Here is a 1,153,433-nt window from a genome sequence, read left to right as displayed (position 1 = left end):
CTTTTTTATTATTGCAGAGGTACTTTTATAGTGCTCTGTGAATGATTTTTTTTTTTTTCTTCAATGTCACTGAAACTTCATTTGATTCAAACCAGATTTGGTAGAAATTAATTCCTTTTCAGGCTGACATACTGTACACTGAGATCTAGCCTAAATATATTTCAAGGTGGGTATTTTTTTATTAGTACAGTTGGATTGATTTCACCTAAATTTGGCTACCTAAAAATTAATCATCTGCATTTCCACTGTACTCAGAGGAAAAAGAATGGCAGGTCTGAAGGGTGATCTTTATCACCTATATCTTAAATATCAAGGGAGAGAGAAATCCTCCTCTAAAGACACCTTTCCTTCTGCCCTGAATATAGAGGGGGCTTAGGCAACTATTTTAACCTACAGTCGTAATTTTGAGCTGGGTAGTTTACCCCTAAATGTTTGTGTTTGGCATATTCTGCAACGTGTGAAGAGAAGAGCAAGGTCTGTGATAGACAGGGGAGCAGTGGAAAGACTCACCCAAAGAGGCAGAGTCGTACCAAAGCCCCAGGTCAGACTCAGTAACTGCATATGCTGACATTTCCTGGTCTGTCAAGCCACTCCTGTTGCACAATTTTAAGCAATTACTAAGAACAATATGCTCCTAGATGGTGCAAATCTCAGGTGACTGATTTTTCCCTTTTCCAAAGCTTTTTCCACATTTTTATCTTGTTTGGCTTCCATAATGTGTGTGGAAAAAAAAATCTTTTTATTATTAATGCAGAGAGTGTAAGCATTTTTTCGTAAGAGGCAGTTAGTCTCCATTACACATAATTGAACAATTTCTGTGTTAACACACAAAGTAAAAACATGACCCATTTTGATATTTCCTATTGGTATTACATGCATATATTATATGTGCTAAATGAATTACTTATTTTCCATCAAGGCAGGAGACTAGAAAAGATTAAATATTCTCTTTTAGTTTAGCAAATCTTGTGTATATGCTTATTTACAGATGTGAAATACAGACACTTAAGTATATTTGTCTTATTTATTTTTAGCAAATTTAAAATTGTAATTTCTTAGGGATGGATTTCTTAACCTCAGACCACTGGGTTTTTGCCACTTGTTTTACATTATCCAGGAGCATAAGCAGGAGGAGAGTTTAACGTGAAGCACTTGGTTTTTTTATATTGCCATGAAAAATCTAAGGGAAATGTCATCTTGACACATTTTGCTGGCTGAAATTTTGCTCTACCTGAGAACCCCAGTGTTCCAGATGATAATTTTGTCTTAATGGACAGTTTTAAACTAAGAGACCACCGTAGGGCATTGCTTCTCTGTAATTAGCAACATTTTTCATCTCTTATTTTAAAAATCAGTAGATGAATGAAAACCTGAATTCAGTGCATAAGCAAGGCTTTGATTTTTTGATTGAAATTGCAAATATGAGTTCTGACATCTTATTATTTGAGATAGTGTCTCTTAATAACTAGACTTGTATGAACATTTCCAGTACTTTGGTTGGATGATTTTATTAGAATAAAATATAAGCAAACAAATATAAATAAAATCTTGAGCTCATAAATTACAAGAAAATATATTTTACGGACAGAATATAATATGTAAAAAGAAAATACAATTATTTTGCATAACACTGGATTGTAGAGGATTTTTCTTGTGTTTATAAATGAGAAGAAACTCTAGTGGTATCCAAGAGCCATCATTTTATGTAACAATTCAGGTCCACTTGTTTGTTATTTTTCTATGGATCCAAAGATGAGAGTTTTAAGTTTTGCTCATGAAAATGACATATCTGGCCAGCTGCAGTGACATGTATCTTGTTTTCAGGTTGGGCAGACTTATCCCTCTCTGGTATGTTTGTTGGCTTCAGACAATTTCATTGCATAACAAAGTTTTGGTTTAACCATGCACTGGATTAGAGTTGGTGCTCAGTCTAGGGTGTACAAGAAATATGAATAACATTTTTTAAAATCTCAATATTAGTGGAAAGAGAAATTTTCAACTTTTCTTTTTTTCTTCCTATAAGTGCTGTTCATAAATTTTCTTATTTGAAGATGAAAATACGGCTTTTTCTGTTCTCCTGTGTGGGGCCTGAGGAACTGTTGACATTTTTGCCTGTGGCAAGAGGGACAAAGAAGTGTGCTGACTGTATTTGCTCAGCATAAACTTTTTATTAAAAAGAACAATAGTGATGTAAAATGCTTCAGAAATTTGTAAGACATATGTACAATGGGACCCATTGTATCTGGGCTACAATTAGACACAAGTGAAGAATTTGATTTTGCTTTCACCCTGTTAACTCAAAAAGCCAGAGAGAGAAACAGGGTTAGACCTCAGAGTCCTGCAGGGTCGACTCTGGCATCTGGGAGCATAGACAGCATCCATGGCTGTCACGGTTTCCTTCTTCATGTGTCAGTGTAGGTAGCAGCATTCACATCACGTTCTCCAGGAACATCACCAGTACTCTATGGGTTTCTGAAGAGATCATCCCAGAAATGCACTTTATGCCATTATGGTGAGTAGACCATAAACAGCAGGTTTTGTGATGCCCTGAAAGTAGTGATGAAGCACCATGCAGTGCCTTCCACCTTCTTTCCCAAGCCTCTTATCAGATTTACCTCCATCCAGCACAGTAACTGAAACAGGTCATCTGGGTTAAATGTGGGCTTGGAAATTTTCTGAAAGAGTTTCTTGTCTCCATCCTTGGTTTTATGTCTTATTCTTTTATAAACATTGCTGATGCTGAGTGGCTATAGTACTCAGGTAGCCTCCCCTAATAGGAGCACATGCATTTCGGAGGTGTTTTTCTTACATTAAACACAACGCAGTATACCTAGCACAGTATGTCCACATTGTGCTTGTTGTATATGAACCTATTCTTTTTCTTGAACTGAGATTTATATGTAATAAAAATCTCCATTTCCCAGTAAACAAGTTCATGTAACTAGACCTCTGTTTTCTACTGGCATTAACTATGATGCTTTCTGACAGCAAGCAGCACAGAGAAAATGAGTAGAACAAGGATGAAGCCAGAGCTTTCCTTGCCCTCACAGGTGACTTGCTGAAGTCGGGCTTGATACAAATTGGCATAGCAACATAGGGGACTCACATGGCCTCTCTGTTTGTTCGCTGGCATCAGCCTGGTATTTCTTCTGAAGACTGAATTTTACCTAGACAAGACATAGTCTTTCTTTCAGATGATGCTGTGGAATATTTAGTAATTAAGTTTGTATGAAGTTGAGCTCACAGCTTTCTTTTCGAATCTGACTCAGGTTGCACATGACTAGTATTTCCTGGATCAGAGAAGGGATGGCAGCACTGAATCTGTAAAATGCCAACACAGAACTAGCAAAAAAAGCCCTTGAAGTCAGTGAAAAATGTCAGGAAGTCAGCAGTAAGGTAGTCGCTAAGTTAAATGGGGCCAAATTTCTATTAATTTTTAAGTAAAATAAATCAACCAAACAAAAAACGCTATAGCCCAATTTCTGCGTAAGTTCTGTTCTCCAAATCATGGCAAATGTTACCAAAAAACTCCGAGTAAGTCTTTACAACCTTTGCCTCCCTTCTACACTGCCCTGTGTGCTCAAGGCATTTGGTATTTGGAAAGCATGAGACTCTAGAAAATAAAACACAAAATGTGTCAACCTATCAGACTTGGACCAATTTGTTTCCAAAATGTCTCACAAGAAAATTTGTTTTGTTCTGAAGCCAAATTAATTCAAGAAAATATAAAAGAATATATAAATGCAAATTCCTTATTTTATTAATCCAGTAGCAATAAAAAATTTTAACCATGTTATCAAAATGAATCATTTGCCTATCTCCAAATGTGAAAATAGAGGAAATATATGTACCAGAAGAATCTTTTTTTTCTTTAAAAAGGCTTTCTAAAGTGAGTATTGCTTATAGTCAGTTCAGTGGTTTTAATATCACTTCTCACATTAACAAAAAGTGTGCAGGAATAAAGAACTTTACTAAGAAAGTATTTTAGAAATACTTAGTATATAATTTAAACATAATTTTAAAATAAAGCCAGGTCTGTCTAAAACTTGTGAATCTCGTGCTAAACTCATGCTTTATTGAGACATTGGGAAGCATCATTTTCCATTGCTGGGCCATGTGAATTGTTACAGGTTTTAGCAATTAAAACAGTATGGCATGTCAGTTGGCAATAAACTCTATGTTAAATATTTCTTTGAGTAGTGATACTATTTTGATATTGCATCTCTTTTTGGATTATTTTGGCTTTTAATATGCAGTTTAGGTAGCAGGAGGACACAAGAAGGACAAAGAAACCTTTAAGCATTGTGTTGATCTGACCTAGCATTGCCTTCTGTTCCCTATAGTAATAATGGCAAACAGATATTCTTTTTATTCTAAATAAAGCAAACCATGCCAGTTAATAAATATTTCATGCACAGACAGCTGGGTCAAATGAGAACTCCCTCTTGAGAGAGAATTAGAGGTAAAGAATTGAACTTTCATACAGCATATTTTTTAAAAAATAAAAGTGGCAAGAAAATCAGTTCCTTTTTATTAGGACTATTTGGATGATGATTGGGTAGGATTTTTCTTCTTGCTTTTACAGTTTTATATCATTATTTAATTTGTGGTAATTATTGTGTAAAATGTTACTTTCTATAAACAAGTCCGGAAACCAGAATACAAATTTAAATAAAAAGGAAGCGATTTTTTTGTAATGATCTCTTCTGATGACGACTTTTATAATGGTCACTGAGCCTGTATCTAGTAACTGTGCTATGCGTGAAAAATGAGCTAAAAAGCCTTAATAGAAGTTAACCTCAGGCTAAGCCTTGTCCTTGCTCACTGTACAAGATTTTTGAATATGAAACCCTGCAGATGAAAATGTCTGTGCAGGATTCAGTGTGGCATCTCCTGTGGTCTTGGTTACGATTTTGTATGCAGGTGCTGTGGTCGATGAGGTTGATGAACAATAACTGCATATGCAAGTATTCAGGGAAGCGCAAAATTTCTAGGCAATTTACACTCTCATGTGCTCTGTTCAGAAACTTGGCTCTCAAATCACAGCTAATGAGCAACAATGGGTGCATTTGTGGGTATGAATAAAGGGATCAGAGAGGAATTTACATCATCCAGCTTCAGGCATTATTTAAATGCCTAGATTGGGATACTGGGCTCCCTATGCAGTTAATGGAGGGGAAGACTTTCCATCCCGAGCCTGAATCTAGAAGATGCAACAGGTTTGCGAGACGGCACAACACAGTAGGCTGTGGTCTTCTGACTCCCTGGCCATGCAGATCGGGGTTTCAGCTGCCTTGTGTGCCCCAAGGCCAGGCATCCTGGCTCCTTCCTCCTGGAAAGATGGATGTGTTCCAGGGAAAAGGGAGGTGATAAGCTCTTGGGTCTTACTCTCAGACAGAGTTGAGATCTACTTGGGATGCTCAAAGGGACTCCAGGCTTGGGAAATATTTCTAAGTCCCCATAGTTGAGATATAGCTTGAATTATACCCTTTATACTCCATTTAATGGGAAGATGAGTTGGGCTTCTAATTTATATATCCAGGCTAGATGACATGATTATTCTCAGAAAAGTCATGTGTGGCAATCATAAAATAAAATTAAATAAAAATATATCATAATATACCATGGTGTGATATATTCTTCAAGATGATTTTGGATAATTAATTGTCTAAGCAGACTGTATGACAAAGGGCTAATATCATACAGATTGGCAATATGACTGGTATTTTAGTCTGTTAATGTCAGTGAGGTGGGCAACGAAGAGATTATGTTTAGAGATATTTGAAACAAACTGTACATGCAGTTGCATGATTGATCATTATTTAGTTATGAACACCAATCATAGTATGATTTCATTACACAGCAAATTGTCCTGCAATCAAATTCTGCCCCTCTTCTTCTCTCAGGCAGAAGTTTTTGTAAAATCATGTGAAAAATGTAAGGTAAGAAATGTCTCATAGAAGAGTTGTTGGTTGTCAGGAAGTGAATACTGTGTCTTAAATTTTCCTTTGTTTCCATTACATTTTAGAGTGTTTTTATTGTTCGGTTTCCTGTTATGTTTTCAATCACTGGAAAGACCATTTTCAAGTATTAGAAACATGGACTTGTGGAATGATTTAGGTTGGAAGAGGCCTCTTGAGGTCATCTGGTCTAAAACCTCTTCCGAGGACGGCTGCTGAGATGGGGCTCCAGGCCCTTGGCCACTCAGTTTCTGTGTATCTTCAGGGATGGAGAGCCCTGTGCCAGTGTTTGACCACCCTCACACTGAAAACTGTTTTTTTTATAACATCTAACTGGAATCCCCTGGGTTCCAGCTTGTGCCTGCTGGCTCTCAATTTCAGATTTTTTGATAGACAACTCCTCTTCCTGGGAGAAGAGGTCCCGACTGAAAAGGACCTGGGGGTGTTGATCGACAGCCGGCTTATTATGAGCCAGCAGTGTGCCCAGGTGGCCAAGAAGGCCAACGGCATCCTGGCCTGTATCAGAAACAGTGTGGCCAGCAGGAGTAGGGAGGTGATTGCCCCCTCTACTCAGCATTGGTGAGGCCGTACCTCAAATACTGTGTTCAGTTTTGGGCCCCTCACTACAAGAAAGACACTGAGGTGCTGGAGTGTGTCCAGAGAAGGGCAATGAATCTGGTGAGGGGTCTGGAGCACGTGTCTTATGAGGAGCAGCTGAGGGAACTGGCGTTTTTTAGCCTGGAGAAGAGGAGGCTGAGGGGAGACCTTATCGCTCTCTACAACTACCTGGAAGGGGGTTGTAGAGAGGTGGGTGCTGGTCTCTTCTCCCAAGTGACAAGTGATAGGACAGGAGGAAATGGCTGCAAGTTGTGCTAGAGGAGGTTTGGTTTGCATATCATAAAAAACTTCTTCACTGAAAGGATTGTCAGACATTAGAATAGGTTGCCCAGGGAGGTGGTTGAGTCACCATTCCTGGAGGTATTTAAAAGACGTGTGGATGAGGCACTTAGCGACGTGATTTAGTGGTGGACTTGGCAGGGTTAGGTTAGTGGTTGGACTTGATGTTCTTAAAGGTCTTTTCCAACCTAAATGATGCTATGATTCTTTCTCCTTTCTTCTTCTTCCTTCAGCCAAGTAAAACCTGTTGATCTATGTCATACAGAGTAGTTTTCAAAGAGAACAGTTGCTGGGATTGAAGGGGAAGGAGGCAGCCAGGAAAATAAAATTTATAATGGGGAAACTAATGCATTTTCAGCCACAGATCTTATAACAGACTTCAGGCCCACAGTCTTCACACTGCTGTCTTTCAAGAAACTTTAACTGTAAATTTTGAATAATGACTTTATTTGAAATCACAGAAGTTTACACAGAAATCACACAAGTTTAACTTCCACAAGCCAATGATAATGTGTCTGTAGGCTTACAGAGGAGCCTGGTCATCCATCTGTGTTTTGCCATTCCTTAGGGAATGGTTCACCTGGGTGGGACAGACCCCAGCCAGCCCATGGCCAGAGCTCACTGAGAGAAGGGCGTCTTTCCTCAGCAGCACCAGTCCCCCAGCTGAGGCCGTATTACACATGTTGGCATGTGCAACCACAGAGCAAAATGGAAATGTGGGTTTGGCATATGCTGAAATGCCCATACAGTCCTCTAGTTGATGTGACTAGCGATAGGAATTAAGATGTGCCAGCACTTGCTAGCAGCTCCAGTGCAGGCTCTCTGGACACACAGCAGATGCAAAGAGAGTCATGGTTTTAATTGTATTGTGATCTTCTCCGTTGGCTTGGTGCAGAGACGCTGTTCATCTGGGATTTTTTCTGAGATCTGAAGGAGGAAGGAAACCCATACAGGAGCAAAAGGGAAATAGGACTTTGGTTACTATACAGTATTGTTTGATCAGACTTACTTGCTAAAAGAAGTAATGAAAATAACTGCTTTTTAATAAATCTGAGCATTCATCACCAGTTATAAAAATGTCTTTATTTGTAAATCTGAAAATACTGCATTGGTTTCGGAGGAGGTTTTATAAACATCTGTTCTTCCGGGATTAATTTGGTAAAAAACAGTCAAAAGGTCAGTTGACTTAATATGGTTAGTTATATATTATTAGTAACGAACTAAATAAAATAAGAGCAAAGATTTTTATTTAGTTTGTTTAAGTATGTGTCTGTGCATATTAGGTACGGGGGTGGGTGGGTGTGCATAAAGACTGTGTATCTGTAGTATATCTAATCACATTGACCATATAAACTTATGAATGAACAATTTACTTGAATTAGTGCTTTTTTTCTGCTCTTCCGTATATGCTTCTTTTATAAAGAGTTGGATTGTCATATTTTGTGACTTCAAGTTGCCAGAGGCATCAAGTCTTGAGGGGAATCTATAGCACGTTCATTTATTTCAACTCATTAGCTGTAAAATATCTCCTATGCAGCAGATGAAATTATGTGGAATAGTTTTAGACAAGAAACAAGCATGTGCGTGTACCAAAAAAAAAATCCAGAAAAAGCTCTCTTGGAAATTCATAATTACACATTCTCTCCTATCTCCAGACCTATCTTGAAGACAGAATCTGCTGAACTGGTGGTTTTGTTCATTTTAAAGTTTTCACATACGTTGTACTTACGCTAGAATATTTCCAAGCATAAAAATGTCTCCGAGGAGATCAAACCAAGCCCTGTTACCTGTGAAGCTTAGCTTTTATACTGGGTTACGGATTGAGGAGCTGGCAAAGCCCAGAGGTGTTTTAGAGAGGCAAGTGGGAGGGGAATCATTCAGGGTGAAGTGGACACCCTGACAGATGCTGAACACTGGGCAAGTTCAATATTTTATGTTTCGACCCACCTGTCTTACTGTTCCCTCTGGGCTGAAAAGGCTGGGTCCAACCTGCGAGGCGCATAGTAAAGGTTACCTGTTTTGAGCTTTACATCCACCTGCCAGTTGTATCACCCTGCAATATATTTTTGCATGTTATTATTTCTCATTAAAAGAGATCTTAAAATTTATGAAAGCTTGGATTGCATTATTTTACAATAGGAAACACAGTTTATTCTTAAACCTTCACTGTGAGGAGCAACAATCAAGCACCGTAACAAAGACAGTTATTTTCCTGATAAAAGAGTTACTACCATATTTGTGAAAAATATGTCACTCAAAGTGCGTATCAGGGGACGGGAAGGGGGAGTAAAGGTAGGGAGGTATTGGCAATTGAAGGAAAAAGAGTGGGTATGATTTAGGTTGTTTTTTTATTTCTAACTAGGCAATCACCTTAAGGTCAATTCTAATATATGCTAGAGCCAGGGAGCATTTATTTTCTGTGAATGTTTAAGGTTATTTTAAAAGCCAGTCTCCTTCTGCAGGCTTTCCATCCTTTTGATGTTAAAACAAGTACACGTCTTCTGGAAGCCAGTTCACAGTTTCTTGGTGGGATGGAGATGAGCGTATGCTTTTCTCCAGCAGATGTACAGTGTACTCATGTCACTGCACTTGGCAGGAACACACCTGGATACCTCGTTGTTCTCCAATCATCTGTCTCGTGTGTGCTTCAGAAACCATGAATTATTCACATCCTTTTAGAATATTCCTCTGGATTTCCTGGGCAAAACCCTCAATATTGTAACTTTTAAATTTTGAAATGTAATTTTAAGGATTTTATCATGTCACTTCTACAAATATTTTCCTGTGGTGCAATTTAACCATTTACATGCATGAAATGACTTTTTGTTTTCCCAGGAACCTCTTCTTGCTTACCATCATTTCCACTAAATTTATTTGAAGGATGTTGATTGATAACAGTGGGATCATTTAGAATTTGGTCTACCTAAAAGCACCTGCTTATCATTTGTGTAACATCTGTGCTGTATGAGTGTAATGGGCTTTTACGATGATTAAGAATTTCTACTTTTTATTTGTGCTTTGCCATTTCCCCGCTACTCTTCTGAATTTCCCAGGAAGTCCATTTTCAGTTTTCCTGTGTGATAAGATCTCTGTATTATTAAGTTTCTCTGAAGGACAGCCCTTAATCCTCATGCCCCTTTATTCCAAAGCTATATGTATTACTGTAACTCAGCAGTGAGTACAATTCAGCTGGCCTAGCGTCCAGCAATGGAACTCGGTCTCAAATCCTCTGCAGCATGCTTCACATGACACTAAGCTGTCATTTTAATCCCTGTTGTAATGAATCCCACACATACAGAGTGAATTGCATTATAGTGTAAAAGTGGTTTAAAATATTCTGGCAGAACAGTTTTCCACTGGAAAAGGTTGGGGTTTTGAAGCAGGAAAGTTTCAGAGGATCTTTTCAGTCTTTGAAATCGTTTATGATGTTAGGAAGGAGTTTCCCTGGAGTTCTTTGCTGGATATTGTATTAGACTGTAGACCTTCTGTCCATCCAAACAATGCAAAAAGGATGAATTTCATCTGGCCACACAAACTCGGGGTGGGGAAAAAAGCTAAAACAAATGAACTGTGTACTGAGAAACATTCCTGTGAAACAAGAATATAGTCATTGGCCGTCTGTGCTGAAGGGGTACGTGCACACACCCCCACAGAGTATTCTCACCCTCTTGACTGACTTGCAGGATCATGATCTGAACGTGCAATTAATGAAGTGTGAGTAATGGAGGTAATTTTAAAAATTTAGCAGTGGAAATTCTATCCAGTTTAAGCTGACTTTCATACTCTTTATTTCTATTTTTCACATTTCAGTCAATTTTATAAGCTTTCAGGTGCTGCTGCCTTCAGGATATAGTGACTCAATACTACAAATTAGCTGTTTAACAAAAGAACCTAATTTAGGGTGTAGAGCAGCATTTAATGGAGAATTCCCAAATTAAATTTTATTATCATTCTGCACAGAGCCCTGATGAAGTGTTTCTACCTCTAGGAACAGAAAGCAGCAATGTGCGCGCACACAGAGGATGCTGGGAGAAGTCTCCCCTGCCTTTAGTGCACAAGGATTTGTAAAGTCTGCATTTCCCCATCACACCAGAATGGCAGCTAAAGTGTGCATGTTGTAAACTCATTTCTTGTAGGTGTGGTTATTTAACTTCCAAGTTTTTTCTGGAAAAAACATTATGCAAGAGACTCCCTAGGTCCACAATGGATGAAGCCATATGTGACTGTGTATGATTTTATGCTTATTTCAACTCTGTCAAAATTTGAAATGCAAAATCAAAAGACTCAAGGACATACACGTTATTTGTGATACTCCCTGGAAGATGTTGTGTTCATAAAGTAATAAATGGTTTGCATTTAGACTAACAAAATGTATATAACCCAGGTTTTTTTGTCTCTTTCGTATGACGTATCTAAACATTGCAGAGAAGCTACTGAACATAAACAATTCTTCTAGTAGAAATGTTATATACAGCACAATTCACCACATCCAAAATAGGTTAAGAATCTTAAAAAGAATGTCTGTGAGGGGAAGGACTGTAACATAGAAATGAGTCAGAGGATTCAGTTCCAGCAATATGTTTGGAAGTCTAATACTGAAATTAAAATAGAACTGCAGATTAATTAAGCAAGCAAGATAGGACAGTAAAAGCAAATATTCTTAGCAGTTTATGTAGCAGTGAAGACAAATTTCGTGAACTTCACCCTTAATGTTACCTGATTGTGGTGAAGTAGAAAAAAGTATTTAAGAACTTCATAAAATGTGTTGGAAGAACTGAAGCAATATAGTAGTAATTCTGAAGTCTAGACTGAAACCCGTGTTTAACTTCATTTACAGATTTTGTTTTCTGGATCACAGCTCAAGCTGCATAACTCAGTTTTTCATTCTGCAAATAGGAAACCTTGTTGCCAAAAATTAAATTAATTACAGAGTGTTATGTTTTACAGCTGGATTGGACAACTGACCAAGCAGGGAACTGAAGAAACTTCACAATTTATTAGTTATTTAGTTCTTTCCAATGCCAGCTTTTTGCCAAATTGTATTCCTCCAGATTCAAAGCTTAAGGATGACATTCTAACGTGGGATTTTTTCATATTTCATTTTTGTTTTAAAATAAATCTTTATTTAAAAAGTGTACATTGACTGTCTCAAGGAGGAATGACTTCAGCAATGTGGAGACATCATACTGATTAGGACACCAACTTGTGTCAGTTTTTACTGCATTTCATTTGTGCTACCATATGCAATCCTTAACTAATGCAGGTTTTTGTTACTCTAACAATTAAAATACTAGGGTTTGCTTTAAATAATAAATAAATTATTAGATATCAAAGGAAATTTAAGCCTTGTCATATTTTTAAATTATATTTTAACAAATTAATTGATAATTTATTTATTTGCATTTTGTAGTTGAAAGAAATTGCTATATTTTTTTAGCAGTCAGGAGCAAATTAAAAGGAAATACTTGGGTAGAATATCAAGGAAAAGAATGAGACACTGAGGAAAAAAAGGAAAAAGCCCTTATGATTAATTATTGACTGTACATGGAAGAGAAAGCAGAAGTTGTAGCTTTATAAATTGCAGTGGTAAAAAACAAGCTGTAACAGATTTTCTTGCACCAGTAAAGGTTGAACAGCACTCTGCAGACAACCTTTCTTATTTTTGTTCTGCATGAAGTTGATCCTGCAGCCTTTGTAAAGCATTTGCCATGACATCAAGGGGAGTTGTGCCTGGATAAAGACAGAATGATCAGCTATTGTACTGGGAGATAAGTGGTACATTTTAAAATGAATTCATCCTCAACATTTTCTTAAATACAAAGTTTAAAATCTTTTGTGCTCAAGATGTAAAATAACTGATGTAAGAAATTGGTCTGCATAGCTGTCCCTCAAAGAGAATCTATGTTATTTGTGAATATTTTATAGAAATTTACTTTTTATTTCATTACAAGGTAGTAAACATGTATTATGTAGATTAATTTCCAGGTGGAGCTGAAAGGTGTAGGTGAACTTACCAGTTACCACAAAAAAATGTCTGATTATTGAAAGAGGGGCTAAATGTTGTTGGTAAACACTTTGGTTTGGCTGCTAGCTAAATGCATTTGTGGCATAACACAGCTGTCCCATGTACCTTCTAAAGAGGAGAATCCAAGTGAAAAATCGAAAAAAATTCTAAGCTAAATTTTTAGTGATCTCCTTATTCTCTTCATATGTCTGTTTGACTGTAACTGACACTTCTGTGTCACTCCTGTGTGTGTCTCACCCTTGTGGTTGAAGGTTTTACTTAAAAATAACAAAATTAGCAACAGGGGGAAATAATTCAGCTTTGCCTTCCCAAAACTTTTAAAAATCAGTTATTTACATAATAAAGCACAGTTAAATAAAATTGAAACTGACTTTTTACTAACTTTTTAATCTTTTATAAAATAATTTGAAGTAATTGGACTAAGTAATAATAACACATTTAAATTAAAATATTTTTAGATTACCCATAACTGATTTCAAGACATTGACTGATTGCTTTAAAAAGCTTGGTTTTAAGCAGCTGACAAGCTGATGACAAGCATTAATGGATTTTGCAATGAAGAATTTGAATTGGAGAAGGAATTTTGTCAGAAGAAAATGCATGTTTCTGTCATAAAAATTCATGACAGTGAAGATGGATGCTACATCATTGAAAACACCCTGAAAACTAAGTTTGAAACTTTTTGGCAGAAAGTATAGTGGTCTATAAATACAACCATTGTGTTCAAAACCAAAAGATTTGGGGTTTAGTCACTTTTCTCACTACTAACCTACAAATATGAATCTGCTTAAAGTATGTAGACTATTAAAAACTAAATTAGTAGGAAGAAGGAAACAAGCACACTGAAGAGGTGCATAAGTGCCCAAGTAAGCCTAAGACAGCTCTTAGGTGCAGGCAATCTCACTGCTGTTAACTACCCAGGACATTACTGTCCTTATTTAAAGGCTTGATCATGACTTAAGGGCTTGAGCTTGCAAGGTGTTTTGCTCTACTTTTAAGGAACTTCTGTTCTCTTGAACCTATGTGTAGGCAGGGCATTTCATGAGTATCTGTGAAGACAGATGTGAGTCTTACTTAATTTTAAAAAATGTAGGAATATATGCTTGTATTATGTTAATATTTCAGTTATGTCAGGAGAATAAAAGAGAGAGAACAAAGCTGATTTAGAGTTTTAGAAATAAAGTGGATCTGTAGAATAAATTCATAATATCTGATAGGGTCATGATAAAACTGTTTGATCTATGATAAAGGCAAAGGAGTTCAATTTTTTTTAATGGAATTATTGGACTGGAGAGAGAAGGGCTGACCCTAACTGTATAGGAGTATAGTAGCAACAGTACAGAGGATTTTATTTTATAAAATAAAAAAATAACAGAAAATAGGTATTTGATAATAGAATTGACCATGGTGTATATGCACAAGACTGACTGTCACATGGTCAGTGTAGCTTCTTGCCAGGGCAAATTAAAGCAAGTGAAAATTGATGGAAATTACTTTAGCTATGAGGAACACTGTCAAACATTTCTGTTTGCTAAGGCCATTAAAATCCTGAATGCAATACCATTTAGAACAGCCATACACAAACAGATGGACTGAAGTTTGAAATGGAAATTCTTAATTAGTTTTTACAGCTGGAAAGTAAACAATTGCATGTTTTAAAGAAATACAGATGAGGTGTTAATATATTCAGAAAACAGTAGATGATTTTGCATCTACCAATTCACTGTCACAGCTGTAACTCAGCTGTATTTCACTTGCTGACATTTACTGTAAGCAGCATATCACGAACTAATCTGTGCTGTAAGAATGTGTTGCAGCGTGTATCTTGGAGAACTTTTTATGTTCCACAGTATCAGTTAACTGGGTAATATTCACAGCTCGGGTTATCTCTTTTCCTTATATACACATACTCGAGGGTTGTCTGCATTTCTGCCAAATCTGTGCATCTCTATATTTCTGTAAATATACATGTATATAGACATACACACCAGGTTTGCTTGAATGGTGACTGTCAGTCTAGAATTAGAGATCAGTGATGAGAAAGTAGCGGTGTCCAGTGTTAAAGCAGTAATGATGTTCTGGGAGGAATGGAGAGATACTATTCAAACCTACCTTTGCCGCTTCATTGGAGTGTTGCCCAGTTGTTAATGATACTAATATTGCTCTATTTGAAATGAAAATATTACACCTGATATGCGTGATGATTGCATTTATCTTTTTTTTTATAACCACCTTCCACTGGTAAGTCTGGGTCTGTCCTTAAGGTACTCAAATAATTCTTGATTCCACAGCATATAGCAGAAATTCCATATTTGATTCTTCATTTTCTGCTACTGAATTTCAGTCCATTTCTATTAACATGGTCCTGAACATTGCCCAGCTCTTTTTGTCTGATATTTCAATCTCCCTTTGTCTTGACAGTGATTCTCAATTATTTTTGTCATCATTTGACTTCTTTGGTGTAAACTGTTTGTGCAAAGGTCATTAATGCCTCCTGTCCTAGGACCACTTTTTAAAAAATGACTCAAGTAACTTGACTATCAGCAAGTGATTCCCTTTCATCACACTAACTGACATTTCCCCTTGTTCTTACTAGTCTTGTGATTCTTTAATTCCTATTTTTCTCAGGCTTGACTTCCATTAAACTTGCCTTTTTTGTAGCTGCCTTATGCTGGTGAATTCTACCAGAGCTTAGGTACTTGAGGCACTGTCAAATGCTGACATTCAGAGAGATTAAATCCATTTCATTTCTTTGTCTAGAAGTTCAGTTATCTTCTCAGAGGAGGATATCAGGTTAATCTATTGCAATCTTCTTTTTGCAAACTCATGATTCATTTTGTTCCATTTTCCATTTACCTCTATATTTGAAAGCCTAAAACCAAGCCTATATAACAAAACAAATTCAATAAGAAAAATGAAGTGGAGAAATAACTTTAGGTAGTGCCATATCTACAATTGAAATGTAAGACTAGATATCGTAAATTCAGGCTTCTTCTAAATGTATATCACATCCCATATGCACTGTAATGTAACAGTTAAAACTAAGGCATAACTTTAATCTCAAATTCCCTTTGATTCCTGTCGTATACAGAACAGACAGAGAAGCCAAGCTAATTCTGTTCTCTTTCCCCTTTTGGTAGGTAGGATGTGGGGGCTTTTTAGGTTTTGCGGTTAGTTTGTGTCTCAAACAGTTAAATATTCACTTATCCATCTTTCTTCCTATCACTCATACAAGGCTGATAAGCATTTTCTTATCAGTAAGGGTAGCCTTAGAAAATTTGCCATGCCAGTGATCAGTAAGTCACTCCTAAATATGAGTCCTATCAAGTGGATTTCAAGCAAATATAATTAAATATGAAATTTTAAGAATGTTTAGGAAGATCAAAATGCTTTACAAATTTTTAACAATGTTGCAAATCAGAGAATCATTTAGGTTAGAAAGAGCCTTTAAGATCATTGAGTCCAACCATAAACCTAGCACTGCCAAGTCCACCACTAAACCATGTCCGTCAGCACGACATCTAAATACCTTTTAATATCTCCAGGGACGGTGACTCAACCACTTCCCTGGGCAGCCTGTTCCAGTGCTTGACAGCCCTTTTGGTGAAGAAATCTTTCCTAATATTCAAACCAAACCTCCCTGGAGCAACTTGAGGACATTTCCTCTTGTCCTATCACTTGTCACTTGGGAGAAGAGACCAGCACCCACCTCTCTACAGCCCTCTTGCAGGTAGTTGTAGAGAGCGATAAGGTCTCCCCTCAGCCTCCTCTTCTCCAGGCTAAACAACCCCAGCTCTCTCAACCGCTCCTCATTAGGCTTGTGCTCCAGACCCTTCACCAGCTTCACTGCTCTTCTTTAGACACGTTCCAGCACCCCAGTGTCTTTCTTGTATTGAGGGGCCCAAAACCAAACAGAGTATTTGAGGTGCAGCTTACCAGCGCCAAGTATGAAGGTACAATTGCTTCCCTACTCCTGCTGGCCCCGCTGTTTCTGATACAGGCCAGGATGCCATTGGCCTTCTTGGCCACCTGGGCACGCTGCTGGCTCGTATTCAGCCGGCTGTTAATCAACACCCCCAGGTCCCTTTGTGCTGGACAGCTTTCCAGCTGTTCATCCCCAAGCCTGTAGCATTGCATGGGGTTGTCGTGACCCAAGTGCAGGACCCGGCACTTGGCCTTGTTGCACCTCATACAATTGGCCTCGGCACATTGATCCAGCCTGTCCAGATCCCTCTGCAGAGCCTTCCTACCCTCCAACAGATCAACACTCCCGCCCAACTTGATGTTGTGTGCAAACTTACTGAGGGCACACTCAATCCCCTCATCCAGATCATTGATAAAGACATTAAACATATCTGGCCCTAATACCAAGCCCTACGGAACACCACTTGTGACCGGCCACCAACTGGATTTAACTCCATTCACCACAACCCTTTGGGCCCAGCCATCCAGCCAGTTTTTTACCCAGCGAAGCGTACGTCTGTCCAAGCCATGAGCAGCCAGTTTCTCCAGGAGAATGCTGTGGGAAGCAGCATCAAAGGTTTACTAAAGTCTAGGTAGACTACATCCACAGCCTTTCCCTCATCCACTAAGAGGGCCATCTTGTCACAGGAGGAGATCAGGTTAGTCAGGCAGGACCTGCCTTTCATAAACCCATGCTGACTGGGCCTGATGACCTGGTTGTCCTGTACGTGCCATGTGATGGCACTCAAGATGATCTGCTCCATAATCTTCCCTGGCACTGAGGTCAGGCTGAGAGGCCTGTAGTTCTCTGGATCTTCCTTCCAGCCCTTCTTGTAGATGGGCATCACTTTTGCTAACTTCCAGTCAACTGGGACCTCCCCGGTTAGCCATGACTACTGATAAATGATGGAAAGTGGCTTGGTGAGCACTTCCACCAACTCCCTGAGTACCCTTGGGTGGATCCCATCTGGCTCCCTAGCCTTGTGGGTGTCTAAGTGGTGTAGCAGGTTGCTAACTATTTCTCTTTGGATTATTTGGGCTTCATTCTGCTGCCTGTCCCTATCTTCCAGCTCAGGGTGCTGGGTACCTGGAGAACAGCTGGACTTAATATCAAACACTGAGGCAAAAAGTACCTCAGCCTTTTCCTTATCCTCACCCCCACATCCAATAAAGTATGGAGATTCTCCTTAGCCCTCCTTTTGTTGGTAATGTATTTATAGAAACATTTTTTATTGCCTTGTACGGCAGTAGTCAGGTTAAGTTCTAGTTGGGCTTTAGCCCTTCTAGTTTTCTCCCTGCATAACCTCATGACATCCTTGTAGTCCTCCTGAGTGGCCTGCCCCTTCTTCCAAAGGTCATAAATTCTCTTTTTTTTTGCTGAGTTCCATCCAAAGCTCGCTGTTCATCCAGGCTGGTCTTCTTCCCCGCCAGCTCGTCTTTTGGCATGTGGGGATGGCCTGCTTCTGTGCCTTTAAAATTTCCTTCTTGAAGAACGTCCAGCCTTCCTGGATTCCTTTGCCCTTCAGGACTGCCTCCCAAGGGACCCTGTCAACCAGGATCCTAAACAGGGCAAAGCCAGGCCTCCAGAAGTCCAAGGTAGCAGTTCTGCTGACCCCCTCCTTACTTCTCTGACAATCAAAAACTCTATCATTTCATGATCACTGTGCCCAAGACGGCCTCCCACTGTCACATCACCCACAAGGCCTTCTATGTTCATAAATAACAGGTCCAGCGGGGTGCTTTCCCTTGTTGGCTCACTCACCAACTGTGTCAGGAAGTTAACTTCCACACACACCAGGAACCTCCTAGACTGTTTCTTCTCTGCTGTATTGTATTTCCAGCAGATGTCTGGTAAGTTCAAGTCCCCCACGAGAACAAGGGCTAGTGATTGTGAGACATCTCCCAGATGCTTACAGAATATTTCATCTCTCTCCTCATCCTGGTTGGGTTGTCTGTAACAGACTCCCACCATGATATCTGCCTTGTTGGCCTTCCTCCTGATTCTTATCCATAAACACTCAACCTTATGGTCACCATCATCAAGCTCTAGACAGTCAAAACACTGTCTGTTTTCTTTAAAATATCTGTTTAAAAACATTGATGCAGAGCTTTGCTGATATGTTTTTCTGCTTCCATTGCCTGGTACTGTGGTTTATCCTAATGAAAAAAAAATATTACGCTATGGCAACATTAGCCTAAGGCTAAGTGGCTTTGTGAAGACAAAAAAGTAAAGCAAGCTGGTTGGAAAAGAAAATCACCAATATGAGTGTAGTTCTTTTTTTCTCATTGTTAAAACACAAAAATTTTTGTGGAGGTGCAACTGTTTCAACAAGATTTAAGAGACAGAAGAGCTTCCAAGTTCCAAGGTGTTCCAGTCTCTACCAGCAAGGAGAAAGCAGACTCTGGCTGAACTAACTGAACCTTTTCATTTTGATAGTTCTGCATATTGCTATTTTGCAAAATTCAATTGGGAAGATATCGGTTTAATTCTAATGAAAATGTAAATAAATAAATTAGCTGCTACCCATCAGTTCTTTTCATCACTAAGCCTTCAGGTTTTATAGAGGAACAGCAGGTTTTTCCCTCTCTTGTTCTTTAAGGCAAGTACTAAAAGTCAGTTAATGTTGACAGTCTGCCAAAGGTACTTAAAAACTTGTTTAATATATGCCCTAGTTTGAAGAAGAAAATGAGCTGTCGTTGCCTGCTATTTTTTTTTCCTTTTTTTTTTTTTTTCCTGGTCAATACTTGATAGCTCTTGGGAAAAGAGAAGCTTTTAGATGCTAATATTCTTTAATGCCTGCTGTATTTACTTCAGTAAGTCTTGTCCAGAAATGGGTGGGATTTTTGACAGCTACAGTACATTAAGCATTGATCTACTTAAAAGGGCATCATTTGGTATTCTCGGGGATCTTGAGGAAGTTTGTTTCTAGTTAAAATTACATTCTCCTTTCCATTTGCCATTCAATGTAAGCATAGCACAGAGCACTATGTAAAGATTACAAGGACATAGCTGAGTCTTTGTTTTATGGAGAGTGATAACCTGCAGTTCATGTACAAGTTGGAAGGCCAAAGGTATACTGAAATGGAGAAGAGAAACCAAAAAAACCCTATTTCTTTACTGAGGAGAGCTGTGTAATTGTGCAATTCATTAGTCTGCCTGGGTGCTCTGACACTGTGCTAATTTAGGTAACAAGACAAGCAGCGTGTGTGTGAGTACATTAATGATCAATCCCTGTTCCCAGTGAATTAGAGCATTTCCCGAAGGTCACCGATCTCTACACTGCCTGTGCCAATGCAGGTACGAAATAGAGAAAGACGGGGGTTATCAGAGCCAGCAGCAGCAGAGCACGACCTTGCCCTGTGCGCCCAGATTGCTCCCCCTCTCCTCAGCACCTGCCCACCTGCTGCTTGGGTGGGCAACCAGGGGTGGTCTGCTGCAGCACCCTGCCCCACCTCCGCCGTCCCTCCCCAACAAGGGAAGAAGGAATAAAATAGCTGCTGAAGAGTGGAACGGAGGAGCAGGGAGCAAAAAGACGAAGAGAAGTGCAAAAAATGTATTTTATTAATTCCCAGTACAGTTTTCAAGCAGAAAGTTAAAACTGAGGAGTTGGTTGGAGCAGTATGTCAGCATTGCAGCAGTTGTGGTTGGAAACTTTCTTCAAACCTTTTGACCTACTTAGTAGTGAAGATTTATGTGTCCATTCACAGCTAGAATCTCATCTTATTCTTAAGGAATAAAATGTAAGATTGCCCTCTTTACTATTGTAGATCAATGAAAAGGAAAAAAAAAAAAGCTCTGAATTGTTCATGTATGATTAACAATTTATCAAGTTGTCTTATAGTTACTTCTGCTTGCTTGCTACTGGTTTGAAGAAGGTTTGCAAAACTGCCCATAGAGCTGGAGAGAGAAGTAAATAGTTCATACTTTAAAAAAAAACCAAACAACTGTAGGCATGTCTTAAATCCCAATTGTACAATTATTTGCACATATATTTAACGTTAGGCTTGAAATAACCATGTAACTGAAGCTCCTTCTGTTAGTTATTTGCTGTATCTTAATTGTACTGTATGTGGGGGAGTCATCTTAGCAGTCACATTTGGTGAGTCATTGCCACATTTCATAGAGGATTCATAAAGATACATCCAAGAGTAAGCAATGTTTGACAAGGATGATATCGTTAGAAATATCCCATAGAAAAGAATGTCTCATAGTAAAGTTCTATGCTTACGATGTTTGGTATCTCTCTGTCTATTTTTAAATGTGCTTATGCCTGTTTATCATCCCCAAAATATTGGTTATTAATCTAGACCTGGGAACATGTCTCAAAAAATATGAGACTTTGTTAATTAGAGTCAAATTCAACCTGAAGAGGAAATGGACCTCTACCAATCTTAGGTTATTTAGGAACTATGTAATTACTATTCTGTTAATACATTGTATATGTAGAAAGGTAAAGAAAGGTGACTTCTCTCTAACACTTCTTGTAGCTTTTGTACCACATCCATAGTTTTAAGCTAGACATACAGCTTTTCTTTCAGAAATCTATCAAATCATGGCTTAAAGATCTAGAGAGAATACCAGAACCAGAAACATTTGTTTGGCATTGTTCATGCTTAAAAATTTGCAGTTGCTATTCTGAACTTGTCCGGCTTCATCTTGCTATCGTTATATACTTTCTTTTGCTGGATTGATAGCTGTCCGCTATTACCAATTTCTTTCAACATGGATATTTTCAGACAGTAATTTCCTCTTAACCGTCTCTTAACAGCCTAGATAAAATAGCAAGCAATCAAAAATGATCAAAATAAGACAGGTTTCCAACTTTGTCTTTTGCCATGAATTAGGTTCAGCTAGGCCAGGGGTGCCCAGCCTATAATTTTAAAGATGACTTTCACTCTAAAGAGTAATGAATCTGTTCCAATTACTGCCTGATACTTTTTCCCCATTGTGTGATAAAAATTGCATCAGTCTTTGTCATGGGACTGTGTATGTCCAGTCATATGATCAGAGTGTGCATTTTTTCATGCATGGGGATGATTACATTTTTTCTTATATGATGCCTCCGTCATGTGAATGGAGGTGAAATCCCCATGTCACTTCAGATGTATCTGGTTTAAAAAGCTCTGATCTTTGCAATTCCACTTAGAAAATGGCATTACTATGCTACCACTGTATGTGGAAAAAAAGAAAAGGACTTGTGCAGAAAAACAGAAAAATTTGAGTTTTGTAGTAGTCTCATAATCATCAGTTAATCTGAAAATGTAGAGACAATTTGAAAATACCGCATGAGGCAATCATTGAATCTATCTGTACGTTGGTCTGTTTTAGATAAACACCAATCCTGTATTCCAAACACGTCTGTGAAAGGAGACTGCAAACAGAAGAAAGTTTGACCAAGTTCATATTGATTTTATTAATAAAACTCCCTACTGGCTTCCACAGCATAGGATCAAAGTCTCGATTATGAAAATCATTGAATTCATTACTATTTGCATCATTCCTCACATTTCATTTATTTTTAAAGATAACTAGTATTCAATGAATTGGGAGTAATCATTCTTTTAAAACTTTTAAGTATAACCATTGTTTGCTATTTCCACAAACCTATTTTCTTGCAGTATAAAAATAACTGTTCCCATCCTCTGGATAGACAAAAAAAAAAAAAAAAAATGGGAAGAGTAAGAAGAGAAAACCTGCTTTTGTCATTGTATTATTACTTTTTATTTAAAGATAAAAAACCCTGAATAATGCAGATTACCTTCTGGTTGTGTTCTTTCATTAACCTTTCTGAGCTTGGATTCAGGTCCAGTGTCTGCATTACTTTTTGTGTAATTGCAACTGAAGTGATGACTATTTTAGTGTATTTTACAATCCATGTCTTAGATGTTATGTCATTTTGTATTATCATAATGAACATTTGCAGCTTGCTTTCTGTATGCAGACTCAGGACTGTTTAATTAATTGGTATCAAAACAACAGCAAACTATTGTGTAATCCTTGTAACATTTTGGAGGTGAGGACTAAGGGCGGGGAGCAGTGGGGGCAGTATTTGATTGAGCACCGTAACTCATTCTGTTTGGAAACCCCATATTTATTGGTCTTTCAAGCAATTATCAGCAAGTCTGAGAGAGCAATTCAGTTTACACTAATCTTAATAGTCAGTTTAATTGAATTAAGCCTTATCAATGAGATGTATGTTAAGAAGGTTTTGTTTTACTGCAGACTGGAGCTATTGCTGTAAATGTGATCACGTAAGATTTCACAAGCCAAGCAAAATGGGGCTTCATACCTGAGTGAGACAACACGGAAAAAAATGGTCAAGCCAGGTTGTGATTCAGTACCAAACTAGTGCGCCAGAATGGGTCAGTAATGTGCTGCTGGAGATGGCTACTCACTACTTTTTGGACGTTTGTAATTTTGGGGTTTGGGGTTTTTTTGGTTTGGGATTTTTTTTTTTTTTTTTAGTTTCTTGGCACAGTATATAGCTGTGAGATCAGAATAATGGTGCTGGTCAATGAAAACCAGAATATATTCTGAAGCAAATGTACATTTCCTGAATGTAAACAGATGTTTTTGCTGTTACAGTACTATCTTTTTCCTTCTTTAATAAATAAGTTTGACTGAATAAGCTTTACTAAAACCAGAATATAAATGTTAGCTCTAATTTTGTTGCAGACAAGGTCATTTTTATTTAGGTAAAGACAGACCATACAATGGGAATATAAAATGAACAAAACTTTGTCAAACGGATAAAATCAGAAGACAAGGAGGAAAAACAGAGGCCAAAAATTAGGAAAGGAATTAAGGGGTCTGTATTTCCAAAGAAATACAGGAAAAAATGTTATACACTGAAGGTTAAGGAAAATCTGATGTGCTTTCCTTGATTCAGGTGTACTGGATTTATGCTTGCTCATCTTTTCTGAGCAGAGCAAGGAGCTCTGTTAATGAGGTCCATCCTTCAAGGCTTCCCAAGGATGTATACAGAATGAGCCCATCTTTGTGAGGGGTCTGGTTTAAAACTCATCTTGCTAAGGCCGTTCAATTGAAAGCAAACACTGACATAGTCTGAGAGTGCCCAAATAGCCTGGTCCTTATCTTAGTTGTCATAAGAAACCAGACAAAGGAAAGCAGCGCTTTTGAGGGGCAGTGTGTGAAGGATGGAGCAGCACAGATTGTTTGAGGAGTGAGAAGGCTGGGGTGGTAGTTTCACTTAGAAGCTGCCCTAGATGCTTCCTTGTAGAGCTGAAAGGGAAAAATAAATGTAACTGGATCAAAAGTTAAGGAAGAAAATGTGGTGCAGAAGAGAGTGACAGTAAGGACTGCCCTGTGGAAGTCTGGGGAACTCTGCTAGAAACATCTGCCACTGCCTGAGGAGGCATGTGGCAACAGAAAAGCCTCGACAGAGAAAGCAGGGGCCGGAGTATCTTGTAATAATTCCTACTATGTAGCTTGCCTCATTATGACATTATCCAAGCTCCATGCAAACACTAATTTACAGCAAATTGGGATTATAAAACTCAGTGAAACTCTGGTTTATAAAATTACCAGAAATCTTTACATCCAGCAGACAATATTTGTATCGTATGATTTTCTGACAATTGTCTGTAGATAAGGTTGGCTTTTTTGGTAGTTCGGTACCCTGGGAAGTCCAAGTGGTCTTTGAGAGTGGGTTTGCATGGAGGTAAGGATTACTAACGTTTCTTTTACTTTATCACAACACCACCTGAGAATTGGACAAGCTTCAGTACATTATGCTATATCTGATAATATCTTTAGTTTCTATGAGCACAGTTTAAATTTAATATATATGGTCTTCCAGGGCAGAAAATGCTTTTTATCTCCATTCAACCACGTAGTCATCATACTGCTACAGTAATAGCAGTCTTTGAATATTCCTGAGAAACTGAGTCAGAATGCATATAATTATAACGGCAAAGTAATTTTGGAAGGAATTAGGATCTAACAGATCTTTGTTGCACCTTAAATTTTGGATATATTACTCCTGAAAACACCCCTGACTCCAAAGATTTATTTCTCATATATTTATATATTAGTTTTCAGGCAGATTACAGTGGGCAGTGCAGTAATGGCTCACTAACATAGAGCACTTGACATCCTCCAACTCGAGATGGATAAAAACCTTTGCAACAGATAGGTAAATTTTTATGCTTTTTTATAACTGTGTAGCAAAACTTACACATTTTGATTTCCTGACCTAATGAGGCAGTCCTTTACTATCACAAACAAGACATTAGATTGAATAGACACATTTGGGTTAGGCTTACATACAGTACCATCAGGTAGTCAAAGCTGTGAATGTGTAAAGGAATTGAAAATGGAAAAATTACAGCCACCTGATGTAAGGAGATATATTTTTGGGTCATTTGAGATGTTTTCAGGGACTGCAGGTATGATAGAGCAGTAATGATCTTCTATTTTCCTTTCGTGTCTTCCTTTTTTGGAAAAAAAAGTCAAAATGTTATTATAGCTTGTAACTTTTAAGAAAACACTGTTCTAAAAGCTGTGTGCTTCCTTGGCAGGCTGTTATCACTTGATAGCACTGGCAAGAAAAACATAAGACAGAAGTACAAAAATGGGGGAGCAGGTTGATGGAAATGGAATTTTGTGGTTCAAAAATGTATACACACCCACCCTGAAACCGTGACATGTAAGGATATATTAAAATTCTGTGTATCTACATATGCATACATATAAGTAAAGTATACAAAAGCGTGAGAATATATATGAAAATACAGAATAGCTTTATTTGTGTGCATTTATAGGAAAGTATACAGACATACCCCGAGTGTTCAGCAAGGCCTCTCGAGCACAGCACAAATGAACAGCTATCTCCCTCTATAATGCGACACTAAATAGAGCAGATGTTGACTTTTGATCTTGATGCAAAATCAATTTCCAGTGGAGTTTTGCCTTTGACCTCAGTGGACTCAGGTTTTTGCCTGTGATTTTATCAATTTATTCTTTCTGAAAGCCTTTGCGGTTTTTGGGTTGTTTTTTTTTGCCTCTGGTCTAGCTATTCTTTTTCTAATCCCAGATTATCAAGAATCACTTCAGCCTGAGGAAAACATGTATCTCTCTGTATAAAGCTTGTTCAGTAGTAACAGCTCTCAATTATAGAAGAATATAACAGGTTTTCTTGTAGAAGGCTCCTTCTCATGAGCAGTTTGTAAGGTCTACTTACACTCTCTGTATAAACTCCAATTTTTCTTCAAAAACATGCAAGTTTCTCTCCTGTGTTCCAAATTACTTAGGGAGACAAAGATAAACAAGACCTCTGCTCTGATACCAAACCACCTATGTGGTTTTTATTTTTCAGTGGCTGAGTTCCCTGTAACAGCATTCGGTTCCTCAGCGGTTATATGGCACAGCTGCTCCATATAACAGCCTCCTTCCCCAAGTCAACCCCTGCTGGGTAGCGGCGGGCAGGGAGGCTTCAGTGATGGGGGAGGAAGGAAAAGACTGTGGCAGGCATGGCAGGGTGAGAAGCCAGTGAAGGCATTTGTGTAGGGTGGGAGAGATCGTCCTTGAGTGCTCTGGGCAGCTCTTCCAGCCCACAAGGTGGATGGAGATCAGAGAACAAGAGCTGATGTCTGTAAGGCATGGCTCTCCAAAGCTGGGAGTCCCATACGGGGGAAGAGTCCAAAGCTGAGCCATGGTGTATGATTTTAGACTTGCTTTTCTCATCAGATGATTTGCGCCTATATTTCACGCATGACACGAAGGGCTGTGTGTGACAGAGGAGTTTTATGGTTCTTTTGCGTGTGACAACAAAAAGTCATGGACCCTCTTGCCATTAGTCTAGATTGCTTACAGATTGTAACACTTCCTTTAAAAAGACATTCCCTCCTTTCACAGAAAGCACTTAATTTTTGAATAGCAATAACTTTGTCTAGGTGTAAGGGAATCTAAGCAACAGTGCTTAAACATTTAGGGGTATTTTTGCTTACATCAGCTAATGATCCCAATCAAGACTATACTTAGAAGCAAATGTACCCCTCCTGTGGAGCTTAGGAAAAAAAGAACAAAAAAGCTTTTGATGAATGCTGAACAAACATAAATGATGAAAAGTAACCATTTCTGTGAAATTAGTGTTTTAACAACCTCTTTGCTAGATCAGGCCTGTCCTTACGTTCCTGTGATGCAGACATACAAAGTAGAGATGGAAGCAACTGCCCTTTGCAGTGCACATCTGCCCTTTCACAGAGTGACAGAAAACAGTTTCTGTAAGGAGGAATAGATTGCATTGAAAATTGCTATTTCTTCTTCCCACCTGAAATTAAGAAACTGAGCAATGTACTCTGGCTCGTGCTAGACTCCTCTATACTCTAACCATTATTTTATTGTGAATTATTGATTTATGTAACTGAGTGGATTTACTCTTTTTTTCTGTCTTTTATTTCTTGCCTGCTTTTCATGCTTATGTCATATTTGTCAAAGTTTTGAAGGTCTTGGGAATAGACACTGTGTCTAGTCCTGTGTTTCTACAGCACCTGTTTCTCCAAAACATGGATGTGACAGAGGACTCCATGTTATCAGAGTTACAAAGAGTAAATAGCTATATCATATGAAGATGATCATCCCTATTTGTAATTACTTACTAACCTTGTTCTGTATTATGCTAGTGCTGGAATAAGCTTGCCATCATACACGTGTTTATTCATCCACAGTTTCTGCTGAATTTTTTTTGCAAACAGGTGAAAGAAAGAAAACACACAACCTGTTCTGCTCATAAAGGAGGCTTGAAATTGCATCTCTGAGCCTTCCAGAAGTGCGGCAACACACTATTCTGGTGTGAGATGCGCTCAGCCCTGCTGTAGGCACCAAGGCATTCCCAATGTTGTAAATAGCATGGAGAATGTGCCTAGATGCTTTATTATCTTGAGCATTGCATTAAAAAAGTTTTAGCTGTTGTCTTTGCTTCCATAACTGACTGAGTAGTTCAAATGGCTTAACGTAACAGGTTTAACAAAAAAGCTACTTTCAAATAACCTTCTAGGCTGTTGTCCTAAAAGATGCTGAGTCTTGATTCATAGTACAACCCTGAATAGGACATGAAGTGACCTTTAGTTTCAGTTGATCGGATTGTTACAGCGAACAAAGAGAGGTTGAGTGTTTCTTTGGGTGACAAAACCAAAGCGCAGCAAAGTTAAGTTCAAGCTGGAGCCTACTTGAATTTATTATATTTTTATTTGCTTGCAGCTGAAGTGGTAAAAATTTTAGTAAATTGAACAGACCCATTTATGAATATGTCTAGTATATATGCCACAGCCTTTCAAGTCTGTGTGGCAGTTCCACTATGAAAAGCGGAGTGGGTTGTAGCAGAAGTACCCTGCTCCATAGGGGAAGAACATATTTTTCTGAATATTTTGTTTTGAGGTTGCACAAAAGGAGACGTATCTGGCATGCTAACATCTCCATCATGTGAAATCAATGCCTGCATGGTTTTGGTTTTTTGGCTTTTTTTTTTTTTTTTTTTAATCTGGATTTCTAGATTTCTACTTGTTTTCTGTATTATTTTTTAACTTTTCATTTTGTTCTTTAAAAAAGAACATAACTGCCAAAATTGGGGGTTTGCTGCATTTAATGATAACAGGTAATCAGCTAGGTAAATAACCTTTGTATTTAACATTTATATTGCATGTTTTTGGAAAAAAGTGAATCTCAAGAAAGAAACAAATTCTTACTAATGAACTCTACTGAGGTGTTAGCAGGACCATGAAGCTGGACCTTTCCAGCAACAGTGATGCTACTCTCAGTGCAGGATGCAAGGGGAGGGAAGAGTTGTGGTTGACCATGTTAAATGTGGGAGAAGCCACTTTAAGTTCAGAGTGTACAGTAATATCCAAGCTGTCTGTTCCTTCAGAAGCATCTCTGTGCCAGGCTTCTGTGCTGAAAACAGAGAAGAATGGACATTTGCTTTTGTTAGGAGGTTGCTATATAGTTTGCAATTATTTATTTTAATTTTTTTCTTTAATTTTTTTTTCTGGATTGGGTCTGCTTTCACATGAATTCTGATTAATATTATCTTTTTTTTTTTATCTACACAGATTCCAAGGTTTATGATAACTCCCAGTTTTACATTGCCCTTAAAAGCCAGTTTACCTTAGTTAATAAAATGACCAGATTTTAGAGATCTTCACAATGCTTAAATACAGTACCAAACTAATCCAGAATGGAGTGGTCCTAAGTATTTACTGTCTCCACATCTCCTGCCTCTTTGCTGTCATGGTTTTATGCTGCCCTGTGCCTGACAGACCACACACTCTACAGCCCAGTTGAAATACTAGTGTAAATCTTTCCTCAATCAATGTTTTGCCCACTGCTTTCTCAGACAAATGTTTTTAAAACTAGATTGTTAGCTAGTAAAGGAACTTTTGAACTCATTCTGATATAGTCTCTAAACTTGGATTAGAAGAGTTTTACGGGAGAATAACAGTTAATAAAGTAATTGCTAGTTTAACTGGAATAATCAGGACAAAATATAGAGAAAAGAGGAAAATTATTTTGTCCACATCCCTTCCCCCCAGATATTAAGAAAAAAAAAATCAAAAACCAAAGCAAAAACCAAACAACCCTTTCAGGCTTAGAGCAAGCATGTTTGTGGAAAGACAGCAGATGGTGTTAAAGTTGGTAATGGTAGTTTGTGTTGTACCTATCCTTTCCCTCTTCTTTTAGTTTAGAAAAGAAAAAAAGAGGTGAAGGGAATCATACCTCTTCTGTTTTATTTGCTGACTAGAATTAGGGAAGAATACACTGCAGATGGAAATATACTGTCAAATATGAAAGACACGTAAGCCGGTTTTAGGGAAAGGATACACAAAGAAGACCTCATTGAAAAGCAGTTACTGTTTGATGAAGTAGCCTTTTTTTCTTAGGGACTTTAAGCCTATTTGAATCGGATTGTAAAAGCAGGAAGAATAATCTCTCTCACACACAGCTGTACGCTGTACTCCAGCGCTGGAACAAAAAGCAGTCAGAAACATGAGTGCTTCCAAAATGTTCCTCCCTTGCCCTGCTTCCCTGGAGCACCACTGCTCTGCTGCTGCAGCCCGCGCTCCAGAAATCCCGGGTGAAAGCGGAGGGCCGCTACTGCTGGGGGAACTAAGATTACTGATTAGGAGAGAACATAATCAGGTAGATTGAGCCTGTGTAGGGAGAAACCATTTCAGCGAGAAGGGAGGGAGAGCAGCACGCGCTGGCTGCCTACCTTGGGAGAGTACCTCGCTATTGTTTAAGAAAACAAAACTGGCCATAATTCTCCTGTCGGCTTCTGGGAAGAGGGTGCTCTTTTTGTGCCTGTGAAGCTGGAGGGTGATTGCATGTGTGCGTTACCTGCACCTAGCAATAAGTCTCCCTCCAGGTTTCTCCTACTTTGGAGAATGTGTTAGAGAGAAGTACCCACGGGGAAATCAACTAACCGCTTCCCCACGAAGGTAGCAAGACGCTGCGGTGCCAGCAATGCCTGGGGATGCCTCGGGTGAGTACTGGCTGTAAGGACAGGCTGTAATACAAGGGATATTCAAAAGAGTGAAGAGCAGCAGCAACGCAACCCTAAAGATGGCATTTAGGTCAGTTGGCTGCCTCCCGGGATGTTGTGGCTGGCTGGGGCGTTGCCTGCTGCCTCGAGGGGGCTGCGGGAAGTTCCTCTGAAAGGACTCCAAAGTTAAGGGCAAATGGGTCTCCTGGGAGGGGACTGACCCCGTCGCAGCACCAGGTTCATTCTGCCAGATATCCATGCCTTGCATAACTTTATTTTTAAATCTGATTCAAAACTGGTTGGAGAATATCAACAGGGTGGTAATACAGAAGGGAAAACAACCAAACTTTTGCATGCAGTAAGTCTTTGATTAGGTTAAACAGATTTTTCTTTTTTTTTCCCAGCTGATGGACGGTGCAGTGTATTCAAATGAAAATACTGAGCATTTGCACAGTCATAGATAATAGATGCTAGCTGATCAAAGAGGATTTAGTTGTTTTACTAAATGAGCTTCTCATTATAGAGACAGCAGAAAGATGTAAAGTTCATTGCAAACAAATTTGGGCATGGTCAAATGAATTACTCGACTGATGATATAGAAATAGCTTGGAAACTGGGCCATCGGGTGAAAACAACCTTGTATTCAGTCTAGGGTAATTGCATAGACTTGTCTGCAGAGGATTGATTCTGAAAAGTAGCTAAAGTAACTTCGTATCTTTCAAGCCATTTGGAAATAAATCTTGAGAGAATATTTGACTGTATATATATTTAATACAATGCTCCACTGGGGGCAAAAAATGAATGCTAGCTTCTGTTATAAATAGGTACCTTGATGCATTGTAACAAGTTTTATTCTATTCTTCCTCCTAAAAATGGAGGGAGAATACGTATTTTCTCTGAAACAAGCAATATTTTTTGTGTCTTATGCAGGAAAAAAACAAAGATTTTTGCAGGTGTTCAAAACTGAAGTATCTTCAGGGTATTTAAAAATTAATTTTATTTTCTCTTCCTATTTTTCGCATCCTTTCCTAACTTGGAGGTATAAAAAAAATGGTTGCTCTGTCCTAAGGATGTATAGCATTGTCATATTGGCTGGTTTTATAAATCAGTCTTTTTTGGATTAAAATACCATTTCCTGTTATTAAATGGCTTTTATTAATCTTCTATCTTAAAGAAAAAAATGTTTTGTTTTTATTTCTATTTCAACATTTGTGCTTTATTCATAAGACACATTTCTCTGGAAACTACAGAGGCCAGTTAATGGTTTATGAGTTCAAGCTGAGCTGAATATAGCTAAGCCCTGTCTTGCTTGACATTTCATCAAAAGCTGTGTTGATTTGCAATGTTTACGGACCTATTTATTGAACCTTCACAGCTTGAACTATGCCACCGAGCTTGTTGACATTGCTGAGTTTATCTCTTGGTGCTTGTGCAATCTCAGAAGAAAAGTTTAGAGCAAATGAGTTATAACAAACTTGTCACAGTTCATAAAATATGCAGTTAGGACAATGAAGTTGATCTTCTTGTTCATTGACAACAATACATTAGAGAAATCTGAGTAGGCTAACGCAATCTCATCTGGGTAGGTGTGCATGTGTCCTCTGTGATATTAACTTTCAGATTTGACTGTAGCATCTTACAGGCTTTAAAAAGCAACTCATAAACAGAACAAATATTTTCCGTTCATGAGACTGTTTATATTTGAAAACAAAATCTGACCATTTTGCAGCACGAAATAACATGATTACCTTAGTTCCATATAGATCTTATTTTGTGAGGAGTTATATATCAAATGAGCAAACAGGAAATTGAGTCGGAGGCTCATAAATACCATAAAAAAGTCATTCAGCTTTTAACAGTGAGAGCATCCCATGCTCTGTGCGGCTCTCCAGAACATCCTGTCTGCATAACCCCTATTTTTAGCCAATAAAATAAGATATATCTTGCTATATAATCTACTACTATTACTGGATCAATAGTGCACATTATCGTGGTTTCAGACACTTCTCTATGTAACTTGAGCAGAAATAGATCAAAGGTAGTGCAACTGCCTGGCATCTCTGCAAAAGCAACAGAAAACTATGCGCTATTTATTCAACACAAGTAAAATGGATAGTTTAAGAAGTCATGGATTCTTTGTTTCTTTTCTTTTTCTTTTTGAGTTGCAGGGGAAGATGTTTTCCCATGTGAATATTTTCATAGCTAACATTAACTGGGTTAAGATAGTTATTCATTCTCCTTTTAGAACTGTGGGTATGCAGCCAGTTATAAACATCCAAAAGGGAAATCAGATATTAAAAAAAAAAAAAGAAGTTGCAGAATTTTTCCATGTAGTTGAATGGTCTTTGATTGGACTCTTGGTTCCTCTTCAACAATGAATGAATAAAGAGTATGCTTTTCAAATAAAAAGTAATTGCTTATTGATTGTTGAATGCAAATTGTGTTTTAAGGGTACAATAAGGAAAAAAAAAACATAGGAATATGCTGGGGGGGGATATTTGCTTTGCTTAACTATTGCTATGTAATGTAGCCTACTGAATTATCTGGGTAGATTTACTAGGCTCAGATATCTACACAATAGAGAGCAATAAACTCTTTCAGCAAGCAAGTCTAAGCAAGAGATTAACATTGGTTTCTTGTTTCCTCAGCTGCCTGGGCATTAACAGATTAGCCTCCTAACTTAAATGCTTGAATTTGGATAGTGAGGAAGCCCGGGTATATTTATTAGAACCTTTGTATGAATAACTTCAGGGTATCGCCATCTGATTAAAACATGCTTGTGTAAGAAGATACAGAAAATACCAATCAGCTCTCTTAGTTACATACAATTTCTTAACCCTATGGAAAATGAAACATACTTTGGAGAGAGCATTTAAATTAACAAGGATTCATCATCAGAAATCTTAAAGTTAATGGTGTTCTGTATGCATGGGAGGGTCACCTGAAGTCAGTCTGGTGAATTTACAGAAACCACAACTGCTTGAAAATGTCTTAAAATACTTGAATATATTTCATAGGATCGTATCTTTGATAATGATATTTCTTTCTTTATTTACTTCCTATCTCTCAAGCTACTCTCTTCTTGTGCCATTTGTCAACTTGGCCTGTCAATTTTTTTCTCTTACAGTAGTAATATCCTCTGGTCTATTTTCCTTTTTACGTGAGAATTCACCAAGAAGAAAGGCAGACACATGGGCTCTAAGTGTCTTCAGTCTGTGCTGACTCTTGTGCAGTACATTGGACAGTGTTGGATATGTAAAAGTTTCTTAATTTAGCACTTGTCAGACAGTAGGACCAATTTTTGCTGCCTGAAGTTAACTTTTGTGAACAAACTGGAAAGCATTGGGATTAAGGGCAGTATTACATTCTGACTAAAATGTATAACAATCTTATGTAAAAATATGATGTATGTGGGGTGCTTAAGAGTATTTGTGTAACATTGAACAAGATAAGTCTTAAATATAGACAGCCCTGTGAGGTAATTATATAAAAAAAAAAAAGTTATATGTATTTTTCTGTTTACTGGAGTCTGAACAGAATGAAGAACTTTCTACCTTACTTAAGTTTTATTAAGCCCATCTTAAGCAGTCAGTATTTAAATTATCATTAACATATACTTCTCAAATGCACTGTTCAGCTTTGCTCACAATTCAGCCCTGCATTTTCTCATGTACTTGTTGTGTTCAACAACCACTTCTTTTGTAGCAGATGGAGAGTATCCCTTTTAATACTCATCACAGGAATAACTATTCTTACCCAACAAAAGGGAATTTGCTGTAAACATTGCAAGATGTGTTTGACTTCGGTTTGTTTAATAGCTAAATGTAGTGATGATAGATGCAAGCAGAGTTTCAGGGGGAAATGTAGTTTTTGCAGTCTAATCCTCATCCACCAGAGTAGTATGCCCATCCCATGAAATTCAACTGTAAATATTATATTGCATGTTAGAAAGCATCAGTTCAGATAGTCAAGTCATAAATACAAGCACGGTCAGTGCAGAGCTTAGGTGAAAGGCTATAGTGTTGTTACTGAACTAACTTCTTAAAGATCATAATAAAATGGTCAGGCTATCATTTTATCATTCAAAAGTAACAGAGATAGTCAAGGATGTTCCTCAGTACTTTTTCTTTCCTCCCTCTCAAAGCAAATTTTCTGTGTGTACAGAAATGTATTTAAGAAATTCACATCCATTTGAAAACCAAAGTGTACTTTTATGGACCTATTTTAACAGAATAGAGACTAATACTGAAAATGGATTGTTTTAAGGACTTTACTGTTGGTCAAGGGAAAGAAAGAAGCTTTCTGCAATATTTTACTTCTTGTGGATAAAACTTAATCAGCCTAACAGAATCAGGGGAGTATCATTGTCTGCCTGTTTTAGAGGAAGTTATGGGATAAGGGGAAATAAGCAAGTTTCTTGAGGCAAATATACAATAAAATTATCAAAAATAAATAATTAGAGAGAGATTTCTTTAACTACCTCCATGTTATAGAAAGAACAGAAAGGACAAGAAATTTCATAACGAAGTCAATAGTTTCTCTGACTTTTTTGGCAGAGATAACTATGTTCAGGCAAGTTGCTACCATGCCACTTTTATACCATTGTAGTGAATAAAGGCATAAGTTCTGTTTTGTACAGTATTTAAAATATAAATGCTTCAGAGAGAGGTTATTCTTTCTGCTTGTTTTGTGTTGTCTAGATCAGTAGACACAAAGTCCCCTAAGTGTTAGTAGGAAGTGAAAACATTATGAATAATACAACATATAATTTAAAAAAGAATAGCTGTCTCCAAATCCTGGTTCGGATAAATAGATAAGGATAGGATGGGTTATGAAAACTTTACTATAATGTATAAAGTGAGCCTATGATTTTCCAGGGTGGTAACAAGGCAAGGTGGTTGTGAATCTTCTGCCAACATCTCAAGAATCATTTATTTGTTGGATAAGATTATTTTTTTGTGAGGCTTTTTTTTTTCCAGTTTACTCATTAGTTTTTGCTAATCTCTATCTAAATCTTCCTGAGAAACAAAACCAGTATAATGAGATAAGGTCATATGAGAGAAAACAGGGTGGCCATATGTGCCCTTAGATGAAGACATGCTTCTCTTTTTTAAATGGTCTGCTTGAAGTTTTTACATAATTGTGCTATAGCAATTTCATGGGTTTGAGATGTTTATTTTCCTTCATTGCTAAGAACCACAGTCAGTGGAAGATCTCTTGTTAAAGTATTTCAAGATAGAGTCTCGAAGCATGCTATTCTTCATTATAAAAAACTGTTGGTCTCCCTTTTTTTCCACTAGTCTGTCAAAACCTGTTGATTTTGAGAACACAAATGTAAAGCCTCTTTGTTCATTCAGGATTTTGTTCTGAGAAGGTAGTGCTAGGTCACAGGATGCTATGTTTAGAGGCAGGTTTCTGGGTTAATCTCTACATTTATAATATCAGCTAACTTTTTAATATTTTTTTAATACGTGCTTCCTGACTGAAACAAAATAACAAGAAAAGATGTGTACATCAATGAAGAGATAAAAGCCCATGCCTGCTAGGGTGTTTTTTTTTTTAACTGAGGATTTCACAAGACATTCAGAAATGATGAGGATTAAGCAAAATGCCCCTTAGCAGAATTAATTGTGGCCTGGAAAAAGCTGAAGGCACACACATACATACGGAAGAGGGTATGAATTTGTTAGTTGGTATGATTAATGAAGTGTCACCTGTAGACAGGAGTATTGGTAATTACTGAAGGTATGATGCAGCCCCTTAGTCCTGGTCACCGGTGACTTGCAGCACATCCATGGTTAGATTTTCTGTCTTTCTAAGTGATTCAGATAATTCAGATATTATGCTTTTACCATTTACCTAGGCACTACCTGTTATGTATTCATTGGCCCTTCTAGAATCAAAGCTTTAGGAAGAAATATTAATCTGATTAATTCCTTGTTAAAATAGTCTTCGATAGTGCCACTGATCTGACTGTGATCTCCACTGACTTTTTCTTCAGCCTAGGACTCAAGCAAGCTCCAGGTAGCTGCTCTGAAAAGCTATAAATTGGATCGCCATGTTGGTGGCTGGTCCTGCTCTTTCCTCCTCTCTCCCCTTGTCCTTCCTCAGCCCTTTCCCCAACAAGGGCCTGCACTAGCTGGGCAGTGATGTCTGAGGATGCTCCTCAATTGCCAACAAAGTACAGCCAAGTCACTCTGGTCTGTGGTTTGGGACGGGCCTTTGCCACTCTGCACAGCTGAACTGGAGGGGTAAGTGTGGCCATGGCAGACTGAGAACCGCTCAGAAATCCCCTGGAGTCATTTGAATCCTCCTAGCTTTTCCACCGCTGGCCACAAAACTTACTGCTCCTCTGATGTTGGGACTTCTCCAGCAACAAAATTAAATTTTGTGTTAGTGATGTGAAGAAATTACTTTATCCTTCATCTTTGCCAATGGGAAACTAAATCTTGGTTGTACTTCTGAGAACCTTTTGAGTCAGCTTGCGTAGCTCTCATAAAGAATTGAAGACTTCACAGCCATATCAAGTTAGTTTATTTTTTGTGCCTTTTCCTTTGCCTAGCAGGCTGATTTTTCTGAATAGTGAGTTCTCCAACTTACTAGAGTCATATTTTATCATCTTGGTGAAATTTTCACAATCTCAGAGACAGCTTTACTGCATAACCAATTCAAGCCCCTGTTAGTGTGCTGCATTGCACTTAGCTGTAGATGTGTCTGTGACGAAAGGAGATCCAAGGAACAATGTCCTCAAAGTTGTCATTAAGATCACTATGGGGTCCATTTGCAATAGTGGGACAGTGCAGTCCCTGGAACATTTACATTTAAATTCTTAAGTATTTATGAAGTGCAGCTGGCAAAATTTTGTAACATTTTTTACTGGAGTGATGTAACTTGAAATTTAGTCCTGAGAAATTCTAAGCAAGCTTTTCATGGTCAAACAACTGAATTTGGCTAGATTTCTAGCTTGTTTTCTGCTTCAGCTGGATTTATAAAATTGATTCCCATTTTTTGAATTATAGCAAAAGGAATCAGGGAGAGAAATACCATTTGAGGTAAACCCCCTGTTGTGATCATTTGAATTATTAAAATACTTGTGAAGGATTGGTATTGACAAGTAGTAAATTCCATCTCCTCTTAACAACACAGTAGATGTTCTGGTGATTTTAGTAAGAGTTGTCAATTTATCTGATGTATTTTATAGAAGCAGTAGGAGTATTTTAAAAAACGGTAAAACATTTTTTGGTTATAAGAGGTTTTTTCCACCATTCTTTGGAAATTAAGAAAAGATAATTTACTGTCAGATTTAAGAAGAAAAATGAATACAATTTATAGAGTTTTAGTAGCATGGCAAAATTGTGTCATGAACACAGATTAACAGCAAACACAGATTAACAGCACAGCATCAGAAAGTGATGCTTCCTCTCAAGTTAGCTCTCCTGAGACCTACCTGGAGCGCAGTCTCCGGTCTCTGCTTTTGGGATTCCCCATAGGCACAGAAGTACTTAAGCGAGTCCAGAGCAGGGCTGCCAGGATGGTTGGGGTCTGGAGCACATGGCATGGAGGAGCTGGGTTTATTCACCTTTCAGAATAAGGCTGGGTGAGAAGGATGGTCATCTACAACTACCTGGCTGGGGGTTTGTAGAGAGGAGGGAGCCAGATGCTTCTTAGAGGTGAACAGCAATAGGGCAAGAGGCAAGGGATGTGAGTTGGAACAAGTGAAATTCAGGTCAAGTATAAGGAAAACTTGTTCTCGGTTGTTGGTTGCTGGAACGGATTGTACAAAGACATTGTGGGATCTCCATTGCTGGAGACAGTCAAAACCCAGTTGAACATAGCACTGAACAATCTGCTCTTGCTGATCCTCCTCTGGCTGTGGGGCTTGGACAAGGGGACCTCAGGAGGTCCCTTCCAGCCTCAACTGTTCTGCAGTTCTAGCTACAGTGTTCATATTAAGACTTTAACATCGCACAGTACTTCTTGTTAAAATATAACTTGGGGTTTTTTTGATGAATGCAGATTCTTAGAGCAAAAAATATGTCTTTTTAGGAATTGGATGTATTCCCAGACTGAGTGAAGAAAATTGTGACAGAAAAATCAGTCTGAAAATCAAATAGCTCTGGCTAAATCCTCTTATGATGCTTTCATGCTTATTAATTGTTATTTTTATTTAAAGAAGTTGATGACATTTGAGTCCAAGACAAATTTTGAAGCACAATTTTCCAGAGATGAGGAAGAAAAGATAAATAATTTTTCAAATTCTGTGATTGCCTACTATTGCCAATTTGCACAGGTAGCAAAATCAGTTTAAATTTCATCAGACTGTAAAGAACATAAGGCTGAGTGTGTGTCACTGTGCAGGAAATCTTTATGTACAAGGGCAGACATCATTGATCTGTATTATGTTGAACCTTTGAAGCTTAACCCAGACCAGTGTCCTGAGCAGAGCAAAATGCAAACATTTTGTAAGAGAAATGCTTTGAAAGAAATTTGTTACCAAATTCTTCAGCTTTTAATTTTAGTTTCTTAGCACCTGGTCCTTAGTCTACCTAATTGCATTATAATGGCTTTATACTGCACCAGATGCTAAAGGGATAACATTTTTCTTTCCTGGATAGCAATGCAGTCTCTATGTTTGGAATTCTGTTTTGTGGTTGTCTCTGTGTTAAGCTATGCTACAAGCAAACTGCAGGTACTGGATTTTGATTTTATATTAAATAAAACCAAATCCTTTTTAACCTCCTTGAGAAATAGAAATAAAAGAGCTCTCTAATTGACAGAATTTTGTTGGTGACTTAATTTATAAGTATTTCAACCTTTGTTCTGAGAGCAAAAATAATGATTTATGTCCTATCATTACTAGTGTGTGCTATAATGCAAACTTGTTTCCTTTCCTATTTATCAGTCTTTATTAAGTTGCTCTTTCTAGATGCATGCCTAAACCTATGCAGTGGTCTAATTTGTTATGTTGCATGGAATAAAGTGTTATGAGAAGGAAGCAATCTGTCTATGGCTAATTGCAGGGACAATCATAACTCATGGAGGCTATGATCAGATTATGAATTTCCTCAGCCCTCCTTGCCAGGATCTTATTTAAAAGAAAAAAGAAAAAAATAAAACCAGAAAAAATATGAAAAAATAGTTAAGAGTGTGGTTGCACTTTCAGTCAGTGCAGATTTACCATTATTGAAGAAGGCTTCTTCCTTTCATATGTGATTGTTCTATATACCCTGTTTGGGAACAAAGTAACATCATAGCAGCTCACTTTAAAAACTTGAAAGAAATCTCTAAATCTGAAAATGGATAACTAATTTTTACTAAATTGAATTCTTAAATTAATAATCACCTGCTATTAAAATAATATCAGTAGGTAGCATCTCAGCCATCTTAATTATAAGTTATTACACACATCATGCAAAATGTAATTTATTAATAGTTGTATTGCTTTCTTTTGTGTAGAAATAATGCACTAGAATAATTTATAATTACATTTAAGATGTATCTGACCTTATTACAAGGAAAAAAATAATAAATGCTACTACTGAAATATTTTTGTCTGTTCACTGATACGCTAATTTGGGGCTATCAACCTTAATATCACATAGAATTTTAACTCATTCTTGTAACCCTAACTTCAAAACCTATCAAAGGGCATCATGTATTTCTGAAAAATGATTTTATATGTTTTTCTTTGAAAATAACTGCTGACTAAAGAGAATGTGTTTTGCTTCTGAGACTAGCGGGCATTAAAAGCACATTGGACATTCACAGAATAAATTTTCTGGTAGTGCCTGAACCCTTTAGCAAGCACCAGAGCTGATAGGAGTGGAGAGCAAAGAGGGTGGACTTTGTGCTTAAATTAGGGAAATGGAGCTTCAGATTAAGACATCCAAATGTAAGCATTTTCTCTTCCACTGCCATCAATGGAGATCTTGGACCAGATTCAGTTGCACACACCTAGGTACTTAGCATTGTTCTAAGCACAGTGACATGTGCTGCCGGGCCCCAGCTGCTGTTGCAGGAGGGCGAGACTTGTGTGCCCTGTGTTCTATCTGTGAACCCCACAGAAGTGTCATTGGTCACCACAGAGCACCAGCTGTCTGCATGTAGGCAACAGAAAACCAATGTGAAGAAATGCAGGTTCTGAAGCCTGGAGAGCAGCCTTAAAACAGGCACTTAGTGGCTGTTCAGCTCCCTTCGGACTCAGCAGATGCTGCTGCTGGGATCTTGGTTCAGTCGCCAGCACTGACAGAGTCATTACATGCTATTTGATATGCTGTAGTGTCTCCTGTTTGGCCTCTAAATGCTCATGCAGAAAAGCATGTCACTGACAGGTCCTCTCTTATATAGAATCATAGAACCGTTTAGGTTGGAGAAGACCTTTAAGATCATCAAGTCCAACCGTTAACATAGCACTGCCAAGTCCACCACTAAACCATGTCCCTAAGCACCACAGCTACAGGTCTTTTAAATACCTCCAGGGATGGTGACTCAACCACTTCCCTGAGCAGCCTGTTCCAATGCTTAATAACCCTTTCGGTGAAGAAATTTTTCATAATATCTACCAATGCTGTGAGCCCTTCTGAGACATCTCCCATGCATTAAGTCCTTGTGTGGGAGAAAACACTGTAGCCTCATAATCTTCATCATCTCTAATGAGATTTTAGATTCTTATTTCCAAGATGGACACCTAAATTAAGGTTCTAATTTAAAACTCAGTCTCACTTCTCAAGGTGGTTTTTTTCAGTTTTGAAAAGAAATGTTTTTCACTGTGTTTGTTTTTATGTGTGTAGAAAACTGTATTGCACATTTTCAGATATAATTTACGGTAGTGTTTTCTATTTCTCAGTTTGCAAGTCAAAAATGAGAAGGGAGAAGAGAGGAATAAGGGCAAGGAAAGGGCAAGTGAACAAGAAAAATTACATAAATCTTTTCATGAGTTTCAGGGGGGGAAAAAATCCCTGAATAGCTATAAACTTTTCATTACCTGTGAAGCACAAATAATTTCAATATGCCTTATGTCTTATGTTTTCTTCTGATCAGCAAAACAGTTTAATTATCATTTCTCCCCACAAAGTGACTAGCCTACAGTTAAATGCTATGAATAGCCCTCATCCCTCATGAATGAGAATTCCCTTCTGCTATTAGTAACTGTCAACATGCATGATTGTTTCTGCACTAAAAATCTTGGTAGAGTTCCTCATTAATTAGTTTGTGTACAAACATGACTACCTCTGCCAGTGGGAATAATGGGATGTCATTACAGGTAAAGCCAGAGAAGATCTGACTAAAGTAAATGAATCTTCACTACAGTCTCACCATATGACCTTTATCAGCATCTCAAGCTTCATTACACACACAAGGTTGTTGCCCCAGATTTGCAGTGGTAACTTCAGATGCTTACTTTTTAGTTATGTAGATATTCAGTTCATTATCTTCTACTTGGATTCTACTTTTCACCAGAATTTATTCTACATGTTTCAAAAGTTGCTTTGCATACCCAAGGAGTGAGGAGTCACAATGGTATATAAATATGTATGATAGTGTGGATAGTCTTTCTAAATTTCAAGTGTCCAAACAGTGTAATAACCAGTGGATTTTTCATAATTGGTTTTTAAATTTGGTAGATCCCATGCCTTTTCTTTATGTGGACTCTGATAGTCTTTCTCCTTGATGAAATACAAAAGAGAAAGAAAACTATTTCCTTCAGGAAAAGTAAATAGTTTTACTGGGACAAGTGTCAGTGTAATGTCATGGTTCTTATGTCAGTATTTCCTCCAAGTAATGGGTGCCTATCATTGCCATTTAAAAGATTACCTTGATAACCCAAAGAAGAAGTTGTCTGATAGGTTTTGGCTGAGCTGTATTAAGTTTTAAGAGTCAGCAAGAAATTAGATCCTGCTCAGACCTGAGAGTGCTTGTTCCTATGTGATTTTTCAAAGAGTCACTTTCCACTCGGATTGCAAGACAGCTGACATCCCCACCATGTCACCTGAGAAGCCTTTGGTTTCTGGATGTTTTTATGTTAGCAGGATACCATGTGTTGTTTCACTGATGATAGTCCTCAAATAATTGTTTTAACTGAGTTTTTCCTGTATGAGATGGAGGAAGATGTGAGCGTCAGCCTGACTCCTAATTTGACCTTTCTTTGGATCTGGACCTTCGGAGCCTGGTCCTATGACATCCACTTTTTTGTCTGCAGATAAGTTAGGAGTAAAATTGTCAGTGTCTTGTTGACCACAGAGTGATTGGTCAGTATGAGTTACTTCCCGACTTCTCTTTGTGTAGTAGGTGTCTGCAGCATGATACATGTGGCTTCCAGTGACCTGCCTACACACAGTGTGCTAATTCTTTTGTTTATCTCCATTGCAATAATACTTGCATTAGGCAGGGATTCACATAGGTGCTTGTCCTAATTAAATTCAACGTTAGAATACCAAAGTATCCCAGAACAAATCCCAAACAGATTGAGGCAGATGAACTATGTATGGGAATCTCCAGATTGTTCCAAATTCCCAGTCAGGCATATTTAACATCCTTAAGTACAGCTCAGTGGGAGAGTGGGGGTGGCAATTCACACCAAAGCAAAGGAATATAATAGGACATGTACTACTAAAAAGAAAAGGTCATGTTGGGGTGGGGGAGAGGTTCTTGTTTGGTTTGAATATGTAGGGGTTTTTTGGTGGGTTTTGTTTTGTGGTTTTTTTGTGCAGCTGTAAGGGAAAGGGGAACATTAGGGTGTATGAGGTTTGTCGCAGTAGTAGGAGGGGTCTGCTCTTTCCTCTTCTGGAAGGGATGAAGGCAAATTGCTGCTTCTGAGCAGCAACGGAATAGCATTGCTGAACTGACATCCCTGGTTACTTGAGCCTGAGCTTCAGGTATCCCTGCACTGATTAACTTATCCCCCTGAAAAAAGCAACCAAAATGTGCAGACAAGGAGGCTGCTGGGAGTTCTGGAGAAGTAACTGTGACATAGTGGTTGCAGAGTGAGTCGTATCGCCCTTCTGCCATAGAATTACAGCAATGCTGCGCATGCTCCAGGACAAGATCCAGCAGTGCTGTGATCCTCCTGGTGATGCTACACCCATAGGGATGCCACACTGTGTACCATGCTGAACTTGATAGTGCTACTGAAAGTGTCAGGGGATGCAAAGAAGATTAGAGCCCCGCAGGACCTTGCCAGGATATTTGTGCTGGTGGTCAAGAAGACCCCAGAGGTCTGGGATCACAAACATCTTCTTTATCTTTAATTCTAGAGCAAGAGTTTGAAATCTACTAATCATTCCTAGAAAAGGCTAACGGGCAATATTTAGTGGGAAGGCTCTTCTGTTAAACTATATAGCTGTACATATTTCCATTTGTGATTTTTCCCCTGTGGGTTTTTCTTCATTCTAGCATTACTAAGCTGGTATGGCAAAATTGGTCCTCTATCAAGACTCCATGTAAGAACTGTGTATTTTGGATTATGCACTCCTGTTCAAAAGTGCCATGAGAAACTCAGTAAAAACATCCTGCTCTTTTCAATGGAGTTTTTGCATCAGGCTCTCAGCATGCTTTAAGCTTCAGTTCCATATCAGTAACAAGAAAGAACACATACTTTGATTTTATCCTCTCTCATTAGCTTCTTTTTTTGATTATGTGGACATTGTAAAGAGGAGCTGTGAAAAGTTATGGTCTTTTGCTGGACTGGTTATTTCTTTTACTGAAGGCTTGGTTGCAATGTTTAAAAATTTATAATTTCATTAATAACAAGCTATTTTATTTTAACATCTCAAATTGTCATTGCTTAGCTATTGAATTTGATGGATTTACATGTAAATGCATTTTCATTCTAGAGTTGTATTCAACTGCTTTATATAAGAAGCTTTGCCATGTCAAATAATCCTTTCAGTTTTTGAAGAAATATCAATCAAAATGGGTTAGCAGCTTTTCAACAACATTTTGGAGAAATGTGAACTCACCAATTCTTTTGCTCAAATTGTTATTTCATTATGGGAAATTTTCCATTTCAGAAAAACTTGTTAAGGTGTTCCATTTTGTTATTTTCAAAACACCATGGTTGTCTGGGTATTTTTCCCTTCAGGTTTTGGAATCATCGTAGTAAATATTTCCATAAACTCAGAAATCTAAAAAAAAAATTTCAATTAGAAAAAAGAATAAAATTACAGCCCACATTTTGCCCTCATTTGGGAAGAAACAAAGACTCTTACAAATTACATAGTAGGGGAAATCAGATTCTCTTTCCTACCTAACTGATATTAATTTGTTGGTACCTCTCTTTTTTTTCAGTTGCATATACAAGTTTTCTCCTTTTCTATCTCATCTTATTTTTCTGTCAGCAGTTACCCTTAGTGCTTTTGTTTGTTTAGAAACGTGCCTACTCTATTAGTGTGATTCCTCAAGAGGTTTTGTGAAATAATATTAAAAGATACAGTACTGCAACCTTGTGAAAAGGTGTATTTACTGTTTGTCAATTGGATTACACAAGCAATATCTGGGTAATACAAAGAACTTGATGCCTGAGCAGTTGAGCTTCTCGGCTTGCCTATAAGGAGTTAAGAAAGTGAAGCACTTTTATGCAGATTGTAAATTGGCAGTTGCTAATTTTCTTGTCTTCACCAGTTGATGTAGTATCAATTAGCAAATATAGGTTTTAATGCTGACTTTAATATTCATGATTCTTAATTGCCTTTGTTAATTGAGAAGAAAAACTCTAGTGTGCAATGCTTGACAGGTAAGAATTATTATCTACTGCTTGTGTTGGCAATTGTCCAGAGAAAAGTAGGTTACTGATACACAAATATGTGCAAAGATCTTGCCCACAGATCTGTTCTTTTGGCCTTGAGTTTCCCTGCTCTTGATAGACCATCTAAATAACAGAACAGCTGATGGTTCAGGTAGAACACCTGAATAACCTGTTTTGAGGAATCAGGTATGCAGGTTCATTTACAATAGGGAGCAGGTAAAAAAGAGAGGTATTTTTAGAAACTGCATATGTACAGTTATTTTAAATAATTACAAGAGTTGAAGAAATGAATGAGACTAAAACCAAAGGAGACAGTGTTACTCATGGTAAAACTTATCTGGTCAAATGTCATTAAAATTTTTTTTCCAAATATGTCAAGTTTGATTTGTGTATATGTTTGTCTTTGGACTGTACGTTTCAATCCCTGAAATACATCTTATGCTCAGGTGTTTCAATTTTTTATGCTGTCCATACAGCTTGGCTATATTATACTTTCTTTATGATGTTATAAAATTGGCCTTGTTTGAAATAGCCTCACAAATACTAAACTATTTTCATTTAAACATTTTCAAAGGCCATTTTTTATTTTAAACCAGCTGGAATTATTGCTTTTATATAGCTTTAAATAAGTAAATAGGGATGACTTTAAAGACTACGAAAGAAAGAATCTGCCTTAAAAAAAAAAATCAGAAACACTTGAGTGCCAGCTGCAAAAGTGACTTAGAAGGATGTGCTCACTAAAACTAAATGAAGTTTGTGTTTGCTTTTCAGAGAGACTTAAGATCTAGGTTTATTTAAATGCTTTCAAAATTTTGGCTCAGCACAATAATGCTAAAAACTAAGGAAAAGAATCATATAGCAGGTCTAGTAAGGCATGATTAATGCTTTTAATGAGAAATGCTTATAAATGAGGATTCCGGTCATTATTTATATTCAAAGGATAGGTTCTTAACTGGAAAAGGTGGTCATTCTGTGTTCTGTTAGGAACAAAAATGGCTTGGTTTTTTTTTAATGTTAATTAAAATGTTAATTTTTCATGAGACCTGTAAAATAAATTGAACTGGAAGTGGCTTATACAGGAAATGAGACTTATCCGTTAATTTTATTGTCTAAGTTTTGCCATCTTGACTGATAAAAGCAAGTCTCACTTATAACTTCCCTTTTGCCTCTCTCAGGGTTAGCCTGTAGAAATTACACCAGCATTGTGTGGCATGAGCCATAAAGGGCTGCTCTGCACCAGATGGATTTCAGAGAGATAACGGAAGCAATATTGTCCCCAGCTTGGCGGCTGTTGCATGGGCTAAGCTGACCAGCTGTACACTGTGGGCTTCTGTGGAGGATATTGGAGCAGTAATCTCATGCTTTGTAGGGTTCATGGACTGTTGTGAGAGATGGAGAAAAGCTTCCTTCTCTGCTCTCGCACAGCAACTTTTTATACGGTGCGGATAGCCACGGCATTGGTTGGGACTGCCCCTTTAGTTGAAGTTTTTTTGTTGTAGCACTTCTTACTCTTTTATGGTTGTACAGCAATTCTACTCTGTTCTCACACTGGAACAGTTTAAAGCATCCAGAACCAGGGATTGTTTGGAACAAAGCAGAAAATAACACAGGCTGATTAATAGAAAGTTGAATAGCAGCAGGAATGGATGCTTTCCCACAGGCTCTCCAAATGTAACTGTGATCGGATTGCTGGTAGCAATAGCCCAATTATGAAAGGGCTACCTGTCCATCAGTGCTGAAAGGACGTTTGGAAAGAGCAAAGGTCATGGCTGCTCCTTCTGACATATCAGTGACTGCATTTGCATAATAACTCAGTCAATCTAAAGATCCTGTATTAGGAAAATGTCGGGGGGGGGGGAGGGGGGAGAAATTGAGTTTAGGCATAGCATAATGTTTCTAGTAGTGCCAAAATACAGAAAGGTTGGAAGGTAGAACAATACTTACGAGCCTGAAGCTATATATCAAGCTTAGAGTTTCTTATGGTTAGAATATTTTTATTGGAATTGTTTTGTTTTGTTGATGCATGACTATATACTATTCCTTGTCAAAGATCACCTATTGTGTCAATGATAATCTAGTGTGAAATGATATATCTGCCTAGGGAGATTATGGTTGTACTTCTAGTGGAAGATTGCCCTGTGTATGTAGAAATATCAGATTGCCAGCTCTACACTGTACGCATTCACAGCTGGTTACAGTGGTTTGGATCATCAGTAATTGGAAATGTGTCACTGCTACAAAAATGGGATATCAAGGGCATCGTAGTATCAGGCTTACCTGGAAACACTTCAGCCTTTGAAAATACGCCTGTCTTCACCACCTTAAGAATTTCTGTATATCCTAAATTCTTCCAAAATCAGTGTTGTTTTGTCCTTTTCCAGTGTAAGAATCTAATGAGTACATAAAAAAATAACCCCAGCATCCCTCACAGAATTATTGTCTGAAATCTGCCGAACTTTTTATTTATGGAGGAGAGAAATTACTGTTGGATTAATGTACTAAGAATTCAGATATTCTGGTTCATGGAGATAACCCAATTGTGTTTGGTGTATTGGTAAAGGGTTTTGTATTTATTAATATTGTTTTCTGGCAGATTACAAATCAGAGACAATTTTCTTTCCTTTGCACCATTCAGTCATGCCCAGAATGTCGAGCTGAAAACTGTTAAAAACGGATACCTGTGCATTTCAAAATCTCCACCACTGATTCTGGTAGACCATGACTGCTTCATCTAAACCTTTCTTTAGGGTACAGATTTTTAACAATACACTGGCTGTGTAACGATACTTGGTACACTTGGAAGTATCTTATTAGAGATAATTCTTCACTTGATACTTATTTTAATTGAAAGTCAGTGATACCTGAAGGGATATATTTTTATATGGTAGTGAGCACATAGTTAAAATTGTAAGAGAGAAGTTTTACAATACTTTTTAAAAATGGTTCTTAGTTTCTGAAGGGTTCTATGAATCCCCTTAAGACCTTCAATATGTTCGACTTTGTATATTGTTGATCGTATGATTAAACTGAAATTATTATGGCTCTTTTAATGCTTGCTGCTTCTATGAGCTTTGAATTGAAGTGATCACATTACAATTATTTTACCTGTAAAATACACATGAAGTCTCAAGTTACTTTAGCAGAAATCAAGAGGTGGCATTTCTTCTAAACTCTAAAAGTCAAGTCTTGTTGGTAGTTTGTTACCAGTTTCATCCTTGCAACTTCGTGTCTTGGCAAGATGTGATGACTTATGGTTGTTATAGTTGTCAGTTCGGTATTAGAGCAGAACAGCTTCACAAATGTCCTATTAACCTATCTCATAACCCAGTGCCAAAACATTTTCATCATCTAGTCTATTCCAACACGTTAATATAGCTAAAGATTTATCGTTTTATTACTCAGTGCACAAAAGTCAAATGAATTCCTTGATATCAGAATTAATTTCCCAGAAATTGTTACCCAAATCATCTCTTCCGATTTCTGTTCTGCCTACTAACAAGAGCTTCTAACTAGCTACATTTTGGAAGGGCCTTCTTCCTTTTTATTGACTTATGTACAATTGCCAGTAGCCTTTCTGTGGTCAATAATATATGTTTTAATCTAATGGCATATTAAAAGTTTAATGGTTTTCCATGGGTCTCTTTTGGGGAATTATTCTTATTTGATTGTACTATTTCTATAATATTACAGTCTTAAAGAGAAGTAGAGCTAGTCTTTCTTCCCATAGGCAAATGCATATAAAAGTTAGAGAAGTGACTCATTGGTTCAGTTTAATGCTTAGTTTTCAACAAAAAATTAAATAAACCATGTGGTGAGGCATAAAGTTATTCCTGTTTGTAACTGCTGGTTGCTATTTCATTTGGAATTAAGACAGACAAGTTTATACTAGAGCTGCTAATTAAAAAATAGTCATGAATGTAGAACAGAGATAAGTAATAAGATGTCCTAGAAGCTGATTAGATTTAAAGGTGACCTTAAATGGTCAGGTAGCATAGGCAGATTCTTTTATTTGGATACACATTTGCTTTTGTCTTCTCCCCCCACCCCCAAACATTGAGTAATTAAGAGCATGCATATAGAAGAAATTTCAATGATGATTTAAATAATTTAGTATTGCTTGTAAGCCACTGTGCTTCTAGTTTATGAGATTGAATTGAATTGCTAAAATAATGTAACATGCACTGATACTAAAAGTACATCTATTATTGCTGTTCACAATGCAGTTACAGTCAAAGTAGAAATTACTCTATAGTTTCTAAAGGCAGAAATAGTTAACTGCGTATACTCTATAATGGTTCACTGTTTTACAAACATCAACTGGAACACTGATATTTTTCTTATTTAAGTAGTAATGTTTCTGAATACTTGTATTTCTTTTTTTAAGGTAGCTGAATCATGTTACAATGCATACATTAATATAAATAGGGATTCTTTTATTTATAGTATAGAGTACAGGATAGATATAGTATGAAAGGGCATGAATTAATAAATTCAGATTGGGAAAATCCCACAAAAGAGAAGTCTCATAAGAATTTGGGTACAGGGATGGTCAGAATGTAAATTATTTATCTTACAAAAAAATTATTACAATTTATACTTTATTCATTGCTCATTAGAACAGAGCTAAGGATTTCCAGAACTTTATTTGAAAACTGAGAGGGATTTCCACTTTGTGTGGACTTTCTGGTAGCTCACCCAGCTTCACTTCTCAGCTTTGCCTCATCTGAACCAGTCTCGTGCCTTAGCCTGGTCTAGCCAATTCGGACCATTACATCTTAGGAAAAACAAGTATTTATTCAGCCAGAGTGAGAGACAGACGGGTTCTGTTGCCCAAAGCTTAAGGATTTCCTGAGGGACAGGGATGGCTGAGGTTCAGGTGCCTGCTCAAAAGCACTAAAAGTACAGCCTTGAAGGTTCTATCCTCAAGCACAGAATTATCTTCTCTTAATAGAAACGCTGTCAAAACCAGCTAGCCCCAGAGCATTTCTGTGAGTGAGTAAATCATCATGTTCTGACATGCAAACATCAAAACTGTGGGCATAAGTTTCTAATTGGCTCTAGACAGGGATCACAGTGAATCAGCAATTAAACACAAGCTGTCAGTGCAGTCCTGTTGGTTGAAAGTGTAATCCCCACGTGTACAGATGGAGAAATTGTCAGAAGAGGCTGAGAGATGTCTGCTGCTGTGAATAACAAGGATGAGGGAAATCACCCATCATCTGGTCTGCCAGTACATCTTGTGTAGGTCGCTGGTGAGACTGGCATGGAGCACATGCTGCCTGTCAGGTTTCCAAGGGACATTAGAGAAGGCAAGTGACAAAAAAATGAACTGAAGAAATGACTTCAGATGAGGTCTCTGGTTACTTTTATTTCAACAGAGGAGGAGGCCTGGATAGATTATACAACAGTGAGGGAGAAGATTCTGGACAATAATTGGGTTTTCCCTTTAAAAAAGATATGCGTAAAAGGAAGGATGGAAATGAATTTTAAACATTGGATCTGTAAATAAAGCTTTTTAAAAAATTATTCCTTAACAACAAAGATAATTAACCACTGAAACAAATGACAAAGAGATGTTTTATATTTTACCCTTTTCATTGTTTTCAAATCAATAACAAAACCTTTCTGAATGTTATCTTTTAGCCAAACATGAATTATTTGGCTCACTTTATGGATAAGTAGGTGAGATTTAATGATCTGTGTGCAGGTTGTATTGAATGATTGAATGGTCCCATCTGGCTTTAAGCTCTAAATCCACTTGATGAGTGAATTACATTAATATCCACAGGCCTTTATGAAGTTGAATGTTGGTTCTCTTCAAAAGAGCTATGAAAGTTTCTGTCGGGGGGGAAAACCCCACCTTCTCATCCCTGTTTCACCCCTCTTCGAGGTAACTTCAGTTTCTAATATTAACCTTAACAGAGCTCCTTGTGCTGTTGGTTGGAGGATATTACCAGATTAGTGTCAGAGTCTCATTCCTTTTCTTACGTTGATAATTACCCTTTCACCTAGGTTAGTTATATGGTACTTCCCATTTTTAAGGTGTTATTTACAAAACTATGCCAAACAAGCTAACACTTTCTAGACTGTTTGGCTACTTTAGGCTGATCACTTTTGCTTGCTTATTTTGAAGCTTCATCTAAAATGTCTGAGCTATTTCCCAGAACAAGATGATGAAGAAAGATTTATTTGTTTCTCCCCTCCCTTTCTCCCTGGTGACAAAATGTCTTCCGAATGAAAAGTGCCAGTGCTCCCTGAGAAAAAGCAGCACTTTGGAGAAAATGTTTCAAGTTGAAAGTCTGCATCTGCTCAGTCAAGATTTGTTAGTATTTGTCAATGATTTTCTCTGCAGTTTGTGACTGGCCCAAATGTGCTTCAGTCTGGGGCTGCAGGGATCTGGCCATGCTTTCCTTGCTGCTTTTCTGTAGCAGCAGGTGCTGCTGTGGCATTGCAGCTCAACAGAAAATGAGGGTTTCTCCCCATAACTTCCTCAGCAGCAGTCTTTGCAATGAGTGGAGCAACAGCTGCTTTGGTGAAAAAGAGACTTGTAAGATGTGGGATGAGATGCAAGCTGGAGTTGGTGGCTAGTGGGGAAGGAAAAGTGGATCAAGCATAGATGATGCTCCCCAAAGCACAGCCCTTCCTTTCCAGTAAAGCGGGATCCTGCAGAGAAAAGGTATGAATTAGTACTGTGCAGTCCACTTCATTTTTGATGCATCTTTACTTTTTCATGTCTTAATGCTAAATCCTGCTTCAATGCAACCTTTACAACTAATATCTAGCGATGGTATCTAAGGTATGTTCTACATGTTCTAGCAGGTGGTGGCAGGGGTTGGTAGCACTGGTGGGGGGAAGAGTGGTGGGTTCTGCCAGTTCACTGAAACAAGAAGGTGGTCGCTAGCTCTGACCCTGTCTGCCCCTGACAGGGCATCTTGAGAAACAAGGGTTAAAAGTAAGAAAGAAAAATGTAGAGAAGATACTTTGTAACAACTGCACCGGGTACTTAGACATATTAGATATAAAGACTGTCTCCACTGACTCTCTGCTGATAAAGATTGTCTTCACTGACTCTCTGCTAACTAGCAATAATGATTAGCACAAGGACGAATCGTAGAAAAATAGAAAAGACTGCCAAAATAGTGTCCTAGAGTTAACTTGTCTCATTATAATCTCATTTTAATACTAAAAACCACACCTCCTAGCTAGAGAAGCCCCAACCCAATTTAGCCCCCTACTCTCTGAGCATGCGTGGTGAATTAAAAGAGAACTGTAACTTTAAGATGAAGTAAGAAAAGTATTAATCATTAGTTAATTAAGGATAGAACCAGTAGGCGTAACTAACTTTGTTAACTGTTTTAAATACCTGTCATGATTTTAACCCTGTGTGCAAGCTTTGTGGAGAAATCCCCTTGCACCCAGCGCCGCAATAAACATGCCTGCTTTATAACTCTTTGAGTTGTGAAGTTTGTTTCCACGTGTCAACCCTTAGGTAGCAAGGGAAAAAGGAAAAATGGGAGGAAATGATGCGCAACACAAGAGAAGTCTTTATACAGGAAGAAGTGGAGGAGGCTTGAGCTTGTTTTCATATTATCTTGTTATTAATTTCTTTATCAGGAAAGCCAGCGGGCAGTCAGAGGAGTGAAGTTTGCACACTGCCTGGCTGTACGTTACCTCCTTAGGGAAAATCACTTATGCACCAGAAAATGGACTTTAAATTAAACACAAATCTATTAGCTGTGTTTATTGGCTCTTTTAGATGAAATGATGACATTACTTTAGCAACAGGTACTGAAAGAATGAGTTACTTATGAATAAATATTTCCTTTTATTTTGGGAAGTTTAGGTCTTGTAATTGCCTGTAAAGGAGTCAGACAGTGTGACAGGGTCTAAGTCTGTTGGATTTGTCTGGTTTACACCTAGTGCTGGATTTGACAGCTTTTGTTTCCCAGATACTCAGCACCAGCCGTCTCATGGAAATAAAATTTGCCTCCTAGATTTTCAGTGCCGCACAGCCATGTCTGCTGTCCCAGGTTAGCTTAAGTAGTAGTTTTCATGCTTTTTTAGATATACTTTATATACTAAGTTTATATGCTTGTATGGCTCATGGAACTCTGTGCAACATCATATCGGTGACATTTATAATTAAGTATATTGTGTGGATGTGTCAGCTTTACTGAGTTTAGATCAGCGGAGTTTTATTGTTCTGGGTTGTGTGTGTGTGTTTGTTTTGGCGGGTTTTTTTTACTTGAACAAACTTATGAAGATGCTGCTAACTACATATATATGGGCCGACGTAATTTCTGGTCCCTTCACTATTGACATATTTTTCTCTGAAAGTAAGGGTGTATGTTAAGTGGAGTTTTTGCATGACTTATGAGACTGAGGGTGAAAGAGATGGAGGATAAATTAATAATATGAGTATTATATGGTAACATAGAAACATCATGCTTAAATACACGTAGCTTGTAAAAAGCATAAGTCTCTGTGTAACATTTCAGTAGTCTCTTCCCCTTTCCATCCTGATTTGCTATCTTAAATTATAAGGGAAAAATGGTGTGGCACTACTTTCCTCAATACTTTTTACCTACGTTTCATATGAATTAAATGTAGGTTAATGATTTGACTATAAACATAACCCATCTACAAAGTTCCTCAGCTTTATCTCTTTGCATTTCTGATAAAGCTGTAGTTGAGAATAAAAGAGATTGTTTTAATTGCTGCTGAGTCATTTATATGAGATGCTACAACCAAATTCTAGCATTTATATTATTCAAATTATCTGTGCTCTTTTATCCTTGGTAACTCGGAACAGATTAAATGGACTTTATGGATTTATTTTTAAAATGGAACCAGATGTAAAGTCAGTTAACGTGCATGCACATGCAAATATTAATACTGTATAAAGTCAGCAGTTCATACTTTTCAATGTTAGATGCATGCTGAATACCCTATGTTAAATTTTATTACATCATTTATAGTATGAAATTGCTAGGATATAACTGAGATGACTTCCTGCCATTAAATGTTCTATGGATTTTTGGCAGGAGTTGGGGGAGTTAACCTCAATCGCCTGGCAAAAAAATCCTGCTGTCATAACTGTACTGTCTATTTAAATTGTCCCCATAAGATTTTACCCAACTTTTTCATCTCTCTGTAAAATTATAACATTATTGGCCCAGAATGAAGTTCAGTCCCGACGGGGTATGCATTGTAGTGGTGGGCGAGAGAGCTCTTTATCAGATTGCTTTGAAGAATTTGTGATTGAGAGTGCTGTATAAATATAAGCTGTTGGTACCAAAAATAAATCAGTAATTAGAACTGATGGGAGTGAGGCAAAGCCATGTGAAATTCAAAATTTAATTTGATACATTAATATTTTAAAGCAAATATGAACATGTGCTTACTTTGGACTGCATTAGCTCTGAGCAGCAATTTGTTGTTGTGGTAGAGGAAATGAAGGGTTTCGAAGGAACTGCCAAGACCATTTTTGCTTAAAATATCCCTGTACTTTCTACTGTATGTCAGTGAAGAGCATGGTATATGTTGTTTTATGCAATGCTATATGTTGAAGTTGACTCAATAATTTTCCTGGAACAAGGTTAAGGAGAGTTTTATTTTACCTATGTTTAAAAATGATGTAAAAATTTTATAGGAAATCTCAGTCTTTTGTACTGGAGATTTCAAGCTGACAGGGATGCAGGGGAAGAACTGAGATATCCCCACAGTAGCTCCAAAGGAGGCTTTGTGGACTGCTGTTGGCGCAAAGACTTCTCAGCCCTTCCCCTAAATGCATCGACTACTTCTGTGCCAGCCGTGTAGAATGGTACTTATTCATCTAATTTACTGTGGTGTATTTCACTTACATTATCTAAAAAGGTATTTAGCATGTGCCAAAACTCCACTGATTGCATTATAGTGTGTTCTGGGGGTGGGAGAGTAATTTTAACCACAAACTGAACCTACTTTTCTTTTTCCTTTAAATTCCATTATCTGTTCAAATTGGATATTTTGTTTTTATTTTTAGCAGGCAGTTGTGAATGGCAGCTGTTTACTGTCAGAACATCAGGGGGTTTCAGGAATCTTTAAAGAAAAACACCAAGTTGTTTAATCATACTTCATTTTGTTTGCCACCAGTAATGGTTAGCTTGATACACAATTTTGAGTGGGCACAGGTAGGGAAGCTAAGCTGTTTTTTAAATTGAGTAGGTTTTTTTTCTGGAATGAGTTTATGGAAACTTAAGTAGGTGCATTTTGTTTGTAACTGGCAAGATGTTCATTATCAGATTTTTAAATTATATAATTCTTCATATCTCTGATGGATTTCATTAATGGCATGGGTTTGAGTAGGCAAAATTATGCATGTCTAACAATTGTATTTCTATTTTTTGTGGGTTACGTGATGAAAACTTCTTCTCTTTCCAGCAATGACTCCTAAGCCATGTTAAGGAGCAATACTGTAGATATCAATTGCAGATTGGTTAACCTGTGTTCTGCTAGGGTCTTTTGCAGTGCCACCACAGTACTTACAGAGATCTGGACTGGTGATTAAGACTGAGATTCAAGGTGAAAACATTCCTTTCCTGTCTTTTACACAAATGATGTTTCTGAATTTGGGTAGAAAAGTTAAAGTGTCTGTGCCTCAGTCTTCCAACTAAACATACATCTCTTCATTCTGCTTCTCATTTCTGCTAAAGCTACAGGAATTCTGTCTCAATGCATGCAATATAAACTGTATCCAACTCTGTGTGTGTGTACATACCTACCAATATCTGAGTTGCTGCTGATCGTTTTGGTGCACTGTAATACAAAGCATATCAAATCTAGAGTTAAGAGTTGGGAGACACATTAGAGGTATGGTCAATACTCTACTTCTGTTAAAACATCCAGATCTAGCAATGCATTCTGTAAGCTGCAGGTAGTAAAAGCTCACTGAGAAGAGTGAGACAGTCATGCTTAGACTGAGAAGAACAAGGAGAAGAAGTTAGCTTTGACTTGTTTATTATTGAAGTTCTTCAGTATTTTTGAAAAGTAGTGGTGGATTTTACCAATTCTGCCATCATGTCTATACCAGATGTGTTACAATACAAGGTACAGTATAGGAACTGCTGAAACTATATTTCAGATTCAGTAATTAGATAGAACTGTTTATCACAGACGTGTAGAAAAGGCCCTTAAATGTTTACCTGTGCTGTATCTGAAGAAAGAATTAGAAATCACAATGTCCTAAAATCAAGATGCAGTTGCTAATAGTTGATTCAGGCCTGAAGACACTTGACCTGGCCTGCATAAAGTGCTCTGGTGTCTGAAAAGCTGGAGTACAGCAGAGCCTGAAGAAATTCATCAGGGGAATACAAATATGTTTAAAAAACATGTAAACCGCTCTATTTGCGGTTTTAGGCAGGGCAGACTCATGTATTACCCAAATTTTGAAATGGGTGTTTGCCTAGCTTAAGGTGATGGCTTCTGCAGTGGGTCTTACTTCTGTCATGCCACTTATGCAGGATTCTTTTCTCTGTGCCAGTAAGAGACATCCTCCTCCTACACGTCTCTGGGAAGTTGCCTAGAAGACCACAGCACAACTCTTGATTTGGAAAATAGTTCTTACTCTCAAGTTAATGCAAACCTGTTGCACAACTGAGTGATGTAGGGGCTCCTCACGAGGTCCCTAACAGATCTGTAGGAGCAACCACAGGCAGGTTGGGGTGGAGGGCAGGTATCTGTCATGGGCTGTCTAAAGATGCTAGACACCTGCACCAGATCTGCTGGGAAACTGGCCGGACTTACAGACTGTGTAGTGAGGAAATCAAGTTGTCATAAGAATAATCCATCTTGGAAGAAGCTGTTGCTGCCTCCCAAGAAACTGCTGTGTGTGCAGCTGCCTACAACGTATTTTGCTGTGCAAGGGCTATCAGAGCGATCGTTCAGTTATGTGCTGACGTATCCGTATGTGGCAGTCTGCAACATCTCAACTGAGTTGGATTTGAAACATTGGAGGGTTGTCCAGCTTGAAACAATTTGAAGTTATTTCACTTGACTCACTTGTCTTTGTCCTTCCTCTTCTTTCTTTTTTTTAGTGGAAATTCTTATAAGGCCAAGAATATTACACTTGAAGATAAGGCAAATGACCATTTTGAGTATTGGATTGATGCCCTGGCCTACTATTTTAACCAACCTTTTAATTACAGCCAAGCTTGTGTGGAGATCCTTAAAATATTTCCATCACTTACTGTGAGAAGCTTTCTGGGTAAGACCTCTGTAAAGTTAATCTTTTGGAAAAAAGCTGCAGACTAAATTAAAACTGAAAAAATATAAACATGCAAATATGGAATGGTGGAAAAAAAAATCCCAGTTGTTTGAATCCAGTGAAAGAAATGGCAACTTCCCACCATCTGCAATGACCTTTTCTTTTGAAAATATTTTGCTTGTTAGCAGGAGTAATTTGTACTCTCCAAAAAGATAGTTAAATCCAAAGTCTAATTCCAAAGAAAGAAAATCCAAGGGTTCAGACACTGCTGCTTACTCTTGAAAAGAGGCTTGACTTTGTATGGCTGGCTTTAATGAAATTCACTCAGCAGGTGTCCTATCATTGTATTTTAAAAGCTAAGAAAATGGGTTACCTTTGCTGCTGCAATCTTTCATTTGTCATGGAAACCAACAGTTAGTGTAATGCAAGATAAGTAACTATTTCTTACATGTTTCATTTTACATGCTGTCTGCCTACTGTTTACAAAATGTGATTTTTCCAAAAGGTAACTTTATTACATAGCAGTTGGCATGGCATATACAATGGGACATATGTCCTAGTTGCCTGAACAAGCAAGCACACCTTTTGATCTGTCTTTCCATGTGCAGATTAATAAAGGTGCTTTGTGATCTGGTGAAAGTCAACATTCTCATTGCTGAAAAGCTGATGGAAAAAAATGGGTTTGTTCACTGTTTGCATTCATATTTAAAGTATGGAACATGAAGCAATCATGGAACCATGGCAGAACTATCTCCGGAAGCTGTCATAATTTCCAGTTTCTTTTGCAGTGGAAGCCAAAATAACAATAGCTGTTTAAATCTTGATCAATGATTTTTTTCATATCAAAATGAATTAAGCTGCTTTTCTGCAGTGCTTCTTGTCAGTATCATTGCAGCTGACGGTGCTAGTTAGAATGAAAAAAAAATATTGTCACTAGAAGATGATTGCCATTCTTAAAGGTAAACATTTAAGAGCCTTTTTAAATCCAAAAGCTGTTGTTGCTGCATGTGGATAGAAGTTTCTCCTACAGAGAAAGATGGCTGGTGTGAACGTTGGTTCAAGAAGAGAAGGTTACTACACAAGGGAAGTGACTTTTTTTATCAAAAATCCATATACACATTGCAATTAAGAGCTTTGACTGTCAAACAGATTTATTTGTATGGAAAAGGTGTGCAAAATCATGGCCAGTGATTTTTTTTTTCCTGAATGAATAAAACCAGAACATACATTATCTACTAAATTAAGGGCCTCTGAATCTTTGACATTGTTGTTCCTTGCAAATCCCCAGATAAATTAACACTAAGCAACTGACACACCTTCAGGTAAGGCACCAAGACTTCTGCTTATAAATCAAAGACTTTCTGTCCGGAAATTAATGTGAATATTGAAAATCAAAGGAAATTAAATTTCCAAGCGATAATGGATATTGTTGAAAACCCCTCATGGAACTGATGTCATAATCGTATTTCCCACATGTATATTTGCAGCAGCATGAGTAAATTTTTGCGTAAGCATGCTGCTAGGTACTCTAGGAGGCTGTCTTGCTTTATAAGTGACCCTATGAGATAAAACTGAGTGTTAAAAATACTTATTCATCATGTAAAACTTTTAAAATTTGGCCTTTCCAACTAACAAGTCCATAATCCTATTGAGACCTTCAATATGCCTGATTGCCAGGGAGGACAGTACTGATGCTAGAGACAATCAGTTATTTAGGACAGTTTAGTACTGCTTATGCTTTTAATGAGTTTCCTCAGCTGGATCCCTGCAGTATTAAAAGACTATATTCATTATAAATGAGGTCTCTGCAATGTGTTTTAGATATATTTTCATGAATGCATTTTCTTGGGGTTTTGTGTTGGATTTTAGTGTTCTTTCTTTCCCTTCAGCCTAAAACAAACAAAGAAACAAAATTTTGAAAAATAAAATCTATTTTTCTTTGAAGACACCCAGTTAGAAGGTGCAAACTGAAGTTACTTCGACACCATATCCTTTCTCTTTCCAGCCTGCTGATGGCTTTTCACATTTGAGTATTTTAGTGCATTATGTTTATGTAAGTGACATAGCTGGTTTGGTAGAAGGTCTTCAAATTTTCTAGAGGACTTATTTGAAGTCATTGATAGAGTAAAAAAATTAGAATTTTATGTCATGGTATTATGGAATAATTTCATATTTCTGCTCAGTGTTGAACTTTTTTTGATGTGTTGTTATAACGACAGTAAGAATAGACAACCTAGTGGAGTTGATAAAATGATGGGGAGGGTATTCAAATGGGTGTTGTGCACTGACCAAATCTGCCATTCAGCCTGGTAATGTTTTCTTCTGCTTTCCTTGCTGATAGCAGTTTCTCCATTTTCTGTGGGTCTTCTCACTTTGCAAATTCTTTTTCCTTAAATATAAGTTTTGGGAACGGTGGGGTTTTTTTGCCTTTTTTTTTTTTTTTTGGTTAAAGGTTTGCCAAATGAAATTCTGAACCATTTTATTAGATGACTCTGTCGTCCTCTTTAAAGTATTTCCATATTTGAGGGAGCAATTTAAACTGATTTGGAGAAGAAGCCAAGCACCAGGATTTATGTGGGAATGTCACAAGTGACAAGCCTTCCCTAATGAATTACTTCAAAAGTACCACCTGTCTGACATTATTCCAGACTTAGTTAATTACCCCGTATCACTTCTGACAACTGCAGAAAAATCAGGCTGATGTTTCTGACCTCTAATCTGAAAAGTTCTTTCCGTCTTGATGTTGTTTTAATCAAATAGCACAAGGTCTCAGTATTACCAAGTCACAGCTGCCAATCAAGAGGATTGTATTCTGCAATATTTTTTTCCTTTTGTCAGTATTGTGTTGCTTTCACTTCCATTAAAAAGTGTGACATTTCTAGTCTTTATTTTTATATTACCTCTTTAAAGAGAAGATTCATATAACTTTTCAATAAGCATACAAACAAAGCATCACAGGTTTGTTCTTTTTTCTTGTAGGCTTGTAAAATAAATGCGAAACAACCTCTTTTCCTCCCAAACCTTCTGTATGTATGAGAGGGATAAGGAAATACCTAGAATACAGGCCTAACTGCTTGATATTTTACCTAATTTGTGAACAAAATTATTTCTGATCACAATTTTAACATTTTTTTATCTGAGACCATTTACTACTCTTTGAAGCTCTTTTTTTACATATTTGGAAAATATCTCTTACCCTGTAATATTTCATATAAAAGTATAAATGATTCTGTGATGAACTGAATAATTAATTTAGTCTAACTATATTTGAAATTATTGGAAAAGAGTGTATGTGTCTCTATGGCAACTTTCTCTCCTGTGACATTTCTTCTTAACGTGATAATTCAAGAAAGTCTATACTTAACTAGTTGAGGTTAAATTAGGCAGACACCCCAAATGTAAAGTCTATTATGTATTGTGAGGCATCTGGTATTTATTGTAGAAATGAACACAAAATTCTCTTGAACTTGTGATGCCAACAACTAGGAAACACTACATTTGATGATACTCGTGCAACTGTTCATTTTTCCCATTGCGGCTGTGCATTTTGATATAGCTTTTAAGTGCACAATGACATAGTGGTGCTCATTCCCATATAATCTCAATGTTTCACAAACATTGGGCAGTCTGCTTTTCACTCTGCCTACAAGGTGATGTGGCATTAATATCTGTTTGACAAGTAAGAAGCCACGGCACAGAGCTATCAAAGTTAGAAGTATGTGTTAAATTTGGGATCCATCTCAGAGGTATCTGTAATTGGTTTTTTAGATCAATTAGTGCTGTGGCTTTGAATGTTTTTAGGGCATAATTTTGTGGTAGATGTGGTGTGGGTATATGTCTTTGTGTGTTGTTATCAGCTGTACTTGTGATCTTGTGGTTAAATTTGCAGGAATTTGGCACTCTCTCTCAACTACTGGAATGGGCCAAAAGTATCCCTGAGGGTGATTTTTCGCAGACATTTCACAACACAGGAACAGCACAGTTTGGGGCATTGGGAGATCTTGGATCTGGGTCTGACCTTGTTTCTCTGGTTTCGCTGTGCTTCCCCCTTTCACCCACAAACCCCTCCTGGTGGTCAACCTCCACGTCCATTAGCTCACCAGTCTTGGCTCTGGTCTCCAGGTTCTTGCTCTAGCAGATGTAGTTTGTCCTCTGTGGATTTTCATCAAACATAGGTTAAATTAATTTTCATTAAAACTTGGGTGGTTTTGTGGTTTGGAGGTTTTTTCCAAGGGTTTTTTGGGGGGAAGGGTGACCTAACCTTTGTGGCAAACCATTTGTTCCTCAGTTCTTCACTGGTTCTCATGGTATTTCTTTTTTTTTTAGCTCATCTTCCAGCATCATTCTCACCTTTCGTTCCCCACTATTGTGTGTTTGAAGGAAGGGCTCGGAGAGAGAAATAGGAGGACAGGGGCTTCACTTCCTGTGTTCATTGCAATAGGAGCCAGGAAAAATTATGAAAAAGTGAAATGTTATTTTCTGACCACTGCCTGGTGCGCTGCCACATGCCTAGTACTGAAATACAGTTGCCAGGTTCTTCTGATGACTGCAACTTCTCCCACTATAGGTATTTTCTTCCTCTTTCTCCTCTCACAGGGACTAGGCACAGTTGCAGGAATTTCCCTGCAGCTCAAGGACACATTGATGCCTCTCAAGAAAATAGCTATAAGATTTATATTTTTGACAGGAGAAAACCTTTTCCCTAGTCTGAATCTCAAAAATGGCTAAACTATTCTTAACTATAATTTTCAAAAATAGAAGTAAAAACACAAGTATAGGAATTTCAGACTGACTAGTCTGTGTTTGATAAAAGGGTTAGAATGGAAACCTCATGACAGTGTCAATGACTTCTAAATAGGTCTTATACAATGAACCCTGTTGATATGAGTCATACTTTCAGGGCATTTATAACTTTACAAAGGAGAGTCTTAATAATGACTACTAAATCAAGACTAACGCCATTGGCTTTGAGTTGCATGCAGCAGCTGAAACACAGAATTTAAATGGATTAACTTGTACTCTGTAATTGTGGCAGAAATTATTCAGATGTTATGATTATTTTTTTTCTAACTGAAAAAAATCCATCTCATATAATGTTATTTTGTCACAATTACTCACAGTTCCACACCAATTGGAAGGTAAATTTTTGTAAGCCATCCTGTATGCTGCCTCTGGATGCAAATTATCATTTAATCAATACTTTTGGGCTTTCACATGAATCTTTATCACCTCTCTGATCATTTCAAGCATGGAAAGTGCACTGTTACACAGCATCTTGAAGAAGGTGGATGCAAAAGAGAAATTTGAATGGGAGAGGTCTGTTACATCTCATGCAATGGGATAGGTATTTGCTAGTATCTTCTATAGTCAAGCTTGTTTACAGATGTCAAAACAGCTGTAAACAGCTGTTGCATCAGAAATATTGGAAGCACTTTCAACCTTATCTTTGTACTTCATGCACTATTTGACGAAAATATTTGTATGTGCTTCAGATGGGGGAACCTACCTTCTTATTTATACAATTAATACAACTGGATGGTGTTAGTAATGCATCATGTTTGTTAGCGTGCTGGTGACATTATAGACTTTCCAATATTACGTGACTTGCTATGTATCTTTTCTTCATGTTCTTCAGTTTGTGTTTTCAAGAAATCAACTTTGTTCAGTCTGTTAATATAGCTAGCGTTACTTTATAGTGAGAGAAACTTACTGGCAATATAAGTTCATTAAATCAATAGCCTGGAAAAAGACTCTTTTAGGTTAGTTTTGTCTTAATTTTTTTTCTAAATGTGTTTGTTAGCATGCAGTGAATGACAGTTTTGGGAGAGAGCCTTTAGAATGGATGTATTCTGGATAACCAGAGGGAAGAGATTCTGGAGCTGCTACTTCTGTTTTCTTGTAAAAACTATGCAAATTTGGATTTCAGTCCTTTCCTCAGATGGCAAAGCAATCATTTATATTTGCCTGACTTCTGTGGCCAGTCTTGGAGAAGGCTTCCTGGGGGTTAGCTGGCTTGGTGAAATGGCTGTTCAGCTATTACTTAGTTTTCAGAATACATTAAAGTGGCTGTTCTTCAAATTAGGTAGTAATGAGGTTCTCCCAACAGCAGGTCTTGAGCTATAATTGGCCATTACGATGTCATGTTTTACTTTGAGACTTTCAGAGGACAACAAAGCTATTTTCTATCAGTACAAGTCGGCTTTTATTACAAGTAAGGAAGAACTCCAAACCAGGTCAGGGTGGTCACAGAGGTAGTGGCTTATTTTCCTGGGTGAAAGCAATTAACTTCCTTGACTTCAGAGCTCGTATTTCAATGTAAAATACTCAGTTGTATAAAGGCATTAGGAAACATGATTAACATAATTAACTTCATCTTGCCCTTAAAAAAAATTTTTTTTTTGAAAAGCCAAAAACAAAACTCTGGAGCCTTATTCTGTGTTTCAGTAATTTAAAACCGAACCAAAACAACAAACCAACTTGTTTGTCCATTATGAGTAATTTGGTCTGAAAGTGCAGTTTCGGGCTACATATAAGGTAATGAGTGACGCTGCAATTCTAGTCTATTAATTTCCAAATACCATTTAGGATATGATCTCTGTAGGCTCAGATATAAGAACAATGTAATGAATCTATGGAATGAACATACTCAATGAGCTGCTCTCTATAAGGTACAGACAGGTTACTGAAATATAAATATGAATGTCTTTGTTTATACAATTTAGAGCAACAGCGTAGTAGTGACTTGCATTAAAACTGTGTTTTCCTTCATCACAGTGATGAGTTTTTTGATTTGTATCTCTGAGCATTACTTTCAAAGTATCATTGTCTGTGTCTAAAGAAACACAAGAATCTGCAGTGAGTAACTATCCCAAAGTGAGTTCTATATGAGGTTTGCTTTTAAAAATTGTGATTTTGATTGCATTGTTACTACAAGTTCGCATGAGAGGTGGGTGGAAACCAGCCACACTGGCAGATTGTACCAGTGGTCCTGGCTGAGCCTGTAAAGAGTTGGGTCCTGGTCTGCGAGTGCCACGGCTCGCTTTGGCAGAGGGGTTCTTCGCGTTCTTCTGAAATTCAGTGGCTATACTGAAAATGGGATGGGAATTTACTTTCTCCCCATTCCTATCATAGAATCCAGAATAATGATAGCATACTGAACATCTAGGGTAGATGACAACTAAATCTGGTAATAAGGTTGAGGGTTCCATTCTTAGATCCGTAATTCAATTTTGAAAGGGGGAGGAAGAAGCTGAATAAAACCAGACTGAGTAACAGTAACTGCTGAGGACGTACACCGAGGTTTAAAAGCCAGTTGCAGATCCCTGCTGTGTTTTTGGACCCCAAGTTTGCCCATTCCCTAGTGGGTGGGATCATCTGCCTGGGTCTTTCTCAGTGTTTCCCATGAGAACTGTTACCCTGGTATAATCCGCAGAGACACAAGGCCTTCTCATTAGTGCGATGAAGAGATGTGGGAGTTAGGGTACTTAACCAATGCTGAACAGATGTTGTGTCTTGAAGGCAGAGTGAAAAGACAATGATCAGCTATCTTCCTAAAAGAAGAAGGGGAAAATTCTAGGGGGTTTCCAGTCACTGGACCCTGTTGTATGGCGGAGCATAACAAGAGGTGGTTACTGTTCATCCAACTGTTCTCGTACCTCTTTGGTATGGCAATAATGTAGCATGAACTCCTACAAAATGAGGCTGCAGAAATATAACACTGTAAATTACTTTTTTTTTTTTTTGGACCTAAGACATTCTGAACGATGTCTTCAATGCTCCAGTAATCCTTTGATGATACTCGTTAGAAAGATAATTCAGTAAATAAAACTACTTTCATACATCCTGCTGTGGGATTGTACTAGCACTCATTTGCTTGGAGAATATGAATGTCCAATTAAATGTATTCAGTGGATGAAGCAAAAATTACAAGTCTCATTAATATATTTTAAAGTTTCCAAATTTGGTATGCATCTATGTTGTTCAGTGCTTTATGCTTTCATGCACCTGAATATTTAGATAGCTCTTAGTCAGCCAAGCCATGCCTAGAATAAAATTAATGGACCTTTCTTCACAGCACAAGTATGATTTGAGTATTATTTTTATAATTTCAGTTCAAATATTCCTTTTTCTTAATGGCAAAACTATATTTTCAAGTCTGAGATAACTTGTTAAAACCATGGGTAGTATAAGAGAAGGAAAAATGGAAAGCTGTGCATGAAAATAAAATGTAGATGAAACAAACTAAGATGGCTGCAGAAAAAATGAAATGCAATTAAGAATGTTAGCACGCTTAATAAAAAAATCAAACATAAGTATTTATTTTTTATATATGATGAAGACATAATTTGTTGATATTTCTGGATTTTGTTGATATGACTTTTATTGGAGCTTGCTTCTACTAGAAATTTGTTTATATGTGGTTAATAGAATATGAATGTATACACCTTGAGGTTCCTGGAAACTATTATTTACTATATAGAATAATCATTAATATAATGAATATAATGCCATGGTAAAGGCAACACTTTTTTCTTTCATGTGTTGCTTTTACGCTATACTGAAAAATCTTTACAGAATGTTAGTAATGTGTCTAAAAGTTTATACAAATGTTATTTCAAAAGAGGATGTATTCAAGAGGCATTTTAGTCCAGTCGTATTTGTAGAGGAACCCTTAGATGGAAGACTTGTATCTGATCTCTGAAACTTTTTTTAAAGGAATGTTGTTATCCTTGAAATCTGACACATGCAGCTTTTTTAATTTTGTTTTTCTTTTTTAGGAATTAGGAGTAAGTGACTTCATATGAACAAATGCTTTTGTTATGGTCTCATATCTGATGTTTTACTCTCTCTCACTGCAAAGTCAAAACTTATGGGCCTTAACACAGCTAGCCTTACTGGGGGTTCCTCCTCTTTCCAATAGAGGTAAAGCAGCTTGAATTTTATTCCAACTGGTTGTTTAATTTTATTTTATTTTAATTTTGTAGAAATATCTTTGGAAAAGCTGCAAATATATTGTTGATATTTAACCATCAGTGGTTTTTTTCCCATGATATAAGCTGATGAGAAGCTGCAGATCAACCTTTTTTCATAGAAAATTTCTAAATTCAACTAATTACATTGAATATCAGCTCTAATTAGGCCTGGAAAAGGAAGCACTTTGAGAACAGGGTAAAAAGAAACCATAATTATTTAGCATACTCTGATACAGCCCTGCAAAGGAAGCTAAGAACCAAAGAGATGCTGCTATGGTAATACATATGCTAAACATGCGTAATTTTAGCAAGTATGGTCATGAATTGCTGGAAGCAAAAGGTTACAGAGAGCTAAGGCAATCTGGTTTTCAATGTCTTTTTTTCACTGCTTTTTAATATTTTAGATTACTTGACCTGTGAGATATGAGCATTTTAAGTTTTAGTGTAATGAGCAACACAGGACATCTGTGAAATCTACCTGCTTGGTTGCTTTTCATTTTTAAAGGTTCACCTTGTGTTTCTCTATAGGAGGATGGCACAAGATGGGCAAGGATAGCTGGTGGGATTGTGAATTACAGATTCATGAAATGGTGTTAAATTGTGTGTGGAAATCTAGTTCCCCCTAATCCTGAGTAGTCCCACATGTCACCCAAGGGTTTTGAAAGATCATGTTTCCTCATTGGAAAAGACTTTAAGAAAGATTTGATGAGAACATAGACAAACATTCTTGCAGAAATATGGACTTTATCTATGAACTTTTGCTTTCCCCCAGCCAAACACATGTTTTAGTTGAGGCAGTTCCTTAAAGAATGGACCTTTGCATTGAGCAAACAGCTGATTCAGAGGGGCTGCTTCTGGGCTTGGAGTGAGGTGCATGCGTATTTTGTTCAGGGAAGCAGATCTGTAGGCATTTGGGTCCTAGTTAAGCTCCAGCTTTCTCTTTAAATTCCTCTAGTTTCCTCCTGTATCAGAATGCATTGATTTGAATTGAACAGAAAACTATTGTAGGCTTTTGTAATGATCATCAGATCTGAGGATCTTACATTTATTTGTATAGGAGAAGTAACATCAAGATGAGGTCAACACAACCTGGGCCTTTTTCACTATTGAATCATTTTTTACCTGTGTCTGGATGCCTTCAGGCACTGAGAGCTCAAGACCAGGTGAGAGCTCTCAGAATTGTGTAATCTCTAGATATTTGCTAAGGAGCCCCTAAAGTCCATACAAAAAATGTTTTCAGTGTAATTTCAAACACTGATAAGAAACTACATGTCTTCTAGAAACTTGAATAGAAAAATTTCTCATGTGAATGCCTACTAAGTTCTCTAAAGTATAATCATTAGGTGGGAAGAAACTTTTTAGGAATTTAAATCTTGTGAATCCAAGAGTATGTTTTTCAAAGATGTATCAATGACACAAAAAACCTTTTTTATATTTTATATTTTTATATTTATATTTTATTTTTTATATTTTTAATCTTTTAAAGGATTAATTCATTTTAACTACAAAATTCTATTTGAAAAATTATCTAAACACTTGAATTCTGTTAAATAAAAAGTGGTACGTTAGTAGCTATTGCAAATACATGAAGACCTATAACCCTAATTCTTACCTCTTTATGCTAATAATAATCTCAGTAAGGACAAGAGACTGAGTATGCACAGAAATTTAACTAGCTTCAGTCCCTTGAAGCTGAAAGACATCACTCTCAGAGATGTAGTAAATGCTGATGGAAAAGATAAATCTGCTTAATAAATAAGAAGTTTCCAAAGATGCCAAAACCAATATTTTATTCTAAGCATTTTCCTTTCAAAGTTTGTCTGATGCATAAACTTAGATTACTTCTGAAAAATGGCTGGTTTCTTTTTGTGTATGTAATTTGGTAGAATAGTTGCAATTGCTAACCATGTAAAAACTTCTTTAATGAAATAACATCTTCTAGTATAAAAAAACCCCTCACTTTTAATTATGTATCAGGAATGTGTGTTAGTTAGTCTGTTGTAAATAATGCTGAAAGCCTGCAGTCCTAACAGCACAGATGGCTAAGTAGCTTCATAATTCTCAATCTTTTTCTTTAATAAAGATGTCATATGTTTATTGATGATACAGTACCTAAGCGATACTGGTGCATCATATCTACATATTTGTTGTTGTAAATGAGTGCAGCAATTTAATCACCATACTAGTTATTAATTTTTTAAGGTATTGTATGACAGGTTTTAACATAGGGAGCCAAATTCTGTTGTCTTTCCATATTGGCCTGAACTGAAATTATTCACTTAGTTTCACTAAGAAGGTTTCAGATGTATTGCAAACAAAGTTAGACAAAATAAAGCCACAATAAATTCTGTATCCACTTCAAAAATGCAGTTTATAAAGGCTTAATTGGGAATGCTTTATGTTTATGAAAAAATAGCTATTTAGTCAGTGATTAGTTAAAAGGTTACTATTTTTGGCACTGTTAAATTGTATACATCTGCTTAAAATGCTCTACTTAGCTTTTGGAGGTCTTTGTTTATGAACAGACTACAAAATTTTTCAACGCATTCATCATCCACAATTACTCAAATTCCAGTGAATAATTATTAACATATTGAGGATTTGCAAATATTTGTAGTTCTCAAGTCACATTTTGAAATTACCAGTACTAATCCCTCATCTCAAAGTCAATTTTGAATTAGCCAGCATAATATATATTTCCAATTATGTTTTCAGAGCTACATTTTAAGCTGTAGAATTCAGCTGGTGTTTTATGCACACAGAAAATACAAAAGTGAGGTTTTTACCTTACTCCATCAGGAACATTTGTAGTGGTAAAGCATGAGTGCCTATACATTAGTAGTACAAATATTTCATCAAATTGAAGTTTTGAATTGGAGTGAATATTTACAGTGCTCGTTTCCATATGACTGATACCTTAGCAACTAGCATTCGTCTCTTGATTGATATGCTATCTGGTGGCATCTCAGGGTAACACCAAAATGCTTGCATACCTTGGGCAATTTTCTATTTGTTGGTTGATTAAGACCTAATTGCATGAAAGCCCCTGGCTTTTCTTTTTCATTGGTGATGCAAGTGAAACAAATTGCTGTGTATCAAAGACAGAGTTACTCCCGGCTGCTTAGGGAAGGGTGTCTTCTCTTCTAGCCGCCTCAAGGAAAAAGTCTTTGAGCGCAAAGCAACAGCTGAGTCGCTGCTCTCATTCCCCTCTTCCCTTTGCTTTCTGCTTGGCTGTACAGCAGGAAACTCCTCCTGTGAACAGTGTGTTGTGTCACTAGTGCCCTTAATACATGCTGTAATAAACTCAGGTAATTTAGCTTGAATCAAAGTCTAGAACACATAGCTTAGAGAAGGTTTAGCTGGTGATCTGGATATCGCAAATTGGACCAAATCAAGAGCTCTGCTTTGTCTCTGTCCTGATACACAGATATTTTAGATATATATGAAACAAAAAGTTGTTTGATTTCTTGCAGATCTCACTTATCAGTGAGTAAACCAGCACATTTTAAGTAGGTAGGGTTTTGGTACCATTTCTTAGTATAGCATTTCAGAAATGGGCCTTTGTCAGTAGTACTATGTAATTTGCCATTTAGTAATATGTAATGCATGTGCACAAATGTGCACATATGCGTAACATATAGTAGTTATTTTTGTTCTGTTAGGCAATGACTCTTGTGTCTTATCAGTTTCTTTACCCTTTTTGCAAAGTGAGCAACAGCAGTTATGCCTCATTATGAAAGCTTGTACTGTCTTACTTTGTTATTAGTAGAGAGACTAGTACAGTGATATTGCAAGTGTAGTTGTGTTTGTTTTAATGTGATCAATAAATGATACTTGTCTTTGGTAACTATTAACATAAAGTATATTGGAATTAAGTATACTGTTTCTCTGCTAGTTAGGAAGTGGAGTGTTACAGAAAATGAAGTATGTAAAATAAATGAAAAAACCACCTTATGATGTCAAGAAATGTCATTACTTTTTAATTTTTTGAAGTTTTGTATGGAGCTTAGAGTACTTATTTAACCCTTCATTCTAACTGTATTAAGCAACTAATAGAATAGACTGGGCAATTTCATTGTATTAATTAAATGTAACAATGGTACTCTTTATTCAAATGAGAGATAACATTTGAATCAATAGATGGTTTTCTTACTTTCTATAAAAGAACAAATTGTATTTCCAGCAATTCCTCTCCTTAATAGCAATTCTATAGATGGATTCACCTTTTGACTAGGGTTAGTTCCATGTATTTAATTAATGAACTAGCATAGCCTTACACAGTCTTTTATATAACTCTGTTAATAACTGTTCATGTAAATTAAGAATAAAATGTCTTGTCCTCGTCTAATTTTTAAGTAAAAAAACCCAAACCAAAACAACAACAAAAAACCCCCCACAAACCCAACATAATTTTTGTACATCTCTCCCATCAACACACAAGCATTTTTCACTTCTTCAGATGTGTATACATGGCTATGATGGCTACATCAGGGAGCTCTGAGACCAAGATTCATGCTGCTCATTGCTTCACCAGGTGGTTCACCAGCAGCAATACAAGGAGAAGACCTTCCCAACCTGGGAGGAAGGGCAGCATAGCCAATCTAGAGCCTAGATCTTTCTTGAGGATTTCAGGATAGTTAGCTCAGATTGAATGTAAATGTGTTGTGAAGAGTGTTGCACTACACCAAAAAGGACGGGAAAAAGGGGAAAAATACACAAATCCACCCTACTATGTACCATGTAATTTTGGCCTTTGATTGGAAGTCTGAACAACTCATTGAAAATGAGTTCAAGACAGACTAGGACTTTTTTTTTGAGATATTTTAATCGCTTTTAATTTTGCCTACCAAAAAAAACCCCAAAAAACAAAACCAAAAAAACCAACAAGATTCCTGCATGTACTTCTTTGGGGCTTATTCTCTCGGTTTGGCTTGTTTCTGTTCATATTCTTTTCATTTAATGACTTGCTTTCAAATGTCAGGGGCATAATTGGTGCAGTTTTGGAGCACTCTGGATTCTGTTGGCATCTTCTCCAGATAAGGACAGGTTTTGGGAGAAGGGCAGCAGAGATACCAGCATGCCAGCCCACCTTGTAGAGAATGAAACTGGGTGGACTTGTACACTGAACCACAGCTAACTTACAAGTGCCCAGCACATCTGGAATACCTTTTGGGTGGTAAGACTTTTTCTAACACTATGGATGGTGGTTTAGATTTGCAGACCCAGAAGCGGCAGAGCCGGCAATGCTTACATGGCTTCTCACTTACAGGAACAGTAGCTTTTCAGAAAGATGCAAAATATAAAGCAAGATACACTGTTTTGAAGTATTAAAGGTGGTGGAGAGTGAATACATAAAATGTGTTAACTCAATGTATGCATATAATGTTCAGGCATTTTCAGTGTTCAGCTAAATGGTCAGGCATTTTCAAAGAATTTGTGCTGGGATTACATTTGCAAAGTAACCCAAAAGTGATTACATTTGCAAAGTAACCCAAAAGTCCTGATTGGTGGGGCTCATTACTTGAAATATTTGTTAATAGTTATTTCATTATGGGTCTTCTGTACCTTGTATTAACATCTTGCAGAAAAATGTAGAGGCACTAATTAATCTCAGTGGTTGAGGACAGTAGTTTGCCAAAAAATAGTCAGTGATAGGAAAGGTGTATGAGATACACATAATCTACAGACTTTGTTACATGTAACAGCTCTCAGAAATGTAGTTTATGCATTTTAAATGTCAAGCCTAATTGGAGTTTGTAAAGTGAATATGACAGCTAGTAATAACACTGAAAAAAAAACAGCTGCAATCAAATATACAGCATAAGTTAAAAACAACGGCTTACTTAACTTAGGTTAAAATTTATGTTCCTAGATTAAACTGTGGCTTAAGGAACAAGAACTACATTTATTGTTCACTTTAGTGTCATAAGAATTGAAAATTATCTTCATAAATACTTAGAAGTGAGGAGAACACTTCTTGCTTGAAGAGTCATCAAACATCATTGGATGTATGTGCCGTCTTTCAGAAATACTGTGGAAAGCTGTGTTACTGTATCGGTAATATAGAGTTGTGGCTGCTTGAACACTTGCACAAATGAAGATCATATGCATGATTATTCTGTTTCCATTGCAATCAGTCACAGAGCACTCTGATACATCTGAAAGTCAGAACTCACCACAAAAACTTTGCTACTTTAAGCATGTGTATCTGTGTGTATATGTGTGTATGTGTGTGTGTTTGAATTGGTTCCTTGGGTAGTCACTTAAGATACATTTCACTTGATACAAATACTGCAAAATTTGAATATGGATGCATTTGAAAATTACCTCATGATGATTTTTTTTATTGTTTGCAATTTGCTTCTGAATCACTTTGTCGTCATCGTTTTTACAGTTTTCTGAATGTGCATAGAAAGTCTGTGTTAATTAACAATCAGTTTGTCTAGCTGAATTCCAATTTTGTAGAATTAAAATTAATTCACCTTCAGTTTTTCATCTTTGTATCATTGTATGGTGTAAGCAAGTGCACAAAATGTTAATACCTGGAATGTTTTTGGCAGTAATAATTAATTCCCTGAAGCAGCATCTAATCTCAGTAATAATCCATTCTGTAAAGTAATATCTAATCTCAACCCTTAAACTTGTAAAATGCTTACAATTCTGACAAAGCTTGCAGTAAAAATCAAAGCCAACTTTTGAGTGTTTTTCTCTGCTACTCTCACTGTAATCCTAGTAACTCTATGTTACTTAGGAAAGTATAGAAACATTTTCAAATATGTAAAGTTCTATGGAAAAATAGCAGCTTGAGAAAGCTATTAAGCTTTACAAACTGATAGCAGACAATAATTCCATCATTTGCTTATTTCTTAGTGTTAGTATTATACTTGCTGCAGTTATTTCAATCTATGTTGCTTACTCTGCCAAGACTGTAATCTTCGCTAATGATATGTAGTAATCCAGCAACATGTATCATTTCAAGCAATAGCACTGCTTTTTCCCTTCCTTCCAACCAGGAGAGTGACTTGCAATATCTGTGAAATAGGAAACTACTTTTTTCTTTTTTTTTTCTTTCTTTCTGTCCATGCAATATTTTTTAATTTTTTATTTTTCAAGGTTGAAATATACAGCATGTTCCTGCATGTGTGTATGTTCTAGCAGAGCCTTAAACTATGAGAGTGCTGTGGGGAATGTCCTGACAGTGCAGTACATTGAAAAGTAGGTGTACATCTGTTCCATTTTAAAATAAAAACCAGCCAACCCTTAAACACTTGCCTTAAATCAAGTGCATTTAAATAAACCAACAGCTAAAAGGAAGATGAACTAAATTAACTGTTTCTGTTTCCGAGACTATAAATATTTTCAACTTTTAAAATACTTAAGTTCTGATGATAAACTGTCATACAGGTTGATTGAATGTTATGTCATTAAAGTAATTCTCATATTTTGTGTGAGGTTTATCTGGTACAAGCCAATGATGACAGTGAAAATATTACAAAAATATATCAAAGAGCATTAAGCTAATAAAAATAAGAACAGCTAGTGTCTGTTTCTCTGATTGATTATTCGTTATTCATAGTGAATCTGGAAATGTCAAATATCCATCTAATTGTCTGTAAAGATTTAAAAAACTTTGTGAATGAAAACAGATGTCTCATAGCTTACAGTTTTATCTTACGGTGTTAATGCATTTCTACAGAGATAAAATTGAAACATTAAATCATATTTCCATTTACTGTAATAATTTTTTTTTACAAAGAGTGTAATTCCCTACTTTTTTCTTGAAGATAATTTAAGTCACGTTAAAGTATAGTCATACTTTTAAAATTTTGTATTCATAGTGCTTCTATATCCTGCTTCTTCCCCTGCCACAATGAATAGTTCTGTCAATACATTTGCAGTTAGCACTGGAAATTATTTTCTCATGACCACACCTAGCTTCATGGGGAAATGGGAAATTATGATTAAATTTGTCTATGTTTAAGTTAGTAGTCAGGCTCACTTTGTTTAGTCCAAAAGTTCAGTCTGTGTTCTGGGTAGTTCCTTACAATGTATAAAACCTAGCAGGAGGCAAATATATGCATTTTATCTTTTTACATATCTGCATGCCCAATTATATGAACAAACACAATTTAGAAGCTATCTTAAGCTTTATTTGTATCTTTAAGTATTACATTTGAGTACGGTTTGAACAGAAATAATTAAAAAAGGATGAGTTTTAATGCACAGTGGTCTCCTTAGGTATTAGACAATTTAATATGGAGAACTGTGTATTCCCAAAGTTCTTTCTCCGTTCAAGACTGAACTGTGAATGGAGGAAAATGCACTCCATTTTCTTTTTACTGGGAAAATAAAATAGAAATGAAGAAGAGAATTTTAAAAGTTCCATTTGCATTGATTGATATGTGACAGTCACGTCAATTTGACCTTTGTAAGTTGTTTTGTATTCATTAGAAACCCTTTCTATGTTACTTTTATTACTCTAGCTGCCTCCTGCATGATTTTCTACTTGTTCCCTTTTAAGAATGGCAGTATTTTTAATTTCCAAAACTAGTATTTTGTTACAAACTCTCTGGATTCTGCTGTGATGTTAGGTGGAGCCTGAATGTCATAGAAGCATTGTTTCTGATGGCTAATTAGATATCCAAGTGATTCAACCTCTGTGTGTCATTGTCATCAAGCTGATGATCCTGATGAAGAATGCCTGACAATTAGTGATGTAGAAATACCAAAATAACATAGACATTATTTATGTGGTTGCTAAATTAGTTGTTAGGCATTGCAAATATTAGAGGAGTAACCAGCTGATTCCTCACTTCTCAAAATTCTCAAAAATATACATTGTTTTTGGTTTTTGTGTTAGCCAAAGAATACTTCTTTTGTGAGTTGAGTAAAAGGAGCAAAATACAGAGGTCATTCTAATTTTCTTAATCCTGATCTGCACTGAATTAGCCTAAAGGTCCATCTAGCAATAATGTGAAACTAGAATCCTTTACATGGTAGATAATACCTCACAGCTTTTGGATATCAGTAATTAGTCAGTTCTGAAGCTAAGGGCTGCCTCAGGACACTTGTGTTTAGATCCATCTGAATACCTTTCCACCATTAATTTTTATAAATCCTCTTTAATCCTTTTACATATTTGGCCCAAGGTTTTTGTGTGTTTGGGAGTTCCACAGTGCAAGTGTGAACCATATGGAGAACAGATTCAAATTTTGGTGTGTGAAAACATAAAAGAAATTAAAAAGTGTGCAAAGGAGGTGTATTATTAATAAATTAAAGGAGAAATTTGAAGAAAATAGGAATTACATTTCATTTGGGCAGCAGAAGAGGAAATATGTTCTCTAATGGTGGACACATTGAACTCTTTTGTATAGTGCTATCTGAATGTCCTGATAAATAATGGGTAAAGTACTTTCTTTGATCTGTTCTAAACCAACATGTTCTTATTTCAGTGAGTTTCCCCTGGTTCATGTACAGCAAGTTTTTAGTAGAAATTCCACCCCCTTCATGCTTTTCACGTCTCCGTCTTATCTCCCCTGAGCCTTCTCTCCAAACTGAAGCATCCTAGTTCTTTGAGTATCTGCTTATAAAGGAGCAACTCCACTCCCTTGATTGTCTGCGCTTGCCCTTCTCTAACTCTGCTACATCCTCCTGGAGATGTGGAGACCAGAACTGCATGCAGCCCTTCAGGTATGGGCACACCAGACTTACAGGAACAAAATCATAGAATCATAGAATCATTTAGGTTGGAAAAGACCTTTAAGATCATCAAGTCCAAAATGACCCCTTCTGTTTTGTTCACAGCACATGTGGGGATGCCCCATGTTGGGTGGCTTTTTTATATGCTTTGCACATTGAGATGATGATTTCTGAGAACTGTCAACAATGACTCCAGTCATTGTTTATAGTTGCCTGTTCTGGGCTCAGCCTCATGTTGGCACTTTTCCCTGGATGCACCATTTCATCTTCAATGTCAATGGTCATCTTTTTGCTGGCTTACTCGGTTTTGTGAGGGCTTCCCAGACTTCTTCAGCACCGGATGGTGTTCCAGGCATTTCATGGCCTGAAAGAGCCATCTGTTTCCTCCCTCACTAGGGTGCCTGGAGGTCCCAGCTGTTGCCTTGTCTTCATCCTGAAAAGTCTCTTAAGCTTTACCCTTTTCTAGGTATTATTTAAGCAGCTTTCCATCTGTAAACAAACTATTCCTCCAGTTCCATAGAAATTTAGCTTTTTTAACAACCTTGGGCATGGAACATTGTCAAAGGCTTTGCTGGAACACATGTATATGATGTCCTCTGGGTCCCCTTTACACACGTCTCCTGACAGCATCACTGAACTCCAGCAGGTCACAGGCTGGATTCCCCATGACTGTGAAGTCAGCCTGACTCATTCTCAGTTCATCCACGTGTCCAGTGATCTTACTTTTCATTACAGACACTTCCATCTTAACAGGAATGGAAGTCAAATATGCTAGTCTGTAGTTCCCAGGGTCCTCTCTGGAGCCCTTTTTATGGATTCTACACTGGCAACCCACCACCACACAGGCTCAGCTGCCACTGGTAATGACAAGTTAGGTGCCTTGGCCATTTGTTTTTCAATTTCTCATTGGGATTCCTTCAGAATTCTGAGCATGCCTACCAGCCCTGCTGACTTATTGCCGTATAACTTGCTAATATGGCCTAATACTTTCTCTCTATTTCAAATTGATGCAATTCCTCTGCTACAAAGAACACGTCAGGTGTGGGAATCTCCTCAGCATCTTCAGCAGTAAAGACCGGTGCACAGATGAGTGTCTGCAATGGCCTAGTAATCCCTCAGTGCCCATCCACCAGCTTTGCTATCTGGCTTCCTGCTCCTTTCTGCTTACATACTATTTACTACTGGTTTGTGCAAACTATGCAGGGATGCAAAGTCTCCTCAAATTCTTTTTCAGTGCTTTTAATTTCCTGCTTAGATTTTAGCATTGGTGTTGAAGTAGCTGAGATTTTTGCCCTTGCTCCATTGTTCAATGTTGCACATGCTTGTCAAATGACATTGTAGGTGGTCCAATTTGCTTTTCTTATTTTTTGGGTTGTGTGGTTATTCAGAGGCATACTCAGTCTTAGCTCCATTTTGGTATGGGGTTTATTTAATTCAGCTTGATACAGCTGTTTGAGATTATGGAAGTGAACCATTAGCAAATTGCAAAGTAATAAAGCTATTACAACAGTAAAGTAAGTAATTCATATGGAACTCACTTTTTGTATGAAGTTTACTTTTTAACTATTCTGAAGTTTGACTGTATTTGTTGGATATTCAAAATGGTTGTACTTTAAGATATTCTAGTAGCTGTCAAGGCCACAATGTAATAGTCTCAGCTTCTTGGCTGAGATTTTATCAGTAGTTTTTGGAGATGAGTCCTCATTTCCTCTCCCTTTCCTCTCCCAATGAGCTACAGATGTATTTTCACATTTGTTTAACATATATTTTGGATTTCTATTTAAAATAGTACTTTTGGCATGTTCCTACTGAGAAGCTGCTGCTTTAGACTGATCATTGGAAAAACTTACTGAATGGGATATAGATGCAGTTAGAATTAGGTCCCCTTCTTATGCACATAATTCTGGTTCCTGCAAAACAAAAGCTTTGTCAAACCTTGTCAAACAAAGGCTGTGTAAAAGAACAAGTTGTTTGTTTGCCATGTGTGTGCATTGTATGGCATTCCCATTCTCATCTCATTTTGCCATTGTTCAATGAAATGTTTATTCTGAACTTACCAGAGGTATGAAAATTCACTGATAAAATACATATGATTTCTCCTTTTAATTTTTTAATTACGTCTTATTATGCATGTTATGAATTGAAGAAATATAGTTGTCTTGGAAAGCATGCATTAAATCTTTATCTCTTTCCGAGTCTGATTACAAAGGTTTAGAACACCTAATTATTCTCATCTGACTTCAGTAACATTTGTGCATGCTCAGATCTTTTAAATTATAATACATGTCCTTTTTTTTGTACTTCTATTATTACTTTATTTCTGTTATTACTTTATTAAAAAAACCTGTAGATTTCAATATAGGTATATGCAAACAAAGCAGTAAAATGACAGCTACTTCCTAGTGGAAATCAGTAGATATAAGACATATTTCAGAATTGAAATGTCCGTGATGCATATTTTGAATATTGTGATATAAACATAATGCATGGTGAGACTCTGGGCTGTGTAGTGAAAGAGCAGTTGCCTGGAACATTGCCTCACTCTGTGAAGGGAGACATTTTACTGGGGTCTGATAGGACTGGTTTGGTTCCTGGGGGCAGGGGGAGTGGAGGACAGTATCTCTCTTGGTGATGTGGTTTTCCTTCCTCCCTTCCCTCCCTCTGCCAGCTTGGGTGTTTTCCTGACTGTACAGCCCTGAACGTTTTCAGTTGGTCTTTTGTACAATCCTCCAAGGTAGAAGACAAAACTTAAGTTCCAATATCTATTCACTTCTGTTTCTCTATTAGGATGGATGTGATCAAAATATAGATGCGGTTTGATTGAGATGCCTCTAGAAGGCATTAGGCTACAAAGAAAATTATTCTTCTTTACTGTTGCAAAAACATTGGAATAGAGTAACAATATGTTTCTTGAATGTAGTTTATGATGTTGTGAAATGTCACACTTGCCTTGAGTTGTCTAGACTGGAAAAAAACTGCTGTAAAAAGTATGACAAATAGATGTTTTTCTTCTTTTTCTGTACTGAATCTATATTAAGGAGATGCAGCTCCTCTTAGTAGAGCTGATGAGTTGGCACTGAATTGAAATCAAAACCAATGTTTATAATAGGTAACTGTCCTAACATAAATACTAATATTTCTTAATCTTGACTTAATGTTATAGATATGGAATAATTCACTGCAAGCAGTTCTGAATGATATATGAAATGAAAAATCCCATATCAACGCACAGAATACATACAGGTGGCAAATGTGTTAGTTATCTAAAATGTTCATGTCTGGTGCAGCCAGAAAAATCCTAGTTTCAGTTGGGAGGGCATGAGATCTGCAAGAATTAAATAAACAAACAAATAAATAAATAATCGATCTTGCTATTGCAGATATTTTTGTAACTTCCTCAGACAATGCCCACTTAATAAGAAGATGAACAGTACTCACCTTAAATCAAATTTTAACAAGTATTTCTCTAGTCCTTCAAATATTCTGATGTGGGGTAATCATTTCAAAGAGATGTTACAAAATGTAATGATGTTACCTTTCTAAAAATTGCTCACCCCTTCCTCAGCATGGAAGAATAGCTCAACATAGGGATAAGGGAATTATGTATCTCCACTTTCTTCCTTGCTTTCTCTATGTCCCCGTTCTTTTATTTTTACAAATTCTTTCTACTCAACCCTCTACTCAGCCAAGACAATTCTAAGATGTTGCGCTTTATCCCCATGTACGGATGAACTCTGTGTCGAGCCCCAAACTGCGTATTCAGATTTAACAGATGCCAATGCACTAATGCCAGGTAGGTGGGTTTCAGATAGGATACCTTACTACTTTCGGTTAGTTCCTTACACAACTTAAATATAATCTGAGAAGTATCTGCAGAGTTATAAATGATATGTTTAATAACACATAGCAAAGTATGTTGTTCTATTGTTACTATAGGCATTAAAATGTTCCTAAGTGGGACCTATACCTGACTGCATAGGCAGTCATAGAAATGCAATCTGTACCTCCCCCGTGTATCGTAGGCCACCTACTTCTGAACACAGTACTTGACAGACAGAAATTGGACCAGAAACCAACGCTATGCACTGTATAACTTGATAGGCAAGGATGGTACGTCACCTAAAGAGCTTCTCTTGTGTACAGTGATGTAATTTCTACAGCTTATCTTGCCTGTTCCATATAATGATAGTTTTTTTCCCACTGGTTTCTGGGGAAAATAAGAGTTGGAACTATTGGTGGTTCTGGGCACATTGCTGCATTCTAACTTTAACACATTTTGTATTAAAAATACTAAAAAGTGCATTTTCTTTGTAATGGTAGTCAGCATGTTCAGTATGAAAAGTAAAACTGATTTCTGCTGTGTTCTCCTTTTTAAATATATTAATAACAAAAAGAGTTAACCCCCCCCTCCCTCGAAATTCTTCCAATTTGAATATTTTTTCAGTTGCTTCCTAACTAAAGATATTAAATGAAAAATTAGAAGCTTCAAAAAGAAGCTGAAGGAAGAACTACTTACAGTCTACAGTAAACATTATGACTGTTTGCAAAGTGTTGCTTATGAGTTGTCTAGAAATTCAATTACTTTCTTTTTCCTTTCAATAACTGTATATTATATGGGGTAGGGGTTGCACATTTAACATGGTTTGTAATCCTAGTTTGCTATCAAGTGCTGGTATTTAAAATTTTATCTAATTTGTGTTATCCTTCACCTGTATGAAACAGTAGCAGTTTTTGCAAATGTGGGGTAATATGAGACAAGCATATCTAGTATGCCAATTAATTAAACACTCAGACCCTATCACATGTATTTCTGAAAATTTAAGATTCTTCAGTCACTCATACAATTGAGCTTCTACAAACAGTATAAAGTAGCTGTGAAATTGGAAGGGTTTTAGAGAAATTAAATTCTATTTTACTAGCTTCCCCCCCAGTTGATCAATATCAACAGGGGCTTTGTAAATGCTTTATCTTACTCTTTGACTATCCTTTCTTTTCTCCCCTTGAGAGAGGGGGATGCTTGGGGATGGTGAGAGGAAGCCACGAGACCTGACAACATGTAATCTGTAATAGGTCTCTCTGAATGAAATAAATCATAATTAGACACATTCATCATTACCTTGGCTACTTCAAATAAGATTAAAACAAGAGTGGAAAACACCGATCATTTACCTATAATTTACACAGCTGTTCTTAGGGGCACGTTTTCTTTTCTTTCAAAGATTTGCAAATGGTGTATAAGAAGGTGAAGCCTACCTGAGGGACAGTAAATGTTATCAGCTTTGCTATGACAGTATCATCACTGTGAGAACAGGGCGCATGTATTGTAAACAATTGCATATTAACACCTTGGTCTCTTTAATCACAAACTTCTCTGATACGTGTCTTAGTGGCAGTCTCTACTAATTAACTCAGACACTAATTGGGTCAGATGAAGTAAAGGAGGCAGCAGTCACTCAAGCAGACTAGAACAGCCTCTTCTCTAATTGCTTTTGACAGGAACAAAGAAAGAACTTCAGATATTGCAGACTAGCGCTAGCCACCACTTTGTACTTAGCATGGTTCTTTGTAATGAATATTTTAATACAAACTGAAACAAATGTTGGTCCTCTATGTATGGTTAACCCATCCTCTTCTTTCTGTGTTTTGTATGGGTGTGACATGAATTTTAATGGCCTGTGACCGAAGCATTTGTCTGATTTTTTCATAGAAGCAAATCAGAAAATCTGGGAGAAAGTACATAAAAGTCAAAGCGCTTCCAAGCCTTGCAACCATGTATGCCACTAGGTGGCATTTGCTGAAAACAGTACCGCAATTTCATTTTTACATCAGAAGTTTGTGTGAAATGCTAGGTGCTAGTGTTGTATTTTAGACTCCGATTACCTGTTTTAAATCCTGATGCTTCTTTCAGATTCATTTGTTATTAGTTTACAGTTTATCATTCAGAAAGCTTGTGGGCGCTTATTTTCCCTTTTTGATGTATGCTGCTCTGACTAGCTCATGAATAAACCTTACTATCCTTGGTCCTTTGTCCTTATTGTTCATATTTGAAAATGGAAATCTAGATGGTAAAAATCTGCAGCTAAGGAAAGTCATGGTCAGTCTAACAGTAAGCATTTATCTACTGTTTCCTGAACAAAACAAAAATAACTGTCTATTTTTCATAAAAGTTATAAATATGAAAACTGTGGGTAATTTTATATAGTTACATAACCTTGAATTTTTTATTTTTAATAACTATTCTCTGTTATAATAATACTCCCATGCAGTACCTCTCTCATAGCTTACTCTGAGGTGGCTTGCTGATCAACTAAATGTGGATCTGCCCTCCAAAGTTTAAAAACCACAAACAAACAAACAAACAAAACCCCAAGAAACCTACAGCCTCCATGTCCTGGCAAGCAAAGTTCGCTGCTGGCCACAGCTCCTTTATCAAAGTTTTCCTCCTCACAGTGTGTGTAACAACTTTCCTGGTGAAAAGCATAAAGGCTAGAGCCATTTAAAGTTTTTCAAAAACATGTTTCTTATTTCACGGGGATTTATTTTTGGGACATTGCTGAAATACAGGATCTGCCAGTGCTGCTGTTTTCTGGTATGTAACTTTTCCCACAGGAGTGACAGGAAAATTTATAGTGCTGGGGTTCGCTTCGAGCCAGCTTGGTAACAGCAGCCGAGGTGAGAGCACTTGCTTTCACTTTGAATTAGTTTCAGCAATTCTCAGATCATTGGTACAGAGGAGTAACAACGCTTATTACGGGTTGTCACTAAATGTGCTGTGTACACAAACCAATTTTATTAGTCTTTAACTGATTAGGATTTTCCCGGTGCTGGCTGTATGTTAGGGCTTGCAGAGGGACTGCTGCTGCCATGCTACCTGCCTGGGCCTATCAGTCTGGCCTGACGCTGCAGGCCTTCCTCCGCAAGGAGCAGCGTATGAAGATACGTACGTGCTCTGAGGAGGGAAAAAAGAACGGCTGATACCAATTCCCTCTTTCTTTCTTCTGCTAATAATTCCCGTTTTCTCTGGAAGGGACAAAAATCGGTTAAAAGTAAAACCATCTGAAACCAGAGTTAATGCTGTCAAGATGTATTTAATCTGTTTATAGTCACCCCTTCAAAAAAATTAAACCTATTTCTTTTGAGATGTCAGTTAGGTTCTACCCTTTTGTCCAAGTCAGACCAACAAGCAGAATCGGGCTTGAGCAGCAACTGTTGCTTCCTTACTCCAAGCGGAGTATGATCTCTGCTAAGGACCTTACGAGTCCTTAGTTGTCTTCGGGAAGTGAAAGAGTCAAAGTATCTTTCATCAGCTGTGATGAAAACTGCAGCTTTGGGCTGTGGAGTTACAATAGGTTTTATTTATAATAATAGTAGTAGTAGTAGTAGTAGTAGTAATAAATCTATATGACATACCTGTTGATTTTATGCTACGTAACATCGCATGGTGTGCCAGCAGCATTTAACTTGTGCTTCCCTAATCTGTAAATAGGAACAGAAATAAAACATTCCATTCAAAATAATCCATCAAAGTATAGCTAGTAAAGTATTTTCCCCAAATATACTCATTTGACAAGATGAAGTTAGTATCTATCAACTCCTCCTACTACTTTTCTTTCAAATTTTGATAACTTTGGTAACCTTCTCCAAATTTTCTGTGAATTTATAAGGAATTTAGTATAGTTTATAGCACTAAGCAGACTTATCCTGCAAATGCATTTTGTTGCTTTTAAAAAAACCTGCTCTTAAATCATCTTTATTAGTATTTTTTCAAGGTAGTGAATGTACTGGCAATATGATTTCATTGGTGTCTGACTGCCGAAAAGTTTATAGTATAGTTAAATCATACGATATTCTGCAAGTTCCAGCAAAGTGCAGTGGTTTCAGCTGGTATAGCACTTCTAACCATCATGGGGGTTTAAGTGAAGGCAAACATGGTATCTCATTTTAAGGTGTAATATATCATCTACAGTGTTCAGAAAATACTGTTATAATGATGGTGTGATGCTAAAATAGTATGTGCTTCTATTAATACATTATTAAGCCTACTTTTCATTTGTCTATATACGTATATGACATTGAAAAATAGATAATAAAGGGGACACTGCTAATACACAGCTGACTATCCAAATGAATATATATTTCCATGTAAAGATAATTTAAGTCATACGCTGAACTCCTTCCCTTTTGAGCATCAGCTTCTCAGACAGAGATAGGTTTGTTCTTTAATTTTGAGAAATCATTTATTTTTTGCAGAGAAATCTGATGTATTGAAACACTGGGGATATTTAGGTTGCCCTTTTTAAGGGTGATTTCCCTTCGGGAAAAACTTCCTGGATCCAAAATAATTGCTGGTTAGAAAAGAATAAAAGGAAACCAACAGACAAAACCAGTAAAGCTTGTGTTTGCAAAGCTGTCAATAGCTAGGATACCAGGGTATTTCTGGTAAAGTGTGTTTCAAAATTGGTTCAAGTCCTTATTCGTGAAAGCCTAAGGCAAGTATGGGTCACTAACATTTGAGGCTGATGTCCTGACAGCCAATATGGTGTTACATGAGATGGGAGAAGAAAGCAGCTGCCACTCCGTTCCCATGCCGTTACCCCGCTGATGACAAGAGACACAAAATCAGGGCCCTGTTCCAAAGAGTACTTCCCTCCTATACAAAATCAGAAGGAAGGAAGTCTTAGGAAGCTTTTCAGAGCAGGAAAAAAAAAGTGTAGGAAAGTGTGGGTTGGGGTTTTTTTCTGTCCTTTGATTCTTTCTTTAATTTTTTTGCAACCAGTGCAGCTAAGTCATTAGCTACTCTACTTAACAGCCAACCAGCAAGAAGACAACGACCAGTCCATGGGGCCCTTCAGGAAGGTTATTGCCTATTAGCAGTTCTGCTCCTTCCTCCTGGGTCAAATCCATAGACATGGAGAAGTACGATCAGTTCCCAAAGTATGTTTGTCTGTGGCAGACCAGAGGAGGACTGGGCCAACTGCTGAGAATACCATCACCAGTGTATGAATTGGAGCGGAATACTCCATGTTGTGTATACTTAAAATGTTCTGGAAATGTGAACTGACATTCTGTTTATTTTCTTTCTTTCTTTCTGTTTTTTTGAAATACCATTGGAATTGTTCTCCTCCTTTTGTCTTGCTAGTTGTACCTGCTACAATTTATTTAGGGTAAAGAGCTGAGAAACGGCGGGGGGGTTGTGTTTTTAACAAACATGCAGCAAATTACATGAATTTTTTCACAGCTGCCTGTTATTTTTTAGGGATCATATATAGCTTGTCCTCAAAAGCACTCTGTAGTTTTTCCCTAAATAGCTAATTAGGCAAAGTTAGGTCAGAAGAATGAGACCTTATATAAACACTTGTAATGCCTTAAAGAATTAAAAAACAGGAGAGAAGTCAGGAAGCAGTTTTCCTTGAACATTAATAATAAGAGAACAACTCCAGGTAACATAATGAAATGAGAAAAATACAAGGCTTTCTCATCCTGGGGTTCAATCTAGGCCTATGGTGCCAGTAGAAATCCTGTAGGCTGGGTATTATAGTCCTCCTTTCTTCTGTCCCCTGAGCAGCAAATGCAATCCCTCTCTCTGAGTTCCTGTATTTGAAGGAGGGGATGGGGGGGAGCAGAGTTGAGATTAAGTCTTTTTGGAATAGTAATACTTCTGCTCCTTTCCTATATTTGCCTTGAATCTCACCAAATGTCCTCAGAAAATGTTGATATACTATTTCTCAGAGGATTGAGTTGTACTTTTTTTATATATTAATGACGGTTTTCTGGATGCTGAAGTCTCCTACTTCTGCTGAGCTTTTGAATAGGTTCATCAGTGTTTTGAGAAGCCTGAGATGGTCTGATTATGGTGATTTGACTCAGGTTCCACAGTAAAATCTCAAGGGGTAGCAAAGGGAACAGGGAGTTTTAACAGTATTCAGATAAAGTCAACACACTGCTCATCAGTATATTTATAGAAGACAGACAAAGGATTGCATGTTACATATTGCCTTACATGAGCAATAGACTTAAAATCGTTGGCTGTCTGTCAAAGCAGTCTATTGTATTTCCTGTCAGCTTGTGAATGTCTTGGATGACCTCAGTGACTAATAATCAAAGCTAGTACACTCAAATATCATTCAGGAATTGTATTGCATTGATTTCTTCTTTCCCCCTCAGATAAGTAAGAATGGGAAGGGAACATTTCTCAGCAGTTGTAGTTACTGGCAGAGTACTGTAACAATGTGCTAAAAATATCTAAGAATAGTGAGTCGATGGAGCCAGAGTATCAATAATGTGACTATCTGTGGCCTCTTTTGTTCCTAGTGCTCCCACCATTGCTGGTACTCACTCCCACTTACTGAAGCAAATCCCGGCCTTTTCTAAATCTGCATTGTTTGGCTGCGAGAAAATCAAATAGCAATTTTGATGGTTTTATTCTCTAAAGTGCAGTGTTCCAATGAACCTGCAGTTGCCATAAATGAAGGAATTGACACCTGCCTTAACACCATTGTCTCAAAGTTTCCAGTTAGTATATGGGAATTCTTTTTTCTTTTTTTTTTTCCTTCTTTTTTTCTTCTTTCTTCCCGATAGCTCCTGATAGACAAGTCAGCTATTTAACTATGGCTTAACCCAGCTCGAGGCAACACTGGATAAAAGAATAAGACCATTCTCCTTCTTTCCTGTTTGTCTTCCAACCTGTGATGGAACTGCTTGTTGAGTACTGCATAAAATCTTCTACCACACAACCAAGCCTCCTGTCTGTTGTTCTCTCCTCTCCTCCTCTCCAGTCACTGCCTTTCTCTGCAGTGATTCAAATATTCTACATGTTATGTAATGTCTTTATTGACAACTTAAAGGCAATGGTTTGTTTGTTTGTTTGTTTCAAATTAAAGCTTATAATCTGAGGATATGGCTCATTTCCCATACCCCTGAACTGTCAGTGCACTTTTGTTGGATGTCTTCTAATTTTCAAAAATAAGCTGTACTTACTCTTGAGGAGAGTTTCCTAAGCCTTTTGCATTGGAAACCACCACCCACATCTGTGGAAGGCAGAATGCAAATGGTCGGAAAGATGCAGTCTTGATGTTGCAGTCTATAGCAGGAGAAGCTGTGGAGTCTCCATTCCTGGAGATACTCAAAAACAGACTCGACATGGTCCTGGGTAACTGGCTCTAGGCCACCCTGCTTGAGCAGAGGGTTTGGAGCAGATGACCTCCAGAGGTCCCTTCCAACCTCAACCATTCTGTGAGTCTATAAAAGCGTTATTTATTCAGTTGTTTTGAGTAAGAGAGACTGAAGATCCTCTAGAAAAACAGGGAAGGATGCACCAAAGAGTGCAATCTTCCTTCCCCCATTCCATGTTCTCTGAGTGAGAGTGGCCTATATCATACAAATGGAATAACGTAGTGACATTTATACTGTATGTTTCTGAACCTTGGTTTATTTAAAATCTGCTTGGTATTCATCAGCTCACATTGTTGGAAAGTATTGGGTTTTTTATGACTTGTTAACACTGCTGTATGCTTTCAGAATAGTATCTGGATTATACTAGATATTTTAAAATATTTTTTTTCCTGTTGCCATTCTTTATTTAAAATGTTTGGTGGTATTTGGGGGGGGGGGTGTAGAAAAATAAGTGTAGTTTACTAAGGGATGACAACATAATGCTGGCTTTTTTGTGGAAAATAGAAGGGAATTTCATTTGAGTAGTAGGTTGTGAACATGAAATACTTCATTAAGTATCTAGGAAAGTTGTCTGGTAACCACTTGCCATTAATAATAGCATTTTTGTTCTGTTGAATCCTGATTCCATGTTCCTAAGCATTCTTCAGGGTACCACTTGTCTCTATTGGCCTTGCCACCTGATTAAATCTTAGAACTGTCCTTTGTCAGATGATTAGCTCCATTAATACTGCACTTTCTTTCCTGGCCATAATTTCCTATGAGCTCTAGACTGGAATAATACTTCAAAGGTCAAATGTGCAGCTAGCTAATTCAAGAGGTTTGCATTCACAGTTGCAAAGCTGGATGCTCATCCTAGCAGAAATATATGAGAACTGTGAGATCCATTTGTGAATGTGCTCTAGTTAAAACAAGGTCTGTTCAGTGGTACTAGAGGCTCTAGTACATGAAAATCAGATAAGTCTCAGAGGTCAGTATCTTTTTTTTCTGGAAGGCTTTCTATAGACGTCAGTGTGTTAATTTTCTGAGTTGATAACCTACAGAAAGGAGGTTAAGCCTGTTCCACCCAATGTCCAGCATTTTTAGAAAAGCATATTTTTGCTGTGGGAAGTGATCACATTATTATGCCAATAAAGGAATTCAGGGTCTGTGCAATGTTTCATGTTTAGATTTAACCTGGAGACAGTATGCTATTCTGCAATTCTTCCAGCTTGAAAGGAAGGCAGTAAACATACTATATTACTCTTGAATAGCCAAAGGAATTACCTGCCTGGCCATTTGATTATTCTTATTGACTCACAGTAAAAACACCTGCAAGGGCATTCATCGTCTCGCTGCTGAAGGATCTGTTATGAAAGTGTCAGCTGAGTGTTCTTGGCACGTTTCTACAGCACCCAGACAAATGTCATTCAGCTTCCACATCTAGCATTCTGTCGTAAATCTGGGTTAGAATATCTTTTTTGAAAAAATCATGCTTACTGTGTAGAAATCATGCCGTGCATTACCAAAACATTTGATCTTTTTTTAGGTTAGGAGGCTGCTACTAAAAATTGCTGTGGTATAAACTTGGCAGAGCAAACATCTAGAGATAAAAGTGCTTGAAATGATCTCTGTATAAAGATAACAGCCGTGCAATAGATCCGTGTTTGCAAAGGTAGCAGAGCATTGCCTGAACTTTGAATAAGTTTCAGAGGTTCAAATTGTGGGTTTAACTCTCATTTTCCTCAGGAGACCCTGTTTTTTTATTAGAACAATGGACATGAATTAATTGGTGACTAGCAGTTAAAACTCTGTCATATATCTTTGTGCAAAAAAAAATAAATTAAACCACACACTGTTACAGAATATTCTATTACAGCAGCCTCGTGTGGAAAAGAGAAAGTTTGAATAGTTTGAAAGAGGCATTTTTGCCTCTTGCCTTTTCCTTGCTAAATCCCACATACTCTTCTTCTACCCCGTTTTAAGGTTGCATGTGGCATTTTTATCAGAGATGATTAAACAGAAATAGTTATTTATATGTAATATTTTGTATGAAGTTGCTGAAGAACTTTGTAATACAACATCACATTTAATACATATTTTCCACCAACAAAATACATCTTCCTTCTCCCATCTTCTGTGTATTGCACATGGCTGGAATAAGTCAAAACTATATAATTAACAACTTATTAACAGTCAACAAAGAGGTAAGTGATGCTTGTGGGGAAAAATAAATTTTTTAACAGCTTTAGCATCATTTATTACCAAAGGCATGCATCTCCTCCACGTGCTGTTGCTTTTTGATGAATCTCTAACTATTCAAATATCACTTTCAGCCGAGGGATGAAGCAAGCAGCATTATTTAGGACAGAGAGCAGTAGAACTCCAGGATGTTTATTGTAGCAAATACTTACATATTAGTGGCAGAATGTATATAATGCCTGACTTCTATGGCGTGTTTCCAGTAATACTATTGTGTTGTAAACCTTTTTACTCATAATCATCTGAAAGCAATTAGAATACACTCCTTCCTGTATGCAGAAGGTTTTTATAATGAAATAGTAGCTTTACAAACTCTAGTATTATTTTTTCATAAGTATATTATACTATTGAGAATGTAAAGCATTCTTGTGAAAGACACTTTTAAAGTGCTATTGAGATGTGGTTTTAGGAACAAAAGATGTATTTGTATCAAAAAGATTTGCCTTGTCTTGTCTCCTTGGAGGGGTGGAGGGAGGGAAAGCAAAGTACATTATTAATGCTGTGCATTTCTCATGTAGCTCATCCATACCTGTCTTTCAAATTCAGCTGAATCCATTAACATTATTAATTGCTGAACATTTCAGATGAGAATTTAATATCCCTTTTTATGTAAGAGGTGTAGAGAATTTTACTGCAAACCAAAAGACAGCATTGAGTGAGCTTTATTTTAGTATAAGCATTCTGCAGCCTTTTCCACACATGCCCTTTAATTCTATTTTGGTTTGACTTGTCATACCAAGAGGTCTGCCCTTCTGTATTATTTTAGGGATGGTGTCTAACAGATCTTTTTTGAGCAAATGCTTATTATGTTCTAATTTGAAGGAAACTTTCTCTTCCCACCTACATAAAATACATCAGAAATGTACCTTTGTGTGCCCAGTTCCATTCTGCATCAAGACTGTACTTATAACTTAGATACAGATACCAAGGCCTGAGATAATCATCTCCCTCAACAATGTTTCTTGTATTAAAGAATTGAGAAGGAATTTCATGTATGGCTGAAAAAATGTGTGAGGTTTTACTCATTTTCCACTAGAGGAAAAATATATAACAAATTGTGACAGGTAAATAGCTGCAAGGCATAAGGTATGGCAGGGGCTGCCAATTTGAGAACTATCATTGTGGTCCAGAAGGCTTCACTTCCTCAAGGAATTTGAGGACGTGCTTATAAACTTGTTGTTTCAAGTACTTTTCTAAATGTGCTGTAGAAGAGTTTCCTGCTGCCAAAACCATTGGGTAACATGTTTTTTTATACTTATATGAAATTAAAAATTTGAATGAGATATTTCAGATCCTACTGCAACATGTTCCCTTCCAGAAGAAAAGATACCACAGAATGGGTGAGATGAGCTAGGGATACAGACCATGACTATGAAGGGAACCTGTAGGCTTTCAAAAATATATTGATGTAATTGTCAAAGGATACATCCAAATAGGTGCCCTGAATGTGTTTGAATTATTAGTAGTAGCTATACTACAAACCAAGACTGAAACTTTAATCAATAATATTATACTATATTGTTGAATAATTCCAATGAAGTGCTTTACTTTTCTCTTGCAGATGAACGGGAAGATGTTCAAAAGAAAACATTCACAAAATGGATAAATGCACAGTTTGCTAAGGTAATTAAATATTTTGACTTATTTATAAACCAAAATATGTTTTTGTATATTTTTCAAAAGAGCTGATATTCCTCCACTGAGGTTAATTTTCAAGATAACAGTTACAAGTTTCAGATATTGCTGAATGCAGTTGACTGATTTATTAGAAAAAATATCCAAGTTTTATTCCCTTGATTTCAGTAGGGATTGAAATGTAAGAAGCCATCCTCTTCTCAAACTGGCTGGACAGGTGAGCCCAGAGAGTCGTCGTGAATGGAGTGAAATCCAGTTGGCGGCCAGTCACAAGCGGAGTCCCCCAGGACTCAGTTTTGGGGCCGGTCTTGTTTAATATATTTATCGTTGATCTAGATGAGGGGCTTGAGTGCACACTCAGCAAGTTTGCAAATGACACCAAGTTGGGTGGGAGTGTTTATCTGCTCGAGGGTAGGAAGGCTCTGCAGAGGGATCTGGACAGGCTGGATCAATGGGCCCAGGCCAACTGTATGAGGTTCAACAAGGCCAAGTGTCAGGTCCTGCACTTGGGTCACGACAACCCCATGCAACGCTACAGGCTTGGGGACGAGTGGCTGGAAAGCTCCCCCGCAGAAAAGGACCTGGGGGTGTTGATTGACAGCCGGCTGAAGATGAGCCAGCAGTGTGCCCAGGTGGCCAAGAAGGCCAACGGCATCCTGGCCTGTATCAGAAACAGTGTGGCCAGCAGGAGTAGGGAGGTGATCGTGCCCCTGTACTCAGCGCTGGTGAGGCCGCACCTCGAATACTGTGTTCAGTTTTGGGCCCCTCACTGCAAGAATGACATTGAGGTGCTGGAGCGTGTCCAGAGAAGGGCGACAAAGCTGGTAAGGGGTCTGGAGCACAAGTCTGATGAGGGGCAGCTGAGGGAACTGGGGTTGTTCAGTCTAGAGAAGAGGAGGCTGAGGGGAGACCTTATCGCTCTCTACAATTACCTGAAAGGAGGTTGCAGAGAGGTGGGTGTTGGTCTCTTCTCCCAAGTGACTAGCGACAGGACAAGAGGAAATGGCCTCAAGTTGTGCCAGGGGAGGTTTAGACTGGATATTAGGAAAAATTTCTTTCCTGAGAGAGTGGTGAGAGACTGGAATAAGCTGCCCAGGGAAGTGGTGGAGTCACCATCACTGGAGGAATGTGTGGATGAGGCATTGTGGGACATGGTTTAATGGGCATGGTGGTGTTAGTTGATAGTTGGACTTGATGATCTTACAGGTTTTTTACAACCGTAGTGATTCTGTGATTCTGTGAAAATGCTCGCTGCCTCAATTTACATTGCCTTTTCTCAAACTAGCAATGCAGATGTATTACTGTTTGGTGGACTCCTTTGTTATGTTCCTAACATACAGAGGAATTTCTTCTATTGGGCTTCTGTTTTCTTGTTTCTAATTGCAATCACAAATTTAACAAAACCAAACGAATTGGAGAGGAGCAAGGTCAAAGATAAGATGTATGATCCAGTTAGCAAACTATGAAAGTCAATTATAAGTTTTGAAATAGTTATCTTTGTGAACTCTTGGAGAATGGTAAAGATCTCAAATTTACTGGAAAAAAGAGCAAGTAACTAACTTGTTTAAAGGACCCTCCCCGGCAGCATATAATACTTTTATATTTAATACACAGGAAAAATTTATTTGATTCAATATTTTTGAAATTCCTGGAGGATAGTTACTGAACTGTATTTGCCAGTAATAAACTAAATCAATCCCATAATCTGTCATTTTATCCGCTAGGGAATAATTGGCAATAGACAACAATGAGATAGTAACTGTGATATATCCTCTGTTTAGTTTGGCTTTTGTTTGTGTCCCATCTGATTCTCATCATTAAAAAAGAGGAGTAAGAGAATCTGAATATTACCACCATAATGTTGAAAAACATGCTCAGCAGTGGTTTAGTCAAACAGGGAGTCCCAAAGGACTTTTCCATGGTCTGGAGCATTTTCTAATACTGATTCAAGTGATTTCGACAGCACACATTTGTGCTCAGCATCTTTACACATAGATGTCCAACAGTTTGGAGGACTGGATCAGGATGAAATAGAATCTTTAACAAACGGTCTCAAATTGTTCGATGAATTAGAAGACAAGTGTGAAGTATTATATTTAGGACAGAAGTAAAATGTATGCATACAGAAGGGAGGATAACTGGGCTGGCAATAATAAAGCAAAGAAAAGCTCTGGGAAGTGCAGTGAATCACAAACAAAATGAGTCAGCAACATGGTACTATTGCGAAAAAAAAAGTAAATTTATCATGGCTGTGATAATGGAAGTGCTTGATAGAAGGTGAAGGGTGTAATTATTTTATTTTACTTGGCAATAGTGAGATTTTAGCTTGAGTAATTTACTGTCTTGTTGTTCCATACATGAAGAAGTAGTCCCAGCAGCAGTTGTGTAATGCAAGCTAATTTGAAATGCACTGCCAGTTAGGCCTTGTTATTGTCACAGAAATAGTTAGGAAAACTAAGAGTAACTGTTGCTTCTATATCTAAAGAAAATGTCATGTTCCTAGAGAGTTGCTTTCTCAGAAATAATTGTTTTATGGAAACTTGGAGCAAGTCTGCAGAAGAACAACAAGGATTATGAAGGGTTTAGAAAACACGACCCATCAGCAGATCATCTGAATGATCTAGATGTCTTTCCTCCATTTCTAGTTCAGTGGAGTGTACTTTAATGGTATTTTAGCTAACTTTTATTTCAGTTCTATAAATAATATTTTTAGTTGTATGTGAACATACATTCATAAACATACTGGAGAAGTACTAATCTCCCTTTGCTTCATTTGAACTTTGAGGAAAACCTCCTAAACACTATGGTTCAAGTTTTTCTTTGCCTCATGCATCACCTGTGTTTTAGACAGGGTCTTTTTATTTCAACAATCAATCTACCCAAAAACTCTAAATCTTGGACAAATTACTCTTACTCTACAAAATTGTTATGCATAACACCAGAATAGTTGGTCTGAAACTGGAAAACACATTTGGTAAGCTTAGTAATACATGCTTGCTGCCTGTGTGGTACACATGCAGAAAGCATGGTTTGCTCTTCAGTGCAGTCACATACCATGCAAGCTTTATTTCTGTCTAGGGTTTTCAGGACAGAAATACAGGAGCCGGTAATTTTCGCTTACAGCCCAGAAAGCCAACTCTATCATGGGCTGCACCAAAAGAAGTGTGGCCAACAGGTCAAGAGAGGTGATTCTCCCCCTGTATTCCGCTCTTGTGAGTCCCCACCTGGAGTACTGCATTCAGGTCTGGAGCCCCCAACATAAGAAGCACGTGGACCTGTTGGAGTCTGTCCAGAGGAGGCCACGACGATGATGAGAGGGCTGGAGCACCTCTCCTATGAGGACAGGCTGAGGGAGTTGGGGTTGTTCAGCCTGGAGAAGAGAAGGCTCCAGGGAGGCCTTACTGCAGCCTTCCAGTACTTGAAGGGGGCCTGCAAGAAAGCTGGAGAGGGACTTTTTACAATGACATGTAGTGATAGAACAAGGGTTAATGGCTTTAAGCTGAAAGAGGGTAGATTGAGATTAGATATGAGGAAGAAATTCTTCACTATGAGGGTGGTGAGGCACTGGAACAGGCTTCCCACAGAAGCTGTGGATGCCCCAACCCTGGAAGTGTTCAAGGCCAGGTTGGATGGGGCTTTGAGCAACCTGGTCTAGTGGAAAGTGCCCCTGCCCATGGCAGGGGGGTTGGAACTAGATGATCTTTAAGGTCCCTTTCCAACCCAAACCATTCTATGATTCTATGATTCTATGAGTGGTCATAGTTAATAGCTGTGTGCTGTCCTGGGACTGTGTTTCTCCCTCTTCTGAAGTCCAAAACGTTTTAGGAGAGGTGGTCTTCAGAACATGAAAGTGGATCTCCATGTGAAATCTACAGCTTATCGTTCTTCTTCTGACTTGTTTTCAGTGGTTCAAATCCATCTCTGTTTCTCACTGTGGAATTGATTTCAGTCAATGGACTACTCCTGGTTAGCAATTTCTCAGCATTGTTAGGTTTGTAAAACTGTTATATAAATTACTTTCATTGTAGAATTGGTCTGTATTCACTCTTGTGTGGTTCTAGATGTGTTGTCTTGAGCAGATTAGCCTACGGGGTCAGAATTAAGACAGAGGAATATATTACATCATCTCATTTCTCTTATTTGTGAATAGTGGAATTCAGGTCATTAATCACCTGCAAAATATTTAGGGTTGAATGAAATTGTTTTATAAAATTCCCACCCATTCACCACCCTCCATAGCTAAAAATCCCCTACTTATGCAGGCAAAGTAAAAGCTTAGTTCTAAATGTTCTAAATCTTCATTGTGTTGGGTCTACAGTGCATTGCGCTCCAAAGAGCTGTATTCCTTTCCTGAAAATTCAGTGTCTAGAGTACCTGTGTCTCAGTACACTTATTCTCAGACTAAGCTTTCAAAACACTCACATTTGCAAGTTGCTTTCACATTACTAGTGATGTAAATACAAATAACACTTTTAATGCCAGAAATTGTAAATTACTGAAAAATAATTTTCTGATTTATGTGTCATCAGCATAACTTAAGAACCCACCTATAATTTTTGTGGGGGAAAAAAAATCTATTGTTTGAATCACAGGCCTGGAGGCAAGTCTTTCTTCTGGCCATGCATGCAGTGCCATTAAAGTTGGATGATATGTAGGTACTTTGGATCTAAGATGCCTTGAGTTCAGCAAGGAACTCTGCTACCTCGTAGCTACGGGGTCAAGTCCCTAACATGAAATCCGTAACAAACTCTCACCCACACCATCCTGGCTGTTTTCCATCTCTGATGTGCAGACCCTAGAAACCTCTGGAGTACTGCAAAGAAGTCTGTGAAAGAGTATCTATGGAAATAGTTCTGCAGCAGAACTGTCAGCAAGATTACAATTGCTATGGGTGAGGCCACGTGTCTCTTCAAACTTTTTTTGGCAGGTTGAGTGGGGTGTTCTAAATGGAAAAACTGGGGAAAATGCCTTTGCAGGTCTCTCTTACAGCTTCTCAAAAGAGCAGGTTTCTCTGTAATTCCTACTCCTTTTACTAGCCAGAAAGTGGATTATGCAGAAAATCTGTGCTTTAAAGGTTACAGTATGCGACTCATCTATAAGCAATTCATCATTGTTTCAGTAAGATAGACCAAAAGTTGGCTTTTAATGTTTGTGAGATAAAACACTTAGCAAATTAAAAGTATAGGAGAAACGGGAGAATGTAATCCAAGAGACCTTTGTGTTTTCCCCCCTCTAATCATAGACATTGTGTATGAATTTCTTTAGTGATACCTTCTTGGTTTACCATCTAAATGGTATGCAATCAGTTGAAACTCAAAGCAACTTTAAAAATGTGGCGCATATTACTTTAATATCATTTTATTCAGAAAGAGCTGTTCTTTGTCCTTAGAAGAAGGAAGTTCTGAACTATAATTAGAGCTTTCACAAGAGATATATCTAGTCCTGGGTATGATAGCTTTTGCTTAGATCTCAACTTTAAATTTGAAATAACTGAAACCTTTGTTTATAAATGAAACACAGAATCTTAACTATGTGTTTTGGGAGAATGCAAATATATAATGAGCCCTCAAGTGTAACAGCGCTCTGCTGGAACAATGTTGTTAACAATGATGTTAACAATGTCTGTACCCCATTTTAAATGAGCTTATGTTGCCTCATTGGTTAAACATTTTTAGTTTTTCATTGCATAATAGGCTTCAAAATAGAAAGCATTACTGAAGATGGAAGTGTTCTTTACTTGCATGTAGGAAAGAGCTTGTAAATGGCAATTAATTTAAAAAGGAAAACCTGAAAATTCCAGCACCAAAAATAACCACCCCACCTTAAAAAGGGAAGAGCGTACTCCTATGACTAAAGAAATATTGTTAATTTATTTTGTTCCCTTATTATGGAGACAGTCTCTCAAAGTACTGACAATTTTAATGTCAGCAATAAAAGTATCTGTTGTGAGTAAAGAGAAGGCAAGCAGCCAATCATTGTAAGTTTTGGCAACTTGAATTTTAGGTTATACCTTTATGGCTAACTTGAGGTCAACAGCTTAACTTGTAAGTGAGTTTCATAAAAGAACGGTAATTTGTGAACAAGTTTTCAACATTATAATCTGCAATATCAAAAACTAGATATTCTTAAAGTTGCTTGTAAATTCAGAGGTTTAAATAGGTTATCCACATTTCTTCTACAAAAGGGTAGGAAATTCCACTACATAGTCAAAGAATACATTATATATGACAGTACACTTTTTCATGTAAACACAAAATTATTAGTCTTCAACCAGGTAGGCACAAAAGTCAGGAAACAGAGAATGGTAGATTGGGGGGGGGGGCGGGGCAGGGGGGAAGTGGGTAATTTTTCACGGTTTCTCTACCTCATGCATTGGTTTTCCTCCTGTTGTTATTGAAGAAGGCAGAATATGAAGATAAATTTAAGAATACCAAATATTTCATTACTTAGCTTTACGGTAAACCAAGATCATTCAGTAAGTAATCCTTCTAATAGAGAATTTAAGTTATTAAAAATGGCAGGTTTTCATAGGCCAGTGGAAATATTAGGAGGTAGATGTTCATAAGGTGACTGTGGAATTAGATTCCCATTCTTGTAGTGATCGTGTGAAGAAATATAGTAAAGATGCAGCCTGGGCCAAAGAAGGTAAAGTTGACAGCCTAATTTAAGATACAGACAGCTAGTAGAATAACATTTAGCAAAATTAAATACACTTTTTACTAATGAAGTTCTTTTGCATAGCAGCTAGATTGTTCAGGCAACTGATATATGCAGGGATAAAAGGAACACAGAAGGGGGCATTGTGTACACCTTTAGTCGAACTACATAGCAGTCAAAATAATTTCCAATTACCCAGTGTTTGTATGTGGCTTGTATGATATGTTCTTTCCCTCTTATTGAGTTCATGGACAACCTGAAGTTATTCAAGCCTCCCATTCACTTTAGTGGGCTCTTGCGATTGTAGATATGTTGCGTATGTGTGTCTATGAGAAGACTAGAAAAGATCCTTAGCTGTTTCAAATAATAAAAGTAATCAGTAGGGTGTGCTGCTGTTGTAGGATTTCAGTTTTAAAATTGTGTTGTAGAGAGTACATCAAGACTGACTTTGCAGGACAAACTTTAATATCATTGTAGACAAGTTCAGAAAAGTTCATTCAGATCGCTGTGGTGCTTTAGCCATTTACACAGAATTTAATGCCTGCACAAAAGCCTGTTGGAGAAACAGAGCAAATAAAAGTCTGTTGAGCTCCATGTTGCCACAGATTAGCCTGCAGGCATTCCCAGTCTAAAGCATTTGCATCTAGCCATGTATTTTTACAGTATGTTGAACCAATACCTGACACTGCAGTGTAAATGTATTTTCAAGCTGTATAATTCACCCATTCTTTATCACTGTCTTCAGCTAAAAAACAGAAATCAGGCTGAGCTCTTCCTACATTATCTGATACCCAAACTGTTTTATGTTAAGGTAGAATTAAAAGAAGCAGGAGGTATTGGAGGTTTTTGGTTTTTTTTTTTAACCAAATGCAAACTAGACTCACTTGCACTCATTCTCAATTACAGAAAAAAAAATGCTTATTCTTTTAAACAAAGAGGTATAAAGAGTTACTGAGAAATTCTCCTAAAAAGAGTAATTGTGGTCAAAGTAAATGAGGGTTGAATGCTGACCCCGGTCCAAGCCTTGAGGAATAGTACAATGGAGCAACCAACACTCACTAGTAGCCAGTGTTGTATCTACCAGGTCACGAAGTAGCATGTAGAAAACTTTCAGAAAACCACACAGATTTAAAATTGTATCATCTGTGATAAATCTGAAAAAATTATAGTTGGTATTATTTGATATTGGTAAGACACCATGATTGATATATATCCATCTTAAATACCTAATTAATCTGTTCTGTGTCTCTGTTGCCAGCCTTTTTAAGTGCTACAGTGAAAGTGATGTGAAAGACCAATTTACTAATATGGAAGCCAAATGACTTTTCTCTGCTACAGTGTGGCAAATAACCAGAACTCTCATTAAAGATCAATAGTGCTTAACTTTGCTTTCCAGCTCTGTGTGATCAACACTACCCTTGGGATACATACTGTTTTAAAATACTAGGCTTTCTTATGCCAATAATCTTTTTATAATACGTCTTGCAAGAGCACACCAAAGGCCCATCATGTCTATTCTGTATTATTAAAGCAAAAGCTTTTCATCCTTTTTTCTGAAGCCAAAAGATGTTTAAACCTGGTATAGAAAACACATTTGCATTGTTAAGTGATTTTCCTTTTTTAGATGTCTACGGAATACATAAGCAAGTGTCAGGCAATAAACATGCTCAGAATTATTTGCATTGATATATAGTAAATTACCTATTAGGTCTCCATATTCTGCATCTTTTTTTTTTATGATGCAGTAAAATGGGATACATGCTGTGTGAATATTTATGATGTTTCAAATAAACTTCCTTTGGAATGAAAAATAACTTAAAAACTATTTTTACTGTACTTTTTAAGTAATACCAATGGCAGAATTTAATTTAATTCTAGAACTTCTACTATCTATTAATATATTTTCATAGATTTTTTGTATGACCAAGAAAGTTAGCATGAACAGAAAGTTACTACAGAAACAGGCACAGTCTAAAGGCACAAATATCCTCATGCTTTGAATTTTACATATAACATCAATTCTGTGTGCAAGCTTTCAAATGTATAAACTTGATGACTTTTTATATTTTATTTCCAAAGTAATTTTCCAGCTTACTGTTGGCAAAATACTTAGGGCCTATCTCCCTTATCAATTTAATATTTATCAATATTTAACTCTGCCCAATGTAGAGGCCTGGATGCTGGCAGGGATTAAAATAGAGGATTAATCCATTTGCACTTAATGCAAAAGCAAGGAACACCAGAAGCTGAGTGGTGTCTCAATGCAGCATGACAAAAACAAAGTACTGTTTAAGAGGGCGGTCTTCTCTATTTTCTCTGTTCTTGCTAACATCAGAAGCGCAAGCCACATGACCCATTGTGGCAGTCACACAGCTGGAGATGCCTTGAAAGCTGTCAGTACAGAAAAGAACCCTTTCACTGAAAACCTAGAAAGGACAAAAACATATTTGGTTATGCTTCAAAGACACAAAGATAGGCGTTTGAGGTTAACGAAAAGCTAATGGGACTATCTCTACATTGTTCTTGGGCGCTTTTTTTTTTTTAAAGTTGATGTTTGAACAGTGAAGGTTTTATTACGTGTGCATGAGGGGACAGAATTCTCTAATGTTTTTCTTCCATAACATTCTCTCATTGCCAGGAGACTTTACAACTTTGCCTGTTGGGTTTTTTCTCCACAAAATATCTAAATGACTGCAATTAAATAAGACAGCTCTTAGAGAGCAGATTCATTTTCACTTTGATGAAAAGTGAAACTTCTCTTTCCACTTAATTATCTGCACATCTTTTGGCGGAGCTGTGGGTAGTGGCCGTGTCTCTTGGAAGACCTTTTGCTTGCAGGTGAGACTTACTTCTGTCTGCTCCCTTGACTGCACAAGCAGTAACATCTTTTCCCTGCTTTGCCTTAGAGCGGGCATAAATTCAAAACGGGCTACAGTTCAGGAGCAGCTTTTCCTTGGGGACACAGTGGGGTCTGCCTCCACTAGAACTTTATATCCATCTCTAAGTCTGATACCTTGCATGGGCTAAGGTGCCTGTGGGAGCTCCAGACCTGGTCCCACAGCCACCCTGCCCATGTGCACAGCAGCCCTCAGGGGGGGAATCCCCATCAGTCAGAAAGCATTAGAGCTGTCACTGCTGCAGTCTAGTCACTGAAGATTATGTCATATTTTCAGTATCTTCTGTTTGGACACGCAAAGGTTATGTTCCTTTTCCAAATCAAATTTTAAGGCTTAAATTTTTTTTCTATTAAAAGTGACTTCCCTTCCAAGAAACGTACAATAATATTATCTTAAACAATAAACATCTTCATGACAAAACACTTTCACCATTAGAAATGTCTGAGTGAATACACACTACATTTTAAATGCTCCTAGGATATTGTAGTATGCCCGAACTTTAATTTGAAACTTCAGAGTGGATTAGTAAAATTAGGAAGCTAGACTAAAATATATGCATTTTTATTATGTTAAAATCATTTGTCTTTGCATTCTCGTTGTTATAGCCTTTTCTTGCAGAATAATGAGGGCTTCCCTCAGATGCATTAGACATGCCAAGCAAGCAAAGCAATCACTACTGTTGGCAATAGAGGGCACTGGACTTTCATTTCTAGTATGTTTTACTGAGGAAAAAAATAGTCAAGTGAGGTCCATTGAACTCTTTCATGTTTTCCTTCTCACACTTGGACTTGCACATCCTAGACTTTTATTCAAACTCTCATTTTTTTTGTTGCACTTAGTTAAACTAAAAAAGATTAATCTAAAGAAAATTGAATACATGCTGTTCTCTTGAAGTTACTATTGTGTATGTAGCTTGAGGGGGGGAATAGGAACAAGCTAAATATAGCACTACAATATTGGTCTCAGTGGGGCATATGTCTAGCTTGAAAATTTGTAAACATTTACAAATCTGCATGATTGTTGCTGGCAGTAGATATCATCATTTCCGTGCTCAGAATTCATTACCATTGCATCTAATCATCTTCAGAATCTCCAAAGCGAAACTTTTCATAGAGGCAAAGACGACCTTAGTGGATTTATGTTATATTTAGATTGAAAGTTCAAAAATAAAAACAGGAGAAAAAAAATCTTTGAGCTACTGTCCCCACTTATCTAAATGCCCTCTTATGTAAACATACTGAAGCTCAAGCAAACCATACTGATCATTCCCCTACCTGCAAAAGAGGTATCACATGCCTAAGGCTCTATGGAGAGAGGAAAAGAGAATTTGCAAGCATATACACTTAGGAGCAATGCACCTATCTCTCTTGAGCTTTCTACATCTCTTAATCAGACCCAGCATATCTCCTTGTGTCAGCGTCACGTCACATTAGTCTGTGAGGCTGAAAGTCAAGGAGTAACTTGTGTATCACCAGCCCAGCTGCATGCCTGCACTCCTCTGCTAGGACCTCCAGTGAGCTACTGCCCTCCCTTGCTGCTGACTACCATTCTTAAACCTCCCTCTGCCTGAGGTAGTGGGTACATCTTGTGCCTCTCAGACATACATACATCTTTCTATAGGCTGCCTTTGACATCAGGAAGTTTGGCCATTCCTCCTATCTGTTTAAAAGCATAAAATATTTTTTAAAAAGCATGTCTCAGAGAAACAAACAAACAAACAAACAAAACCCTCCAAACCCCAAAGTATTCAGTTTTGGGCAGACTGCATCCATGTTACAGACTACATACTTGGATGTTGATGTTTCAGTGTTGGTGATGAAGAGATGGCCCTACCCCAATTCTGTAAGCACTTACATTTTCACCTATCATTTTCTTTATTATGCTTTGGGATAGTTGTATCGTGTACAAAGACACCCTTCAAAAGGTGTGTCGATGGACATGATTTTACACCTGGATCAAATGCAACTTTCATTGAGGTTAATTTCTTTAAATGATGTGCCTGTATTTTAGGTCCTACCTTGCCATGAAGACAGAAAAAATAACATTATGAAAGATGCTGCTATGGCAGAAAGGCATTATTAGAAATAATAGCCTTATTTGTACAAGGTTGCAAAGAACCATAATGCATATCTGCCTTTTATATATGAAGGGGCTCAGTCAGATCTTGGGGGGTATTTCTGGACCAACACTTCAAGAATATGTATGATTTTTACAGCTGCTTACCTCTGTTCTTTCTCTGATCATACGTTTGGGCTGCTTTGAAGGGGAAAAACTATCACCTTGCACATGATATCTGCAGTTATTTCTCAACAGCAGTGGCAAAATTGACATAGACACCCTATTAAGTAATTTCTTAGGGAATTAGTTATTAAAAAAAAAAAAAATCCTCCTTTTTCCTGCTCTGGAAAGGCTACCTAACTTGTAAATGTTTTTTTTCCCTCTGTTTTAGTATCCCAGTCCGATTACATATTGATAGTCATGTCACTGACTTTGCTAATACTTTGACTTTTTTCAAAGGTCTACATGACAGGTATTATTACACAGAACAGCCATTTTTCTTTTCTATCTGCTTTTCACAGTGTGTTTGATTGATTTGCCAGTTTAAACCTATCCCATTTACTTCCTGGTAATGTTAGTGTGAGCGTATACGTTGCTGACTTAAAAATAGGATGCTTTTGGTGTGCTGAAGTACTTAGTATTGGTTCTATTGAAATTAAGATTTCAGGGAAAAAGATAAACCAAGTAATTTCTTCTGTTCAGTCTGGTGCAGTTTTAAAAATATATATATACACTTACTGAAAATCCTAAGCTATTGGTAACAATAAAATCCTTTCCATTAAAAAACCAAAACTAACCAAACAAAACCTCCTGACATTACTCCTTGAGAATAATAATAAGTTGTAATTCCAGTTGGTTAACATGAATCTGTTGAAAGTTATAAGAATTTAACAGACACAGGTAAGCACAGTTATCAAAAAGATATTAAATGAGACTGTCTTCCATCTTTTCTATTATTTTGCCTAGTCTTAGGTCTCAGAAGAAATCAATCTGTAAGGATTTGTCTGTACACAAAACATAGTACGTATGTTCCATATACTATATAAACTTAGAACAGAGTTACTATGTGCTGGGTTGAAAAAAAATGTATGATGGTAATTTGCAAATGTGTTGATTTTTTTTTTTTACTTTTTTTTTTTTCTTTTCTCTAAAGTCCTCAGTGATACACAAATTTGTGTTTTAAGTCGAGGGCTAGTTTTCTTTGTAGAAAATTCATATAAAAGGCATGTCTGGCATTTCATACAAGGAAGTCAGACATGAGAAACATACTGCAACCACGTATAAGCAACATAGTATATCACATTGGTAGAAACAGTGTTCTATTGTAGGGTTGCATTCAACTAATGCATCAAACATTAAAAGTTCATGCTCAAAAAGAGGGAGTATTGTCTTGCCACCCTGATAGCAATGACTTTAAAATACTAAGAAAGCTCTGTCAGATTACGCTGAAAAATCTCAATCACTGTCTCACAGATTTTGTAAATGCCATGTATACATAAGATATAAACCCTAATTTTAAATGTAGTCTTTTTATGCCAAGCAATTTTCACTCTGTAATCGTTCATTTTTTATTTTAGTAGATACTTCTTCTGTGCTTTCAAGACCACTTAAGCATTTCTCTTTCATGTCAATGCCTGAACATATTCAACTACAGTTCTTCACATCTTCCTGATGAGCATCTAAATTGTCTTCTTGCAGCTTGAAGAGAAACTAAGTTTAGCAACTACTATTATTTCATAGAGAATTTCAAAATATCTAGTAAGTAAGATTCGTGATGAACTGCAGGTCTCAAAATATGGGTTCATCATAGGCAAAAGTCACTATCAATATAACTGAGAAACACTTGCACAGGTGAGAAAGAACATAACCCGAGAGACCTAACTAACGGAATCCAAGTGAAAAATCCACGTAAAATATTGTAATACACTTTAAAATCCTAATCCACCAAATATACATGTATTCTTCCTTTTACTACATGCAAAGAACTCTTACAGAGCAAGTATGTTTGCAGGACCAAAATCTGCAGTATAATCAAGTTATAGTCAGTTATAGTCTCATTGGCTTTTCTCCTAGGAAACTTTGGGTTTCCTCCTTTCAGTAGGTGAAATAACTGAATTATGGAAATTTCTTGAAAAATCAAATATGGATGCTATAAAGGCATTTAATAGATTTATGAGTATTTCATTTAAAAGTGAGAAAACAAAATCTGACTCTTTCTAGGCTGGAATTGCATTTCATATTTAAAGCAACCTTTACTTCTCATCAGGTAACAGATTCCAAATTTATGTCTAGTATATTATAACTCACATTATAAAGTCATGTGAAACAACTGTTTGAAACAGTGATCCACTATATTGTAAGATTCATGAGAAGATGCTTTGTACTTTGAAGTGTATCAAACATCTTAAAACTATTTGACACAGAGTAGAATACATCAGCCTAAAAGCAAACCATAACATCATAAAATGTTAAACCGTGACTCTTTCCCTTTCCAAAATGTGAACTGTGCTATGATCATCTGAATTTATTGATTATACAGAGATAAAAAAAGTTATTTAACTTTATTATGGGAGAAACTAGTAATTACACGGACTATTTTTCACAGTTTTCTTATTAGTTTGAGAGCTTCATACATAGTTCATATGTACTATCCAACGCATCAGTTGCAGAGTAGACCAAATGTGCAGTACATCCTTTCTCTTCTGATATTTTCACAGTATGACTTCAGATTACGGTACAAGCTTTTAAAATAGCATAAAACTGCATATGCACATATTGTTAAAATTGCAATTACTTTCACAAATTGGCCCACTATCATTTAGTAGATAAGATATGTAACAATGAATGACAATTTTCAGTTTAGATGAAGCATGTGATACCATTTTGAATTAAAATATTAACATTTAATGAAACATTTGTATAGAGCAAATAATGTAATTTTATATTACTTATCCATTCCTTCTGTTTATAATTAAAGGCAAATTCATGAATGCACAAGATGATATTCTGCCACCAGTACATTCATTAGTTATACAAACAATAAGATAATTACTCACAAAATAATGCATTCTTCACTGGCAGTTAGTAGCAGAAGAGAAGATTCCTACTTTTATTTCCTTATATTGCTATAGTTATCATGAGCTTTCAGACTAACCAATTCCCTCTAAAGTAATACACTCATCTCCCTCCTCTATTCCGCTATACAGGAACCTTAGGAAAACTAGTTTGTTAACTTCTGCTCTACTTAGGCAACATTACATATGCAGTGCTAGGTAGTATGAATATCTCCATACTTGCATGAAAGCTATATCCAATAATCATAAACAAAGTTAGGTGCCTTTTGTGTTTGGCCCTGTCTATGCAACTACAATATGTATTACAACCAGACAATATTGTGCCCCATTCCAGGAGAGCATGTGGGCACAGTTGTGTTGTGCCATACACTGGCTCACAACTAGCGTGATTGCACATGAAGTAGGTATGCAGCTTTGATTTCCACCTCTAGTATGACTGCCTCCAGCTCAGAGATCTCTGTATTGTGCCCCACTGATCAATTCATCAAAGTCCATAATCGGAGATGGCAGAGTTGTCTTTGCAGGCTGCATTTGCAACTAGGGAAGGAAGCAGACAGATTGCTAGAAAGGAAAATACATGCACACAGATTCTTCATAATTTGTCTAACTGTACACCAAGGGATACCTGTACTGCATACCAAGACAGGCCCACTTCTCTTAATCAGATGCTGTCCTCTAATATTTTCCTTCCAGAAAAACAAAATAACCCCAACAAAAATTACAGATTATTGTAAACATGGGTCCTTCAGTGACCTAAGAAGCTTTGTGCTTGTACACCTCAAATATGCACAGCCTATATAGCAAAAACAATAAATAAATTTGTGACAGGAAGTTTAATTGTGAAAAGAATAATTCTCCAGAATTAGAAGACAACCAGCAAGCTAAAAATAACTAACTGGTATATGGACCTAAGTGACCTAGATAATTTGAAGAGGCTATTGCAGCTAAATGAAAGGGGGTAGAAAGCTATTAAATGTGTTTTTCTTCTTTAGAGGTAAAGGAATAACATAAAGAGGGTGCATTTCTTCTATGAAGGCATTTTGCTCATAGTCTTATAGAATTGGGAAACATAAGAATTAAAAGATGCCTGTAACCTGTTTGACCTTCTTCACGTACCTTTCCTGTCAGCCCATAAATTGAATCAACTAGAAAAACACAAGGGAAAAAATAAAGCTTGTTTAACACTAGTTTCCTCCCTTTGGCTAATGGGGAAATCTAACTGAATAGCTTAGTGTGGTGTAGAAGGTCACTGAATATAGCTTAGGGCTCTGGAATGTACAGGGTTTCAAGTGTATTTCCATTATTTCCTTAGAAGTTAATAAAAAGCATCTACTTGTAATAACAAACAGAACTTAGTAGTCACAGTGTCTCATATTCAAACAACTTTTTTTTAAATCATATTCAACATAGGATTTTTAAGTGCAAATGAGAAAATTAATTCTAAAAAGACAACCTCACCATCCCGGATTCTCAGGGAAGACAGTTTGGTGCATTTTTATGAGGAAAGTACTTTCTGCTCTGATGCTTTAACTCTTCCCACCCCCACTCCCTCCTTTTTTTTTCTTCTGAGTTTAAGCAAGCATTTAATACTTGGGAATATTTAGTCAAAGTTAACACAATAGCTCTCAAAACCAATTTAATAAGCATTCTGGTACTGACTTTTGAGTAAGACTATTAAGTGCATTTCCAGTATTCTCTGATATACAAGGAGAGATCATTTTGGATTCTACCCTTAATTTTTACAGTATTTAGAGAAAGAAAAATCGAAAACTGATTTTGAATTGGTTACTTAAGGCAGGCTTCAGGACACACTGGATTTGTATTTTTTCTTTTCTCTACCCCGAATCTCAGCAATCTCACTTTTCAGATTTCCATCCTTGTGAGATTTGTTGATCATTCTTATGTGATCAGAATTATAACAGTGGCTGTGTTTGTTTCAATTTCTATGTTGCATTTAACAGTTTTTTAATACTGTACCATTTCTACCATTTCTTTACAACAATGTACCCTACCCAGGGCTACCATACCTTCAGTTTTTTGCTAGATACTGCCAGGCTTTCTACTCTGGACCTTAATTTGGACAGAGTGCTTCACCAGGCAGTCAACTCGAACTCTCCATCCTGGGTCCTAATGCCTGCAGAGCCTTTCTCAGTTTGAGCCTGAATCAAAACAGAGACTTGCATTATAGAGTCTCTCCTTAAATCTCCTGAAGGAGATGATGGGTTTCATATATGTTTGGTTTGGATAACAAAGAGTGGGGAGACTGTAGAGCCGCAGAGCTGGTATGCATGCAACTTCGGGGCTGGGCTAACTGAAGGGGATAAATCACCACAGACCACTTCCTGGACCAGCTACTTTGTAGCTGGAGATTACATAGAGATAAAAGCATCTGTCCTTCGGGCTCCGCATTCACTCCTGCCTCCCAACACACTCAATTCCCTCACCTGCCCAAGAGGGAGTTGGGGTGCATTCATTACTCTGTCACAGATGAAGTCTCAACATAGCCTCCAGCTTTTGGATTACTATTTCTGCGCCTATAAGGGCCATGCTATACTAAATAAATTGTCATTAATATCTCACTATGGGAAGTAATTCTCATATCCTGGGGGGAAAAAAAAATATCTTGACTATTCTAATGCATGAAATTATTGTAAGAGAGTAAAATAAGAATTGCTATTTTGGGCAAACCAACGGCTCTTCTAAGTTCATCCAACTCTGATGGTGGCCTGCTCCGAATCCTTAAGAACAGAGTATAGGGATAGGACAATTGTGAAATCACACAGTGCTTCAGAATAATGCCCTAATTTATGTGAAATTATGGTTAGGAGTTTCCCAAGACAAGGTTCTGTTCCAGAATATTCAAGATGGACTTACATTTCATGCTGATGTGGTTTGAACTTTTTCAATGAAAAAATCAAAAACTAAGCGAACATTTTTTTTTAACTTCATAGAAAAAAATATGTGACTCACTGTAGACAGCTCTGAGTGGTAACATCTCATTTAGGACATACAGTATGCAAAAAGGAAGGAGTAACATAAGTTTTATCTATTAAAGTGTTTTTTCTTTTTGTAAACAAATACTGAATATCATCGGCCATTTAATCACCTAGCCACTCAGCGTTATGTAATCCCTCTGCAAGCCTTTGGTTGTTTTTATTGGACCTGAATGAGTCTCAACCATCAGTAGTTTTGCCACATCCCTTTACCAGATAATGATCATCTCAAAGGAAATTTACATGCAACTCCACTAACTTCATTGTGTAAACTGACTTCATTTCTATCCTTCGTTTCCTGTCTTACAGCAGCTTTCTGAAACATGAGGCCTTTTTCATTTAATCTTTTCAAAAGAAAAAAATGTCAAAATACTTACAGATACCCACTTTTTCTGTTTCAGTTTTATGTATGTATTTGTACTGACTCTTTTGAAGAATTAATGCAATTGTGAGGTATGGCTTCTTTGCAAAACTATATTGACTCTTCTCCGTTATATCAGATTTATCCACATGTCTACTAATTTGCACCGTTTCTGCCAGATAGAGAAATAGACAAATTAGTTTAAAAATATTAGCATCATTAGCACCCTTCTTTGGACTCACGGTTGAAATAAATCACAGATTACAAACCAATTAATAGCTTACAGTTTTATATTTAAGTTTCTTTGGATCCATTGCTTGCTGCAATTTTATATTTTTATTTCTTTTAGAAGAGGTGACTTCTAATGCCACTGAAATTAAGACAGATCCTCAGAATGGTGCTGTGTGAAGAAAGGTATTAACACAGGAGGCTTCCTAGGTTCCCTCACAGTAAACAAAAGTATAAACAATTTGTTTAACTGCTAAGCTGTTACCTAAACTTCCATGAGTGCTCCTGTGGCAGGCATGCACAGCTTTCCCTTATCACCTCAACTTTGCCCCAGACAATCATGCAAACCAGAGCTTGATGGTGAGTGGTACACCAACACTAACAAAAAGCAGCTGTTGGCCTTTAAGGTGATTTGTTTAACTCAGAAACACACTGTCTGGTAGAAACCAATGACACCTTGATAAAATCACAGCAAGATGAATGAGGAAATATTCAACTGAGACACACATGGGATTTGTAGACCAGAGATCACCAAAATAAGGACTAGCTGTGGCAGATCACATTTGGAGAGCCCAGAGGTGACCACAGGTGGAACCAGCTACCAAGGCGAGAAGCTGCATGTGTAGAGCCTGGTCCAGCTTGGTAAGAGCATACTTTGGGATCAACACTCAACCAGCACCATCACCACCACCAGCCACATGGGCACGCTCACCCCATCATCATCTGTTGGGCTGCATGGGAGACCATGACTGCCCACTGTCACTGAGGGCTGAAAAGGTGGTGGGTCCTGTGGTAGTGGGTCAGTACACAAATGAGCCAGTGTGATTCGTGTTACTGTGACTATGAAGGCTGTCATCGTATTAGGTAAGATGGTGATTTTGTAAGTTTGAGACATTAGTAATAGGATATGTAACAATAACTAGAATATTGTTTTATGTGATAAAGGATAGTATAACTCCATATAGCTTGTGTTGTCATTCAATTCAACCATCAGTCTCTCTCTGCAAATCAGTTTAAGGTGCAGTGTTTTAGTTGCCCTGCAACACACACTGTTTACCACCTGATCATCTAGCAGCCTGCTGTGTGCTCCCTGGCATGTTTCCTGCTTGTGAGCTGCTGGAAGATGCTTGCTTTATTAATTTTTAAGCTCTTAGCATAAAAACTTTCACTCCCACCGCCACCCACAAAAAACACCAAAACCAAACACCAGTGTTTTGGACTTCCTGATTATTGTTTTAATTGCAAATTTCCAGAGACAGTTTTTTTCTATTTTGCTTGTTTTTATACAATTCCCACTTTCTGAAGATCATATTTCTAGTTCTGACTGCCTCCAAGAGATGCATCACTTAATCCTAACTCTTTTAATAGATGTAACTATTGCTCTTAATATAGTATACAAAAATAATATATAACATTTCTTAAAGACAGTCAGGTAAGAATACAAACACTAATTTAGCCTGTGTGAATTATTAGTACAGACAGCATAGGTCAACTCAGTTCTACACTGACCTAAGATGAAGTTAAAAGATCACAAAAGAAGGCATACTGGGTCCTTCCCGTAGGCAAAAATATTGGAAGCAACTGCTTGAGTGCTGCCTCAGTATTCAAAAGCATATGAGATGAGATCAGATGGTAAAACATCTTATCTGATAACCTTATATAAAGAGATTTTATATTGTTAAGATTATTTTTTAAAAAGCAGTTTCTAGCACTGACTGTATACCACTGTAATTCAGCAAGTCCTGTTCAGAAACCTCTTCCTTGAAACTTGAGTGATGAACTTAGGTTTTGTAGTTCATTTCTCTGTTAATGTTTCTTTGAGATAGTCTTTATTCTTAATTTTGTGTTTGTATCTTTCTGTCTTTGTCTTCATTTTGTAATTGTATAATCAGCATTTCCACATATTTCATATATGCACACAAATTTGCCACATATCTTCATTGTTTTCTTCTGAACTTCCTTACATTGCATAACCGAGATAAGGAAATTTGTTTTCATCAGCTTTTTTTCTTAAACAGAGGTAGGCTTCTGATGTTGATAGGCGATATACCTTGATAGGTGTATTCACTTCTGGACTCCAATACGTTGCTTTCAAGGTGCCTGCTGGTATTTCTTTTGAGTTCCTTTTTCATCTTTTTAGCATAGCTCCTGTTTTTGAAGTTAAAAGTTACTGTGTGGATTTAATTTGTCTTTCTTCTATGAAGGCACCACTTTTGAATGCATATTTGTCAGAGTTATAGAAAACCAGTGCCCAGCCCAGTGGGCTTCTGGTCCAAGATTGATTCTTAAGTACTATGGTAATGCCATTTATAATTTTAAATCTGATATGAGGACTGCTACATGACTTGCAGTAAAAGTTAGAAATATTGACCTTAGTACCTTGCTTTGCTCTGTCTCAAATATTCTTCTCAGCAAGCTAGGAAATCATGGGCTAGGTGAAACCAGGACAAGCACGCAAAACTCATTTTCTAGCCCAGCTGTGTGGCACAGTTGTGCTAGAGAGGATATACTGAGTGAGGCTTGCATGCCTTTTTCCATTATTTTCATCAGTGTTTTGGACAGTGGAAATATAAAATAGCAGTATTAAATGACATCGGATTTATGGAGCTTGTGGCAACTAGCCATTTGGAAGTTAGGGTAAGGTTTGGAAGGAAATATATTTTTACCAGTTGAAGCAATAGCCGGAAATAAATGGACTGACTAGAAACTAGTGTAAAATAGCACGCTTAACTAGGAACAGAGAAGCACAGGGTGTGGAATGACTTGCAGTTTGGTGTGCAGCTTGTATCATAAAGCAAGCACGAGGCAACATGGCCACACAGATATAAGTAAGGCTGTCACTGAAACACGTATTGAGAGCCCTCTCTAAAAGTACGTATGCATTTACTGAAAACGTGCCCTCTATTATCTGTAAAACACCTTGATGGCCTTGTTCTGAGGGAGGGCCGCAGGGTGGTTGGCGCAGCAGTCACGGCCGCTCCCAGCCTCTTCCTGAGGCGCAGCCTTGTGCTGCTCCCCTGTCCTGGGGTGGGAGGGGGTGGTGGATAACACTTGTCCCGGATTGGCTGGCGTGACTGTAGCTGGTGCCTCCCGATAGGCTGTGGCTGTTGCTCCCAGCGTGCCCTGGGGGAAGGCAGGGAGGCCCTGGGGGGTCACAGGGCACCTGGGGCAGTTTACTCTATTTCTGGTGGAAGGGAAGCTGCACCGGGATGCATAGCGAGAGGAGGTGTGGGGCTGGGATGGGAATGGGGAGCTGCGTTTTGTGTAAGTATCAATGGTATCAGTATTAATCCTTAACAGAAAGGATTATAGATGCCACTTATTTATATGTAGTTATAGATACCGTTCAGTCACTGTAATAAAACCAGGCTGCAAATACGTGGCCTGGCACATCCCTCTTATTTTTTTATCTGTGGCAATCAGTTCTTCCTTGTAATGCCCTTCTAGCCTTGAAGGTGATGTGAAAAATAGTCTGTAAAGCCATGTGTTGGCTCTGTTCCAATGTGCTGCATGCCTCGCTGTACATACTCAGTGAAAAGGAGATTTCTATGTCTTCCTGTACATACTCAGTTGAAAGGAGATGACAAAAGGCCCAAAAAGAGTTTGCCAAACTTTCCTGGAACACGTATGCAGACATAATGTGGTGTGCTGGTTTTGGCTGGAATAGAGTTAATTTTCTTCACAGTAGCTAGTATGGGGCTGTGTTTTGGGTTTGTGCTGAAAACAGTGTTGATAGCACAGGGATGTTTTAGTTACTGCTGAGCAGTGCTTACACAGAGTCAGGGCCTTTTCTGCTTCTCACACCACCCCACCAGCGAGTAGGCTGGGGCCGCACAAGAAGTTGGGAGGGGACACAGCCGGGACAGCTGACCCCAACTGACCAAAGGGATATTCCACACCATATGACATCATGCTCAGCAATATAAAGCTGGGGGAAGAAGGAGGAAGGGGGGAACGTTTGGAGTGATGGCATTTGTTTTCCCAAGTAACCATTACACGTGATGGAGCCCTGCTTTCCTGGATATAGCTGAACACCTGCCTGCTGATGGGAAGTGGTGAATGAATTCCTTGTTTTGCTTTGCTTGCCTGCGCGGCTTTTGCTTTACCTATTAAACTGTCTTTATCTCAACCCATGAGTTTTCTCACTTTTACTCTTCTGATTCTCTTCCTCTTCCCACCTGGGGGGAGTGAGCAAGCAGCTGTGTGGTGCTTAGTTGCCAGCTGGGCTTAAACCGCGACATGTGGAAATCATACTTTCTGCAGTGGCCTGGGAGTGGTAGATGAGATGCCATGTTTCAGATAAAACATGTGTTAGGTTTCTTGTGAGGTATAAATAAGATTATTTTATCCAGAGAGCCAGCTACGATTGTAGCATGGTTAAAGCAGACCATCTGCCATAAGTGAAGCCCTGAAGTGGTACATGTGTGCTTGAGCACTGGGCTTGGGTGTATTTTTGTGTTTGGGTGAAGGGGTTCATCATCGACGGCTTTCCCATGTGGCAGTAGCATCTTGTCTGCTCAGCACGTATCAGGGTGCCCCAAACACAAAATTAGTGGGGGGTTTCCCCTTGGCCTTCCCTGGAGAGTTCTATGATGCATGTGAGAAATGATGTGTGTGTGTTGAGTGCCCCTTTTTTTTTAAACCTTTGGAAATTTGTTATTTGGGAACCAAATTCTTACACATTTGCTTCAGGGAATGGACCTAAGTGAGGAGACTGTGTGCTAAATAAGCCTTCTCTAAACTAACTACTTTGGATAGCTCTTTGAAAGGGAAAGGACAGATATATAGAACAGTGGCATGGAAAACTGTGAAAATAAAAGTTTCTTGTGCAAAAACTTACCAACTTCCTGCATCAACAGATAAAATTGTAAAACCATGGTCTGTCAGTCTGTTTTAACTCCCTCCAGGAGCACTCCATTAAGGGAGGAACACTTATTTTTTTAAAGTTGTTTTTGCAAATTGGGTACTTTATAATATTTTGCAGCACAGACTAGTTTCATTATTGTACTGCAGAAACTGAAGTCTTTGGTATTTACCTTTCAGATGTTCTGACAGGGAAGAGACAAAAATAGGTATCTGTTCAAAATTCTGATTATCTTCTAGATTGTGTATTTTTCTTGTCAGTGGTGAAAAGTATGGACTGGCCCTGGGGCTTCCAGTCTTTGAGTCAGACTTTCTGCTTATATATTAAGGGGTAAATTTATAGTTTGATATTTTTAAAAGTTCCTTATTCTTTGGAACTATTTATTGAGACATCAGAAGGATTAATGTTGTCTTCATTCTTTTGCTCCTGAACTGCAATTGTTCAGTGGTTTCTACATTTTCAGAGACCTTCCTGATGTTTACATTACAAAAGAAGAAAAATAAAATGGCAGGAGGGGAAGGACAGGCTTTGCATCCCAATGTGCTTCCAACCCCACTTTCCTCCACCTACCTGTGTCACAAGAATGGAGGCCTGAATGGAAGTGTAATGTTGGTTTCTAACAGAGACCAGAGAGACTAGAAAAGACGCCATGGAGAAATTGTAGAAGGTGCGCAATTACTTGCAGTAAAAATCAGACTCTTCTCAGATGTCAGGTCTTATCTATGTTATAGTTTTGACTAAAACTCGTTTGTAGTTCTACTCATAAATCTGACAATATCTACTTTGTTATGAATGAATGAAATGTGTGGATAGAAGCCTCAGTAATATAACATTTTACAACTGTTTTACTTTATTGGTTTATAGTGACAAGTACCACTATTTTGCCTTTAGCACAGCCATCTGTCTGGCAGGCTAATCCTTCCAAGCTGTAAAAGTGTATCCCCATGGTATGTGTATCCTCCAGTAACCCAGGTGATGGCATACAGCCATTGGTTTTCCCCTGGGGATAAAACTCTCACTGTGTCATCCAACAGGACTTCTGTGAAAGCTCTGACAGGCACACCTCCCTACAATTTAGGCCCATGGCGATGGGCAGCTGGGCATGTCGTCCAGATTGGCAGTGACCAGTATTTTTGCTAAGACATTTCTTTCTCAGCAATTTTGCTTTAGCATAGGGTCTTACATAAATACAGTTGTACTGCCATGCTATACAGTGAGATCCCAAGGTGAGTCCTGGGAGTGAAAGTCAGGAGGGTATGCTTTGGAGGGGTATCCGTGGAGGGATTCTGTTTGGGATGAGGTGTTTCTATGCAGAAGACACTGTGCAGTGGCCACACTTTCTGGTTTGTTCAGGCAACTTCTGCCGGATGCAGAGAGGCTCTGCAAAGCAGGATACATACGTTTTTAACACGTATAGCAATTGTTTATCAGCTAACACACAAGATTGATAGGACTTGTTTGGCTAAGTGGAAGCACCACCAATGAAGACCCAAAGAGTCTGTCCTGGCCTTGCAGGCACCAGTCAGGTGGGGAAGAATCAGCCCCTGCATCTCCCAGAGGCGGCTCCTCGGTCTGGCTGAGTTGCTATCCTTCCCCTGGCCCTCTTAGCATGGGTGACAGTGACAACTGGACCTGACCAGTCCTGACCATTCCTAGCCACTGCCAGCCTGCCTCCAGCATGTTTTCTCCTGTAGGATTTTGTACCTTTCTGTGCTGGTGTTTTCCCTTTTAACTCCTTCAGCTATTAAATAGCCTCTGAGCGGTCCTAATGCTTGTGTATACTTTTTACCTCTGTTATCTTTTGACAGATGTTTTCTTTGTTTTTTCTCAGTAGTCTAAATCTGTGTGGCATAGCTGTGCCACACTGGGGCTGTCCTGTGGGGCCTTGGTGCCAAGGTATCTAAATCCGTGGTGAGGCTGGGGAGATCCTTATGGCAGAGGCTGCACAGAGCCGGAGTGTGCAAGGGACCACTTCTTCACTGCTCTTCGGTTTGGTGTTGAGTAATTTCCAGAATGTTTTGTATCATGTTAGACATGACAGGATTCTTCTGAAACACTAATATTTAGGTATGTCCAGAGACATTGCTGGATGTTGATAACAGAATGTAAGGTCTGCAATGCTATTCCTGACCAGAGGTGCTCTGCCTCCCATTCTTGTCCTTGTTTCTGAGTCTTAAGGTAGATTTGAAGAACATGGTGTACGTAAAAGATCTTTTCTCTTGGCTATCCCAATAAAAGCATCTTCTAAATATGCTCCATAAAATGCTCAGGTCAGAGTTTGTTCCTGATTTTGATGAAAGAATATTTACTGGTGCCTCACAACTCGGTCTTGTCCCAGAGAGACCTTGAATGCCATTCTTTTTACTTTTTGCTTTGCTATTTTAACTTAAAACTCTAGTCAGAGATTGAAGGGTATGAATTTCAGCAAAGTTTATGTCTTTGTACAAAAAGTTTTCTATTTATTATCTCTGTCATCAGCATCTATAGCTTGCTGTTACTCAGTATTTTCATTTTTAATGATTGTTCAGGGTATTTTCCTGCTTGGGAAACACTAGTGTAGTGGCATGGAAGAAATGATGGGGGTTTTTAATTTGGTGACAGTCAAAATCACTGTGAAACATATCCTGCTATCTTCTCTGCTGTTGTAGAAGATATTGGAAAGGAAACTTAGTGTGGGTCTTTGTGATGGAAATGAGTCAGAAGGTGGGAGGAAAAAAAGTGGTTTCTAAAAGCATTATTGTTGAGAGTTTATTTCATATAGCATTGCAACATACAGTTTCAAAGAAGGTGCCAGCAAACTTTCCCAACTGTTGTTTTTTTGTCTTATGGTAATGATCTTTCATATTGCAGAAATTCCAAGGTGAATTCGTTGGCAAATGCTGCTATACAAGATTTATTCTCTCTCTGCCTTTGTAATATCTAGGTTTTGTGAGTGTTGTTTTCATACTGACTTAGATAAGTTTCTTATTGCAGTATTTGCATAAAAAATGTTTCCCATTCATTTTGTCTTTAATCACAGGTAGCTTTGCTATAACATTTAAACTGTGACTAACACTTCTTGTTAACACTTAATCCTTTAAATGATACTTTGAAATTGTTTAAATCAGTATTTTAAATTGAACAAGGCCTTATAGCCACTCCGTAGGACTGTATCATTAACCTATAATTGTATATTGCATGAAGTACTTTGTTTTCATTACTTTGGAAAAAAAGTAATGACCTTGCAATTGACTCCTCAATTTAACATTTTCATCTGAGCTTTAACACCATTAGAAGTAACTGCTTGCATTGACCGCAGAAGGAGCTAAAGAAGCAAGGTACAGCACTCAAACCTAATTCAGTTTCAAGCTAACAAAGTTAATATTAGTTGGTGATTTACCAAGTCAAAGGCCTCAGTTAAATAAAAGTCAAGACTCTGAAACTCCTTTTTCTTTTTGTAGATTGCCAGCCCTGGGTTTTAAAATATACCATGATGAATTTTGATTTTTCACATCGGGATACCTGACACTTGAATAGCCATTACGTCTGTACTGCCTTAAATATTCATCTAAACTGTTTAAAGGGGTTATTGAGTATGGAAAGTTCTTGTTAGTGAGAAAGCCCCATTTCATGCTGAAGTTATTTGGGGACTATTCTAAAAAAACTTTTTTTTCCTTATTTGCCTAGAGCGTATTTCTCTTCAAAGCCTGTCAGTACAAAATAATCTTCAGGCCCCACAGTCCTTATTGATGTTGACAGGCAGCTCGAACAGCCGGGTGTGCCTCCCATTCATCTGTTCCCAGTATCATCAGACACAAGGAAGGCAGACCAGACCGTCCAAACTGGCTGTCATTTCAGGAAGACTGGGACACATGAAAGCAGTAAGTAATAACAACTTAGCTGGAGGACTGAGCATTCTGTACCACATGAGAAATGTGCTCCGCTTAAAATCATGAAACTTGGCAGATAGGCTTAGGATTTGCTAAGGCACAGAACAAAAGCAAATACGGTGCTTTCTGATTGCCTGTTGTAGGAAACTGAGCTCTTCAGCAGAAACTCTTTTGATTCCAGTTTTCCACAAGTTCTTAAACATGGAAGGAAGAAAGTTTTAGCAATGTTCTACAGATGGCAAATGTCCGATTTATTTTTTTTTTTTCTTCTACGAAGTAAAGCAGGATCTGTTTGTCCTAATCTCAGTTTCCAGAGAATAAAATAGCTAAAGTGGTTCTTTTTAAAGCTTATGGGCTGAGGGGGAAAAAAAAAAAAATAAAATTGTGGTGATAAAGGGGCAAAGGAGCAGAGCTAATTTTTGAAATACCTTCAAGGTAGATTCAGCTTGGAAAACTTCTCTACAAATATATCATCCAGGAAGAACAGCAGCTGAGCATTATAGAGATTTTCTTGTTTATTTTCCTATAATGCATGTGCACATTTACAGATCATGAAACAGAAGATGAGTAACCACTGCTTTTACAGTGAAAACACTTGCTTGAGTTAGTGAAGTAAAGGATAAATTTCAGATCTTGACTGGAGAAGTCTAAGCTATGTTGTTTTCCTTTGAGCGGACTTGTGGCACAGTTTGTTTCCCCAGGCCTGATCTAGCTGTTCTCAGTCACCTCGAGAAACTTCAGAAAGGGCAAGCTGTCAGCTGGGCTGAAGCAGGCTCAGGAGGGTAAGAACAAGGAACGGTGTCTGCCTTCTGAAGTGGTTTGAAAGGGAAAATACATGAAAATTCCTTTGTATCCTTTCAGTAATTTGAAATAGGCTTGTGCCTGCCTTTTTTGCAGTGAGCCAGAGCAAATTTGGGTCATCAATATTCCAGGTACAAGGAGAGCATACTTTCATTTTGCACATCTTTAAAAACAGCATGTTGTCTTGCTCCCTGTTGTTCATATTTTTAACTGTTAATTAAATCCACTGACATTGCAGCTGTTTAGATTATTAATAGTATCCCTGATATTTGAAAATAATTAGATTGCTAATATTTTTATGATCTCACTAAATAGTTTTCACACTGGACTAAAATATGCTCCGTTTAAAAGGCAAGATAGTATAATCAAGTCATGAATCTTTTTTATAATTAAAATATGTCTTTTATAGTTAAAGTTTTGTTTTGAATTTTCATATAATGTAAGAAACAAAGGATTTTAGAGTCAGGGTTTGTTTTGTTGTTGTTCCATATAGTTCCATGGTGACTGATTTGTAGAGATCCACAAATGCCATTAACAACCTGAGGACAGGCTCCTTGAAAGTTTGCTTAGCACAGTGATAGCACACCTATATATCACCATATAATTGAATGGAGGATATATTGGGGAATTGTTGGCCAGCTTGAACATGAGAAGACAACCATACACTTAGGCAATGTTTAGGAATTTCTGTCTTAATCTGACAGACGATGAAACTTCTAGTTTGAAAAGTCTTTTTAAAAATACTTGTAACAGTGCTTGCAATTGCTTAGTTTCTTTGGAGGGAAGGGTTGTTTCTTTGTTTGTTTAATGTATTGCTGTCAATAAATCTTTTTTTTATAAGTAGCTTTCTTCTCCAGCACTGTAATTTCCTAATGAGCTGCTTCTGTGTGCTTCTGTGATGCCACAGCCTAATATTTAAGTTGTTCCATTTTAACTGCAAAGAAATCTGGTGTTGTCATAAGCATTATGCATTAAGCAAATGGATGAGACTGACATAACTGCTATGTGTACACAGTTTTCTTTCCTGTCTCATCATGTCTTTGCTGATAACAAATGTAGAAAAGCTGTTTGAAAGGACAATTGATTTGTGGTAAAGCTCTTAGTAGTCTGCAAATGTAGCACAGAATGCTTATAAAAAGATTTAAAGAAGAACTTACTTAGTAATTTAATACACTTATTCAAGCTTGTAAAATGGAATTTTGCAGTTCTGAATGTATTTTAATATTTGGAAAAGACCGAGTATTTGAATCAGTTAATGCCGATGTTATATGTGTAATTCTGGGAGAAGTAATAGCTAATTGTCATGTAATTACAGACATGAGAGCACTTCATACCCACTTCACTTCTTAAAGGCTGACTCTTGTGATTCTTGCATTACTTGAGAGAAGGTTGTATCAGTCTGGCCAGCAAGATACCTTTAAAGCAAGACACTACAAGGGTGTTGAGAATACTTTTAAGGAGAGTTTTCAATCTTGATCCAATAAGCTATTACATTGAGGCAAACATGTGGAGTACTCTCTGTTATTATGGTATTGTGTTTATTATCTCTGACTGTTTTATACAGTACTTTATGAGGAACTGACCCAAGTGTAAGTCCTTGTGCAGACTCTCAGCTCTGAAAAGTCTAGAGGAATGGATTGTGGCAACAGCTGAAGATCTGTAGTCTCTGGACTGCTGGGAAACAAGACAATGGTGCTTTATCATTATACTATTTTTCTGTTGTTTTGCACACCACCCCACCTCCGCAACCAGATAAATGCTCTTAAGGTTAAATTGAGAAAAGTTAGGCTAGATCTAATAATGGAATAAAACATGCAGCTTCGGAGGAAAAACCTGACACATTATTCTAAGGTGCTCATTTCTTTGACTAACTTTATGGAATAGCATTTAGCTTTGAACTAGTATGTATTCAAATACAGATGTTTTAATTGCAGGTACTACTGCAAAAGATCTTAAGGGAGTAATAATAATGCAGAAAAAAATCAGTTTCAAGAGCTGACCATAATGACTATAGACAACTTAATGTAATGAATAGCATACATTTTCCATATATAAACCCACTAGCATTATACAAATGAGGATCATCTAGTTCAAAGCCCATAAACTTTATAGCAGGTTCTATGAAGTAACTTCTTAAATAATTTAATGAACTGTTTGTAAACAAGCTGCAGTGAGCAAGGCCCTAATGGCTCCGCAAATATGAGGTTTTCTTTGGATAACAATCTGCTGAACCTGGAAGTGGATTAATATGTAGGTTTACAGAAGTGTCTCTATTTTTAATTTGAAACTTTAGATAATACTGTATTTCACTTTATATGAAAAGTTATTATGTTTCTATAATAGGCTAAGATGTTATATAAAAGTAAATAATTATAAAAAGTAAATTTAATTAGGCTTATGCGATAAGGGAGTAACCCCCCAGTAATTTACAATACCTCCAGAATTATATAAGCTACCTTTGTGACAAAAAGGACCAATTAATATTAATGTACCAGGTCTCTCTTTAGCCCATTTATATGAAAATATTTTTTGTGTCTATACACCAATTCTGAAAGGCCTGAGAAGGACAAAAATCTTGATTCTGCAGACTCAGAAATCATCTCTAAATTTTAAACAGGCAGTTTTAATAGAGAAATAGGATAGATTTTCCTCTAACTTAATAACCTTGCTCCTGTGCATTTTTGTTCAATCAAATTGTGGTTCGCTACAGAGAGTAACAGCAGTTTTGGTGCTGAAAATCCATTTTCTTGCTCCTGACTTAGGAAGGTCAAATAGCCACAACACCAAAAAAAAAGGAAAGGCATTTTTCTGCATCTCCTACATTTCAGTGCTATGATATCACTTTATCACTTGTATTGGTTCATAATAAAAAGTGAGAAATTTATTTTCTTAGATAGAACATTTGCAGAAGCCGTGTCATGGGATTAAAACATGTTTTTCATTTCTGCCTTTTATTTTTGTCTGCTTTATTCTTGGAGTTGTTAACATGTGTTTGTTTCTAAATTGCATCTGAAAAGCTTTATTAAGAATTCTGTTAAAGTAGAGAAATGAAGTGCTTAAAAGTTGTGAAATTCAAGAATTAAAGCTCTTGTATAATCTTAATTTTGGCTTCCCTATGCTTATGCACAATGGCACAGTCTTTAATTAGAGAATCACATACTGGGGTTTTTCCCCTAGGAGTTACTCTTCATTCAGTGCACAGGAGGGGTAATGCTTGATGATTTCTGCCTTCATTGTTTTGTTTCATTCTCACTGTTCTGTGCGTGGCCATAGGCTTTATTTACTGCATCCTAATCAAAGCATGCTCTCATGAAAAAATTAAGAATTTCCTTTGGGCTTTTCTGTGGTTCTTATCACTTTAGGTCTGAGTAGTTCACAGGTGTTATTAGTCGTCGTCTTTACAGTACTCAGTGGAGACAGTATTTCAGGTGAGCACTTGAAATACTAAAAAGCAAACATAAAAAGTATCTGCTGATTTTGGGTGCTATGGTTGTGATGAGTTGTGCCTGCTAGTTCAGAGGATTTTTTTACGACATAACACTTATCTGTTCCAGGCAGAGATCCTCTTTGGTTCTAACAAAAGCGATGAGTTTTCAACACTTCTTCAAATACAGTACCCAAAAGATCAAGAGCACATAATAGTCACCCTTAGGGGGCTGGTTTAAATGATATAATGTAAAGGAAGAGAAGAGATAAAAGCCAATCCCTCAGGGCAGCACTATCTGTAGGACTATTGTTACATTTCACATTTGCCACATGGCTTCCACTCTCATCAACAGTTCAGACAATGGTGCTATGGAAAACAGCTTTACTATGTAACCTGGATTTTGTGTCCAGCTGGATGCCAAGAGTAGATCCATTCTGTTCGCTGATTGGGGAAATGATGTGAGGTAATAAATACATTCAGTTTAGGGTTGTGTCATGATGCATGACTGCCCTGGCAGTGTGCAGTAGTAAATGTTCTGTTTTGAATGCGGAGTGGGAAAATACCAGACAGGAAAGAGAAGAGAGATAAAGCGGGACAAGCCTTACTAGAGTCTCCTCACTTGAAAGAGGGAAGAACAAAGTGGGACTGTGTATGAGGGAAGGCAGACTTGCAGTAGTTAAGCAGAAGAGAATTAAGTAAGATGGTTCAGGTATTGGACCGGTCTCTGTCTGTACCCCTCAGACAGTTCAGTCCCGTCTTCCAAAGACTTCCCATTGACAGTTAGTCTACTGACTCCTTTCTGTTCTTTCTTAACTATCAGTCAGCTGTTTCCTTTCTTTCCAAATTTCCTATTTCACCACATTCTTTGACCACATCTTATTTTCTCTCTTTTTCTACTTGGGCAGTTGAAAGAGACAACTCCCTTCTCAGTTCAGCATGGGTGCTGGAAGATAGATGGGAGGCAGGCTTTCTGCCTGCAGTTTCCTGCCTGGTTCTGGTCTGGTTCAGAGCTGCTGGCAGGGATTCAGAAATGCCAGGAAAAGCCTTGCTAAGCTCCTGGAGTCTTGGGCCAATAAGCATTTAGTTTCTTTGTGTTGCTGGTAGGTAGGGTGTTAATGAGTTTTTGAGAAGTTTGCTGTTTGTCTTGACTGTGTGTTTTAAAAATGTGATGAGCCTTTAAAAATTATAATTTTGAACCTCTGTTTGGCAATGTGGACAGATTTTCATGGGTATGTGAGAAGCCACATTTGCTATACAAAAGTCTGTAACTCCCTCCTGCCTAATCTCCCTGCTCCAGACCACTGAAATAGCAGAGCTGTTCACCAGTCTTTCTTTAACATATGCCAGATATTTCTCAAGAACAGCAAAGCTGTTTGGCAGAATAATTCCCCTTTCATTTTTGTCTTGTTCACACTTCCTTTACTCTAAAACAAACAAACAAACAAAACAAAAAACCCCACAAAAAACACATTTCCCACCTTGGATATCAAAGATAGGGGGAACAAAAAATTATTAGCTGCAGGTATAAGCAATTAAAACCAGGTTAATAAAATATGAAATATCACATAAATTTAACAATAACCACTCCTCTCTATATTCCTATAGTATCACTGAAGTTTTTATCTGAGATTGTGTTAACCATAAATGGAGTAATAATGTATGGGATACTGAAGTAGGTACAACATATGGAAGTGAAACAAGTCAATAGGATTTCCCACTCCCCAAGTTTTTTAAAATAACACTTTTATTTGTATTATTTAAAAACTTACTTTCCCCCTTGAAAAAAAGATAGCTCCTTTGAGTGCAGTAATGTTTGTGTGCAGCTTCATAGCAGTGTTTCTTCTTGATATACTTTGTTCTTCAAATAGATGCACCATATCATGGTATATGGAGTTGGTAAAGGCTGAAGAAGGAAAGGGAAAGTGTGTCTTTACATAAAAAATCTGGGGAGTGCAGAAAACGCAAGTAGAAAGTTTGCCATTCTGTTATTTCTAATTGGTCTATCAATATTCTTTGAATGTTGCATTGAACATAGTGTAATGCAAATGGTTGTGGTTTGGTTTTTTTTGGTAGAGAGTTGCAAACAACATTGTACGGTACACTTCAGGGCTGCTTCTCTGTTCCATTATACATTGCAGTTAAGGTGATAGATAGCCAATATAACAGAATGGGAAAGCAGGGCTGCTTTTTTTTTTAGTTCTGGTTCTGTTTAAGCTTAAGAATTAATGTAGGTTGTTTTTTTTAGTTTGTTTGTTTTGGTCTTAGTACCTGTGAAACACGTCTTGAATTTTTAAGATGTATTTAAATATATTTTGAAGTGTGTTAGAATTTAAAAGTTTACTTTTACATCAACCAAAGCACATTTGGGTTTAGATTTACCAGGGATCCTGTAAGCTCACATTTTTGCTTTGAATTGATCTCATTTGTAGGTGTTGACTACCTTAGAATCAGAAAAAAAAAGTAGAAACTTACAGCAGAAACCCTAAATGATCAGCTGACCTGACCTGTGCGTTTCAGTTTTATGAAATGTTGGTGTTGTGAAATCTGAACTTCAGCAGAGCTAGCTCAGCTTTTAACTGCAGCCCTGAGACTCAGCTTGATTTGAATCCTTATCCCATAGCTAAGGGATCTAGGCCCCAATTACTGAAAGTTTAGCTGTGAAAGTGATAGTATACTCACTAGTTAGGAAGGGAAGAAAAAAAAGTGAAAACAGTTAAAGCACCCATAACAGCTAGGTTTTCTCTTGCAGCTGGCCAAAACACAATCTAACTAATGATCTGAGAAAAACAGTTTTCCTTTTTTTGCCATACAGCTCATTGGCAAGCTTCCTGCAGTAGCTGCTTTTGACAGATCTGTCTTTATCACATGGTCTAGCTGCTGCCAAATTCCCTGGCCTTTCTTGTTCCAGTGGACATTATAGTGCTTTATTGAAATCTGAGGAAGTAAAATTCACTGGAGTGGACATACCTGAAGTTAGGCATTAATTTTTCTGAACATCAACTATGCAGTGAGCAATAAAGTTCTCATATTCTTTCCAATTTATTCTTTTTAAATAATTTGTATTTCTATCTCCTTTCTATTTCTTATGGTCGGCAAAGAATGATCTCTACATGTCCTTTGCATGGCATGCTTTGTCATATGTGAGCATTGACCTTGAAATAGGATGCAGGAAGTTACAAAGCTTTTGCTGTTGTTCCCAATTGAAGTGCAAGTTCTGTTGAGGATCATATGAAAAAGGAGCAGATTACCAACTGAAAACTAGAGCTCTTGTACCTCTGTGGTATGGGCATAAGAGAGAGAAAAGCAGAATGAGGTCTTGGTCAGGTGTGGTTTGAAAGGTGGGAATGCAGCTGGTTTTTGTATGGGGTGCAAAATGAATGTAGGGGAGAGAAAAGAGCTCAGCTAATTAGGTGGCAACTCAGCACTGCCTACTACCTGTAACCGTCATGAAGATGCTTGCACATACAGTCATCTGTCTGGTTTGTCTCACTTAGCTAACCAGCAGCTTGTTCATGAGGCCAGAAAATGATAAGAGGAATGGAAATTGGCCAAAAAAAAAGCAGAAAAGTTGCGTTTCTGTAGTGCAGTGTTGAGAGTCTGGACAAAAGTACTCTATACCCAGAAAAACTACACCACTTATTTTTGTGGCATCAATAGTCATGGAAATCTAAGAACAGGATGTTCTTCTAGATAGTTTAGATTAGTCTTGTTACTGCTTCAACACCTGAAATAATAGAGAACAGCTTTGCAAAAACTTCAGGTGCAAGTGCAATTTTTTGCCAGAAACAAAGGCCTTTTTTTTTTTTTCCCCTAGCTGTTTGCTTATCATAACAGCTCTCTACTTCTGCAAACTGTATCAGTGTGGACCTATATCTTTCCTATACTTATGGTGAATCCAAACATCATCTTAAAAAAAGAAAAGAACTGTCTGTCTCTGTTACTGAACAAGCAAGAGATGGACCAGAAGATGCAGTAAGAATGGGAATGGAAGGGATTGGGATGCCAACTGAAATAATGTTGATGTAGACTGGGACTGGGATTTGGGGAGGAAAAAAATGGAAATTGATTGCCTCAGATGACTGGGCTGATTGCTCAGAAGAGTGAGGCACAAAGAAGGTGAAGAAGGCTCTTACTAGCTTAATTAAGAGATTGGGAAGGTGGCTAGGGACAAGAAGTTGAGAAAAGGTGTAATGCATGAGAAATTGATATGCAGAGAGGAAATTAACACTGTAACCTGGTGTCACAGAGCCCACGGCAGTATCTACTTAAGTCTGATGGGAAGTCTGTGAAAGTAGATTTTACTATGAGAGAATGAATGCAGATGGATAAATGGTATGGAGTAGTCAGCTGGCATCTAGAGAATGTACTGAAGAGTTGTTCCATGGTCAACAGAGTGAGTACCTAAAATTCAGATCATATGCTTGTGTATCTTCTCCTAGAGGAGCCTCCTTTTCTGCTTCATTTTGCCTCTCTCCTCTTCCAGTGCTGAAGTCAGCTTTTGAGCCTATGTTCTTTTGTTGTCAATGTCCTGATTGAGAGCCCATTCTAACACCAGCTGGAGCATGAATTGTTTCCCAGATGACTTACCTTTTTCTCAAGTACTGATTTTCTTTATCAACATTCAGAATTGCTATGTGGTTCATACAGGTTTTACTGTTTCTCCTTGTTATATTATTTTATTAATGTTTTTATAGCATTTTGGCATCCATGATTCAGGAGGACTATGCCATGGAAAGTATTAGAGACACTAAAAGATTATCATTAAAAATGAGCAAATACTGGCTTTACAGGCAGTTGAGGGGGAAATATTTTAAGATAAAGATTTTTTTTTGGGGGGAAGTCAGTATTCTTACAGCTCAGAAAATTATTCTGGAATTTTATTGGAAGTCATGGGTGGCAGAAACAAAATGATAAAAATAAAATCAAACTTGCTTCTATCACATTATCACAAGAGTCTTAGAATTGCTTGCCCTGAAGTTACCTTTTTAATTAGAATGTACCTCTTTCATATGAATGTTGGAATGTGAAAATTAAGTGCAATTCCAATTGTTTCTGAAGAAGACTTAGACAACTGAAAGAACAGTCATAGGAAATACAAGAATTTTTGTCTATTGGCCTTACTGCATAAGGTCAGCTAATACCAAGTGAGTTAATAATAAAGGTGGTGTGCACATTAGTTTTAAGGCATTCCTATGAAAATAGTTAATGTTTGAAAATGATGTTGAGATGCAGTTTTATAGATTGATTCAGACTATAGGGACCTTGAGAGTCTTTGTAGTCTACCCTCCTGCTTGAAGAAGGGTCAACACTGTGTTCAGGCCAGCTTGCTCAGGGCTTTGCCCACTCAGGTCCTGAGAACTCCCAAAGGACAGAGATTTTGCAGCTTCTCTGGGCAGCCTGATTGAATTGATCCTCTTGGTCCAGTGCTTAATTGTCCTTCTAGAGGGGCTTGTCTCCTCTTTCAGTCAGTTGGAATTCATGAGTTCCATGCTCAGCCAAGCCAGGCTCCTGATATATCTGCTCATTTGCCAGAGCATAGGGATTGATTGTACTTGTGCATGAAGGACATTATCCTTAAAGACCTGCAAACTTTCTTGCCCTGTTTTGCCCTTCAGAGATTGACTCCCCACAGGATGACTGAATTAGCTGAAGTCTGCACTCTTTAAATTCAAAGTTTGAACTGTGTTACTTGCCTTCCTCACACCTGTTAAGATCTTGAACTCCACTACTTCATGGTCATTACAGCCAAGGCTACCATTGATGATTACATCACCAACCATTTCTTCCTTGTCTGTTAGCATATCCAGGAAAGCATGGTTATCCCATTGAATATATGCATCAAGAAGTTGTCCCTGACACTCTCCAGAAGCCTCCTGGATTGCTTCCATCCCTCCATATTGTCCTTCTAGCAGATGGGCTTAAAGTCTCCCATAATAAGTAAGGTGTGTCACCTGGAGATGTTCTCAAGTTTCTTAAATGAGGTTTCATCCACTTCACACTCACCAGGTGGACTGTAACAAACTCCCACACGAGTTGTTAAACAGACTTCTGTAGAAGAGTTTCATCTATTTGTACAAGGCAACCCACCTCCCTTCTTCTCTGTCTGTTTTTCCTGTAGAGTCTGTACCTGTCCGTCATAGCATTCCAATCCTGCAAACTGGTCTGCCCTGTCTCAGCTATGCCAATGATGCTGCAACTTTTGTGTTTATTTGTGAAGCTCTAGCTCCTCCTGGTTCCCAGCCTGCATGCATTTCTGTACAGGCACTTTGAAACTGTTTTGTCCTTTGTAAGAGCTCTTTCTCTTCCTTCACCCTGCTCACATCCTTACCAGATGTGATTCCTATGTCCCTCCGATTTACAAGCTATTATCATCCCTTGACGTACCTTGTTTAAGGCTCTTTGATTCAGGTGAAATGAAAGTTGCAAGCAATGGCAGTCATATTTTGTTGCATTCTCAGACTACATTTTGCTCATGACAAAGCATGAGTAAGTGGGCCAATATAGCAGTTTTGGACTAATTCATTAACAACATGAAAGAGCTAAACTTCTCATTGTGGGAATTCCAGATGTCCATTATATTCTACTGGAAACAAAAAGTCTACTCTAAGGAAATGTGAAAATGGATTTAGAACACAATTTTTTTTAAGTTTTTCAGGACTCGATCACTCTTGAATAATATCTTTGATTATATCTGAAAGAAAATGTTAGAGAATAGTACAATAAAAATTAAGTTATTCCATTGTTAAAACCTGATTTTCATTCACAGCATCATGATGGTTTAAGATACTGTAGTTTTAACTCAATTTTTGTTTTACTCTTTTACATTTGCTTAATGAAAAACTGACTCAATTTTTTAAGAACTTGACATCAAGAGAAATGCCTGCTTTCCAGCTTGTTGACTAATTAATTAATTATATGTTCAGTAGCTTATGCTATGCTTTGCTCTGCTCAGTTGCACACTGTTCAAAGCTTTACAGAGATATTATAGTAGAGAATATTTGAATAATTCTATTAAATACTGATCAATAAAAGTGCCCTGTTTTTCAATTCTGCAACTTTATAAAATCTGTATCTTTTCTGTATCTTTTCTGTGTGTATTTCGTATTTGTGGAATGCTCAGCAGGTCTGCTGAGTACAGTAAGATTTGTGGCCTTCCTGACATTATCTCAGACATGCCTAAGTGATTATGACCAGATTTCTTTTTAGAACTGAAAAAGTGACAGAAATACTAACAAGAAGAAAAGAAACTGTTCTGCACTTACCGGTATGTGTTTAAGATTAGTAATAATGATAAAGAAATTTATTTAACATCAACTTATCTATTAAGTTATTCTCTCCTGTGCACTAGAATTCAAAAAGAAAACTTTGAAGTATTGGTTCTGTTTTATTTCATTTCAAATTTCACTAATACAATAATTATAGCTTTCAAAGTTCCTGTCTATTCCTAGGATGTCACTGTAGGTTTTTCTTACTAGATTATGTAGTGTTTTGTGACTTTTATGTTGTCTGAAAGTTCTTGGTAATAGGATATATTTTCATAGTATTATGACTAACAATACAAATGTGTCAGTCACTCTTTTTGTCCTTTTGTCAGCTGAAAGATGCTTTTTAATTAAGCTTTAATTAATATTTCCTACAACTTTTTTTATTTTCCTTTTGAAAAAGAAGTAATAATTTGATTACCATATCTATGTCTTCTGTTATTATTTTAGCTTTTATGTTTCACATTTTCACAATGCAAAATGTCATCAATAAACAGAGCTATGCCTGTCACAGTATTACATCATTCCAGGAATTAGAATTCTAAGAAAAAGATAACAATTGGCAATACTTACCGTAATTCTGAACTGTGAGAACTTGTAAAAGTAGCAGGGGATCTAAGGCTATAATAGATTTTTAGAGAGTGTACTGTAATACTGAGATTGCAGAGTTGTTTCTGTGCAAAAATACTCTGCAACATTGGTATTTAAGATGTTTTCACGGATCATTGTATATCCTTAAGCTTGAATGTTATCCTATGGATTTATTATGTTAAAAACAAAAATCAAACAGAAATAAATTAGGGGTCTCTCCCCCCTTCTTTTAGCAATAGCTTTTTTCTAATCTATATTAGACTCTTTTTAAACTGTGGGATTTGTAAATTTAGCTTTTCTGGAGGTTATAATATTTAACAGTGTAATAAACCTTTCAGATGCACAAATGTTTTTTGTGCGTGGAAATTAAATACTAATGGCAGAATAAAAGATTTAGACTGATGTAGCTGGAAGACTAATTTTTTTATAGATTTCTGTAACTGCTTTATTTTCAGACATTTAAAATCATACCTTTTAAAACATTTTATTTAAAAAGTGTATGGTGTAGTTATAAAAAGTAATATAGTTTCATGGTAACAGGTGTTCAAAAGTTACATATATGAAGTAAGTCATCTGCAAATTGAAGACTTCGGTGAAGTTCCAATGAAAAAGGGATGATCAGCTTGTGCAACTGGAGATGTTAAATTTGTTTTGTCTGCCAGAGCTATGTCATGTAGCAGATTTGAAGCTGGTACATAATCTGATTACCAAGTTTAGGAAGACGTAAGTTAGACTCATGTCACTGAGTGACCTGGTAGCCACCTGGAAACCAGATCGTATCTGACGTAACATAGTCACAGGATTCTGAAAAACACCTACCATATTCTGCTTGTGAACTCTTGTCAGAGCTCCCTTGTTCTTTTTTTCTTATGGTAAGAAGTATGTTTAGTATCTCTAGGTTGTGTGAGTATTTTGATGTGCTGATCAAAGACCTAGGAAGGTTGATGACAAGAACATTAATGTGATCTATCTCCAAATGTGGTAGCTGAGATCTGAAAAACTCTCTGGCATCACACATGAAAAAAGTTTAAAACTGAGCCACTGCTATTTTTGATATTGTTCTCAAGAACAACAGAGAGTAGATATGTGTTCAGGGATGATGCTCCCCTGAAATACTTTTGATAGAATACCATATGAGAGGTGCTCAAAGGGGCATCAGCACCACCTTCAGAAAAGAAATAAAATAGCTATCCACAACACAAAGCCTCATATACTGTAGTCAGAGTGATTGTGACATTACATGTGTTGTTGCTTTAACCTAGAATGAGTCCTGAGACTGTGACACCATTTAACAACCTGACTTAATACATGTCTCAAAATGTAATAATAACAATAAATGTGTCAGATTTATTATTTTTATTATGCAGTTTTTCCCACTAACTCTCATCTTGCTGTAGAAGATAGAGTACAATGCATATTTCACTTTTAAGCACTGAAATGTAACTACCTCAAAGAAAGAAAGCAGAAACTATTTATCTGTGCGTCAAAGTAATATTCACTACTTTTAAAAGCATCAGAGGCCAATAAACAATATTTTGTAAGTGTTTCATAGCTCTAACAGCAATTTCTTACTCTTCTTCTACATATAGGGCATTTATCTGAGATACGTTGCCATTGAAAAATCCTCTGAGAGCAGCAGATGAGTGAGCAGTATACTTGTTCCTTTTTTGTGCATCATTAAAGGAATGATTTGTTAGTAGTTTGAAATAACTATATCAAGACTTCTGTATTCTCTGTATGTCTTTAAGTCAGACAGAATTCAGTGTTTCTGATCACAGGGGTTTTTCATTCCGAAGGGTTGTGGCAGCTCTACTAAATCTGATTCCCACTGAAAATTTGTGTTTTTCAAATGCAACTGATCAAGTGCTAAACTAATAGGAATCTTAATGAAAAAATGTGTATTTTTTTAAGAGAAAAGGAGTTGATAATGATTCAAGCCTAACTTGAAAATATTCAATATGCTTATGCAGAAGAGAGGAGTTCATAATTTGGGATAAGTAGTTTATAATTTGAAATGTACCATGACTGACAAAGAAATGTTATTTCTAAGAGATATTTTGGATTTTTGTTCATGACTGAAGGGCAAGTAGGAGAAATAAGTAGTTAAATGGAAAAATAAAATAATATATAGAAAGCAAAATAGCATACCTAAATATAGGAAGACGGTTCACATGTTCAACCAGAGTTTATGAAAGATAAAATCTAAGTTTTCTAAGTGAAAAGAGGGAAAAATGCCCCTGTTTCCCCAAATTATTGAATTAGAGCTGAAATAGGAGATCTGAAAGTGCATCCATGAATTGTTTAGACTACTATGAAGAAGCAAAACCCAAAAGTATATAGCAGTCTACACATTAACTTTAAAAGCACACTTACCACTGAATTAACTTGTTAGAAAAGATGAAGTTTTGCCAGAGCCTGTCATAATAAGAGGAGAAATTGAGGTGGTTTAAATAACTTAAATACAACACACATATAATACCTGAGGTTATGTCACCAAGGTTTATCAGTATACAAAGAGAACAAAGCAGTGGGATAATGACTGTGTAATGAGAACTAAGACAATAAAAAGGATACTCTCACCAGATATTATGGTCTGGTGAACTGGAGTAGGAAGCATTATCTTTGTAGTACTGTGTTTGCATTATACTTAGAATATAAAGGACATCAATCATAATCATTAAAAATGCTGGCTAGTATTTTTGTGAGCAGATCACATGTTGGGAAATAATTCATTCATACCCCTACGGAGATGTTTATTATGGAATAAAAGCAAAGTAATAGGCTTTCTTGAAGGTAATAGTAGCTAAATACAAGTCTTCCAAGGAATCAGTTCAGTTCAAAATGGATTAAGAATAATTCATAGATACAGTTCATTTAGACTTCTATGAAACACAAGACGTTTTATGGGTTTTCACACAGGTAAGATCCTTAAATAAATTAAATAATTACTGGGTGATAAGGAAAGTGCTGTTAAAACCACTGCTGATGTGTTTTTACTGTTAGTCTGGTAGTATTTGGAAAAAACAGTAAGTTATATGATTCAGTGAATTTTTACAATGCAAGTGGAGGTGGTGGCATGTTGGCAGGATTTCTGCAAACCATGCCTGAAGAGAATAAAAATGAAATGAGTCAATATTATTACTCTTTACAACACACAAGAGTATCCTGAACATCCAGTCTTTGTGTGGTGACAGTTAATTTTCTCTACAGTTAAAAATAAACATATAAAAAATAACATACCTTCCATTGTAACCAATATAGACCTTTTTCATGTTAACTAATGCAGTTGCACTCTAAAATTTATTTACTTAATGATAAAAGTTTTCCAGTTTAATAGTATTACTAATTTATGCAATATAGTATACATTATTGCAGGCTTGAAAATATTTTTTACAGTGTTTGGATATATTTTTATTATGTAAATTTGCTGCAGGATGTATAATTTTAAAACATTGGTTTTTAATCCACATTTTAAGTCTTTAATGAATTTTTTTCTTGTATTTTTATTGTATCTACAGTACATTCAGTAAAACAACTTAAAGTAGCATTGGCTGGATGTTTGAGCTTTCAGAAGTTTTCTCTGTTTTCGTGATGTCCAAGTGATTTCCGTTTCACAGGACTTTACTTCCTCTTTCCATGTGTGAAAATTTTAAATCAACCATTTTGACAGAAATGCTGTATCTGTAAGTAAAAATAAAAACATGCCCAGGGCAAGGACACATGACCCAGAGATCTTTATTTAGCTTGGCTAGCGCATTTTTTGTGAGTCATAAATTGCTGAAAAGAGCTTAAAAACAGAAAGTGATAAACTTATTGTAAGAAATCTATATTGTATGGAAAATACTATTGAAAATTAATTTCTAATATCAGTCTCTTTAATCACCCAGTATATAATCTGTTTCCTGTTTCCAGAAATTGCTACAAATTCATGTTATATTCTGTCTGAAAGCTTAATAAGGATGCTACTTTCTCTCCTAATTTAGTTCTGAAATCTTTTTTTCTCTGTGTACTCTTTCTCAAGCCTAGAATCAGAATAATTTAGGTTGGAAGGTTCCTCTGGAGGTCAGCCTGTCCAACCTCCTGCTCACAGCAGGGCCAACCTCAAAGTTGGATCTAACTTCAAAGTTAGATCATGCTGCTCAGGGTCATATCCAGCTAAGTTTTGAATATACAAAGAATTTTTAATAGAATTTTCTACTTTCCTTTCCAAGGATGATTTTTGCTTTAATGCTTACTTTTTATTGTTTATTATATTTTTTCCTAAAAACTCTTTGTGGGTTTTTTGATAGATATTTTTCTCATGACAACCAAACCTGTATGGAGGTATATTTTTTTATTTCATTGTTTATAGTGAATTTTCCTTAGAAGAAGGTTTGACTAGATTTCCTTTGGTGACTACAAGTGAAACAAAAATGCGAAAGTAATGAGCTCCAGTTACTGCAGTTGTGGACAAATATTATTATATAAAAGCCATAAGAGAGAATTATCTCTTTGCTTTAAAATGTTGGACAGTATAATTTTGCAGGCATCTGAAACAGCAGCAAAATGCCTTAACTTGTAGTTAATAATTTCATATAAAATACACTTACTGACTTATATTTTGTTTCAGTCCATGAACATCTAATAAAATATTGAGACCTAACAAAATAATGAACCTGTTGAGTATCAGCTGTGTTTTAAAGCAGCAGATATGCTAATTTAATATCAAAATCTGTAATGAAAAAAGTTTAGTTTTGCCTTCCTATTTTTCTAAACCATGCCAAATATTGGTCTTAGTTCAGCTCAATTGTCATAATAAGTTTTTATTTTAGTTATTTATTTAGTGGAGAAGGTACATAAAGGATTTCAGCATTTTTACTTTGTTTCCCAATAGGTATCACTGACCTCTTAAAATATGATCTATTTTTGTCTAATTATGTTTTGAAATTTGTGTTTCTAAATACAGGAATACATGTTTTCTCCTACACTTAGTTTTATCAGTTAAAAAAACTATCAGAAAAACACTTGTTGCATCTGACAAAGGATTTAAAATTGCATATTCATGTTTTTGCCTTGTCATGACTGGGTTGCCGTAATACTTGGGACTCTAGCATATTTTGCTGCTAAGATGTCTTTCATTCAAAATACACATAGCTCATGGCCCTGCACTTTCACTGAGGTGTCTGAAGATGTATTTCCATTAAAAAACAAAACTATATGCTCATTTCCTGTAGCTTTAGGATCCCTTCTAATGATTTTTTTTAACACCTTCACACCTTGAATAGATGTATTCTAATGTATGTAATGCAATGGCTCCTATTGTATTTTTGTTGTTATTAACTTAAGTGTCTGGGCAAAATTATTCTGTCCAAAATGTTGGATGCTGTTACAATTGGTTATAGGAATCCTTCTTCCTAACAAATTTTTCTGATCTTTTCATCTGCCTTTTTTATCTCCATGTTGAAGTCCTGATAAGATTATTAAGTTCTACCTGTTGGCACATGAATCCATATGAAAGTGACAAAAATGTGAGTGGTAGATATAGTTTACTTAGATTTTTGGCATGGATTCCTCTGTCGAAATAGCCAGACTGGTGAGATAGGGGCTGGAAAAGTTGACTATAAGGCAGATGGGAAATTGATATGACAGGCTGATAGTGGTCAACAGTTCAATGTCCAGCTGGTGGCATGTTATCAGTGGTGTCCCTCAGAGATCAATATTGGGGCCAGTACTGATGAAAGTCTTCATTAATGACCTGGTGGACTGCTCAAAAAGTTTGTGGTGACTCAAATTGAGGGGAGTGGTTGGTACACTGAAGAGCAGAACTGCCTTTCAAAGGGATCTTGATGGATGGAGAAAGGGTCTGACAGAAATGTCATGGAAGCTCAGCATAGGCAAAAATCGAGTCCTGCACAAGCGATGGAAAAACTCCACACAGCAGAACAGGCTGGTGGCAGAAAAGCTAGGAAGCATCTTTGCAGGAGAGGATGAGGGAGCCCTGATGGGCAAGAAGTGGAACATGAGCTAGTAGTGTGCCCTTGCAGCAATGAAACCTAGCCACCTACAGGGCTTTGTTAATAGACTGTGGCTGGAAACTTGAGGTAAGTGATCCTTCCCCTCTCTTCAGCACCCATGAGACCACATCTAGAGTATTATGTCCAGTTTGGGCTCCCTGGTACAGAAGGACATGGACATACTGAAGCAAATCCAGTGGAGGACTACCAAGGTGATTTAGAAGCTGAAGCATATGACACAAGGAGAGTCTGAGAAATGTGGGCTGGTTCATCCTTCAGAAGAGAAGGTGAAGAGCTTATTGCTGTCTACAACTACCTAGTCTGAGTGTGAAGAGATAATAGAGCCAGACTCTTCTCAGAGGTGTATAGTGACAACACATGTCAACAAGGACAAGTTGGAACACAGGAAATTCTCTTTAGACATAAGGAAAAAATTTCTTCTCAATGAAGGTGGTCAAGTACTGAAACAGGTGCCCAGAAAGGCTGTGGGATCTTTGTCTTTGGAGATACTGAAAACTTGACTGGACGTGGCTGTGAGAAATCTGGTCATACTGTGAAGCTGGCCCAGCTGTGGACAGGGTTTGGTCCAGAGGACATCTAATGGGCCATTCTGACATAAATTACTTCATGATTGTGTGAAACTTGCCTTGAAGATTTTCAGAACTTCCTAGTGTTTCCATATTGACTACTTGCTGACCCAGAGCTGGTTTCTAAGTATCTTGTAATCTACAAGTGATTTCTCTTTCTGTCTGGTTCAGCATCTTAAGTACACATTATGTGAGGAACCCCATTATGTTTCATTTTAAGCCTGTTGCTTCATAGCTGCTTTTGGTGCCTGGAGTTCCTGTATTAGGAGAAGTAGTAAATGTTAGTAATTATCTTCCTTCTCCATATTGCACAATTTTATAAGTCTTGTTCATAACCTATTGACAGTTTTCTCTCTCCAGTGGTGAAGAGTCGTAGAATGTTAGTTTGTTCCTATACCTTTGATCATCCTTGCTGTTCCTTGTTGGACCTTTTCTAGTTCTAATATATTCTCTTTGACACAAAGGGGATGAGAAGTCCACATGACATTTAATAAGCAGGTCACACTATGGAGCTAAAAACTAAGATAACATTCTTTGGATTGTTCTGTCTTCCTTGTTCTAAAAACTGATCTGCCTTCATGATCACTAGCCAGTATTGAGCTAATATGGTATTTGGTATTATAACTCCTGGATCTTGTTCCTGGGTAGTAATTCATGGGTCAGAGAGAAATATTTTTACATTTGAAAGTAGGAATGGGTTTTTTTTCATATGCGTCATACTAAAGAAAAATACTGTGTAATGACATGAATGAAGGCCAAGATCTGAGTTACACAAAGATGGATGGAGCAAGTTGAAAACCACGTTGATGAAAATTGATTAAAGCCAAATAAAGCTGCACCTGTTTTTCTAGAGAAAGGTTAATATTAAGGAGTTGCAATATTTTCAATTTCCCCATGTTTCTGAGAGTAAATTCTCAGGTTTTTTGTTTTGCTTTCTTGCATACTGATTTTAAATACAACTTGAATTTAGGCATGTGGAAGTGATTTCTGTGCAATCTCTACAATATTTAATTTTTTAAAAAGGCTTTGAGGTTTCTTTAGAAAACAATATATTCTGTTTAAATACCACTTAAGTTTTTTTTTTTCATTTAGGACTAGCTTTGTATAATAGTCCTCTGACAGAAACACAGAAAACTTTCTACATAATTTTCATAGGTTTTTTTACTACTTTCCATTTATCAGTTATGAATTCTACTGTGAGATTTACATTTGTGGGTACAGAGGCACTGTTCTTGCTGTTTGTCAGCTGAGATTGAAAAAGACCTTTAATAAATTATGATATTGGAAATAATGCAGTGTTACAGTATATAAGTTTTAGAGCAATAAATCATATCTTTAAATTGAGTGCCAAATAAAAATACAAAGATCCATAGTTCTGATCAGATGCATTAAATATATTCAAACAGAAATAAAGTCATGTTACTTTTTTAAAGCTTTTGTGAACTTTCAAAGTTAAAAGGAAGCTTGAAGCTAAAAGCATTAGAACACTATTTGTAACATGAAAATAAAGTTTACTATTTCCTGAGTCAGTCACATATAAATATAACATACTTTGGATCACACCTTTCTGAACTGAGTAACACAACATACAAATAGGAAAATATATTCTGGTATTGTAAGGATTGTGACACTGAAAGTTCCCACAAAGCAGCTGTTATTCTTTTAAGCAAATTGAAACTAGAAACTTTAACCTAAAAGATGATTCTGTCAGTAAAAATGAATTGCTAGATTACAGAGTTGCATTTCGGACAGTTTCAAAAATAACTAAGGGGTAAAATTAGGAGCTTGTAAATCTTGCTAATGTTGACAGCTTCTTTAAGCTAGTATATTCTGGGGAAAAAATTTTCTATATATATCATGATAAAATGTAAACTCAACTTCCATCATGTTCCAGTAAGAAAAAGAATAGATGAGGGGATTGAGTGCACCCTCAGCAAGTTTGTAGATGACACCAAGTTGGGTGGGAGTGTTGATCTGCTGGAGGGTTGGAAGGCTCTGCAGAGGGATCTGGACAGGCAGAATCGATGGGCCGAGGCCAATTGTATGAGGTTCAAAAAAGCCAAGTGTTGGGTCCTGCACTTTGGTCACAACAACCCCATGCAATGCTACAGGCTTGGGGAAGAGTGGCTGGAAAGCTGCCCTGCATAAAAGGACCTGGGGGTGTTGATTGACAGCCAGCTGAAGATGAGCCAGCATTGTGCCCAGGTGGCCAAGAAGGCCAACAGCATCCTGGCCTGTATCAGAAACAGTGTGGCCAGCAGGAGTAGGGAGGTGATCGTGCCCCTGTACTCGGCGCTGGTGAGTCCGCACCTCGAATACTGTGTTTGGTTTTGGGCCTCTCACTACAAGAAGGATATTGAGGTGCTGGAGCGTGTCCAGAGAAGGGCAGTGAAGCTGGTGAGGGGTCTGGAGCACAAGTCTTATGAGGGGCGGCTGAGGGAACTGGCGTTGTTTAGTTTGCAGAAGAGGAGGCTGAGGGGAGACCTTATCGCTCTCTACAATTACCCGAAAGGGGGTTGCAGAGAGGTGGGTGTTGGTCTCTTCTCCCAAGTGACTAGCGACAGAAGAAGAGGAAATGGCCTCAAGTTGCGCCAGGGGAGGTTCAGGATGGATATTAGGAAAAATTTCTTTCCTGAGAGAGTGGTGAAACACTGGAATAAGCTGCCCAGAGAGGTGGTGGAGTCACCATCCCTGGAGGCGTTCAAGGAACGTGTGGACGAGGCGTTGTGGGACATGGTTTAATGGGCATGGTGGTGTTAGTTGATGGTTGGACTTGATTATCTTACAGGTCTTTTCCAACCTTAGTGATTCTCTGATTCTGTGAAATCCCTGCCTTTATAGGACAGGTATGTGGGAATTTTACTATGCGTAAGTATTGAGAATAATGAAGACTAACAAAGAGTAACTTTGAATCAAAGGTAAATGAGAAAGATAATTTCATTTCTTTTCTCTAGGTTTGATCCTTACCATTTCATCATTCCTGATGAAAGTATGAAAAAGGTGTCCTAACCAGTCTTACGGTTGAATGCTTCCATAAGCATGTGCAGGAATTACACCAAATTTCACCCAGATTGTTTGGGAAGGGATATTCAGGCAGTCAAACAAACTCCAATTTGAGTTTTTGGGGTTTTTTTCTTCACAAAAAACATTGGAGATCTAGCTTGGCTTTGGAAATATGTGTGGGATTGTGTAGTAGTTCTGGTGGTGTCCAGTATGTTTTTATTGCTGCAGTCTCTCTACAGAAGTGAAATTTTCATAGTTCCTTTTAGCACTTCTCCTCCTGAATAACTGAGAGGTTTACCTGTGTAACAGTAGCTTGAAAACCAAATCCTGATGGTTATTGTGCAAAAATTCCAGCAAACATGATTTCCTACAAGCATGTTTGAAAATTTACTTGGGAAGCGTAACACCTATATTTTAAAATTCCAAAGAACAATTCTTTTTTCTAGTTCTTCCTTTGTTGATTAGTGACCCACAGTTTTCTAAAGAGATATTTGAAAGTCTGGGAGTGGCAGTAAACGTGACAAAAATATCTGTCATTTCTGTTAATTTGAAAAAATGTAAGTCATGGAAAATTTGAGATGATTTTCCAAGCAATAATCTTTTCTCCATCAGGGACAAAATATTCAATTTCCAATGTAGCCTTATCTTCTTAAATGGGTTTTCATGTGAAAAGTCCAGTATTATTTTGAGACACTGTATATTATCTTTGGACACCATAATGTATTTCATAACAAAAGTAACTTGTAGTGATGATGTGGTTATATTCTTCGTGATTTGTGCTTTTATTCTCTGAAATTTGGTAAGGAACAGGTGTTTGGGTTTTTTGTGCGAAAAGTTTCTTCAGCTTAACTAGAAGGAAATGTTCACACAAAGCATAAATATTTTTTACTACGTGAATATTAAGTGTCTGTTTTCTGTCTGCACTGCAAAGTATTTCCTGTAGTTTAATACTTCATGGTAAAACTCAGAAGACATTGTGAGTCAAGGTTCAGATGCCTTTAGTTCCTGTTGAAAAAGACCATCAGATATAGTAATACAGTGGTATATTTTCATAATGTTGAAAGAAGTAATTTAGAGGTTTACAATGAATCATTTTTAAATTTAAGAATAATTTTACTGGGAACCCTTGTTAGTTGCTAGAAAATGCAAAGCAGTTGGGAAAAGAGATGTCTGCATTTGAAACAAGTAATGAGAGTAAAGCATAAGCTATTGACCTACACTTGGAAATAGAAAACATTTCAAATAGCAAAATGTGCATATATAAAAGCAGATACAAATGTACAATGTTACTTGATAATTTTCATGTGACTGGAAGTCTGGTCAGAAGTAACATCCAATTAGTGCTTTATAAAAGGAATGCATCATCAGTTATGTTAGTAATAAGCAATGCCTTGAAGTCGAGTCAAAAGAACAGATTTTATTGTGCTGCATGCTGATACATCAAAGATCATAAGCAGGTAGGTAATCTTGACTTTTTTATTCTTTCTTTTTCTAAATGAAAGTTAGGATTTTATGCCAAATGACTATAAGTGTATAGACACATATAATTTAGGATGCGGTGGGGAGGGCATGATTACCAGGGACTACACATCATCCAGGGCATCAGAGAATATAAATATCTGAAATAAAAGAATTGATTTTTGGCAAATATTAACTCAGGAACAGCTGCATGTACATCTTAAATTTGAGCCATTCATTACCTTTAGGGTGAAATAATTTCCATTGCATTCCCCTAAAACACATTGTCTGGTATATGTGCAATGATACATCTTATAAATATTTTTTATAAAAAATATTTATATCTGTGGTAAGACTGTTCACTAAACAGGCAGAGTAGATCTGTCTCCACTGATTTTTTTTTTTCAAAGTAAGTTTGAGATATGAGCAAAATAGAGCAATTGGAAATTCATTGTTCCCCAGTCAGTAATAAAGAAAACAACACAAAATAAAATTAACTTGATGATGGGACTGAATTTCAACCATAGACAGTTGCAATCTATATGGGATCTGTGTTTCAGTCAGTTGGTCTCAGATAGCTTTCTTACTATCCACAGTTGCTTTTGGGGACTTCTAAAGGGTATTTTTCAACAGGAGTATCTGAAATGATAATACAGAGTTCAAAGGAACACACTGTCAATTAGCCCTGAGACTCAGCAAGTGAGACTTCGTTATCCAACATCATTCTGCATCACCATTATAGGCATGTGTTGCGTGCAATTAATTGGCAAGTTTCTAGTAATTACTTTGGTTTTGTATGTGGTAGGGAAATGTTGCATTTCAGTAAAAAGAATTTCAGCTTCTCTAAAGCTGCTGTAAGAAGACAATGATTAATGTGTGAGGATGATGAAAGAACACTCTTTGACTGGGATGTATGTCAAAGTATGTGTGATGACTTCTATGATTCATATTACTATTTAAATGTAAATGACTTACAGGACATCCATATGTTTTTTGTAATTTTATTTTCAAAATCTTTTTTTTTTGTTTTGTGTGCCTCTGCAGAATGAATTGAAACACTGTATCTAAGACAATGTGGAATGGCATAATCTTCAGTGTCAGGATGTGAGCTGTTTGTGGCTATTGGCATAAACCAGGGACAGATCAATCCCTAACCTTTTATCTCATCTTACTTTTCTATTTGTAGGATGAAAATTTCTTTCTATGTGCTTTCCAGGAGGAGTTGCTAGAGTCTTTTTAAGCAGAATGCAGACTGCTGAATGCCAGGGATGTAGCAAATAAGCATTTAATATGAAATTACCATAAGATAATCTATGATTATGCTGACAAATATGGGGATAAATAGCACCAGAATTCTTTTTAGAAGTTTTTTAATACAATTTATCTAAGTAGGATTAACAGTAAAGTGAAAGCTTAAAATATGCGATATTTTACTGGTATATGTGAAGAAACAAACAAACAATATATGTGCATTAGCTTCAAAAATAAGTCAGATACATATTTGAGTGTTATCTGTATCATCTTTATCATTTAACTGAATAAGTGTGCAGATTGGTTTCTTTCCATTTCATACATTTATTTAACGTGATTCTCTCAAGGTATGGTCATTAGTAATCCTACCTGATTTAAAAAATTGTAAAATTGCATTTCCTTCACAGAAATTAACACAGTATTAATACAGAACAGAAAAAAAAAAAAGAAGCTGTCTTACCTTATTGAATTTTAAAGAGAATCTGTAGTTTACTGTAGTTTATTAAATTAAATATTCTTTTCTGTGAATTGTTGCAGAAAGACTCAATAAAAATAAGATCTCTGTTTTTAATTTTTTCTCCATTAAGGGAAAATTGGAGTGAGATTTACTTCTAACATGAACTCTAGATAGGTCCTTCTAGAAGCAGTTGTATTAAGTAATGATAGCTAGCATGACGTTGTGATCTGGAGCAAAGACAGCTTTGTGCTCTGTCTACTCCTATAAATTCTTATTATTTATTTTATGAATTAGCTATATCAAAGTAGGAAATAATTGAAAAGAATCTGAATGGAAAATTGCACAGGAACTGTCAGAACAAACTCCATGTATTCTACCTAGCCACTTTTATCACCTTTCACTATATTAAACATGAAAATTGTAGCTTGCAATATTTTACAGTCTCAAAATAGCAATTTACAGAAGTGATGGTGTCTTCTGTAACCTATGTTACAGAGCCAATGGGTTTTCTGCTTCTCTGTACAGACAGTACACAGCTCATGTACCCTGCTTCACCGCAGAGGGGTGTCATTATTACAAACAAAACATCAAAGGAGAACTTTTGGAGGCTTTCCACATTTATCAGTGATAGCTTGAAATGGTCATTCTGACTACTACGATTTTTAAACAGTTTTTTTACTGCTGCTGTTATGAAAAGCCAAAGGTAACAGCCTTTACAATAGATTTTCAGGCAGACAACTTTTATTTTTCGTTCTTCTTGGAATGTTGTTATAAAGATGAAACTATGACACCATCGCCATTTCCATACCAATGCTGAGTGAGGTATTACAACAGAAGTTACTGTACTAGAGGACCAATATAGATAGACACAAAGGTGAAGACACCATAGCACATTAATAATTATAATACTATAAAGATGTAGTAAGTACAGTAAACTTTCAGTGGTTTGATAACTTTTGTTAGCGTTTAGTAAACTGGCTTGCCAAAACTTCTGTCAGGATCCATTTCTGGCCAGGAGCTGTCTTCTCGGAGGGATTGTGATAGTCAGTCATCTCTTTTTCTTCATTTTCTAGCAGATATTTATATAGTTTGGGTGCCTTTGTCTTTACAGAGATTTTTATGGTCCAGGGATATGTATGAATGATTACTTCTTTTCTTCTCGGGTCCTTCACTTTTCATAGCAATTAGGTGTAACCTTTGTGCTTTTGGGGAGGCAAGGAGGGGCTATATATAAACCATAGGTGCAGATGTTAATTCAGAGACGTGATAAAGTACTATAAAGTTTGCAGTAACACTGCATCTGGCAGTGTTGGGTGGCATGCTGAAATACTTCTCTGAAGCAGTGGAATCATCTGCTTCCTCCTTAGCACTACTCTCATTACAACATCATACCAATGCATGCATGCACGCGCATATATATATATATTTATATTTTCACATATATTTATAGCAATTGCTGTTTTATTGGTTTTGTTACTTTTATGCTTAACGTGTTTATAATCAGCATGGATCTTTTGCATACTGGTTGAGCTCAGAGTAGTGACCTCAGGACTTGATATCAGAGGTCATAAATCAAGTGATATCACCATACTGTTTTGGCATCCAGATGTACTCTGACTTAGTGCTGTGGTTTTCATCACCATCCCATGTGGAAAAAAGGCTGGGGCAGAAAACCCCCAGGTGTACACAGACCCACATTTTGAAAGTCTGTTTTACTTACTCCAGTGATGGAGTAAAATAGAATACTTAAAGATGTGATTGCTGAGTGACAGTTGTAAAATATGACTTTTTTGTTGAAATATTCATTTAGTCTGAATCTTGAAATGTTTCCATTTGCTCTGAGGTCATTATGTCAGTGTGGTTAAACACAGAAGCAGAGAGCTTCTCACATGCAACAAGTTGCCAGGCTACAGCCTTAGTTATGGCTTGAGTATTTTCAGCATTTAATTTGTAGTACTGGTACTAAGGCAACTAGCTTATAACAAATTTCTGTTTATGCTTTTAGACGGAAGAAGCTGATTAATTGCATCTGTCCTTAGTCTCTCAGCACTATTCCAGAACCATCTTTAGATTTTATACAGAACTCTCTTTAAATGCTATGTTTAACTGACATCTATAAGAATTTTTCACTGTACCTGAGCTGAACCTTTGCTGTTCTGACCTCTTTTGTGAGACTAAAGCAAGCCTTGCTTTGCATTCTTTTTTGACCATGCAGGAAGAATCCAAACATTTTATTTCATGAAATTGCTGAAAAAGCCTTAGGGTGTCTTGCTTGTGTGAATGTATTTTAGTGAGTTATATGTTTACTGTCTCTCTCTTACAGTTCTAAACTTGAGTTATAAGAATGTTTTTATTATCAACCTTGTGTAGACTGACCTGTTACAAATTCACTAATGTTGTATTTTTGGTGAAAAATCTCCAGGCATATAACAGCAATGATTTTGATCAACTGTTTCTTACCACAGTTTATGTTTACTTGCAAAGAATCACTCTCAATAGAATTAGATACTTCATCTACTCATTCTTCCTCAGTTGTTCCCTGAGTTGCAATAGCACCACAGCTGACAGCAAAATTAGTATCTTTCCTTGTCAAGAGATGCTTCTTTTCCTTGCGCTTTCTCTTCCAGAGTTTACACAACCAGCTTTCCATTTTACGTTGATTTTTATTTGTGCAATTTACTTTGTCATCACCCCAGAGTTCTCAAGTTCCTCTTTTCTGGCACAAGGAGAACAGTTATTACTTTGCCCTTTAAGCATGAATTCTCTCCATTTATTGTCAAACAAGATTATACTGTTGGATTCTGGAAACCATTCTAGTAATTAGCTCCACAATTTCCCTTCACTGATACCCGCATTAGACCAAATGGAGAGTAATATAATATGTATAATGACCTATGAAAGAATATTTTTTTAATTAATTACTTTCTATTGGAATTGCTAACAGATGTCTAGTAATAACAGAGAGTGTTGCCATGCTTTAATGGCAGTCCTAAGACAACATCACAAGTGTTTTTCAACCCTTCTTCAGTATTTGCTAAATTAATTTTTCCCTTCCAGGACCTTTGGTACTTAGAAATAAGTACAAGGCCTTTGCAGACTTCCTGCCTTCCTACCTGACATGACTTTTGTGTACAGCATTCATAAATCATGTAATTTGATGGAATAAACCAGCCTTTAATACTTTCTATTGATTTTATTAAAAAGGATGAGAAAGTAAATTTGCAATTGTTCAAGCATGTAACTGAGCAAATTTAGTATAAGTTCTGAAAACTAATAAAAGATACAACAATGCTGTCATTGGATAAAGATTGCAATTGTGAGTGAATCAATAAGATTTTTCAAATTATCTATGAGTCATTAATAAAACAGATAATCATAATGTATTTAAGAGGTTGCCCTTAGGAAAAAAAAAGCGGCAATTTTCTGTTGAGAATATTCAAGGGAAGTCAGCTTGCTTTCAGTTTAAGACCTCTGCCAGTGTTTTATTCAGTCAAGCTTAAGGACCTTTCTGGTGAGGCATATAGTTAATCCACAGGATGCAGCTGCTCCTACAGTGTAAGTGACCATTTTTCCTTAGATATGTCCTGGAGGAGACAGCCTAAAGTATGGATGTCTTCTAGAAGTATTGGTATAAAAGTGCTTGAGTCACTCCACTTTAGTTTTACTTTTGACAATATTTATTCATATATGTGATCAGTCTTTCCTTTGTCCTTGTGCACACAACAGTGGAGACTTTTTTCAATAACTGAATGTCATAATAACGTATCAGACAAGCACAGCAGAAAAGTTTAAATAAAACAATGTTTTAATCTCAAACAGTCTAGGCACTAGCTCAATGACTCCATGATTAAGTCAATGTTGTTTATAGTTACAAAACTGTGAAAGGTGTCTCACCCACAAGCACATGCACATCCCTACAAACATACTTCTGACAAATCAGGTAGGATGTTTCCTCCATAAACCAGAAGTACTGGTTAAAAGGCAACATATCACATGATATACACACACAAAAAAAAAAAATCACAGAGTTATTGGAATCTGGAACCAGGGAAACCCACCAAGATGAGTCAACAAAAGAAGCTCTCACCAGGATGTCATGGAAACTGAAGGGGGTTATGGCTTCAAGGGGTGTAGGGCTTTGGGTTGCAGGTGAGAGAGAGGAGAATTTTGGGATAGTGACGGGTGTTTTAAGGGGATTGTGGGAATGTGTGAGGTTTATTATGGGACTTTTTAGGAAAGGACCAAAGGAAGGGAAAGGAAAGGATCAAGGTGGATTAGGGTAGCAGCATATGAAAAAAGGAGGAAAAAAGGGGAAGAAGGGGCTAGTTGAGTTTAAAAAAGTTGCTGGTCAGCATGCTTACCTGACTGAGCCCTATGCTTGATCACAGCAGTCTATCTTTTGTGTGTGTATAAGTGTGTATATGTGAAGGGTAGTGAAATTCAAGCCTGACTACCTGGTGAGTAGGATACTAGCCCCTAGAATGTGACCACAAACCTCAGGGACTCATAGGTCCAGGGGCCAGCACCTGGAGGGGACTGGAGTCTGAGGGTTGGTTACTGGATAAACAGGTCAAAGACCGGCTACCAGGAAGACCCATATTGTGTGCATATTTATTCTACTAGTGGCCTTCAATCTCAATCAGACAGAGAGGAAGAGGAGGATTATACCATCTGTGCTTCGTGTTTACATGACTGTTGGTTGCGTGGGTGCTGGAAAAGGCTCTGCTCTCTCTTGGGTTAGATCTGGGTGGCCAGCCACGTGGGCATGTGTGTGCATGTGTATATGCCCATCAGGAATGTGTACTCAGGGTTGCTGCTGGCTAGAGCTGGGGGCAGAAGACCACTGCTCCCGGGATTTGGCTACCTCTGACAGTACTGGGTCTTTCTATAGATAGCCTGCCCAGAAAGAGATGGAAAAGTTGCTTTGGATGGTGTTGATGATGCAAGTGAGATAAAAGAACTGTTTTTCTTCTGTGTGCACTTTTCTTGTAACGGAATTGTTTCTTAAAGGGAAGCTTATCTGACTTTGGAGCCCATTACCTGGACCCAAAGTGCCTGTGTAGCTGCTATGGCTCAATCCTTTCATTGTGGACAGTGTTTACCCCTTAAATTACTGTAATAAAAATCTTTATTTAATGATCTACTATTATAAAAAAAAGTTGGAGAAGTATACTACGCTCCAATGATTTTCTAGAAATACAAGACAGATGATGGGTGTAGGCTAGTAAGAACTGAAATTTTGACCAAGATAATGACATAAAATCATCAAAACGTTTTCTAAAAACATCTAATTAGTTGTTCAGTACCTCCTGTCCACCCACTCATTCGTTCTTTCAGTAGCACGTATTTCTTTTCACTATTTCTTAAACTCCGTGATAATGCCAGGGTAAAGACTATAATGAGCATATGTTTTACTTTAATTGGCTTTTGGCCATAAACCATAATTTGCATATTTTCTTAGAATAAATAATGAATTAAAGTTCATTGTGCCCAGGACCTGGGCCCTTCAAATTTGGGCCGATGTTCATCAGATGATAAATTATTAACTTCTTAGTTTAGGAGTAGATTTTACTTTAAACTATCATAACTTACCATTTAATTGGGTAGAATGTAACTCTTCCTGATATTTCATGTGGAAAACTGTACTATTTGGTAAAAGAGACCACGGAGGCCAGATTTGGCTTTAGATGGTAAACTTCAAATAGTTAGCAGGGCAGCTAGCATATATAAAAAGATACATATTAAATACTTGTCCATCTCTTTGAGCCTTCTTAAAAATAACATATATCTATATTCCTGAAAATGGATTTCAGCACTTTGGAGTCAAAGCTAGTTTAATTTACCTTAGTCGTTGTAGTCTACTGTTCAATTCTAGTAGTGCATTTGGTTGACAAAATAAGGACAAAAAGAATTCATCACTAAAGAACAGGATTTTTTTTTTTTTTTAAATTTCTGAACATACTAGCTAAGCCCTACAGGTCATAATTGTTAAGAAGTTCGGTAGAGGTTGTTCTCAACTATCTCAGCTGTGAGAAATGTCCAGAAATCACCTACTCATTATGTGAGAGTCATATAAGTATCACAGTTTTTAATGAAAATACACTGGTATAGAAAACGTAAAGGAAGAAAAGTAATAAATAAATGCAGTTACAAGATACTAATTTTCTTTCAAGTTACAGACTGATCACCTGCATCAATCATCCTGTCAAGTATTTAGCCAGTGGCTTAAGAACACCTTTACGTAAAAGCATAACAAACCCAGTTCAGCCTAGAGGAATTTACAAATTGAGTACGAACTTATATTGCAAGCTTTTTATGCTAATCATAAAACTAGACCAGAATATGCTGCAGTGAGAGACGCATAAAGCACTCAGCTGACTAATGGATACTCAAAAGAGAGGAAAAAAAAAAAAGACCAAAAAAACCCCCAACTCCCCCACCCCCCAAAAAACCCAAACACCATGTAAGCTACACAGTTTTAAGCCTCTGGCAAATGATAGCTAAATAGCTATTTTTTTTCTGCTTTTAGGCCTTAGTCTTACAATGAAAACCACTTGCAGGTAAAATTACTTAAATATCGGTTTCATTTTCTTCCATTTTGTCAGGGAATTCTAGAACTGGATTACTCACTTCCAGGGTGTCACAGACGCTTAACTCATACCTGTCAAAAAGTATTTTATGATGAAGTTATCTTTGTAGGAATATATGTTTCTATACTGAGCAAAAATATAGCTGAAATATAAAATTATTATTCTCAGCACTGAAAAAAAAAATTATGGTAGTGGAACATATAACTGGAAGCTGCTGGCAAATTTACAGGAAATCACTTCAGTGGAGGAGGCAATTATTTCTGTCTGTCATGATAAGAATATCTTTCATTCAGTGTGTTGTACAACGTCCTGTTGACATAACTGGTCATCCTAATACACATTTCTACATTTTAACTTAGCGATTGACAAGGATCAGTATTTTCCATAGAAGAGAAGGGGGTTTTTTCAACATACCTTTGTACATAAATCTATTTTTTCTTTGACTCTTTTCACATTGTTGCAAGCAAATTATTAATAAACATTGTATTTCTCCTCTTTATAGTGTAGTCAGAGAAAGATTTGAAACTTTTTTGTGATTTTATTAAAAACCAGTGAAAATGTTGTGAATCTGGACACACATCAATAGTATTTTCCCTTGCTGAAGCTCTAGCTAGCACAGGATTTCTGCTTACCCTTTCTTCTGCCTTGGTTTATTCTTCAGTATATAGACATCACAGAATGCTCATGTAAAACACATAAATCCAAAATATAATTATTCAGTCCAATATCATTATTATTATCAATAACTTATTGTGATTAGCTACTGTTCTAATGCATTTCCTTAGCATTGTATTGTATTGGCTTTGCCACTCGTGATCACTAAGGTTGACTTCCATTGTGCATATACATTTCAAATTCATAATTTGTATTGTAGAATCTGCAAGGATTCAACAATTGTTGTAAATGTCTTGTTGCTTATGTATACATTTAGCTCATTGTATTAAGCAGTCTTTGAAGTTTGCACCATTTTTGTTTCCTCAATAAACATAGAGAATAGCTGGTGGGAATGATTAGATATGCCTCACCCCCACCATCCAGTGTACTGCCCCAACTAAGGCTAACCTCTAATACGTGGAAGGTGTAATCCAGGGAAGTAAATAATGTAATAAAATGAAAGCCAGCCCTTTCTACTTCCCAAATCCAGAATATTTAGTTATGTGCATGTGGTGGGGAGGTAGGGGTGGAAGGGAAGTATATAAAATCCTATTGTGTTCAGAGTGCTTCTGAATATGGTTGCATGGAGACTTCTTGACTCTATGGCCATGTTGACGACAGAAATGGGAAACCTACCCTTCCATTGCTCTTAAAGAGAATTTTAAAAAGGGGTGACTAGAATGAAAGGATAAAAGTACAAGCATCCAATTTGTGTCTTACTGTACTTTAGTCTGACATTTGTCCCAAAAGCTTGTTTAAAGTCTTTGGTGGGATTTTTTTTTTTTTGAATAGTCAATATTTAGTCAATAATTTTGAAGACTTTGCATGATGATGACTGCATACCATCTTCTGATGAGTTGTTTGAGTGCTTCTTTAAATATTTAACTTACGAAATCATTTGCATAAATTGTAATAAGTGGAGCTACAAAAACTTGGGTATTTTTTCTTCAGGAAGAGTATGTTTTATTCCTTCTCCTAAGGTATTTGTTTAGTTCTTATGAACACAGCTCTGTTTTCTTGGAAGTGGAGCAAGAAGAGAAGTGAACTCTACAAAAGGTAAAAGCAGAATTCACACTAGATATCCCAGTGTGGTTGAGGTTGGAAGGGACCTCTGGAGGTCATCTTGTCCAGCTACTTGCTACACGTGCAATAGTGTTACTTTGGGGATGTGCGTACTTGGGGAGAATGATGACTGACTGACCTCACTGGTTACAAAACAAGCTTGTACTGTTAAAAACTGTTTAACTTTTACCTTGACACATATTTCACTGACTGCAATAAGTAAAGAGTAATGATGAGAAGTTAAAGACCTTGAAAGGATCCTTTCTTTATCTTCACCTTTCTTTCCTACATTGATCTGAAACATCTTTCTGCGGTGTAGTTTGACGAGAAGTACAAAGAAATGTGAATGAACACTTCTAGACTCCATGGATGTTTCATTTTTTTCTCTCAGTAGTTTATCCATTTCTTACTGTCATTGTTATTAAAAACCATTATTGCTTTCATACTGGTACATCTCCAAGGACAAATTAACTGCAATTAACTGTAGATGTAAAGTGATTTTGTACTTGCTAAAAATAGTTCTAATGTAACATTGAGTTTGACCTTGGAGGCTAATTGCATCATTTTAGAAATAACAAAACCCAGAACTTTAACACATTAGCCATAATTTACTCCCCTAACATGTGCAAATTGAAATCTTTTAAAGTGTATTTACATGGACTTTTAATTTTTTTATGCCACCTTGTGTGCTTTATTAGAAAGCATTAGGAGTTCTCGAGGCCAATATTGCTCTGAAGTGTATCAACAGAAACACAAGGCTAATTTAAAAATGTTTTATTATATTTCATATAAGAGATTGAACTATTTATAAAACTCTATGATTCACTTGTAATGAAACTCTGTATTATTTCTATGTAACACCTCTTGCACTTTGTTACTATGCTACTTTTTTTTCTTTTTTAATACTTGCTACCTGCTGATCTGGGAAAAGTTGCTTTTCATTATGTGTTTATAGAAGTGAGAGAACTTTCATCCTGACTGGAGGCTTTGAATATCATTGTATAGTAACTCCCAAAAAAGTACTGAGTGTCAAAAAGGGAGGAAAAGAGGTGGGCAGGTGTCAGCAAGCAGTGGTGCAGTAGCACTCTGACATTGGTTAAAGTATTAAGAATGAAAAGATGGGGAAAATAGAGAATGATCAAATACAGACAGAGTTCATAATAAGGAGACAAGACATAAATTTCTTGTAATGCTGGAATTGGTAGAATATCTTGTTTATTCATGTAACTGACTTGCAGTAAAACAGGCAGTGATCTATAATGAGGAATTGTTCATAATGAGGTGAATTGTAGAAGCATATATTTTATTGTAACTTAGCCAGTTTCATTAGCTCACATGAGAGTACAGTTCTTTGGATCAGATCTAGATGAAAAGTTAGTTTTGAGATGAGAAAGGCAGAATTCCCATGTCTCCTGCTTTTTGCATGAGACGTGCTCATCTGGCCCTCACTGCGATCTCCTGCGCTCTGGAGACACTGTCCCTCAGAAAGTGGCACTACATGGTGTCTCTTCAGCCTGCCTTGCATGAAGTCCCAGTGTGGAAGAGTGATGTTAGTGTTAAGCTTTAACAGGGTATATCTTCTTGGGAGGGAATACAAGCAAACTTGAGAGAAGGTACGCACTTTCTGAGCCTGGTGCTGTGACCCCTTTCCATCACATGACTGACACCATCATCACCCCCAAAAAGCCATGACTCTTACATAATCACTCTGCATAAATTAGAGTATGAGTATTCTTATTAATCAGCTGCCAGATTTTTCATGCCTTTCTCTTCAGTTGGTGACTCACCAATACTCATCAGTGTTGTCACTAACGGGAGTTGGCTCCTTTCTGATACATTGTGAGCAAGTAAGAACTGATGTTTTGTCAACAGCAACTATAAATTCCTATTTTTTCCTTTGCTGATGTTGCTAATTGTAATAATACTGTTTGAACACAAAAGTTGATTATTTTGTGGCTTTAATTTCTAAGCAGATTTTTAATTCTCTCAATTCTTCTGTGCAGATATAATCCACTTGCAAATAACAATATATGATCTTTGTTTAATATTATGAGAAATTAAGACTTCATGCATTGTTAAACGACTATGTAATAAAGGAAACATGGTTTTGTATACCAACAATATTTGGACCAGTTGTCTGCCTTTTTGTCACGATATGAGTAGAATCTCTGTGCTTCTTTTTGTGCTATCTGTAAGTTAGCCCAGTGAAATTCTGATATTCATGAACTTCAACAATGCTTCAGAAAGCAGTGAAGGAAAGCCTGAGAAGAGAAGCTAAGCACATAGTGCTGGGCTGAGAAAGTGATTGTGTCCATTGTGTTCGAATCTTGAAAATCGATTATGTTTAATGAAGCATTCTGAATTCTCTGAAAAAGCTTAGGAGCGCCTTTCTCTACAGGGTACAAATCTGAAGACTTCTCTAATAAGAAAATGCCAAGACATTTTATAACAGAATTGATAAAATTAATAGTAATAAATCAGCAATGGTACATCTAGTCTTCCCAGTCCAAATCATTGGTATTCACCCCAAAATTCTAAAGGAACTCAAATATGAAATTACTGACTGCTAGGTGTACTGTGTAATGTACAACTTAAATTGACCATGGGTTGGTAAATGAGATGCTAAGGGTTTTTTTTAAATGGCTTCAGGTGTGAATCAAAAAGTCATATAGTGCTTTTTTGACTTCTAGAAAACCAAAAGAAACTATGATAAAAACTTGAGTTGGTAAATTAATGGAAATATATGCTTATAGAAGAGGCAATACAATTTTAGCAGAAGGAAGCCATCCCTCATTATTCTGTTCAAATTCTTTGAAGGAATTATTGAGTATTTGGATAGCAGGATTCCAACCAGGTGTGTCTCTGTCTTCATTACTGTTTTGCTTTGGAGCAGCAGTACTGTTTCAAAGAATTCCTTGGTACTGCTTATTTACTGCTTCTTGATTAAGCTCAAAGAGTGGGTTTGGGCAGTTTAAAATAGATTTCATTTTGGAGCATACGGGAAGCTCCACTCCAGGCACCATCAAAGACACTTGCACCCCAGATGGTGAGGAGACCCCTAAGTCCAAGGCCATGTTAGGTCTCACAAATAGTTTTAAACCACATTGGTGGGCCTGTTCAGTCTGGGGGCACTAGTTTAAATTTTATTTGAAATAAAGCTTTTGAAGCACATAGAGTTTAAGTGTCAGGACCGTAGCTCCAATTGTTTTAATCTACTGATAAAAAAAGATCAGTAGATTTTTTTTAATTTTATTTTTTGTTTACTTACTAGTGTAGACATAGCTTTGGAATACGTTCAACAAGGTCTGTCACTAAAAATGCTAAGGAAATTTGTCATAAAAAGGAATTTTTTTTCTGAGATTATTAACTTACAGTTACCAGATGTAGATGACAAAAAAAGGGGCCAGTTTTCACAAGTGGAGGAGACTACCAGTGGGATTCACCAGATGTCTGTTACAGTAACAGCATTATTCAACATATTAGTAAAAGTTCTCAAAGAGCATTTCAGTGCCAAAGTGTTCTGCTGATACAGAGTTGTTAAGAGTATTCAAAATAAAAACAAACCACAAGAAAGGACTGGTTAGTCTAGGAGTCTTTCCATGAAAAAGAAAGCTGAAGGGAAATATCAAGGTCTATAAAAGCACACAAAATACAGAAAATATGAACAGAGAAAAATTATTCAGTCTTTCCTACAGCATCAGAAAATACACTCCTACACTTGAGAAAATAATTAAGAGGCAGATTTAAATAAAACTATTTATTTGCAATAACCACATATTTAAATCATTGCCACCATTGTTCCTGAATGCATTTTTCTGTATGAAACATATTTGAAATATAGGAAACCATAAAGACTGGAAACCTGACAAGAGCTACTAAACACAGTAAGGATGTACAATTCTGGCTCAAGAAGTTTCTTCTCAAGGAATATGCTTGAGTTTCCCTCTCCATCCTTCTGCTTTTCTGATCTTCTTCCCAGCTGTATGGGCAAAGTTGTGAATATATGGTGCTAAATACTGAACTGAACCTCTGTTGTCTTGCATGTCTCTGCTGATGCCAGCAAGTTGGCTCACACTAACTCTTTCAAAAATTGTTATACTCTCGACTTGTACCCAGCAAGAGGTATTGAAATGAAAAGTGGAAAGCTCCTTTTCCCCACCCCAGTGCTCTTCACATGTAACTGGAGAATTGCTCTTGCAGGCATGTCTGCTTATGCTTAACATTACCGGAATTCAATGAAACTACCCATTATGAAAATTTGAACTTTAGCTTTCAAGCTGCGAGCTGGCAAATAACGTCTGGCAAGCGTGCATTACCAGGAGTTAGACACATGGGAATCATTACCTCATAAAAGAAAGAAGATAATGAAATAAAAGGATTGAGTATAAACTCATATGAAAACTTTTTTGATTTTGTTTTAGTACTTGAATCACCGAATTTCAATACCTTTATATTTGCAGATGTTTACAAGCAAGTAAACATTCACATTCAAACAAATGCCCTTTATTTCTTCTGTGGGGTAGTCTCAGGAACTTTATTTGTATAAATCTGAAAGATACTTTGTTGTGTTTGAGCTCCTGCTTTTAGTGATTTTGATGTCAAAGTATGTTTAGACTAAGGCATTCATTATTTCATAATTATATTTTTGTTGACTGACTGCAAGGTTTGTGTTCAGCAAAAACAATCTCAATGAAGTGATCCACTTTGGTCCTGAATGTTGGCTGCCAAGATTTAAATTTTCATGAAGGAAAAATAGTATTTTTCAAAAAATATCTTAGTATGAGGATACTATAACATTAACGAAGAAAAAAACCCAAGGGCTGCCTTACCCTCAGTTTCATGGGTTTTGTTTGGGGTTTATTTCAGGTTTGCATGCCTAAAATGTTTAATCTCACTATGCTAAAAATCTGCATTGTAAAAGATTAATTTCGTAAACTGTCAATGTGATCTTGTCCAGGAAAATTGTTACTTCAAAACAATTTGGAGCAAGCACTTTTAATCATAGTTAAAATACTGTCATGGGAGGGAGGGATCCAGACTCTGTACTCTCAGTAAATAGGCCCACAGTTGCATCATTTTTTCAGAATAAAATATAGGAGTCAAAATTTGAAAAAGTATAGCCAGAAAGGTAATGTTGTTAGCATCTTTTTAAAGATTCCACCACTTCTGTTGCATAACGGCAATAGTTATGGGCGGGCAAACAGGGCATGGTGCATCAGTTTGTGCCTCAGTTCGCACAGGCAGGGTGTGCAGGGAAGGCGTGCGGGCAGGGCACAGTCCTCCCCTCCTGGCTCTGGAGGCTCTCTTGATGAGTGGTCATCACCCTCCCAGAAGAGGCCCAGCTATGGTCTCCACTGGGCCGAAAGCCATGGCCAGAAGGAATGTGGCAACCCAGACAGAACTCCTGTTTAAGCATGCGGCTGTCCAGGTCTCCGGCTGCCAGGAGTGCCTGAGCCTGTCGCTGGTGCTGGAGGCCGGGAGAGACAACACCTGTGTGCGGTGCGACCAGGTGAAACATCTGCTCAGCCTGGGGGCAGAGCTGAAAGAGGAAGCGGAGAGGCTGAGGAGTGTCAGGGAGTGCGAGAGGGAGACAGAGCGGTGGAGCCACACCCTACCGTCCCTGAGGCAAAGGCAGAGGATGGAGGCTCCACGAGAAGCAGAGGATCCCTTACCCTCTTGCCGCCGAGCAGAAGGAGGGGACCCAAGAGACGAAGGGGAATGGAAACAGGTCCCTGCTCGGGGCAGCAGGCGAATCCCCTCCCGGCCTCCCTCACCTTCCCAGCTGCCCCTACACAACAGATACGGGGCTCCGGAACTTGAGGGCCAGGATAATGAGGATATGGATGATAGTACTTCCAGGGGGGCTGCCTAGGGCCAGTCAGTCTGCCCCACGCATCACAACCATCTCTACTAAGACAAAAAGGAGGGTAGTTGTCATTGGCGATTCCCTTCTGAGGGGAACAGAGGGCCCAATATGCCGACCAGACCCAACCCCCAGGGAAGTCTTCTGCCTCCCTGGGGCCTGGGTGAGAGATGTCACTAGGAAACTCCCTGGTCTGGTACAGCCCACTGATTACTACCCACTGTTTGTTTTGGAGGTTGGCAGCGATGAGGTTGCACAAAGTAGCCTAAAAGGGATCAAGAGGGACTTCAGAGCACTGGGGAGACTGGTTGAGGTATCGGGAGCACAGGTAGTGTTTTCCTCAATCCCTTCATTGGCGGGGAGGAACACTGAAAGGAACAGAAAAGCGAACCTGGTTAACTTGTGGCTCAGAGGCTGATGCCGTCGGAGGAATTTTGGTTTTTTTGACCATGGGGTGGTCTACAAGCCAGCGGGCCTGCTGGCAGCAGACGGAGTTCAACTATCCTCAAGGGGGAAAAGGATCCTCGCTCACGAGTTGGCGAGCCTCATCGAGAGGGCTTTAAACTAGATTTGAAGGGGGAAGGGATGAAACCAGGCTGCCTAGAGATGAGCCTAGGCATGGCGTGCCGATGTTGGGGGCAAAATCGATAGCCCAGCTCAAGTGCATCTACTCCAATGCACGCAGCATGAGCAGCAAACAGGAGGAGCTGGAAGCCGTTGTGCAGCAGGACAGCTATGACGTAGTCGCCATCACAGAAACATGGTGGGATGACTCGCATGACTGGAGTGCTGCGATGGATGGCTATAAGCTCTTCAGGAGGGATCGGCAAGGAAGGAGATGCGGCGGGGTGGCTCTGAATGTTTGGGAGTGTTTTGATTGTATAGAGCTCAACGATTGTGACAAGAAGGTTGAATGCTTATGGGTAAGGATGAGGGGGAAGGCTAACAAGGCGGATATCCTGCTGGGGGTCTGTTATAGACCACCCAACCAGGGTGAAGAAGCCAACAAAGCATTTACAGAATCACAGAATCGGTAAGGTTGGAAAAGACCTGTAAGATCATCAAGTCCAACCATCAACCAACACCACCATGCCCACTAAACCATGTCCCAAAATGCCTCGTCCACACGTTCTTTGAACACCAGTTCTACAAGCGACTGGCAGAAGTCTCACAGTTGCAAGCCCTTGTTCTTGTGGGGGACTTCAACTTACTAGACGACTGCTGGAAATATAACACAGCAGAGAGGAAATGGTCCCGGAGGTTCCTGGAGTGTGTGGAAGATAACTTCCTGACACAGCTGGTAAGGGAGCCTACCAGGGGAGGTGCCCTGCTTGACGTGCTGTTTACAGAGAGGGACTGGTGGGAGAAGTGAAGGTTGGAGGCCGCCTTGGGCTTAGCGACCATGAAATGATAGAATTCTCAATTCTTGGCCAAGTAAGGAGGGGGGTCAGCAAAACCACTACGATGGACTTCCGGAGGGCAGACTTTGGCCTGTTCAGGACACTGGTTGAGAGGGTCCCTTGGGAGATGGTCCTGAAGAGCAAAGTGATCCAGGAAGGCTGGACCTTCTTCAAGAAGGAAATCTTAAAGGCGCCGGAGAAGGCAGTCCCCATGTGCCGTAAAAAGAGCCAGCGGGGAAGACGACAGGCCTGGCTCAACAAGGAGCTTTTGCTGGGACTAAGGAATTAAATGAGAGTTTGTCACCTTTGGAAGAAGGGGCAGGCAACTGAAGAAGAGTACAAGGACCTCATTAGGTCATGCAGAGAGCGAATTAGAAAGGCAAAAGCCCAGCTAGAGCTCAATCTGGCCATGGTCGTAAGGGATAACAAAAAATGCTTCTATAAATACATTAACAACAAAAAGAGAGCCAAGGAGAATCTCCATCCTTTACTGGATGCGGCGGGGAACATTGTCGTGAAGGATGAGGAAAAGGCTGAGGTACTTAATACCTTCTTTGCCTCAGTCTTTAATAGCCAGACCAGGTATCCTCAGGGTATTCAACTCCCTGAGCTGGAAGACAAGGATGGAGAGCAAAATAAACTCCCCATGATCCAGGAGGAAGCAGTTAATGACCTGTTATTCCACCTGGACTCTCACAAGTCTATGGGGTCTGATGGCATCCACCCAAGGGTGCTGAGGGAGCTGGCGGAGGAGCTTGCCAAGCCACTCTCCATCATTTATCAACAGTCCTGGTTAACAGGGGAGGTCCCAGATGACTGGAGGCTTGCCAACATGATACCCATCTACAAGAAGGGCCAGAAGGAGGATCTGGGGAACTACAGGCTGGTCAGCCTAACCTCGGTGCCAGGGAAGATTATGGAGAGCTTCATCTTGAGGGTGCTCACAGGGCACATGCAGGACAACCAAGGGATCAGGCCCAGCCAGCACGGGTTCATGGAAGGGAGGTCCTGCTTGACCAACCTGATCTCCTTCTATGACCAGGTGACCCGCCTAGTGGATGAGGGAAAGGCTGTGGATGTTGTCTACCTGGACTTTAGTAAAGCCTTCGACACTGTTTCCCACAGTATTCTCCTGGAGAATCTGGCGAATTGTGGCTTAGACAGGTGCGCTCTTCTCTGGGTAAAAAAATGGCTGGACAGGCAAGCCCAGAGAGTTGTGGTGAATGGAGTGAAATCCAGCTGGCGTCCGGTCACAAGCGGAGTCCCCCAGGGCTCAGTTTTGGGGCCGGTCTTGTTTAATATATTTATCGATGATCTGGATGAGGGGTTAGAGTGCACCCTCAGCAAGTTTGCAGATGACATCAAGTTGGGTGGGTGTGTTGATCTGCTGGAGGGTAGGAAGGCTCTGCAGAGGGATCTGGACAGGCTGGATCGATGGGCCCAGGCCAATTATATGAGGTTCAACAAGGCCAAGTGCCGGGTCCTGCACTTTGGTCACAACAACCCCATGCAACGCTACAGGCTTGGGGACGAGTGGCTGGAAAGCTGCCCCGCAGAAAAGGACCTGGGGGTGTTGTTTGACAGCCGGCTGAATATGAGCCAGCAGCATGCCCAGGTGGCCAAGAAGGCCAACGGCATCCTGGCCTGTATCAGAAACAGTGGGGCCAGCAGGAGTAGGGAAGTGATCGTGCCCCTGTACTTGTCACTGGTGAGGCCGCACCTCAAATCCTGTGTTCAGTTTTGGGCCCCTCACTACAAGAAGGACATTGAGGTGCTGGAGTGTGTCCAGAGAAGGGCAACGAAGCTGGTGAAAGGTCTAGAGTACAAGTCCTATGAGGAGCAGCTGAGACAACTGTGGTTGTTTAGCCTGGAGAAGAGGAGGCTCAGGAGAGACCTTATTGTTCTCTACAATTACCTGAAAGGGGGTTGCAGAGAGGTGGGTGTTGGTCTCTTCTCCCAAGTGACTAGCGACAGAAGAAGAGGAAATGGCCTCAAGTTGTGCCAGGGGAGGTTTAGGCTGGATATTACGAAAAATTTCTTTCCTGAGAGAGTGGTGAGACACTGGAATAAGCTGCCCAGAGAGGTGGTGGAGTCACCATCCCTGGAGGTGTTCTAGGAACGTGTGGATGAGGCGTTGTGGGACATGGTTTAATGGGCATGGTGGTGTTAGTTGATGGATGGACTTGATGATCTTACAGGTCTTTTCCAACCTTAGTGATTCTGTGATTCTGTGATAACAGGCTTCCCATTGCGTGCTGCTGCTTGTTACGGCTTTCCTGTGCGATTCATGTCATTCTCTGTGCTTTACGTAGCTCTAATGGTTACATTATACAAGTGGCTGTGAATATGTCACTATTTATGATCCCAAATAATGTCAGGCTGTTTATATAATAAAGGCACTGCATACGGTGTCTTCTGTATGTATTGCCCATGCTCTTTTTTGCAGAAAGAAGAGAAGTTGACAGAAACTGGTGTAAGTCACTGAATCCCATCACAGTCCTCTACTGCAGAATGCATGGCTCTTGGTCTTTCTGTTGACTTTATTCCATTTTCTTATTATCTAATGGATCATGGTGGCTATTTATTGGACAGATGTCTTCTGTGACAGAAAGTCTGCCACTTTCTTTACTCAGCTCTCATGTTCTTACTGATTCTTACTTCTTTCCATGTCCAACAGGGCTCACTGAAGTAAAACTGTTTTAAAAAGGTCCAAAATATGAAAGATATTGACATATAAAATGTAATTTTTTTGTCTCTCTGATACATATATTTTATCTCCTAACTGAGCTTAAAAGTTGCAATACAAGTCTCTTCTTCCAAAATGGATACCTACATTCTGATCCCAAGAACAGTCCAGATGCAATGTGTATAGTGGGTAAAGAAAGCTGATGAGAGAGTGGGACAGAATGAAACTAAGAGTAAGAATTTTTAAATTCTTATAATCACAATATTAAGTATGGCAGAGAAAAGAAGGAACCACCTCGAAGCAAAAATTTTCGTGATAGCAGAGTAGCAAGTTCATCAATACCTGTAGAGTTACTAAATCACATGCTTTCTGTAACCAAACATACAGATTTTTTGCCCTTGAACTGTTGATCTGAATACAAGCAAAAGAAAATTAAAGGGTATTTACAATAAATACTTCATTTTCAGAGCAGTGGAGATACTTAATGTATTGAGAGAAATATAGCTGTGCAAGTACAGCTGAACATGTTTATCCTCCCTCAAAAAGATTTTTAAAAGTCTCTAGTGCTTTATACACTTGAGGACAGTATTCTGTTACTTTTTGATATTGCAGGCTTTGAATACAGAAAGTAATACCAATAGCAGAATCAAGAAATATCTGGGTTGTATTGAATAAACTAAACAGATTTATTATCTCCATATGTCAATGTCAGATATTTTGTCAAGGTGTATCGCTGTCTTAGGACTTCCCTGAGTCTTTTCTAATTTGACCGTGTAATTTTTCCAAAAAAGGATACTGAATTTGGAGCCTTAAAGATGGATACAGCTGCAGTCCAGTCCAGATGTGACCTTTAAAAAGTCTCTCTCTAGCTACACATCCAGGAGTGTGTATAGCTGAAATGAAGGAGAGAAGACAATTGCTCCCTTAGCACTTCCAGTAAATCTGTCTTTTGTGGTCCCGTAATAGTCTTAATAATAACAAATGCAGATGTAATAGAGTTTCTTTATTCCTCGATATTATCGCATGTATAAAGTTAGGGATCATATTCACTGTCTTAGCTGTAACGCCATGTAGGAACCACATATATACTGTGAATCCTAAATGCTTTTTTAATGTCCCTCAGTTCTGTCTTCCATTTTGTAAATACAAGAAATTCATGTCTGTTTCCTAGGTATATGACCTTGCTGGCTATGTTAAAATACACGTTTGTCAAATGAGTCCATGATACTGGCAAACTAGATTGGGAGAATACCTGGAGGCTAAAATTAAGACTAAAATTTAATAGATTAAATTAATTTTATTTCATGTTGTATTTTAATATTAGATTTTAACTAGCTTATTACTTTTTTTTTTGCTATGTAAATGATTTGGTTGTTTGTGAATTTCATCTGCAGTGATTTTATATTCTCCTCAAAGGCAAAATGAGTTGATATGCTAAACCATAAATAACTCTCCAAAAGATCTTTTCTTTACAGGCACGGTACAATCAAATAGTCTCGTTTTCCTTCTGTTCAGAATTTACTATAAGAAAATTCTTGGCAAAATATCAAAGAGATTTATAGTTTGCCTGTGCTTTACTTAAAGGTCTAGCATGTTGAGTAGAAATTTCTGTACCTGGTTCAGAAAAGATTCTCTTGTTACTGTTGTGGAATCTGCTCCCCTAAGAAACCTCTTACTGCCTTGTGTGTGAGTAATGCAGAGATGCAGCCGTTGTGTACAGAGCTGCAACCTTTTTTAGAAGTTATTCATTCACAGAGCAATTCCTAGAGGCTATTGTCTCTTAGGTTTTCAAGAAAAAAACCTCTTAACAGGAATTTGATCAGGCCATGAAAATTATTGTTAAGGTTAACGTAATTAGTACGTCATATTTGGAGACTTATTCACAAACATATCTTTTAATGCATGAATACACAAAAATGTCTTATTATATGAGTGTCTTTTGACAGTCCATTTTTTAATGGTTTGGGTTTTTTTTACCTACTTTTGCCCCTATGCGAAATAAAGGAAGATAATTTGCTGCAGATCTGAGCGTCAAACCTACAGGACATGCTGATGATAATATATTCACTGTACTTCTTAATGGATGATGGAAAAAGCATTTGAGCTTGCTTACAGTATCTGTTGTACTGAAAAGAAGTCATCACAGAAAGCTCTGCAGTTTATGGTTCAGCACTTGCTTATTGGAAAATACACAAATAATGTATCATATCTCTGTTTTGTTCATTAGGCTCTGACAGAGGCACAAAGTTCTTTTGTGAAACAGTTTCACAATTAATTGCCTTTTCAGAAAATCTAGACTAGAAACTTATTATTTTATAATTTGACAGGCCTAAATGCTCGCATTTTCTGTAATATGTTGTCCCCTCTGCAGCACTTTAGACCTCTTGTTTGAAATATTAAATATGAATAGCTTTGATTGTCTTTCTAAGTGTTTTGTGTTTTCCTTCCAGTGTTGTGCATTTTAAATGAAGGATATTAGGTAAGCATATTATCCTGCATACATTACTGCTTGTCATACTCAAGTTAAATTTACTGTCTCTGTTCCTGAACGCAGTCTGATCTGTAGTACTGCGCTCAGGAAAAACTGATAGGCACAGTAGCTGCTAGCCTGAAATAATTAACTCATTGAAAGTCAGGCCTCTTTCACCTTCACTGAACTTTCAGATAGAATGTCTGTCTTAAATGTCAAAGAATAAGGAAAAACAAAAAGCTAAATATTATACCCTATCAAAGTGTCAGTTTTTTTACCTCGAAATGCAACTCAGATACTTGGATCCGTTCCATCTGCGTGGTCATATGTTCACATAAAACTTGACCATATTAAATTCCAAGGCTTATTGTTTCCTATTCTACATAATGGCCAAAGAAATTGCTGAGGTCACATCTAGGGTTTTAATATTCTTCAGATATAGCTACCTCTCTGGCAAAGGTCTGGTTTGTGTTGGTGTAGAAAACTGCTCTTCCTGAGTAATCCTAACAATATTTGTAAAAAGTACAGTTTTGTTCAAACAACTGCTTCTGTTCCTAGTGTTTCTCTGGGCATACCTATGAAATTAGCATTTATGCTTCTTTGTATCCATGGTCTGTGCTATGCACAGGTTCTGCACCATAGAATAGTTTGTTCTTATACCAGTAAAGCATTTGTGCTGTAGGCATACTAGGGCTCTTGACTAGTTTCTCAGCGATAAGTATGTATCCTGTGGTTGGCAGGATTTTCTCTGTTAGCAGCAACACCAACTATTTGGATGCCTACAGTAACATTCATATTATAGATATAGTAATAAAAGTAAAGAAAATTTGTAATATATAGTAAATGTACATAAGTATAATGCAATAATATAAAAAATAAAATATAATAGTAATATATATATTAGAAATATTATATATACAGACACACAGAGTTGTCTTTTTTGTATTATTTATTGCTGAGGTAGGAATCCTCCCTGAGGTGCTTTTAGTAGCTTAGCATTTGAGAAAACTGGCATAATGACAGGTCTTCTACTAGATGGTATTCTGTCATTATTTTTTTTTTTTCCAGAGAGCTTTAATTATAATCCAGACATTTCAATTGCTGTGGGTGGAAACTTGGCAGGTGGAATATTACTGCAGGACCAATTTACTCTTCCAATTATTGAAAATATTTGTTTAGATGCATTTGTTAAATCGTCGAAACAACAGTTTAGTTTGGGGTATTTTAATACAATTTTATTAAAGACTTTAGAATTAAGAGGCAGTACTTAGCATGTCATCTGCATGACTGAAACTGGTGCGAAGTAGTGAGGAAGTGGAGATCATTGATTCTATATGGAGTGGGAATGTCCATTAAAAGCTAACGTTGCTATAAGCTTTCAGAAAAGATAGTACAAAGATTTATTTCCATGTGTTGACCAAATAGCCGGTTAAGACTAATTTGTAATTCTTACTGTGTGGGGCTTTCAGTGCTTTAAGGTAGGAAAGATTGCTACCAGAAAAGTCATTTTTTGTCTAGTTATCTGGGTCAGAGGGTTCATTGCTCTAGTGAAATAACCATTGGTGAATTCTCCAGGAATATATATATATTCAGAGAGAGAGAATTCATTGTCTCAGACAATAAGATGTAATTTTATAAGAACAGATAGTTTGTCCAGTTGATAACTGGAGTGCATTTATAAGGGTAAGGAATTTGGATACTATCATGGCAACATTAAGCTGAGCATTTAGAAGTAGCCTTTCTGTGGTAAAAAAGAGAGAAAATCATGAGGAAAAAAATCTAAACTTTACTTATTGCTAGGTGGATGGTTTAGTTTTCTTCATCCTCAGTAATGCACAATATCTGAGTATGTGCTCAAATGATTCATGTACCAAAAAGAAACGAAAGAAAATGCTTCTTTGCAAGTATTATGTATCAACAGTCATCCTTTCTCAGAGCAGCTTGGAGCATCTACTGCAGCTTTGAGATGCCAGCTAGAGGTCGCGACTTCTGTGCCTAACTTTCAGTGCTATGGGAAGCTAACGGTGGTTCCAGTCTCATTTGTATTTTTGTGAGTCTTTCTGAGCGTTCTTTAAAAAAGATTCTTGGCTGAAGCATACCCATTTTCTTTTCATGGACTTCTCCAACATGATCAAGTGAAATTGCCTGGGATCTTTTAGGGGAAGGGCCTTCACATCTGTGTCATGAAGCAGTGCAAGATCTGTCCTTTTGCTGACAGATCTTCCGTGAGCTTCCCAGAAGTCTTCATCTAAATCTTTTTATCCTGAACCCATATTCAGTATCACAGTGCCTTCAGTAAAAATTTTGTCTGAGGCTCCGATGTGTTTCCAGCACAGTTTTTTGAGTTATACCATTACTGCAATCCCTGAAAATAGTGTCAGTGCTGTGTTTGCTAGCTGATTATCTATGACCTCTACTAATACCAATGATGTGTCTTATTAAAATAAATCCTTTTGATTCCATTCTTTTGGAAGTGTTTCCATTGAGATTTGCCCATTAAAATATGAAATAACTTTAACATTTGAATTAATGAAGGTGAGTCCTTGTATCCAGGCTACACAGTTTTGCAAAAGCAGTTTCTGGAGTCTTTGCTTCATTAAGGACCTTTAAAATATTAAGTACTGACACAATCCAATCTGAATACCTCAGAGGCACATGAATTTGTATTAACACTAAGCTTAAATCCTTCAAACAGCTTTTCCTACTTTTCTGTAAAAAGAAATCCAACACAGAAGGCCAGATTTAAACCTAGGAAACAAAAAACTTCAAAATGAAGGTTTTCACCATACTTCAGCTAAATTTTTTGCACTCTAGATTGCATCATAATTAGGGAATGATTGATCTACAGCTGTATTCTACTGACTGACTTGACTTTTGAAAGATAGGAAGTTTGCCCGATAGTGTCATGGTGGGTTTCAAGTGAGTGAGTTTAATGTTGGATATGGCAAAAAAAACCCCACTCAAAAATCTACCTCATGTGTATGTGTGTAAACCACACTGTAGTATTTTTAATGAAATATTAAAGGACTTTAACTAAAAAAGGCCAAAGACTGTGTTTCCTGAAGCCTTCTCTTTTCACGTCTCTTGGGTTTGTTCACTAGGCCATGACATGCTGAGTAACCAGACAGAACTGGTTTTCTTTCCATTCTCAAAAATTTTGTTGTTTCTGGAACTTGTCTAGTGGGGGAGGGGACGACAACTGTGCAAGCTAAGAAAAAAGAAAAAGATCCCTCAGACTGACACAAATACTCTGTACCTGCTTCAGACTCTGTACTACTTATCAACACCGCCACCACCTTGTACTTATACAGAACAGGCCGTTGTGTTCTGTATCATTTCTTGATCAACTAACTTTTATCATTTTATCGTCTCTTTTAAAAAATAAGACAAGCCTACAGATTGTCTTGGTAGGTGTTTACTGTTAAGTTAGCCTTTTAGGTTAAGACATTTGAAACAGGCCAATCTGCCAACTGCAGTATATAGGAGAGGGCTGAGGGATATTCTTAAGATATTTTTCTAAGAAACTTTGTCACCATGATGAGCAGTATTTGATTCAGCCACACAACAGAGAAAATGCCTTCCCCTCTCCTAGTCAAAAATATTAACCTTTTCAGTTTGCTGAGTATTTTAAGGCCTGAATTTAAAGGTCTAGTTACCTCCAAGTTTTGCACAGAAGGAATTTTAAAGCATTTTAAATTACTGGGAAGCAGAGTATCCATATAATGGATATTTGCTTCATAAACTGCTGTCATGCATGAGAACAGAGGAAGAAACACTATTCAGAGCATTAAATTTTTTTTTTCTCAAAAATTTCAACAAATATTGGAAGGAAATGTTCCAGAAACACTCTTTTCATTTTAAAAGTCCTTGCAATACTCAATTTCCAAGGATTTTAAAATGTTACAGCATGCAACCATTTTGTTTATTTACACACATCTCTTTCCCTTCCCATTTTTCATGGTAACCCCAAAATGTTTTACTTTTATCTGCAGATCCACTGGTATTTTTTTATTTTTTCACTCTGTATTGTGTTGTCTAAAACAGGGCTTCCAGGTTATGAGTTTGAGCTGCTGAAGTGCTTAGGCAGCTCAAGTCTGGCTCCAGGGACCAGGCTGTGGCAGGTGTCTGGTGGAAGAGGACATTGGTGTGGGGCTTTTGAATCATTTGAATCCCCAGCAGGTGGGGACTCTACAACTCATCTGCATTCCCATTTTGTCCTTATAGTCCTCTGCCAGGGAACCACACACACAGCTCTTAGACTCTCTGCTTTATTAGGTACATAGAAATGATGTCAGGATGCCCAGCCGTATAAAGACTTTGGTATATAATTTACAGATTAAGGTTATATGGCCATCATGATCTTGAAGTAAAAATTATGCGAGTGAATCGGGTGATAATCTTCAGAAGAACGCTGCATAGGGTGAAGGGTAGGTTTCACTTTCAAGTTACAAAATGAAACTTGACCTGAAAAGATAGTATGCTAGTTTCGAGTTATGAGAATTGGCTTTAGTTATAGGAGTGTAGTTTTGTGTGTATTTAACCTGTTTTCCCTGTAAGTAGATCTGTTTTACTGTCTGGGATGTGTTTTAGTAGTCCTTTAATGCACACGGCAGATGTTGATGACCCAAGAAGGCTTTCAGTGCATCTGAGGTGTAGACTTAAGTTCTGCCGAAATACACCCTGATGGGTCTTAATGCTGTAGTATAAGACATAAGCAGGTATTATCTGCATTTTAATGTCTAACCATAAAAATGTGAATTTAAGGTAAAGAAACATCTGTGGAATTCTTGGGCATATTGAATTTTATTTAGTCCATCATTGCTTTTTGAATCTACTCTCAGTAAACAGATGAATGGGACAATACTGTCCTCTCTTAGTAGCATTACTAAGAAGTTACCAAACATTTAAAAAAAAAAAAAAAATCAGACCAAAAATAACATTTCAGGCTGTAGTTTGTGTCTCTATTAATCATTTGTATCCTATAAAAATAGTATGGACCCACTTTTCAGTCAAAAAAACAAGCAGAAGACTCATAAAACAAAATGCTGAAACAAAAAAGGAGGAAAGTAAACCACATCTAATATGTCTGTGCAGTGAACTTAATTTCTATTACATTGATAGGGCATAATGAAGTAGCTGTGGGATGCAGAATATATCAGACAGGACTTTAGACGGAAACAATGTAGAGACAAAATGGAAGCTTATGATAAGCCCTTACTACCGAAACTAGTATAAAAACTTGAGACTATTTTGCCTACCAAGCAGGAAAATAACATTTGTTAGGATGCCTGATTCTAAAGGTAGGTACAGCTTTTCCTTCATAGGAAATTGCATGGTTAAACAAGTGTAATGTTTCACAGGGTTGAAACTTCTACATGTTATGTGAGTTTCCATAGACAATATGAGAGGAACATAGGTGAGATTGTGGTGTTGTCTTCAAATCTGAATGAAATACTGTAAAGGCATTGCTACAGATGATTGACTTAAAAAGTGACTCATATACAGGTATTTTATACAAGCTTGGAACTTAAAACTGGAGTGAGTTCCTATCCAAGAGAAAACATCCTGATTTTCTGCAGTTGTTGACATAGGATCTTTGATGCATCTGACTTGCAATCATCATCATCGTCACAGTATGCCTTTTAGTTGCAAACAGAGTTCTCAGTGCTGACAAGAACATAAAGCCAAAACTTGGCCTTCAGGAACATACACTTTCATCAAAGAAAGCAAGCCAGTGTGAAACTTGGATGTTATATGAAATTAGGTTTTGTGCTCTTCAGGACAATAAACATTACTTTTTGTGCACATGTTCTTAGCATACTAAAATATGGTTGTAGTGTTTGACTGAAGTCTTTAGATGCCAGAGGAATACTAGCAAATGCTAATAAAGGCTGATTAAACACCTATAATATAAAGTTGTAGCACCATACCTGTAAGTAAACTCTCCTTACAGAGCTAGTGTATTGATCTGTCAGAAAGTTACCATGCTGCTCCCAGGAGATCTTCCTCAATTGTAGTATTTTCCAAACAATTCAAACTGTCTTTGGTTCCTTCTTTTCTTCCACTTTTTTGTTTGGCTGTTACATATTGGTGAGCTCATTCTTACAGAAATTAAAAATCTGTCAGGCTATATATTTCTTTTCCGCTGATTGATCAGCACTGTGATATGTAGGTAGTTTCTTGAGGATGAGAGTCCTTTTGTGTAAAAGTGGTGAGTTTACTTTCTTCAGAAGCACTTTGATATTGCCAATTAGTAGCTGTGAGGAAGTTTGTCTTCAAGAAGTGTTGGTACAAACAGTTGGAATTTATAATTATATTCTTCAAAGCCTCATAATAGGTAATACTAATTTGTTAGAACTCATACAGTGAATGAAACAAACTTTTTCATAGCTGCCTTCTCTCTGAATGATACTTAGATACCATATTTGAGGCCATTTCAGGATGGGAGAGATTGCACAGGCAACTTAGGGTTTTCTCAACTATTTAATACCTCAAGTTCTAAGATCCTGCTGTCAAGAAGGAGGTTGGCACAGCAGTTTACTGGACAGTAAAAGATTTTCAAATGATTGTGTAAATGTGCATATTTATAATTTCTGAGAGTTTAGCATTACAGATTTGGGAATACTCGGATTCCAAGATGTCATTTTCTTATTACACAGTTTCATATTTAGTAAGCTAAGATTATGATTTTTATTTTTTTTAAAAAGGACTATTTTCTTAAATTACATACATTTAGAAATTTTGGCTCCATTAGGCAAAATAACTGTAGAATGTTAAAATGAGGTAGTATGGTACGTTATTGGGGATTTAGCAGTGAATCTTTATTTTCAGTTTGTTACCTATTTGAAAACTACTGATGTTTAAAAACCTCAAAATAAAAAAAAAAATTCAACTTCTTTTGCTTGGACGAGCTGTTGATAAATTAGAAAAAAATGTGATAATGTTAGAAGTTCTGACAGGGTAGATGTTTGTTAAAGTGAATGTAGTATTCAAGATGGATTTTGCTGGGGCCCTGGAATACAGGTATTGAAAAAAACCTACATATGGTCCCTAAATGTGAAGTCCTAGAGGGCAATTTGAAGGACATGGAAATAAGGTATGTCATGCCAAAACCAGGTCAGGCCCCATAGCTAAAAACTACAGACAGCTGCAGGTTTAGTTTACAAATATAGAAAAGTCCTTTACAAATACAGTAAAGCCCTATGGTAAAAACAAATGTCATTGAGCTGAGTATCCTGTCTCCTGCAGTGTCCAAAAGCAGATTAAGGAAAAATATATCAGTAGAGCAAACATATGATGATTGCTTTTTCCTGTAACCTTACTGTCTCCAACAGTTGCAATTCAAGGACTTTCTGATCCACCAATGGCTTTTGGGGCTTAATAACCTTTAGTGAATATCTCTTCTGTGAACTTGCTTAGTAACTCCTTAAATTCAGGTCAGCTTTAGCATCTGCAGCCTTCTGTTGGCGAAGGGTTCCACAGCTTTGCCAACTACTGGGTGAATAAACGTGTCCTTCTGCTTGTGCTGCAGCTGCCACCTGCTAGCTTCATCCCAGGCCTCCCCAGCTTCTTTTAGTGGATAATGCAATGCGCAATTAAACACTGTTCACTCATGACATCACTTATGACTGCACAGATCTTTTAAAAATACTGCAGCCCTGAACTACTTACGTTTTCTCTTGTTGGAGGGTGACTGACCAGCTCCTTGTTCTGCTGGTTCAGTCTTCGTATCTCACTTTGAAGTCCATAATCTGGCAGAGTGATATGTGCATCTGTCCCTGACAGTTGCCTTTTGTTGTGTGGGGGATTATGCTATCATTAGAAGTAATTTGGTGCAAAGTGTGGTCTACCCACAAAAGAGTAATCCGCACCTCGAATACTGTGTTCAGTTTTGGGCCCCTCACTACAAGAAAGATATTGAGGTGCTGGAGCGTGTCCAGAGAAGGGTGACGAAGCTGGTGAGGGTCTGGAGCACAAGTCTTATGAGGAGCGGCTGAGGGAACTGGGGTTGTTCAGTCTGGAGAAGAGGAGGCTGAGGGGAGACCTTATCGCTCTCTACAACTACCTGAAAGGGGGTTGCAGAGAGGTGGGTGTTGGTCTCTTCTCCCAAGTGACAAGTGATAGGACAAGAAGAAATGGCCTCAAGTTGCGCCAGGGGAGGTTCAGGCTGGATATTAGGAAAAATGTCTTTCCTGAGAGAGTGGTGAGACACTGGAATAAGCTGCCCAGGGAAGTGGTGGAGTCACCATCCCTGGAGGTATTCAAGGAACATGTGGACGAGGCATTGTGGGACATGGCTTAATGGGCATGGTGGTGGTTTTTTTTTTGGTTGATGGTTGGACTTGATGATCTTACAGGTCTTTTCCAACCTTAGTGATTCTGTGATTCTGTGATTTATGACAAAATAGGAATCTGTTTTAATTATTCATTAATTTAATTCACTGCTTTGTAGCTTGGAGGAAGATTAATGCTACACATATAGGAGGAATAATGCTAAAAATGTTTTAAAACTAGTTCTGGTACTAAATAGGATTTGTGTTTTGAGTTTGTTGGAATAGTTCTTACACAGAATGTGAAACCAGGGGGTTTCATATACATCTTTTTATGTTTAGAATTGTCTTAGGAGTTCTTGGGCGTATTTATGCCTCCTTCTTAGCCCCACTTTATTAATTACCTACTTGAGAACAGCCCTAGAATAACTGTTTTCTTCTGCTAACTTAATTGAGTATGGATGTATCAATTATTTATCGATGTAAAAATATGAAGGTTATTTGTAGACTGACATTTAGCATGTAGGAAGGCCTTCGGCTTACTTCTGTCATCACAAATCTGAAATATTCCAGCCCCAAGATCTGGGCTTGTAACAATTATTCAGGTGAAACTGGAACTTTAATACTATTTTTATTTAAGAAAATCTTTTCTGTATAATGCATTAACTGTCTTTCTCCAAGAAATGTGTTCCCCTCAAGTGGGAGTTAAGAACCTCATTATTTTAGAGGTAGCATGCAGCACTGACTTAAAATAATTCTGTCAAAAAAGGAGCAAGATCATAGAATCTTGGGATAGTTGTGGTGAGAAGGGACCCATGGAGCTCAGTACAGGGTCAAATTAGATCAGGTTGCTTAGTGCCTTGTCCACTCAAGTCTTGAATATCTCCAGGACTCCCTGAACAAGACTGAATTTGCGTTCCTCAAGACCAGCACTGTAGTTCTTTTATTTGTCCTGTTTGCTTTTCTCAGGATCTTATGGTCACTTTTGCAGGAGCTGCATCTGACCTTCACATTCCTGACATGTCCCTTAGTCCACAAGACTCTAGTTTAAACACAATAACTACCTTAACCTATGGCACGAGATTTACATGCTGTGTCACAAAACAGTAATTCTGTTCTTTGACAGTGCTAAGTTATCCACTGTCCACTTTCAGTGAAATAAGTCTTAGCATGCTTTCTGTGAGGATGTGAAACCACATGGACATTAAAGAAGTCTAGAGATTATACTTAGCTGTGCAGAGAAAGATACTCTTAAGAGTTTGGAGTGCTACATACTCTCATAGCTATCCAGGTAGAAGTATACCCAGCATTATTTTTCAGCTGAGGCAGCACATATGGACTATTCCATCTTTAAAATTGTGAGCTTTGATCATAAATGTTATAGTCCTTTTCCAGAGGACTTAATTAACATAAGATAGATTATTGCAAAAGGTTTGGTTCCTATGCATACAAATGTACGTGTTTTAAATGATTTTCAGTCAGCTCAAAATCAGTTACTTTTTACTGGAGCTCTCAAGACACACAATTTTTCTAAAATGTCCGTGAACCAAGAAACGTAGGCTAGAGAGCAGCTGTTTGACTGAATAGCAAGCTATTAGTCAAAACACCCTTAAATTTTAAAATGCATACTAGATTACTGATATCTTTTCAATTGATTATACATTCATTTGAGCTAATTAAAAGCACATAAACATGTTATTAAAACAGGAAACAGTCATGTTTTTGCTGAAACATTCTTTATATAATCTCATTTTTTTTCCTTTAATTATTGCATTTAAGATAATTTTTATGTATTCTAAAAATTAATTCTGATTTTGTATTCCACAAATTTATATTGTTTTGAGTAGAAATGAAAAATATTGAGTATGAAGTCTATTTTAAATATTTCTGTTCAGGTTTTCACAAAATTTATTTAGAACTATAGCACATGAAAGTTCAGTGAAGTGAGGATTTTTGAGACTCAGTGAGCTTTGTCCCCATTTCTCCCATTTGTCAGTTTGGTAGGATAACAAAAGCATACTTGTGGGATTTCAAACTATTTTCAGACTGTGTAGCCTGCTGAAGGTTTCATCTTGGACTCTTGTAGCAGAACTCCCTCTAGGATGAGACTTGAGTTGAGGTTGTTCCAGTGGTATAGCATGATAGAATGGTTTGGGTTGGAAGGGACCTTTAAAGGTCATCTAGCCCAACCCCCCTGCAATCAACAGGGAAATCTTCAACCAGATCAGGTTGCTCAGAGTCCTGTATAACCTGACCTTGAATGTTTCCAGGGATGGGGCATCTACCACCTCTCTGGGCAACCTGTGCCAGGGTTTCACCACCCTCATTGTGAAAAATTTCTTCTTTATATCTAATCTGAGTCTTCCCTTTTAGTTTTAAGCCATTACCCCTTGCCCTATTAAAAATTCCATCCCCATATAGAAGAGCTTTGAAGTTGAAGCATCACAATGCTCAACAAAATTATTAAAACTACTGTAAGTACTTCATAATCTGCACAAAATTTCTTTCCATTCCAGGAAAAATGAAAATCTGAGGGTGACATTTGTCCCCACGTCACAATGTCTATTGTTCTTTGGGGCTTAAATCATTTAGTAGGAATAAAATAGCTAAATTTCCTATGACTTGTATGAAAAGTTTCCTAGCTTTGAGGGTAACAGCAAATTTGGGAAGCAGTAATGAACTCCAGTGAAGCAGTTTTTTATTTTGTAAGTATGTCTGAATAAAGGCTCGTTTTAGTCCTCATTGATTTAACACTGTGTGACATTAAACAAAACTGGCATTACTCATACATTTTTTACATTTTTTGGTTTAAATTCCAGCATTCAAAGAATACTTAATGTCAGGCAGTTACCCGAGCAAGCCTACACTCTACAGTAAATAACACTTTCTAATTAGTGCTGATGTGGATTGGAGACTGAATATCTGATTAATACGCACAGCAGTAGTTGAGGTTAAATTTCACCAACTGTATAAACGCATGCATTGTGTAACCTGCCTTCTCTCAATATTACATACATCATGTCCACACACGGTCCATATATTGTACTGACGTTTGCTTAGCTACTTCCCCAAGGTCCAGTAATTCTGCAAAGACCGTGCTGAGTCAGACATAATGTCCCCTTTTGCATTAATCCTAGCAGAATTGCTGTGTGGCCCTGCAGGCTGTTCAGGTCCAGCCATTGGAAACCTCACCCAGGCAAGCCGAAGAGGGTGCCCATGCTACAGAGGTGCCTCTTCGTGTACCCAGGGCAATTAAGGTTTGGGGACTTCCATGACCCAAAACGTTGGTAACAATGCTGGGTATACTGGTTGCATAGTCAGACTGCAGTGGCAGGATAGTGCCATCTGCAGTAGGTGATGTTGCCCAGACTTCTTCTAAAAAAGATGCAACTTCTGGGTTTTTTTTCTAAGACTCCTTCACATCAAAGCACAGACTCCTTTTCTTTCAGTAAATTGTTGGACTGAACTGTTGAAAGGAAAACCAGAATTGTCCCATGTCTTTTCTCTTAACACTCCCTTGATTTATGCATTCAGGGATATCTTTGGGAATACTCTTTTCTCAGTTTCAGAAATTGATGCTAATTTTGGAAGATGGTAAGATCTGCAGTGCATCTGTGGAATTCCAATAGACTGTCTTCCTTTACTTTTGCCTTCTGGACTTTCTTCAGCTGTTACTGGTTATTCCTGTTCATTGGGAAATCCATGACACTAATGCAGTGCAATTGTTATTGGATTTGTGGATCTCTGTAAGAGGACTATTCTTGGGGACCAAGACACCAGGCAGATTTCAAAATTTCAGAAAGCATTTATTTGTTCTCAACTACTAGGCAATCAATAGGTTAATAACTAAGAATCGAGCATTGATCAACTGTGTTGGTCAAGCCTCAGGTATATGATACTATGAGTTTCATGCCGCATTGTTAGCCCTGAGGGCCACAGATACCAGTCTCTGAAACTGAGCTGGCTGCGCTCAACAGCACTTCGAGTCAGGAAGCCAAAATCATCTTCCCCAAGTTCCATTGCATATCTCTGGTGTTTATATATGGTTTTGCATGCTCCAGAGGATTATTTCCTCTTTTCATATGTGAGAACCAATATGTTCTAGCTCGTTCAGATGGGTGGTACCTCTTGGATGCTTGTTTATTCTGCTGTCTTCAGGCTGCTGTTATGTATTTGTAGACTGTTTGCTGGTCATCTGTTTCCTTTGTATAGTTTCAGGCTGGGTGCTACTGTCTTCACTGTATAATTTTTATAAGAGTGCCAAGTGAACAGCTGAGATTAGAATTAAACCATAATTTACCAGTACAAAATATACATTTTTTTAAAGTGGTTAAATGGTGGGCACAATATGTGGTATAATCCAACAAAAAGATGCACAGATTTCTGGAGCCATTCATAAGATATTACTTTACACAAAAAATGTAAGTAAAATGCAAACCAAAGCCTCTTATTATTTCTTTCTTATTCACTGTACTGCCGCCAATTTTTAATTATTGGTTTTAAAGAGAGATTCAGCTCATGTTGTTATTTTTATTAATTATAAACAGGGATCCGGATTCACAAATGCAAGTTGGTACATAAATTCCTTTGGAATATGGGTCATTTACTGCCAGACATTACAAAAGCAGCATATGCCAATAATTTTCACTAAGTTACCATCATTAGTTTTGATGATTTGAGGTACATATGCATGCTACCTCTGGTAGCCAAAACACAGCAACTTATTATATAAACATATAACAAATATGTTAAATGTTTTTGCAGACAATAATGTGCAGAACTGTAATATTGATAAAAATATCAATTCTTGTATCTATTAAATGTCTTCTAATATTGTGAGCAGAAGTATGTGTGGTTTGCTGCATCATGGACAGTGAGAAGGAAAAACTGAAAAATTACATTCTTTTCAATGTAAGAAAACTATATAGTATATATGTTACCTGCATAAGTTACATTATTTACAGTAGGAGCACTCCAAGAGAAAAAACAAATATAAACAGAAGAAACAAACAAAACTTCTTTTTTCTTTTTTTTTCTTCTTCCCTACCTCTTGAGCATACCAGATCACAGTATTGGTACCAATATGGGGGAATAAAAATGGAGGTTTTAAATAGTGCTAGAGTCATGGGTATAATATCATGAGGAAATGTGAAACCCGACTATAACATGCTTCTGGCCATTCATAAAACCTGAAAATCAACCTCATCACTGATGTAGGGTAAAAAGTAAAATAGTTGTGAAATGAGGAGGAGTAGACTGGTCTGTCCTGCAGTAAGGGAATGGCAGTCACAAAGAGCAGGGGTACTGCAGCTTCGAGGAATGGTGGTGCCACACTCACAGCTCGTCCTGTGGAGCCTGTTGTTGATAGGCTAGCAGGCTGCCATACCTGTAAATCTGTATTTGTCAAGAGAAATAGAAGTTGTCTTTGAATCTCCTCATTTCCTGTTGTTTCACTGTGTCTTATATGTACTGCTGTTCCCTTTCAAATACTGACCTCTTGCTGCTTTTTCTTTCTAGGTTTTCCTTCTGAATGTCTTGAAATTTTACATATAGATGATGGCCTCTACAGCAGACTACTAATTTTTAGTAGTAGTTCAAATGGAAATTGTGCTTTCAAGCACCAGTTGTTGGGTTTTTTTAAAATAAAAATTAATTACTCACATTTAGATAATGAACTATATATCTTACATAGAAGTTTTAAGCCAAACAATGGACTGTATTGGAAAACTGTATCCTTTTAGTTAGCCATGTAGTTTCTATAGGTAGATTTTCAGTCTCTCTAAAATTATGCTTGACTTCTCCAGATGGGAAAAAAGTGGAAGAACCCATTTTAAACTACTACCTGAGCTCAAGCAGAGTGGGTATACTTGCTCTTTTAAGCATATCATTTAAATTCATATCCCACTTACTGCAAACAAGCTTGCTGGGAATAAATACAGTGGGTGTAGGGAAACTCCCAGAACAGTTCTTGGTTGTAATACACATGCAGTAAATCCTCCTGCTCAGCTAGGCTTCAACACAGGACAGCACGAACAAGCATAGTCCCTGTGGCACTTAAGTTAATGGAGTAATCTCCATTCTGAATAAATAAATACTGGCCTTTCCTTTTCACCAAGTAGAATGATCACCAGCCATCTCAGGTGTGGTTGCATGGATTTTATCATTGCTACAGCTTCAAATGGCAATATTGAAAGCAAATATATACTTGATTTAACCATTCCATGGAGCAAGATGACAGGGAGCCACTATGTGCATGTGCCAGAAAATGCAGTGAGTTTGACTAAATATTTGTAACCCTTTAGAAAGGAGGATGAGTCATCCACTTGTATGTCAGTACTACAGGTTCACTTGAGTCAATGAAAATATGTTTGAAAAAAAATGTTTGAAAAAATATGTTTGAAAAAATATGTTTGAAAGCAGGACTACCTCAGGTGCACTGAGAGTTTGTTTTTGATTTGGCTACCAAAATGTGTTTGTTCTTGAGGATGACTTCTCACTGGTGAAGACTGAATACTTTCATTACTTACTTCTTTTCTGTATGATACCCCTCTTCCCTTTCAGCATTCCTTTGTCTTTTTTGTCAAAATTAAAATAGTGGTCAGGTGTTTCCTAATCAAGAAATGTTAATGAAAGCCAAAAAAATACAAGAGTTAGTGGGAGTAGAAGCATGACAAGAAATGCCAGAACTTTTGCCTTTCGCTCTTTCTCCATAGACAAAGTCAAATTGAGCAAACTGGATGACTTGCTACCCTGACTTAGGTCTACCCAGTTGTCCAAGTTAGGGTACTTTCTCTGAGACATGTCAAATTGTTCTGTTGATCCTGATAACTGTAGACATTTTCCTTACATCAGAAAGGTGTCTGAAGCAGTAAGAACTGAAAATTTAGGCTGCAGAGGTAGGAACGTTAGCTTTAATGGTCAGAATTCCCCATGTGGTCAATGCTGACAGTTCAAGGCAGCTCTCAGTTAATTTGGCTGGGCATTTCACTGATGATTTGTGGCCCTAAGGGGAGACCTAACTTCACCGTGAACTGAGAAGATCCCCGCTCCTCAATGGCTTATCACAAACTAGTCCATTCTTCAGTGCTTCGGAGAAGCTGACTTCTCAAGGAGAGTCAAAATCAGTTGCAGTGTGCAGTGCCACCACTTTGCAAACACAGAAAGGGAGCTGCCGTGTATGTGAGCCGTTGTGTGGAGTCAAACTGAGTTTCGTTCTAAAGCTTTTGTCCAAATTACGTACCACATTTGCTTCTTTCACATCTTGATCAGTGAAGAACTGATCTAGGTTAAGTCTCTTGTTTATATGGGATTCATAATACAAGTAATAGCAGCACTTCATAATTAGGGAGTTTGGTTTTTTGTTTTCTTATTATGAAAATTACCGTGTTTTTGTCTTGTTTAATTACAGTTGCACCTATTTAGAAGCTTGACTATTTGTCGATTACAAGTAAAGACAGTAGTAGAGGTTTGTCTGGTTTATTTATTCTCAAAGATGAGACTATGTACCTGAAGGGCTTTCAAAGTAAAATGTTTGAAATTTCGCTTATCATTTATACATCTCAAGTTTTCTTTGCAGCCAGGATTAAAGCTCTAAACTGATGAAAAATGTGTTGCTAAAGCCTGTCCCTCAATAAAGGGAGAATCCAGACTCACTCAGAAAGGACATAGTCATACATGAGGAAACGCAGTACATGCAGTATTCTGTACCTCATTGTGTAAATATTAAACTGTTCTCTAAGATTCAGAACATCAATAAGCCAAAAGACAAAAATTTCAGAATCTTTCTCTGCTGTCCAAGATTTTGCACTAATGTTTGTGATTTTAATCAAGGCTGAAGACAGTTTTTCTGTTATATAATAACCACGTATGGAAAACTAAATTACTTGAATAACAAATGTTTATGGAAACAGTCTGCTGTGGAACTTATGCTCCCTTAAATGAGAATTTTAGTCAAAATTGTTGCATTTGGCATCTGCTACGTACAGTTTGTGCTTCTCCACTGGAAAATGGGCTGTCTCTTCCTCTCAAAAACCCTGCATTTTCATCTTTGCAGCTCCCACTGTTTAAAAATGCTATTATAAAATTCTACCCACTATAAATTCAAAAATGCCTACACACTATAAATTAAAAAAGTACAAGTATTCTGGAACATGTAAACATAATTAACAATCCATCTTTTCTTGAAAGTTACATCTGAAATAACACTATAAATAAAATTAGTTGTTAGTTTATGGTATTTTTCTTCCTTATACATTTCTTCACAGAGGTGGGAAGCATAATTATATGCATAGAAGAAAAGCAGTAGATGCCAACATTGTACATCCATGGCTTACCAAATAGAAACTTTGTGTAATAATTACTGGGCAAGTTAGCATAGATGTATTTAGTGAGCATCAGCTTAGTATTTTTTAAAACTAGTTAGTTTTTGTCTAAGCTTTGACAGTTCTCTCAACACTTTTTTTTTTTGGCTGATGTGAAAATGGGAAACTTAAAAGAGAAGTGTTTTTTAATCCACAAGTTGAGCTGTTGAATGGTTATGTTACTAAGTTAAATTCCTGCTCAGGTTTGTGCTAGAACTGAAAATCTATCACAGAACACTTTAAAACCCTAAGTAACAGGAATTTGACTTATCTGGATGGTCACTGTAGCTTTCATCGTTGAAGTGAAGGGTGGAATAATCCTCCAATCTTTGTTCCCATCATCTGTGAGCGGCTTTGGTAATTTTTTCACCTGATTTGTATCTCAGATAAAGCTGTGCTGGAATTGCAATAGAGGTAACCTTTCATTAAAAAAATACTTTTCCATTAATCCTGCCACAGAAGCAATAACCTGACTTGTTTCAGATTTTAAAGGGGACATATATACTTGTATATGAAATATGTGCACCATATATGAAACAACAAGGTTTTCTTTATTTCTCTATTAACAGATACCTGATTACATTAAAATCTGCCACATTCAGGTGTGGGTATCCAGAGGTGGCCATACCATCTCTGTCCCATCAAATTTTGCCTAAAAAGTTGTTCATGCTTTGGTTTGCGTGCTTATGGTCTGCACACAGTGAAGTATATCAATTGTTTATAAGATATTTTCTTCCATGGGAATAGATGACCTTTTGAAAAATAATATTAAAATTACTGCAATTTTATCTTTTCATTTTAGCAATTGGCATTATATATTATATACATTTTTGAAATATTATGTATTAGAATGCTATTAAAAAAACTACTGTTGATATAATTATATTTTTCCTGCTCTAATTGGAGACTGCATCTCCAATTGTTGTTCCAAACAGATCTTCAGTTTTTTAATACTATTATGCTATTACAATTAATATCTGCTCTTAATCTAGTTTCATTCGCATGACAAATATAATACACTGAATCTGGAAAAAATAATCTGGTTAGTGATGTGATTCATTTCAAAATCTCATTTTCAAATGGCATTAATAGATAAAATAGAATGTCTAATTAAAGTGAATTCAAGTTGTATTGAATAAACCTCGTAAGGATATTTTATATGAAAATAGGATAGATAAAAACTATTTTGGCTTTAACTTTTAAAATGCCGTGTGTCTAATTAATAAATAATGAATTCCCTTTGCTTTCAGAGCAGATAAAATAATTCAATTTCATGAGTTTCAGTGATACCAAGGATGGGAAGCATTTCAACATAACTTTAGGAAGTTCTGCTATGCATGATGAAACTTCCAATATTTTAATTATCACATAATTAATCTTACAGTAGGATTCAACAAAAGAAAGGTAAATTAGAACACTCTCCAAAGAAAATACTTTTGCATATTGGGTCTCAGAAGGTCTTATGTACTGGCTTCAGAAGGGTATGTTAAAGTGTACTGAGGAGATAATATAGATTATCTGTAGAGCCTATATAATAATTGGAGACCGTGGTGAGACTGTTCTTCACTCATCGATTAGCTCTCCTACTTCTTTGATGTCAGAACTTTCTGCACCTCTCTGTCCTTCTTGGGTAAGCACTAGATGAGGGTAAACCAAAGATGAGGTATGCGTTACTATGACATATTTATTTGCTTATTCTTTGATTTACATTTAATTTAGAGTCAAATTTCTTAAAGCTAAGAAAACCAATGATAGCTGTACTGACATAATTGTGTCTGTCAGTATATCTGGATTTCTGTTCTGGATATGTATGGCTCCTGCAGTGAGATTCTCTGATTTATTTTAAAATAGAAATAACAAGGTATTATTTATTTAGAAAATTAGGGGTGTGTGAGCATCCTTCTCCGTAATGACCCTAAAAAAGTAGAGTGACTCCTTGTGCTGAGGGGAAAATATCTTTTTATAAGAATTGAACAGAAGCGCCAGGAGGGTCTGGTGTCATCATCTGAACAAGAGGGATGATGCTGGATATGAAACCAGCTCCTACTCTGGGAGTATGTGTCCTGTCCCACAAACATGAACTCCCTTCAGACAATTGGTAAGACCTGCCATAGATCCCTCTTTAAGGGTAGAGCTGGGTGTTCTGGGCCTGCTGCAGGCATTGTGATAGCTACCTTGTTGACGCGTTAATATTATTTGGTTCGTTGCCTGTGAGAAGAGTGTGGAATCTTTAGAGAAGGGTTTTACACCTTCCTCTCAGTTGGTCAGTAATAGTAATTTTTAAAATACCGGCGTTCATCAGTTACTCTTCTGTGCAATTCCTTGACAGCTGAAGTTAGACTGCAAAAAAAGGTGTCTACCACAAAGGCTGGGAAGTAGGTTGGAGCTCTGACAGTAGAGAGGCAAACCGCTTGTGTTTGACTTCCAACTGGCCAGTGTAGAGTTTCACCTGCAGCAGAGTGGATAACTCCATGTTCTAACAGGAGAAAAGGATGACGGGAAAAAGGATGGCTCATGTGGCTCAAGTTATTGCTCAGTGCTTCCCATGAGTCAGTAAAGCTATGGCCTAATTAAACTATGCCTGGTGCATCTTTCTTCCCTTGTGACTGGGACAATATTTTTTGCTGCTGTAATAGTAATCCAGCATCAATGAAAGAAAACGTCAGTCACTTTCATGGAACTTCCCAGCAGAACTGAACAAACCATAAACGAGGTTGCTGGGGAGAGAAATTCAACCTTTAATATATTTAGCAGAGCAAGAGCAAGTATTAATAATCCCTCTTTTATTAAAATTGACTTAAAAGATCTGTTGAGATTAGCTCAATGGGCTTTTCTTTATTGTTTCACAGAGTGAGGCATCAAATATTTTGACTGCAAGGAAAGGCTGGTTCTTTAAAATCTTACTAGAGGTAACATCTGTAAGCCAACCAAGTTTTTATTTCTTTCTTTCTGACATCTATTCAGCAAAATTTACAGATTTAAAAACTGAACTTGAGACAATTACTTGAAAAAGTTATGTGAAGACTTATGGCTTATGTCCTTCTACCTTTCTGGATTGTATCTTGTGTTTTCATTTTTTTAGTAAGCAATCAGCAGCCTGAGGTCCCGGCCAAACTGCAGGGCACCTCTTGCTCTTTGTTCTACAGCCCTGCATGCTGGGGGCACAGCTAGACTGCACTACAGCTCCCTTCCAGTCTCTGCGGTCCAGGTTTCTTTCCCCTCCTGGAAGCACAGGAGGGCTCCTTGTCCCAAGCTAAGGTCTCAGTTATTTAGCTGTCCCAGGAGTCTGAAGGACTTCTGTGTCCACTAGTTTTATTGTAAGCTGATTTTTCCTATTTATGCCTAATATAACCTTAAATCTTCTGTCTAGTGTCATACCTAACCTTGAATTCTCTGTCTTTCCAGTGCCTTTTCTCTTTTAGTTTATTCTCTGTCTCTCTCTGTCTGTTGATAGTTTTGGTTGCTAGATTTCCCAGACAAACTGATAATAAAAACTCAATAATACTGTAAAATGCATAAGTAATAGCATCCAACTTGTCTTACTGTAATAATCTTCTTACAGTCTAGTCTGCCTTCAAATGAAAAGTGTAATCTAAATGCATACTTGTTTGCAAAGGAAAATGAAAAGTCTGAGATCTCTGCCTCAGCCAAGTTTTTACCCTTTGTTATTTTTCTGAAAAAATGGGAAAAAGCATCTATCATATGGCATTTTTATAAAACAGAAAAAATATATATGCATGTTAAAGAACCTCAAATAATAGCTGTGTTACAGTCTTCTGTTATCATGTATTTTGCTGGAGTTGTTGTTATGGACTCATGGCTTTAAATTTTGAGTGTTAATGAATCTCAGGAAATAGAAGTACATTTCTACTCTTTGTGCTTGTGGGAGACGGTTTAAGTTATGACTTGTTCTTAATCCTCTTCCCCTCCTTCCCTTTCCCCTCCCTTCCCAACTCCTTCCCCTTCCTATTTCCTTTCCCTTCACTCTATTTTCCCTTAGTATAGTATTTGCCTATGCAAATTTATTCTAAAACTTAATGTCTGCTAACAGTTTTATGCTAATCAGAATTTTTGGAGCTTTGACTCATAATTTTTGAGCACTGGGCAATGGACAGGCAATGTTCATGAACAGATGTCTTTGTGCCTTCTCTGGACAAGATATTTTTCAATTATTTGGTATTCTCTGTATTGCTTTCACAATTATTGGCTTGCATGTAGATCTGAACAAAGAGCTTTTCATGGAATACCAGCTTTTCATGGAATATTTCCCACAGTATTAACTTCTTCCATAATGTATCTGATGAATGAGCTGATTAATTAATTTACTTGTTTGATAAAATTTATTTGTTAAATTTACATAGGGGGAATGAGGTGTAATACAGAGTCTTTGGAAAGAAGAACACAGGAATGACAATGAGAGTAGACAGTAGTGAGATGAATAGGATGGAGCTTGATGTTTTAAGATTTCCAAGTGTATTCACACCAAAAAATTTGCAACTACATTTCTCTATCAACACTTATTTTCAGTCTATTTCCTGATTTTCTCTTTTCTTTCTTTTCCATCTACTTTTGTCTTTTCAGGTAATGTTCTTTGGCATAAGATTGGTTCAGTTGCTGTCTGAGTTTGGAAAATAACTAATACACTTTAGATATTATTTCAGTCTAATACTGAGAGCATTCTAGAATATGGACATGCATGTAGATATGTATAAGCAGTTGACTTAGTATGCGGAATACTCTAAGTATGCTTCACTCCTTATAATACCTGGAGGAAGACTCTGCTGCAAGTTCCCACGTTTTCCTGAGATGTTAATTTTACATTACCCCATAATTCTAAGACTAAGGCTTGTGTAGTTGACCATGGTACTGCAGGGTTTTTTTCCATACAATTGTAGGTTTTGAATTCCTTTTCTCAGTCCTTATTTAAGTTGGAGGGTTAATTTCATCTGTGATAAAACAGGAATCTTATCTTTCCTTCTGTATCACATTTTTTGGTGATTTTCTCTTAAAATAAATCCCTTGGATTTCCTTCAGGTCCCCTTATGTTATGTAAAGATCAGCAGCTGCAGGCAACAGCCATATCAGCTAAACCAAGAAAACGGTCTCTGTTTTGACCTTTATTTAACACGAAGACAGTAGGTAAAAATAATATGTAAAACTGCTGTGTACTTAAATTCCTAGAGTCTTTCTAGTCATGAAGATTCTAACAAATTCCTATCTTAGATTTTTCTTTTGCTAGTCCTACTTCTAGAAAGTAATTTCTGCTTCTTTCTTTTTTTTTTTTAATTTCAGTTTTACAGTTATTCCCTCTTTTTCTTTATTCTGTATATTTTTTCTCATTGTACTTTTCATCCCTGCCTCCAATCCCCCAAATCCCTCCATTAATTGTTGGTCACAAGCAGTGTTCCCCAGGGCTCAGTGTTGGGGCCGGTCTTGTTTAATATCTTTATGGATGATCTGGATGAGGGTGCACCCTCAGCAAGTTTGCAGACTACACCAAGTTGGGCAGAAGTGTTGATCTGCTCGAGGGTAGGAAGGTTCTGCAGAGGGATCTGGACAGGCTGGATCGATGGGCCCAGGCCACTTGTATGAGGTTCAACAAGGCCAAGTGCCGGGTCCTGCACTTGGGTCACGACAACCCCATGCAACGCTACAGGCTTGGGGACGAGTGGCTGGAAAGCTCCCCCGCAGAAAAGGACCTGGGGGTGTTGATTGACAGCCGGCTGAATATGAGCCAGCAGTGTGCCCAGGTGGCCAAGAAGGCCAACGGCATCCTGGCCTGTATCAGAAATAGTGTGGCCAGCAGGAGTAGGGAGGTGATCGTGCCCCTGTACTTGTCACTGGTGAGGCCGCACCTCAAATCCTGTGTTCAGTTTTGGGCCCCTCACTGCAAGAAGGACACTGAGGTGCTGGAGCGTGTCCAGAGAAGGGCAACGAAGCTGGTGAGGGGTCTGGAGCACAAGCCTTATGCGGAGCGGCTGAGGGAACTGGGATTGTTCAGTCTGGAGAAGAGGAGGCTGAGGGGAGACCTTATCACTCTCTACAATCACCTGCAAGGGGGTTGCAGAGAGGTGGGTGTTGGTCTCCTCTCCCATGTAACTAGCTATAGAACGAGAGGAAATGGCCTCAAGTTGCTCCAGGGGAGGTTTAGGCTGGATATTAGGAAAAATTTCTTTCCTGAGAGAGTGGTGAGACACTGGAATAAGCTGCCCAGGGAAGTGCTGGATTCACCGTCATTGGAGGTGTTCAAGGAACGTGTGGACGTGGCATTGGGGGACACAGTTTAGTGGGCCTGGTGGTGTTGGGTTGATGGTTGGACTTGATGATCTTACAGGTCTTTTCCAACCTTAGTGATTCTGTGATTCTGTGAAATAAGCAAGTAAGGAAGAGAGAGATGATAATTACTTTGCTGATCTGCTTGACTAATGTTATAGATATCTTATATATTGATTAAGATCATACAATTACCTTAGTTTTATATTGTTGCCATTCAAACTACCGTTTGGGAAATTATTGCAACCCTGATGAAAAGTCACCTTATGCTTCATGTTTGGTATCGGCAGTCCTTCTTCTGTCCTGTACTGTCTCTCATTTCCCCCATCTCTTCCATCATTGTGGTTTTTAAGAAGAAAAACTAAGTGTGAGCCAACAATCCAGAATGCAGCTGCTTTGGGCATTTTTAAAAATTAGGTTTTGGATAAGTTTGTAATATAGGGGGAGTAACAAATGAACATGCGTACAAACAGCACAGAAGATTCTTCTGTACATTTTAATTTTGCTGTAGGTAAAGGGCAGTGGCTATAGGTCACAACCTAAAAAAAGTTTTAAACAGGGTTATTTTCACAAAGAATTTATAATAAAGGACTAGGCATTTGTTTTGGCAAGCCATTGACTAGCCATACTTGGTTTTTTCATTGTTTTCAAAGCTTCATACAACTTAATAGACACTTTTCAATGACACAATGAATTTATGTGATGCATCTTTGAGCCCTTTGCTTCTGAAGATTTACTGCAATGTTGATCCAGTAAAGACATTCAATCTATTTGAGAAAGAAGACTTAATTACCCTGTTGCCAGAAAAATACCAACCTTCTTCAGGTTAAGGATGATATGTGTGGCAGTAGTATAGGGTGTCATAAGTTGTTCATTAATGGAAGGTATGCTTCCAAGACCCTAAAAAATCAATGGTAACTTTTGTTTTAAGGTTTACTTGTAATACATTTGTAATTAATATGTCCTGCTGGGGATGCTACCATGCTGTGTCTTTATTTTCTTTCTGAAAGCTTTACCAAAAAACACCCCGTATTATTTTGTCAAGCAGAATTTTTGGCTGTCCTACATGGATTTCAATTTAAACATTATGAATAGCTTAAATGCAAAAAGGAAGACAGACAGACACACAGGCAGTTATGAAGGCTAGTTCTATTTTTCCCTTATGATACAAAGCAATATAATTATATTCTATTATAAAAATGTCATTGTGCTCATATTCCCAGAGTGATTCAGTAACATTATGGGCACAACTCTTTCATAGTGTTACAGAAGGGCCTATTGATCACTTCAACTTTCTAAGGAATGTTAAAATGTTCCCTTAGAAATGCATAGGTCTTGTGCTTCCCCTCTGCAAAAATGACGTTTGTTCTGCAAGATTAGGGAACAAAAGAAAGTCTCTCTGATTTAGTCATATAGTTTGATTTTAAATTTGTGCTGTATAGAGTAAGTAATAGACAACTTCAGGAGTACCATGCATGACCTGACTTGCGTAATGGCACATAATTACTCATACCGTAATTTAAAACATTTTATCAAAACTATTTCTCATACTAAATGCAAGGCAGGACATAGAGTTGCTGAGTATTATTAGTTAGAGGTAATTCAAGAGGTTGAGCAGGGTGAGTAAATCATATGTGAATCTACACAGTACTGTTTTTCAGATATTTTAGATAGCCAAGTGGCAACATGTGTGTTAACTAGAAATTAGCTTAGTTGTGCAGGGTGTGAAAACTGGCTAGAAAACAAGGATTCCCACTGCTGTAGAAAATTTTTGGTATTTTGAATTTGTTTGTTCCATGAAATGCAAACAAGACCTTACCAAAAAATGAAGGGATTGAAAGGAGCTCTTGCCTCAGAAGAGCAGAGAGAAAGGAAGAGGGAAAGAGTCATGTCGAAGTAGCCAATAGCACTAAAGTTTGTGCTGTACACATAAGTATTTATTGATTGAGGAAAAAATGAGTCAAGCATTGGAAACTGTCCTTAATTCTCTGTTTAAGAAACCTTCTGAAGGAATTGATACTTTCTGACAAAATACATTTTCATAAAATTCCCAGCTAGCTCTAATGAGTGTTGCAGTGAGTACCAGAACAACGCTGCTGACAGGGAAGCAAATGTTTTCTATGTAATACGGATTCCCAATTCTTCTTTGGTCTGTGGTGGACATGGATGATGTGCAATGTAGGTCAGCATGGTGTCAGTTCCAGCAAATTAAAATACAGATGCTTTCTCTCAAATCAATCAAAGCATCTGTGAAACATCACAAATTAGAAATAACATGGACATGTGAATCTTCTTGACACTGCACAAAATAATCACTGGTTTTTATTGTGGTTCTCAATAGCTCTCATACATACAAAAATATGTCAAAATTTATAGGTGCACATAAATTTGCACAGTGACTAAACTACACAAAATTATTTTTCTATATTTTTAAAATTTAATGCATTAGTCAAAGCATCAGATCAAAAACTTTGCTTGAATTTTAGAAAGAGTAAATAATTTTTTACCATTATCACATGGGGGAAAATCCCAAGTATTTCCTTTCATCTTTCGCTGATGCTATGTACAAAATATGAATTGTGGTTTAGCCGCTCACTGTAATGAGGCCCTGAATCAGTACAATTCCAAGTAGCATAGACATGTTTCTTAGATCCTCACTAGAGTAAGCCTGAGACTTATCTCTGTCTGTGTAATTCCAAGTTTGTTTCTGCCACGTGAAAGAGTGCCTACTAGGCACTTAAACCTGATATCTCTGTGTGTTTGGTTTTTTGGTTGTTTTTTGTTGTTTTTTTTTTTTTCATTTGGCAAAGTATTTTTCTTAGTTTTCTACTGAATTGCACTTTAATTGCCAAGTCCAATTTGTGTTCGATCTTCATTAGTATTTACTTCTGGTGTAATTGTTTGAATTATTGGTATACGCACAGATTATAAATTATTGGATCTGCAGCAGTTTCTCACAAGTGATATCAATAGTATAATTTGAAGAGGGAATAAAGGATGTACATTTCTTACCATAAGAAAAATACTTGAAATAAGGTAGGCACCAATCTCTTTTATGCAGTAGAACCCCGTTAAAAACAGATGTATAGGAAAGAATCCTATTAGTTTACTTGTAAGATATTTTCCTCCTTTACTTTGCATCATACCTTTCATATTTATTGTTTAATTAGCACAGTGTATTTATACAGGTGGAATGCACCACTTTGCAAGGCAGTGGCTTTTACAGCTTTCCGGTCTTATTTTAGCAACTTGATTCTTCCTTTTTTTGGTGTTTGAACTAACTAAAGCCATTTTTTCATTTCAGTTTGGAAGACGTTACATTGAAGATCTTTTTAATGATTTTCGAGATGGACGAAGACTTCTGGAGCTTCTGGAATGCCTTACGGGCCAAAAACTTGTATGTACATATTAACACATTTACTGTATGTTGTAGTCTTGATGTTGTGATAATTGTAGTAAGTGGTGTTCATTAATATCTGCCATTGATGAGAGCCTGCGGAAACTACTTTTTAGGGGTCTGAATATTTTCAACTTTCATTTGAAATTGAGGAAGCATTGTGACTGAGAGCTATATTAGACAGTAACCCTTTGCTAGGCATATATTTAAAATGAAAATGTTCTACTTTGTTGCATGCATTTGTTGAGGAAGTGTGGCAAAGAGAAACAAGACTAAGGCAGGGTTCATTTAGATATTTAGATTTTAGCTGGACTTCAGAAATTATTTATCGCTTGATATTTGTGCCAAATACAAGGAATAGAATTTAATGTGTAGAATTAGAATGTTTTGCGAATAAATTTCATACATACAGTCTGTGTATTGGAGCTGGACATGTCCGAAAAGAGAGAACAGCTTGCTCTTTACTAACCTGGAAATTCTAAAGTGACATGTCACACATACTTTTAATATCCTCTCTTGTGTTCCTGCTTAGGCTTTGTGAGCTTGGGATCTTTCTCTGAAACTTTCGCATAAAAGAATAGAGAAGCAGGCTGGGAGTTTGAGAATCAGAATCCAGAGAGAATATATTTGTAAATAAATATTAAACAAACTGATGCTTATCTGTTTGGTTGTCATAGTAATGTTCCTAAATTGTGCCATGGAGAAGACGACTAATCATAATAAAAGCAATTTGGAATTATCTGATTTTATACACATTTCAAGGATTCATCCACTAAAAAATGTTGAGGTACCAAATTACCTTCCAGCTGTGGATCCAGTTTATTTCATAATTGCCTCTATTTCATGTCAGGAAGCTGTATATGCACGATGTATGGTAATATTCTCACTGTTGTTGTCATAAACTTACGAAATAGAAAACTACAGGTGTAATATAAGATTTGAGTTACATATAGTGTATTCTAGTTTCTGATTTTGGGCAGTCAAATCTGGTTTATTTTCTTTGTAGGCAAAAGAAAAGGGCTCCACAAGAGTTCATGCTCTGAACAATGTCAACAAAGCCCTGCAGGTTTTGCAGAGAAATAACGTAAGTAAGCAGCTGGGTGGGTCAGAACATCCTATAGATAGCATACTTAACACTTTGTAAGTGTTGGATCAAACTCTGGCATATAGTATATGATTACTGGAGTCAAGGCAGTTTTATTAATGTGACTTGGATACTTCATCATTCAGCACCAGTGTGGAAAATATTTCAAAGAGTTTAAAATCGTCTGCCAGCAAATGCTTGAATAATATATCTATAACGGAGGCTATCTGAAGACAGATCAACATGCACAATTTTATGGTAATGCATGGTGTTTAAAATATATTTTAAAAGGTTAATTGCAAGAATTCATCCATAGCTGGTTAGAAGGTGCTCCCTATCAAAATATCTACTCACAATCTCTGATGATTATGAAGTCTGAAAAACTGAGGCTTTTCCTACAAGAAATCTTTTTGATAAATTTTCATTGGTTTCTGTTCCTTATGGTTCATAACATTAAGGAAATGAATCATATCAAAACCACTTTCCATTCTACTTTGTCAAGATTGGCTTTTCAAGCCAGTATCCTGTGCATCATTTTTGAGTAAATATTCTCATAATATCTTCCTTATGCAAGCATTCTAATGGACCCATAACTTTAGCAGACATTTTCAGTGGCCAACTAATTATATCATATCTGCTCCTTCAGAATAAATTCAAATAAACTATAACATTCACTTAAACTTAACAGTAAGATGTGATGGAACAGTGATAATGTATTCTGTGCTGCATATTATATTGGATTTCTTGATAGCTGCAGTAGGTCACTAAACATGCTTGAGTTCAGCTGCTGAATAAAGTTATCGATTTTATAAATCTAAGGTAATGCTTATTCATCTGAAGATTTGTGCAGAAAAGAAGGTGACCTTATAAGACTGGCACAAAGACCTCCAGCTTGATTTTTCTTTTTTTTTTTTAAATGGAATTTCATGTAAATAAGTAGAAGAAAAAGCTTCTAATTCTTCAAAATCTGCAATATTTGACATTGTTGAAAAAGATCAGCAATACATTATTTCACGGTATACAAGAAGGTTTTGATTGCATACCTGGAATGTGGTTACAAATTTTCGTAGCAAATGGTTTTGAAAGTATTTATCCATTACGTATCAGCTAAATCCATTAATGTGCTTTTCATTCACTTTCCAGAACACAAAAATAGTCCCTTTCAAATATAGAAAGAAAACAGAGAGTATTCCAATTGAAGAATGTAGAATAAAAAACATTCTTTTAGAAAGTTAAGTGGTCATCCAGTGGCCATCATACTCATGTAATGAAAACCCTATAAGATATACACAATATAAAAATTAGTGTAGTGTATGTATATACTTTATCAAATTAGTATAAAACCAAAATATCTGCCTCTGAAATAGTTTCCTCAACCTTCAGAATCATCTCAAGACTGATCTCTGTGGGACTTCAGGAATGCAAAATCAATGATTCTAAAGCTATTTAAAGCCTGTGACTGCTCTAGATTTTTCTGCTGGTGTGTGCCATCCCTGCTCTGAGGTTCTGCAGTCACCTGGGTGGTAACAGATTGAAAAATGCTGCTGCTTCCAGTCAATCCATTTTACAGATATTTTTTTTTTCCTATGGAAAGGTGATAGTGGGGTGGGGGATTGCCCCAGTATAGCCTCAGGCAATGCTGAGGCAAACTGGGAAGTGTTCCTTTGTTTAAGTAAAACAGATGTAGGCTCTGTGTATTCAGGCTTCCACTTCCAAAAACAGATGGAGGATTTGGCCTGTAGAACCTTTAGGCAATAACCTAATAAGCTTTGTAGTGGGTCACTTGCTACATGGACCCCATTTGAAATTTATCATATAAAGTCTAAGTTCCACTTGGGAAATACTCCAAGACACTGTTGGTTAGAATGAATTGCCAGTCTAATATGCGTTTAGTACAAAATGATGAATTCTTAAAGAAAAGAGTTCTTAGAGAGTTTCAGAGTTCTTCACAAAATACCTGGTTTGTATGTGATTAATAAAAATGACCTATACATAGATGCATTGAAATAAAAATAAAAAGAGGTTAGTTTTGAGTGTGCAAATCCTTTAGTCATTCTACAGATGTAACTTCAAATAGATTTAGAAGTGCGGTAGAGATATGCAGACTGTAATTTGTGAAGGAATGGGGTACTTTGCCATGAAAAACTGTATCTATGAAACAGTGAGGATGTGTATTGGGTTTGCGTGGCAGCGCTTTGGTAGTAGGGGGGGGCTACAGGGGTGGCTTCTGCGAGAAGCTGCTAGAAGCTTCTCCTATGTCTGATAGAGCCAATGCCAGCCGACTCCAAGACGGATCTGCCACTGGCTAAGGCTGAGCTAATCAGCAACAGTGGTAGCGCCTCTGTGATAACATATTTAAGAAGGGGGAAAAAAACCGGGAAGCGGCAGCCGGAGAAGAGAGGAGTGAGAATATGTAAGAGAAACAACTCTGCAGACACCAAGGTCAGTGAAGAAGGAGGGGGAGGAGAGGCTCCAGGCGCCGGAGCAGAGATTCCCCTGCAGCCCGTGGTGAAGACCATGGTGAAGCAGGTTGTCCCCCTGCAGCCCATGGAGGTCCACGGTGGAGCAGATATCCACCTGCAGCCCGTGGAGGACCCCACGCTGGAGCAGGTGGATGCCTGAAGGAGGCTGTGATCCTGTGGGAAGCCCATGCTGGAGCAGGCTCCTGGCAGAACCTGTGGAGCCGTGGAGAGAGGAGCCCACGCTGGAGCAGGTTTGCTGGCAGGACTTGCGATCCCGAGGGGGACCCACGCTGGAGCAGTCTGTTCCTGAAGGACTGCACCCCGTGGAATGGACCCATGCTGGAGCAGTTTGTGAAGAACTGCAGCCCGTGGGAAGAACCCACGTTGGAGAAGTTCGTGGAGAACTGTCTCCTGTGGGAGGGACCCCACGCTGGAGCAGGGGAAGAGTGTGAGGAGGAAGGAGCGGCAGAAACGTGTGATGAACTGACCGCAACCCCCATTCCCCGTCCCCCTGCGCCGCTCGGGGGGGGAAGAGATTCAGGAGTGAAGTTGAGCCCGGGAAGAAGGGAGGGGTGGGGGGAAGGTGTTGGTTTTTTAAGATTTGGTTTTACTTCTCATTATCCTACTCTGATTTTGATTGGTAATAAATTAAACCAATTTCCCCAAGTTAAGTCTGTTTTGCCCATGATGGTAATTGGTGAGTGATCTCCCTATGTCCTTATCTCGACCTACGAGCCTTTTCTTCATATTTTCTCTCTCCTGTCCAGCTGAGGAAGGGGAGTGAGTGAGCAGCTGTGTGGTGATTAGTCCGGCTGGGCTTAAACCACGACAGGATGCAAATTTTAAGAGTCATAGTTTCCATCCAAAAGTGCAGGTTTTAGCTTGTATTGTCTTGCACTGACATCCCTGAATTTGCCTTTCTTATGCGGAGGAAAGAATATTCCAGGGTGGTAAATGCTGATGTATTCTGAAGTTGCAAATGCATAATATAATTATGGAAAACAATATTACTGGACAAACTAATGTGGAAAAGACTTGCTTAGATCACAATCATTGGTTTCTCTGTGTTCCAGAACACATCCTGCCTTGCCTTATACATTGTAGAATTTAATTAAGGCACAATAAGTTCTATTTTAATCTAAATATGTAGAACAGTATCTTGGGTTTGTAGGTTCTTGCAGTGTCTAGATGTGTGTGTAGCTTTCAGCAACATATATTATGTAAGGTAGTATGGAGCATAATACAGGAGTTTTTCTGTGTCACCCATCAGTTTTGTGATTTGTAATTGTAGAGGTACAGCATGGTATAACTGGAACTCTAGATCACTGCTTGCTTTTTGCCAGCACATTAACTGTGCCATTTATAAAACATGAGTTGGATGTTTACTAAACAACAGAAACCAAATGAGATTTACCCTAGCCCATGCCTCCCTCTCCCTCACCACAAAGAAAGTTTAACACCAAATGTATGACAATACACCAACCTCTTATGCTTGCTATTAATCTTATGCAAATATTTTTCTGATTCTTTAATAGGTTGATTTAGTAAATATTGGGAGCTCAGATATTGTGGATGGAAATCATAAGCTGACCCTTGGTTTGACCTGGAATATAATCCTCCACTGGCAGGTGAGTGACACTGCTGCTTACCTTCCATGAAGTACCTTTATTGCACCGATATTTTTTCCATTATTATCCAACCACAACCTATAAAGTAAACACAGACATTGCAAACAATGCCCTAAATCAGCAAGTTTTATGGCAGTCTGTTTGCATATTATCTAGGATATTAAGAATCTTAAGAAGATAAAATAGGTTTTAGAGCATTAGCAGCACTCTTTTGACTCTAATTTCACAGTCAGATGTTGCAAAGAAATATATAATACAGTTATTGTAAGAAAAATGGATAGACAAAGCCAAAGTGGATATATAGCTTTCCAAGTCACTTTTCTTTTTAGTATGTTAGAAAAAGTGACTTTTATATTTTAATGAAATAATCACGTTTGTTGCTTTTCACTGCCGACCCATCCTGCCAAGAATTATTTTTAAAACACTAAAAAGCTGCTACTCGGACAATTTATTGAAGCAGTTGTGGCTCATTTAGCTTCCTTTCTCTTTAGAGAGAAAGGGGCGATTATGATATAGATCTCGTAAAAAACAACATGGTAGATGAGGACACTTAAGTAAACAAATTCTGAGACAGCAGTAAAATAAAAATTCAAAAAGAACTAGCATCTAGGTGCTCTGAGTCTGTGTGTTTGTATGAATCTGGGCTAAGAGTCTGTCTATTTGTGTTGGCTCTGTTTCCCAAGCAATAATGTACGAGGTTTTTGTAGCATTACAAGCAAAGATGGTGGGAAACAAAGCCTAAAAGACTTTATGTTAAAAACTAAACACTCCTATCAAAAATCACATGTGCGTCATTCATTGAAGTAGGGAATATTTTTGTTTCTAATTTTACAAGACATGAAAGCAACAGAGAAAAGCTGCAAATAGTTAAATCACTTCTTCCTTTGTCTCCCATTCCAATATTCCTAGTTTAATTGCATAATATTGTTCTAAATTACTTATTAAGATCAGATGGAATACGAAACCTAGCTTTGCAACTTTTACCAGTAATCTTTGAATCACTGTGTTTTAATTTATATGAATTATGGCCTATTCATGTTCAAATTCATATTTTGATTTGTTCATATTTTATCCTGAAGCAAAGTGTTAAAGATGTGCTTTAGTATTAACTGTGTATTTATTAATTTTTCTTTCAGCTTTTCCCCACCATTCCTCTTAACGCATACTTGCACACACACAGAAGACACATGTTCCCTGGTATAGTCTGGTGAGGTTTTTGAAAGCAGGCATGTGTTTTTAGAGTACTGCCCGCTTGCAGTGCATAGGTGATTTGTTTCAAGCTTTATCTTGAGCCTAGTGATAACTGTGACAGCAGCTGTGATGGTACCCGTGACTTCAGCTGAACTAACCATGTATGAAAAGTCCAGGGATCATATTTACAAAGCATTGGTTAGGTTAAAGGTGTGACACTGTCTCGGCATAGTCATAATGATTCAGGCCATTTTTAGTCTATACTTTGAGTTCCGTGTTTCAGTTTGTTCTATTAATGGATTACTGAAAGGAAGTGATCTGCATGTTCTGGATGTCTCTTTTTATTCAAAATTTTGTAAATAAATTTCTAATTTGGCTAGAATTCAATTTCAGTTTCTTTTCTAAAGAGTAGCTAAAGTCTGGTTGGCAAGAAGAAGCCATTATTATATAATAACCTTGTTGCTGTTGCATAATGATGAATAAGTTAAAAATAATATCAAACCAGATTTGTACTTGGGCTTTTCTCCTTTTAAACAAAACTCAGGAGATGTTGGTTTGCTGCCTCTTTCCATCAAAGGACTGGAACAGGTCAAAGTGAATTTCCTTATTTACAACTCTGTGGAGAAAATCTTTCTTCTTTTCCAGATTTTCTTTCAAGTTTTGACGTGATTTGCATGATCTAGAATATGTTTGTGATTGTTCTGCCCTGTTTATAGGTTGGTTGGTACTATTGTACATATTGACAGCACTTCTGGTGAAACAAGGCTGTAAGTTTCTTAAGAAAGGGTGCTTCTTCCTGTTGGTACCATTTTGCTTATCACAGATTGTTCTTGGCACTAAGCAGCTGGAAGCACGACAAGCTGTTGTTAAAGACTAAATTACAGACTCAGGGCCACCAAACTTATCTGCCAGTTGTCTACAGTTGGGTAAAACCTCTTGTTACCTGTGATAACTTATCAAGACTACTATATTTATTTGTAGTCTGTGGGAGGCCTAAAAAAATTAATAATAATACACAGGCTAGTTGATTCAGTGTATGGTACTGGTGCAGTTTGTGTTTGATGGTGCCATCTTGCTTTTGCAAATCCTTTCACTTTCTGATTCCAAGAACTTGCAGTCCCGAGAAGAATCACCTAGAGGAAGGTTATCTGCCTGCATGTGAAAAAAAAGATACGAGTTGTGCGGAGAGTTATTTTGTTGCAGATGAACAGGCAAGAAGTTTTTTCCGGTTTCACATCCTGCAGCCAGGACCACACTGGGACAGAACTGTACTTATATATGACAAGACCGTCTCTTACAAAAATGTCAATCTCTTTGTGTAAAATGTAAAAAAAAAAAGACATGGTAGAAGAAAGGTGCATGAAAGGAATAATGTGACAGTACCAGTCTGAGTGGGTATCAGCAGTCCCATTGAGGAGAGGCAGTGGTAGAGGCATTGCAGCAGATAAGATTTTACTCATTCTTGCCACTCTTATTTCTGTTCAGTAGAAATCTTGTGGCTTTCTGTATCCCCTGCAGTGATTGTGTCTTTTCTTATCTAGCTTGTTTTTCAGATTATTACTAAGTTTCACTGAAATTGAACCATGGTTCTGAGTTGAGTACCTGCTGCCAAAGCTCTTTGTGGTACTGAACCTATCAGAGTTTCTATTTCCTTGAAGCTGCTGCCCTCTTTCTCACAGTTCTGTGATCCCAGCCTCACTGAAGCATTAGCATTTAAGCAAAAACAAAACAAACCATTAATTTCTGAACTGTTACATCTGACAAAAATTCTTAAGAGTGGAAACACATTCTATATTGCAGTGTGCAAGTTGTGTTGTTTTGTTTTGTTTTGTTTTCAAGAGCAAACTTATTTTCATGTAGAGCATGAAAAAAAAAAAAACTAGCAAAAAACTTTGGTAAGAGTCACAGCCAAAATCTTGACTTTCTTCAGAAAAAAAAGCAAAATAGGCGTATACATAAGGCAAATATTTCAGAGAGAGGTGCATTTCAACAGTCAGTCAGTCTCATTTGGAGACCTATTAAAAGTATCAGGGTTGTTGTGTGCTTGTTGCAGAACCAGTATTTTAACTGGAATTACCATTTTATTTTATTTTGAATTATAATGGTGGAAATGAAATACTAACAGTTCTGTCAATCCACCTTGAATCAATGAGCAAAGAATATCCTTTACTTTGATAGGTGTCTTGAACATCTATGAAAATGTTCTTAAAAGAGTTCTTTAAAATGTGCTTTGAAAGAGTTTAGTGGATTCTAGCTATAAAAAAGTAATCTATGCAGTCAGAATACCTGAAATATAGCAAGTAAAATATACTAAGTTGTTCTGTCAGGGAGCTGTAATGTCCCTATTTGATTGAGAAAAATGAAAACACCTTGCTTTGAGAGTAATTTTTTTAGATTCTCTCCTTCTTCCCTCCCTCTCTTCTCAGGGGTGGCATCCTGAAGTCAAGTGCCAGTCTTATAAAATGTTACACAACTGAGCGTTGGGTTTAGGCAAAACAGATGTAGTGCAAGCCTGAGATCGTGCTGCGTTCCTGGTCACCGTACACGCACACAGCTACGCATGCACAGACTCCAGGACGTGGTCCTGCAGTGGGGAGATCAGGGGTCCGCTGCTACCATAAGCCAGGCCTGGGTGCACTGCTTTTGGCTGCTTCTCAGTGTGGTGACGAGAATAGCAGTGTTCCCATTCTGTTCACAACTTTCTGTTTGGCAGTTTGACATTTTGGAAGTCATCTTGGTGGTGTCTGTGTTGCCCTTTTCCCCCCCTTCTATTCAAAATTGAATCTTTTCTTATTGCTCTAGTATAGGTCCATTCCCCAGGAAGAGCAAGTATTTCTGTTCTCTGGAAGTCAGTTTCCTACAGCTTAAAGCTTTGTTTCTTGCCAGGATATACTGCATTAGAAGGGAGATGTAACAAAGAAATGAGTATCAGAGATCAACTCATCATTTGACAGCAAGAGGCAGAGCCTACTAGACACTTTGAAGTGGCTGTAGTTTTTGAGCTTGGATGCTAAGGGAGCTTATCCATCCAAAAGCTCTTCAGGCTGATGTGAACATATCTTTACATACTACTGTTTCTGAACAGTACATCTTAACTGAGAATCCTTCAAAAAGTTTCCCTCTAAACTCAATGTCAGCCAGCACTTTTCTGCTCAGATGCTGATCTCGCTTCAGGGCCCAGCCGTCCTGCGGGCAGTGTGGTGCTGTGCCCGCAGTGGTGCGGCGTGGCGTGGCATGGCATAGTGCTGCGTGGTGCTGCCGAGGTGCCAGGTGGGTTGGGAGGGATGGCAGCGCACTCGGGGTGCTCAGGAGGACAAGGTGGCTCCAGTTACAGAACTGGAGTTTTTCACCATTTCTCACTGAATAGGAAGTGACCTCAGCCTTCAGGATGAGATCAGTCCCTTTTACTTTGTTATTTTAAATGCCTGCCATTCCCTAGGAGATAATAAAACCACATTAATTTAACAAACACTCTTCACTGCTGTGGAGAAATGCAGGAAAATGAGAGTAAATCTTTATCCATTGTCAGCGTATTAAACTTAACAAAATGAGTTTTAAACTATTTTGTATTCGTTTACTCAGAAGTAGAAATAAATCCTAAGTTTCTGGCTTTGTCTCTTTAAATCAAAAGGAAAATTATCACCTGGATTCTCCTGAATAATAACCTTCGTGGCTGCCCATTGTTTTACTGTTTTTGCCTACTTTCCTCTGTTCATACTTATTGCTCTTTCCTCTTATGTTAATGTCAACTCAAACACTTGATCTTTTCTACAGGTTACGAACATCCATATTTCTCAATCTTGTGTTTTTGCATACATTCAGCTATCCTTTTATACAAATGTGTGTTGTATTTTTCAAATGTTACAGTTTGCTTGTAATAGTCAGATAAATCTGCATTTGTAAACACGAGCACATGATAAAAATCCAAAATGAACAATGAAACCCTGGGTTGGACAATTCTCCATTACCATAATTTCAACATTTTCTAGTCTTTCATATTGTTTAAGTTTGGTGCAATAGATGCTAATCTTGAAATTTTTCTTTTTTTTTTAGCACCTGGATTCATGAAAAACAAAATTTTATATTTTGATAGTAGTGAAGGGTTTTTGCCTGGAAATACAGGAGAAATATCTCTTAGTTTCTTCCTGAATTACTTAAATCTACTTTGGCAGTTCTCAATAATGAAGACACTAAAAATATTAACAAGAAACTCAGAATACCCACCCAGACATATGAAGCAAAACTAAAGTCTGTGTTTCCTAATTTTCTTAAACTCTTTACTTTCTGTCTCCTGGTGTAGAAATGAAGGCAACTATGAAATGCTGCTATTCTTAGCTGAGAGAATTTTATATTCATTTTCATTGGTGCAAATTACAATCTTGCACTAAAATCAGGAATGTGTCCCATGAAATTTGGAGAGGATCAGTTTCTCCTCCCATCTCAGACACTAATAACATATAAAGTTAACTTTATACCTAAGTCTCAAAAGGAAAGTTGAAGACACTGATACTCTTTGGGTAGTATGCATTTGAGATGTAAAAACAAGACATTATTTTAGTAATTAATATTTTCACTTTTTCAAATGATTGAATTAATTACTGTGAAACTAGCAAGCAACTTACCAGACTGACCAATAAAATGTTACCTGTTTTTTTCTACCATATCATAGTAATTAATTTTTTTGTTGTTAATCATTCTTTGAGATTACAGCTTCTGCATGTTATCTTACAGTTTTTACATTTTCAGAGTGGTCCATCCTTTATCATAAAGTAGCTTCTGCACTGAATGTTGTTCTTCAACTGATAACTGGCTGCAGAGCAATTCAAGTGGAGAATTATAATGAAATTATATACAATATCAGTTGTCTTTTAAGTATTCAGACCTGACTGCTATCATTATACTGTGACACCCAGTATGTTCTATAATTACTTAGGAGGTTTTTCTTTAAGGGTTTTTCTTCTAGGCAACAGAAGTTTTTTGGGGTAAAAAAAAAAAAAAATCAGCTTTTAATGAGTAAGTTCAATCATTGGTGAAATTCTGTCTTTTATTGCAGGTTAAAGATGTAATGAAAAACATCATGGCTGGACTGCAGCAGACGAACAGTGAAAAGATTCTGCTGAGCTGGGTCCGCCAATCAACTCGTAATTACCCACAGGTCAATGTTATCAATTTCACCAGTAGCTGGTCTGATGGATTGGCTTTCAATGCACTCCTCCACAGTCACAGGTAGGAAAACTAACTTTTCATTATTTCAGTGAGCTTGTAACAGAAAACTGTAACAGGGCTTGAGGATAGTGTGTCTGTTATGTTATGTTCCTGTGTGGGTTTGTCAGCATTCTTTTAAATACCCACCTCTTTGCTTTGACCTGGATGCTGTGTATGGTGTCAAACTGAATCCACTTGTGGAGGGAGAAGGTCTGAGCTTTTCACAGCACAACCAAATAGGCTCAGTTCAGAACCATTTCTGGCATTTCAGTCTATATACCAAGTAGAGAGTCACAGGGAGTACAGGCTTGGAAACTTTTGAGAAGAGCAAGGAATAGATCCAAAACTAAGCCTTTGAGATTGTCCTAGAGGAAGAAGGAGATTTTCCTGTGGGGACTTAGAGGGGGAAAATGTAGTGTTTGTTGAAAGCCTCTGACAGTTGCTGGATTGAAAGTATGGATCTGCCTTGAAAGGACACAGCTGGAGAAGGTAGCCTTTGTTTTCAGAATCTTTTGTGTTGTTCCCCCAGCTGATTGGAGTTTTCACCCTCTCTCAGAAATTGTCTTGTTCTAGTCTATGCTGTTGCTGTATAAAACTCTACCTTTAGAGATTCAGAGTTCTCTGATGGTTCGGTGTACTTGGCTTAAGCAAGCCAATCTATCTTAAAGGTCTAGTTGTTGCCACTCCTGCTTTTAAAGCAGTACTTATTTTTCCAATGTGGTAAGCCTACTGATCTCTCTTCTCCTACTTCTATACCTCTCCCCTAAAGGGGGCTGTCCTGCAAGGTGGCTGACTGTTCCAAATTATCAGTGAACTGAGTTTTTGAACAGCTAAATGGGTATGTTCTGTTCAGTAAGAGACAACAGAGATTTACAAGATATTAGTACAAGTCAGCCTTTTTTTTGTTTAGTTGCATTAAAGGCTTAAAATAAAATAAGGCAATATACTTCTAAAATTATAGTCTGAGACAATATATGCCTTCCAACTTAAGCAGTGAAGAGCTGCAGATATTTCTTTCCAAAATTTTCAGTGGCTCATGTAACTGTTTCTGAATGAAACTGTCTGATTAAGTCTACTGCTGTTGTGGTCCAAAGACTAAAACTGACAGCCGTTTACAGTGGCTATGCCTTACACCACCATCCCAGACACAGTAGACTTCTCTTGCTGGGAGTCCATCTTTTCACCCTGCATATGCCTGGGAGCCCTGAGTAGATCTGACTGAACTAAGGTCCAGGAACTTACAATTACAAGTGTTGTTTGCTTGTAATGTTAGGAATGAGGCATTATCTTAAGGAAGAATTTATTATACTCTAAAAGTGCTTTATGTGTGTCTTTCACCTGCATTCAGCATTTATAACATTAACAACTGGCTTTCCTACCATCCTGCTGTTACTCTGCCATTGATGTGCTTGTACCTTCTTGGTGTTGGTGCAAGTGTTTATGCAGGTATTAGGAGAACTGCGTTTAGGGAGCTAAATAAGAAAAGAACTAAAATAAACACAGTGACTATGTCACTAGCTTTTGATAACTACTTTATTCATTGGTCAGTCATTAAGATGTGGTTTGGTGTTTTTTTTCCAAATGCTCTCTAAACTTACTTTTTTTTTTTATTTCCACTGATAATAATTTCTCATTTTAATTTGCTCTGTCTCTCATTTCATAAGTTGTTTAATTCTGATGGATTTGAATATAAGAATGAAATTATCCTGTAGAAATCAATGAATCTCTTTCTTTCTAAAGATCGGATTCCATATTTGTAGATTACATCAAAAAAAAAAAAAAAAACCAGCTTTGTGAGAGATACTCTTCTGTCTGCATCTTACCTTCACGGAAACTCTGTTACAGTGTGGGAGCTTACACGTAATTTCTGTGGGCTTGAATACTTCTTCTGTTTTCCTAAAACATTATCTATACACAACATTATTAAGTGGGAAAATGCCAGTTTTAACTCAAACACCAGGTTACTTAAGTCACACAGGACTCTGTGATACAAAAAGGACTAGAGCGATTCCTACTACTCTTGGTGGTACAGTGCTGCCTCTGTTGCATAGGATACAGCTAGGGAAGAAAAAATAGATACATCTCGAAGACACACTATCAGACTACCTGTTTCCTGATTAGGGTATCTGGTACTCAGATACTGAGACTGCATGCTCTGCAGGACCATGTAATATCATCTGGTGTCTGAAATCAGTAATCAGAAATTCCTTTTTGTCCCTCTCTGTAAGAAGAGTTTCGGAAGTCTGAAGAGAGGCTCTTAGTCAGGAGCAGTCCCTGGCTGGGGAAGGCAGTTGCCTGCCTAAGCCACGTTGGGATTGTCTAGACAAATCTCTAAGTGTCTGTATGTCATACTTTATGCGTTGTGTGTTCAGTTGTGTTAAGTTCAGTGCAAAGTTCACCAGTTGTGAACACTCATTTCCTGCTCACTACAATTTATGCACCTTATTCAGGTTTTCTAAAACAGGGCTGCAAAACTTAAGCTCGCTTTTACTCTTGTGTCTGCTGCCATAAATCTTGCATAGCCTTCTGCACAGTGAGCCTATCTTCAATAGAAGTGAAAAAGAATTACTCCACAGAAGCCTTGTGTCTTGCCCAGTAGTTAGTGCACTCATCTGGGAAACTGCAAGTGTGCATTCAGATTCCCTGAGGCAAGTCTCCAAGACACACCAGTTGTCTTCTTCTGGACTTTAATCACTAAGTTACTCTGCAAAAGTCTCAGAGGAAGACCTAATGTTCTCTGAAACCCTGAGTCAGTCATTTTTAAGATGAACCTCTGTGCTTAGTGTGTCCTCTATATTGATTTTTGGTGACTTTGCACTTCATGCTCAGTATGCGGGAGCACTGAATTGCCCTTCAAGATTCAAGATGCAATCAATGAAATAGGTACACGAAGACAGTCTGAGTGTTCAGGAGCACCTAGTTCTATCCTATAAGAACAAAAAGCCTTCTCTAAGAAGCGTTGACACCTAATTTAGTCACTCTAAAATGTAGGTACATACTTGTTGGGTGTCAGAGTTTCTTGGCTTCGTGTGTAAAGAAGGCAGTTTGAATATACACTTAAGAAAAGTTGATCCACAGAGGGTACATGAAAACTCAGAGAAACCTGGTGTCCCACACATCCTATGCTTTATTAATATTTTGTGGTTTACATACATAGAATGAGAAGCCCTCTGAAGACAAACACTTTTTAATTTACCTCCTCTGTTTTCCCTGTTTGATTTTCTGTTTCTCCAGTTCTGCTCTTCTACTTCTTTCTCTCCCATTTCCTTGTTCTCCATAGTTTGGTCCAGATGTTCTCTTCTTTTTCCTGTCTTTCTCTGAGTTTATTCCTCTGTATTTCATTAATTCACTTTTTCCATTGTCTTTTTTCCTCCTTCATTATTGTCCCTTTCTACAATACCTTTCAGTACCTCTCTTTCTCCCAGTAATTTTTATATTGAAATGGGCCCTTGAAGAAAAACAAGGATTTGTTGCTCTAATTGTCAGAACAGCTGCAATTGTCTTTATGGTTACTCAGGAAATAACCTAGTACATATATAAAATACATTGGTGGAAAATTTCAGTTTTAAAGATTTAAAACATGTTATTCATTCCTGAAACTTAAAAGACTTTCATGATTTAATTGTTAAAAATAGTCTTTACTGCAAATAGTAGCTTTTCCTTTTGACACTGAAGTCTTTTAGTTTAGCCCTTCCATCAGGTGTATTTCAGAGGTAAGACATAAGCTTCCATGTTGACCCCCAGGCTGTAATTTGTGTGCACAGTCTTCATCACATTTAGATGTTCTCAGGAATGGAAAAATTAGTCAGAAAAAAGGCTAACCATAGTTTGAAAATCTGCTATGATAATGAACTCATATGGTGGACATGGTGCCTGGTGTGTGTATTTTTTGCCAACTTTAGCACTATTCCTAGGCTGTCTGCTATCAAAAAAACCCCAATAAACCAAACAAAAATCTGTTCACCATTGAAAGAATGATGCTAGCCAAATTTTTCCATAATATTTAGGCTCTCTGAAAGTGAGGGAAGATTTTCTGGTAGCATTAAAGTAATTTCTTTTTGACATCTATAGGAATCAGTCTCTCACAAGATGCAAACATTAAACGTTCTTTTCTAAACTCAGTCCTTTTTCATTTGCTTTTATAGAAGTATGATGAAGCACTGTTCTTAATGTTAAGAATGTTATTTTGGCATAAAGTAGTAACCTATTAAGATCAGTTACTACATACTGTGGTTAGTCCTACTGTGTATCTAAACCACATCAGTATTTTTACAATTAGATTTTTCTTTTAAAAATAATTCAAGCTATTTTTTATAACTGCATCAAAATATACACTACATTGTAGTCTCTATATCGCCTCATCTGAAATATTGGCTGAGTGCTCAAATTTTTAAGTTGTAACTTATTGGAAATAGATCTAATTAACATTCTACTTTCAGAAAAACACTACATATAGTAAGTAGGGAATTTTTTGGTCATGCTGTTTTACTGTGATTTCAGGGAAATGAAATTAACTTTTTTGCGAACTTAACTTTTTGCAGCTCACAGCAAATAATGGCAAATAATTTTGAAGAAAATACATTAAAACTTTAAAATAAATAACAGTGTACACTATCTTATGCTTACAATAATTTTTGTGTCTTTAATTTATCCTTCAACAGCTTTCGTGTTCAGCCTCAGTTTACAGCCTCTGTTACGTTTTTGTTGCACTAGCCTGCTCTGGGGGCAGCTCCTTTCGAGGGTGGGGGAGTGGGGAAGAAGAATAGCAGGAGGAAGTTGATTGAGTAGACAAAGATTGGAGATAGACTTACATCTCTTCTTGGTTTTGATGTTAATACACTCTGGAGTTGCTACTAACAATGTATTCCATGTGTCCATCTGGTCTTTAAAAAGAGAAGAAAAAAAAGCAAAGCCCTCAGCCTCACTTACATCTCTCACAGTCTTTTAACCCACTGTTCCCTTGCTCAGGGATGACTGTTTTGTTTTTATCAGATATTTCTAATGCCCTTTCTCTGTCATTTTGCAAAGGGGTTACTTTGAGTAAATATTCCCATTTGTGTAATCACCATCTCTCTGTGGACATTTAGGCTCTTTAGTGATTGCTTTTAATACTGAGTGTGAGGAGCAGTAGAGCATGGGTTACTTGGCAAAGCTACCAGGGCACATCAGTGAGCCCAGGGTGTGAATTTTCAGAAATATAAAACTCTCCTGACTTCAGGCTCCAGATCACAGAGAGCTTTTCCCCATTTACTTCTTGTAATCTATTTCCTCCAGATGGGTATCAGACAGAGCTTTGCATCTTTCCTCTAACTTTGTTAGGGCTTTTTTTTGTGTGTCCTGGCCCTTTAATCTGGATTTTGAAGTGGGAACAAGTGGCATTCATTAGCTTCCTCCTTGCTTCTTTAAAATGCCTGAGCTTAGGCCAGGTGGCTGCCTTAGAAATGAGCACTTCACTGCAGCTGTTTCTGCTTCAGGATGGCACAGTGGGGAGAGGGGAAGGAAAATGGCATTAAAAAGAGGTCCTGGATAGAAGAAGCAAAAGTTTGTCTTCAGTAAGTCAAAGGAAAGGTAGAAGCAAAAGCAATGGTATGAAGAGGTATGAAAATACTTTTATTGTAACAAGTCACTAGGTTATGTGCTAGTTACTGGCTTCTGGTTTGTTTTAATTGTGAGAGTACTGAAGACATATGCAAGATTTTCTTGTATAAATAAAACTAGAACAGCAACAAAACCACAACTTTTCTCTTGAAAAGAAGATGGTAACTTTTATGATCTGAATGTGACCCCTTTCTATATACACTGATGGAAAGTTTTTGTGAATTAGATCTGTAAGTTGCTCTTTTGCTAAATTATTTTATTGCAGCCCAATTGTAATAGCATTATAACCTTAGCTAGATGTTAATACAGCCTAAGAAACTGGCCTATTAAAACATGCGTGGTGTTTCTTCGTGATGTTCATAATTACCTTGGTGTAAGTATTTTTTACCAAAAGTTACATAAGTTATAAAAACTGCTGTTTTAGAGGTTTGTGATACTTTAGAAATGAGTAACTTCAGAAATGCCGAAGAAGTGAAAACAATATGTCCTATGATGTTAGAGTATCTTCAAAATGTTTCACTTCCTTCTTTCGGAATTCTCCCTCTGGAGTGTATGATTTGTTTCTCTTAATTTTCTTAAATCTACACCTTTGCAAAATTCGTTACCTCTTCAGGATTCACTGCCATATGCATCTTATATGAATTAATTTCAGGTTCATATGGAAAAAAACTTACTTGAATGAATAAACATGTTCTATAGTAAGTAAAGAAACCAACCCCCAGAAGTTTGTTTATTTTTTCTTCACTGCTTATAAATGCTTGGGGGGGTTATTTGGTCATTTTATATATATATCTGCACTCATGAAAATTAGCTTTCCATTTTTGACAAAGATTTAGCAGGTGGTCTCTGAGGAAAAATAAGAGTAAACATTGCAGATGTGTCTTGAAACTGTATTGCTGCTAGGGGCTGCGGCTAGGAACAGAGCACTGTGGTGGGATGGAGTTACTGGACTAGTTGTGTGCCACCTCTGAATTTTGTTTCGTTGCTTTTTTTAAATTGGATGGTAACTTGTTGCTTTTTGTGGTAATTGTAGTTCATCTTATCCATTACTTTAATTTCTACATAGAGATATGTCTGGATTTGTTTGGCCTTAGTATACTCTAGATTCAATTTTCTTACCCCGGCAGATCTATTTCCACTATAAATTATGTAATTGGTTGGGTAAAAAAAAAAGTCCTTTTTATACTTTATGAGCAAGTATTTTCCTTGCAAATATATATTTTGAAAAGCTTCAGGTTTGTTTTCCCTCTTTCCCTCTCCCACCCTTCTTATTCCCCCCTTCTTTTTTTTTTTTTCTTTCTGCTATTTACAAGAAAGAATTGCAGGTACAAAAATTACCTTGTGTTCGATATAAATTTTGATTACAATGCAAAACTTCTCCATTGAAGCCTTTAATCCTTTTAATTTTGGCTCTCTGTGATCTTATCATAAACTAATACAAGATCAGTGGTGTTTTAGTTGATCAGTGAGTCACTAGCTGGAGTTCAACATGTTCTATTTAATTCTAACTTCTTTGAACATGCATGTGTTCAGGGTGAGGAGTGAAGACTGCTAGTTATGTCTCCTTGGCTTTACTGCTTGTTAGACATGAACTAAGCTGCAAACTTGAGAACAAATTTCCTCTCTGTACAATTTGAACAATATGGAGAGAGCAAACGAAGGCAGAGAAACAGTATTCCATTTTATTTCTTTTCTCTACTATTTCGTACCTGCTCACTCCTGTATATAAAACTCTGTAGAAAGGTCATAATAGTTGTTATTTGAAATTCTGTTTCAGTGTTGTTTCAGAGACTTTTAAAAGCTATTTGCCATATCACAATTCTTAATATTCTAGGCTGTAATATCTCCTGCATATACTTGGCAGTATTATCGTGTAAATATACCCAGCGAAACATCTAGACGCACCACACTGAGAAGCTGATGCTTCAAACTGACATTATGACACTCGTATTCTAGTGATGGTGCTACTGAAATGTGTATAGTCAAGTATTCTTTCAACGAAGGGAAAATCTGAAGAGTTAAATTGCTGTTGGACTAGGGAGAGCTTTTTGAATTTTTATTTTTTTTAATTAAGTTGATGCTTGTCAGAGCTGAGTTGCAGTAGATGGCTATATACTTTTAAGTTGGCTTGGAATCTGTGCTGTCTTCTTTATGTATAATACTAAGAAAATTCAGAAGAAACTCGTCAGTGGCTTACTGAAGAGCTCTTACTACTTCTCTTCTATAGTTGTGTCTCAGAGGGTTCAAATTTTTGCCCTCTGTAGTAAGTGTAAAAAGAGAGATGCTGTGTATGCTCTACACAGGTACACCTATATGCAGTAGAGCTAGTAAGCATGCAAATTCAACCAAGGTGTTCTACAACATCATGGGTTATCTGAAACATTGTTATTGAAACTTTTGTGTTTGAGTGCTTGGGTATTTAAAAAAAAAAAAATTCTCTCTGTGTCTTATATTGAGACTCCTACCTCTACAGAAGATGTGATGATCATAGTTTTGGCCTATCTGGACACGTTAACTCGAAAATATCCTCCTGGATTATGCAATTGAGAAGTTGGATGAAATTGAACATCTAAGATATTATTAATGATGACAGAGGTTTTTCAAGAGGAATAAGATAATCTTGTGTCATTCCTCAAAGAATAATTCTAAATGTTGTTGTTCTTGTCCAGTGGAGTCCTTACTGGTGAGAAGAAAGCATGTTCCTGTAGTTCCTCCTTCACCAAACTGGTCATGATTGTGTGAAGATAATGTGTTGCTCCAAGTAGCACAAGCGTGATTAGAACTTCAAACCAAATCCCTGCAAAAACGTTCTCGGGGGGAGATAGTCCCTCGGATATCATTCTTTTTTTTTCTTGTCTTAAAAGTGTTTGCCACTGAATAATCTTTTTATACCCTAGCTTCTGTAGTATTTGTGCAACACATCCTTGCAGAGCTTTTTAAGAAAGTCACATTAAATAGCTTTGTGGCTACTACAGTGTTCTCTTTGCTAAATTTGATGTATGAGCTTATGCATCCTATGCCATATGACAGCCAAAAAGTGTTAAATTTGGAGAGACTAAAGAATTGAAGAATAATCTGTATGCCTGTAGAGTAAGGTGTTGGAGTGTGGTGGGTTGACTTCAGTCAGCAGCTGTGCACCCACACAGCCACTTGCTTGCTTCTCTCCCTACTCCCCCAGGATAGAGAAGAGAATAGGAAAAGCAAGAAAACACATGAGTTCAAATAGATACTGTTTAATAAATGAAGGGAAGAAGAATAGAAAAACAAGAGATGCAAAGGCAGTAACTCAGCATCTCTCACAAGCAGACTGATGCCCAGCCAGTCTCCAAGCAGCAGCCACCTTGGAAGACAAAACCCCCCACCCCCCTCTTCTTTTACCCCAGTATTTATTGCTGAGCAAGTTATATAGTATGGAGTATCCCTTTGACCAGTTTGGGTCACGTGTCCTGGCTGTGTCCCCTTCCAGATTTTTGCCCACCCCCAGCCTAGTCGGGAGGCTGGGGGGGGGGGGGGAGGGGGAGAAGGTCTTGATCCTGTGTAAGCACGGTTCAGCAATAGCCAAACAATTGGTTTGTTAACAATGTTTTAACCACAAATCCAAAACACTGCATCGTATGGACTGCTATGAAGACCGTTAACTTCATCCCAATCATACCCAGTACAAGGAGGATGGAAAAAATTGTGAAGACATAATCTGTATGTTGAAAATGGCTGTGTTTCAGAACACAAACCAGTCTATGAGATCACAGACTTAATGCATCCATGACTAGAAACAGATTATCACCTCTCAAGTTTCCTCTCCCTTCCCCATCCTGCCCTCAGCCAAATTTCATATTTTGAAGTTGTTCTGCGTGTGGGAAGGAGAAACCTCTATTTTTAATTATTGTTTAAGAACCTCTGCATAGAGAAGCAAAATACTTTAGAATAACTTAATTGTTACTATGTAAATCACTCCCTTCGGAAAAAAATTGGACAGCAAAGGTGCATAACTGGGAAATTACTACTATATAAATGACATTTTTCCTTTGCTCTCTTGAATTTATTACAGTATGATGTAGTGAACATTTTTGCCATCTATTATAACTATGGGACACTGTTTAAAATGAGCTTTTAAAATTAATAAAAATGTAAATAAATCTGTCATAACTAATTGCAACATTTTAATTTGTGTAAATAACGTACCTGATTTATCTGTAGGTAAAATTATACATTTAAATGTTTTTTGAATTAGAACACTGTATCAAAGTCACAAATAGTGTAGTTGTTTTTCTTCATATTATGTGAACATTAATTACAGAATACCTGATTAAACTTTTTCCCCAGACTGCCTGATAACAAATTCTGATCTCCTAATGGATAACTCTCAGATGAAATGCCAAAGATCACAGTGTATTAACATTATTTATATTGCAAATAGTGCAAATGATAAATACAAGGGCTCAGATTGTGTATCTGAGCTATAATTCAGTTTTGGTCATTCTGTCTTTTCCTGCAAGGGCATTTAAATTGTTCTTTACTGCTTTTGCTCCTGTCAACTAAAGCCTATGATTGGACTACAGTTTTATACTTGTTTAAAAAGTGTGTATTTTTCTAAAGGTTTTGGTAAGAAAAGTGGCATGTGCAGCTATGCTGCGTACGTTCCCAGGTCATGGATTTTTGAACTTGTTGACCGATTTCAGTTGGATATAACAGCAAGCTGCTAATCTCAGAAGCAATTACATTCTTAGAAATAGTAAGTGAAGTGAAAAACTGGTGGCTGGAGAGGAGGAAGGCTGCAAAATTGCCTCAGCAGTTATCTGTCCTGCTAGGCCTGCCACGAGCCAGTCCCAGTGTGCACAGCCGCAGCACATGATCCTTCTCATCTAGGCACTCTTCGGGACTGGAAGAGGGGAGTAAGCCCGCTGCGGGCATTTTGGGCAGTGACAGGAGCAGAGCGCTATGGGTGAAAACAGGTGGTTTAGGAGAGTGAGGTTATTGGTTTTTGGGACTTAGTGGAGAATGAGAAACGTGGTTAATGTGATGGTGATGAACGTGGATGAGTATAGGATGCAAACCCATTAGAAACCAAGCTTTATTAGTTCCAGCGCTGATTGAACAGTTTCTTTCATTAAGAAAACAGAAAAGTAGTAGCTGATGCTGATGAATAGCCACAGAAATATGTAATTAAATCTAATGCTAAAAAAGAAGAAACTTATTGTTCCTCTTATTTTTGTTTTAGACCAGATCTATTTGATTGGAATGCTGTTGCTTCTCAGCAATCACCTGTACAACGATTAGATCATGCATTCAACATAGCCAGGCAACACCTGGGCATAGAGAAACTCCTTGATCCTGAAGGTTAGTAGAAATTATGTTCTTTTCTCTAAGTGGAAAACCAATTTTTCCATGGATTTGATTGAAAATGAATTTGACTTTTTTGCACAAGATTTTAACATTTTACAAGATAAATCATAAACTGAAGCAAAATCCTTTATTTATGTTTTAATGTTACCTTTGTGCTCTATTGAAATAACATAAGAACTGCCTGTATGTACATGCCCTAAAGCAATTTTTTTCCAGCTTTACGCACAGAGTTTTAATGTGCATGCGCTTAATTAAAGGTATCTCGATAAGTAACTGATTTCTGTTTCAAAGATTTAGAGCATCTGCAGCTTTTATATATTCTGGTTAGATGAGTTCAAATTACATTTTGATATATATCCAAAATGTGTATTCAAACTCTAGATACTCATATCTTTAAAATGTGACTTATATATCTTTTGTATATTGAAATATTATCAGGATGACATGACTCATATCACTATCATTTAGCCTTATAGGTAATACACTTGCCTATTTTACCTTACCTCTTTTTTACTTATGCAGTCATGTTTGAAAGATTCCTTGTTTTTCTCATGATCATTTTAATTTTGTCCATTTCTGTATATTCTGTGCCCTACTTTCTGCATTGCTGAAAGCCTAATTTTCCCTCAGAGGACATTTCTAAAACATTCTTTACTACAAGGTGATGTTGAACAGCTGTAGTATTTCCTTTTTATGTATTGCTTTGTGTGTATATATATACAGTCTTTTTCCACATCACGATCCATATGCTATATTTTCATGCAATTTCCTACAAGTTACCTATTAAGCCACTAATAAATGCAATTTTCTATACGTTTGTGCTGTTCTCAGTGGCTCACCTTGTGGTGAGTTTCTGATGGAAAGAACCAGAATTTAAAATGTAAAAATTAGTCTAAAGCTTAGCATCACATCTCTTAATGTTTAAATATAGTAGGGCATATCTCAAGATTGAACCAATAACATTGTATCCCTTATATTTACCTAGGAGAAATATATGAAAAAAACTGTCTGCTTATGCTGTAGGTGAACATCATAAAGGTTTCTGCTCTGTAACCTTACCTTTTGTAGAGTGAAAAACAGTTAGAGGAGATGGTTTAATTCAAGATGGTAAGATTTTGCCCTGTGTAGAATTAAAAAAGGAGCATCTCAAGCAGTGTTTACAACCGGAGCAGCAATTAAGATTTGAGAGTCAAGGATGACAGGGACATGCCACCTCATAGGTGAAAGCTTCATGAGTGCCTCCTGAGTGTCTGTCTTGTGTGCAGTCAAATAGTTCCCCTTGTACCAGCAATGTATGGGGTGTCTGTAGTGGAACTTGTGGAAGAAATGCATGGTAAAACTAGTACAACATTGCTTACTAGTACACTATCTTTCATCTCTAGAACTGAATTTGTGTGAACCACTGAAGGAGGAACAGGTTTTCTATGTGCTAAAGCAAGAAATTCAGCTTGTAAACTCTGAATGAGATTAGAATTGAAAACTGTTGCACAACTGAATAGATATAGTTGTAGTCTTTGCTATAATTAGTTAAACTTTCTTCTTAAAATAGATTAGTGAATAAGTTACTTTCTGTATGCAAAAGTCACTTTTGATTAGACATTTTATTCTGGTTTTGGCAAAGATACTTGCAGTTATTTAGACAATAACTGAAAAACATTTGTGGTTTTCCAAATGTCTACTGTAATTATTTGCAATTCAGTGTTGTAAATCATTGTGCTTGACACCTTTTTTTTTTCTCCTCTACAAATAAAAAACTGCAAACTTTTCCAAAGGAAAAGTAAATTCTGTACCTATTTGAAAACATATGAATTTCTGAAACTATAAAAATTTTGTTTATTTTAATAAATCTGCTCCTAGACTGAAAAGTAGAATTACTGGTACATAAGTAAGAGAGGAATCTTGTTTGAAGGTTCCAGCATACTACTTAAATACTTACTGTAATTGATGACCTGTATTTATCACCTCTCCTAATTAGATACTCAAGTATCTCTTAACAGCCTACTGTGTAACAACACTCTATTCTTTGGCTGCTAATAAAAACTGCAAAGGGCTACTACATTAGAACAAAAAGGGAGCGTGCGTTCAATGGTAAAACATTATTTTAATGTAACTTAATATTTGTCAAAACAGGACACATGTAATTTCACAGAATCACTAAGGTTGGAAAAGACCTGTAAGATCATCAAGTCCAACCACCGACCAAAAAACACCACCATGCCTATTAAACCATGTCCCACAATGCCTCGTCCACATGTTCCTTAAACACCTCCGGGGATGGTGACTCCACCATTTCCCTGGGCGGTTTATTCCAGTGTGTCACCACTCTCTCAGGAAATAAATTTTTCCTAATATCCAGTCTAAACCTCCCCTGGTGCAACTTGAGGCCATTTCCTCTCATCCTGTCACTTGGGAGAAGAGGCCAACACCCACCTCTCTGCAACCCCCTTTCAGGTAATTGTAGAGAGCGATAAGGTCTCCCCTCAGCCTCCTCTTCTCTAGACTGAACAACCCCAGTTCCCTCAGCCGCTCCTCATAAGACTTGTGCTCCAGACCCCTCACCAGCTTCGTCACCTTTCTCTGGTCACGCTCCAGCACCTCAATGTCCTCCTTGTAGTGAGGGGCCCAAAACTGAACACAGTACTCGAGGTGCGGCCTCACCAGCGCCGAGTACAGGGGCACGATCACCTCCCTACTCCTGCTGGCCACACTGTTTCTGATACAGGCCAGGATGCCGTTGGCCTTCTTGGCCACCTGGGCACACTGCTGGCTCATCTTCAGCTGGCTGTGGAACACTTTTTTTGGAACACTTTAAAATTTGTTTTTGTTAATTAAATATTTGCTGTCTCAATATTTTGAAAATATTTTGTAGAATGGAAGCCACTGTTCAATAAAGCCCTACTGTTCTGCAACCATATATGGTAGTCAAAAAAGAAAGGGTTTGGGGGTTTTTGTTTGTGTTCTGAAGTTACTGATGATTGATACATTTTGAAACAGATGACTAGGGAGTCCATCTTAGCAATTACATTTTGAAAAGTAAATATTTTTTATTCCGCCAAACACTGGTTTTCTAGGTTATATATGAAGTTTGTTTGTTTCTGAGGTTGCTGGTATTTCAAGTCTGTCCCCTGAAGTAGTCAGTTTGTTTCTGAGGTTGTTGATATTTTAAGTAGCCCATGAGCAGCTTTTAAAACACTGTTTTGGAATTTGATCTCCCTTTCAATCACCAAAGTGGTTAAGATATGGACTATGTTTAAGTATTTCCTGTAAAAGCCGTGTTGTGTAAGTTAAAACTTTTGTATTTTGATTCATGCAGAAATGATGGTTCTTGCTATTTTCCTGACTTACATTGACTACTAGGAATGCTTTTTTACGTCAGTAGTGTATCTTAAAGCAGGCACTTCACTTAGTTTTTAAGCAAGTGAACTTAACAAAACCTGTGCTAGCCAATTGTATTTATACTGATGATGCACGCATCTTAAAACAGACGAAAACACTAGGCATCTCCTGTAAAAGGCGGCTTTTGTTTCCTTTCATCTTCTTGAGGAATTCTTGTTTTATACACAAGTCCTAAAGTAGTTTGACAAAATTGTCTTGTTCCTGTTTTGATACATTGACTTTGTATCTTGTCTATGAGCTTGATAATGTCTTCAGAGCATGTAACCTTACTAACTTCCTCTTAAAAATAACAAGCTATATGTCTTTCTGCTTATAGCTTTCCTCTAAACAAAATTAGCGACGGGAAGATTGTGATTTCTCAGGTGTTACCTGAAGATACTGTGTTTTGATATAAATTCCCAAAATAGCCTGCGTATGCAGGATAGAATAAATTCTGCAGAGCTATTTTGCAATCAGAATGTTCATAATATTGGGGAAAAAAAGCAAACAAACTTGTCTTCAAGAATAAGACATGTGGTAGGAGCTTCATTTCAGCCTTTTCCCTTTCCTGTTCAGACAGAAGAGGTGAGAAAGCTGACCCCATTCCACAGCAAAAATTTTAAATATATGTTAGCTGTTGGTTCTTTGTTTTGTTGTTTGGGTTTTTCCCCCTGATGTTGAAAAGGTGTGTAGAAAAACATAAGGGACAGGTTTCCTTCCTCTCTTTTATCATGAAAAAGTGCTGGAGGATTCAGCTTTATTCTGGATGCAGGAGTTGAATGTACATGAAGTTAAGTTTGCTGATGACACTGAACTAGGAGAGCTGTGGACTCCCTTGAGGGTAGAGAGGCCTCACAGAGAGATCTGGATAGACTAGAGAGATGGGCAATCACCAACTCTATGAAATTTAAAAAGAGCAAGTGCCAGATTCTGCACCTGGGACAGGGTAATCCTTGTTATACATACAAATTGGGGGACAAGAGGCTGGAGAACAGCCCTGTGGAAAGAGATCTGGGGGTTTGTGTTGACGGCAAGTTGAACATGAGTCAATGGTGTGCCCTGGCAGCCGAAAGGGCCAGCCGTGTCCTGGGGTGTATCAAGCACAGCATAGGTAGCCAGTCGAGGGACGTGTTGTCCCACTCTACACCGCAGTGGTGCGGACCCACCTCGAGCACTGTGTACATTTTTGGGTGTCTCAATAGAAGAAGGATATCAAACTATTGGAGTGTGTCCAGAGGGAGGCGACCAAGATGGTGAAAGGCCTTGAGGGCAAAACTTACAAGGAGCAGCTGATGTCACTTGCTTTGTTCAGCTTGGAGAAGAGAAGGCTGAGGGGTGACCCCATCACACTCTAGAACATCCTCAAGGGGGGCAGCAGAGGGGAAGGTGCTGATCTCCTCTCTGCTGACCAGCGATAGGACATGAGGAAATGGAATGAAGCTGCGTCAGGAGAAGTTCAGATTGGACATTAGGAAAAGGTTCTTCATTGAAAGGGCGGTCAGCCACTGGAGCAGACTCCCCTGGGAAGTGGTCATGGCACCAAGCCTGTCAGAGTTCAAGGGGTGCCTGGATGATACTCTTAGTCATATGGTTTAGTTCTCGGTAGTCCTGCGAGGAGCAGGGTGTTAGACTCGATGATCCTTATGGGTCCCTTCCAACTTGAGATATTCTATGATCTTTTTGATTTAATCTTTCCAGTGAGTGAAATGTAAGCAGGTTTATATGTCTATCTGATGTTCACTACTGTAGTGTATAAAAGATACCAAGGGAAAAAATAAGAAGGTTTTGGGGAAATTGATGGATGGTAGAAACTGTTACTTAGAAGAAAGTTAATGAAGACCGAGAGATTAGTGGGCAGGATTCAAAAGGAAAAATATGTTTGCAAATTGAACTTTTTAGGCCAGAGTATGCCTACATAACTCACAGTGACCTTTTGTTGTAAGACACTTATGATTGTGCAGCTGAGGTGTTTTAAATTTTGATAATGCTCTCTGTGATCCTTTCAAAGAAAAAATAGTTATTTTCCTTTGGTTGCTCAAAATTAATATTTGTGAGCTTCCAGTCATGTCTCGTTCAACTCAAAATATCATGCAATGAATATTACCGAACCCAGATCATTTTAATAGTAATTTTTGTTTGGATTTGAATGGCAAAGTTAGCATGTCGAAAATTTGTACTACAGTAATGTGGGTTTTCCTAGTGTTATTCTTTTCTTTGTTTTTTTTTGAGACTATTACTCTTGGTACAAGTAAGGAAAATGCTTGACTTGTTTTTTCACACCTTTGTGATGACTATTGTGGTGTTCTGGATGTAAATTTGAATTACTGACTTTTGAAAATATTTTGTCTTATTTTTTTCAATGTAAATAACTCAGGTCATTAATCTCTGCTCTCTTGAATTTAGAGTATTTTAGACATAAATAATGTAACCCTCTGAACATTTTTATTTTAAAAATTATAAACTTAGTCTTCAGCTTCCTACAATCCTCACTTGTTATTCTAAACTATTGTTATGTGTGGGGAATGAGTAGTGATGGAGATATTTGCTGTCTCTATTGATATGGGTTCACTTTGGCTAATTTCAGCAAGACTTAAAATATCTTAAGCAAATCAAATGATGATTACATTATAATTATAACTAGTATCTATGAAAGTTTGAACAATTGATCAAGCTTTTAAGATTAGTCTGTATCTTTTAATAACGCCCAATTACAAGTACCTGCAGTTACATCTTTTAGTAGTTAACTGATTCTTTGTGATTATTTAATCTGTATTGCAGTTGTGAAGGAAGATGATTCGTCTTCACACACAAACTTCAGAAAATATACTGAAGGCTACTATGTTCCTTGTGTGTGTCTACTTTTTCATGAGCACCTTTTTAAATATCACCAAGCAAAGAATAGGACAAGCAAACAGCAACAAATGCGTTATGGTCAGCAACACATACTAGTTACATGTTATTGGCTGTATACTGTGTTTTACTTTGGGGTAAAATACACATGCCATATAGGAGCAGAAGGATCTTTTGAGGAACAGTAGGAAATGCACTCTCAGAAGCTGAATCTTCGAATACATCTGAGCTGTGTCCTCTTTCCCCTTAAAACAGCTGAGCATGAGTGTTGTAGCAGTGGCAGCAGCAGCAGGAGATGAAGTGTTTGTGTGCTCCCTTCTAGCAACAAATATCTGATTCCTTGTTTAATGAACTGGTCCCTGCTGTCATTTTTGAGTCTTGTGCTTGTTTGTGCTAGCCCGATAATATAAAGACTGTGAAGTTATATAATGGCATTTCTGCTGTCCTTTTTAGGTGAAGTAATTATCCAGTTTCTTATACTTTACTGTGTAGCCTGATGAAAACCTCGTTTAATCCATCCCAGTCACATTTTCCATATTTTTCCTTAATTTGCACTGATGACATGAGTTTTTGGCACCATTATTAAGTGATAATGAGACTCAGACAGTTTTCCATTTGATAACTTTTTTGTTTGATCTTGACTTTGCATACTTCTGTATCTCAACAGTAATGGGTTCTACCATACCTGTAGCACAGAGAAGAGGGGAAAAAAAACTGTCAGCGTTGCAGTTCATTAAGTTGTTAACCCTGTCTGTACCCAATAGTTGTATACACTGGTAATACTGCTTTTCAGTTCTTTTTATTGCCCTTGCTGATATGGCTCATGTCAAGGGAGTATGAGAAGATATTTTTCTATCATACCCTAAAATTTAGAAATGTTTTTGCCTAGTACAGTGTCAGTGTGTGGAATTTTTTATTTTGTTTTTAAAGGCAGAGGGGAGAAGTCACAAGAGCTATGTTTGATATTGTGCTGCTGAAAGGAAAATGCTGGATCAAGCATAGAAATTATTATTTCAGTTGCACAAAAACCTTATAATGGTTAGAAAATAAAATAAAAAAGGATTACTTTCTTCAGGCTCCTTTTGGTTCTCAAATCCTGGAATACTTTTGGTTAAATATGAGGAAAGTCTACAGGAATCACAGTCATAAAGTAGTTAATTGTTACAGGATGTTGTTACTGGAGTTTACCCATAAATATTTGGACAACTTTAGGTCTGGAGCCGCCTTTTAAAGTAATGCCACCGGCTTGGTACTAGCAGTAAATTTTTAGTTGGGAAACTGTCATAGTGTCTGGTGTCTGTTGCACAGCTATTTAGGAAAAGCAATGCAGATCTGCAGGGGTCTTCAGACCTATTGCCAACTTAATGATTTATCAAGTTACAAGATTGATAGATATGTTAGTTATTTTAGCCATGTCATTAGTGATAACAGAAGGTTGTATTTGAGAACTGTCTTTGTATAGTTGCTGGTCTGAATATTCAATATCCTGACAGTATTTTAACCTATGTATATGAGCTAGGTAATGCAAAACAAACTCCTTTTCTGAGGGTCAGAAAAATTTACATTAATAAGTCATCAGTTAGATATATATCTAATATCTAATTTCTGGGTTGCTTTTGCTTCTATTTCAAAAGTAACAATATAAAATGCAGTGTAAATATATACTCACGTAAACTATCAAAGCCATTGTATCTAATTTGTGTTTCCTGAGCACTGTCAGCAGGTCTGAGGTATTCTGCAGCTGTGCATTTTTTGTGTTTCTGTGCAATGTATGATTGGTGGATGGTTTTGGTTCAGATACTGACTTCTAAAATTATGTCCTGTATCAAGCTAGTCAGTGAGCAGTTGTTAGCTCTTAGCAGTACTGTTCAAAACAAGAAAAAGATAAATTCATTAAAAGGAATTAAGAACTCCTAATCATGTCCCCTCTCACTGCTGTTTTTATTTAAGTCTTCTAATTCTCCTTTTTTAAAAAATACAGGAAAAATGAGTTGAATTAGTCTCTTCAAGTCTTATTCATGTTCTGGCATATGAATTCTGCTTACCTCTAAGCATTCCTTCTACTGGAACTACATATAGCAGGGGTGGACTTGCATTAGCATTGTTACAGCGTAGAAGTACAACAGTAATAGCACAACAATTTAACTATTGCTTTACTATTCGTCAGTACAAACTGCAGCTCTAAGTGCTGGATATTTCATCATGCCATATCATGTGCTTTGTCTTTAGTTCATAGCACAGCAGAGCAAGAAAAGGTCTATGGAAAACACCTTCAAAAACAATGGTAAAAGTATACAGTTTATTGGCTGTGTAGTGCAATAGGTAAACTTCTATCTGAATGAATTTGTAATACAAATAGGTTTTTCAACTGGTTGCTAGTTTGATCTATATTCCTGTTGTAATATTTTACTTTACAGTTCGTTTTCAGAAATATTTGCCCTCAAAATTAAACTGCATTTCTTATTTTCCTACTGATAAGATGAAAATCCTGCTTTTTCTTTGTAGTCTCAGGCAAATAGTCAGCAAAAATAGTAAATTCACTAGCCTCCATCTAAAACTACTTTCTGTTCCATATTTATGAATAGATGTATTACTACCTCATTGACCTGTGAGCAAGACTACTCGTCAGTCAGTAACTTTTACAGATTTTCATGGAAATAAATGACTTGAAGGGTACTGTGTTAAGAGATTCAAGGACAAAACAGGCCCTTCCTCTTATCAGTGGGAAAGCTTAAAAAACTGGGATTTAATTGGGAGCAGGGCACATACATTACAAAAGAAATTATAAGATTTTTCTATCACAATGGATTTGCGGATTATAATATCATTTGAAGTGCTGAACTTGAATTATAAAGAGTTCTGTAGTAACTTTGCATTTCAGCTGCTATTGTAGGTAGTTCAGCAACTGTTGGATGTAAGGATCAGTACACGGAAGGTCTAAAAGTGTTTAGAAATGAAGATAGTCTTATTACTGTTCAAATGGATGTAACTTGCGCTGAATAATTTTCTGCTCCTTGTAGAAAAGACTGTATGATATTTCTCAACAGCTTATTCTAGCAAAGAGTTGAACAGGTTTCCTGTGTTTAGAATGTGAATCTGATGCAGAGTCACTCACTCTCTTTTTCGAACACTTAAATATAAGCATCTTGGTAATATTAGTATAGGCAAGATGTAAAAATGAACAATTCCATGTTGTCCAAAATATTCCATTTTTTTTCAATAGTGAAGACCATTATCTTTCACCCCAAGAGGAGAAAGTAAGCTATTCTCTTTCCAATATGTAAGCCAGCACAGAAGACCTTTGCAGTGAAAGTTGCGTTCAGAGGTTTTTTTGTATGTTACTTGGGAAGAGATTGTGTATGATAGCTGGTGGCACCACTGACAGTTCAGCCTTTTAAAATAATACCCATTACTTCTATTATCAAGCAATGGAGTTTTTTGAAGTCTTATATTCTGAAATATTTACATCTGACCATTGTTTTCATCAAGAAATAAAAAAAATTAAAAAAAAAAAAAGAGGGGGGAAGATTTAAGTGTTATTTCCTTGTAGTTTTCACAAAGATTCATTCTTAAAGGTAATGTTAGGGAAAGATAATGTTAGGGAATACCAGATTGATCTTAAAGCAGTCAAAAGGCCTTGTATATGAAATAAGAATGAAGACACTAAAAGAGTAGACATCTGCCTCTATCTGCTTTGACTGGGTAAGGAGCTCTGCATATGTTCTAAAGGGCCACAGACCTCTGTTGTCATCGGTAATGTTAGCTCCCTGTTTTAATGAAGCTGACAATACACTACTGAGTAATCTTGACGTTGTGAAATGTACTTGGCTGAGTGTATTTCTCAGCTGAAATGGGTCAAGGAATCTTTAACACTGTGAATGTTTTTTTCTATATGTTTCTATATGGCCTGTTGCTGCTCTGCTTCAAGTATGTTCTGTCAGTAAGAATTGTTTTATCTGTGACCTCACCATACGTGTCACGTAAAAGCACATATGCCATCTTTTGGACTTCCAGTAATGCTTTTCCGTTGAAAACAAAGAAAACAAGGACTGTTGCAAAGAGCCATGTGGCAGGAAAACACACATAAATAGAATTTGTTAGCCAGAATGTAAAAGTGTTTTCTCTTCTACAAAAAAAAATTTTACAGCATTGGAGACCACATAAAACAATAGTTTTTAACTGGTTTGTCATGCATCAAATAGAAATAGGAACGTAGTCCTTTTCCTGAGGACCTTCTGAGAAAGGAAGAGGTTTGTTTCTGTGCATATAAATAAAAAGATTTTAAAATTTAGTTGTTCTTCCCTTGGTCTAAATTCTTTCTTCACTGTTAAGACAGGAACAACCACTGATTTTTGTGGTTGCTAGAAATTACGGAGAGCTAAGATTCAAGGGATACACAGGAGTTTTGGCTATCATGTAGATTGTATGAACAGAAGTAACAGTATTAGGAGCAAGAGGATTTAACAAACCTTTTATCTAGGGCATAATGGTTTTCTGTAGGATATGTCTTAAAATTTGGCCATTCTTGCATATGTGTATTATATATATTTATATATAAAAATACATAAATTAAAAAAATACTACTACTAAATACATGCTCCAGCAAGAATAAACTGAAAAATTGAGAAAGCAAGCTTGTGGTATAACAGGAATTTGGAGGCTAAGTGCATGTCTTATTGCCCTGTTAATACCTGACTAAATACTTCGATATGATTATGGTAACATAAATAATGTAAAATCTAAATAAAGCGTGTATATTTTTCCATTAATGTCTTGATAAGTCTAAATGCATAAGTCCAAAGAAATGAGAACTGCATTAAAATATATAAAGAATCTAAGAGCAGTGATACCTATAAAATGTAAAACATTTTATAAATAAAATTAGGGATAGTATTAGTATAATGAACAGAGCACAGGTATCCTCATATTTACAGATAATCATCACATTAACCTTGGATTTTTAGTGGTGATATAATTCAGGCATACCACTATGCATTTCTGTAAAGCTATCTCATATCTTGTAACAATGTTATTCTTTAAATTGGTAAGCATCAGTGACCACAGTTACTGTTCTTCACATGATGCTGAGAATATTGTGAATGAGGTACTGTAAATACTCCCCTCATTTCTTGCCTAGATGTTCTGTCTAGCTGTTTCCAAGGTGAGGCGGAGCAGAGCGAATCTGTACTGTTGAGCTACAACAGGAATTGGGGTAGGAAGGAGAGATAGGCAGCAATATCAGTCTGTAGACTAGAACCTGGTGGTGAAACTGGGTGTTGCGGTACTCCAAAGAATCACAGAATCACAACCAGCTTAAACCTCCCCTGCCACAGCTTGAGGCCATTTCCTCTAGTCCTGTCACTAGTCACTTGGGAGAAGAGACCAACACCCACCTCTCTGCAACCCCCTTTCAGGTAGTTGTAGAGAGCGGTGAGGTCTCCCCTCAGCCTCCTCTTCTCCAGACTGAACAACCCCAGCTCCCTCAGCCGCTCCTCATAAGACTTGTGTTCCAGACCCCTCACCAGCTTCGTCGCCCTTCTCTGGACACGCTCCAGCACCTCAATGTCCTTCTTGTAGTGAGGGGCCCAAAACCAAACACAGTATTTGAGCTGCGACCTCACTAGCACCGAGTACAGGGGCATGATCACCTCCCTACTCCTGCTGGCCACACTATTTCTGATACAGGCCAGAATGCTGTTGGCCGCCTTGGCCACCTGGGCACACTGCTGGCTCATATTCAGCCGGCTGTTGACCAACACCCCCAGGTCCTTTTCTGCGGGGGAGCTTTCCAGCCACTCGTCCCCAAGCCTGTAGTGTTGCATGGGGTTGTTGTGACCCAAGTGCAGGATCCAGCACTTGGCCTTGTGGAACCTCATACAAAAACACAGGTGTTTTCACCATAAGCCTGTTTGTTGACAAATTTTTCTTTTTTAATTTTGTGGATTTAGCACACTTTACCACCTCATACCCCCGAGCACACACACAGACATCGAAAACAGTGATATTCTAAATACTCCTTTTCTTGACTTCAAAATGCTACTCTTAAAGATAGCCTCATGGTCCTGCTTAACAGACCATATCACCATATCCCTCCCTAGTTCGTGGTCCTTCAGCTACCTGTGGATTTACAGTTCTCCACCTTGCTTTGTTGTCGTTTTTGTTTTTTTTCTAATTTTTCTGACTTCTTTATAAATGTTTGGTTCTATATTAATATTCTGCGGTCATAGTGCCTCAGAACTGTCTGTCAAATTGTAATCATTAGTCTGCTCTGACAAATAATCACATAGGGTTTTTTGCCACTATATCACATTACGTGTAATTTTCTGTTCATCATGACTGTGTTTTAGCATTATTTTTCCAAATAAATAATTTCTGTGAGTATCTTAAAGTATTCATCCAGCTTCAGTCTTGTGTTATTTCACAGCATCATACAGAATCACTAAGGTTGGAAAAGACCTGTAAGATCATCAAGTCCAACCATCAACCAACAAACACCACCATGCCCATTAAACCATGTCCCACAATGCCACATCCACACGTTCCTTGAAGACCTCCAGGGATGGTGACTCCACCACTTCCCTGGGCAGTTTATTCCAGTGTCTCACCACTAAAAGCTGTTTTTATATTTCATAATGTAACATAATCTAAGAATTATATTCTCTGTAGCTTGTTTCTTCATGTATGAAAATGATGTCCCCCTACCATACTGCTTAGTCTTGTCTTCTTTCTGTCACCACAAGAGAGCCAACATCTCCTTGCCCTTCATCGCCCTCCTTCACAAAGCACTTCTTTCAGACTTAACTCCCCAGCAGTGTGGCCTAGTAACTTAAAAATAGCCATTCTGCTATTTATTGGGTGAAAAAAATGCCAGAGTGCAGCCTTATGTATTCTGAATATACACTTTCACCAAAAAGGATGAAGTAACACAGGATTTAGGATTTCCTTCCTAAATTTTTCATGTGTTTTAATTGCTTATATGTTGTGTCTTCTGCTGGAACTTGCTATGCCCCTAATCCATGCTTTAAGCTAAAATTAATGATGTTTGTTTATAGCGTGCTTTTTTTAACTGCATTTAACATGCATTTTAACATGCATTTTTTTAATGAATGAAGCCCTTTGGAATTGTGCGGATCGTGCTTGGTTGCTCAAAATAATCACTAATGGTAGACAACTGAGAAGAGATCAATTAGAACAGAATTATGTTGTCTGATGTATCAAGACAGAGAATGGAATAAGTATATATTAGTCTTAAAATCACAAAGGAAGAAGGGAGATTATTTAGGTAGATGCTCAATTTACAGTCTGACAGGTTTCTGGTGGTGCAAAGCAATGCATATATCTTCACTGAATATTTTGTCGCATGATAATTTAAAAAGATGTGAAAGTACTGTAGTTGCTCAGCTGAAAAAATGATATTGCATAGTCTGTGCCTTCAGCATTGTAATACATACATACAATATATGTATAATTAAAAAAAGGCTTTCTGAAAATAGAGATGGTTCATGTAAAGAGTTGTAAAGTATGAGAGGTGATACTTGGAGGTTAATACTCCATAAAAAATCTAGAGGAGGACTTTTGCTTAAAATTAACCAAAAAAAAAAAAAAAACCTATCGGGTTTCTCCATATCCTTCAGTTTTTTGATAACTGAAAGAATTTGCTTTATTTAGAAAATCCATAAGCAACTTGGGATATTCCACTGCAAAGATACCACTATCTGCCTGTCTGTTAATATTGATTTGAAAAGCTGCGGAAGAGATTACATAACTTAAGAGGAAAAACTCATACAGGTATCTTAAGACTTCTGGATTTTTAATTTGGTCACAAACAGAAGGATAATTAAGATGCTTACTTGCTAGGAATGAATAATGTTAATTGGTGACATGTTTGATTATAATCTCGGGATTTGAAATAGAACAGGAGAGAAGAAATGTTAATGACTTCGACTCCTTTTGAGGCACACTGTTCCCGCTAACCCTCCAAATACAGTAGAGCACAGTTTCAGCCACACAAGGAAATATAAATGAAAGATTAACCACTTCCTAAAACCTGGTAGTAGGTCAGAAGTTTGAGTCAAATTAGCTGGTATGCAGAGCCTTGTACCAGGCACAAAACATTGGCTTATGTACACAAATAGACTACTTTGCTTAAAGGTGAGTACCACATAAAGATAGCTCTTTCCAAGTTGTGATTGGAAGTTCTGAGTGTTTGGTTTTGCTACTTCAACTTAAAAAAATAAAATAAGTGTTAAAAAAAAAAAGTGAGGCATGATTTTGCTAATGGAGCAGCAGCATGCATTTGCTTTTATATAAACTCATGGTAATATCCTACTATATCCTTTTAGACATGCATACAAAGATGAACACACAAAAGACTTTTTCAGAAGTTCCCGTGAAACTATAAGGCAAAGTCAGTGATTTCTGTCCAGTATCCCAGATTTTTCTGTGGTGCTTCATTTGTATATTTTTTCTTGTCTGTGTGAAAGTTAACTTCCTGAGTGTGGGTAATGTGTTAGACTGCATAAGGCAGAACCCAAGCTCTACGATTCTGAAATTCCAAGTCTGTACATTGAAGGGAATAATAAATTTTAAGAACTTAGTTAATATGGTGGACTAATCATTGTTTTAATCCTGCTTGCTAAGCTTATGATTTTAAGTTGTGGGATTTCTTGTTTTACTGATGAATTCTTGGTAGCTTCTGTTACGCTACTTCTCATGCTAAAGAATGTTTGATAAGGGGACAAGAATGGGTTGATAATAGGTGGGAATATTGTAGTGAGGAATAAGATTTCACAGTGACAGGAAAGGAGAGAGACAGAAATGCTGACCATTACTGAAAATAACTTTAGGAGCAATAAGAATCTGGGTAAAAATTATTACCAAGAGAATATGAATAGCAACATCTAATTTTTTTTTACATCAAAACTATCCATAGTGAAAACAGAATTCAACCTGTTTAAAAGTGCTGTCAGTGGCTAGTAATGAAATGCTCTAGTTCTGAAAGTTCCCTTCAGCTGAAAAACTTCCAGTACTGTGAAAATGTAATTCTTTTTTTCTAGATTAGACTGTCTCAACATGCTACAAAAGGAGAGAGAAAGATTAGCAAAGAATTTTTTACTGCAGAATATGAAAGATTCTATCCAATAAAAGAAACCTGAATATTTGCATGCTTTCTTTATTCTGTCTCTCTTCCATGGGCCAGATCTGAGAACCTTATTATTTGAAGAAAGTGAGTTTTCAAACAGGCAAAAATAATTTTCTCCATTTCAGTACAGAAGAGACGGCAAATATTTTCTTCAGTTTAAAATTCTCCAAAGGGTGAAGAAAAAAGTATTGCTTAAATTTACTTAAGGTGTGAATACTGTGACAATTGCAAGGACTGCCAGTTGGAATAATAACCCAGTAAAAGTGGCTTTTGTTATTAAAACTTTTAAAAAGTTAAACATCACATAAAAAGTGTAGCGGCCCCTGGGCTTGAACTTCAATGCAATAGTTTTTGTTAAGCTATAGAAATTATAGCAGATTTGTGAAATGGGAGCAATACTGTCTGACTGTGCAGGGTTATAATAATAATAAAACCATCACTTAATGTTAGGATATGTACAGAGCTTTCTCTTGAAAGTAATAAAATAATTTTCTCCAAAGTAATGAAATAATGTGCTAGACCTGATAATTTCAATTGCTCATTCCCAGTGGAAACCTCTTCTAGTTTTACTAAGGTGGTTACTTTGGAGACTTTGTGTCAGCCAGGAAAATAAGTTCTGTGTGGGATGCATGACAGAAGTGATCATTTGATTTAGCTATTGGTTTTTAAGCAGGTCTTGTCCTGTAGGAGTCACTCCTATCTGCAACAGCCTGCCTACTCTTTGAAATAAAGAAATCCAAAGATGTGCGATAAGTTTATAAAACCTGTAAGCCATGGCCTCTGCAGTTAAAAAGACAGAGGCTTTCCATGTAAAAGACAAATGCTGATTCTTCTGTTTTGTTTGGGAGCAGAGGAAAAGGAAGGCTTTGTTCCAGTTTGCAAGTTATCATTTACTTCCCGTGCAGAGTGGGAGGTTGCACAGCCTCTATTTACTGTAAAGAAACATTCATTGTTTGACTAAGCCATCTTGCAATGAAGGGTATTTCTGGGTGCAGCCATGCTAATAATATGCTTTGTTTGTTGTGCAAGGTCCACCAGAAAGGAGTAAGATTTTGTTCTTTCATTGGCAGGTAAATAGGAAGGTCACAATTTCTGCTGAAATACACTAATTTCTCTTTAGACTCAAACTGCCTTTGTGTTTTCCTGTTACGAAAATGCTGATAATTTTCGTAGCCATAAAAAGTCTCATGTGCATTAGTGGAGTTATTTTGTGAAATCTTAGTAAATTGTTGTACCCCAAGTAGAAATGCAGGACTTTCTCATTCTGGTACTTGTTATCAGAAGGTCATCTGAAACACATTTATCCACCAAGTGGTGGAAGAAACAAAGTTGAGTTGAAGACTCTGGAAAAGAAATGGAAGGAAGAAATTCGTATGAATTTTTGGGATAGAATTAATGTAATTGACCTTTAATCTCTAGACCAGAATTTGACATCTGAGCTGGTTTCTTAGACTCTACAGTCAGATAAGATCCAAATTTTTGAGTCATCTAAGGTGAATGTTTTCTTTAGGATGAGATGAATCATGTCCTAAAGGTAGGTAACTACTTTGAATGGATAAGTTCTGGTTTTGGCCCTGACTCTGAGCGAGTTTACACTTGTTCATGTGCATAAGTCTAACTTTGTGAGATGTAACCCAACCTTTAAGAATGGCTGTCTCGAATAGAATTTTTGAAAAAGACCCTAAGAGTTACAATTCCCTCTATAGTAATTTTCATCCTCAGTTGACATTCTTCCATAAAAAGGTAATGTATCTAAAGCCTTAATTAATTTCCTTAGCATCTCAGCATGTCTGTGTTAATCCTGCAGACAAGACTTTCTGGACACTGTAATGGTTTTCCTGTGCAGAAATCTGATCGGAAGAAATACCTTGAAAGAGGAATTTCCTTTTTCCATACAATAAGTATTATTTTCTACTGATTCCAAAGAGGGCACATGGTAATGATTGAAATGAATGAATCTAGAAAGAGAAAAAAAAATCACCTATCCTCAGGCAGTGCTAGCATTCTTAAGATATTCGAATGAAAGTGTATGGAAAGCAGGACTACAGGAGAAACTTGCTTAGTTTTTCTCAATTCTTTTCCAAATTTTTCTAGCTTTGAGGTTCACTGTTAAAAGAGGAAGAAGCCGTATTGTCATATCTTCTATGAAGATGGTGGGTTTATTAATTTTCTGGTATTTCTGTGGATTATTTGCTTTGGCAAAATAAGGCAAAAGCTGTTTCTAAAATTACTGTAAAACTCTAGTCTATTGTGGATAATTTTCAGTGGCTTCATTTAATCAATGTAGTTTGAAAAACCTTGGTTCAGTCAGAGAAATCGAAGTTCAGATAGGATTTCTGGAAAGTTCTGAAGCATTTGAATGGCAAATGGCAGTCACTGGTGGGGCACTTGCAAAAAAATGAATAAATACATTAAAAAATAAAGGAACAAGGCTTTAGGAGATCATACTTTTCCATTTTCCTCTAATCTTTCCTTTCATTTCCATTATTTTTTAAACTGATGGCTTAATGAGCAGTGGCGTTCTTGGTACTTACTTTCTGGAAACTAGGTGGAAAGAAACAGCCCCAAATGAATGCTTTCTCTCAACAGAAAAATTATAACAGGAATTTGCCTTTCAGTAGATGCCGGAAGTAACCATTTTATGAATACCGTGAATACAGGTTAAATTCTGTTACAGCTCTCATCTGGAATCCAACCAAGAGAGAGACATTTGTTGTTCGAGTGGTCATGGAATGACTTCTGAATAAGGTTCTTTGGAACTTAAGTTTTTCTGGTTTCCTTATAGTTTGCTGCAATTTGTGAGGAGAGTTGTTTTCTTTTGTAGTTGTTTTCTTTTGTATAGCATCTTGCAGTAAGCAGGCTATAGATTATTTTCTGGTAGTTCTGATTGCTCTGCCTATCGTAAAATTTACTGTTACATTATTTAGTGCAACAGTATAGAGAGATAGTCAGAAAGGTTGTGGTGAATTAGTGAAGAGGTGTATATCACTAATGTGTGTTAAACCCTCTGTGGGTAATACTTTTGAGATATGACCTTTAGGGATTACTCTGCCAAACAGCAGAAGTGGCTACATAAAAAATCAGCTTGAAATGGGAAGAAGCTACTTGAGCCATAACCAAAGCAACTCTCTGAATACGAACCGGGAGCAGGGGCAGGGGGGCTTAAGGAGTAAACTGAAATGTTGGTGTGTTGTTGGGTTTTTTTTGGTAGCCCACATTTTAAAAGGATACAGTGCTAAGCAGAGACAAAATAGTGTGAATTAGTTGTAGTGCCTGAAATAAACTGACTTTTGGGGTAAATTGACTGATGCTCCTGAAACTACTTCTTAGTCACTGAGCAGCAAGGGACTAAAGCTTGCGTGCATTGGTAATGGGCAAGGATAACTACTCTCTGAAATGTTTTCTGACCGTTTTTTCCCTTTCGTGAAAATAGTACTTGTTTGCATTCTGGAAAGGTGCTTTATGACTGCATAATCTTCCTTAGATAAATAGGAAACTTTCAAGAATTTTCTAAAAAGTTATAAATATTTAATATTTCTATCCTAATACCTTGCCATGATTAAGACTTCAGCATTGGAACCAATGGTGTCTCTTGTAACAAAGTTACTTAAATGTAATGATGGCTTAAATAAAAATACTTGTACCAATGAGGAAAACGGAATACCATCAATCATGTTGAATTTGAATATATTAAGGCCATGCAAAGTGGTTCATGGCATTTTTTTTGTGAAGCCTGCATGCTGCTCTGAACTTGATGAAAAATCTTCTGCTCTTGAGTATTTGCTGTATGGCTTCTTCAGGAATCACAGTCTAATGATGTCTAAAAAAATTCAAGTTTCTACATTAATCACTTTTATAAAACTTAGAAATTTTAAATTAGAGTAATTGAAATCTCTCATTATTATAGTGTTGTTTTGCTGTGACAACCTCCCTGACTTCCTCACAACCACACAAGTCATAACTCTGTCTTCAGAGCTACAATATCAAAACCAGCAGTCAGTGATCTGCCTTCCTACATGCTTGTATAGCGTTGGTCATGCTCAATAAAAGACAATTAAAGCTATTGGAGATTGTGATTTACTGCCCTTTTCCTTAATTATTCCAGCCGGGAATCATCATGGGTCCTTTCTGTTCTCCATGGTCAGATTTCATGTGTAAATGCACCCATGTCATCTTGTGACATGTAGTCAGACTGCGGCCAGAGTATATTCCTGGACCCAGATGCTGAAGAGCAGCCAGGGGATCAAAAATTTTGTAGACAGCAGTGACTCAGTTCTGGAGAATGTGGGACTGAAAATTACACTAAATGCTGGAGAAAAAAAAAGTCAGGCAAATTGTACACCTTTCAGCAAACAGTGTATGTGGGGAGCAAATGTAGACAAGACACATCTCTGAATGTGTCTTAAAATAATGATGTTTAAAGTTATTGCTGTATAGAAAGGTGTCCTTCTAATTAGAAGGAATACCTCTGTGAAGGAAAGTGTAGAAACTGACTGAAACTGTTCCTGGTTTGTTTGCATGCAAATTGCATTTTGTTTCAGCAACAAAACTTACTAAACTTTTGGAAATTAGTTAAGTGTGTCAGAAAACTTAGACTGCTAATTTTAATGTAGAAGGAATGTTTTTGAGGACTAATATGCCCTTTGCAGTAGAGGTTCTATATGATAAAGAAAACTAAAATAGTATTTGCTGCTAACTTAATTCTCATAAAAATCATTGTATTTGTTTGGCATTTTCAGAACTCACAGACAATAAATCTGAGGTTTAAAAAAAATATTTTGAAAAAGAGTAGCTTCTATTTTAAGTTTCTGCTTGTATTTTAATTTACCTCAACTGAAATCTAACTATGATGTCAATTAATTTGAGTGAACCACAGAATCATTCTTGGTGGGTTGAACTAGACCTGACCAAATGGATTGAGTGCAGGTGTCAAGGTGTTGGTAGCCAAGGTAGGGAGGGCAGACTGCAGAGGTGGCTTCTGTGAGGAGAGACATGTGAGGGCTGCCATGTGCTGGACACAGCTCATTCCAGTTGGCTCCGTAACAGACCCATCATATGACACAGCTGAGCCCATCAGCCAAGTTGGTGGCACCTATGTGAAAACAGTTAAGAAGGGGCAGAAAACACCGAGGGGGAGAGAACAACAAGGTCGGAGGAATAGGAGCTGCTCCATGGCCGAGCAGGTACACCCCTGACGGGACTGCAGCCTGTGGAGGATAGAGAATAGGAAAAGAGTGAGAAGGAAGGAGCAACAGAAGAAAGAGTGAGAAGTGAGGAGTGGCAGAGAAAAAACACTAAGCACTGACCCCGCTATCATGCACTTCTCCTTGCCTCGTTGAAGGGACTGAGTGTAACTTGTGGCAATAGCAAGGAAGGAGAGGTATCTGGCGTGAAGAAGTGGAGACTAGGAAGTGGGGGGGGGGGGGGGGGGGGGGCAAGGCGAGGTGTCCAAAGTGAAGTGAGCCTGGAAGTGAAGTTGGGTCTGGCAAAAGAGAAGGAAAGGTGTTTTTCCCTAAGTATTTAAATGCCATCTTTTGTTTCCCCGTACCTGAATCAGTATTTAAATTTAGATTTTGTTAATTGGCTATAAATGAGCTTAAATCCCTAAGTTGAGTCTGGTTTGCCTGCAACAGTAACTGATGAGTGATTTCTCGGTCTCTATTTCGACCCATGAGTTTTCTCACTCTTGTTCTTTCTGTTTTCTCCCCTGTCCTGTGGGGAGCAAGCGAGCTTCTAGCTAGTTGCTAGCCAGGGTCAACCCACAACACCCAAACATATTAAATGGAACTAAGCACAAATGTAATCCAAATCAAAATAAATGTCAGTTGTTGCTCTGTCCTTGAATCTTCTTTTTTGAACTGTTTCTCTGTGCAGATGATAATCCAAGATTTCCTTGGCCTCTAAAAGAGACAACAATCGTGTCTCCCCCTATCCCTGAAGGAAGTTGTCCTAGAGGTGTGATGGCTGCTGATGCCTGGGCTATTTGTAATTGGCAATGGCCTCCTAAGGGCAAGAAATTTAAAAACAGCATTGTTGCATGTAGAACCAAAATCAGAAATACAGTTATACTTCAGTCTTGTATGACCGTGAAGGTGTTTGCTTAGAGCTTGCTTTCTCAATGTGTGCACAACCTACAAAGGCCAGCACAGAATAAGATCTATTTAATTGAATTAAACTGAATATGATGAGGTAATGATGCACACATAGCCTTTGTTTACTCTTCTGATCGAGCTTCTGTAAATTCTGCATTCCTGTGGTTCTCCTCTGTGACTACAAACCCAGTAGATTGCCTCCGGGGGGATAATTGTCCTTTAGAAACACAAATCTCAAGATTCATATTGATAAAATGGTGTATTAAAGTTAGACACTTCTGCTTGCAAAGAGTGAAAGGTGATTGCTGACAGGAGCAAACTTCCAGAAAAATATCATAGAAGCTAGAGGAATTCCACAAATTGTACTTTGAGGACAGCTGAAAGACTGCATAAAGCCCAGGTGCATTGCTGCTCTATGGACTCTACAGTAATTGCATAGTCATTTCCTCAGTGTTGCTAATGATAATGTTCTATTAATCAAGGGGTTGGTGCATGTTTATTAAGGGAAAAGATTAAGTTGTGAAACTAAAACTAGAATTTAAGAGACTTCTCTAAGGAGAAATTGTGTGTGGAAGAAACACATAGCCTTAGAATATTAATAGGCATTGAATTCTACTCAGTGATGAATGGTTATCATCATAGAAAATATCTGGAATGACACGGCAGAACTTCATCATGTCTTTCCCAGCTAATTCTAGCACTATTTTTTTGTCTGTAGCTTATTCTATGAATAGTTTTCACTATATGCATAAATGCATAAGTTATACCTTTCCTGTACTTAATATACAGCATTTTGATTATTTTTTCTATAACTTTGCACAGCACTTGTCTTAAAACAGGTTCTGGGAATTAAGTGTTAGGAAGGGAGAAAAGATAAGGAATATTCCAAATGTTGCATCTATTGTGTGTTCTTGAGTGGTTGGCATTAGTGTTTGGTATTACTACATAAAAAGTTAAAAATAAGTATCTGGCATATTTGGCCTATGAAATTCAGATTGATCTCATCTCTTTTGACCTTCAGTGTTATGTGAACTGTAGATTTGTATAGATTAAGCACTTGTTGAACAATCACTTTAGTTCAATGAGCTGAGACAAGTATTTCTTCTGCATTAGGAATGCACAATTTACCTTTACCTTTTAACTTTAGGCAACATGAGTCTTTCAAATAGTGCAAATAACCCTGCCAGAGGTGTTTGCCTGAGTACCCTTTTATATCTCTCTCTCTTGCATATGATGTGGCCAAATGCAAAGAGGTACTGTTCTAGTTTTCAAATTGCAAGCTAGGAAATTCCTACTTTGAAACCAGAGCAATCTTGGATGCTAAGTGGGGTACATGTGTGAAAAAAATGGTGACGAAAAGTAAATTAGCAAGTGTGAAGCTTTTATTATTCTTTGACAGTAATCTTTTCCATTTAAAATTGGTAGATGAAACTAATTTTTTCCAGTAGCATTAGGAGGCAGCCATTTTAGTAAAACCGTAGATGGATAATAAAAAGTACTCCTACTTACCCTAAAAATATACTGAAATTAGAGCTTTATGGAATTACCTGCAAAACTGTTTATTTTCTAGCAACAGGTCTTTCCTGAGCTGAGTCTATCCATGAAATTTATGCAGTAGAAGAGAGTTGTTCTCCAAGGAGAATCCCTTTGGAAGTCCAAATAAACAGTATTGGTCACATTTCCTTTTTCCAGTTCACTGTTATCACTTTAAAGAGTTATGGCATGCTTCTGCAGTACATTAGCAGCAAGAGAAAAACCAAGGGAACTGTGGCTCCAGTGCTCAGTGGGGCAGGAGACCTCATAGCAAAGGATACAGGAAAGAATGAGAGACAATGCCGCTTTCACCTCAGGTTTTACTGGTGTGGTTTGTCCTCTAAGCCTCTCTGACTTCATGGTAGAGTCTGCAGAAGTGTTACCTGCGGTAGAAGATCAAGTCAGGTACTGTATAAACTGAACATGCAAAAGTCCATGGGACCAGGTGAAATGAGTCCAAGGCTGCTGAGGGTGCTGCTAGATGTCATTGTGTGGCCACTCTAACATCTTCAAAGGGTCATGGCATTTGGGGAAAGTTCCTGATGACTGGAAAAAGGCAAATGTCACAGCTATCTTCAGGAAGGACAAGCAAGAGGATCCAGGGAGCTATAGTTTGCTCTGCCTCCACTCTGTGACAGGAAGATTATGGGACTGGTTCTTCCAGAAACTCTGTCCAGATGCATGAAGAATAAGGTGATGGGAAGCAGCCAGCATGTTTTAGATAGGGTACACTGTGCCTGGCCATCTTTCCCTGATCAGATGGCTAGTGGTGTGGATAAGAGGAAATTAATGAATGTTTTTTTACCTTGATTCTAGCAAGACCTGTCATGGTATCCTTAGAGTGAAATCAGAGAGATGTGGCTGGAAAACTGGCTAGACTCCTGGTCTCAAAGGGTTGTGATCAGTGGTACAAAATCCAACAGGTGGCTAGTGTTCCTCAGAGGTGGCTAGGGGCCCTGATAATGTTTTAATGTCTTCAGTAATCACTTGGGTGATGGGAGGAAGTACACTACAGCAAGACTTCAGATAATTCCTGGCTGAACATGAGTCAGCAGCCTGCCCTTGCAGCAATGAAGTCCAACTGCATACTTGGCTGTATTAGTAAGAACGTAGGCAGCAGGTTGAAGGAAGTGATTCTTCCTATCTGTTTGGCACTTGTGAGACCAGTTCTAGGATACTGTGTCTAGTTTGGGGTTCTCCAGTAAAACAACAACAAAAAAAAAATTGATGCACTGAAACAAGACCAGTCGAGGGCCTTGAAAGATGTTCAGGGGGTTTCGGCATGTAATATACAAGAAGAGGCTGAGAGAGCTGGGTTTGTTTAGCCTTAAGCAGAGGAGGAGGCTCAGGGGAGACCTTCTGAAGATGTTAGAGAGTCATTTAGATTGTCAGCGATTGCCTTATTGTCTTTGCATGCTCCTGTTGTGCTGATCATTTCATTCTGCAAAGTCTCTAGGCGGGATCCTGCTCTGGATGTATTTGAGTTTTCATGTGTTTTGCTAGTTGTTCCTTCTTGGCCAGTCTTTCTTGAGTTTTTTTTAGATTGAGCCTGTCAGAATTTATTATCCTTTCTATTTTCTCCATTTGGACATGAACACATCACACTTCTTGAATGATGCTTCTTCTAGTAACTGTTCTTCAGGCCAGCTGGCTTGCTTTTATTTGAGTCTTCATTCCTTCCGTTCATCTCTGCTTTCCAAGGTGTTTATTTGCTGCCTGCTCCCTTGTGATTAAACCCTGATCTACTTTTGGATTCTTCTCTTGAATCTCAATCTTGCAAGTGATAAATGGACACTGTGCTGCCTGCATGACAGGAGTTATGATCTGGAAGCAGACATTTAACTTCCTTTGTTTCTTTAGCAGTTGTCCTTTATAGTCCCAGCTACTGATTATTCTCCAGTAATTTTTCTTTCTCTCTCAGTGAAACTGTTCTCTTGCCTCTCCTCTGCTTGCTAGCCCAATGAATGTCAGTGATTTATTTTTTTTCCTCTCAAATATTATTTTTAAACTGTTCCTTTTCTGTTTTTTTTCCAACATGTTTTTAAGGAAGTCTAATAGTACTCAGTCACCTAAAATACAGAAGTTGTGTTTGTTTCTCAAACTTTCTGAAGTAAATTGTATAAGAACAATGGTAGATAGCTAAGGACAGACCGATTTTTTTGTTCCCTGTCCTCCTCTGTCTTCACCTATCTTATCTGTAGCAGTCTCTGTAGATACAGATTTGTTTTTTTCCCTGAGCCACTGAAAATATAAATAGTTTGTAACTACAACATATGTTATTTTAATTTTCTTTAAGGAGCAATTCACTTCTGATATGTGTTGTCTCCATGCTGAATGGACAAATCCTTTCTTTGAAACATTCCCGTTAATCCACTAAGGTCTATGTTACAAGGTAGCCACTCTACAAATTTGACTGGAAAAAGCTCTAGAAGGATGGCTGACAGCAGTAATAAATAAAAAGATCATTCTTGCAATAGAATGGTAAACATTAAATGCTACGTGTTCTGTTGCCTGGAATTTAAAAGGTGATCATCCTAAATTACTGTAATAGAGCCGAACAGAGTATGGCCAGGATTAGAAAGAGCCCAGGTTCCAGTTAATGTGTTGGAAGATCTCTGCCTTATGCTGAAACTTAAGAAATTCCCATGGATTCATACTTCATTAGTACAAGTTTTTGTGCTGATGAGTGCTGATTAAGAATCAGATAGAGGGGAAAATCCTCTGCCTGTCATTCATTACAGTGTTGGAAGACTGAGTGGCTCTTCCACTAGTAATTTCTAACAGCAGTGAAGAGTGGAATCCAACTCCAAGTGCCATGATACAGCATTTTAAATGCCAGTAATCTCATTCCCACCTGGTGTACACCCTGCAGAGAACACAGCCACTGGTCAATATTTATCCAACGTGAAATAGATCAGACATAGTACCAGGCAGTGGAAGCAGATTGGAAGATCTTGTTCCTGGCGTGGCAGTCTTGTGTCAAATGTCATACCAGCTGGGCACATGAAATTTCTCAGCTTGCAAGCATCATTCTTTCTGATCCAGCCTTCTCTCCAGATTAATTCTGAAAAGAACCCTCTGATTTTTACCAACCTCGCTGAAGGGAATAAGTACTTTTCTAGTACAGATGGAATTGAGGGAGTATTCTTACTTTGAAGTCAAGAACACGTTCTGTCAAGAAGGATGATTTCTTCTGTTGAGAAGAAAGTTGAGTGAGGGTTCACTGCTTTGGGAAATATCCATGACTAGACCTGAGTTCCAGGTTATAAATTATGCCTGGAAATTTAAGGAAAGATGCTTTCAAACCTCTGAAGTACTGAAAGTTCATTCAAAACCATCAGAATGGGGAAATTAATGAAAAGCTGCAGTTTAACTATTATATAGAATTTAAGTATAAAATTTTATAATATTATTCCTACTATGTAATGATATCACAATTATTGTTTCTTGGTTTTGTTGTAAAGAATTCTTCTTTTCCGAAAGTAAATGAAAAATTAACTGTGCTCTTATTGAGCGTTTAATCTTCAAAGCACATTAAAAATATTAATTAATCCTCAACAAAATCCCTGTGAGACTGTACCCAAGCGTTATCATCCTTTCACAGATGGTAAGTGCAGTTAACATTTCTCCAGTATTGCTGGAGAAAACAACTTTTGTTTCCAGAAGCCCATCCACTTCTGTCAATTTGGTTTTACAGCTAAAACCTATCATTACTGAGATAGCTGTGAAGTGGAGAAAAAATTCTGGATTTTAATGGGTAGCTAGCTATATCTCCATACATTCAACTTTGTTTCAGATTTGCTTAATGTGCTGCTCTGAATTCAAGATGATTTATTTTAAACTTCAGAGGAGTCTAGTTTTGGTCATGGATGAGCTAGTTGCAATCCAATTGCTAGTTTTCTGAACATGGGCTGTTGTTTAGCTGTACTGAATCATGGTTTAATAAAACAGTAAAGTGGTGTTTGATCCAAACAGTCATCCTTTGAATTAAAGTTGTAGCTTAAAATTGCTTGTAATTAAATATCAGAGGTTGGACAATTTTTAGCATTTAAAATTAAAAATATTCTTCAATGTTCATTCTTTATGTAAGTTTAAATAATTTTCAAATTAACTTTGAATGATGTAATTCTCATATTTGAACGTTTCCAGCTAATTTATGATCAAAGCTATATGCTTTGAATCAGGGTCTTCAGAATATTTCTTAAATGTGGACAGAAATTTAATTTGGAGATTGATTTACATTGTATCTGATTCTATGTGCATATTAAATAGTAATGGGCTATTGGAGATTCATCTTATTCTATATGGTAATGACAAATACGGTAAACCAGTTAAGGCAACAGTACATGGTCATATAGTTCTTGTTCTGAAACTCTTGTTTAGAAACTCTTTAAAACTTCTTAAGACCTATCCTTTAATCTATTTGATGTCTTTTGTCAGTGTTAAATATAACTAATAATAACTAGTACCTAAGTTAAGTTCCTCTGTACTTATTGGGGGAAGGTCTCTGATACCTAGAGCTTTGCACATCATCTGTGGGTGCTCAGCATCACTGAGAACTAAGCTGTTGTTTTACATTCATTCCTACAGTTTGTGTCTTCTAGATCTATTTGAGTGGTGTGTAATAAGAGCTGCTTTAGCTGAACTGCTGTTCGCAGGTTGTGTCAGGTCTGCTTATCCCGTTCAGTTCCTCTCCTTGTACTCAGCATGAGAAAAAGGGTGGAATCTGGCTCTGTTACCTCCACTTAGACGTGCACTTGTAATGTATTGCTAGATCACGTGTTTCATTTCTGCTGCAGTGCGGGGCATAAGAATACAAAGCACCCTGTCAAATCTATCCTGTTCTCAATGGGCAGATGATCGTTCAGTATTATGAAGAGGTGGCCCTTTTTGGAAGAGACTCTAGGTTGCTCTGAAGTGTCAGATATAAGTGGAAAATTGATCAATGAGTACAGGCTGATCCCTGAAGGCCCTCATCTCTCTCAGTTGTACAGACTGGGAGCGTGGCATGGAAGAGCATCCATCCTGTTTAATACAGACTGACAGTAGTATCAAGTTTACTGTACCTAATTTGCTACTAGATATGTCAAAGTTCATATACATTTGTTTTTGTTGTGTTTTTGTATTACAAGTATTCTACTGGGAAATGTTGGATAAAATTGGTATTGGATAGTTTGCCGTGATAAATTAAAACATGGAACTGCAGAATTACTCTGCCATAAACTATAGGGACTGGTGTGATTTTTAAATCTTTCCTTCGCAGAATGTTCATCACCTTTTTTTAGTACATTTTTACTGTATAATCAGTTATCACTCCACTGACAAGTATTAGTTTGGTAGTAACTTATAAGCTGACAAGTGCCAGAATTCATCCTCACATTTGTGTTACTGAAGCAAACAGATAGTTGTCTTCAATGGCTGAAATACTGTATGACACATTGTGACCCACAGCTTGACACGGAAATTGTTTTTAATCACTCAGTTTCAAGTCAACATGTAGTTGTAAATATGATTCTCGGTGAGGTTTCCTTGCATAACCTTTTGTGTTTAAAAGCAACAACAACAACAGAATAATCAGACTCTGTACAACTCAATCCTAATGCTAAGTTATCTGTTTTGTTTCAAGCCAAAAAGCACTGTGGACAAGTAAACTAAGTTAATTTTATTTTTTTCGGTAAAAAGCTTAACCGATTGTGTAAGCATAATTCAGTGTACCAGTGTGTATTAACGGTTTGGGAAAGTACTAGCCATTAACTATGTATAGCTTGCTTATGTAATTTATTGTACATGTAAGACTTTTATATAAGACATACTTACAGAATGCTTCCTCAGCAGACATACGCATTGTTAGAACACAAAAGGATAGTTTCCAAATTCATTACCTATTATTTGTACCATTCTGGAGGATTCTTCCATAGTTTCTTTTCTGAGAAATTCTCTTCTTATCTCTTTAGAGATAACAAAACAAACATGATGACCTGTTTTAGTTATGACTTAATTAAAGTGAAAAAAAAATTAGTCACTTTTCTGCTATTAATTGTTAAAACTTAAGGTTTTCTAGGGTGATTGTCAAACCTTGTTTTATGTATTTGTAGATATCTGTATTTACATCCTAAACAGTATTATTTAAAATAAAACAAAGCATTTTATATTTAAATTTTATCTTGTTTTTTTTCCGTTGTAATGTATGCAATTGCATGTCACTTCACAGTTACGTTCTTCCTTTTGTTGCTGGTTATTGCAACTGATGTAAGTCTACATTTGAAATGGAAGTAAGGCTTAAATTATGAATTTTTTATTAGCATCTTACACAGCTCCATGATATGTGGCTTGGCTCCTTGGACTAAAATTAGAATGTAAATCTAAGAGAGAGATTCATTTCTTTAAGGTCATGGAGCAGTCTGTGTCTAGAGGGCCATAACACATACCTCTATAATGGCTTTTTGAGCAGAGCCTAATAAAGGAAAAAAGCGCTGCTAGGCTTTTGTGCCAAGAACCTCCAATTTACTGAATATAAATAGGTATTTTACCTATTGAACTACAGCAGCAGAGATGCCTAAGTAAAGAGTTTACTTTTTTCAAACAAAGGCTTCTAGTCTGTATGGAACCTGTTCCTTGTGTGGCGTAATGGCTTTGTGAGTCAGTGGGTTTCCACATCTGAGGGATCTTTAAAAATGGCAAGATGTAGCATCTCTCTGAAAGAGCTGCCATCAACTTCTTTGGCATTATGTTGGCTGAAAAATTAATCAATGGAAGGATAAACAATGTGATAGTGTAAGAACACATTTTTTGAGAATAAATTCATTTGTTTCATCTTAGAAGTATTTACCCGTTAATGGAATCTTCTTTATTGATTGTGTGCTGGTGTTGTATCCATGGGATTTGTTTGTGCCCAATGTGTTTTGTCAGTCAAGGCAGATGTCTTTGACAGACACCTCTATTGTTTTTTATTCTTGTGCTGAAGTCTACAAACCAATTATGGAAATAATTTGGTGAGGGAAGACTACACAATAAGACCCCAAGTGCCAGGTTTTTGGTGTGCATGCGCTTGCACCTTTCCTTTGCAGTACCATGCAAAACCAGAAGACATAACTAGTTAACTTGTAAAATAGAAAACAGAAGTATTGCTGAATCAGAAGGAATGGAAACACTGGGTCCTTGCAAGACACATTCTTTTCTCATGCTTCCTCTCTGGCCATGAATTTTTAATGGCTTTCTGGATTGCAGTGAGCTCTTTGCTGTCCTTCCTTCGTCTTTGGAAAAAATATCTCTTATCGGCATTTCTGAGCCTTGTGTTGAGATCCCATTTGTTTTTTCTGGAATCTTTCTCTTCATTTGTGATACAAGCTCACAGCTTGCTGTCCTAACTCCACTATGCACTCCAGAAACACCTCCTGGCATTCTCAGTTACTTTTAAAGAAGGAACAAACACCTCTCTCTATCATGTTCCACCTCAGCCAGACTGCTTCAGCCAGAACAATATGAACAGATAGATTTTTCCCTTTGGAGAGTGATCACACCTTATTTTGATAGATACATACTATACATGCATATAGTACAATACATAGTGTATGTTCTATGTATTACGTATAGCAATACATACTGTGTGGCAACATTTTATAGAAGTATGTACTCTCAATAAACTGTGTTTCGAAACAAGTAATACATACACTTTCCGCTAAACTCGACATAAAGAACATGCAAATTTTAGATCAGGAAAACTGTTAGGAATTGATAAATACATTCTGAAAACTCAAGTCTTGGCCATGTGTTAAGTTAATGCAAAAACCTCGTTAATTTTAAGAAGGGAATGGGAGAAAATGAATGGGATTTCAATTTAAGTCACAACCTCTGCTAATTTTTATCTTCTGGCATTCATTTGGCACATTTTCACATGTTCTCTGCTAGCTTCTGGGTTTCAAAATTCTATTAAATACTTTCTGTGATATTTTGAAAAGGCTGAGGTACATTAGGTGAGATACAGTGTTGGCTTCCTTTTTTTGTATCAAGAAATACATGCAAAATAAAGAGTAGAGCAGCATTTTTGCCATTGATAAAACTAAATTCCTTGTTAACCTGGCATTACAGTCCTGTGCTTACTTTTTTGTATTTTATAGTAAATTTATTTTGATACTAGTTACTAAGTAGGTGAATGTGAAAGTTTTTTCTAAGGGTTTCTTGACATTGGTTTACTGGATGAGAAGAAAATGTTTCTACTGCACAGTGGGGAGTGAGGACTCAAGAAAGCAGAGAATACCAACGGTTCGTGGTGGACCGGAATGACAGCTGAGCATATGCAGCACCACTTTATTTATTTACTCAGATACTTGCTTGTTGATTACAAGGAAATGAAGAAAAATTAAGCTACTTGCTCCAATAGAGCAGTTAATGTACTGCAGAGTGTAATGATTTACTTTTTCTCTTTCCAGAGGGCTGTTTGTCTTTCTCTTTCAGGTACCTTATTTTAATTTGCAATATTGCAAAACTGAAAGTATTACTTCAACAGTCGGTAGTATTCTTATAGAATGCTTTATAAGTCTGTAGCAGGTTATTAAACTCAGAGCAGTGCTGATTTTGATGGCTGTTTAACTCAGCAAATTAGCTTTAGCGCATAAATCCTTGGGGCGTATATACAAGCCAGGAGTGGAAGAAACAAGAACTTAGTATGGTAATTTATTGAATGCAACCACTTTTCATAGAGAATGGGAAAATTGCAGTGCTGAAGTCCCTTCAGAACAGCCACATTCCTGCTCATTATTCATAATTATGAAACAGGTCCACCAGGTGCCATTTTAAAATATCAGTGTCTGCCACAACAAGTGTTTATAGTAATTTTAACACCTTACTGTGTTTAAACAGTTGAATGTGGAAGAGGAAGAATTACATTCACAATCATTCACACAGAATTGCAATAGAAATGGTGCACAATAAAACTGGAAAAATCAGGTGAAGAGCTGAAGGAAGGAATAAAATCTTGTCTGATATTTGAAAAAAAACTTCAGCCTCTTACGGCTCTTTTGTGGTGCATTTGAGGACAAGATGAGCTGAGAAAACCTTAATTAAGTATCAGTAACTTTTATGAGATGTTATTTTAGAGAAAATCCACTGTTTTATTTGTTTCATTTGACCAGGAACTTAATCATAGGTGTTTGTAATAACTGTATTTCTTGTAGTTCAGTATTACAGAAGTGGAATCACAAGTATAACTTTATGGTTTAAATCCACTAGCCTTATTTCAGTCAGAAACTGGGAACTGGTGGTGCAACTGTAAGGAAGGTTTCATAGCATTTAAGCCAGTTAGCTCTGTAATGATCTCATTCCTTCCTCCCACACTGTTCCTCCCTATTATTCCACAGTGAAATGGTTCAGAGAGTTAAACTGGTTGATAAATATTTATTTTAGGGGTTTTTTTTTGTTTGGTTATTTTGGTTTTTTTGTATTTTGCATTGGTTTTATTGTGGTTTAGCTTCTGAATCTGCTCTTTAAGAACTGAGATAAATGCCAGTGCCTTCTCAAAGAAAAGAGTAAGGATTGTACAACATTTAAAAGGTGGGAATTATGAAAACTGTCCTAGCTTCATTCTTTAAGCTAAGGTATAAGGCTAAAACTGTTGTGAAACTGCATGCTGAGTTTAAAAATTATCAGCCTGTCAGATTACTTCTAACAAAGAAAGGTTATATAAGTTTTCTTATCCAGAACTAAATTTGTAGATTAAGAGAAAAATCTCTTCTTGACTAGCTTTCCTGTTGTAGGAGGTACTTACTAACATGCCCTTTGAAGTCAGTGCATGATTTGTTTCCTATTAATTCCTTGGATCATAGGGGCAAACTGTCCACATCAAAGCAAAATGCTTTATCACTTTTTATTTTTCCTCTTAAATGTACTATATCAGAAACGTGTTAGAATATAATCAGTATTATTGACGGCTATATCAATATATGCTGCAAAGAATAATAATAGAAACGCTTTGGTATTTTCATTGTTTTTAATGCTTTATGCAAGTTGGCAATATGCTATTTTTTTTTTGTATTTTATGTCACTGCAGTTCTTTTGTAGATTCACAGATTGTGTGGCCAAACTGAAATATTATGTTCACATGGTCTGATCTCATACATACTACAGATGAAATAATTTTATTTAGTAATTTACTCTATTAAGCCTAACTCTGGTGGGAGCTGTCGCTTGGGTTTTAGGTAACATATACCTGTCACCTGCGTAGGTATAGGTTCCTTTGGAATCTTACTGGAAAGCTTCTCTGGGTGTTGAATTTTCTCTGTTAAATAACTATGGATTAATCTGTTTCATGGGGGCTACTGTGATTTTATGTAATGCTTCATTTTGTCAAAACGTTATTGAGGATTAAACCAGATGCCATCCAAGTTGCGAATGAATTTTAATGTTTGTAAGGAACATTATCTATTTCTTCTAAAACTCTTGGGTACACATTATCTATCCATGAAATGCTTATAGTGTTCATGAATATACACTCTGATTATTCATGTAAGAAGTAATTTACCATGCCCTAATTTTTTTTTATTACTCTTGAGTTCCTCTGAAGAAGTCTGGAAACTGCTGTGACTCTTTTGTGCCTCTGTTTATTGCCCTCTTGCCCACTGGTTATATCAATCCTTCCTAAGCAGTTGAATAGGTGCTTGATGCTCCCTGATCAGCAGTTGTAGACAAGGTGATTAAGTGCTAGGTGATAAAGGAGCAGCCACCAAAGGCCAACTGTTAGAGCTGACAGGATCAAAAGCCTGCAGCAGACTGCACAAGCTAACCCACAGATGATCAGATGATCGCTGAAAAAGTTATCCCCTGAAGGAGAGCCTGGAAAACGGGTGAGGAAAATGACTTCTGTCACAGGAGGCATCAGAGGCAGCTGCACCTCAGCCAAGGTGAAGAAGAAAAGAAGGGTGATAGTTACTGGAGAGTGTCTCCTATAGGAGATGGGGGCATTCCTCTGCCAACCTGACTTGGTGTCTTGGGAAGCTTGCTGCTTGCCAGGCACTTGTTTCCAGGAGGTTGTAGAGAGACTCCCAAAGTGTTTCTGACCCTCAGGCTACTATCACTTTTTGCTCATTCATCTGGGCACCAGTGGTACTGCCAGAGTGGCCTGGAGTGTATAAAGAGTGACTACAGGGCTCTGGTGAGGGTGAAGGGCATGGGGCCTAGGTGGTCTCCTCTGTCCTGCTGGTGAAGAGGAAAGGCTCAAGAAGGAATAGACAAATTTTCAGATCAACGCTTGGCTGCAGAGCTGGTGTCACAGGCAGGGATTTTTGGCTTCTTTCACTGTGGAGCTCTCTTTGAGGAACAAGGCCTGCTGAACGGGAACAGGATTGTCTGACAAAGTGGGACAAGAACGTCTTTGACAATAAGCTTCTAATCTTATGATGAGAGCTTTAACCTAATTATGTCAAGGAAGGGTTGTCATAATCTGAAGAAAAGGGAAAGCATGTGAGACAGTGAAGAAGTGTTTGGGAGACAGCATGATGAGGCACCTCTCACCTTCCAGGTGTGAAAATCAGTACCCAAATGCATACGACATGGGAAAAAAATGGGGACTTGGAAGTCCATGCACAGTTGCAGAGCTGTGACCTCACTGGGATTCCAGAGGCATGGTGGAATTGCTCGCATGACTGGAGTGCTGCAGTAGATGGATATAGACTTTCAGGAAAGATGGACCAAGAAGGCAGGGAGAAGAGGTGCTCCATGCAAATAGTGGCTGGAGAAAATTCAAGGAAGGAAAGGGGAAGACCAGTCAATTTAGCAGCACTGCATTTTTAACAACTGAAAGAGGACATTATCATTGGGCTTGTTAATTTATTAACTTTGTGAAATCTTAGGGTAACCAAGATTGTCAGTTCATCTTTGGATTGTGTATACAACATAATTTCCATATTGTATAACCTGGGGAGATTTTAATGTTGGAATGAATCATTGTGACTTGATATCTGTGTTCCTCTTTGCTGAGATTACCTTTAAGAGTGATGGATTAGGATTTTTTTTTGTAGGTACTCCACTAGGAACTGAACTGACACTGTTGACTTATTGCGTATTGGCTACCAACCAGTCATGAGTTGTTCAGACAGTAGTGTTTTTCAATTCTTAACTGCTTGGGTTTTATTCAAAAAAGTGACCTAGAGGTGAGAGACCTCATTGTATAATCCTGAGTTATTTGACATTTTCTGAAAGGTTTAAGGTCTCCACTACCGCTACCTTATTATGTGACTACTCTGATCACATGCAAGAGAGAAACAGAAAATTTACAAGCCTTTTGCGGATTTGTAATTCTCATTAAAGTAATTTCTTTATAACGTTCCACTCCTGACTTTCTCCTAAATAGTATCTGGTGCAATGCCCGGTACAGCACTAAGAAAAGAAACAATTAATACTTAAAAAATCAAACTCTGTCTTAAATCATTAACTCTCTGTTGGGTAACTTGCTAAGGCTGGGACATTTTATGAGAAAATATCACTGTCAATGGCATATTAACATTTTATAAAAATGATTTCTTTTAAAACATTACCCAGAGGTACTGATCTGCCTCTTCTATGTTTCCCCTAGCAGCATCTTCAGAAAGCTGTAAAATTTGGGTACACTTTAAGATTTAATGGTAGAACACAAACATGACAAAAGAGGCTGACCTGTAAGATTTTTGAACATGCTTCAGTAATGATGCAGTATCAATTGTCACTATTTGTTATTTGCCAGGAACACACAGAGACTATAGAACATATGTTTTTGTCAGTATTTTTCTTTGATTCTGCTTGCTTTATCTTTCTCTAGTTATCCTGGTGTAGGATATTTCATGTTTGTGTTATTGGTATATTTAGTACCTTTTTTACAAGTTGCTTTGTTAAATGATATCCTTACTAGCACTGACGTTTTAGAATCATAGAATAGTTTAGGTTGTAAAAGACCATTAAGATCATCAAGTCCAACCATTTTAATGGAAGTCAACGGTTTGTGTAGAGAGTAAGGACCTACGTACACTACAGCTGCATCCCTTTGAATTGAAAATTATAGTGTAGGTGAGACTTAATCATGCCTTATTAACAGGGTAATATTCTCAGCCATCTGGGATTTCAGAAACACAGTTAAGTTCTAGAGACATGGAACTTGCTCACTACATACTGTTTGTAATGCCATGGCTACAGTGTTTAAGTGTAATTTCACTTACCTGAGCAGTCTGATGGTAAGGAAGGGTCTAGGTATACTGGAAAGTTTTGGGAGATGTAATTATCGTGTTTGTCTGCTGGTGTGCCTTCCCTCAGATTTGCAGAAGAATGCATTTTTGCTGTTGCAACTACATCTACTGAATAGCTTTCAGTTAGGTGGCATAAAGTTTTCATGTTTTCAGGTAATTATTCAAAGGTTTATAATATAGTTCACTCCTTATCCATGTGCCTCAATTGGCAAGATCTTAATATGCCTTCTGCTCCCGTGCTGGGGTCTGGTCAGTTTGAGCTTAGTGGGAGTAATAGCGTGGGGAAGGTACTTGGTCCCCCTTGCCTCTGTGTCCGTCCTTGAAACAAATTGAACGCTTCAGTCTCCAGCAAGTCTGTTGGGCCGGACTTGGAAATGTGCAGTTTCTAAGCTATTAGAACTTTTCATGTTTCATGAAACATGTTTCTTGAGGGCCCAGAATATGTATTACTAAACTATTAATGTTGCAAGTTAATGAAACATGCCACTTCTCTGTGATTGGAGTCATATGCTTGTCCTATCTGCTCAGGCTCATTTTTAATGTGATTACTGCCTTTTTGTGGAAATGGGCTCAATTCTTAGTGCTGGGCCAGCTTGCCCATCTGCTTGGGGGAATATGGTTGCACAACCAGGCCCAAAGATTTTTCAGGAGTTATACTGTTAAATAAGGATCCAAACCAATTACTACCTAAGCAGAATTAGGGCCACCTTGTATTTATTTTGGGATGTTTACTAGATTATTTGTAAAAAAGAAAGCATTGCATATTGTTAGTTTAAATTTTGGAGAGCTGCTTGTTTTTTTTTTTTTCATTTCGGAGGGGGTTTTGGTTATGTCTTTTGTTGTTTGTTTGGGTTTTTTTAATCAATAGAAACAAGTCAATGAAAGAAGACACCAGTAACCTTTGTTTTACAATCTGTAATTTACTGCAAGACTGTACTCTACCTAAGGAATGAAAATCTCCCAGTAGAATTGGACATGTATTTCATGTATTTAGGTATTTATTAGATGTTGTAAGCCCTGTTTCAAAGCATAATCTCAGGTCTTCAGAGCATTCTTAGTTCTTTGCCAAGGCCACCTCTTCTGCATAATTTTTAGATGATGTATTTTTTCTTAGTTAATAACCACTAAATCCTCTTTTTATATTTGGACTAAGATCAGTCTCACTAGTGCTGGGTAATTAAAGAAAGACTTTAAAAAATGAAGTGTTGGCCTGCACTGCTCCAGTTTACTGTAACCATGAATGTTGCTTATGCTCATCGTGGCTCTGTTAGAGCCCTGTACCTGTAGCGTTGCTTGTTTGTTTAATTGTTCAGCCTAGAGAAGTAAATTCTAAAACCAACCATGCAGAACTTTTTGAGGACATCCTCTAACAAACTTTTTTCCCAAAATACTAATAAAAGTTTTCATTTAAGTTTTGACTTTAAAAATGTATTTTGTTTTAAAGAGCATAAACTAAGGCCTGGCATGACATAACCTCTTTAACTATTAATAATTAACTGTCATGAAAAGAAGTAACTGCTTTAAAAGAGGCAAAACAATAAAACTGCTGGGTAGCTTGACTTCATGATAAAATGTCTGCAATGAGTTCTGTCATCTGCTAGAAACTAAGTCTTAAAGATTTAGGTATAAATGAAAAAAAGGTTTACCATTCCTTCAGATCTGAACTGCAAGAGCTAAATAGAGATGGGGTGCGGGGGGGTTGGGGAGAAGGAGGCAGGAGAAACGAGGAGTATCACTGTGCTGTAATAGATTTCTATTAATGACTTGCAAGGTCCTGGTAAAAAAAAAAAAAGCAATAGTGGGGAATTATACAGTTGACTATGAGAAAGAGAAGTGAGTTAAGTAGACATTCAGGTGAAAATCGGACAAACATATCTGTTCAGTTGGTGAATCCAAAATTTATGTCATTTCATCCATTTTAAAAAGAAATGGTTCAAGAAATGATAATTAATACTGTTAAGTTAAAGAGCAAGGGATAATACACTAATTGTGGAACTAGCAGTTCTACCATCTCTTTCCAGAAGTATATATTTTCTTAAACTTTTACATGTTCCATTTTTGTTATTCTTAGCCCCTATTCCTTATTTCCAAATTCTCTGCCTGTTAAAACATGCACCAACTAATGTTTAGATTTAACCAGGATAATTTTTGCTGTGTTGCTTCATAGTCCTGTCTAAACCCATTTTTAGCATTGCTTGCATTTTCTTCATTAACATTATGTGATAAATACGTAATAAAATTGGTTGTTGTTTTAATGCATTCCTAACTCCTATTTACATTATATTGACTGCACTAATTAATCTCCAGCTTTCTTTCACGTGCTCTGTTGATGTACTATTAGTTGGTAAATATGTATATGTACCCTATATATGCAAAAGCTCTGTCACATCTTTAGTGTAATGCTTTGTCAGAGTTTCTAAGAATAATCAGACATGACATATAATTTTTATTGTTGTTTTGCTAGGTTATTGCATCCACGTATTTCCCCATAATTGAATAATTAAAAAACATCAAGGGGTTAGCATTCATAGGAAGAAAAACATGAAATTATAGCAGTAACTTGCATTAAAAATGTATAGCTGAAAAATAATTAGCATTAATTATAATGTAAAAGGAAGGGGAGGAAAAGAACATGAAGGATCTGATAATGCATTGAGTCCTCTTACCTGCAATTTCAGGTAAATGTCTCATTATAATGCTTTTATTAAATTCCTCAAGTTCTGTCACAGTCAGTTGCATACTTTGCTTCTATTCCTTTGCCTCTCTCAGAACCTCACTTTCTGAAGGTAACAAACTTTTTTGCATTTTTAGAGTATATTTCTTCAAGTTTCTTTTGTTCTGTTTTGTTCTTGTGCTACCATTGTCCTTGAGCTTGATGCTTTTTGCTCTGATTGTTTTTACGCCATGGTATATTTATAAAGAACACTCATACCTGCTCTCAGCCTTTGTTTGACTAGTCTCTCAATAGGTTTTCATTCTTCTCTATGTTGTCTCCTACTTAACACTAACAACTCTTTTCTGTTCCACTTCTGGTTTATCGTTCTTGAGCATGTCTGATCAGAACATAGAATTCCAGATCAGATCTTCTTAATGCTTTGTGCAATAAAATCAATATTGTGTTTCTTGAAGATGAATTTGGTTTATCTTTTGAAATTGATATTTGGGGAAAAAAAAAAATTCCAGCATTTTAAGGCTGTGATCTCTCTGGCTCCTTGAATGCTCAAAAGTATGAGGTATTTTCAGGAGATGCTGTGGTACAGAATGTCACGTATATTTGCCATAGTTGCAGCTATTCTACAAAGTTTGACAAGCGTAATTTTGCGAGTATCACAACATACATGAGATGCAGGCTTCAGTTCTGCCTACATCTGACCTCATGTGCTATGTCTGCATTCTCTGGACATAGCTGGACATGAACCACTTGGGCCTTAAAGAAAGCTGTGCTTTATTTAGATTGGCATTTTCTGTAATCTGAAGGGTAGTTACAATCAATGTATCCCAAAATTTTTATCAGTTCTAGAAATTATAACTTTGGATCAAAATTTGCATTCCTCCATGACTACATCACCTTTGTGACTTAAAGTCATTGTCCAATCAGATAATACAGCTTTCTTCTCAGCTTTCTGCTCCTTTCCTTAGTTGAAGTATCTATGGACTGGTTTTATCAGCTTTGATCTTTGAAGTCTCTAAATTTACTCTTGAAAAGAGTAAATTACCATTTCTTAGCGTTTCATTGCTGACTCCAGACAGACACAACAACCTGCCTTTAAAGTCTGCCTTGCAGCCACTCATTATGTTCACAAACTACTACAATGCTTATTTAGTTCCTAAATGTATTGTGGTGGACTAGAGGATTGTGTATGTAAAGCATAAAAAAACCTTGGTGGCCTTTTGGGGGAGGCAAAGGTAAATGGAGATTTCACTGTTAAAAAATGAATAAATTATGACAGAAGTACTGGCTTTATTTACATTGATGTTAACTGTAGTATTGGGGTCAAAATATATTTCTTCTTCCTGTCTTGTCCCACAGAATATGTGCTTTCATCTCTCAAAACACAGTTTTTCCCAGTAGTACTAACAGCCAAAGCTTCAAAAAAAGCATGATTAAGACATTGTGGAATGAGGAGACAAGTAGGGAATAGGATTAAGCTTGAAAAAGCAGGTCAAGCAGAGTTTGTAGACAGCTGAAATGAGAAATGTAGGTACTGTGCTCTGTACTTCACAGCTCTTGAACTGCTGTTACTCAGTCTTGAGCGGTCATTTATCATTTTTCTCCACTTATTTGTGTACTTCTATTATTCCTTGAAGTGATTATGACAGGTTAGTTTTATTATGGGTTTGTGGGTTGGTTTTTTTTAATTGGAGAAGGGAGGAGGAACCAGAACTTTCAGGGATGTTCTTTTAGTGCATATTCATGCCTTTTCAGCTTAAGGCAACAGCTGAAGGCTAACAGAACAAGGCTGTCCAGATGGTCTCTCCCATGGTTTCTGCAACATCTGTAGGTAATCTGTTAGTGTTGTTTAATAAAGCCATCCACGAAAAAGTTGGCATTCTTTCTCAGTTCCTCCTGCGCTGCCATTGTCATAAATCATTCCTGGAATTAGCTGTCCAAATACTGAAATCATGTTATCCATTTGTTTCTGGGAGAGAAGACCATGGAGAGAGTTAATACTTCTGAACTGAGAAAAATGCGAGAAAAGCTTTTAACAGTGAAGTTGGAAACAGGTTTAACAAACAAGCTAGTACTGCAGAACTGATTTCGGGAATCCCATGTAGGCCCTTCCTTCAGAATTTGCCTTTCCCATCATCCAGGGACACTTGAACTCTCTAGTCAAGAAGCTGACACAATACTAAGAAGCATTTCCTTTATCCAGGCACACAGTAAAGCATTACAATGCGGCTATTCTGCTGACCAGATAAGAGCAACTAGACCCTAATTGTCTTAATGTTTTAATAGCTATGGTTTCTTTTCGTACATGAAATAAATTTAATATATTGCATTGCACATTTGAAATTTGCTGTATATATTTTAATGTTTGTTTTTACACACACATAATATACCAGCTGGCAACCCCATCACATCTGGCTGCTGTTGTTGCATGTTTACAACTATTCCAGCTTGCAGGGAACTTTTGAAGTAGGTGTTGTAGATATGATGTCCTCAAACCCAGCTTGGTTCCACTGAGCTGTAGCATTTTCACTTGTCAGTGTCACGTACACTTATGCTTAATCAGTTAGGCTGAGGCTTGCATTGGCTAGAATAGGCAAGACATCTTCTGCTGCCTATTTAAATAGGGGCCGCTAAAATGTTGATTTCTCGGACTTTAAAGTATGTATTGCTTACAAGATACCTTGCTTTGCCCTTGATTTATTTCACTACTTCTCCAACACTAGCCACATATAAAATTGCATTTATTTTGGGTTTCTCAAAACAAGTTCTCATATTTATTCCTGTTGTCACTCCAGTATTCATTAGCATCCTGAAATGCTCTTGACACTTCACATATGGTTCATTGGCATACAGTCAAGGAGGACTCTCCATTCTGAACCTTTACACATTCTGTTGAAGCAATTATATCTCTATTTTCTTCTTCCTACACCTTCTTCTCCAGATGACAGATGTTCTGTTTGCTAACTAGTTTGCCAGAGATTGTTTGAAACAATATTGGTTTTTTTTTCTCTTTTTCATTTTGTTTTAAATACCTTAAAGACAAAAAGTACATGGTAAGATAGCATACAGAAAATGTTGTACAAGACACAAAGGTAGAAATATACTAATTACACCACATTTTCACTAAGAAAATAATAAAGTGGACAGCAAGAGAAGAGATTAGAATAAAATGTGTAACAGTTCACCTCAGGACAGATTACTACCCAAAACAGATTACCATGTCACAGTTACAGAAGCTGTTGCTAGGAGTTATATTCACTAGTATCTCTCCTGAATGTATTTAACAACTTGATCATGAAGTGAGGGCTAGGAGGCGTGGCTAGAATAGTAGAGCTTACTGTTCCCCAAACAGAACAGCATGCCAGTATGTGGTCGAATAGACTCAGCACGGAGCTAATTCGAGATCTGCTGGTGATAAAATTTACATTTGCAAAATGTATTTTTCCAGACTATCTTGATGACAACACAGCAGAGATGCGAACAGAAGCTTTTCTGCAAAATTTGAGCAGATGTTTCCAGCTGAAAAAGTATTAAATGCCTTAGAGTATGGGCTTGAGACTTTCTGACTGTCCAGCATGAACAGTGCTCTTCCCTCAGATAATTACGTTTAAGGTTTTTCTTAAATTACAAAACAGTTATGTTTAAATAACTTGCTGGAGGACGGAGTGCATACAGTGAATAACCATTTGATCAAAACTTGCGTTTTGAAAAATTATTGGCATGATATATTTTAGACTGGTTTTCCTCATGATCAGCCTAAAGAAAAAGATCGGCACATTAGTCTATTTGCTGTGTTCTTAGTGAAGTAATCCCTCAAAAGTTATAAATCCTTCCCCTACTGTATTTACAAAAAATTATTCTAACCTTTTTTTTTAGCATTTTAAAGTAGGAATAATTACAGTTACAAATAAAATCGAATCACTTAGGTTTCAACTCTTTCAAGATGTATTTGTATTTTTAAAAGATGTACTCTTAAAGTGGAGGTAGCCTTATTTACATTTGCTGCAGTTAACTTTTTTTAAAGATCTCATTTGTCTTTTTGATACAGTGTGTGAGTCATGCATATAGAAACCAATATTAACTAGGCAACTGGTCTTCATTTAGATGCAGTAACAACTCATCGAGTGAGAAAACCTAAGATGTATAGCCAGAGGAGTCAGCAAGAAACCTCCTCTTTGAATTTAAAACTGATGCATCAAAACAATTTGTACAGATTAATTCCTGACAGTAATTTTTTTTAATGTTAGATATTCCTTATGTAACCAAACCTTAATAGTTAATAAAGTTTCCTAGTCTCTTGTAATGATATTGAAAGAGTCTCTGAATTTTTTTCAGTTTCAATTAGTCAAACTTGCATACCCTCTGAAAGTATGGTCTATTAAATATAAAAAGTAACTTGCATACCCTGTGAAAGTATGGTCTATTAAATATAAAAAGCATGCATTGTATCTGTAAACAATACTCTGGCCTAAATTAGTGAAAAACAGGAATTTTCACTGAAGGTGCTATTGTACGCAGTAAATTTTGTAAATTTTTTTTAAGATATCTATAAGCAATTTTACACCTGAAGTTTGCCTAAAGTTAGGAATTTTTCTGCATAGAAATTAAGCTACATTCCTTAAACTTTCTGCTGCTTTTTTTAATAAATCAAAACAAAGCCAAGAACAGCTTAGTTTTGATTTACATCCAAATAAGACTATCTTTGGCATTTTGTTGTTGTTGTTTTCCCCATTTTGCTTTTCTCAGATTTCATAGAAAACCAGTTGTCCATGAGGTTCTAGAGGGGAAGAGTACGAGCTACATGTGGTAACATGCACCATTTTGTTGGGTCAGTTTTGGAAGAGATTAACCTCAGGTGATCGTTACCTCACCCTGATGTCAGAAATATCCCATTTCAGATGGGACTAAAAGGAAGGTATATACCATAGAAGCAGAATCCCTGTACTTCTGCGGATACCACTGAAGGTTCTGGGGTGCCTCTCTTTGTTAGATACAGTGAAATTTCATCTATCCTGACAGCATTCATATTTCCTTTTGCATTCCCTGGTCTTTGTTTCTGTATGAACAATATAGGGTTTATAGAACAAAATCCTGTCTTTTACTAAATAAATATATCAGAGCTGGAAAACAATCTTCTCTTCAGATCTCAGATAGAAGTAGCAAATCCTCCTTTATTTTATTCATATGCTAAGAAAACAAGGAATGTAATATATGCCATTACAATTTCATCCCAAAATACTTTACAAAAATAGGTTGAAACAGTTCTGACTCTGAATGCATTTGCAACTTCAGCACTGTGATCTCAATTTCACAATTTAATCCCAACTGTAATGTATTGTTTCGTTTTAGGAAAACTTACTAGTAAAAGATGAAATGCTTCTAATTCTGTCTCATCTTACGCCTACTATCTCAGAAGAATACTGAATTTTCCAGTGGCCTTTGACCGCACTTGAAAAATTGTTACCTTCTTTTATTAAGTGTGGTATCACCCATACAGTATGCAAAATGGTCTCTCATTGTCTATTCAAAGTTGTTTGTTTAGATTTCTATTGCCCTTTTCCATTTATCTTATCATATTATTTTTATGATAGATTTTACAATGAAATAAAAGTAATTAATTTATTTCCATAAGAACTTATAAAATCTTTAGTTACTGAAGTTCAGCCTCTAATTTATTTTTTTCATAGTTACCTTTCAGAATTATTGACTACAAAACATCTTACATACTAAATAAATTCTCTTAATCAGTCTGATAAAAATTTATAATAGCTGTAATTAACAAGGTTAAATATTAATTCATGCATTTTGAATTGTCCTCTTCATTTGCCATTTTAATTAATTGGCATTGATGTTGTGTTTTTGCTCACTGATTATACTGGCTTTTGGAAATTGCTAATACTGACTTAGCTTTTCAAGTTCTTCCACTATATTTCACAATTCTTGCAACCACAGAATCAGCAAAGCATATATTGTGCATGTAACTTTGCAACAGTTAAACAGGTCATGGTTGGAACTAAACTTCTAAAGACAGAAGTTCTACAACAATTTTTTTAATTTGTGTGTGTATACAGCCAGTCCTAGTAGGCAAAATCTTCCTGATACTGCAGTAACTGATTATCTGGACTCAGCTGGAATCAATAATGTCTAGCTTTTGGAGAATACCTACAGAGTGTTTTATGAAATTTTATAGTAGAAATCCTTTTTCAGTCTTTGAGTATCATTGCCATAGTACCTTTAGCAGGGATTCATAGGAGAGAAATGTATAAGTAAAATCTTTTCTAGGCTAGATATTTATAAAAGTAAAATGGAAAATGTACAATATTTTGAAACGTTGGCCCATTTGCTTTCTCAAATATTGGTCCGTTTGCTGATATCTCAAATACTTCTAGCAAAATTACTGTTTGGGTGCCTGCTACTGTATCATTTTTGTACACTATTCCTGACACTAGGTATCAGTCAGCATAATTCTCTTCATCTATCTTTATTTTCAGGACTCTTCAGTAGGACTTAGGTGGTAGGGTGTATTTTGGCTTTCTTTTCTCCCCCCTCTTTCCCCCTTTGCCCCTAACTGCATTTGCAGTTGAGGGTTTTGAATAACTGAACTGCAGCTTTCAGCAACATATATCAGTGTTGTAAGAAAATTAAATTTTGCCTTTTATTTGTTATTTCAGCAAATTGATGAGAACCACACTCACTCCTACTCACTCCTACTCATTGACAGAAATATTAGTATTCAACAATCATATGGTAAAAAAGTTAACAGATGCACCCTCACTTTTTCAAACCAGCATTTTATTCCATTGCTATTTTGACTTGATTTCTTTCTATTTCTATCTTTGCTAGATATAGCTTAGGGTGCAAAGGTTGTGGTGTTATTAAATAAATGTTTAACATTGTAAGGAAACTGAAGAAAAGTAAGGCTCACCTCTCCTGTTCAGCATAGGTATTAAGTCTGATTTTGCAGATTTCAAAACCAGAGATAGTGTCAAGTTCACTCAACCAGGAGAGTGCTTGCATATCAATCCAAGACTCCTTCACACTCATGCAGCAAATCAGAACAGACATTCAGACTGATTTAAGGTATTCTATGCCACTGAATTTTTTAATACCAGATATGCTTGAATCCCACAACACTTTAATCCTGACCTGTCTTCATAATTCTAAAAGGCACACACAAATGTGTTAATCTTCTGAAGAGATTTTCTTCACACTGCTATTGTGACCTCATTCAACAGGGCCTACAAAGGATGGCTGTGGTCATCATTTTTAAAGTATTCAATAGGTCTTATCCATAAGGTTTAAAACATTTACTTTCTTAAGGAAAAGTCTGTTGAAAAATTAATGGCATTTCCTTCTGGGAGTTTCATACTAGTTCTAGGTGAATGGGTATTCATATCTACAGAGAGGAAGAAAAAGAATAGTGCCGCTATCTGTTTATAGGTCACCACTGGGCTGTCCTCCAGGTTTCCACTCTCACTTCAATTATCTGTATGTATTTTGTGCCTTTTGCTAACAGTTCATTTTGTAAAAAGTAAATTTTATTCTGCAAAACAATAGGCTGTGATCACCATGGTTATTCATTTAGACCACTGAACAGGCTTCCAAAAATTTTGACATTTGCTCAGTCCTGTTCCAAATAATATTTTGATTGCTTGTCTGTATCACTGGCAAGAGGTGGAGCCATTCAGTTTTGCTTTTTTTTTTGTTAACCTTGTGTAAGATTGCAGGCTAAATGAGTTATTTACCTTTCTACTAAGAGGACTTTAATTCACCCTTAGTACCAGCAGGGAATGGAATATGCTGAATTGGATGATAGAGCCTTCCTATTTAAATTTTATCTGTCTTCTCCCAAAGAGACTGTAGACACATAGATTTCTGTTTAACTGAATACCTTCCCCTCAGTTGGAAAGTGCACTAAGGAATTAATTTTAGTAAAAGGACAGCAGCTGTCAGCTCTTTAACTTTGTTAAAGAATTGTCAGTTTAAATTTCCAGATTTGAATATTTACAGTTATGCAGTATTTCATAAATTATTCCATTTTTGTCTGTCTGCAAGTTCACCGCAATTCCTTGAGATTACTTGTAAAGATTTCTTTCATGTTGAATTTAACATTCCGTCCACTAACGGAGTAAAAAAAATAGGGCAGAAAATAATTACAATTTTAAAAAAGCAAGCAAAAAAGGGTCAATAATTGCAGAGCAGACACTCCAGCTACTGGCTAACCTTTGAGAGCCTGTATGGTTTTTATTGCTTCGAGGGCTTACTGGCAGCAGTGAGTGTCAATAGACTAAACCATTACTACTTCTTTTGTTCCTGCTATTAACATTACCATTAGTATAGTCTTAATCTAAACATGGATTGCAGAACAATATTGTTTTAGGACCAGGTGCTAGCTGAGGGAAAACTTTTTCTACATTTAAGAAAAACAGCTTATATTCTTTGCCTGATAATCTTGCTTGTTTCTTGGTGTTCAAATTAGAACAAAATCTATTTAGTCTCATGCTTTCACAATCAGAAAATTAAGAAGTTGCCAGTGACAGCAAATCTAACATAGGCCTCATGATTCTGTTGTAGCTTAATGTCTGTAAATAGACTTGTTAGTAAGTGACCGAAAATACGCATCTGGAGTACAAACTACCAAGTTTACATTTTTCCCCCCCTTTTTCTTCTTTCTTTGCTTAGTTTAGAGGGTAATGTTTTGAAGATCTTTTTACTTGTGCTGGGTCAACTCTAATGCATCAACATGGGAATGAAATCTTACTTGTTTTTCTTGATATTTAAGACCAAGCCGTTACATTTTTACTAGTATAGTATCATACACTTTCATACAGTTTCAATTGCAGATTTAGGCTCATCCAAATCAAAATGTGATCAAAGTACGTGACTTAGGTTTTATGGAAGCTCATTCAAAGTGTTTTGGTGAGCTTTGTCGGACAGATTATCACAGACATTTGAATGTGTTTTGAAAAGTTCGCCCTTGTTCTTGAGGCTAAAAGGTAAAATAAATAAATAAAAGGAACGTGTAAGTTGTCTTTGTACAGTTTTAAATACTTCTACTTTGCCCTCATCTTAGATACTGCAGTTGAGGTTGGTGCCACAGTGGGAATTGCTGTATAAACATTGAAAGCCCTACTGTAATGGAGTTTACATTGCAGAAACTAATCTTTTACGCATCAGTTAGATTACATTTTAACAATCTGAGAGCTTCTGCAGTTAGCTTCTCTGCTGTGCATCTTTTAAGTCCTTTCTAAACAGATGCATTTGGAGATAGCATTAGGATTGTTTTCAGGAATTCTAATAAATGTTAATGTTGTGTTAGAATCATTAATAAGTCTTAAAATGAAAAATATCTTTAATAGAAGAAAAAAACAACAGCCTCCATTTATCAGGGAAAAAAGCTGTTTCATCTCTGAAAATTCAAATGAACCTTGAGAATCTCCTTCAGTGTTCTGGAAGGGAGAACAATGGTTTCTACTACGGTTTTTAAAATCTCATGTGGGACAGCAGCAAGTAATATTAAAATATTGGGATTTTTTTATTATTACTGTCATCATGGAAGCCAACAGTATTAGGTGATGTATAGGATTTAAAAGTTACTATTTTCTGTGTTTTCTATTTTGTGATGATCTGAAAATCCTACCTACTTCTTTTGAGGACAAAGGATTTCTTGTATTTTTAGGGGTCAAGTTTTATCTTGCTTCTCAGCACTCTATAAGGTAAAGTATGTTTCAAAATTTGTCTCTCAATGTAAAGAAACCACATCAGTAATTTACGTACAGTAATCTAATCTTTCTGGCAATGTGGCAGACATTTAAGCTATCTTCTTTCAAAGTTACTTTGCTACTAGTTTGATACAAAGAGTGAGTGGAATCAGCACAAATAGTGTCAGAACTCTTATTTGGTCAAAGCGTTGAGAAAGCAAAATATTAATAAATAGGAGTGGCTATATTATAAGTAGACATGTATTTGAAAATTGGAAGCAACATTTGCATGAATGATTGTAATTGGCACTCTGTGTGTGTCTGTATATACATAATGTAACACTGTATAACAAAATGCTGGATTTTGTTCTTGTTGGTAGACCTGTACAGTACTTTTTAATATGGAGCTTATTTAAGTCTTTTATATCATCCTTACTTTCACTTATATCTTAAAAATGCTTCTTTCCACTAGAACTGGGAATGTTGGCAGGGAATTGTTCATTGGCAGAACAAATGGGTGCAAGAACAAACCATTGTGAATTGCAAGGCTTATAAAAATTGGCTGTTGGATCACTTTTTGGAGTTTGATTTTTTATTTATTTAATTTTGGCACTATATCCTAATTGGTTTCAGAACATTTCAGGTTTATTTGTAGTCACCCATCCTCAACAAACACTCAAACTTGCAGTTATGTTCATCAGAAAATGAAGCATATTTGCTAATAAAAATCAAGTTGTAGTGAACTTTTATCGGGCAAATTGCTTCCTGAATTAAACCTGCAATAACCCTTTAAAGGCAGCAGCACTTAAACTGGGGTGGATAGGTGTTTATTTCACGGTTTTAAAGTTCTGTGGTGAAACCACATTCTTATTGCTCTTTTGGGACTTGTTACCAAGTAGCTGTGTTTCTAGATGAACAGGATATTATCGTACATAAAAATTCCTGTTAAAATTCTAGCTCTTATGTGGTCTCCTTAGTATCAGACAGATTTTTCAGCCTGTGTATTAGAAGAAGTGTTTTGGTTTATTTCTGTTTACTTTCTCAATTTGACTGGAGACTTCTCCAGGAAAGACTAATCTCTAAATGGTCAGAGTGTGTGAATATTTTTTCAGTGGGAGCATGTGAAGTCAGGGCCTCGTTCTGTATTCACCAGAGGAGTTTTGTTTCTTTCACTGTAGAAGATGCTTAAAGAAACCACATGTCTTAGTAAGTAAGCCTATGGATCACAAGATGTACCAAAAATTAGTTCTGTGAACAATAGGCTTCATGTGACATATTTCACTTTGACTACCAAAAAGTCACTGTTTTCTTTTTAAAAACATTAATCTGCCAGCATAAAGTTTTCTACAGTAGAATATTCCTCTCAATAGCTGGAAAATTCATGCTGGAAACTTTTCCAATAGTTTTGTATAGCTGTATCTTGTTAAAGAGCTGGAATGGTTTTCAGATCTCACCAAAGTCTTTCAGATCCTTGATTTATGAACATGTTAATAATATAATTTGTGCTAATGTTACAATGCTTCCCATTTTAAACTCTCTTTTGACTTGTACTCTAATTTGGTTTTATTCTTATTTATTCTTTTCAATCCTATCCTGGAAGGTCGTTGTAAAGAAAATGGATGAAAATATTCAGAAAATATTGCTTCTGAGCTGAATTTGGAGAAGATACCTTGTTTTTGAAAAAAATTTCCTGGATAATTCCTTTGCTTCTTTTTACTTTTTCTCTCAAAACCAGTATCTGAATAATGGCTTAGTCTACATATCTTGGCTTAATTTTCTTAAATATCTTCCATATTTTACGAGAGTTGGAGGTTAGTTTTTAGAAGGTGTAGGTTGGCTTGACAGGTATTATGCCCCCAGAAATGAAAGCAGACATATTTCCAAGGAATTAGTGAACTTGCTTGCAAGCAAGTACTTACATTTAAATTTATTCACTGCCTAACTACTAGGACTTAATATCCATCAGTCTTAACAGGTGGTAAAGACAATATATTAGACTAGGATTCAAAAAGAAAAAAATATGAAGGCAAAGGCATAGGACAGGGTAACAGGAGTCATTCCGGCTCTGATAATTCAAGAGCCTGCAAAAAAGAATGTTGAGAGACAGATTGATATTACAGGCTTTGCAACAATGGGTTTTTAACTATTTGTTGTGATTAAGAAGGAAATCTTAAAGACGCAGGAGAAGGCAGTCCCCATGTGCAGTAAGAAGAGCCGGCGGGGAAGACGACCGGCCTGGCTGAAAAAGGAGCTTTTGCTGGGACTCAGGAAAAAAAGGAGAGTTTATCACCTTTGGAAGAAGGGGCAGGCAACTGAAGAAGAGTACAAGGACCTCATTAGGTCATGCAGAGAGGGAATTAGAAAGGCAAAAGCCCAGCTAGAGCTCAACCTGGCCATGGTCGTAAGGGATAACAAAAAATGCTTCTATAAATACATTAACAACAAAAAGAGAGCCAAGGAGGATCTCCATCCTTTACTGGATGCGGGAGGGAACATTGTCACCAAGGATGAGGAAAAGGCTGAGGTACTTAATGCTTTCTTTGCCTTAGTCTTTAACAGCCATGCCAGATATCCTCAGGGTATTCAACTCCCTGAGCTGGAAGGCAGGGATGGAGAGCAAAATAAACTCCCCATGATCCAGGAGGAAGCAGTTAATGACCTGCTATGCCACCTGGACACTCACAAGTCTATGGGGCTTGATGGCATCCACCCAAGAGTACTGAGGGAGCTGGCTGGTTAACGGGGGAGGTCCCAGATGACTGGAGGCTTGCCAACATGATGCCCATCTACAAGAAGGGCCGGAAGGAGGATCCAGGGAACTACAGGCCCGTCAGCCTGACCTCGGTGCCAGGGAAAATTATGGAGAGCTTCATGTGCAGGGCACATGCAGGACAACCAAGGGATCAGGCCCAGCCAGCACGGGTTCATGGAAGGCAGGTCCTGCTTCACCAACCTGGTCTCCTTCTATGACCAGGTGACCTGCCTAGTGGATGAGGGAAAGGCTGTTGGTGTTGTCTACCAGGGCTTTAGTAAAGCTTTCAACAATGTCTCCCATAGTATTCTCCTGGAGAAGCTGGTGAATTGTGGCTTAGACAGGTGCACTCTTTGCTGGGTAAAAAACTCGCTGGACAGCTGAGCCCGGAGAATCATGGTGAATGGAGTGAAATCCAGTTGGCGTCCGGTCACAAGTGGAGTCCCCCAGGGCCTCTTCCTATTTGCTGGTGGATTCTGACAGGTGCATATATACTTTTTATGTGTCAGATAAAATGGGTAAACAATTTTTGGCATGTATATTGTTTGCAATTTTACTTGCTTTATTTATTGTGTGAGATATTTGTGTAGATAAATGATAACGTATTTGCGTATTTGATTACCAGAATATTTTGAAAAGGAAAATAATGAATGACAAATGGAAAAATCACAGCTGGCACTAATGTCTGTTCTTTCAGTGTGTACTCTTGCCTGAGTAAAGGCATGGATATTCTTGTAAACATCAGTTACTAGTGGAAACTGAGTATAACAAAATGGTGTTAAAATATTAATGAGAAGTCAAGAAGATGGTGATAGCAAAATACTTCCCCGGACTGAATTCTGTCAAAGAATTGAAGCATGGGGAGACAGAGGGCTGTAGTGTGACTTGATTTGGAGAAGTTATGTTTTGTTTTTTTATAAAAATGAGCATATTCTGTATACGGTGGCCACTGAGACAATAAATCTTACGGTGGTGGGGATGTTGGGGGGAATGTGCCATTTTTCCAGCCAATTCTACGTAGAACTAAACCTTCATATCTCTTTCATAATGTATCAAGCAAAGGTATGGAGATAGGTCAGAAAGTCAAATGAAAAATATTGGTAGGACGTCTTTTCTTGATTTCCAAATAGATGTGAAGCTTTTAACATAAGGTGCCTCCCCTCATGCATTCTGCATTCTAGGAGGAGAGAATGAGATGCCACCCTGTAGCGTTATTGAGTCTGCCAGAATACATTAATTGATTTCTTATTTCTTTTTTTTTTCCTGAACTGAAATCTTAGCTAAACCAGGATTGACCTAGGACAGTAAAAACTCATAGCTCTTGGCTTTCTGCCAGCGCTCATGTTAAAACACTTATGGAATTAATGATAAATTTCTTGTACAGCTGTCTTTTTACATCTTGATTTGCTAGCCTAAGTGTAGGAGGTAAACATCAGTGACAAATAACAAAGTAACTACTTCAAAGAGCTGCCACATGCCTTACATTTTTGCAAATTGTTATGGACTTGAAATGTTGAGTCAGATACATCAGCAGGAAAAGTGGTTTATATCATGACTGCATGCAAAACCTGTCATTGTCTTCATGTTCATGCAAAGTTTCTTGTACTTACTGCTAAAGTCCACAGAGATTTTACAGGGCTTTTTTTTAGAGTTCTATTATATATTTTAACATCTGTGAATACCATGTTCCTTAGATGTTCCACAGACTTCATAAACAATATAAAACTAAGTAGAATATAAAAGCTATGTAGCTATATTAGAGGCTGGCCTCAGTAGTTGTTTTGTATGCACCCATTCCCTAGAAAAACCTGTAAATCTTTTTTTTTCCTACATTATTGTCACTTCCAATGATTAAATGATGTGAAGAGAATGTACAAGGCACAACTTTGAAAATGAGCTTGTCCTTATTTTTTTTTAACTGCAGTATTTATACAGCACAAGAAAATACATCTTTTCCTATGTCTAGTCATGCTTAATGAGGATCACAGTGTCAGATTGTATACTATATGCATTTTAACTAAAGAAATACAGACAGAAAGTTCATGTTGAAAGAGGTAACAGTTACCTTTATAAATGTTGGCTCCTTCTCATTGGTATGCAAGTTTAGTCTGTAATTTTGGAACTGATTGTAAGGTTCTAATTAGTCTCTAGAGAACTCACATGAACAATAGATTGCTCATTAGTCTATCAACTTTCCATTAAGTTGATTGGTTATTTCTCATGTCTAATGTGGAAACTGAAATGATGCATGTTAATTTACCTTCCAGACATTGCAACTGCCTGCCCAGATAAGAAGTCCATCTTAATGTATGTGACTTCCCTCTTCCAAGTTCTGCCTCAGCAAGTCACCATGGAAGCCATCAGGGAGGTGGAGATGTTGCCACGACACTCAAGGGTCACTAGAGAAGAGCACATACAAGTACATCATCAACAGCGTTTTTCACAAGAAGTGAGTTGTTTCACCTTTCTGCTTTTATCTTGCTGCTCTAAAGTGGGTGTTTCCCTTACCTACACTGTAAGTTTGATGTTAGATGGCCAATGGAAGGCAAAAAAGCCACGGGTATAACAGACAAAGTCTCTTCACCACAGGCAAGTCAAATGGGCTTGTCTGCATGAACTGTACTTTTGTACTGCTTTTCACCTTGCACTGGGCTGTTTTAAAAGTAACTATTCAGCAAATAAATGCTTTGCACTTCTCTTTTACAGCACTGGGTGTTTTGATTGTGGAAGGGGCACCACAAGGAAGACCGCATAAACTGGTGGAGGTTTTATATTTAAACACAGACATGTAGAAACTTTTTTACCTTTTTTGGAGAATAGCAGTTGACATTTCTCCATAGTCATGATACGTTTTTAATTTGTTAGCATTTTATTTACACTGACTTGTATTTTAAGATCTTCTGTTCTCAACTCACTGTTGGTCTCTCAAAAAGCTCATGTAATACTTGGAATTAATTTATGCTTGCTATGTCAGGTACGTTTTTTACTGAAATCATCAGTATCTGCTCAAGTGTTTAGTGGTTTTTAGGCCTACTATACTTGTGTAAATTTAATCTGTATCTTGCTTTTGGGATGCTTAGTCTCTTTTAGAGTACTAAGCAGACGAGTATTGACTCTGTTTATTCAGTATTTACTAAAAGATCACTTGTTTTTTGAGCCTTTGCTTGTAAGTTATAAAGAACCTTCAATTTACATTGGTATTCTGCCAGTATTGACTTCTGACAGTTTGTTGCTTGTACAAAGGATGTCAGAGTAAATGAGAGCTTTCCTTAATACCACCCCCCTTTTGACTGCTGAATACCAACACTGTTCTTGAAAAATATAACTGGTGACGACCTTCCTACTTCTATTTCTTCACTTACTCTTAAAATCATTACTTCTATAATCCATGCTCCTATCCATATGTCTGTTCTTTCCACCTCTAATTTCTTCTTTGTAGATCACCGTCAGTGTACCCCAGGGACCTTCACCTTCTCCTAAACCGCGGTTCAAAAGTTACGCATATACACAAGCTGTGTATGTCACATCCCCTGACCAAAAAAGGAGGCAGGTTCCTCCACAGGTCTGTCAATATTGTCATTTGTTTTAAAAAACCTGATTTATTAAGCTTGTGCTTGGAGTGAAAGAGTTTGTGCATTTTGCTTGTACCTGATCTTGATGACCTACTTTTTCCAGGGTTTTTTTAGCATCTGTCGAGGGTTACTTTTTACTGTGTATTTCAGCATAGTTGGCAATAGGTGTTACACTGATTGTTAGGGATGGACAGCATTCAACCACTGCTGTTTTAGAATTATAAACTGCTTCCTTTGTTATGTCATTTTTGAAAATAGTACATATATTGGCTTAAAAGAGTATTAGAAGAACAAACTAAGCATAAGCTGTATTTGGCATCTAATTATTATATTTCTGTCTCAGGTTTGATTATAAAAAAACAAGAACCATTGGTTTTCTCTTCCTTTTCCTAACCCTCATATCTATTAAAGAAAATAGTAAGTGATGATATTTTTCAGGAGGTTACTGTAGTTGGAAAGAAGAGAAGGGAAACATTAAATTTAATATTCTTTATATGACTTGGATTATTAGATGATAACAGCTGGTTATTTTCTCACAAACAGGACCGTGCCAACATTCAGATTAGGCTTTTGTGTTTGGGTTTTTTGACTTTAAAATAGCTGTGGTATTTTAATAAAACTTGTTTCAAGCAATCCTTATAATGAGCATTTCAGTAGTCAGATTTTTCCGACTATTGACAAGTGTGAAAGCCAAAGGTCATATTGTGTAATGCAATGTACTTTCATTACTTTGGGGAAAAGAGATCTGCATGTATTTGGCACTACTGCTCTTGTGGAGACTTAATTCTGTCTAACCTCTAAAAGTTTATTGCGAAATTACGTTTTAATTCAACACCATGTATCTGAATCTACTCTTCAAGTGACAAGTATTTTACTGAATAATGAATTCCTTTAAATACTCCAGGAAAGAAATCCTGTGCGCATGAGCACGAGCCCTGCTACATTATACTAACATCAAATGTGTTGCAGTGATGATTAGTACAGCTTTTAAACAAGGTGTTTAAAAGTGGTATAATTGATTTGTTCTACTTAGATACTTTACTGATAATTGAGAAGAATTGAAGAGTCATGATACAGCTTTTTTTTCTTGAGCTACTTTTATTGTGATTGATTGTGGGTTTTGTCAACACCCCTGCACCATCAAGCATAATGTACAACCTGATATAATTGAAGTCAGTTCTACAAAACGTAGTTATTGAGATGTAGTGAGAAAATATCATTCTATTATTCTGTCCTCACCTTGCATTCCAGTTTTCAGATCTCGTCTTCCTGAATTTGGAAGCTCTGTCTATTGCACTTATGCAATGACTACTACTATAATACTGTAATTCTACTGATTTGGCAGAATCTGAAGACCTAACTGGAATCGGGCCTTATTGTGCTAAAGCCACACCAAATATTAACAAATATTCACTTAAAAATCCTAAGTGAAAATTACCAGACAGTCTATTATAATCAAGACAAACTTGAATTGCAAATAGTACCAATTAATATGCCAGTTCATTATACACAAATCTTAATCAGTGGTAATGATTTTTTTGCCTCTAGCCATGTATTTGTTGAAGAACAGCCATCATCTAACTATTAAAACAAATTTATAATCCTGGTAAAATAGTGATTGATAACTTTTTCTCTAGATATCTGAAGCTGATGTACCTTAATATTCCCATCTATGTTAACTAAATCAAATAAATATTATTTCCTTTTCAATTCTTAGTAGCCTTCCAATTTTCTGTCAGCTATATTGTGATTTTTGCATACCAGTATTGATATTGCAACTGCCTGTAGGATTTTCGGTAAACTCTACCTTTCTAGGGAATTACATTAAAGAAATGATGATGAAGTAATCTTTTTTCTTTATTGGGTTTTGTAAAGTTTAGGAAGCTGTCTCTCATTTCCATCTAGTTATCAAAGAAAAATTTCAGTGGATTTCATTTACTGTGGTCTGCCAGTTTCAGCAGTATTTTAGGTGCAATCATTAAGAAGCAGGATTTTCACTAAGTATGTTGGTCTTCTGTTGAAAAGTATGAGTCAATTTTTCTTTTCAGATCTCTACAAATTTTATTTTACAGGACTTGAATATTATAATTTCTTCAGGATAATCTATCCTAGATAGTTGCTAGATAAGCAACTATCAACAAAATCTCTTTCACCTGCTTCTCTCTAGAGGTTCTAGCTGCTAATATTGATCTTAAATGTCATAGTGTATAATTGGGTGGTATTTTTAAAGTTCTGCATTTGGAAAAATGGTCCAATAGATTTTGTAGCTCAAGCATGACCCAACTGGAACTCAGAAGAAAAATAAATTAAATAAAACCTTTTTTCCAAAGATTTTGAATGTTATCGTGCAAATTTGACCATATATGCCATACGTTTACTGCGTATGTCAATTGTCGGAAATTGTAAAAATGAAATGAGCCATTATGATTCTCTCAGCTCCATATTGGCAAGAAGGAATAACATTTCCTTTTGCACCATCATCTGTCAAAGTCCTTTCCCTTCTATGTTCTACTTTTGTCTATTCTTCTATGTCACATTTCATTCATTTTCCCCATCTTCACACTTCCTAATACCTTCACAACCTGTGTGTCTTTAAATTCACCCTTCCTTTCTGAATTCTTATCCTGTTTGTCACTCAGTAGTATATTTGCAAGGCTTAGTATTCTAGTTGCACAAATTTTGGCCAGACATGTCTTGCTTTGCTTAACTGTGTCATATCTCAGATTCAAAGAAAATCATTGTTCTGCCAACCAGTTCACTCGGTGCCTGCTTCTTGTTTGGTGTGCTTCTTGGTTGACCGCTTCTCATTGAAGCAGTTAAGCCTTTTTAAATGCCATTGCTAATGCTCAGGAAAAGTTTTCCTCCTTTACCTTGTTTACTTAGAAAGTGTTCATAAACTCATGGAGATCTTAGGACGGGAATAAAATTCTCAAAACTAAATCCTTGAATTCTCTGTACTAACATTAAGAAAGGCTCAAGAGAAATATTTATGTTGACATGTTTCAGATGGCAGTTACTGCTCAGCAATTACAGAAGGCTTGCCTCACTCTGTAGCTCTGTATTTTGTCTTGTGTGCAGTCTCTGTAATGAGACAGTCTGTCTAGCTTCACTTAGAAAAAAGGGATTCTCAAGTTAATTTTCTAAGATGTTTTAAAATCCCTGTTTAAAATTACATTTTCACTTGTGTTTTATATTTATGAAAGCCTTTGTTTTTGTTATATTACTTCATCTCATTGAAAACCTGACCAAGAAGAATGACAGGTTTACTTTCTAATTTTTTCCAAAAATGTTTTATCAGAGCAGTTTCTAATATTGATCCCAGGCAAAACTCCTATCTCACTGTCTTCATTTTTACTTACTACCTGCTACCTGAACTCCACAGGACATAAGATATACTGTCTTAAAAGGGTTCAAGTGAAGAAAAAAAAAAAAATTATAAAACACTGAAGTACCTAGTAAAGAAACGATTTTCAATATATTGGAAAAACAGTGCTGAAAATGTAAGCATTGAAAAAATTGGAATGAACAAAACCTATATATGGAGACTGGTACTTTTGTAAATAAGCTTTTGGCAAGCCTGTCTAAAAGGTCAAATGTGAATCTGGCTGCCTTAAATCATCTATTACGCGAAATCAAGCCCATTGCATCAATATTGTTGTAGATTTTTGTTCTTTTGACGGGAGTTACATTTCCTTCATTCTGTGTTATGTCATATGAAACACAGAATTTGTGTGCAGGATTACTCTTACCATTTAAACTGACAAGCTTCAGTAGATTTGAATTAAAATCATTTGGGATGCAGTAGTGGCTAGTGGGTACAGTATTCCCCAGCACTTAACGATTTGATTTGGGACTTAGGAATTTGAGGCTTCACCTCAGGTCTCAACTTATTCATTAGTTCATGGGAAATTCCTAACTCGCCAGTCATTACTCCTGTTTTACAGATGTATTGTAACACAGTTTTTCTCATGTTCTCTGTTTTGTGATATGGATTCTACGGAGTTACTGTACTGGACTTTCTCCGTCAGTTCATAACTATAGTAACTAACTTGGAAGGTCAGTAGAAACTCATTATAAAATTAAGCTGAATTTACTCACACAGAGCACACAGTCCTTCTGGCAGCCTTGCCCTTGAGATTTCTAGTTTTCTAGACCCTTAATTTGCCACACTTTTGGTCTTCTGCCAGCAAGTTAACTTCTTTAAAAGTGCTGGGAGACCTCTGTTCTGGGACCTTTAGGGGTTCATCTATACCACAGGCTTTAGCGGCACAGTGTCACAGAATTGCTGTATTGCTTTCCTTTGAACTAAAACAGACCTTTCTTTTACTTAAAGGCTGTCATCCATATACTGTCCTCTTTACCTTGTGGTAAAGTGCCCTTTTGAGAGGCATCAGAAGAGAACTCTCGTAGATTAAAGTACAACCAGATAGAATTTTAGTTTCAACTTCTTGGTAATATTTCTAAGGTGAGACAGCACAGAAAATACCCCATTGTCAACATTGAGTGTTCATACTGGATTTATGGGATAATTCAAAGAAGAGTTCAGGAAACTTCAGAAATACTTGCTGAATTATCTGCACATTTAATCACAAGATCTTGATGGATATAATTTGGGCAACAAGTATAACCATAGTTTCAGCTGTTAGCCTGGGCGTTCTCTTTTACATAGAAACTTTCTCCATTCAGAACGCTAGAAACTGTTTCTTTAGAGCTAAGTAAGATCCCCAAGATTCAGACTAACCATAATAAAATAGCAAAATCCATCACTGGAGGTCAGAACAAGGAGATACAGAGATGGAAAAGTGAAGCTAAGAACAAGTCTTTTGGATTTCTTAGGAAGCTCGCTTGAATGCTGTGTCTTCAAGGAACAGTTTGCAAAATGATAAAGCAAACAGTTTCAAACATGCTTATATAATTTATATTTTCAATAACAGTCTGGCAAATTGATGGCTTCTCCAATCCTGAAGAGTTGTCAAAATGGCAGTTCAGTTTCCAGTCACTGCTTTGTGTATAGACTCCACCAGCAGTTCTAACTAATTTTTGTGATTTCTTTGATTTGAATGTTTATTGTAGACTCTTCTCAAGTGTTTTTGCTGTCAAAAATATACTCTCATGGGTGAGACAGAGTCAGTGATAACCCATAGTGAATCTGGATCCTGGTATTTAAGAACCCAGTGGGATCGGAGCTTTTACTCTACTTGGTTATCTCACACACTCACTCACCTGGTTCCCCCCAGAGTTAAGCTCACGAGGTCTCAACTTCCATCCCCAGCGGAGAGGTTGCTGCTGATCCAGAAAGTTGGGCAGAAAGTTGTGTCAATTTCTTCTGTGCCACTCCTTGCAGTTGCACATGTTGGGCATCACTAGCCAAGAATCCCCAGGCATCCCCTGCTACTTGTCTCCATGTATCTCTCTGCTGACCAGCGATAGGACATGAGGAAATGGTATGAAGCTGCATCAGGAGAAGTTCAGATTGGACATTAGGAAAAGGTTCTTCATTGAAAGGGTGGTCAGCCACTGGAGCAGGCTCCCCTGGGAAGTGGTCAGAGCACCAAGCCTGTCAGAGTTCAAGGAGCGCATAGATGATGCTCTTAGTAATACGGTTTAGTTTTCGGTAGTCCTGTGAGGAGCAGGGTATTGGACTTGATGATCCTTATGGGTCCCTTCCAACTTGAGATATTCTATGAATCTCTGGTCCGCAGAACCTTCTCCTACTTCCAGGATCTGTCTTCCAGTCAGCATCTTCTCCACCTTATTTCCAAAACCCCATTCTCTTTCCTGACACCAATTCTTCTTTTCAGGATGCATCTTTTCACCAGCAGCTCTTCTTTCCATAATCCTAAGCCCCCAGTTTTCCCAGTCTAAACAGTCTATGTGCAGAAGCACAATTCATGATCAGCCTCCTAACTGGTGGTTATGTCTCACTCCTCTTCATTAGGGAGAATTCAGAACATGCTGCTTTTGTGTAGACCATTTGTTATCAAAATTTACAACCAGCCCCTACTGGTTGCAGCTAGCAAGTAGCGGGAATCTGCCTCAGAGCTCAGAAGTGCAATTTCAGACATTCAGCAGCCCCTGCTCCACACACCCAGGCATAATTATCTGCTGCCTATACATGTGCCAGTTCACATACCTTTTTGCATTCATTAATTAAATTGTGTTTTCACCTTCAACAGGTAATGACACTTCTTTAGAGTTGTACATAAAAAGCAATTACTTACTGACTTTTCTATCTCTTTTTAACTTTCCCTTTTAATTGACCTTAAGAAACATGATTTCTTACTTAAAATAGCTATAAAGCTTGTTTAAACATAGGAACACTAGAAATGCCATGTGGTGTGTCCCATGTGAATTATTAGACTGTTCCTTGCTGACTAATAAAAAAGGGTAATGTGTTATTCAGAAAGTAAAAAGTCCTAGATAAAATTTATCTTCATCTGCTGTATATCCAGATCTAATAAATCTGAATAAATTGATACTCTAATAATGACATGAGTTTACCTATATGTGGTTGGCAATACCAAAGGAAAAAAAACATTTTGTAACAGGTGAATTTGATTTGAATTACTTTTAAAGTTGGGGGTTTTTAACTGTTAGAAACATGGAAAAGTTATACAGGTCATTCCCTGATTATATTATTAGTGAATATATTTCTGAACAGAGGACTCTACATACTTTTGATAACACACTTTGTCCTTGTTTAGTTTTTTCTTATAGGTTATTTTTAGATGCTTTTAAGCAGCTTCTGTGTTGTTTTAAGTTTCATCTGTATTTTGATAAGCACACTTATCAAGAGAGTCTTAATTTCAAAGTTGAACTGTAATACAACAATTGGTTGTTTTTTTTAACAAAAGTCTGTTACACAAGTTCTAATCTGTAGTTTAAATCTGCTACTACCAAATTAGAAACCTCATAAATGTGAGTGAAAGCATTCACTTGTAAAAATAAAAATTTTCACTGAAAGAATTTTGCAACTTTAAGTATTTTTGCCCCTCTTGGTTTGAAAAGAAACCCATTTTCTGTAGTTTTTAAATAGGTAATTTTCAAGGCATACAATAAAATAAGAAGGATATATAACATTTAAATGTTCATTTAAGCTATTTTGTGCCACTGAGTCTCTTGAACGTGGGGTTATTAATGAGTGTCTGTGTGTGTTATGTCGAAAATGGATGTAGCTACAGCAAATGAGGACACATTTACTGTAAACATTTGATTGGTTTTTATATCCATAATACGTTACTAATAGAGTTGAATCCCCCTCTTAGTCCCTAGAGTTTAGGCAATAGTGCAGAATTGCTTATATCAGCAGTGGATTTGATGCAAGGGAAGGACTAGATGAAATGTAGGACACAATACAAATGAAAATCCTTACTGCTAGATAAACTGGTGTTCATTTTTTCCTAATCTCAGGACTGAAATTGAAGGAACTTGAGGATTCGAACAACTCCAGAAATCACTATGCATCCCTATTTCAAACCCTTAAAAAAGGTCTTTCACTTTATGCAAATATGAAGAGAGAATTTAGTCTGTGACTGAGAAAGCAAGCAATTGACTCTTTATCTAGTATTTTAGGTATTCATGCAATAAGTTGATGGTGTGCTATTGTCTAACTCTTCTGCTGTAAGAAAGTCACAGCAGTATCTAAATCAAGACTATCTGCATCTACACATGAACCTTAGTCATTGTGATTTGCTTGTTCCTTTTCATTATACACAGTCACAGGAGCTCTTGAGTGGACTGAGATGCAAGATGCTTGTTCGTCTCCTCGCTTTGGCTCCAGGGCATTGGAATTTCAAAATTTTAAGGCTGATTAAGAAAATTGAAAAAAAAAGTAGCAATAGTACTTCCTTTCTTACTTTCGCTGTCTTTTCTAAATATAATTTTGTCAAAGATGAGACTACGATTTCCTCTTAGATTGTTACTGTATCAAGAACTACTTCTGGTGAGTGTTAATTGCACTACCTTTATATAATTTAAGTAAATTTCCTATCCCGTGTTACACCATCATACGGTTGAATTTTATTTAGCTAAAGTAAGACTGAATAGCATTTTTAAATAAGATACCTTCAAAAAATGGGTACAGGATATACATTGTGCCCTTGAAATGCCTGTGCCCAAGCATAGCTGTAACTTTGAGGCATTAATTAGCTTTCTGTTTTACTCTATTAGAAAGTGGTAAGATTTCTGTGGATAAAACCTTTGTATATAATACTTTTCATTGTAAAATATAAAATATTTTTGGTGCATGGCAAATGGTTCCATGTTTAAAATGCAAAAGATGGATTTTGAGAAGTGAATGGAGTTAAGTGCTCACTCCCATAGAGAATCAATGGGAGTGTCTGTTTCCTGATTGTCCTTTTGCCCAAATCATTACACTGTGAGAAAGGGGGTAAGCATTTTTTTCCGCTGTGTTTATAACAATAGCATTAAAGCTGTATGTTTTCAGGGTCTGTAGGAAATGCCATGGTTTGTTAGTTCCCATTTGTATGGCAGGCAGGTCTGCATGTTTACCTGAGATAGTGACCTTTGAAAAGGCCAGATTGCTTATCTCTACTGATCATCAAAGTGCTGGTTTTTTTCTTCTCCCCAGTGATTTTGATGCAATAGAAACTATGTATTGTAAGGCTTTTGTAGAAGACTCTCCCTCTAAGATATTACAACATGTACTTCCTGGTTTTGGTGTGCATATACAGACTTCAGGTACAAGTGTACAAAGGAAGATATTCATAGATTTTTCCACATTCATTCCAAACAGCAAAGGCTTTTGTCTCTGTATATACAATAGTATTAAGGATTTTTGCTTTATAGTTTTCTGAGATTCAAAAGTATTCTAAGCAATATCATTATTATGGGTGTGTTAGCCTGAGGTGATCAGTGAGCTAAGGGGAGAAGTAGGAAGAGATAATACGTTTTAAAAGAACAACACATTTGGGGCAGGGGGGAACAGACACTTTTATAGATGTTCAAGCCTTCTTCAGAAATTCCAGTCCTGAAAGCACAATAAAACATAGCAAAAATGAGAAGTTCAGAAATACAAGAATTGTATGGAACAACATGGTGTTTGGAATTTATCCACACCCTTTCTACAGAAAGGATTTGTTTTATTAGAACTTAGTTTAGCTGTAGCAAAGAAATAATACATTTATTTTGATGGAGTAAAACATTCTCAAAAATGCAAAAGGAAGTTTTAGTTGCCTGATAGTGATGTCATTAGAGTGGAAACGGTGGTTTAAATAAGCTGCAGATGATGTAGTGTGGCATCAAACTTTAAAAAAACAAATATACTTTTTTAAAAGGGTAGAAAATGTAATTTTGCTTATGGTGTTAAAAGATCTGTTATTAATATTAAAGAGTAGAACTCTTTTATAGAATGAGTTCTGCAAAATGTTTTGCAAGTCATTTGGAAAATATATTGAAATAAAGTATGTTTACCTCCCAAGAGTGAATAAGACATAAGAATAAAGATCATATCTTATGTGTCCTTGTTCAAGAGAATGTTTTAACCTTAAAGCATAGCTCTTATTAATGTAAATGTGTGTTTAAAGGAAGTCTAAACCACAAAAATTATAGACAGGTGAAAATACAATGTGCAAGTTTCTTGTTTGATATTTTATATAAACAATCTACCAGACTTATATTTTTCTACCTTCTTTATTTCTACTATGATCTTTCACAATTATTTCTCTCTGGTATTTAGCATCCTAGCTAACATAGCAATATATGCAGCTTCTACCAAAACTGTGTTTTCATCTTTGTTTGAAAAAAATGGCAATTGACTTTTATGTACTTTTGGTCCAGTACATTGTATGTGTCAGCTTCTGAGTTTCTGTTTCTTACATATTAGGGTTGATACGTCTTCAGTCTAGAAGTATATAAAATAAGTTTTCCTACCTTCCTTTTTGAGAGAAAGTCTTCTATCTGTTAGTTTAAAGTATTTTTCTTGTGCTTTGTTCAGTGGAGAATACCTCTCAATTTCAGTTTTATCTTCTTGCACAAATAAAGCAAATCTAATCTTGATTAGTCTTCATTTTGTATTCTGATCCTTTGCTTCTGGAATATTAACAAAGGAATTCCAGAAGTAATTCTATTGTCTGTCAGAAACAGACAAAAAACCTAGAACAGAAAAGGGAGAAGGGGAAGAGAGAGAGAAGGCGGAGATAAGAAGCTATAAAGATGTTCCTTCTTTTAAAAAATAAAAAAACCCATCATACCTACACCAGTTGTGTCGGGGCATCACATACAGAGGGCAGCAGCTTCAGATGCAAGTCAAAGACTGTCAGTGAGACAAGGGGAGGATGAGATGGAACAAGAAATTGACTGTCTGTTAAGGGATTACTAGCAGAGGTAGCATGTTTCCTGTGTGTGTACTGTGCTTCTATGTAGTTTGTGCTGAGATGTTACTCTAATCAGTATAGCCTGTTGGCTATTTGTTTCATACACTTAACATTCCCTACACTTAACAAGTGAACTTCATTGTTGAGGTGTTATAAATCTAAGGAGAGAGTAACATTTTCGTTATTAATTTTGACTTTTTACATCATCTAAGGAAAAAAGGTTGGGTTTTTTCCTTCTTGTATAGTAGCATCTTCATTACAGAGTGAGTGTTGAATCCTTTTGCATAAAACCTGGCTAATTTAAAACATGTTTAGTTTCTGGTTTTTTGTTTGTTTGTTTTTAGTCTTCAATGTAACTTTTCCCTAGGATAATCATTCAATAAAATTAGCAGCATTTTGCTAATGTAGATTATCCTTTCTTGAGGCCGGGAAGGGGACTAGGAGATAGGTCTGGTTTGATAGTACATTGCAGAACTCAGAAAGGGCCTTCCTGTTGCTTTCCTGGATGTCTTTTGTGCTCTGGGGATCTGAGTTGCTGCCTTTCCCTTTGAGTCAGTAGTAATTAATCAGCCCCCTCCAGAAGCAATTGTTATCATTTGATAGCCATCCAGTAGTCGTTACTTAATCAGGAGATGATTTTAGTTTTTCTCTAGAGAAAAGCTACATATCACAAAGGCATGAACTTGTCTGCTTTAAGTTTTCATTGCTACTGTTTTCATTATGCAACTGCTCTGTTGATTCATGAAGGCTTATACCGAGAAGGCTATCAATGCCTAGCTTCTTTTCACACTTAAAATGGATCCTTTGCTATTCTGGATGCACACAGTTCCTGGTTATACACTTTTAAAAAAAATGCTTTGGTTGTTTAAAACGTACTAGAGTTTATATCTCAAGTAGTCCCAGTGAACTGAAAGACAAAATACTTCTTGCAATTTCAGAGCAGAAATGCACTGGAATTAAAGAGACTCTTAAGTATAAGGGCTACACTTTGAAGCATTTGCAGGCTGTGTATTTTTGTTGCATTTAATTTATCATCTTAATTTCTGTCCTTTGACTCCAATGGTATGGTATTGGTGACATAATGCAATTAACTTTTAAGAGTGAACTAATGTAATGTGTGAGCTTTGGCCTCTTTCATATGGGACTAGTGGTCCATCTACCTTGATTAACTGGACAGAACAGTGATGCTGATTGAAGTATTTAAAGAATTTTTTAGGTGGTGTTATGGTATGCAACTCAGTTTCCTGGTAAATTGTACAAAGTTGTTTTGGTAGTGCTACATCATATCAACAGGAACTATTTTGTTTCAATTATCTGAAGTAAGAGGCACATATCTTTTAATTCAACTTAAAATATTTTCTCATTTCACTGCTATAAAAGTTTCAAAGCAGAAGTAGAAGATAACTTTTTAACAGAAAATAACCTTGTCTCTTAAAGCAAAAGTGATTTAAGAGACATGCCAGACTACATATCAATAGGCAGAAGTGTAAATGATAATTTCATAAAATATGTTTTTTCAGTTGATAGTGCAATTTGCAAATGTTGAACTGATTACTTGTCTTAGTCTTTGGATGAAAGCTTTAAGCTAAGACTATCCAATCCAATATAAAACAGTAATTATAAACAGTTTGTTTTGATTTTTAAACAGAAAATACGAATTTTTCAATTTTATATATTTTTCACTACCAGCATTTCATAAAAAAAGAGGCTGATATTAATTGCATGCGCAGAAGATAAGCTAGTGGAAATGTGTGCTATTTGTAGAAACCATTGGGGGAAATGCAATGTTCCTGTACTCAGTATTAGTTTACTAGGAGTAACTTGTTGAGTTTGAATTGGACAGTAGGATCAAGAAATAGAGATTCTACAACATTGTATCCATTCTAAAAGGTATGGAAGTGTGATAGCAATAAATGACTACATGGTTGCATGGGTTTTCCCACCTGAATTACATTTGCAAATATTGTGAGGAATAAGAAATTAATTCCACTGCACAATATATGTTATATGTTACTCCAATTCCTTTATGTCACTATACACTTTTCAGTATGATTAACTTTTAAAAACATTCTCTAATCTACTTACAATTATCCATTCCTTTTCAGAACACATTCAGTTCCCTTCCAATAGCTGTGATCTTAAAAATTAGCTTCATTATTTCTCTGACCTCATTTATTCCTACTCACGCTCTTAATCACAATGCTCTTGTATCTTCTGTGTGTCACCAAGTAAATTCTTTCTCTGTTATGCCATGGCATGTTTTGCTACTTCTAGTCTTTTCCTGGCTCTCCTGTCTCTTTTAAATTCAGTCTCAAAATCATTCGCTGCTGCATTGATGGCTTTTAAACTAAGTTTTAACAACTCATTCACATTCAGCCTCCTGATTTTCCCAATTTTAACTTCTCTTTTTACTGTACAGCCTTGTTTCTGGCTTTGTTCTCATTCTGTGAATATGCACTGTGAGTACTGCAATGGATATGTGATTTAACAGCTACAGTTTACAGTCATGTGTTATGACATTTTATTAAATATGACTACATTTCTATATGATATAGGGAGTATAATATTGCTTGGCAAAATTTCACCCCTAAAGCACCTGTAATTCTTTTCTGCCACATGAGGCATGTCAGGCAAAAGTGTCTCCACTGGAAAAGGGAAAAGTGGAAGATTAAAAGGAAGTGTGAAGGAAGAAAGAGCAAATGTAGAGAAGAATATGGCTACAAACTAGTACTTTTATAATGTATTTTTTAAACTGACAATTTTTTATTTATTTATGTCTGTTAAGGAATTTAACAGCTACACAAGCTACACATCAGTTGTACATTGTCTCTGTAATGAGACTTTAGAACTCTTAACTCACTGTTCTTGAAGTATGCTTTCAAGCCCACCTCATTAGTAATTATATCTGAGTAGTGATTTTAATTAAGCAAATTCCCTTTTAACAGAACCCGAAAGTAAATTCAGGTCATATGGTAAATGACCTCCCTGCAGTTACATTTTTGCTTAATAAACATGCCTTATATTCTAGCCAGTTAACTGAGGTATAATTTAATATGAACTGCAAACATAAATGTGTGAAAGAATGATGGTCTTTAAAATATATTTGTATGTAGCTATTTTAGGATGCCTTTGTTTTATCATCTCAAAATAAAAATGGGGTATAGTTCACATCTGCAAGAGAATAAATAATAGGATTCTATTAATTCATTATATGTGCTACATATATATATAAACCAGAAAAATGTTAGCCGTGAAATAACAATCATGGGTTAATATTTCTCTTGTAGGTCAGAAGCATTTTTCATGTCAAAAATTTCAAAATAGCATGTGTGAATATATATAGCTGCAAAAAAATTTGACCTACAAAACAGATTGTTTGAAGGCTTCCTAAGGTGCTTCTATTACCCTAAAATCTTAGGTTTTGGCTGTGAATTCATAATGCAATGTTTTACTCCACAGTTCCTAACTGGTAGTGACAATATTCTATTTCAATTACAAAAAGATACAGTTATTTTTGTTGAAGATAATTTCTTTTATTTATTTTTTTATTTCCTACTTCACAGTTTCCTTTATTCTGAGAGGGGGAAAAAAAGAGGCCAGATTGACAGTACAATTGTGAAATGTGGGGGGGAAAGGCAGTCAATAAATAGCGTAAGCAAGAATAACTGATAGTAATCTAGACATCTTTAGTTCTTCTGTTTCCCATATAAGGGAATTTTGCAGGACCTTTTACAAATAGCCAAGTTAACATTAACATATGGAGCATGAAAATACACTAATTTCTGCTTTTGTACAACTACAAATAAATTTCAGAGCTTCTGTAGTAGGTCTATGTGACAACAGGATAGTTTAAATTAGTCAGAGCAAAGGGGTTTTCTTCCAGCATTGTATCCTGTTCCCAGCAGTCATCAATGATGGATATGTAGGAACAGGAAAAGAAGTATGACTATTAAAAGTATTGAAACATCTGTGTATTCTCACTTACCCTCCACTGATTTGTGGCTCAGAAATTTCCTGAGCTAGAGATGGTGTCTTTAACAGTCCTCAGTGGATTTTTATTCTGTTATTCCATTCAGTTGCTTGTCTTTGTAAACATTCAGCAAAGTTTTTTATATAGTTTTCAGTATGTCCAGAAATACCTCTTGGTAGGTCCTCCTCTTATTATCTATTGAAAATATTTTTAATATTTTCTGTATTATTACCCAATTTATAAACCTGAGGCATAGTCAGAAGAGGGAAAAAACCCCTATTGTGAGATGATTGCTTATCATTATGTCTCATTTCCAGCTTTTGATTTATTATTCAGAGCATGTAGATACATGCAAGGTAGTCACACTACAGAATTTGGAAAAAAAAAAAGAAGTTAAATCACTTGAACCTCTTCTGCAACAGCTTTTTTGTTAGCTTTAGATTTTAAATTGAAAATATATTCTTTGAAGTGGCTTCTGTTGAGGAAGGAGAGCCTTTTTAATAGAAGCTAAAATATTTAGGAAAAATTTAAGTGTAATAAGGGTAAACCACATAAGAGCCATGAATGGGGTATTTAGCCTATTCAAGCAAATTTGACTATTTAAGATTTTAGATGACTTTGCAAAACCACCTTTTTTAATAATGCCTTCCAACTATAATAGCACATAATATTGAATACTCTGAAATCTCCAGGACTTCAACCTCAACTTCGCAGAAACTAATTAGTATGTCCATTAATTGGCTTTTGTCCCAGAGTTTTTATTTCTCAAAAGAAAAAGTCATATTGTAGATGTATCTCTGTATAGTTAATTGCTCTGCCAATTGATGCTTTTAAAGGCATTTTGATATTATATTGTGTGAATATATAAAAAGAGTTTTGGAGTTAAATATTCATATTGTGAAGACTAGATGGTCTGTAATGAAGATCCTGACGAGAACTATCATAGCTTAGTAGTCCAAATTAATAGCAGGATTGGTGGCTGGCTATAGTGATTAAAATAAGCCGGTGAAAAAAGAAAATATCACTAATAAATGTCTAGAAAAATAGCTAGAAGTCAAATTGAATTATTTATATTAATTAATACACTCACATTCCAACCTAAAATCCATTCAATTAAGCAAATAGTGACAATACTGTTTTTTCCATCTTCAGAAGATGACTGAAATGAGTTATTGCTGGATTTCAGCATCGAAGTCACATTAAAATAAATAAATTAATTGGTTTAGGACACATGTATGCAGTGAACCTGTAGACCTTTGAAAGCGCATAGATTTTCATGCCAGACTACTAATTTCCATTAAAGTCTGCTCCCTCAGATCAAAATCCAGATTACCAAACACACTGTCACAGAGGTACGTGGGGAACAAAAAGTCCTACAGTATAAAGACCAGAAGATAAAATAGCCTGCAACCACAAAATTTTAACACTTTTTTTTGCAGAATTGCAAACATATAATTCTTAACTTAATTGACCTGTATTCTGCATTGCATTTAGCTTTATTTTCTGTGAGTTTTAACCAGCAAAGGCAACTAATTAAGAAGCATATTTTGTAAAATTTAATCCAAGCCATAACCTTAAATATATCGCAGCCATAATCTATATTGTTTTCTAACTATGAGAATGTGTTTCCATACCTTGTATTATATTTTCCTGACAGATTTAGTTAGAATCAGTAGAGAGCCCACTGGCAGAGCCTCTGGAGAACCCAGAATGTTTGTCCCTTCTCATCTGTAAGCTCTTGTGAAGTAGAGAGTTCCTCACAGTATATACAGTGATGAATTTAAAAAAAACCAAACCTTTATGTATACATTTTTACCTCTTACATCCACTTTAAAACTGTCACTGTCTTGGACCTGGATTAACCTAGCATAAAGTGATTGCAAAATTTTTGTAGCAGCTATAAAGTTTATACTTTTTACTTTGTTATTATTGGGGATTTTATATACCTTATCAATTTCTGGTTCTCATTTATTCTCTACCTCTGTAGCTCGTGATTATCTTTTTTATTTCTCTTCTTATTAAGTAAACAAGCATGTAGCCATATAACAAGATGCTTCAGAAAAGCACATACTCTAGCATTTTTCCTGGGGAAAGCTCTCTGTTGTACACAGCCTTGTAATACTACCAGTTCATGGAACTGTGTAACCCTTATGCTTCAAGTTCATATAGTATTTATAATGATAGAACTTTTCGTAACTTAACCAAAAGGCAATGGTTTTGAGAAAACATTATAGATCAGGTGTGTTTGCCTCATGTTGAATTAAAAACTTCAGACAAAGCAGTTAATCTGTTTCTGAAGACTAGATTAGGAAGCAATAAACTGTTTTGTCTGTATTATAAAATAACTGTCCATTTCTTGAAAAGCTCTCACAACTTTGTATTCTTCAAGGGATTTTAAATTAGCCTGGGGAAAATTGTTATTTCAGGATGTCATGGTTTAACCTCAGCCAGCAACTAAGCACCACACAGCCGCTCGCTCACTCTCCCCCTGCCCCAGTGGGATGGGGGGAGAGAATCAGAAAAGTAAAAGTGAGAAAGCTTGTGGGTTGAGATAAGAACAGTTTAATAAATGAAATAAAATATAATAACAGTAACAATAATAATAATGATGTAATGAAAAGGAAAATAACAATAAAAAAGACAGACAAATGATGCAAATGAAAACAATTGGTCAGCACCCTCCAACCAATGCCCATCCTGTCCCCCAAGCAGCGGTCTCCTGGCCAGCTCTCCCCCTCGTTTATATACTCAGCCTGACATCATATGTTACGGAATATCCCTTTGGTCAGTTGGGGTCAGCTGTCCCGGCTGTGTCCCCTCCCAACTTCTTGTGCACCCCCAGCCTACTTGCTGGTGGGGCAGTGTGAGAAGCAGAAAAGGCCTTGATACTGTCTAAGCACTGCTCAGCAGCAACTAGAACATCCCTGCTTTATCAACACTGTTTCCAGCACAAATCCAAAACATAGCCCCATACTAGCTACTATGAAGAAAATTAACTCTACCCCAGCCAAAACCAGCACACAGGAAAGGGCTCACATTTAACCAAGTTACAAATCTCTGCAGAATCATAAAATTCCCCACTTACAGGGTGTACTTAAAATTTAACAGCTAACACTATAGACACAGAGACATGTGAGACCTAAGCAACAGAAACTAGAATCAGCTGCCAAGAAAAATTGGGGTAACCTGAAGGGTTGGTGATGGTGAATAGGTAAATCTGAAACAAGAATGGTTTGAAGTAGGTGGCTCAAAAATGCCACTTCAGAGGCAGTGGGGGAGTTCAGAATTTGTACATTTTTGGTTTGACCTGACAGTGAATATCTCCCAAAACAAATTGCACATTTTATGTAGCACTGCCACGGGATGGAATTCCTTTTATGAACGTTTACTTTAAAAAAAAAAAAGAAAATCCATGGAAATCACACATACAAAACAGGTTTGCCCTCTGTTAAAGGAGAATTATTAAGGTTAACTGTCAAGAAGTAGAGAAACAGTAGGTTTCATGGAATATTGTAAATTCAGTGTCTTACATAGATACATTATGACAGAGCTTTTAATTACAAAATTGGTATCCTTATATCCTTCAGTGAACTGGATGAGCTGGTTGTAAAAGGAAGTCTGGACTGTGTGGTAAAGGAGACTGTTGCTTTTGTGAATACTGATTTTTTTACTGCAGAAGTTAGAAGGTAGACAGAGAGGGTATCTCAAGGTCTTCCTGAATTGCCCACAACTGTATGGGTAAAGAGAGAGAGAGAAGCAATTCAACTACTGCTACGCATCTTTTCCTTTCTCTCTTCCCTGCTTATTGCATAGGTGATTGTGTATCTCTCTTCTTCCATAGGTCAACACTGCAGCTGAACACTTTTGTGAAAGATGTTAAGTAAAGGAGCAGGGGATTACAGAAAGACAGTTCCGTTATTAAAACAGTTGAACGCTGCTCAAAATCTTCTTTACCTCAATTATAGAGTTCCCTCTGAGCAAAGTAATCTTTTAGAGATGTTCCTGAGGTCTGGGTGTGTTATGTGAGATGTTGAGGTCTAAACCAATGAAACTTTGAGCACTTGGACACAGCTGGATTCACTGGGAAATATAGTTTGAACTAAATTATTATATAGGACCCTGAGAAATCAAGCCTTATATATCATGAATCAATTGCCTTGAGCTGTTGTATATGTTGTCTTTCATTCCAACACGTGTAAAATAGAGGGAATATGTGGATGCTGCTGAAGTGTTGGGGCTATTGGAGCTGGGGGAAAAACACCAAAAACCCCTATTGAGTATTGATAAAAAAAGTTCAGTGAGACAAAGATTTAGCTTTGCACACTGAACAATAACAGTAAAATACAATATTGAATAGACCTTTATTGAATGCTGCCCATTCTGTGCACTGAATGAGATTAAGTCAATTTTAGTACTACTTTGGCCATTGATACTGTTGTATTTGTGCTCCTTCATAGCCTTTTATATAACATTTTCCTCACTGTCTCTTCTGAGACATTGAGCCAAATGCTCAAGGCAATTTTCTACCGGCAGGGAATGTTCTTCCTGTATGTCATTGCATTTGTTAACTGGTATTTCTTCATTCCAACAGTTAATTAAGATCAAATTTATTGAGTGGTCCTCTTTTTTGATTTCTGCTGCTTTTTCACAGAAGTTCATCACTGAACTTAAGTGAATAGTTCTCTCCAAGGATACATGGTGTGAAAAAAACACACTATTTCACAGCAGTGGCAATATTTTTTTTCTTTCAGATCATGACTCTTTTTTCTGCATTCAGATTCTACATATGCAGATGTGGATGGCTGCTGTCCTCAGCATTATCATTTCATGAACCTTCAGTTATGTCCCTGAACAGGTTAATGTTAATACTACTGAATTCCATTTATTTGGGGAACTTGATAACCAAGAACAGTAGTGAATAGCTCTAAGTGAGTACCGTACGGTGGACCATATTACTCCCCTAATTAAGCAATACACTATGTTGATTCGCTGATGTGTTGAGTTGCTGATGTGTTTGCAGTGGCAATTACGGTAAGGCTTATTATAGACTGCTGAGATGCTGCACCATGTGACCTTTTTTTATTCTTTTTAAATTCAGCTGTAATAACCCTAGCCAAGACAGGACTTAGAATAAGTTCCAGACAGTATCTATCAACTGAACTATAAGTAAAAAGAGGATGTTGTTCTGTCGCGTTTGTGTATTTTGTAGTGAAGACAGCTTTATCAGCTATCAGGGACAATGTTATAAAACTGCTTTACCTGTAGAAATTCTAAAGAATATGAAATTATTTTCAGATTTTCCACTAACAAAAATTAGTCAATGTTACTGCAGCTGGTTGATTGCTGTTTATTGTGCTCTACTCTGTAATAGAGGTTTGTTACTTCTGGCCAAAGATGGTAGAATAGACATTCATCTGCCTTTTTCCCTTTACCTATAAAATGTATAATGGAAGTATAACATAATTATATAATGGAATTATAACTTAGAATTACAACAAAGTTTTTAACAGATTACTGTAGGGGAAGGTTTCAATAATAGGAAACAAAACCTCATATGAAACAGATAACATTCCTTGGTTTATGCTCAACTACTTCAGATAGCTGGAAAAATATAATGTGGTTTCTTTACATCATTCTGTTTGGTTTTGTTTTTTCTAGTGTGTTGGCTGAGATGAAGTTTGAGAGGTTGGAATACATAAAGGATGCCCAGGTTCTTAAGGCTGACAATGTCTAATTCCAGCCAAAAGTACCTGTGTAAGGAGAGGCTCAACCCGCACACCTATGCTCTTAATAAATCACAAGAATACTTCCCTTACTAAATAGAAAAAAAGTGATTGTACAAGATGAAATAAGAATTTTAAAAATTCTGAACAATGGTTCCCCCTTCCACTGTGTCTGTGCAGGCTGGTTCTTGCTTCTGCCCTTTATTTCAGTCAGTTCTGTGGCTTTCTGCATTTCAGCAAGTGGAACCAAGTATTCTCTTGATCCCTGGCAGTTTCTCTTTTGCTCAACTCTGAGGCTTGACTCATCTGGCTCCAAGGTCTGTGCATGCTGCACTGAGCTGTCTAGAGAATTTTGTGTCTGCGAGCAGGCTCAGTGGCTCATCAGACAGAAGTAATGTCCCTTCATCCAAGGGCATTCCACGTAGCCCAGCCAGTTTCCATAATGCAATGTAATACAACAGTCAAAAAAGTAAACACGCAGCTAATGTCTGTCACATACGCTCAGACCTATGTTGGTGTGCGGCTAATACGTGAGCAGAGCAAACCCATAGCTGCCTGGTCCTGACTGCACAGGCGCACTCTTAGTCCTTTGTGTAGCAAGACATTCTTCCCTACAAGTAGGAGCTGCCTATGGAGAGAGCTTGTAAAATCTTTTTCTTTATACTGTGGAGTGCAGGGATAAGTGTGATGTTGTTTGAGCATTATTTGGGGTGAGAGGATAAAGATTCATAAAGCAGTCATTGCGAATGAGTTTAAAGGAGGTCTTGAAACAGTGTGTGAACAGGCCTAAGAAATAATTTTCAGAAATGCAAGAAAAGCAAATACCTCCTTGGAAAAGACGAAGAAAGGGCATGTTTCTCTGGCAGAGCTCTGGCCCTCAGGTAAAGTGACAGTAGGAAAAGGAACACTATCCTGGTAGCGTGAGTAACAAAAGTCTTACAGAGCGAATAAAAGATTTGAATACTGGAAATACTGAAGAAAATTTGAAGCTTAGTGAAGGTAATAAGGAAGGAGGGAACAAGTATATGCGTGTGCAACTGATAGGAACTGTCAAAGTACTTTTCTGTTAGGTGCAGGTAGGAGAAACGGTTTCTCATAAAGTCAACGAGGAGAGAGAATATGATAATCAGTCAGATTACTGGTATAATCAAAGTAAAAGATGCTATGGGATAACACTGATTTTGTTGACATCAATAGCAGAAGGGAGAGAATATAAAACAAAGGAAAGGAAGAGAGGGCAACAACTAAACAGCATGCTGAAAAGAGAAGGCTACTTTTCCTTCCAGAATGATGTAGCCATAAATATACATTTTCATAGTTTTGTGAAGTATAAGGCTGTAAAATTCATAATGAAGTGCATATGAAAATGAAAAAAAGCTTGATTTTTGTTTTTGTTTGTTTAACTTTTTACTCTTGAAATCTCCAATTGTATTTTAGCAAAATAGATTTTGATGTCTTTTTTTCTCCATTTCTCTGTTGCCAGAGAGAAAAGGAATAAAGTCTGTGTTTGTTTCTCAGTCCCCTATGTCACATGCTAAAGAAATAATTCAGTACTTTTTTGGATAATCCATTTGTGTTTCTTTTGGCTAAGACATAATTCACTGTCTCCATCCCATTTTTCTGTTTATACATTTAAGGGCTTTTCTGCTCATGGAGATTTTTAGAATACAATTTAATTAAGAACATAGAATATTTAAAAGGTCTTTGTCAGAGCAGTGTACTTTAAAGTGGCTGTTTATTAAGTCCTTATTATATTTAGAATTTACTTTTTAAAAATTAAAATTAAATAAACGTGACTCTGTATTATCTATTCCATCTTGATTATTTTTCATGCTACTGTATGATACTGTTACCACAATTCAAATTTTAAGGTGGACTGAGCATCATCAATGGATAGAATTACCTTTTGCTTTTTTTTACGTACATGACAGTATAAAACACAATAGACATTTGTCAAGGGAGCTGAATCTGCTGATCTGGAGTTACCTTGTTGGTAGCACTACTGTGAACAGACCCTAGGCTTCTTGAGCTGTGATATACTTTCAGAACCCTGTTACCATTTACTGCCTGAGAGTTTTGTGAAGAGTCATTAGTTAATACTGAAAATTTATCCTAGGATGAAAATTTTATCTTTCTTTATGTGAAGAGTACTCTTAATTATGTGTTATGTAGAGACCAAATGACCTCATAGTCTACTGCATGACGTGACAGCACCTGAAATATACATCTCCTTAGAATGTGCATTGTTCTTGGATCAGGAAAGGGAAGGGTTGAAGAATGGTCGGTAGACTAGGCATTTCAACAGGAAGAAATCATAATTTTGTTGTAGGTGTATGGTGAAAGTAATTGATTTAGCACATCCACATCAAGTCATAGTACTTTTTGGTGCCATGATTCTTAATTGCTTGAATGGGAGGTGCCTTCCTTAGAGAGGCAAGTACTGTGTGTCTTGTCATCAGTAATATGTCAAACAGCAATACATTTTATAGTCCAAACAAAAAACTCAATACAATTAAAACCCTTAAATAAACATAGGCTGAAAAATTTTCCCAGAGAGTTAATAAAATCAGAATGTTTTGATAAGCTTTGTGGAAAAAAGGGTCAAGCAGCTACTAACCAAAACTTTCTTTGATATTTTTTCCAAGTACAAGTGTGTTGAAGAAACCAAGCTAAGTAGAAAATCTTTTTGTGAACCACTGACTTACTTGACCATGTATGTAAAATGAAACAGTTTTTTAATTGGTAGAAAATTCGATCATTCCAGGTAGCTGGCAGCCTTGGTTCCTGTCTCTTAACACTAGTCTTACCTGTCCTCACAGTTCCTAGTCTTCATCTTTTTCCTAACCCAATTGGTTCCAGTTTTTTCACTTGCTTTCAGTTGACTTCAGCCAACTTCTACACTCCAAATCCCAAGGTGCAAAATTTTCCTTTAATGACAGTAAAGTCTTTATTTGTCTTTTTCAGTCTTTATTTATATCAGCTGCACCTAATAAATTAGTTGAAGAGATTAATTTTCATTTGCCCTTTCCTGTCAATAGCATTTTCTTTCCTTTGTAATGTACTTTCATTCATACTGCCTGGTTCTGGCTTTTTTCCTCTCAACGTGCACATTGCCTAAGCTCTATTGACTTTGAATGAACTAATAACCTACTCACCTCAAAACTACAGTTACAAGGACAGGCCAGTTCATCCAGGAGGAAACTTCTGCAGTACAAGTGGAACCACTGAGAAAATCAGGTACTAAAATTCTGAGTTGTCTCAACTTAGCAAGCAAAACCTGCAAATTTTCAGATTTATGATAAGGCCAACCCCGGGTGGATTTTCATATGAATGGCAAAAAAAGCATCTTCCTGACCCAAGATGTTTTCATTCACAAAGGAAGTTTTGAAATCCTTAATAAAATGAAAATGCCAGCCTCACTTAGAACAAGGAAATAGTTAACATTATAATAACAAACAGTCTGACCAATGTATCTTCTTAGTTCTATTACCAGAAATGACGGAACTATTCTGTCTGATGTTACCTGTTAGGAAAACAGTCTTGATTATTGCAAATAACATTTTAGCATTTAACATTTTAACAGTTACAATTTGGCAATTTTAAAGACCCATAAAATATGATTTTGTGATGAGAAACTTGGAGGAACTGAAAGAATAAGCAGTGGTATCAGTCTCACCTGGTAGAAGGCATGGTTATAAGGTAAATAATGTATGCTATTTTTGAGGCTGTAATCCTGCAAAGGGAGTTTTCAAAATGAGAAAACTACTCTGGACTTAAATTTGCCTTTACTAAAAAAATGTGTCTTTAAAAGTTTATGCCTCTGAGTTCTAAAGCTCTAAAAGTCTAGAGCCAGGTTCTGCATCTTTTACAGTGAGACGGGCAGTTTCTGAAGGAAGAAAATATGTAATGTAAATAAGAGTGCTGGGATGAACGCTAAATCTTTACTGCAAAACTGCTTTCTAAAACTGCCCAACTAACTCCTAAAACTCAGAAGCAGTCTTTATGAACTAATAGAAACATTCTTGGAGAATTTACTAACATGTGTCCAATCCTCCTCCTCCCTTTAGTAACATATTGCAACAGTAAGTGAGGAACACTTCCTCCCCTCACTTTCTTGCTCTGAAGCAGCTGCAATCTTGTGGTTTAGACTCAGTGAATTAATTCATACAGCTGCCAGGCATATTCTAGAGGACAGCATATGGGTGCAGAGAAGTTTTTTCCTTCTAGCTTGATCCATAATAACAACCAGGACTATTTTCCATGCAATAATGGCGGGCCATTTTTGAAAATAGTCTGTGAGACGATTGGCTGACTGATTCCTAGCTAGATGTGATGCAGTCTTCATCAAGCATCTGAATTTTTCATGTCATCTTTCCCCTTAATATTTGTGTCATCATGCATACATTTTTATTCAGTAGACTACTCTCTGTAAATATTTTGCTTTGACTGCAGCTAATCACCTTTGTTTTGCATAACCATTAAATACTTTATTAAGAACAGGTTTTGATCCAAGAATGAAACTGCATGCATATTTAAGCAGCTTTTTTCCTAAGTATAACCTTCCTAGCAATATATGGCTATAAAAATTTAACTTCAGTGCCTCCTAATTGTTTTTCATTCTCTTAAAAATTATGGTTAGAATCAGCCATCACTACTTATATGTCTCTATTAATAACTCTATGTCTTTATTCTCAATGTAGTATATGCCACTTTAAAGTTCTATTTTTTTCTCAGTATTTTAGGAAATCTGAAAAGATAACGTATAAATTCAGAAATAAGGAACACTCACAAGAGGTGTTGGTTTTGTGTTGTTTGATTGTTTTTGTTTGGTTGAGTTTTTTTAAATGTATTTGCCTACCATTATAAATTCAGGGGTTTCATTGTTATTTGTGTTATGTGGATTATTTCAGTGTGGATTATTCTTGGTGCTATAGAATCTGCATACTTAGATTTGGCTTGTGTTATGGGATGAATAATCTTTATGTAGATGACTGTTACTTTGAGACACTTTGTTGTTTGTTCTTGTATTTTAATAAAAACTGTGTGGCATAGGCATTAGGTTAGTAGTTGTCCACCTCCAAGTGTGAATATTTAACTTAGTGTTTGATGTTCCATTTACAGCTGAGCCAACAGTCTGAATTTCTGCTGATTTGAGTAGTTGTTTTTCATTCCATACGCAGGATGAGCAAGGATGTATAGTTATCTTCTAGAGAGCTAACAGCACTGATGGAAGTAGTGAAGCTACAATGTAACAGTAGATTTTAAAATATGTGTATTTTGTCAAGTCAAAACTAACTGTTGACTCTAAGGCACATTTTTTTATGCTTACAGCCTTTTTACAATGTCAATATTATCTGTGTATATAGATTCAGATGAAGGTGGCCATTGCTGTACTCTGGGTTGTTAACAGAGCATGTGCTTGAAGATGCAGAAGGAAATTTAGCACGGTTTTGAAAGTGTTGTAACTATGGCTTGATTTTATCAGTGAAATCAGTGAGGATTATTTGTGTTAATTCATTTGACGATCCCAGGGGGTCCCTGCATATGTCACTGTCAAATCTGAACACAAATACTCTGCATGCTGAATGTGCTCTAAAATAACAAGATGCTACTACTATTTCAGCTTCTGATGATTATTATCTTCATTTAATTTTTCTTTTCCCCAAAATGCATGAGGAAGGAGAAGGCATAATGATCTGGTGACTTTATTAGGCCTCAGCAGTTGAGAACTATTCAATTGTGCTATACATAAATGAGTATTTTCCTTCTTTTTTTTTTTTTTAACTATTTATACTGCAAGCACAGTGGATAACCATTCCTTTGCTTTGTCACCTCATGACTGATCCCAGCTCTCTGCTGGCAGTGATGCTGTGAGATTTGAAGGAAGGTGGAAAAGTTGTTGTTTTCTCCTTCTACCAAATATAAGGATTACTGACACCATTTTGTAAAGTCCTTTGGTTATACTTTCTCTAGCCCTTTTCTGATCTCCTTCTGTCAGAAAATGGCCACTTTTTGAATGAGAACATACTTTGGCATACCTGCCAAGTAACTATTTTGGTTTCCATTTACGTTAGAGTGTTTGCTTGTCTTTACATTTTTTCAAGAGTTATTACAATGGTGCAGAAGTTAGTCTGCACCATTTTGCCATTGAAGGTCATGAGTCCAAGATTTTTTCAATGCAATTCTGCATAATATTTGTGATGGCATGAGAAAGCAGTGAAAATGCTGGTCAGCATAACTAAGGAAAATTATACTGAGTAGCTGTTCATCAGAAAAACAGTTGTTAGGGGGTGCTTTGTTAAACACTTGTCATACATGAGACAATATTCTGTATCAGATCTAAAGAAAGGAGGATTTTCAGATGGAGACTTTTCAAACAAATAGCTGACAGAGACAATCACAAATCTCTGCAAACATGATATCCCTAGTCTGACTCAGCTGTTCTAGCATCTTTTTTTCCCCCAGTGTATCAGATGTGGGTATATTCTGTGCAGTATTGTTATAGAAAAGGAAAAATCATTACATATGTAAAAGCAATGATTAAGTTACCCCTTTCCACTGTAGACTGTATACTACAAAAAACTATCTTGCTGCAGAAATGTGATGTGGTTGGCTGTAGTTTCGTACTACATTGTACACTACTTAAAATCTGGAGTTGCACACAATTCAAATATTAATTTGTGCAGCAGGAATACATGTTGAACATTTTCTGTCCTTCATTGTTTATATTCCTGTAAGATAGTACTTTCTTTAAAACAAAAAAACAAACTGTTGAGTTCATCAGATTTCCAAGGCTGCTTTTCTGATGCAGATTTATTTACTGAACATTGTTTTTCACACATATGTGGCGATGGAGTTATGACTGGGGTCTTAATTGGCTGAACACATGTATGACAGAGGGATTCACATAAATTGTATGTGGTTATTAGATCTATACAATTTAGAATGAATTTGTTGTTGAAGATGAAGTCTGAAGATTTCATTTTAAGTGATCATGTTGCATTCATTACACTTCTTGCTTTCCAGCGATAAACTTTGACTTTCTTTCTTAAAAAACAGTGAAAGGCTTTAGATGATGCTTTGGTGTTTTATTGGCACAAGTATGTCGGTAGAGACAATTTCTACTAACTATAAAAACATTAAGTGTCTTGGTATAATTTTTTTTTATAAAAGCATAAGCATATTTAATGTAAACAGTTTGTTTTTCTACGAACTTGCCAGCAAAGTAACTAAACTTCTTCAGAAATTTTTGAAAAATTTGTGGAATGACAACTTCTGTAGCAAACCCATAATTCTTCAATCTGTTTTGTCCTAATCTTCTACTATTTTACTAATCCATAAATACTTGTTACTAATTTCTCTTGACTTTAAGCAGTAAAGCATAAGTGTGAATTCTGTGCTTGTAAAAGTCACCTGGCTTGTAAAGTGTAAATATAAAGGTGGCCTTTGTGGGAAAGAGAAATCAACAGTAATGCACTTTTGTGTTACAATTTGGCATGAGATTTCTGAGCTTTTTTAAACTTTCTAGAATGGTTTTAACAAAATGGGTGTCTATGGATTGCTCAAGCCTAGTATTGCATGTAGTGTAAAGGGTTGTTTTTCTTTTTTATATTTTGTTTTCCATAGATTCCCTGCAATGTCAGCATGTAACTTACTGCTTTTTTGATTGTATAATTTTACTAGCTGCTGTGGGAAATAAATTTCTCTCTCATTTCTAAGAGAAAATACTTAAATAAGAAACAGTAAACTAGAAATGAAAAATCAGACTATTTATTGAAAAACTATTATAACAGCACTCTACATGTATAATTTAAATATTGTCACTATTCAGAATAGTTGCTAGGAATTTTGAATTCTAGTGCAAAATATCTAATTTAATCTGAGATTTTTTTATTTCCCTCAATCTTATCTGATCTTGTTCAATTAGCTGGTTTTATACTAATAACTACTTCCACACATTAGCCATCTGATATTTTTTTGTTTTATAAAAAGCTGGGGGTTTATACAAGACAATGGCGTTCTATTTATTCCTTTGTAAAACTGTGTGAGCAGATGCTATTTGCATTACTCTTAAAATTTTGGTTTTGATCAGTTTTTAGAAACTGTGGAAGAAAAGACATTTAGCACCATGCGGATGGGGTCTGAAATGGATCTTGAAAACTACCAAACTGCTTTAGAAGAAGTACTCACATGGCTTCTCTCTGCTGAAGATGCATTACAAGCACAAGGAGATATATCCAATGATGTAGAAGTTGTTAAAGAACAATTTCACACCCATGAGGTATATGTCTATACTAATCTTTCAGTAGGCATTTATCTGCTTATGACCCATAGTAAGGTCAAAAATACAAAACAAAGATATTTCTAATTTATTTTATTCCTTTTTCTTGTTTTTAATTTTGATTTGGAGAATTTAAAGGGAGTACTGAGTCTGTGCCCTATGCAAAAAGTGAAAGTGTTTTTTTCTGTTCTATATTACAAGGTTTGGGGAGGGGTTGAAAAAATGAAAAGAAAAGTTGAAAATCAGGTTTGGAAAGTGGTAGAATTGAAGATATTTCTCCAAAGTCTGCTCTTTCCTTCCAAAGAATCCAACTGAAAACTGGATTTTGTTTTTATTGTCAGGGTTTCATGATGGAATTAACAGCTCACCAAGGACGTGTTGGCAATGTTTTGCAAGTTGGAAGTCAACTTCTAACAATTGGAAAACTTTCAGATGATGAAGAGAATGAAATCCAGGAACAAATGAATCTACTTAATTCTCGATGGGAAAGTCTCAGGGTAGCAAGTATGGAAAAACAAAGCAAGTAAGTAGTATGTCAGTTAAAATAAGACATATGGAATTTGACTGAAACAATTGTGAACTTGACTAACAGTAGGAATTTTCTTTCATTTCACTGTGAACAAAACTCCATCTCGGATCTTTTTTAACCTTAATTTTGATGTGTAGTGACTTTTAAGCTTGCATGTTGTTTTGAGACTGGAAGCCGCACAAATCAGCAGCTATCAACAATTTGGACACTTATAACATTTTAACCAAAATGTATATAACCTGTCTCACTTTTTCCTGATCGTTTCAACAATTATCACACAATATTTAGCTACAAAGGTGAGAATCTTTACTGAGATACAAAAGGAAAAGGGAAAAAAAATCTTTAAGACCTGTAAAACATGATCCCATAAAAATAGTAAGTGGGAGCTTAGCTTTCCAGGAAATATTGTCATAGTTCTATTGAGGACAAATTACATTATTCAAAAAAGGACAAGTCCTATAGCTTAAAGTAGAAATACAATTAAAAGTAGAAAAATAATCTATTAATTAGTCACATTAGTCTTTGAAGCATTTTTAAGATTTCTATATCTTATTTTGAAATTTTTATTTACATAGTGCTATCTAGTATAAGAAACCCCATAAAGGTAAGAGCTTGTGATTGTGCCACGGTGGAGTAATTTGTTTTACAGGATACAGAGTAGTTAAACCAGGAAAGTTATTGAAGGTGTTTTTTGTGTGAGTAGCCATCCTTATCTTAAGAAAATGTCTGTTACTTACCTGATCTTTCACATTTCTTTTTCTCAGCCTCTCTTCTTTTTTCGTTTTATGTAGATACTTTTAATCTGTCTGATATAACAACTTCGTTTCAAACTCATGTGACTGATTCTTACTTAGTCATGGGGAATTTTGTATGCCTACTGGCCTTTCTGTAAAGGGGACCAATGGTGAAGATTACCAACTATCATACTAAGTCAAATCCAGTGGAAATTTTAAAATTAATTGAATGTCACTAGGATCTTGTTTATAGACAAGCAGTCTTAATTACTGAAGAATATAGCTGCTCTCTACAGTAAAACTAAATAAATTTGATGACAAACAACCTGAATCTGAGATCCCGGTGGCTTTTTAGGGACTTTGAACTAGGTATACTTCATTAAAATCTTTCTGCTGAGGTCTTCGGTTTTTTATCAGAAAATCCCAATGAACATGTACTAAGTGAGAAACTCTTCTGTCTGTTCCTTCAGTACAGCTGGAGAGTGACTCTTTTTGTGAATGTGATTTTAATAAAAGCTGAATATCTCTAGTAGTCAGGCCAGTGGTCTAGCCCAGCATCCTGACTGTAACAGAACAAGAGAAGGTAAGTTTTAGGGGAGATACATGATCTCCTGAAGCAGCATCTTCTCATCACCTTTTGCCATTGGTGGAGATCACATACTGGGCTGAATGAGCCCATTGCTCTGGAGACCAAATATTGGGCTGTATGGATCATTGCTCTGACCTAATAGTGCATGTCTTATGAAGTTCTCCATAGAACTCTCCTGACCTCGGAGTTTTCGGCTCAGTTTTCGGCTGAGGTGACTTCCTGAGATGGAAGCAGTTTTGCATATTTGGTAATCTGCTATTGATTTTTTTTTTTTCTTCCATCTATTTATTCAATATCCCCTTGGGCCTGTTAGTACCCATGACATCCTTTGGCAGTGAATTCCACAGGCCTCTCAGTATGAGTGCTAGTTTTTGAAGAATGGCTTCTTTTTCTTTCTTTGTCACTGGTAGCTTAAGTGAGTCCCTCTAGTTACTGTGTTACAAGTGAGGGTCAGCAGTGTATATCTTTCCTTGCTCTTGCCATAAATATATCTCTTTGGTTATTCATCTTGCTCTTCTTTGAGCTTTTTCCAGTTCTATCTTATCTTTTTGGAGTTGAGGGGACCAGAATTGCTTTCAATATTAAAGGGCAAACTGTGTTTTTCAACAATCACATAACATTGCTCTCTTTTTTTTCAATATGTTCTTAGTAATTCCAAATATTTGTTTTCTTTTCAGCTTGCTACTAAGTATTGAGAATGTTTTCTTTATTTTAGCTTTCTTTGACAGTCTATAAAATTGTTGATGGGTTTCAGATGTTCCACCCTAGCTTCCTCCAGCTTTATTATTTTCTTGGAGAGAAGACTCTATGATACTATACTTTAGGCAGTTTTTATTTGCCATATTTATTTTAATTTAAATCAACACATGCAAGTAGCAACCTAACTTCTATGAGGGGTATTGTGTCTACTAAAATGTCCTTTAATACCAATTGTTAAACTTATCTCCCAGATGCAGCTGTAGATCATTGCTTGGGGAATTGAATGGTCTAGTATCTTCTGAAGCATGTCATATTTGGGTAATATGAAATCAGTGGAAGATATAAAATGATAAGGGCTTCATAAAGAATGTTGTGCTACTATTTAATTTCTTATACAAAAAAATTCTGTGATAAATTCAGTGAAGTTTGGGGTAAGGCAAGAGAAAATTTCTCAGGAATGTGGTGTACTTAGATATGGCTAATTTTGAGCTATTGGGTCAAACCCCTGTGTTTCAAGCACTGGCTGGAGGGTTATGAACAGCTTTCATACCACAATATAATATATTTCTGAGTTATTATACACAATTTAAACTCTCAGGATCTATCTTCTACTTCAGTTTAAAACATCATCTTCTGAGCACATTGCTGTATTCTAGTCTTTAAGGCAACAGTGAAATGTTTATCCAAACAGAGATGGTTTTTGTGAAGATGATAACAGCAAGGCTGTCTATCTTCTGTTGTAATGGTAATAGGAAATGCAAAAAGAGGTAGCACACTTTACAGCACAGGGGAAGCAAAAGCAAGCAATCAACAAAGAGAGGAGAAAGATATACTGATAAAGGATACTATAAAAGCAAAAGGGTCTTATGAGAAGTGATTTAGGAGGGCAGAATATCAGAGGAAGTTTGGAACACAGCAATGCCATTGTGTAAAAGCAGTCCAAATTGGATTTCCCATGTATTCACTATGTATTGAAAATATTTCACTCTTCTTGCAAGCAATATATTAGCATGCTGAAGAAAAACAGCCTGTTTTTTCATTTATTCCTCTTGGCCTTCCCCAAACAGGATTCTGTATAGTAAAGCATCTCAGAGTGATAAATGAACCACTGGACAGGAAAACTTAATGCAATTTACCATTTTATGGAGAATTCCACAACTATTAAAACACATTCAATTCAATGGAAAAGTATTTTGTATTTTAAACTTATGAGGGCCATACCATAAACAAAGATTACTATAATCTCCTGAGATATATAAATAAGTACTAAAACCTCTATCAGATGTTTATAGAAGTAATTTGAAAACCAGAAAGTACCTGGAGAATGGGAAGTAACAAGAAACATTGTTTTGCTTAAGAATCAACTGTGATTAAATTATTTTCTGTGTTTATTTCATTTTCAAATTTATGCTCCTTTCTTCAGAATAATATCAATATTCTATATAAGTATTTATTTCATCATATCTTGCTTTTCTTAAATCAAATTCTCTTTACTTTAGCAGGTTTTCTGTACCATTTATTTCATTTATCACTAAAAAAAGTTATCACTAGGATGAAGCATTGTATTTAATATTTATAATACCATAGTTTAGAACATCAAGTAAGACAATAAAATACACACTTGAAAATGAAGAAGGACTCAGTTAGATCTGAGATAGCTAATCCCTTGTGAAACATGGGTTATAATAAAGCAGGTATCAGCTTCGTGTACTCTATCTGTAAAGAAATAGAGAGTGGAAAAGACACTACATGTATCTTCTGGTCATTTTGATCAATAATTAACACACTATTTCTAGTAAAGAAATGTGAAATCATGGTACGTCATGAAGGTCCATGACACTCTCTTCTTTGGAAAAAAAAAAAAAATCTTGAGAGAGATAATTCGTAAAAATACTACTGTTTGTTATCTGCTATTTAGACATTTGGGTTAATGGAGCCCTTCCCATTTCTTGGAACCATTTTTTTTCTTGAGTGTCTCAAGTTCTGTTGAAGTTTCAGTTCCTGCTTATGGTTGTTCCTGGGATTTGTTTTCTTTGGTCCTTTCCTTCCAAGAGCTACTGACTGGAGTCTTTAAAAATTATTACTGTTTGTGGAAAGTAGCATAGTTTCACAGAGCTCCAGGTGTTACACCCAATACTATCTCAATGCCATCTGGGACCAGTGAGATACCATTCTAGAAAGAGGTGTAATTAAAACCTTATTTCAAAACAAACTTTTAATTTTTAAAAGTTTGTATGCATGTCTTTGTTTCCATAAAGTTGTCTCATCTCAGTGTTTTCCTGCAGTTTCTCCCCTTTTCTGTATCTGCTGCTCTGCACTGAAGATATGCTTCCTGTCCATGTACTCCTCAGGATTCCTTTGATCACCACTTGCACTCTTTCTTTGTTTCCCAGACTGCCTTTCACATTTTCTCTCCATTACCACTCCTGTTTCAAGAAACTCTTCCTATGGTTACTAATACCACTCGATTATCTGTTTCAAAAGTCCTCAGCCAGTTTTGGTTTTTTTTATCTATACGGATGCAAGTGATAATCCTGAGATAAATGATTAGTCTTGTTGCCTGCCCTAAGGAAAAAGAAGTACAAACAGCTTCTTTTTGTAACAGCTAAGTTTTTATGATTAAAATATCCAAGTCTTAGGAATTTTTGAGTAACTCCTTTTGCACCCCTGTTTGAAAATATCTCATTCATTCTTGTTGCCTGTTACTTTTGGGGTATTTGAAGTCTATGTGGTCAAACTTCTGTTCAATTAGAAAAATGGATCCTTATTTAACAAAGATTTACCAATACTACATTTATTATTTGCATACACATGTTAAAGTTTACTTTGAGAAGGCCTTTCATCTAATGCCCCATCTTTTTAAAGCAAAGGCCATTTCAGGGACAGAAAGACAATAGCAGAGTGATGGAGGTTCAGTTAGATTTAGTGCTGGAATTCCGTCAGCCAGTCAGTTCCCAGCCTGTATCATTTCAGGGGTTCTTCCTTCCCAGGTGCAGGAATTTGCATTTGTCCTTGTTGAATGTGGTAAGGTTCCTCCTGGCCTGTCCCTCCAGGCTGTCTAGGTCCTTCTAAATGGCAGCTCTGCCCTTGAGAGTAAAATGTGACAGTTAGTATATACACAGGATTCAGAGTATTCTGCATTCCTAAATTTATAGGTGATCCCAAGGATTGCTTATAAACTGAGGAATAGTATCTAAGAATGGAATATGAGTTAGCTGAGATACATACAAAGAAAGCGTCAAATAACACTGGAAACAGCAGTTTCTTTTTACAATATTAGTTAATACTGTGTATACAGTACTTATTTTTAACTATATAAGTAGCACATAGTAATAATAGAAATATGTAATCAGAGACCAAATGCTCATTTTGAGAAAAGTCAAAACTGGAAGGAAATCTTTTTTTCAAAGAAGGTAGGAAATAAAATTAATAACAACCAACAATAGAAGTGCTGAAGTTTCAGACATATGCCTTAAAATATGAACAAGCTATAAATGAGGTATGGGATTTCCCATGTTATATCTGCATGACGTTGGCAGATATTAAATCCTGGTAGTTCAGGAGAATTTAAATGCGTACCAAAAAGTAATCATCTACATGTTTAATGCAATATTCTGTAGTGATTAGTTTGTAAACTATTAGGTGTGTCTGGGAAAATACAGAACAATGCTTACTTTGGACAATTTAGACATGGTTTTTCAAATTATACATTTCTGGGTTTGTTCAAACTGTCTTGGGAAAATCCAAAATTGTTTGGACAAACTCAGAAGTACTTGCTTTACTTGAGCATACCTTGAAATTGCGATGGAAAGCTGCATGTTTGGATTTGTGTGAGCATTTCTTAAGTTGCCTACCTGGTCATGGACAAGACCTCTTGCACTTCTTTGGAGCAGTGCGCTCACATCACAGTTCTGCAAGTGCTGTGGGAGAAAACGTACCTATGTTTTACTCATTTAAAATGTCCTGGGAGGGGGGGGGGGGGGGGATGGGGTGGGGAGGGGAATGTCAGTGTGAAGTTGGGCAATTCTAGGTGCTGTTGGTCACAGAGAGACAAAATTTACAATAGCTTTCTAATTTGGGCTGTATTTTCAAGAAGCGAACAAGAAGCCAACTGAGAAACAAGTGGAGTAGAGTAGGACTCTGCCGTTGTTCTTACACGGCAGTTTTCTCCAGTCTGAAAGTTCAACTCAGATTTTCAAATCTCCAAATTGAGTTCTGAAAGTAGTTAACTAACTTTTTGCTGCAAGAGTTGTGCTTGAGATGTAATACGCTATAAAAAACACTGGTTTCACCAAGCTCAGTGTGACTGAGAACAGTGACTTTGGTCTGTCAAATCTAAGTAAAATTAAAAATTTTATGTTATGTGAAAGATGGGTAATAGGAATAACTACTTGTAATTCTATCACTCAGCAATAGTTTACACTATTTTAAAAATACCTTTGGTAAGATGAAGATTTTTTTAGGAAACTATGGAGAATTTCTAAAGATGGCAAGTGTAAGTGAAGGATTTGTAATGGATTTCTGGACAGATCATTTTGAAGCTGTCAGAATACTTTGTTCGAGCAAAACTGTTAAATTCTCCAGAGCATTCTCCACTGAATAACTGAAAATGTAATAATCTCTTCTCTTCTGTTTAATGTCCTAAATATGAGGGAACCTGATAAGTACAGCTGTCTGAGCACTTTTCAAAGTACTTGTAGTAGACAATACAAGCTTTAAGAAACCAGAGAGTAGGAATTTTTAACTTCCAAAGAGCTCTAATAGAAATGCAACTGGAGGCCAAAACTTTAACAGACAGTACTCAGGTTCCAAAAAAAAAAAATGTTTCAAAACAGTTTGCCTAATTCAAAATTGTTTCAACAAATTTTCAGTTACCTGTTTGAAAAGTATATTTTTTTTATTCTGGCTTGAGATGTAGCCTCATGAAAATCAGTTAAGAGTATACAGGGCATATATTTCTGCCTGTTGTTTTCTTTCGTGTAAAAATTGAAATTATTATTTCTTTGTGTTACAGTTTACATAAAATTTTAATGGATCTGCAGAATCAGCAGCTAGCCCAGTTAGCTGACTGGCTGACAAAAACAGAGGAAAGGACAAAGAAAATCGATTCAGAGCCCTTAGGTCCAGATCTAGAGGACATAAAGCATCAAATAGAAGAGCATAAGGTATGCTATGGTATGCTTCTAAAGGCATAAAAAACAGTTTTATTTTTTGACATTCTAAAAGCTCTACTCCTGCCATTAGAACGTAGCAAAGTAATATGGAAACTTTGTTTAATATTGATTGTTTGTACAATTAACAAGCTTTTGTAGAGTTATTTTATCACAACTCTGACTTTTATCCTGATATAAAAAAATAAATTACTTTCTTTTTAAATATAAACAATATACTAGAACATGCGAGACAACTGTAACATCCTTTCATTACACAGTACAATAAGAATATATCAGTTTTTTTAATACCTGTGTTTTCATCTTTTTGCATGTTGCATTTATTTTCCTTGTATGCTGTAGTAGCAATGATGCAGTAGTCATAATTAAACTGCATAATTTTGTTAGGACTCCTGGGACTCTGAATATGTAACTGTACAGCACTATAAAATTGACTTTAGTTTCTAACTGTACAAAATACTTTTTAGTAATGTACTGAATTAATGAAAAATAGCAAACTAATAGATAGAGTATAGGAGAGAATTTAGCCAATTTTTTTCCACATTCCATGATGGTAATTCTTTAATTGGAAGAATTAAGAATTAAAAAGAGAGAGACTGTAATTTGTGTAATAGCTTTGTTTCATTTACTGGATTAAGTTGTTTGGCTTCACATTAATTTAAATTTAAAAATATATTTATATGTGTATGCATGACACATGGTGATGATGATAGGGAGACACAGAAAAGTATAGAAAACAGAGATGATTTGTGAGCTCATGGAGATTTACTGTGATAACCTCTTAATATTTCTAAATCAGTGGTTCAAAGCAGTTCGGTTCCATAGTATCTTGAGAGATTTTAACATTTGATGCTTGATGGCCCGTGTCAATGCTAGTCCAGGTTCTAGAGGGCAGATCATCCTGAAAAAACAACTCAAACTGAAACCAGCTTTTACAGTCTTTTAAAAAGAAGGTCAAAAGCTGCAAAAGACTTCATGATCCACTTCTGTGTTAAAGGTGATTTTTCTGCATTCTGATTAAGGAGTGCTACTGAAGAAGAATACAAATTCTACACCTACTGCTGCTAAGAATATATTCTGACATGAAATTTTCTTTTTTAAAAAAGACAGCAGGTAATTATGGAATGGTAATTAGAGAAAGAAATCGGAAAGATTTTGAATACATGAGTACTAAGCCTTGAATAACTTAGTTCCTATTTCTATGCATTTTGTATTTAAATACTAATGTAAAATGTAATCCTTTTATTTATGCAATCTCTTTATGCTGTTTCTTTCTATTATTGAGAAAAATGGCTATTTAACTTGTATGTGAATATTTTGAGTGAAGACATGCAGAAATCTACCTCTCCCGCATACTAGTTCTTAATTTTTCGTGTGATGAGTTAGTCCACATTATTTATTTATGTGTATTACTTTTCAATTCTGTTTTCTGTATAAGAGACAATTGAGTTAATAATGTGGAAAGAAAATGTTTTTGTTTTAACATTAAAATTCTATTTGTGTATAGTTCGTCTTAATCATAAGTCAAAGAATAAGATGTTTACCATTCTTTCACATACAGTGTGAGTTTCAGATAATTTTATTATACATTGTATGCAGCAAAGCTACCTTCTATAACAACGGTTAAAACAATGGAATTTTAATAGCACAGTTATTGCTTCATTATTAAATAAGCAAACAAAAAAGCATAAAAACAACACCCCCTGTAATTTTTCTTAGTCTCACATGACTGGACATTTCAGAAACAATGTTCTAGACATTGATGGGAGAAACTGGAAGTTAGAAGATAAAAAAGGCAAAGATTATTTCAAATTAAACAGACTGCAGCAAAGATGATAGGTTTGGTTTGTTATCATCCTGTCTCCCTCTCCTCTTTACCTTTATCATTTTGACTTTTCCTCTTTATCTGTTCATTAGTAACTACTTTTAACTCCATTTATTTCTTGTTATTTATCCCCCTTTGACTTACAACTTCCATACATCTGATTTCTTTTATTCTACTTTTTTCTCAATGATGTCTCCAAATATTGGTCTTAAGTTTTTGTGACTAACACCTCAGTTTCCCTGCTGGGTCCTATAACAAAAAAAAAGAAAAATAATTCAGTAATGTGTATTGGGAATGGCACTCATCACTGAGACCAGAGAAAGCACACAACATTCTTTCCAGCATGCTACTTAGTTCAGTAGTATATGAGGTTAATATCTTGATAATACAGAAAATTTTCTGAGTGAACATAAATAGAGGTAAACTCTGTAAGATTTTATGTCATTAGCAAGGTACACGGTTCTGGTAAGAAACCTGGCATAGTCAATATACTTTTGAGTAATAGTCGCACATATCAATAAAGAACTATTAGTTTTTGCAGCAGTATTTTATGTGTTTTGTCTGCTGTTGCAAGTATCCCTCCTTTATAATTTTATAAAGGAAGAAAGCTGCTTTTCTATAAAAATCTGAGGACTGTTGAGCTGTCTAAGCAGAATACTATATTAGAAATTTTATTATTAAGCAAAGATACGCTTTTAATTGAACTGATTTTATTACTCCACATTATTATTCCACAATTTATAGTTAGTAGATTTTATAGTTTCATTAACTTTCTAAAAAGACTAAGCTGCTTAGGTATTTGTACTTTATCTGGAAGGCTGAGCCTTTTTAATTTTTTATGAAAATGTCAGAAATTATGAAAAGCTTTTAGTCTTAGGATTTTTCAGTGCTTCAAATTAATTTCAAAGGTAAAATGAGACACTTCCTAACTGTTCAGATATCAGGGGTGGATTTGTCTTTGGGTACCTGGATACCCTAAATAGGTACTTTTATTCACTTTGAAGTAGATGATGTCGGAGTCACATAAGTTGTTCTCCGATAGATAGGAATTAAAGGAACTGTGGATTTTTATGAGTTTCTGTTGTTGCTATCCCCATGCATCAACATCTATAATCCATCTTACATTTTAAGTCCCTGAAAATTTTCTACCTCTACAAGCTCAGGAGAACTTGTTAGAAATTTAATTTTAATTATTTGAACAGAGCGTGCTCTAGTCTTGAGATTGCCCTCAGTAAATTCCTGTTTCAACAGGTTCCTGTATACAAACAATTGTCGCCAGTGAGTTTCATGGTAAAAACAGACACTTGGATTACAAAGAACAGCCCTTTAGCTCAGGGCAAATTTAATCTGTCTGGGGATTAGAAAATGACTCAACTTTCTAGTTTCGTCAGTTCCCTGACTTCTCAAATCTTTCACCCTGCGTGCAAGACTCCCACTTCCAAAGTGCTCTCTGCTCCTGCAGTTGCAGAGCATTGCTAACTCTGGTTTTGTTCTGGGATGCCATCTCTCAGATACCTGCTAATCAGGAAATAAAAGTCGCCTTATCCCTGGCTGTAAGCTTACAGAGCAATGTCTTTATTGTCATACAGCTGAAAGAGGGAATTGAACCCAGGGGAAGCAAGCTGTGTTATACGGCCTGATCCATGAGTGCTCTGCCTCCTCTTCCTTGATCAAGTGTTGGGTCATAAAATGTTGAGAAGTCTGACTTCCAGGGATTGCTCTAAGAATTTGGTGTACTTCACAGTCCTTGAGAATTGCTTTATAGTCCAGCTCTCTGAAGCAAATGGTAATCACAGGCATGAAAGTCAGAAAAAGGAGGATTCTTATAAATATATTGGCTCAAAGGATATGCCCATGAAGAAATTAAAACTCTTAAATGTGTTAGGGTAAGGAATTTATGCCTTAAAAACAAAGTAGTCTGTGAATCCCTTTCCTATTGCCTATAGCCACAGTATATTTTATTTTTTAATTTTCAAATAAAAGTAAGATGTTTTACGAAAGACACTTAAAATGCATGACCCAATTTTCAGCAAGGGCTTGTTCTTCGTACCTAAGTGAATTACTCTACTTGAAAAAGCTGCAGAAGAATGGGTATGGTGAAATTCAACATAGTTTGTAATACAGTCAAGGTTAACATTGTGACAAGGCATATGTGGTTATTTTTCAGACTGTGACTATCATATTATATATGTACTAATCACTAGAACCCACTCTGCTGAAGTATTGAGGACACCACCCAGGGCTTTGGCTTCCCATATTTTTCCATTGGTTTGAAGCTAGTTATAGACACCTAAAAAGTGTGTTAAGCAGGATGGGGTCCTGGATATCTTGTTTTTTTTCAGGGGAGCAGGATGGGGGGGTTCTTTCAAGTTTTATTTAAGAAGCACAACATAGAACCCAGTAATGTAAAACAGTGGTTAACTATTGGGAGTTAAAAATGTACATTTGGTTGTTAATATGCTAATATAAAGCTGGAGATAGGTAACAGAAATTATGAAAAGAAATTGAATATTGCCTTCTCTGTGGCTTGAAGTTTCAGTACCAACACTTTAGCTACTTCTCCTTCCATCTTTGTCGCCTGTTCTGTTGCTGCATCTCAGCAAAGAAAGGAGCAAATAGCTCTGGCTGTTCAGTTCTCTAGTGCCTGACAGGAGCTGGGCTGGTTTTGGTTTTGTTAACAAACTGCAGCAAAGTAGGGATTCCATCTTTCATGGCAAGTGAGAAGAAAAAAAAAAAACAAATAAGAGGAGACACTAAAACCCACCAAGGGGCTGTTACTAAGGTGTTACAGTACCTTACAGTACCTCAGATTTTTTTTTTTTTTTATTTTTTGCGATGTATGTTAAGTGTACAGTGAATATGCTGTAAACCATCATCTAAAGAGTGAATATGTCTAGACTTCCCCTTGCACTTCTCTGCACTGTGAGGAGGGAGGGAACAATTGATTAGACTTATTACATGAAATTATATAAAGTACTTCCCTCACTTTATTTCCTGGTTTCTGCAATAAGTGAAACAAGGGTGCTGCATGTGTTTCCTAACCTTTAGTCATCTCCTGAGCAGTTTCATCTTATGTTATTAATGCTATAGGAGTGCCAAACTGAAGATAGTATGCAGTTGTTTAATAAAAAACTATATAATTTTTAATATTTTTGTAACTTTTGCAAAATAAAATATTTTAATATGTTAATATGAAGTATAAAATCTAGTCCAGTGGCTATTTAAAATTTGCAGGTTATTGGTGTGTACACATCCTATACTGATATCTGTAAGTCAATTACATCAACTCAAGAAATGCTTTCTCAAGTCAAATTTTCAGACTGAAATACTGTATCAAGAGTTAGGACTTGTGAGTGAGTAACAGTAAGCTATTTTTGTGAAAGGAATGGAAATCTGCTCAATATGCTTATGTTAGCATATATATGCTAAGGTAACAAAATAAGTTTGAATTACTTAGTATTGACAGCAATAGGATTATAAAGTTCTCATAGTTGGTTAGTTATACATATTAATCAGTCAGTGGGACTGAAAACACACAGCATTCTCTTAATTTGGAACACATTTTCTAGCATGTATGCTTTAATCATAGGCATTTCAAGAAGATTTGGAACAGGAACAAGTCAAGGTGAATTCTCTAACCCATATGGTGGTGGTGGTGGATGAAAACAGTGGAGACAGAGCTACTGCTGCACTGGAAGAGCAGCTTCAGGTAACGACTAAACTTCTGTCTCAGAGGAAAAGCTGTAAGTGGCATTAAGTGTTAATAAGGTTGAAGAAGAACTACTAGTAGCTTTGGGGGTATCTCAGGAGATATTTCTGAGGATGATCTTAAATATTTCTCTAGGATGTGACTTTTGCATAGATGGATAAAATACATGTATTTTGGAGAAAAAACAAATATCCAATATCTAAGAGCAACTTTCTTTTTGCGATTCCTTCAGTATCAACCTATTTTATCTATCCAAGGATAAGTGTTTGTCTTAATTGTATTTCATTCCTCCTGACAGAAGTAACATGATTTTCTGTTGTGGCTAAGGAAAAGGATATTGCATGTAAGAATCTACACAGTTGTTCAGCAGCGTGAGTTATTGAGAATGGAGGATTTTTATTCTGATGGGAAACTTTTGGTATATGTGGTATATTGTGGTGTAATAGTAACATAAAGTGTCATTATCCACTGGCAAGTTCTTAAAGGCACATTCATTTTAAATAATGCCCAAGATGTGTGTCTTTTAATGGCAATGCTGGTCAAACAAAATTGAAATAGGACTTTTTAAGGAAGCAAAGCCAAATAGTGAATGTGTACAGGATCATATTTCTGTAGAAAAATAAAGATTATCAAGAAATACTAAGAACATGCTGGTTTTTCTAAAACACTTTTTTGGGGAAAGTCATCATTTCCTTCCCTTAGTTTCATCAACATTTCCTTCCCTTAGTTTCTTGTGGACATGTTTCCTAGGAAATGAAGGGTATCATCTCAGTCTGTCCTTAATTTCATTTCTCTGTTTCAGTCTATATCCTCTTCAGCATACATGTTTTTTACAATGGTTTATCACTTAGGATTCTCATGACAAGGCTTCCTAGAGTACTGGAATTGGGAGAAGTTAGCAGCAACATCCTTGCAATCCAAACCTGTTCTAAATTGCGTTTCGACACAAAGCCTAAATGATCAACAGACAAAAACTTCCATATATCCCATTTTCTAAGTACAATTACTTGAGTATCCTTAAAAGAATGACACATTGGAGATACATTTGTGATAAAGCTAGCAGCCAAGATGTTCTAAAAATTTGTTAAATATTAGCTTTTATTATAAGAAAGTTTAGTATTTCACTCGCATCTTTAAAAAGTTGCTCTTACTGTATTATTTATATTGCAATGCTCTTACTGTAACATCTGGATGAACTTAAATGGATAATTAGTATTGAGATACATTGATTGAAATAAAGAATAAGAATATCCCTATGTTGGTGGTCAGATCTCCAGGATCACTGCTCAAGAAATATGACAGTACTATAACCAAGATTCCTTCCATTTTTCTCTTTCAGAAAGAAGAAAGTACTTTTCTTTCATTTTGCTTCATTGCCCAAGAAAATAAAAAGGTTTCTGGTTTTTGAATCATTAAAGCTCAAGGTTTCTCTAGAGAAGCTATCAATACATTCAGCTGGAAGGTATAGCTGTAGCACAGACGGGTATCTGTGTGCTGTCTTGAATCTAGCTAATTTGGGTACCAATACCAGTAAATCAGTAATTAGTCTGGAATTTAGAGTAGGTAGTACGTGTTTAGCTAAGATGCTGAGCACTGTCCCTTCAAAAATAAGTCTCAGTTTTCTCTACTGCAACTTCTTAGTCATTCAGGGAGCATAACCCAACCAAGGTAACAATGCAGCCTTTACTGACCTGTCAATTATTGCTTCCTTTTAAATTAATCTTAAGTGTCAGAACTGTGGTGTACCTGCTCAAGAGAGTCTTAAGCTTCCAGAATTTCTTGCCAGCTCCTTGTATTCTGTTCAGTGGAATAAAGCAGATCCCTTGCAAGCACATGGTTGCAGAAGCTAAACTGAACTAGGAAAATATCTTGAATGGAAGAGGAAGAAGAATTAAATGAAATACAAAAATTAATGGGAAAAGGTTCAACCAGGATATTATTATATGTAGGTTCAGTAAGTTCTTGCAAGGAGACCTATGGTAAAGTATGACAAAAAAAGGAAAAATTATTGAAGGTATTTGATATTTACTGCACTTCATGAATTAGATGTACAACCGAGATTTTTTTAATAGTGTGAAAAACAAATGGAAGCTTGGTGGATTTCTGAGCATTTAATCTAATTTCACTTTTTCGGAGAGATATCTGAACAATTAAGAGCACATCAGGCGATACAACTGCATCCCCCTATTATTACACTGGTTGCAAAGGTACCATTTGTATCCCATGCGACTTCTGTGGCTGACCCACATTGGAATCCAACCTGAAACAGACATTACTGTAATATATTTACCCCATTGCAGAAACATAAAGAATGACGAGTGTAAATGGAACACAACGGAAATACACCCTTTGTAACTGTACTAGTGGAGAAGGCACCTGTTATTGGGATAAAGCGTGCCCAATTATTGCTGACATTGAGAAAGTATCTTCCTTGGAAGATTCCAGTAAGGCAATTCCTGAGGCACCATACCCTGCAGCACAGGCATACTCTGAGCAGAGTGCGGGGTGGCATGGAACAGTCCAGCTGCTTTTCAGTTCCCTCCTTGAATCACACTGTTTTAGAGAAGAATCTGAAAGAAAAATTCAATAATGCCATTGCTCTGGAAGTCATAGAATATGTAGCAGTATTACAGATGTTAATAAAAACAAAATACAGATATAAAGCTAGGGGTTTAGGGTGCTAGGGAGGTGTGCAAACTCATAGTTTTATGCCCAGGAGAACTGAGTTACCACAGTCCACCTACTAGCCTAGCAAAATGTTACATCTCCTTTTTTGAGTGGACAGAAAGATTGTTTGGTTTTTTATTTTATTTTATTTTTTTCACATCACTTGCAAACTGAACGTAAGCATGGGAGCTACGATGTGTTGGCAGGCATAACCATCAGAGCATTTGGCAAAAAGCACAATGGAGCAAAGTTCAAAGCTTAATTACGTACCTGCCAGTCTGACTTTCAAAAGTAGAACAAAACAAGAGCATGCACTGTTAGACAAAAGAGTTTAATAAGGCTGCCTGAGTGAGATACTGGTCAGGATCAGATTTGGAAGAAAGTGAACAGTTATTGCTATGTAATAGTCAAGGCTGCATTTTCCAAGCAGCTGCAATTCAGTTATGCCTTTCTTTTTGAAAAGGAAAGGAGCTGAGAGTGTAATTTACACTGTCTATTATATATTCATATTATTCAGGGTACTATCCTTTGATTGACGATGACATATGGGTAGTTCTTGTAAAAATACAACAAAGTAAGTGAGGAATGTTAAAGAACTACACACACTGCTTATTGCTACATGGGAGAAATTCTATGAATGTGCTCAATATTTCTTTTTTTTTAAAAATTGTTTTTGCATCTAGACAAAACCATATTTCCACTATTTCTCATTGCTTTAAGGAGTGGATAGCCTTACTTTATTAGAAAAGCATCTTTCAAAAAAACTCTTCTATTAGTTGCAGACTTGGGGTATATTATTTCATTTCTCATACATTCACTCCAGTGTTCCCAAGAGTTGTGTTGGTTTTACTAATTTTCTCCTGTTCTCATGTTTCCTTACTTTGACCATTTTGCAGACTATGAATATTTTATCTTCTGCTTTTTGTGGTCATAAAGAATATTCTTTGAGTCCTCTCAATACAAAAAAAAATATTTCTTTTACATGCAGATTCCTCTGAAAATTCCAGCTAGGGCTGTAAAAAGAGGCATTTCAAGGGAGCAGGAAGGTGTTTTACTTTTTATTCTGGATTCAGTCAGTTTCTCTGGAGACTTGTTCTCCCAGTTGTTGGGAACAAAACCCTTGGTGCAGTCTGAGTTTCCGGGCACCACACAGGCTATTTACAGCATCAACTACTATTTGATGTGAATAAGGAGGTAAAGTTGAGTACCATATGATTTAGTAGTGAATATCTACTTTGTAAATAGACAGTCCTGACATGATATTTCTGACTTGAAACTTTCTGTCGTAAATCTGTTCAACCAAACAGTATGTCTTGGTATCGTGGTTGTTATGATCTCTTATGAGAATAACAGGTTTAAGGCAGGTCACAGTATCAACCCTTTTATTAGTGCAGTTACTTAGTAACGTTACTTATTTTATTAAAATAAAATGTCTTGTCAAACTATTGAGACAAAAAAAAGAGGTAGGTTTTCTGGCTCTTTGGTATCATATGCTGAAAACAGTATTTCATATTGACGTAGCAAAACTTTTGTAGTACGCAAATCCCTGCATTTCTTAGAGTAAATGCCAAGCCAGATATTTGATTTTTACTCTTGAGATTTTGGTGTTTTCTAGGTGAGCAAACAAAAGATATTCTTCTGGTTATATCACAGTGATAAAGGCAAGTTGATGAAGATGGTACTGCTGATGTTGAGAGCAAACTATATTTCTTTGTGAGGACTGTTAAGAAAAAAGTCAGCTGCTTGAATGTGAGATATTTAAAAATTACTAAGGTATAAGGGTTTTTATAAAATACTTTTTATCAATAAAAGATTTACTGCTTTATTTATAAAACATCTACAGAATGCAGTACAATAGAAGTCTGATATAAAAAGTAGCATAAACATAAAGATAGGAAGCTAGTTTGAGGCTTAGTCTATGATTAGCATGACTTAAATTTAAGCAGTCAGATACAATATGCTAGCACATACAGAGAAATTAAGTAACTGAGAACATACGTGACAATACATCGATGTGTGTGCCTGTTGCTATTGCTATCATAAAACATCAAGGAAAATGATGGTTGTATACCAATGACCAGGACATTCAGTATGTGTGATTACTTGATTTATCGGTGGTTATGTATGGTATGTATTCATATGGAACTGTGCTGAATTGCAGTTAGTGGGAGAAAAGGAGCTGTGTAAGCGTAGATCTAATGATCCTAGGACTATAGCTCATACCAGGCTGAAGTTTGTAGATATTCCTACTTCAGGTATCTAATATGGTGCTGTATTGTGTGGGGTGGTATACAACAAATTCATTTTGGTTTGCTTCGTATTCTAATAAAGAATATTTAGGGTGTTGTCCTTGAAAAAAATTATAAAAATAAATATTTATATTATTTAACCATTATTTGGGAAGTGATTAAAAAGAGAAAAAAAATATAACCCATTTAAATACTATTTTTCAGTTTACCTCAACAATGTTACCCATCCCATGTAATTAATTGATTATTGATTAGTCAATAATAATAATAATTTAAAAATTGTTATTAAATTAGTAATTGGTAGTTTATTAATTGTTTATGTAGATTAGTGTATGTTTCCAGCAAGTCCAAGTTTTCCTCTGCATCCGTGCATGCACATATGAGTATATACCCAATATTTAAGTCCCTTTGCATGGTGGAGATGTAAGAGCTTGCATAACTCATGGTGTTGCACACCTTAAAAATTAAATTTTCTTCAGAAAAATGTAGAGTCTATGAAAGTCCATTCATTCTTTTTTAGAGGTCCTGTTTGAACAAAATGTTTTTCTTCTCAAATACCTTGTATTTGACTTGTATGAGAATTCAAAATCTCGGGCAGGTGTGAACTATTGCTTAAATTTGTGCATTGTAATATATTCTGATCTACATCTGCATTACCAATGGAGAGGCGTCTGGTCATGAAAAGATTTATCTAAAAACATTAATCTAAATTGGAAGTTCATAACCTCTGCCACTTAACTTTGGGATGATTTATGAATTCTTTAGTAAATACTAAATGCAGTACATAATTAGTATCCATAAAGTTGTATAACTCATATCTCAAGTTGGAAGGGACACATAAAGATCATGGATTGAATAAATAAATATGAAAAAAGTAAGAAACTATTTTTCCTTTTGTCAAGACATGTTTTTGAAGTAGATGAAAAAATAAGAATGCAGTAGTATAGAATATCTTGCAGATTTTATTTATCTTGCAGTTTTTTTTATTTGGGAGGAGCTGAATAATTTGCATATGATGCTCAGAGTAGTTGAATCATGAATTGTTTCAATAAAAGTTTTCTAGCATGAAATGATGGAATTCTCAATTCTTGGCCAAGTAAGGCGGGGAGTCAGCAAAACCACTACAATGAATCCCCGGAGGGCAGACTTGGGCCTGTTCAGGACACTGGTTGAGAGGGTCCCTTGGGAGATGGTCCTGAAGGGCAAAGCGGTCCAGGAAGGCTGGGCCTTCTTCAAGAAGGAAATCTTAAAGGCGCCGGAGAAGGCAGTCCCCATGTGCTGTAAAAAGAGCCAGCGGGGAAGATGACAGGCCTGGCTGAACAAGGAGCTTTTGCTGGGACTCAGGAAAAAAAGGAGAGTTTGTCACCTTTGGAAGAAGGGGCAGGCAACTGAAGAAGAGTACAAGGACCTCATTAGGTCATGCAGGGAGCGAATTAGAAAGGCAAAAGCCCAGCTAGAGCTCAATCTGGCCACGGTGGTAAGGGATAACAAAAAATGCTTCTATAAATGCATTAACAATAAAAAGAGAGCCAAGGAGGATCTCCATCCTCTGCTGGATGCGGAGGGGAACATTGTCGTGAAGGATGAGGAAAAGGCTGAGGTACTTAATACCTTCTTTGCCTCAGTCTTTAATAGCCAGACCAGGTATCCTCAGGGTATTCAACTCCCTGAGCTGGAAGACAAGGATGGAGAGCAAAATAAACTCCCCATGATCCAGGAGGAAGCAGTTAACGACCTGTTATGCCACCTGGACACTCGCAAGTCTATGGGGCCTGATGGCATCCACCCAAGGGTGCTGAGGGAGCTGGCGGAGGAGCTTGCCAAGCCGCTCTCCATCATTTATCCACAGTCGTGGTTAACAGGGGATGTCCCGGATGACTGGAGGCTTGCCAGCGTGATGCCCATCTACAAGAAGGGCCGGAAGGAGGATCCAGGGAACTACAGGCCCGTCAGCCTGACCTCGGTGCCGGGGAAGATTATGGAGAGCTTCATCTTGAGGGTGCTCACAGGGCACATGCAGGACAACCAAGGGATCAGGCCCAGCCAGCATGGCTTCATGAAGAGCAGGTCCTGCTTGACCAACCTGATCTCCTTCTATGACCAGGAGACCTGCTTAGTGGATGAGGGAAAGGCTGTGGATGTTGTCTACCTGGACTTTAGTAAAGCCTTCAACACTGTCTCCCACAGTATTCTCCTGGAGAATCTGGTGGCTCATGGCTTACACGGGTGCAGTCTTCGATAGGTAAAAAACTAGCTGGATGGACGAGCCCAGAGAGTCGTGGTGAATGGAGTGAAATCTAGTTGGCGGCTGGTCACAAGCGGAGTCCCCCAGGGCTCAGTTTTGGGGCCGGTCTTGTTTAATGTCTTTATTGATGATCTGGATGAGGGGATTGAGTGCACCCTCAGCAAGTTTGAAGATGAAACTAAGTTGGGTGGGAGTGTTGATCTGCTCAAGGGTAGGAAGGCTCTGCAGAGGGATCTGGACAGGCTGGATCGATGGGCCCAGGCCACTTGTATGAGGTTCAACAAGGCCAAGTGCCGGGTCCTGCACTTGGGTCACAACAACCCCATGCAACACTACAGGCTTGGGGACGAGTGGCTGGAAAGCTGCCCTGCAGAAAAGGACCTGGGGGTGTTGATTGACAGCCGGCTGAATATGAGCCAGCAGTGTGCCCAGGTGGCCAAGAAGGTCAATGGCATTCTGGCCTGTATCAGAAATAGTGTGGCCAGCAGGAGTAGGGAGGTGATTGTGCCCCTGTACTTGGCGCTGGTGAGGCCACACCTCGAATACTGTGTTTGGTTTTGGGCCCCTCACTACAGGAAGGACATTGAGGTGCTGGAGCGTGTCCAGAGAAGGGCGACGAAGCTGGTGAGGGGTCTGGAACACAAGTCTTATGAGGAGCGGCTGAGGGAACTGGGGTTGTTCAGTCTGGAGAAGAGGAGGCTGAGGGGAGACCTTCTCGTTCTCTACAATCACCTGCAAGGGGGTTGTGGTGAGGTGGGTGTTGGTCTCTTCTCCCAAGTGACTAGTGACAGGACAAGAGGAAATGGCCTCAAGTTGCATCAGGGGATGTTTAGCCTGAATATTAGGAAAAAATTCTTTCCTGAGAGAGTGGTGAAACACTGGAATAGGCTGCCCAGGGAGGTGGTGGAGTCACCCTCCCTGGAGGTGTTCAAGGAACGTGTGGACGAGGCATTGTGGGACATGGTTTAATGGGCATGGTGGTGTTGGTTGATGGTTGGACTTTGTCTTACAGGTCTTTTCCAACCTTAGTGATTCTGTGATTCTGTGATAGTGGGAAATTAAAAGACAGTAATAATGCTTGATTTCAACTAAAATAAGGGAAAGAGAATAAGGTAGTGTTTTGTGAAATTTTAAAATGTGTATCGTAGCATATGCTACAAATATCTGGGAACCTCAGTGGGATTTGTGCTGGTGTGTTAGCTTATAAGGTGGGGTTTTTTCCCACTGCAATATTTTAAAACAGTTAAGAACTTAGATCAACTGCACTGAGGTGCAACTTAAGAACCAGATACTTTTTTTCTTTGATCACATCTTTGGGCCACCATAATTACATTTCAACTAGTTATGGTTTTGGCATTGTAAGGTTTTGAAACTGAGTTTTTTTGAGAGTGCAGTGGTAGAGGCTTAATAGAAAAATTCATCTGTAAATTAGTATTAAAATTCTCTCTTTTTGGTTCCATTGCTTTTCCTATTCTCTCCATTTTGGTTTTATTTCAAATGGTGATAAGATCCATTTCAGTGTGACATGCAACATATTTTAAAGGGCTTAAGACTGTTAAAAGTGAATTATGAAAGTGTTTTTACAAAAATTTGTAATGCCATAGGAAAATCAGATTACCTTGTTTGAAAAAAAAAAAGTAATCAAATTCAAAGCTCTGTTGTGTGTGTGTTTCTTTCTAGCACTTTGGAAACCGGTGGGCAGCCATCTGCAGATGGACAGAAGACCGATGGGTCCTTCTGCAAGATATTCTTCGTAAATGGCAGTACTTTGCAGAAGAGCAGGTGAGTAGTTTTAGCAGTTATAAAGTGGAATGTTCTTCAAAAAATTGCACTAGAAAAGGCCTGACTGAAGTCTTTTCATTCTCTTCTCTCCAATTTTCTTTCAGTGCCTTTTTGATGCATGGCTTACTGAGAAAGAGGATGCCGTGAGCAAAATTCATACAACTGGCTTTAAAGATCAAAATGAAATGCTGACCAGTCTACGTAAATTAGCTGTATGTATTTTTCATTTTCCTATTTTATGTTCAACTTTCTTATTCATGAGTCTGAGTGCAGGTGGCTTTATCCCATTCTCAGACAATATGGTTTAACAGAACAGTTGTTTCATACTTTGGGAATGGATTTTGTCTCATGTGAATGGAATAGATTGGTCCATGGCCTTGCTGATAAAGGAACAAATAGGTACAGATGTTTTCCCTGCTTGTCTCTTCATTCAGAAGTTCATGAACCGAAATAGTATTTGGGCGTCTTAAAAATATGTATATTTTATAATGAAAGTTTCTTTGTTGATGTTATTGATGTATATATTAGAATCATAGGATGGTTTGGGTTAGATGGGACCTTTAAAGGTCATCTAGTCCACCCCCCCTTCAAAAAGCGGACACATCTTCAACTAGATCAGGTTGCTCAGAACCCTGTCCAATGAACCCTGTCCCTGACCTCGAATGTTTCAAGGGATGGGGCATCCACCACCTCTCTGGGCAACCTCTTCCACTATTTCACCACCCTCATTGTAAAAAATTTCTTCCTTATATCTAGTCTATATCTACCCTTTTTTAGTTTAAAACCATTACCTCTTGCCCTATCGCAACAGGCCCTACTAAAATGTTTGTCCCCATCTTTCTTATAAGCCCCCTTTAAGTACTGAAAGGCCGCAATAAGGTCTCGCCGGAGCCTTCTCTTCTCCAGGCTGAACAACCCCACCTCCCTCAGCCTGTCCTCATAGGAGAGGTGCTCCAGCCCTCTGATCATCTTCGTGGTCCTCTGGACTTGCTCCAACAGGTCCATATCCTTCTGGTCCATATCCTTGTGGGCTCCAGAGCTGAATGCAGTACTCCAGGTGGGGTCTCACAAGAGCAGAGTAGAGGGGCAGAATCACCTCCCTCAACCTGCTGGTCACACTTCTTTTGATGCAGCCCAGGACACGGCTGGCCTTCTGGGCAGCAAGCGCACATTGCCAGCCCATGTCCAGCTTTTCATCCACCAGTACCCCCAAGTCCTCTGCAGGGCTGCTCTCAATCCCTTCTTCCCCCACCCTGTATTAATACCGGGAGTTGCCCTGACCCAGGTGCAGGACCTTGCACTTGGCCTTGTTGAACCTCATGGGGTTCACATGGGCCCACTTCTTGAGCTTGTCCAGGTCCCTCTGGGTGGCATCCTGTTCCTCAGGCATGTCAACTGCACCACTCAGCTTCATGTCGTCTGCAAATTTGCTGAGGGTGCACTCAATCCCTCTGTCTGTGTCATTGATGAAGATATTAAACAGTACTGTTCCCAATATGGACCCCTGAGGGACACTACTTGTCACAGATCTCCATCTGGACATTGAGCTGTTGACCACTACCCTCTGGATGTGACCACCAATTAGCTCACTTGCGCTGGTGACCAACCGGTCCCGGATCTCATCCCCCTCTGGTGGGGCTGTCTATTACCTGGCTTAAGAAGTTATCCCCAGTGCATTCCAGGAGTCTCCTGGATTGCCTACAGCTCACCATGTTACTTTTCCAGCAGATGTCGGGGTGGTTGAAGTCCCCCAGCAGGACAAGAGCCTGCAAGTGCAATGCCTCCTGTAGCTTGAGTAAGAAGGCTTTGTCAATAGGCTCCCCTTGATCAGGCAGCCTGTAGTAGACTCCAACCACGAGGTTCCCTTTGTTGCCTCGGTCTCATTCTTACCCATAAGCTTTCAACCTGCTCATGGCTATTCTTCAGAGACAGCTCTTCACACTCTACCCATTTCTTGATGTAGAGGGCAACCCCTCCACCTCTCCTTCCTCACCTGTCCCTTCTGAACAGTCTGTAGCCATTGATAGTTGCACTTCAGTCATGGGAGTCATCCCACCAAATTTCAGTAATAGCAACTAGGTCGTAGATTTCTAGTGACACGGTGGCTTCCAGCTCCTCCTGTTTGTTGCACATGCTGTGTGCGTTGGTGTAGAGGCACTTCAGCTGGGCTGTCAGCTGTGTCACCTTCTTAGAGGAACATCCCTTAGTTCCTTTGAAGTATTTCACTGGTGTTTCCCTCTTGGCTCCTATTACCTCATGAGCCCCTGGCTCATCTCCGTAAGACTTCAAGTGTGCTGCAGTGTAGCCAGCACCTCTCAGAGAAACAGGCTGAGCGCCCTCGCTAGCACCCCATCCCTCTAACCTTGGCATGTCATCCCACAGCTTGTCATGGGCAAGCCTGATACTATTCCCCTCCCCTTTCAAGTCTAGTTTAACGCTCTGTCGGTGAGCCCTGCTAGTTCATGGGCAAAGACCCTCTTCCCCTTTTGAGAAAGTTGAATCCCATCTGATGCCAGCAGGCCTGGTGCTGTGTAGGCCATCCCATTATTGAAAAAAACAAAATTGTGGTGGTGACACAAGCCACGGAGCCATGTATTAATAGACTGGGTCCATTTGTTTCTTCCAATGTTGCTGCCTGCAACTGGAAGGGGAGAAGAAAAAATAACCTGTGCTCCAGATTCCCTTGCCAACCGTCCCAAGGTGCTGAAGTCTCTTTTGATAGACCTTGGCCTATGTGTTGCAGCTTCATTGCCATCCAAATGGAAGAGCAGTAATGGGTAATAGTCCGAGCACTGTACCAGGCTAGGAAGTTTCCTAGTGATGTCCTTAATCTGGGCCCCAGGGAGGCAGAAGACTTCCCTGAGAGGAGTGTGTGTCTGGCATATTGGACCCTCTGTTCCCTTCAGAAGGGAGTCGCCTAAAACTACAACCTGGCTTTTCTTCCTCATGGAGGTGGTCATGATACAGGTGGTAGGCCTTTCTGACCTTGGCAACACCTCTGGTGTAGATGGACCATCATCCACATCATCTGTTGACTGGCCTTCCACATCCTCAGCCTCATACCTGTTGTACAGAGACACTTGGGAAGACAAGGTGGGCAAGGAGGAGGTTCGCCTGCCGCTCTGAGCAGGGCCTTGCCTCCATTCACTCCTTTCCTTTAAGCTACTGCCTTCAGCCTGGTGGGGGGATGATACAGGATCCCCTTAATCTTGTTTTTTTTTTCTGATGGCTACTCCTGTTTCTGTCTTGGGGAGGGCAGAGCTTGGTTCCACCAGCCTATCTCTTTCTCAGATTCCCTGATGCTCCTTAACCTTTCTGCTTCCTCTCGTAGCTGCGTGTGTGAGACTGAGTATGTATGCATATGCACAAAGACATGTACTTATACAGCAAAACCTGTTATACATTCCTTGAACTTGAAAAAGCTAAAGACTCAAAAGTTGTGAAATGCTGACATTAGTACTACTTTGCAACTATACTTCAACTGTATTTTGGGAATCTAGTTACATACATAAAATGCACCCTTCTCAACATGTCCTCTACTTCACTCTTCAGAAAATACTCTACTATATATCGTCTTTATGGAGGGAATATAGGTCTGATCGGCCTAGAAAGATGTTGTGCTTGTAGAGGTGGAAAACTTGTCACAGCCAGGATTTGCAAATGGTTTTATAGCATTAGGACCTAAGTAAAGAAAATTATATGGTATGTGCTATTCTTGTAAGTAACAATGATTGTTTATGCATTTAGAGGAAAGGAAACATTCATGTCTATGCTTTTGTTAAAATAGGTAAATTATTATTGCTGTAAATAGGAACTTCATTGGTAATCTTCTGTTTAAACAGAATTATTTTTATTCCTTTAGTCAAATAGGGGGAAAAAAGGTGTCCTAGGCATTATTTCAAGACTTGGTTTTACAGTTTACATACTAGAATTTTCAGGCATGAAAGATTCTCAAGTTATTAACTATTTGGATATACGGTAGGCTCAACCTTAGATTTTTTAAAATTATTTTAGAATTTATGTCCTTCTAATCCTTCTTTATTAGAAGTAGAAACATTTGGGCTTTTGGTCAATAAAAATGCCATGATGTTTCTGAAGTTTAAGTAACTGTGAAGTTTTCAAAATTTACTGTATTTTATCCTCACATATAGAAATGCATAGGGTTTTTTCTTTAAAAAAAAAAATTAAAATTCTTACAGCTTGATTGTTTAATTCATAACTGCCTTGCAGCTGGTCCAGAATTAGGGGTAAATGTCCCTATTGATTCATAGAACTACTAGGAAGTTAGTATTTGTTTTTTTTTTTCCCCCCCAAAAAAATTCAAGACCCCAAAGTATGATTGTCAGCATAATCTTAAGACACTGTAATTATTATGCTACTTCACTCCCTTTTTTTTTTCTTTTTCCCTCTGTAAACCTTTAGGGGCTAATAAAAACATGTATTTAGATGCGCAGACTTGGATTTTGATTAAAGATTACTTAGGATTAAGTAAATTTCTTTGTAAAGGAAAGGAACTCTTCATGTAGCCAGTTGTCTCAGTGTATATGCTTCTTGGAAATTCTAGTAATCTAACATGCAAGCAATCTTGAAGTTGACTTCAAGCCAGGCTTTTATTAATGCATAATGAATTAGAGGCAACTCAGGATGCTTTACAGTACCTTCAGAAGAAAAATTTATGGCAAGAAAATCAGATGTATTCAATAAATTAGTACTTGTGGATTTCAGCAAGTTGCTGGAGTATATAGGAACTTGGGGTTGAAATGTTTATTACAAATTGTGAAGTAGCAAGCTATTAATGGTTTGAAAGCGTTAAGGGTAAGATCAGTTTTGGTGCCTTTCAGAATTGCTTGGAAATATGATGTTAAGAAGGAAATACTTTCCTTTAGTAGTATTTTCATAAATTTAGTTAATGAAATAAATAAACATGCTTATGAAGTTAATTATGTTGCCATTACTCTCATGAAAGCATTGACAGTCTTTCATGAAACTGATTATTTGAACACCAAAGTAAATAAAGTGATTCTTCCATCTCCCTGAATCTCGACAAGAATCATGTCATCTTTGACAGAACAGGCGGGGTTTATTAATAGCAACTTAATCTTTTTTGCACATGAATAACTTTGATGTTTTTAGAAACAGCTGATCCATAATGCAGTAGTTTAGATGTTTAAATGTTGATGGTATGCTGGAGAAACACTGCCTCTTTAGTCTCTTTGACTTGTAGCAGAAAAATATTTTCCACTTTTGGAATTTCTCTAGCAGGTTTTAGACCTAGTAGCAGTCATCTCCAAATGCCAGTTGAGTATGTATTTTTACCTTCACACAACACCAAATTGTCAGGATTTTTGTGGATGAAGATTTACTATTTTAGTCTTCTCTGAATCATGGGGGATTTGTATTAAAGCATTACCCATACGAAAATTCTTGTCAGGGAACATATGCTTCCGCTCTTGGACTGGCTTTTAGAAATAGGGAAAAATGGGATGATGCTATCCTGACCCTGACATGCAAATCATGCCTGTCTTTTGGCATATGTTATTTTGGCCATAGAGATGCGTTTGGATGTAGTAAAGAGAAGCTGTCACAAAAAAATCACCTTTATAATTAGGCCAGTTTATTCAAGAATTATAAAGATGAGTCTGTGAGATGATAAACATACATACTTTTACTAATATAAAAATGTTTATATTCTTAGCAAATGATTGTCTAATCACTTCCAGCAGGAAATTACAGTATTAGTTTGTCCTGTTAGATCTTAAGAATTTTAGGTTTGATATCATGATATGGCATAAGAGCTTCCAGCCTATTTTTCCGGTCTCTCTTATATGCACAACTTGGCAAGATTTAAGGTCATGTTCTTTAGCCAGATTTCAGTCTCTTAAGCCTGAAGGAAATTTCTGAAGATATTTCATTAAACCATTTAGCATTATGACTATTCATTTGAAATTCTACAACCCTCCCACAAGGTCCTAAGCCTTCAAGTGAAATAGGTCTGTTGAGATGCTGTTCACAGTATGAAAAAAATGTTGACTCATACGTCACATTAATCATTACATCACGTAGTAACAAATAGAAGGTAAAATAAGAAAGAGCAGCTGGTAGTTTTCATGCATATTTGCCGTTCAGGATACTTCTGAAGAAATCAGCATTTAACTACTGCTTGCTGATGTAGAAATACATCAGTGTCTTCTCCACATTTTAGCTCATGTTTCTCAACTGGGAGGAAATACACTGTTAATTTTAGTTAAGACAGGATTTCTGATAGTAAGCACTATTACTGTTTAAAAGTAAAGCTTTCATTTACCAACATTGGTTAAACTGGTAATCAGTATGCATATATTTTCAGATAGTAATAAAGATTTTGAGTAAGCAGAAAGATTGAGATTGTTCCTGAATCAAAATCTCCATACATGGATTCCTGTTTTAAGACTGCTGGAAGATTTTTGCAGCCCAAATTCTGATTATTTGACTTAGTATAAACAAACGTGTTTCCCCAAGATTTGATCCTTTCTAATGATTTGACTGCAGGCTTACCATTATTAACAAATATTGTCTGTAGATTCTTTCTCAGATGTGATTCTCCCAAACTGGGAGAAAGAGGCAAGTTAAAACATTTTAAATAAAACTATGTAAATTAAACTTTGATATTCAATTTGGTGTCAGAATCCTCTAATATATGGAGGTTGGGATACACTCTGGGCAGTGGAAGGCAAACTGTTTGGAAATCCATCTAACAGAAGAAAGATTTGGGATGTCCCAAATATTATGATGCTGTGGTGGGTTAGCCTTGACTTGCTGTGATGTGCCACTCTCTCACACCCCTTCCTCAGCAAGGCTGGGCAGAAAATAAGATGAAAACTCACCGGTCAAGATGAGGACAGGCAGATCACTCACCAATTACTGTCACAGACAAAACAGACTTGACTTGAGGAGGATTAATTTAATTTATTGCCAACCAAATCAGAGTAGGATAATGAGAAATAAGAACAATCTTAAAACACCTTCCCCCCATCCCTCCCTTCTTCCCTGGCTCAACTTCACTCCTGACTTCTCTACCTCCTCCCCCTGAGTGGCACAGGGGGATGGGGAATGGGGATTGAGGTCAGTTCATAATGCTTTGTCTCTGCTGGAACTTCCTCTTCACATGATTTCCGTGCTGCAGCGTGGGGTCCCACCCACAGGAGACAGTCCTTCATGAACTGCTGCAACGTGCGTCCTTCCCAGAAGCTGCAGTTCTTCACAAACTGCTCCAGCATGGGTCCTTTCCACGGGGTGCAGTCCTTCAGGAACAGACTGCTCCAGCGTGGGTCCCCTGCAGGGCCACAGGTCCTGCCAGAAAACCTGCTCCAGCATCGGCTCCTCTCCATGGGTCCGCAGGTCCTGCCAGGAGCCTGCTCCAGCACAGGCCCTCCACAGGGTCACAGCTTCCTTCAGGCACATCCACCTACTCCAGTGTGGGGTCCTCCATGGGCTGCAGGAGGACAGCCTGCCTCACCATGGTCTTCACCACGGGTTGCAGGGGAATCTCTGCTCCAGCTCCTGGAGCACCCAGTCCTTCTTCTCTGACCTCGGTGTCTGCAGGTCTGTTTCTCTCACATTTTTCTCACTCCTCTCTCTTACAGCTGCTGTGCGGTGTTTTTTACCCTTTCTTAACAATATTTTTACAGAGACACCAGCAGAGTCACTGATGGGCTCAGCTTTGCGCAGCAGTGCGTCCGTTTTGGAGCCATCTGGAACTGGTTCTATCCGACAGGGGGGCAACCCCTGGCACCTTCTCACAGAAACCACCCTTGCAGCCCCCCTGCTGCCAAAATTTTGCCATGTAAACCCAGTAGAGATGCTGTCCTTCTTTTCACCTCAGCTTTAGCAGTCACATTTTCATTGTTATTGAATGGGTAAAATATATTTTTGGTCAGTGTAGCGATTCACCCAGTTCTAACATTGTGTTAAAATGGATAGCAAGTCAGTTAGATTTCTTCTTAATTTATATGCTGTACTCATAATACCTATTTGTAAGAACTTTTGTTCAGATAAAACTGGTTTTTGCAAGAAATTTTTGTGTTTTAATAATCTCAAATGGCTTGTTTCAGAGGGTTCTTTCAGTATTTGTGTGTGAAAATTTATCTCCTTTGTCATTAACTCGCTTCTGGGATCTGTTAGTCTAAAGGTCAGAAAAACTGTTTAGGCTTTGCTACTTTGTGCATGTATTAATACTGACTTTTCTTCATTTTTTTCTGGTGTTGATGGGTAGTTGCTCTAGTTCTAAAAATATTTCCTTAAAACAACTGATTTTGGTTTGTTTTTTTTCTAATTTTCCACTTCCCATTTATTCACTGTCACTATAATTGTCTCTGAATTTTTACACAAGGGGAAGGGTGACAAAGAGCATGGACTAAGCTGGAGGATGTGATGCACTGAGAATGTAGAACATAAGTGGACAGACTGAGGTGAAATTTTACTGTCATTTATGGCACAGGCTTGATAGGTTGTTTTCACATCCTGTCCCTAAGTTTTACAGCCTGTAAAATCAAGGTGATGGTGTTCCTCTTTTTCGTAAAACATGTTGAGAACTACTGCAAAGATCTAGGTTTATATAACGATAGTAAATATTCCATTAATATAGAGTTAAATCTTCTCTTGCTTCACTTAATACAAACTTCTTTACTTATTAGAAGAGATAAATTAGATATTACACTATTTTTTACTGGAATAAATCTTATAGCAGCCGAAGAATTACTTTACAGCAGATGTTGCTGATTAGAATAATACAATAAGCAAAGAAAGTTTTTGGTGATGTTTAAGGAAAAGAAAAACAGCAATAATTAAGAACTTGAAAACAACAACAACAAAAAAACCTAGTAGAAGCACGTTACCAACAAATAAGGAAACCACTTTATAATCTTCAAATATTGGAGTTTATAGTATGCACTTGACAGAAGTTATGACTGAGTTATTTGATGATTAATTTTGTAAAGCAAACAGTACCATTTACTGCCTTGCAGATTGGTAAATTACATATTTTGTTACTAGCTCATTAGTATTTTTGGTCTATTCTTGTATCAGAAAAGAACGAAACTAGAGCATATTATTTGTTATGGTAGCACATTGACACATTTTCAGTACAGAAATGTGAAAACAGAATCCCCCAGTATATATTTACAGGTTAACTGTAGCTATCACAAAAGCATATTAACTAGTAGTAATCAGTACCTTTGACACAGAGAGTTATAGCATCCTTCTCTTTCTAATGTTTCACTTACTGATTGTGCTCCATGTATCTGAGATTGATGTTGAACTCATTTGTGTCTTACACAGCTGTTGACAGCTGTGGAGGTTGGAAATAAAACACTGCTGTTCACAATTCACTAATCATGTTTCAAAGGGTACCATTTTTGATTATTTCAGTGTATGTGGTGGCTTTCATGTGAGCTTTTTCTGACACTGTATGCAAAAATAAAGTCAAATATAGCAGTCCTTGAAATTTTAAGATGGTAAATTGTTTTACATCTAGTCTGCTCCCTCTGTTAGATCTGCTACTATGCAAACAGATTCTTAAATATAAGGTGTGTTAGCTGCTATTTCTTAGGGACACATGGATTTAAATTTTGATATTAACTGTATCTAACATTAGTAATTATGATGTTTCAAACCATGTCTGAATGGAAAGCGTACTGATTACAAAGACTACGAATCTTTCTTTTACTGAGCTGTATTTTAGATTACAATTTTGGATTATATGGCTACAGTAAAGTATATGTAGACTAAATTCTGTTGTCTAAATATTTATTTAATTATCCCTTTCATGCCTTGGGGATTAGATTTTAATCCTCAACTGTTTAGAGAGTTCAAAATTTGGCCACAGTTAGCATAGATTAGGGTGTAGAGAATAAATATTTAAGGTATGAATATCAATGGAGTAAACCAGTAGAGGCATTAAAAAATAAACCCAGATGAGAACTGAAGCTACGGATGACTCTTGGATGTGTGAAGAGCCTACTTCATAGAGAGGTTTGCATGTACAGATATGAGGAGTTGCAAGATCCCTTGGCAGTTTACTTGCAGTAGAGATGTGAAGACTGATGATTTCTCCTTTTCCCTTAGCATCCATGGGTTCAAGCTGTATGGCAGCTTGCAGAGCACAGAGGTTATACATGGGAGTTTCCAGACTCCCAGCTGCAGAGCCCTTTCCTTGGCAGAGCTCCTGGGGTTCCCAAGACTCCCCCACGCCCTGGGAGGCTATTGCCATGTAACCAGAGCCTGCCAAGATCTAAGGAAGATGAGAAGTATATGATTCTTCAATACTGCCAAAAACCAAACTTATTTTCTTTGAGCCTTCTTTTTTTTTTCATCCTGGTTTGGGGTCAAATATTATTTTTCTAGAAAACAGGTTTTTTTTCCCAGTGAATTTTAATATGCAATATATGACATGTACAACAAAACTTTAAAGAAACATTGTTTGAAATGTTGATATAATTGTTAACATTAGTGCAGTTTTAAGGTTATTAATGTCACACAGCTGCCAGCTTTTTGATTTATGTCACCACCTGAGGCATGCTGTGATGTCTGGAGTTGCTCCACCTGTCACGCTATATTGCTTTGTGAAGTGCAATGTGTCCATTCCACTATGTCAGCTCTGCCAGCAGTTTTTACAGTAACAACAGCATGGAAGTCTAGGTGTTTTTATGAAATACCCTTACCCATTTTTTGTTCTCTATGATGCTGTTTTCCGGATTTTTCATCTAAGTTTGTTGGGTTTGTGGTTTGGTTTGGGTTTTTATTTCTGTATGAATTACTGTTCTTCCTGCTGTTACTTTCTTTAACAGATCCTAAAAGGAGATCTAGAAATGAAAAGGCAAATGATGGGTAAGCTGAAGTCGCTCAGCCAAGACCTCCTTGTAGCTGTGAAAAATAAAGCAGTGGCTCAAAAGCTGGAAAGTCGTCTCGAAAATTTTGCCCAACGTTGGGATAGCCTTGTGCAGAAGGTGGAGAGCAATTCTAAACAGGTTTGTTAAAACCATCATTTTGTCAGTTGGTGACAGTCAAATCCTTTGCCAGTCAAATGCTTGAAGTAGTTTTGGTGCTGTTTGTCATATTGTTTTAAATTTTTTCCCTGCATGATTGCTTAAGACATACTTTATTTTTAGGACAGCATAATACAACTGTAATATAACTTTCCAGAATTTTATTTATCTCTCTTAGTTTTTGTTCTCTCTTTATAGCGTCCATTACTTCCTTGGGTTGTTAACTATGTTTTCAGGGATGATACAATCCATAATGAAAATGCTCTTTCCAGTTAATTTATTTTTAACTTACAATAATTGGTTACTTCAAATGCACTGTTTTTATGGCTGTCTCTGTGGAATAGCACTTAGTCTGAAATTAGTGTAAGAACTGTTTCCTAGTTAAAGAAAAAATATTTTTCTTTCTTTTCAACAGTGGAAGTTTATAATAGATTACTATTTTACTTCTGCTTATGTTATGCTGATTTACAGATTAAAAAGAGAGGCCATAGAAGAAGTTTCTTGGAAAAATGAAGATATCAATCCATACCTGTAGCCAAAATGGCAATTAAAAAAGCATATATTCCACAATCATTTTGCCCAGCTCCTTTATGTTAACTGTAATATATTAAAGAAGAAATTGAGGTTTTAAAGCTTCACATTTTTTAAACCAGATAACAAAAATCAGTGCTCTAGTGTAGTACCGAAAACATAACCATTTATTTTTCCTAGCGATCTGTCAGCATCTCTTTCTTACTGGATTTAAACCCAAATCAGCTCACTTTTTTCCATTCCATTATCTCATTAATATTGAGTTAGTTTTGTGCTATCATTGTACGACTCGTGAAATGGAAATGGACATTAAGACTTTTTAATGATAACACAGAGCAGAATGTTACTGCATGCACCTCTGCCCTGTCCCTAGAGGGCCTCTCATAGTTCTGGTCAGTTTGATTCAATTCCCTTGACCATGCTGCACTTTTTTGTTGCTATATACTAATGCTTCTACCAACTTATGTTTGGGTAATTAAATTAAAGCTGCTCTACTTCCTGTAGTGATCTGAATACCTCTCAGTAACCTTGCTTCCAACTCATACCTTAATCTTTTAGTTTGCTCTGTGATACAGTTTCTTGTTGTAGCTGAAGTTGGAAAAATCTGTTCGGGAGAACAGATGAGAAGAAAATGGGTAAAGGATGCTATTTCACTTAGTTACAGAAAGCAAAACCAGTTTGAGCTACACAGCATTTATAACATTTGAAAATTTGATTTAACTCTTGTATATTTGCTGTAGACAACCTGTTATTTCAATGCAGAGGAAAATCCAGAGATGCATTTTTAATTTGGGATGGCTAGCGTCACATGATTTAAAGAAGTTAGTAAGACACTCCAAAGTGGTCAAGAGTTATTTAGATTGTTGATTAGTCTTAAAATCAGATACTAATTTTGAAAATGGAACTTAGATTATAGAAAAGATAGCCTGCTCATGAAGTGAGCAATCCTGAGGCTGTACATCCATACATCATAGAGCAGCACAGGTAGGAGATGCTTTGGATTCCCAAAACAGTAACTGTCTTATCATTGCAGCACACTTCAGTTGATAAGATTTTCCTCCAAGGAGAAGCTACTTTGCTTGGCACAGGGTTGGTATGTTGTTGTAGGCATATTGCTTCAAATTCTGGAGATGTTGCACATTCAGTGCTAACTGAAGGACCGCTTCCTAAGGCACTGTTACACAGTTTAAATGTGTTCTCTATGAAATACTGATGGTGTACATTTTGCCATGTGTTTCTATCTAGGCAGGGCAGATAATGTTAGTGGGATTTATACATTTATTCATTACAGAGCTCGCTGACACATTTAGACTGCAAGAAAAAAATTCCTCTAAAAGCTTTAAATATTCTCTCTAATCATGAACTGGATAGGAGGGGAGTTGGAAGAGGGTGACAAATACAATATTTTTCACTAGAATCTATCAGAAAATGGACATTTTATTAAACAAATTTAGATATTGACTTCAAAATGAACTTTATTCCATTCATTAATAACTCTCGTAATACCTTCATAATTACATTTTTGTCATTAGTTATTTTCCCTCCCTCACTTACTAAAGTGTCACTAAATGAGTAACTTGTTAACTAAATAAGAAATTAAATGGAAGAGACAACCTCAGGCTCAGTTCAAAGCTGATTCTCCAACTAGACATAAGCAGCAGTTATACATCCCAAAGGAAAAGTGCAGAAAGTAGACTGTGAGTCCTCCCACATTTAGCTGAATTCATTGCTGCTGAATTTAAGCATCTAATCTGAACTCATGGCTGAAGCTTCTGCTGCAAATGAGTGAATGGCAAGGGTGAGAAAGAGAGATACCTTTTAAAAAGCAGTTTGTCCTCATCATGAAAATGTCAGCTTCCCTTCGTTGACGACACAGTGGAAATGAGGACAAGGACAACTTGCTTAAACTAAATGCATAACATTTAGAAACTCTAAACCCACCTTTGGTGAGTTCATTATGCTTCACTAAATTGTACTGAAAACCTTCCCAAACCAAAGAAAACACCATTCCTCATCTGAACTTCCCCACTCACATACATACATTTCATCAAAGAACAGATGACAGCTCCAAAAGTGAGTGTTAAGGAAAATTATGAGTTTATCAGGACTAAGGGCACTTCCAAAGGCAGTAATAAATGATGGCATTAAAGGTAGGCTGCCATATAAAAGAAAAATAAAATGGCATAAAACTACTGAAGTGCTATACACACATTGTACATACGTTTGCCTGTAGAGGATGAAAAGGAAGATTTAAATTTGTCCACTCTGAAAAGAGATGAGTTTTCACATGTTTCTAAGACGAGCTTGCTGATGTGAAACTGCAGGCAAGCATTGTCTTTTGAAAGCCTTTTAATGTGCAAGCCTTGTGAGTCACCTTAGCACTTTCCATATGATTTTCTAGTGGGTTAAAGGCCTAGACTGTATCACCCCTTCTCAGATTCATATTTGTTTGTCAGGAACTTAGAGGGATGAGGAAACTATACTGTCATTATTTGGACCATCTTTGAATAATACATGAAACACACCACTTCAGTGATTAGATTTAAGAGGTGGTTTGGGGTTTTTTTTTTGCCAGGGAAGCTAATAAAAGCTTCTTCCTTTATTGTACTTCCTTGAATTTTTGAGGATTGTCCTTTACCCTCCAAAGTGTGTGCACTCTTTAAATGTGAACCAACTTCATCTTGCAGAATGACATTGCAGTGTAACCTTCAGTACCTTTCAGTCTTACCCAGTCTCTAATTAGAATTATTATGAACTTCAAATTCACATCTCCATTTTCCTTTTGAAGTATATGGTATTTAACCTCCATTCCTATTGATTAAGCATGAAAAATACTTCTTTAATGTTTTGACATGTAAATCATTACCCCTCACAGCATCGTGACTTGACTGCTCTAGGCATATGATAATTGCACTGCCTGCTTTTGAAGCACAGTTCCCAGTCACCAGCTGAAACTATTACTCCTGTATAATTGGTAGTATGCTGTGGATGACTCCTGCAGTGCTCTAGCTGTGGTTTATTCTGTTTTACACTTTTTTCACTGTAAACTGTACCCTGGTATTGATTGGCAAATGGAAACATGACAGGGTATGACCTTGGGTGTCAGAAACATCATCCTATTATTGATTTTTGGATAAAATGGAGTGTAACAAGAATTTTATGAGAAGAAGAAAGGGAAAGTGTATCCAAAACTGCATATAAGGAGCAAGCAATTATTTGGAGTGTTCTTAGCTACAGAGTCAACCCAGGGAAAGATGACATCAAGTGTTATCCTCAAATTTCATAAAACCCTAGACCTCAGAAGCTTTAATTTCCTTTTCCTTTCTGCCCCAAAATAAAATGAATTAAAAATAAAATTCAGAAGAATGCTGTATAGTTTTAATAAAACTATATGGAAACGTTTCCTTATTATTGCCATGACTTCTGTAGTTGGCAATATCAAAGTCAATACATGTTGTCGAGGGAACTAAAACGAGAGTGTTAATACATAATATTGTAGTGATTAAAAAGTCAAAAAAAATTATGTAGTTTACATGTTAGTTCAGTCCCTGCAGTTCACAAGCAGCTTACTCCAATTGACATAATTAATCCAGAGGTTAAAAAAAAAAATCTGCTTTGAATCTTAATTTTGTAGTCTTCTGAGTAGTCCAGATTCTGCTCTAAAGCCTGGACAGCTGGTCATTTCTAGAGGGGGAAGCATAGCATTGAGCTGAGTGCTTTAAGAAAGATTGCCAAAATTACAGTGGTAATGGATTTTCCTACTTATCACTTTGACTGGCAGACTGGACAAAGAGCAGGAAGACTTTTTGGTTTTGAAGACTGTGTGACAGATTCGGCAATGTTGGCAGGAACTTGGTTTTTTCCAAGGTTTTTTTAGTTTTATTGGTGTTGCCTGCTGAGAAGAGACTGGTTGCTAACAGTATCTCCCTTTCCTTCTCACTCTATTTTTTTAATATAAGAAAGTATTGTGGGAAAGGAGTTATAGTTAATTATCTGGTATGCTGCTTCTCCATTGTTTATAGAAACACTAATGTCTCAGTAACTAAAGTAACTCGATACTCTTATGGAGTTTCTGATGCAAGAACTAATAGATTATTTATGTATGTGTATATAGTTTCATGGAATTTTAGATACTGGCATTCCTGTTGCTGAATTGGAAAGTCTTTCTAATTCTTGCATGTTGGCAATAAGCAAAGAAGCAGGGCTCTTCACAGCTTTTCCTGCTCCTGTTATAACTTCCTTTTTTTTTCCATTTTACTGCCCCTAAACTGTGAGGTGGTCATTGGAGCTGTAACTAGAGCATTTTGACAAATGAGCCATCATCTGGCAGAACCAAAAAAAGGTGACCCATTTCTCATGACGTAAGGGACTTCAGAATAGCTGCCTGTGTTTAAGTGGAAAGTTTGTAGTTTGGTGTTATATGGAAACAAATATAAACAGGCAGGACATGTACAACCAGTATCTTTCAAACAAATATGAGCAGAAAATATTTTTTCTTTTATGCAGCTGAACTATATGAAGGTTCTGTTTTCATATTACCTGGCAAAGTTAAATGCATTAGATTGGAAGTGTTTACAGTGTTACATATTATGTGTATTAGTATCTGTTACAAACCCTTAACATTAGTTTTTAATTATGGAATTACATGATGCAAACTAATTTGCCTTCTAGTGCGTGTTTTCTTATTTAAGATTTCCTGACAGAAAGCTAACTGCCCTTTTGTGTAAGTAGGTTGTGATGAATTACATTCTAGTTTGAAAATTATTATAAATGGTAAAAATAACAATTGGTAATTTAGTACTGTTACCATGCCTTTATTACTTCTCAAGGAATAAATCTTCAGAATGGAGGCAGAGTAACATACAGCAATAGTAACGTTTTTTATATTTGCTATCATTCAATTCCCTCGTAAAATTGACCATTCATTTCTTTTCTTCTTTCAGCATGATTTAGAGGGACCCATAAGTTCATTCTGTTTAGGATCTTTTCTGATTTTGATATTGACCTCTGCAGATATCTTGTTCACACAACATGAGTCAGAAAAAACAATTTGATTTGAGTTGCATATAGTGTTATTTTTTTCTGAAGGTCAGCCTATGAGCAGTTTCTCATTATTTTCTATTGCTACTCCAAACAGTCTTTACTGAAGTCTCTCAAACAATGTGTGACCTCTGTTTTAATAATTCTCACAGATTTCGCAGGCTGTCACTACCACTCAGACATCACTAACACAGACAACTGTAATGGAAACTGTAACTATGGTGACCACAAGAGAACAAATCCTGGTTAAGCATGCTAAAGAGGAACTCCCACCACCTCCACCCCACAAAAAGAGGCAACTCCTTGTGGATTCAGAAATTAGGAAGAGGTGAGAATCATTAAGAGATGGAGAGAGAATACGGATAGAGTTTGGATGAGAATGCAGAAATAGTCATTTGACTGCAATAGCTTGCCGTATACTTTTTTGAGATTAAAATTATATTTCTGTTCTCTGTTGAGGTACTGATTGATTATTATCTTTCTTTACTCAGGATGAGTTGTGGATTTTTTTGTGCTTCTAGTTCAACTATTTTGCAGTATAGAATGTAAATCATTACGTCAATACCATTGTGATAGTAATTATGGTCAGTAGAACTCCTTATATATGGCACTGTGGGGGTCCCACTTGACTGTAGTCTTAAAACTAAGGACAGGAAGTGTTACATTAGTCTCAGCTTTTTACATTCTTTAAAAATAATTTTTTAATAGTTAGAATACTAGTAGTGCAGATATTGCCTGGTTTCTAAAGTTCAAGTTGTATTCTTTCTGGCTTGTGGGTCAGGAGTAGAAATAACAGTTCTGCAGAGGCAGAGTTAATATTTGGTGAAATGCGCAGTATTTCCTGTGTAACTCCAAGTGCAAGTGACAAGGGATTTTAAACTAGTACTGAACACTTGTTAAAGTCACAAGAAACATTTCTGATGAGTTTAAGTACAATTGGCTCAGGCACTAAATTTCTGAATAAGATGCTAAGAAGCTAGACTTCAAACACTCATTGTAATGTTTGTTTTGGATTTTTTTTTTTGATATTCAGGTAAACATATGAATTCCAAGGTAACAGATTCAAGGACTGAAAGAAATGTGAAACTGCATTCAGTGTCTCATTTCTATAGAAAAAAATTTTGTTTAGCTCAACGTGTTTTCAATGATAAGTAATTTTCTTGTAATATAATCTTTAACTTATTAAGACGAATGAGATACACCAAGAATAGGAGAAATCTGACTTTTTTTTTAGTTGAAGGAGTATGTCATTGAAAAAACAGATACTTAGAGGCAACTTTTTTTTATACATAGGCATCTGAAGTAGGATTTATCTTACCCCTCTTCAACCATTCTAAAAGTAAAGTTTCTAGTTTAGCTTCATTATTCAAGAATGCTGTGTACGTCATGTAAGAAGAGTGGTTCACCCCCTTTTTGTTAAATTGGATAACTACTCCTCCTATAGAAAGTACTTAGACTAAATAAGTAACTTTGTTAGATTCATTTCATTCAAATTTAGCTAATCTCCAAAGTCCTTATTTGGAATCTGGGTTGTTTTTTTTTTTTCGCATATCCTAGCTTACCATTAAATAACAGTGAAAGTTATATTTGGTTAATATATTCCCAAGCACTAAAAATAATGCATAGCGATGACTATCACCAGACTGAAAATTCTTGAGTTTGTTCAAGGAATTGTTAGATGGCAATGCTTTTACTTAACAGACATTTTGTAATGCATTAGTACCCTTGTTTTTCAGTAGTAATGTGCAAAGATCTCAAACAGGATCGAGGCCCTGTTGTCTTATATGCAAGAGTAAACCTATGTTAAAGCATGGTCCCTGCCTTGAAAATATTGGCATTCTTAATCTTGAAATCGAAAAATTAAGACTGAAAATTCCCCTGAAATTTTAAAGTGTTTCAACAACTGATATTTTAAAACTTATCACTTTTTTTTTCCAAACTGAATGTCTTAGGAATGATCTTACATGATGTAAATACAAGGAAGTGAAATGCCCATCTACTGTTACAAAGAAAGCATTATCTTAGTTAAAACTAAATTAAGTAGGGTGATTTTTTTAAACCTGTATTTTACAATCCTTCAAGAAAGTTGTTGCTATACTTAGCTATGCATTATTATAAAACTGGAGACCAATTTGCAGCAGAAGTTCCTTTCTCAGCTGCTAAGTATGTAATTGTCATGATTTAACCCCAGCCAGCAACTAAGCACCACACAGCCGCTCGCTCACTCCCCCCAGGTGGGATGGGGGAGGCAGGTGTTCAGCCATCTCCAGGAAAGCAGGGCTCCATCACACGTAACCGTTACTTGGGAAGACAAATGATGTCACTCTGAAGGTCTCCCCTTTCTTCTTCTTCTTCTTCCCCCAGCTTTATATGCTGAGCATGACGTCATATGGTATGGAATATCCCTTTGGTCAGTTGGGGTCAGCTGTCCCGGCTGTGTCCCCTCCCAACTTCTTGTGCACCCCCAGCCTACTTGCCTGGTGGGGTGGTGTGAGGAGCAGAAAAGGCCTTGACACTGTGTAGGCACTGCTCAGCAGTAACTAAAACATCCCTGTGTTATCAACACTGTTTCCATCACAAATCCAAAACACAGCCCCATATTAGCTACTGTGAAGAAAATTAACTCCATCCCAGCCAAAACCAGCACAGTAATATTAGTCTATATTTTCCTTCTTGCTCGTATTCTTTTGATTTGCTTTAATACTGCAAGTAAAATTGGCAGGGTACAGCAGACTACAGACTTCTAAGTCGTCATGCGAAGAAACTACTGGAGGACAGGAATTAGCTGGATTATAGGAAATGTTTATGTTCAGAAATACCTCATTTTATATAAACTGAGAATTATAAATTGTTTTATAAAGTCTTTTAGCTGTTGTCTGTCTAAAGCATTACAACTATTAAGGTTATTTATAAATTTGATAGATCCTTGTACAGAAAATAGGATATATTATCAAATTGGAGGCTATCACTGCTTGCAGTTGTATTATTGGCAGATCTGCTACCAAATTTAAAGAGTGTTGCTTTTTACCATTGCATACTAGTTTTTGAGGGGGGTTGATTTATGTTTTGTGCTATCTAAAAGATATTCATTCACCATATAAGTTCTGTTTAACTTTTGGATAAAAGTCAAGACATGAACCTTGGAACAATCTGCAGTTCTCAGTCTGTCTAGAATGACTTTAGATAATTGAATAAGTTGTGGTTTCTTATACATACTTAATATATTTTCATTGCTGCACAGATCAGATTTTTATTTTGATCTGGTAGGAAAGAAAGCTGAATTCTAGCAGGAAGAAGGGGGTTAATTGTTTAATACACTTTAATATGGTCTAACAAGCTGGAATATTGCTTTGTGTGCAGGAGTTACTAGATTTGTTTCAACAACACAATCATACCATCATATGAGAACTAGTTCGGTATGACTGTTCACTGAATACCTGTGAGTAGACCTACAATATGGTAATGTGCAAAGTAAAGGATGTTAGAAATGTTCACAGCTGTGCAGCAGGATGAATGATGGTTATATTATCTAAAGGCAATGATTTTCCATTTAGGTAATTTTTTTTGAATTTCTAACTGAATAGCAATAGTATCTTTCCTCTCTAAAAAGTCCAAGCGGGTGTTCTGGAGTGGGAGGACCAGTCAATAAATACCTTCAGAGAAACACTTTGAGAGGAAACTTCAGGGAAGGAGTTTCAGCTTAGAATAGTGGTTATTGTGCCTGCTTTTATTAAAACATAAAAATGCAGTCTTAAAAACTAATACATTTGACAGTATGCTGTTGTCTTTCTCCAGAATAATAAATTTATACTGAACATAAGCATAACAATGGAAGAAGAAAACTCATCTTAAAATTTGGATGCTCAGCTAAAATGTCTATGTGCATTGGTGACTAGACACCTTTTTCATCAATGTTTTTTTGCTGAGTGGTATTCCCAAACAGTCAGTCAGTTATTTTCTGGGTCCATTGTTGGCTGCAAGATCTGTCAGGCTTTTTTGTGTATATTTAGTTGTACCTACACCCAAGGAAAACAAAGCCATAGTACTTCATAGCTTTTGGTTTTTGAAGTAAACTAAGAGAATGGAGCTTCTCAACCTACCTGTCCTACATCATTCCATATTGTGTGTGTGTGTGTTTATGTTCAAAATTTCCTCTGAGCACTTAATGGTTAAGAGTTGATGATTCTGTGCTGCTAAGTTTTTGTTTGATTAAAAAACCCCAGCAATTACTGAATGCTTGCCAGAAGCTTCTGAAGGTGCATTACCAGTTTGTGTTGGCCACTTTCTGCAGTCATGGTGCAACAAACTGCATGCTCTTGCTATTTTTGGTGCCCGGGGGAAAAAGCACATTTGGACTTGGGACTTTTTTGAGGTGGTTAATAATGCTTCCAGGTTTCGTCAGCTTCTTTCATCTGTTCTCAAGCTTTAGTCAGCATTTTTGCTGTAAAAGAGTATGCCTGAAATAAATACATCAAGTTCCATTGCCACATGTTCAGAAAGATTTGTGCTCCAGAATTACTTTCCTGTGATCTAAATGTTTTATAAAGACTAGAAGGTGTCTTAAAGATGCACTGCACCTGCAGTGTGAATTGCTAGGTGTTTAGTTTCAAGGAGGAAGAAAGAATAGTTTGGCTACTCTGTGAATATTGCATTAGTGGACTGCGTAAAAGCATGATTTCCAGCTACTTAGCTGGGGAGAAACAATAGATGGCTAAGACTGAAGCATCAGGCTTTCGAGAATGCCTTTTATTTTTACATTTCCAAGTGCTTTGGGAGGATTAGAAGAATGAGAGTCCTCATTTATACTGAAGAAACTGAGAGAAGCAATTTGATTTGTAGACCAATAGCATACACAGGAGTGAATGTCACATTTCCATTGCCCCAGTTCACTGTGGCATAAACGAAGGGAAAAGAAGCTGTTGATTTTTTTTGCCTCCTAAAGCAACTTTTTCCCATAAGTGGTGAAAAGCAGAGATAAGAAGCAGATGATTTTTTTTTTTCTTTTCCCTCCACCCCCACAAAAAATCTAAAACTACCTTAAAAGTAATGCTTCAAAATGTCAGAACAATTCAGGCATGTCCTAAGTTCTGTTACTGGTCATAGGAAAGGTCCCTTTCCCAAAGGAATTGATTTGAAACTGAGAAGGGAAAAATACTTGGAGCTGTATAATAAAGGTGTTGAAAGTATATATTAGGCATTACGACTAAATATAAATGTAACACAGCTAAAGTTTTAGGATGAAAAAAAATGTAAATGGGAGAAAGGATTGCAAGGTAGCATTTTCATTTCCATGGTATTTACATATTTTGGGAAAACAGGTCAGTTGTGTGGCATAGAAAAACCTGAAAATTCCTCTGTTCACAGTAGCTTTTAAAATAGCAAGCAGGTTAGAGCTGCTTAACATTTAATTTAAACATATTTGTAATACTAATGTTATTGAATAATGTCCAAAGATATTTTTCTTTGCTATTTAGTAAAGAACTTTGTACATGCTTCCTAATATTTCCAAGGAAAGACTATTTGTCATAACATTATTATGGATATAATCTTCAGATTTGAAAGAGACTTTCTGCCCTTTGAAGAGAAAGGCATGTTAAAATAGGGTAGTTGCTCCATCTAGTGGGTTTTTTCATTTAACAAGGGTTAACATAATTTTTTGAAAAGAAAGTAGCCTTCAGTTCTTTGAAAATTACTATATTTGGGATTTTAATGCTTCATTACTTAGAAAAGTTTGGATTTTTGTGGAAAAATATATCAAAGAAAAATTATAATGACTTATTCAAAGTGTTTTTTTGATAGCTATTGTTTCAAATAGCCCCTTGCTATCCAATGAATTATATTAGTCAGAAATAAATGCTGATTGTTTAGCACTTTTACAGCAACTCTGTTGGGATGTTTGAGCCTTACCCTTTTATTGAAATGCAGCTTTTGCTCTTGTATTGTTATCTAACATTACTTAGCAAATCTAAAACAAGGAAAGCCATGTCTTCAATTTTCCTGGTGGTCTTTGGTTTCAGTGTTGTATCTGAGTAGCCTGTGCCAGAGGAAAGGAGAAGGTGACTGAGACACAATAGGATAGTTTCCTACAAGAAACTATTCCTCCTACAGGAGGAATCATGTATAAACATTTTCATTTAGAGTGTAAGAAGACGTAGGGGTATGTTGAGGTCTGTAAACATGGACACTTTATAACTTCTTAGTGCTCATTGGTTTTTAACCCTTTATCCTATTTATGAGGTAAGAAATGGCATAGTGACAAATACATTGAGAATATATATTCTTCTTCATATTTAGTGTCTGAAATTACCTCCTTTATTATAGGAGTGGTACCAACTGGCACTTACTGGAAGGCACAATGAATGGATTTAAAACCGCTTTACATCTCTAGCCACTGGCTGTTTGCTGAAGCCAAATGGTGTTAATGAACATGCTCTACAACAACCTCTAGTTTTTTATTTGCCTTAGCCATAAGTGATTTGCTTACATATGAGAAATGCAGTGTATCTATCAGAGTTTCTACAAAGCATTCCATGTTACAGTTCAGGAATTACTGCTCAGGCTGGGGAAGGTATGGTTTATAACCATACCTTACCAGTGGTAAGATGGATAGATGGCTAAAGAAGGAGAACTATGAAGCTAATAAGATGATACTAGTGAAGTTTCTGAAGGAGATTTACACTTGGGATTGATCTAGTATTTTCTTTGATGCCTTGGTGGGCATTACAGAAATGTGCTGATCATGATGTTGATGATGCTAAACTGAATAGTATCACGAGTGTAGAGGGAGGTCCAGAATATCATTCAGAAAGGAAATAAAATTATTTGAGGACTGAGCTAATAAAATAGGAAGGGAAAAATATTTATTAGGACAAATAAGCTGTTGAATTAGGAGATAAGAACAAGACTATCAACTAACAGCTTATCAGCTACAAATATAGAGGAGGAAGACAGACAGCAGGGAATAAGTTCATCACAGAATAATTCTGCCAATGGGCATTATATACTGCAAAGTTGTTCTTTGACATGTTCTAAGCAATGAAGAGCTACAAGCTGAGGAACACCACTGGTGAGCTGGGCATTTCAGTCCAGCCATGGAAATGCAGTAATTCAGTAATGTGGTTCTTGGATCAGAGTTGTATCATTCCTGGCCAGCTCGATGTGTAGGCAAATGGTCTTACATCTGCCCAAGATACACTGTGCTGACGTACCCGGTGTGATTTTGTTTGGGGAGGGAAGGAAAAAACAAATGAGCAAAGAAAATTGTGAGGCAGTTTCTATCTGTTGAAAGAATGAAGTCCTGAAACCACTGTCTAGTTATGGTAGCAGTAACATAGTAGCAGTTTCAAGATTAAATTCATTCAGTTTAGAGAAAAGATTATACACCGTGATGGCCACATGATAGCAGGGTACTTCATGAACTTGTGTTCCTATGTGAACTTGTACAACATTCAAGTTGTTTGTATAAATATGTGGAAGGTCTGTGCATGCACATTACTTCACTGTCATCATCTTACCATGGCAGTGTATAAAAAAAAAAAAAAAAGCAAAATTATGAGTTTAAAATATAACATTGTCTTTCACTAGATGGTCTTGGCTGTAAGAACCACAATAGGCCTTTATAAGGTGTATTGACTAGATGGAAGGTTTATAATCAGTCAGCCCTTTGATTATTAATAAAATTTGCATTTGTTTTTGTTGTGAAATATAAACAAATTCATGCTTGCTGTTACTTACTGGTTTTCAGAAGGTATTTGATTAGATAGGGGGCTTGTAGTAGGACTTGAGTATCATACTCAGCTAGGTATTTGGGTGAGAAATTCCATGCACAGAAAGAGAAAAACAAAATGCAACTGAGTTGTGAAATGCCTTAAAGGTGAGGTTTATCATGTTTAATACAGAAAATGAAGGGAAAGCTAGAACGAGGAATCATTTTTGAACAAGTACATGTGGTCATCTCAGCAAGAGAGTTTTGAATGGGAATCTGAAGTGGGCATATAGCTTAGTATGATCCAGAAAATCAATTTGGGGGGGACTTCCATGAAAATTTGAATGGCATGGATTAAAAATGTGAAGATGGTTTTTCAAACAGGCTCTGGAGTAAAAAGAGACTGTATTTGAAGTCAGCTGACATGTGCTGGCCTGTAGAGAGAGGGCAGTGAGAGCAGTAAAAGATAGTATCTCTCTTGTGGAATAGCAGAAGGAAGGACTAATTGGAAAACTAAACCATGAGTGCTGCACAAAGAATAAATCCTCTGCTGCAGATTGAATTTTTAGGAGGGGAGCAAGTTAACATGCATGTTAAAGTAAGGTAATTATTTAGAGTAATTGTCTCAAGCGATTTTAGTGTCTTCCATGGATTTATTTTAACAAGTTCTGCATGCACTCAACTCTGTTGGGTCAGAAAGGTAATATTGCATTACGTTTTTATGTCAAAAGTATTGTTGTACTTAAGAGATTTGAAGATTGTATTGATCCTTTGATATCAATCTAGAGTTAATATAGTTTGTAACTGCAGCTGTGCTCAGAAAGGAAATATCCAATCATCATAGGGCAATGATTAAATGCCGTATTCTACCTGTATTTCCTGGTTTTATACATATAAGACAGAGAATAATTTTTCACAAGGTAATTGAAAAATGTCTTTATGTTAAGGATATTTGTGTGCTGCAAAAAGCTGCTTAGTCTTAACTTTCATGTCTTTTAATCCTTTTCTGCTCCCTCTTTAGAGCCCTTTTTTGGGCAGGAGGCTTTGTTTGTGGAGTTATATTTATCTCCAGAAGAAACTGGAAGTGACAGAGCAATCTGTTATGTGAGATCAGCTCTGTCAATACACTGTCTACTGTGGCTAATACTTACTACCATCTGATGAGTCTCTGGGCCATGGGATGTGTTCCTGATTATTTTGTTGTACTATCAAAACTGTCCCAAATTCTCCCATTCCTCTTCTAGGGAGGATGTTGCACAGGCAGGAGCTTAGTCCTTTTGTTTAAGAAATGAAGAAATGATCACTGGTAAACATTTTGCTCTGTCAATTTCCATCCTATACCAGGCTAATACTAGGCTATCCTTCAGAAAGTTGGTCTCTGTGGTCCTACTTACCTGCAGCTTGAGAATGGAGCCAACACCTGAAGTAATACAATTTTGCCTGCAGTCAAGGGAGTTTGGTACTGAGGGACTGGTAAACTCATCTTTGTTGTTATCAGATGTCTGATGTTCTGTGGTCTTCTCCAGTTTACTGCTGGTTTGTGCCAGTGCTATAAAACATCCTAGTTGCCACAATACCTGACAGCAGTGAGAGAGCCAGCTTTAGCTATAGATTTAAGTAAGGTGAAAGAAGTGGTCATTACTTTCTTGTGTGCTTTGCCTATAGAGTTGCTGACCATGAATAGAGTGGGGAATGGAGAGCATGTTAGCCGCAGGGAATGGCAGCACTTTCCCTAACCTGGGCTGTTAATTTTGGGGGACTGGTTTGTACAGTGTTTAATGAGTTTGAAGAACCAAAGGTGGAGAGGGTGGCAGTCCCATATAGTTGAGAATCTATAGGCTGACCAAATTCTGTCTTGACTGTTAAAACAGGTTCCCTTGTTTCTCATTTTGCCTGTGTTGCTGACAAGACCCAAACCAGATACTTGTATGAAACAGAGGGCAGTACAGGATTACTACTCTGTCTTTTTTAAGGAAGTATACACTAGATTTGGGGGTTTCCCTGTAGCTCAACAATCCTCAAGTGACATAACAGTCCTTAGGCAGCTGCTCTAATTTAACTAACCTAATGTATTCTTTACTGTGGACTTCAGGAACTCTACTTTGTCCTAGAGACTACTTTGGTAGAACTTCACATCACTGATTGTTCTTACTTTGGGCAGAGGTGTGGCAATCATAATTAGATCTTGAATATAGATAATTTATATACAGAATTATATTAGGAAGATCTATTAATTTGTTATTTTTTATGTTGTAATCCAGTCCATTAGCTTTAAAAGTGGGTGTTCTGTACTCTAAAATGTGTTGAACTGTCCTCAGTCATAGTTGCAAAAACGTCATTCTTCTGCTGAAATCAGTGGGATTAGATATGCAGTTAGTGCTTGCAACTTGTTGAATACACAGTATTCCATTTTTATGTGGGAATACTGGATTTCGTAGTTTTGCTGTCTCCTAGTCTCAAAATTTCATGAGAACATGTTAAATATGCAATTATTATATGCAAAACACAGAATAACATTATATTTCAAGAACTACAATTGATTTAATGTCACGTAGGATCAGAAATAAAGCTGAGATAGAAAACTCTTAGCTGGCAATGCAGTTCAGTTTTGGGGATTAGAATCTGGTACCAGCGCAGAGATTCCCTGAACCATCTGGGAGTTTTCTTTTGTCTTCCACCTCTGAATTTATAACTCTTTATGAAATTAAGATTTCTGCACCTTTCATTACTTCACAATCATATTTTTTCTCCTTTAATGAGTGTTCAAATAGTATTATTGGGAATTGCTTTATCAACATTATTCCTAAGAGTTTATAATTTGAATATAGAATATTGGGCTGGGATTAAGACATTGTGTGATTTTTCTTTCTTCTTCTTTCATTATTTATTACTCAGTCTTTCACACCATCTTATTAAATGGAGTCACAAAGATCACAGTGGAGAAGAAAAAAGAAAAAGAGGCATAAATACTAGATCTAATATGGAACTATTACTTGTATTCAGTTTTCATTTCTGTATATGTATATTTCTGTAGCACCTGATTTTACCTTTCGTCCTTGTAATTTAGTTCTTATAGATATGGAATATATGGTTATAAAAGAATTAGTTCCCCCAAAGATATAAGTGTCATTCAGGTTCTTGGTTTTAGTAGATTTTCAACTGTATATAAATAATACAACCTATAATTACAAAGCAAACTGAAAGATACAGCTGATTCTTTTTTTGTAGGTCTTTCTGTTCTATTGCTTTCATTGTATTGCTGCAAAAAGAAAATCAGTTATAAACTAGATCTAAGTATAAGAACATATAATGTAATAAAGAAATGCAATCAAGAATGCAGTTTAGCACAACTGAGAAAAAAATTCTCTCAAGCCTCTTGTTTTAAAAACTACATTAGATACTGAATCACAGTTTGAATTTTCTACATGTCAGCAATTTAAGTATCTGTGTATGGTAACCTTCATTTTGAACTGCTACCTTCTGAATAGATAACAAAAATTAAGATCAGTTTTAAAGGAGTTGATGAGAGAATCCAGACTGTAAGAAAAAAGGTTGTACGGTAAAAACTAGTTAAAAAGTGTATGCAGAGATTTGGAAATCTTAATTTGCAGTTTCTAAAGTTTTAGCTGTAGGAAAACTATAATCTCCTGTTGATTAGTAATTATGTTCTACAACAAATTTGAGTCAATTTGAAGAGACTCTTGTCCAATGGTCAAATTTCTTGCATGTATATCCTCCTTAATATTATCAGCACAAGATGGGACAGAAATCTTACAGGTATGAAATCTGCATTTGGTGAGTGTGGTGGGTTGACCTTGGCTGGACGCCAGGTGCCCACCAAAGCCTCTCTATCACTCCTTTTCCTCAGCTGGAGAGAAAAATATAACAAAAGGCTCATGGGTCGAGATAAGGACAGGGAGATCCCTCACCAGTTACCATCACGGGCAAAAGACACTTAACTTGGGGAAAGTAGTTTAATTTCTTACCAATCAAATCAGAGTAGGGTAATGAGAAATAAAACCAACTCTTAAAAACACCTTCCCCCCACCCCTTCCTTCTTCCCAGGCTCAACTTCACTCCCGATTTTCTCTACCTTCTCCCCCCAAGCGGCACAGAGGGACAGGGAATGGGGGTTGCGGTCAGTTCATCACACGTCGTTTCTGCTGCTCCTTCCTCCTCACACTCTTCCCCTGCTCCAGCGCGGGGTCCCTCCCACGGGAGACAGTTCTCCATGAACTCCTGCAACATGCGTTCTTCCCAGAGGCTGCAGTTCTTCACGAACTGCTCCAGCATGGGTCCTTTCCACAGGGTGCAGTCCTTCAGAACAGACTGCTCCAGCGTGGGTCCCCCATGGGGTCACAAGTCCTGACAGCAAACCTACTTCCAGCGTGGGCTCCTCTCTCCATGGATCCACAGGTCCTGCCAGGAGCTTGCTGCAGTGCGGGCTTCCCACAGGGTCACAGCCTCCTTTGGGCATCCACCTCCTCTGGCATGGGGTCCTCCATGGGCTGCAGGTGGATATCTGCTCCACTGTGGACCTGCACGGGCTGCAGGAGGACAGCCTGCCTCACCATGGTCTTCACCACGGGCTGCAGGGGAATCTCTGCTCTGGCAGCCTGGAGCACCTCCTCCCCACCTTCTTCACTGACCTTGGTGTCTGCAGAGTTGTTTCTCTCACATATTCTCACTCCTCTCTTCCCCAGCTGCCGTTGCGCAGTTATTTTTTTCCCTTCTTAAATATGTTATCCCAGAGGTGCTACCACCGTAACTGATGGGCTCAGCCTTGGCCAGCAGCGGGTCCATCTTGGAGCCAGCTGGCATTGGCTCTATCGGACACAGGGGAAGCTTCTAGCAGCTTCTCACAGAAAGCCACCCCGGTAGCCCCCCTGCTACCAAAATCTTGCCACGCCAACCCAATACAGTGAGCCAGAAAGGGCTTACAACCTCAGCTGAGCCAACAGGACTTGTGATACATTTTCTTCACTGTGAGAGCCACTTGTTCCATGTCTTTCAAAAACATCAGCTTGTAAAATTAGAATCCTTATTGTGAAAATTGTTGCATCTGTTCAGCTGTCAAATTACGGTCTTAAAAATGAAAAAGTATTTCTATGTTTCCAAATTTTAACATGAATAGTTTTATGAGCTAGCTAATGAAATATGGGGTGTTTAAAACTGTCTTTTGCTGAGAGAAATTGCTGCTTATTCACTTGTTTAAACAACCAGTTAAACATGTTTACTGTCAATGCTATTTTCAGAAACTTTGTGGAAATGAAATGTCTTATTGCACTTCTCTGTCTCTTAGGTTTGATTCGGATACAACAGAGCTCCATAGCTGGATGACCCGCTCAGAAGCAGTGCTTCAGAGTCCCGAGTTTGCAATATATCGAAAGGAAGGCAATCTCTCAGATCTCAGAGAAAGAGTCAATGTAGGAGAAACTACTCGTATATATGTCTGTTAGTTTGTATTAGCTTGTCAAAGTGCTTTCAAAGTCCAAGTTTAAATGAGTTCAAATGTAGACTGACAAGTATTAATTGTCCATATGTACAAGAGGAATTTAGAAGTGCTCAATATTTCTGTAAATTTCAGATTTTGGCACCAAAATTGCTACACAGGCTGTCTGAATACAGAGATCTTTTTTTTTATTTCTACATACTCATGTATAATTAAGGTATTCTAGATTCACGAAAGTGTTTGGTAAAGTTGAATCAGAGCCTATATATTACTTCTTAAATATGCACCATCATTCTATGCTAACAGCTTAATTTGACATTATATGTGCATAAATTGAAGGATGTGAAAAGTGTCATCTTTTAGTGTATGCTAAAGAAAATCTGTATCTAATTCTTTTTACAGTGCTGTAAAATATATATGAAAATTACCAGTCTTCATATATATATATTTTTTTTTTTTTTTTTTTACTCTATTGTAATACCGTGCCTGAACCAAAAACAGTTCTTTCCTACTTTGGGCAAAATGAGTGATTCTGCGCTGCTTAAGGAGTAGCCGTGTTGGTGTATGTGTTTCACACACTCTGAATTTAGCCCTTGAAAACTAAACTATTACAAATTTTCTTCCATATTTAATTTTTGTAGATAGATGCAAAAATGCCTGTCTTTTCTGAGTAAGAGAAAGGGGAGTTCTTTTTATAATTAGCTCTTATAGTATCATAGTGTATCATGAAACTATGCCTGTCTTTTCTGAGTAAGAGAAAGGGGAGTTCTTTTTATAATCAGCTCTTATAGTATCATAGTGTATCATGAAACTTCATTAAAATATATGGTGATACATACTCCTAGAACACAAACAGATGGAACAAAGTTACCATATTGAAGTGAGTTTTACTGCTGTTTTTTCTCACTGTCTGCGTGTCCATCATAAATCAGCTATGATAAGATTGAGGAACACTGAATTTCGTGACTATAAATATACATTTTAAAATTTCATGTTAAATCATATTTTTCTTGCAATAATTTTAATTTAATTGTTAGTATTGTCATAATATTACTGCTAGTAAGTATCCATTAGAATGTAATATCCTGAATTTAATTCGTGGCACCACTTCATGTTATGTGAAATATACATAAATACATGTATATTAAAAAACAATATGGAAAATGGATCAAATATACAGAGAAGATTTGATGGGTTCAAATGCTTCCATACTGGGGTGATGGGATTCATCTAATACATAAATAGATATACAGTTAATTTTCTGAGTGCTTCAATTTTCATTGTAGGTAAAATTTAAAAAGAAACAAAGAGGAATAATAAAAAAAAAAGAAAATGCTCCTGTCTCCCCTTCATATATGCCCATTCTGAGGAACATAACAATTTCAAGGATGGCAAATTAGCTCATCTTGTCCTACATATTACACTGGATACCTGCACTGTCAGATTTCCCTAACCAATATGATGTTCCACCTCATAGTGTCAGTTTCTAAGACTTTATAAAAGCATTAAAGGATCCAGGAGCCATGGTTCACCTTCCTCCTGCTTTCTTTTCTTTGCTTCCAAGGAGGTGGTGGTCACTGCAAGTAAAGAGGTCGAGGCAGGTGAACCACAGACCCTCCTCTGGTTCTAGCTGAGGTTCCCAGCAGCTTTTGCATTGCCTTTGTTGGTACTGAGCAAGAACACTGGGGATGGGAGGCCGCTGCCTACCACATTTGTTCAGATCTTATTTGGGTTGGTGAATACATACATAATACTGGAGGAGGAGGAAGGGAAGGAAAAGAGTGTGGAATTTGACCAGTGCATGGGCATTGTAAGTTTGAATTCAAGACGCTGCAGGTAGAAAGAGATATTTCAGATGTTTCTTTGACCTCCTTGGAAATTGAATAACTGGATGCTTAAGAAACCAATTTCCAGCTTCTTTACTGAAAAGTAGTGCAGAAAAAGAATCTGTTTTGTACCAAGAGGGGTCTGAGACAAACCAGTAACTCTAAATAGAAATAAGAGAAATGAACATGTATCCTTCATTAACATTGAAAATATTTTTAAAGACCAAGACTGGTTTTGATTTCATAGACTATCACTGCTTTTGAAATGAACATTTTATTGAGAAAATCAGGTTACATGTAGAAGTTTTAAGGGAGAAAACATTCTGATTACATGTATTAATTCGATAGAACTCTTAAAGATGGCACTTGACAAGTACTGCATATGTCAGTACTTTTCAGTTAGTGGAAATCTTTGTACACACTTTTCAAAAAAGAAAAAAAAACAGGTTTTTAAAATGCCAGGTTTTAAAGCCTGTCCTGACCTCACTTTTCCTGGACTGGTCTCTGTCTCCATCCATAAAACTAGTAGCCAAAGCAGGAAGTACTGTCCAGTTCATTGATTTGCGCAGTTTCGTTATTACTTATTAACCCTTCTTGTTTCTAATTCAGCCTCAAATCAATGGAAAATAAGATAGCGGGGGTTTTAATGTATTATAATCTCTAATAAAGTTATAGAAGACGTGTAAAAAAAGATGAAATGCCAGAAAGCAAGATATACATTAGTGATAATTGAAAAAGATTGTATTGTACTGACATACGTAGTCATACCCCACATACACATGTGTGCAGAAGTCTCATCTTGCCCTTACTGGCTATCATTTAGTTTTCTCTGTATATGACAATATATATATTGGTGTAGCACAGAACACCTGTGCTTGGCTGATGTCAGACCTACCATTTATTGCCCACCACGGTAGGTGCTGAGTCTTAGGGCTTTTTCCTAATTACTTTCCTTTCTGCTGTTCTTTTGAGGACAGGTTACTGGTTGGATGATTTTTTTTTCTTGTTGTGGCAGCTTGCTCCTACTCGTCATTTTTCTTGGATGAGGGGTCACTTCCATATGATATAGTGGAAATGCATCTGCTGTATGACAAAGGGATGCAGACTTCAGAAACGACAGCCACAAAGAAAGCTCTTTTGCCATCATTGATGATTTATCAAGTTCAAAAGCCTGCTGCCATCCCAGCTCAGAGGAGGCCTAGGGGAGACGGAGCCAAGAGCAGGCTATATGAAATGCACTGACTTTGTTTGCTAAGCCAGCTGCTCTTCAGATACTGGCAGGAAATGAGCCTTTGGCAGATGTATTATGTAGGTTGAATATATTAGACATGCACAAGAAGTCCATTCCTATGTCTGGGGAGAAGCAAAAATATTTAAAGCCCTTCCCTGCTACAAAAGAAAAATATTTGCCTTACCTGGCCAGAGAGACTGGATGCCATATGTATGGAAGTTGCATTGTGGAACAACTATACTACTCCTAAATAACGAAGACATCTAAACATGAATGCCATAAACATGGTTAGGCTGCATCACACTGTTAACGTTTTCCAGTTAGAACATATATTTTACTAAAAACAAACCTAACAATGACTCAGGCCTTTTTTGTTTTTCTTAAATCATGATGAGCTTTCAATGTTGCAAGTTCAGAGATAGGAAGATTCAGGTGCAAAAAATTAAAACTTGCTAGATAGAAAATCCTGCTTAATAATAAGTCAGATTTGAGATTATACATCAATAAACTGGGAATATAACTCCTTGAAAGTAGTTTTGGTTAGCCAAGAAGCAGCACTTAGAAATTCATAATAAAAGGTAAACATATAAGGAACAGATGTAAGGGAAAAATGTCAGATATCTTAGACAATTAAATTTGTTCTCTTGGCATTCTCAAAAGCCCCATTCTCGTTTGTTCATTTTGTTTTAGTGACCTTTTTCAGACATGCTTTGTTGGGCCTGGATATTTGAAAGCTGAATCACTGTCAGAGCCAGTGATAATAATGTTGCCATCTCCTGCCCTCAGGGGTAATTGGTCAGAGTCACAGAGATGTCAGGGAGTACTGCTACCATGCATCCTTTCACAAAGCTCTCAAAGTAGGATGTTGATTTGATATGAGTAACATCCCAATTCCTCGGACCATCAGTGTTTTCTAGGCTATGAAGTCATTAACTGCCAACTAAAATCTTGGGGTCAAATAAAATGCTCAGCGTTGTGAAAATAGCCTCTTCACCTTCAGCTGGCATTTAGCTAAAGATGAATTTTTACTATTATTCAATCAGTTAAAACTAGGCTATTATACATCTGCATTGCCAGTTACAAAATAGTCCAAAAGAGAATTAATCCCCGATTGGATGAAAGCCTGTAAAGGTAACATTTTTCCTCATATTGGTGTATTTTTTCTGAAAAATGTTTTATCGAAAACAAAAAGAGTAGAAAAAGAGAAAGTTATATATTTGGAAATACTTTGAAGTGACTTTGCAGCTACCACAACTGTTCATCAAAAAAAGTGTTGATTTACACGTACAGAATTTGAGTTTCAAAACTTCACAAACCTCTTCAAACTTATCCTAGCCTACTTGTGTCACAAATGAACCTGAATCTAGAGTCTTATCCCTTTCAGTAAAGGAAAAAATGAACAAAACAGAGCCAAAGACATAAATAAGAGGTGTTACAGGACTCCTACTCCCTTCATTTCTAGACACTTTACATGTGCTTATGAAAATTCTTCTTGTGAGGGGCTTAGAAATCCAAGACACAGTTTGTAGGTTTGGCAAACAATGGCACTATATACAGAGTAATGGCAGGACTATGTGATTAGTACTATGAATTAACTAGGGTGAATTTTCTTCTTTCTCCCCATATCAGGTAATTTGTCTTTGCATGAGGACCAAGAGGACAATCTTTTCTCCTTTGGCTAGCATTGTGCTTTCTGTGTGTAAGCATATGTCTTCCTGTAACCAGTGTTAGACCTTCATTTTTATAATATATGCTAATTACACAAAAATAAATGGAGAAAAGTAATTGATAGAAAGGTTGATATGGACCAAATTTTCATGTTTATTTTTAAGGGCTTTGCATATAGTCCTTATTTCTTATTAGAACCTGGAAACTTTAATCTTTCAGAAGAGGTGGACATTTATCCACATTTTTCTGGACACAGTGTATTACTGGACACTGAAGGGTTCACTGCCATAGGCTTCAATATCATATCTTTTTTATATTTCAAAAAGCTAATTTTTAGTATATTTTAGGTTTTTTTCATGATTCATTTATGCTGACTACAGTTGCACTCATGATAATTACACATCTGGCATTACAGATGGAGTAAAATTATTTTCAGTATATTTTAGTGGTTTTATGATTCTTTTGAGTTCTCTGTATTTAGACTCATGCTAATTATACCTGGCATTATAGACAGAGTAGTATTAATTAAGATGCTATAAGAAATTTTAGAACTCTGCAGAAAATTAATAGACTTTTTTTTTTAAATTTGGAAAATATTTAAATTGTGCAGTAGAATGGTAGATTTTTATTGACTTACAAAAACTATAAATAATTAATACAGTCATGTTTAGCTCATTGGGATTAAACTTCATAATCTTTCAGTGATAATTTAGGTATATATTAAAGATACGTTTATAAAATCCAAAATATTTCCATCATTAATTCTTCTCTAAATATCCTTTCTTTATATATTATATTTATACAAAATTGTATTAATGAAAGTGTTTGATAGAAGCTTTGGCGTATTGTTAGAAAGCCTGCTGTTTAATCATTTCTATATACACAATGAATAGAAGTTATAAGTAGGCTGTGGAAATGTGTGAATTTAACTGAAAATCTCTCTTTAAAGTTCTGAGTATCTCCTCACCTAGAAAAGTCTTCCAGGGAGCTGCTGCTTATTAAAGTGAAGATATTTCAAGCATCACACTTTAAAAGTTATTTTATGAGAGTTTATTCAAAGGTGTTTATAATACTTCCTCCTAAGCATAGCAATCTATTTGAAAAATAACATTTTAAAATGTAAATGTATAAGAATATTCTACTAAATGCATTCTTAGACACCTAAGAAAACTACTGGAGGTTTCTTTCCAGTTGTAAGGAACCATTTCAGCAGACAACGCTACAGGCTTGGGGACGAGTGGCTGGAAAGCTCCCCTGCAGAAAAGGACCTGGGGGTGTTGATCGACAGCCAGCTGAATATGAGCCAGCAGTGTGCCCAGGTGGCCAAGAAGGCCAACGGCATCCTGGCTTGTATCAGAAATGGTGTGGCCAGCAGGAGCAGGGAGGTGATCGTGCCTCTGTACTTGGCTCTGGTGAGGCCGCACCTCGAATCCTGTGTTCAGTTTTGGCCCCTCACTGCAAGAAGGACATTGAGGTGCTGGAGCGTGTCCAGAGAAGGGCGACGAAGCTGGTGAGGGGTCTGGAGCACAAGTCTTATGAGGATCAGCTGAGGGAGCTGGGGTTGTTCAGTCTGGAGAAGAGGAAGCTGAGGGGAGACCTCATCGCTCTCTACAACTACCTGAAAGGGGGTTGTGGTGAGGTGGATGTTGGTCTCTTCTCCCAAGTGACTAGTGTCAGGACAAGAGGAAATGGCCTCAAGTTGTGCCAGGGGAGGTTCAGGCTGGATATTAGGAAAAAGTTCTTTACTGAGAGAGTAGTGAAACATTGGAACAGGCTGCCCAGGGAGGTGGTAGAGTCACCCTCTCTGGAGGTATTCAAGGAACGTGGGGATGCAGCATTGTGGGATGTGGCTTGATGGGCATGGTGCTGTGTGGTGTGGGTGGGTTGTTTTGGTGTAGGTTGTGGTGTATTTTGTGGTTTGTGGGTGGTTTTGGTTTTTGTGGTGTTTGGTGGTTTTTTTTTTTTTTTTTTTTATGGTTGGACTTGATGATCTTACAGGTCTTTTCCAACCTTACTGATTCTGTGATTCAGAGTCAAGTCATACAGGATACACACACCTTTGCTGTGGAAATAAACAAGGTGATCAGGAAGCCTAGTCAGGTCAGCCAGACTGAGAAGCCATAGCCAGGGTTGTGTGTTGTCTTCCCATACATGTCATGTAGGATTTATAGTGTCATATCCTTTTGTATGTGTGTATCTGCTGCAGTAAAGTAAGGGACTGTGATTTATGGGAGACTGTGTTGGTCAGGGTCTCTGGGAGGTATATAGCCTGGTTTATTTTTTGTATCAAACTTGGCTGTGGCCCTATGCTTCTTCTTTGGGCTTCTGATTTAGAGCTTCTAAATTACACCTAAATTATACAACTAAATTAATTTAAAATTGATGGAATCACTTCATGTTGTAAATTATGAGACAGCATTGAGGGGCTGTCAGATCTAAAATTATTTTACTTTCCATCTGTATTGCTACCAATCCAAAATGAAATGAGAAACTTAGATTGCTACTATATCCTGAAACTTTAGGACCTATTCCTTCACTAGCCATTACCAGTGAGCCTGAGTGCTAGCCTGAATGTGGGTGAGAATTTTTTGAGTACAGAAAGATGAATTGAGAGTATTAGATGCAATAAATGACTAGAAGCCTGCTGTTAATTCTTATTCCTACTTAGTAGCTCATATATGGATGTCTGCTATATATGTTCATGTATATGTTAGATATCTACTTCGATATGCATTTTACAGGGCGTTTTTTGCCATCAAAAGAGTAAAGTAAGCAATCAAATGGTCTATGGGTTCAATACTGTAGTGTGTTATGAAACCCTGTGATTTGGTTACTGTGCTCAATTCTTGCTGTTATCAGTAGGGGCCGCATGAGAAATGAGCAAATCTATTCCTCCACAGAGTTTCTGTTGAACATACATTTTTATTCTGAAATATTGGGCTTTGAATGGCTCTTAATTTGTATGTCTTTTATTTGTCTGTAAAATACTGATGTGTATGATTTGCCAATTCTATTGTGTTCTGATTCTCAGTTTATGACTGACTCCCTTCCTGATGGTATCTGGTACTTGCTGCTTTCATGGCAAATTGGGAGGCTGGCAGGGCAATATGACAGGTTAAATGGTCTCAAGAAATCAGAAGACATCCCTGAGATTAATAACTTTCTTCTTCAAAATCCCTCTGTTGAAATACTCACCTTTCCTGTCATGCTGCAGGCCATCCAGCGAGAAAAGCCTGAGAAGTACAGAAAACTGCAAGATGCCAGCAGATCAGCTGAGGCCCTGGTGGAACAGATGGTGAATGGTAATTACATGGGAGTTGATTTAGATAATCTTCTTAGGGATTTGATAAACGCACAGGTTCATATTTATCACAAGAATTATATTAGCAAATACTGTCTAAATGGAACATTGAAGTAATACTACCTTATATTTCTTTTATTATTTCTGAATGTTAAATCTGTTAATTGGAAAAGAGAAAAAAATCTTACCGCTTTAGTGCCATGAAAGGAAATGCGTATAAAACGTGCTCACAGTAATGAACTGTATATTAACAATCTGTTCTGCCCAGAGACTTAAGTTGTAATCTTATTTTCTGAGTATGCTAAGCTTTTGAAGGTACATTAACTCATCTGAGTTAGGAAGTGCTGAAGGCATTCCTCTAAACAGTTTGAAAAAAGTGGATGTTTTGTAATATACATATTGCTGTAATGTTCTGTATCATAGAAAATATAAGATTTTATTGCATTTTGGAAGAGATTTTTGGCATTTGGCTTTTCAAAGATAATAAATGTCAAAGCTTATACAACTCTTAAAAAAAGAAATTAGTTGTAAGTTTTTTATTTTTATTATTGATTTTTCAAAAAAAATTATCCCGTTATGTCATTCTTTAGAACTTTTAGATATTTTTAAGGAAAAAAAAAAAAAACAAAGAAAGGTAGATGGAAGTAAAATTGTAAGTCATGCCATTGTCCTTGATATTAAAGAATATCTAACTTTGCAATAAAATATTGAACATGGGCCAACATCTGTCATACTGATATGATTACAAGAAATATAGAAGTGAATGCACTGAGCTTTAAAACATATATTTTATATTAAAATGTTATAATGAAGAATCAAGACTTTAACTGCTGAAAATGAAATGCTTTGAGTTTGAGGTACTAACTGGCCAAGCTAAACAAATGTGACGGAATCATAGGATTATCTTGATTAAGTATGAAGGTGTAATATTAAAAAGTGACCCTTGGAAGAAGGGGCAGACCACTCAGGAAGACTACAAGGATGTCATGAGGTTATACAGGGAGAAAATTAGAAGGGCCAAAACCCAACTAAAACTTAACCTGGCTTCTGCCTTAAAAGGCAATAAAAAATGTTTCTATAAATACATTAACAACAAAAGGAGAGCTAAGGAGAATCTTCATCCTTTACTGGATGTGGGGGGGAACATAGTCACAAAGGATGAGGAAAAGGCTGAGGTACTTAATGCTTTCTTTGCCTCAGTCTTTAAGAGTAAGACCAGTTGTTCTCCAGGTGCCCAGCCCCCTGTAGATAGCAATGGGGACCAGAATGAAACCCCCACAATCCAAAGGGAAATTGTTAGTGACCTGCTACAACACTTAGACACCCACAAGGCTATGGGACTGAATGGAATCCACCCAAGGGTACTCAGGGAGCTGGTGGAAGTGCTCACCAAGCCACTTTCCATCATCTACCAGCAGTCCTGGATAACTAGGGAGGTGCCAGTTGACTGGAGGTTAGCAAATGTGATGCCCATCTACAAGAAGGGCTGGAAGGAGGATCTGGGGAACTACAGGCCTGTCAGCCTGACTTCGGTGCAGGGGACAGATCATCTGGAGTGCCATCATGTGGCACATACAGAACAACCAAGGGATCAGGCCCAGCCAGCACGGGTTCATGAAGTGCAGGTCCTGCTTGACCAACCTGATCTCCTTCTATGACCAGGTGACCCGCCTAGTGGATGAGGGAAAGGCTGTGGATGTCGTTTACCTGGACTTTAGTAAAGCCTTTGACACCGTTTCCCACAGCATTCTCCTGGAGAAACTGGCTGCTCATGGCTTGGATGGGTGCACTCTTCACTGGGTAAAAAACTGCCTGGATGGCTGGGCCCAAAGGGTTGTGGTGAATGGAGTTAAATCCAGGTGGCAGCCCGTCACAAATCGTGTTCCCCAGGGCTCAATATTGGGGCCAGTTTTGTTTAATAATTTTATCAATGATGTGGATGAGGGGATCGAGTGCACCCTCAGTAAGTTTGCAGATGACACCAAATTGGGCGGGTATGTTGATCTGCTTGAGGGAAGGAAGGCCTTGCAGAGGGACCTGGACAGGCTGGATCGATGGGCCCAGGCCAATTATATGAGGTTCAACAAGGCCAAGTGCCGGGTCCTGCACTTTGGTCACAACAAACTCATGCAACGCTACAGGCTTGGGGACGAGTGGCTGGAAAGCTGTCTGGTGGAAAAGGACCTGGGGGTGTTGATTGACAGCCGGCTGAATATGAGCCAGCAGTGTGCCCAGGTGGCCAAGAAGGCCAACAGCATCCTGGCCTGTATCAGAAACAGTGTGGCCAGCAGGAGTAGGGAGGTGATCGTGCCCCTGTACTCGGCGCTGGTGAGGCCGCACCTCGAGTACTGTGTTCAGTTTTGGGCCCCTCACTACACGAAGGACATTGAGGTGCTGGAGCATGTCCAGAGAAGGGCGACGAAGCTGGTGAAAGGTCTAGAGTACAAGTCCTATGAGGAGCAGCTGAGACAACTGTGGTTGTTTAGCCTGGAGAAGAGGAGGCTCAGGAGAGACCTTATTGTTCTCTACAACTACCTGAAAGGGGGTTGTGGTGAGGTGGGTGTTGGTCTCTTCTCCCAAGTGACTAGTGACAGGACAAGAGGAAATGGCCTCAAGTTGCGCCAGAGGAGGTTCAGGCTGGATATTAGGTAAAACTTCTTCACTGAAAGGATTGTCAGACATTTGGACAGACTGCCCAGGGAGGTGGTTGAGTCACCATCCCTGGAGGTATTTAAAAGACGTGTGGATGAGGTGCTTAGGGACATGGTTTAGTGGTGGACTTACTTAGCAGTGTTAGGTTAATGGTTGGACCTGATGATCTTAAAGGTCTTTTCCAACCTAAACGATTCTATGATTCTACGGTTCTATGATTCTATGATGCTATATTTAATGTGAAGGGCATATTTAATTATCATTACTGTAACAACTGTTTCAAGGGTTCCCTTCCTAGGCTCAGTGGATAGACTGAAGGGAGTCTGGTAACATTTGACCATCTTTAAAGTCATTTGGGCGGTTTTCCATGGCTGAGCATATAAAAAATTCTGTCATTATTTTTGGACATGTTTTCTGCCTGGGAGAACTGGTTATACAGGACTTTTAAGGCAGTATTTGAAATTTGTGTGCTGCCACATTGAGGTTGTTATTTTGGGCAGAATCTGTCTAAGACACATTTAGCAGTGCTCCACTCTTCCTTTGGCCAAATGCAGACTTCCACCTCAAGAATTCCAACTTCAAGTTTCTTTAGATTATATAGTACTTTTTGGTGACTAATTTTTATTTTATTTGCAGAACTCACTAGCACATTATATATTACTTTTCCAGTACTGTACTAACTACCATGTCTAATATCAAGTACATTAACATTCTATCTTAAATATTCTCATGTGGTTTTAACTCAAGGTTCTCTTTTTTTCTCGTTCAGTCCATGGGTCCATGCTTATTCATGGTTTATAGATGTTGTAATTTCAACTGTGGCTAGATGTGCATATAAATATTTCCAGTATCTCCCAAATCACACCTGTTTTTAGGAAGCATGTTTTCCAGGTGGGCTGCAAGCACAGGGTAGACCAGCTAAGCCAGCATGACTTTGTCTGTTTCCTATCAACTGCTCTGAGCTCTGTGTCATGCCATATATTGTGGTAGCCTTGGTAGAAAGAATATTCTAGCAAGGATGACAGGTTAGTTGCCTGTGAGGATGAAGATCCCTTTTTTGTCATAGTTTTAGGGAAGACAAAATTCCTTTGAAAAGAGAAACAGTTCATCTGGACTTGAAGCCTAAAATGTTTATGGGACTTTCAGCTACTCTACTTCTGCCAAGGCAATTTAAAGAATAGTGTATGAAATGGTTAAATAATTCACTAATTGCCACCCCACCACTGGTGAGAGCAGTAGAGAATTGAATTAAATAATTAACATTATTTGGGGAGAACCGTAAGATGGTTTTAAAAAAGAATTTGCAAATGGAATATCTTACTAGGTGTTCAAAATTGTGCTTTGAGTGTAGAGGAAGTTAACTGCCATGTTCAGCCTTTGTACTTTTAAATACAACAAATTTTCTATTTGTCTTTTCTTCCAATTCATTATGATCTAATGCAATTGCAGTTAACGGGATTATGTCTAAATTGATATTGAACTAGAAGTTATGTAAAAGAAGTAACTCAACTTTAAACCTACATCTCAAACTGTAGTAAATTTATGCACCTTTATATTTTCCACAGTAATTGAACTAAGTTTCTTTAGTCTTTGTGTGGCTTATGGAAATTGATTTCAGACATACTGTCTTTATCTCTGTTATTTATTTTTTTTTTTATTGGTTCTGGATTCACTAAGAACAATAGGAAAGGATATATCATAGGAAAGTTTTGCTGCATCTCCAAAATAAGGCTCAACAGAGCAGACTGACTATGCCTACATACCTTCCTCTTCCAATGATGGAACTCTTTTCCGTAACATGGGAAGGATCTGGAATTAATGTGCTTTTATGGATTTGTGGGAGACACGCAGTTTAACGTCTAGTGGAGGGAAGTTGTACTATGTTATCTTGAAAGAAAAACCTTTTTAACTATCACAATTTACAAATCACAAATTATGATGCTTCTATTATTACTCTGTGTGGTACTTTTACGGAAACCAGTCAGTGGTACAATTGATGATTTTTGTGCATTTGCAGTGTAATCTGTAATTAAAAGACTACACAAGGCAAACAGATTTAAGACATAGATCAGTTGTGAAGTCAAGTGATGACAATTTTAACTGCATTGTTATTTTTTACTTATTGTGTATCAATTAGATCTGGACTAATAATGATTAGACTCTTAATATTCCAATTATGCCATCACTAAATTCTTGACTTTATTTATATATAAGATGTGCTTCCTCTTTGCTCATAAACAAGCTTGTGAAGGTAACAGATGAAGAGCATAAAAAGATGAAGACCTCTGGTAGATTATAAGAGAGACTTCAGATTGGTGGTCAGTTTCATTGTTGTATCATTTATATTTATTTTCTTGCTTTTATTTTTACTGTGATAGGAGGGGGAATAAGTAAAAAATAGGATTCAAATTCTGGAGAGAATTGGATTGGTTTATTTAAGGTTTCATTTATTTGTCAGCAAAAGTATCTTGCGCTAGAAAGAACTGCCATCTCACACAGTGCACCTATTCTTGTGTTTGTAAGCAGTTTGTCTGGATATTGCCATTTGAAGGACTTTTCCCATCACAGGGGAAATCATTGATGCTTTAGGTGGATGATTCTTTACCCAACAACCCATCTTCTACATGGGCTGTACTTTGCTTCTCCTTGCCCATGCTTTTAAAGAAGTCTTGTGATTACAATCAATTAAAACTTACATCTTCTGTTTACCAGTGTTTCTAGGAAAAAAAATATATTCTGTTTTTCTTTTCTAAATTCTGTTCTAAAACATAATAACAAATCTGCCTATGCATGAGTGAAGCAGTTTAGCAGTTTGAGTGGACACTTGACTATTATAATAGTTTAGAATAAAATAAATAGGGCATTAAAATGAATACTCAGAGAATTTTGATAGGCAGCATCAAAGTGAATACAAATGAATTTGTTGTGATAAACCATATAATTGTTAAGTGCCACTGTTCTTTAGAAGAAATATATTACCTTGTGAGTTACCATTTCACATAAGCTTATGAGTCAAAAGCTATAAAATAACAGATAACATTACATTATTCTATCTTAGAACCATAGCAAATGATAAACACACCTAATAAGATATACTTCATCTTAAGTGGCAATTCCAAAGTACTTGCATGTAGGGTGCTGCACAATTAAAAATATTCAGACACAATTTGTTATGCGCAGTACACAAGGTAATAAAATTAATGGATGCACTTCAGATAATGATCTGTTTCCTCTGGGTACCGTATATTTATTCATTGATTACATCAGAAGTTTTTAGAGTATGAAATGTGAAAAGATTATGAACCATTATTCCTAAAATAATATTGTTTTACCAGAGAATGGGTTTTATATTGTTTCTTTGCCTACTTTTAAACTTCTGGTATGTCTTGCTGCCATGAGTGAAGCAGACTAAGGGGACTGATGTTAACATCATGAATGAAAGCTAGTGGTTGTTAAAACTGGTAAAGATAATGAAGAAATCAGTACTTATCATGGAACTAAGTTTCAAATTCTTGATTTTCACCAATTTAATGAGCAAATAAAAACATTAAAATTATGACCTTGTTGCATCAACTATTCAAATAGTTATTAATTTGTCATTTTCAATGAGATGGAGGACTGTTTTTCTCCAAAATAAGACAAAATTTTCACAAATTTTCCCAAATTATTTCAAGTGCAAGTAATGGCTATTTTCTTGCATGCTTCTGGAAATGGCATACCGACATCTGATAGACAACTTTGAGTTACCTGACCTGACTGTGAATTACAAGAGTTTTAAAAATGCATCCTATGGAGATTTTCAGATGGGTCTTCCTTTCAGTAAGATATTGTGTTGCCTAATGGAGGTGCACCTCTGCAATCTTTTGCCAAACATAGCTCTGCACACTCCAATCTTGTACTGTCCACTTCAGTTACATGAAGAGCAAAAGCGTTTCTTTGTTCATCCGTGCACTTGTGGAATCACATTTAGACTCAAAGTTTAGATAACAAAGAAAATAATTAAAGAAAATTGAAGAATATTGGGTATTTTCACATATTTAAATGTTATGTTAAGAGGAACATATAAGTGAAAAGAAGAAAAGAGGATCTGATGAATCTGGATTTTTATCTGAAAAACGATCCTCTCTAAATACTTGAAGAAAATGCTACAGTGAAAAGTGTTACTATGTAAGGAGAATCCATGACTGCACTTCCCCTGGTAATCATAATCTTGACTAAGGGTACTTTGGAGACTCTGGCAGCTGAAAAGAGAGGAAAGGTGGAATAAATAAAAGTGATCTTTTTATATATACTCTTCTAAACTCATAGGCAGTGTCTTCCAGATTCAGAGAACACAGCAGCAAAGATATCTGCTGTCTGAGTATACAGCATTTTTATAACCAAAGTCACAACAGGACAGAAGCAATTCTTGAAATATAGCATAGTTAAAGGCTTGTTTTTTTTATATGTGTTTGTTCTTGCTGTTGGTAAGATTCAGTGTCTATGTGCCTGGTCATCTTTACTGGTATTCAGCCGTGCTATGCCATTCAGGTTTATGCTGCCTCTTCACAAATTGCTTACTATATGTTCATTAGACATTAAACTTTAAGAAAATGTAGTTACGCATACCACATCTCCAGATGCAAACACACACACACAAAAGACTAGATCACTTTTGGATTTTTTTAAGATGTGTCGAAATACTGTTTAGCTCTCTCCAGTTTCCAGGGTATAATGTGTATGTATAGCCGCTACAACCACCACAGTTGCCATTATTTCCCGGTAGTACTGGGCTTCCTATCTTTCTACATTTTTGCTTGTGCTTTTTTGAAATCATGTACAATTTGCTTGGCTAGGGCAACATCCTAGAAACAGAGCATATCCAGGGAACTGCTATCAGGTACTGCACAGTCTGTTTCCAAGTGGGCTGTTTCCAAGCAACTCTGAATGGAATAGCCCTGAGCTGAATCCAGAATAGGATTTGCCAGAGAACTAGGGTGCTCCAAAACAGACATGATCCCAGATTATCATTTAGTGTGGTTTACCATATACCATGCGTTATAGTCACTCCTTAGAAATTTTACTACAATAAATTTTCAGTACTTTTTTTATTTAAGGCATTTAGCTGTAATTAGGACTCCATTTCCTATGTCCTACCTTCAAAAATTACACATGAACTTTGCTATTTTTTATCCCTGATAAAGAAATTTTCCTGCACATTGGGAGTACAGGTTGCAAACAAGATAAACCATATTGACAGCATATCAAAAATCATGGAAGTATAGCACTGAAGTCTTTGGTCTCATTTGCTTTTAAACTTGTTTTTAAGAAATAGAAAAAACACTCTAGATTTGATTATTTTGATAAAAACATAGCTTCTGTTTTACTGATTAACTAGTGTATGACTAAGTGATGATGTTATTAAAAATGTTCTTAAGCATATAGCATTCATTACTCAATAGATTGAAAAGTTTATTAATTTTGAAATCAATATTGGTCCTATTGCTGTGTGTATCATTATATGTCACACCAGTAAAAAAGTTTAAGGATTACATATAAACTTCCTCTGAAAAATAAATTTGATGCTGAAGTTAATATTATTTTGAACTCAACCTGAGTTCAAGTTTTGGAATAATTATAAATTATGTTGTTGTAAGACCCCTTTGCTTATCTTTTATATGTATTGTCTTACTTCCTTCACAGAGTAAATAGAGCTCTTTTACCTTTGAACAGTTCTAACCAATTAGACGACACCAAGTTGGGCAGGAGTGTTTATCTGCTCGAGGGTAGGAAGGCTCTGCAGAGGGATCTGGACAGGCTGGATCGATGGGCCCAGGCCACTTGTATGAGGTTCAATAAGGCCAAGTGCCGGGTCCTGCACTTGTGTCACAACAACCCCATGCAATGCTACAGGCTTGTGGACGAGTGGCTGGAAAGCTGCCCAGCGGAAAAGGACCTGGGGGTGCTGGTCAACAGCCAGCTGAACATGAGTCAGCAGTGTGCCCAGGTGGCCAAGAAGGCCAATGGCATCCTGGCCTGTATCAGAAATAGGGTGGCCAGCAGGAGTAGGGAGGTGATCGTGCCCCTGTACTTGGCGCTGGTGAGGCCATGCTTTGAATACTGTGTTCAGTTTTGGGCCCCTCACTGCAAGAAGGACATTGAGGTGCTGGAGCGTGTCCAGAGAAAGGCAACAAAGCTGGTGAGGGGTCTGGAGCACAAGTCTTATGAGGAGCAACTGAGGGAAGTGGGGTTGTTCAGTCTGGAGAAGAGGAGGCTGAGGGGAGACCTCATCGCTCTCTACAACTACCTGAAAGGAGGTTGCTGAGAGGTGGGTGTTGGTCTCTTCTCCCAAGTGACAGGCCAAGAGGAAATGGTCTCAAGTTGCGCCAGGGGAGGTTTAGACTGGATATTAGGAAAAATTTCTTTACTGAGAGAGTGGTGAAGCATTGGAACAGGCTGCCCAGGGAAGTGTTGGACCCACCCTCGCTGGAAGTGTTCGAAAAACTTGTAGACATGGCACTTCGGGACATGGTTTAGTGGGCATGGTGGTGTTGGGTTGATGGTTGGACTTGATGATCTTATAGGTCTTTTCCACCCTTAATGATTCTGTTCTGTGATTCTATTCTGCTCTGTTCTGTGAAATAATTGCCTTGTCTCTAATAACTAAAGTCAGTTTTCTTTTATAAACTTTAATTTAGGCATGATTATTGAACAATAGACAGAAATAGGCAAACTATACCAGAGAAACCAAACACTGTCTGAAAATAATCATAGAGAAGTGTCACCTATCTTTTCTGGGCTCTCAGTCTTTGCTTAATGTCTACTGATGGTCACTGTTGGATGCATGGGACTGGCCTAAATGGAGGTTTGATCTGATAATATGTTTATTCCTCAGTGCTTATCATATTTCTAAAATAACATGTTATGCAAAACTTATGGGTTGGATTGTCAGAAATGTCAAAATAACTGCGGAATATAGTTCCAATTCATTTAAATTGGTCTTTTTATTAAAAAAAAACAGTCTTTTACATTAAAATCTAATTACAGTCCAGACATAGTTTTCAAAATCCAGCTGTCGGGCATTTCCTTATTTCTTACAGCAGTTTTCATTAGCTTTATGTATTGTATCTCTACTTTCTGCTTTATTCCCATTCTTGTACTTTAATGCACTTTATAATTCATTCCGATAGCAACAAAAGTGCCCTGGCAGCAACTTAAAATATTTTTTAAATGCTTTCTCCACTAATGTGTAACATCTGTATGTTCAGGACTGTTATTTGATGGTAAATCATTAACTGGATTTATGACCTCTCAAATACAGAAATTGAATTGTTAAATTATTTTACTTTTTTTTTTCTTTTCTTTGTGACTTATTTATCTTTAAGTGTCGAACTTCTCTTCTTTTTTTTCTAGAGGGTCTGAATGCTGACAACATTAGACAAGCCTCAGAGCAGCTGAAGAGCCGCTGGATTGAGTTCTGTCAGTTGTTGAGTGAAAGACTGGCATGGCTGGAGTACCAAAATAACATCATTGACTTCTACACCCAGCTGCAGCAACTGGAGCAGACAGCAATTACTGCAGAAAACTGGCTGAAAGCACAACCCACACCAGCAACAGATCCTGCTACAGTAAAAACTCAGTTAGAAAAATGCAAGGTTAGAGATTCTTTTCCAAGTTTTTTTTGGTATTGTACTTCATAGGTGTTCCAACAGTGGGCCAGATTATGACCTACACTGTTTCAATATAAAAGTAGAAAATGGACTCCTTATCTTTCCAAGGTAATTATTGAAAATACTTATTCAAGGAAAGGAGACTAGTGAAGAAATAAAGAGACAATAGAACCTAGCCTATGGGTATTTAAAACTCTGTCCCAAATATTTAGTTATTAACATACTTAGTTACCTAAAGCTAGGGAATTATGCCCCTAAACTCTTTTTCCTTTTTTTTTTCTGTAAGTATCTGTGTCTTTGGTTCTTCATTAAAAAACTGTTGCTCATCACCTCTGTAATAAGGATCTGGGCCAGAAAATTGTCTTCATGGTCAAGTCCAAAATTCTGCCATTGCAGACCACTTTACGTGTTACATACCCTGCATTTTGATGCAGGGTGGATTGTGTAGTTGAATGGAGGAATATTCTTCTGTCATCATACGGCAGATTTACAATAGGTGTACAAAAATGGTCATACCAATTCATTTCTTATTCTCCCTAAATGTTTTCATTTGTGTGCCGCACCATCATAGAAATTGGCTTATGTCTCTTACTGTAGACAACTCTGTGGGTGGAAATTACTTACAAGCTAATATTGTTTGACAGGAATCTATTGAGATGTAGTAATGAATTATAAATTGCATGACATAGTTGTAGAAGTTTGACTTTATGAAATCTTTGGCTCCAAAAGATTTCAAATTGAAAACAACGTTTAAAACCCAAATTCAGATCTATGCTATCGCTTTTGTTTTCAGGCATTTCCAAGCTGGCGTTGTGCTTACAGGGGTTCTCTGTTTTCTTGCAGAAAGCTTCTCTTAACAGTAGCTCTACTATGAACTGTACAGTTGGCTTACTTTCCTTATTTCTTCTTACTTTGTAGTTGCAAGTGTCACAGTGTGTACAAGGTCTCCTGAAGGTATAATAGCACAACGCCAATGTGTAATGTGTTACTGTGGGGCTGCTAGAAATCACTGTGCATCTTCACCTCTCCTTTTCTACTTCATGCTATTTAGCCTGTATATAATCTAACAGAGATGATTCCAGGATTATGGAACATGCGGAGTTTTTATCTTCCCAGCTCCATATGAAAAGGATGCTCCTTGGGCACGGAATTTTATTGTACTATCTATCTTGTTTTATTTGAGCATTACACTACTAACATGATAATGTCATGTGAAAGTGACTTTAAACAGTGGTAAGAGCATCATATTGGGAGCAGAGGTATCGATTTGTGAGAAATGATTAAAAATGTTGAATTTGTTCTTATTGTAACTGATGTACTTGGAAACAAAACGGTTGTGTAATGCGAATTGAAACAGTGGTGATGTCATGGCACTAATGATTTCATTTGTTGGACAGCTTTATCTTGATGTTTTTTGTTCTAAAATGCAGGACGAAATAATCCGAATGTCAACCCTTCAGCCTCAAATTGAACGGCTAAAGGCTCAAAGTCAAGCGCTCAAAGAGAAAGGACAAGGGCCAGTGTTTCTGGATGCTGACCTTGCTGCTTTTACCAGTCATTTCAAACAAATACTTGCTGACATGCAAACCAGAGAAAAGCAGCTACAGACCAGTAAGTGTTCATGACAAGTCAATTTGCCTGACTAGCATGCAAAGAATAGGTGTATATATTTTGCTTTCCTACTTTTATATTTGCTTTTGTCATGCTGAACCAGTAATACAATTTAGGTGGTCTTTTTTGCAATTGAATTAGTATTTCAGAAATTATTAGTGCATTACATATTTTATATTAATAGGAAAACAAGGGAAGGTACACTATTCAGAAGCAAAGGTTATACTCAATGTAGTTCTACCATCAGATCTCCTCTTGTTAGCATGTTTATGGATCGATTCAGTGATATTTTTTGACAACATAAAACTCTGTTTGTTTAGCTGGGTTATGAGACAGGGCTGTCTACCTCTGCCAGTAGAGAGGAGAGAGGGTTTAATTGCAGGAGTGAATCTGCTCTAGATTTTCGTAGAATAGAAATTTAACTCCATAAAGCTCATCAAAGAGAGTAGCTACTTTAGGGTATCTAGTTTTTCATCATCTGGTGAACTGTTCCTTTTTTGCAACACAAAATATATGACTGCTAGTTGCAACATTGTTTACAATATTTGTAATAAAATGCATTTTTCAAAAGGGGGGAAATGCTATACCAAAATAGAAAGTTGACTTTATTCCTTATTAAAGATATGTAGCATGTCTGTCAGTGACTACTGTATGATTTCTGTATTTGATTATGAAATTAAAAATAAAGTATCGGATAAAAATATAAATTTATTTTTTCTCAACAGCAAAGAGATTATTTACCCCTTAAACCAATGATATCTGTAAATGACTTCACTGTTTGAAATTAGACACTAGCTCCTTCTAGTGGATCTTTACAGTATACCGCCTAAATTCTTTCATGGAGAAATTTGGCATGGTTCCATTTTTAAAAATGGATTTTTTTTCAACAACACTGCATTATTGTGCTGCTGTGGTTATTTCTCACATGCACACACAAGCAAACTGAAGAGATGATGGTGCATAGGAGAACTGAAGAAATAAAATGCAAGTGTGCCATAGCATGTGATGAAAGAATAATCTGTAGACATTTAGTATCAAGAAGTGTAAAGTTTATTCATGACTCTGAATTCAGGCCATACAATGGATAAGATTTTAAAACTTTTAATGCCACACCAGTTTTTATGCTGAAATCAGTTACCATTCTGCCAACAGGGAAATATGGCAAATGCTAGTTTCTTTACGATTTCTTCTGTATCTAATTTTGTGTAATTGCTGGTTTTGCCTCACCTAATTTTACTATAATGAGACCTTGTGAACTAACCAGTTGGTTAGTCCCGTAAGATGAGTAGTGTTCATTGTCTGAACTATAATGCCACCAAGCAGGGGCTTCGGTAAAGTTCTTCCTGGCTGTAGCTGTTCATTCCCACTCCAGCGCTGCAGTATGCTCCTCCAGTGTCCTGGCCAGCTGCAGAAGCAGCTGTCCTGAGGTGGCAGCGTTGAACAGGCTGGGTGGAGAGAGTCTCCTAAACTGCTAGAGAACAGAAGTCCCTGAATCAATATTTTATGGAGCACTGGTCTGTTATTATTATTTTATGTGGCTGCTCTGTATCACAGATGCTTCATCTCATCTGTCAAGATGAGACTGTTTTATCCTGTACATTACATACCTGTAGTGATATTTTAGGTGAAATTATTATGTCAATCATGTTTTATCTTCAGAAATTTTATACAGAATTTTATCCAAAGTGCTAACTTCCTTTCATAACTCTGCTGTAGATATGAACGATCATTCTTGGGATACTGTGTTAGGTCTAATCCTGTTTCAGGAAAGTCTTATGAATCAAAAACTATGAAAAAAAGCCTGAAGCTGAAGCACAGAAAATTTGGCTCTTTGAGTCTGAGTTTCTTCTGTTTTCTTCATTGACTATTTTTCTTCTGTTGACCAGATGGACAAAAGGCCATATCCCATGTCTTTATTTTAGCCTTAGTTTAATAGAAAATGTTGAAATTTTGCTAGAGCATTTTAGATATTTCCATCTTTTGTAGACGTAAATTATTTGCAATTAATTATTTTCTAGAGATAGAAGAATTTCTTAAAGACTGAACGATGTTTTTCAGATCAGTGATAGTATTTGCTCCTTTTTTCTTCCGTGTACATGTAACCTACACGTGCTAGAAAGATTTTTTTGATTCATTATTAGGGGGGTTTTTTTATGTTATTAGGATATTTGATTCATCATTAGGGGTTTGGGGTTTTTGTGGTTTGGTTTTTTTTTTAATGTTCCATTACTCCATTATCTTTTTCTGGCGGATAAGGGTATTTAGCTATTCTGTTCTGGTTTCCGAGGAAATTTTTCCCCCAAAAAAAGTTTTTACTAGTTCTAGGAGACTGTGTCCCTCAAATATTTTTTGGTTGGTTGGGCTTTGGTGGGGTTTTTTTGACGGTGGTGGTGGTTTTGTTTTGGGCTTTTTTAGGTTCAAGAATGCTTAGTAGTTTCTCTATGCTGCACAGTAGATTTCTTAATAAAATATTATTAAAGATTAACTCAAATTTTCTCAGATGTTTTCTCCATGATTTGATTAGCATTTCCAGTCATAAAACCTAATTTAAAGCCAATTCTAAAACCTATTTTGTTGTTTTTTCACTATTTTGCAATGTTGTTTATGAAAGAAATACCTCATAAAATATGAGGAAATATGACCTCATTTTTCTTACTTTATAGAATGTCTGTGTATCCATAGGTAATTGATCCTTTTGAAGATGGTGTATCCATCATTCCAGCTCTCCCTCCTCCCCAAACACATTTAGACTCATTTCTAGAATACTGGTACATAGAAAAAATAGAGGTCAGACAGTGCTTCAAACTATTCAGAAATGTACACAAGGGAGTGAAATGGACAATCATGGCAATAATTCAAATATTAAAAATGTGATTTCCCACGGAAATTCTTAGTTTTATAATTGCCCTGGTGAAGAATGAGGGATTGAACTTCATATTTACTTGTCTTGAAATTAACTGCTGCTGTGTCAGAGAAATTTCTAGGGAGCAGCCTGGTCAGCCTCCCATTCCCTCTCAGCACCGGGAGAGCTGTCAGTCAGTGTCAGGTGAGTACTCCCTGGCTCAAACTACTTCCCAGGTGGCAGCTGATTCATTCCAGCACTCCTCTTGCACTGTGACTGGACCAAACTCCCTTAAGGTGCTTCTGTTTTTAACTCTTACGCAGCTGTGCTCTTCAGTGAGATAGATACATGTTCTCAATTTGACAAGTCTGTTCATCAGAGGGGGTTTGGGGAGTGCCATTAGATTTTTAGAAAGTAACTAAAAAAAAAAAAAGGTTTTGTAGCAGGTGAAATTAAGAATATCAAGATGGAGATGGCAAAGGAAAAGTCATACTTATTTCCATTTTTTTCTGCTTCATAAATTCATGCACTGTGCTTTCCTTGCAAATTCTGATTCTACCTTTGTAGGATCAGTAATTCCTGAAGGAAAAGTCGTTGTCATCATTGTTGTTATTGTTATTATTGTTGATGATGAATCATTCATTTGCATTTAAATGATGTTTCTCCGGTTTATTTCAAGAAGGACTTTAGAAAGTTTTTGCCTTCTATATCATGTCAAGATTTTTTAGACTTTTTATTTACCCACCCCATGCTTACAGTTATTTTGCACGTACACCACTTTTCTCCCTGATTGCTAGTACAGTATCTTAAAGAGGGTTGTATTACATAGAGTTCATGCAGCTCAGTCTTGGCATAATTTTGTAAGACAACAAACTGCAGTAGCCATAACAGTATGATGATCATTTGGAGTTTTAGTCTGTCATTTGTTGGCTTTTGCTTAAACTTTGAAATGCTAACTTATTTTCATACTCTAAGTATCTTAGATATGGGTTATAAGTGACAGTGAAATTGTTATGATATGTATAATAATAATAATCTTTCACCAATCATTGCATACTTGAGGAAGAAAAATTTTAAGCAAGTGTCCTGTAAATTTCATAACTGTAAATTTTTCTTAAGACCTGAACTATGATTTAATAGCAATAATATCCATTGCTGTTTGGTTTTGAGGGATAAAGTTTGCTTAGCTTTCTTTGAATGTCCCTTTTTTGCTGAAGATACAGCTTAGATGTGTGTGAGAAAATATTATTTTAATAAGTAACATGCAAGTAATTTCATTTTTCTTGTGCATCCATTTCCTCCAGTAATTATTTTTTATTTAAATAAAGAATGAAAGGACAAAACAACCTGTGAAATGAATGTGTATGAGATAATGTCCTCTACCCTGTAGGTCATTTTATCCATTTCCTCCGTGGTAAAAATGAAAATTTATAAGGATGGGGAATGAAACCACCTAAAAAATGTTCTGTCTTTAAAAGATATTTACTGTTACATTAGATCTTGTAGAACTGGAAAAGGGCTTCCCTTCTATTTCTTTTAAGAAGTTAATAAATAAGAGAATTGGTAGTGTTAAAGCACTTGCAGAACATCATTGATTATGTATTATACAAGATTCCTTATGATTCCACTTTGAGAGTTTCTGATGAAAGATGTGGGAGAAGGGAATCACAGCTTTTATGAAGTCATCAATATAAAGACTTTGACGAATCGCTTCAAGTACTTGTATTACAAAATAAGCAAAACAAAGTTGCGAGAAAATCAACATGGTTTTAAACAGTGCGGTTACTACTGAGGAGATTTTTATGGGAAATACATGCAGTTCAATCTAGTTCATTCATTTCAGGGAATAAGTCTTTACTGAAATGATCCCATAGATTACATTTATTGCCTTTCTTCTTTCACAATGATGTGATGAACAGTGAGATTTCCTGTCTGTAGGAGATACACATTGCAGCGTATCCCGTGTGATTTGATAGTTGTTAAGATAATTGTATTCTCATTTCATTTCTGATTTGGGAAAAGATTTTTGACTGGAAAATCCCGTCACAAAAAAGGAAGCAACACAAAGTATTTTACTTATTTGGAAAGCTATTTTCACATGTTTAAATATTTCTACTTATTGAAAATATATCTTAACTAAATATCTATCTGCACATTGTTTTTCCAAATTTAAGCACTTTCTCTAAAATAACTATGCAAGTGTAAATGTATTTGCCTCTCAGTTCGAAAGGGTTACAATGTTAGTCACACCAAAATGCATTCCCTACAAGTGGAATAGATTAACACAACAATATTTTCCTATTATGGGATGGGAACTGTATTCTGATATTTCATAGTAACATATTTGTATTTTCCCTCTGTGATATTTTTTTACAGTTCTAGCATGGGCCTAGCTCAGCTATAGCTTGGGTTGTGGACATGCTACATCTTTCTGATTACCAATTCAATTTTTCATATAATATAGCAGAAACCATACCAATGCACTATGTTTATAATGTGGACTTTAATTCACAAACATTAATATCACAAAGCAAATTTTAGGATAAAATTAAACAGGTTTGGATGTGTGTTTATGTTATAAGCATGGGGAATTTAGAGATTCATACTGCCCACAGAGAAATCATAAATGTGTTAGATTATTTAAACAGCTAAAATTAGGTAATGTGAATCTCACTGTAGGAGTTTGACTGAATTCTCACCACTGGCATCATGAGTTGCAAAAACAATATAGACTTTTCTTAAGTGTCATCCAAAAAGATGTTAATATGTTTCCTTATGGATGAGCTTGTCTAGCTTAAAAAAAACCCACAACCAACTCCCCCCCCCCCAAAAAAAAAAACAACACACCCAATAAGCTCCAAAAACTCTAGCTAGACAAAAGACATTGAAAAGTAATATTTCACTACTAGTAATCTGAAAAAGTGAAATAGGAAAACTATTTTTTCACTGAACTTAAAAGTGTTTTTTAAATGGAATATTTAATAACCAAATTGGAAAGCTGCTAGCTTAATTAAATCAACATCTGTGATCCCACTTGAACACTTATTTAATCCTTCAAATAGTAGAGAACATAATTCATTAAAATTGGACAAAACGTTTGCAATGTTTGGATGGTTTTAAAATTATTATTATTATTGGCAAACTTTCAGGATAAGAGTTTCATGCAGTTTGGTGGAGTTTGCTGTAACAATGAATCTTGTGGTTTTTACCTGTTCCAAGGTACTCTTCACTGCTACTGAAAATAGCTATTATTTTATATAGCTGCTTGAAGTCATTAGTCCTAAGATTTGATTTTCATTTAAAGGAGAAAATTATTTATAGAAGTCAAACATTACATCACAATACGGAACTCCACTTCATATTTCTAAATAAAACTGCAGTTTAAGAGTCGTATACTGCTTTAACATATCTGAACTATTAAAATTATATCTCCGTTCATTTGGAGTGATGTGTTTAAATGCATGTTCTATTCTAAAGTAGGAATTGTTTGGATTAAATGAGTCAAAGACAATACAAATCTCACTAAGGAAATAAAAAGATTTAAAATGCTATTTGATGAGATGGAAAATGTTTGGTTTCTGTGTTTCCAAGAATGTATTACTGTTGTTTTCTGTGTGAAGAAAATACATCACAAGGGAAGACATTCTTGTCTTTCCTGGTACCATGTTCTATTTTTTGTAAATCCGCAGATGTGTGTGATAAATCAGATGAGCCAAGATTTTTATGGGGAAAGCATGCCACACAATGTGCATACTCCACAAGAAAGAGCTTAAATTGCCTTGATCTTAATATGTTGTTATGAAGCCTAACTGAAAATATAAGTTTTTTTCAAGTAGCATTCTGTTGATCAACTGAAAAAATAGGTTAAATCTGAAGTACATTCTGCCAAGCATTGCTGTATGAGAATGCAAGCAAGCTTGCACTTAAAAACTTTAACTGTGGTGTTTGTCAAAATTGCTTTTTGGACAGCTATATCATTTCTTAGTACAGTTCTTTCTGAAATATCAGAGACATACAGGAGATACAAATAGGTGTAACATTTTTTTGAGCTTTTATATACTTCATTATTGTGTGGTACAAGTTGGAAATGTTTCATTTCCAACCAGCCATGCTATTTGTCGGTATTTTTCTCAATGAGTATAGAAGCAATTGTTGTTGAGGGCAGAGGGAGTATCTCTGCTAATGAGTTGCTCATGTGTGTGCCAGATGTTGTCTATTTACAGCAGTTGTAATGTTGGCGCAATAAGCACAGTTCAATAAAATTCAGCTTTAATGCAGAAGAAAGATTAATTTTCTAAGCTTTTAACAGATGTCTTAAACAGAACATTTTACTTGAACAGAAACATTAAACACACAAACATGGGCTGTAAAAAGGAATGCTATTTCTTACAGCATTTCTGAAATTAGATTTTTGGTTAATTACAATGGTTTATCTGTTGATCTCTAAACATATATATTTAAACTAGTTGTCTTGGCCATATAAGTTGTCATGTGACCTATAACATCAGAGTCAAATGACACACAACTGATAAAATGACAGAGATATCACAAACATTAGAATAAGTGTATTCATTCTTCAAAAGTTTTCTGCTTCCAAAAATTCTTGGAAAAATCTGATACTGACATACTGGGCCTGTTGCAATCTGTTGCAAAATAGCCATTGACTTCAATAAGGCTTGGTCTTTTATCAAACATCTGTCAGCAAAACAAATAATGAAGCACAAAATTATTTTATTTCTTTCCTTTTTCTTCCCCATTGAATGTAGTTTTTGACAGTTTGCCTCCTGCACACTACAAAGAGACAATGAGCTCTATACTTGTGTGGATCCAGCAGTCGGAAACTAAACTCTCCATGCCTCAGGTTGCAGTTGCTGAATATGAAATCATGGAGCAGAGACTCAGGGAGCTCAAGGTGAGTGGTCAGGCTGTGGGAACGAATGTCTCAAATGAAAAGTTCAGAGGAACAGGATACAAAGTTGTCATGAGTCTGCTGAAGCCTATGCTACAGATCTTGAGTGAATTATACCCATTCAGGTTTTAGCCAAGGGCTTCAGGAGACAGTGGATTCTTAGTTACATTGATTCCTAAAGTTAAAGCATTGAAAGTGTTCTTCACCATTGAACCCAATTTTGTAAAATATTGAACGTTAAGGAAAAGCCTTTGTTTGTCCCCATGATATATAAAATACTCCTTTGACGATAGCTCTGGTAGTTAAGTACAGGTTTAGCTCATGTCATTTTCCAGTGCTGACATGGAAATGATTGTGATTTGCAAAATGCAGCATGGGCTTTGTCAGATTTCCTGTCGGATCTACAGACAGACACAAATGTGGAACAAGTTTTGCCAGTGGGTACAAACCTTCCCTGCATTTCAGTGGTTGATATTGTTCAACTATTGGATGGCTAACGAGCATGTTGTTTGATGCAACTAGTAATGCACATGCAGAAATAAGAAGTAGAATATAGAAAAAAAGTTAGATGTAGCAAATTTGGGCTAAGAATTCCAAAAGTTTTGAGAAGAAGTTATCAAAAACTTTAAATCATAGAAGTAGTTCTAAGTTTATTCTTTTTCTCCATTTATAGTCTGATTCTTTTGAAAGTATAATCATTAGGGCCATAGTAAATTCTTGTCTCAAATTAATGAATTGTATGTGGATCACCTCTGTTAACAATTATAAACACCTCTGGTTATATTCTCAGTTCAACTAAAATATCTGCTTTCTAGTTTGTGTGAGAAAAGCAATTCCAAATTGCTCAGTAGAATATGTCATTGGATGTTTTAGCAAAGGTGACCTACATTTTTAGTTTTCAGTCCTTTCTTCAGCAGTCTCACCTGTGTTTGTGAAACAAAGAGAACTGCTGGACACATGAATCAGGATACTATTTTCTTCTTATTCATAGGCTCTACAAAGTTCTCTGCAAGAGCAGCAAAAAGGCCTGAACTATCTCAGCACAACTGTGGAAGACATGTCCAGGAAAGCCCCTGCAGAAGTCAGCCAAAAATACCAATCAGAGATGGAGGTGATCCTTGGCCGCTGGAAGAAATTATCAGCGCAGCTGGTGGAACATTGCCAGAAACTTGAGGAGCTTATGACCAAACTCCAGCGATTCCAGGTCAACAAAACTTTTTTAGCCTCAACTACTATGTGGTGGCTTGTGGCTGTGACACTAGCACAGGACGTGTTTATACACCTCAAGAAAGTAACACCAAAGTGAAATATCAAAACAGTACATATGTATTAAAATGTTCGCTTGATTTTGGTGGGTCCAAGATTTTACTTTGAATTCTGATTTTGTGGCTGTTTCTGCCTATGTTGTTTCAATAGCAAAACTTAACTTTTATTTCAGTGAAACTGCTACTAATATTCCTCTACTTACTTTTTCAATGTAACTGAAGTACTTTTTCATGCAGCTGAAGTAGCTGTAACCACATTGACTTTAATGGATTCACTTACATATTTGAAGTAATTTGTAATATGGTAGTATCTTGGCAGCAGTTGCCAGAAAACAGAAGTGTGTATGATTTACACAATTGTGTGAATTTCAGGTATTTAGAATGACAGCGTTGGAACCTTACATTGTTTCTCTCATTGTGAGGATCTCCTATTTATACTTATTTATAAATCACATGTATCAGCGTTACAGGGGGTGTCTATGACTTAGATGTTATAAGATTTCAAATAAGTCCATTTTTAACATATTACTGTCCTATTTCTATATATTTTCAAGGGACGGGTTTCAGAGGAATTCAGATCAACCAGTCACAAAAATAGAGAAAGTATTTTTAATTTTTTTGTATGTTTTTCTACCCCCCCACCCCCCCATGAAAATGAACACTTGCAGACTCATGGGGGATATCGCAAAGAAAACTCTGAAGGTTGACATCCTGCAGCCATACTCAAAGCTGTGTTCTCACAGTGTGTTTCTTGTCAGTGTTGTCTCACTGTATTTCTTCTATTTACAACATCAAATATTTCTGTCCTTGGCTTTGGTTTGCTGGTAGCACAATATGATACATGATTAGCTCTATGTTGTGAATTATAACACAATAGCATGTGAACTGTAATTGTTCTTTTCAGCTTAATTCAATAGAGTTGTCTGCTCAGGAATAAATTTTCTGTCAAAGTACTCTTACACTTCTGCTTTTGTACAGGAAAAAAAAACTTTTTAGAGAAGAAAAAACATACTCATTATTTTGTTACTCTTCATTGGTTTTTAGATAAGCAAAATGGACCAAAAAAGGAGGAAACATTTTATCAGTACCATTTATTATTTAGCTACTGAAATGCCACATTGCTCTAAATTGTAACTTTGGCTCCATAGCTACATCTCTGACATTTGAAGCTGGCCATGAAATGAAGTTTAAAGGTATGGTGGGATAACCTTGGCCAGCAGTCAGATGCCTCAGCTGCTCTCTCACTCCCTGTCCTCAGCAGGACAGGGAGAGAAAACAGGGTGGAAAAGCTCTTGGATTGGGATAAAGACAGGGAGATCACTTACCAGTTACCATCATAGGCAAAACAGACACAACTTGGGGAAAATTAAAATAGATTTGGGTAGTGAGAAACAAAGACAAAAATTAAAACAACACCTCTCCCCCTCCCTCTTTTCCTAGTCTGCTCTCCATTGCTTTACTCTTGTCTCCTCTCCCACCAAGGAGTGCAGGGGGACGGGCAGTGGGAGCTGTGATTAGTCCATAACAGCTCCTTTCTGCTGCTCCTTCCTCCTCACTCTTTCCTCCTACTCTAGCACGGCTCCTCCTGTGGGCTGCAGTCCTTCAGGAAATATCTGCTCCTGTGTGGGACTCTGCATAGGCTGCAGTTTCCTTTAGGGCACATCAGTGGCTCCAGTGTGGGGTCCTCCACAGACTGCAGGGTGGATATCTGCTCCACCATGGACCTCCCTTCATGGGCAATACACTTTGCTTGAGAAGTTCAAACTTGTGGGGTTTTTTTTCCTCTGAATTTTCTGAATAGAGGGTTAGAGGTTCCCCCACTGCTCTTAAAAGGAGAAAGTTCTGAACATCATGACCATGCTCTATAGACAACACATTTTTGAAGATATGTGAGCTATTGTTGCATACAAATCTTGCCCTTTATATTTATTGCTGAAGTCACTGTAGTACACAGTTAGTATAGAAGTCATTGTCTTTTCAAATCCTTGAATGACTTATCTTCCAGACGATTGTTTTAGCTGTTGCAATTTATGGAATGTGTCATCATGGGATACGATGAAATCAGTGTCGATAAATAAAATGCCTTTACAGTCTGATTCAAAATGCAAGTCATTCATACATTAGATCTTCACTGGAAGCTGGGTACTGATCCCTTTTTAAGTAAATACCATCAGATCCATATTTTTCAGCATTAATGTACTATACTTAAGTATTCATGTAGAGGTATTGAACTTCCATCATGAAATATGCTTCTGAAATATTTTTACTGACTGATAATGGAATGCACAGTAGACACTTCAAGAGTGTTTTGGTAATTGCCATTCTGAAGTATACTGATCATTTCTGTATGATTATTTTTAGTAATTCAGTTCTATTTCCATGGTAGCCTGTTGTTATGAAATGTATCAGGCACATTAGGAAAATGTTCCCTTTGGTTATCTATCTCATAATAGTTGTTAAAGCATTTTTCTACACTTTTTAGGGCACAGTCTGTATTCTAATGGAATGTCCTTTTTTGTGCTTTAATTTAACTTTGCATTCAGCATATAATATCAATATATACTTCACTGTTGATTAAAACAGTTTGATGAATAAATGGATTATAATTTGCCTTTCAAATTTTTGCCATTTATAATTTTTATTTTAACACGTGCATCTAATTATTTACCTAAGGTGGCATTTTAAGGTACTTTTAAGTGACATTTTTTAATCTCATTCTACCTTTCAAGGTATTAGATAATATGTGTAATGCTGCCTGGAACTGGTAGGGTTCCCTCTTTTCAAGCATTTGATATTCAGCTTTTTTTTATTAATTGCAAGTGTTAATTAAAGACTATGGAAAGCAAATTACTGATTACAAGTATTCTAGTGCTAGAAACAGTAACTGAGAATCAGTCTCTGAAATGACTTACTGAATCAGTATATGATTTTAGTTTCTAAAGTGAATCTGTTTCAATTACTGTATCAGTTACAATGTTTTTTTCATTCTGAGTAGTAAGGGAGTTTTTCCATGTTGTGTTCCGGTATAGGAATAGGCAATAGAGCATGCAGCTTCCAAAAGGAGCCTGAAATTTAAATTGAAGCCCAGGAGGATTTGATAGGTGAGCCTGAATTAATTGCCAAGTATGAGTAGTCTGAAGCCATACAAGGAACCAATGAACACACATGCAGCGTCTAAACACAAATGATATCTGGAAGGCATAAACTTGAGAGTCAGACAGTTGCCTGCTTGTAGACACATTAAACTTGGGCAGAAACGGTCAGAGTGCAGGCAAAAGAGTCGATGACAGTCCCAGATAAAATTGGTTTTGCTTGTTGCTGTGTTTGTATTTTTCAGATAGTTCAATAACCCTGAAATTACATTGCGATGAGTTTTAGTCATAGTGCCGGGATGAATTACACTATTGCCAGTCAGGTTCTGTGCAATGCAATAAAATGTCTTTTTAATAAACAGAATGACACTAAAACACTGAAGAAGTGGATGGCTGAAGTGGATGTTTTTCTGAAGGAAGAGTGGCCTGCCCTTGGTGATTCAGAAGCACTTGAAAAGCAACTTGAGCAATGTACAGTGAGTATTACCTGCCTGCTTGGCAATTATTCGGTGCTTCTCTATGAGCCTAGCTTATACAGAATTTACACAAATGATTACTGTTCCTAAAAATAAATTCATGTTGTAAGGGGGTTGTCTTCTGCATTGTACTTGAACCTCCTGCATTTCCTGGGTTTGAAGGAAAATTCTGTTAAAAAATTGGAAACTTTAATACGGAGAGGAGGCATACAGTGACTGTATCATTATGTATTCATAGCAGGAGGAAAACATCAAAAGGGTACTTGCAGCAAATAATAAGTCAATAGCCTCTTAAGATAACTGTTTATTTACTTTGTTGAGTTTACAAACATTGCATGTGTATTTGTTATAAGATGTATAATCTGTGCCAGAAGATCTATTCTGTATCTATTATTCACACATGATTCACAAGCTTTTCTAACTGTACTGAAAGAACTTGTAGGTATTGTGAGTTATATCCTTTTATTTTTTTCACTAAACTTACAAGTTCCAGGATTTTGTCCCAGCAGAGTTTTAAAGCATCATGAAGTATTGATAATTCCATCACAGGGTTTACAAATTCTTCTGCCTGTCCCAACAGAGTGTGTAACTGCAGTGAATCTTGTAATCCATGATAGTCCCTGTCTATATGTTCAGTGGAATTTACAAGTTCTATAAATGTTCTGGCAGGATGTGTAAATATTATGAAACATACATATTGATCTTACAGAACTACAAGCTCCTCAGACTTTCTCTCTTACCCCTTATTTAAATAAAAATGATTATAAATTATATAGGACTACTCTTACCTCTACAGAGTAGTAAGTTACATGTAACTTCTTTAGAATCTGTCACCTGAATTTATGAAGAGTTTGCACAAATATTAGCCATTACTGTCAAATATATAATAAAGCTACCAAAATCTTCATCATCTTTTATGTGTTTACACTTCCAGCCTTTTCCACTGTGCAGGAAGCCCAGGTAACATCTGCAGCATTGAAGAAGGCCTTAGGAAATAAAATTGGTAGTGTCAATTTAGAACTACCTCAATGCTTAAATAATATTCAACCACAAATAAAATTCTAATAACTAGACATGACCAGAGAATATCACCATTCAGATCTTTTTAAGGAAGTTAGGTGAATTACCAACCCAAGGGCAATGCTGGCATAGTTAATAAGATGGCGTCACAAATAATTTTCCACCATTATGATGGGATGCTCTTTCACAAATGTGAATAAAAGATCTAGGCATTGTAATAGATATATGTAATATAACATTATATATGTATATAGTATATACATAACATTTGAAACTTACATAATAATATATTTTGCAAATGAACTTCATCTGATATAGCATAGCTTACCACATTACAGCTCTTCATTCCTTTTTTATTTAGTTTCATAGTTAAGTCTGTTAATTGTGCTCATTTGACTGGAGAACTGGACCAAAGACATGTCAGAATTTCATGTAGATGTGTTTCGATAGGGATAGCATAGCTGAAAATTTGTGTGAATGCTGCTTGCCTAATCTTCTGCTATTCCTTTAGGCTTTAGTAAATGATATCCAGACAATCCAGCCCAGTTTGAACAGTGTTAATGAGGTTGGGAAGAAACTGAAGAGTGAAGCAGAGCCAGAATTTGCTTCCAGAATAGAGACAGAACTAAAGGATCTCAATGTTCAATGGGAACACATTTGCCAACAGGTATCAAGTCTCCTGCTGTGACTGGTTCATTTTAAATTAATAATCAGGTTTCTCATTGGCAGAATTTGTCCTTCTATGCATATCCAGTAAATATGAAACTGAATTTACACATATTTAGTTCACATTAATTAAACTTCTATTTTAGAAATCTTATTTAGCATGTAGCAATACATGTAAAGTATATTTATTTATATTATAATACAATATCTTAATATTTTTATAACAAAGTTATATACTAATATCTTGGATCTTAACAGCAATATAATTTATGGCTCCTGCAAAACTAGCTTTCTGAAAGTGGTATATAGGCATTTGCCAAAAAATCAAGTTCTGTATTTAGTTTTACATTTTCTTTTGCATCATTGTACTCGCGTGTCATTGCTACAGATGAAATAAGACACTAAAGCAGTGAAGAGTTCAGAATTCAAATACTTGGAATTAAGAGTATGTGCACATATGCATGTATGTAAAATACAGTCTCCAATGATCACACGAATTGCAAAGAATGGGGCATAACAGGAAAGGACAGTGCTTTTATTTTAAAGACATTCTTAATAAATAATTTTACAGATTAAGGAAGCTAAAAATTATTTTTATTTCATTGATGGCATTTGGATTCTCATTCTTTGTGACAGTTCAAAGGAAATGTCTTTAATGTTGTATTACTTTTACTTTTTTTTCTATTTGTTCATTCTGTTGTCTACCTTTTTCAACATATGTTTGCATAACAGTAAAACTATCACCTTTCAAGGTGGTCCAATGTTTTCTAAAATTGCTATTCTTCACTTTACATGTGAAAAATAGCCTCTGTATATTTTTTTGGATAAACATAGTTATCAAAAAATTTCCTCTTTGAAATCTGTATGACATTTTATTGATCCAGTTCTGTAGTCTTTCCCCTTTGACTAATGTGGAGTTTTTATTTGCTTATTTTTATAATATTAATAAGTTGGATATCTTTGCACTTCTCTTGCAGAAATTTCAAGTAATGCCTTATGAGTTTAGAAGTCTGTTACAGTTTTCTTCTGACTTCCCTGAAAATCTGTCTGTAATAGTTCCATTCAATACACAGCACAAATTAATGCCTCTCAGTGGGCATTTCTAACACAACTTCTTCAGTAATAGCTACTAAAACACAGGAGTAGTAAATACAAAAATCAGTTTGGTCTGTGGGGATTTCTTGAAAGGATTTGGAAAAGTCAGCTTGAGTTGATATACATGCAGTTAATATGACTGTGAGAGCTAACAATTGGCATTCATGTACTCTTTCCAGGTGATGGGACATTGCCCTCTCTTCTTGTGCTGTGACTGAGGAAGCGGCAATTTTGTGGGGCCACACATGGTTCTGCTTTTATACTTGTTGAACATTACCTTTTTATTGTTACTCTGTACACAATTCCTCCTGATGTTACTGAAAATAACATGTACTGAAGTAGCATCACAGTGCAGGATGTTGGCGTGATCAGCACTGCAAGCCCAACAAAAATGGCACCAGTGCAACTAACTGTTTTTGTTGCAAACTTCTTTTTACCATTGAAAGATGCTTCAGCCAATGGCTCAATCAGTTATGGACAATTTTGATAGGTTGATGCACAATTCATAGAATCATAGAATGGCTTGGGATGGAAGGGACCTTAAAGATCATCTAGGTCTAATTCTATACATAAGCTATGTAACATAAGTTACATGACCCCTATATAGTAGTGATTGGCAAAGGATTTAACAAAAGTATTTTTCACATTAAGATAAGTACTTTCTTCCAGTAGGAGATTTCTCTTTTACTTACCTATTTTTAGGATATGCACCTTTCTGAGAGATTCAATAATGACTTCGTCAGTAGAAGAAAGATATGCATATTGCTTTATTCTCTAGCAAGTTGCAATAAAACTGGTTAGAAGGTCATCTGACTTTATAGCTCAAGAGCCTCTGTTTTCATCCTTGGATGCACTTTCAAGGTCTGCTGTCGTTGTTCCTTTTACATCTTTTAGAAGGTAGTCCCTGGGTGATGTTTTTTTCAGATTTGTTTTCTGATGACCTCAGTTTATGGTGCAGTCTTTTTCTAGGATCATTGAAAACTCATTCTGCACAGCAATGGCTCACCAAAAAAAGGATGTATACACATGTGTAATACTTTCTTTATTACCTATTATTAATATCTATCTAATTACTTGTTAACATCTGCCTAATTACAGCAATGTCATTAGTATAGTATTTAATTTGATTCTTTTCAGGCTAAAATATTGTCAAGTTTGTACAGTAGCCTTGCCTTAAGTACCATGTAATGTTTTCTTTCTTAAAGGCCTATGCTAAAAAGGCAGCATTAAAAGGTGGTTTGGATAAGACTGTGAGTCTCAGAAAGGATTTGTCAGAGATGCATGAATGGATAACACAAGCTGAGGAAGAATATCTGGAAAGAGATTTTGAGTATAAAACACCTGATGAACTGCAGAAAGCTGTTGAGGAACTGAAGGTAAAAGATGAACTAATTCCTTGAGCTGTGCTTGAAGTTCTTTTTGAAGCTTTCGTTGTAAAGGAAGTCTACTCTTTCTTTTAGAAGGGTGCCTTTTGAGATCTACTTGTTAGCCTAAAATTTAAAGTAGTAGGTGGCTTGAATAAATTCTATTTGGAATACATTGGAAGATATTTAATCTTTCACAATACTGCATTGCTTTTTTTTCTCTTTGCGCTATTGGATACTTGATTTTGATGCAGCTTCAACATTCTTTATTTAAGGAATAATTCCTAAAAATCAGGTGTCAGCAACAGTTAATTGATAGATTGAAATCAGTTTTAGGTTGTCTCTTTGTATTAGAGAGAGAAAAAAAGAGATTTAGGACTTCAGGATGCATGTTGGTATGTACTAAGTATGCGTGATTTATTATTTCTTTAATATAGCAATATAGGAACAGCATATATTGGTCTCAAGTAAATAATGTTTCTTTCATGTGGGATGAATATGGCCTTTGGACAAAAGCACTGATTTGTGATACATGCTCAAATATACTCTTGCTTAGCCAAGGGCTTGATTTTTATTTCATAGGTGCATTGTTTTTCCTGTGCTATTCAGGAATTCAGATTATATGATTTTAACAATCTATCCAAAACTTTGTTCTCAAACTCTTCATTGTCCAAAGGATTTTGCCAGTGTTTGAGAGTATCTGACTATGCAACTGATGATCTCTTTATTTACTGACAGAAATGACTTGATGCCAGTCAGAATATACAGAATATATGGAAATATATGGAAAAAGTTAGATTCATTGTAAATGAGACAAATATATCAAAAGTAAACATCTGCTCTAGAGATGCAGTTCTTTTTTTAGTAATTGAATAACAAAATTCAAATTTATACATTGCACTGCATAATAAAACAGGTAAAATGTATAGTTTTAGACACAACCCCCATTATGGATTTCCTAGTATAGTGAATAGTCTGTACTTCCAGCTGAAGTACAGGTATGTTCAACCTGTGACACCTCGACTGATACAGATAACCAGATCATTTGTCATTAATCCCTTCACCTGCTCCTGATGATCCTTTCCCCGAAGACTTTCAGCCACCTTTCCTGTCACACAACAGGCAAAATCTGGACCAGAATTCTTTGTTCATCCTGCAGTCCATTTCTTCCCACAGCTAGGGAAGAGGAAAGCAAAGAGCAACCTAGTAAACTTTCTCAGGCAATGGCAGCCTGATCCCAGTTATTCTGGTTCACAGACTTCCACAGAGCCAGAGAGAAAGAAGGTTGTCAGGAAAAAGGTTTAGTTTTAATGTTTTTGGGCCAGCGAGTTCTCATCTTAAATTCCTGTGAAGACCAGTACACACTGATGATGCCGTGTATACCATCACTCTGTTTCCATTAGTGATATGACTCCAGTCATAGACACCATCCCATTGTAGGCACTCAGAGGAAACAATGCTAGGTATGACAATCTTATATCTTATTAATGAGAAGGCATAACAAGGGAGAGTAGCAAAAGGTGGAGGAAGAGAGTAGGAGTTGGATTGACCAGTTGTTGTGGTTACATAGGCTAAAACAGGGAAAAGGTGCCAGGTTGGTGGTTCCAAATCAGCTACATAGGATTTATTAATTATTGGTTTTAATTCACCATCCATTTGTGGTTCTCTCTGTCCCTTGGATCTTTATATTTCCTATGTCTGTCCTTTGTTAAACTTCTCTGCCTAGGGTCTAACACAGAAAGTGCTGTTTGCGAGGATGCTCCCTTTTCACTTTGTCCTCTCTTCATGTTAGGTTAATGTTCACTGACAGTGAATAATGGCACTGATTTTTCTATCTCTGCAAAGTGAGAGAATGAAATAAACATTAATGCCCTGATAAAAGTGTGAAATATACACTGGAGAAAAATTATTTTCTCAATTTCTCTTTAAATGCAGGCTAATGACAGTTGCAAGGAGAGGAAAATCAGTCAGAAGTATTTTCCTTTTTTTCTGTCTTGCTGCTTGTGATTGTACCTTTAAACCTGGGTACATGAATTTGTAACACAACAGGTTTTTTTCACATTTGTGGTTCATAAGGTATTATGGCAAAGGTATTTGGAGCATATCTTGGGAAAAAAAAAATAAAATACCAAAATGTTTTACTATTCTGAGAGCTCCAGAAAACTGAATAATTGTGAGAAGATGTTAAATTGTGCTGAGTATCATGTCTTGGCAATAAAATGAAAAAAAAAGGTTTTTGGATGCATTCAAAATTATGTCAGAAAGTCTGGAAATTAAATGGCTCTTGGGGTTTTTTTGTTGTTGTGGGGTTGTTTGGGTTTTTTCCCTCTGACAGAATTCTGAGATAATTCTAACAGAGTTATTAGAAATAAGTTTAGTTCTTCAACCAGGACTACAACTTTTTTTTTTTTTCCCCCCAGCGAGCAAAGGAGGAAGCCATGCAGAAAGAAGTGAAAGTGAAGCTTATTACTGATTCTGTGAATAATTTTATAGCAAAGGCTCCACCTGCAGCTCATGAGGCTTTGAAAAAGGAGCTTGATGTTCTGATTACCAGCTATCAGCGACTCTGCAGCAGACTGAATGGAAAGTGCAAAACTTTGGAGGTTGGATATCTTGTCAGTCATTGTATTTATAGCTCTTCTAACTGCAAAAGTAAGGTAGAGAGCAAAGATGTATTATCATATGGGATCATGAGTAGCCCAAGGCTGTCCTTGCTTTATGAGTTGTATACCAAATACCACATGGTATGAGCCATATACCTTTTTGCGAATCATATATGCTGGAGAGTCATATTAAAAGAGAAGCCTCAGACATGTCTCTTAAGTGGGAGACAGCAATGGCTGCTCAGGGTTTTCATCCCTCCTGAGATTAAGCCAAGCATCTGGCTTCTGTAGCAACCCTGTGACGTTGCCTTCACCAGCTCCTCTAGGCTTCTTTTTTCCATGGCTAAGGATTTTGATTAAATGGCTCTGAAGCTGGACAGGTGGTGTTATCTCAGCATGGGAAGAGCATTTGATCTGCTGGCAAGCTGAATACGTCTCATGCATTTTGAGTTGACCGTGCCATTTTGGCCAACTCCATTACATATTCTTGCATATTACACAGTGGTCATAGTGAATTAGGTATGAATTTTTGTTGTGAACTAATTTACAATAACTAACTTCATACATGACAATTATTTACCTGGGTAAAATTTATCTCCTCTAAATTTCACTGTGGAAAATTAGATGTGTAGTCTAAGCTGGTAATCTATGTGTCCCCTGATCATTGATGTTGTTGTTGTGTGGTAATATCCCTCTATAACCTCCTCCTACACCAAACACTTACATTTGATATGACCAAAGTTAGGTGAGATGAATCACACTCTGGGAAACTTGATCTACAAACAGCCTAATGCATCTCAATAAAATTATTTTAACTTCTACTAACAAAAAAGGAACAATGAAAAGATGATTTATGGAGAGTTTAAATGTTTTGCTTGTGTATAAAGTGCCATTTTTATCTGCTTATTTAAGTATCTTCAGGCAATGTAAAAATAAAATATTAGACAATAATTTAATTCCAGGAGAAGAACATAATTTCATTTTACAACATTATGTTTAGTACTGTAGCACTTAAGTGGTCTATAAATTGCACTAAATGTGGTTTAGAATTAATTTCCATAGAGATTTCTCTCAGAATTCTTGAAAGCTGTGTTTTTAGACATTTTGTGAATCTGTGCTTTAAGTAATTAGTATACAGAATATATAAGCAATGTAACTACATCTTTTAATAAAGACATAAACTTTTAACATGAATCTTTAAAAATTCTAATAATTTGTATATTTATATATTACAAGAAAATTTTACAGAAAAGCATATGAAGGGGATATTTCATGAGGCAGAAGATTCAAGTTGTGTTTTCCAGAAGTGTTCACTTTTTCATGTTATCTTCTGTGGTTTTGCTCTGTTTAATCAAAATGTTTTGGTTATGTATTATATTTATTTGGAACATATAAATACTGGGAAAAAAATCAACTGTATGGCACCATAACCATCAGAGATCAACCATATTGTTTTGGGGATGAAGCCTGCAATGTTTTCAATGTTTTAGCAACTGAAAGTTAGCTGTGAGATTTTCAATCTCAATAAACTTTTTTTTTCTCCATCAGGAGGTATGGGCATGTTGGCGTGAATTATTGTCTTATTTGGATGCAGAAAATAAATGGTTAAATGACATTGAACTGAAACTCAAGGCAACTGAAAATATCCAGGGAGGTGCAGAAGAGATTTCTGAGTCTCTAGATGTAAGTGCTGACTTAAATAATATCAAATCACATGTATTGATAAATTGTAAATCACATTACATTCAAAACAATCTATGAATCAACATTACACATGAGCAAGATGCAGAATATTTGGAAAGTCGTATGTTCTCACTTGATTCAACAAATGAGGTTTTGAATTCGAATCCACCTAAGTGAAACAGAGTAATTAAATGTGTTATGCCTGATGTCATAGACAATATTTGGTGACAATAAAATACATGTGCTTAAAAAACATGGCTCCAATTAAGCCAGTCAAAAAAATGTTGAAGACTCCAGAGAGAGAAAGTTTTCATCCTAGCACTGCAAATCTGTTTATTATTACTTTATTTTTATTAATGGAACCTTTCAAATTTGTAGAAATTAAGTTAATACCCTTAGTGGATTAAAATAAATACAAAATGTTACATTGATAGTGCATTTTTGCTGTTAAACTTCATCCATTCAGATACTCAAGCAAATTTTTTATTTTTAAGTACACAAATACTCCTCCTGAACTCATTGGGCAGAGTCCACGTCTTTAAAATCAAGCACCCAATTTATTGCTTTGCGAAAAGTCTTTCTTTATTTTCAGTAGTAAATAGTATGGAACATTTGTTCTCAAGACACGAGACATTGATATTTTTATCTTTTGTCTCTACTTTTATTGTGTATGGAATGTGAAGTTTCTTACTTACATTTTTAAGGGGAATTGTGATTGCTCTGTAGAGTCTTATTTGCAGAAAGGAAAACAAACTACTTTTTTGACCTTTTTTCAGTCTTTGGAACGTTTAATGAGACATCCAGAAGATAATCGCAATCAGATTCGGGAACTGGCTCAGACTTTAACTGATGGTGGAATCTTGGATGAATTGATCAATGAGAAACTTGAGAAGTTCAATACTCGATGGGAAGAACTTCAGCAGGAGGTATATTTAGTAATTGACCTGTCCTCCCATTAAGCAGCTGACAGTGTGGCACTGTTAAAAAAAAAAAAAAAAAGTTATTTCATCAGTATAGTTCCTAAACAGTACACAAAGACTTATTTTAGAAGTGGATGGTTTGCGTAAGTGTGGTGGGCTAACTCCAGCAGGTAGCAAAGCACCACATAGCTGCTCACTCACTCCCCACATCTCCTGGTGTGATGGGGAGAGAACTGGAAAGGCAAAAGCAAGAAAACTCATAGACTGAGATAAAGACAATTTAATAAGTGAAAATAAAAAATGAAAAAGGCAAGTAATGCAAAACCAATCACTCACCACCAGGAGACTAATGCCCAGCCAGTCCCCAAGCAATGACAGTTTTGGAAAAACTACCCTGCACCCCCCTTTTATTGCTGAGCATGACTCTGTGTGGTACAGAATATCCCTTTGGTCAGTTCAGGTCAGCTGTCCTGGCTGTGTTCCTCCCAATCTCTTGCCCACCCCAGCCTACTTTCTGGGAGGGACAGAGTGAGAAAGACAAGGCCTTGGCACTGTGCAAGCACTGCTCAGCAATAGTTAAAACAGTTATCAACACTGTTTTGGTCACCAGTCTAAAACACAGACCATATGGGCTGCTGTGAAGAAAATTAACTCCATCCCAGCGAAAACCAGTACAACAGGTAACCCTAAAATTCCAAAATTGCAGTGACCTTCTAGTGGACTTAATCTTCAATTGCATATTTAGAGATGCTTTCTCTGACAAGACTCTTACTGAGAAGCAAACTATTTTCAAACTTAAACGTAAAAGTAACATTCTCTTACAGATATAAATAAGAGTCTTTGTATCAATGAAAGATTTTATAAAGACACTTCAATATAGGAACATGTTTAGCACAAGGAGAGTCAAATCTAGCAATATGATAGATTAGCAATCTTTGCCACAGACTCCATGAAGAAAATTTTACTAATTCTTTGACAGATCCCAATAGTGGGACAGTATACTTTTTTCCTGGCAAATCAATTCAAAACCGTGATACTTGTGCATGAATATTTGCTTTTAGTATTAGGATTTTATTTAACATATGTTTGTGTGCGTACTAGTACAGATGTGTGTGTATGTGTATAATAGCAGGACCAAACAGAATTCACCAAAGAATTTTAAGATAACCAAAGGATACATAGGAAATAGCTCAAATACTAGTAGTTTACTAGTAACAAAGATGAGGACAAACTCTAAATAAACACAGAACAACCTAACAGGACAGAGTAACAAGGCAGTTAAATTACAGAAGTATTCAGTGCAAATACATGAAAAGTGATACTCATGAAGGACTTCTGACTTCATGTATGAAATCGTAACTTTTAAGCTGACTGTTACTGTTCAGAAGGAAAATCTTGGAGTTATGAAGAGAAATATCAGGAAGATGTCACCTTAGTACTTGGTAAAGACCAGAAAGGAATTCACAGAATCACAGAATCATTAAGGTTGGAAAAGACCTGTAAGATCATCAAGTCCAGCCATTAACCCAACACCACCATGCCCACTAAACCATATCCCGAAGTGCCATGTCTACAAGTTTTTTGAACACCTTCAGTGACCGTGATTCCACCACCTCCCTGCACAGCCTCAATGCTTCACCACTCTCTCAGTAAAGAAATTTTTCCTAATATCCAGTCTAAACCTCCCCTGGCACAACTTGAGGCCATTTCCTCGTGTTCTATCGCTAGTTACAGGGGAGAAGAGACCAACATCCACCTCACCACAACCCCCTTGCAGGTAATTGTAGAGAGCGATAAGGTCTCCCCTCAGCCTCCTCTTCTCCAGACTGAACAACCCCAGTTCCCTCAGTCTCTCCTCATAAGACTTGTGCTCCAGACCCCTCACCAGCTCTGTTGCCCTTCTCTGGACACGCTCCAGCACCTCAGTGTCCTTCTTGCAGTGAGGGGCCCAAAACTGAACACAGGATTCGAGGTGCGGCCTCACCAGCGCCGAGTACAGGGGCACGATCACCTCCCTACTCCTGCTGGCCACACTATTTCTGATACAGGCCAGGATGCCATTGGCCTTCTTGGCCACCTGGGCACACTTCTGGCTCGTATTCAGCCGGCTGTCAATCAACACCCCCAGGTCCTTTTCCTCAGGGCAGCTTTCCAGCCACTCGTCCCCAAGCCTGTAGCGTTGCCTGGGGTTGTTGTGACCCAAGTGCAGGACCCGGCACTTGGCCTTGTTGAACCTCATACAATTGGCCTCGGCCCATTGATACAGCCTGTCCAGATCCCTCTGCAGAGCCTTCCTACCCTCAAGCAAATCAACATTAGGGAAAGACCTAGCGAAGGACACAGAGACCCTCTTTATGATTGGAACCAGAACATGTTCAAAGAGGAGCCACAAAGATCATCAAATTTACTCAGTTTCAATGATATAAATGATGCACAAGTAAAGATTCTTAGCAGCTGTGTTAGAGTGATAACAATCTACCATGACAATGATAACATTTTTTCTTCTTTCATGGTGCTTGAAATGTACTTGTTTTTGAAAACAGTGGAAGTGAAAACACTACAATAAAATTTAAGGAAGGGCCCTCAGCTGCTCTGAGCTTAAACTTGAAGTGTGGAGTGGGAAAGAGCCTGGTTGCCTCTAAGAACTACCTGGTGGTAGTTCTGGTGCAGTGCAGGCATTCACATAGTCCCGTATTGCTGGACAGTTTCATAACGGAAAATTAAACATAACCTTCTGTATACCTGCTTTTTTTTTTTTTTTTTTTCATCTAACTTCTGTTTGAAAGCAGATACTGGAATTCTGCTACTTGGTATCTGTTGTTTTTTTCCTGACTGGGAGGAGAAAACTGGGAATATACAGGGGGCTTCCAGTGTGTGAAAACAGGACTTTCAAATAGTATTGCTGAGTGATGGATGAATACTATTCAGTCTTCACAATAATTGGCATTAAATCAAAATTCATGCCAGCTGCAGGGGTTAAATGTGGCAAGTACAACATGAAGATGTTGTGTGATATTCTGGATGCAATTTGGATGAGTATATAAGTAAAATATATTAGAAATGTATTAACTGCTTTTCAATTTAATTTAAATATAGACAAAAAGCGGGGGGGCGGGGAAGCCCTCCCCATTCTTTGAAAGCTTGATCTCATACTTAGTAGTCAAATACTAATGGTGAGATCTGTATATGAATGTATATGAAGAGCTGTAAAGAAACTATTTCAATCACAAGAGACTCAGTCACACCACTTCTTTACTGTATGCTTTCTACAACAAAATGTGTTATAAATTTTTCCACTGAAGTCTCACACGCTTTTTTTCATAGATTCCTGACACTGAATTTTCTGTGCTTTTTGTGTAGCCCTGTTGAAATCCAAACAGCGTGCACTCTCCTTTCATAAAAATTCATTGCAGGCACATAATGCTGTTCAGTTTGTGTTCAAGGTTACTTCTACTTCAGACAGACTAATAGGCTATCCTAATGTGGTTTAATTATTTATTTTTATTTGAATAATTGTGCAGGTAATTATCAAGACAATAAGCTCATGTGGGCAGAAACTGATATGTGAAATATTTATTCACTACTAATACAAACCACTGCCATATGAATGATGCTGCAAGACAATACAGCATTGCTACTGAGACAGAGATTTCTTTTTAAAGGCAGATAATGGCTTTATGTTTGTATGTCTTATCTTCTTTAGTTAACAAAGACTGAGTGTGTTTAGTTTGATGTTGAACATCTGGGGCTGATCGATAAACAACATATACCCTATCTTTACTTTTCAAGGACTGATTCACTTACAACTCTATATATTAGATCTAAAATCACTGTTGCCTGAAGAACTTCAAGCTAATATTGCAAGTGGCTATCATCCCCTGTAATGCTGAAAGTGATTTACAACCTGTCCAGCAAACTTCAAAGATGTCAGCTAGATATTCTTGAGACTATGCTTGCAAAAACTGTATAGAATGTTACTGTTCAGTTGGGCTTTACACTAGATTCAATTTTTATTCCTGGGGACTGTCTCTTAATTTCTTTTAGCACTCCCCTCAAGATTACCCTTTGTTTCTTTCAAAGAGCACACATTCATCATTTGACATAATTTTTCTGTTTTGTTCTCCTCTGAAGAGGAGAAAGAATTCTTCATGCCCCATCTCCATGTGATTACTTTGAAGGCTGCTAAGAGGGCTGTTTTTACAAGCTCTGAGGCACTCTCTGTCTGAAGTGATAACCTAAAGAGATAAAGAAGTCCTTCTTGGTATAGTTTGCAGGTTTGGAACGCAGGTGATCAAAGATGGCTATCACTTTGGGGTTGAAAGGTCAAATATTCGTAGCCACCTACTTTAAAAACACACTGTGAAATATTACTAGAGTTTGCAGAATTAGTTCTAGCTTGGAGGGTATTAAAAATTCCTGGGCCCAAAGTGAATGCTTTGAATGTTAGAAAAGGTGTTTCTAGTTTGCCTAAACACTCTGATTCAAAAAAGAGATTAACACATTAACATTTTGATGCAAAATGTACAGAGATGTTGTAATATATCTTAGACACAACCGTTATAACACCAAGAATTTGGGTTAAATTTTAAAGTCATTTAAACAGGTTAAGAAGGAAATTTAAAGTTGTCCAACTATTTACTTTTTAACTTTACCCCGTGGTAATATTTCTCAATAATTAGAGAGTATTACTGAGCCAAAAAAAAGAGTTAACATATTTCTGTCATTCTTAACAGACCCCTTTCCATGAGCTGTAACTTATAAGCTAATTAATGAAGTTGGTTCTGCGTTATAAATACATGTACCATGTAGTAAAAGTACTACAGTTTTGGAATGGTTTTGTTCTATTTTTCTCCCACAGCACAACTACTGAGTACTGCCTCAACAACAAAATTTTACTTGTTTTTAAACATAAAACTCTAACCAACATCTTGGTAACTGCATGTGTGACTAATGTCATTAAATACTTGAAAAGTATTAAGGAAAAAGTGGCAATGTCTCTAACTATAGCTTTATAACATTCAACATAAAAGAATGAGCTACAGTCATAAGTAACTGAGCACCTCCAGCTTTCCTGATATTTGATTGCCTCTCAGTGCAGCCTTTCTCTTAATATGGCATTTTATATGGATCATATGCAATGTTACCATTTCCTGAATTTACCATTGATCTTTGTTAAATTGTAAACAGATCTATGCAATACCTCATAGCATAAAAATTGTTACGCTTAATCATAAAAAATAACTAAAAATTTATGAAAACCCTTAGAGACTTTAATAAAAAAATCATTCCATAAATATTTTTTCTTTTCTTTTTCATTCTGATAGTGCCTAGCAGCAGATTTTTTTGTTTGCTTTTATTTTTCTTGACAGCTGTCAACATTTCACTGGCTCAGAAATAATTAAACTGTTTAATTATTCCTGAGATTTCCTATTTAGCAATTAACTGTCAGACACTTCCCTTTAGAGACCAAAGCCTTCAGCTTTATTTATTCTGATCTGATACTAGAGCTAGAGCTTCCTGTTATGTACTCAGAACCATTTATACACTGCAATGTTAAGCCATCTATTTCTTCCACAGAGGAATAGAATAAACGTAATCTTTCAGAGAAAAAAAAAACACAAAAAAACCACCAACCCCCCCCAAACAGAACATCATAAATTAAAATATTTTTATATTATAGATATATAAAATTTCAACTTTCACATATCTTTTAAGAATATGCCTATGTACATTTATGCATGTACAGACATACGAGTTTTAAGGACAAATTTGAAACTGAGGTTCACAGAGGTAAGTGTGTAGTATATCTGCCCCTTTTTGTAACGCCCTTTAATGCTTACCTCCATCAGTAACTCTCTTTTCTACTGAAAGAGAGGAAGAAGCCTCTTCCATATTGTGGCATTCCCCTTGATTGAATTGGTAAGTATTCTGCAATGCCAGTGATAGTGCCGGGGACCTACTTAGTGCACAGGATTAGGTTTTTGAGTCAGCTGTTGTCTCCTGCAGAAATATCATACATCACATGAGTGTATTGTATCTTTTAAAAGATTATTGTGAAGACTCTTTCATTACATTTGTTGTGTGAATTGAACAGGGTCAGGGCAGAGGCTTGACTTTAGGTGAGCGTGCAGGATGTGGTCTGTTCCCAGTTAGCAATACAGACAAAAAAAATTAAAGCAGCACACATTTATATCTGAGAAAATCATCACAACTGTGAAGGTGCCATTTTCCAGCATTCAGCTGTGTGGTTCTGCTCCCACTGCCAAAATAATTCCTCTCTTGTACCACTGCATTCACATCTTGGGCTAATATTATCTATTCATTCATCTAAACTGTTCATGGTTTTGGGAAGATACAAAATGTCACACGGGTTCTCAGGTTGTAATCAAATTCTCTCTGAGGACAATGAAAGGCGAATGTTTTGTCTTTGCGTGTGTGCATGTACTTACTTTGTGTGCACATAAAGGTATCACAGGCATGCATATGTATTTATCTGACTTCATATTCATTTGAAATCCAGCTGTAAAAATTCAGTCAGACTCAGGCGAGGATTTGTTGTAATTCTTTAACTTTAGCTGCTTTAATATTTGATCAATGAGTTTGGGAATGTTTTAATTTTTCCAGTTGTATTATAAAACAGGATTTTGATATACATATTTTCTGCTGATATCAGCACAGACATGTAACCACATCTTTGTCGTACAATTTTATGACTTTTTGTGAGTTTCCATGCAGTGATAACTATTTCATTGCTTGCATGCAGGCTGCTACTGAGGCTGGCAGCAGATTTATCTATACTTAAGCAAATGCCTAGCTGCAAATAATAGTTAGCATAGGTCAGCATTTATCAAAGGTTCAAAGCTTCAAGTATTGCTATAAAAGTAGTTTTTCAGAAGGACTTAGCACCAAATTTGTGTCCAGTATATTGAATTCTCCAGAAAGTGCAGGTGCTTATTTTAATGACTAGTAAGAATGGAACTTTCTAAGTGTCTTATTTTAAGTGGTGAGCTTTTCTGAATATCAGGACACTGCAGCCCTCAGTATGAATGGACTATGCATGTAGGTTAGTCCTACCAGTTATCCAAAGAAATTGATAAAGGCAGAGAGGTTTTCTTCCACGCTTCCAGGAGGATGCCCTTATCTGTGGGCTGTAGAAAGCTACTTACCCTGTTTCTGATCTAATATGTCTTTCAGTCTACTGTATAGGGATGCAAATGGAAAGGTAGAGAGTGACTGTATCTTAGCCAGGCTTACAAATTAGTAGTAAGGAGTGCTAAAGCAAATGGAATCTGTGGTTTTTAGTCCCTCTGCTTTGAACAGGCTGAGAACATTCATTGTAATATAAAATCTCAAATCAAATGAAGGTAAAAGTCATATAAGTAGCAAGTCTTAGTACTGTACTGGGAAGTTACACTGTTTTAATGGTTCATCTGATGGGGTAATAATACCTTAGTGGCTCAGATGCTTCCATTAACACTGACAGCATGGGTCTGATATATAAAACTGCTCAGTTCCACAGCAGGTTCCTGAAACTGGCAGTGATACAAGATTATCTGATCAGCTATTTTGAATTAGCACAAAGCAGCTTACAAACATAAATATAGTAAATACAGGTTGGATCCCTATCCTTTAACTAAGTCAAACAGCTAGCAAGAATGCTCGCAAAAAATAATCTTTTTCATTTGTTAAATGTGAAGCTCTGTAAGAATCTGAGCTCCATGAGGAAGGTACAGATATATCAAGAATTCGCACGGAATTGCTGAGAGATATTTTCGTTCAAGGCAAGTGTTTTGTAATAGCTATGAAATAAAATCAAAGTATAGCTGGCTCACCAAAGAGAAAAAGTGGGATTTGACTTGAAAAATGGCAGGACACCTAGCAGTGTTATTTAAAGAGTGCTTGCTTTCTCCCTCCTCCTTCAATTCATGTCAAAGAAAGTTAGTCACTTTATTCTGTGGTCAGCAGTATGGCTGGGCTTGTACAGAGAAAAACTGTATTGTATTTGAGATCGTTGGTAGTTCTCATGTGCATTGTACAATGCAGAAACTCTGCTAGGTGGAAGCTGTAGTCTAAGTAAAATATGAATCCGCAGGTGGACAAAATGACAGATGAAAGAAAGTACCAGGTTATTTATTACCTGGTAAATACCATATTAAACTGTTACAAATAATAGTTAAAGCTAACCTGTTTATATCAAGTGTTTAAATATATGTGTGTTTTAAGGACAACTTGGAAGAAGAATTTATTGTTCTGATTTGTTAAACCATAAAGGGAGCTCCTTTGAAAGGAAAGTATCTTTCTCAAAAAAAGGATTGTATAAAAGCTGATGGTAAGCAATCCACTGCGGCACTGATGGTGGAGTAGAAGCAAGAGTCAACTTCCTAGACTAAAAGACTATATGGTTAGGGTGATAATAGATTGGGGAAGCCCACAGACAAGACAAGACAAGGATCCATCTCTTTTTTTTCCAGAGTAGGCATTGCCTCTCTTCCAGGCAGCTATTTATACTTCATATAAGACAGCTCCTTCTCAAGACAGTCTTTATCCCTCTCACTTACTGAAGTGGATTGTCTCGGATGGGATTGTGATGACAGTAACCCTATTCTCAGTAAACAAAATCTCTTGAACTATATAATAAGATCAGGAGGACCGCTATGCCTCAGAATGAAAGACTGCACTATCAAGATGCTTTTGTTATGCAGCTTTGCCAACTTCCACTCTGTGTAGAAATCCTCAATGCATGCATTGGTTTTTCAGGGTCCTGCATTTTTTAGATCTGGGGTTTTGTTTCTTTCTTACTAAAAAGAACTGAATGGGTGGCAAAAAGTTGCGCAACTTATCATACAAAAAGGTGGATGAGCACAAGTCAGGAGTACTATTTTTGATTCTTAGCCTGCATTTTTTGAAAAAGAAAAAATTGTGGGAAAAAAATGTTACTATACACATTATTACTGTGAATATTTATAACGTTGTCATTGTTTTTAGGCTGTGAGAAGACAAAAGAGTCTTGAACAGAGTATTCAGTCAGCCCAGGAGACTGACAAAACCCTCCGCTTAATCCAAGAGTCTCTTGCTGTTATTGACAAACAGCTAACAGCCTACATTGCAGACAGAGTTGATGCTGCACAGGTCCCCCAGGAAGCACAGGTAAGTTATATACAGGTTGAACGGATGTTCTTACTGGTTTTCTCAATCAACCGACGAGTCTTTGGCTGTCCCTTAGGCTCATATTAGTAACAGGTATTTGCAACATGATAATTATGAAAGTGCAAGTAAATTTTAGGTAGGATTACTTTGAAAAGTTCAAGCTAATTTTCTAGTAGAGTCATATTTTCCTTCTATTTTATATTATGTACCTGTCCAGAAAATGTAAAGAACTATAAATGTCATGGAAGACTATGCAGTAACTTTAAAAGGACAAAGATAAATAATATGACTCTAAAATCCAGTTCCCATCCTAGAAAGAAGCTCATCATCTTCACTACTCTTACATGGCTCTTTTACGAAGTTGATTACATGGCCTAGGGATTGTTACTAAATTATTGAAACATAGCCAACATTGTTAATTATTTCATGATGTGCACATAAATGTACTTATAGTTGATTTTTTACAGCTCACGTAAGTTTAACAGAAACAGCTTTTCCATTCTTTAGAAATTGTTTATTGAGCATTTGAAATAAAATTGTACATCTAATTCTCATTTTTACTCTTTCATTGTTTCTTCTATAACATTTGCTTTACTGCAGCATTAAAATGGTAAGAATACAAATTAAATAAAACCAAATATTTCTGGTATAAAATTAGTAACAGTGTACATTATTATGTACAGCAACTATTCTGACTTTTAGGAAGTCAGATTACAAAAAACAAACAAACAAACAAAGCTACAGGGAAGTTGAAAACGAATGCTTTGTAATTATTTTAGAAGAGGCATTCAATTGTATTTTTTCTGACATGCCTGTAGAGTTTTAAATCATTGTAAAAAATGGGTGTCTTGTATGGATTAGCTTAGATGATCTTAAATATATTCAGAGCTGAATATATGTATTCCTGGAAATCATGTTTTATCTCCTTTAAAAAAACCAGTTTCCATGTCTTTTGAATTAAAATGTAGATAGACGTACCTTTCATTTGCTTTTCTAGTGCATGTGTGCTTGTAGGTACATGCAGATATTTTTATGTGTGTGGGTCTGATTTTAAAAAGTTATATTCAGAAAACAGGATCATATTTGCATTCAGTCTTATTTTGAAACTGATTCTAAGTTATTTGCTTCTAACTTACATCAGCGTAAGAATAGGATCAGATTCTCCTTTGTTGCAATGTGAATAATGTAAACAAATTTTTGATGAAATAGGATACGAATTAGCATTTGTTAAAGATGTATCAGTTTAATTTCTCATCTTGTAATTATATAACTCTAATACATAAGAAAAATTTGATATGAAAGTGTGCTTTTTTTCTGGTGTATTTGGACCCTTACATTGTAGCAATTTTTGGTGGTGCTTCATATATCCCATGGACGCTTCTTGTTTATGTGTGTCCTCAGGTACAATACTGGAAATGATCACAGACTGTGTAAAAGGAAGTAATTCAGCAACTTCAGCAACTAACGCTGCATAAAACTGAGCCAACCTTAATTAGCACACTTTCATGGGAAAGTTTCAGCACAGTGCTTTTACAGAACTTGTTTTTGTTCTTGAGATTTTATCGTCTGACATCAAGTTTACCTGATTATACTATATCCACTGTGGGAAAACCAGCATAGAGGCTGCTGAGTTTTTCCCTTTCATGCTTTTATTTTAAGATGCCAGTGGGACCTAATGAAAAAAACTTAATTAACAACTGAACAGTTTTAATGCAAATACTGAAATTCTCTGAAGTTTGGTTGTGAAATTTTTTAAAATCCTTAGAGGGAAAGGGAATAAACAATCCATTTTATGGAGGTAAATATACTGAGTCATTCCTCTAGTGAATGGCCATGCCAACCGGTGGCAGAATAGGCAGATACTGAATGGCCACATCTCCTGTGGAGTGTCTGCTCTTTTGTAGAGCAGAAAGCAGTTCGTTTGTATAAGATATCCTACTATAGTGTCTGCACAGCTGGAATGGGAATCTTTCAGTCAATGATGTTGGTTTCTGGGCAGGGGTCACTTTATGCTGAGGGATTTAGCAAACTGTTCAGCTATATGTGTTGCATTTCTAAAAGAACATGTGGGAGGATTTATAATCAGAAAGCTGTTGAAGGTTTGGGAGCTCTGTGTGTTTGCTTCAAAAATTCAAATCCCTTTAGAGCTTTTATAGGAGGAAAAAACTTTGGTTCAGCTGATCAGAAATCGATCTGAAAAAGCAAAATTATATTTAGGTCCTCTTTTTAAATGAAATGATCAGTTTAGTTTATTCAGAAAATTTACAGAAAGAAAGGGGAGTTAAGTATGTGCTGTTACACTTCTCCTTTGGATCATTTTTTGAATGTAAATTCTGTGTGTTTCTTACTCCACCATGTGGCACTGAGAATTTAATGCTGGAGAGCCACTGCCACGCAACTCATTTTGAGTACAACTAAAGATACTGTATTCAGACAAAACAATCTAAAAGCAACCGCACAGATAAATCAGTTCAGATTCCTCAAGGTGTAATGATGAAAAAAGCTGGAATGAGGTAAAGCCTAAAACAATATTCCAGAAGGAAAGATTATTTGTTTGTGTGCTTGATCTCGTGATCCCAACTGAAGTCTCTTTAATTTCTCTAAATTTACCAAGAAAATACAGGGAATGAAGACATCATCACAGGAATTTGCCAGTTGATGACTTTTTGTGAAGTACTCTAACTGACAGGAAGAAAATAAATCTGTACTGAAAATATTACATTTATATGACAAAATATTTTTCAGATAATTATTTGTAGCTTTGTTATTAAATAAATTCTGGTGGGAAAGAGAATCTCCACTTTGCACTTTTGTTCAGTGATTACATGGGGGGTTTTATATTATGGGATAGAAAATACACTTAATTCACTTCTCACCTGCATGTGACACAACACTTGTCTGTTGTTCCCCCATAGGCTTACGTAAAATGCAATGTGGAGAATAAATGAACAATATTGTGTTTCTGAGAAAAGCAAAAGTAACATACTTTGCCTTTTCAATAAACTCCTTGAATAATTTCAGTTCTGTAGTGATAAGCACAACACACCTAACTATTTTCTAAGTGAAGATGGTTATTAATCTGTTTTTAAAATATTGTTGTGCTATGTTCAAAACCAAAGTTAATGTGATGATATAATGGCAGAGTTGTTCAGTTGTGCAATGTGTTACTTGACAAGAATAATGCCATGCTTCATTGCCTTCAGACTAATATTTTGGGACAAAGAATTCACTGTTGTCTACTTAGTAAAATGTCTAATGTTAAAGGTATTTACACTTACTTTTCCTGTGCTGGAAATTGTGAGAATTATTTTGTTCAGCCATGTGTAGATCAGTGGTCAAAGAGGGAATAGCTGATAAGTGTTATTCAGAAGTGTAAGCTTACACTTTGTTATGTATTAAGTTTGAATATCTATGCAGATTTCTGTACTATACAGGTTCTCACACTCTACACATCCCTATAGCATCGGAACACTGCATTAACTGTGTTTTAACTGCACAAACTGCATTTTTCATGTCCAACTTACTCAATCTTGCCTTGTCAATCATGTTTCTATCCTCATGATTTGCTCTTCTCATTTGGATTCTTCAATTAATCTTTCTTGAAAAGTAGTGTCCAAAACTAAGTATGCTTTTCTTGTTGAGACTTACCTGTATGTCATTGTGCTGTATCATCATCTTCTATATGTATTATATGCTTTTCTTCTTTTTTTGCAAAGGTGTGACATCATTGGCACACATTCTTTTTGTGCTTTTAAAGATGGGTACTTCAAACTTCATTTTTCTAATCTTGTGGTACTTTGTTTATCCTTTCAGAGTTTTCTAAGGTAACTGCTAATAGTTCTGAAATTGTTTCAGAAATGTTTTTTATGTCTGCTAAAATCATGATCTTTCAATTTATAAAGATCAACTAACCAGAATATTCTCTAAATGTTTTATTTTCACCATACACTAGGCTGAGATCTGACTCCTTAGGCATTGATAGCAATCACAAAAATAAACAAAAATTAGGTTAAACTGAGCACCAGTCTTGAGAGCTGTTAAGCTGGCTAAGTAGTATTTAGAGAAATACAAATCAGAAAACCTAATACACCAAGAAAAGCTGGCAAGCTGTTCTCTGCAACTCAAGAAAGCCAAAACTGCAAATTCATATCCGGGCAATTTTGGTGTAAGAGTTATGTGAAGGACTCATTAATTACAAAGGTAATCTAATATAATTCAAGTTCATAATGGATTAGTATACAAAAAAGCAGAGAACAAATAGAAGTGCACTGTTTTGCCTGAATCCTGTCATACTGTCATCATCTTCCTGTGCCACTGTAGAACTGATAGGGTTGCTGTCAAGTCCCGGCCTTCTTATGCAGATGATCTTGATGAAATCCATAGTAGAAAAGTGGTATTCTAGGCTAAATTTAAATCTTGTTTTCCTAGAACACACAGTGGAAGAAACTCAAGGTAATGTAATTGCCCTTACCTTCATATCCACCACTCACTGCTGAAAGAATTACTACTCTGGCTGTGTAATTTTCAGTTCTTGAGAATTAAACAGTATTCAATTGCCCAATACTAGTATTGCCTGATGTATTTTGTTGGAGGATGTGGAACATGGACAGATGAACGTGCATGTAGTGGAGGATAGTATAACTGCTTAGTTTATTTTGTATAGCGTGTATTGCATAGCATGTTCTGCTTAAAAATGTCTATGAGAAGGGAGCAGCATATTTATTTTCTGGTGTCCTCCAAATTAGGGGGAAAACCTTCTATCTGAGAACAAAGATGCTGAGCTGGGAGCAGCTTCTGGGAACCCAGTGGGACAGAAAAGGACGTTGCCCCTGGGCTGGGGTGTGCAGCCTCCCACTGCGGGAGCACCGGTGAGAGCAGGAGACAGTGCCACAGCCAGCCCTCAGGGTTACTTACATCTACCTACCATAGATTTTGACAATTGCTCAGGATGCTGCTGAAAGTGATGAGGCAGGAAAGAAATCTTGTGAGGAAAGGACCAACCCTGCAAGGTCAGAGAGAGGTCTTTCAGTTTACCACGTATAACCCAAGAGATCAAGTGTCCTCGCTTTAGGAACTACCTGTGTCTAATGTATCACCCTGCGTTTCCATAAATCTTCGCTTTAGAATGGAAAGCCTTTCGATGTCTTTCATTAAGCTTCCTATGGAGAAAATAGGACACGTTTCTCCTTGAGGATTTGGCCATTTTTTGTCACAGAATGAAGATAACCTTTTTGTACAGGAACATAATTTAGTGAATCATTTTTCTGCAGTGGACTTTAAGGAGAAAGAGAAATCAGAAGAAAAGAAAGGAAGTGTGGTTAATTCTAGCAACTTTATTTTAACCCAATGCCTTTGCTGTAGCAGTGTTTAATGAACTATAATTCATTATATTTAGTGTATATTTTGTGGAATCTTATAAATCAAATTGAGACTAGTAAATTGTCCACTCTCGTTAAAGTGCATGCCCATAGGAAATGTTTCACCTATTCGTTGCTTATTCTAAATTCAAGTGACATCAGGGTTCCCTGTCCCATCTTGGAACATGTTAATATATGTATCACTTGTATCTTTTGTCTTTTGGATTTATGCAGCTTTTGAGAACTTATCAATTTGCTGATCTTGGCAGTATAGTCAATATGGACTGCAAAATAATTCCTCCCTGTGTTATGAATTTCTGGCAACTAATATACAATACAATACAATGAGGTCAGGCAACATGAAATGAAGATGTCTTGGAGGATAATGAGTACTATAATACACATCTGTCACCTTGCCCCATTCCTGAAGAAACAGAACCAACAGAATCTTCTTCCTTTTTAAGGAGCAGGCAAGAGAGACGAGAGGTTTCCCCCAGTTCTGGGGTGGAAAATGGTATTCCTGACCTGCCATGAGAAAGCAGTTTCACCAGTGTGTTTTCCAGAATGTCTTTCAAACTTTTTTCAACGTGCTGATAGTACATCAACTGGGACTGTTAGCTGTTTCTGTAGTGTAGTCTTTTCAGCATTACTTATACTAAAATCTGTGTTTGCACATTAGATGTACAACCCATCTAATCTTGTCTTTTCAGCCATTATTCCACAATATTAGTTCTATGTATATTACGGGTTTGTATTTTTATCCTTTGTTTATAAATAAATTACTTCTTTTTCATTAAATACATAAGGTTGGGGATTTGGCTTCTTGGGTGTTTTCCAAATTACTTTGTATTATTATGATTTTGCTGATTGTTGCTGATTGGCATTTCTTTGTTTTTTGTAAACATGATGACTTATTTTCTAATTATGTTAGCAGGTATTGACGGGAAGTGAAATATAATCAAGCCTTCTAGTTCAAATTTCTGTTGCAAATAATGTTACAGAGTTTGTTTCTATGCCCTGTTACCTTTTTTCCTAAATGCTGTTCTTGAAGCATGAGATAGCAGCTAGGTTTGTGACAATTTTCAAATGAGACAAATAGTCCTGTTGGTTCCTTTGGCTTTCCTTTCTCTGCTTCAAGATAGGAAAGGTTTTTCCACGAACTAGCTACACTGCCAATTCTCTGCTTTTTGCTGCCAATATAGCAAGACTCTCTGCATTTCATGGTTCATTTTTTTAATGTTAAGACTAGTAGTCGAGAGAAATCATGTGTTACGTGCCCTTGGGACTGAAATCCTTTTGCTGTAGAAGTGGTCCTCATGAGAATAGGCATAATCAGTGCCTTTGGTCTCATAAATATAATTAGTTTTACACAGATTTTTATTTTATTTTTTTTATATATATATATTGCAAATTAATAAACTTCCTGAAAAAAATGCCAGTGATGGAAAATGAGAATCCTTAACCTGTAGGACAGAATAATTTAATATTTATTAGTTACATACACTACATTATATTGTGATATTCTAGAAATTAAATGAAGGCAGTTTTTCCTGCAAAGCTTTTATACTTTACCACCTCCTCTGACATCAAAATACAGATTTAGAGAGAACAAACATATTAGAGGAAAGCTCTCCAGCAGAGCAATTTAAAAAAGTAAGATAGAACAATCTCCATGCAATGTCCCATAATACCTAATTGCTTAAACACTACTCTTATCTGTACTGTGCTGTTCTGACCTATTCAGATAAGAATTGTTCAATTATATGCTTTCCAGAGTGACTCTGAGGTTCAATAAAGTAAACTGGAATATACAACCAAAAATTGGTTAATTGATGCGGTGCAGAAGCAACAGTTGAAATACTGGATGCAATATAGTGCATTTTTCTAACATTCAGACTTGCTTCATCCTTGTATATACAGTTCTGACTTCCAAGACATCAAGAAATTATTTGGCTTCAGGAGCTAACTAATGCTGAGTCACCACCAACAATTTGGTCTGTGTGCTGCACAAACACAGAAGATAATCTTGTTCTGTTTCTAGTACACTTCAAGGGGGAATTTTTAAAATTAGACAAGGAGAAAAGAAATGCTTCAAAAGAAACTATTTAATAAACCTCTCCTTGTATTGCATTATCCTTTTAATTGACCGTCTTTGTTTTCTCAAAACTAAAATATCATATCTAGAAAAATTGCTCCAAATTCTACTGGCCATTCAGTAAATAGCCTTGACAAGGAGAATTCAAAATACTCACAATAAAAAATAGAAACTGTACAATTATGATAATTTTAAATGAAAAATTTAATCCAAATTGACAGCTTTCTGTCAGTCGTTTTGCTTTTACAAATGCTTTGCTTCAGAAAAATATTTTATTTCTCTAAATAATACTGGATTGTTTAGACTCTTAAATATGTTTTCTCAATTAAATTTAGTAAAGATTTAATAATTTTTGTATTTTTTTAGGTTTATCTTAAAATTTACTTTAATATATTTCCAATATGACTTGTGAAAAACTGCTTTCAATGTAGTATTGTTATATACAAGACATTATAATGTCATACAAGTCATTATAACCATGTAATACCCCTATAAAGTAGACAGCATATGGTGTACACAGCTTTGTACTTAATAATGTATGAAGATGTTATTAAAAATATCTATATATACATTTTTACTTATAATCCAACTTTAAAGAATCAAATTGTAATTTAAAACCCCCTTTTCTTCATTGCATAATTTTTATAGTCTTTTTTGAACTACATGTTTTTCACATTTTACAAGTTACTGTAGTGTAAGATAAATTAATGTGCATATATTTAAAGTTCTGGCTAGTCTTTAGTGTATCTGAGAAATGCTTGTATACCATAGAAAAAAAAGATTAAATCTAAAATCCCTTTTTCATGCAGGAACAATGGTCTTAAATACCTTTCCTGATGGAGGCATACCTTGTCTTTATTTCATAGGGTAATCGTTCTCAGTAGTACTTGTCTAGCAATTCTGCTAGTAACAGTTTCTTATTTTCTAACAATTTAAAAATAAAAATATGTGAATCGCTCTAAATTATGTTGTATCAATATACATTATGGGAAGTCTTTTCCATTACATCGTGCTAGCCAACACTGCTTAAGTTAATTGTTTTCTGTAAGGTTGATTTATGGTGAACCAGCAAGGCTGATATTTTTCTTGTGATGATTTGATTGCACACTGGTTTTGCAGAAAGACATAACCAGAAATCTGTGTTAGAAAATGGATTAAGTTAGTGTATTAATGAACTACATGTCATTATGCATTTACTATATCTACAGATACTGAACATAGATTCTGGACAGTAATATGCCACAAATTGTATATTGTTTTAGATACAACACAACTCTGTGAGATGAAGATGTTATACATAAAGGATACTTTGATCAGTTTTCTCTCAACTCACCGGACGATACTGTGGCAATAATAAGAAATAAGAATAGTGAAGCAAATCAATTTTCTATTTGTATTTTTCTTTTCTATGATTAATTTTTAATTTTATTCCCAATGATAATAGTTGCTTTCCTTCAGACAAAAGAAATCTTTTTTTTTTTTTTTACCTACAATTTAATCACAATTTCCTTAGCAAGATTGTCATTACTGTCACAATGTCAGAGTTATATATGTTTGAGCAGGAGAAGGTTTTATTATGAACAAGAGAAACTAAACTGAATAATTTACAGGGTGGTGAACAAGTAATTCTTTGAATAATGTCCTCTAATGATCCCCTATATAGTATAGTACTTCTGTTTAATATCTTTCAAAATCAACTGTTTCAAACAATATTAACAACATAAACATTTTCTTCAAACCCTGCTGATTACTGTCTTCATTTTTCAATAGAAAATACAATCTGAATTAACAAGCCATGAGATTAGTTTGGAAGAAATGAAGAAACGAAACCGGGGTAAAGACGCTGCCAAAAGAGTGCTTTCCCAAATTGATGTGGCACAGGTATGCCAGTTTTACTTCCTCCATCTTTCCTTCAGTCATGCAAACAGCATGAGTAATATTATTACTATAATATGAAATGTTCTTAAGGTATTTCTTCTGTTTTAGCTGCTCTTTTCTAGCCAGGAAATTAGAGTGCATAAAGCATAACATGCGTATCTTCTTACAGCTCATTTTTCTATTACAGCCTTCCTAGCTAGTTGGCAACAGTTCTAGGGTGTGCAGAACGGACGTAACCAACTGGTGGGGACACTATATAGGGGGTGTTCTGAATGTGCTGTGGCTGCAAGAAATAACACTACAGTGAGGCTTTTTGGTATATTTTTTGAGGTATTTAAAATATTTAGAGTTAAAAGTATTTTAAAATATTTGGAAATATTTGGTAGAACTGCATTTGAACAACAAATCTATGCTGAGCAGTGTATTGCAGTCATCAGTTTAAAATGTTAGCTAATGCATTATTTCATCTAGCTTAATAGACATAGAGAAACCTGTTTGAAACTGAAGACTTAAGTAATTAACACTTAGGAACAATACATATTTTTATCCATTAATCTGTGATGGATTTTTTACTGTTTTGCTGCTTTTGCTTTTGTTTTTGGCATTAGTGCCTAAGTTCCCCAAGCTGCAAAACAAATTGTCAAAATTCATTAGGAAAGACAAAGAATTTTGTTATTGTATTAACAGTAAACAAGGCCATCTTTTTCTTCATCTCTGTCAAATATTTCTAGGTATCTTAGATACAGTTTTGTATTTTATTATGGATAACATTAATGGCTTTTTAACAGTTAATTAATTTGCAATGAACAAGTTGAGGGTTTTTTTTTTTAATGTTTCCTCTTATCTACAGGACTAGCTTTTCTTCGTTGAGAATATTTATGTTTCCTTATTTTTCTGTCTTCCTTCACACTAACTCACCTTCTGATGGTCTCCATAGCAGCTGTGATGTTGCCCGTATTTCATCAGTGAAATACAGACATCAGATGACTTTGTATCTAAAAGTTTGTAAATTCAACAGCATGAGAGGGAGCACTACACTTTTTCTTTTCTTAATCCATCTTGGTGCAGATATTTTTTTTCTTCAAAAGGTTTGTCTCGAAGACCATATGCAGTTTGAGTTTTGACAAATTGGTGGGGTCATTTTGAGAGTCTGTTTTGCTTACACTAGATAAAATATGAAAAAAAAATAGCAAATTTACATGCATAATGTAAATATCAACTACCAAAAAGGGTAAAAACTGAACCCTTGGTTCCAAATATTTATGACAATGTTTGATTTTAGGCCAGTGAACTCTCTTGAATTCTTTTCCATCATTGTGCAGTACTTTGGTGGTAAATCACATTTCACAGGATTTGTCTTTACTTACTTTTTTTCTGAAGAGCAGGAGAAGGTTTTATTATGAACAAGAGAAACTGAACTGAATAATAGTGCTAAGTAGTATTTCTAATTTGACATATATTTATTCTAATATTAGTTCAATTATCTAGACAGAAAGTAAGCGATTATGGAAATAAGTAATTGCAATGAGATTGTGTAACAACTCATTTATCCTGACTTTTTGGATTCCTGTAGGTTGAGATTAAAGTTCTGATTTTTAAATTTAAGGGAAAAGGGAGAATTAGTAAAATAGAAATCTATTTCTGCCATAGTTATTTAAGACCTAGTTATTACTACGAGGCTAAGAATTGTTACATGAAAGTGAAATCTTGTCTAAGGAAGGGCTATTTTTGCAAATTCAATAGTAAATTCTTTGAGGGAAGAAATTATACAGCAGACAAATTACATTCTTGTTTCTTTATTACTTTCATCTGTCTTTTAAGGTAAACACACTTTTCAGAGTAAAAAGATACTCAGTTGATTCCCTTCCCTTGCCACATTACTAATTCCTAGTGACATTTTAACATTACTTAATGAAATAAAATATAAAAGAATGTCAGATCTCTGAAAGTATTTAATTACCTGTAGTTTTGCTTTTGAATAACTACAGATCCTTTGCTTCTAAAGAAGACATTATCCTCAAATCAAAAATGAATGATACTGACTTAGTTCTGGGCTTTCCTTTTCTCCCATCAGTTGTTGCTGTGCTCTTTATCTAGGCCAGCCAGGTTTGCCTACTGACCATGAAGTTTGAGTATTGCCATCAACTCAACTGTTGATGTGAAGTAAATTCAGCTGATTACACATTTTAATTATTTAAGAATTCTCATGTTACTTCTCACCAAAGATCCATTTAGCCCAATAGTAGCCAGAAGACAGTGATGAGTTACAGTAAGGTGAATATTATGTGATGCTTCCCCAGTGATTTGCAGCTGAGCAACTTCTGGGTCAGAGGTATTTAAAAGCTCATGTCTAAATGCTTTCTGAAGTCTTGTAATTGCTGGAATCCTCAACTTCATGTAACAGCTAGTTACACAATTTAACTGAATGCTATATAAAGCAGTCCTTCCTTTTGTTCATTTTGGTTTCCCTATGTAAGAGTTTAACTTGCTGTCACCTTATCCATGAATTTTGAGAAACAGTTAGCAATCATTTGCTAGTCAACTTCTTCCATACCACTAATGTTACTCCCCTTCAGTTGTCTATTTTCCAGACTGACTAGTACGTTAGATTGTACTGAGACCTTTAGATGTATAGCTTTGATTGTCCTGTCATTCTTCTCTACATATTTTCTGTTTGTATGCTTTTTGAGATGAGGTGATCAAAACAGCACACATTATTCAGGCACAATATAGCTTTATACAATGACTTTTATACTCTGGCAAGTATTTTCTTTTTTGTTCTCTATGTTCCTAATCATTCCAAATACCCACTTTGCTTGTTTGGCTGCTTTTAAGTATTGAGCTGATATTTTCTTAAAATTGTCAGAGATAAATATAAGTATATATTATAACTGTTAAAGTTATCTATTATAACTCAAGTGAGAGTGCTAATAGATAATTTAGATCCCACTTGTTGTATATCAAGTTTGGTGTTTCTTTTGTGATGTGCATTACTTAATTTTTAGATGAATTAAATATAATTTGCTTGGGGTTTTCCTACAAATCCTTGGTACTCTGCAATCCTTCAGTGACTCTTCACAGATGGCTTTAATTTTCTCTACCATAAATAGCATCATTCACTCTCTTTTCTAGATCATTTTTTATGTATTGACCAAGACAAATTGTAACAGATAGCGATGCGGCATTGCAAGCTTCCCACAGGACTTGATCTTCATCAAGTTGAAGTGTCACAATAAGATGAAAAACTAATTAAGTATGAATTTAGTGTATGCAAGCACACTGAAGAAAAATAAGACCACTTATTCTTACCCTTTTTTTCCTATTTTTATTCAGTTGTTCACTTATTTATCTAGGGAAAGAATTCCTTTCTTACTCCATTGGATCTCAATTTCATTAAGAGTATTTAATGAGGAAAGTTGTTGGAAGGAACTGCTGGAAATCTACACTGTTCTCTGTGTTACCCAGAATTGTCTTCTGCTCATGATTCCTGCCTCATTCTATTCCTTATTTTAGTCTTTCTCAAGTTTGTGTAGTACAGACAACACTGTATTGGTAAAAAGCGTCCAGGATTTGAAGATACAAAAATCAAAAGTGTGTTTGCAGATGCTGAGTTCCTATTTAATTACTAATCCATTTCTTAGTGACATTCTTTTTTTTTTTCAAACAGTAGAAAAACTTATTCTACTAGTACTTTGCTCTGTACTTCTAAAGAGAAGTTAGTTCTCATTTAAGTAGATAATTAAAATGCCCTTTCTTTGCTTTATTTTTAATTATTTCCCCTCCCCCTGAGGGAGGGATCATGTGAGCAAGCAATATAATTAATGGACAGAGATAACAAATTGTGAAAATTGTGAAATTAGAAGCCATACTTGTCACAGATTTTTCCGCCTTCAAATTACTTTGTTTTTACTCTAGGTTATGCTTTTTTAAATTGAAATAGAAATCAATTTTATACTCTAAATTTCGGGGTTTGTGCTAGACCTACTTACTGCCCAGCCACTTTATCTGGGTTTCTTTGAGGGACTAAAAGCCATTAAACCCCCATTCACTCCCCACCCCCCAATATTTTTAATATTGGAAAATATGAAAACTCTCCCTTTCTTCAGTTGAGTATATGGGCTCACTGGCTCTGCTGCATCCAGTGCCCTGGATGATACAAGAATTTTCTTCCTCCTGTGAAGACCAAGATTCTCTGCTGCTTGTATTTTCCCCAAAAGTTTTAAATTCTTTTAAAAAGAAACTGCTGATTGATAATGGATTCTAAGTATTTTGAAATGGATCTAAGACTTGGCTTCAGCGTTGATTTGATTTCACATTTACTACTCACCCATGCTTACTTTTCAGAAAAAGCTTCAGGATGTCTCCATGAAGTTTCGCTTGTTTCAGAAACCAGCCAACTTTGAACAACGCCTACAAGAATGTAAAAGAATTTTAGATGAAGTGAAATTGCAGGTGCCCCAGTTGGAGATGAAGAGTGTTGAGCAGGAAGTAGTACAAACACAGTTGGATCATTGCATGGTGAATATTTAAAGATTATGTCTTTCTATTTGTTTCCTGCCTGTTCTGCCTGTCAAATTTAAAGTATTTTCAATGACGATGTCCGTATTTCTTTGGAAGATATTAGAAAAGCTTCTGAGAAAGATTTAAGAGAAAAGTTACACAATGAAAGTTATAGGAACCTTTTTAGTTAAAGTTAGATTTTTTCCAAGGAGAGGAGGTTAGAGAGAAGGGGTTGATCCTCCTTGTCCTACTCTTGTTTGCAAATGAGGTTAGAAGGACATTGTACACTTAAAATTGTATTCAATTTCAAAGTTTCCCAGGATATAATAACATGGTGAAAGAGTTCTAACAGTCTTACAGTAACTTTTTCCTTTCTATATGCTAATTAAATGAGTGAAAATTTTTGAAAATATGTATTTATGTGGAGAAAGCTAAAAATTACAGAATGTTTTCCTGAATTCAGGATGAAAAACAAAGTATCAGTTAGTCACAAAATTGAAAAAAAAAAAATCAAAACATTCTAATTTCAGTGAAATTTCAGACAATGGTCATGCACTTTCACTATGTGAGAAAGACAGTCAGGATCCCATTCTAATTCCCCCTTCCCTTCTTGCATATGAGTTTATCTCCCTGGATTGACTCTACTTTCCACCAGATGCTATGCTCATGGAACTCCATGATGTAACGAAAAGAGATGTTGCAGTGTTCAAGTATATTCTAGCCAGGAAACACAAAACATAAAGGAAAAACATAGATTACAGCTTCCATGAGATGTCATGCTGTGACTTTCTTACAGTTCAGGAGCAAAAGGTGACCTGAATATGTCCTAAAGAATGTGAGGCAAATCTGGATGTATCCCTTTAATATCCCTGTAATCCTGTACCCCTTTATTGTTGAAGGAAAGTAAAAATAAAGATGAATACCTTGTGCTTGATGATAATAAAATGGGAATTTTAACAGCAAAAGTCAGGAAAATCAGCTCCTTGTCTTCAGCTGTTTTTTTCTGGAGCGATGGCATGCCTGAATTTTTTTTTTTTCCCCCTCAACCTCTTTCAGATCTAAATGTAAGAATTTAAATTAAAAAAAGCATGGAACAAGTCAATGTTATTTCTTTACATCTGGGGGATTTCTTAAATGCAGTTACCCTTAAATTCATATTCTTATCAGAATGACATGGTAATTAGAAGCCCTGTACTGAATTAAAGTATCTTGATTTGGCAGCTACCTTTTGCAGCCCTGTCATATTCTGTGGAAGACTTACAATGTTTTTAGAGCATCTTTATCTACAAAGAATCTCATAATGTTTCTGTTTAAAAAAATCTAGTTATAGTAACCCATCAGATGTTAGCCAATGTGCATCATACGACAGCTTCCTAATTTATTTTGCAGTTCTGGCTAAGTATACAGGACAGTAAGTTTATTTTCTAATACATGATGGCAAAATGCTGGAACACAGAATTAAGCTAGACCTCTCAACAATAAAGTTTCTCAACAGCTTCACGTTTGCCATTCTTCATGTACCTGTGTGGTAATGGACACTGTATCTCTGTGGAGTCTTTTTCCACTGTGGAGTTCAGTAGAATTTCCATGCCATAGCAGAATTTATTCTTAGATTAAAAAGAAAAATAAGGTCAACTTCTGCTCTACTTATGTGAATGTTAACTGGGCATTTATGTGACTGTTAAATGGCTAGAGTTACCAAGTCATACATTTAGATGATGATACCAACTTTCTGTATATAGAAAGAACAAACGCTTGCGTTTTTCTTAGGATCACTCATTTGAATTAGGGAAATGTATTGTGTTTATAGATTGCTTGCATGCCATCGCTTACTGAACAGCTGTTTATGCCTTATTATTTGGTTAGTCATTGAAATAGTGCAAGCAAATGCAGTGAATTATATAATATATTTTGGCTTAACCTCATTACAATATTTTTTCACGTAATTTTTTTAATTATTTAATTTTTTGAACAGTATTACACTTAGTAAATGTAGGGAAATCCTCTATCCTAGCAGTCTCTTGATTTAGTAGTATGAAAAACTGACAGATTTTTAAAATAATTTAGTGGCTATTTGTAGTTTAAATACATCCGACAAGCTATATGAGTTCACAGAAGACATCTGTTGTTGGTTTAAATACTGCATTATCTAAATCAGTTTGAAAACAACCTTTGTCATATCTTAAAAGAATTGGTGATGGCATGTACTTTCTTATCTCTAGCATTTCTACCATTGGTTTTGGTGACAAGTTTTTGAAGCCAATATTAGTAAAGATAGGCTGTTCTGAATCTCTTAATTTGAATTCTGATTTAGAAACTGATGGATTTTTCTCATAAACTTTTTTTTTTTTTAATACACACGCTCAGGGTGAGTTTTCTCTATCCTTAGGTCACATACAATGGTACCTCTCAACACCTTTAGCTTTCAAAAGGGAGTGGATGGTGCTCAGAGTCATGCATGATGGTGTTTTTATACAGCAAACAATGCAAAGACTTCTAGTGGGTCTTTATAATACCTTCAATAGTCTTTTCTGCTTTACTTATTTTAATGGTGGTATTTCTCTTTCATATTTCTATTTTATTAGAAATTATATAAAAGCCTGAGTGAGGTGAAGTCTGAAGTGGAAACAGTGATAAAAACTGGGAGGCAGATTGTTCAAAAGCAGCAGACAGAGAACCCAAAAGAACTGGATGAAAGGCTTACAGCTTTGAAGTTGCAATATAATGAATTGGGTGCAAAGGTAAGCTCTCTGTTTTTAATACAAAACTATGGCCTCTTTTTAACTGGCAAAGTGAAGAGTAATCTTGGCATGGTAATTAAATGGGATTTTTCCTTTTATGGATAGTTCCTTTCAAGGCTCTCACATTTTCTTAACAGTGTGACAGAAAGAATGGAGGCAAAGGCAGTCATCAGGTTGGCTATTCAGTTGCTCTGATCAAAAAAAAAACCTACTAGAAAAATATTAAATTCCTTTCTTACAATTTAAAATTATACTTTCTTAATGTTTTGATTTTTTTTCCTACCAGTTCATTGTTTTTTAGGGGTCAGAGGGGGATGGTTTTTTTGTTTTAAAGACTCAAACAGTTACTTGTTTCAAAAAAAAACCACTTCGGGTCAGAAAAATACTTAGATTTTGTTTGTGATTTTTTCATGTTTTACTTAAAGAGCTACTTCATAAAAGAGAGGATTATACCTTTTCATTTCCTTCTGCCACTGACTGTAGAGATCTTTAAGTATATAATTTCCATTTGTTGCTGTTCAAAAATCTGTTGACCAAAAATTTTTGCTACTGCAGCTTTCCTCAGGAGGCGTTTGTGTACCACTCTGCTTTGCATCTTCTGCACTCTTGAGTTTAACTACACATGTGTTCAGTTGTTGTCATAACCGTTCCCTGGTTTAAATGTCATGTACAACCCCGACTTACCTTTTCACTGTATCTTAATATATAAGCCACATAGAATATTGTTTAGCTATGAGTATGTGGAATAACTGTCCCATTGTTATACATCTCAGATACCAGCAAACCCTTGTTTAGTATTTAGTCATTTGTCATCCTCTATTCCATAGGGATTATCAAATTTCTTCATGTTGGGCAAAAGTGAATCATCATCCTTTGAGGTCTCTAAGGAGGAATGTATTGCCTCGGAATACAACTTTTTTTTTTTTTAAAAATCTGATATTTATACACTATTTAGTTTGACCACTTAGTGAATGTCAGCATATAATTAGGAGGACTACGTGAATACTTTCCCAATAGTCTTTTATATAATCTCAGCTTCACCTACAGAAAAAAACAGTGTTCTCAAAATGTGGCAGACTTCTACCTTATGATGCCAATGATATTATTTATTTGTAATTAACCTTCTAGAATCAGTCCCTATTAATTTCCTGAGCACTGTCATTCCTTGTATAAAATTTCCACCTACACATCATCTATTTCTTTATCGATTCATATTTAGTTAAATACTGTTAGACTTTGCAACCGGACAATGTTTTTGTTTACTCAATTTTTCCTAAAAGTCAACTAAACAGGCAGTAGGAAAGACAGACTACTAACCAATATTAATAAGACTGTAATTGAAAAAAAAAAATCGTGTGTCAATCCCTAAAGGCTTTTTATTCTGGGTCTGCATTATCTATGGAGTGAGTTGCTTGCTCCTGATGTACAATCCTCTACAAGGACCTTTGAGCCTGAAGAGTAGTTATGGCTTTGTCCTAAAGAAGACTTCATGCAACTAATTCAATTAACAACTATCCTTCATTACTCTGTTTTCTTCCTCTTACCCTTATTAAAACTATCCACAGAATTTCTAAAAACTGTAGAATTAGAGTAAATTTGGTGCTGTAACTGGCTGAATGAAGATTGTGAATGACAGATATAGTTGTCTGTTTATTTCTAAAATTTATACACTTCAAATATATTAAATAGGACAGAATTAAAATTCTTTATTTTGTCAGATTATAAATTCTTGGAACTATAAATTATTACTAGCTAGGAAAATGAACCCATGGTAATACTGAGAGTCAGTATGTGGTTTAAACACGTAATGATAATCAAGCCCCACTGTCTATACAGTGCGATAAAACAATAAGAGAAATGTTACTTTTGACAGAGATAATACTCATTTGGGAACCTGAATTAAGAGAGTTCTCTCTTTTGCTAGAAAATAAAGGTATTAAGAGACATCAACATTTTGAGTGTCAAGAAAACTGAAGAGTCTGCTTCATTAAGGTGTGGATAACTATCATTTGAGAATAGATAATACATTTGGTTTCTCCGTTATTTTAGAAAGGACTTTATTCCTATATTATGTTTAACGTAACAGCAGACAGGTGCCATTGTAATAGGAAACCTCTCTTAACTAATGAAGGGTTAAAAATGTGCCATTAGTGATCTGAAGTGAGCCATATTGCAAATTAATGGGTCGCAAAAATCTGCAGTGCTGTGTTTAACTTTGTTGTCCTAGATGTAATTTCTCACGTTTACTTTTATATAGCATGGTAGTTAACAGTTTTAGAGAGAGTCACAAAAGCCCAGAGATACAGAACTAATAGAATCAGTTGCCCATTATCAGCCCATTATCGAGTCAAAGTCTGTCTTTTTAAGAAAAAACTGATAATAGTTATAACTAATAGTAAGTCTCAGGACTGAAATGTATAATCCTAGTGAAAAACACATCTTTAAGTGTAGACTCGCTCAAGTCTACACTTAAAGTCTTACACTTATGTACTGCTTCAGGAGGAGCCCCATATTTAAAACAGTCCTTAAGCACATTTTGAAGGGTGTGGAATGGTTTAATTTAAACATGTGCTGAAGTGTTGTGGACAGGGAAATTATGATAATTTCTAATAATTTTGTACAATTTTGTTTTCTATATATTTTAGGTATCATAACCTGAGACACTGTGAACCTAGGAATTTTTTCTCTTAAGAAGAATAGGAAGGTGTGGGGTTTTTTTTTGTTTGTTCCTTTTGTTTTTAGCATATACACATATGGATACAAATACCTGTGAATAGTCCTAATTGCTGAGGTAGTATCAGACCTGAAACCTCTCTCTGATGTAGGAATGAATTTTGTCTGTTCAGAACATCAAGTTTCACCTCCCATTTTTCACCAAATATGCTTTAAAAGCATGATCGATAATTTTGAACCTTCAGTAGTGGCCACAGTGTTAATAGGTTTGAGATGAATTTGCCAGAAAGCAAAATGTCATTTGACTATCATGGTGTAGTGGTTGCATTTATGATAAATATACGATGCCTGTGCTTACTTATGCATTCACTTGCCCTTATTCTCCCTGTCTGTGACATGGGCACATATACATATATATACATGCAAACAACTGTATTACAGGCTTAGGTAGTTTGTTAGTTGTGAGCAGCTGTGAGGTAGGGTCTGTGGCATACTTGATGCAAATCTCTCTGTGGAAATTCATCAGAACAGGGAGCTGGACTCCTTAAAAGAAAGTGGCAGTAATAATGTTTTTGCTGCTTTCCTAAGGGCATTGCATGCAGTAGGGGCTATTACTTACAAGGTCAGGTCTTTCCTCACAATCCCACTGCTGCACAGGAGTTTTTGGCTGTAAGACTAATAGGCTGTAAAATACCTTTCTTTTGCTTTAAATACGTGCTTTTCTCATTTTACTTTTGTTTATTACATCCAAGAATTTTGCGAGTAAACTACTTAACATAGCTAAAATAGCTTTAAAATATAGAGAAAATTTATGGAGCTAGTACGTTTGGTATCACTTTACCACAGAATCACAGAAACATTAAGGTTGGATATAATAACAGAAGGCCTTTAGAGGGCACTGTTTCCTATTTTTCTTTAGAAATACATCGTTACATTTGAAGTACAAACAGAAACTGATTAATCAGTAACCTCTGGATATATACAATGTATATGGAAATAGTGTAGTATTATTGGTATATACAGAATTTAGAGACGTATACAGCAATATAAATGTTCTTTCTGTGTCTGGGCATGTATCAGTAACTTCATTTTATGGTATACTGGGTATGTAGAATTCTTACACAGCCAATCACACTTAAGGTAGTGCACTTTGCATTGTACTGCTGTATTCACAATAACCATTAATACTCATCAGAAGAAGAGGTGAAAAACATGTGTGAATTCCTGGCTCCATCTGTGAACGGAGCTCTAAAAAGCTGAGTTTTATGGTCCTTCCCGGGGACTTACCTCTTGGCCTGACCGTAAGTTCTGAGGTCTCATTTAATAAATTGGGCATACAAGAAAGCACATAAAGCATATTCAGTGAAGAAGAAATGTTCTGAGATTTTAGTAGTGAGCCTCTACAGAGTGGTAATATACGATCAGGGACATTTTATTGCTTATTCCCTGGGCAAATCTGATCTGTTTACTCAGGGATAGGAAAAGCCATGTACCTAACCTTGTAACATCCTGTTACATTTTAAAACCTCAAACTCTCCTTGGCAGTAGAGCTAGGAATCAATATGATCATTGTGCCACTACTTGTACACAAACAGTGTCAAAGCCCAAAATAGTTTTAGTAGATACTGCTACCAGTTTTGGATACCTGACATTACTCTAAACAATTTTTTTTTCATTTAAAAATACTTAAATAAAAATCAGTGGCTACATTCTCACTTGATTACTAATTGACATGCAAGGTAATTGGTATTTTCTTTTAAATATTAGTGACCTACTGAACACTTTTAATCCAGTGTCTTTGATCGGGCTTTTTTAAACCTCAGCACAGCATAATTTATTAATTTGCATTTTCTAACTACTAGTCACCTAATGTCTATTGTGGTGTAGGTTCCTGTCTGAAATCTCTTCATTTACTCTTCTGCCTTCTCTACTAAGTATGTGGAACCTTCTCTCTCTCTCCCTGAATATGGTCAGGGGCTTGCAGGGAAGATCGTATTTCCCCTGTTCCTCCAGGTTACACCAAAATGCAGTGTAATACAGTCAAGACAACACAAATACTCGGACCTCCTTCCAGGTGCCATGTAATACACTTAAAAGAAGATAACAAATAAAACAGAGATTGTCCATAGTACTTCATATTCAAGGCTAACTGAAAAGCTGTGAGGGTGAAGAGGTAAATAAGGGGAGCTAGAAGACTGGAAGCTAGTGGTGGAGCGTAAGGATGGTCTGAAAGGTCAGAAGGTGTGAAGAAAGCGCAAAGGTGCTACAGATAAGTCTGTGGTGAAGGCTCCCATCTAAGAGACTGGGAATCAGTTCCATAGGATGCGGTCTGGGACTTGATTTGGGTGAGAGGTTTCAGGGAAATGTGAACAAAGGTTGGTGCTCTAAGGAAACTAGAAGTGAGAAAGCAGACTCTGGATATGGAGGAAGAATTTGAAAGAGGACTCTGATGGAAGATAGAGGACTGGAAAAGAAGCTTGGGATAACATTCCACAAACTGCACTTCCTTTAAAAATTCTGTAATGTAGCCTACTGTACACACTTCTAGCCTACACACTAGCCTACTGTAAACACTTCTGAAACTCTCTAGAAAATGTGTGTTTCAACTTTCTTTTGCTGATTTATTTAGAACAGAGATGCCTAATCTTAGTCAGTGCCAAACAGAATTGCATGAGGACGCTTGAGGACACCTTGGTTTTCCCCCTCAGTATGAGAGAAAGTAAAATCATATTATAACCAAAATACGTGTGTTTCTATTGCATGTGTCTGACTGCATGCTGGGAACAACGTGTGTCACACTAAAGAGGCAGACACTTTTTTTAATTGGGGGGGGGGGGCAAGAGAGCTTAGTAAAGAATGCATCAAATAATGTAATGTAAGTCTGTGAGTTGTTCTGCAGTGACCCAAATAAATGTTATTGAACCATGGAGAGGATTTACTAATGATACACATTTCTGCTGATTTTTAATTTATTTTTCAGTTTGCTTTGAAAAAAGAAAAAAATTACAAATTCCTATGCAAAATCCCTACATTTAAAGAATGTTAGACAGACAACAAAATAATATGCTGCAAAATTAAAAACTTAGTTAACTGTGCTGCCTTAGTTTGACATCATTCAGTGACTTTTGTGTTTCAAGATTTTGGGGTTTCTTTGGCAGAGAATTTTTTCCTTCTAGGTAGTGTAGCTATATAGAAAAAACCTTGAGGATTCAATATCACTATATGGCCATCTATATGAAAATATACTCTTTGAAGGGTTTTGACATCTATTTTGTATCTCAAGGAAAGCCTGTTAATTCAGTTGTTCCAAATTAATTTGCTATGCATGACTTCAAAACGGAGGAGGAGGTTTGCAGAGGTCTGCTGCTAGTTCAAACTCAATGTGTCTTTATGCACAGATTTTCTTGTAGGTGTTTGCATTCTAGCAGCAAAATTACAGATATTGAGAGAACTAAGGCAAGACATAACTATATTAGAAGTGCAACTTGGCTTGTGAAATTGCAAATTAAGCTTTTATAGAAAAGTGACTTATAGAAAATGTTATATAAAAATCATTAAACCTGTTTGACTGAAGAGTTAAGAAACACATATTTTCTTTCTGCAGGTGACAGAAAAAAAGCAAGAGTTAGAGAAATGCTTGAAATTGTCCCGGAAGCTGCGAAAAGAAATTAATGCTATGACAGAATGGCTTGCAGCGACAGATGCAGAATTGACAAAGAGATCAGCTGTGCAGGGGATGCCTAGCAATTTGGATGCTGAAATTGCCTGGGGCAAGGTAACAATGTAACACACACTGTACCTTTATATATTTCAATTTACGCATATTACAGAAGGATAGATTTCTTTCTTGATAAAAAGAATAAAAATTCTGGTGTTGTAATTAGTGGAACTTTGTCAACTGTTATGGTATTATCTCACCCTAACGTTAATGCTCAGAGAAGTTTAAACAATCTTGTCTCCGTATAGATCAATACCACAATTCACCTTCATATTGCAATAATCTTCACTGAGATTAATTTAAAGTTAGAATTTCATTTTTTCAGAGTACTATAAATTATCCATTCAGTATCCATGTAAATAGAGATCCCTGTAAACAGAGATCCCTTTCTCTCTCATCCCATTCTATTCATTATTAGAAAAGTATTAAACAGTAAAACAGCTCCAGTGGGTGAAAGATTAAGGATGTCAGAACACTATATATTCCACATGTTCAGATAGCAGCCAAGAGGTGGGATATTTGTTTTCTTACCCTTTTTGGTTTGTAGCTCATTTGTTTTCATTCTGGGGCCTTCTTACTTCCATGAGACTTCATCTTGAATTCATTTTAGGTTAAAACTCAAAGCCTAAAATGAAACTTTCCTCAAAATTACTATGTGTGTCACAGTTTAGATAAACTTCTTACAGAATCACTGAGGAATGCAAGAGTTCTACATCAAACTGCATATCTCTGTGTAATGTTAAGACTTAGCACAGTATTATTCAACACTAGCTAATCTAGTTTATATTCTGCATGTGTAATAAAAATCCAATCTAACTCAAAACATAAGCAAACCAAGTCATTGTTGTACACACATATTAAAATCTGTGCTTTAGAGGAAACTATGCTCAAAATTATCCAAAGTTTCAAAATTTCAAATAATTATGTGCAGCCAGCAGCATTTTGGATAATTGTTCCTATATAATTTCAAAACAAAACAACAAAAACCCCCTTAAACTGTATTGTTTATTTGTGCAAAAATTTACCACTTCTGCTTTGTTTAATAGGAAGAATCCTTTAAACATTTTACCAGTTTCACCATGCATTATAGAAATAGTCATGAATAATACACAGGCAACCTTACTAATTTTTTAAAGGCTGTGCAGATTAAAGGCACTGAAGTATAATTTGGTTTGATAAAATGTCTTTAGCCTTGAAATGTGCTGGTGATTTGCAAACTAATAACAATAAAAAGAAAGTCTACAAGTCTTTTGTGAGGTTTGGAATTGGGTTTTTTTTGGTCATCAGTCTCTAAGAATGACAATATTTTAAAAGTAGTATCCAAAAATATATAAAGATCAACTATTTCTGTTATTATCTCACAATTATTGCTTTGACTATTGCTGCTTTGACTTTCAAATCAAAACCTCGATCCCCAAAAAACCCATTGCTGCTTGATGTTCTCTCATTTTCACTTTCTGCTTTTCCTACAGTAAAGTCTGTGCAGTTCCTCTTGTTACTTTTGATTGGTATTGTGATCTTAACACCCATAACAAAGGATAAGTGTTAAATTTTTAAGAGATGGGTAAGACAATCGTATGGTTTTAATGCCCAAAACTAACCTGTCAGTTACTCAGTCCATTTACCCAGTCATGAAAACAAGAGTCATCTTTGGTGGTGTTAAACTTCACGGTACAGTCCTACTGAAACAGAAATGTACACTGTATGTTCCTGCACACGTGTTGAGGAAAGTTAATCCAGATGTATATAGTTTCACAGCAGCTTAAATAGAAAGATTTGTCCTTAATATCATTTAACTGTTAGATGTGAACCTTAATGCTTCAGAAGCTGCATAATTAGAACCTAAAGCCTGATGATCAATGCAGTTACACAGTGGGAAGTCCTTGTTATGTCTCACACTTGCTACAACAACTACAACATATTTTAATCTTATGACAATCAAAAAAGTTAACAAGTGGTAATTAAAATAAGAAGTATTAACATGAAAAATATACCAAACAGGGGAACCACTCGCTCTACTAATCTCAGAGAACTCAACTGACTATTGTGAATTTTCACAAGGAATTGACACATAAAGGGTTGAAGGAAAAACTGGTAAAAAGCATATTTTGGCTTCACATCCTGCCCAAAGCCTTCACTGCAGTCTAACCTCATATAATACCTCAGCTCTTCGCCTTCAGTCAGTTCATCACTAAAATAAGAATAAACGAACAACTTTGGATGAGAGCAGCCGCCTCTTGTTGAAGTATATACATACTGAGTGAGTGGCTTTCAGAATTCCTTTATTAAGATTCTCTTTAGGAAATATAAACCAATATTGACATAAATATAAGCAGACTTTTAATTCTGAGCAATCCAACAGACAGTGTAGGTGGTAGATCCTGGCCTTTCAAATGTAAGTATTTGCAGAAATTATGTGATGTGAGTATACTTTTTCCCAAAGAATCTGCTCCCACTGAGAGGCAGGAATTGCTGCATGTTATCCTGGACACTTTAAAATTCTTGTGAGGACTTCATAAATAAGTATGAAACTGATACTCCTATGTGAATTTCAATGAGGCATCATACAAAATCTTACATCAATAATTCAGTCCCCAGAACCAGGGCCTCACAGTATCTGATTAATGTCGCAGCTTTGGGCTTTGGACTTCCTGGGTAAGTGGGCTGCCAAAGACAGTAACCGATCTAATGAAATGCACTGGGAGATGAATTAGGCCCGGCGGATTGCCATTGTGAGGAAAGTCTGCAGAAAAACTAAGGTGGAAAATGGAGGGAGAGAGAAGAGAACTCAATAGTGTGGATGAACTGAAAATTGGATGTGTGTTGCTGTCGATATAGCTAAGCAGAGAATTCATAATCTTTTTTTCTTTACAGCACAAGGAAGCAGTTATATTTATTACTGCACTTATTTCTAATTCATTTTCAGTACCCAAGACTTCTTAAAAGTGAAAGGAACTCAGAGGGTTTCAGAGATAATTATAGAGGCTAGAATAAAAAAATCATACATGCGAACATTATCTCCAAGGTATAAACACCTAGAAATAACAAGGAATGTCCATCTGGAGTACGAAATGACGTTAATGAAACAAAGCATTAATCTGGACATGAAGGGAAGTGTGTTATTTGTTCATGTCTAGAGTTTTTCTAAGGATGGAACAAAAGTTTGGCTGAGTTATGTGAAATGAGATGGGCAATATACTGAAGACTGTAAAGCCTGCCTTTTTACTCAGTAGAGACAAGCTAAACCTTTCCATTTTAATTCAGTTCTGTTATAATAGATAAGAAAAATGACATGTTGGTGGAAAGATAGTGATGAAACATTGCATATTAGAAATCCGTTTATAATTGGAAGTCTGATATAGTGAACATATTTGTCACTGAAGACATTAACCATTGTGGGGTTTATTTGTCTTTTAATCAGGAACTGGCCTGATAAGAATTAGATTGCCAGGAAACCATGTTCTCAAAAAGGAAATGGCAGATGGTATTACCAGGAAAAGTCTTGTATCACTCCCTACTATCAGCAGTATGAGTCTGCCAGTGCTTTAATGTTATATTTTAGCACAGTGTATAATACCAGTGAGTATAAAGTTGACTTGAAGTACTTAGAATTACATAAGCAACATATTTCCTGTCAGTAAAATCAGTAAAAGAAAATGATCTGAAAATTGTGTCAACTGATTCATAGTCAGTGGCCAGAACGCAATAAAATGAAAGATGTGCTGTGAATAAACAAATAAATATGTATAATCAGCCACTGACTATACAGAAGGCCATAATTTCAGCTTCTGATTAATTCTGTAATGCCACCTGTGAGAGCTGAGCCACCTAACTCATTTCTTTTGGAGAGGTTCAAATTGCACAGATTACTTCTCAGTAATCCACAGTGTACAGGCAATCTGGAGGCACATAGAACTTTTCTTCTGTCATTTGTTGGTGTTGAATTTTTTTATTCTACCTATGTTAATGACCAGCACAATGAAAATATTATCCTCTGTATTTAGTCACAACTCTGGTTTGTTTGAAAAAACATCAATAGTTCAATCTGATATGTGGTAGTTTTATCATTATAAAGTATAGCTCAGAAACCCTCTGCACCACATCCTTAGAAAAAGCCATTCCTATATAGCTTCTGCTTTCAGATGTCATTCTTTCCTAATTAGTGTTTGCTAGTGTGAAGGAGGTTATGATTTTCACTCCCTTATGAAACATTAAGTGGAAAAACCCTCAAAACCCACAACAAGAAACAGTAGTATTTGTTGGTAAACTGAAAGATAGAGTGTGCCACAGTACAGTGAGGTCAGAAGGCGAGCTGTGAATCCCACTCAGAGTGTACATGGCTACACAGGGAACTGCATTTATTTATACTAGCATGATACATCCTGTCATCCTATGGATCCATATGTAAAATAGGTAAAATACTATTGTATGCAACTATAAACCTCTTATGAATTCTCAGTAAAGCTTGCCCCCATGCCTTTCAATGCTGCAAAGCAATCTGCCTTCTGCCTGAGTTTCAAGCCATCCAAATTTGTTTTTCTTAAATAAAGCTTTTATTTTACACTACAACTTCTTTCCTGAGGTTTCGATGGTAGGGACTAGTATTGGGAAGCTCAGCTGGTCTTATCTCCTTCTCCCCCTCCTCCTTCTGGTGTTACTGGGATGGGATTTAGAAACTGGTTATCCTGAGGCATGCTTTGGATGCGGAGTTTTAACAGAGAAGAAGGATCTGTCTGATTGCTTTCATTTCCTGGGTGCTGGGAACCTAGATGCCAGTTCTTTTGGAAATGTTTGGATTCTGGGATTTCAGTGGTGACATGCTTTCCCAGTTTTGATTAAGGCATGCTACCAACATTTTTCTGAGAATCACAAGTGAGAAAAGAATATCGGTTCCTTTAAAAGCTAAGGAAAGATTCCATTCAGTGAAATATGAATGAATTTTTTGGGTCAAAAATTTTCCATTGTGGCATCCTGTACTAAATAGCCACAACTGGTACTTCAAAAAAGTGGAAGTACAAGAGTTTCTTCCAAGGAGACATTTCAGAATTCTGTCTAACAGAAATTAGAACAGCAATTTGAATGGAGAGGTTGACATCATCTTTAACTCTTGTATCTGCTAGTAGGTGTGATCCTACATGGAGGCATATGTAAAGAAGAGATGGCTATATATATATATATATCTCCTTAATATAATCTGTGTAATTTGTATACACATTTTAATGGAGCTGTCTTTCCTGAAAGCATTTATGGAACCTTTGTCTTCCAGCAGGTAATACACAGTTGAGTAAACTTTTGTTTTATAAATAAATATACTAGTCCTAAGGAAAAAAAAAGTTAGTTTAATAACTGCACTATAATGGCAAACGGCAGAGTTAATGTGATCTGTTTTAAAACACTGTTGAACGTTGCTGACAAATTTTCACAGCCACAATTGAATTCTAGGTGTTATGCTTAGTTCAATCTTTTGTCTACATATTTCTCTTTCCCCAAAATGCCGTGTGAGATTGCATCAGAAAATTAGCTTCTTCCCAACTTCTAACATGTCTATGTGTTTTATTTATGTTACATAGTTTCATCCTGATAAACACCCAGAATCAAAATGTGTAAATCGCCTAGTCCTTCTGGGAAGCATTTCACCACTTTGTTTGTTAATGTTTCATATTGTACCCATTGTGGTGGTGTTTGGGATTTAGTGGTTTGTTTTTTTAAGGCTTCTGGTGTTTGAAATGTCATTCTTCTTAAATTACAGAGCTAACAATTTTGAGTCTGTGGTTAAAAATCTATATCTTTCGTACATATTTTCAAATAAACTGAAGGGCTGAATTGCAATCTGATGTCAGGGCAACCAGAATGGGGTTTAAATCCAGCAAGGTTGTTTTTTTTTTTTTTCCCTTAATTTTGAAATATGCTTTTCTATTCCCCAAGAACATACAGGGAAAGGTGATGAGTGAAAGCCAATTCACTGAATATTGGAACTTGCTCTTCAATAATTAGCAGATTTTGAAAGCCACTCCCTGAATTTTAATGAAATAATCCTGGGATCATGACACTTTTTTTAATCTGTTTTATATAGTGTTGTTAAATTAATAGCAGTCCTTTTGTCTTGTTAGTACAGAAAAATTACCAATGCTATCTGTTTTATTGCAATGGATGAAGTATATGTGGATTGTGACTGCCAAGTAATATTGAAAAGAGAATTCTGAATAATATAATGAAGACATGTCGAATTAAAAAAAAAAATGTTATCAAAGTTTTGAAAGAACTGAATAAAAGTTGTTAGTTTACCTAGTACACATTATATCATACAGAGGAGATCCTAGCTGATAACACTGTGCAATCCTGCTGTCTTTACACACCCTGTTAGTTTTTGAACTGTATTCAGTGGGTCCAGGATTTTATACTTAAGAACTTTGAATAATAGAGATTTGAAGTATTGCAGAAGATGGCTTTTTTACTTTGGTGTTGTGTTGAAGGCATCAATGTTTTGGTTTTTTTAAGAAGGTGTGAGAAGTGTGATTTTTTACTTATCTCATTGGTTATTTATGTCCCTTAATTGCTAATACACAGGAGTGTTAATATTCATATTGCCCAGAGGTGCACCTAGTCTTTGGTTTACATTATTTCTTTACATTGAAAGAAACAACTCCCGGGATCAGGCAAAGTGCTGTTGCACTTTTTCTTACACATTGGGAATTGTACATCTGGCTTTTGGGTAGCAGTTTTATTTAATAGATATTTAATTATCTGATCCATCTGTTTTCATTTATAGTTGTGTTACAGAACATCTCAAAACACAAGGTCAAAAATAAGTAAAAAAAAAATGGAAAGAATGTAAAGAAGATACTTTGTAATGAATGCACCTGGTATTTAGACATATAAAAGATTAAAACCGTCTCCACTAACTTTCCACTAACTAGCAATAACGATTAACACAAGGACAAATCCTAGGAAAATAGAATAGAGTGCCAAAATAGTGTCCTAAAGTTAACCTTCCTCATTATAATCTCATTATACTGTGAAAACCACACCTCCTAGCTAGAAAATGCCCCCAACCCAAATAAGTCCCCTACTCTCTGGGCATGCATAGTGAATTAAAAGACCACTGTATCTTTAAGATGAAGTAAGAAAGGTACTAACCAATACTTAATTACAGGCTAGGACCAGTAGGCGTAACTAACTTTGTTAACTGCTTTAAATACCTGTCATGATTTTAACCTGGTGTGCATGCCAGGAGGAAAAATCCCCTATGCAGCCAGCGCTTCAATAAAACAATGTCGGCTTTCTAAACTATCATTTTGTTTGGAGAGTTTTCTTGGTTACAATTTTCGGTAACAGTTGGGTTTAATATTTATATATATAGCCCAAGACTGCTCTGAGTTTTCACACATGTAAAATACAAAGGAAACCACAATACATAGTAAATGTGCCTCAGAGATTCTTTTCCAAATGGAAGCATATTGTTTGGAAAAGGTAATAAAGCTGATCAAAACTTTCCATCCTGATTTGGAGGTAAATTTTATTGTGTGTCTTTTTTTTTTTTTATGATGACATTTTGTACCTCCTGTGAAACAAAATGGTATTAGAATAGGGCATGTTTTCCCTTTAGTCTGACTAGAACCTGCTGAAAATTGAAACTTTCAATTTCAAATTCTCTAATTCTGTAGTTTATAGTTAATAATTTGCATTAATCATGTCTTGATTCTATTACAAATCCTTTGTATTTGAGAAAATTGGTAGAATGTGGAAAACTTCTCATACTCACATGAAATGCAAGCGTAAAACCTTTTCTGTGAAATAACATTACAAAATTAGATGATTAATTCTGTTAAGCATAGGAAGTGAGCAGCTGCTTTAAGCATAACATGCCAAATAAGTTTGAGGTACTATTAAGATTGTATTGTACCAAAAAGTAATTTCTATACTGTCTATATTACAAATTGAAAATGTTACTGTACCTAACAACACATTATCAACAAAATCATACTGATGTGTGACTGTGAGAGGTGTGACAGCGTGGAGGTGATAAAGGTGCAGTTCTACTGCAGTAACAGTGTTGATCCTGAGATGGGAGAATTGTGATGGTGATTTGATTAGAAGTGATTCTTCTTTTAGTGTATTCAAGTTATCTGTGAGAAATCAATGTCTCTGGAGACAAGTGATTTTTACTTTTCTCCTTACTTCTGTTTGTGTTCGGTTTGGACCACTTCATTTCTAGTTGGAGCTTTATTTTATAAGCAGAGATCATACACGCCTGGATCATTGCTACCAAGTGCCAAGGAGCTCAGATAAATTTTTCTCATAAACCTGGTTATATGTGATATTAGGTGTAAGGAATTCATGGCTCTCTTTTAGTATTCAGCAAGATTGTTATGCTCTGCATTATGTCATCTCAGTATTTAGTATTAAATTCCTGCTTTTTTACATGTTGTCTAAATATGTTGGGGTTTGCTCCTTTTGTTAGACATCTTGCATGTTGCAACAAATATTAAGAAATGAATAATGAGTAAATTATGTGACCTTACATATCATTTAAATCTAATCGTATAAGGTAAGATAATAGTGGGAGGAGATGCTGGAAATCTGATCTTGTAGGACTGCATATGTATTTTAATCATTCAAGCTTAGAGGTGCTATGGATAATAGCTTATTTCGGTATTTTAGTTTATAGAATGAAATCCCAAATTAATTGAAAGAAAAGATGCATTTCTCCAGTTAGGAAACAAGAAATCTAACAGGGAGAAGAACATGGTTTCTACTGAAAAAGGTTGCATTGAAAAATATTAAAGGAATATTAAAGTATTTCATGAGATTATTTTCAGTGGAGTTCTCTAAGTCTTAAGATGTCATCATGATGCTTTATTATTGTCCCGTTTATTATGTAAGCTTTATGTGCTATTTGATAACTATGCAATTTTATTATGTGCAAAGTAACTTACAATATTTGTATTGAGTTATTTAAAAATGTGGATTCTTGTTTAATAATTAAGTATTAAAACAATATTTTGAACACTGGAATGAGAGATAAATCACACTTTTAAAAATTAAACTATTAGCAAAAAAGATTATGAGAATATGAAGAACATTTACAATTTTATTAGAGCTAAAGAGGAATAACTTACTTTTTATTTACTGCTCTTCACAGAACACTTTCCCCTCCTATAGGAAGCAAGAGTGTGTGTTCTAGTATGAACTTACTGGCTGTTTTCATATTTGATGTTCTTAGTGTGGAGAATTTTTAATTTCCTGAACTTTTATTTTTTATTCTGCTCATGTAGGCAACACGGAAGGAGATTGAGAAACGCCAGGTCCATCTTAAGAGCATCAGTGATTTAGGAGAGAATTTGAAGACAGTGCTGAAAGGAAAGGAAAGTCTAGTGGAGGATAAACTCAGCCTCCTGAACAGTAATTGGATAGCAGTAACTTCACGTGCTGAGGAATGGTTCAATCTGTTACTGGTAAGGAAAATGCATTTATTCACAAAGAGGAAATGTTGGTGCCCAGTCATAGGTGCTCAGCCTTATAGGAGTGCTTTTTCTGGTGCTGTGGACTACATTTATTGATTACGTAGGTACACAAACAATCAGATTATTGATCATTGTTTAGTACGTTGTGTATATTTTAAGAATCTGACTGTTTACAGAGTGATGGATTTGTGGAGTCTTGACTGTTAGGGCTTCCCATTCCTGTCTGCCTCGGTAGTTCCTGGACTATTTATTTTTTTCCTAATGAATGAAATGCAGTTTCTCCCCAAGGACCTAGACTACTTGAATATGAATCAAGTCAAAAAAATAGGCAAATAAGTTGAATAATTCTTGGGATTGATACCAACAGCCTCGTCTGCTTTTGACTACATTAGCATTTCTGTTTGGAAGAGTAGTACAGTTGGGAAGTAAGTCCCCGCTTGCATGTTGGTTTGGTCCACAGGATAGCTTTGGTGTGTGTGAACTAGATTCATTTCAGAGGCAGCTAAATCAGAAGCTTACAGCGCGCATCTAATGTGCTCAAGGACTATGATTTGGTCTTACAGAACTGCATGATGTGCATGTTTTGTGGTGCCTGTTTTGGTGCGCATACTTAGTTAAGGGCACCAGATTAAGCTTAGTCCGAAGTAAAATCCCTAAACCACATTTAATTCGGATTCAGGAGCCCCAGCCCCAGCTAATTCAAACTGCTGATAGTCACATAACTATATTCTCCCTTAAAATTAATTCTGCCATGAAGACATGACAGCTTGAACACTTAAACACAGAAGTCTTAACCTTTCGAATGCTTTGGGAAATCTTGTATGCTGTTTCTGGTGCTGAGAGAATGGGAATGCAGATTCAACCCAGAGAAACTGAAGTGGTTCTTGAGGGCGTGTTAGCCTTTATAATGACTTTTCAGAGCTTGATTTGTTAGAGGTCCACTAGAGTCCGTGCGGTTACCTTACAAATGCTGCTGCGCTGGATATGCAGCATCACTACAGGGCTTCTTCGGCTGTATGCAGTATACAAGTGCAAGCACCTGGTTGTACCTATTTTATTTGGAAAACTTAAGCATTTCATTCAGTATGGTGTAGGTGCTCAACTTCAATGTGGAACTGATTATAAGAAACATATAATGGAGTTTATAGACTGGTATAGTTATGTATTCCTCTACTTTATCTCTACTTTTGATTTTACAGTTACTGTATAAAATGAACAAGTTTAATTTCATAATGTATGCATGTTTGCCACAGTTGGCAAACTTGTAAACACAGGCTGAATATAGATATTTTAGTAGTGTACCAGTGGTAACCACTGCAACATACCATTGAGCTGTTCTGTTTGGCCATAAAAAGTATTACCTACTTAGTATTGTGCCAAACGACACATAGTTTGCCTGGAGTTCTGAGGTGGATATGCCTAGACCTCATTCTAGTGAGCTTACCAAAAAAGACAAAAGGTTTTGAAATTAAGGAGGAAAAAATTTATTCGAATAGCAACTAGTATAGCTTTTTAAAAAGCAGAGTCTCAAAGTCAAGAAGTTAGGTGAAATGCAAATAAAGGTTTTATATACAAAGCTCACATTCTTGATTGTGACTTTGCAAGTGCATCTTTGTTTCCACCTTAGTTTCAGTCAACTTAGTGGCTTTCCAAAACGAATTCTGTACCTGGTTCTTGGGAAACTCTTCTTTCCACCTCCAGTAGATCTGGCTGTCAGCTTCCTGTTCCTCTCAGCAGCCTGGCTGAGCTCCAGACACCTGTGTCTTGCTGTGACTCCTGCCTGTCACTTTGGAAGCTTCTCTCTCTCCTAGAAATGTCTTTTTAAAGAAACATAATATATAAAGTGAGAGCAAAAAACCAACAGATTCTATCATTCACAAAACAAGCAGTTACTTTATAAAATAAACAAGTTTAATTTCATAATGTATGCATGTTTGCCACAGTTGGCATAATTACAGCTATTATTTCAGTTCTGATTACTTTTTTTGTATGCAGTATTTACCTTTTCCACATACAGGAATATCAAAAGCACATGGAGGCTTTTGATCAAAATGTAGCTAATGTCACAACTTGGATGTATCGTGCTGAAATACTGTTGGATGAATCTGATAAACAAAAGCCCCAGCAAAAAGAGGAAATTCTTAAGGTAAAAAAATGTGATTTTCTGGAAACCATTAATTTTCTTCTAAAAAGGGATGTGTCAAAACTAGCTTCTTTTGAAAGGTATCACAAATTGATTAACATTATTTTTTCTGTGATAAAGCTACCCTCTGGCAGCTTGTAGATTACTTAATAAATTTGCACTGCATTGCGAAAGTTAAATCCCTGCAGAAATAAAACCAGATATGTTATTGTAAGTCTTGGGGACTTCCTGGTGAGTAGAACAGCAGCTTATTAAACCTGTATTTGCTGGAAAATACTCCTTAAACACATCTGGTTGAACAAAATCCTCTTTTTCTGTGTTCTTCATTTTTAATTGCTTTTCTGTTTTTCTGTGATACTTTTCTCATATATATGGCATCTGTGTTTGATATCTGTCATATGATTGTTTTAATTCTATAAACACTGTTTGTGTTGATGTCAGACCAACACTACAGACAAGAGTATTATATGGTGAACTAGCTGGATAATAATGGGTTAGTGTATTGATTAGAAGGTTTTATTTGGCTCATTGCATCATTTGATCAACTGATGAAAAATTAACTTGCAAGATAGATGTGAATTTTAAAGTATCTCATTTAAAATACCTTCTTCATTAAGATTAAACAACTTCAAATTATTATCTATATGGATTTTTTTTTCTTCTGAAATCAGTGTGAAGTTTTACTTTGTATTGAACTCCATGGTCAGTACATACTATCAGTTTGCAAATCAAAATCAGAATTGTTTTGCTGGCACTAGCATAATGATACTATTCACTAAAGCAAAACTTTACAAATTCCAAGGCAGAGAATAAATCAATGCCTCATTGATCTCAGCAGGGTTACAGGACAGACTGTTGTAGTTGAATGAACAATTTTGCCACCATTGGGTACAAAGTACAATTATCTTTGCCGTCAGTACAGGTATATATATCTGTGTTACACAAAGGCATTTCATACAGACATCATTCTTAATGCCCAACTGTGTTTATGATTCCTGAATGCCTGGCTATCTTTTTCAGCCTCTGCCCATACTGGGATCTACTGTTAAGATTACTGTTGCAGAGGAAGAAAGTATTTGCCCTCAGTTTTTTGTAATCTGTGATAGATTTATAGAAAAAATTCCCACTGGTTTTCATCTGGCCATTTTTCCCTGCCTCAGCTACGGGAGTGAACAGTAATGAAAGCAACAACCACACATCCAGTTCCATAATACATGAATTTGCAGCTCTTTTTACCTTTAGGAACATAAAATAATTTAGCATATCCTGAAATATGGTGAGGATTGTATTACTGAAGATAAGAACCTGCCTAGAAATAATGTTCACCATTGATTTCCTGTAGGAGAAATTAAAACAGACATGTGGATACATTCCTGCCATAAATTTGAGGGATATGAGTGGGAATGTTATCTAATGTATTTCTACTGGATTTACACACATGCATAATTATCTGAATGTGCTTTGTGGTTTTGCTCCCTATTCCTTTGCACACTCTCTCTCTCTCTCTCTTTCTCTCTCTTTGCATTTATTACTAACTTCAAGCCCTGTCTCTTGCTCACGGACTGTAGCGCTTAAAGGCTGAGCTGAATGATATGCATCCAAAGGTGGACTCTGTGCGTGACCAGGCAGTAGACTTGATGACAAACCGTGGAGATCACTGCAGGAAAATAATAGAGCCTAAACTGTCAGAGCTCAACCAGCGATTTGCAACTGTATCGCAAAGAATTAAAAGTGGAAAGGTAGGAGGGCTTGCTTCCATATGGAGATGCATACAAAATGGTATTTATATAAGGTGTACAATTACAACTACATAATGGGCTGCAGTTTCTCCAAAAACTAAGCTTTTAAAGGAAAAAAACCGTAGATCTTAAGAATATATATTCTTTTGAAAGTGTGGAGGTTTGAGTTTTTTGGCATTAAGGTCTTTTTTTACTGTTTTACAATTAGAAGTATTTGCTGACTTTATATGAACGTAACAATGATTACTTCATTAACTTATAAAGATGGAGCAACATCTGGGAATTAGTAAGATTCTTAATCTTCTCAAGGTATGAGTAGCCTTTTTTTGATATAGATTGGTTTTTGGGGGCTAATTTTTCATTAAATGCACCCTGTCTTTTCGTATGAGGCTGTGACTCACCAAGGTCGGAGATAGATAGATAGATATACACGGATTGTATCAATTATACTTCAGCTGCTCATCTGTACAACTAATTTCGCTACTGAATCTGAATTCAGTATGGATTAGGTAATTTTTAGTTGTGACTTCTGAATCGGAATGAGGGAGGGCAAAAGCCACCTACTTACTCCATTGTATTTGCCGCTTTTATTGTGGAGAGCTATTCGGCAGATTAAAGCAGGCAGCCATACAGGTTGGTATATAGCATAATGGGAATACATGGATCCCAATCTTAACTCTTTTTGCTGGCTAGTGCAATAGCACTGGAAATGAATGCACAGAGGATCAGTGGCAGAGCAGGAAATAAGCTTTGCAAAAAGCATAAGCAAAGAGACATGGTTTTCACTACTTGTTTGGGGTTTAAGCAGGTCCCAATACCCTGTGTAATCAGCACATTCTTTGTGGATATTTGAGTTTATTTAGGTTTCATTTCTGGAACAGAAAAGAATATATCCCATGAATAAAGGTCATCCTGTTTTTTTCCTATTGGCTATCAATAGTACTTCAGCCATTCCAGTGTGCTTCTCGCTTAACATCTTACAGAAGTACAAACTGTAGACAGAGAACAGCTTGGCACAAAGCCCAAACAACTGTGTTGTGTGACATTTTTATTCTGAACATCTGCTATTTGCAGTCAGGATTTCCTTCTCAGTTTTACATTGCACTTCCACAACGCTGTAAGCATACAGGGCTGATGCAGCTTTGATAGGGTTGTGTGAAATTACTGCTGGTCTTAGGGAACAATGGGACCGCCTCTAGATGGTTTATGATGGGTTAACTGTTTGCATTGCATGTTGTGGGCTCACTCAAAGAATTGGGAAAAGATGCTTATCAAGATGAAGTGTCTTCAGAACACAGCCTGCAAACATCTTCAGCCTGGCAACCTTCTCTCTCAGGTGTTTTCCCATTTAAGATTGTATAGGCAAGATGAGCTGGAATGGCCGCACCTCACTAAGCTTTACACACTACGTAACTAGCCAGATGAGAAGTATATCTACAGCGCATAATTTTAATGGTAAATTAGAATTTAGGGGACCTTTTCCAGGACCTTGGCGAATGGACAGCTAGGGTATGATTCACAAAGGATATTTATGGTTGCAGGTACTGCATAAGATAGAGAAGCAAAAGCTTGTCTGAATTCTTGGCAGTTCACTGACTTGCTGTATGTGTTTGGAGAAAGGACTAAATTGCTGGGTGCCTCGTTTTGTCCACCTGTCTAATGTAGGTAACTGCACTTCCCTTAGCCATGATTTCAGCCTCATGGGCTGAAAAATTATTATTCTTACAGGGTGATATTATGCTTCCTAAGTGTTTGGGGTTTTTTCATAGTCAGGTAAAATTATTCACTTGGTGAATAACAGATTAAAAAATCAATTGAAGAGGATAGTAAGCTCTCATAATCTATTTGCAATCAATTCTTACCAGTTTTCAATTTAGCTATATTTTTTAATGCTAACAATTATCAGTACAACAGTGAAGTAAATAATAAATGACCTGTGAAGTCAGTAAATGGTAGTACATAATTATTGTGTCCATAATTAACAAAAAGATTTTAGTACTAAAATGAGATTTAACATTTTCAAGTGGTCTTTCAACCTCACTCAATTATTGGAATTTCATTTAGTATTTTTCCTTTAATTTTCCTTTTTGTTATTGTTTTTAGGATTTGTCAGAGATTAGTATTTTTTTATTCCAGTTTTATTAGCTGATTTGTCTTTTAGTGAGATTTAAGTACTTTTGAAGACATCCATCAGAGCACTTGAGAGTACCTTACTGTGTAGTTTGCTATTATTTCTACCTCAGTTGAAGTGCTCACGGAGTGTAATTCTGAGCTTCTTGATGAAAATTTGTGAACACAGTATTAGTCTCTATAAATATCACACATTATTATATTTCCATTAATGTTTGTAAGTGCGCAAAATCTTGAAACATTGTCATTGAAACAATTAGCCAGATACAATTAAGTAATTTTTACCCTAATTCTCCCATGTCATCTGTGGAACAGCTGAGAATAGGTGATGTCCAGTCTCTCTTGTTTTAGCTGATTAACTTTGATTATCATCTTTGTTACAAAATTTTGCTTTATGATAAATACCAGTTGTACTAGAGGGAGAAGTGAAAGAGAACTGATTAAAATATAATGTGCTTATGTCTTTAGCAAGAAGACAGTTGTATGACCAAGAGTTCCTAGAACATCATAAAGTATTAATTACCTTTAAATCTAAATTTTATGCAAGAATCATCAAGAATTTGTTGCTTGTTCTTGCATTTAAAGCTTTGAAAGAAGAAAGCTTTTTCTGCTGATCCTTTGCAATGCACTTAATAAATACAATGCATATTGTACATTAAACGATCCACAGGCACTTGGGTATCAGGTAGATAAAGGGCGGTGTATTATTGTTAATAAGAGGAGCTTTTTTTAGTTTAAAAACTGAACGCTAAGCTAAAGCACCATAATTATACTGTGATTCATTTTGGAGGAATTGTGTCTATTTCATTTGGTTAAGGGTTTTTTGGTTCTGTATTTTTGTTGGGGATTTTTGAAACACAAGCTCTTTTAGTGCAGTTCTTTAGGGTTTTTTAATGTGTTACAAAATATTGTTAGGGGAATATCTTCTACAAAGATTACCTGTCTTTTGTTTTATATAATTCATGTGGTGATTTTGCTATTCTTTGTGAGAGAACAATGATTTCAAAACACTGAAACAAATTATCATGAAATTTTTCTCAATTGGTAGTAGTAGGTGTTTTTTCATCTGAATGGATTGCTTGTTGCTGTGTGAGTAATTTCTGACAAACCAGATAAATTTAGCCAAGTAGTGTCAACATTTAATTTTTTAGACAAATCATGTTACACTGTTTATCTGAACCTGTTCTCACACACAAATGTAAGAATATCATATTTTCTTAAATTTTCGCTCACCATAGAACTCTTATGTACTCTTAGGTATTGTTAAATACCTATCTTTACTTGTATCTTTGGGTACTTTGAGTTGTACGGTGTAGATCTTTTTCCACATGATGGAAAGTCTACCATTGTTTTAGCAATAGGGGGTAGAAGATATGTCTCTTTTCATTTATGTTTCTAATAAAACTATTAAGTATGTGATTTAAATAATCTTGGTATTCCTCCCATTTTAGCCCTTCATTCCTTTGAAAGAATTGGAGCAATTCGACTTCGATATACAAAAATTGCTTGAACCACTGGAGGTTGAAATTCAGCAGGGGGTGAATCTGAAAGAGGAGGACTTCAATAAAGATATGGTAATTTGGTTGAAATGGAAGTCTGAGTGAAGTAGGCAATGAGATGAAAAAACCTGAGTGAAAATTAGAAACTTCCATATTTGCGTTGCGAACTTTAGATATGACTTGGACAAAGTTTTACTGTGCTAATATATCATAAAATCAAAAGTTCCAAGCTAGCATTAACTAAAAGTTTTAGTGATAAGTTAATTGTTAGTTTATAAGAAAAACATTCGACCCTTGTGAAAATAGTAAGCGAAACGGGAATATTATCTATGAGTCCTATACTAGTACCAGCAATATTACAGAATAGGGAATGAATATTAAAACCTCTGTAGTAGTAAAAAGACCAAGAAAAGTCAGAATGATGTATCTAAATGGGCAACATAGTAAAAGAAGACATTCACTAAAAACAAATGCTAGGCAATGATCATCGAAAGAAATGCTACTTGCCAATTAGTTCTTAACATATCTGATTTGACTATTTATTGTAAAAAGTTTTTGTGGCTTTCCAAGTAGTAAAACTGTTTATGCATATTGGGGGGGGGGGGTGGGGGCGGGTGGAGAAAGAAAAAAGAGAGGAGTAAAACTGCTGTGCTTTGCTACTGTTGCCACTGTGGTGTGTTTTCTCCAGAGTGATTTTCAGAGGGGTGACATTTCTTGGCTGGGCAATAACAGAGATTCATCTTTAGGACCCTCTCTTTGTGAATCCACAGCGAGATCAAATATATATTTTTTTACAAGCTATATTCTTTTCCTTTTAAGGAGTTCTTCAAACATAGCTATTTTATATCAATGCTGAAAGGAATCTTTACAGGACCTTTCTTTTTTTTTTTTTTTTTAATTCAGGAAAATTAAAAATTAAGGCAGTATGTACTGCAGTGGTAAATTCTAAGTGAGTCAAGTTTGACAGGGCAGTTTCCACTACTTGAGCATATTTTGTTCCCTTTCTTTACAAAAAATATTTCATGTGGTTCAAGAAATACACTCCCAGAAGCTGTGGCATAGATTCAACTTCTGTGTAAAAAGTGCTTAGTGGTATCATTTTCCCTGCCAGAATAGCTGTTTTGCATGTGATGGTACATTAAATGGTCAGGAATTCTATGGCCTCCTAGCATACTGGCAATCTCAGTGACTACTGACAGTGATTGAGAATATTTCAGATATTTCTATTCTTTTTGTTTTAAAGTAAAAAATATTTTACCTTTTTGCCTTTAATGTTTTCATACTGTTATCCTGCATGCTGTGTAAAATCTAATATCAAACATCTGTAGGTTTTCAAGTGCTGTTTTACTTGTACCCCTCAAGTGACTACATGTGTTGTAGAAAACAAGTAAAAGCTATTTGGTCTTCAGTATGCAAGTTAGATGATTAGCTTAGCAGAGAAAGTGTAGTTTTTGTAAGTCTGTATCTCCTAGTACTTAAGTAATAATTAGATTAAAATGTCCATTATACTTCTTATTTTTTTTAAATCAGAGTGAAGATGATGAGAGCACAGTGAAAGAATTGCTACAAAGGGGCGACACACTTCAAAAGAGAATCACAGATGAGAGAAAACGGGAGGAAATAAAGATAAAACAGCAGCTGTTGCAGACTAAACATAATGCTCTCAAGGTATAGGAGCTACAATTATAAGCACATGCTACTAAACCCCTTTTTCTTCATTTCAGAGCATTGCTATGTTAAATTAAATCTTCATTACTATTTAGAGATGAGTAATTTAAAACTATTTGGCTATAAACATATATTTTCATATGCTTCTCTTGATGCCTTGGAAAAAACATTTTAAATCTGCAGCTTAAGAAGTACTGCTTTGTCCTCAGAGTTACAACCATGTGATTGCCAGTTGGACTACAATGATTTCTTTGATAATAATTCCTTTTTTTAACACATTATGCATGTTTTGTATCTCTCTAACAGCAGTCAAGATCTTAGTTAGAATCAGTTCTCACAAACTTCTATTTTCAGTTATAGAACATACTTCTGGTAATGAGTAAATTGTTTTGTCCTTTAGTAAAAAATTTACATGCTATGCTCTTTTAGTGGGAAAAGTGGCTCCAGCCTTTTTAAAACAGGGTAGGTGGTAGTACCAATAGACCTAGCAGCTGAGAGGCTGAAAACCAAGGTCACATATCAAAATTCTGTGTTACCACACTCCTGGAGTTATAACTGTATGACACTGTTCCTAGAAACATCCACAGTGAGACCTATTTGGACAAGCTATAGTTGTAATTGGGAGTGTTGTCTTTCCAGGGAAAAATAAAAGGAAAGAAAGAATCTTATAGTTGGAAAGTCACTTTGGTCACATACCTGGAGCTGTAGGCTCTGGCTACTATAGAAGAACTTTTCATCTTATTGGCAAGCAGAATTGTTCTTTCTTTTGAAAATTTTCATGAAGTTGTTCTTGGCTTGGGGAACACGGCATGGTTACATTTTATTATTACTTATTTTTAAGCAGCATCTTTCCTTTCCTGTGGTTTTCATTCAGTTTTGCAGATCTGTGTGAATTCAGTAAAAGAGTAGCTGGAATACACCATTACTTTGTCCACATTTAAAAGAAACTTGAAATCTATTTGGTGTGTCTTTGACTGTTTCAAGTTAAATAGAAGTAATTCATAATTTTTATGGAGGAGAAACAAGAAAAGTGTTTCTAGAACTGTGCTATTGAGCAGATCCTTACTGGCTGCTTTTATGGAATAGAGTGATTGATTTAACTCAGTTAAGGCGTTCAACCTTGTCAAATAAAATTCAAGAATGGTTGAGTATTTTTATATAAAATGTACCAGTAATTTTTTTACTTACTTCTTAACAAGAAGTTATAGTAGTGAAAATATTTTCTGAATTCTCTATGACAGAAGTTAAGCAGTTAAAGCAAATGCAAATGGTATATATTCAATAATATTTATATGAAATAAAATAACATTTTTTAACTTCCTGTTAAAGAGGAGTTTTAATACTTTTATAAACCTGAGTCACAAACACAAGACATTTGTTATGTAAATGGTATTTGATTTAGAAAAAGGAAACCTGTCTTTGCATACATTTCTGCATTGAAATTCTTTTCTTTTGAATAGCTACAGAGTTTGCATGCAGGCTAGAATTTCACAGGAGACCACAAAATACAGGAAGCCCACTTATGGCTAGTTACTAAGTGGGCTGTGTTTCCATCTGTCCAGTATGTAATCTGAGCAGAATTGTTTTATATAAAATATTGACATTTGTATAAGAGTCTTACCTTCTCTAAATATTGGTGACTGTCTCAGTGTTTTATTCAACATGTGAACAACCCTGAATTAGACAACCTCCTTTAAAAAGAAATAATCTGTTAAACTGATGAAAATAGGCTGTGTTCAGTTACTTATATACTGTTAAACTGAAGAAAATGTTCTGCATTCAGATATATATTTGATTTTAATATCAATGTTTAATTAAAACAAATAGTGGCCTTGTGCACTTTTTTCCCCTTCAGTGTGCACACATGCCAATTCATATTTTATAAGCCTTTAATTCATATTCTAATAATGTCTGCACTGTGAACAGGACTTGAGATCTCAAAGAAGAAAAAAGGCTTTAGAGATTTCTCATCAATGGTATCAGTACAAGAGGCAGGCTGATGACCTAATGACATGGCTGGATGACATTGAGAAAAAGTTAGCCAGTCTACCAGACCACAAAGATGAGCAGAAGCTAAAGGTAATGTTGTTTTGGGGTGGCCATGGTAGATCTTTTTGAGTGATAGTTTTTCAATTTAACAGACAGCAAATGTAACAAATTTTCAAATAGGTACAGGAAATTATCAGTTCAGTTCTTTATTTCTATTTATATTAAAACTAACAGTAACTATCTATGTTCAAACTGACATTTCTTTGTTGTACTATACCTTGTATTTGTTTGTTATACAGAATGTTACATAAATAATTTGAAACACACTTAATAAAATTTTTGTCTATAATATGAAAAGTGTGCAATGTATTAAGAAGCATCAAATGTTTTCTAGTAAAAATTGTAATTGATTTTATGTATCTTTGTTCCAGATGAACAAATGACTTACCGATATATGGATGACCTCTATCTCATGTTAGCACATTCATTTTCATCAGAACATATTCATATGTCACTGTCAAACTCTATAGATTTATTTACATACTGTCAAAGGTTTTCCTAGTTTATTTTGCATCGTCTTTCTTTGCTTCATTCTCTGTTGAGTTTCCCACAGAGTAAAATAGGAGTTAAGTAATATATTAGAGAGTCACATAATATATTTGTAAGCTGTCCAAACACTATTTGTCCTGAATATGCTGACCCATATTGAGAAAATAATTTCTCCAATTGCCCATCACAGTGTACTAGCAAGAATCTGGAATTGGAAACTATTGGCCTTTGCTAATTAGTTTTCAGTGTGTACTAGCTGTCAGTATCTCTACAGCCGATCTCCAAGAAGGTTCTTCAATTTCAGTTATTTTTGTTTTGTTTAAATGTAAAATAAGATATGAAATAGCTGTAAATTTTAATTGTAACAATAAAATGGAAATGGAATTTGACAGAAGTATTTTGCTAATTTGAAGTTGGTTGATCTAGTTAGCTAACTGTCCTGGGCCCTGTATTGGTTTTGCTCACTAGGAGATTGATGGAGAATTGGAGAAGAAGAAGGAAGATCTGAATGCGGTGCACAGGCAAGCTGAACGCTTGTCTAAGGATGGGGCTGCAAAAGCAGTGGAGCCAACCCTGATACAGCTCAGCAAGCGCTGGCAAGATTTTGAGAGCAAATTTGCTCAGTTTCGAAGACTCAACTATGCACAAATTGTGAGTTGTTACTGGCAAACTCGTATGTTTGCAACTGCTACTACTAACAGCATCCTACTAACAATGAGAGCTTCAGGGACAGTGTCAAATTTTCATATATTAATAAGAAAAACCCTATTGTCTACAAGTGGGGGAATCTTTGTATTCTAATATAAAAGTTCTTTGCTTTGGTCTTAAAATTGCCCTTAAGACAAATCGGCCAATAACAAAAAACTCAGCAATGAAAAATTCATGTTTATTTCTGTTGCCTCATTATTTTTCCATAATGTTTTCAAGTTTAAAAACATCAGTTTGCCATGCATCTAGTTTGTTCAGTGAACGTGTAAATCAGAAAAATTGTCTTTTTCAAACTACCCATCCCATGCCAATTTTAATTGTTTTTTTATTTGTCCATAACATGTTCTACCCACTTTAGGAAGAGATTAAAAAAAATCTTATGACACTATATATACATGGCCTCTTGTTCAAATGCTTGAATTCTCAAAGGAGTTTCTTGCAAGAAAGTGTACTTTTAAATTTGACAGCATGAAAACACAATTTTATGAACCAGCTTCATGTCTAATTTTGAGTTGTTTGGTTGTATATAAAATAAAATTTTTCTTACTGTTTTATACATGCTGCAATAACTGGATAAATAAAAGGGAAATAAATTGTCACAATTCAAGGTTTATGACCAAAATAGGTATTGGGTATTAACCATTTGGAAGGTTACCAGAGATGCTTTTGCATTTACATAGCAGTTTTTCCTTGCCATTCTTATAACTCTACTCATTGTCATCTGGGCTTATGATTTTGTATGAAGAAATATAAGATTTGCTCTGAAGGAAGTTGTTGCATTATATGTGCTTTTCTCTAATCTTAAAAGTGCTAGTGGTAAAGGGGTGTTTAAAAAAATAGAATTTTATTTATTCATTTTTAAATGCACGTAGATTGCAGAGGGGCCATACTGACAGGATAATGAAAATTTAAATACATGAAGTGTTATTTCTAACTGATATATGGTCAGCTATGTTTTTAAAAAAACGAAAGTTCCAAAAAGCAGCAATAATGTATAACCTTTTGGTCATTACAGTCCTCTATTTAATATACTGTGTATTGTGTATTTTTAACTTTTCTAATACTGAGTTACATAATGTATATATAAAAATAATAATTGGGATAGCTATGCAGTTAATGGAAACAATCAGAGAAACATTAACTTTGGTTTGCATGTTATTAAATCTTGTTCCATCTGATTACTCTTTTCAGATTACTATGGTTTATATTAAACTTGATGGATATAATCAGTTGCAAATCGTTTAAATTGGCATGGAGCTAGAGCAGGCTTCACTTTGTCTTGTAAATGAGTCTTTTCTTATAATGAATATATTTGTTCCTCTGATAAACAAGTAAGAAATAAGAATGTGCATGCAATTTATACAAAAACATTCTGCTGTCAATGTGCTTTTTATGTCACCCACCACCTACCATGACAGAGGATGTGTATATCCATTACAAAATTTTACTAGCAAGTCAATAAAATTAGCATATTTTTCTTTAAAATATGTAAGGTAGATACAGCACTACATGTGCTTTTGAATTGGTCAAAGGAATACAGTCAATGACTTTTTAAAGCCATGTAACCATTACATGTACTTTTATTGTTAAAATATATCATTTATATAATACATTAATATTCGTGTAATGGTTAAATTTTTAAATATTCTCAACTATTTCAAGCAAGAAGGCTACTTGATAGTATTTATCTGGAGAATGAGGACATTATTCAATGAAATTTACATGTTTACAGGATAATTACTCTATCCTTCTCATTTCTCATGAAAAATATCGTTCTCTGTTGACAATGACCAAGGTGATACTCATATGAAATATTTCAGAAGTTTTACAGAAGTTATTGAAACTGATGAGAGGCAGTATATTTTCATGGCTCAAATCAGAGTGAGAAGTACAACTGCCTTGTTACTGTCTTAGTTTTGGCTTTGCTGAATCAGTTAATTTCTCTGGAGTCCTTTTTTTTTTTTTTTTTTTTTTTTTTAATGTAGCCTAAGTACCTACCTCACAGGGATGTTGTGAGGATTAATTAATTGTTTGTGCAAGACTTTAAAATAGAAAAGAAAAATGAAAATTCAAACTCTTCACTTGAACACATGCAAATACCAGCAAAAATAACTTTCACAGAGATTTTCGATGTGAACCACTGACTGAATAAAACTGTATAATAAAAATACAAAAAAGGATTTATTTTTAAAGCAAAAGAAATAGAAAACTGCTGCATTTTTTATTTATAATTTATGATGTATTCAATAACAGACTTATTTAAAACCTGAAAGTTGTTATTATAAATCAATGAGGATTTAGTTGTACTGTATAACTTTCAATTCATTATGATTCATTGAATAAACATAGCAAGACTGCATTGAAGAAGACCTTTAATTATGTGGCTTAATGACAGATTGCATTTCTTACCTTTGTTGGAGCTAATGTATTTCTGATCTCAAAGTGTGAAATTAGAATGATCATGGTCCCCTGGATTTTACTTTTCCCCAATATTTGTTGGGAATACCTGTCAGAAGGATATAGGAACCATAACTATATAAGAATTGATTCTCTCTAGCGTGGTAGATTCTCATTAAATTCTGATTGTCTCACAAAAATGAAGCAGTAAATATCCAGCAACTAACTGACAAATATATATGGGTGTATATATAGAGAGAGGAATTTTCTGTCACCACTTTTGATAATAAGGTATGATGTAGTTATATTACCTCAAAAACTGCGTGTTCTGTTTAACGCCAATTTTGAGACATTATTCAATTTGGTATAGTGATCATATCTGTATGTGAAAATTGTCAGAGAGTAATGTGTGACATTCTATAGGGAAAAAGGTGGGTTTATTGCAATCACAAATTAAATGTGGTCCAGAAATACATAAATAAAACTGCACAAAATCTAAAATGACACTGAGTGGGAAGAAGTTTTTGGAGTTCGTGTTATCTCACAAGTTTCTTCTCCCAGCCAGTGTCTTTATTCATATGTGGCAAAATAAACAGTGGGCAGAAAATTCAGGTTTTCAGTGGGGCAGATTTCAGATTCCTGTGTTAAGAAAAGTTTAGTGTTCTACTTAATTTCTGCTAAAAATTTCTGTTTGAAATCAGTAGGTAGTAACTTCAGTTGTGAAATCTGAATAACTTACAAAGACTGGAATATTTTACCATCATGTTTTAAAATTATGATTAACCACTAAATCCCACTGAAATCCATGGAAGCTTAAGATACTCTTCAAAAAACAAGTCATTAAAGTTTAATCCTAGAGCAGTATGCAATGTTTGCATATTAAAATTACATGTTTGTTTTTAAAAAAAAAAATTCAGTAAAAATTATAACATTAGAGAGGTCAAGGGACATTTATTTCTAGATTATCTCCGCAGAATCTAAAATCATCAAGCCTTGGCAGTCGCACAGTGTTTTCAGAAAAGTTGTCAATTCCCTTTGCTACAAGCTAAACCTAAATCTTCCAGTTACTATTTTTCTGCAGCAGTTTATGCCACTGTTCCAGGATGATGAAAATAGCTATCTGTTGCAGAGAAAAAGCTAGATTCAGATAGTTTAATTCAAATCAGGATCAAAACCATTTATTGATACATTGATTACATTTAATTAAATTAGCTTTAGTTAATGCCTGTTTTATAGAAGTTTTTTTTTCCATGCTTTCATTTCAGCAGTCTATGAGCATGTCATGGCTCCGTTTAGATTTTATTGAGCTGACTGAAATTACTCTGTGTGTAGAGAATACTGAAGGTCTTTATCATGAGAAAATATTTTCTAGATGACCCAGGCGCAGAGCCTAAGATAAAAATTCTTATTTCATATGTCATATTACCATATTTTATCAAGCTATCCAACATTCTTTCTGCCATCACATATGCTGAACTATGCTGTAAATAGTAAGCCAGAGTATTTTTAGGACAGGAGGAATATTGTTCTTGCAACCTATTAACAGGTGTCAAAATTATGTACCTATTGATGTATATACAAGCAAAAAAATAGGCTTACCTAAGTAATTTCAGTAATTTCATTGGTGACACAAACAAACATTCTATTGAAATCTATGGTCATTTTACTACTGAAATGTTTGGGCCTGGATTTTGGCCATACTGGGAAAAATAATAAAGTTGATCAAATGATAAACATCAGGAGAGACTGTCTTTTTCATACCAATTAGACTCTGCATTGAACAAGAATGAGTAAGGAAAATAGCTATACAAAACATATTTATTTCTGTAAGGTAAGTGATTTAGTCTGAGCAGTTCAATAGTTATCTGCAATATGGATAAAAACCAGTACTCTCAGTACTTGCTATGAAATAAATATCATAAGCTTCATTTTTCCAAATAAAAGACATCATTCTGTTTAAGATTCTATAAAGCATTCAGAAATTCAACCTGTCTCCTTACTGGATGATCACTTCAGGTGAGAGACTATGTGATCGACTTCTGGAACCAGATTAAAGGACTGATCAAGTTTACATCTGAAATTCAAGAGTTTGTTTAAATTCAGTCTTTTAAGGGCATCTTGCAGTTTTCAGTTAATATTTACCTATGGAGTTCTATTTAGTTAATTTAATGAAATTTAAGCGCTTTTTTTAACTATTAAAATATGTTTATATATAAAGATATTTTCTAAAATATAAATCAAAAATCAATTGAAATAAGTGTGTTGCAGTTAGATAAACACAGGACTTGATGTCCTAATTTTTTGTCTGCATCTAAATAACATGGTCAATGGTAATGTGCTACCATTGTTTTCGATCATTATTTTCCAGTTTTAACAATCAGCAGCATTACAATTAAGTGGGTTTTTTTCTCTTATCCTTGCTTAAATATTTCTTTGAGTAAATAACCAAGTAATAGTTGCCAAGAAGAAGGGGCAAACTAATTCTTCATTATTCCTACAATGAGTGGGAGAGAGGACGGATAAAAGGGAGAAAAGGCATTAAAAAAGCAAAATAGGAAAATACCTACTGGACAAAAGAACTATACAGTGATGGATTAGTACCTGTTTCACCTATGCCCTTTGGGTCTCTTAAGGACAAGACAGAGGTTATGCTGTGACATCATTTAACTTTTCTGACATTTACAGTGGCAGCTTTTTAAATAAACAGCTTTACACAGCACAGCTAAAGACTGGGCTTTCTTGACTGTAGTCTGCAAAAGGGGTGAGGATGAATGAGAATCTTTGGGAAGAGAATCACAGCTGAATGTTTACACTCATTTTCTAGCACCTATCAATGTGGAAATTGCTATTAGAAAATTTATTCCAAAAATTTAATGGTGTTTGAAATACTTCAGTTTTATTTCTAATTTAAGATAAGAAAGCTGTGGGAAGTACACTGAAGATTAATATTGTCTTCGATATAGCTGAAGAGGAGCTATTTTTAGAGATGCATTTTAAAATGCACTTTACCTTCTCTATGTCTAAAATGAATGCATACCATGTTGTGGTAATTTAAGTGAAGACCATCTATAGCCTTCTTTTGTAAAAGTGAACCAGTTTGCTACAGTATTTTGAGTTCTTAATTCTAAATCATATTTGTCTTCTCCCATATTTCCTTAATAATTCTGTAAGTATTCACTATCATCACTGCAATTCTACACTATTTTAATAGTGAAGTTAAAAAACCCTGTCTTGTAGATGACAGAACTTTACAGAAAAGCATTTTCTCTACCATTTTTCATTATCTGTTATAAACTTTAGTGAAGTGATCTGAATTACATTCTCTAGTTTAAAAGTGAAACTCAACATCTTTACCTTGTCACAGAGGAATGAAAATTCTTGCTGCAACTTGGACTAAGGCTGGTTTAGGATGCTGTCTTTAAATTATATGAAGTGGTTATAAGAATATAGTGTTAGCCATGCCACAGGCTTTTTTTACTGCTCACTGTATGGTTGAGATGGAAACAAGACCAACAGCCTTTGGTTAAAGAGTCATGTGTGACATAGCACCCAGTTGGCTCTCCTTTCAATTTTATTTTGACAAAACTTATCATTATACTAGTATAGTGTTTTCTTCCTTATAATTACCTAGCTATTTGGGAAAGAAGGCAGCTAATTACCTTCTTATTTTCTCTGATATAGAATATAAGAATTTATTAGCAAAATAAATTACATGGTGAGGAATTTGGTGTCAAAATTATTTGGCTATAATACTGAATTAAATAATAAGGGAAAAGACCTGCTGCAGATTGATCTGGCCCTAAGTGACAGTATCTTTTGAAGAGATTATGTTCATCTTCTGTCTACAATTAAGGATGTCAGCATCACTCTTTTTTTTTTTTTTTTTGCATGGATGCTTCTGAATTTATTCATAAAGGTGCAGAAGGAAATAAATTTGTATATGTACAGTGTGAGTGCTGAGTATCTAGGTATGTATATTTAATTAGTTTTCAAAAGTGCTGGATTGACAGCAATTTAATTCACATTATTTAAAAAAAAAATATGTCTTGGAGTAACAAAATCAGCCTAAGTGACAAACCCTGTTACTATTCTGTATGATTGTGTCTCTATACATGCAGATTAAGGTTATTTTAAGAAATAAAGATGGAAAATAACTAGGTAATGCCTTTTAACATTTCTGGAAGGTGTCAGTGTTTAAGGTTTAGGACCTTGCTCTTTGAAGCTGTTATCATTCAACTCTTATGTGGTATTTTAACGGTATTTTTAGATTATTTTCTAAATTATATCAACAAACAGGTAACAGATGTAGTTTGCATAAATATCTGGAAATTTAGCATCACAAATCAACAGTCAATTTCAAGATGTGTTAGTCAATCTAGACATCAAATGGACTGTATTCTAACATATCTGTGCTTTATTTAACATTAATTGGTTCCTCGGTGATCAGTCATTAGTTACACATATTATTATTTAAGATAGCCCTAAAGCTTCATGCATAAATGCTGTCTAGGATTAGGGCACTTCTGTAGCCTTAATAAATCAGCCATTAAATAAGTTGGCATTGACCAAAGTCTGATCCTAAGAAGGCTGCCTTTCAGCGTTTAATGTAGAAGCTTGTTCTGCCACTATATACACTGTTTCTTCTCTATAGTTTACCACTGTCCCAGAAACACAATTTTGAAATTCTGTTTTTAGTAAAAAATAATTTGAAATTCCTTCCATTCTTTTGGGTGTTTCCTGCTGTGCAGGCAAATTTGAGTACATAATGCTGGTTTAACAGAATCCATAGACACTGTCACAATTGGACATCATGGTTACAAGGCTATAGGACTGTGTAGAAGAGTTTAATCTTCTAAAGTATCAAATAGATGTTTCCTTAAGTTTGACATTTCCTTTATAATATCTGTATGTATTTTTTTCAGCTGTGAAAAATGTTACAAGATGGATACAAGGAATGGTTAACAAGTCTATGGATTTATGTATTCTGTCGTTAGTATATATAAACTTTCAAATACATTTTGTCTACTGGAAAGTAACACATACAAATCAATTACAAAAGTGTTTTCCAGGTGACCCCTTATAAAATTCTAAATATAATTTTTAAATATCTGATGAAAACCAGCTTAGGATGTAGATTCTGCAACATGTTCTGATTTTTTTTCATTCCAAAATGTATTGTGAGTACCTAAGTATTTGCTTATTTACTGATTTCTAATACTGAGAACGGCTATCTCTTTTGACTCACTGGTAGTTAAAGGCTTACCTTCCCCCCAAAATGCTAGTGACTGTGCATGGCCTGAGCAGTGTTTGTTGAATGGTTATGAGGTACAGTGTTTATTTTTTTAATAATTCCTTTTATAATGTTACAATAATTTTTAAAGTCACATGACAGAGATACAGATTTCCTTTTACTTGTCAATTTTGAACTACTGCAATTATTGAGATATGCCATCTTTATCAGAAGTAATTAACATATATGCGTAAGTTATTTTAAACAAGAAACATTTTCTAAATCCCAGTAGTTCTAATTACTCAATTATGCCATAATACTACTAGATTTTGCTTTTCTTCAGGACATGGTAACATTGCAGCTATGGCGTAAGATACACAGTGCTCTATTTTTTTTTGTTTTCTGAAAGAGCTGACATATCACACACAGTAAAGTATATGAGAGTCTTATGTCCCAGTCTCATCATAGCTGAAAATATTTTTTTTTTCTCTTTGTTTAACAAACAGATATCAATGGAATTTTTGAGGGTTAAAAGTAGAACTGCTAGAATTTCCAATTTGTGCTAGTTGTGTTAGTCTCTTATTTGCGTGAATGCTAGCAGGTCTTTAGTAAGGACCAATGGGTAAGTTTTCAAATACACTTCAGCTAAGTTCAATATGCAGTAGTGCCTCAGCCTGAGGAGATTCCATATCTGGAGGCAATTGTCTAAGCCAGAATGAAACAAAAGCACTGTTAAGCAACTAGAAAAGGAAAAGGGATTATCAAAGCTGTTCATTTTACTACCTGACCCAGTGTATTTGACATCTTGGAGGGCTCTAAAGGCATGAGGGTGTGCAAAACACAGAGGGTTGGCTGCAGCACCAAAATGCTTTGTCACAGTTTTTAAACTACATAGTTATCTCCTGGGGGAAAAAAGAAAGGAGAAAAAAAGCCAAAAACCAAAGTTACAACTATGAATGCAAGCAATATAATGAGGAATTACTCTGGGTTTAATGTTTAAAATTAATTGTTATAGCTTTTGTCTGTATCTTGCTTTTTTCCCTCATCTAAAGGTGAAAACAATGCACTCAAAGGAAAAAAAAAAAAAAAGAAAAATTGGGGGTGTAATAAGTATTCATCCAAGTCTTTGAGTCAAGCAACTATAGGTATCATAAGCAGCCACGGGTATCTATCCAATCTGCCATACAGAGGCCATCAGAGTGTAGCATGACTGTCTGAGTTTTTGGGAAATGTCCAATAACTTAAGCCTAAAAGTACAGGGAACAGACCTTTACTTATGGAGAAAACCTTTGCCTTTCAATCAAGTTATGAAGGTCAAAAATAAGACAATGGAAGTGAGTTCACACTTCCTGTTTGTTCACACATGCCTGTTTGTTGATGGCTTTCAAAATCAAATACTGCAATTTTCTGTTGCTATTCCTAATATGTAAAATATACTGAAATGTTTTCTAATTAATGCTATTATTAAGAATAGTTTCATTTTAACTAGCTTTATTTCATTTTATGTATAGATAAAATAGATAGATTCATTTTGTCATAGAATAAAAACTGTCAATGCATCATTTCTCAACCAGTAAGGTATGCTTTAGCAGTGAAGTATTATGAAGACATAAAGCACTCTCTGACAAAGAACAGCTCTGAAAATAATCACATGTACTTTTAAAGTTTTAATTCTTATATAAGTCACTGTTGAAGTCAGATACAAGCATTAAAATACATGTTTTAAGTATTGCAATGTGCAGGCTTCTGGACTGCAATCATATATGAGTAGAAAAATCACATTAAAAAATTATTTTAAATAGATTTTAATGCTGCCAAGTGCCTTTTAAGGCCTTGCCTTCATGGAATTACATAAGCATTTTATAAATTTTTAATCCTGTAGTGAGGATTTAGGTCTCTCTATACTTGAAAGAGATGCTTCTTTTTGTACTGATGGATAACTTGATTGTGATTGGCTAAGGCCATCCAATCTCATGATGAAAATTCCATGTTATTGGTATAGCTTTGATCTACCTTCTACATATATACTCACTTACAGGTAAGATGTGCTAGCAATACTGAAGACAGAATTTATTTTTCTGAATGTTAGCTGACATCGCTCACAGTCAGCATAGGAAAGAGTGAATAAAAGATTCTTTACATATAAATATATACTTGAAAGTGGTTTTATTGATCTCTGACAGCATTTGATCATATTTCTGCGTTTTTAATTCTTTATTTTATATATTGATGCTAACCATGGGCTAGCAAATATCATGTAGTTTAGAGTTTGCTCTAGAAAGCAATGAACTGTTCCAAAGTTCATTGGCCTCTCTGAGGCATGTCTGCCTTTGTCCAGAAGGTGTCTGCTAGCTGCTTCTTTTTTTTCTATCAGCACACCTACATTTATTCCTCCATGATGACTGACTTTTTACACTGGCATATATCTTACAGCTGCTTGTAAAGAATACTTTCTCAAACATTAGTTCACTTTAGGAGAAGTGAACATGTTTGTCTGTTTGTTTCTCCTGAACTTCTCATCAGGATGCTGCTAGGAGAAGTGTCACGGCACAGTAGTGCCGATAGGTGTGTTTTGCCACTTTACTCCTCCAATGTGTTCTCTTTGTGTGAAGTTATTAACTTGAAAGCACAGCGCACTAAGGTCACTATGAGTCTGGAGGCCTACAGTGAGAAGGGACCAAAAATGGAACAGTTGTCAAGGCCTAGCACAAAAAGGTTGGAGGCTTTCTGGATGTAAACTGCTGAAGAGTAAAGGTGATGTTGGGATTGTTCCCTCTGCAGAAAGAGGAAAGGAAAGGGATATACTGAGATAGGTGAAATGTGTTGAGAATGTCCCGTTTTCTAATCAACTAGGACCGTTTTTTCTTTAGGTTTACTGGGGTAAACTGTTTTTTTTGCAGAGCATGTGATACATGAAACATATGGGGGGCAAACACAATTTTTTTAAGCAATTTATTTTAAATAATAAAAATGATAGCAGTGATATGGTAATTGGAGGGGTTTCAGTGTTAGCAGATGTACTGAGAAAGTAATTTAGTGAGAAAAGTGTAAGTAAAGCAATTAAATTTGCATAAGAAATGCAGCAGAATAACACAAGTCTACCAATAACTTTATGGGCTTTATATGTGATATGCATACATCTTTTAGAGTGTGTATATGCATATTTTAAGACTCTAAAGGAAACTGAAGAACCAGATGACTCAGCCTGGTAACTGAGGAGAGAAACATGTTATGAAAGGATGGAAAGGGCAAATAGATAAATTAAAATGAGACACCTTGCTGAGGTAGTATGTGCAAGACAGTGTTTATATTTGTTTTCTTTTACATGCTGTGTAGCTAACTAATGGTATTGTTTTCTTCAGGACCATTGATCCATTGTCTTTCACATATATGCCCCCAAAATCCTTGATTATCTGTATTAGGACTGGCACATTAAATGATACGATTTTTGAAAGAAGGTTTACCAGCAATTGCTCGTAAAAGTTCTTTCAGGTTCTCTGTAAATAAAGTTTGTATTTTTGAGAAGGCAGACATCAAGCACAATGGATCTTGGTTCCACAGTAGGAATTCTATGTGATGTGACAAAACAAATAAATAATAACTTATACCTATGAAATCACAAATAATTTATATCTTTTAAATTTTGCCTTTTCTAATGGAGATGCAGGTGATCATGTATTTGGAGTTTAGTTAAAAGAAGCAATCACTGTTCTCCCTGCTCCAAAGCACACCTTTGGTATTACTTTTTACCTATGATCCATAAACACATCAAATCAGAAATGTAGAGAATTTATATAAACAGTCACTATTTTGTGACCTTATACATCAGTATCTTTCCAAACGCCATAGATAATCTGTCTATTTTCTTGGAACCAAAACATTCTGGGATTTCTTTACATTTGGTGTATGCATGTGCTTTCAGAATAGAGTGTCTATTTCATACTTGTCCAGATTAAAAAAAAAAATTAAAAAAAAAAATCTTAATTTCCTGAAAGGATGTGTTGCTGGTGGAATTTCTTTTAGAAATATGAATGCATTAAAGACCTTTTGAATCACAAAATTCCAAATGGTACTTTCTAGTTTAAAGAGAAAGGTTTTAGTATAGTGTTGAAAGTGCTGAGTTGACCTGGTTGTTTTGTGTTGCCTGTTATTTAAGAAACTGTGTCTATTACACAAGTCATCATTTTACCTGACACCTTGAAATGATTTAGTATTTTAGGCCTGGCATGCATGGAATTTCTATAAAGAAAAACAGATCCTTAAAGAGGTGTGATGATTTAAAATGAAAAGTCTAGCTCTAAAATCTCAGTAACACCATAATCTCAGAGTACTCTTGCATTTTCTATCTTCATTTCTTTGAAGAGTAGGAGAAGAAAAGTTTGTACACTTTTCATGGATTAATCTTAGTACCTGCCATTTCAAACAGACTAGTGGAGTGTGAGTGGTCTATGTCAGAAACCTCAAATATTTCCTGCATTTGTCCTTAGAAATTATTTTTAATTGTTTCTAGGTTGTGAACTGGAAATTGCATTAAGTTACAAGTTTGTGTAGTGTTAAGAAACTAAAGGAAGCATTCTGTTATATATCTATACTAGCAAACAGTTCATGAAGATACAACTTCTGCGGTGACTGAAACTCTGACTGTGGAAACCACTCATGTGCCTTCTACATACCTGGCAGAGATCCTGCACCTTCTGCAAGCCTTGTCTGAAGTAGAAGAGCGCCTTAATTCTCCTGTTCTGCAGGCTAAGGATTGTGAGGATCTCTTCAAACAAGAAGAGTGTCTCAAGGTAAGATAGAAATCTTTTCTTACAACAAGAAGTTTCCATTATTTTTGGTCTTCTGTATATTGCCAGCCTGCGCTTGCTCTCAGAGACATCTGTTTTATAAGTGCTCAGCCCCTCTCTGTGATATGTGCATATATGTATGTTTATATAGGAAGGCACATTGGTGCAAAATATAAGAACACCAAAGGGTTCATTTATTTTCATCTGTTTCCACCTGTATTTGGAAGACAAGAGTATTAGGGTATCTGCAAAGTACATCCTTGAATGGGCGATAAAGGCTGGAGAGGGGCAGTTATATATTTAAAGTTGTGAATTTGGGTTAAAGCTTTGTTTGTGTGTTTGTAATTTGAAGTAATTAGTAACTAAACCTATCCACACCCTATCTTGGCAGCTTTTTTAATTTTGCTGTTTGATTTTAAAATATTTTTTATTAAAACAGCAACAAAACTAAGTAAAATTTAACTGCTCCATTTCATGCTTGACCAAAAAAGCTTGAAATCTGATTGGGGCTGTACTCTGTGCAATTATTACATTTCAATTAACTAAACAGAAAATATTGTCCAACAGGTAGATAACGTAGTCAAGAGAAAGCTAATCCGGTATTGTTGATACAAGTTTAGATATTACTGTCTGGTTTCTTCATCGCTTGCAACAGTGAAATCCTTTGAAATTGGTGGAATTTTTCCAACACAGAATGGACATAAGAAGTGAATAAGATTAAAGTTGTAAGCCTAAATAGATGAATGAGTTATCAGCTTTCGCAGAATAATGTTTGTGTGAGCAAAGCCTTGTAAAAATCATGCTTAACTGTTGTGTATAATTACAGCAATTTCAAATTGTCATCCAGCATGAAGAGAAGACCACATTTCCATTTTTCTGTGATTATTTTGGGGAAGGAAAGGTTTTAACAAAAGGAAACATTAGCCTAAAGAGGCTGGAATTTGCCTACAGTCAGCTATGAGAAAGAAGCTTACAGGGAGAATCAGGGCAGGGGCTCTAGCTGGGTGCTCTTAAATGTCCTCTGTAGGACCCCATTTATTTCTTTCCAAAACCACATCCATATGCTGTTATTAGCATCTATAAAATCACATCTGTTTATAATTCTTATACATGCATAGATCTTACATATTTTAGGCATCTGTACACATACACACACACACACACACACAGACAGATATTCTTTATAAGCTCTTGAAAATTAGGGTGTTTACAGTTTCCTAGCAAGGCAGTATAGTATGTCTAGTGAAGCATAACAGTGAGGTATTGGAGCAAAGGAAGCGTATAACTGATAATAGGACTGTGTGAAATAACAAGAGGCTGTTCCTTTTACCACTTCTGATTTAGTACCAGTAGATTAAAGTGGTTTTGAGTATTGAAGCACACAACATGCCGATGTTATTGTCATTCTTCATTTTAAACAATCCCTTTTGATAGAATGATTCTTCTGCACAAAAAAAGCCATAGACCATGTAAATCATGGCTAATGAGCTACCACTTGGTCCTTGTTGATGAACTTAATATGTTCATTACTAGATTGGACAGAAAAACAGTGACCTACCTCAAGCAGTTTACTGGCAGTTGACTTCCTTTTAGTGCTTCGTAATGCTTTACATTTAGGCTATCTTTATCTGATATATCCATAACTAATCTGTTGTTCACCCACATATATTTGGTATTATCAGAGTTGACACCAATTTTAATAATATTGATTACTGAGTTTACAAGTAAGTATTGCCATAGGTTTAATTTAACTGAACTATTAAATTGTTATGAGATGCATTTGTGGGCACAGTTCCATCTTCCTCCAAAATAAATCTCTTAGAAGAGGCAAATGGATTGTGCACATTCGTGGGCTTTTGAAAGGGTATAGTTTTGATCTGAGCCTGCTTAATGAATATTTATTTCGAAGGAAAAGCATTCATCATTGTCATTATCCTGCAGTAAAAATAGAAAAGTAGTGCATAAATTGTTCAGCAGCTGGTTGGGAAAGGTTTGAAATTAAATTGTGGTTGATTTTTATCCCTGACAGATTTGCATGAATCAAATTACAGAACTGTCATGAATAACTCTGTGTTTTAAAACTGAGTTTGTGATCTTTTTTTTCACTCTGATTCAGAAAGAATCCATTTTAATTAATCCTTAAAAGGAAAAATAAGTTTATTTACAAGAATCTTTCAGCGGTGACTGCTTTGAACATTTTTCTCCAAAGTAAATATGTATAGTAAGACTTAAACCTGATTGCTCATTATCCAATAGGATAAATATCAAATACAAATTAAAAATTTCTTTTATTAATTGTCATAGATAATTCTAGCACTGACTTTTTATATCAAAGGAATGTAAAATAGCAAAATATGAGCTTGTGCAGCAAAAAATCTGATAACTTCTAACATTTAGTAATTTATAATGGTTTTATGGGCACATTTAGTAAATCTGCTGAAACCAGCTCATAGGAATGTTGTTCATTTCAAGTTTTAGGGAGTGGAAAAATCAGATAGAGAAACCAGTTCTTATCTCTTTATCTCATAAAGTCAGCAATTACAATGTTTCTATTATCCTATTACAAGCTCTTCTAAGTATTAGGACATACAGTACCTCTGGTTTTGTTCATCACCATGCTTACTCACATTATTTAACATTTTAAATATTGCAGTTCTGTCAAAGATGAAACTCCAGTTGATTGTATGGAAAATCACAGTTCCTAGATTGAAGGGTTAGTAAATTGGGCTTGATGATACACTCTAAAATAGGACAAATTTTGTTATAAGCACAAACATTATGGTGCTTCTGTCTGCTATTGATGATGTTCATATTGATGGAGTTTATAATCTTTGAGTTCCCCATATAAAATTTGTTTAATTACAATGGATTTCATTACATGATCAAGTGTAGGGATAAAATGCCTTCAGAATTTAGCTAATTATCCTTACTTGCAATGGATGTTCCAAATGCTTCCTGAAAGTTTAATGAATGTACAAATTTGCATGTATTCAACTTAATCTGGTTTTAGAAAATCAAGTTATATTGCTCATACTAAGCCAAAATTTTCCTGATTGGTGATTATCTCATTTAAGTTACTTGTCTTGTTCAAGCTCCAGATTATTTAGTGGGAGATGTACACGCTGAAATAAATACATTTATTAACTTGAGAATTAAAACTAACACATATTTCTGTTTGCTAACACATAGCAAAAATGAGTGTGCTAAAATGAAACAGTCTACCTGGAATTTAGGAAGTCTAATTTGCATTTATAGCCATAGGTGAGAAAGCGTTCAGTAAAATTTCATGTTAAGAATCGCTGTCATATTTATGGCATAGTTGTGCTTCATCATTATTTAATTATATTAACTGTGAATTCAAAACTTATTTTTTGAGGCCACTTGCTTTATATGATTAATGCTACAAACCTGCAGTAGGGTCCGTACATATCAGGCATTACTTTTTTTTTTTTCTTTAATCTTCTTGATTTTAGCAGGAATATTGTATTGTAGAATATAATTATACATTTAGCTATAATATTTTTCAATGATGTAATAGTTTTAATATGGAAAGCCACCTGGTTCTTTGAGAAAGAATTTTCTTAGATATGTAACTTCTTGCATAGTAGCTCTAAGAGGTTTTTTTCTAGTTCATCTGCTTGTGCATTTCCAGTAGGCTTTTTATTCAGTTCATTAAAAATTGGGTTGTTTGCTGTTATTGTTTTTTTAAATATAGGTATTTTCATGCTCTGTTGGTTTTTTTTTTCCTATTCTTTTTTGCCTTTGTTTGGTAATTCTTTTCTTTCATCTACTGACACATCGAGTACTTTTTTGCAGTTTTCTACTGTGTCTTATTTCAGGATACAGGGAATTTACTGTAAACATTACACATCCATGATTCTGGCAGCCAGATGATTTATTAAACCAATAATACCCATACTAGATATTGTAACGCATAGTTCTATACAGATTTTAAAATTATAAGTAATTTGGGAAATTTTTCCAGCCATTCATAATTACTAACAACTGTGCTGTTGCTGGTTTTCATGTTAGTACAAAAAGCATGAAATACTGTAACAAATCTGCTATTCATATAATTGTAAAGCATTATTCTACATATGTTTGGATTGCCAGAAGTATATTTTAAATTTTGCACATTGAATTCTATATTTGGCAGGTTTTAAGTGATTCTCATCAAGAAACTTCACCTAATGTGATATTCAGAGTGGTTTTCTGCTGCAGCTCAGTAAAACCCAATTAACCATAACTTAGAACTGAGTGTAATCAAATGCACTCTCCAACTAGATCTGTCAGTAATGCAGTGCTTGGTGGCTGATTTGTACACAAATAGCCAAGGAACTGAATTTTTACAGATAGTTGTCTTTTTCTGGCAGATAGAGACAAATTCCAGGTAGTGAAAATGAACTGGTATTTGAGTCTCAGGCACTCAGATTTCTCTTTTCAAGAGCAATGAGATGGATCATTCCCCAAAGGCTACTGTCACTTCAGCTGCTAATGATTTTCTGTTATCCTTTTTTCTTAAAAATTAAAGCTTTGTGCACTTCTGTTAACTATGTTACAAAATCTCCCAAGGCATTGTTAATAACTAACTGCTTGAAGCTATTCTCTTCAACATGAAAGATAGATGGGGTATGTGTGTGAGATACGTGGGTTTGTGCATACACATATATACACGATCTCTTTTTTTTCTTTTTTTCTCTTGGACACTCTTATGCCATTGAGTTGTGGATTTAATTTATAGAAAGTCAGCTGTATTACTTTTCTTTGTTTGGAGCTGCTGTGCTCTGAACAAAAGCAAATATCTGACATATAAATCGGAAATTATATGCCTGTCCATAGGCCACAAATTCTAAACAAATTGGGATATGCCACTTACCAATTCTAAAGTGTGTAGATGTATTTCATCTATTTTGAATATTTAGAAAATTGATTTACTTGATTAAAAAAAAATACAATTTCAATATATATAGGCACATGTTACTCTTCATTTGATTATTTAAACATGTCAAACACAGTAAGTGCCTTCTTGGGTGGATGAGATGAGATGATAGTCAGACCTACTGAAAAGAAGGCTACTTATCTTGAGTGCTTAAATGTGTCCTGGCAGCTCTTAACATTCCAATTACATTTCCCCCTGTTCTTTAAATATGCACAATTTTAGTCATAGATGAGGTTTTGTGAAGATACTGTCTTATCCCTTATCCAAGGGATATAATCTTGGAAGATTTGGAGGCATTTAATGTTTTTATCCACTGATACCTCTCATATTCAGGTTAATAACATTGAATACCTTATTCACGGCCTGAGCGTATAAAACCAAGGTTTAGGTAGACCTGGGTAAGGAAGGCTGAGTGTGAGACTTTATGCTGGGAAAGTCAAATCGAGTTTGTTGAGTAATGACACAGACCCAGACAGCTTTCACTGTAGATGATAGATTGCTGATGAGGGAGGAAGCATGTTCCTTATTGTGAATCATCCCAGAGACAAGACGTCTGCCATTCTCATTTTTTTAATAAGTATTTTCTTTAGTGTGCTAAATGTAGGTCACATTTCTCAGAATGTATGGATTCAAATTACCAGTCACAAGGGGCTTTATGGAATGTTCCTTTTCCTTTTCTTGGCAAAGAATAACATATTACAGTATTTGCAGCCCTAGAGCTTTAGGAACCCAGAGTATTTTTTTCTTTCATTTTGTGTGGAGGGTTTTGTATGCAATTATTTCAGAGCATTGTTGTCACATTTTCATAAGGATTTTGATTCTTGTATTTTACAGAAAAGTAAATACAGTGTAATAACTTTAATTGGTTATAAAATCACAACCACATTTTGTCACTTAGAGGCATTCAGATTTTTTCTAAAGTGCTTGTTGTTTTTAAAATATTTCTCAAGTAATTTGGAGGAGAAAATGATTTGGATAATCGTCATTATCTCTCTGTCACTTCATATTAGTACTACCAATAATACACCACTACACTCTTGTTATATCCGTGGTTCTAAAATACTGATTTTAAATCAAATTAGTCGCAATAGAACTGTAGAACATACTGTCTAGACATGAGATAGTTTGGGTGATGTGTTTAAAAAAAAAATCCATTACTAGAATCAGAAAAATTCCTAAATGCTGAAGAAAAAGGAATTAGCAAGTAGTTTATATGGATGTTTTAGAAGTTTGTCTAAGAAAAATGAGCTGCAGGTTAGAAGTCAAGTTAACATATACAGAAGACACATAGTAGATTACAGAACTTAAAGCGAGGAGAGAGAGAAGGCCTTCCTACACACAGGCTAGGAAGACCTTCAGTTTAGTTCAGTGTCCATGAAGTCTGTCGGGTTTATGTCAGCTTTCTAAGACTAAAAGCTTCTGCCTATTAGCCTCACACATTTCTGCAGCAACTTTATTGTATACCAAATTTTATACATGTATACATGTTACTAGTAGGGTAACACTTAAAACCTGCATGAAAACTAGTATTGTTCGATGCACTTATTAAATGTTTGGGTAGAGTGTGCAGTAAATTGGAACAAACTGAAAATGACAATTTAGTTTGATTAAAACCAGGAAAAAGGAATGAACAGCTAAAAATATTTCAGCAGTGCTAAATAATGGAGTAGAGCAATGACAGGAAAATGGTGGCAGACGGGTAAAATATAAGGCATAGTAAAAGGAATAAGTTCAATTACAGCTGACACTCAAGAATCTCAGATGTTATTGTGGACTGAATTATACCTTCAAAATATTTTCTCAGTGTTCTTTTTTATCCAGAACACAGTTGTGTTCTATAGTAAGAGTTTAAAAATTATATTCAGAATAGAACAGTTTCTCAGTAAGTAGTACAGCTTTGCTGTGTATATGATCTTTAATTTTAAAAGAATATTAGATATTCTTCCCTTCCAACCCAAACCATTTTTGATTCTATGGTAAAAGCTGAATATGACTGTAGATTTTTATCCAGAGAATATTCCTTTCTCTGTGCATCAGTTTCAGTGAGACATGTGCATGCCCGTATTAAGAATTCATTAAAAAGCACTAATGGTAAGAAATGGCTAAATATTATGACACTGAATGGAGTAGGGAGACATTTATTTTTACACTGCTGTTTGAATATACTTATCGCAAGAATTATCTGAGGTTTTTAGTGGCTCAGTGGTATATCGAATCCTTTGTCTAGTTTGGTACAGATTTTTGTGAGCTTTGTTTGCATCATCCAAATCATTGCTTTGAATGCACAAATTATCATAGTTGTGAACCTTTCATTAGAGAAAAGGAGAAAATCTTAACTCTAAAAACTTTAGGGAAAGAAAGACTACCTTTAGACTGAAAACAAATTGATGCAGTCATCAATCCAAAACATTTGAATTCTTTCATGCCTGACTGCATTTTATTCAGGCAGCAAGAGTTATAATGCAAAGTTCACCACTGTAAGGAACCATGACCATAGCTTTTCAAAAGAATGGACTTCATTTCACTGAAGAATGGATTTCTGTTTGCCTGGAGGAAATCAGCAATTGTGACATGTTCTTGCTTTATGTTGATGTCTTGACTAGTCTGGAAGAGAGAGCGTTTTCCTTCCAAACACAAATACCACAGAGAGAAAAATAAAATCCCCAGAACAGCACATGTATCATGTGCCTTGTCACACTGAGGGTGGAAGAGGCCACCTACAAGTAATGGAAATGAAAATTTAAAGAATTAATGATTAAGTGCATTTCAGAAACATTCATCTTGCTTGTGTCTCCTTTCTGGTAATGCTACATATGATGTATGTTACCAGGACTGTGAAGAAATGACACCTGTATAAATCAGTTGCATAAAAGGCATGTTTTTCCCCCCAAAACCTGCATTTATTTCTCTGGGTTTTGGTGCTTATAATGTGAGGCTGCAAAGTAAGTTTATGTAACTCATGTTTTTTGGTTGATTCAAAAAAATATTTGTGTCGTCTTTCTGGTAAAGAACAAGGAAATCAGAGATGTACCAAATTATGCCTATTTGGATAGTAGACTGAAATGTGACAGGAAGTGCTCTGCTTGAGGATTTCATTACATTAGTCGATTCAGAAGGAGGAAGTCTTTGCTAATTTCATTTTTTTACATCGAATGCTTTTAACCTTAAGTCAGTACACAGTTTATGACAATATCTTTTCTCAGCATTGGGTTTTCTAACAAATTCAGTCATTCAAATGATTCTCAAAGATTTTGTAGAAAGAGAGAGGTTGAGCACTACCTAGTTCACAGAATAGAACACATGGCATTGTGCAGGTAGGTAGGTGTACTGTGAAGTATTTTGTCTTTCTCTGAAACAACAAAGAATTGACTACTTGAAGAATGGTAAATGCTCAATTGTGAATACCCAGCAAAAGGCAAAACCAATGACACCTGATAAACTTTTTTTTTCATGCTGTTACTTTGATGTCTGTTTAATATCTGCTGCAACAAGTATAAAAGAGAAGCATAAACAGCAAAATAAATAAAGAACATTTAAACATGAGTCTGTAAAATGGGAATTTGTTCTGCTTTCATAAGAAGAAATGGGGTTAAAACAGATCTAACCTTGGCGTAGAAGAATTAATGAGTGACTGAAGCCAATAGCACTTTGCTTTCCCTCCAGCCATCACCTTTCACAGGTATAGTTTATTAAGTCTTTTGAAGAGATGGACATTCAGTCATTATTACCCCGGTTATTGTAAAACTGTTATTATTGTCAAAGCTATTGTTTAATTAGCATTCTCCCCCTCTTTCTTTTTTTTTGTATTTATAAAAACAATGTTTTGGTTTTCTTTTTTAAAATCTTGATATTACAGAGCATTAAAGATAGCCTTGGGAGACTGCTGGGTCATATAGACATTATTCACAGCAAGAAAATACCGGCTTTGCAAAGTGCTACACCAATGGAAGCGGCAAATATACAAGAAAAGCTGGCTCAGCTTAAATTCCAATGGGAGAAAGTTAACAAGATGTACAGGGACCGACAGGTGTAAGTAACTTTTAAAAATTGTTCTTTCTGATGGCAACCATTAGTATTTGGCTTATTGTTGGCAATTGTTTCCTAGTCTTCTTTTTGTGGAAATACCCTTTAAAGTCACAAATGATACTTTCTTGTAACTAAGCATAGAATGTTTATAGAAAATTGTAATTTAATTCACGAGCATTATTGTCAAATTGAAAATATTTTGACCAACTGTCACTTGCATTGGACCAAAACCTGGCATGATATTGCATACATCTTCCTGTGTCATTATAAATTACATACCTTTACCCTGAGATAGTATTAGGCATTTACTTTTTCGTACCTGTACTATTGATTTAAAAATTTGAATCTGTGATGGGTGCATCAGAGTAAAATCCCTTTTAATTGCAGAGGATTTACTAGTTCAAGGAGCAGTTCTCACTTTACATCTAAGGAGCACAGCTAAAATTATTAGCAGCTCTAAATCAGAGTCATCTTTCAGAAGTCTGTATATTAGACATTATACAACAAGGCAGAACAATTAAGAGAAGTACAGAAAGGCATTAAAATGGTAATAAATAAAGCTGTGATCTCCTACAGTATCATATAATACTTATTGTTATTTTTCTTCTTGTATATTATTTGTGGTGTTTGTAATCTGGGAATTGTATTATGATGCAAAATGTAGCCAAACCTATTTTCTTAATTAGGCATGGCTCATGTTAGTAACACAACAGAGACTTGCAATCCAGTAATTTATTTATACTCTGTCGTAGATATCTGATGTTTAAAATGTTTGGCATTGTGCAATAAAATACCTAGGTTTATACTTCTTTTATTTTTTTTTAATTAGATGATAAATTAGGTGTTAGTGGCAGTGATACAGAAATTTCTATGTTTTATGGGATACCCTTTTTTTTGTCAGTAGGAGTAATTTAAGAGTTAACAAATAAGTTTGCCTTATATAAAAAGTCATAGTTTCAAGCATTTATTGAATTACTACAGAAAAGTCCTGGACAATTTCTCTGAGAATATAAACTATTAATCTGATACTGAAAATCCTTATATATATGACTAGTTCCATTCATTGAAATTGTCCATTCATAGGAGTTTTACAGATTTGGCTCTTCAGACAATGCTGAAAACCTGACATTAAAAGTTTCATTTGATATGCTACCGCAAAAGACAATAAATCAAAATTTGCTAGAATATCCCTTTTTACACTACTTATATGTTTAGAAATATCCCTTATCTCAGAAACTTTTCTTAAAACCATTATAAATGTTCTGAAATATGAACTTAATGTCCAAATAATTATTGTATTGTATAGTAGGAAGAGATATGAATCTAAACATGTAAGCAGTGACTAGAAGAAAAAAAATACTTCCCATGGGCTTAAGCTCCACTGATTTTGTTCTACAATACAAGCCTCGGTAACTTTTGTGGTTTCTTTGCTTAGAAATATTGGTCAACAGCTGTCACTTTGCAAATTTGTACAGACATATTTCCGCTGTCAACCAGTCACTAGCTTTGATTTTAGGTTGCTGGAGATAGAGAGACAGAGAGAGTTTAAAAAAATAGTAATAGGAGAGAATCATAGTAAAAAATGTAATTCAATAATCTTCATGTCATCTCTGTTTTGTCTCAACATTTAAAGTGTAAGAAACTGAGACAGACTTGTAATCTGGCAGGGTTTCCAGATTCTCCCATGTGCAGTACTTGTTTAAAAAATACTGAGTCTGGCCCTGGTGTGGTAGGAAAGATTGTTCTGTTTGTCATGATGCCATGTACAAAAATGAAGGATAAATTAGAAGCAGAGACTGGAGCCAAGCTGCTTGCATAGATGAAAACTGGGGCCATTTGATGTTGCACTTTTCCCAGAGTCTGGCTTTGCCCAAGGTCTGAGAGACCTTTGGAATCTCCCCATATACGTTTTCTGTCACTGGTGTGTAGCAAGGAGAGCGATTTACTGTTAGCTGAAAGCTTGGACCACCAGCACTGCCATTCAGTTATCCCTTATTTAGACTATAGTGATATTTAGCCAGCAGCAGAAAGTATTCTGAGGTGAAATGAATTAATGTTTGTCAAGTATTTTGAGGTCATCAGATAAAGGCACTAGAGAAGTGTAAAGTATGATTACTCTCAAACTGGCATTTGCCTGGGGAGTCATCCTCTTTTAGAATGATGGACAGCAACTCAAGGTGAGGATAAGCTTGACTGCTGTCTGGAATTGCACACCTTTCTTTTTCCTTTAAATCTTTTGTTTATGGTGTCAGTCTTACTGTGTCACTGTTTCAGTGGTTTCATTTGAACTTTGAGACGATCCCTGTAGCTTCTTCAGTTTTGCAAGGTTGCGTTTGGACTGCACACAAATGCTAGGGAGGATATGAAGAAAGACGATATGGCCTTTAGCATTTTGCTTCTAGCGGTTTGTGTCTATAACAGGTGAAAGTATCACTGTAAGTTTGCTCTTGAGACACGGATGAAGCTGTGTTTATGAGATATGCTATTGATGATGATGTTTTAGGACAGTTTTGGAATTATTATTGGAGCACTGTCTTGCTTTCAAAGGAGTGTGTCTAAGTGAATGTGAGTATTCCATGTTTGAAAGGTTACAGAAACAAATATACTCTACTATGTTCATTTCTGAATATTTGTTTTAGGAACACAAAGTGTTGTAATAACATGGAAATTATAATTGACGTAAATGCAAAGTCAGCTATCACCATGATACATGGAAGAACAAAATAATTTTCCTTACCCTGTAGTTACTAGCAGAGAGCTTACTCTAAATCTAATAGAAATCAATAGAAACATTCATGTTGAATTCTTTTGCGTGAAATAGATTTCCTGCAAGTCCTGATTCATGTCTAGATACTTTGTATCTAACTTTATAGTAAGTTCCTTTTCATTAGAAATCAAAATATGTATTCAGTTTGTTTTACAGCAGAGCACGTGCCAGTTTGACAGAAATTGTGATAATAAATACTCAAACAGCTTTACGAGTCCAATTCTTCTACAGTATTTGAAAATCTTGTTTCACATTGTCACTTCAGCATGTTTCCTGTATTTGAGTAAGTGTTCATACTGTACTTACTGTAAGATAACAGGCAATATTTCACTGAAAAAGTATAAGCAAAAATGCTGTGATCATCCTAGTGTGCTCTTTCAGTTGTGTTAGAAACCTAAGATGAATGCAAATTTTTACTCTTTTCACAAAGTCATTGAAACACTAGTCTTCAACTGACTAATGTTTTAAGTAAAGCCTAGATCTAGCATGGTTCTTTGATAGGAGTGAGTTTCTTTTCTGTACAAATCAATTTCAGAACATGGTAATTGGTTGTGTTTCCAATGGATATATGGGGGTGACACCATCTTATATTAAGGGGAATTTGTTTCTTTGGTTTTAGTTTTCTGAGTTTACAGAAATATCCATCAAACAGCAGCAGTGGCATGATTTGTCTTTTGTGAGCTAAGGAGTAATTTATGATCTCATTTATAACTTCAACCTTTGCTCTCATGATACTAAATTTCTATGTTATCTTTTCCAATAGTCACATTAAGATAATACAATCTGAATTTTGTAAGGTAGAGTTATGTTACAGTGACAGTAAGAATAACCATTCAGATGCCATAGCTTTTCCTGTCCTTGTATCAGAATTTAACTCTAGTCTCCCTTATTTGCAGCAGCCTCAGATACTGTTTTTTTATATTAATCATGACTATTTAGGAAGTGACACTAACACCAGGTCCCTCTATATCTTCAATAAGAACACATAGTATTTGGAAAAAAATTAAATATTATTCGATAGATAATAGAAAATAGATTTTTAAATTATTGTTTTAGATAACTATCTTATCAATTTACCACTTGTGGAAGACCTTGTTTCTCTTGTCAGGATATTGTCTTCCCAGGTTATTTATGCCTCAGTCTTGTTTCTGTGAACAACATGTACTCCCTAAAAGCATTCCTTTCTAACAGTGACAGAAGTCATTGAATCAATGAAGTGCAACAAACTTTTCCAGAATAGACCAAAAATACATTAATTTTAAATATTTCTATAAATACTCAAAAGAATCTAACTTCAAAGCAAAATCTTAAATTTTACAGATATTGTAGACCTTGAACATTTTTGAAACTGTTTCTTGACCATGAGTTAAAATTCTAATAGATCTCTCATAAGAATTTCAGGCGATTAAGTTTTGCCTTTTTTCATGTCTTATTTAAGAATTATCTTCCAGGGCATACATTATAGACTAGATTAATGCTCTTCTAATTAATCTGAAATCTACTAAAAAGTAAATGTTATGAGACAATGTGGGAAAGTTGATACCAGATATCTTTACAAAATGTTCCTTGCTAATTCTGAAAATAGGAAAAAAGTGATATGCCAGTCTTATATCAGCAAAGATCCCAAATCCATAATAATGGTGCCAAAACAGATTGATGGCTTTACAAAAGTCACAAACAACTAACAATTTTTACAGTAACAAGAGCAAACCATAAAGAACTAGTTAATAGTCTTATATGAAGAATGTTTTTCGTTTTTGGACAGCAGTACAACTGTCAACTATTTCTGAGTAGCCTTAAATTAGCTTGATAAGGCCTAATGAAAAATGTGTATTATACATAAGGAATCTATTCATTGGCAGAGAATTAATAATTTGTGGTTGTATTTCTAACACAACCTAATAGCAGATGTTGTAATCCCTTACTGATGTATTCTGTTGGTTGAGAACTAATCTGATGCATCAATCAACATATCAGGAAGTCAATGACAAGAATGAATGCTAACTGGCTTTGTTTCAGTGCAGGGAGTAGAGCAGCTTGTGGAAGGCCTAGGTATTTTGAGAGAAAGGCAGAAATAGTGGCTGCTCCCTCATCTAAGAGTATCCGCTCACATATTTCTGTTGAGGTTGTAAGTCTTGTTATTAGACTTACCTTTGGCTCCGCATTCAAGATGAGAGCGAAAACCAGAACAGATTAGTTCATCCTCAATGAGAGAAGGAAATTATTTCCTTTCTAATGTTAATCTCAAAATAGCTACCATGCCTTAGTCACATGCAGGGTAAGCTTTTTTTTTTGCTGTCTTTCACAGCACCTCAAATTGTTCGTCTGGGTTTTGAAAAGGGCAGAATGGAGACAGCTTATAATTCCTGACTCTTACAGCCAACATGAGTTGTTAATTTATTTCCATACCATACTTACTGGATAGAAATTCTCTCCATGGCAGTTGTCTTATAATCAAATTCTTACAACAGATTTGCCAATTCATTTGCCCCCATAATATCACACCATCAAGTTAACACATTGGTAGGTTTTGTTGGTTCCTTAATTGCTTGCAAACAGGTATAAAATAATGTATAACAACCAGGTATAATATCATGTATAAATGTTTAGATTATGGGCAATCTAGATAAGGCTTTCTTTCCATATTTATAATATAAAGAAACCCAATATTTATGGGAATATTTTTCTTCCCTAGTTTATAACTAGAAAGATTTAATCTACAGCATAAGCTGGAAAATATTTTTGCCTTATATATGGCCATTAAAACAGCTCTTTTCATAGGGCAATATATATTAGAATATCTTCTAAGTGGAATAGCTACAAGTGAAATTTAAAATTATTTGTTAAAGCTTAAATAGCAAATTTCAGGCAGGATGAGAAATAATACTGTAGCTTTTGGGAAGAGAGTCATGTTTATTAAATCACTGTCATACAGCTGGTTTTAGAGCTTAACACAGACAATTCTTGATATGGGAATTGAAGGTGTCTGTATAGTAAAATGAGGTGAAAATAACTAATTCAGAATTTCTTTTAATAACTAGATCTGATTATCTCATCTGAAATAGCATGTGTTTGTGCTGTGAAAGTGTTTCAGCTGAAAAAGAATCTTGAATGTTTTTAAATCACCAACCCCCAAGCCTCACAATTAGCATAACTTAGCATACCTTTACTGTAAAATGGTCAGTGACAAAAATGCATTACATTCATACAAGAATTATCATACTGACTTTTTCTGCTGTACCAACTAAAAGAATTTCACTGAAATGTCTGGGAAATGTTACAGCTTAGTGATGAATATGTGGGCTGTAGAACTACGGGAATGCGAATATGTGTGAAGACAAATATCGGCAGAAGCAAATAGGCTCTGAGCTGTCTGGATATGAACTGTCTTGGGCCTTCATGTCGGATATAAAAAATAATATGACATTATGGTCAATGTCATAAGCTATGAAACCCAGCTGAAATGCAGGCTATATTTGCTTTAGGGACAATGCTATGTTAGTGCAGCTATATAATTTCACAGATAGTCCTGATTTATATCCAACTATGTCAAAACACTGGCAGAGGTCATTCATGCTTAGCTACATCCATCTGTGTAGGCATAGCCTAAGAGACTTGCAGTATATCCTCAAGTCTGGAATTTTATTTGAGATGACTTCTATTACTTTCTGTAAGTCTTGACAATTAAGGTGTGCTTTCACTATTGGTATTGAAACATTACATTATGCTGTGCAAGAATTTTTTAGCTGGGTGAATATTTAGCTGGATCAACTGTGCACTGAATGAAGAATGATGTTGCAGAAACAGCCGTTAGGTCAAACGCAACGGATGTACTAAGGTGAGCTCCTTTGCAGAATTCCCTTGATGCTTTTTAAGGAATTGCTGCTCTCTAGTTGCCATGGTGCAGTGTACACCTACCTTTAAGTAAGTCCTGGGAGAGCATTTTTTGACAGTAGAGGGAGCCTAGTCTTTTAACATCCATAGCTAAAGTCAGAAGTTACAATTTTATGGTTTATACAATTTTCATCACTGTCGTTTCTCAGCTGTCTTCATGTTGTAGCTACCATCTAATAAATATGATTTTCTTCCTCCAAGGCAGTTTGAATGCAATTTTTTTTCTTTTATTAAATGTTTTGCATATACCCCTATGTGCCAAAGAGACAAAGATATTATGTTTGGAGTAGAAAGCAATAAGTTTTGTGGTAGTCATAGACCTTGGTAGTAACAGTTTTGAGACTTAGAAAGTTCAGTCTTCTGTCCTGGTCACCTTCAGTAATTCAGTAGAGTTGGTCAGCTTTCAAATTTCCTTCTCTTGAAGAGAAAGTCAGTATTTGAGGTGATTTGGGCAAAATCCAGTCAGTACTTCTGATTTGATCCAGAATATTATGGGAATTGACCTGAAAAAACCTGTTTGCATTGGCTCATGCTTATAGCACTAGATACACTGCACATTGTTAGAGTAGTCTCTAATCCAGAAAATTTTGTAATCTATACCCTTGAGATTAATTTAGCCTTGTATTTATTTATCTGGAGAACCACAAATATTGTTTTATTTAACACAGAAAAGAAATTCCCTTCTTAAATTAAAGCAGAGCATTCCAGAGATTTTCTGTAAAAGTAAGCAAAATGCCTGTTTTCTGTTTATTGTTATTTTAGGGGTACTATACCATTGATCCATTGCAAGTAGTTCTTTCTGATGTGGTATTCTTTGTTGCTTCCTGGAATATATTATTTCCTTTTAGATTAGACTTTCATTTTAAGATACTTCATCTGATCGGTAATTATCTTAAGTGTCCAGTTGCTTTTCCAGTACAAGAGGGATTAATGCATAGCATGAGGTTGAAAACGTTCTTTCAAAAGTTACATTAAACTAAAATAAAAGAGACAATTATTTTGCTGTACTCCTATATCATTATGCCTGATATCACTCAAGAAAATTTGGTTTAGTAATAACTTCATTAAGACCTTGCAGCAATTATCTATTAGGGCAACATGAAGATGGTACTGTAAGTTTGTATAGCCTAAGCTCTGATTTATTCTTCCTGTTCACAAGGCTTGTATGACAGCAACAAAATTAAAAAGAAGTGGGGTGCCAAGGTTGGAAAACAATAACAAAAATTCACATCTACTTCCCATAGAATACAGAGCATACCTATATTTTGGATCTATGCATGTATTAACTGGATGGCTGGAATACTGTTGCCAAACAAAATGGACCACAGTGACCCTCTGCTTGTCTTTCTGGAGTGGTAAAACAAATAGAGTGTTCTATCTTCCCTCCAGCAACAAATTTTCCAAAATCCTGTAACACCAGAATTACCTTTGAGACTGATACTTCCCTGTTGAATTTGGTTGAAATTGGCTAAAGAAGCTAGAAAATTTATTGTTGGAAATGAGCGATGGACAGCACAATCACTGAAGTCTCATTTCCTTAGGTTAAAAATAAAAAGAATTACATCTTTTATTTGCTTAGCCTGTTAGCCATAAAGAAATTCACTAGAATCCCTTTTAGGAACTTACCTCTGTGTGATTACACCTTGCTCCTTAGTTTTCCATCTGTCCTGACCAAAGCGTTATGTAAGATCTGGCTGTGGTGACTTATAGGAGATTTTCATCTCCTTAATTAGTGTCATAGAATCAGAGAATAATTCAGGTTGGAACGGACCTCAGGAACTCCCCCAGTCTAACATCCTGCACAAAGCAGGGTCAACACTGGTTGACCAGGTTGCTCAAGGCTTTAGCCAGGCAAGTCTTAAAGACCTCCAGCAATGGAGACTGCACAACCTCTTGGGAACCTGTTCCTCAGCTTGGCTGTCCTCATGGTGAATTTTTTCTTCCTTATATCTAGTCTGAAACTCTCATTTCCCTTTATGCCTGTTGTCTTTCATCCTCCCACCATGCACCCCTGGGAAGAGCCCAGCTGCGTCTTCTCAATGGTCTCCTCACAGGTGCTGGAAGGCTGCTGTTGGGTTCACTGAAGGCATCCAGTTCTCTCAGCCTCTCCTCCACAGAACAAGTGCTCCAGCCCCTTGACTTGCTGGGTGGAGCCCTGCTGAACTCACTCATTTCTTAAGGTCTTGTATTGGCAGGCCCAAAATTGGACACACTGTTCTAGATGTGGCCTAATGAATGCTGAGTGAAAAGGGGTAATACTTGCCCTCAATCTGCTGGCTGTGCTGCTGCTAATGCAGCCCAGGATATACTTGGTCATTTCTGCTGCCAGGGCACACTGCTGGTGTCCTGCTTGCTGCCCACAGGACTGCAGGTCTTTTTTGCAGAGCTGCTTCCCAGCCAACTGGTTCCCAAACTGTATTGTTGCAAGGGGTTCTTCCTTCCCAGGTGCTGGACTTTGCATTTATCCTTGATGAATTTCACAGGGCTTCTGTTGGCCTGCCCTTCCAGCCTATCTAGTTCCTTCTGAATGGCATCTCTATACTTAAGCATGTGACTTTTTCAACCCTGATTTCACCCTGATGGGCTTAAAATTAAGCATATGTTTAGGCAGCTTAAGAAAGTTTACTCCAAGAAAGGAGTGTCTTGTGCTGCTTCCTGGCCAAGAAAGGGAGATTTTTCTTTTTCCCTATTCCCTTTTTTCTTTTGCAGTGATGTTAACTACTTGAACTGAATTTCTGCCTTGTGTTCCAATAATATTATTTTCAGTGAGATCTCCCCCCGCCCCCGCAGAAATACAAATATGAGAAGCGTCAGGTCCTGTGAGTCCATCAGTCAGTATCTCACGATAAACCCTTATCTATGGAGTCATTTGTTAATACAAAACTGAATTTTCTACCAAAAAAAAAGACATAATACACTAAAGAACAAAATATACTATCAATAGTTATATGTTTTGTCTGGTAGCATAGTTACTGAAAAGCAAAATATAAGGAAAATGTAGCTGAAGAATATTCTAAATATTCTTTGAACAGCCCTAAAATCAACATTTTGTAGCATATATTTCCCACAGTAGAAGGAAATGCTTATGTTTTTGTTCTCAGAGAGAAAAAAACTCTATATGCTCATCGTTTCAATAGTTGTTTAGAATAAGCCATCATGTTTTAAAGAATTCAGATGACTAGGATTTGTGTATTCAGTATATTCAGTAGCTGTCACAGATTTCATCCATTAGCTCAGAATTGTATGCTAAAATCTAGGTGCTTTCAATATGATAAAATCGTCATCTTGATTTTTAAAAAGTGTGTCTGAAAATAGGATGCTGCCAAAAATAGTAAATCTCAACTTCCAGCATCATCATTACATTCTAAAACAGTAAAAAGTCTGAACTCATTAACTAAGGAGATTAATATTTTAGGGATGTAGGCTGCAAAAAAGGTTTAATTGTTTAATTATTAATCATTTTTGCTGAAATATCAGTTAACATGTTTCAGTGCTTAATATAAGCTTTATCTATATTATTTTAGCATGTAAAACACAGTAATTGCAATTTCTTTCTGTGTACTACTAAATAATCAAATTCAAATCATTTGCATGTTTTGCCAAATAACGGAGTTTTTTAAAAGTCATCAAGATTATTTTTGAGTATTTTGGTATTTCAAGGCCAAACTCTGCCCTTTTGTAAGGTTATGCACTATTATGCCTTCCTAAGTGGTACACATTCTGCAATTCAAATTTTAAGTCATGGTATTGTAGGACCACTCAAGAGACATTGCTCTCTCATGACCCATGAGATTCACTCCTGACTACTGCTTGACAAAACCTTCAGTAACATTTTCTGGCTGTGTAACACAAGACATTTCTGCTCAGGTGTCATATGGTTAATAATGACATGCAAAGATATCGTAAGCAATAATGGAAGCTGTCTTACACATTAAATAGTTCTCAAATTATTTCCATATATAGTCCTATTAGCCTCTTATTTAGTTTCCCTCACAAGTCTGGCTAAATAATCTCACAACATCCTACAAAAGTACATTATTCTCATTTTATAAATAAAAAGGGAAGAGATGAGATATTCAAACACTTTTTTAAGATCAGATACAAATACTCTGATTTGCCAGGAAGAGAACCTTAAATTCCATCCCAGACTTGTACCCAGAAGAGCACGATTTCTCTCAAGTACCGTCTTTATGAGTGTACAGAGGGGCTGAGATACTGTGACAGCAGGTGTTAGAAATACCAAAGTGTCTGGAAATTATTTTCATTTTGATGAGTAGGGAAAGTATTGTTAGGTTATACTATGTGTTGTGGATTATTTCCAGCTTTAGAGAAGACTGCAGTCTTCACTTACGGGGTTTTTTTTTTCCTTTTTTTTTTCTTTTTTCTTTTTTCCCTGCTTTCTGCATGTTGTATGTGAGAAGTGGCAGTCTCTAAGGCAGGGTTAGGCACAGCAGAAGACTGCGCTGCAGGAGAGTTGCCTGGTCCCCGTGTAAAACGCTGACGGACCATTACAGCAAGGCCGCTAGGGGGCAGTTTTGCCGTGGAAGTGCTCTCGGTGGTGTGCAACACTAACACGAAAATTGCTTTCTCCGTCTTTCCAGTGTATTTCCTCCTTCTGTCAGAATACAAGATACCCTCTGACTAGCTGGAAACTGAGACAAACCGTAAATGTGGGGAATCACTGAGTTGTTCTTTTCCTCTCGGATTCGCGGGCCTGCACGCACAGCAAAAATGTAGCACAAGCGCCTACTGTTACAGGAGTCATTTTCTCTGGAGTATTTAAGGCTCTTCCATCCATCCTGACTTATTTCTACTTTCCCTCTGATTTCAGTGTAGAAATGCTGGGATTAAGAATTTACATTAAGGTTTTTAGATTGTGGAACAAAGTATGCCTGGTTTTCCTAAACAGTTGAAAAACTGGCTAGCATCTTACAATGAATATTTTTAGAAGCCATTATTCTAATGTAATCAAACAAGAAAATAAAGTTAGAAAACTTAAAGCTCCAATACAGATACCCCAAGCTCAAACACTTTTTAATTATGATTCCTTTAAGCATTTTTCTTTTTTCCTTTTGCACTACACACAACTGTGTATTTTGTCTGTGTTTATAGCATTTGACAATGTGGTAGATCAGTGAAAAATCAGAAGGCATAGAAATACTTAACAGAATAATGCTGCATTTTCATATTGTCAGGGTGATTAATGGCAAGCACTGTAGTTTGTCTGTAACAGAAAGGAGCAAATGTCGCTGCATTTCTGAATTGATACTCTTTAGTAGACACTGTGTGAGTCTGCAAGCCTAGAAATAAATTCCTGTAATAACCATGAGAGTGTCTTTGTCCCTGCAGTGCAATAAACAGACCAACAGTTCTCTTTACTATCTTTAAATCCTCTGGCAAAATAGTAATGCCAGTTAAACTGCATTTCTTCTTCTTTCCAATTTTGATGCACAATCATTTGGTCAGTTCCCGGAGTCTTTATACATCCTATGAACTGATGACATCTTCCACATCCTGTAGCAGGAAAAAGCTTATTTCCAAGATGCCTGTCTGGGAATACCCCAGAAGCATGGTGATCCCAAATACAACCTTAGAATACAGACTGGAGGAATCTGACAAGCTGGAATTCCCTCAAGTCTCTGGGCACAATGGGCCACTCAGCTCCTTTGATATATCTTGAAGCAGGATTTTCCAAACAGAATTGAATTCTCTGTCCTGGGAATACGTGAATATATGATATTGTCTTTTCTTCCAGAAAATAACTTTTCAAATCTCAGAAAATCCTGTGAAATGTGAATTTTCCAGTTCAGGAACACAATAATTTTGCTGTCATTTCTTCCCAGGTTTTCCTGTCTAAAAACCTTTCCTATTATGAGATTGGGAAAAATAGCCCTTCCCTTTTCCTCCTTTCCGAAGGTGAGGAAAATCCTAATGGCAGAGGATGAAGTTGTAGAGGGGAGTGTAGACTGGGAATGGAGACATTTTCTACTTCCTTTTCTGGAAGCCTGACAAAACCCATCTTGCATTTTCTCTCCCAAGTGGGTTACTAAAGACCCAAGCAAGAACATGAATTGGTAAGTGGTCAAGCAAAATCCCTTGATTGCTTCCTAATGCAAAGGAGCTTTCAAAGTTCTGCCAGATGTAGGACAGACTTCCAGAAAGATAAGGTTAGAAAGAGCTAGGATGGAAAAAATGTGAAAGTACTTTGAGCAAAACTGTTTAGATACCACTAAGATGGGAACATAGCTAGACATGAATTTATTAGCAAATTTGTTTCTATTATCCATCCCATAAATCCCCTAATGATGTGTATAATGCACTACTGTAGTCACCATTTCCAGCCTCTGATGCTGTCTTGTTCCTTACTCAAATTTTTCATTCAAAATAAAAATAAAGTCAGTATTTTTGAATGATAGGAAGAATATAAACTTGCAACTGTGATTGAAGTGCATGCAATGATTATTCTCTATCTTAACTTTGAATTGTCTGGTCATTAAACAGTGGATTATATAGCAGAAGTTTAAAAAAAAAAGCAGTTTTAGCTCTCTAAAATTTTGTCTCTCTTTTATTTGTAACTTCAAAACAACACTACTGTTTTGCACAGGACAGTCAGGGAGCTAAGCTCATTCTGTTCCTCCTTTTTTATTTTCTTATTTTGATACTGTTCTTTCATTATTATCACCTATGTAAATCATGGGATGCAATCAGGGTTCCTCACCAGTTAGGCTAAATGACAGCAGGTTGTTTGCTTAGCACTTTTGAAGAGTGCCAAACTGATAAGATACCCCAGATTCCTTACCTGTTTACAGAGAAGGAACAGCAATAGCTACCAGGATAGCTTTGTTATACTCTGCTTTGGTCCGAAGTAACGAGGACGATGGGTAAGCAATGCACCACTGTCATCAATGTGTAGTTATTTTGGACATTTGGTATTTCTAAAACTGCCCAACAGTATTCTTTCTGCTGCTGTCAGCAATATTTGTAAAAGTATTGAAATTCACCTAATCAGCTAGTGAGCATCAGCCTCAAGGCTGATGATTGCTTACCCTATTGCTACATTTGCTAAAGGAGAGAAGGACAAAGTGCAACTTTGTATTCCCATAATAGGTAGATGAGAATGAGGATCTAGCGACAGTTTTCAGGCTCCTGAAATCAGAAGCCAAGATAAGGAGCAGAGTGGCTTATTTCAGCTTACCCTTGATACTGAGGACCTCTTTGTCCTCTACAATAGAAATCTATTGGCTTCTTGTTTCTTATTTGTGAAATTGTTAGTGCCACAGGTTGTTAATGACACCCTTTTAGGTTTAAAGACTTGCAGCAATGGGGTTGACTAACACCATATTTTCCTGCGGACTACATCATGCCCAGTGGAGTTTACAACTACAGTAGTAGATGGTCGTAGTAGACCTATTCTTACTTCTGTGGGATTGAACTAGCTTCATAGATGTAGGTCTACAGTGTTTTTGTACACATAGCATACCATATTTATGATATTAACAGAAAATCCCGATTGCAACAGCCGTGCTAAACCAGGGGTATAGTCATGAAACTTTTTGCATTGCACAATTGGTCAGCATTTATACAATATTACTGTAGGTTAGGAACTCTGTGACCGGTAGCCAGAGGAGCAGGACTCTTCCACAAGAGAGGACAAGCCAGGAGCAAAGGGTGACCCCAGTACCTGCAGCGCCCTTACTGGGGCACAGTCCTACAGCATCTGACTCGAGTGGACAGAGGTGGGTGCAGGTAACAGAGTCCGTGGATAGTCCCAGCTGAGGCAAAAAGTGATGAACCAGGTCCACGCAGGGGGCCTTGTCAGCAGCCAAAAGAGACAAGGGCAGAGACAGGACAGGAAACAAGGCTACGACATGGGTCCAAAGTTCATCCAGGAGATGAGGCCAACAACAGGAGTGGAGACAAGGGATCCTTCCAGGAGACAAGCTACCTACAGCGTAGGTCCAAGGTCCACATTCCATAGCTCAGCTCCAGGCCTGAGCTGGAATGGGGCTCCTGGGCAGGGGTGTGGGTTCCAGGGAGGCTGGTCAGGGCCAGTGAGGCCGTGATACCCATGGTGCCCTGGCAGTCTGCTGGTTTCAGTGGTTCCAGCTCAGCTGTTGCCTTGGAAATTTGTTTTGCTATTTTTTTTGTGAGTGTTTGAAAGAAGAGGGCAGTGAGTGTTCATGCTGCTTCACCCTAAGCCTGGTGACTAATGAAGAAGGACAAAGCCTGACTGCAGCCTAAAGCATTAAAGCCATGAAGACCGTCACTAGACAAGTGGATTTGAAAAGCTTTACTAGATTCGGTTTAAATTTTACAGCTTTCCCAAATCTTCATATGTTACCAAGTTACATATCCCCTGATCTAGCTGACTGCCTGGCAAGTAGTGGAGCTACTGCAGGTGGGCTCTTTCTGTGTGACTAGCAAAGGTGGAAGGCTGCGCAGCGTATGTCCACCCTGGACGGGACCCAGCACCCAGCCACCTCAGCCTTGACAGTGGTAAACACATTTAATCTTGCACTCCACCTGCGCAAATCTTTTGCAGTTAGGTTTTATGTTAGTACCGTTTCAGTCAAAAACAAAGAGAGGTTATTGATCCAGAGTGACACACAGATTCTGAACGGGAAGCCTGAATTTTAGTCCTGGGCTCTTACTGCATCACTAGTTTTGCCACTTAGTAGTAAAAAGCACAAGAAATCTTGGATACAGTGGTGTGATAATCCTTGAAGTTAAACATTTTGTCTAGTCAGCATTTTTGTACTTGAAGTATGGTTTGAAATGTAAATTATGCACTGAAGTCATCAGTATATACCAGGCAAAGACTGAAAAATTGAAATAAAGCCTTTTTACATATATATATCTCTCTCTCTACAGAGAAGTGTACATATGTATATTGCACATACACAGCTGAACTATTCTATGGAGATGGCTGTTGAATTAAATTGCTATTTGGAACAAAAAAAAGACAACACAATTTTTTTTGAAGTTACATAGAAGAAGTTAAGAAGATTTTACTTGTGGCAATGAAGAATCTAATAATTAGGATTAAGCATGATTTTAGGGATTCTCATTTTAATCTCTTGATATTGTAAGTAATATAAATGGTGTGTTGTGTGTGATTTCTACTAATATGCAGCTCCTTCTTTCATCCAGTTTTCTACTGAGACATATTTATAGTAAGTAGAATAAATTAATTACAGAACCTTGTAATACAAGGATGTAATTCCATCTAGTAAAACCCCCTGAAGTGGAGCCTTGAGATGTTTGCCATGTAAGGGAAACACAGGATAGGTAAGTAGACTTTGCTGCTATGTCAAAGCTTTTCCTTCGGGGTAATGTCCAAAAATAAGAAAGATTATTTTATTCTTCTGCAGGTTGTTTAATAGAGCCTTTTCCTGGCTAGCACAGAAAACAGTAGGATTCCTTCTACCTTTCATCTCCCTCCCTTTCTTTTGTATGTGTGCGTCTATAAATGAGCAGCACCTTTTCTTCCTGCCTAATTTCAAGCAAGCTAAATACCTGCTCTACTTTTTTGAGTAGGTATAACCATAACTTTGGAATTTTAAACACCATTTTCTTAAAATCTCAATCTACTTATTTGACCTTCTATTGTTAAAGCAACAATGAAAGTAAGATTTCTCTAAGAAATATAGGGCAGATCTTGGGGTGACTGCAGTGTTTTTATCTGTGTTTACATAGTGTGATGCGCATAGTCAGCTATTTCTTTCTTCTGCAGTTACGCACCGCTTTCATAATAATTTCAGTCCATTCTGTACGGATGCTTTACTGCAGAAGCCCCATTAGGATCAGTACAGTTCTTTGCTGATGCTGGAAAGTGTCTATGACAATCACTAGATTTACCTGGGACTGAACCAGAAATAATCAGGGCCCAGAGAACTAAAAATATAGCTTACCACAGCTTGATCAAAAAGAACTGTTCTTCCCCAGTTAAACAACTTAGCGTGTCTTTTCCCGTAGTGATTTAGGCGAGATTAGTTGAATGGGAGAATGCTGTATTGATCCCCAGGAATTGGCAGAAGACCGGGAGCCTTTTTTAAACTACTTTAAGGGGTTTCTTTTTGGAAAAATCAAACTGACTGTCATCTTGTAAATGGAACTGTACAGCCCTCCCTGCTCCCCGAAAGGGGAAGTTGCTGTAGTTTAAAGAGCTATTTTGCTGTCACTGCTTTATCCTCAGGGGACTATAGCTTTGTGTTTCCTAGTTACAGAAGGAAGGGGAATAAAGTATCTGTGGAGAACCAATTGCAGGAGCTTCCACTGCATTTAGCTGGTTACTCTGGCGAGCAAGAAGGGATTTTCAAGACTTTCTTTAGCGCTGCAGGCAAAGCAGGGGGAATCTCAAGATGTTTTTGTGAAAATCTATTTCAGTGCTGTTTTCTACTGATAAGTAAATTTGTACCATAGAACTGCAATGCTGCAAACTCTAAGCAAAATGTAATAATATTTTGAAATTATTGGTTATTTGTCCAAGCAGTGTTAGAAACAGTAATGATTCTCTTGCAGCCACTGGTAGGTCATGTGCCATGAATGGGATTGGGATGTCGGGTTGTCTTTCAGTGAAACACTGCCATTTCTTTCTGGCTGCTGCCTAGATTGCCATTTCTCTCTAACTCATGTAGCTGGAAAGCGGATCTGAAGAGCTGGAGAAAAATTGTCTTGCTAGGCTGGAAATCCCTGAGATGCCAGCTGCAAGGTAAGGTAGAAAATATGAATAAGGGAAGGGGAATTAAAGCCTCTTTAGTCCCTGTTTTAAATCCACACTTTTTAGTTGTACCTTATTGCTCTTAAGAGCATCTCATTTTTTCCCTGTGAAAGCTGAGTTGTTCATTGTGCTAAATATTAATAATCATAGAAGACATATTTCCTTCTAACAAAGAGGATCAGTACTGAAATAAAGAAATGTATATTATTCCAGCAGAAACACTACCACTTCTTCCCCTATGTGTTGCTCACAGCCTTCCTCAGTATTCTTTCCAGCTTAGATTTTCTTTTCTGTAAATTTAATGAAACAGTGAATGTTGCCTCAGTCCAAGCTATCTAAATATTGTGTTTTGAGGAAAAGTGCAGACTTTCTTGGAAGATTTATTTCCGAATTCCAAATTCCTTGATTTTATGGGCAGATTAAAAGCTCTACATTAAATTCAACAGAAGCCTGTGTTCCATAACATTTAAAATTCTTGCCATGAATCCTGGACAATTTTCCTAGAAAGAGTTCTCAGGGTTTTTTTATGACACAAAAAGAGCTGTAGCCCTCAGGGGCTGCTGCTGCAGAAATAAATAGGCCAAATGTACATCATTCCAAAAACGTTCCTGGGCTTAATCTCTTATAGTGCCTGATTAATGGTTTTGTATGCCACAGAGGGTCAATAAAGACCCTAATACTCTTTTTGCTGTAGACACACCTCCAAACTCAGTATGTGCCAACATGACCATGTTTGCATGTTTAAAAGATGGGCAGCTCCATTATGCTGCCCAGCTCTTATGCTAACAAAACACCGGAAGCTTTCTGCTATGATATAATACTGAAAAGATTTATAGTTGTGAATTTTCATACCAAAGTAGGTCTCTCTAAAACATCAAAATATGAGTTATGAAAACTGCACTTAGTGAACTATGCACTCCAAATATTCTATATAGCATCATGCAACTCTTTTCTTTGGTTAGTTTATCTACAAAATGTAAAATAAGCTTTATTAAATAGTTAGGTCACAGTAGCAGTGGCAAACTATGGACATTTTTATGAAGTCTGTTTTAATATACCTGACAGTTCAATTAACAAGTATCAACTAAAAATGTCTCCAGCAGGGACACAATAACTAGAAATTAATTGTAACTGCTTGGATATATCTTCTTTTCCTCTTCTTCATAATTTCTTATGCCTGGAATCTTGCTATAGTTCTTTAGGATCATAATTGCATGTTGTTGGACAAGAACGTAAAAGTTTTTGTACTCAAATCAGAGGAAAATGGAACATATTCATTATATTATTAAATAGAGCTCTAATATCTCAGTGCAAACTTTAAATGAACCAGTAAACAAACTTATACTAGTTATGACTGATTTAAACACTGCTAATCTAAATACACGTAGATTCTACTAATTACTTTCTTTACTGTGAGTGAATAAATATTGTTAAACTGAACCAGTCAGTTTTAAATGGAGCTTATTTTTAAGTTTCATTTCAGGTCTTTTATTTTATGACTAATTCTCACTGTCCAGTGGAACTGACATATGGACTATATGAAAGATCAAAGCCTTATAATACGTGAGTTTCTTTTCTCTGATAAACAGGCTATGCACGTCTGTTCAGCTTCTATTGATTCTTGCTGTACTGCTGTGTTCCAAAATGACTAGATTTCTGTTTAGCTTCTAGGCTCGGGGAAAAAAAAAAACCAAAACACCAAAAAAAAGTGGTTTCAGGTAGGAGATAACTGAAGACAGAAACTGCATTAAACTTACCTGTTACAGTCTTAATCTGCATAACCTTAGAGTCTGTTTCTATGATATTCTGCTTTTTTTCCTCTGATGATTGAAGAATAGGATGTGCAATGTGGACTCTCCACTGCCCAGAAAGATTTATGAAGGCCTTTGCAGCAATAGCTGACCATCTTACATTGTACAGAGCTGGCTTCTAGTGTCACCTCAGCAACAATTTTTTTAATGAATAATTTGCTTGCATAATTTGAGCTAGCTTCACACCTATTTTATTCCTTAAGATCAATGATGAACAGACAGAAGGATGATGTGAATGGGATTCTTTACTAGACATGTACTGGAAAGCCACTGTTTATGCTTCTGAGAGCTACCTCGAGAACTGATGGTGGTTTTCTGCAAGCTATTCCATTCAGTCTTATAGACTTTCCTAACTGAGTTGGATCAAGTGGTAGCATATACTTGCATTGCTGACTCCGCCCTTATTTGCACCCTGGCATGGCTTCAGACAGCCCAAGCATGGTCTAAGTGTTTAAAAACTAGTTCCACTATCCATCATTATTGCCATTCAACGGTAACAAGTTGAGCCTTCTTTGTCTTCAGCAACCAACCAGATTCAGACACCTCTTTCCTTGCCTGGAAATGTGTTCAGCTAGTCTGTGGGCAAATGGTCTTTGGTCTCCAAATTTTGCATCAGCATATTGGATTTTCAGATCATGTCATGCATTCCTCTTTAACTTCCAAAGGCAGCATGTTACAATAGTCCTAAATTGTGCTGTACAAGGAAGTACGGTGACTGGAGTCCCTTCATCTGCACTGAAAGACAGCTGATTTCTGAAATTAGTACATTCAGCGTCAGAGTCACTTCTTAGGAGTCTATTAATCAAGAGTGTTTAGGATGCTGGAGGATCTGAATGATGTTGTCATAAGTGGGAGGTTGAAAACTATATGCCCCAAAGCACTCTGGAGTAGTCAGTTTTGAGAGTCGTGTTACTTTAAATGATGCACAAAGTGTACACACATGGACAGGCATTGAAGGAAAACCAAGTTACTTATCAATATTTATCAAATTCTTGTTGTATCTGCTGAACATGTTAAAGTTCACAACTCCCTGCTTTCATATGGCTTTGGACTCCTTTTGACCAGAAAACTGTTGGGCTAGAAAAAATACTGGATGCACAGAATTCCCTTTGTCCTTCCCATACCACATTCAGAGAACAGGAGGAAATGTGAATGTTTGCTTTGGGTATTGCTAAGATTGAAAGCATTTTCAGTATCAAAGGAATCAGTGAATACGCATGCCCCTGCAGTGTCAGCATACCTGTACATAGCACTATACCTATACTGTCTATTATCTGTTCTCTACATTGACTATAAAGGAAGATTAAAATCACCAGATGGCTTTCTGAGATACGCTGAGGTCCGTTTGATCATATAGATCTCAATCCCAGTTGCTATAGAGGTAATCTTCTTTTTGTGCAGTTTCTGAGTTAAAAGTTTTTGCAACTTCGTGATCTGAAGAAGTCTCAGCAACTTTATTTTCCTTGGCAAGGATATTTGTCACTTATCCTTTCTTGCTGCAAAGCTTTCTAATCTGGTGGATGGATGTTAGAAATATAGTATGTATAGTATAGTATATATGTGTGTGTATGTATTCATATATGTATTTATATATGATAACAATAGTATACATAAACATATATGTGTATCTTTAAATAAGAAATGTAATGTATATATATGTAATGCTAGATAACATAAGTCCTATTTCTGGATCATTTAATGTCAAACATGGCATTTTGTGCCTCTTTTTTAAGTACTCTTTTCTGATTACAGCTGCCATAAACCCTTAATGGCATGGGTTTCCATGGAAAAATGCTGCTTGCACCTCTGTCCATATACCCCCACTTCATGTCCCACCTTTCAACAGTCTGACAATTCTCCTGTTCTTTTTTGCAACGGACAAATGAAAAGGAAAGAGTGGGGTTGGAACTAAGCTTGAATTAATTTATTTCCCAAATCATAATTTAACAAAGTTAATAAAGTATAAACTGACAGATTATAATCTTACAAATCATATAGTCAGGTTGGCTCAGCTAATAAGGTAACTATTTCTTACCTCTCAATTTGGTCCTGTGTGTCGACACGCCTGTTTTTCAGTTAGACCTGAAACCTAGGGTCAAGGTGCCACTGCAACATATGCTGTCCATATGCAGTAAATTTGGTCCATATAGACACTGTAGCCATTCATCAGGGATTCCTGGACATCCAGGCTACCCTGGTTGCCAGAGTGTGAAAACCTGGTAAATTGCCACTCAAAAGACTACAACAATAATTATGCCTAAAAGCAGTAGTCTGCTGCCAGAATTGGTAGGGCTGGCAGGCTGCTCTGAAAATACATTTGGGATCCTTTACTATGTTGCATGTACCACACACATTAAGACTCCACTTTCTAAACAGATGCATACAGTCAATCCTGGAAAAACTGGAGGGAAGCGCTTTTGCTTTTAAAGCAGTCTTGAAATCAACAACATAAAGAGGAAATGAGTTTATGAGCAGATCTATTTCTAGGTCACCAAAGAATACATGGGTTTTGTCATTAGAAGGTCTTATTTTTCTAGGACTATGTTACATTAACTTGAAAATAAATGACAAGGCAATTGTTCATTAGGCTTGTAATAACATGTAGGCACTTTGCTCAGGTCTTTAGTCTCTAACTTCATAATTTTACAGGGAGAGTGAAAGCAATTATTCTTCTATTTTTCTCCAAGTTATCAAGTTGCTGAGCAGCCTGTTCTCTACTTCATGTTATTTAGAATATAGATAATAACTTCCTGATACTGACCCTTTTAGGCAGCTATACATTGTTTAAAATCTCTATATTACCAGTAGTACAATCATATGTGTTAGCCAAAATGGCTTTTGCTATTTATTCATGAAGTAGGAACTTCTGGCTTGATAAGTTATAATTGACAGTGTCTAAGGTCTTTCGTTATTCACAAGACTAACATACATAATACTCTGAACATTTATTTTTGTAAATTAATACACATAATTAGCACATATGTGTTTATAGAAAATATATATTTGTATAGATACATATATATAAAATCCCTCATAACCACCCCATTTAAATTTTTGAGCTTTTAGATGGTAGTAGTTGCCAATGTTATGGTAACTTTTACCGTTCAGCTGCTTTTCCACAAAGTGCATTGTATTTTTCCTGTTTATCCTGAATATTGCAAATACTTTATTTAACTACAGAAGATCATCATTCACAGTAGTCAAAGGTAAAAAGCAAGTTTTCAAATGCCACCATTCTAAAAATACTTATCAAGGTTTAATGGTACTGAAAAATACACTGTGTATAGTAGAGGGTTTTGTTTGTTTTTCTGTTGTACTAACTGGTATCAGAATTATTTAAGATACTTTTGTTAAACATGGAAAAGATACTGTAAAGTATTTTATCTGGACAGGCTCTTTATGAATCAGAAATATTTTTTCCTGGTTAGCAGTATGATGCATGCTTTCCTCTACTAAAACAATTTTCTCTGCTTTTCCCATTCCTATAATTTCTGTAAGAGTCATCAACATTTTAGTTTCAGAAAAATAGAGCTGTTTACTATATGCTACTCTTACAATAAGACCTAGTAACTGTTACTTGGACCTAAATTTCTCATCTCAAATGGATTTTCCAAATGAAGGGGAAAAGGTGTAAATTTTATTGTAAACTTTTAAAAAACCCTATCATTCATAAAGAAGGCTTTTAACTGACTGAAAAACTCTAAAAGGTAAAAAATACCTACCACAAATATAGGCATCAGTATTTTAAGAAGATAATGCTAAGTACTGTGTTGTTACCATGATTTTCAGTGAAAGGAAGTCTAATTTTCTTATGCCCGTATATATATTTCTGTACAATCTGCCACACCTTAAACAGGATAAGTAACATCTTTCAGGCTCAGGGAGTCAACAGCCAGCATTAACTGGTATCATCAGTTTCCTGTTACTCCTCTTGCTTTAAAGCCACCATTGGAGGGGGATTTTGAGATAGGCAGTGGAAACAGAATTGAACAGGATAATTTTGGAGGATAAAACATGTTATTACGGGTTGAACTAAGAATTCTGTCATTGAAAATCATAGGATTTATGCACTTCATAGTAATTACAGGGGAATACTGAGGGAACATCCTGTAATATATACCTCCAATATTGCATTACACATACTTATGCTCTGGGCCACGAATTCACTGGATTTTTTGCCTATGAATTATAATGGTAATTTGACGAATTTGTGAGAGCTGCTTTCCCCCAGCTGGATATGACCTCTCAGTTCTCTATAATGCTGCGTCTTGCACCTGTGTCCAGGCTGTAGAAACTATCGTCGAGTCTTGTCCTGAAATGGATCTGAACTGCAGCAGAACCTGGGAGCCAGAATGTACTGCTGGGTTTCACTGGTATTGACTTAGAATATGTTCACGAGTATTTTAATCTGGGTCAAGATCACCTGCTTGCTGTGCTGTCTCACACCAAAAAGTGCACTGGATTCAGTTCAGATGAAATCAAGCTGTAAGCAGCTCTCTCCAGGAGCCTGTCTAATGCACTCCAGCAGGTAATGGGCACTTGGTCTGTGGGACGCAGGTGCAGCTGGAAAGCCGGGCAGGCTGACACCCCTTGCCAGAACATGGCTGGCCTCTGTGCTGGCTGCCCCACTTCCCAGCTGTTGTCCTGTACTCACAGGTACTGGGATTTTGAAGGACGGTGGAAATATTTGCTCAGTTGTTTGAACAGCAGCACATGGGCCGTTTGAGGCTTCAGGCTCTGGTGGTAGAAGGGGGCACTGGAGCTGTGCGGAAGGGATGTTTGAGAGTGTCAGGGCGCAGCGAGGCTGGGGTAGGGGACTGCAGGCAGGGACCTCTCCCAGTGGTCCCACCGTGCCTGGAGGTGGGGAGCAGAGCCAGGCTGGGTGCAGTGAGCAGGGTGTGCTGTGGGCATACCTACAGAGTAGCTCAGGTCAGGGCCTGAGCTTAGATATGGCTCTGAAGTCCTGGGCAGAAACCCCAGGTGAGGTTTCTCACAGTCGTTTCTCACCATGTAGCTCAGCTCAGGCTGCTGTGCCACGTTAGAGCTGGCCTTAAGCAGGCCAGACCCCCTGCAGTGAAGGAAGGAGCCTGGAGATCCGGGGCGGGGGGGCACAGCACCCTGACAACTGGTCAGAAGTGAATGCGATTTTTCACCCATATTTCATTTTATCAGATGGATGCTACCGTAGGGTAGGTAACAATAACATGCTGGATCATCCTGGCTAGAAGTGCAGTGTATGCTGTCACTGATCTTGAGGATGAAACGTGTGCATACCCTTTACATGCAGGCAGAAATAGTAGTTTGGATTTCTGTAAGATTGAGCCACTGTTCTTTTCGTGTGAAATGTTTGATTTAGGGACTTCTTATCATAGCAATTTTTGATAGTTTCACTTTGGCAAACTATGAAATTTGTAGTTTTATTACCAATTGCATTAATAATTTATTTTGTATAAGGGAGTTGCAATATGCTACTCTCTCACCTAGGTCACAATTAATCAAGTACTATTTTATTTTCTCTAGGGAAAAGTTGTTACCTGCTTTTAATCCAGGTGTCCAGGCAAAGTTCTCTAAGATACATAATTTCATCTCTGTTCTGATGAAGGAAAATTTTTAGGAAAACAAAAGGTGGAATTTTGAAGTTCACATTCATATGCATAGTAAATAACCTTATTCAATGTGGAAGAAGAATGCATGTTTTATAAATTATATGGAGTGTTTCTTTTTACACTATTGACACATGGCATCCATTAGAACCCAATGGAGTTTTTGTATAATTATTACTTGTAAATGATTATTAAGTTTATTGGTCTCTCATGCTTCATAAAAATGGATTTGTATGTCTAAAAACCAGCAATGACTGACATGGTCTTGCTTTTTCATAGCCAATTTAATTGTCATTGCCTTTGGTACAGTGATTGACACTGAATGGTATATCAGCAACTATATGATGGGAAATTGAATTGTAGACTACTGGGGCAAGAATAATAATACAATCAATACAATTCAAGATCTAAAAATGTTTATAATGTAATTGTAATTTATAATGCTTTTAATTTATATGTAAAGCTGCAGAACCTACTTTCGGGAAGAGGAGAGAAATTACATTTTGTAATGATGGATGACATTGTTATGGTTATTTTGGTTGCAGTTTATTTCTTATTTCTGATCATTTGCTGTTTTGTGGGTGAAAGGCAGGGTGCAGGGGTATGAATAGAGTATGTACAGCTGAGTCTTGTCCCAGAATGGACCTACAGCAAAACCTGGAAGCAAGATCTAGATGTAGCAGTGTCTTAAATGAGATCATCACTTTTAGTCCAAATGCAGAGAGAATATGTAAATTAAATATAAATTAAGCACTCAAAAGACATGAATTCTGTGAAATAAAATGAAAAAATCAAAACGTCTGAAAATGGGTTAGCTGTTTCTTTAAGCAATTTAATTGTAGAAGTTGCTTGACAAAACCAAGTTTTCTTGTTTTATTATCTGTAAGAATAGCCTTAAGTAGTAAAGATAATGCTCTCACATACTAATAAGTAATTATTTATACTACTTTGATGTTTTGTGTATTTTTACAAGGTGCTAATTGTGCTGAATCAAGTTGACAAAATTGCATAATTTGTAGGTTAATATTAGCATAATCCTACAGTACATTGTTTAGCAAGAGTATAGAAATGAAGTTTACTGAATGTTTTTCCAATATGATGAATAAGAGTGTATGTCTCCAAGAGTAATAATTTCCATGACATAAATCATGACTTTTAGGAAAGTTTATAACTAATAATGTTCTTTTTCATGTGGGCCAACTGGCTGTGAAGTTTTGCTAAAGCGGAATGTATCATAGAAGTGGGTTTCATAGTTTATCAAGGACTGTTATCAAAATATCAAGGAATTAATTGAAACAGAGATGCAAAATTAAGATTTGGTTTACAACAACAAACCAATAACCTTTTGCACCCTGTCTCATGTTTGTGACTTTCCTGTATTCAAAGGCCTTTCCTTCCACCTTTGCATGGCTTCTTAAAAATGGCAACCTTGGGACATGGAACATCAAATTCAATCCCATTGTATCAACTTCCACTGACAGCACATCCAAATTGGCATGTGTAAATCTTTGTGCAATATCATGTACAATACTACCAAGGAATATTAAATTTTGCTCCTAGTAAATCAAGTCCAAAGGTTTAGCAGAGTGTTAATCTTTGAAGGAAGGAAAGCACCCATATTTTTATAGCTTAGTGTAAATTGTGCTGCATGTTACCGTAGCAGTTGTCTCTGGTTGTTTTTTTGCTTTCTTGCTTTCCAGAGGCAAAATAAATCCGTTATGTTCTAATGCAAAAAAAGGAAATCACTCCCTCAAGCCATTGCTTAGCACATTCCCTGCTGGAGTGTCAGCTCATCTAGAAAAAAATTAGACTGGTCTACCAGTGTTTTTTCACTCGGTAACTCTAACATACTCAAGTTAGAGGAATAAAGCTACCTTACTAAGTGTCAGAGCTTATGTACAATGCTTATGCCCTTTGCAACATGTACAAGTCATACATTCTACCCTGGAGTCCGTATGGAACCTAACACTTGGCTTCAGGGTGCCCGCTTGTATCTTCTTATCGAGCATATGCTCAGAAAAACAGGAGAACAGGACACATCAAAGAGGAACTACTGCCCAAATATCAGTCACCTACTATGCACACCATTTTCACTTAATGACCATCAGAGGGAAAGGGATTAAGTAGATGAACATACAGGTGAATAGATACACTGGGTTTTTTTAGCTAGGTGACTTGTCTTTAACAGCAAACAAGGGTGGATCCCTAGGTAAGAATATACGAATCACAAGGCCTTAAATGACACTTTCCTTACCTCCAAATTGTGTCCTTGGGGATTCCTGAGGCAGCCATAGTCTTTCTGAGTTTTCATAGTCCTCAGATCATTGCTCTTTTATGAATTCACTTACAAATTTTTACCATCTACATTCTGCTGTGCCAAGACTTCAGCAACTTAGCTGCTCAACATTTGTTGTTAATTAGCCTCCTTCTGTGGGTTTTGAACTTGCCACCTGGTAACAGGATTGCCAATGGTAAACCAACCAACCAACCAACCAAACAAAAGCCTGTTTTTGTTTTTAAATTTTAAAAAGCTATGTGAAGTAGTACTGTGTGTAAAAGGATGTAGTACACAGATTTAGCAGGAGAAGTTCTCACTTAGGTATACCGGGGATGGGTGTCCCATAACACACAGTGTGAGCATGAAGCTGTACAGTGATGTCCCCTTTCACCCCCCATTTCAAATGGACCTGCACCTGCCACTGCAGCAACAACTCCATTTTCTCTGATCATTGTAACAGTATTTAAGTACAGTCAATCACTGAAAGAACATTGAATTTTAGTGGATTTGCCTGTCCATAAATCTCCTCTGTTTTTCACTGATGCTTAATATTGGTTTATACTTATTATACGGAGAGTAACAAGCTTTTTTAAGACATGACCAAGAAGCACTAGTATTTAAACTTGTAAGTTTTAAATATATATATCTCCTCACTGCAACTTTTCTGTATTCTTCTCCTTGCAACTCGTATTAGCCAAAGCAAAGGGAGGAAAAATGGAGATTGATGGGAGATTCAATCTGCAAGTGCTGGAATGCAAATTCAGTGATACCAGTATCAGCCCCTACTGAATTTATGCATTTAAGCTGCTGATAAACTTCCTCATGCTGAGAAGAGTAATTTCATTTTGTGAGGAACAGGAGGACAGCTGTTCTAATGTAGTGTCCAAAATGAGAAACCATACTCGACCAAAAGAAATGGATTTTAACTTTTATTTTCTAGGTGATTTTTTAAAATGTAAAATAAGATTCTTCCTTGTAATTCAGAATAAGGTAGTTAAAAAAAATATTATCATGTGCCTTTCAGTTATGGTTTGACTCGTTTTGAAAAATAAAGTATGATAAGCATAAAAAATGATCACAATCATTTTAATAAATAAGGTAGGTGAGTGACTGCAATTTTTAACCGGATCAATAGTCTATTTGCTTACAATCTTGCTAAGAAATGCAACACACATGGCAAATCTTGAACAACTCCTGTGTTCATCTGTAGCTAAGCAGAGCGGTCATAAACATTAACTAGGAATCTAAATGTATTTCTTTGAACATAATTTAAATGTATATAAGATTTTTACTGTGATTGTGGTCATGTTTTGTAACAATAATGAAAAGTAGACCATATTCAAGCCAGTGATTTGAAAACTGTCATTTCTCCACTTGGCATGGCTTGATAAAGAGAGAAAAATGCAAACGATACAATTGATAGGGCAAAGGTGGAAACAAACACCTAGCCATCTCAAGAGAGTTATACTATACAAAGGGGAAAGAACATAGAAGAAAGTTACAGTGGTATAAGATGTTATAGCAGTGTAGGAGGTGTTTGATTACCATAACACTTTTTTTTATAAAATGTGTTTTCAAAATATGCTTTTCCCTAATGTATTCAACAAAAATATTTTGAGTGCATGAGCTGTGCTTGTTCTTGAAAGATGTTTTGTAGTACTCATTTTGATGCCTCAACAACAATATTCCACCAGCTGCTACTGTGCAGAAATTACTATAAATCTCTGTATCTATTTTTCATTCTTAAATAGACACAGGTTTTATACACTGATTATTTTGCATTTGGTCTTTTCGAACAATTTATTAGTTGGTTGATGCTGGGTTCCAAAATAAAAAGTGTGAGAATGCTATTTAAATAACAACTTCACAGTATACTAAAAACTTACTACAGATTGAATTTAGAGGGAGCAAAGAGACTTATGTCAGCTTCTGTGGGAAGCTGTCAGCCCACAAAGGCTTAGAGGAGTCCTTCCATAAACTCCTTTTTGATCTCTAAGTCTTTTTTTTTCTTAAATATTTTTTAGTTTTAACTAGTAAGTTTCTGTATTCTGAATGTTATGATGTATTGTTTTGTCCCAGGCTGCATCTTTCTCTGTCTTTATCTGTCATCACTATTAATGGCATGACTGATCATTTGGTCAGTCAGTGCTGAGCACCTTCTTTGCTGTGGCTTTATCAGACATGCAACCATATTAAAATCTATAGAATAAAGATTACCTGATCTGATATTTTGTCTGTGTCCATTTCCAGTGAAATTTATTGAACACGTCATTTATTAGAGTGGTTTGGAATGCATGTTTGGACTGTGTAGAACTAAGCAGTAACTATTGTCTTCTAAATCAAATAAAGGTTCTGGTGTTTAGCAGCTATTAACCTCAGGGCCCATGAATCAAGTTCTGCTTGAGGAACAAAAAGGGTTGATTCACAGACAGTTAGAAGACTACTCTCCTATGCAGAATTTACACTCTGAAAAGTCTTCTCTGTTCTTTTAAAGTGTGTTTTTAAAAGTTTTAATTAAATATTATTTTTCCTTCAGCATCTTATGACCAAACTAGTAGAACAGTACAAGGAATACCTTCATCTCAACTACTTTCTGTGATCAAATGCTTTTTTTAAAACAAATCATTCTCATAGATTGCTGATTGTAGGGTTTTTCTATGCCTTATATTTTCCCTATCTTATAGTTAATGTAACAGAGCAAGTACAAAGTCTCTGTTTCAGTGCTTGCTGGTCCAACTCTATTCTGCATATTATTCATCAAAAGTGATTACCATATGCAGTATGTTAGAAGTAAGAAAACTGCATCTTTGTAAGAGTGTGTACAGCAAAATAAATCTTCCCTGTATACCAGAAAAGGAGGTCTAGGGAAAAGTATATATCCTTCTGTAGATGGCTATGAATGGATGTAGGGCTATTCATACTGTATGGTTATTAAAAGATTTTAAAATATGAAAACCAAGGTGGGAGTATATAACCAATAGAAGAGAAGAAAAACTTATATTTTCTCCTAAAAAAAGAAAAATCATCAGTACAATGGAAGAGATGGTCTGTATTCCCTGATAGTAACGTGATTTTATTTGGTGAATTAAATTCTTTAACATTCAAACAATCATATAGTTTGTCCATACAGAACCATATTACTTCTTAGAAAAATAATTGAGTATCTTTGGTTTTATCCTTTAAGTACACCCTAAAACCTATTATAATCCCATAAAGGAGGATTATTAAACTAAAAAACTGTAGCATGTTTAATTTTGATCTGCTAACAAAACATTCTAGCTAATCTCTGATTAGTGATCACATTTCGACACCAATCCAAAATATAGGATAACTGAATTCCTTGCGACATAGGCCATCTGCAAAAACAACCCCAAATTCTGTCTTCATTTCATTTCTTTAGTACTTGGCAGTGGCTAAGGCAAACAGGTCTTGAACCAGAAGATCAATCAGTCACTCTGGACAAAAAAAGATTAGATCTTCCCAAAGTGCCAGAAGTACTTACACGGTCTTTTACGCAGTGGACTGTAGACATGCAGATGTGGTAGTAATATTTTACATCCTTACTTATAGTACAATACCCTATTTTTTAATATTTTGTTTTTGTTTCAATCATACTTGTATTTCAGGCATTTTTATTTTTGCATAACTATCTTTATCAAATACTCAAATTGAAGTGAAACTTATATAGAAAAAAGGGTTTAATAAAAGGTTCCTTTACACAATATAAGTAGAAATTCCTTTGAGGAGAGTTACATTTTCTTTGCAATAATAATAAATGGACATTTGTATTCATGAAGAGGCAGACAAAATGAGTTTCTCTCAGTAAAACTGGAGCAGAATTATAGTATATGCCTGGGATTCTTTGGGGTAGTCTCTCACCACAGCAATTTCCATTAAAAAAAAAAGTCTTTTGCATCTGTATTACATGTAATATTACAATTCATATTTCTACCAAAAAAAAAAAATCCTTTAATCATAATAGGATCATGGGACTAAAGTTGGGAAGAAAGGATTTAGGAATCTGTCTACTGATTTTTCATCCTTTGTCTTCTGATATGGTTGGTCAGATGCATCACAGATCATTTAAGCTATTTTCCCTTTGAAAAGGAATCTAAAAATCGTTGTACAGTCACAACACATAGCAGGTATGTTAGCCAGCAGTGACTGTTTGCAGTGTTGGTAGCTACAGCAAATTACTAAGGTGCATTAGGAGCCTCTTATCAGCACTGGTGTTTTCTTCATGCTAGAATCTAAGTACACTGACAGAGGGGTATACCCAGTTACACTGGGGCCTGTGGGTGTTGTACCTATGCTGTGAGTTAGTGTGGGTTAATAAAGCTGTAAACTGAAAACATGTTTTGACCATGGAATTCATTTGAAACATTGAAAAGGATTAAAAAATTGATAAGACACTGATTTGTGACACATATGCTTAATGATAATTTTGCTGTTCAGAAGTACTACCATGTTTCCATTTGATATAACTGTTAGAAATGCTAATACACTATGCCATCAACATCACACCAAATTTAACCTGAGACATCAAACATAGTCTTTTTCTTTTTTTATTTTTTTCTGTAGTCAATAAATAAAGTATTAATAGATAGTTATTTCATCTCCTTTTACACTTGCAGACTTTTTGACAAATCTTTGGAAAAGTGGCAGCTGTTTCATTGTGACATGAAGAGCTTTAATCATTGGCTAACTGAAACTGAAGAGAAGCTGTCGAGAGCACAGATAGAGGCTGGAGACGTGGGTCATGTGAAAACCAGCCAATTTCTCCAGGTATGATTTCATTAATCTGTTTCCTGTTTTTCTGCAGTGATTAGAAATTTGTAGGTCTGAGTACTCTGTATAGTTTTGCAGTTCATTTAAGGAGGATTTCTAGTGTTGAGTGGCCAATGGCATTTTTCGTCAGATATTTTTCTTGTCCTTATTAACAAAGAATTTTCACTAGTTTGTTTTAAAACACATTTTTAAAAGAAGTAAAATATGGTATATTGTGGTACTTCCATAGTTACATATTTGGTCTTTATTTAAAGTGCACATTAATTTTCATTTGATACTTATGACCGGCAGAAGTAGCAGACTTAATTTTAAAATCGTATGGAAGAAATGTGATTAATCATTGAGCTGTACAAGAGATGTTACATGAACTATGTCTTGCAAGTATTCCTTATTTTGCCTGTTTCATGTTTTAATCAAAGAACCTTGAGGATGCTTTTTGTGAAATGCAGTGTGACAGAATAGCCACTTAGTTCTTATGTGTCCAGTTCCAATTTGTATGCTTTTCATCTTGCAAGCTCTTTGAGCACCATAAGGAAAATAATAACTCTAGTTTCTTGGCAGTTTATTTCATTTCCCTCTTGTATCATTGAAATGGTAATGGGTATGAAGAATTAATTCTAAACTGATGTTTTGCGAGTTGATAGGTTCAGCTGAAGAACGCGGCTTGACTAAACTCTGAATTCATGTTATAAATTACTACCTGTGTATAAGTAAAAAATTCTGTTAAACTAATCGGCATTTGTACATTTGAATTGCTGGATTGAATTACTGGATTTCAGGTTGAAAGAAGTTAGGTATATCTAATATTAAAAGTACAGTTTTGTTTTGAATGCAACACTAATCTACTTTTTGGCCTAGTTAAAAAAATAAATAGTGTCTATTGAATTTTAATCTTTAAAGTCACCTTTTAAGATTTAGGCTGACGTTTCTTGACTGTAAAACTGCTGAACTGAAAAGGAAACCAAATCATGTGGTGTAAGTATAAAAAAACATATAACTGTTAAGTAATACATTAAGGTGAAGTAGTTAAAACAGCAGGTAAATATTTTACTGCAAATAACTATTAACGCTTGGAACACTGAAGAAGTCCAAGATCTGGCTGACAAAATAGAATGTCATCAAGGAATTAAAGATGCTCTTTATTGTTTATGTAAAAGGTAGCAGAGCTTGTGTATTTCCACTGAAATTTCATCTCCCTTTCTCTGTCTCACAGTTTTAAGCATTTCTTTGAAAAACGTATAAAATACTAAAGTAAGACATGAGTATCTATGTGACAAATAGTAATACAGTGTCACAAAGACTTACCCTTTCTTCTTTGCTTTGCCTCTGCTCCATCACCCTTCTTGGCACTATTCTGGTATCCTTGAGCAGCTTCAAATGAGCACTTGGAAAAAGTGTTTGTCTCCTTTTTTCTGACCCCTTTCTAAAACAGTATTTTCTCTCTAAGAACAGGTTGATTTTTGAGAGGGCCCAGACCAAGCTAAGATGTATCATAGATGTTGTAAATGCACTGGGTATGTAGCACATGTCACAGTCCCAACAGATTAGAAACATTATTTTCTTGCCATCATTGAGAAAGAAGTTCATACTGAATTGAACGTCACGCTGAAAGACCCTGAGATAATGCCTTGTTATGCAGAAGCTTGATTTCAGTGTAGAACAAGACAGCTTCTGGTTTACATTTCCCTTTGACCTAGCCTCCTTCTCATCTATTATCCATTTGTTACTTTCTTACGCAATATCTGAGAACATTTTGAAAATATGTTTGCAGGATGGATTTCTACCAAGATTTTCTTTTTGCAGTCCATCAAACTTTTTCTTTCTTCCTTTTTTACCTTGTGTTAGAAATCCCAGGAACTCATGAATTTGTCTCGCAAACATTTAATTTAGTTCAGTACAACACATGAAACTACCTTTCCAATGAAAATTCACATAGTGTGAAAATATTCCAACTAACCTCAAGAATGCAGACCCAATGATAGTTAACATTTATTTGTGAATGTTTAGTCTGAAGTTACATTGTTCCCATTCTCTTCATTGGTTCTTTCTTTATTTTGCTGGGTCTTGTTTGAAAAGTATTAGGTTTCTGTGAGACTGACAGAAGAGATCATTAGAATTTACATTAGGTAAACAGTTAAAACAGCTGAGCCTTTTGATTTACTAGATTAGCAACTTGTTTCATTAATGAGATCACACTGCTTAGTGAACCATACTTAGAATTAACAGGGTTTGTTTGAAAATAGAAAAAATTGTTGTAATAGGCTGCCCAGGGAGGTGGTAGAGTCACCCTCCCTGGAGGTATTCAAGGAGCGTGTGGATGTGGCATTGTGGGATGTGGCTTGATGGGCATGGTGCTGTGTGGTGTTGGGTGGGTTGGTTTTTGGTGTGTGGTTTTTTGTTTTTTTTTTTTAGGTTGGACTTGATGATCTTACAGGTCTTTTCCAACCTTAGTGATTCTGTGATTCTGTGATTCTGTGAAAATGCTTTCACGAGCAAGTGAATAGCCTTGTATTCAACAAGGAACTGTTTTAGAAAAAAATTACACAAAATATTCAGATGTGTAATACTATTTCTAGGTAGGACTACTTTGGAAAAGTAAAGATTAATGTGTTCATTAACATTCAGTAAATATTAATGTCAAATGTTAATGTAAAATAAAACAGTCAACAGTATGATTAGGTGATTATGTTAATATAGGTTAAGAGGTAATTACATTTTTTTAGGTGTATTTGGGGAGGGGAGGTGTGTTCCTTTTTGCTGCACAATGGCATGATATTAAACAACATTTATGCATTATATATAATGTGAATGAAACCTAATAGTAGAATTGTTTCATTTCAGGTCATGAATACTTAAATACTCTTATTGTGAATTTTTCACTAAGACTTTTTGAGAGCAGAACTGGTGGTGTTGAAAAGAAATACCACATTTCAGTTTTTAAGAAATTGTAATTGACTTCTTTTATGATTAGGAGACACAGGATTTAAAAGGATGCTTTACAGATAGCACATCATATAATCCCTTTGAAACATATTGAACTCTGTCTTGAAAGTATTCAAAGATTTTTTTCTCTCTCATTATTCTGACTGAAAGAATAATTTTCCTTAATGCTTAGCAACTTTAACTTCTTCAACTTCCGGCATTTGCACTTTATTTATTTTTGTGCCAAGAGTTGTAGTTCAGTTTTATCTACTCCCTGATGTTTATCCCCTTCTGTTCTTATAGGCTGGAGTAATTTTCCCTATTGGATCTCATTTGGTAAACTAAGGCCACAGTTTTCTAATCTGTTTTCATATGATAGCTGGACAACTTGACTCTTATTTCCTGTGCCTATTCCTCTTTCTGGAACATGAGTTCTCAAAATAGCACACTATTAGCCAAACTGAAATAATATCCATACCACCATCAGGATAGCTCAGGTGCTGTATTTTACGGTTGGATCTTGCCATGAGTGTTAGAAAATAATTTGCAATAATTTATCCAAAATTTATTTTTTTCTTTCTTGTGGTCTGCTGTGCAGCCCCAATCTACATTCCGTTTCATATGCAAAAAAAAGTATGGGTTGTACTGGAAATTAATGCCAGGTTAATATGCAGCAAAGAAGCAAACAAGAATTGGGGTGGTAGGGGGCTGGGCATGGGAGGAGGGTGTTCGTGTGCCATAGGTAAATGCTAACACAACAGCTACAAAAAGAGGAATTCTTCAACAGTTTCAGAACTAGACTGTCAAGTTACATTCCTGAATCATTACCTGAGAGTTTAAAAATAGCATTCTTATTTTAAAAATATAGAACATCCAGAATATTTGTTCTTTACATTGGTATTAACAATTGCTCAGCAGTCTATATTTAGTATCCACCTTTGGGTTACAAGTTTAACTTTATTTTTTTATTTTATTATTTTAGGTGGTGCAGTTTTTTCTATAGTAAAATAATTAGGTTCTGGGTCTGAATTTTGAAACAATTTCTTTGTGTTCATGATGTTTATCTGTTGTGACTGGTCAGTGATGGGTACTTCCCTCTAAACAGGCAAAGGCTGGACTTTATTTTCTAGAATTTCATTGTTTCAAAAATATTGCTATTATATAATTATTATTTTTTCAAGTATTTACTTTCATTTAGAGATATAAACATCAAGGATATTATGTTTATCTTTTAAGGTCACGAAGGATCTTAAATAATCAGTAAGATTTTGAAATTATTGGGTGGTGGTTTTGTTAATTATACTCAGCCTTCTGAGGATACTGTGGATATAGAAATTGCTTGTAAGTTACAGATCTCTCTCAAATTGTTCATACATTGAATTTTCCAGCATTTACATTTTAGAGCAAAAGTCTTGTGAATGACTCATGCCTTCTCTAGACCTTCCTTCTACTGCACTATAATGTCAGGAATGTCACATTTTTGTCTTGTAGATGTTTAAAGTAAAAAGATACAGAGAATCAAGGCTTCAGTGCTGAAAGTCATGGTTATGTTAGTAATTTCTCTCTTTTATATCTAAATTGGATTATATGGATATTGATGATTTAATAACCACTAAATTTAAACAGTTCTTTCTGGAATACAGCACAAATGGAATCAGACGATATGGGAGAAAAAAAGCATTTCAGTGCTTGAGAACACATAGTCTCATACCACGAAAACACAGTGGTAAGTGGGTGGATAGTTTACTCTGTTTTCCCCCAAATATAAAACACGTAAAAATACATTTTTTATAAAATATTTGTGGCTTTCATATTTTAGGTTTTGTATTTTAGATTTATTTCCTGCTTTACTGAGTGATAAAGGTTATGCCAATAATCTCTGATTCTTCTTGTTCCAGTTTGGATTCCATTTGGATTCAAATGGTTCAGTTTTGTTCCATTTGGATCAATTTTGTTCCACCTGGTTAAATTTTGGCTACTGTTTTTTGGTGTTATGAAATATTTTCAGAGTAATAGTAGAAATGTAGCAAAATATTCTTTCTAGTCAAAGAGATGTCTTTGCTTAATAATTCTACAAGAGATAGAATATATAGAATGTGGAATCAATGAGAAACCAATTTAGCAATGTTTTAGAGGAATCTTTAATTAGAATGATCACGGTACATACTACAATGTCCTTCATATTGTAAGGGCATATCTGGAAGGGTCTATATCTGGCAGGAATGTGTTATTGGCTAATATTTTATTAATACCAAAAGCACACAATCCCTTGCTATTATGCTGAAAACAGATTCTACAGTCTTTTTTAAATTTAATTTTATTTTTTTTATTAAGGTTCTCCTCACTATTTTACACATCCTTAGTACTTTGACTAAATGTTCTGAACTAATCACTAAAATGTTCTGAACATGATAGCCAGCCTACATGAATGCCATCAGTTCTTACTTACGTATTGACTGGATCATTTATTCAGAGAAGCTTACCGGTTTTCTTTTGCTGAATATGACCCCCTTATCAAACAACTCTGAGTGCAGCATGCTACTGCCTATAAGAAAGAAAACCTAGACTCAGCAATATCCCACGGATTTCACTTTTTTGTCCATAGTTTCTAAGGTCTCAGTAGAAATATTTCAAATAATATATGTGAGCTCTGCATCAGACACTTGGGCCCTAACTGAGCAAAACACTTCTTTTTCTGATTTAAGGTCATCCTAAAAACAAATTCATGGGCCTTTCCTGACTGAAGTGCTATAGCAATGGAAAGACTTCACTTAATAAGGGGACGACACCACAATCCCTAGTAAAATAGTTACTGCTTCTTTCTTACACCAAGCAAAATATTAAATAGTACTGTAATCTTTATAAGTAATACATTTCTGGATATATAAAATTCCTAAAAACTTTCTTTTACTGTTAAAAGTTTCCTCACCATTGTTGTTACTACTAATTTAAATGATGAAATAGCAAAATAGTTTATCCTGAATTTGTAGGAAAAACATTTTCCTGTCATGTCAAACTATAAGAAGTATTATTTCATAATTATATCAGTTATTAAATTCTTCTCTACTACACATCATAGTAATAGTATCCTGTTAAAAGTTTTTAATTAATTAGTTGCTACTTGTAGTGGGACATTAAAATGTCTGATGGCGATGAAAAATAATTAATTTAAAGCTGCTTGTGTGGTTCTGACTACTCTTGCACCATTAGATAACAATTCATAGATTATATTTAGGTTTTATTGTAAATCCTGGCATTGTTTATTCAGATAACTGAATTAAATATTGTAAGTAATTAATTAGGCTGCATTTTTCAAACATTTCATTATGAAACAACTATTAGCACATACTGATGCATAGTGACATAATTTTTATACATGGCAAGAATGAATAAACATGGGTTTTTTCTCCGTCTTGGAGAAAACAACATTCTTGGACTGGATCAGTCAAACTTCCTGGTACCTGACTGTAACTGCCTCACTGTTTGAAGGATTCATCCTTACCAGTTCAAGTGGTTATAGAGTACTAACACATGGGGATCTGGGGAAGACAAGAGGTTTATACCCATTTCACAAGCTTTTTTTTTTGTGTGTGTATAAAAAATAAAGGAAATGGAGGATGCAATTTTTTCATACTAATGAATTTGTCTTACTTTCAGGGCTAATCTGGACATTTATAGTCAGTGACATGTATAGATAATACACTTCAGATTCAGCAAATTTATTAATGTTTTTGCCATGGTATAAATAGAGTAGTTAAACTGACCATGTCTTGGAAGTTTTTGGAAATCAGTGACTGAATGAATGACTACTTTGCTGAAGGATGATACTGGTTCTTTTGCCTAACAAAACATTTATCTGATTTGCTTCCATAAGTCTTTCAAAAGTACATCTTGTAGTGCAACAGAGATCACTATGGCATATGATTATATCTGTGGGTGTTGATGCATAGACGTGAAGATAAGATAAACTTACAAGATTTGAACTGTGTCACTTAATGACTGGTCAGCCTGGGAGTCTTTCTAGGTCTTCTGATGTGAATAACTACCCATTAAAAATGCTTACATAAAACAATTGGGGAAAGGTAAGACTCTTGGGGAATAATTTTCTATACATATTAGTTATATAAATTGCTACAAATAGGTCTTGCTGTGGCCCTTTTCATGGATAGCTTTATCAATCTTGTGTAAAACCTTTCATCCTAACAGATTTTGCAAACTCTATCCATCACATACATACAGCTTTTCATTACCACCTTATTTTAGACTAAAGCCATAAAATAAAGCCATATAGTAAGCATAGTGGACAAGACAGCAGGTTATGTTATGTTGCTTTAAAAAGTGAATTGTTTTAAAAAAACCCAAACTGCCTTTTAAAAGCCTGCATTGTGAAAACCTTGATGTTTACGCAGAGCAGACAGCAAAGGATCAGTATCTGCCCTTAAACTGTCTGAAAAATACGTTAGCTAAATTTACTTATCCTAATTTTGGAAGTCAGTTTTTGTCACGTTGTGATGAACTGTCTTTTGTCTTTTGCACTTAGGTGTTTTACAGCAAGTTGCTTTTTACTGACAACCTTTATAGTCACCTTTGCAAAGGTGTTTGTTTGTTAATATAAGGAGAGGAGTCGAGGGAGTTGGCTATGAGTTTGACCAGTAATGTGTGGGTATTGCAGAATGGAGTTTTTGGCTAGACTATTTTTTTATTTATTTTTCATTTCAGATAAACTTGTCAGTTCATTTATTTCTCCAAGGTGTTACATTATATAGAGAGACAAAATGTAGTAGGCATGGAAATAGTGGTAACATGCATGAGTTTTTTAAATAAAGTATTTACTTCTGCCCTATAGCAAACTTCCAACATACTTCTTTCCTACTTTATATTTGGATGTGAGATCCATCTCACCAAAACAGGTCCAGAGTAGGGATCTGTATTTGAGCTTGTAGTCCTGATCTTCTTTTGCAGACAAAGAACAAAAATAGGCACTTCCAGCATGAAGGTCGCCTGAGCTTTCTGAGATACCCAGAATATGTGAAAGTGAACTGTGACAGCATTGGATGTGTTAACTGCTCCAGAAAAAATTTAATTAATATTTTATTGGTAAATTTTAGTTAGTTGTTTGGGGTTTTTTTTAAAGAAAAGATGAGCAGTCATGAAAACATAAGAACCTGAAAATACTTAAGAATGAATTTACTTCAGGTGTGCTCCTTTCTCCCTTGAATGCATATTTCATCAGGTTTTGAATATTGAGGGTTACTAGTACTAGTGAACCAGCACTGATGCTAGCCGGAATGTATTACAAAGTAATGTATTCATGCTGAAATAAATGTATTTTCATAATTAGACTAGGCATTTTGCCACAGCATAAAGATAAAATTCACTGAATGATTCACTGCATGTAGTAGAAGAAAATAAAAAATGTTTAAATGAATTTTATTTCCAGTGTGTTCTGTGAACACCAGAATTATTGAAGCTAGAATTCCTAGGGTTTTGTGTTTTGTAGTTATCTGTAAGTTCCAGTTGAAATGTTTTCCACCATGGGGGGCTTTATAAGGTGGTTCCTTTTTGTGTGAATTCTCAGCTGTTTACTAAGGTCTACACACTACACCTGTTCTCCTGTTAGTGACCAATAGTATCTGGTTTGATTTACCTGGTTGCCTTTTTTTAAAATAAATTATAAAACATCATTATTTTTTATAATTCTAATTTTCTGTCAAATCTTTTTAAAATTAGTCAGAATATTTAAAGCAATGGGGGAAGGTTAGGGTGGAAGACAGACTAACAGAGAACTCAGTCGTATAAACTTAAAAAAATCTGACTGAAAACTGGATTAATTATTTTCCAAAAAGTAGTTTCTTTAAAACTATTTGACTTGTTTTGTTAAAGAGTTATCAAATACTTCATTACCAACAATTACCTGTCAGAAAACATTTTAGATGGAAGCTACTTCTTTCTTTTGTCCTGTTTTGTCCTGTTTTCTCCCTAAAGAAATTTGTTCTAACTTTTGTTGCTTGCATCATGCTGGCTTGCAGGGCTGTATGCAATTAATTTTCTTTCTAAAACTAAAAACTAAAACAGAAAAAAAGTCATGTTATTTCAGTAAAGCTTATGGCAGAATTTCAGGACAACATTAGATATTTATAGTAGACACTGTTTGATCTCAATCTTTTTTTTTCTGTTATACTGCTACAGGCAGAAAATATTATATTACCTAGTTGTTAGTCTTCTAAAAAATGAACACAATACAGATATGCTGTAGCTTCTAACTCAAAATCTAAGTTTGCAATGGATAAAAAAAGAGACTATAAAAACTACACAATTTTGTTAATCTGTTTGACTTTTCACAATGGAACACAGTGGAGACCACTATAGAAACAAATCTTTTATTTTATAGGTCTAAGTATTTTTCATTTGCTGAATGCCTTCTAAAGTCAGACAATAGTTCTGCCTTGATTCTTATTAAAAGGAGAAATAAATATGTTCTTTTGCCACACATACTCAGACTGTTTAAAAGCTTCAATTTTTACTGAATGATTTAAGGATATGTAATGAATTGTGGAGTGTGGCAAATTCCAGTTTATGTGTCAATTAGGACAAGACTATAATAGACTGTTGTATTCATCATCTGACTGTATTAAATTTGAGATGTACATATCTCAGAATTTTGCTGATTTCAGAATGGTTTCTTGAGTTTTGTTTTGTTTTTTAATGAAGGCAGCAAACCCTTACAGTACGTTAATCTATACAGGATATTCCTGTCAAAAAATGCCAGGAGAAGGGAAAGAAGAAATGAAAGATAACATATTTTGAACAGCTGTTCCAATATACGATTACTATATTAGGATGGCAAACATCTGCCAGTTTCATAGTGTTATGAGGTGTGTCACCATATCACCTCAGAAGTGGACAGTCAAATCTGTTATTATTTGTCATTTTTGTGGAAATGTAGCATAAGAGAACATTTATAGAAGATATGTACTGAAACTGGGCAAGGTTCTGCTATTGGGGTGGTATTATTAAAATATTCAGAAAACAATTTGATTATGTAATAAGATTGTTTCTGAATTGCAGGGTTCTAAGTTGAGCAGAGGGCTCTCTGAATGTTAATTTCCCATTAGTGTGGTGGAAATGGGAACTATTATTCACCTGTGTTCTGTAAGACAGTTCATACAAGTTTTATTTTACTGAAAGCTGGAAATAGATGCTGATTCTTTAATATAAGTTAGGTGGCCAGTTTTATTTATTTATTTTTCAGGATTTGTTGGCACCAGATAACTATGTTCTATTGCCTTCCATAGCAACACAAGGTAGTTCTCCGTTCCCTCTTAGTGGCTAGACTCTAAGAACATATTAATGACAGCTACTGCTTTTTTGCTAAAATATCTGGCTATTTATCTCTCATTATGAAGCTCATCCTGTGTCCTATGGTTCAGTCCTTACAGATGTCTCGAATGAAAACCAAATATTGTTCCATTTCTCCAGCCTTTGTGGAGCCATTAGATCACAGTTTATTTCTGCAGTCTGTAAGACAAACTAAAGATTCTGATCACAAAAATTTTCTTTATGTACTTTCCCAGTAAGCATGACACCCATCTGAAATAGTTTGCACAAGACATTTTTCCTTTAACAGTTGTTTTTAATAGTTGAAACGGAAAAGATCTGTTCTGTACATCATATGTAAATTGTTAGGTTTAATGGGAGGGTTTGCTAGTAAGTGTTTATGTGATGTTTTCAGTACTGGTGTTTTAGTAAATTGACGCCTTTAAGAAAAAAACACAACGAGGGGTTATTTGTTGTAAATGGGTCTGAGGCTGAAAACAGCATGAGAGACTTTTGCTTATGCCTTCAAAAGCAAAATCCTTTTTGGAGTACACTTTGAAAAAAAAAAAAAAATCAATCTGATTTAGTAGACCTAACTTTCCAGAAAGCAAGATTCTTTCTAAATTCAGCTAAACCATTCAAGAGCTTTTTGTCTTTAAGTAATCTACCGGAATCCTTAGCACATATTAAAATCTGTTCTGAATGAACGAGTGTTTGGTAGCTCTTGTATAAGAGTAGAGTAGATATCAGGAACCACTTCGATAACATAAAATACCTTTGTCTTTTCTATTAGATTATAAAGGATTCAGGACAAGGAGTGTTTGTCTGTAACTGCACATTGTCTGGTGCAGTGGAGCCTTAGTTTTAGCTGGGCTTTCTCTCAAGAGCTTGGAGCTAGAATCATACTGGTTGCAAACATTGCATTTGTGATCGATAAAGAGCAAAGAGTTTAGGAATAGACTGAAAATACTGATTGTGATTAGTTTTAATGATTTTGTGATATATCTTGATGATTTTAGAATATTGTCAAAACTATATACTTCAATTAAAGTGGGTACTCTAGCATACTGGACCCATAGGATATATTATTTATGTACTGTTTTGAATTTTGGAAGACACACCAATCTCATTGATGATGACTGACAACATCTTTTCTTTTGAGTCTTTTGTTAGCCCTTACATTACTACTGAGTGTTACAAGATTTAGAGATGCAGAGCAACTCATGCACCTTGGAATATTGCAATATTGCTGCAAGTCTTAGCTGCCTCAAATAAAGCCTGCTGTGATACTTCTAAATTTACTATCACTACCCTATTTCATTACCTCTTTTGTAACTGTAATGCCTTCAGCAATGGCTCCCGTTACACAAGACTGATGATTCTCAAGATCCTTCTCCAACCCTGCCATAAGCAAGGGAAGCTATGTGAGAGTGCTTTTGTGTCTGAATGCTCTGCAAGATGACAACAGAAGTGATTTCATAAGTTTGAATAATACAAAACTTTGCCAAAATATCAAAGAAGATATAAATTTATCATCTTTGTGTTCCTTTGTTTGTTTTAAAAAGGAAAGAAATGTAATGACCCAAATAGTACACATTTTGTTTTAAAAATAATAATAGAAAAGCAATCCAACAGTTAATTCTGGTGACTTGAATTTTTTGCTAAAGGAAAACATGCTTTTGGAGCATAGCAACTTTGACAGATTGAAAATCCTAAATTATTAATCAACAAATATCAAATAGAGGTAGTGTTTAGTGTATAGCCAAGAGCTTGTTGTGTTATTGAGGCTTTTTCTGTCAAAACTCTGTGGATCTGTTAACATTACTACTGTAGTTTCTTTTATGATGAACAAGACTGATAAAAAAGGGACTTTATGGTGGTCTACTGTAATCTCTAAGAAACTTAGAGGAATAAATATATCATCTTGGTAATCATTTTAGTATAAAAGTGAATCATATAAAAAGGAGTACCTTTATTGTATCTTTTTTGTTTCTCCAGAATCCCCAAGATCTATGAAAGAGCAGCTCCATGGAATATGTTGAATATTTCATATTAAGAAATAAATATTTGTTATTAAACTGAAAGCTAATGGTTTTTAATGGATATTTGTACTTCATTTATATTTGAAACGCTGCTGACACTGCATCTAGGTTACCATGTTTTTCCATGATAGAATTCCAGTTTATTTTTGAAAGCTACAGAAAACACAAGAATCAAAGTCTTCCATGTTTTTTTCACATATTCATAGTCACTGTTTAATTAAATTCATATAGAAATGAACAGGTTTTTCAATACTGTTTAATGTATGACTAAACTTAATGACTTTGCAGATGACTTGGAGTTCCTGACTTCGTCCATCTTTTACAACTTCTTTCTTGTACTGTAGGTGCAGAATTTCAGTGACAGCTATATTTGAACAAAACACAGAGGAAGCGTAACCCTCCCATTTCTTTATATGCCTTCAAAGGATTTTGTAAACTCCTTTGTCTGTGTCACAGTGAAAACTCCAGACATAACTGATTCTTTACCACTTTCCTCTGTCCACTGTTCTCTTGCTTCCAGATCTTTCTCAGAATTCTTGTTTTCTATTGTAAGAGCCCTCAAGGCTTTGAGCAAGGTTTGCATTCTTTATTCCTACAGCTAGACTGTACTTTCAATTGCACTGATGTATGCGCTGCTTCGTTTTCTCTTTGGTTGCTAACTGGTCTATATTTCTCCCCCAGTGATGGGTCCTCTGCTTTAGTCATCTATCCCTGAATGTTCAAATTCTGTAGGAGCTTTATTCTGAGTTCAGGGCTGATTAACTTTTTTTTTTTTCCCTAAATGCAATTTAAAATAAGAACAGATTGTATAGAGATTTTGATTTGTCAATGTAAGTTTTGAGAAACAAAGAAGAACATTAAGAATTTAAAATTTGCTAAGTTAGGATTACTTAATAAATACTAACATTATTTTGATACTGGAACATCTGTCTGCACTAAGATTAAATTGTAAGCATGCTGCAGTGAAAAGGAGCAGGTAGGAACATTGCTGTACCCTCATTTCCTGAGATAATTTATTTTTAAGAGCAAATAGCCTCCTTGTCACATTATCATTTGATAAATCTAAAAGAATAAGTGGGATGAATTTAAAAATCAGGAAAGGGGGGGGGGCAGCACTGACAACAATGGATATTGCTTGGTGGAAGTCATAGTCCTGTTTGCCTTGGGAAATTAGAAAACTAATCTGGTGATAATATTGAAAGCTTTTACCAGGTTTATGTTTGTTTCTTTTCAGTTGATTGGTTTCTAGTCAGCTCTCAACAGACTTTAAAGACATAATGTTTTTAGATATGACCCTTAGAGTAACCTTCTCAGTGCATTTTCAGAACACAATCTTTGAACAAAACTTTAGTTCTTAATCCAACCTCTCTAATTTTAAAAAATGCATACATCTTATATTTTGACAGATGATAGACATCATTATGACTTATGATATATTTTGTCCTGCCTATATGGTCGGATCATTTGCAATAATACTGTTAGTGATTAGGGGAAAGAATAACACATTTGGGAATAAAAATCACTTTAATGAAATGTAATTATCTCATGGCTGTTGGGTTTATTTGCAATTTTTTAAAAGCATCCTAGTCTACTTGACTCTCATATTGGTATATCTGAAAAAGCATGTGCTTTCTGACAGCAGGACTGATGATATTGAGCACATTGCAGCAGAAGAAAAGCAAAAGATAACTTAGTGAAGTTACAGTGAATATATAAGTGGAGGTTAAATTTTACAATTAATGGAAAAACAGCAAATGAAGTTATGTTCAATATGATCCCATCAAAAAAAATGTTTTCGAACTGTGTTATAATACACTGGGATGTGCCCCATTCTCTGAAGTTCATTTATGACTAGTATATTTGTAAAAGGCATGTATGCATATACTATGCCATATATCTTACATCTCTTTTGAAATTGTTCACACTTCTCCAAAACCAGAATAACAGCATACAAACATGAAATAATATTATAGAGAGAAGATCAGAATATAAGCTTAAATTATCTTTCTAAAAGCTCAGAATACGGTAAAAGGTATTGCTGTGTCTTTGAAGTGTCCTTATGAGTAATATCTGATTCAGAAAATAAGGCATCAGTTAAAGTGTATCAAGTCTGAAATTTAGTTTCTACTTTAGCATGGACGTTTTTCTAAGTTGCATGTTAAAATCAAAATGAGCATGCTACAAGATCTTACTGTACCCTGTTTTATTATGCATTGTAGACCTGACGGAATTGTTCACAATAGCTAATATGTAGGCTGTTTTACTGTTTCGTTTTGGCAGTTGTTTCTGTGAGAGAGAGATAGGTAGGTATTCAAATTTGTTTAGAATCTTAGAGTCCTAATTAAGCTGTTTTATTTCATTTTAGGTGCTTAAATTATCTTTGTATTATTCATAATGCTATCAGGAGTACTTCAAGTAGTATATAATTATTTTTTAAGTTAATATCAGCAGCTGTTATATAAAGTTGATTTAAAATCTTCTGTTGAAGACCCTTGACCTCAGAGACAGTTTATCATGATGGCAGAAATTAGTCATGTTAGCCATGCTTGATCTCATGAAGACAGTACAAATTTAGAAACTGTATAAACAGGGGTAGGTAATGATTTTGAATATTACTAGACTGTCATATCATAATAGCTTCATAATAATTAGGCACATTAAGCAAGTGACGAAGTAATGTAACAGTAGATTAAGTAATTCTTTCAAAATTCTGCCACATAATTGCTAAAAACAAATTCTAAAAATAAAAAACCCTTAATTTAAAGCATTAAAATATATGTTTAAGTATGAAACTTCAAATTTTGACTGTTCTCACTTTTGACTATTCTTACTTTACTACAGTTAACTCAATCCCTCTTGAATCTATCATTGTGCCATTATTACATGGATTGTTGGATTAGATTTTTACAGTACTATATAGTTCTTAAGATCTTCGTTTTTAAATATCTGTAGTTTTTAAGATCTTTTTAAGATCTCTAAGGTTTTGCTGCTTTTTTATCCTCTGACTTCAGGTAAGTTTTCTCAGATAATAAGGTTGAGAAATATGCTTTTTAACTTTTTTATATAAGAAAGAATCTAAAGACAGTCTAAGAAGTAGTAAAACAGAAAAATCACAATATTAGAAATTGAAATGAAAGTTCTTTGCTTGCCATTGATTTGAATAATACATGTTTTAAGTTTCTGGCAACAAAGAAAAGCCAGGGCAAGTGATGTCCTATGCATTCAAACAAATTCAGTCTTGGACAGCTGTGATTACAGCAGTGAAAACTTCAGACCTCAGTTGTCTGATATGAGAGCATGGACCAGTGATTTCCACACATCTATCTGTATACATACATCTAACATATCAGTTTTTGAACAATGACAGATCAGGACAAGTACCAATTAGAGTTTAGCAAATCATAACTAACATGCATATTTCAGCATAAAATATGGTATCAGGATGAGTATGTGGTCATAACACAGATTTGGAACATTCCCTTTCTGCACGGAATTATTTCCGAAGCACCTCTTCAGCTATAAGCATGATTTAAAATAAAATCATTCCTATCACATTATTATTACCATTAAGGTAGTTCAGAACAATTATATCTGTCTTAGAGTCAAACTCTTCCCCTTCATTCCATATTTCCAATCCACTATGGTTGTCACTCCAACATATACAATCCTAGCATGACTGAGAAATCATCTGCCATACTCTCTCGAGTATATAACAATTGTCCAATTGTCATAATCAAAAAAATGTTTGGGGATAATCTAGAAATCTATAGCATTGCCTCCTAGCTGATTATCATGTTGTCTATAGTCAATAAAAGTCCTAATTTAACTATAATCTCAACAGCCTCTCTTTGTTAAATGGAGTGACATTGTGAATGGTATTTTGTCAGATTTTTTTGGATGTTTTTCCGTTTAAATAAAATCAGTGCTGAAGAATTAAGTTTCTAGTGGCTTCACTGCTTTTCTCTTGCAATTAAGTGAACTTACCAGTGCAGATCTGAGACTGAAGCCATTGACAGAAAAGTCCACGTGAGAATTTAATTTACGCTTTTCTCTATGTCCACAGAAGACTGTACAGAATAAAATTATTCCCAGTTCTGTAAAGGTATTTCCTAACAATCTTGGAACACAGAAAAAAATGTTTAATAGTAACTATGGGTTTGAGCAATCAATTTGAAAGTGCAGCACAACAATATGTTAGCTTTTGTCTGGAATAAGAGCAAGTTTGATTGAAAGCTGGCAACACCTTCAGTATCTTTTTTTTCTGCTAAAAGTTTTAAATTAACTTCTGTAAAAAAGAAAATTTTTGTTAGTCCAGTGGGACATGATACAAAATGGATCTTCAATTCAGAGCTGGCATATTGTTATTAAAAGTCCCAGTGAGGTTCAGATTTCTTTTTTCATAGCACAAACTGGACTCTGACCTGTTTATGGCTCCTGGGAGAACAATACTGTAGTATAGTTTTCACATGTGAATGTAGCATTTTTTATACCTTGCATAAATAATTATTTAAAGACAGTTTACAAGGCTATATTGGAAGCAAAAACTGTGCAGGATACACACGATACATATATGAGACACGCTCAGATATGACTCAAAATCATGCGACACCAAACTACACAGAAAATATGGTGGAAGAGGCCAGAAATGAAAGCTAGGATAACTATTAGTTTAGAAAGATGATGACAATGGTGTGGAAACAGTTTCTTAAAGTATAACAGTATGCTATATTCAAATGTTTGATTTTTTCGTAGAAACTTTGTGTGTTTCAAGATGCACATGAATGTCTAATTGATTTCTGAAAGTTAGGACAATGCACCTGTGAGGGAGGGCCTAAGTATGCACATTTTTTCCTTGTAGCAAAATAGTAGCATCCCTGGAACTTTTAGTCCAGATCAAGAAAGAGAAAAGTAAAATGTCCTACAACTGGGAAATTCTAGGAAAGGCAATTTTTATTTTAAATTAAATATATTCCGTAGCAGAACCCAAAGCAGCTGAAGTTGACATGAATGTTAGTTTAACTGAGATAACGCAGGCAGAAAAATCTCCTGCCAAATGCAAAAGCTACCAAAACTATTGGGCTGTCATTTCCAGTTTCTGCAATGTGTCAGCATGCCTCATTATTGTTTCCACCTTTGGTTGCTGGTTGCCATACATTGCTACCACTTCTACTTCATTCTTCCAGAAGATGGTTATAGTCAAGTTCTGAGTGAATGTGAGTGTATGTACAGGCAGTATATATGGGCTCTTAGCACTCTTATTTTATTTTATTTTTTCCTTCTACCTAGGCCTTCTTTTATAAGTTTTCTGGATATCCACTCATAAATGAGTGGTCAAGACATACCATTTCTATTTGGCAGAAATTTTTCTAGGAATCTGGTCTCCACAATCTGTCCTTCACAGGATAACCAGATTTTTTTGAGAGACTTGATCCTGTGTCCTACCACTGGGCATGAAAGTATCTAAATGGTGTCAAGCAAGGCACCAAAAGTAAAATATGAACTGTCATCTCTCCCTGCAACTCATCCATGTACTTCCATAAATTAATATTATGGTCAGTAGTGCAAAGGTAGTCTCTTTCAGTTTAAGAAACACATGGCCTTTGAAGAAAATCTCATAAGATAAAATGTAGGACTCAGATTTTTTCAAACAAAAATAGAGAGCTTTACCTATGGAGGTTAGATTTATTGTTTATCTTTTTGAAAATGGTTTGCTAGCTAAACAGGAATGCAGAGACTATGCTGAGGCATAATGAAAGTAATTTTAAACCTTAGCTCTTCATAAAAGTGAGACTCAATGGAAGGGCAAACAGATGATTTTGCAATGTGCTAGTGACATGTGGTAAGAAAACACACATCTTTGGAAGCAAACATTAGAGTAAGTCCATTGTCAGTTTCGCGTTTTCATCTTATCTTTCTATGTTCTCCTAGAAAAGATCTATTTCTACCATGACTGCTATTATGCAGTCTTGGAACAAGTGAGTTACCTGAAGCTCTGAAGAAAATAAGTCATGCATTTTTGAAAGGGATACCACTAGGGTTCTTGCAAAAGTTTCAGGAACTCTTTTGCAATAATCATAGCAGCCACCTGTAAAGGAAATATTAATCATTATTTTTGGCTCAGTCTGAATCTCTTGTATTTTAGTTTCAAATAATCAGCGCTAAGCAAAGCAGGACTTCACAAGAAATACTTATAGTAGAAGCTTGTCTTCAGTTATTTCCATTCTGTCATCCTCAGTCAATTCTGAAGCTTCACAGGTGGATGATTATGTTTTTTTCTTTTTCCTTTTTTTCTTTTTTTCCTTTTGCTTTTTTTCCCAGCCTTGGTTATTATCATTTGGTCTTACAGACTCCTAGGGTAGGTCTGCAGTGATGGAAGTGCATATAAAACCTCAGCAATAAGTTTGGATTTTATTTTTACTTCTCAGCCTAACCTACTCAGACAGAATGACAAAGGTCCATTTGCACACCTTCCTGCTTTTCTAATGAAAATAGAATTTTTTTCAGAGTTTATTCAGGGAATTGGTACTACAGAGACAATTATTGCATTGTTTTCAGTATCACTCCTCTATAAGAGTAATATTATCATATAAAAGGTTTTGGTTTGGCTTTCCTTTTTTTTTTTTTAATAATTGCATAGGTCATGATCAACGTAATCCCAGAGAGGGAGAGATTTTCCTCTTACATGCAAAACTGCATCCTTCAGTTAGCACTGCCTACAGAAGGGGTGTGGATTATAAGGACTTGAATGACAAGGCAGAAATTGGAATATAAGTGGGCTTGTGTCCAGGAATTCTTCTTTGTTAGATTAACCCTGTCAGTTGGAAATTGCTCTTTTCCTATCCAAAGATCAGAAAGATCCTTCCATAGTTCTCCTGCATAACAGTCCCATGACGTTAAATGACAAATGCTTTGTGAAATGAAGAAGCAGACTCAGTCTAATTGTTAGGTGCAATTAATTGAGCTTTGGCTCTTCAGATATCCCTAGTTCATGTAGATCTATGCTTGTTAAATTCAACTTCAGCTTGAATGGCTGAAGCTGGCTTTTCTTTTTTTCCTCATAGACCCTAGGTAAGAAGTCAGGAAATACATTTTATTATTTCTGGTTGGTGGGAGCTATCCATTTTAAATGAGTGATTCGTAAGTTTTCTGCAGGAGGTCTTTACTGTAGGTGGAATAGATGATCAAAGCACAGTCTTCAAAACTATGCTATAAAGACATTAACATGCTCAAGCAAGGGGTATGCAAGAAACAAAGCAGCATGCAAGTATTTTATATTTTCCTTTTTTTTTCCAATTCCAGTACTAAATGCTTTCTTAAAGCATTTGTTTGCCTGATCCGCAGCAGCAACTGACACTGAAACCTGATTTGTTTCATATATTATTGCCCTTTTTATAATACTTAGTTTTCAGAAGAATAGGCCTCCCAGTAATCAGGTCTGGGTCAGTCTTAGTGAGTGTTTCATCCAAATGAAACTTGAGGACAGAAACAGACTTTTTCTTTTATTGTTCTTGTTCTGGAAGAAACACTAGTTTTATAAACCTGGTTATATTTCTCTAATCTAAGGTGCCCTGATGAGGAAGAAAAAAAAAAATCCATCTAAGAGATGCAGTTTTTAACAGATAATAAAGTATAAACAGCTACTTCACTCCAGATTACAGATCTGTAATATTTACTGGTTGAAACCTTCTGATTGTTTCAAATGTTAAATAGATCTGCTATCTGGATGCACTAAGGTCAGAGAGCTTTATGCTTATGCTTTATGCACAGGACAATGAGACTTTTATATTTACACTAAAGAAAGAAGCTTGGCTATACATGATACATACTTCACATGGACTTTAGATTACTCACAGTTTTCCTTTTAAAAAGGTATTAAATGATAGAGCTAAGTGCTAGTTACAGTGTCGTGCATTCATCATAAAAATAGCTGATGTATTGTGAAAATATTAATCTAGTAAGGTTTAAAGTATGTTGTGATTATAAAAAATAAATAGTGTATATAGGTAATGTGATCAAAATGACTACTTGGTAGTTTTTGGCTTGGTAGTTTTGGTAGTGTGGAGATAGTTCTGTTCTAACTGGGGCAGAGTTAATTGTGATTACATTGCATAACAGGGACACCTGCATCCGCTTTTCCCAATAGAAGCTGTTGAGGAAGGTGTAAAAGTTTTTTAGTTTTCCCAAATGAATCCAGTTTTGTCTTTTCCACCAGTTTTTTACTTTGTTAATTTTTTTTTTCTGTATTCTGTAGTTTTGAACAGCTAGTAGATGACTACTGACTTCTGACTTTATAGGGTCTTTGTTGTACTGAAAGGATTCAGCATTAAAATTATTGCTTTGGTGGATGACATTGATTGCCATTTCATTACATGTATCTAACATTTTATATACGTCATTTAGTATTTGAAATGCTGTTTGTTATTTCAATATTAATTTTTATTTATTTACTTTAAATTTATTTATCTAAGCAAATTTCTTACAATATAAATTAGAAACAATATATCCTTTGTTCACTCTATATGCGTAGATCCACTGATTTATTCTGTAAATAAAGCAACATAAAACTTTGTGGCACCTGTTGCAATTACTCTAAATCCCATGTCAAAGTCCATTGAAGATAGCCATTTTTCTTTGAATCAGACTTTTGAGGTGTACTGCAAAGCAGATATGAAAGTGAATTTCTAAATTACTATGGCATTCAGTAATTTTTTTAAGGTCATGAACTCTACTAACTTTTACTTCTGGTAAATTTTCTGGGAAATTCTAAGAGACCATACTGATGTGCAACATGTCTAGAAGCTAAAACTCTCAAGTAGTTATATTCAGGGAAAAGATCATGCTCGAAATTCAAGGAATGTAATTGTTAGATTAAGACATAAAAACCCTATCCCTAAAATGCTCTGAATAAAAATTACATAAATTTATAAAGTTTATATGGGGAAACTTTAAAAAAATTATAAAGAGGAAAGCCATTCCAGTGTACAGAAGGCAAAGAATTATTTTCAAACTTTTTAATACAGATACATAAGGTGAGATTCATCTCACTTAACTTTACATGTCTACAGTGTAGCGAGGGGATCATTCTGAACTCCATTTATAGCTAATGGAAAGTAATAGGTGCATCTGAGACAAAATTCACCCGATGTATTTTAAATATCCACATTAACTTGAGACACATTGTGCCCTAGAAATACCTATGTATTTCTGTTGGCTATAGAGTTTAGATAACTATCTCGGATACAGAGATCTGTGCTGTAGACGTGAGAAATTAGATATGAGGTAAATCCCATTGTTGTATTTTCCATACACTTTGCATTTTCCACTTTTGAATTATCTTCAAAATTTATCTTGAACTAAACTAGGGCAGCAAAGGTGTAATTAATTGTTTTTAAGGTATGTAGTTACTGTCCTGGGCAAAGATGGATTGGGATTGGATGATTGAAAATAAGGACTTGTCAGTAGAGTAGTGTTAGATATCAAATGGTAGTGTGAAGTAAAATCCTAGGGCAGGATAACCAAGGTATTGATGTGTTGGTGTTTGTTAATTTTACCTAAGACATCAGGAGAATGGGAGGCACCCATTGTCTAGGACAATGGAAAAGTTAGAGTAAAATACATCTGGAATACCATATGACTAGCTCTCCCCTACTGTTGAAACTAAGGAATAATTAAGAAAATAGCTGTGTCTTTTAAATTAGCGGGGAAAGATACTACTTCTAGTATATCTTCTGGGATGTCTCATGACCCTTATCGGATGAACTTTGTAACTAGCTCTCATTAAAAAAATATGTCTGCCCAAGACATTAGGAAAGGTAGGAAACGTCAATGTCTCAGTCTAACAAAACAGAGATCTTCAGCTGAATCATCAGTCAATTTTAAATTTAATTTTATGGTCTTCATTGGTGTCTTTACTTTTATGTGTAAAAGACTGTGAAGTTGTTTTCAGTAATAGCAGATCCCAAGGCATTTGGAATTTATATAGACATCCAGTTTCTTCTTTTGCTGTTTTGATCCAATGGAAGTTTTTCAGTGTGTCCTTATGGACTACTTATACATAAAAAAACATGGAAAATGTTTAATCTAATTCAGGTTTTGTATAGGTATTTTCTATAACTGTGAATTTAATTTTCTCCTCTTTTCATTTCCTTGATCTGTGCTATTGTATTGTACTTAACAATCTTCCCAGAGTATTTTGAGGATTAAGGAGTTAATGTTTCCATATTGCTTTCAAAATGCAAATACTGTATAAGGTTTTATTCACACTAATAAATTTATAGCTGTGATGTATCATTTTCTGACATTGCAGTATAAGCGATATGATGTCAAGCTTACGTTTGACCTTGAAGATGCTCAATGACTCTTCTGCAGCTTCTCTAAGATGGATAAAACTGTCTATTATCTGCAACTGTATTATCTAGCCAAACTGTGGCAGTATTCTATCCCTATTATGATTTCTGTTCAAGCTTGCAACAATGAATTTATTCAATTGAGATGCTATCTATTTTTATTCACCTTCATAATACTGACATAATACACAATGATTTTATTTTTTTTCATATATATATATCTTCTCAAGCTCAATTCCAAACTTTTACAAGTAATGAAGACATACAATAACAAAACAATTAGATTACTTTGTTAATAAATTGCTAGAATATCCTGTTTATTTTATTTAAATTTTTTTTGCAAAAAGTGATGTTTATTTCATTAGAAGGAAGCAACAAAGATTCCAAATACAGAAGCTGAAAAAATAGTCATGGCACTATAAGAAATCTATATTGAATAACTGTAGGCACTTTAGCAGAAGTGTTGGGGTTTTTTTAATTGATAGATTAAACTGTTGTCAATCATAGATACTTTCAAGTAATTAAAAAGTAGTTTGCATTAGCCATGCCTGGAATTCTCTATCATCAATATGTAAGTTAATTAGACTTAGAACAGAAATGGAAGTTACTAAGTATGGGCTGTCTTTTGAGTAACAATTTTTTTCTTTGTGATATGAAATACCACTTTTCACTGATGACCTAACCATGTAATATTCCAGCTCATCACACTGGACACAGCTATGACACAAATAGAACATGATAGTCCTTTCTGCTCCTGAAAAACAGGGATTTTCTGTAGCTGCTTTTACTGTCTTGTTGCTGTTGCTGGTGACTGAGTCAGAAAAGAACCAGAAGGAAGAAAGCAGAAAAAAAACCAAACAAAAAAAACCCCAACACCACCCCCCCCCCCCCAAAAAAAAACCAGGAAGCATTTGCCTTCAGTAACTTAACTGGCTGTAATTTGAATGGCATTGTATTTACTGTAAGATAAAGCCTTATAATGTCCTACATTTTTGCTAGTGAAAAAAAGCAGATGATTTTTTTAAACAATCTTACATTCTGCTAGGAGGCAGTTGAATTATCACTGCCTTATTCCTGAATGTAACCCCATGTTTCCTTATGATCATATTCACATCACCATAATCTTTCAGCAGTGAGTGTACATTTTTCATATTGGATACTCCAGATAAGTAAATTTTATGTTCTTTTCAATAAATGGATAATCAGGGAAAGGATGTAGGATTTTCAAAGTCATCTGAGAAAGCAAGGGGCTAAAAGATCATCAATTCCACTGAGATAAGAGAACTTAACTCCTTTAGATTCTTTGAAAATAATGAATAAACAGACTAACTGATTCTGCCCTAAGTCTTAGCAAAAAAAATCTTGTTGAGAAGGAGAAAAAATTTGGAGGTCCCGAGTCCTTTTGTACTACACTGCCTTTGTAACTGAGACACCAAAATGAATACAAGCAATAAATAGACTTTAAAAACCATTAAGTAGCAAAACTGATATATCTCATTTTATCTTCTTATTGACACTCATTAGGGTATTATGTATCTCTCAGATGATATGACCAGTGAGCTCTCAAGACACATTCTTGCCTCACTTTTGATGTATTAAATCAAACATGAATACTGTGTCGACTTTTCATTTGCTATGCTCATTTCTAATATTATCCACATGTCTTCATATAATTCATGGATTCATTTGCATAATTAAGTTGTATTTTTTTTAAGGAGAAATTATACTTTAGTGTGAGATTAAGAGAAATTTGATTTTCTTCTTAATTAACTATTTTGATGGAGGAATTTGGTGCAGCACAGAGAGATAAGATGTATGTAACAGCTTAAATATATCCATTGAAGTTGATCACATTACTATAGGAGTGAATTAATGAGGGAATAAATCAGTGAAATAATACATAATCAAAATGAATATTTAAGATCCAAGCCCAATGTGATAAAATACATGTCTAAATAGAACACGCATTTATTTAAAGCAGAATCATTTCATCTTTCTAACTGGTGTGCACACTTTGAGTGATGCTCTTTTCATCACAGAACAATTTCTCATGCTAAATTTCATCTTGGATGGAACCACAAGATGTGCAGAAGACGCAAAATCAAATATTAGTTTTAAAATGTGCTTTTCAGTGGCAAGATTTATATATTAGAGCTACTGAAACTATTCAGAGTGTTTAATGTAGCTGACAACCTTCCTAGAATGCACTTCAATTTTCTTCAACATATATGGCAGTTGGCCTAAAAATGCTAAGCAGCAAAACAATTATTGACATTTTTTCTCTCAACTGTAATAATGAAAATTATAATTAGAAGATAAAAATGAAGGCTTTTTACATTTGTTGGATGATAAGAATAAAGCAATTATTGTGATGGTAAATTACTGTCTTTTAATAAATCTTTCTTTAAAATGTATTCATATATAAAATCTTGTATCTGAGACTGTGATGTGATGATGTGAGCTACAGGATGAGAATTCTGTGTTAACTCCTTCTCCCTAATAACTCTCTGTCAGGTGAACAATCACTTGATCAGGCGATAAGGCAGGTGATCAATATTGGTGATCTCAACAGACAGAACATGGCTAGAGCACCTTTGTGCCCTTTGAAATCTCTAGTACTCCATACACAGGCTTTTGGCAAATTTATTACTTTGCTTGGAAAGAAGAAACATTGTATGATATGACTGTATTATTTTTCATATGTATTAGAAAAAGCAAAATTTTGAGACAAATAAACTCACTATTATGTCTAGAAGTAATCTGTGCACATTCCAAGAGCTGAAGACAGGGGATGGCAATCATATCAGAAGAAAGAGGCAGTATATTGGCAGAAAGATCTACAGTGCTGATAGCACAGCAGGTGCTGCAGCAGTTACAGGCAGTATTTTTTGTTAGAGGGGAAAGAGCAGTTTCCACTCCTTTCTGTGTTCAACTTTGATGTTCTCAGTGTATTAAGGAATTTCTTACATATCTATCCCTTTAGAGACTTTGCTAATAACTTAGTTTTGGTAGGTTACACTAATATACCTTAATATACTCTTTTTAATATAACTTCTAAGAAAAATAGGTATCTGTAATCTGAAAGCCGTTTCCCCTGACAGTAACAAAACTCAGCTTACTTAAAACCTTTGCTATTTAGAAGGAAAAATGAAAGGTGTAATCAACAAAACAAAATACACTTTTCAGTAAGTGACTTAACAAGAGACTTCACCCATGAGAGTTTTTGAGTCTTTGGCTTTATTTCAACTTTATGCATACCTGCAGAATATCTCACCTATTATGCAAGGATTTCAAACCTAGGGACATACAGCATAGCAAAACCATGGAATGGTGCTTGACAAATGATGCAGAGCAAAAGTTCATGTAATTTAAGCACATATTTTTTGTTATGGTATCTAGTAAGTGTCTAAGCTCATCTGGAGGATCTGATACAGCTGGTAGAAATGGGTGGAGCTCTAAAGGGGGATGTAAAAAGCCTAAGGTTGAGACTGTTGACTTTCCTCCACACACAAGTCACTTAAAATGCACAAGAAGAAAACACTAAGTGGAGGTAAGTAAATCAGGACTTCATAGTAAATCCTGCTCCTCTATAGCACCTCCTACTTAAGGTTCAGAAAAATCTGTGCTGTGTCAGGAAAGCCTATAACAGATTATAACTAGTCCTGTTCTTGCCTAATAGCTGGAAATACCTGCTTCCCAGTAGACAACCAGCCTGTAAAACAGCAAATGAAAGGGAGCTTGCCTCCTCAGTTTGCTTCGCACACATGGGAGGGAAGGAGGATTGCTACGTCCTGGCCATATATGTTTTATACAATGCTGAACAGGGACCGCTGCTGTGTAGTGGTGTTCACTTTTTCAGGGCTAACTGAAGATTATCCTTTTTATTCTTTTGCTCTTAATTTAATTTTTCTTTCCTACTTGTGTCCTTGTAATACTTGCAGTACTTGCTTGTGTACTGCAGCACCAAGGCCTTTGTCCCTAACTATGCTAACACTTGAATTTCTGTCACAATCATGGGAAGTAGGTAGCATGGAATTAAGTTCTGAAAGGCTAAAGAATACCATGAACCTACAACTCTCAGTGGTAATATTGCAATTTCTTCCATCCTATGTGCCACAGTAGCCTATAAACTGTGCAACTTCAGGTGTGACTGTATCCTTTGTATAATTTCTGTTCTCAAGAATCTTTGGCCAAGTTAAGTAATGACAAGAGCGCCTTAAAGCCAAAATGGTAGCATTTTTAGCAGTAAGAATAGAGAATTAATAATAGAAAGGAGCCTTTTGTAGATCATCTACCCATCTGTGTCTGATTTACCTGTGAAGTTTTAATACCTCCTGCAAATAACCTAGAGGTATGTAATACCTATATAGTGCCCCTTCTGTCTGCCTTAAACTTCTGTGCTGTTTTTGCAAAGAATGAATGCTGACTTTGAGATACAGTCCTTTTAATGCTGCTGAAATTACTTTTTCTTCTGCATTCCTGTTATGACACCCATCTGACCAAAACCTGTCAGGCTCAGCAGGACAGTGAATCAAAATTTTCAAAGCTGATAGATCTGGCAGTCTCATTTAGTACATTCACTGCCTCTAACTTAAGCCACTCTTTTCCCTAGAGTTTTCTGGAATTCTCCTGCCTTTGGCTACCCATCATACTACAGACTTGTGTTGATGTGCAAAATATAATCTCCAATATGGTCACAAATAAAAATGCCAGTAATCTGGGCAAGATCAGTTGTACGTTCATTACAGAGTTATTCTAAATGATGATCCAAGAGCAATGAGGAAACTATTACGGGGTTTGGCTGGCCACAAAGCTCTCTGATACGGAGCTTCTACACTGACGTATGCTTTTTTTCACATTCGGATAGGATGTTTTCTACATTATCTAGAATTTGCTGTGGATTACCTACATCTGTTTAAACATGCAGCTGCCTGTCTGTTGTAGGAGAGCTCATGGCAAACACAGCTCTGTTGAATTCCTATTCATTTGCTAAGTCAAAGTATTTGTTCTCCATACACTTAAGCTTAGATAACTTAGAAGCCATTTTATCTCTGTGTAACTCCCTGATAACTGCAATCAACAGGGTCATTTTAGTGATGAATTTTTTTTTTTTTTTTTTTTTTTTGGTCAGGGTCTTGTTCTGTGGCTTTCTTAAAGAACTGTGTTTGACTGGGGAGTTGGGGATGTGTTAGCTTTTATCCTCTCCTGAAAGGCTGCAAGATGTCAGGGATGAAAGTAAAACTATTTTAGGATATGGCATAAACCAAAATTGGGATAAGCGCATGAATCTTTTCGCAAGGAAGTTGCTTTACATTTGGTCTTTGTATGCTACAGTCAAAAGGAACTACGAATGCATATTTATTACGTGTACGCAATATTTCTGTGTAGGACACAAAATGGACTGCTAAGTGCACATGACTACTCAAGAAATGTATGTGCAATATGATTCCTGAAATAGTACAGTCGTACTATAACAGCTACATAATGAATTCTTTGCCAAGAGGTTATCTGGATTCCTGCTTACTTAAAGAGTCATCAGACATAGACAAACAAACCATTTCAAGTGTTGGGCTTTTTTGCTTTCATTGAGTTTTGTGCACAGGAAAGACGATGGTCTAACAGCCTTTAAATGCTAAATACTTTCATCACTGAGCTTGCAGCTGAGAATTATCTCCTGTTCACAACCCTTTCAATGAGCCTATGTTCTAACCTTCAGTTAATATATTTAAGTATTTAATATAGCAACATTTTTTTTGTATTTTGATAATCTTAACTAACATTAACAAGTACTGACAAAAATCTGCTTCTTTAAGAAAAATTACTCTATCAATACAGTAAGCTTTAAAGCTATTTACTTGTGATGGGTGTATAGCAAATTATTTTTTTCCTGCAATTAACAGCTACATTGTGGATTTCAGCTATTTCTCTGAGATGTTCCTTTCATTAGGTGCACAGATTTTACCTGGTTTTAAAATTTGCAATATAGTTTTCAGTACATTACAAATGTTTGCATTATAAGACAATAAAACAAGACACGACTGAAAGAGAGCTAAAGAATTTGAGCATTCTAACTAGTTTTCCAGAGCTGCTCACAGGAGTGTGTTTGAGTGCTGATAAGGAACTAACTATATTAAAAAGACAGAGGCAGAGCATAAGTATTGTTTTTCCTTCTCAGTCACTAGAGGATGATTCCTCGATGCATTAGCAAAAAATACAAAACCAAAGAACATTTTGTAAGTATTAAACTTAAAATTTCCAAGATGTACATCTTAAGAGAGTTCATTTTTTTAAAAGATAAATGAAATACATCTGGCATTTTAACTTCTGTTTATTGTTTCTAAACTCATTAGAGACTGATTGCTTAGAAATCACAGCTGTTTGATGAGGTCAATAGGAGCCAAAAAACCCTATACAGGCCAATTTAATGCCTTATAATTGGCAATGAAATTTGGAATGTGAACTCCTTATCATTTAGACAGATATAATGCTTGTGAAGAAAAAAAAATAATACACTGACTAGATAGATAGTTGTGAAAGTTGCCTTTCTCTTTACCTTGGTGGGCTTTTTTCCTGCTTGTCCTTTATTATGTCTTACTTGTTTTAATGGAGCCTAAGACCTTGGAGGTGATAGAGGTGTTCCTCTTCACCCAACCTCACTAAAAATAGGTACTGCTTGAAATAAACTGTGCTATTTAAACTATATATCCAAAGTGCATTTCTTGCCAAATGAGGTCATCACCTCTATGGTACATCTGGCCTCTTATCTTTCTGGCACTTTTACTTCTGCTTCCAACCTCAAATTGCTGTGCCAGTGCCAAACAGTAGAGCCACTAGAAAATGGTATTTTCATTGTCAGCAAGCGGAAATAAATTTGTACACTACTATGGTTTGAGAAAGAATATATGATAAAGCATGTATTCTTCAACTTTATTCTTAAAATGGCAAGGGCTGAATTTGTGGAGAAAGAGCTGATCTCACTAGATACATAAATTAAACTTTATATTGTATATCATGTGTACAACATTAGCTATAAGAGACAAAAATGTTCCATTTTAGACAGATTCATCAGAACAATGTATGCAGTGTTCTGCTGAAGAATATTTAAGGCCTTATCATGGTGTAATGTGCCTAATAGTGTCTCAGCAAACTCTCTGATTCATTCTAGACTGAATGTACCATGAAACATGTAAAGCCAGGACTTGGTGTTATAGGTAGATTCTCTACAAGGACTCAATAAGCAGTACAGGTGAAACAGTCTACACTATTATATGGGAACATCAATATCTGTTTGTGACAGGGAAGAAAGGAAACATTTTTTATAGCTAATTGTATCTAAACTAGTACAAAAATAATCCACAGAAAATAAGTAAAATTGAAGTCTAACTAGATCTAAAATGATTTTTATTCACATATTGCATTTTGTTTATATGGTTATAACATGAAGGCGGAAATGCTCGTGTTATTCCATAATATACTAGTAATGCAAATAGTTAACACATTCTATGTTGAAGTATCAGCTGTTAAACTGATGGCCTCCTATAATACACAGTGCAATCAAAACATTACAGAAGAGTAGTTTTGCAAGTATTTGTTGGACTCAGAAGACCAGTTTACATTTCACAGGCAAGGCTTAGCCAATCCAGGCAGGATTTTTCCTTTCTCTCTTTCTTTTTCCCCCTCTTTTCCCTTTTAAATCCTTGCTCTCGCTCACTGTTAGTGTGTGCTGTTGAATCCAATCCGCAAGCGAGCAAAATTTCAGTCCAGCTTTTTCACGGAGCCACGGATACACACAAAGTTGGCTGATGTGCCATTCAGCATCCCAGCAGCTCTTTCTCTTCACACTCGCAATGGCAAAGCTTTGTGCGGATGCACTGCTGGATGCTCTGAACTAAAATCGTCTGGGGGAACTTGGCAGGGTTTGGACAGCCTTTTAAAGGTAAGGAAGCGAAAATAGGCGTGCTGGAGAAGGAATCTGCTGGTGGAGAGCGCGGTGTGTTAGTGCTGTGCAGGCTGCATCTTAAGTCTCCTGTTCTGATGCAGGAGTCTGTGAGCAATAGGTGGGAGGGGATGCTTTTGTACTTGAAATAAGAAGCCCCAGATTAAGTGTTATCGTAATGACTTCTTTCGAGCTTGTGACAAACGGTGGGATGATCAAAGCTTTCAGGAAATATCTCTGTCAATTATTTATCCGCTCCCAACTTAAACCTAACTGTATTAAAAACAGCAGTAGAGGCCAGCAGCCCAAAGCTGCAAGGTGCTTTGAACATCTCTTGTCTTGCTGCTTTTTGAAGTCCCCTTATTGCAGTCAGTTTGGTTGAATACTCTGGAGAGAGCATTTCATGCACACTTATCTCTGTTGGAGTCTTTTCTTTTTCTATAATCCACCAAGGAACAGCAGGTTTTAACAATAAAAGGCCATTTTTAATGCTCAAATCTCGTACTGTCCTTAAATATCTTTTAAAAGACTACTTTTAGAGCCATATAGATGTCTCTGCATTTAGGTTCTAATTGACTTTCCATTCAAATGTTGTAATAGCTAAGTGCTTCACTGAAATGTGTTTTAAAATTTAATGTCACTTGTAAAGCAGTTCAGGCTTTTTGTTTAAAATAACCTGTATTAGTAATGCTGGTTTTAGTTTTGGGTGGTCTGCTTCATCCATTTATGTATCTGTCTGCTTCAGGTTAATGGTATATCAAATGTCAGAATAACACAAGAAAATTCTAATATTGATGCTCATATACTATTTGAATTTTTACTACTTTGATGATGAAGCAGGTTTTATGTTTTGAAATATTTTCCAAGTATTTTTTCAGTATTTTTTAATCTCAAAATCCAATATGAAGTGCATAGTGTTTTTCAAGTTAATCTAGGTAGTGTTTTAGCAAACAAACAGCCCTCCTCCTCGTGTAGATTACTAGTAGTATGCACATTAGACAAATGTTTGTGGTAGCATGCATACTTCCAAAAAGTTTCCACCTGATAATACCTCCGAAAACCTTTCTAAAGAAAAAAGTACAGATTTTTTTTTCCCCCAACTCTTTTTAAATATTTATTTTCTAGTAAACTTTTCTTGTGGAATTTATGTCTTCTTAGAATGGCATGTGTTATCCCAGGCTGACATTTATTTCTGCTGTTACTTAAGGAAGTATTTGGTAGTCATTCCCATGCATTTTCTAATTTGAGTCTAGAGTAAGTTAAAGCCTGAATTCATATCAGATGAGTTTTACATTTTAAATGAGGCATGCCAGGTAATAACATGAAGCAGAAAATATCTATGTATGTTTTTTTGCATACCACTATTAGCATAGTTCATAGAAAGTATGAAAAGAGATTATACATTTTAATATTTAAATTACTTGTGGAATTGCAGATTGATATTTTCAATGGTTTTTCATTACAGTTTCTGCCATTGAGGCAATGTGAGGGCTTTGAGAAAGATGGAGTGCTGTAATTACCAGGTGCACATGTTCATTAATCCTTCCTGGCTAGAAAAAGCTTCAAGTTCTTCTCCAGTGGCCTATTCGTAAAGCTATAAATATCTAAATTGTGTCAGCCAAGAAGTCACACAGAATTGAGGCTCTTTTTGAGTTCAATTTCATGCACTGTTGCTTTGGTCTTGTGAGGGAGTGCTTTGCATTCGTCATGATGGATATTTGTCCTCTTCCTTATAAAAGTTCAAAAAACAAACTGTTAGGTCATAGAATATTTAGTTTAAAGTATATGCGGATATATTATAACAAGTATTCGTCAGGATAAAAATACGTAAAAATAACCTTCCTAAGTGAAGACACAAAACAGAAGAGTCACCAAGCTAATTCTAAATCTTAGACATAACATTTTAGCAAACAAATTAGGAAAGCTACAGCCTAAGATTAAGAAAAAGGATTTTAGAGGAATGTGTATAGGAATCTGCCTGCACTGTTTTTCATTTAGCTATATACTGGCAAGTTAAATAGTATGGTGCTGGAATACTGCATTTTTACCTCTGACTTTAATTATTCTCATATAATTGTCAGTCTCTTACTTCCTATGGACAGAAAAATTAGTAAATCTATTTGTATCTCTGTCTATCTATTTCTATGTGGATATCTATACATAAGCGTATAGGTATTTTTTTAATTACAGAGCATGTAAAGGTAATCTTCATCAGATGGTAGTTTTTTAATAGATATTTGAAATATACTATGGCATCTTTAAAATGCCTATATATAATTTCTCTGTGAATGTATATATATGTATGTGCATCTTTTAGAAATTATTCTTGTTAGCATTTACAGGAACTGCACTGAAATGTTGATTTTACAGTCAATTCCATGTCTCCAATCTGTCATTCAACTTATAGGACTGTTTCAGGACTACACATCGATTTAAGTTTGAAAAGCACTAAAACGTATATTTCATTCAGTCACAAATGTCAGTAATTTTAGACTCTCTTGCAAGTTCAGAAGTAAGATCTTTGCAGTTTGAGAAATTATGCAGCAAATTTTTGTTTGCTTGGAAGGAGCTCAGAAAACTATCAAATAACAGAGACAGAGAAGAGATCATACCTTGCTTGCACATGAAAATAGTAATTTTTATCAAAAATAAGCGTGAAGGAAGATACAGATGTTGCCTGTAGATAGTGCACTTCATTCACATTACCAGTCTATGAATTGCTGAGGAGATTCAGTGCTTCCTTCCTGTCCTACAAAACTGGATAAAGATCAAGTGATTTATTTTTTTTAAGAAGGAAAAGAATAGAACTGTATTTATACATTATTTAGAATAGAAAGCTTACAAAAGGTGAAAGGACAAAAAGGCTGCGTACCGCTACTGGCCCTGCAAGTTCTCTGACATCATATCTCTTCTCCTGACAGTGCCCTTGCAAGCGAAGCTGGGGAACTGTCCAGCAACTGAGCCGCTCGCCAGGAGCACCCTGACCCCCTTGTCTAGTAGTCTTAAAGGTTTGGACAAACATGAAATAATTAGGTCTTAGGATGCTCCCTTCTGGGGAGCTAAGAGTTAGGTGGGAAATATATTACCCAGTGTGGATCAGAGGCAACTTTTTAATGGTATGTGGGATTTGGGGAATGGATTAAGATCGCTCTGTCTGACAGTGTTACAGTGCAGCTCATAGGCAGGTGGCGTTTGGACACAGTGCAATGACATGCGTTTAGCCTAACATTCTTATCTTATGTTAAATAGCATAATTTTTAATAAAGATATGTAGTTATCATTATAGCCTTATATCTTGCATAGTAGCATTTTTTTTACATTATTGTATTGATTATTCTTTTTCATACCAACAGTTTCCTTGTCTGTCTGCTTTTGGGGGTTTTTAATTGCTTTTAGCTTAGTAACTATTTGATTATTTCTTTCTGGCAATAGCATGTTGTGGCAAGACTAGAACTACTTCTAGGCACAACTTTTTTCAGGTTCATCAGTTCTAATGATTTTCAGGCAAAAAAACCCAAACCCACAGCCCCAACCTTAAGTCACTGAAATCTTCCTTCCTTCCCTTTGAGAGATTTAGCTAAAACTTTAAGAAGGACTGAAAAAAACAGGTATCATTAATGAATCTATATTAGGTAGCTCTTATAAACCTGTTGTTCTACTCATGTTACTTAAAGACACAAAGCCTCAATGTTGTTGGCCATAATCTGACCTGGATGATATCTCTGCTTAAAGTTTAAATTGTTGCTATATGTCATTCATATCTCAAAAAAAAAAAAAACAAACGTTGTTAATACCAATTGGGTATCATTTCACACATATATACCATCATTCACATTTCTCACATAAACCCCTTGTCCTATTGAGTTTCACTAGTAGGAAATGTTCTTTGTCTGTCAATAGAAAACTGTACAACTTCTGTCTGACAAAACCAATCAATATATATGTCTTCTCTTAACTAAATTAACTGAATTATTATGAAAGAACACAAAACAAATTACGTATTAGATCAGATGAAAGGTCTGTCTAGCCTAACATTCTGTACCTGATGTAAATAGCAGTAGGTTTCCAACAGGGACTAGAAGAAATGAGCCCAATATGGAGTGGTACTTCCCAGGTATATCTCCTCATCATCAAGCAGTCAACATCTGAGTGACTTTTTGTGAGGCACTGCTTTTTGTCACAGATTTTAGTAGAGTTTAAAATCATATTGTGTAATGTTTCTTTGTTTTGTTAGCAAAAGGTCAAAAATCAGTCTTAAGGCCACTTAATCCTGTTGTTTTCCTGCTTAATGTTGTCTCTTTATTTTCCTCCCTGGTTTTGGTTCTGGCCACTGGCAATGACTGGCTAGATGTCGTCTTAGTCTTGGTTCATCAGAAAACAGCTAAGACATTTCTGCTAGCTCCAGCATGCATTTAATGAAGATTAATGATGTCTTACTGAAAATATATTCAGCCTTGAACACCCTTTCTTGGTTTATTTTCTTTCTTTTTTTTCTTCCCTGTACCCATTTTTTTAAAAAAGAAGTTTGATAAAACAGATGAGTGCACATTTTTGCAGTTCTATACTTACTTATGGACAGCATAATGGTTGTAAAATTACCTGAAATTATTTCTGGTAAATAGAGTTTCCCTGATGTGTTTTCCCATAGAGTCTTATTTTTCAGCCTAGTCTTCCAAAATGCTGACTATTTACTCAAAGAACTGTGTGAGGACAGAATGAGAAATTATATGCAGAAGCAGTAAAACGCATTCACATTGTGTTAAGTACACTGGTAAGCATACTGTTACAATTTCATTGATGGACATTGAGTATGTGATGAATTTGATCAAGTGAGAGTGGCTTAATAAATTACCATCCCTTTTGCAAAGTAATGTTTTTTAGTCTAACTTCTCTGTAGCCAGTAATGTAGATTTGCATTGCCTCTGGCAAAAGAGAGAGTTCAAGCTCAGTCTCTCACTTCTTGGATGCATGTAACTTAATCTCTAGGCTATAACATAATAAGGGAGGCCCCTGCTTTTTAAGAGAAAATGGCAGCCATAATTGCTTTTTGCAAGAAACCCAATTCTATCAGTTTGTGTTAAGCATACTCTGAAAAAACTTACGGGTTAAGCCCACATTTTTGGCATTGTTTAGTGCAACATGTATTTTATATGGCAGTAGTGGTATGCATGTGCAGGATTAGCTTATCTGTACATCTAAAAGGCAGTTATGTGTATCTCTGGGTAGAATCTCAGATCTGGACCCTAGTTGTCCAGAGGCATATGGTAGTTATCAGACTTTTCAACTGTGTTAAAATGGTAGTATACATTGTTGTGAATATATAATTCTTTTCAAATGTGTTTTTCCCATGTAAAGGGAGAAAAAAGCATAGCTGGCATAATTTTGGATGCCAGAAGGGCATTGCAGCTAGTAATATCACATAGGTCATACTACCTCCGGTTATTTGCCTCACATCTTTTACTTCTGTTTTGAATAACTTACTAAAACTCTTACATTGTTGTATACCTATGCCTTTTGTCTTTTCAGCTTTTGGTTTGATTTCATTATTCATTTGCTTTATGTTTCTCCTTTCTCATTTGACCAACTTTTGAAATTTTCTGTACAACAGAAACCACAAGAATTTGTCTTCTGTCTTGACAAAATCATTCAGCCAAGAGGCCAAGGCCTTTTGCTATCTGTCTTGTGGTAAAAGTTGTGATTATAGTGCAGCATAGACATACCTTGATCTGGTTAATAGTAGCAATGTAACCACCATTATACACGTCCCAGTGTGGACTGTAAAGCAGTCAGTAAAGATTTTACCAGTGGTTTTCATGGACTGCATTGTAGACAGCCTTGAAGCTAGCTGGTAATATTATCTGGGCTCTGATTGGCTTTATGGATGTCCATGATCAGCCTGATGCAGTTTTAGATCACCTAACTTCTGCACCTACCTTGATTTCACAAAAGCAATTTCTATTGCCTGCTTTCTGACAATCAGCGTTATTGCAAGGAGCCACAGAGGAAACCTCTGCTAAGTTTCTACGTCTAAGTCAGAATGGAACCAAAAAGCTCTTTTTCTGCCCTCCTTTCTTCATTTTAGAAAGTGATGTTTAGAAAACATTGTGCTCTTTTCCTCATCTTGCCCTGTCCTTTCTCATCACCTGCCTTAGATATAACACGGATATAAGTGGGAGGAACTAGCATCTTGAAGCCTCATGCCTTTCTGTCCATCATACATTAGCTTTTGCATTGCTTCTGGAAATGAAGATGGAGTCACACACACACAAAGTCCTGTGGAGGCTGAACCACCCATAAATCCCATCAGAAATCCTTAAACAACTAAATCTGAACTTTTAGTGTCCTTGACACTGCCTACAGAAGTTTGGAGACCATATACTCTTGGCTTTCGCTCCAGTAGAACAGAAGAAGGTAAAAACTGTGCCAGAAATTCCATATGCAAAGGAATTTTACCTTATTTTATCCTTTTTAGACTTTGTATTATATGGCAGCTTTTTTTTTAACAGAAAAAAGCTATTCTCCAAACCTTAGCAGTAAGAGGAACAGACTATATTTTTTATAATTTTCTCTGGAATATTGGTGAAGTGCCAAGATGAGTGATGTGTTAATACCTATAATGCCATATTATATTTATGATCAGAATCAGCTTGCCAGATACGATGTTGTTGATTATTTAAATTACGTGGTTAATTTTAGTTCACAGACACATTGGATATTAGCAATATGATGAAAGAAGCAAGGTGAGAAAAAACAGGAAGCAGATCTGAGATCCATTGAGATGTTTCTCTTGACCTGGAGCATCATTCTTGACAGAGTTACAGGACAGATACAAAGCTGAAGTAGCAGACACCTGCTTTCCCTTTCATTGTCTCCTTCTACAGTATGGTATCTGGTGAACTGCAGTCTGCCCTTTGTTGTGTTTACTTTATGGAGATTAAAAGATCTTGGAGGTTTTGTGAAGGGACAAAAGAAATGTAGAGGACTAGAAATTTAACATGAATTAAAGAAATGTAAAGTCAACCAGATTTGTTAGACATCCTTATGCCGAATGATATTTATAGATGGAACTTTTAAATGTATATTTTACTTATAGCTTTAACATTAGTAAGACCTTATAAATGCCTCCTTCTGCCACTTTTTAAACTATACATTTATAACAAGCATAATCCTTATAGACAACTAATCACTAATTTATTTTTTTTAAAATCTGTGAATATGTTTTTTTCATTAAAGTAATTAAGTTAGAATACTTGATTCCACTGATGTTTTTTCTTATGTATATATATTAAACGCTCAAACTGTGAGAACCATGGAAAAATTCACCTAATGCTCATATAGACTTTTCACCATATTTTGAGATTATTTGTTCACCCTAGAACCTTACAGGGAACCAGCAGAGCCTCTGAAACCTGGTAGTAGCATGCTCTGCTGAACTTAAAACACCTCTGCTTTCTAGTTTCATGAGAACCAGCGGGTTTGATGCCAAGGAAGTTTAACTGATACTAAATATAGCATCAGTTAGAGGGCATATCTAGTAACATTACACTGAGCTTCAAATGTTACCATCATTCATAAGATTGATTTTCTATGTGCCTAGTCTATTATGACTTGCACATTCTGGCAATGTTGCTCTTATTATTCATGACAACAAATCCTAACATCAGCAATTTTTTGACAATGACCCAGTTTTAATAAAGAAAGCATACTAGAATTGTTCTTAATGTATATACTGCCTAACCCCTTTATTATTGCAACATTTCATGCAGTGCTGTCTTAACAAGTTTTCCCTTGCCTCCTGCTCCCCGTGTGTATTGTGTTATATGTGGCATAATGTTATAATAGTGAGTGAATGTCAGAAGTGAAAGTCAGTTCATCCAAACATGTATTTTGTCTTTATGGTTTGACCAGTATAGAAATGAAGTTAAATATGCCTCCATAGTATGCAATGGGTAGCCTATTGGCCATTTCAATTTTTTCTTTTTCAAAAGATGGTGTTAAGTTTAGCCTCCTGGTTCCTTGCTGTAGTGTAGAAATAAGCTGTCACAGATGGTATACATGACACTGTAAGTAATCTTTCTATAAACACAAAATTCTATCTTTTCTTTAATAAGAATTAATTTCTAGATGATAGTTTCTGATCTGTCAGGAGCAGATTCTTTAAGTTTTTGATGAGACTCTTCATTCAACACTTCAAAATTTTCTAGGTATCTAATTGATTTTATTTTGTCAGGCAAAAGGCCTAAAATAATAGTCTCATGCCTTGATTGATTAAATAGTTACTTCAATTTTTATTTCTTAAGTATCTTCAAAGTTGTGAAATTGTAGCTAAGTGTTATGTGCTTTGCTTTAGTGTTTTAATTCCATTTGATGTTGCAAAAGGGGAAAAAAATGCACCAATCAGCAAAATGAAGTCTAGAATTTCTTCATGTATTTAGACCATAAGAGGAGCCAAATCCCTTGTTTCTTGATCTTGCGTTCAGTGTATCTTTTTTTTCCACTGAATATCACACAGTTACTTAAAGCTATTGATCTTGTCAGAGTGTACTCAACCACTGTTTGCAGAGACCTTTCTTTCAACTGCAATGCAAAGGTTTATCTTCCTGATTTATTTTCTTACACGTACGACAAAAATTAATAATTAAGGAAACTTAAGTGCAGTAGTTTTTATTTGACTGGGTTTTATAATGCTACCTTAGTATATCATGATTAGACATTTAAATGAAATGTGAATTATTCCATGCCCCATGTAAGCATGCTAAACATTCTCCTGACTATTTTAAATCACTTCGGTTGAATTTAAATATGTATATGAACAGGAGTGTGTGAGTGGTGTGACTCAACAAGAAGCAAAAGATACTACTCCTTAAAAATAGACATATTTAGAGAAACAGACCACAGCGAAGTCAGTTTTAAGGAGGCCTCTGGATGGCAGAGTGGGACTAGAAGGAAATGCAAGATTTACTATAGCCTATAAGGAAAATCTGTGACAAGAAACAAGATTAAAAGAGCTGCCTGAAACTCCAGGAGGCTGAGGTCAGAGTGGCATCACATTGGAGGGAAAGATGTGGAGGGCTGTATAATGTTTTGCCCTCCAGGTAGTTGGTCAGCAGTGACTCAAGGATTGGTCTTCTGAGAGCACTGTCCCTGAGGATGACTTAGATGTAAGTGATCCCATATTTCATCTCGGAAAGACAGAGTCTTATCACTGTGGAGCTAAATAGATATTTGACAGATCACTTGGGCAATATGTCCCTTTTCTGAGCTGACTTGTGCCATCTTGGTCCTTCCAAGGGAGGAGGCACTCTTCTCTAAAGGAGCCTTATAGCTGCTGATTGTGTAGTGTGGAAAATACCATGCAGACAGGAACAGCTTCCTTAGCCCTTTACCTTCCTGAGACCATTTGATTGTTGTTTAAACTATATATGTAAATAGCTGCTAAATAAAGAGTGGTTAGTTTCATATTGACTCAGAGCACAGTGATCTGCAAAACAGAACATTTGTATTTAATTTAAAGTTGTTTACTATTTCTACACAAGAGAGCTATGTAGGCTGTGAAGGGATTGTTGATGAGGACATAGTGAGGCCTGTGTTACGTTTTCAGAATATTGCTGAACTTTTTGACTGTAAACTCTACCCATCAAGAATATAAACAGGATTGTGCTGCAGCTGCAGATTGCATCTGGCCTGCATAAGCATATTTAGACAAATTGTGCATGATTTGCATGTTTTTATTTGAAACCTCTATCACCCATTATACAGCATTTTCCTGTAATACGGGGCTCTAGCCAGGCAAAGAGAATGAGGAAGCTGTGGAGAGGCAATCAGATATTTAAAGGTTTGGGGCACAGGGATCCCCATCTAGAAGATTTCGATAAGCTGGATATAATTTTGTACAACTGGAAAATTTAGAAAGGGATTGATAAGAGATACATTTCTGTGTGCAAAGTGTAGCATGAAGACTGTAAGTGAATGTAAGTGTGCACTATTCATCCCTCAGAGGTGCTTACATGCCTGCTTTTTGCTTCCACTCTCAAGGAAGATGCATCTGCAAAAGAGAACTGAGGTGGGAAAAAAAGAGGAAGGAAGAACAGGTGAAAGAACATGTGTGGTGCAGCAAGAAGTAGGATAAAGTCCTGATTTGTCAGTGTGGTAAGAGGAAGATGGATGGAAAATAGATGGCAATGAAATAAAGATTTTAGATTGTGTTTAGTGGTGTAGAAGGGAAAGAAATACAGACATAGTCCAAAAAAGAAGATGAAAACACTTTGTTTCTTGATGTCCACTGTCTTAGGGGGGAAAAAGGAAGGAGGCAATACACTAAACCAAGGGGAGGTAGACACCTATCTCTGAAGGCAGGGCAAAGTTAACTTTATGTATGGGGAAGGTATTCCTGGAAAGAGGTAGTCTGAAAGTATATTGTGAGTTAAGGACAGAAAGGAGAGATACATGGATGTTTTCCTAAAATGCTAGAGCCAAGCAGTTGTTAATTCACAATCGTTAATTCACAGGACTGTTAGGGGATTGAGAAGATGGGATTTCTCAAGTCCCACTGTATCCATCAACCTCGAGAAAGTCAATTGCCTTGCGGCTTATATCAGTCTTGCATAAGTATATCAAGACAAATCTTGCAACATTTTGCTTATGCATCACTCACCTACAAGTTATTTTCACTATTATTTGAATGACTCTGCTTATGGCACCCATCTAAATGTTACGAGTAAATGACTGAACAGAAAAGAAATCCTCCCTTTAATAGCTTGAATAAAGCTGTTGTACCATTACTGTTACTTGGTCTCTCAAGTCCTTTTTATTCAAGCTACTGCAGTACTTATGCTCCAATTTACAAGGGATGGGATTAGCTTTTCTTTTTACTTATCCTTTCTGCCTTTCTCCAGCTGGAGAACTGAACCTATTAGCTCTGGTGCATCAAAAATACATCCAGTATTAACATCTGCCTAGCTTCTTCTTTTCCCCCCTGTGATAGGACCTTGAGTTGCCCAGAGCCTTGAAGTGGAACTACCCCCACCTTTTCCTTTGAAGTGAGCATAACAAAAGACATCAAAAGGCTCCAGTCTTTAAAGCCAAATGTATTAGAGCACAAACTAATAAGCTAGAATAAGGTGGCTGTTAAGAGATAGAAAATTCAGCTCTGCTGAGGCAGATGAAACAAGAGTATCTAAACCAAAAATTACTTTTTGGTTACTGTGTGATTGTGTAGTGGTCTTTTTCTCCATCCTTCCCTATGAGTCCCATGACTTTCAGTGGCTTCTCAGTTGAATTAACTCTAAAACATCCCTCTGGGTTCTTAGGAAGCTTTCCTTCCCTCCATCATCTTTGCGCTGAAAAGAAACCTGCTCACTGCTGATAGCACATCCCTACTCCACTCAACGGCTTGCAGTTTTGCTCTCTTCTGGCTGGCTTCAGTGTTGGCTGTCTCTGCCTGTCCTGCTCTGTGCCCTGAGGCTTCGTCCCGCAGAGCACGCTGAGATCCTCTGGGGAATGGAGCAGTCTGCTTTTTCTCCAGAGAGTGGATACACAGTGCTGCAGCCAGCACCATGCAAGAAGACTTCTTCCCTACTGCCCAGCTTGTCTTACATTTTAAAGAGGTGCAGCATGTAGTACATGCACAGTAAGCTTTACACTAGCAAACAAACACTGTTACCATCTGTTACATACACCCCCATACAAGATAATGCTGCTTTTCATTAATTTTCTGTCATATAGTGATGGAATATAGAGGCTGATGAAGTAAAGGTTTTAGATTGTGTTTAATGGTAAGTTGGACATTTTACATGAGGTTGGGACAGATCAGCAGGGTGCTTAAAGGCATAGAGAAGGATAAAGGACAAAATGTCTAAAATCCTGGCATATGCCAGAATACATTTCCATACTATGCATAGAGTACAACACATGGAAGATGCTGATCTATGGAAAAAGAAGGAATGGCAGTAGCTAAAACAGAGTTTATCAATGTGTGAATGGAAATTTGGAAAAAAAGAATAGAAGGAGGAAGAAGCAGAATAAAGGCCACAGAGTACAAGGAAATATTTCACAAGATTTGAGAGGTGGATTATTCTAGCTATAGAGTTTTCCTAAGGTTATGTAAAAAATGACATAGAGGGCAGAGAAGGCTTCCTTTCTGACTAGTGGGATTAACAGAAGTAATTTTGATAAGGATTTGGTATTTTCTAGTTTGAAGAGAAGATGATATCCTGATAAAATTAAACAAAAGCATGAAAAGAAACATGCAGTTGTGTCTCTTCAAAGTAGGAGTAAGGTTTGATGGAAGACAGTCTGAGAAGTTAACTGTAGAAAAGAGTAAAGGGATTTAAGATGCCACCTATAACTATTTTAACAGATCATAGGGATATTGAAGGTTACTAGCATTTCAGTAGAGCCATGGGTAAGATGATGTGAGATTGTAACTGCAAGTTAAACAGCCAGCAAATAAATTACACTACACATTTTTCTGAGAACTTATTTATAGCACATACAGTTTTTGAGGCTCTAGTGACACTGGCAACTTTCCAGTTCAGCTCACCCTCAAGAGGAAATTTTAACTGTGTTAATACTACTTTTCCAAATGTGAAACAAACAAAAAAACCCTGTGTCTTTCCTGATGGTAGCCTGTACTCTGCCTGCAGGAGCAGAAAACCGAGAAAATACCTTTTCCTAGCTTTCCCCCAGGAAGGGCTCTATACCACTTATCTTATTAATAACATGACAGATAAAAATTTGTATCACTTTAATTCTGTATTGATGCTACACCCTCTCAGGCAGTTAACTCCAATTCAAAAATACCTGCTGGAATCCCATTGCAGGCATTGCTGGTTCCTTACTTTCCTATGGGAAAAACTTCACACCTTACTCCACACACTAGAAATGCACTCCAGAGGAAGCAGCACCACAGAATACACCTTAATGCTAGTGTTTGGAGTGGTGTAAGTCTGTACCCCTTAGGCTCTTCCAGATCACTGCTAAATCTTGAATAGTAATACAAATTCACAGTCATAACTGTATTACTTTAATGAATATTATGACTTTCTCAAATTCATCACAGCAGCGGGAGGGAAAACCTCCTTTGGTAGGGGGAATTTAACCTCCAGAGAATCTATATGTGAAACAGCAACAGCCTATCTCCTTTTCAGAAATCTATTCCTTATGCTATAGTTGAGAAAAGAGAAAGGCCCCTAAAATGCTGTTCATGTGCTTCCCTTCTCATAGGCCCCAGCCGGGGGCCATGCCTTGGCGAGTTTCCACTTAACGTGCCCAGGGTAGGCATCTTGCCTGGGAAGGTGACAAGCATTGAACCCTCTGCTTGGTGCAGCCTTTCAGCTGAGACCAGCTCCAGCCATAGCGCTCCTCTCCTTTTCCAGCGTGAAATCAGACAGATTAGTGTAAACCTTTGAAATTACCTGTTTGCTTTGCAATGGGTGTCAGAGAAGAGGAACGCTCATTTAGTCAGGCACTGATCTCAGTGGGGAAACAGCAGTTTGTTATTCCCCCTGAATGCAAAAGTGCATTTAATCTATCTTCAGAGGTGTGGAGTGCTGCAGTGCCACAGTCGCTTTAGACAGCCAGAAACGTGGGCTGCTATTGAAAGCGGCAGTCCCACCCCTCCCTTTGTGCTGAAAGTACTCTTCTCACCGCTGTATGCTGAGTAGGGTTAGCAAACTGGAATTAATTTCCCAGCTGAAAATTAGCCTTTTATTAAATCTGTCCGAAAACTAACCAGGAGAAGAAGTTTTTTGATCCACAGCTCCATCTGGTCGTAGGAATACCAGTGCTGGCATCAGGGACAGGGGTGAAGGGTGCCTTGCAGTAGCTTGTGCTCACCTTCCTCGGACAGGGTATTCCCCAAGAGGTGTGGACGTTTTCAAGTCTGGAGGAGGAGCAGCCTCAAATAGCATTTGTACTAGTCTTTTCAGTTCACTTTAAGTAGCTGCTGTCTTGAGCAGGTTATTCTGTAAAAGGGCAATATGCTTGTGAGGCTTATTGAGCATGAGTACTGTGTATGAAAGGAACAATTTACTAGTTTAAGGTACCATCATTCTGACATGGTTCTCCCCCTCTTCTGTTGTTTTATTAGTAACATCCATCACTATATTCTCTGCATAAATAAAGTAATTTAATAGTGTCCATTGAAAAGAGAAATAGAATATTACTTTAATAAACAAAAAAATTTCTTATGATTTTTAATCTAATAACTCTATGTTTTCTTGAGCTAATACTCAACAGTAGGGTAGGTAATAATAATACACATACTTAATAATATAATCCTTCATGCAGCAGGTTAAAGTAAACAAAAATCCTGTTGTTGTTTCTGAGTTGTCTAATTTCCTTTCTGGACTGTGTGGCAAAAAAATCCCCAGAGATGCTGAAGGTAGGAAAAATAACATACATAATCAGTATTTTAATTTCAGGGCACAAGAGTATATTTTCAGTGCAATGCTAAAACATTGTATACCTTTTTTGTACTTTAAAAAAAAAAATTACCAAGTTGTGCGTACAGGAGCGAAACAACTGTTTATATTAATATTAATTAACAGTCACAGGAAAGGAATATTAATAATAAATAGATGACAAATATGTTTTAACTTAAGGCATTTGATGGCTAAAATTTGTTCTGGCTGTTTTCTACTGGTGGTTTTTTTTCAGATATGTCCAATCTCGGGAATGGAAGTCTGTTATTTATAAGGTAGACCAATGGAAACCACAATGAATCTAAACATATAAAATTGTTTGCTATGAGACCAAGGGTGAGTTCTGAACTCTGTAGGGATTGACATAAAAAGAACCAAGCACCTTGTCTAATCCCTACATCCAGCTGATGAAGTTTACTCTCTTGTGAAGCAGTGAAGCAGAAATGAACCTTGGTTTTCAGAGCTATGTTTTCAGACTTTAATTTCCAGTTGAGATTTAGTAGCCTGAGAAGCAGAATGGCTTGTACTGTTCATAAAAAAGAAGATTAGATGTTTGGGGCCAGTCATCCTACCGTATATATGTCACACCGGAATTGGTTGTTAGAAGGATCTTCTATGTCAGGTTTTACCAAATCAGTTGTCCCATTTCACCTCTATAACCTGTCCTGTTAATGTCATTTATTTCTAGCTTCGTGACGTTTGGCAGATGCTATTCTGTAAGGAAAAAATGAAAACTGCGCAGAGGTACTAGCTGAGAAGGCAAGGCAAAGCAAGGATTTGCCCATCAAGACCTGCAGATTGATGGAAATTTAAATAACAATGTATACCTTTTACTTTCGGTAATTGTATTCCATGCTGAAAAATACCCTCTGCCAGTCATATTTTTGTGCTTGTCAGTAAATCTTGAATCAAACTAGGAGTGGAAATATTAAATAGAATTAATCTGGGGTCTCACTTTAGGATGTAACAGGAAAAGGAACGTTTGCCTATGACTTGTAACTGGAGAATTGTAGTAGTAGTAGTCATGTAAATAAATATGAATCATTGTGTAACTTCTGAAATAATAAGACTTGCTATTAACAAACTTAAAAAATCATCCTGAAATCTGGCTTTAGTAAAATGGTGAAAACATGTATTTTGTGTTGAAGAGGATTAGGTTTATGCTAACCAGTTAATATGGTATTGTTAAAAGTTTTTGTGAAGATCAAAGACTTAGCCTGTGGCATTACAAGAATACGCAAAAGCTTTCAAGAAAAATTAGAAAAGATCAGCAAACTTTTTTATGGCACTGGCAACAGTGGTGCCATTACTCTGTGTGGTACTGTGAAAAGCATTTTATGTTTTGTACTTTTTTTAGTATGATATGCATTTTTTTGATTTTTTTTTTGCTTCATGTTTCTTATGTTTCTTCTAAGTCTAAACAAAATACTTTGTGACAAATTATAACTTAAAACTGTGAGAAGGCTGCCTATATCATGTTAAGCTATTTGGTTCTGATTATCATCTCACATACTTACAATATATCCTTTCAAGTTAGTACAGCCTCTTTCTTTTCTCTGTTAGCATGTATGCTCTGAATAGAGAGTGAAATATTCAACTATTTTGGATAGCATGTTGGTAATTTTTTTCTACCCACTTACACAGTAGAGCAGAAGCTAGTGTTATGTAAACCAGGTGCAGTTCATATTTTTTAAGTTCTTTTGTTTACAGTAGCTAAAGGCTCATGCCTTGTTAAACTTCTGAATCTGGAAAGCTGCAATCATCTGAGTATAGGCACCTATAAAACTTACTTCCAGATGCTGGCAAAATTTAGTATGCCATTGCGCACCTTACTGTACCTGAGTCTTCTCTCTGTCAGCTTTCTTCCCTTCTGACTTGATGTATTGTGCCAGGAAAAGGATAAATTTTTTGATCTGATTCCTGATGCACTTTCAAGAAATTTGGCTTAACAGGGAATGATTGATAATGTTTTTAATTTGCTTGTTTACTTTGAATGGCCACTTTCTATTCTTCCTCAAGGTGTATGCCTTTGCAGGATTGTCAAGAGTCCAATACTTTCTGACTGGGTTCCTTTAGTTATTCCACATGAAGGGGGTTTAATGTTTATTACCAAATGTACTTACTTGAAGATATTTGATGTTGTACAGGATTTTGATTTAGCAGACTGATACAGCAATGTACTGAAATCACAACATAAGCATAATATAGCAAATGCAATACAGCTGAATCACAATACAAATGTGATTCCCATTACCTGTATCTATATGCTTACCATCATGATTCTGGATGTCCCCAGGTGCTTGGAAGGCATGAATGGCTTGAAGCTAGCTGAAGCCCGTTGCTGTCTTCAAAGTTTATTTTGTTGGTTGGTTGATTTTTAAACTCTGTTGAGCTGAGCTACATATACACTTCCCCCATGCTGGTCTGGCTGTCTCAGGAAGATAATACTTTCTATTGATTATTTTAGGGAAGGCCTTTGCATAACCTGTTGACACACTCAACCAATACAGCTCTTTATCTGCAGCAAAGGCCACCCTCCAGACCCCTTGGTGTTGAGATGAGTTCAGCTGCCTTTACAACACCTGTGGTCACTCCCTAGATTCTCTTCAGAACTTCATGAGCACATCATCTGTGCTCATCTCCTCTGAACTTTCTTCCATTGCAGGGGTTTGTTGATCAGTTCATTGATTCAGGTAAAGAAGTACAATGTGAGGTTCTGCTTTTTTTCCTATCAATCAGTTATGTTTTCAGCTTAAAAAATGACTAGACACTAAAATACCCATTCTGCTATAAAACTGTTGTACTAATTGATCTCCTGTGCTTAGTAAAGGAAATATAGATCCAAATTTACAATGTGTTAATTCTGATAACATCTGTATTAAGGAAGGGCACATTGGTAATGAGGAAGACTCTTTTAAACAGGTATCATCATAGAATGGTTTGGGTTGGAAGGAACCTTAAAGTTCACCTAGTTCCAACCCCCCCAGCCATGTGCAGGGACACGTTCCACTAGACCAGGCTGCTCAAAGCCCTGTCCAACCTGGCCTTGAACACTTCCAGGGTTGGGACATCCACAGCTTCTCTGGGAAACCTGTTCCTGTGCCTCACCACCCTCATAGTGAAGAATTTCTTCCTAATATCTAATCTCAATCTACCCTCTTTCAGCTTAAACCCATTACCCCTTGTCCTATCACTACATGCCCTTGTAAAAAGTCCCTCTCCAGCTTTCTTGTAGGCCCCCTTCAAGTACTGGAAGGCTGCACTAAGGTGTCCCCGGAGCCTTCTCTTCTCCAGGCTGAACAACCCCAACTCCCTCAGCCTGTCCTCATAGGAGAGGTGCTCCAGCCCTCTCATCATCTTTGTGGCCCTCCTCTGGACTGACTCCAACAGGTCCACATGCTTCTTATGTTAGGGGCCCCAGAGCTGAATGCAGTACTCCAGGTGGGGTCTCACAAGAGCATAGTGGTATTTATGCTGATCACAAAAAAGAACTGTAATTAAATTGGAGTTTCTCCTGGACAAGATACAGTGCAGACTAGACCAAAACTTTAAGGTTTTACAACATGCTGGAAGTAGAAGAACATTCCTTTCCAGGTATTCAAGACTATATAGAATAAAAAATAAAAATTAAATGCTGATCACATTGAAGTCAGTGTGAACCCATGTATTTAAATAATAGTTATACATTCCTTTCTTTCAGTAGTGGGTCTGTAGTAAAAATGCAATCAGCTCCTTCAAAATATCATGATTATTGCCATAAAAAATTTTTTTACTGTAAGTTTTGTTTTCAAGACACTTTTATCATCAGTGAAGCTAGAGACTTTGAAAACCCATTTTTACTTTCATTAAAAGGGGAATTACAGGACCCCCAAAATGTGGATTTTTTTCTTTTCTCATAATCTCATAGGGTGTTCAACCATGAGCAGAACTGAAATGAAAGAAAGAGTAGCTATGCTTGTTCTTGTCTAAAGGCTGAAATTAGTGTAACCAGTTAGATGAAAAATCATTACCGTAGGTAGCTTTGAGTTCTTTTCCTTTTTTCTTTCTTTTATCTTTGTAATGGAAGTCTGTTATCTTTCAAACATGGTTACAAGGTATAGCATACTGACTAAAAAAAATACAAAGTGTTAACAACGTCTTTAATTTGCATGGTTCATTCTTATAATTTGCTCTGTTAAATTATATGTTAAAAAAAACCAATCAAAACACCTCAAACCAACCAATTCCCATCAGTCAGCAGTCCAGAGGAAGTAGTGAGTAGCTTTTTAGGCACCTTTGTGCAAACACTCAGAGTTCTACAAAAATGCAAAATTGTTATGATTGAAGACTTTCAGTCCTTTCTCCGTACCTCTGCTTTGTACCCTTTAGTGATGGGTGATAGCTATCAAGATATCCAGGAGAAAATAAATGGGAAATCTATTCATTTCCACACTATGGAGTAATACGTTAAAACTGATGATTCTGCCTTTGCCAATATCATTACTGAATCCTTTAATGGGACCATTACTGATTATGTAATAAATTAATCATTCTCTTTACCCCACCCATGTACACCTTGAGGAATTAGGTCCCAGTTCTGAAGGATCCTGAAAGCAAGAATCTGCAAAAAATCTTGGAAGTAAATTAGGATAAAGTGATGTGTTGAAACAAAAATAAGCATGTGGAAAAAGGATTGTTGTTTTTAATTAGTCTGCTAACCTTAATCATATGGGGTTTTTTGAATTCTCGGAAGTTCAAAGCATTTTTGTTCACTTTAGTTAGATTTACAAACAGCAAAAAAAAAAAAAAAGCTAGAAATCTGTGTTGTGCTGTTTTGTTTTGTTGTTGTTAACTGGTAAACACGTGGCAACAATGTGACCAGACAACAACGCAGGCTAGCAGCGTCCTGGGCTGTACCAACCGAAGCAGAGGCAGTAGATCATGGAATTGATTATTCCCCTTTACTTGTAACTCATTGGACCATATTTCAAATAAGATATCCAGTTTTGGGATGCACAGTACAAGAATGATGTTGATAAACAAGTGCATTAAGGGGCCACCAAGATGGTCAGGGGGCTGGAGACCTTAACCTGTGAGGAGAGGCTGGGGGATTGGGGTTTGCTCAGCCAGGAGAAGGGACAGCTGTAGGCAACCCTAACAGCCACCGGTCCTTACGTATGCAAAGGTCACCAAGGAGACAGAGGCAGGTGGGAGAACAGAGGACCATGATCATGAACTGAAAGGCATTGGTCTGACTGGATATAAGGAAAAAAATATCCCCATAAGAATAATTAAGCACTGGATCAGAATGCCCAGACAAGTTGTGGTATCTTCATTATCAGAGGTTTTTCAAAACCCAGCTGGATGAGGCCCTGAGCAACCTGGTCTGCATTCATTGTTGACTCTGCTTTGAGCAGAAGGTTGGACTGGATGACTTCTTGAGTGAGTCTATGATTTTAGGGCTATACTTTGCATTAATGTATTTACTGATAGTATTGAATTTAGCCCTCAGGCTAAGTTTAAAATTGGCCTTAAACGTTCTTCAGTTTGTGCCTCATTTTGTGCATATAGCAGGCAACTATTTCTTGTACGAGTGACCAACATTCATTGACCTGGTAACTAAAAAAATCACCGCCCCTGAAAAATGTGAAGCGTGGCTTTGAATTGGAATAGATAACTCCTGGATTCCTGGAAAGAAGGGTAAACTAACTTAATTGTTTTCAGCTCTTCCCCACTTTGAGTCCAAAAGACCTGGGAGATCAGGCTCATGCAGAGGTTGTTGGCCAACTCATGAAAGAAAATGAGATGCACGATTCTTCCCTGGACTGCTCAGTGCTGTGTATGAAACAATTCTTTTTGTCTTAAAATAGGCTGGATTGTGTTTGTGATATCTAATTTTTCAATCGAACAGCCAGTTTGAGAATCCAGAGCAAATTTTGTTCTCTGTCAAAGACTGACAAATTGCCTAGTGTGACTTTTAGGGAAGTTAGTTTGTTTTTTTGGAAGGGGAATGACATTTGTTCTCCTGCAGCATTACAGAGAACTACTTTAGGTTAATGAATACAGCAATTTAAAAGCTTGGTGTTATAAGCGGAGTTTGTAATGTTGCTAATATGCAGTCAAATTAGAGAAGTATCTATCTGTTTAAGGTGACATATGAATATCAAGGACATAACTTCTGAGCTACATTTGCCTGTAGGCAGAAATGGAAAACCAAGTCTTTGCAGACTGGCTTGCTCTTTATGTAGACTCTCATTTTCTTTAGTAAGTGGAATGAGGGAGGATGTGCTGAAAGGGTAGTCCTGAGTTCTAACAACTGACTAAGTAAATTACAGTGAAGCTGAAACCATGGTATCTATGTATTTTAATAAGAACTTCATAAACCTCTTCTGTAATGACTCCATATTTTGCAGGGAGATATTATGATTATTATTAATCTCAATGTCTGAAGTCATTTGGAGTTACTCAGTTATGTTCTATATTTCTAAATTCCAAGTGACATTTCAAGGTGAGTAGGTAAGATATAATTGATTATTTTTTTCTCCCAAGAACCTTTTTGATGAAAAATGACTGGCATGATATGATTTCCTGCTAAAGTGGAAAAAATAGTAAAACCCACCTATAACCACATGTTAACACTGTACATTCCGCTCAGGTTCAGTTAATTCCTGGGAAGCTTAGCTTCAGGTCCAGTGCACAGAGCAAGAACTAGTTCTCTGTTATAAGGTATGTTTCTTTCCATCAGTGAAGAGTGACATTTCCATGGTGTCATTTGTCAAGGAACAAAAGGAGACAGGAGGCATTTTTACTTCATTTCTGATATTCTTAGCATACATACCTGAACCAGAGTTTCAATGAAGTAAACTAGATTTCATAGAAGAAAAGCAAATCCAGTTTGAAACTGTAATAGTATTGTCTTGTGCAGTCTTTATTGCAATACCTTACATTTCATGGAATAGTCACAGTAACCTTCAATTCAAACTAAAAAAAATCAGCTTTGTCACCTAAGTGTTACACCGCATACAACCCTAAATGTTTTCTTTCTTCAATATTGTTTTTCTTGTAAGATTCATCTTCATTTCCTATTTCTTTTAGTTTTGGGTCAGTTCTCATTCAACTTTGGAACCTGGGCCAACTATAAACAGTGTATTTTTGTAATAACAGAATTCTGAAGCACTCTAGAGTTAAGAAAGGAAAACAAAAAAGCTAACAAAACCCAGATCTTTAGACAACTCGGCTGTAGTTTTAACATTCATTTTTCCTTTCTGATACATTAATTTCTTATTGGTTTTGAAACAATGTAATGTAGCAGTTTACTTTTTATTTCATTTATGAATTTCATTTATGAATTAGCATTTTCAGAAGAAATTTTATAGCTGGCTATGGACTAATTATAATGTAGAGTCACAATTTACTATTTAGCCTATATTTAACCAAAGCAGAACTGCAGGTCAGAGATCAAAACTATGGTAAAGGATATTTGAGGTGCATACACAGAATACACACATACACACTGGCAGATCACAGTATAAAACTTTAAACCTCCATTTGAATTAAGATATCTCTGTTGTGTATTTAAGAAAGATAATTTGGAATAAGTGAATTTGCAGAATTTGCCAGTCAAGTTCTGACAAAGATAACTTTGCATAATTTATGTTTGATGGTTATCTGAAGAAAGGCTTTATATCTTACTCATTTTTTTTCTACTATTTTTATTTATCATGAAGAACTGGCTTTTTTTGAATACTTGCATTTTAGTAAATTCAGACAAGCCTACCCTTGTTTATTTTTATAAAGCTGTTTACTTTGCTCCACATTAGTAGCTGGTTAGAAACTGGTACAACATTTCTAATGACTAAGTTAATAGTGAAAGACAATCAGCAGCATATCTGTTTTGTTGTACATCAACATTATTATTAGTAAGAACAACAGTATGGCTATCATTATGCCTTCTTGCCAATTACATGATCAGAGGTATTAAAGAGAGAATCAGACTCAATTATTTTATGTAAATCTAGGGCTTTGGATTCTACACAGTCTTCAGTTTCAGAATATCTTGTTGGAGGAGGACATTCTTTGAAATTATTTATTCAGAACTGTTCAGGCAAAAATTTGGAACAATATATACTCTTGTTTGTTCTTTAGATAGAATTACAAAGAATGATAGCATAGTACTTTAGCATATATTGATTAGAATTGAAATGTATTCAATAGTTCAGAATGTGCCAAAACCATATATAATTTGGGTTAAGTTCCAAATTATCAGAATGCTTATATACATCTAAAATTATTCACCCTGTAGTGCTCAAATACTTTTTATCTTCCTTCTGTTGTGAGTGTATGTGCAGGAATAACACATCTTTCTTGACAGACATGTATATCCCAAAATGTTAGAATTTGCATTGACTTTCTACTGACCTTGTAAGTTAGTTTTGTTCTTGTACAAAGGTTTGACTTTGAAAAGCAGGTCATAACTACGATATTTTACCTCACTAAAGGGAACTTTAAGAAAATCTTGACTGACAGTTTATTTAAATACTCTGGGTGGTCTATGAAGCATTCTCATTCTCTCCTAATTACTGCTGAAAAATGATGATACATACTCACTATTATAAACAAAACCTCTCACAGGAGAGGTGCTCCAGCCCTCTGATCATCTTTGTGGCCCTCCTCTGGACTTGCTCCTCTCCAACAGGTCCATGTGCTTCTTATGTTGGGTGCCCCAGAGCTGAATGCAGTACTCCAGGTGGGGTCTCACAAGAGCAGAGTAGAGGGGGAGACTCATCTCCCTTGACCTGCTGGCCAAGCTTCTTAGCAAAATTTAGGAGGGAAAAGTAAATATAGGAAGTAAATTGAAACCCCTTTACTCTGAAAAGTTTAGTAATTGTATTTCACTTCAGATCTTTATACATTTCTAGTAATTTAAATGACATACATTTTAACTTATATGAAAAAGCATGCATTGAATGAACACATGCATAATTATTAATTTAAAAAAACAGAAATAGAACATCATTTCAACATAAGAAAGACATTTTTTACAGTAAGGACAATCATTCACTGGAACAACCTCCCAGAGACATGGTAGAGTCCCCATCGCTGGAGATTTTCAAGATGGGATTGGACAGGATGCTAGATAATCTCATCTAATCTTCCTTTCCCATGAAAGGTTGGATCAGATTATTTTTCGAGGTCCTGTCCAATCTGGGCTGTTCTATGATTCTATGACAAAGGATAATTTTAAAAGAAAATTACAGGGTATTCCAGCAGGAAATTAATTGAAATTAGTCCTTACTCATGGAAAATACTCAGTTTTCTTAAGTTTACACTTCTGATGATTTATTTTTCCCAACAACTCTCGCCAGCTGGTTTGAGTTTTAACCCTAGCTCTACAATTTTCTGTGTAGTCTAAACCAAGTCAGTTTACTTCCTTATGCCCACTTTTCTTTATGATTAAAACAGAAATAGTATTTAATCCTCTTTCTGGAATGCTACGAAATCTTGAAAGTATTCTACAAATGCAAGCACTTGATAGAAGGCATGGAAAAAAAAAAAAAAGAGGAGGATTTTAATGTGATTTAGGTCAGTGATTTTTGTAATGGAAAGAGCCTTAACCTGCCAAGAGACAAATTAGTGTATAAGGAATTTCTATACACATCCCTATGGAGAAATGGACTAGAATAAGGATTTAGTAGTTTGCAACTTGAAGGAGGGTTTTATACATGGAAAAAAGTCCACAATTTTTTAATTAAGAAAAGGACATTGCAATTGATAGCTGGAAAGAAATGGTGAATATTCATTATTTTCTTATATTGCTACACATGCTTTTACATTCTGCCAGTCAGTGGTTACTGTTATCTCTGTTTTGGAGTTGATTCAGTTCTTAGTGAGTCTCACAAATCCTAATCCGCATGATTGCCCAGACTAGGGGATCTGCTAGAGGGCATGAACCCCTTCTGGTGAGTGTTACATGGCTCATTTTGCATAGAAACCAGGTTATCAGAAGGAAGACGTGAACCCAGGTTTTATATCAACATTATGCTTCATTACAACAGAGACAAACAGTTAGACCTGAGTACAAGGAAGTTCTTCGTGTTCCATGCTAAAGATGTAGGCTGAGAGCAGAGCCTGTTGCTTTTTTATTGTGGGATAGTTGAAAACGCACTTCTAAAAATGTAATCAGTCATGAATCTGGAGAAGCAAATTAATGTTTTTTAGAAGATGCAAAGTTGGTTTTATGATCTCTCAAGCATTTGATGAAATCTCGTCCTCAAACATGTGGTTGAGGATACAACTTAGAATTGTTGACAAACATCTGCTGAAGCCTTCCTATATTTAACTGAAAAGTGAGCATCAAATATGTAGTGATGAATCTAGGTTTAGTGGGAAAATATTTTTTTTTTAGAAAAATATATAAATTGCTATTACATTTTCTCTCCAACTCTGAAGTTGGAATTTTTAGTAAATGAATATAGTAAAGAAGGGGTAGCTCAGCTGATAGGATAACGTCTGGGAGTTTTTTCAAGAATTTATAGTTAACGCCAATTATCCCTATAACATTTAATGTCACAAAAACCATTGTAGTCTGTCATGTCAGAGATGAAAATTCTGAAAAATGTCCGTATAGATTGTAACAAATATGATGATTGAATTGGGGCTATTATAGCCTTCTTTGTTAAAGAAATCGCCAAGAAAATTACATTCATGCTGACTTAGTGTAGTGTAAACTTACATACAATAAAATAAAATTGGAATTGATTCCCTATTTCTTTTTCACTACTGTATGCTTCAATACGTGTATAAAAATGGATTAAAATGGCTAACTGTATTTTGAAAATTCTGTAGGCACTCAAGTTTTTCAGTTAGAGTGAAGCTTTCTTATTTGTTAAATTTGACTAATTGTTTTTTGTGTCTCTTAACATGCCTAAAACCCATAAAAAATGTGCAGCTGGATGGGATCTTGAAAGTTAATCCAATTTCTTTGCTGCTTACAGCAACATCACTAAACCTGTGTCTTTCCTCACATATTTTTATCTTTTCCTTTGAGAGGATCACAGCCTCTCCAGTCTGTTCAACAGCTTCTCTACCTCAGCTGTTGAAAGTTTTTGCTAATGCCTAACATGAACCTTTCTTGCTACATTTAAAATTCTGTTACTTACTCTTTCATGCAGATTATTCCTATCCTCTTTGCAATGACCCCTTATGTACTTGAACCTAGTTCTTCCTCTCTTCTTTTGTAGCTTATGTTTGCTAGTTCTCTGATCTTTCTCTTCTTTTTTTCTGCATCCTCTTCACTTGGGTTACAGCACTTCATCTTTCTTGAGGCACAGTGTTTGAAACTGGGTACAGTATGTCAGATGAGTAAAGTGCAAAGATTCATCTATCTTTCAAACCTCTATATATTCCAGCAGGGCATTTGATTTCTTTTTGTTGCAGCATCAGAACACTATTCATACATATTCCTCTTTTGACCACTGTAATCCGAGATCCTCTGCTGAAGTAGTGTGATGCATCCAGCTGTACCCCAGTTCACAGTTGTGCAATTTATTTTTCCTATGTGTTATACTATACATGTATATTAATTCAATTTTTGGTATGATTTCAGATCATTTCTCTAATTGGGCAAGATCACTTTGAATTCTTATTTTGTCTTCCAGCATACTCCTGGCTTTGTTCCATACGCAGATTTACTTAAATGATCATTAATGTAAAATTTGCAGTGCAGTAGAACCAGGACAGACTGCAGAACCATATTCAGTACATTGTTCCATTTCGATATTTGACTGGAGATAAATATTCTCTGGATACAGTTATCTAAAGATTTTTGCTACAAACCAATAAACAGTTTTATTGGTGCCATGTTTCTTCAATTATGAGGGTGTCGTCTGAAAAAAATAATGTTATAAACTTTACTAAAGTAAAAAATTTATGACATCTACACTATGAAGATTACTGAGGTCTAGTGAAGAGTAAATAGCTCCAGTGTACAGGTTAATCAAGACGAAAAAACAAACTGAAACTTCGTTTCATCTTTCTCCTTCCTATCATTTTCTCCTCTCCCCTTTTTCCTTGTCTTTCTGTCTTTTTGGTCAGAATGCAGGAGATTATAGAACCATGACTTTTAACTATTACCTGATGCAGAGTTATTTTAAGATTTTTAAAAATAGTGGAATTGGTATATAGTATTCAGCTTGTATAGCTGAATAGTACTTGCCAATAAATAATGACAAGAAAAAGTTTTGGTCAAGGCTTTGTTATATTCCTACATTAGCTATTTTTAAGGAATATCATGGACTAAGAATCCTCAAAAGTCATTGCTGCTCTGGTTATTTTTTCCAACCATTCCCTGCTGCAATTTGACTTAAAATATCCACTTTATGCAAAATTCCTGTAGTGAAACAACCTCCACCCCCTCATCCAAACATGCACTTTTGTCATCCTCTCTATTCTGACAGTAAGATTTTCATCTTCCTTTTGGTGTATGCTTTGCGTCATTAATTCTGTTGGCTGCCTATGGAAATGTTGGCATTTGTCAGAAATCAATAATTTGGACAATATATTGTGTGGCTATATTTTTATTTTGCTGCCATGTGGTTACTACTCTGAAAGATTTGTTGAATAACCCCACTAATTTATTATCCCTGTGGGTTGTTCTATTCTAAAGCCTTACTAACTATTGCCAAGGATTTCCCCACCAATATTACAGATTTATACATGTTCAAATTGAAAGGTATATACTAAAAAGCCAGCATGCTATTTTGTGTCATGATTTCAGAAGTCTGCATACACACATTGAAAGCAGGGGAGATATGAACCCCACGTGTCTCTTTTCTAGGGCTGGGTTGTGACGTCTGTATAGATGATGAGCTGCTGGACTCTCCAAGAAAATACGGCATGCAGCCCTTGTCCTTAATGTGTCCTTTCTCATATTTCTGTCCACACCCATTTCCTATGTCACAGCTTTCACTGGGCTTTAAGGACATATTTGTATTGGTGCCTTTTACAATATTTCTACCAGAATAACTTTCTTGGGCCCAAATATGATGGTTTGGGTTTTTTCTTAAGCCCATTTACATTGCTTTTCTCCAAAAGAAAATAAAAAAGAATAAAATCTGTCATTTCTGAAGGATACAGATAGCTTTTAAATGTAGCCAATCCTGACAGTTTTTATATGGATGGATGTTTCTCAGCTGTATTTAAAAAAAAAAAAGAAACACTAGCAAATTTAATATTCTGCTGGCACCTTTTGCAAAGAGCACCAGGTAAAGGAATGCCTTGCTGCTCACAAGGAAAAAAACCCAAACCACACGCACACACACATAAAGTTGGTGATAAATCATATATTATTAAATATGAGAGTACAACCCAGTTTTCCATGACATTTGTTTAAGCTATACTTAAATCTTTGAGCAAGCCAGTAAAGCAGTGGCTTTTCATAAAACTGATCGCATCTGTTTATTCATTTAGAATAAGCTATTGCTTTAGTTCAAAACACACAAGCAGTAGCAATATAAGTTGCATTCAATTTTGTCTCAATGAATATATTATCAGCACTATTATTAACTTTTCCCCCTTTAGAGCCAGGAAGTGTTTTGTTGAATTCTTCTCCAGTATACTCAAGGCTGAGAGCTGTTCATTTTCTATATGCATATATGGTTTGTTCTGTTTATTTTTTATTTAGTTTTGTAATTATGACAGAAATTGCAGTGCAGCCACATTTTACTATGAGTCCTATTTTTGTTATTTTGGTGATCTAGGTTGCCCAACTCATTCAAGACGGGCATCCCAACTCTTCTTTCTGTTTCTAACAACTCAGTGTCAAATATATTTCATCAATGTGCTCTTATTGGGCAGTCATTAAGGAAAGTCTCTAATCAGATCAATTCCAGTTTTGATCTTGCAAGAAATCAGGGATAAGACTGCTACATTTTTAATATTTTGTCAGTTTTACTGCACTAACTCCAACATATGTACCATAAGCTTCTGGTGGCACAGTATCATATTTGTTCTTGAATTCCCGAGAGAGTAGTGAAACATTGGAATAGGCTGCCCAGGGAGGTGGTAGAGTCACCCTCCCTGGAGGTATTCAAGGAGCGTGTGGATGTGGCATTGTGGGATGTAGCTTGATGGACATGGTGCTGTGTGGTGTTGGGTGGGTTGGTTTTTGGTGTGTTGTGCCTTGTTGTTGTTGTGTGGTGGTTGGCTTGCGTGGGTTGTTTGTGGGTTGGTTTTTTTTTTTTGTTTTTTTTTTTCCCCCCAGGTTGGACTTGATGATCTTACAGGTCTTTTCCAACCGTAGTGATTCTGTGATTCTGTGATTCTGTAAGTGAAACGTATTATCTGATTACACAAAAAGTATTATGTCAGTATAATTGCTATAAACTGCTTTTAGTAGCCCCATTCTTGCTTCATTTTCTACTTACCTTCATATCCTTAGTAGTAAGATTTTTCTGAAGCCTTATATATTATTAGCATCAGAAGAAAAGCAAACAGAACACTTTTTTTTTCCTTTATGAAAATGTGTACTACATTAAATGGAAATAGATGGTTTTCTGTATACCTAGAATTACACACAATGGCATAGCTTATATAACACTGGCATTTTGTATGGCTATTAGTAAAGAACGCTTAACAACATATTCTTGCTGGGAATAGCCAGTGTTATCTTTGTTACACTTGTACCCCAAAACTAAAAGAAAAAAAAAAGGCGATAGCATTGGTGCAAATCTGACCTTTATCCGTTGTTTGCAATCTGCAAATTATATTTTTGCCTACAGTACAAAAATACAGAAAGAATTCTAATGAAAATCATGAATTATTTATTAACAGGGGCTTTGTAAATCCCCAAGCTACAAAACATGAATAAATAAGTGGTATTGAAAATAAGTTCACTGTTACATCATTATTGATTTCTGTTCATCCTACATCCTATGCTGAATGTCGTCTATTTCACAGAAGTATTTTTTATTTTGTTTTATTTTACAAGAGTGCGATTTTCTTGCAAATGTAAATTGCTAGGTGGATGTGGATGTAAAATGTATGCACATATAAAGATATATACACCCAAAAAAAAAAGCTAGAAAAGTGAATCCAGTTAATGCAATGAATAATGACATTTAAAACATAGTTGTTTGGGGTTTGTTTTCTTCTCGACTGAGTAAGTAGAATTACATTATCGAGGATTTCCTCTCAGAAAGGCTATTACATTTTAAGGAATGCATGTTTAACAAGGCATCATTCACTTATGAAAGGGCGGGGGAAAAAAGTCTTCTTACATTCTGAACAGTCTGGGTGACTTAGAACTTCTATATTCAAGCATCCCTGGAGAGAAAGAGTCTCTAGTCCTCTAGTCTGAGGAGAGCCAAAAGGTATTTGGACGAACAGCCATTACTTAGAGAAATGCAAAGTGTTACAAGAAAGAGTCAACCTTTGACACCAAAATTTTGCCTGAAATGGTGTCAAGTAGAATACATTAAATCACTGTTGACTTGCTGGCTGACTTGTCAAAGTTTGTTCTTACAGATTTATCGGTAAAACTCCTGAGATCGAGACATAAATCATAAGTCAGAACTTATATCATTAGCTATTCTGTTAAAATAATTTTTTTCCTTGCAGTAACTTCTGACCTTGTAGTCAACTCAAACTAGAAATTCAGAATGACACCCCAAACTGCCAGGTTTTTGAGTGGCTATGTAGCTTCCATGCTGATGTCTCTCTCAAGGGCACACAAATTGAAGACTGTTCAGAGTATAACTCCTTAATTTCTTCAATTTCAGAAAAAAATTAGTAAGATACAGACTTCAGTTTTAGCATTTCAGTATATCAGATATGTGTATCATTAAAAAACTGACGTTTGGCAGCACGTAGTTCATTGGTGCCACAGAAATTTCCAAACAGAATGTGTAGGAAAATACATCACACAACTGATACTTATATGATAATATTGCAAATACCAACTTTTTGTTAACAAACTCGCAAGATCTCCACTGTATTGTCTTAAAAAGAACAGAGCTATAAGGAATAAAATATATTGAAAGACTGATTATCTTTAGCTTTTTTCACTAGCAATAAAGAAAGATCTACATGCATAAAATGGTACATGTATGTTCAAGATGGTTTTAACAAACAAATATCAGAGTTTTGCATAGTGAGTTTTCTTTTTATTCGCAATCATTATAAAATAATGTGTTTGGGGACATAGATTTGCTAAATGAAGATGCCTTCCTTGGGATTTTTAATGTACATTAAATGTACTGTACATTATGGTATAAATATATTCTTCTCTGGACAGTTTTTAAATTACTGTTAGGAATGCTTCTTTTTATGTGGATTTTTATTTTTTTCCTTTATGATATTAATTAATCTTTCTTTATGATCTTAATCTAATTCTCATATACATGAAAATGGGCATAGTTCTTTTATAATACCTCCTTGACTATGGACTTAATTTATATAGCACAGTAGTATACATGGGGATGTTTTTTTCCATATTTATTTCTTTACTTCAGACAGCAAAAAATTTCCTAAGCTTAGGCATTATGAGGAACAGATATTTACATTTTATTCAATGTCGCTTAGTTTGTATTTCGATCCTGCTTCCAATTATCAGTGATTTTATATTAAGAAAATAATCTGATTCTCAGATTTTTGCAAGAGACTTATTCCTCTTAAATGCTGATGTATGATTATTTTTTTTTCAGAATATGGCTCAACTATAAAGAAACAGGATTTCTTGAACTTTTGTTGTTAAATGCTTCATTTGTAACAATCTCTGTGGTTGAAAGAGTCCTGTGTTCCTCATTAAAGATGACTGATGTAAACTTATAAGATTTAAGAAAACCCGAACATTTGACTTAGCTGCCAGGGCATGTAGCAAAATAATCCTGTCCAAATTCATAAAGAAAATTAGTCTTTGTTATGAGGGCTAATTTCCTCTGTCATGTTGTGGAAAAGAAAAGAAATGGTGACCAGTGAGCATGAGGTATCTTTCCAGTACAACTAACAGACACACACAAATGTGGTACTGATAACAGTTTTTATGTCAACATCCTCAAGAATTTTTTACATGCCCTCAATAGATATGCTTCTGTGTCATCTGCACTAATTTAAGGCCTCTTTTGCTTACTCTGTCTAACTATGTCACTGGGTCTTCTAGCATGCAGAAGGGCAAAGGAGCAGAGGATTCAGGCCTCAGCAGAAAAAGTCTGATCCAATAATTTATATGGACCCCCAGTTATTCCTTTCCTTACTGGAAGTGGTTGAGTCACCATCCCTGGAGGTATTTAAAAGACATATAGACGTGGTGCTTAGGGACATGGTTTAGTGGCGGACTTGGCAGTGTTAGGTTTACGGCTGGACTTTATGATCTTAAGGGTCTCTTTCAACCTAAATGATTCTATGATTCTGTGATTCTCTGACTAATGAGGAAGCATGTTTTTAGTTTAAAGTTTCAAAAATTTCATCTCTCCTTATAGTTTTTTTATAGATTGCAACAGTTACAGAAGTAGGATATTAGTCTTCCAGTTCAAAATCTTCACTATTTGGCACATCATTTGGGTTACATCAAAATAATGAGTATTTAACTGACATGTTACTTAATTTCATTATCTCCAATTTGAGTTGCTATGTGTTAATGATAGTAGGTGAGATTTTATCTCATATACTCTAATTCAGTAATATTTAGGGGAAAAATCATACTTATGTTAATCTCAAGGGATTACAGAGAGAGGTGAAATGTTCATCCTTTCTTCTTTGATTTCTAAGTTATAACTTGTCATTTTCATTTATGAGGTATCTCTCTGTTGCTAGGTCCCTTGCTTTTTTCTCAGATAAATTTAGGTCAGTATGCCAATCTAGGACAATAAGGCTTCCCATACTTTTTCTATTTCAGAGGCATTATGAAAGAAACTTGATTTCTGACACATACAATGAAATTTGCATTGACTTTGGTGAAAGCATTTTGTAAAGCCTCTTTTCCCAGATTTTTTCTCCATATAATTATGTTCTATAGCAGCTTTCATTGTTTATAATTTAACTTCAGAGTTATTTATTTGGAAAGGTGACTTTAGAAAGGGAGATTCTTGTATAAATATTTCTATGTAAGTATAATTTAATGCAAGAACACAGTTACATATATTTTACAGATGATCAAAAGATTTTGTTTAAGGATTTTTTACCTAGCTTTCTTTTGTGCCTAGTAAAGACATGCTACAGTAATAAAACAATGAAACACAGTAATTGTGTTCTATTGAAGTCTTTGCATATTATTCCATCAATGCAGACTCTTGACTTATTTCAAGTTCAAGAATGTTTTCACAATAAATATATTCTAAAAATAACAGTTCTGAAATCTGCCTTCCCAAAGGACCTGAAATTCAATTGAAACCTCATTTAAAATACCAAAGAACATGAACAGTCATATTTTGGAATTAATTATGTTAAAATTAACTGACTTAAACCCTCGAAATATTCAGAGTATGATTTTTATAACAGAAAATTTAGAACTTAAGTCAAATGCATACGGTTCTAAAGCAATAACTGAAAGAACAGGATAAAAGCTAAGTATCAGTAGTTCAAAGAAAATGTTTCTCTTGAAAAAGGTTGTTGCATTGTATGATGGAACTAATTAATAACATCATAATCATAAATTCTGTTATGAATTTTTTTTTTTACTTTTTCTACTGAGAGAGGTGGTAGTATAATAAGTTTCTGTCACAGAGGAATTTTCTGGGAAAAAAACCCAATTAAAATAAAAGGTGTAATTGTGGAAATTTAAACTTCCTTTACTTTTATTTCAGTTATTTTCCTAAAACAAAAATATAATATTTTGTTTGAGAATTAGAAAGCTAATTCATGATAAAGAAAAGTAGCATATTTGGGCAGTGACGGGTATGTTTTAAAAGACAAATTCAGAAACCTGCTTCAGACAAGCTTAGAAATGTTCAGATATCTCCTCAACTTGTATATAAAAACTCAGTTACCTATGCACTGGTCTTTTACTGCAGTACCAGAGGATCTAGTCAATTATCCTTTGTCTAAGATCATTAGATTTGCATAATATTGGGCTTTTTGTAATAAAAATTTAGACAGTGATATTTCAGTAAATGTCTAATGGCAAATTTCAGTAGAGAGTCTTACTGCCTTGGAAGCTCCAGTGTTGATACTGTTGCTGCCTAAACCCTTCAAGGGACAAATAATTATTCATTGGTCTGGACAACACACCGCATTCATATAAATCACTTAGTGTCTTAACATTACTTGAGATGCCAAACATCTTCCCCAAAGCCTGTGGCACAGAGCAGTAAGGGAGAACATTTTATTATTGAAAAAGCTCCGAATAAGAATATCTTCTCTGAATACACTGCACTGTGTATTAATCTTGTGTATTATCTAGAGTAACTTCCACATTCCCTGTCCCTGCTCCCTGGTAACTCAGTAGAGTTTCATTTGTATCCTTGTTAAGAAGAAAACTGAAGCAGTATTTCTATAGCTAGAATTACTACCAAGGAGACCACACCTAGTTATTTACAAAGTTCTTACCTGCACAACCTTAAAGAAGGATTTTCCATTATGGTGCTTTAGGTTTATTTGTTTCTATCTTCTTTTCAATGTGTTAGTTTTTATTGATTCTTTGACACAGGGCTGTAATGATGGCCAGTGAAGGATGTGTCATTCAAAGAAATACCTTGGTGGAATTACTTGTGTGGTAATCCCTACTCTTTCCTTTTCATGACTTGGATATTCCACCAAGGATAAGCAGGACTTGATTATGGTGGATTTATAAAATATGCATAAATGGTCTGTAAAAGAAAGGTGGCCATGTCATGAAATCAAGGAAAGCCAAGAAATCTGGGCATTCTGTTCCTGTGCATGTGTGTGCGTGTGTGGATGTGCGTGTGTCTCTCGTGTGTGTGCGTCTCACCTGAGATGGAAGCACATACACAGCACATCTGGCTGAAACGGAGGCTTAATCTTTTCATGCAATAGTAGTGAAGGCACCTTAAAGTTCCCATATTTAAGACTCTCTAGAATAATTCATTCTTTTAACACATGCATTATAATAATCATTACTCTCCATGAAACTTTTTCAGTTGAAAACAAGACTCTATCAGCACTCAAGCCTTCCCTTATTTAACTTTTTAGAAGGTTCTCTATCAAACAGTAGCTTTGGTTCTCCAAAAGTGGGTACCTACTGCCATTTTACGTAACTTTGAGTGTCTGAGGCAGCCACACAGAGCTGGTAGATGTATAGGGATTATAAGTGAGACTTTTTATGGAGGTTAGCTGGGATACCTTGGAGACACTGTCTGAAAACTGGAACTCAATACCTGTGTTCAGGCAAGTGATTCTCATGCTTTGTGACTGAAACTAAAATCAGGGAAAAAAAGCTGCTCACAAAAAAACCCTGAACAACTAATATTGTTACTCCAAAATGTTAGACTACTGATAATTTAGTCATATATTTAAACTTCCTTTAAGATAGATCTTTAAGTAATGTATAGAGGCCTGCTTTCCTTACATTCCTGTATAAAGAAGAATTAGACAACCATGTTGGTAGAAACATATGCCAGGTACAGCTAGTATTTAGCAAAAATATAGTTTGGACAGCCTGGGAAAGCATGGGTACAGAATATATATAAAATGTGTATTGTGAGATACTTCATATATGTTATATACTTTTATACTGCAGATTTTGTAGTTCTTGCTGAAAATGTCAAACCGATTTGAATGATTTGTAGAGAAGGTGAAACAAATGGAACTGAAGGACTGTAGGTTTGGGGAAAGAAGTTGGGGAGTAATAGAGAACGTTTCAGCTTGTGGTAAATGACATAAATGACCTTTAAAGTAGTCTATTATATGGGGCTAAGGAATATTTTTTACAGGCCACCAGTACTCAACTACCCAGGCCACAAAAATGCAACAGTAAGTACAGTATCTGGTTCAGCCCTGTGATGATTCTTGTTTAACTCCAGAAGTCAGTGTTGCAGGCATTTTGAATATTCACTGCTGGACAAAAGTTATAAAACAATTCTATGAAAAGAATATCAGGAGCAAAGGGTCCACTTAACAACCCTTGATCAGTTGCCTAATGCAGGTATCATTATAGAAGTATACGTATGCATGCCTGCATTATGCATATGTTGTGTAGTGAAACATAATGGAGACTGTAAATAATGTGTGCTGAATAAAATAGTAAGAGATTCCATTTGAAAAAATCACGTTACTTGAAAGTTCACAAGAAGTGACTCATTCCTAACACATTGTGCTAGCTTTTCTTTTTCATTTGGGAAACTGGGGAGATTTTCTGCTATAATTTCTTTAGCTGAAGGTGGAATCCACAATGTGCTAAATGGTATTTAGGTATTCAGGAACCTCAAAATGCCCCTGCCCGCTGGCAGTCTAGGGGAGGTGTCAAACACAAAAATTGTTTTAAGGAATATGGATGGGGAAGGCCTTTGGAAGGCATTAAATGATAATAGAAAGGGACCTTTGTAGATGAATTTGTGAATCATAGAATTGTTTAGGTTGGAAAAGACCTTTAAGATCATCAAGTCCAACTGTTAACCTAACACTGCCAAGTCCACCACTAAACTAAGCACCACATCTACACATCTTTTAAATACATCCAGGGATGATGACTCAACCACTTCTCTGGGCAGCCTGTTCCAATGCTTGACAACCCTTTCAGTGAAGAAATTTTTTTCTAATACCCAGTCTAAACCTCCCCTGGCACACTTTGAGGCCATTTCCTCTTGTCCTATCACTTGTTACTTGGGAGAAGAGACTGACACAAACCTCGCTACAACCTCCCTACAGGGCAAAATGAGTGAAACTAGTATGAGGCCAAAAAGTTTTTTTGAACGGAAGTTTTGCAATAAGCAGCCAATGTCCAACCAGATAAAGGACTATTGACAGAGGCTGTATAGCAAAAGATTTAACAATGTAGGTAAGTGGTGATGCATAGAGATTTTCTCAAACTTTGCAGGTGATAGTGACAACCTGAACTTGATGGTTGGTAGGCTGGTAAGAAAAATGACAGTGGGATCACAGAATCACAGAATCACAGAATCAGTACGGTTGGAAAAGACCTGTAAGATCATTGAGTCCAACCTGAAAAAAAAAAAAGAAAAAAAAAAAAAACCAGCAAAAAAAAAAAAAAACCACAACACCAAAAAACCCACAAAAAAACCCCACAAAACCCACGCCACACAACAACAATAACAAGCCACAACCCACCCAACACCACACAGCACCATGTCCATCAAGCTACATCCCACAATGCCACATCCACACGCTCCTTGAATACCTCCAGGGAGGGTGACTCTACCACTTCCCTGGGCAGCCTATTCCAGTGTTTCACCACTCTCTCAGTAAAGAACTTTTTCCTAATGTCTAGCCTGAACCTCCCCTGTCGCAACTTGAGGCCATTTCCTCTAGTCCTGTCACTAGTCACTTGGGAGAAGAGACCAACACCCACCTCTCTGCAACCTCCTTTCAGGTAGTTGTAGAGAGCGATAAGGTCTCCCCTCAGCCTCCTCTTCTCCAGGCTAAACAACCCCAGGGATCTGTCATACCAAGTGAGGTGTGGCCATATGTACTAGAAAGCAAGAGAAATAAATGGGGGAGGAGGTGAAGACAAACATAAATTCATTTTAGATTATGGCACAGTGCAAAGAAAGGTATTCACAGCATCCAAATAGAAAACAGCTGCAAATGTTTATAAAAGGCAAATAAAAACTAGAGAGAAAACCCCCATGTTTGTTCTGCTAACAAAGTGAGGTTTTGCAGTACATTCAGTCTAACACAGGATGCTGCCAAAAGGAACAGTCCTTCTCTGCCATCCTCCTCTCCAGCAGCATGTTCCCAAGCTCTCCCTCACATCTCTTCTGGTTCTTGTACTTGCCTCGATTTATAACCCTTTTTTTACCTGTCTAGTTTCAGTTGGTTGAATCAGCAGTTACAGCATTGCTAGATTCAGCTTGGGACAGTGGGACTATAATGCCAGGATGCCAGGGAAGAGTGGGACCATCTTTTTTATTGGCAGCCTCCAGTTTGGTTTACTTAAATCTGTACTGTGCAATCACACTCCGAAGTAATCAGAAAGCTCTTTCTCCCCTTCTCTCAAAAGTACTTGCTTTTTAGACAAGGATCATATATTTCTGCATACCTTATACTTCAGGTTGTATGCATTACAGAGAACCTCGGTTTCTCTAGCATGCTAAATGATTTTATAGCCTGCTGTTTAGATTTTAAAGTCCTCCAATGGATCTAGTTAGGTTAAATGTTTCCTCCAAACTTTTCTTGTGCAGTGGGAGTTGCAAGACTAAAAAAACCCACGCCTATAAACAGTAAAATTTGTTTCCCTTCATGACTCTTAATTGGGACCGTATGTAACAGTAATCAATAATTTTGGGCTGGCAATGGACTGGGAACAGTTGATTCCAAAATGTATTTTTTCTAGGTATAACATATTATGTCAAAATCACCTCCATTTTTTTAAAATATGAATTAATCTTATCGTGACGTATACTATCTGCTGAGAATAGCTGTGATGATTGTAAGCATTCTGATTGTAGAAAAAAACATATCATTTGGAAGTGCTGCTGACTGCATAACAGGATTAGTTCTGTGGAGGATAATTAAAGCAAGGGTGCAAACGTTTATTAATTAAAAAAATAAATATATTAAAGGGTGTGTTAATTCTCATAGTCTTGCCTACTCAAATGGCCAACCCCACCTCCTGAAGCTATTCTAAGTACAGTCTGATCTCGTTGGAATACTTACATGCACTATATCCATGGATTTAATATAACAGCGCTGCATAAATTCCTACAGAGAGATTACTGCAGTGACTATTTAAAGTAGTGGATGCCAGATCTAATTACTGAATAGAATGGCCAAATTGTATCCATTGAACTTTTATGATCAAAAAGGAGAGAAGTTACAATGTTTCTACACTAAGTAATTTAACCTTTATATGTGTGAAATGAAAAAACACACCCCACAAAAAAAAAAGCACCCGACAAACAAAAATCCTACAAAATAAAGTTTTTTACTTGGAAAGAGAGGAAACCATTCTCTCCATTTCAGCTAGACTGTAAATTCAGTTTACAAGGCTGTTACATACATGGACTCTGATAAATAAGGAAACTATAAAAACAAAACAACAACAAAACATAAGTTATCTCTTTCTTCCTCTTGAGAACTGTTAGAAAGAAGTAATTTTGTTCTGACTTAAAAAATATAGTGACAATTGAATTATTTGCACTCCACTCTTTTCACTACTTGCAGGATCAGAAGGAAATGCTTTTAATAAAAACATTGAAGGTACAAATGAGAATTTTCCATAAAAAGCGGTGAAAAAGAAAGATCTCAGGGCAAATGACTTAATGTTCACGCTCCCACATCTCTGCTTTTTCCATCAAAGAAGTTAAAAAAGGTGGCACTATAAAAAGAAATTATTTTAAAAGAATAAATCTCCATCGTGTATGCATAATCATAAACACAGCAATGTCTTCTCATACAATTAAAAATTAGATAAATAGGCCAATATTACTTCAGATGAAAATTGAAACAACTTCATCTTTCATTAGAGAAAATTCTAGCTCCGCAATAATGAAGCTATACATCAAATAAATATCTTAAGAAATCAGACAATCTCATACTAAAAAAAAAAAAGATATATTTTAAAAAATAAACATCTGAGGAGCTTATTTTGGACCAGCTTCCAGGCTTCCTAAAATTTAGTTTGCATGTATTTGTATATTATGTTTTGTTTTATCTCAGAGCTAACTCTCAAGGTTGGACAGGCTCAGGTCTGAATTTAAAAGTTTCAAACCACAGGTTCAAATGCAATGGTAACATCTGTTTTGTAACTCAACTTCTGTGAAGTACTTGCACCTTTGCCAAAGTTATATCACCCTTCTTCCTCTGTCTTGGATGTCTTGTCTTACATTTACAAACAGAAAGTTAAGCTCTTTATCTTCATGCCTGAACACTATTTTCTCCGTTTCTTTCTCTTCGTCCTTCTTCCTTCATTGGTTTGTATTGCATTGCCACTTGCCGATGACCGATGTTCCAATCATGCTTCTTACTCCTCCTCCATGTATGTCTCATAAATATTTTCCTTTTAGTTTCCAATGGAAACTAATACTTATAAAGCAATCTACAAAAAGTCCAACCATATGACCTGAAGGAAACCAAGGAGACTTTCATCAGAAGCATTTGCAGTTGTCAAGGCTACGTCAAAAGCAAGCAGTCTCTCTGGAACATTCCTATTATCAAGCATTACAAATTCCAGTGAAAAAAATTCTTCATTGCATTTTTGTCTGCAGACGTCTAAATATAGGTAGACATGTGGGATCTATGATGACATTTTGCAATAGAAGATAAAATAGGAGATGATAGAAAATATATTTGGTAAGCGGGACAAAGGAAATGAAAACAGAAAATCATTCCATATAGATATATGAATTCTGCTAAGTGGGGATAGAAAAGTAAAGTAGTGCTTCCATCACTGCACGCTAAAGTAATCTGAAACAAACAAAAATAAAAACATATTCCTTTGTAGTAAATAGAAAAGAGTCTACACAGAATGCTCTAGAAAACAGATTTCTTATTTCTGCAATGTGTAGCTCTAAGAACATAATTTATGTGGCATTGTTAACAGTTAAAAAAATATAACTATTGTATTGAACGAAATATTAAAGTTAATTTCTGAATTAGGCTGTGATGAAGTATCACTATTTGTAATTAAGACTCAAATGTATAATCTTGACAATCATTGGGCTTGTACATTCTTTTCATGTGCATGCCAGGGGAGGCCTCTAGTCTGAAAAGGCCAGGAAGAAGATGGTATTGGACATATCTCTTTGTCAGGCATTGATTTATAGATCCCTGTCTCTCTTCCTAATGTAGTATGCATATCAAATGTTAATAAACTGTGGTTCAAAACTATATGCACAAGTAAAATGCTTTTAAAATTCAGTTATTTATCATTTTAGGGATGTAGAATTTGTGTTCGTTTTCTTCTTTTTATTTTCCCCATATGTATATAGTGATCCTTGGAATATTGTATTTAATACAGCACCAGACTTGAGCCACCCTGGTAATTAAACTATATCATTATTATTACTATTTGGTGTACAAATTTGTTTCTTACAGTTTATTCTTTCCCATTCACATAATTAATATTTACATTTCTAAAGGTATATCTTTTATTCTTGCCACCTCAAAGTCTCGCAATATATCATAGAATCATTTAGGTTGGAAAAGACCTTTAAGATCATGAAGTCCAACCGTTAACCTAATCCTGCTAAGTCCACCACTAAACCAATAAGCGCCTCATCCACATAACTTTTGTTATCTCCTCCTCCAGGGATGGTGGCTCAACCACATCCCTGGGCAGCCCATTCCAACACCTAACAATGCTCTCAGTAAAGAATTTTTTCCTAATATCCAGCCTAAACCTCCCCTGGTGCAACTGGAGGCCATTTCCTCTAGTCCTGTTGCTAGTCACTTGGGAGAAGAGACCAACACCCACCTCTCTGCAACCTCCTTGCAGGTAGCTGTAGAGAGTAATAAGTTCTCCCCTCAGCCTCCTCTTCTCCAGGCTAAACAGCCCCAGCTCTCTCAATCCCTCCTCGTAAGACTTGCGCTCCAGACCCTTCTTCACCATCTTCATTGCCCTTCTCTGGACACGCTCCAGCACCTCAATGTCCTTCTTGTAGTGAGGGGCCCAAAACTGAACACAGGATTCGAGGTGCGGCCTCACCAGCGCCGAGTACAGGGGCATGATCACCTCCCTACTCCTGCTGGCCACACTGTTTCTGATACAGGCCAGGATGCTGTTGGCCTTCTTGGCCACCTGGGCACACTGCTGGCTCATCTTCAGCCGGCTGTCAATCAACACCCCCAGGTCCATTTCTGCAGAGCAGCTTTCCAGCCACTCGTCCCCAAGCCTGTAGCATTGCATGGGGTTGTTGTGGCCAAAGTGCAGGACCCGGCACTTGGCCTTGTTGAACCTCATACAATTGGCCTCGGCCCATCGATCCAGCCTGTCCAGATCCCTCTGAAGAACCTTCCTACCCTGAAGCAGATCAACGCTCCCATCCAACTTGGTGTTGTCTGCAAACTTACTGAGGGTGCACTCAATCCCCTCGTCCAGGTCATTGGTAAAGACATTAAACAGAACTGGCCCCAGTACCTATCCCTGGTGAATACCACTTGTGACCAGCCGCCAACTGGATTTAACTCCATTCACCACAATCCTTTGGGCCCAGTCATCCAGGCAGTTTTTTACCCAGCGAAGAGTGCACCCAACCAAGCCATGAGCAGTCAGTTTCTCCAGGAGAATGCTGTGGGAAACTGTGTCAAAGAATGTATCTCAGTTTCTATGTTAATAATAATAATAAATATTATATCATAATGTTTCAATGGAAAATTCCCTTATTTTTGCTATACTTACAAGTTATTTTTTATATCAGCTAGCTTCTTCAGAACCCACAGTCTTACTCAGATCTTCTTGTTGCACGTGACTATGCAAGACATTATGCAGAGAAATTAGTAAATTTGAAATAGTAAAGAAATATGTTCTACTGTCTGAGAACACCTGCACCAGCTGCTTATATTTATCATTATATAAAATGTGCTGAAGTCATCAAATTCATTTGTTAGAACAGCAGTAATTATTTTCACCCGTGTAGTGCAATTCATCTGCAGTCATGAGGCCCTCCTTTCATTGGTGCATTTACATTACAAAGCATAACAGCTTCGGAAAATGAGAACTCACACTTCGTAACATGGTATTAAGCATCCTTAGTGGACAACAAACTGATATTTCCCTGTTCTCAGTGAATAACCTGTCTATTTGCATGTGAAGAATTAGAGTATGTTTAGTGAAATACATAATACGCTACCTATGTTGGGTTCTGTTTGTTTTAGAGTGATGGGGGTGAATACATGGGAATATTTGTTAAAAATTCTATGGTTTGGGTTTGCTGGATTTTTAGCACTTATCCCAATTAATGCAAAAATTTTCAGTAATTAAAAATAGAACTGAATAATTTAAAATATGCAAAGCTAAACCTAAATATAGGATCCTGGAAGGGTTGGCCTGATTTTTTTATAGTGGTGAATACAGAGTTCCTGTTCAAATTACAAATTTCAGACTGTTGCTTTATTTAAATATAAGACAGTATTTTTAGAGGGGGCAATATAGTACATTTATTAATTTTCCTTTCTCTATATATTATTATTAAAAATCTCTAGCACAGAAGGAGAAAGTTAATTGTCCCAGTAAATTAGGCACCTGCTCATATGATGCAGATGTGAGGAGAGTCGAAAAGGAAAGCATTTTAGCAGCTCAGTTTAAACAATCCTTAACAGTTCAAGCTCAAAAGTATAGATCACCTTGAGTTGGTTTACAGGAGTATTTAATTTCACAGACAACAAGGTAACATTTATGCCTCTGTTTTCCTCTTACTCAGTCTTGTAGACATTTACATTGTTGTAAATAAGATCAGAATTTCACCCTTAGTTTTTACAGACACTTACTTTTCTCCAGCATTGTTGTATGCTATTAAATAATCTCATCTATGGCGAGATGCAAGCCAGGCCATTGTGAAAGAATTGCTGCAGCACCAAGAGCTTCTGATTCTGGGTCTTTTTTGTTGTTTTTTTGGCTTTTGCTTTATTTTTGGAGACCATCTGCAGTAATCAACTAAAGGCAGGTTGAGTGCTCAATCAACAACCTAATGCGAGAACTCTGTGATGAGAGCTTGCCTCTTCGTGTAGGAATATGAAGGGAAAGATGAGAACAGGCTTTTCTGATTTAGATTGATTCAGGACTACTTTTCTTAGATGTGAGGATTCTGATAAGTCATTGTCAGGCCTTCAGAAATAGTTTTGAGCTATTCCCTAAAGAAAGGTAAAGACTTCTGGTTGTTTCTTACTTTACACTTCCTGCTGGTAAAATATAGCTTGGTCTTATTTGTTTTTTGTTTTTCTAATAATAAGAGTTGTGTTATTGTTATGGCTAAGGAAAAGAAAATAATGCTACTGTATGAAGGAGTAGACTATAAAAGACAGATTTAGCGTAAATTAGTAGTTTGTCTTCATAAAGAAAAAGCAGCATTGTATAGGGAGTCTGTTAGAGCTTTGGGTTTATACCGACGTTATTGCAGTAATGCCAGTGTTGAGTATAAAATGCCAGTCTTTGTCACCCTTTATAGTTTTGATCCCATAGTCTAAATTACAGGGTATGGTTTTCAAAGTACAGTTGAGTCCTAAGGTTGGTCCATAAGAAGAAATAAACACTTTCAGCAGTGTTCAATGCTGGTCTTGACTTACTGAAAAGTGGACTTGGCGTGGGGAATGCCTTTGGTAAGTGTCTCACTACTACAATATGAATCTCTTGTGGTACTTAGCTACTGACTGAAATCAGAACAGGCTGATGAACTTAGCTTCACGTTTGAGTGTTTGCTTCTGGGACTGTGTGCCATAGTCTTGACTTCCACTATGATGATGCTAATCAAACTGTGGGATTTATTCAAGGCCATGTGTCTTTGTTTTCTACTAGGGTTGTGGGGCAGAGTTGTCTGAGGTGTGTCCTAGACTAATCACAGTTGTTACTTAAATATACCTGTAAAGAAACTCAGCTTTGCAAGCCTTATATTTGATGTAAGACTTTCTAACTGGTGATGATGCTGTTGTAACTCACAGTTTGTACTTAGCTGTGGGAATATTTGCTTTCAAAGTATGCTTCTCTGTGTTTTATTACTTCTTTGCTGGCCAGCAAAGAATGCATAACTCCTCATTGCCTCAATATGCTTATAAATGAGAATATTTGCACATCTAGATATATTTGCCATAAAACTTGTAAAGGCTGTTACAAATATTGATGATGCTCTTATAGGTATGCTTTCCTTCGATTCTTTGAGAAGCATAAATATTTTAAACAAGCCACTATTTTTTCTAATGAAGACATTAGTCCTCTAAATCTGCAGATATCTGTGTGATCTCTTCAGCACATGATACCCTATGTTACAGTCATTTGGTTTCCTTGTGCTTGAACCTAATGAAAATAGTAATTGTCAATTCTTGCCTGTTATGCTTAATGTATTTTGTAATTGCATCTATTACCTATGAAAAATAAGTGAAAACTTTGATTAATGCACACATTTAAAGAGAGATCAGGGGCAAAGGATAAGAGACTAGGATCAGTCCTGCAGGAATAAGGAAGGTGGGTCTCATAATGGACCTGACATGCAGGAAAAAGAACCAAAGTAGCTTTGATGAAAGGAAGGTAGGACAGCAGAAAGAGAATTACATTAGGTGCTGACAGACAGATTTGGGAATTCAGAAGTCCGTTAGTGACAAGATGTGAAAGGAACAGGCTGGAGAAGGGACACAGGAAACTTAGAGCAAGTGTAGCTCATGAGGGAAAACAGTGATGGCTGGGCAGAGAAAAAGTCTTAGCAATCTTGGCTGGTGAGAGTAGCATGAGGTAAGTAAAAGGATGGGAGAAGAGATAATCTTCGTGGCCTTTAGCTCAGTCCTTGAGCCCTTTAAGTTTAACTAAATTTATTAATAGAGAATGGGAATATGAAGTGGTATACAGTAGTAAATAATCACATCCCATCAGTCTCAAATTAGGTATCAAATCTCAAATTAGCAGATACTTTGACCTTATACTCCATTTGTCTTAACACCCTCTCTGTGTAATGGGGATAATAATAGATACTTGTCTCAGTGAAGGCCTGTGGAAAATAATTAGAATTGGGAAGAACTCTGATACTAGTGTGATGCGTGCCACCAAACAGCTCATGAGAGAAACTGATAATTCTTTCCCAATTCACAGTTCAATAGTACACAACAAATACAGCATGATGTCACCCATTAAATGATGTGGGTAAAAATTAAATGCTGAATAGTTTCATGTTAAATGATGTGTTTAAAATCTGTATCAAAATTGTATCTGCTCAAGAGGTTGTAGAAGCAATCTTATTTCTGTTAATTCTTACCTTTTGGGTGTCGTAGTTTACAATTATAACACTGTTTTCACCTACACTTTGGGGAGATGTGGAGTGTGTATCGGAGAATGTGGTTTGTGACAGGTAACCTGAGAGGTGACTTAGTAAATCTGATAGGTGTCTTTCCTATATTTGATATAATTTGGGGATTATGTAATCTAGTACTTAAACAGAACGTGTCTTTCTCAGTGTGCATTAGTTGTATGTAAAACCTGTTTTACAAGATTTCATATGTGTCCGCAATGCCTTCTGAATTCTTAAGTATGTACACATAAACATATGGCTGGATTTTAAAAGTAAAATAATCTGCCTCATGGTTAGCGTCTCACCTTATAATATAAGTCCATCTAGTGCCAATTGTAGTACCACTTTCTGGGAGTACCACCAGCATAGTGTTACTGGGAGACACAAGGATAGAAGTCTTGCTAGTCCCAGAAGTCTATGGAATGTCTGGTTGCAATAGTCTCAAAACAGAAACCGATAAGAAGACAAATAAGTAGCTTGAACTGCAAAGGGGAATACTTTGTACTCCATCTGTGTGTCTGTACCGAAATGATTAAGATTACAAGTTTCTTGAGAAATACATTTAATTCTGGGTGGTGGGGTTTCTTAATGACAAACTTCTCAAACTTCTAATGATCTGTTGTGAATTTTTCCTCTGGAAATGTGGTTTCTGGAAAATCAATCATTTCTTATAGAAAACTTGAATTTTCCTGAGATTTTAGTCTAGGTTGCCATCTGCTTTTTTTCTCCAAGCTGGATGTGTAGGGGAGCCCCTTATTCTTTGCTGGGAATGATGTCTTTTATTTGGGGGGTGAGGGGCCATTAGCTTTTACTTTATCCATGTTGCATTAGCTTTTTTACTGTTAGCTAGAGGGAACAGTATAAGAAATATAACTTGTTCACAGGAGAACAAAGGTAAGAATCTGATATAGAGCTCTCATGAGGAGTCATGGCACTCTAAGGAAATATCATTTAATTCTCATATGTCTTGATTTTTTTATTTTTCTTTTCTAAAACAAAAACCCCACTAGTTTGAATTACCAAACAAATGAAAAATCTTACTGCTTGTTAATGTAAAAACTGTTCACTTAGTTTAATTAAACTATGAAAGTTAATTCACTCTTTCTGAATGTCAACATTTTGTCCTGGTCTAAGATAAAAGCAAATGCTGAAGTACCAAAGTTTCTTAAGAATAGCCATTTTTACTTCTGCATAGTTTCTCCAAATTCTATTTGTTAGGTGGCCAAAATTGGACAAATATATTTTTTCCTACAGTTATTAATGCGAGTCCTTGTTATATTTCTTCCTGTCATGCTCATTTCCAAGCCTTACTTCCCTCAGAAGCAGGACTTCGAGGGAGTGAGCTCTGAGGCTGGATCTCTGTTTACCTGCTGAGACGCATGTCGTTCTCCCACAAGATACTGATCTCTGCTCCCCCCAGCTAGCAGCTTAGTGGAGATGGGGTTGTAAGAGGGGATCCTTTGCTGGCAGCCTGGAAATCTGGTTCGCATGAGCCTGGATTTGGTGCTTAGGGGACATCTGTCAGAAGAAGTGATTATTAACAGACACAATCATCTTGCTTGTACCTGTGAAAAACAATAGCCCATATTAACTTCATCCAGGCTGTAATTGTTATGACTGGATAATTGAATATTTTCTGTAATTGGTCTCAGGACCCATTTTATACTTTCTGCTGACTGCTCTGTTTACAACTATTCAAATAGCATGCAAGTACAATGACTGGCTGAGTTCAGAAAGAAATTGTACTAAAACTGATTTTTTCTTTTTTATTTTATGAACTGTCATAGTTACAGATTTGCTTTACTTTCTTTGAACTATACTATTTGTTTCAGTGATCAAAGAAAGAAGAAAAACCTCTGTGTACATTAGTGATGTACAACAGTGGTACTCTAAAATTCCTTTAAGGCTTAATATAATTAGTAACAACACGGACATATAGAATGTACTGAGAAAGGTTAAGGTTATTTGTAGTATCTTTTGGTTCACAGGAATCCAGTGCAAGCAAAACACTGAATAAGCAATGCATAGAGTAATGTGGAGGGGCAATACAAGAGGACTGCACACAATGGAGACCCAAGAGTTCATTTATATTCCAGCTGGATATTGAATGCTTATCTGTTTTATAAGATTTTATTTTCCTTGTATTCCCAGTAACAGGCTTACAAATAGTTTCTTTCTTCTATTTTAATCTCCGTTTGTTCTTCCTTTCACAGTCTACCTTCTTAATTTTAAATAGATTTCTTGGTCAAATCTAAACTTACAAAATTTTTAGAAATAATACTGAATACTTCTGAAAACTTAAAAGGTATATTATTGTTATTTAACTAGCTAGACATGTCTTTGCTCTTGCTGAAACCTTAAAGTATATTTCCATTTATAGGATTTCACAATTATTATGATGTATCTCTGTACTGTACAGTATTAATATAAAGAGTTCTGCTTGTAAGCCAGGTCACCGCCAGTCTGAAGGCTGTACAAATACTTAGACTGAAAACTCTGTCTTTAGTATAGTACAGGAAGCAACAGGTGTATATGACAAAAACGAACCAAAAAAGCACCATGACAAAGTAAATGATACCTTGAGACTTTACTGAGCTACACAGCAGACAATGCTCTCATCCTGCTGCCATCAGACTGTTACTAAATACCAAGCAGAGACATGACACTCAACACTGGACCACTACTGTCTTTTAAGTCTTTGAGACTCCCAGGTGTATGCCATTGAGTTATAGAGTCAGCCTGCCCCTTCAGTATAATTCCCATTTTTCATATGAATTAAGCTAGTTTAATACATGAGTTTGAAGGACAGGCGTTACAACTCAGGTGGAAGAACCCTCAGGTAGGATCAAAAAAACAGGAGAAAGGGGATTTAAATGTTGATCTTCTCTCCTGTAGTAGTCATGAGACTAAATGATCATAGAATCATTTAGGTTGGAAAAGACGTTTAAGATCATCAAGTCCAACCATAAACCTAACCCTGCTAAGTCCACCACTAAACTATGTCCCTAAGTGCCTCATCCACACGTCTTTTAAGTACCTCCAGGGTTGGTGACTCAACCACCTCCCTGGGCAGCCTGTTTCTGTGTCTGACAACACTTTCAGTGAAGAAGTTTTTCCTAATATCCAGTCTAAACTTCCCCTGATGCAACTTGTGGCTGTTTCCTCTTGTCGTATCACTTGTCACTTGGGAGAAGAGACCGACACCCACCTCTCTGCAACCCACTTGCAGGTAGCTGTAGAGAGCGTTAAGGTCTCCCCTCAGCCTCCTCTTCTCCAGGCTAAACAGGGAGATACAGTCTTCCATAAGGATGTGAGTGGGAGGAAGTATATGTGCATATTTTCATATTTTTAATATATATTAAAATATGCACATGCCTGTATGCCTGTCTTCACACCCCCCACCACCCCCCCCAATTAATTTGGAAGTATTTCTTTGTGACATACTTGCATATGCTATAAAGCTTATTTTTCTATTTATTTTAACCCTACACTAGGACCTCAAACTCAATTCCAAATATGATTATCATTGCCTTCTCAGAAGTTCATAATGTTTTGAGTGAGTTCTTTCGTATTCTTAAGGGGCCTTTAATTTCAACTGTTTCTCTAGGAGTCACAAATTAATTCGTAACTAAAAAAAAAGATCAACTATGTAACTCATGTTGTTATTGGAGATTTGAAATTCATAGGCAGTTTAAATTTAGGTTCAGATGGCATTAAACTTAAAAATTGCTTTATCCTCTAATGGTGTAATTTAAAATCATATGCTAAATTCAATGTAATTATAGGCAAGAAGCTCATCATTACCCTCATTAAAATGAAGAGTTGTTCTTCCTGCAGAGGAAAGGGGTGAAAATGCCAAGCTTGATAACTGGCCAGGGCGGGGGGTGGGGCACGAAGGGGCACATCACACAAATTATTTTTTTCATTGGTTCCACTTACAAAACTGTCCAGAAGCCCAGTGAGGCATAAAAGTTCACTAGTGTTGCCTTGTACTTTTCTTCCAAGAAGATTGTCACAAAAAGAGCGTTCTATTAATATGTATCAAAAGCTAATGGTTTTATCTGCTCAGAGTATGGATAAACTCATGTCTAGGGCCGCCCGTCCATGTTTTTTCTCCTGCTTAAAAATAAAAGTTGAAGTGATCACCATTCAGTTATGAACTTGTGTTTCATGAGAAGTTACTGGCTTTGTTGTATTACAAAACTTGATGCCCTTTATAAAGTTCCAGTCTGTGGTGTATTGTAGGAAGTATTAGTAACTAAGAAGTGAAAACATGTGTGATCACTTTTAGTGTTCTAAAATATATCGGGGATTTTTTTTAGTTAGATGTAATCAATTAAGAAAAAGGGTATGAATGTGTCTAAGTTTTGTGTAGGAATGTGATGCCCTAATAACTAGGTGGTATTAGGATTCATTAAGATAAAAAAATATGTAGGTAATGTGTTATATACAGTGCATTTTCTATGGTAGGAAAATTTGTTCATGAAAATAGTATTTAAGGTAAGATTTGTCACATGTATCACTGTACCATCAAGTGCTTTACGGAAAAGGAAGACCAAGAGGCTACTTTCTCCAATTCTCTTCATCGCTACTTCCAGAATCATAGAATACCAGGTTGGAAGGGACCTCAACGATCATCTGGTTCAAACTTTCCTGGCAAAAGCACAGTCTAGACAAGATGGCCCAGCACCCTGTCCAGCTCAATCTTCAAAGTGTCCAATGTCAGGGAATCCACCACTTCCCTGGGGAGATTATTCCAATGGCTGATTGTCCTCATTGTGAAAAACTTTCCTCTTGTGTCCAGTCAGAATCTCCCCAGGTGTAACTTGTACCCATTACCCCTCATCCTTTCTATGTGACCCCCTGTAAAAAGGGAGTCTCCATCTTCTTTGTAGCCACCCTTTAAGTACTGGAACATGGTGATAAGGTCTCCCCTAAGCCGCCTTCTCTCAAGGCTGAACAAACCCAGTTCTCTCAGCCTTTCCTCATATGGCAGACTTCCCAGTCCTTTGATCATCCTTGTGGCCCTTCTCTGGACCCTCTCCTGCCTATCCACACCTTTTCTGCATAGCGGGGACCAAAACTGGACACAGTATTCCAGGTGTGGCCTGACAAGCACCGAGTAGAGTGGGATAATGACTTCTTTATCTCTGCTGGTGATGCCCTTGTTGATGCAACCCGGCATCCTGTTGGCTTTCTTTGCTGCAGCAGCGCAGTGTTCACTCATACTGAGCTTGTTGGCCACCAGAACCCCCAGGTCCCTTTCCACAGAGCTGCTCCCCAGCTGGGTAGATCCCAGTCTGTGCTGCACTCCTGGATTACATTTTCCCAGGTGCAAGACCTTACACTTGTCCTTGTTGAACTTCATAAGGTTCCTGTTAGCCCACTCTTCCGGCCTATCCAGGTCTTCCTGCAGGGTGGCTCTGCCTTCTAAAGTGTCCACTTCCCCACGCAGTTTGGTATCATTGTCAAACTTCATCAGGATACACTTGATCCTGTCATCCAGATCACTTATGAAGATATTAAACAGGGTTGGGCCCAATATTAATCCCTGGGGGACCCCATTTGTGAGAGGTTGCCAGTTTGAAAAGGAGCTATTTACCAACACCCTCTGGGTGCAGCCTGTCAGCCAGTTCTCCACCCACTGCACAGACCCCTTGTCTAGACCGTAACACAGTATTCAGTGTGCTATATGGAGGTAGGTGCCTGTTTATTTTTATTTAGTTAGAATTGATTTAAAAAGAGTAGTTTGAAGGAAAACCTCAGCTGGATGTAAGAATATAAAGAATGCTAAATTAAATGCTTTATGAAGGCCATTAAGTAGAGATGTCAGGTCTGTAAAAAGTATAGCAACATAAAAAATAAAATGCATCTTCAAATACAAATTTGTAAGACAATCAAAAGGTATTTATTGATTTTTTTAATTATTTTTTTAACAGAGAAATAAGGTTAACTTTGCCCCATTTTGACTATGTTCCAAATGTTTAAAATTAACAAAAGGCCCCAGAATTATAAGACTTGATTAAAAACATTTGGAATAGTTTAAAAAAAAAAAGTAAGCTCTGATGTAACCTGTGTCCTTTCAGATTTTAATAGATACTATTATAATTAGGTAAAAGTGAAATTTTATTATTTCATGAGCTTTTAAGGTAGGAGAAACATAAAAGCCATAGAGGACAAAGCATGTAACGTAAATTTCAAAAGCACCATACTGCTTTTTAATTAAAATATTATGTGGTAGATTTAGCTTTTAAAGAGACTTATTGAATAATATACATATTGAATATTTTAAGCCTGAGTATTTATACCAAAAGTCTGTGTGTTACTTGGGTGGTGTTATATATTGCCTTAGTGAAAAATAATTAGTAGCTTAAATACCTTCTGTAACAATTGCTCTGAATTTGTGTGTAGTCGTGTTGTATAATAATTAGGCAAACTCCTTAGTGGCCGTGGTGGGTGGAGATAGCCACCAAGTACCCCAGACACAGGTTTTGTCATATTTAGATTGCTCCACTGGACACTGCAGTGTTTCACATTCTTTTCATCTTCTCTTTCTCTGGGACTTTTGTGGTAAATTGTAGTTTCTTCTGCCTTTGAAACTGAGCAAATAGAAATGTTCAGAGGAGCCCCAAGCTAACATGGGGCTAAGCAGCTCTGGGATGAGTAACGATGCGCAGAACTTTCCCTGCCTACAGGGCTGACTGCAGTATATGCTTGTTACAAGAGGAAATGGAGATTAAGAAATGGTAATGTTTGATATCTGAATGAAGGAAATGTGGATTGTCTACGCTGGTCTCAGGAATCTAGTCTACTAGAATAGTTGAAAAATATGGATAAGGTCAACGATATTGCGAATCACTTACCCAATTACATGTATTCAATGTAGACTTGAAGCTTTTTGCTAGGGAAAATTTGAGAATATTGAAAACTTTGCATGGCACACTCCATCCTGTCCTGGCTGGAATTTCGTTCACCTCTCATCCATTATCTGCCTGAGCACTACAATTTTATCAGCACAATTTTTTTTTTTTTATTATTAGGGTTTTTTTCCATGTCTAAGTATACCCATAAAGGCTGAAAACACCAGTATAGGTTGCCTTATAATTTGAAAGGAAAAAAAGTTCAGAAATAGTTTTAAAGGTCAGCATAGTCTACAGAATTATATATCAGCTTTTTACAGTTTTTGTTAATTTACTAAGTGCACAATATATGTATGCTAAGTACACACCAATAATGAAACACTATTTCCTATTTTCACTATGAAAGGATTGAAATCGTTGTAGCTGTGTCAGTTTACACTCAATAAGATTCTTGTCCTAATACTTAAATACGAATGACTTAAAAGCCTAAAAGACCCAATAATGAGCTGTTATTGCTTTCACTGAAGTCTGCGTAAAACTGTCTGACTCAAAAAGGCGCTTTGCCTTGAGGTAGGTAGTGGCCTGTAGAGGAGGTGTTGAGCCCCTGTCCAAGGCGGTTTCTTCCCCAGTAGTGCAAGAGTGAAGCTCTCCTGGCAGGAAGGCTGGCATGAGGGGGCTTCCTTAATTGCAATTTTCTAGTTAGACAAAACAGCTCCAAAGCCTATGACATCTGTGCAGTGGTCAATTTTTGCAGCAGAGGTACTCCTCACCTTCTGTCTTCTCCAAACAACCGATAATTGTTGGTTGTCAGTCAATTTCTGCTTTCTCATGTATCATCAAGCAATTGTCTTCTCTCCTTTCTCCATCCTGGCGTGGCTGACCTGCTGTCTACAAGTCTTGAGGCCTTCAGCACAAAATACTTTCAATCCACTAGCAGGTTTATTAGACTGAAAGAACCCCATGAAAATATATGTGGTCCCCCCACCCAAAATCTCCAAACGAAATCATATTTACAAGAAATATCAGTAGTAGATACTCAGTACTAGGGAAAGAGATATTTTTAAATGTGTAGAGTCAGGTTCTCTGCAGATGCAGGTCTTCGTTTATTTATCATGAACACATTTACAAACTGTATCAAGTTTCATAAACAGAAAATCTGCACTATGATACATGCAAAACCAAACTAACTCCTAACTAGCACTTTTTATAAAAGGACTTTTATTTTACTTGAGAGGTTCTTTTGCTTGTTAAACTCTGAAACGGGCATGGAAAACAACTAAAGGAGTCACGCAGCAGTTCCTAAATTAAATGTGTTTGACAGGTTTTCAAGTTAGCATCAGTTCTTTAATAATTTTGCTCATGTTTCTCTAGAGTTATTACCCTTTCTATCAAAGCAGCAAATTCTAATTTTATTTAGAAAACAAAGCTACTTATAAAAGTAATTCTAAAGGAATCTTTGGTAAAATTCTGATTAGAAAAAGCTATAAAATCTGTGAGGCATAAATGGCAATGTTTTTATTTTTATTATAATGTCATTATAATCAGTAACTCGACAGTTAGGGAAATTCACATTTAACACTTCCTGATTGTAAGACACTAAGAAATGTCTCTTACTTGTTTAAGAAATTACATTGATCTATCTCATTCATCTGGTTTTTTATTTTAACTACTCTGTATCTGCTGCGAAGTCTTCTGAAATACTTGCATGAAAGATGCTGTACAAAATAAAGGAAACTGATCCTTGAGATACTTTCTTTTGGGCTTCAAGCCAGTTTCCTCAGTTTTCATAAAGCCTGAGCCAGAGCTTCTGAATAACCCTCAGATGTGAAAGTGCCATGATACGGTCAATAGAATATACCTCTTGTAGCATAATTCACCCAGCCATATATACATATATGCACATATAAAAACATTTTCCTTATCTTTTATATATATATATATATATATACACACACACAGACACTTTTCAAGTTTCTCTTTCTTATTAGAAGTCTTAAAGTAAAATGTATGCTAAATGTTAAATGGAATATACAGCTAAGCTTCACCATTGAACTAGAATATTAGAAAATCTTTCTTAATAAGATGGCTGGTTTTGGTTATAATGGTAATGTAATTTTATAGGAAATAATGGAGTTAAAATGGAAGCGGGTTAGCTGAGTGGAAAATAAGATTCTAATGTTAGTTCTGTTCTGCTAAAAATCTCAAGTGCTTATGAATATGGTCACTGCTGCAACTTACTGGTTATAATGGACAAGCCATTCTATTTTAAACTCTAAGAATGCTTCTGTTTCTGTAAAATGTTAAAGTGTATCACATAATGTCAGTTGGTTCATGCTAGTCAGATTTATGAGAAGCGTAGTGATGCTTTTCTATATATACCAGTGGAAGGAAAAACAATATAGAGGTCTATTAATGACGTAGACAATGCACTCTTTGAGTGTCCAGTAACTTACTTTATTTTCAGTTTTGATTTCATCTTAGTTTTATTTTTTACTAACTTCTTCACCAGGCTATAGACAGGGCCTGAGGAAGATCCTGTCTGTCTGGGTTGTCCAATGAATATTAATTGATGTTACTTGTCAAAGCAGCAGGCCTTTAACCCTAACATAAAATCTAGGGGATCTCAGTAAATGATGAAGGGAAAAGGCAAGAACTAGCCTTGTGACCTTACCTTTTAATTTTTTTTTTTGTTATCACACACTTGCAGTAATCACTGCTTCTTCATTAGTCCAATGGAACACGACTCGGTGCTTAAGCTAAAGCTAATCTTGTGGACAGCAGACTTTTCTGTAGGTTGTACTTTAAAGTTCCATGATCAGCCAACATTTGCAGAAGCTACAAAAGTATCACTGAGTTAGAAAAATAGGGAACAATTGCACAAGGGCAGTATATATCTAGGGGGTTGTGGTGAGTTGACCCCAGCCAGCAGGTAAGCATCTCACAGCTGCTCACACATTCGACCCTCCCACCCTGTGGGACAAGGGAGAGTACAGGAAGAGCAAAAGTGAGAAAACTTGTGGGTCAAGATAAAGGCAGTCTAAATAAAGGAATGGGAGCATGGAGGGGGGAGCACAAGTGGTGTGTAGGCAGTTGCTCACAACCTCCCACAAGTTATTGATGCCCAGCCAGCCTCTGAGCAATGGCTATCTCCCAGACCAACACCCCCTGCCCAATTCTTCACTTCATGTAGTCTGGGATATCCCTTTGGTCAGTTGGGGTCAGCTGTCCTGGCTGTGTCCCCTCCAAACTCCTTGTGCACCCCCAGCCTACTCGCTGGGGAGAAGAGTGGGGAAAAAGAGTTGATTTAGCGCTTGCACTGCTCAGCAGTAGCCAAAACACTGGGGTATTATCAATGCTGCTTTAGTCACAAATCCAAAGCACAGCACCATACGGGCTGCCATGAAGAAGATTAACTCCATCCTAGCCAGATCTGGTGAGGGGTGCTCCTTGAGTAGTCGTCTTGGTGAGCAGCATAGAAAAAAATGTTACCATCAGACATACACACCTGGTGCATACAAAACAAAGTTGTTTGAAAAGATGTTATAATGAAAGGAGGTGTGTGTAATTCATGTATGTTTAAGCGTAATTGAGACTAGTGTGACTTCTACCAGGCAGGCATTCGATGTCAGAAAGTCATTTTGCTTGAGATGCATACATTTTAAAATTATCCAGTAGCTTTGTGACCCAAAATTTTATATCTCTCTTTTTCTTGCCATTTAAAAAGTCAGCTTCCTGCTTTCAGAATACTTAGAACACTTTCCTCTTTAGTCTTTTGCTGTGCAGAGTGTTTGTAAATGGGTATTTAACCTATCTAATTCCGTGAGATTATGATATGGTAATCTACTTGCAGGGCTCATCCTCTTGCACTATAAGGTCAGGAAATTAAAAAGCAATTTGCATTCTCAATGAGTAAGAATTTATTGAGTTTAATGCCTTGCAGTTTTTTGTTGTTGCTGCTATAATATCTGGTTCAATTACTGCATAGATAGTAGCAAATCTAAACAAGCTTGTTTCTTTACTGGTGGTAATTTCCCCTTTTAATTTTCAGAAATTTGTCAAGTGTTTGGATGTACCTGCAAGGTTACTAACCATCTGTACTACAACTAGGGTCTGTTCAGAGCTCATGTAAAAATTGGACTCCTCTTCAATCTATGCATTATTCCTTCACACGTTAAATGTTGCAATAACACCTTTAAGGATGTGACAAGACTATCTCTGTAAAATTTCTTGAATTTGTTATGAGACCCTGAGTTTTAAAAGCATTTTATTACTATTATAAACAATATTGGTAATTCTCATATAAGCACTGATGGGGATAATTGATACCACATGGGCAAAAGTAATAAAATCTGGTCCTAAATGAGTTAAGCAGCTTTTATACTCTACTGTGGTTTTGCTCTTCTGTTATCTGGCTTGTTGTATTTCTTGCTCAGATGGCTAGGTAGGATGTTTTCTGACTGCCTTTTAAAATCTGAAGTGTATACTCTCCAAGCTGAAGCTAGTGTTTTTAAAGGTTTGAATCAGAAGCCCCCAAATCCTAGGATTCTTTTAGATGTTGTGAGAAATGACAACATCTGGGAAGTGATAAGAATGGATTTAAAAATAGATACTAATTAAAGTGATACATGCTGCAGAAGGGAGATAAAATAATTCTGTCAATTTTTATATTTTATATCAAAGGATCTCAATATGATTTTTCAGGAAGTAATTAATTTTCCTGATAATTGGCTGGATGATAAACTGCGAAACAGAGCAGTTTTAATCAAAGTTAATAGCTAGATTCTAAGTTATTGTTTGCTTGCCTGTTTGCATTTATATTCATTACCATGGAATTTTGCTAATTTGTACCAGATGAGAGTCTGATTCTTAATTATTTGCCTTTAGTTCTACCAAGAATAAATAGAAATCCAGGGATAACAGCTGCTTTTAAACCTACAGATATGAAATTATTGTTTTAGAAGTGTCATTTAGTAGCAGTCAGAACTTACGTTGATGAACTTTTCAATTTTATTTTGAAAAATGTAGAATGTTAGAGGTTTTTTCAACGTTTTCAGAAGAAAAAGATTTCTTTATTTTGAAACACCTCTTAATTTTTCCTTGGTTTTGTATTTTAATGAAAGATAATCAAAGGGCAAAGTTAAAATGTGTTGAGAAATCCAGAATATTTTTAATTAATTGTGTTTGATATGAAAAGTTTGTATTTGTTTGCATTTGGGTTTAAATTGCAGGATTGCAGAATCTACAGTCTGCATACGCTCCTGTGTTTCTGTTCTTGCCAATTAACTATTATTATTACCATGCTTGCATCCTAAACAATGATAAAACTCTGGAACTAAATGAATATAATATTTAATTAGCCAGCTTAGAAGTGATAGTGAAGGGAATGCAATGCAGTTACAAGTCTCAGAAGGACGAAGTAAAACTATCAACTAAATCATACGTGTTATACTTAAAACCACTGAATGAAATATGAGGAGAGCAACACAAGGGATTTTCTGTTTGTTCAGGAATGTTTTTTCTGGTGATTGTGATGGTGCCAGAAGGCATTGCAGCAGGCTGAAGGGGGTGATGCTTCCCCTCTACTCACTGCAAATGCAGCCTTGCCAGGGCTGCTGTGTCCGCTGCTGGACTCCCCAGCATGTGAGAGAGGGACACACATACTCTGTGTCTGGAAAAGGGCCCTGAATGTGATTAACGGACCAGAGTATAGGAGAAGAAGCTGAGAGAGCTGGGACAGCTCATCCTGGGGGAAGATCAGGGGGACCTTATCCATGTGCATAAACACCTGATGGGGGAAGGAATAAAGACAACAGAGCCAGACCCTGCTCAGTGGTGTCCAGTGACAGGATGCTGGGCACATTTCTACATAAAAGTAAGAGGAAAATTTTTTTAGTGGGAAGGTGGTCAGTCTGGCACAGGCTGCCCAAAGGGCTTGTGGAGTCTCCATCCTTAGAGATATTCAAAACCTGACTGGACATGGTCCTGAGTGTCCTTCTTGGAGTAGGGTGTTGGACTGGACAATCTCTAGGCATGCCTTCCAGACTCAGACATTCTGTGGTCCTGTGTCACAGAAACGCTGTGTAGCAGCCTAGACTGAGATGTAAGTGTACACACTGCTTTCTGCTCTCACCATGCTTACTCAGTTGTTTAATGATTGTGCAAGAAATGAGAAAAGGAATAACTGTAGTAGAAAACAAAAGGAATGCCACTTTTGAACATGTCTGCATTTCAAGATTATTTACGCATATAAACCACAGCACTGGCACTAATAATTAGAAACTCAGTGTCCCTGCCTAGTGATGTAGAAAAAAAAACCCAGAACACATAAGTGAGGAAAACCTCAACTTTCAGATCCACTGTAGGCATCGTAACCCTTTGAGAGGTGCTGAGAGCAGCAGTAGAGAACAGAAGAAGCTTGCTTCGTAGAATAGAAACACAAGCAAGGAAGCACAAGATTGGGAAAATTATTCTAATGAAAGTAAGAACATGAAACCAAAGCAGAAAAGAAATGTTGAGAAATGAAGCTGTGTGGAGCTTGGAAATGTAGGCACTGGGACGCTAAAGTGTTCTTTCTCCAATATATGGAAGTGAAAATCAGACCATCTACAGGCAGCCAGCTAAAACACTGTACAGCTCCCTGCCGTCAACAAAACCAAACACCAGCTCTGTACTCTGGACAACAGTGTATGATTAACAAAATGTTCTTGTAATGCTATCTGAAGCTGTACACTTCAATGTAGCAAATTATAACTTAAGAAAATTGACATCTATAGCTGAAGTCCTTACAGAAGTAGAGCAGCAAACAAACAAGCAGATAACCCCTCAAAAACTGTTCTATTGTAAATTAATTATAGTTACGCAGCATCTTTATGGGAAGAAAAGACTGTTTGAAAGTACAGCTATAAAATTATCAACGATATTTCTTCAGGAATTGGTCCCCCAAGTAAGATATTGTGCCTTAAAAGATGCATAAAACAAAAATTAATCAAAGACAATATTAAAGTATGTACTTTCAAACACCAGGAATTGCTCAGCTGTAAACCATACAGTGATATGTATCATAGAGCAATACTTGTTTTTGTCATTGAGGTGCCTAACACTTCAATTTGGTTTTGTAACATTTGCACCTGCTTCTTTGGGTCATTATATGATATTTTTACAAAATCCTGAGCTCCATTAGTAGTTAGCTAGATAATGACCTCATACAATAATACAGGTTTTCCCTAATAATTTGCACCTCTCAGACACCTATCAGTTTTTTGAACTAAAGGAGATTATAAGGCAGTTAATATCTAGGCAGTCCCTCAGTTTCTAGTAGCAGGACAACCATTAAAATAAAGCCTACCTATCTGATTCAAAGGAAATGCTAATGCTTTAGAGCTACTAACTGTAACTTGCAATATCAAGTAGTAAGTTTAAATTTTATTTGACTCAAATGATGTGTTTAGAAGGTTATGGTATTTTGAATCAACTGTAAAGGGTTTTGTTCCTAAGTTTGACAGGAAAACAGTACTAAGTCCAAAATATATTTGGTAACAAAAGAGCTAATTATGGAAGGACTGAATGGTCAATAAAATGACTTAGCTTGTATAAATGTAAAGCATAGTTGCTGTGATCTCATATCTTAGAAATAATAAAAATGTTAAATTGGAACACTGGTTATGAATGTGATAAATTGTATCCATTTAATTTGCTTATTTGTAGTTTATTCTATATGCCATAATTTTTCCCCATTAAAGCTGCTTTTTGTCTTGTTGTCTCTTCTACACTCTTGGCCAAAGCACAGTTTTTGAGAAGATAGGACATAGCTAGTAACTCAGCATATTTAGGGGAAAGGAAAACTCTAAAGTGCAGGCTGAGAAAGTAAAGGAGAATAAGAGCCTTTGCAAGGGAAGCCTTTATTAATTTTTAAAACTAAAGCATAAATATAAATCACTCAATATAGGTTTTTTCTGAAAATGAAGTAGGTTCTCCCCCCCCGTTTGCTAATAAATCATAAAGCTGCTTATTTTCCAATTCACAAAGTAATAATATACTGTAAATTGTAAAGAAACTTGGAAGGCCTATATCTTATACCATTATTTATTACAGTGTTCTATTCATCTTACAATTTGGCAGGATTGCAATTGCCAAAAAATACTTTGAAGTAAAGGGGCAGATGAATAATAGAAATAACTTAAAAAGGCAGTGTGCAACCATGAAATAAAAGCAATTGTTTGAGCTGGCACACAACTAGAAAAGGTAACTAAGTAATTTTGTTGAAGTTTTAATTTGCCAGTGCAGGTAATTAAAGGCAATTGCTCCTCTAGAATTGTCTGTGGAGATGCAGAATTTGGAAAGAGCAGTGCATGGGAATCTTAAATACCAGTTCACATGATTTGTGATTGTACAGGAACAGCAGTAAGATGTCTCCCCAGTCTGTAGCTTTGGAAAGCTAATTGAAATAAACAAATTAAATTAATAAGATTGTGTGCAATAAGATATTACCATATAATCATAGCAAAAATGTTTAATAAAAATTTTAGAGTTTCAATTCTAGTTTGTGTAAAGTCTTTAAGAGAAGATGAATGTCACTTAAGTTTAAGGAAAACCTTACTATCACAGGTATATTTCAGAAAAATAATTAATACTTTTGCATAGCATTTAAAGTGACATGACTTGTTGGACAGAAAATGAATGTTGAAAACTACACTGTACTTTAACAAATGTAGTTGATATGACTGACTTGTGTGTAAGGCATGATTTTCCCCTAATGCTTTTAATATTTTTGTTGTATTGTTATTCATAGAGAAATAAAAATTTCCTTGTAACATGATTTGGGGAATACGACTCTATTATGAATGTCATTGGATTGTATAAACAGTGTTTATTTTGTGAAAGTTTGTGTGGGTTATAACTTTCTTTCTATGAAGTGAAGCAGATTGAGCAGTTCAGAAAGATCTGTTGGCCTTTTTCACATCCAAGGATAAAAGTAAAAAGTGTCACTAGCTGAGGCATTGCCACATTACCATCTCGGAGCTAAAGAGCAGGCAATATAAATATACAATGAGGAGCAGGAAAATTTATTTGAGGCTCATTTTTAAAAGTGTGTATTTCCCGCATGGCAAGTGCCGAGCCCAAATTGTGGCTTATAGAAGAAGAATGGAAACTGAGTTTTCTAGAACTACCTTGTCCCAAACACATCCCCCCCCAGCCCCCAAGAAACTACGTTTTTTTTTATTGTTTTCCTAAGGACCCATATCTTCTTGTGTGCTTTCTAAGAAAAAGTGTACGCATGTGTTTGTGAGCGTGCTTCAAAATTTTCCTGGCAAATGTGGTATAACTACCTGTCAGTCTCCGAAGTTTTGAACTGTAGACTGAAATTATTATATCAATTATAAATGTTGAACCCTAGGGGAGATCAGATGCTTCTAGGAATCTGAAGTATTAAGGGATGTCCTGGTCAAGATCTCGGGGCAAGAGTAATTTTTCTGTAGAGTCCTGCGTCATGCAGTGATGTGTCAGGCTGGGAGTCCGCTGCAATACGCCTGATAGACTAGAGTATAAGACTGTCTCATGCCATTAGCGATGCTGAAAATTTTCATCACAGGTAATAAGCAGACATGATTTGACCCACTTTTGGGTTCTGCGTTTTTATCCACTCAAAAATGAAGTCAAATCGTGTAGACTGCTGAAATCAGTAAGAGCAGGTGAAACCGGGTCTGTAACACATTACCCGTACCAAGTATTTTCCACTGCTGGTAATTGACCCTTAACTTGCCCTTTATGAGTAGATTAATATCACTATTTCAGCAGTAATTGGATGAATGGTCATGCTGCAGATTACTGTGCCACAAACTGTTAAGCTGTGGCCTGATGATCGCAGTAGGAATGCTCATGAATAAGATCCGTTTCCCTTAGGAGGATAGTTCAGTAATGTCATCTGCCCTGATTAGCTGGTATCACTCTTGGTAATATCATTAGGAAGGGACTGTTAAGTAGAACATTTAAGCATAAAGTTTTCTCTGAATAAAGTACTGTACATGTAGATATTGTTATATAAATATAGGTAATAATTTACATTTATATTAAATTATTAATATTAATATATTTTCTATGGTAAATGATTGAAATAAGATTTGTATTTATGCAATGAAAATTTCTGTCAAGGGCTAGAATAGGAATTACACATTTTTTGAATAAATAACCAAATATCACTTCTTTTATTTTAAGAACAAGTGAAGTCTCACAAGATTAGTGAGATAGCATTGAAAAGAAAGGTGGAAATACAACATACGGTGTTCATGGAAAAGGAGAGATGGTCCCACTCAGTATTGCAAAGTGTTCTTACTAGATTTTGGACAGTGTCTGCGGAACTGGAAGATACATTATTGGATTTACAGTTTAGATCTCATTTCATATTATGATCGGAAAGTAATACTTGTTAGTGCGTGATTTTTTGATAGTTCCCACATGATCAGTTAGGAAATAAGGCAAGGAGATGTTTCCCTTGTTCCTTCCAGGAATGATCAAAACAGCCGTTCTTATGAACACAAGGACCGGAGGTTGGTCTAGGGCTCTCCAGCTGTCCAAGGCATCTTGACTTCTCATTTTTCCCCTTGCATATATGAGAAACAGCCCTAGGAGAAACCATATTTTATGAAGGGTGGTTATTACTAGGCTCATGCAGCTTGACCTCTCTTCCTGTTTAGAAATGTGTATAAAAAGTAAACCAAAAGCATCTTCATTATCTTTTAGAGCTTGGACTCTGTTTATCCTATTATCAGGCTTTGTGGATCTGGGATCATACGCTGCCTGTAATGCTGTCATAGCAACTGAGCATATTATCCACATTCTACTATTTTTCAAATTAGGTGAGTCAGACTGTTGGTCCTTGTACCCTGCAGTAGCAGAAAAGAGTTACAGGTCATGTCACTATAGCTGGATGACTGAAAATAAGTCTAATGACCAGTGACATTCATAGTCATCAGTTTGACAACTGGTGCAGATGTCAGCAGTGATATATCTGGCTGTTGACAGGCTTAAGCAGCCCTCAGTCTTCTGAGTGTATGATTTTATACAACTGTACCACTGAGTCACACTAACAGTGTTCTTGGAAAAAACTGAGAGGGAGCAAGTTTAAATGATGGAAAAAGCAAATAGCTTGAAACTGATTTATCTACATAGCAGAGAATAAATGCTTTCTGTTTTTCATAGTTATTTGAGGTTTTTACAGTAGATAATTATTGTCTATTAGTCTGAATTCCTCAATATTTATGAAAAGAATTTCATCTGAAGACAGAGCCAAACAGGGAAAGTTACAGTCTACTGGCTTAGTATCTAGTTCCAAGACTGTTGGAAGACTGTGATAAAAGATATCTATTCTATATGTGGTTTCAGCTTTCTCTACAGTACACATCTTCCCCCTTATAGGTTTGTTTTGGGTTTTTTCCCCAGCATTGCTACAGAGAGTAACATGTCTTCTACATCTGGTATATTGTTCAGGAAAATTAAAATTCCCAAATGTTTTCTGTCCATTACACTTCTACTTCTTTTCCAATTGCCCTTCATATTTTTCACAAACACCAAATCCTTGTCTCCTTTCTCTGTTGGTGGTTTTGCATATGTCACACCACTATACAGTTTTCTTTAATGATTTGGCATTGTTTATATAATTAATTCTGTTACTTGCAGTTATAACCTCAAAACATATTGCTGCATATCAGAAAGAGTGTTAGAATCCAGAAGTCCACTTACTTTCTCTCTCCTGTTCTGAGGTAATAGATTTAAACTTAAGCTACTGTTGTAAAATTTGCCTAATATTTAAACATAGGGCAACTCTCCGAAGTAAGCCAGGGCTGGTTTCAATGAGGTCTCATGCAATTACTTTTTGACTTTTTTTTTTTTTTTTTTCCCTAGTCATAGTGAAGTATTCTGGTAACAGTGGATCTTTAATTATTGGTGCTGTTGGGGGAATGTACAATTTAATCAAACGGATAACAATAAGATACGAATGACCTAGGACTTACATGGCTCATTCAGTTCTTTATGGTTTCTGTCTTCAGTATGATTTATTACACAGGATCACTGATTGTCTCAGGTTTTATATTGTTATGAACATTTAATGAATTTTCACTAGAATTTGAATTCCAAATCTAAGGCAAAAATAAATCTAATGGCTTCTGAGAATTTTCTATGTTTTCTTGTTTACCATTGGTTGCCTTGTAGGTACCTAATGGAGTGTCCTCTGATTATCAGCATGGATTGATACCATCGCACTCCAGAAATTTTAAACAATGAGGCAGATGTTTTTAAGAGTCAGCAGAGGCAACGATAGCATACTAGCATGAATAATAAAAAACCCCAACCTATCTACAAACCCATACCGTGTTTAACATGTTGGTAGGTAGCAATAGACTTGTAAGTTTCTCCACTTCTGTTTGACTCATTAGGTGGTAGGATGTATGAACTGTAACACTATCCATAATAAAGGAGCTAAGGGTCCTTTTTGAAAATATTTGAATTCAGTGTACAGGTTATTATTCTTCCAAGACTTGCCTTTGCAAGAAGGGACAATTTCATTTATAACTTTGCCTGTGGCACTGTCATACATTCTTGTCAGGTGTGTGCAAGAGAAGAATAGGCAAGAGCAATACACTTAGGAAAAAAAAAAAGAGGAGCCTTTTCTTAACTGGTCAGAAAAATAAATTTCAAAATGTCAGGTCTCTGTAAATCGGGATATGATAATGGATTACATGTTAAAGTGTTTAATGTGAGGCAGAGTACAGAAATCTTTAAAATTATGTAGAATACAGAAAGGAAGCTGAAGCAGAGTCACTGTTTTCGTAATCAAATGACAAATCTATCTTTATGTTAAGGTAACCCATATGTTTTACTGGAGTGTACTACCAGCAGTAAGTGGTGAAGTAAACCCATTTATTAGCATGTTTTCTCATAATGTCTTTTTACCATACCTTCTTTCCAAACCTGAGTTTAGGTGTAGATTAACTTTTTAACTGACCTTTTCTGTATCGAAAGTCTCACTGAGCCTGAATAATTTTGAGATTTTCAATTATTTTTTTTTCAGCACATTCTCAGAGTGAGAAATGCTGTTTGTTATTTTCCACTGAGGGGATGGGGAGAGGAAACAAAACAAAAATTGATGACTTTTTCTTTGGAAAATGCTTTCATCATTGTGGAGAGCGCAAGATATGTGTCTGTTTAAGAACATGGCCTGTATAGGTGTATTTTTCCAGGACTCTGTGAAACATCCCAGTTTGACCAAGCTATGAGCTTTTGAAAACCAGGTTTTACATGCTCTTAGTAAAGGCTTGGTTGAATTTTGCAAGTACATGCCCTGAAGTTGCCGAGCAAATGAGCTTATTCCAGTTCAAGGCTTCACAGGATTTTCCTTATAATTACAGTTTGGGGTTGCTTCAGACTATACTGGATCCAGTTCTGTGCTGCAATGTCTCACATGCAGTATGCTACATGTGAGATGAAGATGATGGTACCAAACTAAAAAAAAAAATTGCCTCATCAGTTGTAAAGGGTGAATTGGACCTAATATGAGTAGAAAAATGAGTTTAGAACTTGATGGGGAGAGGCAGTGAAACTGTGGTCAGCAGGGACATTAAGACTTAATACTGGATAGTGTCTGTACAGTGACAGGCAGGCAAGAATAGGAAGTGATGGTTAGGAGCCAGTAAGAAATACTGGAAGTGGTTGATACTGAGACCTTAGAGAGAAGAAAGTTGAGATTGAGATTAGATGGCATAGATCAGATAACAGGAGAAAGCTAGTCCTTACTTGATGAGGAAGGGACCAGAATCTGAGATTACAAAATTGGATGCCTTTAAAAGGAAAGGGAAATAATTAGAAATGTGGGCTTTAAAGAAAAAAGCAGAACCTTCATTTGGAAGAAAAGGTGAAAGAAATCAGAAAGGGATCCAGAATGGGCCAAAAGAACTGTAATGGTGCATCTTGAGGAGTGAGAGGAGGCCACACTGCACGACGGATTGGGATGGAAATGAGACTGGCTCCAGCCCATGAAGGAACTGGGGCTGGGAAGGTGAATTAGGTAGAACTAGGAAAGGACCAGGATCAGAATAAGTGCTGCAGAAATAAGCATTGGAAAGAATAGGTAGGAAAGTCTGTCCCCTCTCAAGTCTCTGCCCTTCTGTAGGATGAAACACACCTAGGAGGTGTGCTTTATGGAGAGATTAGGGCTAGTTATAAAGTCTACTGGCTATCCAGTAGAGTATTCATTCCCATCTTTAACAGTAATCACACAGAATTTGTTTCTAAGAGACTTGCATGAAAATAAGTTAAAATAAGTGAAACTTCTCACGTTTAAGCACGGGATTTCAGAAGAAGAAAGGACAAGAGAAAAATAATTGAGTGCTGTTCTGGAGAAACATCTATTGCAAAGAGATCCTATGTTATATACAAATATTTCCTTGGTGCCCACCTTGATTCCTCAGAATCTGACTGGCACAAGTCCCAAACTCCACAACTGTACTTGCACTCAGTGGATTTTGAATTTATCAACTGTTCTTTCATTACTGGATGCTCTGACAGGCATTTCAAACTGATACAAGAAAGGAGATATTTCTGACCTGAATTTCACTGTCTCTCAATTCTCTGTTTTGAATCAGTACATTACTGTCTCCTTTGTACTTAAAGGGTGGCTTGGGATGTTCAAGATGTGTATCCTCTGAACTGTGAAGGTGAAATAAAATATTGTGTAGATTCTCACAATCGGAACACCTTCCATCCTTTTTGCTTATTGAAGCAAAGGTCTTGTATAGGAGTGAGGTTTTGGGGTACATGGCAAAAGATTTTCTCATAATACATATGCAGAAGATGACTGAAATAAGTCCTGGCAGAGTCAATTCTGTCATTTCCCAATCTTAGAGTGCTCAACTTTGCAATCTTAGCCATGTTTTTTCAACACAGACTTGTGTATATGTGTAATAATGTCAGCTTAACCTGGAACCAAGTTACTCTTGTAATGAACTATTATAAATTTGCCAGTATGTTAAGTCACACCATGTGAATGTGTGAAATAGTATAGTGGTGAATCAGGTGTTCATTAGGGATATTTGAGTGTTCAGAGTCTCTGAAGAGTGCCTTTCTCATACAAATATTTTCCTTGTGATAAATTGTTCCAGTCTCTAGCCCCAGGCTTGGAAGACCTATGGATATCCTATGGAAAGCACATGTTTTTTAAAGCTTAACTTTTTTTTCTGTGGATCTTCGTTAAAAGAAAATATTAAAAGACTTACAGCTAAATAATACAGAATGAGGCAAAACAATTTTCCCTTTCTAAGACAAAGAAAAATATCTCTTGTGGGCCTTTTTAGAAGTTTCTTAAATCCACAGTCATGAATACTGATGGTGAAGTAGGGTGCTCAAAGTTATTCAACTGGCATAATTATTTTGTTATTTTGACAGTTTGAGGGGAAAGGCTTGCGGGGGCAATGTAGGCAAAATCTGGGACTCCTGCCAGCTTTCCAGACTGTGCTTATACCCAAAACCTCTTAAAATTAGATTGAATGTGATTAATACACTTCCTGCTTCATATTTACTCTGTTGAAGAAGCTTTTAATCTTACCTGGTTCCCCTCAGAGAAGAGGGTTAGAGAATCTAATAAACTTGGAGGGGGGTGGTGGTGTTAGGTTTTATTTGGTTTGGTTTTTTGCCTAAATACGTTAGTTTGATGGTTTTTACAATTATTTCACATCTATCAGTTTTAGTCCTAGAGATGAGGTAGCACAGAGAATAGACTCAGGAATGGTTAATAACATTTTTTTTTTTTTTTTATAGCTGGTGGATGGATAGATGTCAAAAGTATGGAATGTGTAACAGTTGGGCGAAAGGATGAGTTGATAAAGGCATACTCTTTCAAGTTTCATTTAAGGGGAAAAAAAGGCCATCTTTTTCCTGTTGACAATTTCTCACTCAGACTGAGAGGGTAGGGCAGGTCCTATATTTTACAAAGGTTATATAATATGCAGCCTCACTCTAGGACATGCAGCATCCCTGATGTATTTATCTTACAAAGCACACTTTCTTCCACTGCTCTTGGCTTTGATTGCTGTGTCTAGCATAAGATCTTATCTATGCAGACTCACATGATGCTATATTATGTAGGTATAAACAAGTTAAGCCTATTATATCCTCGATGCAAAACATAGAGAAGATTTGAGTCAAACCATAGTCCCACCTCCTTCGCTCACAGTCTCAGCATCCTTGCCACAAGTGATCTCAGGAACTAATTTCTATACTTTTATTCTTTGAGTCCTAATTGACTGTTGTAAGACTTCCTACCTGTGTAAGACCATTTCTTAGTATGAATTCTTAACTTTGTAGTACATACATGTATCTGTGACTAGTATGATGCAGTAACTGAACGGTATCTCTAAAGAGCTGCATACAGCAAGCATCACCTAATATTTCACAAATATTTGAATGTGGCTCAAACAAGGTTTCTGTGTCATTGGTGAGAGAACAGAAGAAGATAGGACCGAAGAAGAATATTCTGCCCTTATCTGGAGCTGTGTTCTAATAATGTTTTCTTCCACTGCCCTGGTAGGCTAAAAAAAAAAAAAGTTATATTTTCTGATTACACCTTCAGATGTAACTGATTCTGACACTGTTCGCAGGTACTTTGTTCTAGTCTTCTTTTACTTGTGAATTAGTACAAATGCTTTTTCAGGAAATCAACCTGGGCAGAGTTTTCATTTTCATAGTATTCCTAAAAGACAGAAGCAGGTGAATCAAAGATGAATCCTCACTCTCTGAGAAATGAAAAATAAACAATTTTGTTTACTCTCTTTTGTGGAAGATCCACACTTCAAACTGTTTTCAGCAGGAAGACTAGAGTACATATACATTTATGGCAAATAAAGGCAGAATAATGCTTAGGTTTTTGTTTCTAGACGAAGTCCTTACTTCTCCAAGGGTGGAAATAAAATACAACTTTATGGATATGTTAAACTTTTTGTGAAAAAGAAAAGAGATTCTTATAAGTCAGAGAAATAAATTATAAGGCCAATATTGGCTTAAGTCAGAAGCTGCTTTGCTTCTAAAAGTATTGTGAAACTGTTTCAGAAGGCTAAAGTATTTTATTAATACTTACCATGGTATTGAAGGACTGGCAGAGAGAATTCATAAAGTAGTCCTTATTAATAAGTAAAACTAGGTGTTACAGGTATGATGGTTTAAGTCCTGTTTAACAGATCTGGCCTAGTTCTATGACTTGGAAGTTAAAAAAACGCAACCAACCAAACAAAAAAACCCACCACTACCACCACCACACCCAAGCTTCTGAAAGTCTGTTATTATCTCACACAAGTTGAGCAAGTGTTTACTGTGCTCTATGGCTTATTTTGCTCATTTTCTGAGGTATTTCACATTTTTGCCATTTGGGAAATATTAGCTTAGTATGCTGATGCAAATGGTAACTGGGAAACAATATAATTTTGAAAGTACACTAATGTCTGTTAGAGGGACCCAACGGGGGGAAAAAAAAAAGACAGTGAACAGACAAATCTGAGCTGTACTGAGGGTTCTTGGAAATATAATTCCTCTTGAAACAACTGGAAGTGCATTCCAAGTCACTGATTATTTAGGCATAGCCTAATACAAGTGGAAGCTGAGTACACAAAGTTGTGCTATATCAGGAAGATCTGGTGGGGCTTCTTTTAACTCTTTCTCCTTATTCTCATTTTAAGTTTGTGCTTGAATATGAAATTATCTTAAAAAAACTAATGAATACGTCATTGCTTACTAGACAGAGGCATAATGATTAGAAATTTCTAGGATATTTTCATTAGAAAAAAATCCTTTTTTGAAGAAAAAAAAATTCTATTTCTTTTGGAAAACAGTGTCTGTGTTCATTTCATACCTCGCCACAGCGATAATTTTGTTCTGAAATTTAAATCTATTAAAATATTTGGGTATGTACAGCTTTACCATTACTGTCTGTACTTTCTTTTCCCAGTTATATATTTTTTCTTTTTTTTTTTTTTTTTTTTTAAGATAACTTTATGGAGCGTCTGGATGACGCTCTTAGTCATATGATTTAGTTTTAGGTAGTCCTGTGACAAGCAGGGAGTTGGACTCGATGATCCTTGTGGGTTCCTTCCAGCTTGAGATACTTTATGATTCTATGAACTTATACTATCAAAATTCTGTTTATATTGTAAATAACATCTCATTGCAAATAAATTCATGACAGAGATGCAAGATATTTTTGGGAAGATATTGTTTGTTGTGAGGTGATACAAGTTATGAACACCAATAAGTACATGTTTAAAATACAGTCTAGAAATCATACAGTGCAATCAGTTTGTCCAGATTTTCTTCAGACAATGCTTTTCCTTGGTAGTCAATGCATTCATTCAACCTCAAAAGGAGTAATAAGATGCTTTTAAAGGTTTTCTAAATGTGTTTCCCTCTGGAGATTGAGTTGCCAGTGCAATATGAGTTACACATAAGTGCTGTCCTACATTAATTATTTTGTCTGCTAGTAGCATTTACACATGAATTGTGATAGGAGGATAATATGGAGACTAAAACCAGGAAGAGAAGATGAAATGTAGGAATAGTGAGGAAAAAAACAAAGGAATATTAGCTTTATTATTCTATGCAAGCAATTTTGTCATGAAATGCTGAGTAGACAAATGGCAACACATGACTAAACTTTTGATGTTACATTCAAAATAAAATATGACAAATACAAAAAGAATGTAGAATACAGTGGGAACAAAAGAAGGAAGCGAGTTGCTCTGTAACAGCTTTCTAAGTGATAGCATCTTTTCAGATACAGTAGCACCATTTCATATATTACTTTAGGTAGAGTTGTTGCTGTCAGCTACTCTAGTAAGAAATGTGCTTAAATCAGACAGCTGTAAAAAGTGAGAACATCAAGTGTGATAGACTGTAATTTTATAGCTGTTATCACTAATACTGATGGGACTTGATTTACTTTAAGATGACATATAGTATAAAACAGCTTTTAATGGACTAGACTTTCTCGTTAATTATTCTTCTCTTTGGTTTGCCTTTTTTTTCCCCAGATTATTTTTATTACTATTGCTTGCTAATTTGCACTAATTTGCACTTATATGTTCTGTATCTCCTTCTGTATCATCTGGGAAGCCACACAAATGATGGCTTAATTTAGCTGGGTATATGGTGAGGGTGGTATATACATTTCAACTGTGTTTTCTACATAAGAATATGTGTCTAGGCTAGGGAAAAAATCTGAAGAAGGAATTTATATAACAGCAGAGCCAAAACCACAAAGTATATTTTGTTTAAAAATGTGATATATATTTTTTCAAGTTACACAATTTTTGAAAAAAGAAAGGTCCTCAGTTTCTTAATTGAATGATTTCTTAGATTGGAGGAAGAGTTTGTAATATTGGAAATATAAGTTCTGTTTCTCACTTTCTCATAGCTTGCCTACTTTTGGTGAAGAGCTGCTTCTTCATTCTTCTAGTTTATTCTTTGTGATTCCCTTGGTGAAATGTGTTTAACATGGACACCCTTACAGACTTGATGTATTACATGAAAGGTGTGTAACAGTAAACTTCAAAAAAACAACAACAAAAAACCCCCACAGAAAACTGAAACCCAAAAGTTAAAGCAAATAAAACTTCAGGACATGGGCAAGACAATGCAGTCTGGAATGAAACACACACAGGTCTATGGGGCCAGATGGGATCCACCCAAGGGTACTCAGGGAGCTGGTGGAAGTGCTCACCAGGCCACTTTCCATCATCTACCAGCAGTCCTGGATAACTAGGGAGGTCCCTGTTGACTGGAGGTTAGTAAATGTGATGCCCATCTACAAGAAGGGCTGGAAGGAGTATCCAGGGAACTACAGGCCTGTCAGCCTGACTTCGGTGCAGGGGACAGATCATCTGGAGTGCCATCATGTGGCACATACAGAACAACCAAGGGATCAGGCCCAGCCAGCATGGGTTCATGAAGTGCAGGTCCTGCTTGACCAACCTGATCTCCTTCTATGACCAGGTGACCCACCTAGTGGATGAGGGAAAGGCTGTGGATGTCATTTACCTGGACTTTAGTAAAGCCTTTGACACCGTTTCCCACAGCATTCTCCTGGAGAAACTGGCTGCTCATGGCTTGGATGGGTGCACTCTTCGCTGGGTAAAAAACTGCCTGGATGGCTGGGCCCAAAGGGTTGTGGTGAATGGAGTTAAATCCAGTTGGCAGCCCGTCACAAATCGTGTTCCCCAGGGCTCAATATTGGGGCCAGATCTGTTTAATAACTTTATCAGTGATCTGGACAAGGGGATCAAGTGCATCCTCAGTAAGTTTGCAGATGACACCAAGCTGGGCCAGGAGTGTTAATCTGCTCAAGGGTAGGAAGGTTCTTCAGAGCGACCTGGACAGGCTGGATAGATGGGCCGAGGCCAATTGTATGAGATTCAACAAGGCCAAGTGTCAGGTCCTGCACTTGGGTCACAACAACCCCATGCAATGCTACAGGCTTGGGGAAAAGTGGCTGGAAAGCTGCCCAGCGGAAAAGGACCTGGGGGTGTTGATTGACAGCTGGCTGAAGATGAGCCAGCAGTGTGCTCAGGTGGCCAAGAAGGTGAATACCTGGCTTGTATCAGAAACAGTGGGGTCAGCAGGACTAGGGAAGTGATCATCCCCCTGTACATGGCACTGGTGAGGCCGCACCTTTATTACTGTGTTCTGTTTTGGGCCCCTCACTACAAGAAGGACATTGAGGTGCTGAAGCGTGTCCAGAGAAGAGCAACAAAGCTGGTGAAGGGTCTGGAGTGCAAGCCTCATGAGGAGCCGTTGAGAGAGCTGGGGTTGTTGAGTCTGGAGAAGAGGAGGCTGAGGGGAGACCTTAGTGCTCTCTACAACTACCTGAAAAGAGCATGTAGAGGGGTGGGTGTCAGTCTCTTCTCCCAGGTAACAAGCAATAAGACAAGAGGAAATGGCCTCAAGTTTCTCCAGGGAGGTTTGGTTTGGATATTAGGAAAAATTTCTTCACTGAAAGGGTTGTCAAGCATTGGAACAGACTGCCTAGGGAAGTAGGTGAGTCACCATCCCTGGAGGTATTTAAAAGACCTGTAGCTGTGGTGCTTAGGGACATGGTTTAGTGGTGGACTTGGCAGTGCTAGGTTAACGGTTGGACTTGATGATCTTAAAGGTCTTTTCCAACCTAAACAATTCTATGATTCTAAGGCATTAGTCATTTGAGTTAGATGAGGTGACTGTATATAGTGTAGGTGGAAATGTAGTGAGGATTCCTAGATTTAGTCCTCTAGCCTGAACAAAAATATTTGTCTGACTCCTCCTGGCAGTCGGTATTGTACGTAAACTGGGACTGTGTCTGCTATGTTTTGGATGGATAAAAGAATGCTGTTGAAATTGCCAGCTAAAGAATACGGAAGACTTTTCATTTTATGTAAACTAAGAGATTTGATGACTTCATCAATAACTCCATTTCCAGAATTTGGGGATGGGATTGTAGTTCCTACTCGAATTTAGCACAATTTAAACCCTGAAATGTGCAGGAGTCGTGCTCTAACTCCTATCCCAAGCAAGGGTCTGGTAATATTAACTCTTGCATATCCATTTGGGTTGGCAATTTATTCACTGTTTTCTCCAGTCTGACTCCTGTTTCCAATCTTAGTGGAGGCCAGTCCATTGCTGAATTATAGATGAGATATATTTCACTAATTCAGGAGAGGTCTTTTGGATTTTAGTCTCTGGAACAAAGAAATTAAGAAGATGAGATAAACCCAGAATTAACATTTTACTGTCTTTGGAAATAATAATGAATGCAGGGCAAATAAATTATGAGTACTCTTGTCCTTCAGTTTTGAATACTAATGCTTTCTGATTGTAAAAGCTTGCAACCCCTTGTAGTTCTTTATTTAAACAGATTTCCTGCTTGTGTGAAGAATATTTTTGGTTTATTTTATTACTTCCAAAGTGAGTAAATAACATATTGCGGGTGCTTCTGTAATGGCCACTGCAGATACAAGTTTACATGGGTTAAAAAGGAGTCTGGACAAACACTTGGAGGAGAGATACATCTGGGATAATTAAGTGTGAAAAAACAAATCGGCCATGGGAAATCTGGCTGGATGCTATGAAGACATTAATTAGGAATTACTATCTATGCTTGTCCTAATTTTCTTCTTTACTAAGCATCTGCTTGTAGCCATATCTAGAGGCTGAAGAGTGGACTATAGAAATCCTTAATATGAACCAGTATGACCATCTATATGATCATACATTCTTATGCTAAGATCACTTATCTGTAAATTCCAGTAAGTTCAAAGGATTTTAACATTCAGAGATAAATGCAGGATTGGCTGATTTAAATTGCAGATAATTCTGAAACTATTTATTATATAGTATACTTGAATTAAACATATTAAAATTAGTATTTCCTAGGTTTGTAATAGTCTGCTACAACATTATTCATACTAAATCTTCTTTGTATGCAATCCCTCTTTCAAATTTTGTGTGAGGTTAGTTAAAAAGTTCTCAGAAAATATATTGTTTACTTCTGTTGACCAAATGATCTGAATAGTATTTTCTAGCTCAGTATAATAAACAGCCTTCACAGAAACTTGCATTTTCATTTTTTAGTGCTGGAATGGAGATTGCAGCAGGGCATATGAGCCATTTAAAGCTTGCAGTGTACCACTGGCCCTGCATGTTAAACTTGGTGTAGATGATGGTGCTCATAGGAGAGCCTGATTCCTAGCTCATAATATTAAGAACTTTCCAGTGGAAAAATTGAGAGTTTTAGTCAAGGAGTTGCTCTTTGGTCCTGGCCCCTAGGGATATCCATGTTCTAAAGTGTTTAGTTTGAAGCAATTTGTGTCTTTTTTATGTTGATTTGATGAAGTTGGCCTTTTCTCTCTGTTGGCAAAAAATAAGACATTTTGTTGTAGTTGGATTGCCATGGCTGGAGGTGCAAGGTTACAGAACCTAGGATAAAAATCACAGGTTCCTTAGAAAAAGAAGTTTGAGCTATACCCTTGTAGTAAAGAAATATATATATCAATGTGACTATTAATGGCCTTCAGAAAAAAAAAAATAGCAAGTTCAATTTGCAATTTTTGAAAGAGGTTTAATCAGAAGGAAATATTTGAGATACTGGATTTAGAAATGTCGATTCTGTGAACAAGGAATTGAAATGCAGTTGGCATGATTTACAACATTAACCAATATTTACATTGTTAAGGTAAATATTTGTTTCCACACCCTTTTTCTTGAATTATTTATATCCAATGTTTCATACCATTTTGTTTCCCAACACACGGTATGGTTGGAAAGCTTAGCAGGTTGGGGGTGTGATGAAACCACAGGGCCAAAACGCTGTGAATTTGGGCACAGAGAATTTGAAGTATATTTCTCTTCAGTTAGCAGATGAGTAAGTAGAAGAGAGCAGATCACACATATCTATATAAATCTTGGCAGAATGCCAGGAATAGGCAATTGCTCTATAGACTAGTAGAATGCGAATATTATATGTAACATATGGAGACAACTGTCACATCTCAAAATAAGTAGTTCAATGCAGCAGATTTTTCTGGAGTTTTTGAGGTTATATCTTCTTGTTTTAAAGTAATGATCATGCTAATAATTTGCCTAAAACATCTTAAGGCCAATATTGGTGAATAAGGTATTGGCCAAGAGGCAGAGAATGTCTTGGGTAAAGAGGTAGGGCACAGGCTGAGAACAGGTAGAGAAAAGTAGTGAAGATCAAGGCAGGGAGGAAGTGAGACTGACTTTTAATCTCTGAAGTGTACAGTAATGTTATCTTTCATAAAGTTTTACAGATAATTAGTTTCTAACTGATGCTTATGCCTTTGGGTTGGTGGGGAAATATTCTTTCATTTAACAATGCAGATATTATTCATGTAGGTTACCTTCTTTTTTTTTTTTGGTAAGGATTTCTGACCTACAAGCTTGAGGGTGTATTATCCTTTCACTGTGTATGCATAGCTTTCATTAATGCTAATTATCCAATAATGATGAAGGTGCTGGGGATTGTCTGGAGATTAAAGAGCAGCTGGAAACTGATAACCTGTGGCACTGCTGTAGGCCATTAGCCCTAGCAAGTCATTAATCTCTAGAAGTATCTGGTACTGCTATCATAAAATGAGAAAAGGATTTGGAGACAAGGCTGGAAGTAGGAATGGGCAGACAGGGTGTAGATGAGCACAGGATTACGGGAGGACCCAGTCTCATATTGTATACATGTGGCCCCTAGGAACTGATCTTCCAGGTCCTGTAGCAAAAGGAAGGCTTCTGGATTCTGCGGGCATCCTAGATATGCCATTTCAAAGTTAAGTGCGTAGAAAGAAGGAAGGAGTGGGAACATCATTTGCTGTACAGCTTTAGTTCTAGTTTGTATATTTTAAGGAACTAACTTCTATTAATATAAATAATTTTGATCAATGTTTGTTCAATATGGACTAAGTAGTTAATTCCAAGACATGACTTAAACACTTCATCATTACCTTTTATGTGTGATTCAAAACCTTGTATGATTGCGTCATACTTGCTGTCCCTGTGTGTTTTTATAATGAGGTGCCAAGGAATGGATTTTGGATGCAATATTAGCTAGGCTTTGATCCTCTCATCTTTTGTCAGTTTATGCCTCTGTTCTCTGTTTTTCCCTCTGTTGGGAGATTTTGCTAGCTACATTAATCTTCAGCTATGCTAAATTCAACAAAAGCAAAGTGACTGCATTTCCAAAGGTGTGTTACAACAACTAAGGAAAAGCAGTGGGGCCAGGTGATGCGGTTTTAATTCTTCATTGATAGCGTGCTTTTGTAGCAGTGACTGGAGTATAAAAATCTTGTCTTCTTTACTAGCAACAAAGCCGCTTGTTCATTAAAATTTTATGTTACACTTTATCAAAAAAATGTTGGCAAATTAAAAGTGTGGTTTAGTCACTTAAATCTCCAACTCATTAGGTACAGGAGTTATTTAAATAATATATTAGACAGTACTTTAGGAAATCATAATGTGAACAAAGAAGTAATCAGTTCATTCCAGCTCAAGAAGGCATTAGTATTTTGTACAAATTCCTAAAAGATGAAAGTGTCCAAAAGTGCTAAATCACTAGCTGCACCTGCAGAGCTGTTCTGAAAAGGCTATATGTTATATTTTTAAGTCCCTAAATAAGTGGATGATTTTATAGAAATGCTATTTTGAAAAAAGCCTGGTTTATTTTTCATTACCTATTAACAAACCTGTAATTCTTTTGTAACAACTAATCAGGAAGTCTCAAAGCTTTTTAGGGTAAACCTGTCTTTTAGAATTTCAGACTTTGTCTTTAACTTTCTTCTTGATGGACTCGCTTCTGAATAACCTCATCTTTTGTGTTGAGATGTCTTAGCACCTGTACATGTGCATACTCTAGAGTAAAGGATTTCCTTGTTACTTTCAGAGGACTGAAATGCCAAAGGGCAATGTATCAAAGCATGTCTGTGACAGACCTAATACCTTCTTCTCCTTACCATCTTGTCTTTTTCAGCCAGACTTTAGAGTTAGACATCTGTAGTTAATGCAGTGATATTGTTTTAACTTGCAGCATTATTTGTGATACTGCTCTTTGACTGGCACAGATGATTGTTGTCTTGGGATTATTTTTTGATTTAGTGAAGTTGTATGTCCCATTCATGATATGTATGGGAGTTGTGTTTGGAGAGAATTCTTGAGATTATTTCACTTCTTTTTCCTTTCTATTTGTAAAAGCTTGTTGTTTGGTGTTTTTTGGGGTTTTTTGTTTGTTTTTTTTTTCTTTTGCTTTTTAATCAGAGTGTAGAAACTATATTATAAAACTTCTGTGACAATGAATGCCAAAGGGTTTTCAAGTATGAGAATGGCTGATATGTGATCCTTCTTGCCTGTTTATACAGCAGGCTGGAACTACATTTAAAAAAAAAAATTAAAATTAAGGATTTATACAGGTAATTTATAGGCAGGGGGAAAAGGCTGAAAAAAATATATGCATTGTTTTGCATCTTTGCAGCTTTAGATTCAGTTCTTGTTCCAATAATCCTGTCCTAAAAGTCTGGGTTACAGAACTGAGGGTCAAAAACTTAAAGATCCAGAACCAGTGAAAGGGTTCTTCTGACTGACAGGGTATAGCATTCTCCTGCAAAATACGGTATTTCCATATGTTCATGGCTATCTGAAAGGGGTTTTGAGTAACTTTTTTTTTCTAGAAGAATAGCTGTTGTGCACTTATAAATTAAAGATATGCTGAATACAAACAGTTTATTTGGACTTGTGCACTATGCAGTCTCAAATGCTTACTGTTTAGGAGTTCACCTTCCTGGGAATGGAGAAGCTCTCAACCAACTCTGTGCCCAAGACCTCAAAAATTTTTAAGCCAGTTCTGACATCAAGTTGTCATGAAAACATGAGTTAATTTGGCCATTAGTATAGAGGGTCTTTTTCCTTTTTAGTTTTTTAGTAGCGGTTCCAAGGTAGCTACGGGAATGTTGGTATTGTTAAAGCAATATTATTTCCTACATTGAATGTGTGCTCCTTTGCATTCCTTATGCAACTAGGTGCTCATAAACCAACAGCCTCTGTACGACTTTATTCAGATTGAAGACCATGTATTACAGCCCTTCAGTTCACTTCCACATCATGGCTTTTATGCCAAAGTATAATTTTATTTGATTTTTTTTTTTTCTCTCCCATTTTCATCTGCTGTATGAAAAACCTCAGAGTTCCTCTGTCTGTAAGATTCATCAAATAACTTCACTGGTTCAAATGATCATTTTTCCCTGTTTGAATGAAGGGGGTTTTGATTGTTTGATTCAAATGACTTCTTTGAATAAAAGACAATTTTTTTCTGGGGAAAAAAACCCAAACTATGAACTGCAGTAGCTGCTAGAGTGGAGTTCTGGTTTACAAAAAAATATATTTCGTACCCATTTGAAGAAATCTTCCATAGCCTTTTCACAGAAAATGTTTCATTTGGTCAACTGCCATTCCTACTAATGTATTTTTCTCAAGGCAGGAAAGTGCTGTTTTACTAGTTAAAGACTTAACTTACAGAGCAATGTTCTTATGGATCTATTGTTACTAGTCTTATTTGATGGATGGCTCTAGATAAACATAGTGTGATCTAAGAGGTGTCAAGTGCGGGGAATTCTTTGTTTACTTACTCCTTTCATGCAGGACTGACTTGTAATACAAACTTTCTAGAAACAGTAAAAATCAATAGGGTAACTTAGAAAATGTATATGGAATTTGTAGTGTGAATCTATCAGTATTTCCAATTAAATTTCTTTGTATTTGTCCACTAAGGAAAGGTAGAACATTGAATTGCTTAATATAGAGCTTTAATTAAGACCAACGTGTATTGGTGTTATGCCAGCAGCTCTTTTTTTCTTTTTAACCTTGAAAAATGCAGATTGAATGCAAGTCAGATTTGCATAGGAATGAAATCTTTTTTTTGGTATGTTTTCTGGCTCTTTGCCCGAATACAGCATTGGGGAGGTTTAAAGAGGTTTTTCGTGGCTTTTTCTTCTGAAAAGAGCACTCAGTTGTATTTGTTTTCCATCCTAATTGATCATTAGTAATTAATTTAAGCATATGGTCCACAAATTAACACAACCAATAGATTGAGTTTGTTGCAGTGGTGCATTTGAAGACTGGTCAAGGGAGTAGTATATTAAATTTAAATTAGTTGTTTTTAAATACTTCAAGAGCTCAGAAACACTTTTTACTTAAGAAACATCTGTGCCAATTACAGGTGTTGGTGTGCACACTCAAGTGATGTTGAATTAGAATTGGGGAGCATGCCTCAACCACTTTGGTATAAAGTTTGCAATTCAAACTGCCCCTCTAGGTGGTTTGAGCTAAGCAGCCAGACCTCACCCTAAGATGGCTGGTAAGTGTTCACAAAGTCATCCTGATAACAGGGCCAGTGAAACAGGTATCTGAGACAGTGGCAAACGATGGGGATATGATTATGGCTTAAACTGATGCTGCTGCTTGATGAGTGAAAATATGTCTAACCCTTCAATTTCCTTCGAGTGGATTTTGCTGTACTTTCTGGTGGAAATCTGACAATCTTTCCTCTTGATGTTTGCTGGGTGGACTTTTTTTTTTTTTCTTAAACATTAAGGAACATTGATAATCTGTAGGCAGTTTTTGTTGAGGCTGGAGGGAGGAACTTCATGCTCTTTACTCAGCAGTGCCTTTAAAAATACGTGTATGTTTATAATATATTTGCTATATAATCTGTTGCATAGACTCTTTGGGTTTTGTATTTCTCAAAGGTAGATTTTACACTAAGGAAAGATGCTGACATGTCATTTAAGTACACCAGTGTAAGGAGAGAACACCTCTTAAAAAGATAAGAACTTGTCAACTTTCACTGCTGTAATATATGATAGGTCACAAAAAAAGTTAAAATACAATAATGCAGGAATTGATTCAGGGAAAAAAAGTATACTGATATGTTATAGACATACTTAAAAATGACTACTTGGTTTTGAGACAAAGAAAGTAGAAATGAATATAAATTCTTCTTAGAATAAATCATTTCAGCTCAGTCACATTTTACATGGTCTGCTGAAGGGTATATAATATGCTTTTTCAATTCACTGTATTACAGCCTTGCTCAGGAGATTCACAAAACAAAGTTAGAGTTTTAAAAAAATGAGGAAGGGACAGGTTCACCATGTTTAACAGGGACTGAAAAAGAAAACGGAGAGGAGGAAGAAACCCGCACCCACTCCACGTAAAAATAACCCAACCAACCCCAAAAAAACCAACCCTGAAACAGCTGCATAGCATGAATAGAGAAAGTCACATAAACTCTTTCCCTCTGAGACAGGTGTGTGTGGCTTCACATTTATTGCAATACAGTTGTAGATTTAGGCTATTTCAAATGGCTATATTATTTAACAGAAAAAGTAATTTTCTTCACTTATTCTACCAATCAGGAACTGCAATATGGTTGTACACTTCATATTATTCTGAATTCTCTTATGCTTTGTAGATGATGGTCTTTTAAAGAGCAACCCAAATCATTAGTTGCTCAGTGTTTCACCCTTATAGAGGCATTTCAGCCTAAAAGACTAGATATTTAGGATTAGTATTAAAAAGGCTGGATAAAAACTAACCACTTGCAAATTTTCTTAGTTGGTTGTGTAAGGCTTGGGAGCAGAGTATTGGCTACCTTATTACAGCAATAAAAAATAATAGGGGAAGAGTTGAGGAAATAGGGGAATAGCTCAAATAGAAAGTGTGCCTGTGTGTGGCTGTAATTTGAATACTGGTATATGTAGGCAGTATTTATGACAGAGCAGAGAAACAATGGATTACACTGTCTTGGAAAAACCTAGTTACAAAGAGATTGTGGCAGGCTGGCAAAGTGGGCAAAGTTTTTGTTAAAGAATAATTCTGAGTTAAATCAGAAGCTTTGGGAATTTTAAATTACTTATTATACTCTACATGAAAAATTCACCACTTGTTAATTAACACTTTTGCCTCACTAGAAAAGATGATGCCCTTCCCGCTCTCCCCCTCCAAATGTAGTTCAGTAGTTAAAAATTAGGGGATTTTTTTTTAAGCATGAAGTTTCTGATTCATTTGCCACAACTGCAGTCCATGAAACAAAAAAGAACAATTATAATCAACGATCCTTGTATTGCTTAGTCACAGAATCTGCTGCACAACTGTACTCCGAAGTCTGACCCTCCTTACTTGGGATAATGAATGCTTTCTATTCTTTGTTAGCAGAATTAAGCATTAAAAACATGCGGACTTTGCATTATTACCTGCCAACTCTTACTTGCAAATGTAAAACTAAAGAGCGTGTATGCCTCCTTCTTCAGGGAAATTCTCCATGAGGAGAATACTTTTCTTAATCTGATACAGAAGTTGACATTTTTCACAAATGTCATGTGAATCCTGATTATTTGTGGGAGCCAGCCACCTAACATTTGGTATTCTGGTGCCTGTTTTACTGCAGATCATCCCATTTTGGAGTTTTAGAGGAAGAACTAGCTGCTGCTTCTATGATGATGGTAGCTCGCAATGTTGACCAAATAAGATTGTCTAAATGAGTTGCTCAGAAAGATCACGAGTCAGCACCTTGTGCTGAATCTGTAACTGTTACCAAAAAAAATCCTGAGCCCATTAATCCACTAGTATATCTCATGAGAGATGCTGTTATTTTACTGTGTTCAAAGATATGTTTAAAGCTGAGTCTCAATTTTATGTTCATCTTTAAACCCTTAAAGATATACACTATAATGCTTTTGAAGCCAGGTACATACTAAAAATCTTGGTGTGGAAAAATATAAGAATATATCCAGACACCGTTTAATTATCTATTTATTCCTGGTTTTTATTCCATGACGACAAGACTTTATCCTGTTTTAAAAAAACTGAAACAACTCATATGGACTGTTCTAACTTCATGTTATCTGGATTTACAAAGCAAACCTTACTCTGTTAGTTTGGTTTTATTTCATTTGTGGAAATTTTAAGAATGGTGATTTAATGTGCTTTGAGATGGATTATTGGGAGAGGAATAATGCAATGACATTGGTAGTATCAATGGAGAAGTAAAAGACTGACTTGGTATCAATGCTGATCAGTTGTCTCATCTTTTTTTGTTTTGTTTTTTTGTTGTTGTTTGATCGGTTAAAGTAATGGGTGTTGAATGGCAGGCACATACTAAGTTTTGGATAACATTTCCTTGTGTACTATAGTGACTTCAGGAAAATTAGGTGAAGAAGCAGAACAAGCACTATATGTGGCTATAAGAAAGTTAAAACTATGAGTATCTGTACAACATATGATAATGAAACTAAAAAATGCGTTTAGAGATAAACCTGATTTGTGTTGAGGCTCTAAATACAAATGCTGACAGATCATAGTGAAATTATAAATTTTTAAATAGCCTTTTATCAGTAATAGTCATTGTTCTTTAAGTTTTTAAAACTCACAGTTGAACTAGATGATCTTTATAGGTCCCTTCTAACTGAATAGTTCTGTTCTATTTTATTCTAAAAGTTTAAGTATTTACTGATAACCAAGCCTTTACTCCCTTCAAATTTCTCAAGCCCAAACAAGAACAGGGCATTAGAAATGAAAACACAGCATTTTAAGGGACTCATTAGCAGTAACTGTATGTTTATGGTTTAATAATGTAGCTTTTAGCTTGGACAGTATATTCAGTTTTATGATATTTGAATAAATCTTATTATAATTTTCAGTGAAATTGATAAGATTAAAATCTTTCACTTGGGCTACCACATTTTTCTGAAACAAAAAATAAGTGGACATGAACAAGGGATAACTTGTGCTACTTTCCTTCTTCTCTTTCCCATCCCCTTGCCTTCTCTTCAGATCCTCAAGCAGTCCCAATGGAAAAAATTATACTATATGATGCGCAACTGTGTCTTTTCCCCAGGCAGCATCTCACTACCGCTAGTTATTCTTTGTCAGTCTGAATCTTTCATCTTAGCATTATGATACTGCCTGAATGAGAAAATTAACATTAATAGCAGCAGCAAGTGTGAGGAGAGCTAGTTTAGGCTGCTAAATTTCATTCTCATCTAGTACTCTTGAGGGGAGTAGGACCACTGAGACTTGATGTGCTTAGAAAAAGAACGAAGGCAGTGTGTTTGGACTTTATTTCCCCTTTTTCTTAGGAAAACATTACTCTTCACTGCTGCATCTTTCCATGCTTTTTTTGTGTTCTTTTTTTAAAACATCCTCATGTGAATAAATTTATTCAGAGAATAAATTCACCTGTGAGAAAACCTATTGGGATGGATGAATAAGAATTTCAGTTTTGGTGGTTTTTTAGGTTCTTCTCTCCCATGAATGTCTATAAACAGTAGTAAATGTCCAGTTTTGATAGCCCAAAATTGAGTAAGAAGAGAAGAAAATAGATGTTTTAAGTTAGAAACTCCCCATTTTTAAGGCAAATATTTTTATGGTGTTTGAGGGGGTGAGGATCGGTTTGTTTGGGGATTTTCTAGTGTCTTGCTCAGAATTATGAATGCCATTACTAGAAATTATATTCAGGCAAACTTTTGGCATGATGCCAGATGGTGTTGGAAACATCAGCATCTATTTCAGGAAAACATGAGTGAAATTTCATGGGACAAGGTAAAGGCACTTTATTAGCTCTTGGGCACTTTCCCTGAGTTTTCAGAGGCTTCCTGTAAATGATGAGACACAAGAATATAGTGTTAAGGTATGCATACAGATGATTAGGTTTTGGCCTGAGGTTTAGCTCACTGAACAAACAGAGAGAAACTACAAGACATGATGTGAGAAATCACTGAACCTATGGAGTAACAGGGTGAGAAGGTGACAGGACTTACAGATAGCCCCGTGAGGAGTAGCTGGGTTTCACAGGTTGTTAGGGGTTATGAGAAAGGTGGCAAAACCTCACCAATAACTGGGGGGGATATTGGAAACCTTCTGGGAAGTGAGACCTTGCAGGGCAAGTGGCGGCTTTGTAATTGTATCGGTGATACCACGTAAGGCTGAGATGACCTGGGTAACAATATCAGAAATCCTGAATCTGGGAACATTGTAGCAAATCTGGATTAGTGAGAAAAATGTAATTAGGTGCAAGTGGTTAGGAGGCAAGGGTAGAGAAAAAGATGTGGAAGAACAAGCATGTGAAAAAGGAGAGAAGGGGGGATAAAAAGAGCAGGTCATATTTAAGCAAACTGATGGTCGGTATGCTTGACTGATTGGACCTTGCATCTTATCACTGCAGTCTGCTCTGTCTTAGTTTTAAATGTTGCTCCTGATTATTTTCTGTGTGAGTGTGCACTCGTGTGTGTGTGTGTGCACATATGTGACCACCAGTGACCCTGAAGCAGGATTGTGCAGCGAGTAGGATGAGAGGTTGGGGTTCAGCTGCTGGAGAAAGAGCCATGGGTCACAGGAGGCCATAGGTCTGGGGTTAGTAACTGTAGGGATAGCTGATGGGGTGGACCAGCTACTGCAAAGACCAGGAGTCCAGGCTCACCTGCCAGGGATCTGTGTGTGTGACTGCCACAGGCCTCCCATCCTGATCCCTGAAAGGGATTGCGCTGGCTGTGCTGTCGGTGTTTATGCGAGTGCTGTTTGTGTTTATGTGTGTACCAATAAAGGCACATTTCTCCGATTGCGTTGACCTCTGTGGCCAGGCATGTTAGCACCGTGTGCATCCTTGGCCCTTTGGCGTACATGTGGACCAGTGCTGGGAGGGGGGAACCACGGGATACAGCCTCCCTTACTCCGGGTGTGGAGGAACCACAGGTTGCAGAGCCCACTGAAGTCTGCTTCTGGCAATTTATTGCAGATTGTGAGCCACGCAGCACCTGCAGGGGCACAGCGAGCCACATGGCGAGTGGGGAGCCCCTGGCTATGTTGGGGCTCAGGGCAGACTGGCATGTGGCAGTTTGGGGCAGGCACCTCCCCTAGGAGCCCTGTCCTACCTTGCCCAGAGGTGGGCAAACAGAGCCAAGACAGTGATTGGGGCTGTGGCCCGTGGACTGCCAGGCATGCCCATGGGGATGAGGAGGCTCTGAATGCACACCAGGGAAAGGCGCACCCAGGTGCACTCCCAGCTGTAGCATGGGGGCACACCTCAAACTGTGTCTGCCCCTGTTGGGCCACTACATGGCTGTCATCTGAGAAGCAAGTCATAGGGTATTTATTAGACCTTAAAGCCACCTACAGTAGGCAGATTCGTCAAGACATGAGCATTGCACCTGAGATTTGTCGTCTTGTCCCACCCTGAGGAGCTGCTGAGCCCTCTGCTTGTGTAGAGACTTCTTTCCTGCTCTGTCATCTCATGTGTTGGATAGGGCACACCTGAGCTTCCCCTCTGAGTAGTTTCCAGTCAGTCAGTCAAAAGTAAATTTGCATGTGGAGATGAATTTGACTACTAGGCACTTTGGAGTTTGCGTAATTCCCACATCCCATGTCGTACGTCCTCTTTATCAGCAGTTCATTTGTGTGTCTAACTGGTCTCGCAGAGCTCCCAACATGCTGTGAGAGTTGGGTCTGTGACCATTGCGACGAAAGTGACTTCAGCTGTCCGTCTCATTCCTTGTTTCTTTCTTTTACAAGTATTAAAAGGTACCGAAAGAGATTCCCAAAACATGAGACTGAAGGAACTGCCAAAGGTCAGGTTTTACTTTTCTTACAAGTCCAGCAAATAAACAGAGAACACAACACACATTTTAATGCTTGCTTTGCTGCCAGTAATAGCTCAAGTGATCTTACAGGACTTAGTCTTGCAACTTTTACATTGAACAAAAATTTAGAATCATAGAATCGTTTAGGTTGGAAAAGACCATTAAGATCATCAAGTCCAACCGTTAACCTAACCCTGCCAAGTCCACCACTAAACCATATCCCTAAGCACCACATCTACACGTCTTTTTAAAAACCTCCAGAGATGGTGACTCAACCACCTTCCTGGGCAGCCTGTTCCAATGTCTAACAACCTTTTCAGTGAAGAAATTTTTCCTAATATCCAGCCTAAACCTCCCCTGGTGCAATTTGAGGCCATTTCGTCTTGTCCTATTGCTTGTCCCTTGGGAGAAGAGACCAACACTCACCTCTCTAAAACTTCCTTATTCCCCACTCAAGTCATTCTATGAGAATAATTCAGAAGTCCAGAAAATCTACTGTATGTTGATTATGTAGCATTCTTATTTTGAAGCCTAAAAAGACTTCAAGTATTTCAGTAGCCAAATGGCTAAAGACTTGCATTAATAAAATAAAATAAATATAAAATACTGAAATAAGGCACTGGCAATCTGATAGAAATCAAAATTCCTCCAGTGGACTTTAGGAAGCTTGCTTTATTCTGCATGTGTGTAAGGATAATCAGTTTTCTACAGGTAGTGACAAACTTAGCATTACCTCTTCAGCATGTTTTGTTTTCTGGATGGTATCATAATGATTAATTTATAAAGTTATAAATGTTTTTTCATGAACCTGAATCTCCATTTCATTAAGGCCTTACTCTCTATAAGTCAGTGGTAAAAAGAATTGTCGTGTCGTTTATCTGTTTCTGATCCAGTAGTTTAGGCTTCCTGCCACTCACTCATCAATGATTTATTTGTAATCCTACTACTATTACTATGACAAATGAATATTAGAAACACATAGAAAACATCTGAGACTGAGAAAGTGGTTTTACTGTCATACCAATTTTAGCTTAGGAAGGTCAAGTATGAATCACTTATTTGGCTACAATCCTCACTCTAAAAATCAGAGGGACTATTTCTGTATTTTACTGTCTTAAAACAATAATCTGTGTCATATTCTGCAGAAGATGAAGTTTGCAATGGCATTTAAAAAGATAAGGTTTTAACTTACTGGTACTTTTTTTTTTTAACCAATTGTTTAGTCTACACTTTCCACAATCGGGAGGTTTTACATTTATAGAATGCTGAAGTTAGCGATAGTTGCTACAGGTAGTAGTGTTCTTTCCAATAGCATCACTTCTTACAAAACGTTTTCATTTCAGTATAATTGCTTTTTTAAATAATTGCTGAAAACAGTTAAAATACTTCAAAATCCTTCAGCAATAAAGCATATTTACATAGGCTGTGTATGTATTTATGTATTTACATTTATAAATATATGCATGTGCCTCACATTCATGTATAGGTATATAAACCAATACATAAGAAAACATGTTTTAATATGAATTTGGAACCTATATGTAATATTTAAATCTGTATTTTGTTACCTTTAGTAGATCTCACTTCCAAAATGTTTTAAAAGCCTGATTCTTCTTTCTAAAACTGTTTAAACTATTACCTGGTTATTGTGTCTTAAAAAATCATATTTCAATTCTTTGCCTGGTTACGGCACAGTAAAGTGTTTGTACTTGAAGGGTCAATGGGCATCTGTTTTGTTTTATTCTTTTTTTTTTTTTTCCTTGAGCATTTGGAATCCACTAACTGTTAGCAAAACTCACTGTCTACTGAGCTGTATCAAAAAGCTGACAGTTGGCTCTAAGGCTTGCAAAATAAGAACATGAATAAATGTACTAGGAAACATATTAACCTGTCATTTTTATCACTGATGTCTTTCCTACAAAGAATAGAAGCATAGAAGAATAGAAGACTTACCTTTTCGTTTTCCCATATGTGAAATTACTTTTTTCCCTTTAGAATGCAACCTGCCACAAAAAAAGTAATAACGTGGTTGATTGTACTGCCTCCCATCTTATCTTTTAAAGGATATTGCTGCATTCTTTTATTTATGTACAGAGCCAGAGGCTGCTTTTAAAATATTTAAGCTGCTTAAATGAAAATGTGATTTAAAAATAAAAGGTATTAATGAATCTGTGGAGGTTTGCGTTCACTTCCATAAGATTATTTAAAACAAAGCAAACAAGTTTTAGTGGATGCATAGGTACAGACGCTTATCTCTTTCTTTCAGTTGTTTGAATTTTTTAGTACTTGGTGTGGATGTAATTATTGAGAAATGTTATTGCCTAGGAATTGCATCAGTCATTTGCTTACAAACAAATAAGAGAAAAGTGTTTTTTGCAAGTAATATCTTGCTAAAATAGGATAGTTATTTCTGCTAAATATATTTAAATCACAGCTAATGAAAACAATTAAATAGCTATGCTTTGGTGCACAGATAGGAAAACTTTTATTGCTTTTATTCTGTACATCAGGTTTAGGTAAAAATTCTCATGATTCAGCGTTCAACTTTCTACCACTGAACAAGCACTATAGTACTTTAGGGGGCAGGGGATGGGGGAAGATAGCCAAATCAAAATACACTTCTTCAAATGGTTGCATCTTCTCTGTTAGACGTGGGATGGATTTTTAAAGTTTTTCACTTCAGCGAACCAGTAGCCTGTATTAATATCTAGAAAAACATAGCTAGCTCTTTTGTTCTTGCAAAAGCTGTTCAGTAAGGTTTCTTTTGTCAGGGAAATAGCGTGGGCACACTAGGCTTCACCGTGCTTAAGGTGGGGAGCACCATGTACCCTGTGCCCCTTGGTGCTGCCCAGCAGTACCACAAAGGTATTTACAGTTGTTGTTTGGGCTTTTGCTCCTCTTTCCATCTGCTGCTTCCTGGCATGCAGCAAAGCTACAGGTATTTCTGCTGTTCCCGTTGGTGAAGCCTGACTGTCGTGTCAAGAATAGGGGTTCTATCAAACACACTCTCAGTCCCAGTCCCAGCTGCTGGCTTGGGCTCCCCATCCTCTCTGCTGGAGAGTCAAGCATAATTGCACGCTACAGAGCAGAGTTGCAGTAGGAGGAGGAGAGAAGCACTTATTTCTCATCAGATGCATGGTAGGATTTCAGTGTTTTGAAGGACAGATCAGGCTTTTCCTCTTTGAATTAAAGAAAGCGATATATGTGACTTGTAATTTCTACATTGAAGTTCCACAGATATAGCTAATCTGTGATAAAATCTCCTTGATTTTTGGAAGCAGAACTGTGTTGTTGTTTGTTAGCTAAAAGCAGAATAAAATTCAGTGATGAAAAACTTCAGTGCCACACTTAATCTCACTGATTGAAATGTTTAATTGGAGTGCAACATCAGTTTTTATGTTTGTATAATCAAAGCTGTGGTTAGACCAAAAAACTTTTCCAATTAGATTTTCATGGCGATCTCTTTCCCGTGAAGTATACAGGAAATTGGCCAATAGATTATTTACTTCATGAAATTTCAGCATCCAGAAAAACTGCAGAAATGTTCTTCTAACTCCTTCAAGCTTTTCTTTATCTGGTATTACCCCATTAGTGACAGTTTATAAACTTGTTTTCAGAAAGAATTATTTTCTAATTAGAAGCAATTAAACGGTTTTTGCAAAAATAAGAGGACTAAAAAGATCATGAGTGATTGTCAGCAGACTAAGTTGTACATAGGGATGCGTTACATATACTTATATATTGTAGGGAATACAATATATGTGCTTTTAATAATGAAGTCTTTTAAAAGTCTTAACCTTAAAGTCAACATGCTATACTTTTCTTGTCCTATGTTCCCTGTACTTTATTAATTTCTAGCATAAACATAGGCTTTTTTTTAACCATGATTACACATTCACACTAGAAGTGCAACCTGTGCCATTTTAAAGTGCAATTTAGAAGTTAACTCTTGTGTTCAAAGAATTGCATGTTAATTACGGGTCTCATCCATGGTCACTGGAAAGAGACCTACTGAATTTTCTTAACCGCTTTTCCAGGACCCAAAAGTGATTCTTTCTCATAGGTAGTACTGGGATTTACTCCTCTTTTAAATCTTTCCTCTAGGAAATAGCTAAGAAAATGTAAATCTAATTTTACCATAACCACGAGCTTAAGCTTAAAACCCCAATTTTCAGCTACTTTCTTTAGCTTTTTTTATTTATTTTTTTTTAAGGGGCTGATATGTTTGGGGATAGGAGGATGAAGAAGTCTAACAGAATATGTTGTTAGGCTGTTACTTTCCAATAGAATATTTTTGCTAAACGAGCTTCAAATAATCTTCTTTAGACAAAAGAATGTATTTAGGATAATGGCAGCTGAATTTCTGCCCTTTCTTTAGATCCTTTTGGGAATTTGGTTGGTTTGGTTGGTCAGTCTCAATTAACATAGGTATAGTTTAAAATGTCTCAGTTGTATGTTAAATAAACATAGCTTTAAACTGGATGTTACACCTGGTTTACAGAAGAAGTTGTGTATAATGATGTATTATCTTGCTATAGTGTAAGCCACAGAACAATGTCATCCTAATTAGCTGTTCATAACAATCCCATGAGAACTGGAGAATGAAACTCTTCATTACTTGCCTGTTTTCTTGGACCAGTATTTTTCTTGCTTGCTTATAACTGAACAGTTGCTGACAAAGATTCGTTTGTTATTTCATTCTTAATAACCTTTTATTTGTATTTTGATGGGTTGTTTGTTTGTTTTTTTTTCCCCACAAAATACATTAAAGATAAAAAGTAGTCTGCTAGGTCCAAATTTGGATGAGCTAATTTCCATTCTTGGAAATACCATATTCATGGTATGCTTGCCCTGTGGCCGGACTGAGTCCATCCTGTTTTGCCATCTGTTTTCTTGCCTTTGAACTCCAGTACTTGGGTTTTGGGGAGGCAAGATCATCTGCTCTGAGTACCTGAACACTTGATGTAGACACCATCATTGTGTGGTGGTTGCTTCAATTAAGCTAAGTGGTTTCCCTGATAACTTTCTTGTAATTTGATCACTGACCTTATTAGGAAGCTATTCATACAAAATGATTGATTCATATTTGTATAGTATCTGGCACACATATTTTGATGTTGCTGCTATTATAGCAAGTTTAGAGACAAAAGAGGTTTGGGCATTTAAAAATACTACTTTTCAACAGACTACATAAGTAAAATGGCTTAAGTGTCTATTAGGACAAATGCTTTAAATCTTAGAAGCTGAATGGTGTTTATGATTAAGCCTATTATCTCGTGGAGACTGCTGAAAGTTTATCCTCTGTGATGCTCAGAAACTGAATTTTGGCTAAGCTGTTTAAAGATGGCTGGTGTCTCAATAGCATCTTGCATTTACAAGGAAGTTGGCTTGGAAAATTTGAGCTAAGCAGTGAGTGTCTAGAGTCTGTTCCATCATACCTGTATTGTCCAGCACCTGTGGAACAACCACCAGAGGTTCCCATTTCTAGGATGGGATATTTCATGCTGAGTAACATTGACCCTGTTACCTATTGCTGACACACCTCTAATGTCTTACTGCTGTTTCACTCTGTTTTGTTGCTAAGGCTGATCCTGATAGCTCATAAATATAAAATAAGCCTCTAGCCATCTAAGCTCTTGCATTTAGCACTTTCATAGTGTGAAATAAATGTAAATAAGATTACAATTTGGCCTAGTAAAGTTTTAATGAAAAAATTTTCCTAGTAAGTTTTTATTTTAGTGTAGGTGGTATAGATAATTAATACTAAGACCTCAGAAAGTTGTTTTGGTGTGAGTTTTTTTCCATTCAGCCTGTCCTTCTGCAGAATGTTTCCCAAGAATTTAAAAACAGAGCAAAGTTAAGCTCAGATCTCTTTCCCAAGGATAAAATCAATAGCTTGATTAGCATATATTTGTGGTAGTATAAGTAAGTGTTGACATGCTGAGCTAAACTGAATTTGAGGAACAGCTAAACAAAGAGAGCCTGCTATTTAGTTTTTAAAATGTTGACACCTTTGGTTATTGTTCTTTTTGGGAACTGATTTTCAAGGTGTATGCCTCCCCCCGTTTAAATTTCGGTCTCATTAGCCTCCTTTGATAAATCGACTGTGGCAGCTCCAAGAACGCTATGTGTGTGAGCACAGTGGAAGCAACTGAATGACGCTGAAAGACTTACTCTACTATGTAGTCAAGAGTGGTTTAGGAACAATATTGTCCATGATCACCTTGTGTTTGCATAAACTGAAAAACAAATGGAGTAGAAATCCATCAGTCCCTTACTTGTTCATTCTGCAAGTGTTATACCTCCTCAAACTATAAAGAAGTTTTTTTGTGATGCACAGAACGAGAAAGTTGTTTGTGGAATAACATTTATTAGTAAATCAAAATGCAGAATGATGAAAGTTAGGTGAATAACCAGCTGTAGAGTATTACTTTAGTAACTGATGAGAGAAGTAAGTCTTCAGAATTCTGCATGGGCAGGAGGAAGAAAATGGAAGAATGTATCAGTGTTAATTCCTCTTCCTTGATCCCACACATTCTCATGAAATTTGCAAGTTAGATGTCTCAGTCTTCAGAAGGAGACTGTAGCTTACTGAAGATTGCATTAGGGTCATATTGATTGTAAAGAGTAAAAATACATTCTTTGATCTCTCTTTTCTCTACCAGCAGTTTGAAATCATTGCAGTCCACAAATCAAAAAATACCCAAACCACAAGTAGCAGCGCACTGTGGCTTGGTTGTGCTTGGGGTTTTTGTTGGTTTTGGTTTGGGTTTTGTTTGATTGGGGTTTTTTTGTTAGTCCTCACTAGTGATTAAAATGCTTCCTGTGCTGCTGATAGTTATCCTCCTCCTTGCCTGTCCAAGTTTGGTAATGCTATATCAGTTGGAGGACTGTCCTGGTATCATCAACAAAAACAGGATTTTTAGATATGCTATGGCAACTGCTTCAACAATTCTGTTTTTCCCTAAACTGGCACCAAAGGTTCCTAAAATATTGATTACTGCATCAGCTAAAGATAAGTTTACTCTTATTTTCCACTTGCTGCTGTTACTTGTAAGGTTAAAACAATGTCTTGAATGACTAAATCTATTGACAATGTAAAAGATAGCGTAGCAGTTATAGTGATGTGTTAGTGCACCAAAAGGAAGTGAATCAATACACTTTACTGCTGATCACACTAACAGACACCTACTTGTCAGTACTAATGCATGGTGTTCTGTAGAACATGACACAGTTGCAAGCCTTGTTGGGCAATGGATTCAGAGAAACAATATGGTATATAATACAACAGGCAGGGTAGGTGTTCCTGTAACATGCTCATATAATATTGTCTGTGGTGAAGAGCATGTTCGTGTTGAATGCAGCTCAATCTAATGTCTCTCACGTTTCTAAGATTTCTAATTTGAACATTAGAATGACCTTACGGATCAGAAAACAGGTCAGTCTAGTCTAACATACAACAGTGGCCGACAACAGATGCTAAAAGAGAAGTATAATAACAAAGTAAGCATAAAATGATAATTCCTCAGAACTATCTTGCTTACCTCCAAGAATTTGTGGTACAAGGATTTCTGGGCCAGAGGTGGTGGTACTTTTCAATATTGATCTATATAAACAGAGTTACTGAAACCCCTCAGATATTGTGAAGAGGAGGCCTGTGTATATCTTTTCCATTGTTCCAAATGGTCAGAGTCTGGTGTCATTTGGGCGTATGAACAATCACACGCGTATTATTACTGAAAAGTTAGTGTTTCTTGATGAATGTATTTACAGTTACAACAGGCTAATGAATTGTTCCAAGCTGACAGAATGTTTTTAGACAGATCCATTGTTCCTTGGGAAGGTAGTTGCAAATGTCTAATTCATTAATCCTTAAGAAGGAAAGTACATATGGAAATCAGTATTCATTTACACATCTTTAGATGTTTTTAAGTGTTATGAAAAAGCATAGCTTTTTTTTAAAATAAAACTTGACTTACTGATTAAAGACAGAACCGTAAGGACATAGAAGGAAAACAATCTAAAATACACCTTTATTGCATTCTGACACATGCATGTTTGTGAGTAAACTACAGAAATCAGATAAAACTACAGAGTGAAATTTAATTAAAACAAAACCCCCTCATCTGTTCTCTCCCCCACCCATCTTTTTCACAGCAGTCACAAATGGTACTTATGCCACTTGCTTGGCTGTTTGTATAGGCATAAACTCTCATTTCTCATGCTGGTTGCCAAGCAACTATTTTTGTATTTCATGCCTTGCACTGCAGGCATTAATTTCTGTCATGTTCCTTTGTTTGTTTATTATATACTAAAGAAACGTATATAGAGGAAAATGAGGACACTTTATGCAAGGAAAACAATAAATGTATTTGGGAATAATCCAGTGTGTTCACTGGATACTGCAGGAGAAAGAGCTCATACAGTCATTTCACAGAGGACCAGAAAGGTATCTTCCAGGATGTGCAAAGTCAAACTGGGACTCGTTCAGAGGGAATCTTTATAGAATATTTCAAATATCTGCTCTCCAAAAGGTAAGCACAGGGAGAGCTGCCATTAGACTATGGTTACGGACATGCTTCCCTAGTCCCTTCTTCCTTCCCCTTCTCTAGCTGTGTATTGGGTGTTTTGTACTGTTCCATAGCTACAGAGCTCTTCATAGTCTTCAGTATAGCTATGCCCTTATTGCCCCTAAAACTGGCCTGCATAGTTCCCAGCTTCAATTTATATAGAAAGAATTCTTTCAAGCAGATCAGTAATTAAGTACAAGTAATTGTTTTCATAGCCACTGTTTAACCTGGATAATTTTTCTGACACTGAATCAGTTTCCTTCTCTGTAGAAGGAAAAGAAAAAGACTCAATAGAAAGATTATTTCTTTGTTCAAGCTATTATTTACTGATACTACTTTTTCAATCTGGTTATTATAGTAGCTATGATTAATTTGATTGATGATCAAATCCCCAAATAATTTAAGTGGGTTTTGCAATTGTGTAACAGGAAGGCAAACTGGATCAGCTGCAGTTAGCTAAAATTATTTTGATCATATTCAGCAACTGTTTTTATCCTTTGTGCACAAGCAATGTTGACTAGACAATATACTTGCTGAGTTGCTCCCTCATCTTTGCAATTTATAGGAAGAAGGACTGGTAAATTGAGAAATATGTATAGATGGAGGTTGCACTTGACAATTGTGAAATTATTTTTAATATGCTCTAGTGGATTGGGAAGTAAAACATCAATAAAAATGCTTACATCTTTTCATTTTCCAAGTCCTTTATGACAATACATTTATCCTCACAATGCCACTGGGGAAAGTAGACAAGTATTAGCATTTCTGTTTTACAAAGAAACTGAAACCATGTTTGTTTGATACAACAGAACTGTTAAATGTCAGAGGCAGGATTAGTAACCTAGTCCTTTGAGCTTATCTTTCATGGGGATAATTGTTACTGGAGAAACAGTGAGCTTTATTTTTGCTGTTGCACAGTAGTATACGAAGGCTGAGGAAAAGTAACTTCCAAGGTAATTCTTTTTTCTGATTCTTAGTGTTTGCAGCTTACCTTTAGGTTTTAAGGGATGACTTCTTGACCCACAACTGCCGTTCATCTAATCTAACGTAGTTCCCAGTGGTAAAGTCTAATAATAAAGACATGGTTCCATGCTAGTTAAGTTCAATTTACGCTGCTAATACAAAGTATAGCAAATAGTCTGGCGATTCTGCATGAAGAATATACTTCTGTATCACTCTCTTTAAATGAGAAGCCTTTGCACCTCTACTGGTGATGTACTAGTTGAGTATAAAGGAGTAATTCATGCAAAAATAAGGTGTAAGTATAGGAACTGCTTCCAGTGGTAAGTGACTGTGGCAGAATTGAACACTGTACCTAAGTTTACTGTATTTGAATTTCTGCTCCCAGCAGCCGAATTTCAGGCTGCCCTCTAGCAATGTAGCTGTCTGTGAACATGAAAGAGTGGGGAGGATGCGGAGGTGCTCTGCCAGCCCTCCTCTGCTGCCTGAACCTCGTTCCAGAGGTGGTGGTGGTAAACTGAAGTGTGTGTTATCAACAAAAGGTATAACATCATTTTGTCCTCCCATGGCCTTTCTTTTTTATCTTTTAACGTGCAGAAGCCAGAAAATTGATTGAGCGTGGAAGGACCGGTGTACAAGGGGAAGTATGCTAGCAGTGCTGTGTACAGGGGAAAAAAAACCCGTAAACCCAGGCAAGGTACTTAAACATCTGAATGATCTATTTCTGGAGTATTTTTTATTTTGCATCCCACTTTGATAGCTGTGAGCTGCATCTTTCTGAAATAAATATTAGCAACAAAACTTCAGACACTCTATAGTATGAAGGATATGCTTCACTGCAGTTGTTGAAAGATTTTCTTTTAAAAAAGATTATATATGCATGCTGCAACAAAGAGGAAAATTGTGCAGTAGATGCCAGAAAGCATGTCACTTCAAAAAGGAATAATGTTGTTTCAAAAATGCTGTCTTGGAAGTCTGTAAGAAAGTGCATTTTAGGTTTTTAATAAGCACCTACCAGGATCTATCCTGCTGCTGTGTTTATGCATAAATCAGTGCATGATAAAGACGTAACTGCCAAGGTAGATGATCGAAGACTGTGTCTCCATTGGGGGCGTATTCAAGTGGCTTTTGTTCCACTCCTCAGAGGTAGCATGCAAACATGTAAGTACAATCTAATTGAAAGAAAGGTTCAGATTCTGCCTCCCCTTCATTTAGCTGTAATACAAAGGTTTCATCCTTCCAGGTACTGTTTACTCTATGCACTGATTTCTGTGGGAGTTATAGACTGTACCAACAAACACCGATTAGCTAACTAGCTGGGAAGAAATTCTTGCTTTTTGTTTTCTTTGGGAAGAGAACCAAAAACATTCAGAGGAAAGATGAGGTGTTTTCCCAGCCTTCTTTTAGTTTTAAGGCTTCTGTTTGACCTGCCTTCCACTTGCTTTCTCAGCATCTGCCGCTTTCTACAGCTCAATAATAGTATTGAGTGGACCATGGATTGAGTCAAAGCAAACTTGGAGTAGATTGGCTATTGCAATGTGGCCAGTGCTGTGTTGTTAGGCTGACATCCTTTTGTGTAACCTGGTTCAACTTCTAATTCTGCAGGATACTGACAAAACAAAAACCCACCCTCTACTAAAAGTAGAAGAGATGTTAAATAACTAGTTTGAAAGTAAACACTTTACTCTTTTAAAGATTAAGTGACATTCTTCTAGTAGATTTCCTTTCACATCCAGTAACCACCTGGAGAATAATGTGATTTAGGAAATATTACAAGCTGAAAACTACTACAAGCCGAAAACTGTACTCATTTACATGTAACAAATATTGCAGAAAATAAGATCCTGATAAAAATGGGTAATTGAAAAAAGTCTTAGCATATAATTTGTTTACACTATTCTAGACAATAGTTGAATAGAAGAGAAGCATACGAAGGATTAAAGAGAACATAAGCCCAATTCTCCAGAATTAAGTGATCATACCTGTGTTCAGATATTAACATATTCTTGATTTAATAAAGAAAACTAAGACCTTACAAATAAAATTGAAATGCAGATGACTTATTCCACCATTATAACTGTTCTGGTTGCTAGCAGATTATCATGCTGTTGCTAACAAATGCCATTTGTTTGGTGATTGCAGTTTCAATTCTGTCTGCAAATACAACATTAACAGCCTTGCATTGACTATAATCTTACCTTCCTGGTGACTACTGTGCCTAAAAGAAGCTCTGTTAAGGTTTCCTTCTTCCTGAACCTTTATTTTCTGTATTTTATACTCCTAAGTACACATAGCAGAGAACAGTCAAGCCCTGCCAAAGCAGCAGGGATCTTACTGTTCCCATGCAATCCCTCCCCTGACAATTGCTACCACTCAGGTTTACTGTGCAGTGCTGGGGCATTCACCTCCCCAGGGTATCCAGGTACAAGTAGTCTTACTTGTATTTACATGGCCTTTGCATTTAGGAGCATTTTAACATGACCTTAAATTTTAAACAAGTCCGTAGTTGTCTGGATATGAAAACCTCTTTATAGCCATCAAGGAGAACAATATTATGCCATTTAATTGCTGGGATGACTGGTTTGTAGAGCACATGCTTTTTCTTCATTGTTGCTGTTGCCTCATTACATTGACAGTGATGATGGAGTCCATTAAACTTTGTATGCAAGAAAATTGAATGAACTTAGATAAATTAGATCAGTCCTCTTGTATAGGCATTCTTAGTTTGGGGAAGGGTGTCTTATAACAATTTAGATAAAGTAAACATAAGCCATCATTATCCACAAAGGAGCTTGCATTGATTTAGCTAAATCACTTTCTAAAGCAAACGTTTTTTTTCTACAGTGGCATAATTCCCTTGAGTAGAGAAGAACTTATTAGGTTGTCTTTTCCTGCACAATATTAAAAACTTTCCGGAAGGTCCCTATGTTATCTATGAGGCTAGAAGAATTCAAGAACTTCTTGAGGTCTTTTATAACACATTCCTTTTTCAGTTTCACAACATGGTTTTTACAGCTGAGATGGACATGCCCTAACTGTGCAGAGATACAGGCTTACCCAAGTTCATTTAAAGATAAATAGCCAAGCTAGGTTAGATGAGTCGCCTGTTGGTGCTGTCTGCTTTTCTTCATTTACTATAGAGATGTGGGCTACAATTTCAGACTTTGATATCTAAAGTTGAATTCTGAAACTGTTGCTGTGGTCTAACTGCCTACGTAGTTCATGTAACAGGACTTATTGCAATCAATTCTTATTTGGTGTAAACATTATTTTTAGAAAGCAAAATCTAATTTTAATTTTTAAAGTGTTGAGGAGTTATCATAGTTCTTTATGCATTTTATCAAAAAATTACTTTGAGATGCATATTATTTTTAATTGAAATCTACTTCAAACCTACTTCAAAGCCAGTTAAGGTAATATTGTAAAGCAAGTACATTAAATTTCAGGTTGTTGTGAGACGTTAGCATTTTAAGGTTCTGCGTGTTATCAGACTTGTAGGATTTAGTTACACAAAATGGTGAACTAAAGCTGCTTGTCTTCTTGTAAAGTTTAGCATGAAATGACAGAATTTAAGGTTTTAAAGTTAAGTAGAAAAGAAGCACACCAAGCTCCTTTTAAGATTGTTTTTTTTTTTTCTTTTTCCCCTAGATAATGAAGGAGTAGACCCTGTAGAGTTCTGGGAATAATGTTAGAGGAATTGTTGTAGGGTTAATGCTTGTAAGATTTATGATCCTTTTTCAATTTCCTGCAAGATAGATGATGTTAGGTAATTACATTCAGATGCAAAAAATAACCACCATAGGCACACAGTGATAATTACAGCAAAAGGTCCATGATATGTTAAAAACAATTTAATTGTTCAGACATACATGTGGTACCTCTATGGATCTGAACTAACACCAAAAAAATTTTATTGTGCACTTAAAGTATATCATCAAGTTTGTGGGTTTTTTGTTGTTGTTAGTGTTTTGTCATTTTTTTTCTTTCCTTTTTCCCCCCACAGAAAAATAGGACATGTTCTTACAAATTTCCATTGTTTGTAATGATTCCCCTATCCATGGGAGAAGTACAGATAAGAAACCTGACTGTAACCACTAGTATAACTGGAAACAAACTGAGCTTTTTTTGAGACTGCTGTGTGGGATGTGTGTGTGTATGTGTCTGAGGCAAAGAGAAAGACAGATGATGATGCAGAGGATGAATCAATAATTTTTACCATAGATATTTAATTTGTAAAGTGCGTTTTTTCAGTTATTTTTAAATGCCTGTTTTAGCTGGGCTACAGAAAAACAAGCACAAGTTCCAGAATATATTGAAACTAGGGTCAAATTTCTGCAGTGAACTCCAAATGAGCAGGCAGCTCCGCTTACCTAAGACCACTGAACTGAATGGATACTTAGTTGTTCGACCAAAGAGTTCTGCAAAAATCATGAAGTCAAACTTTTGGGAAGAAAGCCTTAACACCTTGCACTTTGGGATACTAAACGGGTACCTGTTGTAAGCGTGGGTTGGTCTGTTTCCCAAAACTGTAATTTTTTTTCATGGACCTACTCCTTTAAAATTGTCTCTCTCATCAAAGTAGTTTATTTAAAAAAAAATTAGAAGTTTTGATGTGATTTGTTTGAAAATCCTACAAAAAATTAGGTCTCAAATGATATGCCTTACAGCTGGGTGTATAAACATATACTAATAGCAGGCAGATTTCTGTTACACTAACACACACATCTGTAGTATACCCTTGATAGTTGTAAAATGAGGTCGTTCTGAAAATGAAAGTACATGTGAGTTGTGCATAAAAAAATTATAGAGTAAAAGTTGGAATCTTATAGTAAGAGAAAAGGTTATACATCTTATGTACATATTTATACCTCTTTCAGCTTACTAGTTGGCATTTTGGCATCGTATTCTGGCCAAGAATGCAATTTTACACTGCCTTAAGTCCTGCCATTATATAAAAATAATATCTCATGTAATATCCGGATGAAGTTCATTTAAAGATCTTCTTAACAACAGGTGGCTCTGTCTAAAAATCATAAGAAAAGGCTACTTGTCTACTTAAACTGCAGTTATCAAGTCCATGGTAACTAACTTACTGGTTAATGGACTAACATTATTTGTTTAATACATTTGTAAAGCAAACATTCTCTAGACATGTTTAATGCGCTGTTAAGTTCAGAGTAAAAGAAGCATGACTGATACTGTCACATAATTAGTAGAAAATACGTTGTCGCAGGAAGTAGTTGCCCTTAGAAGAGACACACTTCTGCTGAAGAAAGCTAGAAATGAGCTATTTAAATTTTTGCTTCCAGGTACTTCAGTGTGTTTTAAGTGGACAGATATGTCAGCAAAACTGAAAATTGGATACGACTTTGTTATTGTGTTGTCAAAACAATTTCTGAAATGTTTTCAAATTGTTTTGAAATGCTCTAAATTTATGTATTTTAAGTGAGATGGATTGCTGATTTGACAGTTGCCAGTGAGGTGACGTATGGAGGGAAAGACAACAATTAGGTACAAGGCGCAGTTCTAAAAGTTCAGGATCACTGCTGATAGCCACTGTCTTCTTTTGTTCTAACCAACCCAGTTTTTCAAATGCTATTTATCCCAACTGTTTGCTGGATGTTGACAATACATGTACTATTTTTCTTTAATTCTTACATTTTGTGATTCACTCTTAAAAGCTTCCTCATCTCATCCCTGTCCTTGGGTCTTCCTTCTGTCAGTAGAACAGATGTGCTAGAGGCTGAGGAGAAGTGGCAAAGTTAAATTCAATTATTTAGCAAGCTGAGTAGCACAGCTGCTTGTGAAAATAGTTTCATCTTTGGAAAATAGGACTTCATTAAAAGTAAAATATAAAAACACATTAATCTTGACACCATTTTATTTCAGAAGGAAGGAAAAGACTGGAGAGTTCTGAGAAAATCACAAGGTCCTTTTTCCAAATGTCACATGTCTAAGTTTGCAGAACAATGTTTGTGTTTTACTTTTTAATCTTGTGTTGCATTAAAATTCAAAACTAAATATGTCAAAATCAAAATAAAATACTTATATTCACTATTCTTCTGGGTTTTTTTTCCCCCACAAGAGATTATGCTTAAGTATCTGTTTCAGTTTGTCAGATGTTATATACACACAGAGCATTTTTGTCTTATGGAGGGATAAAGATATCCTTCCCTTATGGGGGGCTAAAGGTAGCTTAGCCTGGTAGTTATCCCTATTGTTTTAATAGTAAGATTAAGCTAAGAGTTTAGAGGACAACTTTGTTTAAAAGAAAAAAAAAAATCATTAAAAAATTGACATTTAAATAATTGAATTGTCCTTTTCAAATCTGATTTCATTCACAGTCAGAATTGAGGGTCAACAGGATAGTTTAGTTCTTGACAATATTGGCAATTTTACAGCCTTTCCATAAATTGAGAATTTTGCCATAACTGCTTGTTCGGCAACTGCTTGTTCTCCAGACTCCAATTAAGTTGTTAATTTGTAACAAGATACATTTTTCCCTCAGTTGTTAAAAACTGTCTCTAGCTACAGCTTTTGAAGTATACTTAGATTTAGAGTAATAGAGGGTTTGTTTTTTTCAGCACAGTAATTAATTAAATACAAAATAAAATTAACTTTGAAATGGTCTGCTGAAACATGCAGATGTTTCTTCTTGGCCTTGCTTGTGTGATTCAGGTATATTATGTTTGTTCTGCATTTTTTTTTGTCATTCTCTGGTCAGCATTGTTTATTATAATGAGTTGTAGCGGCTGTAACTCTCAACCTGTGATCACTGTAAACCCTTAAAGCCCAAACAACTTTGCATTCTGTTACAAGTGCATTCACCTGATTAAGTAATACTGTACCACCCATTTCCTTTATTGGTAAAACCCCATGATGCCACCTTTCTTGGACACAGTAAAGGCTACATCCACAGTACTTTTGAACAGTTTATGTGGGAATTCATTAATTTTAATTTCAGTATTCACTAGCTAACAATTTAAGTACATTTTAATGAATTAAATTACATTCTCTTTTTGTATATCGTACCCCCAAATCTGCACTTAATTTTTCTTGAGAAAAATTTTCCACTTTGCCAGGTGGTGATAATTAAATTAAATTAACTGTTGATATAAATCATTGTTAGAAAGAACTAAAGGTATTGTACTGTCCTTGTAAACTATTGTTTACCACGATATGAGAAGAAGCAACTGAATCTGATTAATGTTTCTTCAAAGGACTTGTGAGTTTATATATCTGGGAGAATCCTATAGTGGTTTCTACCGGCATAAAAAAATTAAATCCTCCTTACAACAACGAAACTGAGGACAGAGAACTTGTCAAAGGGTAACTCCTTGGTTTCGTGGCAGAAGAGTAGATATGCATTAAATTAATTCCTTTTCAGATTCTACTGATTCGCCCTGATCAACAGTTTGATGTAGATAGTGTTATGGTTATACCTTATTAGACTGTCCAATTTTGGGGGGGTGACACACATGAGGTTTCACCAAAGATAACCATTTCAGGCTGTTGCAGTCAGGCATTTGTCAAATAATATTGAAGTAATCATTAATTTTTAATTCTGAATTCCCTCAATGAACACTTGGTCCCAAAACTCCTTGCTATGAGGTGGATTAAACTTCTTTCTCTTGGAAAAGCAAAAAAACAGAGTACTGCTGCTGTCAGCCTGACAGAAAGCAGTTAAACTTGCCTTTCTGGGGAGTGTGAAATTTATGGCTTGTCTGAGCTGAAGTTAAGACACCAAGGCTGTGGTAGGGTTTTGGGTTGGTTTGTTTCTTGTTTGCTTTCTGTGGTGTGAAGGAATTGTGATTGTTCATTTTCCGATGGCCCGAGGGGAATCGTGTTTTCTTCCCCCTGCAGAGAAAGCGCACTGCCTAGTTCGCCTCAGCAAGGTGTAACCCTGGCTTCTTTTTCCCTGCCTGCTGAGAAGGAAGGAAGACAGGGAACTGAATGGTTTGTTTGACCTTAGCTGAAGAAAAGCTCCTCATTTTTTGCTGTTGCTGAAAACATTACTTGGAAAATTGTACTGTCAATTCTTCATGTCAGCAAGGAGGGGAATGAGCTACTATCTCCTTCTGCTGGGGAAGGAACATAACTGGATGTCCTCTAGCTCTGAATCCAGGAACCCACACTTTCATTTCTGTAGACTTGTTTTCTGAAACTTTATCTAATGGATGTCCTGATTCAAGGATTCAGGGCAACAAGTGAAATGGAACCATTTATTTCTAAAGTCAGATCACCAATGTACGCTTTCAGTATCTGTCCAAAAGAGTGTTCAGTGAAAGTAATATGTCTGAACATAGTAGGTTTTCTTGCTGGTTTGCTTTGTTCCTTTTTTAATGAACTTGAATAGTGTTGGGTACCAGCATTTGATAATGGACCTTGGTCTGAATTCTTTTGTGCGGTAACTATTTAGGGTATGAACTTCCTTATAGTTTTATCATGTTCTGTTTTGTAAAAAGCTAAATCTGTTGAAATTGGTGAATCTTACTGAGCTGACATCTTTTGAGTCAAGATAAATTTGGAGAAGAAAAGAAAATCCTGGTAAGGTCACTGATGGCCTCACAACACACAATAAAGAAAGGAGCATTCTTTTGGGGCATTGGGAATTAAACAGTCTCTTTACACCTAGTAAAAACAAATTCCTTAATAACAAATAACATAATGTTATTCCTAAGAGACTTTTTAGCTTATAGTTAGTAACAATATTAAGAGGGTGCCAGATAGAGGGGAAAGAACTACAGAAGGCTTAAGACAAAGACCCAGAATCCCGGATGTGTCTCACCAGGGCTGAGCAGAGGGGAAGGATCACCTCACTCCACCCACTGGCAGTGCTCAGCTTCATGCAGCCCAGGGTGCAGGCACTAAAGTGTTATGTTCTTGCTACAGACGCTGTCTGGTGTAGTGTCACCTGCATGTGCCTCTAGTCATTCTGTAAGCATTCAGGAGGAGCCTTGCTGATTCAGTTGCACTGGCTTTTTAAAAATCAGACCAAAATGTATACAATACCTTAAAAATATAAACAAGATGAGGACTTTAGGTGTTAAACAACTGGATAGCCATAAAAAAGATCATATCAAAAATAAAAAGAGAATAAACTATTAACATTGACACATATGTATTGTATGGCATGGCAATTATTTTGGAAAGAGACATTTTACACGCTTATACTACTGTGTTTGTGGAAACAGTGATAAGAAAAGCAGGGATGGGTTCTCATTTTAAGGAGAGAGGTTAGCTCTGGTGTTCAGGTGAGAGAATCGTTAACTTTATTGTAATTCCATCCACGAAGATCTAGAATCACTGTATTTTTTGAAAACGTGTCTTTATTGTCTGTTAACGCAGACATTAAAGCAGCTGAATGAGGCTCACTTTCTTCATTCTTCTTCCCTGAGGGCTGGTTTATTCTTTTCCACCCCCTCCATTTCTTCTAAAAAGCACCAAAACACTTCCCTCTTAAATGAGTTCTAACAGGGGATTAAAAAGAAGAAAATTAAAGAAAACAAACTCAAATAATGAAAAACAGAGAAAGAAAGATTTTCTTCATTATTTGTTGGTACTTTAATCATCCAACCATTCCCAGCCCTCCCAAATCTTTAACATGGTCTCTAGCTTGACCAAATTCTATTCTGTAGTAATAAAGTGTATCACCCAAATTTTGAAATTAGGGTAACATTAGGAAACTTTCTTTTTTGTCAAAATCCGAACAGTTCGAGTTCAAACTTTTCTAAAAGGTGGTGTGGTGGTTTATTTAATTTTATTTTTTTTTTAGTTTGGGAGTTTGTTAGGCTTTTGTTTCTGAGAAATACCATTCTGTCTTAAGGATGGGATTTATGTAAGAAGTTAGATGGAGGGATTGTACTCTTCATGCATTTCAGTGCCTTTGGAATTCTCAGTTTACCAAGAAAAAGGTTTTTTTCATGTCTTACTTTCAATGAAGTGTAGGGAAAACATTTCTAGAGCTCATCTACAAAAGTATGTATTATAAAAGTGGCATAAAAATTAAAGAAAAAATTAAGGAAAAATATAGTCCACTCCATTCTATTTTCAAACAAGTTATAGTTATTTTGGACTTCCAATTTGGTCATTCTGGCCTTAGGATTAAATTAAATCAACTTCAAAATCTACTTCCAAATAAGTTTTCTGAGATAACCTCTAAGTGTCAAGGTATATAACTTGTATGTTAATTTCTGCTAAATTTCCATCTTAAAAGTACTATGGACAGGCATTTGGGAATGAAGGTCAAACCTGATGTTTAAAACTACTTTAGGCATGTTCATTTTCTGCTTGAACCAGGATAATAGCTGATCTGGACACAAAGCATTGGTAATCATTAGATGAACCTAATTCATGCATGCGTGTCATACAAAAGCTTGTGTAGAATACATACCTGAACCTTCTGAAAGCTTTCATAAGGTTCTTATTAAGTCTTACATTAGCATTTCTGTATCAGATTGTAACAGTGGAAGGGAAAAGACCATCTCCTGACTAATAGATGTTTATTGTGTTGTTGTGAAATTAATGAGGAGGATGGCAAAGGTGCCATGGACTTCACTGCCCCTAGGTTTTGCTTGCCTACAGTATGAAATAGTTTTGACAAAGGTGCTTCAGCTGAGCTGAGTGATTAACACTGGGTCTTTGCTTGTCTGACTGCCCTCCCAAATGCTGCTTTCTCTCGCCAGGTATCAGGTAAGAGCTGGAGAGGAATAAAAGTTCTGTAGAGAGTTCTGTAAAGGTTTCCTTGTGGACTCCTCCTAACGCTGGATGGTTCTCAGATGTGCTAAATAGGGCATGTCACCTTGGGTACCCGGGCAGGACAGCTGCTGCCCAGCAGCAGCCTCTTTCCAGTAGGAGACTTATCACTGGTGGACTCCCTTTGCTGCTGTCCCATGGAAGACGCAGTGGGGATTTGAAGGACACTTGTGATGTGTTGCAGCACTGCTGCTAGTTTGTGCCTCTGATATTGTTTCAGAAAACATCATTCTTACGTTTTCCCTCCTGTGCATGTGTGCATGACAAGCTTGCTCTGTACAGCTAGATGGTGGAGCATCCCTCCTACAGGATGAAGGGATGGGAAGAGAGAGGATATTTGCATGTAGACCTATAGGAGTTTGACTTGTAACATGGGTGTTTTCTTAAGGGGTTAGTACAAAATTCCTGCATATAGTAATGCCAGAAGACATGAGAAACCGCGGCCTAAATTAGCTCTCAGGTACTCTTCACCAGTAGTATAAATCAGGCTTCATCCATCCCCAGCTGCCTCCAGATTTCTGGTGCCCTTTAGCTATGGTGATGTAAAAGGCTGTGCTGCCACATGGTGAACTGGATAGGAGATTTTTTCAGGATTAAAAATAACCAAGAAAACCTGTGCACATAAAAGGCAACACAGGATAGGCATAAATGGTTAATGTTCAATTAAGCTACTAATTCAAATGCAGAAAGCAATGTTGATCTAACTCCATTTTGATAAATTGATGAAGTTACCAAGCAAAGATGCTGTAATATTTCTGGGGGCTGGGGTGGTGGTGGGAGAGTGAGATTCCTGGTGTAGCAAAATGGGTAGAATATTGCTACTGGTTATTTTATATCTTCGTTGATAGTTATTACACTGTACCCAATTTTTCTCTTTCCCAAAAAGATACACCATACCAGACTGAAGCAATACAGAAAACAGAACTAAAAAGGTAATGGGTACAGCACAATTTTTGTATTTCAGATTGCAAAAAGTTAACTGAGTCAAGAAACATCAGAGGTAAAGATCCCTGGATTTTTATTTTTTTTTAACAATTATAGAAGAAAAATAAAGGAAACTGGTCAAACTCTACCTACAGCTTGTTCTAATGTGGGACAGAATAGACACAGCACCACAGAATGATACATTTGTGTATCTAATTTAAAATACTTCCAGTCAATCTGTGGTATTCCTTGTTGCAGGACATTATATTCAATCGTATGTGTAGCTGTTAAGTGGGTTAGATAATCGCATTCTACTGTTAACTACCCCTGAAATTACATCAAATCTTATGCTTCAGCATGTAAACTACTTACCTCTGACAGTTGGAGGGACATACTTTCAATTCCTTTGGAGTGTTTGTGTTTGTTGAATAGTACCATGCACCTCTCTACAGATTTGGAGAGTGGGAGCTGCAAGAAGGAAGTTAGCAGGCTAACTAAATCTAAGAAAGATAGCAGGCTAACTAAATCAAGGGAGTGATCTCATGGCAAAGACTTTGAGAAAACATTCCTAATTCTTCTTTTTCTCTCTCCTTCACCATATTTAAAACAAGTATATAGAAATCCTATCAGAATTGGATGCATATGAATTTTTAAATTTTTCTACAATTGTGAGCACATGCTTTTAGAATAATCCATTATTTTTAAAATAATAGCACCACTGTATATCTAAGTATTCTATAATATAAAATGTAATATAAAATCAAGTCCTGTGATAACAGATGTATCTTTTAATGCATAAAGATTGGTTGCTGTGATTAGTCACGTCCTCATATGCATTCAATTTTATTCAAGAAAAATTGATAAATTCAAATATGGCTTAAGTTTTTTAAAATGTCTGTTTTCATTCCTGATATATCACAACCTCTATTCAAAATAATAAATTTGTTCTCATTCAGAAGTGAAATTGCATGGAATATATCTTAGAAAAGAGGGAAAAACTTTGTCTTATCTTGAACAAAATCCATGACATCAAATCAACCAAAATAAAATTAAAGCTTAGAAAAAAATCCCTCTTACAATCAATTTATAGCTTCAGGTTTCCATTTCTGTTTTTACTGAGTGAAGTTGACTATCAATGTGGATCCCACATATTTATCCAGAGGAAAACCTGGAATTTAGATATGGTTAGGTGGGTGTTAGGAAATTCTCCTAATGCAGGCTAAACCCCACACTTTGACAGATTTACTCTGACAACTGTCTCAGCTTTGTTGTGCCCTGTGCATGCAAGTAAAAGAACTAAAGCATATCACAAGACCTTCAGAAGTCCTGCACTGGCTGTTCCATGTAAGGTCTTCTCACTTAAAGGATCCTCCAATCCTAGCAGCACCTAAGTATCAGAAAGGTTCAGAGTGTACTTTAGGTCCCACAGCTTCCTCTTGCTGTTATGGTGAACTTATTTGGTATGCTTCTTTCTGCTTGCAACCACATATGAAAAAGAACAGCATAATTTATACCTTAATGATTTTTCTTATCGAGGAATTGCTTATGTAAATCTCATATTTTTCCAGTTATTTTCAAACACTATTATTAATTTTCCAAGTAATTATTTTTGTAAGGAAACAATGCATTCTAAAATAATCTTGCTTATAAAGAAAAAAAGCAAATGTCATTGGGGAAAAAAATGTATTTAAAGCATGAGCAAGCAGGTCATGAGTAGTACAAGTAATGCAGATGGGTTTCCTGGAGCTCTGTTCAGCACCTATGACCCCACCTATGAGCTACAATTCCCTGTAATTTCTTTCCTGCAAGATCTCTGCTCTCCTCTCAAAGAACCCCCAGATTTAGCCCTTGTCCCCTAATTATGGAACAGCCAAGAAGCATATGTTGTCATTGGTTGCTAGTGGAGTAAGATTTGACTGCCTAACTGCCCACACAGTAAATTATAAAACTATTGCTCTCATGCTACAATCTCTGTTTCTGTTGGGAGAGCATTGATTTGGGCTCTCCTCTTCTAGCATACCGTTGATTTTTATGTAACATGTAGGAATCATATTATCTTTTGGACATCTTCTTCATTCTGATCTGGTTGAAATGGGCCAGTGCACCCAAAAATTATTGGTGCCAAAGTGATAACTGGTAGGTGGCGGGAAAGAAGACAAAAATTGCATATTTGTCATTTCTTTAGGAATTTCATAAAAATGTGACTGATTATTTAGAATAGGTTCATGTAGGCAACAAGCATTTGTTGACAAGTAGCATTCTTTGAATATCTTTTCAGTGGTAAATTTCTGTGTTGAGAAGCTGCATGTGTTGCAATACTGTACTTAAATTAATATAATATCTCTAGAATAAATATATTGTGGAAAAAAAGCATTTTGGTTTCCTATCAATGCAGGAAGGACAAACTAGTAAAATGGAAGATGTCTTTTTAAACAATTTTATTAAAAGGAGCATGTAGGCTTGTAGACACTCTTATTCTGGAATAAGAATACCAATCAACTGGAAAAATTAAAAATAATTAGGAAAAAATATATATATATTTTGCATTTGTTAAACCAGAGTGGCTTGTAAGTTAACCTAATTTAAGGAGCATAGCCTTCTGAGAACAAAAAGACATGTTTCTTTTGGGCCTAATTATAAAACACAGTCATGTCTTAGCATATATTTTTGTAAACTACTCTTGATTTGTCACCAAAGGGTCTTAAAAATGCTTTAGCATTAACAGAGACAGGGGCAGGAATGGAAGATTAGCTACTTAAAGTGAATTTCAACATCAGCTCACATAGTACTTCATAAAGGTTTGAAAATTACTTAATTTCTTTTGAATTAATTAACATCTAGAATTCACCAAAGATTAGAAGTGCCATATGGAATTGTTAAAATTATGCCAATCATATTAATTCTGAGTAATAACTGGAAGGAAATAGCAGCATCATGATGGGGCTATGGATGCAAAAGAACATTAAGTCTCCAATCTAACAAATGTTTAAATCTGTGCAAAGTACAAAACTTTGCCTGCTGAGGTTTCAAATCACATTCAGCCACTTCAGTCCCTGATTCAAGGGACCTGCTGTCACTTGATGCTTTATGTATTTAAAGTTTGCTATAGAGAATATAACTTGTGTTATTTCAAAATATACTTCTCTCTGACTAGCTAACCAATATTATTATTTTTGGTGTTTGTGTGATATTTTTAAACTACATACCATGAAAAAGACGCTTGGTGCTCAGAAGATACTGAGAGAATTCAAGTCCCAAGTAATTAATAAAATAAGCTGCACACATATTCCAGAGAAAAGACACAAAGTGAAACAGAATCAGTTATTGATAATAATGGATATACTTTGTGTGAATTTAGAGCTTTTGTTTGATTTTCTTTTTTTAAGTATTAAAATGCCATTTTATTTAGGCTCATTGATGCTACCGGCTGTTTCAGAGTCAATATCGTAAGGACTTAAGTTTTCTTAGCAACAGTGATTAAAGTTCATTCTCTTTCCTCTTACTGTCAGACTGTTTTGAGCCTGTGAGTGAATTAATCTCTCTTGCCCTCATATCATTTCCAAGGTATTCAACTGGATGTTTATCATAGTTCTGAAAAAGATGAATGGGTGTAGCACTTTGTCAATAATGTGTATTGCCCTCCTAACATTATTATATGTTTCATTCATGTTACTTGATCTTGCAGCTATAGGATTCAGATGTAGGATTGCACCTAAATAAGGTATTCTGAAATTTATTATAAATCATATGAAATTATTTTGGGACAGGACATTACCTTTTAATGCAGTGAAACTCTTGTTCTTGGGTATAACTATGCTGATTAAAACTAGTAATATATAATCTTGGAATATCAGCATAAAGCAAATGACATATTTAAAGATGATTTGGCTCTTTATGCTATTTTTGGTTACATAACAATATGTGTATCCACTAAATTTCTGCAACCAAGTATTTATTTCTAGGCTTTTTAAAAAGCAATTTTTTTTTCCTTAGAGAACATAGCATCCTTGTCCTAAGCAGAAAAAGCAGGGGGTGGGGGTGAAATTATAATAATGGGGTAAGTCTCTCAGCATAAAAATCAAGGTGCTTTTCATCCTTCCCAATGATGCCTTTTGAAATCATCTCCAAGAAAAAGTTTGAAATTTGCAAGGCTACTTTGTTCTTGATTGCAAGAGGAAACCATGTATATATGCCGCTCTGTATTTCATCTTGTAAATTTGACTTCCATGTGTAACCTATATGCAAAAATATAAAGCCAATGATTATCCTGTTGTCATATGGATACTGCTTGACCAATATGTGCTTCATAAGGCATATGTATTGTGGAACCAGTAGGGAAAGACATACTTAGTGCGGGGAGCTGGCTGAAATTCGTGAGAGCATCTTATGTGACATGTTGCCCACAGCAGAAAGCCATGCTGTGGGCACAACCCTAGTTAAATGGGATTCATTCTGCCTGGATTCTGTCAATGCTGTGTTCAGAGGACTTTATTTTTCCCCTAACTGCCTCAGAAAGTTAACATGTTGTCTTGGCATCACTGAAGACTTTAAGCTCAGTGACCTTTCTCCTCTTTAAAAGTGCTGTTAGCCTGCTCAGTGGGAAAAGATCATTTACTCTGTGATCTGCCTATTTTTATGCCAGTCAATGAAAGCTTGGTTTGCAATTGATCATTTATTCAACAGAAAGAACACTTTTATGGTACTGCCTTGGGTATGTCCAACCTAGTTAGTTATAGTCCGTTGTGAAATGTCCTAATTGTGAGACAGCTATAAAAAAGTTAACACAAACTTGCTGTAAAGATTGTCTAGCCACTACAAATATACTATATCTAGATTCAGGACAGACACTGACTGTAATCAGTATTAGCTGTATTTTGATGTTAATTGATGAAGGATAGACATCAGCTCTCCTATTCATCTGTCTTTTTGAGGACATATCAAGGCTGATCCTGTGTTATTGCTTCCCTTGCTAAATGCTGTTGCAGGTATTCCTGAAGGATACACCACCACCACACCCCCACACCCCAAAAAAAAAAAAAAAATATATATATATATACTTCCTCTGATGAACCCTGTAAAGAGAATAATGAATTCGAGAGTCATGAATGGATGATTTTGTCCTCAGCCAATGTATACATTCGTCCACTGGGAGAAACCTAGCTGGCATATACTTTGTCCCATACAGCAATGAGAATATTGATGTGTTTGTGCCATCCAGGGCAAAAACCTATGAATACAAAAAGAATAAAAGCTGCTTGTGTTGCATACCAGAAAGATTCAGGTGATGGTGGCCACTGGAAAGAATATGGAAAAGGTTGTAGCAACAAACAAATACATGTCACTTAAACGAAGTATCAAACCAGATCAATTCAGCCAACAATCTTGTCTTAGATTTCTCATAGTTGCTGAGCTCTTTTGTAGCAGTAGTTGCTACTGGCAAATCCTCTCAGGTGCAGATTGCTGCAGGACTGTCTGATGCTGATGTGACTGCAGTTAGATGTTTCTGTATTCTTCTCTTGCCCGGACAATAGCAAGGCTGTCTACTGAGCCACAGAGGTGTTAGCCAACAGGTCAGTTCAACCGATACTACACAGAGCACTGCAGCCTGTCGCAACAGTATCTGCAAACAGATCAGCCTTCTCTTCCGTTCTATACATAAGTACACACAGGATATCCATTGCATGTAATGGAAAATTAAATTATTGTTCTCTGACTTCAAGGCATGTAATGGTTTGGGCTCAGGATACAAAAAAAGTCATCATGCTGTAGAATAAGGGGTGAAAATGACAGTTATGACAACCGAGATGCAGCAAAATATCATGGCAAGACTGAAGTTCATGTGCAGTATTACAGAATGTGTGTTTATACAAGCATATAAATTATAGAATGGTATGTAATTATGTGCACTCTTAAGTGTGTATACATACACATCTATATGCATACACACATATGAGTTGTCCTTGCAAAGGAGAAAAGATAAAGAAACAGGAATGAGCACAGCTAACTTAAAACACACTTGAAAGGTGTCCTTTGTACTTTGGGTATGAAACTACTTAAGAATCAGCCTGAGGAAGAGGGACTTAGAAACCTGAAGGTTAAATACATATAGACAAGTATAAATACCCTCAGGTACTCGTTATATGCTAATTTAAAATAATAATGCTTTAACCAGCAAATATTCAATAGCTGATGAGACACATCATTGTGAAGTGAACTTAATAAAAATGTTCTTTGAGAAGCTAATTGCCTACTGGTAAATTGCTGTTTAAGTAAGACTTGCTGTGGCAAGAGAATTAATAACAATATCCTACACCAGACCCAGTGTTTTTAAGATTCCAAGTGTACTGTATATGATAATGTATTATGCAGGTAGAATTCTTCTCCATAGTGTATGGAGATGTGTATAACTATATTGTCCTTCGAGACTAGTTCATATGCAGTTGCTGGTATCGCACTGTTCGGCAGCCTGCTGCAGATAAGAATGAATGATGATGCCCTAGATTTTAATGGAAATTTTAGGGCACGTGCAGCGGTAGGGTGCAGTCTTCAGCAGAGAAAAATGAGCTGACTTGCAGGCATGAGAGGTCATCAAGAAAGATAAAGAAATAGGACATGTACTCCAGGCTAGGCAAGGCTCTTTAAAGGATATTATGGAAATGAGGAAGAACCAATTTAATTTTTATAATGTCACTCCATTTAACTTTAAAATACAAGGTCAAGATACTGTGTTTTTTGTAATGATTAAAGATTTGGGATGTTCTTTTTGTTGGAACTGTTGAATGTTTATGTGGCAAAGACTGAATGTGACAAAGAATTGAATTTGGAAGCATCAAAATTATGTAGCAGCTCCTCCCAAAACCACATTAGAGACAAAGAGAAATTTTATAATTGCTTTCATTTTCATCCTGGCAGTCAATTTTCCTTAAGAAGCCTCTCTTTAAAGTTAGTTTGACCCCCAAACAGTAATATATCTCATTTTTACATAAAGTCTATAAAAACTACATTAATCATGTAGCTGATCTGAAAACAGCTCCCTTTACAATCAATTCTCAGTGCTTCCGTTCTTAATGAAACCTGATTTACCCATTAGATCTGAGACTTTACAATGCATCAGGTTTGTGATACTGTCACTTTTTGAAATTATGATGAATTTTTACTACAAAACCTCGGGCAAACATCTTGTTTTTAACAAGAAAAGATGATGCTGTACCTCTCCTGCATATGCACATAAAAATAAAAACCGTGCTGAAAATTTTCCATTTCCAGATGGGCTCATCTTAGAAGGGAGGGATAGCATAGATATGGGAAAACATTCTAACTTTTCTTACTTTCTTTTCTCTCTAAAGACAGAACAAATTCTTAATGAGTCTTAATGTAAAAAAAAAAAAAAAATGTGCAAGGTATGAATGATGAGTTCCCTTTCTAAAGAAATACATTTGCTCCCTGTTGAGTCTCTCATAGAACCACCTACACGACAAGGCTAGTGTGATGGAGGGTGTTTTGGGCAGCTCTGACTAGTTTACAGTTTGTACCTGAGCGATTAATTTTGCAGTTACATTGTCTGTGTCCGCACCATACTATGACACTTGTTGCAACTGCCTAGTAGATTCATCCGGAGAGGCTTTAACCGCATCTTTGTTTAATATGGATTGCAGTTAATTAGTGTAACCAAGTCCTCCTGACCAAGTCTTGTGAGTGAAGGGGTGTATTATCTTTTTTCCGTTTAAATCAGCCTGCCTTTTGAAGCAGCCATACTCCAAAGTCTAATAATAATAGCGCTTCCCCCCCTGCTATTCTCTGTTGTATGCTAATTTTGACTATGACTGTCACCAGACTGTCACCCAGATTTTATGAAAATCCTCTCTAGTGCCTAGGAGCTCAAAGCCATAGCTTGTAAGACAAGCAAGATAACTCTAAGAAGTTTGACAGAAGAAATTTGACAGAAGCTTATTTATTTTGATTCAGTTCATCCTCTCTTAATCTTCAACCTCAATATCAAGGTTGTGTTAGAGATTTCTTGTCTAGTTAAAGGTGTGGAATAGGGGATTGCTTGTGTGTTTAAGCACTGTTTCTAAACACCTGTGAGCAGATTTATAGTCAGCTACTAAGAGACCATGTTTCTGTGAAGGACATTGATGCTAGCTAATGCTATTTTTTTAAATTATTTTTTATACTTAAATTCTAGGCTACTTTTCAGAAAACTGCTTTATCCTGGCTATCTAGTGCATGCTAGGTAAATGAATGGGAATGGCTCAGAGAGGTGATAGTCATAAAGACAAAACTTAATAGATGCATTTAACAGAGGAGGTAAAAAGGATCTCTGAGATTTAAAAAAAAAAAAAAAACTAAAAAATTCTGTATCTTCTTCATTTCTTAAGAAATGTGGCTAACAATATATATCAAAAAAGTTGAGTAATAGGACAAGGGGCAGAAGTTTAAACATTTTAACAGCAAGATTCAGAGGTTAAAATTGAAAAAAAAAAGGTAACTAGAAGATGCCAGCAATGCTAAAAATCAGGCTGCTCTATGTTTGTAATTGCTTCACTTCAACAAGGCAAACCTGACATGTCCAGATTTCAGAGGAACATACATTTAAAAACTTCAGGAAAGAGGTATTAATAATGGTAACACTGTACCTTTCTTCTGTATCCAAATATGGAAACACAATTTTGGTATAAATGCTTTGTTACATCAATATAAAATAGAAATGTGTTATTTTCAAAGCTTATGCACTGCATGCATGAGTAGAACTTTAATTAAACTCATAAATATATGTCATTTTTTTTAGCAGTGGGGAATTTTGAAAATATAGTCAGTGTTGGAAATGAGCTTTTAAAAATAGATCAGAGAAAACAAAAACAGAGGGAAAAGTCCTAAATTTGCTATTCCATTTTCTTAAATATACATAAATAAAAATTTATAAACCTTTTCCTAGGTCTTCAGTGAAGAAATAAGAATAGCAGTGACTTGAACCAGGCAAATCTGCTGCCTGTTGTGTTTGGGGTTTTTTTGTTTTGCCTTGTTTTAAATAGAGTGCATGTGTTTCTGAATTATCAATGGTAAATTTCTGTAAAATATAGTTTAAACTTCACAACTATATACTATTCTATACAACACATTAACATATTTGGTACAAACTAGTAATGCAAATGAGAAAGCAGCACAAATATACTTACTCTAACCACCTTTCCCAGAGAAGAAAATAGGCCTGCATATGTGTTAACACTATGACTCATGAGTGTGAAAGACATTTGTTTTTCGTCTGTGTCCCAATTTTTTGTTCCTTGCTATATCTGGAATTTTCTGAGATCAATGGAAAAAGTGGATTGTCTTTAAAGCCCAATTCATTTACATGCTATTTTTAGCTCAGCTGAAATCCTGTCAAAAAGAGAGATCTCAGATCTTGGTAAGGATAAGGACCAAGAAAGTCAGTGAAAAGGGGATGACCGTACCACAGTGCTTTTATGTCTTATGAGTATATTGTTCTTGGTTTACCTGGCAAGATCATTCCATGCTTCCTAACAGATAAAATAAAGGGATAGCAATGGAAATGAGGTGTAAAAGAGAGGCTAATATTTAAAGACAGGAGAGATAGGGGCATGACTTTATAATTCAAAGTATTTTTCCCGTTTTCAGCTAAAGTAAAGATGACTTGTCTTCTTCCAGTACCAAGTAAGCTCTCACTGATTCAGAATTATTCAAATGATTCAAAACCCAACACTTTATTTAAATAGGGAACAACAGCTCATCTGTCTTTGTTAGACTTAAAACTCTGAATTGTACTACGTTTACAGTGATTCAAGGAGTAGGTTGAGCAGAATAATTTTTTTTTTTTTCCCCCCCTCCTTCTCTGGGGCCTCTAAGTGGAGGACTTAGAACAGAATGCATATTTGTGTGAGTAAAAGTTCCTTTTTTCTTTTACAAATTGTAGGAGTGATTTATAATAAGTAATTTCAAACAAGAAAATGGCAACAACTCTGTCCATCTACTATAGTTTTCTGAAGTACTGTTTTATATTTATAGATCTGTTTCTTGTCATGCTCTCCTTCTAGGGTTCAAAACACTTCACTTGAAACACTTTCTTTTTGTCTGACTTAAGTTTCTAATGGACATCATGTACTCTGAGAAAAACAGTATTTTAAGCACGATATCTGTCTAAAAGAATTGTTTTGTTTAGTGTCTCTAGAATATCTTGAAGATTGTACGTTATTTACAAAAGCTGTGTTCTCATTTAAAATCCTATTGCGTTATGCATGTTATCACTGACAACCCTTCTGCGAAGTATCCTCCTGCCATCATTCTTGTGTGGTTATTTACCTGGACAAACAGATATCTTCTTGATTCACCACTAGAAGTATGAATGAATTGGGTAACTTAAGTCTTTGCAGATTTTCTACAGACTAACACATTACTTTTGACTAGTATCAGGAACTGGGAAAGTTTAAAAACAAAAAAAACCAAACCACCACACAAAAAAAATTACTTTTTGTCATCATTTGTACTTCACATAATACTCCTTAGTTCTATACCCTTCAGAAAACAGGGAGTCTAGAATAAGGAAAAGTGGGGGTCTCATTCATCTGAAAGCTGTGACCTTTTATTCTGTCGTGTGAATGTCCAGTCTCACATAAAAGAAACTGTGCAGGACCTAAGAGAAATTCAGACTCCTCCATTTGCAGATAACTGTTTCTTTTCTCACCAGAACTCACTGCAGCTTTCTTCCTATCTGAAGGTTGATGCTATGTTCATAAGACATTTTCATTTTAAGGAGAGTGGAGTTTGATAATCAGGAGTGTCCTTAAGTGGGAAGTAATCAAGATTTAGAGCTTATCTATCATGCAAAGTGAGACACCTGAGATGCTTCAAGACTAGCTCTCATAGAAACAAGTATATGCTTAGGATATTCCCAAGTGTTATGGCATGTAAAACAACAACAAAGAAAATCTCAGTGTAGGTTTTTGGCAATAACAATGGACTTAGTTCTACTTTTAATTACACCCTTTTATTCCTTTTCTGCCTCGTCACCGGGATGATGCATTTTAGTTGATGTGTTAATTTGTACAAACTCATGAAATGTTTTGATGGGCTTCCCATCTGTCTTTAGGCAAAGAGATATTATTTACATCACTTTCATGTTATTTGCTGTTTTCTGATACAGTGATTAATCAAAAGAAAACACTTTAATTTCACTCAAGCATATGTATATGAGAACCACAGATTTAATAATTATTATGGTTTAAGCATTTTCAGACGGCAGCTTCATAGCAATGTCTTATTTTGAGACTATAACTCCTGCCAGACTCAAGGTAGGAGATTTTTGTACAAAAAAACTTCCTTAGCAGTCCTGGAAAGTGAGGAGCAGACAAGCCACAAAGAGGTGGCGTGTGAACCTTAGGTGAGCTGGTTTTCCTGCATGCCTCACAAAAGTACGAGTCTCATGCACAGACGAGTGCCTCTGGCCTCCCCAAGCACAGAGTGAGGGTCAGAGTTGTGCTGTAAGGTCTTCCCCCCCTTTCTGGTTTTTCTGGCACTGCTAAACTGGGAGGACTTGGAGGGATTTTTCAGCCTGTTTTCCTGTGTAAATGGAGCTTATGAAATGTCATTGTCGGTCCTCAGTCTATCTATCTTTAATAGCATGGTCTGTAATGATTTTTGAATTAACTGTTCAGTTTTAATCAAACCAGAAGCAGAGGTAGAGGTTCCCAAATAATTAAACTCCAACAAGCCTTAGAATATCAGTAGCTGAGTAGGACATGACTTGGTGCTGGCATTGAGAGAGAGAGAGAGAAGCAGAGGTCAAAAGTTAAATGTTTCCTTTGTTAGCAACCCACAAGCGAAGAAGTGAATCAATCTTGGTCCGCAGACTACCATGTACTTACTCTGCCTTGCCTAGTGAGAGATATGAAAGAGCTGGAGCTGTTGTAGTGGGAGGGATGGGAGACGTAGAGGACAAGGAAAGCAAAAAACTGCATTAGGCCCATCTTTATAGAATGATTTGTTGGGGGTGTTTTTCTGCCTTCCCTATAGCAGTTTAGTGTAGATGTAGTCTGCAGGATAGGTGGGCAGTTGTACAGGTAGCACATTTCAAATTGTTGCAAGGTGTCTCACACAGACACTTGTTCTGTGCATAGGGCAGTTCTGGTAAGTCATGGTCCCTGAGAAGCTGAAGAGTGGAGGAAGGGTTCTTAGTTTTGGTATAGCAATAGGAGCTATTCCTTACGCTTCAGATCTTGCATGCTAGTAAAGCACCAACATTTCAAATATGGATTGAAGGAGAAATGTGTGGCTGTGGGCATGCATACATTGGGGTTTTAAATAAGGATATATTATGAATTATTGCCAGATAGACCCCTTTGAACTCTTTTTAAGAGCTATCAAACTGAACCCTGTATTTGATTTTCTTTTCTATGCTCAGAAAAACTGTTTATCGTTGTGATTTCTTTACGGGATGCTGTAGCTGTTAGTGATTCTGCAGAAAAACAGAAATAGAGAAGTGGATTTTATATCTAAACAAATATTTTGCTATTTTATGTTAAGGTTAGAGTTTCATGGCCAGCCTTCTGCAGAAGCTACGTGTGTATTAGATATGAAGTGTCATGGTGGATTGAAGAAAAATACTTTTTTTTTATTTTAAAAATGACCATGAAGCAGAATTATGTGCAGTTAGAGAAATGTCTTGGTCAGAATTATTCAGGAAACTCTAAACACTTAATTCTTCCCAAAATATTTGTGGAATATGCTAAGTACAGTTTGATCTGTTCTCATTTTTTAAGGAACAAAATCAGATTTGAAGGCTGCAAAGAACATCTGATTTGTTTCTCCTGTTCCTAGTGATTTATTAAACTATTAGCAATATTTAGTTTTATTTAACTTCTTAAATGGGATTTTAGTGATTTGTTGACTGACTGTGAGAAATTCTATAGAACTTCTGCCCTTCAGCTAGAAATCAATATATTAATTTTGAACCGGAAGAAATCCTTCTGCCATTGATAACCATTTTCTCCTGCTGTGAGAGGTGCTGCAATACAGAAAATAACTTCATTGGTTCTATTAAAATTTTTAGTAGATCTCTGGTATAGTTTTATTTCTGGTGATATTTTTGTGTGTTTATTCTTACTGTATTATTTTTAATGTGGATACAAAATAAGTAGACAAAATAATTTTTTTCAATGGACTTATTTTTAAACTCATTTTGGGAGAGACTCTTATGTACTAGAAGACAGAACTCCTTTTTTACAGTAGAACCTACTTTTCACTTGGATTTTTTTTTAAGAGTTGAACTGAAGGTTTCTGCATGTCCCAGTTCTTTGGTGGGATATAATGTGATTTTGTCATCTTATTGTTATAAAACATAGTAATTTAAACCATCTAAGATCATATTGTTACTAAAAAAAAATATTTATTTGAAAAGGAAGTATTTATTTAAAGCAAAATGAAACATGCTAATTGAAACTATGTCACAGCATAGAAATTGAGTGTAAAATTTAAGTGTAGAAATTTGTGAATAAAACCAAGGGAACTCCACAAAATTCCTTAAATAAAAACAATTCTTTTGGGTAAAATACAAAGGTTTTTCTGTGTGTAGCACCTTGCAGATGAAAGGTAGTGATCACTAGTATCTTTCTGTTATTACAACACTGCTACAAACAGTATGCATGCTTTATTAAAATAATCTTCCTAATGTAGTGTTGGTGTATTGCTTTCATTCTCAGATGATACCACAGTCAGTGATTGGATGTTGTCATAATAAGCTATAAATGGCACTGGTTTAATTCTGCCTCAACTTTTCTAAACATGGAAAACTGTACTCATGACTATGTTTAAATATTAAAGTTTTAGAAACTTGGAAGTTTGCCGATGTTATACATCATCCTTAGAAACTGAAAAGGAGTCTGATTTTTACTTAATGTATTCTCCATGCAATGTTACTTGATAGAAATATGGGGTTTTTCTTCCCCAAATCCACTTTGCTGTGACCTTGTTCAGAGTATTACCGAGTGCCCTCAGCATCCATGAGCCAGGGAAGCCAAACACATTAAACAACTTATAGTTTCACACTTCTGCTTCATATGTTTGTATGGGTTGGGTCTCCAGTAAACCACCACAAGCTTATTAAATATATCAATAAAGGAAAAAAAATGTAAACAAGGTCTTTTTTTGTTTGTGTTTCTAACAAATCTATGAAATAGTGACACATCTACAGAAAGAGAAGTAATGTTTACTGAATTATTATTCAGGCCAAGTTTTTTTGCTTCCCATCCCCATCCTTAGCCTAGCATTCCTCTGTTCTAAACACCTATTTCTCTCAGATTCGATACAGCTATTTCGATATTACCTCTGGTTGAAGAGGTGAGAAGAGCCGAACTGAAGTTAGTCATTGTCCAGCAGAGAGTAGTGAATGCCCATAAAAGTTATCACAGGTGATTTGATTTTAGTGGAATTATTTCTTGCTGATAAAGTGCTTAATGTATTGCTTCATTACCAAAAAAAACCCCAATTCATTTATTTTTATTTCTAAGCCTTGACGTTTAAAACTCAGCCTGCTTCTCTTCACCTAAAGGACCAGGATGTCAAGATGCATGTTTTCCACTGAAAGCAAATTTTCCAATAAACATTATGTTGAAAATGCAGTGCTGTACTGAGAAAAATGTTAGCATTAAATATGCAATGAACATCAGTTCTTGAAAGTCTTATTTTATAACATCAACTACTTTGAAGCAAGCTGATGAATTTAGTAATCAGAAGTGAAATTATGGGAATACGTAAATCAGATATCCCTTGAGTAGCAATGCTGGCATGCTTAGGAAAGCATTTGAATTAATAAAAGATCAGACCTCAAATGCTGCAATTATGCTCTGAAGAAGGAGCAAGATGGATACACAGGCTAAGTCTATTAGATATTGAAGAAAATAGAGTGCAGCAGGGGTAGAGAAACACCCCGGTGGTGGTTGTAGGGAGTAAAGCCAGTCTCCTTAAATTAGTGTGATTCAACTGGGACAGAAAGCATCTCCTCAGATAGCACTAAAAGACCTAAAGCAGCAGCTCTGAGAAATCCAGTGGTTTAGATACGAAAGGCAAAGAAAGGACCAGCAAAATCAAAACAGAGGAAGAATGAAAATTATGTGATAGTGGCTTACAAACAGGTTGGTTTGTTGTCTGTCCCTTGCCACTGACATTCTCCCACTGATTAGTATTGCTCAGAGGCTTGGGACAAATGCTGCCTTAATGGTGACAGGAGGAGAAGCGCAAGGTGGACAATTAATTTTGGCTGCCAAAATCCTCAGATAAATGATTTGGTAGAGATTTTTGGGTCTGTCTTAAGGTCAAGACAGTTGACCTTACACTATATTTTTAGCACTATTCAGGGAAAAAAACTTTGTTGCTATAATCAGACTTTTTCCTCCTCTTTTTGAAAAATGAGTATTCCTGCTGGCTTGGCTTATTTTTTCTGTTTTTAACCTAATTGAAATGTCAGGCAGTATTTGAGTTTTGCCTATATTATGTCATTGAACCAGGACCTGTGGTTTGTTCAGATATTGTAATGCAAGGCCATCATGCAGTGATGTATAATAGGTAAATTATTAAGTGAGGCTGTACATGGTACCTAAATAGCCTTTTACTTCCTTTGTACTTGAAGCTGTCCGTATGTAAGCAGTTGCACACCTAAACCGACTCATCCTCTTGCCTATCACAGTAATTCTCCACAACTGGGAAGTGACTTTTGCAGGCTGTATATTGCCCAGGATACATTTATTCATAAATTATTCATAAAGATGACTTGCTATGATTGCAGTCAAGTCAGGGTACGCTGACCACCAATCCAAATCTTTTTGCCATTATTTTTTCTTATAAGCAGGCATGACATGATTAGTGGTGGGAGTTTTATCTTATCTGGTACGTGACTGATTTTGTGCAGTTTCCATAGAATAAAAAAGTACCCAGAAACATTTCTCATGCCAGTCAAAAAGCATTTTTTTAATATTAGTGATGTAGAACAAATATGTATGGATTTTCTGATTGAAAAAATGTATACGCTGTTTTAACTTGCTTGAAAATGAAGTGTAAAAGATGCGGATGAAAACTCAGAAAGTGAGGGCTATATAAATAGTGTCCCAAATGCTTGAAAGGGGCAATATCTGCAGTAGTTTGTCTTAAAGGGAAGCTATAAATGACCAACACCAGAGAGTGTCATATATAGCTTGTTCAATATTTCCAGTCTGCTACTTTTATAGGATGGGTATTTTTTTTTCATAGCCAGAGGCACTGATGAATGACAATCTAGTAATTTCAAAAGAAAGGGGTAATATATAACAGCTTAAATATCATGATTGAAATGAAAACAGGATGCTGAGGCACATGTATTTATTCCAGTGCTGCCGAGTTAAAGACTAGGGGTGGTACTTTCAAGATGTACATTCCATAGGAAAGCAAATAGAAGTTATCTAGTTTTTTAAGCACAGGAGGTATATAGGACATAACTTGGCTTATGCAAGGGTATGGATATTTCTGTAAGACTCAAGAAAAGCTGTGAAATCATAGAAGTATAATAACTATCTGCTTTTAATATAAGAAAAAAACCAATTGATTTAAATACAGTAGAAAAATGAAGAACTGTGTTCACATTGAGTTGGAATAAAGTCACTTATTTAGCTAAAAAAGCTGGCCTGATGTTAAGGTAATGCCATCAGTACTACTGATGTCCTTGAAAACTTAAGAATAGGCTATGTTTGAAGAAACTAGGCCATGCTGTTATTTTTAATATACTGGGACCTATTATGTGAGTAGTTTGATTTGTGATAGCTGGAAAGAGATTAAAGATGGAGGATGCAATTTTTCTTATCGTTGACATTGTTTGTTCAGTTATAGCTTTCCAGAGCAGATAAAATACCAAAATGAAGTAAATATCAGAAATTTCAAATTAAACATGGTATCAAATCAGGCCATAGTCCCCACTTAGTACTATTATGTGTAGGAGTAAACAGAAAAGTTCTTTAACACAGGCTTGGTTTTACATTTTGGTGCTACATCAACATGGAAATAAATATATTTCAGTGGCATACACATGTACTACAAAATCAGTGAGTAGGTTTTTGGACTTAGAGTTCAATTTTATGTATTTAACCTGAAGCATTATAGTTAGTATGCAGTAGCAATGGATTTTTATCCAGAAAAAAATGTCTCTTCTTTCTCCCTGCAGTATTTCTAAATCAGTTCTAAAATTAAATTGAATTAATACCCCAATAAGAAGCAACTGTGTAATTTGGGTTAGAAACACAAAATAGACCTCTGGTCATGCACTTTACAGTTTAGCTCAGAAATTACTTTCATCACAATTTCGTGTCACATTAGAAAGGGACGTGAAATGCAAATTTGAAGGACTATGGAGCATTTTAACAATTGTGTCTCACTGGAAGTAATGGGAAAGAGATGTGCTTTTTTTTTTTATTAGTCTCCTGGTTGATTCTCTTTATAAAACCACAAGGAGTTAGATGATTGTAAAGTGTCAGCCTTTGAAGACAATACTCCTTCTTTATCTAAAAATTTTTTAATGAAATGGCTAAATTGCCAAGGTAAGTTCTCATCTGAACCAATAATATATCTTTTTTCAATGCTTCTAAGGCCCAGAGACAAAGTTGATTAATGTCTTCAAAATAGGTTCATCGCAGCAGGTATACATGAGGGAAAATTTCAGTTTGCAAGCTTTGACTTCCTCTTTCCTTTCTTTCCCCTGTGGATCTAAAGGTATGAGAAACTTCTGTTAAAGGAAGAGACAAATTTATGTTAACTTATTTTTATTACAGTGAACAGGGAACCAGACAAAACTTTTGCTTGATCTTCTCATTAACCAGATTATCACCTTGGTGAAATTCATAGTAGCAAGTCCTGCCAGGTGATATCTGCCTCTCGAGCTAGTTATGAAGGAAAATTCAGTAAGTATTAGTAAGAAGAACTGGAGATGCATTTGGAGTTATAGTTGATAGCAGCACAGGCAGCAGTGACAAGAACCTGGAATTACTGTAGCAAGCTGAAGTGTGAAGTTACTAGGCTATTAAAGTGTAGTAGACTACTGCTTTTTGAAGGACGTCAGGCTAGACTGAAGAATTTATATAAGTAAAATACAGGAACTTCAGCCTTTATGCCTTGTTTTGTGAAGAACGAATTTGTCATTTCTAGTAGGAAGAGGCACAGTCAACGGATAAAGTCTGGAAGACATTAAAACTCTCAAACAAATCTGGGACTCTTTCTCATTAGAAACTTTTAGCAGAATATGAGAAGTTGTACATCTCCATTCAGTTGTGGAGTTGCATTATACTCACATTTCTCTGTGTACAATAGCAGTCACAGACAGTCAGCAATGCATCCGGGGCAACACTGGACCTTGTGTTTTTCTAACTAAACAGCATCAAAATATAGAAAAAAATAAATAATATACAAAGCGGGATGGAATAGTAGTTTCCTAAGACTCTCCAACCAAGCAGTTTGCATGCTAAATTAAGCAAAATTTTTATATTCTTTATAAACTATTTATATAAACTGTTGCTTACACCACAAATAATTCTATTAACAATTTTAGTCAAATAAAGTGAGAATGAAATCTTGTTATTTTACAGTATTTATTGTTTACTCAGAAAACGGGTCTGCAGCAATTTTCTTTTCCTTTGGTTTCTCATGTACAGTTGATGTACAAACCCAGTACAACTGACAAAACACACCCAGTTCTGCTTTATAAGTAGAACCTGCCCAGAGCTTACTGCCAGCTCTTTCAAATGCTGCTCTTTTCACAGAGTTGATAATATTCAAACCATAATAATTCCTATCATTTATGCTAAGAAAACACTGTGCTTTAAATTAATGTCAACCCCTTTAGCAAACATTGCCTTCAATCTTTTACTGTTTTTTCATCTCTTGCATCTCCGTCAGCTGCCCTGAGATTCCATAGTTCATAATAATAACACAATAACAAATATAATGCACAAATAATAATGAAAATTGCATAGCTGCTTATAACAAAACTGCTAGGAAACAACATATACTTTTTGTTGATTGTTTCAATCCTAGCAAAGTGCCAGTAATGTGTCTCCAGATTAAATCAATGTGATTTAACTGCCTGGAAAATTAATTTCTTCCTTATTTCTAATAGTAACTTGAACAGAAGTACATACTTTTAATGGATAAATTAATTCTGGTAACCAAATGCTAACAAATTTTCCACCAAATGTTTTCACAGTTCTTTGATTTATATTGTTGCACCTGGGTAGACACTCTTATATCAACCTTATTCTTTTATGCTATTTAAGGCAGAAAAGAGATTTATGCAAATGACTGAAGAATAGCACATTAATGTCAAATTCAAGGCTACAGATTTCTAAAACTGGTGCATAGTACCTTTATGTGCTTTTAGGATCTGTAGCTTACCCTAAATTAAGGAAAGGCAAGACAATATTTTTTTCTTAAAACTCTTTGTGCCAGCGAGTGCCTTTGACAGAAATTAGCTTGTTTGTGGTATTTCCTCATGTTGCTACAGGGCTTTTCCATAACAATAAATTATTGTTAAGCACGTTTGTCTACTACAATGAAAAGAGGAAAACGCTGGTAAGATTGCTCATGGAATAGTTTCTGATTAAGTTTAACAGTAAAATGGTATTTCATTCAATGACAAGCGGAAATGAGATTGCAGAAAGAGTTGCGTGATATATGTGCAAATTAACTATGAAATAACAAAGTCAAAGAAATAATGGCATTTTGGTACCCACTTACCGAAGTGGTTAAGGACTCTGATGAATGTTTAATTTACATAATACCGGAAAAGCAATCAAACTGATTTACTTCAAATCACCATCCACTCAAATCTTTTTCTTTTTTACTATTTTAATTAGTACCAGGAATCTGTCTGAATCAATAATTTATCTTTTTGTCATATTGCCTGGTCAGTTGTCATGAGCATTGTGAAAGGCATCAAGAAAAAAGGTGGCAACTAGGAATGTGATGGTGTATTTTGTTTGAAACTAGTTGGTAAATGGTTTAATCAATTATGTAAGTTACTTCTCTTTGTCTACCAAAAGTTTAATTATAGTTTCTCAGGAAAAAATAACAGAGTATAACAAACTCTTCATGATATTGACGATGGTAGATTAAGCAAATGTGTAGTAGTATTATCACAACATAGACACCGAACTGTTAATAAGTGTCCATTGGAAAAAAATACTTGATGTAGGATTGGATTTGACCAAACAGCTTTTTGTCAGTTTTATTTGTTCTTGGCAAAATAAGGTTGCAGGCAGCTGTCTAAACCAAGAAGGCGGCACAGTCAGGGCTTTAAAAAAGAGAATCAAATGTCACTGAGGAAGTTCACATTAATTTTGTTAGTTAGGTAAAATACTGTGATTGAATCAACAGGCATACATTGCTGTGTTTCAAATGCATGTGTTACAAGGTGATTCACGAAGAATCAGCCTGGTCCGCAAGAAGTACAGGCACCTTTAGGTATCCAAAACTGTTGTCTACTGGACCTTGATACATAAAAGTGTCTCTAAAGTCCACGTGGACAGTTGTGTTAGAAGTTTGTGCAGCATAACTCTTAGATGTCATTAAACTGAACATCATTCCATGTCCTGTTAACAACCTGACTTCAGGGCATACACTGATCATCCACATTCAGGAGAAAGTTCCTTTGGCTCCTTGAATGATGCAGTTTCATATAATTAAATGTATTACAGAAAGACAATTAAAAGAAAAAGAGCGGTATGACAGTGAAAGCAAACATAAATGGGCCAAAGTCCGTACGCACAAGGATGGCAACCCCCAGGAAAAAAAACACTTCTCTTTGTAGTGATATGCAGCAAGCTTGTGAATAGGACTAACCCTAGGATCTCCAATAATGCATTTTTTTATTGATCTTTGATTGTAGTTAGGGGAAAGCAAGCCACAGGACTGACTGGGAGAGGGTGAAAAAGAAAAAAATAGGACAAGAAATAAAATGGCGATGAATAGTAAAACCACTGAATAATTCAACTGAAAATAATAAAAGGAAAAGCAGCATGGGAAGGAAATTTAAAAAAGAGGAGAGGGAAGACAGAAATGTACTTAGTGTTGATATTCTTGTTTTCTGTCCCTTTTAGGGGATTTCCACCTCATATTTAGGGTACGAACTGAAAGTCATTACCAAGATGATACTAGGAATGACTGTAGATTCAGAGTCTCTCAGACCTTTTATTTTCTTAGGAAAGCAACATACGATGTAATTGGAAAGTATTTTCTAAAGTATAATGGTGTTGCTAACAACTTTGTCAACTTTGTCACAAGCAGTTACGATTTGTTTATTAATAGTAACTATACTGCATAATTATCTCAAGAACAGCTTTACAAGTCACATTAACTACTAATATTGATGCAGAAACCTCTGAATATTTGGAGGTACAACTGAAATTGTGTTATACAAATATTTGAGGGGGTCAGAAGTAATACTGAAAGTGTCACTTTAAGAAATTCCTCTGGGAATTTATCTTTTCACTTTTTCCTTTTTTTTTTTCACATTTCCTTTTTTATGTTTGATTCAAAAAATATCATGAAGCAGCTGCTCTTGTGTTGTGACTATGCAGTTACTTCCTAGACCAGAAAATACAAGTGAGAACAAAAATGAAAACCATTAGTGAACTAGGCCAGAGTTTTCAAGCTGATTATGGGCAGAGTCCCTTGCTGTTACAGAAACAGCCCTATTGACTTTCGTGAGGATTTTCCTCTGTGTTTATCCCATATTTCTTTTTTGCTTCTATTCCACCCGGAAGTTTTCTGACAGAGTGTGCATAATTTCTCATTTTAGGAAAACTTGAAAAATAAAAAGAAATTAATTGAAGCAAAGAAGCATCATATGAATGTCTTGGCAGTTTTAAATTATCATACTAAATTAATTGAGGTCATTATCAAAGTGTAAAACCATCTGTATGAGAAGTAGAAGTCCTTTAATATGCTGGTTTTGCATTTTTTAGTCTGAGAGAATATTTAAACCTTACTCTAACGATATGTCATTCCTTGCTTGGGAATCACAAGAAAGAAACATTACTGTGATGGGTATTTATATTATCATGTGCTTTTCTCAGTAGCTAAAAATGCAACATGTTGAAAACACAAAATACATAGAAGTATCTGCAATCCACTCAATTGTGATTAGCTCTTTGTGTATGGATATGATAAGGTCTTGTCTTTTCTGAGTTGTTTTATTTTTAATATTATATAATATTGTATGTCCTTTTTAATTAAGTTTGTTTGCTCACTATGTTCATAAAGTGATTAGAAACTGTATAATTGCAAGTATAAGTATCTCAGATGGCCTTCTGAATAAGCTGCCGAATCCAAAGGGCAACATGACCTTTCACTTTGCCATTTCTGTACGAAGGGGTGAAATGTCATGTGAAACTACAAGAAGCAGATTCAATGTCAATATTCCTTCTGTAGCACCATATACTGTAAGGCCATGGGAGGCAAGCCCTTGCACGCTCACAGCACCTTGCTCTCATGTAGGTGTGTAGCAAGTATAGAGGGGAATGAATAGGGAACTATAGCTGTTGACAAGTTTTAGATACTGAATGTAAGTCGTGAAAAGCGTGTTCGTGGTTCATAGCTCTGGGATGAGTGGGTGAAAACACGACTTTCAGCAAAATAATTAAAAAAACTTCTGTCCACTTTATAAAAAAAAAAAACTTTTTAAAAAAACTAAATGTCTTCATGGGTTGCTGTGCTTTGTGTGGTACCCAGTATCAAGAATAATCTGCTTTTTCTTAGGCCATGGAATCCATACAAACTTCATCAGCACACGTGTTTTGGTTTAATCGTGTTAAGAGTGTCAAATGTATAGAGCACTTGGAAAAAAAATAATCTCAAATTGCATTCTTTATGGCCATCTGAAATCCAGATGGCCAGAAGCTTTCTCTCATGTTCTGGTGGAAGTTCACACTTCTCCTGCCTATGCATCCTGCACAAGGTTCCCATTTTGGCGTTAGGGATCTTAAGTTCAAGGACCATTTCCATCACTGAGCTAGCTATTTTCTTTTTTTTACTTTGTAAGTTGCATAATATGCCATGGATAAATCAGAAAATTCCCTTGGTTAAATTTGTGTCAATTGAAATAAGTGTGGAAACCATGTAATAGTTGCCTTTTGTGTGTGTGTGTGTGTATGTATGCTGGGAGAGGGAGAGAAACTAATTTAAGATGCTGTGAATGCAGAAAGAGGGCACAGTAAGAGTATTTAAAGAGGCTTTTACTTAGTGTTTTACTCTATAATAGTATACTGACTTGTGATTATTTCTGTCATTTAGAAAAGCTGGTGCAAAGATAACCTCTAATTTCTATAAATTTTAATCCTGAAAACTTTGGAGTTCAGGAAGTACAATTTCCCCTCTTTGCTCTCCTTGCCTTTATCTCCTATTCCAAAAGAACTGTCCTGCTGTGAGTAAGTAGAGGTTTTGTTCCGAGTTATTCTTTGTGTAAGTGGTATGGATCTTAAGCTCATACAGGTGTATACAATAGGACAATTGTTTCAGGCACCTCGCTGGAAATAAGCCACTTACTTATTGTGATATATTTTTCATCATACTACACATCTTATTGTTATGATTTACCTGTGTAATGTTCCCTACTGCAAAATGCAAAGGCTCTAGTATTAAAATTAATGTGAAATACAGTGAATGTGTACAAAACCTAAATATTAATCCTAAACTGGGCATTACCAAAACTGGGACGTGTACTGGAAAGACCAATGACTTCTCAACCTCACAATACTAGGGAATATTTGCATTTAGGCAAACTACCTGACCATTACTGCTATTTATTCCTAATAGTGAATCATGTACCAGAAAATAACAGCCAAAGGTTGGACCAGGTATGATTGTATTAATGTGCATCATAGAAAGACAAGAAAACCTGATACCTCAAAGTAAGAGGCTTTTATGGGTCTTTTCTGGGTCTTAGAAGATCTTGCAGTTTCTGCTACAATGGTATCTTAAAATCTTACATGTTCCACAGGCAAAGCAAAGTGTGCTGAGGCACTTTGGGCCAGCAGGGCCCTTGATGTGACGTGACTGGACTGTTGTAGCTTGCTAAGATCCAGCAGAAAAAGTTTTCTCATCCTATGCAACCATAATAAAACAGTCTGCAGATTACTGCAACATTATTCTCATCACCGTTACTCTTTTATTCTGAAACTATGGGACGTGAAAATAGTTTGGAAAAAACCCCAGAATAACAGGTTTTGCTGAGAGGTACCAAAGACAGGAATAATTTTTTGGGAGTTCTCTTTTATAACAACCTAAAAGAAACTGTCAGAAAACCAAACAGAAAGTGTAATAAGAATAAACTTTGTCCTGACAGTGCGAACCTCTGCCTCGGCTATGACACCTGTCCAGGACTGCGGGTAAACGCTGACCTCTGTGCCCCAAATTGTACTGGTGTTGGTGTTCAAGCTGCCTATGTAAAATTTGTGCAAAAACTGGGACAGGGCACGCAACTGACTTTCTAAAGTTCAATTAATTAGCAACTGGCAACTGAGGTGTGGTCGTGTTAAAACAAGTTAATGTCAAGTGTGGTTCAGTTTGTGAACTTTCAATCATAATCTCATGCCTGAAGAGCTAATGGGCAAGATATATTAAAAATGCATGAGTAGTAGTTATGTTCATCTTTTACATTCCTGAAAGCTGTATCCTGCCCATTTTAACCAGTTCAGGGACAAATTTAATTTAATGTTTCTATGCAGATTTACCAACTTGCTCTGTAATTATATTCTGTGTTTAGAAAGAAAAACAAGCATATAATGTTGTTCCAGAGTATGATATGCTAAAATATTTGGTTTCTCCCAGAAAAGGTAGATTCAGGATTTTACTTGAAAGCGCTTGCCTGTAGACAGGATTCAGACACACTTCCTGAGATTGTGAAACCTATCATAAGTATGAATTGTTGACGTTATTTCAGTTTCTGCTTATTTTAGCAGTAAACTGTTGAAAATGATTTTACGCTTGCCTGCTTGTACATTTTGAGGAATTCAAGGAAAAAATTACTCATGCTCTACTGATGGTTAAAAATATGAAAAGATTGATTTCCTTATTTATAAATATGAACTTTCTTAAACAGGCATACAGTGTTAAAATCTAAGGTTCAGATTCAGATCTGTGTTGTTTCTAAACATGAGGTAAGGTAGCAACAAGTATGTTGATAGTTTTTTAACGATAAAAGGTGTAGAAAATGTATCTTAATGCATTTAGTAAAACTTGGAAAATGGTCCGTCTTGGTTATCTTTTGGTAGTTTTGCATTTTGCTGTGTAAGTAGAAACAATGTAAGTAATACTTTTGCTTAGAAGTGTAGGTTCTCCCTTCCACCCTCGCCCCTCAAAAAAAGCACAAGGGAATGAATTATCAGGCTTCTCACAACTGGAGGCAAACATGTTCTTTAATGGAATCAAGAGAAGTACTTCAAAGAGTCTGCTTTCTTGACATCGCTTATTTGTGTTGATGGCTAATAGAAACTCCAAACACTGCACGTAAAATTTTACAATGTTTCGTAGCCTATTAAACATGGTGTATACCTTCAAGGGTATAGAAGTAAATTTGTTCACAAGTTTTTCTTATTAATTGATCTGCAGAATATTACTGTAATGATCTTTATCAGACAAGAATACAGGGTGGGGAAAAGGCTGTAGAGATGCAGTGAAAGGTACTTGTTACAAAAACATGAGATATGTCTTTCTGTCTACTCGCCTTTGGATTTTTCATTTGGAATTCAGAGGAGAGCAAAAACTTTCATCTCTTTCCATCTGGCCAGTATGTGGTGAAGCATTTTGTTTCATGCTTGACATTTTTATGAATATGTGTGTGTGTTGGATATTTTATAGGAGCTTCAGGATGGCATTGGGCGACAGCAAACTGTTGTCAAAACATTGAACGCAAAAGGTGAAGAGATTATTGAGCAGTCATCAACAGCAGATGCTAAGGTGCTGAAGGAACAACTGGGAAGTTTGAATACCCGGTGGCAGGAGATCTGCAGACAGCTGGTAGAGAAAAAAAAGAGGTAGGTTAAAAGAGAACAAAAAAATTGTGAAATTTTTATTGGTTGTTTTAGATTTGCTTCTGACTTAAACTTTCAAAGGAGCTCTCAACTTCTGGCGTTTTCATATTCATAACAAATTATCAGTAATTAAATTACACATCCATGATTTTTTTTTTTAAAAACTCTTCTTTTCTACCTATTCCTATCAGTGACCACCACTCCATTCCATACTCCATATTTTCATAATTCCACTCCTAATGTTTAAAAAAAATAAGCAAACATACATTATTGCTAGATTAGAAGTAGAACAGATTGGAGTTTCATTTATGGAATTTACAATTGATTTAGCATATTTCTGTTTGATATTATGTCATTTAAATCTAGCTACTAATAATACCTTAGCTAATTGATACAGTTAATCCTAATCTAATTCACTTCCCATCATTAATGTCATTAACATATGCATTTCATAGGTTGGATAAAAAGAATGGATTGGCTAATTTAATGTTATTTTTAACCATTTTTTGATCAATTTGTTTTTCTCATGCAGTCACAGGAAGCTAGAGCTTTTGAGTTACAGATAATACAACAATGGTTTGACTCCTTTTTAAAAGAGAATTTCCAATTTAAAAAAAAGGAAATGTTTTTGTTACTGATTATACTAGGTTTTATAAAAGCATATATTCTTAACCTAGATGCTAGGCTGAAATTGGTATGGCATTCTGTTTTAAAATACAGTCACTGGAAAAGCTTTTGTCATGCATGTTTTTTTAAAAATCAGAATATTCCTTATTGAGGTGTGCTAGAGATTTGCTAGAACTAGTAATGTGCAAGTTTTGTTACTTCTGATGTGTCATGTGCCTTTTTTTTTTTTTTTTTTTTTTTGTTTAGAGCTGTGGGGGTCAAAAGCTGTGAAAATGTTTGCTGGAGTAATAAGGAAGTGTCCTGAAAGGTTTTTGTTGAGTTTAATCATGATTAAAGTTTCACTTGGAACATGTTAAAAGGAGATGCAACAAGTAAGCTACAGCTGTCAGAAGCTGCAGCGGTTCTTTAAACATTTCTTTCTGCTGTATTTCCAGGTGTTGATGGTAATGCTACTTGTTACACAAGGGAGTCCTTGGCCTTTATTTATCACACTAAAAGCTGTTCTTTTGTACAATGGAAACCCATCTGTGTTTCCAAGCCTTAACTTGTTATGTAAGTGCTAACACTTACAAAACAATAACACATCATTTTAATAGCCCTGTAAGCTGCTGCGGCAACACAGAAAGAGATTGGTGTTTGAGCTTTGACTGAGAATATGAAATATGTTCCAGTTCTGGTAAAGATTGGTATTGTACTTTCCTTCATTTATCAATAGAAATGTGTATCTGAATTCTGTTTTGGCTCAAGATGGTATTAGCAGTATATGGAATTTCTTGGCACATTCTATATTTTAAGGAAGTCTGGGATCTGTTAAATGGGAATAATACAGTTATGTTCCCTAGAGGAATGATCTTAAAAAAACACTTGCACCTGCATTCCTCCTTTTGGTCTGTTTGGTTTGTTGACCAGTTAGTTTCTTTTCCTCTGGAATGACAGCTTGTGTAATTTTGAAGACAATGATTGCAGGGACCTCGGTTAGTGAACTCTGCATGAATAAATGCATTGCTGTAGGAGGAATACAGACAGTGTTGTGTTAAACTGATATAAATGCTGTTGATGTACTGCAGTGAGACCCATGTGCATCAGGACAGAGGAGTTTGCACTTCTATTCATTGCCTCATCTTCCTAGCTGCATCAGAGCCAGGGAACACTTTTTGCTCCCAGATCTTGGAAATAGATCCTACCCTCAGTCTAGCTGCTGCCCCAGACAAGATCCCAGTACATGCTTTTTTTTCTTTCCCTCATCTTTTCACTGCCACAGACTGGATTTTGAAAAGAAAGAAACCTAGATGACAGGAATATGTGGTGTTTTCTAGCTAGATCTCAATCGTTGATGATCCGAGGCATGAAAAAAGCATAGGCTTATCTGCTGCACAGTCTTCACATAGCCTTGGTGTCATGGGATTTTCATGTCTCTCGTGCTTTGGCATCTTTTCAGTTGTTCATTTGTTGTACTAATTTGGTGTGGGGCACAATCAGGTTCTGTCTTTTTAGGACTTGAAACCCATGTCACCCAAAGTGCCTTAATTTCTCATTAAGAATGAAGCATGGGGCAGAGAAGAAAAGTTGAAGGAAGTGACCTCTACTTGCTTCTCCTGTATGCTACCACTTCTTGCTCGCTCGGACTCTCACCTATATGTGTGTCTCGGTGCATGTTTGTACAGGAGTCATTCTCATGGGACCACTATTGCATAGATACAGTTAAACTAGCTTGACTACCACTAGCAATTGCAGTAAAACGGGGCTCAGCTAAGTCATGTTAAGAAGTATTGTACCTTAACTCATTTTGAGTTATCATAACTGGGCTTCAGACAGAAGCCATGCCAGATATCTGAAAGCTAACTTCAATATCTTTTTGGCTGTATCACTGCCTCAGTCTGATTACCTTACTCTTCTATATCTTGCTCTGTATTGTTTTCTTTGCTGTCCAAGAGGCCACTGCCAGCAGTCCAAAAGAGCTAATACAGTCACGGCATTGTCTATTGGATGTGCTTGTACTATGCAACTATAAATGGCAAATTTATTTAAGTATCTCAGTATAATATGAATTATAACAGATCTGAGTGATTTAAAATATTTTTACTCATCTTTTTCAGAATAGTTTTAATAGATTATTTTTCAAACAAACTCCTGACCCAGTGTGCTTATATTTGGATATAGCCCTTTAATATTTCTTCATATTTCCTAAAAATTAAAATGTTCACAGTAAAAAGAATTTTATGATCATGAAGGGGATTCTAAGTTTCTTGTTTAAGTCAATTTTGAGAATGAGAGAACAGAACCATATTTTAAAACCATAACGGAAAAAGGTGATGTTGAAGGGAAAGCAGACTGGGTGGAATACATTTTCACTTAATAATTTCAAAGAAAAATAAAATAGGTATTAATATTTAGAATCTTCTACAAATCAGAAAAGAAAACTGATTCTAAATTTTTTTTTAAATAGATTTTGTTTTATTCTTTGTAGTCAATACATTGTGTTCTGCTCTGAAAGCTGATTCTCAGTAGCACAAACAGAGGAGTAGTGACCAATTAAAATTTTTTCTTCTATTAAATTTTTTGGCTCAGCAGATCTCAAGATAAAGGAAGTGGTAAGAAATTAGCAATTGAATGGATTCCAGACGTGAAATCTTACAGTGATTTGTAATTCAAGTGTAATGTTGCTAAGCATTATTTAAATGGCAAGGACATTTTAGACGTTCTAAAATCTGTTTTGCTATTGCTTACCAGGATGGAAGAACTCAATTTCGATAATCCTGCACAGTTTACCGATGAGGCATAGGACATTTTGGACATATTTCTTAAGCCAAATTCAAACATACTCATCAGCTGAGGGTTGCAGGGGGAAGATTACAGAAGTAACAAAACCCAACATATTTTTGTAAGGTGCGTGAATGTGAGAATTTAGTTGGAAACAGAGGTGTATGGTGACATTTCCAAGAATGCCCATGACATTAAGCTCTCTCAGGTAGTCAAATGCTGACCTAATAGTGGGAAACTCCAAAACTGAGTGGATGGGCAACAAGTGGCAGATGATCTTCATCATAGATAAATGTGAAGTAATGAGTATTTCAGAGAAACAGTCTATACCATGCTTACATGATGCTGAACTTGCAAATGGCAGTTACAACTCAAGAAAGTGATCCCAGCATTATCACTGACCGTTTTTGCAGGCTCAGTATGGAGAGGAGGCCAAAAAAGCCATAAAATTTTGTGCAGCATCAGTAAGGGGCTTGAGAACAAAACAAAAATTGCCATCCAATATTGTGAGATGCTCATGTTGAGTACTCTGTGCAGATCTACTCTCTTCATGTCAAAGGGTATGATGGACTTACAGAAAGTATAGATGGAGGTAGGCAACTAAAATGATCCAGGGTTTGGAGTGGCTGCATTGTGAGGAGAGACTAAGAAGCTGGGGATCTTCAATCTGGAGAGAAGTCTCAGGAGGGATATGACTGAAGTGTACAAAATTGAAGTGGTGGGTAAACTGAATGTGGAACACCATGTTATTCACCTAATTCCTCAATACCAGAAGTAAAGGGTACTTCTTGAAATGTTAAGAGATAGTAAAATCAATTTAAAAATTACTTTTTTACATTGTGGTTTCTGAATGTCTGGGGTTTGCTGGCCACGGAAAGTTGCAGAGGAAAATACTATGACTCAGCCCTATAAAATCCTTAAACTAAATGACAGTGGATTCTGGGGCAGTATGAGGTGAACAGACTAAAGAAAGTGGCCAGTCTTCTGTGCTCCTCTCAATTGCCGTCGCCTGTTAGCAATGTTGGTGGCAATCCGTTGGGCTAGCTTTTCTTACACACTCGGGCATTTTTCATGTTCTGATGCACTGATTATATTTTGGGGGTGGGGGGAATTCTACAGAATTACTTTATCAGTTTTCCTGAGGATGCACTGTTAAATGGTCTACTATTTATTCTGTATGAGAACATAACATTCTCACTGGATTGATAAAGAACACTGTAAATTCAAAATATTTCCTGTAACCATGACGAACCCTGTGGTTGGTTGACTTGAAAAGAGAAGACTGATACATGATAAAATTCTGAGAGTTTCAACATGTTATTCCAGTTTTCATGAATAATTTGGTATAAATATTAAACCTCCATATTAAGAATTGTAAAACAGATCAAACCCATGAATTTCTATAAATAACTGAAACTGATTATAGGTTCACTGGACACTAATATTAATCGTAGTGGTAGTTTGGCATATTTAATGAATGAGAATTAGTTGGACCATAAAAGGACAACTTAATTAAAAACAGACAAGAAAACAAACCAACTCTCAAAACAATTTGAGGAACCTGTACTGCTCTTCAGTAAAAAGAAGCCGTTTTTAAGTTTTAAAAGGTCAAATGCTGATCCCAGGCAAAGCAGAGACTTAAAATTGGCTTTGAATCTCCTTTCTTTGCTACTGAAGATCAAGAGGTTATGCTTGAGTTATGTTTGTGTAGGATGTTATCTTTCATTTGCCTTTATCAAAGAGCTTTAATACTGTAGAAGTTTGAATTCAGTGTTTAACGTTTCTGTATCTTGCAGTTTAATCCACCCAGCTATGAATTAGGTGAGAATATAATTTTAGCACATCTAGTCATTTTCTCTTACTGCAAACTTTGGAATAGACCAGGCAGATGAATAAAAAGAAACTTGTCTGGAAGTCTGATACACTGATGGTTAGCAAATTGGGAATTTAATTGAGTTTCTGTTAGCATTTTGCTGCAAGTGGCATGTTTTGGAGAAGTTTGAGTTTGTACTCTGGAACAGTGTTACTCAAACTGAAAGGGAGACTTTGGAGACTAGGGGAAGTTGCAATGGCCCCTTGAATAGATGCTACTAACCCCAGACAAAAGAGGGGAGGAAAAAACCTGCCTGTCTCTTCCTCTTCGTACTCCAGCAACCATTTGGAATTCAAAATCTTCTAAACTGCACCATCGGAAGATGTCTCTGCCTTTTTGTCCCCTGAGATGCATCAGGCCATATCATGCTGTGCGTGTCTGCTGAGTCATGCCACTGAGACACTGGAGTTTTGGATGACTTAAGGAGGCAGTGGTTTGCCGTTAGGGCACCGGTGTGCACTCAGGTGCCTGGGTGGTGGCAAGCCCCAGGGCTGCGGTTGCGGCATGTGGCTGCGCCTTGACTCCTGCTGCAGGAATGCATGGGCCAGGCAGAGCTAGTCAAGGGAATATATATCAGGAGGAGAAAAGCAGCATCTCGCATAGGAGCTCGATAAGGTGAAGGCTCATAAATGAGGTTGTCAACAGACTTGTAACAATAGTGCTGGCTGGTCTTTGTATTTTCTATCTTTGTTAAAAATTTCTTGTGTCATTTTTGAAAACAGATGCCCAGGAATTAGATTCCTTTGCTGTTTCAGAAGTAATCAGTTTGGGGTTTTTTATTCATCACAATCTGACATTTGTTAAAATTGGGTTCTGTCGAATGGAAGAGAATTTTTCATTATTTTAGCTGCAAATACATTTGCACTTTTAATGAGCTTGAACCTGAAGACTGTCTATTCAGATCTCTACTCAAGCAAGTTTGAAGTAATTATGATAAGAATGACAGGACAAAGGCTGTTTACTAGAATACTTTCAAATACTTTTCTGAATATAAAAACACAAGCATTCTGTTCTAAATAAAAAATAATTGTTATAAAGTATATACACTTTTTAATATTTTTCATGCCTTACCTTCATTAAAGTATTCTTTTTTTTTACCATAACACACTAGCTACCAGCAATTGGTTTCCTTAGCCTGAACACTTGGTGTATTGAAGGCTTTGATTAGTTTCTCATTGTAATTTAAAAGCTGGCTTAGGATGAAGAGATTTCATGACAGTTAAGTCAACAAATATATTTTTTTCTTTCCAACATAAAATTAGTTACATATTGAATTTTCTGAGTTTTCTTTTTTAAGCTGTTCAGATTTCTTACAGTAAATCACTAGAAAATAATCAGTCTGGTATAAATTTGCATTGTGTTTACAAGAAGTGTAGCTAAACTTCTTACTGTTTAATATTTACATCTGACTGCTCTAAAGTTTCTGTGATATTTTTCATTTCAATTATTTTATTTAAAGTTCCATACTGAAATGAAGCATATTTGCACATTCTTTAGAGAAAGAAAGAAAATTCATTCTCTCTTCGTAAATATTTTCTCTAAATTGTCAATTTGCTATTTTGGTAGCTGCTTAAATTCTCAGTAACAACTCAGTAACAACTACTACATGCACTAATTCCTAATCTTAGAAATACCATAAATACAAAATCAACAACCGAATTTAAAAAAAAAAAAAAAGGCACCAAAACATTATTGGAAGTGCCAGTGGGAATATGAGTCACAAGCTCAGATCTGTCCTGCTCCTGTGATTGCATTTTTTCTATCTCTAGCTGACACCTTCCAGATAAGTCCACCATCATTTGTGTGCAGTAACAAACTGTAAATATCTGATGTGTTTCACAAACTATTTACGGGTTGCTATGGTATTGGTATCACATTGTTGACTATGGAGAAAATAAATAAGATGCAATATGCATTTCATATGGTTTCTAGAAACTGTAAATAAAAATACAAGCTTACTTGAAATGGGCCATGAATGTTCATGTAATAGTTAACCATTTTAACTAAAGATTAATGATATTAAAAAAAAATAATCTATCCAGGGTATTTTGCGGACTACCATAAGTATTTGTTATTGATTCAGTTTAATACTGTTAGAAAAACTAATCCCTAATCTATGAAACACTACATATACAAAATGCTATTAGGAAAAATAATTATTTTAATTAATTTAATTTACTACTTAATATTAAATACTGAATATTAATACTTTCTCTTTCACAAGTGTAATGTTATGTAGAATTCATATTAACAGCTGTGCAGTCAGAATAGTTGACCAAGGGGCCTTATGAATTTAGAAATACAAACAGAAAGCTGCCATGTTTTAATATGGAAAACACAAAGTAATGTGCCTGAGAATAGCAGTCACGCAGAAGACTAAAAGTTACATATGAAATTCTGTACTTCTCTGCTATAGTTTGAGAATTTTCCATCAAACAAGATGGTTTACATTTCAGGGTTAATGAAAGAAACCATTTGCTGACAGAGAAGCAGTTTAAAATCTCTTTGGGAACTTCGGCTGGTTTAAAAGGATAAGGCAGTAGTATATAACAGCATGCAGATCTGTGCTGGAGATGGTTCTACTTGGATCCATAGGACCAGCTGCTGAAATGGCATCTTATTCCTCAGTCACTTGCTTATCCAGCAAGATGTACTCCCAACTGCTTTCTCAAGAGCTGCTTTATCCATGCCTGAGTCAACTGGTGGCTCATGCTCCTTGTTCCAGTTTGTTTAAGCTCAGATTTGGAAGCCCGTACTCCCTTAATAACGATTTACTGTTAATCTGTTGTTGACGTTATGAATTTAAACACATGTGTCTGTTCCAAATGTAATTACGGTGACAGAAATCAGCTTGTTCAAAAGGTGCAATCAGTCATCACATTAAAACTTTTTATTTGATTAAGTGGTTCAGCTAATACAGGGAGGGCTTTATTTTAGTGATTTGCGTAATATGATACTTGCCATGCAGGATGTTATTTGTAATAGAAGTAATGTTCTAGCAGGCCAAGAACAAATTGCAAAGTAAATTATGAAGTGCACCTGCAGCTCCTGTTAATTGCAGTGGACCTTGTAATTACTATACTACATACTGTTCCTGACTAGGATAAGGAAGTAGATCTTTATGGAACTTTTTTTTTTTTGTCTGAATTCTGAAACCCTTCTGTGCACATATATATAAAAAAATATATAAAAAGTAAACATGTCTAAAAGTATTCCTGGAAAGTCTTAGGTTGAAAACATCCCACATTGCTCAGATAATAAAACTCAATCTTACTGATCAACATTTAAACTAGTCATCAAAGTAAAAATCTTTCCTTCATGACTAGGAGAAGTTTTAAATGTTTTAAGCGTTACAGTTGAATTCATAAGGGTGATAAAACTGACAGTGTACTTAAGATGAAAAAGGAATCTTGCCAATTGCTATCTTTGCTAGGAGACAAGAAATCTTTTTGATTTCTCATTCAAAATACTATACAGCTCAATAATTTTGCTCTCAGTTGTATTGACTTGAACGTTCTGCCTTTTCTGTGACAGAATTAACGTATTTAAAGTTGGATCTTTCTCAGGTTTATCCTTAGGGTACCATCACATAATGCCTCCACTGAGCTATGCACTTTACAAATGAGTATAAGTGATAGGAAACAAAAAAAGTACAGCTGTTGCTGAGAGCTTAGGTTCTGGGGAATCCAGTCAGGTTGAGGAACAGAGGTTTTATTGTGCAGTTCACGGTGTAACACTGGATGACTGATTCCCAGACTTCCATGTAATCAGGGCAGAGCGGGACACTGCCTCAGAAAGATCTGAAGTTGTGCTTCTGCTTTTAAGATTACAGGGAGCTAGTTTTTCTTCATTTTTATAGTTACAGATCTCAGTATAGATTAGCATCTGCCTCAGTTTCACAGAAATTAATGTTTTGATTAGCTGGCTTTAGATAACCTGTTTTGGTTTGAGCAGGGCAATTGACCTCTCAAGTACACATACACTTCTCAGTGAAGAACACGGTAATAAATGTAATGCTGTAAAATTGGTCCTTCTCTGCATGTTCTATACAACCAAAATGGTTAAGTCTGTATGCATAAGGAAGGTCCAGAATTTCTGACTGCATAACAGTACTCCCTAAGAGATTCAGACCTGTAGTACATAGGCACAAGAAATACTAGAGTCCAGCAGCATTAGGGATTTTCATTGATATAGCTTGCATTTCCAGAAATCCTAGACAAACAACAGGTCCTGAAAATAGTCATGCAGGTTTCCATAAGACAATTTAAGACAAAACCAGGAAAGTAGGGCTGTTACTTGGCTTCTTTTGCTATTTATGCTGTTCACTTTTTAATGTGTTCGTATAATTGTAAGTATATATGAGTGTGTGTATATATATGTATACCTGTATTTATGCTTGCCTATATATGCATGTGCGTATGTATATACATATATAAAGACATAAATAGTTTTGGAGTATTTTGTTGTTTTTACAGTAAATATCTCTTTCCTCTAAGAACAATTTGGCACCAGTGGCTTGTGTTTGTTTAATCTCTAGGCAGTTACTGTGGAGTAATTTGTTTATGAGCTTAAAAAAGAGCAGTAGTAGGCTCATATGTCTAGTAAATATTAGAATATACTGTGTTAAGAACAAAAGCAAATAAATCTGTTTGCTGATTAAGAATTCCATTCTAGATCTACAGCAGGAACTTGATCTAGAACTTTTATTTGGAGCCTGTTCATAGCAGCAGAAATTCGCCAAGCATTTCAGTTAATATATTAATTTATTTTTAAAAACAGTATTTTCATGCTGTAAGTGTAGTTATGGATATTGATTTTTGTGTATTGAAGATATACTTTCTCTTCGGTAAGATGGTGAGTCATTTTTACAGTGAAAGCTGTTACTGGATATCCAGTAGAGCAGTTGTCAGGTGTTTTTTACTGATGCTTATTTAACTATACAAAACATGTTGGGAGTCGCTGTCATGTTTCTACCACCTTTATCATCTACAGAAAACATCAACTTTTAATTAGGACCCCTTTTGATAGAGGCCTCTGATGCAATATTTTCCAGCTTTGAAGCGCTTTTGAAACATAGAAATTACATTACATAACAATGATTGCATCAGTTTTGCTTAGGCTTTACAGTATCAACAATTGTCTCTCTGCAGTAGACTTCTTGACTAAACAGTTTATGCTATTTAATGCCATTGAGTTTCTATTTCTAAAGGAATCATAATTATTACCTTTCCTATAGATAACCCTGAATTTTGAGTCTATGATTAGGTGTAACTTTCATATTCTATTTCAGCAAATCTTACCTTCATTTGTCGTTTTCTTTGACTATTTGGTATTTTAACGCAATTCACCAGGCAATAAATCTAGCTGATTACTTAGCTGATAAGAATTTCCATCTAGCAGGCTTTCCTCTTCTTCTCTCCCCAGAGCAATTCAGTGTTACCTTTGTGAAAAATCAGCTGTCGTTGGCCAAAAGGCTGTGGCCAAACATTAAAGTGGGTTAAATTCAGCTACCTAGTTGATCAAATATTTATTCTTTCTAATAAATTGCAATTTAAAAAATAATTAAATCAATCAATACAATCAAATAAATGATCTTATTAATCAACATTTTATTTAGCTTTTTTTTTTACAATAACCTCACAGATTTAATATTGAGACAGGTATTTTCTCATCTGCAGTTACAGCATGTGAAATCATAAAAAGGAGCTGTTCTTCAAGACAACAGTATGTTCAAAATTTGCAGTGTTGGCTTCTGAAAACAGCTAGAAATATTGGCAAGAATTTTTTGCCACAGGAAAGAAGGACACGGTGTATGTTGGCTTCCAAAGACCACTCATGCCAATGCAAGTCTTTTCTCTGGCAATATAAAGAAATGTCAATCTTTACTGCTTAATTTGTCTGTTGCAAAAACCTAAACCTATTTAATTTATACAGGGAAAGAAAAAAGGTTTTGTCTAAATAGCTTAAATCAGGGCGAGATACAGCCTGGAGAAAGGAGGAAAAGCACAGCATCTCTATGTCTTTCTCCAGCTAGAAAGAGCTGCTGACCCCAGTGGTACTGATCCCATGAGGTGGTGGCTGGCTGTCCATGCTGCATTAACTTCTGTCACAATGTGGTTGCAGCTCCTGAGGGACAATGTATTCTGTTGTGAAATATCTTAACTTCTGTCCTGTGTGCATCCTTCAAACTCTTAGATGTATGGTGATAGTTGAAAGTAACAAATGGTTTGATATTTGTCAATTATTACTTTCTGAAATCTCTTTAACCCTCTTGGACTTTCTACCGGAACAGTTTTATTTAGTCTCTTTATGCTTCTCTGTGATCTAATTCTCCATAAGGACCTCTCCTGAGCCTTGGAAATCTGTGCTCAAAAAGTCACATGTTTGGTTGTGAAATTTTAAATTCTGGATTTCTTTGGGCTCTGGAATACCATTTAATTCAGTTCCACTTGCAGTAGAATTGTGAAATACAGATTGCTGAGTTAGTTTTTTGTGAAATACAGTGTACATGAATGAGAATTTCCCCCACAAGTGTGTGAAAGGTAGTTAATGACAGTGTTAATGTGTCCCCTTGTGAGCAGCTGGCTTTCCAGTCAAGATTCAAAGCATGGTGGGAACAGCGTAAAAATGTCATCTCCCAAGCTCCATTTCTTGACTTGTGAATTAAGGTTACTTTCCACAGCTGTGCCCGTCTTTGCTGCTGACCCTTGGCTGGTACAGTAGGGTTCGCCTTTCTTTTTCTATCAATACACACTTCCCAATAAGCACTTAAGAGTGTCCTCCTCCTTGTCTCCATAGTGTATTTCAATTTCTCAAAAGAGGCAACTAATTCCTATATACCCATATTGCTGTAGCGTTAGAGCATGCAACTCCTCACTATACGGTTCTTGAACACTAGCTGACAAAAAATTGTCATGTGTGAGGGTAGATTTAAATTTATTGCTTACCTAAAATTCCAGCTACAATCCATCTGAAATGCATGAGATAATAGCAATCTATGGCTATATCAGCTGAGCGAGAAAAAATCATCCTCCATTTAAACATGTACTGGCTTTTACTAATCTCCTTTACATGAAATTTGTATGTTTATTATGACTGAATGCATGATTTATTATTTGACTTCATAATACTTAATAATACATTCTGCGCTTGCTTTTCCATATATATTATTTTTTTCAGCCATAATCACTGCAAATCCATTTCCTGAAAAAGTGCTAAAGAATATTTATAATTCACAACCAATATTTCAAGAATAACTTAGTGCTTTTTTCTTATGTAAATGCATTGAATTGACTTGGGAAATAAAATATCTAGCACTTAATTGTAGATGGAAAGTTTTAATTATCCCATTCATTATTATCACTACTGCATGCTTGAATAAATTCTACAAAAAAACATTAAACTTGAAGATAAACAAAGAAATAATGCTTCATATTTTAGAAATGAACAGAGAACATCTTTAAGCTGTGCTGTAAAGAAAAAACCTTGAAAGTGGAAGCTACTTATTGATAATTATTTGGAAGCATCAATGCATAATACTGTTTTATAAGGTTTTTCTTGTCCAAGATATTCACTGCATGTATTTTTGAAGCTACTACTTTCATAGGTTTTTTAACTACAAGAGAAAGGATGGATTTAGTACAATAGTTGGAGACACTTTCAAAAAGTGTTTGGTTCTCGTAAATTGAATGGAAAAACTTTTCTTTTTCAAGAACTTCTTTGTAGTGATGTCATCTTGCCTAGCTTTTGTCATCCAGGAAAGAGTGTGTCACATGCATAGTGGCTATCATATTTTTCAGGTCTCCTTAAGATGTTACGTGTTTAGTGCAGCCAGACTGTAGGATGTAGCAGCTTGATAGTGAAGTCTGTTCAAGAGTGTTGTCTTTGGTACTTTACTACAGTTTCTAATCTACTATTTCAGAAGGGGTCTGTAGAGCCTACAGAGTGTTTATTCATCTAGTATAGCAATTCTCATCTTGCAAGGTTGCCATGTTAAGGAAATGTAATATAAACCAATAGGATGGAAGGCAGGTAAAGCACTAACAAAACTTTTGATAGTTTGCAAGTTGTGTAAAATAATAGTTGAATCACATGCTCCTGGTTTTATTTTATAGTAGTCAGCATTCCAACAGCAAGACCCTTTCCCTCCTCGAAAATCTTTATCTATAAAAATCTCTTGTATATACCCTGAAGTCAGATGATTCTTTTGCTGTGAAATGAAATTTAATTCAGCTCATATGCTTATGTCCGTCCTCACTACTAGAATATTCACTGCTGACCAAACCAGGCTTCTCCCATTTTACACTGTAACCAGGATGATGCTCTTTAAAAGGAATTTTACAAATCTTACAGTTTTTCTTCCTTTGTTTTCCCTCTAGCCAAATGCTTTTACTTAAAATGTTAATCAAGCAGATTTCTTTCCTTGTAAATAAATGTTTAAAATGCAGAACACCTGAAGTCACATGACTACTTTTATTCTCTGGAAATTACAGTGAGGGGAAAAAAGTCATAGAAGATTTTAATGACTTAAAGTTAAGTTTCTTAATATAAGGTGTAATGTTTTGTGGATTTGGATGTACAAACTTCTACAAGATAGATACTGACTGTTAGAAATTTCTAAATTTCTGTTCTGCTTGAATAAAAGTTTTTAATGTATAGTTTCTAAGCTATTTGTCAGACTCTGTGTGTGTGCATGTGTGTAGGCAAGTGTGTAAAGCAACAATTGTTTTCAGTATTTTTTTTTGCTAGATGATGTGAAGCTGACACTTTTTATTGATTCTCTTTTGCCTGAAGCTTAGTCACATATCTTTTCTAAAGAGACATTTTTTGCTTAAGTCAGCCATCAGAAAACAGTTTCCTAAAAAAAAAAAAGAAAAAAAAATTGTAAATAAATGATGGCATAGTTTAACATAAGTGTCATTACTTTTGAGTTCTCAGAGTGTTTTATAGACACTGACTATCGTGGCAAGTATGGTATACAAGAAAAAGTTAAAACCATTTTTATTCTGCTTTAATACATTTTTGCATTCAGAAATAATATATTAATAATATTGACCCTGATTATCCACTGTAATGTTGAGTTATACTCTTAAAACACGAATACAACCTCTTCTTATGTGTAATAAATGACCTAACCTCTCAAACACAGTTGGATCTTGGAAATAACAATTTTTTTGAAAAAAAAAAAGCTGGTTTTATACCTTTTACTTTGATCTCAAGTTATGTTAATAAAAATAACAACAAAAAATACCTATTATTATTTAATAGGTTATTAATTATTGTTTAATTTTATTCATAATTATTTACTCTTTCCATACAGGTAAGACTCAGTGTAACCTCAGTTTTGTGACTAAGTTTGGAGGATAAATTACAAGTGATTTATATAAAACATAGTTTTTCTCCTTCAGAATAGATCCGCCCATAATGTTAATCCCAAACGACCCACATTCTGCCAATGCTCTTCCCTGCTGCACTTGAAATTTTTCTCTTGTATCTCTTGATAACCTTGGAAGCTTAGGCACAAAAGTTCAGATCTCCATATATTTATACAGTCATGGTGAAAGTAGTCTTATCTGACATTAAACACCTGCAACATTTATGTCTTAGTCAGTCACGTGGATTTCCTTTAAATAATAAAAGAAAAATGTTGTATGGCAGAATTCATCTCTTCCTGTTGTAATCATCTAAGATGAATCCATGTATCACACCCTAGAAATGCCAATTGGCATTCAGGGAAGAGAATCTGGGTGAGAAATTCAACAGCTGACTTGTAGATGTAGACAAAGTAGACATCTAAAGTTAGATGATATAAATCCTTTCCTATTCCTTCTTACTGACTACAAACCTTACCTATTTTTTGTGGATCTCAACTGGAATGCTTTACACAAAGTAGGTGGCATGGCCACCAAAATATGTTTGTACAATATGTCCAAATGTGTTTAAGTGTCACTTTTTACAGATTCAGTTTGGTAAAATTTGGTGCTAGAATTCTTAGTTTCTGACTCTGGACTTCCCTGCTGTTAGTTCACACACAAATCTGGTCTGAATTATTAACAGTTCTAGTTCTGTAATCCTGAAACTGAATTTAGTAACATTGCAGTTTTTATTTTAACGTTGAGTTTTTATTTTAAAATACATTAATGCCATGTTAAAAGGGTGTTGGTCTGATGTTTTTGATATATGAAATAATGAATATGAATTATGAGAATTCATTTTCCCTAGTCTTTTTTTCAGACTGGATGAGCACTTCAACATAAAAATAAATATATAGAAATATTAATTTCATGTTTTTATTACAGGCTAGAGGAAGAAAAGAATATTTTATCAGGTTTTCAAGAGGACTTGAACAAGTTGATTTTATGGTTAGAGGAAGCAGACAGCATTATTGGTATTCCCCTTGAACCAGGGAATGAAGACCAGTTAAAAGACTGCCTTAGCAAAGTAAAGGTATCGTGAGTTTTATTCTAATGTTTTCTTAATTTATCAATTCTACATTGAAGAAAATTAAATGCTATTTTTGGAGAAGGCTTCTGCCTTCAAACACAGCATTCACATAATGTTGTTAGATAAATCAAAACAGTAGAATTTCAAAACCTGGGTACAAATGTATACTGATCATACCAAAATTGGAAGTATTGGAAAATGTACTGAAAGGAAAATATGTATCCTGTCACTAGGTAATTAATAATTATCTTTTTCATCCTCATTTCCTAATTCAGAACTTGACTGGTTTATCTGTAAAGCATTTCTCCATAGGTGTCCTGTTAACCTTTTATAACTTCTCACTTATGAAAGGGTATTCAATATTTCACAAGAGTATCTAAATTGCGTGCATAATTATAATTATAAATGTCAACTGGTTAAAGTATTACTGTAACATTTTCTAGACTAGACATCTAGATGACTTTTTAAAAATGCTTTTAAAAAACCCAACAGAATATTCAATGTTTGTTTTTAAAGACTGGAATATTTTCATGAAACCTTTGATACTACTAATAAATGTAACTAATAGAGGTTGCACTGTTTAGTTTCTGAAATGTGTCCAATAGAATGACTATGTTTAATAACTTGCACAATAATAAATTAAACTGTAGTTGGAACATGCATATTACTTATATAATTCCTGCCTACAGGTTTCCCGTTCTCTCTTGATGTCCTCTCTTGAGGATAAAGACTGGTTATCCTTTATGCCAGTCCAAGCTGAACAAATTCAGGAAGTGATGGAATAGAGCATTAACGAATCTGAAGGAAAAATTGTCAGAGTTTCTTCTATCCTTCTTCCAACAAAATCTGAAAAAAATCTGAAAGATTATTTAGTAACAAATCTAGCTTCAACTTTCTATTTAAATAAAGAAAATTAGGATAAATAGTACTGCATAGCATTTGAGAAAAAGAAGACTTAACCATGTACTGAGTTCGTCTCTCTGACTGTTTAACATAAGATGTCATCGAGTTGGACAGAGAATTTGTGAGGCTTTGCCTCCATTGTCAAGGATATCAGAATGAAGGCAAAGAAATATTTGAGGGGTGTTAGATACATCTCATAATTTGCAGACATGATTACAGGTTTAAAGTCTAAATTGATTGTTTAAAACCATGAAGGCTCCCACTCCTCATTTATACACAAATATTTCCCAATTGTAGCATTCTCAAGGGATACACAATCCAAAATTTAAGGTGTTGGCATCTTTTAGTTGTATCTCTTTTTTACAGTCCACCTTGTTCTTTTGGAGCTACACAAGAGAATATATCCTAATGCAGCAAATAATAACATATTGGCTTGCACTGTGGCTCATTTCCTACCTACCTGATTATGTTAATCCAAAAAAAAACCCAAAACTTGAAGAACTTTGTCTTTGAGTTACATTATCCTAACTTGATATATCAAGTTACTTTGACAATATAGGTTTGCAGTAACTGCATACATGACGGAGAAATGCTACATTTAGATGATGCCTTCCGTCCTTTGGCTTTACTTGTGTTTTTTTTATGAACATACATGTACATACTTAATTATGAGGTTAGACTGGAAGGCTTTTCACCACACACCGTCTGGGTGATTGTTTTCACAGCATGGAACATGTTAGAACCATTCTCCAAAGTGCTTGCTCTTTAATGTATCAAAAGATTATTAAAATTCATATACATGAGCTATTGAGTGTCCAGAAGTGGAGTTTATAATGTAATAGTGATTAATATACTAAGAAACCCTGTATTTTGGCTTTTAGGACTCTCTTTAGGCTTGATCCACTAGTACAGTCTCTCTTGGCGGGTTTTAGCCTTCTACATTCAGAAAGCAATGGCTGTTTTGTCTTGAATAGAGTTTATTCCTTCAGCTGATACACAAATCGATAGGGGTGAAGATAAGAGAGCTAAAAATTCTACCACAGTTCATCTTAACTGCTGTATTTGTCTGTTCCAGTTAAGAGTTGAAGAGCTGCCGCCACACAAGGGAATACTGAAACGATTAAATGAAACCGGAGGAATAGCACTTGGAAGTGCATCGCTGAACCCAGGCAAAAAACATAAGCTTGAGAGTACACTGAAAGAAGCTAATCATTGCTTGTTAAAGGTTAGACATATTAGTGCTATAACTGTGGTATAAAATTTTAATCTGCAGCAAATATTTGCATTATATATTTTCTGGTATGTAGTATTTTTCTCTATATGAAGAGACATTTGTATGCATAATGAACCTGAGGAAGAAAAATGTGTACATTCTCACTGCTGTGAGAAACAATGACAGCAAACCAAGACTATTAGTGCCTGAAGTGATGACGTTGCATCCTAACATACTCCCTAAATTACAGGTCTGCTGCTTAAGGGTGGAATGCAGAGCATAATTTTTGTAGCCTGGTTGTTTTGAGGGTACAGCAAATATTCCATCTTTTGTGACTCAGGTGTGTGAGAAGCAGGAGCAAATGGCTAATTGCCTTTATGGAAACACTTCCCAATTCTCTCCTCTACCCAACCCCTAGGTGGAAGCTGCAACCATTGTTTCACATTCCACCATGCTTCTTCCACCCTTGAGCTTTGAGTTCTGGTTTCTGTGTAGCAAAGTACCACTCATTTTGCTTTCTGGGATCTCCATACTCATGGAGAGAAGTGAGGGAGGATTTTGTTGTATTTTATTGTTGAAGTAGCATATTTTTGTGTTGGAAACTGGTGACAATGACAGCAAATCTGGTAAAGAGAGGAAGATAATTTGAGTGCTCTCCATACCTCACGTAGTACAGGTGGTAGAAAGCATTGTCCAGAGGACCACCACCCAAGGTATGGATTAGTCTGGTCAGAAGAGGTCAGTGTAGAATCAGCTGAAAGATTTCCCTTCAGACTGATATCAAAATCAGAATCTGGGAAATTAACCTGGGGTATCTATTTGTTAAAGTTACCAGAATGCCGGGGAAGAAAGAGAGAGGGATTCGTTGTGTTTAGCTCTGGGAAATCTTCCGAGTACCTTACTGAAAAGACAAGCTATAGTTTCTGGTCAAGAATATTACATCCTGGGGTTTTTTGTTACCATTCCTGTGAACAAATTTGAATTTCAATCATAGACCTGAGAAATAAACAGGAACTTATTTGATGTGGAACTCTCATTAGTTCCTTCCTAACAGAAAGAGTCTGGCAAGGCTCAGAATATTAGCTAATGGCTCAAGCAGAAGTGGATAATAAATATTGATCACATTCACAAACTCTAAGTTGGACACATAAATCATTATTTGGGTGCTTGGGCAGAAGTATCTCTTTCTCTGCAAATGGGTTTCTGAAATCAATGTATACAGAAGAATTCAGAACACCTCAAGATCAAAATAATGTTATGAGCTGAAGTAGACATATACATAGCTGAATTTAGGCACCACAATTGGAATATCTGAGCTGTAGTATTAAAAGGACAACATTCGTTTTCAGGAAAAAAAAAATTACTTAAAATTACACAAATATGTTTTAACAAAATCTGTTCTTTGTCTCTGAAGGTAAGCTTTTACTGATTAGTCATAACCTAAAAATTTGCATTTTCATTTTCTGCTTGCTGATGCAGAAATGTTCCAGGTTACTTGTCACAGAGTAACTATGAATGCTGTTGAAAGTAGTTAGGTGTGGATGAAATATGGGGGTCAAAGCTACTATTTAGTGAATCATTCTCTTTACAAGTTTATGTCTCTTAGATCTAAGTAATGTTACTGGCAAGACATTAGGCTTGGAATTTACCACTTGAGAACTTCCGTTTACTCCTAAAATACTAAACCCAGAAAATTAAACTTCCATTTGAGATCATTACTTAACCACATTATTTTGATTTCAGTTACCTACCTATGGAGATGTATAAAACTGAGAAGTTCTCACTGTCCCTTGGTAGCTGAATCTAAAGAATCTGAAAAATGCAGGATATTTTTTTTAATGAATAGAAACTGAGTTTGAAAATTACAAGGCTAAAATCCATATCTGTTCTCTGAAGGTGTTCTTTCTCTGAAGCTTTTCTATTTTCCATATGATCTTGAGAGATGGGGAGGGTGGGAATTAGAAGCTGGTTTGGGGTTTCTGTCATTGGATTTTTCCAATGAAGCTGAAGGGAAAAATATTATTTTTTTTTTACATATTTTTTCTTTTTCTCACAGTTTTTGTAGGAAGCCTCAATTAATTTTTTCACTTTCTCCTCTGAAACTAAGGTCTATAATAAAATTAGAAGTCATGGAAAGAAAGTCTGCAGGCCTGACGGAGGGACCTACATTGTCTTCCTTCAGTTATAAATCTGTAAGCACTGAAAAAACCCCGTAGATTTTACTGTGAGCCAAAGCCCACAGCTCTGGCACTTTTATATCAGACGAACTTCTGTAGGTCACCTGAGGATGGTTCTGTAGTCAGTTGTTTTGATGAGAATATACTTTTTGTGTTCCTCAAAGCGCAGTGGACAAACATCATCACACAGAGATTTCTCTGGGGCTTTTCTGTCTCTCCATCCTCTTCTAAGAGTGTACGTTACGCTTTAATCCTTTGTTTCTAGCCGTTTGTTTTGTTTTCTGGCATCTCTGCTAGAAATGAACATGTAACAATCTAGCATTTCTGATTATCTCATCTTGCAGGATGATATTTTCAAAATACAAGACATAAATGACAGTTACATAAATAATGTAAGGTAGGGCCTTATCTGGCGTACACGAGAGTAATTCTGTTTACTTCAGAGAAGCTGTGACAATTTACACCAGCTGAGAATGTAGCCAAATATTTCATAAGGTTATGACAAATTTTTGTTTTGCCTTGATCTGCCAAGCAGGGCAATGGGGGACAACACCTGCGAGTCTTAACCTTCAAGGTGACATATTTGAAATCAGTCATGTTCAAACCTTCTTTACAGTCACCAAAACTGTTGCCCTACAGCAATGAAAATAAGCTGAGAAAAGAAATTGAGTACGAAAGGAATTGCAGTCACATAAAAGAAGCTTTTTTTGCTTTTGCTTCAGTACTGCCTTTGCTTTTAGGTGTTTATATCACGTGCTGATGACCTTGAGAATAGATATATCAAGAGTTTTTCTTCCTTTGGATAGTAATAATTTTTAAATGACATTTCTTTAGACAACTTTGTTGAACAGTGATTCTAATAAGCTGCTGCCTCAGACATAGTTTAAGCAGAGCATGAAGACTAAAGCCCACATTTGAAAGCCTGACTTCTAAATTCTATCCTGGTTTTACTTATTGTACCCTCTCCAAAGTCAGTATTTCTTGTGAAAATGAAAATAACACTATCTTTGTGAAGTATTAATAGTATGAAAAATGAAGTGTTTTATAACCATTTTTCTGCCTTCACATCAAGAATTTTTTGTTTATTTTCAAAGCTCAAAGTATCTTCTGCTGTGATAGCCAAGTAAGCTAACCACCTAGTGCTTCAAAGCACACAAAAGGGGTACTAGGCACTGGAGTTTGTGATGAATTTAGTTCTTGTCATATACCACCTGCCAGGGTATATAACAGATCTGTAATGGGTTTCTTACCTTTTACTGTGCAGTAAATGGATTGATAGATTAGGTCTGAGACCGGTGAACCGTGGAATCAGAGGTTTGTTGGAAGGAGTTTATTACTCTTTAATATTATTCTTGGTCTGGTGTCAGCCAAGAGGGATGAGCTAGATTATCTGAAAGTAAGCTGGATGCCAGAATCAGCATTCTCCTCATTTATCCACCTTAGTCTTCACAACATCTACTGTATGTATTATGAAGGTTATTATAAGTGCCTGATGGAGACATTTTGTTTTGCTGCCTTTTAATTTGTCTGCTAGTATTAGAACTAATTACTAGACACTGAAGAGACTATTTCACTGTTTACTGCCACAGCAAATCAATTTGTTGTGCTATATGGACAAAAAAAAAAATTGGAGTGGAGTTACATGGCTATAATTTGTGAACATTTTCTGTACCACCAGGAAAAGTACAGGTCATCTTAGCTTGGTTGATCAAGTGTAGAGAAAAACAGATGGGTCCAGAAAGTGCAGAAACACAAAGTCATAACAAGGTTATAGTTCATGTATTGTAAATTGCCTTGAGTAGTAACTGTTCATAGACTACCTGTGATGACATCAAAGTTCCAGCATGTCAACACAACTTAGTTTGAGTTCTCAGTTGAAACTACTACAATTGTTACTATTGTTATTTGTGGGGTGGAGGGGAAAAGATCTTGGAAAATGAATGCTACAGTTTGATTTCTTTGCTTTCAATTTGCAATTAGAATAGTATACCCAGCATTTTGGGGATCAAATGATTGATCTTTTCCTGAATTTGTTTTCAATTAATAAGTGACCTGATTCCTTTAAATGTAATAAAGTATTATGCTATGCTAAATTACCTATGACAGTTTGTCTTAGATTGCTAATTCGATGTAGTCCACATTCATGTTATCATCAGCTGTACTGACAAATGGCCTCACATATAACAAAATGAAGTTTGATGTATATGTTTGAAGTATACGTTGATTGGACAAACATGAGAATGTCACAAGCTCTAAGAAACAAGTATATATAGGTTTCATTCCTTTTTATTTACATGTTGCAAGTAGCTACCACTAATTAAGATTTAAAAAGTTAAATTTACTAGCGGTGTAAAAATAAATTGCTGTTTTCCAGCCATGCTAAGCATACAGGAATGAAGATGTCATAACACAACACAGAAGTAAAACAATGCTGATGACCCTTCTTTTAAAAATTTATTTTAGGCCAAATTATATTAAAATTTATATGCCTTTAGCTTTCCAGTGCTGTTGAGTAATGTTTGAAACTAATTATTTTTTGGAGATTTTGTTAGTCTAAAGCTTAATTTGAAGGTCAACTTTTTGATGTTGACCATTATTTTCAGTCTAACTAGAAAATAATGTGGATATGTAGATTATAAACAAGGATGTACTGAAAAATTCCTACTGGTAATAGGATAACATAGGATATATGTATGATATATCCATATTTCTATACTTTCTAGTGGGTCTTTTTTGTCACTAGTTGTTAATTATGTAACGAAGAGGGTTGTTTAACTAAACGATAACCTTACTAAATAACAAAACTGTGAAGTTTCCATCAGTAACTCATGTAGGACAGACCTGAATGGGGTTACACTCAGTCTTCCCATTTGGTATTTGTGTCTTATTTTCTGCTGCTTATGATTGGGCATCCTGAGATGTTCACCTCAGTACAAAGACAACTAAAGACACCTGCTACCAAGGTATACTCGAGGATATGCTTCATTTTCCAGTCTACTGGGTAACAGAAACTTATTCTCAGCAGTTCCCACCTTAGTAATGTTTCTGTCTGGGAGAACATAAATTTTATTTGCCACTGTATCTTTGAATTTTTGAGAGAACAATGAAAAGATCTTTGGGTTCCAAGTCACTAATGTTATCCACATTATGGTAGAAGAAATTCTGCTCCTAAGCACAGGATGATGCAAGATTTTAAAAGTCTACTTCTTCTGTGCATGGAGATCTATAAGGTTTTGATGTGTCCCTTTTTCCAGCTTGTTATTCAAACAGGAAAAACACTCAAGTCCTTACACCAATAAAGAAGTTGCATATTCACAGGGAGTGAGTAGGGAAGAATTAAGGAAGACATCCTGAAGGGGACTAAATATTTTTCTTCTACTTGCTGGTCTGTAGAAACCCTTCCTTTTTCTGAAGCTGAAGAAGTAGTAAATACCTGCATATTCAAAAGCATGGTTTGTTTCATATGTGGTGTGGAACATGAAATAGAAAATCTGGTTTGTTATTTACTTGATCAGCTAAAATCTGGATTCTGTTATGTTGCAACTAAGCTGGTTAGCTACTCTTTTCCAGGAATAAAATTAGTGGAGGGAAGTAATATGATATGTAGTTAATTTAGGCCCTTCCTATAAGTTGTATCATATGATTCATAATTTGGTTTTCATTTTAAAATTTTCGTCTTTTTTCTTAAAGGCAATGATGATGATAAGTCTAAACAACCTCATATATAAAGTTTTGTAGCCTAAACCTGATATATGTTATGCACATATATGTATATATCTTTTAAATACAACCAGAAATCGTCAATTGGATTGCATTCTGTGTCACTTAAGAAAATTGCTGTGCACTGTTGTTTTCAAAAGAAAAACATATAGAGCAAGGATGACAAAACCTTGCATTCAATTACTAAGAAATATAAGTACATTCACTTATAGTACACTTTTTGCAGGTTGTGAAAAGAGAAACTGACTGTGTATTTCAACTAAGAATTCCATAGATAAATAGAAGTAGCTTTTTTATTTGGGTTTGGAGTGGTTTTTTTTTTTTTTAAGACCATAAGAATTGGTCTTATGATCTCATAGAATATTGACAATATTGTGCTTTTTTTTTTTCTTTTCCTCTTTTCTTAAAATAAAGCTGTCTTTACAGATTGTGAAAACAAGGTAAACAAGAAAGTACGGACTAAAGCGTTTGTAGCCTAATATGAATGTCTGAGTTATTTTCACCTTCCAAGCAAGTAAAATAACGCCTTTGGGTGTTTTCCTATTTTTTTTAGGCTACACATACTGAAGATTTTCTGGCTGTATTGATTTAAAGTTATTGAGATACTTAGATATTTTGAAAACAATGGATTGCATGTGTTAGAAGACAAAGCACAATGGGAATTGGGCCCTACAGCCTACTCAGTGATCAGAGGCAATTTTTAGTCATTTTAGCAGCTTCAGACATTAGCTTTTGTTTCACTTTGCGTGCTATACTGTAAGTCATCCTAATGATTTTCATCAGAAAGAACTGGATACTATTGTAAAATATAAGAAGACATCTATTTTTTTTTTCCCCTTTTTTTTAAATTGATGTAATTTTAAAGGTGGATTATAATAGCTCCATTAATGTCTACAGTCAAGGCTAAGTACAGGTTTTCACGGTTGATGGAAGAAAATGAATTGGTTTAACTTACACTGAAAGATTTGGTTATTTCCTGTCCACAAAATAAGAGATGGTAATAGATCAGGCTTAGACTAATAGATCACTTCTAGTCTGATTTAAAATTCATATTTGGATGCAATAGTCTTTAAATCTTGAAAATTAGGGCTAAGAGACTTTAAGATCTTGTGCCACGTTTGAGAAGAACCTGAATATTTACACAGACCTGTGCTGGTTTTCTTTTTGTCCCCCAACCAAAATAAAATTGAGATTCAAATGAGGTGAATATTGCTATGGTATGATAGTCACTGATTTTTTTTTTTTTTTTAACTGTTGCTTTACAAGAACTGCATTTTACAACCTTAAAAAAAATACCCAGGGAGTTGATATAATTGCTGTTTTTTTCAGTTTAAAGTCTATTTTTTTAAAAAATACCTATTCTTTGGGATTTGTAAGACCAAAACTAAAATCAGATTAATGCAGTTCTTAAGAGCAGAAGAAATTGAAAAATATGTAATTTATGCTGTATCTGGAATATCACCAAGGGAAAACTATAGCTGATCAGTTGGCTTTAATATTAAAGAAAAAATAATTTTACATAGCGTATCTTTTTTTTTTTTTTTGTGATGGTGGACAAAAATGTTTCAACTCTTTTAGCTTGCTTTTGTCATTCAAGGTATTTAGTGAAAGAAACACAGTTGCTGCATCTACTAAAACTTTGAAGCAAAGGTAATTTATAAAATAATTTTTCTGAAATAGAAGTGGAGAGCATTACATTGAAAGAAAGCCTAAATAGACCCCAACCTCACCTGCTTTCCTTTTCAGGACTTAGTACATGACCCAGTTCATAGATGATAAAACAAACAAACAAAACTATTAAAAAAAAAAACCCCAAACAACCAACAGTGGATGAGAAAGAATATTCACTTTTATTAAAAATAAATAACGTATTTGGAATGAAGAAAATAACAGTGCAAATTCTTCTGTATATAAGCATCAGTCATAACAGAATGCTGGTTTTGCTCCAGAAAACTAGGATATTAGATATAAATCCTCTGGTGAGCCTTATTATTATACAAAATTTTAATGTAAAAAGCCAGATTAAATAGGAAGCCAGGTAGTGAAAACTACCAAGCAGAAAATCCCTTAAAAAATAATCATAATTTTCTTTTGCTATTGGTCCAAATGATATAGATAATAATAGTGTTCTTACAATGTTCCTTCACATGTAGAATATGTTGATAGCCAATCATACTTTATTTTAGGTTGAAGCAGTTTAGGAAAAGCATGTTTGATTTCACTTGCAAAATGCAGAGGAATGACTGTAAGAATCTGTTTCTAGGGCAGTTTTGTGTGGATTTCTGAAGTCTTCTATACAAGTCAGTTTGCAGAATATTGAGGTCAAAGAGATGAGCTATATTCATACTGCATCCAAAAGATACAAAATTTAAATAAGGGAGTACCCTTTTTATTTCATTTTGCATGAGAACATACCAGTGGATGATGTGGGAGAAACAAAAGTCCATACACCCTCTGACCATGTCCATTTAGCCATCTGATAATGCCTAAAATCAGATGCCTAGAAAAGATCATATTAATGTAGAAAAGGCAGTAAGCTAAAAATACACATGATCTCAAATGGTATCTGGACAAATTAATAGAAGAAGAATCTAGAAATTACTATTATGCCGGAAATCATTTAAGTTCATGTAAACTTTAACCACACAGCATCCTGTGTCAAGCAGTTGAATGGCGAAATTCTGCCATATTGAAGTACAGTTTCAACCACTGAAGACTGAAGGGTCGTTTACTTAATAACAGTATAAGAAATTCCCAGGCTTTAGTGAAAAATGTGATCCCACAATAGAAAGAGGTAGAAAGGAAATGCAGAGAGTTTTCCAGTCCTTCAAAGGTGAGAATTTTGATAAAGACAGAACTTAAAATTTTATTTCTAAGAATAAAGAAAAAACCCCATCTGGCTGAATAAAATTATGCTATGATATTTTAACCACAGAGAAGACGCTGGTCATCCCTATTGTGTAGGTAACGTAGCCTACCAGACCAGTTCATCTCCCTGTGTTCATATCAGTGAGTCTCATGGGCAATAAAGAGAATTGGGAAGGCTCATCATTGTCTAGTTCCACTTTCTTCTTTGAATAGCAGAAACAAAGAGCTGATTGAGGAAAGAAGTTTGCTTATGGAATGACTCCATCTGTAAAAATGTATGCAAATTGATTTATCTTTAGTTATACTTAGTATGTAACCTTCTTTAGTTGCATACTGTAGCTTTTTTTGTGTTTGTCCTATGGAGAGTGGCATGTTTGTTTGTGCTGCAGTGTACCAGAGGTTCCTGGTTCCCCGATTTCAGGGGCATGACAAGAGCACCCTGCAGCCTCAGTCTGGTCCCAAGCCTAGGCTTCCTTCCCATGGAAATGAAGGGGACAGCTTATGCACACTTAGGTCTTATCGCAGTGTGGGGCCAGGATGTGGTCAGGGCATGCATTCGCCTCTGGGCATTCAGAACCACTTCTGCATCCTGCAGGTTAGATATAGCCTGAAACATTTTCTGGAGAAGCCTTTTTCCCTGAAAATGAAAAAGCTGTCCCTTCAACTTTGGCAGCCAAGCTTGCATAATATGAAGATAACCAGCCCTGTTCTGTGCTCCCCGACAGGCATGTGCTTTGCACAGATTATTGCACTGGTCTATTTTTAATTTATTAACATAAAAATTCCAATATATATTTTCCTCATTTATGAGTGCAAAAGTAAAAATTAAACAAAAAGTTATGTGTCCCCCCAACAAAGCACTATGAATAAATAGATGCAGTAGCACAGCATCAGAAAAAGGAAGTTTTTAATGCTGTGAATCCCTGATAGATGGTATATTTGGGTATGACACTTTACAGAGACCATTTTGATCTTGTCACTTCCCACGGACTGGAAATGCCAGGGAAGTTGCTTAATTTTCCAGCTGCTCTATTTCCCTATGCACAACTCCCCATCCCGTAGGAATATTGCAAAATTAAATTACTTGGTGATATTAAAACATTCTGAAGGTTTAAAGCATTGTAAAAGTGGTTAGTAATGCTGTTTTACATTATTTCAGGAGTCCTGCAGAGAAATATAGGATTGCTCTCTTTTTATTAATTTTTATTAATGATACCACCAATACTCTCCTATTACAGTATATTGTTTAGTCTCATTTGAAAGGATTAGTCATTCTGAAGTCCCTTCAAGGAAAAAGTTACGATATTCAAAATGTTTTTGCAGCAATCAGGCAATAATTACACAATATCAAGAGCTCTTGTGATGTACTACTGAATATTTGTTCTTCTTTTCCTTTCAGACAAGTTTTTGAGTATATTTAGGACAGTTAGGATTCTTTCTTCTTTATACATGTTGGATTCTAGCTTTATTTGTTTTACCTTAGTTTTGGTTTTCCAGGTGTTTTTTAGGTTTAACAATAAATGACAGCAAACATAATAAATTTAATGAAAGTTAAATATAGATAAATTGGAAATTCATCATGGTATTATTTGTGGATTTCAGGTCATGTTGCTCATGAACATGGAAAAACTTAAAGGAAAGGAACTGTTTACAAGAAAATTGTGCAGATTTCCTAATAAGTTTCTTGCAGCATATATCAAAATAATATATCTTGGTTGTCTGTTGACTGTCTTTTTTCCTCCTCCTTTTGTTCCTTATAGTCACCCCAACAGCAACCTCTGTGACCTCAGTCATTCCTTACTTACTGTGTTAGTTCTTACTGTGACTTTCTCAGGAGGTAAGAGGACAATTTGTATGAGTGCTCTGTCTTTGTAATCTCCCCACTTCACATGAAAGAGGGGCAACAGATTCTGGAAGGGTTTTGCAAAAAAAGGAACAGGAGAGACTTGCAACATTTGACAAGACTAAATTTGTATTTGTTGGGATGAAGCAGAAAGGAAATGTTCTCTTATCTTTTGAAGTTTCCATAATGTGTGTTACAAATAAGATCTTTCTGAATAATGCTCTATGTGCTACAGCATTTATCAAGTTAAATCCCAATGTACTTAAATAGCAGCTCTCTATCTAAAACAATAGTGAGGAACACATGGTTTCATTTTCTTAGAAGTAAATCCACAAAGCATTTATGAATGGCATTTGGGATGTTTGTGGTGTTGTGATTTTTCTAATTACGGGTAGTAAAAGCTAACCATCTTGTACAAATCTTATGCTTCTAGATAAGAAAGTTTGTAACAGTCCTATTTACTACAGTCTTTTTTTTTCTCTGATACAAACTCTGAGTGGCTATCTATTTCTGTTTTCATAACAACACCTCACTACACATGTCTAAATTATCTTGGGTAATCAACATTAAACACATTTCTACTTTTGAAAAATAAATTATTTGATTATTTCACAGAAGACTGTCATGAATGTTATTACTCTAAATATGAAATTTAAATATCTGTTTCTAAATTTGTCTTTCAAATCAGAAATCCAAATACATATTACTCATTTTATAGAAAGGCAAAAAGCTGGCTTACCTTCCTCAGAAGAGAAAACTGCTATAGAGTTATGAATAAATATCATGCTAGTAGTCATAGGAATTCCTGATGCATCATTATTTTTTTTATTTTTTTTTTTAAAAGGCTATTAAAAGTTAAGGAAGTTAATGAACAGTTTTATTTCTATCCATGCATTCACATTAGTCATAGGCATGTAGAAAGGGTGAGACAAATGTGTATGTTTTCCCACTTTATAAAGTGTGTTCTTTTCTCTGATTGTTTTGTAGCATTGAATTCACACAGCATTTAAGTTGGAGGTTGGATATGATATTGGAAAATTCATTTTCCACTATATGATGTCAAATGAATTGGAATTTATTTTCAGCCAGTTACATGTTGGGATTTAGCCCTGAAAGGTCCAACATGCTATTGCTCTTAGTCTTGCTCTTCTTTTCCATTGCAACACTTCCTAAACAAAAACTAACCAGTATGCAAACAATTAAGGTGACTGGCTCTTTCAAAAGTGTTGCTTAAAAGGGAACAGCTTGTATATTCTGGTTAAAATAAATTCATGACTACTGGACCTGGAAACCTGACTAGGATGCTAGATAACTCTTTTCCTTTCCCCAAGAAGTTAGTTTACCTGTTGTTACATCACTCATCACTGTTGTAGTGTCTAACTCAATTTTCCTTCAATTACAACCTCAGAACACCAGAAATTTGTATGATGGTTGTTTTTGTAAGTATGCATGAATAGGGTCTGTAATGGATTCTCAAACTTTTTTTTACTTCTGACCTCAGTGGAGATTGAAGTCAGGTCACTTAGGTCAGTACTGATTCAGCTCACTCTTTAAAACCCATCAGTATGATGATAGATGCCATCCCCATTTGACAAGTATGTCCTGTTGAGCCTGGAGACTGTTGAAGCTGAGCAGATCTTCTCAGCTATTTCCCTCAGGACCCCTTAGCATTTGCTCTACACCATAATCTTTTTCTGGTGTTCTTTTTGAATTAGTATGTCTAGTCATAATCTAAGTGGCAAGACTCTTCTGTGGCCACTCCCAACTAATATCTACAGTACAGGTAAAGTAGTTAATTTATAGCAAATTCAAACATATTTTGTACCTGCTTAAAAAGTGAGGATGAACTAGATTGAATGGATGACATCACAAATAATTTAATAACAATTCACAGGATACATAGGAAGAAAATATTTCTATTTATTTTTATATTAATCATAAAGACTTCAAATGTGTGTTCATAAGGCCACATTGCTTCTCCATTCACTACACATTAAACTTTAAGAAAAGAATTAAAAATATTTATGAAATACAATCATGCAGGAGTAAAAAGTCTGTACTAGCCAATGAGACCATAAAATCATGATTGAATATATGTATGTATATACACTATATAACATACCATCTTACTAACCATCTTAAAAACCCTTTTTATTCTTGTTTGCCATATGAATCTGGAATATATTCATCATAAATGTAAGAAGTTATGCCAAGTACTTTGGCTATAAAAAGTACTCGTCAAGACATTTGTGTTGCCAGCTACATTGAGGTAATAGTGATCTAGTTGAATTACCAGATTTCAAATAAGGCACTTTAGGCAAATCATTACACATTTTTCTGCACTGCAACAACTGTGTATCTGAGAGAGATTTCACACACAACAAACAATGGTTCACAGAATGTCACACACCAATGAATGGCAACAGTTTGGGCTTTTTTTAAACTTCAGTTCCAAGACAGACACTACTATTGTATGTCAGGTGTTTCAGGCATTTCTATTAAGGAAGACTTTAGGAACCTAAAATCAATATTTTACTATTTACTGTTTACAAGATAAAGATTATACTTTAATTACATAGGCCTGTCTGTATTGCAACATGCCTATATAATTAAAATTCCCACAAACAGAAGAGTCTGAAATAAACTTAAAGTTAAACCTTACCTTCCCTTTTCCCTTCCTCTTGCCTTGCATTGTTTTGGCCACTTTTCTCAGAGTTTTAAAAACATCTTTTCAAAAATTCATCATCATCACCCAGAGAATGGACTGTTATGATACACAACTTAATTGTATATTGAGCACTGTTACAGGTAACTCCCACACTCTCAACTTTTCTGTTAACTGCATGTTTCTTAAAAATGAAAAGTTGTCACCTCCCTCAAAGTGGTAAACGAGGTAACTCTTGAAGAACAACCAAAAAGAAAGGCAAGTTCATTGTTAGTTGTTTTCCATCAGACATGTCAGCTCAGTATTTGGCAGTCAAGATCACTCACTAGAATTGGAATACCAACATTAATTTTTTTCTATAATTTTTAACCTAATAAATTCTTTGTTGCTGGGAAAAGCTATAAATATTCAGCTGTAAATAAAATTCCAACCCATTGTAATTTATCTACACTGTGCAAAGATAATGCAAAACAATCTCTGTTTATTTACTGTGGAAGTAATACAGTTTGTCTGTACATTCATTATCTAACTTACTGCTCTATGTAGCTTATAGCCAGAAATTGCTGTTTGATACTGATTTTATTGTTGTGTTAAAATCTTATATCCAGTTATATTCGTTTCCTCTACCAAACAAAATGTTAAGGTTTGTTGTTTTTTTCTTCATTCCTATAGAGAACTCCGTGAGCAAAACCAATAATATTTCTAAGTTTATGTCTTGCATTTTAAGGTACTACATGTTGTATAAATATTTGTCATTTGTTTCATTGCAATGCCTTTTGGCTTCATTTTGCTTGTCAGACATTCTGGCAGATGACAGTTTTTAGAAGCTCCACGGCAGTTTCGTGAATGCTTCTGGGAAGCTTCTCTCAGATGTAGGCAACAGCATGGAAGAAAGTATCGATATGTTTAGTCTAGCTATTGACTGATTCCACTGTGAGCCGATTAGGCGTGGAAGTCGAGCTTTCAGTACTGGGCATGGTCTTGAAAGTAAAGTAATCAGATAATACGTGATCTTAGGAAAAGGAAGGCTGCAAAAAAGGATGGCTGGACAAAGCAACAGGTAGAACTCTGTCACATGGAAAGACCAAAAGTGGAGATAGGACTACTATGGTTTGCCAAACCATGAGAAGAGATTGCTTTTAACTGTGTCAGACAGAGTTTATCATACCCTGTAAAGTAACGTTGTGTTTCCCTGGGACACCACACAGCACGTCCAGCTAAGTCCTGAATAGCACTATGGCCTGCCATTTTCTCTTCTCTTCCCAACGTATATGTCAGGCTCTGCTTCCCATGGGAAAAAAGCCTGGACTGACAGGCTCAAGGTAACTGTTCAGGCAGGATATCAGTACTGCAGGGCGCATGCTGGGGTTTGATTGCCTCACGGATGGTATGTAGCCTGAGGGATAGTTACGGTATTATCTGCTGTAAACCAGGGAAAGAACAATTAGGCCATTGTATTTTTATTTAGAAATCATTTTCCTGTCAGAATATCCTTCATTAAGAGTCACTGAAGGAATCATTCTGTAAACCTTTTGTGGCTGCTTTTGGATTTCTGGAACTGAGTAAGAAACAAAGATAAAGAAAAGAAAATCGTGAACTATATTATTTAGCAGAGATTTAAGGTGGAGGGGCTCATACTCAAAAGTGCCCTTGACAAAGGATAATTGCTGAGTAGTAGCAGAGACCCGAATGAATGACAATTAGTTATAAATATTAAATATAAAAAGCATACAGATATTCAGAAGGCTGTGATAAATAAAATCATATTACCATGCAAGAAAAAAAACCCCAGATCATTGGGGTGGGGGATATGTTCATTTGCTTTTGAAAAAGCTAGACAGCCAGATGAAGCAGAAAATTGTTTGGTGCATTGGATTTGTGGGTTGCTTTAGTCTTCTGCATCAATGGGGGAAAAAAGATTTTTTTTTTTTTTAATAAAAATGAAACTTGACAATATTACAAATATACAGTTAAGAAGTTAAAAAAAAAAAAAAGCCAAAAAACTTGTGCCAAGGTCAGGTCCTGAGAGGCTTGTAAGAAAACATGAAACACTAGTTACCCAGAAAATAAAAATCCTCTATACATATTTTTAGTAGCCTGCTTTCATCTTCCTGTAAAAATATAGTCTTTACTCCAACTTTGTCAGAGACACTGTGGCTCATAAATATTCATTGTTTTAAAGAAGTTACGTAGATTTTGTTTTAAAGTCAATATTGAGTTTGTTAATGAAAATGGCTCAGTTAATTAACTAAATGGCATCCTAAACCAAACTTATATGAAACTCTTTCTTACACTGATTGTTTTTCATGAAGAAATGATGCATAAAAATTAACTTCTCCCCCTTCCATTTTAAATCATTCTTTTGTAGATGCTCTAGGGACAGTGATTTTAAGCAGATAAAACTTTCTGAATAGCAGCTGAAAGAATTGCTGTTTTATGCAATCATCTTACTAGTGTTTTGGAGGTGTCAGTTATGATTTATCAGTAAGTCTGAATTAAAGCTTGCATTTAATAGTTCTTATGACTTTAGTTATTTCGTTATTGTCTAAGTCCTGGCTTGGACAGCATAAAAACCTGCTTTCAGTGCAGTTATGCTGTGGGCTGATTGCCGTGTAGTCACCTGTCTCCTTTTTTCCTAATATTTGCCTTTTTGCAGAAATGGAATAGCAAAGCAGAAGCTGCTGCTTGTTGTACATTTAGTGAGGAAAGCAATTCATACAGAAAGCTATACATTCTTCATTTTTCTGTATGCAAACAATTGTGAATTTTTTCAAACCTGACACTACCAGTTATCCTATATTAGAAGCCCACTTTCATAAAGTGCTTTGTGTATCAGAGAGACTCTCCCAAGCGGGGATTACAAGAAAAACATTGTTAACAGTCTTCACAGATACCCCCCAACATACTTTTGCTCATATTCATTGCAGTTTATTATAATTTATCATGTTATGCATATCAAGAAAGCTAAATTTTAATCCACTGTCAGATTCATCAAAATAAGATCCATTTGTAAGTTCTGCTCTGTTATTGAGAGGTTGGTGAGATAGCTAACAAAGAAAGGGATACCTTATCTAATATTGGGGAAAAAGCCCCACAAATTTCCACTGCTGTTAAAATTTTGGAATTTGGGATTTCTTTTCTCTCCACTCACCATTAGGAAAATTCTCCATATTCTTTTTTGACAAATGACATGTTGGGGCGATGCATCTCCTCAACTATACTTCCAATCAGCTGGCTAATAACTGCATTACCTTCTCTGGTAATTTCAGGTAAATAGGAAATGACCTTGGCATTGGCTTGTGATAGAGAAAGGAAATCTTCAAAATCAGGCATTAGTCACTTGAAATATAATGTATGCAAGTCATTTCAGCGGCTTTCCCTACTTTTATCAGGTAGCAGCTGCTGGTAATGATAGTGATGCTTTTCTAGTAATATAATTTATCAAGTTCATTCATTTGCAATAACATTTCTGACCTCTGCAAAACTATTCCCCATTGTTCATTCTTTCTTACTTACTGTCTCTACCTAATTAGTTTCAACTTTTTCATTTTGAGCATTGTTCCTGAGTTACAGGATTGAACTGTAACACTACAACTATTATTTTAATTGATACTGCTTTAATTGAATCTGCTTTCTGGATATTCATAAGGAATTAAACAGAACAGAGACACAGAATATGATTTTACATTAGGTGACATACTTTATACAACTTCTTCCTCCCTTTATACTTATTGTTATCATATGAATTGGTATTCCTTTCCATCTGCTCAGCTCTTATTCATCCCATAGTGCATGCACACAACTGTGTGTATAGACTGAAAAGTAACGAGCTAAAGCTAAAGTAGGAAGTAGCAGCAGAAAACTGGAGCATGTGAAATGATCAAGGAGATCTATACTGCCAAGCTGAGTATATGTATCATTTTGCACCAAAGTAATCAGATTGGGGTGGGGATGGAAAGAACGTAATAGTGTATCATTTAGGCTTCTTGTGAAGGAAGATCATCCAAGACATGAGGTTCAGGTGGAACAGAAGCAAGCAATGCAAGTAATTTTAGAATTCTTAAGACAAAGAAATGAAAACATTTAGATAAATGTCTAGACTTTGAAAATATGCAATTATTCCAATTTCACAGAGTATTGTCATGTTTTGAGAGATGTTGTTATAATTTCTATGCTGGTAATTTATTTGTAGGTTTTTTTAGTATTTTAAAGAAAAGAGCAAAAATTGGAATACATAAAATTAAATAAGTGGGACATGGCCTGATACTTTAAGATTAGAATAAAATTAAGTATTGTGAAAATCAGTGTTGGCTTGTAAAATTAGGATCTTCTACTGTTTCTCAATTTACAGCTTAAATCTTTTCTATTATTCTGTTACTAAGCTTCCAATTAATCTAACTTAATTAACACTTGAGCTAAAGTACAAAATTTTGGATGCATCATATGCTTTGAGATTAATGTTTTGACACATCATTGAAATTATATAGTCCTTTGATGTTGAAATAAGAATTTTTTTCTTTGAAGGAATAATCCATACTACTGTTGTCCTTTGCACTTGCAAATTTATTTTTTTCCTTTGGTTGCAAACCAAGGTATGTTTTCAATGTTTATCTGCTGCCAAATAAGGCAAAGTTGAAAATATTTCATTTGTATGCAGAGGGCTACGCTAGATTTTTAGAAAGATGTTCCAATTGAAGTTGTCTTTTCTTCTATTTTTTTGTCTTTTTGTCTTCCTTGCCAGCCTAATAATACTCTTTAATCAGGCCTGCATTCAGTCTTAGGCGGATTTGGGGGAAAGCATCTCACATGCCCTGTTTTGACTCTTCTGCAGGTGTTGCCTTATGGCCAGTGTTCCTATTGGTCTTCCCCCTTAGAAAAGAACATCAGCCCTCCTCTGATAAAACCTAAGAGCCTTTCTTAAATAGGAGGGAAAGAGATAAGATACTAAAGGGGATGAAACTGGGTAGACACAGTATGGTTACCCTGAGAAAACAAATGAATAAAAGGAGGATGGGGAAGGAAGGGGGCCAAAAGCAAAAATGTAGAAAAGAGAATTAGAGTGGGACAGAAGTCGTTGCTCACTCATCCCTAGAGGCATCCAAGAACTCATAGAGAGCCCAGAGACAGCAGGGCAGTGGGATGGCTGTAGGTTCCACCAACATCAGAATCCCACCTGAGGGCTGGAACTCCTGGAGCTGTGAATAAGCATGGAAAACTGGAAGCAAAAAGGTAGGGAAGATACTGGAGGGCCCCATCTCCTTGTGTCCTCCTCTGCCACAGAAAGGGCATAAATCTGGATACCCAGCCATCATGCCCATGTCCATTACTCCATGGAGGTTTTCCCAAATCATGCCTCTTGTGAGCTGCAGAATTAGCTCAGGAAATAGGCTGTCCCCCAGGAGACAGTCTGCAGTAGTACCTTGGTTTGATAGGCAGCCTTGCAGATGACCTTTAACTCATCAGGGTCTAATTTGATTAGCCAGCTTGACAGTTTGATGCAAACAAAATCCCTGAGATCCAGAATCTAAGAATCTGTTTTCCACACAGTGGCATGTAACACATTACCTGGATCTTACAAGAATCCTTGTTAAATCCCTACTTATCTGTAACCCTAACCTTCTGAGTTTGAGGAAAGTCCTTTATTTATTTATTTATTGTTCTTTTTATTTCTGTGGTAAAAGTAGATGACATTAAGTTTCTGTATATAATGAACTGATTCATATTGATCTAGATTACTTTTTTATTTATATATTAAAAATATTATAATCATATGTTTGTGCTATAATTTTAGCATAGGAGCCCACTTGTAAGAAGAGGCTGCATTTACTTATATCACAATTTACCTCTTGCTATAGGTGGGGTTTATTTTGCTTTCTTTCCTTGTGAGATTATTTTTGAAAACAGTAAATTGAAGTACAGTCTGTCACCAAAACGTAATCTCTCATCTTCTGTTTTTCTGGGTTGAATATACCTAAGTATATAACTGGTTACTTCACCCCCTCGCAACTTTACAAATTTTTCTTTCTCTGTCTTGTTATAGACCTAATATGCTTGATTAATGTTGTTTGGAAGCAGATTAATTTAAATTTCAGATATTCAGAAGTCAGCTTGGATTTTTATCTGCCTATGATCACCTGTTTACTTTCAATAGTATTTCTGTGGAACTTGTTTACATTACTAGTAAAGCTACTAAACATTAGAGATTAACATTCAAAAGTTGTAAGAAAGATGAAACTAATCTTCTGTGAAATTAGGCCAAGGTCTGAATAGATATTGAGTTAACACATAATGGAAATGAACGCATTTTTAATTGTTTTCTTTCATATCTGGGGCCATTCTGGAAAAGCAGAGTTTTTATTATATTTTACAAGATTAGGAAGATAGAAAAAGTAATTTGACTCATGGGTCAGTTTTTATTAAATAGGATATTATGGGGTGGCTATAGTGAACAATGGAGATAACTTAACATAACGGCAAATCAACTTCTTGCATTACAAATGTCACTTAAGTATGGTTTAATAAATCATATGCAGAGTTATATGTAGACGGGTTATTTTAGTACCAACAAATAAGTATTTTCAAACCAAATCTGTAAAGAAATGTACATTCCATGAGACAGTTGTGCTCCCATTCTCTCAGCTGGTGTTTGTTTGGCTTTGTTTTGTGGCGTTTTTTCTTTAGTAACCTTCATTGCTTTCATGTCTCTGGGTTTAGATTTATTGTCTTCTAATCCCTAATGATGGTATTTTACAGAAGTTAGTACACAGCAGTAATACTTCTGTAGTTGGGCAATATGATAGCAGTGCTTCCATTAATGCTGTTTAACTTTACAGGGAACTTATATCTTGTTATGTGTATCAGAAACCTCATGTTTTGTTATTTTTAAAGGGTTGCTTTAGTAAACACGTGCTTAAAAAAAATGAACATGGGAAACCTTATTTTTCTTGATATGGAAAAGTAACTATATTTCTTGACTGATTTTAATAATTAACTGCCATTGTTTCTTATCTCTGCCCAGGCCCCGTATTTGCTGTTGTGAATTACTTTTTTTAAAGTACAGATGGTGTCTCCCCTAGTATATGTTTGCGATGTTGCCCGTTGTGTAGTATAGAGACACCTCACCTCTCTAGCTATAGAAAACAGTCTGGGAAGGCCAGCATGGAGTTTTGTGTTGGCTTATTTATTTCCAGCCTGTTCCTATATTAATTCCAAGTGTCTTAGTGCTGTTGGATTTGAACTATGCCATTCGCTGATTCTTAATTTCTAATATTGTTGGCACAGAAGAATGTGCTTAGTTAAAAATCCGACTGCTTTGAATGCAAATCAGAGAACCTACTGGCCTGGTCGGTACTGTTGATATATTTCTTCATTATTTTTCTTCACTGTATGCATCTGTTTATGCATGTTTGGACTCAACTGGCAACTCTGGCAACACCCTGTAAGGAACCATGCTTATAAATATCTAGATTCAAGAGGTCAAGAAAAGTTAGATAACATTCAAATGATCAATTTCATATTTTCACTATTGCTCTTTCTGATTAAAAACTGACCTTTAAAACAGTTTCATATACTGAGATAACAGATTTTTTTACTGAAAAAATGAGAAGCCTGATGCTGGGGTTTGGGTTTTTGGGGGTTTTGTGGGTGTGTGGTTTGGTTTTGTGTGTTTTTTGTGGGTTTTTTGTTTTTATATTTGTTTTGTTCTTTTTTTTTTTAGGAAAGAGTGTGTTTTGACTGAATTACAAGAGATATATATATATACCATAATAACTTGGTTGGTGGGTCTACTCTTTCCTTCCCTTCTTCCTACCAGTGTATAAAACTTGTATTTTAACATTTTATATATGTGTGTAGAGTTAAATTGCTTTATGTTACTTTTTTTTTTTTCCCCCACTAAAAAACTGGCTTCTGGTATTTTATTCAGGTGTCCAAAGATCTTCCAGAGAAACAAAAAGAAATAGAGATTCTGCTAAAGGATTTCATCGAACTTGATCAACAGCTAAATCAGGTGATATTGTGGGTAACGCCTGTCAAGAGCCAGCTGGAGCTTTATAACAAAGTGGGTCAGCCAGGAGCTTTTGATATTAAGGTAAATTTTCTTCCATTTTAAAAAAGCATTAGGATATTTAGTGGTCAAAAAGTCAGTTGCAGCATTAGCTGTAGAGTTTGTTTTAACAATATAGCTTTGAGACAGAAGTCAGCAATAGTCCCCAGAAATTCAATGTTCTATGAATTAAGGAAAACTTTTATTCTTTTCCATTAAATAGTTTCTAGTGATAGGGCAGTTTAGATCCAATGATTCCAAGGTGAAATATAATCTACTATTTTTTCCATATTGTATACATGAAACAATAGCCCCAAAAGTTGATAGATCAAATTTTAATACAAAGCGAACTAAAATTCAGAATATCAGTGTTGGACCATTTAAGCTATTTCATTCAAGTTAATATGACTACATGAAAATCAGAATAGTTAGGGCCATATCATGATTCTCATATTGCAAGGAAAGAGATCTAACTGCACAGGTAACATTCCAGTAATCAATAAAGCTGATTGTCTAGTAATTGTGAAAAAAATATTTGTAATCTGATCCTTGATATGTACTTAGGCATAAAAAAAATGCCTGTGTATGGGTTGGGTGAGACCAGAAAAATTAAGGATGAAAAATACTGATTAAAATCAACTATGCTGCCAGGTGTATACTTAAACCTTTTGGCCTTGCATTTTGTCTATGCATAGATGAGCTTATCTTCACATAAACTGGGACAATATTCAAAATACAATAGCTTATAGAAATCCATGAAATTTCCTTGGTTTAAAGTAGCTGAGCATCTTGTTCACCTAGATAAAGATTAAACAGAAGACACTGAGTTTTGTATTGATTTTGATGATGCAATTTTCAGTGAAAAAAGAAAAAAAATGTAAATATTTAAAACTTTTCTTGCCTTGCATGAAATGGAATAATACATGCTTCTGAAGATGTGTGGTTTTGCTGAGCATGTTTATTAATTTCACTTTAACTTAGTTTCTTTCAAGGAACTCTTTTAATGCCAAAACACTTTTTATGTCATACAATCACATTATATAAAAGAGCAACTATCAAGTCCTGTTGCAGTCCTATAATTGACAGAATGAGTTCAGCAATGACATTCATTCCCTTTTTAAAAGATAAAATTAGTACAGCTCTTTGCAAATGTCTGTATATATACTGAATGAGTGATGGAATTTTGCTTTCAAGAAAATTATCTATTCTTATTTCCTGTATTTTAACAAAAAATTTTAGATGATTCATCCATTTTTTTCTTATATTTTTCCATTCTGTTTCCTTTATTTCGAGAATGATTCCACCATTAAAGTTTATATAAAATAAAAGCTGGGCTAAATTCCTACAATTTATAAGAGTATTGCTTTTCATACTGCTTGTGAAAGAAATGTTCTGCTTGGCTCTTTCAGTCCTTTTATGTGATGTGACAGGAATATTTCTGAAAAACTGTTGAAAGAATAGAAAAAAATTTAAAAAATCCAAAACCCAACCTGTAGTCCTGAAGTGGTGGGATGAAATCATGTATGTCTAGAGAGGTGGGGGAACAATGAAGAACTCTAAAGAAAAGCAAATAAACTTCCTGTGAAAGACCCTACAATATTTCTTTCATGGATAATTTTAGATTACTTAGATTTAAAGCTTGACCAGTTTTGATTGTAGATGAAACAGCAAGTTGTTTATACTGTTGTAAGGGTTCTAAGTAGATGAAGTGTGATAGCTTTTACCTGCATGTTACCTATCTGGATTGCCTTTAAAAGACATAGGTTTAACATCTTATAATGTTGTTGACTGATGGTTTACTTGGACTGTAATTTTCTTCAAGGAGAGAATCTCTTACATTAAAGAGTCTATATTAAATATCTCTGAAGGCAAATGGGATTCTTATAACTTTTTTAAGGTCAATAATAAGCATAGTAAGAGTTTTGAGTCTGTTAATCATGACAAAACACACAGCAAAAATGAGTAGATATAATTCAGGAAAGCAGCCTATTCATGAAAATATTCAATTTTATACTCAACTTCAATGCATATTTCCGATCCATGCTAACATGCTGTCCTACATTGGGTCAAGCATGCACATACACATGCTCTCGAATCATTGTTGACATGATTATGTTTATGTGTATTTTCAAATTACTATCCTATACAGCTAATGCTACCTTTAAAAAAGTAAGGACATTTACATGATTACCTATGGAAGGGATGTATTCAACAAAGTCTTTTGCTCTGGTGTTCCCAAGTACTGTATAAATATTCAGCATTTGTTCTACCACCATTTTAATTCCTTTGCCAATATCCAGAGAACATTGAAGCATCTTCAATAGGATTTAATAACTCCTTTTTTCAGAAACAAGCGTGACTCTGATGATCACCTAGTAGAAAGAAAAGTTTATTGTTAATAGTCTTAGAAAAGAGACAGGATGAGAAATTTTACAAAGAATCTTTTTGGATATTCTGAAAACCTGGAAGGTATGAAGAAGAGGTTTAAAACTGACAATCAAACTTGTGAATATAGCACTTGAGTGAAAAAAACCAGGCTCATGTAAGTCCTCTGGAAAACCAGACAATTTTTGTTATAGGATTTGACAAAATGGCTTACAAATTTTAATTTTAATTTCGGTTGGCACATTGACTTTTATGACATTTCTGGCAATGTTCTTCACGTTATTACTAAGCCTGATATGTAATGTTCTTCTCCTTCCTCCTCAGCCATTAAGTCCTCTCCTATCTCTTTTGTTTTCTAAGTTATTTATTTGGGAAAAGAGTTCTGAAACTAATGTGAGTGGGAAAGATTTGGATATAGATGTTAAGTATTATAAGGATATTCACTTCTAAAAGCCACAAAAAAATGAGTGTTAGAAATTTTCTGGCCTCAGAAGCAGGTGGAAATCAATGATGAGAAGAACAGGTGGGGTGGGATAGGTAGGAGAGGAAGAGGAGGGGAATGAATATGTGTTTTAAATTCATGCATAGGGTGTCTTTTAACGAGTAATCATGCCTCTGTACTCGGCGCTGGTGAGGCCGCACCTCGAATACTGTGTTCAGTTTTGGGCCCCTCACTACAAGAAGGACATGGAGGTGCTGGAGCGTGTCCAGAGAAGGGTGACGAAGCTGGTGAGGGGTCTGGAACACAAGTCTTATGAGGAGCGGCTGAGGGAGCTGGGGTTGTTCAGCCTGGAGAAGAGGAGGCTGAGGGGAGACCTTATCGCTCTCTACAACTACCTGAAGGGGGGTTGCAGAGAGGTGGGTGTTGGTCTCTTCTCCCAAGAGACTAGTGACAGGACTAGAGGAAATGGCCTCAAGTTGCGCCAGGGGAGGTTCAGGCTAGATATTAGGAAAAAGTTCTTTACCGAGAGAGTAGTGAAACATTGGAATAGGCTGCCCAGGGAGGTGGTAGAGTCACCCTCCCTGGAGGTATTCAAGGAGCGTGTGGATGTGGCATTGTGGGATGTAGCTTGATGGACATGGTGCTGTGTGGTGTTGGGTGGGTTGGTTTTTGGTGTGTTGTGCCTTGTTGTTGTTGTGTGGTGGTTGGCTTGCGTGGGTTGTTTGTGTGGTTTTTTTGTTTGTTTTGTTTTTGTTTTTTGTTTTTTTTTTTTTCAGGTTGGACTTGATGATCTTACAGGTCTTTTCCAACCGTAGTGATTCTGTGATTCTGTGATTCTGAGTTAGCAATCTTATATTAATATGCCTGTTTTAAAGCAAGTTTCTTGCATTTTTACTTATCTGTAGCAAATTTCAGTTACAGAAATGTGTGGTAGCTGAAATTAAAACTTGATACACTAACCAAAGTGCATCTAAAACACTAAGTAGAATTATTTTTACAGAATTTTCCAGAACATAGTGATTTATTTATCTGAAAACTGTAGTAACCTTTACTTTTGGCATGCAGCTGTAATCTGATAACTAACATCACAGTTTCCTCCATAAATCAAGGCATATAATAAATGCATGTCCTTATCAGATAATGTGATTTCACCTTTTAAATAATATTGAACTATGTACTATATGTATAATAAATACATAAAGGAGAATATCTGTGAATTTCACTTGCACAATTCATACTGATAACTTGCAATTTCTGTGAATTAATACTAATTTAAAAGCTCATATATTTTTTCTACGTGTGCAAAGATCAACTATTTCAAATAGGTGAGAAGTCCCTTAAATTTACACTGACTTAGAAGAAAGATGACATAAAATCACCAGCAGTGTTAACCTTTAATGGTGGTGCAAAAGCAATTCTATGAGAGTCGTAAAGGTGCAATCAAAGGGGAAATTATGTGTTGTTACAGAGAGCTTCACAAAACAGTAAGACTTTTAAGACCTAAATACATGATTAGGCTTGGTGACTGGTAGAGAGATTAACATTCCTCCTATAGCTCTTAAGACTACATCTTTGTTAGTAAATAAAAAGTGGTCAGGACCATTTTTGGCCTACAGGTCAACTGATGCAGCACAGCTTACATCCTTTCAGCAACACTCTTACCCCGCGGAGAAGACAGTTGCATCCAAACTGCCTGTTGCCGCATCTGTGGCTCATGCTAATCCCTGACCGTGCCTGAGCACTGTCTCAGACAGTGCAGTTTGGTCCACGCCAGAAGCAACACTCCCAGTTTAATGGTGTGGGCAGTCATGCTGCAGAGCTCAAGCATATGCCCTCTCCCTGTTTAGTTCATGACTCCAGTGTCATGTAAAAATTCAGGGAAGGATGCAAACTAGTTATGTGAAAGGGATAGGTTCAGTGTCACTGGTATCGTTCATTTTCTGTGTCATTTGACTTAGTCATGCAGTCCCCTTCTGCTTTCAGATCATAGCTCTATGGATCTGTACGATCTTGACTCAGGGTGCTGACTGTGTGCTTCCATGTAACATGAGGTTATGGACATGATAGCACTAGCTCTTGGGGCAGCAGGACCACTAACAAAGCTAAAATCTTTCATTTAGCAGTTTTTCAGTTCCTGAAGAGTGGTCTCTTATGCCTCTGCCCTCGTACCTATCCTTGCAGTGCTGAATCCAGAGTAGTACCACCATTGACCATGATTGTGTCCAACCAATGCTCTGCAGCGTACCTACATCCTGGATTTCAAAATCCCAAGTGGTCTGTTGCCCTCGCATTAGCACAGGATGACATAGTGCATATTCTTGCCCGGTGTGATATAATCACTTCTTTAAGAAAAGGCTCTCTCTCTGTTACTTCACATTTATTAACCCTTTATTAGAGAGGCATTTCCAGGTGAATAATTACATAGCATCATATCAGCCTCCTCCAGCCCTACAAAATATTTCCAGATGCTTAACGTGAGTTGTTTTCTAGACTTGTACCCAGAGTTTAGTACAAAAGTAGATAGTGGAACAGGCTCCTTTCTACTTCACTGTAATGCAATTAGGAAACAGGAGATGAGAAAATGCAGCCATAAAGAGATGGGACAAGTCCAGCATGTTCCTTGGTCACCCTTGTGGAGTAGGACCTTATGATGATGAAGGAACATGCTGGGGCACCTAAGTAGTCCTACAATCTCTGGAATGCTTTGTGACATTTGAGGCTTTGGGCAATATCTTAGCTTCTAAAGTATATATGTATTTCAGTTTAAAAAGCAGCAAAAATGTTAAGAAAAATGTAAACACTATGAAATTGTTGAAACAAAACTTTTTAAAGCCATTTAGTCCCAAGAAATATATTGTAATTTATAACAGCATTTACTATAAAATATATTCCCTGCTGAATCGAAAATTTTGTTTTCTTTCACTCCATTCTGCTATCATAGCTTTACACTTATTTTAAAGAATTACAGCATGGCTCAGGAAACCCTAATATATTTTATACCAATATAATTTGTCTTCATAATTTTCTTGACCATAATTTAGAGACTGCAGTGTCACAATTCGAATCCAGGCCTTCAGTTAAGCTCCATAATTTTTAGCGGTGGTTTCCAAAATCCTAAGTAGGCTTTAATAACTCACTCATTTCTCACTTAATAAATAAGAGTAGAGAAAGGATTCTTTATTCCCAGGATTTAAAAAACATCTGTAGCAGTATTTGCTTCACTCATGTTGTTGATCCTTAATTACAGTTTTCTTCTATAAACAGTCAAAGATTTTTTAAAAAATTTGAAAAACCTGTCCAAATAAACCAACATTGAAATCCATATTTGCAAGCTACCAATTTAAAGTATTAAGATAGATCTTAGGTTTTTAAGTGTTGAATATTTTTTTACCACATTGACATAATCTCCCTTCTCAGTGATATCATAATACAGACTGCTCCTGTGAAATACTTATGTAAATGCATGGAGAAAGCATGAAACCTACATCTATAAGAATTTCTTTACTGCTACTTGTGAACACTGGAACACTTCCAGGTTTGCAATGTAGCTTCAATGTAGCTTGTCATGCATCTAGAATATATTTTATATCGTGCCTTTTACAACTCTACAGACTTTTCTAGTGTTCCAAGCTAACAGTACGACTTCTCTGTGCATTTGCTCTTTGACCTGGAGTTATTCTCATTCTGATAGCTAGTTTGCATAATTTAGTATTCATACTTCACAAACTTAGATGAAATCATAATGAATTTCCAATTTTAAAAAATGGTACCATGAAAATACTACAAAAGTTGTCTACATTATAACACAGAAAAAGATTGAAATACTTAACAGTGCAGCTGTGTTTACAGTACAGCTTCTGCCAGCACTGGTGTCTAGGTTATTCGTGTTATAGCCATAGCCATTGGGTATAGCCATGTCAGGAGACACCTTCAGTGTAGACATGTTGAAGTTCAGCTCTTTACTATGTGCTTGTTTTTTGCATGCTGGTACTTTTTTTACCAGTACTTCTCTCAGTACTAGTGACATATGGCTAGAGTGAAGCCCATTTTCCTGGTCTTGCTTTCAGTTCGTGTTGAACAACTTCATTTTTCTTAGCAGTTTATTCTTTCTTTGTCAATAAAAATCCACAGCTAAAGATGTGTATTGTCTAACTAACTCCTGAGCATTCAAATTTAATGGTTTTGCCAGTTGTATTGCCACAGTCCTTAGTCACATAAGTAAACCTCACTCCTAGGAAGTGATAGCTGCCTTTCAACTGTTAATGCAACCATATCCTCTTAGTGCAAAGCTGAGGTCCTGAAGGATAACATGGATGATATGAGATATTGTCTCTCAGTGAGTGAATTTTGATGTAAGGAAGTTTTATTTAGCCTTTTCAGATCTGTCTGGATCCCGATCCAAACAGCACTATCTCCACTTCTGCCTTGCTTGTTGGGCTCTCTTGAGTGTAGCACCTAACAGCAGCAGATACTAGACTAATAGCGGAGCAAGCTGTGTAGCAGTTACTGAGGTGCGGACATGCAAAAACTTCTAATAGGATGGTCTCCACTTTCCTCTTTAACCTAGACATCATTGACAAACATTCTGCCAGGTATTCTTTTTTTCATAAATAGTAATATAAAAAAAAGCCCCTAAAACAAGCCCTTATATACTGTTGGAATTTAAAATTTTATATGAAAGACCTGTTATACAGAAACAGTTACAGCTATCACATGATATATGGCAACCCTGCAGCTGACTTTGAACAGACAACTATCTGTTGTCTGTCAGAGATGTGCATAGAATTAGTATAGTTGGTTTGATATAAGGTCAGAAGATACTGCTCTGATCATCCAGTCAGACCTGCTCTATAAAGTAATTCTTTCAGTTTTCTGAATTATTTCCTGCTTCAACTGCAGCACACCTTTCTCAAAAACAAACCAACCAAAACAAGACTGTTTTTTCCTTTTGAGGTATGGACAGTCATCCACATCTTGTGGTATATTACTTCAACAGCTGAGTTGAAAATCTGCACATTTTCCTTCAGCTGAGTTTGTTTAGCTTTATCTTTCTGTCACTGCTTTGTTTGCCAAACTAGAGAGAGCTTCAGTACTGCATTAATAGACAGTAATCGAGTTTTCTCCTAAACTCTGTCTGTTAACCATGAGTACTGTTGTTCTGATTCAGACAAGATAGCAAATATAGAGTTTCTAATTAGTATTAGTTCAAAAAGCAATTATTGTTGTGGTCAAAGCAATTATTTTTGTGGTCCTGATAATAATGTGGTTATCTTTAATCACAAGCTTATTTTGGCTAAGTCAGCTAATCAAAGTCTAAGCAGGTGGCAAATGTTGTTATAATGGAAGGTATAGTCGTTTCTGCATTGTCTCCTTAATGGAATATTTAAGGACATACATGAGCACCTTGAAATTTATTTATTCTGATCCAGCCATACAAATTTAATATACTTAAACCTTTTAGGGATACATTATTCTGAACATGTGGCTATAGACCTGTACTTTACACTTCGAAACAGCTTTGCCTACAGCATCAACAATCTGCAGAGCTCCAGAATTATGGCTAAAGGAAGTTGTTCAAGTACTGACCTTTATTTCCTCCTACTGACTGTTCTGCCGAGATTTGTTTACTTCACCTGCAAGAAAAAGAATAAGGAGAATCGTGGAAGGGCGGGTAATGAGTGATGCTTCACTAGTTGTTTGGCAGCAGAAAATAGCTTCAGAAAGTCTAACCAAATTTTTCTGCTGATTTCTCTCCATTTTCTTTTCCTCCAAATATTTATTTCCTCATAGTCCTGTTTAATCCCAATTCTGTGTATGATAGGACCCCAAGTCATCGAGAATTTTGATTATACATTCCCAGACCTTTTGCTTACAGGAAGAAGCCCAGAAGTCTTCAAAGAACTGTTAGATTCAGAAGTCAGGTTTTAGTCTAACAGAACAAGAATAATAGGGCTTTCTTAAATACGTGAAAATCAAAACGACTGCATAAGACAGACCAGAAGTAAAAGCTTTCCTATCACAACCTACCACAACTGTGACTAAGATAAAATTAACATTCTGCAATCTGTTGCAGTCAGATTGCACTTTTTAAATGTAGTCTATGTAACATTTGTGGAGTGCTGAGGCTTTAGAAAAACACATTAGGTGGGAGTTAAAGGGTTTTTTTACAGTCAAAAGAAGAACCACTTATATCCAATATGTACATGTGTGTATACACACATAACAAGGAAGTTTTATTGTGTTGTGACATAGTCAAACAGAAATCATTAGCTAAAATAATTTTTAGAAACCCAAATAGGTAAAGAATGGGAAGAATATTGTCTAGTAAGGCAGATATAAGAAAGGCTTACAAATAGGCTAGTGCTAATATGCTTTTAGTTGCTGCTATTTTTTAGCTGTTACTATGGATTATTTGCTTTGGTATTTAGTGTTTGAAATCTATGGGTCAGTATTTTTATAAATTCAAGCATTCTAAGTCTTCTGAAAAATTGAAGTTTATGGATTTCTTCAGTCCTGCTTGATTAGCATAATAAAACATGCTGATTCTTTTTTTTTTCTTTGCTCTCCAGAAGTGCAGTCCAGAGAAAACCAACTTAGTTAACCAAGACAAGAAGTAGCTAGTGCTTTTGATAGCTTTTATTACTAATAGCGATCTTCAATTAATGACCTTTTCAAGTAAATGTTCATCCATAGAAAACAATCTAAGTCTCTGAGGCAATGGAATTTTATTTAGTGAATCCCTATTTCAAATACAAAATTTTGAAAGAGGAGAAATGCTGCAGAATGAATTGAACAGTAATTTTTTAGTGGATAAAACAATCCCTGGAGAATATTCAAATCTTGCCAACATCTTATGTCCTTTAATTCCGAGTTTTGACTAGTGGTAGTCCAGAAAACAAAGAATGAGAAAAACTAGAGTGAACTTTCTGAACTTAATAAGTATTGTGGTACTTTTGGGGTTTTTTAATAAGGTAGCATTGCTAAGATTAAGTGAAGTTAATATGCCATTTTTACGGAATTTAAATAAGTAAAAAATCATAATTTTACAAAGAAACGGTACTATCTATGGCATAGAATCAAAGTTCATTTTAAATATGGGATTTCCAATTGTCCTTAGAGAAAATAAGTAGTACCAGGTTAGGTTTACATTATTTATGATTCATGTATGATGAGCTACCCTGTATTTATAACAGACTGCAAGTAAACAAGTAATTAGCACTGCGTATAATATCAGTCTACTGAAATGCTTTTCAAAGGTTATTATTTAACTCAGTAGCCTTGTTCATAATTGAAAATACCACTAACTCATTGTAGATTATAATCTACAAAACTGTGTCAGTTTTAACACAGCCTGAGTAGTGCCAAACTGATGTCAGAAAGATTTAGAAAAGAAAAAGTAAAAATCAAATTTATATGGGTTTGTAGAATTCTTTTTACTGCTTATATATTTCATCACAAGAATTTTTCTCTTTTAATCCTTGTTTCTTTTTCTTATGCATAAATTCTGCATAAGCAGTCTCTTTCCTAAGCATTCACTTGCTGGTAGTCCTTGAAACAGAAAAAAATGCGGTGAATAACAAAATCTAGTCAGTATTGGTAGGAACATTTTGAATCTATCGTCAAAAGCAGTAGTGTAGTATGTCGTGACTGCTGGGCGCTGCTTGTTTAACTACCATTAAGGTATCTGTAGTTATGTAACTGGAGTGTGGTTTTGCGATATGTGACCACAGAGTGAAATCTCTAGCTGTGGTGTGCCAGATCATTACCACCAGTACATACAGCTTTGAGCAATGGTTCAGAAACCCATTTAAACATGTACAAGCAAATTGCATAAAGGAAAAATGGGCTGGAAAGGTTGCTTATGAATGGAACCTAAAAATGAAAACGTGTTTACAGCCTAGTAACCTGAAAATAAAATTAGCATTTGTTAAGAAAATTGTAAGTAAATGCATATGTGTAACTTCTGTATTTAGACACCCAACCAAGTAATCTTGGAAATAATTTAATAAGGTGCATGTTAGCTCTGATTTCTGTACCATAACTTCAGTGTAACAAAAAGCACTTTGGTGAGAGGATACTAAAAGTTACCAGCTCATATTGCACAAAAATAATTAGGAAAACATTGTGTATCTCAAATTTCTTTTCTCGGTCTCCTATGAAAACTCCTTGAATACTGGATTTTAAAAAAAATTCCCAGGCTATCTCCTCCCAAGTGAATTTTAGGTTGAAAATATTTCTCCTGAGTTTCATTATCCGAACTGAACTTAAGTAAATTTTTAAAAGGAAATGCTAAAATGCATAACTTGCAGTATTTTGAAAAACAAACTCAAAAACCCCAAACTATTTTAACATTTTATTTAAATGTTTGTCCAAAGAGCAAATATAGATAATTTCAAAATAGAGTTACCTGTTTATCCAAGGAATTAATATAGAGTTACAACCATCATTCATATAAGTAGAACATAATGTTGGGCAGAAGGCTGACGTTTCATTTTCAATCACTGTCTTTTCAAATTTCCTGATTTTCCATTCAGTGCATATATATTATTCTGAGATTTATTATCTTTTCTGCATAATCTTATGAAAACTAAGTCTCCTTACCAGAGGTGAGGAGCTAAAGATAGTAGAGACCTTCAGGGCAAATGCCTTTGGCGTGCTCTGGATCTCTGGGAAGTTACAGATTCACCGGCTGTATGTGCAAGACCTTGATAGCAGTTGGTCACATGGATAGTGAGTGTCTGGTAAAAAGCCTTTTTGATGGTATTTCTTTGTCAGAATTTCACCATTTGAGTTTTTCAACAGGGAGATGTGTTCTGCACTGTGACTAACACTGTCTGTTAGGCATACAGGTCTTGTGATTGTAGTTCCATGGCTAAGGTTTTGATAAATTCTGCATTTTAAGTGTTGTTTCACCTTCTTAGTTATCTATTATATTCTCAAAATCTGCACTTAGTTTTTGATTGTAGAATTAATCTTCTTAAATTAGTCAATGAATCTATTAATTAGTCTGGGCCAAAGTGTATGTAAAACAGCATCTTTTCTGCGTAGAAAAATACTTATAAGTAAATGAAAATACAGATACTCACCCAACCTCATTCCATATTCCTCTGTATTTTTCTGGTTGAACGTGCTGCACAGTGTAATAATGGATACATTGAACTAAGGGTGCTTAGTTTTTTTTCTTTTGCATTTCTGGATTTTATTTTAATGATATGCATATTACCACTGTATAAATTTATGTGGAGTTTATTTGCATTTAATACTTTAATTCCACAAATTCTTTGCCATTGCAATGATTTACTCTTTGGGATCAAATGGCCTGGGATGCTGAGTTTGATTCCAATTCCCCTGTTGTTAAAGCAGGAACTGGAAATGCTCTGTTCCAACCTGAACAAACAACCTTCTCTTACCTGTTCTATAAATGTCTGCTGATGGTGCTCCTTATCTCTTCAGGAGAGCTCAGGATGTGCGGGATGGAACAAAGGATATGGGGAGAGGCCACTAGGAAGAGGAAGGGTGGGTTCCTCCACCTCCTACCTCCTTAAAAGCCTTAGGAGTCAGCATATTTCCTCCAGCCATAGGAGGAGGTTAAAACTGCACTTCCTGGGAATACCTCCAGGTCTTTGTCTCAGCACTGCCATTTCCCCTGGAAGACAGTTTTCCAGAGGCATTATGACAGATGTAGATGACTATAGATGATGAGATTGATTGATTTGATCAATATTAATTTGATTGATATTTGAGCAAAAATTGATTTTTTTGATCAATTTTTCTAGTAAAAATAAAAACATACGCCTAAAAGGATCTTAATTCCTTCTCACACTAAAGTTCGTGATAATGTGGAAAACACTCAATCCTGTTGTAGATTTTGTGTTAAATTTCCAAGAAAATGTAGCTTTGAGATATTGGCCATAGTGCTGTAAAGCTTAACTCTTGTGAGATACTCTTGTAAAGAGAGTCAACCTCTTAGACATGACAAATCCTGCAGTGAAAGATGATTATTGGTGGGTGGGTATTCTTTCTAAACCATTGTTGTGGGTTAACCCTAGTAGGCAGCTCAGCCCCACACAGCCGCTCATTCACTCCCCCCACAGTGGGATGGGGGGGAGAATCAGAAGGGCAAAAGTGAGAAACTCTGCATTGAGATAATGACAGTTTAATAGGTAAAGCAAACCTGCCTGCACAAGCAAAGCAAAATGAGGAATTTGTTCACTACTTCCCATCAGCAGGCAGGTGTTCAGGCATCTCCAGGAAAGCAGGGCTCCATCACACATGGCGGTTACTTGGTAAGACAAACTCCTTAACTCCAAATGTCCCCCCTTCCTCCTTCTTCCCCACAGCTTTTATTGCTGAGCACAAGGTCACAGGGTATGGGATATCCCCCCGGTCAGTTGGGGTCAGCTGTCCCAGCTGTGTCCCCTCCCAACTTCTTGTGCACTCCCAGCCTACCTGCTGCTGGGGCTGTGTGAGAAACAGAGAAGGCCTTGACTCTGTGTAAGCACTGCTCAGCAATAACTAAAACATTGCTGTGTTATCAACACTCTTTTAATCATAAATGCAAAACATCATAGTGCCATATGGGCTGCTGTGAAGAAAATAATTAATTTCATCCCAGCCATACCCAGTACATCCACGTAAATCTGTGCTGTGGCTATTGTTTAACACTGGGCACTACTGAGTAGTAATTGCTAGTTATTTTCATTCAATATATTATATTAATTGCTAGTAGTAATTACTAGTTATTTTCATTCCTTTATAATTAGTTTTTTCTTCATTCAGAGCAAGATGGATGGGTGAGATTTTAAACAGATAAACTTCTGATAACATACTTGCTCACAGAAATTTTTTTAAAAAAGTGCCACCACCCAGAGTGTGGATATAACTTAGCCATTTGCAGTTGCAAACCAGGCAGTTGGAAATGAGCAAACTGCATATTTGCCAAACTGTAAGAACGTAAATTCCATTTACTGAAATCTACCCCTGCTTCTGCTGCTGAAGCAAAATACTGGAGCAGTCTTTACCATTTCTTCCAGTAATATATGCCACTAACTATTGGAAGAAAAAATGCAGAAATATATCTTCATGAATATTCCTTTTAAATGATGTATTAAAGACTAATACCAGAAGATGGGCATATCTGAAAACATGCTACAAGCAACAAAACAATGTTCGAACAGTAAGAGATTTTTATTTTGATTTTTTTCTAATTTTCTTCTGTAGCCAGAAACTCCTCTGAAAATAATTCTTTATTTACTAAACTTGAAAAGAGAAGGAAAATTTGCATATAAGCCCTGACCTAAGAGAAAGAATAATAAGCAACCAAGAATTAGATGGTAAAATAAATAAATAAGTAAATGCCTCCCTCCCAAGTTAAATGATTTTTAATTCAGTTTATTGAATAGAACTGTCATTATTTGTGCAATGAGAGAGAATCACAAAATCACAGATTGATAGGATTTGGAAGGGACCTCTGGAGATCATCTAGTCCAACCCCCCTGCCAGAGCAGGTTCACCTACAGCAGGTTGCACAGGAATGCGTCCAGACAAGTTTTGAATATCTCCAGAGAAGGAGACTCCACAACCTCTCTGGGCAGTTTGTTCCAGTGCTCCTCAAGGAACGTGTGGACGAGGCATTGTGGGACATGGTTTAATGGGCATGGTGGTGTTAGTTGATGGTTGGACTTGATGATCTTACAGGTCTTTTCTAACCTTAGTGATTCTGTGATTCTACCCTCAAAGTCAAGAAGTTCCTCCTCATGTTCAGGTGGAACTTCCTATAACCAAGTTTGTGTCCGTTACCTCTCGTCCTGTCACTGAGCACCACTGAAAAAAGACTGGCCCCATCCTCTTGGCACCCACCCCTTAAGTATTTAGAAGCATTAATAAGATCCCCCCTCAGTCTTCTCTTCTCCAGACTAAAAAGACCCAAGTCCTGCAGCCTTTCCTCATAAGAAAGATGTTCCAGTCCCCTAATCATCTTTGTAGCCCTTTGCTGGACCATCTCCAGCAGTTACCTGTCCTTGAACCGGGGAGCCCAGAACTGGACACACTACTCCAGATGCGGCCTCACCATGAGGATAATCTCCCTCAACCTGCTTGGCACAGTCTTTTTGATGTACCCCAGGATGCCATTGGCCTTCTTGGCCACAAGGGCACATTGCTGGCTCATGGTCATCCTGTTGTCCACCAGGACTCCCAGGGCCCTTTCCACAGAGCTGCTCTCCAGCAGGTCAGCCCCTAACCTGTACTGATGCATGAGGTTATTCTGCCCCAAGTGCAGTACCCTACACTTGCCTTTGTTGAATTCCATGAGGTTCCTCTCTGCCCAACTCTCCAGCCTGTCCAGGTCATGCTGAATGGCAGCGCAGCTTTCCACTGTGTCCGCCACTCCTCCCAGTTTTGTGTCATCAGCAAACTTGCTGAGAGCAACCTCTATCCCTTCATCCAGGTCACTGATGAATATATTGAACAGGACTGGATCCAATACTGACCCCTGGGGAACACCACTTGTTGCAGTCCTTCAACTAGACTCTATGCCACAAATCACAACCCTCTGAGCTCTATCAGCCAGTTTTCAATCCACCCCACTGTCCATTCATCTAACTCACACCTCCTAAAGTTGCCTATGAGGATAATGTGGGAGACAGTGTCGAAAGCCTTGCTGAAGTCAAGGTAGACAACATCCACTGCCCTCCCCTCATCTATCAATCCAGTCATGCCATCATAGAATGCTACCATATTGGTCAGACATGACTTCCCCTTGGTGAATCCATCCATAATTATCACCAAATTTCACTTGCCAGTCGAGATGCTTATGGTGGTAGTCCATATCTGCTACTGTGTCAATGCAAGTAACTTTTCTTCCTCTTAAGCTGTTATCCTTCAGCAGCTAAAAGAGCACATAACTAGGAGAGAGCTTGTAAAATTATTGGGACTTCCCTTATTTTCTCACAAGAATTTATCATTATGTTTTTCTGCCAAATTTCCTTCTTCTGTGTCAGTTCTCCTGGGTTTGTTATTATGTCTTTTATATTACGCATTGGAACTAAGACAGGATCTGCAGTCTAGGTGGAACAGGAGCAGCTGTTTCATCCTGGTGTCCTGTTCAGCCTCAAAATAAAATATTCTGAATCATATCCAATCTCAAATAATTCTTCTTACTGGGCCTAACAGTCTAACTGGATGATTAACTGTGCTTTATTGGTATATGACCACCACAGCCAAATTCTTTTCATATGCTGTATCTGCAGGTCATGTTTTTACAGCTAATAATTTCATCTATCTTCAGTACCTCCAGGAAATTTTATTTTCAGGAGAGACAGCTGCAATGGATAGATACTGATGTCTCTGTGTGGGGGAAAAAATTACTATATTTCATCTCCTCTAGATGTATAGAGGAAGCTCACAAATTTCTGATAGCCAACAGGAAAATGTGCTTTGGAAAAAATATCCTTACACTCTGCAAAGTGGTGGGGATTGCTATTTCAGGCACTTTCTTTACATGGCTTAAATTTTGGGACCTTCTTAGTTCCATTTCATTGTGGAGGATTTCCTTTTTCTTTTTCTTTTCCTTTTCTTTCTTTCCCTTTTCCAGTACCAGGAATAAGAGATATTGCAGGGAGCAAAATGATGAAAAACACCATCAAATCTTAATAGAAGGGGTGTCTGAATATTTTACAATCTGCACAAAGGCTGCACTCATAGGTTTAGAAGTAGTTGTGAACTCCAAAATTGAATTGTTGCACTTTCAGAAGGAAGAGGTCCTTCATGTAGTGCTCTTTTCTGTGAAATAATTGTTTCTCCTCAAAAATACCTCAAAAATTATTCACATAGGTCAGGAGCTATAGTTGTATCAATTTTCCAGCCTCTCATTAAAATCAGATGACTGTCTTTTGCACACTTATTTTAAAAGCTGGATGAATCTCAGAATATTCTTCTCGCCATTAAGATAGCTTCTAACACTGCCTTGGGATTGTACTTTGGGTCTCACACATTCAAAACATCAGTGGTTTAAGGTAATGGAGGAAAGAATGGTTTTTTTACTTACTCATTAAAATGGCATTTTTAGAGGCAGGTGCATAAAATTGCTTGTCCATTAGTTACAGAATGTTTTTAGCAATAAAGCAGTTTTATACTAAGCTTCTACCTAGGCCACTAATGGAATGGTCTTTAAATTGAATTACTTGTATTTTTTGTTTTGTTTTGTTTTTCCGTAAAACCCTAAGATGGGAAGGTGAAGTTAAATTTTGTAACTTAGATGTTCACAGAGCATTTTCTTTCTATATAGAGATAAGTAAAATATTCAGGAAATTATCAAACCTTTTCATCTGTTTTGTAGAAAAGAACGGAGGTACAAGCTTGTCTCTCTTTGAATTTTATCAAGATTGATTAAAGTCTTTATTCAGGAAGTTTAAATACTGCAACTGCATTTTTCCCTGGTGGATTAGGTCCCATCTCAATATGGCCACAGAACTGTTAATAGCATGTCTTGGATGTATTCTAATAATATTGTATAAATATGTAAATTGAATACTGAGAATGCCATTGACTGTACTGTCTGACCTACCATAAGGACATGATGCTCGCTGTGGTGTAGCTGAACTTTGATGTATTTTAATTGTCTCCTCTGACCGTTCTTCTTTGTGATGGTTTAGCTTGTTAGTCTGCTCTATGAATGGGAATGTGCAGAGGTGAGTCAAAAGAGAAAATGAGGTCACTTATTTAGAACCAGAATTCTTGAAGATGGGAATATAGTCGCATTTTCTTTTATATCCACTTCCCTTTCTTTATTTGTGAGGAAAAAATAAGGCACTCAGAACCTCACCATATATTTATAGCTTTTTCCCTAAAATATCTGGGAATAGTAACCTGAAAGATAGGCATGAATATTTCAATGAATCTTGCTGGAACTTCTCATGTGCATGAACAAGAAAATCCACCTCAGAGAATTCTTGTTACAAGTTACACTCTCCCTCATCTAAAAGACAAGAAAAACGTAATTAAGTGTAATTTTCTGTTATCACGTGAAATATATATGGGGATTTATATCTGATTATTTAAAAAAAGTCTTTTTGAAATTAAAAGTCTCCAAACTATTTTAGATTTTACATTTAATATATTTGCTTGGTAAACATCACTGCCTTGTCTTGATAGTAAAGTGAATGGAAATTGCTTACTGCTTCTGTTTTCCCGTGAATAAATCTTCTTTAATCTTCTTTTAAGGTACTGTCTTGATAAAAAGAGGTCATGACTTTTAAAACAACTCACTGTATTAATTTCAAAGTTATATTATTTTTTTTATTTGAAGGTTGTAATTAAGTTTCCATTTTTGCATTGCACTTTACCATGAAGACACAGGTTTAATCGCCCTGAACTTCTCCTACTGTCCCTGCAGAAAATGTCCCATGGACATAATCTCATTGGGAAATGGATCCCAAAAGTTTTACCAGCGTTACCAGAGAAGGTGAATCAGTGCTTGTGATTCTTAATATCGACCAATACACAGTCTGAAATGCTGCAGATACTTTTATAGATAGTTGTCTGGGCCTCCTAGTGTATGTGCAGCATATGTCAAACACCCTGTCTGTGTCTGCTAGAATAGTTACCATCTCTTGAAATAACATGTGCCAAGCCATCAAACTTTCTCTGCCATTGGCGTACACACCAGAGGTTTAGTCAATATATTGGTTGCAGCCAGGGAATATGAATTTTCTAAGTTCTGAGCTATATCAACAGACTTTCATAGTGCAGATGGGGCTGTAGACAACTCCCTGCCACTTTTTCAGCCTGTAAATTTGTTCAGCAGGTTGAACTGACATGTTGCTGGAAATGCAGAAGCCAATATGGCTTATTCAGCAATAGGCTTTCATCAGTTCAGATGCACCATTTTAACACCACTGAAAATTCATAGATGGTACGTCATGGAAAAAAGGTGGCCTCTGTTTTGATTCTTGTTGTTTATACATGTTTGAGAAACAGCAGTTTCCAATGATGATGTATTTTAATTTGCCATATGTGTGAAAAGTTTAATTAGCATATTCATCACCCAGCCCAGAAGTAGCATTACGATTGCTTTCACAGGCAGTTCATAAATTGGGCAATTCCAGTAGAGTCAGCTCTGTCTCCCAGAGACAGTGCTGTGTCCTCCCCCAGCAAGCAAAGTGAGTGTGGCAGAGGAGTCAATGATCTTGAATCAGGACTTTTAAAAAGTTATGGCTTTGGTAGTCTCTAAAAACTGATGGACATGAGCACGGACAACTCCTATTAGCTTTAGTAGGAGCCTGACCTGTGCGATCAAGAGCAGACGCCAGGCCCTGCTCTGGAAGTATGCTCTTCTCCTGGATCCTGCACAGGCTAGATAATAACTGCGGTCTCTGTTGTGAGCAAACCATTGGAGGCCATGTTACGGTGGTTACCTTTTTGATCTCTTTGGGAACTGAATGATGGAGCAGTATCCTGAAACTACTCTCTTGCCTGTTGACCCATATTAATCGGATGTCACCTAGCAAATGGATTTGAAATTGCTGGAAACTTGCTCACTGGGCAGAATTTGTCAAGGGGCTATCCCATCAGGCAGAGGACTGGGCAAAGAGCACCCTCAAAGTTACTGTAGCAATTTAATGTCAGGAGTGCACTTATTTAAAATCATTTTGTGATGGCTTTCAATGATGTTGGAATTAATGTGCAACAATCAAAAAGTAGTTGCTGCTCTAACAAATGAGATATCTGTTAATTTCAGCGGTGTCCAAATGAATGACAAGATATTGAGCACCTCTTTTTCCTCTGGACTCTTATCTCTGTTCTTACTTCCACATAAATCTCAAATGAAGCATCGTGCTATATTGGATGGACTTGCACAATGCATTTCGGTTTAGGTCAAGGCCATTGATTTTTGAAAGATCAGACTACAAAAGATTAGTTCATGTAACTCCAGAAGGAATTGGTGATTTGAAAAAACTCCAGAAGGAACTGCTGATTTAGCAGCTAAATACATTATGTTTCTGTTACCTGGCTATGGAAAATTATACCTGTATTCTATCCATAAAGAACAAATACCTTTTGAATCCATAAAGAATACCTTTTCAAATGTTTATATAATATGTAGAAATGGGATATCTTCGTTTTTATGTGTTTTGTGTATACTAGTATTAGCATCAAATAATGACAATGAAAAGGATCGTGAAATGTTCTCTTCTGCAGAACGTGGAGTTGCATGGTACCATCAGTCGTTAATTCTGCTTTTTTTTTTCTTTTTCTCTTAATTTTAAAAGGGAAATTAGCCTATTTATATGTGTGTATATGGTAAACAATAATTCAAATTTCAGTATAGAAGCAAGAGTACAAATAAATACTCAGCATCCAAATTTTCTTACAGCTACAGGACTTAAGTAGTAACTCCTGTTATGAATGGTCCTTTTAACGAGTCTGGAGTGCCTTCCCTAGCCAGGTTCTTCTGGGGTTGCATTTTCAATTCCCGGTGGTGGAAGTTGGTTGTTACTCCTAACGGCTGTTGTTACAAACCTAGTCAGATCCGATACATTACAAAGCTTAAGGGAGCCTCCCGAAAGAGCCTCTGCTTTTCCTCAAGGCTGGAAAATGGTAAGGGGAAGTGCTGAAGATGACCTGGGAGGGACCAGTAAGTGCTCGTGCTCGCTCCATCCTCGTTACCGCGGCCGAGGCCCCGCAGGGCCGGCGGCTCCCTGTGGGCGGGAGCCATTGAAAGGCTCCCCTTGAGGGGCCTGCAAGGCAGGGCCCGGCAGCCTGGGCCCACCCCACTGCCCCGCCCGGAGCTGGGCAGCCGGGAGGTCCCAGGGCAGCCCTGGGCGTCGGGCACCTCCCTGGGGATGGGACGCGTGCCCGGCTCAGCGGCGCCCACGGCCGGGCAGGGCAGGGCGGTGCGGAGCTGGACATAAGCCCCGCTGCGGGGTGGCGGGGGCAGGGGCTGATGGCCCCGGGGGGCCTGACAAGGGGCCGTGGGCCGTGGGCAGGGTGAGGGGAGGCACGGAGGGGGGGCTGGGCAGGCGCAGTCAGGGCTGGGGGTGCCCTCCGGGCACCTTCCGCGCTGGCTACAGCCGGAAAGAAACTAATCTGTGTGCTCCCAAAGCGAAGCCCACTGAGTGGGGGAGATTGAGAGAGCCACGTCAAAGGCACATCCACACTGCAGGTTAAACCAGCAGTGTAGGCGCACCCGTAGTGATCCTGATATTCTTGGACTCTGTAACGTGTTTTTCCTGCTACAGAATTTTTTATGATACCTGGTGCTGTTGTAAAGTGACATAAGTATTTGAGACGTATAGAATAACACAACACAAAATACTGGCAAAATACTGCAGATGGCTTAGTTTAAAAAAACCCCCAAAACTAAACAAACAACTATTAAAATGCTTATTTTTTATCAAGATAGGCAGAAAATTGCCTTCTTCATTAACACTCCTTGATGATTATTTTTTCTTTGTGTGGTGAGTAGGGAAGTAGAAAGCTAGCCTAGTATTGACACAGGAAGAAAATAGGACTTTAATGAGAGTTTGATCAACAGGTTAATAAACTTCCACCCCACAATACCCCAGTTTTGCTGTGCATTGCTTTTCAGTGCTCATTCTCTATGAATCCTTACAGTTATATCTAATTAATATTGAAATGCATAATAAAAAGCCATTAAATGCAAACACATTTCAAATATCATTGCAAGAAATCAGATAAGCTTTAATTCACTTCATTTGCTATTGATAAACAATATTTGAAAAGAAAAATGGGAGATGATAGTGAATTTATCAACACTTTTTATTTTTACTGATTGTCCATCAAGTTTTGCAAGTAAAATTTCAGGCAGCAGTGTAGACATGTTTTCTATGTTGAATTGAAACAGAGGAGCAAAATGGGCCCTTTCTGAGACTTAAAATGACATAGGTTTCAACAAGTTTATTGCAGAGCAAAAAATAGCAGATTTCTGCCAATGAAATGATGTGTCGGATCAGATAGTGACAAGTGTGGCATACAATCCTGTCTGCTGTCACACTAATGATAACTAAGATTGTGGGCAGAAAATCAAGTTGGAGAGTCAGTGGATAGTCTGCAATATTGGTTAGGACAAAGTAATCAAGCTATAAAATAGGTGGAAAAAGAGTGGAGAGAGGAAAACAAAAACAAACCAACCAGTTAATTTTAATATCTCAAATAATTCTGGGATTTTTGTTCGTTTTTTGTTTGTTTGGGGTTTTTTTTCTTATATTACTTGAAAAATGAAAACAATATGAAGCTTGGAACTCCAGATGTAGTTTATCTTTTCTTTTACACTTTTCAGTGATTTTTTTTTTTTTTTTTTGCTTTTAATTATCTAGATGTAGTGCTTCACCCATTGTTTATTTGGTCAGTGACTGACGAAATGAAGCTGCTGTATGTTGGGAAGGGTTTCTTGGAGTTGCCTTATGTTAGCACATGAATTACACCTTTCCAGATTAAAAAAGAAAGTTGCTAGAGAATATGCTGTTGCTAATTCAGTAAGATGTCATTGCTAACGGTAGGTGCCTCCCCGTACCTTTAGAAACTGTTACTACTGCTGTGCTTTTGCTTTTAATTCATTAGTATAAATGTTTTACTAGATAAGTACTGATTTACTGCTAGTAATAGTAGTTTTCTACTAATATTTTTAATCTTCCTAAATTCAGTATCACTGTTGCATCTCATGATACAGTTTTAATGCCATGTACTTATATGAACAAAAGGACTGTTGTGGTTTAACCCCAGCTGGCAACTAAGCACCACACACCAAGATGGGATGTGGAGAGAATCAGAAAAGTAAAAGTGAGGAAACTGTAGGTTGAGATGAAGACAGTTTAATAGGTAAAGCAAAAGCCACACGTGCACACAAAGCAAAACAAGGAATTCATTCATTCGCTACTTCCCATCGGCAGGCAGGTGTTCAGCTATCTCCAGGAAAGCAGGGCTCCATCACGCGTAACGGTTACTTGGGAAGACAAACCCCATCACTCCGAATGTTCCCCCCCGTCCTTCTTCTTCCCCCAGCTTTACATTGCTGAGCATGACGTCGTATGGTATGGAATATCCCTTTGGTCAGTTGGGGTCAGCTGTCCCAGCTGTGTCCCCTCCCAACTTCTTGTGCACCCCCAGCCTACTCGCTGGTGGGGCGGTGTGAGAAGCAGAAAAGGCCCTGACTCTGTGTAAGCACTGCTCAGCAGTAACTAAAACATTCCTGTGTATCAACACTTTTTCCAGCACAAATCCAAAACATAGCCCCATACTAGCCACTATGAAGAAAATTAACTCTACCCCAGCCAAAACCAGCACACCAGTGCAGTTTTAATTTGCTGGTAATGTAAAACAGACAAAAGTACAGAGCCACTTAAATGAGATTTCTCATACCTGTCTTTCTAGTCTGAATTTGTGTTAGCTTTGTAATCGTTTTATTGAAACCTTCAGGATGAAGGGACCTATTACTGTTTATTTTGCTAGAATTACTCCTTTCCATCCCTCTTTGCTTTTGTTTTCTCTGATGACCCTCTTTGTCCTTTCTTAGCTGCTACGATATATAAATTTTCCCAGAAACCAGTCCTGAGCAGAAACTAATCTACTGGTTGTTTACAGCTTCCCATGGAACTTTAGGACTTTTTAGTCTTATAGCTTATGCTACGGTTAATCTACACTGCATGTGTTTTTGTTTTTCAGGAAACTGAAGCAGCAGTGCAGGCTAAACAGCCGAATGTGGAAGAGGTTTTGTCTAAAGGGTGTCATTTATATAAGGAAAAACCAGCCACTCATCCAGTAAAGGTAATGAAGCAACCCTTAGCAATATCCATTACTGTGTAATGGCTTATGCTTCCCCTGTTGTACACTTGTCCTTGATGTGCTCTGTTTAAAATCAATGAAAGAACTTGGCAAATGGCATTTGTTCTGTTCTGTGATGGCATAGCCAGGAAAAATGTAATATTCCAAGCTAGAAATTTTTTGCATATTTTGATGGGAATATTGTTTTTGACATTAAGGTTGCTCTCCCTCTTCAAGAGCAATCCACATTGAAAGCAAATGTAATATTTAGTGCCAAATTAATGACATCATAAAACGTGTTTTTAAGCTCCCTTATTTTGAATTTTGCTTTCAGAAATTTTTTCAATTAAAAAAAATGAACATGTTTCCTAGAAAAGGTAAGAGTGAAGTAATAAAGAGGGCCCTTTGCTTTAAAATTTTTCCATTGTGAAGGAAAGAAGACATGGTAATATAGAACTTTCCCACTCAGTTTCCCTGTCAAAATTTATGTAGAATGACTGACGTGATTCTGTTTTGGAGCAGAAGATACATTGTTAAGAAGGCTAATGCCTTCCAACATTTCTCTTTTAGAAAAATGTGCTATAGAATCATTTTCCCCAGCTTAGGAATCTGTTTGAAGGGGATATTTTACACTCAGTTTCCTAAAGACTGTGTAGAACTTCATTGAGACTAGAGTATCATTTTCTATACTGTAGAATCTTGAAGCAGAAATTAACCAGCAAACAGCCTCCCATGTGTGGTTCAGCTACTTTTGGAGTGGGAGACCAAACTAGTAAAGTCACCACCATATCAAGCAGAGCTTGATCTGTTTTCTGGTATTATAACTGCTAATAAAGTATTTGTGAACATGATGATTAAGAGTTCCCAGAAACTATAATAGTGGCTCATTACTTACAGTAAGTATCTGTTGCAATTGCTTCTGACTGGGCAGAGATAGTAAACTTTGTCTTTGTATTTAGAGCTTTTCCAAACCTACAGTACTCAATAACCTCATTTTACAGAAAAAGGTCTCCTCACAAAGTTAGGGTGTCTGTAGGTGACCTCTACAGGAAATTTCTTGGTTTTCCATCTCTATTTAGTCACTATACTTGGAGTATTATTTTCCTACTTTTACAAAATTTCCTCTAAATTACTTACAAATCCCACCAGCAGATCTCCATTCACAGGAGCACATGAATGCACTTATCTCCTTTGGAGATTAATACATATTTAAGAATTATTTGGTTTCGTTTCTTCTTTCCTGAACAGAAATCTTTAAGAGTTGTTTTCCCCTCTGGTGTCTATGCTTTTTTTAATGATCAGTTCTCCTAAACAGTGATAAGACACTAAAAGAGGCAAACTCAAGGTGACTGAAAAGTAGCATGATAATGAGAGCGGGCAGAAACAAAGCTTTTGACTCTGTTGGGCGTTTTCCTTGGCTAATACAATGCTATTACTGTTGGGAACTGAAACATGTCATCTGCACACTGAATGGATGATGGAACAAAAATCACTCTGCAATAACTGCATTTACTCATTTTGTATTACTTCAGTTGCAGTCTTAAGGAATCTGACTCCACATTTTAACAAGCAAAGCATTGAAACAACAAAAAGCTAGAGGTTTTGGCTTTCTAGATTTTTGTAATTGCATATAAAGAATTGCAGAATGAATGATGACATTTTCAAGGAGAAGAACTAGTACTTGTTTTATGTACCACTGACAGAAGTATAAATGGTGTGAAATGATTCTGTTTAGGCCAAACTTCTGACATAGAAGTGTACTCTGTGTCTATTTCTTTTAAGTGTTCACATCAAAGACACTGAAAACTGCCAATTTCTACCAGATTTACTGGAACATAATAACTCTTTAAATAAAGATTATGATGTTCCTTGAGTTGTAGTTTTGACAATGATATTATAAAATGTGTCTGTGAGGAAATTAGTAACTACTTGTGGAGTAGTGAGTATTTCATTTCTAGTCCCTCTTTAATTGCGTTTTACTTTTTTCATTACATTCTGTAGTTCAGTTAATTGAATGACCTGTGAAGTTAATTTCTGATTCACTGTCTGTCTTGTAAAATAAGTCATAAAACAGTGAATATAAACTGTCAGGGCTGTTGAATTGCTTTCTTGATGATGTAGGTTTCCTTAAGCTTCCACCCATTTATACTGGGTTGATCTTCTGTCAGCATTCTTCATGAGTAGCTTCCAGCACTGTCTGCTATTTATATGTTCCAATATAGACTTTTCAGCAAATATCAAAATCATTTTCTACACAAAAAGTATTTTGTGGAAGCAGAAATAATTTGTACTCAGCTTAAGGTGTTTTTGAAAAGATATTAGCAAGGTTACAAAGTTAAGCACTCAAAACTTTAGAAAATTCTTGAATTAAAGCTGCTGTCGTGGCCTTGGATTAGGCTGAACCCTGCCTAATTCAGTACAGGATATGGATAGCACTCACAGTGCAAGCAGCAGTTCAGTACTTAGGCTCATTCTCCTTGTTTAGTTTGTGGCACAGAAAAAAAGATAGAATTATATGGCCTCTTTAAAAGCATTAATTACTTACATAGCATTGCTTGACAACATTCTAGATTATTTAGTTCTCTGAGGCACCTTTGTCTTAGCTTCATTTTTTTCTCTCTGATTTCCTTAATTCACCACAAATCCTTCCCATTCTTTTCAATAAATTAAGTAGAGGTCCTATAGACTCATTCAAATCGTAAGCCTCTCCTGTGCTGGAAAACAGTATGTGTCAAAGAATTAAAGATATTGGTGAAATTATGTGCATTGTATCTGAATTAATGTTCATAGTGATGTTATTCTGGCATTTTCTGATGTTTAGCTGTTTATCTTTGCAGCCTTTACAATATACTCTCATTATAGTGTTTTGAATGTAAACTAAATCCCACAGATTTATATTGACACATACTTAATCTTATCTCATGGTTATGTCACTGAAATAAGTATATTTTCACACCTTCACTAAGCATACTAAAAGTGCTGATATTGGAATTTTGCAGTGCAGGACTGTAAAAATATTTTTGTTGGCAAATGAAATCCTGGATATATGCTGATTCAAGAGTTGAGAATGGAATGAGATGTGTGATCCTTTAAGCACTAGCACTTTAATGATCAGACCTATTCACTTTTATAAAATGGATTTCATGCCTTTGAAATGCATTTCTGTAAAGCTTTTGCAGGTGGGGGAGGGAGAGGTTACTGCTGGTGACAGTGGCAATAGAAAGAGCGTAAGCCCCAATCTCATGATTAACAGCACTTAAACAGAACAGTTTATTCAGGAAAGGATTTCTGTGGCAGTGGAAGATCTGTAGTTCCCTTGCCATAGCACTCGATTTGTCCTTTCCCGTGCTGGGTGAGAGAGTAAGTCATGGGGAACTCATTTTCATTGTCCTCAGTCTTGCATTTGAAAGACTACATAATTTCTCTCTCTAAATACTCCTATCTAGTTTTAGTGCTGTCAGTGAGATTAGTTCATGTATGAATGTTAACCTCATTTAAATTGCACCGGTGCTGACTTTTAAAGGAAATCAGTAAATCAATAGAAGTGTTCCTCAATGCAACGTATTTTGATGATCATACTTGTCACCAAAGCTCTAGAGTTGCAATTACTGCAAAATTGTTGTGCTCAAAGAAGTTAACTTTTTAATGCATGCATGCTAATTTATGGCAGATGAAAGATTGGATCAAACCATAATTCTGATAGAAGAGTTTAGAACTAGCTACTCTTTTATTAATGGCATAGATGTTACCTCAGACAACCCTCTCTAATGTCTGTGGTGGGCTCATTTTATATTTTGTCATTGCTGGAAAGAAATCCCTGGCTCACATCCACATGAATGATTAAGCAGCTACTCATAGTGAGGACCAATATTATATTTATAACATCCATATCTACTTCCTGAGTTACTGTGAATATATTGTAAAATGAAGCCAGACTTTGATAGTGTAATCTCTCCAGCTTTTCTTGTTAAGGACTCTCTGCATGCTCTGCTACAATTGAATGAATAGATATTGGAGCAGTCCTTCATATTTTAAGCTCTGGAAGTAGGTTCTTGGGCTACAACAGCAGAAAAAGAGGAACTTTAAAATCTGCCCTAAAATGTGTCCAAAGTGTGTGTTTCTGTGTGTCCGTAATCCACACAGAAATAAGACATATGCATGATTTTGAATCATCCTATGATAAGTTGCATTTATCATGCATACCTGATTGCTTTTTCTGCCTACTCCTCATAGTCTATTACCAAGGAGAATCTCTAATATTCCTGACTTTTTATTTTATTTTTAATGCAGTTTTTAAACTGCTTTTAAAGATAAAAAGTTGGTTTATTCCATAATGCAGAGTTGTATCCTTTCTCTCCTGCCCTATCAAAAAGCATTTATACAAAAGTCTGTCGAGAGTTTATAGCAGGTAATATTCTGGCCTCCACTGGTGTCAGATATAAGAGAACTTTGCAGGTTTAGTGTATTTATGGCAAAGCTTAAGGCAAATTCTGGAAACACTCCCCTAAGCGTTTCGAGAATATAAATATGTTTATATAACTATAAATATAAAATTGTGCTACCTCAATGTCTGGGGGTGTGTGCACACTTCAATTTAATGAGTATTGTTCCCTATCCCTCTCCTATTGACCCCTGTCGTCTTAAACTCTAGGTAATTAAAGTACCGTTCTTAATAGGCATCCTGTTTCCATCACTGCTGGATTGTGATTTAGACTATATATCTAACTGTGAATTGAACACAAGAATACTAAAAGCATTCCTGAGCGGCACTGGTACTCTCTGCTGCTTTTTGTAGCAGACAATCAGGGAGCAGCTTAAAAAAGAAAGGCAGTCTTCATTTTAAGAGTTTAGAGATGCCAGCATAGAATTAGCAATGCTTCATCTTTCTTTACAGTCCTTAAAGCAAGGAAGAAAGAGGGGTAGAAACAACATCCTCAAGTCAAAATGTCTCTCAGGGTTATTTGAGGACTGGTGTAATTCACACTCCAGACTTTCGCTTAGGTTTTGTTTAAAAGTAACACTTTAGCCATTACTGGTCGGGACTGTGTGCCCACACACTGAAGTTTATGACTCCCTGAAGACTCCTAAGACTTTCTTCTTACTTTTTTTTTCTTTTAATAGCTGGAAGAATGTGTTCTGCATTTGATATTACAAATTGCAGAGGTTTTACTGACAAGTTTTTTTTAATACATAATTCACCTTTCTATTTTAATTAAAAAAATTAGCATCTCAGGTTCATGGTGATAAAAAACCCCAACTCTCTACAGTATATTAAAGAAGAAGTCATCCTATGATGTTCCCTAAAAAGGTGTAAAGGCCTGTCAACCAGGGAGCAGGGCAAGCCAGTGCTCCCTGGCAGCAGGGTGGGATGGGGGCTCCCCACTGGGCTGCAGGACAGGGTCTCACCAGCCAGGGCCCCCCCTGCCACCCCCAGCCAAGAAGCAGGGCAGGTTGGGGGGCTGCCCCTGGGTGGGGGTCAGGATTAGGCCAGGTGAGAGGAACCAGGGTCAAACACAGCTCCAGGTGGCTGGGCAGGGCCATGGGGATGGGAATGGGCTGAGGTTGGTCCAGGAAGTCAATCTGTGGTCAGGGTCAGGCAGCTGCGCTGGCTTTAAGCTGGCCCTGAGCTTCAGCAGCCAAACTTTGAGGAGGAAAGATGCTTTCAGGACCCTGACACCATGAAGCTCTTTTGCACCCCAACTGGGAAGGATATTACTCATCCCTCTCTCCCTTTTGTGAAAATTAATTGCTGTTTCTACCTTTCTGTTTGTTTTTTTTTTAATTCAGGTGGTCCATCAGATAGAGGGGAAAAAAAAGTTAAATTAATTTATTTTACATTTATTTACATTATTATAAATTTAATATGTTGTTATTTTCTATTTTAGAAAAAATTAGAAGACTTGAATGCTGACTGGAAGGCAATAAACCACTTAATTCAACAACTAAAGGAAAAGCCAGCATTAGCAGCATTTGGCCTTTTCTCTTCAGGTGTCTGTAAGTGTTTCAGTATATATATCTTTTGAAATTAATTACAAATCACACAGTTGAAATGAAAATGTCTGGAGACAGTCTAAATTCATTCTGCATCCTTACAAATTTTAGCTTTAGCTTGTAAACGGGAGGTGTGCTAGTGTAGCATTCAACTTGGTTTTTTTATTGTTTCCTTTCTATTTTGCGTAATGTGTCCCAGAAGACAAATTAGATTATGGATTTGATGAAAAGATTGCAGCATGCTTTTCAAATTATTACTGCTTCAAAGTCTTGTTTCTTTATTCTATGAAGAGATGAGATGAGATTTTGATTTTCTACATATATTCATGGAGGAAATACTATGACGGGAGAAGAATGATTTAAATTAAAAGATTATAATGTTGCAGGTCAAGTGGGTGTAAATTGGTCACAGAATGAAATTCTGAAATTACTTTTTGTGATAGGGCAATGAACTGAGACTGTTTCAAGACAAAGCTTGTGTATTCATAGAAAAGGTTGTATGACAACACGGTAAGAGTAATTCTGCAGTTAATCATTAAGTCTGTGATACACATCTCTGCGTGTCTTGAGTTCATGAATCCACAAGAAGAGACATGATCTCCATTTAATTTAAATTATTTGGGCAATATTTGTATCAGATTCTTCTCATATCTCTTTGCACCTGCTGGTTCCCTACAAGGATTACAAACTCATTTTTATCTCTTTGATAAATGGATTTTATTTCCCACTGTTTTCCTTTGAAATGTAGTGATTAAGTATGGGTGGAAAAGAAATACATAATGGAAGCACTGGGTTAAATCTGAGTTTCTAAAGTCTCTAAGATTCTTTACTTGATATTGAACTATGTCAGTTGCTTGGATGAAGAATGTTACTCACCCGTACAATTTGGAAAGCTGATCATCAGGTGTGGGAGCAGAAAGAAATTCCCCCCCCCCCGCCCCCAATTGCCTGTAACTCAGGCTATGATACAGCTACTGTAGTCACCTGGGATTTGATTACTTGTAGGATGTTGATCCCTCTTGCTTTTAACATGTTTTAATGGGTAGCATACAAGAAAAGCTGAAATCGGAGAATTTTCTACCTTCTACTAGTAACTCTCTAGGACAGCAAAGCAGAAAAATCTTTTTTCAGAGAAGTAAATAATTGTACCCTATAGATAGAATCCAGAATATTCAGTACCAGACGACAGTCCAGCTTCTGTCAGAATAGGATATATCAATGCAAGCAAAGCAGATATCTTGTTTATGACATGTTGAATCTTACTAAATAGGAACTATCATCTAGTTTTAGTCATTTAGAAATGCTGTGGTTCCATCGCCAATCATTTCAATTTTCTAAAAAGGGCTAAATACCACTAGTATTTTTTAAAATTTGTAGTACAGCAGCATCCTTGCTTTACAGGATTCTGTTCTAAGGCATGCTATAAAAATTACTGTAATGACATGGGGGAACTGAAGGAGATGCGTAATCATTTTTTGCTGTGCTGGGTCACTAAACTTGCTGTGTCATAACCTGCTGACATGCAAAACTGTCAGATTCCAGGGGGAGGAAGTGTTGGCGAGTTGTGTATTTGCTGTTACAAAGAAAATAGTAATAATGGAACAAGAGAGAGAACACAGAGTAGTAGTGCAATAGATTCCTATTTTAACTCATCTTTAGCTGAAGAATTGCGAAATTACTCATTTACCTTAGTAGTCAGAGCCTACATCTTGAATTAACATTTCTGAGATTCAGCAGATGGAGTTATACATGCAGAAAATGAAAGCATTGGTGTTCTCTAAAGTATTAAGCAGGAAGATTGATTTCCTTTCTATTGCCAAGAGCACTTAAAATCTGAACCTGTGCTTGTAACACTAATTCATAATTTTTCTTTATTTGAGTCAGTTTACTGCAATCACATCATTATAAATGTATCACCATAGAACTGTAGAGTTCAGAAGGGACCAGGGGATACATCTATTCCTCTTGCTCAAACCACAGCTGATTAGCACAGGTTGCTCAGGGTCATGTCCAGTCAGGTTTTGAATATCTCCAAGGACAGAGACTCCATAACCTCTCTGGGCAACCTGTTCGAGTGTTGAACCACTCTCACAGTAAAAAAAAAAAGTTTCTTCTTCTTTTTAAATAGAATTTATAGTATTTCAATTTTTGCATGGTGCCTCTCATCCTGTCACTGGGCATCACAAAGAGAATCTGGCTCTGTCTTCTTTACTCCACCCATTAGATGTTTACACACATGGGTATGATCCCCCTGAGCCTTCTCTTCTGTAGGCCAAGACAGCAGATGACTGCAAAGATAGAAAGTGGTATGTGTTATTAAAGTATTTTTGTATTTTATTTTTTAAAAAAAAAAAAAGGGGGGAAAAATACATTGAATGTCATGGGTTTTGTCATGCTATGCTGTAAGTTCTGTAGTTATTTTAACTGCTTATGTTATAAACATTGTTATGGACTTACTTGCTCTGTGCCGCTGATTCTCATGAACCATGCGTTGATATGCATAGAGACTCAAACTGGCTATGGGAAAGCTAGCTCTAACCAAGCCTCCCAAAGTCTAAACAATCTCATTAAACGTCATTTTGAAAGAAAGATGCACAAAATTATTTTGCAAGGACTCTGTGAAACAATGGCAGTATGTCGTGTTGATAATTACTCGCTTCCTGATTCTATAGAGATTTCTGTGGACATGAGAACTTAATAATGTTGACATCTGTGTTTGAGACCAGGGAATGAAGATGTAATTGGCTAATCTCTACTGCCCGGTCAGGTATCATTTGGTCTAGTCTGGCTACAAGAACTCAGCCAGAGGATCTTACTAAATATACCCTCTGGTGGCTGTAACGGAGGTAAAGGATCATGTTCGTAATTATTTCTAGGTCTGTGTATTATAGTTTCTTCTGCAGAAAAGCACTAAAAAAAAGTTCTTAATATCCCACCAGTCAGTACGCCCTTGGGCATAATGAACAAGAACTACTTTTCCAGCTTGAAAAATGTACTTAGCTGAAGGGTACGTCTAAAACCTTAGCAAAGATTGACTTCCAAGACAAGATGATTCAGAAGGGAAATCACACTTGCTATCTGTACATGACATGATAACGTGAAATTGTGTGAATGTCTCTATACAAATACCTTGATGCATTGCTTAGCCAGCAGTTTGAAAACATTTTAAGCAGAAAGAAATGGCAGTTTTGGAATGTGCTTTTACATGAGGGACAGATTTTAAAAGTATCGTTAGCATTCATATGACTTCTTTTGTACTGAAGTGCTACCACTGTATTTAGTTAATAAGTTAGGTAAAGTTATATAGTGCTTTGTAAACCCATATGAATACATTGTGGGGTGGGAGGCATTCCTGACTTTGGTCCTGAGGAAGATATTTTCCATTATTTGCCTTCATTCAAGTAAGATATTAGGGGAAAATTTTGGCCACTTTCATTTAGAGCTATACTTGAAAATACAATTCCTTAAAAAGGATATATATTTATTTTCAATCATGCTATGCTTGAAGTTAGTGAAACTTCAAATAACCGCGAATGAATACAGCTGAAAATGCTTTGTCAACCTGTTTTACATTTTGCATGTACAGCTAATAAAACTGTGAGTGGTACATTATATTGGTACTCTCGCAGTTTGTTTAACTTACTCAGTGAATAGTACTTTGTGTACAATCAATTTCATTTTTTCCCCTGAAGTTTTACACCAGTTTTTGTCTTTTTGTATGAAATGCCTAGTCAAGTGAAACAGAAAAATGTATGACTGTGAAATGAAGAAAAATGTAGAGTGAGAGTTAGTGTCAATTACAATGGTGAAATTATTTCCGAAATTAAGTAGAACTTGTCCCTTTAAACTTTACAGGTTATCAGTCTTATTTTGGAGCATTGTTTGTAGCAGGTCTAAAAAAAGATAAAGAAAAAATAATTGCTTTTGTTTTACAAACTGTAGCAGAGTTAGAGATACATTTGACAGAAAGGCTTTATATGCATTGTTAGTTATTGTGTATTTAATACAAAGAATTTGAAGAAAGCTGAAACTCTATCACCAGAACTTATATCACTAGCCATCAGCTTTAGGTATCTTTCTTCAAATGCATACAATCAAAGCTCTTCTGTGCTTTCAGTATAATTTGCTTTGGGAGTAGGAGCCTGAGGCTACAGGCACAGAGCCACAGACTGGGCTTCTATATATAGGGGAAGGTGGCTTTTCAGGATTTAGAATGAATAAGAGAGAATGGGAGAGGAGTGATGTATCAAGCTGAGTCCATTAGAAGCAAGTTTTAATGGGAGGATTGTGAGCTGCATTAACTTCACCAGCTGATTTAGCTGAAAGAGAACTCATCACCTATTAGCCCATATATTCAGATGGGGTGTACAAAAAAGATTCACAGCAGTCACCTTCAGATTTTTCTAACACCTTGAGTTTTGGGGTTTGAATTGAAACAATGATATTTGTGAATCTGGAGAAACTAGTGACAACAGAATTTCATTTGCTTGTCCTTTGGTATTTTAGTTGAAGGAGTGCATCCTAAGGTATGTCTCCTTCTGATCGGCAAAGTTTAGTTTGCCTCATATTTCTCCATGAAACAAGTCCCCACTTGGGCTAGGCATGCTGCTTTGTTCTAGGCTTATAAGATCTTACAAAACAGTTCTTGAAAATGTCACTAATGTTACTACCTGAGTATATGTACCGCTGTGGCTTAATACAGTTGAAATTCATATGCACTGCTTGGAATGTAATATAACATAAGAAACATGTGCTGGTGCTACTAAAAATATATGATTCCTGAGACTGTAGGTTTTTGAGGAAAATTAGCAGCAAATGAAAGCATGTGTGTGAAAATACATACCTCGATAAAATAACGTAAGGTTTAAAACTAAAATCCAATGACCTCAGAAGCCGAAAGTGCTTCTGTAGTGCTAGTGTCTGTATTTTATGCATCTGGAATTTTCTTTTATTTTCATATTAAGTGCATAGTTGAGTGATCTATTATTCTATATTGGTTAGTTCTAAGATAGAGAGATGTGCAGATTGGACATAGCAGTATCCTGCATTACGAAGACTGCCTTGGTATGATACTTGGTTTAATATTTTCAGTGGGGATGAAGGATTCTTTGTTTTTGAAACTATAACTGTTGAAATATATTCATTCCATGGATTTCAGAGCTGGATCATGTAATGTCCCACTGCCTCTTTAAAAACAAACAAACCATTTGTTTTTAAGAGATATTCAAGAGACAATGACAAAAATGTAAGCAACAAAATGACAACAACTAGCTTTGGGCAAAAAATGCATAATAGATACTATTTTCTTTTTTGTAGCATTTCATAGCTAATGTGCTCTGAAGCAGTCATTATTCATATATTATGCACAGTGCTTGAGTGAACACATATGCTGTAGTTCAGAACAGTGTTTCTCAGAATTTCCAAATGCTAGTCTTAAAAATCCTTGTGTATTTCATTATGTGCACCTGAAAAAATAACAATATGTGTATTCAGAGGGTAAATTAAAAACAAATGTGCAAATCAGATATTAGAGTGTCTGTATTGTTTATAGCAGCTGGCATAGTATAATTGAGACCAAGAATACTCAGAATAATTTCTTGGGAAAGACTGAACAATCTGGGGACGTGTGCGTCTACAGTGTTTTCAATACTAATGCAAACATGTGTTGATATTTAAATATACATTGCGCATAACTTTCACCATTTAAAAGAACTGTGCTATCAGCTGTTAAAATGCTTGTGTGGGGAGCATGGTAGATATTTAATTTTGCAGAACCATTCTCCACAGAGTTGAACAGCTAAAAATCCACAGTGTGCATCTGTTGTGACAAGTAGTTCTACACTGAATTAGAAGGCAACGCTACTGCCAGTAATCCATTTAGTTACAGCAGTAAAGAAGACGTCTAGCATGGGAGTTGTAACAGAGAGAAATATTATTTCCAATAATGGCCATGTCTAGAATTCTATAGTTTTTGATACTTGTGCATGTAGAATCTAAAGGAAATGTCTATTTTTAATATTAGCTATAATTCAGTTTAATTCTATGAAAAGTTTTACTAAAACAAAATGCAAGAGAGGAAATGAATAGGGAACAATGTGGTAGGGACGTATCACAGAGAATAGCTTGACCTCTTGAATCAGTGGAGAGCATTAAGAGTAGGCTCTTCCTTAAGTCAGGTGGTCTAACGAACGTTGCTCACTCACGTATAAAGTGGAATAATAAAGGAATAGATTGTTGTCTTTACCTTTTTCTTTTGGATGAAGGAATAAATAATGGTTTATATAAATAATTCTATAAATATAATAAATATAATTAAATATTATATAAATAATTTATAGAAATAATTTTAATTTTCTTGGTTTTGAGTAATTTTACTTTACAGGCTTCTCTAGTAAAGAGGTTCACAAATGCTAACCTGACTTGGCCCTATTACGGGTACATTGCCATATATCTAGTTTCCCCATTGTATTCAGGAAAGAAGTTGCCTGATTATTCCATCTGATTTTCATTAAGAACCTTTTTCGCCTTTAACACATGTGCCACATCTAACAAATAGCAATATGGCACAAAACTGAATCTGTTACCATTTGATTGGAGATTTTTTAAGGTCAGGACTCAGTTTCACAAGCAGTTCTATTTTTCAATACAGCTGACATCAGACAGAAGCTGAAGACAAACTTGTCTAATAAAGCCTTCAGATTCAATTTTCTCTCTGCATATAGCTTCAGGAATCTCTGGAGGTCATTCACAGCATGTGCTGCAACACCAACAGGGAGAAGTAATGAAAAGAGTCTAGATAAAAAGCTGACACTATGCCTTCAGAGCTGCATGAATAAAAATATAATAAGCAAGTTTATAAACGCAAACCTCTGTGATTCTCAGAATTTCTATCTTGATCTTTATAGCATGTCTTGATGTGAGGATTTGTTTCTGGATTATCTGACAGGTGAAAAATACATGCAAAATATACGTCAGCCCAATTTAAATCAAAAGAAAGAAGGTTACACCTTTATATTTAACATCCTATTTCAGGGGTCTTGCAGTAGGTTACTCTTTGAAAGTGTCTAATAAACAGGTGTGACAGTGCAGTTTACAAAGGAAATGTGGACTTTGATTTTTCAGGGCTCAGTTGATTAAATAAAACTCACTCTGGGTTACTAATCATAATTTTTATTTTAGCTCTGATGAAATGTAAATCAGAAAGTGAAAACAGGAGTTGGCTGCTTTTCTGTTATTAAAAATGATAAGAAGTCTAGGTCTACTTTTTCTATTTTATAACAAGTTGTTGAAAGTCAAGATTTATGATGTAAATAAGATTAATGTTATCATCAGTCTTTCAAAAGACTGCATTCACCCATTCCATTTTTAAAATACGATCTGGTATTTTCTTCTGAGGAGCAGGCTTTACCGCTTGTTTTCTTTAATTTAATTTCTTGATCAATAGGAGCAGCAGGATATACAGGATTCGTTTTGATTAAATCCCATGAAATGGAAATGATAGCATACTGTAGAATTCATCAGACTATACTTGATAACCTATACCAGGTGAGAGCACAGAACTAAGTTATAGTTATGGTCACTCTTTTTTACATGGCTCACGTAACATGGCTCAGGAAGGAATTAAATTAATGTTTATTTTTCTCTAGAACTATATTCAGCACACACTGCAGAATCCAATGTTAGTAATTTTCAAGAATGTGGCAATGACATAATTGCATCATTTTAAAAACACAGACAGAATCAAGAATTTGAATTAGTTCATTCTGGAAGATTTGGAAAAAGGGATTCTCATTAGAGTTCCTAGCAAAAAAGTATCCACAATAAAATGGCAGTTTATGCTCTTTTTCAGTTTTTCTACCTCAGTTTCTAGCTTCACATCACACATTTTTTTCCATACTCTAAACACAGTCTGTCTCTCTCCCTTCTTTTTGTTACAGTAACCTGAATTACTGTAATATCTGACTATCAAATAGCATGGGCTTGCAAATAACAGTAATCTCTCTTTTTCTGTTTCCTTTTATATAGTAATTAGGTCTATTGACAACTCCATTGTGTGAAAATCCTTTTAATTTGCTAGAATAATAGAAAGCGATAGGTCATTCTGCACACAGTCCTCTTGACCTGTGTGCTGTTCTTTGTTGACTTGTCTTTTTAAAAAAGCAAAGCAAGCTGGCTTTTCCTTCTGAAAGGAGCAGTGCTCAGTGCCATCCTGGTCATATCCTACCAAGAAATGCAACGGCTCTTTGACATCCTTACTAATAACTCTGTGGTGACTGGAGCTGCCACAGAGTTAAGTCTGCTCTACAGAGAAACGGCCAACCAAAGAGTATGAGCAAGTGCAATCACAGATCATGAGCAGAGTGGAGGTCACACGGAATGAGGAACAAAGCTCATAACTACTTCTAACGTTTCTGCTCTAGTCAGAGGGCCTGAGATGATGAAGGAAACGCAGACTCATTCCTTAAAGTATAGAAGGCTAAAATGAGGAAAAGATGGCAAATGAAAGCCTTCTCTTATACTCCAGCTAGAAAATTCATTAATCTTGTTTATATGAAGCTTGTCACTGAAATATCAGACTGCTGTCCTTCAGTGTGGAGTAGCAGGAAACATAGGGATGGAGATACGCAGGTAGACATTTGCCTTACTGGTATTTCCTTCAACAATAGATTGTTGGTCAGATGACTCTTAAGTTCCCAGTTCTTCCTAAGGTGAAGCTAAAATAGCTGGAAGAGCAATAGAGGTTAGTTTGACCCGAAAAGTAAGCATTGTATGTGTTTTCATGAGAAAGCTTGACAAGTGTTTCATGAAGTACTACGAGGCAAGATATTTTAACATTTCTGATGAAGGAACAGAAGGTGTTTGCAGTAATTTGAGGAATTACTTTGTCAAAAACAGAGTGGCAGTGATGATGTTGACTTCTCTAGCTTTGAATAACTGTTTTTAATTCTGCAGGATTTTTCTTTCTAGGAATAAGGTAGACTTGTAAATTTTTGCATGAATGCTGTAATGCTGTTAAATAACTGAACTATGATTATTTCAAAGCTTCTTCAAACCTGTTCTGATTTTTTTTTTTCTTATTTTAAACTACATGGTACCTAAAATTTCACTGGCTCTTTGGTGTTCTTAAGAGGTCACTCTGTATCTGTGTACAATTTTTTACACTTTTTTCTTCAGAGTTCCCCTTGGCTAGGATAGCAATTTATGCCTGTTAAATCAATTTGTAGATCTTACAGAATTAGCAGAGGTGATTTTCATGAGACTGTAAAAGTTGGAGCTGCTGGCAATATGTGTTTTTCCTTATATCAAGGAACCAGCTGCCAAAATTCAGTTACATGCCAATAGCGGTACACTGGAAATGTAAATTGTTGTCATATAGATTGACGTCCAATTGAAAGCTGCATACTAAATCAAGGAACTTGTTACTTTTACTGACAAAAGGAACACTGAGAGGTGCTTGCATAATTTGTGACAGATGTTGTCACAACGTTTTTTATAAGGCAAGTATGTGACAGAATTTGATGGAACACCATGACTACTGTAGTACAAAACTCATTTTCATAAAACACTTGTAACAACTGCAACAACTGCTTACTCAAAAAGACTCCTATCCTTTGGAAGAAAATAAATGCTTTCTGTAGGTGTACAAAAAAAACAACAACAGAAAAAAGGCTGTTTTAAATTCAAGGAGTCAAGCATTATTTTTTTAAACTCTTAAAACTGCTCAGAAATGATTGTGTGTGTTTCTAGATATTGGAAAACTTAATTAGGGATGCAGGAATCAGCTACTGAAAATACTGGGGGGGGAGAAGAATAAATAAAAAAATCAACATATATTTTCATTTTAAAAATATCAATTTAAATAACAGCAAAAGTAATATTATTAGACACTTTCAAAAATAAAATTGCTTATTGACAATGTCTTAATATTACCAAAGAGACTCCTTGTGTTCATTCTGTCTACCACTTCCAAGAAATCCCAAAAGAGGCTGGAACATTTTCCTCAACACTTCCTTTAGTTCAAAAATTTTAAGAGCCAACCAGGTGATTTATCCAAACATATAAGTAGTCCTCATATGAAAAATAGCAGCTCCATTGACTGTACTTTTGTGTACGCAGGTTATTACTATGTTATACTGATAAATGTCATTGGTTGTTAGTATCATGGAACTCTTTGGGATCCAAAATGTTAACGTAGTATAAGTTTGCTTTTCTTTTCTGTTCCCCAAAAGACTGACTCCCTTGATGTGTAATGCCTTCTTAAGGTTTCCTTTCAAAGTTCTCATGAAAAAGGTTAAAATGTTTATGTCTATAAAAAAGGGGAAGTCTTTATTTCATGATTGATTATCAAAAAAGACCATGTATCATCCTGAAACATGAAAACTAATATGCATTGAATGCTCTCAACTGTTTTCCTTGTTGTCAAATGTAACTCTTTATCAGAGATTGAAGTATTTGTAACAGGCCACCATGAAGCATATAGCATATAGCAATTTAGCAATAATGAAGCATATAGCAATTTAGTCAAAAGTTTGTATTTGCCTTATGAAGAAAATAAGACTTTTGTCCAAAATTTCCATGTAATAATCCACACAATAAATACACAAATCATTTAATATATAGTATGACTTAACCTTATTGTATGCAAACCAGTATATGCAGTCTGAGGTTCTGTAACCTCTCTGGCCAGACATGTGAAATATTCCACATGGAAGATTACACCAAATGAGAAACTAAAACTAGCAGAAGAGGATTTGAGTCACATCCATAATAAGAAATAATAATTTTTAGATATTACCTATTCCTTTTAATTGAAACAGTCTGAATTCCCTACTTCAAGAAGTTTTTCCTCTTTGCCTTTTAAAATATAAGTCATGAGAGCTTAAGGGAAGACTCAAATCAGTAATGGCAATAGATGACACAGAACACAGGCAAGCCAGAAAGAAATTGTTTCTCTCAGCTGTGGGTTTTCTGGCACTTCATATCATAATTAAGAAATAAGACAATATTGTTTGGGGCAGGAGGAAACAAACAAAACATTTCTGATTATTTTTGCATTTGTTACAATAAATAAGAGATATTAGCCTTAACATGCTTTCAGTTTATATTGTGTCAGTATCTCAGCACTTAAATCAACTTCTACATTTGTAACAAAAACACTGGAGGTATCAAAAAGTAATTCGTTTTGCTGTAGCAGAAATATTGGTGGCAATATTGCAGATATTTGTTCAGCTAAACTTTCAACAACTGAACAGAAAGAAGTAATAAACACAATCATGTTTTATATATTGTTTGCATAAACAAGAAAGTTTATAGAAGAGGGGGTTTTTTAAATCTTAACCATTAAATTGAATGTACTGGTTTTTGGGTTTTGTTTGGTTGGTGGTGGGTTCCCCCCCCGCCATCTGGACCATTTTTAAAGCATTATTATTATTATATATTGTCCAGTGGTATATAACTTCAGTATATAACTTCGGAATATTGTTTTCATCTAACTTTTTAAGTATGTGTTGATATTTAAATTAGCCTTGGTATTGTAATCAGTGATACTACTATAAATTGAATCTAAAACCACCATGTAGCTAGTATGTAAAAGGTTCTTTTGACACTTTTTTTGTTTCGGTGTCTGCTTAATTCTTACACTCACTAAAAGTGAGCCATTCATACCCTCATACCCTAGCCTTTTGCTTTTCAATTTTTTGTGGGCCCATGAATCATGTTGAACTTTGCCTAAGAAAAGGTTCACAGGGGAAAAAAAAGGGTTCACAATGCTATATTACTAGAAGGAGACTGAACTTTGGAGCAGTTTATCTTTCAGAAAGGTTTGAATAGTACAATAGGTCTAAGCAGACTAAGAGTTATTAATGCTACATCAGTTTACAGATATATATTAGAATCTTCAATTGGTTTTATACTACCTGCCCCTGCTCAAGTCATAGTCTAACTAGCATAGGGTGCTGCAGATTTAAAGCTTTTTCCACCACATGTAGAGCAGTCAGTTGAATGTTTATGTACACTGTGCCAGGCTATTTCCGTGTATTATCTTCAGTCTTAGCTGCTTCATTCCCAAGGCATTCTCCATCCTCACACTATTTCCAGTTTGGCTTTTGGAGAGTGTTTGGAACTAAAAATATAGCTTTACAGGACTGCAGAATGGTCGAGCTTGGAAGGGACCTCTGGAGGTCTCTGCTCCAACCCCTCTGCTCAGGCAGGGTGACCTAGAGGAGGCTGCCAGTATCAGGTTCAGGCAGCTTTTGAGTATCTCCAAGGATGGAGACTCCACAACCTCTCTGGGCAACCTGTTGCTCAGTCACCCTCACAGTCAAAAGCGTTTCCTGATATTCAGAGGGAATCTCTGGTGTTTCAGTTTGTGTCCTTTGCTTCTGGCCTTGCCACAGGGCACCACTGGCAAGAGCCTGGCTCCATCATCTTTGCACCCTCCCTTCAGGTATTTATACACATTGATGAGATGCCCCCCGAGTCTTCTCTTTTCTAGGCTAAACAGTCCCTCCTCTCTCAGCCTTTCCTTGTATGAGAGATGCTTCAGTCCCTTAATCATCATTGTGGCCCTTCACTGGCCTCTTTCCAGTAGCTCTATAGCTGTCTTGTACTGGGGAGCCCAGAACTGGACACAGTATTCCAGGTGATGACTAGAGGAAAAGGATTACCTCTCTCCACCTGTTGGCAATGCTCCTCCTAATGCAGCCCGGGATACCATTAGCCTTTGCTGCAAGGGAACATTGCTGGTTCATGTTCGACCTGGTGTCCACCAGGACCCCCAGCACCTTTTCTGCAAAGCTGCTTTCCAAATGGTTGGGCCCCGGCCTGTGCTGGTACATGGTGTTGTTCCTCCCCAAGTGCAGGACTTTGCACTTCCCTTTGTTGAACTTCATAAGATTCCTGTCAGCCCATTTTCCAGCCTGTCAAGGTCCCTCTGAATGGCAGCAGAACCCTCTCTGGGTGTGTCAGTCACTCCTCCCAGCTTTGTGTCATCTGTAAACTTGCTGAGGGTTCACTCTGTCCCATCGTTCAGATCCTTAGGGAAGATCTTAAATAGGATTGGACACAGTATTGAGCCCTGGGGAACACCACTAGTTACTGGCCTCCAACTAGACTTCGTGCCACTAACCACTGCTCTCTGGGCCCAGTGTTTCAGCCAGTTTTCAATCCACCTCACTGTCTGCTCATCCAGCCCATACTTCTTCAGCTTCTCTATGAGAAACTTATGGAAGACAGTGTTGAAAGCCTTACTGAAGCCAAGGCAGGTGACAATCCATTGTTGTCCCCACATCGATCAAGCCAGCCATTTAATCGTAGAACGTAATCAATTTGGTCAAGCATAACTTCCCCATGGTGAATCCATGCTGACTATTCCTGATCACTTGTTTGTGCTTCATGTACCTAGAAATGGTTCCCAGGGTTAGTTACTCCATCACTTTCCCAGGGTTCGGGGAGAGGCTGATTGGCCTGTTGTTCCCTGGGTCCTCCTTATTGTCCTTTGTGAATATAGAAGTGACATTTGCTTTCCTCCAATCTTTGGGCACTTCTCCCAGTCGCCATGATCTATCAAAGTTTATAGAAAGTAGCCTTGCAATGACATCTGCCAGCTTCTCCAAAATACATGGGTGCATCCCATCAGGGCCCATGGACTTACGTATGTCCAGTTTGTTGATGTATTCTCCAACTTGATTCTCTTCCACAAAGGGTAAGTTTTTAAAACTCTTAATTTCTTTACATGGAAATTATCTTGAAGCGCTTCCTATGATGGCAGTATTTTAATCAAATAAATCATTAACGTTCCACTTTTAAGTATCTTGCATACAGATAAAGTATTTGCAGAAGCTCTTCTCAAAGACAGGTCATAATCTTAACTTTTTGCTATGCAGTACTAAGTTAACTTCACCTTAATGTTATTTATGTTATGATGCACACAAGCCTACTTATATGATTTCTCTCAATGAAATTCGTAGTGCTTGGTAGAGTCTACCTATTTTTCTGACAGACGATGACATATGTTCTTATTCCCATTGCAATCTAGTGTTTGTGAAAGCAAGAGCTTTTCTTTACACTGACTGAAAGATATATCTAAACATCTTTCTGTTGTGTTTGGAGAAATTTGGAAAAATGCATTGTACAACAAACAGGTTAGTCACACTTCTACATATGAAAAGGAGGACAGCAAGGAAATTCTACCAGATCTCTCCGATGACAGAGAAAGATAAGCCTGAGAAAGCTGTCACTTAACTTTCTACTATAAATGTAACACTATGATGAGATTTATTAATCTAATAATAGTAACATATTAGCAAGCATAACTTTTATGGTTATTTTTCAAATATATCAGAACACATTCACTTGTAAATTTTTTTCTTTTCTCCTAATAGTTTTTAACCTTGGCTTTCTACTTTCTTTTGAATTTCTAAGAATTATGGGGTCTTTAGTTTTGGTCCCTCTCTTCATGCCACTGCATAGACTGTTTTAGATCTAAACTTTGACTAATAATCCCATAAACTGTCAGCTTCTTTTTTTTATCTGTATAAATCTAAATTATATATAATCCATAATGACTTGTTCGGAATCATTAAGAGCTTCTTGAATATAAAGAAAGTCTAGGCAGTTAACTTGTATTTTAAATTGATGACAATAGCACATAATGTGAATATTCCCTAAGTGTTCATGAAATCAAGTACCAACTGTTACCCATTTATACTCTATAAAAATTACTATCTATAAAATAACCACGATACAGTTATGAAGTAATTTCTTCTAGGAATTGTTTTTACTAAATATTCAAGGCTACGACAATCAGACATTGGTCAATCTGACATTGGTGTTCTATTCAAACAGAAAAATACTCACTTTGAAACATGTTTTTTTGTCTTTAAAAGCTGATTAAAATGTTAAGAAAATGTTAGCTTAGAGATACAGTGCTCTAAGGATGCATATTTTCCACATTTAGAGCCGTGGGTGGAATTTTGTTGGCAATAATTTTTTGATCAACATAAAGACTTTATTCTGAGTTCAGATCACCAGAAAAGCCCCATCCTTGCTTTCAAATTTCAAAGTTGGGTGGGGCTTTTTTGTAATAAATTTATACTACTGTGGTGGGTTGACCCTGGCTGGATGCCAGGTGCCCAACAAAGCTGCTTTGTCACTCCCCTCCTGAGCTGGACAAGGGAGAGACAATATAACGAAAGGCTCATGGGTTGAGATAAGTGCAGGGAGAGAACTTTCACCAATTACTGTCACAGGCAAAACGGACTCTACTTGGGGAAATTAGTTTAATTTATTACCAATCAAATCAGAGTAGGATAATGAGAAATAAAAACTAAATCTTAAAACACCTTTCCCCCACTCCTCCCTTCTTCCCAGGCTCAACTTCACTCCCAATTTTCTCTACCTCCTCCCCCCGAGTGGCACAGGGGGACGGGGAATGGGGTCGGTTCATTACACATTGTTTCTGCCGCTTCTTCCTCCTAAGGGGGAGGACTCCTCACACTCTTCCCCCCTCCCAGTGGAGACAGTCCTCCTCGAACTTCTTCAACATGAGTCCTTCCCACAGGCTGCAGTTCCTCACAAACTGCTCCAGCATGAGTCTCCCACAGGGACACAAGTCCTGCCAGCAAACCTGCTCCAGCATGGACTCCTCTCTCCACCGGTCCACAGGTCCTGCCAGGAGCCGCTCAGGCACAGGCTTCTCATGGGGTCACAGCTTCCTTCAGGCATCCACCTGCTCTGGTGTGGGGTCCTCCACGGGCTGCAGGTGGATATCTGCTCCACTGTGGACCTCCATGGGCTGCAGGGACACAGCCTGCCTCACCATGGTCTTCACCACGGGCTGCAGGGGAATCTCTGCTCTGGCAGCCTGGAGCCTCTCCTCCCCCTCCTTCTTCACTGACCTTGGTGTCTGCAGGGTTGTTTCTCTCACATATTCTCACTGCTCTCTTTGGCTGCAGTTCTGCAGGGTTTTTTTCCCCCTTCTTAAATATGTTATCCCAGAGTTGCTACCACCATTGCTGATGGGCTCAGCCTTGGCCAGCGACGGGTCCGTCTGGGAGCCAGCTGGCATTGGCTCTGTCAGACACAGGGTAAAGCTTCTAGCAGCTTCTCATAGAAGCCACTCCTGTAGCGCCCCTGTTACAAAAAATTTGCCATGCAAACTCAATACATTTAGTTATTTTAGTTAATCAGAACTGCGTTGCCCACTGTAATTCTGTTACTTTTTTTTTCAGAACTCCTTTGGAACCCAGAACTGGCAGGTAGCTGTAGCTCCTTCTGCAAAAAATGTTATTGGCAGTGAGCACATTGCATGGAAGGGTTGTACTGCATGGGGGAACTTAACGTACTCTTACCTTTATTTCCTTAACTTTGAAGGACTAAGAGAGATGAGCCTGTTCATTTATCGCTGGGACAAGTCTAAGGAATAAATCGGTCTCAGAATCGTCTTCCCAAATCTCTCTCAGGGAAGCCTACTTGGACTTTAAGAATATGAGCATGGATGCTTGAACCCTGTAGAAAAACAGCTGCAATGACACAGTATAACAAAAAAAATCAAAGGAAAAAATATACTTTAGTAGGTGATAGATCTTTACCTGTGTGCTGCTGTGGAGTCTAGTTCCAAATAAAATTCACAAGGCTGAAGTGCGGGTAAGATGACATTGAGGCTTCCCATGAAATAAGCAAAACCTGCTTGGTGTGCTACCTCCAAATCAGTGAACTGCTGGTTTCCCCACAAAGGGAATGCTCATTTAGTCTATCACTAGAGAAGGCAATGTTGCTTGTGTTAAAATAACTAATTCATTGAGCGATGTTGTCTGTGCATATGCCACAGGGTACAGGTATTCTTCCTCTATTTTTCTCAGAGTGAGTAAAACTCAGCTGGCTTTCCTTGACTAAAACAGAAATAAAGTTTAGTGGGTGTATGTATTTGTTGTATAAAGGATTTAAGGCTGACATATGCCATAATTGGTACTGCTAACCATGGAACTAAATCCCCAGGCTAGACATGCAAATTTAATTAAAATCTGCATCCAGTTACTATGCTATTTCTTCTTTGTCAGAAAGCTTTGACCTGGTAGATACAGTTACCTTACACAATGAAAACTTCAAAATTACTTAAAACATTCAGAAGAACGGTTAGGAACATTCCTGTGAACTGAGTTCTGCTTAAGGACTTTGGCTTGAAAGGAGGTGTTGGAAGGGGTTTGAAGCTTTTGGGAGTGTTGTCATTCTTCCTGTCTATTCCGTTCCTGTTCAGTACCTAAATAAGGTGTTTGATTAGTTCTGAGTTGTCAGTTTGACCCTCTCTTGAAACACAACACTGAAATAAGCAGAATAAAAGAAGCAAAAAAAAAAAGTCCTTTACTGCAGTTGACTTCATTCTGCTTTTCTTATTTCGGCATTTAATATTTGAATTTCAATTTCATGACCCATTCCTATTATTCTCACTTTTAAAGTTTAGCATTACAGATTATTTTCAAGATGCAAAAATTACCAGTATACTCTTGACTTTCATCCAATGTGTTTCAAGGTTCAAGAAAAAGTTGAAAATCTCACCTTGTTCAGAATATCGTTACACTGTTTTTCAGCTTTTTGTTAGACATTTTATTTTTGTGTTTTATTTTTCTCCTATCATTGTTGTATGTTGTTTCTTTCTTTGTTAAACAGCAGAAAATGCTAATGAGAAGTTACCTTAAACACTACAGGTTGGTGTGATTTAATGTCTTAAATTCTAATTGTCCTTTTGGTTTTGTGGTTTATCATATCACAGGAGTGAACTGATACAGCCTTTAAATAAGTTGAAAGATTAAGTCCTTAGCTGTATTTCTAATGTGTTGCAGTAGGATAGAATTTGCTACTTAGATATTTGAAAAAAAGAATTTGACTCTAGTTTTGCATTTATAAAGTAATTGTCCTGGGGGCAAAAAAACCCAAACCAAAACAAAACCAAAACCAACAAATTACCTTTGAGTCACAGAAACTGTCAGTGCAGTTCTGGATAAATTGTTTCAGAATGAGTTCTGTTGCTACATAGTGTGTATTAATGTTGATTTATATTTCTCTATTAATTTTAATCGATCATTTATACACTTCTGTTGAATGAACCATGTCATATCTGTGCAAGCATGAAAGAAGGAGAAATAAGGGACAGATGTACTGTTTCAAGTGGTATTTTTGTTCTAAGGGGAGATAAATGTCAGAAGAGAAACATACTGCGCAACCGCTTTCTAAAGGTAATTGCTGGAACACAAGTCTTATGAGGACCGGCTGAGGGAGCTGGGGTTGTTTAGCCTGGAGAAGAGGAGGCTGAGGGGAGACCTTATCGCTCTCTACAACTACCTGAAAGGGGGTTGCAGAGAGGTGGGTGTTGGTCTCTTCTCCCAAGTGACTAGTGACAGGACTAGAGGAAATGGCCTCAAGTTGCGACAGGGGAGGTTCAGGCTAGACATTAGGAAAAAGTTCTTTACTGAGAGAGTGGTGAAACACTGGAATAGGCTGCCCAGGGAGGTGGTAGAGTCACCCTCCCTGGAGGTATTCAAGGAGCGTGTGGATGTGGCATTGTGGGATGTAGCTTGATGGACATGGTGCTGTGTGGTGTTGGGTGGGTTGTGGCTTGTTATTGTTGTTGTGTGGCGTGGGTTTTGTGGTTTGGTTTTTTTTTTTTTTGTGGGTTTTTTGGTGTTGTTTTTTTTTTTTTTTTTTTTTTTTTTCCAGGTTGGACTCGATGATCTTACAGGTCTTTTCCAACCGTACTGATTCTGTGATTCTGTGAAATAATTTGGTAACTCAAATGTTTTAAATGCACAGATTATTACCGTAGCGGTAGATAACGCATCTTGAAGCTTTTAAAGAATATGTTATACTGGGCAGTGCACTTCTGCTACTAACTTACAGTCCTCTCTGTAGCATTTCAAGTTTCTTGGTGCAAAAGAACTACATCAAAGGGATAAAAAAACCTAAGCCAAAATCCAGAGCAGTAAAACCATGAACATTAGAAGATTAGGAATACCCTCTTCTGGAATAGCTGCCACTAGCGGAAAAATAGATAAATATATAAATAAATAAATACTAATTGGAAAACTCTTGAATGTATATTCAGGCCAAAATATGTGAGATGCTAAAAGATGCCAGACAGTCTTATTAGACACCCTGAGTCTACTTATGGAGGCTTTGTAGAGTCTCAGTTTAGAAAGTTTTTCTTCAATTTACCTGAAATACTGACGAGAATAGAAATTTCCTCTGAGGTAAGGCAACATCTGTTTAACCTACATGAATGCTAAACTAAGCAACAGTTTTTCTGTTGTCTAAGAATCTCTGAAGTCACAGAGGAGATACAAGGCCTTTACATGAACTTTAAGCTAGATGGAAGTGGACCTAAGTGTCCATCTCTTGGTAAAGACTGGAAGTCAACACTTATGCATACTTTTCACACTTAACTGCTTTGGTAAAGTTCTGGAATGAAACACTTGACTATGTTTTTCAGTAATTTCATGTGTCTTGACCATGATATGGAATACCTCGCTGCAAATAATGAGCCTTGCTCTGAATCACTTTGACCTATTCATGTGAGGAGAGGGTGAAATGAGATGACATTTTGGTGTTGTTACAGGAAATTGTGACTGATCTGTGGAGTTCAATTTCCATCCAGGGATGAGGCAACATAGACAATTCTGTGAATTTATGTTTTTGGTATATAATTTTCTCTAGGTGTTAAGACAGATTTTTAATATCCAGCTTGAAGAGAGGAAGGCATAAAAACACATCAAGCACAGAAAGCACTAAAGAACAACATTAAAACAAACAAAATAAAACCAAACAAAATATTTTGAAATCTATAGAAAACTATGGTATATTTTGTTTTCATTATTTATTTCTAGTTGGTGCTGTTTGTTGCACGTTTTTTTTGTCCTTCAGGCAATTAAATGATATTCATCAGACACGGACAAGCTCAAAGACTTTGCTGCCATTTTCTCCCCCTGCTGAACAAAGACGAAAAATACAATAGCCTTCTGCTTGTAAACAATAAAAGAGTACAACTAAGGCATTCCTATTAAACTGCAATTACTATATTGGCAGAAAAACACCGTGTGTAATTCTGACGATATTACTTATTATTCTGTGACAGTTTTTGAATTCACCTTACTTTCTGGACAGAGCAAAGAAGACAGAGAAAGTGATGACTAATATTTTGTTTTCTCAGTGATATTCTGGGAGTTATTTCAGACCACTGAAGATTGTAAGCTCTAAGTGCCAACTCAGTCAAACTAAGTGACTACTAATAACACATTTTTTTAATGTTGACATTCTTTTCCAGCTTCAATGTACATTAGCAAGTAAACAAAATAGCAAGTGAAGCTACAAAAAGTTTTTGTTTGTACATGTGTGAAAAGTAATTCTACTGTAAGTTCCTTTTGCCTTAAAAGTATGTAGTTTCCTTTCTCATTGCCTTGCAGATCTTAATACAGTGTTCCCCCCTTCCTCGCTATTCCTGCTTGATGTGGCTTTGTTTTAAATGTTACCTTTGTTTGATGGCCCAAAGTTGGCAGCTGTGTGGGTCCCATCCATTTTTTGGAGCCATTCGTCATTTGCCACTCTGTGGAAGAAGTTGATCTTTCCTCCCCTTTTCTCCTCCCCTGCAGCCATAGTTGCCAAACTCACTCCTTCATCTGCTGACAGCCAAGGGAAAGCTATGGTGTATTGCTGCTTTGAGGAGAGGGATGGGAGAGATGATGACTGCTACTACTAAAGTGAAAGCGCGGTGCCTAATAGTGCTGTGCTGCTCTCTAGCCAGTACAGGAGGAAACTTTGGGGTGCTAAGCACCATTCACTATTTAAACATTTGTTTCCCATCTCCTCCAACACAGGGATTGAGAGCTGGGTGGAGGGGGAATGAACCAAAGATTCAGAGTTTGAACTGTGAGTTGGAACTTGTTGCTTTAGGTAATGAGCCGAGTCCTCTGCTAAAAGGCATAAACTCAGCCAGCTGTGTCCATTAGTGAATGATAGGTTCAGCACATTGCCTTCTGACCACTGAATGCCCTCCCCGTTATCTCAGGCTAATAGCTATGAGCAAAGTGCCATATAAGAACTAAAAAGTGCGGTTAACAACTCTCCTACATCAGGAGTCATTTTGTGGGACTGACTAACCACAGCATCACATAGTTGTTGAGCTTGGAAGGGACCTCTGGAGGTCTCTGGTCCAACCCCTCTGCTCAGGCAGGGTGACCTAGAGGAGGCTGCCAGTATCAGGTTCAGGCAGCTTTTGAGTATCTCCAAGGATGGAGACTCCACAACCTCTCTGGGCAACCTGTTGCAGGGCTCAGTCACCCTCACAGTCAAAAGCGTTTCCTGATATTCAGAGGGAATCTCTGGTGTTTCAGTTTGTGTCCTTTGCCTCTGGCCTTGCCACAGGGCACCACTGGCAAGAGCCTGGCTCCATCATCTTTGCACCCTCCCTTCAGGTATTTATACACATTGATGAGATGCCCCCCGAGTCTTCTCTTTTCTAGGCTAAACAGTCCCTCCTCTCTCAGCCTTTCCTTGTATGAGAGATGCTTCAGTCCCTTAATCATCATTGTGGCCCTTCACTGGCCTCTTTCCAGTAGCTCTATAGCTGTCTTGTATTGGGGAGCCCAGAACTGAAGGACACAGTACTCCAGATGTGGCCTCACCAGTACTGAGTAGAGCTAATCTCTGCTTTGTTTGCATAATTTAGGTAAAAGGAAATAGAATAGGGCAGAAAATATCTTGAGTAATTTCAACAGAGATAAAAGAATACCTGATGACTACGGATTATTTTTATTAATTATTCACATCTGTGTGTAAAAATTTAAAAAATGGAATGAAACTGTGAAGGAAAGAGATCCTTTAGGGTTGTCTGTTTTGCTTTTGATATTAAAAACTGCCAATCTTTAATGGTACAAGATATTCTGTTATAGCAAACAGTGTGATGTTACGAAAAACCCCTTACAAACCTTTTTCCATATCTGAAAAAGACATATCCATTTTTTCATCTGTTTGTGTGATTTTAATTAAAAACTTGCTGTGTTAGAATAGCCTTTTACAATAATTATTTTACTTCATAGTTGTCCACAGGTATGTGATTTTAAAGTACAGAAAGGAAAAGTACAAGGATTGCATTTCAGAAATACAATAATGATACGAATGGATGGATAAATATATTTAATTGCAATGTTTATCATTAAAAATCATAATTTGCAGGAGTCACTTCTGGTATCATAATATTGCCATTTATGCAGGCTAGATAAATAGTGTATATGTTAGTTGATTTGGTACATTGTTTGTAATCATACAGTATTTTTAATGCTGAGAGCATCCTATGGTGCTTTTACAGTGACAGTCATTTAGATGCTTGTGCACAGCTTTTTCCCTTTCTGCAGTGCTGAAGAGGGTCACTGATTCCCCAGTGAAGTAACTCAAAACCTTTTTCATTAGTGAAAAATAGCTGCTAAATTCCTTGGCAAGATCAGTTAATGTTACTGATTGTCTTAATGTTTCAAGTGTTTTTATGTCCAAACTGTTGAACCCTCACCTGCTACTTGAGTTTTCAGACTTCAGACGGACTTTGCTGAAATGGCTTGAATGCCAATGGGGAAAACCATCAGACTCTCAGAAGTACTAGAAAGCAAAAGAAACTTTATTGTGCATGGGGTGACACTGTTTTTCGTGGGGTTTTTTTCTGTTAAAGAGATTCTGTAGCTACTCTAAAGGGTAGGTATTTAGACTCTCTCTTTTCTAATGATGTTACACCTCAGTGAAGCAACACCACATGTTCTTCTGTTTTTCCTATTTTAGTATTTTTCTTGTTTGGCTGGACTTTTGAAAAAATGAGAAAAAAATGACCATATACAATTCAGTGTAGCCTCATCTGCCATAATATTGTGCATAATGGATTGCTTTTGCATGATTAGCTGGAGGGGAAAAATAGCCCAACAGTTTATAGCCATCTGTTTGTAAATAACAAAAATTGAGAAGCACAAATCAGTCTTGAAATTCTGAACGATTTCATGTTACACACCTCTCTGTCCAATGGTAGCTATCTGTGGCACCTCTCATCATTTTTGACTGCAGAGAAAGATGTTGTGCTTCAGTGTTGGGTAATTCCCCAATCCAGGCAATGAATAATGAACAAGATTCTTTAAAACCCAGCTAATAGAGCAAGAAAGGACACAAAGGAGATGATGTGTCCATTTTCTCCAAACAAAAGGAAAATAATCCACAAATATCCAAATAATAGCACATAATATTTTCAAGTTATGAGGAGGAAAAATGAAGAATTGGTCAAGGCTGAATTTCTTGTTGTGTAAGCTCTCGTATTGGTCACAGAGCCTATGGGAAATATCTGGTGGAAACAGCAAGTGTGGTGATTGTTGGTGAGACAAATTCACAGCTACAGAGTGAGTGGAGACTATGGAAGAAATGTGGTTTTAGATACATGGTCATGCTGTGATACATTAGATATTGCAATCAACTTTTTTTCAATCTGCCTCTAGCCTTGACAGATCTGACCACGCTACTAGATTTTGGAAGATGATTCATGAATAGCAAAACTTCAGTGACCTTGGGAGAGGGGTTCTTATTACACTGAGATCTTTGCTAGTGTTACTAGGTCCCACTGGTCTTTTAAGGATTAAATTTGAATATGCTGAGAATGTTGAATGTTAGGCAGACACTATAATAGAAATACTGTGGAACAATGAATTAATATATTTTTTTCATTTTAATTTTCATATTTCCAGTAGATACAACTTCAAGAAACAAGCTTATTTCTGTGTTACCCTTTCTACTGCATAAATTTTGTTACTGAAATAAACACTTATCATCGTTCATTTATTCAGTAATTTTAGCATTTTTTTTTTCTTTCAGTAACTTCTGGTGAGACTGTTGCTGTGGATACACAAACCAGGGTAACCAAGGAAACCACCACCTTCAAACCAGAAATGCCATCTTCTGTGCTTTTGGAGGTTCCAGCCTTGGCTGACTTCAATAAGGCATGGGCAGAACTCACTGACTGGCTTTCTCGACTGGATCGAGAGATAAAATCTCAGAGAGTGATAGTGGGTGATCTTGATGATATCAACGACATGATCATCAAACAAAAGGTATGAGAAACACTGATTTTTTCAAGTTGAAAGCCTCATGATCTTTATTCTGTATTAAATCATTTCAACAAGGAACACAGGGGAGATAATAGACTGCAATACATGTAGTTGTTACTTAAGCTACTTTATCCCATAAACACAATTATTGGATTAAACATTAAGAGAATTAATTGAGGGGGAAAAAAGACTATTTAATAATTTCTCTGGTATTTAAGGCAGATCTCTCTATCTTTCTATCACTTGTGCTGATTATGTCCTAAGAGTATGAAAGCCAATGGTTGAAATATAAACCTCATGAGAAAGAAAGAATTGCATAGTAAGCTCCAGGTTGCCAGGAGAAAAGATGTTGCTTCTGTAATAACTTTCTGAGAGGTTTATATCCTGCTGCTGTTATGAAAAGCTCCTCAATCGTCTTAAAGAAAAGAACAGCTCATTAATGCAAGTGTTTTGTCAGCAAAACTGCATCAGTGTTACTTGTCTTTGAAAACAGAGAAAAATATGGAAATATATGTGCAAGGGAAAAAAAAGGCTAAACTTTAACTTTAGCTACTCATGAGCAATAAAAGTAATTTGGTAATATACAGCTTGAAAGTAATGACCTGCCTTCTAGATTTAACATTGCTCAATAGAAAAGATTTGACTTGCCTGTGCAAAACTTTTCAGTGTTAAATTTCCATTCAGTTCAGTTCTAAACTGAGTTTAGGACTCTCTATTATAAGATTCTCTTCTGCTTCCTCGTCCTCATAAAAAATCTGATTTATTGTAAGGAAGATATTGACATTCTCTCTCTCTTTGCTTAAAGTAGAAAGAGAGGGAGAAACAATAGACAGGTTTTGCCTAGTATCTGTACTGAGCAGTTTTATCAGAACATGTATATTAAAATATGCAGGTGTCTCATAGGATTAATTCTGCTTGTTTTCTTATATTTTCCTTTTTTTCAGTGGTTTAAACTTTCTATTTCTGAGACTTTTGGTTTGCCTTACCATCTAGATTAGTAAAATATTTGTTTAATCTTGGTTAATGATCACAATATTTACTGTGTAGAATTATACACAGTTTTATTAATTAAAATATCTTTAAAATATTATGGATATATTTTAATAATAAATGATAGTTGCAGTATGACCTACAGAAGAAACTAGATTAAAATAGCTGTTATGTAATTTGAAAAGGTTGAGGGCCAAAGAAGACTTGTTTGCACATTATCTTTTCATATTTTTCAGAATTGTTTTGTTTTTAAAATTTTATGTTGTCAAAAATTTTATGTTGTCAAATACTTGGTGCAGAATTGTATGGTTTTCTTACTTATGCCTCATTTTAGCATATTATTCTGGCAGGAAAATTCAAAGCTTGCTTCCTTCTGCAGACCTCTTTTACTTAAATATGAGATCAAATTATTAACTCTTGAGAATTTCAATTAATGTTATACACGTTTTAAAATGAACTGGTTTATATCTGCATTTCATCTTAACTCAAGGCTAAAATATTTTAGCTGGTTAAGCCAGCAAGATTGCAGTCTTCCTCTCCCTTCTGTTCCTGGCTGGATAGCCCTGTCTCTTTTTCTGATGCCATGCTGTGCTGGTAACAAAACCAGCAGGAAAACTCTTTTGTGTTGTGCTTACCTCTCTAATTGGCTGCACAACAGAATGTGACATTTAATTTATTCTATGATGAAATGGAAGAATCAATGTCTAAATACAGACTGCAGTTCTGTTAACTGGCTCCCTCTTCTCTAATGGTCATCTTAATATCACTTAATACGTGGAAATGAATGTTATGAAATTTTCATTTTGCTCCTAAATCTATCACTGGATTATTAGGTGAGATTAGGAGACAGAATTTTCAAAACTGACAAAGAAAGAATTTTAGGAGTGTCTGCAGCAGTATGTGAGCTGATGAAGTTGGACATGTGGGTACTTGGCTATTCTGAAAAGTCAGGCCAGATATGATCTAAGTTGGAAATCCAAAAGTAGTGCTTACTTCCCCAGATCTGTATATTCTGTAAAAGATCATAGTCATACCTCTTCTGTGGTTGTGATTTAAAAGTCATTGAAAGTCACAGTATTACATTGTGCTGTATTTGGAGAGTTTGTTGCACCTCTACAGGGATCTCAGGAAGCTTTAATAGGAGTTCCATCTTAGTAGATGATTGACTTTTTTTTTTAATCGGTTTTTGACTTTAAGTGTAAAATACCATCTTAACACAGCTGACTACTTCTCTTATAAAAATTCATCATTATAAAGACACATGCTCCATGCAAGCTGTTTTATTATGATGCATCTCCAGTTGCTTATCCAGAATTTAGAACACTTCAAACTGCTAGTCCCATTGGTGTGCTACCAAGCTCTTACTGTTTTGAGGTTTTGTTTCCATTTCATATTTCTTTCAAAACAGAGAGCCACATTTCTAATAAGAAATTGAAATGTCAAAGCAAGTATTTTAAAAACAAAGAAATCCCATATCCTAACAACATATGTAACAGGACATTTTCCAAATCACCCAGGTGAAAATAAGTGGCCTTAGGTTGTCCTTTCTTTCACAGCAGCATGTCATGTTGAAGCTAAGTCTCTGAGGGAATTTTGGTTAAGTTCATTTCAATCTCATTGTGTCATAAGATCACAGCCAGTAACTTTGCCATATTTTTCCTCCATAAAATTTTAAGATATCGTTAGCCCCCACTCGAACTTTGCTTGGAGGTTATCACAGTGAATTGGTACTCTTGTGTGGATAGAATGTACAAAGGTTAATTATGGAACAAAACAAAACAGAAAAGACAACTATTCTAAAAAAGGCTTGTTTTGGCTGCTTGTTTGCCAGCTTCCCTTTAATGAAAGAAACAATACAACTTAAATTCTCCTAAGTGGGGCATATACTACGTAGTAAAAGTAGCATAGTAAAAGAGTAGCATAATGGCTATTGATTTCAAACATCTATAGTTAATTTTTCTGTCAAATGAGTGGTATACATTTCTTTCAAGCAAATGCATTTCATATTTTAGTCATCTATGATTGTATATGTCTTGTTAAATTCTGTATAATTAAAAGACATTAAAAAGTGTGTAGTAAAGCAAGTTAATATTAGCATTAGCATCATCCATGTTTTCATGAGAGGAAAATTATTATATTTTACTCAGCTGCTTGAAGACTGATGTTTTGCAGGATTTGATGCTCAAAGAAAGAAATGTAAGGCAGGCTGACAAGAGACTCATATGTTGTTTCTTTAGACAACCTTCATCTGCAAATGAAGTTCACGGGAATACGTAATATGCCAAGATGTAAGCAGATGAGGGACATGACAGAATAGAGTTTACACTGTTGCTTCATTTCACTGTCCTTACTTCAGAACAATCAAGATGTTTTATATTTGAAGGTCAGGTGGGGATTCTTCATAAAAGAGAAAATTGTGAACAGAGGAACAGGATCTTAAACTACATTTTGTTTCATTATGGAAAAATCGAAACCCCTTCTTACTTAAGATGCCAACAAGCCTTTACTCAGAAACTCTGCTTTGGCATCATTGTATTTTGAGCAGGTTTGCAGCAGGAATAGGTTTCTACTAAAAGCAGTGAACCATGGAGGCTGTGCAAAGCTTGAAGATAATTAACAATGCCATTCAAAGAGATGAAATACTAAAATCTCCTTAAATTTTGAATTCTGTCCATGGGTTTCACCAAGGCATGTTGTCCATCCAAACTTTTTGTAACATATATTATTGAAAACACGGCTGTCAGTTGTACTGTATGAACATAGATTTTATTTAGTAAAAAGTATTATAATAATATTACGAGTGAATTTGACTACAAACAATTTTCAGTGCCTACTTCTACTCAGTGCTTCTAAGAGTATAGATTGAGTCTGCACTGTTACGTGCAGTGGAGGGGATTAATCTGAAAAAAGTATTTATGTACAATGAGACCTACAGCCAAGCTAGTTACTGAGACTTTTAAGCAAAGAAGAGGAAAAAGATACCTTTAGGTAATGATTTGTGTCATCCTAAAGTAGTCATCCAAAAAGATTCAGATAATTTATTTCTACTCAATTAATTTGTCACTATTCAAAAAGTAAGTTTGACCTTCTGTCAGTTAGAGAAGTAAACAAAATTGGGAAGAAGAGATTGTTTTCACTATTAATTACTGAATTGATTTTTCAATATCTGAGGATCTTGTGCAGCTGATGATAGTAAAATAACTGTTAAGGAAAAATAATTGTTTACAAACCGTGCAATTAACAGACTTCAGATGAAAGAGTGGGCTTAACTGACATCCCCCTTGTTTGACGATTTTTTACCTATCCTTTCTCATGGTTACATACCATGCATTTCAGTATACAACTTTATAATTATACATGCATTTTTGTATGCAACCTTGCAATTAATATTCTGAGAGATCAGAAGAATGGGAAGTTTTCTGTCCAAACTGTTTTCCAACATAGATTTTTGTGGAAATAAAAATATAGTTTTCCAAATTTATGTCCTGTTCTTACAGAAGCCACTGTAATTGCCAAATTAAAATTTGTAGTTCTGTATGACGGGGTATGAATCGGTATACTCCAAACATGCCCATGTTGAATGAAAACTTGTAGTTACAGCCACAGACATTTGTGTCTGTCCATATATTTTATATCAAAAGTGCAAGCTATAGGTAAGGTGAAGTCCTCAACCTTTTAGGTAGTGTACTTCAAGTTCTACAGAGGTGTGAAGAAGTTTCATATTAGTGACATATGTAGGAAAAGACCCATGTAGCACATCTTCAGATAATGTACTGCTGAAGAACATCATAGAAGATTTTACACTTGGAGCTGAATGTTCTCCAGTTTAGTATTCTGATGTGTGTAAAGGGAGGAGTTCACTAATACAGAATCCAAGTGTGGTGCCAGTAAGTTGGAAGCTGACATTCACACTTTCAGAATCAATCTTCAGGAGCATATTTGCCCCATACCTCTCTCCATGCTGTCATGCTGCTTTGAGGGTTGTTTTCAAAGCTTCATATTCTCTAGGATCTTCTATTTCCATAAAAACATACAGCTGCAGACATTCCCTGGAGCACTGTTGGACCAGGATTAACCAGCCCCAAAATAGGGCTGGAGCTGAAACTGATTCTGCAGCATGTTGGAGGGTTCATTGGCATTTTTGTGCACCTTCTCTGATAGCAGAACAGTACACATGACTTCATGGCTTAAATGGTGTGCAAAACCTTGTTTACCTCTGCAAATTTCACCATTTCACCAAATTTCACTCAGGAAACTACTATCATTATTTTATGTATATTTCAGAGTGTTATTGTTCTATTTAACATGGGGTATCTAGTAGGATTCTTATTTTATACTGTTAGACTTTTAAAATTTATTCTAATTTATAAGAAGTATTGGAAGGCTGATTTCAGTTTTTGAAGTGAATAAAAAAACTAACAAATGAACAGTTTTCTAAATATATTAGAAAAATTTAGAACTACAAGGTTTGTATGCTGAAAGATTTTAGCTTTTTTATAGAGTAGAGGAAAATGAAAAAATGTCTGTCAGCCTTTAAGCTTATTCTTAAAGGGTGGAAAATGCAGCAGGATGCTCTAGAGGGCCTGGAAATCTGAGTCTTTAAAGAGAAAGGAAAAAAAGAAAAAAAAAAACTATTAATCTGAAAATTTGACCTCAAGGGATATAGAATATGTGTCAGGAGACTGGTTTTTTTAATACTTTGTTGCACATAAAGACAGCTGATACTTTAAAATAGCTTGGCCAGCTCATTACAGTGTGTTAGAGAGTATATTTGTTTTCTGCAACAATAAAAAAGCTGTCTAAATGCTGTCTTTTGGAGAGTGATTAACAGCCATTTCCTTATTTCTCTATAATGTTAATCACTAGGACATGCATAAAAATTTTACCTCTAAGGATCTGATTCTAAACTCATTGAAGTAAAAGAGACACTTTCATCATTTTTCAATTAGTTTTTGGTCAGACTGTAAATCATCATCCAAACAAAAAAAAATGCTACAGTTGTGCCTAAAGATAACTTTCTTCTGTTTGCTTTTATTGGCCTATATGTGAACCATGGGGAAATCCTGCTGTGCTAGAAAGTGTAAAAACTGCTTAAACCTTCATGAGTTCTGTGTGTGCCCAGGCAGCAAAAAAACCTAACTAGATGTTGGACTGCATTTAATAGTACCCTAGCCAGCATGTTGAGGGAAGTGATCATTCCCCTCTTATCAACATCTGAGAGACCACATTTGGAGTTCTGTGTCTAGTTTTGGGCTTCCCAGTGTGCAGGAAAGGCATGGAGGGAGTCCAGTGCAGGGCCACCAAGGTGGTCAGGGGCTGGAGCACTTGATATACAAGGAGAAACTGAGAGCTGGACTTGCTCAGCCTGGGAGAGAGCTCAGGAGGGACCTTACTGCTGCCTACAGCCACTAGATAGGAGACTGTACAGAAGATAGAGCCAGACTCTTCTCAAAGGTGCATAGCAAAAGGATGAAAGGCAACAGACACATGCTGCAGCAAAGGGAGTTCTGATGAGATATTAGGAGAAAAAATGTTCGTGATGAGCATAATGAAACATTGGAACGGGCTGTCCGGAGATGTGGATTCTCCATCCTTGGAGATATTCAACAAAAAAATGGGCAGGGCCCTGAGTGACCTGATGTGACTCTGAATTTGGTCCCATTTGAGCAGTAGGTTGGGCAAGATGATCTCCAAAGGTCCCTTCCAACCTAAATTATTCTGTGATTATATATGAATGCTATTCTCAAATAACAAGATTCTGTGTTGTATACCTTGTCAATGAAACACATTTTAAAGGAAGGAAAACTAGTTTCTAGTGACTTAGCTCTATTGCAGTAAGCCAAATTCTTGGAATTCCTTTTTCTCTTTTCCCAGTAGAATACTATAATAAATTTTTGCACTTAGAGAAGCTATTGTGGAGAGTTCTCTGTTGATTTACATCGATATATTGTTTTATAACACTCATGTGAAGTAATCAAAACTACTCAAATAAGTAGTTGACTCAAATGTAAGCAGAAGGCAGACATCTAACCCACTGAATCTCCTGTGAAATATTTAAATTTTATGCTATGTAGAGCTGCTTAGAAGGGAAAGGTAACATTTCTAAAAACACCTTAAAAGAGGCATAAAGGCATTTTTGTTTTCAGGGGCAGCAGGGTCTTGAATATTTTTCTCCATTCCCTAACCATTATACACATTTATTTCTTTATGTGACCCACCACTAGGCATGCATTGTCACTAGATTTAAGATGAATAAATGGTAAGTTCCTGTGGTTCTGGGAGGGGGAAAAGTAATGGGAGAGAGAATTGCATGTCTTGGGAGGCTGGTATTATGGGGGACTGAGGAGAGAGGGACACCACGCTCTGAATTTGCCCGATCTTCACTCGCTTGCCCCACCTTCTTCTTCACCTTTGTTGAACATGGCTGGTCTGTTTTCTGCTGCCTGGAGTCCCCCTTGGCCTGTCTCCTCTTCAATATACTCTCCTTTTGTTTCTACTAAACTGAATTTTGCATGCTGGACATGAGGACAAAATGTCTGATTTTGCCTAACACCTCTAATAGCTGAAGTCTTTTGTTAATGATGTTGAAGAAACACTACATTCTAGCATTTCTAGATTCTCTTTTTCTTTCACTAGTTGGGGAGAGTGGTGGGAGTGAGTTGTATGTTTATTTTTTGCTTTGTTTGATATAAAAACAATTCCTCCTTCACTGCTGCAAAAATAAAACCTCAAACATTCATAGTAGCAGACAACAAATTTACAATGTAAATAGACAGAATATTAAATTTTCAGGTTACTACACACTGCAGTGAAGTCCTAGAAAATGGCTGAGTACACACTGAGCTTGAAATATGAAAGTATTAAAAGCAATAAGACTATACGTTTTCCTCAAGAAAGACATTATTTTTCTGAATTGAACCAGAGAATTCAGCTCTTCACACAATCAAGTGCTGAAGGAGGGCTTAATTAAAATGAAACTGGCTTTGTAGTAAATGTGAGCCATTTCACATTACTCAAAGCTCTCATCTGTCTCTGTTGCTAGCTGATACAATAAGCAAGGTAACAAATCAATTCCCAGAACTGTATTCTGCTCCTTTTGTGGACTATTGCTCTTATTGAGCTAAAAGATCAATTTAACTTACCACTATGGCACTCCTAATGTTCATGTGCTTTCTGCCTATATGAAAGATTTTGTGCAGCCAAATGTGAGTTTCATACACAGAGGTTTAGTCACCTCAGCCAGCTCCCAACTTTCTTTTTCATGCTTCTGGACTTGTCAAATTCTCCAGCTGAATTGTTAAACATGGAATTCACACTGGGGTTCATGCAGTTCAAATATTGCAACTATCTATTTGCTCAAGAAAAGTTTTCCTATTAGACACTAATATGCAAGTAACTCAGTTGCTGCAGTTATGTGCTGCTCACAGTACAGCTTAAAGAAAAGATAATGCTTACCCCTCTTTTTCTCGAGGGATTATTGTAAAACCTCTAATCAGAAATAGTCGATAAAAGGTAGGAAGACAATTCAGGGTGACAAAATATGAGCTAAACTGATCCACTGAACAAGAAAAATATATAATGTTTGCTGTTCATTTTTGTGTGCTTAAATAACTAGGCAAGAGCAGGGTATAGCTATCCCAAATGTGCAGTGCTAATTTGTTAATGACTACTGATAATAATCTTTTTGCTGATGTCAAATCTTAAAAATAAATCATAAATTTGTAATAAATGCTCTTTGATCCAGACTATTACAGTGCAATGATAAACTTGGGTAGATTTCCTTTAAAAAAATAATCCATTGAAGTGGAAATTAGGTAGTAGAATCAACACTGGAAAGATGTTGGAAAGCAAGAGAATTGAGTTATAATTGTTCGGCATCTCACACATCTGGCCTTGCTTGTTGATAACAGGAATGTGGAAAAAAAAGGAATAATAAAAAAAACAAGTCTAAGCTTAACAAAATATCAAAGTAGAACAATCAAAATCATTTAAATAATTGTAACTGATTTCTAGACATGAATTTTTTTTCTATCTAAGCACAAAGAGTTAAAAAAATATAGATCATGTTTGAGGTTTTTGAAGCTGTATGTATACACACTCTGATTTATTATTGAGGGGATCATAATTGCCTAAAATTCAAGTATTCTAACTTGATTAACAACTTGACCAAGACTCATCTAACTTACCTCCAAATTCAGTAGAAAGACACTGGCACATCTGTGGTTTAGTCTGGCTGGTTCTGAGGTGGATGCCTACAACAGGTGAGGCGAATTGCATCAAGGAATGGCTTGTTTTTCTCAATATATGCTTGGTGACAAGCTCAGGTATATTTACCTACACTTCATCTGACTCATCCCCGCCTTTCTGGTAGGGCAGTTTTCTACTGGAAAACATCTGTATGATGGAGCCAGCACATTCCACGGGGAATGCAGCAACTCTGTGATTGCCCCTGGCCAGATTCCTGACATAACCCTGCAAACCAAGCAAGTTTCCTGTAATGCACAACAGCCAGTTCCCACCATTCACTAGCACAAATAAGCCCCTGGATAGCCAGACCAAAGGCAGCAGTATTAATCCTTTGGGACACTGAAAAACTGCCTGATTTCTCTCTCTCTCTCATCTACCCGTCTCCTTCGTCACCCCTGAATACCATAGCTCCAAGTTTTAGTCTAATTTGATTTTTGTATCAAAAAAACCCACAGAAAAATCATGTTCTAATATTAGCAGTAGTAAAGTGAAAACCTGTATTTTCATGTTCAAAGTGGATCCTTTTGATGTTTTAATAAAAAGTTTGACACTTTGTTTCTCTGGAAAAAAATAAGATCAGCACTTATTTCTAATTAGAGTAGAAGCTGGTTTAAATATTTTGGAAAAAGTGGTTCTGAGGTAACACAAAGATCCTGGTTTATTTCACTTTCCTGTTCAGAGAAATATCTGTTATATTTTTTGACCAAGAAGGAAGGAAGGTAAAAGAAAGAAATAATAAACCGAAGGTGAATTTAAGCATTTCTCTGTTTGTGGGGAAGAATGGTATCTTTTGGGCTATTGTGATTTACCAGACATGTCTTACTGCGTATGTCACAGAATCACTTATTCAGACAGTTTTGAAGGTGGCATGGTGTGGGACTAGATCTCAGGGTAAATGTCCAACCTCTTGACATATGTTTGACCATATGAATGGGACTGTTATCCTTTGTGGTATCTTATCAGCGTGTCTTAAATTGCTACTGTGCTCCTTTGTGGTATCTTATCAGTGCGTCTTAAATTGCTACTGTGCATTGTGATCAACACAGACAGCATTTTTAACTGTTCTTATAAATCCTTCTACCTCTTCATATGTGGCCCATATGGCATAATATCTCTGTGATGAAAACTGGTATATTTGGCACAGTCCTATAATGACATTCAGATGTGGGATTCAGCTCTGACAAAGCAATTGTGTTTTTGCAAAGAAATAACAGTGCATCAGAACCCATAAAAATTATTAGCTCATTTGCTGGTAGTGTGATTTTGGGTGGGGCTTTTTCTTTTTTTTTTTTTTCTCCCAGACCTGTCATTAAAGCATGAGATAAAGAACAAGAATATAGATGCTAGGGAATCAAATGATATCTGTGGGTACTAGATGATAACTCTAAGAGCTTAGCATCAATGTGCTGTGAGTCAGTTAATAAAATAAACTGTCTCAGCCATTTATATTTTGTAAATATTCTTTGACTAGTTTAGAGGAAATAAAATTAGTAAATTTAGTACTAATTTACTAAAGAGAATCTCTTATGCAGATTGGTGCAAGTCAGGGGGAAATGCTTTGGAGGCAGCGGAAGCTGAATTGGGGATGAGCACAGCCAGCTGGCCCTTCTGAGCAATGACTGTAAGGTGCATTGTACCATGTTGGGCCAGATGTTATGAACTCAAAAATAGCACTGCTGCTTACCTATACTAAACTATTTGTTCCAGAGCTATACACACCTGCAATAATAATCCCCAACAGATATTGTTGAAAGGATCGATTTAGAGACAGAAAGGTTTACAGGAAAAGAGTTGTGGAGTTTTATGCATTTAAATTATAATACTGATAAGGTGTATGTGGATGGACAAAGTTGCATATTTGTAAGTGGTTTCAGTCAGGACTTAGATCATTGTTCTGAGTTGGGAAAAAAATAGGTGAAATGTCTCACAGGTCTTATGGTTATGTTAAAGAGAAGACAGGAAAGATGGATGAAATGTATAGGTGGAGAATAAAGGGTAGGAAGGACAGTGTAGTTGTTGAACCGGAAAAGTTTGCAAGACTGTTAGTTTGTCTCCTTTAAGACGTAGTTGTATAAAGGTCCATATTGATGAAGTGCAAAAATTCAGTGAAGGAGAAAGACTTGTAAGATAGAAATGCTCTTGGTTTTTTTATCTAGATTAGTTTATGCAAATTTAATGCCAGTGGATTTCTCTCCCCCCCTTCCCCCTTTTCCTGCTAGACTGCAGAAGTTTTTAGGTCAAACATCACTTGCCTTCTGAGAACAATGTCTAACAAGTAACTTGCTTTTAAACATTCTAGCTAGATATGCTGAGATTAAGGAAAATCTTGCATGTTGAAACTTCTATTCAGTTATGTTGGTTAATTTTGTGTATTAGTTTCTATTTTTTATTAAATTATTTCCCAATATTTCTTGTCAAGGTGAGAATTCATGTATTTTGTTTAACTATGAGTAGTTTTCTAAGAATTTAATAATTTTGTATGTCTCTAATCATTAGAATGATTTATACATAAACCAGAATTGTCAGTGGAATCTAAGGAAATTATGTACCTGACTTCTAAATTCCTTGGGTGCTCATTACCCAATTCCTTTGAAATTCTTTCATTAGACAGTCTTAAAATCACAAATCTTAATTAAAATAACAGGACAGCCTTTGGAGACCTCTTAGTGTAGAATACAAAGCATATGTTTTTTTCTTATGAGAAAATTATGGGGTTTTCACTGTAGGATTGACAGAAAATATCTTCTCTTGACTTCATGTTTCACTGTATGCCTATTTCTGAAGTGCATGGGCTATAAGATCGTTAGGTTTTGCTGTAGGATAGATGTTCAGGGATGCTATTTAACAATATATAGGATAAATGATTCTTCAGCTTGTTTTGAATGATGGGTAAATAGCCATTTAGGTTATCATTTTCAACTTTCTCTCCTTCTACTGCCATTGCATAATGAGACTTTTTCACTCCAATTATCGTTTCCAGCACGAAAAACATATAAATAGCAGATTATTTTTTTAGTACTATCTCAGAAAGAAAAAGAATGAACAGCAGAGCTCATTTTCAGTTCCCTGTACAACAAAAGAATTGTAATGGATTGTTAAAAATAATGTGAAAACAAGCACTTTTTCACAATACTCAACACAAAATGATGATCTTTTCCTTTTAATGGTTTGCTACTGATTCTTCTCCTTGGAGACATTCTGACTTCGTTTCAATCCGTCTTTGTATTTTTTTCCTTTCTTTTCCAAACTTATTTGAATTTTCCCTGTGAGGGATGCACTGTGAGCAAGGTGACACAGCACAGAGGATTCCAGTTCCTGTAAGAGTTGTCCATGGCATACTGTTGCTGGGCAGCACCCTGCTGTCTGTCTGTCTGCTAGTATTCTGGTTAGGGAAAGAAAAAGAAATAAATCTAATTGGGAAGAGATTTACTGAAATAATTCAGAAATAACTACCAAGCAGCATAAAGGTTAAATGTTAGAACTAGTTTTTAGTTATTTTACGGTTGGCACTGACGTAAAGTAAGCTCAGATAGTAAAAGATAGGATTAACTACACAGCATTTTCTCAGATGAGCAATTTCTTTCTATTATGTTTGAGAAGAACTTTTTTTTTAAAAAAAATGACTTTTAGATAAAGCCAAGTGTCCACATCGAAGTGGAAAGCTACTTTTAATGAGAAATTCGGTAAGAAATTTAAGATTTAACGGAAACAGTCACAATTCCATTCCCTCTAACACCAGCCTTCCAGGAAAGTACCCTGTTCCAAGTAGTTTCTGAAATACTGCATTGTACTTTTTAATATTGGTTAATATTCAGTACTCTCTTTCAATTAAATTATTTAATTGGTTTTATATATCTTTTAAGAATGCAGGCATTTGAGTATGTCTGTCCATCTGTGTTTTGATGAGAAAATCTAGGATATGTGTGGAGAGTGATCCAGGTTAAAAACTGCAACTTTTTCAATACAGTAATTCTTAATGCTTAAACTTCACTTTCTTACTTTGGTATGGTTTAATGTATGCAACTGTCTCTTAAAAATAATGACACAACACCCCCCCACACCCCCCCCAAAAAAACCCCCATTATTTAAAATTAAGGTCTCCATGACAGAAATCTGGTTAAATTCACACTCCTAGCCTTGCAGTTACGGGAGAAAGGGAGTAGCATTTTGAAGCATATTAACTGAATTTCATTTTACAATTCAGAGAAAACTCAGTGCTTTGGAATTGTTTGTGAAAACATATAATTTTTTTTTTTTTTTTTAATTTTAATAAGGGAATGGAAGAGGCAAGACCAAAAGAGAAATAAACAGGAGAAGGAAAAAAAAAAAAGGTGTTCCCAGATATTTTTTTTTGCTCTGCTTTTACAGAGCGTATGCTGGTGACCATAAGGAAAACAAAATGTATTCATTCAGAACATATTTGAAATTTTGCTGGTTTACATACCCACTTTCTCTGAAAAAGTAGGATTATAACATCTAAAAATAATACATTTAATTTTATCACCCAAATGCAGAGATTTTTATTATCCTCTTCGTCCTTTCTTCAGTATCCTTGTTTAGCTTTGGTATTTGTCAGTTTTGGTCACCTCTGTACTATGGAGATTTGCTACATGAGTACTTATAGAAGAAGCTTGTAAACTGTGCAGGGCAGGGATCCTGTCTTCATATTTCTTTACAAATTATTTAGACACTGTTGATTCTCTTGGAAAAAAAAAAAAACACCACACTTTACTTGTTTTGATCATATTTCAACTGCAGTACAAATTCCTGTCATTTCTCACTGAGCAATGACAAAATCGTTTGTAATTCTTACATACAAAATTGGGGCAGATCATAACAAAAGTGATTGTATGTTTCTTGCTACTGAAACGTTAGACATGTTACGTCAGATTTCCAAACCATTTAACCATTCGTCCATCAAAGAGCAGACTGTTATATGTTTTGGCATTAATCTACTTGCAACGGCTACTTTGGAGCACAGTTTCAAAATGACAACAAACATGCACAATGCATTGTAATTATGTCCCTTTCAGGAATAAGAGATGCAGAAAGAGTTCTTGAACTTAAGTCTTGCATCTTTTCATCTGTGGAAACTGGAAATATCCTTTTTAAAATTTGGTTAAAAGGTATGTTTCCCAAAGTATTGCATGGGGTTCACAAGATTTTTTTAAGTGGTGATAAAATGCAGAAACGTATGTATGTATAATACGAGGGGAACGCTCAGTGTAAATTCAATCAGGAATGAAAGGCTGTTATGTGCAAACACTTCCTGGGCTTGTGCAGAGGTAATGGAGCATAGGAATAGATAAAGTGACAGCCAGGAGAGGAAGAAGATATGTGACTTTCCTTACAACTTTGTTTAATAAAGCTCTCAACGTACGTTGTGGATATAATGTGTTGTTTTGTTTCTATCCAAATCATCTTAGTTTTTTTCCCATGCATTTTGTAGACTGTAATTTGGTGATAATGGCTTCTTTGCACAGTTCAGGAGTGATGAACAAGAATAATAAGTCAGTTAATAAGAGGATGTGCGTGTCTTTCACAGTGCAGAGCTCTTTATTTGAGTGGGTCAGGAAGAAAGTAATATTTTGTTTCTAAGAAATGTCACTAAGGATGTAGTATTGAATATTTAGGGAGAATATATATGAGAAGGCTGATTTTAAAGCAGCCTGCGTAAGAGCCGGGTGAAAAGACTTACCTATTTTTCAGCCTTTCCTTATTACAGGCTTATTACTAGTTTGAAATGTGGTTTATGACATTCATAATTCTTGAAGTTTGTCTTGTGTGTTATCATTAGATTCAGTCATTTTGATCTGTGTTGTAAGTAGTGCCCGAGTGAGGAGCAGACTCGTATTGTGCTGCCTGAGAAGGGCTGCAGCTGCAACATGATTCAAGGAGTTAGGACATGGTCTCTGTTTCCCCTTGCTCCAGTTGGGAGCAATCTGTTCAGGCACAGAGAAGTTGTGCCCTTTTACTCCCTAGAAGGAGATGCAGTTGGATTCTCAGATGAACCATTCATGTTGTCTCAACCTTGTCAACTTTTTCAGACTTTCTCATTTCAATGCAAAATTGTGATGACTAAATAATTGGAATATGATGCAGACATGGAAAGCATTTTAATATGGATCATGTTTACTAGTTGTTTTTTATTCCTTGGTTCTAGATAAAAAGTCAAGTGTTTGGAGACTCTTCTTAGCAGCAGCTAGAAAAGATATTATGTATTAGTAACATAAATAATATATTATACCAACACAGTAACAAATTAACAATTTTTTCCTGTTTACTACTGAAAGAGGGTCTATTTATAACACTACAGATTTCCCTATAATTTAGAAAAAGAATGAAACATCTTGCATAGGATTTGGCATGAATTTGGATGAGGACAACACTGATTTTAACAAATATTTTTGGTCTCACATAACTCTGTATTTGCCAGAGGTCTCCCAGTGTTTTAGGTTGCAGAATTGGTATTTTATAGACCTACAACAAATAAAAGAATAACTATATTTATAAATGGGACTAAAATTGGGTCTCACCACACTTGAGAGCATAAGAAGTGACTTAGTGGGTCAAACCAGGGTTCTGTCTAGCCCAGCAAAGTGTCTCTGGTGGTGACATTAGGACAGGTTGGGCCGGGAGAATGTACCAGCCTGGCTGCTTTCTGCAGACTGTTCCCCTCATACTGCCCCCACCCTTAGCATCCATAGCTGTTGGATTGGGGATAGCAGGAGACACATTACTGCCTATTCCTTGTAGCATCCATTTTTCAGCCTGTTGTCCGTAAAGTTGTCTAAGCCCTCTCTGAAACTGCTGATTCTTTTGGCTGTCACAACCTCCTGTGGCAGCAAGCTCTAGATACTCACCACCTGCTATGAAAAGAAATAATTTCTTTTATCTGTTCTAAACAAGTTTCCACTACAAGAATGGCGCATACTCCTACCCACTCTTTTCTGTCTTTCAACCAAACATACATTCAGGAGACAACCTTTCTTTTTATGTAATGTTGCCAAGTTTCTTAAAACTCTTTTCTGAGGGGCTTTATAAAAAATATTTTATATATGTATGTATCCTACCTGAACCAAATCATCCTTCTCTGCATGCTTGTTGACTTCTTTAAAGAAGCCCAGGACTCCCTTTAACAAAAAGCTACGAGAAGCAGATGACACATGTTGTTAATTTTATTCCTCAGAGTGATTTTACCAACCATATGGGGAAGGCAGGCATATAAACCAGCAGTTGCCAAAATCTGGGAGCCCAGTTTCAGGATCACAATGCTAGAGCAGTATGATTGAAGCCTCACATTATGGTCACATCTCCTGCCATCACAGTCTCTCTGATCCCCCTCTTCATAGGCAGTTCATGTTACTTCTGGTTACAGACTCATCATATTCTTCAGACCTGGAATATAAATTCTAGGTTAATTATTGAGATTAGGTAATTAACCTGATTTTGTTTTTAAGTATTTTTTTATATATAATAGTATCCCAACACCCACATAGCCTTTCTTTTCTGTATACTTTGCATCCATATATTACAGTGCACACTTGCATTCTGCAACCAAACTTCTGAGAAACCTGCTATGTCAGTTAAAGAAAAACAAGTTCCCTATATCTTAACTAAGAAATCGAGGCTAGCAGTTTTCAGTAGAATTAAAAATAGAGAAAAGGAAGTGGTACCCTGCCATTTTGCACTGTCATTCCATAAAAAATATCAGACTATGAGAACCTACAATGACAAAGAGAGGCCAATTTCAACAGCAGTAAGCTAACTCAGGAGAAGAAATCATTTAGTAAGTGGTGTTCTGCTTATAGTCAGTCAGTCTGCAGGTAGTGTTTCTCATTCTCCCTTTTTTGTTTTTCTCCATTGTGTCAAGTAATCAAAATAAAAGTTGAACAAGTATTAGCTATAGGAAATGCACATGTTCATGTTTTTATACAAACTAACATTTAAAGTTCAGTGAAAAATGACGCTATAAATTAGCGTAGGGCTCTGTTTTATTCTCCATGCTGCTTTTTATAGAGCTGTTTTGGGTTTTTTTTCCACGAAGGAATGATAAGTATAATAAATAGGGTTTGAAGGAGATTTGAAAGGCTGTGCAGTCCAGATTTTTGCCTCAGGCAGGATCAACTAGACTTAAATAATTTCTTACCAATTTCTGGCTAACCTGCTCTTTAAGTCAAGATTTTTTTTTTGTAGCTTTGCAGAATTTTTTTTCCACTCCTTTGCAATCCTTGCAGTTCAAAAGATGTCTGTCTTCAACCTTAATATCCCCTGCTGCAATTTAAGCTAATCATGTCACCACAATGGAAATTGAGAACAGTTTACTCTCTCTCAGCAATAACCTCATATATTTGAGGGCTGATACTTCAATTCAATCTTCTCTAGACTAAATGAATCCTGCTTTTTAAAATTTCTATCTTTGTTTCTAGACTTCTGACCATCTGCCCAGTCATTTGCAACCCATTCCTGTGTTCATCCAGTTTATTCAGCTAGTTATTTTAGTGTTTTGCACTTGCTGAATTCTCAGTTTTTTTGAGACCACTTTGAATTGTGTACCTCTTCTCAAGTGCTTGCTGCCAGTTCAGTTTTGCATCATTGTGAATGTAATAAATGTACCCTCTATTCCATCAACCAAGCAATTAATGAAAATTAATATTAGACATAGTACAAATCTGTATGCAGCTTCACTTGATATTGCCTTTCCATACAGTACCTTCAAGTTATGTTTTTCCATCAGTTTAATTTCTGTTTAAATCAAAATTTCCTAGCTGGCTTGTGGTAATGTCACATGGGCAGTATCAAAAGCCTTGCTAAGGGCATCAGGCAGAACTTCTAACTGTTGTACACTATTGATAAATCTTACAGCTCCAAATGAAAGCAAATTCAGTTGACTGGTTATTATTTACTCCTGATAAATGGTTAGCTGGTACTCATTATGTTTTCCCTGCTCACAGATTGTTTAATCATATATTCCAGAACTGAGCTCAGAATAATTCACCTAAAATTTCCTGGGTAGTTTTCTATCCCTCTTTAAAGGTGAATTATATTCATCCATTGAAGGTTCTCAAATATAATTACTAATGTCTATGAGATTGCTTGAGCAAGTTCCCAAGTATTATAGCTGAAATTCATGAGTTGTCACATCACAGTTCATACTGAGCTAGATAAGAACGGTGTCATACCAATAACAAAATTAGCATTGTTTGTTTATTGTCTTTCACGTAGAGACCTTCTGCCTTGAAGATGATAGCATAATGATGAGTGCTAGAACAAACTTTTTTCCAGACTATCACTATTCAGTGACTGTTTTATTCTATTTGGGAAAAATGTTGTGACAATTTAAGATTACAAACTTTAGAGCATCTGCAAAAATAATCTCCATCTTGTATAATGTTGCAGAAGACCAATGAGCAATAGGTTTGATACTCTTATTGCCAATAGGGGCATAACAAACACAGTGGATAATAGTACAAAAAGCTATTCAGGCTCTCTGTGATGGGTTGTATTCCTTATCCGAATATTGTCTACTGTTTCATATTACCTATATATATACATGTGTGTGTGAGTATGTGTGTATACAAATATACATTTCAGATACATACTGAATTTTTTTTTCTGGTAGAAGATGTAGTGAAGAACAACAAAAAATCATCAGGTAGCTAGAAAGATTGGTGACAGCAAGTTCTAAGCAATAGCCTTGCTAAGCAGTGACTTAGAGGTTGAAATAGTGAACAAGTATTTGAAAATATCCTTCTAATAGGAATAGTAGGAAATATGTGTAAGATTAAATTATGGACAGTTAGTACAGGTATCCTCAGGCTGCTCCATGAAGTTGATCTATAATTGCTGTGCCTTTTCAAAAAAAATTATATGGAATATGCAACAACAAAGACTTGACTCTGACCTCTTTCTCTCTCATGCACACACATGCATACACAGATGCTAGTAGTACAGCAATATTGTGGAGGTGCCTTGATTACAGATAGGCTTATTGCAGCTGTTTTAAATGAGATAAAGCTGGGGAGCAGATGCAGGAACAGGTAAGTGGTTCTGCATTCAGTCAGTTGAGACTCATCAGGTCTCATTAACTCAGGCTGTTCCTGAAAGGCACTGTACTGCTGAGCTGGCCCCAGAAATTACACAACTGTGTTCACACAGTGCTCTGCTTGCATTAGTTAAGTCTATCTGACCTAAACTAGCTCTTTACTGAATCAGCTGTAGTGCCTCTGCCTCCTGTTGTATTTAATCCAGAACTGAGGTTAAATCATCTGTAGGTAATTGAGGATTGACTGCCTTTCTGAAGTGCGTACCTCAAATATCTTGCATACCACTGCTTTTCCTATACCTTTACCTCCTCCCTCTCATGCCCCTATCCTGCTCTTGACTGTCATTCCTGTTTTCCCATCCTTCATGCACTTGCCTTCATGCACTTGTGCTTGCGCTCAGCCTGATGCATTTGCCTTTCTCAAACAGGTGAGCTGGTGGGTATGCTACAGCTGCAGCTAAGCAGTTGTGTAGAAAGGAAGCAGTATGGGTGTAGCTGGCCAGGAATTATTCTTCCCTCTTCCAGTGCATGTATGTCCAACTTGCAGTGGTATGCTGGGGTCTGGGCACCTTGTGATAAGCTCTTGGGTCAATGCTGTTGTGACAGCTGCTGATTTTTTTTGTTCAGTATGAGCAATGAGTATGATCATGCTCTGTGGCTATTTAGGGTTTGAGTGATAGTTAATCTCTGGATAGAGCTTCAATTTGGAGATAATTTAATAAGCATGCCCTCAGCCAGAAATTCTGTGCAATTGTGTGCATATATAGAAATCTCCCTTAATGTATCTTTTATGTGACTTTAGTTGTTTATGGTACGGAACAGTCCTCCAAGAGAATAACTCTTATGATCTGATTTCCATATGCAATGTCTTTTATGCTGTGGAAGACAGTTTGAAACATTTTCCTTTGATCTACAGTGACATTAGAAAACAATACACCATCAAGCCTCAAGAGAACTACCTTGGCATACATGGTGAATCAGTTATAATTATTTGTTATCTCTTAATGCCTGCACATTTGCATCAGTGAGTAATTAAAGTTTGAAAGGAAGCTAAAATTTTACAAACTGATTAAGGTCTTTGCAGTTTTTCAGAACTACGTTTGGTTTGGGGGTTTTGTTTTGTTTTGAAGAAATATAGGGGTCATACTCAAAGAAGTTAAAACAATCTCATTTACACAGTAATCTACACCTGGAATACAGACTAAGAAAGAATGAAATCACAGCAGTTATTCCTCTGTCAGGAATCTGTTTAAAAAAAGAAAAAATTCTGATCGCTCGTCTTCTCTATTACCAGTCTTAATAACATCCTGCACCGCTGCTATCGGTGTTGCGCTTCTTTGGTGTTCTGTCTCAGCATCACCCAAATCAAAATGACAAATGTGTAACTTCAGGTACCTGTACACCAACAACTGTCATCCTCCATTCCTCATGTACCCATCAGTAAAGCAGCCCAGCCATTTTGCATTTCCTTTGCCAGCTTGCTCCTGTTGCTTTTTGTTAGAGCTGTTGTTACTGTTACTTTTGTCCTCTGAACTTCTGGCACAGGGCACAGACTGAGAGCAAAAAGGAGGGTCATGGGAGTAAGCTGGCATAGTGGCATCAGAGCCACTGCTACACCAACTAGAAATGGTCAGCCAGTGGTGCCTCCATAGCCCTTACAAGCCTTTCTGAGAAAGCACCTGATACAGAGTATAAGGACATGCTGAGGCGTAGCTCCAAAACTTGTCAGTGCTTCAGAGTTTTGTTTTGTTTTTAACTAGATTATATTATGCTGTCATGGATAAATAAACTGATGTTGCTTTTAGCTGGTTTGTCAGGACTACAAGATAATGGCATCTGTTCTGTCCTATGTATAATATTTCTCTTTTATGTAATATTTCTCTTTCATGTCTTAGCGCAGTTGTTTATTCCTGATTTTATGATCCTCAGCCCATGTTTCTAGAGAGTTCTTCAAATCCCTTGGACAATGGCTACAATTCACATCTTTGCATCTTCTAATGCTTGAAGTGAAAGTATTTAAAAGGGTACTCCGGAGGGATAAAGTAGAAGTAACAGAAATAGCAGCTTCCTAAACTCAGTTTTCTTTTGATAATAATCAATAGCTGACAAAAAAATTGTTTGCCTTCATATGTAGCTCTCAAGAAAAATAGATATTACTGGTTTTTTGTCTGGTGGAAAAAGCCACTGGAAAGAAGTGTATTTGCATATGTGTATGTGATAATTTTCAAGAGAAGGAATAAGGTCAGAAAGTCAAATAAGAAAAAATGGCCAAGATAGGTAGATTTTTCAGCAGCATAGACTGTAAAATACCTCCCAGTTTTGCAGGCTGGTATTTACAAAAAGCCAGTGACCTCAGTCTGGAGTGCTTCCAGGATTTAGCTCTTGAAGAACTGCTTGTCAAAATCTAGCAATACTCTCATTTCCATAGGGAGATACAAATCATTAATTTTTAAAAATGTAACACATTTGGAAGCTCTTGTTTCCACCTCCCAATATGGCCTTTCAGTTAAACTGACTTTGTTTCGGTAACAGGGAGGGGGAGAGTGGGAGACAGGGTCCAGATGCATCTTAACAGCCTCCTAGTTAATTTGGGTTCTCCACCCCTGCAGAACTGATTGCATCAATCCTTAGCTTATCCTCTATATGGTATGACATTTTCTTGCACCTTTTTAGTTTAGTGAGTAAAAAGTGAAAATATCACAGATCAGATAAGGCCAAATTTTCAGATATGTTAAACTTGAAAATGATTATTCCAGAATTTTGTGTATAACTCTGTATTGTTCTTCATGTCAAATTGTATGTCAACGCTAGATAGAAATAACTTATTGGCATGGGAAAAGTTAATAATCAGTGAAAAGCTGAAAATCAAGTTGGATTAACCAATGAAGATGAACATTTTATACTAGTGAGTTGTTAGCAGTGCCAGTGTCATAGGCCCTTGGGTTTAGGAACTGAGGTCTGTGAACAAAAAAAAAATTACCTCTCATGTTGAAAACAGCACTATAAAAATGGATGTCATGACTGACACTGTTATGGAACTGCACGTAGTGAATTTCTGAATATGGTCAGAATTTTTAATGCAAAGCAGTGTAAAATACAGTTATTTAGCTAAGGCCCATCTTTTGTAGTACAAGGGAGAGCAATATGAGAACAGTCTAGCTAAAATCTGGAGACAAGCTTCTTTCTTTCTTCAACTGTGGAAATACTATGTCTGTAAAATGTTCATATTTGACAAAATATAACAGGAACTAAGTTTAAATAAAAATATACTGGAAGAGACAGTTTTATACCCATTTTCATTCTTTTGTCCCAGGAAAAAGTTCAATGGCTGAAAACCAAGTTCTGTTTTTCTAAAGCAAGGGAATTACAGCAACAAAACAGTATTTTGCAATGCACAGAAAATCCTATCTGTGTAAAAATGCCAGTATTTGAAAACTAATTTGCAAAGATCATATAGAGAAGGATATTTTCATTTTGACTTTTAATGGTGAAGTTTATTCTAAGGTTATTTTCATTTTGCCAGGAACAGTTACTATATTCATAAGTGGGTTGTAATAGTACCCCAAAAGATCCTGCTCCTCTGTTTCCACCAGACTGTGATGCTCAAGCTCATTGCCCCTCAGGCCTCAGTTACTCTTCAGTTACAGAACAGAAATCAGAGGAAGGCAATTAATTTTGAAATTTACTTTCCTTGGGTTCCATCTTTCTTATTGCAAAGGCCCACTGTAAAATCAGTTTTGTGTGTATATATATATATACACACACACTTACATATAGCCGTGTGTGTGTATACATAAATACACATATAAAGCAAATTATTAGATCCTGCTTTTATTATAGTAGTGTCATTCTTCTTTGCCAGTGATTCTTTCTTTTCTATTTACATCAGATATATTTCTGAAACTTTCATTCAGGTAATAAAACTGTATTTTCTGAAAAAGAAAAATGCTAATTTTTCTTCCACTGAAGTAGAATTGTGTGGTTCCTCTGCAAGCTACCAATCAATGTCTGCATCTTCTGCATCAAGCAATGGTTACAGATTAAATACATTAATTGTTCATAGTAAGAGTTCCCCTTGTCTGAACAAGAAATAGCTCCAGTTTATGCTTAACTTTATGCTTAAACACTGCTCTCAGTCAGAAATTGATTAAATATATTTAAATTACATTATATCTGTGTGAGGGAAGGGGAACCAAGTAGGAGTGATACTGATTTGAGGAAACAGGTGTTGAAAATTCACCTCTGATAAGCTGGCATTACAGATGAGTTGAAATTACATTCTAAACGTGTTTTTACTTTCTCATAGATTCATAGATTTCAAGGTCAGAAAGGACTGATATGATCATATACTATTTATGAAACCGCAATCCATGGGATTTTACATAGGGATTCCTCTTCCTGCTCTTCAAAATTTTCTCTATCTATTTAAAAAAAAAATCACGTGATCTTGATTTACACAATTCTATTAATTAAGAATCTCTTAAATTCTTTAGTCATCTACTCTGATTTTTAAATGTACTTACTACTAAGAATTTAAATCTTTTCTGTTTGAACTTCACTATCTTCAATTTCCAGCCAATATACCTTTTCAACACTACTGTTTCCGTAATTAATAATTACTGTATCATCAGGAAACTGTCTTCAGTGGCCCTTAGCATAAGCAAATTTACCCTCAGGAGCAACCTGTATTGACCAAGGGGTGGCACCATAAAATGACAGAAAATGACAGTCTAAAATGAGGCATAATTGCATAACGTAGGCGCCCGTCTCCCAGCCTTGACACCCCTGCCCAGCTCTGCTGGTGCTCAGCTCTACAATACTGCCGTTTCCTGTGCTCCTTCAGTTTGGCTTTTGCCTGTGTGAATAGAAGCTCTTCCAACCTGCTCTGTGGAAATTTAAAATCCAGTACCCATCTTCAGAGTAAGCCCTCCTTCACCTGTCTCCCATGAATATGTGCTTTAATCTGCCAGGTGTTCTCCATCAGCATATCGAAAGAGTATTCACTGGAAATGGAGGAGGAAGAGCCACTGCCTCTTTCTTTTCCTTTCTGCATTTTCTAGTGGATAAGGCATCCATCTAGGCAGTGAGTCACCTGCTTTCAGTGTCTTTCTTATCTTCCACTTTTCAGAAATGTCCCTTATGCCAGGCTGTTCTGATCGGTGTTAGGCTGTGCCTCTTCTGTTGAGTTGGCGCCATTGCTCAGAAAGGAGTTGAGGAGTCCCAGGATAGGAAAGAGAATGCAAGGACCTGGCCCTTGTCACTCAGGACACCCATCACCTGTGACAAGACAAGGAGTGCTTGTGTATGTCTGCTAGTCATGCAGTGGCTAGGCATCCTTCCACACAGCCTACATGTGGCCGAGTTCCCTCTTGAGGCATCTACTCTCCACCTGCTATTCACACTACAAAATAGCTGGGGGACCTAACTCAGCTACAGCTCCTACTTTAGCTACATGTAGTGATGTTCAAGTGTGCAGCACTTAGATCTGTTTCTCAACCTGCCCCATAGCTTCTTACGTCATGAAGGGCAAATTATAGTTTCTGAGTGTTAAACATGGTATTTTCAAAAGACTGGTGTCTCTGTGACACTACCAAGAAAATATGGTATTAATAATTTACTAACTCCTGCTGGCAATTGAGAACTTGAGATTTCCCCTTTGAAATTAGTGATAAAGGTAAGTCTTGCCCAGTCCAAATTTTTAATAAACCATTTTTAGACTACACCACTGTTTTGTCTTCATAATCTCCACAGTCTTTTAAAAGAAATATTTTTCCTGGACTTGCAATATCCACATTATATACATTTCCTTCCTTCCTTCACTGTTAATGACATGTGAACAACATCAGAATTTCTCAAGTTTCTACCCTTACCTTCCGTGTTATTGTTGGCCTTCATTAAGTACATAGTTACGGAAATATAGGGGAATAAAAACTAGAAGTAAAACAAACAAGCACAACAAAACAACAAAAATGAAGGGCAGAAGTATAGCTCTAGAAAGAGAACTTCCTAAATATACCAGAAAGGTTTAGGTACCAAAACCAGGCTTGTTACTTTGTAAAGTTCTCATCTTTCAGAATGACAATGAGATATGAATAAAGATAAGGATCCAAGTTACTAGATTTGGGCTAAAGTTACTCCAGAGTTATTCCAGCATTTCTTATCAGACGTGGTAAATAGAAAACCCCTTCCCTCCCCTCAACCCTACACACACACAGAGCTAAATAATATTAAGTAAGTTCACTGTTAGAAACAATTGATATAACAGCTTTTGTTTTCTTTTTCAAAAGCAAACCCAAACAAACCAGATGAAATCCTCTTTCTTCATTTTACCTTATTCTTGAGAAAAATATCTAGTGTCATAAGGTACTAAAGAAAAACTCATCTGGCAAATGATACTGTGCCAATCCATTTTATTCTTCTTAATTGTTATTCACTTACTATTACTGGAGAAAACTTCCAGTAAAAGTAATCAAAGATTTCCAGAGGCTCTAGCAGAAACTGAGGAAATAATTTTTTCAGAGCATAAAATTGATTCAGGCTAATCTTTTCCCTATAAAATAGGATAATTCGGGGAGCATCTTTAGTCAAGCTGTTAGCTTTCCTTCTCCACAAAAATATGTTATTTTTTTCTTAAATTTTAAAAAAGCATAGCTAAAAATACCGGCTTATTTTGCTTATATTCATAATATAATATTAAGTCTACTCAATACTGTTTTATGCAAGGTAAACATATCTTCTGTTTAAAAATGTGACAAGGTAAAGAACCTATAGCTTTGCTTTTGAAGTGCATCAGCAAGTACATTTTTCACTGGATCAGTCTCAGATAATAGTTAACTACCACCATCATCTGAAAAAAACAGTAAAGAAAAAACTAAAGCTGCAGCTTTGAGAAAGAGAACAGCTGTCCTCAGTTTTCTTGGTAATACGCATTTGCAAGTGCAGTAGAAAAATCCTTAATCTGAAAACCATCAGTTATATAGGAGAAATAAAATAGTAAATTTTGCAAATTCACATTCCACAAATGGTAGCTATGTGCCGAGAGACTTTGGTTCTGCTGACTAATATAGAAACTGGGGAAGCTCTGTAGCTCCTAACACTGGTTCCCGTCCATTACGTTACTTAGTGTGATTGCCTGAAAGGACATAAGATACCCTGGAATAGGTTTGCCTGCTTGTTTAGATGCTCATACTTCATTGCAAACAAAAATAGTATTGAACAGCCACATTGTGTGGCGGCAAAAGGCTGTTCACTTATACTCAGATTTAGCCATAATCCTGTTTCAGTCGAGTTCTTACAACTGATTTATCACCATGTTCTGCTAGTTGAATGGATCTCACTATAGCCAAACACCCAAATCTTTAAATGTTGTTCCACTTGTTACAGATACATCTTTAGATTTATTCCTTTTTTCCAGCAATGGCTATAATAGTGTTAATTCCTTTTTTCTGAGAATGATTCATTCACAAACTATGTTAAGCTGTAATCTTTTCCTAGTTATGTTCTAATATTACAGCTCAAATTAATTGGATATCCCTCTACAAGACATCTAGTGCATTGCATCCTTACACCTCTGCAGCCTATTTTCCTAGTCTGAAAATCTTTTCAGCTGCAGGCTGAACTTTTGTTTGCTTCCATCTTTTTATCTCTAAGGCTAGGGCACATCCTGCTTTGCTGGACCTGCTTCAAATCATATTACTTTTGTCTTGCAACCTGTATGTATGCCACCTTTCTCCTAGTGTTGGTACCCAATTTGGTGGTCTATGAGGATAGTAAAAAACATCTTAGTGGGCCTTGGCTGACTTTTAGCCTCTCAGAAAGTCTCATTCTTTTACCTTACTTGTGACTCAGATCCATGCTACTTGTACTTTCCCTTGCTGACTATCCCATTTGTGGATGAGTAGAAGGGTATCCGCCTCCTGCAGTTCTGGAGCAGTATAGTTGATTTCCCTGTGAACTCATATATTTAAGCTTTTTTTCTCTTCTACAGTTCAGTCACCTTTCCTTAGAGGCCTTGCAATACCTGCTCCCAAAGTCCTTTTCTATAGACAAATGGGGAGCAGGGAAGGAAGAGAGAGGGTGAGAGTTATCCCAGCTCCAGCCATCACCATCACCTTACATTGTTGGTCAAAGCATGGAGATTCAAATTAAGAACTCCCTATTCTACTTGGTTTAGTTAGTGTACGTCAACAACATGTTGCGCTTTTCACTGTCATAACTTCCTAGCATGAACCAGAATTCGTAAGTTGTAAAGAAACAGTCCTCAGACATTTACAATGCCACCAATATAATTTGTTGAGTGACTGTCATAAAAAGCATACAAGAAGTTCTACGATGCTTTTTCACGCATCTGGTGAAACACCTGATAAGCTGTCACGGGTGGCTTTCCTACAGCATCACTGATGGAGTTGATACATTCATTAAGACAGTGGTGAGAGCTACTTAGGCAGTTCTTGAGTGGGCCCTAAATGGGCATAAAAATATCTGCTTATGAAAACTTAAGCTACATAAATCACTCAGGCAAAATCAAATCATAGTGTCCAGTCTGTTAAAGTTTTGATTTCACTGACAGGTACCAATCAGCTAGCAACACTGCTAAATAGTAACTCTAGATCTTCTTATTTTCCTAAAATTATATGTGTTTTCGAGGGAAAACAAAGCAGCTAATAGTCAAAACAAAAGTTGTTTTAAGAAGAAAACTCCACTGCATTATATTACTTTCATTACTTCGTAATTTTATGTTTAAATGTAAGAGAGTATGTAAGTGATCATTTTGTCTCATATTCCCTTCCTGCTTAGTGACAAGAGAACAAATTCAAATTGTGCTTGGGAGGAATAACTTAACAAAGCCAATTTTATTATGCAGATGAATTGTAGGTGTAGCATATCTGCATTTTCTGAAATTGTTAACAAGATTTTTTTCTAAAGCTTTCTCTCTTTCTAGGTGTGTATATGACATATTATATTTAGAGAACCAACCAGCCTTAAGAAACTCAGTTGTTTTAAGTAAAAGTTGTCATGGCTATACATTTTGCTAAGGAAGTAATCGCTTCATTTTTTGTTTAAATTTAAGGTTTAAAGTCTAAAGTTTTTCAAAAGATGAGCAAATAATTTCCTCAACAACTGTTTAATGGAATTATTCTTTTTCTAAGAATATCATGGTGAGTTTGGAGGAGTGAACAGGTTCATAAGAAGAAAAATATATCTTCCTTCTCTCTTACATTCCCATATTAATCGTTCAGTTGTGCTCTGGTGGTCCACTGGTTCATTTCATTAAACAAGGTTGGGGGTGGGCCAAAACAAACCATCCCAAACAGTTGGGAAGTTTTAGTCTTCAGACATGGGTTGTTTATGACATGATGGTGCTTCCAGTTTGCTTTTAATATGGAAGGTCTTCTCTATGTCTCCTTGTTGGCCAAATATCATTTTTTGGATCACTCGCTGTTAGCGTTCTTACCTAGTAAAAAAAAAACCCATATAAAATAAATAGCAAACTATATTCAACTGGCAGCATGTAAATACACAGAAAAATTGTAAAGACATGGTAGTCATTACTACTACAGAGGAATCCTCAGTTAAACACTTAAAAGGAGTTGTGGGAGCTATTTTACCCAATAATATTTCATTTTTTGATGGCATTTGAACATCTTTGTTTTCAGAGACATTTTTAAACTTAAGATTGTAAAACGATTACGAAGTAGACCCAGAGCCTTTTCAAAGAAGCATGCAGACTGAAGCACAATCATATACAATGTTGCAGAACAGCAACCTTAACTGTCATCTATATATTTGAAGTTCAGCACTGGAAATGAAAAGTCCTGGCTTTGCTGTGGGAAAAGTTGCTTCTGATATTAAAGTGCAAACACCCATAATCAGCACTAGTAATTGATTAGTTGAATGTTTAAGACTTGGTACCATCCTGGAATTCAGATACTCCAGTTTAATAACGCTTGCCATAAAGACAGGAAGAAAGGAAAAAAGATTAGATAGATTTTAAAGATCCTATCTTTTATAAAAACTACTACACATGTGGCTAGAGTGACAGGTATGCAGGCTGTAGCATGCTGTACATTATAAAGCTAGAGAATATTTTAATTCTCAGTCTTAAACCTTGCAGCCCCACCAAGAATTTGTCACACTTCACCTGTTTCAGTTTTTCAGTTTACTTTTTAGCAATTTTTATACAAGTTATTTGAGTTGCTGACTTAAACAATTTGTTCCATATCTCAACCCCCATTTTGTGTAAAGAAATCATAAAAGTTAGGAACCTGAAAATTGGATTTTTCTTTTGAGCAGCTGCTGTCCACAAATGTGGAAAGATTCTTAAAAGTGAATAGCATCACTTACTAACAAACTGTGGGCAGGTTTGATGACTGAATCTCATCTTTCCATTACTGTGCTGTCACAAAGCATTATTATGTTGGCACTCATAGATATAGGGAAGAAAAAGAAAAGCTCTTTTGGGGTTTAAAGATGTATATGTACAACCATGGATGTCAATGGTCCTTCTTCATTGTTAACCTACTCATGTGGAATTACATTTATTATTAAACACAAATTTCTTGATTAAAATGTGGTCTATAATGTTTTGCAGAATAAATTATTGTACTTTTACAGAGCACTAGGTAAATAAGAGTAAAGGGAAATTATATGCACAAGAAGACAACCATTTATTTAAAAAAACCTCCACCCTTTTAACGTAGCTGACTCCCTAAGTCTTTGTATATGTGCTTTTGGTGACCTGATAAGGACTAGATAGATTCCTGTTTAATATATTTTGAAAATCCTTTCATAATAACTTTTATTTCTGTATTACCCATTTTTAATAGCACTTCTGTTTCAGCGTGCTGACATTCCAAATCAGAGGCATCTGGTCTGTTGCATCTGCTGTGCCTCCACCAGGGTGCTGCTATTAACGAGTTTTTCTTCCCATGGCTGTTGTAACAAAATCTTCTAATAGTTTCCACTTAGTTTTCTGTTGAGGATCCAGTTTTATGATATCAAATATTTGGCTGAATTTGTAAAAGTTTTAAAAAGTATCTCCATATACAAATTGCTTCTGATTTTGGTTCAGGAATTGCAGATGGGTCTTGTGGGTAAATCATTCTGTAAGCACTTAGGCATACATCCGCTCCATTCTCTCCTTTTGGTGCTGAGCAAATTACCGAGCTTACAGAGCAGTCCTTACCTATTGCTTTGTTTCTTACTAGATTTCATATAGCAGAAGCAGAAGCTTTCTTCTGTGGTACAAACATAGCATGTAATGTCTGGTTGGAGACTCAGGCTGGATCAGATAAATAATTCTCCTATTCAGTATATTGAATATAAAAATTATATTTAGGAGACTTTAGGGAACAGTTTAGAGTCCCTGTTGGCATAAGACCTTAGAATCATTTAATTTGCTTTTCCTCTTCTAGGTAGGGGAAGGAAAGAGAAAGGGAAATATTACTTTGAAGGCCACACAATTATCTGAGCACGTTGTACGTCTTTTAATGTCCTTTCTGCACAGTCCATTTTTGCAATATGTATAATGCAGATGTTGTTAGGCTGCAGTGGGACTGCTTTTTCTATTGTAAAATTCATGTCACTCATTAACTTGTCTTCCTAGAAAATGGAGTTTTGAAGGCATATAGATATTGAGAGGTAGTAACTGCATCAGTAGATTTTATTTCTTTTTCTTGAGTACTTTCACTAAGGAGAGACTTCTAATGAGAAATTTGTTCTTCACTTAATTATGCAAGCTGCTGCTTTAACTGCGTGTCTCTGTATGCAATCTAATCAGTATACAAGTGAAAAAATACCATCCAAACTTTGGGTATGATTTTAGAAAGCCAGTTATAATAGATTTTCAAAGAAAATCTTCTGATACAGAAGTTAAAGGCAAGAATTTCACATGGTGTAGCTAGATGTGTATCTTGAAAATTGCCTTTTTTTCTGAAGAGTTTGTAACTGAACAAAAATGAAACTGTGGAGCTTTTAGCTTGCTTTGGATGATACATGCTGTAGTTACTGGAATGAATAGTCTTGTGCTCTTTTGTTAATCTTATTGTACAGAAAATGATAGTCGGCCTTTACTTGTCACCTTCAACTAGGTGAAATTATGTAACTCTAATCTCAGGTTGGAGGGCCAAATTTACGATCAGACTCTGCAGGTTTTTTCCATCCAGTATAGTCAGTGAGTAACAGCTTGTTAAAGTACGATTATTTAGAATAAAAGCATTTTAAGGGGGGGAAGACTTTTAAGACAATAAAATACTCAAGACACATAGTCAACAGCCAGGTGAGCATGCTAACAGATTATCTAACCACTGTCCACACAAAAAGCCTCAAAAATAAAAATCCTCCACTGACCTTTGTTGTCAGCTGGATAGCTGAGATACTGTACCTACTAGATATCTGACAGCATATTGTTCTATTCTGGTGACTCAAAATTGTGGGCAGAAAAAAGTAATTTGTTCATAATTTGGTAACAAATATTGCTTCTTCCAACTCCTAAGACTGGGAAATCTAACAAGCATCTTTTCTGGAAGCTACACAATAGGGACTTGAAGTTGCTAGATTTGGTCAATGTCTTTTAAATACATGCTTGGATGCTTCTTATTTGGGAAACCATTGAACTGATGCCTTGTTTGGTCTTCCTTAATCCTTCAAAATAAGTTAAACTAATATATGCATAAATCTTATATGCCTTACTTTCCTTGCGTTCTCATTTTCATTATATCTAAAGCTATTGTGTTTTAGTTTTTATTGCCCCCTAAAGATCACAAGTCATTAGTTTGAAGCCCATCTTTTTTCCCGTGAAAAACTCTAGATACACTATTTACTTTCTAGTCAGATTGCCTGGGCTTTATGTATCTGCTTGACTAACATAAATTATTATGATTGTTAATTACTTTTCTGCTAGGTAAGGTGTCAGGACAGGAAAAGCAACATTAACAGTTTTACATTGGCTTTAAGCCAATAGGTAGTAATTAAACAGTCTTAAAATATTAAGAAACAAACATTATTAATTAGACTTCATGAATTACTAGGAAATTTCTGCCTAATCTGGTAAGAATGTAAACCCCTATTTTTTTTTTTAAATACATTGTAAAATCTAAGAGAATATAGAATAATAGTATCCTTCTGTAGCTTTATAGAGGAAAATAGCTTACACTTGCATAATTTGATGGGTTAAAAAATGAAGAATGGTTGTCATTTTGTATCAAGTTTTATAGGTTCTTTAAAAATTATTATTACAAGTTATACTGGGTATTCTTTGTTAAGAATAACAATATTTGTAAGGTCTAGATCAAATTCTTTGTATTATTTGAAACAGCAAAGAATCTTTCTGCTTTAAATCAAGCTGGCACCAAAAAAAAGTCCCTATACATGGTCTTCTCAACAGCTCTACATGCTTTTTTCTTTGTTTTATTTTTGTATTTGTGTGCAACTAGGCAATACTACAGGATCTGGAGCAAAGACGTCCCCAACTGGATGAACTAATAACTGCAGCACAAAATCTAAAAAACAAGACGAGCAATCAAGAGGCCAGAACAATAATTACTGACCGCAGTAAGTGGTGATTCTGTTATCGTATGATGTTTCAGCAAATGTGGAAAATGTTGTAATACCTGATAAGCATGGCATTTTTCAGACACTTTATGCCTTTGCCATGAGAAGGAGAGTTCCATCAGGAGACAGTTCTCATACAGATTTTCCAAATTGCATATAGAAGAAATATAAGTGAAAGTCAGTGATCATACATTTCAAATTTTTCACCTTAATTTCATATTGCTTGTCTTTATACTGGAAGAACATTGTAGAAAATATAGAAAATGTGATCTCTACAGATAGAGAAATAAATTTATTCTTAAACAAGGAGGAAAAAGAAAGAATTCACAGAGTATAGCCATAGGCTTGTAAGAAGCTTTCAATTGCATCCCCTGTAGTACAGCTGCAGCCTCTTCTTTCATCTCCCCTCAGTTGACGCACGAGTCGTCTGATGCTCAGTATTAGTTCTTCAGTTCTGGTTTCCCTTTCCAGAATTAACCAAGTAGTTGTGTCTAAGGTGGAAAAAATAGTAGATTAAGTTTTAGAAGAAGTCTATAGAAGACGTAGTCTTGTCACCCTTGGATGCTTGCACGTCCTTACGCCCTTCACTATAGGATGAAACACGCTTTCAAGGTCATGCTCTAAAAGCAGCCCTCTGTGGTGCACTGTTATATATCTTCAGTTATTATTTTGAGTTCTCAGGACTAAAAACTACAAAAAATTAATTTTTTATGGTCCTAGAGAACCCCTGTGGAGCTTAGAGAAGACCCAGGCCAAATGCTTTGCATATGGACACAGCCAATTCACTTTAGGTGGATGCAAACTGTTATATACATCTTGGCATTGAGACCAGGGATTGCTCCCTGAAACTGATGACTGTGAAGGTGTATGCATAGGCTAAACTTCTCTACCCCCATAATTAAAAAAATATATATATACACATTACCTCTTTCTTTTTATTTCATCAAGTAAATACTTTCCATAATATGTCAAAATCATATTGCGTGTTTGGACTGCATTGTTGTTAGTAGCAGATACGGATACTATTTAGACTACATCCTATGTGAAATAACATTGTTTAACTGCTGTTCTCTTCCTGGCCTTGAAACATATTACTGAGAGAGAGAGAAGCTAGTTTTGTTTTATTTGAAGTTTGAGAAGAAATGGATAGCACTTACATATTACATAAGAACGTGTTCCTGTTTGACATGCAAATTAATTTTAGAATTACATACTCAGTTGAATTCAGATGAAGTGTGTACATATACCTTAACTTTGTAGCACTTATTCAAAGCCAACATCTGTAGTACTCCCATCAGTATTTTCTAGTATGTTTTAATTTTTAATTCTGAGACAAGTCTTCTGAAGATAAGAATTATAGACTTCACAAGAAATGCAAGCATAATTCCTATATGCCCTCATGTGAATTGTATGCATGAAAAAATTTTGTTCTGTTGGAAAACTGCACTTCACTTTAAGTGAAATTGCCTTTTAAGATAAACTAAATGCTTCTTTCTCATACAGCAAAACAAGAAAAGCAAGCTATCAGACTGTAAATCATGAATGAGTATGTGGTAACCCAACTATATTACAGCTTACATCTGTACCTAAGCAGTGTGGTGAATATATTTTTACATGATGATTTCTTAGTTTTTATCTATAACAATTCCCAAAATGATTAGTTGGTTTTGAACTTAGAGTATACAAAACTCATTTTTGCTGTGATTTAGCGATTAATTTTCTATGCTGAAACTGTCAATATCCTTGACTCCAAAAGTGCAACTTATGATGCAGTAGATACAAGTCATGTCACTGCATATTCTTTCAAGTTCACCTTGCTGTAGTATAGCATCTTCTAACATATCCTGTTGTTGCTAATGAAATAATTTTAAAGTAAACAAAACTTTTTCTGTCAGAAATATACAGGGTCTGTGTTTCTGCAATGGAGGGGGGTAAAGTATGATCACGGTCATTTTTGATCCAGTATTCTGAGGCAGCAAACTAGATTCATGAAGATTTATTCATGCTTAGTTAGTTTACATTTGTGCAATTGTAGGTAGTACTAAACACTATTCAGGTGGTATTTATTACTTTTGAATTTTAAGGTGATCATGATATTTCCAGGGGGAAAAAAATGCTAGGACTTCACAATGTAACGCATAAGGTTTTTCCAAGTAAATGCCAAATGTGGTATACTGTCACCTGAAGTACTTCTTTAAAAGAACAATAGTAATTTTTATATTTTTAATTGCATGACTTTTTTTCCTCTGTATGTTGTATGAAGAAGATGGAGATTGCTCTGTTTGGTTTGAAGTAGGCCTGCTAAATACCTGTATAGACAGGATCCACTTGTTCTTGCTGCAGCTACTGTGGGGGTAGTTCACCCCTCCCACCCCCTCACAGTGCTATGCTGTCCTGAGTATAGGAAGACTCTTCTTATCCCCAGCACAGCTGGGGTGCTCTCTAACTGTGAGCTGTCTTAACACAGCTCCTCTGAAGCCTGCTGTGCTATACAGTGCTCCCACCTAGTGCAGTTGTTTTGCCTTGCAGTCCTGCACATACTGAGCCCAACCTAGTGCACCCAGGGTATTGTCCACAAGTCCATCCCCGGGAATCTTGCTCGCAGCCAGAGCTGAACCCTGAACCAGAGAACCTGCTCCAGTTGCTATGGCCTGCATGTTTCCCACAGCCCTAGAGATGATCTTACAGGTCTTTTCCAACCTTAGTGATTCTGTGATTCTGTGACCTTGTACCAGCATCCTGCTGCAAGTCCTCCCTGACTGCCTCACCTGCAGACTGTTTCCCATTTCCTGTGGTTTTTTCCCTCTTCCTGAATGCAAACAGGTTACCTTGGTTATATCTTAGCAGTTATGAGTGCTGATTCAAATCTATCCTGTTTCATGACCTGAGCATCAGCACTGTGCCATTCATGCTCTTCCACAGCAGTTGCGTACCACTCACACATGCAGTCTTCTGTAATGTCACGCTATCAGGTGCCAAGTGCACTGGATCCCATCATGAAGGAAAGGAAGTGCAGGGCTGTGTTGCACTGGTCTGTCACGTACGACCTGACAGACTCAACTCTATCATCTCCTGCATTTCTCTTCCCGGGCTGAAGCACAGGGTGTCACACTTTGAGAAGTAAAAAGCCGAGAAGATGAGCTAATTTGTATGAATATGTTGTTCATTGCCTTTTGCTATCAAAGTGCTAGTAAAAAAATGCAACACAATCATCTGACCAATATCACTGAACAAGTATATTATAAATAATAAATAAGACTCATAGCTACTCTACAAGATAGCTGCATTCTTGGTCACAGGATGGGTCAGCGTGCCTTCAACTGGAATTAAAACCCTGAAGGTTCTGGCTTCTGTGTTAGCTAACGTTGGTAACTCTTAAGTCATTTTGCTTGCAGAAATATGTATATTATACTCATTAAAGTCTAACTTTGAACTGTATTTAGAAGCCATTATTGCCTTTGAAAGTATTTATAAAAACAAACAAGGTAAACATTTTATACAAAATCAAGCAAATCAAAAGGCATTTATTAGAGGATCCCTATGAAGAACTGCAAAACAGTCAATGATCATGAGATTATTTTTCAACAGAATTGTCATAGTATTGCATAGGTTTAGTCTTTCTTTAGGAAATAAAAAGATAAGCTCATACAATTCAATTATTTCCTTTGAACTTTTTTCCCCACCCTGACTTCATTATCTCTATGGAATTGCAGGAGTTACACTACGTAAAAAGTACTTGATTCTGTAAAGAAAAGCTTGTGTTATGTTTACATAATGTTATACTCAAATCTCTGTTTATTCTTTGTAAATCATAGTTTGTTTACGACTTATACATTAAAGAATATGTAAGAATAATAGTTACTTTAGTCTTAAGGAAAAGTTGGGGGAAAAAGCAAGATACCTCTCTGCTCTTTTAATGCCCTCAATAAACCATTCTATTCTAATAGAACCATACGCTGTACAATAACGTTTCTCTCTACATAATGCATCACAGTTCCAAAACACTTTGCTTTACTGCTGATGAAAATGTTTCTTTGAATTGAATGAGTTTATAAGCTACTTTGAATATAGTAAAGTAATTAAACTTTGAAAATTCCTTTTATTTTCCATCAGTTCCTATGTATAGAATACATAAAACCGTTAACAAGTCAATATAAAAATATACTGAGAGATAATAAAAACAAATTTACAGTCTTAGAATCAGAAATACCAAAGTAATTACAAAGGCTATGTTAGATCTTGCTAGATCATGGAGATGTAAGAAACTTTAAATAGCAGGCCTTCCTACTGCTGTGTTCACACACATGCAAAAGATAACAGTGAATAACCTTTCTGCAGTTTTACTTTGCTAGTAATTTACATCCCAATCTTGTAACGTGGTTTCTGGCTGTGTAAGCGATAAAGGAGGTATGAAAATGTATATTTATAGAACTCTGTGAAGAAATAATCTCTTACTGACCAAAGAATCTCCCTTTCAAGATTATAAGAAGCCAAAGTAACACACATCTTTCTTCAGCAATTGTGTGAAATGTAGTGAACTCTCAAAATATCACTTAAGAGGTTAATTATGTTCTATTACATTAAATACATAAATAATAGCAATAAATGCAAGCATTTAAATGAAGACTATTTTGATCAAGAATTACACATTGGGACCAAATGATTCCTTTTGAAATTTTTTTTGGCAGTTTTTAAAACCAAGCCCACAAATGTATGAATAATTTATAGAGGATGTCTTCAAAAGAGTTATTTTGGTTTTGTGGTTTGTTTTTTTGTTTGTTTGGGGTTTTTTTTGAAAAATGAAAAGCTGTATGTTATAATTGGTTGTTAGGAGAGCTGCGCTTGAACTAATCTGAAAAGAGTCTGAGTGTCTCTGTGCCACTCCATAAAAATGCCTTTACTGAATATTTTGCTGAATTTGACAGTTTTATGGAAAAATCATCAACTTGTCATCACTTTCAAAACAAAATGTATGGAAACTCCACAGTGAATTACAGCTGTACTGTTGTTCTCAACATCTTAATAAAATAGTCGTCTCCCTTGTACTGCCATCCATGTGGTTTTCTCTTAGAGCTATTGAATACAAATAAAGAGTTTACCACTTGAAAAAACAAGTAAATTCAATCTGGAATTTGTCATCCAGTAGTAAAACTCCTAGTTACCAAGACTGTAAAAGAAAAGTGTAAGTTATTTTGTTGATATTTTTAAGCTGAATTATTGAATAAACCCCAGTATTCTATTCTCTGGATTCCACATATTTCAAGAACTGCTCAAGAACCTGAGTAATAGCTTTCCTATGTCATAAAGATGCAAATATTATTAATCATCCTGATGTACTACTTTACAGCTGAAACCTTGTTTTTCCTATGAGAACTTTATGGCATGGAAATGAAGGAAGCGAGAAACCATTTGTTGTTAAAAAACATCAATAACAAGATAAAGCGTTGCTGAGAAGAGTACCTTATTTGAAACCACTTCTTTGGTGCAGATTTGCTGCTACAGGATTTGTAAGAAAGTTGTGGGACATTTTAAGAAGGAGTAAGCAGTTATTTCGGAAGACTGGGGGGAGTTGCCCTTTAAGAATGGGATATAACATGCCCCAGAAATGTCTGAGTGATCAGGGAATTACAGTTATATATAATTTCTCAGGCTATGTATACTAGAAGCATATGGTTCAGTGGACAAAGGGCAAGATCTAAACTGTCTACTTCAGGTGCTGTAGTGGTCCCAAAAAGGATGTGAGACTACAAGGGGACCTTCCTCCATTTCTGGTTATATTCTTGAGTAAAAGTGGCATGGCTTTTTTGATAGCCCCAGAGCTGCTAAGTGTATTAGGTGATATCAGAGCTGGTGGCTGTGTTAGCCTTGCTCAGAGCTCACTTACCTTGTCAAGCCTGTGAAGAGAGTTAGATAATTATTAAACTTTGTGTTGCGTGGTAATTCAGATGGAACATAGCTGGCTAGTTCTAGACCAGGTACTTCTAAATAGATAGGAACATTCTCCCAAGTTTTATGTTCCTAGAAATCGGTCTGTGTTGGAGAACAGGCACCCTGAATTGCTGTGTTGGATAGAGGCACTTAATTTTGCCCAAAGCATAAGTGTTAGTAAAATTTTGTCATCTATCTTCCAAAAAAGCTAGGAGAGCAGAATTGTTGACCAAATGTCTCATCAGGAAAATATGTCCACAAAGTGAGTTAAATTTAATATTCTGCAATTTAGTTTGCTGTTCTTGTTTGGAGACTGAGGTGATAAATGTGATTTTAGTAAAAGGGCCAAAGCACATAAAACTTCAGACCCCCCAACCTTCAACCTACCCAGTCACCGATTAGATGAAAATAACTGTTGCCCAGAACCATGAGCAGGCACAAAATGACAGAGTGTCTTGTTTACAGGATGTCAGAAGGCAATTCCTTTCCCCAAGTACTGTTGTCTGCTCTCCTACTAAGATAAGTCCTATTAATAGTGTTGTTAGGGGCATCTTTTCCTTCTTTTATGCTCAAGGGGAGTAATATTTTAACAGACTGGTTTTATGTAACTACCTGCCTTTGTTCTTAATGTCTTTGTGAAAATCTTTAACATTCATAGAAATCTGCATGCATATATCACTTTGAAGGAGCTTTCTTTTTTTAGGTTAACGAGATCAGTGTCTCAGTAGCTTCAGAAAGAAGCAAATTTACTTGCAAAAGTGTTATAAGCAAAATGTAAAGGGAAGGTAAGGAACTGCCACACAGGATGAGATTGCAGGTCCTACTAATTTACTCTGTTGTCTCAGAAATTGTTAGTATCATGTCCTTCTGAAGAATATTTAAGAATTCAATAGTATGCAGATATGAAGTAAATTGAGAGTACTTCTCCGGATACAAAGTCTTTCTTTCATATCTTAAACAATCAGAGAAGTGTTAACATAATTTTTTGAAACATTTAACTGACTAAAACTGTCAAGAATTTGTAGTTCTTCAGGAAAGCAAGCATTGAGTTATTTTACAGTTTTCAACATATTTAACAGTTTCTAATGTGAGACTTCCTACTTACAGTGTTACAGCAAAAAATCTGGTTTTAATTACATTGGATTTCAAAATTTAATTCAGTCTCATTTTACAAATGTTAATTAACATATGTATAAAATACTTTAAAATCTGAAAATAATGAATGCTGAAGAGGTTTGACTTTTATCTTGTCAGTGGTAGAAGAATGTTCCATTGACTTGTGTTGTGGCCAAATAATCAGAATGGAATATTTTTTCTCTTTGAGCAATACTGGAAAGACTCAGTCAATTTTCTATGCTAAAAGGAGTAGTGTTAATAATTTGCCATTAAAAATATTTATACCACTTATACCATACTTGTGGCCCATCTCCATTGCAAGTAAATGTCCAAAACGATCAAGCTCTGAAAGTGAAAGAGGGGAAGCAACTGCCTATTATTAATAACTGTATTAACATTCTACACTTTAAGAATTATTTTTCAAAGTTAAAGACTCTTTTTATAAGCAATTTAAATTCCCTTTCTACTGATGAAATTTCATTGCTGTGTTTATACAAGGTCCACCTGGACAATCAATAAAGTTACTTTCTAACCTTAAAATCTGTGAGTGTGTAGTTGCTCAAGATCATGGAAAATTATTTTCTTTTTCTTTTTAAATAGGGCTTTTCTATTTCTTGCTGAATGCTAGTACTACTCCGTATGGTTGAAGTCTGAAAGTCTCAAAAGTATTGCATCATATAGTTTGGATATATTCCCTTTTTTCTTTAAGGGAATTAGAAAGCTCCATTTTTAACAAAAGCATCCCGTTTACCCAAAAAAACTCATTAACTTCTTTCTTTTCACTGTCTTTATATAGAGTTTTAATATTTTAATTAACCATTTTAATTAATTTAATTTTAATGTAACTTTTAAATGTTGAAGTTGAGTCAGTTTATACAAGCATCAAAAAATCACTTGTTTTTTAATATTAAATTGCCTGGATTTTAGCGATCTTTTTCTTTTTATTGTTTAGTGGGATTACTTATTTGGGTTTACTTTTTGCAGTTCTCTCTGTGAATGTTGACATTGCAATGCTGACCGTCTTTATTACTTGACTTGATGTTATCACATACCTGAATATCTTCTGTCAGAATAGATGGCAGCAATTGATTAGAAAGTAATTTGGATTTTGCATTTGTTTTTAGATTTGGGTACTATGACAGAATTTAATGAACAGCTAAGACTTTTGGGAATCATGAGATTTTCATAGATGTTTTATCTGGTGGCAAACCCCGAAGTATAGAAGATGACAGGAACTGTGCTGTTGCACATGTGCTGCCATCTGTATCAAAACCATTTCATCAGTTTTTCACTGTTACACATACTTGTTGCATCTACATGTTTATACTTGGTTCTTTATATTTTACAGGTGATTTTAATAATTTAGAAAAACACTGAAAACCTAACCTTTCATATTTACAAACTTGAAAACTGTTTAAAAGATGCAATGCAGCATTATGAAAAGACACTTGAGCTACCTCTGAGACTTGCTTGGGATGGCAAGGGCAGAGCCCTCCACTAGCACGTGGAGACCTCAGGACACAACCTCAGGGGGCATATGAGCGTCCTGATGCGGGGCTGTACAAGAGCAATGCTGTAGGTCTTGACACAATGACGTGCTGTGGAGGTACACTGGTAAAAGCAAGGAACATATCCTCTAGCAGAAATCTTTATATTTGTCAGGGACCAAGACCTATTTGTTAGATAACATTGCATGTCATTCCAATCTATACACAAGAATTGGTGTGCACCTGACTCTCTCCCCAGCACGGACTCTAGACAGGGCTGGGGCGGGTCTGGTGAATTACTGATTCAGATATTGAGAAACAAAGGAGACATAAACAACAGAAGAGCTAAGGAAACACCTTTCCTCCCTTTCCCCAGGCTCAGCTTCAGTCCAACACTTCTCCCTCCCACCTTCCTGGTCTCAACATGTAGCGTTTGCTACACGTTGCACTCTGTCCCCAGCCAGTCCCTTTGGCACAGTGGCAGGTGGCACAGGAGGCAGGGATCAGCACGCCATGGTTTCTGTCTCCGCTGCTGGCTTCTTACTCAGCTGCAGTCCCTCACAGGTCCCTTCGCAGACGTGGTGTGAGTGCCACCTTCCAAGTGTGCGCCTCCAGCCGCATCCCCAACACTATCCCCTTCCACCTGTCTCCTCCATTTTGTTTCTCCAAACGCCTCTCTTCAGGCTCACCTCTCTCCTTTTGTGTTTCCTTACTGGCCTTCCGCTGTGCCTCCTGCCCCTGCCTGCTGCCACCTTGTCTGCAACAGGTTTGGGCAGAGGCGCCACTGGCTCCTCTCTTTGGGGGGAGCTCTGGTGGGTGCCAGCTGTCCCTGCAGGCCTTGGAGCCGGCTGGAATCGGCTGTGGCCGGCACAGGGTGGCTCACGGCCTCCTCCCGCCTGGGTGCCCTGCAGGCCCCGGCTGGCCCCACTGCCCCACGGAGGCAGCCAAGGCTGTGCTGCTGGTGCTGCCTGAGCTGGGGCAGGGGGTCAGGCAGCTGCCAGGCTCCCAGGCAGCGTGCAGCACAAGCAGAGCTCATGGGATGTTTCCTGAAAATCACTTGGACTCTTAGAAGTGCATTTTCATCTTCCTTCCTGTACTTCTTCCATTTACTGTTCTCCTCTCTCTGTCCCCATTGTGGAAAATGCTTTTTTTATATAATCAGTTTAACTCATTTCTGTGTTGCTTCTTCCCTTGTTGTTCTGTTTGCACCATGTCATTGCACTCATCTTTCACTGTGGCTATGCCCTCCTGCTTACCTCCTCTTTCTAGTACCTGGCTTGTAAAAATTGCTGTCATAGTTCACACCAGGCCTCTGTCTGTAGCGTAGGTAATGCAGGAAAACTGTATCAGATTTAGAGATGGTTGCGCAGACCTATTCAGAAGTGTTGGTGGTTTTATGGCTTTGTACAGGAAGTGCACCATTACTTTTCTGGGTTTAATGCACGAGATCTGGGGGAAAAAAAGCCAAATAATAGCATCTATTTTTACATGTTAACTTCTTCTCTTAGAGTTGATCTTATCAGCTTCTCAGATACCATTTGAGATATCGATGAATTCTGAAGGTTAATAAACCCACAGCAGCTTGCAGCAGTAGAAACAGAGCAAATCTGTGCCTCTGCCTGGCTGCTTTCTGCTCGGAAACACTGCCCGTGCTTCCAGTGCTGCATGTCGGAAACATCTCAGAGAGGACTGAGAGGGATGCTGCCATCAACAATGAAGGTGCTGTTCTCTGATAGCTACCCATAGGGTGACTTTTGTTAGAGAGAAGTCACAAATTGCTTTGAAAGTAATGGAAATGCTGACCACCTTCCCTGGACACTAAATAAGGGAATGAGTAACCATGTTTTCATTTAGCTGGAACAGGACCTGGCACCCAAATGCTAATATAAACACTTGGACTAGGGATTAATTTAGCTGCATCTGTAATTTTAATCAGTGAAAGAAGAGGCAAGATAAAGATAACAAAAAAGGATAACAAAAAATTCCAGGATATCAAGAGAAACCCTCATATGCACAACGGAAAGTAGAGGATACTTGCAAAGGCTAAGGCAGCCTACTGGTAAGGTGGGCTACCACAACAAAGAAAGCAGCATTTTTTATTCCTTCCTTGTAAATATATGATTGCGTCTGAGGGATACTTGCCATTCTTCATTTTTCTTCCTAGTGCAAGCCCCCTACCAAACACTAAGCACTGACTTACTTCTTATGCCTAAGGTCAGTTGTGTGATAGCATATTGTTTGGGGTTTTTTTGCCTTTAGGGATCAATGAAAATATAGTAAGAGCAAACTTCTTGTATCATTAGAGGTGAGGATGACCTTGATTTAATTTCCAGATCTGCTAGAGACTTTCTTTGTAATTCCAGAAAAGTCATTTAATTTCACATGTCCGGTTCTTTACCTAGATAAGGTGGGACAATGCATCATATCTCCCAGCTTTTGTCTGTCGTATGTGTTTAGAAGACTAGGGGTTTTGACCTGTTTTGTTTAAATGTGACAAAGCTAAGTCTTTGCTGGTTTGGCCAGTGTTTCAAGGTAGTACTATGTTAGAAAAGTAGCTTGCACAGAACATTGTAAATTTGACTAGAAGCAGAGATCTAAACAGTAAAAAAAATCCATTTTCTTTTATTTTTATCCATGATGATACAAAGAGAAGAGCTGTGCGAGCTGTGTTGCAACAAATTAGTCCAAATGAAAATAAATGGAAATAACAAAAAAGGAATTGTTCAGAAATGGAGTTTTCAAAAGGTGATCAAATTACTCATCCACTAACATTTCATCCAGAGTTTGATGGGCAACATTTAATGTCCACAGTTATTTAAAAAACTATGTAAGAACAGTATATTTTCATTTATGCCAGACCATAATTTTCTGTAGTAATTACAGAGCAAACAGGAAACAAAGGTCCTGCTCTGCAGAGATTACAAGTTAAATTTAGATGCCACATAATCAGTGATATCAGGCAAATGCAGATTTTGGTGTACATTGTGTCCCATCTCTTTTTCTAAAATGAATGCAATACACAAAGAGCAAATATTGGAACCTGCAGTAGTTCTCAGACAATCTAGTTAAGCACCCTGGAGTACATTCCGCCTATGGATTTTACTTTGGCTATCCTCAATATAAATTTATCATGGGTTTAGTTTTGCTTGAGTTGGGAATAACCAATAACAAAGAGTGTTTTGCAGAGCCCCAAAGCTCCTTTGTGAGTCCAGCCTGAGTAAATACCGGCTTAGCCTGTGTGACAGAGGTCCTAAGACTTTTGTGGGTGGTTGCACCAGCTGGTAGTTTCATTTTGTTATGTATACCAAATCATAGTTATGATGATTTATGAAATACTGTAGATAATTCAGAGAATTTAATTTTATTACTGTTTTCACAACTATAAACATATGAAAATGGTAGCTCTGAGGCTTTTCAATCTGTGTTTAGTGGGTAGCAATGTTCACAGGATTGTGTCAGCCTTTATTGTGCCAAAAAGGGAGGGAAGGGGAAATAGCACAAAAATTCTGGAGATTAGCTGCTGATATTGCATCTTGCTTGTCAGCAGGCCTATTGCATGATAGGTGAGACAGTGACCCATCAGAGAGTGATCTGGACAATCCCTAGCTGAGTAACAGCAAAGGACATTAGATGTTGAACAGTCTGATATATGGTGAGAAAGTGGTGGCATCTGGGCATAGTGGAACTTAGAACCTGAATCAGAATATTTAGAAAAGGTTTTATTTCATTATATTTTAATTGGATGGGAATATGCATACAGTAGAGGAAATGCCTATGACATGGAAGTTTTTCTTGGAGGTGTCAGACTGTGTTTATGTCTGCTTTATCTTCTTAAGTGTAGAAATGAGTGCAGTATTCCAGATGAAAAGATATAATTATTTTGCAGAATATTCATTACATTTCTCTTATTCTTATTCTCTTTGAATTTTTGCGCTTTCAACACTTGGCTTTCTTCACTGCAGCATTATATTAGGATGGCAACAGTAATGGTTTAATCTGTTCATGGGATACGTTTTCTTTGCTCCATTTTATGTATTTTCCTGCAAGCAGAATGTTGAGCTCTATAGTAAAATATAGACTAGGATAGGATAGGATAGGATAGGATAGGATAGGATAGGATAGGATAGGATAGGATAGGATAGGAGTATTTCAATTGGAAGGGACCTACAATGATCATCTAGTCCAACTGCCTGACCAATTCAGGGCTGACCAAGTTAAAGCATATTATTAAGGGCATTGTCCAAATGCCTCTTAAACGCTGACAGGCTTGGGGCACCGACCACCTCTCTAGGAAGCCTGTTCCAGTGTTTGACCACCCTCTTGGTAAAGAAATGCTTCCTAATGTCAAGTCTAAACCTATGCAGTGTGTTAGGTTCAAAATTTGCTGAGTTTCAGGCATATCAGAATAGTGACTTTGAAGTGTGTTGGTTTGTCTAAAGTTGATTAAGTTTAGTCCATTTAGTGTCTCATGAGTCTCTTGAATGTTATGATTTGTGTTCAAGTACCAAAAAGAACATGAACAAAGAACACAGATGTTTGATTAAAACAAAACAAAACACCCCAAAACAAACCCAACCCCTTCTCAAACCAAAAACATAGTAAAAGGCAAATTATTGTGTCTTTCCTTTTCTCAAGATTGGTGTAATTGGCACATTATATATTTTTTTCTTTTATTAGTGAGCTAAAATATTGGACTAAGAAGACAGATATGGGATTTTGTTGATTTTTCTTTTTTAAACTTATGTGTCTTATTTTGTTATTAAGAAACAAATACATGCCAAGCTCCATAGCTTAGGACCCAGTTCATGTGACCTTGAGAAATAGTCCTGTAAATTAAAAATAGGAAAAAAAAAGTTACTTTTTTTCTTACATGCTCCTATGCTGTGCTCCTCTAATAGTTCAAGTACCAGCATTTTTATAATAGCCCCTTCATTTTCTGATCAGTGCTTAGTTAAAAAAAAAAAAAAAAATGTGGAGCAGTATAGCTACACAAAGAATGCTCAAAATGTCTGAATGTTTTGGAAATGTCAGAAGAAACATTTCTTCTGCAATGTATGTTACTGCCTTAGTTGACTCTGTTGGATATTTACTTTGAAGTGTATAAGGTCAATTTAAGTGTGAAATTTTACTCTTTATTTGCTTTTTATTTCAACAAAGTCCAAATACTATTTGGCCACCTAAGTGGAGAATACTCATTAAAAGAAGAAGAAAAAAAAATTTCATAACAACCTGCTCACAAAAGACTCTCTGGGTCATTTTGCAGCCTATTTTTATGTCCTGGAGTATTGTATTTCAGGCCATTAAGGAGTTAAGTGTTGGGAAGCTAAGATTGTCTTTCTCTGCATAAAAAAGTATGGATTAACCAGTATCAGACTGATAGCATCTCCTGGAGTATGTAGAAAATAGGTACAAATGTGAGAGGGAAGACAGAATGGGGTGTAAGACATGTGGAAATGTCATCTGAAGTAGAAGCAAAAGCCTTGAGGAATTAACTCACCTTTGGAAATACTTAGTTCAATATTAATGTAATTTTTCTAAAAGACTGTAATTGTAAATCTGGAAAAATAAGTTTGTCTTTGTCTTGGCCAGAAAGACAGTCTTTAATTTACAGTCTTGTGACATCTGATGCTTTTCTCCTCTCAGGAAGATTATTGTAAGAGAAGTAACTATTTTACCCAATTTACCAGTACAATGCATAATCTGTAAATGTTACTTTCTTTTGAGTTTATAAGCTTCTGTCTGTGCTGGAATTTCTGGTCAACTGTCCCTGAAAAAATACCATGCAGAAAGCTGTATATCTGATATTTCACTGCATTATTGAGTACTGCATCCATCTCTTGGGTCCCCAGTTCAAGAAAGACATGGACCTGCTAAAGAGGGTCCAGAGGAGGGCCATGAGGGCTGGAACACCTCTTCTGTGAAGAAAGGCTGCGAGGGTTGGGGTTGTTCAGCCTGGAGAAGAGAAGGCTCCAGGGAGACCTTATTGCGGCCTTTCAGTACTTAAAGGGGGCTTAAAAGAAAAGCGGAGAGACTTTTACCAAGGCCTGTAGTGACAGGATGAGGGGCAACAGTTTTAAACTACAAGAGGGTAGATTTAGATTAGATATAGGGAAGGAACTCTTTACGATGAGGGTGGTGAGACATTGGAACAGGTTGCCCAGGTAAGTTGTGGATGCCCCCCTCCGGAAGTGTTCAAGGTCATGTTGGATGGGGCTTTGAGCAGCTTGATCTTGTGGAAGATGTCCCTGCCCATGGCAGGGGGGCTGAACTAGATTATCTTTAAAGGTCCCTTCCAAACCCGACCATTCCATGATTCTGTGATTATTAAATTGGTAAATTCTAAATAAAACAAATTTATACAGTGTTCTATTTCTTTAGTGAAATAACAAACTTATTAAGTTAACTCAGTTCAGATACAAAATGCCCAAAATTTATGCTTAAAGTTGAATATAGATATATTTTAAAAGGAAACACTTTTACTTCTTTGCTTTGAAATCAATTCTTGCTCATTTGGAAGTTTTCTTCGCTTTCAGAGACAAAAATAAAAGTCAGACTTATGATGTTTTGATTTGGCCCACTGTTTTTTTCTGATGCATGCATGGCTTTTTTTGGTTCATCCACTGAGCTAAACTCAGTATTGTTGCCAGCACCCCGCCTTCAGTGATGGTTGCGTAGGTGAGTGAATGGAGCTCTAGAGTTGTCTCCCAGCTGACCTCCGGTGAGAGGCGCATGCCATAGAGGTACAGCAGTCGAATCACTGTGCAGATTTTGCATTGTCAGAAGAGGAACAGCAAAAGATTCAGGATAGTCTGTGCTCATAATTCCTGGTCATGGAAAACCATAGAGAGCAATTGTACCAGCAGATGGTCTCAGAGTAAAGACCAACAAATGTGTTGCTTACTGACCATTGCACAAAGTGTGCCAGTTTACCCTTGCTGATGCAGCTTAATTAGTAAGTATTACAGTGGTAAGGATGTGGACCTTGAGAATTATAGAAAACAAAAGCTTAGTTTTGGATGATATTATTCTGACAGCTTATATAATATTTAATGTCAAATAACAGAAGGAAGAGATTTGCTGTTTATTCACTGTAAAATGAATCAAAGCCAGCTGCAGTCTTTGAGTTCTGAATTTTGGATTTATGGCTTTTGTGGGGAGTGGAGGTTCTCCTGAGGAAATTATTTTGTTTCTTGAATAAGAAAATAGAAATACGAACAGTATGCAAAACTTTGCTTCAGTAGCTTGGAGCCTGATATTCACACATTTGCAGAATTCCTGAGTCCATTTTAATTTTCTAGGTATTTTGATGCTCATAAGATTTCCCACAGTCTTGCCGATACAGTTAGAGCTGCATCTATTAAATCAAAACCAAAGCAAATCAGTGTACAGATTAAAAAATGCAGATATATTTGAAAAGCAAGTCTCAGCCTAAACTCAGTAGGAGTTAGTAGGCTGATGACATTAAAAATATACGATGTAAATATGAATGTCTGATGGCAACACAAAGTTATGTGGTACTAAGAATTCTGAAATTCATTGCCTGTATGCTTCATTAGGTAGGTAATGAATTTTGTACATTTCAGGACTTAAACTGCCAGACCTACCATTATGTTTTTGCATCAGTAAGTACGGAAGTCTATGAAAGCGTTAGTATATGAAAGCTGATGTACTTTAATAATGCTAATAGCATTTTTGTTTATCTTCAGAGAAAGTAGAATGAAATTTCACTAATTTAATGTCCCATTTTTAAATACAGGCACAGACAAGTCATATTTCTTCTGAAAAAAGGTTTTCTTAAATATTTTGTAAGTATTACAAATGCTGTCATCCATGAACAGAAATTACATTCATAATTACAAATTATTTTCCCTCTAATAGCTTAAGTCACCAAAATCCTAGAAAATATATTAATGGACATTTGGGCAGAGTTAAATACTAAAATACCTAGTCACTTCTAATTAATAATTACATTCCTAAGAAAAGACAGAAATTAATTATTTTTTCCCATTAAGTTCTTTGAAAACTTTTCTATAAATTTAAAACTGAAACAATGCGATTACTTATATATTCACTCATCTAGTTAATCAGATTAGTCATAATTCTGTGGCTTCAGCTTGGGTACCTTCCGTCAGCCTAAATATCATTTCTAAATCTAATGTAAGTCTTCATAATTATATGATGAATATTTAAGAAAGTAGCTAAATTCAATAATGCAGTAGCTATTTTCTACATACCACAAAGGAAATTGAATAAAACAAACATTTTGAAAGATGATAAAATCATTCCAGCAAGGGAACCCTCTGGTTTTTCAGTTAGTACAATGTTACTAAAAAGTTGGTTTTTTATATTATCCAAATATCTGAGTCTCTGCAGAAAAAAATAAGTTAATTAACTTCTGGTGGCATGTCAATATGCATCCTGCTGGTGGGGTCACTGAAGAATCACTGCTGAATCTGGATCCTGCCTGAGCAGTGAGACTGACTGTGCAGTCCATTTCTCCATAAATGTCCTGACCTACTTCTTAAGGCTCTGACAGCAATAGAGAAGTATCAGAAGTTCACTCCCTAATCTGTCTATCCATCTCCCTATTCAATACTTGCATATATATGCATGTAGGTATTTTTATTTGTTTCTGTAGGTTTCTAGCAAAACTACATTTAGATTTGTTACCTATTTCATACTAAATCCTGAAGAATTTTACTTCTCTTTAGGGTAAGTGTTTATTTCTCACATAAAAATTTTACAGATTGTATAACATTTTAACATGCAAGGCGAATGCTCTTCCACATCATGTATACCATGATCTGTTCCCTTTTTCATTCAGTGAAAAAGTGATCATGAAAACTTCATCTGAGAGGTGATAAATATTATATACATAAATACTTCTAGAAAAACTTGACAAGCTAGTGAGTGCTTTCTGAAGGACCTGTATTCCAAATAATAAGCTCTTACATGTCCTTCACAGTGCTCAGTCATGGAAGTTGCTATTTGCTTGTTAAAAGAAACTGATTTCTTTAGATGTGCTACCAGCTTAGTCTGGTCTCCAATTCCCACTCCATATAGCAAGGTATAAAGTATGCTTCACAGTGCTGAAGAATTATTCACTTGATGCTTAGCGGAAACCACTTGACAGTTTTCAGTTCATTCTGTTTGTTCTGACACTTCCAAAGGAACAGAGTGACCTTCATTAGTTTGATCATATGGAAGTGATTTTTAGATAAAAGAAAAATAGGCTTACCCTAGTGAAACAAAACAAAATTAAATCATAGAGTTGCAATAGTTGGAAAATTAATTACCCCCCAAAATTATTAAACTACAAAATGAGATTATGCCTGTGTATGTTTAAAAAAACCCAACCACATTTGTTGAACTCTCCCTTATTGCCTATCTTTTTTAGCTTCTGAGAAGCCAAGGAAGGTAACATTCTTCCTCCCATGGCTTTCATGCCTTGACAGGTCTTTCAGGTCCATTTTCATCGCTCTTCATCACCCCAGAAAGACAACTGAAGACTCTGAGCACTTCTTCCTGGTTTCCCTTGTAATACCTTTTATCTGTTCTTAGAAACTAGAATATTTCACAATAGCATAGAGGATTACACTTCTTTCCTTCTTCCTGGGTGTTATTCATTCACTTCTTTTGTATGCAGCTTAATTTGTGTACATACTTTCTGTTTTGCCTATTTTTTTGTAAGCCATAAGCTTTTTTAAAAAATCTCTCATTACACATTGTTATACATATATGATAAGGAATTATCTTTCTATTAATACCTTAATAGATTAATGGTGCATAAAAGCCACATCTGATATCTCACTGGCATAAATGAAGACTTCACATTAAACTAGATATTCTAAGTTGCCACCCCACCATTCATTTTGGTTTTATTGGCTAAATCCTCTCTTCCCATTACTGACCATTTAAGGGACACATAAAGTGTCTTAGATGACACATTATTAGTGTTTTTCCATATTTAGTTGAAGTGTTGCCATAGCTTTCTAAGGTCCTTTTTTAAGAAGTATGACTTTTATAAGCCTCTGAAAAAGATTAAGAGAAATACTGCTTTACAAGAAAAGATAAAGAAGGACAGATGAAGCATAAATTACTATCTGAGTAGGCTGGCTCCAACTGTTCTCTACTGTGTACTCTGTCCTCTCCAGCTCCGCTCCATAATGATAGCCTACAGGCAGCAACTTAGTAGATGTTATAACTGTTCCTGTAACTCCTTAAGTACTTCAGCATTTAAAAAAGAAATGTTTAAAACTTATCCTCATTTGACTCTGCATCTACTATCCGAATGTTCTCCCTAGACCAGTGTCTCACAGGTTCACGATTGTTCATAAGAACAGAGCCAGCATCCTTTTGTCAAGGGATGTTGTGTGATAGACTTTATTAAAGTGGTTCGTTCTTGAAGATTAAGACTTAGGGCAGGCACCTCCTGTTCTGGAAGGCAACAGAAGAGAAGGTAGAGCACCTTCAGCAAGAAATAATTGACAAACGGAGAACTTTAACTGAATCCTTTTCCTAGGAAAAAAAAATGTTATTTTAGGTTTATTTGCTTCGAACAATACAATAATGAAAAGCAAGGTAACCACAAGATAAGACAAAGCTTAAATGATGTTTAAGCTGTGATCCCAGTCATGGTTTACAGAAAACTGAGCCGTAATTGGAAAGTGTCAGAAAGCCTTGCATGTAATGCATGGTGTTGTGCCTTCAGAATGGTCTTGTAGCCCTATGAAAAACATCTCTTTTTCCTCATAATTTGTTTATCTCTATTATGTGGGAAACTATACTGTTTAGTGGAAGAAAGGGGAAAGTGTAAAAAAGGTGCAGTAATCTGGTATGTTTCTGTTTAAATCTGTATTATAGTTTCTCCATCAAGCCTCTCAGAAAACCTGCTCACTGTTTAGTAAGACACACTTAACAGTTTTAGGATTGGAAAACCTATTGTTCTATACCGCCACAAAAGTTTAACTAAACTAAATTTTATATCATAAATATAATATGTATAGATTAGTTAAAAGCATATGAAGTAAGATGAAATACATAACTGTTAGCTATCCAGAACATTCAAAGAAAAGTATATTATGGGGCTGCAACTCCAACAGAAATTAATCCAACCTGATAGACTATTCAAAGATGAATCTTAAAACATGTACTTATCTTTGAAAACAACTTTGTAAAAGACTTAAACTCTAGGGAGATGTGGGAGTAATCTCTAGGGAGAAGTAGGAATAATTTTCAGGGTAGCATATGATTGAAAAAAAGTCTTGTATTGACAGCTTTGAAGCTGTGGTAGTATGCTTCCAGGGCAACCAATCACAATGTTGGGCTTGGACTGTTTTTAACCTGGTCCTCCCAAAAATCTCAGTTTTTATGTTTTCAGCATTTTCTGATATTACAATCTCTAGGTACTCAGTTTTGCTCTGCATACTACTGTGTCTTGCTGTCTCCTACTTGTAGTGCTGGCTGGTACATGTACCATATGAAGTGTTGTGCTTGCAATCCTATGACTGTGGAAACCACATTCAGACCAGGGTGGCATCCAGTTCTGTAGCAAGATTTTCTGAATACAGTACTACGACCTCACCCAGCGATTTCTTAACCTGTTATACGTAACATTGACAAATGAAGTTGTTACAATTGGCAGAGGATGTAAAATGTTTTCTTCTTTATGCTTTCATTCGATTTACCAGTGACAGCCATTCTGTACACCCATAGTTTTTAAAGGCTACTCAGTACTCTAAGAATGAAGATCTCGGTTACTCTTTTCTTTCAGTACATTGAGTGTTTCATATTGCTACAAAGGAGAGGGGGTGAAAAACCCTGAAGATTCAAGAGATTATGACAAAAATATGTAACTATTCATAAGTCATTTTTCAGAATTGGCTAGATTTCAAGCTCAGTGTGTCTCTTCATCATGATCATTGTTGCAAGGTATAAGTAAATTGAAACACTCAGAGATGCATATAAAATGATTTTTGTTTTTCAGCTAAGGAATATCAGTGCCTCAGTAGCTTCTTTTGGTAACATGAATTATAACTGTCCATAATTCTGCTGTTGTCCAGTTATATTCTGCAGCAGGTCAGATTGCATTAGTCTCTCTGGTCTTCAAATCTATGAATCTACAGTGAAAAAGTTACTTTTATAAGAAAATGTCAATATATTGACAATAATGCTTTTGAAAAGCACTCTCCCACAGAGCAAAATGAGTGCGGTTTAGGTAATTTGTGAACGAGGGAAGTGGAGGTTTTCCACCTTGCAAATTCTGTTGCTATTCATTTACTTGGTCACTTTTTTTGGAGTGTGTACTGGATTCAATAGGCTTATCAAACTGGCATGGAATGATTGGTTTTTTCATCTTTGCATAGGCTAAATGTAACTTATAGTAACATGAACTTTATTTCTTCTGTGACTGACAGCTTCTTCTCAGACTCCTTTTCTGTTGTTTCCGCAGCTGTTATAACATAAACAGCAGAGAGAAAACTCTCTCAGTGAAGATATATTTGTCTTATCAATGATAGGAACACTTAACAGAGAATAAGACATTTATTTTGTTTGCTGTTTCTCTCTTATACCTAGAGTATGAAAAAACCAGTATAAAATTTTTGTTAATAAACTAAACTGACACTTAAGCCAGCAGTCTCCTTCACTGAGAGTGTTATTTCTTCAATGTACTAAATCAATATGATAACCAGATTGAAAAATAGTTATCTTGTGTTTGATCGCTTTAAATGAAGTTTTCTGCTTTGTTATTGCTTCTAATAACTTACTAAATCTGCGGTCAGTTCAGCAGAATTACTTTTATCCATCTTAGTGATATAATCACTATTGAACAACTAGTGAATAGTAGTGATGAAAAAAAGAAATTGAATAGCAACCCTGAAATTACGTACTGGTAGAATCTCACCATGCCTCTAAATTATTCATTTGAGAGAGTTCAGTGTTGAACTGGGAGCAGTTGGAGCCATGCTGGGACACTTTCCAATAAGCAAGTGCAAAACTTGTGTAAGTGAAGTACGATGAAGACTTCTGTCTGGAGCACTGTGATTAGGAACTGCATGGGGTTTGGGTTTCACTTCAGGAAATAACCTGTTGTTAGCTGTGATGCCTATCTTCAAGAAGGGCCAGAAGGAGGATCCGGGGAACTACAGGCCTGTCAGCCTGACCTCGGTGCCGGGGAAGATTATGGAGCAGATCATCTTAAGTGCTGTCACGTGGCACACACAGAACAACCAGGCGATCAGGCCCAGTCAGTACGGGTTTCTGAAAGGCAGGTCCTGCTTGACCAACCTGATCTCCTTCTATGACAAGGTGACCTGCTTAGTGGATGAGGGAAAGGCTGTGGATGTAGTCTAGACTTTAGTAAAGCCTTTGACACCACTTCCTGCAGCATTCTGCTAGAGAAACTGACTGCTCATGGCTTGGACAGCTGTAATCTTCACTGGATAAAAACCCAGCTGGATGGCCAGGCCCAAAGAGTTGTGGTGAATGGAGTGAAATCCAGCTGGCGGCCGGTCACAAGTGGTGTTTCCCAGGGCTTGGTACTGGGACCAGTCTTGTTCAATACCTTTAACAATGATCTGGACGAGGGGATTGAGTGCTCCCTCAGTAAGTTTGCAGACAACACCAAGTTGGACGGGTGTGTTGATCTGCTTGAGGGTAGGAAGGCTCTGCAGAGGGATCTGGACAGGCTGGATCGATGGGCCGAGGCCAATTGTATGAGATCCAACAAGGCCAAGTCCTGGGTCCTGCACTTGGGTCACAACAACCCCAGGCAACGCTACAGGCTTGGGGACGAGTGGCTGGAAAGCTGCCTGACAGAAAAGGACCTGGGGGTGATGATTGACAGCCGGCTGAATATGAGCCAGCAGTGTGCCCAGGTGGCCAAGAAGGCCAACAGCATCCTGGCCTGTATCAGAAATAGTGTGACCAGCAGGAGTAGGGAGGTGATCGTGCCCCTGTACTCGGCGCTGGTGAGGCCGCACCTCGAATACTGTGTTCACTTTTCGGCCCCTCACTACAAGGAGGACATTGAGGTGCTGGAGTGTGTCCAGAGAAGGGCAACGAAGCTGGTGAGGGGTCTGGAGCACAAGTCTTATGAGGAGCAGCTGAGAGAGCTGGGGTTGTTTAGCCTGGGGAAGAGGAGGCTGAGGGGAGACCTTATCGCTCTCTACGACTACCTGAAAGGAGGTTTTAGTGAGGTGGGTGTCGGTCTCTTCTTCCAAGTGACAAGTGATAGGACAAGAGGAAATGGCCTCAAGTTGTGCCAGGGGAAGTTTAGATTGGATATGAGGAAAAACTTCTTCACTGAAAGTGTTGTCAGGTGTTGTAATGGGCTGCCCAGGGAGGTGGTTGAGACACCAACCCTGGAGGTATTTAAAAGACGTGTGGACGTTCTCTCAGTGTGTCCAGAGAAGGGTGATGACGCTGGTGAAGGGTCTGGAGCACAAGTCTTATGAGGAGTGGCTGAGGGAGCTGGGGTTGTTTAGCCTGGAGAAGAGGAGGCTGAGGGGAGACCTCATCGCTCCCTACAATCACCTGAAAGGAGGTTGCGGAGAGGTGGGTGTTGGCCTCTTCTCCCAAGTGACAAGTGACAGGACAAGAGGAAATGGCCTCAAGCTGCACCAGGGGAGGTTTAGGCTGGATATTAGGAAAAACTTCTTTACTGAGAGAGTGGTGAGACACTGGAACAGGCTGCCCAGGGAGGTGGTGGAGTCACCCTCCCTGGAGGTGTTCAAGGAACGTGTGGACGAGGCATTGTGAGACATGGTTTAATGGGCATGGTGGTGTTTGTTGGTTTATGGTTGGACTTGATGATCTTACAGGTCTTTTCCAACCGTAGTGATTCTGTGATTCTGTGATGAGGCGCTTAGGGACATGGTTTAGTGGTGGATTTGGCAGTATTTGCTTTACGGATGGACTTGATCTTAAAGGTCTTTTCCAACCTAAACTATTCTGTGATTCTATGTATGTTGTCTTTCTGATACCCAGTTTAGATTTGTTAATTGTCAAGTATTTTTGTGGTTTTATATTCAAATAACACTAGTTAATGGCCACATGGATAGAGAAAATGATTTTAAATTATTTCTTTTCCTTTTTCTTTTCCTTAAGTCTATAAAGAAAATTTTGTCCTTTTTTTCCAGATTGCCCCTTTGCAGATTGCTTGGTAGATAAATTTTATACTGAGTAATTAAGAATCCTCTTGAGATAATTTCAAGTACTGATTCTTACAATAAAGCTATTGTGCTGTTGCCAAATTTGGAGGGGGGGGAAAGGAAGAAAATTGGATACAAAGGGGGAGTGCCTCACTAAAAAAGAGATAAGGCTTTGAAATGGAGAAGGCACAGAATTTAGCTGTAATGAACAATGTAAATTGAGGTGTTTCAGAAAATACTGAACTATGGGGAAAAAAAGTTTTTGTCGTCATTACAAATTATTTAAAATTCCTGTGCTTCAGTGATATTAATAGCGCACATTGATCCACATTTGTTCTGTCTATCTAGGTGTTTTCAATGTGTAGTCATCACAATACATAGGTGCAATGATATCTAAAAGATAAAGACCAGAGTCTGATCTCAGTAATATGCTATCACAATCCAGAGTGCAGTAAGGACTGTACATTACTTTTTCCTGACAAAGCTTACTTTTTTAGCCATATTAAATATTCTTGCTTAGGTTTCAGGATATTTTATGAACTTTGCAATAGTCTTTTGCCTGGTTTTGTTTTATATATATAATTTTTTTTAATTTATTGAATATTACTTATTGAAGGCCTTAAATTCAAGGTAGGAAGTAGTGGTAAAATTTTTTCTATAGTTCTCTAAAAATTGGGCAAATCCTTTTCTGGAAGAATTGCTTCACATGCCATAAATTCTTCTATTTTTCTGGTTTTTGGAACTCTATTTCTTATTTCTAGGGTTGTCTTCCTGGTTCCAGGTAAGCGTGATTAGACTTTGGAAGAAATTAATTTTCCCTCTGCTGAATCCCATATATTCATTGTAACCTTAAGGATTTTATAAAGTCCAGACAGCAGAAATACCCCTTCCAAGGCTATAGGCAGAGTGTCAGCCTGAAAGAACTTTGTACTGAGGTTCCTCATTGCTATCTTATAAAACACCCTTAAATATTTTCATAAAGCTGTTAGTACCTAGTCAGAGAAAGTCTTTTATAAGTTTCAGTGCCCTTCACAAAACCCCCATGGTGTTCAGAATACTTTAAAAGTTGTCTTCTACTGTCCAACAACATTATTTAATAGCAATTCTCTGACCCTTCTCATCTGGAGTCAGTAACTAATTAGCTACAGGTGAGGGGTTCGTGGGTTGCTGGGATCACATACATACACTCAAATTGGATTTTCTGAACTTTTTTGTTTGGCACAAATCCATAAGTGGTATTCACCTTTCCTTCTGTGGGCAACATCCCACTAAAGAGTATCCACAGGAAAAAAATACATCCTGATGAGACACTGATTTACACTGTGGTTTTCAGTGTATTTTGGAAGTGAATTTGCATATTTTAAGCTTTAGCATCTTGGGTTTTTTTGTTATTCAAAAACCAATCAATAGTTCACATTCAAATGGGAGCATCATTTAGAAGATGTAAACGTAGAGTAATGAAGGGATTTTTGTGTTACCTTAAACTAAATAATGTTGTCATAACTATAAAGGCCTCTCTAATAAATTATCTCTACATATTTTGTCTTATATAGTACTGCACTGTTTGGTATATTCTATCTCAGAAAGGCCAGTTTAATTATGTAGATGTCACGGTGTGTTTATCCCCAACTGAAGTACTTTGTTAAGTGGTTTTTGTCACTCACTGGTTCAAGAAAACAATGTTGGGTTTTTTTTTGGTTCAGATTACCTAGTAACTTCCTAAACTCTTCATTTCCAAACTGTAATAAAGCAAAACTATTACACATTATTTTTTAAGTGCCTATGTTGGAAGCTTTTCTTTTCCCTTTTTGGGGGAGATAACTCATGTATTTTCACGAGGAAATGTGTTTCATAGATTTGGAGCTTGTGTATTCATAGTCACATGTGTAAATGGGCTCCTGAGATGTCCTGAATACAGCTTTCATTATGCAGCCTCATTCCCCACCGGGGTGAGAGAATCGGTCATCACACAGTCCCAGGACTGTGGTATGTGATGAAAAACTCAGTCTTGCTGAGAAAAGCACAGTCCCTAGAGAAGGACTGCTAATATGTCTTACTTAGCTACAAACCTCATGAGACATTATGGAAGAGACCCATCTATAAATATTTTTATTTTTTTTTATAAGAAATACCAGCATTTGTTATTAAAAGCAGCTATTATGAAGAATTAATATAGTTGTAGACCCAGTTTTCTTTTGAAGCAGTTCTGCAACAGAGTTTTCATTTCTCTCTTAATCCTTCTCCCCCCCCCAAAAAAACCCACACCAACAAACAAAGAAACTTATAATAAAGCAAAAATAGGTGGGATTTTTGTAATTTTTTTCATCGACAGCTGACATAAACAAGCTATTATACTTTTGTCAGCTACGTACCAAAATCTCCAGGTTGCCAGAAATCAAATGATAACACACTGAATGTTTCAGAGTCTAAGAAGGAAGGAGCTTGAGCAGTTATTTGCAAGAAATAGGTGGCATCTATTGCCTGTATGCCAGCTACACTGTGGAAAGTGTTTGCGCAGTCTTTGTCCCGAAGACCTCCAACACAACCCTTGAGTCACATGCTGTAGCCATAGCACAGAGATTTTACTTGAGCAGTTCAAGAACACTTCTGTTATTCACCCTTCCTGTACACCACAATCTCTTTGTGGTTTCAAGTATACCCGAAAGCTTACATTGGAAATCCTCATCCAGATAGGGCACAGAAACGAGTTGTTGTTTTGTGACCTTCGTATACAGTTTTCTAAATTGAGGGGTTAGATTTACTTCAGATTAAGTGTTTGGGCCTTAGGGCTAACCTTGCTTTGCTCTGATTGTGCTTTGTGTTTTCCAGTTCTGTTTCTTCAGTTCCTTCTGCATTTCCTTTGACTTGAACATGCTGCTATGTGTGTTTACTCACAGTTTTTCTCCCTAGGCTTGAGAAGGAGATGCTGAAAGGTTTTCTTTTCTTTCTCTAAAACTCAGCTGAGTCCATGTAAAGATCTTTATCCCTTCCTCTGGAAGAAGGAAGAGCACTGATAGGTAGAAGTCTCCTTTCCCTGCTGAAGCATTTCTCATCCCTTTAGTCTTTAGCCTGCACCATTCTGGAATCAACCCTGCAGTGAGAGATGCAGTGTTGGAACTACCACCGCTCAATGATAATTTCAATTGCTTTCTGAGCACTCGAGGAATCTCTGTTCCCCTCCCTAGAAGGCCTGTGAATTTTCAATGTAGTGAGGCAGTTTTCAAGAAAATATTGAGAATGTAGTTTGTGCTGCCTAACCTCAAGGAACTGAAAAAAAAAATTAAAAAATGCCTATTTCTTCATGCAGTGCGCAGATTTTATTGTTTGTGGAGTTTTGGTTTTTTGGTTTGTTTTTGGTGGGGGTTTTTTGTCAAACTTCAGCTGCTTGGATGACTAGGTCTCCTGATGTTTTATGCTATGGATGAGTCTGATGCTGAATACTAGCCAACACTTATTATCGGTGATTTTACTGATTATTAAGTTCCCACAAATCATATTTCGTTCAAATAGTGGATAAAGCTAATCGTCATTTTATAATTAACATGAACATATGAGAAAGTTTTTTAGACAGGCTTTGCAGTCTTCTAACATTTGCTTTAATGAAATAAGAAAGTATAGCCATTAATTATATCTTGCAATAAATCTTTAACTCATATTACTGAAGTCCCTAAAGGACTTGTTCTTCAGAAAATATTAAACCTTGTGTTGGTTTGGTAAGAATGAAAGATTATTGCTGATGCCTTTTCTCAAATGTGATCCTGTTTCATAATGCTTTTTGAGGCATGAACATGGCATTTCTGGCTGCGTATGCATCGAAACACATGCTGTGTACTGTAGTGTCATACTGTGTGACCCAGAACAGTTTATGTGTTCTTCTTTGTTAAACTAAACTTAGTCACAATTGCAGCTTAAAAGTACAAGAGCTCTCCAATACAGTCAGTTCTAGAAAGTTTTAAATATTATTTTTTACTCCCTTAAAAAAAAAGAAAGAAAAAGCTTTTAAGTGACTCAGCTTTTGTTTTTCCTTTGTGTTTCACCAGTTGAAAAGATACAGAGCCAGTGGGATGAAGTGCATGGACACCTCCAAAGCCGGAGACAGCAGCTTCATGAGATGTTAAAGGATTCAACACAGTGGCTAGAAGCTAAACAAGAAGCTGAGCAGGTTCTTGAACAAGCAAAAGCTAAGCTTGAGTCGTGGAAAGAAATTTCCTACACCATGGAAGCTCTGAAAAAGCAGAACACTGAGCTTAAGGTCACTACTGAGAATTAAAATATTTCCGCTTGAGTTAATTATATTGTTAAAGAAAATGTCCTCTAATTACTGGACAGTACACATTAAGAACAACCTCTTTATCACTTATTTCCCACAAAAAATTAGAAAGAAATTGACTTACAAAGTCTAAACTATGTGTCACATAATCCTTGAATGAAATTGGTCTTAACTTAGCAATCATAACAAACAGCTGCCTGATCTTGCAGGAAGAATACCTATGTTTTCAGCACAAGTATTTGTCATCTCTTCTGTACAACAGTCTCAGCTGAGGCACTGGTACTGCAGACCAGGAAATCCTGTGGTATTGGTATGTCTGTCTGCACTGATAATGAAGCTGTATAGGTTGTCTGGAAGTAGTTAAGAGAGGAAAAGGAAAAAAAAACTGTAACAAGCTATATGGAGAAATTTTGAAAATCAGTCATTTTAGATTTGCCACAAGATAATCTCACTGGGTTCAACCTTGGCAGGGTTATTAACTGCAGAAGACCTGAACTGGCTGCTCTTGTGATTTTAGCACACATGTTGTCATATTCTAGGTGCTAAAATGTGCACCTCAGTTAACTTATGTAGCTAAGTATACCCCAAGTAATGATGCAAATATGCCCTAACAATTTGCATCAGTTTTTAAGTTTCTTGTTATGGAAATAGTCATACTTTGGTGACATTCTTCATGAATAAATTTTGTGAAAAGCTGTTTCAGATTAATAATATCTCATTTTCTGGTTGGGGAAAAACAAGATTGAAACCAACCAGTTGATCAGCCTCTTAAAGTGAGTCCTCCTTCCATGTTAGTGGAACGTTACATTTTAGTTATTTGGGAGAATAGTTACACAAATGTTTTCTGATATGTTCTCCTCTCCTGCCCACCAGATTTTTATTTTTTTAAACTCCTACCACTCAGCTGTTTAGTTAAAGTTTGCAAACTTAGAACAGTCTTATTTGCACAGCTGAATGGTAATGAACTGCTGTGAAGAATAGTGGGGTGAGGTCCTCATCAATTGGTTTTGCTGTCAGAGAAAGTACGTGTATAACTGCACGATTGGTCTTCAGCTATCTCCATCATCAGTTAGTCATTGCCTTTCTGATATTTAGAAGTAGATACAAAACCTGTTGGGTTTTTTCATTTTTGGTTTGTGGTTTTTTTTGCCTGCCTGTAAGAAGCATAAAAACATTCATCAGCCCATTGTTTTAGGGCTGAGAAGTGGTTAAGTTTTCTCATTTAAGGTTATACCAAAAGGGTCATTGCTTGGGAAGGGTGGATTATGGTAAACAAGGGCAATCACTCACTAATGTATTAGAAAGAGTTATAGATTATGTATACTACTGTCATTCAGCATAGAGGACTCCCATTTGTCACTGTCTTTCTGCAGAGATAGAGTTCTGGCTTCTGCCCCGTGTTTGCTTTTAAAAAAAAAAGGCTTCAACAAAGTCAATGTCCCAGCTCTGCAGAGACTCAATTAACAAAAAAAATGTTCTGTGCAAACACAACCTTACGTCATTGTGTTGGAGTGTCTTATGTCTCGAACACAAATTAATGAACTAGGAAAATAATTGAAAATATAGTTTGAGAAATACATTTTATGTCCACTTTTTTACCAGACTATATGAGGTTTATATGAGGTTCATCTAAGAGTGTATGCTTTTTGAAAAAATTATGGGCTTTTTGGATCAACCTTCTCCAAGGAGAGAAATAAGAATATGCCCTCTTCTCCTCCATCCCCCAAGTTATAGAGAAAGTATGCTTGTATACTTATTCATGGAATGTATCTCTGTATCAACAGAGTTTTTGGAAGGATACCTGCAGATTCTTTTCACTCCTTCTTTAAAAGAGATTAAGTACTTGGGCTATCAGTATCTTCAGCCATTCCCATGCCAGTCTGGATTCAATGAGATGTGTTGTGTCAAGCTACAGACATTAGCCTATAATTATAATTTCAGTGTCACAGCTAGTCCATCTTAATTTGCTGTGCCCTGGTGATGAACATCAACAAGCTCTACTATTGCAGGGTTGTTTACTTTCATTTGTTTGATTTTGCCTAGCCTTTCTCCCACAAGTTGGGAAGAAATTCAACTCCGTCTTAGAGAACGGAGGTGGAGGCAGTTATTTTCTTTTTTCCTTCTTTTTGTTTTCTTTTGTGCCAGCCTTCTTTGTCTGCCAGTAATTCCTATTGTGTCAAATCCCTCATGAAAGCTTCTCAGATGTGACAGCATCAGCTGTTGTGTTCATGCTTGAGATAAGGGGTCATGAATTCTAAGGAAAATGGAAATATTTTTTGAGTTTAGCAGCTTTATATTTCTTCTGTATAGCATTATCTAAACTGAAGGACCTAGAAATACATCAAGTCCTCAGAATAAATGCTTTCCAGGCTTCTGTGCCAAACACATATATTTTGATGTTGTCCCCTGAATATGTAGAGTAAGTATGCTGTCTTTTGGCTTGCTGTTATGCTGATGAAAATAAAGCTGTCATTTCTATTCATTTGTGTTGAGAGAGGTCAGTGTGAGTCTTAAATAAATTCTTCAGACATATTCATTTTGTCAGCTTTGTATCTCAACACAGCTTGGTGTTAGAAAGTAGTCACCAAGTGTTCTTCTGATTTGTTTGTTAAACATTGTAGGTCTGCCTAAAGACAGCTGAATCAATGCAAAAGTTACCCTCTCCTCTAAGTGAACTTTTAATCATTTAACTGTTAATGCTTTTCTGTTGTGCTTACACACAAGTAAATGGTAAGCTCAGCAATACCAGTCTTTTGATTATTTATTTTTTTACAATGCCAGCATAAAACAAAAATCTGTAACTGGCTTCCATTTGGCCAATGATGTTTTTATAATAGAATTTTACACATTTGTTTCTGACATTTAAAAGAAAAGTAACCAAGTACCGTATGGCTGATAATTAAAAATATTATTCCTTTGAATCAGAAGTTAATTCACAGCTAATTTGCTGAGGATTAAAGCATTTTTTCATTCTATTTTTTTAGCTCGATATTTGAGAACTAAATTCTAAGTACTGGCGTTAGGTATGGAGAATCAGAATATGGCATTCTGGCCAATAAGAGTCTTTGCCCATTAAAGTCCTGTTTGTTATTGTTTATTAAGCGATGACTGCAGATGGTTAACTCAGCAGGCTGAAGGTTATAGGTGTATAAATAGTACACAGTCACACTTCAGCTCCTTTCTGTCCCCAAGTCATCTGAACATAAGCTAGTATAAAACTAGTCTCTTGTTAATACGATACTGAGCTTACGTTAAAAAAAATTAAACCTTCTAGGATTGCCAGTTCACTCCTTGGCTCCTTGATTTTGTAAGAGCTAGTGAGGCATTTCTTCTCCCTCTCTTCCAGTTTAGTTGGGATGGCCAAAGTGAAGAGGAGGAAGGATGGAGACAAGATTCCATTCCTTTCCTTCATTGACCATCTGTTTCTTGTTCATCTAAATAATAGGAAATTAAATAGCAGCCTGATTACATCCCCTGCTCTGTTGGGACTCAAGAGGCCAGGCAACCTTCCACTGGCATAGCCTGGGGGGTGAACTTTATGCCCTGGATTTGTGGATAAGACTGAGGCTATCTTGCTTGCCTTTGTCGTCTTCTTGCAGGGGGGGTAACTTACTAGGTACTCTTTTACCACTCCCTGTGTACCAATATAGGATGAAGTGCAGTCTCAGCATTTTGTGGATTTTTATTATCCCATGGCTGACATACTGCTTTGATTGTAGTAAAACAATTAACAATGAAGTTAATGTCATTGACTATGATGCAGACCCTGAAATAGAATTCCTTGATTAAAAGAAAAATTCTTTAGGTATATAAATAAAACGTGCTCTAGATACACAGCAAAAAGACAGAAAGACAGCCTGATTTTCCAGATTTGTGATATACACACCTGCTCAATGTGGGGATTTACATGCTCAGAACTAGATGATGCTGTACATAAATATTGCTATATTTGAACTTCTGTGTGTGATTTATTTTGTTCCACTGGGCAATCCTGGGACAGAAGAAAGCCCAGCTCTAATTTCCTTACTTGCTTTTAATCAAGGATCCTTAATTACACAGACTTTATTCCTAATAACGTAAACTAGTCTCTTCTAATTAAAAATTAAAAAAAAATTTATACCTCAGTAACATGATAAATGCACAGCCTTAATTCTTTAAGGCTTTTAATAAACTCAGCAAATTCCAGTGATGACATAGACAAAACAAAGAGAATGCTTTAAAAAGTGTCAAAATGAAGCATTTTCCTTTAAAAAAAATTGAACGTGTTCTTAAGTAGCTAGAAGATAAATGAGACCTAAAAATATAAAAGGGAAAAGAGAAAAAAAAATAATGCCAAGAATTTAATTCTAAAATATTGATTATAATCATGTAAGATAGGCGTTAATGGCCCTCCAGTGAGACAGACAATTAAAACATTTACCACAACTTTTTGTTCTCGGTGTCTGTGCACAGAGCAAAGTTGAAGCAAAGCATGCATTCCTTAAAGTTCTTGAAAAATTACATACCAATTTCCAATAAAGTAGAAAATACAAATTGTTTCTGTCAGCAAAGCTCTCTATATTCATCATTTCTTTCCTGAGTGATGATCTAGTGTTGTAATGTCAGGAAGTTAATGGATTAATGTTGAAATTAATGGTGAGAACAGCACTTTTGGAAATAGCCTTGTAATGGATCTTTCTGTATTTTTATTATAAAACCAGGTTTGGAAGGTTTTATAAGGTCGTTTATATTCACATGGGACTGGGCAAAAGGAACTTATTTTCAAAGTAAAGTTTACAGGCCATTAATCTAAAATACAGACAAAATATTATGTTAACTTTTCTATGTAATGCATTGAATAGTCAGTCTGCTGTGATTCTTTGGCTGGAAAAAAGTAGCTGTATGCATGCATAACTTAAACAAAGAGAAAGGTAGAGTATAATAAAGTTGGTAGACCTAAATGTAGAATAGATACTTGCTATAAAAAAATCTACAAAACTGAAATTGTAATTACTGTAGAATTTATTTATTTTTGGTTTTATATATTTTATTATATTTGTGTAAATATTAACATTTTTATATTTATTGTATATAATTCTGACAGGAAGGGAGCTCAATTGGCAGACTATTTCCAAAACAACCACCTGCCTATATCTTCTCCAAAGGAATGGTAGTGGTTTTCCACAGAATTATCACCTCTCCTGACTACAAATCCGTATTTAACACACAGGAATGACTTTAAAAAATTGTTTAGGCAGTTTCAGCTTAAGTGAGCTTAACCACAACATGTTCAGATGGTTTTCAGGAGGTGGGGTTAGTAGCCTCCTCCTAATGTTTGGTTGGTAGAAACAGGATCCCTTGTTTGAAACAGATAATCAGGCTGCTGTCTTAGTACCTGAAGTTATCTGCTGCATAGTAATTGGGTGATCTGCCTTCTCATGAAGGAATAACGCCGGAAAGAGAGGAAATACATGGTTTCAGTTTTAAATTATGGAGAGGACCTAGAGATGTTGAAGCAGCTTCTTAACAAGTAAGAGTTTGAGGGAAAAATCAAAACCCTGAAAAACTCCACTTGGATGCTATTCAAAGGTCAAGTACGTTTCAGTCCCAATCTTAACCAAAATCAACTTACAAACTTTCTGAGATGAAAATGTAAGTGCACAAAATATTCAAAATGTATTTATTTTTACTTAGTATTTAGACTTTAATCAGGGATTACATATTTAAGTTCAGCTTTGTGTGGAGAATTCCTTATCTGAGTCAAAACAAGATTTCAAAAGGGATATTGTTTTGGGAGAATGAGAGGGAAAAAAATATTTTTTCTTCACAGACATTTCCTGATTTGTGTATTAAAGCACAACAATAAAGACAGTCAAACCTTACTGTTTGGTTTTTTTGTCGATAGCTTCTAATGTTTACATGCAACTGACTGTTTCTATTTACAAATACAAACTTTTTTCCTACTTGCATTGTCCCTTTGATTGGCTAGTTGTAGTCTTTGCCTAGTACAAAAGTACAAATAGACCACCGATTATCTTTGCTCTTTCAATTTGTTGTTATGCATTATGGATTAAATATGCAACTTCAGTGCATTTATATGGAAATTTGCTCTGAGAAAAAGACTAACTGGAAAGATGCATGGGAGCTGGTTGCTGGCTGAATGAGTGTTCCAGGTTTTCTGGCTTGCTTCTGTAGTGAGACAACTGTCCCGGGTGGAGAGGAGAGGGAAGAGGAAAGGAGAAGAAAAAGAGGAGAGGAGAAAGAGGAGAGGCGAGGAGAGGAAAGGGAAAAAAAAGAATTACCAACATTTAAAAAGATTTCTTAATACTAAGAAGCATAAATTAGCATTATAAAGATATTGATAGGTTTACCAGTAGTATTTTGCTGTATTGCAGATTTAGGGCTGTTCCAGTAGATGGCACTAATTACATAAACAATTCGCTAAAATAAAGTAAATTTTAAAAAAGTGAAAGCACAGGTATTAATTGTTCAAATCTCAGAATTATTTCACAGTATAAAAAAGAAAATTAAATAGAACATATTACTTCACTATATTTTCCATCTCAGTAGAATTTAACATCACAAATAGTGATGGTCTGCATGGTGCATAATAATGCATCCATCTATTTGTGTCTCAGAAAAGAATAACCAACATTCTAAGCAGTGTTTATCAATTTGAGCTGTCATGTTTTATCCGACATTTAGGATTATGTTGCATGGTCCTCTCAGAGATTAGAAGTAGTCCTATGGTCCTATGGCTAAAAGAATTTGAACATTTAGAAAGACTCTGACTTCAGTTCCAGGTAAATCTGAGGAAGTCCTTTTTCTTTTTTTTTCTATATTGATGGTATAAATTGTTCATCTCCTTCTCTAATAATCATACGATGTGTGTGGTCATTTTATGGTAATCTGAGGTCTATTTTTCTTTCTCTTTTTACTTTAGCAATTTTCAAAAGAAATACGACAATGGCAAATAAATGTAGATGTGGCAAATGACATGGCACTTAAGCTGCTCCGCGATTATTCAGCAGATGACACCAGAAAAGTAGAACTGATGACAGATAACATTAATGCTACGTGGGCTGCCATTAATAAGAGGTAAGATATAAATTCTGCTATTAGATTTGTTGTTAAACTTCATTGACATTCATTGTCCAGCTTTGGTTGGAGATTACAGAAGATGTAACTTTTGCAAATGACATTATTATAGTGAGAAAGGAAAGAATGAGGACGACTCTTCTGTCATATTATTTAGAAATATGTCTTTGGAATGCCGTTTAATTCTCTCAAATAAAATTTTGCCTTCTGCCAATTTTCCTCCGCTGTAACCAGTTGCCAACTAACTTCAGTTGATAGGTTATATATTTTAAGTATTTAAAATTAAATGTTTCAGATTTCTATGTACTATCTCCACATCACAATCACCATAGTGATTTTGAATTACAAACTGAATCTGAAAATGATAGACATATCCTATTGAAGCAGGTTCAAAGTAGAAATGTTATCCTGTACCTCTGAAGCAAATCTCTAGTCAAGAAAGTTTTTATTAGATGCTTGATCACATTCTTGATTACATTTCACAGTCTTGGAGTGTTTGGTTTAGATACCATTTCCTTACTAAAAGTTATTTTTGCAGCTTGCCTCCAAATTGTGAATCATCCAATATGCAATCTATAAGGTCAGAACATATTGCAGAAGAAAAATTACTTTCTTTATAGTAGGAAAAGAGTTTTAAATCATTACACATTAGATGAGAGACATAAAAATTAAAATCAAACTTGTTTTAATCAGTATCTTGAATTAAGTTTTATAGCTTATAACTGAAACTAGAACTGAATTAGATCTTAACATGTTTTTAATTAAATTCTATGAACAAGGCCAGAAAAGTCAGTTTAGTTAAATATACAATAAATTCAGGAGATCTTACATAATGGCAGGTACTTAAATCACTGATGACTACAGAAATTTATTCCCACTTTTTGTTTAATTTTTTAATGAAGTTGATATTCATATGAATGAGTCACTTCAACAGCATTTTTTCTGACGCAGACTTGCCACTGTTCAAATGAGAGAAGAGATGCTATTGATGTCCACTAAAAGAAAGCCACATAATAATTTCAAAGCTTTTTTTTTAAGAGCAATAACTAAACTGAAAAATTAGTGTAAACATTCAGTTAATATCTGCTTGTATTTCTCCTGTTACAGTAATAGCCATTTTAGCCTTATTAGTAGTAGCCATATTTTTAAGAAAAAACGTTTTGCTCTCTGTGGTCTGAGAAACAGGCTGGGGGGAACACCTGTTCCTGGATGAAAAAAGCTCGGTCTCTAATGCTCAAAACTATTCTCCATGAGCCAGTAAAATCAGCAGCTCAAAAGGGTTAGACGGGAGAACTGAAGAAAATTGCTTTTGTCTGTATGTAGAACTACAACCCCCATTTGGTGAGATAGCTTTGTAATCCTGAAGTCCAGGATATGTCCGTAGCTCTTGTGGATGCTCAGGTAGCAACTGTAGCTAAGAGTGAATCTTTAAATCTGTTAATGTTTCAAGCACAAACCCAGGTGTGTCTAATGTTGCCTAAATGCGAGAATTGCCATTGTTGCATGACTCAGCCAAGTACTAGGCTAACAGAGCATACAAATACTGCCAAATCCACCACTAAACCATGTCCCTAAGCGCCTCATCACAGAAGCACAGAATCGCTACGGTTGGAAAAGACCTGTAAGATCATCAAGTCCAACCATCAACCCAACACCACCATGCCCATTAAACCATGTCCCACAATGCCACATCCACAAGTTCCTTGAACACCTCCAGGGAGGGTGACTCCACCACCTCCCTGGGCAGCCTGTTCCAATGTCTGACAACCCTTTCAGTAAAGAAATTTTTCTTAATATCCAGTCTAAACGTCCCCTGGTGCAACTTGAGGCCATTTCCTCTAGTCCTGTCACTAGTCACTTGGGAGAAGAGGCCAACACCCACCTCTCTGCAACCTCCTTTCAGGTAATTGTAGAGAGAGACACACTCCTTGCAAGCTTCTACAAAACCCACAGACTTGTTCATGGCTCATGTGTTAAATGAATTACTGTAGCAAATATTTTATGTCTTAGCAAAGAGCTGTTTAGGTGACTGAATTAACATTTTCCATTAAGAAGTACAAAAGGATAGGATTAAGCTTGAACATGTAACTGTAAAACCAGAATTTCCTCGTTTTTGATGCTATGACTTTACTACCTTTCTAATATTTTTTTATTCAGTGTTTTGTGTATAATTTTTGTAAGACTTCACATGATTTGGGAACTTGAAAAAGAAGCATGCTACAAACAGTAGTTGATAAGCTTCTCTAATGGCTGTATCACTTTTCTATCTGTCTTTTGTGAGACATTGATAAATATGGACGTACTAAGGCATCAAGTCAGCAAACGATTTGTACTTGGAAGATTTTCTGCACCTGTAGATTTTTGCAGGTTTGTTTGGAGCAGTCCCAGGCCTTTTGCTCACGGAGCAGCTCCTGAGTGAGGTCTTGAAGGAACCTCCTAGATTTCTCTTGTTAAACAGCTCTACGGAAAGAGAAGATGGAGTCCATGGGCCTTTGGATTACTTAAATAACAATTTGTTTTGTTTTTCTTTCCCTCTACGCTTCAGCTTTCAGATTATTACATAGAGCAAACCAAATTTTTTCGTTATGGTTTTGGGGATCTTTTGAACCATAAGAGAATATTTACTCAGTAGAAAGGAGACACATGAACTGTTTTCACAGGCTCCAAGAAAGGCTAGTTCTCCACTGAGATGCGTATGCAATGATTTCAGATATATCTGTGAGTGCTATTTTCATCTAGACCATGAGTAAGTAGTTCTCTGGTGACTCAGTGACCTTGCAGTGGTGTAGAAATATATCCCAAATAATGGTCTTGAACATTTCTCCAGTGTTTTAGAAATAGTTTTGTCACTATTTATACATATCTTGAGTGCCAAGAGGAAATAGTCTGCTAAAGATTTTGTTTTCTTTTCCCTATACCCTTAATTTAAATGGCCTATTTTTTTGGTGGATATTTTCTTTTAAAAAGAAAAATTAAGAGTGGCTTACATTGTTTTGAACTGGTTTTCCTCTAACCTGCCATTAATATCAGAATTGTGTGTCAGCATAAAAAATATGAAACCTCCTTTTTCCATGAACCAGATCAGTAAAACAACAGGCAGGCAAGCAGCAGTAACATTCCACTTTGCCTGTTCATAATAGTTCAGCCAAAGCAAGTACTTTAGTCATTAAGGCAACATCTGCCAGCTTGTGTTTTGTTTTGCTTAAGCAGACTTGAAGCTGATTGTTGTGTATTTACCCTTTGCCTTACTGTTTTGTTTTATAACATTGAACTATAACTAATAACAGTCTAACTCCTTTAATAGCCAAGTTGGTGAGTGCTTGATGGTTGCTTCACTTTTTTCACTTGCCACTTTTTAATTTTTATTTTTGTTGTGATACTGCAAAGTACACTAAAAAGCACATGAACTGATCAGTTGGACAAAAACCAGAATGACTTGTAAACAGGTCTCTTCCTCTTCTCTTTAGAAGTGTTGGCCTTGCAAGAAATAACTATTATTTCGGCTGAGGCAATTAAAGAGAAAGCGATCTGTATTGCTTGTATTAACAAAAATAAATCTAACAAACAGATGAACTAAAGTGTTCTCAAGAGAAAAAATAAAATGAAGGAAGCAATCGTTAAAAATTTAATATACATAAAAATGTTTGTTATGGTAGTATTATGTTACTCCCTCTTTTTGTGGACACTCATAATTTATGTGAATTATATAAAACATAAATACTTGCTTAAACTTGTTCCTTTCCTGGGAATCCACCAAATGTGTTTAAGTGTCACTAACTTAAATATTAAGCTAAAAAGGGACTTAGATCTTTCTTAAGTGGAGCATATATTATGACAATAATTACATAACGTACTCTGAAAGTTGGTTAGGACTCCAACCCGTCACTGTCTGACAGACATCTTCAAATACTTGCATTGCCCACCAGTTCCTATGCTCAATTTCAATGGAACTCAGGATGCACAGTAGGTGTTAAGAGGTTTCACTGCTCAAGATGCTTTTTTGGCTCCTGAGACAAGATACAGAATGCACACATCAGTCAAAACATAAAAAGTAACTTTTTTTTCCCTTCTACAGGGTATGGGCAGTGAAGAATCAATATATAATTAGAATTATGTTGTTATTACTTTAAGTTGTAGGGAGTTAGAGGAGTGGCAAGGAGTTGAGCTTCTAGACAACCTATTTGAAAGGTCTGAGATACCAGCTCCCATGTTTATCTAAGAATGGTGTTAATTCTCTAATGCAGCCAGTCGTACAAATACCTTGAATTTGCATGTCAGCTGGACAGTATAAAATACAAATGGTCAAACAAACTAAGGTCATAAACAGTGCAAAAGTGTGATGCATATCTGTTTCCTATGTAAATGCATAATATAACAGTAATTAGAAGTGTGAAAAAGGTCATAATCTAGGTTTGGTCTTTGAGCAGCAAATCTCACCTTATCAATGGTTGTTCGTTATAAAAATACAATTTTTAGAAAGTAAATATTATCTGTACATAATGTTTGTAAGTATAATTTTATTGCCTGCACAGAAAGAGCTTGACCATTCTGCTGGAGACAGGTTTTCTTAATATACTGTACCTGTCCAAATACTACTTTGCTTTATGGCACTTGTGGAAGTAATCACCTTTGCATTACAATTGAATTGCATTCTGGGTGAGGAAAAACTGCATTTACACATCAGCAACAGTCAGGAGTATGAAGTGTGTTAAGTTATACTGAAGATTCATAGTTGGTTTCAGTAGCTAGACCTTTCTGGGAGCCACCTCTGAAGAGCTTATTTGCTCATTTAGGCTTCGACTGCTGAAGTCAAGAAGGAAAGAATTCACAATATGTTGTACTTTAAAGAACATTCCCATCTTCTAGGTTCTCCAAGCAAACTCAGCCTTTTCCTTTCCATTCTTCTATTGCTTTGAAGGTTGGCCCACATTCCTAAAATCTGTATAATTCCATGCATATGAACAGCTATTATAGTTCCTTGTGCAGGCACACTTTCTTTGAGCACAGTGAAACAACTAAATTAAAAATGTAAGTGGCCATGAGAATCTTGTGTGTATGGGGAGCTTGTTTACATGTCTGTGCCTGCAGTTGTTGTCCTGGCTATAGACCTGCATTTGTGTGGATGTGAGCCAGAAATCATTGCAAATGTAAGACTTCAGATGAAGATGACAATGGTCAAATGTCATTTTCTGATGCAATTTTTTCATTTTAAAAATTTTAAAATTGCAAAGACTGCTGGAAAATGTTGCAATTGTAGGGAAAATATTTTGTTTTGTGAGAGATGTTGATAATACATTTTTATCTTTGTTGCCTCTATTATTTAAAAAGGTAAATTTTCAGTCTAGGTGTTTGTCGCATGTTGTCTTTGAGAACTTTGCTTGTTTTTAATTCTGTAAGGACTTAAGCACTTTTACTTAGTAGAACTATTCACGTTGAATGAAAGTTAGTCTCTGCAGTCTCAGGTATCACACTCAAGATTATGTTAAGGAACAAGTAATTTTATATGTCAGCATGTTTTTCTGAAGAACTAATGTAGCTCTGTTGACTATTTTTTTGAATAGGAGGAGAAAAAAAGTTTTCAAAAAAGCATTTAATCCAGAACTCTTCTGGAAAGTCTGAATTCTGTATGGGGTCCTAATGTCTTTTCCATTAGACAAAAGGGTACAAGAACTCTTTAATTTTCATTAAACTAATTTGTCTCACTTTGTCAGTATGGCACTCCATGCTTCTTAGAAGTTACTCTCCAGCAGAGTTAGTAACACTGGCAGACTCTAAAGAAAAACTCTTTATTAGCTGCTTGTGATGCAAGAATGTTAAGGCTTTTGTGTTTAAAATATGGATATCTTTGAAGTTCCCTAAGAGTTGTTTTCAGATAAAAGATTAAAGTATTTTTTGTTTTCTTTGTTCATTCTGTTACCATTACTTTAAACAAAATAGCACCCCTCAAAAAAGGACTATAAAAAGGGTGCAAATACTACTCTGGCAAGGTTTAGATGGTCTGAGTTTAACTTGAGATATTTGTTGTTTCATGTTTTACTTGGTTAAATATCATCCCTTAACATACCCATATTAAAACATACACCTAAAAGGCCGTTTGGGGGAGAGGGATTGTTTTATGATGATAGATAAAAGATAGGTTACCTATTTGAAAGGCATTCTACTAACTGCCTACACTCTCAAGCAAATATTTACATACAAAATACAATCTCAAGCTGTCACGGATGGAGTGATGCACTTCACTCGTAAGAGAGAAACAGCAGAATGTTTATTGATATAAAACAGTGACTTAATAAAGTTTGATAGTAAATGCAACAGTGGTTTAACAAGATTCGATGGCAAGGCACACCCGACTACCCACTGCACAGAGGACAGGGCAAGCCGGATACGTCGGGGAGCCCTCCTGCTGAGTCACAAGGCCCAGAGAGGACCCCATTGGCCTCCAAACTCATACCCAGAGGAGCCCAGGCGTGGCCAGATCCAGTCCCAGTCCCAGACCCGCCCAATGGTTCACGTCCAAAGGACCACATGCACGCAATCAATCCAAGATATAATGTTTGCGAAGCTTACAAAGTTTAGCAAGCTATTAGCCACTTACCAAGGATCTGTCGCGGTGAAGAATCTCTCAATATCAAGGTATAAGGGATCTCTGCGGCAGGCGTAACCTTGAGAGGCGTCCGCACTCAAGGGGAGATCCTGTCATGCAGCTCGCTGCCATGCAGGAGAGCCCACAGGGCTCTTGGGCTGCTCACTATTTATGGGGTAAGATGATTGACACATATTCATATTTGCATAGCAGCTACAGATGTCAGTCTCTTCCAATTCTGGCCTGAGTCAGACATCAACCAGCACTGCAGCCAGGTGGGCACACTGCCCAAACTAGCCCCGGCCACTGCGCTGCCATCCGTCTCCCCCAAATCCACCCCAAGCCAGACACAGCCATCATGACCAAACACATCCATTACGACCAACACTGGTTGTTACCGCTTGAGCAAAGTTATGGGAAATAAGGGACAGGGTGGGGGCACGAAGCGCACCATCACACAAGCTTATCAGCAATGACATCAGTTAACATTGCTGTGTTATTTTTTCTTCTTAATGCCCCTAACAATGATGAAATTTCAGCAACATATAGGAAAAAATATAAAAAGAGATAAATACAAATGCCAGGTGAAGGTGCTACAAATAGGACATCTTGAAAGTCATCTTAGCTGCTTACATTCCAGTTTTCACCTTTGTTCGCCACTCAGCTGACTATACTTTTTGTGCAGCACATGGATCCAAGATGAGAAGTCATCTGAGGGTACTGAATATTTGTGGTTTACTTTGTAAGAGGATGGTCTTGGTTATGCAATGCTTTCAAAAATGCTGGTAGGATGAGCTGAAAAAACAATGTTACCCAGAATATGGTGTGATTCATCATTTCCACCTTTGTGAACATACTCTTGTGATTTTTGAGAAACTATTTTAGTATTAAAAAAAGGAAAGAGTTCTTGAGTTATTTTAGGGGAGGGTAGCATCAGTAATACAGTACTCAACTAAAAGGATCTATGGATATGTGTGACTTCAAGGACATATTCATTAAAACTCTTAATATAAGTGTGAATAAACTTAATGTTCCCACCACTTGAATAGGTACATCTGTAGGCTAGTACCTGTATCACTTCCAGAAAGGCAATAGATCATCTGTAGGTCTGCTAAGTCCTCCCACGGACTAACACAAATGACCTGAAAGAGAAAAGTGTTGGTGTTCTTAAATGAATTGTTTTTTTTCCAACTTGTCTGTCCCACAAGTGGCTTGCTGAGGTTTTTTAGACACCATGAATTCAGCTGATTGCTAGTTTAGTGGGTTTGGTGGTTAACTGTAATCTAATGTTAATTATTTCATTATAGACAATTAAAAAGGAGGACATCACTGGCATTTTGCAAAAAGGCCTTCAGCTTCAAGTATTGAGAGCAAGTTAATAATTAAAACTAAGCAGGAAAAGTGAAATTAGAACGTCTAGAAGACCATTCCTTACTGCTCAGACAGTTGCTCTTTCCAGTTTTTTTTTCTCATTCTTGGTTTATATTTTGGTCTTGAGTGAAATAGAATTCTGCTGCTTTGTTCATATTTACTGTGTGTTAAAAGCTGTTTATTCCTTTCTGATGACAATGAGAACAGTTCTCGTGTTACAGTGAAATCCAACTGGACAAAATCATTAAATAGTTTATGAACTAGAATTCTAAAGGGAGAGTGATTTCATGGACTAACTTGAATCATAATCAGAGCTTATAATTTCAAAGAAACACTCTGAGAAATCTCACTCTTGCATGCACAGGAGGTGCAGGAGGAGCAAGGTACTAAGGAAGACATAAGTAAGCCTGATTTTGTGAGAGAAAGAACAGAAATGTTGATTTTTGTTCTTACTCTATTAGAAGATTAAGACAAATGTGTTGTTCTTTTTCTTAAAGGTGAGATTTTCTGAAGTAATTAGAGAGTTTTAGTCTCTATTTGAACAAGAACAGGAGCTAATGCTCTATGCCCTGAAAGTCCAACCTTAAATCTATTTCCTATTAGTCTGCAGATAAATTAACAAACTGTAGCAAACTGATTATTGCTCTCATCCAAAGCTTATTGCAACAAATGAATGTCTTTCCTTTCCCCTCAATACACTTCTTATAAGGCTTCATGTCCTTTAATAAAACAACTGAACAAAAATTAATATAGCTGATGGACTAGTAGAGTGCTAGCAAAAAGGAATTTCACCTTAGTTGTCATTTTTTTGTTTGCATTATTATTCTTGTGATAGCCTTGTTTTGTTTTCCCCAGTGTTTTCCATTTTTTTTTTTTTTTTTTAACAGCATTTTTTTGCTATTGTAAGCTTTGTGCTTCATGATTGTTTAGCTTCTGATCAGCTGCTGTGCAGGCAGTGTAAGCTTCCCCCTCACTGGCTCGTCAGTCATGCTTGAAACTGAGGATAAGTCAGTCTGCCTATTAAGTTTTTAGTCTCTCTTTGGAAGTTACCACCAAACGTGTCAGTACGACAACAGTGGTGCTTGCCTTTTGTTGTGTGGGTGTGTTTTAACTACGAATGAAATTTCAACCACATGTTGTTTTTATATAAACTGGCAAAGAAATTGACAAGTGACAAGTCGCTATTCCAGATGAGGATCAGTGGCACAAGAGGCTGATGGTCGTGACTCTTACTGACCAAGGCAGAGACCTGGGGAAGTGGCAATACTAAGGGCAGATGGGAAAGCAACAGAATTAGCAATGTAATTTTCTTGCGTGTCCTAAAATAGGGCTGGTGAGAAATCATTGAGGAAAGGTGAGATTAAACTGGCAAATCTTGAAGACAGAACTTTTAAGGTGTATCTGATACAGGTACATAGAAGGGAAACAGTAAGTAAGCATCCACTATCAATCACATCTTGACCAATACCCCAAATTTAACTGTACTGTGCTACATTCCCTGACAAACTTTAAAAATGTAGAGCTCTTCCCCAGCTACTAAGCATTACATCTCCTGCAAACTATAAGAAATATTATCTCTTGCAAATGATGAAGAATAATAATTCTTGGAATTATCACTCTAGCTGGTGTATCTGCAGATTCTTCCTTTGTGCAAGATACATAATCGGTTATGTATCTGATACATATCTGCTTAAGCACAATAGTGCCTTGTGGCAATGAATTATACAGGTCCACTTTTTGTCAGTAAAGAAAGAAAAAAGTATTATTTTTATCTGTTTAAAATGTGCTAAATATTTTTGAGATTCCATTTGTTCACTTAACACAGTATATGGTAAAAACAAATTTCTTGGAATTACCTAAAGTGCCAAGCTTGCAACACCCATTTCCCACTTTCTGCATTTTGTCTTATTAATATCTTATGTTTTCTTTTTTATTTTCTTTATTTTCTTTTTCTCATTTTCTTTCCTAATATTTATATGTTTTCTTATTTTTTTAATTCATGTCAAGTTAGACTTAAGTCTAATTTAGTGGTTGTTTTTTACAAATCTAACTTGGATGCATTTTCTGTACCCCACAACATGACTTATATATGCTGATTTTGGGTGTTTTTTTTTTTTTTTTTTTTTTAAATCTGGAAGAGATGCTGCTGTTTATTATCAGCAATGGTAAACAGTTCAGAAATTTCCATGAGTTCTTGCTGCTTAAAGCATGTCTGACATTGATACTTCAGCTATGTTAATTAATTACTAATAGTGTCTATTGCTCTGTTATGAACCATATACCTTTACTGATTCCAAAAGGGTTGATTTATTTTTGTGGTAGTCGACCTGTAAGTTTCACAGTGTGGTTTTACTCTAACGGACAGGAGGCAATTCTTCCAGGGCTGTTCTCTCTCTTTGTTCCTGTGGGAACAGCAGCAAAATAGACTTGTTTAAATAAGATGACACTAAGAAACCATAGTTCAGATCTGCCTTTGGTGACACCCTTCCTTTTTATACTGTGCTGACCCCTTGGAGCTGTGGACACTTGTCACTGTTAGTTCTTTTCATGTTGGAGAAAATAAAAGTCGAAGCATGCAACATTTTTATTAAGTTTTGTTTTGGCTAAATTGGTTTTCACATCATGTCACTGCCTTAGTCATTTTATGTCTGATGTTACTCTCCTTTATGCTGGTTGGGACGAGGTACCCAAGCCAGCATCAGGAGAGTGAGTTAAAGATGAAAGTAATATTTATTCCTTTTTTTCTTTTTTTTAGTAGTAATCCTTCAGATGTTGGTATGTCTTGACATCTTCATTAAGCTGCTGGTCTTGATTTTAAATACTAAATTCTTTCAAGGCTACAGCTAGTTCAGAACCCAGCAGTGTATACTGAGTTTAAGTCTTCCTGGTAGTGTCTGGTATTTTGGACACATCCATATTGAATCTTTCTGCTATCACATTCCTGATGATTTGTTCCATCTGGAATTATTCAGTCTTTCCTGGGTTTGACTAATCTAAATAAACTCACCATCTTGCTCTTCATACCCTTTTCCCAATGGTTAACTAATGCACTGAATAACACCTAGTGCTACTCCCCTGAGAGTAGCTACTCCCAGGCTCCTAATGCTCAGGGTTGAATGTTATGTACATTGACTACATTATATGTTGTTAATCTCAGTTTTGTTTCATTCAAGAGGTTTCTATAACAAAACTTTGCATCCCAGCCATGGTCCCTAAGTACTTAGGGCTTAACTTGTGGATAGTAAATAGATTATATTGCTTTATTGTTAGTTTTCATCTCTTGTTTCAATTAATTCTAAGAAGAAGTTGGCAAATATATTTTTTTTCAAAGACACAGATTTTTATTGGTCCGTAATACACTTATTAAAGAAATGTAGAAAGATATTTACACATGAAAGTAGAAATCTTCTTGAGTACCCATTCCCAATAGAAGGCTTCATTTCTATTTCTGATGGAAACACACTTTAGTGTTTGTATAGATGTATACATTGTCTTCATAGGTGGTTTCTCCTTCTAGATATATATTTGTTTGGGTACTGTCTGATTATGGGGGGGCAACATTTAGCTAGTCATAAATATTAAAGGTTTTTGAACATAATTACATGTTCATGTGGTGTCATCAGCAATTTACTACATATATAATGTGCTTAGCTTTAACTGGGTCAAATGAACTAGTCATTAAATTTACTAGAATAATGTCTACTTAGGACTAGGACTTCGGACTATTAATGTCTACTTAAGACTATTAAAATCAGTAGGATAAATAAGCCGCTCTTGTTCAGATTGTCATTCTGAATAAGCTGCGGCACCTTAAACAGCTGTCTGTCCAGCATTTAGGCACCAAGATGTTTGTATCTAAGTGTTTCATCCATAGGAGTTCCTTGGGATAACACAGAGCACAGGGGACATCACCTCATGATTTGTCATCACGTCCCCTGTGTTCTTCTTACTCAGATACTAACCAGTTCTGGTCACTATCTGCTTCTGAGCTGAATATTACAGAGCTGGACCTTGACGGTCATCGTTATTTCTTTTTAGCAGTTGTATGCTTCTTAAAATATATTGACATATTGGAATAGTTGTTTTAAAATTTTTTGAGTCAATCTGATCTGTCAGCATCTTTTTGTAATGTGATTACTACTTAAGGCCTATGTTTTAGAGGGGGAAAAAATGTGTGTGTTTATCTGTTTTAGTGTTACTCTCACTTAATCTAAGATGATGCATGGTACAGTAAGAACTGTAAGTGCTGCCAGAGAAGTTTTCCTGGCTGGAAACTGAGGCTTCTTTCTCTTGCATGGTAGCAAATCAGTGTTCTGCTAGGCCATTGAGCTCAGCCCTCAGAGGTTGCGGTTTTAAATGAAAACTACACTAACAGTTTAATAGTATCCTTTGTGAGCACTAATTGATTTCATGTAATGCCATCAGTGCATTTCACAGTCTTATTAAATTTAGTTGTTTCTACAGTAATTAAGGGTAAGAAAACAAGTGTCTTTAGAATAGAATTATTTTCATAATCAGTTTTAATTATGCTTCACTGTCTTAGAAAGCAAAGATCTTATCTTAATAAATTTTATCTGAGTAATTAATATGCTGTTTATTAGATGGCACTGTTGACTGCCTTGGAATCTCAAAAGAATTATGTGTTTTGGAATGCAAGGAAAAACTTAATTCTACATATTATAGACTGTGAAGTGTGAAGAAGACTTAAACAGAACAATAATCTTTTTGCTTCTTTTGGTAGAATAAGAGACTAGTTTTGCCTGTTTGTTTATAGTTCTGATTTTAGGATTTCTTCTTCTTCTGACTTCTCTCTTTAATGGGAATACCAGAATTATTAAATGTTATCTTCCCATGTTTTGTTGGGGCATTACTTGAATAATTCAAGGGTTAGATTGGAATCTGTTCCATGAGTTCAGAGAATTGAGGGAGGGGTGGGGGGTGGAGGTGGTGTTTGTGGGACTGTTTGTTGTGGGGTTTTTTTTTGTTTGGGTTTTTTCTGTTTCTTTGTTTTGTTTTTTAAGATACTTCCTTTAAGTTTTGACTAAGGGCTCTTTAGAAAAGCCTCTTGACTGAGTCTATCAGAACATTATTCTGTATCTACAAGTCATTTTTAATGATACTTCATTTGTCTGTGATTGTTGTGTGTTGTTAACATTCCCTTTTCTTTAACCTGGTATTTCTTAAGATTTACTCTTTGGAAAGTGAATTATTTTAATGAAAATTTATCAGGAGATTAGAAATCCCAAGCAAACATAAAATGTTTCAATAACATAAAAGATAACCTGTAATTAACTTTAATTACAAAGAAATTACAATGATCCACTTAGATTCATTAATGATTTTTCTGTAGTTCACAATGTAAGTAAGTTTGATAATCTATGGATATGATGAACACAGGGAAAATGTACACTCATATTATGTTTTTATATATTCTAGACCTATGCCAAGTCAAGAAGGGAAAAGGAGACAAAAGCAACAGGGGCAAGAAAAGCCTGTTAGAAAAAATTCCCTCTAACTCACTCTGTGATTGCCATCCCATTAAGAGGCATTTGGGGAATGTGGTATCCCATAAGTGAACAGAGTATAAGGAGAGACATAAATTATTTTTAAAAAGGTTGACGAGGAATTTTCCTCCATGATAACACAGATCCTCTGTGCTGATGTTGGCAGGTGCTTATTTAAAAAGAGGTTATTTAAAGGTCCTATACAGAAATCTATATATGTGATTTTGTGCCCCAGGGTGTGATTACCTTTGCTTTTAGCAACTCTTCTCAGTCTGACAAATAATGGGGTAGAAGAGATGGGGGATTAATATCCAAGGTTGATCTGAAACTTCATAAACACAAATTTTTCCTTTTTTCCGCTTTTTCTCATTAAATATCAATGGTGCTTTAATAAAGAAAAGTAAGGAGCAAACAGTGTGAATTCAAAAATATGTTTTTAAATTTCTTTAGTGTCTTTAGTAACAAAGAGAGCAGTTCAAAGGAAAATGCTGGGGGGTTTTGATTATTTCTGTTATTTTCATACAGGGTCTGGCTATTTTGAGAAGGGCTATGACAGATATAAGACTAGAAATAAGCCAGCCAATGAACAATAGCAAAAGAAATAGTTTTTCTCTCTTGCTGCATCCATTTTCCTAGGTACATAAGCACGAGAAACATTTTTAAATACAGTATATTTTCTGGTTTTGCAGAGTTTTACAATAGAAAAACTGGTCAGGAATAAACAATTGCATCTTGCTTAGCAGAGTGAATAACTGTTCTAGTTAGACTGTCATCATTTAGGAAACTGTGTGTGATTATCATGGAAAGACATAGCAAGACAGATAGTTTGAGTTCAAATCGGAGGATGGGGCCATTGAGGGGTTTTGTTCTTCTTTCCTGCAGAAGTAAAGAGAATCAGCAGAGAACTGCCTTTGTGTGATTATTTTGCAGCAGCTGTTGCACTTAGTCTCTCTGCACAATTACACCTGGAATTTAAAATCATTTCACTGCTTATTCATACGTAATCAACATGGATAGTGCAGCCAAGACAGAGATGCTCTTCAACTTATCTGAAGACACTGAGAGTCAGCTTTCAGCCAGTAGATCACGTTGTTGAGGAATAAACGTAAGACAGAGAGAAGTAATGCATATAGAAATATAGAAAGAAATATGTCACTGGTAGGAATCCTGTTCATATTCCTGAATCAACAGGGCAGTACCTGTGTGTTCCCAATGGGCTCCAAAAACCAGCATTTTTTCTTGTTTATTTAAAGACCTTTCCCACCACTGAAATGAAATCTTTCCTTCTTCAGTTTTCCACATCAGCTGTCTTCAGAGAGATATTAGCAGTGACAAAGATGAGGCAAAGAGTTCTAGAAAGTTACTGTTGCCTTTTTAGAGGGAGGTTTTTCATCAGGTTTGTCCCTTACTCCTTACAGGAAGGGACTAAAGCACAAGATGACTGAAAAAACTGAAAGCCTGTCTTTCAAGTACAAAATTCTGTACCAGCCCACCAAAGCTTTCCTGGTTCCTCACTCAGAGTAATGGGAGGATAAGGGTCTGCGGATGAATGTCAGCTACATCTGAATGCTGATCCTTGGAGCGGTTCAGATGCTGGTATTTTAGCTCTGCATTTAGTTGCACTTTGAGGCTTTCTAACAGAAGTAATTTCAGAGGTAGAGTTGCACACAGGTGAGCAATCTCCATTACTCTAAGAGTAACTGGGTAAAGAATATTTTCCAACAAGCCAGACGAAATAGTGATAGTAGGACGTAAGCTTGTATATATAAAGATCACTCAAAAAATTCAGATCCACATACATGTGCCAATGCTCCACAGGAGAGAAAAGCTAGTAACCTCTATCAGGATGGTCAAAATAAAAGGAATATTTAAGCAAAAATGTTATTGGAAAAATACTGTATGTCCCTCAGTGAGGTGTCAGGCTGGTTGAGCTCCTGAAAACCGGATGGAAGCAGTACTTAAAATGTTGTCTCAACATAGTTTTCCACACTTAACATGCATCAGCCATTCCAGAGTTAATCTGCAGATTAATCACTTACTAACATGTATTAAAAACTTTAACTGGCACTATAAAATATAGTCCCTAGATTCTGGAAGAAAGTTCATCTAAGCAGCATTCCCAAAATAAATTAGCATGATTTATTTTGAAATTGCATTTCAAAGTTCTATCAATAACAGTTATTTTAAGAAATTAATGTTCATTTTAACAATTTAATTTTCTTTTTGTATGTGACATTTCCTCTTCTCCCTCACTTTATCTGAGGTTAAATTATTCTTTATTATTATTCTATTCATTAAATAGATTCTTTATCAGTCCAAGATAAAGCAGCTGAAGAAGTTACCAGTAAGAGCTTAAATTTATTTAGTAGTAAAAATTAAATGTTCCAGTAAAGCTTTGCAATTGTTCCTTTGTCACACTGGCAGAAGGGATATGATACTCATGAAAAAGTGCAAACTGCTTCCAGCATTAGCAGGAAGATGCATGTAGTTCAAATTGTCTGTGGTAGTTGGCTCCAGAAGAGGGAAATTCAGGTAGCTTTTTTAATTGTATGGAATTGTAATGTATGAAAGGAGAAAATACGGTTATATAGAGAGAACCACATGAACTATAGAAGTAAAACCATTTACTGATACTTCGTCAGCCAGTAGTCCAGGATATTTTATTTCACATCTCGGTGTGATAACATTAGATCACCACAGTCTGCAGATGGAAGTGGGATTTGGTGATCTATTGAACACTGAATGATAGAGAATTTCTCCACTGTTATCGTCCTTAAGGAAATACCTGTGGAACATAAATTTGTTAGTTTGTCCATTATAAATATTTTCTGTGTTCACTCTTCAATATATTTCCTTATGTATTATGTATTTTGTATTAATACAGTGTAGTCTACATTGGCATAAAGCTCTGCACTTAACTTCCTGTTATCTGAGCATTTCAAAGCATTATTTAAACACTGACCCTCACAACTTATCTTGTAATGTGAATAAGCATTACAGTTTCAAATAGACAGAGACTCAGAAAATGCAAGTGATTAATTCCAACTTATGTAGCAAATACTACAGCTGAAGAAAAATCTGTTATTCACACTCATGGAGACTCTCCAAACACTGTATTCCTTGTGTTGTATGGGATTGGGGATTGTTGAATGAAGAACTCTTGCAATATATTTAATGACACCATCATTGCAGACGACACCAAGTTGGGCGGGAGTGTTGATCTGCTTGAGGGTAGGAAGGCTCTGCCGAGCGATCCGGACAAGCTGGATTGATGGGACGAGGTCAATTGTATGAGGTTCAACAAGGCCGAGTGCCGGGTCCTGCACTTGGGTCACAACAACCCCATGCAACGTTACAGTCTGGGGGAAGATTGGCTGGAAAGTTGCCAGTGGAAAAGGACCTGGGGGTGTTGGTCAACAGCCAGCTGAATATGAGCCAGCAGTGTGCCCAGGTGGCCAAGAAGGTAAACAGCATCTTGGCCTGTATCAGAAATGGTGTGGTCAGCAGGAGCAGGGAGGTGATCGTGCCCCTGTACTCGGCACTGGTGAGGCCGCACCTCGGATACTGTGTTCAGTTTTGGGCCCCTCACTACAAGAAAGACATTGAGGTGCTGGAGCGTGTCCAGAGAAGGGCGACGAAGCTGGTGAGGGGTCTGGAGCACAAGTCTTATGAGGAGCGGTTGGGGGAACCGGGGTTGTTCAGTCTGGAGAAGAGGAGGCTGAGGGGAGACCTTATCACTCTTTACAATTACCTGAAAGGGGGTTGTGGTGAGGTGGGTGCTGTTCTCTTCTCCCAAGTGACTAGCGACAGGACAAGAGGAAATGGCCTCAAGTTGCACCAGGGGAGGTTCAGGCTGGATATTAGGAAAAATTTCTTTACTGAGAGAGTGGTGAAGCACTGGAACAGGCTGCCCAGGGAAGTGGTGGAGTCACCCTCCCTGGAAGTGTTCAAGGAACATGTGGATGTGACATTGTGGGACCTGGTTTAGTGGGCATGGTGGTGTTGGGTTGATGATTGGACTTGATGATCTTACATGTCTTTTCCAAGCTTAATGATTCCGTGATTCTCATACCTCAGCACTTTCTCTTCTTGATAGATTCCATAACAAGATGTTCAGTTTTATATATTTTGTATTTTGTTGTATGTATTTATTTTATATGTATATCACAGTACGGACTCTGACTTTTACTTAATAATGCAGTACCTTGCTTATGAACTTAAGATCACACAGATTTCAGGTAATTTATTTTTCTCCTGTTTATTTTCCCAAACATTTGCAAACAGCTATGGTTTAAAAATATTAGCTTTAAAAGTTCTCAGCATCACAGCAATGTCTTGTAGCAGAGGCTGGTATTTTTTTTCTTTTTTTCCATGGATTTTGTTTTAAACCCTTAAAAACTTCCTGTGAATATAAATGTTCACACTTACACACATTGTGTGACTCACTTCCTCTGACGTGCCTCCATCTTCCCTCAACTTGATGACTTCAGCTAACACATTCTTAAGAGAGTACCATAACTTCTGTCCTGCAACAAAGCTCATATGACAACTAGAGTTGGTCAGGCCTCTGTCACTGATGCCACTAGTTCCTAAAAATCAGTCCCCAGACTAGATTGGGAATCATCTTACCTACCTTTAATTGTGTAAAATTTAGGCTTTTGTAAAATTAAAATTGTGTAAGCTTTAGGTAACTTACCATTATAGTCAAGAGAAAAAAATTGACTCTGACTTTGAATCTGGTTCAACAGATGTGTACAGAAAAGCGAGGAGGAATTAAATTCTAGAAATGCTTGTCTCCATGTTTTGCAGAGGGAGTGTAGTTTCCTAACTTCTGTGTGTCTAGATGAAAATAAGATGAATCCCACCTTTAGTATTTCTCCCATGAATAGGAAGCTTTTGGTTATACCACTATGTGCTTATTTTTATATCACAGTAGAACAGAGAAAAACAGGATCATTCCATTAAAAATAATTTTTGTTACAGTTTTTTTCAGCAGTATTTTGCAGTGTTCCTACTGTGCAGTTTTCCATTTACTAAAATGTATTTCTGCTTACTTCATGTTCTTTTCTTACAGCTTGCACTCACTATGGAATTAAACATATTTGGATGATACAGTCTAAAAAGAAAGCATCTTTATTTTGATTTTGTGCAATGATTTCTTGTTCGATATACGTATTTTTGTCTCCCCTATAATTTTGTGCAATTTATCTTATCACACACTGGACTTGATAGTCAGTTTTCTTATTCATTTTTAGACCTTCTTTTCTCTATTCCAACCTCTTAATTTTGAAGTAATTAGAGAGCCGAGCAGAGTGAAGCTTATTGATACACTGCAGAGCTGTCAATGTAGCTGAATGTTTGTTGCATGTTAGATGTATCAAAATTTAAAATGCAAAGTACTAGATATTTCCTGGTGAGTGTATTAGTATGCTTATAGATAAGCATACATATCTATAGGCTGAAAGAATTATATGTCATAAGATTTCTGTGCATTAGAATAGAAGTGCCAGAAGAGTCTTCATAACTAAAACTTCATTCTTTACCCAGATCAATAAGATAATGTATTTTTTCATGTAGTCTGGAAGTTTCTCTAAAACACAAATTCTGATTTTGAGTAATACTTCTAATAGCTCTCCCTTTAAATATATTTTTCATACCTGTGCTTGTGTTCTTATAGATTAAAACTGCACTAGGTATTTATACAGGTGGATGAATGTGGCTTTGGATCCTACTTCTCAGGATACCATGCAAAAAGTGAAACATACACATAGACTTAAGCCCTCTTTTTTTCTTTTTTCTTTTTTTTTAAAAAATCTCACTGTGTATTTGCAGAATGCTATTATTAGAGCATTGCTATGTATTCATAGGAATTCAGGTGGATTGTAGTTAAAAAATGTGCCTTTAATATTTTGAAGAACTGCATGCGAAAAAAGTGTTTTACCTGATTCTGCAAAGGCACTGACATTAGCTGTCATGTTGCACACTGAAAATTTAATTAGAATAATGGTATAAAGCATATCTTACAATAGAATTGTGCTCTGAAGAACTGCATAAAATATTTTTAGTTTATGTAAGTTTATTCAATTTCCAAGTTCTGTCGAATAAATGTGATGCTATTTTTGAGCTAAAAGCAATAAATAGGTCAATACAGTATTTTACAGGTAAAAGATTTTCTGTTTCTTGTCTTTTTTTCCAAGTTTATACTGATTTAATGTATATTACTATATTTAGATGTGATAATGTTTAGATTTAATTATGTTTTAGTTTAACAAAAGAACAACAAATTATTTCATTGCAGTGGTTTTAAATTTGAAGAGTGGCCTAACCACAAGCCATGCTTATGTCCATGTAGAATAAAGATGGGAAAGAGATAATGTTCACTATTCTGAAGCTAAGTGTGTCTCACTGTCATCCTAAGAGGCCTCTGGGAACACATTCTAATACAGGTTAAGTAGTGCCATGGTGTGGAGAATTCTTGGCAAGAGATGCATCTGAGATAAAAATCCAGTCCATTTTTAACTTTTACAAAATTGGTGGAAGACTTTGTATTGAGGCATTCAATAGCTTTCTCAGTTTCTGAATCAAAAACAGATCCAAGAGTAAATTCCTTTTTTCACAAAATGGTTGGGAAAAGCAAATAAGATGTTAAAGGATTAAAAATATGATAGAAATATGGTAGCTGTTGTGAGATTTCACTCTTAGGGAGGATTTTTTTCTTTTTTTTCTGAAATAGTTGTCCTCACCTGTACTCTGACGGAATTTTTCTGTTCTTATTATCCCCTGCTGCAATTTACTTATATGCTTGTTGAAAAACATGCTAAGTCAGTGCCACTTGGCAAAACTTGTGTTAATTTTTTGTTTCTTTTCGTACTTGAACTAGTGTACTAGGTTTTAGGGTGATATCATTAGTTATCAAGGAGTACAACCTCTTCATGACAGCAAACAGGATTTGAAATAGAAATTAGCACTTAGAAATTTCATGGCCTCCTCTGGTAAAGTTATGCTAAATTACAACTTGAGAAATTATATCTGCTAAAATCTAGTATCTTAGTCTCTGTCTAAATAACTATAAAACTAGACAGGAAATCTATCTAGAAATATCCAGATCATCACAGATTTGTAGACTAAACATAGGTGTGCATCAAATTGCATTCATTCCTCTTGAAGTAACATAAATTATCAAATGACTTTACTATATATTTTCTGAGCTTAAAAAATTACACAGTTATCATGCTGATATTAAACAAATATGCACGTGACACAATAGCTAAGTAGCCTTGACAGACTCATGTTAATGAACGCATGTCACACTTACCTGCTCACATTTCTAAACCCATACTTAGCTCAAGTTCAGTGTAAAAAATTGGTGAGTACATGTGACACCTACATTGCACATGAATGCTGACAGAACACAGATATACTTTAACGTTTTTTCAGCACCAGAATTGCTGGAGCCTTCAGTGTTCTTTCCCAAGCTATGATTTAGATGTTCCCCAAGGATAAGATAGACTTTGTATTTAAAAATTGTATTTTATCATGTAACTGATAGAGTTCTTTCTTGTCATTTATCACATTCATATTAAAAAAAACCAAAACAAAACACAAAAAAAATCCACAAACTCCAGTGTTATTAGGGTTTAAGGTGGTGAACGCAATCTCCAAAGGTTTCAAGTCGTAAAAACTAATAATTAATTTCATCGTACCATGCAGTGGCCAGGAACTATTTTGTGATTTCTAAAAATAAGCAAGTTTTCCCATTGTGGTGTTAATGACAAATAAGAAAATAATCTTTGATTAAAACAAATCAGGGAATTAATTCTGATTTATTTTTTTTAATTGTGCATCTTTCAGGCGTAGTACTTTCAAAGAAGTACTTTTGCTTAATTTTTTACCAGATGAATTCCATTTACTACTGCTCAGGAGAAAAAATATAAAAGGAAGCCTACCTGCCAAACATACAGTGCAAGTTCTTTAGCTAATGTATCCACAAACTTACCTTGATTGGTACTTGAAAAATATATAGTGTGTCTTTGTTATATTTTGATTTAATGATTAAGATTTGTTTTCTTCCAAAGAGTGCTGCCTTTGACTATTTGTACTTGCACAGGGTTTTTGAGCGTGAAGCTGCACTGGAATCAGCCCTAAGAATGTTGCAGCAGTTCTACCTGGATCTCGAAAAGTTCCTTGCTTGGCTTACAGAAGCTGAAACAACTGCGAATGTCCTGCAGGATGCTACACGCAAAGAAAAGATACTAGAGGATGCCAAAACGGTTCGGGAGCTCATGAAACAGTGGCAGGTAAGTCAAGCGCTTCAGTTTAGAGACATGTCAGGTATCCAATCTGGTGGAGTTTTTTCCAGCATGCAGCAACTCAACAAAACTGGAATTGTTTTAAAAAAGAGAACTGGTTCTACTACTAACCCTTAAGTGTTGCTTTGGAAATTGTTGCAGGGACCTAATGTGAGTCTCATCATGATTCTGTCTGACATCTTTCAGCATATAACACATTTGAAAAAATGTCTCAAAGTACAGCTTTAAAATGTGCAGAAAGGAAACTTTGCTGAAATGGGCATTTAGATTTTTTTATCACATAAAAAATTAATTACTCTGCCAAGATACAGTCCTGCATTGAGCACTTGACAGACATGAGAGTTTACTAAGCATTTCTAATATTTATGGAAGTTACATAAATTGCATCAAGTTTATTCTCTGTAGCTTAACTGAATTAGTTTTCCTCCATTACTTTCAAATACATGAAAAATGTTAATTTGGTATTTGGCTGACTATTGTCAACATGCTCTGTTGTGATAACAAAAAGAAATAATGATTAAAATTTTCACAGTTAATGGCTGGACAGTTTTCAGACAGTTGTTTTCCTCTGGAAATAAAAAAATCTTAAAAAAGAGAGAGAATTTTGTATTTTGTGTTCTGGAAAATCTTGAGGAGAAAGAAGAATTATTAAATGAGATGGTGCTGTTGAAATATGTTGCTATACTTTCATTGTGCTTTATTCACTATTTATTCAGTATTATCAAGAAGAATACACATATGTCTGTATGAGGTCTTAGACTTCTTAAATATGAGGTTGGTTGGCTGTTTGGAAGGCAGAGCCCTTTCTTCCAATATTCCTTGATAGTGCATGACTTCCATGTTGACAGAAAGTTCAAAACTGGAAATTCCAGGCACTGAAGGCTCTATACCTTAATTTATTTTGAAAAACATACTGTGAAAAATTTTAGTTATAAATTATTATGCTGAGTAAGTACATTGGATGGAAATACTGCTACCTTCTTTTGGCACTGCTGTATTAGTACATGTTTTTAACTATTTGACTGAGCTGCTAAATTCCATTACATTATACTCTGAAGTCTACAGTTGTTGCACTGGACAAAAGTGAAGTCTGAACCACATTTTTAATACTGATGTATCTTCATGTTAATTTGATTTTATAGTAATATACCTTAAGTCCTCATGTGTTTCTGAAGTCAGTTGCATGATTGTGGAAAGCAGATTTAAATGGAAGAGAGTTCTAGACTGAGTGGTTAATTTTCAATATAGGCTATCTTTTTATAGTCTTTAGATTAGGTTTTTGGTTGTAATGGTGCTAAAACAATTGGATTATCACATATTCGCAGAAGCTTATTTTTGATGTGATCATTGAAAAATTGATTATTTGGCAAAATAGAGATACCTAAAAATTTAGATCAAATGCTTTATTTTCAACTCTAATGGAGCTTTGCAGACGTGGTTATTTCTCAAATAGTATCCTGTTTTTTTTTAATTTCCGCATAAGAACGATTCAGAGCTATAGACGAAAGGAAAAGTAAATGTATACAAGTCCTTCCCTCCATAAATAATTAATGAAGTACATAAAATATCTATTATGTGAATAATTGCTTTGAACTGTAAGCTTTCTTCTAAAGATCTTTCTGCACTTCAGTTGAGATATAAGATTAAATTTTCAATTCTTCTTTCCAGGTTTTTGGTATTTAAATTCCGGATCTTCTAAAGCAGGAAGGGTAAAAACTGTTGTAGAGTCTCTATTTGTTTCACTTCCAAAAAGCAAACATTAGTCTGTTCACTAATCTAGGCTGAACAAGAGAAATCATTCTTACATCTTAAGAAGAAACATTAGTATGCAGAGGCAAAAAAGTGGTTGTTATATTGTCTTTTGCTCCCAAAAGATTCATACATACCTGTCCACCAACAGCACAATAATTTTAGACTTTAGTTAGAGTTGATGATTGCAGGAGGAAATACTTTGATAGTGTGGTTTGTTGTGGGCTTTTTTCATTTGCGTCTGCATGCTGATCTGTTTCTATGTAGATCGACTTGGTTTTCTTCCTGGGCCTATCACTGTTTGTGTCAGCCTCTTTATATCATTTTTAAGCCTCAAAAAGAAACCTCATAATATAACAAGCACAAGTGGATTTTCAAATGCCCTTCTCCTGAAGGGAGTCGGATGGATATCTTTCTAAAAGCTGGTAGAAGTGTCCTTTGGTTTTTTCTTCCTCAAGTAGAAGAAAATTTCCTTATTTCTACTGGAATAAGGAAAGTTCTGTTTAAGTAAACAGAATGTGTCTTTTTTTAGAAATCATAATTGGCAAAGACCATTTTTTTTCTGGCCATTCAAGATCTGCACCTTCTTCCATTTCATTAAATTATCACTGATCTGAGACATAGTCATTAACTACAATTAATTTAAAAGGATGAGTCTTTTTACTAGTGTGTGTTCTTAGTAATTAGAGCATCATTTTTAGTCAGTTCTCTTATTAGAATAGGGATTTCAGTAACAGCAAATGTTTTAGGTTCAGGAAAGTTAACTGTAAATTATTTGAATCAAGCAGTGCATTTGTTTACTCAGTAATACAATGTGTTAACGTGTTTGAAGCTGTTGTAGTGACCGCAGGTTTTTCTGGAGACTTTGCATTATTCTCAAATGATAAATGGTGCTCACCATTACTAGAGGGACATATGTGCAGATGAAAACACAAACTTACATAAACTTCTGTTTCTCCACTAGTACCTGATAGATTTTCCTGATTATGTGTGAGTTTCATATAAAGTGAATGGACAATGCCAGTAAAAGTCAGTTGGAAACAAAGTATGGGAGTAAGTAAGTGGAAGCTATGGCTACAGATACACTAGCAAGTTAAATATCATCGAATCATAGAATGGTTTGGATTGGAAAGGGACCTTAAAGATCGTGTAGTTCCAACCCCCCCGGCCATGGGCAGGGACACCTTCCACTAGACCAGGTTCCTCGAAGCCCTGTCCAGCCTGACCTTGAACACTTCCAGGGTTGAGGCATCAACAACTTCTCTGGGCAACCCATTCCAGTGCCTCACCACCCTCATAGTGAAGAATTTCTTCCTAATATCTAATCTCAATCTACCCTCTTTCAGTTTAAAGCCATTACCCCTTGTTCTATCACTACATTCCCTTGTAAAAAGTCCCTCTCCAGTTTTCTTGTAGGCCCCTTTCAGGTACTGGAAGGCTGCACTAAGGTGTCCCTGGAGCCTTCTCTTCTCCAGGCTGAACAACCCCAACTCCCTCAGCCTGTCCTCATAGGAGAGGTGCTCCAGCCCTCTCATCATCTTGATGGCCCTCCTCTGGACTCGTTCCAACAGGTCCATGTCCTTCCTATGTCGGGGGCCCCAGAGATGGACTCAGTACTCCAGGTGGGGTCTCACAAGAGCGGAGTAGAGGCGGAGAATCACCTCCCTTGACCTACTGGTCACACTCATTTTGATGCAGCCCAGAATACCATTGTCCTTGATCTTCTCTGGCGCTGAGGCCAGCTATAAGCAAAAAGCCACATCCATGTTTATGAACTGTTCTACAGTTCATGAAGTCAAATATTATGCTATGGCTATTCTTATATAAAACTTTCCATTAAAAAATAATTTGAATGACATAAGGAAATTATTCAAAAGCCAAAAAATATATAATAATAGTCTGAGAGTGCTTAGCTGTAAAATTAATTCATTAAGATGGGTAATTTTTGCAATAGTCAAAACACAGTGCTCCATATCAATAGTCTTCTTTGTAAAAGCTTTCTATCCAAATAGGTACAGTTTCCTGATAATGCTGCAAATATTGCCCATCCATGTTGTTACAGAACTAGACAATGGAGCAAATATTAAGGACTTTTACTTCTTAAAGGACAATTTTGTCAATAAAACAATTTTATTCACGTCAGTTGAATGGTCAGGAAAAAGAGTATGGCTTTTCATCCTTCCTCAGTTATTGCTGCATTGATTCTTCCAGTCTTCACACCCTGCTTGTAAGAGTTCTCTCTCACAATTAACTTTGATGCATAAGGATGAAAAGTAAGAACATGACAGAAGCGTGGCTGTTTGCGCACAGCTTATGCATGTAAAAGACAAACAAAAAGGAGCTTTAAGTCACTGGATTATCAGAAATATGTATTTATGTACTTTGTGGAAAAGGGTTGTTGCTCACTAATCAGCCCCATAAACCATAAATTGTAATAAGCCTTTTTTTACTTTGTACTGTGGGCCAGAAATGCACTTACCCTATAAAACACATCAGGCAATGACTTGTATCCCAAGCAACTTGGTATATAAATTGTACATGTGTAAAAAGACACACTGAAATACAGTCTATGACCTTAATATGTCTTTTAACAACCAGTATATGTACTATAACCACAAGCCCTGCCCCAGCATAGAAAAGATCCTAAATGCTTTCAGCCAGGATTACAGTTTTCCAATTGACTTTTTTTTCCTCATGAAGTCCTATTTTTTTTCTCTCATCAACCAGGCTGAATCCAGATCCTAGGAGGTAAAACAAAGTGGCAGTTTCTGATTAAAGATCACTGTCTCACTAGTCTTTAGAAAGAAACTTTGACTACCTAGGTTTATAGAGTTCATAGAAGTTATGACATATGGATTTAGATCTGCAGTTTCTGTTTTGTTCTTTCTGCCGTTGCATGGAGTTGGATAATGTGAAAATAGTCATGTCTTTAGGAGTCCTGAAATGTTACAATTTTGGTTTAATTTGCTATTTTTAGGCAACAGGAATAAAGCAGTGTTTTGATAAAGAATTCTCTACACAAATAATGAAAAACCTAAATTTCTGAGTTTAGTGGTAGCTTTATCTCATTGTCACTAGAAATGTTTATCTCACCTCTGGTGATCCTGCAGTTTTCTGCTTTACACTCTCAAACTTTAATTTATTTTTTTAAACAACTAGGAAAAGAATGTCTTGCTGTGTGGAAAGTGTTTTATATAGCAGAAGTTGCTTGTCTAGGAAAATCTCACATTTTTAGGTGTTTCTTTTGGTTTTCGTGTTCAGAAACCATTAGCTCAAATGTCACTAATAAAGATAAATCTTCCCCTAGCACTTAGCAGTTCATTCAGTAGCAGAAGGGTGAGACTTACATAACTGCACATTATAATTACCTGATGATGTAATTATACTAAACTGTTGCGTTATAAACATGCTGCTTGTTTATATAAGCGTGTATTTGCAGGCATCATTTGTCTGAACTGACAGCAATGTAATAGTTAAGGTGATTCACACAGAATACTTTCTGGAGAATTTTCAAGGATACAAGCCAGTTACTGCAAGGGGTTGTATAATTATGTGCCGATTTTTATTGTCTAGTTGAAACACATCATGTGTCCCCATGAGGCCTGGTTTGATAAGTAACCATATGAGGGAGATGAAAATAATTGATTTTACTTTCTGCTTTCATACTTCTAGTGATATGAACTCTCAGCTGTGTTAATTACTCCTCTGATTTGTCTTTTTAGCAATAACTGTATGTGACATTTTATACAGCTTATGTGATATTAGATATAATTTTGAAGCTCTTGTGGATTTATCCTGTTACTTTATGAATGCAATCATTTAATATTAAGCCTGTAGATGAAATTAATCACAGGTTTTTTTCACTGAAATTTGACAAAGAATACTGCATCTGACATCTAGTAAAACAATAACTGGAGAATGCTTCTATACTACATACACGGGTTACCAAATGTATCTGAAATAATCTATGATGACTGATGAATTATTGGTAGTGTAGACCAACTAAAAGTGTGACAGCATATGATAAATGAAGCAAAGTTAATAACTTTGGCATGAAACACATAGCAAATTTACTTTTTTTACCAGCTTCATGCTTACTTAGCCTATAACCTAAGTAGTTTTCCATTAGATGCAGGAGTTTTGCTGCTAATAATATGAAAAATTTGCAGTGCCTTAAGTTATACCTAAGAATGTATAGTATGGGCAGTACCCATATTTTCTTACAGTGTTGTTTTTATCTAAAACAAGGAACAGGAACAGCAGACTCTTGTCTCTTCTATTCCTATCAATACCTCACAGGTGTTCTTTTGTTTTTGAGGTGTTCAAACAGCTGTTTTTTCAGATGTAGGAAATTGAGGTAGATACATGTTCCTGACTCTTCTCAATTATTTAACAGTATAGGTTCTTTGAGAGAATAAATTCTTTCCAACTTTATTTCAAACATAATTTACATATAATTGCCCAGCACAGTTAATTTTGTGACATGATGTATGGATTAGATGATGCACCTGACTAACAGGGAAGAGAGTATCCTTGTTCAGTTCAATTAACTTTACTAAAAAATATTTAATAATAATTAATTTTCTAGTCTTTTCAGTCTCTGTTCTGAAACACTTTCTCACTCGCTTGTGCTTGAAATTGTTCTCTGAAAGCTTTAAAAATCAAATATAAATATCTTCCCTCACCTATTTTTTTCTAAAGTTTAATCCTCCAAATTTGCCTTTTACACTAACCTCCTACCAATTCTGAAATAAAATCTGTTCCATAGTACCTGAAATGGAATAACAACTGTTGGAGCTATCTTAATCCATTGAGTAATAGAACAGAAATTCCAAAATCTAAGTTTTAACACAAGTAAGTGCTATTACAGCCTAATCTGAGACAGGGTCGCAGAATGACAAGTTGCCATAGGGATTTTGTGAAGCATTGGATAATATTACTTTGAAAACATCCGGTCAAGAATTTTTCAGTACTGAGATTGGTGGTCATGAGGGAGGGGAATAATGTTTCTTTGCTGTTAGCAGCAAGTGCCAAACTGATCCAACAAAACCTCTACGAACCTACACTTGCGGTTTTGGCAGGCATGGAATTCCTGACCGGAGAGAAAACTCCCACATGGCCAGTGACTGTGTCATGGTTATGGCACTCATTTGCAGCCATTCCAGTTGAGACCAAATGCTTGAATCTGAATGTTTTCTATCATCAGAGCCAAGTGCCTACTCACCCAGCTAATACTAGTCATCTTCCTTGGACTGATTTAATTTTGTCCTTAAATTCTAATCCGGCACATTTGTGGCAAAAGCAGCCAACGGCACCCTGGCGTGCATTAGGCAAAGTGTTGCCAGCAGGTCGAGGGTCGTCACCCTTCCTCTGTGCTCAGCACTGGTGCGACTCATCTGGAGTGCTGGATCCAGGGCTGGGCTCCTCAGTACGAGAGACATGGACTTCCTGGAGCGAGGCCAGCGAAGGGCAACAGAGATGATTAAGGGTTAGGAGCATCTGTCATACGAGGAGAGGCAGAGTGCTGGCATTGTTTAGCCTGGAGAAAAGAAGGCTCAGGGGGAACTTATCTAGGTATATAAATACTTGACAGGGAATGTGTAAAGAAGACGGAGCCAGGCTCTGCGCAGTAGTGTCCAGTGACAGGACGAGAGGCAGTGGGCACGAACTGAAACACAGGAGGTTCCAGGTTAGCCTAAGGAAAAAAAAAACACACACAAAAAAGCAGCCACCTGTGAGGATGGACAAATCATGAAACAGGCTGTCCAGAGAGGTTGTGGCATCTCTGTTACTGGAGATCTCCAAACCCTGGCTGGACATCCCCTGCTCTGAGCAGGGGCGTTGGCTCAGATTATTTCCAGAGGTGCCTTCCTGCCTTGACTGTTCTGTGATGTTTGTGATCTCTGATCTGATCACATAATCACTGGTCATATAGTCAGTCATTCTGTAGACTAATTAATTTTTACTTAAGTATACAAATGGAAAAGCTTTAATATGAGAAAGTAAGAAACTGAAAGCTTTCTTGCTATTTCTTGAGAAGATTTCATAAGCATCTCCCAGGAGTTCCTGAGTGATGTGTTTAAGAGAGTGAGGAGGAAAAGTGAATAGTGAAAAGAAAAAGATGAAGTGAGGAGAAAGGACCACAGGGAATAAAAACAATTATATATTTTAAAATTACTCTTATTAGTGGAAGCTGGTGGGGGGATTGAACGGTGAAAGGTATAAGTAAGCAATGAAGGTAGTACAAGTATTTTTCAGAGTACTATAAATGAAAATTGGTGTTTCTTTCCTTATGCACAGAATTGAAATCTGCAACCTGTGGCCTCCAAGTATTTTTTCTCTTAATACATTACTCTAACACCTATAATAAAGATTGCCTCAAAAGCCAAACATGAATAGTGATTTGCTTGAAATAATTATTTTTTTAATTGGGATTTACCTTGGTAGTGTATTATCAGATTGATGCTTTTGCACAAACAGAGTGGGAACTGTTAGCACAGTTGTGGATTGAGACCTCTGACAGGCTACGGTCCTTCTGATTAGGTCTATTCACATTGAGTTCCTAGTTCGCTGGTATGATCATATATTTTGGTAAAAGAATAGTGTTTTGTGTTAATACCTGTATTTTTAGTTGAATGCATTGGATGGAGGGGAAAGAAGTACTTTATAACATTAAAAAGTAACTTCTGGTAACTCTCACAACATGTCAGTGTATAGTGTGTATAAATGTACCTGAAGAGCAGGACAAAGGTGGCATCTATGTTCAATCGGGTTCTGTGGTGTATTTTTATTTTCGCTTTATGAACCATAGATAGACGTGATAGATGCAACAATCCAGTAGCACGAAGGGCCAAATACACTTTTTAACATAGTTTAATGTCATACCACTCAACTACTTTATGATTAATGAGCTGCTATAGAAGGCACAAAGATAAAGACATTGTTGGTTAAAAGAGTATATAATCTACAGTCCTACAAAAATGGGTAAAACTAGTAAAATCAATGAGATTTCTTATGCACATAGGTATAAATGTATATTTGGTTTGAAGCTTTAAGTCCTAAAAGACGTGCAAATGAGTAACCCTTTCAAATGCATTCTAAGGATTAAATCTGCAAAGAAATTCAGTTATGTTTGTTTATTTATGTTTGTTTTATACTACTGTAGTTTGTCACCTGGATTAGGCTTGCTGATTTGTGCTTTATTTTTCCTTCTCAGAGAAGTAACAGTTTTATTTAAAAAACTGCTTAACAGCCCAGCATGTGGTCAAGCAGTACCTTATAATATTGATAGACTAGTATTCCTGCTATCTTTTGAGACTCTGATTTTGCTCCATTCAAATAACAACAGCACTTTCAGTGTCAATTCCATATGATGATGTGCTGTGATGCAGGTACGGATATGAAAAAGGGGAACAGGAGGCTTTCAGTGCAGGGAGGAGTAACGCAGAAAGAAGAGAAGAAAAGCTGGGAAATGGAGCAGCTGTGTAGAGTCAAGTTACTGCATAGTGCTACATTAGTGGAAAGCTGAATACTTTCACAGGGAGGTTTAGATGCTGATATTCAATGGGGAAGGCAATGCCGCAGCTGTTCTTCTTAGCAGGGCATCAGAGGGAAGTGGTCAGGAAATCAGCAATAAAACAGATATGTAGATGTTGCTACTTTTTATCAAACAATTTATTTCAATTAGCTTAGTTTGGATAATCATAAATCATAGAATCATAGAATGGTTTAGGTTGGAAGAGACCTTAAAGATCATCTAGTTCCAAACCCCCTGCCAAAGGCAGGGACACCTTCCACTAGACCGGGTTGCTCAAAGCCTCCATCCAACCTGGCCTAATCTGTATCATAAAAACAGAAAATATATTGATGCTGCAGTTTATCTAGGAGTGGATACATGAATAATGTATTCTGCTTCTGCCATTCCTGTTTCTGAACTTAGAACAAACCCCTAATCAATGCTAATTTTCTTTTAGAAGGTAAAAGGCTTATTTTATTAAGTGATCTAGTACTTAGTTACTGGAGGGAGATGTAAGCATTCTTAAAACTTATTCTCAGGAAAATAAAGAGCTCTCAATTGTCAGAAATTTCACATATAAAGTGGGTGTTTGCAAACAAGAAGAAAGATAAATTTCTTCCTTCAATTTCTCATTTGCATATGTTCTCATAATCAAGGTAGAAGAAAAATCCCATTTGTCAAATGTGCTAAATAACATAGTATATGCTCACTTGGTTGACTTAAACTTCTAAAGAGGAAAAACATATTGAGCATACCAGAAGGATGGTCCTAAGTTTTGACTTGCAGATCAGCATTCAAACCCTACCAGCTTTAAACACAGATTTTTCAAACACAGATTAGCCTTTGTAGCATTAAGCATGAGGTTGTGTTGTATTAAGATAATTAGAGGAGATCATGGAAAATCACAAATAGAAGTGGGATAGAATGGATAAGAAGGTTTGCCATTATTCCTGAATAGGTTCCAATTCCTACATTTTCTCCTGACCTTATAATTTCTCTAGGATGTCTCATACCTGTTTGTGTAGCCTTTTCTAAAACAGGATCTCTCACATCCAAAGAAGTGGATGGATGCGCTCTCTCATAATCTAACTAAGCATATGCTGTGTTTCACTGTAGCCCATTAACATGAAGTGATAGGAATGAGATTGAATGGTTACCAAAACTTTGAAGACTTCTGCCATTTGATCTGCCTGTGATCATCAGTTATTTACTGGTACGGTCTAATTTGCCATTTAGTTCTTCCATTTACTGTTTATAGCAGATTTATTTGAAAAGTGAATAATCAATAAAAACTGTTTGCAAAAACCCAATGGTAGCTTTTAGTATATTCTTCTGATGAGTTTGAAAGGGTATCTGTGCCTTTTGCAATTATACCTCATACCAGACTATTCAAAACACATGGCTGAAGCGCACCTAATTTTTTGTTAGTGAGACCAGATGTGTATTTTCCCAAGGCAGGTAAAAAGAAAAATTCCTGTATTGTGATCATTAACATGTTAATATAAAAAAGATTAATTATATAGTGCATAACTGAGGAAAAATATTAAATTAGGCTCAGGGCAGATATCTTCCTGAATATGTAAGAAGGAACCACTTACAAAGAATACAAATAAGGAATAAAATAAAATTACAAATGCTTTTCAGAGACAAGTTCTATTTGTTTTATGGAAGATTTTTAGACTGTACTGAGAGAAATAGTTGTCTTCTAAGAAATGCTGCAAACTTTGCCTTTTTATGAGTATATAGCTGCCATAGCACGTTTTCTGCATGTGAATTTACATGTTTTCACAATACTAGCTATTCTGTATTATGCACTGTGCAGCAGTTGTATACTGTAGTGTAGCAAAACCCACTACCTAAACTGACAGCATGTTTGACAAGAATATCTTTGTCTATATCATCGAGTGCCCCATTTCATTTTCTGTCAGAAGTTTAGACTTTCTTTTTTCAGCTGCTGACAAGAAATTGAACGTCTTCTGTCAGTACAAAGTTCCACATGTGCATTTATCCTTTTGTGCCACATTTTTCATTTGAATCATTTATTTTCATTGGGTACCATTTCATTTTGCGTGTTTTCTCCTGTGTGTCTGATTTCAGTTTATTGATGGTCACCACATACACTGCTATTTATCCCACATATGAAATGAAAGGTTGTTTTGTTTTTTTTTTACTAGAGTGATTACTAGTACAGAAGTATTATCTCAGTCTGTTTCGTAATGATTCCAGTGAGTTCATCACCTGTTATCACTGAAAATATTAGCAACTTGCTGGAGGAGGACCTTTGTCCTCCTTTGTAGCAGTGCTGTAATTATATTAGGAGATTTTAAACTGATGTTCAGGATTTTCCTTTTGGGTAAAATGCATGTTGTTTGGGAATTCTGGGAAGTCAGCCTTAAATTATAGTTACTTATCATAGTTTTGCTACATTTTGTCTCAGTAAAGTTAACTAGATTTGGGCTTCTCTGAAATTGTTAGTATAATAATTGCATTTTCAGAGGTTGAATATTGTAACGAAAATATATAGTTACTTAAATGTGCATTAGTACTCTTTTTAGGGTTTATAATTTCTATTTTTGTCTTGTCAGTTCTCTGATTTTATGTATAATTTCCTATGTGGGGGAATCATCTAATGTTATGATATCTACCAAGTACCCTAAAATAGCAGTATTGAGCTGCTTTGCATGAGACTACATGACATTATTTAGAGCCTATGACACTGGAAATCAGATGTAGGCTCTCATAAATTCTAGTATATAGGTTTTCCTGTTACATGTATTATATTTATATATAAACATTCTATTATCCTTCATATCTATTCTCAGCCAGTCTTAAGATCATGCATTTCAGATACATACATACATTTCATACATACACTTCAGATAACCTCTTCACCTTGTGGGCACTATATATATATATTTTTTTTTTTTTTTTTTCTCCAAATAACCGTGTCATCTGTGGATTTTCTTTAGGTGAAGTTAGGAGGATGTGTCCTTAAACACTGGTACAAGCAGCCACAAGCTCTGCTGTTTGTATCCAGGTATCAGTTGTTACATACTGAGTAACCAGATTATAGAAATACAGTAATGTCATCTCTTCAGTGTTTTGTCTGCCTTTACATTTTTTAGAGGCCATGTAACTAGTCTGTTGTGTGTCTGCCACCTGTCCTTACTGGAATACTGTAGGTGGTAGGGTTGAAGAGTCAGCTTCTGGCACGTATTTTTAGGTGTCACTAGTGTAAGTGTGAGGTAAGTGTTTAAGCTCCCACTAAGATCAGCAGGGTCGATGGAATCTAGAAAGCTATTTAGCTGGCCAAATGTAATTATCCCATTGTCTTCATCTCACTAGCAATGCAACAGCAGCTCATGTTTGTACCTTCTCACACCAGGAAGAAATGTCCAAGAGGTGTTTCTGAACTTGCATTACTGCAGGGGTTTGTGCCACCCAGCTCAGCTTGGCTATGATACCTGTTCCTCCTAGTTCTGCACACACAATGGTAAGAGAGAAGCTTCCAGAGGGCAGCTTAGCCCAGCTGAGCTGGGGCTATTTGCCTTCTGGAGAAGCATATGTTTCTCTTATGACTTAGAGAGAACCTAGGAGGAGTGTGTATGTGTGTACATATACATATATAAAGTGCGTGTGTGTACTCGCTCGCTCTCTCTTTCTCCCTCTCTGTTGGTAGTGTAAATGTTAATGGTGTTCATATTTTTTTTTTTTACTTCATTTGATTGTCTTTTACCTAAAACAGGTTAAAGAGCTTATAGTTTCATGTCGGTTGTACCACTCATTATGTTTCTAAATTGTGCAATTGCCCATGAGGTGACAGAAGAGAACCAAAATGTAAACTCAGCCTGCTGAGATCACTTTCCCCTCAAATGATGATCAAGAATTTAGTCATAGGTAACTATGAAGGTATGTGAAGACATACCTAGAAAGTTTCCTGTGCCAAATCACTCCAGGTTTTAAGCTGTGTCTTTTGCTGACCCATCTGTCCCCATGAATATCCTGTAAGTGTTCAGGCAGTGACATTTGTTTGATTTTACTCTGCCTCGCTGAGAAATGTTTATATCTTATGTTGTGCTCAGTTATTGACTGCTACCAAAGACACCCAGTACACTACAGTAAGAGAAGGCAAATGGATTCCTGCACTCTGGTGCGGGCTCTCTTCACCCTGCTCACTTCCCTCCCCTGAGAAGCAGTAGCAGTCCTGCATACAGCAGAACTGCACAAAGAATTAATGGGAAAAAAATCTGACTGATTATGGTAGCCATGGAGTAGGTTCATAGCTATGCCCATTCAGATGTCCTGACAACTACACCAGCCAAACTGAAGCAGTGAAAACCTTCTTCTGCAACAGTGAGAAAGCTACCACCCCAAGAAGCGGCATAAAGGAAGAGAAATCCTTAAGTGAAAAAATGTTTGGTTTCAAGGAAATTTTCTATGGAAAAGAAACACATAAAGAACAGAAAGCATTAACACCTTTTCCACCTGGTGACAAAGAGGTAAGCCAAGCCAGCACAACATAAACATGAGAGTTAACTAGTAACTAAGCAGATTAAAGATATAAATTATATCCTCTCCAGAAATACCATACATTGTCCACTACATTAAACCTACTTAATTTTAATTTCTACATCATGCTGCTGGGTTGGACACAGTTTTAAGTACTTCATAGTTCAGCAAAAAAGAATAGCAAGGCGCACTTCCTGGAGGAATAAGTACAAAAAACAAAAGATTGAGTCACTAAATTTCGTTGTTGAACTTCAAAGGTCTTTTGCTGGGAAAAGCTTACAGTTGTCCTGCTATTTTTTGTACTGTTTATATAAAAGTGTATTTCACTGATCTGTAAATGAAGTGGCAAATTCTTTCTTCCCATAACCTGGAAACCTGCTGGAAGCTGCCAGATCAAAGCTATGAAATAAATCTGTTCTCACTTACGTGACACCAGTTTCAGACACAACAATACATTAACCTCAACAGATCATCTCTTCTTCTTAACTGTGGTATTGTGATTCCATACCTCATGAGTAAGAGTTGCAACAGTGTTTAAATCCCAGCTTGTTGATTGGCTTTAAAAAATAAAATTAGCCATTTTATTGTAGTCTTCAATTTGTGGAACATGGAATACTACGGGGGGTTAGCACTGCCTGAAAAATAGTACAAAGAAATGTTATTTCCACAATGGGAGCTATTACATGACAGCTTGTTATTTCATTATCTTGTGTTTCATGTTAGAAATCTAACCTACACATTTTACACCCAGGTGTCACTGGGCTGCATGATGCCTCAGGTGAAAACAGGATAATTACCCAGTTTTAGTCCAGCTCTGAGATCGGGGCATGAAAGAAGGCTGCATGTTGTCTTTAGAGAAAACTTGCAGCTGCAGTTACATTTCCACAGCTATGAATTCCTTGCACTAAACCTGATCCTGGGAGACTCAAGTCCTGTTGATATCAAAAGGAATTTTGCAAATTGTCAACACCTATTGTATCTAGCTTAGTATAGAGACTCCGAACCAGGTGTTGGGGTGAGATAGAGGAAAGGGAGAGGAAGCTATCTATTTTGGTTTTGGGGTTTTTTTAATTATTATTTGTTTTATCTCATTTTTGAGGCTGGCTTACTTAATTTGATTTTTTTTCTAAATATTCTTCTAAGTTTTTTTACAACACCAGACTAGAGGTTGGCGTTTTCCATACTAGACAAGGGCAGATATTTAGAATAAAATATATTAATATGAATCAGATTTGCCGAAGTTAGAAAATGGTTTTTAGTCTCAATTTCTTTGTCCTGATATTGTTTCTGCTTTTTCACTGTTATGTATTTTTCACTGTATGTCTAAATAATTCAGAACAAATAGAGACAAGTTGGACCTGACAGAAATAGAAAAAATTATTTTATGAGTTTAGTTAAAAAACTTTGTAGAAATTTGTCTTTATTAACACGCTTTTTTTGCTGATGATTTCTCTGTTTTCATTATGGCTTATAGCACTGTAAATTAACATGAAAGGAAAAAGATGTTGCTTTTGAAATGTTTCTCATTAAATTATGAAAAAAAATTACAATAAATAATAGAAAAGAATGCCTCTGGTAGAAGCTTCTGTTTGCGCAATTATTGCTGTACCAAGTGTGAATTATGGCAGAGCTAACTCAGAGGCAGTATTATTGCAGTTACATTACATAAAACAGATGAGCTCAAAACTTCAAAAAACAGCACAAAAAAGAAAGCGCAGGCTGGATCCTTTGAAAGTTAAATCTTTATTTATATTTCTGAGAGAGTCTTGGGCAAGACAGTTGGCTGGAATTGAAGCCACTCACATCTCAATTGTTGTGGTAATTAAGTGAAAAGCAAATGTGGTTAATTTTGTTGATAGCCTGTATGCACCAGCTAGAGGTGCCAGCAATTTGAAGTCAGGATATGTTTCATGTATGGTGCAGGATGACTATAAGCATGGTGGAGTATTTTACCTTGAATCTATAAGGTGTGTGGTTAGGTAGAAAATAATTTTCTATGTTTACCAGAGGGATGCTGATATTATTGTCAATCTTAGTAAAATATCTGTCATTTTGCATTACCTGATGAGAGCATCTTTTGTTGCATTTTGGTCTTGGCATTGTTTTTTGGTCTTCATATGGCAGGTATGGGATATTTTCTGCATAGCTGTGTTGCCTGGGGGGCTAACAACATTCCTTCTGCTTCAGGTGATATCTCAGTTCCATCTCTTTGCAGTCATCTGATTTAGCTTCAAGCCTCGATTGTTCCAACCTTATTCCTCTGTACTCTCTCATATTGGACCTTAAATTAATTTAAAGAGATGTTATACCATACAGAGGGAGAACTACAGGCAGGAACTGGCCCTGAAATTACTGATGTCTTGTCTGTCTTACCCATCGGGAATAAAACGATAGAACAGAAAATATTTAAAACCATTGACAGTTAGCTGTTTTGGAGATTAACACAACCTTACTTATTCTTAACTACTGTGATGGTAATGACTCCTTTGACACTTAGTTTTATGTAAGGGATAATCTATAAAAAATATTTTAAAAAAAAGTAGTGATAAAATACACAAGCCATAGCAATGCAATAAAATACAATACAGAATAGCTTTAGTGATGCCATTATGCTTTTTTTTTTTTCTTGGAGTTGTTACCAGAGATTTCTGGTCATTATTTTGAAACCGGCAAGATGCCGGGAATGTTGATTTACAAGTGAGAGGTAAAAGACCCAAGAAAATGTTATTTTCCAGGTAATTTCAGGGCATTTCTAGGTGATTCAGTAGTCTTCTGATTTCTTAATTTTCTTCTGCAAGACAGGTAGAAGTGTTACCTTCTTTCTGTTGTTAGATATATTAAACAGGCATCATTTATGAAGCATTTATGAATATCATCTAGAAAATGTGTATTAAGCATCCAGTTATGTTAGGTTAAGATGATCCTCAGTACTGTGAACCAATGAAGTCAGAAAGTTCTTTTAAAATTCTTTACACATTTAGTGTGCCAGAGATATATGTATAATAAACTTGCTATAGATATATATTATTATAAACTATACATACTCTCGGTGTGTGTGTTTACATACATGCATATATATATGTAATTTCCTGTACATTTAGTTTTAGAACAAAGTATTCACATTTGGCTGTCAGTCTCCAGAATGTATTCTAGGATACATTTCTAGGATAGTATTTATAATACAGTGCTGACACTAAGTAGACTTCAAGAATAGAGCTATTAAAAGATAAAACATAATTTTTTCTTGAATGTTGTTGCTATTTACAGTCTTGAAGATCAAATGTTTACAAGTTTTTAAAAATGTTGGGTTCAGTTGTGCCTTCCTACAGGCCTGAAGGAACTACTGGTCCACAGTAGAGAATGGAGAGAAAATACACTGTGCCACAGACGCTGCTGGGAGACCTTGAACACTTTCCAGAATTTGCAAGCACAGTGCTCCCATGCCACTTCTTTCCCACTGTCTTGTAAAAGGTGTTAGTGTTGCAATTTACGATTTGGGTTATTCCCAGTTTTTTTATGTTTGGGTGTTTTGGGAAATGAGGGAAGTAGAAGAGAGCAATTTGTGTTTTCCCAAGAGATTGTTATTCTTGCTGACTTACACCTGGACAACCAAACTAACAATGTGTTTATGCTTGGCTATCTTCAACATCGTATTTTCTGAAAATAAATGTTTGAAATTGTGTTATGCTTAGGAAGTCTTACTTTAAGAGCCCCACACATTCACGTGGGCAAAAAAGAATGCTATATGGCCTCTCTATCAAGCTGAGTGATGCTGCTCTTGTTAAGGATAATAAATACTGTTAATAGATTGCTTCAGCACTTTCTACAGAGCAAAATTATTTGCTAAAATTATTTTATAATTTAAATAAATTATTTTAAGACTATCATAATTGTCTCATGGAATATTAATGAATAGAGAGAGGCTAAATTTAAACAATTCCCTTTTCATCACCTATTTCAGGCACAGAGAAACACTGCACTATTTTAAGTTATTTTGTGTTACACTTATGATATCTATTTCAAGCTAAAACAACTGTAGAAGTCATATTTTTCCTTCTTATTTTTTGTCTGTGTTCCTTAAATTTTGCCCTAGCAGTTGTACGACTCAAAGAAAAAATTGTGAGACACAAATTTCCAAATCTCGTTTAGTATTAGTATTTTGCTGAAGAAGATGTAGATATTATTAGAATAATTAGTCTTGTAAAAGCAAACCAGTGCATCCATGGGGATATGTATGCTTGTTATAAATTTGTGATATGAGTAGCTCATATTACTCTTTATTTTCTGTATAGTTGTTTTGCTGCTATTAGTGCATCAGCATCTGGGGGGAGAGGGGGAATGTCTGTGATATTCCTATGTTAGCATAGGTAATAGATGCAGCAGTGTTGCAGAAAGAAGGTAAAATATCTAGGTATGTATGAGACTCTAAGGTCATAAAAATAAATGTCCTTTCAAATAAAAAGTGTATTTTTTTAAAGGTTGGACTGTTTCAAGCTCCAATCTTCAAGTTCAGAATGCACCCAGGCCAGATTCTGTTTAGTCGCAGTGGGTATGACCACAGATATGCTTGTCCATTAGTGGGATTAGTTTGCAAACCTACTGTTCTTGACAGCTTTACCCTGAGGTATATTTTTGAAAATTCTGTTGTTATGAAATGCTTAGCACTTAATGTTCTGTAAAGAAGCCATACTTTTGTTTTGCTCTATATGTGCTTCAGTAGTTTTGAAGAAAACCCCTGTTAGGACTGGAGTTAAACTGTTGCTTGTGCTAAATGAATTTGGCAGTTCTGAAATTGGATTTTTTTAAATTCATTTTACATTACATTCCCAAGCCATCATGCTGATTAATTGTATTACCATTTTAAAGAATATAGTTGGGCTGCCAGGTGAGGAGGGGAAACAGAACAAACTGATGTTCCATAACCTCTAAACCAGTCTTCTGACATTACTGAGATGAAGTGGAGCTTTCCGCAGAACTGGTGCCCAGGCTTGAACCAGATGTCAGCAGTTATTTTAATGTTAATGGGCTGGCAAAGTTGACAGAACCAAAGAAATCAAAGTTACAAACTCCTCCTGCTGTCCAGAAGGTGTTTCAATGTTTGATATCATAGTGATGTTGCTGTCCTGAATCTGTGAATTACAGAGGTAGTGGTAGTCTTAATTGTTTGAATCATTACTGGTTTTGCAGTCAAACAAGTCTTTACCATGATTGACTTGTTTCCCTATGAATTTAGAGATGCAATTAGATTAAGGGTTGTACTGTGCTGTTCCAGCTGAAGGCGAAGAGAGATAATTATGATATATTTGTCACTAATATGTCAGGAAAATTGTTATGGTAAGAGAATGAAAAGCCAGCATAGTAGCAATATCATAACTTCTTTTTTAAGCAGTGAAGAAATCTTTTGTAATGAAGATCACATTTGCGTGGGATGGCTGCATGTGGTCTATTTGAACTGTTCAGCATGATTCCTGAGGCTTTTTAGCTAGATTCTCCTAGGTAACTCAGGACTAATTTTTTTTAAAAAATACAATTAACATATTAGTGTTTTATGGTTTAAGCTAATGAGATAAAATATCAGAAGATTAACTGCTAGAACATGCATCAAAATTAGGCAATAGAGAATTACCATTACCTTAGGAAATTGATTTGGAAAGCATGTAAAGCTCATTGGCTTTAATACTAGGGTTAGATGAATATAAAGATTCAGATTTTGACTTCTCCAGGCTTAATAAGGCTGCATTCAGTCCCAAAAATGTATGAGTTAGGGCGAGTTTTAGAGCTGGTTGACTTCCTTTGATAGGAACAAATCTTTTCAAAATTAAAATTTTTCAGAGAAGCGAATGAATTTTAATGTCATTTTAAGAGGAACATGTTGAATAATTTTGGCTTTCTTGTTTCATTACAGTGATTTCTTTTTAGAAAATAAAATAGTACTTTTTGATGTGCATATTATAGTGAAATATCATTTTGACATGTATACGGTATATTGATATTCTGTTTTATGATTTTGTGATGTTATCAAAATAAAAGATGGCATAGTTCTGAGTCACACAGAATCACAGAATCACTATGGTTGGAAAAGACCTGTAAGATCATCAAGTCCAACCTGGGGGGGAAAAAAAAAAAAAAAAAAAAAAACAAAAAAAACCCACCACAAAAAACAACAACAACAACAAAAAAAAAACCACAAACAACCCACGCAAGCCAACCACCACACAACAACAACAAGGCACAACACACCAAAAACCAACCCACCCAAAACCACACAGCACCATGTCCATCAAGCTACATCCCACAATGCCACATCCACACGCTCCTTGAATACCTCCAGGGAGGGTGACTCTACCACCTCCCTGGGCAGCCTATTCCAATGTTTCACTACTCTCTCGGTAAAGAACTTTTTCCTAATATCTAGCCTGAACCTCCCCTGGCGCAAATTGAGGCCATTTCCTCTAGTCCTGTCACTAGTCACTTGGGAGAAGAGACCAACACCCACCTCTCTGCAACCTCCTTTCAGGTAACTGTAGAGAGCGATAAGGTCTCCCCTCAGCCTCCTCTTCTCCAGGCTAAACAACCCCAGCTCCCTCAGCCGCTCCTCATAAGACTTGTGTTCCAGACCCCTCACCAGCTTTGTCGCCCTTCTCTGGACACGCTCCAGCACCTCAATGTCTTTCTTGTAGTGAGGGGCCCAAAACTGAACACAGTATTCGAGGTGCGGCCTCACCAGAGCCGAGTACAGGGGCACGATCACCTCCCTACTCCTGCTGGCCACACCATTTCTGATACAAGCCAGGACGCCGTTGGCCTTCTTGGCCACCTGGGCACACTGCTGGCTCATATTCAGCCGGGTGTCGATCAACACCCCCAGGTCCTTTTCTGCGGGGAAATAACTGTCTCCCTCATTCAGTGTGATGCTTTACTTCCAAGGTTTCAATAATTCAGTATTCAGACAAACAGAAGTCTTATTCAGAGGGCAGGAGTCTTCTTCAAAGTCCCAGAATGTACTTTAAATGAAAGGAGGAAGTCACATCAGACCAAAAGTAGTGTTTAATATCTTATTATTTATGTGTTCTTCCAAAAGCTACAGAGAACTAAGGAGGAGTGAAGCAGATGAATGAAGGTAGAATAAATAAAAGTTAACTCAGGCCAGATAAAAGTAGAGGAAAGGAAGAGGGTAGTGGGAAATGCAAAAAAAAAAAAACAAAAAAAAAACAACAAAAAAAATGCCAAATCCTCCCCATCTGTCTGTAGCACTTGATCTTTGTGTAATAACTGGAAAGGCAATGTCTTTTATGCTGAAGCTATCTGAAAAAAAGACATGAAAAACAACACATCAGCTGTACTTTTCTGAACTTAAAATAGGTTTTTATGTGTACATACAGAAATATGCATGAATTTTTATGTAAAGTTATTAACCTGTCTTTAACATAGCAATAATACAACAGCTACCATTTTAGTCACATTTCAATTAAAATCACTTTTGCATACCGAAGTACTGCGCATAAGTAGAACTAACATGAACATGAATGTGCAATTGTATCTGTAATCTCTCTCTAGATTTGGCAGTGTGTGAGTTGTCTTCAACAGGAACACAATTATTTTTGCATCATAAAAACATCATTCAAACTAATTCTCAGTCTAGAATATAAATGCTAGTTTTAAAGTACACTGTAGTACAGTAAATAACTAGACAAATCAAAATTCTGTATTTGAAAGTATAAAGAAACCCTGCCTACATTTTTTTCTGGATTTCCAGTATATTTCATCAAGAAGTTGATAGCTGCAAACAATATCCCTGTACAGTTCTTTTGCTCACTTCTGAATTCCAAAGCAGAGACAGCGATAAGCAGAACTTTTAAAAGTGTATTTTAGCAATCCTTTATGTGTATACCAGTCATGTGTGTACTATAACTATCGTACAGCATTCTGAAACTTCTGCTTTATAAACCCTTGGGGAAAGGTGGCTGTTAAGAGTAATTCTATCAGACCTAATAGAAAAAAGCCATGAAATTTAACTGTGAGAAGTAGTATTTTTTCACCTTGAACTTAATGTAAAGAAATTGCCTAAAGAGCGTGATCCCGCTCCAAGTTGTTCTTACATGGGTTTCGGCCTCAATGTCATGTCATTCATTTATTAATTTCTTGTGAAATTTCTTAATTTTAGTTAGAGTCTTCATGAGTGCCTGTGTTTACACTGTCAGATTGAAATTGGTGTAAAATTTGTGCTGTAACACATAGTTGTTTCGTATGTATGATCAATTCTTCTTTGAATTGCCTGATTGCTTGCTACACTTCTGTAGGAAAGGAAAGAAAAGATTGAGGCATTTTCATTTCTCTTCCCAAAGGGACACTGCATGTCTTCAGCACTTGGCAAAATGATGCAAGGTGTTTTTTGTATTACATCCGCCAAACACTTTCTGACTCTCCACACTTCAGGACTAGGACTTTTTGGTGTGATATCATTCTTTGCCGGTTCAAATAGAATTACAGAATATACCCACAGTAAAAGCAAATGGTATTTTTTAATGTTATTATAATGAATATCATTGAAATTAAGAAAGATTTGGCACTTCCTGTAAAGTATAACTATCACACAGCCTGTTGGAAACCTGTAACTCTTTACAAGTAGATATTAATTAATGCTGTATCACAGTGGTATTCCTATTGAACTATTTATTATACACACATAGAGTGAAGTGAAGCTTTTTGGATTAATGTTATTGTAGTCAATTATCAACAAATTAATAATGATTAGCTATCTTTTAGAATACCTTTATGATGAGATACTTACTCTGGTTTATTAAACTGTAATTAACATCACCACAAGAGAGATTTAACATATACATTCTTTGCTGTTGTGAGTTAACATACATATTCTTCTACCAAAATAATTTCAATGTATTAATGTTTCCATTTTGATTTTTTTTTTCATTTGATAGTACAAATCTATTTCCTTCATTTATATTTATTTCCATGTAGAAGAGTTGATAGAATGTTCTACAAGTTGTGAAGACAATATCAACTGATTTCAGGAGAAGAAAAAAATGGAATTTGATTTGATACTCATAGTCTTAAAATATGGAGCTAAATATTAAGAAACATCTACTTAGAGAAGGGACTAAAAGTTATAGAAGCAGAACTAAACCTTTCATGTACTGTTTCTAAAGTGTAATTGAGCATAAAAATATGAGGGTGGATAAAAATTCAGGCTCTTTTTACTGAAAGAGAGCTTTCTCATGAAAATATTAGATATCAAAATTGTCATAGCAACAGTGCTGTTTCAGAAAGGAAGTAATGCTGTATATTTTCACTATTATATTTCCTTTTCAATACATTTTTTTTACAATCATGCATTGCCTGAATTTTGTAATGTTGCAGGGGTTTCATACATGTGTGCTGGCTTTAGGGTCTCTGAAGAAAAACATTTAGCTAAAATGAGTTGATGTGCAAAGCCATAAAATGGCAACTGCAAGTTTGTCAGAGACAGCATGTGTCTGAATAAAAACAGTGGTAATGCAGCAGAGAAAAAGCAGAGTAAGATTTTTAGGGTGGGTAAGTACCCTAATTATCTGATTCAAAATCATTTAATATCGTTAACCTGCAGGGGTACACCTTTTCTGATTTGTTGGAGACAAAAAGAAATCACTTTTGGCAATTAGTAATAATTTTGAGTTTAAAGAGACAGGAAAAAAAGAGAAGGTTTTGCCATTTAATAGTCTAATTTATTTAGCACTTAAAACAAAGAATCACTGACCCTCGGCATATTTTGAGATTATTCTTTACGTAAGGACAGGCTATTTTGGTTTGTGTGTCTTATGTAGTATAAATAAATGAGTTTTCCTTCAACATTAGGGAGATATGCATATTACCTTTGTTCTTAAGAAATATTTTCCAAATAGATTCTGTCCAATTTTGCCCTCGGTCATGTGTTTCTGTTCCTTCCCTTTGGACTAGCAAGACTGCTGTTGCAAGGCTGTTGTTACGTCCATTCTGCAAGGAAGCTAATTTAGCTGAAGACATAACAAAGAATATATAAAATTTAACTAGAGCATCCTAATTGCTCTAGTTACATTTTTAAATTTACATTTTTTAAATTTAAAATTGCTCTAGAGATTCCAAACTGGAATCTTGGAGTGGAGGGGCAGTCAGGGTAAAAGGGGAGGCAAAGATCATCTCTTTTGATGGTGCATAGACTGGTTCAAGTGACTTATAAAATGGCATTTATAAAAAAAGAAAGATATGTCTGGTTTTTAATCACCTTCTATATTTACATTTCTTTAATCTGGAATTGGCATCTTTTCTATTAAGTAAGTATTTGTTTAATTTTTGGTCTTTCTTAAAGGATTTAGTTTGGTGGTTCTGCTCCGCTTCTTCTGTAGTCCTGGTTATGGAAAAAGCATGTTATAGTCTTGTTCATTTCCTACCGCTGTGGCATCTCCAGAGCTGGAAAAAGTTATTTGCTTTTACAAAAAAACCCAGTTTTGGTAAGATCTAAATACTGTCTGAGCAAAAGTTAGAGTTGCAGAATTACAAAATAACAACTTTAATGTTCTTTTAGAATCACCACTGATATTAAAGTAGCAAGGATAGAATAACCTGAAAAGATAGCACTGTCATTCTCTTTAGCTGAATTTTTTTCATTATTTTTTATAAAGTACATGCAAAAGGAGATTCCACAATGGGAAACACTTTTATATTTTTCCCTAAACAGCAACCTGAACCTGCTGTTTTGTCCACTGAGAATTCTTGTTTCTTAGCCATAAAAATAGGTTCCTGCTTTTGAAATCGGTTTTCTTTTCTGAGATCTGCTAGACATTAGCTGTTTGATAGTGTGGATTCTTTGGTATTAGATGTTCTTTTTGCTAAAGGCTGTGGCCTTCAGACTTACGATTTTCTGGGTTTATATTCCACACAGGCTTGGCTCACGGCTTTTCTGAAAATATGTGTTCACTTCCTCGTTCGGAGCAAAAGTAAGCTTGAGTTAGGTTTGAGACCAAAAGCTGACTCCCCCTTTTTGGAGGTGAAAATAAGATATTTCTAGCCTATATAAACTTCCTGTTTCCCACAACTGATGTTAAGATGTTAAGAGAAACCGAGAAGCGTGGAAGGAAAGCATTTGTTTATTTGATACTGTATGTATATTTCCAGTGAGGACAACTCATGGACTCCAAGTAAAAGGGACACAGACAATGCCTTATCAAAGCAGACACTGAGGGAGGGACGTCCTAGCAGAGCTGCGGTTCCTAGGACTGGGTTTGTGTTCCTGTGCAGTTTGCTAGCAACTTAGGCAGGGTTTCATCGAAACCTTATCTTGAAACTGGCAAAAGTTCACTGAGCCTGAGACATTTCTAGAAGGATATTTCTGGCAGAGTAAGTTGGTGAATGCCAATGGGAAAGCCAGGCTATAGAAGAATTTGTGATCAGAAAACACATTCTTTGCTTTGCCAGGCAGGCTATTTTGTCTTCTCTTTCATTTGAATGTGACAAGTAGAACAGCCCCCATTAATCAAGTAACTTTTCTTTATCAGATAAGTGTATATATATTGACATCTCAATTCAGTAAGAATGATAGAATAGTTGCAGACTGATGCCAAGTAAAATAGATTTGAGCATTACATTAGTGCCAGGCTCATGGATTCAAGACTGCATGGGCTGCACAAGACTCGGGATTTCAAAGATATTCTGGAAACGTTTGAAGAAATATCCCTTCTGCCATTCATTCCCAGACTGCTGGATGCTCAAGTCTGGAGTGCTGGTATCATTACTGGTGTTAGATTTTAAAAGGCTCTGGATACATGGCACATTTTAGCCTGACTGTTTAGAGATTTCTTAATGTAAAGCCAGTGAATCTATATCATAATATACTGCTGTTGTTCATTGTGGGGTTTTTTTTCCTCAGTCTTTGTTATGAGTGGTATCTAAGCTGCATTTCTGCTCTTTGTTGCCCTTCTGCTTTTTGTTGTTTCTTATGCAACAGCTGCACTACAATACTCTTTTACACAGAATAAGGATATAATTATTAATTAAGTTTATTTTTTGCTTTTTTCTATTTTATTTTAGTAGCAAAACCTTCCTTTTAAATTAGAACAAAAAAGCACTCCCCCCCCCGCCCGTTTCCTAGTTTCATGTGTTGAAAAAGGCTTAACAAATTTATCCTTATTTTCTGAAACATGAAATAAGGGAAAGAAAAAAAAAATGCGGAGTTTGCATAGCTGATAACTTAATTCTTTCTACCTATTTGTTCTCTAGCTGAACGTGTAACAAACACTTTAAAATGCAGTCAGCTGAAGTATGGAATATATGGGATTTAAATTTATTTTTTAGATGTATGATAAATATTTGGATTAAGCTTGTATCAAAGGTTTCTCATTACATGCTGCATCATCAGAAGAAGGCTCTTAAAACATATACTCTTGTGATCTGAAATTGCCTTGCTTCCCCTAAATATGCCAGCATGTGCAATATGTGCTTTGAAATTAATAATATTGAAAAACAACTCAGCAGTTGTATTTGCCTTATTTAATTCCTGCTGAGATGATTATGCTTCTATTAACTGTGCAATTATATTGCACAGCTCACTTGAAGTATCTCAAACTGTAGCTCTTTTGTTTCTGTCTATTTTAGCACTTCACAGAGAACTTCAAAGGTTGAACAACTGTGAATAGATCTCACCAATTTATATTTCTGACTTTGAATTACTTTGGCTAAGTTCTGTCTTACTTACTTGTAATAAGTGTCATGTTTAAATGCGGTATTTTTGCATGTGAAGAAATGCATGCAGACAAATATAACACTATAGGGTTTAAATACATGGAAATAGCCATGTGACAATTTAAGATTTCTATATATTTCTACATGACGCTCTATTTTGAACAAATATTTCAAGTTTGTATGTGTTTAGGTTTGGATGTATAAAAAAAATTGTGTGTAGAAGTGAGACTCTAAAAAAGTTGTTGTTTGAGGAATGCATGCAAAGAACTGGAGGTTGGAAGACCTTCTCTTTAGGATTGTTATTCAAAGTAGGGATAATTTGTGGAAATTCAGCTTTGAAGTGTTCATGCATTTTGCTATTGTAAAATAAGATTCCATTGATTCATTTTCAAAATACTAAATTACTTGGATATTGGTTTTGGATTTGTGTTAATTTTAATTTAGGTGAATGTTCCACAAGGAGGAATAGTGGTTTGGAGGATGACACCCTATTTGTTTCATAGTGAAGTCTGTTTGTACTATTTAAATGTTACAATCTACTAACAGAAATACCATTGCACTTCTGAGGGTTTTTTGGTGTTGTGGGTTTTTTTTTCCCACCAGTTGGTGTCTTTTTGTTCTTTTTATTCAATACTGGACAAAAACGTGAGTCCAAGCAAGAGAGAAAAAGCATTTAAATCTCTGAGAGACAGAATCTGCAGAAATTAATACTTTAGGATAGATTTCAAAAATAGCATTGATATGAAACAATATTTATAAAAAAGTGGTCAGAATGGCTTTTAAAAACTCAGTGTAGGAAGATTTTACTGTTCTATGACACAGGTGGCCAAATTTCCAGTTTCTGAACTTTCTGTAGTGAGAAAGGATTTTGATGAAGGTGTTTATTTACTCCATATTATCTATTCGTGTGATCTTAGAGTTAATACCCAAACAGAATCACTTAATAAATAAACTATCTGAAGGCATATTTTTAACTTGCTGTTAAAAATGTCTGTTTCAATTGGATTTAACCATCTGATGCATATGTCCATCTTATTTTATGAATTGCATGTACTTTTGCAAAAACATGTTGATTTTCAACTTGCATTTTGAATGAATCTCTAAACTGTGTGAGGTAAAGTATCAGGAGTTGTCAGAACTAAGTGACTTTATGCAAATGGTGCCATAGGAGTAAAACTGTTATATGTAGTGGAGAATTTCTAGTTTGCAGTTCACATGCATTTTCAGAAATTCTTAAACCTTTCACACATGAACAGAGTAAACTCAGCAGCTTATACAGAATAAATCCTACATTTCTTAGCTGCATCAGACTTACTGTGCATATACTTTGTGACTACACAGCACATGAGTAGAGGTTGTTCAGGATTTCTGTCTGTGTTGCCCTTGATGAAAGCACTTAGACAAGCATACTGCACTGCATACTATATATGTGACATTGCACATTTAGTCAAGACTAAGGTGATTTATCCCTGCAAACGGTGGACAAGAAAAGTGGTATTCTCACATTTACAGGGGTAGATTTCACAGTAGAAATGGAGAACATGTTGAAGAACATGAAGAAAAATGAGTATAAGCTGGACTAAACCAACATACCAACTGACTTTGAACAACGTTTCCTTGAAACCCACAAAGTTTCTAGAAGCTTCAGGCTTCAAATTTTCAGTTGAATCTTGTGGGCATAGAAAAGATCACAGGGTTATTTAAAGAAAGAATACTTCGAATGGAAAAGTGACTATAATACAATCGGGAGCAAAACATGCAGAAATTTCTGCAAGGAGTGTCAACTTTGGTGAGAACATGAAGCCAACTGCACAGATTTTCTTTTTTGCAGACCCGTAAAAATGCACTCGTGCATTCTGTCTTCCCCTGTTGTCTGGAACTGGGGGGCCGTCTTCTTGTTCGGGCTATTTTAAAGAGTATACTGTGTGTGCGCCAGGAAAACTTGTGGGTTCTTGGCTTTACTGCCACTTCAGGGTACAAAGGAAGTGCTACCATTGGAAGGGTTCTTGGAGGCACTATGGTGGTTTAGGAGTCCTGCTGAACCACCTCCAGGGTATATGCATCTGGTTAGCAAAAGCCCTCATGTGGGCTTTGAAACATCTCAAGGAGAATATCAAAGGAGGAGACTCCATTTGAGAATGTGTGAGAGAGGCTGGACTCCTGAATGACATCCATCTGTAAGTGTGTTGAAGCCATTTAAGGATATGTGGAAGTCAGGGGATGAATCTAATCAAACTCAGCCCTATTCCGAGGCTAAGATTGCAGTGGGTTATGACAGTAGGCATTGTTTCCAGGTGTAGGAAGATTTTACTGCTCAATGACACAGGTGGCTAATGGAATAAACATTTAGAATTTTATATTCATATACATCATTTATATATAAATGTTTTTGTATTGGTAAGGAAGTTTTGGAGAAAAAAAGAAAAATCTAACAATGCCTCTAGATGTGTCTAATGAAACTAAGAAATGAAAAGAGATGAAAAAAGATGGAAGGCAAAGCCCAAGCTGATATGAGTAGTTGTCAGTGTTCAGTCTTGATATGGTAAAATGAGGACAACTGTTCTGTGATTAACATATCTGAATAATGATCAGGACCATGAATAATGGCAGAGTACTTTGACATGTTGCAGGTGGAAAAATCAAGTAAAATATACCAAATACTACTTTTGCAATGTGTGTCATGTTTTTAAAATAGGCAAATTATGAACTAGCTAGAGGAAGGAAAGCAAAGAAAATATTTTATGATGCTATATGTGAGAGAGTTTATTGATAAATCTTATAGCAGTGTACCTACTTGCTTCCAACATGCAGTTTTGAAGTTTCAAGAGTATAACTTATTGCTGATGGTGAAAAGGAATTCTAATATAAGGAAACATTTTGCAAATTGCTTTAAAAAATAACCTAATTTTAAACATTTGTTAAGAAAGTAAACTCTATGCTCAGGAATAGATCCAGGATAGTTGTGAGAGCTTTACTGAAAATAATTAAAATATTTGAAAAAGTTTTATATTGTGAAAAAAATTAATGTGGGGACACACACAACCCCGATTAAGGAGGAGACTGAACAAGCTGAAACTCTGTCATGTAATGCAGGAACATATCACAGTGGCCAGTTATAAAGTAGAAAGCTTTCTTCTCACAGCTGTACATGGCTTTTTTAAATTTCTTTCCACACACATATATTTTAAAAACTGTACGTGCTGAAAGTAAATGTTCCTGTTACTATTTTTTCTATCTTGTCAGCCATGGTCTATGAAACTATATGGATTTTTCTGTTTTGTATAAGTAAATAAATATTCCAAATGGTCTTCAGGACAGATTGCTAAGATTCAACATCAACATTAAATGCTCTTTTGAACATTTTTGAACAAGTTTAAAATACATTGAACAAGTTTAAAATAAATCTTGCATTTCCAATAAGTTGCCAAATACTGCAGGAAAGAAGTCCAAAAGCAAATCTAACATGAAAATTGTTGCCGAAGCCAGTACATGTCAGTAATGAAAAAGGCAGTTGGTTGCCTTTTTCATTTCTTTTCTTTTTTTTTTTTTAAGCTTAAGAACCCACACATGCTGTGCAGAGTTCGCAGTCTGTCATGCTACCTCTTTGGCATCAGTGTGTTTGCAGTTTCTTATCACTGTTCCACAGAATTTTTATATAGATACATAGACATACAGACACAAGTTTAACTCTCATTTGAGGCTATTGGAAGAGCACATAAAGCTACAGGGCCAAAGATCTACGAAGATGAACTTTCTTGTAAGCAGTAATTTCTTTATATCCTTAGTCATATAAAGCTAAGCTTGCCATAGAGAATGAAGTAAGCTAAGTGATTAATGTACTGACCTCTATTTATTATCTGCAACCTCTACTACTCTGCAGTGTAATGATCTTTGAATTTGCACATCAGTTACTGGGTTTTTTGTTGCTTTAGATACATTTAGTCTTTTTTATCTTGAGTGCAGTTCCTCTTCTCCATAAATGACAAACCTCAAAGACTAATAACAAATGGAGTTTCTTGTAACTTCCTTCTCTCTTGAACTATCCTGAATAAAATATATTGAATTAATTTTCTGTTTTCCTAATTCTGTTTTCAATTCCATCCCCAAAGAGATACTAAGAGAAAGAAAAATTAATTTCTGCTTGTGTTACTTAAGTATGTATGTAACTGCTATTGACTTAGAATGGAGCCAAACAGTAGCAAACTATTCTAAGTGTGTATAGAAAAATAGGATTAATAGTGGTAAGCTTTTAAAAGATCAAATCTTGACAAGACAAACTTGGTTATTTGACAGTTACAGAATTGGTAATTAAAAAGAATACAGTAAGTATCCTATTTCTGAAGACAGGAACATGTATTGCTGTTTGATTAAAACCGGCTTGCAGACTTTATACATCACTCAATCTTTGCCACTTTGTGCAGTAAGGTCCAAAGAAAAATAGCTGTCCACTGAAGTCTGAAGGGAGAAGCAAGCAGATGGAAGGAAAATTGTTTACAGTGAAACAAGAGGTCAATAGAAGCTAAGTGGTTATATCACGAAAAAATAAATATCAGGAAAATAATACCAGTCAGGGTCTTACCAAGCTGTAAATAAATCTTCTTTCTATAAAGGTGATGAGTGTTTGCTTATAACACAGAATTATTCTGGTGGCTTTATGCTGTGATATGGTATCACAAGCTTTATCCAATTTGCTTTTTGTTTTTCTCTCTGTCTCTTTCTCTCTCTTGTTTGGCTTTACAGGTGTTCTGAGCTGCGGATTATATTGTCCAAAGGAGTCCATCTGGATGTTTCAGTGTTATGTTTCATTTCTTTCTCTTTTGAGTTTTAAACTAGCTTTCTTCTTCTTCATTCCTGTAGATATAAATTTCTTCAAAATCCTTTTTATTTTCCTGCATTCCAATGTGCATAGTACTCTTGCCTAAATCCTTAGCATCTGTGACATTCATGAACATGCTGTTTCCTTTGTCATTTAGATCACTTACATCAGCACAGGTGTCTTTGTTAAGCTCTTGGACACTGTGGCTTAAAACACGGCTTTTCACTGTTGCACATTATGTTTCTTTAAGTTTCTGATGTCAGTGTTCATGTCTATTGATTTGGAAAAATAAAAATTCATAAAGTGTGCAGCAAATATTTTTCTAAAATCTTTGTACTGTATCAATTTCAGCACCTTTTTCTTGAATAGAGTTGTTTGGCAGGGCAGGATGACTACCCCCCTGTAAAGAGGATTCTTTGTTACAGTGAAAGCAGAGAAAAACAGAAGCCAGTAGTTCAGAAGATACGGTTATGATGGTAGTACATTTATTAGTAGGATATAGGCCTGTATCTCCACCATATTTTTTTAAGCAAAAAGGCAAAAGGCTTTCTCAAACAGAGAAGCACACTAGTACCCAACTACCTTCCATCCAGTTACAGTTTTTCCTCTTTTTAAAAACATTTTGATTTCTAAGTATTTTATGATGCTTTTGTTGGAATGCTCTAGTTTTATTTTATTTTATATTTTTTACAGTGGAAGTATGAAAGGATGGGTTCATGTACATATGCAGACAAACTGTGTGTTTCCATGTGCATGTGTACATATTAGAGAGGAAGAAAGGAACAGTGAAGTGAAGATCAGCTTGTCTGATGACCAGTGTCACAGATCAGTTTCTTCTCCTGACGTGTATTTTTTCTGAGTATTTTGCATGAAGTTTGTTGGAAAGGTTACCAAATTTCACATGCCTAAAATCTAGTTGTTATGACTGCAACAAAGTCATGTATCTTGCCTTTATGTGTGAAAGAGAAGTAGCCAGTTATAGGGCACATCTCAAGTAGATTAGATAAACAATGTCCTAGAAGGGCCTCTTTCTCTCCAGCCTGGAGCATTGATAATTAACTTAGTTGTAAATGTCTAAAATTTGGTGAAATAAATCCCTCCTTTAATGTCTTGAGCATCTGTTAAATAGGATTAATAGTAGCTTGGATAAAATGATATAAAGGCAAAACTTCATGTCAGGATGTTTAAAGACTAGCCAGAGGGTCTCAGAAGTACATAGCCTAGGCAGAAAGATTAAAAAAAATTTAAAAAAAAATATTAAAAGCTAATAGCATTTTGACACAGCAAATTGTTTTTTATTTTGCTTTAAAACAAAAACTCACAAAACCTAAATGTTGCAGTGTATATAGCAGGGAGTGAGTCAAAGTCACTAGAGAGGGAATGAAGAGCAGCCTGTCACATTGTGGGGATCAGCAATTTAAGACAATTGCTGTTTCTTTAGTCTTCTCTATTGCTTGTCTTCACATCCCACTTCTCTGTGTTACAAGTGACTTTTTTTTTCTGAGTCCACTTTAATATTCCCTCAATCTATTCATTTAAATTTAAATTTTTCTTAGTTTAATGATGAAGCTTGAGGTGCTTAAGTAAAGGTGGCATCTTCAAACTGTTCTGACCATGACTCTGAGCAAAGTCATCTCAAGAAATTTCTCTTCACTAATACTTGCAATTTACTTTTTTTCACAATACAATAGAGTGGGAGCAGTTTCTTCTTGATCTCTAGTTTATACCTTACTACAGGAAAATAAACATTTAATTTTTATGCAAGCTTGAGAAGTGTGTCTAATAATCTTTCCACCCTATACTGCACTATTCATTAGCAGCAGCTTGCTGAAGTAGCAGTGTTTTAATGGTTTTGAAAAAGGTAAAAAATTAAATGGGTGCAAAAGAAAGCATTGAAAAAGTAAAAGAGTATGGGAAAAGCAATCAGTAAATGCACAGGAATAGCTAGAAAACAATAAGAATTTTTTCCTTTTCATAATTCCAACTTCAAAATACAGAGAGTTACTTAAGATAAGCTTAGTGGAAAAGAGAACGAGGCACTGGTACCAAGAACGAATGAACTCCGCATGTCTCAGAACCTAGGCTTGAGAACTAGGTAAGGTAGGAATTATTTTCTGTCTTAGTTATATTTCCTTAGAAAATCACTGGAAGATCATTGAGCCAATAAACTTGAGGACATCTCAGCAGCTTATCAGAAAAGAACTACTCCTATCTGTGCTTGCATCTTTCTGAAAGGAATTTTCCTTTTTTAGTGACACAGAGGTGGCCAAACGTCTCTTCATGAGCAGTTGCCTGAAGGCATGCTGGTGAAATGGAAATGTTACTTGTCTGATGTAACATCTTCAGTGATGTTCATTGTCTGTTTTTATAAATTCCAGAAAATTTTATTAATAACTAGTGGATGCTGTGAGCCCAACACGATTGACCATTGCTGATCTCAACCATAAAATATTTCAAGTTCAGGTCTCTGTTACAGGGAGATGTAACTTCAGTGACAACTTGCATATAATGGGTCATTTTAACACTTTTTCAGACACAGGTGAAAGAAGTCTTACTTGTGAAACAAATCGGTCTGTCCCTTGTTGTTTGTTGCATTTGTGTAAGATGAAAAGTTGTAAAAATTGAACAGTTCTGAAGCATTCTTTGATTAACCATAATCTTTGATTAGGTAACAGGAGTTTTTTTTGTCCTGGATTATTATGAAAGGAAATCTGAACCATGTTGTCTCTCCAAGTCAGTCATCCATAAAATGTTGCTATCTCATTCTGGGTGGGATCTTCAAGTGTAACTTCAAATGAAACTTGGAGAAAAATAGTTTCCAGATCTGAAGTCCACCAAACAACTCAGTTAAAAAGAACTGAATATTACATAGCATTCTAGTAATCTTCCTCTCTTTTTTTTTTTTTTGCTATGTCATAGCAGTCAGTAATAACTTCAGACAACTTCCTTTAAATGGCAGCTTGTAAAAAAAGTAGTAGTAACTTTAATATTTTTTTTTAAGAGAAAGCTGCATGAACCTAGGCTTTCTACGTAGCATATGACTGAGTCATTGGCTTGCTAACTGTCAGAATACGCATTCTGCTTTTTAGGGAGAGAGTATAAAAAAACCACCTTGGGTTTATTCCAATTCAAAGCAAATTCCAAAACTGTAGCTTTTTCATGAAACAAAATTTCTGTTTTCTTACCACTAGTTGCCAGACATGGTTCTAATACTGTAACTGCAGTATTCTGATTACTGTATATATTTCCACATGACTTGTAGAGAATGCAGTCACATAAAAATGTTGATGTTAATTTTAAACCCCTGAAAAAATGGTATTTAGACTATCTATACCCTTATTGAAAGATGAAATGCAAAATCTGGTTACATAGAGCAACTGAAATACATGTACAGTAGGCTAAACTTTTTATTGTCCCTGTTTTGAGAGGACCTGCTCTGGAATTTATATAACTTTACTTTCCATTTTGAAGGAATTGGACCCAACACTTTTCTGGGTTATCTGGGGACAAAGGACATCTCCTTAGTTCACACAGCTGGTGCTGCTCTGCAGGAGGCCTGAAGGGTGACTTACACAGATCCTGACGGTGTTCTCCTGTCATAATAGGCAGCCTGCAGCTATCACGTTCATAGAGAGCTCAAGTTTTGGAGTTACTATAAAGGCAGAATAAGACATACTGCAATAGGCAGGTAGAGTTCTGTAGCTCTTCCAAAGCAAGCCTTTTGTGTAGAGGGAGTTTGTTAGACTTAAGCAGAGGGACTAGTATGAACAACAGGGAAAGTTCGTGCATCCAGTTCAAATGATTCAAGTTTCACAATTCCTTCAAGGAACTCTCTTTTTACTGATGAAGTTTGGCTTGACTGTTCAATGCCCATCAAACGTTTTCCTTCCTGCTCATATATCCTTTTTAGTAGGCCCTTAATCCTTCTGATTAGATAGTTTTAGCAACAGGAATTAAAGCACCACTGCTTGATAGAAAGTTAATCCAGGGCAGTGGTTACTTTTCCATCCCTGAATTTGGGATGGTGCTGTCTTTGGTTTTTAGGGATCGGCTGCTGTTGTTGGTAAGTCAGTGAAGGCTGGGATTCAGAGCTCGCATCCCATCTGCATGCGGCTTGGTGTTGTGCTGAATAGATTGTGTGTGTTTGATTCTTGGAATTAACTGTGACAGCATGATCATTTTGACAGATGGCTGCTGTGGCATGTGTATAGGTATATTTGAAGGATGATGGTGATATTCTATTTTCTGTTCATCATACCTTTGCTTATGGAAGAAACTTTCCCTCCCTCAGCTGCTATTTGATTTTTTTAATCAAAGATGCAAATACATAAATTATAAAGTCTTTTTTTTTTAATTTCCTTTAATCTAGAATAAATTCTGCATGCCAAGCATGTCCTTTGGCAAGTAAATGAATGTAAAAAGAGGAAACATAAAAGGTTTGCCATTATTTCCTTTTTCATGAGCCTCTAAAGTTTCTTCCCACAGACTACTTTATTTCATTCTGTTTCTTATAAGGCTGCATCCCCCTGAGACGTTGTTTAAGCGGCAGCTCATGTCTGTTCTCAGTTGTGCATGCCCTCAGCAAACAGATGCAATTGCTGAGTAACAGGCATCAGAACTTTGAATGTCATTGTTTGGTTTTTTAGGCTTTCAGCAAGATTGCAAAGGGAACACAGAGGTCCACTGGGAAACTGAGCATCAATATTTCATTTAGTGGTACAGTTAGATTTTGAAACTCTGCATATGCAAGGGTATTTATTTCAGAAAACTCACTGTTGTAGAAAGGGACTTCTTAATTTTCTCTATTAGCAAGTCAAATGTACAGAAGCTGTTTGAAAAATACAGACAAATTCTCAGATTTAAATTTTAGATCAACATTATTATTTTTTTAATTTTAAAAAAAGTACTTTGGTAAAGGATGTGAGATAAATAAGAAAGCTGCCTTTTCCAGAAAGTTTTAGAGATGTTGTAGTTATTAGCTAGCTTGTTCTCTTTTATTGAGTTGGTTAGCCATCAATTTTTCTCATGTTTAAGACAGGAAAGTAAGCTTTTCACTATAGAGCCAAAGTTTTCTTACACTGGTGTTAATCAAGAGAATTTCAGTTTAACTCAGTAGGCACTGGAGATAAAAGCAGTGTATGTGAAAGGAAGTTTTAATCTTGATGAGACCTAGCACTGAATGCGTGCACGATGCAGGTGCACTATTATCCCTTGCTCAGTGAGTATTTATTGAATAGTGACATTACTGTGTCAGAGTTATGAATAGATCTATGTCATGAGAATTATCTTTAGCCAAAATTGATTAGATGTCAAATGTATGCAGGTAGAATAAAATAGGGGTAAGTGGCATTACATTGAATAGCTTAACAGTGACTATTGCTATGAGTGCCTTGAGGGATATTATGCTTACCGTGTTTCAGTCATAGTTTGCCTAATTTCATCTTTTAAATCTCTGGGAGTTTTTATGCACATTTCACTGGGTTAAGACAATGTCCTAAAACTTCAAGAACTACTTCTGGGATAAAAGTAATTTTTTTACCTAGTCTCTCTCTCTGCCTCTTCCCTCACCTCTGGCCTGGAATGCCTATTATCAGGACTTCATACACAGATGTTAACATATAATCATTATGGTATCTTTTTATTGTATCACTTTTAATAAGATAGGGGCTTTTTTCAAAGATTTAAAATATATCATGTGTCTCTTACTTTTCTTTTGTGCTTAGTCTTCTGGGATTAAAAGCCATACACAGATCTTTTTAATTCTCTGATGAAAGCAATAGTGATACTTCAAAGCGGATTGTAGAAAAAAAAAAGAAATATTATTTCCAGAGGGAAAGTGTAACTCCTGGTTTTGTTTCTGTGAGCAAACTGTACTCCCTGGCACAAAGGTGGAAGCTGTCCCTCCATGGGCACTCTCATATTACACAGTAACCCAGATTCATGCTGTAATCTTTATCTCATTGCCGCCTTCTTCATTTCTTCTAAGTAACCCCTCATTCACTTTTTTACATACCCAAGTTTTTGGAATCAGTGAGTGTTAAAATTTACAGAGTTTTCTACAAATCAGATCATGATAAATTTCACTTAACTTAATGAAAAACATTAATTGCCGTGGATGTTGTAGAAAACACAAATATTCAGTAACAAGATGATTTCAACATGTGCTGTAAAAAAGTCTTTGTACCATGGAAGTCATGAGCATTGGTCAAGCAGGTTGGTCAAGCAGGACCTGCCTTTCATGAACCCGTGCTGGCTGGGCCTGATCCCTTGTTTGTCCTGAATGTGCCCTTTGAGCACCCTCAAGATGAAGCTCTCCATAATCTTCCCCGGCACCGAGGTCAGGCTGACAGACCTGTAGTTCCCCGGATCCTCCTTCCGGCCCTTCTTGTAGGTGGGTGTCACATTGGCAAGCCTCCAGTCATCTGGGACCTCCCCTGTTAACCAGGACTGTTGATAAATGATGGAGAGTGGCTTGGCAAGCTCCTCTGCCAGCTCCCTCAGTACCCTCGGGTGGATGCCATCAGGCCCCATAGACTTGTGAGTGTCCAGGTGGCATAGCAGGTCGTTAACTGCTTCCTCCTGGATCATGGGGAGTTTATTGTGCTCTCCATCCTTGTCTTCCAGCTCAGGGAGCTGGATTCCCTGAGGATACCTGGTCTGGTATCCAAGCCAGCAGTTAGAACAAATCATCAAGACTGTAAGAGATGAAAATAAATAAATAAAATCACAGGTTACAGACCTCTTCTGAACACTTTCTAAGTGGCTGGTGATGTTCAGAATATCTGAATGCTGTCCATGTCAAAAACCATATGTGCCTGTTTTTCATGCTGTGCCATACAGTCTACCATTTTTTCTTCTCCTTTTGGTTCCATTTTTTGGAAAAAACAAAACACCACCTTCATAAATATGAGAGAGGTGCTTGCTATTCATCTTCTGGCTTCACTACTATGAGAAATTTCAAAGTATGTTGCCAAAACATTAACAGAAAGATAAAATGCATCAGTCTAATTCTGTAGAGAGGGATGATAAACCAAAATAGAACTATAGAATCTTCACGAGGAAAGGGCTTATAATTGTAACAATTCCATTAAATCAACCTTTTGCAGATAGCAGCCAGTAAGATTCAAAAAATATTCAGAAAATATGGAAGGAGACATTTTGTGGAAAAGAGTAGGAACAGATGAAGGAAGCTATGAAGTTGCTTTTTACAGAGTAGGAATAGTGGGTGTTAATCCCCAGGGAATGCAAAGAAAACTAGGTACAGAAAAATTGAGACCATTTCTATTAAGTCTGAAGTAATCTTTTGGTAAATATGATGCTCCTTCTTTCTCTGAGTTTGATACAGATAGATGTGAGAACTAATAGGTGTGTATAAACAAAGTGCATTTTTTTTCAGAATGAAATTGAATGTGGGGTGATTTGGGGTTTTTTTGTGTGTTGGCTGTGTTCTGATTGAATGAGAAGAGAATCTGGGACAACCAGTTTCAGATGGCAGCAGTCCTGTTTTAACTCAACTTATACTGCTTCTCCTACCCACTATTGGCAGGGTTCATACAAAAGCAGCTACTGTCAATATCTGTGAGTATGTTATATGAATGCCATTCAGAAACATTTGGTATATACAGTTGCTGCAAAAGCTGCTGTGGGAATAAAACAAGTATGGCAAGCTAGGTTTCTACAATAATTGCTTTTTACATTTTATTTTTTTTTTAATTGAAAATATTACTTCCCCTCTTAAGTAGTAGTTAGCATTTATTTTGAATAATAAACTTATAGCCAGTTCCTTTTTGTTGCAATCTAATATATTGGTTTTGACAGTGTCTCTTCCAAGATTGCCTGTGGTGCCATGTAGCGTTCCTCAGCACCTGACTTTTTCAACTTTGGGTGGTATTACTGATGTGGCTGGTCTGTATATTTGAGAAAAGTCTTTAATTGTCTGAGAAATTTGAGTCCTATTTCTAAGTGTATTCATAAATTTTATGAGTATGTAGTACATTGGGATATTTAATGAACTGGTTTCTGAAAAAGTGTCTATCAGTCAGCCCCATGTTTGTGTCACATTTAGTGTATTGTCAAGACTAATGAGAGCAACATATTAAAAAACTTCTGGATATAAGAGCAACTTTGATGCTATTAGTATTGAAGTCAAGTACTTCCAGTGTCTTATGTCAGCAATTTATAAAGTGTTTGATAAGTAATGTTGACTGAAGTGCTATAAAAGCAATTCCAGGGTATAAACTTGGGCCTGGATGGCATATTTTAGAGTGACAGTAGGAGAAGATGGCATATTTGATCTCTACAGGAACTTAGGTAGGGGCATATGACTTTCTTACCATATTTAAGATCTGCCTAATATATTGACTTACTGACAATAGCGTATTCTGTCTTCTGAGTAAATACCTAAACCCTTTTTTAAGTTTGAAGATGAAGAGTCTGATTCTAGGAGGGAAGGGTTGTTTTTTTTAATTCCATGTATATTTGCTACATGACTTCTATTACTGTACATTCATCAGATCCACCTCAGTCCACCTCAGTTCCTCATTTAGTACTAAGCACACTTTAATTTTAAAAGTATGTATTTCACTTTTTTTTGCTTTTTGGCTTTTTTTTTTTTTTTTTGGAGACAGAAAACTGCATAGATTAATCCATGAGCTACTTTCACCTTTACTTCTGTAATGGTATCTACATTTGTCTCTCTGGCTGTCATCTGTCTTTGTTGATGTTAGAAGTCTTTATTTTGGGCAAAATTCAGATAGGCTTTCATTTTTTCTTCCAACAAAATATAAACAAGCCTCGAAAAGGCATAAATAAGGGTTCCAGACGGCTGTCTCGATGTGCAGATCTCTGAGCTGATTGTTCCTATCTAGGTCCAGATGAAAACACTTACATGACTTCACCAATACAGCCTCTAAATTAAAATTATTTAATTTTTATTATGATAATGGAATTATTCTCTTTTACCAGAACTGAAAGAAAGATAGAGGGAACAAGTGTATTTTTTTTTTCAATTGGTGAATTTGAGAAAGTCATTGATTTGAATTAATTGATTTTTTCCTAGTGACAAACTGGAAAACATAAACAGAAGTTGATTTTCTCCCCAAAATAGCATTTTTCTTAATAAAAAGTTTAAGATTAAAAAATAAGTTTATCTACAAGTCAGAATTTGCTGGTGATCTCATTATTTTTTCAGTGATATTTATAATTTTAACTTGAAAGTGTATTTACTGTGGGATTGCATGCATGTTGCTAGGTAATCCAGGAAAATACCAAATAATTATTTTCAGGATTTAAACCTTATTGAGAGATCCCTTGATACAGGCATCCTGTTCAACTTTGCTTTTGATTTTTGGATGCAACAAAACTTCATTAGGCTTTGCCACAGAGACACCAATCAATATGACAGTTGAAGTTGCTATTTTGAAGGATTTTGTTGAAAATGTCTTCCTTTTTCAGATTCTGGAATTTTGCCAGTTATTTGTTTATTTTGAGGCATTCAAAATGCATTATTACATCATCTGGAGTAACTCATAGCAGAACATACTTCTGGGTATTGCTGCCTCTGTGGTTTAGGTTGTTCTGGAAGAACTGAAAGTGACGGAAATTCCTTGAGCTGAAAACTGATGAGGATGAAACTTTTCTTCTTACATCAACTTCCTCACAAATGCAGTTCTCCAATGCAGTGGTATACTGAAGGGTTAAATGTCTCAGTGTGCAGGTTAACAATAACAAGTTAACAGACCAGAAGTAATGCTATGCATTTAATTTGGCTGTTGGGTTTTGGGTATTCACAGAAGCACAGTACTGGTTTAAAAGTGGAAGTCCTGGTGTTGTGGTTGGTGTTGGTGGGAGCAGGCAGCTGAGGATTTTGGGTCAGAAGGAAAAGCCCACTGAGGTAGGCTGTAGCAACCTGTTCCCCTCAAGACCTCACAGCAGACTGCAGTTGGCAGCAGCTCCTTTCTGCAGCCACTCTGGTCCTGAGCCTGACAGCTTTCATCACCATATCAGCCCTTTTGGCAACGGGCATCCATTCACACAGGGAGGTGCCATAATCCTGGAGATGGTAGCTTTGGCCCATTGGCTTCTCACCAGGTAGCTGAACGTGTGGTATCCCTCGTACTGAGCAGGGTTGTGTTTGTAACATCATCAGGAGGGTAAAACTAACTTGTCTCATGGCAGTCTAAACCCTGCTCGTGTTCGTTGTTAATGGATGAACCAACCAACACTTGGTAAATTCTGTTTTGTGACAGGAAAAGCCGACATCAAAGGGCTGAAGTAACTTTGCTAATACTTGACTGCCACGAGATGGTTTTCTCTGTGGTAACTTTTCTGACATCTTTTGCTTAAAACCTAGAAAGTCAGAAGATCCTGAGACCACACTAGCATGGCCTGTATTCCTGCTGAAAAACAAGATTAAGTGTACTTTTGCCCTTTATGCTACCCAAGTTTCTGTCTTCCCTGGGCTTGCCTCAGACACCTCAGGTAGGGAGGATTTGACATAAGGATGTGCAGAAGCACTAGAGCTTTTTCAACATTCCCTCTTGCATAAAGCCCACTGGGTCCCACTAACCTGCCCTTGATTAAGAACAATTAACTGCAGTGGATCTTGCACTGTAGTAGAGAGTAACACTTGAAGTAGTATAAATTCCTAATTAAAACCTCATTATCTTTGGAACAATGCTAACTTCTATAAGGAGCCCTAAAACCATTACAGTTATTGTTCTGCTGGAACCAGTTTTAATAATGTGTAATGTATGAGGCCTCTAGTTTCTCCTTTATGTTCCGCATTGTTCTCTTTAGAGTTTTAACAAGATTTTATGTTGTTTTATTTAATTGAACATCATGTTATGAAACTGATGTTCCAATTATTTTTCCCCAGGCATCAAAGATGTTACCAACAAAACCATGAAATGTCAGAATTTATTTTAAAAAGAAAAAAAAGATTGCAAAAATTATTTGTGACAGAAGGAATCAGAATAATGTATAGAACAAAAATAGTTTCTTTTAATTATAAAATGCTCTTAACTTTTATTTTAAAAGTATTTGGAAGAGGATTGCATATGTTTGTGTATTTGAGGAGGGGTGAAAGTATATATGAATTCCATAGGTGGTAAAATGAGATATCTTATTGTTACATGTTGGTGCATTGAAACCTTAGATCCTTTTTTGCGAAACAAATATACAGTCTTGTACGTACAAATAAATTTTCTTCTAGAAATAGTCATTATAATTAACAAATCTCAGATATATTTCAGTATGGGTTGGTGACAGAGAAAAAAACTTCGTCCTTTCTTTCATAAGATTTTTTTTTCTTCAGTCTTTGAGACAGTTGTGCAGTTCAGCATTTCTGGCTGCTTGTTGTAAGAGAAAATCAGAATTAATTTGAAGTACTGGGATGTCAGTGGCACTAATAGAGGTAGATGCTCTCCAAATTATCCAGCAGGAGTTTTAGACCTTGCCTGAGTAACTGAGTGGAAGTAAATGTTCCAGCAGAGGATGGTGCTGCCTTTGTGCTGCTACTGTTTCACCTCTGGCAAAAGGGGAGAGAGCAAAATTAGATGTTCTGAAAGTAGAAGCATAATCATTTTGCTGCAGAAAGATTGCCGAAAGATTGACAGGGTAAGTGTGCTGACAGAATGTGCAGGTGTAATGGGATTAGACATTCACTGAAGTATGGGGGTCAGGACCTGCATATTTGTTGGGAGCAGACTACCTTCTAAAACCTAGAAAACTATGCTAGTTTGTAATGGGCCTAATGGTTTTCCTTTCAGAAAATTGTGTGTATGACTACATGCACCTTTATGCTATTTCCCTGCTACTCACCCATCCCTCAAATACAGACTTTTCAAAGGCAGATATCTTAAGCTCATTCTTAGATATCTCAGTAGAGGTGGATGATATTCTGACATACAGAACACTCTCAACTCCCACTTTAAAACGCATGCTTTGTTTGCTTTGTTGCATTTGCTCACCTGAAAGGTAGTACAGTCTACGGTAGTAAAATAAGTATCATATAGTTACACTACACAGTAAAAGTTCTTCATTGCTGTGGCTGCTAGGAATTTTTCTGCCTTATTGTAACCTCAAACTAACATGATGTTTCTTTCTAATTAGGGTTTCCATCCTAGATATAATGACAAAACAAATAGACAAACAGTAAAAATAACAATTTCTATTAAAGTTATTATTACCAGAATAGCTTAGACTTCTCTAATCTAATGGCAAGGATTTGACTGGATTAAATTCTAGGTGAAACTATCTCTATAAATGTGGAAAGCTTTGTATGTTTAAAGATTGGTTTCATTATCACAGAATCACAAAGCACAGAATCAGTAAGGCTGGAAAAGACCTGTAAGATCATCAAGTCCAACCATCAACCGAACACCACCAGGCCCACTAAACCATGTCCCACAATGCCACGTCCACATGTTCCTTGAACACCTCCAGGGAGGGTGACTCCACCACTTCCCTGGGCAGCCTGTTCCAGTGTTCCACCACTCTTTCAGTAAAGAAATTTTTCCTAATATCCAGCCTGAACCTCCCCTGGTGCAACTTGAGGCCATTTCCTCTCATTCTATTGCTAGTTACATGGGAGGAGAGACCAACACCCACCTCTCTGCCACCCCCTTTCAGGTAGTTGTAGAGAGCGATGAGGTCTCCCCTCAGCCTCCTCTTCTCCAGACTGAACAACCCCAGTTCCCTCAGCCGCTCCTCATAAGACTTTTGCACCAGACCGCTCACCAGCTTCATTGTCCTTCTCTGGACACACTCCAGCACCTCAATGAGGGGCCCAAAACTGAACACAGTATTCGAGGTGCAGCCGCACCTCGAATATAAATATATTAAATATTTAATATAAATATATTAAACAAGACCAGTCCCAAAACTGAGCCCTGGGGGACTCCGCTTGTGACTGGCCGCCAACTGGATTTCACCCCATTCACCACAACTCTCTGGGCTCGGCCATCCAGCCAGTTTTTCACCCAGCGAAGGGTACACTTGTCCAAGCCACAAGCCTCCAGTTTCTCCAGGAGAATACTGTGGGGAACAGTGTCGAAGGCTTTACTAAAGTCCAGGTAGACAACGTCGACAGCCTTTCCCTCATCCACTAGGCGGGTCACCTGGTCATAGAAGGAGATCAGGTTGGTCAAGCAGGACCTGCCTTCCATGAACCTGTGCTGGCTGGGCCTGAACCCTTGGTTGTCCTGCGTGTGCCCTGTGAGAGCCCTCAAGATGAACCTCTCCATAATCTTCCCTGGCACCGAGGTCAGGCTGACAGGCCTGTAGTTCCCTGGATAGAGGCCTATAGTTCCCTGGATACAGGCCTGTAGTTCCCCGGATATCTCTTATCTATTTGTTTGTATTTTCATTACATGTAAATTAAAGTAGTCATTCAGGGTTTTTCTCAGTCTTCAAGAAACACACCAAGAAATCCATAAAGTCCCCCAAAACACATTGAATTATGCAATAATTTATACTTAATTATAATTGAATATATATTAATTGCTAGAGGTCTCAAAAAATTGTTTGATTATTTCCCTATGAACAAGGGAGAAATATAAAGCCTTGTGCTATGTCTGAAAAGCCAGTCCTGTGAATGAGGATCTGCACAATAAAGACTTGAGCATATGTTCAAATGATTGAGTTGGTGCTCTTAGGAGTTACTACTCCATAGCTGAGGCAGCTCACTGTTAATGAAATGAAGAAGCCCACACCATGTTTTCACAGTTACTGTCTGTCAGCAAGAGATGACTACATTCTTAGATGCGCCATGTAATCTCTTGCAACCTGAAAATAACCTAAATTGAAGGTTGTTTTGCCTGTTTGTAAAGATAATCTTTTCTGAAGACAGGGCCCAATTTGCTAAATAAAGCTTTTGTATCTTCTTTTAGATGAAAGAAACTTTCAAATGTGAATTTTGGTCCCTTCTTAATTCTGGGCCTTGTAGAATTTAAAACCATAACAGTCATAGATTCAACTTACACAGATTGTTTTCTGCAGAGCAAAACTATACTTCTAGCTTCCACTCATCAACATTTGATTCTCTCTTAGAGGACTAACTCTTATCTTGAAAAATACGTTGGGAACCTAGAAATCCCTTAATGATATTCATAAACTTATCTTCCCAATAGAAAAGACCTTTTTATCTTTCTTTTTAATCAAGTCATTAGCATGAAACTCAGAGATGTAATCATACCAGACTGGAATTGGGGTCATGCCATAGGCTAGCTGAATAGGAGGCTTCATGGCATGATGATGTATAGCCATTTCACAACAATGCTTTTAACTCAATAAGTCTGCCCTTTAATTACATTTTAAATCTCATTTGAGAAGTCTTTATCATCATGTAAATTGCTCAGTAAATGCTCTCATTCTAAGAGCCAATAAAAGTTCTGCTTATGGACTGGGAGAACAAATTATGTAAAAGCTTGATGGAGGGACTGAGAGCTTCTTTTCCACTTCGTTCATTGCAACAGAACATGGTTGTATTAGCTAAGGTGACCTATATGATAACAAAATGTTATACTCATCACTGTTAGATTCTCACTGTTAGATTGTTTGGAAACAAAATAGGTCCCAAAATCTTATCTTAATTAGTTGTAGTTTGATCTGGGGGAAAAAAAAAAAGTGGGGGAAAAAAACCAAACAAAAAATGCAACAACCAGTTCTCAGAAGTACTATGACATTTAAAAGAGGGAACTCCTGCTGGACCAGTAATGTCTTGCAAAGCAGAAAAAATACTTCAGTATTTTGTTCCACTTTAATCTAAATCACAGTATTTTCAATCTAGAACAGGTGATTTCTTTTGTTTAAAAAAAAATACGTTTCTTTATGTTCAAATACTTTGAAGATAATGACTAGCTCACAAGGGCAGACTGTCATAAAGAGTAGTGCAAACTAACCTTCTATTGCCAGAAACAAAAGAAATAGATCAAGATCATCTTGCACTGAGTCTACCTCTCATGTGTTTAAAATGCATTGGACTTGCTGTGCTGTAGCCATTAATTCAACATCTCCAGAACTATATCACCCACAAAACCATTCCTCTACCTAGCAGACGGAAGAATAAGCCATGATCCTGAAAGAGGTGCCACGTGCATGGGTCTTTGTGCCTCCAAAGGCTGCTGGAGTGTGCAGGGGCATAAAAAAATAGTATCTCAGAATCTCTGATCCCTCACACAGAGTTTAATGCTTTAGGCAGAATCAGAGATTTGCAGGAATTTAGATGTGATTAAATAAAAGCAAGTAGGATGTTTAATTTGAAATCTGGTCCCTAAGCTGTGCTGGACAGAGTTGCAAAATACAGACAGTTACTCCAGTTCCTATATCTGTAGAAGACATAAGGGGTTACAAAAAAAACTTTGAAGGGTGAACCTTTTTTTGGTTATACCAGCTGAACTCCCTGTTGGTAAAAATAAATGGACTATGCCGAGCCTTAAGAGCTACTCTATCCCCTTCAAGTCTATACAGCAGAGACCTATTCTTTATAGATGTGTGTTGCTCAGTGGTATTGTTAGAACAAAAAAAAATACTCATATGAAACAAGTTTGTAAGTAAGTTCTGCCTTCTCCAGGCACCTGAAATTATGAAAATGCAAAATAAAAGCAGAAAGAAACCCACATTATTGAGGGGTTTTAGGATCACCACAAAAGAACATAAAAATAAGGGGTGTTTTTTTTTACTCTCAGAAGGTTGTATTTTAAAGAGAGGAAGGAAGGAAAGGAAGGGAAGGGGAGGGAAAAGAGAGGAATGGAAGGGAGAAAAGTAGAAGAAAGAGGCAGGAAAGGAAAAGAAAGAAGAAGAAAAGGAAAAAAGAGGAAAAAGAAGGAAAAGAAAAAGAGAAAGAAAAAGAAAAAAGAAAAATAGAGAAAGGAGGAAAGAGGAAAAGACAGGAAGGGAAGAAGGGAAGAAAAAAACTAGAAAAGGAAGAAAGGAAAAGAAAGAAGAAGGGAGAAAAGAATGAAAGAGGAAGGAAAAGAGGGAACAGAAAGAAAAGAAAGAGGAAGGAAAATAGAAAGAGGAGGAAAAGAAAGGAGGCAAGAAAGGAAGAGAAAAGCTAAAGGGAAAGGAAGAAAAAAGGAAGGTAGGAAAACAGGGAAAAAAGGAAAATGGAAAAAGGATTACATCATTCATACTGTCTGTACAGTATAAAAGTTTTAAGTAAATATGCTATTAATTTAAGCTATTTAAAATGTTTAGCTGGGGTTTTTTTTCAGAAATTATTTAGGGGAAACATAATATGCTCTGTTAATATAAATATGAAGGGGACAATTAGTTCAGCTAACTACATAGATGGAGAGGGATTATAGAGGTGTAGGATCTTTGTCTTGAGTAATTTTATGATAGCTTTTCTAGCTATTTCAGTGTTAGTATTACAGAAACAGTACTGTATAGTCCTTCTGAGCTATGTACAGCCACACAGGTATTACTTGCTGATGCTTTGAATAAATGTATGTAACTATGCCGACTGACTTTATTTTTTTAATTACTGTCACTGAAGATCATTTTTTTCCCCTCTATGTTGATTTCCTTAAATCAGATGGTGCTGTCTTTAATTTCGTGTGCCCTCATACCTGAATTAATGCCATTTATTTCATTAGTAACTTTGTACAGTACCTGGAAAATGTTAAATGCTTTATTGGAAATGAAAAGCACAATTTCGAGGCCAGAACTGAATTTGCAGAGGGGGATGTAAGTACTGTAATTTCTTTAAATTATTATATAATTCATTTTCTTTCTACCTTGTATAAAAGATAAATGTTTTGTCAGCTGTGCTGCATTAATTTCCTTGTCTTAGTCTGACTCATGTATAGTCCCACTAGTGTAACTCATTCCTTCTTTCTAGGACTTCCTTTTAGTTCCAACGTACCAATCGCTCTCTGATGTATTGCCGAAATAATGGTAGATTTTTCCATGCGTCATGTCCTTTATATGTCATGCCTATATATTGCATGGGGTATATGAAGGATATTGACACTGCTTAATCATTTCTGATAAAGTATCTCAAACTGTATTGAATTCTTATGGGACTATCTCTGCTATGTGGAGGCTGACAGGATTTTCAGTACACTAGGGTTCACAGCAATGGCTCTGCTATGTTTTACAAGACTCTGTGTAAAATAAAACATGTGGAGCCACAGGTGAATTTCTTTTACCTACCAAGAGGATTAGAGCAGTGAGGATGTGTGCTCCTATGGAGAATGCTAGCAGTAGTTCCAAGGGGTAGAACTGAGTTGGGCAAGTGAGAACTATATCCATCCCGTAGCTCTATGGCAGTATCGGGTGTGCTGTCTTACAGCCCTAGTGTACTTCTCCCCTGAAATCATACATAGAAGTTTCAAGGGCTCAGGACAAAAGCGAAACGGCCAGAGCAAATTTCCTCATCCTGTTTTGCCCAAGAAGGTTGTCCCCCTCAAGACAAGTTTATTTCATCTCTTTATCATTCTTAGTTCTGTGACTTAGTTCTAGACCTATTCTATATAGTATAATAATGTAAATACATATTTTTAAATGTGTAGAAACCTATAATAGCTAGTCAGAAAGGTTTCCATGAACAAATAATACAGTAACTTTTATCATCTAACTAATAATAAAGGAGGATTTCACTCTGAAACTCTTAGGCAAATCTGCCCTTGATGGGGTTGCGGTTCTTTCTAAGCAGTTCAGCTCATTCTTTGATCACAAGTTACTACTTAAAGGTATGGATTTGAAAATTAACTTAGGCTAATAACCAACACTCATTAATGAGTTACTGTAGCCAATGAATTCTTTCATTATTTGTTTTTCATTTTGCTGCCTGCTCTTTTTAAGGGAATCTATTCCCACACAGCCTCAGTAGTAACCACTAGAGCAAAAATGCAGCATAGAGAGTCAACTTAAATCCAGCTGTAACTCAGTAGAATTATACAAGGGTTGATTTTTCATCCTCTGAAGTTTCTCCATGTGTTTGAACACATTGGAAAAAATGAAAATGAAGTAAATAGTCTATATTATTCTATATTCTCTGCTTCTTGGTATGATGTGTAATGATAGCATACTTTTGCAAATACCTTAGCAGTTCATGAGATTAAATAGATCCTGCTTCATTCTTATCAAGAAAAAGAATCTAGTTCCTATTGATCTTTCACTTGTATTTTTGAAACATGGAAATTACTTATTTCAGAAAATATATAAAAGCTGTATAGATCTTCTTCTTATATGTACTCTGCTTCTCTTGGGATGTGAAGGAGTCACAAAGGATCTGAAATGCACCAGCCATATGGAGTAAATACCTCTGTTGTTGTCTTGCTGCTTTGTCAGCGTAGGCTTCCCACATAGCTGGAATAAACTACTTTCAGGAGCATTAGAAGATCTGCAGTTTACACAAATAATTTGGAATAAGGAAAACTATGTCTTGAATACTAAGCTTTTGATATGTGCTTCACTCTTCATGTTTGTTGCCCATTTAACTAACTGTCCAGATTTATTGTGATACTATATAGTATTCTGAAATAAAAAGGATATGTCTTGATTTTATTTTCAGAAATACCTATGTGTCAGCTGAAAAGCATGGAATATGTAGACTACGAGACACTTTCTCTAAAAATAAGAAAATGTAGAAGTTGTTTTTTGGGTTTTTTTTAAATGTTGTGTTCTAAAATGCTATGAGCATGTGTGGTAAAACACCAAGGGGGCACAGATTTGACAGCTTCCTACTGTGAATAGTTATTCAACATACAAATTTCATGGCACATATTCTTGCTGAGGAAAAGGCAGTTGTTTCCATCACCACCCTAAAAACTAAGCATTTTGTGCAACAGGTAGTGCTTATGATAATTCTTTTTTGCCGTGAACTTTATCCTTTCTTACATACTGGTTTGGCTGTTTATATCAAATTTGTGATACTTAACCTAGCTTAAATAAAACCTCCAAATGCATACATGAAAGGAAAGAAATTTGGTAATAGAGTATTCTTCAGTCAAGCAAACAATAATAAAATATTGCAGCTGGAAGCTGAAGCTAGCAACGTTCAGACTTGAAATAAAGTACAAATTTTCAAGTGAGGGCATTCATACCTGGAGTATTATACATGGTTATGTGCCTTAATAATGGCATTTTTAAAAATCTAAATTGTCTATTTAACATCAATAAATAAATACAGTATTTATAATACAGTTGCATTCTGCAGAATTACCTCTGATGTATTCCAAACTCATTCCTAACTACTTTACTGCTAAGATGACCATAGATAAAGTAAAATACTTGTATAAGAACTCCTATATTGTACCAAAGGCATTCCTAGCCCTGCTTGAAATTGCTCCAAATACAGTGCTGGTTGTTATTGTGCAAGAAATAGGTATCCGGCAAAGGACAGCAAATGACATTTGGAACAGCAGTAGGTGAACAAGGACAATCTACTCATGATTCAGTGCAGCTAACATTGCACTTAAAATACCAAATAAAGCCAATTCAGTTAGGAACACAAGTAGGCAAGTTGTGTGCTCCCCTCCTTCAAAGTCATTTTTCTAAAGAAAATTACAACAAATTTCCATTGGGGGGTATCTGTGATGCTCAGCTAGCGCTGGATCTTGCTCTCAAATGCCATAAATTATTTCCCCTTTCACACTTCATCCCCAGCACTCACATTTCAGGCAGCAAGAAACCACCACCAGAAATCTTAGTGCCCAAGCGTCCCAGGAGAAACTGCAGAGCTTTATTCACTAGGTCATTTTCTTTATTTCTTTGTTTGAAAGTAAAAGTACTTTTGTGCATATGTGGCTACATACAGACTACTTGTGTGCTCATGTATGTATGTGTTTAAATGATTATTTTTATTTTTATTCTGTTTAAAAAGCTTGATTCAACCACTGTTCACTGCAAACAAATCTGTGAGCTTGTGGAGCTGCAGCATGCAAACGTCTTGGAGAAGGGCAGCCAACGTACAAAGGCTGCATTGAGTGTGTGGGCAGGCAGGAATGCTGGTACCAGGCAGCTCTCTAAAGAATGTTCTTTTGGCAGAAACAGCCGTGCTAAAAATGAGGGGGGAAAATGAATTTGAAATGTAGAGCTGGCCTGCAGTTACGAAGTGATAAGAAAAGTTGGCTGTTCAACTTGAGCTGCCAGTTGCATATTCTAGGTCCTTGCTATTCTCAGGCCCTCCTACAGCCATGGCCCTGGCCAGTGTTTTGATATAGCACAAAGTGGCTGTTTATTGCTATTGACCGCTGAGGCCTGTGCTCCGAAATGCGTTCTGTCAACAGAATGTAAGTGAACTTGGCATTTTAAAGCTCGGCTGCTGCAGACGCGTAGATTTCTTGGAATTGCCATGCAGCAGGACCGGTGTTGCAGTCCCCAGCTCAAACTGAAAATGTTGCACAGGAAGACATATCATGTGAAGGTCAGATTTACCTGAGATCCTGAGGGTTTTGTGGTGGGGTTTTTCTTTCCTCATCAGCATAGTAAATATATATCTTGTCCTTGCTTTTCTGCCTGTCGAAGGCTAGACTTCTAACTTTCTAAATTTTGTTCCGTATGCTCTGTATGGAAAAAAAGGCTTTATTCAATGCAAACGGCCTTCACGTGAAAGGGAAATACGGCTGTGTATACAGTACATGATATTGCCATAAAAGGAGTAATCAAAATCTGTGCTAACTCTGTGCGTTACACTGAGGAGTTTTTACTCTTTTGAGAAATGATAGTTTCTATGATTTTGTAGGAAATCACACGTATTGTTTTCTGTTGCTTCTGTAGGAACTACAGGCGGAAATTGATGCTCATACTGACATCTTCCACAGCCTGGATGAAAACGGGCAGAAAATCCTGAGATCCCTGGAAGGCTCTGAGGATGCAGCCCTATTGCAGAGACGTCTGGATAACATGAACCTCAGATGGAGTGAGCTTAGGAAGAAATCTCTAAACATTAGGTAGGATCTGAACGTAAGCAAAAGCCTACAGTTGGTGTGTAAGGTGGACTGCTGTGTTTTGCCAGTAAAAGGGTTTAATTTTGTTTCTGATAGCACTGTTTCTGTCCATTTTGAAATGATTTGTGCTATTTTGAAAGTTGGCTTAACTTTGTAAGAATGATTAGGGTTTTTGGTGTGAAAATGATAGTAGGGGATTAGGATTTGAGGCATATGATGAGGTTTTGTAATTACAGAAGGAGAGATTAGCATGTTTAAACAGAAACTGTACGCCCTCTAAATGTAGGTTTTTTTCTAGAGCTGGGTATGACTTATCAATAAGTCATGAAAGAAAGTGATTAAACAACCTATATTTATGATAAGCTTTATTTCTAAGGCTGCTATTTCCAGTGCAAAACTAAGAATAGCCTTGCAAATGAAAAGACACATTATTTAAGATTTTAGCTGTTGTCTGGAGAGTGGACAGAATTACCAAATAAAATCCAGGGGTAAAAGGAAATCCATAGGCAGTGTCATGAGAGGAAAAACGTCTCATTGTAAGGAAAACTATAATAAATGGTAGTATTACAAACGATGAAGTGGAGGTACAGGCTTCAATGGACTGAAGATTGCTTTTCAAAAGAAATTGTCCAGGAAGCTTCTCTTCAGAAATACAACTTTCACAATAGGCAGCCCAGCTCTTTTGCATTCAGTCTCAGGCATTTTTCATTTGCTTGCTTGCTGTGTGTTGGTGGTAGTTCAGAGGGCAGCAAAAGGCAGAAGTATTTTTCTAAGTAGTATATGAAATATTAGCTTTTTTCAGCTCAGGCCCTGAGGGAGGTCAGTATGTGTAAAGACAAAACCCATCTTCATAACATCAATCATTAAAAATAAATGAAGGATGTGAGGTTGAAAAGGTATTAGTAGCTAAAGAAAAAGAGACAGATTCCTCCTTTTTTTTCCAAGGAGCAAAAGAAGACCCATATAGCCCTTCAACATTTCTCTGAGATTTTTTTTCTTTTTTACCCATGAACTTGCCCAAATGCAGTGGTTTGAGATAAGAAAACAGTCAGTTGGCTAAATATCAGTAATTAAATATATGGGACTTTGTCTTTCAGTTTTTGCAGTTCAATGTATTGTCACCATTAATCACGTCAGAAATAGTAACCCTAGTTATATCACAGTGACTTCTTGCATTAAACATTGAAAGCAACAGACCTCCTCTCTAAAATACTTGCTTTCAATAAAAGGCTCAAGGTGTTCAACAACTTTTTGGTTAGGATAAGAAACAATTCTTAACTTCTAAGACATTCATTTGAAATGTTGCTGGCCTCCAGACTGAATGAACAGGCTATTCTCAGTCTGTCTGCTTAGAGCTATATTTCTTTCCATCACACACTATGGAATGGATTTCATTATAACTAGCAATGCTTATGCAAAATAGATATAAGAGCAGAAACATGAAACGTTCCCCAGGCAGCAGTCCCACAAGTGTCCTTATTTAGTGTAAGTTTTAGACTCCTGAAACAGAAGACCCGTGCTGTCACTTGACTTAGGTGGGCATTCTTTTCTAAATCCATTAGATAAAATATGTGGTAGATACCAAGAGAAGCCAAGTTCATTTCCATTATTACCTTTCTTTCATTCTGATAAGTCAGTGCAGTTTATCCTAATAAGCACTTTCTTTCTTATAAAGACAGTTATAAATATATGAGTGTGTCCATATAATGTACACTAGGATGCACATACATAAACATACAATCCTGAAGCTCAAAGAAGGGCAGAACAAGATGGATTCAGGGAAACCATTCACCAAACTGGGGAAGGTCAGAGCACAGCATCAGTAACAAAACTGCTTTGGGTCACTCTTTTTGCACTTCCCTGTAAAGCCAGACCTGGGGAAGCAGGGAAGAAGTGAGGACCCTAGTGTTTGCCTCCAGCTGCTGCCTTGTCTAGAGGAGATGGAAGCTTGCATTTGCTGAGATAAACATGGGAGGCAGGAGTCAATCTGACTCAGAAACTTGGCTCCTTGACTGTGTCCCCTCCAAAAGCCCTGTGGTCCTTGCTCTGGCTGTTGCCTCCTGCAACTCCCCATACAACATCCCCACTTCTCTCCCCCCTCACTGCTTTCAAAAGCATCCTGGGGCTTCCCCAGCCCTCTGTGCCTGCAGGGCTGGCCTCGCCCAGCAGTGCCTGCTATGAGGCAGTTTTGCCCCAGCCCACAGCTGCCCTGTGAGAGAAGAGATCAAAAGGCAGCATGGTCTATGTGTGTCCCTCCCACATAGCCTTTAAGTTTGAAAGGGAGACATCAGCTCACATACCACAGCAGCTGAGCTTTCTGTCAGCCTATGGCTAATCTGTCCCTTTCCTTTCTCTTTCCTTGCCACTCTAATTACCTGGTATAAGAGGCTAGAAAGTAGACAGGATCCATAGAGCACTTCAAAGAAATACAACTGTCCTTACCTTCAGCAATTCCTAATTTCCGTATCCAAACTAAGTAATAAGGTCTGCAACACACTGAATCTGTATTTATCACATTTCTTTATAGACCATTCTATATGAGGTATAGGAGTAGAATTTTCGCTGTCAGAAAATATATGATTTTATGTGCAATCACTGAAAAATATGATAAATGTTATATAAACAAAGCTGGAAGTTAAACAGAAAAAATATGAAATAAAAGAAAATCTCTCTTTATTTTCCAGTACATTTTATCACTTTACTGTTATGTAATACTGCTTTTGGTTTGAATTACTAAGAGGAATTCTTATGTTACCTGGAAGTGAATTAGGAATCTCCTCCCAATCAACAATGAAAAAGTAGCATATTCATAAGTCTAGAAGGACAAAACTTTAGTGTGCTTTATCTACGGTATAAACAAAATTGGAGATTTGATCAGTCATATATTTTCTCTCTACAGAAAACAGTTGCTGAAAGTTAGTAGCTCAATATTTGATCCCAGTGTTAGAAAAACACATTTACACATACACAGAGAAAATATTTAGATGATGTCCTTATGGTGAAAACTTTGTTTGCACAAAGTAGTATTCTGTCTTTTAATTTTTCCAGTGAGTCAATTAGTTTCATTCACACCTCTGTTCAAATGGCACAGACATTTGGGTAGCGTAAGGGGATTCTATTGGCTTTAACAGTTTCCTCATGACTTTTCTGGGAAAGGATGGCATTGGTTCTCTTATCTTAAAGGTGAGCAACCACATGAATCTTTTGTGAGTTTGAATGGTTTGTGTAGTGTTTTAGAGAAATGCTTGCTCTTCTCTGAGTTGAATACTACTCTCTACATTTTAGTTAATTAATCTTTTGGTAATCCTAAGTGATGACTAAGTTACTCTCATGCTAGTCCTGCATACTATTTGTGCACATTTAGGGAGACTGACAATTCAACACAGCTATTACTCACTGCTGAAGAGGAAAACTAAAAAAAAACAAACAAGAGATGGGAAAAGAACGGACATTTCAGGCCACAACTGTGGAACCAAATTTAAATCAGTGTTGCCAGAATCTAATTCAAAGCTACTGAAGCTATTTAAAAATCATTAAGTTAATGAAACACTAGGATCTTTCTCCGTAAATAAGATTGTACAATTTGGGTTTTATTTTCACTGTGCCTGAACATATCTTATATTTAACACATGCTTTCAGATCTCATTTGGAAGCCAGTACAGACCAGTGGAAGCGTTTACATCTCTCTCTTCAGGAACTTTTGGCATGGCTGCAGTTGAAGGAGGATGAATTAAAACAGCAAGCACCCATTGGTGGAGATCTTCCCACTGTGCAGAAACAGAATGATATTCATAAGGTATGATTTTTTTTTAAAATGATCTTTTGGTCATTGCTTTTTGTTTTGCAGGTTAGTGGTGCACGAAACAGTCCTTGCTGGAAAAAGTAAGATGCCCTTTAAAACACATTTTAGAGAGAATGAAAACTGAACTTCTTGCATGAGAGTACTAGCTACAATTTTCATACACAGCTTAAAAAATCAGGCTTTTGGAGAAGGGAGTGCTTACTACCAGCTGCTTGGCTTTTTTGAAAAGCGACACATTTTCATAAACCTATCACAGACAGCTAGTTTTCATGGCCAGAACAAATACTAACTTCATATTATTTGAGGATTAAATAAGTAGGTCTGAAAATTTTTCTAGATCAGGCATTTAAACTTCATGTGTAATTTTTTGAAACCCTATTTTGCTATTGGTTTTTGGGAACATTTGTGAAAAGAGTAGCTGATATCAGCTCTAACGCACACCTGTGTACATCATGAAGCTATTGTGATATCTGACTGTAACTGTCTATGGCTCATACTAATTTCATCAGGGAATTCTTATGGAAAGGCAATAGCAGAGCATCATATGGGGACTGTTCTACACTAAACTTTGTGGTAAAAAGGAACCTAAATCCAACAGTTGTATGGGAAATTGATTTTGGATTTTTTTAAACCCACCAAATGAACAACCCCCAAAATAACACAATACTGCTGACTAATTCTTCATACAAAGATTCACACAGGTTTTTTTGTGGTAAATGTATGCTTTAAGTATGTTTCCTGTGTTGAATCAAGTTCACACCTGTCTGATGCTAACCTAGTATCTCCTTTCAGGTAAACAGCTTTTAATTTACTATGCCATTGCAACCTATTCAGGTCTGAATGTGAAATCACTGTTCTAGTACCTCAGTGGTGCTTTTTTAGTGGTGCCATAAAGAAACCCATTAGGAAATCAGTGTCCTGCTAAAATAAAGCTGAAGAATTGCTGAATGAAGCAGTAGATAGGGAGAAACTGTTGTTCTGAGAAGGAATAGGGAACCATGTGAAAGGTAGCTGGGATAGCATACCCAACTTCAGCAAATCCTATTCTATCTCTTATGAACTCCATAAAATCCTGTCTAACCCTATGAAAAGACTTCTGTTCTTTTGTGTTAGTTTCTGATGAAAACCTTAATCTGGGAGGCACCAGTTAATACAGATGTTCATAACAGAAACCAGACCTCAGCCCACTAGGACAGATCCTGATTCAGTAGGAAGTTGGGAATACAGTGTCAGGGTTTGTTTTTTCTTTTTTTTACAGAGAAGAGTATAAGATCAAGGGCAAGAAACCTTACTGATATAAAGAAATTGTCCTTCATGTTTAAATGGTAAATGTATGTAGTGATTGGAATGAACCATATAAGTATTTATACTATGACATTTCTTCACTATATACTATGACATTTCTTGGAATTTACTTGAATGTAGTATTCTAGCTTTCCTCTCCTTCATCCACATGTATCTTTAGTTAAAATAATGGCATTAGGGGACGTTTTCTCCCTCCAGTTTGGTGACCAAGTATACTGCAGTGTGACATCTAAAAAATTATTTTGAACAAATGTATTTTCTATTGAATAATTTAAATTGTCAGACAACCTGATACCATGAGAAGAGAATACTCCAAACCCAGTGATCATCCTCTCAAAGCATTGTGCTGCATATATGTAACTTTCAGTTTGTGAAACTTGTCATTGTTTCTGAAATTCCTAAATCTCTGATTTTATTGCTTAATGGATAAATGTGAAACGGTACTATAAAATGAAATTAGATCTGGAATACCTGTGTTTTCTCCATTCATCAGGTAGCTGTATTATAAATTTTGTTCTAATAGACTGTCCTACCTCATGCTGAAGGACACATTTGAGAACAAATAGTGAGAAGATCAAGTTTGGAAAGAGAACATGACATATCCTGCTGCTTTAAGTTATTGGGAACCCTGACTTTGTGAAAAGTCTGGAAATATCGTACACAACCAGGCTTGGCTTTTGGCACAGGCAAATGCATTTGTCTACAGTAGCAGACTGATGGGTGGTAGTGGTAATATGGTTTCTCAAGGGCCTATCTTTACCTAATGGCTGAGAAAGCCAGAGAAAGATGAACAAAAACCATTTTGCTGTCAGTGCACAATGCTTTTCTAAGATAGTATAATGCTTTGCTGCAAGGGGCAGCTTGGTCACATTTCCTAGGTCTTCCTTCTGGAGAGGTGATATGTAGGATGTGTCTTTCTCACAAAATTTTACTTGGGACTTCAAGCATTATCACAGAAACAATGAGGCCAAAACATCCATGATATTATGGAGCACCACCATCCTTTTTTACATTTTCCTCTGTGAAAGTTAAGATACATGAAATGCCTGAGGTCTGTTCTAGCCAGCTGTCTGTAGCTAGTTCCATAGCCAGCTACTTCCATAAAGTAGTTTTAAAGCCCATCCAAAACATCAGGATGGAAGAAACAATATATGTGTTCCTTTAACTCAGCATGACATTATCTCAAACCCGTTATCCAAAGATGACTCTTGAACCAAAGCAAGACTTAGAGGATTTGTGTAAAATTGTTACAACAAAACTTCTGTCATCTGAATAATATTTGAGCATTTGAAAATATTACCTTTCCTCCTAGATTGAAGAAATTGAAATTGCTTCTTATAAAATTTTAGTATTGTATATTGCTCTCTAAGCTATTCAAAAGTTTCCCAGAATTCATCATAAAGGTGGCAAGACTTCAGTGATGGATTAAGTGATCTCTCTGTCACCCACCAATCAACTGAAGTGTTTAAACTTTTAGGGATGAGAAGTGTTGCATAAAAGTAGGGTACCATGAATAGGTGCAAAATGACTTTACAAAATAGATCTCCTTCTCACTTCTCTCCTCACTTCTCCTTTTTGATTATCTTATCTGCCACATGCAGATACATACAGACACAAATCTTTGGTTATCATGTCTAGTATCAAAGCTAGGACATTTTAGTTCCTTTTAGAAATATGGCTTCTTTCCTTTACCCATTCTGTAGCACTTCTGTTTTTAATGTGAGGCCTTTCTAGCTGTAGGTATTCTAATATCCTTTGGAATGAAGAACAAAACATAATCCTTGAAATTTTGTTACCCTGTCTGCTTTTCAAAGATCTCTTAAAGAGAAGGAGGGAAAAACAATCCGTGCAGAACTGTCAACTTCAGGTTGTCTTTGACAAAATCTGTATGTTTGCAGCTTTGAGTTTTTCTATTGTATTTTTTTCCCTAGACACTATGGACTTTCTGTTACTCTAGAAGTTTCTTTTAGAGAAGCAGACATACAAAGGCTGTATCTGAATGAACAGCTTAGCTCATTTCTGAACATAAGAAAAATGCTTTTAAAAAGGCTTGCACCACAAGTGTAGAACTATCTAGCTTAAGACTGGACCACAGTACTGGAAAGCTGTTTTTTTCAAGAGTTTTAGGCCCCTGCTTAAGAGCAGAACTTAGCTCTCGGAGTGTTGGATGAGAAAGTAAAGAGTAGTTGAATTTTGGTCTGGAGAGAAAGAATCTGCTGATTGTTCATTTTGTTCTCCTGAATGTTAGTTCTGGAAATCAGTCTTCAATAAACAAGCTAAGTCTCTACCTGATCTGACCAATCTTTTAAATGACCCAAACTTCCAGCTTTGGTCTTCCTATATTAGTACAATGTCTTTCCTTCTGTGAAGAATTGTTTTTGCCAAGTAAAGCCAGAAGTGAACCCAGGTAAGTTCTTCATTGGAGAAGAGAAAAAGCCTCAGCAGGGGAACATTATTTATAAGCAGTTTAACTGATTACTTTTGAGAAATGACATGATGAGTGCAAACATGATGTTATGCCTCAATCCTTTTCCTAAAGCAGTGGTACAAGCTGATTTTATTTTTTTTCCCTTAAGGATGTAATTTAAAGAAAAGCAAACATATTTAACCTCTCTATTGTTTAGAAGACCATCTGGAATACCTCAGACACTCATAGCAAAGATTAACAGAAGTTGGTTCTTCTCATTAGAATGCTCCTAATTGCCAAGATTGGCTTTAAAAATGTTAAGAGTAGGATTCAGATGAAAATTTCAAATGCTTTAATCTATGCCAGAGGAGAGCTTGAACTCAACTGAGATAAGAGATATCCATGCAGTCAAAATCATTGTTGCATTGTACATGTGAGGTGCTTTTTAGACAAGGCAACTTGGAATTTATTCCAAATACACCCACATAATCGCTGTTTGTTTGAACTAATATATATAGTGGGTCATTTTGTCAATTTTTGGCATCTGAAGATATTGTGTCCATGCCAAAGTCTTAGAATGTGTGTTGGGGGGGGGGGGGGGGTGTTAGTCAATGATAAAAAATACTGCTGTTTGTCAAAACTTTATTTAATTATGTTACAGTTTTCTTTGCTATACTAGGTGTCATAATGTTTTATTGAAACCGTATTAATAACTGTGTACATGTTACTGTTAATCTCAGTTAAGTAACTTAAGCATCATGCTGTAGCCTGCTTTTTCTTTCATTCTTTTAAGAGTTGCCACATCTTCTGTGTAGTGTTTGTATTAACAGCATAAATAGCATTTATGAATATAGAAGTTAATTATTAACAATTCCCTGGAAACCCTTTCACATGAAATCTATAGCAACAGTGCCTAAGAAGGAGTACAATTCCTCCTTCAACACACTAACCTTTACTGGTGGCACAGTTGATATCTACTTTTTAAAACTGAGGTCAAATCCTGATTTTAAAAAATATTCTGGTTGGGAAACATCTTGAATTAATTTAATTGTTCTCTTTCTTTTTAAAATTCAATAAAAGCAAAAATATCTGCTTTTCTAATACAGAAATTAATGTTAGTTTTACTAATGCAAGTCTCTTCTCATCATAGTTTCATCTTTCAATTTAAACAATCTCTATTTCTCCATCTAAAATGATTTAAGGACACCCGTGAGGAGGTAGTGGAGGTCTGAGATAAGCTGATCAATATATGCATTATTAAAATGCTGGACAGAATGCCATTACTGCTGTTGTGTTGATGACAAAAAGAGATGCTTAAATAAAGTAGTTTACTTGGGTTTTTGTCAGGTCATACGTTATGTACATTCGATTTCCTCTACAGTCACCACAAAGTGCGAAAGAAGTTAAGGAATACAATGAAATTAGCCTAAAATCATTAGCTGTAAATTAGACATTCATTTAGGCTAATTCTGCTTTCAGTGATGGTCTGCTTATTATAAAGAAGTATTTGTCAGGGCTCTAGATAGATTTTTTTTTTTTCTCAAAAGAAGAGAAAATTTCATTTATTGCTACTTACAATTTTTATTGGTAGTGTGTACATATTTCACAACAGAACTTTAATCAGAAAAGCTGGCTTAATCTTCATACAGTAAGAACATTTTTTGGAATGGGATAGTATGAAATGAGCATTCATTATTTTTCATGCTGTTCTGTGCTACTGCTTCAATCTCATTTTTTTTTAATTCTCTCCTTTTTAAATTTCTTATACTGAAACATGTTTTAACTCACTCAGTAGAAGTCTGCAGATCAAAACTGGGGAAGGCAACGATCTTAACACCATACTGTGTGCTATTCTAAAAGTCAGGATTTACAAACTATAATCGCATCTATCAGCTCCAACATCCAGAATGGAAAAGTTGGAAAAGAAACCATTTAACACATTGGCTCACTGTTTTCCTTCAATAAAAGAGAAAGAGATTCTTTTTGTTTGTGACTAAATGCAAAATACACAAAGTCAGAAAGTTCCCATTAGCATTTCTCTATTGTTTTGAGAAGACAGATACAATGATTCCTGTTCACACACTTAATGAGATGCAGTATGCATACCTGATTATGTTATCCTTGTTCTGTTGCACAAGAAATATTGGAGAAATGTGGCTTTAACCCTCTTTCTGGACATATAATGCCACTAGGTGTATTTGGTACGTATGGTTTTATGCAAAAGCAGTACAAGCTGAAAGAAGGTATTTTACGTCCTTCTCATTGTTTGCACATGTACACAGCTAGGGTTGACCTGACTACAGCAGCAGCACTCCACACAGCAGTACTACTCATTGCCGAATACATAGCTATAAGGCATTTCCAGCTTTTAAATATCCTGTAAGTTGGTGTAGTTCTGTGTTCCCCTGAAATATCTGTGACTCCTTCCTGCTCTTGGTGTGTGTGGGCAGAACAGACCTTTGTGCATGTGCCTGCTGTTTTGGATGTTGGTTTTGGGCATAGACATTTCTGAGAAATAATTTGTCTTTGGAGACATTTATAAAGCATATTATATCTTTAAGCTGTTATACAACTGTAATGTTTAAAAAACAATATGACTGTTGATGTCACTTGTAACACTATCAGATGAGAGCAAAGCACACAGTCCGTGGGGGAAAGTTTTAAGTTATGCTATGTGCTTGCTTGCTTGAGCTGCAGACATGCCACGCTCTAGTGGGACAGGATGATGTAACGTGAGGTGAGCACAAAGGCTAATTAAAGGAATAGGTTTTCCTCATTTGGAGGCATGAAGAAAGCTTATTACATTTCCTCTTTCCATTATCTTAATGCAAGAGTCAAGTATGAATTACAAAAATTTCTAAACCTAAAAATGTCTAAGTTAAAGAGTTTTAACCCTGGAATAAACCCACTCAGTTATTATGCAGAGCAATGTCCAATGGCAGTTTACTTGTTAATATACAGTACTCTATTTTTGAAAATCAGTGGTGGTTCTTAAGGGTCAACATGATTGTTTAAAACATTTATCACAGATATTAATCAAACAATAGATTCCCTTATGATAGCATATATATTCTGTGAAAGGATCCCAGTCCCATTGATGTCCGTGACACAAAATTATCATCTTTTTACCTTGTTGTTTCCTTCAAGAAAACACACTTTGCTAAAGGGTTTTCCTGATTCACAATTACCTTATGGTCAGTTCTTGACCACTTAATAAAAAGTTTATTTAAATATTTATAGTAGAATAATGTAGTCATTTCCTTAAGTTTACTTTCCTGAAATGTATTAAGAATGTGAGTGCTCATATTATAAACTGCAGATGTGATTCTCATTATTAGTTCTGTTAGGTATTTCCTGTACGTATCATTTCATATCAAATATAATTCAAAGTGTAATGAACTTTTAAATATTGAATTTATAATCTTTCATTAGTTTGCATAGAAACCCAAATTTTGTTTAATAATTAATTTAACTGAATTGGTGAATTTATTATGTAAGAAGCCTATATAATGCCTGTGTTGTAAAAATAATTTTCTAATCCCTGGAGTAAAATAACTGTTTTCCACTCATGGCACATGGCTCTCCTTTTTGCAGTACTGTGTTTTGTGTTACACTGCACTATAATTATCTGCATGTTTTACTTCTATGCTACTCGAAAACAGTATGCATTCAATATTGTTTCATAAATAGAGAAGAAAATGTTGAAATAAAACAGTGGTAAGGACCATTTAGGTAAATTCAACACAACATGCAAAAGACCCAACGCAACGTGCAACCCGCAGGCCAGGTTTCATCTGCATTTTTGTGCGGTGAACATTTGGATTCAGAATCTTAAATTCTCTTTAACAAAAAAAAAAACCAACTGAGATATGTATACTTTCAGTAGCTTACCAAAACGTCAAACACCAACCTTGAGAATCTTACTCATAGTCATTTTAAAAGCAGGGAATAGAACAGCAATAGTAAAAGCAGCTGTTGCTGGAGGAAGAAAAATGCAAATAGGAAAGAGGAAGAAAAGGCAAGAAAGGAGACAGGTGCCAAAAAGCATGACAGGAAAGGAAGAGATGAAAGGGAGAAATACAGTTGATCTGAAAAGGAGCACAATGTACCACTGAGCACTGTTAAACGTGAAGATATGGAAATTGATAATATATTCTGATTAAAGCAACTAGGAATTAACCCTTTCATAAGGACTACTTTCTGCCCTTTAATTTTTACTCATGCATGCCTAAATCTAGGCTAGATTGTATTTTTGAATTTTCAGCTTGGCCTTGAGTCTACATTTCAGAAATCTCAGTTCATGTAATTTTGGAAGAGATGCATCTACACCACTACTAGAAGAAAGTGTTATGATTTAATATATTGGAATTTTCTTTGTTACTAATTGTTATGGGTTAATATGTCAATATCCATAGGTCCTTTTTTTTTCTCTCCTTATAACAGTTGCCAGCAGTAGTAGCAAAGTGGTATCTGTGAGACATATTGGATTTTCCTTCGCATTGTGGTAAATCTTGCTTTCAAGAACCATAAACTGTGCTGCTGTAGTCCAGTACAGAGCCAGCCAAAGCCTTGCCCCTTGCAGCTTGGTTTTGGAGTTGGGTCTAATGTTAATCAACAAAAGGGATCGCTTTCACAGTGAAAATTTGATCAGCAACCTTGGGTACTTTGCAGCATGCTGGCAGTACATTTGCTCCTTTGAATATAATGCGATTTTAGGTTAAGCAGAAGCTGATTCCCTCTTTTACATTTTTTTTTTTTTTTTGTAGCTACTTGTAATACACACATGGAAGCTGTTGGAAATTTTGTTCTTAAATTGACGAAAACAAGGGCTAGCACTCAGAATTTCGTTATATATCCACTTACAATGATTTTGTTTCATCTCTCAGACTTTCAAGAGGGAGCTGAAAACAAAAGAACCTGTTATCAGGAGTGCGCTTGAGACTGTGCGAATCTTCTTAGCAGAGCAGCCTGTGGAGGGACTGGAGAAGCTCTACCCAGAACCAAGAGGTAACTGAAGAAAGAGCAGGGTAATAACACATTGCTGGAAAGATCAGTGTTCATCAGCGATGATTAAATAAATTCTGCCAGCCGCTGTGAAAGCATTCCTTTTACACTCCAAGCTGAATGTCAGTATTCAGAAACTGAGCTAAAAATATAGATGAAAGAAACCCTTAGCGATCCTTCTGAACACTGTGGCACTAAATAGACATGCATATTTATAAGCAGATTTTGAAACGGGCTTTAAACCTTCAGGACCTATCTATAACTATAGGCCAAATTGAGATCTGAAAGCTGCAATTTAACCTAAAATTCAACTTGTAGTCTCAGTACTACAGAAGCTTCCAAATCCACTCAACTGCAGCAAAAGATTCACAATGATTGATATTTATGTACGTGCAGAACTATTTTGCTGAATCAGGACACCGTTGATAGACTTTTAGCTACACCTTGCATGTTTAAAAACTCCTTTATGTACTTAAATACATATTTTGGTGATCTGTATGGTGGCAAGGTTTAAATTTGTTAAGAGATTTTCAAATGAGAATACATTAATAAACTAAATTTCACAGGTGTCTTTGGTTATGAAAGTTTCTTACTGAGCTTTGAACTTACCCAGATGGCAATTCTTTTTCTTCTAAGACAGAATATGTCTTAAAAGCCTCTTGACTTTCACATTTAGAGCTGTCACCTGAGGAAAGGGCCCACAATGTCACTAAACTTCTCCAAAGGCAAGCAGATGAGGTCAGAACTGAGTGGGATAAGCTGAATCTACAGTCTGTTGATTGGCAAAAGAAGATAGATGATGCTCTTGAAAGACTGCAGGGCCTTCAGGAGGCAATGGATGAACTGGACCTGAAACTACGCCAGGCTGAAGTGTTCAAGGGATCCTGGCAGCCAGTGGGGGATCTGCTAATTGACTCTCTGCAGGATCACTTAGAAAAAGTCAAGGTATGTGTCAGTATATCAGTATTTCTGAGTATAAGATATTTCGCTTGTATATTGTATGAGTCCCCAGATCAGGAATTACCTTTTAAAATGAGAAAGTGATAGCTTTGTATGATAGTGATTTATATTTTTTTTAAAAAGTATATATAAAGAGTTTCATAATTTCTGCAATTAAAATGGAACCAAATCAACATTGAGAATGCATATTGCTAACATGGGTAAAAAGCACTAAAGGAATGTGTAAGTATCCTCAGCACACTCACTGTTAACTTGGGAGATGCAGAGCTAACAGTAAAGAAAGCAAAATAGAATAGATAGCAGAATATGTGATAAAAGTGTAGAAAATTAACTCTGTTCTTTATTATACTTTTGTAAGTATGATAAGTACATAATTGTGTCTATACTTGTAGAGTAGAATTTAAATAACTTAAAGTATATGGTTTTGTTGTTGTTTTGTCATGATGGTGGTATTTGCTCTCTGTCTTATTTGACAACTAGGACGTATAACATAAGATAGTTAAAAAAAAAAACTGGAAAAACTGTCATTATTTTCTATAACTTAGAAAATAAGTTATCTGCTTTTAAGTGTTGTTTCATAAAATCATTGCATATTGAGGAACTCATGAGGACTTGCCCTCTTTCAGCATGACTGCCATGGCCAGACTTCATAAACACTATGTGATTCCTTCAGCTAGAGCACAGCAGAGGCAGCTGCCATTTTGAAAAGAACAATGTGCCTCTGTTCCATTCACATAAATGGGAATCATCAGTCATTTTGAAAGAGACCTGAGCTGACTGTTATTTTCTCTAGTAGAACATTAGGATCTAAGGAAGAAGAAATAGAATGACTAATGGCAAGAAAAAATGCCTTTAAATATCAAATGTAGTTTATTTAAAAAAAAAAAAGTCCATGAGTTTTAATCACACAGAAAGTTTAATGAGTGTCCTGTACAAATATTATAGAAGACAAATGAAGTACTTGGAGGCTGATGAACAGTTAGCTGCAAAATTTGTTTATCTTCATTTAAATTCATAAATGAACAGAAGAGATCTATTTATAAATTCTCAGAAAGTGCCTTCTATTATAGCCATGGATTTTTTTGTGATTTTGAAGAAGATATTCTGAATAGAAACACTGAATCCCTGATATTGCTGGAAAACAAAGCAAGCCGCTTAATTCTAAAGCTGTGACCATAACTGTTAAATCCATAATTGTAGTGCTAAATCCTGTTACGGTGTAAAAAAAAAAAAAAAAAAAGTCTGTCCTAGAGGACATAATGAAATTCTAATAACAGCCATGACAAAATAGAAATCTTAACACTTATGAAAATCCAGAGGTACTATCAGTCAGTAAATGTCTGTTTATTCCTCCTGAAGTCTTAATATTAGGGCCAGACAGAAACCAAGACTTCTGTTTCAGGATTTAAAATTAGATGCTACCACCTACACCCTAATTTTTCTCATTTGTACTGTATTTACTTAACATATTTATGAATAAAGGCTATCATAAGACCATACAGTAAGATTATCAGCTAAATGGTAAATGAAAAAAAATACAGAATATATTCATATCATTATAAACTATAACTTTTCATTTCGTATACGGCAATTATAGTCTGCACACACAGCAATATTGTGCTTTCAGCACCTTCTAGGTGATCATAATTAGTGTAGGTAATGTAAGAACACAGTAGGCCAAAAGCTGAATAATATTAACTGTGTGAGTAGTGCAATAATTGTCCCAAAATCTGCTGTCTAGAATGTATGTATTACTCTAACAAAATGTAATTCCAACATAGATACTGAAGACAAATGCATGTACTAATATAAGTACAATAAGGCAATATAAGCATGTTTGTGAAATTAATAGCTACCAAGAAGGCTGCAATTGTGTCTGCAACTTAAAGGCCTATATAAAACTGTATGGTGTTAGATTTTGTAGGTTTTACCTCAGTTATTCATTTTTATGACATTCATATTTTTTCTTAGAGTGAAATCTATTTTAGCAGAGTTGTAAACCAAGACCAATAATTTATGTAACCCTAAAACAGAGCATGTAAATCTTTAAAGAGTTTTCAAGTTTGCATTTGCTACATGTGAACTTGCTAGACTATAGAAACTTTGATCTTGATCCTTTATATCCTTAGCATATCTGCCTAAAGTGTACAAATATTTAAAATATACTCACAACCCTAGACTTAATTGCTGGGTTTAACTTTTCAAAATCTAAAAAAGAGGGTTTAATGTAAATATATTGTCTGTGACAGGAGCAATAAGACATGATTTAAGCCCATTTTTATGTGGAACATATTTGTTGGACAGTAAGTTCATTTCCAATTTACTCCCTGTCTTGATAAGTTTAGATGTAACCATCATTACTATCTCAGTAATAATGATCAAATTTAGTCAGTTTTTCTTCGCCCCCACTTATGTTGTTTAAATGAAACCTAGGCAATTGGGAAGCTATTTTTTTGTGTTTCGTTTCCAAAGCTATCAAAAATGGAAGAGAAAGATTATATTATGGTTACTTTTGTACAAGAAATTAAAGCAAATCTGGGCCTTTCTACAAAATGTAATGCATATTTATTTTCCTCATAAGACTGTAACAACTACACAAAATAAACTTTCAATAACAGTATTATATTCATAGTTACTCGTAAACAAAGTTGTTGCTTTGAGAGGAAATTAGTTACTAAAAGAATTGCTAGTCTAATGCCTGGAAGTCTTAATAAGATTAAGAAAGCTAATATGGGAACTTTTATGAAATTGGGTATGTAGTATTGACTCAAAGCATTAGCCAGGTGAGCAGCAGTGTCTAGTTTGCATGTGCTACACAAATGAAGAACATCACTCCTAGTCTAAAGTGGACGCCAAATAATGGGAAGACTGATGGGGCAAGAGATGTTTCTGGTAGAGGGACAAGTGTAGCGAGGGGCAAGAAAGCTCCAACCTGCTCAGCATTGAAATGATTCCTCCTACATCCTAGTTACCTCTTCCAGTCTACAGGCCCAGTCCTTAGTTCCAAAACTGCAGTGATCCCCCAAAGTGCTGTACGCATGTGAGAATGGAAAATGAGTTAAAAGCTGTTGTGTAATTCCTAATGTTCAATTTTAAAACTTACCTTATAATATTAAAGATTGGGAGAACCGCTCAGACATTTGACTCAGCTCTGCAGATTTTAGATGCCTTTGATGTCTGTTATTTGGCTTGTATAAGTTTAACACATGCCTGGTTACTACTGTTTTCTTCTTGCTCCTTTTAGTAATTGAGTCACTTAAAGGCTAAATACTTTTCCTTTGCAAATGTTTCAATTAAAAGATAAATTTGTTGAAAAAGACACAAGTTATATAGCCTTCAGTTAAAAGTTATTAGTAAACAATAAGGTTTTTTCGTTATAAATTATATTATCAGCCAAACATTCTCAAATTGATGTATTATACATCTCTCATCCTTGCTCTGGTTTTTATGATGTGTATCACAATGACTGATGATATTGTAGTACGAGGGAGAGTACCTATTACTCTCTATACGTCTAAGCACCCCAAGCACCTTCTGAGCAGATCTTCGAAATATTGGTTACATGTGATTGCATTTTTCGCAAATCCTTCTTTTAATCAGGATCACAGTAGCCTTCCCAAACCTAAGCTGATGAATAACTTCCTAGGAAATGAGTTTACCCAGTGCCATTTGTCACTGTTCTCTTTAGTTATAGTTGCTGGAGCTCTTAAGGTCATGGTGTGATGTTGAACTCACACAAAATAACTGATCCTTGATCAGTATTAATGGATTATTAATACAGATCCTTGATCTGTATTAATGTACCAATTGGTATTCATCTCTGATCCTGAGGACAAGTGATAAATAGCTTCACACACCTACCCCAAAGAATGTAACCTAGACTACAGATGATCTATAATCAAAATATTCTTCAGACTTCTCTGCTGTCCCCTGTTATTGTCCTTTTTTTCTTCTCTCATATGAGTGATCTTATATGCAGGCTGAAATATAACTTACTTTCTTAATAACACACATTATTTTTCTCTCTCTTCCAAGCATACCTTTGTGTCCATTAAAATCCAAACCATCACTTAACTGTCTTAAATTTGGTTCAAACCCAAACAAATCTATTACATGTCCCCTAATATCCATTGGCTGATCATTTTGATTGTAGCTCAGATCATATTTTAGACATGACCTGGGATTTCTACTTCTCTCTGCAGCAAATTCAACAGATGCTTTCTTCTTGCAATCACTAACAAAATTTTCTTCTTTTCATCAGAAAGCCTGGAACACTTAGGGTCGCATGAGAGCACCACTCAGCTTTTATATTAAGCTTTTCCTGGTATGCAATTGATATGCAGTCACACCTGCCTCATCCATTCAGTATCTTATTCAAAGACCCATCCCAGGAATTGGCAGCAAAACCACCTTGCCTCTCTTTCTTTCCAAAAGACTGTTTTTTTCCCATACCAGCCAAAACCTTGATAACGGTTATGCTGCTAGTGTGCAACAACCATTACATGTCATGCTGATACCTTCTCACTGTTTTGTTGTCTGTCTGTAGACATCTGCTGAGAAATACTAATAAGAATTAGTACCCTTAGGAAGGTTTAGATTTTGATACTTTTGCACTCTGAAAAATTCTTTTTTAAACTAGAAGCCACTATTTTGGGATGTTGTGCACAGAATTTTGTGACTGAGAAGGCAATTTTAATGGTGTGGTTCATCTGTTACTAAAGGTAGTTCAGCTACTCCAACATAATTACAAGAGCACAATGCAAAGCACTTTCTTATGCCAGTGATATTCTACCATATCGCTAGTGGCATATAACTGCTTTAGTTTTCTGTCATACACAACACTGTAAGTGAAAGCAGAGCCTCTAGACTCTATGGGGGATATAACTCCTTTCTGATATTTTTTTTAACCACTGTAAAATAAAAAAAAAATAATCAAGAACAGGCAGTAGTGTCTGTGGTTTCTCTAGCTCACGATAGAACTGTGTATCTCAAAAAAACCTGCCAAATAAAAGCTGAATTGTGTAGTCCTATTTTCAATTAACTCCATTCTGTTATAGAATTATTTGTTCTCCTTCATTGTCACATAAAGAGGGCACCTTGACTTAATATGATGATTGTTAACAGTAAAAAGCAGAACAGAATTTAGTGATGTAAGTCTTGTATTTTCCTGTGAGCAGTTTTCACGAAAGTCTTAATCTTGCTTCTTAAGAACTGCTTGTTGTTCAACAGTTATGAATAAAGCAGTTACATGGGAAGACTATGAACTTTGAATATAGATTATGGATTTTAGTGTATTTAATGTAATAAGTGTATTCACAAAGGCTATAAGTATCCTTTTAAATCCTTTTGTCACAGCCTATTTACAATTTTAAAACAATTTCTACTAATTATTTTCTACAAAATTGTGAAACAAAAGTCAATGAGAAATTCACAAGTACTACCTAAGCAACCCGTTCTGAGACGTCAGGCCTGAATTACATGCTGTTTATTTCAGACTTTCTTCAGCATAATTGACAGTTGTAGCTAATTGTATGTCACTGACAAATGTTCACTGGAAAGTGTCAACCTGAAACTTCCTTCCAAATTTGTAAACTGAACAGAGTTTGCAATTATGCGTAGATCAGAAATAAACCGATCTGCTCATTGTCTACTCCAAAATTACCTTCTGTGTGCACTTAATCCTTTTGTCCCTAGTCATGTCTTCCCTAAATGAGACAAAACATAAGACAACCCCTTAAGATAATTAGCTAAATTTCAGTTGTGTTCATATGTGGCCATAGAAAGAAAAGAAATAGATTTGGCAAGGTTAAAATACAAACACTCTAATACTAAATCAGCAACCTCAATTACCAGACAATGAATGAGCATGGGCAGTTCATTTAAAGAAAAAAAAAAAAAAAAGAAAAGCCTTATATATTCTTCTGTACTTCATTTTGGTAATGTTCAGCTACTGCTGTGCTGAAAAGAGGTATTTCAGAAAAATGGACTCTTATAGTGCTGTTATTGAGGGAACTGTGCTGAGAGCTGCCTACAATGGAGATCCTGAGAGCAAAGTGAGTTGAATTTCTAATTTGTGTTCTCATTCATAGAAAAAAAATTCTTCCCAAATTATTTGAAATGCTTAGTTAATTGATAATTTTCTATCCTTTCTGAAAAAAGAATTATTTTTGTAAGGAATTAGTAGGGGACACATACAGGAGAATTAATGAATGACCTAAAACCAAGACGATAGTCCACATTCATCACTTCCTAGCAATGGAGATGTACACTGAACATGAAGAGATCAGTTTTAAATAGATCCACAGAAACTATACAATAAAGAATTAACTGGAAGATGTATTGAATAACCAGAATTTCCAACCAGCTAGATATCAATAACAGTACTAGATCCATGTTAAAGCAAATTGTGGTCAGATTGTAATGTGATGCCTATGCTCCTGTTAATTTTTAACATAAAATTAGGCTACACATTAAGTTAAGCTAGCAGAGCTCATGCAGTCCAGTCTGTGAAGTAAAATGTTATTACACATACAGCAACTTTTGAGATCTTTTTAATGCCCCTTCTTTACTGATAGAGTCTATGTTCATTAAAAAAAAAAAAAAAAAAAAAAAAAAAAGCAAGAAAAGACATTATTTATTTTTCATATGGAGGTCTGAATTTATAATGACAGCAAATTACTGCCATTTGGAAGTAAATTAACTTGCCTGGTATTCTGAACAAGCTTACTTTTGTTCCACTTTTGTAATTTTTTCACATCACCTAGATAACTTCCTGCATTATTGCAAGCCCAACCCCTTTTTTGCTTCAAATTTCTAACATGTGTAATCACTTTTTGTTTTTCATGTGCAACACTGATTGGTTTCTCTGCTGTTACAGAAATTTGAGGAGAAAATTTCTATTTACTGAGTTTGCAGCAGGCAAGCCTACAGAAGAAGGTGGCCCTAAAGTATTGTTTCAGCACTTTCTGTCCTCGTAGACTACGATGTATTTTGACAATTTACAAGCATTACTCCCCACTATAGCTATACTTCCTATTATTCTCTAGATTTAAAAATGCCAAGAACACTAAAGCATTCCATATACAGAATTTTAGAGTATGAATTAAGATTTGATTAAGTATTTTTAAATTGTTTGTACAATTAAAAGATGACAGCATCCATTGGTTGACAGCTGAATAGGAAACTATTTGTCTGCAGTGTAGGAGATGGAAGTATTAATGTTTTCTTCAGACTACAACTGAAGTAATTACTGTTACAAATGCTTCTCAAGTTTACAATCTCATACATATGTCATTCTGTGATAGAATCATGCAATAATTATTTATGATGTCTCCTTAGACTACTTTGAAAAGCATATACATTTTTTCAGTTTAATTTGAAGCCAGTTGTCACCACCTATAGTGAACCTAAATTAAATTGTCCTATTTCTTTTAGTAAGTCTCTTAATAAGTTCTGTGCTGGACTCTGTGATTTTAAAAAAAAAAATCCATACAGAGTATCCATTTCCTCCTAATGCATTTACCAGCTTTCCAAAACCCAAAAAATCTTCCCTGAGAAAATTAGAGATGATCTCTATAAACAGTTTTTGTGTGTGTGAATTATTTGTTGACTAGAGATAGTTCTAAGTAAGATACTGTGAAAGGAAGAGATGGTCTAATGGCATTCTGGAGGATTTTAAGGTTTTACATATAATTATATTCAATAAAAATAGAATTTACAAAATGGCAAAAACTCTTCAGTGACTGTTTTACTGCTAATATAAACTAAAACATCAGTAGACTATATCAGAACATAATAAAATTTATTTTAAAATAAATCAAAATCTTATTTAAATTCACTGGAACACTGACATCTGTAGATGTCCTTATATATAGAATACTTTTGTGAATTTAAAACTTTGGAGTTTGCTATGATGAAAGCAATAGTTGAAGTTTGTTGAATTTGTTAACAGGTCAACTTTCAGGATGTTGTAAAACAACAAAGATACTTCAGCTAACTATATTACCTAATTGGTTGTACAGCCTGGTATATTGTTTTTACCTTGTTTTTAAATGTAGTTTTATACAACAGAGAATTTTGTAAGGTTGTTTGGTTGTCACTGTTGGAGGCAAGTTTAATTTTCTAAGGTTTGTTTTAAATATGAAATTGAGTTAAAAACCATGGAGTGTTTCATCACGTAGTTGTACCAGCTGAAGTTAGTTCTGCTATGCTTCTTAGCTTGTAGGAGATGAAAGTTACTCAGTTGTGTCTTGTGGTCTCTTAATCTCATTTCAACAGCCTATGAATCAATTTATTTTCTCACATGAAAAGAAATATATTCACAAGTGGTTATTTAATATGTAATAGTAAGGTATATGCAACAGTTACAAATTTAATCTAAAAGTCTCATCTGCCTTATGTTGTTGCTATGTAATCAATCAGTCACATAAGACTGGAGAGTTTGTTATGGCAATAACTATGGGAGTAGCCCATATCTAAGCCCATTTTAAATACCTGAAGCAAACCATCATTCCTTCTGCTGACTCCTTTTGCAATAAGCTATACATTTCTGATCTTGTATTTAGATGCTACCACTTTAATTATAGTGAATATTTTATGGAGACTAGATTACATAGGTTTTTTGTCTATACTAAGCTACCTATTTTAAGGGAGAGTACAAAATCTTTTTTACATAGGAATAATAAGAAAATGATGAGCAGGCAGAGAAGCGAAATCTTAAAGCAGTCTTTTAAAATTAAGACTGTCCTTGACCATGCTACTTGTTGGGAAACAGTAGCATAATTGCGATAGAGAAACATTTATGTTGCTCTGCTAACAAAGAACAAACACAAATGAGTGTTCTTTAATTAACTTTTTTGTGAATCACAACAACTAGTGTGAGAAACAGCCTCTTGTAGAACATTTTGCAAAAGAACTTGCACCTGGGAAAGAGCTGCACCAGATTTCACCCAATTTGCACCAGATTTGTGTTAACTGCATTAACACAATTATTAATAGAACAGATTAAGTACTTTCTCTTTGATTAAGGACCTTTGGGCTAAATAATACTGTTAACTTTTCCCTGACAGTAAGTGCAGAAAAATTCCTGAACTCTAAAGAAGGAAAAAAGGTGACCAGTAAAAAGTGGAAATCTTTTCTACCTCCAACCCTGTTTGGTAGAACACACTATTATTAGATCAATGGATTTCATTTAAAGCCAAATTTTTCCTTGTATGAACTTGCCCTGCTGATTTCAGTGGGAGCTCAACATGCACATCTGCAGGCAGAATTTGACTTTTTAAGTATTGGTAATCTCTGATCTTGGTTTCTGATCACCTGCTGAGAGAGCTGACTAATACATGTATAAAGACTTGTCTGTCATTTTATGCCTCTGAAGTTCAGAATTGAGGTCAGACCAGAACACTTTTAAGAGATTGCTCTTTATCAGTTTATCAGAAATAAGAATGGGACTTGAGCTTTTAGAAGGAGAATTAAACATTAATGTTCAAGTACCTAAATGGCATGGTTATTGCAGGGACTCTAGCATTTAACATGGCTTTTTGTTTTGTTTTAAGTTTGCCATATAAACACAGCATATACAGATATTAGTCTGATGATCAAGTATTAACATTCCTGGACATGACATTAAATCAAAGATGCTCTTGAACTGTTGCAATTCTGTTCAAAAGTCTTCTTTCTCTAATAAGCTGGAAATGTAAATATTTATCCAAGGGGAAAAAAAAATATAATGCGAGTAATACTTTTCTTTTTACCATGGAACCACCTTATTCAGGCTTTCCTAAGTGAGTGTGGCTCAGGGAGGTGGGTGGCTAAATGGAGAAAAAGTATATCTAAGTAGCATTTATAACAGAAATCTGGTCTGCTATGTGTAGTCTGCTATTGAAACATTTCTACGTAAAGCAAAAGGACATACCAGAAGTGAGTATATAACCAGAGACATATATGTTCAGTGAGACACGAGAGGAGGGAAAAGGGAGAAGGAGTGCTAGAAATGAATTTTAATATTGTCTGCTTTCTGTGAGGAGGCAATTTTTTCCATGAAGAGAGGTCTGCCAGTATTACGTTTTTAATGAAATCTTTTCTTAAAACATTGACTCTCCTATTCCTGAGAATGTATTTTGGTGTTGTAACTATCAAGTGTGCAGATTTTGTACTGATAATGTTACTACGATGTGGGCAAATCAATGAGCAAAATAAAATCAATTTATCAAGCTCATGTGGTGGTACACAGTAATTATTTAGGGACTGCTTGAAGTAGGGAGTGCAATGAATGTTAGATTGCCTGGGATGTTTATCAGTGACCCATTGTGCTATACTTTTCTCATTTTAATCTTTATATATTTAAAGCCTAATAGAGTTTTATTTCATTTTTTTTTGTCCAAGGTTAACCCATAATAAAACCTTATAATTGCTACTTAGCACTCTTATAGTGCTTCTCATGTTCCAGATAGTATAAGTTAATCTTCTCAGCTTCTTTCTGAGACTGCGATAGAAGTAGTATTATACCCAATTTACAAACAGGGCAATTGAATCAGTGAAACTAATTTGTCCAGGCAGCAATGACACTCAAAATTATTTTTATTCTCTTTAGCTTTTACCTGCAAATTGTTTTATTTTAGTTGGGTTCGATTATCCAGACGATTAAGAATGACAATTTTCATCAGTTTCAGCAGGAGCCACAGCTACTCATTTCCCAGAGCTGCAGCCTGCTCGCCCTCAAGACATGGCAGGGCAGCCTGCCACCCAGAAGGGTTTTACCCTGAATGCTCGGGAAGGTGGGCACTGCTCCTGACAGTTTCCCAACCTGTGTCTGGTGCTGCTATAAAAACCCTAGACGTGTTTCATTTTTTAAGTTTTATTTAACTGCCTCCTTTTCAGCATTTTATTTTAGTATTCTTTCTTCCTAAATTAGCTTAAAAAGTGAATTGTCCTCACTTATGGTCTACTAAAATCTACTGTTAGAACTGAATTCCCTTGTTTGGCATTGTTGAAGGATGTTCTTATTAGATGTAAGAAGTCTAGGAATTTCCACCTCAAGATTTTGACTTGGGGTTTCACCCACACCCACTCCCCACACGTCTTACAGGGGTGGTGAAAAGGTGAAGATGGGAACTGTAGTATTAATTCAGGAATTGGAAAACATAGCTTTCAGCAAAACAAACAGTCCATCTGACCTGCATTCTTCTGGAGGTTAGAGACTGGATGGTCTATAATAACTCCTTTTGGCCTTAAGCTCTATAAAAAACTTTGTTCCCCTTGCTAGAGGTAGTAATTATCAACTTTGAGGTTAAACATTATGAAATATTTACATGGTAAATTTAAAGACATGTTGGTGTATTGTAAGAAAACATGATCTTTCATGTTGGTGAGAAGAGAAAATAAAGATTTATTTTAAAAATAAAATAAAGATCTGTATGCGCTTTTTGTTAGAAAAGACAGGAGGAGTTTCTGAAGCTTCTTGTCTGAATTGTTTTAATGTTGGTTGAGTGTCAGAATACAATCTGTGTCTTAGTAGTGTCTAAGCTAAGCTTTTGTATGGCCACACTAGGAATCCATATTCTTCCTCCTGAGCTACAGGGTCTGCCCACTGACATCTGGAAGCCTGAGGTGTTTTGTAATATCACAACACAGCTGTTGCAATCTTTCTGGTTTAAACTGCTTTCTTTTTTTGTCAGTGAAATACTACATTTACCTTTAAAATACCATGCTACTTTGCAACCCAATAGAGATTTACTTCGTAGTAACTATTTTCTGAGGGCAAGAAAAACTCCTGTGAGTCTCTATTACCTGAAAGAGCTTTTGGTAAGGAACGTGGGTTATTCAACCTTTTATGTTTGTATATATCTCATATACATTGTTCAGAAGTTAACTAATGGAGATAGATAATGTGTTACTAATGGTTTAAAAACAGGTTTGGCTGAGGCTTCACAACCTAAGCATATATATCTTTTCAAGTGCTTTTAGCTTTAATAATGCTGAATGAAACCATATAAAAGGAAAAATTTCCTTTGTAAAAATTCTTTTATATTTTCTGTGTCCTTCATGTAGTGTGTGTTAGACTTTCAGATTATGCTTTGAAATGCTTCCAGTTCCTTACAGTTGCTAGGTATTTCATCTCTTGATTGCCAGATTGGCTTTTTGGTTGCAAAGTAACTGAGTAACTGACTTTGATTATATGGAAAAATTGGTACAGAACTGTTTGTGAACACTTTACCAGTGATGGGCTCTGCCATGTCATGATTATATTTGTTGTAGTAGAGTGAATTACAAGCTAAATTTGCTTACTTACTTTTCCCCCTCCAGGGAGGAGAACACAATTTCAGAATAAATGGCAAGTCAGTAGCATAGGTTGTGTCTGTTCAGGGATCATAAAACTGCATATCAACTGTTGATTTAAAAAAAAATAATCAAGCATTCGTAGTATCAAAGTGATATGTGTTTCAGGATATGTACATCTATTTATTAGGGTGCTTCTATTTATTAAATTAGACATCCTAATAATTAAATATTTTTTTTTCTAGATATAATGTTGCTACAAATCATAGATTTTTCCCTTGAAAGTTCAGAAAAGAAGAAAATTAATACTTCGCATTAGTTCATTTTTCATTTGTCCTATTAAAATTTTAATATCCTTTTTTTTAAGGAAATACTGAGTTAGTCTTCCAAATTGTAGGAAATAACTTTTGAAAAATGTAATATTTTATCAGACTGAGAAATACAGAATTCAGAATGGGATAGGACTTTGATTTTCTTTCTCCCCTGATGTCTTCTATTTGAACTATTTTTATCCCAGAAGAGGATTTATATTCTACTCTAGTGCATTCTTGCTTGGTCATTTCTGAGTTTACAGAAATATATAGGATGGAAAATCAAATCAGCTAAAATCCATTTTGTTTCAACACTGCCTGCCCCAGGAGCACTAGAATGAGAGAAAAATACAGTGTGAGTTTAAAAGGAAACTAAGTGTAGCATATTGAGCTAGCAGCTGACAATCCCAGGTTTCAATGAAATTTGAATCAGAATACACTGAACCCATCAGAGAAGAAACAGACTCATTTTGAATGAAAAAGATGGAAACAGATAAACTGTCCTGGGTAGAATATGTCAGTTTGTTCCACCTTGTACAATTTTAAATACAAAACCTGAAGATAAGCTCTGGCCCATGAATACTTCTCCACTTGGACACTAAGGGAGCTGAGGTAGAGAAACATCAGTGCTGGAAACCTGCTGCAGTCCAGGTACAGGATGGCTGCTCACCTTACTGTGCAAACGGATCCTGCTCTGATTTAGCTGCAGCTGCTGCTGGTATACAAAAACCCACAACACAAATTCATCTGACACAAGAGAGCTTTTCTCCCTAAGCCATGTCATATTTCAACACAGTGCCAGATGTCCTTTTCTGTCTTTCACTGGGTATGAGAATTGAGGTTTAAGATAGACCTGTGCTAGCAGGAGGCTCTTTTATAGGAGGGAATTCTTCAAGAAAGCGACAGTCTGTCATGAGGCCACTGCCCTGTATAAGTGCCACACATAGACCAGGGAAATAGACTTTCTTTGTAGGCACAGTTGGCCTTTTCTTGAAATGTGCTTCATATTAGGTGTCAGAAACATCCATGGTGGAACATATAAGGGGATGGACTTTTCATGCTCATAATTCTGGACATACATAAGTCCTGATGGGATGCAGCCAAGAGTGCTGAATGAGTTGGCAGATGTTATTGTGAGGCCACTCTCAATTGTCTTTGAAAGGTCCTGGCAACTGGGAGAGATTTCTGAATCCTGGAAGAGAGCAAGTGTCACTCTCATCTTCAAGAAGGGCAGGAAGGAGGACCCAGGGAACTACTGGTCAGTCAGCCTCACCTCAGTTCATGGATGACACAAAATCAGGAGGGACAGCCAATAGACCAGATGGTGGTGCTGCCATTCAGAGGGACCTTGACAGCATGGAGAATTATACTGAGAGGAATTTCATGAAGTTCAACAAGGAGAAATGCCAAGTCCTGTGTCATGGGAGAAATAACCCCAGGCAACTGTACACACTGGGGGCCAATCGGCCAGAAAGTAGCTTTGCGGAGAAGGGCCTTGGGGTCCTGGTAAACAAAAAACTGACCGTAGCCAGAAATACACCCTTGTGGCAAAGAAGGCCAACAGCGTCCTGGGCTGCATTAGGCGGAGCATTGCTAGCAGGTTGAGGGAGGTGATCCTTCCTCTCTGCTCCGCCCTGGTGAGGCCACATCTAGAGTGCTGGGTCCAGTTCTGGGCTTCTTGGTACAAGAGAGATATGGATTTCACTGGAGCAACTCCAGTGCAGGGCCACAAATATGCTTACAGGACGGAAGCATCTTTCCTATGAGGAGAGGCTGAGAGAACTGGGACTGCTCAGCCTTGAGAAAAGGCGGCTTGGGATCTTATCAATGTGTATAAATTCCTGATGGGAGGGAATGAAGAAGTGGAAGGTGGACTCTTCTCAGTACTGTTCACTGACAGAACAAGAGGCAGTGGGCACAAATTAAAAAGCATGAAATTCCATCTGAATACAAGAACACACGTGTGGGTCGTCAAACACTGGAACAGGTTGCCCAGGGAGGCAATGGAGTCTCCATCCTTGGAGATATCCAAAAACTGACTGAACATGGTCCTGAGCAACCTGCTTCTCACTGGCCCTGCACTGAGCGGGGGGGCTGGACTAGGTGATCTCAAGAGGTGCATTCCAACTTCAGCCATTCTGTGTTTCTGCAATAACAATGTTAATGCTGTTTTTAGGAGTCCTGGACCTGGTACTTGATTTGTCATTTCCTTTTAGAAATAAAGTTCCTAACGTGTTCAAATGAAATGACATGCTATAATAACTGATTAAATCTTCTTAGGTTATAACCTATCTACAAAATCATCAATACAATAAAGCCATATTACCCACCCACAAAAATAGGAGATTGATGACAAACCAATTTGCCAATTACTCATTAGTCTTTTCTACTTCAAATCTTTTTTCTTTTTTTTTTCTTTTTTTTTTTTTTCATTTGTACAGCATATTTTTCAGGACAGTTTAGAGTTTTGTGAAAGGGAATACATTTCTTTAATGCATGCCTTTGCAATGATTTTCAAAAGTAGACATACAAAAAAATGTGTAGAAAATCTTATGCATTTAATCACTAATAACAGTAAGAAATTTGTGATCTAGCCTTCAGTTTTCATAGATGTCCAAGCCTGCATGCTCTTGAAAAGTTTATTAGGAAGTGTAAAACATTTCATTTCTAAATATAGCTGCTACAACGTTTAGCCCTATATGAAGTCTAGATGTGGACTGCCTAAACAGCAAATACCATTGCTGGAAAACTAGAGATGGCTTGTCATGATTTTTAAATTATTGTTATTTTTATTTGGATTTTTTTTTCCTCCTTTTTTAAAAAGATAATAAGAAATGGTTTAAATACCTCAGGTTGAGGCTTCTAAAAAATGAATTTTAGTTGAAAGAGGATACCATCTACTGAAGTCTTGCATTTACTATCTCTGGGAGAAATTAGCTTTGGGATCAATTTTGATTTCCCATGTTCTGCTCAAAGCAAACCTATATAGTGTTCAAACCAAAGCCTGGTGCTGCTATAATTACCAGTCCATAAACTCTGAGAAAAAAAAAGTAGAGATTGCACCAAATTGCCTTTAACATCTTAGACAGGCATCTGTGCCTGTTTCGTCCATAACCAAAATGATAGAGACTCATTTCCAGAAGCTAGTGTTGAACATTTAAAGTATTTGCTGCATTGGTAAAATGAACTTTGTCTCCTTTAACTTCCCTTTCCAACAAGAGAAGGGTATTATTGTATATGTACTGCTGACATTCATGGTCCCTCCTCCCAGAAGTATGGAAAACATTAATGAGTCTTGAGCTTTACTAACGTGTTCAGGATGAGAATAATATAGTTGGAAAGCAATATTACACTACAGCTATAGCATAATTGTTTATACATGGTCTCACAGAGATTTTTCTAAACTCATAAACATAAGTCTAAGCATTGTTAAAGCTACATGAAGGACAAAAGTAACCCAAAAAATTAATCTGCTCCCAAGCTATTTTTCACTGCAGAAATATTTCAGATAAGCAGGAGCCAATAGGAATAGTGACTGTATTTTAAATCATAATTGGAAAGCTCAATTACTTGTTTTAACTTTGGGATTGAACGATTGTGTAACAATTGCAAATAAGTAATTATTAGATGGTATCTGTTTATTTAACACAATTTTTAAGACAAATACAGCTAAACTCAGTTTCAGTACTACTGAGGTGTATATAAGAATATATGACTTCATATGTGCACGCTGTTTTTTTCCTTTTATCAGTGTGGTGAATGCTAAGCAACAACGATTTCTTGCTCTCAGTACAACTGCATATTTGCTGTTTGTTTGGACAAGGCACTGAGGTTGTCTGTTCTGGACTACCTCTATACATATATGGTAGGTGTTGGGATCAGTATAGCATGTGAAATGTGGAAGGAAGGACATCTTAAAAAACCCTAATCATATTTAAACAAATCATCTAATTTTCATTAATAGAGTTGGTATTCCGGAAAGAGGTGATGGCTATGTGGTGGCTTTTACTGCTTTGGAACAGGATACCCAAAGCACAAGCAGATTTAATGGAAAATATGCAGACAAGGACCTGCAAATAATTTGAGGAGGCTTAGTCTGCATATTCTAAAATATGTAAGAAGCCAATCTGCAATTACACACACTAGCCTAAAACCCTTTTGGACTTGAAGTTCCGTCCCTAAATAGAAAATACGTGATGTTAGGAAACACCAAGAGGATAACCAGTAAAGAAGAGATTTGGCTAGGTACTGAGTAGTGCAGGTTCAAAACATTGCTATCATAATAGGGATAATTATGAACTAAAGGTCAGCGTCTCTGCAGGGACAAAACTTAACCCAAAAAATCCACCACAGCAATGTTCAGTTTTCAGAAAGGAAGCTACACACAAATGAGGAAGACTGCAGAAAAGGAACCAAAAGGGCAAAGTATGCGAAGACAGCATGGATACACTACATCTGGAAACTGAAAACAAATCCGTAGTGTCAAAATGGACTCCTATAAGACCTAGAAAGGTGGGGTGGCTAAAGAAAAAATAAAGCAAGCCATTTGAAGCAAAAATCCATAGAACAAATCGTCATGATTAAGAGCGCCGAATCACCAGAACCAGATGACTTTCGGTCAAGTGTTCTAATGGAAGTATGAAATAGCTATAGCTATTAACAGTATTTTCTTGTTTAAAATTAGTTTTTTGTGAGGAATGAATGGGGCAACATGTGGTGATAGTTTTTAAATAGTGTATGTAGTCAGGCCTGTGGACCTACAGACCAGGGAATCTGGGGAAGAATACCCTGTAGAAGAGACAACAACATAGCTTTTGTAAAAATAGGTATGCCTTACATCTCCTATTGTGCCTTGAAGGAAACATGAGCATATTGGTAAGTGGGTATAGCCCATATGGCATTCCACAAGGATTTTAAGAAGGTCTTTCAGCAAAGAAACTAAGTTCCTCTGGGATAACAGAGAAGGTCTTCATGTGGATAAATAACCAATTATCTGGTTATTTCCTGTAAAAGATGAAAAACAAAAGGTAGAGGTCAGTTTTCCCAACAAGGGAGATGATTGTGCTCCAGAAGGTCTACTCTGTCCAGCATGTACATAAATGAGCTGGAAAGGAAAATTAATAATGCAGTGGCACATCTTGTTGATGATACAAATCTATTCAAAGTACTTAAGATGAGGACAGGTTGCAAACAGCTAGAGAAAAACCTCACAGTACTGACTGGCAGCAAAGTGATGGCAGATGAAATCAAACGCTGATAAATCTCAAGCAAAGCATGTGGAAAAAGCTATCCCAACTTTACATGCACAGTAATGAGCTCTCCTTTAGCCCTTTTAAACATTCTTTTAGCACTCATGAAAGAGATCTTGGAATCATAACAGACAGTCCTCTGAAAACATCACATCAATACTCAGGACTGTTCAGAAAGCCAAATGAAGTCCTCGGAATTGCTGAAAAAGCAGCAAATATCATGATGCCATGGTGCAAGTCCCTGTTGTACCCATATCATGTCTATTGTAGGCAGTGTTTTGGATCCCAATCTAAAAAAGATTACAGCAGATTAGATAAAAGGTATGGAAAGCTCCTATACAAGAACAGAATAAATGGAGTAAGAGCGGGACTTGTCTTGTGTAATTTCACATCCGCTGGGTAGCAGACTGCATGTGAGCTGGTTGCCTAGGCTCCCAATATAGTCAGTGAAAATCATCTCAGTTCAGTTTTTGCAATTCAGAATGTGATTCGTTCCATCCTGTAGTAAAACCTTATGTTATGTTCAACTCCTGGTTTTGATTAGCTATTGAATATAAAGGGACCGTATGGCAACTTGCTCAGATGTAAATACCTTATAGATATCCACATTTAATTGAATATTTCTTGGGCTTTGTATCTTAAACATGGAAGAAAGAAAAAATATGATGGAGGGTTTGTAGACTCTGCAACAACTCAAAGAAAGTCCATTAGGAATGGTTGATCGCTGTCTCTCATGAGCTAAGACGGTCTCAAGTGATAGGTTTAAAAAAAGCAAATAAGAGGTGGCTCTTCAACCTAAATATTGAGCTTACCATAGGGTATTTTGGATGGTAAAAGCCTATGTTAGTTCAAAAATCAAGTAGATGATAATTTCATGGAAGATGAATCCACTAAGATCTGACTGACAAAGAAATACAGCTTCTGGTTTCAGAGTCTCTGAGACTCAAATTGCTGAGCTGGAAGAGTACAGCAAGGAGCAAGGAAGCAATTGTACTGGCTACTGTCAGACAAGGGACTGGGTGAGATGAGCTTTTCATCTGATTATGGCCGCTGTGTGTTCTAGACTTTTAATATTTGGCTGGTTAGGGTGTCTGTGGTATGTGTTTTCGAGAGTTTTGCTAATTTTCCAAGGCATTTTAAAATGTTTTCGAACAGGACTGTATGGATCATTTAAAATCCAATCTACCTCCTACAGTATCACACACCATTGAAATTCTTTCTTGTGTAAGGACAGTTATAATGAAGATAATTTGGGGCTGTTTCTCCTATCTCTGTTCACACTGAGAAGTCATTTACATCCTGAGCAATTTAATTGGTTCAAATATGTGTCCCTGTGGTAGTGGTACGCTACTCACCATGTATATTGGGTTTTAAATTATCAACAACATAGTTCTCTGAATTTTTCTGACATAAACCTGTGATATGTATAGTATTTTTTATGCAGAAGGAAAAAAATAGAAAAATGAATCAGTCATACTATACAAACTGATTATTAAAAATATAAATATTTCTGTAAAACATTTCAACCACACTGATAAAAATCATAGTCCAGTAGAAATTCTAAATTTCTGCTTCTACAGATGACAAGTGCTGTAGAAGATATAGAAATTATTACTATTTATTAAACTTGATCGATCACTTGTTGAAAAAAAAAAAGAACCCACATTGAATTTCACTTACTCTAAAACAAAAACCTAGCTCTAGACTCACGTATGTTGACTGGTGGACTGGTTGTCTGTGATAAACTGTTACTTAACACAGCCTTATAGTCACCGACCTCTTTAATTATATAATGTTGTATGTCAAATCTTTCTATGGATAATTTTTTCTTTTCTGTCTACACTTTTTAATTGTAAGCTTATTGGCATTAACTAGAGAGCTGTGCATTGACTGCCATTCTTTTTTTGTTGTTGCTGTTTCTTATGGTTTGATTTGTCTAAGTAATAAAAATGCTAGTAAAAATTCAGGCTTAGTAATAACAGAATGCAGAATATTGAATTTAAAGATGGTGAAAAAGCTGTTGTATTTTGTATATTGGAAAATTAGCGTAACACTGCAAAAATCAGTATCCTTTCAGCAGAAAAAGCAATTAATAAAGACATCGATTGAAGAGGGGGCAGAAGGTAACTCTTATTTTTTACTGCTGTATGTATTTCTATGATTTGATTTCTTTTCTTGTGACTTGCTTCCGTGCCGTAGCCTTTCTGCTCTATAAAATAACTTACAGTAAAAAACGTGTTGACTAATTGTGAAGGATCTTCTATTTCACCTTAATTTAGGTATAATGATTGTGTGATTTTCCTAATCATTTATGTCAGTCTTCAAGTGAGACCAGTACTTTCAAGTCAACATTGCAGATGCAAATACTTAGTCTGAAATCAGACAGATACTTAAGTGCATGTTTAAAAACAAGTGGTTTAGAAGTTTAGGCCTGTGTGCTTTGCCTAAGCAATGAAGTTTTCATTCAAAGCCTGATCCTATTGCCATGCAAATGAATAGAAAATTAACTTGGTTTACTGCAGTAACTGCATTAAAGTGCATTATAGTGTGGGAACTGATCTTTGCATACATTGATCTGCGTTTAGTCTATCAGTGTTTTTTATTTTATATAGATGTATTTGTTATATATGATTTTTACTTTTTATTATATATTATTTTTATTATATATTATATAATATGTATAAAAATACATACATATGTGTATTTATATTTATATACATGGGCATTGGTAACACTAGCTGAGAGGTGTTCTCTCATCTTGGTAACCAAGAAACACAGGAGGAACTGAGCTCCCAAGTATAAGCCACAGAGTCACAGCCAAGGACATTGGGCCACTGAAACTAACGGATCATGGAAAAAAGCAGTAATACAACTATTCACAAGTGAAGTGTTCACACAGTGGTGTATATATCTCTTCAGCCTTTGAGGCCTTTACCTTACAAGAGTAAATGTCTATTTTTACAGCATGTTGTTTGTTCTCTGAACTCAATTACTAACTAAAACGATGAGGATAAGTACACGTATAACTCTGTGGGATAAAACAAAACATGAGATTTTTTCCTTTTCTTTGTATCACTGACCTTACTCTACACTACACTGTAAATCAGTATTCTCTCCAGTAATGTCAGTTGTGTTCCAGTAGTATAAAACTGGTGAAATGGAGAAGTCAACTGTTATGTCATGAACTTGATGTATGCCTCTTCTCTCGCATCGTGACACTGGCATCGTTCTCCGCGCTTTCCTTTATAAAATGCGCATTGCTTCTGATTGTGTATTTTACAGATTTATCATTAGAGCCATTCACTGTACATGAGTGCCACTTAAGTCAGTCTAACTCTTTATGTTGTAGGGTAATTTAACATAATTAGTGGAAGTCGTCTGGTTTTGAAAGACATTTGAGGAACAATTTTTCGGTGCTGTTTACCTTTAGTGCAGTTCATGGCATTCTAACATCTATGAATGTCTTCATGCTATTTACTCTTAAGGTTCACTGGGATACTGGATGGGCTTTTTTGACCTTTTTTGTATCACATGTTGACGAAATGATTGCTAGGAAATAATTTCAGGTTATTTGATGATCTAAAATGAGATGCAGACCACATGTACTAAAAATGCTGAGAGAAAGGAGCTAGAAAGCAAAACTAATATAGCAAGTAAATTATCCTGCCTTTGTGTGCAGATATCATACGGCAATAAAAAGTGCTCCTGAAAATGACAGAATTTGTCCCTTAGAAATGGCTCATTGTTACATTTTGACATATTTTATCACGTTATATATTCATAAATATCGCCTTAGAAAAGGTAGATATGGAACAGTGGAAGGTCTGCATAGAGATTCCTCTCTTTGACAGAGTCATGGTGCCCTGAATTTATCTGAATTTACTCAGATGCATCATGGAACCATCATCATCAGTTTGTTGCTTTTAAAATCAAGAAACTTGTAAGTAGCAGCTTCTGGTTTTCACATACAATACTGAAATTATTATCTAGACTGCCTTTATGAATATTTTTAAATATTATATTACAAGATATATTATTTTATTTTTTCTGAAATACGAGTCATGTAACCCAGTTTGGGATTCGTAGCAAAAAGATACTTTTTTTTTTTTTTTTTTTTTTGTACTTCCCATTACTAACCTTTTATTTGTAACGCACAAAATACCCAGTGTAAGATCATGGCCTAAGTGACGTCTGTAATAGTTTTATCATTGCTTCTCTTTTTTCATTCGTTGCATTTGGGAACAGCAGTCTTCCTCTGTTTTCGTGTGTTAAACAGCACTTATCACTCCTGTCCACCCTGAGTGCATGTCCTGGTTACAGATTTGGCTTAACTGGCCAAAAATTGCGATGAAGGTTCCAACTTTATATCATATTCTGAAATGCTGGGCCTTACCCTTGAGATGTAAAGTCCATATGAAGTTATATAAAAAGACTGTTAACTGTGTCATGACCAGTACACTCCTTCCTTTCAGCTTAACGTGGAATACCTTTACATTACTAAATCAGCTGGTAGCAAAGCCAACAGTTTTTGAAGTTAGTGCTTATCTTATCTTTATTTATGTTTAATTCACACAGGTTTATCGAGCAGAAATTGTACCCCTTAAAGAAAAAGTGCATCAAGTCAATGAGCTCGCTCACCGGTTCGCTCCCTCGGATATTCAACTCTCCCAGTACAATCTCAGCTGTGTGGAAGACCTGAACACAAGGTGGAAGGTGCTACAGGTACATTTCCCATGACTTTTTTCTTTATGTGGCATTTAAGTAAACATTTTTTATTTCTGTGTGCTTGTTTTTTCCCTGTGGAATAGCACCAAAGGTGTACTAAGGAATGAAGGAGGAAGCAGGCTTTCAGTAATGGTTTCTCTATGAGAAAATAGGGGTTAAAGCTGACATTTTATTTTTATATGCTTCTGAATACTTTATCTTAATTAATAGAAATCAGATAACCCAGTTTTTCATATGGTTAAAGTTCTCATACAGCTAAAACACTTCATAGTTTATTTACCTCTTAATATTAATATTTAGCAGTCCTTGTTGCTAAATATATCACGTGATAATTTCTTTTAACTGGCTTATCCATGTTTTACAGATATTTTTATAGTGCATATGGAAGATTCACATAAGGCAGTTTACTTCTGTTGCTTCATTCCTTTCACTATTGTTTAAATAATTTTCAGGAGCAGCAGAGTTAAATAAATTCCTCACAGGCAGATTAATGATTCTGTGCAGTGGAACCTGTAGAATCAATTACAAAGTTACAAGGCATTACATGTATTCAGGTAATTAGCAGGATTTGATACTGCAAGTAAAGCTGTTCAGATTTTATAAATTGAACTCTAAGGCAGAAAAAATATTAAGATATATTATGAAATTAAGGTGAACATCAACTATAAGTTATAAATATTGAAAAATTTACAAATTCTTTGGATTTTTTTTTACATATATATTCCTTAAATTTTAGATTATTTTGTGTTACCTTGTGATAAAGACTTCAAATATATATACTTATTCCAATGCACTGTATCTTAGCTTAGAATTTTAAGAACAGTGTGCATGAGAGTTCATATGTAAGCAGGCATGCACTGGTATGGTGATGTAGGTCCCACAGCAGGGGAGTGGTGTTCTGATTAAATGAAGATAAATGCAATTAAATTAACTTTGTTAAGTACTGGATATTACTCACTATTTTATTTTTTGTTCCATCACTGCTTTATATTTTGTAATTGTGACATTGTGGCTACCTTAATATATTGCAAAAACGTAGAAGTATGGAGGTTAATAAAGAGTTTTGTCTTCATTGTAAAAACCAAACATTAGCAATGGGCAAAAATAAACCAATTTCCTCTTAACCTACATGCAGGTAAAAGATCATGATGCTGTCAACTCTAATAGTCAGTAAGAGGTTATTGCTTCTTTATTGCTTCTCCAAAAGAAATCTCAGAGCTCTGTGACATCTCTAGTTTATTACAGTTGATGCAAATATTAACAGGAATATATTTTTTCATTTTCCTAACTCAGCAGTTTGTATTAAGTGCTGGCTTATGTAAAAGATCATTAGTCCTAAACTTTTGTTCGTTAGTATCCACTTTTTCCCAGATCCTCAGGATAGAATTCAGGTAATATTATTAAAGCAGATCAACAGAAATATGGAAGAGAAAATGAGTATACCCAAAATGTTTATCCCACATATGAGAGAAATCACATCTGTTTCTTTTTTTTTAAAAAAAAAGGCTGATTGAGTTAACAAATTTGCTATGATTCATTGAAAAATACCTTATTTCACTAACAAAATAGTTAACTAAGTTCCAGTGGTTTGCTGAAATACTTCAGCTTGACTAACCAGACGACTAAGATGACCTGCTTAGTGGACAAGGGAAAGGCTGTGGATGTTGTTTACCTAGACTTTAGTAAAGCCTTTGACACCACTTCCTGCAGCATTCTCCTAGAGAAACTGGCTGCTCATGGCTTGCACGGGTGTACTCTTTGCTGAGTAAAAATCTGGCTGGATGGCCAGGCCCAAGGACTTGTGGTGAATGGAGTGAAATCCAGCTGGCGGCCGGTCACAAGTGGTGTTCCCCAGGGCTCAGTGTTGGGGCCAGTTCAGTTCAATATCTTTATCAATGATCTGGGCAAGGGGATCAAGTGCACCCCCAGTAAGTTTGCAGATGACACCAAGATGGGCCAGGAGTGTTGACCTGCTTGAGGGTAGGAAGGCTCTGCAGAGGGATCTGGACAGGCTGGATCGATGGGCCCAGGCCAGTTGTATGAGGTTCAACAAGGCCAAGTGCCGGGTCCTGCACTTGAGTCACAACAACCCCATGCAACGCTACAGGCTTGGGGACGAGTGGCTGGAAAGCTGCCCAGAGGAAAAGGACCTGGGGGCGTTGGTCGACAGCCGGCTGAATATGAGCCAGCAGTGTGCCCAGGAGGCCAAGAAGGCCAACGGCATCCTGGCCTGTATCAGAAATAGAGTGGCCAGCAGGTGTAGGGAGGTGATCGTGCCCCTGTACTCGGCGCTGGTGAGGCTGCACCTCGAATACTGTGTTCAGTTTTGGGCCCTTCACTGCGAGAAAGGCATTGAGATGCTGGAGCATGTCCAGAGAAGGGCAACGAAGCTGGTGAGGGGTCTGGAGCACAAGTCTTATGAGGAGAGACTGAGGGAACTGGGGTTGTTCAGCCTGGAGAGGAGGAGGCTGAGGGGAGACCTTATCACTCTCCACAGCTACCTGAATGGAGGTTGTAGAGAGGCGGGTGTTGGTCTGTTTTCCCAGGTAACAAGTGATGGACAAGAGGAAACAGCCTCAAGTTGCTCCAGGGGAGGTTTAGATTGGGTATTAGGAAAAATTTCTTCACTGAAAGGTTTATCAAGCATTGGAACAGGCTGCCCAGGGAGGTGGTTGAGTCACCACCCCTGGAGGCATTTAAAAGACTGTAGATGTGGCACTTAGGGACATAGTTTAGTGGTGGACTTGGCAGTGTTAGGTTTACAGTTGGAGTGGTTGATCTTAAGGGTCTTTTCCAATCTAAATGGTGCTATAATTACTTCAGCAAAAAGGAAAAGTGAAAAGGAAAGAAAAAGGAAAGGAAAGGGAAAGCAGGAAGATTTTTCAGAGTGAGAGCTTCTGTGATGTGAAACAGTCAAACAAATCTGAGAGAAAGATAAATGTTTTGTTGTTATGATTCATAAAAGCATTAGACAGAGGGGCAACTTGACATTTACATAAATAAAATTTAAAATTTAAAAATATATAGGGCAAATCACGTGTTCACCTCATTTCAAATATAATATGCTCTTTCTTTTTCCACAGAGTATGGGAAGTGTTGTGAACAATTCACTTTTCATTGTAAATCATTGTCTCAATTTATCAAATCCAGGGTATTTGGAAAACAAAATGTTTCATCTTCTATGAAGATGAATACTTGGAGACAATATGTCAGAGTGGAATGTTAGAGGTCATGGAACAGATAGTTAATTGGAATATTACAGTTTACTGTGTTTTTTCATATTTACCTAAATGTCATCTGGATGATGCAGAGAGCAAGGTGAAAACACTTCAGTAGATTTTTAAACACATCCTGAGGGGAAAAGACATAAGTAACTTTGAAGGATTATCATGTACAAAAGGCCAAGATGTGACACCTGGGAAAAAGAAGAGCACATCTGTTTCTATAATATAATTTATCTACTTAAAAGGGAGCAGAGTTTGAGACATATTGAAAGGCAGAGCTCATTTTTGGTAGAATAGAATAGCATAGCATAGAATTAGGATAGCACAGTTCAGTTGAAAGGGACCTACAATGATCACCTAGTCCAACTGTTCTACATATGAAGTCTGCTGGACATTGACACTCATACCTGAGTATTTTTAGAGTATTACGTATTGTTCTGTCTTAGGGTTAGACTTGCATATGTATGATCAGCACTCCAGTTATTTATGATACTATTTACAGAAAACTGAAATTTTGGCCACACAATAGAAAAAGCAAAAATGCAAATAATTTTTATTTCATGCAAAACCATTCTACTTCCAAGATAGGTTCCTATTGTTTATTTCTGGTTTTCAGTTTGACTGCTAGGATATTTTTTCATTCTTCTCTTTTCTTTTTCTTTTGACTAATTGCCTTTCTTGTACTAATGTCACATAAAATGTTTCCCTAATACTTTAGTTCGTCCATCATTTTGCCTATTGATTTCAGCCTTCTATGTATTTTCACGTGTCCTTCTTTTATGCTACCCATATTTTCTCTTTGGCTTCTATTCATTCCTTTTTTCAAAAGGTATTTCTTTCTGTATTCCTACTCATCTCTGCCTTTCCCCATCTTGCTTCCCTTATTTCTAGGATTATTTTTTTTGTTCTTCCCTTTTTTTCTCCAGCTATAATGCTTCTTAGTTTACTTGTCATTTTTTTTCCCCTCAAAGGCTAGATCTCTCTCTCTCTCTCCCCCCCCATCTCTTCACACACACACACCCTCCGTCATATTCCTAATGGGGAAAATATTTCTTACCCATGTATCCCATTTCCTAGAAAATATCACTGCAGGAAAATCATAAAACAGAGGCTTCTGTGCTATCACTTGCTAGAAGTATACTCATTCTTAGTTATGTGTGGGAAAAGTACGGAAGGCCATAAGGTTTATCAGAGCCAAAATAATAGTGAATTCTAGTGAGAAAGTTGCAGAGCGTTGTGTAGAGGATGAAATGATGTCTTGTTTGTTGCTTTATTAACACTAGGACTTTCATACGATCGGAGGAGGAAATGTATCATTTAAAGCCAAATCTTACAGAGATTTATTATTATATTCATGTTACAAACATAAGAATAAGGCCGACCATATTCAGTCATTTGCAGTATTGCATTTGCAGTGGTTATACAGTGAGATTAGCACTATTAGTGAATAGTATCAAATATTGCTGTAGAATCTTCCCAGAACTTCATTTGTATTTCTGCAATAATGCATGTTTGCTGTTAATTTACCTTTTCTGTGTTCAGTTTTGGTCAATATACACTGGAGTATTATTGGAAGAAAAATATATGGAAAGGACTCAACTGATTACAGACTCAACCAATCCTGGTTTTGAAGTGCTGTGTGAAGGTGTCACTGAAAACTGTATCATCATTTGTGGAGTTTAAGCAATGTGAAAAGAATTAGATTCATGCCTTTAAAAGAGTAGTTTTGAGGAAAATATGCTGTTTATTTTTCCATTTTTCTTAAACACAAAAGGAGATGAAATCTCTCCAGGGAGCTATTTGTTATGAATTTCACAAGGAGTTCTCATGTTCAGATCCTGTGTGCTTCAAACAGTATGCGTAATGAGATCATCCTGGGGGAAAACATGTCTTACAAACTCTTGCTTACTTCCAGTCAACATTTGAGTAGCCAAGGAGACCAGGTTGGCAGGAATTGTATCCACTTCACTTTGGTCAGAGGTCTGGTTAGTGTAATGCTGGTCAAAAGACCATGTAAAAGAATTTCCGAGTATCCCATGGGGAGCACAGCTTTCAGTTATCAAGAAACATCTTCGTTGGTTTAAATCAAATTGTATTTACTCTTATTTGGAATAGTACCCCTAATAAGCTGAATAATATAAGAACTGTCTTTCATCCAAAAAATGTATCTTTTAAGAGATTTTGTCATGGTATTTATATTTCAGTGCTTTTAGTTTAGCAAGTTGTAGTGAACTGCTGTCATTTGTCAGTGGGTGTCTCTGTCCTCAATAGTGGCCCCTGCCTGTCTAGTTTGTAAACCTAAACAAGCTGGAGGAAGCACATAAAATGGCTAGAGCTAAAACAGTCCATATCTTGCATATATATATATTTGTGTATACATATATACATGTCTATACATAAAGTGTGACTGTAAAGAAGCATTAGCCATCATTTCTATGGTTGCTAACTGCTCAGCTCATCTTGCGCCGGTAGCAATGATTCTCCAGCACGTGGAGATCTGAAGGCTGATGTGGTGAAAAAATATGCTGCCTCTTGTTAAAGGGTCCAGCCGCAACTATTATTCTGTTACCTCAAACAGCGCACTCTGCTTGCAGGAGCTGCTGAAGAAACAGCAGGCTTTTAATACCACTGCAGGCACTTATCTAAAGTTATATGATAGTTTATTTGTATTCTGCTGAGGACTGGCCCTTTACTGAGCTGTGTAATGCACACTATTGTAACAAGTACCACTGCAATGCATTATTTCAAAAAACCAGCATCTTCCGGGTGCTTCACAAATATTAGCTGGTTCTTTCAATCTGTGGTGAGAAATATGAATGAATCTTACCATCTATGTTTGCAGAGGAACTGACATTGAGAATATAAAAGCCAAAAGGGAAATCCCTTCTTTCCTGAAATCAGTGTGAAATTTTGACTGTGCATCAGACTCTTGTTGGCCTCCATATGTAAATGTCCCATGGAATATTAATGATAGGCGTTTTCAAATATTTGTTCAGATACAGTGAATCTTTCCAAAGCTGAGTCATGGTCATTCTGGGCAGCGGTTCTCAGCTCACACCCTGCTTTTGATAGGGAATGGGCACCAGGGCAAATAAGTTGCATCAAAATCTAAGCGGAAATCGGCATTGACCTATCATAGTAGCTTTTAGGTGTGGTTTGGGTTTTCTTTATTTTACTTCACCTTCTCTCCTCCATGCCTTCTCCAAGAAAAAAATCCTCAGAAAAGAAGTGAAATAACAACAAAAATACACATGTAAAAGAAATTGTTTTTTCAGGTCTCTCCCAGTTAAATTGAAAAAAGTTTACCAGATCCTCGGGTCCTTTTTTTATTTCTACATGCGTAGCATGTTAATGGCCTCAGGAAGTATACTTCAGGTCTAAACCATATAATTAAGATTTGAATGTGATTAAGGATAGTCTCTTATATCATTTTTCCTAAAGAAAAAGGAAAACCTCTTCTGGTTCTTTACAGTTCAGTTGTCCAATTGTTACTGCATAGGAATCACATACAGGAAAGATACAGTCGTATAATTAAACAGAAAATCTGCCTTAACTTTTTGTATGTCTTCCATTACAATAAAAATTATTTATTCCAAATTAAACAGTGAGTGTAAATTTGGGGGTATGTTAAAAGTGGATAGATTAGCAGATGATGCAACAGTAGCAAGAAAGATGTTTCTTCCTCTGCAGGAGACAAAGAATGTCATGTATATAAGAATGTGCCATATAAAAGGCAGATAGATTTTTATATTTGAGCATTTCTATTACCTTAGCAGTTTCTCTTGCCATTGTGTCATTTCATTACTTTTAATAATTACTTTGTTTCTACTCATTTGCTTTTCCTCTTTTTTAAAGTGTATTTTGACTTATGTCATCTGTAAGCAGCTGAGAAAAAAAGGAGATAACTTTTCTAAATATATGGACCCAAAATTCTACCTCATCTATAATTACACTAATTAAGACATTACTAAAATCATAGTTCTTTTCAACCTTGACATTTGAAACTATTTTAGTAGTTGCAGATTTCATCTTCCCAGCAGAGGGAGATTTTGATCCTTTTTGGAAGTTGAGTTTTCCCATCAGACACTTTAGTTAAAATGTTGGTTTTTATATTCCATGAGAACTGGAACTTCTGCCAAAACCACAGTTATCATGGCTCTTCAATGGTTTATTATTTATTTAATTGGCTACGCCAGTTGGCTTCAGAAGTCATATACCCATGTATTTTTCTTCATTTCTGTTAGCTTGAGTCTCAGTTTTGCTCAATGTTTGTCTGCAAAAATATGCATATAGATTCATTTTACAGTCATTCATTCTTTAGAGATCCTATTTATTTATTTTTCTAAGATAGTGGAGGAAGGCCAACTGTCTGGATTGGGATTCAATTCTTCTAATGAAGTGTGTGTCAAAAATTTCTAAATTAGGGGGGACATCTTCATTGGTTTTTGTGGCATGTTTAGGGCAGTCAGTGAAAGAAAGTGTGTAGGTAAGTATAAAAAGGCATAGCTATCAACAGACATGCCAGCAGGAAAACTAATAAAACCACATTAAAGCTATGATGTTCTGTGTGATGAATTTCAGTTTGCTGAAACTGTAAATGCTTTAGTAATTTTTTGTTATAGAAGATACATTCATTCTAGACTTTTGTTATCCTTTTTTGACTTCATTTACTTTGGAATTTTGTCCTCTATGAAGATTTGTTTTGAAGAACCATGTAAAAGAACAGCAATTTACTCTACTTTATATTCTCATTTCAATATGCATACATAGATTTCCTTTGATGTATTTTTTTGTTTCTCATATATGTGTATAGGTATATGGATTATAGAAAAATGAGTTACATTGTTTATAAGTACAAAGAAAAGCACTTAAAAATTATCAAATGCAAGAAAATATGTTACACATGCAACTTGAATTTAGCACTCTGTTGTACAATCTTTGTATATACAAAATATACGGTAAGATCTCTCATTTATCTGGTTGATTGATAAATGATAGGAAGAGAATGGGCGTATTAGTTGATATATGTTAGTCTTGTTTCCTTAGAAAATAAGACTTGCACAATTTACCTGTCAGCAGTTACAGATTACGTTTGGCAGTGCACATCTATATAAGTCACACCAAGTGTTTTGTGTACTTTTCCCCCAATACCCTCATTTATGACACATTTTCATCTGCAAAAACAATGAATTCTGTCCTACTTATCTGACACAAAGCTGATAATACAGCGCTGTTTCAGCAGTGCAGTGATTTTTTGGGGTATTCAGAAGAAAGAGAAGAATGTGTCTTCCATAAGATAGCTTTCTGTTTCTTGTGTATCCCAGCATTCCCGTCCCTTATCTCAAAACATCACATTTCAAATCCTGAATTGACTTTGTCTGTACTTTTGCCAGCCAAAGAGCTAAGATAAACTGAATTTGGTTTGCACATCAGTTGTCATAGCTAGCTGCAATATATCCCTGAATCTGGCTAGGTTTACCTTTAAAGAAAAAGGGTTTACATTTTTCTCATAAAGCCTTCATAACTTTACTCAGCTGTGAATGACATGTGAAATACTGTCAGACCAGTATGGTCTGTTGCAGAAATCATGCAGGCTTCCTCTTTTAAAAAGTCAAGATCTAATCCTTTTTCTTCACCAGTGAATAGGAGGTCAGCTCCCAGCAAATAAAGTTTCTGAAAGACAGAGACAAATCCAATTTTATGATCACCACTTTTCTCTCTCAACACTGTGCCCCCACATCGTTAGACTGTGCTCAGTAATCCCCACAGCTGATGGGATAAGCCTGGGATATTTAACTGTACCAGATCGTGCTGATTATTTTAGCTTTGCCAATGACACTCTACATAATTTTCCAAATTATTTTAACCACCTTGTGCATGATTTTACATGTTTTTAGATAACTATCCATTTATGGATCAGAAAGGGTCATTATGAAACTTAGTTAAATTAGAACGAAATTGTGTTGATTAGGTGTAAATCATAGTAGCCTTTTAATTCTACTGTAGTTCTGATTGTTTACATGGTCTAAGGGTCTGTCCCATTCCTTAGAAAAGGGGGCCAGAAAAACAAACTCTATTTCGAGTATATTTGTGTTTATAAGTATTTATTGTTATACAGGCCGAGGCCCCTGAATCACAACTATTTGTATATTTGTGATGTGAGCTGCCCTACAGTATGTGGAAAGGGCTTTGGACACAAACTATGATCTTATATTATTCAGCATGTTTATTGAAAGCATGGTTATATTTAAGGAAAACATGGATATTGTAAAATTTACTTCTGTTAGTCTGTGAACCTACTCCAGAAAACAAATCACAGACTCTTTAACATAAAATTTACGTGCTATTATATGGTATTCAGTGGTAACACTGCTCTGTAAAATAAGAGGTACAAGGCAGACTTTAGATTGGTATGTTACAACTTAAACCATCATGGGCCATTGGCTTTGTGTGCTCTGCCATCCCTCACAACTCTACTGACTGTTATCCCTGCTGAGCTTGCATAGCTCAGATATCCTTGTATGACCCAAGAGCAACATTCGTGCCTTTTCGTGCCAGAAGAAAAACCCTTTATTGTATAGTTTATCAAAGAACATCCTAGGAAAGATGTGAAAGCTGAAAGAATAAAAACCCCGATTTGCTGTTTTTAGAAAGCTTATCAATTCTTAAACTTTTAGATAGGAAATATCATTTGTTCCTGATCCTTCTAGCTCTTTGGAGAAATAGTCACGAAAAAATGTATTCACAGTTGTACACAAAGTAGATTTCATGAGCTCCCGGGCTATATTATTTACATGATCAGTATATTCACACAGCAGTGTTACTGCTTAGAGATACTGTATTTCACTGTCTTTCTCATATTCAGACAGGCTCTAGCTTGCCAGAGCTTTTTCTTTCTTTCTTTTTTTTTTGTGAATGAGCGTATAACTAACAGATGTTTGTTTTTGGCTCCATGTCTACATTCTTTGAAAGCTGGAGAATTAAATTGCTGACATTCAGACAACACTAATTCACATATCCAGGGAGCCTAATTTGCCATCCCTGAGATTCTGATTCCTGGTGTTCATGGGTTGAAAAACCATTTCAGTGACACAATACAAGAATAGGCTGGGGAGTTTCAATAGTATGCTCCTGCTAAACATAATCACATTTTATAAACATCTGCGTCATTACTGGTGTGATTCATCTCTAAGCTGTATCCAGCTGTGTTTCCAGTTTCAATTAACAGTCCCTTAATTGCATATCCATCTCATGTTACTAATTTAGTTAATTTATTCATAATTAAGAGTATTCTATTTTCTATGGAGGTTTGTTGAGCTTAGTACATTATAAAAAATAAAAAAAACCTAAGGCTGAGGAATTTTGATTCTTACAATAGTCACATCAGAACAAAAATGTCATTCACGCACCTAGAGAGGAAGACAAGATATAAGGGACATTTTTTCTTTTCTCACTGTGGAATGAGAAACCTTTGGAAAGGTTTTGCTTTGTGTTGGAAAGCAAATGACAGCATGAATGTGCTCTTTTCTCCTCTTTTTTGCCCTTCTCCCTTTTGCCCAAAATCTAATGTAATTCTATAGTTTAGACTGATACGACAGATTTTAATATGTAAGAAGAAATTACAACACTAAAAAGGGTGTTACAAGAACAGAGGTATGTAGGAGACATGAATCATCCTGCCTCATGTGTTTTTGTCGTCTAACATTTATGAGTACGATGTATTTAAAAGGACCTGTGTGATTAGGGACTGTGAGATAACTTAAAAATTAAGCCTGAGACACCCTCAGGTGGAAGATAAGGATGGTCTTAGTAATATTATTTATGAAAAGAAGTGTTTGCATTTTAGAAAATATCTTTTGTGTATCAGTACAAGGATATTGTGTGCAAAATGGTTTAGAAATCCTAGAAACAAGACTTTTTGCAGTTGTCCACAATCCAATGATGTTCTTCACTTAACCATTTTAGCAGGTTTGGTTAAAACTCTCCAGTACTTTGTAAATATACAGACACTGTCTTCTCCATTATCTTTCCAAGCTCTATTGGGATATTCGTTCTAGGAAAGGTCTACAATATTAAGGAGTTTTATGTATAAATGGTCATCTTAAAAAAAAAAGGGGGGGGGAGAAGAAAAAGAAAAAACTCATCTTTAGCATGAAGAGTATTTTGATACTCATGTGTTAGTGAGCAGGTGAGCAGAACATTGAAAGTTCAGCGTCCCTTTCTGGAAAAGAAAATGGGAGAAATACAGGACAGTCTTCCTTCTTTAAAAACAAAAATATTTATTTGTTAGTTGAGATAAGTATTATTTCCTGAGTAGACTATCACATTGCTATAATTTGAAGTAAACAGAGGGCTCTATAAGATGTACGGAAAACACTGAAATAGTCTGATCAATATGTCTCAAGCAGAGCTGCAGGTTTTTAATGACAGCTGCTGAATCCCTTCTAGCTGAAAATCACAGTTGTCTGCTGCTTTTTCCTTTAATTTTCCCCTTCCTCCAATCTCCTTGGTGAGCTTTTTAGTTTCTCTCATTGCTCTTTTTCTCCTTGAAGCTTCTGTTCTTCCTCTTTGTATAAGCTTCTCCTTGTCTGTCATACCATCTACAATCACACCACTACTTTTTAAAAAAAGGCTAGGAAGAAAATCATTAAACAAACAAACAGAGAACACAGCTAGACAATTTGTAATCTCACATGAGATAAAAAGAAAGGGATGGAGAGAGGAAAAGTGCAATATAAGGTGAGGTTTTTAGTCATGGCAGTTTTATGAATCGCAATCTTTGCTTTTCCCAAGGAATCTCTTAAGATCAGAGCTAGTGAAAGATACAGCCATGCTCTAAGCAGACTTCTAAAGCTCTTCAAAGCAGACAGTCTCATAATTTTCTTTTCTTTTACTTGTCAAATATTAATACTGGAATGTAATCTTCTGAAGATAATAAAAGTTTGAACCATTTCAACCTTTCAGTTGCATACTCTGTGTATTTAGCAAATAGAATGACAGTTGCAGTGTTAACCTTGCTGTACGAATTCCAGGCTGCCCCACCTTTTTTGATTAAAATGGTGATTAGGGTTAAAGGAGATTATAGCAATTTGCCAGGGTCCTGTTGTGCTGCAAGCTCAAGGTAAGAGAGGGTGATTCAAGCGGCTGCAGAAAGACAGATTGTCATGGGTTGATCAATCTTCAAGCTCCTATGGATTTTTACTACCTTTGTTATTTGCCTGCATTCTCCAGATTTTACTATGCAAGAAGGGAAATTAATTCATTTCCTGTACACAAAAAAAAGTTAAGAATTTTCTCCTTCCAAGGAGAGATGGGTCCTCCAAAGGGAGCACATAGGCCTTTTAAATTTTATTATATTAATATCATACTCTGGAGGTTTGTTGCTTTTTCTTTTCCTTTTTCTTACTCTACATAAAATGACAGGGCAATTGTACCTTGCAATTCAGATGCTAAGTTTAAATCCTGTGGAAGTCTATGCACATGTAAACCTATGTGAATGTGTATTTTAAAGAGAACTGCACGTGATTTGCTTATTTGTCTAGAGGGGTGCCTGAGCCACAAGTTGGAAATCAATATAATATGCAGATCTTGAATCATCTTCTTGCTTAAATTAAGCTTTTCAGATTAAGGTTTTGGGTTCAGATCATTAAGTAGATCAGGTTTCAGTTCTGAACCCTCAATTTCATGACACTAGACATGGGATTCCCATCCATGTTTTTCCCAGAAGAGGACTTTGTGCATGCAGTATTAGGAAAAATTTGGTTGATTTTTATCTTCTGCATACCTCCTGAATGTAAGTGCAAGTGCTGCCTGCCTTACCTATGCTGGTCCCGTTTACTTCAATGGAAGGCACATATAAAGTCAGGAGGATTTATCTCCATGTTTCCTGGTCATGTCAATCCGTTATCCTTCACTTGTGGAAAATCTTCAAAGGTTCTTTGTCTGTTATACTAAGTGAATAAGTCTGTGCAGATTTGAAAACCTAGATTTGTTTCTCAGGTTTTTGTATGTGCTTTCCTCCCACTCCAAGGACTGTATAAATCCATTAAAGCAGCAGCTTCTCAAACTACTTCAGCAGGTTTTCTTTTTGGGGAGGGATGACAGTTTCCCAATATTCAGATGACAGGTGAACTTCTAGAATTTTAATTCTGTCTATCAGATGAGCTGCAGAAATGTAAAAGAGTTTTGGGTGAGATTTAATTTTAGATAGCAGCTTAATTAACTACATTTGTAAAAACTAGTGCAACTTTAATTAAATGTCTCTATATTAATTTAGGTTTTTAATTGAAAACTTATTGGGATAGTCCTTACAATTTATAACTCCTCCTGTTTGAGGATCTTAAATAATTGATCATAATAATAATAATAGTAATTAAAAAAATGTATTTAAGCCTTTGCTAGATTTCTACCAGCTTTTTTCAAATAGCAGAAAGGGGTTTTTTTCTCCTAAATAATTATTCTGGTTTATGGATTTTGTAACAGGATTGGACATCTGAAAACTCAACATATAAATGATGATTGAAGAAGTATTTTTCTCTTCTCATATGTGTTGGGGTTGATTTGTTTTTATCCCACGTCAGCTTTTGTCCCTTTTTCAATGTCATATCAACACTGGCTTGTACTACTACAAAACTACTGCTTGCAAGACTTTTCAGGGCACCAGTGTGTTGGGATTAGTTGTGATGCACAGGGAAAACTGTCTGAGTTCTGGGTCTGCAAGATTCTGTGCTGTCAGAGGTATAAGAAGTAGGGGAGCAGGTCCAGTAAGGAGAGCAGGGGCCCGAGATGCTTTAATCCTTGTGTAGTCTTTCATAGGAGCCTGCACATTTTCAGCACAGCATGTAGCTTCTCTCTGGTTCCCCACTCTGCTCTGAGAGATGTGGAGAGACAAAGAGAGGCTGGAGCGCTACGCATCATTAGAGCAGGGTGTTGCAGCTATTTAAATGAAACCCCATATTGTGTCCACCTTCTCTCATGACCCTACAACATGAGAAAAGGTTAACCATTTCTTTCCACAGTTAGGCTGCATCTACCTGAAGGAGAAATATATAATATATATGTTATACTAAACATTACATATAAATCACAATTCATTCCAACTTACCTTCCATTTCTGAACCTATACCAACGATCACAATCTTCCGGTGATAACACTCAGGATTTCCAGTAGTATATGCTTTCCTCTAATTGAAGTTATTTCCACCACCCTACATTTCCCTTACAATTCAGAACTGAATTCCATTGATACTTTGCCAAAGAGACTGTTCATAATAATTTTCTTTTCCTTCCCAACACCTATTGCATGAATCAGTCGCATAAACGGTAATTTGAAGCCTTTTTAGCACAGCTGGATATTTTTCATTGATTCTTTTCATCTGAACATCATTCATTAGAGTTTCTTCATCTTTTTGTCTGCAGTATACTTTATCTACAGAATGCTGGGATCTGTATAACAAAATAGAACAAAATGTACAAGGACTTCAAGTCCTTCCAGTGTCATAGCTGTCAGGTTATAAATTTGAGACAGAGCAAACAACCCCATTTGCTTGCCTTCTTTGAGGTACCTATTTATCTTAATTTATTCCATACTGACAAAGAAACTATGAGAAGTTGCACTTGATTGTTCCAATCCTCCTTCTTGTGATTTGCATTGCTACTACCATTCCAAATGTTCTTTAAAGTATATACTTATAAAAATACAGGCTGGCATTTAGAAAGGCTCAGGTTTGCTTTTCAGTTCACACATGTCCCACAACCTCACCCTTTCCATCAGGATATCTATACGTTTACACAGAACTTTTACTTCTGTCCTGTTCCTTGTTTTAGGAAAAAGCAAGTTTGCCATCATGACCAACACTACTTTTTCAAGAATTTTGTAATCAACTGTTTTGTAAAAACTGAAAGTGTTATTGGGAGAGAAAAACTAACCATTTTTTTTAATTTTTATAAATTTTTAAGTGTAAAGACTTTTGAAATTATCTAAATGAAACTACAAACACCTTTTTTAAAATAATGTTGCTTTCTGTTTTATTTTTTCTCAATATTTTAATTTTCTGTCCCAGGAAATGTAACCATATTTTCTGCTCAGCTTTGCCACTACAAATACAAAAGTAGTGTGTGGGTACTTAACATGCATCATATAAATAGTTGACATTGTCAAAGAAAATAATATATGTGAAATAAAGTACTCACTGTTTAGGTGAGTAAAAAAAATAAGCTTTCTTGAAAGTGTTGGAGTGAAATTTAACTATTAGTAAAACTTTCAGTTTTACCTTCTTTTCCAAACAGCAAAAGACTAATTTAACAGACTTCAACAAGAACACTTACTTCTAAGATGGTCAACATCTCAGATCTACTTGTTATTTGGGGAGCATTACCTGATTTTTTTCACCTAATTAACTGATGTGAATTCTTGACTAAATGATGGCTTTGGGGTAAATGGTGGATAGTCTTTCTGTACTTTTTTATTTGCTATCATTGAAATGCTTTATTTGTGGTACAGCAGGTTATTTGAAGTGAAGTTTGATTGCCATGTATTCTTAAATTGTTCAGTGAAATAAACAGTAAGAGAGTAATTTTCCATGAAGGCATAGTGTAATATGTAAAACAGAAAGTTGGGTAGGTTGTTAGGTTTATGAACTCATGAGCCATTTTTCTCAATGGTAGGAAGTGCTTCTAAATGAACCAAAATAACTCGTTCAAAAGAAAGTCTGAAGTAATGAACAACATCGTTATGATCTCAGCCTCCTCGGCCAACTTAAAAGATGGGTGGTGCTGCTGCTAGGACGGTTGCTGTCATTTCAGTGTCTCTGATAGCTGATATAATGTTTGCAGACTGTTAGAGCTATAAAATTACAAATCCAGAAACTGGTGTTGATTGTGTCCCTTCTTAAAATAATACGCACTTATTTTAAAGGCCACTTGTTCTAACAAAGAGTTCACATTCAAATATTTTGTATTACCTGATTGGTATAGAACATTTCTAGTTGGTAATAATAATAGTGTCTTCTACAGTAATATTCTGAGGGACTACATTTCTTCTGCACCACCATATGAAGAATGTTTATCCTAAGTAATTTCATAGTTACTCATTATTAATTATTGTTATAAAGTCCATCTTTCAGCTCTTTTGGAATTGTTTTGCTTAATGGCCCCCGTGTCCAGGTACATTTCAGCCATACCACCTGTTCTTGAGCACAAAGGGAGATGTTCAGGCCTCAACAATTGTTAAGCTTCAATGTTAACATACTGTTGAACTTCAGAAAGGTCAACATTCAAGAGGTGTCAAATTTGCAGCTCATTCTATAGCTTTGAAGCACTGCTGAAGAGAAAGAACTTTGCCTTTCTACCAAGTATGAAGCAGGTGCTCAGTTACGATTAATTGTGATGTGTATTTTGCTTTGCCTTTAAAATATTAAATCATATTAAAGTCTAATTATTCAGTCTGATAAAGTCTGATCGGTAAAGACTGATCAACAAAATTTTCTTTTCTCTGTGCTTGCTGCCACTCCTTTTAATCTTGTTAATTCTCACTGTTTAATAATAAGCATTTAACTGAATATTTTTTTCTGTCATTCTTTACTGCTAAGATCATAGTCTGGCCAACAGCCAGACTTATTAAGATCTTACGATGAGAAGTGTCTTGGTATCCTAAGAATAAGTTCATAGTGTATGAAATACATTTTTTAGAACATGACTTCTTTCCAGTGTTCCTAATATTCTCTAGTTAAATATATCCTGGTAACGCAAGGAAACCTGCAAATGGATCATTCAATCTGCATTTATAGATATAAACAGTAGAATTCTTAATGATTAAGGTCAGAACATTTTGAATATAGGTACTATAGCCAATATGAATCTATTAGGGAGGAAGTGTTAGCTGCCAGTATAGCAGTTGGTGAATGGTTTCCCAATTAATAAGAAAATCCCACTTCTGTTGTTAAACAATTTCAAATGCTCATAACAGTGACAGAAAACTGGCAGGCAAAATGGTTTTGCTAATGTAGGAGTCGAGATTAGTAATGCATTTTCTCAAGGGGACAATGTTTGAACAAGCCCAAGGTTTAATTTTAAAACTTTAAAAACTAGAAAAAAGAAAAAAAAGGCTATATTAAAAGTACATCTTTTGACTGCTTAACTTAACTTTTTAGCTAAAGTTTAATTTTTCTCTTGCTCACCAGCATTCTGTACTTTTTAGATATTATTCTGTACTTAAGCAGACCATATTTTTTATAAAGTTTTCTAACCATAGTCAGAGTAATTTAAGTTCTGGGATGATTTTGGAAGGAAAGTATTTGTTGTATACATATACTCCTAGGTATATGTTTAGACACACATATCAAAACAGATTTTCTGACAATGTGGGAAACAAAAATATGTTTGAGAGCTGACAAGCAGGTATGTAATATATTCTTGCAGTACCAGGCTATCACAACAGACACACAGATAGGCTGGGAAAAAAACTTTCAAATTATTTTAAATCCAAAAAGTGCCTCTGTAATAGACTTTACCAGTTTCAGTGGAAAGTATTTCAGATTCCCACAAAAAAAGTCACAAGTTGCCATGATTTTTATTTCTAAGCAGCACAGAAACCAGACCAATTGTTCTGCAGTATAAGTTTGATTGGTAGGTACTGCAGTGAAAATACTGAATCATGTGGACTTCATGAAACACAAACACAAGCTGTCCTTGCTGTTGAGCCACAATTGGAGTTCTCATATTCGCACTGGTCAGAAATGAAACATCCTATTACCCAAAAAAAAAAAAGTGAACCGGAGTGGGCAGAAAAGTAAATTTTTTAAGAAGCCTAACCTGTAAGTTGCTGTCATAAAAGGGATTCTAGTAATTTTTTTCAGTTTTACTTTTGGCCACACTTTAAAGAACATAGGGGAGAAGCTAGCTTGCTATGAGGCAGTGCAGGCAGTGCATTTTTGAATGTGGAGGTTATAGGAATGACTGCTAGGAAAGAAAGAAAGAAAAAACAGAAGGCAGGACAAGAAAAAATAGAAGAACACTTAAACTCTGAAGAATAACTTAAGACAGGCATAATGTGATGGTATGAAGTAAACTTGAGGCCAAGCAAAATCTTAGAGGAAATTGAGTGGTGAGGAGTGGGAGCAGAATGGGAGGATCAGGTGAGGGAGCTTCTTGTTGACATTGGAAGCAGGAGTCACAGCAGAAAGGACTTGTCTCTTTCTTAAATATTATATGCATCGCTTTGCAAATTCACCTTTCAAAAGAATTCAAAATACTATGAAATTAGTACACTTTACTTACATGAGTCTATAATGCTGTATTTTTCCTTTACCAAATTCTACACCCTTTAGATACATGATCCTGCCAGTTGTTCTCTCATAGGATGAACATTAACAGTACAAGATCTGTATTCCTGTTTTTTCAGCTGTTGCTTTTTTCCCCTTTTTCCTCCCTGATTGTCATGATTGTTTTCCCTTGTACAAGACAAATGCTAAATAATAAGACAGTGTAATGGTATGGGCAGCTGAACTAGAAACACGTTGATAGAGTGGATGTCCTTAGGAAAATGCCGTGGAATGCTCTACAAGGACATATATTTCAAAATCAAATGCAACCCCAGTTTCATTGTGGATGGTTATTCTGAAATACATGGAGGCTTGGAAATTTTGCTCATGTGGGTTTCCTACCAAATTTTTCAGTCATCTCACTGCACCTTGTTCAGTTCACCAACTCTTCTATTGGTTTCTCAAACAGTAGTTTTGAAAGTTCACCTTGGGATTTGTAGCTACCTTACAGCCTCACATCTGCCACTGCTGGCAACCCAAAAGGATAAAAATTACCCAGTCAAAAGCAATTACAGATCGTCAGAGCAGAGTCTGGCTTCTGCAGCCAGAAAGCAGTTATGGACATATAACTGTAGGCCAGGATTGCTATTCCAGCAGTATGTAATCAAAGCACTTGTTTGTTTGAGGAATCTTACTGCATGGTGGAGTTATTGACTGAATAGACTGTCTAAATAATGGCTTCTGTCTTAGGTTTGTTTGGCTAAGAGTTTTGTTTTTTCCTGACACTGCGGGGGAAGACTATGGAGGTTGTGGAAAGACCTACTGGGGTAGAAAAGAAAAGATGTAATAGGATCTGCTGAAAGCAGAGAGAGTGAGTTTTAATGAGAGAAAGAGAAGGAAAAAGGAAAAACCTTCCTACAGTGAGGTTTTACTTTTTCTTTTTACAGATAAATTTTAAAAGATATAAAAAATTAAAGAATGTAACTAACTGATATTAAAAGACAAACAGAACAAGTAAAACAATAAATGGACTGACAAAAATGTCAGTCATATAGTCATGTTTATTATAACAGAAACAAAATTTCATCTATGTAGTACTAAAAATAAGGACTGTCATTATTGATTCAGAATGGACAAAGAAAAGCTAACACACTAGGACATAAAGGTTTCAAAGTTAAATTACTCTACACCCACAATTGTATTCTTTGGGATTTTCATTAAGTTAAAAAAGTAAGTATGAACACAAAAAAAACCCAGTTAAATCTTTGTATCTTCCATTTGTAAACTTCTGCTTGTAAGTTAATAATTTTTAAATAAAGTTACACAAGACTCAGTGCTGCATGAAATTCCTTTGCATGTTTCATTCAACTGTATAAGCTCATTGCAGCAAATAGTATATTGAACAAACATGATTTCATTTTCTTTTTACAGATGATCTGATAATTTTTATTTGACATAATTTGTCAAAAAGTTTCCATAAACTTATTTCTGCCTTCAGATTTCTTTAGCAATCCTAGCCATTCTGATGTATTAACCTTGTTTGCCATTTGAACAATGGGATTGCTCACCTAATTTTAATGGCATTCGTTTGATTTTGTGATAAGATGATCCTACAAAAACCTTACATAATAGGCAAGTGACCATTTCTATTGTCATATACTGGTGGTGGTGTTTTGTGGTGGTTTTTTTTTACTTTCGGTAATCCTTTAGAATAAATTTCAATCTCAGAAGTGTTAATGAAATTTTATAGAAAAATAGGCAGCTGATCTTGTACCATTAAAGCAAATAGCAGCTTCGTTATTGGTTTTACTGGAAGTAGAATCAAGTCCATCCTTACTTCTTAAACTGTACACATGGTTTTAAGATGCTCTTTCACTGATTTTTAAAAGCATTTTATAGAAATAATGAGGACCTTTCATAAAGATCACTCAAGTTTTATGAGTTATAAGAAAGGTTTTACTTTTTTTCATTTTGTGGAATCCTTTCTTGAGCAAGTCCTTCATAATTAAGTCTTTCATAAATAGATTTTTTTCAGGAGAATGCTCAGTTGTTTCATTTATTTCCCTAACTCGAAGGCCACGTGTCAACTTGTCACTGTGATAACAATAGCTTGCAAGTTAGACATTCAGAAAGGCTTTTTGATTTAGTAAATTAAAATTTTGTAATTGCCAATTAAACTGCCTGTCAGGGTATTATATGGTGCTGCTATACAGGTACTGCAAATTCAGGTTTTGAGGCTGGCTTCAGACTGCGTTGGAAATCTTGTCTTTGCTTCTCTCTTATTATTACTTCCTGTTTCACACACAGTTGCATTGTACTCCCCTTCAGCGGCGCTTCACTTCAGGGTCTCCATCCTTCTTACTGTCTTAATTCTCCAAGATCTCTTCTATTCTTAGAACTTCCCAATTCTCTGCTCTTAGAAACAAATGAGTAATAAGGCAAGCCTAAACTGAAATAAATTATTTACTTGTGAAAAAAAGAAGTGATAAAATACAGATAGCTGTGAAAATAAGGTGGTAAATTTAAGAGAGATTTTTATGGTATTCAATAATAAACAATCAAAGCAGTTTTCAAAATGTGACTTATTATCTGGAGGTTAAAGGTTATTTTTCATATTTGAAGCTGTGCAGATACTAAATGCATCTTAACAACTCTACCATGATATTTATGCTCCAGAGTTTGTTGCATTAATTTTTGAACCGATATGCGAAAAAGATATGCTTAATGTTTGCACTAATATGAAGTCTGTGAAATGGCAACAGTCAGTGCAGACCAGTTAGTTTTCCTGGAAACACAAAATGTCATAGCTTTAATTCCAGCGCCTCCTGCAGGGCTGCAGCTTTGTTCCACTGGGAAGAAGGAACCCTCCCTCTGCTCATGGGAGGATCTGAATCTGTGAAGTGGATAGATGTGGAGATTGAACAAAGCCATTTTCGAATATTTTAGTTTCATCTGAGACCTTTACAGATTGACAGTGGTAAATAGGGTATTCAGCTTTGCCAAGAGAGGGCTAATAACAGATTTAAGAAGAAAGCAGCATGTAATGTTGCTGGAATTACTTGAATAAAATTTATGGCACTTACCAAGTGCACTATATGGTAATGGGTTTTTTTACATACATGAAGTGATGGTTTTCTTGAATGCATGCATACGCTGTGATCCTTCAGGCCAGTATAACTCTTAACCTTCACTGTACAACATCCTACATTCTCCATAAATATGTGGTATACTGTTATTTATTTTTTTTTAATTATTAACAACTTTTCTTCTCAAATAGATTAAACTGTGGAAATAAGAGAAGGTATCTACCAATTTAAATTAGAAAGAGTTTTGTAGCATTGTGATTTAGCAGTGTGGGCTATATATAACTTAGGTTTTGCTTTCATGTCACTTGAATTTAACTCACAGATTAGAAAGCATAAATATATAGACTTTGACCAGCTGCAGGATGCAGACAGCTCCTCTCACAAGTCATATTACACTATTGTAGGAGTTTTGCCATTATCTTCAATCAGTGTAGTATCAATCCTATCAGCAATTGTTGCCATTTGAACTGTTATTTGCCTAGAATCATTTTATTATCTTTCAGTGTGCCATATGCACATCTTCCCCAGGGAGAAAAAGAGGCTTTTGTGCAAAATCAGGAGCTGTAGTTGTGTACAAAGAAGTGTCAGATAACAGGGAGCATTAAGCACTGATGGTATGGATGTTCCCAAGCTTGAGCAGCTGCTAGGATATAGAACATTCTGCATAAGTTGTTGAGACTGAGAGGCCATCTTCAAAAGGTTCTTTGGACAAAAACAATAAATAAAAGTTTGTTTAATCCATCCATTCAGTAATCTCGTGAAATGAAGCTTTTCTTTTCATGTTGTGTCAGCACTTGATTGAGCAAGTAGTTTTAATACATCTTGAAGCAGAGTATAATACTCAAGATTGCCAGCTGTAAGAATATGGATGAAACAAGCAAATAATGTGAATAGATCACACTGTAATGAAACTCTCTCTACTGACATCATCTTACTGCTTGCACCCTGTGCAGCTAAAAAGGAAATCAAATAGGTGATCTGTTTAGGGAAGTTTGGGGACTATGGATTATTTAGAGTGAATAGATTTATCACTATTGGTGTAACCCTAACTCTCGAAGAGGAAAAGGAAGAGACAGCAGAAGATATGAAAGAGAAGAGATTAAAACAACTGCTGCTGCATGTAGAATCCTTTATTATGTGTTATTACCCTATGGTGTCCCCCAGTAAAGAACATTTTTTTCTTACCTTCCACCTTCTGCTGTGCTTTCCTATGTTCCTCTTCCTCCATGCCTTCTGTCAGTCTTCCCAAGAATCCTCCTCCTTTGCATGCAAACTCACTTAGGAAAATTAAACTTTATAGAAGTCATATTTACACCTATCTTTAGAGGATTATTCTGAGGTGTCTTGTCCTAGTATGAGCTGTATTGTCTCAGGAGATACATATTTCTCTCAATTTCTTATCAAGGAAGGCTGATTTAGCTGTTTCACCTTGGGGCTCCTGAGTTAGGATAGATAAATCTCACACAGTCTCTCCTGCATACCTTTTCGCTTGGTATTGCATATGTAGCAGCATACTCAGTCTAAGTAATTCTTCATCTCTTATTTATAGACATTTTTAGTTAAAATTGGGAGTTTTACTACATATGTATGAAAAATGCACTTTCATTCCATTTGGGGTAGAAACATGGGTTTTGAAGTGTGAACTGAAGTGATAAAAGAGAATGAAGATACTCAACAACAAATTAAGGAAGCAAGAAAGAGAAAACAGTGAAAAACACAGGACTGAAAATTGAAGTCTCTTGAATACTGATGGAATGATAATCCCAGAGGAGTCAGAGGGCAATATGAGTGGAAGGGAGCTGAAGATGGTCAAAATAAAAGCTTCAAAATGGTAATCACCTAAAAGTAGTGCTGAGTAAAGACAATACTGAATGAAGCCTCTGTTTCTTTTAGAAGTAACCTGCATAAAATACAGGTCTGGGCTATGAGCTTCTTACTTGCACTGACGAGCAGTTATTCCCAAAACTAATGCTACTATTGGCACTGGAGATTCACAGATCTGGGGAAAAGGAGCAATAAAACTAATATGATAAAAAATCGATGAAAGTGAGAGAATGTAAGTAGAACTATAAAAGAATAATCTTCACTGGTGATGCTCAACTGATACAGGAAATTGCAGGCATATGTTCTGGGGCAGCTATAAAATAAAACATTTCTTGCATGACATTCTACTTACAGTTCCCTAAGTCACCAAAGATATATTCCCCTTGGTACAAAAACTGTGTATATTACCTGACCTTTCAGAAACAAATGGCATTTTCAGTGCAACAAGAATTTATTAATTTTTTTTAGTTTAATGAGAGAAAAAAAATGAGAAAGAGGGAGAAAGAAAAGCAAAAAAACCACATTAAAATCTTGTTAAGAGACAGTTGGACTTTACCTGAGGGATGGGCTATGAAACATTAAAAAGAGCATTTTCAACTAAAGTACAAAAAAGAAGAATGGATTTTAAATTGTTTAGAATTTTTTTAAACAAAATATAAAGGAGTCAGTTCTATTTCAAACACATAAAAAGTATAATGAAGAGAAATAACAGTATTTTAGCAGAGAAGCAAAAGAAAAAAGGCCACAGCAAGGTGTCATTTTTTATGTCTTTACACTTGTGTATTAAGGAGACCTAACTATGGTACACCTGATGTTACTTTCCATGCACACTCCAAAAGTGAAGAGACAATGCCTAAAAGAAACACATCTGTCAAACAACCTTGTTAGGGTAGGAACAGTAGATGGTTAGAGTCTAAAAAGACTAATGTTTCAGCAACAACAGTATCATAATTAATGTTTCAGGCTTTTCCTATTACAAAATATTTCAACATAGATTTAGAACAAGGATAACAATAATCAGATAACAAAAGCTCTGTAGGAAAAATGCAGGGGAAGGGTGGGGACAACATCAGTGTAGCACTGCAAAACTTTTCTCTACCTCTGAGGCACCTGCATACTATTTTAAGAACCATCACAAGAATGTAAATGTGTTCTAATGTGATGTACCCTAAATCTAAATGTACCACGTTTTTTCTTAAATGATGAGAGATGTTAATGGCCTCAAGGCAGGTTTTGCAGGTCAATGCCCTCTGCTGCCCTGCTGAAAGTTGCTTTTCTATAAGCCTTTGACAAAGCAAATTTAATCCCTATCACATCTTTTGTAAAGATTTCTCACTGGATCTGATAGTTTCTATTGTTTCCTGTCCCAGTCCAGATGCCTTCACTCATGCAAAACAGTAACTTTTTCCATTAATAGTGTTAGTGAAATGTGTAAGACTTCCTGTGGAGTAAGCTGCTACTTAGTATGAATGTGACTGAAGAGATAAGAATGCACCCCTTGAAACTCACTTGAGGTAGAAACTGGAGAAAAAAAGTATCAAGTTTGTGTAATCAGTCACAGAAAGCACAGAATTGAGTTATTTTACATTTGGTATTTTGAAGTAGTGTATCTTACAACTTTTTCCCTTTTTTCAAGTTGCTGAAACCTTCTTCATTTAAAATGGTTGAGGAATTATCTGTATGTAGAATTGATGAGACTAGGGATTAAGAGGGAAAGAGGGAGGAAACGGGTGGAATTGAACTTCTATCAAATCATCTGTGTTTCCATTGCCTTTAGTGAAGGAGACCATCATCATTTTAGATTTGCAGAAAATATGGGAGATGCTTATGACTGTAACATGCTAATGACGTTTTACAATTCTGGAAACATTATGAACTTTATGTGTGAAATAGGACGTATTTTCAGTTTTATGAATAATTTGTATTAGACTGCATTCCATCCCCCCTCCCCCTCCAGTAATCTGAATTTCTGGTTTTGGGAACTAGGTTTTCCCCTAAAGTTGATACAAGAGCATATTGCATAAGAGGTGAAAAACTGGGGTTTGTACTTGAAGGAATTCCCCTTCTATTCCTCCCAAGATTTGAAAAATAGGTTTCTCCTAATTTCCTCTGTTTCTGAACAGAATGATTGAAGAGCATGTATCTTCATATATAAGATGCTTATGACTTAACACAAATAACATGGAGGGCACATGGCAGAATTCTTTTCTTACAAATAGCCCTCATCGTAACTTATAGTCCAGAACCCTCCAAATACCCTGTGTTTTTAGCACAATTAAATCAGATCTAATACCACTGACACAGGAGAAATTTATATTTTCATAGCAGGAAAAGACAGGACTGTAACTATCGTTTCAGATTCAGGCAACTCCCTTGAATAATATAAAACTTAGTAACAAAAAATTGTATTCAAGACAGAATCAGCTGTACCCAAGTCATTCCTAGCAAATATTGTCTGCTTGTGATCAAGGACATCTGAAGAGGAAAACATTCATGAAGATCAGTCTTCCAGTTCTTCATTATTCTTACTGCTAGACTTTTTTTCTGATATATCACAAATCTTTATTGATGAAATTTAAAGTCATGAGATCGTGTCTTATCCACCATGGACATGGAGAACAGATTATTCTGGAGAAGTTTTTGATGTGCTAGAGAACTTGTCCCTGTTTCCTGGTTTCCTAAGACTTCTGTTCCTCAGTTTTAACTGCAGTTACTCACTCAACCCTTCGTTGTAGGTCACCATCATTCCTGTTCATTTCCTGAGGCTCTCTCCAATTGATCCACATGTCTCTGGGTTACAGTGCCTAGAGATGATCACAGTATACCACCTAAAAGCCTTGTGGATGATGAGTAATGCTGAAGGATAGATAGACCGTTATAAAAAAATTAAGAAGAATTTTATGTGGAAACATTTCAAAGCATATAGTGTGCAGGTGCCTTGATCTCAACAGTAAGATTTGATCTCAGAAAAAATATATGCCATGCTGACCTCCATACTAGATGGTTTTACTTACTACAGAACACATTCTGTGCCTAGTTGCAGGTGCCCAGTTCCCACTGACTTTGAAAATACCAAACTGCATCAAAGTTAGATTTGTTTTAAGATCAATAAGCCTCCAGAGGTTCAGGGTAGCATATACATTTTTCATTCTCTTTTCCCCAGCTCACAATACAGAACTAAGGGTATATATAGTTCCAGCTTTATGCTGAAGGCGGAACAGAAATCACTGAATCTATAGGTCTGCATAGTCAGAGCTCTAAGGAGTGTATTTTATGGGGCATTATAGAAGATACATAAAAAAGAGCTGTAAACTAGGAATGATGGGAACAGAAAAGGAGCTGATTGAGAGCTTATGGGTGAGGATTAAAGAGTAGACCAGTATGGGTGACATTGTAGTGGGTGTCTGCTATAGGCCACCTGACCAGGAAGAACAATTGGTTGAGGCCTTTTACAGGCAGCTAGAAGTAGCCGCATGTTCACAGGCCCAGACCAAGACCCACATGGGGGACCAGCCTGATTATCTGCTGGAGGGACAGCGCAGCAGGACATAAGCAATCCAGTCATTTCCTGGTAGTATTGATGAAAGCTTCCTGACACAACTGATAGAGGAACCAATGAAGACAGATACTCTGCTGGACTTCATACTCACAAACAAGGAAGGGCTCATTGGGGAGGTGAAGGTTGAAGGCAGTCTTGGCTGCAGTGACCATGAATCCACAAGCCCAGACATCAGGAGAGCAAACTTTGGCCTCTTCAGGAATCTGCTTGGAAGAGTTCTATGGGATAAAGCCCTGAAAGGAAGAGAGGGCCAAGAAAGTTGGTTGATACTCAAGGATCACCTTCTGCAAGCTCAAGACTGGTCCATCCTGAGGAGCAGGAAGTCAGACAAAAATGCCAGGGGGCCTGTATGGATGAACAAGGAGCTCCTGGCAAAACTCAAATATAAAAAAGGACTATACAGAAAGTGGAAGCATGGACAGGTAACCTGGAAGGAATATAGAGGCACTGTCTGAGCTTACAGAAGCATGGTTAGGCAAGACAAAGCCCACTCAGAGTGGAATCTAGCGAGAGATGTCAATGGGTATTTATATATTTGAAGCTAATGTAAATTGTGTATTGAAAACTTTTTAAGTGGTGTTGTGCTGTTTTGTGAAAAAAGAGTTCCTAACTATCATCATTTGTAAAACTACTTTCTTTATATACTCTAAAATTCTGCAAGGAATTTGGCAGAAAAATAGTTCAGATTGATTAAATTACATACAAAAGGCAATACTAAAAGATAATGTGGCTGGAAAGTCAAGAATTTGAAACCTTTGTTAAAAATGGGCTCAAGACTGGAGGACTGCACAGAAATTTCTCGTACTTTTAAAAGGCCAAGTCCATGCTCAGCTCAGTTTCATAAAATATTTTATACATAACAGAAGTGCATGAATAGAAATGAGAAACAGACAGTGATGTGAAAGCCATTTCCTTTGCAGAACCCCCACCAGCATGTGTGATGGCTTTTAGAGGGGCAATGGAAATGTCAAATGCTACGCCTCTCTAACAGAGTATCTTTTATCCAAAACAAAACAAGTAATATTTTCTAAGAGAACTGTTTCCTAAAGACATTTGTTCTTAAGATTTCACAGGGTTTACGAGTGTTTTATTCCCTCTATATATGAATGTTTTCGTTATTTAATCCATAAGTCCTAACTTTCTTTCCTTAGACATAGATATACACAAAACCTGAAGTTCACTGATTCAGGATTATAAAACAAAAGCCTAAGAAGTAATGGCTGATTATTCACAGTAGACATATTAAGTCAAGGAGATTGTTCTCTTTTTTACTGTTTTCTAAGGCTCTATGCCCAGGGCTTTAAGATGTTTCCTGAATTTTTATTACATTTTACTCTCTTGTGTCATTGGAAGAATAAAAAAAGCAGTCAAGGTACAGTACATGCATCCTACTAGATTTTAGGATTTCTTTTTTTTATTGAAAGGAGAATTGCATGAAGTCACTCAGATTTCAGTCTGATGAAGTATATAGTCCTACCATGACCCAGAAGTCTTGGAATTTTAATTTAGTCTTTCTAACAGCTGTAAATACATGAGAATAACATTACGTTTATCTGTTTTTTCTTTCACGTGGAAAATAAGCATGCATCATGTTAATTTTAACACTCTAAAAATATTTCAGATTACAGAACTTTCCACCAGGAAACTAATTGTACTTGCCTGTGCTTTCAACTCAGAAAATATCAAGACTTCAACCTGAAGTTCAGCAGCTGAGAACGATGACTATCAATTGCCTTTTCCCCGGCTGTTCCTTATTAACAGCACAAAGTGTGCTTATTTAAATCCATCCTTATCTCCTAATATAAAAGGAACAGTGAGTGGCTGAATTTAGTAGCTATTGGAAATACAGATCTTCCTGTTTATTGATTTGTAAAGAACAGCCTAGCGCTGCATGGGCAGCTCTGAGTCAGTGAAAGAAAAGAAAGAAGCTTTTTAGCTCTTGGGAGGAGAATTGCTGGGTAACATTAAAGAGGGTCTTGTAGAAGTGTTTCCTTTGATATGCAGTCAAATTGCATGTGATGGGAGTCAAGGTCAGCAGACTGTGGAAATGCTAGGAATATGGTGGGGGAATTAAAGGAGTGGTTTTTTAATAAGTATTGTATGTATGCATGCTTATTAATACAGAAAATTGACTTCTCTTTTCATGAGAACAGCCTTTGGTGAAGTAAATTTTGAAAAAGAAGTTGTGTGTCATCTTGCTCTTGCACTAAATATAGCTGTTAAGATGAGAATCTTCTATTCTTTTCCTTCTTTTCTTGCCATTTTTTTCTCAGAATGGCAGGCACATTCAGCCATTCAAGTCTTTATATTTTGGATTTTTTTAACTAGTGATCTCATTTCTGCTGTCTTTATGTTAATAAGTAGTAAAAACTGCTACTTGCACACCTTCATATAATTTGCCTGCATTTGGAGCAGCATAATTATGTAATTAGTGTCTGTATATTATGCTGCATGTGCCTTTAGATGCCCTTACAAAAAGGATCTTATTCTGACCTCAGAAGAGTTTATGCTGTTGCTGTGTTTCAAATGAATAATGATTTAAAGAAGTTAAACACAAATGTAAATGTCTAACTGCCCTGAGTAGGATAGGGGATATCTACATGACCTCCCCACTCTATCAATGATCTTAAAACGGGAAGTGAAGTAACTTGAGAAAATATAACTTAACAAAACCCATTCCCCCTCCCCTATTTGAAGTTGTGTTCTTGGTGGATTGAAAGATGTTCTAATATTTGCCTATATGTGGTATATTTTATTCAGAAGAAAAAACAGTCAGAGAAATCTGGTAAGGAAAAGTTTTATTTTCTGTTAAAGAGAAAAAAAAACCCAAATAACGTTTTTTCTCTACACTTCATGTTGGTATTCGTAGCACTTGGCTAGCATGTCAGTAGACCTAGCAATGGTGAATCAGGAAGAGGGAGAACCTAAAATATTTTTTCCACTTTGGTATTAATAATCCCCTATTAAAATAGCACATGACACTATTAAGTCCTTTCAATGACAGCATGATTTGGCTTAGAAATAGAAATGAACAACAGCTTCTAATACCCCTATTAGCATCAAAGACAAAAGGCCTTTTTTTCCTAGAAAGAATAAGTCGACTTACAAATTGCAGATATGTAACAAAGTATGCAAACATAGAAAGGAAAAAAGCCACTTTGTGCCTTACTTGGCTTGCCAAATTAAGGTATTTCTAAAAAGATCCACCTAGAAATAAACCAGGGTGGGCCCCAAGATATAACATATAAAGAAAGATACGTGATAGACAATTGTATAGACTTGTCATTTGCTAGTTTCATGTTTTCACCTACATTGACTTTTCAGATAGTGGTGTCATATGTGGAGTTGCTTTGGTTTTTGGGGTGGGTTTTTTTTTTGTTTGTGGGTTTTGTTTGTTGGTTTTTTAGTGAATGTAAACAAATAATCACTCCATCAACAAGAATAGGTTTTGATTCACTGTTCTGCACATTGTTTCTCCTGAAATACTTATATCTCATCCTAGACTTTTAGGAGAAAATTGACAGTTATTTTCAATTATGGCAACTTGATCACACTACAAGAGGCTCAGGGATGCTAATTTAACCCCTGTTTCTGTAATAAGCTTCTTTATTTCCTTGCTTATCAAATATTCTGAGAAAAATGTAAATATTACAAACATATGTGATTGCAGTTTAAAAATTAGAATGAGAAGAAATTCATTAGAACTATTTACAGGAAATAGTCTTTGCAAGATAGTAATGCTTTCAAGCAGGGAGAAATGAGTGTATAATGCATCTTTTTAGCTGTTTCACTAGCATGGCAGCAGTTCAACTAAACTGTGCTATAGTATAGCAAAGGTGGTTTTGTTACAGCATCATTTGGGAAGAACTGTAGGTGTTTGTGCTTTTTTCTCAAGAGAGTGTATTTGCACATCTACCATTCACATTGGCTAGGAAACCCAAATGCAGTTGCGTGCCAGATCTCTTTAAGAAGAACTGCAAGAGACATTATTTGAATATCTCAAGAAGGGAGATAGGTATCTATTAAACACTATTTATGTATCTAACATTTTAGTATTTTTGTATGCTTCATCTTTATAAAAGGGTGTGTTGTAACAGAGGGCTATGATAGAGAAGTGAATTGACTCAGGTGTGATTCTTCGATTAGAGTTTGGAACCCACAGAAGTGTCTTTCTGAATTGCCTCAATGCTAATGAGGGTGGAGGCATTCACATACTCACCTGTAACATTCCCTGATTGCCTGATGTTTTCTTGCTACATATGATCACTAGTTTTGTTGGACATTTGTCTGTGACCATTTAAGATTTACAAATAAGACTTTTTTTTAATAAATTCCTTGCAAAGTTTGTTGAATGTGAGTTCTCTAAGTGTGCTAGCACAAACAGGCATTCAGCGAGCCACCTTCACTCACATAGCATTGGAGACACTCATTTTGCAGAGTATATTTTAGCCTAGTGATCAGAAATCATCTGTCCGGGAGGTAAGCACCCCAGAGACAGTATCCTCTAAAGAACTTGTTCAGTTGAACATCAAAGCTATGGGGAAGACTGGGGCAGGATTAAGACACAGTGCTAGACCTAGGCTGATTATTATGTTGTCCCAGTATGGAATTCGTACATCCAAGAATACAAAATTCATGGCTCGAGAGAGAGGCCATTTTTATAGCTCTTTGCTGAGGCCACTAATTATTTGCAGGTGCAACTTTAACAACAGGATGGAGTGTGCCTCCTTCTTCCATCAGCTCAGCAACTCCAACACACCTTAATAGTTGTTATTAGGTACTTTTTGAGAATATGGAAAATACTGAGAATCAAACAACTTACTTTTCCTTCTTGACCAAGGCCTGTTTTGCAGCGTGGATGTAAACACAAAAAAATGCTTTAGATGTAGTAAAAATGTTCTCAGTTAAAACCCAGCAAAATTTAAGAGAATTTAGTAGTAGACCCAAATTAAATCCATCAAATCCTTATTCTGATTTCAGTGGAGCTGTTTAACAGGTGTTTTCAAGGTTGAATCCTTACATTAGGTACTTACAAACTATTTCTAACTAACTACTACGTGACATAGCTTTGCTTTTATTATTGTTGGAATTTGTTTATCTGAACCTGATTATATATTCCGTTCACACGGCTGCATTAAAATTATGGGAAACAAACTTGTTTCATCAAATGTTTTCAAAATCTTTAAAGGAGAGGAACTTTAAATAACATTTTTTTATTTGCTCATTTGTTTAGCAGAAGCTGTTTATGTTCCATGTCAATATCACTTAAAATCAGTATAGGATTTTTAATATTACCATCTTCAGCTTCAAGTATAATGTTTACTGCACTACTGTGGTTCTTTCATTTGTTATGTTTGGAAGAAGATAAATGTTATGGAAAAAGAGTGGATTAAATAAATAATGGAAATGCATGTCTCTTGAAGCATGCATCTTCAGTGAAGCAAAGCAACAGCTCAAGTATCCCCATTACAGAGAAACCTGATGGTTGTTTTTAAGTCAAAATCAGCTATAAAAAGATTTTGGTCAGTTAAAACCAAATTCTCGCATCTTGATCCAGATAGAGCAATAGCTGACTTTTTAGAAATCCACCTATTGATTTTTTTTTTTTTAGTAACATTACTTGTGGAGAAATACTGTAGAGAGTTTTACACAAAAGATACCCAAATCCAATCCATAGTCCCATTTTGCATGTTATGTACTGGTAACAGTGACTTTAAAATTATTACCTTTTGCATATTAGTCTAGCTAAGCTGATACTAGTAGGAAGAGACTACTGGAATCAGAAGACATAATTTTTCCTTTGGCTATTGAGACATAGTGGGAACAGGGTATTTGCAAAGCTTCATTAACAGTATGTATGTTTTCTTCCATTTAAAGCAAGAAAAACGAATGCTTGAATCACGTTGAAAAATTTTCCTGTTTTCTTCACACACAGCTCCAGTTTTTCACAACATCATTTTGTTCTAAAGAAAACTGCACTTGGTTCAGACCATAGCATACAAAAATACATAGGATACTGTTTGTGCTTTTATTGGAGGAACATATTTCACTTGGAAGAAAACAAGACAAAATTTAAAATTTGGGAATGATCTATTACTTTGTTTTGAAAATGGAAAAAAAAAATTTGACATGCTAGTGAGAATTATTTTCAAGAATCACAAAGCAGTTATGAAGACTTAGGTTGATGTGATTCTCCTCCATGTAGTTAGGGTGTAAGCCACAAAGCCAAATCCAACTCTGATTTTATTGGATCGGAGACACATTCTCCTGTAACTTTTGTTTGTTCAGGTGGGGTTTGTTATTGTTTGTTATTGTTCACAATAACCCCAGTTATTGTGGGTTCAAACTCTGTTATTTTATCATTTACATCTTACCCTTCGTAAAATTCGTAGAGACTGACTGCAATAATCTTCCTTGCTCTACCATCAACAGTGAGTTCAGCTTTTGGCACCTAAAAGGTAGTATGCTTATACATCAGTAAGTGATGTTTCCTAGCAGCCAAATGGAATAACTTTTTGTGTTCTCAGGTGATATTTCCTGGAGAATACTCAAGATTTCCCAATGTTTTATTCATTTCTGTATTGACAAAATCTACCTCTAGACAGAGGTATTTCCTGGCTCACATCCAAGGCTGTTCAGTTTAAAAGTTTACCCTGAAATGTGTAAGGTATTTTATTTTGCTGGATGTGCATATGTGGCTAAAAATCTCAGTTTAATAATTTTGTGCAGCTCAAAGCTCACCTGGATATTTTGAAGTGATTGAAATGCTCAGTTTTAGCACGCTTAAAGTTGTATGGGCTGTGAACTGGCAGTGGTCACACACAGCATTCACGCATTCTGACCACAAGCTGGCTGTTGTTATTCTCCTGTATGAAACACTTCTCCCCGCTGTGTATTTGTAGAGCTCTTATTCTCTTTAGAGATTCTGCATGCCAGAAAGTACTTTCTCCATCCTAGCTGACTTATTGAAAAGTGAGTACTAATATAAAGGAGAAGCTTTGTTTCTTTACTTACCAATAATGTTCTAATGACAAAATAGGTACGTTACGAGGCTTATTTTGAGACGATTCCAAAGAGTATATACAATTCCATTAATATTTTTCCAGTATTTTTTTAATTTGCATGTGGGTTTTTATATATGTTTATCTTCCTAGTCTTCATTGAAAAGCCATTTCTTGATTGAAAATAATATCACATTAGTTAATGCTTCTATAGTTAAGTTAATGATACTGATAACCAGAAGCAGCCCTATCATTGTTTTCTATGCACTTAGACTTCCCTAGCTTATATCTATGCTGTGAATTAAGTGTGAACTCAAGCCCAAAGCCTGTCCCTAGTAAGAAGCATTGCTTAACTGAACATCTGTCCATGCAATTCACTCTAGGCTTAAATTGTCCTTTACCCAGCCTTCTTCTACCCACAGTTTCAGAAGTTATCCAGAGTTCAGCCTCTTCCTAGGCTTAGTTTTGTCTAGCTAAGCAATCAGCAAGATTAAACAGGAAAAGCACAGGTCATTGGAGTGAGCCAGCATGTGCCTGCCTTAAACCTACCAATATAAATGTTGCTCTATGAGCAATTCTGGATTCAAGAAAACAGTGGAAATAAGAACAGAGGCTGCATGGTGATATGCTAGTAGTTGAGCTTATGTGGGGAGGTGCTGGTCAACGGGGGCTAACAAAAAATCATATTGACCGTGTCTGTGTATAGGAAGCCAGAGGAGAATAGGCAGCATAGAAATGGAGGAAGGCCCAGGAAAAGTATCTGAAAAATGGCTTGAGGAAAGAAAGGAAGAGGGGCTTTTTGGTCATAGTGTCTGTTTTGAAACTGTAAGCAAAGAAATCATGTCCTGATGTGAAATTTCTATTGTGTTTAGTGAAACAAGATTTTGTGGGCTAGGGGTTATTTGGCAAACAAACACAGCCATATCAAAGAGCTAGTCAATTCTATCATTATTTTTCCCTTCTAACTGAATCATGCCCAGTTATTATACAATTGCTCCTTCCTACCACCAACCAAAAATCCCTGAAAGTTTTAAAATGTGTATTGTTTTTTACTCATGCAACTTATTTGTTTCCTTGTTATGTATCTCTCAATTAAGTCAATAAAAACAGACCAATCACTTTTACCTTCTGCTTTGCCAGTGTCGATACAACACTGTTTCTTATAGGCAACATTTAACTTAAGTGAATCTGCTTCCTATCAGTTATTTTAGTTAATACATTTCTAAAATATTCTATCATTACTTTCAAACACTTTTCCTTGCTTTACCTAATCCTATTCTTAGGCCTAACTTAATGATAGTATCCTTTTAGTGTATAGGCTATAAAGCTGCTGGTAGATGTCATTCACACACTATGGAATCTTACAGCAAACACCCCCTCTTGGCTGCTTGCTTGATACTTTACTGGGATTTTCAAGGGTAAAGATAAAACCAATCTTACAAAGAGCATCTGTGTTTTCACACAGTACACCAACACAATAAAACATTAGGAACAACATGAACTTCAAAGGACTCTTCCAAGGAAAGGGCCAAGGAGCTAGGATTTGACTGATTAAAAGAACACAGAAATGTTTGTACCAGATGCTCTTTGGTTACCCTCATTTCAGCAGTCTGCTAAAATATGGTTATCATGTCCACATTAAGAGATTACTTTTCACATGCTGATTGATAATAGTTTACTCTCAAAACCTACTTTTGGGGTAGTTCTGTAAAAGTATTAACATAGAAGAATGTTTCTGACTTCAATATTGGCAAGCGACAGTCATATTCTCTTCAGGTACATAAAGTCAGGTCAATTTGCTATATCTTTATTTATCAGCCTCTTCATTTTCAACTTTTTCTAGCATCAGTTAAAGTTGGGGGAAAAAACCCCACCAGAAACCAAACCCAAACCTTTTTTGACCTCCTTTTTTTGGGTACGACACATTAAATTTCAGTTAAGCCTTGAGGGGTAATGATTGTTGCAGGAGCCTGCTTCATTTTAAACAGAATGTTCTCTAATGAAAAAAGTATCCCACTATAATTGCTACTTGTTACTTGTTTAGAAGAGAGTAATTTTTTTTCTCCTCTCTTAACAGGTGGCCATTGATGAGCGCATCAGGCAACTGCATGAAGCTCACAGGGATTTTGGCCCTACTTCCCAGCATTTTCTTACCAGTGAGTAATTTCCCATTTTTCTTGCTCAGCTTGCACACACAGTTAATTGATGTTTTTGTAGACGTGTGCTGATTATCATTGCTGTGAGTTTCTATTTTAGACTGTATTATAGTTTGGTTTTTTTTTTCATTACTGGAGCAGAAGACTTAAATAAGTTCATATGGTTCAGGGCAAAAGGAAAATATCTACCAGTATCAAGTCTGTTTGTCCATACATCTGTCAATGCAAGGCTGTCTTCATTGTTTGAAGATTCTCTTTTAGGACTAGCAAATTAAAATTATATTAAAAATTGTAAGAGTTTCTGATGATTGTAACCCAGAAAGGATTCAAAAAAATTTAAATTGGGTTTATCTGTTCAAAGAAATTTTCAGCTGCAAAAAGGGGCAAAGTAAGACCTGCAAGAAAAATATTTTGCAGGATTTGATCATTAGCAGAGCAGTGAGAGGATCAAAACCATAGTGGGAAAGTTGGCAGAAGGATGGAGTTAAGTAAACTTTTTACAACTCTGCATAAAATATAATTGCCAGTAATATTCCCACTCCACCTCCACACACACTCTTTTATCAAGGATGTTTGAAGTACACTGAAAGACAACTTGAAACAGCTTCAAAGCTCCAAGGCAGTGACTAAAGTGAAGCTTCTTAAAGGCTGTGTCTTTTCTATTGTACTTCAATTAAGGAAAGTAAACAGTAAAATTTTATTTAAGAGATTATATCAGCAGAACAGAACACAGTCACAGGATAATGGTCTCCTACATGCAGAGGGACAAGCTATCCAGACATCAGAAATAGATGTTACTATTATTGCTCGGCTATGTTCACAGTGTGGTAGAGGACAAACTTTTCCTCAGCTGATACTGCATTGTAATTTTAATTGGCTAACCATTTTTCCACTGAAAATCTCAATGGGAAACTGAAAATTCTCAGTGGGGTGAACTGCAAATTCGAAACAAGAGTTGATGTTGTGCCATATAAGCACAATGCAGGCTCACAATGATTCAACCCTGCATCTTATTTCATCAAATTATGATCCTGTGAAGAAATTAGCCCTGTTTTTGTAATTTCTACTACTTTTTCAAAATCTCTTTTAATTAACTCTTAATCACTGGGAATAATTTGCCAGCTCTCTCTGTATATAACTGCTAATCAGACTTGTCAAGATTGAACATGTGAGAGTTATGGGTGTATAACGTGAATGCAATATGTAAGCAGATGCCTGTATTCCTGGTGAAAGAATAAGTTTGAAGGGTAAATTAAGCAAGCCTATATTGCAGTCTGGAAGAGACTAGAGGGACCTGAACTACGTTATCACACTGAACAGTACGTCATTGTTCTGTGCCAGTGTTGAGTACAGCCAGGCAACTTGTGTGACAGTTACGTCCTAGACCCATTCTGCCTTATTACTGATAAACTAGATCAATCTACAAGTTGCTCAGTGTTATGATAGTCACCTCTTTTAGCCCACCCACCATTAGTGAGACACTGAGACAATACATTATTCTTCTGTGAATTAACCAGAGCCAGCAAAGAGTGGAAATCATTCTGGACACGTCTCACCACTTGAGGATCGCTTTAGGAAAAGGAGCCAGGTGAAAACGTATTGACCTTGGAAAGAGCCAAATCCCTGAGAAAAAATGGACATGCATATTTGTTTGTTTGTTCTCTGTCTCTTTCTTAGATGTGTGTGCAAATATATGTGCAAATACGTATTCTTACACGCATATGCAAAAGCTAGGTATTTCAAGCACTAAAAACATCTACAGAATCCTTCCCAAGTATAGGTGTTTAGTCACTGAAAACAGCTAGTGCATCTATCAGTCCCATCTTTCAAAAGCATCAAGTTCCTCAGTATCATGTACTATTACCACACCTGAGGAAAACATCATTCTTTTCCTATACTACCTCTGCTGCATCCCTGCACTGATGGAAGCACATCTATTGGAGAGGTAGCGCTGCAGGAGAGAGAGTGCCAGAATCCTTGCCATCTGGCACTAGTCATCTTTCTGTATCTGTACTTTTGAGGTACAAAAGTCAAACATAAGTGTTGCCAAACAGAATTGGACAGGTCAAATGAAGGTGGATTTAATGGCTTGTAAACGGTCTTTCAGTGCATGGCAAACAGAGTCCAAGTTGTAGCTGTGGCAACAACAGTGAAAAGATGAATCATGGTAATTCTACTCTCTGGTTTTATCTTATAAGCTCAACTCACAGAGTGCTTTTATCTAAGGAGCTGAGATACACATAAGATCAATGCAAACTGTAGTAAGTAAGGAAAATAAGCATTTTATTGGCTATTTCATACCTAATTTATATGCCAGTAATAATCAGCTCATCCTCTCAAACTCAGCATCAACTTTCCTTTTACCACACATGCTTGCTCACCTTAAGGTGAGAGTGATGATCTTCAGCTCCCAGCTGTGTTTATATATTTATATGAAAAATTGTCCTTTTCGAGTTGATCTACCTTTAAGTAGTTCTGCAAAAAGGGTGGTACCATAGTCAAGTTCACATCAAATCAGTGACTGAATTACATTTTTCTCCTATCTGGAAGAAATAAATATGAGCTGCTAATCTGCAATAATGTTTTTTATGTGTTTGTTATTATTTTGTATAAAGAAATTACAGCATCGTCTGTCTGTTTCTGCTTCGTTGGAACTGAAGCTGCATAGGGCTGTTGAAAACCTAGCACAAAAGTAATGGGGGAGTGATGCAGGGACTTCATATTTGTCATGCCCTGTGCAGGCAAGGAATCAAGTGGTAGTCCCTGTTTCTAAGCACTTGCAGCCTGCTCTAAGAGCTATTCTTATAGCTATTTCCAAGAGAGATGGAAAGGAAGGTGTGTGTTAGAGAGATAAGGAGCAAAAAAGGAAAAAAAAAAAAGTCTCCTCTTTTGTCACATTTTTAATTTAGGGACAATTTTTCTCCATTGTCCTTTCATGCCGTTTAACCTTCTGCGTTCTTTCTTCTTCTAAATGACCAGGTGACACTGTTTATACTGTGGCACAGGACAATTCGGACATCCCCTGGTTGTGGGTTAAAAAAGTAACGACAAAGGAGCTAGTATACACTTGTGTCTCTATACCAAGGCTTTGGGCTGCTCTCAAGTATAAAGGACTCTCACCAAAACTGCCCCTTATTTTTCCGCTAGCACATGAACTTGCCTTTCTCCAGGCCTCCTACATTTTTTCTGGGCTCTCTCACCTCAGGCCTTGATCTTCTGATCAGTTCTTTATGCTTCCCCAAGCTCATTTCACTCTGTCAGTCTCCAGAGAGTCCGAGCTCCTCTTCAGTTTATTCTTTGCCAAGGACAGAGGCCCCCAGCATTCACAGCAATAGCTGTTAAGATATAGCTGATAAATGTATTACGTGTGCAAGACATTATGTTGTCAATCCATGGAGTGAGTTTGTTGGTTTTGAAGGTTTAGCTGTTTAATTAGAATGATCTAAATCAGGGCATGAAAAAAAATAGCAAATAAATCTCCTTTCTATTAAAGAGAAACTGGTAAATATTTAGCAAAGTAATTTAAAATATCTGTGATCCTTTCATGGATGATGGTGCTTAATTTGGAAACTATATACAGTAATCGAAGTGTGAAAAAGAGTACCTGCAAATTTCAAACATAATGCCGGCTCCAGAGTTTTCAATGACTCCTCTGGAATAATTTTACTTTTTTGACTTCTCCTTCTTTTTTTTTTTTGTGATGCTGCCTCTTACAAAGAATGGGATTCATTGTCTCTTGTTGGAGGACCCACCTATATTTGTCACAACAGTTATTACTCTTTTTTTGAGTTGCAAAAAATGAGAGGTAGGATTGATGTGAGATTGTTTTTAATATCATTTGCTGTGCTAGCCAGCCTCCCATTAATCCTATTTTTAATGTGATAGCTCATTGACATGCATTACTTATTATCGCTGAAAAATAGAAGGTATTACATCTTTTAAAAGCATAAGCAAACCTTGTAATTTACTGTCCAGCTCCAGTATGAGCCGGCTGTTAGTATGTATAGCATGTCAGTGAAGTGCTCAGATATAACTGGCAGTCACTTATGAGTGCGACTGGGAGATCCCAGGTGCTGCTTGTGATTCCCAAGCTCAGAGAACACGGACTTTTGTCAAGGCAAAGAACCTGGAAATACAAGGAACAGAAAGAACATTTAGGTTTGCAAGTCTAAAAAGCTGATTTACATCTAGCTAACATTTTGTGATTTGTATTTTCCAGGCTACAAGCTTCTGTTACCTGGATACATCAATACCAGACTTCTAAATCTGCATAGTTGAATACGTGCGAGGAACTTTATTTTAACTGGAGACACTAACTATGCCTTTAAATTTTGGTCTTCCAAGCAGGAACAGCACTGACTTCAACATGAAATGTGGCAGCCATAGCAGCTTTCATTCAGAAAGAAAGACTGCGAACGCTGGAGCCAACAGTTTGTATTGCAAGCTAGAGATCAGAGTGCATCTGCTGCGTTTTATGTCAGACAATTGTTGCTTAAAAATAAAAAATATGATCACAGAAGTGGACTATATAACCTAGGTCTCTCCTGCTCTGGATAAGCTCAGAACTAGCAGTTCAGGGTTCAGATCTGGGTTTTTTTAGTTCTCTCTAGACCTTTGTGTTTTCCTTCAGTTACCTAGGCCATTCTCCTGAGAAATCGGAGATGTGGTCTGAATTCCTTAAAGCTGGGAGAGAAGTCAAGTACTCACACCTCCCACCTTCTGGGTGAGTGCTTAGATTATTACGAAAAGCAAAGATTAGTGAAGCTTTTTCTTGCACAGGCAGACATCTTTAAAAGGGCAAGTCCTGCTAATTAAGACATCTGACTGTAAAAATGACGGAGCTCTAGGACTCTTAAGACACTTTACCCATCTGCCTGATAGATTATTTTCCAGTGCTAACAGCTATATCTTTCTCTCTATTTCTCACTGCATACATTATGTTACATTGTCTTCCAGATACCACTTTTGACATGCAGACATTGAAGACCATGTCCATTCATCCATGTCTTTTGGATATATGATTAATATTTTTAGATATCACATTGAATGCTTTGAATAGAAAATATTACCAGGTAGTAATACAAAGATAGAGGATAAGAATCAGCCTAACTCTGAGAACTCTCTGGAAGCAAAGGTATTTTATTATTGCTTTTAAATATGACCGTATTATCTAGAGGAGCCTGATTGCTAGAAAACTTTTTTTTTCTACTTTCTTATAAATGCAAAATGACTGCATGTGCTTCCGAAGAAGGAAAAAAGAAAACTATTAAAGTACCAACAAAAAAAAGTTCACTTCACAAGTCTTGCCATTATTATTGTCATGGTGAATTTGTAGCAGCACTGGGCACCAGTTCAACCTCAAGACTTGTGTGATGGGTAAATCAGGTTTAAAATTAAGGGAAAATGTCTTCAGTCCATTTCTTCCTTGTTTAGAATATCGTGACCATAGCTACAACTTTTGGTAGTGCTAGCCTTTGCCTGACTTCTAAAGGTTTTTAAGAGAAATATAACATTGGCATATTTTGAGAGAATCTCTTTATTCTTACTTTTGGAATAAAATTAGTGGAATTACTTCTACAGTGAAAGTATGTCATCAGGTCATATGATCACCAGTCCTTCCCTTGTGGGCTTTACTTTTTCTGCTATATTTTCTTTTCAGGAAAACCACAGAGAATCTCTTCATAACACCTAATAATGTATTCGAATCACAATTAAATAAGATTTATGGAATTCCAGCTTTATACCTATGTTTTCCCCTTTCCTGCACTTTTGTGCTACGTGACCCTTTCTACTATAATACATTGGGATACAAATATCTGAACAAAATGATAAAGTCAGTTTTCAAATGGTGATGTTCTCCCCCTCCCTTCACCTGGAAGCAGGCAGTTTTTCCTTGTAATTAATATCTTGTGTTTGTGAAAAAAGGCTTCCAATAAAAAATACCTTAGGATGGTAGTTAAAAATAATTAATTCTAAATCTCTCTCTCTTGTTTTCTTTGTTTACATTTGTCATCAATTTAAAAATGGTCTCATTTGAAAATAATTGACTAGTACTCAACGCATCTTCTTTGAAAGGTTAAGGTACCTTACACAGATGTGAACTTCTGATTCTTGGGGAATCATCATTTCATTTTCCCTGCCTGCTTTTATCTGAAGTCACCAACTCCATACCTTGCTGCAGTGAAAATAATTGGTATGAAAACAAACTTTATGTGAATAAACAAACAAATTCTTAGCTTTATGTTTGCATGAAGATACTACTGATGGTAATGCCAGGTAGAACAATGTGAGTCATGCAGGTAAAATTCCTAGGCTGAATCAGTGAATTATTAGCATTATTAAAATGTGAATATAATTAAGCACCTTGCTGAATCACAGCTACTATGGCCACGAAGCAGGTAGTGCAGGTCTTGATTGTGAACATATAAATGAGCTCAGCTTTAACTATCGTGATGCTGAAATGCATATATAATAAATATAATAATTTTCTAAGAAAAAAAATAATTGAGGAGATATATGTAACAGTGTATGGTGTATGCGTACTAGGCAGTGCTACTTCATGGTTTCTGTCCTAAACCTGTTTCCCAGTACTTTAACCTCTAGTGACAAATAAGAGTCAAAAGATTTTCTTTGTATTTAGAACTGAAAATGTATACTCATGCCATTATATAGTGACTAGAAGTGTGTGCTGAGTATGCAAATAAGGACCACTGAGGGTAACTTTTAAAAGTGAACATGCTAAATTTACTCTTGAATAGCTGGAGGAGAAATAGTTTAGTAGTAGTAAACATACATGTATTTTTCATTATGTTTGTAGTGTTAAAGTGAAATATTTATCAGATGATTTTTTGTAATATCAACACAGATATAAAATTATACTATCATCCTATTTAATATTTCATTCAGATCCCTGCATAGATTAAAACACTGCTGAAGTTCAGAGCCAGCATGCTACCATTTCATTATACATTCTGCAAAAAAATAAGGACGTAGGCTTACCATCAAGAACTGTGTTCACTTAAGTTGAATAGGCAAAGCAAGACTCAGATGTTAGCACACCAAAAGAAAGAAATAAAACTCCCAAATTAGGTAACTGTTAAAATGTATGTCAATGCAAATAAAGTATAGGGAAATTTAAATTAATTCTTAAAATGTCCCATATTTTATTGTAGTATTTAATTTCACTCACCAGCATTGCAAGTAGCTGGGTGTATGATAATGGGTTCTTACACTGTGCAAGCTGTAACAATAAAACATTTTTGAATTACACTTAGCAAACAGGGAAGTGTCTGCTTCTTGAGTGCTGTAGCACACAGGGATACTACAGTGTCATATAAGAAAGTCTTTGCCAGCACTAAAGTAGTCTTAACCAGGAATTAAATATATATGTCCATTACCTGCATCAGCTTTGTAATGGATACTAAACCTATACTGGTAACCAAAGATAAGAAACAGCTGTTCTCAGCTTCTGGGCTTCTGCCATAAATGAAATTACTATTCTCTTAGCATAGCTGTAAAAAGTACCTCATATTTTGTTAACTCAAATTTATGCAAGGCTAGAATCATCCAAGAAAGCAAAAGTGTATTATAGACAGCTTCACAGCAATCTCTTGAAGGAACACTAAATCCAATTATGCAGAACATCACAGAATTTTTTGTTATTCCTAAAGCACTTAGTTCTCATGAAAGCAAAGTATTTGTTCCTCTTCTAATGTATCAAGAACACTATTGTATGTAAGATTCTGTGATAAGTTATGACTGCAAAGCTCTTACCCAGATTAATTTTGAAGATACAGAAAAAATACACCTTCCAAAAAATATGCAGCAATCTATCCTGTCCTTTATTTAATTAAAACAAAATTTAATTAAAAACAAATCTTAAAGTGGAAGAACTGTAGCTTGGTGCTATTCCCATTGGGAATATTAATGGTTGTTTGGGAGAGAAATATGTAAGAAGGTCAATTTTTAGTTAATACTGAAGGGTATTTTATTTTCATAAATTACAACTTAGTATAATCCTATTCAAACTAGTCCTCAGATAATACCACCTCCCACGGGTGAGAAACCTTATCATTGTCACTGAGTAGGCCTTTTAAAACTGTTTGATGGACGACATATTAACACACAGGTTAGTATTACTGAATAAAAACATACAAAGAAATCACTAAGCAATTGATAGTGTAAAATGAAATTGTCATTTATGTCTAACTCCTTGGCTTTGGTTTCCTACCCCCTTCTAGACAATAGAGAATATTGGATCAGTCACCAAAATTACATTTACAGCAGTTTATGTTCTCACCAGTAGAAAGAATAATTAAGCATCATGGTTAAGAGTTCTGTATGAACCTAAAAATAGGGTTAAAAGTAGGACATGTTCCCTTGTTTTATGGTAGTTAACATCAAAACATTACATTCTATTCTATTTTTGATACTTTTTGCAGTCCTATAAATTATGTAACAGATCGTATCTTTACATCATTTGAGCTTATAGCAAGACTCAGAAACTGAGAAGCTGTGTGCATTTTACAGCTGCAGCTCGTGCTACCAAAAAGAGCAGCTTAATGAACGGCAACCTTAGCCTTCCCAGCTCTTCAGCTACGCAGTCTACGAACATTGAACAAAATGGCAGTCCCTGTCCCAAGAAGGAGTATTTGATCGTATATTTGAGTATTTGTATTTGAAAATGCACACGGTTCTGTGCTTTTGTATGTGTGGGTCATGAGACAGACTTCAATGGCAGTGCAGAATGCTATTTTTCCATGGGATCTAACACTGTAATTCAAATTCTGTGTATCTTGCACACTTTGAGAGTTACCTGCTTTCATCATTCATACCTTTGAAATTTAATTTCACCTTTCTTTAAAAAAAGAATGCAAAACTGTGTAAGTAATAGGAAAGCAATACACTCAGCTTAGCTACAGGTGGTTAGTTGGGGGTTGAAGACAACAGCAGAACCTACAGAGATGCTGTGGTAGGCTTTTCATAACTCCTTGGTCACCACCAATCTCAAGCAGGATTATCACATACATATTTCTTCTAGACATATTCCTTCCTTTCCCTAGCTTCTCAGAGTTGCCTAAAATGTATGTGAAACACATTGCCCCACTCCCCAGCCTGTACCCTGTTCCTCGTTGCTTTTCCTTCTCCTTTTCAGACCATTTAGAATGCCTTGAGCTTCCTCCACTGCTGCTATCTGATTTATCTCCCCACTGTGGGTTCCATAGCCTCCTTCCAGCCCTTCTTCACAATTCATGTGCATGTGACTCTACCAAAACAGCAAGACTGCCCTTCACAGCCATTTCTATAAGCACGTTTCATCTCTTTCCTCCAACACTTGTTGCCCGTGCTCCAGTACAGGAGCGAGAGAGGGGTGGTGTATTTCATTCTGCAGGCTTCTGTGAAACTGGTTAACAATTCTGGTACAAAATATATGCAATGTGTATATTGGTCATTTTTTTTTGTATGGATTGTGATTTGTTGACTTTGTTAAAGTACCTGCAGCTAGGGAGCAGTGTTTTTAAAGTATCTATTTTGGATGAGAAAGGGAAAGAAAATACTTGGAGCCAAATGATCAAGCAACTAATTACTAGTTGAGTCTCAGTAACAATTATTTTCCTTTGTAAACAGCAGGTGTCACAAAAATAAGGGTTATGCTGGGTGAAGCAAACAGGCACTTTATTTTTCCAACTAGATATCTTTTCATATTCAGAAATCACTAAATAATAAAGAAAAATTTTGGTCCTACTCTTTTTGACAGATAACAAACTCTTAATAAAAAAATTACCTTTCTGATTATGGCCTGAACTATAAGATAACTCTGCCTCTAATAAAACCTCTAATAAAAATTATTCACAATCGTTTTGCCTACAATGAGTTTTATAAAATACTTTGTTGCAAAATATTTTAATTACTTTGTAAGTTGATGTTGACATTTAACACTGTGATAGCCAAGAGTGAGTAATGTCATTTCCTCTCTATTTCTCGTGGTCACGTTCTCATTTACCCTATTATTTGCTGTTATTGGAAGTCAATAAAACACCATGAGTAATGTGGAGAAATAAAAATAAAATTGTTCTCTATTTAGAGAGTCAACAAGAGAATAAACAAAATATTCAGATGGTATCTCAGTGTAACTTCACTCAACATAAAATGTAATCAAGCACGTAATTCTGTTCCTGGAAGGATGGAAAGCGCTTACCACACAAGGAAAGAAATTCAGGAAAACCCAGTCAAACACATTAGCAGGTGGAACCCTATAAAAGTACACACCAGAAAGATAGGTTGCTTGCTTTGCTTCATATCTGTTCTGTAAGCTTAGTAGTCAAGGATGGGTTTTTTTGTATTTATCTTTGCAGCTGAATGAGTTCAGTTTCTCTCAGATTAGGACAGAAATTTCAGAACAGCAGGTTAATCCTTCCTGAATTCATGGGCAACTGAGCAAACAGACCTGTATCAGCATGGCCAAGTGTAAAATTGTAATTCTAGAGATTAACGTTGTTTTTCTTGTTTGCTTTGAACTCGACCTCCATGTTTCTCTTCTAGGTATGTTTGTATGTATGAATGTACATGTGCAGTTATTTATTTATTTGTTTGTTTGTTGTTAACAGCTTCTGTCCAAGGCCCCTGGGAGAGGGCAATCTCACCAAACAAAGTGCCGTATTATATCAAGTGAGTATAAATAGCAATTCATTCTAGCTATTTACATTTGTCATTTACGAGGATAGTTGGTAATTTTCTTAGATTACTGTGAACTGCTCCTATGGTGTCTAAATGGGAAGAACAAAGAGGAGTGAAGTGTACAATAAATTTCACAGAAATATGCTAGTTATTTAAAAACACAGTAGGATGCACTGATTTGTAAGTTGTTTGGGTTTATGCTACTGTAAATCACCAGCAAACTAAGTAAAGCTTTGGGGTGTCTGGATTATATTTGAATTTGTGCCATTGCCCACTGAAGAGTATGTATGGCAGGTTTTGGAAAACCAAAAAAAACATTCCAAATTGCAGTTGTGACTGTGATATACTGTTTCTTTAACCTAGGAATGCACTTACTTTATACAACAAATTTCTTTAGGGAGAGTACTTGGTAAAGTTTGTTGCTGAGGAATGACAAGGGACAAATTAGTCCCTATGGACAATTCCTTTAGAGTTTATTACACAAATTAAGCTCTTTTGCTTTAAGAGATGGTATGCATAATAAATGAGAGGAAAATTTTAAAAAATGAACAATTTGGAAACAACTGCTTCTATTTTAGTGCCCTAAACAGAACACTACACAGCAAATAAGAAAGAAGTTTTAATACATTTTTCCTTCTCTCTTTAGTTCTTTATTATCTGCAATATGTTCCTTGAACTATTTATACATAAATTCTGAAGAAAACAGGTGATGCAATATCCGTGATAAAGACTGTAGTGCAAGTAACTGAAACATGGGTGTTGTTTAATACACATATTCACGTGGTTCCTTCCTATATTCCCAGTACACTTTGCAAACTAAACTAGTGTCACTGAAGTGATCTGGTTGCAGATGGCTCTTGCAGTGGCACTTTAGTTGCAACTTTCACAACAATGTGAACTGCTACAGCATCTTCAGAACAAGCATTTGAGTTGCATGTGAAGAAAACTAAGCCTGTAGTGCAATACAGAGGTACAGTTATACCTGGCTAAGTTGGTTTACTGTTGTGTTAAATTTGTAATTTTTCCAATGTTTGCATTTGGCTATGAATAATGAAACAGTCACAAGGAAGCTGGAAAGCTCTATCAAGGAGAACAGGGAAATCTACAGCAGACAAATGCTGGAAAGCAAGATGAGGCTCTGGCATTAAGAGTCAGTTTATGGCACTACTATGAAGGAAAAGAAGTTTTTCTCTTTCCCATGACATAATTTGCCATTATGGGGAGAGATGCCTTGGCAATTCTTAATATAGGCATGAGATGCATTTCATGCTGTGCTTCCCACCTCTCTCTCTGCTACTCACATCCAGAAGCCATGGGTAACTGTTGACTTTTTGTGCTAAAATGATCAGTGATGCTCTCGCTTATTCCTTACTAGTTTTTGGTGTCAACTTTGCATTTTGTCTTCTGTTCTAGGCCATTTACAAATTCAAAGGAATATGTTTGTTTTATTTTTGTTCTCTTTAATAACCATAAAAAGTTGTAGCAGTGCTAGTTTATTAAAGTTTAAATTCAGCCACATCTTTTATAGAAAAACTTGCCATCCTTGAGATGTAAAACAAACTGGTCAAGTTTTAGTGAGTCTTAGTGAGCTGTTACATCTATTCCCTTCTCCAGCTGTCTTCAGTCATTTTTCTTTTCAATCATTCTCACCACTCATATTTAATATTTACACACAACTAAATTGCCTGTTTTCTGTACCATTATGAATTTTAAACTTAGCATATTCTTGAGGGAACTGGGGTTGTTTAGTCTGGAGAAGAGGAGGCTGAGGAGAGACCTTATCGCTCTCTACAATTGCCTGAAAGGGGGTTGCAGAGAGGTGGGTGTTGGTCTTTTCTCCCACGTGACAAGTGGACAAGAGGAAATGGCCTCGAGTTGCTCCAGGGGAGGTTCAGGCTGGATATTAGGAAAAATTTCTTTACTGAGAGAGTGGCCAAGCATTGGAACAGACTTCCCAGGGAGGTGGTGGAGTCACCATCACCAGAGGTATTAAAAAAACATGTAGACGTGTCACTTCGGGACATGGTTTAGTGGGCATGGTGGTGTTGGGTTGATGGTTGGACTTGATGATTTTAAAGGTCTTTTGCAACCTTAGTGATTCTGTGATTCTGTGTGTGTGATTCTTTATTCTTTGTGCTACTACTTTTCTATCAATTATTAATTGTCTAAAAGAATTCCCATGAAGACTGAGTAGCTACAGATAGCATTCTCATCATGTTTACATCATTTTCTTTGTCATGAATGTAGAATATTGGTGCTAGCTTCCTTTGTTAACCAGATTTGCTACACATTTTATTGGTTTTCATTTTATCTGGTTTTCCCTTGATGCTTAACTGTTTTATCTCATCATTTTCAGATTTGCATAAGTCCATAAATCAAGTGGTACTTGATGCCAAATCTTCAGCAGCAATGTTTACTTACTGCTAGGTATTTTCAAAGCCTTGTAATTTTCCTGGTAAAAATTTCTTTTTTTTTACAGGTGATTAATCTGTAGCAACTAGTTCAATAATTCATTCTTGAGATTATTCACGCCAATACTTTTTTTTCAAGTTGTATTGGTGTAGGCATCATTGCCATGGAAAATACAATTATCGACAGTCTAAAACCTGTTTCAGCTATTCCCAGTCACTGTCATTTTGTAGTTTCTTGACCTACTGTCAGCCTCATGAAAATTGCAGTCTAATGGCCTTGCACCAGCTGCTGCATTCTGGTGGATTTCCTTCCACCTTTTTATGTGCTTCCCTCTTACGGAGATGACAAGCTAGGCCAACAGTTCAGCCTCACCTCTCTCTTTCCCAATGAACTGAAAAAATCAAATTCTTGTGTCTGGGGCAGCAGAAATATCTTGGCTTCCCAAGCAGCAAATAGACATCGCTGCCTGGGTACTGACTCCTTGCCCAGCGCACAAGGTGCTGCTGAATTAAAACACTCTCCCTTTTGCCACTGAATTAAAACATGTAAAATTGCTCGAAAACACGTTTTATCCGATCTTTTTCTTTTTGATATTTTTTCTCCCTCAATATATTCCTTGTTTCTAGTATAGGATTTAAAGGTTTTATTATATTAAAAAAGGAGAGTAATATTAAAAAATAGTTTTCAGTTTAATCCGTCGTGTTATTTGAAGACCTTGATCCTACTCTTACTAGAATGCTACCCAGAAAATGGGAAGGCAGAAGCAGGCACAGGCATGTCTGTACTCTTTAATAATGTTTTAGGTATTCATTAAAATTTCTAAATTTAAGTTTTTAGGAGACAAAACAGGCAATTACTGTACCTGAGAAATCTGAAAAGCAAATGAAAAAAAAATACACAGCAAAAAGACTACTTGAATAGACATCAAAAGATTTTAAAAGTCTCAAATTCTAAAAAAGACAGATAATTAAGGTAGGGAGGCTGCAGATTTTAATGTCGTAATTCAGGTTAGATCACATCTTAGCAGAGCTCACCCCACGATGGAAAAGATCTCACGTGTGTATGCATACACACGCACATTCTTATCTTCCAAACAGATAGAGGAGCTGCTCCAAAGCAGTGACAGATAGCAAAATCACATGTCTAGTTTGGATTTTGCAACACCAGAAGAAGCATTCGGTCATGCTGCACAACCCTATTCCTCTTCAGTGTCTGTCCTCCTGGGGCATGAGGGGACATTAAGCAGCTATATTCTGAATCATGTTTGCATCTCTCTTGTGTATGGCTTATCCTGTGCTCAGCAAATGTGTCCATTTCACAGTGCTAGGAGATCTCTGTTGCCTCAGAGTAAGGAGGAGGAGTTGGATTGAAGTCTGCAACATACTTTCTCCCTAAAAAAAATTTCAGAAGTACTGCCATCATGATGTGTTGAAATTCAGTAGTTGTGACTTCTATATTTGTACTAATCTTTGACATTATTCTTCCTCTGTATAACTGACTTGCCAGTTAATAGTGTCTGTCTTCTTACCCTCTTGCTGTGCCCATTCTTTTGAAGGATTTAAAATGCTTCTGCAAAAATACAGTAGTCTTTCATCTCAGTACTTCCTGCAAAGGAAGTTATTCCCCAGCCAAGTTTATTTTCTTATACAGATTATAGCAGTTCACTGAACTTTGTCCTGCTGAAGACAAAGCTGGATTCTCAGGAGCACAGATTTGGCTCCTTGAGAAGATCCATATGAGCCTATCCATATAAATTAGCTATGCAGTGAGCTAACCCCAAGGACTATGCATCTCCACTTTCTTACTGTCTTCCACATGGTAGTTTCCTATGAAAGTATTTGACTTGCATTAAATGTGTCAGCTTGTGACATACATTTTTGTTAGTTTTAGATTCTGCAGTCTTTCCATATTTCACAGTGGAGATCTAGGGGGCCAGTTTCTGTAAACATACTTCTTTGTCATCTTAATTTTTAATCTCCCTTTTAATTGTTGTTTAACCATGCAGAATTTCAACACAGAAAAAAGCTAAGACCACTGAGTTTTCATTATAAAAGCAAATAGATTAAAGCCATGATTCTTTTACTTTTGTTCAACTTAGAGACAGGATAAATGAATATATCTGAATTAAATTCTACTAAGTTAAAATAAAGTGAAGAGTTGCTGTTCTGGTAAAATCACTTGGGTTAATTGTTTCTTCTGCAGAGTGTAGATAAGTATGAGACACAAAAGCAAGTAGGAAATATCTGTCAGATGGAGCAGAGAGAGACACGGAGAACCACAAATAAATAATGTATGATTATGTATATGTAGTGTGTGAAGCTGTGAGCAAGCTATGAAAACCATGTGTGTTGTTGACAGTTAACCTATCTACCAAGTATGAAGAAGGTATTATTTTGGCTTCTTTAAAAGCACAGCTATGATCTTTTCCTGTCTTTCAGTTCTGAACCCTCCATACCAAAAATTGAAACTATTTTGAAGGAAATAAAAACTATAATACTTTTCAGTCTGCCTGTACGTGACGTAAATTGTCATGCTGTCTAGCATAAAAACCTAAATTAAATATCTGATATTTCTTAGAGGTTTGTCCAAGTGCAGAGTTTTTCTTTATCATTTGTACAGCTGTGAAGCGTTGGTTCCAAAACTTGTCACAAAAATTTAACCTCAGAGTGTAAATAAATGAGAAATCTTGAGCCTTTAACTACCTTTAAAATGAAAGCAGAGGTTATAAACGGAAACGTTCCATGCTGACTGAGCAGGAGCACTCTGGGAAGATACCATGGTTCTGCTCTTTGTCACCATCTGTCAGCAGGGAGTTACTGCCCTCACATGCAAAGTAACTTAAGGGGATTTAATTTGTTCTGAAATGAATTATAAGCACTCAGCAGCAATCTTATCATATCCTAGCTGGTGCAGGGGCTGGGGGCAGGGCTGTGGCCTCTCATTAGGGGCAGTAACTGATGGTAACCATGTGCTTTCCCACCATAATAGGGTGTAATGCAGTGCCTGCTCTGGAGGGCAGAGAGCAGCTTCCTTGGGCGCTTACACAACACTTGCAGAACTTGGTCCTCTTGATATGTCAGTGCTCATATTTAAATGGACAGTAAATTTCTTAAGCTTTGTCATCAAACTCATTCAGTATAAATTTTCACGAAGAGCGTATAGCGTTAAGCATTACAGAGAGGTTAAACAGTGCAGGGATAATTTTCATGCAGGTTAAATCTTCAAATGTGTTATGCAGGTAATGTTGTTTGCTCAGTTTAGTAATGAGCTGGGTAAGAGAATTTTAGATGGAATCTGGCTTTCCTATTTTCCTAATTAAAAGGAACTTATTAACGTTTTAAATCCATTAAATCCAGTTATTCATTGTTTTCCAGCTCTGGGGCTAGGAGAGTAATAAATGAACTATTTTATAGGCAGCAATGGGAAAAGTAAACTTTTGATACTGTACAAGGAGTTCATATCTTTATAGAGTCATAGAATATAATTACATAACCTTAAATATTTTACTTTTATTGTAGCTGAAATTGTTATCTTTATTGTAAGCTGAATGTGATTTTTGCTTGAATTTTACTTTTTACATCATTTCTATTCGCTCCATTTTACTTCAGTTGTTAAATGTAGCTTCACTGTGTTACACATGACCCAAAATAAAAAATTAACATAACCGATATTATTTTTACAAAGTTGAATGACATATATACAATATGGTCCTATTTTATAGAGTATATGCCAGATCTTCCATAAAAAGTAGATTTTACAGCTGCTCCTGATAGCTAAAATTTATTGCGATATACTTCAAGCCCATGTTTTAAACATTGTGTGCTTAATGAGCAGGATTCAAAAATAGGAATTATGTTTGATTTTGACTGGAATGCTTTGAACTTGAAAAGATTAGACATATTAAGGGAAAAAATAGAAAGATTTGCCTGTCAGACTTTTCTTTTTTTAAAGATCAATTACATACTTAATTCAGATGACAGACAAAGAGAAGACAGCTTCTGACAACTGTCCAATGAAATCTTCAAGGAAATGGGGAACAATATCTCAGATTTTTTACATATTCTTGTTATACCAGGAAGTCTCATAATTCCTTTGTTTCCTCCAAAGACTGGCAGCTTCTCCAAAGCAGCACTTACCACATCCATTTTCTTCATTGCCTTTGGTTCAGTGTCTCTTCTGATGCAGCTAGCTCCACAAATAAGCAGACAAGCTATTTCCCCATTCCACATAAGAAAAATTTCATCCATGTAATAAGAGAGTCAGCATTAAATTGCTCTCTCTTCACCTACTGTGCCTTTTCTGTCTTCATCATGCTCTTATCAGTCTAATATAAGGCAGGACTATAATTAATATTTGTGCATTTTAGGGTGTGTTTCAATACCAATGAAAAAAGTAGTCGATATGGACACATACGATTTACATCACCAGCTGTTATTTGCTATGGACACACAGACTTTGGTAGACTGTATCATGCTCTTGTATTGACATCTAGGGCAATGCAACAATCAAGAGAAGACTGCGAATGCAAGAATTGGACATATCAGCTGGGCTGCTTCTCTTCCTCTAAGTGGCCTGTCTGTCAGGGCGAGGTTAGATTTTTCCCTGGATTGACTTTTTGTCCAAAACGAACTCACTGAAGCTGCTGAATCTCTCTTGCAGTTGTTCTTTCTCTGACCTTCTAAGATGCCAAGTCTCCTACAGACTGCAGTAAGTTCCCATTTTTCAGAATATTCTCCACCTGTCTTGGCACATTTCTTGTCCTGAGCGACTTGTTTAGTCTTTACTTACTGAATCATGACTATGGATTATTTGACCCTTTTTTCTCCTTATTGAATCCCTTTCAAAGATTTTTATTTTTTTTCTTGTCAGATATTAGCTGCAATCAGTTTTGTGTTGCACATAAGTTCTGTGATATCCTTATCTTTAGACCTTCAATCCTGAGAACTAATTTGTGTATGTACTATGCTTAGGGGTCATAGATTCTAAGGGAAACATAAAATGAATTAAGTGAGAACTGTATAAACCTCGGTACGATTGCATTTAGACTTAAGTAAAGATTCTAACCAATAGGTTAGGAATGATCAAATCTTCTGTATTCATTTTGCTTACTTCCCATTTTCTGATTTAAAAGTTGAACTTTATGAGATAAATTACAATTTCAAATATGATGTATAGGCTTGGCAGCCTCTTGCATGCTACATCTTTGCTTTGAATTTCAAGTATTCATCAGATAAATGTTTATATTAGGAAATCTATGGCTAGATAATTTAAGAAAAACAAACCATAAAAAAATGCATCACAACATCTCTGAATGAATTGCTTTTCTTACAAGTAGTTTTGATGAGACAAGCGTTCATGTTTTTTCCATGGCAATTGAGCTCAGAAAAAGAGATTATGGTACAACACAACAGAGAGTCATTATCACATAGCACTCCCTATATAACCAGCCTAGCACAGATACCGAATGGTGTCTACAGCCTAATGAGTAGAGGTCAAACTTTGCTACCTAATGCCTACTCATTCTGTGTGTCTAGGTCCTCTTTTCCAGCAGGTCCAATATTTGTTTGTGTAAATGTTGTATGTAAGTTTTAGGTTGGGGGTTTGAGCGGGGGGACACAAACTCACTTAATACAGCAATAAATTGCTAAGAATGCAGTTTGCTGTAAATATGTGTGAAGTTGTTGATATAAGTTTTATTTTTCACTGCTATACTTCACACTTTATGATGTGAACTTACACACTATTATGTTAATGAAATTGTATGGTAAATTAATGTGGGGGGATTAACATTCACATTTGAATTTTCATGCAATAAAGGTTGTAAAGAAACCTAAATATCTAAAACCATGGTAATTCAGTCTCTTTTAGGTATTTTGTATTTATCTAGATATCTGCTAGAAGACTTTCTATTATTTTAACATTTAAGTAGAAAAAAGGGCTTCACATATCTAGCTAGTAAATAGCCCAGCTTGTCTTTTGAATTTCAATATGTACTTGTCTCCTGGTTTTCCTTTTCAAGATGCTTTTTCTGTTCACTACTGCAGAGCCAATACAGGAGTAGAAAGGCAAAGATATGTTTTTCTGTGCTTCATTTTTAACAGTTAATTCCATTTTTTCACTTAAAAGCTGTATTATTGGAGAAAACATTGTAAAACTTAGTGCTTGAGGGTTATGACATCCTGCATGATGCATACTAAGAAAAATTGCTAGAGAGAGAGGTTACAGGCATGGAGTTAAAATTTAAAGGGCTAGCTAGAAAACTACTGTGTTTGACTTGGGAACAGATCACTTAATACAAACATCTCAACTATATCACCAACATGAAACACCATGTTAAGATTTTAATCACAGCCCAAAGCATTTCTAGTTGGGACATGGGTGTAATACTTTTTGTTCGTAATTAGAAGATACCTTTGCAGCAGGAAATATCCCATAAACATCTCAAGGAGATGGAAGTTAAAGAGTATATGGTCATACAAATTTATTGGTTTTGTTCCAGTATTTTAGCTGTTGTGACCTGAAAATCTGGAATAAACCAATTTGAGGAAGACAAATAAAAAGAAAGGTATTATATTTCAATTGAATAAAAATACTGAAATACTAAAATAAGTTTTGTTTCCAAGCAGTATTTTCTAAGCCATCATCTGCCATCCTGGAGGTTCTATAAGCAAACTGATATGCATTCTCACATTGTAAAGAATGCGACAAAAAGCTAACAGATTCTGCTGCGTACTGAAACACAGAAAAGCTGCACCTTCATTAGAAAACCACAAGCTGCATATGTCCTCCCAGATCAGTGATTTTTATCTACTATTTCATCTTCAATTTAACTCTGCTTAATTGCATTTAGCTTTAGGACTTCATCAGTGGCAATGTTGTTGGCTGACCTCACCTACATATCTTTTAGAAAACGTAAAAAAAGTTAAAGCAATTGCAATTACTACTAGATACTAGCAACAACAGCAGCAGCAGTAGTAAAAAGATTACAGCCATAGAGAAGACTGTAAATGTCTCTAAAGACATCTGTGTATAATTTAGTTTCACATATAACCATAGAGATAATAGCAATATGAAGTGAACTCATAGGCAAATCTTCCCTCAACTAAAACTTCACTTGAAGGTTTAAAAATGCAAATTTGATAGGAATCTTAAGGTTAAAATAATATATTATATGCACATGTATGTATTCTATTACTCCTGAAACTACTTCTGCCCAAACAAAACAGTTAAGGAATGATCTGAAAAGTGTTTAAAGCAAAATTCCTATCAGTGAGAGTTTTTTAACCATGTTTGCTGAGAATCCCTGGAATCTATAAATCATGTATTGACTTTGATAAACGTGATTAAACAGCTAAACTTAGAAAAGTTCTGAAGTAAACAAGCCTACATTTATGATAGGTTTTCTTACATCTTGATTACAGTTTCACATGTCATTAATATGCATTTCATTTAGTTTTCTGTTTAAAAGCATCCTCCACTTCCATTTTATCACCAGCTCCAGCCATACTGCAGTTACCAGTTTTACTGACCAAATTTCATCAGTATATGAGAAGTTCTAATGTGAAATATTTTTCTGTGTATTTATCAGCTTTTAGCTATAGCAGTGGTGGTCAATTATTTTTGTTGCTGTGTTTTTCTGAGCCTTGACTATAAAAACATAATCATTGAATATTAAAAGTTTGCTTTCATGACACAATGTTAGTATTCAATATGTCTTTTGTAAGACAATGCTAGTTCAAGTTCATTAAAAAAGTCATTCTGAAATTAAGCAGTTTAAAACATAAAACTAAACTCTGTAGCTGAAATATCATTCAGAGATATTCACCAACTCAAACCTATAGGTTTTTGGATATTTTTTAAAACCTAAACCTCACAATGATAGCTTCAGTAGGTATAGAGAGCTTGCATTTATAATTTAAAAATTACTGTATGCTTTGTGAAAAGAAACCCCATGATTTCCATAATTGCCTTTAATGTGAAGCACAAAAGAAAAGCTGGCTCAAAGTGACAGCCATATTCAGTACTTTCAGAAATGACTGAAAAGCACATTAGACAGCTTTGAATTTTGTTGTTTCTAGATGATATCTTTATCTTGAAGTATTCCTAAACTAAACTTATACCAACATACCCACCTGAATGATCTTCAATTTCAACGTGTTTGGGGTTTTTTTTTTTTGCGAACCCTGTTTAGAAACTAGCCAAAAAAAGAGAAGGAATATTCAACCAATGACAGACCATATGGAAAGCATTTTTGTCAAGCTGATACTGGACTAATGTGCAGCAGTAACAACTCAAAGCAAAGGGCTTGTCACAGTGAGGGCAATAGAGTGTAAAGGCATTTTTTTTTTGAAGGAGAAAATTCTTGTTTGAAACAAGTTTCCTGTGTGGTCATAGCAAGTTTCTTGATCAGTTACAGACAATATATTTCAAACCAAGAAATTGGAAGAATGATACTTAGAACATCAAATAGCTGGATGTTAGAGAACAAGTCTATTTGCTTAACTTCTTCAGTCCCTTAGACATCAAGAGTATATCAAAATGACTTGTTTAAGACTTTTGATTTCCAGTGATGTATTCTCTGTGAAGCTCATCTGCTACTACTTTCCTTACATGGGAGTCTTTTTCTTCAGGGCTGTCCTTGAAAAACAGAACAAATCTCTACTCTGACACTTTTCAATATCCAGAACATTGCCCTCCTTTTTCATGGATTTCCTGTTTCAAGTCCATGTTTTTTCCCTGCCCAGTCTTTTCTAGCTTTTGTACCCTTTTCTCACTAAAACAGCTCTTAATAATGTCACTAACAATTTCCTGTCATCCAGCTCCAAGAATCTTTACAGTGTTCACATTCTTCTAGGTCATTCCACCACTTTCAATACACCATCTTCCCTCTGTCCTTTTTTGTCTTCTCTTGGCTTGTTTTCAGGGTTTGCCTTGTAATAATTTGCCATTCACTTTTTCTGCATCTTCCCCTTGCCTTCTAATGATCCCTTTGCAGAGCCAGTCCTACCACCGGCAACACTCTGCTTCCAGCCCATCACCCTCTTTATCCTACTTTCTTTTAGCACTGCTCTTAGTCTTCAGTGCCCGGACATAACCTAATAGCAACCCCAGCACCTCTCTTTTCAGAGTTTCATTTAATTTAGCTGTGCTGATGACTTCTAAATGCAACTTGCTAATTGCAGATTTCTTTCCTGATTGCTTTATAGCACTCCCTATTAGACAGTTATTAAATCTGAAGCTCAAAAAGACCAAAATAGATGTTTTCTTTCAAACGTCAATGTTTCTCTGTTGACATTTCCACTATTTTACACAATGTTTTGCTGCCTCCATTAGCTATCCTTTCAGTCTCATATGTGCACTTTATGCCTACTTACACATTTAGTGTTGCTTACCCTTAAAATATTTTATCTCATTTTCCTGCACTAAACAAGCATATTGTTTCTTTCTGATTTCTGCTTAAAATTGTCATCTTCTGAGAGATTTTTACTTAGTACTCAGTCACTCTGATTAGCAGTAATCTAATTCAGCCTCATCCATTACTTGCTTATTAAAAGATGCTGTGGTCACTGTATTACCAGTGCTCATAAAATGAATTACAATAGCCCAGAAGAAGAACTTAGAAATTGTTTGTGGCACTGTTGCTCTCTCCATCACCTAACTTCAGAGTACATTTTGGAGCATCTTTTTTGCTTGGTTACTTACCACTGTATCAGTTTTACTGTACCTCTGCACAAAAGGCAGATACTTTTCACATTCTACCTGTTCATGTGGATTAACAGAGAATTTTAAAGAACAACAAAAATACTCTTTTCTTATCCAGGTGTTTGACCTGTCTTGAACAAGACTGAGGTGATCTAGATCCCACACAAGTCCCCATGCCAGCAGGCTCCATTAACTTAAACTTCCTCGAATTCTTTGTCCATCAGTGCTGGCAGGGGCTGACATTGCCAGAAAGACCACTTTCTTGTATGGAGAGCCTGGAGATTGAACCATAAAAAAGCTTCAACCGGATGAAGTTCAATAAGGCCAAGTGCCGGGTTCTACACTTCGGCCACAACAACCCCAGGCAACGCTACAGGCTTGGGGACGAGTGGCTGGAAAGCTCCCCTGCAGAAAAGGACCTGGGGGTGTTGATCGACAGCCGGCTGAAGATGAGCCAGCAGTGTGCCCAGGTGGCCAAGAAGGCCAACGGCATCCTGGCCTGTATCAGAAATGGTGTGGCCAGCAGGAGCAGGGAGGTGATCATGCCTCTGTACTCGGCTCTGGTAAGGCCGCACCTCGAATCCTGTGTTCAGTTTTGGGCCCCTCACTACAAGAAAGACGTTGAGGTGCTGGAGTGTGTCCAGAGAAGGGTGACGAAGCTGGTGAGGGGTCTGGAGCACAAGTCTTGTGAGGAGCGGCTGAGGGAGCTGGGGTTGTTCAGTCTGGAGAAGAGGAGGCTGAGGAGAGACCTTATCGCTCTCTACAACTACCTGAAGGGGGGTTGCAGAGAGGTGGGTGTTGGTCTCTTCTCCCAAGTGACTAGTGACAGGACTAGAGGAAATGGCCTCAAGTTGCGCCAGGGGAGGTTCAGGCTAGATATTAGGAAAAAGTTCTTTACTGAGAGAGTAGTGAAACATTGGAATAGGCTGCCCAGGGAGGTGGTAGAGTCACCCTCCCTGGAGGTATTCAAGGAGCGTGTGGATGTGGCATTGTGGCATGTAGCTTGATGGACATGGTGCTGTGTGGTGTTGGGTGGGTTGTGGCTTGTTGTTGTTGTGTGGTGGGTTTTGGTGTTTGGTTTTTTGTTTTTTTTTTTTCAGGTTGGACTTGATGATCTTACAGGTCTTTTCCAACCGTAGTGATTCTGTGAACTTCTGTGAATTCTGTAATTGTCTTGGTAATGAGGTTTAGTAGCAATTTTCTGGGAGACAGTTATCTCAAATTCTTTTCTCTATTTCAGATAAATGCCATTAATACCATAAATTCTAAACCTTTGTAGCTCACAATATTGGGAAGCTACCTAACTTAGTTTATAGTGTCAGTTTGTTAACACACGTCAGCTCCATATTTGTTAAATACTGTTTGCTTCTGGCTCCCTCTGAATTCCAACTAGTTACTGAAGTTTTTCCTACTGGGTCTCTCTGCCTCTTCTTCTGAGATAACATACCATTGGGCAAGGTACTGCAGAAATATGAATTAGTCCTGATCCCATTGACTCAAGAGTAACAGGCTGCCTCATGGCTGTCCATCAAACTAGGTACAGCTTCATTCAGCAGTAGCACTTAAGCATACTAGTATTCTCTGCAAAAATTATAATCAGTTGTTGATGTTTGCATTTTTCAACATAAAGCCCTGCTCTGAACACCCCTTTGATATGAGCAGTCAGTGCTCACAGAAGAAGGTCTTTGATGAGAGCATTATTCAGTGGTCATCCAGTGACTCCTGTGGATACCAAGCAGCAAGAGGAAAACAAGTTCTGAGTAAATGCATCACTAGCAAAAAAACTTAAACTTAAAATCAGACTCAGTAAACACAACTATTCTCAGTCAGATCTATATTTTTTGCTGTATTTCTCTTTTGTACAACACAATGAAATCCAGTCATCTTGAGTGCAGAGCTGTATACAAGTACAGTAGCTTGCACAACAGCCAACAAGTCAAGGGCAAAACTGGCCAGGCCATATTAAAGCAGCACTAAAGCATACCAATAGACTGAGAGTGGGTTTCACACTAATGCTGCTGGAAGAAATTTTGACTACTCATTAAACCATGGTCTATCATGAAGGAGAATTTAGAAAAATGTTTTAGCAGCTATTCCCCCTCATGCCAGTCGCATCGCCAGTGATCTCGCACTGAAATAGTGCCATAGCATAAAGCCGAATTAAATTCTTCACCAGCTCAGCTCTTCACAGGGGAAGGCAAGTTTCCTTTCTGTTAATACAGCATGCAATACAATGGATCTCAAATCTAAATTAGGTTCTCTAAGTGGTACTACAATGGAGATATTTAATAATAACAATTAGTCTGAATAATGTACACTCGGCAGCTGCCTGTGATTTTTCATTGCAGTACACTTTCTTCATTGCAGTCAGTACTACTGAAATGCCTTTAGCAAAATAGTATCTACTTTATATGCTCAGACACTTTCCCAAAATTAGAAATGGTAGTTGCAACTTTTTCCCCTTCTTGTGAGAAACATACGCTCAGGATTTGCAAGGGCCTGGTGCATTACAAAAGAGATTACCACTGCTGACTATGCTGTTTTTTCTAAACATCATCTATTTGGCCAAGAACTTGGCAATTAACAAGTCACAGCACTACCCCACCAACCCAAACCGGAGTCATATCCTAGCAGCCACTCAGTTTCTTGTCCTCAACTTGTATTTTTAAATTCTTCAAAAACACACATTCTATTTTCCAAATCCTAACTGGTTTTCTAAGCAGGTATTTCTCTGAAAAATATTTCATTTTTCCCAGCAGTGTTGGCATTTGCATTTCCCCATTACTGGAATCAGAGCTCATTTAGCATGGCACAATCACAGTTCTAAGCTCTGCTGTACCTTTTTCCTATACTGTCAGCCTTGAAAACTTCTTTATTCCACCTTGGTACTAAAAGGAAAGCCTGCTTTCGAGTCCAAGTCAAGCTATGGTTGTATTATTCTAAAGCTTCCCTTGAAAAAAAAAATTAGAACAAAATCCTCATCGGTGGTAATTAAATTTGACAGGGTGAGCTTTGTAGCAATTCACAAACCTGTATTTTGTGCATCAGCATTCCTTATTATTCTAATTAAAGTGGAACATTCTGCCCTCGCCAGTCATTAATGGGTTTTCATTTTGTAAATGACATTTGCAAAAGTTAAAACGGGCAGTTCATATGAAGTCCACAGGCAAGAGTGTTAAAATTAGCATCACCATAGCAACAGTCTTCCATCATTAGTATTCAAGGCAACAGCAAATGTTTTGTTGGGCTTTTGTTTCCAAAAAAAAAGATTTTTCTTTACTTATCATTCATAAATACAAAAGGCTCGAACCCATATATTTCAGGTAAAATTATTATATTCATTTGGATGTCACTGTTCTAGAATTTCCCAGGTTTTTTGAGGTATTTATTTTTCAGGACAGAGGCTGAATTTCACGATCACTACAGCTGTGTATGTCTAACCTCCTGAGCAACATTTATTCATTGGCAGCCTACTGCTCAACAGTACAGTTTTATACGAAATCTGTCACTTCTACTCAAGAATCTGTACCAAGTAGTGGATTCTGCTGAGAATCTGTAAAAGATGCATGCACAGTGAAACATGGTCAGTCTCCCATTAAGTGGAGTGTGCATCTGCTCAGTGCTGGTTTTGGTGTCTAAATTACGCTATTTATATATTCTTTTTTTTCCCCTCTCAGGAAGTGAAATGTAAGTGCATACATCATCTCTAGTAAAACAATATTCAAATATCATTTTGTCTTGTGCAGTTTAGAATTGGGGAGAGAAGAAAAGGGTGCTCCCCCTAAGGGAAACCAAGGTAGATTATGAGCATACTCCAATCATGGAATCATAGAATACCAGGTTGGAAGGGACCTCAACGATCATCTGGTCCAAACTTTCTTGGCAAAAGCATGGTCTAGACAAGATGGCCCAGCACCCTGTCCAGCTCAATCTTCAAAGTGTCCAATGTCAGGGAATCCACCACTTCCCTGGGGAAATTATTTCAATGGCTGATTGTCCTCATTGTGAAAAACTTTCCTCTTGTGTCCAGTCAGAATCTCCCCAGGTGTAACTTGTACCCATTACCCCTCATCCTTTCTATGTGACTCCCTGTAAAAAGGGAGTCTCCATCTTATTTGTAGCCACCCTTTAAGTACTGGAACATGGTGATAAGGTCTCCCCTAAGCCACCTTCTCTCAAGGCTGAACAAACCCAGTTCTCCCAGCCTTTCCTCATATGGCAGACTTCCCAGTCCTTTGATATCTTTGTGGCCCTTCTCTGGACCCCCTCCAGCCTGTCCACACCTTTTCTGCATAGCAGGGACCAAAACTGGACACAGTATTCCAGGTGTGGCCTGACAAGCACCGAGTAGAGTGGGATAATGACTTCTTTATCTCTGCTGGTGATGCCCTTGTTGATGCAACCCGGCATCCTGTTGGCTTTCTTTGCTGCAGCAGCGCAGTGTTCACTCATACTGAGCTTGTTGTCCACCAGAACCCCCAGGTCCCTTTCCACAGAGCTGCTCCCCAGCTGGGTAGATCCCAGCCTGTGCTGCACTCCTGGATTACATTTTCCCAGGTGCAAGACCTTACACTTGTGCTTGTTGAACTTCATAAGGTTCCTGTTAGCCCACTCTTCCGGCCTATCCAGGTCTCACTCAGTTTTGTATCATCAGCAAACTTCATCATGGTACACTCGATCCCATCATCCAGATCACTTATGAAGATATTAAGACAGCATTGGGCCCAATATTGATCCCATTTGTGAGAGGTTGCCAGTTTGAAAAGGAGCTATTTACCAACACCCTCTGGGTGCAGCCTGTCAGCCAGTTCCCCACCCACCGCACAGACCACTTGTCTAGGCCATAATGCGTCAGTTTCTCTAGGAGGAGGCTGTGGAAAACAGTATCAAAAGCTTTGGAGAAATCCGGGTAGACAACGTCCTTTGTTGGAAGAGGTGGTTCTGGCTACTATTTTTCTGAAAGTTTAAAGAGGACATAATTGTCTTGGAGCATGTCTGGGAGCATGTTGCAGCAATACTTCACAGTTCAAGAAACGGTTTAGCACCGTATCTCCTAAATGCACCCTGAGGCGTCCTATTTGCATAGGCCTTGTTCAAGCAAAAGCCTGCAATCAATTGCAGGACAAGCAAAGGATCAGGCCCAGCCAGCACGGGTTCATGGAAGGCAGGTCCTGCTTGACCAACCTGATCTCTTTCTATGACCAGGTGACCCGCCCAGTGGGTGAGGGGAAGGCTGTGGATGTTGTCTACCTGGACTTTAGTAAAGCCTTCGACACTGTCTCCCACAGTATTCTCCTGGAGAAGCTGGCGAATCGTGGCTTAGACAGGTACACTCTTCACTGGGTAAAAAACTGTCTAGATGGCCGAGCCCAGAGAGTTGTGGTGAATGGAGCGAAATGCATTTGGCAGCCGGTCACAAGCGGAGTCCCCCAGGGCTCAGTTTTGGGACCAGTCTTGTTTAATATATTTATTGATGATCTGTATGAGGGGATTGAGTGCTCCCTCAGCAAGTTTGCAGACGACACCAAGTTGGGAGGGAGTGTTGATCTGCTTGAGGGTAGGAAGGCTCTGCAGAGGGATCTGGACAGGCTGGATCGATGGGCTGAGGCCAGTTGTATGAGATCCAACAAGGCCAAGTGCCGGGTCCTGCACTTGGGTCACAACAACCCCATGCAGCGCTACAGGCTTGGGGACGAGTGGCTGGAAAGCTGCCCTGCAGAAAAGGACCTGGGGGTGTTGGTTGACAGCCGGCTGAAGATGAGCCAGCAGTGTGCCCAGGTGGCCAAGAAGGCCAACGGCATCCTGGCCTGTATCAGAAATGGTGTGGCCAGCAGGAGCAGGGAGGTGATCGTGCCCCTGTACTCGGCTCTGGTGAGGCCGCACCTCGAATACTGTGTTCAGTTTTGGGCCCCTCACTACAAGAAAGATATTGAGGTGCTGGAGTGTGTCCAGAGAAGGGCGACGAAGCTGGTGAGGGGTCTGGAGCACAAGTCTTATGAGGAGCGGCTGAGGGAGCTGGGGTTGTTCAGCCTGGAGAAGAGGAGGCTGGGGGGAGACCTTATCGCTCTCTACAATTACCTGAAAGGGGATTGCAGAGAGGTGGGTGTTGGTCTCTTCTCCTGAGTAACTAGCAACAGGACAAGAGGAAATGGCCACAAGTTGCTCCAGAGGAGGTTTAGGCTGGATATTAGGAAAAATTTCTTTACTGAGAGAGTGGTGAGACACTGGAGTAAGCTGCCCAGGGAAGTGGTGGAGTCACCCTCACTGGAGGTGTTCAAGGAACATGTGGACGTGTTTATTGTGGGACCTGGTTTAATGGGCATGGTGGTGTTGGGTTGATGGTTGGACTTGATAATCTTACAGGTCTTTTCCAACCTTAATGACTCCATGATTCTGTGAAGGTAGATGATGAGTGGGGAGAGGTCAGTATAAGGACTACTGTTTAAATTTGATTTATCCTGGCTTGTCAGTAATGAGCACAGATCAGAAGTAACTGAATGTTCTCTAGCATTATGTCTCTGGGTTTTAATTTGGCACAGGAAGGTTCCTTCTTTCCTCTTCATCTTCTTAAAATACTTCATTTTGCAGATTTTTGCAGAGAAGAGTCTTTAATGAGTAAACACACTTTAGTGGCTTGTAAAAGCTGGGGTATAACCCATTCCATGAAAGATACTCCTGTATTTTAATAAATGGGGCACATTTTCATACAGTGATTACCTTGCTAGTACCTGCCCTTGTAGTACTGATTAATTTTTCAACTAGTAAGGTCTGCAGGATTGGAAGACCTTTAAAAATGGTGAATACATTTATACCTGAAGAAAAGCACTCTCAGATTAACTAAAAACTATCCATGGTGGGTTGACCAACGACATTTGGCGCTTGGCACTTGGAGAGCTTTAACACAGAAGAGGATTGCTGTAACTCCGAAGTTCTGAAACATCTACATATATGTTCTTTTTTTCAACTGCTTATTTTCGTTCTTTTACAGAAGCACCTTTTTGCTAGGTCACATTAATTTTTCCCCTGTGCTGATTCACTCTAATTTTTCCTTTTTTGCTGCTTGTCAGATGCTTTCTGGGAGATTCAGCATGCTAAAGCAGTTCATTTTCTGTCTTTTAGACTTCCATCCCCTACTGCAGTGAAGATACTTACTAAACCGTAATATTTTGCAGAATTTTGCCATTTGATCTTCTTTGATAAATTCAGTGGTGAAGTGGAGCATCGTAAAAAACGAATAATTTTCACTGAATCCAGAATTCAGTTTTCATTTAACTAAAAGGTTTCATGCCTAGCATTCTGTCTAAGCAGACTGCTTTGTAACTCAGAGTAACTTGTTTCTTGCAATGCTGAATCTTATAATCATCAAGTAATCTACATTTTTTTAAATCAACTTTGGAGATCTTTTTAGATTATTAGCTCTTTACAAGCATTGAACTATAACATCATTAGAAAGATTTACCTAAATTGCAGAGGGTTTATAGCCTTGTTTATTGTAATAATGACAGGCAGAGAGGCCATTTGTGGGAAGGATCAGTGACAGATTACTATTTTCCATTCCAGACTCCATTCATTCAGGGACAGACCCTTGAGCAGTGTTGTGGCAAATGAGAGGAAACTGCCAGTTTCTTATTTATCCAAAATGGGTAAACGCAGTGTTTCCTGAAATATATGTATGTATACTTCCTAGTTATGCATGTCCTTGAAAAAGCAACTGAAGCTGTTCATCATTAAAGATGTTTCTGCATTTGGTCCAGAAATACAGAAGGAAATGCATGTCTGTGAGTGTGGATTTCACATATACTATATTAGTTGCAGACTTGCCATCTAAAGATTTAACTCTGGAAGCAGAAGTAAGCAAACGAAATACCCTCAACTTTCTGTTTCATATCTTAATCATCTTTTTTCAAAATCATATCCAGCTTCAACCTATAGAAACCCCGGAGAGTGGAAATAAGTGGTTTGCAGCTGTTTTCCCAAGTGTAACAGACTATGTATTTTGCAGGAAATGTTAATGATTACAGGAATAAAAAATAAAAAACAAGAGCTAGAGCTACTAAACTTAAACCACATTTTTATTTCTCTATCTATAAACTTTCAGTGCAAGTAATTTAGAATAAAGGCATCTTGAAATTTTACTTTAGTATTTAGAAGGAAATTTCTTTGAGATTTCTGCCGGTGAGAACATTTTAGACACTAGGACCCAGTTGTTGAAAAGCATATTTTATCTCTATACTTCAGTTTACAGTATCACCTGAAAATCAGAGGTTAAAAAAATGATTCCCAAAGGTCTCTTACTGATAAGCTCACCACCATTTCCAAATACTGGTTTGAACTTTGGACTTCTGAACTGGGTTATTTTGACATAAACCATCACTAGAAGCATAAATGAAAACCACCAAGAGATGATCTTTCTGGCCATAGGTGCACTCACCTTATTTGTTCTTTTAATTACTGCCTGTTTAATGGAAGTGCTTATTCTTTTAGTACCACTATGACATTACCAAACAATTTAAAACACTTAGCAGACTGTTCAATTGCAGGTGGTGTTCTATATCTTCATGTTTGACCAGTGTTTACTCCTGCACATTCCTCGTTCATCTGCTTTTCCACTATTTTAATTGTGCTATGGCACAAAAGCAATGAAAACCTTACTAATATGGTCATTACACGTTAGTACTTGTTTTCATATGCTATTATTTCTTCTCCTCTTTCCAGTCTGAGGGAGGAATATATATTTATTTGCACTCTAACAATCTTGAAATGAGCAGAAGAACCTACAGAGGTCTCTGAGCTATGGTGGGGGCAGTTTAGGCTCCCGTCAGACTTACCATCAGAAGTTTGCAAATCAAATTTTAGTTCTGCGCTGAAAGCAGTTTGCATGGATTGAGAGAGATGCTCACTGAATTCAGCAAAGTTACTTCTTACTTTTAACAGTGTAGAAGGGATCAGAATCTGGCTCTCAGCATTTCCTCTCATGTATCATGTTTTTTCACATCAGTGCCCAAAGTACTGTGGAATAAACATTTGCTGCTGGCAAAATGTGAATCTGTATCTGTACAGTTGTCTCTTGAGAAAATCGAGTGCAAAACCCTCAGCGCTGCTTTGCTCTGAGGCATTTGTTCACTATTCTACAAATAAGGAGTGGAAAACAGTCTGTCAGTGTGAATCCTTTATCAAACTTGTCTGTGTGGGTACGTCCACATCGTGTGGTCTCGCAATAGTCCTCTTCTGTTTGGATCAAGTCAGCCAATGGGACTCCTTTCTCCTGTGTCAGTCCCTTCATTATTTTTGGTCAATGCCATATATTTATAACACCCAGAGACATTCAGAACAATTCTCCTTTGGTTCACATGGTTTTTAAAGTACTTATCAACTTTTTTCCCCAGTTTTATAAACCCAAATTAAATTTCCGCTGACTTTAAACAGATCTTTTTGACTCTTACTCACTCTTCTTTTTTCTTTGCATTATGCATAAGTTTATCTCCTGCAAATATTTATCTAAATTCCTGAGAACCCAGTGTTGCTCTGGCATCTCCTGACTAAAGTTCTGCTCATCTGTTTTGCCAGTTCTGCAGCAAGTTTCAAGGACACCAACAAAGATCGTTGCTGCCTTGCCTTGCCTTGTCTTGTTGCATCTTGCAGATTTTCAGCTTTCCTCAATTCTCTCTTTATTAGATCCTCCCAATAATTGTTAGACATTTACACCCACACGGTTTCCTTAAGTCACAGCTTTCCTCTTCTTTGTGGAGAAGTCAGACAAAAGACACAAACAACCAAAAAAGTCTAGAAAACTGCCTCCTGCCTTGTTCTCTAGATTTGTAGTTTTCCTGGATAATTTGCTTGCCACCATCTTTCCTCTCTGAGAGCAGCCTGCTGCAAGGCTTAGCACTCTCCCAAACCACGGCTCAAATATATTCTAATTTTATACTCTTCAGGTCTTTTTGCCACTATCTCAAAGAAATATGTAATGTGTCTCAAGTAAGAGCATTTACCTGCAATTTTTTTTTTCAGAAAGCTTCCTGCATTATACAGAATTTCCTTTTTCTGTTTACTAAGAAAGTAACATATGTGCTGGTGAATGATGAGTAAATTGCTTCAGCAAAAGAAGAATAATTTGGGTTTACTTAATGTAAGCAAGCTGTTCATAAGTGTAATACATACCGACAACCTTTAACACAGCTTCACCTAACGGATTCCCATTGCAAGTGAGACCAAACAGGTGCAACCCCCAATCTGTGCCTTGTTACCACTGAGAAGCTTTGATCTACCTAATGTATTATAAATAAGATTCTGCATTTTAATCACCTTGCTGCTTTCATATCACTTGTGTTGCACAGTCTTACTTTATTTGCAAAAACTGATCCTGACTTTGTTGATCTTTTTTTTAATTAGGTTTTTTTTGATCATTTATTTATTTCAACATACCTACCAGTAGACAGATGATATACCAGCTGGAAGTTATTATACTGTATACCCACCACTTCCCTATCCACCCTTGTCTTATTCCTATGCCTGCAAATGATGTAGCAATTCTTAATTATATATATATTTTTTTTTACTTTACACCACATATGAGACTGACCAGATGATCCCTTTGGGTTAGGATATTGGCTGATGGAAAATTTACTTAGAGTTATAGTCTCCTTGTTTCTACGTGTATTCCTCACTCTACTGCTGTGTTATGCCCTTGTGCTCCAGTAAAGACAGAAAATGTATTTTACCATTGAAATAAACATGAAGGATTCCTTACAAATAGCAATCTCAGTTCTCTTTTACATATACACACCAATCTAAGGTTGGTGGTGTAGTGTTTCTAGTAATTTAGTACTCATATTACTGTTTAAATTCCTTGCACTTAATTGTGGTCAGTCTGATTGTGTCAAGGCAGGGAGGATCAGATCAAAGCATATCTATAAAAAAGGTATTATGGAAACCAATAGTATTTACAAAAGAAATGAACATGTAAGAATAGTAGCATAGAACAGTGCTGCATTACTTATGTGTAGGTATTTTTTTTTTTTGAGGCAACATGCTTTATCTTGAATTCACTGAAATCCAGTGATAAATTTCTCACCAAATTATGTAATGTCAAACTTAGCACTTTATTAAATGTTGAGTTAGAAAGAGGAAAAATATAGAATAGACACTTAAATTGTTCTGTAAATCATATTTTAAATTACCCTCTTAATTGCAAATTACACAAAAAGACAAAGTAGAGAAAAATATAATTTCAGCATAATAACCTAAATCAAGAAAATAAAAGCTGTCTTTTTCAATGTTGGAGTTGGTGGCTGGAACTGATTTATATAAACTGTGCCCAACTAGGAACAAGCAAACCCATGAAATTAAAAATCCATCAAATTGTTTTAAGTGAGAGAATAGGACAGTCTGCCAATGCGAGAACAACCTGTACTCACTAAGGAATGCAGCCAAAATTGTGTTTGGAAGTAAAATTCAGCTCAGTATGTAGTATGTGATGCACTAAAAGGGTTAGAGGATTGTCATTGCACACTATGTTTTTGCAGTTTACAAACTTGGCAAGGTGCTGTAGTGTATGTAAATACAGAGGAGTCCAAGAGAGCAGATGAGTATTCTTCTAAGTCCTACCTTTTACCAGTTTCTTATAGAAATTGGTACCTAAACCATTCCTTTGTACATAACGAAACTTTTGGAAAGAAATGCCATGAGAGGCCAGCTGCTCTGCTGGTATGCGTTAGAGGTGCTTCTTCAATTAGTTAACTGTCAAAAATTGTACCAGGTTACAAGGTTTTTGAATGGAAATAATAGTTGGTTTTCCTTAGAAAATTTGACTGCTGCAAACTTTGGAAATTGCACGTAGAGCATTCGGCACACTTTGAATGCTCTTCATTGGTAGTGAGATAGTTTTGTCATATCAGTTGCTTTCTGGATAGAAAATCCACTACTTAAAAAGAATTACTTCGATTACCAGTTGACGTCTTTGGTAGGGTTATCAAGAAGGCTTGAGGATCTAGCATAGCAAAGCACTTGTGACTATATTCTACTGCATGGCATTTAAATCACAGGGGTTTGAGCTGATCTAGAACTCTTCTGGTTCCCCCAGTGTAGGGAGATGTTTTTGCCATTTAATGTGATGGATTTATTCTGCAAGAACAGGCCAAACTACGTTCAAAAACATGCTGCAGTTGTTGCAACTCCCACATTAAGTCAGACAATTGGACATTAAAAAAAAAAAAATGTTTTTTAAATGTTATATATGCATATGTAAATAAAATCATGCCTTAGGTCCACAGGAGCACTAAGTGGGAAGTGGAGGTGTACCATGGCCAGTCAGCTGTAGAGCAGTCCAGCTCTCAGCAGTATGAACAAGAGTCACTGTGTGAAATTTGGCCCAAGAGACAACTATTATTCTCAGGGCAGACACACACAGCAGTGTAGATGTAAGATAATGTGCCACTAGAAAGTCCAAATAACCAAAATATTGTCAGATATGGAGAGTTGATCTCTCTTGGCTATTTCATAGACTAAATCATTTGATTAAATGTCAGCATAGATGTAGTCCCACTGGCCTTGTTTCCTCCAAATTACAAGCAAGTTTCATGTACAATGTTGACATGGAAATAACTATCAAAACCAGTCACTTTCTTCATCTGTGACCCAACAGAGTGCACTATCATGACCAAATGATCATTTTCATTGCATATAATCCCTTTTAAAATTTTAAAATAAATTCTGTCTTCAGTGAAGTGTAATGTTTACCATGAAAATGATCAGAAAAATAGTAAAACATAGGCATAAAGTAAAAAAAAAAAAAAAATTTATTTGTTTGGGGAATGCAAGGTTTTTAATGATGATACCTTACTCACAAACAAGAAATCTGTTTCTTCTCTTTGATTCCTAAATTGTAGTTCTTAGAATAAAGCCAAACGAACACTCAGTATGGCAAGCTGCTAAAAATAAAACTCTCCGAAGGTTTTAGTTCAGTATTAAATACGCTGATTTGATAAAACCTGTGGATTAGATGGGGTCTAATCCTTCACTCCCTGTTTGGGCTCTATTTGGCAAAATTCTTAGTCTGTCAGCTTGTGCAAATCTTTGCAAAATTATTTTTATCCTTAATAAATTATTTGCTTCGTTAGTTACCCTAAAACCAGAACAAATTGAGGGACATGGGTGGAAGGATAATAATTTGAGAAATAATGACTGCAGATTTTTAAGAATGAGAAATAAGAGTGACTGCAGCAACAAAACTGTGCAAAAATAACAGATTAATTTCCAAATACTGATAAAAAGTATAATGTCCATAAACAAAAGTAAGTTTCATTACAAAAGTACAAAAGTATTTACACACCACATATCTTAACCCAGGTTTTATTTAAAAGGTAAGCTGAAGGTCATTGTTTTATTTTTCCAGGGCTGATATGTATTAGTGTAAAGATATTAACTGAAGTGGTGCTAATTTTTTGCAAAATTACATTTGGTTCTAAAACTAGCAACCATGAGCCAGAGCTGTTGACAGTAATTGAAGGAAAATTTGCCTCGAGAGAAGAATGATAATTTAAAACAATACCATATTTTCTTACTATGGCAGACTGGTTTTGTTATTTTGGGATTAAGGACGAATGCTCAAACAGTTGTAATGTTTTTTAAGACAGGAGATGTGAGTTTAGATGATCCTTCTTTCGAACTTTAAGAACACTCAGAAAATCATCTTCTACACAGTAGGTAATATGTTATCCATATCTATTAAATTTATGCTAGCATAAAGTTCCAAATTGTGGACACTATTAAACAAACATATGGTTTGGATCCTGTGCACGCTCAGCATTTGTAGTGTACTGTGTAGATATAGAGAAAACTTGGTTGAATTCAGTATTTTTTTTTTACTTGAGAGGAAGGTAGCAAAAACTGTGTGATGTTTCTTACAACTGATAAAATGGAATTAGGTATTTTGAACTTTTAAAATAAACTGGTATTCTGTGTCATGTGGTGAGGGAGATGATAAAGATGGGTAACTCCTCTTAGTCCTAGCAATAAGAATTTTCTCTTTACGTCTGGACTATTTTAGAAAAAGCTGAAGATGTTTATATGGTAGAATTGACATTTCTGATAATGTGTTCAAAGGAGTTAGATGTAGCTGCAGGGATCTAAGAATGTTAATATGTACCATAACCAAGGTTTAAATCCTTAATATTTTAGGGCTGTGTGGATTGTTCAGGATTTAGATTGCACTTTTGAAAGCAGCTTCTTAAACATGAAGAAAATAGTTCCAAATACAAATTTGGAAATTGTTTGATTAGTTCAATGTGGAAAAATGCTCAGTAGAGAAAGAAAAAACTATTTTTGCTGATTTTGATGTCCACACAATCACCGCTGTTCTTGATTTAATAATGGACTATTATAGGGCCTAAAAGTCATCTGTGTACCTTTGGCCATAAATGTCAAGGCTCTTCTACTTGTGCAGACGAGGCATCGCTGATTTTCATTACAAGTTTTTCATGGTGAATTCAGCGAATCTTTATTCTGCAGGTTTATTCTTTCACTAAGAGATTCCATTTTCTGTTTAATAACAGAGATCAGAGAATTGAATGAAGGTATGCCAGTAGAATTGCAAGCTATTTGAAGCCTTGTTGATACGTACCGTGAGGGGGTTGTCTCAATTCAAATGTATGAAATACTGAAAATATGCCTAGACATTGAGTTCTATTAAATGCATTCCTGTTATTAGGCTTAGTTAAACATAAAATATAAACTCTGCAATAAAGTTTAGCAACACTTTTTTTCTATCAGCTAGCATCCACAGGATTCTTTCCTGAATTAACTGCCAGCTCCTGTGCCAGAGACAGAGGGAGCTACAGAAAGATACCTAAATGCAAAAGCTGAAAGGGCTACTTTGTTAGGAAGAACCATACTATAGTTAAGGAAATGGAAGGAGCAGAAGCTGTCTGGAATTATACGAAGCATATGCCAAAGCGTAAATACTTGAACTTGCCACAGGAGACTTGAATGAAATTCCTCTCTTACACTTAGCTAAGAAATAATTGTTATCTTACCTCAAAATTCCTTTGTATCCCTCTTTACTGAGGTATTTAAGTGCCAACATACATTTAGATTCAATTAGGATAAAATAATATCCGTGCCCTAGGACATGGCTCCATGGTAGCTGATACTGATTCATCTGTCTCTGGAAGCACTAGAGACTAGTGTAGGTATCTGTATGTCTAGATTTGTTTTGAATGACTGTATATATAAACACTAATTTTCACTCTTTGGCATGGACAAAATAAGACTGTTGCTGCTTGCCATTAAAGGGCACTGCCAGAGCTGTATGAACAATTGCTTCATTTTGTAGCCAAGTTAAAGTAAATTTTTTCATAGAATATTTTGTGAAATGAAATAAAAAGTTTTGATTTCAGAAATGTCAGATGAGAAACTTTTCCTTTCCGGAATCTTTTTTCTTGCTGTTACCAAGTCTGACCTCAGTTTGGGAATAGTTGCACAACCCTAAACCCGAAGCTGCCTTTCTGTGCAAATAAACCATTAGAAATGTCACCTGGATCAGATGAAGGAGTTAGCCTGGATGGAATTACGGGTGAGGCTAGTTAGGTGTCGCTGCTCCGTCCTCCCATTAACCTCTCTAGACTGGTTCCTTCCCCAAGTGCAGCGCTGCACTTTCCTCTGATTTCTGGATCCCAACATAAGACATTTAGGAAGAGAGAGCAAAGCAATCATTCTAGGCAGGAAGAGTAAGCTTTGCTTGTGTTACACCAGGGTATTGGGAGAAGCTAAAGACTCTCCGGTTTTGAAACTAAATCAACGCAAGTTTGATTTACCAGGGAGGGAGAACCACCGCTTTCTCACATCAGGGCTCTGCGTGGGCCAATCTAGGGAAAAGGTTAGGAGTAGACCTCGAACTTACTGTATTTGCTAAGGTAAACAACCTTGACATATTTGGGAAGATGATGGAAAAGCCTAGTATGTACATAAAAATAGTCAGGGCCTCTTGTTGTTACAATTATATATTGTAATGTTAAGTATAATATGTTATAATCATTGCGGAAATGATATGGTAGTTATGACAGGTTCAAAGTATATTTTAAAGTAACAAAAACTGAAATTTCTGTGAGAATACAGCAAAGCATCCATAGCTAAAATACAGGCAACAGAAAATGAATGCATTAATTCAAAGGTGCAAAGTTTGCCTAGCTAGTGGTCTGATTGGGAACTTGCCTGTGTATGGCAGTCATAAAATGCAATAGATTTCATTGCCCTCTTCTTTTACTACCTAAGTGTAGCCTTACCATTGGAACATCCCAGTACGTAATCTCCTAGCATGATCTAAGTGGCTTTTTTTCCCAAATGCATATTTTCTCTTCTAGATAATATTTGCATAGGGACATTTTGAAAAAATGTCCTCAGTGAAAGAAAAACTTTTCTGATTGTATGAGATTAATCATAAAAAAAGATTTGATAGTGTCAAAAATACATATTTTATAGAATGCAACCAAAAAGTAAATTAGTAAAAAAGGAAGGCATGCTTCTCCTTTAACGTCTGTGGAAGACTTTGGAAGAGAGGGCTGCTTGTTAGGGACCAGGAATGCATGGTGACCAGTAGCTGGCATCAGATTTTCTGGACCCTAAATGAAGCAGGATTGCAAGACGCAGGGTTTCTTGCTATTGAGATCTATACATTGATAGGAAACAGTAGCTTTTGTGTTTGTAACACATAATTTTATGCATGGAAAGAAAGATTTTGAGGTGAAAAGAGAGTCAGTGAGCAAGACAGTTTATGAAATCCTGCTTATTTTAATCCCCCAGGAGGCAAAACAGTCATTTATTTCTAACTGGCACACAAGGAAAAGTAAGAAATGGAGTTCACCTTCGTTGGTTTATTTAATTTATCCTTCTCAGTCTGTATTTTTTCTCAACCTTTCTCAATCCCTGAAATGATAACCATTCATTTTGCCCATACTGATTCCTCAAACCAAGAATTTACTATGGTATAATTATTATTTTTCAAGTCTTATTTGTAGATTGTAAAGACGAGCAAGCAGTTTTACTTGGCATAAGTTTTCTGCTGGTAAATTTTAAGTCTTTTTTTATAGGTTTGGGGTTTTTTTGGTTAGCTTTCCAAAAGCCTTACATCAGAAGGTTTTTAATAGTTTTAGTTATCTAGCATTTTGCCAGCATTATGCTTCTTGATCTTCCCATTCTTGGGACTATTCACACTCCATTTCGTCTTCATCCCAGAAGAGTAGGGGTTATTCCTGTCTTAATTTTCTTTATCTCTTGTGGTTTGGTATGGAAGGGAGAAAAGAGCTTTTGGTATTTACAGTTGCTTACCTGAAGAGCTCACAACCCTAGTGGAACCTGGATGTGCTATCCACCACACCCAGCAATGCATGTAATCTTACTTAATCTCAGTCTGACTCTGCTCCTCTTTTCACAGTCGTACACCTGGCAGTAGACTGAACACACACTTTGCTACTGCAGGGTGTCTAAATTGTCATTGTCAGCTTAAAAAAAAAAAAAAGTAGCCTCGCCACATTAGCCTTTCCAAGATTTCAAAAGGATTAAATTCATACATGTATCTAACATATCTGAAATGACAGGCACTCTCTCATTCATCTTTGATCAACAGCATGCAATGCAGCGCGACATAAGGCACACACAGACTGCTCCCAAGGCTCTGTGATACTCATCTCGTAGGCTGACTAAGACTTCAGTTTTAATCAGGTGTCTTTACTATAGTAAAAGCAAGTACAGCCCAAAGGAATGCGGAGGTTGTGCCGCTGTGCATTCGGCAGAAGCAGACGTACTCCTGTCACATATGCTGTGTACCAATACTTTCCATGGTGTGCATTAAATTGCTGCAAGCTCTGTGATATTCACTGCAGAATTCGTTTTATTAAAAAAAAAAGAGAAAATAATAAGGATTCCTCTTCCCACTGTGTCTACTCCAAGAACATCTCAGTGAAACATGTCAGGTAAATTCTTCTAAGCTCCACTTGCCAGTTACACGGCTGCCTTACGGTGTGGAGAACGAGCCCTGTGTAAGAAGAAACACCTGCTATCTCCCTTCATACAGGACACAGATTGGGTTTCCCTCTGGACAGAAAGTGGTACGCTCCCTCCCTGCCCCTCCCATGGTGTAAATAACTGATTATAAGTATATAGAGCTATGAATGTTTTAGTAGGTCTTTAATTTACAGTGCAATGTTGGGGAAAATGAATGTAGAATTTCAAAACTCTTTATTTTCTTCATTTCATTTACAGTATTTTAATGTGCTTCCAGTGGTGATGTGCAAATAGCCCAAAAAAAAAGCCCAAACCAGCAGCATCCAAACCAGTATTCTCTTTTTGGCTCTTCTGAGAGAGCTATCAACAAATACTGAAAAAATCCTGGAGGTGTCAGCCCTTGGAGCATATTTAAGACAGATGATCCAGGGAAGTGTCATCGTGCCATCCCAAGTGATTCTTAGTATTTATTTATACCAAGAAAAAGAAAATAGACTCAAACAGCATAACGGATTAGCCAGCCCGACACAGGGCACCACAACATCTTCTTACATGCAAGGCAAGCGTTGCTAATCTGCTACCTAGAAAACTAAGAAACAATAAAGCCACACTTACAAGGAGAACTACACGCTTCATGGAACTGTAGAAGCAAGACTTAGTTAACAGGAAAATGTTGTATCTTCACTTTCAATGGCAGTAAAACTAAAGAAATGTCTCTCTAGTTTTCTAACTCATAAAGTGCTAAACTTGCAAGCAAACTTGTACACTTAATGTCTGCCCTGCTAAGCTGTTTTAGGCAAGGCGCTATCCATTTCTGTGTTCAGGTTTCCGTATCCATCTGTAAAATGGAGTAGTGATGCTGACCTCCTTCATGAAACCTATGAAGATTTATACTCAAACAATACTATTTAAGAATCAGTTATTTTATCTTCGTATTATTATTTTTAATGTGTGTATATCTGTGGCTTTTTCCCCACAGAAAAGGGACAAAATTCTGAGACGAACATATTAAAATTGAAAAATAAGGCTTCTCAAATGCACAGGTACCAGTAACAATTTGGACAGCAAGCAATGCAGTCAGACTACCTGAAAATCCACTTCATCTTTTTATTTTTTTTCCTGAAAGAGTTTTGGGGTAATAAGCCAGCCTGTAATTAGTATCCCTCATTAATTAGGGGGCTGTGATTTTCCCTTAAGCACTTGGTGTTGTTAAATGTTGAAGAGAGAGACACCTTGATTAGCTACGGTCCAGGACAAACCTACAGTATAAAATAAATAAACACTGTTCTCTTTCTGATTAAGGTCTCTGTGTAGGTGCACAAATTGACTGAATAGCCCTTGGATAAGAAAAGCACCACAGGGAATTAAAATTTTGCTTACTCTGTAATCCTGTTTTATTTTCTACAGGAAGAAGACTGTCTTTTATCAAATAAATGGTTTAAAATTAAGTATGGCATAAAGATTGGCTTCAGTTAAAAATGCCAAAGACAGTCACCATTTACACCGCAAACAAAATGTATTTTTATAATAAATTATGGTTAGTTTAAAAATAATTTTACACAGCAAAAGTATAATTTTGAGGCCAATCAAAACAGCTAAAAGCTTTTGTGAATTTGGAGACAACAATCAGAACTACATTAAATAGAAATTTTATTTTTTTATAAAATCAAATTATAAAGTCAATAGGCCTTAATCCCTTAATCCTTCAACATTCTTGTTTTCCCCTGGATGTTCTTGAGTGGGTAATAGTTTGATTTGGGAGATCAAAGGGTTAATTTGCTTTTCAATTGAGGAATGACTCAGAGTTCCCCTTTATTGTCTAAGAAAAAAAAAAAAAGTAAGTGGTGTGTGGGTGTAAGGTAGGGAAAAAAAGCCAAGAAAATGGATTCACTAATTGGGGTTTTCACCTGCTGTGAGTCTAATTGAATACAATGCTTTATTTGTAACTCAAGGAGAAAGAAGATTATGCAAAGTATGAGAAATTCAGACCGGTTTTTAAATTCTTATTACTTGGCACTATTGTATGGGAAAGAAGACCAACGGATAACAGCAGCATCAAGATTCTGTTAAGGTGGACCAGGAAACTCCAGAAACAGTAAAGACTGAAGGAATGTGTATCAGGGATATCAGTACTAGATACTTCTTGAAGGAAAACAAACCACTTTTGGTGTGAAAGGACAGGCTTCTGGCTACCCCAAGTCCCTTTGTATGACACGGGCAGCTGTTCTCTCCTTGTAATAGACCTGTGAGGTTCCTCCCAACTGGTACGCTAAACATCCTATTTTAAAGACTTGAAGAGAAGTGTCTCGCTTCTTAAAACTTAGCGAAAGATGGGAAAAGATGAGGTTGTTGGCTGGCCTTCAGCCAGTTCTTTCACCTCAAAACTAAGCTGTCTGATATAGCAATTGATCTGCTACTAGGTCCACTGAAGTAAATGGAAAATTCTCAGAGTCTAATGAGTTTTAACATAGCCATTTATGTTTACAGAAAAATTAATCTGTTTCTTTCCATGTTGGGGTAGTGTTGTAGATCCAAGGTAACTGAAAACTGTGAATTAGGCCTTTTAAAACAAATTAAATTGTCTGGAAACGATGTGAATTTACCATTTAATTCCACTAAGTTTTATATTTGCATTTGGGGGCCGAAGGGGTTGAACCTTGAGCATCTTACACTTTTAATAGTTCTAGGCAAAAAAACACGAGGGCTTTCCTTGAACTGCTTGTTGAGCTTTTCCCAGAATCAGAAAACCCAGCTACCTGGAGCCTGAAGGGGAGCCCTAAATATCCTGGTACTTAGGATAAACCCCACCAAGTTCAGAGCTTACTGACATCTATGTAATGGGAAAGCAGTCTATGGGATATTCCTGTGGTACAGAAACTATGGGTGAGATGAATTTTCCGTGCTTCTAGGCCTGCATCTTCCTAGTGTAAAAATAGGGAGGTTTTTTGCAAATGTGAAAGGCACACTTTTGGGTGGCTTTACCAAGAAAGCACAGTCTGTAAGGCTTGAAAACTACTTAGTTGTGTGAAGGACTCGGTTCTCTATGCAGCATTATTTTCATAAACATAGAACAAAGGTGAAAAACTTGCATGAGAGGAAACTGGTTGCACTGATTTGAAATGCTTGCGACACTAAAAGGAGATTGTTAGCTTTTATCTGTGCACTGAATATTAAGTAGGAATTAATACAAAGAAACATTGCGAGTTCCTCAGCATGAGCAAAACTATTTCTTCTGCTCCGACGGTTCTGGGGAAGAAGCTCATCCTTCCCAGTGAGGCCAAGGCAAGCCCTTAGAAACGGGATTACCTGATTTCACTCACAAATAAACCACTCGGCATTTTAAGCGCCGAAATTAACAGCTGCGAAGCGAAAACTCGCGTTAAGGCCCATTTCAAATCCGTCCCAGCTTCGGTGCATATTTTAATTAAGTTTTCTTCCCAAGTCCGCTGAAAGCGAAGTGCTTTGCCAGCGCCTGAGCGCGCCAATCTCCCGGGGGAACGCAAAGAACCGCTCCCCCCCGCCCCCCCCCAAAAAAAAAAAAAAAAGTCCGGGGAGCCCCGAGGGCTTCCTCAAGCCGCTGCATCCCGCTGCCAGAGGAGATGCGACGGCGCAGGTGAAGGCAGGGAAGGGGCGAGATGCGCCCCACGCCCCGCCGCCGAGCTGGTGCGGGGAGCGGGGGGGGTGTCCGGGGCGCTCCCCGCGGGGCCGGCGCCGCAGCGGGGCGGGGTGGGGCGGGGCGGGGGAGCACCGCCCTCCCTCCCTCCCTCCCTCCCGGCGGGGCTGGGCCGGGCTGGGCCGGGCTGGGCGGCCGCGCGGTTTCTGCCTCCGCGGCGCCGCCGAGCAGTCGCCGCCATGAGGGAGCAGCGCAAGGGGTGAGGGGGCTGCGGGGGGCGCGGGGCGGCAGGTGCCGGCGGGGGCGGGCGGGGGGTTCTCAGGTATTCAGCTCGGTGTCCGTAATCACCCCGCGCTCTGTGAAGGGGGAGAGTAGCGTGCCTAGCCGTCGTCTTTATAGACCGTAGCGGGGAGCGGCCGTACCTTGCATTTATTACACTGAAAAGGTCAGCTTGCTGCCTGATTCCTTCTGGGAGCTTGAAACGGCGTCTAATTCAACGCCTCTCCCCTCTCACGAGGCCGTAGTTTCGCGCTGGGTGCGTCTGGTTGGAAGACGTAGGACATGGCGATGCGAGCTCGCACACACGCGCGGGTGTACCTGTGCAGCGGCGGGCGGGCAGGGCGAAAGCCTGCGGTCGGGCCGGCAAATCGCGGTGTGCCGGAGGCGCGGGGGGCTCCGGGGAGGCGCCGAAAGGGCGGGAATTGGCTCTTCTGGTTATTCCTCAGGTTTTAAGGGGTAGCGCAGTGCTGTAAAACGTTACCTGTGTAGCACGTAGCGTGTACTGGCACTTGGTTCCGGCGTGAACTTTAACAGAATTCCTGAAAACGAACGTGCTTAGAGGTGTGTTACTTTTTTCAGTAATTTCATGCTTAGAAATCATCTTTCAAGTTAATAGGCAGAAGAAGCTGGGAGGGGAGTCCCTCTGGGCTATCGCATTGTAACTGCTGTATTTCCTGTTGTTATATGGTAACTTACATTGTCTTTTAATACCTATTGTAAAAGATCTTGCAGCCTGGGACACCAGCAGCGTCCCCTGTCCTCGCCTTCAGCTGAAGTTGGGCTGAGAAGTGTTTTTTGCAGGCGTGTGTGTACGGAGCTGAGGAAACAAGAAACACGGTTATATGCAGGATCTTTGACCTTTTAGCACTAAAGGAATCGTTTGAGGCCATCGCTGTTTGAGGCTGGATTTGACAAGACCCTGCAGTGAAATTGCTTTGGCAGAAGTGGAGAGGATGGGCTTTGGAAAGCAAATAGATCAGCGGAGAGTAACAGCTGGGGGGGCAGGCTCACCAAGCCTTAGCACTGAGCAGCAATCTTTGCCCGTGACAAAGTGTGCAAAATAAATGTTTAACATCAAGGGGAGAAAAAAGAGTTACTGTTCAGCACTTGGCAGCTGATATTTGCCCTTCTACTATTCATTTCCAGTATCGGCAAGAAACTTGAATGTGTATCGGTGCCTGCCTTCAGCAGTCTGATAAATCTCGCAAAAGCCAATAAAACACGCTGAAGTCAAATTCCTGCTGAAAAGACACTGATCCTTGGCTTAAACAGAAATAATCTCTGCACAGATCAGTAGTCTCTAGATTTACAGATGAAAACAGTAGTCCTTTGTAAAGCAAAAAGGAGTGCCACCTTTTTACACCGCTAATACTTTCCATAGCAGTAACTTGTTTTATCTAAGGAATTAATGAAACACTGCAAAAAGACAACTATTAACTCTTCCTTGAAATCACTGTCATCCACTGTTGAAAACATTTTTCTTTTAAATGAGCGGCAGTGTCTATTCATTCAAACAGTTTCAATTGCATTTAGGTTAGTTTAGTAAAATCCAAACAAATCTATCATCATGTTTATTTTGGCTTTTTGACAACAGTCATAAGGTGGTTAGAATAGCATTTTATTCATCTTAAAGCCAAAAGGTGAGTGATATTGTAAATTGAGTTGGTTGAAAATGGATCAGCTCAGTGCTTTGTAAAATATTCCTCTAATTTCAGCTTTTTCATAAGCGTGTGTAACTATTTATCGCTACCTGATAGAATTTCTTATTCTATGCACATCTAGTTCATGTTGCATTTTCTAATGAAGGGTGAGGGGAAAGGGAAGGCGTCGCAGAACTGGCTCTGGTATCACCAATGAAGAGGGATGTAAGAGTTTAAAAAGGACACTGCAGTTGCAGCCTAAAATTCTAGAGTCTGGAGCCAAGCAGTGAATACACATGAGACTGAATCCTAGACATATATTTAATAAAAAAAAAAAAAAGAAAAAAGGAAAAAAAGGAGTGCAATCAAGAACAGTTAAAAGTTTTGCAAATGTCTTGGTGTGGTTTATGCAGGAATGTTTGGGGGGGAACTTGTGCAGGAATTTGTGTGTGGGGGAGAGCATTGCTCTCCACTCCTGCTGCTGGTGTTGCTCAGAAGTGATATAAAAGGAAGGAAGGTAAAATAACTGTATTTTGTCCAAACTGATCAAGTTATAACAAGGGAACTGTAATTCAGCTAGTGTGTTGGTTAGGATATCATCTCTTGATTTCAGGTTTTCAATCCTGTGTGTTATTGGCTCTGCTGACAGCGATGAGAGACAAATCTCTCTGCTGTTGGCAGGAACAGAGGAGTTCACACAGGCATAGTGTGACAGAATTCCCTGCATAAAAATTATTCATATAATATAATAATCCTTTAATGAAGAGGTCCTGCTGTTCCCAAAGGATGTGTTAAGTGAAGACTATGCTTTCATCCCACCAAATTATCAGTGTATTTAGTGTGCCAGTCACACCAGTGCATAGGTATCACCATTAGCCATTGCTGCTCTTCTTTTCAGGCCTGGTCTTAACTTCCTTTCCACCTTTGCAGCTTAAGTCAGCTGAGAGAGAGAAAAATACGCCATGTGAGCCCACTTATGTTTTTATTTGTTTCAAAATGCTCATGATTTAAAAGCTAGTGATCAATTTAGTTGATCTAAATGTAGAGCCAAATTGAAAAATGTATCCTCTGAGCATGTGCAATATTGCAAAATGACTGGCTGTGTGCATTAATGCCTTTTTATGTTGGTGGTTCATTGAAAAAGCATCTGGAGTACTTATTTCTGCACATATTCTCACCCTGCTTTAGCTGCTGCTAGTCAAGAGGACTTGCACTACACTTTTCATGTCTTTCTGACTTGCAAGCTGTAAAGGGCCTTGTTCACTGGAGTTTGAAACTCTGGCAAACGCTTTGCTGCAGATCTATTAAGGATGCTACAGCATTCCCAAGTGTGGTTGAGGCTGCCTGAAACTGCTGAGCTGGCATTTCACTTCAGACGGTGTTCACAATAAGGGCATACACACAAATCCTCCCCCACTGGTTGGACCCCACTGGTCCAACCCAAAGCTCACAATTAAATGGCCTTTGAAAATGGCAAAGAGGCTTAGGAAGAATAGCCTCGATGGAATCTAACCTTTCCTGGAGCTGCCGTTGTGTGCAGAAGCATTGATAACTTCCCGAGCTGCAAACGTTCAGTTACAAGGCAAACACCTTTTAGCTGGAGCGAAATAGCTGCAGCTTTCTTGTGTTCTGCATGTAAAGTACCAGCAAAATCTGCCCTGGCTCGGTACAGGCACTCAACCTCTACAGAAATCACAGTGACCAAGTTTCAGTTCCATTTAAAACCGTTGCTTTTTGTGCAAGAGCACAGAGGTGTACCGACGGCTCACCAGTCCGTTGCTGGGTCTGGTACAGGGTTGAGTGATTGATCTCTGCTGAGGTGCCGAGGGAGGGTGGCCATACCAGCCGCGCGCGGGGCACTCTGCCCCACGGGTAGTCACTGCTGGGAAGGTGGCAGGGGCAAGAGTTAGTGTCTCTACTGACTTGACTTCTATAGTGTAAAGGAAAGGGTATTTCCTCCAAGTTGCAACTAAGTTTATAAATAAAGCAAAGTGGGGAGAAGAGGGGAAATGCACCTGCCGTGCAAATTCAGCCTTAGTCACTTGCAGATGAAGCGACTAAAGTCATTCCTTACAAAATGTACATCTTCAAGGGAAATAATCTTATACCATGAAAGAAAAGCATACTGAGTAGTGGTCTGGGGTCACTGATATTAAAAATATCTGAAAAAAGTTGGAGTCCGGTGTTTCTTTGGCAATGGAAATTTCATTTACAAGATCTTAGGAAAATCAATTATGTATTGATTATGTATTCAGGAAGATTAGTAAATGCCATAAGCTTAAACCATACACACTAAATTCACTGATACATGGTTAGGCCTTACCATGAAAAAATAAAATAAAAAATCAATAAATTACTTATCCATATAATGTTGATTAACGATTAAGCATAATAGTTTTCCACATCTAAGGTGATCCTTTTGTTCTTCTATCCAAGGCATGGGATTCCGTAATCTTATAAAGATACACCTTTGCCAGATATCTGATGGCTTTTAAGTACGTTGATGGGGAATCAGTGCCTTTGAAGGCAACCAGGTTAACAGCTATGGAGTCTGAAGTGGTCTAGTTTATCTATAGAATGATCTGGGGCTGCCAGACTAATTTCATATGGAAAGTCTGGCAGATTATTTTCAGAGGTTTCTTGTAACTGTGTGCTTAAGTTCTTTTTCTCATTTTTGCTATGTGATGTGGCATACAAACCATGGTAGAGTTGCTATTCAAATATCCCCCATTTCTGGGGCTACCAGCTCATGGGGAAGCAAGCCAGGGCAGCCAGGCTCATGCCTGGGGAACTATTGATCTGGGGCTGACATTGGGTGTGAACAAACAGCGGTCCCAGGTCTGTGGGTTTGAGTGTTTATTTGGGTCTGCAGTCTGTTCACCTGAATTATGGCATCTCTGGCTACGTGGTTCTTCTGCGGTGAGTACGCTCCCTTCCTCTTTTCCTTTGGGCTGCTGTTGTATAAGCAGAGGCTTCAGGCAGCCAAGTTTTTAGGGACTCAGTCTGTAAATGACACTGTTTCTGTTTTTCTTCAAATGCACTTTATACCTGGGTATGGTAAAAGCTGCTGGTGCTACGTTGTCTCTGCAGAACCTGCCCATACCAAGTGTGGTAGGAAATGCAGGAGCTTAGGTGCAGGTGGCTCAGATCTGCAGATTTTCACTTGAAGCTACCCAGTTTCTGCATTTAAAAAAACAGACCAGGCTCAGATTTCTGAATGTGATTGCAGCCACCTCCCTTTGCACAACTCATGTTTTTTTACCAGAGCAAAGAACAAGACTGCTTTTGCTCTTCTAGTGTCCTCCTTCCTCTTCCAGTGCCTTCAGCCACCACAAGAATTAGAAAGGGGAAGGGATGCTGAGGTTGATGAGATGGGGCTTGTTTAAAAGCCTGTGGTCAACTAGGGCAGTGCTATGGCAGCATTTTTTCCTTATGCTTAGTGCTTGTGATCCCTTTCATTCTTTCTTGCAGTTACAGAGCAAAATCTGGAAATATTATATACAGTAAGCTACTGAATATATAGAGGTTACTGGGCCAGTGAAGTATTCATGTGGATCAAATAAATAGCCTGTCTTTTAAGACCAAAATTAAATCATACTAAGAAAACATGTCACGATTTTCTTTTTTCCTTGAGTAGGGGTGGTGTTGAAGTGATTAATTGAAAATTTTACCCCTTTTTAGCCTATAAGGGGTAAAGGTGTACTTGGGAACATCGCTGCTTCAAAAAGAGAAGTCAAGGACTGTTTGTTCTCTAAAACAACCTCATCGTATCAGTCTTCAAGCGCACAGTTGGGTGTATAGGTGTGTTCAACCCACTGACTGGGTTGTGGTATAGTCTTTTGGAGCTGGAAGATGTGTGCTCCAGGAGCTCCATCACACTGTGTATCGGGTCCTGCTCTCCTGCATATTTTATCCCGAGTGACGTGTGTGTGTTGAACCAGGATGTCTGTTTTTAAGTACAGAAATTGCAAATGTGATTTCTAGCAACTGTGTGCTACATACATTTTCCAGAATTTTTTTTTGTGAATACTCATGGTCGTCTTTTAATGTAGCTGAATTCTGTATGAACAGGACTTTATTGGCTACAGGATAGATAAGGAGAATTTTCTTTCAAGTTTTCTACGTTAATGGAAACATGATCACATTAGCTATGCTGTCATTGAAAAAATCATAAAATGTGTAACCTTAGGAGACATCATTGCTACTACACCAGCTAACACTTCATTTTGTTGGCTTTCTCACACTGCATGTCTTTTGGCAACATGTTGTATTGCAAAGCTGAAGACCGCTAGCCTCAATGCAGAGACTGTCCAATTTACATTCTAGTCATACTGCAGCGTTTCATAACCCTGCTTTAGCTTTTCCCTGCCATCCCAACAGCTCTGCCGCCTGACACTGCACAGGGACCTCCGGGGCAGGGGAAAGGGCCTGGGAGTCCCAGGGAACAAGAGGAGCAGCAATAGTCTTCGCTAAAACAGACCATCAACATGAGGGGTGCAATGCATTGGCCTGAAAAGTGGTGTAAGCTGGTGGTGGGTCAGTGGGATGTTGCATGGGGATTTTAGTGCAGATGTTTGGACTGAAAGGAAGGATTGCAGCAGCTGCATTGAGTAGCTCTTACCTACCACATGGGAAAGAGCACATAGGTTAAAGCAGGCCAGAAATACCATGGATCTCAGTATCTGGTCAGAATTTCCATAAATGCTTTAAGAACTAAGCCCTCTTAAATGTCTGGCCCCAAGTTTGGAGGAACTGGAGAATGATCCATATGAAACAAAGACTTTTTAAGAATTGGCCAGTGTGCTTACAAATTCCCCAAAATGTTATGGCATATCTGAGTATTTCCTGTCTTTTCAATATTAGCACTACTTTTAATTTTGTTTCTTGAGCCCATGCCTAAATAAAGCCCTCCGAGTTAACGCCTCATGTTGAAAGAAGACAAGCCTGCCGCTGCTGAGACCCCTGCCAGAGCAGCTCAGGCTGCGGGCGGTGGTCTGGCACTGTGCTCTGATGTGCCACCTGGATCGCTCGCTGTGCGATGGAGATAGAAATTTTACTTTGCTAACTTTTGTGTTTTGTATTGTAGCCATGAGACGCAGACGACCTGCTGGGATCATCCCAAGATGACTGAGCTTTACCAGTCTTTAGGTAAGACACCTCTAACAGTTGTTCGTTTTTTTCCCAATCAAATGATTTTTTAAGGCAAAGATTTCCAGAAGTAGTAAAACACAAAACTAAGTGAAAGCAAGAGGCAGTGCTTTTATCAAGGTTAAAATTTTCTGCAGGGGAAATATGTAAGGCATAATAACACATTTCAAACATGCAGCAGAAAAAAAAAATATTTCAATTAGCACATTTGGAATGTGCACTGAGTTTATGAAGTAATTTGGGTGCATTGTTGCAAACTCTTACTGAAAGACTGGGACAGAAATTAAAAAAAAAAAAAAGTCCTGAATCTTTTCACTGTCTAATCTGCTTTACAAAAGGCAGATGAAAAAATCAAACCAAGCTGCTGTTAATGTTGACTTTTGGATGGTAGGAAGCCAATAGAAGCAATTTGCCACACTGCGTTACCACTGCTTTATTTTTAAAGCACTTTCAATACTTGGAAGGCATGGCAGCTGTCATGATGTCATTTTGAATACCCAAATTGCTTGCTTATTATGACTTCAGATGTGCCTCTCTAGTGGATGGTTTTTTTTATTTTTTAGCAGCTTTGGATTTTATTAACAGAAGCAAATCTATAAGATAAAATAGGTCAATTCATGCTCTAGTATAGGCTGCTTGCCAGACCGTTTAATAGCTAACTCTTTGCTTTTAATGGTTCTGTTGATAAATAATAGAGGGTATAATAAAAATTAAGCTATGTCTCTAAAAGAAACATCAGTGAATATGCTGCATTCATAAAGGAGGTTATGTCTATACAGCACATGTACATAAACTGGCTTTAAACAAGCCAGCTTGAGCACTAAGACAGTCAAATCTAGCATTCAGTGCAGGCTTATTTACCATGGTGAAAAAAAGCTTAAATTATCTCCTCCTAAACTCTAGTTTAACTGCTGAAAACAGTCTAATTGCCAGCATAATCTATTTGAAGCTAACTCAGGTATCTCTGTGGTGCACTGCAGTTAAAGGCATACCAAAAATACTTTAGAAAAGTGATACGATAAAATGAAATGAAACAGTGTGAAGATTTTTTCCTTGTAATATTAGCACCGTGGCAGCAATTTGTTTAAAAATTAACCAGAATACAGCTCTGTATATCAAAAAGGGATATAAGATGTATAAGTTCAGGCTAACCAAATGCAAAAGGAGACAAGTACTGACTTGCCATTTAATTATAACGTATTGCCCTGTTTGTCTCTTTTATATTTCTACTCTAAAAGTGAGTGGTTGAAAAGATTCAGGACAAATAGTAATTGCACATGCAGACGTCCCTTTAATACAGGTAGATCTTCAAACAGTTCCCTGTTAATTGAACTGCACTGTGACTCCACAGCCTTCTTTGATCCAGAGATTGCATGATATTTCTGATACTGTTGTTGGTCAGACCTAAAGTCCTGTGGCAACTGCTTTTCTTCTGGTATTTCCCTGTTTCAGCTAGAGTACTCTTAAATATCAAGAAGTGAAGAGGTAGCTATATATAAGGGAGAAAAGCATCCTGATGTGTTCAGGTCAGCAGTTCAAAAGATGCATGGCTGCTGAAGTCGGTTTGCATTTTAGTTTAACTGAGTTTTATCCCTATGAGTATCACCCAAATGTCAAGAGTGTAAGATATCCTTATTTCTTACTGCATAAAGAGGGGACATGTTTAGGCAGATTTTGTTTCTTTTTCTTATGAAATCCCACTGTTTTCCTTTAAAGGAGCAATGAATGTCCAAAAGAGTAGTCCTCTTTCTGGCTAGTTTTATTCTTTTGGGGTTGAGACCAACTGCTCGTTAATATGGAAGTGACACTGATTTTAGCAAAGGATATAATACACATAATATAATATACACATAATGTGGTTTTTTTATTAGTAAACTTAGATGTTCACATATGTGTACAAAACAGTTTAGACAAGGTGATTCTTTGTGCACTGCCACATGGGGTGAAGCTTTGATAAAAGTGCTACTGAATAACCTACCAATTTATTTCATTTTATTTTTGAATTGGGTGTATTCATCATTGCCTAACTCTCATACAAATTGCATAATACAAGCATAACCCGTTTAGTCTTGAACAGGACCCTTGATGTATTTTCAGGGCTTTGCTTTGCCTCGGGTCAAAACGGTAATAATGGGATGTTTGAAGTCTTTTCAGACTGTTTAGTAATATTTTATCTGAGAAGATATTATTAAAGTTGATTTGTATTGCATACTCATTAGATCCTATTATTTTTCCCCACATTAGGATCAAAATTTTGTTTCTCATTCATATGAAGAAACTAGTAAAGAGCTTATTATGTATGTGTTTTAAAAATCTGGTAGAAAACATGAATTCTACAGTCCAGGCAAAAAAGTGAGACCGAGCACATCAATGCTGTCAAGAGTTTGCATTTCCATTTTCCAACTCCTACACTTAGCCTGTAGGGAATAATTGAGCTATGTGATGTTGCTCTCTACATGCCAGTACATCATAATTTGCTAGGGGATCCTTATGTCTAATTTAAATTCTTACAAATTACTGAAAGTTTAATTTTTTTAAGTGAATGAGGAAGATGCAACCTGGCACAAGTTAATGTTCCTCATCTGCCTATGTCTTTGAAACACAAGAGGCACTTCTGTAAGAAAAAGGAGTAATATTAGTTTTATTTTTCACATATCTCATTCACACACCTACAAATTGCTGCATGACATTTTGCTAAAATAGAGGGATTCCAGGTTTCAAACTTATTGGCTCAGCTTTCTGTCTTTAGAGGTTTGGGTATTTATAAAAATGAAGCTGAATTACTTGGCAGCATTATTTGGTACTAATAAAAGAAGGTACGAACATGCTGCACGCACTTTTGTACCTGATCAGATTGTCGGTCCCGGAAGTCCTGTGTCCTGTCTTCAGTAGGGACAGCATCAGAGAAAGCAGAAAGAACCCATAGGAAGAAATTATAAAATAACCTCCCTATGAAGGAAATATTCTCAAATTCTTTCTGACCTCATTTGTTGAAACGTGGCCATTTATAAAGATACTAATAATAAGGGTAAAATATTTGATTTGAAATTTAATAGGCATATCAGAAATTTCTAACTGGTTGTTCTTTTAACAGAAGTTTTTCCTTTTAAGATACTAAAGTGCTTGCTCCAGATTGCTGTTCTTTATTATTTAAACAACATAGCAATTTTAACAGTTTTAATGAAGCATCTTTTCCTGACTCAAGTTGGGCAATTTTCACTCTTCATTCAAAGTTATGGCTACTTAAAGGTGCATAATAAACTGTTGGTATTAAATGACTTAATTGTTGTTTAATGGTCAAGTAAACGTGGCAGCAGGTAGTTGCAACAATGACCGTAGCTGTACAATTTAATGTATCTAGTAGATGTTGATATAGTTTGACTAGTTATATAAACTAAAAACATAAAAAAACCCCAAATGCTGAAATAGGAAAGGTAGTAAAAATCGGTCATGTGTGAACCTCGAAGGTTCAGAGGCTGACAGACATCCCCCGGTTTGTATTTACACCGTTATGAGGCACTCCCATTTTCTTCTAACTTCCCTCCGAAAGTCTTCAAAGTACCAAGAACCACTCCAGCTGCTTTTCCTTCCAAAAAGCAGTTCCCCTGCAGCAGATCTGCTTTTTCACACCATTCTTTTACAGCTCCCTTACAAATTTTCTCATCCTTCATGGTGGCTCCAGGGCATCACTGAAATGAGAATTTGTGTTATTTCATTGTCCTGGAGACTCCAAGGACCTTTGGGTGAGGGGAGAGACAGGAAGAGCAGGAATCAAAGTGGTCTGGGATTGCTTAATTTTTTTTAAGCTTATCTTCTGAGAGTGGACATTTAATGGCAGGCAGCTTAGCTCAGAATGATAGTATTTTGCCTTTAAGCTGAAAATGACTCTAATCTTTGCAGTGATGGCCCAGGAGAACTTGGCCTGCAGTGCCATACTGTTAGTGTCCCCCTCCTCCAGCCTTCCCGTGTAATGTCAGTGCAAGAAGAGGGTGAAAAACACCCTCATGCTTGCAGAGTGCAGTGCACTGGTGACAGCTTTCTATCTAGTTTGGAGGGGGGGTGGGCAGTTCTCTGTGGAGTACATAGAGGAAATGTTGGAGTTGCTTGACACAAGGTGGGAGGGTGCTGCAAGTTGCTTCTGAGCCTCCACCAGGCTTTCGGCAGCAGCTGCCGTGTTGATCTTGTGGCTGGCTGCTCTTGTGCAGCAACGTGAGCTTCCAACTCTTGAGTGACCAAGGTGGATAAACTTTATCATTTTTGATTTGTGTATTTTGATTTGTCCTTCTGAAATGCTGCCTGAAGAGGCTAAATTGCCCCTCTCTGCCATAATAGTTTTTATTACAAACTACTAAACCATGTGTTGAATGTGAGGTGTTTTTCATATTCAACTAATTGATTTCCATGTTTGTTCTAGTAAGACGTGCCTATTGCACGTGTCAATCATTTGATTTCTACTGAAATCCGGTGAGATGATACATATGGTCTTTCTTTAAAGGTTGCTTATTCACCAATGTCCTTTTTAAGCTAACTACAATCTGAATGATAAAACTTCTCATTTCAGAAAATAGGATTGGTTGGGTTCTGTCAACCTTGAATAGTAGTCAAACCTAGAGTAGGTCATCTTTCTAACAGTCTGTGATTGCATCCTGTGTAGGCGTACACCTAACAGACAATAAACGTAACTATGGCAGCGAAGTAGAAGTTATGTGGTAGAAGTTAACCTTGCATCCCTTGAAAATGAAACCATAGACATATTAGGAGTGAAGGAGGGTATTACAGAAAAAGCAAAGTAATGTTCTGTTATGGAATAGATGACCCGTATGGGAACATTTTGCTCAAGAGTATTTCACTCTTGGTTTGCAAATGGACACCTTTCATGAATATTTTTGAAGTTGTTTGTTTGCTATTTATTTATTTTAGGATTTTCCATTATGACTACTTTTCATTTAGCGTACATGAAGGGTTTCTGACCTTTCTAACTGCAAAGTCTACTCACATCCCAACCCCATAATGGGGTGTAACCCAGGTGTACATCATATCCTTTCTTACACTTTTGGGTTTGCAGACTGAAGAAGAGCCGCTACATGCTAAAACTAAAAGGTCACGTCAATTGGTCTGGTTATCGGGATGCTGCCACACGCTGTGGTTTTCATCCACTTGGTCTAGATGCAGTCAGTAGCATTGTGGTTCCCTGGGTACCTCGCACTTATAAATTGCAGAGACATTATCATCTTTTTTTACTCAGTGGGACAGGTCTAGTACAGCATGCCGTATTGTTTCATGGAGAGTGGTTAAGCTGCATGTCTATGTATAATAACACTGTTTACTGTTAGTTATTCTCAAAGCAGTGTAGATGATAGCATTAATTATTGTTATAATAAAAGAGTCAATGGCTGAGACTCAACTGATATTAAGCAGTGTTACTTGATTAATTTATTTCCTTTGTGCATTTGTCTCATTTGCATTTTTAAATTACAATTCCTAAAGACACGATATATGTCACTGTAGGGCATCATTAGAAGATTTATATATGGGTTTTGGGCAGCAGGAAGAAACCCAGCATTCTTATCAGCTGGTCAGGGAATTGCAGCTGTATTGAACCAATGTGAGATGAAGCTTCTTGAAAAGTCAGAGTGCCGTTAATGTCTGATGAAACATGAAAGCTCAGCGGCTGGTAGTGGAATTATGGTGTGTTCAGGACTGTACAGTAAACAGTTTTTAACCTTGGTTAGGTAGGCATTGTCAGAGACAACAGTGACGTGATTCCCAATATAGTTTATTCACTGCAAGCAGTGTATTTATAAACAGTTATATGAGCATGCCACAAGCTGTGGTTGAGTGAGACTTTCAGGTTTTGAGGTATATCAGTGTAGGTTCACATTTTTTCATTGCAATTAAGTGAGAGGAAAAAAAACCACAACAACAACAAAAAAAACAACCCAAAAACCCAAACTCTGTAAATCTTATCAGATGAAGATGAGGATTTGACCTGATGAGATCTAATCTCTTTCAAAGTTAGTTATTAACTTGCCAAATTTTACCCTTGAGATAGTTATCACCTGAAGCATGTAAGCTGCTCTTTTCAGTTTGATGGTGTCCAGGCAGTGAGAAAATTGCTGTCCATAAAATGAAGTGAAATGCCTGTATTTTGTCATCATTAATTAAAAAGCAATTATAATAATATTCACAATAATATAAACAAGTAACCCTCTTTAAAGTAAGAAACAAGGTGTTTTCCAGGTCGAAAGGACTTCCTGAGATGCCCTTAGATTACATTGAGTGTGAGAGAGACAAATGACCTTTGACAGGAGGTGTTCTGGCCCGTCCCAGAGCTTTTAAACACTCGATGAGATTACTCTGTTGTAGAGGACAGTACATTATCAAATGAAACACCCCAGTCATCCAGCACTCATAGCAGCTGGAGCAACTTTAGGGTAGGATTAGTCTCTTTAAGAACCACCATGGAAAGGAGTTCAGTTATAACACCTTAACTAAAACCTGTTGTCTGGGTTATAGATGTGACTAGTTAAGAATAAAAACATATGTCCCTCCATGCTGGATGCTAAACCTCTTGTTAAATACTTTCTTTTTAAAAACTTATTGTTGTTCTTAAATTTTTTCATTGCTTTTAGTTGCTTACCAACTTATTTTGTGCAGTAAGACTCAAGAATATGAGGATTTGTTTTTCCTCTTAAAATAATATTCATATCCCAATGTAAAATCTGGAATTTAGCATGGGAGGATTTTAAAAAAAAAAATTAAAAATCTACAACATCTTATTTGTTGATACTGTGTCAGTAGTCAGTGGGACATTCCAGCAGGTGGTTTGAGTTTTTGATACAAATCACTGACTACTTCTTAAATGAGTGGCTTTTTTGCCTGATTATCCACTGTCAAAAGGATGTGCTATGTGTAATTACAGCTGTTTCTACAATACTGTAGAAATACCACATTGAAAAAAGACCCAGGAAGGGAAAAAAAACCCACAGGGAGGGAGGAACTACTGGTGATTCCATAGGTCTCCAGAAGGTTGCTGCTGCTTGAGCCTCCTTCCTCCCTCCTCCACACGTTCCCAGCAGTAGCGGCTGGCTTGTGGCCGGGCAGCACCTTATGCTGCCGCACTCGAAGTCTCCTCCCTTGCTGTTAGTGGTGGCGGTACCTCCAACGCTCCTGAGCCCAGTGACCAAGTCTCATTCCCTGACAGTCTGATGTTCTACAGTTCATTTAAATGGGGTCATACACCAGCAAGGGAAATATTTTGAACCCAATTAGGAGAGGCCTGGGCTCCCCTTGTTGCTCCACAGAGCAACGCATTTGTTCCAGCAGTAGCTCCGGGGGAAGAAAGACACCACTGGCAGTTTCATAGGAGTAGGCGGGGGGGGGGAGGAAGCTAAATCATTAAGCTCCAGCGACCTCAAACGACTGTCACCACCTGGTAAGAGAGCCGTCCGTCAGGAGCATGGTGGTGGTGGCATAACGAAGACAGGCGGTGAGCAGTTGACACGGGGGTAGTAACTGGGCATGAGCTAATACTGAGAACAGTGACGAAGATGGGAGTGGAGGCACGCGGTGGCCACACTTGGCCTCGGCACATGGAGCCAAAAGCAGACGTTGCTGCTAGTTTCCCAAAACCTGAGATGAGGGCTCCAAAACTAGCTCCTGACATTGCTTGTTGTTCATTTACAGCAGATGCTTCTCGGCAACAATGTCATTAGTGTTGATAACAGATTCGGTGTGTATTACATATACAGGAAAACAGATGTAAACTGCAGCGCTTTCAGGATTAACTGTCTTCGTGGATCATGCTCTCTGCCCTGATCAATGAAATACGCATATATATTTACCAATATTTCTTAAAATGTAAATAGTAAGTAGGGAAGCTTTTTTCAGAATACTCAGGGAAAACTTAGGGAAGGCTTCTTCATTTTATCAAATGCTAGCCATAATCTAGTATATATTCTTTCCCAGAATACAAGTGCAGATTTACAAGAGTACAAAATGTAACTGAAGTCACAGTGTGTTTGTGTGAGACTGTTTTATTAATTTCCCTTCACGGCAAATGAAGTTGCTTTATTTAAATTGCTCACTGTATTCCACACCACATTAAGGCTTCTGGACCTGTCAGGATGATTGTGAGAGAGGGGACTGGCAGGAGCAATACACAGGAGAACTGCCCATTAAAAAGGTGTATGGAACTGTGTAAAGAAAAAGAAATTATATACAAAGCTGAAACTTTCCCTTCTGCTGTAAGATGTGTTTTAGAAACATTCCACAGCTTTTATTACAGTATACAAAACTACTGAATTATCAAACCTCAAATTACTCATTCAGCACAGCTTAATTAAAATTAATGTAATTGAGACTATATTCCCTCTGCTGTCTATACCTGTACAGCATTGTAAATGATGTTGGGATAGTTATACCCAAGCTACCACATTGCAAACAGCTTTATAGCACCTCAGCGCATATGCCAGCAAGGAACTGTTTTGTGTTTGCCCTGTTTTTCATCATATTCTTTCTCTAAGAGTCTGCCAGGTGTAGAGGAAGCTTATTGGTCTAAATGGACTTTTATTCTGAGCCAATATATATATATTTTTTTACTGTTCTTTTTGTTTTTACATAGTAGTTTACATTTTCCAAACAGTTTCCCATCATTAACTCCTTAGGTCCCATGGGTTTCATCAGTAAATTAAATGCATTCAGGAGTGTTTCTGGGTGCTGAAACTGTCTGGCACAAACAGTCCATTTCTAGAAAACTCTTAAATTACAAGACGCCAATCAATCTGTTGGGAACCGTCCCTGGACTGCTCAAATGCCCAGGAGTGTCTATGCCCAGGAATTAGTTAGGTATGTGACAGGGCCAAAAGCATGGCAGATGCAGTCTGGTTTTTCAGCAGTGGGGGTGACCACACTGTAGCACAGAAAAGTGCCCCCCGACTTGCCCGGTTTCTGTTTGATGAAGCTACCAGCTCGCAGCTGCACACGGTTAGCTTAGGTATCTGTTGATCTACTCGCATAAACAAAAGCCCTTTGCCAGAATTGCGTGCTCACTTCTGCATTCTGAGTTTGATTCTGAATAATGTGAGTGATGGTGTATCTGCACTGTAGTCTTGGTATGCCAAATCTAGTTGTAAATTACTAGTTAGCCGATGTACTGGTACTGATGGCAGGAATTGAAGCCGCAGTAGTTTCAGCCTCAGTGAATTTTATCTTAATTCTTGCTGTAAATGGGGTTTGCCCAAGGCCACCCTCAGCAAAGCCAGGGCTAAGATTAGGATAAGCACATCTTCCTCACTTTGGTTTCATGGAAGAGAAGGATGCAAATGCAGTTTCCTGGCTAGATTTGGTCCAAGACAACCCCTCCTTTCTTTTCAGTTTTGTCTAATGTTTGCTTCTTGGACTACGGACCAGTTGCTGTGCCTTGCTGTGGAGATAATCAGAATCTGGTGCTGAATAATGTCAAGTAGCTGGTACTGAGCCTCCCGAGTGCTGAGAGGCTTATTTAAGTTCTGGTGTGGTGTGACTGGTTTGGTGTGTGGCCCACCTCATCCCTGCAGTATCCCGGGAGGTTTTTGCAAGCTGTGGTTAAACTATTCAGTGGGGACTTGTGTTGATGTCCTTACTTTGTTAACTGCACAAGAAGGCTCTAGCAAAAATCGCGCCACGTTGTTTGTTCCTAGCCAGCTGCTGTTCCGCGCCGTGCTCCTGGACCCCAGCGGCTCCCCGCCCTTTCAGAAATGGGAACCTGGGAACTCACCTGGCTGGGTGAGCTGGCTTCTTGCCAGGAAGGCCCTACATCTCAGGGCATGGCTGGGATCTTCTTGGGTGGAAAGCACAAAAATTTTGGGTTTTTTTCGAAAGTCTCTTTTAGCAGTTGCTGAGAGTCACCTGCTTTTTCCTGGGCAGAGCTCTTCTCTCCGGGCTGCCTGCACGCAGCCTGGCTGGTGCATGGGGCAGACAAGGAAGAGTTTCAGATTCTTATCTCTCACAGTGCCTGCGGTGTGAAAGGCTGCGGTATTTTCAGGCAACACTACTGCAGTCACTGATGTCGTCCTTTCAAGTGCTCTTAAGTTCAGTGCTTTTGAACAAAAGGAAGTAACACTTCAGGACTTACTGTTTTCCTTTTGGATGATTGATTGTCAAGGTTTGAAGGCTTTTGCTCAGTGAAGTAGAGTTTCTCACATGCTTTTTTTTTTTTCTCTTTTCTTTTAACCAATGAGTGTGATCTTCTAGTTCAACTTAACAACATCTTCGTGAGTCTGGTTATTTCTAAGGTGTAAAGCTGATCTTTCATTTTAATATTTCCCCCCTACAGCTGACCTGAACAACGTCAGGTTCTCGGCGTACAGGACTGCCATGAAACTCCGCAGGCTGCAGAAAGCCCTCTGCTGTAAGTATATGCCTGTGTCTCACCTGCTGCCAGGAAGGCTTTATGACCGATGCACAAGTTTATTCACGACTTTCAGAAGCAGAAAAACACCCCCACACATACCCCCAGCCCTACCTGGTGCATGGAAACCTCTCACCTGAAGTGTCTTCTGCTGCCACCAGTTTGCTTGTTCCTTAGGAAGCCGAAGTGTTGGGTGGTCTGCTGATCTGTCCCTTGTAATGCAGAGCAGGGGATCAGAAACAAACATCCCCTACATGTTTTTTACCTTTATACGTTTACCTGAGTATTTTCACTGTGCTCATTACTGGAGCCACGTCCTGTATCAGCCACAGCTTTACAGCTCAAGACCAAAGGAACAGGACTGTACTGTATTGGGAACGATGAGAGTTCGGGTGAAATAATCACTCCAGAGCTGGAGTTGCTAATGTTTTTTTAAGTTGAATCTTGAACCCTGAGGGGTTGTTGCCTTTAAACGAGATCATCACAATAAACCTTTAGCTGCTTTTTTCCCCAGCTTTTGGTTACGTCCAGAAGTCTCTCATCAGCCATACATTAGTGATGTGCATGTTCCAACACTTTAATTCTCCTGACTGGTGTATGCTATTCTGCCTGTCACTAGAGTTATGCTTCCTCTTCAGTTTATTGTAACCTGAGAGCTAAATAATTTGCTCATAGTCTTCTTGGTAGGCCAATCAGTTGCCAAAGCAAGCAGCAGTTTATTAGCCACTACAATTTGGAGGGTTATTAAAATATTTTAACATTCACTATTTGGCATTTAATTACAGGGTTAAATTTCTGACACAGTTGCAAATGTCTCAACTGTTGATTTATCTCAAGTTTGGATTTGTGCTCACATGCTTTCTGGAACCGTGTCAAACCTCAGTATTTTTGACCATGTTTGTTTTTAGGCTTATAGGCATGGGTGATTTCCACTAATGAACAGACTTAATTTCTGAATTTATAAAAAAATTAGAAAAGAAAAAAAGGAAAAAAATAAACAATAAGTGAAAAGTCTTGTAACATAATAAAAGATTTCAACATGAATGCAGTGACAAAGAGTGAATTATGATGATCAGAAATAGAAACTTCTTTCCATGGCACAGCACTCCTGCCACACTCATTGTGGAAAGGTGGTGTAACAAAACTGGAGTGATACGCAGTGAAAAGTATTCATAATCAGTGCAGCACTGAAGCAAGGAACTAAAACTTTTGGAATTACAGGTTTCTCTAGCTGGCAGTGCACAAGTGTAACTTGTAGCAGGTTTTTATGGCTGAAAGTGCAAAACTCTGCATCCTGTTTTATCTGTATTACCCTGATTCCTACCACTGAATAATTCTAGACTCATCTTGGACTTTACAGTGTGGAATTGTAGTTATGCACTGAAATCAGTTAATATCTCGAGGTTACACTTAGGTATATTTTCTGAGAATGGATGTTTTCAGAGACATGCAGTGGCGCTTACACTGATTACTTTAGCACATTCTTCATACTTGTATCTAAGGAGAAGTATTTAAGGAATTTGGTTAGCAGTCTTTGTTCTTACAAATATTTTTGCTTGGAGACACCGTCATTGTATTTGTGTATTCTGTGATTTCAGTGTTGCTTGTGAACTCAGTTTAATTGGATTTTTTAAAAAAAACCCCAACTCATTACAAAATTCTTTTTCTTCAGTTTGGCACTAGTAGAAATAGAGCACAGTGCTGGGTTTCAGGGCTCCTACACATAGCCAAAAATCCTTACATTCCACTTGCAGTAGGTGCTGCTTTCAGCTCTTACGTTTTAGTTCAGTTTTAAAATTGCAGGAGTTTAAATGTATATATGTGTGTGTATATTCTTTTCTGCAAACTTCATGAAAAGCAGAGCAGTTTTGTCTACTGAGGAGCACTCTAAAGATGTGTGCACAACAGAAGGCCCGCAGAAGTGAAGGTACAGCCTATTTCTCAGTGGCAAGAATAGAAACACTTTTAAAAATGAGCTATTCTTAGACTTACTTTTCAGTTTGTAAATCAGCCCAATGAACATTAAGACGCTAGGACATTAAACCTAAAGAAGAACATGGAAAATGGTAATCCTTAACAAATAAATGCTTGTGTATTGTGTTACTTTAGAAGAATCTAGTGTGTAGCTCTATCGTCCCAGCCTTCAAAATTATTGTGAGCATGCCAGGTGTAACTATTGCACCATTTTTTTAAAACGTATAGTTTCCTTTGATAATCACATCAAAGCATGTTGACTTTCTTGTTTTGCTGCTTTTAAAAGATCTGATCTTCAAGTGCAAACCACATCTGAACAGTGTGATGTCAATAAAAATGAGATGTATTCACAAACTTTTCTTGGAAATGCAGCAAAAGAAAATATTCAAGAACTTCTGTTTGGGTGCTTTTTTCCTTAATTTTATATAGGCTAGATTAAATATATTTTTTTAATGTATCAGCCAACAGCAGCAGGTTATGGACGAGATGATTTTACATTCTGGGAACATCATTAATACTTTTTATCACCAGCCATATGTTGAGTTTTCCCCAAGTTCAGTATGTGACCTCCACAGCATACTTTCTCTTGCCTGTTAATTGTCACTTCTGTCCTCCAGTGGGTTTGTTATTCCAGGTTGTCTATTATACTTTTCTTGCAATCTGGCTGCAGTTTGGTGTCTAGTTACAAACATTCTAAAGATTTTTCTCTTTCCTTAATGGCCAAAGAAATATTTATATAGATGACTTAGATCTCAAAATAATCTAGAAGCTACTGCTCACACAGATTTTTGAGTCAGTTTTGGAATTTTAAATAGAAAAGAACAAAAGTGTGACAGAGAAACCACAAAAAGTACAAAGCAGAACATGGTATGGTTTATTTCAATTAAAGCTTTGCAAATCACTGAATGGCAATGAATATACAACTCTTCAATACATATCTGACTGTTGGGGCTTGGCTTTTGAAAGTCTACTGTTCATGGGACCTCCATATTTGCTTTCAGGAAGAAATGCGCAATTCCTGGTTCTGGGAGAGGAGCCCCCCACATTTCTTGAATCTTGGTGGGAAAGATGCGGGAGTAGCTTAACATGGTGAAGGCCAGAGCCGCTCTTCTTCCCATAAAAAGAAGTTCTCTAAAGCAGAGGATGGTGGCAAGCACTTTTTGCTAGTTATAAGATGAACATGTGTTATTAACTTCAAGATAGGACAGGAGGTTGATGAAGAGCAGGGTGAAAGGCTTTTCAGAAGTTGCTGCTTATTAGTGGGAAAAGCTTTCACAAAGTGGAATGACCCATGTTTAGCAGTAGCTGCATATATAATTAAGCTGCCACTCAGATGCCTGAGGGGTTCATTTAATTACTGTTGATTCATAGTCTCAAAGGAACCGAGAGTTCAGCCTAAAGCTCAGAGTTAAAGGTGTTGTGAAGGCAGTGCTATATTTCCAGTGTGCCTAATAAATTATTAGAAGAAAGGCATCTTTCTGAGACTCTTAGGAATGGGTCTGATAAATACACTTTTGCAGGACATAGCAGTGACCTTAGAATACCTATATTTTATATGCTAGTAAGTTAAACATAGTATTCCAAAAGATTTTCTTTTAATAAATACCTATATCCTAATGTGAAAAAAGTAAAACTCCAATAAAACCCTGCACAAAATCACAGATTCAAAGTTAAATTTCTTGGTATAGTAATGGGGATAGCATTCCAAGCTTTCCTTATTCAATCTAGCACTGGGTATGTCAGGCCCACAGGATGAAATTTTCAGAAGTGCTTAAGGGATTTAGTAGCAGAAGTCCCTATTGATTTCCAATGAAATTTATACTCCTGAAATTCTTTTGGCAATTATGAAATCCCAGCGTACTGTCCATGTAGCGTTACCAAGCAGCCTGGTGTGCAGCTAAAATATTTTTCATCTCCACTAGGACATCAAAGGGCCAGTTTCATCGTTGGTAAAATAGGATAATCAAGTGTGAATTTGGCAAATGTGTCCTTATGGTGGATGAGGTTCTTTAAAAAATTCCTGTATGGGGTTCTGCATTTGGCCTCTGCGCATTTTTTTTTGACATTACTGAGAGATGTTGCTAACCAGGACTCAATAAAACACATTTTTATTCCAATGAGAGAAAAAGTGGTCTTGCAGTTGGGTCAGTTCATTTCCCAATTTTGTGATTAATTTCCTGGATGATTTTGGGCAGTTCGCTTTGGGCCAGATCCTGCTCCCTCGAGTCATGTTGAATCGTGCTGCACTTTGTGACTGCTCATGGTATGAGCAGGACTAACAGCATCTGGGCTTTAATATCCCCATTGCTCATACATTGGAAATTCACTGCAAGGAGTTACAAAGGGTTTTCATGTGGCAGCAGGAAAATCTGCGTCAATAGCCTCATTTTTTTGATTTCTTTTGTTCTTATTCCTGTTTCACTTTGTAAATCAACATTCCATAACTCTCTGGTTTGGTGTCCCCCAAAGTGTGATGCTGCTGTTGATCTTAGTATGCAGAGATTAATAGCTGAGAAAGGGAAGTTCTCTTTTGCCTTGGACATCCGAATTTTGAAATGCAACTGACTTTAATTGGAACGAAAATCAAGTTTTTAAATGTCTGTGACAAAAAATTCTCTTGTATGTTGATTGATAAGTTTAAATGTGTCTTACTCCGTAAAGTCATAGAGGTATTTATAAATGTAAGTGCTCTGCAGAATCAAAAATGGATACATTTCATTAATAAATATTGAAATAGACCATTTAACATTTCTGGAACCTTCTTTTTCCTGCTCTCACCAGAGGAAAAGTAACAGAGACGTTAATCCCAGTTCAGTTGTGATTTGTTTGCATGTTCCTTATGGAGTTTGGTTCAGCTAAGATTGCTCGACTTCTGTAAGAAATGGATGGGGCACGTCTCAGGAAAGCTGATGACATGTACTATGTTTAGAGCACATTTGGTGAATGCAGTAGTCAAATATTAGCCTGTCTGTAGGAACATGAAACATGAAATATGTAATTTTTACTTGCATAGTAATTTATGTGTAATATTTCCTTAGGATCCAATAGCATAATAGGTACTTTACAGCTAAAAACGAAACAGATTTCACTTTTATAAACACTGCTCTCAAAGACCACAGCTGAATAAACAGTGCACCTGTAGGAGTCTTGAAACCAGTCTTGCACGTGACTTTCAGAGGACATAAAATGTCCTCTGGCCAGGCATGTAAGCCAAGTAAATTGGTTTGGGGTGTGGGTAGTACAACCACTGTTTCTCTTCAACCTTTATTGTTTTTTGTTTTTTTTTTTTAACAGTGGATCTCCTGAGTCTGTCTGCTGCATGTGATGCCTTGGACCAGCACAACCTCAAACAAAATGACCAGCCGATGGATATTCTGCAGATCATTAACTGCTTGACCACCATTTATGATCGACTGGAACAAGAGCACAATAACCTGGTCAATGTTCCTCTCTGCGTGGACATGTGCCTCAACTGGCTGCTGAATGTCTACGACACGTATGTATGGGTGCTCTGAATGTGGGGTGCTCGGGAGCTTTCCCAACAGCACAAGGGGAAGGGGAAAGGCATAACAAGCTGTCTGCCTCGTTATGAAGTGAATGGCTTGAAACTGAAAGAAATGGTAGTTGAAGCGAAAGTTTAATAAACCTAATGGTTTAATGGCTGTATTTAGCTGAATCAATACAGCCCTTGCTTAGGCTTACAATCCTAGCTTTATTAAGCTAAGCAATGAGAGAGCTGGAAACCAGAATATTTTAACAGATTTCTGTGTTCAGAGCAATTCTGGGACTGCCGTAGGTCATGGCTTTGCATGGCTTTTTAAATTTATTTAGATAAAGAAAATCGAGAGAATTAGCAAGAAGCAACAGTATGAACACCATCATATAGACTCTTGCATGTGTCTGTACTTCCTTATGTTAAACCTTTTCAGAGCTGTCCATATTCTATAGCTTTCAGTCTATAATTCTTGTTCAAAGATGGAAGAGGTTCATCTCTAATGTAATGCGCTTACAACCCTTAGCAGTCAGGAGATTTGACGAATACTTCATCTGAAATTAATTTTTTAAAAGTGTACCTATAAGTATAAATATAACCTTTATCTTAAGAAAATTTATGAGTATTCCTATTCAGTGGGTTAATGATGTTGCTCATAATGCATAAACAAATTCCAACATGTGTTTGTAAGCTAATTTTAGAATAAACCATTATTTTTGTATTTGGTGAATTTAGTGGAAAAAAAGTCAGTGGAAGTCTTTGTGTTTTTAAGGTTCTTATCAGCTACCTTCAGCCAGACATGCTCATTACTGTGGCAGAATACACATTTACGTATAGAAATGGAAGGACATGTGTCAGTTATTGTATTTCCATTGACATTTTGAACCTTATTGAAGAAGTGCCATAACATTGTTCTTCCATCCACCTTTTATCACAGCACTGAAGCTTCGATGATCACCTACCAAAAAAAAAGTACAGATTTGTACAGAGTCTCTTCCTGCAGGATCGCCTCCGATAAGCCAGTTGCTTATAACATCCTCTGCAGCAGCTGCAATATCCTGTGAAGTGGATTACCCAGAGTACATTATATTTTTGTGTAGTGTACCGGTAGTAGGGAATGGGGCTATACTCATTTAAGAGCCAGGTTTTATTTCTTTAATCTGCTTTGGCTTTCACAGAATTCTGATCCACTTCTGAATTATCATCAACTACAAATAACATAGAAATGAAGATATTCAGTTAGCAAAAACCAAAAAAGATGTGCTAGGGATGTTAATCCAGATTAGCCACATTAGAGGCAGAGAGGGAACTAAAGGTCGTTCTACAGGCTGCTCCTAAGCTGGACCGTCCGGTTTAGATTTACTGTGGCCAGTCTACTTTTCTTTATGTTGCACTGTGCTGAAAGTACATTAGAAATTACAATTGGCTGCCTCCAGGCAATTCCCTGGGTATGCTAGGGAGCTGCGTGTTGCAGGACACAATGAAACGGAGAGGTGTTTTATGTGTGAGGAAAGCTGGTAGCTATTTTGCCAAAATTCAGGTTTGAATTACGCTGGTAGTAGAGGTGACCTTGGGGTTACATGTGTTTAGTTTTCATTGTAAACTTAATAGGCAGAGATCAACCGAAGTGCGTAGCAGTACTGGAGACATTTAATTAAATGTACTGAATCTTTACTTTTCTTATAATTGAAGACTGTCATTTGTAAAGATATTAATCAAATTCACAGTCAATGACTGATGTAATTATGGGCACAGCTCTGCAAATCCAACACGTTTCAGATTTGTTTTAATTGATCAGTCACTCATGCTTATTTGCAGTAGCATGCTAAATTATTGGTTTGACTTGGGAGGAGAGGAGAGTGAACCAAACAACTCATGATTCCTGCAAGTTTCAATTTAATATGCCTTGCAGGGAAATCATCATTCTACATTCTTTTCTTGTATAATTTGCATGAGCCTGGTATTCATCAGCAGGAGTTTCTCGGGGCACAGATGATAATTAATTTGGAAAAGATTTGAGGGAGAGGAGTAAGAGGATTGGAGTGTGGAAAGCAGAGGTAAACAGCAAATGTTTATTTGTGATGAAAAACACAAGATTCTTTAGTAAAAGATTGCAAATTCTAAACTCAGCTTTGTCCACCAGTTTCCATCTGTACCTTTTATAGGGTTTGCAGGGGAGATATGTGGCTAAATGAGCACCGCTGGCTCCTACAACGCTTTCGTAGGAGCGAAGCATCTTTGCCAAACAGTGGCAGCATCTTTGCCAAACAGTGCAGCCTAATGCATGACTATAGCATGCCTGTACATGATTTATCTTATTTCCAGTGGTGTTCTTACTGGTAATGCTTCAAAACTCTTGATAAGGCTCTGCTTCAAAAACATCATTTTTAGGCACTAGCTTCCTATGTTGTATATGTCTTCATTTGCAATACATGTTAGATATTTGAAACGCTATCAGAAATAAAAGTCTTGGGGGAAGCCAGCAACTGGAAGTAAATTGAGCTAAACCAGATGACTGAGAGATGTGAAGGTTTGTCGTTGTGTTGCCTACAGTGCAAAGGAGGATACTCTTCTCAAAGTCATGTTAGAAAGCAAAAGTAATAGGGTGGGCATATCACAAGGCAGGAGTGAGCAGGAGGGGAAGGCTGACCGGAGGCAGCGCGGTGACTGGTGTGGTGTGTACCAGCCCCTTGGCACTGCACAGGACAGGTTTGAGTGCTGCAAGGAGGAGCTCAGAAACCACACCGTGTTGTTAATGTCATAACTGTACAGCCTGCCTGCATTTTCATGATTTCTAAGCAAGCTTCATCATTCACCTGAGCGTCTTACAAGTGCCTCTGTCACTGCACACTGCTGGCAAAGGCCGCTTTTTCGTGCTTGGCTCCTTCTCAAACAAGTCAGGGCAGGGCTGACAGACAGTAAGCAAAGACTTTCTAAAAACAACTGCTGCATCACGTTTCTAATGAAAGTGAAGTTATATTGTCTTTGGCAAAAGGGGTGGTTTCCTGTTCCATCAGGGACCTCATCTTCTCTGAGAATAGCAGCAGTTCTTAGAGAAGCCTTTTCAAATAAGTGTAATGTAAAGACTCTTTACTCTCACTTTTGTCATAAAAAAGGAGGTGTGTAATTGTTTCCAAATGAGACTGTTTCTGGTTGAATTGATACAACGGCACAACCCAATTCAGCTACACCTGTGGAGCCACAAGCATATTTTATATTTCATTTCTAGCTTATCTAATAACCGGCCAGCGTGTGCTGTGCAACATGGTTCTGTGTGGGACTTCATTTATAATGACTACAGTACTTTGGTGAACTGCGTTATAGTAAACAAATTATGACGTGAATTGGTCATATTATCATCCAATGTTTCTTTTTCATTAGGGGTCGAACAGGAAGGATCCGTGTCTTATCTTTCAAAACTGGTGTTGTATCCCTTTGTAAAGCACACCTGGAAGATAAATATAGATGTAAGTCAATGTAATTCGTTTGGTTTTAGTTTATGTTTATATTCTGTTTCATTCCTCCTATTTAAACATTGAAGTAGCATACAGAGATGTTCTTTTAGATATTCCAGATGCAAAGTAAGTTAATTTGCTCTGCCTTGTATTTTTAAGTTATTTGTTCAGTTTGGTTTTAAGTAGTTCAGCACAGTGGTCCCCAAACTTTTTTGATTATGCACCCTTATTGGTAAAAAATTTTTGAGCGTGCACTTCCAATAGATGTATATATTTATAGATTATATACATGTACTACTGTACTAATGTACAATGTACATTATAAAATATACACAAAAATGTAAATTAAAAAGGCATGAGATAAAGATGAAATAAACACTATTTTTAAATTCTTTTTAATTTATTATCAGAACAAAAAATACTTTTTTACCTCACCCCAATGGATTGCCTTGCACATGCCCTGTGATGGACGCACCCCCCCTTTGGAGACCACTGGTTTAGCACACCTTCATACACAAAAATGCATGTCTGCAGGACATCTTGCATTACACCATTTTAAAATATAGTATTTTTTTAAAATGTTTTCCACAGTGTGGTCAGGGTCATCTTATGTACATTGTGCTTAAATATAGAGGCTATCTTTAAGCAAATATTAAAAGTATGCAAATTTTGCATATTTTAATAGAGCAAATCCTGAAATACTTGAAAAAATTCCATTTGAAGTTTTAGTTTTATCTGATTAATGAATCAGTTCATTAGTAAGGCTAGGATCCAGAAAAGATCTATTGATAAGAGTAGTTCTCAAGACTAACTTTGTGGTTAAATTAACTGGTATCACTCCTTCATGCATTTAAAAAAACCACTAAAAAAACAACCTTTAGGATTTGACCTAATACTGTAGCAGTTCCTCATCAATTGTTATTATTCTATTCTTCTACTAATGAAAGTTGAAGAATGCTAAAGAGAAAACAGACATTTCCAACAATGAAGTCTGTGCACGACTATGTATAATTGCATCAGATTTCAGGGCAATCACTATGAATGTCACAGTTTAGATCTCTAGATGTTTCATGTGGGTGTTATGAAAAAGTATTCAGAAACTATTTTAAGAAAAATTACACAGTACAGATTTTTTTCAAAACAGTATTTCATTGAGGATTATCAAAGTTATAAAGGAAAACATTTGTTCATATTTTATAGTCTCCTGTAGTGTGTGTGCACAGTAGCACATAACTCCCCTTTTAAGGTTGTAGAACACTTAATGTTTTAATGATGGGGAAATTGAAAGCTCAGTCTTTTGTGGGAGAGGAAGGAATTGTCTCTGCTAGGCTGTGGTCTGGCTTCACATCCATGCAGAAGTCATACTGCCATTGCTATTGGTATTGCTGCAAGTATGCAATGAGTTGCACCCCTTAAAATTTTTTCTTTCATTTGTGCAGCAGAGAAGAGTTGGTTGTGCTAGAGCACAGGTCTTCAGGCATGCAGAGGTGATGGAAGGATTTAACCCGAAATTATTTATTATAAACCTAGACTTGGCAAGAGTGAAATTCATATAATGAAAAAATAATCCTTTCTCCCATCCATTCCTTTGTTCCTTTGGAAGAAAACAGGTGTCAAAGCAGTGCTAGGAAAGTTATCTCGAGCAGTGCTGAAGCACCTTTATAATTGTATCCCTGGTGTCAGGTGAAATATTAAGGCAGCTCCAAAAAAAGGGCATTGTTTTATTCTAGCCGTCTCTTGCTCTCTCTTTTTTTTTTTTAACTCTTTGAAAAGTGAGGAGAATTTATTCAGGTCTTATATCGTCAACAGGGATATTACCAAATAAACATTTCAGTTAATGCTAACCTGATTTTTCTTATGAATTCTCAAACCTCCTCAAAGTATGTATAACTAATTCCCACTCAGTTAAACTGAGCTTATGAAAGGATGGTAATTCTGTTCTGTAAGGATTCTTTGCTAGAATGATGCAGTAACAGAACATGGCTTCAAGTGACGTTTCACTTCAGAAGTGAAAACTTAATGTGATATGAACATTCCTGGTGGATGGCAGGTTCTGACATACTGTAATGTTTTTCTTGCATTTTAGAAATACCCTTGGATTAAAAGATTATGATATATCAAAGTTAGGGAGCTCTTGTTTTTCAGTTCAACTCACCTGAAAGAGAAATGGATTCTCTGAGTTTTACGTTGATTGCTAAGACTTGAAAATGTGCTGTATGTTGTATGAGATTATTTTACTGTTAAATGATATTTTTAACACATTTATGTTGTTATGACTTAAAGATCCTGCTGTTTAGTTAGCTGTGTTGTAGAATCACAGCTGCTCTTACCATAATGCCACAAGTGCTGTGTTATAATGGCCTTTCTTCCCAGGTGTAAGCCAATAATGCTATTAAAAATTATCCCTAGACTGCTTATTTACCAGAAAAAACCCAGTGCTTATGGGAAGAGAAGCAGCCAACCTGAAGATGCGTTTGTGTTCTTGTCTGCCAAGGCTGTTGACCGCAGCTGTGAGCCTTTGAAACGATGCAAAATTCTGCACTATTTGCCATATCCCAGTTGTGATGCTTTAGCACGGGTGTCCTTTTCCTTCTTCCAGACCTGTTCAAGCAAGTGGCAAGCTCCACCGGCTTCTGTGACCAGCGCCGGCTGGGGCTCCTGCTGCACGACTCCATCCAGATCCCTCGGCAGCTGGGGGAAGTAGCCTCCTTCGGGGGCAGCAATATTGAGCCGAGCGTCAGAAGCTGCTTCCAGTTTGTAAGTTCATGTTTGCTCACTGTTAATTTTCTGATTTCTATTTTGTGGCGAGGTAGCCTGTCCATTCTGAAGAGGATTGAAAATCTGGAAGAAGGATTAGGTTACTGAGGGTCGTTTAATGGTGGTGTTCATTGGTGTATTAAACTGTTCCTTTGACGAGATGTATTTGAATTAGCCCATTTCTCTGGCGGTGGTGGAAGAAGCCCAGATTATGCCAGTATCCAGACACCAAATAATTGTCATCAAGGCTTATATTGTAACTGAACCCTGCAAACAGTTTAAATCTTTGTTACAGCAGCACCTGCTTTTACAGTTTTCTATTGCCAGCAGTAGATCGCTGTTTATTGCTGCCATGTAGGTGAACAGCAATGGTTAATCTAGATTTTGGGCATATACATACCAGTGACAGCCAGGTGCCCAGGGGAGCAATCGAAAGGAGTGCCTGCCTGCAGTGCTGTCTAGGGGCAAGGAGTGCTTGATGAGCTCCTTCCACTGCTTGAATGGATAATGCCAGTTTTCTTTAAAGAGTACAGAAAGCATTCCTGTCCTGTCTGTTGAGGAATATATGGTGAACTAGAGGCTCTTTTTCAAACTTGTAAATTATTTAATCCGGGAAGAAGAGAGTTAAGGGAATTATTCATCCTTATCCTAGCCAACAGCAGAATGCACAAGATGAAGACAGCTGCTTAATGAAAAGGTAGAGGAGGAGAGGTAATGTATGGTCTGTGATTAACTCTCAATGCATCTTCTACATTACAATGGAAGAAACGCTTTTTTTCCCATCCCCTAACTGTCCCTGGAGGATTTTTTGTTTGGTTGGGGGTGGGGGAGAGTTGTTTCCTTTTTTGCCTGCTGCTGAAGTTTCATAATGTAGTAGTTGCAGTTCTGTAGTAAGCAAAAACACAGCAAGTTTTTTTCAATGAATATTAATGCTTGGAAGTAGTCTTCTTACACACGGTTACTATGAAAAGAATCTAATTCTAAAATCACCACAAACTTCAGTTGTGATAGAACGTTTGCTTTCTGTATTTTTTATGCTTCTCTTAACAGATTAATTCTACAGGATTCACATTTTCCCATTTCCATAATTCATGTCGTGACCTTCTATAATTCTAATCTGTTTAATTAATGTTTTATAGGGCCATAGCCTGGGAGGATAACCCATGCTGATAAACTATGCACAGCAACTCTGATAGCTGGGTTAGACCCTACTGTGGCTTGCAAGCCTCCAGTTCCATGTTGGGCTTTTAAGTGAGACCAGCGCAAAATGATGCCACAGCAAATCCATGGTCAAAAGCTTGTTTGTGCAAATGACCTTCCTTGGAAATTAGGACTCGCTGTATCCTATCATTTTCCCAAGTGAATGGCACCATCACTTAAAGCACTGTAGAAAAACTGATAAGGAAAGTGACCTCGGAATATGACAAAAACATGTTTTTTTGGAAAGGGGTCTGATATTATGTGTGTTTATATTAGGAAAAAAACAATAAAATTCATAGTGATGGAACACACAAAACCAGTTTTTATGAAGTAGGAAGAAGACCTTGGAATAAATGTTTGTTTGAATAAAATGAGTTAGCAACATTGTCATTACAAATGAAGATGTGCCAGAGGGCTGAATGCTATACTGCATCCAGCTGCTGGCATTTCTAGAAACAGTCCAAGCACAGCTGGGCACCGCCTTTGACATGTTCATAAATCAGAACATCAGAAAACCTGAAGTTTCCTTCTCTTACCTGCACTGAAAAATAGGTTTTCTTCTTAACCTGCAGAAGGAAGGAATTTCATCCTCTCTTTTTCCTCTGGGTGAAGCCTCATTTTAACTCACAGACTGGGAGGGTGGTTTCTGACCTGGGTTGCAGCAGAACAGATGATCTTTTAGGAGGACCAGAAAGGGGGAGGGAGGCTCAACCGAGCCAAGGAAATACAAAAATGGGGGTGGGATGGAGTCCTAGGGAAAGGAGCAGAAATCCAAGCGTAGAGAGCCCTGATGGGGGGTGGGGGGAGAAGGAACTAAGGAGTGGAAAAAAAACCAAGGGCCGCCCTTAGGGAACGATGATAAGAACAGTAGTAGGGTGCGTAGGATGAGGCATGAAAGAAAAGAGCAGCCAGGAATGGAGATGAGGGAAGAAATAAGACCTTTCCAGGAGAAAGAAAGGAGAGGAGTACAGAGAGATTCTTTTGGCGTAGGATCATGGTGCATGGGGGGCACGAGGGTCTTCACGTTGGGGGGGGGGGGGGGAGTAGCACAGAGGTGCGAGTGAGGGGAGCAGCCTGGGAAACAGAGCGGCTGGAGGAGCTGGATGGCCAAGTGGGGATTGCACGGGGCTCCCAGCGGCCTCCTTTTCTGAAGTGAGATAACTCAATTTTTAAAAATAGTGTGGGGATTCATAGTTTACATTACTGTGAGGAAACTAAATTAAGCCTTTCTCTGTACGCCCACGGTGAGGAATGCTTTTTCTTTAGGGTTTTTTTTTTTTGCTTTCTGGTGGTGATAAGCCAGCAATAAATTGCAGTCATGTCAGAGTCTGCAAGAAATGCGTGCTTCAGAAATGGTTCTCCCGGCCCCCTTAGGTTAGGTGCCCTGGCAACGGCCTTGTCTGTCTGCACAACAGCAAGGAAAAAAAGGGGATGTTTACTGTTCCTGGCGATAACAGGGGAAATCTCTCCTGCTTTTCGATTTGAAGTGCGAGTCCTTGGGAATGAGGGTTGGGGAGGGCAGGCTTCCCAGCCCCACTGTTGGCAGCAGCCTGCCCGCTGCCCGCTCCTGCTGGCACTGCCCGCTCCCGGGGAGCAGGTCCCCTTGCAGCAGGCTGCTGCTGCTGCCCTGTCACTTTTCATCCCCCCAGCACCGACACTTGCTTTTCATAGTTCTCTTCTCATACGGAAAGGTGCTGATAGCAATTGTTGGGAGAAAAAGGATGTTATGGGACTCAGCTTTCCTACCTGGTGCAGGGGGAGGTAATTTCTGCTTCGAGATTTTAAAGAAAAAAATGTTTTTAAGTGAGAGCGAAGAGCTTGATCTAATGACCATTTGAAGACTCTATAGTTCTGCCTGGGCTCAGACTGCATCAAAGCAATCTATAGATCCATGAAAAATTGAGTGAATTCAGTATTACTGCAGTGTGAAAGCACTTTCCTTTTAGATCTCTGATGGGTACATTTTTTAAGTAAACAGGATAGAGAATTGTTATGGACTAAAGGACACATGCACTGTGTTTTAATCACAGTGGAAAATTACTAATATGCTTTCCTTGTATAGTGTAAATAGGACGTAGGAATTCACATCACTGCCTTGGATGAGTTACTGTGACATTGGGATGTTTAAGAAATGTGATGTGGAAATAGAATGCAGCTCAGATGAAAATGTCTCTTGCTGTTTCTCAGTAAAATTTTGGATATTTGGTTCTCGGTTATAAACTGGTTTAAGTATGCTTGCTGCCAAGGGTGTACTTGAACTAGAGTACTTGATACGAAAAACCAGTACAGATGAAGCTAAGGAGTAGTAAAATATGTAGAGTTAATTCATATCTGTATTTTAATCCTTCTTGTTTCATTTCACTTTGACAGAGGAAAGTATTTTAATATTCTGTGTTGTATAGTCTTCTTTTGTAGGTTCGTACTTGATCAGTGATCAGGCAAGATCAGCCTGGTGTTTACAACCACTTAACTGTGTCCAAATCCAGTATATTTATTCAGAAAAATAAAAGCCAAAATTGGAGCCTGTTAGTCCTTTTAGGTAGAGTTTGGGTATTGCAAATCCTGGGCCAAGACCCTAATAGTGACTTTGGCCATAAATGCTGTGATTTGAATTGGTCGGGCAGTTGTTTTGTGAGGGGTGAGTTTGGGTTGGTTTGGTTTTTTTTTAACAGTTAGGAAATATTAATACTGTGTACAAAAATCTATATATAGTTATATAGAGGTCTATATGAAAATAAGGTACAAATGCAGTATTACTGTTGAAGGACTCGATCTCTTTTGAGATATCCAGGCAGCCCTTGTTTCTATTCATAGGATATTTCTTCTGCTTTTGGCTCTGACAGGGGAGAGCTAGCCTGAGGGGAACTAGCAAATCCTTCCTCAAGCTGCTACACTGTAAATGTCATAAAAAAGCAATTCTGGTTTTATTTCAGCAAGATTTTGTGAACCTGTGCCTGACTTCGGGAGGCACTCTTGAAGAGTCCTACAAGTGAACTGCTTTAAAGAGCTATTTTAAAATGGTAATGTATGGGGAATAGGAAGATGGTGTTTTTCAAGCATGGATAATAAAAAACTGTACACTAATTCACTTCAGAGTTCATGGTTTTTTATTTTATTACTTTTTGCCACAACACTAAAAACATAGGCTGGAGTAGTCAATGCAATCAAGTGTAATGTAAGGGGTCAAAGTAATGATCTTAAGCATTTGCTCCAAGGGTCGATGCAAGATGTAAGCAGTTTGCATCACCCAAAATTACCTTTAGAATAATTCTCTCTTTCTTGACCATGAAACAGCACTTGTCTCAGAAATAATAAATTCTTGACTTTTGTTTTCTTACCAGCTATCAATGGGGACAAAACAAATGCACTGGGGGAGGCATTCAAGAGTGGAAGACAAGGTTGAGCAGGGTTTCTTTCTACTCCTGGGAGACAGGGCTGCTGTTCATGGCTTGCTCTGCATTTTTAAACTTCAACAAATCACAAGAATCCCATTCCTAATTTAATTTTGTCCAAAATAATACTTACTTAAACTAACATAAAGCTTTCTGTCCTGGGTGGAAAACACCATTAGATTAACAATGTGAATTTATTTCCAATTAAATTCCTACACTGCAGCTAAACAGAATATCACTCATCAAAAATGTTATCAGAAATTTGTCTGATATTGTCTGACTCTGCCCAAAAACTTACCACATTGTTCATGTAACATCATGACTGTATTAAGCATATTTCATATTATGGCTAGATAAAGTTAATACAGCATAGAATATTTTTTAAAGTACTAGCTGGAAGAAGAGGGGAAAAAAACCCAAAAAATTCAACTCCCAAGTATTGCATAAAGATCCTTGCACCACCCAACTTCCTATTCCCCCATTGTTTCTGCAAAATAAATATTGAAAAACAGATGTCTGGAACATAATGAATTTGAATGTCCCCCATAACAAATTGTTACTTGTAGGCTGGAAAGGGCTTTATGAATTTTACTTTATGATTCACTCAGTTATTACCATAAAAATTGGGAGTTGCACAGAAATGTGTTCAAGAGAAGAACCATTAATATTTTTTACAGCTTGATCTTGTTGGTTCAGATATGAACTGTACGAATTCGGACTTTTTCCCTTATGTAAAATCTTCAGCTGCTGCCTTTACTGGATTTAGAGATTATTAAAAAAATCGTAATAGCAGCTCAGGGAACAGTTGAGAACTGTCTGTCCTATACTGTCTGACCCTGACCAGCTTTTCTCCACGTGGCTTTAAATCTTCATGTAATATAATTCAGAACCAGTTCTGATACATTTTAATGCACCTAATCTCTCTGTATAGCCAGCATGCAGAGCTCTGGGTAGGCAGCTATAGGGACTGCTGGCAATCAGCAGTGGCTGCAAAATTAAAATAGATCTTTGGATGTTACAGAAAGTCTTTTATCGCCGCAGCATTTTTGCTGCAAATTTAAAGCAGCTACAAGTGGAGAGCACCGCTTTGAGCAGCTCATTCTTATTCTGACTGCAGCTTGCACTGCAGCATTTCTGTACACTTCATGTTTTTCTATTATAAATGGCATATTAAAGAGATCCTCTTAAAATATTTTTGAGCCTTAGAGGACCTCTATCTAGAAAGTGTAGTCTGCTAGGCAGGGTAGTGGTTTGCCACTGTAGTTCCTGGCTGATGATGGCTCACTGAGTGAGCCACAGAAAGTCTCTCCCCAGCCCCTTTACTGCCCTGGCTGCTAGGTGAAAAACAGAAATATAGGTGATTGTATTTTATAAATATGCCTTTCTCTTAGGAGAATCTAGAATTAATTTAATTCTATTGAATTCACTGATGTCCTGCAGCAGAAGGCAGTATCCACTGTTCCAAACAAATTCTTTTGCCAGTGTTGGTTGGACTTTATTGTATTTTTTATTTTTCTCTCTTTTTTCTTTGGGGAGGTTCCTAAATTCTGTAGCTACATGAAAAAACAGAGGAGTAGTATTTAATACAGAAGTCTTCAGAAATATTTCAATGTGTGGAGGAAAAAAAAAGGTTATTCCATTTCATATAAGACCTGTAGTGAATATTGTGAGGGACTTTACCTGAACAACTGTAGATATGTTGTGGTTTGATGGTTTTACCCCAAACATCCAAAAAGGATGTATATGACTGTACTAGAAATCCATATATGTGGATTTTAAATGCAGTCATAGGAGTCTTTAGACGGTTTCCCAAACTAGCATCTCAAGAAGAAAGCCCTGACCAAAATATCTCTTTGTTTTTAATTAACCAAAGTATTGCAGCAGCATTTTAAGTCAATTTAATGCATTCAGGAGATATTCTGGGGTTTTTTTTCCACATCTTTCTTGTGGCTAGGGGTTCTGTCTAGGAGACTTTGCATTTTTCTCAGTCTTCAAGTATTGATCAGTTAATTAGTTTGTCAAGATTATAAACAGTGTTTAAAAAAGAACCCCACACAACTAATTGTTTTTCCCTTTAGCTCTCTCTCCTTTAAAACAGTTGTGATATTTTTTCTCAAAATCCGTTGCTAGCATTTTTGGTTGAATAAGGTTTTAGCTAGGTCATACTAAACTCAGATTTCATGAGAAACTGGAAGAGTAACTAAGAGCAAGCATAAAAAAAATCAGCACTCAATCCCCTATTCATCTTTGTCCATGTACATGATACATTAATGCTTATTATTTATTTAAATGCTTGAAATAGGTTTGGAACCACAAAGGAAGACAGTCTGCCTTGTGAAGTTTGAAATATAAAAGACTGGCCCACAGAGGGCTGTATTTGAAAACCTGGAGAAAAAGGAAAACAGGAATTAAATATATTCAGCCCATCAATATGCAGTTTCTGTTGGGTAGCATGGAAGGAAATGTCTCCAGGAATTTGAATTAGCACGTAGTCGTGGTTTAGAGAAATGGAGCGGGACGACATCCCGCTTCATCGCTTGGGCTGTTCCCTGTGCGGACCCATCCTCCTCCCTCCTGTCCTCCCTGCCAGAGCCCTTCGCTGTTTCCACCTGATCCATCACCTCGCCTTCAGCACTGAAACCAGCTCCCAGGTTCTCAGATAACCAGTTTGGTGCTGGCGCTGCACCACCCTGCACGTCAGAGTCACATTAACTGCTGCGTCACTTCACTGTTTTTCTTAAAATCCCTTTTGATGCTCTTTGCCTTTGTTCTGCGCTGTTCTTTGCAGTGGCTAGCCTGCCGCTACGGTATGTCCTCTACCCATGCAGATAGATCGCTGTTGTCCCCCATTGCCTTATGTTTCTTGTCTCTTTGTTGTTTCTTTTTCCGTACTGTAGGTGCTGTCAGGTAGGGACGATATATAATTTTTTGGTGTGTGCTAGGTGCCTGCTGCAATGGGATTCAGCTCTGTGAGCTGCCTCGAAGTTACCAAAGAAGAGATACCTGAAATAATCATAGCGGTTAGGATGTGATGGGAAGGCAGCAGAGGAACGGGACTGCTGGGAAGTTTTCACAGGCTCTTTTGCTGCTGGCAAAGAGGTGAAAGGGAGAGGTAGTGGAATATGAGGCTAAATCGATCATATTCTGTAAGACAAAACTGTATTGTGTTTGCAGGCAACGACAGTAAATTTAAAGATGATATGGTGGGAAGAGGGGATTTTGAGGCATTTAAGGAGGCAGAGAGGTTACTTGTTCATGAGGTTTGAGAAGGGATTTGAATGATTTCCTTATGCATGATTTAGAAGAAAGGTCAGTATGATAATGAAGGATGTTAAGGAGAAAGGAATTTTGATCAAAAGGCATGCAATTTTTAGGGCTTGGATAACACAAACTTTTTAAACTAGGTGAGAAGCAGTGTTATGCAGGCTCAGATGAGAGAGACGGGAGACATGAGATCAGGCATCAAAGGTGATCCTGTAAGTGAATGATTTTCTCTGTGACAGACTACAAGGTAGTGCTGTCTATTGTAATAGGGAATAAGAGAATGAGAGATTTGAAACGTTAATAATAGCCAGTTCCTGGCTTGAAGGCAGGATCCTGGAGATCTTTTTAAGTTGTTTTTTTTTTTTTCAGTGAATGGCTGGACTGGGGGAAAAGCTGGAGTATAGTCAGGGAAAAGATACGGAGTAGGCAGGAAACGAATGGCTTGAACTGTTGATTAGCTGGTAGTAGACAGATAGCTTGTGCTCAGCCCCTGTCTTTTTTCCCTTTGTGTTACAGGCCAACAACAAACCTGAGATTGAAGCAGCCCTCTTCCTGGACTGGATGAGGCTGGAACCACAGTCCATGGTGTGGCTGCCCGTCTTGCACAGGGTGGCTGCTGCTGAGACCGCCAAACACCAAGCAAAGTGTAACATCTGCAAGGAGTGTCCAATTATTGGATTCAGGTACAAGCTTGCTCCCTTTCCATGTGTACTACTGCTTGGTGGATCAAGAGCTCTGCTTGTTTCCAGGCGAATCATGTGCTTGATTTTATTCACGTTGTTCAGGGGAAAAAATAATTGTGACAGTGCACAAGGGAGAATGACACCTAGACTGGGTACAGTGACATGAGAGCTGAACAGAACAAAAATCATCTATCAGTTAAGATATGACCCTTCCTCTGTGTCCTGCTCTTGCCTGCAGTCCTTCTGTGCCTCAACCAAAGTACTGGTAGATTGCACAACTAATACAATTTGCTTTACATTCAATCTGTCCTGTATGTGCAGTTACGTTTTCTGAACTGCGTCCTAATGAATTGCTTTCTGTCATGGTATAAAGCAAGGTAGTGCCTTGCAAATTTGCAGACATGTGAAGCTACATGCGTGTTTCTCAGAGAAAGAATGTAGTTAGTGGAACATTAACCTGGAGCAGGGGAAATGTTGCTGGTCTATTTAAACACCTGGATTGACACCATGGTTACTATGGCAATGAATAAGTCACTGTGTTGTAAAATGGCTGTGTGTTGGTATGCCTGTTGAGAGTCCACTTAACGGCCAAGTTAAATACTCACTTTCAATTATGCCTAGACTTGTTTTATCACTTTGCTTCGCAATAGCTGCTTTGTATGGTTTCTGTCCTTTTTATGCACAGTCGTCTTTTACCATTGGCATTTTTCCTTCTATGGTATCGTGCTGTTTACAAAGAGCTTTCTGTAATTCTTTTTCTAAAACCTAGATAGACAACAGCAGCAAGCAGTACCACATAGAAAAGCCATCATTTTGCTCTAACCTGGGAGAGTATGAATGTTGCTTTTATGCCTGTAGTGGGGCAGCACTTTCTCCTATGCAATTTCACAGGCAGTGGGAAATGGGGGAAATAATCAGAATATCTCAAGTTGGAAGGGACCCATTAGTATCACCGAGTCCAAGTCCCTGCTCCTTGCAGGACCATAACTGTACATAACTTCACATAACGGTAAAAGATTTCAGTTTGCTTTTAAATAATCTTAAATTTTTAATTATGACAATAAATAGGAACAATCCGTGCAGCGTTAAGAAACAGTGCAGAGCAAGTAGATATGAAAGCTGTTATACAATGTATCTGCTGAATCTCTTAAGACCCAAGGCTTTGGATTTCAGTTTTTGGCAGTGGATTCCAACAAGTCTTTTGCTTTATTTATTTTTGTTGCTAAGTAAGGTGATCCACCTTTATCAGAATGATTCAAAGTCATGATTCTTCTATGGGCTGTTGTGATTTTGGCCTTGCCAGTGGATGGACTTACACCCGAAATAAGACTAGCTTCTCGCCTACTCATTTTCTGTTGAAATCCTCCTTTACAGTACGATGAAAGACTAGAAGTTGAAGTCCTCTTTGCTGTTTCTGTAATTGCCTGCTCCAATGGTTTCCAAAGGTAGAAAGCATAAGGACCTGCAAATGCAACAGTTGCAACACCAAGTCCAACTATCATAGTTCTGGCCAGCCTTCAGTCCAGCTTGGCTGGATGAAGATACTGCTTTAGTTTGGATCTGCGTATTTCTTCAGTGAGACTGTTCCTCTAGTCTTCCAAATTCTTCTCCTGCTTTTATTCCCCTTGAATATCTTAACTGGGAAATGATAAATATTACTGAGGAAGAGCTAGGGATGAGATGTGAGTAGTTCAATGCATCCACAAAGTCTCATTTTCCCGTTCCCAGATATGGTTTATGAAACTACTGAATTAGTTACATGGTTTTGTATAAACAGCCAAAGACAGGTAGGTGGAATTGAAAAATGCAGCACTTGGAAAATCAAAGGATGGCAAGTGAATGGATAGTCTGTAGTGAGCATTGAGAGCTTGGGAAGCAGACACTGGAATTCTCTGTTTGTGTCTAATTTTACTTGTCTGATCTCATCTGGCTCTTAAATTTATATAACAAATCTATTATCATGATAGTTGAATCTGTCTGTCGCAGATTTTTTCTCTGGCTTTACAAGTCATTGAGATCCTGAGTACACACTTGACAAAAAGATACTGTATTGGAAGACTTTTGGAAAGCTAATACTGTGTGTCTCAGTACGTGTAAAACAATGTTCTTTTGAGGTCATCGTGACTGAACTGTTTCGCGTATTTGGAACAAGACAACCCTTATGCCTCCAGCTCTTTCAAGCACTTCAGTGCAGCAGATACAACAGTTAGCTGCCTTATAGAGCTGATGAGCTCAAATAATGGCCCAAAAGTGCATTCTGAGTTTTGTGTGAATGGAATGCCATACAGGAAAATTGTTTTGATAGAGGTGCTAGGGAGGACAGAAACGAATTCCTGCCTTGTATGCAGCACTTAAGAGTTGGCTGGAGGGACTTGTTGAGGAGGGCATTACTTATTTGAATTTTACTTCCTTGGGATATTCTGTGTTAGGAATCATGATGAAGAGCAGAAGAACTGAAATTAGCATAACAGAAACAAAAAGCGTGGTGGTGTCTTTCGTATGTTAAGAGAGAGTGATTGTGTAGAAATCTTCGCTGTTGCCCAGTGTTAAAAAAATTTTTTTAAAGATTCAGATCTTTGATAAAGGTCTGAGGCAGCAATACCTGTCCCTCAGTGGCGGAGAAGTATTGCCCAGCATTGCACACTGTGTGATGTCTCAGGGAAGAGAACTTACTAACGCAGAAAATTTGACAAGCTGATATGAAGCATTCATATATACAGCTCTGAAGCCATGGGGTTTTTTCCTTCTCTTTTAGGTACAGAAGTTTAAAGCACTTTAACTATGACATCTGCCAAAGTTGCTTCTTCTCTGGCCGTGTTGCAAAAGGTCATAAGATGCACTATCCCATGGTGGAATACTGCACACCAGTAAGTAGCTCTTTTGCTGACCCTTACTGTCCCTTCTTATGTAGAAAGGAAAAACTTCATTTCCTATCTGCAAGGTAATGGAGCATTTGGGTGGCTTTTCTACCCCACCCCCCACCCCCTAGTTAAATCATTTTTTTATATACTATACATGCCAGCAATTTCTGATGCTTAGAAAAGATTACTCTGATGGTTTGAAGTAAATTGAAGTTCATTGTTTGTATCATAATATATTATTGCATGCTGGTGACTCGTTCCATGTTCAGTGCCATAGTTTGCTTTATGGATCCTGCAAGAAGCCTGTGATTTGTGCAAATACTCATTCGTATCTTAGGACACAATGTTTTCTCCATATCAGTGTGAGAGTTTTCTTCCTTTCCTCAGCAAGTTGTTTTCCCCGCAACACTATAATGGCATTTTTAAGTTCTTTACTATTTAGCAGTACCTTTGTATTGTATGATCACCTGATATAACATACCAGGGAAGTTCTCAAGAGTAACAAGTTAGATTTCATTTCTGAAGACTGGAAGCCAGGGTGTTCAATGGAGCACAGTGCAGATGTGCTACATTGATGTGGTGTGCTGAGGGTCTTCACCCGTTTTTCACAGCCCTCGGAAGGATTGCTTTTGCGTAAACATTTCTTTCATACCAGACAGTAACATGGAATTTCCTTTGCCAGCTCTCTCAGTGTGCTCCTTTTTTGTCACTCATGACCGGGGCAGAAAGGCATAAATTAGAGGAGCTCACAAGTTGTCCTTCCATGATGCAGCATGACTGAGCTTTCAGCTGCCTTTGCTATTGTTTGTGGTGATCTTGAAGCAGTGTGCTCTCTGGTTATGATTTCCTAGCATGATGGCATGGTCCCTAGTCTTGTACTTTCATCTGCTGGTCAAATACAAATGGTGAAAATAAAGCATCAAAATTATACATGGGCTAGCCTCATAAAATTATGTGAATGGTCTTTACATCTTCATCCAAACATAAAGGCATGGCCAAAATAAAGTAAAGACTCTCAGCTGTTCTTAGAAACGTAGGAAAGAGAGAAGAAAAAAAATTCCCCTAAACTATTATAATAAAGCAAAAGCAGTATTTTTATTTGTTTTGATTTATGGATATTTATTTACATTATCTATCAACTTTTACTGTAGCATTTAAGTGGCAGTATTTAACCTGAATCTCTGCAAGGGCAACTAATGTGCATTTGCTAGCTTTGTGTCGGTATCCACTGGCTGCTGATTTTCAGTTGTCGTCCCCTGGACGTACTGGAAAGGGCGATGTGCCTGAGCTGCTGCACAAGTCAGAGGGAAATGCTGGCGCTGCCTGGGCAGGTCTGAACAGACTTCTCCATCGCAGGCATTCCTAGAGCAGACTCTCATGATCTGCGTCGTAGGCAGAGCGGCCAACCGACCGACTGTGTTAGAGCATTCCTTCCAGCTGCAGCTGAATACCTCCTTGCTGAATTGGCTACGGTTTTGTTTCGCAGTTTGCCACTCTTATTCTTGCTAATAAGTGGCACAGGAGATTTGTGAACGGTGCACAGAGTGCACAAACCAACATCTTGCTACTATTTTCTTAACCTGTTCGTAAGATGTGTTTTGAAGAGAGAGATATGAAAAAGGATTGTGAGACACCCCCACAGCCTGCAGCAACTTATTGCAACATGGGGTCCAGCAGGTTTCTGTTCTCCCTAAAAATACAGATTACTAACAGGCGAACACGGTGGTGAACAGAAAACTTGCAACTGCATCCAGATTGCTGGATCAGAATAAAGAACCATTCACAGGCAGTACATTTTTTTGTGAATCCTGAACTCCAGCAGCCCATACTAATGTGCCGTGCCTGGCTGCACCAGCAGCTATTTGAATTAGAGAAGGATTAACTGGGGGCAAAAAAAAGTGAATGTGACGCACAGCACGCCCTGATCTTTTTTGTGTTGCTGCTATTGAAAAAATATACCCAAATACTGTGTGACTGAACAAGACATCCACTGAAGCTATCATGTCTAGCATGTAATTGTTTTCTAAATGAATGAAAAGGGGTTTGCAGGTGGCAGAGCATTTTTTCCTCATCCTCCAGACAAATCTCTCACCTTAAAATGCGTTTTGGCAGACAGAAGGCATGTGATGCCTTCTTTGATACATCTTTGCAATAGCTAGAAGTGCACAATGAAGTGTTTTGATAGTTTTATTCCCCCTCCCTCTTACTTCCAGGAAATTTTGGAGCACTGCAGTCTTTAATTCCACTTAGGGGATATTTGAGAACTCATGCTAAATATCTGAGGCATGTGATAACTTCTCCTCTCCTGCAAAAGGTTGAGGCAGAATAAGGGTAAGGCTGTTCCCTAATTTTCATTTAGACAGAAAAATTGCAACAATTATTCCTGAAAGCAACACAGCTCGATTTATTGTTCAAAGAGAGGTGACTTTATAAGAGGTTTCAAATAAAGCATAGAAGACAACTTCTAGACTGGGATTTAAATGTAGGATCATTCTTCTGTTTGGGTTTAATGAACAGTGACACACCAGCACAAAAAACACCTTGTTAGAAGGAAGCACGTCAAACCGAGATACCTTTCTGCAGCTAGTGTTTACAGTCTGGAATGGGGGTTTGGCAAGGCACTTGCTTAAACCAAACTGCAAAAAGTCAGATGGTGGTAAAGTTCTCCTTATGTCATGAAATAGTTTTGGTTTCAAATAGTTTTGGAACATGCTTGACCCAGCTGCCTATGTATTGCTTTGATTTAAGAGAGTTGGGATGCTGAAACTCCACTGTTTCTTCCTTGTAAACCAGTTCTGCTGAGAATTCTGTTTTGGATGATTTTATTCTGATAATCATGTGGAACAAATCAGAAAGTTTAGCTGAAAATAGCCTCAGTCTATCATCTTGTCCACATAATAATCACTTCTTTTTTGCCATTCTTGTGCTCCTTGAACATTTTTGAAATGGAAATTGGATCATATGAGAGGTACCTGGTGCTTCTAGTTGTCACTGGAAGATGTATTTTCTTCTTGGGATTCTTGTGCTACGAGCTAGATCAGAATATTTCTGTGCAAACACACCGTTTTACTGTTCGTTTGTCATGCAGAAGGTTCAGGGGAGCAAGGCAGGGTAACAGTCCCAGGAAGGTCAAAGCGAAGAATGTTTTCTTGTTGCCTGAAAACACTTAATCCAAATTACAACCAAATGCAATGGGAAGTGTTCACAACAATGAAAATAGAGAAAGCAGGAATAAATAGTTATAAATGACACAGGTGAACAAACTGAACAGAAAGCTGTGCTTAATCCATTTATACCAAGACTAAATGTTAAAAGTTTTTCTCCAATCCCAGCTGATGTGCTTTGTGTGCTCTCCTGATGACAACGTGGTTAGGAGCTCTCCTAGCCAGCATTGCAGATGGCAGTCGGCAAAGGGAATTCCCTCCTGCTGGGGCATGCAAGGCCACCTCAGTAAATCCTCTTTCTGGACACCTCTGGGTGGTCTGGGCGTACTTAATCCCTCCTTTCCCCAAAATGTCTTTACTCCTGGTGTATTGAGGAAGTGATACTTAATATTATCAACCATTATCTCAGTTTCTTGAAAATACGGGTGCTCCTGTACGGGCTTGTAGGTTCTGCCGTGTCACTTCTCTGCCAGTCATTGCTCATGCCGTATTTTCCTATCAGACAGACTGACCGGAAAGAGAGCCAAATTCTTCCTAGCTTTACATGAAGCTTGTAGGTGTCATCAGTACAGGGATAATATTTGTCCTTTCTGTTAATGCATTTCAGTCTTTCTGCAGATGATTTTTCAGGGCATCCTTAATTTTTCTACCCAGGCAATCGTTAAAAATGTATACATCTGTTTCAGCAGCTCTGTGAAGGTTGGCTTGACTGATAGGTCCCAGCACCTCCTTCCTCTCTAAATAGAAGGCATAGAACTCATTAAAAAATGTCGGAGAGATTAACTTTTTCCTCATTTCTTTTCTCCAGATTAGATACACTGGAGAAGCAATATTGTTATGTGGGTCAGGAAGAACTTAATTTACTGTGGAAGAGCAGTATTTCAGAGTTGAGCGTCTCTGCGAGGTGCAGAGAAAGGAGTGCAGCCTGACTAAAAGTAACTGAAGTCTTCCATTAAAATTCTTCAGAAAATCGCCTGACTTAATCAGGCTTGCAAGAAGTCTTGCATCTTCCCAGCAGAAATCCTTTGAACTCTTCCTGGCTCATTCTGCTCTGTAGGAAACTAATTCCGCTTTGCGCTCCTCTACTGGTCTCTACAGCAGCAAGGAAAGCTGACTGCAGGCAAGGGAGTAGAAAACTTTGTACAAATTGTACTTTCCTCAGGGTATTGATCTTAAATGCCTGCTAACTACAGATTAAACAGGCGCAGGAAGAAATAACGGATCTAAGAGCTTTCAGCAGCTCTCACCTGCTTTTTGTTTCTCTTTGATCAAACTATTAATGGCAGAGGAGACTGAAGAGGGAAACTGGAAAGAAAACGTATGGAGAGTATGGGTCTGACTTTCGTGGACTGACAAGTCCATGAGATGTACATGTAGATGATGAACGTGTGGTAAGAGTCAGGATTCAGACAGTGAAGCAGCTAGCTGGACACACGGACTGGCTGTGTATCCTCTGTTATAGCCATTTTAGTGCTGAACAAAAAGCAGGCAGGGTCCCCTGAGCCAGATGAGGAAATCACAAATTCTTCTCTAATTCTTGCTTGTCCTCTTGAGATCACCTGAGATGAGGCATAAGCCTGTCAGGGGTTTTTGGAGCTTCCCTTCTTCCTCCTTCCTCCCCACTAGCAGTGTTGCTGTGTAGTACATTGTAAGATGACAGTGATAAATAAATAAAATTTGTGGTTCCGGAAGTCAAGCCATTGGCAGCTCTGCTTGGTGTGGCCACAGCTCTTCCATGTGACCCAGCAAAGGAAGAGGCAACCGAGAAACCGTAACAACCTCATGAAAGATGATTTCATTGTGATTTGTGGCTTTCAGACAACTTCAGGAGAAGACGTCCGTGACTTTGCCAAGGTACTAAAAAACAAATTTCGAACAAAAAGATATTTTGCAAAGCACCCACGAATGGGCTACCTGCCTGTGCAAACTGTCTTGGAGGGAGACAACATGGAAACGTGAGTAGCTCTAAAGTGTCTAAGTAGCAATTCATTTGGTATGCTCTTTGAGCTCCCCAGCTGGTGCCAACTCCCTTCACTTCCTAAATGCATAAAGCCTCTTTATTTTTTTCATTTTTGTTAACCTCGGCTGGCAGGAAAACACAAGCTGGGATTCCAATTGCCATTGCTTTTATTTGTTTTCACCTGTCCTTATACAGGAACTTCAACTTCAGTTAGTAAAAGAAAAATACTTACCGTCTTACTGACAGCCTTATAAACTTCAGAGTTTGATAAGGCAATTTGGAGACTAATGATCTCTTCATTAAATTTTTATTTTCTTCCAAATGGGTATCTTTCTGTGTGTTTATTTTTTTTAATTAGGCTACTGTGTTTGCAAGCTTCCCAGCTGATTTCATCTTTTCTCACTCTATAAATTTAGTCTTATTAAATGACTTGGAAGTCTTTATGGAAAAAAAAAGCAATAATGATGCACATGGAGAAATCAATGAGTAACCCAGTTCCCTTTGGTTGTTTAATGGCAATTGCACGCAGCTTGTTCTCGCTCTCTCTCTTTCTCTCTTTTTTAATTTTAGATTTCAATTTTTTTCTCACTTTTTGGTTGGTTGCTCTTCACAGTCATTCATGTTACTGTTGGATTTCTGTTTTTTAGTTGTGATTTTTTTTTAACCTTTCTGTAGTTATTTTGCTGCTGAGTTTCTTCTGCCTCTCTCTTCACCTCCTCATTTTTTGTCTTGCAGTCCTGTTACTCTGATCAACTTCTGGCCAGTAGATTCTGCGTGAGTACTTTTGCTGAAGTGTGCTGCTGCTGCTACTGCTGCTGCGTTCCCTCACTTTTTTTTGTTTGTTTCTTTGTTTAGTTTTACATAAGTTCATTTCCTTCTTTCTTTATGATTATTTTCTTTGGTACACTCTCTGAAGGAAGGTTTTGATCCCAAATGAATAGCATGGGATAAAACTGGGAATTCCCAGCAATCGTGGATTATGCGCTGTATACTCTTCCTGGAGTATGTATTTTGATCGCATTAACAGGGATTTTGATGCAGTCCTACTAATGCTTATGAAAGTTTGTTATTTAAAAGCCTGTGTTTCTGACTAAGTGTGGATCCCTCAATGTATACTAAATGGTTTTTGAAAGATATAAATTGAACTTGGTGGATTTAATGCAGTTTCAGGACTGACGTTGTTTTGTAGATAAAGCTATAAATTGGTTTTATGCGCAACTGTGCACACCTGCACACTCACGTGCCCCAATTGATCCAATGCTCACTGGATATTTTATTACAATTTTTTAGATACAGTAAAATTTGTGAAGGCAGGTTGAAATGGGGAAATGTGTACTGTATTTTTTTCAGAAGTTACAAAAGTAGGATTTTTCAGCTATGAACTGGAAATTTCATTCTTGCACCATCCCTCCACGTGCAGTCTTACTATTGTAGTAATACCCTCAGCATAAACTAAAGATACACATACTTATCAATGTGGCATTTGCTACTACTAGTGTTACATGAATGCTTTTAGAATAATGTTAAATAAGGATTATTTTTAATTCACATATTGAAAACTGTTGAGAATCTAATAAATAGGATTTTATATATTTCTATATGGTGAAATGTATATGGTCTGCACCTTCATTGAATTTTTGGTAGAATAAACAATAGTGAAATGTCTACATGTGAATATTGATTTATATTTTTCATTTGAAGCACAAAAAATTGGGAAGTCAAACAAAGTGTTTTTCCTCTAGGAAATTTACTTTAAGCAACAAGAAATGCATATAATGCTGCAAACCTCAGTGGTTGAGGATTCACCCACAGAAAATGCCAAAAGGCTGGAGCCAGACTGAAATAGAGGGTCTTTGAACTTTAGGATGGATGCTCATTTATCCACTCAGCTGTGGATCTAGATTTCTTACCCTTTAGAACAACTGAAAATTTAAAAGTAACATTTAAAGAAAGCTTGGATAAGGTGGAATGCCATTGCTTTGTCTGACAACATGAAATTAAGCTTCCATAACATGCTTAATTCTAGTTCACTTACAGCTATAACATCATGGTATGCCTACACCGATAGGTTCACACCAAAGGTTTGGCATCATCTACTACAGGGAGTTTAATTCGCATGTCATACTTAAGAAAACTTAAGAAATAATGAGAAGCAGGGTTGTACGGAGGGTTTGCACCTTTTATCAGACCAACTCAGGTATCTTCCTGAGCACAATCCTTTTGTCTGGTCTGACGAGAAAGCAGAAAATTAAGAAATTAATAGTGGCTGGAAAGAATTGCTCTTTGTTTTGTTCTGCTAACTTTGTTGCTTTCCTTAGTGCTAGACTACAAGGGCTACAACACAAGTTACTGAGCTAGCCAGGTTTAAAGCTGTTTCTCAGTTACAGGGCTGATTCCAACTTCAGCAGTCAAACCTCTTATTCTGGTTATCATAAAATTTTTCCCTGTTTTCTAAGATCTTGCCTTTTTCTGGTGCTTTCATGCCAGTTTTCTGGTAGTCTTCAAAGTACTCAGAAGAGCATAACCTAGCAGCGTTCAGCAATGCTACTGCTATCCTGACATCAACATGTGATACAATATCTGGAACTGTTTATAAATACATACTCATATATTTTTTGTTAGAAGTTAGTGATTCTGACTGCGTATTATCCAGTATTTTGCACAGATACTCTGCTTGCCAGGTATTAAAGGGGCAGATCGCACTTTTTGTGAGAATTTGTGTCTTATTACTTGGACTGTGGGCTGTCAGTGGCACAAATAAAATTTACTTGATTCTACACTTTCAAGAAGCATCAACTGAAATGCTGAACAGCAAGAAAAGTGCCCTCCTCCTGCCAGCCAGGTCTCCGGGGGTGCAGGGAATTGCAGGAGGTGGTATTTGCCACTTGATCGCCACTTGACTTGGCTGGAATTCCCGAGGCTGTTCCTGCAGCCCCCAGCTTGAGCAATGCAGCTGTGGACCCCTCGTAAAAGGAATGGTTATCTTGGCTAAATATTGGCTATGTCTCTCAGCCCTCTTGCTGACTGTTCAAACTGATTAGGTGGACTGAGTACGTGTGCTCAGAAAGGAAGGGCAGTGAGCTCTAGCACAGATGGTCATCTACACAACAGCCTGCAATGCAGCACAGTCGTTCTCAAGCTGGCTCAGATACTGGAAAAAGTGTACCTCTAAGCAGCTGAATCCAACATGAAGACTGCTGTGCTTCTCAACAGGTTTGCTTTCATAAGCAAACTTTTAAAAAGCTGCTTGAGGTACATCTCCATTGTAGTATGTTTTGAAGTGGAGACAAACTTGGAAATGTAGCCTCATCCCCTGCCTGCAGTTGACAGAATGACAGAAGCAGCTCTTAACAAGTTACACAACACTATGTTGTCTTTAAAATATATATATTACACACCCTGTTCACTTCTGAAGGTGAAGCTTAGTTTCAAGGTAGCAAGTAGGCTATCATGCAGTCAGACCCATCTTTTGCCTTGCACTACTGCCAAGAGGGGCATCACTTCTCTTCATTGCCCAGTTGGTCCCAACCAGGGGCTGTCCTTTCCTTTGTACTGGTACAAATACGTGTGCAATGCCAGGGTAAGAGGGACTAGGAGAATGATCCAGCTCAAAACTAAACCTACTTTTTTCCTAGTCTGCGCACAGTATTAGCAGCAACATTTGCATGTGCATTGAAACCAAGACCTCTTCTTTCATTGATAGTACCAGCTTAGACCAGCTTAACATCTACTGTATGTCAAACAAATTAAAAAATGGGGATAGCATCAATTTTTCCGAAAACCGTTGTTACCTTGCTCCATAATCCACTGCCCTACATAAATTGTATCCTTTTCCCCTCCCTTCCCTTCAGTGTAGTTGTTCTTACATAAAATGGGATATCAAGTTGCAGAGAAGCAATTACCCATCCTCGTGAATCTCTGCTGTACTGAGGAACTCTGTGAACTGAGTATTTATCCTCTGGTGTGCTGTGGTAATGTTTGAACATGTGATGGGTAAAAGTACAGTTGGAAGCCAAAGCTCTTTTCAGACAAAATGAGATTCGTGATGCTTAGCCTGTAATGCCTTAAAGAGAAAAACTTTGCTGTTTTGTGAGAAGAGACATTAATGATAATGAATATTGTGTATCCAGCATACAGTTCTATGAATCCGGAAGGATCCTAATTTTCTAGAGCCCTTTGCAGGCTGATTAGAAAACTAGAAGATGACCAACCTAGTAGATTTACTGCAGGATTATCAAACTCCTAGCACGGGAGCATTACGAACCACAAGTTTATTACAGTTTTGGTTTATGAGCAGTAAATACAAAACTTACCTTCTCTTGCAATGCAGTGCAATCCCCACTGGGCAGACCCAGCCCGAACCACAGTATCCAATAATTTAAAAGCAGGGGGAAAGTCCATCCTCAGTCAGGAGTTCCAGAAGGACAGTCAGCAGAGATGGAATAAAGAGAAGTTGAAATTTAGCTAAAATACAAGATTGCCATACAATTTGGGAAGCTGCATCATTTTTTCTTATTCCAGCACCTCCTGATATATGTAGATTGGCAAAATCCCATATGGCAGCAAAGGGTGCTCTCTGAACTGCATAGGCCACATAATTCAATGGTGACGTTTTCCAGAGTTGAGGCTGTAAGAAACAATACTCTAATTCATGCGAAAAGTCCCATGAACTGTTTTCATCAACAGAAAAGTAAAGAGGACCTCATACCATCTGATTTGTCAGGCAGAAAACCCCAAATAGTTGACAGCATCCTCCTGTGTAACACACTGATCTATAGTTCAGATTACAACTCTGGAAAGATGCTAGGCAAAATCATCAGTTTCTGCAGCGTGTTATTAAAGGCTCATTTCAGACATTTTATGTTTCTTGTATTTATTTCTAGTTGCTCGTGGAGTAGTCCTTTTAAAGGCTCTTTTAAGTGGAATGTGCTGGACGCAGGCACTGGAGCAGGGCGGGAGGCAGAGGAGAGGTTCCTGGCAGGGCTTTTGCAGCTGGCGCGGGGCTGCGCGTGAAACAGGCTTGCCAATGAAGGAGGCAGGTGTGAAGGGAAAACCGGGGCAAAAGCTCATCCATAAATCCTTTGGAAAAGGGTTCTTCGGGGACTGGTGTGAAGAAGAGTCGTTGCAGTAGATGGATTGCAAAATGGTCAAAATCCCCAGCGTGGTACCACAAAATATTGCACCAACGGCCTGAGGAGGCCACACGCAGCACCTGGAATTATAACTTGCTGTTTATCAAACATAGCATAAGCGTAAGGCATGGAGATGTGAGGGTACAGGCATAGCTAAGTGTCTTTTTACTTTTAAAGGGGTATTGTTTGTGATTAATCAGTGTTTTCTGCCTTATAGGCCTGCCTCGTCCCCTCAGCTTTCACATGATGATACTCATTCACGCATTGAACATTATGCTAGCAGGTATGAGACCAGCTGGACGTTAGGCAGATCTTTCTCTAAATAATAATTAAAAAAAAAAAAAATCCTAAAGGCTAGCTGCTACCTGAGCACTTCTTAAAGAAACACAGGGTTTGGGGTTTTGCTTTCCAGGCTTTGGGATGCAGAGCATCGCCTGTGGTTGCTGCTAACCAGCCTGTTAACTAACATGCATGCCAGAGCACCTGTGTGGTCAGCAGTGGCCATTAGGTCCTGTGGGGTCTTCGTTAACCTGTGCACTCAAGTTTCTGACTTTTTAGTAGGGGTGGTAGCAATAGGACAAGGGGTAATGGTTTTAAACTAAAAGAGGGTAGATTCAGACTACAGATAAGGAAGAAATTTTTTACAATGAGGGTGGTGAAACACTGGAACAGGTTGCCCAGAGAGGTGGTAGGTGCCCCATCCCTGGAAACATTCAAGCTCAGATTGGACGGGGCTCTGAGCAACCTGACCTAGTTGAAGATGTCCCTGCTCATTGCAGGGGGGTTGGACTAGATGATCTTTAAAGGTCTCTTCCAACCCAAACCATTCTGTGATTGTATGATTCTGCATAGGGTTTTGTTTTTAATATGGACCCTGGTGTAATCGTACAAATCAGAAGAGCAGAAACCTCCAAACTCTATGTGAATCTCAAGTGCTGTTTTAATGTTAAGTTATTCGCCTTGTGGAATACCACAAACAGGATTTTTCCTTGATTTGGAGGATTAAAATAGTGGTATATAGCTGCTTTAGTTCACTTGTCTGCTTTCATACTGCTCTTAAGAATTAAAAAAAGTGGGTTAATTGCACAAATACGAAAATGTTTTTCTACCAGGTGAGCAAATTTGCAAAGGTTGAGGTAATGAAAAACTGTTACTCCAACCTCCTCTTTCTGTCCCCCAAAATCATTTGATCAGGAGTGGTATTTCTGAATTATGCAGGACGTTTAGGAGGGGCTGAGTGTTGAAAACCAATGAGAAATGACTGCTCATTACAGTTCTAATGATGACATTGCCAGGTACAAAGCGATTTGTGTAATCCCCTGGCATCTTAAGGCCTTTCCTTGATTGTGGAATTAATTAATCATGAGGAGTGGAATGTAACCTCAGAGAAAGGGTTGAAAACTTAGAATTGAGTTTAGCCAGGTCATTGTAACAAATAAACAATCCTTTGCGATAGCTTATTGAAAAACTTTTTGGTAATCAACAGCGAGTGTAAATTAATTTGAATTTCAAATTAATCAAAAACATCACATTCTTTAATTCTTTCAGGAATGTTAGAGCAAATAAAGTTTCTGGAAAACAATTGGTTTTAATGAGTATTGTTTCTTTTTCCACAGGCTAGCAGAAATGGAGAACACCAATGGTTCTTATCTAAACGATAGCATTTCACCTAATGAGAGCATGTAAGTATGCTGTTTTAATATTTTTTGACATGTGTTTTCTTGTGAAAGTTAATAACTTGTAATGAATTCATGAATTTGCATGGCCATATACCACATCTGGTTCAATTTAATGATGAACTCATTTTCTTTCAGTTTGTATCATAGTGTCTAGATTTATGGCTTATAGCTTAATATCAAATTTATGCAACAGGTGATTGATACCTTCAAAATTAAAATCACTAATTTCTTCAGAAAAATTATTGATTTATTCAGCAAATAGTTCCCATATTACTTGGAAAAAATGCTCATCATCTGATGCGTTTTAAGGGCAAAAGTAAGAAAATAACCCTTCTATCTGAACTGCAAGCTTAATCATGGTTAAATTGCTGTAAGCTAGAAAATGTTGTGGGCAAAGTGTCATTCAGAAGGTTAGTGGGGCTAAACAGAAATCTTTGGTCTACAAATACCAGGAATACATTGCAAGTGTAAGCCAGGAGGGACTCATCCTCACCATGAAATATTAGAAGTAGTAAACTTTCAAGTTGCACAGATCACTGACAAGCATTCATTGTACAACTTCAAATGTAAAGTCATAAATAAAAGTTTTAATTTTTAAAAAGTAGCTCAATCTAATATCACACCAAGACCTTTTTGTGGTTTTCTGGCATGATAACGTATCATTTCTCCTCTCATGATTTTCTTGATCTTGTTTATTCTCTGAATGAAAGGACATAGAACTAGAAAACTAACTGTGAGTATTGTTTCTGAAACAGGATAGAAGCACATAAGTCATTGTCATGCTTGAAAATTTGGTCTTAGTTAATTAACTGTGTAAGAGAAGCCATAGCACAGATTCTAAATCAATGAAATATGAAAAAACTCAAATCCCAACTTTTCTAAAAGTGTTTTTTTCTATTCTACATAATCTCATCCTTACCACAGTTTAAGGGGTGGATTTATTTGAAAATTCAGACAAAATTTTCTTTTTATTAAATTTGTAGCATTCCTTTAAAGCACAGTACTCTGGCCAGTTTTCATTCACTTAAATTGAGATTCCAAATCATTAGTTTTTTATAAGGTTGGTTGTGAGCCTGTGAGGTGTTTTTGGTCAGTAATAAAGCTGTTTCTTTGTTTTGAAATAGCTTCTCTTTTGACTTGGTAGGTTTGTTACCTACCAACTTCGAAAGAAAATCCCTTGTTCAACCAAGTACATTGTTTTAATACATTGGTTCAAAAAGGAGAAGGTTAAAATGACAGCTCAAAACTAATACATATGCAATGTCAGTATAGTTTCATGCAGTTAATGAAAACTTTGTTTCCAAGTTGTATGTCAGTTTTGTATTGTTATGGATAGCAGTAATGCTATTATATATGGAATTTCTTGTTGTCTCCACTGTAATATTTCAGTGTCCTTAGTCACAAGATCATACATAAGCAGTATCTTTTGTATTACACTTTGGTCTTACTGTTCAATTCATTCTTTGTTTAATTGAAAGTTGTGTTAATATGATTCAGTTAATAAGTTAACCACTGACTATCCAGTTTGTTACTCATTTTGTAATATTAAAATGAAAATAAATCTGTATATTCTGAATTTTGGAAGAAATATGACCCAGATACAAATTGCAGCAAAACCAAAGCTCACCATGAATTCACAACTGTGGTTCGTTCAGTTTTGTTTGTCAGGTTATGCTTAAGTATTATTTGTTGACATTCTTATGTGTTTTGGATTATCGGGCTTATAATTGTAGTTAGAGCGATAGATGGAGAGAGTGAAGGAAGAAAATAAAGAGATAAAGTGTATATATAACACAAAACATTTCAGGATGTGGTGTCATTACAATTACGTATACAAAATATGTGCAGGCTGAAAATCACACAAAAAGAGTGTGTCTTGCAAAGTGACATTATATTCCAATAGTTATGTCACTTTTTCACTGTTAATTCATTTAAGATGTGTAAGGATATTTATAAATGCAGAGCAGTTGTTTGAAGGAAATCACAGTTGAAGTGTTTCATGAAAAGTATAAGTTTAGGAATTGGCAAGCCTTTAAAATTTTTTTTAGAAAAAGGAAAGGATGGCTGATGTGAATAATTAATATTTCCCTTTTATGAGCTAATGTTAATGTGCTCTATGTTGCTTTACCACTCCTGAAGTCTATAAAATGGCATCGTTAACGTTTTCAGGAACAAAATGGAAACAAGGAAAATTTGAATTTTTGAACAATAACAGCTATTCAAAATGCCTTTTAAATTCTGGATTACAAACATAACAGAAAAAAACTAGACTGAATTATTTTGTTACAAGTAAGTACTACCAGAAAAACAAGATTCCCAACAGCAGTGTCATTTTTTTCTGTCCTTGACTCGTAGTGTCAAGAGAAACCTTCCATGGTTTCTCACAGTTGCTGCTGGTGTTAGCTGCATAGCTTAGGGCCTGGATGCATCTCCTTAGCACCGAAAACACCCATGTAATTCTGGGAGGTGGTCAAGGTCTTCAGAATTGGATTTGCTTTTCTCTTCCCAAGATGCTTCTGTTTCAAATGCCGGACAGGTTCACAGGCAATAGGAATAAAGAAAGAGATCATATGTACAAAAGAGAATGTATTTGTATTCTGACAGTGTACATAATTTGTAATTTAAAAAAAAAAACCATAGTGAAAAATAGCATAATTTCGTTAGATTAATTCAATATTTTTTTATTTCACCTCATTTACAACTTGATAGATAAAAATAGATAAATACAGGACATCTTTATTATATAAGGAGAGTTTGTAGGTGTAAAAATAAATGCCTTACCTTTGCTTGAATGACCCTTCCACAACACAGATCAGGCAGCAGAAGATGGCCTTTTGTCTCAAGGAAATTCCTAATAGAAGTTAGGCAAAAGAGGAAAGTTGAGGTTGTCAGCTGTGGCAAAAATTGACTTTAAGTATCTGAGAAGCAGAGGGGAAGAGAGGTGAACTCTGCAGAGAAGGAAAATTATCAGAAACTAAGTGAAACAGTTCAGCAGATTTTGCTTTAAGGTACATTGCTCTGCTGTTAGTTATAAGGATTTCAGCAAATGTCTTTGTAGGAGATGAGAGACTGGGAGTGAATCATCTCCTCATATTCACTGCAAAGGTAAAAATGAGGAAAAGAACAGCCTGTTTTATCTTCCTCTGTTTTCCAGCGATGATGAACACTTGTTAATCCAGCACTACTGCCAAAGTCTGAACCAGGAGTCCCCCCTGAGCCAGCCCCGAAGCCCTGCCCAGATCCTGATTTCTCTGGAGAGTGAGGAAAGAGGGGAACTGGAGAGAATCCTCGCCGACCTGGAGGAGGAAAACAGGTGGGTGATGCCACCATCTGCTGCAGCCCTCAGGTGTGTGCGCTGCAGGGGCAAACAAAAGCTTTCTCTCTATGAGTCTGACATCATAGCGTCGTTAACTCCTTCCCACTTCCAGTGCGGTGATGAGTCAGCACTGTTGTTGTCACAAAACCTCCAAAATGGCAAGCTTCAAAGACATATGTGGGTCACCCAATACTCATAGTGCCAGCTGTGACAAGCTCTGCTGGCTGTGTTTCATATTTCCTTCTGTTCTGCCGTTTCCTTTATTTCTATGATAGTAATGAGCTTCATGCCAGTGTTACTTTATTCTGCCATTACTAGAGGGAAGGGTGTCCAGATTTCTGCACCCCTGTCTGGAAAGACAGGCTTTTCTCAAAAAGGTTGGCCACTGGAATACATGAGGTTTTAAAATGACCCCAATTCATTTGAAGTAAAGAATCTGTGAAATAATTGTGCTGTGCAGTTAGCTGGAATTCACTTTGACAGAATTTTTAGTGATAAAATGAGTTATAAAGTTGCATTTTCTTCAGACAAAGGAGTTCTTTCATGGTGGTTAAAACTTGGGTCCTCTTTTCTTTCTGTTTGTTTGGTGTTATTTGTTGCCATTTCTTTAGCCTTTCAATATCAAATATAATTTACCACTTTTAATTTCAAGTTTAATTGAAGTTATCACAAAAAAAACCCCAACTAGATTCTTGCAGCATCACAACACTACAGTCCTCTTTCTATGGTACTCTGGAGTCTTGGGCCATTGGCATAAAAACTGGCAGACCTTGACCCTGGCTGATTCGTAATTGCAACCATGAACTACCAAAATTAGACTGTAAGATAAGAAATCATTTAAATTTACAAAACCCCCCATTTTTATTTGCCTTCTGCTATCTTCAGCTTTAATGGTAAAGTCTGTTGGCATTTTCAATGCTTTTTTCTTGCTTGTTTAAGAGCTAAGTACTTTTGTTTACATTGAGGGTTTAATGCAGTAATCATTGACCTTAGGCATGTCGAGAAAATAATGCAAGAGTTGACAGTGTCATAGATCTCTCCATGCATAAGTCTTCTTTGGATGGTACTAATCAACTATAGTGGTTCCATTACCCCACCATCTCCATGAGATTGTGGTTGGGACTTCTTTACAAAGGGCAGAGCCTGGACTTGCAGAACAGCTCGAGTTGGTTTTGGCATGGAGAAGTCTGAAGTAAGCTATTCTGTCACCTGGAATAGGAGGAAGATTTAGATCTGCCTTGTGCTTCCTTCTGGACGTGCATCAGCTATTCCTCTACAGATTAAGTCCATTTTTCTGTATAAGTAATACACTTCAACCAGGAAGAGGAAAGAGCCTGTTCTCCATAAATACCAGGTTTTATTTTTCTGTAGACCTATCTCTCTACATCTCCAGGGGTAGGGGCAACTAATTTAACTAATAGTTTGTTTCACATGTGCTTTTTTCATTAAAGGTATAATTTTCTGTAAGAGTTACTTTTTTAATCCGCCATTATTTTCTCATGCCTTTGTGTTTCCGGTTGCATTGCACCCTCTCTGCATTCAGATTACACCATCTTCAGGCCAGGTTAAGCTGAAGATCGACCTGCTAAAATCTAACTGCTTTCTGTGAGGAATTAGTAGCAGAGGAAACACCTGGAGATTATGTTCCTGCCTGCATGAAAAATGCTGGCACAATGTCTGACAGACATATAAATAATAATAAACTGGAGACTGAGGAATAAAGAGGAAGGGTCAAGAAAAATATCTTAGTTTTCAGAGGAGGGGTGTTGCTTTTTTAGACAGCACTAGGAATGAGAAAAAAATCATAATGCTTTTCTGTCTGTATATAAAATAAACTGCCCACCAGAAAGGAGGATGGCTTTTAAAGGAGCCTCGTTTTAGGTTAGAACTGTGGTATATGAACATGAGTATAACCTGGAGTTAGACACCTAAATAAGCTAAAAAATTCCTTCATAGGATTTATGCCTTAAATTTCAGTATGAGCTTTATTTAATGTGACATCTACTAATGAGGAATAGCATGTTAAAGGTTCTCTGACAGGAAATACACCTTAAAAATACCTGTGTTGAGGTTTGCCAATCCTGGGTTAAACAAGAGCTGTAGACCGTAAGCTTGGTTATAGCCTGTTGGTTCTCATTTGTACTACTGGAGACGGAGTTACGGATGGGATGCCACCACAAGCAACCTCGCCTTTTGTGGATGCTTCAGGTCTCAATGCAGCAGGGACAAAGAGGCCTGTTTCTGTAGGATGATCTGGAGGTCACACTGCTGTGATTTTCATTGATTATGACAAAATCATGACTTTTGTCTCTGTGAACGGCTATAAATAACTTAAGATGTGAGGCGCATGCTCAAAACCGAACAAGTTCTCGTTGTCCTGATATCTTGTCACAGCCAGGTAACTGTGATTCAGACAGGCTCAGTCAGGAGCCTTTCAGATAACTTATCTAAAAAAAAAACAGTTGTCCTTTTAGATTTCTATTCTCTAGTCTTTCTCCTCCTTTGAGTTTGTGCAAACCTTTTTTGGCTGTTGCCAAAGATAAACAACAACATGGGACCTAATTCCTTGTGTGAACCCGGTTCTAGTGGGTGAACACATATTCCTTCCCATGCTGATCCTAAAACTGCCCTCTGAGCAAACATTGTTTATTGCTGCAGCATGAAGACTCAGTGAGTTGCTTGGAAATGAGCTGAACAAGATGCAAATCATGTTGTGACCGCCCAGTCCTCAGCCCAGCCTTAGAGCACCGGAATTGTTTCATCTCCATTGTAAATACCTCAGGTCTTGTTGCCAGAGCGCATCTCCTTGCCGGAGAGCTGGATGTGATGCTGGATGTGATGCTTACACCTGGGAAGGCAGGTGGCTGGGCAGCTAGCAGTGTTAGATAAACAGTCATCCTTTCCTGCCTGTGTTGACGCAATTTTTGTTGCATACACTTCTGATGATTTTTGACAATGAAGATTTAGCTCTCTGCTCTATCTTGTGTTATTTTACAATTAGAGTCAGCACGTGCAGTCACTTCTCAGCAGCTCCTGGGAAAGCTGCATGAAGTACCAACAAGAAGCAATACCATGATACTCAAAACACTTCATTGTCATTTCTCTTTTTCTTCTGCTCTCCACAGTTGCCTGCTTTTCAAAAAAGGCCTTCTCTTTTTTTCATCATGTTTTGACTTTTCTTCGTCTCTTTTGAGTTGTTTATTGAATTCTGACATCCATTTGGTTTTCAGCTGCAGTTTCTGGTCTCAGTTTCCATCTTGACTTGTTACTTAGATGAAAAAGACTCTTTGAAATTGTAATTCTAAGGTTTTGCTTTTGGACAGTTTAAAAAGATCTGTTGCCTCTTTTGAATTCTTCTGAAATGTATTATCCGACTTACAAACTAACCTAGCTGTGACACAGTTCTGACTGAGTTTTTTTTCAGTTCCAAGGACCTCTTGTTAGTCAGTCATTATTTATCTGCTAGCGTTTTGAGACCTTGGTGCTTTTGTGGCTTGCAAATACAACTTACTTAAATAATTTAAGGCTAAAATTTGACTGTTAAATAATTTATATGTGCTAAAATGCGAGCATTTTAGAGATTATTTTCAATTGGTGAAAATGTTTCATGTGAGTATTAGGCCTTCAGACTCATGCTCAGTTTTACATCACATGCAATATTGTTATAAGACCATTTCTTATGTATTCAATAAACATAAAGCAATCTTGCTATGGAAGACAATATTACTATATCGCAATATAAGAGAAAACACAATTACAAAACTGTCCCAAAAACATTTTGAAATTTCCTGTGAATATATTTTAGAAACAGAGAAGACAGATTTTTTGTGTCTATCTAAAGCAGTACATTACATAGGTTATACTGTAGGATAGGTTATACTGACTAGGATGTACTGTACTAGCATTAAATAGAAAGCATATGGTTTTGCAGTGACAGAGACTTAGAACTTTTTACAAAGAATTAAAATACTTTCCTGCGATTTTAATGACTAAAGAAAGTGAACATTTCCTAATATTTTAGTTGAGTCAAGATCACTGACATACTTCTGTAAAAGTGAGACTTCTCTCGCATCCCCTTGTTTTCCTCCCAGTTCCTAGCTGTACTGTAACAAGAACTTAGTAAATGAGATCTCCAGACAGAGCTCTTTGTCTTTCCTTTGCTTTCTTGACTTGCACTGGGAGCACAGTGGGCTGTGTGCCACTGGAGAAGCACTAATACCCCGAATCTCAAAGCTGCCCTGTTTCCATGCAGCTATGGTGTTTCTTCAAATCTGAAGGCTGATGAATGGCCTCCTCAAATAAGTTCCTTCTGTATAGTAGCCAACAGCGAGAAAGTGATGCCTTTCTAAACATGCTGTGGCTCCTTTTGGTATTTATTTTGGCATTGAAGAAGGGGAACTAGATCTTCTGAGCGTGAAGCATTGGGAGTAAACACTGGCACTCTAGTGAGGGACAGGGGGAGGTGGTTCAGTTACCAGCTTTGTCTATTTCTTCAGACCACTGATTTTCTGTAGGGAGATGAAATATAACACAAATTCACAAGTTCTCAATTGCCTCTGAGAGGACTACTCAGCAAACGGGGTCCACTAGGATTTCTGTCACCAGGCAATTAATGCTGCCAATGATAGATGTGATTAATAACTCATGAGCTCTTTACTATCCAGCTCTTTACAGTTGCATAAATCAAGGTTACATTGCGTGCTTCCTCTGTTATTTTTCTTCATGAATGCTTCAAAGAGATGCAAGCATAGTAAATGGAATATATGGGGGTTTTCTTTGAATATTTCTCTTACTGAAGTAGAATATATTTTTCCAGTGATCAGAAGATGCAGCAGCTTTGTTTGTTTGTGACAGCCAGATGTGAAAGTCACCCAGCTTGAGCTATCGTGGAGGGAGGCTAGGTTTCCCAGTACTGCCCGTGCTTGCTTACTTGGATTCATTTAGTGAGGATTAAGCTTTTACCTCCCCTTTCTCTTATGTCCCATTTTATGCTGAAAATGCCAGAGAGCACCTTTTCTTGGGACACAGAGGCTTTACACGGAGGGCTGTGGGCAGTGCCTTGGATGCCTGGCTTACAGCAGCAATTCTTTTTCACCGCACAGCTTAAAACTATTCCAGAGGTAGGAATAAGAGCCGATTTTTCTCTCCTCTAGGATATTCTTACAGCAGGTTTCGAATTCTTTCTTTCTTTTTTTATTTTCAGGTTTTTTCCCATATGTTAATACAAATCTTCATTCCTGTATGTTTAGATCCCAATTATTATTACGTTATTGATCGTCTGCACTCCACATCACTCTTACACCTCTGCAGGTGGTTGCTATGCTGAGTCTCAGTTCTCTGGACTAAGGACTGTGTAGCTGGACTGAAAAGGTGCAGCTGGAAAACCCAGTGACACAGGTGCTCTGGGCAAACTCACATGCTTCCTTCAAAATGACATTCCTTTGTTCCGACAATATTACTGCGTTTAATTACAGAACTCACAAATTCAGACATATCTCTGCTTGGATAATATGCAATATCCTTTACAATTTATTTTTTCTGTAGGCTTTCAGAGTTTTTAACTATTATGTATCAGACATAAAGGCATTCTTATCTGAATTACTCCCTGGTTCTCACTTGTTTCTCAATACCATAGTTACTGGAAGGACTTCTCTATATTGATAGTTGAGGTGATAATTGTAGACTTTTTTGTAGCAAGATACCTGATTATGTTGTAAATATGACCAAGTGCATTTATTTAATTTCTCTTAGGGTGATACTTTACGTTTTGCTTTACAGCACTTCAAACTTTTGAGTCTGCTGTTTGTAGAGTATTGCCTGTATTGTACATCTGGGAAATTCCTCATGGGGTAGTGACTTGACAGCCACTATCTACAGACTTTGTGAAAAACCAGCGTAATGATCAATCCTGTATAAACTTTAGTCTGCAGTAAGACCATGTATGATACTGTTGTCATGCTCATTCCTATTCCCTTTTGTATTTTTATTAATTATTCACCAGTTCATTCAGCTAGAAGTATCAGAAGATATTAAGTCATGTGGAAGGCAACACCCAGTATAGCCCTTCTTTCTTTTTTCTGGATCATTTTCATGGACTTGAAACTCTGTATTTCATTAAAACAAAAAACTTTCTTTGAAAAAACCTCTCCATAGTCTTCCCTTTTTGTGTGAGTTTTAGAGAAAGAATTCTTGAATTTTGGGACAACCTGAAGTTAAGAATGATCAACCATTTTTTTTATCCTTCTAAAACTTCTGCAGAGGAGGGATCGTGTAGGTCAGACATCCCTTAGGGATCATGTTTGGGGGGGGGTGCCACAGTCATAGGTTAGGGTGCGTCCATCATGCAGCTGCTGAGGGGCGCAAGTACATTTGAAGAACAGTCAGTAGCCTGTCTTTGTCCTTGGCATTGCTTTCTTATCCATGTGAAATGATGCATACTGTTTTAGTTCTTGTTCTGGTCACAATAATGTACCTTTAGAAATGTTTCAGAGCTTAATAAAGTTTATTGGAAGGTGTCTGATGTGCTATTAAGCCTCCAGACCAAACTGTCAGTGTGTATTGTGGTTTGCAAGCAGAACTGGCAAAAAGTGCCTGTTCTCACAACCTCAAATAAGAGCGAGTTGGAAAAAATAAAATCTGGGTCACTGCTTGTGATGAGTAAGCAGTTACCAGAGTGTCAAGCCATTTTTCCCCCCTCTGGGAAGCTATAAAGGAACATCATAGCAACAAAATCCCTGTGCAGTTTATTAGGCATCTCTTGCCTACAAAGTTTCTGTTACAAGTTATTATTTTTGCATTTTTGGACTGTGTTATCCCTAAGAAGGTTTCAGTTTCTTACCTCCTGTGCTTTTCCGGCTTGGCAGATTTTTTTTCACGTGGACCACTATAGATCATATTAATCTGTGGAGTGTTTTACTGGAGTAAAGCTGGAGTTTTACAGAATAAAAGAACAAACTTAGCAGTGCCATAAAGTTACAGTAGACTGCAGCACTCTAGACAGGGCAGTCCAAATGAACGTGGAAATTATGGCCCCAAAAGTTAGTGCAGTGTATGTAGTTTAACAGATTAGTCTACTAATTTGTCTTTTCCTCATCTTAGGTTAGTAATTTTAGAGCTAGGCTGGAAATGCAGTTGCGAATACAATATGAAGAGAGGAGAATGATGTGTCCTGACTGACAACAGCAGAGTTGCAAATGAACTCTTGAGTTCTGTGTTTGGTTCTGACTTTTTGGGCTGCCTTTCTGTCTTAGCTTTCTCATCTATAAAACAGATAGGCTGGCCAGGTGGCATCCGCTTTGATTAGCGTTTGTAAAGTGTTTTGATCACTCAAAGTCCTCTTTTAGCGCTAATTACTCCTCAAGTGTATTCATGCGTGGAAGCGAACAGGCAGTCCAACTTCTGCTAGGAAGGATAAAATGCAGGAAGCCAAGAGAGGGCTGAGCCCAGGACAGACCGTACCCGGGCTTCGGGAGGGTGTCTGGAGCCCAGCCAGCCTTCTGCGTTATTGTGCCCTGGAAGGGAATTAATTGTGAATTCTGGTGACGCAGAGAGTCTTGAGGCAATACTTGTATCACAGGTCCCTATAATATCAACTCCGTGCAAATCTGCGGGGTGTAAGCCTACACGCACGTGGATTCAGCAGAGTGAAAGGCAGGCGGTGCAGGTGAGCCTCTGCCCCTGGTAGTTAGACACATCACACCACATGAAAGGAGGTGCCTTCTCACTGCCCTGCGCAGAGGGTAGTCTGCACTGCCTATTCGGCTTTGCAAAGCTTTACCTCCTTGTTACTTCTCAACAGAAACTTGCAAGCAGAGTACGACCGTTTGAAGCAACAGCATGACCACAAAGGACTGTCTCCACTGCCATCCCCACCAGAGATGATGCCGGTTTCTCCGCAAAGCCCTCGGGATGCTGAGCTCATTGCAGAAGCCAAACTGCTTCGCCAGCACAAGGGCCGCCTGGAGGCAAGGATGCAGATACTGGAGGATCACAACAAACAGCTGGAGTCGCAGCTGCACAGGCTGAGGCAGCTGCTGGAGCAGGTGAGTCCTCAGGCCTTTCTTCTAGATCTCTCTAGAGTCATCTTCCAAACAGGGTGTGAAGCATTACCAATAATGAGAACAGACCAGAAAATTGTTTCTGTAGAGGCTAGTCAGAGAAAAATATTAAATTGTTCTACAGACTGCAAGTGAGAAGGTGAAATCATGTTTCAATGTTCTTATTTAGTCTTCTTCCTTGTTTTATTCAGAATTCAAATCCATTGTTTGCATGGATATATTTATTTAAAAACAGACAGAAAATTTTGTGTATTCATGGAATAAATAAAAAATACAGCAATACAAAGATTTGTGCAACTGTAGAGGTGTTAATAACAATGTCTTCTTTTTTTCTTCAATTTTCAGCCACAGGCAGATGCCAAGGTGAATGGCACAACACTATCATCTCCTTCTACCTCTTTGCAGAGGTCAGACAGCAGTCAGCCAATGCTTCTTCGTGTAGTTGGCAGCCAGACTTCAGAAACCATGGGTAAGATAACAAAGTTCAGATTGTCATAAAAAATAGTTACAGTCCTGTTTTGCAGCAAAATAGTCCTTAAAGACAGAAAATACTCTGCTCTCCTCTTAGTTCAAATGAGAACGAAGTAGACATTTGCAATGGTCTTCAATGTCATCCGGCTGTTTACATCTTCATTACCGTTCAGGCTTTTGATCATGATGCACACAGTAGCATGGATGTTTTGACATGAAACACGAAGCTCAGCCAGGGCTTGACTTCTGAAAACAAGTGTCACTAAAAAGCTAACTATTTTATTCAAACTGACTTTCAGCTATTAAGCATGACATAGCTGATTTAAGTGTACGTAGTATTAAATAAGGCTAAGAGATTAAATGTATAATTAATCATCCCCATGTTAACGGATGTGATCTTGTTTTTAATATGTCATGGCTCAATCAGTAGGATTGAGCTGTTACTCATAAGCAGTGCTCATCTAGTGTCTTTTCTAAATATCACATCAGATGTGATAATGAACATCATATGAGTTGCAGAGTAAGGTTAATATTCTGTAGCTAGAGGCTGGAATTATTATTTTGGTGCTTTTAGTAATTGCTCTGTAGCATTTTCCTAATTTCCTATCTGCTATATAATTAATAAGTATTTATTACCAAGTAGTAAGGATTTTCTGCTAGTAAAAAAGCAATCAACTGTTACAGCATCTTTAAGCAAATGTACTTAAATTACTTCAACAAGATAATAGTAGAAGTCTGGTGATAATATTCAGCTTCATAGACGTAAATTTATTTAGTGTATATTAGAGAGAGGCTTTAAGGGAGAGTGAGAGGCTTAAGTCAGAGCTTCTCTCTTCACTGCGGTTAGTGAAAGAGTCAATGACAGTGAGAAACTGAATGGGAGGGGACGTTCTGCTGTGTCTGAAGTGCCATCATGGTGGGAGATACAGCTTGTTCAGGGGTTTTTTCTTCCATCCTGAGTGTAGGCAATATAATAATAACGTCAGCCTGTGCCGTTATTAAACAAGATGGGTTCTGTACGCCCTACAACAAAAAATGTGAAATAAATTGTACCTTTAGGAATGCTTCAGTTAAATCCTGGGGGTGAGAGTACAGTCACAGGTAACAGCAATTTCATTTGGATCTTTCTTTAATGGTATTACTAGTGAGTAAATATTTTGCAACAGAGTAGACAAAATGTGTTGATGGAGTAATTTGCATAGCTTTCTGAAGAAATGTCATGAATTTCATCACATAAAATATGTTAATTAAAATACACAAGAAAAGATAGGAAGACAGTGGTTCCCAGCCATTTTATTAAAAGTTTTGTAGTTTCATATTTTATCATTTAGTAGGACAAAATACAATAATGTACTTCTTTTCATTTGACTCAATATAAAATTATTCCCATTGAACTTGTGAGACTGAAATCAATTAATTAACATGTATATAATCATATTAACTGCTAAAAATTATTTAAAGCAAATATTTAGACAAGAATGGGGGTTGTTTGTTTGTTTGATTGAGCCAATATGTGGAAGGACAGTGAGATGTTCAATCAGTATCAGTATGATCATGTTGAGACTCAGCAAAGCAACGCTGTTGGCATGGAGCAGAGCTTATAGAAAGAATTACTAACTGAGCTAACAAACCGCAACTAATTCAGTTTGTCGAGTCTCCTTTCACACCAGAAAGCTTTGCTTGCTAGTCTAAGAGTTTTCTGAAGCACAACTTAAAATATTCTTGAATTGTGAAGGGAACCAGAGGGGCGTTGTAAATAATGTTCCCATGCAGCAGGCATGCACCCAGTAATGAGGGAGTCATCATTTTTGAGAAAATACTGAGGATATCTAGGTCTCTCAGGCAATGAGGTAAGGTAGTCGTGGCTTTTATATATTCTTTTTGAAAGGAGACCTTAGTTTTTTTAATTTGAATGTAGACCCACTGCACTTCTTTGTCTCTCTGCTTTCTCAAGGAAAGATTACTGTAAAAGGTTTTCCACCAGCAGTGTTGTCCAGCTGTTTGATAAAAGCAGCAACCCACTCAGATCCTAATTTACAAATAGAAGAGCTTTCCCTTGATAACCTGGAATACACCTGGGCAAGTGGAAACGTTCTGTTTTTCTTCTCATAGAGTGCTAACAGGAAAGTCCTGATCTTTGGCCTTTCTCCCCCAGTAATGTAGCAGCAGAGGAGGTTCTCTGAGGCACGTGAGCCAAGAGGTGGTTGCTGAACTTTAATTCGTTCAGGTACCACCAGAGTATCTGAGACCCACCCAGCCCTCCAAGGCTTTTGTAGAAACACGAATGGGGAAGACTGTTTTGGGTAAAGAGAGGTAATTGAGGTCTGAAGGTGTCTTTACTTCTGTTGGGTTGCTTGGCTGATGTCTTATTTTTTCACTTAGAAGGAAATGCTCAGAAAAATCATCCAAATGAGAAAAAACCAAAAATCATGCATTTTAAATAAAAGATGCAGCAGTCTTGAGGGTCAGTACAGTTCAGTTTGTATCAGCACTTACCAGGACATTTGGACATCAGTACCTGCCCTCAGTTCTTTTTTGGCCAGGACAGCAGAACCACTGCCGCCTTCTTTTGAGCTTTAGGGCCAGGTGGTTTTCTGCAGGCATGCTGATAAGGTCCTTGGCCTGGGTAGAAGCAACAAGATCTCGCTCTGACTTTTCACCTTGAGATCCAACAGAGGCTGGAAGGACGTTACTTCTGCTAAGGGACCTTTGTCGGTGCAACACTTGATGCAAAAGTAGCTCATGGTGTGAGTTGATTTGTGTGAACCCAGCACCAGTTGAAAGCTGAACAAACTGCAACCAGTCTCAGCAGCTATTTTTAGACCGTTAATGGAATAAAAGAAGCTGGTAGGAAGACCATCACTTACATGAATTAAGTGCTTCTTGCAGATGCTTTACCCCACTTCTGGTACTGGAGTGGGAAAAATTACTCTTGGTCAATAATAACTCTTGTGAAACTCCTGGCCCTAAGGTGAGGCCGACATTAAGCCTAATAATAAGAAATAGATGCAGTCCTGAGGTGTTCCCTTAGCGTCTCTTTGAGTAGGCTTTCCACCAGCATGGAGCACATCAATGTTTAAAGAATGTAGAAGCCAACAGAAAATCAGGCAGTTCATTACTCAAGTTGAGTAGGGCAAGACATGTTAGAATAAAGTGTCATTAAGTCATTTTCAAAATGGGTATTACAGGAGGCAAATGGGTATTACAGGAGGCAAAAATGCTTTTGTGTTTTAATAAGGATAAAAGAAATCTAGTAAAAAAGGAGAATCTCAAAGTATATCCTTTAGGTGTATTCTTTTTTTAGATGCTTTATTTGTATTGGAGGCTGGGGTCTGCAGTAAAATCAACATATGGATTTTAGTTATCTGAAACCATGACCAAAAAAAAACCCTAGTAAAAATAAAATGTATTGAATTTCCCATTAAGCTGCTGCCCTATAATCAGGTTATAGAAATTATTCAGTGGGAGAAATGTATTTCGCTTTATTAAACTGCTGCTAAACCCTTTTACAGTACAATTGAATGTTCTTGGAGCACCAATCTGATGCAATTAAACTGTCAGAAATATTAATACTGATGCAGATGAGAATCTGGATTTCTACTGATTTACGCAGCTAGCCAAAGCAGTGCTAACATGAATTCAGTACTATTAGAAAGCTGCTCAATAGCAGCACTCACAAGAGCAATTTCTTCTTCCATTAATAGAATAAGAGAAGCTGAAACGACGAGTGTCGTTTATGGAACTAAATGTTCCTAGCAGACATTCTGCCCCACTTCTTTTACCAGAGTAGATTATTTCTGTAATCCCTTTTTACAAATTGAAGTCAGTATTAACTGTTTAAAATTCATTGTTTAATTTCATTTAGAGTCTTTAAAAGGAAAGAGAAACATAATAGTCAACAAAATTCACCTTTAAAATTTTGATTGTATACTAAGCAGAAAATGTGTTTAAGTGAACAGCCTTAGCTTCGTAAAGGACATATGCAATAGCAAGCTGTTAGCAAATGGTTTTATAGTGGCTCTCATGCAGTGGTGTGGATTTGCTTTCCAGGCGAGGATGAGCTGCTCAGCCCTCCCCAGGACACAAGCACAGGTTTGGAGGAAGTGATGGAGCAACTGAACAACTCCTTCCCCAGCTCCAGAGGTGAGCGCTGCTGCCCGCAGCAAATGAGAGGGAAGAAGATAAAAGTGCTTTCTGTTCCTTGATGTTTCCAGGGGGTTGTGTTTTGGTTTCAGGTTTTTTGCTGCGCTTTGTTTTCGTTTTAACAATAGCTGTAGAGAAACCTGTCTTCTTTAGAGTGGAAAAGCAGCCTGCTTCTCCTTTACCTTAAGCTACCTCCACAGGTAGCCCTTGCTAGATAGTTGGATGAAATAGTGTCTGTCTGAGACTCTTTTTTCCTGAGCACGTTGTTCTTCTCTTCCCTTTTGCCATGTTCCTTTTCTCACAGCTTCTCTCCTTTTCAGTCAGTCCCCTTGCTGATCTATTTTTAATACTCGTCTTAGCACATTTTTTTCTGTTCTTACATTTCTTCAGGAAGAATCTGGTTCGAAATAATATTAAAATTGTGAGTCAAAGTTCTCGACCTTGCAGCACTTGGGTCCAGAGTGATGGAGGAAAAACAAGTGGGCTGCTTCTTTGTGCGTACAGCCACAGCCTTTCTTTCAGTGTTTCCGTTTTGCTCATTCCTGTTGTTTGATAAAGATAAGCATTTGCATTATTGGGATTTATTTATTCAACCTTTTTTCATTTAAGAAGGTCTTTTCTGAGCCCAGAGAAAATACTCTGCTGCCAAGAAAAATGGGTTAGATTCCTAGCAGCAAGTGGGAAGTTTGGGATATTACCTGTTGCTCTGAAAGAAGGCTCAGACATAAAATGCTTGGCAAAAGAAAGTCCCGGCTTCTATTGACAGCCTGTTAAGAGGATTTCAGTAGGGGCATAGACTTACCGCAGGGCCCCTTGCACAGGTTTCACACATCGGCCAGAGGTTCTTCTTTAGTAGATAAATGCGTTAACCATCATGCTGGACTTTCAGTGAAGTCAAGTTTTCCCCATCATTTGATTTCAAAGCAAGCTCAGCTCTCACCAGGCATCATCTGTGAGCAGTAGAAAAGGAGAAGGCTGTATAATCTGCATAAGATCTCATGCTATAGATCAAAAGATGGAATCATATAGAAAGATATTATTGAAGAAAATCTAATACAATATATTGTTAACTACATTCACCTCCATCTCAACATTATATGAAGAAGTCGTATGTCCAGCCCTCATTTTGCCTAGATATTAATTATCAGAGACAACAGATGAAAAATCTTTCAAATATGGGTATGTAGATAAAAATGGACTTATCTTTAAAGTTGCTGTGTACACAAGGTTGCAACAGACAGTGCTTTCTTATCAGTGACTGTCATTTGTGTAAATATGTTGTATTTAGGAGACCTTGCATAATCGTATGTGTCTAGATGTAGATACCCCATGTGTTAAAATATTCACCAAATGTGGTATCTAATTTGTAATCATAGCTGATGACACTGACAAACAGTGTTTCTTTTTAAAAACAAGCTTAGTCTTCAGTAAAATAGGACCAATTTACAAAACAAGAATTAATGAGATATTTCAAATACAGTGGTTCATTTCCTGTGTATAAATAGGTAGAGATCAGTCTGTTAGATATCACTCCCTACTGACTGAGAATAGAAAAGGTTTTTAATTTTATTAGTTACAAGTACAAAGCTTCATGACTCAAACTGACAGAATATAAAGCTTAGTGGAGAAAAGAAAAATTATTTGAAATTGGTAATATCAGTTAATATTTTAATTCCGTAAGTTAAGCTATAACTTCACATTTTCATTTTGGTGATGCAAAACGTGATCATTTAAATACAGAGAAAGAATGTATTCCCTTCTTTTGTTTATCCATTCAATAACTATGTTAAAAGTGTAGCATGTGATCACAAGCATCCCTAAAAGAGATTGCGGCTTATATACTTTCCTGCCTGACTAGCAGTCGTAGAGGACAAAAATACTCTCTAGCTACGTGGAGGGCTGCGCGCGAGGAGGAGGCACAGTCTTTGTTTGACATGTGTCTTCTTCTGCCTTCCTCAGCCAAGCCCTGAGAGGAGCTCCTGGTGCAGCAGCCAGGAGCCGGCACAGGCTGTCAGGCAGAGCCAAGGACTTTTCCCACAGGACTTTTCTTCTGGGCCTGACCAAGGCACTGTCAGGCTAAGCCAGAATCTGCCTCTTCCTCTCTCTTTGACTACACAAAAAGATTAGTCCAGCTGGGAGAAAAAGTCATTCACTTTTTGGAGAATTGTACCAGGTTTTGGCTAGAGAGATTAGGACCTTGATTAGGTTACTCTGTTTTTCATGTATCTTTTGATGTATTTGCACAAATGCCAGGTTTGTATAATTGCTTTTGGTTGAGGAATAGAAATGGGTCAGGCTCTCTGTGAGAAATAGTTTGTCCTACAGCCAGTGCAAATGGATTTCCATTCACTGGTTGATATAGAAGGCTACTGACATTGTCAATTTTGCTGAGATCTCATGCAAACTTCAGTTATTGGAGTTTTCTTCTACTCCCATTTTAACGATTAAATGATATTCAACCGATACCCGCATAAACAAAGCTTACATCCACAGCTAATTTGCCGCAGCCTCATGTAGACCTTCACTGTGAGATGAAGGATGCTGTGGTCAATCAGATTCCATGGGTGTCAGGGATATGACTTATGATTTACAAGACTGCGGGAAGGAGAAAAGGAAGCAGGGTTGACTGGTCTCAACAAACCACTGCATCAGGGGCCTTTTTGCTGTTGAGAGGTGCAAATCTGTGTCTCAGGTTTCCAATCTATAAAAGAAGATCAAAGTAATTGCAAATGAGTGAAAGCAGTTTGGCAGAGCAGCTTGAGAAGAGAGCATAGTGTAAGGATTCAGAAATGGTGCAAGTAATTTTATTTCTTTGCATTACAGGTTCCATTGAATCTCAAGCTATTTGTAGGTATTCAGGAAAAAGAACAATAAGGCCAAACGAGAGATGAGCACAGACCTATAAAGAATACATTTTCTTAGATTAATTCTTATGAAGTAGAATTAAAAAATTGTCAGATGCAAGAAACTTGATCATCCCAGTCTGGCATTCAGAAGCATGTTGTGCTACAGGAGCTTATGAAATACTATTTGAAAGGTGAATTCAAACTACTTGGGTAAAGTGGCACCACATGTGATGCATACTATCTTTAGGAATTAAAACTAGAAGGAAGATGGATTAAATGCCCAAGATTGACTAATACTAGAAGTAGCTTTGTTTATTTCTATATTAATGCTGTAGAAGGAGAAGTCTGCTATGACGTTCATAGACCATGCAATTCCAGAAGAGCTGCAGAGGACACAGGGCACTCATCAAAACATACCTAGATTGAAAGTGAGAATAACAAAATGAAATCCAGAGGGACAAACATCCATACAAATAACCTGAAATTTTTACATGGAATCAATTGAGGAAGTCTAGGGGTGTATTAAAAGGCCTGGGAAGTTACTGGCAGGACATTAAATGTGGGTTTCCTTTGTGGCCTGTAAAAATATGCATGTGAAATTTCAAGCTAAATGTCCAGCTCCAGCATGTCACAGCATAGGGAGTGATATGCCTTTTGATTCAGGGACATAATTCTGGGTATCCTATTGCCATTAGGATAACGACAACTTGGAGGAGTGCAGAACAGTATGACAAGAGCGAACTGGACTCTGAAGGCTTTGGTTCATGAGAAAAGTTCAGAGGTGAATAAACAGTGAAGAGAGAAAGGACTGAATTTCTGTGCTTGGGTGCACAGATGTATAGTTGAACATCACAGGACATAAATTAAAAACAAAATATTTAGTCTAAGTATCATCAAAAACATCTGAAAAGTAAGATTTGCTCAGGTTAGGAAAAAGTTTTCTAAAGCAAGTAGTAGCTCTTATTTTGGACTTCCGAAACAAAGCAGTAAATTGTAGTAGTAATTAATTGTCACTCACCTGGAGATAGGTTCGTTTTGATTATGATATTTTCCAAGCTTTTGCTGCATGGAGTTTTTTTTTAAAAGGGTGTCCAAGGCTTCATAGCATTATTTTGAATGTATTTTAGAGAAGCGTGTGTTAAATGTTAAACAAATCATGTCATAAACCTTCATAAGCAGATCTCAGATGCAATAACTTGTGTTACTATATACCTTTCATAGGGTTTTTAGTTTCTTCAGTTTAACCTTTTGGCAGATCTTGGCATTTCCTAAGGAGCAGAGGACCTCCATGCTCCTTGCACAGCTGACTGTTGGTGCTGAAAGCTATTTCATTTCGGCAGAGGGAATTTCTGCTGAATACCTGATGACTGCTGTCCTTAAGGAATTTTTCTTTCCTTTTAATCTACAAGGTTTCACATCCATTCCTCTCTTACTTTGCTGCTCCCAGCAAATTCACAACTGCTGCAGCTGCTTCGAACAGCTGCTGTGCTAACTCAAAACAGATGTCAAAGCCAGAGGTCTGACATTTAGTGGAAATCTACCATTAAATACCACCTCAGTCGTTTATTTGACCCTGCTTGATAATGGGCCACAGAGGAAAACATTTTCATGCTAGCCCAAGCTACTAAATCTCCAGGGAATTGGTTCACAGTTAGAAAGTAAGATTGGCAGGCAAGTATTTTTAAAGCCAAATTCATCTCTCCTGCAGCACTGAGGACAAACAAGTTGCACTGCTTCAGTTGGATCTCATGGTGGACCAGGCTGCGTTTTGCAGTTATGGTTTTGTGGCAAATGCTTTCTATGAATGAAGCTCAGAGGGGAATTTAGGGGCCAAAGTTCTTGAGCTAACTGAAGTTGGTGAGAGAGCTTCCCAGACTTTGAATGCAGAGCCCTTGATGGTGGATAATGAAGAAGTGGGAACCAAGAAGTGGCTTAAAAGAGCTAAGAGGCCATGACATCACGTGAAAACATTTGGAGAGGGATCTCTACTCACCATTATTATTTAATACAGTATTGCTTAATACAGATGTTGTCTTGTGCAGTAAAATTACAAGACCCCACAGCAATAAATAAATGTCATTAAGAATAGCACCATCTTTTATAAGTTTTGTTTATTTTTATCTCAGTCGTATAAAAACACACCAGACACATTCTCTCCTCTCACTCTTGCATCAGCCAAGCTCTGTCATGAATGGGACTAATGTCCTAAGTGGAACTAGCAACTTTCAGAACTGCAATTAATGTAGTTTCTCTTATTCTGACAGCAAAAGGTCTTGCAACACAGACTTTTCTTATTGCACTTTACTGAATCATTGGAAAAGTACCCTGGAGTTAGAATACTGTAGAGTATTCTGGAAATACTCTTCCAGTTGAGCTACCCTGGCCTCTTCTGGACTATATCCTGTTCTCTGTGCTATGATCCTACATCCTACATCAGTGAGCCCAGATGGCTGAGATCCGTTACCATTCCCCTGTGGCACAACAGTAGTGAAGGGGATGAGCTTCTTTGCAGATTTCTGCTGGAATAGTGATGGGGAGGACTAGATCTTTCATGATTTGTAATGCTCAGTCCTGATGTAAACTGAGAATACATTAATGAATTTAACAAAACTTTAAGGAACTTTTTTTTAAGAAAAAAAGCTGTTTGCAGATCCAGATCTCTTCCCCTCTGCAGCCTGTCCCTCTTCTGAGTTCAGTGAGAGGGGCAGAGCAGTAAATGGCTTTGTGCTACCTGCTTTGATCTGAATCTGCATAGATGCATGAAGTTTTTATTAGTGCCTCTGCTTTCAGGTTTGATTTGTTCAGTCTCTGTGTACCTTTGCCTGTGATACAATGTCATGTAGATTTCCAAAAAAGACAAAGAAAGAAAGACTCTTCTATTTTGTAAGGGCAGGAAATCTTGATTTGAGCGGGAATAATAGATAATTAGGCACCCATGGATTGTGTATCAGTATTTTGATGCCTTACAGAATACAAATTTTCAGAACTGTGGCAATATCGACAGTCTTCTTCCTCTGCAATTTATGCCAAACCATACTCCTTGCCTGAAAACTTAGAGACACGCATTCATTCATATGCAAAGAAGAAAATAAAGTAAAATCCATTAAACCCTTTTTAATCTTCCTCCAAAAGAAATCAGCTGTTACTGTAGTAGTGCTACTCTTTGTTGCATTTAATGAATTCTAGGGCTGATTACTCACCACAGACTTTCCTCGCCAGCTGTTTTGGATGGCACAGAACTATCCCAGTTACATTCATTTTCAAGCAGAATCCAGTCTGTCTCTTGTAGATATTTAAATTAGACACTGTGTAGCTGCAATTTTAGATGCTTGTGCAGACAGGTAGGCATTTCTTCAGACCTCCAAAAGGATCCGGTATTTTGCATATAGGCAGTTCCTTCTCTCTTCTTGACCCAAGCTGAACTGTCTTCTGCTAGATCTCATTCATGCCCCAGGACTCTTGCACACCCAGCTGTACCATGCTGCAGTTTCTGGAGGCCTTAGGTAGACCGTCTACTCACCTAAACCTTGGGGCTCTTCCTCAGAAGACCAATGGATTTTATACCTTCATTTTCAAGGATTTTCTGTTACATGATCTGTATTGGTGAGAGGTTCTCAACTTCCCTCCTGGGAGGCATTTTTAGGGAATTCATGGCTCCTGATAAAAGCGCCAGAGCTGTGTAAGCACTCGTGTAAGTCCGAGAGAGTTAGGCAGGCCTGCAAGGTGAAGTCCTTAGAACTGAAGCGTTGCCTCTCCTGGCCATTAAGTTCACTCTGGTACCTCTGTGCACCACCAGCATGTGTGGTGTAGACATAACCTGAGTCGAGGCTCCCCTTAGGAGCAGAATAAAAACCCACATGCAGAGCATAACTTCAAACCTATTATTATCATTTCTAATAGTAAGTATGTTATTGGGGAGAGGGAGAGGGGAAGGAAGGGACTAAAACTTCCTGTGAGGAAATCGTAACCTTTGCTGTCCAGGCCCAGAGGTTGTCCTGGCCGTTTCTGGTGCCTGGAGTTTGTAGTTGAGCGGTGGCTCTGACCTGTGGTGGTCGGTGATGCCTTTCACTTCTTCCGTTCTCTCCCCCTTTCCTTTACCACCTCAGTTTTGCTCTGTTGCTGACCCTTGTTCTGCTCCTTGTAAAATACCTGCGAAGCTTTTTATTGTCTTCCTTCCCTTCTCCTGCAGGCTGCCATACCTAGAAAAAAACTCGACAGCAATTAGGTTACTGTTAATGCTGACCGGTGTGTTCTTCCATATGTATCTGTCTCTCTCCCCGTTGTCCTATACGTCGTTTACAATTACATCATTTATAACAGCTCTGGGGCAAAGATCATCCTCTTTCTTGAACAGCATCTACCGCAGTGACTTTCTTGCCTAAGACTGCAAGTCTGGCAGTACCAGTGCTGGCAGTAATGTGACAATGACAGTGGGATGCTGCTTCTGGAGACAGCGAGCGTCTTATTGTCACCAGCTGTGCAATGGGAAGGGGGGCGAGGGGGTGTTTCTGCTGTTGATTGACACCTGGCTTTCTTTTTTTGAAAACAAATATGCTCTCATAAGTGTTTAAGAAGAATCAGTACTATCAAAGTATGGATTCCGTGAAGGCTCGTCAGGAACATCTTTTCAGCTAAACCTATTAATGACTCCTCCGTTTTGGGAGTACAACTTGAAAGTGATGAGATACTTTCCCTTTTTTCCCCTTTTACTTGAATTTTTTTTCTCCCTTTCTCCTTCTGCCCCCTCAGTTTTACCATGCTTGTAGATCAGCTTGCTGGAAACATCTTTTGGAATATGTGTATCTTGAATGAGAGCATGTTATATTCCAGCGTACAGCCCTAGGTGTAAAATACGTGTGTGCGTACACATACGTGTATGTATGAATGTATACCTGTATATATGTATGTAGGCCATAATAAAATGTAAAGCGTCTGGATTAATTAATTTTATGTTGGGGAAACCATGATTTTACCACTAATACTGATTAGTAGAAGTACTCAAATTCTCAAACTGAGGCAATTTGGATGCTCAGAAAGTGAATTTAGATCTTCTCTGCCATCCTTATCCTCAACTGAAAGGCCTATAAGGTGGTTTTAGTAGTTTTCTCAAGTGTTTTTGCTAGGTTAAAACCAAGCCGCAGATTACAGAACTGTTCTTGAATAAATCAGCTCAGAATCATCAGTGGATTTCAGTGCACTTGCAGTCTTTGTTTAAAGCAGAAATGCGGTTCCTTTATATTAAATTCCTCAATGGAAATTGAAGTGTCTCTTACAGTGTAAAATAAATATTGACGTGTGGTTTTTTCCTCTCTTTTCTGATATTTCTTCCACTTCCTCTCTCTGTCCCTAAAGGAAGAAATGCCCCTGGAAAGCCAGTGAGAGAGGTTAGTGAGATGCAGGCTCACTGCCATGGCTTCTGTTTGTCACAGCTTGCTTTCTGTGCCCAGCATGCGTGTGACAGCAGCACGGGTTTGCTTGGGTTTGGTGAAGGGCGGGGGTGGTTTTATTTTGCTTTGGGTTTTGTTTGATTTTGCTGAGTGCATTCCCCATGTGTGCTCTAACTGTAGCGTACCTCTCAACTTTCAGTGGAGACAATGTCAGCTCAGGGATCTGCATTTTCTTACATCCTCCCAGAAGTGGAAACTCAGGAATGGGGAGGAGGAAATAAGACACTGAAATTAAGCCTTTGTATGTTAAATGTGGTCAGCAAATATGCTGCAGTCACTGACTTAGTTCTGTTGCTCTTGTATGTAAGCACAACAGGGAGACCCGTCTCTTGCTGTTCTGCTTACATACTCACAATTGTATTTACTTATATGTGCCAATATACCAACCATCATCTCCAGTTATTAAGTATTTTTTTCTTTTTCTTTAGAACAGTGAGAGTTGAGAGGTATAAGAGATTCAGGTGTTTCAATTTCCTGATATACTATTGCAGAATGAAGAACGCTACTAACATTCACCAGCTCCACAGTGTTGTATTCCGCAATGTGAATGGGCGATGGTTTTCACTGTGCGCTTCGGACTTGGTTGATTTGATGCAAAATAGATTTTAGAATTTGTCCGTCGCTGCTTGTTAATGGAGGAAAACATTTTGCGCTGTGTTGTCGTAGCACCTTTGAAAGTATTTCCAGAGAACCTTGATTTTTCCTCTGTGAAGCTGCTCTTCACTCGCCAACCAGATAAAATGTTTGAAAGATGAATTCCTAGCGAAAATTATTATTAAAGATAACATATCCAGAGACTGCCTGAGTGCAATTGCAACTAGCTGTGAAATGACCTTTCCCACACAGATGATGTTCGGTGTGGATGAGACAGGAACTGAAGGGTCACCTGGTTTGCAAAGTTCTGCTGGTGCGGAGCGGGGGGAGCTCATGGAAACACACCGCGTTGGGGTTTTTGGCAGAGCTGTTGTGAACCCCCAGTCACTGACAGGCTACCCTGGGTAAGCCAGGTTTTGTTCTAATGCGGTGCCTTGTCATACAGTGGTTCTCTGCATTGGCTGTAGGAGCTGGCACAGGTTCAGCTACTTCAAGGAGTAAGATCCTCAGTGCAGGTTAGGTCTGTCCTCAAATGGCAGGTCCTGTCATATGGATCAAAAAGGGGTGCTTAGGATGTCATCAAAAGACTGCACCAGTCCAGAAATTTTATGGAAATCATTTTATATTCAGCCCTACATGCTGTCAGCCCATACGATCTGAGAATTGTTCTTCAATTCAGCAAAACAGGTTGTTGATTTCCACTGTCGTCATTCGTATTTATGCATATTATTCAGAAAAAACTTCTGCTGCTAAGGGCGTATTTGATACAATTAATAAAAAATTAAAAAAAAAATATTAGAAAACCAGGCATGTCCTGATTCCAGCAGCTTAACCCTAAAAAAGTTGACTTCTTCAATGAATCGCTCACCACCCTCCAGGTGTATTTGTGCTCGCTGACGGTTCCAGAGGGGGCTTGGTAACTTGCAGAGCTGAATATAGGACGCAATTCTTTGCCTGATTATGAAGTGTATGACCTAAGATATAAAACAGCTTTTGCTTTATGTGTGAATCCATTTGCGCAAAGGCTTATCACGTGGTTTTAAACCCACCCAGCCAGGTTTTGATCCTATTACGCACATTAGGTATTGTCTTTGTGTGTAGTTCCATGGATTTCGTGGCATTACTCGATAGAAGTAAGGGTATCAAAATCCAAGCCACCAACAGGAAGGATTTTTCTTTTGTCAGGGAAGGGTTAGAAATCTGTGCTGCTAAAAAAGGCACTGCATTGTATTGGGGTTTCCTAATTTACTTTCTGTCCACTCTTCCGAGTCTGAATGCTCCACATTTATTTCTCTGACAAGCTGTAGTACAAGATTGGTATTCAATTACTGCACCCTCACCCAAGGGCCTTAATTCCAGTAGAGCCTCTAAAGCAAATTTAGCAGATGTGAAACGCATCATTCTATATGTGACCAGAAGTGATGTAGTTAGTGTCTGCAGAAATAGGTGTCTTCTGCTTTCAAAGTAAATGCACCTGTGTTAATATTCCCTCCTTTTTGTAAGTCGTAAGTTAATACTGTCCATGTCCATTTTGAGCTTTATTGCTGCATTTCAAAGTCCATGCTAGTTTTTTTCTTATACAGTAGCACCTTTCAACCTTTCAGTGCCTCAAGCATGGAGAAAACTTTTTCAGCTTTAATGTTTACAACAAAAAGAAAGAATGGGATTAATGCCTTCTTTGGTGGCGTTATTTTAGAATCTGAATAATAATATGTGGAAAGCTATGATTTATATTTTTCTAAGTGCTTTTAGGACAGTATTTTTCTCATCTGCTTCTTAATTAAAAATGTCAATGTCCTACATTTCAGGCTTAGAGAGGGCAAGTAAGCAGTATTCAACAGAAGAAGCAGAGCTATATAGAAAGAATCAGCAAATTTGAGCTCTCATTTAGGTAACAGGCATTATAGAAGAGGGTGCATTCATTGCATATACAGTACCAGGGAATAACTGCATGTGTCGTTCCCAACTATTTGCAGTCTTGATTGACCTAGCCGGTACTCCCATCTGCAAGAGAGGCAAAAAACCTGCGGGTGGTGCAATGACGCCCAGCTGAGTGTTCGCCAGTTGAGTGGCTGGAGCACAGCTATATTGCCCGTTCTTCTGGCCTGTCCTCCCATCCTGTGACTGTCCCAGAGACTGCGGTCCCCCACTTTACAGTCCAGCTATTAACATAAACTGCAGTCAGCAGTGGTTTATGGTCATGCTCTGAGCTGTAAACTCAGATGGCTCAGGAGGAGACACACGATTGTTTGTTTTTTCTGCAGAGGAAATGAAGACCTCTGCTAGAGAGGTAGCATGGATAGTGTGGGGGAGAGGGAGTCGTAACTCCGTGATCACCCCAGCATGCCTCTCTGCAGCTTTTGTGGAGGGAGATCAGATTCAAAGCATGGCTCTTTCAAAAATATGGGAGCAATTAACAGAGAAAAGAAACAACAACTAGCAGACTTTCCTGTAATTTTTATGCATTAAAAGAATACCTAGGGATCCCTGGATGCATAAAGTCTTCTTGGCCCATGTTTTAGTTGCCTGAACAATTTAGCAGTTTGTACCTACTGTGGCATACTTCTGAAAGACTTTTTTTCTATATTTTTGATTGATGTTATGCTTTCTAGACCTCGACTCTTTCTATAAAACCAGCCTGCCTTTGTTACCTTTACAGCTCTGTATCTGACTGAACAAAATAGTATTAACAAATACTGATTTTTCCTGAAGATGAGGTTTAGCAGTTTGGGTTGCTCTACGTCCATGGAATGGTGATCACTCTTCCCGAGTTGGGAATGAGTGGTATTGGAGTCCCTGAAGAGCCCTGCAGTCCCATTGTTGTTTCTAGAAACAACAGATCGCAACAAATCTGAACAAGAGGCCATGATCCCGCAGGTAGCAGTGCCTCTCATGCCTGGCTACCCAGTTACTACTCTCACCACCTCCCTGTCTCGTGTCTGTAGGTTGCTGCAGGTGAGGAAAAAAAAGAGTATTTAAAGCCTAGATATTTCTTGAAACTAGTTTGCATGGTCAGGATGTTTGTGGGGATGCTGCAGGTCACTCCGGTTATACCAGGGTTATTCCAATAAAGCCCTGATAGCACATGCTACAGATGTACCTGACATGTCAGAGTTTCGGGTAAGTAGAGCAAACCAGTGGCAGTTACCTTTCTGTTTATGTAAGCATCTCCCATCTAAAATACATTCTTGCTTTCATATGACTTCGTCAAATTTTCAGTTTCCATGGTGTAATTTGCTGGATTGATCTCAGCCTGCATAGTGCCAGTAAGAGAGATTATCCCTTACGTCTAAAATAAATGTGGTAGCATACATTTATTGTAAAGTAAGGAATTTTTTGACCAGAACTTGGCAGGAGTTTTTCATATGCTGTTACTTGACATGCTGATGAGCAAATTACAAGTTTTTGCTTAGGATGAATAAGAGGCTATACATTAATGATTTATGGATGAAATTGCTGTCGGATGCATCTGTTTCTCTGTGCATTAGTGCAATTAGCAAAATGTCACCAGATTAGAACCAAGTATTTCTTTGTATCAATATCTGGCAAACTGCGCCACACACAGCACAGCTCACTATCAAACAGGCAACTTGTTGAGTACTTATCATTTAGATATGGCATAGTTTTACGAAATGAATGCTACATTTAAAAAAAAAAAGCAAAAAACAACAAAACCTTAAAAAACTAGTATTTGAATGTAAAAGGTGGTAGTAGTTCTCCAGAAGAAACAAATTTCTCTGGATATTTCTCAGGTCATTTTTTTCTATTCTATAAATGGTGATGAATATTAACTAACATCATTCCCCGCTCCTATGTACTATAGAAATGTCAACAGTGCATGACTACCATAAGATTTGAATAGTTGGAAGAGGATAGTGAGTTTGATTTGCCCCACAGGGAAGGTTCATTCCTGTTGTTAGAGAAGACAGTTGTGTCAGGAGGGACACGCACTCTGTAGGCAGGCAATGGTAACAGTCAGGCTCCGGCACATCACAGGTAGGGACTGCATGAAATATGTATCCTGGATACCCTGGTCATGTCCTTTCTTCATTTGAGTGCTCCTTCCTCAAGGACCATGGCGAGGACTGAGCATCCGGGCTAATGCAAAGCATTCCTGGGAAGCAGATTTGTGGGCAGATGGCATTGCACCTCCCATGTTTTTCCAGACAAATATTCTATCACAAGTACTCTCAGGGAGTAAATCAAACCCCTCAAGGCATAGCAACATATAGTTTTATTGAGTAATACTTCCCCTGTTACATACTTTCAGTTCCTGGCACTCTGCACCTTGGGGTCTTCTTGAGTTGGAGGTCACGTGCACTTCTTTGCATCTAAATAAATCTTCAGTGATGATTTTCTAATTCCTTTTTTAACTCATTTATGTGTTTGGCCTCAATATCAGCCTGTGGCGATGAGTTCAGTAATACAATTATGTGCTGTGTGGAGTATAATTTCCTTCTGCTTGTTTTAAGACCTTCTGTCTGCTCATTCTTTCTTGTCCTTGCAAGAAATCTTGAACACTTAGTCCTCGTTTGCATGCTCATCTTATAGGGTGCCTAGATCTCTGTCATATTCCCTCTTCAGCCATATTTTTTCAGGAGGGAGACTCCAGATGGGATTCCACTGTTTAAACCATGATGTCTCTGTCATTTGAGATGTAAGAGGGTATTAGAGACAGTCATAGAGGGTTGCAGATCTGACACAGGACTTGCAGGAGACCCACATTCTTCTGAACAGCAGCTGGAGACCAGGCAGGGTATGCCAAGGGCCTAAAATGGTAACTTCTGGCAATTTAATCTCTCTACCTTCAAGTCTGCTTAGTCTCTAATTGCGTTGAAGCCATTTCTTACTGCTGATCAGTGTTGCTACCTTTCGTTTCCATTTGCAGCAGTGCTAAAATGAGTGTGAGAAGTTACAGATTTCATCTCCCGAATTGTACTCTGCATTTATTCATCACTTCTGTGTAGGAGGTCCACATCTTGTAATTATGCCATCTTAGGACTTTACAGTGGTTATGGGTGAGGAGAAACGCACAAATGAACCACTGTATAGTAGTTACTTGATAATTGTGGCATCTTTGTTTCTGCTGGACTGCTGTCTGAAAAGCGAAGGATATTTTAAAAATGATTGAATAAACTGCAGCCGTTTAGTTTAGTCATCATTTTAGCTGTCCGTGCAGGTATCCTGCTGGGACCTCTTGGGTTTAATGATTTAGTTAATTACTGCTGATCTGTTTGTTTCTTTTTTTCTCCTTGATAGAACATTGAATGGTCAAACACTTGCAGCACCAGTTGGAAACTTTTCTGTGATGCCAATGGATTTAATCGTTGCTTTTGGTGAACATTTGTAATGATGCAGCTTCATCACTATGGGGGGGTTTTTTGGAACACAGACATTCTGGCAACGACGATGTATTATACTCATCCAGGAGACTTTTGGAAAGAGTACTCTCCGCTGTATTCCACTGGGGATGGCGGCGAGTGGTACATGGAGAGTGATGGATCTGTGCTCGGCCTTTTCTGTAAAAGGATCCTACCAATCTGCTGCTTGTCTTCTTTGTTTAATTTCCTCTTCTTTGACTTTCTTTTTCAGGCCACAATGTAGGGAGCCTTTTCCACATGGCTGACGACTTGGGAAGAGCAATGGAAACCTTAGTGACAGTGATGACCGACGACAAGGTGTTAGAATAGCAAGATGTGTTTTACAACTTCAGGCGTCCCGCATGGTTTTTATAATATTCATACTACAAAGAGGATTAGACTGTAAGAGTTTACAAGAAAACAAATCTATATTTTTGTGAAGGGTAGTGGTACTATACTGTAGATTTCAGTAGTTTCCTAAGTCTGTTACTGTTTTGTTAACAATGGCAGGTTTTACACGTCTATGCAATTGTACAAAAATTATAAGAAAACTACATGTAAAATCTTGATAGCTGAATAACTTGCCATTTCTTTATATGGAACGCATTTCGGGTTGTTTAAAAAAAATTTATAACAGTTAAAATGAAAGATTGTAAACTAAAGTGTGCTTTATAAAAATAATTGTTTATAGAAACCCCCTTAAAAAAAAATCACAAAAAAAATGCTGAGGCAGTGCATTTGTTTAGTATCATTTCAGCTCTGTAACTGCATCAGAGAGATTCATGTTCTGTGTTCTTTTCCTTGCCTATCAAAAACAAAAAAAAAAGTATTTCCTGCAGCGACACCAAAACGGCCAACTTACATTTCTCATTGGTTTTGTCTGACTAGGGCTGGCTTGGGAAAAAAAAATCTCCTGAATTTCCAATGGAGGTAGTTATTTCACCTCTTTCCAATAAAATTAAGAATTACATGAATCACACAGCTAGTTTGCAATAATTAAATGAAAGAGCACAGTACATGTCAGAGCCTGCAAAAAATTAATGAAAAAAAAAAGAAAAACCCCAGAAGAAAGAAGGAAAGGAAAGAATTTAATGACCATCCTGTGCGCCAGCGTTTCCTCTGCTGACTGAATTCCTGAATGCTATTAGTAAAGAAACGTAGAAATTGCCTTACCGCATTAAACCTTTGGACCTCAGTGTCCGGTATCCCGCTGGCCGCGGCCAGCAGCCAGTGCTTCAGCAGGAGTTGGGTACAGCTCTCCCCCACCCGCTGCCACCACTCGTGTCACCTTTGCTGCAGAGGAGAGAAGAAAGGGAGAAGTTCCCTCCTGACCTGCTGTGGGATCAGCTTCTGAGCTGAAGCACAAGTAGGTTACTCACAGAGCATCTTTGCTTGTCCAGCTCCCAGTGCTGTTAATGAGCATGAAGCTCCTCGATCCTCTGGGAAATAAAACCAGAGCTTTCCACAATGTGTGTCTCAGCCTGCTGCAGCAGCCGGTCCCAAGGAGCTGTAAAGCTGCAAGCAACCTTTGGGAAAGGCTGTAGAAGAGTTACTGCTGTTATTGCACGCGTATGGTGATCAGGTGAAGGTAGCCACACTGCTCCATGAGATATTTATCACCAAAACAAAGGCCCCGGTCCTTTCTCCTTCCCCATTTCTCTCTACAAGTAATCCCATGTAATTAACAGTAAGTAGAAGAGAGGAACTGATAGCGAAACAGATTAGCCAGCTTGACTGCAGCTCATGAGAGGTAGGTTTGGGTATGAGGTGCTGTCAGCAAAAGCTTTACCACTTCATTTTCTTAACCAGCTTTTAATTTTACCTTAGAATACGTAGAAACACATCATCTAACTTTATATTGCAAGAGTAAAAAATCTGTTACCTCTTCTTGTATGAAGTGTAATTAAACTTTGGAAAGATTTTATTTTGAATGCTAGTTAACATTGAACATGGCTAGTCATGCTATTTCTACCTCACTTTGGTTTTGTGGTGTTCCTGACAATTACGTACAGATAATGTTACATCATCACCACGTGTCCATTGTGTGACCAGGTCTCATTGTTTAAATAGTACCAACACTGATAATCATTTCAAAAAATAAGTACAATCCCCCCAAACCTCTGCTTTCCTAATAAAAAGCTTTTTTAACACTTTATTACAAGAGGAACCCTTGGTATTTCTCATGGTCTTTTTTATCAGAAGGTTTAAACTGAGATCTGAGAAAGAGATGGGTTTCTTCTGTTTTTTTCCCCTTATACGTTAAACCTTCTCTTCAGAAAAAAAATGGCGGAAAAATGGATTGCACGGTTGTTTTCATCAGGGTTTTGTTTTGTTTGTTTTACTTTCTAGATCTTAGTTTTGGAGTGAGTCTGTCAAAAATATTTAAAAAGTTGAAAGCTTTATCACTGCTTTTTTAAGCATAATTTGGGAATTATTTCATATTTCTTATAATGACAAAGTATTAAACTGTAAAACATAATCACTGTAATTGAATACATAAATACCATATGGCATGTTATTTCATTGTTACTCAGTACTGGTTTATTACTTGGATATCATAATATATTGTGTTTTAACACCAACACTGTAACATTTACTGATTATTTTTATAAACTTCTGTTTTACTGCATTTTTTCACAACATATCAAATTTCACCAAATATATGCCTTACTATTGTATTATATACTGCTTTACTGTGTATATCAATAAAGCACGCAATTATGTTATAAAAGGTGCAGCATTTTTTGTTGAGGTTCAGCAGTCACCCAGCGCATCTTCTCTCCAGCAATCCTCGCCTTAGGTGCGCGCGCAGCACCCCGTATTGCCAATTGCCAAACCCCTTCGTTAACAACATCTCGGTTCCTTGGCTGCCTCCGCAGCAGGCAGGGTGCCGGCAGCAGCGCTCAGGATTTGGGTGGAAGAAGAAAAGTGGGTCTCCCTGCTTTAGGTTTTTCTTCCCTGCTGAAGTTGTGAATCTCCCATTCTTACGCTCCCCAAGCTTTTCGGAGATTGCCAGCCCCATGCTTTCTGCCTCATCACAGAAGGGAGCCTCAGATCACATTGATCACTGATCAATCCCACACTTGATCATCTCTTTGTCACCAGGTGTAATGCTAGCAAACCCCTCTCCTTTTGGACTCTGGAAAGCCTGTGTTCACATCAGAGAGGTTGATTACGTGCATCCCATCTCATATCTAAGAAACATGCCTAGGTTTTAATACCCAGACTCTACTGGGTTGTGTCACGATGCTATCTTTGAGCTACCTTTTGGTGGTAGAAATAACACAATGAAAAATAATAAAATAAAAAGGCAAAACCAGCATATGGTTTTTATGTGAGTTTGATAATACAGTGAGGGGGAAGTGGGAATTTCCTCATTTTGTTCACTTAAGAAACTAAATACACATCCCGTATCTAATCTCCCAGACTTGAGTTACTCTGGATTCACTCCTACATACGTGAATCAGTGTGTGCCTTGCTGTACTGAAGTCTCCTCTGAAGATTACACAGTCAGCACAGCAGCCACCAGTAACAAGGCGACTCCTATTTAATTCAATTAAGAGGGAGGATAGCTTTCTCCCTATTGCAATTACAAACAACCACCAGCTTTGTGCCGGGGGGTGGGCAGCAGTACTAACACCACTGCGAGGATGTGATTTATCTCTCCTCACAAAAGTACAGGAGCCGCAGGAGCAGTAGGAGCAGCAGCCTGGTGCCCTGTCCCATGCCAGGGGGTTAGCAGCGCACCCAGACCCCGGGGGCATTTCACTGGCTATGACCCATTTCAGCTGCCCGTGTGCACGTGTGCAGTCAGGCTGAAACCCAATAAATCTTCCCCTTCTTGACTCAGGCTCCACTCAAAGATTTCACTGGGAATTTTTTTCATCTCAGAGCAAGCGTATCAACTCATTAGAAGGTGCCATAAATCTGTGCAAGAAAATTGGGGCTGCTGAGACCAGCTAAGACATAACACTTCCATACAGGAATCCCTATAAGCTGATAATACTGCTTACCAGCTAAGGAAGATGATTACAGCACATACTTAGTAGCTCATAGTGCCGAAAACTTGGTTAAATAGCACTGGTGGTTAAGGGAGGGATGAGAGTTAAGGAAAGCTTGTAGCTATAGAAATGAACTATGGGGCTTCACAAATACACTGAGTTGCTGTTTCAGCCTGTTGCCTAAACCCTTGCTGCTTGCCAACCCAAGGCTGATATTCGTCAACTTGGCAACTGTGTACCAGGCGTAAAGACTTCTATTTATTATTATTATCCAAGCATTACAATGGGTATACCATTTATTTAATAGCTGGCACATGCTTTTTACTAGCTGTGTCCAAGCAAGTTTTCCCTATTTGCTGACATAAACAATCCACTACTTGTAAGATTTTCCTCTCTCTCTCACACACGTGTACACACACACACATACAGGGAAAAAAAACCCAGTCTTCTATTGTCTTTCTAGCTGAATGGACGAGGTTGGTTTTCTCTACACGAGCATCTCTGGGAATAACAGCATCCTCACCCCAACCTATCGGTATGTCCAAAATTGCAGTAAGTATTAAAAAAAAAAAAAGAAATTTTTATTCATGTACTTCTATAATAGGAAATCAGAAAATTATGTTCATTCACTTGGCATTCCTATATTTGTTTCCTTCACACGTGCTCTACTTGAATCTGAAGATGATCCAAACCAACAGCATGAAGTGCAATTTTACAGGCATAATGTCTTTCAAACTGTTAACAACCATATTAAGTAAGATGACGGTCTTCGAGAACACATTGTTTTATTAAGACAAAGGCAAGCTAAATTAAATCAGTCAACTAGACCTCTGTGAGGCCGTAGAAAGATGCTTTGGTCCCCAGCACACACGGACATTCAACTTCTGCGTGCCTTTCTGCCATGAAGCTGCTGTCAGCATCTCAGCGTCTTCCAGCCACTACAGCTCGCTGCTCACCACTCTGCTGCATGCAAGGGAGGACCGAGTTTCTTGCTCGTCTCCAAAGTGTTGGTCTCACCTCAGCAAGATGAAAGCTCTTTTTCTTCAGACTCGGAAGCAGAAAACAAACTGATGAGCAGCTGACCTGCAAGGTGGCGCGATCCAGCTGGGGAGCACGGCAGTGGCAAAGGCTCCTCGGGAGGCTAGGGACCACACCAGGTCAGGCCTTGAATGGTCATTCAGGGGACATGAGAGGCGCAGTGAAACACCAAAGCATTTTATGGGAACAGAAGTCAAGTGCTGTGTACACAGGGAGATTTACACGGGGGTATCTTTATACACTGGCAGTGTTACGACATAACATGAGGTTAGGGCAATTTCAGAACAGGTAATATGTCCCAAAATAAGATTAAAACTGTTCAGTTTCTAAAGGCTTGCTGTTAAGTCTGCACTACTTGAAGATGCCCTTAGTGATGATCTATGGTGGCTAGTACATAATCAAAAAATATCATCATGAGAGGATTTTTACTTCTGCAGCAGGGTAATTTTTAGTTGTGCCTCATTCACCAGACAAATGGTTTTATTCTAACACTGATGTAGGAGATACTTCTTTTGCACAGAAGATTAATGGCAGTTGCCAATGTTATTCCCAGCTGTATCCCACAGTGAATGTTTAGATAAAGGCTGCAACCAGCTGCAGGTGATAAGACATGAAACTACTGGGGTTTTTCCTACTAACCACAAATACGAGCTTAGAAATTCACGGTCCTGAGAAAATATTAGGCATGTTAGAATAAATGCTAGATACATGAATATACACAAATACGCACACACACAGACAAAGGCATGAAACACCCTGGTCTTTCTCTTTTGTGTGTGTGTATGTACACATCCATGCATCCAGATGCACACACCCATGCACACACAAGCCATTTGATGTGCTGAGCCTGTTAAATGTTCAGTTAAAAAAAAGAACCAGAATCAGTTGTGTCAAAATAGATAAAGCTTGACAATGTGTGTTAATTCAACTTTATTCTAAATTATAACAGCCCATGCTTTGCAGCACCAAAGCAGTATTTTATTCGGCGGTTGTTGAAGTTTCTTCAGGAATTTTGATTCCTAAGGAAAGTGGCCGTAAGCACATTGGCTCCATGTAATATCTGCTTTTGTTGTTCCTCTGAAACACCTGGCAGAGCTGGCACAGCCTTCCACCCTTGGCAGAAGGTAACAAAGACATCAAGCCTATAACTTAGCTTCTTTCATCTCCCCCCCCCCTCCTTTTTTTTTAACCTCACTGGAAAGCTCAAAGCCTTCCTTCAGCAAGGTCTTGCAGGCAGACAAATGCTGCTAAGCCTTTCAATAACTTGCTGTGCAGGTATTTTATGCTACCTGGTTTTTGCTGGCTTCCTTTTCTACATTAAGCAAACTTATGAGACAAAAAAATACATGAAGGGAAAAGACCACTTGCATCTTTAAGTCTTAAAATTGCAGGCACCCACATCAAGCCCAAGGGTTCCCTATTTTCTTGCTGCAAAGCCTCAGTACTGTTAACTCCCGCGTGCTTTAATCAGACGCTGTGAGTGCTGTACGTAGGGGTCCTACTCTCCCCCTTTTTCAGGATATAAGGATTTCTTAAAAGTTCCCTGATACTTAGGATGCTCTTCCTCTCCCAACAAAAATATGTTGATTTCTACTTTGCAGTTACCCATTTTTGCTTCTGATGTCCTGGCCTCGTTCCCCACGGTCCCTGGCAGCTCCTCCCCTGCAGTGCTGGGCGATTGAAGCCCTTTCTTGCTCAGCCCTGGCCATACCAGCTCCAACATTAGGCACTCCCCTCTCCCACCCAAGCTGCCTGTCCCCATCCTGTACCCATCCTCATCCCCATCCCCATCCCGCACTGGCCCCAAGCTTCAGACCTGAGTGCAGCAGAGAGGGATGGTGGCCCAGCCCTCCCCTTGGCCCCCAGCGCCAACCTCACCTCCCATCAGCTTCCACCCCTTGCTGGCAGGGATGGCCCATTCCTGCCCTGCTCCTGCGTAGGCTGCTGCCAAAATCGCATGCACCGGAAGGCAGCCTAAGCTCCTCATCACACGACCAACACCGCGGGGCTGTGCACGTCACAGCTTCATTACCCCCTTTCGCCTTGTGCCGGTGTCTTTATCAAAAAACACGAACCACAGCTGGTCACAAGCCCAATCCAGGGAGCGCTCCCTTCCAGGGCAAGGCATTTGCTTGACGCTCTGTGTTGTCTTTCCTTCAGCGTGCCTCTCTGAGCCTCATTTCCTCACTGAGCCTCATTTTTTCGTGCTTCATTAACGTTTTCCCTTGTGCCACTAGTAATACATAGCTTTACTTAAAGAGCAGGCTCTTCTCCTCCAGCCCCTCTCTTCCGTTCTTACTGGGCTCTCTGTTTGCTCTCCATATGCTTAGGAACATGGCCATGTAGGCGCCGTTTATGTCTAGGGTCCCGTGTTCCTCTTTATGTATGTTCCTTGGACTGGAGTTTCTGACTTTTCTTGCTCTCTTGATGTCTCTAACCCTGAGTTAATCAAAGGTTTCTCTTTTGTGAATGAGACCTTCAGTGAGAGACTTGCTTCTTTCTTTTAATGCACTGATGCAGAAGATGATTAAAATCCTTGTTAGGAAGGTATGCTGGTTCTTTGTTTAGGGCTCTTTTTTTTTCTTGTTTTGTTTCTTTGGGGGTTTTGGGTGGTTTTTTTTAAAAGCAGGGGTTGGCAGCTTGCTTGCTGCTGTAATTTGTGCTGAGGATGGAGACTGGCCCATATGACCAACAAGGCTGCATAACCTTCATGGACCATGACTGCCAAAGGCAGCCCAATGGACTATGCTTCCAAAGTGGGCTGCAAACTGTACGGCTCATCTCCCGTGAAGGCGATTCACTAAAGTGGCCTGGGGTTTTTTAATGTTTTTAAAGAGATAAACACTCAAAGTCGTTGTCCAGTGTGCTTGTTGATATCTATAGCCCACAGAATCAGATCACCAACACCTAAATGACTTCCTGTGGATCTAGCAGCCAAACTTCAAGTATGTTGAGTAGGAAATTAGGCACTAAACGCACCTCATCTTGCTGCTTGCTTATGCCCACCCCTCAGCACTGAGGGCGTTAGGGAAGTTGTGCTCCCCGGGCAGGCGAAGCCCATGGTGAGAAGCCCAGCCGGCTAGATGGCAGGCGTTAGCAGTGCTTGCTCGCTCGCTCGCTCGCTCGGGAGAAGCGGGGATGGCAGTGGCTGTTGCTATGGGCACCAGAGCTGCAAACGATAATAATATCGAGGCAGACTAAGGGGAAAAGGGTAAAATAGGATATCTCCATTTCACTTCAAATATGGCTTCAAATTAAAAAGTAAAAGTGATGATTCTGTAGTTTAAAAGGAAATCCCTTTAACAGCGGACTGCGAGAGACACCTTTGATTTTGCCCGCTGTAAAAGGGTATTATTTTTTTTTGTACGAGAAAAGAAATCATGGCCATGAAGTAACTCACATCCCTTATTGCTAAGGCAGCTGTTTCATTATGGTGTGCACTACTCGGTATTATTTTTTCCAGACTGTTGGCTGTTGTGCTTGGGTGACCTTCCCACCCATTCCCCCCAACTCCAATGGAAGGTTTCCATTTCCATGCATACAGGGACATTTGCTCAGCTCCCCTGCAGAGACTTTTTTCTCCAGCTGGGCTCTGCGCATGATCTCAGCACTTTGATCCTTGCCTGGCATCTGCAGGATAACTTTTCTGACTTCCATCCGATTTATACAAATTATTTGACCTTTTGCCTTTTGCCTTCAGCCATGAAGCACTCAACTGCCACGAAGAGGCAGCTGAGTGTGGTACAGCCTGCCAGCATCCCGCAGAAGGAAAAGAGCATTAGGTTGCTTGTTGAGGCAGGGCTTACATTAACAAAGACACCTATTACCCTACTGCTTCCCGGCTGCAAATGCCTGATGATAGTGCTGCTGGTTGGGCTCTTGCCTTTCGTCCACTTCCCTACAGCTTCTTTTCTGCCAGGGAGTTGCTGCTGTGACCTGGCTCAGGTGCCACTCACACAGCGAGGGCCACGCGTGTGCTTTACCCCTTGGGAACCTATGTACCAGAACAGCCTTCTCTTCTGTCAGGTCAGGGCTGTTCAAGAGCCACCTTCCTCTTCCTCACCCCCTTTGCATTGCTTTGAGTTATTTAAAAAAGGAACAGCACAGAAGTGAGTCATCCCAAAAGGCCCTGGGGACCAGGGGAGGCTCAGTGAAAAGCCCCTTGCTTCCCTCGTTGTGCCTGGTGCCTTATCCCAGAGACACGGCTTCGCACCTGCCCTGGGCTCTTCTGCCCTCTCCTGTCACACTTTAAAGGATGGTCTGTGTGGGACTGTACAGAGGATGACGATGGGACCTGTAGCATCTGTATAGTGTGAAGCTTCTGGCATTAAGAAACCTTGCCCCTTTTTTCTGGGGAAGGAGTTTTAACCTAAGTTAATGATGGTACCTAAATTTGGCATTTGCTAAGTCTGGGCATCTAACAGTCTCAGTTACAGGCTATTGAAGTTAGGGCTCCTGGTCTTACCCCGTTCTGTTTTTCCTTCCCTCCCCCCCATCGCCCCCTTCACTTCACTCAGGAGCCGTGAGAAGAGTGGTCCGGATCTGGCAGCAGCAGCAGCATCACCCACGCCCCTGACCACTATACCTGGCATTCCTGGCGCTGCCAGAGCCAGCGTGCGACACCGAATCAGCTCACCTTCATAAAATTTGTTGTGTGTGCACAAAGTGCCACTGTGAGCAAGCTGTGCCTCCGCCAGGTCACAAAACGATGGCACCAGAGCGTGCAGACAGCCGCGGTCTCGAACACAGTGCAGAGGAGTGGTGTCTGTGCGTCTGTCCTGATGTTCTGCAGCTCCCATTTGTGATTCAACATGGCTCTGCTGTGCACTACAATGGACTGCCTGGGTGTAACAAACACTTTGGGAGGTACTGGATGCCATGAACCAGATGGTCACTTACAAAGCCCTAAGATCCCGAGAGACAGAGCATTGCATATATTTTTTGTGCCATTACTGCATAAGAAACTGAGAAGTCCTGTGCGTGGGATTCATTATGTGCAGCACATTATCCTGTGACATGGAGAAGAGACACGGGATCATTCCCGAAATATCCTTCCCCAATGATAAATTGCAGCGAGCAGGTTTGAAGCTGCACAGCATGAAGGATAACCTACTTAGGATGAATACGTGCGTGATGCTATCAGCAATACTGACGCAGTTACCAGACCTCACGACAGGTTTGAGGAAAGGGTTATATCAAATCACAATTTGCAGAAGCACAAGGGAGCCGGTAGCCTCGAAGCAAAGCCACCTCACATTTCCCCCAGGCTGGGCTTTTCTCTCAGCCCCAGGATATTTGCTCACTGCAGCCTTCCTCCTCCCACATAGTGCAAACACAAATATAAGAAAACAGAAAACAGGGCACTACTTTGTGTTCAAATGGGTGCCAGAGGAGACCTGGTGTGTGTGTGTGCCAGCGCACGCTTAATTTTGGGCAGCCCCTGCAGAGGTGCCTCCGGCCGATCCGCCACCCTGCAGGGAGATGGCACAGTGGGGCCAGAGCTGCGCCTTGGGAGGACGAGACTTTGGGCATCTCTGGAGCCAGGCTGGGGACCGTCCATCAGCCAGATTGGAGATTTGCACAGGGGAATTCAAATCCCTTCATCCCAACAGCACCTGACGCAAGTGGGGAGCGAGGAGGTCGCACAGAGGCAGCAAAGTGGCAAGAGGGCAGCTCGTCAGTCGGGGGGGTTTGGTTTACACATGGGTCCAGGCATTTCAGAAGATGATTTCAAGGTGGCACAGGCAGTGGGGCACCTTGTTCAGCAGCGCACTTGCAGCAGAGGCTTCTTTAAGGCAGAAATAGTTTAATTTATGAAAGACTCACGTGGGGTTTTCCTGGCTGAGGCAGGAGCACCAGCCGACTGATGTTTTCCAGGGCAGTCATCCATTAACAGGCGATTTCCCCATCCTTCCCTGAACTCCACAGCCCTCTGCTAAGCTCTGGTGCGCATCGTTTCTGTAAGCACAAACCGACATTTTAATTTTAAGTGCTTGATGGTGTCATGGGTTTCACTTCAGTTGTTCTTACAGGATGCCAGACCCCAGGTTGTACACTGTGCTCCAGTAAAGGCAGGAAACAGCAACACAAGGAGCAAACCACTTGGTACTTGAAATTTCTCCTGTATTCTAAAGGAAGGAAAGAAGGAAAGAAGGAAAGGAGGAAAGGAGGAGAGAAAAAGAAAGAAAGAAAGAGAGAAAGAAAGAAAGAGAGAAAGAAAGAAAGAGAGAAAGAAAGAAAGAGAGAAAGAAAGAGAGAAAGAGAGAAAGAAAGAGAGAAAGAGAGAAAGAAAGAGAGAAAGAGAGAGAGAAAGAAAGAAAGAAAGAAAGAAAGAAAGAAAGAAAGAAAGAAAGAAAAGAAAGAAAGAAAGAAAGAAAGAAAGAAAGAAAGAAAAGAGAGAGCTCTAAAACTGTAGGAGCTAACACAATAACCATAAAACATGTCTGCTCTCCCCCATAGGAAATATTTAATATGAGGTATAGCTATGATGCCGTACTGGTCTAGTATGTGCATCCAGGACTGATCACACTAAATGCAGCCGTACATGATAATCAAACCTGCACACAGGGAATATTCTCTTTAGTCACAGATAAGCAAACAACAAATCTTTCTCTTTTCTGTAGCCAGCCCGGTGCCTTTACCACCCTTTGGTGATTGCACTGCAGTCTGCAAAGCAGCTGGGGGCACATATGTGTCTGGAAGCAGCAGGGGTTACATAAAAATATATATATCTAATCAAACTTTTATTAACCCGTGGCCTTCCAGCTCAAAAGGACACGGTTGAACCAGTGGTGATTTGTAATGGCTGCAACCTCCTGACTGAGTACAAAATCATTTGCAAACTACCCCTGATTTTCTGTGAGGGTTTTCATGCTGTGCCAGCGTTTGCCGGGGGCCCTTGGCCAGCTTTGCAGCCCGTGCTGAGTGTGCAGCCGCTTGTGCTTTGCTGCCTGGAGGGGAAGCCTGCGGGCGGCAGTGGGACTGGGTGCCCCGGGGATGTGCAGCACCTTCACTCCCCATGCATGGCCCACGCCAGCCGGGGAGGAAGGCATCTCTCAGGGCAGTGGTGGCAGAGGAGACTCCAGCTGGGAAGCCCTTCTTTTGGGTTGTTCATATGGTTTTTTGTTACGATTCAGCACAGCGAGGTGCCAAGAATTGGGGAGGGCAGCCCCAAACACCTTGCGGTCTGCAGCACTCTCACACCGGCTTGTAATGGGAACGTCCTCTGAAATCAGGGCTTATTGCCCCTGCTGCCAAGCTGGATAGCTGGAGCACACATCACAGTGGAGAAAACAGAAATAGAGAAGCCTTTTCTTTTGTAAACAAGCAAGTAACAAGCAACTCTGTGTCCCAGATATTAGCCAGCTGTACAAAAATCCGGAGACTTTCAGATTTCCAGAATGTTTCTGTTCCTTATTATTTAATAGTTCACACATGATCCCCAAAAGCTACCCCAACTGCTTTGACTCACATTTGCAAACCACCCCTCATTCACCCCATCCCAGCCCTGTCCCACCTGCCCCGGGAGCTGCTTCTTGTTCACCCCCCCAGTTTCCCCCACTCCACTCCGGGATCCCCAGGGGTGCCCCCACTCCCGCCCTCCTTTACCCTCTCCCAACACCACGGGGGGCTGTCTTTGGGGTGCCACAAGGAAGGCAGCAGCCTCTTCATCCTCTCCCGGGGTGCAGGGCACGGCAGCTCCGCTCCCGGAGGAGCGGTGGTTTCCCTGGGGGCGGCAGCTGCCCACAGCGTCTGTGGGACAGGGGCAGAGCCAGAGCAGAACTGCTGTGGCCGTGGCAGGAGCGGATGGAGGACTTGAGGACCAGAAGAACCGCAGTGAGGTTTCTTCCAGGGATGCAGGAGAGGAGGGAAGGACTGAGCACCTGAATGCAAGAAGACCTTCCCAGTCATCCTGCTTGTAATGGTGACAACTGTGTCATCGGTGAAGTAGCAAAAATGGGATGGGGGTGGGGGGAGAGGGGGAAAACGAAAGCTTAGAGTCATTCTAGCCTCGCTTATAAGTGAGTATGTGACAACACGCACCACATGCTGTCTCACACCTTTGCCTTGAAAGTGGTGGCTCACACAGGTGCAGAAATCTTTCTGCTGCAGTGTTCCGAATGAGTGGCTTAGGCCGCTTAAAGAATCACCATCAAGGATATTGGCAAAAGCAATTTTAATAGAAGTTTATAAAAATGCAACTCAACAGAATTTGATGACAAGGTCCACTCTATAACTTACTAAAATCTATAAAGGAAGACCAGAATGATTTATACAGAGAGACCGGACAAACTAAAGGGTAAAGAGGACCCTCCTGTTGAGTCACGAGGTTCAGAATGGACCCCCTTGCTTTCTAAACTCCTTCTCAGAGAGGAGTTTAGGTGCGGCTGAATCCAGACTTAGTCTCAGACTTGGTCAACGGCTCATGTCTAAAGGAAACGAAGGGTACAAGGGACAAAGAAATCCTCCCGTTGAGTCACGAGGTTCAGAATAGACCCCCTTGCTTTCTAAACTCCTTCTCAGAGAGGAGTCTAGGTGCAGCTAGGTCTAATCCTAGTCTCAGACTTGGTCAACGGTTTATATCTAAAGGTTTATATCTATTGAGCAGCAATCTAAAGTTTATTCACAGTTTAAGGTCAGTAAAAATCTTAGCAGCACTTAATCATGGATTAGTTTAACATCTGCAAAGTGAGTTGTTAGAATTTACTACAATCACAAGAGTGGCTTGATTACAGATTTGGAATGATAGTATTATACTTGCTATTGAGTACATAAATTGATTCACACACATAAATTGATTTACACACATAAATTGATTCACACACATAAATTGATTCACACACACACAGAGACACAAAGATATAGAAATATATATACACAGAAAGAAAGAGAAAATATATAAGGTATATATGTTAAAAATTCCCCTTGAGTTCCGTGAAATATTCACTTCGAATGTCTCAGCATTTCTCAACGGGCAAGGGTTGAGCCTCGAGGAGGAGAGAGTTTCAGCCCAGGTCCCGGCGCCAGCTTTCGGTGGCGGTCCCCCAAATTTCACAAACTGGAGAGTTTGTGAGACTCTGAGAGGTGTCCGACTCAGAGGGAGGTGCTGGTCACAGCCCGCTGCGGTCCAGGAGAGCTCAAAGGGTCTCACTTGGGACCGATGTTTATAGGTTCATAAGATGATTGGCTTTAGTTATCAGCAAGTTACTGGAGAGTTACTGGAATCCTGGTAACACTGGTACTCGGGCTACAGTCCAGGTAAGGGATGTTCCAGGGCTGTCAGGGGATGACTGATTATTCCTGCTCTCATTACCTGCCTTGAGTTGGGTAAGAGGAGTGCTTGGTACAGTCAGTGCTGCTCTCCACCTTAGCTGTGCAAGAGTTCCTGGTACGGTCGAGGGATGCTTAACCACCCAACTCATTGCACAACGGCCAAGGCCTAGCTGGGATTCCTGAGAGCGGCCCAGGAAAAAGGCGGGGGGAGGGAATGCACCACCACATGCAGACCTTGTTTTGGCTACCATCCAGCGCTTTTGGTCACCATTGCTTTCTGCCTTTTGTGCCTTCTGGCTACCTGCCTTTCTCCCAAAGCTTTTACCATGCTCTCTCTCTGTTTGCCTTGTCCCCCCAACCATCTGTTTTGTCAGCGGCCCTTCTCTTCTTCTTCATCTTTGTAAAGGTGCTGGGGGCTCTGCCCCCTCCCCTGCCCACCTCCTCCTGTCCCCTGGCATGCACTGTCCCCGGAAAACAGAAATCCGCCTGCCAAGTCCTGCCAGCTCTCAGCCCCTCTCCCCCCAACACCTACTGATGTCAACCCGATAGGAAAGTAGCTCCTGTTCTTCTCTCCACCCCATACACCCAGTGTGATGAGACCTGCCAGCGTGCTGCGGTGGATGGTGGTGAAGCACAGCTGACACAGCTGGATGGGACGGCTGTGTGAAGCCTGAGCCCCTCGGCTGGCCGGCCGGCATTCGACTTGGGCTTTGAGTGCAGCGCAAGGTCCCACTGGCTCACAGGCCCTGCTGCAGTGCTTGCACCACCCGAATTTCCCAGTAAGTGACTCCTGTGGACAGACATGGGGTTGGACGAACTAATTACAGCCTCTGCAGTTCAAAAAAGGAACCGGCAGAAACGTCAGCCAGATTTTGCCTTCATCGGGAAGGCAGAGCAAAGGTTGTCGGTGCACAGCAGGTGGATGTATCAAACACAATCACTTTTCTATTACTTCTGGATGAAGGTAAGTGCAAACAATCAAATGTCCTTTCCTATTTTCTGTGTCTCCCTCTGCGACGCTGATAGAGGAAATCCAAATGTTTCCAAGCAGGCAGTGTCTATCTGCAGCAGGCAGACAATTTCTAAATGTGTTAGCAGCACAGAGTCAATAGAGAAATAGCGGTCCAGCATATCATCCAATTTTCAAATGTAAATAACTAGACTGCTTTTAATTTGAAGGACTACAGCAGGGAATAAAGCGAACCCTGGAAAATACACACAGCAATGACTGCTGGTCGTAATGCATTACATTCAGGCATGCCTGATAATTTTCCCTGCTGGCTGCTGTGCCACAGTGCAGAGAAAAACCGGTGGTCTCGCAGGTGAAGGGAGGGCTGAGCCCCCAGACAGCCTCACCATGCGATGGAGAGGGCAGCAATGTCCCTGTCCGCTCGCAGGCTGCTCCCGGTGCTGCAAGTGAGGCTGCGCCGCAGACACACAGCACTGAGCACCCTGGGCAGGATGCGACCCTGCCTCGCCTCGCCGCTCCTGCTCTGGAGGGGAGAGGACATTAAAGAGAGGCCCTTGAGGTGCAGCAGGTCGCCAGCAGCAATGCTTTGCCTCTCTCCGGATACCCGTTGTGCTCCCCATCTTTGGCCTCACAAGCAGCAACGCCTCAACATCCCAGCCCATAACCAGCACTGATGAGGCAGTCATGGGCAGAGTGAGACACAGGATGAAGCATCTGCCACCCTCCAAGGCAGCTGCAAGGATGGGGGGAAACAGCAAGAAACCTCGAGGGGATCCTGTAGAGGAGAGAGAGGAGGGGGAGGAATGATGCTTTTAGGAAAAACCCTCTTGGGGTTTGCCAGTGTAACCGAGATCAAAATTGTCCCCTTGTCTACACCACCACTGTATGACTGCTGAAGGGAGGCCTCTTACAATCTTATCTCTGGCGGCACACAGCAGCTTGCAGAAAAGCCCCGAGAGGAGGGAACGTGCTGCAGCTGCAGCTGAGCTGCGGCAGAGAGCCAGGCTGTGAAGCCGTCCTCACCCTCGCTGGGCGCTGGGGCTGCCACCATCAGCCACGCATCCTGAAGAAATGTGGGAGGCCAGGAAAATGGGTCTGATACCAAGACAGGCAGTGACAAAATCGGTCTGTTCAAAGGAGACCAACCAGGCAGATTATGTCTTGCGTAAATCCGCCAGTCTCCATTGAACACAGTGGGAATGGACAGGTTTAGCCCAACCGAGCGAGTTCATCCTGGGGCTCCTCGTCCTATTCTGCACTTTCCTCACTCCCTTTCTGAACCACCGGTGGATGTTTGCATAGCGCACACAAGTGGGGACATGCTGGAGGTGCTAAGCATCAGTCTGCCAGATTGGAAAGGTCACCTTCTCAACACTCAGCAGAATGTTAGAAGAAAAACCCTCCGAAAATGAAAGCCCACCACTCCCCGAGGTGAATCTGGCCCGGTGGTGGAGGCAGGATATTGCTGGTGAGGAGATGCTGCTTTGGGAAGCCACCAGCAATGCCAGGCGGGCTGGCTGAGACCCTCCGAACCATGAACTTCTACAGCTGGGCTGTGGGAAAAGGCTGAGTTGGCTTTTCTGCTAAAGCCATGTCACAGCAGGTTGCGTGGAGCAAGAGAGGGTGCAGGGCTCATGGGGAGCCGCAAAAGCCTGCAGTGGTGACACTACCTGCGGTGTAACAGGAGTCATGTTGTAGCTAAGATGATCCAAGCATGTGAACAGGGCAGTATTTGCAGTATCTTTCATTACAGCAGGTGATCTAGTTGGAAATACAGACAAGATTTCAGGCGCACATGACTAAAGATGGGCTTGTTTGCCTAAAAGCTACTCTGTGCTTGTTGTTTTTTTCCTCGGACTCATGAAAAATACGCTGGAGACACAAAGTGAAACCTCAGACAGAGATGATGGATGTCCTAAGATTTCTCATACACTCAGAGTCGGCAGGAAAGGTAAGGCCCCTGTGCTTATGGGGGACCTGACGCTGAGCCCTCGGATGCTGCTTCAGGAGCGTCAGGGCCCCTTGGCAGCTGCAGCAGCTGCAGCGGTGCAAAATTGGCATGAAGCTGCATCCCTGGCACAGAAAGGCAGGAAAGCCAGGGGGCTGGTCCCCAGGCTGATGCTCACTTGTGGAACGGGTTTTTCTTAAGGAGAAAAAAATAAAACCACAACAAAAAGTAGGAAAAGAGCAGCACCCAGAACTGGCAACTGTTAAATGTCTGCTCTTTTTCAGACTTTTATCTCCCATCGAGATCAGCTGATGTTTGGCCCCGCATGGTTTGACATGAGTCACGATGTTGTATGCTGAGGTCCAGCCAAGATTAGCTGTTTTGTATAGTGTTGCGCTACCTTGCATCTACTGACTCGCTGCAGTAGAAATGATAGATTGTTTTACAGGAGGAAGAGAAGGGGAAAAAACTGATAAAGCCCATCGGCACTTTGGACAGTGGGTGTGCTCCACCTACTGGTTAGTAACGACAAAGTGAGCCGCGGTGAAAGGCAGCGTCCTTGCAGAGAGCCAAATCAGGGCTTGATGTTGCCATCCTCTTGGCTTTTTACATTTGGAGGGGAGGCGGGGGAAGAAGAAAGGAATAACGTATGTGAAGAGGAAAGGAGAGTGAGAGAAGATGAGGCATGCATGGCAGGAGAAAAAAAAATAAATCAAAGGAGACACAGCTCTTTCAATTTAAAAAAGAGATGCTTCAAGCGTATGTAAGCTTGCAGCAACCTTGGCCATGTAAAGCCATTTTGATTTAGCTCAGAATTCCCAAAGGAGTGTTCTCTGAATGCTACGTCTCGTTTTTGATCAATGCCAATAGCGTTGATACCTAAGCCAGCCAAGGACACATCCCAGCCTGCCAACTGCTTCCTTTGGCTGTCGCCTTCTCCAAGGCTTTGGGGCAGAGGCAGGGCAGAGGGACAAACCTCCCAGGGCTCCTGCCTTCCTTGCATCCTCTGCACCCTCCCTCCCAGTGAGCGTAGCTGCTCCTACTGCCGTTACGATGTGGCGTGGCCACACATTTGTCTCCCACTCCTGGTCCTTGATAACAAACCAAACCCGGCTTTTATTTTCCCCCTTCCCCAGTCCTGGACTCTTCTTCCATTCAGGTCAATGGAGCCTGTGAGCAGTCACTGTCTACATAGGATGTATCTCATCTCATATGATCTACAATCCCCAAAACATCTCCTGTGAATGACAGAAATACTTTTTTTCCACTTGCCAGGGAGGAGGCAGGGACTCAAAGCAGACTGAAGGTAACGTGTTCAAAAGTACCCAGTGTCTTACAGTCTCTGTGATGACTTAGAAGTACATATGACTTTTAGACATGTAAGTGCCACTAGGATGGTTGAAAATCGAATTCTCAGTATGAACTCCTGGGACTTTCTTGAACTAACCAGTGTGAGGACCCGGTCTGATGGTGTGTCAAGCCCAGAGCGGACCTGAAGCTCAGACCTGGTGGGGGGAAGATGAGCCACCGCTAGTCCCTCCATCAGCCAAAAGGTCTGTGCACAGGGCACAGTCATGGGAGGAGAGAAAAGGTGAGCTGCAATCGTCCCTCCAAATCCAAAAGAAAAGAAAAAAATATTTGCAAAATAGCACTTCTGCTGTGCTCTGAGGTGTGAGAGGGATATCTTACTCACTGTTTGGTTTTTCTTCAATTAAAAAAAAACCAAAAAAAACCCCAAACCAACCTTTAGAAGGTCTGTCCTGAAGAAGAATGAGATTTCTTTTTGTATGTTTATATAATATTTTTACATACTTTATATATATTTATATATGTATACATATATTGTACTTATATACATGCATACATACACACACACACACACATATAAATATATGTATATACAGATGCCCTTCTACAGGGGACAGGAAGCTCATTTCTGCCAAGTTCTACTTTAAAAATATTTAAGCGCATGGCTGCACACATGTGGTCAGGTATTCCTGCACTTGCACTGTCCAGTTGCATATTTCCTCTGCTATAGCATCATACTAATGAGGATATATGGCCCTGGGCTTGCTGTTGCTCTGCCCAAACAACTTTGAGCATGGCCAGAGCAAGCACAAGTCCATCTATATCCAGCCATATAGACCTGTCTGAAGTTATTCAGATCCCTGCTGTCCTTGAAAGCCTCGTGCAAAGCAATTGCCCAAGATGGTGCAGTGTGTTTTTGACAGAGCAGTAACTAACCATAGGTTAATGCAATAACAGTGTCATTTAATATCTCATGGGACAGCATCTGAGTACATTTCAGACCTGTACTGAATACAGATATTACCAGTGAGTTGTAATTTGTCTATGCCTTTGCCCGCAGCTGCTCCTTTCTATTATTCTAGCAAATATTTCAGAAATGCATAAAAGCTATGGAAGAGTGATAGGTTTGTGAAGTGCACTGGGGCTACCATTTCCTCATCCTCATTACTAGTCTACTCTACTTTTTCATCATTCTGTATCAAGTCTGTCTCCTACTGAAAAAAAGATGCTTCCTTTTTCACTTTGCATTGATATGAGCCTTTAATTCAACCCTGGCTGCTGGCTTTGACAGAGCCACACTAATTTGTAATCAGATTGAGGCTATGACACTGTTCAAGTGCACACAAAATATGAAGGATAAAGGGGAAAGAAGGAGGAGGGAAGAGGGAGAGAGAAAGGGAAAGAATATACGAGCAAAGTTGCTGTTTCTGATGTTACATTCAACTTTATGCACTAGTGCACAAAGGGACACAAAGGGGCACAGGGAAAGATCTTTGCTTGGGGAGGCACTGCTTCCAGCCAAACAACTGCTCTGCCATACCTCAGCTTAGTACCACAACAGGACAGGTAGAGAGGAGAAAGAGATGACAAGATCAGCCAGGGAAAGAAAGGAGAGGTAGCGGGGACAGCTGAGGGTAGAGAGACGATGGAGATGCAAGTGATGAAGCAAGGAAGGGAATTAAAACAATAATGTGGGAAAAAGAACAAAAACATCAAAAGAAAGACAAAATAAGGGAAGAAAAGAGCAAAAAGAGCACAGATCGGGGAAGAGAAGAGAAGGTGTCCTGACAACTTGCAGCATACTTCTGACTGATGCTGGCTGCAGCTGCTGCTCGGGCAGGCAGGAGCAAGCAGCCGGAGAGGCTTGCCATGCATGTGCGTGGGGCCAGGAGCTACCAAAAATGAAACTGCAGCACCTCAAGTTCCTTCTCTTCCCTGTAATCTAGCAGGGTCTGAGTAAAAATAGATGAGTTTTTTGCTTTTGCTCTGGCACTGTTCTGTTAAAGCCTCCCCAACCTTCTTCATGGAGGCTCAGGATACCCCAGTCCCCCTTCTCCCCACTCCTTCTGGGTAGGAAGCCTTATAGGTGTCTATCCCAACAGCTTCCAACATGCTCTTTACTACAGAGGGATTATTCTAAGTGCCTTTAGTTTTATTTTCTCCTCACTTTATTAAAGGTGCAAACTCCAGTGGCCTTTTTGTATGACAAACCTCCAAGGCTGCCATGCGATGTCTATTTTCTTTCAACTCCCTCGAGGGGAAATACCTCCCTGTCCCACCATGCACGTGAAATGACTGATTACACATGAGTTACTACACCTAGCACCCAGGCATACTGTATTAAAATTGTAATCCAAGGGCACAGAAATTGAGCATTACAAACTATTAATGACTTTTTCTCACGGTTTTGGTCCAAAAATGTTATCTTAGTTATTTGTCACTTAAAGGGACCTAGGCAGAAACAGAATTCAAAGCTATTGATTGCAAACACTTTTTTCTACAAAGAAAGCCAATATGCAACACTAAGCAACAGTGGGCTGACTTATGCTACAGCTTCTTCTCTTTTTTCTCTCTCATGAAGAGGTTTCAACAGGGATTACAGCTTTACGGTGCACAGCTATGTTTTCCACGTGTGCTGAAGCAGGATTTATTTGAGGTTTGACAGTCTATCAAAGTCTACCTCCAGTTTAGACAGTGTGTCTGGAGCTTTGAAAGCTCTCAGGATCAGCCCAGCTCTGCTCCCATCACACCGGCAGATGTTCAAAGGGGACAGAGTCACAACGGTGCTCCGATTCTGCACAGCCCCTACCTGTGCCCTGGGATCCAGCCGAGTGGGTGCTGCTGGTAGGCATGTGTGCGCACACACACACGCAAACGGGTCTCTCAGGTGACCTCCAACCCTACAGTCACCCCTGTGACTGGCTTGGACCTCCTGGTCCCTCCAGTAGCCAACTGGCAGACCCTCTGGTCTCTCCCTGGCTCCCAGGCCACTGAACCTACTCTTTGGCCAGTCCAGCCTGATGCTTGCTGGTGACACACACAGATACATGCACCTTCACACACTCCAGCACTGGCCCACGGGCGCTGAGACCTATGGGTCCCACTCCAGCCGCTGTCACTCAGACACCCCCACATCCACGTGCACACAGGAAAATGGTCAGAAATGGAGTTTACTGAGAAAAGAGGGACAGACTGCGCTGACCAGATGCAGGGCAGGGCCAGACAAGAGTGGTGACTGGCAACTTATGTACACAACCACCTCCTTTTATCCTTTTTCCCCTCTGTTATCCCACACTTGTTCCTCCCCAAACTGCCTTGATCCCTTCACTTCCCCACCTTGGGTTACCTCCCGAAACAGCCCATAAGTGATGTGCAATCCCAAGATGCTCTATCCTGCATTCCACTACAAGTCCTAGCCCCCACACAGGCAGTGATTGGGGTGGGGTTTCAAAGGTGCTCGAGAGCCTTTCCCTGGCCCCATGGTGATGGAGGTCCCCCCCCGCAGTGGGGCTGGGATATCCTGGAAAGGGGCAGGGTTCCCCCTCCATCACGTGCCTCTGTCCTCCATGCGTGAGGACACCAGTCCTTCATCCAACACTACCAAGTTGTTGTCCTTCATTCAACATAACCCAACACTACCCAGTTGCTCTAAAGTTCATGCAAGATATTGGAAATGTCACAAGCAATAAACAAAATGGTGCTCAAACAGAAGGGGAGGGGGCAATGTTGAGATGAGATGCCACCACCTTCAGCAGTTGCCATCTTGTGCCATCGGTGTGTCATGCAGGCAGGTACGCACACACCTGCGACGAGGGCAAGTAAATATTTCTGAAGCAAAAGAGGAAGGATGAAAGAAGCGTGAGGAGGGAGAATATAAGCGGAAGGCAGAGATGAGCTGAAAGGCAGGCTGGCCTCGACCTGCTGCTCACAGAACAGAGACAGAGGATGAGGAAGGGGAGGAGGAAAGATGGGGAAGCAAACAGAAGCAGAATGAATCTTCTGACAAGGAGAACGATGTGGTCTGCAGGGCTAATTTTTCATCTGCAAATGCACGGAAACACACAGTGAAGGAGAATGTGAAAAATAAATAAGAAAGTGGAAAAAGAAATACATATTAAATGAGGCAATGCATTCAAATGTGGAAATACAACAGCACAGAACTGAGAGGACCCGTGTCAAATAATCTGATTGCACCGAAGTACATTTTCCAGGAATTCAGAGACAAATAGAACTGTACCTAAAAAGGCATAACTTATGAAAAACTCAGTGTGACTCTAGTTTGCTGAGTGTGAAGTGAAAAGTAACCTTTTTTTGGTAAGTCATTCAGTTGGGAAATTTTCCGCTAGAGGTACAATATTATATCCACACTGCAAGGTTTGGTAGAAATACCTGTAGAAATCCCCATGCTAGCGCAGCCAGGAGCTCTGCCACTGGTCAGCAGGGAAAATTACCCTCCCCAGGCTCTGCTCCTGTTTCCAGGCAGTGCAGGGGGTGACTGGTAGGGAAAGGGAGGTGGCCAGCTGGGAGGACCAGGCAGGCAAGCCTGAGCCCTGCCTGCCTGCTTTGCCACAGCACCGTCGGCGAGGCACCTTCAGCTTTCATTAAGGTCATTTTAAATACTAGTATGAAATACATTCATAAGAATCCTGTAATCATGGAGTCACAGGGTGGTTTGGGTCAGAAGGGACCTTCAAAGACCAGCTAGTCCAACACCCCTGCCATGGGCAAGGACATCTTCCACTAGATCAGGCTGCTCAAACCCCATCCAACCTGACCTTGAACACTTCCAGGGATGAGGCATTGCTTTTTCTGCTCTGAATCTTCATTTCGTTATCCACTTTAGTCTTTGGCAGCTATTAAAATGAAGAGCTGGTAAACAACCGTTCTTTTCACTTCTTAGCCTGGATTCCAGCATTTAAATTTTTTAATAAATGACATTAATTTTTTAGCTCTTAGCTTTTATTTTCGTTCTTCCAGCTCCACTCTTGAAAATAATTCTCTGTCATCTTCTCCTTCACATCTCACTAGAAAAAGGAGAGAAGCTCAGCTTACAACTGAATAATTTTCACAACAAACAGACTTCAAGAGGGAAAAAGAAAAGCGTGATAAACTAGATGATACCACTGCTGAGAAACCATCTAAGAGACCTATTAGGGAAATACTAACAGTTGCGTTATAAGAATACTACATTTTTAGGATAGATATTAAGAAGAGAACTAGATGCTAAAGGGATCTACATGAGAAATTTATAGAAGTAACTGCAAAACAGTTTAAATTCATAGAGGGATGCAATTAATTATGAGACTGATTTGTGTTACTTTCACCCCCAGAAGTGCAGAAAAATATAAAAAATTAATTATTAGGATTTACAGGCTGCACACTTTTTTCATGCAAAAGGTCCCTATAACAAGGCAAATCTGTCTGAAATCACTAAGATTACACTGAAGGTTAATGGAATAGTAAAATAATAATAACTATTTTAAAAGTAAGCAAAGAATGGCATTGCAATTCATCCTTTAAAACCACTTCAGGAAATACTATCTTAACGGTTTCAGTTCCCACACTTCATTTTTTACGACTAGCTACTGGCAGCCACAGTCCCACTTGTTATGATTTAAAGCCTCTGCCTGTACTGTATGTGCACAGCTCCGTCTCTGCCTGGGTTTTTGCACCATGACTCCTCCATCAGCCCGTCCCCCTCTGGAGTCGCACTCATCGCTTTTCTAATCCATGCATTTACCTGCACCTTTGGACATTTTCCAGTGGTTGTAGCTCTTTTTCTTTGGCTGGCTTTGCCATAAAACCTGTTCATCGTGCTTGCCCTGGTATTAGCCCATCAGTTCGTCTGCAACAAACCCGAATGAAACAAACACTGTCTTTTTGTCTTTGGCAAGTGCCACCTCAATGACCTTACACGGCTAACTCCTCCGAGTGCTTCCAGGGAGCTTTTGAAATCACTTACGTATTTTGTCTTAGTAATATCCCAGAAGTAAGTCCAGAGCTCCTGGAAATTAATGAAAGATTTAGAGAAAGATCGTGGTAACTATATTCATGCATACACACACACATATACAGAAATGCCCCTGATAATAGAGTAAAAATAAGAGAGGTAAACGGGGGGAGACTGGAAAGACATTAAGAGGTCAGGAGGGATAAAGCAGCTTAGGGAAGGAGTGGGGTTTGGAATTAAATTGGTGAGGCTTTTGAAAGGAAAATGATACTTGAAGAGAGGTTAGGGCTTACTGGAGAAGATTTCTGAGGTGAGAATATAGCAGAACAATTAGGATCAAGTGAAGGGGAACATAATGAGATTGGATGGTGAGAAATGCCATTTCGTTGCTGTGACTGAAGGAGTTAGTGTTATAGGAGGTTTCTGGCTATGGACAAGCCAGTCTCATAGATGAATTATCTCCCCCCAGCACAGAGATGTGCTAATACAATTTTGTGGTTCAACAGCAGTTTTGTAAGGGCTGTAAAGCAATTGGTTCATAAATTAAGAACAGTCACAAATTAAGAAAAAGCAATTCACAAACACCTTTCAGCATCCTCTGAAGACAGGCATAACTGTGGCTTGATTTTGCTGCCTGTGTTGTTTTGGACTGCACATCCTCAAGCATCTCTGGCAGCCACCACCCCCACTGCCCCAACAGCGCCTTTTTTTCCAGCCAGAAATGCTATCCCAGCATTAAAAAGGCTGCTTGGGGCAGTCGTCCAGGATTTCAGGCCATCTGAAGGCTCACTTGGGGCAGCGGTTCTGGCCTGAGACCTGACAGACCCCGAGCCAGAGCACACATGCTCTGCAGCGAAAGTGCATTGACTCATGTGTGCCTAGTGTCAGGCTGGACTCTGTGTCCTGAGTAGCATTTCAGGAAGCTCAGCAAAGCCCTGCGTGTCCAGAACACACTGGATTTTACCGTATATGCACTACATAAGCATGCACTCAGAAGTGTCCCAGGATTTCCCTGTGGAAAATAGGGAAATCCTTCTGCTGAAAGTAATTTTTCTTGCACAAGCTGTAATGGTCTGGTTTTCTGTATATTAATTACATTTTAAGTGCATTTGCTGAAGCCTTGTTTTGCTGGGCTTACTAAGTTATCGCCAGGAAGACGCTCGTTACAGGCAATGCAATGTGAAAATTATTGAAGTCCAGAATATGGTTTTGTTCATTTTTACCATATGTATTGTCTAGATAATACAAAACCCCAGGGTTTAAGCAATTGCAGAGCTACTGTTTCAGAGGAACAGCACAATCTCTTTGTGAAACTACTGCAGATATGGAACGGTGCCTTTTGCCTTTGCCCCTTATTTAGCACCTTCAAAATGCAGACACCATTTTCTGATTTCTCTTGTGTGCCTATTTGATCCCCGCCCAGGATGGTGCTCACCCGGTGACTGGGAGCAGATCCTTAACCCCTACTGTCATCATCAGAGCTGCAACGACACGAGCACTGCGGTCCAGGCCACCCCCTCCCACCTGCTCTGCGCTCTCTAGTTAACACCCAGCCATGAGAAAATGACATTGCTGGAGAAGGTTGAAGGTATGGAACTCCTTCTGAGACCTTGCTCACATCAGCTTATGAAACACATACATACACAAATAAGCAGAGCCTTCTTACTGGGACATATCATGGCAAAGACTAACAGTGGCTAATTGCATTTTCTAATACTTTCCTGATGTATGTCAGATGTAGAGACAGAGATTGCTATCATGCATTTGCTTGCAGAAAAATATGACATGACACTAAAGCAAAGTCAGAATTGGTGCATTTGCATTTCCCAGTTCCCACTACTCAAGCTCACTATGTTTCCTTCTACCATCAGACCATAAGAGTCACTTGCTAGTGTAGCAGCACTGATCTGCTACACAGCACTTCCGGAGGGCACGCGGCACAGCAGGTATTTCCAGGTTCCCAAGCGTGCCGGTTTGAGATCCAATAAGCTCCTGCTAATAGAAGCTGAACCCAGAAAGGAAAAACATTGTTCACTCATTGTTCACTCTGCCACACATTTTTACATGTCTTTGTAACATATTACCCAAACACATACAGATTTTGGTGATGCCTATTAGCCCTCAGTGTTTCCTAAATGAGAACAGACAGTGCCATTTTGTAACTAACTGGCAAACAATACTGCAACTAATACTAATATTAATACCTAATACTAATAACTAATACTAATACGGCAACTAAATACTGGAGCAGGGCTTTGCTGCAGGCAGCTTGCTGGAAACTTTCACTCAAGTGAGGAAAAAAATTAACACAGGTTCAGACACACAAGAGGCAAAAATGCTGCATGTTGAGAAACATTTATCCCGTAATGACACCAGTTTGCCTCTTGTATCTCCCTGAGCCTTTGCTTTCTACTGGCATCTCCGACTGGGGCCAAATACCACTTACCCAAACTGGCAGCATGCTGCTCGGCTCACCTGTTCTATACGTTGTAATGTCACCAGCTGTCAGTTTGCATTGCCCTTGTTAGAATTCTAAAATGGTAATTTAATAAAGGAAGGTGATATGAATCATCAAGGAATAAGCTGAATTCTCATCTGTAGATAATTCATTACGCACACATTTCTTGTGAGATCCTTAAATCAGCAGGGCTTCTTAATCAGAGACTTAAAAATTTTGTCTGTAACAGCCAGAGACTTGACCCATAAATCAGCAGCCAGGCCAGCAGGTCCAGTTCATGCTTCACATTTTTTCACTGTGAGAATGAGACGCTTAATTACCACCAAGGTCACAAAAAAGGGGAAAAACCCTGTAACACAGATTTGGTTTTGACAGTGTTAGTGCTGGCAGCACTTTCTGAAAGCAGAGCGATTTGCAAGCGGAAGGCAAAATCACGGCCGGCAACACTGCTGCAATATTGCCGTCCTAACAGGATGATCTAAACGAGCGCTGTTGCCATTAGAGTTAGCACAATTTTTTCTTCCTCTGTCAATGGTAGATAATATTTGCCCAAGAGAGACAGTCATACCCTTTGTCAGATTTTACTAGTAAAAATAATCAGCTATTCTGATACAGCCTCCTTTTCTATTCTTCAGTGAAGAAAGCACATGGTTTGCATGCTTTCCGTTGGGGGAGAGGAAGGTTTTATGCAATGTACGGGAGGAATTGGGTCACGACTTGCCCTGTGCACCCTGCCATGCACGGTGCCCCGGGGCTGGCCTGGAGGCAGGGTGGCCGCCTCCCGCACCGCAGGGCGGTCCGCAGGGCGTGCTGCAGCCAGCCAGCAATGCTGGGGAGGGAGGGAGGGCCTCCGCTGGACCCACAGCCCTCCCTAAAATGCATTCACCGAGGGGCGAGAGAAAGGAGAGCAGGCCCCAGCAGGTCCAGCTCCCTTCGTTGGTGCAGATGTCGTCTTCTGCCCCGTTTTGGCAGATCGGCCTCGTAGAGGGGGCTGCTGGGGGACCAGGACTAGCACAGCCAGAAGGAAAATGTCTTGAGCACAGCTCTCTAAAGTGCATTAGCCTACCTTACGATTTCAATCTCTTATTTTCATGAAATGGCATGGATTTAGCAAGCATATAAACCCCTGCAATTTGAAAAGGAAGTATAGGTTTGTAAATCCACACTTACCCAGCTAAGTAAATGGCCTGAATCTCAGAAGTGCTAAGCCGCTGCCAGATTCCCCTGAGGCGATCAGCACTGAATGTCTGGTGCCTCTGAAAGCCAGGTGATAAATTTCAGAGTTTTGCAAACTCTGGACCTGGGGTTTTGCTAATCAATAGTTGCCGCTCAGATATAATGAGCTGTCTAATAGCACCTAGTTTGGATGATGGATGCTCGTCTGATTCCGGAACAAAGATATTAACCAACTGGCCGCATTTATTGGATTGAATTCAGCAAATCGGAAACAACTAATTAGTTCTGTTAATACTCATGTGAAATAGAGTTAGGGGTTTGGGCAGCGTTCTTTTTCCCCTGTTTTTCTTTTTTCTCTTTCTGGCAGTGCAGGTGATACAGTTCATTAGGGTCGGGAAGTGCCTGAATTCTGGTCCAGCTTTCGTAATGGGTGGCTGAGGAAAGCAGACCCCCAAGGAGAGAGGGAAGAATCAGCTCTGCCCTCCAGGAAAAGGAGATTCCTGTGAAGAGTGACCCCACTGAGACATCTTGGTGACCGCTGCATGCACTAGGAATGTCCATGTCCAAAATTTTCAAGAGTTCAGCAGATTTGAGTCCTCTTGAGCTTTGCACGGGAGGAAATGGTGTCTCCTTTTATGTTTTATACAATAAAGAACATACCTTTTTTTGTCCACAAGTAATAATAATTATTACTATTTATATTAATAAGAAACATAAACTAAACTTTTCATTAATATATGGTTGGCTTTCAAGCATGATTAGTTAAACACATTTTCACTGGTGGCAAAGCCACCCCAAAAAACATTTGGGCTGTAGTTTATATATAAGGTCAGCCTTTCCATGTAACTAACTCCACTCACATCTATGACTTGGGAATCTGTTACAGGTGGTTTTCCACGGTACCCTTGCATAACAGATTTTTACTTGCAGTAAGGGCGCACCAGAGAAAAGGAGACTGTAAACTGGCTGTGCTCTAGCTCCAGAATGAGACAGGACCGTGTTGCTATTTTAGTTTCTTTCTGGTTGCTATATGGTAATTTGATCATGCTATTTCACTTCAGCACGCGATTCTGTCTATTTTTCCCAAACTCCGACATGGGAGATGTAAAGAGACGAGAGATTTATTCTGGGGCTCAGACAGTTTTGAACATGGCGTCCTCAGTAAATGAGTGTGTTCTTGGCCGGAAAGCAGCAGTCACATCAGCAGGTAAGATTCATCTTGCTGTCAGATAATGGAAGGAAGATGTTTGATGTTTTGCAAGGTACAGGCAAGCGGCTCCAGCATTCAGAGAGTGACTGAAGAAGACGTAAAGTTGTCAAGTGTCTTCCTTACCTCTACGGCTGCGGTCAGCTAGAAGATGCCTGTCCAGAAGCAAGTGCTTGAAAGATTACATGCAGCACTATAAACTGATGATGCCTGAATCTGAGCTGTTCCAGCTACTTTTTACTAGCAAAGAGGCATTTCTTAAAAAGACATCGCTCTATTTACTTTAATTAGCTGCCGGGAGACCATGTCAAATGTGCTATGAAGTGTCTCGCATTAGGTAAAACAGAAAAACATTTTTCCTCCTCAAGTACTAAGCTGATTGATGTAATTATTTCTAGGTATGTTTGAATGGTAAAACCACGCTGGCTTTGGGTTTTTGTGTTATTACTACTGATACATGTTTCTCTTCAGGCAAGACGCTGGAAAAAAGGAGCACAGCACTCCCTTACCTGGAAGCTGTGCTGTGCACACAACACAGCAGCACTTGAAGCCCACAAAGCCCCAGTGTGAGACTTGGGGTTTGCCCGAAGCAGTGGCACGTCTCTCACCCGCAGTCCCTTGAGAGGGGGGATGCTCATCGACTGATCGTCTGCTGCAGGGAACGTTTTCTATACTCCTCCTCTGGCCCTTTGCAGTAAATCTGGAAATTGTCCAGTCTCTGGAACACTTCCCCTAAACGCCCCAAGGGCATCTGCAAGCCCTGGATACCTGAACACAAGGAGACAAAGCCCGCTGGCTGTGTTCATTTTAACTTGTTTCAGGCTGTCTTCAGTTCCAGAGAAGTGTAATGGTAGAACAAAGCAGACCACAAAGTTAGCTTTTTTTTTGATGTGGCTTTTCAAACAAACGTTTGAAGAAAAAGCAACGCAAAATGCAATTTTAAGGGTAGAAATCAGATGCTTTTCTGATTGCTTAACTTATCTGAACCAGAGGGCTGTGAAATGAACAGCCCCAGGCCGGTCTGACCGAGAGGGCTCTGGAGCTGGTGTGGGGCTGTGTGACTGATTCCAGGAGAAAGGGACTCCCTTTCCCCCGCTGCCTTGCTTAAACCTGAAATTTTTTCTTTTCCTCTCCAAAAAACTCCCTTTCTGGAGTAAATAGCATTTGTCATTACCAGGAGGGGATGCTGACACTCCTTTTTTTTTATGGCTGGCATCATTCATGCATGTGCGGTTGGACTATCAGACCAAGCAGATGGGACAGCTTACGGAAGTAGTATCAGCACATTCGACTCGATAACTATTTTTTTATCATTAAATAAATAAGTCTCCTAAAAATTCCCGCTTCAGCCATCAGCAAAATATTTTACCTACTAATAAACAGCCACATCTTGCTGCTGTGCAGCATTCAGAAATCATTAAGTCAGGTCATTAGAATTCATTAGATTTTCTTAAACGTCACATTGGGCATATTATCATATAGACACACGTACATACACTCACACATTGTTCTCTGCCCAGGGAACATTCCCTGTCACCTTTCTCAGCAATCACGCACACCAGAAGCATCTCTGATTTTAATGAACTCAAGATTTTCCCAGACCTACCCGTCTCCAGGGCTCTGAGAAAACAAACACTCAGGAACAGGGCTCATTTCAGCTGCATTGTCACAGTCTGTATCGCCTATTACAGTCTCGTTCCTTCAATACACACTTAATAGCATTGGAAAGCCTCGCTGTTATGTCATGCATAGATCAAAAGAGGTTCAAAAGCCTTCCACAAGTTTTAAGGCTTAGCCCTGCTGGTAATAACATCAATGATGAAATTGCAATTGTATTTGATAGGAGCAACAGCAGGCACCTTGGGTCTCATCCCAGGAAGTACTGAGCTGCTGCAGCCCCCAGTAAGTCCAAGGAGAGTAGTTCAGCACCATGCAAAGGCACATCCTTATTTACTAACAATATATTTACCAAGCAGTCAAATTAAACTTGACAGCCTGTTTATAGAGGCTTTCTGCCCAATAGCAGCTATATAGGTATCAGCCAACAAACTGTAATGCAGCAGCAAGCTGAGCAAAAGATGCTGGTGCTGGTGTCTTTATCATTTAAGCTGTACATCGTTCACTAACATTGATACAAATCCAGTAAAGGTCATAGCGCATTTTTATCTAGCTTTAGGTGAAATAACACCAAAATCTTTTTAAGCTGACAATGCTTCCCAAAATTTATTGTGACCTTCAAGAACCTGAAAATATTCTGCACCATCATCATCTCAGGGCCAGAAGACATTCAATATTCATTAAAGAAAGAAACTGCAGGGGTGACAGAAATCTGATGGCATAGATTAGCTGCTGAGATTTCTGAATTCCCAAATCATCTGACATGGAAGCAGCCAGGGGAGAGGGAGGAGCAGAGAGCTCTGGCAATTATCTTGTCTGAGTTAATTATGCCTCCAGTTACAGTACACATGCGGCCATAAGTACTTCAATAACTCTCACTTTATCTATTCCCTCCTCCCCAGCAGCATGTCTTTGAGATCACGACCAGACCAGACAAGCTTTCCTGTCCCATGTCCTTAGACCATTCGTTACTTCTCTTAAGCTTAACTCCTGTGGTCTCTTTGATACCTGAAAGCCCCCTGATGTGGTTTGACCTGGCGAGGTGTTGAGTGACTGCGGCACAGTGATCAGCAGAGCAGCAGCCAAGGTTTCCCCATGTGGAGAGGACTCCACACCTCCAGAGATGTGACCCAAAGTCTGACCATTTCAAACTCTGTTCCTTTCTAACCTTCACCCAGCAAACAGTTCTCCGTTCTGGTTTCCATCACTTTCCTTCCTGTCATTTCTCCAGTGTATTTTGTGTCTAGCCATTTGATTTTTAAGTTCAATAACTCACCAATTACAGTGTCTGCCTGGTTTAATTTAGATCTCACCTACTTCTTTATTTCACCAAAGCTGGGGCTCCTGGCTATGAGTGTTAATTATTATTAAAGGCAGTTGTTTATACTAACATGTAACATTCCCAGCTGTTTGATTGGAAGGGGAGGTTGTTTTTACTATAGAGTTAGAAAACATGCTTATGGTAAATCTAGTTAAATCAAGCAAATCCTGATGTGAGACAAATCTAGAGGTTTCTGGGATGAGCCAGAATGATCAGGGATTGTGCTGCTTCTGGAATGGCACAAAAGCACATCTGCATTTTCCTGGTCAGTATATTTTTTTGTGCAATTTTTATTCTCCTATTACTCTGAGTTCTTTTTCCCAGTTTGCACCTTTGTATCTGAGAATCCCTATCACTTTGTTAAATGCATCTCTCACTAGAACTTTTTACTTTAAAACACATTAAAGTCTATCTGCTTATTTGTTTATACAAATCTGACAATATGGATAATAAACAAAACAACAAAATATCAGCCAAGGGTATACAGAGGGTATAAATGGTTAAATCACACCACTGGAAAGGTAAATGGAGACAAGTACAGAAAACAGAGTAGTACCAATAGTGTAGTAGTGTATCTGCTATGAAGAAAGTTAACCCTATCCCAGCCAAAACCAGCACAGAGAAGTAACATGTAGATAGTAAATGAATGCACTCTAACCATCCATTTTCTTTACTTTCTGTGTTATATATTTCCTTGCTTAGCACATTGCATGGTTCATTCTGCAGTGATGTTTTTGAATAAGCTGAGTGCCTTTTCAAAAAGCTTTGATTTTGAGAAGAAAACACCTCTTTTTAGTAGATTTGCGTATTGCTTTCTGGATTAAATGCTTATCTGTCTGTTATTGTTCATGAATTCTGATGTTACTTTGTCTTGGAATCAGTAAGACACAAATAAGCATTTACGCTGTCAGAATAAGCAGGCTGAGGAGAAGAATTTAACCTTCTGCTATATTTTACTGTAACTTAGAGATGGGTTCTTGAATATAAACCTAAATTCATCTCTCAAAAACTATAAAATAAAGCCTTATTATAATGGAGTTGATCATATGTGTAGTCTTAAGCATGTTCTCCATTTCCAGACAGAATTTCCAGAAGTCTCTGGAAGTGATTTAGACACCTCAGCGCCGTTATGTTTCAGTAGAAACTAGGAACCGCAGGCAAAAGCCTTAAGATGTTGCGCAGGGCCTAATTCAGGTGGCCTGGAGGTAGATAGTGAAGAGTGGACCTTGCCAGGATCTCAGACCCACAATGATCTCTCCTGCCTTCCCGCGGGAAAGCCTGCATCTCTTATTGCTGTCACTGTCCTGACCCTCGTTCGCGCGGCTGGCTGCGGGCGGTAGCCGACAGGCACTGTCACAGCTCCCCGTGCCGGGACCCTGGTCCTGCTGGGGCTGAATGGAGCCCGGTAAAAACTGAATAGAGTAGTCCTGTGCAACACCATATGTTTGCAGCTGGGTTTTCAAAAATGCTCAGGAAAGGCCAGTAAGCAAAAATAAATATGCAGTAACTGAATGACGTCTAACAAATAAATGGGCAGCTTGCACATGTTTTAACAGATAAGGGACTAATGAATAAGATATCTGTAGTCCATGAGAGGGCTAACAAACATCTACACAAGTGTACTCTGGTATTGTATGGTGAAGACATGCAGACTGGGGCATTTCCAAATACAGAACTCAAAGGTACACCACGTAACCCTAGCCAACAGCACAGCTCTGTGCAGGGTTAACATATGCAGAAAGCCTTAGCTTGTCAAACAGGACATTAGGCTGCTGGATCCCAAATGTGCTGTTTGACCACTAGCTCTTATATCCCCCTTATGAAGACATGTGGCCAGCAGAAAGCCAAGCTTTGTGCCCAAGGCTAGGCAAAATGGACTTGGTCTCTCAAGAGCTGGGATTACAGACAAACCAGAGCAGTCACGTGAAGCCAGCAGTAATCAACCTCATCCTGGGGTGCCAATACTGGGTCAGGGTCCCTGGACTACCCAGAATGACTGCTGTTGTCACTGCTATGCCAGTACCGATTAATGTGAGAGTAGCCACTGGGAGAGGCAGGTCCTGGAAGAAGCTGCCAAGATGACCTGCTTTTGGCAGAACTGAATTTGATGGGATCTTTGCTTGGAAGTGCAGCTCAAACCGACCTGGACCAATGGCTAGCTTTTGCTAATGGTGTCTTTGAAGATTTATGTATTCAAAACAACAAGCAAAGCTGCTGAGGAACATTCTGGACACGGCTTTGACTTTATCCACATTACTTTCTATCCTGGCATATTTCTGTCTCATATTACACTAAGGATGTTTAGTGTTACGTTCATTGCAGTGTCTTTCATTGGAATTTTTCTCTTGGGTATGAAGAGATAATCCACATGAATATTTTTTTCCATTATGGGCCACATTATTAAGTCTATTATTGTATTTTAATTGACATTATTATAGCACATTAAGTACTTTGGCATGGGTTAGAGATAGTTTGTTAATAACACTATTACTAAAATACTAAAAGCCGTGTTTCTATTCTGGTTGATGTTGAAGCTTTCAAACTTGTACTCATTCTGTCACGTAGCTTGGGATCACAAATCTGGCATTATCCTACTGTCTTTTATAGTGCTTCTAACTTCTCTAATAATCTCCTGTTTCAACAACGCCCCTATATATCACTGAACCAGAGGTGACACAGAACAATATATCACATCTTGTCACAGTCATTGGCTGTGTCAAACAAAATGTTATCCTACCAAAAAAGTCTGAATGACTTCAGCTTTACTATTTAAATGAGTATCGACAGAATAACTCTCAAGATATTTATAGAATTCAGTCTTAGCAAATTGTGGGGCTTACTTGCAGTCTGTTGCGGTATTTTTTTCCAGTATTAGTTTCAGATGCCTTTGTGGCTCCTACATCCTCAGCAGAACTGTAAACACCTTTATCATCACCAAATCTTTTCCTGCAAGACCCTGCATGAATTAACAGATTTAATTTGTCAGCCACAGTATTTCTGTTTCTATTCGTCATGGACAAATTTGCAGTTTTCTGTCCTGTGTCATGTTCCAGATTAAACAGAATTAAAGAATGGCAAAAAGCACAGGCACCTTCCTTTTTTAAAAAAGTAAGCAAGCTGGTTTACAGTGAAATACTGTAAATGGGGAGCCTCTGATTAACATGTGGGGTGATCTTTCTTTCAAGATAGGATTTTACTTCAAAAAGTCTAAGATTAAACATCTAGTAAGAATTTCCATCAGTATAAAGTAAAAAAGGTAATCATTTAAGCTTGTATTCAACACTTACGCTTGGGTCTCAACTTAAGCAGACAGAGGTTATATCTATGCTATTTAACACTATAAGATGTTCCTGGGCATTGCAAATTAATCAGGTATGCTTTTAAATTATTACAACAGTCTCTGGGACAGTTTTGGCCTAGGGTAACTTGTATTCTCCATACTCCATATCCTCAGGCTATGAGTTAGGACAGGTCAGGGACCATCCCGACAACACAGTTTGCATACGAGTACCCTGCTTGAGAGGCTAAGAAAGACCAGCAGTGCGGATGCAGACTCTTCTGCGCTAACTGATTGCATTGCCAGAGTGTGGTCCTCAGCACATTTAATTTGCTAACAGAGATGTAACCAGCTAGTCCCATTGAAATGATGGCCACTTTAGCAGGTCACACATATATAATCTTCTAATCTTTTCTACCAAAGCCCAAGTCACAGAAATGAATGAGACAGCCTATTTTCCAGCCAGAATGCAGAAAGATCATTCCCATCAGCTTCAGTGAGAGATGAATCAGGTCTTGTAGGCAGAAAGCTACAGACAAGTAAAGCAACAAGGAAAACCAATCTTTTTTCTCTATGAGACTCCCAATCCAAGCGTGTTATTCATGAAACTCAAACAGCTCACATGAATTTCTGAAAGTTTGGGAGGAGGCTATCTGAATCGGACTATTTGACACTTACACCCGTCACCCAAAATACTACAAACCAGACCGGTGCAGCCCATTCCTGGCTCTTGAGTCACGATCAGGTCAAACGCAGCCCCTATACCCAGGGACTATGTTTTGTGACCAGCGGTGAGGTCGTGCAGACACTGGGACTGCTCTGGCCTTGGGAGAAAGCAAGCCAGTGGTGAAAGTTCATTTCACCACATTTTTTTGGGATCCAGCTGAAAGCTCAACCATTTCCCAGCCATGAGGGAAGTCTAATTCACACCGTGCTGGGAGTTTTCCTTCTTTCACTTCTTCAAGGCATGTGGTGTATTTTCATAGCTCTCTGTCATGTGGCAATTTTGATGTGCAATGAATCAGGAAGGTGGACCTTGCCTGGACTCTGTCATTAACCAGTGTGAAGAGCTTAAATATGCCAAAAACCTACCCTGTTGTTTGTGCACAGGATTGTTAAAAAGGTGATGTGATCAACTGGGTGGATATCTCTGACCACATTGATCTTCTTGACTTTAATTTCTATCTTCTTACCCCACTTCACACTGTCCCCACCAAAAATACAATAACCTTTTATACCAGTGAAAGAAATTAGGGCTACAGGACTGTTCATCACAGTTAAATGAGATTCGAGGGGCACTGGACAGAGGGGCTTTCTTACAGATTTCTATTAAACTGGCAATGACCAGTGTAACTTGTGCCAGCAGCACAACCGTGTATTGACTGTGGGTTTTCTTTCAAGGGGAAAAGTGCTAGTCTACTACATATTCCCACCTAACACCTCCAGAAATGTAGGGCAGAGATTAGGTATAAATTGCTATTTGTTCTAGAATTATATGTAGATTACAGTGTATGTAAGCCCTTACCTATGTGAAATAGATGAACTAAACTTGGTATTTGTAGATAAAGCAAGTCAACAGCTACTTGGTTGCACAGTTTTATGGACTCCCTGTCACATATTTTTCTAGGCATAGGTATTTCATCTAGTCTGTAAAGTAAGTCCTACTCTCTCGGGCTTTTATTTTTTCAGAGGAGTGTTTCTCCTGTTCTCCCATGTAAGAAATTTTACTCCTCCTCAGATAATTTACTCCTTCCAGGGAAGACTAAGGGGTGTCAGGGTGGCAGCCACTGCGACTAGTGATGGCAGTGCTGGAGCAGTGCCACAGTCTATGAACTCCCAAATGAGTTAGCAGGTTCTCTGAGCTTCTGTCTGGGTTGGTTTGTTTGGTTGGTTGTTTTTTTAACACAAAACTGACTGAAAACAGCTCTCATTATCTTTTCTCAGTAATATGGTGTACAGTAGTCTACTGCATGGATGGCACCCGTACACATTTATGGATAACAAGATGCAACCCCTCCTTCTTTATCCAGGTCTCATTCTTTTTTGTGTGGAGGACAGCTCATTTTGACTTCTGGATAAACTCAGCATTCGGAATAAGGGTATTTTACTAATCCAGCTGCTTTCACTTCCCTGGAGGAAATTTTTTTGGATCATCCTGATAACCTTCCCATAACCTTGAGAGCTTTATTTTCCATATTGTAGTACAGGACTCCAAGAGCTTCTCAGTTTTAATCCTCGTTCTGCTAGAGGGGTCCTTTTTACTATCAGGAGGTCAATTAATACTCCAATGCTCCATTTCCCCACAAACATCAAGGGATATTGTGGTAATAATTGGAAGTTTTTGATAAAGCTCTCATTAGCAGCAGCTTCATTAAAATTTTATTAAAAAAAAAAAAAGAAAAAAAAGGACTCTCCAGCTGATACTAGAAAAGAGTATGTTATGCAGAGGAGACAACCGTTCTGAGAGACAAAAGTCCGACCGCATTTGGCGTGACTCCTGTTCTCCTCCAGACATAAAAGCCTCCTCTCTCTGTTTCAGCACTGTGCTGACTTCCAAGTAACCCTTTTGCATGACACGAGGAAGCATCTGCCAGGTTGGTGCCACAAAGTCATTGGTTTCTCAGCTTTTTTTATGAAAGGGAGATATATAATCCCCAGTCACAGCTGTAATATGCATCCCTCCTGTCCTCCCTTCCTTTATCCACAGAGGGTGAGAAACTATGATACAACCCCTCCAGCACCTATGGGATGGCCGCTGTGCTGGGAGAGACACACGTGAAACAGAGCCCTCTGCTTCTTGAGTGGCAGCCCAGTGCCAAACACAGATCGCTAACGCCCCGTCTCCTGCAGCACGCGCTGACCACAAACCAGATAAACTGGGTGCAAAAGGTTGAAAGGAAGGAATTGAAATCCGGGAAACTGCATGCTTTCCAGTTTTTTCCATCTAGTTAAGCAGTGCTATGTGTAGCAATAGTACATAGCAAGTCCCTGGGCAGAAATTAAAAAGGCTGATGGAATCCCTGTCATGTCTATGATGTTCTTTAATATCCAAGCTGGGAAGCATATATTGGTAGACAGATATTTAAAAGCTGTCTTTCCCCAACGAGGCATCCTGCCTCCTATATGCGCTCATCAATTCCTGCTAATGTATTTGGCAAATGGGCCTTTATTTGCTCCCCAAAAGAACACTTTCATGGTCCTTCTAAAGACCCTGAAGCTTGGTGCAGCTTGGTGTAGCTTGCACACATCCACTTGCATTCAGAGTTTTTGGGGCTAGGGGCCACCAGACACATAGTGTGAAAAGAGGCTGGCTTAAGAGAAGATGGGCCAAGGAAGATATTATAACCAAACTGCTGCTTGTGTTGCTTAAGTTTGTGTGTTTCCTAAGGGTCACAGATGTTATCTTTTTATTTGTTAATTACCACCCCTGATTGCAGTACTCTTGTGAATTTATACATAGAGCTTCCTTCCCTGAACAGTGGGATTTTGGGAATTTCCATGCTCCATGTGTGCCTGAAGCTGCGATGCAAGATCGTCTCTTTAACCATTTAAGGACCGCATTATTGTTTTATCTTCTTATCGGCTTTGGGTTCACCATCCCCATGCGAAATGCGAAGGGCTATTCTAGCACAAAGAAGCGCTGTAAGAAACAAGAGGGCCACCACGGAGTAGCGTAATGGCTGGGGCTGCCTTCATCCCGAGGAGTATGATAAGGGTTTATAAAAGACGGCTGGGGACATGGCTCTGACCTGGCTCCATAAAGCACGCTTGGTTAGCTTGCCGCCGCCTACTCTGGGAGCCAGGGCACACACGTGAGCCGCAGCTCCGTACTCACCGCTCTCGCCCTGCATCCCCAGTGCCGGTGCTGCTGGCTTCCAGCTGCGCAGCAGAGGTGGGCTGCCCAGAACAACGTCGTGACCGCTGGGAGCCTATTGATTGTGGTGGGTTATAAAAGGGCTGTAAATACTCCACGCTTCCAAACCCAATTCCCAGTGCAACAAGAAGGCTTTTCTTTTCTCTCCCCCACCCACTTATTTATTATTATTCCCCCTTTCTGTAGCAGTGGGTAAGACAGCCCTCCTAAGCAGAGGCAAGCTGCCCCGGGAGCATGACTGACTGGAAGAGGAAGAAGGAGCAGCAGCTGCATCGAGGGCAGCCCTGCCACCGCCAACTTTTCACACTCGCAGTGCAGCACTCTTTTAATTGAAAAAGAAGGCCTTAACGGGCCCAGAGAACCCCTCAGAGCCTGCTTTAAAAGGTACCGAGCACCACTTCAAGGCCACCAAGTATCTTCTCATTCCCTGGGTTTCAGCTTGAGGCAGCTCTGTGCTTCATAGGGGCTGCTTGGGTTTTACCAGCTCAGACTTTCAGGTACCATGTCCCAACAGAAGTCAGCATGGCAGCCAAGTACTAAGAGGCACAAATAATGTTGTTATGCTTTTCAATCAGCTACAAGATTTTGCTTCTGACAGTCAGTTGGCAGGGGTCTTGTTTTGAGCATTTTAAAATGTTACCCATACCCCTTGCTGACCAGCATGCTTTTCTTCAACTCTGCACACACACTGGGGCATCTACAAGAAAATCTGTGATTTTTCTGTACAGCAGGAGAATATATTGGAGTGTTGGGTGGTAGAATCAGATGAATCTAGATGATCTGTATGGTCCCTTCCAACCCAAACCAGTCTGTGATTCTGTAGTATGATTCTATGAATGCCAAAAGAGGAAAGTGCCTTAAATATTATATTTTAATGTGTTTAAAAGTATTCTTAATCTGACAACCCGCAGTGTCCACACAAGCAGCAGGAATGAACTGTAATATTTCTGATTTCAGTGCCAGTCAGTTTTGATGTGCATCAACAAACGAGCTTCCCTGGCATCTGATCAGGATGGGTCTTTATTCCCCCTCCTATTTCTAAAGGGCTCCTCCTTTCTCCTCCTTTTTCTCCTGCTCTCTCCCCATGTGGAAACTCATTTAAAAGGCAAAATGGCCAGAATGCCCTTTTACTGTAATAGTACGTGGACTTCTTTCAAAACTCCCTTCAGAGTTCACGGTTAATTAAAATCCTGTCATTCTGAGGAACCAATTTCTGAGGTCATGTTGCCCTGACTTGTTTTCTGTCCTGCATACACCCAACTAAAGAGAGGATGAAGTAAATTCCAGTGCATCTGTGGTACCTGTAGCAAATTCCTCAGAAGGACAAAAAAATTGCTGAGCAATATGTATGTCATTCTAGCTTCTTGCTGTGTTCCAATACTTCATGACAGCTGAAAAATATCCTCTGATTGCAACTGCTGAGGAATATTCCAGAAAACTATGCTTATGCGCATTGTTGCTGTTTTCTGCAGTATTGTTTTCTATAGTGAAAAAGTAATTTTTCCTAAGAGCAATATGGCACAATTAATAATTAAAGGAACAGAAGGTGTTATTGCACAGTTATGCCATGTTTGTGCTTTTACCCAGTCAGCTCTGGCCTGATGCAGATTTGCGAGTGGCAAGTGCTGTAAATGGCCCATGGGGGATATTCATCTTTCCTGGGTCTGCCAGGTGAGACATGCCGTCATGTGCCCGGACTCTCCTGGCTGCCGAGCCTCCACCCCCCTGCCCTCTCCATGCCATCTGGTCTGGGTGCATCAAGTGCTGCTCGCGAGGCCCTGCAAGGCTTCCCGACGGGGCCGGACACTGCGATCGCTCTTTGCAGTGTTAGCATCTGTCAGCCTCTGTTACGGCTCTGCTGTGCCTCTTGGAAGCTAGGGGTGGGATGCATCAGTAAGGATTCAGTACCCAATCACATGCGTCAGGACAGATTCAGTATCTGATCACACATATCACTTTAATGGAGCATTAAAATGCAGAAGCTCTAATCAGCTGGATTTGGTATGTCTAGGCAGTCTTCTGAGGGATGACCAGAGGCTGATGGTGAGATCAGCTATCACCAATATCTGCACAGATGCATGCAAGTTCTGACAATACAGACTCTGAAGGCATTGCTTTGGGATATCAGCATGAACGAATCTTGTGGGTAAGCAGGGAAATACACCAAGATGTTTAAGATCCAATTTTCCTGGAGATATACAGCGGCCTGCCTTAGAGGAATCACTTCTCAAAATGAACTTGTAATAGCGATTATTACATTTAGCATTTGCTTTGTTTGAACCTCGTCCTGGGAAAGAGTAAGAGGATTTGGATAAAAGCCTAAACCCAATTAATCTCTTAGGTTTTTATGTTTCCTTATTTTGACTTTATTTTTTTAGTGTATTTTACATGTAAAATTCTGTTATCTAGGGAAGCTATGTTTACATTATTTTGCTATCCCAGTTGCATTTATTGCTAAAGCAGGATGAAGCAGTCCACAGATCTGTAATGCCATTCAGTGGTTGCAGGTTATTACAGCATTCACCCTGAAGCACACGTTACTGATGGCATTTTATTTCTCTAAAGTATCACACTTGGAATTTCTCAACAGAGAGCACTTAAAAAAAGGGCTGTATAATTATTGTCCCTGCCTTGGCTGTTTGCTAAACAGGTTCTTCGAACTTTCACCATTACGCACATGCTGAAGACAATGTCCAGATGTTGGACTCATTAACTCACTACGCACCACGTTTGGGTGTATGCTCACTAGAACCTGCAGTGAACAAATTCCCAGGTAAGGAATTGAGTGTTTCTTAAACACTTAGATGCACAAGGGTACCGATACTTTTGCAAGACATAAAACCAAGCCAGGATATGATAGGAAGCCAGCAAAACCACGGCAGAATAATTACGCAGCAGCAAGCGAGCAGCTCTGCTGACATCCCAGTCTGTGCTCGCGGCTGGTAACGCAAATTAACACATCGCTGCCTCACCTGCAGCGTGTTCATTAGCGTATGTGCATTCACACGTCTCGTAAATTTTTATCACATTTAGTAAAAATTGTCCTTCTGTTCCCTTTTACCCTCTGTGAACAGAGGCTTCACCGCGGAGCGGGCAAGAGGCAGTTTCAGAGGCTGTGCTGGCCATTTCTTCGCTGGTGGCAGCTGCCGCCCAGGCCAGGCAGGGTGGCTGTCCAAATATGTTCTATATTATACCGGGAAGTCAAGCAAGCTAGGACCTTTGGGGAAAGGCAGAAAAATTGTAATAGACTGAATTAAAGGAATAACCATTGGTACATGCTCCACCAAATTTTCTAGGAGCAAGCAACCATTTGTTAAGTTCCCATTCTAGCTGCTTACAGCAAACGCAGCATTGCATGCGCCCTTTTCTCCACTGCTGCCCATGCTGCTATTTGCAGCAATGGAAGCCTTCAGGTGCTCTGCAGCACCTCGCACTCATCTCGCTTAAGAGACTGCTCTCTCCTTAGAGGGCCTGTCACTACCTCACTCAGTGACATATCACAAAGTCTTCGTCCCAGACTTATTTTATTTTATTTTATTTTATTTTATTTTATTTTATTTTATTTTATTTTATTTTATTTTATTCTCTCCTGTGATTCTTGAATTAAAAGATACCTTTTCTGCTTCCTGAGGTGGTGAATACTTCCAAAACTACTGCCTAGGAAAAAAAAACACTTTCAAATGGTTTCATTGTGCTTACTGAAAATCATAGATAAATGTTTTAGTCATGCTAAACTGGGCTGCCAGGCCTGCTACTGAACCAGTTCTGCAGACATTACGTATTTGTGCATACACCGACAGCCTACAGGCGTGTCACATGAATACCTGCAACCAGCTAACACTGTTGTCGTTAAGAAGTTTGAGAAGCTACAGTTTCTTCTCCCTGCATCAAAGGGAACTCAGACGAGCAGAAGCCAAGCAGTAAATCTCAAAAGAGAGCTTTGTCTAAAATACCACAGTAACGCCCGTGCTAACAGTGAATACCTAATGGAGATGGTAGCTAATTCCCAGATAAGCCCAGATCAATAAGCCCGGGATGAAGCTTGTGAGCATTGACAACGAAGTCTCCTTCCTCCAGTGGCTGCAGCACAGGACGGGGCAGGAGGTGGGGGCTGAGCGGGGCTGGGCTGGGACACACTTCCTAACACTCGTCCTTATCGACGCCTCCCACTGCAGCAGCGACACTCATAGTATCGATCAGCTAAAACAGAAAGTATAGAGAAAACGCAGTCCTTCCCAAAGCAGCATGTCTGCATCCGCCCTCCCCACCGCAGAGTATCCCCCGAGCCCAGCTCGCTGCTCACAGCCTTCAGGCTCAGATACTGTCGTGATGGGGTTTAGTACAAAACCCCAGCTGACAGGCAACAGACTGAGGAATAAACAGCAAAAAACTTGGCTTTTAAAACCAAACAAACAGCCACATGCCTCTTGGAGGACAGAGCTGCCTAAAATAAGGGCTTTAAAATAAGGCGAGGGGAGGGGAGAGGAGGGGAGGGGAGAGGAGAGGAGAGGAGAGGAGAGGAGAGGAGAGGAGAGGAGAGGAGAGGAGAGGAGAGGAGAGGAGAGGAGAGGAGAGGAGAGGAGAGGAGAGGAGAGGAGAGGAGAGGAGAGGAGAGGAGAGGAGAGGAGAGGAGAGGAGACCACTGTGCAAGGAGAATGGAGATCACCTCCATCTAGTTTGATCAGGCTATGGCTATGGAGGTTGTGGGGATTGTGTCAATTTTTTTCAGAAACGTTTTTCTACAGAGCCAGCATTGAAAAAAGTGTGTATGATACTCAGTTTTCCACTAAACCTCCATTGATTTCTGTGGCCCAGATTCAACAAAACGCCTACATATGCTCTTAACTTTGGCCTATTCTGTACCCTAGAAAAACAAACGGGCAGGGAATATTTCTGCCCCACTGAAATCAAACCTTTCCTTACTGTCACATTCCCAACCTTGCTCTGCAGAAGACTGTGTTTGTGGGCAGTTTCACTGCCCAGAGATTGAACATGAGGAAAGCACAGAGCACTCTCAGCTGGAAGAGCGAAACAGAGCCAACAGCTGAGCAACACGGGGGTAGATGATGGAATGCTGAAAAATGTATGCTGGAAGAAGAATGCAAGTACAGTATTAGATGCTCAGCATTTATTGAAATTAAAAAAAAAGTCTTTTAAAAAAGCAGGCAAAGAATGTGGAAAAGATCTAGAGAAAAAAGGAGTCCACATTTTTATATCCACATCACTAGCAACATTTCTTAGGCTATTTATAATGATGTTTAAGACTAAAAATCTTTGACATTAGTTCAAACAAGCAGGCAGGCTAATTAAACTGACAACAGAAGCTATAGCAGCAGTTTAGTAGGAAAAACCCAATCATTATAGGTCTTTGTACAAACACAATTCAGTTATATTAACTTAATACGGGGAGAAAATCTTTATTTAGAAAGAAACTATTTTAACCTGAAAAGCAATCATGTGTCAAGTAAACACCACTTTCAAATGACTGTAAGTGCTGTTCTGTGCAAGATTTATCATTTTCAAAGATTTTTAGTACTGTTTGATTTGTTCCGCATCCAGCTTTTGTGATCCCCTTCATGAGAGGGCATTGGCAGACATCAGCCAAAGATCTTGCTGCTTGAAAATGACAGCAATTTTGATAAGGTTCAGTGTAATTTCACTTGACACTGGTTTTCTGATAAGGGTCCTGTATGTGACCACAGCAAGCAGAAACAATGGCTCAGCATTAAACATTTAAATGTTGCCATCCACCTGACGCTCATACATACCAATCTGAGTATTACTTTGCTGACTCCCTTTTCACAGGTATGTGATGACACACTAATCAGGGGACGTATAACACAAAAATATGTGAACTGCATAGCAAATCTTGATGCGTAAAGCACCAAAATAATGGTTGCTTTCTCAAGCGGAGACACCAAAGATCTCCTGCTGAACGGCTGTGTTCTTGGAGGAGGCAAAAGCGCGGCAGAGGCATCCACCTTTTTCCGCATAGCAGCTCCGCAGTTGATCTACTCAGAGAAGCGGTGTTTTGAGATTAAGAAGGAACTTGTGGAAGAAGAGTTGAGGAGGGACTACAGGGAATACAGATTTCATCTGATTCTTGGTATGCAACAGCAGAATATCAAGACCAGAGATTTTGTATTAATTTTTTTCTAAAATTTGGGAAAGTTGCCTTGGTTAGCCATTCTTCTCCAGCAGACTCTTCACTGTGAGGTAAGAAGTTGACTTGACTCTTCTTTGTGAACTGAAATGCTGACATTTCTCTTTCTGTGTATGTATGTATCTCACCAGTCACAAAACTGAGTGAACCCCATCGCAGCTCCCCATAGCCTCAGAGGGCACTACAGGACTGACATCATGTCTCTCATCACTACCGGGAGGTGGAGCACTGAACTCACAGGTGACTCTGTTGTGACACACACAGCTTTCCAAGCAGCAGAACTATTGCCATTGGTGGGGTAAACTGTGAATAAAATTATTTGGCCAATAACGAATTTTGCAGATTTAGGCCCTGTTTACTTGACTTGTCCTTGGTTGCTGTGACCAATCAAATCTTAATCAAGTTTCAGACCAGAAAAACATACCAAATGCTGTAACTTTTTGTCATTTAATACGTCGTGAATTTACAACGTTGAAAAACCCCCAAGGCATATGTTGTGCCAATTAGCTTGCTTTCAATAGTTGAATACATCTGAATAATAAATTCAATTACAACCTCTGTGTACATTATGGAAATGGGATGACATGAGGCCATACTGATGTTTATTTAGCTGTCTGAGGATAATACACTTAACATGAGAAAAAAATTCAGAAAATATTATCATCTTCATTGCTGAAACAAGAGTGCAGCTAATACCTGCCCTTAATGGTCAGGACTATGGTGGTGGTGCTGCAGAGCCTGATGAGAAGCCGGTGCGGCTGGCCAGGGGTTCCCATTAGCTTCCGCAGGCAATGGCTCAGGTCCTGGGCTTATGCCCAGGTAACGATAATATCTTTGTGAGTGCAGAGGAAATACAGCCAGCAAGGCAATTTTTTGCAAGGCAGCAGAATATATCCCCTAAAAGAGCAATGTGGTGGATGGTTCAAGAGAGAGGAGCAAAACCTCCAAACCCTCCTTTTATGCTAACTTAAAGGTTTCATACTGAGAGTTTTCCCCAGTGAGGTCCAGCAACACGCATTTCTTGCACAGGCCTGAAGGAATTGGAAGTCTCTTAGAGAGATCAACTGGTTTGTGATAAACCCTTGTTCAAAACTCTGAGGCAGAAAAAACCCCAGACATGTGTTGTGAATTATAATGTGTCCTCTTTCTAATTTGAATTAACCCACGTTCCCTTGTTTTTTTAGTCTCTACTTTCTTGTTTTAACTGAAAAACCAAAGGAAAATCAAAGGACAGTCTTAAATAAAACTTGTGCTAATTTGTCATTTACATGATATAAGTATATTCATGTTTGTTGAAATCGCTTTCTCTGCAGATAAATGCATACGACAACTGTATTCTCAGCTCAGAAGAGACTATGAGATTGATTACACATGTATACACTGAGAAAATATAAAAAATTGCCTACTTTATTTCACCAACATTTGACTACTCGGAATGCATGAAAATACAACTTTGAGCATTGGCCTCGAGGACTCAATAAACAGAGCATAAGGAAAAGCTTGCATCCCTTACAATTTTTGTGTTACAACCCCTCCTGAGTGACCTGATCACTCTTTATCATAACCTTGCATTTAATTATGAGCCACACAATTATTTTGCACTGAACGTAGCATAAACTTCATGGTAATCCATTTAGGTCACTAGAAGCAATTCCTGTTGAATCCCTGTTTATCAAAGGAGGACAATTTAAGGCACTGACTGAAATCAAGGAAGCCTGAAGGCGATGCTTTGTCTAAGCAGTGTTGCTTCTCAGCCGCCCTTGCAGCTCTGCTGGTCTATGCAGCTCTGAGGTGTCCTCTGGTGGCTGTAACGTTGGTGGGACCGGCCACCAACTGGCCAAAACTCTCCTGAGGGATTAGACCAAATGCCCCAAAATGCAGATAAGGGGCCAGGGTAGATGCAGGTAAAATAGAAGAGATTTTAATACAAAAAATTATCTGAAAAAGCTTTTGTATGATGAGGTTTTTTTCTTTCTTTGTAGCATGGGGAGTTGCCCACCTCCACCGGTTTCCAGTGCCATCTAACCCATCCCTTGCTATGGCAGGGACCCATTGTGATACCTGGCTCTTTTTCTGAGCCACATTACACCTCCCTTGCTTATGTTTTGCTTCTAACTCTACCAGAAGTGCTGGCAAATATTTTGTGCCCTGCAATACCTAGGTGTTTTCAGTATAATGCTAAACCAATTCACATTGCTCAATTAGCAGCCCATGGAACAGTTTGCAGCAGTGATGGTGGTCCCTTCTGAATCTGCATTCCCAAAATTATTTCCTTGTGGAAGCTAAACTGTATGACCTTGGCTTTTGACACATCCTGTGCAAAACACTGCTTATTCAAACATGCGCTTTTTACTACATTATTGCTGCTCAAAACAGTAAGAACAAATCTAATATAACCCATAGTGCAGCAAAGGAATTGCAGGTCAGAGATGTGAAGCTCAGTCTCACTGATACTTACTACAAAGAAAATCTCTGTAGGGTAAACATTGTCCAGGCTAAAAGCAGAGAAGGAATATGGACAGAAGGAGAGAATAAATCAGCATCTTAGGAATACTTGACAAGGTGACCCTTGCTCCTGATATACTACTGACGCTTAGTTCCTCACCTTTAACTGAAAATATGTATCCAACGCTTCAGGGGATAATAGGGTATAAAGATTTTATTGGAGCTCACATGGCACACCAAGAGAAATACAGCATGCAGGTCATCTCAAATTAGTGCCAATAAAACTTTTATGAACTCTTTCTGAGTACTTATATGATGCTCTTATCTCAGTGCTAGCCAAGCACCATGAGGCGTCAAAGTGTCTTGCTACACCACACTGCCAAGACTCTCTACCTTTTTCAAATGTTTTGGATACTACCGCCCTGGAAGCCACAAAATAAGGATGTACCAATTCAAAATGCATGGAGCCAAGAATGTTTTAAAATTATTATTGAAGCAATTTTTTATGTCTCTGCCTAGAAAGCAAATTATTTTATTTGTCCCAGGCCATGCTGTCCCGACCATGCAAAATGCCAAAAAGGGTCTCCCACAAAGGAAACCTCAGTGATGGAAAGCAAAATATCCACTGATGCTTTACTATACTTTTGTGAGTGGCACCGGGCCAGACTGACGCTGAGGAGCAATCTTACCTCAGCCCACTTGCAAACCCACGGTGCCAGCTCTGCCCTGCTGTTCGTAGATGCCTGAGCAAGGAGTTTGGGGAGGCCAGTGTGCACAGGCAGCAGCATGCCTCAGACACTGGATATTCAGGGCATAATCCTAACCACCCTTTACTTACTGAATCTAGCCTTAATGGGCTACTGGGAACTAAAAGGAAACAGAAACAGGTTTTTTGTGCATGAGAATGTGCTGACTAAGATCTACACTGACATTTTTAGAACAAGAAATAAATGCTATTTATTACAGAGAGAAACTGAGAATATCCCTGTTTTGGTGGTATTGAATTATACTTCAAACCCTGTGCATTGCAAAGCACTGAATTTTAGACATTTGAATGGTGACAAACTGACTATTGTCTTTTTAAATTTGGGGGAAGAGGTGGGTATGAAAGAAAGAGAAAAAAAGTGTAAAATAAGTAGTGAAGAGAGACTGTTTCAGTGTGCTGAGTACTTAGAAATTAGAGTTAATCCCAGAGAAAAGGACTGAGAGGTAAAGGGCAGGTGCATAAATCATTAGCACATTAATCTATGCATAAATTCATATTTACTGTAGCTGCCTGAGGAAGCTTCATTTATTCTCCTTGTGCTTGGATAATAACAACAGTTTTGGCCAGAGGTCTTTCTAATCCATTATCTGCATCTGGTTTAACTTGCATATTCAGGAATGGCCAACCCCATTTCTCCCCCATTTTAATACTTCTTTTCAAAGGAAACTCTACTCTGTGAAAAGATCACCCAGTAGGGATCCAAAAACTGAGAAATAGCACTGAGCTGTCAGGCTTAACATCCTTCTTTGGTCTTGCCCATTTCATTCTGCCCCAGCTGTTTTCCCAAGTGCTGTAATGAATAGGTCAATTGATTTCTTTTTTAGCACAAGTTCATTGCAATTTCTATTTTTAAGTATGAATTGGGCACTGCAACCCAATGCCGTCATTGTGCCCGGTAGTCCTTCCTGTAGCTAATGTCGCCGGGCTTAAATATCTTGTTTTCAGATGCTTACAATTTAGTAAGCTTTAACATTTGCACCAAAATTTTCCAGGCTGGAGGCTTGCTTTGAGTTGTCTCTTGTTGTTGATTTTAAGATTAAGTCACAGTGATCCAGCTGTTTCAGGGAATTAAGGGAAAGTGTTGGCAGTGAAAAAATTAAATATGACAGAGAGGGTCATGCTGGTGTCAGCAGCATGTCCTGATCACTGCCAGGAAAATCTGTCCACTCAAGTGTTGTAAGCAACAAGCATTAAAAAAGCAGAGTTTATTTATAGTTGGTAAAGACTCATTAGGTGTTAACAGGGAATTTTCCAAACATTATAAATGAACTTCAGCACCTCGAAGCTTCCCTGCTTACATACTCGCCGCCCTCAGCGGGGAACTGACCACGCTTTCCCACCGAGCAACAGGGACGCAGCCAGTTTACAGCTCAGCTTCTTCCTCTGGCTACCCTAAGTCAGAGAGGCACAAGAAACGCTCCAACGCTCGCCCTCCCTCCGGCTGCCGAGCGGTGCCCTTGGGGCCTCTGCTGCCACTCGGGGGACTAAGGAGAAAGCAAAGGTCACTCTTCGGAAACACAAGTGATGAGGAGCCAGACCTGCAGATGTCCAGGGAGGAGACAGGGACAAAGCGCCCAACAGGGAGGGGGCACTTGGAAGAAGGGTGCTTGAAATTTTACTTATCGCCGTCATCTCTACATCTGAAATCATACTGATCTCTGTCGATAGGGTATTTGTCCCAGTTTAGGCAAGTTGCCCTCTTGAGTCAGTTCTGGACAAGCACTTTTTTAAATCAGACCTGCTGGCAAATGGGGCAGCCTGGATTCTCTGAAGGTGAGTGGGAGCTGAAAAGTGTTCCGTGCCCTTTTGAAGCTCGTATTCTGCAAGCCCTTGTTGGAGATGCTGGAAACCAGCTTCATGACTCCCACTCTAGCAGAACTGGGAGATGAAGTATTAATTGTCAGTGGAGGTGCTCTTAGGAAGGGAAAAGCCACCATTATTCTGATAGGGTGATTATTACAGAGAAAAGATGAAGGATTTTCATTTCTCCCTAAACATGAGGAAGATTCCTGTGCTAGTAAAGACTGAGGTTGCTTATGCAGAATTAAGTCTCTGGGTAGCAGAAGCAACAACCTGCTTCAGCAGAACCCCTAATCTGACTCGTAATTAGCTATGAGCTCCAAAGAGCCTGGATCAGCCAGGTTGCCGGCGGCAAATTAGGACAGAGTGAGGCTTAAGACCTTGGTATGCAAAGGCAAAACGCTTTTTTTGCTTAAATTAGTGATGTCTCATTCTTTTATAGCATTTAACATTTCCAGATTGAAGTACTTCACAACTAAAGTCAGCATCATTGTCCCCTTTTTCCACAAAAGGAGAAGTGGCAGCACAGGAGGTGAAGTAGCACGTCCAAGATGATCCAGCATGCCCAATGGCACTTGCAGAAGCATAACTGAGGACTCCCGAGTCTCAATCTGGAGTTGCAACTACCAGATTTTCTTTTATTGGAGATAAACTATTTTTCACGTAGAGTCAGAAGCACCATTTAAACCTGACAGGAAAATTAACACAGAGAGGAGGCTGAGGAATACATAGACTGTATAAATGCTTGCAGAGGGTTTAGGCCTTGCCTTGTATGCTGGTTTAGTTGGTGGGAAACTGTGCTACAGCACAGACCTGCAAATTGAGCGCCAAGGTGTCAGGGAAAATGGAATGAACTCTGCAACTTCTTGTATGATTCCTGATAAAAGGAAAAAATATTGCTCCAGAAGCCGATCCAGCACACTGATGTGGTCCAGCAGAATGAAGCAGCCAGATAGCACTGGCTTATGTAGCTTTTCAGAGTCCGTCACTCTGGCTTCTGTCAAAAGACTGCTTAAATTATAGATGAGCAGACGTGAACCTTTCCAGAGGCGCACATCAGACCCTGTGTAGCGCAAAAAGCATTGCCAGCATCTTTTCATAGAAAGACATAGACAACGCATTAGGACTGGAGAGTGATTCTCTTGTTTGGCTCGGGAAACCCAGACCATACTCTCACTGGCCTACCTCTGCCCTAGCTGCTTTCTCATCTGTGAAACTGTGGCAATGCTACCTTTTGGCAAAGTACTTTCCGTGTGAAACTGCTGTGAGAGAGCAAATTATTATTATTTCTTGTTACTCACAGTTGGTATACCTGAACTGGGGAACCTGAGAAACAAACACATGGATGCGTGGACAGGGAGATAATTAGAGTGCGCCCTGCCTGGACCTCCACCCATGATATGGGGTTCAGCAGACATGGCCAAACACACTTATCCTACAGCTCAGTGTCTGTGTAGCAACCTGCCTCAGTCTTAATCCCTGTTAATTTAGTGAGACATTTTTCAGAACTGAATTTTCACAAATGAGATCACAAACGGGTCCAAAAATACTACTGCACCTCCAAATGCTCAGATTTGGATATATGTTAGAAAGGTAAGTTGTGTTTACTTTCAACTGCTAACGTACACAAATGAGAAGCTTGCAGAAAAAAAGCTGTCCCGTGTTAGGGTTTTTTTCTTAACCTTGTTCTGAAAGAAAAGATACATGAACAGTTCTACACATCTTTATTGAAAGTGTCTGGAAAATGTCACTGCATGCCACCAGTTTGGAACATGTTCTGTCAGAAGCACTTACATAGCAGGAGGAAGAAGGATGATGTGTGCGATGCTGCATTGTATTGACATATTTGCAAAATAAGTAACACAAACATCAGTCTGACAAAGGAAAGCAAAAGTGCCTTCTAATACAGCTTTCACGTGTGACCATGTGCAAGACAGACAGCCAAACAGAAAAAAGAACGAAAAATGAGTAAAATGAAGACGGTATCAGGTAACACAGGCCAAATTATTTTTTGTTTGATTTCTTTCCATTTCGTGATTCAAGATCCACATGCTTCTTAAAACATAGTATAAAAGCTACAAAAGGAGCTAAAGCAGTCATCTGAACTCTGTTTTCATGTCTGCAGCACATAGCTAGCACTGAGAGTCACTGCAGAGGCTTATGGCCACTGCAACTGAGAGGAGGATTTGGTCAATGAGACCTCAGACAACTGGACTACCCATTGATTCTAACACCTTTCAGTTCATGACTCCTTTGACTAAAACGAACTTTCTAAAGATAGAGCAACGATATTCTTTCTCAAGATCTGACATTTACTTTTCTCCTTTTTCCAATACACTGAAGTAATCTCTCAGCGGAGATCACTACAATACACGACCGGATAACCCAGCGCTTCCTGCCCTGTTCTTCATTTTCTAGTTTGTTTTTGCACACACCTGAACTCAAAAAGCTCAGCTCATGAACACTGCTCATCGCTTCTGCTCATCAGAACTACATAGGTTTTCAGTGCCGAGCACAGGTTAAAAATGGGGAAATGCACAGGGAGTTACCAACACAGCCTCCACCATGCTATTGAGGTTACAGCTGTGTGTCGTCTTTTCTGCCCTGACTGCTGCCACAAGGCTGGAGCCCTCAGGGTTGTCTTTTCAACACAGGACCACACATGAGGGACTGCTCCCTTTTCATTCCTTCATTTTCATCCACGATTCCTCGCTTTCAACCAATTACATCCGTGTCAGCCAGACAAACACCATGTCATTATTCTGCCTTTACTCTCTGTAATATTGAGAGCAACCTGCACACTAATTCCGTATCAGGTCAAGCCCCAAATAGGTGTAAACAGCTTACTTTCCACTAACTTCCCTTTAACTGGATACATACACAGCAACTACCATGGTGGACACTAGAGAACAACCAAGCCTTTACTTTGATATTTCCAAGGCTTAAATTTAGCCCTGATTCAGAGAGTCTCTCCTGTCTTTGAAACAAATCTCCACTGTGTCTCTCAGCATCAAAGAGCTGCTCTGCTTTCCTGCTTCCACCTGTTGGAATCAGGAGCATGCTCATTTGGCTTACAAAAAGAAAATGATGACATCTGCAAAAATCAAAACTGTGATGCACTGGTGGTGACTTTCTTAGGGCTGCATATGACCTACATTTTGTATTATATTAGTTTTGATATTGCCAGACTAAGCAACAGAGTGGAAGATTATTTTTCTTAGCCATTCTACTTTCTATCCTACGATCTACTAAACAAAACTTTCTCAACTGTGAATCTCAGCTGGCAGTGATGTAATTCACAGCCATTTACTTAACTTGGTTCAGTCCACATTGAAATATATATGGTATACTTATCTTCTATTGCATCAAATTTGCTGTTTGTTAAGAAATAAATAAAAATATAATTATGTGCTAAACTCATATTTTTAAACAAAATGTCCTGATTATCACAGCCTAAATGATTGCCTCTGACGTGCCAATATATTGATGTATCTCTGCAAATTCAGGCTTTGGGTCTGACTGCAATACAAAATGTAAAATATACCCAATCCCTGAAAACTTCATGTTAAAACTGAGATAAGAGACAGAAGCAGTCACTAGAGGGAGACAACGTAATTTCATAGAACACCACGTCCAGAAAACTTTTTAGTTGGAGAGTTTATAAGAAGCTGCATAATCTGTACCCGTGAGTCTCGTGGGTTAATTTGCTGGTATTACCTTGCCTAGTGAAATCAGAACTACAGGATCAATGGCAATATTTGCCGATGGTGGAAGCAGAGGATACTACAGAAAAAAAGAACTAACCTGCCCACTTTTCTGTCATGAGCCGTATTCACTTTTAAAATGCTTTTTCTGAGAGCCTGAGACAAAAGACTGCCATAGTCTTTGTACCTGTTGTACCTATTGCATGACTAAAAACCCTTTCACCTGAAGTGATGACTCCTTGTATTTTGTACTCTTAGCCTCTGAATGATCTGAAGTGTCCTGACATTACTGTTCATTTAATCATGAAGAAATTAAAGGCCCTGGTACACGTTTTCTTAACTCCTACTGACTTTTGTCCTATAAAGTACTTAGTGTTTTACAAATGTATTTAAAAGTGATGGACAACTTTCCTCAGAAACAAAGCTTTGGGAGCTATGAGAAAATATGGAAACATGACGAGGTAGTGATAGGAATACATTTGTTATGTATTGGATTCAGAATATATTCAGTTTTAAGTTTTAAGGGCTAGACAGGAAAGTTAACAAATTCACAAGCTCTGATGTACGATATGGGTGTGTTACTTTTGGTAAAAGTACTCACCTTAATTCACCAAAATGAACTCACCTCAGCAGCCATTCCTCTTCTTCATTCTCACTTCTTTCCTTTAGTTCTCTGTTTCACCCCTTTCCCCATTCTTCTTTGCCTTATGCTGCCTGTGTCAGCATCACTGATGACCTAAGGTATAGCCACCTGCGTGCGTCCAACTACGGACCCATCAAATGATTTTGCTGAAAGATGCTAAGAGAGGGGCAGCACAAATGTGTACAGTTTCACAACCAGCTTTGTTCTGCCTAAGACCTGGATAAAGCAAATTGAATTTTGGATTCTTTGCCAGGAGTACTTGGGTCAGTGAAGCCAACAGGTTTCACTGTAAGCTGAGGAAATTCAGGCAAAACACTGAGTGAGGATTGGCAGTAAAATAGTGGTCCCTGATAGGGACTGTAAAAGGATTGAAGATACTGCTGCCTCAGGGACCTCCTTGAACTTTCTCAAAGGTTTTTTCAATACAGAAAATTCATATGAGTTTAGCTGTGCTGAATTAGCAATATTCTTCCATGAGAGAATTGTTTATGCTAATCTGATCACCATTATTCATTTATAGCTGTGTTCACACTGGAGGTTACCTAGTATAGCTATTTCGGTTTTAATAACAATAATAGCTAAAATGATACAAAAACTTCTTTTAGGTGGACTTAGAAGTATGCAAAATCAATATCCAATGCAAAAGGCGCTAGTGCAACATAAAACATTTGTAAAACAGATGCTTTACCAGCATCTACCACTCAAGTCTCGTCATATGTAATTATGGAGCAAATGCTTCCTCCCAAAGCCTGCTTTCTATTTATCTTTCGGACCCTCTTGAGAAAAAAACTAAAGCATAATCAGCTTTGATCTAATTTGTGTTCTTGGTCTTCAGGGGAAAATATAATTCTACGTTTTCCTATTTCTGCCACTTGTGATAAAACTGAAGATGTCCTGCTTACTAGCTCTGCTTGCAAGCATCCAGTGACAAATACTGGACCAGCTGCCCTGAAGTGTGACAAAGAATGTTTGTTGTTTTCTTTTATCAAAATCACAGTTGTATTTTTGTTGTTAAAACTTTACGAAAAAAAATCCCTCTCCTCTCTTCAATCCTTTTATTTGCTTAAATATTATGCAAATGAGAAAGGTCATTACATAAATTACAGAGAGTGAAAACTGATGTATTCATTTACTCAGGGCTGAAAATGAAGGGAATGAATATTCAAAGCAGTGTGATGTAGCACTGTGTGAGGTGAAAAGACTTCAGCCAAACTGAATTAACTGTTTATTGGCAGCGTCTTCGAACTGGATCTTGCTTTTATGAGTAACAAGGACACTTGTCAACTAGTTCTCACTGAACTCGGCAATCAGAAGAAACAGTGAACCGCCAGCTCCTGCCTTTTACCAGAAGCAAAATCCTGCACACAGCTATCCCCCTCCTTCTAAATTCAGAAGATCTGGACAGCTTCTGCAGAAATGAATAGCATTTCTTGTGGAAACTCCGTTTCTGCTAAATTGGGTTTAGATGCACTTCACGTCTGCCTCCACCCCTGGCGTTAAGCATTCTTAATATATATTTAGAAAAAAGTCCAAAGAAAAAGCACAATTCAGAAGCCCTACAGCTGGGATGTCTTAGCGTATTTTCACCTAACCCTTGCCTCTTGTGACAATACTCAGCATTTTTCTTAGTTTGGGAGACCGCCGTGGCACTGCCTTTGATGGAAGGGTGAATTCACCTGCCTGATCCTACACAAAGAGCATTGGGGATTTATGATGATGGACGTGGTATTCAAAAGAGGTAAGATCAGCTAAGCCACAAGTGAGCTGTATACTCCTGAAACAGTATGGATTGGAAACCCTCTGCAAACAGATCTTTTTCATCTCAGAGGAAGGGTCTGTTGCCTTTTTCTCCTTGTGCTCTGATTTGTGGTTTTGCTCAAGGGAACAAGTAAAGAGTAGGCTGCTTGAATGATTTCAACTGACTGGTTTCCCATGTCTTTAGAGCTGCTTGAACAGGCTTCTGTGTCATTGCCAGGACTCTGCCTGGGCATACTATAAACCGTAAACTCTTCAGATAGCAAAGTAGATGAGATCTGGGTGAGAATTTGCATGAACTTGCCTACAATTGGATAAAGTAGCAGTTCAAATCACTGTGCAGGTCCACAGAGGTACAGCAGGTGGACTCTATTCCCGTTTCCATCCCTTTAAAACCCCTCTCTGCAAGGGTCCTTCTTTGGCATGGTAACAAAATTTTACTCACAGAAATACTTTCAGTGTTTATTTCAGAGTAAACTTAATGAATTTATTTATGTTCTGATAATTATATCGGGCACTTCAAAATACTGTTAATGACTCTGTTAAGTAGCAGGAAAAATGCATCATTTATTTATACTCACTTGCTACTCCTAACTTAATTCAAGGTGTTACCTACAGATAAAAACTGTTGCCACTAATTCCAGTCCTTCTATATGACACAGCAGACATTTACAGAGATTGTTGTGCTGACAATCTTCTGTGTATCCCACGTTAATTCTAGCTTTTTATTGTTTCTGAATGCCATTCACTTATTACTGCGGATACAATCTCTGATAATGCATTAATGTTAGAAATCCCTATATTGCTGTAAATTAGGGAATAATTCTTTTATTTTCCATGAATAAAGTGTCACTAGAAACCTCTATACCTCTGTTGCAAACTGCAACATATTTTTCTCCTTGTTATTTGAAAGTGTTCATCCAAAATTTCATACTACCAAACAATAATTTCCTAAACAGTCTGTTTTTCTTCCTATCACAGTATTTTGTTCAGCCATTATAATGAATATTCATAGTCTTGCCATAATTAGCATAATATTAACATAGCCTCATATCCTCACTGCTAATGCTCTGACTACCATATTCAGAATCGTTGTTCTCACCACCAGGTAATCTGTGTTACACTGCTTTGTTGAAAATTGTTGCGCTCAGAGTTGCGCTAGACCACTTCAAGATGATTAAAATCCGTTCTGCCTAGAAGCGTTCATAAAATCCAGGCTGCTTCTTTTCTTTTGTAGGTTTTCCTTGGTATAAAATTAAAAGGAACAAACCAGGGTCCGCAACCTGTTCTGCAGTTCCTCCTGCCCTCTGCTGGATGCGATGTCAGAACAGCTCCAGGAATTCATTGTCGTTATTATTTTGTGCTTGATCAAGGCGAAGAATTTACCCCTCCTCTTTCTGCTTCCCAAGCAAATATTACTATTTATGCCCTTTCTCTCAGGTGGTCATTTGTATTTGTGCAAAGCAAAGACAAAAAATTATAGCTACTCTTTTATTTACCAGGAAATACAAAATAGATAAAGGTTTTTAGGTTTCAGCTTTGGCACACTTTTTGCTTATACTTCAGTTTAAGTAACTGTGTGGGCTCTCTGAAATCAGTTTAAACATAGGAGTACCATGAAGTTAAACACTGTATGCTTGCTGTCCACTTAATCATAGAATAACTTACACTGGACGGGCTCTCTGGAGGTCATCTGGTCCAAGCCCCTGCTTGAAGCAGGTCCAAAAATGTTGCTGTGTCCAGTGGAGTTTTGAGTACCTCCTGGGATGGAGACCCCACCACCATTCTGATCACC

The 1,153,433-nt window shown here is 37.1% G+C and overlaps 1 protein-coding gene across 4 annotated transcripts; it reads left to right on the top strand.

The window, feature by feature from the left end:
• Positions 1–189,818: 189,818 nt before the first annotated feature.
• DMD (dystrophin) lies at positions 189,819–1,097,649 on the top strand. 4 transcript variants are annotated; one of them, XM_059827195.1, is made up of 76 exons: positions 189,819–189,903; positions 190,910–190,987; positions 194,985–195,077; positions 201,322–201,494; positions 212,290–212,408; positions 266,006–266,187; positions 267,178–267,300; positions 295,430–295,618; positions 295,960–296,141; positions 303,184–303,334; positions 308,755–308,874; positions 317,716–317,817; positions 317,922–318,029; positions 328,641–328,820; positions 334,562–334,737; positions 347,417–347,540; positions 355,506–355,593; positions 365,637–365,878; positions 367,324–367,504; positions 375,113–375,258; positions 376,247–376,459; positions 379,975–380,088; positions 381,620–381,775; positions 384,075–384,245; positions 386,654–386,836; positions 388,385–388,519; positions 389,296–389,445; positions 398,425–398,586; positions 407,809–407,919; positions 412,261–412,434; positions 415,002–415,157; positions 421,435–421,605; positions 430,824–431,003; positions 433,030–433,158; positions 434,724–434,894; positions 438,476–438,598; positions 440,054–440,191; positions 442,118–442,270; positions 443,198–443,380; positions 455,660–455,854; positions 464,647–464,819; positions 496,524–496,674; positions 660,838–661,013; positions 676,569–676,716; positions 678,692–678,841; positions 700,027–700,191; positions 723,656–723,757; positions 729,640–729,748; positions 753,629–753,864; positions 786,577–786,694; positions 814,418–814,629; positions 821,570–821,724; positions 843,290–843,479; positions 895,520–895,692; positions 899,329–899,485; positions 908,090–908,210; positions 908,884–909,152; positions 931,579–931,725; positions 967,760–967,838; positions 978,446–978,506; positions 1,019,245–1,019,306; positions 1,029,622–1,029,696; positions 1,034,965–1,035,166; positions 1,038,545–1,038,630; positions 1,041,218–1,041,375; positions 1,049,748–1,049,914; positions 1,052,670–1,052,781; positions 1,057,758–1,057,894; positions 1,058,635–1,058,673; positions 1,063,249–1,063,314; positions 1,064,648–1,064,713; positions 1,067,865–1,068,023; positions 1,075,825–1,076,068; positions 1,076,429–1,076,552; positions 1,080,605–1,080,697; positions 1,095,177–1,097,649. In XM_059827195.1, exons 4-76 carry the CDS (start codon positions 201,334–201,336, stop codon positions 1,095,272–1,095,274), a joined length of 10,722 nt encoding a protein of 3,573 aa, XP_059683178.1. In that variant the 5' UTR covers positions 189,819–189,903; positions 190,910–190,987; positions 194,985–195,077; positions 201,322–201,333; the 3' UTR covers positions 1,095,275–1,097,649. The 4 variants fall into 4 exon arrangements, with proteins under 4 accessions (XP_059683178.1, XP_059683183.1, XP_059683191.1 ...); XM_059827200.1 differs by lacking the exon at positions 267,178–267,300; XM_059827208.1 differs by lacking the exons at positions 189,819–189,903; positions 190,910–190,987; positions 194,985–195,077; ... (55 more) ...; positions 967,760–967,838; positions 978,446–978,506 and adding an exon at positions 1,012,479–1,012,498.
• Positions 1,097,650–1,153,433: the final 55,784 nt, after the last annotated feature.

This window comes from Gavia stellata, chromosome 1, assembly GCF_030936135.1.
Source record: "Gavia stellata isolate bGavSte3 chromosome 1, bGavSte3.hap2, whole genome shotgun sequence".
In the NCBI taxonomy this organism is placed as follows: Eukaryota; Metazoa; Chordata; class Aves; order Gaviiformes; family Gaviidae; genus Gavia; species Gavia stellata.
This window is presented reverse-complemented; position numbering and strand designations above follow the sequence as displayed.

Excerpts from the sequence above, each read along its gene's own strand:
- DMD (XM_059827195.1), top strand. The coding sequence starts at position 201,334 with ATGAAAAACATCATGGCTGGACTGCAGCAGACGAACAGTGAAAAGATT. Across the intron at positions 814,630-821,569 it reads AGCAGAACACTGAGCTTAAG|CAATTTTCAAAAGAAATACG; the intron begins GTCACTACTGAG and ends TTTTTACTTTAG. Across the intron at positions 978,507-1,019,244 it reads AAAGTGCCGTATTATATCAA|CCATGAGACGCAGACGACCT; the intron begins GTGAGTATAAAT and ends TTTGTATTGTAG.